Consider the following 1,153,433-nt stretch of genomic DNA (forward strand, 5'->3'; position numbering starts at 1 on the left):
CCATGGAATACTATGCAGCAGTAAAAAAGAAGGATCTCTTACCCACTGAGACAGTAAGGAAGTAGCTGGAGATGGTTATGCTAAGTGAAATAAGCCAGTAAGAGAAAGACAAGTATCACATGATCTCACTCATATGTGAAAATAAATAGAAAGTGTGCATCTCAGCACATGTATTTTTATTGTCTCAAAAGACTTAAACTTTTGAGAAAATAAAAATACAAAATTAATAGAGAAAAATAAAAATATATCTGTGAGTTTGTTATTTTAGAAAATGAAATAAAGAATTTCTATATTTCTGCAAAAATGTGACCCATGTTTACATCTTTAGCATCATATTTAACAGTGACTGTGGAGTCACTGATCCTCTAAGAGTGCTACCAATCCCCAGCCAGTACCCTGTGCTATCAGGAGTGTCTGCTTATCAGCTCTGGATGGAGAATGAAATTATCCTCTGACAGAATTGATGAGGCACCACTTTACTTAAAGGCAATCTGAAGAAAAGTTGGAGGGTTAAGACTTTGATTTAAATCCCCTGGAAATTACACATTGCTACCCATACCAGAGGACACACCCATCCATCTTAGTTTATGCTGACAACTATTTGGTGATCTATGTAAGTGAAAACTCACCAGACTTGATATTTGGGGTTCAAGTTAATTTTATTTTAGATTTATTATCAGGCTGAAGGATTCATTTTTAACTGATTGTTCTGATTTTTACAAACATGATGTCATTTTCATTGACATCATTGGGATAGTCTTAAAGTTAGGCACTGAATGAGATTCAATGCTGCGTTTTGCACTTACTTTCCTTCCATTGTTTTGTTTGGATTTTTTTTGTTTTGTTTTGTTTTCTGTCTATAACCAATCTAAAGAAGAACCAAACGGCCCAGCCAGTGTGGTTCAGTGGTTGAGTACTGACCTATAAACCAAGAGGTCACAGTTTAATTTCCTGTTAGGGGACCTGTCTGGGTTGTGGGCTCAATCCCCAGTAAGGGGCATGCAGGAGGTAGACAACCAAATATTCTCTCTCATCTTTGATGTTTCTGTCTCTCTCTCCCTCTCCTTTCCTTTATGAAATCAATAAAAATATATATATTAAAAATAAAGAATCAAAGGGAAATTTTAAAAGTAATTCTATAAGAGTTTATATTATCAATGGGAAATATACATAATGTTTTTAAATGAAAAACGTAGAATACAAAATCAACTTATGATTCTAAGTAAGAACATTTTTAATTAGCTTTTTTAAATTGGAGAGTTTTAACTTTATCAAAACAATTTTTAAACTAGATAGAGAGGACTTGTGGCATCTTCAGCCCTGAGAACTTCATGTACCCTGGGATTAACAAGAGAGACTGAACTACCCCTCACAGTTCAGTTGCTGGGACAGAATGAAAAAGATAGTCTTAAATAGTCTTCCGTTTCTATAGAAAGTATGTTTTTCAGAAGATATAGATACATATTCATCACATATAAAACACAAAAAATTCTGAGCTTAAAAATTGAACTGAAAAAGAAATACACAGAATGTCAATATCAGCAGTGTTCTTTTGGGGTATTATGAATATGAGTGATTTGCCCCTTTTTTTCTACTCTTCTCTATTGCATATAGAAATATGTTGTTCTTTTCCATTTGTAATACATAATATAATTAATCCTTAAAATGACCTAAGAGCAAAGCTGATGCTATGAAACATGCCCACAGACAGCTGGGAAAGAACCATGGTTGATGGAATCTGCTGTTACACTATTGTCAAGGATGAGGAGTGGCCCAATTTGGTTGAAAAATGGTCCTACCAAGGCCAAAAGACAGGCCAGCAGCAGCAGGTGCTCCAGGTGAAGTCCCAGCTGGCCAATGGCCCAAGACCAACTTTCTCAAGGCTGAAGTGTCATAATGTCCAAATGGCACCATTCTTGTTGCATCAAGCTCATTTTGTCTTTAATCCTGCCTGATTTGATGTGTTCAAATGAAATGCTGAGAATTTTTAGAGCAGAGAAAGCAATGAAGAGTCTGACTTCCCAATCTGTCCATCTGGATAGACACACTCTGAATCCAGAGAACTTCTAGCACCTTCACAGTTGAGAACTTCATGTGCCCTGAAATTAGTGAGAGAAACAAACTACTTATCATAGAATATTTGACCTGACAAAATGAAAAAGATCATTTTTCAAATTAAAAAAATTAACCTTCCTTTATATTATTGAGTGCTTATAATATGTGGAAGAAGCTCATTGTAGGAAGTGCATTTGGCAGAGGATATACCTATAGGATGAAAACATCAATCCTAGCAATATTAAAGACCCTGCTAGGAACTTTCATTCATTCATTCATTCATTCATTCATTCATTCATTCCAAATTTATTCATTCACACACACAAGCAATCATTAATATTAGCTGTGTACACAAATCCTTAAAGCAATGGTTCTCAAAAAAAAATGGGCCCTGGAACCAGCAGCATTGGCATAATCTGAGAACATGTTAAAAATGCCAATTCTCAAACTCAACCCCAGAACTATTGAATTACAGTCTCTGGAGTCTAGCAATCTGTGTTTTAATAAACTCTCTAGGTAATTCCTAAGGCTGCTAAAGTTTGAGGACCACAGTTCTTGTGTATGGATGTATCAGTTGAGGAGGAATTACTAATAAGCATTTCCATTAAAAGTGACAAGAATTATCTATGGAAGGAGCTTATTGTTCCAGGAAAGCACACTATGGGGGGTTTTCAAAAGCTATTTCCTTGCATTGAATGCCTGATTCTGTGTTTATTTGTGTGAAATTTAGTGATATCACTCTCAGGATGTCAGAAAATATGTGGTTTTTTCAGTCCAATATGGTATTAATTTGAAGTATTCTTTTCAATTAATTTCTAGAATAAGACAAAAGACCCAAATTAAAAATAACTCTATTCTTTCTGGCTGATGTTCTCTGATCAGAATGTCTTTGTGCTCTTATGAAATGGCTATATGCCAGTCCTCATGGCCCAGTGTAGGTTTGCCAAAAGGTATCCTGGAAACCCTAAATAGTTATCAAAGATGTCATTAGATAGGTACTAGATCTCCATAGCTCACTTAGAGCAAATAGTTCCTACCTACTTACAATGACACACACTTCTTTTTTTTTCTTTTTCTATTCTCTTCTTTCTTCCTAACTGCATCTTCCATAGTCAAGACAGTAGTAATTTTGCAAAGTAGGCCTCTGATCAAATTGAACAGGCCTGGACACAGCTGTGTGGGAAGCAAGGATGCCTGGGTTGGAAGCCACTGCCAGAATCTCCTGGGTGCAAAAGACTTGTTCTGCTGTATAATCAGTGTGTCTAGCATGTTTTCTGCTTCTCTCGAGAGAGATGACCAAACGGGCATGGCTGAGCAGTTAGCACAACCAAGCAGCTACAGCTGGCTACTTACTTCATTACCTCAAAAGGAATTTTGGATCTTGTCCAAAGTCTTGTTTGGGATAGAAGGTGCACAAACAATTCATTTGAGGCTGTTTTTGTTGCATCTGTGGTGGATATCCTTGTTTCAGGGTTCAACTGGAGGACTGAGGATCTGTTTCCACTGACTAATGCACATATTTCATTTAAATCCCATCACAGGAGAACCTAGTATGTATGACCAGTCACAACAGTGAAAAATAATATAACAACTTTCATTTATTGAGTGCATACAATGTGCTAGGCATTATGCTGTTTCTTGATTTAAGCTCATAGCAACTCTCTAGATTTTACTACCTCTTTTTGTAGCTATGGAAACTATAACTAAGAAAGTTCAATTTCTTCAGGATTTACAGCAAGTGAGGTGTAAGCACTGAGATTTAAATTCAACTCTGATTAGCCCTTTCATCCAATGGGTCCTCTCTAATGTTCCTATAGTAAAAAAACAGAACTATGACAGTTCATTCAGCTGAAGAAACACTGATTCCATCATCTATAAATGTACCCTGGCCAGGAATCAGATGAAGTTGTCTAGTTAATGACTGCATTACTGAGATTTCTTTTTTTTTTTTAATATATTTTATTGATTTTGTACAGAGAGGAAGGGAGAGAGACACAGAATTAGAAACATCGATGAGAGAGTCATCGATCAGCTGCCTCTTGCACACCCCCTACTGGGGATGTGCCCGCAACCAAGGTACATGCTCCTGACCGGAATCGAACCTGGGACCCTTCAGCCCCCAAGCCGACGCTCTATCCATTGAGCCAAACCGGTCCCGGCTGAGATTTCTTAATTGAAAGGGAATTCACCAATATATGATAGATTCCAGAGCTGGCAATAAATTTCATCTCACTAATTCTGATTGTTAGTGGGTACCTGGACTGCTGTTTTGAGAAAAAGTTTGAGACCATATGTAAGGCCAAGAGTCAGTAGTGCTTTTATGTTTGAGGAATATGAGGTCTGGCCTCAAGCCACTAGAGGCAATTCCAATAAATCTATTGCAACATACTTACCATCTTTGGTGCATCCTGGTGGGTGTCAGGAGTCTTAAAATGTAGGCTCATACCTTGAATTTAAAGCATATGAATTTACATCAATAATTATCATAGAAAATTAAGTATTATGGAGATGGACTCAGTAAAATGTGGTGGTGTTCACAGTTCTATGTAACATTGGGACAATGGAACACCAAAGTAGATGAGATTGGAATTAATGATACAGGAGTGCCTCAAGACTAATTTTGAAAACCTTAACTCATAAAGTTATATAAATAAGGTTCTCAATTATACAAAATAATTGTTGAGATGCTTTATTGTTTCATCTTAACAAAATTTTAGTTTTTAATTTTTAGTATTATTTCTAAAAATTTTTTATTGTTGAGATTATTATAGATGTCCCCCAGTTCCCCCTCCAACTGCTTCCCACCATGCCCTAGGCCTTCACCATACTATTGTTTGTGTCCATAGGTAAGGCATATATGCATATGTTCTTTGATTAATCTCTTTCCACCTCTCTTCCCTCTGTGATTTATCACTCTATTTTATATTTCCATGCCTTTGGTTTTATTTTCTTCCTAAGTTTATTTTTTTTCACTAGATTCCTTGTTTGTTTGTTTTGATTTTCAGATTCAATTATTGATAGCTATATATTTGTTGCCATTTTATCATTCATATTTCTCCTCCTCCTCCTCTTCTTTCTTCTCCTCCTTCTTATTCTTTTTCTTTTTCTTCGTTCTTCAAGAATACCCTTCAACATTTCATGGTTTTGTGGAAATGAACTTCTTTTGCTTTTTTCTTATCTATGAAGCTCTTTAACCCTCAGTTCTAAAGATAGCTGTGCTCGGTGGAGTAATCTTGGTTGTAGATCCTTGCTATTTATCACTTTGAATATTTCTTTCCAGTCCCTTCTGACTCAAAAAGTTTCTTCTGAGAAGTCAACTGACAGTTGTATGGGTTACCTTGTAGGTAACTAACTGCTTTTTTCTTGCTGCTTTTAAGATTCTCTCTTTATCTTTAACCTGTGGCATTTTAATTGTGATGTGTTTTTGGAACCTTTGGGTTCCTCTTGTTTGGGATTCTCTGTACTTCTGGACTTGTAAGTCTATTTCTTTCACCATGTAGAGAAATTTCCTGTAATTATTTCTTCAAATAGGTTTTCAATATCTTACTTTCGCTCTTCTCCTTTGGGTATCCCCATAATGCAAATCTTGGTATGCTTGAAGTTGTCCCAGAGGCTCTTTACACTATCTTCATTTTTTTTTTTTTCCTTTTTGCTCTTCTGATTGGTGTTTTTTGCTTCCTCATTTTCCAAATTGCTAATTTGATTCTCGGCATCCTCTACTCTACTGTTGATTCCCTGTAAATTAGTCTTCATTTCAGTTAGTATATGCTTAATTTCTGGCTGGTCTTTTTTCATGTCTTTGATGTTCTCACTAATTTCCTTGAATTCTCACTAAGTCCCTTGAAGTTCTCATTAAGATCTTTTAGCATCCTTATAACCATTTTTTTTAAACTCTGTATCCAGTAGTTTGCTTGCTTCCATTTCATTTAGTTCTTTTTCTGGAAATTTCTTCTGTTCTTTCATTTGTTACATGTTTCTTTGTCTCCACAGTTTGGCTGCTTCCCTGTTGGCTTCTATGTATTAGTAAAGCTGCTATGTCTCCTGGAAGTGGTAAAGTGGTCTTGTGTAGTAGGTGTCCTGTAGGACCATGTGGCTCAGCCTCCCTGGTCACCTGAGCTGGGCACTCTAGGTGCACCCTTGTATGGGCTGTGTGCACTGTCTTATTGTAGTTGAGCCTTAATTGCTATTGGTGTTGCTGGGATGAACTGACCCCCAGGCCAGAAAAGAAAAAGCTAAAGGAGTTCATCACTGCCAAACCAGTATTATATGAAATACTGAAAAGTGTTCTTTAAGAAGAGGAGGAAGAGGAGAAAGTAAAGATAAAAATTATGAACCACAAATACATGTCTATCAACAAGTGAATCTAAAAATCAAGTGAATAAAAAATCTGTTGAACAGAATGAACTGGTGAATATAATATTGGGTCGGCAACTAAGTAATTGCGGGTTTCACACATATATGGCTTCAGTTGAATTTTTAGGTTTGCAGACGTAAAACACATTTTGTATTTGATAGTTGGCTATTCAGCTGTTAATCAGTAAAAAAAAGTTTTTTTGATCTGTTTTGTAGTTTTTGTTTGGCGTTCGTTGAAAAATGGAAAATCAAAAGGAACATTTTCGTCATATTTTGCTTTTTTATTTCCGCAAAGGGAAAAACGCATCGCAAGCTCATAAAAAGTTATGTGCTGTTTATGGTGACGAAGCCTTAAAAGAACGGCAGTGTCAAAATTGGTTTGCCAAATTTCGTTCTGGTGATTTTTCACTCAAAGATGAAAGACGCTCTGGTCGTCCAGTTGAAGTTGATGACGCCCTAATCAAAGCAATAATCAATTCGGACTGTCACAGTACAACACGTGAGATTGCAGAGAAGCTTCATGTATCACATACATGCATTGAAAATCACTTAAAACAACTTGGCTATGTTCAAAAACTCGATACATGGGTTCCTCACGAACTGAAAGAATCACAGTTAACACAACGCATTAGCAGCTGCGATTTGCTAAAGAAACGTAATGAAAATGATCCATTTTTAAAACGACTGATAACTGGCAATGAAAAATGGGTTGTTTACAACAATATCAAGCGGAAAAGATCGTGGAGCAGGCCAGGTGAACCAACTCAAACAACATCAAAAGCTGATATTCATCAAAAGAAGGTTTTGTTATCAGTTTGGTGGGATTACAAAGGAATTGTCTACTTTGAACTCTTACCACCCAACCGAACGATCAATTCTGATGTCTACATTGAACAACTAACGAAATTAAACAATGCAGTTGAAGAAAAGCGGCCCGAATTGACAAATCGAAAAGGTGTTGTATTTTATCATGACAATGCAAGGCCACACACATCTTTGGTCACTCGGCAAAAATTAATGGAGCTTGGTTGGGATGTTTTGCCACATCCACCATATAGTCCTGACCTTGCACCATCTGATTACTTTTTGTTTCGATCTTTACAAAACTCCTTGAATGGTAAAAATTTCAATAATGATGATGATGTCAAATCGTACCTGATTCAGTTTTTTGCTAATAAAAACCAGAAGTTTTTTGAACTTGGGATTATGATGCTGCCTGAAAGATGGCAAAAGGTCATTGATCAAAATGGGCAATACATTACAGAATAAAGTTATTTAGTTCCATGAAAAAATTGTCTTTGATTTTCTTTAAAAAATCCGCAATTACTTAGCTGCCGACCCAATATAATCAGGGCCATAGAATGGGAGTGTACTGACAATTCTCAGGGGAAAAAGAGTCTGGGAGGTTCAGGAAGAAACTGGACAAAAAGAGTACATCTATGGATGAGAAATGTGGGGAGGAGAAAAGGGCAGAGTGTGGGGTGAGAACCGGCAGAGGGGAGCTATGGGGGCAGGGGGGAAGAGGAACAATTGTAATAACCTGAACAATAAAGATTTGTTAAATTAAAAAAAAAAACTAAAAAAATTCAATCAATAAATATAACACAAAAAAAGATTGGCTGTAGAATTTTCTGGTGTTTGACATTTATATGTCAAGGCTGATATAGCTAAAATAATTTAAATATGTAATCCAAAATCTGTCATCTGATGGTGTATAAGTTCTTGATTTTCATCACACTTCCTTTGGAGCAACTAGGTTTTCAACTGTGTTGTTGATACTGTCAGTTCCCTGATGTTTGTGGTTTACCTGGGGACTGAGAATGGGAGAAGGAAAAGGATAATGAGTTTAAACAAAGTTGCATCAATAATAACCTTAGGAAAATGTCTTCTTTGTCAAGAAAAGTGAAGTATTAAACTTTGACTAGATCTCATACAGAGTGTTGGAAATCAACCTGATAAGGGTCAGTGCCGCTACAATCAATTGGTGAAACCAAGATGGTTGTTACTATCAAGAACAGTATGGATTCAGAATCAACTTGAGCAATATGCCATCAGCTAGATCCAAGGTCATGGTCACAGGCAACATTAGACCATTTGAATAGACAATGTGCAGTGATCTCTTATGAATACTTCACATAAACCACATTAAGCAGAGGGACCAATATTGGTTTTGAACAATTGCTTCCATATTCATGGGGCTTAGGAAAGTCAGGAGCATCCTGTTTTGATCCAAAAATATTTTTCTTCTCCTTATTTATAACATTTTTATTGACAATATTCCTTATGCTGTACTCTACATCTCCATTACTATTCTGTAACAACCAATTTGTACTTTCCATTCCCTTCACCTTTTTCATACACACCCCCCCCCCATACACACTTATCTGGAAACTGTCAAATGTTCTCTGTATCTATGAGTGCTTCTGTTCTGCTTGTTTGTTTATTTTATTTTGTAGATTCAATTATTGATAAGTATGTATTTATTGCAATTTTATTGTTCATATTTTAAGGCTTTTTTCCCTTCTTAAAGAATACTCTTTAACATTTCATATATTACTAGTTTGATGGTGATGAACTCTTTTAGCTTTTTCTTGTCTATGAAGCTCTTTATCTGTCATTTGATTCTAAATAATAGCTTTCCTGGGTAGAGTAATCTTGACTATAAGTCCTATTTTCATCACTTTGAATATTTCTTGCCACTCCTTTCTAGCCTGAAAAGTTTCTGTTGAGAAGTCAGCTGACAGTCTTATGGGAGATCCCTTGTAGGTAACTAACTGTTTTTCTCTTGCTGCTTTTAAGTGTCTTGCTTTGTTTTTAACCTTTGGTATTATAATAAGGATGTGTCTTGGTGTAGACCTCTTTGGGTTTCTCTTGTGTGGGACTCTGTACTTCCTGGACATGTAATTCTATTTCCAGGTAGGGAAAATCTTCTCTCATTATTTTTCCACATAGGTCTTCAATTTCTTGTTCTCTCTCTTCTCCTTCCAATAGCCCCATGATGCAAATGTTGGTATGTTTGAAGTTGTCCCAGAGCTCCTAATACTATTTTCACTTTTTTGGATGCTTTTTCCTTTTGGTTTTTCTAATTAGGTGTTTACTGTTTCCTTATTCTCAAAATCTCTGATTTGATCCTATATTTCATCTGCTTCACTGATGATTCCCTATAATATATTCTTCATTTCAGTTAATGTATTCTTCATTTCTGACTGATTCTTTTTTATGTTTTCTAATTTTGTTTTTATGTTCCCTGTCTCTTTGTGGAAGTTCTCACTGAGATAATTAAGCATCCTTCTAACCAGTGTTTTGAAGTATGCATCTAGTAGATTGCTTGTCTCCATTTTGTTTCATTCTTTCTCTGGAATTTTCTTCTGCTCTTTCATTTGGGACATGTTTCTTTATCTCCTCATTTTGACCACCTCCCTATGTTGGCTTCTATGTATAATTAGGTAAGGGTGCTATGTCTCCAGGCTTAGCAGAGTGGCCTTATGTAGTAGGTATTCTGGAGGCTCTAATGGCATGGCCTCCCCACTAACCTGAGCTGGGCATTCCAGGTATTATCCTGTGTGGGTTGTGTCCAGCCTCCTGTTGTAGTTGAGCCCTGAGTAATGTTGGCAATGACAATGGAAAGAACTTACCTCCAGGCTAATGGGTGGTAGAGACTGACTGTGACCATCGACCACCACGGGCACTGTGGAGGATTACCTATGCAGGAGCTCATCTCTCAGAGCAGGACTTACTTCACTGGAGCTCTGGGGTCCACTGTGTGTTCCCCTTCAGTGTGTTGTTTGTGGAGGTAGTTGGGTGGTGCTTTGATGTGGTCTGAAACCGTCCACTGGGTGCACTGGCTCTGGGGTCTGCTGGGGGTGCAGGCCATGATCAGCCACTACCTCTGTTCTGCCCCAGGCCACTAAAGTGATTTGCAGATAGCTGCTATTTGTGCTAGACAGAGAGAGGACAAGCTGTGAACCAAGGACCTCTCCTGATTGGGCCTATGGCCACTTAGCAAGAGGTACAGAGTACACTGAGGCCAGATGCTGCTTGTTTGAGAGATTTTAGGAAAGTCTAAAACATGATACAAGAGAGGCCATTTGTATGGTAAATCCACTAGAAACAGCTTGGGTGGGAAGAAGTCTCAGGGAATCACCAAGATAGGGTAAAACAGTGTGAGCCAGGTTGCTGGAGTCTCAACTATGGTACCTGCCTGCCAGCTCTGTGTGTAGGGGAGGGGTCTGAGAAATGGAACAATGGCCTCTGCCAGTACTTTGGGCAGAAAGCTGCCCTCTCCAGCTCTTGTCCCGATGCCACATAATTCAGCTCCTCCCTATATATCCCTGATCCCTTTAAAGCTGCTGCCCCAGTGCTGGAGCTCAAAGGAAGTAAATCTGAGTAAGTACATGCACAGGCCCTTTAAGAGGACCTGTCTGGTTTTTACAGCCAGAAATTACGGGGACTTCTCTTCCTGGCACTGGAGCCTTCCAAATTTTTATCCGCCACATGTGGATGTGAAACAAGTTGGTTCCATGTCTCTGCCCCTCCCATCAATCTTGATCTTTTTCTTTAAATCCCTCATTGTAGGAAATCTATTCAGCTAGATTTCAGGCAGTTCTAAATTATCATTGTTCAGCAGTTTAATTGTAATTTTGATGCTGATTTTCAATATAATTAAAACAACACTAGAAAGAGACTGATGAGCAATTAATATTGCATCCCTTTCTATTGGTATTCTCAAAGGTTCATTTGAATTCTTTGTCTTTCAAGAGTGGAAGAAAAGCTTCTCAAAAAATGTAAGATTTTTAAAAATACATGGGAAGATGAAGGATAGACTGGGACAGGATGTACTTATTGCCTTGGTGAAGGACATAGATTATGTCTGTACAAGACCAACCATATGGTAGAAAAGAACAAATTAAGGCTGCCAGATGTTTTATCTACATAATATGAAAAATTCCTTTGATTGAATTTTTCACTTCCATTTGTGTGTTTGATGTTGAATAAAAAAAAGTCACAAATAGGAGACTATGAGAATAAAATGAAACGTGTGCAAAAATATAGCATCAGAAATGTTTTTTGATGATAATAAAGTTTCCCTTTAATGTTTAAAGTTTTCTTTCAAGCACGATGTAATGGACTTTATATTTATATAGGATATATATCACCATGTTTTTGGCCTTCAGGAGCTGTTGATCTCTATGCCTAAAATCCAAAGAGGAGAGAGCTACAGACTGAATTTTCAAATGTCCTCATCATAATCCTGGTGGTTATCTTGTAAAATAAGCCAGTAAACCAAAGCAGAAGCTAATGCAGGAAAACTAAAATTAAGGAGAAAAGATCATGCAGTCAGAGGAAATGCATGTATCACAGTCAGCAGAAGTAGGAAAATAGAGACACACAACTCTGATAACCTGAAAAGGTCAGTTGATTGGAGACCTTTCTGTAGAAAAATTTGGATGCCAGGTTTGGGAGCATGTATTTATTTCTCTAGGCCTGGAGGAGCCATTCAATATTTATTTTTAATTGTTTTGTTTATTAGTTGTCAACAACAGAGTCCACTCTGCTAGTCTGAGCAGAAAAAAAATTATCAAACAATGTTAGTAGCTTATAGAATTTTTAGGTGAACCAAACAGCAAGTGCAGTTAGATAACAGGAAAATACACACTACCAACACTCGTTTGAGTTTTCAGAAACTGCCCATGTGGCCTTTGACAGAACAATGTAGCCACCTCCAAAGGTTACTCACTTTTGGTTCCACTTCTCTTGTGAAACCTAAGGTGCCTATGATTTATTGAGCTGAAATCATAAACCTGAGCCTTAGCTGCAAGGGAGTTTGGGAGAGGAGGTTTCTACTTTACGAAGGTGTTCACCCAAAATCTGCAAGGACATACAATGATATTGGGCAATCACTAATGACAAATGTCAACTACAGGAATGAGATGATGGTAGCTTTGCTTTAGGAAAATTAATTCAGCGTAATTTGTGTAGAAGGACAGAAGTAGGAAAAAGCTGGATATGAAGAAGACAAGTTAGGAACCTATTGCAATTGTCAAGGAAACAGTGACAAGATGTTTCACTATAATGCTAATGGTGGGAACATAAACAACAAGGAAGATTCTAGAATCACTAAAGAGATAGGATTGACTACATTTACCAACGATAGTGGATATCATCAACAGAAGAGGAGGTGCCATTCTGAAAAGGAAGGTTGAGTCCAGTCTGGGACACTTTCAATTTTGGGGAAAACAAGATACACCCAGGTGTACAAATCCAATGGGCAACTGGAAAGATAAATCTGGGGCTCTAGAGAGAAGTATCCAGACACAGGTATTAGAGTCATTACAGAGAGATAATTGAAAAAATAGGACTCAGAGAGTATAGTTCAGTTATTCCTTTTGAAATTGTTGGGGGTTTTTGTTGTTGTTGTTGTTGTTGTTGTTGTTTTGTTTTGTTTTTTTGGTTTTTTGGGGGGCGGAGGGGTAATATTCCTGATTGTCTACTAAAGTGATTTAAGGAGACCTTAATTCAGAGCTTTTCTCCCATAAAAGCGTAAAAGAAAGCCTTACTCTTATTAAAATAACATCTTTTCTGTTGGGAGGAACATAGCATCAGTTATATAGTTCTCCTTATAGCTATGTCCTGGGTCCAGGTGACAGGGTGTATCATGAATAAGGAAAGGCAAGCCTTGTTTTTACGGTAGTCATTTTTCACCTGGTATGAGAAAAAAACTAATTACACACTGGTAGATCAAGGGTATACATCACAAAAGAGAAAGTTCCTGATTCTCTAACCTGAACAAGTCTCTGTGAGAAAAGGGGGGCTTGTTTCCAAGGATGTAAGTACCATAGAGCTCGCAGCACGCCACCTCACTGTCCCACATTTCCACTTCCAGTCTCCTAACAACAGGGCCCTCTCTGAGGCCTCAGAGAAAGAGACCCTCTGCAGAGTGAATGAGAGGCTTGTTGCCCATAAAGAGTAAACTAAGTTGGGACCAGTATTTTCTTTTAAATCAAGGGACACTTTTGTTTTGAAGGACAAAACTGTCTCAGAACAGCCCGAGCTGCCCCGTGGGGAAGGAGCCTTGGCCTCCTGCTCCACTCTGATCAGTCTGCAGGGCCCCTGGCACTGGCCAGAGTCAGGGTCGCCAACATCCCTGGAAGGATCCTGAAATGGGAGCCAATCACCTGCTCTGGATCATTAACTTGGACACCATGTCACAGGTGCCCTCCTTCCTTCTGAGAATTCACCTTCTGATGTGGAATCCTCTGAGAAGATGCCAGAGAGAGATGGTCCTACACATTCAAATGGATGCCCTGCTACAGAACCAACCCTCCCAACATTGCCATTCATTTTTTAAAGATGAGGAGGATCTGTAGTTGCCCAGTGGGGAGAGACCCACCAATACTGGGTCACTGAGACCAGTGGTGCTGCTTCTCTGTGAACACCATCCTGTTCTGTTCATGTTGAATAGTAAATGGTTGAGTCAGTCTTCAGAACTCCATCTTCCCTAGAGCACTGGAAGAAGCATGGTGTCATTATTTAATACTAGAGGCCTGGTACATGAAATTCTTGCATGGGTGGGGTCCCTCCATCTGGCCTGCAATTCAGGGCCGATTGGGGCTGGTTGCCAGGGAGGGACTGCAGGAGGGACTGTAGGAGGGACTGCAGGAGGGCTCTAGGGCATGTCTCTCCACCCCCCTCACCCCCGTCTCACCCAGTCCCAATCAGTTGGACCCCAGCAGCAAGTTGACATACTGGTCAGGGCCTCTGGCCCCTGGTGGTCAGTGCACATCATAGTGACTGGTCAGTTGACCATTCAGTCAGACAGTTAGCATATTAGGCTTTTTATATATAGATTGTAACTCATGGCTCGGAATGCTCAACAAGCACTTTCCCTTTAGCCCCTGGTCTTAGAGACCTCATGTCCTTCCAAGGTTCTGCTGGCCCTCTTCAGCTGCCACATGAAGCAAATTGCATTGTGTGCAAGGAAACCCTTTGCTGGCTCCATGGGTGTGTCTTTACTTCGCTGCAGTTCCTATTACCCCAACATAAGGAGAGTCACCTCATTATCAGGTAACACCATCGTGGTAAGACCCCTGTTCAGCCTACTGCAACAGTTTTAAATAGGCCATGGGTCACCCTAGATGGTTTGGCTCAGTCAATAGAGCCACAGCCTGCGAACTGAAGGGACCTGGGTTTGATTCTGGTCAAAGGTACATTCTTGGGTTGCAAACTCAATCCCCAGTAGGGGGCATGCAGGAGATGGCAGATTGATTATCTCTCATCATTGATGTTTCTATCTCTCTCCCCCTCTGCCTTTCTCTCTGAAATCAATAAAAATATATTTACAAAAATAAAAATAAATAGGTCATGAATCAAACATCGCTGTTCTTCATCCATCCAGTCCACTCATCCCCTCTTCTCCCCCTTCTCCCCCCCCCCCCCCCCCACACACACACACACATTCCACCAGGATCTATAAAATGGGGTCAGGATTTCTACTTCAACCAAGGGTGATGCTTCCACATGGCCCTCCTTCCCCACCCATCTCTGTCCCCAGTCCTGTGGGGTCTCTCCCTCCCGCCCCTCCATCTAACTTGGTAGGCCCTGCTCTGCCCGTTCCTCCTGCAACCTTCTGTCTGCAGCCTCTTCCTTTCTCCTCTGGGGGGTGGAGCTCCCCAAAGGCTGTGCTGGGGAGGGAGGGTGGCAGGCCTGAGGTGGTACAGGAAAGTTAGCCAGTGTGGGTGAGGCAGTGCTGGCGTGGGGTGGTGGGGAGCTGTGCAGGGGTGAGCCCAGACAGGGCCTCAGAGGAGAGCTGGGGTGAAAGGTCGTGGGGAGGAGGGGGAGGGACGTGGAGCCTGTCCTGTGGGAGAGGCACCAGGCTCCTCTGCTGCCCCCACCCAGCAGCTTTTGTAGGCCCCTGTGCAGCTGTCACCCACAGCCCCTCGCTGTCTCCCGCTTCCTTTCAAGTTTTGGACTTGGTTTCTCTGACTCAGCCCTGCTCCCTCTCTGCTGGTGGGCAGGTGGGCCTAGCCCCTCCACCCCCCATAATGGTTCTACCCACTCTCCTGGAGTAGTTACTGAAACTTAACAAATAAAAAGAAGCAGCTCTGAAGAGTATAAATTGCGCATTGAGAACACCACAGCTGTGGAGGCTGTGCAGTTTTCGGCTCTGGGACCACATGTAGCAGCCTCCGGCACCGCCCAGTCCCTCCTGGCTCCTGCCCCTGCCCACCTCTCCCTCAGGCTTGAATCAAACCCTGGGACCTTCCTGATGGCTCTCACTTCACACCTCACTTTCCAGACCAGCTCACTAGTGCCCTCAGTAAGTTAACTTATTGGTTGTTCAGTGCGCATCATAGTGACTGGTTGAATGGTTGAACTCCCAGCAGAACTCAGGTCAATGGGACAGTTTACATATTAAGCTTTTATTATATAGGATCTTGGGCATCACAAATGTGTATTGCTCTAACAGTAACTGACATTGTTCCTGAGACAGAAAGAGTCCTTCATGAGACAGCTCAAGCTGCGCAAACGTGGGGGTTTCCTTCAGGAGGCCAGAGGACTGAGGAAGTTCAGGATGGAATCTCAGCTCTGGTTAGATTCAAATGTCACACTGTCTCTTGGAGGGGCATTCTGCTGCCAAAGTTTTACAGATGGTTCTAGATGTAGCAACAGATTATTAAAGAAAAAGCAGAGTTTGCACTGCTTAGCAGAGTTTACACTTCTCAAGTGTTGACCTGGGTTGTGGGATGTCAGCTCTAGAGGACGTGGGACACTCACAAAGGCTGCCTTAGAGGAGCAGGAAGACAAAGGAAGAGGTGCCGTGACTCAGGCCTCCACCCAGAAGGTCAGTTGTAATGCATGGCGCAGGTCGCCAGGAATAAGACAGTCCGTGGGTGTGAATCAATGTGTATTCTTTCCTTCCAAATGGGGGCACATTCTCAGGCCTTTCTGGATCTCTCGGGACCCTAATAGTGATTGCATTAACATGTTGACCTCATGGTGTCCCAGGGCACTAGGGGCTGAGATGGTGCTTCCATCAGCAGAGCCCTAGGGGAGAAAAACTGTGATATTTGCCTCAGAAGGCTTCGTCCTCCCATCAGGGCAGCAAATGCAAGGTCAGCTTTTCTACCCCTAGGCACTAAGCTACGGATGTGAGTGCAAAGGATTTTATCTGCTCATTTTCTTGAAAATAATGCAATTTATCCCAGATGTGCTTGGTTGCATCCTCAGAGGAAAGCTAAGATTGTAAAAGGAACCAGAGTTGTCAGAAGACAGGAATGAGAAATCTGATTTGTCAGTTTAATCAATGATTATATAGGAGGAAAAGAAAAAAGAAGTCTGGGGACTCTAGGACAGAGCTCCAGGATAGTAACCTCCAGCTGCTCCTTGCTTCACATAAGCCAATATCCAACAAAGATGTCATTTACTCACCAGCTCTGAGCCAATTTCCCTTCATGGGTTGTCTGACCCACTGGAAGTGGAGGTGGAAAGAATAAGACAAAGGACAAGATAAAATGAGCCCACTGACATTTCATCTTATCATGCTTGGAGGATGGTCTAGTTCTCTCGGTGGTCCCCAGCTCCTCCTGAGGATTTCCTTCTTTCCAGGACTTGTACTTCTTCCTCTGTTGACATCTGTAGAAGTGTTTACAGACCACAGACCATGTTTCTGTTAACCCTCATTAGAGCCCAGGCACTAGTAATTATTGTCCTCACATTCTCAGGGCAGAACCTGAGGTCCAGAGAGGTTAACAGACTTGTTTAACATCATACCATCCAAAGGAAAAAAAAATCCTAGGATCTAGCATTTACTGAGCATTTATTACTTCCAGCTAAGAGCTTTATTGGCTTTATGATTTCATCGTCATAACAGCTCAGGGATATTATTGTTCCCAGTTTACAGAGGGGAAGCTGAGGCACAGAGAGTAGGCATGCATCTTGCCCTTGGGCTCAGCATTTGTGGGATGCCAGTATTTATCAGGGCAACCAGGCAGTCTGGCCTCAAAGTGCTGGCTCTTCACCCCAGGGTGTGTCTCTGCAACAACTAGAGTTCTGGTGAAGGCAGAATTTGAATGCATGTCCTAGACCACCTTTCCCAGTACACAGGGGATCTTGTGGAAATGCAGGTTCTGATCCAGCAGGTTTAAGATATGGCCATGGTTCTGCATTTTTTAAGAAGCTCTGAGATGACATTGATGTTGATGGCTTGCCAATCCATGGTGAGTAATGGCCTTCTGTATCACAGCCATTTTTTATTGTTCTCTGACTACCAATATCCATTCACTTATCTCTGACTGCCACTGCCATTGCTCCCCTACCCCACTTCCACTCATACGAGCTACTGCCATACCTACTACTAAATGTACCTTGTTTTTCCAATCTGACCCATTCTATGGCTGCATCGTTAGATGCAGCCCTAATGACAATAGCCCTTTATCAAGAATGAATATAGTAATCATTGGGGAGCTATTTGAACACAAACACATTTCCCCTCAATCGCAAACATTCTAATTCAGAACATCAGAAAGGCGGGGGGGGGGGGGGGGTTGCACACAGATTCTTAGTGCTTTCTAGTGTAAATCAATCCATCCTTTCTCTTATGCTTTCAACTTACCCATTACTAAGGTGACCAGATTTTAACATTGGTAAAGCAGGACACCATTGACCGGGGGTAGGAGGGGGTGGGTTCTTGACTAAAAATTTAGTCTATATGGAGCAACAAAAATTTTCATAGAACTCAAAAATAGTATTGTAATATATTTTTTAAATTTCAACATAAGTACAATTTACAAATATAATAAATAAAAAAATATGTGTAGTATTATTTTATTCTTTGACATATTGCTCATTTGAGTGAAATTTTTTTTGTAGATTGTAGTCGTTGTTTAAAGGGTCATGAAATTTTTCACAAGAATTTGTTAAATTATATTTCACACATAAAATGGCTTTCAAAGTCTCAACACTTAATTGCAATGTAAGTCGTGTCACTTTCAAAGCCGGCACTAGATTTTTTGCCACCACTCTGAAATATAAATAATACGAGTACTGTCTGCTAAATTCAAGAACATTTATGTATTTATGAAATAAATAACTAAATTATCTGAATAGCTGATTTGTAATGACATCACTTGTTTAACTAGCTTACTAGCACACAAAACGATGTGTATCTGAGAGACAGTTACAAAATGTTTTCGTCATTGTGAACTTTGATAAGCAGTTCTCAATAATCAGTTCTCAACAATTATTTGTTATTATTGAAGTTTAACATTATAAAATTAACAAAAATAATATAAAATTCATATCCTGGCTAAATAGCCACATGGCCGCTGAAAACCGTTATATTTCCTTCCCGTTCTCCTGCTGTTCCCTAGCTTGTCTGTGCATTCTTTCCAAAAATCAGGACTTTTTTAAAACACCGCAGGACACGGGACAAATTGGTAAAAATCGGGACTGTCCTGCCAAAATCGGGACGTCTGGTCACCTTACCCATTACCCATGTAATTTACAGAAACAAGCTAGCAAACCTTGAGCATTTGTTCTTTCTGATCACACCTGGATAGGTCAACTTCTCTGCCAATCACACCCTGTACATGCACAGGATTGGCTCTTCTGCCTCCACCCCACCCTAGGGACACAACCAAAGACATTATTTTCTTGCCACAGGTCTGCTTAGCTAATAGGCATAAATTTGTGTCTTTTTGGGAAGGATCAGAATCACTTCTGATCTCACAAGCATAAGACTGAAGGAGCAGAGATGTTTTTCTCTCTCCCCTCAATCTCTGACTTATGTTTTCTAGTTGTTCTCGGCCTTGGCTGAAAAATCAGAACTCTTCAAAAAGAATCTGTTCACTATAAGGATTTTCAAAGATCACCTCCCTCTGTGATAAAGTTTCCCCTGAGTTTTTTTTCTGCAATGTCAAAGAAAGCCTCACATTAAGGAGAACTAGAAAGGCATGATTCAGGGATGTTAAATGCTCTCAGGATTCCTTCTTGCAAAATCTTTGTTAATTGTACCCAGTATCTATAGTGATAAATTTAAAGAGACATGAAACAGCAGGATCCCAAAGACACTGGACTATTGTATTGTTCCATTAAGTGGAAACAATGGGGAGAGTCTTGAGCCTATCTCCGGGGCAACAGAAAATACCAGTCACAGTCAGGTGGACTTTCTGATGAATTTTTAAAAATAGAGTTTTATATACTTTGTTAATTTAAGGATGGGAAAGTTAACACATAAGGGTTTATGTAAAATTGCAAACCAAAAAAATGTATCTTTGATTTAATCCTAAATTTTCTCTTTAGGTATTTTTTTTATTTGAGACAAAATAAAATTTCTCAGATCAGGAGAAAGACATCACGGTAGACCCAGAAACAACCTATCAGCAAAACAAAAATTAATATATTTTAGCACTGAAGTATGAGCAGATCAATTGGTAACATATTGTAGTCCGCTGAAATGCTGATGTGTGGTCTTAAAATTTCTGCAAAAGAAACCATCAACAAAACAGCAAGAAAGTCTACTGCATGGGAGGACATATTTACCAATATTATATCTATTAAGGGTCTAATATCCAAAATTTACAGGAAACTCATACAACTTAACAAAAGGAAGATAACAATTCAATAAAAATTAAAAAATAAAAATAAAATGTGCACAGGACTGTGAACGAAATGAGCCACATGCAAACCTGACAAGCTCAGGGGAGGCCTGCGTGGCAGTCTTGCAAACTCAGAGACCTAATATAACCACAAAAGATGGTTTGAAAATTAAATATTTAAACTACAAACAGGTTATAGTAGGCTGAGGCTATTTTCAGGCTGTCCACACTCCCATGGCGACCCAGGCTCTAAGCCCCTCCTTTTTTTTCCCCAGCCCCTCCTTGAGTGGAGGTCAGGGAGGACTGGAAGCTTGGCTTACTCCATCGCCGGGGGCAACCCAAACCTCCTGCTCACTTCAGCTCCATGGCTGCCACCATCTTTGTTGGGTTAATTTGCATCCTCACTCCTGATTGGCTGGTGGACATAGTGGAGGGAATGGCCAATTTGCATGTTTCTCTTTTATTAGAATAGATGGTGTCTGCTATTCCACTGTTAAAAGTTTATTCCTTTGGGTTTCATAGATACTTCTTTAGTCTCCATCCTGGAACAGGGTACATGGACTACACTGGTGGAAGGAGAAAAAGAGGCAGATCTGTAGGGAAATGAGGGTAATTATCAATTATCTCACTTGACCTACTGCCATTTTAAAACAATCTTTTTTTTTTTTAAATATATTTTTATTGATTTTGTACAGAGAGGAAGGGAGAGAGACAGAGAGCTAGAAACATCGATGAGAGAGAGTCATTGATCAGCTGCCTCTTGCACAGCCCCATCGGGGATATGCCCGCAACCAAGGTACATGCCCTTGACCGGAATTGAACCCGGGACCTCTCAGTCCCCAAGCCGACGCTCTATCCATTGAGCCAAACCGGTTTTGGCTTAAAACAATCTTATATGGTAGAGAGTAAGGAGGCTCAAGAGTGCCATCACATATCATAAATGAGAAACATTTTTTCATGTTACCTGTTATATAGCCAATGTAGTGCTGGGCCCATTAAGTTTTCAACACATACCTGATGGGCTTATTATAAATATTTAATTTTAAGAATTGTTTTAAGAACATTTTAGCATTAGAATCATTCCAAAGCATGGTCATCCATCATAAATTTAAAAAATATATATATATAGCAAGTAAGTTTTCTTTTGCATTTTTGGCTTAATGAGTAAAAATCACCCTTTTCATATTTTTACCTTCATTTTATTCACTCATTTGTTTATTTATTCATTATATAGCTATTTTGTGTGCCTACTCAACACTGTCATCTCTGCAGAGGATACAAGTTGAATAATACCCATTGGTCTATGTAAGGTTTGAGGTGCAGGAAACTGACCACCAAGATATTTTGAAGTAAAGTTTATTCCCCAGTAATGAGTGGGACTCATTATGGAGGTAGAGAAATCAGAATTGAAGGAGTTGGGATAGGGGATGGACCCAGCTGGGCTGCCTCCTGGACATGGAGGATCAGCAGCATGTGGCTGGTCTAGGGGTCTTTTTAAGGGGAGGAACAGGACAGGGTTGGACCCAGGGCAGAACAGGAAGGGGTGGGCTCCAGGACACTTTGGCACGCGCTGATTGGTGGCTCAATGTATTGGGGCTGTCTCTGTGACAGATGCCAGTAATGTCATAACTCCGCCCACCAGTTGGGAGGAGGGAGAACCTTATAGTCTAGATAGGGGTGTCAAACTCAATCAGAGAAGGGGCCAAAATCTAAAATCCAGCCTAAATCGCGGGCCGAATGGTTTACTGAACAGTCATAAACTGACAATGTCATAAACTGACAGCGGAGTGCAGTGATGACAGTGCAGTGCGGGCCACATTGCAAGGCCTGGCGGGCTGGATTTGGCCCGCGGGCCTTGTGTTTGACACATGTGGTAGAAACTTGAAAGGTGACTATGGAATCCAAAATGAGACTCACAACTTCTAAAATAGAAGGTCCTTGCCTTGCTGTTCTTGATTTTTAATCTCCACCTCAAATTCCTGAATCCCACTCTGTCCATTAGATTTCATCTTGGGTTCCTAACTAAGGAAACCCTAAATAGCAGTGGCTTATACAAGACAGAACTTAATTCCTCTTTTAGGTAAAAAATCAGCTAGCCTCCAGGACTAATGTGGTGGCTCCTCTGGAACCCAGGCTCCTTCCTTCCTCAGGGTTTGCCAACCTTACTTAATGACTTAATGATCTAAAGAAAGTAGCAGAAAGAAGGAAAAGGAAAAGAAGAGCATCTCTTCACACTTTCAGGAGGCTTCCTCTTTACCTCCCTGAGTTGGATTTAGTCTCATGGCCATCCCTCACTACGAAAGAGAATGAAAAGTTTCAGCTTTTCCCTATCAGGCTTCTCATCCAAAAGGGCAAGTCTGTTCTGGATGATGGGGTGATACTAACAATCTCTGCCACCAGCCACACACTATGCCTAAGGCATTTCCTACTGTAAGTGCACCAATGCAAAGGTAATGATCCATGCCCTCTGGTGATGGAAACAAAAGCCAGTAAACTTGAAAGATATTATTCACATGACCAACATTCTTTCAACTGTATATACTGCAAGGTTCTAATCTCATCTTTTTGTATGCTTACTTGTTACTATAAAATAGGAGTAAAATGGATGGGCAGCAGACACAACTATTAAAACCTTTCATGTATATAAAGACAAAACCCTTGCAGAGAACACAGCAAAGCCATAAAACACTAAAAGCTATAAAATTAGAACATATAAGTTTTTATAAAAAAGGAACAAAACATCACATTGGTTATATTGACACTGGTATTTTAAATTTTCACTTATCCTGCTAATTGCAAAATCTTAAACATGGAAAATGGGGAATATATTAATGTTACCATGAGAACTCAAATTTTTTAGACCATAACTTTAAGCTAACTTTGTGCCTTTAGTTTTGATGAAGAACTAAAATGAAGAAAATGAAGAAACAGAGCAGAGTCATAAAATGAAGAAACAGAGCAGAGTGAAAAACATTGGCATGTGTAATACTCATGGTGACAAAATCCATGAAGGCTTTGACATTAATATTTGACATAGTTTTTTTTTGTTTTGTTTTGTTTTTTTTAAAGGACCAGCACAGGCCTGGCAGGCATGGCTCAGTAGTTGAGCATCCACCTATGAACCAGGAGGTCACAGTTCAATTTCCTATCAGGGCACATGCTTCGGTTGTGGTCTCGATCCTCAGTGTGGAGTGTGCAGGAGGCAGCCGATAGATGATTCTCATCACAGGTGTTTCCATTTTTCTCTCCCTCTCTGAAATCAATAAAAATATATTTTTAAGAGGACCAGCTCAGCCCTTACCTTCTGCAGATATTTGATTGGGGATTATTAAATCACCATCAAGCTTCCAGAGAAGAAAAGAGACATTTCCTCAAGTGAAGAAAAGTCCTTCTCTAAGTTCTGCCCAAATCATACCGACACATGGAGAGAACTTCTCTTTAAAACTGGGATTAGTGAAGGTCTAATTGTTTGTAGCCAACCTTTCATTGGTAGCATAGGATCCTGGCCCAATTCTCTGTCTCCAAGTGTTTCTGAGAGTTTGTGTTCCCTGTACACCCAGGAAAGCCTAGTTGAATTTTAGGGGGCAGCTGTGGTAGCGTTTCTTTTTTTCAGGCTCCTTGGTGTCCTGCCCTATCCTCCCCCACAGAGGGTCACATCTTCAGGCCAGTGACTGGTGGCCATATGGGCCCATGAGTGCTGTGCTTCCTCACCCTGCCAGATCTGATGGTCGCTCATGGGCTCTCCAGTTTTCCACCTCACTGATAGTAATCATAGGCTTCCAGCCAGTACTGCCTATAAAATCGACAGAAATGCTGAGACATGATTGAACCCTGCACATCTGAACCATCATTGATGGGAGCTGGAATCCAGTGGCAGACTCTTGTTTCTCAGTGTTCTTTCCCTCACTATTCCATAGTAATAAAATTCATAGTTTTTATAAAATAAAATAAAGGCAACACTTTCTAGCTTCTCCTGCAGTTAAGTGTAAGAACTCATGCCTAAGCTCTGGCCAAAGAGATATAAGTGAAAATGGAAGAGAGGGGTCTAGCCTTCTTTTCTTCCTTCTTTCTGTTGGTGGGAATGTAGATGCAATGGCTGGAGCTCTAGCAGCAATTATAAGCCTTGGGATGGGCTGGAGAATAGAAACTATACATGCAAAAACAATCAAACAAAAAAGAGTTTGAGTTCTTCTGACAATATCTAGTTAAATATAGCTCAGAAGTAATTGACTCCAGATTTACAGAACTTAATACAAAAAAATAAAGAATAAAAAAATAAAAAACTTTCTTGCTTAAGTCACTGTTACATGTTACTCAGACAAATTTAATTCAAACTATATGCTACATTTATAGAGCTAGCCATAATCAAATAGTGACTACCGTGTTTCCCCAAAAATAAGACATCCTCCGAAAATAAGACCTACTTACAGGTTTCCTTCTGAGTGAAATATAAGGCATCCCCCTGAAAATAAGGCCACCTCTAGGCTCTGTCTCAGAATGCTATTGCTAAACATGAGAGATTTGGTCCACTGATTCTGAAAGAAATGGAGTCACAAGAAATTCACCAGGAAATTCAGGAATTGGATTGTTATGATGATGTTCCAGAAGATGATGACATGATTGTCATTGAATAAATAAGTAAATTCTTGATATTGTAGGATTCACAGTTTGTCTGGTTTGTGTTGACAACTACCATACTACCGTACTGTATACAGGTAATAAATTTCCTTTATTTTCATTTAACAATAAATGTGTACCGTATTCTTCTTCCTGGAAAAATAAAACATCTCCTGAAAATAAGACCTAGCACATGTTTGGGAGCGAAAAATTAATATAAGACACTGTCTTATTTTGGGGGAAACAGGGTAGGTGAATTGGTTTTTCATCTTCTAGGCTCCCTTTCATGATTCTTCTCATAGAGCACACTGTCCTCTTATGCCCTCTGTCTGCCTCGGCACTAATGCCCTCCATTGAAGTGCCCATGCTCTGCAATTTTTCTAATCACTCTTCTATATGTACATACCAATCCTACAACCTGCCTGCTCTGGAATATGACAGGTGACTGAGTAGGTAATGTGATAATGAACTGTATACTATGTTTTTATTCTAATAGAGCATTCTAGTGGGGATTAGAGTGACCAGACCACAGGAATGACTAACATAGATCTTCTAGTAGATAACTATGGTAGGTATTTTCAGGCAGGCAGGCTTTAAAACATTTTATGTAAGAAATATAGTTCTGGCCAAAACTGGTTTGGCTCAGTGGATAGAGCATTGGCCTGCAGACTGAAAGGTCCAAGGTTCGATTCCAGTCAAGGGCATGTACCTTGGTTGCGGGCACATCCCCGGTGGGGGGGTGTGCAGGAGGCAGCTGATCGATGTTTCTCTTTCATTAATGTTTCTAGCTCTCTATCTCTCTCCCTTCCTCTGTAAAAAATCAATAAAAATAAAATAAAAAAGAAATATAGTTCTGCAAACTGTCAGGCTGCTCCAAGTTCATTTGTAGCATGTCAGATTCAATTAGTATTCTGATATACTTAACTTTTTTCTTATATTACTTACTTGTATAAAACTTGTATCCTATATAATAAAAGCCTAATCTGCAAATCGACCAAATGTTGGAATGACCAGCAGAACAACTGGCCGCTATGATGTGCACTGACCACCAGGGGGCAGACACTCAATGCAGGAGCTGCCCCCAGCCTGCAGGCCCCAGGCCAGCTGAGGAGGGTGCCAGTGGAGGCTCCTGATCACCCCACCACCTGTAGAGGGAGGCAACCAGTGGGGGGGGGGGGGAGGGGGGGGGTGCCAGCAGGGAGCCCTGATCTCCCCGCCAGTTGCCCCACAGATTGGCCTTCGTAATCAGCCAGGCCTAGGAACCCTACCTGCCTCTAGTTCAAAATAAGATACATGGGGGCTGGGTAAGAAGAAATATAAAAATTAACACTTTAAAACATTTCAAGTTTTCAGAAATGACATTCTTTTGATTTTCCTATCATTTAAATTAGGAACAGTGTTTAAAAAAGGACCCTACATTTAACACAACAATGTTTGTTAAAAAGTCTTTGGTTCCTCCATAATCTCTATTAGCCAGTCCTCTACCACGTAAATAAGCATGCACTCTAAGGAAAAAAGAGTGTGTATCATACAAAAACATCACTTCTGGACAAGTCCCCTGGCTCCAGTTCTTCCAACAAAACTGCCATCCCAATGCCTATGATTTGGAAATTACCAGGCTACCATTGATTGACACAATATTATGCTTTTTGTTCCTTGAACCATCAAAGCAAAATTACTAATTAGTTATGAAATAGTAATGATTTGTTGTTATTTCAATAGCTTATATATTAATAGGCTTTTCTCTAACATTGCATAAGTCACAGCTTGCTAACAGTCAGGGAAAACATATAAAGAGGAAATACAGGAGACCACTTGAGTCATCAAATACTGCCTGAATAAACATCCACTTTTCCTTAGCCACCACTGGTATCACTTCCACTAAAAATACAGTAATTTGAGCCTGTGTCCTGGACCCCAAAGGAACAGCTTATGACAGACATGTAATTGTAAACCAACTTCCTTGAAGATAGCAGTGCCTTGAAATGAAAGGCTGGCCTTGGAAAGTAGGCAAGCAAGTAACCTCTTATCTTTCCTTTCAGTGCCTCTTACCATCCTCTTCCTCATCCCTTTTTTTCATCTCACTGCTATTTACAATTGTTCCCTGGCAGGAAATGAGTTTAAAAAAACAAACAAAAAAGCTATCAAAATATCTTGTTACTAATCATTATTTTTAAGAATCTTGTTACTTTCCCCTTTTAAGAAATGTCCCTTTACTGTATAATTGCTGTTGTTATTTTGGTTTGGGGTGTGTGTGTGTGCGTGTGTGTGTTTTCTAGGCCTTTACCCTCTAAGATCACCAAGTTGGAGATCAAAGACCAGGACACAGAGTTCAGGGGCAGAAGCACACTTCTGGACTGACTTGCACTCTCCTAGGCATGTAAGGGAGTGTAGTCATCTGGAGACATGAATGCCACAGTTAACTGGTAGTCTTCTTGTGGGAGGCAAGACAGAATGATTGAAACAATTAGAAAACAATGTCAACTGAAGATAACTAACGATGATGTCATGTTTGAAGTCAGTCCTTAAAATAACAATGTACATGACTAAAAATAGAGCTCAGGTGAGTAAGGAACTAGGTGGGTGGAGAGGTGTAAGAACTGGAAAGATCCAGTCAGGGCAAGGTGAGCCTACCCAACTTCAGAGAGAACTCTCAGAACTTCTGAAGGCTATTGTTTGGACCAGAACTTGATCTGATTAAGGTCTTTGCAAAGTTTCAATATTGAGGCATTCAGTACTGATTAAAAGGAAATGGACTCTTACCTATGTTCCTTTTTACTTCTCTACGAGTGGAAAAGCCACTCGGGTTACTGCATGGGAATGACCTTCACTCTCTTCTGTGCCCACCTGTAAGAGTGCATGGATTTTCTTCTTCAATAAAACCCTCTGAGTTACAAGGAGAGGAAATAACAACAAACACTTCCACCAAAAAGCTATTAGAGGGAAATAAGTGAAAATAAAATGAGGTTTTAATCTTATTTCTAAACCACATTATGCATATACAATGTCTAATCCTTTTGTAAAATGAGTAATAATTTAGATGCACTGTACTCAATATTTAATTACCCATGAGTTCAACATAAATTTATCCTTTTGCAAATGTAAAATTCTTGCTATTAGAGGAAAAATCCAGTCTAAGGTGAATAAAATTTTGCTTCTAATTCTAGATATAAATAAAGCTTCCCTCTATACATGGGTTAAATGGTTGGGTTCATCCGTTTATGACTTTGTGTTCATTGAGATAGAGAGAAAATGTCCAGCATACTGACTGACCATAGTATGGAGTGCTCAATAAACATCAATTTATTATTTTCAATAAAGCTGTGTAATTAAGCTATAATCTGCAGTAATGCAGATTTATTGAATATTTCAAATTTTTCATTAACTCGGCCCATGTTTTTCCACTTAAGTGAGTTTAAATGTACAATGGGAACTATATGAAAATATTCAGTTTTTTAATTATATTGGACCCTCCCTAAAGCTCTTCTCTCAAGGTTCTGTATTAGAACTAGTTCTCCCTTGTGTACTTCAGTAGCCATATTATCTCAGTTATGATCTCCATTTTCAACTTATCATTATCTCACCAGTCAAACAGGTCTTCATAGACAGACAAAACCATTCTGCTTCTCAAAGTGGGGACCTTTTAGTGCATGTGATGGATGTCTGTATGTCATTCATTTTTAAAGGAACTGCTTCCAACCTAGTTGATTTCTGTAATGGTTTTAACAGCTCTTACCTTTCCAACTTTCTTTAAGGATTGGTTAGCATCTTTGGCCATCTGCAAGAGATTGCTGGCTCTCATTATAAATTAAATGTAGTAAACCAACTTATTTTAAATGCAATAGAGCTTTCAAACAAATCCTCTAGTTGCTCCTTTGCAAAGTGAAGGATTCTTTCACAAAGCCAATAATCACTTCCTAATGCTGGGTTTTGCAAATCTGAAATTTAACACATCAGATTTGTTAAAAACAGGTAACCCTTCTTTATTTGTTTCTCTAAGGGTTGGTCTGTTGGCTTAATTTTAATTGAAAGAATAAAAGAATCAAGGCCAGATTGCTCTAATCATGTTTTGGTTTGGGTAGGGTTGATGACTAATGTGTAAAGAGCAATTTGGTAAAAATGGGATGGAATGGAAGGTATGGGAGTGGGCTGGGGGGACTGTGCCCCCAGATCAATAAGTTCAAGATCCTAGCAGAGCTAAAGTTTGAATACCTTATATTTCCTTTTTAAATTTATCAGGCTCTTTGCAAGATTGCATCACACAAAAATAAACAAACAAAAATGCAGTATTTCACAACTGATTCTGTACAAGGAGTGGTAGCAACAGAAGAGGATGACTCCAGTACAGAGACATGTAGGCTGAACAAGGAAATGCCTGAGTTGATGTTGTAAAACAAAACCACACAGGTGGAAAAAGGACAAGTGAGTTGGAGAAGTGTGTTTTCCCAAACCGAAGAATAGAAAACTAAAAATAAGACCTCCTTCCTATCAAGAAAGGCTGGCTGTGTCCTTTATGGTTCCCCTTTGTGCCCCTCACTCCCATGCTTCCGTCTGGTGTGGCCGCCATCCAGTCCTCCAGGGAGAAAAAGAATCTTGCTTTGTCCCTGCCAGACCTTCCAAGCAAATACAGCTTTTTGTTTCAGAGTTCTTTCACCTTCACAAAATGCTGAGACAGTTTTTACAAATCAGAGGAAATTTGATGGTGGGAGTGGGGGCAGGTTTGCAGAAAAAGAATTTACCTTCCTCCAACCAAGACAGGATACATTTCAAGTCGCCTCCTCTGGGATAAAGGCTGACATGTAGATGCTCACACTTTCAGGCCTCCTTTCAGTGACTTTGTGCCAAGCAATGTAGGGATTAAAGAGAAAAAAAAATCTATCCCACTTAAATGCTTTGCCTCTCTAGCTGTCTAAGTTTTTCTTGAGATTTTTAGCTGAATGCTCTGTAAGGTGATGCATTTTCAAAAGGAAACCTCCAAATCTGACTGCTCAGTTCAGTCAACCTCGCTGAACTTCCTTTTCCAGTTCTCTGAATCCTCAGTGTGCCTTTCTGCTTGACACTGAGCACGAAGGCATTTCAGGGGATCAGTCAAAGATAATAAAAGAGCTCTGGGCTTTTGTAGTTTAAAAGAATGCTGTTTTCAGAAATTGTGAACAAGAGAACTATTATAAAATTTTAATTATTTCTACGTATACATTACAAATTCCTCCATCACTAGAATGTAATAACTAAAAACAGTCTTATAATAAAATGTAAATGAATTTCATTCCATGAAAATGAGACTTCAAAGTTAGCGAGGCAAACAATGGTATTTTTTTTCCTGTTGGCTCCTCAAACCTGCTGTCCCATCAAAACACAGAGGAATGTTGTTCCCATCATGTAAGACATAATTATATAAAATAAAAGGGTAATGTGCAAATTGTCCCCTCAACTAAGAGTTCGACTGGAGTTCGACCAGGGGACAGGGCCAGCCCACCAACCACCTGGGGTACCTCCCCCTGGCCAGCCAGCCTCCCATATCCCCTCCCCCTGGCCAGCCCAGCCTGATTGGCCCTGATTGGGGCAGGCTGGCTGGACCCCACCCATGCATGAATTCATGAACTGGGCCTCTAGTATTAACATAACTTTCACCATAGTCCCAAGACCCTAATTATGTAATATTCCAGGGTAAGTCCAACTACTTCAAGGATGTTGGAAAATCCCTCCCCACCCCCCACCCCCCCCCCCCAAAAAAAAAAAAAAAACATCCAAAACTTTAAAAATATATTATACATTTCTATACCTCAATCAAAAAAGTAGACAGGTGGTGTGAATAATTTTTGGAGGTGGAAGCATTAATCATCAATTATATAAATACTAGAGGCCCAGTGCATGAATTCATGAACCAGTGGGGTCCTTCAGTCTGGTCTGTGGGATTTGGCTGAAACTGGCTCTCCGACATCCTCTGAGGAGTTTCAGATTGTAAGAGGGTGCAGGCCAGCCCAAGGGACCCCACCTGTGCACAGTCAGGGTCGGGGAAAGACACGGGAGGTTGACCAGCTGGGGAGGGACTGTGGCTCCAGGGTATGTCTGGCCCCTCTCACTCAGTCCTGATCAGTCAGACCCCAGTAGGAACATCTGCCTCCCTGGTGGTCAGTTCACATCATAGTGACTGGTCAACCGGTAGACTATCTGCCCCACTGGTAGACTGTCTGCCCCCTGGTAAGTCAGTGCACATCATATCAAGCAGCTGAGCGGCCTTAGCATATTATTAGCATATTACACTTTGATTGGTTGAACGGCATACTGGTCGACCAGACACTTAGTATATTAGGCTTTTATTATATAGAACTAGAGGTCAGGTGCATGAAAATTTGTGCATTGGGGAGGAATCTCTCAGACCACCCTTCCCCTCCCACAGTCCGGGAGCCCTCAGGGGATGTCCTACTGACGATTTAGGTCCACTCCCCAGCGAACCTAAGCCTCAATCTGGCCTTTGTCTGGGGGAGGCAACTGCGCCAATCAGGGAAAGTGCCACCCCCATCACCCCACTCCTGCTGCCACTGCTGGCTGCAGCAGCTGCCAGCCCTCAGCCCTCACAGCCACCATGGCTGCTGGCCCTCAGCTGCTGTGGTGTTTTCATCAACAGGGACTCCAGTCCCTTCACCATGAAAAAATGACAACTTTCCTTAGGCATTTTCAAGATGTCTCTTTCATATGATATAACCTTCCTTTCTTCCTCCCTCCCTCTATTCCTCCTTCCTTTTCTTCCTCCCTCCCTTCCTCCCTTCTTTCTTCCTTCCTTTCTTCCTTTCTCTTTCTCTTTCTCCCTCTCTCTCTCTCTCTCTCTCTCTCTCTCTCTCTCTCTCTCTCTCTCTCTCTCTCTCTCTCCTCTCTCTCTCTCCCTCTCTCTTTCTTTCCTCACCTGAGGATATTTTTCCATTGATTTTTAGAGAATGTGGAAGAGAGAGGGAAAGACAGAGAGAAACACCAATGTGAGAGGGACGCATCAATTGGTTGCCTCCTGCATGAGCCCTGACATGGACCTGAGGAGCCTGCAACCTAGGTACATGCCCTTGCCTGGAACTGTACTGAGACCCTGCAATCTGCAGGCTGAGGCTCTATCCACTGAGACAAACCAACTAGGGCAAGATATGACATTTCTTAGCCCCTCCAGAAGCAGACCTCCATTTTTTTCTCCCTCCAGGAGTGAGTTGAAAAAACCCTAGATCACCTTCTTGGATTCTTATTACCCAAGTTACCAAGAATGCCGTGAATGGCTTACCACAAGCTTAGCCAATGAGCAGTCAAAAAAAGGTGTTTCCTATGCAGCTCATGTGCAGAGGCAGACCCTCGCAGCAGCTGCAGCTGCCAGGTCCTCTCCAGCCCTTGCAGCTGCTGCAACTTTGTCTGGTAGGACATCCGGAAGACATCTGGTCTAGTTAGCATATTACCCTCTTATTAGTATAGATATTTGTTCTTTGCCAATTGCCAAGAACCCAAAGGCCTGCATTCTGAAGGATGCTAGATTGTGCTTTGAAGAATGAAAGGCAAAAAAGCAAATAAACATTTATATACATTCAACTTCAACTTTTTAAAGGTTAATTATACAATTGAGAAACCTTTCTTTTTCTTTTTCTTCCTGATTATACCTGGACCTTGGGCAATCATTCCTTAGGATCTTCCCAAAATGCTGAGTTCAGCAAGAGAGAGGATATGAGCGAATTCAACTGTTCTTGCTCAGCTAAAAATATTAATATGTTGTGTCATGACCTTATGATGGAACAATATGCAGCCACTAACTATGATACTTACAAAAAGTTGTGATGTTTGCAAAGTGTTTACAACCATGAAAAATAAAGGCAAGATTTAAAACTGTATATACAATATGAGTCCAAATATGTTTTTTAATGTAGAAAACAAGATTAATGGGAAGAAAGAGGAGTTAGTGTTATGAGTGGAATTTGTCAGGCTTTGTATCTTTTCCACATTTTTACTTAGGATAGATTACTTTTGTGTTTGTGATTTTATACTAAGTTTTAAAAGACAAATTAGTTTCTATGCCTTTTTTGGTCACAGTCACTCTTTTTTGTTGTTGTTAATTTTCACCTGAGGACATTTCCCTATTGATTTTTAGAGAGAGTGGAAGGGTGGGGAAGAGACAGAGAGAAAGTGACATTGATGTGAGAGAGACACATTTATTGGTTGTTTTAAGCATGTGACTGGAATCAAGCATCTAACCCACGACCCTTCAATCTGGAGGTTGACACCCTATCCACTGAGCCAACCTGGGTAGAGCCACAGTCATTCTTAATTAACCTTCTTGCCAGTTTTGCAAAGTTAGAGTTAAAGATGCCCCTTAGGTATTGGTATAAACAGAATCCAAAGGACAGTTGTAGTCCTGACCCAGTTTCACAGAGAGTGTGGATCAGAGGCTAACTTAGATGGAGTCTGTCCAGATGCAGTACATAGTAGAGTGCATATTATATCTCTTAAATGGCCCTCATGATTACTTAGGATTACCTTTGAATGGGTAAACAAAGGACACTTTTTTCCTCTAGGAAAAATTAGATGGCTTAGAAGTGAACAATAGCTTAAAAGGAAAACAGGCAGAAAATAGAGAATAGTTCCAGAAGGTCTTTATTTCAGTAGAAGCTGAGCATCAGAAGAGCCTTAAAAAAATATATATATATATATATATATATATATATATATATATATATATATATATATATATATATATAATTGATTTTTTTTTTTAGAGAGAGGAAGGGAGAGGAACAGAGAGCCAGAAACATTGATGAGAAACATCGACCAGCTGCCTCCTGCACACCCCCCACCGGGGACATGCCTGCAACCAATGTACATGCCCCTGACTGGAATCAAACCCTGGACCCTCAGACTGTATAGACTGCACTCTATCCACTGAGCCAAACTGGTTCCAATAAGACCTCTTTTTTGAGGTCAGAGAAATTTAACTGGGAGCTCTGTCAAAACTGGGACCAGAATTGAGGACCCAGCAGAAGCGGTGCTCTGGCATTCCGAAAGACCAGTTGGCCCATTGCAGGAGTGGACAAAGATGAGTGGGGCTTGCAGGGAGCTGGGCAGCAATCAGGATGATGGTAGATAAAAACAAACAGTCTTGTTTGTGAGGCTGGACAGAGCTATCCACATCATAGAGGATTGCATCACCTGAACCAAACCAGATTCTATTTTATTACCTCTGACAACCTGCCCATGGACAGATTGCTCTGCTGTCAATTATTATCTGGAAGAAAATTGTTTCCGTCACCACACTTGGCAAAGACTGGCCTGCGTGTGTACTAATATTGCTGGCATGACGATGATGACCTCCCAGGAAGAAAAATACAAGGAGGATGATAGATTTTTGGCCAAGGACAGAAAGAAGAATTTCAAGCTCTTAGGAGACAAAAGCAAGGACACAGGTCTGTGCTGTGGTGGCATACTCCAGGACATGGCTGCCACAAGCACCAACACTAATTAAACTGACATTCCTTATTGCCACTGTTGAGGCTCCTTAAAACATTTTGGCAGGTAAGTTTGTCCCTGGATTTTTATCACTGTCTTTTTGGTAATCCTTTCCCTTATATGACCAACTTCTGTGGTCATTGTAGGGGGTCATTTTGGCTGGTCCTGTCGACTCTACCTTAAAATATGTCCAGACTCACCAACTCTTCTTACCTAGTTTACGATAAAAATCTCCAGATGTATCTCCCTGCTTCTCCTCAAGCCTCTAACACAAGACCACTGTTTTTGCTTAAATCCTCTATGTTCTCCCTGCATTAAAATCAAGCCACATTCTCTGCTGTGCTTCCAAAAACCTGCACAAACTACTTATATCTGGATTCTCTGATGTCAGACTCTGCCAGCTCTCCCATGCATACCAAGCTCAAGCTCCTCTCTTTGTCTCTTCAACTCACCAAGCCTAGCTCCATCTCAGGGTCTTGGCATTTGCTGGTCCCTCTGCTTGGACAACTCTTACCTCTACTCTTTTATTAATTTTTATTTTATGTTTGATTTCATCACAGTTATTTTTTAAAACTAAATGTTTTCAAATATAATTACCATTCACAAATACTACGTAAAATGATAATATTTTGCTAGGCAAAGTGACCACAGTGCTTTGCAAGCACGTTAAAGTCTGCAAGACTACACAATGAAGTTGGGAATATCAGCAATCTTGACTAGGAAAGAATATAGCTGAGTGAACCTCCCTGCAAGAGGCCTCTTAATAACTGACCAAACTACAGATTCTGGCTTTCACTTTTCCCTCTACTCTTTATGTTGTTTTTCTCTTGCCATTAGGACTGAGCACAAATGTTTTTCTTCAGAGAGGCCTTCTCATCTGAGCTAACCTCCCTTCCTATCACTTTGTCCCATCTCCCTGTGTCATTTTATTCCTAATACTTAATGCAATCTGAATTGGTTCTATACGGGTACACACACAGGGAGAGACATTATATATATATTGTTGTATTAATTTTATGAGTTGCATTAATTAGTACCAAAGACTGGGTGGCTTAAACAACAGAAATTACTTTATCTAGTTTTACTGAGATTTACAGCATTATATAAGTTTAAGGTATACAATATAATGATTTGACTTAAACACATCATCAACAGAAATTAATTTTTCACAGTTCTTGAGGCTGGATGTCCAAGATCAAGGTGTGGACAAGTTTGGTTTCTTCTGAGGCCTCTTTCCTTGGGTTGCAATTGGCTGCCTCCTCACATGGCCATCCTACTATGCAAACATCCTCGCTGTCTCTCTGTGTGTTCTAATTTTTTCTTAGGACATCACCAGTCAGATTACAATGGGGTCCCACTCTAATGGCCCCATTTTTAACTTATTTATTTCTGTAAAGGGCTCTCTCTCCAAATACAGTCACATTCTGATGAAGTTAGGACTTCAACATGGGAATTTTGAAAGAAACACAATTATTTATTTGCTTCTTTTGCTTACCTATTTATTTTTGTCTTCATACTAGAATTTCATTATCACAAGAGCAGGACTTTATCTTTTGCTCACAGCCCTGATGCTACTACCACTGTGTCATTTCAGGGGAAGTGCTAGGTGTTTGCATAAAGCAATGATCAGTCAGTGCTTTTGCACAATTTTTATTAACTTTCCCCAAACTATTCAATTTCTCTGAGAGAATTTTATCTTCTTAACTGCACTTACTAATAGATTCTCATTTATTAATAGTTTTTATTAATAGATTCTCCCATGAGATAGTCAATGTCATAACCTTCTAGTCCAAATCTAATAAAGCTGACATTTGAGTCCCATGAGCTGCTCATCAGTCATAAATATACAATTTCTATTAACCGTTTTAAAGTGTTGAAACTATCTCAAGGATTTCTTCCTCCTCTCTGCCCCATCACCATCTTTTCAGATCCCTGCATGAAGAAACCCAACCTGGGAATCTCCTGGATCAACCCTTATGTATTTTGCCACTCCAAGTTTCTCAGATTTTATGAGGCACTAGAAAATGTCGACTGAACAAAACCTCAAAATGTCACCTTTCTCTCAGGACCATGTTTTTCTTTACTTGTCTGTGTGGGTCAACTGAGTTTCAGACCCACCATCAGTCAGGTTAGTTGAGCTGAAAGCAAAGGCTGAAAGGAGACTGTCTGCTTTAGCTAGATAATCCAAGGTGAATTGTCCATAAAGAATGATCCGTTCCAAATGGTAGGTCCCTTGATGTGAAAGCTTTGTCATATCTTACAATTAACAAAAAGTTTTTACAGAATGAAAACAAACATACTCATGGTACTATCAATAAAGGGTAAAAGAGGGAGCCAGGTCAAAGACAAACCAGCTAACTAAAGCATGGGTTTCACCAGGCAGCTGTTCTGGGAACCACAGCACACTCCTCAAAAATAAAGGTACCGACGATTGATAATCAAGAATTTTAATTTCACACTCAGCCTTGTAAGAATCATTGCAAATTCAATTTCTTTGTAAACTGGAGACTTCACATATTTGATTTGCCACAGGGACTAGGACAAAATAGCACATGCACATGTGAAAAGAACATATACAATCTCAAGTATAATTAGAATTTAAATACAGTATTTGGAAGGAAAAACACCTCCAATGACAGCAAAACCTTCCCCCAAATAGTTTTATTTATTCCAAATGAATAATTTTATTCAGAATAAACTGGTCTATTAATTTAATGGCCAGATGGTATCAGCTCCAAAGAGTCTCCAGGTGGGGGGCAAAGCACATTCAAGCTTCCAGTACTCACCCTTCACATTGTCTAAAGTGCCTTCTGAAAGAAAATTTGACTTTAAAATTTGACAAGTACATTTTTCAAAAATGAGCTTTGGGCCACATGCTTCCATCCTAGCAGAATGGAACTTGCAAGAAAAAGAAGAATAAAAAGTCACAAGACTTGTTCAGGCTACCAAGAATATCATAGCATCAGAACATGTGCTTAAGCTTGTCATTGTTTTATACCAATAATGTTAGTGGTGTGAGTTGCTTTTAAATAAATGATAAAATTTTATTTTTATTTCTTTTACTATTTCATGATGCAGAGCTACCTATAATTATATTTGCACAGAAAGTAGGAACACCCTTCCAAACATAAGACAAACCCAAGAGTGGTTTTGATGAGCAAATTATAGCTTGAAAAGAAAGTAAACTCTAGGACCAGCATTTTATTAAGCCAATGCTTATTTCTAGGTTTCTAAAGTTACTTCTCTGTTTTTGCTATTTTAGAAAGAAAAGTGCAGATGCATGAACTCAGAAGAGTGACACTTATAAGTTCTTTTCTTCTATCTAACTCATGAGCTCTTTTCTTCCTCTGTAATCTGGGACATAATGATATGACCTCATGAGTTGTCTTAAAGATTGTGTAAAGTATATAAAGCCCTATGATGCCTGACACATGGAAGTCACCAGAAAATTTGGGTGGATGAATATTCCATATTCTTTGCCCTTGTGCTACCTGATTAAAGCCATACGCAGTCTGAAAACTTACAAGAGTTTCACAAATCCATTCATGTCCATGATTTTGTAATTGCTGAATTCCCCTTGGGAAAGTCAGCTAAACAGCCCAGGAATAATTTACAAATGCAAAAGTTGAGAGTTAGGAGGATATAGAAAGGGTCAAGAACACTTGCCCTGGACTCCTCCTTGGGGAAGAAACAAGAACCTATAAGAGGGTTGCTGCCATCCTCTGCCTCTTGCCCAGGGCATGGCATCTGTGTTGACTGGTCCTGTTTTTCCATTCATTTACTCTTTGGCAAACTCTATGTCTGGGTATACTGACTCTGTCTCTTCCATTTCTCTTCCGTTTATGTTTGACTTGTATTCTATGTTCTTTGTTGAAAAGATAATGAATAATGGAAATTGCTAGGGTTCACCATTCAGACTACCACCTGTATGTTGAGGAAATCAAGTACATCTTTGTTCAGATTTCTGCAGTGTTTTGAAGATTTACAAAATAAAGCATTTAGGAGAAATCCCTCGTCTTAGATTTTCTTTGATTAGAAAGTAACCTATTTTCTCAATTTTGAAGCTGGTTTAGAACTCATCTGTGGTTTCATTTTCACACTCAATCTGAGTGTTTGTGTTTAATAGATGGCAAGACTAAAATTCCACTAAATGAAATTGTGAAATGTGCTCTGGGACTTTACTAGATGTAACAATATTTCTGTACTTCCCTCTTTCACAGGCTCTTGATCTCACAGAAACACGTATATTCCTAAGTTTATGTCACTTGGGTGTAAGATCAGGAATGGGAAAGTGACAGAGGAAAAATAAACAGTAGGAAACATACAGAGGAACACTTCATAAAATCCTAGCCACAAAGACAAAATAAAAATCCCTCCCCACATAACCATCAGAAGGGCTCATACCCAGGAGCCAGTTAACAGTGTGTCTACAAGTTAGAAATACAGAAAATCCCCACTGGCTATATTTTCCTGGCTTACCCAAGACAATTAGAGGAATCTTGCAAAACAATATTTTCACAACAGAGAATGCTAGGTGAGTCCTAAAAGATGCAGAGTCCAGCTCTGGAGCCTTCCCAGTTTTTTCTGTTTAACAATCCAACTTTGAGCAACTACTATGTACTGGACTCCAATAACATGCCAGGTAAGGTTATGATTTTAGACATTTGTGCATGAAACTTCCTTTAAGTGAGAAGAACTTGAAAGAATCTGTCCCCTACCTCTTCACTAGGTTGACTCCCTCTTTTCTCTCAGGTCTCAGCTCAAATGCCTTCTTTCCAATATTTCTCTAACTATTCATTCTAGAGCTGCCTCCAGTCTCCTGTCCCATTCACTCTTTATTTCATTACTCCATTTTAGTTTTATTTTCTTCAAAGATTTATAACAATGTGAAATGATCTCATATATGCATTTCTTTATTTGTGGAGTTTATTGGCCATATTCCCAACTAAAATACAAGCTACACGGGAGCTGGGCCTTTCCATGCACTCACAAGGTGTCTGAAACATAGTGTGCAAATGGAGGCAAAAGCAGAGTATATACCTACCAAAAAAGTATCATTCAAATGATACACATGGCTGTCCCCAGTGTCATCCACTGGTCCTTCTGATGCTGACTCTATGATTGAAGTTTGGGTGGGATAACAGACTACTTTGGGAGGACACTGAGTTTCTAAGGATCAGTAGCACTAGCCAGGTGATGAGTCAGGAAAAAGAGACACCAGGTGGAAGGCAAAGCTCATACAAAGGTATGAATGCCAGAAAGAATTTACCAAATTTCAGGTTTGCAAGTTTTTTTTGTTGTAACTAAAGCAGGCATTTAAGGATGAAAGCAGGTTAAAAAAAAATAAGTGAGAGAAGGCACAAGTCAAATACCAAGTGAGGCAAGCTAAAGTATTGGGGGTATAATTGAGAGATTTTTAAGCAAGGAGACAAAAGCTATACTGGTGATGATTAATCAGTGGTTTCTGAGTGAGTGAAACCTAGGTCCAACTCCCAGCTCCACTTCTTAAAAGCTACATGACCTGCTGCCTGTGCCATCTCTAAAGTAGGAATAGAACCCACCTCACATGCTTGTTGTGATCAAAGTTACTGTGCCCTGTACTAGACACAAAAAAGTGTGCAATTGATTTTAACTCTGATGATGATTATTTGTATTGATGTGATTTATTTATACATGTTAGAGCAGTGTTTCCCAACCTTCTCTCATGATGAGAATCACCTGGTGGAGTTGTTAAAACACAGATTCCTGAATCCCAACTAAGAAGTGCTAAACTAGAATTTTTGGGAACATATAGGTAAAATTGCATACCTAACTTAGTGCTCTGTATATAACATCTGTCTTAGAGCACTAGTTAAGTATACAATTTTACCTATATGTTCCCAAAAATTCTAGTTTAGCACTTCTTAGTTGGGATTCAGGAATCTGTGTTTTAACAACTCCACCAGGTGATTCTCATCATGAGAGAAGGTTGGGAAACACTGTGTTAGAGTCTTCTAGAATCAGTGCAGAATAGATGTAATAAACTTTCAGATTTCATGACCTGAAAAACATTTTTTAAACTTTATTCAGATACAGTTAATGCATAATAAACTGCTAATTTAAAGTATACAGTTAATAAGAAAATTTAACAATATTTGGAGACATATATAGAATGCTAATTTGTAAAAAAGGAAAAATAATGATGATGACCTACTAACAACTGCTTCAAAAGCAATTATTTTAGCACCATAAAAGCAGGAAGAACATTCTCTCCAAACAAAAGGTGAACATTTACATTGGGGAGAAATTGCTTTATGAAAACTCAAAACATTATTTTCAACATTTTTTCATAGATCTCTGAGAACTCAGTGTACTGGTGTGTTGGAACCTCTGATATTCAGATTTTATTATGGAGTATGAACCTAGATGTGGGGAGGCTATCTGGGTGGCAGTTGGAAAAACTTGTGAAGAGATGAACTAAGGTTGAAAAAATAGGGGCAGAAATGTGGGTGATGGTTTAAAAAACACTAAGAGGGTAAAATCAGTAGGGCTTGGGTGTTGAGTGATTAGGGAAAAGTCAAGGCTAAGGTCATGGGGAAAAGGAGGCACAACATGGGGAGGGAGGAGGTTTGGTGGAGAAGCAGGTGAGGCTTTGGTTTGTAATGCGTTAACTTTGGAGTTGCTGTGAGACATTCCAGAAGAGAGGTCTAACAGGACAGCTGAGATGGATGGATCTGGAGTCCTGGGAAGTAGTCTATACTTGAGATATAAAAGTGGACACCATCAGTTCAGTAGGGTATTTGAAGCCACTGGAGTAGAGGGAGTGCAGAGCAGAGAGGAGAGCAAAGGTGAGAGAAAGAAGAGCCATTGGTATTTTTTATTCCCTTCCCTCCAGGGAGTTTTAATGAGCAGTCAGGCAGAGAATCACTGTTGGAGGGAGCAAGTGAGATATTAAACTTGGTTAGTGACACCTCATGTTTATAGAGGTATTTAGAGGTTACAAAGTTCTTTTGCATATATAGTTTTTTATTAAATATTTTCAATCATTCCCTGAGGTAGAAAGCATACCTAGGTAAGAAAACAGGATAAAATCAACAATTAAGAATCAGATGTAGTATAAAAGCTAGTGGAAAAGATGGAAAGGGAGCAAAGAGGTAGTTGGAAACCTGGAAAGGGAGATATTGTAGTAATAGTTTTTTAAAAAATACAATGATAGTGAGCATTTCTAGAGTGACATATTTATTAGGCATTGTGCTAAATATTTTACAACTATTCATTGGGCCCTGACAACAACTCTATGAAGAAGTTACTATTATTAACCATATTTTACAGTCGAGATGCTCCAAGTTTACACAGATTAAGTAAACTTGCTCACATTGCCATGAGTGGTAGAGTTGGAATCCAATCCCATGAGATCTGACTCCAGACCTATCCAAGAGCAAGAGAGTGGCCAGTAGTGCCAAGGACTTACAGAATTGATCGAAGATGATCAAGCTTAAAATGTGTCCATGGAATTTGGCAGTTAAAAATCTTACCTTGAGAGTTAAGTGTGAGGAATAGAGTGGGTAAGGCTTCCCTATCCACTCATTCATGTGTGGTTGGGATAATTGTGCATCACACAACTCCAATTATGATAGGAGTCACTCCTCTGAAGTTGTGAGGTATACAACCAGCACAGCCTCATGCAGAGTCCTGAATGGAGGTTAAATGGAATTTATGGGACATGGTCCCCTGTACTTTAAAGAAGCTGATGTTGAGGGAGAAACAAGATGAGGTAGGAGATAGAGAAATGAGCCTGTATTTTTGTTTGTTGTTTTAAAATATGGGAGTGATTTGACATATTTTCATAATAAAGAGAAATTTGCCTGGGGTCATCCCAGCTTTTCTGAGGGATTACTTATTTTTTATTTTTTTGTTAATCCTCGCCCAATTATATTTTTCCATTGATTTTTTAGGGAGAGTGGAGGAGAGAGGGAAAGACAAAGAGAACCATCGATGTGAAAGAGACACATCAGTTAGATGCCTCCTGCATGAGCCCCAACCAGGCCTGGGTTGGGGAGGAGCCTGCAACCAAGGTATGTGCCCTTGACCAGAAAGGAACCCGGGACCTTTTGGTCCATAGTCCAACACTCTATCCATTAGGCCAAACTGATAAGGGCTGAGGAATTACTTATAGTGCTCCTTTTCCTGGTTAGGACAGCATATTATATGGTCACCCTAAAGAGAAGAACTTTGGGACAGGAGAGGCAGAAGAAGTAAGAGAGAGAAGGACAGTGTTTGTTGGAACAAGGTTCTGAGACAGAAGGAGTGGCTCCTAGGCACATTAAAGAGCTGAATCTTGGAAGGAGGTTACTAGGGCTTCCTGTAAAGCAGGAGGGTGATGAGTTAAAAATAAGTTAGGTACTGGATACAAATTTGTGAGAAATCTTACTTGACTCCTTTTCTGGCCAGTGTGGCTCAGTTGGTTGGAGTGCTGTCCCATACACCAGAAGGAGGCAGGTTTGATTCCGGGTCATGGTATATACACAGGATGTGGGTTTGATCTCCAATTGTGTGTGTACAGAAGGCAAGCAATTGGTGTTTCTTGCCCATCTCTCTCTCTCTGTCTGCCTTCCTCTCTCTCTCTCCAATAAAAAAGGAAGAATTTGTTCCTTTTATCTGTGAAGTAAGAGGCCATAAAGTCACAGTTTAGAGTTCAAATTCCATGTTCAGTTCACTTTACATTATTAGTCATGAGGCTAACAACCACAACCTTTTCATAAGCCCCACAATCTTCGCATAAACATGGTTCCTTTGGTCTCTGTAAAAAAGGCAAACAAATGGAGACAAATGGAGATTTGAGCTGAGCATCAACAAATAGCTGAAAACACATGCCTGAACGGAAGTTGGTTTAGTCCTGTCACTATCACATATGAAAATGTTAGCATAGCAGGAAAATAGTGTGAGGTAATCCTACACAAGTAACAGGCGAAGCATCCACCACTGTATCCCACTTCATTATGTTAACTAGAGGCCTGCTGCAGGAAGATTCCTGCAATAGGGCTCCTGCTGGGGTTGCTGCCCCGCATGCTTTCCTCCCTTCTCCCCCACCCTGCTTGTTTGCTTCTCCACAGCTTCGCTCCTCTCTGAAACACTTGGCTTCTTTCTACTCTGTCTTTAGTATTCACTCTAGCCTGGATATGCAAATTAACTGCCATCTTGGTTGGGTTAATTTGCATACTCATCCTGATTGGCTGGTGGGCAGGGCTTGTGGGTGTAGCGAAGGTGCAGTCAATTTGCATGTTTCTCTTTTATTAAGTAAGATTATAATAGTAGCTTATTATTGAGAGCTTATTTTGTGCAAGAAAGAGTTTTGTTTTAAATGTATATATTTTAGTATAATATTCTAAATATACTTTTCCAAGTCTTTTTTTTTATAGATGAGAAATTTAAGTCACCCAGTTTTACTAATATTGTAATTTAAATCCAAAGCCCATATTCATAACTAATATGGTATTCCCCTCCCCTTCTATTTCACTAGAATCTGTTGATTTAAGTTCATTTCAGGTCTTCTCTTTTAAGTCAAAGCTTGTTGTGATAAATTAATCATGTCTGAGTCCTCCTTCAAAAGATGATACAGTAATCTGATCTGGAAGCTTCTGGCATTGTGGACTAGATGTCCAGGCAAACAGAGCAGTCTTTTCCTGCTGCTACCCTTATAAGACTGTTAAGTAGCTATCCTGTGAAATTTCTAACAGGCATGCTGGAGGAGGCAGCTGCTAACTGGATTACTCAGTTTAGGGAACAAGATCATGAAATTGAACCATATAGGCAGTTGCCCAATGAGGCCTGACTTAAGTACTGAATCAGCATCAACAGAGGCTCCCTGTGGTGACTTCCTGGTCAATGTGACACATTGCAAGGCTTCAAGATCAAGCACAAGGTTTCAGAGAAATCTCTCCTAGATTCCTTATTCGGCTCTTAAATCCTATCTAATAAAGAGGGAATATGCTTATGGACTGTCTTGCCCTCAAAGATGGCAGTACCCACAGCCACAAGATGGTGGCACTCAGCTCCTTTAGCCCCGCTGGGGTGGCAGGCATGCAGTACTGCTGGGCCTACCCCCATGTGGGCCCAGCTGCTCCATGAACCTGCCTCCAGCGTCCTCCAGTCCCGTCAGCCCCCCAGTCACCGAGGGCAAGCCCGAGGCACAGGAGAGCCTCAGATGGTGGCTATCCAGCCACCACAGGCTGCCCAAGGCTCAGATAACCAGGGCCAGCCGAGGCTTACGCTGCCAGCAGGGGCAGCAGCAGAGGTATGATGGGGCATCACCTTTCCCTGATCGCCAGGTCACCTCCTGCCCCTGAGGGCTCCTGGGCTGTGAGAGGAGGCAGGCTGGGCAGAGGGACTCCCCTCTGGTGCTTGAATTTTCATTCACTGGGCCTCTAGTGGTAACATAATGCACAATATGTTTATTGATAAACAGTAAAGTTACCCCCCTTGGTGAGTAGAAAAACACAATTTGAATAATGTGAAGTAATGATGGATCAATCAATCAATTAAAAAAAAAACTAATATAAAAATGACTATGGTGGACATCCCCAGTGGGGGACGTGCAAGAGGCAGCTGATCAGTGTTTCTTTCTCATCAATGTTTCTGACTTTCTTTCCCTCTCCTTTCCTCTCTGTAAAAAATCAATAAAATATATTTTAAAAAATTTAAAAAAATGACTATGGTGAAGGTTATCAAGGTAGAAGAAAAATAATTTATAGTTTATGCCACAAGATTAAAGAGAATTCTTTGCCTCCACTTATGTAATGCTTATGTATGCATAATTGTGTGGGTTTTTTTTTTAAAAAAATTTAATTGGGTTGCATTTTATTTCTCTGAGTATTCAAATTTTTTTTTCTTTCATTGACTAACCAACCCTATGATGGTGAGACAATAAGAAACAGAAATATTGATTGCATTTTAGGATATCAATTTGATAATACATTTTATACTTGTTTGGGATATCTGACAAAATTATGTAATAATTCAACAGTTACATAAAGCCAGTAGGGATCATTCTGTCTTTTTGTTTCTTGGAAAATTTTAGAGGCAACTCATTCTCATGTACTCTTGAAAATTACAGAGAAAATGTGGCTGTTTCTCAAGAAGTTTCTATTTCCTCAATTGTTCAAAAAGAGGGAGATGATATCATGTGTATAATTCTTTCTAGCTTGAGCATTGGCTGATTCAAAAGTATCAGCAAAAGTGGGGTCAAGTCATCAAGGAAGGCATTATGGTATGCCAGTAAGAGGCAAACACAAAAGTTAGTTCTAGTGAAAGATAGTTCCTGACTTTACAGAATCACAGAACTGGGAAAAACTTTAAAAGATTCATCTCTATAATACACTACTGACAAGGTTTCTTGGGTGTTATTAATTCATTATGCTAAGCTTTGGAGATACAAAGACCCTTAAAATTTCATGGTCATGACAGTGAGTCTAGATTCTAGAATTTATATATCATTGATATTACTTTTTATTTTAAAAATAAAAGAGAAAATACAAAATACATACTGGGTTAAATATATTATGCAATGGAGTGATTAATAGTCCTTGTTTTTGTGGAAGTTTGTTGGTAGGAGAGGGGATAGTGGGACTAGCTCTGTATTAGGAGTAAGGTTGATCTCCTATTAAACTGGTAGCTTCTGATCTGTAATATAAATATTTGGGATTTGATCATTTCTAAAATCCCTGAAGCACTTTTAAATTATCTGAATCCAAGAGGTCAAACAAATGACAACTAACTCCAAAAATATAGACAAAATATACTGTTGAAATTCAGAGACTTTTTCCCATTCTTCTATCAAAACAAATCCTATCTCAACATTCTATAGTTTAAACCTTTTATTGGTTTCCATTTGCTGTCAGAGTAAATCCAAACTAATTTACAAAACCTAAATTGCAAAGCCCTTAGTGATTGGCCTCCAGTTTCTCTCTTCTGCCCTTATCTTATTCCTGCCCCACTCCCATGCAGCATTCTGAATTTCAGCAATTTCCCCTCCCTGTACTCTTTCCCTGTAGTCTAGGTTTGGGCCCACCTATTCTCTCTTCCTTACTATGCCATTGAATTGTGCACCTAAGAACATATAACAAAGTAAATTTTATATTATGTATATTTTACCGTAATTTCAAAAATAAAAAAATAAATTCACCCATTTAACATGTTCAGTTCAATGATTTTTCAGTATATTTATAGAATTGTGCAACCATAATCATAATCTAATTTTAGAATATTTTTTATCACCCCTCCAAAAGAAAAACAAACAAAAAAGCACCCATATCGTCCTGAGTAGTCACTTAGGGGCGAGATAACAGGCCATGGTTGTCATGTGATTGTCTTCTGGGACTTGGCGTAGAGAGACCTAGAAGTGACTTTAGAGATTTAGTTCAACCTCCTCAGATAAAGAAATGGAGGCTCAGGGAGATAGTGTGTTGGCAAAGGTCACACAGCTGATTCGTAAGACCCAGGACTTTTGATTTCCTGTGAAGTTACTTTTCCTAATACAAAAATGCTGACAGATTGATGCTGACAATAGATTAATGGCTTTAAGAAGATGCTATTGGATTTAGATATTAAAGGGAATCAAGATGGCTGGTAGTTAAACACAGGAACTCAACATCTCCCACAGCCACATCAAAATTACAAGTAAAATACAGAACAATCATCATTTAGAACAGCCTGAAATCTGGCTGAATAAAAGTCCTATAACTGAAGAAGTAAATAAAAAAGAACATTGAGACTGGTAGGAAGGGTGAAGGCATTGAACAGGCTGTACCAAAACCTGCCTGTGATGTTTTTATAATCAGAAGGGATTTCTTTGCCACAGAAGTCTCCCGTGAGAAGCAAGGGATTAAAATCACACACCAGCCTCCCAGTGTCCCAGAGTTGAGAAGAGTAACTTCATGCTGTAAAAAAATTTATTGGGAATTATGACTGAGTGACACAGAGGGTGCTAGAGATCCAGGCAGTTCCTCTTAAAGGGCCAGTGCACAAACTTACACAGTCCGCTTTCTCTGAGCTCCAGAGTCAAGCTGCGACTTTGGGGGATCCATGGCATACAAGAAGGAATTGGATTGTCTAGCATCAAGGCAGGAAATCAATGACAACTTTCTCCCAGACAGGAGTGCTCACAGGAGTCATTTTTCTTGTGCTAGGACCTCACCCATTGCACAGTTTACTGGAAGCTATATATGAGCTTCCATCAGTGTGTCCCCCACTGTCCCTTCCATCCTGGTGATTCCCTGAGACCCTGTACCATCCAATTAGCAGCCTCACCCAAGCTGTTTTCAATGGATTTTACATATGAATGACCTTTCCAGGCTCAGCCTTCATACTTTGCTAAATTCTTTCAAAGAAACAGCAATAAAAAGCCCAAGACCTGGCAAGAGCATCAGCCTGCCTTGCTTCACAGCTGAGCCTCTCCCACCCCCGCACTTCCAAGCTCAATACAAGTAGCAGCCATTTGCAGATCTCTCTGTAGCTCCTGCCAGATGGCCTCAGTCAGTGGCTGACTTTGCATCTCCCAGGAGACCCAAGAGCCAATGTACCCAGTGGGCAGCTTCAGGTCATACTAGGTTTACAACTTTACATATCCACAAGTTACACACACAAGGGTCAGACTAAGTGAGCAGCACAGCTCCACTGAAGCAAATCCTGCTCCATAGGGATGTCTCCTACACAGCATGTGTGTAGCTGTTCCACCATAGTCACAGCTAGTCCTCACAGATAATTGGCCTAGAAGTCAATTCCTCCCAGCAACACCAACAGCAATCAACTACAACAAGACTGTGCACACAGCCCAGGTGATTGGGAGGCTGAGCCTCTGGACTCTACAGGACACCTACTACACAAGGCCACTCTACCAATTCCAGGAGACATAGCAACACTACTTAAAGCATAGAAACAAACACAGGAAGCAGCAAAAATGAGGAGACAAAGAAACATGCCACAAATGAAAGAAATAGGTGCAAGCGATTTACTGGATACAGAGCTCAAAACAATGGTAACAAGGTTATTCAAGGGACTTAGTGAGACTTTTGATAATTTTAGTGTGAATTTCAAAGGATCAGTCAGAAATTAAGCATGCAATAACTGAAATAAAGAATAATTTATAGGAAATCAATAGTAGAGTAGAGGATTATGAGAATAAAATCAATGATTTGCAATATGCAGAAGCAAAAACACACTCAAACCTAGGTGGTTTGGCTCAGTGGATAGAGCATTGATCTGCATACTGAAGGGTCCCAGGTTCAGTTCTGGTCAAAGGAACGAGCCCAGGTTGTAGGCTCGATCCTAAGTGGGGAGCATACAGGAGGCAGCTGATCAATGATTCTCTCTCATCACTGATGTTTCTATCTCTACCTCCCCTTCCTTCTGAAATCAGTAAACATATATTAAAAAATAAAACACCCAATCATAAGAGCAAAAAGGAAAAAAAAGAAAAAATATGAAGATAGTGTAAGGATCCTCTGGGACCAACTTTAAGTGTACCAACATTTGCATTAGGGGATGCCAGAAGGAGAGGAGAGAGAGCAGGATATTGAAAAACTATTTGAAAAAATAATGACAGAAAACTTCCCCTACCTGGTGAAAGAAATAAACTTACAAGTCCAGGAAGCACAGAGAGTCTCAAACAAGTGGAACCCAAAGAAGCCTACACCAAAACACATCACAATTAAAATGCCAACATTTAAAAGCAGCACAAGGAAAACAATTAATTACCTACAAGGGAGTGCCCATACAACTGTCAGCTGACTTCTCAGCAGAAACTTTGTAGGCCAGAAGGGATTGGTAAGAAATATTCAAAGTGATGAATAACAACCAAGATTAATCAATCTAGCAAAGCTATCTATAATAATAAAAGCATAATATGCAAATTGACTGAAAGGCCAGACAGTGGAATGACCATCTGGATGACCACGCTATGACACACTGGTGCCAGGCCAGCCAAAGCGGGTGCGATGTGATTAGTTGGGGACCCCACGATCACCCCATGATCATCACATAGAGGGAGGCCCAGGCCACTGACCTGAGGGCTGAGGTGGGTAGGTGGGGCCTCCCTCTGCAGGGCACGATCAATTGCCTCAAAGAGGGAGGCCCAGGCTACCTGGCAGCAGTGCTGTTGCAGGTGAATGGGGCCTCCCTCTTTGGGGAATCCCATCGCAGAGCCCCAGCTAGGTGGGCAGGAGCTCCCAGACTGTGAGAGGGCACAGGCCAGGCTGAGGGACACCCCCCACTTCCCAATACAAGAATTTTGTGTACTGGGTCTCTAGTCATTTATAATTGAAGTCCAGATAAAGCCTTTCCCAGACAAGATAAAGCTAAAGGAGTTCATCACCACCAAATCAGTATTACATGAAATGTTAAAGGATATTCTTCAAGAAGAGAAAGAAAAAGAAGAAAAATATTAAAAATATGAAGAATAAAATGGCAATAAATACGTATCTCTCAACAACTGAATCCAAATATAAAAATAAATAGATAAGAAATGTAATGAACAAAATAAACTTATGGATAAAATAGAATCAGAGACATGGAAACATGAAACAGACTGACAAATCTCAGAAGGAAGAAGAGATCTAGAGGAGATTAACCAATGATCTTATATGCATCCTAGAGGCCTAGTGCATGAATTTGTGCATGGGTGGGACCCCTTGGCCTGGCTGGCCGGCTGCAGGAGGTTGGCTGTGGGAGCACACTTACCACCAGGAGGCATATATATAAAATTTGTGCATGGGTAAGATTCTTAGGCCTGGCTAGTGATAAGGGCCAATCTGTGGGGTGACTGGCGGGGCAATTGGGGGGCCCCTGCTTGCACCTGCCTTGGTCAGCCTGGTGCTGCCTGCTCACCGGCCCCACCCACACCACCACCACAGGTCGACTCCCTCTGTGGAGTGACTGGTGGAGTTTGGGGGGCCCTCACTGGCACCCACCTTGGCTAGCCTAGGCTTGTGGTCTGGGGGCAGCTCCTGCATTGAAAGTGTGCCCTCTGGTGGTCAGTGCATGTCATAACAACCAGTCATTCTGCCATTTGGTCAATTTGCATATTAGGCTTTTATTATATAGCATTACCTAAGAACACAGACAATAGGGTGGGTGAAGGCCTGGGGTAGAGTGGGAACTGGGTGGAGAGGGGCAATATGGGGAATATAAGGAGACATTTGTAATACTCTCAACAATAAAGATTTAAAAAAGAAAGATGTTATTATTCCCTGCTGTGGACAACTGTGCTCTTTCTTCAGCCTCCTGGCTCACCTGTTTGAGTCTGGAGGCAGAGAGTAAAGATAAGAGAATCTACATAGTGTTCAGTAGTGCTCTCATGCCCTAACTCTAATGAATGAAGTGTTACAATGAGTTTTACTAAGAATAATGTCTCAGCCATTTTATAAGAGTGATTGGAAACACAGCTAGGTACAGTGACTTTACTTTTGAAAAATGTGGTCTCTTCTAGTAGTGCACAGGTAGCTGGCAGCAAACAGGAACATCGTGTTGGAAATGTCAAGGTCATGGGCTCCCTTGGTGGTTGTTATACCCTTCCACATGGCCCTTGGAAAGCAGCAAAAGAGGTATGAGTTGAAGCTTGCATAAGTCCTGCCATGTTATGCCCCTTGCCTTCCTACTTACTGTAGCATGGAGCCCAACAAACCTCGGACAGGGCAGTCATTGGATTAAAGTTGGTGTGAGGGGTATGTTGGGGACTATGTGAGCAAAAACCTTCTAACTGTGTTCCAATATCCCTTCTTAACTCATTGGTCAATTGAAGAATTTTTTTAAAGCAATCAGAGAGTGTTTAAGAACAAAAATTGAAGCATTTTCAACTGTCCTTATTTCTGAAGGACTGGGAAGGGGGCTCTTTGCTTGCTAAACATGGTGAATGAGGAACCAAGTACCAAGGCCAAGGAAAGTCATGTAGCTAGGGACTCTGAAATGTTCAGACAAAGTCCTGAAGCCGAATTGTGGTGTGATTGGGCCTTTATTTCCTTTGTCCTTTGGTTTCTCTGGGTATTTGCTCTATCTTTTTGCCAGGTTGCCAACCTAACTCACCATGGAATGAGGTAGGTTGGAGGAGTGCTTGGAATTTACCAGACTACTTAAGAGGCAGGCACTCTACATGTCCTGTGAGCTTTTATCCTGAATAGACAAACCTGATTGGTTGCTATGGGGAATGACAAACTGTCAGACAGTGAGTCCCCTGTGCACAGTGCCTGGATTATCCATTTTTACACTCCTGATGCCTAGCAGTGCCTGGCACAGTTGTTTGCTGAATGAAGGAGTAGTAACATTTTATATCAAATGATGCATTATTACTTACAAAGTAATCTATTTTCCCAGCATGAAGTCATTCTACTTTAAAAGTGGAAGGTAGGCAAGACTGTCTTACAGATGAGGTCACATAGCTATAGGTTGGAGAGGTGGCTTTCAGACTCCAAGTCTGCTGGCATTTTTACACATGTGTGTTATTGAGACTGACCTTCCTAAGATATGCTGCCAAAGCACTAAAAGAGATATGAATATGGGTTCAAAGAGACATTTGTGTTTTCTGCATTTTGTTCCTAAATCTGGAATAGACATATTCTTTATGTGTTTGGAATGGTATTATTTGGTGCTATTTGCTAATAACTGCAGGTATATAGGTTTTCAATTGCATTTTGAATTAAATAGAATTTAGAGGCTGGCCTGGTAAACTAGTGAATCATCACTTAGTTTGTAGTAGCTATTTCCTGATGTAGATTTGGCATTACAGTTTTTGGTAATTTCAATTAATTAGATCGTAGCTCTACGGCCCTGGGTCTTCAGGAAACATGTGTTCAAACATTTTCCCAACTTAATAAGATCCATATTCCTGTTGAACTTGTACAGCCTCATTGGAAATCAATGGTTGCCTCTGATCTTCCAAATGTAATGTTGAGACTCAGGAAATCACTACACAAAATGCTTTCAGATTGCAGGATGTGGAGAGCTCTCTGTCATTAAAACTAATGATTCTGCTTAGAAGTAAATCATATTTTAAATCTGTATGTATATTGTATATGAGGGAACTTCTCTGTGCAAAAATGATTCCACCCTGTGCCCCTCTACCCTCCTCCTCCCCCCCCCCCACCCCCCTACCCCCGCCCCCAAATAATTCTCCAGGTCACACCTAACTTCTGGGCCACAGCTTGGAAAAAGCTAGCTTTCCTTTCCTAGCAACTGTTACTAGGAGGGGCGTGGCTTCGAAGTCAGGAGAGGGAGCGTGAACTACACTTCCCGTGATGCTCCGGGGTGGCCTCCGTAGTGATGCACTCGGTGTCCGCGAGGGGGACGGGGGCGGCGGCCGCTAGTGGGGGGCGAGCTCCCGGAGTCCCCGACTCGCGTTCAGGCAGCTGCAGCCGCCATGTTGGCTTGAGGGGCGATGACAGGAGGCGGCTGCGGCGTTTGGCACTGAGAAGTGGAGGCGAGACAAAGCTCTGAGAGGAAGCCGTTCCGGACCGAGGAGAGGGAGGACCGGCCTCTTCCGGGCACCGGCTGGAGTCGGTGTCGCGGGACCTCGCCAGGCCGGGGAGGGGAGGGGAGGCCGGGGAGGCGAGCGGAGCCGCGAAGACGATGCGCCCCGAGAGCCGCTGCGGCCCGGAGGCGTCCGCGGCCTGAGCCTCGAGGGGCGGTGGGTCCCTGCCCGGCCCGAGCTCCCTCCCGTCCCGCGCGTGTCGCCGCGGGCTTCGGGCCTTGGCTCCCAACGAGTTAAATGCCCTTGAGCGCGGCTTCGGGCGGCCCGGACCCCGGCCCCGGCGGCGCGAGGTAAGCCGTTCCCCCGCCGGCCACTCAGCGCTCACGCGTCCATGTGTAGCCGCATAGTTATCTGTGAGCCTCCGGCGCGGCATTGCTGCTTCATGAGGACTGGACTCGGGCGCGAGTGTGAATCACTGCCGGCCCACGAAGGAGGAAGGCGCATTTAACCCCCTCCCACCGCTCCATGCCCGTGTGTCACTCGGCTCCGTCCACCTGGCGCGGCCGGTCCCGCGGCCACTGCTGCTGACGCCGCGGCTGCTCCTCCGTCCCCGCGCCCCGGCCCCGCTCCGGGCACCGCTCCTCCGCGCAGACGCCCGGCCAGGCCGCGACTTGGGCTCCCAGAGCACTTAGTTTTTGGAAAAAGCACATCACGAACGAATCGAGATCCTTAACGGCGATTTCTGTGGCTTGAAGACCTCTGCACCTTTTTGTTTGTTGTGTTTTTGTTTTTGTTTCTTTTTTTTTCTTTCTTTTTTTTTTTTTTTTTGCGTGAACGTCTGGGTGTATATCAAGTGGCAAGATGTCCAGCAATGTCCCGGCGGATATGGTGAGTGACGGCTAAGTTACGACACCCTTTGATTTAATTGTGGTTTCCAATCTTATTTAATCAGAAGGGATGCCGATGCGGGGCGAGTTTGCAGGGGACTGTGGAAAAGCCGTCGTGCTGGGAGGTTTGGAGAAGTTGGAGGTTCTGGTTTCCCCCTTTTAGCAAGTAGTGCTTTTAGTGTGGGGTTTCTCGTTTGGCTGCGCTTTTCTAATTACTGAAGGCGATGGAGAAGTGGAGGAGTCGGGGAAATGTAACGAGGCAGCTTTAAGTGGAGAAGATCGCTTTGCTAGGAGCCTCTGAACAGTGTATCTTGTATCCTCAAGCTTCGGAAAACGTCAGTGACGACGGGCAGAGCCGAGGGCGGGTGTCCCCCCAGACACCGAGGTTGACAGGAAAACGGAATCTGTGACACGGACGAGCTCATTAATGCACTGGGCGCAAACTTGATCTTTGCGAGAACCGTGTCGTGTATCTCGTCCAGAAAAAGTCCACGAGAATTTGCAGACTTTTTTGAAGTGTGGTGAACAAGTATGGCAACAAATATTAAGATGTTTGGGGATTTTCACAAATCTAGGCTCACCGTATATTGGGATTTTTAATGAATATTACAGGACTTTTAGTACCAAATATTTGTAGAACCTATTACATCATTGGACTTTTAAACGCTAAAGAACACATTATTGAGCTTTGATCCTTGACTGTTGAGAACTCGAAACAAAAAGTATTCTTTAACGTTGCTTTTCTTTTTGTTTGTAAACGTTAAGTTTGGGAGTTTGTTGACCAACAGAAGTAGCCATGTAGACTTACCCTGCTGGAGGTGGGTTTGTGTGAGTGTGAAATTACATTTTGCAGTCCTAGGGACAAACATAATGCAATTAACAAGAAGATGATTAATCTTGTTTATAGAAGAATTGCTGTCAACATAGTTACATTCCATTTGAGTGTTCATGTATTCCAGCCAAAAAAGTAAAATTGAACTCTGTTGATTACATTTTAAAATCTCAGATGTTTCTATAGGAGCAAACCTCAGTTACAGATTTTAAAATAATTAAAAAAATTAAATGACCGCAGGTGGTGTATTTTGACCTTGATTTAAAGACATTTTGCTTATGTTGGATTTCCATTTAAGGTGCTATTTAAATGTGAAGGAACCACAACATTCTGTCTTTTGGGTGACCACGCAGCAACCTTACACTCTCCTTCCTGAGTTTTAAAACTCTTGCTTTGTCCTTTTGGTTTTCCCTTTCCTCCTGCTGTGCACACAGAAGAATATTCTTCTGCCCATTAAGGAGATAACTGGACATGGTTTCCTCTACCCCCCTCTAGAAGTTTCCTGGAGAGGTCTCTGGACTGAGCTGGGAAATGCTGTTTCTGGTTTGGTAGGTGCTTGGGCTCATCACCTCCAGCAAAAATTTGGTCTCCATAAGGCCACCATTTTATATCATCCTGCACCTTGCAAGATACGTGCACTATTGTATCAGAGAGTTAGCATGAAATAGATTTGTGTCATTAAAACAGTACCATTACTTTCTTTAGTCCCAGGGATGATGAAAAGCTGAAATGTGCATAGCATCAATCACATTGAAATGATTTGGGAAATACTGTTTCCATGTCAGAGGGAAGGTTTGGAAGCGAATGTATGTTTGGATCACGGGACTGGGAAATAGTGGCAAGGTTTATATTAATAGCTGCAATTATAAAATGTAATTATTTCTGTTCTAGACTTTATTTTAAGGCCTTAATGATTCTGTGGTGCTTTGAGATCCTTTGATTAAAGGTGATATGCAAGGGCACAGCAGTATTATTATATAATAAACATATAATAACTTGATGCTGTTTCATCAAGGTACAGTTTAGATGAGATCGTTGTGCGTATTTCCTATGTCCTGTTTTCTAGTTGTTGAACTTGTTGAAGGTCCATAGATTCCCCCTCCCCCGCCCCTCCCCCCCCGCCTATGTTAGAAAGTCTTTTAAGCCTTTATTTGCTATTACTTCACATTTTTATTTAAGAAATACCTTCATTTGATATGCTCCTAGAATTCTTGACTTTTTGAAATATAACATGGTAAACACTGGTTAGAAGTTGTTGATTAAGTGCTTCATATTTTTAAGCTCTTCATAGCAGTAATGGCAGTTAATTTGTTTTTATTCCTGACTTGAAATGAGAACAATTTTACCACTGTGAAAAGCCTCAGCCTTCCCACCCCCACCACTTTCTACAATCTGACATTTTTCTTGCAGCATAACTCTAAGTTGATCAGGATATGTGCTCTTGCAGGTACGAATACATACATTTTTGCTAGGTGCAATAAAATTTTCACTGTTTTCTAAGTGCTGACAGCTAGTATGAGCTACTTAGAAACAATGTTGCGCTCTTTTCCATGATAACGGTGCTTGTCAGTTGTATAGGAAAATCCTATTTAGAAGATGAGGTGGGCCAGTGAAGTTGCAACCCTGCTATGTTTTCATTAGAGATAATTTATTCTTGAGCTACAGTAATTGCTAAATCAATTGATGTTTTTGGAAAGTCTTATGGCAACAATTGTGAGTCACTTTAAAATAGATTTTTAGCATCTTTATTTTATAAATATAACTCACATTATAAAATTTATTTTTAAACATTCAGTAAATTTTTGTGATTATCATAGGGATTCTCTTTTTATATTCCAAATTTAGCAAGTTGATTTTTCAGAAGGGGAGTAGCATTCCTAGGGAATGGATTTGCTGTACTGTTTTAAAAAAATAATTTGCAGTTGATGCTTTTCCTATTAACATTCTATAAATATGTTCTATAAATAACATACATGTGTTTTCATAAAATATTGACTTTTCTTTTGCTAAGAGTGATTGAGTTTGAACTGAGGTTTATTTCCAGCATAATAACTTGTGAAAAAAATCTGAGAGTATCTGAACAGAATATTATAATACATTGTATATAAGTGATTCACTGCCTTTTTTCCCCCCAGCCAAATCATAGATCATAATGGGACAGCATTCATTGTTTATAATTGTAGCGTGAATGATGTTAATGACTGTAGGTTTTCTGAAAGATAATGTTTACTCTATTTGTTAGTAATAAGGCCTAAGGCTTGGTAGATAGCTAGTACTTTTATTTTCTGGATTAGGAAAGTTATTAATAAATAGTATTTATAAAAGTATTATATAAAACATTAGAGTTACTATTTAGTGCTTTGGACCTAAAATTGTACTTGATGATATCTATAAAATTGTAAATTCTACCTGAGAGAAATTGATAATTAGAGAATAATGGCAAAGCAATTTTGGTATTTGAAACATTTTAGCTGATAAATTAGTTTAAAAAGCCCTGTATCCTTTTGAACTGTTAATGTAGAAATTGTAGCAGATGTAAACATTTTAGTCTGGGGTTAAATGAGATAATGATAATTTGAATTTTTTCAGTACTTAATGATTTTATTGCAATGTTATATCTCTTCCATTTATTTGTGGGAGAAATAAATATTGGAGCCCTCTGGTGGACAGGAAATTACTAAATGAATTTCTTTTCAAAGTGAACTTTTATTACTCTTTCAACTTAAAGTAGAATGACAGGCATAGAACATATTAGGAGAAAAGGCCATGCTAGAAAAAGGTCCAGAGAATAGAAAATTGTTAACTTTGACAAAAGAGTATTTTAAGATCTAGTGCCCCAAATTTTCCATTTACTTATAGTTCCTTTTAATTTTTCTTTCTCTTGCTAGAGCACTTATTTTAAGACTAAATTGAGAGGTTTTATGAATGAAGCTACAGGGTACCAGTTCTATATATAAGTGTGTGATTATGAACAAACAGCTTAATAAATTATGAGTCTCAAATGGAAACTTTCTCTAAATAGTTTTACTCGAATTGTCTTATATTTGGTGTTCTGAATTATTTGTTTTTATTAACACAAGTAGCAAATTATTTCACTAAGCTTTCAATGCCCTTTCTGGCTCTGAATCCTCCAGTTCATGTCCCTGTCCTGTGAAAATAATTTTTAGTTCATCTTTCCTGTAAAACATTTTCAATCAGTATATTTGAGATTCTTTTATGATGCCAAATTTATATAGATATGTATCTTATATTTATATCTCTTGTACTTTCTAATGCAGAATAGACATTTAAAAACTGGTTGAGTGATTTCTTGACTCATGAAGCATTACTTTGTTGCTTATGGAAAAAGTAGATTTGTTCCATACAACTACTATTACTACTACTACTACTGGTGTTAAATATGAAGTCTATGATGATTGCTTCTGTTACTACTTTGAGTATTAAAAATATTTTAATATTAAGGTTTGAAGTTATTTAAATTAGTGGATAACGTACTAATGGCTCCAGTGGTTTTCATAATTGGAACAGTAAAAGTATTTTTTAAGAGGCTGAAGTATGTGGTTCTTAAATATGCTTTTCTAAGAATTCTCATTTGTGGGTAAAATTGAAAGAGACTATAAAATTCATGGTAACAGGAATCTCTGGGTGAGAGATTCTGAATCAGTAAATTTTTGAATATATGAAGGTTGTTTTTGGAAATATCCCAATTTAATAATTTTGAATGACTGTCTTGTTAATCCTAATGTGTATGTATCTTGTGGTGGCCATCTTGTGTCCACATTAGCGGCAGGATCTTTGACTACATGGGGGCAGCCATATTGTGTGTTGGAGTGATGGTCAATCTGCATATTACTCCTTTATTAGATAGGATAGAAGCCTGGTGCATGGGTGGGGGCCAGCTGGTTTGCCCTGAAGGGTGTCCCAGATCAGGGTGGGGTTTCCTTGGGGCGTGGGGCAGCTTGAGCGAGGGGCCTATGGTGGTTTGCAGGTCGGCCACACCCCCCAGAGACCCAAGCCGAGGGCCTGGTATCTGGGATATATTTACTTTCTACAATTGAAACTTTGTAGCCTGGAGAGGAGCCAAGCCTCCTGCCAGCTCCTTGGCAGCAGCCGTTTCTGTTTGGATTTGCTTACCTTCTATAATTGAAACTTTGTAGCTTGAGTGGAGCTTAGACCAGCTAGGGCAGGCAGAAAGCTTGGCTTGTTCCGTTGCCAGAGAAACCCAAGCCTCCCTCCTGCTCTCTGTGGCCACAGCTATATTGGTTGGGATTAATTTGCATACTTGCTCTGATTGGTTGGTGGGTGTGGCTTGTGTGTAGCAGAGTGCTGATTAATTTGCATATTACTATTTTATTAGGTAGGATTATTATAGGCTAGAGGCCTGGTGCACAGATTCATGCACCAGTGGGGTCCCTTGGCCTGGCCTGCGCCCTCTTGCAATCTGGGACCCCTTGGGGGATGTTGGACTGGTGGTTCCTGCCCAATCTGTGTAGGCCAGGTCGAGGGACCCCTCCTGTGCGTGAATCTGTGACCCAGCCTCTAGTATACATATAAGATCTTTGGTTAATCTCTTTGAACCCTCATCCCCACTCCCTTCCCTCTGAGATTCATCAGCATGTTCCATGTTTTCATGCCTGTGTGTTGAGTGTCTGCCCGTGGTGGTCAGTGCATGTTATTATTACTGGTTGAATGGTTGGTCACTTAGACTTTTATATATATAGATTATATAGTTACTTTTAAAAATGCTTTTTAAAAGTATGTATACTTTATATTGAGATAAGAGCAAAGGTTCACTGTAAAAGTATTTAGAAGAGTTGTAGAACTCTAAGCTGCATTATGTCTTTTTATTTTACAAAAGATTAATATTCTAGATGCCGATGTTTTTCAGGTTGACAAAAGCTATCAATAGTATGCTACCTGAAATCAAATACTAGGTTGTTTCTTCAAGGCAAAATTGACATTTCAACCAATAAATGAGAAAGTACCTTCTTTTCAGAAGAAACTAATGTTATGGAGACAATATTTTGAAAACATGTTTAGATATTTCCAGTATGTTGAAAGTCTTCCTTACAGAGAATTTCAGTGGGCTTTGAATCCCGTTGTTTTTGAAACATAAAAAGTAACACATTTTGCTTAGTTTGCTAAAATATGTGACATAAGAAAATTTTAATAACATTGACATCAAGTAACTGACTTTTAATAAAAGCTTGTGCATATCCGGTGATAGAATATAAAAGTGATATGATTCAGTAAACCAGTAAGTGACATACTTTTTTATATTGATTTATGCCTCTTAGTGAGCTAGGTTTTTCAGTTTTGACTATTTCAGCTCTTAAAATCAAATGTCAAAATATATTGAACTTTGCAAATTGGGAAACCAAGATTTTAAAAAACAAGCGTATTCAATAACAGTGCTTTCACTTAACATATAAATAGTATTTTTAGTGATTGCAAGATTAAAACAAATTAGTATTTTGAATAATTAACATTAATATACATAAATACATAATTTATAAATGAATATGCATATATCAGAGGTATATGCTCACGTACTTTATAGTTGGAATTTTCAGTCAAAAATTTTTTTTGAAACCATTGCATAAGATAACAAAATTGCCGAGAATTTTAAGTTCTTGTGCTTGATAATTATAGTTTTTGTTTGTTTGTTTGTTTCTTACTTTGTTGAGCAATTATATTTTTCTGTGGTCAATATGCCTACTTATCCCTCTCTATTTACAGTTGCTGACTCTTATTTGCTCTGGTGTGGAAACCAGATATTCAAAGTTTATTAGAATAAAGTGTGTTAAAACTGAGGAAATAGTGTCTGAATAGAATTTTCAGGAGACACCCTTTGGCAGAATGCATCTTTATTTCATGGACAACCAATAGATCTATTTACTTGAGGGGCTTATTTAAATTTTTTTTCATTAAATTTCTTTATTAATTAAGGTATTACATGTGTCCTTATTTCCCCCCCCCCTCAACACCCCCATTCACGCCCTTGCCCTTACCCCCTTGTTGTCTGTGTCCATTGGTTAGATTTATATGCATGCATCAAGTCCTTTGGTTGATCTCTTCCCCCTTACTCCCACCTTCCCCTACCTTCCCTGAAGTTTGATATTCTTATCCATGTTTCTCTGTCTCTGGATCTGTTTTTGTTCATCAGTTTATGTTGTTCATTATTTTCCATAAATGAGTGAAATCATGTGATATTTATCTTTCTCTGCCTGGCTTGTTTTACTTAGCATAATGCTCTCCAGGTCCATCCATGTTGTTGCAAATGCTAAGAATACTGCAGCGTAGTATTCCATTGTGTAGATGTACCACAGTTTTTTAATCCACTCAATCTGCTGATGGGCACTTAGGCTGTTTCCAAATCTTAGCTATGGTGAATTGTGCTGCTATGAACATAGGGGTGCATGTATCCTTTCTGATTCGTGTTTCTAGTTTGTTGGGATATATTCCTAGAAGTGGGATGACTGGGTCAAATGGGAGTTCCATTTTTAGTTTTTTGAGGAAACTCCATACTGTTCTTCACAGTGGCTGTACCAGTCTGCATTCCCACCAGCAGTACATGAGGGTACCTTTTTTTCCACATCCTCCCCAGCACTTGTCATTTGTTGATTTGTTGATGATAACCATTCTGACAGGTATGAGATGGTACCACATTGTTGTTTTGATTTGCATCTCTCGGATGATTAGTGACTTTGAACATGCTTTCATATGTCTCTTGGCCTTCCTTCTGTCTTCTTTTGAAAGGTATCTATTTAGGCCAATGCCCATTTTTTGACTGGGTTCTTTATCTTTTGTTAAGTTGTATGAGTTCCCTGTAAATGTTGGAGATTAAACCCTTATCAGTGACATCTTTGGCAAATATGTTCTCCCATGCAGTGGGCTTTCTTGTTGTTTTGTTGATGGTTTCCTTTGCTGTTCAAAAGCTTTTTATTTTGATGTATTTGTTTATTTTCTCTTTAGTTTCCATTGCCCTAGGAGAAGTATCAGTGAATTGCTTTGACATATGTCTGCGATTTCACTGCCTGTGGATTCCTGTAGTATTTTTATGGTTTTCCCTCTTATGTTTAAGTTCTTGATTCATTTTGAGTTTATTTTTGTGTATGGTATAAGTTGGTGGTCTAGTTTCATTTTTTTTTTTTTTTTTTCATGTATCTGTCCAATTTTCCCAACACCATTTATTTAAGAGACTGTCTTGACTCCATTGTATGTTCATGCCTCCTTTGTCAAATATTAATTGAGGATAGTGGTTTGGTTTGATTTCTGGGTTCTCTATTCTATTCCAGTGATCTATATGTCTGTTCTTGTGCCAGTACCAGGCAATTTTGAGAACAATGGCTTTGTTATACAGCTTGATATTTGGTATTGAGATCTTACCTACTTTGTTCTTCTTTCTCAGGATTGCTGCAGCTATTCGGGGTCGTTTTTTATTCCAGATGAATTTTTGGAAAGTTAGTTCTAGATCTTTGAAATATGCCATTGCTATTTTAATGGGAAATGCATTGAATTTATAGATTGCTTTGGGTAGTATGGACATTTTGATGATGTTGATTCTACCAATTCTTGAACACAGTATGTACTTCCATCTGTTTATGTCTTCCTCTATCTCTCTTTTTTTTTTTTTTCAGTATCCTGTAGTTTTCTGTGTATAGGTCTTTTACCTCCTTAGTTAAGTTTATTCCTAGGTATCTTAATTTTTTTGTGTGTGATGGTAAATGGGATTGCTTTTTTTTGTATCTCTTTCTGTAAGTTCATTATTGGTGTATAGAAATGCCATAGATTTCTTGGCATTAATTTTGTATCCTGCTACATTGCTACATTGCTGAATTCATTTATTAAGTATAATAATTTTTTAAAAAATATATTTTATTGATTTTGTACAGAGAGGAAGGGAAAGAGATAGAGAGTTAGAAACATCGATGAGAGAGAGTCATCAATCAGCTGCCTCTTGCACACCCCCTACTGGGGATATGCCCACAACCAAGGTACATGCTCTTGACCGGAATCGAACCTGGGACCATTCAGTCCCCAAGCTGACACTCTATCCATTGAGCTAAACCGGTCTCGGCAAGTCTAATAATTTTTTATGGAACCTTTAGGATATTCTAAGTGCAGTATTATGTCATCTGCAAATAAGGACAGTTTTACTTATTTTTTCCAATTTGGAGGCCTTTTATTTGTTTTTCTTGTCTGATCACAATGGCTAGTACTTCCAGCACTATGTCGAGCAGGAGTGGTGAAAGTGGGCATCCCTGTCTCATTCATGCTCTTAGGGGAAATGGTTTTAGTTTTTGCTCATTGAGTACGATGTTCGTTGTGGGTTTGTCATAAATGGCTTTTATTATTTTGAGGTATGATCCTTCTATTCCCACTTTCTTGAGAGTTTTTATTAAGAAAGGGTGTTGGATTTTGTCAGATGCTTTTTCTGCATCAATTGATATGATATGTAATTTTTATTTCTCAATTTGCTTATGTGATATGTCATGTTTATTGATTTGTGAATATTGTACCATCCTTGTATCCCCAGGATAAATCCTACTTGGTCATGGTGTATGATCTTTCTGATATACTGCTGGGTCCTACTTGCTAGAATTTTGTTGGGGATTTTGGCATCTGTGTTCATGAGGGATGTTGGCCTGTAATTCTCTTTCATTGTGTTGTCTTTATCTGGTTTTGGTATTAGGGTGATGCTGGCTTCATAGAAGTGGATTGGAAGTCTTCCTTCCTCTTGAATTTTCTGGAATAGTCTGATTAGGATAGTTTTTAGTTCTTCCTTGAATGTTTGTTAAAACTCCCTTGTGAAGCCTTCTGGCCCCGGGTTTTTGTTTGCTGGAAGCTTTTTGATGACTGCTTCAATTTCTTCCATAGTTATCAGCCTATTGAGATTTTTCAAATCTTCCTGAGTGAGTTTTGGAAGGTTGTCTTTTTCTAGAAATATGTCCATTTCCTTCAGGTTGTCTAGTTTGTTGGAATAGAGTTGTTCATAGTATTTTTATTTTTTAACAATCCTTGGTCTTTTTGTGGGGTCTGTTGTTGTTTTGCCTCCTTCATTTCTGATTTTATTTATTTGGGTCCTTTCTCTGTGTTTCTTGTGAACCTGGCTAGAAGTTCATCAATCTTGTTTATCCTTTCAACAAACCAGCTCTTAGTTTCATTGTTCTTTTGTGTTTGTTGGTTTTTGTTTTGTTTTTTTTGTCTCTATGTCATTCATTTCTGCTCTGGTCTTTATTATTTCCTTCCTTCTGCTCACTGTGGGCTTTTCTTGTTGCTCTCTTTCTAATTCTTTGAGTTGTAGAGTTAGATGATTTATTACCATTTTTTTCTTGTTTTTTGAGGTAGGCCTGTAGAGCTATAAACTTCTCTCTCAGGACTGCTTTCATTGTGTCCCATACCATTTGCATTGTTGTGTTTTTATTGTCATTATTCTCCAGGATGTTTTTAATTTCTTTTTCTTTTTTTTTTTATCTTATTGGTAACCCAATCATTGTTTAATAGCATGCTATTCAGCTTTGAAGTGTTTGAACTTTTTGGAATGTTTTTATTGTAGTTTATTTCTAATATTATGCCATTGTGATCTGAGAAAATGCTTGATATGATTTCAATCTTCTTGGATTTGGGGAGACTTTGCTTGTGCCCCAATATGTGGTCTATTTTTCAAAACATCCCATGCGCACTTGAGAAGAACGTATATCGGGTGGCTTTGGAGTGGAATGCTCTGAAGATGTCAATTAGTTCCATCTGCTCTAGTGAGTAATTTAGAATTGCTGTTTCTTTGCTGATTTTTTGTCTAGAGGATTTATCCAGGGATGTTAGTAGTGTATTAAAGTCTCCTATTATAATTGTATTGTTGTCAGTCTGTCCCTTGATATCTTTCAGGGTTTTTTTTTTTTGTTTTTTTTTTTAAATATATTTTATTGATTTTTTATAGAGAGGAAAGAGAGGAAGAGATAGGGATAGAGAGTTAGAAACATCGATGAGAGAGAATCATTGATCAGCTGCCTCTTGCACACCCCGTACTGGGGATGTGCCTGCAACCAAGATACATGTCCTTGACCGGAATCGAAACCGGGACCTTTCTGTCCACAGGCCAACACTCTATCCACTGAACCAAATTGGTCTCGGCTTTCAGGAGTTTTTTTTTTTTTTTAATGTATTTGGGTGTTCCTGCATTGGGTGCATGTATGTTTACCAGAGTTATATCCTCTTGTATCGATTCCTTTATTACTATGAAGTGGTCTTCCTTATCTCTTCTTAGGGCCTTTACTTTGAGGTCTATTTTGTCAGATATAAGTACTGCTACCCCCAGCTTTTTTTTTCTTTTCATTTCCATTTGCCTGAAAGATGTTTTTTTCATCCCTTCACTTACAGTCTGTATGAGTGAGGTGCTTATTTTTTGGCATTTAGCATGTTTTGCAGAGATGTAAATTCTTGATAGTTACAAGCTATGTAGATGATTAAAAAATGAAATTACATGTGTATAGCTTTAATTTATTCTCATAGGGGAGAGAAGCTAATGGTGGTTCTGTACTTGCTATTCACCAGACATGCTTGTCATTTTACATGATAACATTTCCTATAATCCTCACAGTGACCAGGGTAAATACAGTTGGTATATAGATAAAACTGCTAATGCCCACTAGGTGAAGAACACATTAGTTTGTTGATTTGCTGCAGCAAGGAAGAACACATACCTGAGGAACCCTTAGTAGTTTCAGGAAGAGGGATGGAAAAAGGTTTTGTTAACATTAGTTAGAGGCTAGGGTAAGTAGAGACTAGGTCTGGATGGAATACTATCACCCATGAAGTGGAAATACGTTAGTGATTAGATGTCATAGCTGTCTTTGGTTAAGAGGCAGGAGAAATGAATGGGTTTGGTGAAGATTTTTAGTCATTTTGGAGCTGTAGCATAGCCCTGAGAGAAATTGCTATTGATGGTCTTCTGTTGGCCTTGTCTGTTTTTAAGAAACATCACTGTGTGATTATCAGCAGAGATGATTTTTACTTTCTCAAAGCCTAGGTTCATAGAGGGTATGGAGCTGCTTTGAGGTCATGTAGCTAGTAAAACGTAGAGTTAGGATAAGGATTTGGATCTGATGGCAATAGTTATAAACATAGTAAGCCCTTATCCCCTGCCATACATGAACAAATCTTTCCAAATTCTTCAGACACACTTGCCTAAGCAGAATATCTCAGATTCCTTCCCAAGACCTTGTTTCATGCAGTCACTGCTGATTACTCTGAGCTGGCATGGTCCAGTAGAGATAACCCTTACTTAAATATGTTTGCAAACTACTATATACCATGTTTCCCCGAAAATAAAGCATCCTCCGAAAATAAAACCTACTTACAGGTTTCCTTCTGAGTGAAATATAAAGCATCCCCCTGAAAATAAGGCCCTCCTAGGCTCTGTCTCAGAATGAAAATTAATTTACCATAAACTGGTCGCTAGGGCTGCCCTGACTGGCATCTAGCAACCAGTGACATTACGCGGAGTCCTGAAGTCACTGCTGTGTGGAGGCGGAGCGGAGGTCAGAGTGAGCAGTGAGCACAGGGCAGGAGAGAGGAGGAGACTTTCGCAGATGCCTGAAGAAGAACAGGAGGATTAGAGCAGATGGGATGCGGCGAAGGTGGTGAGTGCTGGTCTGTCCCTGGTGACACTACCTGATGCTCTCGGTCGCCCTTATGATGACTGAAGGTTTTCAGTCAGTGGCAGACCTTGCTCCAGCCCAGATCCAGGCCCCAGCAAGCCCAGTGACAGTCCCCAGGCAGGCCCCAGGAGGTAAATGTCTGATAAAGGGGTAGGGGGGATGTCTGGTGAAGGTGTTCAGTGGCACGGGGGTGGAGGGAGGGGGATCACTTAATGACACAGGAGGATCAGAGGGGGCAATCAAAATGACTCAGGAGGATCAAAAGGGGTTACTAAAATGGTAATCTCCCCTCTGATTCTCCTGTGCCATTTTGATTCCCCCCTCTGATCCCTCCTGTGTCATTTTAAGTGATGCCCCTCCCCCCACCTTGATACCCCAATTTCTTTTTTTTACCCCTAGAAATGAGCGCAAAAAGAAAAATCTACTCCGTGGAGTACAAGAAAGGAATCGTGGAAGACTTTTGGGGCCACAATCTTACTGCTTTCTGCAAAGAGAAGATGTTGAGTATCTGATTGGTCTGAAAATGTCGAGCAGAGTATGGTAACCTCATTGAACAAGTGGACAAGGGAAATGCTAAAAAGCGCAAGTGTGGATCAGGTCGGCAACCATTTTCCGAGCTGGAAGACCTGATCTGTGAATGGGTTGTTGACAGGAGAGCAGGGGCTTTGGTAGTTGAATAGGGCTCAGATTCAAGAATTTGCCCTTGCAATGGCACCACAGTTTGACATAGCCCCCAAAGACTTCAAAGCATCACAACACTGGCTGGATAATTTCCTTCTGTCTTTAAGAAGATCTACCGGTACAACATTGTTTAGGTTGGAAGATACTCAAGTTATTAAGGGAGCACTTGCATTCAAGTCCTTTATTGATGATGCTGACTTCTCTAAATACAATCTTTCCAACATGATTGCTATGGATGAAACTGCAGTGTTTATGGGCCAATCATCTCAAACAACAATTGAATAGCTGGGTGCCTCCTCAGTGTACAATCCCTCCAATGCTTATGAAAGTGCACGTGGTTCCTGTATTTTGGCAATTCGTCTGGATGGCACTAAAATCCCACCTTTAATCATTTCTAAGGGCAAGAAGGAAAAGATTAAACGTGTTTTGGGCGTTTTTATTCTTGAAACTGAAAAAGCCTGGGCCACACAAGCAGTTATAAGGAAGTGGGTCGATTTAATGCTGCCGCTTGTTATGCGAGGGAGCCAAAGAGGTCTGCTTGTCTGGGATGCAGCCAGCACTCACCGCACTAAAGACATGAAGACATTTCTTCACGAAAGAAAAATAGATCAGATAATGATTCCCGCAGGAATGACGGCCTATCTGCAGACTCTTGATATTGCAATAAACAAGCCATTCAAAGACAATTTGCATGGAAATTAATGAATACATTGAAAATAGAATGGAGAGAAATCAGCATGGAAACTTTGTGAAACCTAAACTGCAAGAAGTTGTGACTTGGGTGAAGAATTCATGGGAGAAAATCACTGACAGTTGCATTGCAAATGCACTGTGAGCAGGCTACCTTGACAAGAAGTACTCATTTAAAGACAGTGCTATTGCTCAACATGAGAGATTTGGTCCACTGATTCTGAAAGAAATGGAGTCACAAGAGATTCACCAGGAAATTCAGGAATTGGATAGTTATGATGATGTTCCAGAAGATGATGACATGATTGTTATTGAATAAATGAGTAAATCCTTGATACTGTAGGATTCACAGTTTGTCTGGTTTTTGTTGACAACTACCGTACTACTGTACCGTATACAGATAATAAATTTCCTTTATTTTCATTTAACAATAAATGTGTACCGTATTCTACTTCATGGAAAAAATAAGACATCCCCTGAAAATAAGACCTAGCTCATCTTTGGGAGCAAAAATTAATATAAGACACTGTCTTATTTTCAGGAAAACAGGGTATATATACTCTCTGGGTTGGAATTATTTTAATGAAGGTAGATTGTTTTATTGCTAAAATTAAAGGGAGTTTTCTTTATAGTCTTGGAACTTTGAGATCTCTTCTGTATCTCATATATAGAAAAGAATTTTTCCCTATAAACTTACCACTTTAAATGCAAAAACTATATTGTTTTTATATGTAAAATAGATTGATATGCAATGATTTAGTGCTTTTAGTGTATTTCGTTTTTGTCTCTATGCTATAAGTGCTTATGTATGATGCAAATTTTCTATTGATTCGTTTAAATGTATTTATGGTGTAAATAAAATACATGCATGGGCAATTTTCTACTATTAGATTTTGAGAAAGAAATTTTCTTTCCACTAGAGAAAATTGTTCAAGTTATGCATTATATTTTTTGAATTTAAATTAAGATGGCAATTCATTGTGTCTAGACAAAATGTTCTCTCATGATACACGTTTAATTTTTGTTACTTTCAAATAAAATTAGTGCCTTTGCCTTAGAAATATTCCTGCTTCTCTAACCTGCCTCTTTCATTTAGTAATATATCAGGAACAGCTACCATACCTATAATTTTAGAACCACATGATTTTGAATGGATTTTGATAGATGTACATAAATTGTTTAGCTGATTCCATAGTCATGGATATTTAAAAGCTATTATAAATGAAATAATGCATATTTTAAAACATATCTCTATACTTGTCAGATAATTTTCTTAGGATGAAATTCTTAAGAATATAGTTGCTGTGCGTTGGGTATGTGTTAAAAATTTGGTGGGTTGGAGGAGACACATATTTACTAATTTTAAAATATCCTTGAATTTCTGGAAAACCTCACTTCATTATGCATTATCTTCTTTATGCTAGGTTATATTTCATTTACAATGTTTGCAATTTTCATGAACAAGATTAACTAGTAATTTTAATTTCTTGTAAAGTCTGACAGATTTAGGCATCAGGGTTATGCTGACTTCATAAAATAATCTGGAAGATGTATTTTTACTCTCTGGAAGTGTTTATGAAGATTGATTTTATTTCATCCATAAATGTTTGAAAGAATTCGCTAGTGAAGCCACTTGGAGTTTTCTTGGGGAATATTTATTCAATTTCGTTATTACATATAGGACTTTTCACATTTTCTATTGTCAGTTTTGACAAATTTTGATTTTCAAGAGATTTGTCCATTTTATCTAAATTTTCTTATTTGGCTTAAAATTTTTCACAATATTTTTATTATCTTTTTGATGTTTGTAATAGTATCCGCTTTGTAAAATCTGTTGGTAATTTTGAGCTTTCTGCTTATCAGTCAGTTTTTTAAAGCCAACTTTTAGATTAAACATTTTTTTAAATTTTCTATTGGGTACTAATTTTACCTTTATTCTGTTTTTTTTATTTTTAATTAATTTTCTGTTATTTTTCAGGTTTCTTTTTTTTTAATTATTGATTAAGGTATTACATATGTGTCCTTATCTCCCTTTTGCCCCTCACCCCACTCCCACTTATGCCCTCACCCCCCTGGAGTCTATGTTCATTGGTTATGCTTACAAGTTTCTTGAGATGGGTACTCAAATCATTAATGATCAGTTTTCTTTTTTTCATTTATGCATTTATGTCTGATATTTCCATAGAAATGGAACTTCAGCTGAATCTTACAAGTCTGATATATTTTTACTTATCACTTAATTCAAAATATTTTGAAAATTCTACTGTGATTTCTTCTTTGATCCATGGGTTATTTAAAAATAGTATAATGTACAATATCTAAGGATTTGGGGATTTTTTAAAGCTATATTTTTGTTGTTGACATTCAGTTTAATAGTACTGTGGTTTTAGGATTATTTTTTCTATGATTCTAATCATGAGTAACTTGTCTTTCATAGATAATTTTAGAAAATTGAGTGTGGTGTGTTTAATATTATGTTCAAAGCCTTATTTTGGGGAGTTTGTAATTAATTTAGAGAAGTGTGTTAAAATCTTCAACTGTGTGAGGATTTTTCTCTATGTTTTTTTAGTTACCTCCAATTTTGCCTCATATATTTTCATGCTAAGTTAATGGCTGCAAATAAATTTACGATTATTGTTCAGCATCTCTTGATTGCGTCATTTTCTTTTGTGCTTAATTTAATCTCATGTTATTTTGTACAGTAACATACTGAATAGGCTTGTGGCCTGGGAGTATATGGCCTAGGTGTGCAGTAGGCTATGCCGTACAAGTTTGTGTAAGTATACTCTGTGATGTTCACACACATTTCTCAGAACCTATCCTGTGGTTAAGAGGCACCTGATTGTATTGTGAGCTTATGCGTGGCTTTTATTGTAATTCCGCGTGGTATTTGTAGAGTATCTTTAATCTATGGTTTGCTATCTTTTTTTCACTTTGGGAATTTTCTAAGCTGGTATTCTTTAAATGTTGTTTCTGTTTAAATTCTCTCCTTTACTTCTGTGACTACAGTTACATGTATGTTAGGTCATTTCACATTTTCCGTCCTTCCTTCCCCCACTGTGTATCAGATTTGATATTTTTCACTGATCTATCTTCAAGTTCACTTATCATTTCTTTTCTGTTCCATATCCAGGTATACCCAATTATTGAGTTCCTAAGTTTGGATTTTGTATTTTCAGTCTTAAAATTTACACAGATTCAAGTTCTTATGATGTTTTCATCTACTTTTTGGTTATATTTATCATTGTTGTAATATTCTTATCTGATGACTCTAATATCTAGATCATCCATGAGCCTAGTTTTAGTTGTCTGGGTTTTTGATCATTTGATCCTGTTTTGTAGAATGCCTGGTAATGTTTTATTAACATTGTGATGAAAAATTATAAAGGATCAGAATGATATTATCTTTCTCTCGATAGGATTTCATATTCTCTGGCAGGACAGTTAAAAAATCATGGATCACTTTGATTCATCAGTGATTGATATGACATAAGGCAGAATTCAGGGCAATCAAAAGATTCAGATAGACTCATTCCTAGTGCATAGGGCTCATGAGGTTTCACTTGAAAGTCTGGAGTATTTACTAAGATTTGTCTTTTTTGGCAGGCCCTGAATTCCAAGTGGTGTGAAGCTGATACAAGCTGTGCTTAGCTTTTTTAGCTTCTTTGCAGCATCTTTTCATTGAGATTTCCGTCTGTCAGTTCTGTCGTTTGTGATTCAGCATATTCCTTCTGGAAGAGCAAAACTGAGCAGAATATAGGGCTCATTCTTTTATCTGGGAGCCTCAATTTCTGGCTACTGTGGTAGTGCATAATTTCAATTTTTGTCTTCCTTACCCAGTGAAACTGATACCAGGGCCTGGATGTTGTTTTCTGTGTGGCTCTGTGCCCTGTATTGGTAATTGGCACATAACTCGAGGGGAAAAAGTAGGGATCTTCTCAATGTGTTCCCTTCTCCAGGAGCTCTTGACCCCTAATGTCCTGGCACTCGTAATTGCTCTCTCCATATCTCAAATAGCAGGGGTTTTTTTGTTTATTAGTTTTGTATTTTATTTCACTTTCATAGTTGTTTTTCAGTGGGAAATTTGGTCTGATATTGCTATTCTTTCATAGCTTGACCTAATTGCCCTTTCTTTTTGTATAGCTAGAATTAAATAATTAACAATGGCACCATCAGCCAAACAGTTTGCTTAAGTTAGATATCTAGGAGTCATCCTTGATTCCTTTCTTTCCCTCATCCCCCAAATTCAATCCATTTCAAAATATATCTGGAATCCATTAACTTTTCTTTATTTTCATACTACCACTCTGTTGCAAGCCATCTCTATCTCCTGGACTGCTGTATTGGGTTTGGGACTAATTCTTCCATTTCTGTTCACATTCCCTTGTAATATATTTTCCAGAAATAGCTTGAGTGATCTTTATGAGACATAAATTGAATTATCTTTTCCTCTGAAAAACAGGAAATTTCAGCAGGTTTCCATCCTATATAACAAAAGCCTAATATGCTAAGTGTTTGGTCATTTATTCAATCAAAGACTAATATGGTAATGATATGCTAAGGCTACTTAACTGCTTTCTATCATGTGTACTGACCACCAAGGGGCAGATAGTTGACTGGTTAACCAGTCGCTATGATGTGCACTGACCACTACGGGGCAGACAGTTGACTGGTCGACCAGTCACTATGACGTGCACTGACCACCAGGCAGCAGACAGTTGGCTAGTTGACCAGTCGCTACGATGTGCACTGACCACCAGTCAGATGCTCTGACTGGTAGGTTAGCTTGCTGCTGGGATCCAGCTGATCAGGACTGAGCGAGACAGGCCAGACATGTCCTGGAGCCCTCCTGCAGTCCCTACCCAGCTGGTCAACCTCCCGTGTCCTTCTCCGGCCATGATCATGAGTGGGTGGGTGGGTGGGAGGTAATCAACCAAAGACCATCCTATATAATAAAAGGCTAATATGGAAATCGACCTAATGGTGGATTGACTGGTCACTATGATGCACACTGACCACCAGGGGGCAGATGCTCAATGCAGAAGCTTTCCCCCAGTAGTTAGTGCTGCACTCGCACAAGGGGGAGCGCCCCTCAGCCAGAAGCCTGGCTCAAGGCTGGCAAGCACAGCCCTGGTAGTGGCATCCTCTCCGTGTCAGTTGGATATCCCCCGAGGGATCCCGGATTGTGAGAGGCTGAGGAGACTCCCCTCCCCCCCCGAGTGCATGAATTTCGTGTACTGGGCCTCTAGTTGAAAAATAAATTCTCGTGGCATAAGATCACGGATGGATCCTTACCAAGGCCCTGCAGCGTTCTGTAACATCTGGCTCCTGTGTGTCTCTATGATCTTACCTCATTGGCTTAATATGCTTACATATTACTGGGTTCCTCTCAGTTCCTCACATAAGCCAAAAGCTCTTCGTATAGCTGGGCTGAGCTTTTGCATGTTATCATCAGTGTTTTGCCTAAAACACCAGTATAGTGTGTGTGTGTGTGTTTTATATTTAGGTCTAGGACACATTTTGAGTTAATTTTTATGACACTTCCACACCCTCTTATTGGTAGTGCTTTCTTAGGTTTTCTGTATTCAGAAACACTTTTTAAAAAATATATTTTTATTGATTTCAGAGAGGAAGGGAGAGAGAGGAGAGAGAAACATCAATGATGAGGGAGAATCATTGATTCGCTGTATCCTGCATGCCCCCTATTGGGGATAGAGCCTGAAACTTGAGCGTGTGCCCTTGATCAGAATCGAACCAGGGACCCTTTAGTCCACAGGCTGACACTATCCACTAAACTGTGGTCGTCAAACTCATTAGTCAACAGAGCCAAATATCAACAGTACAAGGATTGAAATTTCTTTTGAGAGCCAAAAACCAACTTCTGCGCATGGGCCACGAAGTTTCAATTGCCCTGTACGTTTCAATCACACAGATATTTTGTGGAAGAGCCACACTCAAGGGGCCAAAGAACCACATGTGGCTGGTGAGCTGCAGTTTGCTGACCACTGCTCTAAGCAAAACTGGCTAGGGCAGAAACACTTTTCCTGACCACATCTAAAGTTGAATTTTCTCTCTCCCTTTCTGTCTCAGGTCCTTACTGGCTTTCTCCATAGCACTTGTCACACTTTGTAATTCATTTGTTTGTCTTTCCAGTAGTTCATACATTCTGAGAGTAGATATGTGTCTTTTTCACTTGCCACTGTAGCCAGCATCTGGAATGGCACCTTTTTTGTAGTAGGTTGTTCGTGAATATTTGTGGATTAAAGGAGTAAATGACTGTGATAGATGCTATGTCAAACTTATTAATTAAAATATATTTAATCCTCCCCCCAAAAAATATCAGAATAAGTCTATTAGGTAGTAGGTGCTAGTGTTAGCATTTTATTAATGAGGAAAATGAGGCATAATCATTGTGTTCTTGGGTTTTTAATTTTTTTATTTTTCTAACTTTTTGGCCATTCTTTACCTTTCTTATGTCATATTCTTTTCCTATATCACTATATCTTAAAGCTATTGGCTATTATTATACTAATATTCCAGTATTTCAATTTTAGCTACTTGCCTTCACTTAACATCTAATAATAGCTAAAATGTCAGAAAAAGAATTAGAAATTTGGAAAATCAAGAAAGTGTTAATACTTAAAGTGGTATATTTGTGGTGTGTCTATCAAGTATTGTGAATAATGTTTCAAGCTATAAATTTCTCTCATTACTTTGTAACTATAAATAGACTGTTATAATTAATTATGTATATTTGAATATGTTATATGTGTAAAATATATATTTTAAGAAAACTTTGAGCCTTATTTGTCTCTGTTGTCCAATAAGGTACCTGTGGCTAGTATAACTGAGGAACTGAGATTTTTTTAGTCACCTGGTTAATGGCTACTATGTTGTACAGTGCAATTATATGTAGTTTACATAAATCTTTCAGTGGACTAAAGAGATCTCTGATTTTTGTGTGAAAAGGGGCTTGTATCCCAAATGGTCCCTGATTGCTAAGATTTAGGTTTTACATTGTGATTTTTTTTGTTCTCTCAATGTCAGCATCTATTTTTTGCTATTATTACATCCCCTGGCTCTTCCCACTCCTGGAGTGGCCTCTTTCCACTTCGGCCCCGCCTTCCCACACTGCCCAGAGGCCCTGAGAGATCGGGAGGGGGGGTGGGCAGAACACCTACGTCTTCCCCATGGCGTCTGTGTATGCAAATCAACCACCATCTTTGTTGGGTTAATTTGCATATTACACCCGATTGGCTGGTGGCGTAGCAGAGGTACAGTCAACTTACATGTTTATTATTATGTATGACTAGAGGCCCAGTGCATGAAATTTGTGCACGATGAGGGGGAATGTCCCTCAGCCCAGCCTGCACCTTCTTCAATCTGAGATCCCTCAGGGGATGTCCCACTGCCTCTTGCAATCCACGACCGCTGGCTGACTTTGCCCTGGCCAGTTGTAGCTGAAGAGGACTGTGGGCGGGCGGCTTTGCCCCGGGCTGCAGCCACAGGTACTGACACCCAGAACTGTGGGGTGGGCAGCTTGTCCCTCTCCTGAGCCATAGGTGCAGACTCAGCTGCTGGCGCCCAGGACTGTGGGCACCATGGGGACCATGGGGCATGTGGTTTGTCCCCCTCCCAGGCCACAGATGCAGACACAGCTGCTGGCACCTGGGACTGTGGGGACCATGGGACCATGGGGCATGCGGATTGTCCCTCTCCCAGGCCATAGGCACAGCTGCTGGTGCCCAGGACCATGGGACAGGTGGCTTGTCCCTCTCCTGGGCTGTAACCTGGCTGGTCCCCATTCCTCTCTAATGAGCTTATTTGTGCCTGGCTGGTCTCTGTTCCTCTTCCCCAGTTGTGAGTATCTGAGCTGTTATGGCATGATGATCATTTGCATGTTAGCTCTTTATTATATAGGGTTGTCATCAAGTTTATATAATTTTTTTAAAGAATGTTTTTATTGGGTTGTGTGTTTTTTTTGTTTGTTTTTTGTTTTGAGAGAGAGAGAGAGAGAGAGAGAGAGAGAGATCCATATCCATTGTCTGCCTCCTGCATACCTCCTACTGATGACTGAATCCACAACCTGTACATGTGCTCTGACCTGGAATTCTACCTGTGACCTTTAGGTGCATGGGATGATGCTTAATCCATTGAGCCACATCAGTGATGCCAGAATCCTCTTTTAAAAAAACGAGAACCTGGGAGTCATCACTGACCTCTCTTTAACCCCCAGTAAGAATGTGAAATTAGCCCTCAGAAAAGAAGAGAGGGCTAAAAATATAAATTAGTGTGGGGATTTAATTTAAGAAAAATACCAATATGAGAATACATGAATTCACCCAGAGGAGGGAGGGCAGCCTATAAATACAGTGAAGAATTTTAAAAGTGACTAAAGTAATAGAGTTACAGGAAAAGGAAAAAAAAAAATATATATATATATATATATATATATATATATATATATATATATATGTGTGTGTGTGTGTGTGTGTGTGTGTATATATATATATATATATATATATATATATATATATATATATATATATAAAATCTTGAAAGACATTCAAGGAGAAACTCAGGGAGGAGGAGTGGTCGGGTAAAGCATATACTGAAGGGTGGTGAAGAATAAGGATAAAGTCCAGCTTGTGTAATCTGGTGAAGGTTGTATCTTAACTCATCAAGTGTGGTCAAATAGTGTTTTTGTTTTAATTACTAGTTTTCTTTCATATTGAAGTGTTAGGCATAGAAGAATTAAGTATGTCCACTTTTTTTGAAGTTATTACTGTTTTTGCAGTTCCTGTGTTCATATCTAACTTTTCTCAATACTTTCTATTTGTTAAAATGTTTTGTTTTGTTCCTGTACATAATCTGGAGAAGTATTAATAATATTTAATTTTTGCTCTGAGATTGAGCTTTTTAAAATCCTGCAGAAGTACAGGACCTAATGGGATTGTTGGTTCCATAGCAACCATTTAGTTCATGTTTTGGTGCAGGGTTTACTAAGAGATGTTGTGTCTTGTTAAATTCTCTATATCTAGAGAAAGACATTTTACTAAAAAATTGGAACATCTTGCGTTTCAGAGGTGTTGTCAGAATTCCAGCTGGCACAGGAGGCAGCAAAAGTAAAAGGCTCTTTCACTTCCCTGAGTACTGTCTACCTTACTCTTTTTAGACTTAGGACAGACAGCCAAGAAAAATAAAAAGATGAGAAAACATTTTCCTTAAATATTTTTATTATGAAGTAGAGGTGAGTTTACTCTTAAGTTTTGTATAGTGCAGATGTAAGCTTATTATTATATCTTTTATTTTCAAATTTGCCAATACATGAGTCATTTGTGAAATGTCATTTCTTAATTAGAATCATTAGATATACAGCTGAAGTCTTCTTGGACCAGTTCAAGTGGCCATCCCAGTTGGACAAAAGGGAGAGTAGTCTTTCCTGAAATTGTAAAATTATTTTGTTGATTCCTAGGTGAGTTGAATGACTATGTAAATAATAGTTACCTGTGAAGTACACCAAAGATAATCACAAGGACAAAAAGATATCCCAGAATAGGTACATTAGATAGTACTAGTACAAAGGCAAGAACTATAATTCCCTTTTGCTCTATTTGAAAACAGTCACATATGTGGTCATTTATTATTAATTTTTACTAACGAGTTAAGTTTTTAAGATTGTCCTTATTTTGTTAGTCTTAGCATCTGATAGTTTTAAAAAATAAACTATTTAGATTAAGGAAAAGTAATCATAATAATGCAATATCAAGTAGGTTAATGTGATTGCCACTCAGCAATGGGTGAAATGTAACTTATCTCTGTAGTGAATTGAATGACATTTTATCCTTTCTGTGATCTCTTGATATACTTGACCTTTTCTAAAGGGAAGTCTTTATTTGGCTTGCCTTATTTTGCCCTTTCTTGGCCATAGTCTATTTATTTTATATATTTGTACTTAGATATAAACCTTTTTTATTGTCTTATTCTAATTGTGTTACTGACTAGAAAAACAATAGGATTATTGTAAAATAGGAAACATTTTAAAACATATAATGCCATTTATAAAATTTTGTTACTAATATAAATGTTGTGAATGTTTTGTTCTCTTACCTCTATCTAGACTTGGTGGGGGGAGTGCTTGTACAGTTGATGATTCATTTTTATATGTTTTGATCTGGGGAAGTTTTAAAGATCAAATTAATGTGTAGGCAGTTTATATTTATTCACTCATTAGAAACCTTTAAGTCTTTTGAGTTTTTCCAAATAATAAAATTGGCTTCTTTTAAACACATCTCATCTGTACCATTTTTCCTTTTTAAAATGCAATGTTCTTTCTGGGGATTCTATAGAGTCTAATATGGATGTGCCAGTGACAAGAAACATTTTGTTAATTTTAATTCATGAATCCCTCCTAACGTTAGAGCAAAATAAACATTTGCCTACACAAGAGTGTGTTATTTCAGTAGAATCAAAAGGAGGGGGAGTTTGAGCTTATGTATATTTGAGACTTCCAGAAATGATTATTTTAGAAGTCCTTGCGTCCTCACAGAAGGAATTTTTTTTAAAGCTCCTTGCCCCCCATTAATACATTATATTGTCTATCCTACTTATAGATTTTGAAATACATATATATGGTATATAGATACAACATCTATTGATATATATGATATTTTTAAAAATAATCATACACTTTAACAAGTTTTATAGTTTATTTACTCCCCCTTCCACCTGTCTAAAATAAAAATAAAAATAAAAATCTCTAAATGTATGATTTACAAAATTTATACATTTGTTTATAAAGTCAGCCAAAGAAGTTAGGACCTCTCAGTCAGATTCTTCTAATCTCTGGTACATCTCTTTTGTAGTGTCACTAACATACCACTATCACTAAGGTCTTCAATAGAGAACCTTCTTTACAGAAACAAAACAAAATTCCTGGTGCTGGAAGTTAAGAAACATTGTTAGGCTTATCTATACACCATAAATCATTCTATTAAGCTGACATGTAGAATCTGTGACATTTCTGAAGTGGTTGAATTTTACCCTTGCAATTGTCTATAGAAAAATTTGGGGAGTAAGAGATGAGGAAAATGAATTATTCTTGAGTTATCACCTGTGATAGAGGTCTAAGGTCTTTTAATCAGCTTTGACATTAGTGAATGTTGCTCATTAATTCTTTTTAGAGGAGGTCCTTGGATTCTTTCAAAATCATCTCTCTCCAATTTGCTAATATGATTTCCTCTCTCTCTCTCAACCTTTCTCTCTCTCTCTTGTTGTTTTTAAATGATGTCCTTTTTGGTAGAAAGAATACTTTTTATCTTAAAAAACTGCTTATGAAAAATCTTTATAATTTGTAGTACCTTAGTATTTTAATTCATTATTATAACTAAACAGTAATTATCCAAGATTGGTTGCTGAAAACATAACTGCTTTTATTAGATCAAATCTAATTCCATGAATAGGTAGGTTAATTTTTTTTCTAGATATATGGTAGTACTGTTATAGCAATCTCCTTAGTTTATGCTCTTGGCTTACTCTTTCATTCATAGGCAGCTGTATTTCTTATGAACTCTATAATTATGTTTTTTTATTCCAGGATTTCTACAACTTTATTTAGCCTTTCTCTTCCATCTTACATTATTTTTCATTTTCTGTCCCAAAGCTAAATTACTAGTTTTACAGTTGGATTTAACTTATTTCTTTATGTACTAGAGGCCCGATGCATGACATTCATGCACTGGCTGGGCGGGGGGGGGGGGCCGGGGGGTCCCTCAGCCTAGCCTGCGCCATCTCACAGTCCGGGACATCCCCCGAGGGGTCCTTAGCAATGCTGCGGAGGTGGGAGAGGCTCCTGCCACCCCTGCTGCATAGTCATATACTTCACAAAGTACTCTCCCCCCAATATTTCCAGTACCACCTAACACAATACATAGTTATTACAATCTTATTGATTATATTTTCTCTGCTGTACTTTTCATCCCTGTGTCTGTTTTGTAACTACCAATCTGTACTTCTCAATCACTTTACCGTTTTTACCAGTTAAGTTAACTCTTTTAGATTATAACATTGAATCACTTGGGCGGGATTTTGTAAGCAATGTTTTAACTTTTATGAAAAATTTCAGACAAACACGGAAGTGGAGAAAATAGTATAATGAAACCCCTTGTACTCATGTCCAAGATTCAACAATTATCAACTAATGGTCAATAATTTTTTATCTGTTATCTGCTGTACTTGCCTTTCCTGGATTATTTTTATTCAAATTCCAAATATTATATATGATGTTTTACGTATATGTATAAGATATACACCTCTTTAAAAATAACCCTTCAGCCATTCTAGTAGGTAATAATATGTATTCAGCCCTGCTGAATCCCTAGGTTCCATCAACCTTTCTGATGAAACTTCTCACATTTATGACATGCTGGATTTAGCTTCCAGCAATTTTTTTATTGATTTTTAGGAAGAGAGAGAAAAAAAAAATCAATATTATAGTGAAACATCTATCAGCTGCCTCTTGCATGCCCCCTACCAGGGACTGAGCCCAAAACCTGGGTATGTGCCCTCAATGGGAATCGAACTGGCACAGGATGACTCTCAATGAACTGAGTCACACCAGCCAGAGCTAGAATTGAATTTTGAATTGGCTAAATACTGTGCCAGCTTGAAAGTGAGGGTTTACACGGAGTACAAAATACAGGAGATGAAGAATAGGGAGTGACTTTCAATAAATGAATGGAGAGAATTGTGGACTTCAGGACATAATCCTATGGTTCCCTGGAGAAAATCCTTGAGGGCCACAAGAATTAAGCTAGACTCTATAAGATTAGATGGGAGAGCATTCCAAGGATAGTATAATTTCAGCCGATATTGGAGAAGACATTTTGAAATGAGATGCAAAGCCAGAGTAGTGGAGGAACTTTTGTTTACTGAAAGGGTAGCATGAAGGCACATGCATATTTGAGAGAAGGAAGGAATGCTTTTAGCTGGAGGAAAAACCCACCTTCAAAAAATAAAGGTTACTCTATTAATAATGACTATCAATAAAAGTATTTTACAAAATTCGTGCACGGGGGAGAGGGTCCTCTCAGCCCAGCCTGCACCCTCTCCATTCCGGGACCTTTTGGGGATGTCCAACTGCTGGTTTCAGCCCAATTCCAGGAATCGGGCGAAGACCTGAAGTTGGACATTTCTCTCACAATCTGGGTCTGCTGACTCCTAACTGCCCCCCTGCCGGGCTGGTCACCCCCAACTGCCCCCCCCCCCCCCCGCGCCACCCTGGTCACCCCTTAGTGCCTCCCTTACCTGTCTGGTTGCCCCCAACTGCCCCCTCTGCTGGCCTGGTCGCCCCACACAGCCTGCTGGTCAGTCGTTTGATTGTTCCTCGCTAACCCCTCTGCCACACTTGTCACCCCATGCAACCTGCTGGTCAGTCATTTGATTGTCCATCACTATCCCCCCTGCTGGCCTGGTCACCCCATGAAGCCTGCTGTGCAGTCATTTGGTTGTCCCTTGCTAACCCCCCTGCCGGTCTGGTTGCCCCATGCAGCCTGCTGTTTGGTTGTTACTGTGAGGGCATTGTGACCAATTTGTATAGTACCCTTTTATTAGTATAGATAACAAGAAATCTGGAGAAAGCTACTCTGAGTCTGGTGTAACAGCTTAATGATGTCAACAAGCTGCCAGGTTTTTTTTTTAATTTTTTTATTAGAGCCTAAATTTTCACCTTTGTGCTAGTTGCCTGTGGTTTCAAGATAGCTATGTGGTTATGGATATCACAGCCTGGTCAAAGGCAGAGGGCAAAGGATGGAGTGGAGGGCATAGCAGTGACAGCCCAACTACCATTTTCCTTCAGCTCTCTTATCAGCAAAGGATACAATTTCCTGGAAGACCCATCAGTCTTTCTTGTACCCATTGTTGAGAACTAAATCACATAGCCACTACTGTTGCAGTGGAATTTGTTATAGTTCTAATGTCTTCTTTTATTAAACATTACTTCTTTTTAAAGCACTGTTACTTAGGAAGAAATAAAATGATCTAATATGGCATGTATCTATTAGTATCTTCTATAGCACTTTCCCACAAGTTGTCTTTTGTTCATTTCTTCATTTACATATCCAATGTGTCCATAATAGGTGTTAATTTGTTATTTTTCTGAGTGCATGATTAATACCATGGAGAGATTCTTATATTATTTGGGGAACACAAAAGAGTATTTACATACTATTGAGCATTGTCACACGTTGTTAAAAACATTAATAGTCTTTACTGTATTTTCCAGCGTATAAGACGACCCCCTAATTTTACAGTTAAAACATAGGTTTAGGCCTATATTCGCTGTATAAGACTACCCCCCATTTCAAAGAAAAGACTTACTTTGCCGTCAAGATCTGCAGGTAATCTTTGTGCAATTTTGGTCTTTTGCCCCCGATTTTCAGTTGACTTTTTTTCCGGTTCAAAAGTCGTCTTATACGCCGGAAAATACTAGATATTAGAGATATTTTCTTAATTCACTTTTCTAATAGCAAAAGAAAACTTAAAAATTTCTAACTTGAACTGACGACTAGATATAACTTTAGAGATCATTAAATATAATTACTACCTCCCTAATAAGGGAACATAGAAAATAGTATGCTATTTTACATTTTTATGAAAAGTTCACAAAATACATTAAAATATATGTCTCATTTGAGCTTCAAAACAAATTCTGAATTTTATTATCTGTATGTAAGCCCTAGTTTTGCGATCAGGAATGTGACCTTGGGTAAATCATCTGCAAAATGAGAAAAGGAGAGTAGTATGAGTATCATTTGCATTAAAATGTAGGAAAACATTTTGCAAACAGTATGAGCTGGCCAGTGTGGCTCAATGGTTGTGTATCAATCTAGGAACAAGAAGGTCACAGTTAAATTCCTGATCAGGCCACATGGCCAGATTACGGGCTCAGTCCTCAGTGTGGGGTGTGCAGGAAGCAGCCAATCACTGATTCTTTGTCAGCATTGATGTTTCTTTCTTTCCCTTCCTGTCTGAAATCAATAAAAAAATATTTTTAAAACACACAAAAAGAACAGTATGAAACAAAGGTTGGTAGTAGTGGTATTATAACTAAGAAACTTAGCATCCAGGACAGTCAGGTATATAGTATGTCCAGGATGTCACAGTTATTAAGTGGTAGGACTGATAACCAAACCCAGGCTGCATTGTAAACTGGAAAAATCTAGGGTTTTGAGTAATAACATATTAGAATGTCTTCATAACTTTGTGTTTTTGGACAGGCAATATCATGTACTTTTTTTTTTTTTTTAGAAACAATACTATAAATTGGTAGTTATTTTCCTTATTCTGAAATTTGTGCACTGGTAGGGTCCCTATCAGCTGCCGGCTGCTGGCCGGGGCCTCCCTCCCTTATGGCTGCATGCCACCGCAGCTGCTGGCCAGAGCCTGCCTCCCTTCCCCTGGCCGGCCCCGCCCCTTGTTCGAACTCCTGGACAAACTCCTGGTCGAGAGGACAGTTTGCATATTACGCTTTTATTATATGGGATTAGAGGCCCGATGCACAAAATTTGTGTAAGAGTAGGCCTCCCTTCCCCTGGCACCTGGCTTTCCTCTGGCACGTAGAATCCAGGCTTCCCTCCAGCCACTGCCAGGCACCAGGGACCTGTGCTTCCCTCTGGCTGCTGGCAGGCACCGAGGGCACAGGTTTTCCTCCAGCTGCCACCGGGCACCTGGGACCCGGGCTTCCCTTGCAGCACTGGCTTCGTCCAGAAAGACGTCCAGTCTAATTAGCATATTATTATTTTATTATTATAGATTATTATAGATAGTAAGATCATGCTTTATGTTTATAAATTGGACAAATATATATGATACAGAATGCATTGAGTATACATAGAGACAAAAGCAGTGTGTGGCACCATTTAATAACTTTGCTACAAAGTTAATTTGCTAGTTATACATTAAATATTTAATATTAAAACTTGTACCCTAACCGGTTTGGCTGAGTGGGTAGAATATCACCCTTGTACAGAAGGGTCCTGCATTCTATTCTGACCATGGCCATGCACCTTGATTGTAGGCTCAATCCCCAGTAGGCAGCTGCTTGATGTTTCTCTCTCATTGGTGTTTCTAACTCTAGTCCTCTCCCTTCTTCTCTATAAAATATATATTGTATATTCTAAAGTTGTATAAAGACTAAAATAGATCATTAATTAAAGCTGCCTACATAGTGACTTCTTTTCTATCATTTTTTTCTTTAGCAAACTCTTTCAGAATTCCATTATATATGCCTGATACCTCCTGAAAGTACTATAAAAGCTATTTAGTACACATTTGTTAATGATAATTGTGGTTTTACCCACTACAAAGAATTTATAAATGCATAATCCACTAAAAATAAAGAATTCTTTTAAAAATTTAGAAAGTATAGAAACTATTTTTTAAAGTTGAAGAAAAATCACCCATATTGTTCCCACCCAAAGATGACCAGTGTAAATATTATGGTTTATTTGTTGCTAATCTTACAAATAGTAATTGTTAAAAGTAAATCTTGATGCAATTTTGCCATCTTTTCTTCAGAGTTCTTTAGATCTGCCTTCCCCCAAACTACACTATACTAAGCAAAGCTGGTTATTTAGTAGCTCAAATACAGCCCTCAAGGAAGCAGTGTTGCAAACTTCCACTTGACACTATGTTCACAGTTACTAAACTAATTTATACTTCAATGTACAACAATAAAAAGTTACTATCACTACTGGAGAAAAAAGAGCTCTAAAAATTAATAGAATTGATATGGCATGCTGGATGTAGAATTGTGGTTAAAAAAGTAGGTGGAGAGGAGAGAGAGAGGGTAAAAGCAATGAGAATTGAAGTATGGAATACTGATTCACAGAACTCAGAAAAAGTATAGGGAGCTAAACTAGCAAAGCTAGATTCTTGTCCAGCTCTCCATTTTATTATGGGCTGAAAGTTAGGCCATATCCTATCTAATAAAAGAGTAATATGCAAATTGACCATCACACAAAGACACAAGATGGCCACCTCCATGTAGTCACAGATGGCTGCCCCATGTGGATACATATGGCCACCATAAGATGGCCACCACAAGATGGCCTGCAGGGGAGGGCAGCTGTGGGATGTTAGGGGTGACGAGGCCAGCAGAGAAGGGGGGATGACCCAGGCCTGCAGGGGAGGATAGTTGTGGGTGATCAGGCAAGCAGGGAGGGCAGTTAGGGGTGGCTGGGATGGCAGAGGAGGGCAGTTGGGGGAGACCAGGTCAGCAGCGGAGGGCAGTTTTGGAAAAGGGGGGGGGCCTAGGACTGCAGTGGAGGCAGTTGGGGCAACCCAAGCCTGCAGGGGACAGCAGTTGGGGGGTGGCAGGCCTGCAGGGGAGAGTAGTTTTGGGGGATCAGTCCTGCAGGGAGGTAGTTGGGGGGGGTGGGGGAGAGACAAGGCCTGAAGGAGAAGACAGTTGGGGGGACACAGGCCTGCCAGGGAGGGCAGTTGGGAGGGGGGAAGGCCTTAGGGGAGAGCAGTTTTAGGGGACCAAACCTGCAGGGGAGGGTGGTGGTGGTGTGGGGGACAAGGCCTGCAGGTTGTGAGAGGAATGTCCAACCACCCATTTAGGTACAATCCCATTAGGCCTACACGGGCGGTCGGACATCCCTTAAGGGTCCCAGATTGGAGAGGGTGCAGGGTGGGCTGAGGGACAACCCCCTCCCCCACACATGAATTTTGTGCACCAGGCCTCTAGTATGTTTGTATGTGTGTATGTATGTATGTATGTGTGTGTGTGTGTGTATATATGGCTAAGCAACTATCTGACCAGTAACTATGATGTGCAGTGACCACCAGGGGGGCAGACCTTAACAGGAGCTGCTGAGCTGTAGTGACTTGGAATGATGGTTCTTGGGTGATGCACCCAGAACCAGAGAAGAGGGAGCCCAATTTCAGGGTGCATCACCCAAGAACTGCCCTCCCACAGTCTGGGACCCACTCTGGGAATGTCAGAGAGCCAGTTTCGACCCCATCCCTGCAGGCCAGGCCTAGGGACTCTTCTTGCAGGAGGGACCCCACTCATTCCACAGACCTTTGAGCTATGGCAGCGCCCCAGGTGCCCATCTCGCCCAGTCCTGCCCCGCTGGCCACCTTCTAATTTTCTTACAATGTGCATGAATCTGTGCACCGGGGCACTAGTATTGCATAAAAACCAGGATTAGGAGAATCCAAAGCTCCTGGCTTCCGGTTTATTTGTTATTCTCCTATACGTAATAGAGCAAAAAGTAGCACTGACTTTATAGAAAGTGAATTATATAAATGTCAACATTCATTATATGAAATTTGTGTATTCTCTTTAACAGTTGAATCTCTGTGGGGAAAAAAAAAAATATGAGAATAGCAGAAACTTTCTAATTCAAAAACCTGAATTCAAATTCTGACCAGTTTCTTTTTGATATCATTGATCTTTGTGATTTCATCATTTTAAGGAACACTACATATTAAGTGATATAATATAATATATATTAAAAATTAATTGGGAAACATAGCCCCACAGTAGGTAAAAAAGAGGTGATTATTGTAAGACCTAAAAACTGCTCCATTGATGCACAAGATACTGAATAAACTATTGCTAATTATAAAACAAAACAGAATTATGAGTATGAAGTATGTGTCACTGGGTTAAGGGCCCAGGCCAATATATCTTTTCAGTCAATGACCATGTGATATACACAGAAGCAAATTTTGGAATAAACAAAATGTTTTTTAATACAGTCAGTATTTAAGTTAAAGAACTCCTCACTTAGTATTCACAATGAAGAAAATATTTTGGTATAGTTTTAAAAGGCATTAGACTGGAGTCAATAAATATAGGGTGACCTTTCCAAAAAATGTATACACACACTTGGAGTAATTTTAAAGGCAGTGTTTATTAAAATGCATTTCATTTTCAAAATTGAGCTGCCAGCTGTTAAAGTGTGTATACAATTTTTTGGGACACCCCGTATAAGGCACCCTTTTACCACCACCTCAGTCTCCAGCCTTACTCTTTGCTCATGACAGACATGGATAATTAACCACAACTAGAGTTCCCCAGGAACATTGTCTGTGTCTCAACAAATTAAAGAGCTTACTCCTGTGATTCTTAACCAAGATGATTTGCCCAAAAGAGACCTGTGGCCATGTCTGGGGATATTTTTTTATTGCCATGATTTGGTGGAGGGCAGGGTCTGTTAGGTATGATATTATATATCTAAGAATGCACAAAACTGCCCCCACAACAAAGAATTACCCAGTATGAAATATCAATCATGGTGAAGTTGAGAAACCTTAACTTAGCCTAAAATCTTGGACTCAGAAATTGTTAGATCTATATTTAGTCTTCCAGTTCACTTCGCAAGATTTTTAATTTCAGTCTCAGTTTCCTCATCTGAAAATAAAAAAAGACAATATCTGCTTTATATAATTTTAGTTTCCACAGTTTCTGACAAACGGTATTGTTATTATCACCACCAACAATAATATCAAGCATGTCAAGAATTATTGGAGTGGTAAAGTTTGATGAGTACTATAAGACTTAGAGATTTTCAATTTCTTTGCTAAATTCCCCTGTTTAAACAGTAGTAATTCACATATACTTTGTGTAATAGCTGTATTACAGCAGAGTGAGACCACTAGAAGTCTTTTGTTTTCCATGTATTTTTTAACTATACAGCTCTGACTACCTAATTCAGATTTAAATGATTGAAATAATAAAAGTTTTCAAGACTGAAAAATTTATAGAATGGTTGCAGACATTCCAAGTACCTTGGGTCTTTGGAATGAGGATTGTTCCTTCCTAAGGCTGTGTGCTGAGCAATAGCTACTGCTTCTTGGGATCAGTTCTCCAGTAGTTTCTGGGGCTTGTTAAGATTGTGGTTGATCATGGAAATCATGGTGTTTTCTCTTTCTCTCCAAGGACCCCCAATGATTTTATTGATGCAATTAGGGAGGATGATCAGCTGGTTCAGTACTTGTACTGTGCCTTCATTAAACATGTATATGGAGTCCGGCCAGTGTTGCTCAGTGGTTGAGCATCAACCTATGAACCAGAAGGTCACGGTTCGATTCCCAGTCAGGGCACATCCCTGGTGTGGGACGTGCAAAAGGTAGCTGATCAATGGTTCTCTCTCATCATTGATGTTTCTATCTCTCTCCCTTCCTCTCTAAAATCAATAAAAATCTATTTAAAAAACACACAAAACATACGTATAATGATAGTAGCACAAATACATACTCTCTGTGAAAAACTGGCTAATGGTGAGAGAAAACAGAAAGAAGTGAAGACATAGAAGGAGTACAAGGCTTTGTGATTCCTGCCCTTGAGGAGTGTACTGTCTAATCAAGGAAATATAACTTACACATTTAACACTCAAAGGATTTATAGACCTAAATGTATGGCAGATCTCATATATAAGGTAGTAAATAATTGAGCAAGGTTAAGAAAAGGACAAATCAAAGATAACCATTTCATTTGATTGAAGATAATTACTACTTAACATATAAATATGAGACTTATGGCACTTTAAGGTCTTATAATTTACAGTAAATGTCCATACTTGTTTTATTGGATCTTTGCAGTAGCCAAAAAGATAAAGTAACAATTATTAAAGTGCTTGCCAAATGCATGTATATATGTGATATAAATTAAGTTATAGATTTGAAAATATATTGGGAAATGCAAGTTAGAATTAGAAGAGTAATAGTTTGTCTCCAGCACTAGCCTGGCCAGGAGACCTTGAAGAAGGGTATTCACTTGATGCACTGTTTCCCCAAAAATAAGACAGTGTCTTATATTAATTTTTGTTCTCAAAAATGCGCTAGATCTTATTTTCAGGGAATGTCTTATTTTTCCATGTGCTAGGTCTTATTTTCGGAGGATATCTTGTTTTCGGGGAAACACAGTAGAACCTTCCTATAGAGACATTGCACTCCTTTAATTCTAAAGTTCTGTCTGAACTCCTTAAACATACTTTTTTCACAAACTAAGCCTGTTTTCTTTACTGTCAGTATTGCATTTCTTTCACAAGTTAGCAAAGCATGTAGAACACTTTTCTATCTCCTTTTTCTAATCTGAAGACATGTCAGGGTGTTTTTTGTTGTTTTTAAATCCTCACCAAAGAATATGTTTTTATTGATTTGAGAGGAAAGGACAGAGAAACATCGATTGGTTGCCTCCCCTTCGTGCCTGGCCAGGGATCAAATCCACAACCTACGTATGTGCCTTACCCAGGAATTGAACCCACAGGGCATGATGCTCCCACCACCTGAGCCACCCAGGCAGATCTGATGAAATATCTTTTATATAAAAACCAATAAAATATGGAAAATAAGAAAAATACATCACAATGTGTTTTACTTTTTTAGCCTATTTAATAGGTTGTGTTTTTATAAGGTATTTATACTAATTAATTTATAAATAATTGATTTATAAATATATTAACTTTATTTCATGGCACTATAATTGAAATGTCAGTGGTTAAAGAAAAGAGACACTTAACAAACTGTGTTCTCTTACATATCAGGTAGTCCTTGCCCTCAAATTTTTTTCTAACTTTCCCTATAATTTCCCTAAATGTAGAATATGAAACCCTTGGGAAATATCAGCTGAATTTTGAACAGCACTTAATGAAAAAGCTGAAAGAATTTGCAAATACCTTTCAGTGGAATGATATTACCACTTGTGATCAGAATTTAAGTCATGAGAAGGATTCAAGATTAATTTATTTTCTTTTTTGTCACCTAAATGAACTTTAGCTAAAAAAGATAGGAAATATATGAAAAGATATGTAATCTATCTACCAACTTTGAAGTTCTTGGATAGTATATGAAAAGACATTTTTAAATTTTTATTGTAGATCTTCATTTACACATCTTAAGGTTCAAATAAATTATAAATCTAATCAGTGCTGTAACCATCTGAGGAAGGGCAGAGATTTCTTTGAGTAGGCAAAAAATTAGCCCTGACCGGTTTGGCTCAGTGGATAGAGTGTTGGCCTGTGGACTGGGGGAGTGGGGAGGGGGTCCCAGGTTCTATTCTAGTCAAGGGCATGTACCTTGGTTGTGGGCACATCCCCAGTAGAGAGTGTGCAGGAGGCAGCTGATCAATGCTTCTCTCACTTTGATGTTTCTAATCCTCTATCCCTCACCCTCTTTCTTCCTCTCTGTAAAAAAATCAATAAAATATATATTTTAAAAATTAGGTAGTATATACATCTATATATAACCTAAATATAAAAAAGCCAGTGACCGGAACAACCAGTGGCTATGATGCCCACTACGACCAGCAAACCAGCCCGATCTGAGGTGGGGATAGCTGTCCTCTAGCCAGCCCTGCCCCTGATGGACCCGCCCCACCCCAGTTGTCCCCCTGGCCGGCTCCACCCTAATAGGGGGCATGGCCAGCCACCCAACCTTCTGCAGTCCCTTCCCATGGCCAGCCCTACCCTCAATCAGTCCTCACCAGATGGGTTCCCAACACCCAGATCAGGGGCAGGGCCAGCCAGCCAACTACCCATGGCCCGTCCCCCAGCCCTCTGGCCCCTGATTGGCCTCCCCAACCCGATTCATGGGCTGGGCTAGCTGGCCCACAGCCCCTCCCCCTTGGCTAGCCTCACCCCCATCAGCCTCCACCAGCTTGATCAGCCTGTGGCCCTTCCCCCCAGCCAGCTCAACATCAATTAGGGCAGGGCCCACTGGCCAATTGCCCATGGCCCCTACCCCCAGCTGGCCTGGCCCTGATTGACCCCAGTCAGGGCAGGCTGGCTGGCCAGGCCAACCTCCCGCTGTCTCCTCCTCCTCTCCTTGACAGGCCTGGCCCTTATCCCGTCAATTGGGGCCGAGCTGGCCAGACCCTGAATTCGTGCACTAAGTCTCTAGTTAATAACCTAAATCTAAGGGTTATTCAGGTTGTCTCACTCAAGGTAAAGGCACCTTTTATATCAAGTGGATCTTCGATTATTTTGAAAGTTTTAAAAATCCTGTATAATAAAAATTAATATGCAAATCAACCGAACAGTGGGATGACCAGTCAGTTGGGGGTGGGGCTGGCGAGCAGGTGGCACCAGGCCAGCCAAGGCACATCCCAGCAGACAGAAGGAGGGGATGGTGATGGAAGGGTGGAGGTGGCAGCAACCAGCAGAGGTGGAGGGGGTGCAAGGGGTTATGCTGGCTGGTGCATCCCCTAATCGGCCTCCCAGTCTCCTCCCACAGAGGGAGGTTGCTGGTGGCAGCAGCGGTGGGGTGATGGGGGCGGCACTGTCCTTTGATTGGCCCACCTGGTAGCCTCCCACAGAGGGAGGCCAGACTGCGGCTTAAGCTGTCAGTAGAACATTCCCCGGAGAGCTTCCAGACTATGAGAGGGCGCAGACCAGGCTGAGAGACAATCCCCCTGAGTGCACACATTTTTGTGCACTGGGCTTCTAGTTCTTTATTATAATTGTTGACTGCAAAGATAGGTGATTTGTATATACTTTTTGACAACTTTCTGGCAGATAATAGTCAAGTGCCTTGTTTAGAGGAGAGTAAGTGATCATTTAGGTTTGAGGGAGGCTTCTGAAGGACCTGCCTCTTTAAGTTATGGAGTCTTTGATATCTATCTAATAATAAGGTAATATGCAAATTAGTCAGGACACCGTTATGTAAGACCAATCAGCAGGCTGCGTGCGCAGCAGGGGCAGGTGGGCAGAGACTTACAGCATCAGGGATGGGGACGGGGAAGACGGGGACCAGTGGAGGGCTGCCTGTACTCCCCACACGGTGGCGGGGCTGTGAGTGCTCCCGATGGCCACTGCCGCTTGCCCAGAAGGACCACAGATTCCTTCTGTCAAGTGGCAGCAGAGCTGTTCTGCCGGGAAACCTCTGCACTGGCAGCGAAGGCAGCTGAAGGAAAGTCCAAGCTCCAAGGTTCAGAACTCCTGGCCCGGCCACACCCCACCTTGGCCTCTGGCACCACAGATCAAGGGTTCCGAGAAAGGCAACTCCTTCCTGTGGTTCCTCATATTTCCAAGCCATCTCCATCAACCCGCAACGCCCCTCAGGTCAGGGTCAGGAATCAGTGGAGGCCTCCAGGTATCTGGGCAATCAATGTAGGGAATTTCCTCTAGCGGCTGGACCTAGTGTCCAGGGCTGGAATTAGACCTGCACCCTCCCCTTCATCCAGGAGAACCCTGGACGATGTGGTCTGTCCATCACCGGATGAGTGCACCCTATTGGTTAAGCACTGAGAAGCTCATGGCAGATGGCCACTGCCGCTTGCTTAGTGCCATCCTGGGCCTCTGGCAAGCCGCCCATGGCCACTGCCAGTTGCACAGGGCTGGCCCAGGGTTTCAGCAAGCTGCCGATGGCTGCTGCCACTGCGAGAGCCCGAGGCTCAGGCAATGAGGGCTGGGCAAGGCTCAGGCAGGCCAAAGTAGCTGCGATGGCTGAGGCTCAGGCAGCCTTGCGACTGGCAGTGGCAGCAGCAGAGGTATGATGGGGATGTCGCCTTCCCCTGATCACAGGGTTGCCTCCTGCAGAGGGAGGCCAGAGGCAACAGTAGCTAGGGGGTGATGAAGTCAGTGCCATCCCTTGATCAGCTAGTCGCTTCCCACAGACTGTGGCAGGGAGCCGGCCTAAGCTGTCAGTAGGACATCCCCTGAGAGCTCCCAAACTGTGAGAAGGGGCAGGCCAGGCTCAGAGACCCCTCCCCGAATATCGTGCACTGGGCTTCTAGTAACAGCTCAGTCTGGCAGTTGTAGTTGCAGGCAAGATTCATCCTTGTCCTACCAGGGCCTCTCTAGTCTTGAAGAAACTGTAGCAGCCAAGAAGGTCACCCTAAAAGTTTCATGTGAAAGTTTTCTTAAAATTGTTAGTGATGACATGTTTTATTAGACAAATTTCTTTTACTTCCTGGAAGATTTTTAATTAAGTTTAAAAAGAATGCACAAATAAGCAACCTGTATATTTGGCAGTATGTGTAGTTTTCATAGTTAAGAATATTTGACTTTCTATAGCAGGAGTGGGGAACCTTTTTTCTGACAAGGGCCATTTGGATATTTATAACATTATTCACAGACCATACAAAATTATCAACCTACTCATTAGCCTACTGTATTTGGTCAAACATTTAATTATCTCTAATGCCTTGACCAAATGATTTTTGTGGGCCTCATACAGCCCTTGGGCTGGACATTCCTCACCCCTGTTCTAGAGTAATATGACTGCCTTATAATTACAACTTTTAAAAAACTTATCATTATATAAAGCTTCAAACATTCATTAAAATAGGAAAAATAGTCTAAAAGACCTCTATGTACCTATCACCATGCTTTAAAAATTAATAGCATATACTATTTTTTTTATTCACCTGAGGACATGTTCATTGATTTTGATGAAAGAGAGAGAGAGAGAGGGAGAGGGAGAGAGAGAGAGAGAGAGAGAGAGAGAGAGAGAGAGAGAGAGAGAGAGAGAGGGAGAATCAGTTGCTTTCAGCATGCATCTTGACTAGGGCTAGGGATTGAACCCACAATCTAGGTATGCGCCCTGACCGGAATTGAACCTTTGACCTTTTGATGTATGGGACAGTGCTCCAACCAACTGAACCACACTAGCCAGGCTATATCATTTTTAGCTCTGTATCAGATGATTTTCTTATCTCCATTTCTTTTATCTCTTCTTCTGGAGAATTCTCTTCTTCTTTAATTTGTGGGTTGTTTCTTTGTCTCATTTTGACTGTCTGGGTTTGTGACTGTGTTTTAGGTAGATCTGCTACACCTCTCAATTTCTAGTGCAGGACAATGTGAACCGCTTTTTCTGTCTAATCAGATCAGGCAAAAACTCAAAGCCTCCAGATACTGCCTCTGCCTACAGACTGATAGGATTTAGTCTTAAATTGCCCTCAGGCAATTATCCACAGGTGTGGGGAGTGTTTTGTTTTGTTTTTTAGTAGGGTGGGGCAGTTGCTTCTGACTGGAGGCTATTATTCACAGTCTCTCATTGAGCCTCAGAAACTCCCCACTGTGGTGCAAGGTGTTTTTCAATAGGGTTGGTCAACTGTCTTCCCCCCCAGGTAAAGTCGCCTATATAGCTAATTCCTGTGTGAGAATGGGTCCTTCACAGCTTGAGGGAATGACTCAGCATAGGAAGCCAGGATGTCTGCCTTCTGAGTTCTAACCCCTAAGTCCCTGATCCTGGCTTCTGCACACACACCTCCAGTCCACTCACGCCCCGCCCCCCCCCGCCCCCCCCCGCCCCCCCCCCCCCCCCCGTCAGAGCACAAGAGGAGTGACTCTTTAGGGAATTTTGTGCATTGGCTCTTTAAAAGGGTGCCTAAATTTCCAGCCATCTCTCCGTGGCAGGCAGTAACCCCACTGTTTTTCACAGCCAGATGTTATGTGGGTATCCTTCTCAGTTCTGGTGCTCTCTGCTGGGGCGCCCAGCTTGGGGATAAGACCCTGGAGTTCTCAGTGGCAATCCCCCACAGCTGAGATATCTCTCTGGTACTTCAGTTGCTGTCTGTGGATGCCTGGCCAACCCTTTCGAGCCTCTGCCTCTCCTGCCAGTCTCTATGTGGTCTCTACTTTCTAGCCTCAGTTATCAGGATTCTCTCCCACAAGTCTTCCGTTGATTATTTAGGAAGTTTTTTTGTATTTTAGTTTTAATTCCAATTTGGTCCTGGGATTGTGTCAGAGCAGCATCCACTTACTCCACTGCCATTTTTAATCTATTTTTATCATTCTTACCACATCTAGACACCACCATCCTTCCCCACCAATTATTTTTTTTAAAAAAATATATTTTATTAATTTTTTACAGAGAGGAAGGGAGAGAGATAGAGAGCTAGAAACATCGATGAGAGAGAAACATTGACCAGCTGCCTCCTGCACACCCCCCACCGGGGATGTGCCCGCAACCAACATACATGCCCCTGACTGGAATCGAACCCGGGACCCTTCAGTCCCCAAGCCGACGCTCTATCCATTGAGCCAAACCGGTCCCGGCTCAAATAGGATTTTAATATTTTGCTCTCTCTCTTCTCCTTCTGGCACCACCATAAACGCTTGAAGTTGTCCCAGAGGCTCCTTAGATTATCTTCTTCTTTTTTTTTTCTTTTTTGCTTCCTCATATTCCAAATTGTTGATTTCATTCTCAGAATCCTCTACTCTACTTTTGAACCCATGTAAATTGTTCTTTATTTCAGTTAGTGTATGCTTACCAGTAATTTCTGACTGGTCCTTTTTTGTGTCTTTGAAGTTCTCACTAAAGTCCTTGAAAGTCTTACTCCCTTGAAACTCTCATTAAGTCCCTTGAAGTTCTCATTAAGATCTTTAAGCAGCCGAAACCGGTTTGACTCAATGGATAGAGCGTCGGCCTGCGGACTGAAAGGTCCCAGGTTCGAATCCAGTCAAGGGCATGTACCTTGGTTGCAGGCACATCCCCAGTAGGGGGTGTGCAAGAGGCAGCTGATCGATGATTCTTGCTCATCGATGTTTCTAACTCTCTATCCCTCTCTCTTCCTTTCTGTAAAAAATCAATAAAATATATTAAAAAAAAAAAAGATCCTTAAGCAAACTTAAAACCATTGTTTTAACTTTATATCCAGTAATTTGCTTACTTCCATTTCTTTCACTTGTGACATATTTCTTTGTCTCCTTATTTTGGCTGCTTCCCTGTGTTTGTTTCTATACTTTAAGTAGAGTTGCTATGTCTCCTGGAATTGGTAGAGTGGCCTTGTGTAGTAGGTGTCCTGTAGGGTCCAGTGGCTCAGCCTCCCAATCACCTGGGCTGTGTGCACAGTCTTGTTGTAGTTGATTGCTATTGGTGTTGCTAGGAGGAATTGACTTCTAGGTCAATTAGCTGTGAAGACTAGCTCTGACTATCGTGGAACAGCTGCACACATGCTGTGTAGAAGACATCCCTATGGAGCAGGATTTGCTTCAGTGGAGCTAGGCTGCTCACTTAATCTGATCCTTGTGTGTGTAACTTGTGGATATGTAGAGTTGTAAACCTAGTATGACCTGAAGCTGCCCACTGGGTACATTGGCTCTGGAGTCTCCTGGGAGATGCAAAGTCAGCCACTGACTGGGGCCACCTGGCAGGAGATACAAAGAGATTTGCAAATGGCTGCTACTTGTATTGGGCTTGGAAGTGCGGGGGTGGGGGAGGCTCAGCTGTGAAGCAAGGCAGGCTGATGCTCGTGCCAGATCTTGGGCCTTTTATTGATAGGTTTGGGTCCTACAGATGCCAGCTGCTGCTTGTTTGAGAGATTTTAGCAAAGTTTGAAGGCTGAGCCTGGACAGGCCATTCATATGTGAAAGCCACTGCAAACAACTTGGGTGAGTCTGCAAATTGGATGGGGTAGGGTCTCAGGGGATATATCACCTGGACATAGGGAACAGTGTGGGCAAGGTGATGGAAACTCAGATATTGCTGCCAGTAAGCTCTGTGATGGGGAATATCCCAGCACTGGAATAATAATCCCTATGAGCACCCTTGTCTGGGAGAAAGCCTTTTGGAAGTTCCTCCCAGGATGCCAGATAATCCAGTTCCTCTCCATATGTTCCTGGTTCCCCTCAAGCTGTTACCCCAGTGCTGGAACTCAGAGAAAACAGACTGTGTAAGTTTGTGTGCCAGCCCTTGAAGAGGAACTGACTGGGACACCAGCAGCCTCCATGTCACTTAGCCACAATCCCTGCTGGTTTTTACAACCCCAAATTATGGGACTTCCCTTTCCAGTTCTGGAACCCTGGGAATGGGATCTGTTGTGTGGCTGGGACCCCTTCCTCCTCATGCGAGGCCTCTGCAGAGACAATCTTTCTCCTGATTAAAAATAATGCCACATATGGGTGTCAGACTAGCCTGTTATGCATCTCCCACCCCTCTTACCTGTTTCAATGTACTTTCTTCTTTACTTCTCTAGTTGTAGGAGTTCTATTCAGCCAGATTTCAGCTAGTTCTGAATGTTGGTTGTTCTGTATTTCAGTTGTAATTTTGATGTGGTTGTGAGAAGCAGCAAGTACTCGTGTTTACCTACGCTACTATCTTTGTTCTCTGCATATTGTTTTTAAGCAGAAATGATTCCTCTAAAGTTAAGGCTGTAAGTCATGGGAGAAGAAAGTATTGTCCCTAATTTGTGGGTTATGTAGTGTGATCACAGCCCTATGTTTTCTGCTGCTCCACAGTTGTTCTGTTCACTTACACCTTGATTAAGGGCTAGATTTTTATTTCACACTTGTGCTTCCATAAATGGTAATTAAGGTATCCAGGATTGTTGACCTAAATTGTCTGCAAGTTATGGGATCAACAAATAGTTCATTCTTTGCACCTTCAAGGATTTTTCTTTATCCCCCCTCTTCCTTAGAGACTATGTTTCTTCATTTCTTTTACTTTAATTTGAATCATTATTGAGCTTTCTTCTCTTCTTTCTCCAGTCCTTCACCCATTCCTATTCTTTTCTTCACAGAAAAACTAGTCTAAAAATAGGCCCATACACAACAGTGAATCTTTGTGATTTGAACCCATATTAGTAGCTTCTTTGAATCTTTGTTTCTTGGGGCAAGATGAAGCTACCATGATTTGTATTGCCAAGATCAGTGGCTGAGGAAAATGAGCAGATGAAAATGTCAAGCTATAACTTTGCCCCAGTAAATATAACATATAAGACAATATTAAAAACTGAAGTAAAAATTTAATTCAAGCCCTGGCCTGTGTTTCTCAGTGATTAGAGCATCCGCCTGTGCACCGAAAGATCACAGGCTTGATTCTGGTCAATGACACATACCTGGGTTGCAGGTTTGATCTCCGGCCGCCATTGAGGCATGTATGGGAAGCAGCCAGTTGATGTGTCTCTCTCACATTGATGTTTCTCTCTTTTTCCCCCCATCCCATCTTTCTAAAAATCAATGGAAAAATATTCTCCAGTGAGGATTATTAATAACAAAAAAGTTAATTCATTATATTTCTGGAGTGATTAGAAGTCATGGCAATATTTGCCCTTGCAGTTAACTTCTTGACCAAGATTTTTGTTTTGTGTTATTTTTTGTTTGTTTTAAGCCAGACAACTCATTTTTTTTTTTATTTATTTATTTAGGAAACATATTTTGGAATAGGGAAGTCTATATGCTTCAGCTTATCCGGGGGCACTGACTATATAGATGGATCCTGAAGTAAATTCTATTTATATCATAGAAGGCCTGTGGTCGTGAAGCCACTAAGGATATCACAACCAAATATGGACTCACCAGGAGGTGCATTGATGGGTCCTATGGAGGCCGCAGCAGGTGGTACTTCTGGAGGGTCTCAGGGCACCAGCAGCATCTGAGGAGCATCGGGGGCCGCCAGCAGTGTCTGTGGACATGGCCCTGATGGCAGGTTAGGCCTAGGGGACTCTACATGCACAAAATTTAATCATGCGCTTTGCCTCTAGTAAATACATCTATGAGCAATTCCTGAAATAACAATGACTTAGTCTTCAGGAGAACCTTAAAATATGAGATGAATCATTTGAAGTAAAACCATGATGTACTTTAAAAAATTTGGATTCTCCTTATAAACTACCTAAAACTTTGTAATAGTCCTAGTCAATTGAACAGTAGTTAAAAAGCACAGACCTTGGACCCAGAGTTGATTGGAGTCCTTGTTCAGCTACTTCTTAGCTGTTGGCCCTTGGACCAGTATTTAGTCTCTATTATAGTTTCCTCCTCTGTAAGCATAGATGTAATAATAGCAATTTTCCTGTCGGTTGCTGTGAGGATTAAATGAGGCAATGTAGGTAAAATAGCTAAAAGAGAACATGGGTGTTTGTGATGATTAATAATGTTACTATTTTTCACTGCATATTAGGTATACTTTAGTTATGTTCTGAGGTTAAATAAATTTAGGAATTCCCTGGGAAACTAACTGCCATATATAGCCTTTTTCCGTAGAAATGTAATCTAGGTTACAAACAATGGATTTATAAATGTGAAGACTTGGGACATAAAAGCTTACTAGTATACATTAAAATTGGTTAGCATCCAAAGTATTCAGTATTTGCTATATTAAAGCCATTAATAATAGAGTTGTTCCTGGAAGGCATTAAGTTCTGTGCACATAAAAGCTTATAAAAAATGATCAAAACCATTAACTTTATTCATGAGTGAATAGTATGAATACTGGAATATGAAATGAATGTTTCAAGTCTTATCACTTAAGAGTGCCAAGAAAAGACTATATTGGCTCCAATAGGAAATAATCATATCAGTAACTTTGGGTAGAATTCTGCCTTTGGTTTTTTGCTGCCTGGATGCAATTAGTTCTTCCCCACAACTGCTGCAAAGAAACATAATCAGACCATAGCCAATTTCATGATCTCAGAAGCACATATTGGAAGTTTACCTGCTGGTTTCTATTGCTTTGGTAGGTCCTGAATATTAAAGCATTCACATAGTAGGTCCATGATAAGTGCCTGGTAAACGTTTGTTGCATGGATGAGTTATAGTGCATAGGATTCATTAGAACAAGATGCATGAAATACGGGTACAGAATGCCCAAGAAAAACCAATTAGTGGTTTACTTAACGAGTGATTAGGGTCTAAACTAGGATATTGACAGATGAATATGGTTGTGGGGAGAATAGAGACAGAAGGAAAAATATTAACAAAACCTGGTAACTCTGGCTATAGAAAAATAGTTGTGATCAAAATACCATTTAAAATCATCACTAGCAGCCTCACTTGTTGAAGAATCCATTTTCTTCATTATCTTCTAATTTCTAGACTCATTATTGATTTTCTAAATTAAATTAATGTTTACCTGGGTTTCCACCTGGAAAAGAATAAACTAGGCCACAAAAGGTCAGCATACACATTGGTATGTCCATATACGTATATGTATAAAGCTATTATATATTCCCTTACTATTGTTGAGTTGCTTTTGAAGAAACGGGGGGGAAATAATTTTACTATATTCCTTAAGAAAACATTTTATGCTGTAGTCATACTTTCTGAAAATAAAAATCTGATTATTTTAATGAGAAGCCCAGAAACTCATACCTTTGTCTGACTTTTATATCTGCTTTATGGTGTTAGTTATTCTGAATTATTATTGATATAACGGCAATTTTTGAAATTCTTCACATATTGTTGCAATTGTGTTAATAGACACAAATGTAGGCTATTTCATTGATTAAAAATTAGCACATTGGCCGAAACCGGTTTGGCTCAGTGGTAGAGCGTTGGTCTGCGGACTGAAAGGTCTCGGGTTCGATTCAGGTCAAGGGCATGTACCTTGGTTGCGGGCACATTCCCGGTAGGGGGTGTGCAAGAGGCAACAGGTCGACGTTTCTGTCTCTCTATCTCTCTCCCTTCCTCTCTGTAAAAAATCAATAAAATATATTTTTTAAAAATTAGCACTTTGTTCGGCATATAGTCCAAATCAAAGGATTGTCATACATAACTGACCTGAATAAATTTACTTGGATTTCCAACTGTTTTCTGGTTTCTTTATAACTTGAGATAATTTTTCTTTAGCTCAAAAGCTAAGTCTAAATATACAAAAAGAATAATGTGGTATTTTCTAATTCAGTGTGAAGATTCTTTATTTCCTGAATTGTTTCTCTTGTAATGATGCATTCTGCTCTTTTCATATCCATGTCTTTAGATAATTGTCTAATCTGCTCATAACAATCTTTCCTGTTTATAAATATTCCATCTTTTTGCTGTTACTCATTTACTTTTTCCCAGAAGTTCATCTGTTTTTCTGCTTAACAATTTCTTTGTCAAATTTTTACTTTTAGTTTTAATTTATACTTTACTACTCTGTGGTTCTCTTTATTTCTGATGTTTGCTCTCTGAATTATAATAAAAGGTTTTGTGCTTATGGGTTTATATTCTATAACCACTTTTTATGAGCAGTCAGTGTTTTCTTAAAATGAATAGCACCAGTGATTATATTAATTAACATTCTTAGCTTAGATGGTATGTGCTGCATAGATGCAGGATTTTATGCTCTTTTACTGGTAATTGTATTTAATATTACATACTGATGCTGATACATTTGTTACATTCGCCCATCTTATTTCTACTTGTACAGAGCTCTGCCTCTGAATAATTTGTCATGCTGATTCTAAGTAAGCTGATAGATTATTTATTATATATTATTTAATAAACAATAATTAATATAACACAATTGCATTCAAGTGTGAATTCATGAGTATTCAAGAGATATTAATTTATAAATGAGAACCTCAATCTTAAGAACACATGAGGTCATAGCTATCTGGGACACCACTAAAGACAATATCCGTAGTCACAGGTTGATGCAGATTGCCTGTGCAAGCTGAATAGGACTGCAGAACACAGGCAGCCTAAACAATTGTTTTCTTCATAGTCAGACAGAGTGTATTCTTCTTAACTAGGAGAGCTTACTATCACTTTGGAATAATGAGTGGACTGACGAGTATGGTAAAGAATAGGATGATTTTTTTTTTTTTTCCTTCTTCAGGTCACCTGATTTTTATTATTATCCTGTGGTCTGTTTCAGTGCCTGTATTCCATGATAGTTGTGTGTGGGAAATAATGTGTCATCACCCACTTTATATAACAATAAAACATGTTACAGTGTATGTTATCATGGTAATTATTGGTAGATTCACTTCCTCATTGTACTTAAAGTATTCTATTACCTTTACATTATTGAAATATTTTAGGAATGTTGACTACAGTCTGAAATATTCTTGTACATTATTCATTCATCTTCCAATATGTTAAATACCTGCTATTTTTCAAGCACAGGTAACTATATGATTAATTTAAAATGTATACTGGTGGTGTTTTTTTTTGTTTTGTTTTTTTTAATCTAAAAGCAGGTTTTAATTAGGAAACAAAACTCAGTCAAAGGCATGTCATTTCCAAAACCAGTCTATAGCCACACATGCAAGAAACTGTGCTGTTTGTTATAAGTTATCAATTTCTGAAAGAAGAGAACTATTAAGGAGTCTTAAGATTGATTTTCCACCTATCAAAGTGCATTATTTAATTGCAGAGTTAAGAAACATACGTAAACTGTTGCTTCAATAAAATGCTATAATATCTGTAGAATGGCCTTATAATTTATTGTCGAGATTGAAATACTTTTGAGGGCCCTGTTCATAATAGTGGGAAAGCATGTATAAATCAGAAATGTCCCAGGCAAACATAGATACATAGGGTCTCCCTGATCCTCCCCTGTGATTGGGTAGGAATTCTGAGGAAGGAATGAGCGATGTAGGCCAGAGTGGTCACATAGGCTTCAAAGAGGCGTTAGAACTTCAGTGAGGAAAATCCTTCTTGTGATTTTTTGCCAGGATATAAGTATATTCATATATAATGAATATATCAATTTGGATGGTTTAGAAATTTGGGTAGGGAAATATTAGTAGTTGGCTTGGGCTGAGAAGTTTGGGTTATGAACTACATGATCTTCATAAGTTACTTAAACTTAGTGTCTCAGTTTCTCATCAACAACATGGAGATAGCAGTACCTATCTCATAAGGTTGTACAATTAATTGTGTCCTCCTAGAAAGTACTGTGTTAACTACCTGTGGCACACTGACAGAATTTTAAACTGTTGAAAGTGTTTGGAATGTGCAGAATGGATTGGGATGAGGGAGGCAGAAGAGGGGATTTTTAAAGAATTTAGTTAAGTGATGAAGAGGAGATGAGAAAAGTAAATTATGACTCTGAGCTTCCAAGTCTGCATGCCTGGGCAACCAGGAGAATTTAGCAAAAACAGTAAGTCAGGAGGGTTACCATTATTTAGAGACTAAACCGGCAGTTAGACATCCCCCAAGGGTTCCCAGAATGGAGAAGGTGCAGGCTAGGCTGAGGGCCCTCTTTCCTGCGCACAAATTTTGTTCACAGGGCCTCTAGTATGCTATTGATATGCTAAGGTTGCTCTACCACTTGTTATGATGTGCACTGACCATTAGGGGACAGACAGTCGATCGGTCAACCAGTTGCTATGATGTGTACTGACCACAAGGGGGCAGTTGACTGGTCAACCAGCCACTATGACGTGCACTGAGCACCAGGGGGCAGATACTCTGACTGGTAGATTAGCTTGCTCCTGTGGTCCGGCCAATCAGGACTGAGCCAGATGGGCTGGATATGCCCTGGAGCCCTCCTGCAGTCCCTTCCTGGCTGGCCAACCTACTGCATCTTTCCCTGGCCCCTATCGTGCACCAGTGGGGTCCCTCGGTCTGGCCTGTGCACCAATGGGGACCCCTTGGGGAATGTCAGAGAGCCGGTTTTGGCCCCTATCCCACAAGCCAGGCTGAGGGACCCCCGTGGTGCATGAATTTGTACACCAGACCTCTAGTTAGGAATATATATATATATATATATATATATATATATATATATATATATAAAATGTTTTATATAGCTACACTAATAAAAGCAAAACTTTCAAAATAACCATCTGCTACACCTACAAGCCACACTCACCAGCCAATCAGGCGTGAGTATGCAAATTAGCCCAACCAAGATGGCAGCCATCCACAGAGCAAGCAGGAGGCTTGGGTTTCCCTGGCGATGAAGGAAGCCAAGCTTTCTGCCTGCTCTGGCCTACCCTGGCCTCTGCTCAAGGCTACAAAATTTCAATTATAGAAGATAAATAAATCCCAGATGCCAGGGCCTCTGCTTGGGTCACATGGCCAGCCTGCAAACGACCACTGGCCCCTCGCCCAGGCCACCCCACACCTCAAGGGAACCCCCACTTTGATCTGGGTCACCCTTCAAAGCAAACCAGCCAGCCCCCACCTGTGCACCAGGCCTCTATCCTATTTAATAAAAGAGTAATATGCAAATTGACCATCACTCCAACACACAAGATGGCTGCACCCATGTGGTCAAAGATCTGTCCCCATGTGGACACAAGATGGCTGCCACAAGATGGCCAGTGGGGGAGGGCAGTTGGGAGGGATCAGGTCTGCCAGGGAGGGCAGTGGGTGCTATCAAGCCTGTAAGGGAGGGCAGTTGGAGCTGATCAAACCTTCAGGGGAGAGCAGTTGGGAGGAACCAGGCCTGCAAGGGAGGGCAGTTGGGGGGGACCACGCATGCAGGGGAGGGCAGTTAGGGGTGACCTGGCCTGCAGGGGTGGGCAGCTAGGGGCAATCAGACCGCAGGGCAGCAGTGAGGCATTAATCAGGCTGTCAGGGGAGTGGTTAGGGGGTGATCAAGCTGGCAGGCAGAAGTGGTTAGAGACAATTAAGAAGACAGGCAGGCGAGCAATTGGAAGCTAGCATTCCTGGATTGTGAGAGGGATGTCCGGCTGCCCGTTTAGGCCTGATCCTACTAAACGGGCAGCTGAACATCCCTCGAGGGGTCCTAGGTTGGAGAGGGTGCAGGCTGGGCTGAGGAACACATACCCCCATGCACAAATTTTGTGCACTTGGCCTCTAGTATATAAATAATTATATATCAAATTCCCATTCTCTAAAAAAATGTTTGCAGAGCTTAAGCTAAATAAAAATGAGAAATTGATAATAATTTAGAATGTGATTGAAATAAAAAACACTGAGTTATTTATACTTTAAAATTTCAAGGTTTATATTAAGAGCATCATTGTCTTCTTTCAGATCAATTTGCGCCTCATCTTGGTTAGCGGAAAGACAAAAGAGTTCCTGTTTTCTCCAAATGACTCTGCTTCTGACATTGCCAAGCATGTGTATGACAATTGGCCAATGGGTGAGTGGTTTTTCCTATTGAGAATGAATAATGTTACTTCTCCATGCCCTTACCTTATTTCACAAACATTTTGATAAAGTTTTACATATATAAGAAATAAAAGAACAAACTAATTGAGGGTATAAGGGTTAAAGGTAAAGGGGACAACTGTAAAGGTAAAGCTACCTCACTGCAAAATGGTAAAGGAGCCATAATGCCAAGTCCCTGTTTTTGACTTAGAGCTGCTTGATGTAAATGAAAACTATTTTGTAAAAGTAAAACACAATGTTGCAAACATACACTTTCATTTATGCTAAAACATAACGTAAAGGGAAAGAAAAACTACCTTAACAGATTATAATACATTCTCTTTGGTCTATTCTACACATAGCCTATTTAAAATTGAGTTTAACACGAAGTTAATTTCTAATTCATGTCACTTCATATGTTTTCTGAACATATGAAGGTATTAATGCCGAAACTGGTTTGGCTCAGTGGATAGAGTGTTGGCCTGAGGACTGAAAGGTCCCAAGTTCGATTCCGGTCAAGGACATGTACCTTAGTTGTGGGCACATCCCCAGTAGGGGTGTGCAAGAGGCAGCTTATCGATGTTTCTCTCTCATCGATGTTTCTAACTCTCTCTCCCTCTCTCTTTCTCTCTGTAAAAAAAAAAAAAAAAAAAAAAATCAATAAAAATATATTTTTAAAGAAAGTATTAAGTCCATTTGTGTTTTGCATATTTAAGCTAGTATCCATGACACCAAAATTGGGGGGTGGCATTCCTTCCTTTCTCTGGTTTTCTGTGTAATAAGACTCCATTGTTGCCTTCCTAATGTGAGTCTTTAGCTTATGTTCTTCCTTTGCACTGTCCCCATGTTCTCTTGATCCTTTTGTGGCATGAACATAGTGATATGACTGTTTCAGCTGATTTCACTAAATTTTACTAGCCAAAGCAATTGGGACTTTTAAAAGACAAGACTTATTTCAACATAGAACACAGTATATACAAATGACTAAATTATATCAGTGTATTTCAACCTTAAATAATATATGGAGCCGAAATTGGTTTGGCTCAGTGGTTAGTGTCAGCCTTCGGACTGAAGTGTCCCAGGTTCGATTCCGGTCAAGGGCATGTACCTTGGTTGCAGGCACATCCCCAGGAGAGGGTGTGCAAGAGGCATCTAATCAATCTCTCTCTCTCTCTCTCATCGATGCTTCTAACTCTCTATTCCTCTCTCTTCCTCTCTGTAAAAAAATCAATAAAATATATATTTAAAAAATAATATGTGGAATTCCTATAGAGGAAGAAATCTTTATAGATTCCTTAGTGTGCTGACTTAAATTATTTTTATCACAATGTTTATTTTTAAAAATAGAAACATGAAACCCAATTAAAACTCTTTATCCTTATTAACTCATATATTTAACTAAAATAGATCCACGAGGAAAATGCAAAAATAACTCTAAACCCAATAATATTCAAATTAACAACATTACTGTGCCCTTAGATGTATTTTTGTAAAAACCAACTTAAGGCTGAAACCATAAGTTTGGTACTGTTGAGTTGGCATGCATGTGTTCTTGCTTGGGGATTGAGGACCCAGTCACCACAAAACCTTCATTCACACAGTGTACCAAATTGTCATTCAGCCTTCACTCAGCAACAATTGATTGATTATGTATTAAGTCAACCTCTGTTATTTCATTGTTAGCTCCTTGGCAATTAAAGTTAAGTCCTACTTGGCACCAGTTCAATCATGAACTTAAACACATACATGGTTTTAAAATCCCAAGGCTGTATACTTGGTTATAAAGTGATTATTTGAATTATATAGAATATTTCTTCCAGATTATCATTAAAATGAAAACACAATTTAAAAATTCTTGAAGAGGACTTTCAGATCCTAAGAATATGTCTTTGTGGATTCATAGATCTGAGTTTAAAAAACACTGTGACAAATACTTTTAAATAACTAGATCTTTCTTCCCATTGGTAACCAAGGGTCAATCAAGTCAACGTTAGTCCTGAATCAGGGAGCTACTGAAGCTAAAGGTTATAGGTAGAAGGAATTTCAGAAAAGATGAAGTGGGCTAACCTTGGGCCTGGCAGGAAAGATAGCTGTCAGTATGAAAAGCATTTTTAAATGCTTATTTATTAGTGATGTTTTAATAACAACATTACCTTTGTGATTTTGGAGGAAAAGGAGAGTAAAGATGACATATATGGATATTATAGAAAAGATCAAACAAGACAAAAAAAACAAGTAATCAGTCTCAAAAATTTTTTGAGGGCAACATTGTAATTTGAGCTAAAAGAAATACTTTTACCTTCATAATTATTTGATTTGGATATTAAAATTAGTTTTAATTCCTTAGAATGTATTGACTAATGGTAAACAAAGGTACAACCCAAGTGCAGGTCTTTGCTATAAGTAGTTTCCTAAATGAATGAACCATCTACAACATTGGAAATTTATTATATCAATCCTGTGGTATGTACATAAAAAAAGTTTAAAAAAAATTTTTTTTTTTTTAGAAGAGGAAGGGGGAGGAAGAGAGTGAGAAACATCTATGTGAGAGCAAAACATAGATTGGCTACCTCCCACATGCCTCCTACCCAAGATCAAGCCTGCAACCATGGCATGTGCCCTGACCAGAAATCGAACCAGTAACTTTCATTGCATGGGACAATGCCTACCCAACTGAGCCACACCAGTCAGGGCAAAAGTTTTGAAACCGACCTTTTCTTAGTTTGTCAGTTATTCTCAGCAATTTTAGACAATGTAGGGAATAAAAATAATTTTTATTTTCTATAAAATATTTGTTAAAAATCCATTTCTACATTGTATTACATAAATGCACCAAAAATCAACAAATGTAAATATTTATTGATGCTAGTAATAAAACTGTAGTAAAAATGAAATCAAGAAAATATTTTGCCCAATATATTTTTGGAAGGAATTGGGTTTTCTTGGTATAATCCTATGCAGTGTAGTGGAATATTGTTAATAGTTGGATAGTGCCACACATAGCTGTTACTGAATCAGAGATTCAAAATATAATTTACTAAAATATGTTTCTATAGCTGAAATTGCTCCTTGAAGCTTTGTTTTTCAGTTCTCTAAATTTCAAATCCTCTGAGAGGGAAGGGAATTAGCATATTAAATCAGTGGTGTATGCAGAAATCAGGACACTGTGTAAGATAATGAAATTGGGGGGGCTCGATAGGGGCTGGGAAGAGTTGAGAATAGGGGAAAATGGGAGATATCTGTAATACTTTCAACAATAAAAATATATTAAAACAAAACAAAAAGATAAATATGTGGCTTCAAGTTTTTGCAGCACAAAAATACTTTAAATATTTTTAGAATATGTTTTCCTGTTAACTGGACATTTGCTGTAATTTGTCTTTTATATCTATAAAATATTTACATCTTGACCATATATATTCTAATAAACTATAATTTGGGGTGTGATGGATTCAGAGTAATCCATACAAAAGTGTTCAAGGCTTATTTGACCTTTCTTCTAGAAGATGAGGCATCTAGGAACTCTAGAGTCAGAAGGAGGGAAGGCATGCCTGGGGGAGGGAAGAGGGACCAGAGGAAAGGCCAGGGGAAGGGGGAGAGGGGAAAGGAAGGCGGGAGAAATTACATTCATTTTTTCACTACCCAGTTTGTTGTGCTGAGTCACTGAGAGGCACTGGTTTTATCAAATTCATATTCATTATTTTGCATGCACACAAAAATGGCAACAAGAAAGTACTCTACTTAGCCCCATTCTCTGCTATCACTTCCTCCTCAGGATTTTTTTTAAAAGATAACTTTATTGATTTCAGAAAGGAAAGAGGAAGGAGAGAAGGATAGAAACATCAGTGATGAGAGAATCATTGATAAGCTGCCTCCTGCATGCCCCCTACTGGGGATCAAACCTGCAACCCAGGGAATATGCCCTGACCTGGAGTCAACCAGTGACCTCCTGCTGCATAGGTCACTGAATCTCACTGGCTAGGCTCTTGGGGATATTTTAAACTAGTGTACGTGTTGAGAGTTATCATCTCATAATAGGATCTTCTGTAAGAAACAAACACATTATACTAGAATTGTTGAGAGAGATGATGGAAATCTAAAATTTCTAAAAATCAGAGCTTAATTATATCCACAAGCTAGAGAAAGTTACTAACCCTATACCCTGTCACATGCCAGTGTCCTTATACCATGTTAACATGTAGTGTTTCATAAGTTACACACTAAAATGAACTATTCTATTATTCATCCTGCCCACCAGTTTGTCTTTTGACTTTCTTTATGCACTTTCCTAGTTTCCATCATATCTTCTAATAAATGGGATGTGTTTGTTTGTTTTCAAGTTTCTCTTAAGTATTTTGGGTAAAGTGAATTAAAGTTGTGTCGTCTGTAATATTTATCAAATGGCTTTAAAAAGACAATAAAGTAATAATTAGTCACCATTGTCCAAAGTAAATACAATTTTTTTGTGATTCTCTTTTAATATTGTTCTCCAGTTTTAGTGAGATTCAATTTTTTGTTATTCTCTATAGCAATATATTAATTCTTTTCAAAATCTATGTGAAACATTGTTTCTAGTCTCATATATTTTAACAGGTACAAATATTAGAATATTAAAATATCCTCTGTTAATTACTGGTAATTGAAATTAATTTTCAAATGGTGTTTCTCTTCACCTGGGATTAGATTTTTTACAGCTTTTTTTTTTTTTAATTTTTAAACTTCAGGACTCTATTTTGGCACATGTTAGTGTTCTTAAAAAGCAAAAACTAGTCTTTCTGCAGTTCTGACTATTTAAGGCAAAGAACTAGCAAGAACCGAGACCACAATGATTACATGAGTAGTGCCTGCTTTTACTGAAGTGGAAGCTCCAAGTGTCTTCCTTGATGTATCCTATTTGATTTGATCAGAAGTTTAGAATAATGCAGTAGTATTTTAATTTTGTGTTGAAATAATTAACAAGTTCACTGGTTCTTTTCAGACTGGGAAGAAGAGCAGGTCAGCAGCCCAAATATTCTACGACTTATTTATCAAGGACGATTTCTACATGGAAATGTCACATTAGGAGGTAATAGTTCACCTTTCTAATGGGATTTAATGTCTGCCTCATGGCATCATTATCCATTTGTTTATTTAATGATAATGTGTGATTTTACTAAAAAAATTTAACTTCAAACTTAATGTGAATTCTGCCTAGTTTTTTATGTCCACTTCTTTATATTTTGCATTCTGTTACATTTAATTTTAGCATTATAATGTTTACTACCTTGTGAAATAAACTCTGTTCTTACCTATTTTACAAATATAATTTTATTTACTTCTGGATAATATAATTTAAATATAATATTTAAAGTTAAAGTCAGACAATAGGAAACATTTATAATTGGCTTTCAAATATAATGATGAAGGAATATTTTCAGTTTGACTTTAACTGTTGTAATGGCCATTCATGTGAGAATAATGAGTAACATTAGAGACAGTGTCATATAGTGGCTGAAAGAGCAGATTTTAGAGCCAGACAGTCCACGGTGCACCCTGGCTCCACTGCTCACCGGCTATGTAACCTTGGCAACTGACTTAACTGCTTTGTGTCCCAGTTTCTGCATAATAAAATGGAATAGCCATAGCACCTACCTCCTAGGTTTGGGAGGGTTAAATTTTAGTGCGAAGCTTTTAGAACAGTGTTGGGCACTTAAACACTTGTTAGTAATTACTATTCTTTCCGTGTGACTGGAGAAATGTAGCTCAATGGTGCCCCCTTATGGGTACATTTTCTACCATCATTAGGGTTTGTTTTGTTTTTAGTACATGTATTTCAAAAATATTCTGATGATTAGAAATTTGTAGGCAAATGAATGATCTACTTCAGCGGTTGCCAACCATTGGTTCATGGAGGTCTGAAATGTTGGCGACCGCTGATCTACTTTAATATGTCTTTGTTTAAATTACAATCTGACTTTTTTCTCTAAAACTAACATGAAATGTTTAATTTGTTTTTCCTTGAAGGTAGAATATTTTCATTTTTCTTCAGCATGTACTAATTCCTATGTGTCAAAACTGTGCTAACCAATTGAAGATATATCAGTAAAGGGTAAATAAGACAGAATCTCTTCCTTCAAGGTGCTCTAGTAATACATAGGAACAGATAAAAATCCACTATTAAAATACTGTGTGATCAGGCTAGAGTAGCTATGTGCAAATGATGAATATAATAATATCAAGTAGGTAGAACATTTCAGGATATATATTCACAAATAACCACGTTCCAGTGGCAGTGTAATAACTGGTTTAAGGGTTGCTGCTACCTACTAAGAGATATCTGCTATTTCAAATACAATTGTTTTGGCTTGTAGTTCTTTTTATAGCTCTTTGGGCAGTTACATGGACCAACTCTTAGTGTAAGAATTGACTATTCGCTCCCTGGCTGATTGGACATTCATTAAGGATGGGATCATGCTTTAGTTTCTTTTTGAGTGTCTGTGTCTCACATAAGCTCTTGTACTGTTGATGGGTAAATGTTGATTGAAGTTAATTTCTTGACTACATAAATGAATCTTGAGACTCGGTTTCCCTTTATGAGCAATTTCCCACCAACTGAATTCTTTATTTTTTTCTTTGCCCCACAATTCCAACTTCATATTAAAGATTGTGGAATTCGTGTTAAAATCAAACTATTGATTAATTTCCACGTAAGACTAAATTTTTACCAATATTTTTTGGAAATTTTTTGAATAATTAACAGCCGACTCATTGTTATTATTGTCAATACTGTGGTGCTGCTAGTGTTTTCAAAAACAAAATAAACCATCTCTGGCTTTAATGATTTAGGTGAATAGCATAGGAGCATAACCTTGACCCTTCAAGTTGGTCAGTATTTCTGGGCGTTTGAGAAAGGTTGAGTAATATTCAACTATTAGGTTTTTTGGTTGCAACTTTTCTTTTTAGTCTTCTTTGTCCTTGAATGTGGTTAATGAAGAAGACAGCACACAGAGTCATAACAACTGTCTTCCCATATTCTAATGGCAAGTGTAGGGAAGGAAGACTTCGGCTTGTGACTTGCTCTCTAGCCCGGTGATTTAGATGTTGGACCAACAGCTGGAAGTCAAAGGCAGACAGCTTTCTATTCAATGCCAAAGAGAATATTTGAACAGTGGCGCTGCCTAAAGACATTCAAGTAGTGGGTGAATACAGCCATGGGGAGGGTCAGTCATTATGTTAAACCAGGAGACCTGGGCATTCTCTGCCACTGTTGAGATTTTGTGGTTTAAGTTTCAGGTTTAAATTTTTGTTAGCAAGTTTCTTAAAACATAGCCCCGGACCCCTTTTTTTGTTCTCAGTTACATAGAATTTCAATCTACAAAAAAAAAAAAAAAAAAGGTGTGATAACAGCCTTACTAATTGGGGATAAAGAAGGTCAGCTACAGGTTTGACGTACAATACATTCCAGATCAGTGTTTCCCAAAATGTGGATGAGCTGGTGAGCTTGAGACTCCCTTGGATACTCTTAACAAACATGTTTCTGCATGTCCTCTCTCCCTTTCCCCGTCTCCCATCTTCTACTGAATTGAAGTCCTGGGTGATGTTCATGTGAAGGTTGAAAGTCTCTGTTCTGGATATTGCAGTTTCATAGCAGAAAGAAGAAGCATCCGCAGTGAAGGAAATACAAACATTTTGGGTCCTTGTACCCTCTTCCTTTAGCTTCTTTGATGCTATTAGTTAGTATCAGTACCTATTCTTTCTAGTCAAAAGTAAAATGGAGAAGAACCATAGCCTCCTCAATCCAAGTTTTAGCTTTAAATGGCCAGCTTCTCAACAGCTTTCCAGGCCTGTCCAACATTTCTGTAAATTGCCATCTCAGTTCTCTGCCCTCTTTCCTGAGATCCATTTTCTCAAAAGGTTGAAATTAATGATGGCCATGGTAACACATACTGATTGTTGTTTTTTGTGCCAAACCCCGAACCAAGTACTTTCCTTGGATTGTTTAATTTAATCAATAGAACCATTAAGGGGCAGGTGATCGAATTACTATTTCCAATTTAGGTGGAGGAAATTGAGGCTTAGGGAGGGGAGCTCAATATATTATACACAATTCCTTTCACACAGTTGGTGAGTAGCAGAGGTGTGATTTTTACCTCAGGTCTTGGCATACTAGAGTTTACAAGATGATATGACAGTGATGTACAGCTGGGCATGTGTGCATATTAAATTAAGTCAGTCTTTCCCAATACATTTAGTGAAATTTTTAATAATATGACATCTTATTTGCATCTTGATGTTAAGTCAGGTTTAGGAGAATATCAAAAAAAGGCCCTCCTTTTTCCATTATCATGTGTATTTATGGGCCATCATGCTTCATTTGAATTTCAGAAGTTAAGAGAATAGACCAAATAATGGCTGGCTAATTTTAAATAAGGTGGAAACTCACCTTGATTATATGAAATATTAAGATTGAAGATAATTGTGACTCTTAATCCACAAGTTGAATATCGTCCAACAGAGCAGGATTTAAAAGACAGATAGCAAACAGGAGCATAGAATACTTGCTAAGTAATGGTCTAAGCCTGCCTCCCATTTGTAATTAGTGAAGAGCAAGTAGCTTGGGATGTCAGAACTCAGAGGTCACAATGATGGAAATAACTCTAGAAGTTAGATATGCTGGATCTTCTAATTCTATACACTGAATAACAAAGGAACATACCATGAAACTTGATGTTTTATGTAACCCTATACTGTTTTTCATAGTGGCTACACCAATTTACAGTCCCACCAACAGTACCCTCAGGGTCCCCTTTTATCCACATCCTCGCCAACACTTGTTATTTCTTGTCTTTTTGATGACAGCCATTCTGACAAGGTGTGTGATGATATCTCATTATGGTTTTTATTTTCATTTCCCTGATATTTAGTGATGTTGAGCATCTTTTCACTTGTTTGTTAGCCATCTGTGTGTCTTCTTTGGAAAAGTGCCTTCTCAGGTTTTCTGCCCATTTTTAAAATGGATTATTTTTTAATGCTGAGTTTGTAAGTTTTTTATATATTTGGGATGTTAACTCCTTATTAGGCATATCATTTGCAAATATTTTCTCCCATTCAATAAGTTGCATTTTTTTCATAAAAAATATATTTTACTTTATTGAATTTCAAATTTTAATCAGATTTCTTTCAGTAAAACTAGAGTACCTCCAAGTGACAATATGTAAGTACTAAGAAATAATAAGGTCCATTGCAATTGTCTAAAGATCCTTAATATTTTGGTAATTGAATAATAGTTCTTTATTTTTTTTTATTTCTTTATTGATTAAGGTAATACATATGTGTCCTTATTCCCCCATTATCCTCCACCTCCCATTCCTGCCCCCACCCCCTCTGTTGTCTGTGTCCATTGATTAGGCTTATATGCATGCATATAAGTCCTTTTGTTGATCTCTCCCCCTTATCCCCTCTGTCCCCTACCTTTCCTGAGATTTGACATTCTGATCGATATTTTTCTGTCTCTGGATCTATTTTTGTTCATCAGTTTATGTTGTTCATTATATTCCACAAATGAGTGATATCATGTAATATTTATATTTCTCTGACTGGCTTATTTCACTTAGCATAATGCTCTCCATCTCCATCCATGTTGTTGCAAATGGTTTATTTTGTTCATAGTTTTCTTTGCTGTGCAAAAGCTTTTTATTTACTATAACCCCATTTATTTACTTTTTCATTTTGATGTCCTTGCCTCAGGAGAAACATCCAAAAATGTATTTCTAAGACCAATGTCAAAGAGTTTGTTTTCTTCTAGGAATTTTATGGTTTCAGGTCTTAAATCAAATCTTTAATCAATTTTGTATTGATGTTTTTTATATAGTGTAACAAAGTGGTCCCGTTTAATTCTTTTTCTTGTAGCTATCCAGTTTTCCCACCACCACTTATTGACAACTTTTCTCTATTGTATATTCTTGCCTCCTTTGTTGTAAATTTAATTGACTATATAAGCATAGTTTTCTTTCTATGCACTTTATTCTGTTCCATGACCTATATATCTGGGTTTGTGCCAGTACCATACAGTTTAGATTACTATAGCTTTGTAGTATAGTTTGAAATCACAAAGAGTGAAGTCTCCAACTTCAATTTTATTTACTTTTGCTCTGGTCTTTATTACTTCCTTCCTTCTACTAACTTAGGGCTTTGTTTGCTTCTTTTTCTACTTCCGTTAGTATAAGATTAGATTATTAAAGATTTTTCTTGTTTTTTGAGGTAGGCCTATATTGCTGTAAACTTTACCCTTAGATTGGCATTTGTTGCATCCCATAGATTTTATAACATTTCCATTTTCATTTGTCTCAAAAAATTTTTATTTTATTTTATTATTTTTTAATATATTTTATTGATTTTTTACAGAGAGGAAGGGAGAGAAATAGAGAGCTAGAAACGTCAATGAGAGAGAAATATCGACCAGCTGCCTCTTGCACACCCCCTACTGGGGATGTGCCCGCAACCAAGGTACATGCCCTTGACCAGAATCGAACCTGGGACCTTTCAGTCAGCAGACCGACGCTCTACCGCTGAGTCAAACTGGTTTCGGCTCAAACATTTTTTAAATTTCCTCTTTGATTTCTTCGTTGATCCATTGGTTTTTTGGTAGCATGATATTCGATCTTCACATATGTTCTTTTCAGTTTTCCTCTTTTTCTAGTTTCATGTCATTGTGGTCAGAAAAGAAGCCTGATATGATTTCAGTCTTTTTAAATTTATTGACATGTTTGTGGGCTAACATTTTATCTATCCTGGAGAATGTTCATGTTCATTTAAAAAGAATGTGTATTCTACTGTTTGGGAATGGAAGTTCTGTATATATCTATTAAGCCCATTTAGTCTAATGTTTCCTTGTTGATTTTGTCTGGATGATTTGTCCATTGATGAAAATAGGATGTTTTAGTCCTCAACTATTATTGTATTACTGCCAATCTCTCTCTTTTTGTCTGTTAATTTTTGCTGTATATATTTAGGTGCTCCTATGTGTTACTTTCTCTATGTGTTACTTTCTCTAGTTGGATGATCTCTTTATTATTATGTCATAACCTTGTGTTTTGTTACAGTGCTTATTTTTTAAGTAAAGCTACCCGGCTTTCTTTTCATTTCCGTTTGCATGGAATATATTTTTCCATCTACTTTCAGTTTGTGTGTATCTTTAGATCTGAAGTGAGTCTCTATGTGTGCATCTTTTTTTATCCATTCATCCATCCTATATCTTTTGAATGGAGCACTTAGTCCATTTATATTTAAAGTTAATTATTGTTAGGTAGGTACTTATTACCATTTTGTTTTCATACTTGCTTTATAAGAGGTTCGTCTACTACCTTTATTACAGGTTTGCCCTTATTAGTGAGATTTTCTTTCTTTTATATATTTTCTTATTATATATGTTTCTTATTATATATGTTTCTAGTTTTGGATTTTTCAAGCTTGAAGAATTCTCTAACATTTCGTATAATGCTAGTTTAGTGGTGATAAACTCCTTTAACTTTTGCTTGTCTGAGAAACTATTTCTCCTTCAATTCCAAATGATAACCTTGCCTGGTAGAGTATTCTTAGTTGTAGATTTTTCCCTTTTATCATGTTTAATATATCATGCCACTCCCTTCTGGCTTGCAAATTTTCTGTTGAAAAATCAGCTGTAAGTCTTAGGAGAGCTTCCTTGTAGGTAACTGTGTTTCTCTTACTGCTTTTAAGAGTCTCTTTATCTTTAACATTTAAAAAATATATAGTTCTATTGATTTCAGAGAGGAAATGAAAGGGGGAGAGAGATAGAAACATCAGTGATAAGAGAGACTCATTGATCAGCTGCCTCCTGCAGGCCCCATACTGGGGATTGAGCCCACAACCCCAGCATGTGCCCTGACTGGGAATCAAACCATGACCTCCTGGTTCATAAATCAACACTCAACCACTGAGCCATATCAGCCAGGCTATCTTTACCTCTTTTAACATTTCATTTATAAGATGTCTTGATGTGAGTCTCTGAGTTCATTTTGTATGAAACTCTCTGTACTTCCTGGACTTTGATGTCTTTTCCTTCACAAGGTTAGGGATGTTTTCAGCCATAGTTTCTTCATATAGGTTTTCTGTCCCTTTCTCTTCCCTCCCTCTGAGATTCATATGGTATGAATGTTAATATGCTTGATGTTGTCCCAGGTGACCCATATGCCATCCTTATTCTTTTTAATTCTTATTTTTAAATCTCCCAGTTGGGTGATTTCCACTATCCTGATTGTTGATACATTTTTCTGCATCATCTGATCTGCTGTTGATTCCCTTCAGTGTATTTTTCATTTCAGTTGATATAGTCTTCAGTTCTGATTGGTTTTTTGTTTGTTTGTTTGTTTAATCATTTTTATGTATTTGTTGAAGTTCTGTACTTATATGCAGAGTTTGATGCACATCTTTATGATTGTTACTTTGAACTCTTTAGTATATAGCTTCTAGTACGTAATGCAAAACAACAGTGATGCATTTTAGTTTAGTTCTGTTTCTGGGGTAATGTCCTTTTTGTGTGTTTGTATCATACGCTTTTGTCTCTTCATTTTGTCTGTTTCTATGCATTGGGTAGATGAGTTACATCTCCTGGCCTTGAAAAAGTGACCTTATTGAGAAAAGGTACACTGTGGGGCCCAGAGGTGGAATCCTTTCTTGTCACCAGAGCCAGATGCTCCAGAGATGTGACTAGTGTCGCCTTCAGTTGTGGTTGGTCCCCAACTGCTACGTACCCACTGGCAGGCGAGGCTGGTGCCTGGCCCATCTGGCTGTGGCCTGGCCACAACTGTTATGGGCATGCTGGTGTGCAGGACAGTTTTTTTGGTGCAAATGTCTTCAAGGCCCAGCTTCAACTACTGGAGACACACTGTACTGTGCTGATGCTGACTGAGGCTGTTCACCAGATGTAGCAGGGCAGGAGTCCCTTTGGAAGGTGGGCAGCTATATGAGTATTCAGGGAAACATCAGAGTGGAATGAACATTCTTAGCAAGGTTAAAGGAGAATATCAGAAATGACACCTGCCAGCATCAGACCAGCTAGGTGGAAAGAGAGTTTAAAGGGGGGGAAATGGTGCCCATCAGCACTCTTGTCCCTGGAGAAAGTTTCAGTAGATCCCTATCCCTTCAGCACATGCCCTCAAATTAGTCAGTGTATCACCTTCACATATGGCCCAGGTACTTTTCAAATTGCTACCTTTTTGCTCATTTCCTAAAGCCCTTTGACTCTCCTAGGAGTAAGCCCCACTGGTTTTCATATTTTATGTGGGCTCCTCTTCCTAGTGCAGGTCCTATAGCTAGAACCTCTCCCTCTTCAGAGGGGTACATCACAATTGTGATATTCCTCCCACTTGTGGGTCACTACACTGCAAATGGGGATAGGGTAAGTCCTGACTATACTGAGTCTCTGCCCCTCCTACCCTTCTTAATGTGGCTTTTTCTTTATATCTGTAGTTGTAGAAAATCTTCAGGTCATTCTCAAAGATAGCTATTATTTATATTGTTGTAGTTTTGATATCAGGGCAAGGAGGTGAGCTTAGGATCTTCCTACTCCACCATCTTGAACCTCAATTCTGAGCCTTGCTCTTGAATGCCAATTTAGCTTATCTGTGAGATGTTGTTTCTTGCTGTTAGTGCATTGTCCCTGTAACCTTGTCCCTTGTGCATTGTTTCCAGATCACCAAGTCACTGCCTTCCAAATAATTTTTTTATTCCTTTTCTTCTCTCTTCTAAAGATAATTCCCAATATTAACCAGTTATACATTTTCTTTTGTCACCTTCCTTAAACAGTGTGGTTTATGTATCAAGCTAATGGCCATATCTGAACTTCTGAATTGTAAAAATTGTTTTCAATAATATTAACCTAATTTCATTTTTTAAGAGATATTCTATCCAGGACTCAGTTTAACCGGTTGTGGAGGTCATACAAAAACCAAAAAGTGTGTTAAATGGTTTCAGTTCTGGTTAGTGATTTCGATAAGTTGATGAATATGTAACAAATTGTCTTCTACTTTCACACAGCATTAAAACTTCCTTTTGGCAAAACAACAGTGATGCATTTGGTGGCCAGAGAGACATTGCCAGAGCCAAACTCTCAAGGTAAGCCAGGCACTGGAGAAGGTTCTCACTTGAGCCACAGAGACAAGCATTCAAAAATGGCTCAGTTTTGTCCTAGCTGGTTTGGTTCAGTGGATAGAGCATCGGGCTGCAGACTGAAGGGTCCTGGGTTCGATTCCTGCCAAGGGCACATGCCTGGGTGGTGGGCTCAGTCCCCCAATGGGGGGCATACAGGAGGCAGCCGATCAATGGTTTTCTTTCATCACTCTCCATCCCTCTCCCTTCCTCTCTGAAATCAATAGAAATAAATATATATATTTTTTAAAAGGCTCAGTTTTTCTTGAACAAGTATTCTTAGGGAAAGGAAGTTTTCATAGTTTATGAATAGAATGTGTTGAGCAAATAACCAGACATTCTGGAAATAGACTAAAATTAAAAGCATTTATTATAGCTTTTTAATTGCAAAAAAATGCAAACATTAAAAAAACACTATTATAACTCTTGGGTTGGGTGCCTTTCTTCCCACTTCCTCCTACCTCCATTTGAAGCATTATTATAAACGAGGCTTTTCTTCATTTTCTCCAGGTCAGAGGAATCGTGAGAAGACTGGAGAGAGTAATTGTTGTATAATCTTGTAAACACTGTCTGCTAAATGTGATGTGATGTCGTCCTTGTCTTTCATGCTGCTGGGACAGAAGAGACCCATTGCTTCAGAAACCCTTAGAAAGTCTGCCTGTAAAGCCATGGAACTGAGTGATCACATGACACTGTCATATTCTCTCATGAAAGTAAAAAGAACCGAGAACATTTTTCACTATGATTTTCTATTCCTAGTATTTTTGTTTATGTTGAGCAGTTTTAAAATACTGGTTTTTGAATGCAGTCAATCTCCAAGGGAAAAGTTAACCAAGTTATTTTTCATAGCAAAAGCCTTTCTGCTGCAACAAAAATTTTATCACCAGAACTAACAAATCAACTGTTCCAAAACAGTTTGCACTAAAAAAGTTTGACATTTTTTTCATCAGCAGAATTTATAGTGTACTTTATTGTATCTAGAAATACTCATGTATACAATTCCACACTGGAAAACACTCAGCAGTTAATGTAGTTAATTACTGGGCCAACTGGAGAGGGGGGAAAATGGAAAAGAAACTAAAATGGGTGAATTCTACCCAAGTCAGCCTGAACTGGCATGGACACTAACCTGGGTGTGACGATCTTCACCACAGCAAGTGAAGAAACACATGTGCCTGGTGTATGAAGCACTCAGTGGTGAGCTGATGAGCAAATTGTTTTCCTTTCACACGTGCACTCTTCAGTCATAAGTAACCGAGTGCTAGTTCACACAGCACAAAGGGGGTGAGTGTGCTTCCTAGCCTTAATGTGGAGGGGTAAATTCTAATCACTCATAGACTTTCATGATTGGGCAGAAATATTAGAAAACCTCATTTACTGTTCAATTTTATGTATTTGAATATTAGTAGATGGAATTTTTTCATAATTTTTGCTCCTCTATAATTGTGTCCAGTGTCAGACTTACTCATTAGAGAGTTCAGATGAATTCTTAAAATTTAATAATTCTCCATAATAACTGACTTGTTTCTTTATGTAGTTTGCATTTGGTATCAGTGCTTGCAATTGTATTAAAATCAATTATTTCATTTTAAATCAATAATTTAAAAATGGATATGCTAAAAACAATTTGCACAGCACTAAAGCATGAGCTAGTTTCATCTAAACATGTAAAAATATAAAAGATTTTATATTTTTTCACTGGGGAGAAATTTTCTTCCTAGATGAAATTACAAATATGTGTAGATTATATTTAATAAAAAACTTATAAAATACCTAACTATAGAACTTAAATATAGATTGGCGTGTAGTATATAGAACAATAATCCATATTAATAACTTTAGCCTTTATAAAATGAAGTTGCAGGCTGACATGTTCTGTAGTACTTAAATTTAAGTGTCCACGATCCTTACAAACATTAAGTGTAAAGGGTTTCAGATTGTCAGCTTTAAAGATAATCAGATTATTTTATTCATTGTTAATGCATTGATGAAAAGGCTTTATATGCAGTAGGTCTACAAAAATATTGTTCATACTGATAGAATTAAATTTGTATAGAGCAGAGTTTTAAAAATGAATGTAAATAGCACTAAACATTTTTTTCTGCAACCTGTACTTATAGATTCTTTCTGTAAACTAAATAAAAAAGTGCATTTCGGTGGTCATTCTTAAAGGTCTTGATTGGGTTAATAATTGTTTAAGTGCTGTCATTCATGTTATTTGTCTTCTACTTTTCTTTCTTAATCTTTAAAATTTTGTTTAATTACTATTCTGTTGTTAGTTTTGAGAGTTATTTACAGTGTATTTTAGATATTTAACCTGGTTAATTTGAGCACAGTCAAAATAATGGTTAGAATTATGTAGCCTTTGTTATCACTAAAATGTTATATTCAAGAGATGTTAAATATTTATATGCTTCGTCGACTAGCTCAAATGTGAGTTCTGTTAGTGTTGACTAAAGAAGAATCTGGTAATTACTTAATTGGGCAATTTAGTCATGTATGGATCTTCTTCTTTTGTGAAACAAACTACTGGTAATTATTTTTAATACCTAGTTTAATTCTATTTACTTTTCTGTTTTTCCATAGTTAAAAACTATCAGCTAATTGTGATTGAATTTTTACGATTGCTAAAAATATTCTCTTCTGGTTTTTAATATATTTTCCTGTGTGCTCCCACATTATTCATTTCCCTCTCACAAGACCTCAATTTAAAGTTTGCAAAATGGATTAACTTGTTTATTATTAGAAAAAGAATTATGTCACTTAATATGTAATATCATTGTTGTGCAAATAAAAAAAATAAAAAACAACAGTAAAATTATATACTGAAAACACCAAAAATATAGATGCCTTAATAGTATATTCATAAAAGTACTCACTTATCTCTTTAAATAGTCCTTGAACTGCCTGATGTCTGAAATATGATTAGTCATAGCCATGGCTACTACTGAAGGTCCCTCTGTCAAAACAATAGATCACTTACCAAAAGGTGAAAGCTGCATAGACCCACTAATGTAAATAAAGCCTGAATTGTGGGCCTGTGACTCTGCCCGGCGCTTGGTATCTATCACACCTCTTTTACATGAATTATCCTAGACTTTAAGTGTTCTGGACAAGGCTCGGTTTTCCTTCACTATTAAACCTCAGCATGTCTCCTTGATCTGAACTATTTGCTTTCTCTTCAAGATAAGTTGTATCTTATCCTGTCATGAAAAACATAGTATCTCACATTGTCATTCACATTAAATGAGGTTTTCTCATAACAAATATTTATCCTCAGTTTTATGTCATCTTGACCTTTGTTACAGTAATTTCTGTTAGTTGATTGTGGTAAACAATGTTTAATGTGAAAAGAAATTAAAAATTTCTTCATCTGTTGTAGAATACTTCCTTTAAATTATTTCTATTCATAATTTTGGTATATTTTCCTGTTCTTTATCTTTCTACTGTTTTTCTTTCTTCTCTTCAATTTACTTTATTACATTCTTCAGTAAAATCAGTATTGTGTGTGCCAGCCTTTATTCTTTTAGAAAGAGAAGCGATCAACCAAAATTTAGTGTGCCATCTTTAATGGTAACTCACAGTCATGTCTTCAAGTTTTCCACTAACATTTCTATAATGATATAGTCTCTTGTTAGCCAAACAGTGATTTGGGTGAGATGAGGGCTTGAGAGAAGAGTATAAAATCGAATTATGATGGACACACTAGTGCAGATTGCTGCCCATTATCCAGGCACCCTTTCCCCAGCCTAGGCGGAAGGGGATGTCACTCCCTGTACAGTTCAAGCGATACCGAAGGAGTTGGTTGGGTAAGCGCACACACAGGTCTTACAGTCATTCTGGGAGGGGTTTAAGTTTTATATATGACTTCCCTTGTTTTCAGATAGAGTTCAACATTCAAACATAATTTAGTATCTGATTTTTATTTTCTACAGACTTTCCTTGAGCCTTATTTTGATTATGTCTACAATGTAATGAGAAATTTCACTCTATTTTAATTTTTTTTAGAGAGAGAGAGAGGAAAGGAAAGAGAAATATCAATGAGAGAGAGAAACATTGGATGATGCTCAACTGAGAGCCACACTGGCCTGGGCAACTTTGCCGAATTTAAATAACATGAAGGAACAGATTCTAGAAGTAGAAACTGACCAGCAGAGCTAGAACCTCAAGGTTCCAATTGGTGTTGCATCTGTCCAGACATTCCATGTGGATGTTTATTCAGTTCTCAGTGGATTGCCTTAACTCACTGTTCAGTTTAGCATTCCGCAGCCTTATCTCACTGTTTAGTTTTTCACTGTGGGCATTGCTTTCCTGAATTCCACTAATTTGCATGCTGCCTCCCCGCTCCCCACCCCTTCACACACTTTCTCAGATGCCCTTTTGATCAATTGAACAGTTCATTTTGACTAGCATTCATTTGTCTTCAGATTTCAGAATCCCATGAGATTGCTGGGCTTTGAAGTCAGGCCTGGTTTCAAGCTGGGTGACTTTGAACAAATTACTTAATCTTTGGACTTCTATTTTGTTCATATCTATACTATCAATAATAAAAGAGTAATGTGCAAATTGGTTAGGACACTCTCACAGCAATGACCGAAGAGCAGGCTGTGTTGGGGGACCAGGCCAGCAGGAGGGGTAGTGAGGGGCAACCAGGCTGGTGGTGGAGGGCAGTTGAGGATGACCAGGCTGGCAGAGGGGGGCAGTTGGGGGCGACCAGGCCGGCAAAGGAGACAGTTGGGGGTGACCAGGCTGGCAAGGGGTGGCAGTAAGGGATGACCAAGCGACTGAATAGCAGGCTGCATGGGGCGAAAAGGCCAGCAGGGGGGTTTGCGAGGGACAACCAAATGACTGAAGAGCAGGCTGCATGGAGCAGCCAGTCTGGCAGGAGGGTTAGTGAGGGACCACCAAATGACCAAACAGCAGGCTGCATGGGGCATCTAGGCCAGCAGGGGGGGTGAGCAGTGAGGGGCTATCAGGCTGGCAGGAGGGGCAGTTGGGGGTGACCAGGCCTGCACGGGGTGACCTGGCCGGCAGGGTGGGTTAATGAGGGATGACCAAATGATTGAACAGCAGGCTGCATGGAGTGGCCAGACTGGCAGGGAAGGTTAGTGAGGAATGACCAAATGACCAAATAGCAGGCTGTGTGGGTTTACCAGGCCACAGGGGGGCAACGATGGGTGACCAAGCCAGCAAGGGGACAGTGAGGGGTGACCAAGCTGGCAAGGGGGAGGGCAACCACTATAGAGAACAGTATGGAGTTCCTTCAAAAAATTAAATATGGAACTGCATTTGACCCAGTGATCCCGCTTCTGGGAATATATAAGAAACCCCAAACACAAATCATAAAGAATGTATGCATTCCTATGTTCATAACAGCAAAATTATAATAGCTAAGATCTGGAAATAGCCCAACTGCCCATCAGTAGAGGAGTGGATAAAAAAGCTGTGGTACATTTATACCATGGAACACTATGCAGCAGATTAAAAGAAGGGTCTCTTACTCTTTCAAACAGCATGGAGGAACCTGGAGAGTATCGTGCCCACTGAAATAAGTCAGAGAAAGACAAGTATCACATGATCTCACTCATATGTGGAATCTAAGTAACAAAATAAACTGATGAATGGAGTGGATTCAGAGACATGTAAGCATGGAACAGAGTATGGAATCTCAGAGGAAGGCAGGGGAGGGTAGGTAGATGGGAATTAATCAACCAAAGACCTTGTATGCATATATGTATAAAAAATAGACACAGACAATAAGGTGCTGAATACCTGGGGTGGGGAAAAGGGGGGGAAAGCTAGAGGGGATAAATGGGGGGTATGAAGGGACATGTGTAATGCTTTCAACAATAAAGAATTATTAAAATAATAATAAAAGCCACTTCTCTGCAGAAGGAGGAGGAGGAGGTCATGATACAGTCTGAAGATGGCTTGTTCAACATCTCCTCCAAGCCCTTTCTAGAGCATTCCTTCAGGTGCAGCATAAGTGAAAGCAAAACACCCCCTTTCCTGACTCCCTTGCAGCTGGAGTTCCAGCTATAATTTAAATGTCTCCTCCTGGCTGCACACAGGTTCAATTTTGATTCACCTTGAGATTTGTGGAGCAGGAAACTGGCACAAACCCTTTATTTCGCTGGTCTGGAGTTTGGGTGGCAGGGGCAGGGGTTGGATTTGGAAGCAATGGCAGCATCTTAATCTGACAGCTTTCTGATCACTATAGAGGCTTCAGCCCAATTTTGCCAGGTGGTTAAGGGGCCAGTTCTTGGAGGCTCAGCTTAGAGACTGTATTTTTTCTGCTTTCTGAATATCATGTACTGCTTAAGTTCTTTCTGCTTTAGTTAGCATGGCTCCTGGATTTTGCAGTCATTAACTCTGGGCAATATGTTACTCAGCTTTAATTCTCACTTTCCCCCAAAACCTATCACTCTGGTCTCCTTTTTGGTCCCAGAAGTGCACCCTTTTCATCTCTGCGTTGAGCCTTACTTGCCCCCTCGCTCTCCCATGTCATGTAACGATCCCCTGGGTCCTGTAATTCAGACCTCGGGCAAGCCATGTCTCCGCCAGGGCTGCTCTGACCCCGCCCGTGGTCTCCGCTAGTCCTCTCACCAGTTTAAATAGTGTAGTTTCTTTAAAAAGGAATAGGAATGGTTATATCAACTTGAATAAATTGTCACACCTCTGAGACCTTCAAAAGAACAAGGTTACTTTTTCCAAAACAACTTACTGTACACCCAAGCTGAAGCAGGTTTCTGATTCTTGGTGCTTAATTGCTGGCGTGTGGTGTCAGCTCTTCCACCCAACTGTGACTGTTGACAAACTAGTCCTTGGTCTCCTTTGCAACAAAACGTAAGGTTGGACCACCTGAGCACTGCCTTCTTTTTCAATTCTAATGTTGTTGAAACTTTAAGAACAGCTACTTCCCAATCCAAAAGTGCCCAGACCATTTTGACCCTCTCTTAAGCACCTTTCACTAAAACTCCTGACACCTTTCCCCTTGGTTGGCCAATCACATGTGGATGGTTTCCTGTCACTGGTGGGAAGCAGTTGGTGCAGCTGGCAGAGCCAGGCTCCCAGTGATGAGAAGCACCAGCCCTCTTCACCGAGGCAGCTCCTTCTCCCAGCGTGCTCACCGGCTTGTGGGCAAAGTAAACAAGTTGCACATATTCAATTAGCAGCCTGTCAACCCAGACCTCCCCGCCAAGCTAAGGCCTAGTGGGTGAGGGTCCAAAACAAGTTTTTGGCAGAAGTCCCAAAGGAAGCCTGCACATTCCCACCCACAGCACAGAGCACTCGCAGCACTGGGCCTCACTGTGGGCTCTGGAGCTTGGGGTGAGTGCCCTGGCAGATGAACTAGGCCAGTGTGACAGCCCTTCTGCTTCAGAGAAGCCGGCTGGTCTGATCCCCACACCACAGAGGCTATGTCATCAGGTAGATCAGGTTCCTGGAGGAGGAAACTTGGGCTCTGAGTCCATCCCAGGGCATACAAGTTCTGGGAGATGCTCACTGCTCCTGCCCTCATCTGTCCGTGCTTTTAGCCTGTTCTTCATCCCACAGCCACAGCCCATTCCTTGAACCACCCACAGCAATGCCTTCCTACAGGGAGACTGGGGTCTCACCTTTAATAAAAGGATAATGTAAAGAGTGGCCAGCTGACAGATGCTTCTGTTTATGACATGGCTTCACACGCTCATCCTTGAAGTTGTGAGTGCTGCTTTAAAAAAATAAAGCATGTAAGCAATTTACTTGAATCAGGAATGACTCCAGACTTATCCTGTTTCCATCTGCTTTGACCTCTTCAATCACTGGTCCCTTTCTACACACAAACACACGCATATGCCTGGCCCATACCTTGTGGCTTAGAGACCTCACACTGGCCTGTTCATTTACACTCCGGCCTGGCATCTCCTTGGTGCCTTGTTTCTAGTAATTATCATTCACACCCCACACTGCTCACATCCCCAGGCGCCCCCCCAAAACTGAGTCCTAATTTACCTCTCTTGACCCCCATTTTCCAAGAGAGGTAAATTAGGCAGCTCCTGAATTTTGGCAGACTTTGGACATAATTATTGATCCCATAATTACAAAAGATCTTTGTAATTTTTTCAGAAATTTTCACTTTTTCCAGAAAGTTTCTTTTTCTTTATGAATTGTTTTGACCTACTAATCAGATAAGCACCCAACAGTCTGATCCTTGGTTGCCTGGAAACTCTCAGCTCTGCCTTATACCCATTTGCAGCAGCACCTTAGCCTGCTTTTCTGTTTATTGTCTACACAGCTGACCAGGCTCTATATGACCCCTGTTGCTAAGGTGGAAAAGCACAAGCTCAAAGTCTGGTTCTGAGTCCCAGACCTACCATAACTAGTCACATGAATGTGGGCGCTCATGTGAACTCCAAACATCAGCTTCTCCAAGTGAAAATACCTCGTCTCCAAGTGGGTTTTACATTAATGAAGTTTGATGAGCTGATATCTGCACAGAACCATACACAGGGAGAGATGTGAATTCTCTTCCCTTTTTCTTTTTAAGTGGACTTATCCTGGCTTTTTTTTTTTTTTTTTTTTTTTTTTTTTTTATTGATTTCAGAGAGGAATGGAAAGGGAGAGAGAGATAGAAACATCAATGATGAGAGAGAATCATTATTGTCTGCCTCCTGCATGCCCCCTACTGGGGATTGAGCCCAAGTTCCTGTTATGTGCCTTTGACAGGAAACAAACCTGGGACCTTCAGTCTGCAGGCCGACACTATTCACTGAGCCAAACAAGTCCATCCTGGCTTCTTAATACTTGTGGATGCATGGGAGGCAGACCATCCTGAACAAAGAAGTTAAAATTGGGGGCTTGACCCACAGCTGCTAAAATGCCTGGATTTTAAGCAACAGAATGTTCAGAACCTAGTGCTTGACAGGGTGGGGTTGGAGCCTGAGCCACAAATACAAATTTGTTCTCTGGTCTCAGTTTCCAAAACTTTGCTGGAGATCCCCAAGTCCAGCTCCCAAGTGAGAAATGTAGCTGTAAATAGCTGAGAACGGGCTCCAAGAGCATAAAAAGCATGAGGGCCAGAATGAATGTGTGCCCAGCCCGGAGACTGGTGCTGAGCACTTAAAAATATTCGTCTGCAAATAAGTTTGTGCTTTTAAGTTTGAGGCACATAGTGTGAAGCTTGTTTCTTCTCTTCTGAAGTTTTATTTTGGGTGTGCATTCCTTTAAGCAAATGACCACTTCAGCAGCACTGAGAAAGAATGAATCCATCAGCCGAAACCGGTTTGGCTCAATGGATAGAGCGTCAGCTTGGGGACTGAAGGGACCCGGGTTCGATTCCGGTCAAGGGCATGTACCTTGGTTGCGGGCATATCCCCAGTAGGGGGTGTGCAAGAGGCAGCTGATCAATGACTCTCTCTCATTGATGTTTCTAGCTCTCTATCTCTCTCCCTTCCTCTCTGTACAAAAAAACAATAAAATATATTCAAAAAAAAAAAAAAAAAAAAAGAATGAATCCATCGGAGGTAGACTGAGGCAGTCTGCGCAGAGCAAGCAACAGGCCTTATTCCTGTCACTTACAAACCTATGCAGTCTTGTCAGGAAGAGACAGTGAAAAGGGAACAAGAAACTTAGGAGAATCAAGTCCAACAAGCGTTTATGGGCAGGGGAACCACATGTCCCAGTGATGCCTGTTGTCTGGGCAAGTTTTCCCTCTATTTATTGGTACGCACTCCAACAGTTTCCTAGAGCTGCCATAGTAAAGTACCATAATCCGGATTCCTTAAGCACAGAAATTTGTTGTCTCGCTGTTATGGAGGATGGAAGTCCAAAGTCAAGGTGCCAGCAGGTTGATTCCCTCTGAGGCTGTGAGAAAGAATCTGTACCTTGCCTCTGACTTAGCTTCTGGTGGTTGCTGGAAATCCTTGATGTCCTTTAGCTTCTTCATGCACCACCCCAATCTCTGCCTTCACGTTCACATGGCATCCTCCCTGTCTGCGTGTCTGTGTCCAAATCTTCCCTTTTTAAGAACATAGTCATATTAGATGAGGAGCCCCAGCCTCCTCCATTAGAACCTCATCTTCTAATTACATCTGTAATTGTCCTATTTCCAAGGACACATTCAGAAGTCCTGGGAGTAAGGACTTCAACATATTAATTTATAAGGAACACTTGTGGCCCAATGTACAAAATTTGTGCACCGGGTTGGGGGGTGTCCCTCAGCTCGGCCTGCACCCTCTCCAATCTGGGACCCCTCGAAGGATGTCCTACTGCCAGCTTACAGGGATCGGGCCTAAACTGGCAGTCAGACATCCCTCTCACAATGTGAGACTGCTGGCTCTTAACCGCTCACCTGCCTGCCTGCCTGCCTGATTGCCCCTAACCACTCTGTATGCCAGTCTGCTCACTCCCAAATGCCACAACCCCCGCTCCCCCCCCGCTGGCTTGCTTGCCCCCAACTGCCTTTCCTGCTGGCCTGCTTGCCCCACACTCTCTTCCCACTGGCCTGCTTGCCCCCAACTGCCCCCCTGCTGGCCTGCTCACTCCAAACCGCCCCTTCACTGTCCTGATCACTCCCAAATGACTCGCACTGATTGCCTGCTTGTCCCCAACTGTGCCCCCTGCTGGTCTGCTCACGCCCAACTGCCCCCCCCCACCAGCCTAATCACCCCTAATAGCTCCCTCCCATTGGCCTGACCACCCACAACTGCCCTCTCCTCTTGGCCTCTAATTGCCTCTACCTTCAGAAAAATGTCCAGAAGGTCTTCTGGAAGGTCTCCCAGTCTAATTAGCAAACTACCCTTTTATAATAGTAGAGATAGAAGCTTGGTGCATAGGTGGTAGCTGGCTGGTTTATCCTGAAAGGTGTCCTGGATCAGGGTAGGGGTCCCCGTGGGGCTTAGAGCAGCCTGGGTGAGGGGCCTGTGGTGGTTTGCAGCCTGGCCATGCCCACATGGGGTGAGGATCCCTCCTGGGGTGACTGGCCAGCCTGGGTGAGGGGCTGAAGGCTGTTTGAAGGTTGGCCACATCCACCAATGGGGACTCTTACTTGATGGGGGTATGGCTAGCCTGGATAAGGGGCTGAGGGCCCTTTTCAGGCTGGCCAAACCCCTTCAGGGTGGGGGTCTCCACTGGGGTGCCAGGCCAGCCTGGGTGAGGAGCTAATGGCTGTTTGCAGGCTAGCCAAGCCCCCCAACGGGACCCTCACCCCATGGGGGTGTGGCCAGCCTGGGTAAGGGGCTGAGGGCCATTTTCAGGCTAGCTATGTCCCCAGGTGACCCAGGCCCCCAGCCTATCCTTCAGCAGTGGCCAGGGCAGGTGGGAAGCTTGGCTTCCTCCATCGTCGGGGGCAACCCGAGCCTCCTGCTTGCTCCAGCTCCACGGTGGCCACCATCTTTGTTGGGTTATTTTGCATACTCATCCCTGATTGGCTGGTAGGTGTAGCAGAGGGATGGTCAATTTGCATGTTTCTCTTTTATTAGTGTAGATAATTCCACCCAAAACATCTATGTGGTACACTTTTGCTAGATGCTGAAAGATAGAAAGATATGTTGCTACACGGCCTGTGCTTGATTTACACACAATCCAGAGTGGACACACCCAGTAGAGTATTCTGAAAACTGGGATACAGTTGGCGAGTGGTACACAGGAACATGAGTCAAGTTCCAAAGGAGGAACCTTAGAGAAATGACATTTGATTATTGGGTTGAGAGGCAATATCTTTAAATTGCATCCTAGTGAAGCTGAGGGAGAGTTTAGAACGATCTGGGGCTGCATTTACCACTTTCAAAGTCTGGCATTTGTTTGACATTTTTAGTCATCTTCAGTGTATCTTCAGTCTACCTAGAATATACTGGTAAGCTGTACAGCTGATGTTAAATCCAATACACAGTGAAGCATAAGTAGTCTGACCTAGAATATTAAAGATACCTGTTTTTTAAAATTTATTTTAGAGCCTTCCAGTGTGGCTCAGTAGTTGAACATTGACCTGTGAACCAAGAGGTCATTATCAGAGCACATGCCCGGGTTGTGTGCTCCATCTGCAGTGGGGGGCGTGCAGGAGGCAGCTGACTGACGATTGTCTCTCATCATTGATGTTTCTATCTCTCTCTTCCTTTCCCTTCCTCTCTAAAATACATAAAAATATATAGTAAAAATTTTTATTTTAAAGATGGGTAAGAGAGAGAGAGAGAGTATGTGCCTTGGTCAGGAATTGAAACTGAGACCTTCCCATGCAGGGGATGATGCTCCAACTAACTGAGCCACACCAGCCTGGGCTGGCCTAGAACTTTAAATGAAAATACTTGAAGTTTCAAATAATAAGTCATGGTAGACTATAATTCTAGTTTAAATAGTTTAGGAAATTTATTGAATTACCAGTAAGTCTGTAATCAATGTTTAAACGTTCATGAAAAATTGTTTTCCTAATGTGGTTTATTAATATTGTGTTGTGTTTAATAAAGGAAGCATTAATTCTCATAAAATAAATAATAAAATTATATAAAAATACTGAATTATGGGCAGAATTGTGTTCCCCCAAATTTATGCTTTATGTTGAAGAATGAGACTGTATTAGGAGATAGGGTCTTCAAAGAGGTGGTTAAAATTACAATAGCCTTTGGATAGGCCCTACTTCAATATGACCAGTGTCTTTTTAAGAAAAGGAGATTAGATCATACAGAGAAAGACCCCTGGATGCATGTGCACACACAGAGAAAAGACCCCATAATGACATAGGAAAGGCACCATCTGCAAGCCAAAAGAGAGACCTGGGGAGAAACCTGCTGATTTCTGAATCTTAAACTTCCAGCCTCCAGAACTGTGAGGCAATAAACTTCTGTGGGTAAAGCTCCCACACTGTTATTCATGTACCATCCTCAGGGTTCTTGTTTGTTTGCTGTTTGCCTGTTTGTATTTGGTATTATTTATTTCTTAATGTTTAATTAAAAATAACAAATGACTACCTCCTCTTCCTACCCAAACCTAATTTCCTCTCCCACGTAGCTCTCGTTACAGTTTGGAGTGTGTGAGTATATATGCTGAAAGGATTCTTTTATATATATATAAATGTTATGATATTGTCCATGTTATTCTGCAAATTTTTTCTTTTACTTTCCATATGATTCTGAAGTATTCTCTATTTCAACATTTTCCTATTGATATACTTTTAAATTGTTTCCAGTTTAAATAGTGTAGTTTCTTTAAAAAGAAAGAGGAATGGTTATATCAACTTGAATAAATTGTCACACCTCTGAGTATTGCCAAAATAAGCAGTCTTTAGTTTCTAAAGAATTCAGCAAAGCCATACTCTTTAATTTCATGATTTCAATGAAAAAATAAATAAAAGACTTCCAATAGAACAATGTTACTTTTTTCAAAACAACTTACTGTACACCCAAGCTGAAGCAGGTTTCTGATTGTTAGTGCTTAATTGCCTAGGACGTGGATTAAATGTTGCTGATAAGGTTAGTGGAACTGTGCTTCTTTAATCCTTAGCTACAATCCTATGAAGGTACAAACTGATCATTTTAATTTTATTGTGCCTTGGTTATGGGCCTGATTCTTTTCAGTAAAATCAACCCCTAAGCCACAAAAGGATGATGTTATTTATTTTGGGAATTGAGTAATGCACCAGATATGAAAGCCTAATTTGCTATTACCTTTGAGAAAATTAACTGTTTCACAATTTTTTGATGCATACTATTGTTTTATTTTACTTGCAAGGAATTTTTACTTTAATTATAGTCATAAATGCTTTGTCAATTATTATTTGTGCATTTTACCCACTCAATTTAGCAGTAAATAACTTTTATTTGGACTCTAAAGCAAAAGCAAACAATCTGAAATAATGCTGATTTTTCAAAATCTATAAATTTCATTTAAAAATTAATATGAGGCAAACAGTGCGCCAAATGTCCTAATGCAAGTTGATATTAAGTACCTGTTAGGTTGTGGGTACAATATACAACTTTAACTAAAACAGTGATATGTAAATATTTTTTAGATATTGCAAATCAATTAAAACAGGAACTCAGTGGTTCTGAACACAAAAAGCAGTGAAAGCTTTTATATTAAGATGTCATCAACACCCCCACACCTCCCTCCAAAGTTCTATCAGGTTCTCCATGGATGAGGAATTTGCCACAAAGCTGCTCTTTAAGTCCATGGAGTAGGCCTCTGAAACCTTTAGCCAGCAACCTTAATATACTGGCTGTATCAACATTAACAGCAAGAGTACTTGTTATTCAACTTAATAAATGAGAAATCTACAATTAAAATTTTAAAGGATTGTTGGTGCTTACGGAAATTTGAAATTGAGGTAAGCCGCCAGAAATGTTCTCATAGACGAAGTTCTCCCTTCTACTGCATCAACTGTCCTCAGAGGCAAGAAAACCTTTCTCCATTTATACATCTGACCTTGGAGATTTCCCTGCTTCAATTCCTCCCACCTCCTTAATCTACCTCCAATAGACTTCATGTACCTGGCTTATATTCTCTTCTTTGATTCTAAATGCCCAAGAAAGTGCAAAATACCATTCTCTAGCATTTCCTTCCTTCCTTCCTTCCTTCCTTCCTTCCTTCCTTCCTTCCTTCCTTCCTTCCTTCCTTCCTTCTTTCCTTCTTTCTTTCCTTCCTTCATTTTAGAGAGGAAAGGGGAGGAAGGAAAGGAGAGACGGAGGAGGGCGAAGGAGAATAAGAGAGAGAGAGAAAGAGAGTCGGTCAGTTGCCTCCTGCACACTGCTCAATCTACTTGGGAATCTAACCTGAACTTGGGTATGTACCCTGCCTGGGAATGAAACCCGCCACCTTGTGGTGCATGGGACCATGCTCCAATCAACTAAGCCACACTGGCCAGAGCCAGAACATTTTCTTGATCTGATGCGATATTGCTTCTGGGCATGTCCTCAACATTTTGGATCAAATAAACTCATAACATTTTTCTATAGGTTTAAATATTCTTTCATTTACATAATAATCAAACAATCCAGCAAGTGAAACACCTCAGATAGAAGGAGTGAGGCCGTGGGAATTTGTCACAGAGGCCAGCTGGGTCTGGAGGAGCTTCTCAGAAGAAGGAGGCAGAGGATGCTGGGTATGGGAGAGGGAGTGTGGCTCTTTCCACATGCACAGAGCAAGCTAGAGTGGCTGGAGTTCAAGCCTACATGTGGACAGCTAGCTGAAAGGCCAAAGCCAGAGCATTTGGGCTCTTTGAGACCCTATTTATCTAAAGATTAGTAGGAAGCTATTGAATAGTTTTAAGTGTTAGAGGGGCAGTGACATTACTAGACATGAAGATATTTCCAAGTATCTTCATGTATTGCTGTACTTTTCTTTTTGGAAACTCTTAAGTCAGCACATTTGTTTCTGGGAAGAATTCACACTGTGCCTTCTTAGATAGCAAAGACAAAGACAGAGTCAAGGTTACACTTCAGAGATAATCATTGTGAAAGCCAAACTCTGATTTGAAAGAACAGAGCTTTTAGTGAATCAAAGCCAAAGTCCAGAAGGAGGTAAGATGGCGGAAGAATAGATGGGCAGATTCCGAGCCCTGCCCCGAAGCAGAAAGAGAGAGTAGCTGATGGTCTTGAGCTGTGAGTGTTTATTAGCAAGCTGGGAGACAGCGAACACCAGAAGAAACTGCTGGGGGGCCGCTGACAGAGGTACCCCTCACAGGGAAGCACCCACGCGGGCTACGTCCCTGCCCGGAGCTACCTACCAGCTTGGACGGGGAAACCTCACCATCTTGAGAGGAAGATAGGATCGTGTCAGAGGCCTGAATATCCACAGCCGCAGCGACCACCAAGCATCTGTGACTCCCAGAACGCGGATCCCAGGCGGCGTGAACACCTGGCCTCACAGGAGTGCCCCACTGCTCAGCGAAAAGGTCAGATTTCGCGGGGAGAGGGTGGAGAGCGCTCGCGGCGAAGACAAAAACCTGCGCACACAGAGCGCGCAGAAGCTGGAGGACAAGGGCAGTGATTACAAGTAGAAGCCCCAGCTGTTGGGAGGGTGTCACCCGTGAAAGTGGACGGGGCTCCTAACAGGGGAGATATCTAAAGAGCAACACATTTGGATCTGGCTTGGAGGGATATCGGAGAGTTGCGGGAGATTGCAGTTGCTCGGACTCCCCCCCCCCCCCCCCCCCCGTAGATCGTGCTGCAGAGAGGACAAAAAAAAAAAAAAAAAAAAAAGCTGGAGAGGCTCTAGAGTCTGGGAAGTCAACCTAGAAACACTGCCCCCAAAGGCTAATTCACAAATTGACTCTAGTGTAATAAAAACAAAGCAAAACCTGCCTAAAAATCAGGACTGGATCATAACAATAGAGGAAGCAAATGACCTTCATTACTGCAAATTTTATTTAAATTTTTAAAATTTTATTATTATATTTTTTTAATTTTTAAATTTTTGTTTTCATTATTTGCAACGTTTACTCAAGAAACTATTTTTTTCTTTTTCCTCTCTTGATTTTATCTTTATAATTATTACATTGTATACATAATCAACATTATTACTACTACTAATTTACCTTTTTCATCTTATTTTCTTTTGTTCATTTTTATTATTTTTATTTCATTTTATTATATATATATATATTTTTTATTTCAGGATTACTGTTCTACAGTCTTTATCTATCTTTCCTTCTCCAACGCTTTATTCTATCTCAACCCTACCTTTATGCCTTCACTCTCTTTCAGACCTTTTCCTTTGGTACCCCGTTTATCTTAACCCTTTCCTGCTCTAGATTTTCCCCATTCCTTCTGTCTACCCCCTCCTAAAATTTCACCCTACTTGTATATATCTAATTTCCAACTCCCTGCTCCAAGCCCATTCACACCTCCCTCGCAGTTGTCCTAAAAACAAAACAAAACAAAACAAAAAAAACAAAAAACAGTCTTTCTCTCTAACTCTTTGAAGTTGTATGTTGAATGTTAACTATACTGAAGTTGTATGCTTTTTTTTTTATAAGATTGATTTGCCTATTCTTTTTGTTTGATTGTATGTTTTTGTTAGCTGGGTTCTAGTCACCTTTATTGGTGGTTATTAATATCGCAAACACATTTCTATTCAGTGCCTTGTGTGTTGTACCTGTTTGTGTTATATTTTGTGCCTTTAAATTAAAGCAGGAGAGAGAGAACTACATAACCAGACATCCTAAAAAGAGAGATCATGGGGAGACAAAAAAAAAAAAAAAAAAGCCCGCATATGAAAGAAAAGCAGGCTTCACCAGAAAAGGAAGTAAACAAGATAGAGGCAAGCAACCTACCAGAGCAAGAATTCAGAGTAATGATCATAAGATGGCTAAAAAGAATGGAAGACAAATTTGACAATATGAGTAAGAACCAAGAGGAAATGAAGAAGAACCAAGAAGAAATGAAAAATGACATCGCTACTGTAAAGAACTCAATAGAAAGCATCAAGGGTAGATTAGAAGAAGCAGAGGACCGCATCAGTGAGCTAGAAGACAAGATGGAAAAAAACACCCAGTTAGAACAGCTTCTGGAAAAAAAAATTAAAAAACAGGAGGAGAGTCTAAGGGAACTTTGGGACAATACAAAACAAAACAATATTAGAATAATAGGGGTTCCAGAAGGAAAGGGAATTGAGGAAGACATGGAAAACGTATTTCAAGAAATAATGACAGAAAACTTTCCTGAGATAGAGAAGAAAAAACCCACACAAATCCAAGATGCTCACAGAGTCCCAAGCAAAATGAACCCCAGAAAACCGACCCCTAGGCACATTATAATTAAGCTGGCAAACCACCAACGACAAAAAAAGAATTTTAAAAGCAGCCAGAGAGAGACAGAAAGTTACATATAAAGGAACCCCCGTCAGACTAGCAACTGATTTCTCCCCAGAAACTTATCAGGCCAGAAGGGAATGGGATGAAATATACAAAGTCATGCAAAGGAAGGGTCTGAATCCAAGAATACTGTACCCAGCAAGGCTATCAATCAAAAGTGAAGGTGAATTCAGGAGCTTCACAGACAAAAACAGACTAAGGGAATTTATCTCCACCAAACCAGCAATGCAAGAAATGCTAAAGGGTCTATTGTAAAATTAAAGAAATAGAAAGCAAAGAATGAATACAGGGGTATAGAATAAAAATGGCATCAAATAAGTATCTATCAATAATAACTTTAAATGTAAATGGACTAAATGCTCCAATCAAAAGACATAGGGTAACAGATTGGATAAGAAAACAAGACCCATATATCTGTTGTCTACAAGAAACCTACCTCAGAAAAAAAGATGCAAACAGACTGAGGGTGAAGGGATGGAAAAAGGTTTTCCAGGCGAATGGAAATGAAAAAAAAGCTGGGGTAGCAATACTTATATCGACAAATTAGATCTCAGAGTGAAGGACATAACAAGAGATAATGAAGGCCACTTCATAATATTAAAGGGAGCAATCCAACAAGAAGAAATAACCCTGGTAAATATATATGCACCCAATACGGGAGCACCCCAATATATAAAAAAACTGCTGGAGGACATTAAGGGAGAGATTAATAGCAATACAATCATAGTAGGAGATTTTAATACCCCACTGTCACCCTTTGACAAATCATCTAAACAAAAAATCAGCAAAGAAATATCAATCCTAAGAAATATCACTCGCTAGAACAGATGGAATTAATCAACATCTTCAGAACACTCCACCCCAAAGCCACAGAATATACATTCTTCTCAAGCGCACATGGGGCATTCTCAAAGATAGACCACATTTTGGGACATCGGCAAAGTCTCTTCAAATTCAAGAAGATAGAAATCATATCAAGCATCTTCTCAGATCATAGTGGCATAAAACTGGAAATTAACTACAATGAAAAAAATCCAAAGAAATCAAACACATGGGGACTAAACAGCATGCTATTAAACAAGGACTGGGTTACCAAAGAAATCAAGGAAGAAATTAAAAACATCCTGGAAACAAATGACAATGAAAACACAAGTATCCAAAATCTATGGGACACAGCAAAAGCAGTTTTGAGAGGGAAGTTCATATCCTTACAAGACTATTGCAAAAAACTAGAAAAAATGGTAACAAATGATCTAACTCTACAACTCAAAGAGTTAGAAAAAGAGCAACAAGAAAAGCCCAGTGTAAGCAGAAGGAAGGAAATAACAAAAATCAGAGCGGAGATAAATGACACAGAGACCAAAGAAACAATACATAAGATCAACAAAACCAAGAGCTGGTTCTTTGAAAGAATAAACAAGATAGATGGACCTCTAGCCAGGCTAACCAAGAAACAAAGAGAGAGGACCCAAATAAACAAAATCAGAAACGAAAGAGGTGAAATAACAACAGACCCTGCCGAAATACAAAGGATTGTTATAAAATACTACGAACAACTCTATTCCAACAAACTGAACAACCTGGAGGAAATGGACATATTCCTAGAAAAATACAACCTTCCAAAACTCAATCAGGAAGAATCTAAAAATCTCAATAGACCAGTGACTTGGGAAGAAATTGAAACAGTCATCAAAAAGCTTCCAGCAAACAAAAGCTCAGGGCCAGATGGCTTCACAGGAGAGCTTTACCAAACATTCAAGGAAGAACTAAAACCTATCCTCCTCAGACTATTCCAAAAAATTCAAGAGGAAGGAACACTTCCAAACTCCTTCTATGAAGCCAGCATCACCCTAATACCAAAACCAGATAAAGACAACTCAATGAAAGAGAATTACAGGCCAATATCCCTCGTGAACATAGATGCCAAAATCCTCAACAAAATTCTAGCAAATCGGCTCCAGCAGAGCATCACAAAGATCATACACCATGACCAAGTAGGATTTATTCCAGGAATGCAAGGTTGGTATAATATTCGCAAATCAATAAACGTGATACATCACATAAACAAATTGAAAGATAAAAATCATATAGTCATATCAATTGATGCAGAAAAAGCATTTGATAAAATCCAACACCCTTTCCTGATAAAAACTCTCAACAAGGTGGGAGTACAAGGATCATACCTCAACATAATAAAAGCTATATATGATAAACCCACAGCCAACATCATACTCAATGGGCAAAAACTAAAACCATTCCCTCTAAGAACAGGAACAAGACAGGGATACCCACTATCGCCACTCCTCTTTGACATAGTACTGGAAGTACTAGCCATTGCAATTAGACAAGAAAAGGAAATAAAAGGCATCCAAATTGGAAAAGAAGAAGTAAAGTTATCCTTATTTGCAGACAACTTGATATTGTATATAAAAAACCCAAAAGACTCCATTAAAAAACTAATTGACTTAATAAATGAATTTGGCAATGTAGCAGGATACAAAATTAACGCCAAGAAATCTATGGCATTTCTATACACCAACAGCAAACTTATAGAAACAGAGACTAAAAAAGCAATTCCATTTACCATTGCACCAAAAAAATTAAGATACCTAGGAATAAACTTAACTAAGGAAGTAAAGGACCTATATGTGGAAAACTACATGACACTGAAAAAAGAGATAGAGGAGGATGTAAACAGATGGAAGAACATACCATGTTCATGGATTGGTAGAATCAACATCATCAAAATGTCCATACTTCCTAAAGCAATCTATAGGTTCAATGCACTCCCCATTAAAATACCAATGGCATATTTCACTGGCCTAGAAAGAACTCTCCAAAAATTCATTTGGAACAATAAAATACCCAGAATAGCCACAGCAATCCTGAGAAAGAAGAGTAAAGTAGGAGGGATCTCAATACCAGACTTCAAACTGTATTACAAAGCCACTGTTCTCAAAACAGCCTGGTACTGGCACAAGAACAGACATATAGATCAATGGAATTGAATCGAGAACCCAGATATCAACCCAAATCACTATGCTCAATTAATATTTGCAAAGGAGGCACGAATATACAATGGAGTCAAGACAGTCTCTTCAATAAATGGTGTTGGGAAAATTGGACAGATACATGCAAAAGAATGAAACTAGATAACCAACTTACACCATACACAAAAACAAACTCAAAATGGATACAGGACTTAAACATCAGACGGGAAACCATAATATACTAGAAGCATCCATAGGCAGCAAAATCTCAGGCATATGCCAAAAGAACTTCTTCACTGATACTGCCCCTAGGGCAATGGAAGCTAAAGAGAAAATAAACAAATGGGACTACATCAAAATAAAAAGCTTTTTTACAGCAAAAGAAACTATCAACGAAACAACAAGAAAGCCCACTGTGTGGGAGAACATATTTGCAAATGTTACCACTGATAAAGGTTTAATCTCCAACATCTACAGACAGCTTATACAACTAAATAAAAGGAAGATGAATGATCCAATTAAAAAATGGGCAATGGACCTAAATAGAATATTTTCAAAAGAAGACAGAAGGAAAGCCAAAAGGCACATGAAAACATGCTCAAAGTCACTAATTATCGAAGAGATGCAAATCAAAACAACAATGCGGTATCATCTCACACCTGTCAGAATGGCCAACATCAACAAATCAACAAACGACAAGTGTTGGCGAGGTTGCGGAGAAAAAGGAACCCTCGTGCACTGCTGGTGGGAATGCAGACTGGTGCAACCACTGTGGAGAACAGTGTGGAGTTTCCTCAAAAAACTGAAAATGGAACTCCCATTTGACCCAGTAATCCCACTCCTAGGAATATATCCCAAGAAACTAGAAACACCAATCAGAAAGGATATATGCACCCCTATGTTCATAGCAGCACAATCTACAATAGCTAGAATCTGAAAACAGCCTAGGTGCCAACTGCAGATGATTGGATCCAAAAACCATGGTACATCTACACAATGGAATACTATGCTGCCATAAAAAAGAAGGAATTCTCATCATTTGTAGCAACCTGGATAGAACTAGAGAACATCATGCTGAGTGAAATAAGCCAGTCAATGAAAGAGAAATACCACATGGCCTCACTCATTTATGGATATTAAAGAACATTATAAACTGACAAACCAAAAGTCAGATATAAAGACAGTAAAGCAACAAGCAGACTGTAAAATTACAGTGGGGAGAGTAGGGAGATCTGGGGGAGATAAGAGATCAACTGAAGGACTTGTATACATGCATATAAGTACAACCAATGGACACAAAACTCTGGGGAGGGAGGGTATGTTTGGGAGGGGAGGGCAATGTTAAAATATGTACACAGATAATAATTTAATTTAAAAAAAAAGCCAAAGTCCAGCAACTGACAGTTGTTGGCACCAATTCAACACCAACAGGAATCCCCCAATCAGGGTGGAAAGGGAACTTGTTCAGGGCAAACAGTGATATAGCATGGCTGTGAAAACAGCACTGTGGTGGCACAGCTGCATTGTGACGCAGCGAGACTGTAACCACCGGTTGTGAGGCTGCACTAGAACCAGGCATCCCTGGGGCCTGGCCCATCTTCAGTGAAGCAGCTCTGCTCCGTCATGGTCCAAGATGGACTGGTCATCTCTGCTCTGGTGAGACATCTTCCTAGCCAGGGCTCTTCTCAAGCGGTAGGGGAGTGGGGGAGGAGGGGCTGACTTATCTGTATACTAGAGGCCTGGTGCATGAAATTCGTGCAAGGGGTTCAGCCCTTGCAGCCCTGGCTGCCACATTGGCCCTCACAGCAGCCCCTCCTGCCTTGAGGTCCTGCCCCCACCCACTGGTTGTTTTGGAAGGTTGTCCCAGAAGGTCATTTCTCTGTCCAGTCTAATTAGCATATTAGCTCTTTATTATATAGTATATAAAATCCCAGTAACCAGAACAGCAAAACAACCAGAATGACTGGAATAACCAGAATAATCAGAATGACCAGTGGCTATGACACGCAATACAGCAGCCAACCAGCCTGATCTGGGCCCCAATCGACCCTACTCCCAGGTGGCCCAGTCCCAGATCCGTCCCTACTACTCCAATCTGGGGCAGGGCTGGCCAGCCAACTGTCTTCGGCCCCTCTCCCCAGCTGGCTCCACCACAAATCGGCCCCCAACACCCCAATTGGGGGTGGGATCAGCTGGGGTAGGCCAGCCAGACCCCACCCATGCATGAATTCATGCACTGGGCCTCTAGTATTGACAGAAGTTCCCACTCCTGGTCCCTGATTAGTTCATCCTCATGCAAATAAGAATGGTAATCATTTGATTGGTAAAAGGCACTGTCATTATTGGTCAGAATAGAGCTGCCTACTGGTTGAAATAGGATTCCAGGAATCCTTTATAAGGGCTGGCTCAGATGGCAAAACCAGTTTAGTGGCAGGGAGTTTAGTGCAGAGGCAGGCTTCTCTATGAGTGCAGTTTTCATGAGAAGACCCTGTGCAGTAATAGCTCCTAGACTCTACTTTTGTAAAGTTATTATTATTTGAGCCCAGTTAGATTCTAGGAGCCCTTCTTACTCCTCAGGTTCACAGTCCTGAAGAGACCAAGAGAGGTAATAAACTGGACTATGTGGCAGGAGGGGAGAAGTGGATGCGGAGCATGAGTACCCTAATATACATCCACTTCCCATTCTTCTTTTTAAAAAAATATATTTTTATTGACTTCAGAGAGGAGGGGAGAGAAAGAGTGAGGTAGAAATGTGTCAGTGATGAGAGAGAATCATTGATTGGCTGCCTCCTGCATGACCCAACTAGGGATGGAGCCCGCAACCTGGGCATGTGCCGTGACTGTGACCTTCTGGTTTATACATTGGTGCTCAACCACTGAGCCATGCCTGCCAGGCTACTCCTTCTTTAAAAAAACACATGTTCTTATTGATTTTGAAGAGAGAGGAAGAGAGGAGAGGGGAAAATATCAATGGCAGAGAAACATCTATCTGCTGCCCCCTGCACTGGGAATAGAACCAGCTGCATCTTGGTGCTGGAATGGTCACTTGACTAAATTTTAACCAATAAAATATAAGAAGTGTCCTGTATGACTTTCATAAATTATCCTTAAAAGGAAAAGGTGTGTTCTTCCTCTCATTTATTTCTTCAGGCTGGCAGGAATGTGCTTGTGATGGGCTGGAGCCCAAGAAGTCATCTTGAACCATGAAATAAAAGTCAGTCCTATGTTGAGAATGGCAGACCAACAATACAGGAGATTAGTTCAGCTAGTTCCTTGAAAAGAAATACACTTTTTAAAAAAATGTCCTTTTTTATTTTTTGAGTGAGGGGGAAGGGAGAGGAAAAGAGAAACATCGATTGGTTGCCTTCTGCATGTCCCCTACTGGCAATCCAGGCTACAACCTGGGCATATGCTTTGACCAAGAATTGAACCAGTGACCTCTCAGTGCACCAGACAATGCTCAACCAACTGAGCGACACTGGCCAGGGCAAGAAATATACTTTTATAGCACTCAAGTTACTGATATATGGTTGTTGTATTTTTTTTCTCATATGTAGCCAAACCCAATCTTTACTATTATAAGAGTGGGATTGGAAGTAGACACACTATCTCAGGACCTTGAAGGTCACTTGTTAGGAGAAAATAGGGTGGAAGGGATTATGTTCTACCACAAAAACAGAACTGAGCATCTGAAATCTGCCATTCATGACAACACACTGAATTCACAAACTTTCTTCTATCTTTCTTAGGGCAAAATTAAATCCAATGAGAGAAGCATAGGACTCAGCAGAGCAGGATAAGAAAAAGTATGTTCCCTGGGGAAGTAGATCCCAGATTCTTTTTACCTACATTTCTAGCATATGGTTTTTGTTGTCCTGAGGGGAGACTCTGGACACAGAAAAGATGACTTCAGTGTTAAAAAATTATGTTCAGTTTTTTTAAGTAGCACATTCTAAACCCCAGGTTTTCTTAGCCTTTTAAGTTAAACTTAACAGATCTTAAGATTTTACTTATAAATCTTTTCAGATTCATGTAATTGTTTACAAGAAGACTTTGGAATTACTTAATTGAGTTCCCTTGGATACTTCTTAGTACATTTATAATGAAAATATATTTAATTTTCTTTTTAAGCTTCATATAATAAAGCTTTCCCAGACACTTAAATAATGCTTGCAAAATTAATAAGTCAACACTTATACATGTGGTGGGAATTAAAGTCCCTTAAACTGGGGCCACTGGCTGCATCAGACAGCCCCACAGAGCCCGGCAGTCCGGGAGTGGCCTGGCATTGCACACTTCAGGAGAGAGTGGGGATGGATGAGAAGGCAGCTGTGCCCATAAAAAAACAGAGCAGGCCTGGATGACCAGGGGCAAAGTGCAAACCTGCCCAAGTTGCCCGTGCAGTTGGCTCTGCCTCAGGCCACCCCTCGGACAGAATGGCCTTCATGTGCCTGATCCACACATCAAACTTAGAGAGTCCTCCTTCTCTGTCCCTCTTTCTTTTCAGACTCTGCCCACCATGCAGGCAAATTCAAGACCTCTGTCCTTGCCTACTCAGGTCCCACTAATGGCCCCATCTTGGAACTTTGGTTTGTGCATTCTCTCTCTTCTTCCTCTCTAAATATATATATCTTGTCAAGCAATTCACACATTTCTTAAAGGCCAGTAAATCTCACCTTTAAATTTTTTGTTTGTTTTTATTGATTTTTAGAAAGAGAGGAAGGGAGAAGAATAGAGAGATAGAAACATTAATGAGAGAGGAACATCATCACTCTGCTGTCTCCTGCATGCCCCCTACTGGAGCTCAAGCCCACAACAAGGCATATGCCCTGACCAAGAACCTCTTGGTTCTTGAGTCGACACTCAACCACTGAGCCACACTGGCCACGTCTTACCTTTTTTTTTTTTTTAAGACTCATATTACTTACCACAGAGATAGTCACATGGTAGAAACAGCACTCAGCACACACTCATTTATTGACGGATCCCATAGTAATCCTGTGGGGTAGAACCTATAATTCACATTAAGACAGTCCCACATAGGCCTGGCTGGTGTTTTGAGCATCAGCCTGTGCACTGAAGAGTCGCAGGTTCGATTCCAAGTCAAGAACACCTACTTGGGTTGCAAGTTTGTTCCCTGGCCCCTGTTGGGTGCATGTGGAAGGCAATCAATTGATGTGTCTTTATCTCATAAATGTTTCTCTCCTTTCCTCCCTCCCTTCCACTATATCTAAAAGTAGTGGGAAAGTATCCTTGGGTGATAATTAACAAAACAAACAAACAAACAAAAAACACACAAACAAAACATACACACACACACACACACACACACACACAAAGCAGTCATGCATAAACTATATGATATTGTGCAGTAGTGGTTAGTTCAAGCTTCAATGCTAGAGAAATCAATTATCCTTTTTGAGAATCCGCACTCCAGAAATACTGAGTCAATATCTAAGCATGATACCCCAACACTTCTTATGCTGTTGCTCTCCCCTCAACATTTACTGAAAAAGAGATCTGGGCAGGATCAGGAGGTCGCCCTCTCTTGGTTTATGTGAGCCCACAGTTGGGAGGGTCAAACTGATGAAGGGGCATCTGTGTTCAAAAGAAGCTTGGCAGGAAGAATTCATATTGTTCCTTTCCAGTTGCCACAGTCTCCTGATGAACCTCTCTGAGGGAGTCCCTGTAAGTCAGTAGAACTCCAGAGCAAACGCGAACACCTTCGGGTCAAATGCCTCCAAGAAAACAACCTTAGGGAATGACTCCAAATGGACTCTCTCTGTTCCATATTCTATTCAGTGCTAAATAGCACTTACCCAAACCTGATATGCACAAGGCAATTTCACTTCCTCATTCGATCCTCAATAATGCCTGTGACAGATTCCATCTTGTCACCATTCTGCAACTGAGGAAACTGCGGCCTGGTGTTTTTCTTTGCAGCAGTTTTTGCATCTGATGCTGATAGTTTGTTGACAAGCCTTCTCCCTTCCTGTTATCTCTCAGCAATAACATACAATATTGCTTTGTTTGGCAATCAGAGGACACCCATACCTAACAAGATTAGGACTAGAGGACATTCCTTCAAACTTCTGAATTTGGCCCAAATCACAGGAAAGTGTTTGAAACCCGATCCAGAGGATTCCTTATTCTTTGGTGGAACATCTTGGAGGTCAAAAGAATGCCACGGGTGTGGACAGATATTTAAGGAACAATAGTGCCACCTCCGAGGCCAGCATAGAAGCCTTCCAGCTTATGGCGAGCACATCTAGTAATTAGTCATATTTAACTTGATTGTTACTCAGGAAGAAGGTAAAAACTAAAGTATGCTTTGTTTTGGATGATATGTCAAGCCAGAAGTCTGGTAAACTTGAATCCTGTCACAGCTCAGCGATGGCTCCATTCTAGGCATTCCCCCACCCAACCCCACTCCACCAGCAGCTTTGCTCTCCTGCATACACAAAGCCAGGTGCCCAAGCACCCATGTTGTCACTGACTCCACAGAGGAGGCCCAGTCCACAATGGGACAATGATGGCATCCTTGCAGGGAAATTCAGAGGCTGCAAGGGGCTGAACACGGTAGGGGAGAGGCTACGTCTGGCTGGGTGGGTTGGGGAGGTAGCAGAGGCCCTGGGGTCAGTATGGAGACTCCAATCCCTGAGAAGGGGGCCCACAGATTCCCCTTGGGCTCCCTGAGCCCTCATCCCACTTCAGCCAAGTCCAGGCAGTGGGGGCAGAGCATCCATCTGACTTTGTCTTCTCCATTGTGGCCAAAGCCGGGAAGTGTGGTCCTCTCCAGTGGCTCTGGCTATGGAGCTGAGAGCCCTCCGTGGCAAGGCTGACAGGACTGAAATGTTTGTCCTCTCACAGGGCGTGGAAACCAGAGAGAAGCCAAATGCTTGTGCCCCAAGTCTGCATCAGGAAACAGTGACCATGGCTATTCTTCCGGTCCAGGTATTCCTGTTGCTCAACAAACAGCTAATGTCTTAAAGCCACTTTATTAACCGGGACCCAGTGGGGTGAAAGAGTAAGCAGTGTGCTTATGATCTTCAAAGGCTCCTCTTAGGAGTCGCTGTGGCTTACTGACAGGACAAGTGGGCTGTCCCTCCTGTTGCTGGAGGCAGTCAGCATTTGCCTGTGCTAGATGCCCCTCCTGCTGCAGCCCATTTGGCTACCACATTTGCTTATTAACAGGAATCTGTGCTCATGCCTTCAACAGGAAAAAATAGGCCTGGGTGGAAACATTAACTTGTTACTACCCGCCCCCCCCCCCTCCAAAAAAAAAATGGTTCCATGATGAATCTTAGCTCATAGGAGTTGAGATGAGCAGAGCTGGGCCTCTTTATTTTCAATGTGCTCACAATCACCTGGAGGTCTAGTTGAAATGCTGGTTCAGAGGTGGGTGCCTGACCTGAGATTTTTTTTATTTTTTTATTGTTTAAAGTATTACATTTGTCTCCTTTTTCCCTGAACCCCCACCTGTCCCCCCCGGCCACTCTGACCTGAGATGTTTAATTTCTAATATGCTTTCAGTGGATGCGAAGGCCATTGCTCTGTGTGTGGAGCGCACTTTGAGGAGCAAGCACTGTGTTACACAGAGTCTTCACAAATGCTATTCCCTCCCCCAGGAAGGATGCCTGCCTCTGGGCACGCCAAAAATGTCCCTTAAATCCTATCAAATCAGAGAGAGAGAAAGAGAGACAGAGAGAGAGAGAGAGAGAGAGAGAGAGAGAGAGAGAGAGAGAGAGAGAGAGAGAGAGAGAGAGAGAGGGAGATTATAAGTAGTTGTAGGCAATGTTAATAATACCTGAGAGCTAGTTTTATTATAGAAGGCTTGACCTTTTGCCCTTCAGGGTTGACCTATGATGTTGGGACAATTGCTAGTGACATTAGATCTCTCTCTTCCCTCAGACCCTTGGGTCAGAATGGAACTGTTTCTCTGCCTAAATGCAGCCTTCAGGGTGGGGGATGGTGGGATGAGGTTGGAGGCAGTGCTATAGGTGCAACCTGAGGGCAGCGTGAAAAACACCGTGTTGGCAGCTAAGCATTCAGGCAGACAAAGGAGGCCATGCCCAATGTGACTTCCTGCACCCAACTCCCTTGGGTGCTTGCTTACGATGCAGATTCCAGGGACCCATTTCAACCTTGGCTCACTGACATCTGTGGGGCAGCTGGGAATCCTTTTAAAAGCTGGTTTTGAGCCTTGCTTTCCTCTCGGGAAGCCAGGGAAGACCTTGGTGTGAGCAGGAATGGCAGGGAGGCGTCTGCGTGTGGGCAGCTCCCCCGTTAGCAAGGAACCCTGGGGCATCTGTATTTTTCCCCAGTGACGCACACCTGGAGCTCCAGCTAAGGACTTGGCTTTCTTTCCTGATGGTAGATGATGAAGCTCTTTTTTCCGTGGAAAGCTATGCACACTCATGAGCAGCCCCTTCCTAGAGCTTTAAGATGAGCCAAGCGGTGATGTCCTATCTTTAACATGCCACATACCCTGAAAATATGGAGGCATTTCTACAAACAGCACCCAAATAAGCAACAAAGTGGGGAGCATAATGCTGACAAGAGAAGCATCTCAGGCTGGGGGGATCTGGTGGACAAATGTCGGGAGGCCTCTCCAAGGTGCTGAGCTGTCTGGAAGTGCTGTGTGACCAGCTTGTGAGGAACATTGTTGGCAAAGAGCTGCCAAGATCTAGGCCAGACCTGCTGCTGCATGCGACGCTGGGTGCTTTGACCAACATCTAAGGTGTTTTCCACACTCACAGGAAGCCACTGCCCTCTTTCCCCCATGAATGAATCAAGGACTGTGTTAGGATTAGAAAAGTGTCTGTGGGTTTTTCTTAAAGTTTTAAGGGTCTGAAAATCCTGCAGCTGGCTGGGAGCCAACTTTGATTACTTTAAATGCATAAAAGGATATATTTAAGCATCTGGCCTAGAAATCCACCTAATCTGTCTATAGCGTAATTGGTTTGGGAAGAGCTGGAAGACAAATTGAGGCTGGTGGGTGTAAATAGAAGAAAAAGTGGCAGAAGGAGAGCCAGATGGATGAGCTCAGACATGAAACACAAACAAAAGCTGCTTGGGAGGGCAGAGGACTCATTTGCATCTGGGCCCAGAACTGGACTAGGAGGCTGGCTTCCAGAGTCTGCCCCCAAGTAGCAGGAACCGACATCAACATATCCACACAATTATGCAGTCCTTGAGCATATTGTGACAGGTGGCCTCAAACTGCCCTTGTTAGTGAATCAAGAACACAAACAAATCATAAAAATCAGAGAATTTATACTCAAGGCTGAGGCAGGGGTATGAGCAGAGCAAAGGTCGAAGGCAGATGACTTCGTGGTCACTTTATATCTTGTTGCCTTTGCCTGTGGTTGCAAGCAGAGCACCATTCATGTGGCGGGCCATCAGAGAACACTGATGACAGCAGGCCTGTGTTGGGTGGCAAAGACAGCTCCTTGTCTAATAGAGCCTCAGGGCAGCAAAGAGGGAACCAGGAGTTAAAAATGTTGATTGCTAAACCAAAGCTCATTTTTTTGGAAAAGTCAATAGGTGTGACTTCTATCTTTACCCAACAGATACATATAATGAAAAATAAAATTTGCATTGGCTTAAAAAATACTTAAAGCATTTTCCAAGAGTATCGTGGCCAGTGTTGCTACTAATAAGTGGTCAGAGTGTTGGCCTGCACACTGTAGCATCTCTCTGGTTTGATTTCTGGTCAAGGGCATGTACCTGGGATTGCAGGTTGGATCTCCATCATAGGGAGGCAACCAATTGATGGGAGAGAAATCACATCAATTTCTCTCTCTCCCCCTCCATCCTCCCTTCCATTCTCAATGGAAAAAAAAATCCTTTGGTGAGGATTTAAAAAAAGAGAGACTGGGACAGGCCATGGCAGTGAGAGAGGACACTGAGCCAGGGGCTCTAACAGCACAGCAGTAAATAATGGTGTGCCAGAATGACCCAGTTCATGCCGGTTGTCACAGGGTAATCATTAAGAGCACCCTCTCACTCTAAAGTGTCTCAGTTTGGTTGAGAAATAAAATCACCACTCTAATGAAAGTGAAAATGAAATGAAGAGCAAAAGCTTGTCTTGTGAAAGAAGCCAGACCAAAAAAAAGGTACACATTACAAGATTTCATTATATGACTTGTCCAGAATAGGCAAACACATAGAGATAGAAAGTAGATTCATGGTTGCCAGGGACTGGAGGTGTTTGGGGAGATTTAGGGAGTGACTATGAATGGGTAAGGGATTCCTTTTGAGGGTAAGAAAATTGTCCTAAAGTTGATTGTGGTGATGATAGCAAAATTGTGAATATACTAAAACCCATAGAATTGTATGCCATATAAATTATACCTAAATAAAGTAGCTATGTTAAAACAAAGGTTTAAAAGGAGTTAAACCACAGAAATAGAAGGGGAAAACAGAAAAGCTTGCACTGTCTTTCTGCCAGTGAGCACTCTGCAAAGGGCCACCGGTCCCTCCAGAAAGAGGCTTTTCATTTTGAGGGGTGTGGTACCTCTGCTTGTCCTCTGGAGGGCCCCTTGCACACAGCTCCTGCAGGTTCACAGCCTTGTTGGAGCAAGAAAAAGAGTGTGAGGTTCTCCAGTGTCATTGCTGAGAATCCAGGTGTGCCAAATGGCTTTTTCAATGGTCAAGGGTGTTGGTGGGTGACCAGAATCTCAAGGTGGAGACAGTCAGGTACCTTAGGAGCAACAATGATTAGTTGGAGGGAAGGTGGCACACAGTTCTGATTGAGACTTGTCCCATCTCAGTCAAGGTCATGCCTTTTGTCAGTGAGTCTCCATTTAGATGAAGGGGGTGGGGTGGGGGGGAGATTACAGGGCGAGGGTGGAGCTAGGTGTGGAGATAGGAGTTTGTCCCCCAGTGGAATTAAGTCCATCATCTCACATGTGAGTGGGGACAGTCCTGCCCACTTAGGTCTGGAACCCTAGAAAGCAAAGGACAACCACAGAGTGTTCACCTGACAGGAATACCCCTCAGCCAGATCCTTTGAAAAGATGATGGAACCTAGATAGCACCCCATTCTCAATCTGTCTACTAGCACTGGGATCCTTATTCAAGGGGAGTTGAACTTGAAATCTGTGAGAAGTCTGAAAATTTATTTTGTACATTTTTATATCCTCAACCCCAGGAATAGGGGCTAGCTCTCAGCAGAAGCTGTTTGGGTGGATGTATGGATGGGTGCATGGGTGGACAATACATATAGGCTCAGATGAGCAGAAAAGGCAATGTGCAATGTAGTGTCCCAGCCCAAGGCCCGGGTCACCAACAGAGGGCGCTCTCTGCCTGAAAAAGCAAAGCTAGTTCCAGGGCAAGAGAAGTAGGTGATTGGGGGTAATAGAGATCTGGGCTCACTGCAATCCCAGAAGCAGAGAAATGGGGTGTCCTAACCTAGGAGCTGGGGCCTCCAATGTCCACACAGTTAGGGCATGGAGGAGATAGACCTGTTCTCCTGTGTGGGCCTTTTCTCAGCATTAGAAAAGAAAGCCTAGCCCTCAGGTGAGTGTAGCATCAATGTGAAGTTTTTTTCATCACTTTATCCCCAAGTGTCCAGCACAATGACTGGCACGGGTAAGGCACATGGTGCTTCTCAAATGGAATGAATGAATGAATCTAGAAAAACTAGATCTGAGCTGGTCCATACTATTTTAGACTACAAATGCATGCATCCATTCCTAGACTACCTTTCTGGCCTCTATCTAGTCTATGTCAGAAACAGGATTACACATTAATTCTTGCAAACTACCCAGTGATTTGTCCACCAGACACAGCTGAGTACTGACAATGGTGAGCCTAACTAGCTTCACAAGGAGGAAGGCTTCTGGGAGATCCATCCCCAGTCCCAAAATTATGTGTACAAACACAGGACAACACAAAGAAGGAACAGTATGGAAACTCAGAGCACAGCTTTTCACAGAGGCCAGCCTGCTAGGCCACAGTGAGAGTGTCCATCTTACACTTGAGAGTCAGATGGGTTGTTGGGCTAAGAGTGGAGTCCAGGAATGAGTGACATGGAGCTGGAGAATCTGCTATTTCAGAACAGCTCAGGAAACCTGCCAAGAAGAGGGCAGTGAGGACTGCATGGGAGGGCCAGCAAGAGGGGCTGCTCCCGGGGGCCAAAGGCTCAGCACAAGCCCACCTTCAGCCTCCCACTGCGAACAGCAGTCTTGATGCCCAGGAAGACAATCAAGAACAAATGTAAACAAAGTGAGACTCTCATAGCAGCCTATTCTGCCAAAGAGCTGGTAATTGCAGCCCGGGAATCATTGAAGAAGAGAGTCTGGAAGGTTTCTTTTTCCTTTTAGATTTGGAGTTCTCTGTAAGCTCGAGCTGTTGAAAGCACTTGTGAACTTGTTATTTCTTGTTTTAAATTCTTCTGAGACGAACTCCACAGAATCTTAGGATGTTAGAGCTAAAGGGGGAAGGCTTAGACCTTCAAAGTCTGCCCCTTGCCAAAACCGGTTTGGCTCAGTGGTAGAGCATTGGTCTGAGGACTGAAAGGTCCCAGGTTCGATTCCGGTCAAGGGCATGTACCTTGGTTGCGGGCACATCCTCAGTAGGGGGTGTGCAAGAGGCAGCTGATCGATGATTCTCTGTCATCGAGGTTTCTAGCTCTCTCTCTCTCTTCCTTCTTCTCTGTAAAAAATCAATAAAATATATATAAAAAAAACAAAAAACAAAGTCTGCCCCTTTATTTAGAATTAGAGAAAGTGGTGGCTGGTGACTAACTCCCGCCCCAACACACACATTCAATCTCTCTCTCCCTCTTCTCTCTCTCTCTCTTTCACACACACACACACACACACACACACACACGAGTAATAAAAGAAAACCTGCCCTATGTTAAACACCAACTAAAAGAGATCACTTTGGCATCTCATTTACGGCTACTCAGCTCACACCTGGAGGACCAGCTCTGACCCATGGTTGAAGACCACAGTGGAACTCTTGTCAGCATTTTGCCATTCAGTGTGGACTCTCAACTATGAGATGCCTCTCTGAGTCTTGGAGACTTGGAAATTGTTCTTAGACTGAAACTAGAAAAATTCACACATAAAGGATGGGAGTAGCCATCTGTGGGAATTATTGGTCAAATGTGACCAAAGAAATTGGAATCAGTTAAAAACTAAAGGTGGATCCAAGATGGCTGCCCAGGTAAACACACAAGATGGCTGTGTGACTATGCTGGTTACTTCTAGATGGTTGTGTTAGAATTAGCGTTGACATTTTCTACTCTATATTTTGTAATATTTCAGTTTCTAAAATGAACATAGATTTTCTAAAGGTGTTATATTTATTTTAAAATATTTTTATTAATTTCAGAGAGGAAGGAAGAGGGTGAGAGAGAGTTAAAAACACTAATGATGATGCCCAAACCGGTTTGGCTCAGTGGTGGAGCGTCAGCCTGCAGACTGAAGGGTCCCAGGTTTGATTCCGGCCAGGGGCATGTATGTTGGTTGCAGGCACATCCCCGGTGGGGGGTGTGCAGGAGGCAGCTGGTCGACGTTTCTCTCTCATCGACGTTTCTGGCTATCTCTTTCCCTTTCTCTCTGTAAGAAATCAATAAAATATATTTAAAAAACAAAACAAAACATACCAATGATGGGAGAGACTCAATGATCAGCTGCCTCCTGCATGCCCCACACAGGGGACTGAATTGAGCACACAACCTGGGCATGTGCCCTGACCAGGAACAAACCGTGACCACCTGGTTCATAGGATATTATGTATACAGGTATATAAGTTAAGAAAAAAAAAATGAGCCTTACTCTTTATGTATTTTTAAAAATCTTGCCTAATTGACAAAATTGAACGAAGAAGATAGTTCTACAATAATAGAGACCTCATTACTTCACTTTCACCAATGAATAGAACAACCACAGAGATCAATAAGGAACCAAAGAAATATTTCCTGTTGCACACATAAAACAAGTTAGTACAAGACTAATGACGAGGTAATTGGCTACTAAAATATTTGCTGCTAGAATTAGTGGAAATGGAGCGAACTGCACATAAAGTATATAAGGGAAATGAATGCAACAAAATTATAGTAATCAGTCATTAGCGAATGTTATAGTTTGTTATTAATAAGTATATGTAACAGGATATTGTAAAAATTAAGTTACAACATTTTTACTAAAATGTTTTTTACATACTATTATATTGGCTGGGCTGCAAAAATATTCATTGTGGGCCGTGAGTTTGACATGCTTTCTGTAATCTGTAACCATTATACTAATTTTTATTCCTTTTTCTTATTTCCTCATGCCTGTAATACCCATTTTGTATATCCATTCTTTTCCTTTTGTGTACTTTCCCATGTAATCTCTGTCCTATCCCATATAATCAGATTTTCATGGAAGACCTATTGTTTGCTCATACTGCTTGCATTATTGGAATAAATATATGACTCAACCCTGTTGTTACTCAATTGGCTTAAGTAGTGACAAGCAACCTGCACCATTGGTTGTCTAGTTTCAAAATTATATAAAGTATTTTTCTTTTTGATAACAGTGGGATGAAATTAGAAATGAGTAACATTGAAAACAGAAAAACTCACAAATATGTAGAAATTAAAAGACACACTCTTAAATAACCAATGGATCAAAGAAGAAATCACAAGAGCTATTAGAAAATACCTTGAGACATTCAGGGGCTGGTGAACTGGGCTTGGATAGCTGGGTAACCTCTGCTACTGCTGTAATCTCTCATGGAGCGATGGCTCTGCTGCAGAGGCCATGCCATCTTGAGGGGAAGAGCTTCTGTGACTGAGGGCCCAGCCTCACCTCCACCCAGGATGCTCTTAGACACCACCCGGGATCCTATAGCCACTCCAGCAAGGGACCTGCAGCCTCGGCTGCCGAACCATGGACACGGGGACTCAAACCTCCCCATCTGAGGGCTCCTGTGAGTTCCCGATGGTGCTCCCCTCCCACTAGCTAGATGCTTTAGCCCTGTGCACCATAACTGCAAGCGCACAAACAGCCAGCCTAATGCAGCAGCCTCAGGCTCTGCAACTGCACAGTAGCCATGTGAGTAGCTGCTGCAGGTGACCACCAGGGGAGCAGCCACCACCCATGATCGCACAAGGAGAAGCCACCTTGTGATCCCACTTTGAGGAGCAGCTGCCCACTGACTGCAAGGAGCAGCAGCCCTGCAACTGTGTGAGGAGTAGTCCTCGCATGTGACAGCCTAAGGAACTGCCACTGTATATTACCGTGTGAATTGCTACCAAGGCCACCACTGCAGCCCCAGGTCCTGTGAAATTCAATACCTAGATCCTTTGGTGAGAGCAGAAATGGAGAGACAGAATAGAAAATAGAACCTCCAAAGAATAGAAAAGGAGGAATGGCTAGAAAAGGAACTAAATGAAACGAAGGCATGCAATATGTCAGAAAAAGAATTCAGAATAGGGTCATATATTTCATAAATCAGGTGGATGAGAAAATCAACAACCTATGTAAGAATCAGGAAGAGGAGAGAATCCAAGATGACTACACAGGTAAACACCTAGCCGCAGCCACACACAACAATTTCAATAAAATACAACTAAAATATAAAATGGACATTACCCAGAACCACAGGAAAGTCGACTGACTGGAAATTCTACAACAAGAAGCAAGGAGAAAACCAAAAGGAAGCGGGGAGGAGCTGTAAAAGCCTAAGGTACGGAGACATACGGCGCGCGCAGAGAGGACGGAGCTGGAGAGGGGGGCAGCTGAGTGCCTGGCTGGCGTTCCCTAGCAGGAAGGAGATAAAAGCTCCGATTGTGTTGGGCCCCAGTTCCGACTGCTCTGAACCCCAGTTGTAGGCCAGACCCCAGGGACACAGGCTCAAACAGAGGGAGCTGGGCTGTAAGGCGGAACCCTGGGGAAGCGGTGAAAGGAGGTCCCAGAGGCGCACACATTGAGCGCAGAGAAGGGACGGTTGGCTGTGTCACGGAAATGCTCTGGCGGAAAGGAGACAGGGGCTCCAGACTGCTCTGAACGCCACCTCCAACTCCACTTCCAACTGAACTGAACCCCAGTTCCGGGCTCATTGGGGGAGAGCCTAGACTGTTTGGTAGCAGGCAAAAATCGAGGGCACCTTTCTCTCAGAGGCGCTTGCAGCAAGTACTGAAGGATCCTGAGACCCAGGAGCAGCATAGGGCGGGGCTGATGGAAGCCAAGCCTGTAGGCTCCACCCTGAAACTCCGCCCCATCTGTAGCTGCGAAATGCGACAATAAAATAGATCACAAACGAAAGAAATGGAGGACAAAAAGCGACTGGATATAGAGTTCAAATCTACCCTTATAAGGTTTTTCAAGAATTTTCTAGAAAAGATCGATAAGACCTATGGGGATATGAAAGATCAACTAGAATTAATAAAGAATCAACAAGAAATGATAAGGGATCAACAAGAAATGATAAGGGATCAACAAGAAATAAAGAATACATTGTCTGAAATAAAAAATATTATACAGAGTCTTAAAAACAGAATGGAAGATCGCAAGAATCAAGTCAAAGATTTGGAACATAAAGAGCCAGAAGACACTTCTCCACAGAAGCTAGAAGGCAAGAGAATCCAGAAAATTGAAGATAATGTAAGAAACCTCTGGGACAACTTCAAGCGAACCAACATCAGAATTATGGGGGTCCCAGTAGATGAGAGAGAGCAAGATATCGAAAACATACTGAAAGAAATATTGACAGAAAACTTCCCCCACCTGGTGAAAGAATTAGACTTACAAGTCCAGGAAGTGCACAGAACTCCAAACAAAAGGAATCCAAAGAGGACCACACCAAGACAAATCATAATTAAAATTCCAAGAGCAAAAGACAAAGAGAGAATATTAAAAGCAGCAAGAGCAAAGAAGGTAGTTAGCTATAAAGGAGCACCTATACGATTGTCAGCTGATTTCTCAACAGAAACCATGCAGGCCAGACGGGAATGGCAAGAAATATTCAATGTGATGAATAGTAAGAACCTACAGCCAAAAATACTCTACCCAGCAAAGCTATCACTCAGAATCGAAAGCCAGATAAAGAGCTTCACTAATAAAAAAAAAGCTAAAGGAGTTCATCAACACCAAACCAGAATTATATGAATTGCTGAAGAGGGTTCTTTCAAAAGAGAAAGTAAATAAAGATAAAAATTATGAACAACAAATACGTAACTATCAACAAGTGAATCTAAAAACCAAGGAAATTAAAAAAAAACTGATGAACAATATTAACTGTTGAATATAATAGAATCAGAAGTATGGAAGGGGAGTGAACTGACGATTCTTGGGGAAAAGGGGAGAGGGGGATGTGGGAAGAGACTGAACATAAACTGTGCACCTATGGATGAGGACAATGGGGAGTGGGGAAAGGGCAGAGGGTGGGGTGGGAACCTGGTGGAGGAGAGCAATGGTGCCGGGGGGGGGGGGTGAGGGGGGGACAAAAAGGAACATTTGTAATAATATGAACAAAAAAATTTATTTTTAAAAAAAAGAGGCAGCTGATCGATGACTCTCTTCTCATCGATGTTTCTAACTCTCTATCTCTCTCCCTTCCTCTCTGTACAAAATCAATAAAATATATTTTTTTAAACAAAAAACAAAAACAAAAAAAAACTAAAGGTGACTCGGGAGGTGATCATGCAGTAAGCAGGGTCCTGACCGTGCTGTTGAGAGAATGATGGTAGAATCCTGGTGACTATGCAGCCAGAAGCCCTGTGGGGAGAGAGGAGGTTGAGAAGCCAAGCAGACTGTGCATCCAGGGGAGTGAGGTGCTCCCAGATGTCCCAAGGCTGCCCAGCCAGGCTGCTCCCAGAGTTGGGCTAGGAGAAGGGGGTCCCTCTGTGCCTGAGCCGGTGATGTTCCTGAAGATGGGCCACCACCAGCATTACATGGTCTACCCTATGCCCTGGGCCAGTGGTGTCCTCCCTTTCTCGGTTACACTTCTCACTGTGAATAGGTAACCTCTTACTCTGTGGGTGGCGACAACTGGAATGTAACTAGTACGAGCGAAACCCAGACAAGGAGCTGCAGTTCCCCCTCTCAGTTTCCCAGGGAAGCCTGCACAAAGCACCATAAACTTGGTGGCCTGAACTACAAGCATATATCCTCTCACAGTTCTGGAAGCCACAAGTCCAAAACCAAGCTGTTGGCAGGGCCATGCTGCCTCTGAAGACTCTAGAGGAAGATCCTTTTTTCCTTTTCCAGCTTCTGGTGGCCCCAGTGTTCCATGGCTTGTGGCCACATCACTCCAGTCTTTGTCTCCATCTTCACAAGGCCCCTTCTCCTATGAGTCTGGGTCTCAAACCTCCTCTGCTTTTCTCATTAGGAACCTGTTGATGGATTTAGAACCCACCCTAAATCCAAGATGATTTCATCTCATAAGCCTAATCTTAGTTATATCTGCAAAGACACTTTCCCAAAATGAGGTCACATTCACAGGTTCTGAGGTTAGGACTTGGGCATATCTTTTGGGGATCACAGTTTAACCTACCACACCTATGCACATCAGGGTCCCTGGCCTACCATGCAGTACCAGCCTCTGGAAGGTGCAAACTTTCTCAGGGATAGCCAACCCATGGCACCTCCTGGGGCAAACTGATTTCACCAAGGAATCCCCTGGCTGTCCCAACTTGCTCTTATTTTTAAATTGATTTTTCTAACCAGCTCAGTTCTGTTATTGCATCAGAAAAACACCTGTAAGGGCCTAACTAACCCCAGCTCCTCTCAACCTTGAGAACCACATCACCTGACAGACAGGTCCTACTTTACCAAACAGTGCTGGAACTTCTCCCTCTGTAGTTACCACCTCAGCAACTATCTACACAGAAGATTCTAGTGAAGGTTGGGTATAGAATCAAAAGGGGCCATGTCGAAGCCATTCATAGTAGCTATAATTTCCTCACCTTTTTCCCCAAGGGAACCATAAAGAGGCTTTGGCCTGGCACTGCCAAACCTAGGTTTACCTTCTGCTTTGGCCGTCAGCCCTGACAGTGTAGGCTGGCACCTAGGTAATAAGAAATACCATGCTGCTGATGTGTGTGTGGGAAGTGTTGGGTTGGCTGGAGTATAACTGGATCTCCTAGGTCAGGTGAAATGTGGACTAAAATAAATGGTGGTGGAGTTAGGAAAGAGAGTCCTAAGATACCTTTAATTGTGTAGTGTGGGTGAAATGGAATGTTGCCTAGGTCAATTGAGATTCTTGATGGATTATTAGATCCTGTTTCATGGAGAAATAGTAACTGCATAATTACTAGGGCTGGGATGACAAAGTAAAAATCAAAGAATCTAGAGGGAGTGGCTTTATTATAGATGACAGTCCCCTCAGATTCAGTCCGGGAAGCTGGTCCTGTTGCACTTCAGAAGGATGCTTGTCCCCATGGTAGAATATTCCCTCTGAACACTGTGGCATCATTGTGAGTAATAAAATGATTCCACTATTTCATGTTCTGTAAAGGTAAAAGAACCATAGGATAGGCCTTGTCCTGCATGAATAAACTAGCAGATACAAAATATAGATGCTCCATTGGTCTGTAAATAGAAAATAATTTAGCCATAATTTACATATCAGGTTACAATGAAAAGGCAGCTATTGTGTCTGATGTATAGTGTATGTCTAGGAGTAGCCCTGGTAGAATTTTAAAAATTAAGCAGATTCCTAAGAAAGAGCCAAAATTTCATCATACTGAGAGGGTAGGGCAAAAGTAGTTTTACAGTTGTGAGTATGTGAAACACAGTTTATTCTTATAATATTATTTATTAATTATTGTATTATTTTTCATATGAACAATTGTAAACTTGCTGTATTTGATGAGGTTTATAAATCCATAAATTGTTGATAATTTGATTAGTGGGTGATATTTTCAGATATTGGTCATTAATGTTCTCATAGTTGAAATGGAATGATGATTTTTCTTGTCATTGGTCATGGTTATATTTCATATCAGAATAATGACTTCTGTTTAACTATTGTTTCTGAGGATAAAAAATTTTATGGGTGTGGTGGACATTGTTTGGAGAGCAGTTCCAAGGGAGGCATCAGCAGAAACAGCTCAGAGGCCAGAGTGACAGTGCAAATTTTTGTAAAGCACAGCAGGCTAATACTGGGGTTCAGCAAATGAAGCTTCACTGAAGAATAACAATATAAAGTGCAGCTGAGGGTTTGAATGGGAAAGATAGACAGGAATGCACCTGGGAGGGTTTTGGTGGAGCCCAGGAAGTCAGTAAGAGGCTAGGGAGCAGAGGCGTGAAGACTAGCATCCCTGCTTCGTGCTGGAGCCAGCCTGGGATCAGGAAATGAGTCACCTGAGGCACCTGGGCTAGTGGGCAGGACACCTCTGAAGTGAGAGCCCTGGCTTTCACTGACAGGAATGCCTTGTTCAATAACTGTTTGCGGGGTGAGCCCATTGGCAAGTCATCTGGAAGGATGGGCAAGCCCAACTCTGGCAGGGCTCTGTCCACCAGGAGCCAAGATCTCTGCAGCTCAGTCATGGGCCTTTCGGTGGCTTCTGTGAGTTTAGGTTGTACTTTTCCCTCCCTCATCTGTCTCCTAAGGAAACCAAGAGGATTATCTTGTTCATCTTTCCAAAGCTATTTGTAGGCCCTCTACAGAACACACTAGAACTTACTGTACTAATGATAGTGTATTTTGAATTTACATGTCTATTTTCTCTTGAAAACTTTGGACAGGCTTATCGATGGATGATGGAGTGGATTTTCTTACAGTATAGTTCAACTTTCACTTATTTGTCTCCAAAGACATATAATGTGAACTCTACACACAGGATCTTAATCAGAATCACTTACTCACTGTGTTGTTAGTTGTTTTATTATTGAGTTGCGCGAGTTCTTGATATGTACTAAGTATAAGTCCTTTGTCATATACCCAATATATAGCTTACCTATAATCTTTTCCAATTGCGATTTTTGATGAGAAGCACATTTTATAAAGTACAATTTATCAATGGCTTGTGTTCTTTGTGTCTCATCTAAGTAATTTTTTGCCTATTCTAAGGTTGAAAAGATATTCTCCTATGCATAATTCTACAAGCTTTATAGTCTTGGCTTTTTCATTTAGGTGTACAGTTCATAATTAACTTGGGAGTATGGTATGAAATAGCATCAACATTTATTTTGTCTAAGGGACATCCAGTTGTTCAGCACCATTGGTTGAAAAGCTTTCTATTCCCCACTGAATTGCTTGGGCAGTTGTAGTGAATACAAATTGAGCATGTAATTTGGGGTCTGTTTTAGACTATATTTCATTCCATTGCTGTATAAACATATCTTTCTGCCAATATCATGCTTTTTTTTCCTTTTATTAGCATTTATTTTATGTTGAATTTACTCGCAGGCCGTACGTTTTTGTTTCCTTGATTTCTTCTGGGGACCTCTTAATTCTGTGCAGCTCCTCTTCTGGTTTAGGAAGCACCTGCTCTGTCTAGGAAGGATCCTCTCAGTGTGGCAGGGAGAGCTCATGCGGGTTAATTAAGAAAGCATGGTCTCTTCCTGAAAACGGCCTGAGGTAACCTGAGATAGCAAAATTCTCTTTTGGGCTACTGATCTTGTGTCCAGCCCTTCTGTTTGGTCTGGGCACAGCTACCAACTCCATTATTGTAATGACAGAATGACACACATTGCTTCTGTAAAGTGACCTCCTTGTGGTAGGCATACCCTTGATGTTCACTGTGTTCTTAGAGTGAACACGAAGATTTGAACCTCCTGATTGGCATGATTTTGTGGAATTTTCTGAGTCAAGTGAATAGCAAACCATTTTCAGAGGTTACCTCAGGCCATTTTTGGGAAGAAACCATACTTTCTTAATTAATGTACTATTATAGTTATTCTTGAAATCTTGTTCAGAATTATTACTTTATAGTTTATGGCTAATTTACAGTAAAATTTTAGTCTTGTTCAAAATTGTTTGGCTATTCTAAGTCCTTTGTGCTTTTTTATAATTTTTAGAGTGAGCTTACAAATTTCTATAATGAAAGCCTTCTTGGATTTGTATGGGATTGCATTGAATCTATAGATCAATGTGGGGAGAAATGAAGTCATAACAGTATTGCCTTTCAATCTATGTACATAATGTATGTTTCTATTTATTTGGATGTTCTTATAATTTCTCTCAGAAATATATGTATTTTTAAATGTAAAGGTGTTGAACACATTTGTTCAATTTATCTCTACATATTATATGTTTATATCAATAGTAGTGTGGGTTTATTAAATTTCATTTTCTGTTTATTGTTAAAATACAAAAATAAATCTAATTTTTGTATATTAGCTTTGTGTCTTACAACATTACTAAATTCACTTATTATTTCTAGCAACTCTTTGGAGGGTAGGGGCGGAGATTCCTTGGGATTTTCTATGTATGCAATCATGTCAACTGTGAATAAAGAGATTTTTGCTACTTTTTTTACACTCTTACACCTTCCCTTATTATATTGTCTAGGCCTTTCAGTATTATGTTGAAAAGTGGTGTGAGTGGAAATCCTTACCTGATCCCCTGGTTTAGGGGAAAACATTAAATTTTGCTTCATTAATATGGTTTTAGCCTAAGTTTTTTAAAGATGTCTTTTGTTAGATTCTCATGGTTTGGACAGCATTCCTCCACTTCCATTCACATGTTGAAGCCCTAACCCCCAGGACCTCAGAATCTGACTATATTTGGAGATTGGGTCTTTAAAGAGGTAATTCATCTAAAATGAGGTTTTTAAGAGTAGACCCTAATTCAATGTAACTGGTGTTTTTACAAGAAGAGTAAATTAGGTCACAGGCATAGAGTGAAGATCATGTGAGGACACACAGAGAAGATGGCCTCTGCGAGCTAAGGAGAGAGGCCTTCAGAAACCAACCCTGCTGACACCTTCATCTTGGACTTCCCTCCTCAAGCACTGTGAGATAATGCTGTTACTTAAGCTGCCCATTTATGGTGCTTAGTTATGGTGGTCCTAGAAAGTTAATGCATAGTTTGAGGACTAACTCATTCCTAGTTTGCTCAGCCTCAGAGTATGTGTGATTTTTAAATTAAAAACAGGTGCTGATTTTTGTCAAATTTTTTTTGCTTCTACTGAAATGACATTTCTCTGTATTTTGTTAATGAGGTGAGTTGCATTAATTAATTATTAAAATAATAACCCAACCTTTCATTCCTGAGATAAACCCCAATTGGTCATGATATGTAGTCCTTTTACATATTGCTGAGTTTGATTTGCTAATATTTTATCAACGGGTGGGAAAATGTTCTGGGATTAGGTAGTGGTGTTTAGGAGGAATATTCATTTCTGTTTAGGAGGAATATTCATCTGTATTTACTTACTTATAGTGAAATTGTTATATGGTTTTGATATCAGGGTGTATCATTCAAGGTTGAATCAGAGAAACAGAGCCAATAGGGGCTATATAAAGAAATTTAGTGCCAGGAATATGCATGTGGGGGCAGATGAGGCAAGTGTGAAATCCATAAGGCTGCAGGAAGGGAGGCTGGAACTCTGGGCATGAGCTAAGGCTGCTTCCACTGGTGCGATTTCTGCTTTAAGGAAGCAAAGACTCTGCTCTTCAGGCCTTTCAACTTATTGAACCCACTCACCCAGAGTATCTAGCATTATTTCTCTTGCTTTAAGTGAACTGGTTCTGGATTTTTACCACATTTACAAAATGAATGACCAGCAAACTTTGTGTAACCAGACAAGTCATCACAGTGTCATGCTGCTTCATTAAGTGAATTAGAAAGCATTTCCTCTTTCTATATATTTTTAAAAAATATAATTCATAGCTTGGCTGGTATGGCTCAGTGATTGAGCATCGACCTATGAACCAGGAGGTCATGGTTCAAGTCCCAGTTAGGGCACAAGCCACAGTTGCAGGCTCAATCCCCATTGGAGGGCACACAGGAGGCAGACAATCAATAATTCTCTCTCATCATTGATGTTTCTATTTCTCTCTTCCTCTCTATTCTTCTCTGATATCAATAAAAAATAATTTTAAAAAGTAACTCATATACCATAAAATACATTGTTTTTAAATGTACAATTTTGTAGTTTACTAAAGATTTACACACAATTGTACATTTATGTAGCATCACCAATACCTAATCCCAGAACATTTTCCCACCCCAAAAAGAAAGAGTGCCTCCTCCATACTTCCTTCCCCGCTGTGGGAGTGTTCCCTGCAGTGAAGGGACGATGGAAAAGTTCTGGGGTTGAGTGGTGGTATTGGCTACACAACAATCCGAATGGAGTAAATGCCACTGTGATTTCTCTTTATGATAAGTCAGGTGTTGGCAAAGGCTGCAGTCATTTGAAGGTTTAACTTGGTTTGCAGGATCTGCTTCCAATGTGTCCTGTTCACATGGTGGGCAAATGGGTTCCTTTCCACAATAATCGTTGAGTGTCTTTACAACATTGCAGCTGACTTCCCCTAGAGCACCTGCTACCCCCCTCCCATCCCACCCTGAGACCGAGGGGGAAGCTACGACACCTTTTATGACCTAGCCTCAGATGTCACACACAGTCACTTCCACAATACTCTGTTAGACACACAAATGAATCCTGATTCATGAGAGCAGACCACACAAGGAATGAATTCCAGGAGGTGAGTATCACCTTGGAGGTTGGCTACCAGAGTTTCAAACTTTCTATATGAACTATGAGGGGAAAATGAAGTATTGTGATTAGAGGGATAGATTCTGTGACCAGACTGCCTAGTTCAAATCCTAATTCATCCACATATAATGGTTTCATCAAAAATAAAAATGTATATAATCCTGAGTTGATACTTAACCAATATGTGTTAGAGCCCCTTCATTTATTAGTGAGAATGAAAATAGTAACCAGCTCACAGAAATATTGTGAGCATTCAATGATCAGATATATGCGAGCATACCATCTGGTTCATAATAAGTGCTATAAAAGCCTTAACTATTATTATTTTTTTATTTTAAAGTCATAAAACTGATTAAATGGAATAATTATTTAACAGTGATATAGTATGATTCCAATCACATAAAAATCTATATATGTATTTTAAAAGTTTATTATCTTTTTTTTTATGATGATGGCACCAAAAGCTAAGAAGGAAACCCTTGCCCCTCCCAAAGCTGAAGCCAAAGCAAAGGCTTTGAAGGCAAAGAAATTATCCCTGAAAAACATCCACAGCCACAAAAAAAGAAAATCGGCACTTCACCCACCTTCCGATGGCCAAAGACACTAAGGCCCCAGAGGCACCCTAAATATCCTTAGAAGAGTACACCCAGGAGAAACAAGTTTGATCACTATGCCATCATCTAATTCCCCCTGACTACCGAGTCAGCCCTGAAGAAAATAGAAGACAACAATACACTTGTGTTCATTGTGGATGTCAAGGCCAACAAGCACAAATCAAACAGGCTGTGAAGAAGCTCTATGACATTGATGTGACCAAGGTCAACACCCTGATCAGGCTTGATGGTGAGAAGAAGGCATATGTTCGGCTGGCTCCTGACTATGATCCTTTGGATGTTGCCAACAAAATTAGAATCATCTAAACTGAGCTGAGCTGCCTAATTCTAAATATAAAATTTTTACACTGTAAAAAAAAAAAAAAAAAAATAAATAAATAAATAAAAATTATTTTGTTAATGTCATTGGTCTCTGGGTCATGGTATTATAGGGTGTGACTTATAATTTTTTTCTTTTTCTTTCTACTTTTATGGTATTCATGTTTTTGGTTGAGAGCCTTATTTGTTTTATAATCAGAAAAAAATAAATTACTTCATAAACATTCATTGTGTAACAGCAAATACTCAACTGTTGCATATGTTTACATCAACAAACATGGAGACTAACTACATTGAAAGTGATCTAGTCAAAATGTAAATACTAGTTCCCTTTATCTCAAACTTAAAAGGAAAACCTCAAAGCCAATGTCAGGAAAAAAAAGGCATGCTTTATCTACTTTGGCTACATTTTTCCCCATCAAGGTGAGTGTGGGCAACCCTGAACTTGGTTATAGTGCTGCAAAGTTCAGCAAACATTCAGGATACACAACAGTGTGTGGAGTATTATGGTAGGCACTGGAAGGGAATGAGTCTTGATGTTTATTGTGATACTTATTAGAAGAAAGAGATTTGAAGCTGTGAAGCTTGTGATTCTCTGTGCCCTTGATTTGCTGAATCAACCCAGAAGAAATTGTTTCACTTCCCCAAAGGTGCTCACACACTGTGGCCACCCACCCATTCAGCAAAGCCACTCATATGAACCAGGTTTAAAGAATTTCCTCACTGCCGAAACCGGATTGGCTCAGTGGATAGAGTGTCAGTCTGCGGACTGAAGGGACCTGGGTTCAATTCCGGTCAAGGGAATGTACCTTGGTTGTGGGCACATCCCCAGTAGGGGATGTGCAAGAGACAGCTGATCAATGACTCTCTCTCATCAGTGTTTCTAACTCTCTATCTCTCTCCCTTCCTCTCTGTAAAAGATCAATAAAATATATTTAAAAAAAAGAAAAAAAAAGAATTTCCTCACTACAAACTTGGTAGAAACTACGTGGCCCAAATGATCTGGATCAGATCCCACCCAGCTCCTCAAACAAATGCTGATTACGGCAAATATGGATTCCAGATGGGGGGGTCAGTCTTACATATATGATTTCCCTTTATATTTTTTATTGATTTTTAAGAAAGAGGAGAGGAAAGGAGAGAGAGAGAGAGAGAGAGAGAGAGAGAGAGAGAGAGAGAGAGAGAGAGAAACATCAATGTGAGAGAGAAACATCAATTGGTTGTCTCTTATACACACCTCAACCAGGGATTGACCTCCAACCTGGATATGTGACCTGATCAGGAATCGAACCTGTAACCTTTTGGTGTATGAGATAATGCTACAACTGAACCACCTCATCTGGCTAAGTACATTTTTATTTTTGACTTTATAATTATCAGGAACAAGATTCCTCTCTATTTCTAAAACAAATCCAGTCAGTCAAATATTTACCTTTACTTTTTCTCTTAGAATTATGATAATTTTACAGAAAAATTCTAAATATGATACAGAGTTTCCATATGTCCTGCATGCAGTTTTTATTAATGCTAGCATCTTTAATTGCCACGGTACATTTGTCAAAACTAAGAAATTAACATTAGTCCAATTACCATCAACTGAACTCCAGACTTATTTGTGTAGTAGGCAGTTAGATAGATATAAGCAGAGTAGGAACTATACATAGGTCAGGTGCAGAGGGTCACTGGATGGAGAACCCCAGGTGCCTAGCAATAGGCAAAGCTACAAACCCTTGCATGACCACTCCCTTAAGTATTAACCCCTGACAATGATTTCTAGCCTTCAGCTGTATTTATGCTCCAGGTCCAGAAAAACAGCAAAACCAGATGGAGCAACACCATGGCTGACATCAGGAGCAGCTTCAATGATTAATGACTTCCTGCCTTGGCACTGACCAATCGGTGGAGGCCACAACCTGGAGGAGATACACCTAGAAAGCTAATGAATATTCTATTGAGGTACTCCCTTGAGACCTCCAGATAAAAGCCCTTAGGACAGAGGACCCAGTGAGGCTCTCTCTAAAGAGCACACACATGCCTTTTTCCACCCCTTTCCTCACCCCCTTGTCTCTTTCTTTCTCCCATGCTCCAAGGGTCCTTCTTTTGCCTCTGTAACTATTTTCCTGAGCCCTTAGTCTTCTCCAATCTTTGACAGTTTCTCAGTCTTTCTTTTTTTTTATTTTTTTATCATGAACTTGACAGCTTTGAAGAGTGCTGGCCAGATATTTTGTTGAATGTTCCTTAATTTGGGTTTGTCTGATGTTTTCCTTGTTTAAACTATGGTATGGATTTCAAGAACCCAGAAGTAAAGTACCTGAGAATAAATTTATTTTTAAAGATTTCTCAATGTCTTTAATGCTAATATATGAATTCTCAAAAGGAAAAGCTATTTCTTACAGAACAAATTTCAAGAAAAATATATCAAAAGTTAATTTTCTTATGTATCCTCTATTTCTCCTGTATGTTTCCACCCCATTATATTTGCTATCAGATATCTGAGTTTGTTCTCAACACTTTAAATCTGTGCAGTAATAAATGGTCTTGGCTTTTTCTTTTTTTAAAATATATATTTTATTGATTACTGAGAGAAAGATAGAAACATCAATGATGAGAGAAAATCATTGATTGGCTGCTTCCTGTATGCCCCCTACTGGAGATTGAGCCAGGAACCCAGACATGTGCCCTCGACTGGAATGGAATCAAGGACTTTTCAGTCCACAAGCCCATGCTCTATCCACTGAGCCAAACCAGCTAGGGCTTGGAGTTTTGTTTTTTTGTTTTTTTTCAATGGTCTTGTCACATCTCATGCTGGGCTAGTTGCAGTGGGAGAGCTGAAGTCACAAAGTAGTTAACATAGGTCCCTACTTTCAAACTCAATTTTAGTTGGAAAGACAGGGTGTTACAAAATGATCTAAACCAACTTGGTTTCATGGTCATCAGTCCTTCCTGGTGGACGACAGTGGCTTCCAGTGATTAGAGATGCATGGAGGAATACAGATGCCTCCCACCCAACCACCTCCCTACCAGGTGGTATGTAATAATGACAGCAAGTCTTAGGCCACATTCTGAAATGTGAACCAACTTTTGTTTGCAAACAAGTACAAACACCATGCTCTCTGTTCTTTCAGACATTCCAACAAACATCTTTCATGAAAGTTTGACCAGAGGCAAATGTGACTGTGTTCTGACAATAGATCAAATCAATCACACCAAATGGTAGAAGACTCCAGCAAGTTAAAAACCCAGGAATGAGTGGGGTTTAGACCTCAGTTTCTATTCCTCCCAAGAGAGGACATGCATGGCTGTCTAAGTCTTTCTGGTGCATTGTACAAACCTAGCTTGATCATTGCTCGTTCTTTAAATGGAAGCTAGCCTACATCCCTTATCCAAGGAACAAGTCCTCTGGTGGAGAATTAAGTAAGGATGTTTGAAGTAGGGCAGCCCCCTCTAGACTGTTGAGACTTGCAAGGGTTTTTAAAAATGTTCACTAATCACTCTTAATGTATGAGTTCCTCATTAAGATATTTCAACTACTAATTAAAAGCTTCAGGTTGTGGATTAAAATTAATTTACACACATATTATACTGTTAGAGACAAATATGAAGTAATTATAATATAGTGTGATAAGAACAGATACAGGTTTGCATGAGGCATTCTGAGAGCCCACATATGGAGCTGGGCTGGGTAAGGGTGGGGTTCATTGTAAAGGGGTTAGAGAAGCTTTCAGAGAAGGCGATTTTTACCAGAGCTCCAAAAAATGACTGGATATTCATCAAGAAGGCCAAGGTGAGAAAGGGATGCCATGTGGAGGGAGGTGGCAGGAAAGAGCCCAGAGGGTCCTAGGCTTGGAATAGGCATGATGTGGGAATCACAGCGGAGAGGGTGGCAGTAATGGAGATGGGAAAGGTAAGGGAGTGCAAGTCTGAAAGTTCACCCCAGCCTGAGAAGTGTGGATTTGACCCTATGGGTATCAGGAAACCACTATTACTTTTTTAATGCTCATCCTCCCACCTCCCCTTTGGCAACTATCAGTTTGTTCTCTGTATCTACGGGGCTGTTTCTGTTTGTTTGGTTTGTTCATTTGTGTGATTTTTTAAAATTCCACTGATGAGTAAAGTCATATGGCATTTGTCTTTCTGTCTGACTTATTTCATTTGGCATAATACTCTCAATGACCATCCATGTTGTCACAAATGATAGAATTTCTTTCTTTTTTATGTATATGTTTCACATCTCTATCCAATCATGTACTGGTGGACATCTAGGTCACTTCCATGTCTTGGCTATTGTAGATAATGCTGCAATGAACATAGGAGTACATATATCTTTTCAAATTAGTGTTTTTTCATTAGAAAATTTTAAGTAGGATATGAACTACATGATCAGATTTCTATTTTCCAGGGATATCTCTAGCAGCACACAGAGGGAAGGTGGAAGGGAAAAGGAACTGGAATCAGAGTGGCAAGTTAGAACTTTGGGTAATGGTTCTGGCAAGAGACATGAACAACAGTGTTTGGGAGGGAGCTACTAGTATAATAAAATTACCTTATTGAACACTTATTCTGAGCCAGGTTCTATGCTAAGCAAATTCCATATATTAATTCATTTCATCCTCATAACCTTACAAGGTTGGTACTGTTATAATCTCCATTTTAAAAATAGAGGCTCAGATAAGTTTGTCAAATACCAGACACCCAATTATATTTGCGTTTCATATAAACAAGGAGTATTTTTAGTATAAATATCTTATACTTTGCACATAGTTTTTTATATTTAGTATAAATATGCAATACTTTTTGGAATTTGGCACCCTAGGCCCAGAAAGCTGAAGTGAGTTGCTCAAGGTGTGTTAGCTGCCAAATTGCAGCACCGGAACTGGAATTGGGGCAGGCTGCTGAGAGCTGAGCTGGGCTCCACGGGGCCTCCACTGCACAGGGAAAGCAGGGCGGGATCTCCACCCGCCCATGGGAACCTTGCCCAAGCAGTTGGAGTTAATCACCAGGGAGCCCTTCCTTTGCCCTTTAATCTTCCTGTTCTCTGGGGGCCTATTACTTAGAAGAGGTAGCAAAACTCCCCTAAGCCTTAAATCTTAATGCTTAGAACAAAACGGATGCCCTGTGACTAAGTAACTACCTCTCCCAACTTTCACTGCCTGGAGGGATCTGAAGGCATGTAAGGATTTCCAGTTCCACCAGCAAATGAGTGCTATAATTAGGAGCTTACTCAACTTGATCTTCACACAATGTGCACTCACTGCTCTGATTTCATGTTGCTACCAGTCTGGGATATAAAACATAATTAAGCAGAAATGCTTAACAGATTTAATAAGGTTTCACCTGAGGCACAAAAGACAACTGTATTTTTAACATTGGAATGTTTCACATATTCAGCAAATGAATCCCAGGTGTGGGCAGTACAATGTGGTCCAGGGTGCGATTACTACCCTTAAGAGTTTTGTGAAGAAGGCAGATATGAGAAACAGACCCAGAACAACTGGGATGTGGAGGGGGCTGTGGGAGTCCAGAGCAGGGAGCTCATGTGCCCTGGAGGGAGATGGGCTCATGAGGGCCTGGCTCTCAGACTTGCCCATGGGCATCACCTCAGAGTGTGTTAGCAATGTGGTACATGCCCACTCCCCACCCTCCGCGCCAGACCTACAGCATCAACTTGCATTTTAACAAGATCTAAGGATGACTCCTATGCACATTAAAATTTGAGAAGTGTTGCCTTGAAGAACACCAGAGATGACACATAAAATGAATCAGAAAGGATAAATAGTTTTCCAAGTGGGGTCTAAAGATGGCATTGGAGAGAGGAATAGTGTAAGCAAAGGCATAGAGTATGAAGAGAAATTATAGTAGCCCTCCTTCCCTTTGTCTATGGGATATATTCCAAGACCCCAGTGGATGTCTGAAAACCTATATATACTGTTTTTTTATCCTGTGCATACACATCTTTTCACTTAAAGAGAGTATTTTATGGTTTCTCTTGGGCAAATCCGAATTGCCGGCATCACTACTCTTATACTTTGAACCCTTATTAAGTAAAATAAGGGTTCCTTAAATACAAGCACTGTGAAACCACAACATGATAGAGCAGGATAGTGTGAGGATTCATCACTCTATTCAGAATGGAGCACAATCTAAAACATAAGAATTGTTTATTTCTGGAATTTTCCATTTAATATTTTTGGATCAGGGTAAAAGGGCAGAAAGCAAAACCACAGATAAGGAAGGGACTCCTGTATTTAGGAAACAACACAAAGCTTTGGTATGATGGTACATTGGGGAGTGATTGATGGGTAGGGGATTGGAAAGGCTGGCAAAGACAGCCTTAGAGGGACAAGATCAAGGATAGCTTGAGGGGAGAAGCAGAGTTTGCCACCTCAAAATATGCCTTTGAGAGGATATCAATTGTTTTAAGTTTGTTATTTTAAGAAACAAGAGGCAAGAAGAACCTTTGCCCTCCCTAACCACCTAAAAGAATTTAGATAGAGGACCTGCTCCAGTAAGGGAGCCATCTTCATTGATAACTATATTTTTATATAAACTAGGTGTGATAAAAGGGAGGGACCTAGCAAGACCCCTTTGATCAAAGTCCTCTCTGTGTCCCACTGTTAAAGTTGGCTCAGGAAACATTTGCTTAGCAAACATTTGCTTTCCATCTCCATGTGAATTGCCTTCCTGTCCTTTGAAGTCCCAAACCACAACAGCGCCCCCCATACCGCATTCCCTTTCTCCTTAGCTCAAGATAGCAAATAAGCCTTAACTGCCCCATTTGTCCTCTGACCCCCTATCTTCTTATTGAACCCCTCCCCTGTATATACATATGCAGCAAATTTGGTTATTTTTCCTGTAACCTGTCTCATGATTAATTTGATTGTTATTCCAGCGGAAGAACTTAGTAGGATAGAAGGAAAATTATTTTTTTCTTCTTTACACCTTTTTGCTTCATCAGAAGGGTTTGATTTTTTTTTTTTAAGTAAAAATTTTCAGCAGTTTATGAGCCAAATACAGTCCCTGCTTTCTAGTACTTGGATCTCATCACCTTAAAGATGCCTGAGAGAGTGATGCACCATGGAGAGGAGGAAGTGGAGACTTTTGCATTCCAGGCAGAAATTGCTGAAGTCAGATGACTTGGAGGACCTCTTGGCAGTCAAGCACTTCTCTGTAGAAGATCAGTTGGAATCTGGGGCTTTGCTATTCACCCCCCATTGGGCTCCCTTTGACTTCTTTGAGAACAAGAATAACAACATAAACTCTATGTCCATTATTTATACATCTATGTATATAAAAGCCAAGTGACCAGAATGTCGGAACAACCAGAATGACCAGTTGCTTTGACTCACACCGTGGCCCCTAATCATTCCCCCCCTCATTGGGGGTGGGGCTGGCAGGTCAACCTCCCACATCCCACATCCCTCCCCCCAGCTGGCCCTGCCTCAATTTGCCCCAATCAGGGTGGTCTGGCCAGACACCACCTGTGCATGAATTTGTGCACCAGGCCTCTAGTGTGTTCATAATGAACAGCTATGATGAGTTGATACCAGAGTACCTGACCTTCATCTGTGGTGTAGTTGACTCTAAGGACTTGCCTCTGAACATCTCCCAAGAAATGTTCCAGCAAAGTAAAATCTTGAAGGTCATTCATTTTATATATATATATATATATATATATATATATATATATATATATATATATATATATATATATATATTTTATTGATTTTTTTACAGAGAGATGAGAGAGGGATAGAGAGTTAGAAACATCAATGAGAGAGAATCATCCATCAGCTGCCTCTTGCACACCCCCTACTGGGGATGTGCCCACAACTAAGGTTCATGCCCTTCACTGGAATTGAACCTGGGACCCTTCAGTCCGCAGGCTGATGCTCTATCCATTGAGCCAAACCGGTTTTGGCCATAAAAAAATATTAAGAAGTGCCTTGAGCTCTGCTCTGAGCTGGCAGAAGACAAGGAGAACTATAAGAAAATCTATGAAACATTCTCTAATAACCTAAAGCTTGGACTCCATGAGGACTCAACTAATCAGCAATGCCTTTCTGAGCTTTTGCACTATCACACCTCCCAGTCTGGAGGTGAAATGACTTCTCTTTCAGAATATTTCTTTCATATGAAGAAGATATAGAAGTCCACCTATTATATCACTGAGGAGAGCAAGTTGCCAGCTCTGCTTTTGTGGAGCGACTTGGAAATGGGGCTTTGAAGTAGTATATATAAAGGAGCCCATCGATGAATACTGTGTGCATCAGCTCAAGGTGTTTGAATGATAAAGCTTGGTCTCAATTACCAAGGAGGGCCTGGCACAACCTGAGGATGAAGAGGAGAAAGAGAAAATGGAAAAGATCAAGGCCAAGTCTGAGAACCTCTGCAAACTCATGAAAGGAATCTTGGATATGAAGGTTGAGAAGTGACAGTCTCCAATAGGCTTTTGTCTTCACCTTGCTGCATTGTGACTAGCACCTACAGCTGGAAAGCTAACATGGAGTGTATAATGAAAGCCCAGACACTTTGGGATAACTTTATAATGGGCTACATGATGGCCAAAAAGCACCTGGAGATCAACCCTGACCAACCCATTGTGGAGACTCTGCACCAGAAGGTGGAGGCAGACAAGAATGACAAGGCTGTCAAGGACCTTATGGTGTTACTGTTTGAAACTGTGCTGCTCTCTTCTGACTTTTCACTTGAGGATCATCAGACCTACTCCAACTGCATCTACTGCATGATCAAGTTAGGCCCCGGCATTGATGACGATGAAGTGACAGCAGAAAAACCCAGTGCTGCTGTTCCTGATGAGATAGATTCTGAGGGTGATGAGAATGTCTCTTGCATGGAAGAAGTAGATTAAGAGTTTCTACTTGCAGACCTTGTATCCTCTATGACAGTGGTTCTCAACCTTTCTAATGCTGAAACCCTTTGGTACAGTTCCTCAGCAGCGGTTCTCAACCTGTGGATCATGACCCACAGGTTGAGAACCACTAGCAGAGTCACCTAAGACCATAGGAAAACACAGATATTTACATTACGATTCATTAACAGTAGCAAAATTACAATTATGAAGTACCGTATTTTTCGGACCATAAGACGCACTTTTTTCCCCCCAGAAGTGGGGGGAAAAAGTCCCTGCGTCTTATGGTCCAAATATAGCCTACACATATACTTTAAAAAAAAAGTTTTTTTACTTGCCCGGCTCTGTGTGGTCTCTGTGTGCTTGCCCGGCTCTGTGTGTTTGCTGCAGCCACTGTCCATTCCTCCGTGCCCAGAGTGTCTGCCCCGCTCTGTAAACCCCGAGTGGTAGAGGAGTTCCCATGTATGGTAGTCAGCCTCCATGCCCTCGCTGCAGCCATATCTCCATGTCAGCCCAGGTGCGGTGTATGGTAACTGCGTAATCCAAACCGTAATCATCGCCTGTACCCCTTGCTGGCCTGTACTCCGTGCCCGGAAGAATGCCTCGTCTATTCCCCCAATTATTCCTCTCCGCCCTCTGTTGCCATGCTTGACTACTGGGTAGGCGAACTGTAGATCTCAGCAGAACCTTTACCATAAATCTTCAACTTTATTCTAATTTATTACTGAAGTCTCTCGTTATTGTGTTTTACAGTACATTTTGTCTTTTGCTGACTGTATTTGTTAATAATGGTTCTAAATGGTTCTAAATGCTGCTATTTACTTTACAGGGTTGGTTACATGTGTTTATGACTGTGATGTTGGGTTTTAATGCACATAAAATATTTTAGGACACTATTTGTTTCAGAATCTTTTTTTCTTCATTTCCCTTCTCTAAAAACTGGTGCGTCTTATGGTCCGGTGCGTCTTATGGTCCGAAAAATATGGTAGCAATGAAAATAATTTTATGGTTGGGGGTCACCACAACATGAGGAACTGTATTAAAGGGTCACGGCATTGGAAAGGTGTCTTCATGGCTCTCCCAGCAGCCCTGCATGGCCCTCGTCTACCTGGTTTCCTCTAACTGATGTTTAGTAGTTTTTTTCTCTCCTGTCTTTGGCTAAGGCAGGATACAATGGTCTCAAGTCTTCTCTTCTCATATTTGACATTAGGTTTGGATGTTGTGTATTGTTGGTTTTTAAATTTTTGTTTTGAAATTAAAGTATGCAAAATAAAGAAGATGCAGTTTTTAATTTTTCAAGCATACAAAATATAAATAAAAAGTATAAAACAATTAAGGTAAAGTACAAATTAAACATTACAGATACAGCCTTCTGTGTATTCCCATTCACCTTCATTCTATTCACCTCCCTTCTTCCTGGACCTAACTATTAGTTTGAGTTTGGTGTTTCTCATGCATGCTTTTAGTTTTTATACAATATTTAGATACAGAAATAATATTGTTTTGCATGCTAGGTAAAGATATGTATTTTAAGGCAACTTTTCTTACTCAACATTATGTTTGAAATCTATCTGTAGTAATACTCAAGGCTTTAGTTAATTCATTTCTAACTATCATATAGTACAGAATATCTATATCACTATTTATCTGTCTAGTCTCCTAATGATGGACATTTTGTTTCTGCTATAAACAATATTTAAATGAGGGTGTCATGGATCTCCTGTGCACATGTTTGAGTTTCTCTGAGGAACATTTCTAGGAATGTAGTTGCTGGGGCATAGAATGTGCACCCCTTCAGTTTCACTGGACAGACTGTTTTCTAAAATGCTTGTACCTACTTACACTCCTACCAGGAAAGTATAAAAGTTCCTGTTTCTCCACATCCTAACACTTGATATTGTCATACTTAACATTTTTTGCCAATTTGATGATAGTGGAATGACATCTCATCTTCAGTTCCTCAGTTACTACGTAGAGCATGTTATCAGGTCCCTCTTTTGTAAATTTTCAGTTAATATCAATTGCCTGCTCACCTATTGGGTTGGTTGACTCAAATTGATATGTAGAGTTAATATTTTCTGGAAACAACTCTTTTATTAGTTTTCTGTATTTATAATTCTCTCAGATTTTGGTTGGCTTTTTCATGTTGTTTATGGTACCTTTTCTTGTATGCAAGTTTTCCAATTTCCTTTTTATTTTCTGTGCATATCTTAGACTTTATTTCCTATGCATATGTCCTATATTTTTCCCCTCTAAGAGTTTTTTTAAAAATATTTTTTATTGATTTTTTTACAAGGAGGAAGGGAGAAGGATAGAGAGCTAGAAACATCGATGAGAGAGAAGCATCAACCAGCTGCCTCCTGCACACCCCCTACTGGGGATGTGCCCCCCAACCAATGTACATGCCCTTGACCGGAATCGAACCTGGGACCTTTCAGTCCACAGACCGACACTCTATCCACTGAGCCAAAACGGTTTCGGCTCCCTCTAAGAGTTTTAAAGTTTTGTTTTCCACATTTGAGTCTAATTTTATTTTCTCATATTGACAATCAGTTGTCCCATGGCCACCTATTGACTAGTCTATCCTTGCCCTCTGAATTGTAGTGTTACTACTATCAGAGACCAACATTACCTGGGTGCATGTTCCATTGCTGTCCTGTCCCACCAGCCTGTGTGTCTCCTGCTCCTATTGCAAACAGTCCTATTGAAAGAGCTTAATGATAAGGAATAACATCTGAGAAGGTGACATTTACAATAGTCCTGGTGATTTTGACCCTGTGTTTTTGTGCACACACTTCAGAGTTGTCCTGTAAAGTTACACACAGCAGTCACTGAAGTAATGATTTTCATTTCACTGAACTTATATAATAATTCGAGAGAGATTTGGCATTTTTAAGATGGTCATCCCATCCACAAATAAGGAATAGCTTTTCATTTATTAGGTCTTATGTCTTTCTATAAAATGTTATTATTTTCTAGTAAAGGTCATGGAATTTTTAGATTTTTTTCCTTCAATATCTTACCTTATATTTTCTATTGCTATTATAAATTATTAATTTAAATTATACTCTAGTTTTTTTGGGATTTGTTTTGCAAATGGTTTGTGCTTTCAGAACAAGTAACTTATGAGTTGACCATTATTATTTTAAAATATTGATTTCAAAGAGGAAGGGAAAGGGAGAGAGAGATAGAAGAATCGGTGATGAGAGAGAATCATTGACAGTGGGGTCAAGCCTGCAACTCAGGCATCTGCCCTGACCAGGAATTGAACAGTGATCTCTTGGGTCATAGATTGATGCTCAACCACTGAGGCACATTGGGTGGGCTTGACCATCTATATTAATAAAAGGGCAATATGAAAATTAACTGTCACTCTGCAACAAAGATGGCAACACCCATAGCCACAAAGATAGCAGCACCAGCAGGAGTGATGGAGCTGGCAGGAGCAAGCTGTAATGGACGGGACATTTGGCTTTCTTTGTCACCCTGGCAATGAAGGAAGCCAAACCTCCTGCACACCCTGGCCAGCCACTAAGGGCTGGCCTCTGGGCAATGGCCACAGAGCCGGCCGGAGAGGGCAGGATGCCTGGCTTCCTTCATCACCCCAGCAAACCAAGCCTCCCACATGCCCCAGCTGGCCACTGAGGGAGTGTCAGGTCCTGTCAGTCCCATCAGAGTACCCAGTCCTTTGAGCCCCATTGCTTGCTTCCTTTTCATTTCTGCGACCCCTGGACTGGATGCAGAAGCCAGAGCATGGGGAGCATCAGGAATGCTGGGAATCGTGGTTCTGGTGCACAGGAATGCTAGGAATCATAGTTCTTGCGGCAGACGCATTACAAGATCTCCTAGATACTCCAGCAAAGTGAGCCTGGAGCAAGTTACTGTTGAGGTTGGGGGAATGAAGGGAAAGCAAAGGTGAGAGACATAAGTCAGAGTGTCGAGGAAAAATTAAAAGAAAGATATCCTGCAACTTCTAGGAAATCTCCACCAATGGAGCAAAGAAAAAAAAAAAGAGAGAGAGAGAGAGCTCTATTATTCTGTGAGCACCAAACCAGACTGGGCTGGGGTTTCATACAATTTGCTCATATGATTGCGAAGATAGATAGGAACTTCACTCTTTCATGTACCCAGGCAGATACAATGCACAACATGCACGTTTTCACTGAAGAGGACTTAACAGCACCGTTTGCTATACACCCTTAGGTAAATCACCTTTTTGGTGGCCATCTGTGTTAGTTAATTGCCACAATCAAGAGTAAAAATTAAAACTTTTCTATCTCTATGACAAGCAGGTCCTTACAAGTTGGAGCAAGGCAACTATTTATAATAATAAAAGTGTAATATAAGTGAAAATCAGGTAGGCAGAGTGGTTAGGGGCAATTAGGCAGGTGGCAGAGGTGGTTAGAGGTGATGAGGCAGGCAAGCAGAGTGACTAGGGGGAATCAAGCAGGCCAGCATGTTGGGAGCCAGCATTCCCAGATTGTTAGAGGGTGCAAGCAGGGCTGAAGGACTGCCCCCCCCACCCTACCCCTTCACCCCACCCTCCACCCATGCAAAATTTCATGTACCAGACCTCTAGTTATTTTATAAATATGAGTTGACCATTACAGGTCCTGTTGCTGATTTGCCTGTCCAGTGCTCAACTAATGCAAGAGCCTGCATTAGTTGAGCACTGGACAGGCAAATCAGCAAATACTAACTCATTTGCTGTGGCCCATTTTATAAATCATTTATCTCCTAGTTCTGTTGTGTGGCTGATAACCCCTTCTGCTCTGGAGCAGTTTCTTCTTTCATCCTAGAAAAATCTATATTGTTTACTCTGCTTTGTGAGTTATAGATACACAAGAGAGTCATCTGAGAAAGCTATGCTGGATCAGTGAACTGGCTCAAAATGTGAGGACTAAGTAAAGATGGCTCCTTCCATCTCCCAGATAGGCTCACAGGCTTATAGCACATTAACTGCCCCAAATCCATATAATCATGCCACTTAAACAAACAGAAAGAGACCCACCCCCTACAGAGTCTTTGATATTTACTTTAGCTTTCCTGAGAATATAAAACACTAGAGTGAGGAAAAGTATGTTTTGTTTTGGCCACAGTCCTATCCTAGGAGATAATCCAGACTCTCATATGTCAAAAGAAATAATGTCACTCCAATAAATTTAATAAATACAATTTTTTTAAAAGGGAATATCAAGAATATCAAGTCCACTCTTGTCCTGTCCTCCCCACACTGACACTGCCTGCATTTTTTCTTCATCTCCTTCATGTATTAGTTTCTTATTGTTGCTGTAGTGAGTCATTAACAACTCTATAGCCTGAACAGCACACGTTTATTTTGTGATAGTTCTGGAAGTCAAAAGCCCTATGGATCTCACAGCTAAAGTCAAAGACAACAGGACTGCATGTTCTTTAGGAGCCTAGAGGGGAGAACTTGTTTCCTTACCTTTCCACCTAGAGAGATGCATTTCTTGGCTCATGGATCCTTCTTCCATCTCCAAAGCCAGGGATGACCAGGTGCACTGCTCTAACTCTGCCTCCCTGGTTGCATCTTTCTCCTCCCTGATTACCTTGGGCCACCGGGATATTCTAAGATACCGTATTTTCCGGCGTATATGACGACTTTTGAAACGAAAAAAAGTCAACCGAAAATCGGGGGTCGTCTTATAGGCTGAGCATATCCCGAAAAACGTCTCGATATGCCACTAAACGAATTTTCCAACTCGATCCCGCACCAATCACTGCAAGGCTGCTCAGACCGCCTCTCTAACTCAGCCAATCCAAGCAGGCTTTTTATGCATGCAAATTATACATGTTCTGTACCCGAAGCTACACTGTGTTGTAGTAAAAAGCCTGCTCAGATTGGCCAGAGTCAGAGAGGCGGTCTATTATAATCTTTGAACCTTTGCTTGTTGTGATTGGCTCACCGCGGTACATACAGTTGCAGCACAGGAACGTTCTGTGTAGCCAAAGCTGCTGTATCAGGACACATACAGTGAGTTAAAAGGTACTGTAATAGAACATTCTGTGTGTAGCTGAAGCTACAGTACTGTATAACCCCGGCCTAAAAGATTAGTGGGTGTACAACAAATGGCTGGTAGAAAAGAACCCATCATGGCTCCAGCAAGAAGAAGGAAATTTGAAGCCAGTTTCAAACTGAAAGTTGTAAACTTTGCCAAGGAACACAATAACTGTGCTGCGGCAAGACAATATGGAGTAACAGAAAAGATGGTCCGAGACTGGAAAGCAAATGAAGATGCATTAAAGAGTATGCCAAGGAGTAAGTGTGCATTAAGAAGAGGCACCCCTTATTGGCCAGAACTCGAAAAGCATGTAGCAGACATGGTTCTTGAGCATCGTTAAATGGTTATGTAGTGACACGAAACAAAATACGTATGTTTGCACTTCAGTGGGCCAAATCTAACCCAGATAACAGCAAAGGATTTAAGGCCACTGTATCCTGGAGTACTAGGTTCTTGGAAAGGCACAATCTGGTACTGAGGCAAAAGACCAAAATTGCACAAAAATTACCTGCAGATCTTGACAGCAAAGTAAGTCTTTTCCATCAATATGTAATACAACAGCGCAAGAAACATGGCTATGCATTAAGTCAGGTCGGAAATATGGATGAAACTCCTATGAATTTCAATATGGTTGGAAATAAACTGTTAATCCAAAAGGTGCAAAAACAGTGTTAATTAAACCAACAGGACGTGAGAAGTCCAGTTTTACAGTGGTACTAGCATGTACAGCTGATGGTGCCAAACTAAGACCAATGATTATTTTTAAAAGAAAAGCAATGCCAAAAATCAAGTTCCCTGTTGGAGTTTTTGTACATATGAATGAAAAAGGATGGATGGATGAAGAAGGGGTAAAGCTATGGCTTGATAATGTATGGAGTAGGTGACCAGGTGGACTTTGTCAAGAACGTAGCCTACTGTTGTGGGATATGTTCAGGGCTCATTTAACTACCAGCACAAAGAACAGGCTGGCAAGAATAAACACAGATGTGGCAGTTATTCCTGGAGTATTGACATCATTGGTACAGCCACTGGATGTGTGCCTAAACAAGCCATTTAAAGATCGCATTAGAGAACAGTGGAATGAGTGGATGGTTAGCGGCGAAAAGTTATTTACAAAAGGAGGAAACATGCGTGCGCCACAATTGGATGTTTTGTGTAACTTTGTCATAAAAGCCTGGAATGATATTACTGAAGAAACAGTAATCAGGTCTTTCAAGAAGTGTGGAATATCAAATTCTTTGGACGGTATGGAGGATGACTTCTTGTGGCAAGATGAAGGGGAAGCCGAAGCTGAAGCCACACCATCTGATTCAGAATTTGATCCATATGATGACTGTCTTACAAATGTACCACAAGAGGTCATTGGTGAACTTATGATGTCAGAAGAAGAACATGATGAGGATTTTGAAGGATTTTAAGCTCACAATGCTCCTCTGCCTAGAAAAACCTCTTATCATCCCAGTCAGTCACAAACAAGAGTTTTCTGCAAGTTCTTCATGTAATTTTCTTTCCAGATTATGCCATCATTGTTAATGTTCTCTTTTGGATTTCTTGTTTCTCGGCCAAGTTCATGGCATTGCCATTTGTGAAGAGACCTTCCATTTATCGTATCAATGTACGGTATGTTCAAAAAATGTCATTCATTAAAAATTTAACTAAAAAAAGAACTGGTGTTGCCTCGGAAGTGGGGGGTAGTCTTATACAGCGAATATAGGCCTAAACCTATGTTTTAACTGTAAAAATTAGGGGGTTGTTTTATACGCCGGAAAATACGGTAATCTCCCATCTCAAAATCCTTAATGTTATCAAATCTGCTAAATGCCATTTGCCATGTGAGGTCACACATTCCCAGGTTTCAGAGGTTAGGCTCTTGGCATCTTTGAGGGGCACTATTCTGACTACCACCCTCTTAGACCAATGTTTTTAAATTAAAAATTGTGACTCTTTAGACTAGAGACTCACAGAATCAATTTAGTAGGTTGAAATCAACATAAAAAAAATCAGAGTAGTTTACCTCTAGTAAGATTAAGTATTGTTTCATACAATTTCACTCATATATGGAATATAAAACTGAAACTTATAAACACAAACAGCAGTGCGGAGGTTGCCAGATGGGAAGGGGAAAGAGGGAGAAAAAGTCTTAATATGAGGTGATAGGAGAAGATTTGACTTTAAGTGGTGGGCACATAAATACTATATACAGATTTTGTAACTTAATAATCCACACATGAAACCTATATGTTCATGTTGATTAATGTCACCCCAATAAAATTTAAATTATAAAAAAGAAGTGCCCCTAACTGTGGCTTTAGTCTCCACCTAAGTTATCAGAGAAAAATATTCAAAGCATTATTATAAATAAACAATTTTAACCAGCATCTCCATTCAGTTTGCCATTTACAATTCAGAATAATTATAGTGGCACAATTTGAATCAAGGAAGACATATAATAAGTGCATATATTTTTAGGAGGCTGCCTCAGTTTCATGGGGGAAAAACAGATAGCTAAGAAATATAATAAAAAGAGGTAAAATTCATAGTCTAGGCCAGAAAATTTAATGCATTCTGATATGAATAAGTGTACAGTGCCAGGGCTGAAGATTTCTAGCCCATCTTGAGTGGTTTATACACTGACTCATTTCAGTGTGTTGCTGATTCCATCAGGGATGGATTCTTAAGGGCTGCCACGTACAGTCAGAATGAATAAAATTCACATCACAGATTCTATTATGAGGATTCCAGCCTCTATTGAGCTGTGTGTGCAACCATGAAGGAGACACTGGGGCAATGAGTAGAAGAGGCAGCTTGTCTAGAATAAAACCTCATATGTCTGAAATAGAATATAATGGCCTCTAAAAATAGGTGCTAAGAAACCATTCTGTCAGGAAATAATATATCACAGAGTTAAGCTTTCCACTTATGAACTTCAAAAAAGCTTTTCTTTTTCTTCGCTGTGATCTAAAGTGGGGAAAAGCCCTTCAGCATGTGGAAATGTGAGAACTCAGAATTTAGACATGGGGATTCTGAGCCTTCTTTGTCTAGGTCATTTATTTAAAATGACATTGAACTAGCAAGAGCAATGAGATCCTTTAGCTCAATGTAGAGTCTCTTATGTTCTTGGACCAGGGTTCTGGGGACTGGGTTCCCAGAAAACCAGTATCTTCAGGAAAATATTCACTCCCCATCCTCACCCTCACCTTCAACCAGTGCTTTCATCCAAGAAGTGCTATAAAATTATTCTTTGGAGTGGAAGAGGGTTCAAACATAGACTGCTGCTGATGGTGACTGAAAGGGAAGGAGCATAGGTGAAAGGATAGGGTAAGAGGAAGTGTTCCAGACTGAACTGTGTTCCCCCAAATTCCCATGTTGAGACTCTAATCTTGCAATGTGACTATATTTGGAGATTCAGCCTTTAAGGAACTAATTAAGGTTAAATGAGGTCATAAGGGTGGGTCTTAATTCAATAGGACTGATGTCCTTATAAAAAAGGAAAAGACACTAGGACACTCAGAGAAGAGGATGTGTGAAGTCAGAGCAAGAGGACAGACATGTACCAGCCAAGGAGAGAGCTCTCAGGAGAACCCAATCTGCCCACACCCTGATCTTGGACTTCCACCCTCCAGAACTGTGAGAAAATTAACCTCCTCTGTGTAAGCCTCCCGTCTGTGGTGTTTTGCTTTGACAACCCCAGGAGACTAATACTGTAAGTGACATTTATTAATCATCCATTAGGTGACAAACTTAATACATGCAGTTAAATTTGTAAATATTTCTCTCTTTTCCACATCAAGCGCAGCTAGAGAGTGAGTCCAGTTTCTATGAGAAGTGAGAATTGATGTCATAGGAGTTGTCCTATGCTTTACAGATGGTAATTCCAGAAAATGCCTCTCAGGAAGAAAAGAGAAGGGGTTTGAGGAAAGCCTTAGGTTGCTTTTGTATAGTTTTGTGTCACCTGCGATAATGCTTTCTTCCTTTGGCAAGAAGGTATTAGAGGATGTCTGAGACAAAGGCAGCAGCGTGCTGTGGCAGCTGCCCTTCAGAGCTGTGCTAAAGTTGGCCTACTTCCTGGGAGCATGTTCCCTGTCCTGTCCACTGTGCATGTGGCAGTCATCCACTCATAATGTGTGCGTCAGCCAGGGCACCTAGTCAGCATGAGCTTTGTGACCCTGACGTTAAATGACACTTGTTTCCTGCAAATTGTAATCAAAGGGAATAGAAAGTGCTGGCAAATAAAATATTTTGTGTTCTTTTTCATTAGCACTTGAAATTGAGGTTTTTTTTCCTAATATGTTTTTGCATTCTGCAAGCTCAACCAAATACAATGGATGTGTCTGTGGAAATTAATGATGTAATTAAAGAATTTGTTCCCCCTGGATCATTTGCTGGTGGTTACAGATGTTCTTCACTTCTTTTTCTCAACAGAGTTAATGAAGCCCAAGTTGATTTTATGTAAATAAATGATGCAACGCTCACGAAGATAAGATATAAGTAAGAACCACAAACTAAACTTTTTCCCAATGGTAAAGACTCAGCTTCTGATTATTCTAAAACCCCCCTTTTTGGGGGGAGGAGAGAGTAATTATATTTTTGAGGTTCTGTTGTTTGTTTTTCTGGAAGAAATGACATTTAAATAATTCTGAGTATATTAACTTAACTGTATGTTAGTGCCAAGGGATCAAGCTTGCAATGCTCTTGATACAAAGACAATTTGTACTTTCTTTAAGAAAATTCCCAGGGCTCTGTCAATAGGCAGCAATAGCTTTCCATGTATGTCAGTTTGAGTAGATGTCAAGGAACAGCAAACCCACAACAGAATAGTCCCTCTCGTGTCCTCATAATTAGAGAGAGGACACAGTGGGTCTGCCTCATTCATCCATCATGGAGCAAGGATGGGAATGGAAATGTCTTACTGATCAAAATAGCAGAATTATATCCATCTGCTTCAGAGCCCTCTCCTCAACAGATCCAGAGAGTTCCTCTAACTGGGAAAATTAAAAAGATAAAAGGAAACCAAATGAGAACTAAAAGATGTTAACTATCTGTCATTTACCTAAAATCACAATATATGATATATAGTCAGATATCTATCCTACCTAATCAGAGTGAGTATGCAAATAAACCCAACTAAGATGGCTACAGCCACTGAGAGCAGGGGGAGGCTTGGGTTTCCCAGGGAATGGAAGAAGCCAAGCTTTCCACCTGCCCTAGCCAGCCTAAGCTACAAAGTTTCACTTATAGAAGGTAAACAAATCCAAACAGAAATGGCGGCAGCTACGGAATGAGCAGGAGGCTTGGCTCTGTTCCAGGCTACAAATTTTCAATTGTAGAAGGTAAATAAATTCCAGATCCAGGGCCTCCGCTTGGGTTGTCAGGTGGTGTGGCTGGCCTGAAAACCACAACATGCCCCTTGCTCAGGCGGCCCCATGGTCCAAGGGAACCCCCAGCCTGATCCTGGACACCCTTCAGGGCAAACCAGTTGGCCCCCACCTGTGCACCAAGCCTCTATCCTATCTAATAAAAGAGTAATATGCAGATTGATCATCATTCCAACACACAATAGCTGCCCCCATGTGGTCAAAGATGGCTGCCCCCATGTGGACACAAGATGGCCAGCAGGGGAGGGCAGTTGGGAGGCACCAGGCCTGCAAGGGAGGGCAGTTGAGAGGGACCAGGCCTGCAAGAAAAGGGAAGTTGGAGGTGATCAACCCTGCAGAAGAGGGCAGTTAGGAGTGACCAGCCCAGCAGAGAAGGGAAGTTAGGGGCAAACAGGCTGGCAGGGGAGCAGTTAGACATTAGTCAGGTTGGCATGAGAGTGGTTAGGGGGAGATCAGGCTGGCTGGCAGAAGTGGTTAGGGGCAATCAGGAAGGCAGGCAGGTGAGCAGTTGGGAGCCAGCAGTCCTGGATTGTGAGAGGGATGTCCCAGATTAGAGAGGGTGCAGGCTGGGCCTAGGGACATCCACCCCCCTGCCCCATACATGAATGTTGCACACCAGGCCTCTAGTATAATATAAAAGCCCAACGACAATTACAGTGGAACGACCAGAATGACAGTCACTATGATGCACACTGACCACCAGGGAGCAGATGCTCAAGGCAGGAGCTTCCTCCTGATGGTCAGTGCACTCCCATAGCAGAAGCATCCCTCAGCCAGAAGCCAGGCTCAGCCAGAAGCCAGGCTCAGCCAGAGTGCCATGGCTATGGCTGGAGCCTCTCCCACCTCTAGGGCAGTGCTAAGGAGCAGCAAGCCAAGGAGCGAGCAGGCAGGCAGTTAGGAGCGAGGGATCCCAGATTGAGAGAGGGTACAGGCCAGGCTGAGCGCCACCCCCCCCCCCCCCGCCCCTTGCACAAATTTTGTGCAATGGGCATCTAGTATATCATAGTATCTAATATAATTCACTGAAGTTTAACTAAAATATAACCAACTTTACAATGATTTCAAATAATAGCTACATTTTCAGAATGGCTCGGCTGCCAGCCTCTTCTCCCTGACCCACACCTGTGGCCCTCAGCCAGGTGCAGGAGGGGCTGCCCTCCTGGTCTTGTCACTCTTCTTTCACCAGCCTGATTATGTGTGTCTGCTGCCCCTCTCGGTCTCTGTCTCATCCAGATTTCATGCCAATGTGGTCATGCCATTTGTTCTAACAAATCATATAACAGAGGTGAGCCATAATTATTTTACCATCATTTAATAGGGGTGGGAAATGAGGCCAGAGATGCTACAACTTGCCCAAGATTCTGTTAGGCAAGGGCTAACATTCAAAATTCCAAGCCCCCAGAACCTTTCTTCACACCAGATGGAAGAACAATTGAAAGATGTTAATTAAGAAAATGCTAATTAACAGTGCACCTTGGGAAACCAACAGCACATCTAGGAATGTCCAAAAGAAATGTACATTTGCATAGACATGATGTATCTTCTTAGAGATTGTAAAACCATATTCTCAGGATGTTTTTACTGAGATTCGAGGAATGACACTCGCTTAAGATGACTGTTTCAGGAGTCCCAGAAACCCTGAAGTCCTGTGGGTTGTACTTTGGATTTGCCATCTGTTTTCCGGCAGATGTGTCAGCATTTCAAGGCAGCAGGAGAAAAGGCAGAAAATTAGCTAGAAGAATATAATGCCCTTATTTAATAGCTGCTTTCATGAAGTTAACATCAGGTTCTTTTTTGGCCAGCAATGACTAATTCTTATAATGATTCAGTTTCCTTTTGCCACAGTTTGTTGAATACAGTTTTCTTACATAATCTTTTGTCAAAACTTTTCTGTTAAACATACACACAAACTAAGATAACAAATATATAGGAAAATTTTAGCCATTTCCATGGAATGAGGTTAAACTCAGGGCCTGATTTCACCTTCACCTTAAGCTAGGCTACTGCCAACAAGGCCCAACTCTATCAGCCAAGCAAAGTATTATCCTACCAGAACGAAGCTGACTGTCCTTTCTCAATTGAGAGAGGGCACTCTGGAGGCAGCTGTGTTTGCCATGGCTCCAAGGTTCATGGGTTGATTCATCCCCATAACCAGAGATTCACAGCTCACACTCTGCTAAATTCCCTTAAAGCTGAACTTTGGAAATAAGTTCTGAGATGGAGACATTCTCTGCTTATACATGGTGAGATTTTTGGTGAAGAGAGTGGGTATACCCTCTGTGATCTGTTTTTCCTACAACTAACTTTAGTCCAAATGGTACCCTGTTTTCCCAAAAATAAGACAGTGTCTTATATTAATTTTTGCTCCCAAAGATGCGCTAGGTCTTATTTTCAGGGGATGTCTTATCTTTCTAAGCGCTAGGTCTTATTTTCGGGGAAACACGGTATCTAGACTCCAGGGAGGGGTCAGAGTGAGCCTGCTGCCTCCTGCAGGCTTCCAGGGCTCTGGATGATTTTGAGCTGCCACACCCTGTGCTGCATGGCTTCTTCCTAGAAATGCGATATACTGTATGGTGTTGGCATTTTCCTTGGCCTGGAAGCCATACATATCTATATTCAGAAGAGGACTGAAGCTTGCTGGAGGAAAAAAGGCCCCGAGTTTACAAATTCTTGTTCCCACTTGGAGTCCAGAGTCCTTACACCAATGAGGAGGTTTAAATAAATATTTTGCATGATATAGACAGGTCACATTGTTCTGGGGGATCAAAATAAATCCACACATTTTTCTCCTCAAGATCTACTTCTCACTCCTGTTTTATGTGAATTAATCTTTGATTGCAGCTCTGCTGCACATGCCCTCCCTTTGGGACCACAGCTGCCATTGCATCCTCTGCTCAGGACACTGTTGGCTATCACACCCAAGGGGAGAGAGGACTGAGAAAACCATAGCAGTGGCTCTTATAACTGGAATCAGCTCTCCACCCTTCACTCATGTTTCATTGACCAAAGCAAGTCAGGTGGCCACACTGGTTATCTGTTGGGTTAAGCATAAGGCTCCTCCAGGCAAAGCTAGTGTGTATTTGTGAACAATAAAACAATCAGTGATGTTAATTAAATGTTAGACTCATAATTTCCAACACTTTAAGTTCACAAGAGTTTTGCTAGGTCAGAGACCACCCAGCTTGCTCACCCTCAGGTGTCACCAAAATCACTATTTACTTGGGACTGGTGTCCTTTGAACTACATCTATTTTGACTAATTTTTTTCCTTTAGTAACATAAATAATAAATAAATATATTCTTCTTTTGAAATATACAGACAATAAAAATAGAACAAGAAAAGTCTGCTAGCTCCTAAAATAATTAAAAATTGAACTACCATATGACTCAGCCATCCCACTTCTGGGTATATCTCCAGGAGAAAGGAAAGCAGGGTCAGGAAGAGATATTTTCTTTCTTTCTTTCTTTTCATATATATATATATATATATATATATATATATATATATATATATATATATATATATTGTTTGCCTTTGACTCTATTTGTGATAGCCTTCACCATTAGAAACTCTTTAACTTTTATATAGTCAACTTTGTCAGATTTGCCTCTATGTTTTCTTGTGGACACTTTGTTGTCTCGGTACCATTTATAAAAATTCCCTCCTTTCTGATTCCACTGCAGTGTCATTTTGTTCTTACCAAGTGTCCATAAATACATAGGACTTGGCTGAGCATCATGTTTTTCCATTGTTTGATTTTGTCCATGCGGGTGCTGATACCATGCTGTCTTTGACTATGGTATATTTTTAACATCTGGTAGATCATGCACTGTTGCATTTTTCTTCTTAGAGAATGTCTTGGTTATTTTTTTATCTATAATATTCCATATTTATTATAGTATCAGCTTTGTCAAGTTACACAAAGTGATATTGCTATTTTTTATTGGGACTATACAATGCTACAGACTACTTTGGGAAGAATTGATGTCTTTACAATACCAAGAACTATGAAGGGTCTGAGAATTTATCTTGTGTGAAGCTAACATAGTGGTGCTTTCCAGCTATGAGCCTGGCTCAGGGCTTCTGGCTGAGCAGCGTTCCCCTGTGGGAGTGCACTGACCACCAGGGAGCAGCTTCTGTGTTGAGCATCTGCCTGCTGGTGTTCAGTCTATTTGCATATTAGACTTTTATTGTATAGGATATATTTTGTTGATATTGTTGTTGTAGTTAATCCTCACTTGAGAATATTTTCCCTGATTTTTAGGGAGAGGGAAGAAAGAGGGAAAGACAGAGAAAAACATCAATGTGAGAGAAACACATGGAATGGTTGACTCCTGCATGAGCCCCAAACAGGGCCCAGGCCAGGGAAGAGCCTGCAACCAAAATATGTGTCCTTGACCAGAATCTAACCCAGGACCCTTTGATCCACAGATTGATGCTCTAGTCACTGAGCCAAACTGTCTAGGGCCCAGGTATTTTAAATTTTTAAAAATTGTTAGTGGCTTAATATTTTTAATCTCACTTTAAAAAACTCAGTTGCCACCGAAACCGGTTTGGCTCAGTGGTAGAGCGTCGGTCTGCGGACTGAAAGGTCCCGGGTTCGATTCCGGTCAAGGGCATGTACCTTGGTTGCGGGCACATCCCTGGTAGAGGGTGTGCAAGAGACAGCTGGTCGATGTTTCTTTCTAGCTCTCTATCTCTCTCCCTTTCTCTCTGTAAAAAATCAATAAAATATATTTTAAAAAAATAAATAAATAAATAAAAAATAAAAAACTCAGTTGCCCATACACAGAAATGCAACTGATTTTTATTAATTGATGTTGCACTTAGCAACCTTGCTACATTAGTTAATTCTAATAGTTATTTATTGGTAATTTAAAATTTTCATGTATACAATTATGCCATTTGTAAATAATGGTAGTTTTCTTTCTTTCTTTCTTTCTTTCTTTCTTTCTTTCTTTCTTTCTTTCTTTCTTTCTTTCTTTCTTTCTCTTTCTTATTTCTTTTTTTTCTTTCCTTCCTTCCTTCCTTCCTTCCTTCCTTCCTTCCTTCCTTCCTTCCTTCCTTCCTTCCTTCCTTCCTTCCTTCCTTCCTTCCTTCCTTCCTTCCTTCCTTCCTTCCTTCCTTCCTTTCATTCTTTCAACTCAGGACTTCTGGCTGAGCAGTGATCCCCCTGTGGGAGCGCACTGAGCACCAGGGGGAAGCTCCTGCATTGAGTATCTGCTCCCTGGTGGTCAGTGCGTGTGACAGCTACCAGTGTTCTGCCTTTTGATCAATTTATCAAATATTAATTGAGCATAATGGATTGGGTCAGTCTCTAGGTTCTCTGTTCTCTTCCGTTGGTCTATATGTCTGTTATTGTGCAAGTACAAGACAGTTTTAAGAACTGTGGCTTGGTAATATAGCTTGATATCTGGTATTGTGATCCCTCCAACATTGATTTTTCTTTCTCAGGAATGTTTTGGCTATTTGGGATCTTTTTTTATTATTATTATTAAAGATGAATATTTGGAGAGTTTGATATAGGCCTTTGAAATATGCTGTTGGTATTTTAATGGGGAGTGCATTGAATTTATAAATTGCTTTGGGTAGTATGGACATTTTAATGATGTTGATTCTACTAATTTATGAACACAGTATATTTATTCTTCTATTTGTTTATGTCTTCCTCTATTTCTCTCTCTCTCTCTCTTTTTAATGTCCTGTAGTTTGTTTTGTTTTGTTTTGTTTTTGTTTTTATTACAGGTCTTTTGCCTCATTAGTTCAGTTTATTTTTAGGTATCTTAATTTTTTTGGTGTAATGGTAAATGGATTTTTTATTTTTTTATTTTTTAAGTTTCTCTTTCAGTGAGTTCATTTTTGGTATATAAAAAAGCCATAGATTTCTGGGTGTTAATTTTGTACCCTGCTAAATTGCAAAATTTATTTACTAAGTCTAGTAATTTTTTGATGGAGTCTTTGGGGTTTTCTATGTACAGTATCATGTCATCTGCAAATAAGGACAGTTTTACTTCTTCTTTTCCAATTTGATGCCTTTTATTTCTTCTTCTTGTATGATCGCTATGGCTAGCACTTCCAGTACTATGTTGAACAGAAGTGGTGAAAGTGGGCATCTCTGTATTATTCCTGTTCTTAGGGGAAATGGCTTTATTTTTGCCCATTGAGCATGATGTTGGCTGTAGGTTTGTCATACAAGGCTTTTACTCTGTTGAGGTATGATCCCTTTATTCCCATTTGCTGAGAGTTTTTATCAAGAAAGGGTGTTGGATTTTTGTCAAATGCTTTTTTTTTTATCAATTGATATAATTATATGTTTTTTATCTCTCAATTTGTTTATGTGATGTATCACATTTATTGATTTGTGGATATTGTACCATCGTTGCACCTCTGGAATAAATCTCACTTGGTCATGGTGTATGATCTTTCTAATATAATGCTGGATCTGATTTGCTAGAATTTTGTTGAGGATTTTAGCACCTATGTTCATCAAGGATATTGGCCTATAGTTCTCTTTCTTTGTGATGTCTTTATCTGATTTTGGAATTAGGATAATGCTGGCTTCATAGAAAAGCTTGGAAGTGTGCCTTCCTTTTGAATTTTTTGGAATAGTCTGAGGAGGATAGATTTTAGTTCTTTGAATGCTTGGCAGAATGCCCCAGTAAAGTCATCTGGACCAGGGCTTTTGTTTGCTGGAAAATTTTTTATCATTGCTTCAATTTCTTTGATATGTATCAGTCTATTAATATTTTTTTATTCTTTCTGATTGAGTTTTGGAACCTTGTATTTTTCTCAGAATTTGGCCATTTCATCTACTTTGTCCAGTTTGTTGGAAAAGAATTGTTCATAGTATTTTTTCCATAATCCTTTGTATTTATATGGGGTTGGTTGTTACTTAACACTTTCATTTCTGATTTTGTTTATTTGGATCTTCTCTCTTTGCTTGTGTGTGAGCCTGGCTAGACATTCATCAATATTGTTTATTCTTTCAAAGAACCAGCTCTTGGTTTTATTGATCTTTTGTATTTTTTTTTTTTTTGTCTCTATGTCATTTATTTCTGCTCTGATCTTTATTATTTCCTTCCTTCTGCTTACTCTGGACTTTTCTTGTTGGTCTCTTTCTAATTCTTTGAGTTGTTGGATTAGATAATTTATTAGCATTTTTTCTTGTTTTTAGAGGTAGGCTTGTAGAGCTATGAACTTCCCTCTCAAGATTGTTTTCACTGAGTCCCAGAGAATTTGGGTTGTTGTTTTTTTTCATTGCCATTTGTTACCAGGATGCTTTTTAGTTCTTATTTGATCTCTTTGGTAACCCATTCATTGTTTAATATTATGTTATTTAGCCTCCAAGTGTTTTATTTTTTTTTCATTGTTTTTATTGTAGTGGATTTCTACTTTTATGTCATCATGGTCTGAGAAGATGCTTGATATGATTTCAATCTTCTTGAATTTGGAGAGACTTTGCTGGTGTCTCAGTATGAGGTATGTATTTGAAAATGTGTGCACTTGAGAAGAATGTATATTATGTATCTTTGGGTTGAAATGTTCTGAAGATGTCAATTAAGTCCATCTAATCTAGTGAGTCATTTAAGATTGATGTTTCTTTTCTGATTTTTTGTTTAGAGAATTTATCCAGTGTTTTCAATGGTGTATTAAAGGCCCCTACTATGACTGTATTGCTGTTGATCTCTCCCTTGATATCTTCCAGAAGTTTTTTTTGTTTGTTTTGTTTTGTTTTTATGTATTTGGGTGCTCCTGCATTATATATATATATATATATATATATATATATATATATATATATATATATATATATATATATATATTATATTATATATAATATATATATGTTTATCAGAGACATATCCTCTTATTGAATTGCTCCCTTTAGTATTATGAAATGGCCTTTCTTATCTCTTGTTATGGCCTTCACTTTGAGGTCTATTTTGTCAGATATAAGTATTGCTACCCAAGATTTTTTTTTTCATTTCCATTCATATGAAATATTTTTTTTCCACCTCTTCACTATCAGTCTGTGTGAGTCCTTTATTCTGAGGTGGGTTTCTTGTATCCAGGAGATATATGGGTCATGTTTACTTATCCATTCAGCTGCCCTATGTCTTTTGATTGGAGCATTCAATCCATTTATATTTAAGGTTATAATTGCTAGGTAGTTTTCGTTGCCATTTTATTCTTTTTTTAAATTTTTATTTTTAAAATTAAATTTCTTTATTGATTAAGGTGTATTGATAGGTGTTCTCATTTCCCCATTACTCTTCCTATACCCCCCATTCATACCCTCACTCCCCTGTTGTCTGTGTCCATTGGTTAGATTTTTATGCATGAATACAAGTACTTTTTCGTTGATCTCTCTCTCCACACTCCCCTACCTTCCCTCTGAGGTTTAATGGTCTGATTGATGTTTCTCTTTCTCTGGATCTATTTTTGTTCATCAGTTTAGGTTGTTCATTATATTCCATAAATGAGTGAGATCATGTGATATTTATCTTTCTCTGACTGGCTTATTTCACTTAGCATAATGCTCTCCAGTTCCATCCATGCTGTTGGAAATTGTAAGAACTCCTTTTTTGCCACAGCATAGTATTCCATTGGTAGATGTACCACAGTTTTTTAATCCACTCATCTGCTGATGGGCACTTAGGCTGTTTCCCAGTCTTAGCTATTGTAAATTCTACTGCAATGAACATAGGGGTGCTATATCCTTTCTAATTGGTGTTTCTAGTTTCTTAGGATATATTCCTAAGAGTGGGATTACTGGGTCAAATGGAAGTTCCATTTTTTAGTTTTTTGAGGAAATACCATACTGTTCTCCACAGTGGCTGCACCAATCTGCATTCCCAGCAGCAGTGGGTTCCTTTTTCTCTGCATCCTCGCCAGCACTTGTCATTTGTTGATTTGTTGATGATAGCCATTCTGACAGGTGTGAGGTGGTACCAAATTGTCATTTCAATTTGCATCTCTTGGATGATTAGTGACTTTGAGCATGTTTTCATATGACTCTTGGACTTCCTTCTGTCTTCATTTGAAAAGTATCTACTTATATTAGTTACCCATTTTTTGATTGGGTTGTTTATCTTCCTTTTGTTAAGTTGTATGAGTTCCCTGTAAATGTTGAAGATTAAGCCCTTATCATTGATAACGTTGGCAAATATGTTTTCCCAAGCAGTGAGCTTTCTTGTTGTTTTGTTGATGGATTCTTTTGCTGTGAAAAGCTTTTTATTTTGATGTAGTCCTATATGTTTATTTTCTCTTTAATTTCCATTGCCCTAGTAGCAGTATCAGTGAAGACATTTCTTTGGCATATCTCTGAGATTTTGCTGCCTGTGGGTTTCTCTAGTATATTTATGGTTTCCTATCTTATGCTTAAGTCCTTTAATCCATTTTGAGTTTACTTTTGTGTATGGTGTAAGTGTTTCATTTTTTTTGCATGTATCTGTCCAATTTCCCCAGCACCATTTATTGAAGAGACTGTCTTGACTCCATTGTATGTTTATGCCTCTTTTGTCAAATATCAATTGAGCATAGTGGCTTGGGTATTTTTCTGTGTTCTCTATTCTATTGGCAACAGGTGTGAGTGCCATGCAGGAATGTGGCATGTGGGAACAATGAATTTTCAGTAACCACCGAAGGCTTGTCCTGATGACAGCAACTGGTGCTCCGCCTTAGTCTGGTGCCCCCACTCACCTGCTCCACTGTCCCACCACGGCCAATGCCCACCATGTCTTGCACATACCCCTGGTGTTCATCACACATCATATCAACCATTCATTCCATTGTTCTGGTTGTTCCACTGTTCAGTCTATTTGCATATTAGCCTTTATTATATAGTATTTGCTGAGTGCTGGAACTTGTATTTGTAAACAATTTTGTAAAATAATTTGAGGTTCCCTTCTGCCAGGTGCCTGAGGTCAATAACAATCTGGAAACATTTTAATGTAGTTTTAGAAGTTGACATGATTCAAAGGGACTCAGAAGGGACTCTCTACATGTATTTCACCTTATTCTTAGGATTTAGCCCTCAAGGTTGCAGCTCAAGGCAGGAGAAGGTCCCTGAAACCCTTTCAACCTTGGTAGCACCTGGGCCCCCATTCTTGTTTAATCAATCTCTGATGCTGTGAAAAGACCCTCTCAACCTCCCAGTGACCCCACTATAAAACTGGAAAATGTCCCCAAGGAAAAATCAGCCTAAAATTCAAAAGAGAAAATAGGCTCACTTCTCTGGGTTTTTCTTATCCACTCATGAATGACCTAGTACTCTTCACTATCTCTTGCTTGTGTTCAAGCAGATACTTTTAATTTTGTCTACCTTATTATCAGCAGATGAATAGAGCTGAGTAGTCTATTATCACAAGCTTCAATTAAGGTTTTAAAAAATGTATTTATTTATTTATTTTAAAATTGTGATGAAGTACATGTAACATAAAATTTACCTTTTTTTAATTTTTATTTATTTATTTATTTATTTTTACCATTTTTAAGTGTACACTTTAGTGGCATTAAGTATATTCACATTATTATACAATCCTCACCACTATCCATTTCCAGAGCTCTTTTCATTTTTCCAAACAAAAATTCCATACCCATTGCAAATGACCCCATTGTCACCTTCTCTGAACCTCTGGCAACTACCATTCTACTTTCTGTCTCTATGAATTTGACACCACATGTAAGTGGAATCATACAGCATTTGTCTTTTTATGATGGCTTATTTCTCTTAGCATAATGTCTTCAAGGTTCAAACATGTTTTAGCAAGTGTCAGACTTTCCCTCCTTTTTAAGGCTGAATAACATTAATTTTGTTATACTGTACCACATTTTATTTATCCATTTATCCATTGACCACCACTTGGGATGCTTCCATCTTTTGGTTGTTGTGAATAATGCTGCTATGAATATGAATTAATCTATGTGAGTCCCTGTGTTCCATTCATTTGGATATATATTCAGAAGTGGAATTTCTAGATCATATGGTAATTCTGTTTCATGTTTTGATTTTCTATAGCTGCACAATTTGACGTTTCCACCAAGAGTACAGCAGGATTCCAATTTCTCTCCATCTTTGGAAACACTTGTTATTTGTTGTTGTTATTTTCTTTTAAATAGCTATCCAACTAGTTCAGTGATTATATTTTTAGAGTTTCATTTGTTTTTTTTTTCAACTTCTCTTGATTTTATTTAATAACAAATTCGTGCACCAGTGGGGTCTCTTGGCATGAGCTGTGGGATCTGGCTTTCTGACATCCCCCGAAGGGTCCTGGATTGCAAAAGGGAATGGGCCAGGCCTAGGGACCCCACCAATGCATGATTGGGACTGGGGAGGGACATGGGAGGTTGCCAGCCGGGGAGGGCTCCAGGGTGTTTCCAGCCCATCTCACTCTCTTTCTCTCTTTCTCTCTTTCTTTCTTTCTTTCTTTCTTTCTTTCTTTCTTTCTTTCTTTCTTTCTTTCTAAATAAATCTTTATTGTTCAGATTATTACAGGTGTTCCTCATTCTCCCCTCTTCCCCCATAGCTCCCCTCCACCTGATTCCCAACTCCAACCCATGCCCTTATCCCTACCCCTGTCTTCATCCATAGGTGTAAGATTTTTGTCCCCTCACCCCTCAGACTGAGAATAGAAAGGGATTGGACAAACAACTCACTCAGTTTCAATTGGCCGGACCCTAGCAGCAAGCTAACCTACTGGTTGGAGCATCTGCCCCCTGGTGGTCAGTGCACATCATAGCGAGGGGTTGAGTAGCCTTAGCATATCATTAGCATATCATGCTTTGATTGGTTGAATGGCTGACCAGATGACTGGACACTTAGCATATTAGGCTTTTATTATATAGGATTTTTAAATATAGTTATTTATTATCTTGGATGTGATATTTCTCTACCTCAACTTTTTGCATATCTTTTTCACTTATCCCTTGTATACCTTATTTCACTAATGGTGCATTATTTTTCTTCTGTGTTTAGTTGTTTTATTTTTATTATTCTTATGAGTCATTCATTTTCCTTAAACATTTTTCTGAGAATTTGAGATTTCAGTTGATAAATTTCTCCAGGAAGGACTCATGTTTGCTTTTCTCAGTTCCTGGAAGGAGCTGGTTTAGATTTAATCCTGGCTTAATGTCACTCAGAATCACAGTAGTATGAACTTGTACCAACATATACATGGGAGTCAGGTTGAGATTATGAATTCTCAGAGAGGCTTTTACCCTCTAATGAACATCAGTTTGAGATAGGCAGGTTTCCCATTATTCCCTTTGTATATGGACTCATATATCTTTTTACTCTAAGTATTGTTCTTGGGACCCCAACTGAATGCAGAATGTTTTCTATTTGATTTACTAATATAAGAAGGCTCTCAGCTTTATTTCCTTGCTTGAACCTTAATTAAGGTAGAAGATGTTTTACATTCCTTGTGGTAAAATGGACCACAGCAAAGGTATAATTCCCTCTCAAATTAACTTGTAGATTAAAAGAAATTCAATTCAGCATTCCACAGTTATGCATGAGGAAGGAAGAAAATTTGATAAAATGATTCCAAGAATGAATCTGTGTGAAGAGAAAGAATTTAAGAGAAATGGAAAAAGGAAAGAATGTACCTACTTGGTATGAGCTCCATTATAAAGCTGTCCGAGGGAAATGGTATAATACATAATTAGTAGAAGATCAGCGGGTGAGGCAACATGCTCAGAGGCAGACCCTATAGATGTAAACTTAACAAATAATAAAGGATTTAACATAAGTCAATAGAAAAGGGATGAATTATTCAACAATTGATGTTGATAAACTGGCTATGTGGTGGGAATATTTATATTTTCACTTCATTGCATTCATTAGAATAAATTTGGGATAAAATCAACAATTGAATATAAAAGAAGCTGTAAAATCATGTTATATGAGTGACTCACTTATCTCTAGTCAGGAAAAGCTTTCTAATGACAAAGGAAACTATAGAAATAAACCAAGAAAAGATAACTAGATAAAAAATAGATACAGAATGTTTGTACAGCAAAATAGCAACATTAAAAAACTGTCATCTAGGAAAAATCTTAAATAGTACAAAAAATAAAAAAATAAATTCTCCTGTCCTTATGACATATTACATAACTTCATTATTTTAAAATATTTTAGTTTCTGCTTTTTTCCCAAACTGTCTTGTTTGCCACTTAAAATGCTACTTATAAACCCAGAATTACTCCCTGTAGATCCAAGTCTCAATGTTTCGACTTCCTTTGGCCTGAAGAAATGCTGGTATAGGTCTGATGGCAATAAATTGTCTCAATTTTTGGAAAATGTCTTTATTTCACTTTTAGGATATTTTTGCCAAATGCTGAAGTCTGGGCTGACCATATAACTTTTGGTTTTTGTTTGTTTTTTTAAAAAGTAATCCATTGTGTGTGTCAATGGCATTTTCTTCACATTTGTCTTGCTTCTTAGATCTGTAAATAGAGATTTTCATCAAATTTGGATTTTTGCAATTACTTCTTCAAATACCTTTTTCTGTTAAGTGTGTTTTAGGCAGAAAAGAGTTTATCTTTGGAACAAATAACACATTACTCTATTTAGAAATGTGAGGTCCTTTGGGGTAATCATTTAAACATAAGGACTTTAGCTTCCTCTGCTACAGGAGAGGAAATTAGGATCTTTACCTTGTGAAATTTATTTGAGAGTTGAACAGAATTGTGCTTTAAAGCAGTGTTTCCAAAATTTCTATTATTTTCATAATGCTGAGTACCCCTCGTACTCATGAGAACGTAGAATTAGGTGCAGCTAAGCACAGTGCAGTGCATATTCCCACCCATTTATAAGTAAATGCTGGACCTTATTTGGTTTAAATCATTTCTCCAGGAGGCCCTGGTTCAAATGTACATATAACTTTGTTAACATCCTAAGACTCGTTTGTTGAATTACCTGGCAAAGAACATGGAATGTGTTTAATCTTTGGTTGTGTCTGGAGGAAGCACAGGAAGTTCCCAGAATGGCACCAGGGTTTCTGGAGAATTGGAAAAATGCAGTGAACATACATATTCCAACATGCATTTATCAGAAGCCTGCTTTTCCCCAGTCACTGACCTTTGGGCAGAACTGGTTTATTCATCCTTATTATCAAACTAGAGGCCTGGTGCATGAAAATTCATGCACTGGAGAGGGTGTCTTTCAGCCCAACCTGCCCCTTTTCACAGTCTGGGAGCCCTCAGGGGGTGAGAGATGACTGGGTGATCAGGGGAAGGCGATGCACCATCACATCTCTGCTGCTTCCACTGCTGCAGTACAAGCCTTGGCTGGCCCTTGGTTACCTGAGCCTCAGGTGGCCCTGGGCAGCTGGGCAGCCACCATTTAAGGATTGCCTGAACCAAGGGCCAGCCCTGGGTGGCTGGGGGGCTAAGGAGACTGGGGGACTCTGGAGGTAGGCAGCCAGATCCGCCTAGGGGTGGGCCTAGCCTTTCCTCATGCCTGCTCCTCCAGCTGGCTAAGGGGACTGGTGTTGCCATCTTGTGTCTGTGGGCACCACCGTGTTTGAGGGTGTGGCAGTCAATTTGCATATCCCCTCCTTACTGGCTATGGGCACTACCATCTTTGTGAGGGTCAATTAGCATATTCCCTCTTTATTAGATAGGATGTGTACCATACATAAGAAAATGTGCAAAATTTGTAATCTCCATGTTGTTATATCCTCTGCCACAGCAAAAACAAAACAGAACAGGGGATCATGAAATCTGGGCGTAACAATTGGTAAGTGGCTGGCAGATTGACCAGATACTTAGCATATTAGGCTTTTATTGTATAGGATTATAACCTTTTCCTAAACTAACACCCCGTGGTTATATGCTGTATAAATTGCTAGTGTAATTATAAGAGTATCATGACCAGTAACAATGAGACCTCTTTACTAACCAAGGACATTTGGCTGGCAGGAGGTGTGGAAAGGATCCAAATGCCATGGACACTGACTGATCTATAGGTTTTGGTTTTCCTACAAAGTCAGGAGGAGACTGTCAGGATGAATCTGACAGCTCATCTCCCCCACGTCACAGATTACTGGATCTCTATAGGTTGTACTCCTTACTTTTTTTTTTTTTTTTTTTTTTTTTTGAGCAAAGAAACAAGAGGTTGCTGGTGAGGTGAGTAGTGTGGGATTTGTGTTCAAATTCCTGTCATCTCTGGGACAGTGACTCCGGGAAGAAAGCTGCTTGACTAGCTCTCTGGCCACGTGTGCTGCTCCTTCCCTCTAGGGGTACTGGCAGATGCTGGCTTTGGGGTCTTTCCTGGCAAAGGGCAAGGATACGTTATTTATAAACAGCAAAGGCACAACAATAAAAGAAAAGAAAAAGGCATTTGTATAATAATATTTTAAAACCCATTGAAGTGCCTCCCATATCTTTTACTTTTGGAAAAATAAAACTGGTGTTGGCTTGCTGGACTCGCCGGTCCGGGCTGGGCGCGGTACTGCTCGCCTCGCCCGCAGGGTCTGGGCGGCAGGGACCTCAGGGTGCCAGAAATGGAAAGGGGGCGGGGCTCGGTGCGGGGAAACCCGGATGGCGCCACCTCCGCACCGCGCGCCCTCCCGCCCCCGCCGGCCGCGCCTCTCATTGGTTCTCTGGTGACGTTGACCGCGCGGGCTGGGCTGCCGGGTCCGAGGCGGGCGCGCGGCTGAGGAAACCGGGCGCGGGTCTTGCCGCCGCTCCATTCAGTCCGCGCAGGCAGGTGTGAGGGTCCACGCGACGGGCGGCGCGGCCACCGGCTCCGCTACCCGTTACCGCTCCAGTTCCCGCGCCTTCCTCCGGGCATCGCCACCCCCGCGTCCGCGTCCGCCCGCTCGGTGAGTGCCCGGCCCGCCGCCCAGGGCAGCGCCGGGTTCGGTCCCCTTGGGCCCCGGGCGCGGGGGGCCGTGGGAGGGCGGCCCGGGCCTCACCCTGGGCGCCGGCATCCTCCGCGTGGCCGGGGCAGGGCGCGCGCGCCATTTTGCGTCCCTCTGGCGCGGCGTGGCGCATGATGCAACCCGAGGTAGGAGCGCGGCACCTGGCGTCCGCGGGCCGCGCGTGGAGCCGCGTGGTGGACGGACGGGTCGGGGCGGAGCTGCTCGGGCGAACTCTTGTACGTGGCGCGGGCACCGCACTGCGACCCGCCACGCGGCTCGCGACGTGACATTCGCCGCGGGCGCCAGGCCCCGCGGTCCCCGGGTCCCCGCGCAGGTGGCCCGCTGGGGGAGCCGCGACGCCCCCCTCTTCTCCCCAGAAACTCCGGAGGCGCGCCGCACCCCTTACTTGGGGCCCCGGGTTTTCCTAGGGAGGTCCCCTCTGGGTGGGCTTCCTTGTGACCGGACTTGGCCTGAAAAGGCCGAGTTCTGTAGCATCCCGAGTTCGAAGCTGGGGGAAGTTCGTCCGGCTTCATAACGACCTGACCTGTCTTCTCAGCACGTTCCTTGTAGGTCCGGCATTCCTTCTTCCAGGATTGTGGGCGCCCAGAGCGGCGTGCCTCCAGCTCCTTCCCTTCTCCGTGCGAGTGGGACCAGCGGGAGTCCGCTTTGACTTGTGTGAGCGGGACAGCCAGACCCGTGCCTGCTGGAAGGAAACTCTGCTTCTCAGGCTCGCATGTGGAAGTCACCTGGAGTTGGGTTTATTCCAGATTTAGTTCCAGGAGGAGATGTTTGGGGGTTCAGCCCGAGGTATAGTCCCTAAAATGTGCTCTTAAAAATGTAACCAGTAGGACTACATATATTAGCCTCCGGCTAAATTTCCGAATTGTGGTTAGTAAGAATTTTAGGTTATTTATGATTTGTCTTAACATTTCTTGGCTTTTTTGTTTGGTTCAGCTATAAAGAAACCATGGTGGGGTTGCCTCCCTGATATTTTTAGTTGGTTTCACTGGAAACTATTATTTTTATATGAACACATCCTTTTGTATTTAAAACAAAAGGTCTTATTTAAATCACACAATCAGACATTTAGGGATAAGGTCAACAATGGAATAAAATAGTTTTTAAAGGTTTAGCATAGTAAAGTTATGTTTAATCATTATACATAAAATTTAAAAGATGTCACAGGCATTTGATTAAACAAACAGGATAAAATTTAATAAAGGTCAGAAATGTACTCACAGGTTTGAATCTGGATTTGAGCCACATTGGGTGCTGTTAGGTGTTATAATTATTTGCTTTAGAAGGAAAAAAAAGGCTTGAAGGACAAGATTGCTGACTTCAAGAGCTTGAATTTTAATTACATTTGGTAGAAGGTTCTATTCCTTGATAGGATTAAATGCATGTTTTACTGTTTTTTTTCTAGTTTTTTTTTTTTTTTTTTTCTACTAAGGCCAGTAACGATGTTGGAGGGCCTAGCATTATGTCTAATTGAATTAATCCCTGTCGTGAGCAAGGGAGCATTCCTGAAAAGAGTCACTCACAGAAGTTTGTATGGGCGTATTGCCACTTGACATAATTGTCATGGCTGACAGTGACTCCACATTGGATTGTCAAAAGGTGTCCAATTTCTATTCATTACTAACTATGTATTTGGAGGGCAGATTTGAAACAGGCACTAAGTGTATTTTTGTTACTGAGAGAAATATTGCCTGCAGTTGGCTAAGCCAAAGGCACTTTCTGAGATGTCCATCATTCTACCTGGCCCTTGATTCTCACTCCAAGTGGGACTTGTGGTGGGGCCCTAGTGTTTTTCTTTATTTTTATTAAAGTTTTTTTAAAAATTGATTTTGGAGAGAGGAAGAGAGGGGGGCATGAATTGAGAGAGAAAGAAAAAGAGAGAAAGAAAGCGAGAGAGAAAGAGAGAGAAACATTGATGTGAGAAACATCGGTTACCTCTCATACCTGTCCCAACTAGGGACCTGCAACTTGGTTTTGTGCCCTGACCGGGAATCGAACCTGCCACCTTTCTGGGTACGGGACCATGCTCCAACCAGTTGAGCCACACCACCAGGCACCTCGTATTCTTCTGTGTGATCGGGGCCCTCTACCTCTGTAGAGGGTCCCCTAGGACACGAGGCCTTTGCTTTTACTTTGAGTGAGGGTAGGGAACCACTGGAGACTCTCATGATGACTTTCTCCTGTGTAGAGAAGATATAAGGAGGGGCAGATATGGAAGCAGGGAGACCCATTCAGAGACTTGCAACTAATTCTGGAATAAAATCTTCTCTAGGCTATTTCTTCACAGGGGAGAGTGGCCGTAAGTAGTTTTGGTGAGAGGTGAGGGCAGTTTGGACTCGGGTAGACATACGAAGAGGTTGGATTCTGCTTCCCTGTAGATTTTAAAGGTAGACTCAACAGGATTGGCCACTGGAATCCCTGTGAGGTGTGAATTGAGGTCTACTATGAGTCTAAGAGGAATAGAGTTGCCACATTAGCAAGATGGGGGAAGCTGAGGAAAGAGCAGGTGGGGAAGGACTGAATCATAACTGCCACTCCACCCACAAGGGACAGGGCTGAAGATCTACCTTCTTGGGGCCCTTCCTAGGCTCGGTGCCTGGTAGCCACCTGCCCCAGATTCTCACCTAACTCTCATGCCTCCTCATGTCTGACCAGAGGTTCTCCAGTTCCTGCAGCCTCCCTCTGCTCCCCCACCGCCGCCCTTCAGTGGCTAGCTTGGTTGTGGGTTTGTCCTGTTGTCAGGATAGAGACCCTTTGCCACTTGGGATTCTAAAGCCACGGGGTGTACCTGCTTTTTCATTTCTGGGCCTTCAGGACCACCTTTAAGGGCTTTCTTGGGCCTTAGGCAATGGCATTGGATCCCAGGCCAAGGTTTCATCCATCTCAAGTTTTAGGTGTTTTCTAGCCAAGAAATATAGTAATAGGATCTTCAGTGGCAGAATATCTGCCTTGTAAACTATAGGAATTCTCTTTTTCTTTCTCCATAATCCCTGTTCACACCACAACTCCAAAGCAGTTTTGAAAATAACTACCCCTGCAGTTCAAAGGGAGTTATAATTTATCATGGAAGGATTAATGTGCTTGCCACCTGAGAATCTGCTAGAAGAACAAGCAGGAAATTGGTTGAACAATTCAGTGGGCAACTATGTTCCTTTCACTCCAAAGGCACTCTCTCCATCAGATATCCAGTGTCCGCCAAGCTGTGGGTGAAGCATGTACCTTACATGTCGCTCAGAATTTGTTCATCCCAGAACCATAGGCTGGAGGAATGCCATTTCTGGACATCAGACTACACCCAGTGACCTCCATTTCGCTCCCCTCTCCCCCCATTACTGTTGTGATACATTTGCTGCAAGGCCTGGAGTTAGAGTGGTGTGCTGAGGGAAGAGCCTTCACAGCTTCAGTGTGCTGAGATGAGCTGCCATGGGCGCGTCTAGGAGCCAAGGGCAGGCGGTACCCGTGGTGGGGACAGTGCAACCTTAGGCTTTGCGGCTCTCGCTGTGTGTAGCCTCCAGAAAGTCCTTGAGACTGTAGATTGGGGAGGGTTCTGTGAAAGAATAAAGGGACTAGACTAAGTCAATACATTTAGATTCCTTTCATGAAATATGTTCTTTCATGAAGTAAGCCTACTGTTCTGTGATGGTAATTTAGAAGTCCAGCGCAGGGAAATCTTTAAAGGCTAAGGTGAGAGGGACTTAATGGAGATAGGAGGAAGAGCCTTCCTTCCCTGAGTAGGACCGGGTACATTTATGCATCATCTCTTCCTTGTTCCTGATGGGCTTTTCTCTCTTCTCTGTGTTTTTGTGTGGAGAGGGGATGGCAGTTTGGTTCCTTAACATTCTGTATTCCTCCAATAGTGCTTTCTTAACAAGATTCCGGCGGTTCTTGACTGTGAGAACAATCAAATATGTTTCCACTTGTTTAAGAGTGGGTCCTACACTGCCTGCGTGCTCCATGCACAGTGGGCTCCGCAATGTAGAGAACATCAGTGCTGGGCTGGGCTGCAGGGGAGCAGCCTCAGCTCCGTGTGGCCAGCCTGAGCTGGTCACAGGGCCAAGCATGATTGGGGCGGAGGAGATGGCGTAGGCCTTCCCGCAAAAAGGGTGGATCTCAAACTGGGCTCCACTTATAGGCGGAGTGCCTGTTCTAAGATCTCTCTCAGAGCCATGTTTAACTTTTCTGTACTGCTTGCATAATAATTGACTTCTAGTGCTTTCTTTATAGGAGTGAGGTAATCCACTTACACACTTAACACAGCTTCTGGCACAGATGAAGTGCTTGATATAAACGTTAGCTGTTTTACTGGAAAGAGCTCAGTTCTTTGATTTAGATGTGGAGAGAAACCATATTTATAACAACTTTATCTTGCTAGCCCCTTTTGCCAAGGTGTTAACATGTAGTCCTATTACCTTGTTGTGTCTGCATTGCAGGGGCAGGTAGTGCCAGGCTGTTGTGAGGACATTGATCCTCTGCTGATCTCAGTCTAGGATCTCTGGATATGGCCCTGTCTTGTACATTGTCCCCTGTGGGCCCAGAGGGCTCTCTTTACCACTGACCTTTCCTCTGCTGATCTCGGTCTAGAATCTCTGGATAGGCCTGGAGGGCTCTCTTTACCACTGACCTTTCACAGTTGAGATCATGGAGGGCTTCCTGTGGCCTTTTTGCCACATATCTGGGGTTGGGCCTCTTGAGATCTCTCAGCCCCATTCTTAGTGCTTGCCTGTGCGTGTGTGGGAAAGTATGTGTTTGTGTATTTTTTTGGGGGTATTTGCCCTCATCATAGTCATCCTGACCCCCCAACAATTTGTCCAAATTACCCTGAGGGCTTTGGGTTTAAAAATCAAAGCCCGATACTTAGGGCCATCTCTGTTTTCCACCTGACTTCTCCTCCTGGGAGGTGGTAACGTGCAATCCTCTAGTGCCTTGAGTTGGGGGTGCATTACTGGGGACAGCAGAAAGAAGGGGAGGGCAACAAAACTGTCTCACCGTATTTCTCCATACTGTTCTGTTACCTTCCTATCTGCGATGAAGGTGCTGGAATTGATCTTGTGAAGTTGGCGTGCAGATATGTTCTGTTTCTCGTATTTTCTGATCTGCCTACCAAGCACCATTTACCAGAGTCTTTTACACAAATGGGAAGGAAGGCAGCGCCCTGGGCTGGTGGAGATCAGAAATCATAAGCACAAGCTTAGGACTCATTGTGCACTCTGCACTTTGTTTACATTTAGTCCTCGCCACCTCTGAGGAGGTTGGGGCTGCTGTTTTGACTGACGGGGAAACAGAGGCACTGAAGTGATGTAAGCTGCCTGCAGGCACACAGTTAGGTAGTGAGTTGCAGAGCAAGGAGCTGAATCTGGGGGCCTGGCCGGAGTCCTACCCAGCAAGTGTGCTGTAGGGCCGTGGGCATCAGCCTCACCGGGGGCCTCGGCCTCCTTGGGACCGTGTTCTGCACGCCATGTGCATGGGGCAAAGCCGGGCACCCAGGTTTCAGCGTAGGAACCTGAAGGTCCTTGCCCCCACCCTCCTCCTCTTCACTGAGTGAATCTGGGAAGTGCAGGGGTCTGCTGCTCTGCCGCTGGACAGCGCCCTTCTTTTTCCCTCTGTCCAGTTCTCTGTGGTCTTTGAACGCAGGTCTTTCCCCTTGAGCCCCAGCAGCAGAGCTCTGGGCACAGCTGGCACTATGTCCCTGGGACAGCGGTACTGGGCAATGGCCAGAACCCGGAGCTGGCATGTGTGAGAGAGGCTGCACGGCATTCTTTTTGGGTCAGTAGCTTGGCATTCACATTCCCAGAGTCAAGCTGGATGGGGGACTTCCTGCCCAGGCCCCGGGGAGCCCAGTTCCATTTGTCTACACCTGGTCATCTGCATGTGGGGACAGCCGTGGGCAAGGATCTTGTGGGAGCTGGACTCTATAGGGAAAAGTTGCTTCCAGACTCTACTCCATCCTTTTCAGGACCAGTGCTAGAGTGGCCCCGCCCTCAGACCACCACTTTGCTGATCGCTGTCGTGTGGGAGGTGGGGAAGTCCCTCCTTCCGTGGGAAATACTTCTTTGACCTCACAACGCATGGGCCATCTCTGCTAGGGCAACTCCCCAGCAAGCCCATCCCTTCCTGCCTTTCAACCTACTTTCTCCCCCCCCTCCCCCCTTTTTTTTTTTTTAAACTTTTGTTAGCATTTATTTTATGTTGAATTTACTCCTGAGCCATACATTTTTGTTTCTTCAGCTTTTCTTCTGTGCAACTCTCTCTTCTGGTTTGGGGACCATATGCTCTTTTTCAGTGAGGATCCTCTCCATGTGGCCGGGCGAGCTCCGTATGAGCTGATCCCCCATGAGCTCTGTAAGTTCTGTTACCTCTTGGGGGCTGTGCTCGCCTGGATGAGCTCAATGGACCTTAGAGTCTATATCTAAATCCTGCAGTTCAGCATTGCTCTCTGCATTTTTAACCATGTGTAGTAAAATTCATACAGAAAAAGTAAAAGAAGAAGAGAAAATCACTATTCCAGCACAAAAGCTAGTGCCAGGTAGAGAGCTCATGGAAGGTGCTGGAAGATCCAGCTCAGGGTGTTCTGGTCACCGTAGTCTGCACTCACACACCCAGGCAGCAGCCCAGAGCCAGGACAGGGCTGTGGGGAAGAGAGGGTTCCAGATTGGAGCCAACCCAACTTAATGCCGCTGCCCACCACTCGGTCTGCTGCCCACCTCAGCAAGTGAACTGAATGACTGCAGGGTGGGGCAGGGTGTAGGTCATTATTAAATACCCAGAACTTGTTCAAAACCGGAGAAGTGTTGCAGGTCCTCTCTTGTCTGGTCTATACCCCTTGCTCCCGAGACTTACAAAGGGCAAGGATGGGGATGGGTCCTTGGTCGGGAGAAACACAGCCGGCTCTTGGCAAACATCTCATAATTATGGGCCAGTGCAGAAAGAAGAGGTGAAATTCTAAATTGTGTTTTGCTTTTTGTTAGTGACTGCTCCATTTCCTAGGGGAAGGTTTAAGAACTGTGTTTGAAGTGTGGCTCTTCCTCTGCCTTTCATGTATGAAGGTCACCCCCTTTGCCATCACCTGCAATAACTGAGCGGGGCTCCACTTTTTCCTGGCCAGAAGAGGATCTTCGCTGAGTGAGTCTTGTTTCGGGAACGATTCTTTCTTAGAAGTGCTGTTGCGTTGTCCACGGCTCCCAGTTATCTGTATCTCAGTTTCCCTGAGCTGGCAATGCACATTGTGTATGAAAAGAGACCTCTGAAGGTCATGATCAAAAGCCTCAAGTATTTTTTCAGGTGTTTGTTTTTTTCTCCCTCTGCACCAGACCCTCCCCTTGAAGGAGCTGGCCTTGAGAGTGACTGTGGCGGACAGCCGCCCAGGCTGCGCACACCCCGCTGGGGCACGGAACGCCTAACCTGGACGGGCCAGGATGGCAGGGCTCTTCTTCAAAGAAACCCTTTGAAGTGCAAAGATTTCCTTTCCTGAAAAGAAGGGAAATTGAAATTGTTCTGTGCAGACAATGTTCTCTTAGATCAAAGGGGGAGTGGGGCTTATAAAGGGAGATCCACAGTAGACCTACTGTGGCATGGTGAAGATGTGACTGTGTTGATGTCAATGTCCACTGCCCGGAGTGTGAGTTGGTGAGTTGATATTTTCCTTTAAAAAAAGTTTTTTATTTTTAATTTTTTTAATTTTTTATTGAGGTCCTAAATCTAGACCTGACAATGTTATATTTATGTCTCTCTTCTGTGTTTTTATATTGTGTTAAGCATTTAGAAAGACCTGTTGGGAAATTATGACACCTCCATGATGGAAAATTTGGTGGCTAATAGAAATGGCATTTTCAAAGGACATTTGATCTAATAGGAAAATCTTTACTGTTCAAAGTGAAAAATATCTGGATGGAAATTTTCCTATTGAGTGTTATCTTAATACGATACATGTATTTACACAGAAAGAAGTGTTTGAATGGCTTTTTGTCTTGCTTAGAAAACAAATATTCTTTAACAAGGTTATGTATATAATTCTGAAAATAATTGTAAATAAACGGAATTGATTCCACAGAACAAGAGCACCGGGACATAACAACTAGAATCAGACAACTTGCCTCCTTTATTAAAACCTACAAATCTCTGTCCTTGTTTCTCAGAAACTTCTTTTATTTACTATACTTTCAATGAAAATAAACTTAGTGTAAGAATTCAGGATACTTAATTTACAGACTCCTAAAAATTTATCTCTAAGTTATAAATATCATTACCACTATTAGTATTTGAGAAGATTCCTCCAAAACTTGATTTTATGCTGTTGTTATGGTAATATTCTGTGAAATAAGGGGTTCTTTATCATTGTCATTATATAACATGTCCCCTTGAACCTACAAACTTAATATTTTAGCAGTTAGTTTTTTGTTTTTGTTTTTAAAAAAAACAGCTTTTGTTGAAAGACATGTCTTTTCCCCTAAATGGCAATGTTGGCAGGCATTAGGCAAAAACATTCCTTAATTTTTTGAGTAATCTGTACTGAACTGAGAAGAATGTCTTCCTAGTCTGCATTTGATACAATCAGAATTTGGGAAAATTATCAGATAATTTTCCCTAGGATTTGGGCCTTGTTACTGGAAGCTCTCTTGGGTCTATGGTCTGGTGAGATAAGTGCATAGCTTCCTTGGGTGATTTTGAGTGGGGGCAGAGCCTGGGCATGGGGGCTGTGGCGGGAACACATTCCATACAAATTCGGGCACTTTCCTGTTACTCTGGCTGCAGGCCTGTTAACATCTTGCCTGAGGATCTGCACGGGAGTTCTTGTGGAATCACTCTGGAGAGCCTTTGAGTTGATGGGAGATGAATGTGAACGTTCTGGGTTATCTGGCTGTGACACCCAGCTGGCCCCTCAAAACCCCAGCAGGGGTCTCTCCCACTAGGTGTGTGGCTGTGCAGTAAGGAAACACCATTTGCCCTGAAGAGAGGCCTCCCTGGAGCCATGAGAGAGGGAGTGAAGCTTCCCTCCACACTTAGCAGCCCTGCCCCACATTTAAATGAGTGACTCAGAAATTGTAGTCCTCTTCCCTTCTTCTGTAATTGCTGCTAGACTGTCTGGAGCTTACAGGACTTTATTACTTGTCTGGTCATGGGAAAGACTCCTTGAAAACTTTGTGCCCTGAAGGCCACATACCTTCTAGGTCTAGACCTCATGAAAGGCCTGGACCTGCACATGCAAACTGTACACGGGTAAAAAAAAAATGTGTAAACCCAGGGACAAGACTAACCATGTTATATTTGTTTCTGGAAATTTAGCACACGAAACAGGAGACATTTTCTCGGTATAGTGCATCTTGGGTGACTTTTGTGATTTGCCTCTTCATTATTGATATCTCTTCATCTGTATCTAAAAAGCATATAGGTAGGTACACAGAAGGGTTGGACAGACATGGAAATATAGGCAGGTGTTAAGGATAGAGAAAATACATTTTAGTGAGTCTATAAGTTCAATAATTTACATAATGTAATAGGGTCTTTCAAATCCTAAAGTCAAACTTCAGATGTCTTTAAACAACCTAGATCAGGACATGCATACACACAACCCCCTTAAGCCTGCATACCGTTTACTTACTAATACATTTGGTTCTGGATAATAGGGATGAATTGCTAAAGGTAAAAAGGCAGGCCCATCTGAGTCCCAGAAGTGCTGGCCTCTGCCAACAGGGGAGACCTGCTTTTGAATAGTCAGGGAAGAACTTGGCTTCATTTGTCTGTCATTCAATTAAAAGCTTTGTGCCTCCTGTGTATATTTGCACTGGGGAATTTGAGGTAAGAGAAGTCTGAAAAGCAGACAGTGGTCCTGCTTCCCGAAGTGCTTTACTGAAAAGTGTTCTGAAAGTATCGGGAAGTCTCCCAAAATTCCGTGATCTAAGTGGGATTCTTGTACTTTCTCACAGGGGAAGAAGTGGGGAGAAGTAATGGGAATGTGGTGACACTGCATTCAGTTGTATGTGATTTTTATTTTTACTGGGTTGTCTGGTCATTAATTCGTATGCTCATTAGAAGGCTTTCTGTTAAGTGACATGGAAACATCATTGACATTGTTCTTCAAAATGTGGAACTCCTGACCCTTTTGTAAAGGGTGGAGAGCCAGGACTGGAACTTCTGGGGAGAGCTTTGGATGGTTGTGGTCGGCATGGATGGGACTGATCATGTGCTTTCACACTTTGCATTCTTCATGTAGCACCCTTATGAAGTCCCACCATAGCATTGTTTCTTTGGGAAAATCAGGTTTAATTTATGTCACCTCATGTGGAAGTGTAGAAGGTAGCTTATAATCACCTTGTTTACACCTTTCAGTCTCTAGGAACTTGCCCTTTTTTTATTTGTCTCACCAGGTGTGTTGAGCAGTGTGTTGCATGAGTGGAACTTTGCAGTTGGGCCTGTGAATAATTGTGCTGCTTATAACACTCACCTTGGCAGAGAGGAAAATCCACCAGCCAAGGGAATGTGTCTTGATAGTTCAGCAAAGCAGCCAGGGAGGAATTGAAGCCCCTTTTTAAGGTGTGCAAAAAGGTTATAACCGCCGAAGCCGGTTTGGCTCAGTGATATAGCATCGGTCTGTGGACTGAAAGGTCCCAGGTTCGATTCCGATCAAGGGCAAGTACATTGGTTGCGGGCACATCCCCGGTAGGGGGTGTGCAAGAGGCAGCTGGTCGATGTTTCTCTCTCATCGACGTTTCTAGCTCTCTATCTCTCTCCCTTCCTCTCTGTAAAAAATCAATAAAATATATATATATATATTTTTTTAAAAAAGGCTATAACGGAGAAAGCTGTGCTGTGCAGTGCAAGGATCCCCTCCCTCCATGTGTGTTCGTGGTTGTCTGAGCCGGGTGAGGTAACCCATAGAGCAGGACGGTTTCATGAATGTGCTGGGGAGCCGGATATGGTGAACATGCTTGATGAAAGGTGCTTAGAGCCTGCAGTCCTCTGTCCCCTGCTGCCTGGCCCTGAGGTCCTTCTGGGACCCAACACCTCCTCCTCTCGCAGTGCCCCCTGGCTTGCCCAGGATTCCAGAGACCTCTACACCACCAGGCTGTCCATGGACTAATGTGATCCTAGGCCAGACCGAGTAGGCAGTTTTTGCTTTTAGACTTGGAAGACATTGCATTAGGATATTATTTCCTTTGGGGTCCAACCCAAAGCAGGAAATCGGTGACATTCCATGATTTTGTATCCACTAAAGAGCTTTGGGTGGCTTGGTGTCCACACTATACAAATGGACGCTGGGTGGAGAACAGTACTAATCTGATATAGTAGAAACAGGATGATGACGAAGATTTTGACTGAGAAGTGCCACTTTGCCTATGTTAGCCCAGAAATGTTGAGCAGGGCTACTGCTAAAAGAAAAGGCCCTGGGCCCAGTGTCTAGACTCTCCCCTTCCTTGGAATGCTCCAGAAGAGCCATGCTAGTCAGAGTGTACATTTCCTCATGCCTCTGGCAGTGAGCAGCGTTGGGTCAGGTCATTCCTAGTCTTGATGCAGCCTCCTGGCTGCTTATGGACAGGTGGCGTCAGGAACTTCCTCCCTGGGCAGCTGGTGGCTGGTAACAGCCCCTTGACAACGGTGACCTTTTGTGTCTGGCATCTGCTGCTGAGGTTTTGGAAAATTGGGATAGGCCCTGAAAAGTTTCAGCCCCAGACTATCTCACCAGGGAGGAAGCTTGAGGGAGGTTACTTTTCAAAAGGACCAGACAGCCATACACATAAAAATATATACAGGCCCCACCCAAGGGAAAAGAAAGCAAGCTGGCCCGTGTTAACCCCTGCTGGAATTTAGGATGAAGCCCTTCTGTAGCAGTGCTTCTAAAAGGAGTCGTCTTCTGCCAGAAACATTTCTTTTGGAAAATCCAGAGTTCCTGTCTTTGCTTCTCCCTTCCTCCTCTGACACACACTCTGTCTGCCTCGTGGGATAGAGACACAAGTGATGTTAAAGGTGTGAGAGAGAAGGGGAGGGGTCTTGCCTGCTCTCAGGTACATGTGCAGGAATAAGGGCTATCATGACTCCTGTGAACTAAACCGCTTTTGATGGGCTGAGACCGGAGCCCATCCGAGGGGGTGCTGAAGGACCACTGCTCTCTGTATTCTGGGTTAGACCAGCCTGGAGACGAAAGGGGGCACCCTGTTAAGGGCACTCTGCCCAAGCCCTTTAGATTTGCCTTAACAGACCCGACCCCTTGATGGGAGAGCCTTCTTATTTGGATATGAAGATGCATATATATAAAAATAACACGCCCTTGCATTGAGTTCACAGAAGGTTCAAAGGAAGACAAAGGATGGCAAGTAGTCAGGTTTGCAAAAAAGGCTTCAATTGTGATGCTTCAAAAATCTGCTCTGTGGACAGAAATCCGATAAGGGTTATATTACAGAGAAGGGGAACGTTCTGATCTGTCAGTCCCAAGGAAACCTTTGCTTTTGTTTGGGGGTGGAGAAGAGTTCATATGAGGGGTGACAAAGATTTGGGACTTCCCAGTCTGGCAATACCCAGAGAAGAAGTGACCACAGTGTAAGACTCTTGGAGGCTGTGGCAGGTCGATCCATAGATTTATCACTCAGCTTTGGAAGTCAGAGCTTGTCCCTTGCCTGGATTCTCAAATATTTTTAGAATAAATAGAAAGCAAACAGTGCTTTCCACAGCCCATGATAAACTGACAACCAGCGGGAGCAAAGGTGTGAAAAGGAAGAGGCTCGGGAAGAATGTCTTTATTGGTAGCATGGGGGAACCAAGGGTGCTGGGGTTATCTCCTAACAGCGCTGTACCGACATGTCTGCTCACAAAGATTGCCTTGTGGGCTTTCCCAAAGATAGGACTCTTGGCCAGAGAAGACCATGCTTGACTGAGATATTATTTCTTATGTTTTTGGCATTTCAGAGATGAGCAAGTTGTCATTGTAAAGTGAGTTGCAGCCCAGGATGGACACAGCCCTCTCACCTGAATTTGGAGCCCCACTTGGAACTGAATTCCTGGAGTTTTCTGTGCTCTTTCTGGGATGTCTTCTTCTAGCCCATTTCTCCCTTACTCGGGACCTCCGTGGGCCAGTCCCCAGTTCCTTCTAAGCCTGGCATTTTGCATGTTTGATCTGAAATTGGTATTGTTGCTGTCAGCCTTTAGAAAATGGGGAGAACTGGAGACCCAAGAATCAATGACATAATGCCAGTGACACTAATTTTAAGGCCAGATTAATGGGATTAATTAACTCCCTGCTGTTGGAGGATTGGCCCACCTCATCTGAGAGAGAGGTGTGGTTCTTTCTGCCTGCAGAAAGCATCCTGTTTCTTGACTGCCAGTACCAGGCATTCATGCCCTTATTCATGGAGCATTAGGCAAATTGAGCATTAATGATGTTCGGTGAGAATTAATAAGAAGTATATCTTCAGCTCTCAAGGGGGATAGGTCCTCTTTAGGAAGTTGTAAGGCAGTGGCAGGTGACCATTGCTGGCACCAGTGTCCCCCCATGAGGACAGAAATACACCCCTCTGGGCCAAGTTTGAAATAATTAGTATTGAGAACATGGACTCCATTTGGAATTTAAACTTTTCAGGCATCGGTAGGAAAAACTTTTGGTTAAATTTGTACACATAGCAGATCCAAAAGCTTAATACAGCCTTTATTGTGGCTACCCTTGATCTGTTTGCAGATTCTAAATTTGGGGACTTTTAGCAGCATGGAAAGTTGACATTGGCAAAGCAAACCTAGTTTTCTTTGTAAAAATTCAAAATATACTGGGGTTTATTCTAGAGGCAGGATACAGTGCTGTATTTTTGAAAATATAGGTCGTCATTTTTTTTTTATTTTAAGTTTATTGTTTTGATAAGGCGTCCCTGGGATTTCTTCCAGCACAGATCAAGGGAAATTGGCGCAGGGTTGAATAATACTTTTATGTATAAATAAGAAAATTGTGGTATTCTTAGATGTTTGTTTAAGTGCACCCATAACTAAAGAACAGTTGCAACTATTACACAAAGGGGCTTGGAAAAATGTATCTGAACTGGCTTGGCTTCAGTTTGGGAAGTGGTAGCCTTTCTTCTCAAACTGCATCTGACCATGTGCTTCGTTGGGAGGGAATCAGACCATGTGCTTCATTGGGAGGCATAGCAGATGTTTTTGTTCACATGCTTGCTGGAGGCCCCACACAGTTACTGGTGATTCCTGCTGCAAATAAGCAGCTGGCAAACCGGTAAAATGGCAGACAGCTTTTGAGAGGTGGTGAGTGCTGTGAAATATGAAGATACACCTGAGACAGTATCGTTATATAAGGTTTCAAAGCAAAGCTCGCCAGGAAGTGTAGCATTCGTTCCTGTATTCATTCATTCAGCAGTTACTGGTTGGGTGCATGAGGTGCTAGTACCAAGTTACCCGAGGGCTGCCTTCTGGGGGATCCTCTGTAGATACTGTGAAGGTGCAAGCAGTTGGCTGAGAACCCCATTTCTTTATGATGAAGCCAACTACAGAGAGTGCCAATGTCTGCCCACTACTTCCATCCCCTGGAAAACGAAGGTCCTACTGTTAGGCTAACCCTGCTCACAATTGCCTCTTGGTTTATGTAGGCAGTCTTAGGTCTGTCATCAGTCCTCACCCCATCATCTCTGAAATATTTCATCTTTGTTGGCCAGATTCTCTACTTTTATTTACAGGTTTCCAAACTTTCATCTATATGAAGCCCTTCGTGTTTGGAAATGCCCTTTTTTTGTTATTGTTCATGTTCTTTCTCCCCTATTTTTGTATATTTTTCTATGTTTTTGTGTCTGTCCTTTCTCTCCAGTCAAATGACAAGCCCCTGTAGGGCAGGGACCACCTTACATTGTCTGTCGCCTGCAGTTCCTACCTGTGTGTGCGCAGTGGACACTCAGTACACAACCCTTGGATAAAGGATTCTGGGGACTCCGGTATATTGGGCTTCTCTGGGTGGGGGTGTGATCGGCATTGGGTCAGGTGGTACAGCTCTGGTGCCTTTCCCACCTACCTTTGGTGTCTGTGCCACGCACTTTGACCTTTCCTTTGAAGAAGGTTTTGAAGCAACATTATACACGTAAAGATCAGCAAAGAAAAGTGGATGATTCCTGGGCAGAAATGCAAGTTAAAAGGGAGGAAGTGAGGATATGTAGTAAACAGGTTTGGAGAGGATGAGAGGAAAGAAAAGCCCTTGAAATTCTTTTTTAATCATTTGTTTTTAGAGACGAAAAGTGGGACACGGAAAACAAACATTTTTATTCAATGTACATAAAGTTTGGCAAAACAAATAACTGGGCTTTGTGAGTGTCCAGATGGCCGGGCAGTCTTTCTCTGTCGAGTTCAGAGTAGAGTAAGTGGAAGAAGCTGCCCCTGTGGCGAAATGCAAGGTAAAATTCCACATTTGGGATTGAGAGTCAACATATGCCAAGGCCTCTGGGTGGGGTGGTGCTGTCCAGGGGAGTGACCCACAGCCTGCAGTGTGTGACTGGCTGCTTTTTAAAGGGGGCACATCAGTGAACAGTCCCTGGCTCGGAAAGGAAACGCTGTGATCCAGGGCTGTGGTTGCTGCCCGGCCCCGACACCCCCCTCAGAGGACTGTGGTTGTTAGCGCTACAGAAACGAGAATAGTTACATATTCACAGATAAAAATCTGGTTAAAAACTCGGTCATTATTAATTTTATTGTTTATGTTTATTACTTATATTTCTATTTCTTAATAGTTTTAACTTAGTGTAAGCATTTCTAGGGAATTGCCCTCAAATCGTTCGAGTTAGTACAGATGGAAATCAAACAATAAGCTTATTTTTATATTTTAAGCCCTATATTTGTATAGTTATTTGTCAATTACAGAACACCATCATATAATACAAAAATATACTTATTTAGAGTTCCTGCTTAATCTCCAAAGCACTTTATGAGTTGGCTATTAATAAGATTTCTTAGAGATGAACAATTGGTAATAATAAGAGCAGCAAGCATACAGCACTTACTGTGTGCCAGGTTCTATATGTGCATTGCGTATGTTTATTCATTTGAACCTTCCCAAACTCTGAAGTTGCTATTATCATTAGTCTCATCTTACAGAGGGGAAAAAAGGAAGCTCATTAAGTAACTTGCCAACCATATTTTGAATCGTTTTACCTGAGATTTTAGCCTCTATCTTACTCTTCACCATGGGGAGCAGGCAGGGATGGGGTGGAGAGGTGTACATGAGGTAAGTATCATTCATTTTCAGATGGTAAGACTGAAACAGAACTAGGGTGACTTGCCCAAGATGGCACAGCCAGGGGCAGGCAAGTCTCCTGATTCCTCCTCAGATCAGTGAGCAGATGCAAAATGAGTCACATGAAAAAAATGTGACACTCAGGGAGTACTTACTCAACAAACACAATAATGTAGCTTGATAGGAGTGGCCAGGCCTTCCCACCCATGTGCCCTGAGCCATGGCATTCTTCTCCATGCATGGAAAGGTCAGAAGACTTATCTCGTTTAACTGAATTTGTGAAATGTGACTGCAATGTCTGTGGATAGATTAGCTGGAGGCCTTGCTGTGTTCACGGTTGGGCTTAGTCAGCCACAGAGGTGGATCGTGGGAGGACCTGGCCCAGTGAAGCGGCTTTGGGATGAGGCCACACCAGCCACTTAGAGCCCTGATGAGCATCATTGAGGTTCTCTGAGGCTCAGTCTTCTCATTTATAAAGTGGGAATTGATTGTTGGTTTTCTGTGTATGTGGAAAACTTAACAGTGTCTGCCACATATCATCTGTGCAGATTTTACTATATTACATTGAGGATTGTGTTTTTTAATTTTTATTTCTTTATTGATTAAGGAATCACATATTTGTCCTCAACAACCCCCCATTCCAATCCCCCCCCCCCTCCCTTATGCCCCCACTCCCCTATTGTCTTTGACCACTGGTTAGGCTCATATGTGTGCACATAAGTCCTTTGGTTGATCTCTCCCTTTTGTCCCCACCCTCCCTTTGAGGTCCAACAGTCTGACCCATGACTCCTTATCTCTGGGTCTGTTCTTGTTCATCAGTCTATGTTGTTCACCATTTCCCCTAGATGAGTGAGACCATGTCCTACTGGAAATATACTTATAAGAATCAAAAATGAGACAAGCAATAATCGTTACACTAAAAGGCATGTGAATCAGTCTGTGGTGAGCTTCTTTCTGGGCCACCAGTTCTTTTGAAACCCAATTTCAATGTCAAACAGTTCCTTATGTGTACATGTCAGCAATGGTATTTTAGTTCTGGATGGGGATTGTGTTTTTATAATGCTGTGTGTTGTAACTGGTTACTAGAATCTGGGCATTTTTTATTCTAGGGGAGGTCTGTGTAACTCAGGGCGAGCCACTAGATGGCTGAAGGCCCCATCCAGCTGTGTGAGTATACAATAGAGGCATTGTACCTTGCAGTGGCCTGGACTGCCAGCATTCCTCAGGTGATATCAGCATCATGGTCATCCAGAGCTCACTGCCCATCAGGCTTTGCCATTAGGGCCCCTGCAGGGAACAGATGGTGTTCTCAGAATAGGTAGTCTGAAGAGAGTTAATAAAGCTGCTGTTCAAGAAGCCTGTGGGTGTGAGAGCGGACCCTGAGTAGCCCTAGAACCTTAGGCATGGAGGGTGCAGAAGAGAGTTGGTGACCACAGCTTCCGTCAAGGAGGTCACCCCTGCCCCTCTCCTGCCAGTGCCCAAATTCCTAGGAGCCCTAGTGGGAAAGGGTGGAGAGTGGCCCTGGGGCAAATGGGATGTCACTTCAGGCCTCGGAGAACGAAGACCAGCTACATGAGTTGTGTAGCCCCACATTTTGGGTTGTTTCAGACAAGCCTCAGTTCTTAATGTGTAGTCGACATGATCAGACAGAGGCCCATTTTGAAAGCATTTAAGCTGATGGCTTCTTTGGTTAAATTTCTTTAATTATTTGGAGCAAGTTTGTCTAAGTCATTTGGAGTATTTGGACTTCCATGGCAAAATAAAAGCACAGATTAGACCAGGGCTTAGGAAACTGGTCTGAAAAGGACGAGAGAGAATATATTAAGCTTTTTGGGCCACATGTAGTCTCTGTCAAATAATTGGTCTATTCCTCCTCTTCCTATTCCTCCTTTTTTGAAAACAAACAAACAAACAAAAAAACAATGAAAACCATTCTTAATTCGTGGTTAGTACAAAAATGGGCCAAATGCCATAGTTTGACAACTTGTAGACTAGATATTTTGTTTCCCTAAGTATGTTGTGTGACAGATGATTTTAGTACATGCATACACATTTCCATCTTAATGGTGTAAGTGCAAATGCATATTAGAAAAAATATATGTACAGGAAACATCCAGTGGTCACTACCCATAAGTCTCTGGCCATAGGGTCCCTGTAGAAAACAGCAGGCCTCTTATTTGGGTGATGGGGCTGGCCCATGTCTGGTCTCAGATCACTTTGGTGCTTCATTTATGAGAGTAATACAAGGTTTTCTGAAAGAAAATTTAAATAATTGAAGGGCGGGTGCCTTTAAGAAACAACGTTATGAATAATAGAATGCATGCTTCCCTGTACAACAAAAAATGGACGAAGGTGGTATGCAAATAGGCTGGTGTGGAATGTACTAGGTCATCTTGTAATCAGTCCCTTATTACCAGCTTCTTGATTATTTCATATTTCATGCTAGAGGCCCAGTGCATGAATTTGTGTATGGGTCCCTCAGGGTGGCCTGCGGAGATTGGGCTCCAGCTCACTCCCCCAGCCTCGCAGCCCCACAGCCCCACCTTGGCCTGACATCACCCCCTCACCTGCTCCATTATCGAGTCCAGCTCCCTCAGCACCTGGGAGCCCTGCTCCCCCTTCCACCTCCCACCCCCATGCCACCTCTGCTGCTGGTCACTGTCTGCAGGGTGATTGGTGGGATGATCAGGGCCCCACTCACATCCACTTAGCCTGGCACAGCCCGCTCATCTCCACTATACCTCTGAAGTCCTGCTCTCGTCAGGGCCCATTGGGGCTAGCAGCGCCTCCACTGCAGCCCACTGCCAGCGCTGTGTCGCTGATGCCAGTCATGTTCTGCACTTCCCCCTGGTGATCAGTGCATGTAATAGCGAGCAGTAGAACTCACGGTCAAACCAATGCCCAAGGGGACAATTTGCATATTAGGTTTTTATTATATAGGATGTAGCCTGTTGGGACCATTTCATGCAGATGAAAATGTTCTCCAGAAGAAATCTTGTATGAGTTTGGCAGAAAAAATGGGAGGACAGAATCATCTTTCAATTACGTCCCCACTGCTAACTGGCAGATGTGTGTGGTTTCCTGCTTCCTGTGCCTCCTTCCCTGGGGAGGAATGGTCTCCTGGGGGGAGGCTTTTGCATCATAAATCACTCCCTACACATTGCATTTCCCTGACTGTTTATATATAGAATTGCAGTGACACAGCCAAGCAATTTAGCCCCAGGAGAACAAATTAAGGCTATCAAAGCACAGAAACTCAGAACCCAAAGCTTGCAAGTGCTTGCTTAATTCCATTTGGTAATCCTTGGGCTGGTGCAGGCAGGCTCCTCTGAACCTAGCTGGCCACATCTAAGTCTGCTTCAGAGCAGCCGCGCCCTGGGACATGGCCATTGGTGGGAAGACGGGGCAGGCTGACACCTGCCTACAGGAAGTTGTACTAGAGCTTGTCAATGCCCAGGAGAGTAGCATGAACTCACCTGTCAGGTGTGCCTGGGCAGACAAAGGGTTGCCTCCAAGCCTTCTGAGCATTTCAGACCTTCAGTGCAGGAAGCATTCCCAAATGTGTCTCCTATACATCCTGCTTCCCAAGCTGGGCAGGTTTCCCCCCTGCCTCACTGTGTGTGTTCCTTACTGGTCTTAGAAAATACTGTGTTGGAGCGAAGATACTTTGTTAAATTTGTTACTGCCTGTGATCTTTTGCCTTCTGATTACCTATGAAAGCTGTCCCTTTTTTCTCTGAGATCCTGAACCATGTGTACACAGCGTGATAGGAGTCCCCTCTTCCCGTGCCGTGTTTGTCGTCTAAACCAGCCAATGCTGCAGTCTTCTTCAATTTCATTACTCTGTGTCCTGCTGCCATGGAATATTTAAGCTGTGAATTAAAACTGGAGTTTATGTTCACACTGGAACTGGAGATATGGCAGCACCAGGAGCCAGTTTCATGTTCCTGAAACTCAACTCGAAATGGGTCTTCCACAGAACAGCTGCCGTGCAGCTGGAGCGGGCATCATCTTACCCACTGCGCCAAAGCTCCAATGGTTGGTTTGGGGGTAAGCGGTAGAGTTTTGACTTGAAGCAGAATGAAAGTATGTGAGACAAAGTGCTTCTCGAGCAACTGAACTTGTGTAGAAATTATTGTGTCTCCCCTGGCACCTAATAGAAAAACTATACTTTGGTCCCTTATGAATCGAGCACTTCTTTTCTCTTTCCCTCTCCTCCTTTTCCTTCCTCTCCTCTCCCTTTTCCTTCCCTTCCCTTCCCTTTCTTCCCCTCTCCTCTCCTCTCCTCTCCTCTAGTAAATTTCCTGTTGAGTTGGTAATTTTTTCTCCCTGATAAGCATTGTAGTACCACAATGGCTGTCTAGATTATGCGATCTTTCAAACAGCTTTTCTGTTTAAATGTTATTGCTGCCTTAGAGAGTAGACAGAAACTGGTCTCAGTGCAGGTGAAATCAGGGTGGACATTGGCAACTGAGAGGAGAGGTGGGACACCCCCTCAAGTAGACACTGCACTCCATTTGTGAGTTTGCCTGGGAGCCATTGGCAGCAGCTGTAGAAACCACTGTCATCAGGCAAAGATACATATAACTGAGAGACTGGTAAGTGGGAATGTATTGTGTGGTCATAGAGTTATGGAAGTCAGAAAGTGTGGGTAAGGTGGAAGTGAAGTGGAACATCGTATGTAAAAGTATTTTGGTTTCTGGTACCATCCATGCCTGCCCTTTGCTATTTAACAAGAGTCTGGTGATTTTTTTGTATAAAGCCAAAGTTCAGAGTTTCAAGACTGGTAGGCTAAGGGACAGGGGAAGATCACTCGGAAAACCATTTTGGAGTCACCATCCTCACGGTGTCACATGGCGTCAGGGTCACACCCTGACGGTTTCCGTGTGCTCCTGGAAACCCATCACGGCTGGTATTGGAATGCCGCTTGCTGTATTTATGAAATAAATGACATTGAATTCTTTAGGCATGAGGTGTATTAGCATTCTCTTACTGTTTTTAGCAAGTGAATTTTCAAATCTGAAAAAAATTGAATTAATTGGTTGAACATTCTTGGATTAAAGAGAGGCAGTGTTAATGAATTCATTTGCCAGGCCATTGATCCTGATGAGTTCACCCAGACCAGTTACAACCTCTCTTTCTTTAAGACTTGTAAATTGAAGGGAAGTGCTTCCAGGACAGGACTGTGAATAGAGCAGGGACCACACCGGGTTGCTGCGGGTGCTTCAGCGAGCCTGAAGGAAGTCCCGCTGCCTTCCTGACTTGAGTGGGTGCTAGGCTTGGCTGTGCTCACATCACTGGGCAGCCCAGCCAGCAGCAGTTCTCAAACTGTTGGGCCTCAAAGCCTCCTCACTCCTGTAGACTATTGAGGGCTCCCCAGAGCTTTGGCTTAGATGAGTTACATGTATCAGTATTTATCACATCACAAATATTTATGTATTAATCCACTTAAAAATGACATCAATGAAACCTTTTATCTTAACACAAATAACATTATAATGAAAATAACTATTTTTCAAAACAAAAGAATTTAATAAGAGTGTTGTCTTAAACATTTACACATTTCTTTACTGTTTAGCTTAATAGAAGGCAACTGGGTTCTTATGTCTGCTGTGCATCAATCAGTGTTGATGTATTACTTTAGATGAAATATGTAAAGATGGCCTCAAGAATTCTTGGGAAGGAGGAATACTTTAGTAGCCTTTCCAGATAATTGTGGTTATTCTCTTGATACTACATGAAAATTCACAGGCAGTGGTCGGTTACACTGTGGAATCTGAAACCACATCAGTGAGCTTTTGTGCTGTAAGCTACATAGGACTGTCCTGCCATTTGAGTTGTCTGTTACCTGGGTATGATCTGTTTTACTGCATTACTGCATAGCTGAGCTATGCAGATCTGACAAGTTGACACATTTCATCATGTCATATTTTTCTGAAAATCACATTTGTTAATATCACCACCAATGTCATGAGAAACCCCTTTAAGCTTTGGGAAGTGTTGAGCTCTTGGTGCTGGATGCTCGTTTTCCAGGGTTCTGATTTTTGTGTGTGTTAGCTAGAAAGCTCTAATTTTATTATTGACAACAAGATTACAAGTTGTTTGCCTTCCAGATTCTGCTACTTTCGCTCCAGAGTTTTCTTCTTAAGGTACAGATTCAGTCAGGGCTCTTGGCTGCCCCTTGTTATGGAACCTAACATATTCACAGGTTTCTGGAATTAGGATTTGGCCTTTGGGGCCATTATTCTGGCTGTCACACTCAAGCCTCCACAGTTTTACATTTAGGCCCCCTCCTCCCTTATATCAGGTAAACTCGTCCTCTCTAAACATCACCTCATTGCAAAAGCCTTTCCAGAGGCTCTACGTGGGGCCAACTTCCTACTCTTCTACCAAGACAGAGCCTCACATATGAATCCGCACCTGGGCGCAGTCGCACATTAGGGTGCCTGTGTGAGTCTCCTCTGTTAGACTGTGAACCTGAGCCTTAATCATCCTTGTTTTTCTCAGTTGTTTTGTGGTACTTGGCACATGCTAGAGTATCAAGAAATAGCAAAATATTGATAATTTTGGGCTATCTTTAAGTGAATGTTGAGTTTCTTTGTTGCGATAATGATGTCATAGTTATGTAGGATAGTGTCTTGGGATTTACCATGGTCATTATTATAGTGACTATTTCCTGAGGGAACCATCTAAGGTTTTCTGCCCCCACTGTTCTTGGTTTTCATTGCCAGTGTCAAGAAAGGGTTCACTCCCCTGTGTGGTCCCTAGCAATACCCTGGATTTGTGGAAATAGTCTGGGTGGAGGATGCTGTTATAGAGGCCCAGTGCATGAAATTCATGCACAAGTAGGGTCCCTAGGCCTGGCCAGCGATCAGGGCCCATCTGTGGGGTAACTGGCAGGATGGTCGAGCTCCCACTCCCATCCACCTTGGCCTGGCGCTGCCCGCTCGTTGGCCACATCCCCTGTCGCTACTGCTGGTCACCTCTCTCTAATGGTGACCAGTGGGACGACGGGGGGTGGGGGTTCCCCACTCTCACCTGTCTTGGCTGGCCTGGTGCCATCTACTCGGTAGAACCGCCGCCACCACTGCCTGTTAGGGCCTTCGGGCTGAGGGCAGCTCCTAAGCGTCTGCCCTCTGGTGGTCAGTGCACATCATAGTGACTGGTCATTTTGCTTTTCAGTCAATTTGCATATTAGGGTTTACATAGATAGATGTAAAAGTCTAGGTGACTGAACAACCAAACGACTGGTCACTATGACGTGCACTGACCACCAGGGGGCTGACGCTTAACACAGGAGCTGCTCCCTGGTGGTAAGTGCACTCCCACAGTGGGAGCACCACTTAGCTGATCAACAGGTGCCAGATGCAGGGCTTATGGCTGGCAAGTGCTGCTGCAGCCTCTCCCAATCAGGACTGACTGGACGCAAGCCTGTGGCCAATGCACCGGGGCCGGGGTAAGTGGAGCGGCAGGCAGGAGAAGTAGGTAGCATTGGACTGCCGGTTTTGGCCCAATCCCCACAGGCCACGCCAAGAGACACCACTGGTGCATGAATTCGTGCACCGGGTCTCTAGTTCAAAATATGATCTTCCATTTATAGAGGTGAGATGTGGTAGCATGCCTGGGTTCAAGGCCATCTTGTCAGTTTCCTGTCTTCTGAATTCCCCCATTGATGCCACTGCCTGGTGGTGTTTCACCCTGTGTCTGCCTACTGTGGTGTGACCCGTGCCTCCCCACTTTCTTCTGATCTTCAGTTTGTGTTACAGCTGGGAGTCCTTCCTGTTACTGAGCCAAATGGGATCATTCCTCTTGTAACAGCCACAGGCATGGAGATTCTGGAGCCAAAAAGATTGTGTCTAATGTCTCTTCTTTGTCTCTCAGGAGCCTGAAGCCCCCAGCTCATCCCTACTGAGACAGCCTTCCTTCAAGACCCAGGTGATCGTCGGGTGGCAAGGTGACAAGTCCTCGAATCATATTCCAGGTATAGTCTGCCCATCAGCACCCCAGCAGGATGGTCGTCACTTATGTGCTAGAATGTGTTAACTTAGACCTTTAATTGATTGTTGACTTTTTATTTTTATTTATTTATTTTTTAAAAATATATTTTATTGATATTTTACAGAGAGGAAGGGAGAGGGATAGAGAGTTAGAAACATCAATGAGAGAGGAACATTGACCAGCTGCTTCCTGCACATCCCCCACCGGGGATGTGCCCGCAACCAAGGTACATACCCCTGACCGGAATCAAACCCGGGACCTTTCAGTCCGCAGGTTGATGCTCTATCCACTGAGCCAAACCGGTTTCGGCGGCTGTTGACTTTTTAAGTGAACTGAAAACTAAAACCCTCCGTTGTTGTTCTTTTAAAATTTCGAGCTGCTGTGCTTTTTCAAGATCTCTTAGTACTTCCATCTCATCAGAAAACAGGCTTGCCTTTTCACAGTGGTGGGTTTCTTAAATTTCTACATTTCTTTTAAACAGAACTCGATTTAAAAAAAAAAGAGATTTAAAAATATTGATATTTTTCTTTAGAGAGGAAGGGGGAGGGAGAGAGAGAGAGACATCAATGATGAGGGAGACATTGATCAGCTGCTTCCAGCATGTCCCCTACCCAGGATGGAGCCCGAAACCTGGGCATGTGCCCTGACGGTAAATTGAACTGTGACTTCCTGGTTCATGGATCGATGCTCACCCACTGTTTAACACTGGCCAGGGCAAACAATTCTTAATACCTACAGATGGTAAGGCCTCTGCGCAAAGGCCTCATCCACAGGGTGTGCTCCTGTGCAGATGGCTGGTGCCTCGTGGTTAGCAGCATGTGGAGGGCCTATGCCCGGTGCGATGGCTGCTGGCCACTCCATGATGGTGTGCACAGTGTGCTAATGACACATTGGGCTGTGTTTCTGTCTGGAGGACTTTGCATTTCTCAAGGTAACAGGCAGGCTCCAATTTCTTTCTTGCTCCTAAACTTTTACTCTTGCTTCTATTTCTCTGCCTCTTCTATTTTTCACTCTTTTACTTAAGAATTCTTTTGCAGCTTGTTCTGGGGTTTAGGTGCTATAAATATCTGCTGTAGATCAGTGTGTTTCATGCAGGTCCTTGGGTTCCTAGAGTCCTGAGGGGGCATTGGAGCCAGGAGGGGGTGGTGGGGTTTCTGGAGGTCAAGACTAGCTAGTGGGTCTTGGCATACCATTGCTCTTTAAATTAGAATTGCTCTTGTTTTATCTGACTCTTGTATTTGGTTTTGGCATAGGATGCAATGAGGGGAAAACATTTTTCTATTAAAATATTTGAAAGCCCTAGCTGGTTTGGCTCAGTGGATAGAGCGTCGGCCCACAGACTGAAGGGTCTCGGGTTTGATTCCAGTCAAGGACACGTTGTAGGCTCCTCCCTGGCCGGGGCCCTGGTCGGGCTTGTACAGGAGGCAACCAAGCGATGTGTTTTTCTCACGTCGATGTTTCTGTCTGCCTTTCTCTTTCTTCTACTCTCCCTAAAAATCAGTGGAAAAATATCCTCAAGTGAGGTTTAAAAAATATTTGGAAGCTCTTTTTTCAGTTATTCTTTGATTAAGAAAAATGATTTACCACAGGGACTTCATCATTGTCATTTTATTTACCACAAAAAAATGGAGGTTGTTTTTTAGGGGTGTGTGTGTGTATAAAGAATGTCACCTGATTTTTATGCTGCTCTCACATTCTTACATTCCTCGGGAGCCATTCTTAGCCTTCTTCTCAAGTGTGTAGCTATATTAAGAATGCTCACATAATCAGGGATCAGCAGCCCACAGGGCCTTTCATCAGAGGAACTTTGGGGGGATCTAGCCAGTGCCCTGTGCCACACGTCAGCATCTCTGAGCAGCTGCTGCAGCAGAAGGAAGGAGGGGATCCCACAGCTCCTAGTTCCTGGGGATTTTCAGCTGTAAGTAAGCACCTTATTTTTGAGGCTCTTGCAACCTTGTAAATGTCAGTTGCAAAGGTGCAGAGTTACCAGGTGAAGCAGGGCCCTGCTTGCACCCCATATCCTCACTGAACAACAGGAGTCCATCTGCCTCGGGAGAAATGTGTTGTGGGAACCTGGATTCTTTCAAAGCCGCCCGGGGTCTACAATTGTCTGAACCCAAGCAGCAAGGGGCAAATTCACTCATCTCATACCTGTGCTTGACACAGCCAGTGTTTAAGGAAATGGAACCCGCAGTCTTATCCCCAGAAGCAGGGTCAGGGCTGAGAGGCACAGCTCTGTAGAAAAACATTATGTGTCATGATAACTGAGGCTTTTGACTAGATGCAGAGATGTCCCCAGGTGGATTTTCAGACTTTCTGCCTCTGTCCTGAAATTGACTGTTTTCCCATGAAAGTAGTAGCCTCTGCGACAGACAGTCAAACCTTCTCCTTGCCCCATGGAGCCCCATCACCCTTCAGCCTCCCCTCCCTGACACTGCTTCCAGTTCCTTAAACACTGTGGGTTCCAGTTCCTTAAACACTGGCTGTGTCAAGCACAGGTGTGAAATGAGCGAATTTGCCCCTTGCTGCTTGGGTTCAGACAAATACAGACCCTGAGGGGCTTTTAAAGAGCCCAGGTTCCCACATCACATTTCCCTCAAGGCAGATGGACTCCTGCTGCCCAGTGAGGACATGGGGGTGTGAGCAGGTCCCTGCTTCAAGTCTAAGTCTGGACCATTTATTCTAGTTTTAGCCTCCCCTCCTCGCCCCACACTTTTGGATCAGTTCTGCCATGTGAGTTTTCCGTGCTCTGTAGTTTCTGCCCGCACAGGGTTTCTCCTATGAACTAAAAGAACTGTGGGTGCTCAGAGAGCAAAGTGTGGTGCAGTCAGCTGCCATGCTGGCCCCGGGGTGTGCGCTCAGGCAGGAGGGCCTCGGTGGTATTCTGATTGGGGAATTCTGAGACTGAAAACATTTTAGCCATAAATCATAATAAGGGGCCTGGTCACTCTCCGTGTTGCGATTAGAGGGGGTGAAAGGAGTGGCAGCGATGAAACACCCTGTTCTTTCTCTTTGCAGATTTAATCAGCAGAATGGGATGCAAGGTGCTGTTCAGCCTTGGTCAGCAGATGCTGAGGCGGAAGGTAGTGGACTGCAGCCGCGAGGACAGCCGGCTGTCCCGCTGCCTGAACACCTTTGACCTGGTGGCACTGGGGGTGGGCAGCACGCTGGGAGCCGGCGTGTACGTCCTGGCTGGAGCTGTGGCCCGTGAGAACTCTGGCCCTGCCATTGTCATCTCCTTCCTGATCGCGGCACTGGCCTCTGTGCTGGCTGGCCTTTGTTACGGCGAGTTCGGTGCTCGTGTCCCCAAGACCGGCTCGGCATACCTCTATAGCTACGTCACCGTCGGGGAGCTCTGGGCCTTCATCACGGGGTGGAACCTCATCCTTTCCTACATCATTGGTGAGTCATCAACTTCTGTCATTCCCACTTCCCTACTTTGCTCCAAATAGACCAAGTCTAGCTTCTGAGGAGACCCTCCTTGCCTGACCATTATCCATCCTCTTTTTTTCTTTTTCCTTTATGGAAGGCAGAGGCACCACTGGCCCTCCAGCTGCTCTTGGTGCTCATGGTCAAGTGTGCTGGGGTGTAGAGGGGACAAGCCAGGCCAATAAGGAGGTCGTTCCTGTTCACCTGGGAGACATAGAACCATGGGATGTTTCTAATTGGTTAAAAAGGATTTAGTCTCTTTTAGTGATCTTTTTTTGACTACTACAGTAAAGTCATCATGGACATAGAAAGATGGGGGAATGTAGAAAAGCATGAAGAAGAAAGTAGAAATTACCCAGTCTGAGAACTGGTAGATAGTAATTCTCTCATTCATTCATTCTCTCAACAAATATTTATTGAGCACTTGCTCTGTGCAAGGCATTTTGCTAGATACTAGGGATGTAATGAAGGAAAAAGATAGTCTCTGTGCATGAGAATTTACTCTCTAGGGATTTAACCATTGTTCATACTTTTGTGAACTTAAATGCATATTATTGGCACAGTATCTCTCTTTATGTATAGAACAATAGATAGTAAATATTCCTCACAGTGTTAACTGTTTTTCCATAGTAACATTCCTATGGTTGTATACCATTGTATTGAAACAAACACCTGAATAAAAGAATAACCAAAAGATTTGCATGGCCAATTCACAAAAGAAGAAATACAAATAGCCATTAAACATTCCATTTATGTTTCATCAGGCTTTTTTTGTAATATTATCAAAAGACAGTAAGATGTGGTAAGTTGAGCCTATGAGTCCTGGGAATACTGTGTGTGGTACTGTTCTGTCTGCTCAGAACCAACCTGGCTTACTCTTCCAACTTCCAAAATAAAATTCATAACAATGAAACTTGTCAGCACAAAGGCTCACACAAGCTGAGGTCTCTCGGGGGGAATGCAGCTATTTTAGATGGGCTGTTGTTTTCCAGAAGATTTTCCAGGGCATGACACAGGAGAGCGCGTGAGGCCTGATACTTCTAGAGTACAGATGATGCTTCTTTGCCAGAGTGCCATTGGCTTGTGTGGGGCCATGCATGTGTCACGTGTCACTCTAGGAACTGCTCACTCTTAGCTGCTGGCGAGGGCAGTTTTTCCAGTCAACATGGGGTTTGAAAGCCTTGACTCAGAGCTGGGGGTGGGTGGAGGAGGCCAAGCAGCCCCTCAGCCATCAGGGTGAGGTTCAGGAGCCCCATAAGCAATGAGCTGGCCTCTGGGGGAGATGGGAGACCATGTTTCCTCACTGGGTTGTGGCCTTGATGGACAGATTTCATAATAGGCGAGCTGCTCAGCACAAAGAAATGTGGTTTAATTTTTGAGTTGTTGGGAAACTACTTACCATAAAACCAAATAGCAAAATTGAGTCTGCAGATCACCCTGCCAAATTCTTGGGTGTGATCCAGACCCAAATCACCTGTAAGGCCCCCTTTGAGAAGAAAGTAAAGGAACCTGCTATGTGTGACTATTGGAATTTTAGCGACATTTCCTGAGGAACAGCAGGAACTTTATTCACATTGAGAGAGAGGGAGAGGGAGAGCACACAGTCAGCTGTTGTTGGCATTGGGAGTGCTGTCTCCATTTGTGTTCCTCGTGGCTGGGGTCCAGGGAGAGAACATTTGTGTTCCTCGTGGCTAGGGTGCAGAGAGAGCATCGGTGGAAAATGCATTTTCCCCCCAGGCCCTAGAAGATTCCTTGAATTTTTCACTTCACTGTGAACCCTGGTTGACCCTCTTCTGAGTATGCATGCTCATGCTGAGGTCTGCTTGCTGCAGAATTCCATGTGCCATCTGAGATCCGTATGGATGCATAAACATACAGCTTAATGACAAACACTTTGTTAATTGCTTTCTTTCACGTTCCTCTGATGTGTGTTGTTTTGTGACAGGTACTTCAAGTGTGGCAAGAGCCTGGAGTGCGACATTTGATGAGCTGATTGGCAAACCCATTGGGGAGTTCTCTCGGACACACATGACTCTGAACGCCCCTGGAGTGCTGGCCACAAACCCAGACATCTTTGCTGTGATCATAATTCTCATCTTAACAGGTACACCCACACAGTGAGAGAGCCACCAGGTTGAAGTAGGGGTCCAAGAAGGCAGGTTACTTCTTGGGGTTTCTAGAAAGATCAGGTTTTCTTCCTTTTCTCTTTCTCACCACCCACCCTCGTTTTTATTTTATAATTAATACAGACTTTTTTTTTTTTTTTTTTTTTTTTTGTCTTAATGGCTTATGATGGTTTCACAATAGGGCTGGCCTATTTAATAGCTGCCAAGTTGTGTGTCATTTAGCTAACAGAGAACCTCAGGTGTTTATGTGATTATTGAGTATCATTTTTATTTAGTACTTCACGCTTTTTGTGCAAGTGACTCAGGAATACACTGTGGACTCCTGATGACCATTTGGGAAGGGAAGTTGGTCTGTCTGGAACATTAACAGGTGTCTGGGTGTCAGAGACGTCTCAGTTGGTTTTACACATACTGGTGGTCAAAACACCCCTTAAGCAAATAAATTTTATGACAAAGTTGTGGGTACAGAATTTAAAAATTCCTGATAGTGTTTGCCCACAGCTGATAGCAGCACCTTCTTACATGCATCTGTGTTTTAGCCACTGGGTGGCAGTTTTGCTGACATAAACATTAAGCTGATGAAGTGCAGGTAAATAATCTTTTGCAGTTAGAAAACCTTACAAGGGTTTTAAAAATAACCCATCTAATTTTGTCCACTACGTAATTAAAATCATTTTGCACAAGCCAGACTCAGCAGTATTTCTGGTCCAGTGATAGGAACATGTATCAGAAATTAAGTTTGCACTACTCAGATTTTCATAAATATGAGAGGGAGGGACACAAAAGGAAAGATACAGCAAAGTGTGGTGTGTTCCCTATGATGAATCACTCTATTCTCTTCTACTATCTGCATTTCAAAATTCAATCTGTTATGTGAGTCTCTTTTATTGTAGAACTAGAGGCCTGGTGCAAGAAATTTGTGTACTTGGGTGGGGAGGGGCGGGTAGTGGGGAGGTGTCCCTCAGCCTGGCCTGCACCCTCTCGCAGTCAGTTGGACATCCTTAGTGCTGCCACTGAGGCGGGAGAGGCTCCTGCCACCACTGCTACACTTGCCAGCCATGAGCCCAGCTTCTGGCTGAGCGGTGTTCCCTCTGTGGGAGCACACTGACCACCAGGGGGCACTCCTGCATTGAGCATATACCCCCAGGTGGTCAGTGTGCATCATAGCAACCAGTCATTCCACAGTTCGTCGATTTGCCTATTAGCCTTTTGTTATATAGGATGTATAAAAGACATACTGCAGAGCAATGATCTCAAATCATACATTGTGTGGTGTGTTCACTGGGTACCTTTTCATGCCTCTTTTCTTGCTGACAGTTTGCACAGAACTCACCAGGTGGCAACTTTACCCCAAGGTAATCCTGCGATGTCATGTGATTCCTGGGCATTTTTATCACCTGGTGTGTTTTTTAATGTGGATTTATGAGCTAAAGCTAGTCTGGCTTAGTGCTTACGGGGTGGCAGTTCCACAACCACAGACACTGTCATTGCTGATATTGCTAACATCTATAAGGCAATATGAATAATTTCCGGATCTGAAAAACTCATTCTACCAAGAAAGTGAGTATAAAGTGTCTCCTTCTTGGAGAAACTAAAATCCTGCTCTTGAGAGAGGTTCTCAGTAAAATACTTTAATGAGGGGGAAGGTGCAGGGAGAGGCGCTCACTTCATCGCCTGGGGTGCTTTATGTCCTCGTCTCTGCGGTCTGGTGTCCCTGGATGGCGTCCTTATAGCATTGCTAAGTGTCTTGATCACTGCCTCTGGAAAGATCATGAATTTGGCCCCATCCCCAGAAGCTCACAGAAATCTTTAGAATTTGATGCCATGTGGGTTCTTCTTAAGTCATCGCCCTTCTTCCCGTCCCCATTCCAGGAAGGATTTGCCTGGTATGAGGTTAATGCTCCATGTTTCCTGTGTATGCACATTTTCAGGACTTTTAACTGTTGGTGTGAAAGAGTCAGCCATGGTCAACAAAGTATTCACTTGTGTCAATGTCCTGGTCCTGGGCTTCATCGTCGTGTCAGGCTTTGTGAAAGGCTCGCTTAAAAACTGGCAGTTCACGGAGGAGTATTTGCACAACAACTCGGGTCGCCTGTGCTCCAACAAGTGAGTTGCTCCTCTGCCCGTCCCTCGGCCTGTGGCAGTTGCCGTATATGGGGGATGGGACTGGCTAGAACCATACGAGTCTTTTTTCAGTAAAGTGATTTAAATATAAACATTTTATTAATTTTTTTGTAGCTGAGAATGTTTTATTGGTTTAAAATAAGTTTTATTTCCCGCAACTAGATAGAACATGGTATGACAAGGACACTGATGGTTAAAACAGAGTCTTCATTCTAATTCCATCATGTACATAGTTGAGGATCATTGTCAGACTCACTAAATAATCCATTTTTTTCTCATATTCTGTTTCATGACCTTCTTCTCAGTTTTGTGATCAGAAAAGGTTTTCTCTGTAATACCATGGTGATACCACTTTATTTCAAAATGTTCAATAACCCAGAAAAAGAAATATGTAGAACTTTTATCTAAGTTTTTCAGAAATACTAAAGTATCAAACAGTGATTTCAGTAATCTCTTTCTCCCACACTTGACTTGGGTTGTATCAGCCCTGAAAAGCTGTGGCCCCATCCCCCTGACCTGTCTCTGGCTCAGGACCCTCAGGGTTAGAGGCATGTGATAGCCAGGCTCTCTTTTTTAGGCTGTGGTTGTAGAACTCCACTCGCGAGGGTGTCCACGTTCTTTGTGATTCACAGAGCCCATGGGAGTGGCTGCAGTGTGGACTGTGGACCACACTTTGCTGACTTACGTGTCCTGGGCTGCCTTTTTTGTACTAGGGTTGGTGGTTTATTTCAGTCGATGACAAGTTTCCGTTTCAGCCTAGTGGCAATTTTCCCTACATCTATCACTTGTGCATTTCTTGGGGTTTCCCCCAGGTTGCTACTGAACCACTGGAAGTCCCACAATTAGGGTCTTCATGCTTCACGTCCAGTGGTTCCATGGCAGCTTCTGGAACCGAGAAATGTAAGTATCCCAGAGGAATCAGTAAAAGGCCCATTAGGAAATAATTGGGTCCAAATTGTCTGTTTATTCATTAGCTTGTTGATAAACCCAACTGAAAGCAAATTTGCCAAAATGAGTTGCTAACTCAACCTCAGCGCATCAGTGCTTATAGCGTTGGAATATTTTTCTATTCTTGTTCTCAAGTTTGAAGGCGAAGCAGTTTGGGCGGAGGAAGTTGGGGAGGCGTGACCAGCCTCGCCCTGGGGGCTCAGTGCTAAGTGACAGGAAACCTGCAGCCAAGCGAAAAATGTGGCCGCAGAGGAGGGCTGGAGCTGCATTTCTCAGACAGAAGGAGCGGGTTGCTCTTCAGGTGGCTGAGGCTTACGAGTAGTTGGTGAGAGGCAGGGCCTATGATAGACTGATGCCAGAGACTGCCGCCCACACAAGTCCTGGCAAGAGCGGAGCGCCACTATTCAAGCTTAGATGTAGTGTTTAGAGTCACAGGTTTTGACCGATTGGGACTGTTTTCTGGATCTTTAAGGACTTTGGGGTTCACAAAATATGCTTCAGTAAACTACCGATCCCAGCCCATGAGTTCACCTGTGCTGGCACCAGCCTCTGCCTGAAGCATCCCACCTGTTTACTTTGTGTGTGTGGGTGCTTAGGAAACATGGTTTTGTTGACTGAAGTTAAGCAGCTTTCAAACCTCAGTGTCTTTGGAAATGCTTGCTTTGAGACCCGAGTTACTGGCAAATACGGAGACTTGCCATTCGTTCCTACATCTGGGGCCCCTGCATTGCCTGGCTGCATTTCTTTCTCCAGGATTCTGTGGGAGAGGCTGCATTTGTTGGTCTCTCTCTCTTTCCTGTCACAGTCCCTATATTCCATCCCCTCCCCATGTCTATATTTAGAAGAGGCTTCTGGAAAGGGCATTGTGTGCACCATTATGGTCCAGGCCACACCAAGTGAAGGCCTGTTGTCCACAGTCAGACACAGTGGCTGGCGACAGCTGCCAGGGGTCATGGCCTGAGGGCCTGGAGCAGTGGTCATAAGTCAGGTGATGGCTGTTTGCAATGGCTTCTCTTTGGGACCATGAAGCTAGTGTTGTGATCTTTGCTGTGGCTCTTTTTTTTCTAGTGAAACGAAAGCAGGGGATCCCGGTATTGGTGGGTTCATGCCCTTCGGGTTCTCCGGAGTCCTCTCAGGAGCAGCGACCTGCTTCTATGCCTTCGTGGGCTTTGACTGCATTGCCACCACAGGTACGTCCGCTCGCTGTCGGGAGCCATGCCCCGCCCTCCAGCTTTCCAGACAGGCCAGCCTAATTTACCCATCGGTCGCTATTTTCCTTCCTGTGGGCTTGTGCCAGTCGTCAAGCTTCCACACCTGAGTAATGTGTAGATTGTAGTTTTCCGCTGATCTTTTCTGCCCTTATCACTTCCCCAAGTCGCAGTTCCTGGCAGGAAACTACATCCTGAATGTGACTAACCCTTCTACTAGAATGGGATAATGACAGACATGGCTACAACCTGACTTCCTATCTGTGCATCATCTGGGAGGAACGAAGCCATTAAAAATATTATTCAATATTTTTAATATTGTTGAATAGGTTAGGCTCCATTGTACTTCCCAAATCTGTCTGCCAAAGGAAACAAGTCTTTTCCTTGGCAGAACCATGATGTAAAGGCCAAGAGCACCATCTAGGACCTAGGGGTCATCTGGTCTGGGTTGCAGAGGGCCACCCAGTGTTTCCAGAGCCCAGGGAGGCATTTGTGGTGGCACCGACTCCCTGGACACTGAAAGGCCTGGGGCCTCATGGTTTGTGGTTGTCCCTCCTGGCTGCTTCTAGGTGAAGAAGTCAAGAACCCCCAGAAGGCCATCCCCGTGGGCATCGTCGCCTCCCTCCTGATTTGCTTCGTCGCCTATTTTGGGGTGTCAGCTGCCCTCACGCTCATGATGCCATACTTCTGCCTGGACAAGGACAGCCCCCTGCCTGAGGCCTTCAAGCACGTGGGCTGGGATGGCGCCAAGTATGCGGTGGCCATTGGCTCCCTATGTGCTTTGTCTACGAGGTGAGGATTTTCACCTTCTGGGGTTGATGTCAGGGGTGGTGGGCCAGGTAAAGCTGGAAACGCAGGTCTGCTGTTAAAGGTACTCTTTTCCCTGGAAATGGAGCCAGTGCCCCAACCCTGATTCTCTGGCTTCTCCTTGTTGCTATTAATCACCCAAGAGTCATTTGTGTTACTGATCTTCTTGAAAAACTTTTTAACATCATCTGCTCATCATCTGTCTTTCTGTCCCTGACTTTGGCACTGGACCAGGCCAGCTCTTTAAACACTGTATTTTGGCCGGGACCGGTTTGGCTCAGTGGATAGAGCGTCATCCTGAGGATTGAAAGGTCCCGGGTTCGATTCTGGTCAAGGGCATGTACCTTGGTTGCAGGCACATCCCCAGTAGGGGGTGTGCAAGAGGCAGCTGATTGATGATTCTCTCTCATCGATGTTTCTAGCTCTCTATCCCTCTCTCTTCCTCTCTGTGAAAAATCAATAAAATAAAATAAAAAGAAATAAATAAATAAACACTGTATTTTGGCCTGTTTGGCCATAACATGGAGGGAAGCTTGAAAAAGGAAGTAAGTGCCTTTTAAGAGAGACATTTGGCTCCTTGTATTTCCTATTAGCCCATATGAACATTTACTATAGTACTATTTGTAAATGTTGATTTACCATAGAGACATCCTCGTGAATGCTGGGCTGCTTTTATTTTCTGTTTGAATCAGCTGGAAATAATTGTAGGAATAAATGTAAAATTTCATTTCCAGAAAAACAATGACTAGTTTGTGCTGGTTTGTTAGGCTTTTCCTATTCTTAGACTTATGGCATACTCAGAGTAGTGCTTTCTCTGGGGTTGGTGAATGGAATTTTGAGTTATATAGCTTGGTGGTGGCAGTCCTGGTGAGAGTCCAGGTCAACTGGGCTGGTCACATCCTGGTGCCTTAGTTCCTGGGAAGCTCTTCTAAACCGATGCCTTTTCTTCCATCTAGCCTTTTGGGTTCTATGTTTCCCATGCCTCGAGTTATCTATGCCATGGCTGAAGATGGACTGCTATTTAAATTTTTGGCCAAAATTAACGATAGGACCAAAACACCAATAATCGCCACAGTAACCTCAGGTGCCATCGCTGGTAAGAACTGGGACTAATTTCACACACTAATATTTCAACAGTTGAGTCATTATTATTCCCTAGGGAAACATCCTGAATTTTACTGCTGTCTGTGAGGAATTTTAACTTTTTTTTTCTAGCCTTAGACCTGGTGTATTGTAAGGTAACTGCCCTTCCAATAAAAGGCAGAGGCCAGTGCTCCAGAGGATGTGATGGAATTCCCAATAAGTTTGAATTCCTCTGTTATTATCCTCTCATCGGCCCAAGCTTAGGATACACATGGTCCCTCAAAGCCATTAGTCTTCTCCTTTTCTGAATGTCCCTGGTTAGATTTTGGTAAGATGACATCTTGCATTTATAAACCAAGTGAGAGTTTGTGTTATTACTAGAAATTTAGTGTCCTTGTATCTTAGCCTGTGAATTCCCTGGGAAATGAGGATCCCTTATGATTGGTGTTGTAAAAATGTACCACTTTGCCCTGGCCAGTGTGGCTCAGTTGGTTGGTGCTATGTCCCATGCACCAAGAGGTGGTGGGTTCAATTCTTGGTCAGGGCACATTAGCTGGGTTGCCTGGCACTTGAGCCTACGTGAGATCCAGAGGCCCCAGATTAAGGGATGGGGGGAGGGAGGTGTGTGTGTGTGTGTGGTGCGGGGCTGAAATTTATTTGCACTGCATGCTATTTATTGTATCCTTGCCTCCTTTAATGACTCCATTTTGTAGAAGGAAAGGCAGTGTGATTCCATTGTACAGAGGTGGAAGTGGAGGCACAGAGAGGTGAAGGCAAAATGCATACCCATAGTGTAGATCTGGCTCTTGGTTCCTGGTTTGTTTTTATGCCAAAGAGGCTGGTTCCTTCCAGTGTGTGAGAAGAGCATCGAGTCATTTGGTAAATTAGGACACGTGACACCAGCCAGTTTGTGCCATAGGGACTTGTCAAATGGCCATTGGTAGGATATTTTATCATCTTAAATGAATGAGTTGTAATTAGTAGGATTTATGCCCTTAGCAAAGTGTGCTTCATTTTGTGGATTAGCACTACATAATGGAAGAAAGCTTGCTTCTTATTATTTACTAAGTTTGCCCTGTAATTAGTAAATTGCATTCCTTTTTTATTTGTTTTGTTTTTTGTTAATCCTTAGCCAAGGATATTTTTTCCATTGATTTTTAGAGAGAGAGGAAGGGAGAGGAGGAGGAGGTTAGGGGAGAAAGGAGAGAGAGATAGAGAGAGAGACACAGACATCGATGTGAGAGAGACACATCTATTGTTGGCTCCCGTACATACCCCAATCGAGGCTGGGGATTAAACCTGCAACCCAGGTATGTGCCCTTAACCCTGGGCCAGGGCTATAATACATTTTTTTAGAGTGATCGCAGTGATCAGGTTATGGGGCACCACATGTCAGAATATAACCACTATATTTAAGGGATTAAGGCACTGGAAACCATAAAGATTTTTTTCAGTATTTACATGTAATTTGATTATATAAAAGAATGGCTTTAATTTCCTTTTTATGCTGATTAAAGGAGATGAAACTATCATCATTAAAGTGACTACAAAGTACATTCACTAAACTTTTTTTTGTATGTGGGAGTGTAAATAAGTATTAGGTTTTCTAAAATCACCTCACATTGAAGAAGCTTGTCTCGATTTCTCTGAGTGGGAATGCAGGTGCTTGTGGCGGATGGATGGATGGATGGATGGATGATGAATGGGTAAGTGGATAGATGTAAATGATTTGTCTATAATTTGTCAGCATAATATAGAAGAAGAAACACTGGACTCAGAGTCATAATAACCTAGTTCAAATTCTGACTTTTGCATCTAGCTTTGTGACCTTAGGTAACTCTCCCAACCTTGTCTGAATTTCAGTTTCTCCATCTATAGTGTAGGGGTAGCTTGCAAAGTTACCATCTTGAGGACTGTGTACATGACTTAATCCTGAGCTTTTCTTCCTTTAAGCATCTTTTCATGGAAGAGCCTGGGGTTGGGGGGGCAAGAAAAAGAAGCACCTCTGTATGCTGTGGATTACAGATGGGTGGTGGGTCTGGATGTCAGTATGTAGAGGGCCATCTTTGGATCCTGATGTTTGTCTCCTCCCCAGCTGTGATGGCCTTCCTCTTTGACCTGAAGGACTTGGTGGATCTCATGTCCATCGGCACTCTCCTGGCTTACTCTTTAGTGGCTGCCTGTGTGTTGGTCTTACGGTATGTATGGCCTTTCTGGGTTCCATGACAGAAATGCACATGAACCCTCTTAGCCTCTTAGCAGTTCAAATTATTGGTTTATACAGTGCAAATTTTAGGTTGTTGATAACTCCTTTGGAAACTTCCCAGGAGAGGGTGGGATATGGTGGTTGAGAACCTTCTTATGGAGAATATCCATGAAAAGATTCAGGGGTGGCCCCACCTCCTTCTATAATGTGCCCTCATTTTTCTGGCTGGATTTTGGGGAGAATAGAGACAGGTTATAGCCAAGCTGCTGGGCCTAGATCTTGGGATCAGCTTTTTTGAAGGTTTTGGTGGTGATTTCAATGTGATCCAGTTTCTTGGGACAGAGTCGACTGGGGTCTGGCCCTGATGGGAGTTGGGAGAATCCAATGAAACTTAGGTTCCGGTGATGACCTTCAAAACTCAGGTTACTGCAATGCTTCATTGCACGCTACTGGAGAAAGGAGTCCCATTATACAGTGTGGGATGGCTGAGGTTGATGTCCAGGAAGACTTTCCAGGTTTTGTTGATTAAAGCAGTCTGGGCTTAGGCTTGTTGTATCGGCTACTCCAGGACACCCCCTCAAAACATACCTTCTGGTGCCAATTTTTCTTTGTTTTGGAAAGACAGGACTCTGCTTCCCAAGTCCCAGAAATTGCCCAAGGTAGCATTCATCATGAGAACATTTACGCATGGAGACTCAGTGTTGGCCACCTGACGAGAGCCTCCATATTTCCTTCTAGGCATTTATACTTACAGGCCACTGATCCCATTTCACATGTGCTCAGCATCTAATGTATGTGAAACCTGAGTTGAGTCTTGATAGCGATTGTATAGGATCAGCTAAAACTAGTTTACGTCCACTTATTGCTTCACAAGGGTTCAATGCTGGAATCTTCCCCAAGGTCCTACCACCTTCTCTTCTTCTTTTTTTAAAATATATTTTATTGATATTTTACAGAGAGAAAAGGAGAGGGATAGAGAGTTAGAAACATTGATGAGAGAGAAACATCGATCAGCTGCCTCCTGCATACCCCCTCCTGGGTATGTGCCCACAACCAAGGTACATGCCCTTTACCGGAATTGAACCTGGGGTCCTTGAATCCTCGGGCCAATGCTCTATCTACTGAGCCAAACCAGTTAGGGCCGTACCACCTTCTTAATTAACCTCACAGTGTTACATTAAGTGAATCAGTGAAAATATAGTGAATATCTTTATGCTTACTCTTAGACTGTATGCAAAGTAATTCATAAGGCATTCTATTTTTCAAGACTGGTGGAAAAGATTTGAGCTTTGTTCATTTTGGGTAGGAGGATAAGGAGCCTCATTTAAAATGACTGGGGTAGCTTGTATCTTGAAAATCATGCCACTGAACTCTATAGATTTATTTATGCCAAGGCATTGGAGTTTTAAATAAGTTGATCCAATTAAGTCTCACAAACAATAACTCAAAGCCATCAGCCTGCAGACACATTTCTCCAGCTCTCTGCACCAAATAGGATCCTGATGTTATTGCTTTCTATTTCTGTCTGTGCATTTAGTTCCCTGCAGCCTGCTTTTGTTGGAATTGGCCTAATATCTTCAAGTTTCCAAGGGCTAGTGCTACTCTCAGAGCCAGAGAAACCATCTCAAGACATTTCTCTGGGCTGGTTTATGGTGGAGGTCAAGTTGTCTCAAAGCAGACACCAAAGAAGGCCATTGCCAGAAGGCGAGACCCAGTTCTCCTGTTTCCACTTTGCCAGAGAAGACATTCTGACCATCTTCTTCCCATTTGATGCCTTGAATCCTGGGAAATTTACCTTTGAAGGCTTACTAAGAACTTGAATTATTGCTTGTTCTTTTGCTTAATGAAAACATATCATGTTGGTCACATTTGTCTGCAGGTATCAGCCAGAGCAACCTAACATGGTATACCAGATGGCTAGAACTACTGATGACCTGGATCAAGTAGACCAGAATGAATTGGTGAGCACCAGCGATTCCCAAACAGGCTTTTTACCAGGAGCAGAAAAGTTTTCTTTGAAGACTATACTTTCACCCTCAAACATGGAGCCCTCCAAATTCTCTGGGCTAATTGTGAACATTTCAACCAGCCTCATAGGTAAGAGCCTGCCCTTCCTTGGAATGTGTCTGGGGTCCTGCTTGTTGGCACTGCATGGTTTCTTGTTGCTGGGTATGGGGGTGGGTGTTAGAAATCCTGCTGCTGGATGCACTGTGCTATCGGTTATTCTGTCCTCATTGCAGGTGATGCCTGCAGAAATAGAGCCTTCCTCTCCATAGGTTTTGGGGAGAGCTGAGGATATCATGGGAACTTGAGAAGTGGTTAAGATGCATCTGTCTTACTCTCTTTCTCTCTGTCTTCAGCAATTCTTATCGTCATCTTCTGCATCGTGACTGTGCTTGGAAAGGAGGCTCTGATAAACGTGGAGTGGTGGGCCATCTTTATGCTCATTGTCTCTGCCATCCTCTGCTCAGTCATCACAGCCATCATCTGGAGACAGCCTGAGAGCAAGACCAAGCTCTCGTTTAAGGTGAGCTGCTCTGCCTTGAGGTTCTGCAGGGAGCTGCCTGATGGGACAGAGCCTGCATGGGCTCTCCTAGGTGTTTGGCCGGAGGTGCTTCCTGGCCAGCCTCAGGAACATGGGCCCATGGGCACAGACTGGGCCTGGTGGGGACCTGACCCTCGCTCTCAATGGTGTAGCTCCACCTTCTCACAAATGCCTTCCAGGTGGGTTGTATATCATCACCAAGCCTTGGAGGTTCACTTTCAAATATTACAAATAGTAGGATAGTTCAACCTTAGAGGTAAAGTGGAATCCTTCTTCTAGCCCCTGCTTTAATGGGAACATAGCAGGAGTAGAAAATAAGAATAGAGCTTTCTTTGGCAATTAGTTGCTTAGACCCAAGCTCCTGCCTGTTAGAGTTTGCCTGGATGAGGGTGTATTTATGTTGGAGGAGTTGGGGGTGCAGGGGTAGGATTGGCACTCACTTCCTCTTCCCTTATATAAAGATGGTAGCCCATATAGATCTCAGAGGTCCATATAAGTGTCAGGTGCAGGATGTTTTCTAGGTAGTTTTGTTAAATGATGCAAATAGGTGCTAACTCCATCTCTGCTGCAGAGCTGATGCTGCCATCTTGTGTCTCTGCAGGTGCCCTTCCTGCCAGTCCTTCCCGTCCTGAGCATCTTCGTGAATGTCTATCTCATGATGCAGCTGGACCAAGGCACCTGGGTCCGGTTTGCGGTGTGGATGCTGATAGGTATGTCCCATATTCCAGTGTCTCCTGAGACCTCCCACCCCTACTGCCCACTCATGTCCCTGCTACTCACTTGGCAGATGGCTAATGTCTTTGAACCCCCTCAGTTCAGATTTCAAAACAGTAGAAACACAGATAGTCAACAATTTTCTCTCAGATAACAAGGAGCTCCCGGTAGGTCATGGATCCTTCCCTCCTTTTCAGATACTTTTCATTTTAATAGCCTCTTGCCTGAAGTAGTTATGTTATTGGGCAAGATCTTGAGGTTAACAAGAGCAAGGCTATGAGCATGAGCCTGCCGTCAATAAAGCACCAGTGCTTCTCATCCCCAGTGCGAAAGTCAGGACCTCACCTCTTTTCACGGGCTGTGGGCGCTGGCAGGGCCTGCAGGGGCGTGGGTGTCATCTTGTGGGTGTTGGTCCTGCCTGGGACTGACGGTGGCCTGGCCTCTGGGCCTCTGCCTCTGGGGATGGCAGGAGTGGATCAGGTTTCTTCCTCAGTGTCCAGTCTGAGTGCTGATGAAGAGCAACTGGTTTTGACCTGTATCCCTCGGTGTCCCTGCCAAACGCAGAAATCTCAGGACCAGGTTCTGCTAAACCTCTCAGTTCTGGGGCCACACCTTGGGGTAGACGGCTGCTGCCTCCAGGGTGGTACTTTGCTACTCCATTCTCTGCAGACCCCTCACTCCCCTCAGTCTAGCCTGTGTTTAGTTGGACAGGCATCTCCTAGAGAGCCATTCTGTGAGTGCTGGCTCAGTCTGCGCTCAGCCCACTGTGCCCATTCCTGGAGACTGCAGAGCCAGGCGCTTACTTCCTGCCACAGGTGCAGGGGCTGCTTGGCTTGGCTTCTGGGCATTACCTACTTCCTGTACTTTTGGGAGCTGAGTTGAGTCCCTCCTTTAAGGACCACTCTCCTTATGTCACCAGCAAAAGGGTGGCCCCAAGGCACCTGGGTCACAGTCTCTGGGTAGCAGTTAGAATCACAGCTCTCTGGACCGGACTGGTTCGTATGGTACACACATTCTCAGGTGACCCGAATGCCTCCTGCAGTGGGAACCACTTACACAGAGAAAACGAGCAGCCGGGACTGTGCAGATAGCACAGAGATACACCCTGGCAGGCAGAAGCACAGCTGCCGCAGTGTCTGTCTTGTCCCCCTCTGGTGGCCACAAGCCCCCCAACCAGGTGGTCAGTGGATGAAACTGAGGGATTAATGTCCTTCCCAGGGGCCCCCAACAGCAGTTCCCCCTGCTCAGGAGCTTCCCTGGTATGAGGCTCTCTCCAGAGGGCCACCTTTGCTGTACCTGTTTGAAGAGTTATGTTGTTTCTTTAAGTTTTAAAGTGTAGAGAGTGAGGGCTCAGCTCAGAGCAGGCAGCGTGGCGAGGCTTTGCTAGGCCCCAGGCTGCACTGTCTGCTTCCTCGGACCCCATCTGTTCTGTTCACTGCTTTCTGCTCTTGGCCTGCAGGCTTTGCCATCTACTTTGGCTATGGACTGTGGCACAGCGAGGAGGCATCCCTGGTCACTAAACAAGCAAAGACTGCTGATGGCAGTTTGGACCACTGCAAATGACGCACAGCCTCATCCACCGGAGGTGACAGCAGCCTTGAGGGATGCCCACAGAGCACCCAGAAGCACCTCGCTGTCTTCGCCAATGCAACAGGACCCACTCACAACCACAAGGCTCCCGAGCAGCAGAAGGTGCATGGTGCACTGAGTCCTCAGCCCACATCTCGATGGGCCTGCCCTGTCTTGCTCTAGGGCAGGCTCACCAGGCCGGTTACTTCTGACAGCTCCCTTCCAGGGCCACTTGGCTGTGGCTGGCCACTGCGTCTCCTTATTTCCCTCTGAACGAAGAAAGCAGCTCCTCCTGCGTGCTGCTGTGGCCCCAGGCAGGATGGAGATCTCCTCATTACTGGACATCCAGGTCTCTGTCCTCAGGCACCCTCTGGTATTGAAAATGCTGTTACTCCAGACTCATAGTAGCCATTTCTCCACTCAGCCTGGAACAGCCGCCCATAAATGATGAGCACCATAAATAGTATGCCTCCACAGGTCCAACCCTGAGCCACAGGACAGCTTACTCCAAAAAAAAAAAAAAAGACTGTTTTTTTTTCCTGCCCCTGCCCTCTGAGTTGCTTCCAGAAGGGGTCTTAAGACTGTGATCCCTTCTCCACTCTGTCACCTTGACACAGCTCAGCCCACTCTGCCCTGGACCCAGGGCATGTAATTCTGGGAAGACAAGCAGAAGGGAGCGCCACTGTGGGAAGGAGGCAGGGCTCGGGGGCCGGCTGCACTCCAGGACGCGTATGCATGGGGGACCTCCTTCAGCCTCCGGGCCCAGCCTGTTCTTGCTGCTCTGGTGTCTCACTGCTGCTCTGTGTCCTGAGCAACTGGAACGTGACAGTTTATGGAGGATTGGCCTCAAATTAGCAGTGCTCAAAACACCCTTTTCCGTGGGTCTCTGCTGTTCACTGAACCCAGTCCTCTGATGCTTGCAGGCTGGTGTCTGGGGTCCTGTAAGGTCCCCAGGACAGGTGTCCACTCGTTCTGAGGCGAGACTGTTCCTCCCCACACTTGTGGCTCCTGCCACGATCTCGTTGGCCCTTCTCTCAAGTCAATCAGATGGAGGCCTGTAGTTGCTATGAATCACTCCACCAAATAAGTTGGTGCTTAACATTAACTTGGAAAATGGCCAAATGATTAGCCTGTGCCATCAGTGTATTGTTGAGCGCATGGGGCCCACACTAGACAGTTGGGGCATATTGTGTACTTGTCCAAATGCCCTGGGCTTGTGTAGAGGTTTGGAACCCGGCCCGACCGCCTGCTCCATAAGTCTCCACAGTGAGCTGCTCTCTGCGACACTCCCAGGCAGAAGCTGGAAAAAACAAACTCCAGTCCCTTCATCCTCCTCAGAGTGTAGTCCAGGAGACAGGAGGCCCTTGTTGACGGAGGTAGAGGGAGACAGACATTTCACACAACTCAGAACATGTAAATGCTGCTTTTAAGGCTTATTTTCCCATTTCTTCCCCTCTGGCCTCTGGCACAAATCTGACAGAAAGAAGCTGGTAAGTTGGTAGCACTTGTCTTTTGTCCTGCTCCAGAAGATTCTTGGACAAAAGTTTAAGCGTTTGTGAAGCAGCCAGATGGCTAGGCTGGCCACTGGAGGACGGCCGGGCGGTCAGCCTGCCCAGGGCTGGGCCAGTGTCAGACCCCAATGGATGATCCCCAGAGTTCAAAGCTTAGATTTCCAAGGAAAGGTATTTAAATTCATGTAGATTGGTGCTGTAAACTACTTTGATAAATATTAACTTATTTTGTTTGGGTTTGGTTGTCTGCTGTTCTCTTGGGGCCTGTTAGCTGTTTGCTCCATGTGGCTGATATTTTTCCATGTAAAGAACTGGAGGGAAGGTGTGCCTAAGAGAGAATTGTTTTTTCCCCCTTCTCTTTTTGACTGAAATTTCCATGAAAGACAGTGCCCAACAGACTGTGATTACAATTGACTTTTTCACTAGCAACACCCATTGTTCTGCCAACTGAAAAGGTGAGTTTCTTGTTCTGCCTCCCGGATAAGAACCTCCCAAGAGCACGTCCCCTCCTTCCGCAGCCCAGAGCCAGGCCTGCTCCCAGAAGGCTCAGGGGCAGGGTGGGAGAATCCCTGCACCCTCCCGTCAAGCAGAGCCCCAGCGCAGGGCAGGGCCTACGAGGGTGACTCAGACACAGTGCACGTGGTCCCTGCACTCCCCGAGAGTAGTTCTCTTCCGTGACAGGGCCATGATGTAGGGATGGTATTGGGGCTAACCTCTCAGTGTGAATAGACTCATCACATCTCTCATCCTGCCCCTGAAATACATACACGCACACACAGAAAGAAAATCCACCAAAAGTGCCCCTCCCACCAGACAAGAACGGGATTGTCAGTTTTGCAGCTCGGCCAGTATTTTTCTACATAGATATTTCACACATCTAGAGACACCCTTTGGGGATGTGTGTACTCATCTGTGCCCCTGCCCCGATGCTGAGGAGGGAAAGACCCTTTATGATGAGTAAGTGCCACTTCCTGCCTCTGCTTTCCCATTAGCAAGTTTCCATGGCCTGACAACTCTGCTGAAGAGGGAGGGTAGAGGGGTTTCCAAGGAAACAGCCAGGCTCCTGGGACCTTCCAGGAGGGAGACCCTTGGCCTCTGCAAATGCCTCACCCTGCACAACAGCTCACACTCCTTCACCCCAACTCTGAGCTGGATTTGTTTTTCCAAACCAAGAAGTAGTGATAGAGTCATTTTTCCAGGCTGTTTTGGAAGGACTGTTGACAGAACCCCTCATATCTTGCCCACCTTTGGTTTTATCCTATTGAGTTAGCAGGCAGTCAGCCAACTGGTCTCATGTGCTGATGTGTGTTTTGGACATCACAGGTCTGTCTCCTGCTGTATTCCCGCCCCAGCTCCCAAGGCCCTGACACACTGCCCTCTGCGTCTGAGGCATAGCCTGCGTTCACACTCGAATGAGGCACTGGCCCTGCCTGGTCCTTGACCACTGCGTTGGTTCTGCGTGCGTGGGGATGGGAAGGTGGATTCTGCCAGGTATCGCGTCCACCCCCACCACTAAGACAATCTGAATTGACTGGGTTTTGCTATCCCAATAGGATGGCCTCCAGCCTAACATTGGAGACAGATCTTTGAGTCAGGGAGGGAGGCTGGGTTCCTTGGGTGAGTGTGGACACACCTCATGGAGGCCCTGCCCAGTAGGTAAGCTCGCTGGCATTTTGGGGACCTCTGCTTAGCTTTGTACCAGAACCTGCCCTTTCCGATTTGAATGTCCCACTGTTACACATTCCAATTTGAATGCCCCATTAATACAAGCCATCGCCATGAAGACAGGCCCCATGACCAGTGTGTTCCAGGGTGGATGGAGAGTGTGTGATGCGTATGTGCGGGACTGGTTAATTCCCTTCCAGTGGAACTAAATGTGTTATGTACAGTCTAAATTATATCTGTTTGCCATCATCAGGAGAGTATTGTACTTAAAATTCCTTGGGGAGAGGAGATGGAGATTTTGTCAGACTCCCCTGGACTTTCTGGTAATGAACTGCTTTATTACCATCCAGTGGTGTAAGAAGCTACACTCTATATTTCATCATCATCATTATGATGCCTGAAAATTAGTCTAAAAAATGTCAGCTGACTTTCTTCTTCTTCACTATAATCCAGAGTCTCTGTGCCCATTGCTTCGCTGTAGTAGCGCTCTCTTTCAAGGGCACATGGACTGACCAAGGGGCTCAGGCGCAGTTACCGAGGAGCCACCCTGGATCTTTCTCCAGATGTTGAGCTTGAGATGGACGACCTTGGCCGTGAAGCCCGGCCGGTTTTCTCAGGGTGTGAGAGTGTCCGCAGGCTCAGGAAGCAGGGCTAGGAAGATGCACTCAGGCTTTGCTAATGTAGTAACGAGGTATGATCTTGTGTTTCCTGATGACAGACTTTAATTTGAGAACTTATTCTCCCACTTGAGAAACTATAATATATATTTAAAATAAGTTTCCTGTTTAAGTTGTGCCTTTCAGCATCACTGGGTGCAAGGAGCACCAAGGGTGATGATCCCCATGAGGGCTGGCTTATTATCAAACCTGAAGAGCTATGGTTTCTCCAGTACATGTTTTCTTCTATTGAACATGGAGCCATTATTAAATGAGTTTTGTTTTTTATTATGTAAATTGTAAAATATTTTTTGTTTGATGCTCTATTTTTCTAATAGTTTTCTTAAAATTATGATACTAGAGTTAAATTTTAATGCTAACAGTAAGTCAGGTTGGTCTCTGCTGGTCCTTCCTGTTTTCACTTTAAGAACAAGCATAGATGTTGTCCATCATTTTTTTAAAATGTGAAACTCTGTATCCTGTTATTGCTGACACTGCATCGACAACGTCTTACTGTACTTTATGTTGTAAAATCGAACTGTTTTGTGGTACATTATCTCATGCTTCTGCAAATTCTAATAAATTCTGTCTATAGCTTCAGTGTGCACGGTGTCCATCTTAAGAATTCTAGCAGCTTTTGGCCAGGTCCCCAAGAGAAGCAGTGCCCCACGGAGAGTTTTTGCTTCTTTAGTAACTTTCTGCCTCCCCACAGACAGGTGTTCTATCACCTCCTTCAACCATTTGGTAGAAATCCTTATTCCAACAATTAGCTGGAAAACCCAGAGCCAGGAACCCCTAGAGTCCTCATTTATGATCCTCTGTCATTGTCTTCCCACCTCCCACTCTCCCGATGTGGCTTGGGTTTGGCCCCAGAAGTTTCATTTGCTGAAGGGACTTGGGTGTCGGATGCAGCTAACCCCCTCACACCAGGACGTCCCTCCACACCCACCATTCCTTAGGGAGGATGGGTGCATGCAGGGCAGGGAGAGGGTGGGGAGAATTGTGGCTGCTCTAATACTTGATCATGACCCCATTTCCCCTTGAGAAAGGATCATTTTTTTGCAAGGGAGGCAAATTCAAATTGACCTTAGCTCTCAGACACGGACATGCAGTGATGCATTGATCACATGGGAAAATCTGCTGCGGGAGAGACAAGGCCTAACCTGTGCCTCATCTCAGCTGATGACAGTGCTGGAGGGGACACCCAGGAGGGCAGAGAGGAGGGCAGGGAGTTGCTGTTGGGCCTGGTGCTGGCAGCCAGTCATGGGGAATAAAATACTGATGACCAGGCACTTCACCTCTGGTGGGCGGCCACATGGTAAACTGGAACATAAACCCTATGGTGTGGAAGTGTCCCCAACATGTCCCCAGGGTGTGCAGTGTCTGGGGACACGAGCAGGCAGGAGTCCATTGCATCCCTCAGGGCAACTTCTCAGAGGTCTCCAGTGAGCCCAGTCCCTGGCCTTCAGGACCAGTGGGTGTCAGTGATCCAGAGAGCCCAGAACTGGGACAGGACTATGGTGACGGGGTGCCTGTGTCTGCTAAGCACTGGCCTGAGCTGAGCGCACATGGTGAAGCCTCTTACAGCAGTGCTACACTGCCACCTAGTGGCCTGCCACAGAGTTCCAGCCTTTTCTTAGGAAAACCTTGAGCCCCAGAAAGTATCCAGTTTACAGGCCTGAGGAGTCACCTGAAGCACCTTTTCCGGGCACAGTTTGGTTATGATACACTTCTGGTGAATCTACAGCTGAGCCAACAGCTTGGAATTCACAGTAACAAGAAATCCTGTAAACGCTCTTCACCAGATAACAGCCAGGGATTCGGCCACTCTAGCCCAGCCTGGCTCTGCCCCCAGAGCAAGGCAGGGTTGGGATACCTACTGGTGGTCACACTGCTGGCCCCTCTTCAAAGGGCACAGTTTTGTTTGTGCAAGTCAGGCCTGTCCACCAAACCATCAATACAGTCGTTGAAAAATGCACTGAGACAAAAGCTCAGGGACCAAGCTGGCAGCACTTTGGCCTGCTTTTCAGCACCTAATCCTAGAGGAATCAGGTTGAGTAGGGAAATGGAGAAGCTGTGCGGGTTACCCTTCCCCATGGATACTTTAACATTTTACTTCGCAGAACAATGAAGTTGGCCCCGGTGTGGTAGCTCAGTCTGTTTGAGTGCCGTTCCAATACACCAAGGTTGCGGGTGTGATCCCAGAACAGGGCACATCCAAGAAGCAACCAATGAGTGCATACATAAGTGGAGCAACAAATTGATGTTTCTCTCTTTCTCTCAAATTATTAAATAAAAACATTTTTTTAAAAACACAATGAAGTCACTTGTTGAGTGTCTGCCGGTGGTCTGTAGTCACTGAGAGGGGATGCAATACACCCCCCGCTACACTAACCTGGGTGCAGGAAAGATGGAAACCACCACCCAGAGGGTAGCAGCTGTGCACAGCCAGCTGGTTGTCTGTGCAGTGGGTGCCCTAGCATGCTGCACCCAGGCAGGATCCTGTGTCACTTGCAGATTGTGACCACAGCTTAGAGCTGTGCAGCATCCCATCCCCCATGTCTTCGCTGGAAGAGCCTCGGAGGCTTGGTGAGCCAGGTGGGGAGGAGAACAGAGCTGGGCTGGCTGAACCCAGGGAGCCTGTTGTTTTGTTTTTAAGAGGTTTAGAGAAGCAGAGTGGTTACAAAAGATATTAAGCAAACGTAAGTGATTTAATTGCCCTTGTCTTAACAACTTTGGGTGTTTTTTGTGTATATTTAAGCACTTGATCCAAACACTCCAGTGGGCAGAACACTGATTCTTGATAACATTGTGCAGTCCCAGAGACCTGGTTTGATGCCTATACTCGGAGGCAGCACCAGCTGTGCAAACAGGTGAGACACCTTGTTTTATTGTGCTTTTGGTTAATTGCACCTCACAGATGTTGCATTTTTTTTTTTAAATCGAAGGCAAGGCCCTCTACTAGTTAAAAGATTACAACTTGCTTTATTGCAATATTTGCTTTATTGTAGTCTGGAACTGAACTCGAATATCTCAGCAGTCTGCCTGTCCCCATTTCTGGGTTTCTACCTGAGCATCGCTCCTTCCCGTTGAGATGAGTGACCCAAGTCCCACGCAGGGAGAGCAGGCTGTGCAAGGCTCCTTGCACAGAGGAGGTGACCAAGTGGTTGACTTTAGAGGTCTCTTCTGCCTGCTGCAAATCAGCTGTGAGAGGGGATAGTTCTCTGCAGACAGGAGGAAGCGGCTCGGTCGTCACTTCCTGCACATGCCAGAGGCCACTTCCTGCTCAGTAAAGGTGAGACCTCACGTGTGGAGGAAATGAAATGAAGGTGGTTGTTATAAAAGTGGAGGACACAAGACACACTAAAGGACAGGCTGGGACAGGCTGGGATAGGTTGACAAGTGAATCAATAAATGGGTAGTCACTATCAACAATCTGGAAGCTGGGTGACTTAGAGGGGATTCTGTGGTCCTTGTAAGTCTGGAAGTGACTCAAGGGGATTTGTCATCTGCGAAAGCTCTCTTGTTCAGCAGCTGTTCAGGATGGCAGACTTGCTATAGTCTCACAAAAGTCCCCACCACTCCTGTATGCCCTGCAAAAGCACCACAGGGAACTGGACAACTAGGGGTCTCCCTTGCAGCCTTAAGCAGGGGCAGGCCGGCCAAGCTGGCTGCAACCCAACCAGAGGTCAGGTTTGGGGAGCAAGAGCTTTCAGGTTGAAACAAATGTGCTGGCTGCACAGAGTATTGTAGGAGAAGCCACAGAGCTTTGAAAGCCTAACGGGTCATCTGTGCACGACAAGGAACTGCTGACTGTGACCATCACACCAGGAGGGCTCCTTGCTGCTCATGAGAGAGATCTATGGCCATCCCGGCATGAACTGACAGGATTTAGGACACATCAAACTTTTGTTGGGGGTAGAAGCATAACCCCGTCCAGGGCTGAATTTGAAATTGATGGTAAAGGGATTGCACTCAATCTTTTGTGTCCCTTTCCCACTGACTCCAGCCCACCCAACCTAGTAAAAACAGCCGGGCTGAGCAGAGTCACTGAGTCCCTCAAAGCCAGGGCCAGGCTGCTGGAGATCCTGGCCTGCAAATATGGGTGTGGAGGCCTCAGACCTATTGAATCAGGGCAAAAGGTCTGGAGACTCAGTGGCTGACCCTGGCAAAACACAGAAGAAAAAAAAAATCCAGCCTGCCAAAACCATCCCTGGCTGCTACGGATCCAGCCTGAATTTCCTCAGGCCAAGAGTTACATCAAGTGTGTGTCACAGGAGCTCCCTCAAATTAACTTTAATACACTTCAAACACAAATATGCCATACAGAAAGTGGAGGGGCCAGGTAAGGAATGTGTGACCCCATTCAAACAATCACCCAGTGTGCCAGTCCATCAACCCCTTCCCCTCTCTGACACCCAGCCAGAATCCTGCCCCTGCTTGGGGGCCTGGCAATAGGGAAGGACACACACTCAGCTCCCAATACCAAGAAAAGGTCGGTGAGGTTTGGTGGGTCTGTCTGAGGCAGGCAGAGCTGCAGCATCTGTAAGTGGAAACAGGTGACAGGACTTTCATGTTGAGATAGGTCCAAGTCTTGATAGCATGCGGGAGTGGCGAAAAGGAGCACAATGGCTGCCACCCCTCATGTTCCAGGACAACAGCCAGATGTGATGGAAGTCCATGAAGAAGGATGAGGCCATGGCAATGTAGGAACTAGCTCAAGTCCCAAGGTGAGGGCTGGTTGGGACAGAGCTCCAGTCCACCTGAGGGATTATTTAGTGCTAAACACCACACACCTTGGCCACAATACGCTAACACGCTGTAGTACATCCTAACAGAACACTGGAATCGGGATTGCTGTGTGACTGCATTTAGCAGGTGTCCCTGTGGATGCAGTTCCTAATTTGGAGAGCTGAGATACCTTTGAAACTGTGTTTTCAGGTGGTGCCGCTAAAAGAAGACATAACTAAACTGTATATGTTGTGAATGTGGCATAATCTACTCTAATGAAATGCCCAACTCAATATCACAGCATCATGCCATGGAAGGAGAAATGTTTCTTTGGTGGGCATCTACTGTGTATGTCCCTGGATGGGCCAATGCCATTGAAGGTTTGCTAGAAACAAGGTGGACCTTAAGCCAGGAAGCTAAACCTGACTCAGGCAGGGAGCACAGACCAGGTGTGTCTTCATGCAAACGAAGCAGGCAGGCCTTTGGGCAAGCTGACCCCTTCCTTCTGTGGGCCGTCTCTCTCCATCACAGATGTCCCTGCGTGAGTTCACTTGCCTTGGTCCTACTCAAAGACTGCCCTGTGCTCAGGACAATTTCCAGGGGCCTTAGGGAGGAAAGTACAGGGTCTCTGTCACAAACAGGAAACAAAGGCATCATTATCATTATATCAATTGTTTTAGCTACTTCCCTGTCGGGTGTCATGCTCCTAACCTTCCACAGCTCTACGGGAATACCTCTCACGTTCTAATTCTACCATTTCAGAGACAGATACCAGTCCAGTAGCCAGTGACCGCTGGCTGACAGTTTCAGTGGGCTCCTCTGTGTAGAAGGACCTTTGAGTCTAAGATGGGAGCACTGTCAGTCTTGATCATCATTGCTCGATGATCCTGCAGAAAATACACCTGGGTTCCTGGAGGATCGTGTGATGGTCTAGCTCAGCGTGAAATTTGTCCCCCAGGACGGAAGAATTGGTTTTCTGGAAGCCCCTGCTAGAACCCCTGAGCCATCTCAATGTACAGTGATGGGACTGAGTTACTGAACCGAACTGAAGGGGAGGCTGCTATGAATGGGGGCCTGAAGGTCATATCCATGGATTGACCATTTGCAGCATCAGATCAGAGCAAACCACATAGAATGCCAGAGCTTCTCTACTCTAGGCTTAGTCAGAGCATAGATCCTGTCAGCAGTTTTCCTTCTTGAGGCCTCAGGGAGAACAGTCTTGGTCAACTCCAAGGTCATCCTCACCCTCCCTCCAGAAGGGCATGCTGTTCCATATTTTCCCCAAGGGTAAAATAGCTGAATGACAGATTCCCAGATGCCAGTTAGGAAAAAAAAGCAAAACTTGTGTTTACAAGACTATAGATGATTCACTGTCATGTTGAAACATCCAAAATGCTGCTAAGCCCCGCAGGGTTTCCCTTATCCACTCCTGACAGGAGCATTAGTAATTAAAACCTGCAAATTATTAACGGTGACTAAGAAGCTGATTGTTCCAAAGGCAGTTACTGTTCACAAGTCGCTGGTGTTTGTGTTAAATATAGTACCACTTGGTGGCAGGTCGAAAGGCGCTTCTTCTCAGTATCTTTTTTTTCTTTTTCTTTTCTATTTTGGGTAGAAATATTCCTGGGAAGCTAGATAGAAATGCATTTTCATTTCCCAAGTATTTTTAGGCACAAGTTAGAAAACTGCTGACCTTCGCCAAAATATGTCAGCACTTCATGTTATAAAAATTGCAATTTAGAACCACCGCATGTGCAGATACGTACACTGACATATATATACACATCAGGGCAATACTCGATGATTATTCGGTATAGATTCCCAACTGAATGTCACTAACCTGAAATTCTGCAGTGAAATTTATCGCTCAAAAGCAGCTGGCATTTCTTTCTTTTGGCTCTAACTATGGCCAAACGTTTGCACCTCAGACACTAATGTGAACACTTCCCGCAGTGCCAACACTGGGGGGGAGCAGTGGGCTCCGGAGGGTGCCGCTGTGCAGCTGCTAAGCATGCGAGGGGCTGGCCGGTCCAGACTCCCACCAGGTGGCCCCGCAGGCAGGGTGCGTGAGGGCCACAGCTTGCGGGCCGAGGGGCGCTGTCATCTGGGAGTGGGGCCCACTTTGGCGGGCGAGGAGGGTACGGAGGAGGAGCCGCGGTAGACAGGGGACGTGGGGGCGAGTTTAATTGGGCTCGTCGGGTCCCCAGTTTGGAGCTTCCAGAGCAACTCTTCATTGGTGCGGCTCAGCCTCTTCTTCTCCTGGGCCTCCTTCTCCGCGTACTCCTGCAGATTGGCGTTCTCCTCGGACAGCTGTCTGCACGGGGAGAAGACAGTCATGCCACAGGGCCTCAGCCAGCCAAGGCCAAGACTGCCTGTGGGACAATGGGATAAGTCAGACCCCAACCCACAATCTTGGTTAAACCACTATTGCTGCTTGTCCCGCTTCCACATAGATTCTCAGAGCCTCCCTGCCAGTAGCGAATCTGCTCCATCCCTTTGCCCCCCGCACAGGCACTGTGACAGGGAGCCCTGCAGGCATGGGCGGGAGATGGCCTCCCATCCCGCTGCATCCAGCCTGATGCCTGGCCAGGTCTCAGGAGCTGGGGCTCAGCCCTCATGGACAAAAATAGCCTCCCACTGGCTGATGAAGCCCCAAAGGCTGTTTTACTGCACACTGACCACAGAGGGGTTATCTCCACATCCTTCCCTGGAAGTTGGGGACCTCACAGCAGGGGACCAAGATGGAGACATGTCACCAGGAGCAGCTACATTCCCCTACATGGCTTCTCTCCGGCACGTTCCATCTCTGCTGTCCTCTGCGAGGGCCACCCTTCACTGCCGGGGCCAGGCTGGCCCATGGCGACAGCTCAGCAGCCAAGAGAGACAGGGGTCTGCTCCGCTGAGCTGGCCGCACACAGGGTGGCACACATGGTGGCTTCCTTTTCCCTGGGAGCACCCGGCTGGCCCCTCCAAAATCCGCTCTGGGAGCAAACCTGAGCCACACCCAGCCGCATCGGGGCTCCTGCCATATGCTCTCCGACGGTTGGGGAAGCCTCACAGCTCAGAGCAGTGCGGTAAACTGGACGTTGGGACAAAAACAGGAACCTCACGCTCAACAGCAAAGCCATTTTGTGGGTGACACCTGGTTTGTGAGTTTGGACACCTGGTCTACCTACCTTGTGACAACAGTATTCTGGTCAATTCTTGCTCTGAGATCTTCGTTCTGCTGCTGGAGAACTTGGATTTTCTCCTCCAGGATAATGTTCTTCTCTGCCTGGAAAGGGTGCAGTGTTAGGAGGTCCCTGGCAGGGCCATCTGACAGGAAGTGCCCTTGGAGAATTATCAAGAAGCATGTTTAGCAACTACAGTGTGTAGTGCACTGGTGGGTTGTAAAATCAGGTTAGAGGGATGTGCTCAGCATTTGTTGAAAACAAAATAAAGCAGAAGAGAAAATACCAGAATGTGCTGTATATAGTAAAAGTAAGTATAGTTATATATATTTTAGATATATAGTTTTATTTTACAAATAGTATGCACATCAGTGTGTGTGTATATACTGGAATCCTGTGTAGAAATATTTTTTATGGTGAGTGTCTCCAGGCCGTTGCCATTGTTAGAGATATGCCATGATCAGCACCGGGACCTAGTCTGGCTAATGGGTACCATGGTCCTTACCATCCCTTGCTGGGTGCACCCTATGACATTCTAAATGAATGGAGATACGGAAACTCGGACACATTTTCTCTTCTGAGCCTATGGGCAGCCAGGAATGCAAATCACAACACAATCTTGGCGCATTATCAGAAAAAGCACAGCATTCAGGGCTGTTACTGCCCCACAATTCCTACCATTCTCTCTGTCAGAGGGTCTCACAGGGCCCAAGACCTAGCTGAAGTACAGTTCCATTCTAATATAAAGTTTAAAATAAATTATTTTTTGAAAAGAATGTGACAAGTTATTTATTAGTGTAGTTAATCTTTAAAGAAAACTTTAACCTCTCCAAGAATAAGGGTTAGGAATCAGAGCCAAAGAATAGATCTCTGTCCCTGCTCTTCATCAAGACACTTTGACACTTTCATCCAGCCCCACCACACTCCCCTACTACACACACACACACACACACACACACACACACACACACACAACTGCTTCTGGAATGAGAAGTTATGAATGCCTGCAGAATGACTAAAACATGGCTAAAAACAGCCACATCAACATCTAGGCTTGTCAGTGATTGAACAACTGGATGCAGATGGCCCAGCCTAGAGGAGGAGGGTTGCTATCCTCATATTGGTTGGACTATAGGCAGGAGCAGGAGGGCAGGACTCTGTCCCTGAGCCTCCCAGTGGTCTTAATTATGGTCTTTCTGGGAAGCTCTGGGCTGCTGAGGGCTGCTGAATGGTGCCACGTGGCCAACATTAGCCAGGATGCTGGTAACAGACACTCCCATCCAGGTCTGCCCCCTCCTAACTGAGGAGCACCAGTGCAGAAAGAGATGTCTGCAAACTGGGACAATGCTAGGTAAGAGAGGGACGTGACAACTGAATGTGAAACTGAGGTCTCCACCAGCTCCTGATTAGGATAACCAGCTCCACGGATATTTCAGAACAATGGAGAACTTCAATAGCTAGACCAGCTAACTGAGATGGTAAGTTAAAGATTTGCTCCCTAAACGTGTACAGATGTCTCGGGTATGTACACATGTACAGATAAAAAGCTCTGGAAAGTGTTAACAGTAGAAGTATATTTTAATTTTCTTATTTCTGTTTATCTTATTTCTTTTTTAAAAATATATTTCTATTGATTTCAGAGAGGAAGAAAGATATAGAAACATCAATGATGAGACAATCATCGATCGGCTGCCTCCTGCACGCCCCCTACTGGGTATCGAGCTCACAACCCGGACATGTGCCCCGACTAGGAATCACCCCAACTGTGACCTCCAGTTTCATAAGTCAATGCTCAACCACTGATGGCCAGGGCCGTCTAATCATTTTCTATAATGCACATATTTTCCTTTTATAGTATAAAAATTTGTTTTACATATAGCAATTTATAAAAATGAATAAAACATAACAATTTATCTGAGAGCCTTGGGTCAAATTCTATTTCAGGATGGTATCTCCTTGGAAGCCGGCTTCTCTGCTACTAACTTTGGACAACCATCTCCTCAAGCCCTGGCATGGCCCTTGTGCATAAAGGTAGAGAATGAACTCTGGAGTGCTCTGTTCCCCAAAAGGGGTGCCCTTTGCTGGTTCTGTGGGAGCCAGGCTGAAAGGTGAGGCAGAGAGTGATGGGACCGCTGGGCTGGGGCTCCCTCCCGCCTGGGTTTGGCCACTGATTGGCTTAGTGAGATGCCCTGTCCCAAGCCCCCATCTCTAACTTGTGAAAGGAGACTTCCAGCATCTCCTTCACATCCCTGCTGTCAGAACAAAGGCACGGAGAGCGCTGTGTGTGGTGTCTGGCACACATCAGTGATGCTCCTCTGTGCTGGCTCATCACAAATGCTCCTGGGAGGAGTGAGGAAACCACCTCAGAGCCAGGGGGTGGGGACGGAGGCTGCAGAGTTGTACAAAATGAGGCCACCTCTGAGATTCCTGGCTACCTGAGAAAGGCCCTGAGACTCAAGGATAGAATTCTCCACTCAGGTGGAAGCATGGGGTTAATGGCTCGCGTCCTGAATGGTGTCAGTGTTGAAGTCAACGATGACAGTAAGGCTGTTAGGCTCTTCCCCCGGAAACAGACCAACTCACCAGCTTTTCCAGCTCAATAATCTTCTTTTCCTGCTGGTGTATTTGCTGATTCTTCATCTCTAACACCTGCTTTAAACTCTTCATGTCTTCTTCCAAGTGTTGATAGGGAGCCAGTGCAACCTACGAGAGAGAGCAGCAAGCTATTTTCCCTGCAAAGGCTGCGGCTCTCCAAAGGCATGGATCTCACTAAAGCTAGTCTTCTTTAGCCAGCTGCCCAGTAGGCACTGGAGCATGAGGGAGAGAACATCAGCTCACACTGCCCTCCCTGGTCAGGATGCCCACTGGTGTCCCACTGGGAATGCAACTAAAGGCCCAGCTCCCTGGGAAAAGAAGAGAGGAAGCCGTCACCACGGAGAGTGTGGGGCTGGAATGGCTGGTGCTACCAGCCCATCCCCAGAGGGAGCTCCTGCCATGAAAGGAGTCAGGTCAAAGTTGGCTTTGGACAGCCACTCAGAACACCTGATTCAGCAGGTGGCAGGGATTCCCCGGTGCCCCCTGTGCCCGTGGAGAGCCCCCGCCCGGCATAGGAGCAGAGCAAAGTGGTTTTAAAAGCAGAAAAGGCATTTTAGAAAAAGAAATGTTAGATGTTGCCAGATGTGACAAACAACAACAGCAAAAAACCCATAGTAAAGTGGGTTAAGCTTGAATTTCAAATAAACATTATATTTAATATAAGTATCGAAAGGGACATCCTTATACTAGCAAAGTTCACTTCTCTGTAAAGCAGAGTTAACTGGGTGTGACGTGCTTTACATGGCAACTGTACACAGAGGGGAGGGATTGTGCCAGCTCTTCTGGCAAAAACTCGCTCAACCTACTACCGTGTTTCCCCGAAAATAAGACATCCTCCGAAAATAAGACCTAGCGCATGGAAAGATAAGACATCCCCTGAAAACAAGACCTAGCGCAACTTTGGGAGAAAAAATTAATATAAGAAACTGTCTTATTTTTTGGGAAACAGGTTAACTCGGGCCTCAGTGGAGCCTCCCGGTGCCAGCCTCAGGGAGCTAGAGAGACCATGGAGAGGGGATCCTGGCAGGGCCAAGCATGTCCCAGAAGCTCGGGCACAATGGCGGGAGCAGTGTGCAGTGTGGCAGGAATAACATTCAGATGGAGAAACCCCACGGTTTCCTGGAGGGGCCTGACCAGCTGTCACTTTGGTAGCAGATTAGCCAGAGGCCCTGTCACAGGGGAGACTGCTGAGGAGCCACAGAGCCCTGCTGAGCCCTGGGTGCTGAAGGCCTGGGAAACTCGACACCTCCAGCTGCTCTTCAGTGTTCTTCTGCAAAGCCTCCTCGAAGCGTCTGGCTCGGTCCCGCAGAGACTGGCTCTGGAAGGTCAGCGTGTCCACCTGGTCCTGCAGTAACGACACAAGGAGCTCAGCTTGGTCCTCGGTGGACACTGCAGCCTGGAGAGCGGTGATGAGATGGCCTGTGCACATGCCATGGGCATCGAGCTGGGGCAGGTACTCAACATGGTGACAGACCTCCCATGTCTGTCTTGCTCATGTTCCAGCTGGGGTTCTCGCTGCCCTGCCGCTCCCCCCGCCCCCCCATTTTATACCCCAGCTCTCCCCTGGCTCTATCGGCCAGCTCCCTCTCTTTCCAGGTTCACCAAGCTCCACTCGGCCTCCCTGGGCCTCAGGCCTGGGGTGTGTGTTCCTGATGTGAGCTGAGGCCATCCTCCCTTTTCAGACGGTCTGTGCCCTCAGTTTAGAGCTTTTTCTTAGACCCGTGGTCGGCAAACTGCAGCGCACAAGCCACATGCAGCTCTGTAGCCCCTTGAGTGTGGCTCTTCCACAAAATACCACCGCCTGGGCAAGTCTATTTTGAAGAAGTGGTATTTGAAATTGTTTAAGTTTAAAAAATTTAGCTCTCAAAATAAATTTTAATCTTGTACTGTTGATATTTGGCTCTGTTGACTAATGAGTTTGCCAACCACAGGCTTAGACCATGCTCCCGGCCCCCAGCTCACACCAGCCACAAGGCAGCCTCTGTGTGCCAGCTGAGGGAAGGTGTGTCTGAGGGGGCACCACACCTCTTCCCTGGCTCACCCCTCCCTGGCAACCCTAGCAAGAACTGGCCATCAAAGTTCTCTGCCCAATGGCACCGTTTCTATAACATTAGAACCTGTGGAATTCCAGTGAACTCTTCTCTCCAGAGAAATAGCCTCGCCCCAGCCCACACAGGAGTGAGGGGTTGTAAATTATGGAATTCTAACAGTAACACTGCAATGTATGAAGTGTCTGGCTTAGCTGCTTTCTTCATCATGGCAGACAAGCCTGTTTGGCAAATCAGCTTTTGTTTTTTCCTTGTCCTCTTTTTTTGTTTCTTCATTTCCAGTTACTTCTGTTTCTTTCTTTTTAAAAAAAAATATATATTTTATTGATTTTTTACAGAGAGTAGGAGAGAGTGATAGAGAGCTAGAAACGTAGATGAGAGAGAAACATCGACCAGCTGCCTCTTGCACACCCCCTACCAGGGATGTGCCCGAAACCAAGGTACATGCCCTTGACCGGAATCGAACCTGGGACCTTTCAGTCCGCAGACCGACGCTCTGCCACTGAGCCAAACCGGTTTTGGCCCAGTTACTTCTGTTTCATTTTAAGAAACAAAAACCCCCAAAGTGCCATTGAAAGCAAAGGCTGGTGTATTAGGGCAATGCAGTAGGCAGTGGGAGTCTGCACCCACAGACCCTGGCTAACGTAGGCAGGGTGCTCTGCACCGTGACTACCACACCGCCGGGCCTCCCCAGGCCGGGCTCCAGCTGTGTCAGCGCCCTCAGAGATTGCACTTCTTTCAAGCCTCTCTTCCTCCATCAGAAAGCAGAACAGCAAAAGTGCATCAGGCAAATGCCATCTGGGATGGCTCTCAAATATCAAACTGGTGTTTCTGCCATATTCTCCGTGACTCAATTCCAACCCACAAGCCCACGCAGTGGCAACCATTGGATGGCACAGCCTGTTTCCAAGTTGGATTGGCTCCTGTGTGTCAGGATGAGGCACAGAGACCCCACGGGTGACCTGGCCCAGCACTGGCCCCTTAGGAGCTAACCAACGGCATGATAACAACAGTGAGGATGATAAAAATAAATATAACAAGTAATAATAATATAAGCCACTATCAGAACAGCAAGAGCTGCTACTTATTAGCATTTGCCAGGAGCCAAACTGGTGCTGCACACTTCACACACGTCACTCCTCTGGGAAGGTGCCCTCAGCATCACGTCACAGGCGAGTAACCCAGGCTCGCAGAGCTCACACACTCTCCATGGTTTCAAAGCTAGTAAGAGGGGGTGCCATGGGATTTAAGCCCACGAGTTCAAGTCTCTTACCACAGCCTGCTTCTCTAGCGCCAGTCACTGGAGGAAGTTAGCTCTAGCAACTCCACCGTCCTTGTACCAAACAGCCTCCAGCCCAAATGGGTTCTGCTACAGGGCGCTGCTCATGAGGTGGCAGGGGCAGAATGAAGACGCACTCTCGGTGAAACAAAACTCCACCTCTCTGCGGTTTGGGGCTGGTGGGTCTGTTACATTACAGCCTGCGCTCCCTTCCCGGGTGTGCATGCCTAGGGACAGCGCACCTGATGCTGTGAGAGGCAGTGCATGAGGAAGGCATTGGGGGTAGATTTGCCAAGGATCAGCTCTGTGAGGACTGTGTGTTGCAGGCCCATCGATGGGCTCACTGTGGACTGTTTCCTGTTTAGGAAATGTGGAATAGTTCACTCCGTAGTGTGGCACTGGTGTCGCACAGTCTGGATGCTGCCTAGGCGGGCCGCCTCTGTGGGATGCATGCTGCCAGGGGAGTCAGCCGTCAGAGAGGCAGCACTCCTGGCTCTGTATTAGCTAAGGTAATCAATGACGTTCATGTTATTGTCATCACCATGTCCAGGTGTGAGTGTCCCCAGTATTTAAAAATGAACCTTGCTCTGATCGAGATGCCCACAGCTGGGAGCGGAAGCACCCTCGCTGCCCAGGCAGTTGCTGCCCGGGGCTGTGGGTGGCCATCATCTTCTCACAGAGCAACTGGCCAGGGTCTCTGGAAGGAGGAGGGAGGTGAAGGGGATCTGGGGCCCCTTCAGAAGGAAGCCAGGCTGCTCCCTGGCATGAGACCCACATGCAGTGCAGGTTGGCAGTGGAGGCAGGGAAGGTTCTTTCCATCTCACCCACCTCCAGGTGATTGAAGTCCTTTGTTTTACCCCCAGACACGTCTTACGGCCTCCACCCTTTACAGCCCTCCTCACACCATTCCCTGCCTAGCATGCGCTCCTCCCAAGTTCCCCCCTTTCCTCACACACAGCGCAGTGAGTCCTCCGACCACAGCTAGTGAGGCTCAACCTTGGGTCTCCATGGCACGCACTGACGGTATTACACACTCGGTGCAAGGATGTGCTATCTTTTGTGGTTGTCTCCCAGTCTTTCTGCCACGACCCTCTGAGTAGACAATGAATTCCTTAGGGCAGGAGAACGTCTTACATCCCTCTATATTACAAATGTCTGTGGACAGGACTAACGATGCTGCCATTAGCTTGACTTCAGGGTTACGGAGATATTAACCTGTAATGACAGCCGCAGCTTTTCAAAATTGTCTTCCAATTCTTTCTTTTCCAGCTCGTGGGTAGACATCAATCCTGGAGAGAAGACATCAAATTGTTAAGTTAGCCTTTCTTCTGAAAAGGATCAAACAAGACTCTGGCCAGACTAAATGAGAAACTTGGGTGGGTAGGGACACTGGTATACAGCAGACTTGAGCCTGAAGAGACTTCTCATTACTTTGGAACTGTATGTGGTGTTATTTAGAAGAGAAATAAAGTGGGGAGGGGTCGGAGAAAGGGAGAGAAAAAGAGGGAGAGGTAAATAGAGCAAACACACACTTATTTCTATACCCTGCTCTTCCACCACCCTGGACAAATCAGCACCTCCATCCATTGTCCTCACTGATTCTCCAAGTTTTCCTAATGGGAAAGCAACTGGGTGATCGATGTTCAGTCTCCACCCCTTCCCCTCCCAGGGGCACTCTTTCTTTCCACCACAAAGCAGCCACCTGGGCCGCAGGAAGGAGCGTTCAGAGCGCTGAGCTGTGAGCAGCCCCCACGCTGCCTGGGCTCGCTGGAGAACAACGGGTGAACGGGCCAGCGCTGTGTTGAGGCCTTTGAGCCACACTCTGAAAACCACAGATCCTAGGATTTGTTTGAGCTAAGAATCGATATGAAGACATTCAGACAGAGGAGGACTAATTGGATTGGTTCCTCTTGGAGAGTTTGGAACCATTTTATTCTGAGCAAAGTGTCATTCCAATAACAATTTGCAAGTGAGGCAGAAAGAGATGCCATGTAAGACTTATTAAGCAAATGGATTCTATTTTCCTCCAGATGGGAACAATCTTATTAACTGGGTGAAGCCCAACTTATTCTGGCTACACAAGCAATTTGTTTGCTTGTTACAACTGGAGGGAGGAGAGGTCTCATTAATCAGCCTGGGCCACACATGCTTCGGACGGGAGAGTACAGAGACCAACAAAAACCATTCTGGCTTGCCAGAGCTGCAATTAGGAAAAGCTTTTGGTTTCCATTGATCCAAGTCTTTGAAGGTCTTGGATCAATGGAGAAGGTCTGATGATGGAGAAGGTCTCTAAGAAATCTAGTTGGTATAGCTAAAATTTACATTTGGAAAAATTTAATTTGTGCTGATTTAATTAAGATAAAGCCATGTGGCTTTCTGTCTAAATTGCTGGTTTTAATAGCCATTGAACACATTGCCCTGACCATAATAATGTTTTACTACTATTATATGTGTTATATATAACGCAAAGGCCTTTGATGTGGTGTCTAAGCAAGGGTTTGCTAGTGAGAAAAATCTACCAGGTCTATTTTATGAAAATCCAGAAACAAAAGGCAAAAACGTGGCTCACTGCATCATTTCCTCTCACATTCGCAGTCAGAGACTTTTTCTGCACCACAACGATGGGCTTTAGGACATTTCCAGATGGTCTCAATACCCCAAGAAAAAGGCAGGGAGTATCTATTCTGGACATGGTATATACCATGGCTGACAACTATGTACCCATAACATATTTAACTGTTTTGAGGTCATAACACTCTGCCCACACCCAACACTGTGCTCCAAGATAGTGGTTCTCAAAATGTGCTGCATATTAGAATCATGTGGGGAGCTCTAAAAAGTCCTGATGCCCGGGCTGCACCCCAGAGCAATTAGAGTGGAATTTCTGAGGTGGGATTTACTCATCAGTGTTGTTTTTTTAAACTCCCAGGTGGTCCCAATGGGTAGCCCAAGGTGGGAGCTGGCACATGTGCTGTGTCTGCCCAGACGTCTTTGCTGGCTGCCAACATTTTTCCTGTGCAACTAATTGGCTCTAAGGCTTCCGTTCTGTAAACAGATAAAACAACTGGTTGATAGTTTGGTGTGTGGGGTGTTGTTGCTCAGTTTCATTTCTCCATTGATGATTCTCACCGTTACTCCCATTTTTATGTTCTATGTAAATCTTAGCGAGCGCTCATTATGGTCTATGTAGGACAGAGTGGAAACATGTGGTGGTGGTACTCTTAAACAGTTAGCATTTCTTCCAGATGAGATGGTCTGTCCAAGAGTCAGTTTATTATTTTGAAACAGTGCATTGGGAGGAGAAAGGGAAGCCGAGTGCCCTCTTGAATTCCCCCAGAAGGAGACATGTGCCTACCTTACATCTACAAATAAAATCAGTTATTTGAGCAGCATTGCTATGAATCCATACATATTTTAAATGAAAGCTTACTTTTGTCATTCCTTTTTTATGTTTCATTATATCATTTTTAATGTCCCTCTATTTGTTGTGATTTTTTATCTTTTTTATGGCAAAATTGCCTGGTAGCCAGTTAGGTATGTGGTGCAAATGCGTATGGCAAGAATGCTTGCGGGAAAGATGTCTATGGCAAAGACATGAAAATACCTACAACAGGGGGCGCTGCACTCTGAGGGCGCCTCAGACTAGTTCTCAGGAAACCACCTCCCTTGCTCCTTGCTCGGCTGCTTCCTGTACTAACAGTGCTGCGGCTGGAGCCTCAGGGAGCGTGACATGAGTACAGACTACGGCACAGCAAGCTCAGGGTCACAAAGCACATTTAAAGATAGTGAAACAGCCGAAACCGGTTTGGCTCAGTGGATAGAGCGTCAGCCTGTGGACTGAAGGGTCCCAGGTTCAATTCCGGTCAAGGGCATGTACCTTGGTTGTGGGCACAACCCCAGTAGGGGGTGTGCAAGAGGCAGCTGATCCATGTTTCTCTCTCATCGATGTTTCTAGCTCTCTAGCCTTCTCCCTTCCTCTCTGTAAAAAATCAATAAAATATATTTAAAAAAGAAAAAGATATAATAGTAAAACATGCCCTGGCCAGGTGGTTCAGCTGGTAGGTGTGCACAGAAAGGTTGTGGGTTCAATCCAGTGTGGGTGAGTACGGGAGGCAACTGAATGATGTTGCTTTCTCTCTTTTACTCTCTCCCTAAAATTAATAAAACGTATCCTTGGGCATGGATTAAAACAAAAACAAAACAAAACAAATAAAACATGATACTAATTCTTAAAATTTTTAATTTATGAATGTTAAATTTATTGATCTATTGTTAAATGTCTGACTGGGAAAAAAGTGAGGGGGAAAAACTGAAAAATAAGTTGCATATTAGTATAAATGCATGTTAAAAGTATAAAAACTTCTTTCACAAAGTCAAAATCTTAATAGTATTTAGTAAATGTTGCTGCTGCTGTTATAATCTACATAGAACCCTAAGTACTCAAAGATAACCCTAAATTACCACAAATATAAAAAGATGGATCCGGAGACTCTACTCCAGCCCCTGGTGACCTTGGTCTGTGCGCTCAAGCTGTGAACCCAGATCCCACCCGATGCCGCGGAGGCCTGAGAACATCTGGGCGCAGGAAAGGGGTGTCCATGGGCCTGCTGTGTAAGGCCATGGTGGCCCGGGGTTCCCACGCCTACGTGGGATTGGTGGGTCTTAAGCACGACTCCCCGTCACACTCATTCCAGGAGCTTTATAAAACCTAGATGCCCAGCTGCACCCCAGACCAGCTGCCTGGGGGCCGGAGTGGACCTAGGTGGGCACCAGTCTCCAGTCACAGTGCCCAGGGATTCCACCATCCAGGCAAGGCTCAGAGTAACTGCCGCAGAGGAAAGGAGTGCTACCTTCTTTCCTCTTTTCTTTCTTTTCCTTCTTTTCTTTCCACAGAAAGCAACACAGAGAGCACACCAGGGACGAAAGGAAGGAAGGAAGGAAAGTGGGACAAGCAAGCAGGAGGCGCTCCTGTGCCTCGGCAGGAGGTCGGGCTCCCAGGGCCCACCCTGCCGGCCACACTCCTCGAGGACAGCAGCTACCTTGGACTTTGTGGTCGTGGTCATCCCGCAGGGTCGCGATGGCCACCATGTGGTCACTTTCCATCTGTAGGAGAGCAGCCTCGTGGCTGGCGGTGATGTCTTCCACCTGCGGGGAGAACCACAGTGACGGCCACAGGGACGGAGGGTGCGGTGATACCCTCACTGCCCGGAGAACGGATGGAACTCACTGGGTAGAAAGGTCAGTGGCTCAAAACTCAAGGAAACGTCACTCAGCTGCGGTGACAGCCACCCTCACCCCGTGTGGAGGGGGAGAGCGGGGATTTGGCGAGGATATGGCAGACCCTGGAGGGAGGCTCTCTGCAGGAGGGTGGAGGCTCCTGTGGGAATGGCTGCTTGAGGCCCCTCTTTACCATCCTGGGCCTGGCGTGGCCCATCCACTTTCACTCCCATTTCTTCCCCTCACACCAACCACTCTGGTGAAGATGACTAAGGAGGAGAAGAAGGACTGCCCTTCTAGATGGTCTGTTCTGTGCTCCAGGGCAGGTGGGAGCCACAGTGCATAAGGCACATGGTGGGAACTAGCATTTACTAAGCTACCTGCTACCAGCTACTCGGCTCACCCTCCTAGCATGCTGTAAAGTGAATGCTTGTGCCCATCTTATAGGAAACTGAGGCATAGAGGTTGAAACATTTTGCCCAAGGCACAGTGAGGGGCGGGCCAGCAGTCAGCCCAGGTCTGTCTGACTGCACATGCGAAGCTCCCTTAGACACACCCCTGCTGCCTTCCCAGCAAGAGCAGCAACGAGTGTCCGAGAAGCCTCTCACCAAGGCCAAGGCAGCCCACACCCAATTCCTAGGCACCAACTTGCAATCTGGGCCTCCAGTCCAGTAATGTGAGGCTGCGGTCATTTCCAGGACTTTAATCACAAGGATCTCCGCCTCCATCCCCACCATCACTGCATGTACTGTTTTTGTTATTTTGTTTTTGTGCTGTTGTTTTTAACTTCAAATGTATGACTTACAGGAGTAATTGCATAAAATGTCCCCCCAACCACCCCTCAACTCCCCCCACTCCACCCACCCGTTAGCAAACTGGAAGTGTTTTTCCAAATTCTTTGTCAGTCACCATTGCAAAAAATACTATTGAACAATGCAACATATTGCACATGCACAAACCAAAGTGTCAAAAACAATACTTTCCTCTCCTACTTTCAATAATCTGTTTTTTAAATTTTTATCTACTAATGTGTCAAAACCTAGTGTTTGAGAAACACTGAGGCAGGAAGTGTGCCCAGGTCCTGAAGCTCCTTGGTGACCAGTTAAACATACTGCTTCTAGTTGGTACCATTCAGCCACCGTCTGGGTCCTTTGTTTCTCGGGGATAATTCACAGGCGGAGCTTTGATCTGAAAGGAGGAAGCGCTCTCTACAGGAGAGGAAGCCCACATGTGGAGTGGATGCATGGGAGTATTTTTATTTTAAAACGGGGTAGATTTTCACTCTGGGTACTATAATTGCATGGGAAAATTTGCCTGACTTTTCTCTCTTAAGGTAAAAGAGAACTTCATCCATGAAAACAGAAATATCACTGGCAAAACCAACAATGAACTCCACAGTGTTAGGATAGCTGCTTCACAGTTTTCAAACTAACATGATATGCAATAATTCACTTTTATTTACTGGCCATTCTTTTTTTAATTTTTAAAAATGTTTTTATTGATTTCAGAGAGGAAGGGAGAGGGAGACAGAAACATCAATGATTAGAGAGAATCATTGATTGGCTCCTCCTGCACACCTCCTATGGGGATTGAGCCCACAACCCAGGCATGTGCCCTGACTGGGAATGGAACTGTGGCCTCCTGGTTCATAGGTCAATACTCAACCACTGAGCTATCCCAGCCAAGCTTACAGGCCATTCTTGATGAAACAATGTTTTACTTAGGCTCAGACCTATGACTCCATTAATCAGAAACGCTGATTACCATAGTACATAATTGTCCAATTCATTTTTATATGAGGTTTTCATAAAATCTTTATCCAAGGCATTTCAGTCTCTTGAAAAAATAAATCCTGGTTAAAAAAATATAAGTATATATTTTTTCAGCTTCATTATTGTATCAGTTGAGCTGAGATCACCCTGTTTGTAGATATAGGTACCCACACATTATTTGGATGTTTGCTACCCAGTTCAGTTTGAAGAAAAATCTTTGATCAGTCCTTGGTGTGATTCTAATTTATAGGCTCTGACACAAATGACCATATTCCAGAAGAGTCTCCTGTGTCTCGGCGGAGAAGATGCCCTGTCAGGCAATATGACATGATGTCTGAAGCTGAACGTCACCCTTCTGGTTTGTTGGGAGGCAGGTCTTTGATTTAATGGTGACTCAATGCCATGCTCAATATAGTAAGCATGATGTCAGGGCACGGTCTCTCTGTTACAGCCCCTCACAGGTGCTTTTATGAATGAAATACAGATTGCCTAACTCTGAAAGGCCATATGCAACAAGAGGAAACCAATATGAACCTGGGCATAAGAATCCTTGCTCTTCAGTAAAGTTTCTATACATCTTCATGGTTTTTGAAGACTGTTCCCTCTATGGGGAAGGAGCTGTTCACTATTGGCTTCCTCCTCTTGTCAGAGTATTAATCCCCCTGATTGCTCCTCCGGGGTTCCTGGCTTCTCTCCAGAGCATGGCCTCACTCTCTGAAGAAGCTTCAGCCTGAGGACACCCTGCAACCCTCTGAGGGCCTTTGAAAGGATTCAGACAAGTCGAAGGAAGGAAAACACCAGATCATTTGATTCATTTTCAGTCCCTGGCAAGCTTAGGTAGGAGGAAGCATCCTTTTCTTGGGGCCTTAAGCCACTGGGGACCGTTCCTTCCTTCTCCAGGAAGACAGAGCTCTGGCTGCGCATGGAGGAGGAGACTGTGGCTGTGCCCCCCACTGGTCGGTGGTGTGGAGAAGCAGCTGTTCCCGCGGCAGGCTCCATTCCGCAGGGGCTTACAGTTGTGCTGGACTGAGCAACAGCACAGCAAAGGGTCGGAGAGCCACGCCCTAGATGGGCAAGGTGCAGCTGTGGGCTTCCTTTACTCAGCCATTTGCAACACACAACTATCTGACAACTTACATAGAATGAAGACGCATGTGCTTTGTGTCATCTCAGCTTTACTCATTAAACCCAAATCAGATTAACCTCCCATCTACTCCCATCCCAGATACCTATTCCTGGCTGCTGGGACAGAAGGGACTGCCCATGTCACGCTCTCCAGGGTTCTCTTACGGACTTTCCTGTCCTTCCCTTCAGTGCCTGCTTACGTAGCCTGGGTATCTACTTACTTGGAGTGGGCAGCCAGCCAGCCCAGAATGCCCAGTCCCACTTCATCCCATTCCAGGATGTGCCTTCTGCCCCCCACTGCAGCCCACCACGTGAACAGGAGTTCAGGAGGCCCCCACCTTCCCGCAGCGCCTCCTCCCAGGGTACCGAGACTCTGGGCTGTGCTGGCGGGGCTCTGGAGCTGGAAGACCGAGGGTCCCTGGAACTCTTTCTGTCTGAGGGAGTATGGCTGCTGCTGGTGGCAGCTGTGCGCCTGTCGCGCAGGAGGACTAGGGAGATGTAATGGCAGAGGATGAACCCAGTGGCCTCTGTATGTTCCCGTGCAGTGCTGGATGCTGAGGCTGCCAGTTAGTCTGAAAGCGTGCTTTCCTTCAGAAATGAAGTCCTGAATATGAAGTCCAAGGAGGAAGGAGGACTGCTCCCCCGGAGGGAAAGGCACCTCTGCTCAGACTTTATTGAGCAGAGTCCACAGTGACTTCAGGGCCAGGTCAGGGAGGAGGACAAAAGGCCACAGGGTCTTTGGGGTCAAAGGTCACATAATTGACCATTGAATGTCAGGCTCTGTGGCTGAGCATCTTTGGGAAACAGTAGACAGCCCAGAGAGGAGAACTGGAAGGCACTGTGTTTGGGCAAAAAGGGACAATCCTATGTGCTTTCAGTGAAAATCCGTTCTGTGTGCTTCGAGATAGGGGCTCTGGCAACTTGGCTTCTCTTCATGCGGAGCTAGCTATGGCACACGTGCTGATTTTGATTAAACACCTTATGGTCATTTAAAAATAAAAATCAGACCCAATCTTAAGTGGCGCTTAAGAAAGCCCTAAGGCCTGTGTCTGGGGACACTGCATTTCGGGTCGGCTGACAAAAAACCCGACCCACCAGCCATTCTGATGCAGTTACTGTGGCGTGAGGATGAGGAGGGGTGCTTTGCCACACGTTCCCCAGTGACTCCCATGTGCGGGCAGCGGTGAGCAGACGGCTGGTTTGTCAAAGGGAGACCCTGCGGCAGTCAGAGGTGTGCGTGTCTCAGCACACGAGCTCCCAGTCTGAGCGAAGCCGCAGGGGCTCCTGTGCTGCTGGTGTGGGTGCTGGGCGAAGAGACCAGGTTGGTTGACAGTTAAGCTGGTGGAGCCCAACCTCTGACAGATGTCACTCTCCATAGAGTCACCATTGCCAAATGCAAAATTGTCCCAGATAAAGAAGCCTGGGAGTGGGTAGTCCGACCTGGAGAGCTGAAACAGCAGACCTCACAACTCTACCTCGCAGCCTTGCGAATGCGGATTCTACTGCATGAGAAGGGGTGACGTCCTGCCTCTCCTCCCTCACTGGCTGCCCTCTCTCAGGCTGGCCGCCCATGCTCAGCAGCGGGGGCCAAGTCAGGCCTGAACGATCCACAGATTTCAATCATCCATCCCCCCAGTCGGTGGGTGTCTGCAGGCAAGGTTTACTCAGACCTATAGCGCTCAGATGTTATTCTACCAGAAAATGTTCCCTATCCTCACAGCTAGAAGTAAGCTCTCAATTCTAAACACGTCTCTGCTGCTCACCCAGGATCAGTTTCCTCAGAACTTCCCTGGCCATCGCCTGAGGCATGGTTGAAGCAAGCCCATGGTTTATAAATCTGGGTGCCTCTGGCAGGAAGGACCCTGACGTGTGCCTGGTGTGCTGTAGGCACTCCATAGATACTCTTGGCTCAGGTGAATGGGTAAGTAGATGAATCGCTTTAAGGATCAAGAAGAACAGAACTCAGAGGCCTTATAAGATAAAGCCCTTTTTAAGTGTTCACAGGGAGCTTCTGCAACTCATTCTCAATGTCAGGGCCTTCCTTCCTTCAATCCTGCCCAACATGAAATCTCCAAAACGCTGCTGTGTCCCAGCTTAAAGTTGAGGTGAGGGCTCATCTCCCGGCTGTGCTTCTGCTCACAGGACACTGAGGGGTGCTGTGCCCACGCCGAGCCCCACCCATGGATAGGCTCTGCCCACCAGTGGCCTCAGCTGTGTGGTTTCCAGACATGGCACCACAAGGGAGCTTTCACTCCGAGGTCCCCTCAAAGCACCTTCTCCTGCCTGGCAGCCACCTCCTGCCCGCCCACCTCTTGGCACCTTCTCAGCCAACCCAGAGCCTTGAACCAGAAGTCTCTTAGTGAATACAGGTTATAAACATGTTCTCTGTGAAAAACTGGGAGCGAATGGCCCAGGGATACAGAGGCACAGAGCAGCTATTTGCAGTGAGTTTGGGATGTATCCAAGGCCATGCTAACCCTGCAGACAGCCACAGGGACAAACGTCTGCTTACAGAAGTTATGCTCTTCAAGCTCAGGAGGCAAGATGCTGGAAACCTGGTTCTCACATTAGCACCAGTGGTAACTTTAGCTGTAACCTAGTCTGTTTCCTGGTCTCTATGTCTAAACTGCCTTAAGCAGGCAGGTGTTTCTGGTTTCCACAGAAAAGATGCTGAGTGGAATAAAATGCGTCAAATGGAATGTTTTTTAATTACAACAATAGTGCTTATTATTACTCTGAAATTCTCCTTGTGCCTATTAGGCTCACAAGCCTCTGGGGACTGTCACCATCCAGCGTGTCTACTTGGAAGCAGTGGGAGGGGGGCAGCATTAGCAAACCACGAGAACCAATACACCACTTGGAAGGCGGGTATTAAGGCAATAGAGCCTTGGGGACTGCGAGAGAACAGAGCGGAACTAGCTCTCATGGAAGCAGAGTCTCTGGTCAGGATACACAGTGATGGACAAGGGGCTCCAGCTCCTACCTGCTGCCCCCTGACAGGCTCCCTGGGAATCATCCTTTACTCATTCCAGATGAACTGCTCTCTCTAGTAAGACTGCTGGGCCAGCGAGCGGCATCCATGCTTTTATTCAGCAAGTTCAAACCTACGGCCTGCTCAGTGCAGGCACATTCAGGTACCAAAATCCTAGCAGTAAGCCTGGTGCTTGTGAGGATGGCCATGGAGTGTCTAGAGGGAGAACTTTCTAGGCAGGAGGGAGGAGCATGCTTGGCAGAACAAGAAGAGAGAGGCCAGAAAGGCAGGAGGGGAAGAAAGGAGGCAACAGAAGACAGAAATGAAATCAGGGAGGGAACTTTACAAGTAGCTCACCTACGGACAGGACTTCGGGCTCAAGTAGCATTGCTTCCCCACCACCTTCCACCTGGACATCCCAACAGCAGAGAGAGCGCAGCGCAAACACGGACCTGCTCTTGGTGCTGACACCGGATCCGCAGCAGCTGGGCTCCGTGCTCCTCCTGAAGGCGTGTCATCTCCGCCTGGAACTGCAGCTGCAGCCGCCCCTGCAGGTCCTGGAGCTCGGCCTGCTGCTGCCAGCCTAGCTTCCTCACCTCGTCCTCAAACCGCCTCTCCAACTCCTCCTTCTCCTTCTGTAGCTTCTCACACTTGGCTGTGGTGAAGGCTGGGGACAGAAAAGCGTCTTTGTAAGAATTGGAGAGGAGGCACCAGAAGGTTTCAGCGTCCACGGTAGAGCATCAAGGTTAATGTCACAACCGGGGCAAGACACTCTTGCTTTGGAAGAGCCTCACTGTTTGTAAAGGGCTTTCCCATCTACTGCACGGCACATGCGGGAAGCCCGTCACCTGTTGAGAATAGAAAGGGCTGTGGAGGCAAACTTGGGCTTTCTAACTGCCAGCCCCATGGTCCTGCCGCTAGAGGAGGGCTTCTCTGAGGGCCCTGGACTGTGGGCATCAACATCCTTGGGGGTTTGTCCAGCAGGGATTCTCCCAGGGACACTATGGGGAAGCAGCCCAGGACCTAAATGTTTCATAAGATCCTCGGTGGGCAACTTCTCTGCCCATTGGGGCTCGAGAGAGACATATGCATTCCTGGGAACTGAGACAGAACAGGATAAGCACCAGGTTAAAGGCTGCTCTCCCCAGGCTAAAATGCTGAACTGGACATTCACAGAGAAAGTCCGGGTCTCCACTCAGGGGCTGAGGCTGCATAGTAACCAGCAATCCCCCTCGCATAGGAGGCCTCCCTGTCCACCTCCTGGTGTGCTTCCCAGGCCGCCAGCAGAGGACAAGCCAATGACAGCAGCCCACTGAGCCACTGATTCTTCGCATCTGGGTCTCCCTTGGACTGTGGGCAAGGGCAAACTGCTTTCATTCGCAAGATCTCTTTCTCAACTGCACACTGCTTCCCTGAAGAGAAAAGCACCTTGGCATCTACTATGTTAGGTCACAGGGTGATGATTTCGACACTCATGGCACAGACGTCCAGGTGCAGGCACACGTCATATGGTCCACAAGGATGGTACTGCCGTGCTCGCCCTCCTGTGTGCATGCTGCAGACACCATCACTTCAAAATCGAGTGAGCAGGTGTACGGGCTGGTTCGTGATAACCTGCACTCCAGGTGCGGGCTATGGTCAGACATACACGCCCACGGTGCATGTCTTTGAAACAGGCTTTGAAATACCCTGACCAGAAGTCCTGCCGTAAGGAGGAGCTAATTCAAGGGCTTTTTGGATGCATTTGACACTAAAAAAGTTTGTTAATTAGCACAGGGGTGACTTCAAAGCATTTCCCCCTGATGAAATGAGTGTGTGGACAGTGCAGCAGCCTAACACTGTCCCCAGTGGTCTTTTTGGTCAATTGCCCCAGTGTTCCTGGCCCCCTTGTGTGGGGGAGACTGATCCACGTCTGGTGAAGTTGTAGCAGGATCTGCCACTGTAATCAGGGTGAACTGAGGGGCAGGTGCTGCTGCTGCTTCCGCCGGGGAGGCAGTAAGCGGAGGCACTGAATGCGGAGAATTTCAAGCCATAATCACTGACTTGAATTGCCACCTCGTGTCAGCAATTCTAAAGAATGTTGGTGAAAAATACTCAGAACTGTCCTTTGTTGGTCTACGTCCAACAATTGCTACAACTACCATTGAGGTTTTTCACAATAATTTTCATATTAAAAAAAACAAAACACAGAGAAAACTTGGAAGTATGGCCTGAGAACAAACTTGTACAAATGACCTCCTCCCCGCCCCTCCTTCCCAATCATTTGAGAATAATATGCTTGACCTGCCACCAACCCCAAATTCCTTAGTATATATTCCCTACCAACAAGGACCTTCTCCATGATTGTAATTCAGTCATCAAACTCAGGGAGTCAACATAAATCCAATGGCGCCACCAATGCTCAGGCCCACGTAAGTCCCACTGATTGTCCTAGTAATGTCCTTTCCATGAAAAGGACCCAGTCCTGAGCCAAGTCCTGTCTCCTTGCTCTCCTTTGATCTAGGCTTTGCTCTCCTTTGATCTAGGACAGTCCTCAGCCTTTCCCTGGCATTCGGGTCCTAGACACTTTTAAAGAAGACAGGCCAACTGTTCCACCGAAAGCCTCTCATTCGGTGTGTCTGATGTTCCCACATTAGACCCAGGTCCTGCATGTTTGACAGAAAGGTCAAAGAAGTGATGCTGTGTATACTTTTCATTTGAATGTTAATGAATTTTTAATTGTTGATGTAGATTCAGGAAAATCATGCTTAGTATCATCATCATCATTGCAGGATTATACTGGAAATGATTTTGTGGTAGAGAAGAAGGAGTGTTACAAATGGACTGGCCATTTCAAATATGTTAAATACTATATAGATATTATTGTCACATCCCTTAGGTGAGGGGAAGATTGCTGGGAGTACACTGGGCTTCCCACCACGAGCAGCATAACAACATCTTGCTGGCTTACTAATAAACGGGGACATGATTAGCAGAGTCGGGCTGAGGCTTTCTGATACTGGCAGTGTGGACACCGTGGGGGTCAGCATCCTCCTCTACCTCTGGCCACTGGAGGCTACAGTCCCAATGAAAAGAACCCTCAGGCCAAACTGGCTCAGGCCTGCAGACAGGGGCGTGGAGTGCCAGGGCAGGTTTCTGGGTATCTGGGGCCTCTTCGGAGGTGCTTTCGCTTTTAATTCATATTAACTAACTTCATAGTGCCCCCCACCCCCACCCCCAGCCCCAGGTAGTGTATCATGCCATGGTCAATGGGATAAAAATAAAGCAGTGACAACAATATGTCTTCTTGTGTTTAAAATAAGTCTGCAATGCATTGCCCAGAGAGGAGACACACATGGCCAGGAAACACGAGAATAGATGGTTAGCACCAATCCTGATAAAATAAATGCAACTGAAGAAATACATTTTTTAAATCTAAAAAACCAATAAAAATTAAATATTCCAGTAATATAGGAAGGGTCTGAGGAAACTGACATTCAGTGGACTATTGGTGGGAACACGGTCGATAAGCTGCTTTGAGGGCACAGTTTCTTTAAAACTTTCAATGATGGAATTGGTGTCTGGCCACTATGGCTGAGGGTTAGAGCACCAACCTACACACCAGAGGGTCTGCAGTTTGGTTTGATTTCCAGTCAAGGATATGTTCCTGGGTTGCAGGTTTGATTACTGGCCCTCAGGGTGCATGTAGAAGGCAACTAAACCAACCAATTGATGTGTATCTCTAGTCTCTCTTCTCCCTCCCTTCCCCCCTCCCTTTAATTCTCTAAAAAATCAATGGAAAAAATATCCTTAGGTGAGAATTAACAACAACAACAACAAATAAAAATAAATGATAGATTTGTAGCTTAGGAAGTGACAACTAAACAGTAAAGGATTTCTTTTGGGGAGTGATGAAATGTTTCAGAATAGATTGTAATGACAATTGCACAACTCTGCAGATACACTAAGAATCACTGAGTTGCACATTTTAAATGGGGTAAATTGCATATAGCACAAGAACTATATCTTACAGTTTTTTACAAAAAATGAAAATTTAAAAAATAACATGACAAAAACAATGCCTTAGAGGATAAATGTAGATGTTTTTAAAGAAGGAAAACGATTCTTATTATTTAAAACTCTGCACAACAGTGGTAAAAATATATGATGGCAAAATAAAACAAAAATGAAAAACATCACTATGCTGTGACACACACACACACAATGGATATAGGCGAAATGTAATGGAACCTAAGATGGAATAAAACAAATAAAAAGATTATAAAAGAATAAAAACAAATCAGTTATATTGGAGGAAAAAGAATAACATGAAGGTTTTAACCCAATAATTTCACAAGTGCACACAAGAACATTTGGTCAAGAGTTACTATAGTGTGATTTGCCTTAGGGAACTATTGGGAAGTTAAATAAATGATAATGAATCCAATATACAGGAGTGGGCAAAAGTAGATTTATAGTCATAATACAAATAAATAATAATATAAGAATATACTCTGTGCTTCACATATTCACAACTGTAACCCTGCTTCTGCCCGCCCTATACGCATAGAACAAATCCTATACATAATGGGCTATAGGCAACCAGTAAAAAAAAGGTAATTTTTTTGTGATATCATGGAATGATATCTGTAATATATTATTAAACAAGAAAGACAAGGTACAGAAATAGTATGCTTACATAGTTCTATTTGTAATGAAAATTTATCTATCTTTCTGTCTCTCCTCCCTCAGGAGTTTGTGTGCCTAAGTTACAGGACTCATTGCCCAGTGGACATCTGCAAATATATATATTTAACAACATTCTATTGTTGGTTTACAAGCTTTATGAGTAAAACCATTTTTCACATTACTACTATAATTAAGGAGAGACAGGGTTTGTAAAGGTTATAATATCTGGAGGTCAGAATTGCCCTGACTCTTTTCTGTCTCCTGCAATATTAGTTATGTTAATGGCAGGATAATTCATGGGCCTGGCTCCTGATTTGGGGGCTGGGAGGCCATTGGTTTTCATCCTTGAGCTGCCCCTGAATGTGTTGTTTTCTTAAATAAATCAGGAACAGCTGAAACCAGTTTGGCTCAGTGGTAGAGCGTCGGTCTGCGGACTGAAAGGTCCCAGGTTCGATTCCGGTCAGGGGCATGTACATTGGTTGCGGGCACATTCCCGGTAGGGGGTGTGCAAGAGGCAGCTGGTCGATGTTTCTCTCTCATCGACATCTCTATCTCTCTCCCTTCCTCTCTGTAAAAAATCAATAAAAATATATTTTAAAAAATAATAATAATAAATCAGGAACAGTGTAGGCCTGTTTTGCTGTCTGTAAAGTGGCAAAGTAATCCATATTTTCCAGATAGCCCAAATCTCCAAATTCCCAACTGCTATTATTAGTATGTATGAGAAAGGTGATGTTGGTCTTCACCGATGACCCCATGCTAAGCCCCAGGCCTGCAGAAGATGCTGGATAAGAAGAGCAGCTGGGGCCCAAGAGGAAGAGCTGTAATACAGAGTCCCTAAAGAAATAAATATCCACTTGCCTCTGGTAAATCTTCAAAGATGTATCTAGTCAGTCATTTTGTAGTCAGAGATCAACAAAGGTTAATTTAATGATATTAGACAACGTTTGGAGTCTTATTTTTTTCATGTGAAAACAGTTGGTACTTTGCTGTAAGAGGCCAACAAAAGTAATGAATCCCTAGAACCCAAGTTGCTGAGAAAATAATTTCTAAAATAACAGGATTGTGACTGGCCAACAGAATATATCACTCCTAATTCATGAGCATGAGTTTAGAAAACAAAAGCAGAATTAGAATCTGTTGTATAGTTTAAATATTTGAATGTATATATATTAGAGGCCTGGTTAATGGAATTTGTTCAGAGGGGGTGTATCCCTCAGCCCAGCCTGCACCTCTCCAATCTCCCTAAATGGGCAGTCAGACATTCCTCTGACAATCCAGGACTGCTGGCTCCCATCTGCTCACCTTCCTGCCTTTCTGATTGTCCCTAACTGCTTCTGCCTGCCAGCCTGATCACCCCCTAACCACTTCCATGTCAGCCTGATTGATGCCTAGCTGCTCCCCTGCCAACCTGTTTGCCCTCAACTTCCCTCCTCTGCTGGCCTGATTTCCCCTAACTGCCCTTCCCTGCAGGCCTGGTCATCCCCAATTTCCCTTCTCTGCCAGTCTGGTCACCTCTAACTGCCCTCCCCTGAAGGCTTGATCTCCCCCAACTGCCCTCCGTTGCAAGCCTGGTCCCTCCCAACTGCCCTCTCCTGCTGGCCATCTTGTGGTGGCCATCTTGTGTCCACATGGGGGCAGCCATCTTGTGTATTGGAGTGATGGTCAATTTGCATACCACTCTTTTATTAGATAGGATGTATGTGTGCATGAATATTCATAGTGTGTGTATATGATGTTAAAATACTTAAATATTATTACAGCTATATTTAGAACATCCCAGACATATCTACCTCAAAGACACCAGCCTGCCAGGCTATGAGTGTAAAGCACCACCAGACAACAGCCCTTGGGACCATAACACACAATTGCCATGGAGTCGTTTGTAACACAGGCTTAATTTCAACCACAGTTTACAAATCAAGTGACAAGGAAAAACTCAGTGAGTAAGATCAAATTATTTTAAGTAAACACTCCAAAAGTCTGATGAATAACTACAAGTTTTTATTGGTTTACCAATGAGGTAGCAAGTTTGGTGTTTAACAGCACTAGACTTAAACTGGAGAGAAGAATCAGGACCTACAGATCATGATAAAGACATAAAAAATGATATTATATTGCCTCTTATGTCCCAGAGTATGCTTTAGATATAACATTGTACAATAAATCATTGAATATGATGACAAGATACTGTTCCACTAAGTGGAAATATTATGATGTCACTTTTAAGAGCTGAATGCTCCCTATCCCCCGACCCCATTCCAGGGCCTCAAAACAGCCTTTGGAGAGGATTTTTACAAATTTTAATTAAGTTAAAATGAGGTCATTAGAGTAGATCCTAATCCGGTATGACTGGCATCCTAATAAGAAATTAGGAATTAGGACACAGATCCCTAGAGACAGAAAAGGATGTGAGGACACAGGGGGAAGGGCCTCAGAAGTCAGCCCTGCCAACAATTTGATCTCAGATTGCTAGCCTCTGGCATTGTGAGAAAATAAGTTTGTGTTATTTGGGTCTCCCAGCCTGTGGTCTAGTCTCTGTTGCTACATATTGCTGGCAAGTGATCTCACAGTTAGGTAAATGATTAAGTTGTTTCTTTAGGAGATGAAAATAAATAAAGGGGTAGAATTCAAGGAAAAAATTTTAACTTAAAAATTACCCATTAGTTCACTGAACCAGGAAAAAATGGAATTTCCAAGTGCAAAATCCTTCTTAGCTACTGGAGTCCTGTGACTTCTTTATACTCTGTTGGGAATTTCCCATGTCTTCCCACCTAACACTTTGGTGGCTACCTTACACTCTCATGTTGAGGTAGTATAAATCATATGCCCTTTTGCTGGATATTAGTTTGTGTTATGTATAATATATGTTTAATTAGGCTAAATGCCAGAAGCTAATTCCAGCATATCATAATTGCAAGAGTTTCATCGAAAGGTTGATGGCACTTGGGAACTCTACAAGGGCTGAGTCACATATGTTATAGCCTGTTGGAAATGGCTAAAGGCATTTCCACAAACCTGAAAAGGAGGATTGCTTGCTGCCAGGCAGCTCAGGGCATCTAATCTACATGTTATTGCCACCTGGTGGCCAAACACCTGGACAGCTGAAAGCAATTCCCCAATCTGACAATGGATTCTGTACCTAACCCTACCCTTTGATGTGTATATCTTCATCTTGCCTTAGGACAATTTGTGTTAATAAAATGCAAGGGGTCCTGAGAGGAGGAGAACTTGGTTTCTTTAGCCAGGCTCCTCTGCTCCCCCCAAATGCCTTTCAAAATTATGTTTCTTCTCTGGACTCTTATTTAATTTATGCACAGCCACTTCTTCAGGTTTCCTGAACCCTTCTAGATGCTGGATCAAAACCCCTGGTATTAGCTAAATTCATAGGGGTTAAAGATTACTAGCATCTTTATGCTGTGGTTTTATTGTCTCTCTTTTTCTATTTTTTGATGGCAGCGATCCTGTAACAAATGGGCACCGACTAGGAGAAGCTATGATACCTAAAAATGCCGTCTAGTGATGCTACCTTTGTCCAGACTTGACAGATCTCAGCGACAGGCAGGAGACAAGGGAACACACTACCTGGGATCCAGGCCCCAAGCCTCTTTTTCTTTCCTTAGGCCCTTTTTTGGGGAAATGTCATGAGGAGGGGCTGAAAATGGACTATGAAAGGATCATGGACCAAGAGTAGAAGTGGGAGTGAAAGAGCCATGTCTGTGGGCCCTGGGGGAGCTTGTGCCATGGAGACAGCAGCTCATGTTTGTAGTGTTTCCTGGGACACCTCGTAGACAGGCAGCTACCCACTGTCACCCACCTGCCCAGTGTCCATAGGTAGCCTAACCTCCATGTGCAAGGAGCAGGCAACAAACTGACCCAAGGCCTCCAGGAGTGGGCCAGGCCCTAAAGAGCAGGTGCTGGCGCCCGGCCCAGGCCGCTCTCATCTCCACCCAATGGCGGTGAGAGCGGCCTGGCCGGGCTCTGCCAGCCCAAGGAGGAGGCAAGGTGTTGGCGTATCGCCCTTCACGCACTCACTGTTTTGAACTGAATCTCCTCACCTGTCTCCCTTGCCAGTGGGAAAGGATTGTGGCCAGATAGGCAGGCTGACAGTCAGCAGAGTAATTGAATGTACTAAGCCCCTGCTATGCGCCCAGACACACTGTCATGGAGGCAAACAAATGAGAAAGTGTTCGCATGCACAATTGTAGATTAAAAACCTCTTGAGCTAACCGCAGTGAAAAAGTCAAAGAAGGGTAAAGCTGGAAGCCTGGGCAGAGAAGGAGGGAGGAAGTTCTGGGTGGAAGGAACTGTCAGTGGTGGGGACAATTTCAGCATACAAGGAATTGAAACACATCCCCCCTGGAGTGTCCCTGACAGGCCAAGTGGAGCAGCTGAGACAGGCAGCGCCACGTCCCAAAGGGCCTGTGGTCCCAGGAAAGGAGCCAGGGTTACACTCTGGTGACAGTGGGAAGCCCCGGATAGTGTTCAGGCTTTCCCAGGGCCCCTATGCTGCAGCACCAGCACAGAGGCTGGAAGCGAGGAAAGCCCAAGGCGAATTTTCTGGTGTCCTGGCAGGTCTGATGGTGACTGGGAGCTCAGCTCCTGAGGGGCAGGGGCGGATTCACTGCGAGGTATGAAGTATGTGGAGGCAAAGCCACCTTGATTTGCTCCTGGGTCAGATGAGAGAGGCAAAGGAAAGACCAGAATTAAGGAGGCCTCAGGTTACCAGTCAGAAGTGGGGTGCCATTTAGGGGGACTGAACAAAGGAGGAAGAATCCAACTGGGGAGAAAACCACACATAGACAGTGTACGCCTCTGCTGTTCTAATAGAGGAATTCATGAACATCTAAGAGCCCACAGCCCGCAGTGCTACTGTGGGACGCTCCGCCGGTCCAGGGTGCCCAGGGAGGGCCTTTCTAGATGTTGTCAATTAGTATGAGAAATGGGAAATTCAGGACTACTCTTTCTGACACTCATTTAAAGTGATTAATGGGATTGCATTTCACAGGGTTGCTGAGGTCTGTTTTATAAAAATGCCGAAGTCTTAAAAGCATGCGACCTTGGAAGAGACTGGCTCATCCCATGCTGAGGCATTTCTTACCTCTGAGCGGAGGATGTTAGACACTTCTATGGGCTGAAATGTGTTCTCCTAAACCCCCAGCACCTCAGAATGTAACCATATTTCAAGATGAGATCTTTTTTAGGTGACTGTAGTCAAGAGCCAGCAGGGATGTGTGTGCTCAGAGGCCGAGAGGACACGGGAAGCAGAAGGGCACCTGCAAGCCGTGGAAAGAGGCCTCGGCAGAAACCTTTAATCTTCCCGACAATTTCAAGCTGGGTAAAGCAGGCATCTTTTTCTGTTTTTGTCTCTTTTAATCCTCACCGGAGGATATTTTCCCATTGATTTTTAGAGAGAGTAGAAGAGAGAGGAAAGAAAAAGAGAAATATCAATGTGAAAGAAACACATCGATTAGTTGCTTCCTGCAGGAACCCAACAGGGGCTGGGCCAGGGAGAAGCCTGCAATTGAGGTATGTGCCCCTGACCAGAATCAAACCTGGGACCCTTGGTCCTGAAGGACAACACTCTATCCATTGAGCCAAACGGGCTAGGGCTAAAGCAGGCATCTTTGCTCTGATTTTACCAGTATAGAGTAGGCAACAGAAGCTCAGAGGGGTTAGAATCTTGTCTGAGGTAACACAGTTGGAAAATGAGATCCAGGACTCCAGCCAGGTGTTCTGAAACCCAGGTGTTCTGAAACTCAGTGAAGCCCCTTTGACTGATATGACTCTATTCTGCTTTATGTTTTGGAAGAAGCAAAAAAAGAAAAAAAGAAAAGAAAAACAGTTACAAAGATCCCAATTAGTGGAGGATTCCATTTCATAATAAATAAATACTTTGTGCCACTTTTATGTGTTCTTTAAGACAAAGGATGAGTATTTCAACAAATGGCTAACGACTGACCCCATGTGTGAACATAATTGTAATGCTTCTTGGTCTGGGAGGGGAAAAGTACATGGATGATTTATGGGGACAAAGGAGGGAAGAGGAAATGGATTTAAGAGGTTGGTTATAATGATAAGTTTTGAAATGAATAGAAAATGCTGTCTACATGAGAACTAATAACTGCAGCCCATAAATAGGAAATGGCTTTCTGGGGAAATGGCTTTGCATCAGCTTGTTTCCTCCTTTCCTCCACATTAACGTGGGCTTGCAGAGTTCTAAAAGCATCCCCAGGCACCGGCTCACCGGCACACTGCCTAGGGGCTGCCCAGAGGCCAGGTAATGGCTCCACGCGGGCGCCCTGAGTATTTACTGCTCTGAATTTTTTTATCTTGTAAAAATGGCATTAAAAGGTGACCCTCTTTGTTACATTAATTGTACCAGTGACATCATCCACATGTAGAACATTCCTTTTTGAAAGGGCTTTTAATAACTTCCTCTAAAACATTTAAACAGAAACATAAGTGGAGGTCCTGCACCCTTTTCACGGTGGAAGTGACACTACGGAGGTCTAAACACTGAACTCCTATGGCCTTATTACTGAACAGACTTCCCAGCGGGGCCTATCCCACAGCACGCTGTGAATGAATCCTCCAGCCCATAGTTTGCAGCCCCGTGGTCTCCATATATGGAGAGCACGGGGCTGCTATTGGGTCGGCAGCTAAGTAATTGCGGATTTTTTAAAGAAAATCAAAGACAATTTTTTCATGGAACTAAATAACTTTATTCTTTAATGTATTGCCCATTTTGATCAATGACCTTTTGCCATCTTTCAGGCAGCATCATAATCCCACGTTCAAAAAACTTCTGTTTTTTATTAGCAAAAAACTGAATCAGGTACGATTTGACATCATCATCATTATTGAAATTTTTACCATTCAAGGAGTTTTGTAAAGATCGAAACAAAAAGTAATCAGATGGTGCAAGGTCAGGACTATATGGTGGATGTGGCAAAACATCCCAACCAAGCTCCATTAATTTTTGCCAAGTGACCAAAGATGTGTGTGGCCTTGCATTGTCATGATGGAATACAACACCTTTTCAATTTGTCAATTCGGGCCACTTTTCTTCAACTGCATTGTTTAATTTCGTTAGTTGTTCAATGTAGACATCAGAATTGATCGTTCGGTTGGGTGGTAAGAGTTCAAAGTAGACAATTCCTTTGTAATCCCACCAAACTGATAACAAAACCTTCTTTTGATGAATATCAGCTTTTGATGTTGTTTGAGTTGGTTCACCTGGCCTGCTCCACGATCTTTTCCGCTTGATATTGTTGTAAACAACCCATTTTTCATCGCCAGTTATCAGTCGTTTTAAAAATGGATCATTTTCATTATGTTTCTTTAGCAAATCGCAGCTGCTAATGCGTTGCGTTAACTGTGATTCTTTCAGTTCGTGAGGAACCCATGTATCGAGTTTTTGAACATAGCCAAGTTGTTTTAAGTGATTTTCAATGCATGTATGTGATACATGAAGCTTCTCTGCAATCTCACGTGTTGTACTGTGACAGTCCGAATTGATTATTGCTTTGATTAGGGCGTCATCAACTTCAACTGGACGACCAGAGCGTTTTTCATCTTTGAGTGAAAAATCACCAGAACGAAATTTGGCAAACCAATTTTGACACTGCCGTTCTTTTAAGGCTTCGTCACCATAAACAGCACATAACTTTTTATGAGCTTGCGATGCGTTTTTCCCTTTGCGGAAATAAAAAAGCAAAATATGACGAAAATGTTCCTTTTGATTTTCCATTTTTCAACGAACGCCAAACGAAAACTACAAAACAGATCAAAAAACTTTTTTTTACTGATTAACAGCTGAATAGCCAACTATCAAATAACAAAATGTGTTTTACATTTGTACTACATCTGCAAACCTAAAAATTCAACTGAAGCCATATATGTGTGAAACCCGCAATTACTTAGCTGCCGACCCAATAGATAATAAATACATTTTAAGGCACTTGTTGGTCATAGCCTTAAATGTTGTAATTCTCTCTTTAACAATGTCAAAATCATGGTCCAAGAATTCTGTGCTCTCCCTTATACCATTGTAATTAACCTAGTCATTAAAACAGGAAAGGAGCAAAGGGAAGGCCAAATATTGCAGGCATCTTATTTGGGCAGCTTTACACCCCCTAGGCAGTCACTGGTCCATTCCCCGTAGACCCCTGGGGAAAGTATTGGATGGGGGGGAGATAGACGCATGCCCAGTAAAGTTGCGGTGACATGGGAAGGTACCTTCCTGTCAGTCACACCTGGGCATAGGTCATTGGCCAGAATGCACATGACCACTGCAGGGGCATGAAATGTGGGATACTTAATCCCCTCTACAAAGCAGTTTGGTCTCTTGCCTCTTGGTTGACTCCAGGCTTTTGGGCGTCTTGCATTCTCCCACGTAGCCCACAGCCATGTGGACCCCACATGCAATGAACTGATGGGCCACACTACGTTGATGTTTTGCCAAGTCTGGCTGTAACACGGAACAGGAACTCTGGACACTGGCTCTGACTTTAGCTTTACTGAAACCCCATCTACACTTCTTCCACGGCTAGACTAAGGGAAATGGGAATATGGTGACCCAGGGATGTATTTACATCAAATTAAAATCACTTTTCCTCCCATGAGAGCCTCAGAAAATTATTTTTTCTCAAGGTACTCTACCCCCAGCAGTCAGTGGGAAAGGAATACCCTTTTTTCCAATAATAGCTCCAGGCCTATGATTGTTTTTTGTATAAGGGTTTAATGCTTTCAATTTTACACAGTAATAAAGGGTTAATGTTTTCAACTTATAAAACTTCATTTTTATTTATTTATTTTATTTTTTTATTTTTTATTTATTTATTTATTTATTTATTTTTTACATATTTTCTTGATTTTTTTTTATTGCCCCCCTCCCTCCCTCCCACACATCCCCTCCCTCCCCATAGTTTTATATCCATTGGTTGTACTTATATGCATTTATACAAGTCCTTCGGTTGATCTATTATCTCCCCCTGATATCCCTACCCTCCCCACTGTAATTTGACAGTCTGCCTGTTGCTTTACTTTCTCTATATCTGTCTCTTGGTTCATCAGTTTATAAAGATCTTTATCATCCACCGATGTGTGAGGTCATGTGGTGTTTCTCTTTCGTTGATTGGCTTATTTCACTCAGCATGATGCTCTCCAATTCCATCCAGGTTGCTGCAAATGATGAGAATTCCTTCTTCTTTATGGCAGCATAGTATTCCATTGTGTAGATGTACCATGGTTTTTGGATCCAATCATCTGCTGACGGGCACCTAGGCTGTTTCCAAATTCTGGCTATTGTAGATTGTGCTGCTATGAACATAGGGGTGCATATATCCTTTCTGATTGGTGTTTCTAGTTTCTTGGGATATATTCCTAGAAGTGGGATTACTGGGTCAAATGGGAGTTCCATTTTCAGTTTTTTGAGGAAACTCCACACTGTTCTCCACAGTGGTTGCACCAGTCTGCATTCCCACCAGCAGTGCACGAGGGTTCCTTTTTCTCCGCAACCTCGCCAACACTTGTCGTTTGTTGATTTGTTGATGTTGGCCATTCTGACAGGTGTGAGATGGTACCGCATTGTTGTTTTGATTTGCACCTCTCGGATAATTAGTGACTTTGAGCATGTTTTCATGTGCCTTTTGGCCTTCCTTCTGTCTTCTTTTGAAAATATTCTGTTTAGGTCCATTGCCCATTTTTTAATTGGATCATTCATCTTCCTTTTATTTAGTTGTATAAGCTAAAACTTCATTTTTAAAAAGATGTTTATTTCCCCATGAATGCATCCCAGCCTCTCTCCATAACTTCTATGTACATCAAATTATCTCCAAGGCACAAAATGGTCCACCTTGAAAGGTTTCTTCCTATTAACTTTCAGACACAGACATGGAAGAAGCAGAGTTTATAGGCGATCTACAGTAGCCCAAGTGTGTTTATGATTAACAGAAATATTTGCCTAATGCCCTGGCTGGACCCCGTGCTGCCTTCGCCTATGGAATCTCATCACTAAGCACAAGGCCAGGGGGATTTCCACAAAAATTCACAGACAGGGCAAAGCCAGGCCCTCCCTCCCAGTGTCGAGGAGACAGGCCCCTGGGACTGCAGCATGGGGAAGCGCGCACACCCCTTTCAGAGTTCCTGGTCCTTCTCACCTTGAAAGTGGAGTTGTTATAGTTCAGTGGTTGACAAACTCATTAGTCAACAGAGCCAAATATCAACAGTACAACAATTGAAATTTCTTTTGAGAGCCACATTTTTTAAACTTAAACTTCTAAGGCCACTTCTTCAAAATAGACTCGCCCAAGCTGTGGTATTTTGTGGAAGAACCACCCTCAAGGGGCCAAAGAGCCGCATATGGCTCGTGAGCTGCAGTTTGCCGACCACGGTTCTAGTTGATGGGTTTTGGTCCCCACTGCATGGCAGAGCCCATTTAATTGCTTAATGATTCCTCCTGTGATGTGTCTAGAATATCCACCTCATTGTTTCCATGAAATCATTCCATCTACTCTGGTAGGTGTGACGCTCCTGTGCAGGACAGTACCTCCCCCTAAGCCTTGGGTTCCTCACCTGCAAAATGGGGATCACACCAGGGCTTACCTCCTAAATCTAGAAGATTTAAATAGGATAATTCAGAGTAGGTTCTTAGCATCCTGCCTGCCTCCATTAGTCATTTGGTGCTAGCTATGGGTTGTTTTTGAAGGGTCCATAGAATTGCTGCAGTTTTACAAATGGAGCCATTGCCCAGTCTTCCTGAAGGCCAGGGTGGAATAAAGCATAAGACACAAATGTATCTGGATGGGCCCAACCTGACTACCAAGGTTCAGGCTCTGTGCAGACACTGCGGCCTCACTAAGCACTATTCCCGTGTAGTTGATTCGCTCTGGCCTGCGGCACCTCTAAGGATGTTTGAGGAAACGGTTATTGGATAAGGACCAGTGAGCACAGTCCTGAGTCTCAGAGACCTGGGAATGACTGCTTGTGTCCAATCCAAAGCCTGAAATAACTGTGTCCACCTTGTATCACAGGCACAGGGTGGCCAAAGGTGCCCCCTGCCAGCAAAGTCTGTGTGACAATAATCTTCATCAGAACCCTGAAGAAGACAAGTTCTCCATTTAGTTATTGTCTGGTTAGAATAGTACATGCCTGTTTTCTTAAATACTACAGACCCCAGACAGGTATGGTCCCAATCAGGGCGGATCAGGGCTGGGCCTGTTGGGAGGAGGGGATAGCGGGAGGTTGGCCAGCTGGCCTGCCTGGATCAGGGCCTGATCAGGGCCCCCAATCAGGGCTAGGCCAGGGGCTGGCAGGCCCTGATCCTGATCAGGGTGGGGCCAAGAGGAGGATGGGCTGCAGGAGGTTAGCCAGCCAGCCCCACCCCCATTTGAAGTTGGGTGGTTATCAGGGGTAGGACTGGCCAGGGGAAGGGGCTGCAGACAGATCAGGATGGTGGGGGCCCATTGGGGATGTGGCTGGCCAGGAGGAGGGGATTCAGGATGTTGGCTGGCCATCTCTACCCCCTATTGGGTTGGAGGGGTGTGATCAGGGGTGGACTGATGGGGGGAGGAGGCCTGTGGGCCTATAATGGTGGAGCAGGCTGAATGGGGGCTGAACTGATGTGGTGGTCGGGGGGAGAAGGGGTACTTGGCTGGCAGGCCCAGCTCTTGATTGGGGTGGAAGAGTCCCATCAGGGGCAGGCAGGCACGGAGGAGGTGTCACGAGGTTGGCCACTGGCCCTACCTTCTGATCAGGCAGGTATGGGCCACAGTGGGTATCATATCGACCAGTTGTTAGTTTGTTATGGCTGAGAGGTGCACTTCCGGTGACTGGTAGTTTGGTTGTTTTGGTCATGACACCTCTTGGTCTTTTGTTATTACGATAATCAGAGAAGTAAGAAGGGGCTTCATATCACACTAGGTACCGGAAGATGCAAACATTTCTTTCTCTGTCACAGTTTTCTAGGAAAAGGCCTCAGGCAGAGAAGATGGGTTGACAGCACAGGGTCTGACCTCTCACATGCCCGTTGCGCTACTAAGAACCCATGTCAGGAGGGCAATCGAGCATCACAGAAACTCTGAGAAGTAGGTGCGATTCCTGCTTAAAGTTCCCATTTTATCCAAGAGGAGCTTGAGCAGCAGAACCAAGTCAGTCCAGATCCATGGCTTTCTCACCATCATGCTCATAACGGCCACCTGTCCTCTCCTAAGCCAGTGCTTCTCAGACTGAGCGGCATCAGAATCATGTGCAGGTATCAAACCGTAGGCTGCCAGGCCCACCCAGAGCTAGATTCAGTGGGTCTGAGCATCTGTGCTTCTAATAAGTACCCAGGTGGTGCTGCTACTGGTGGGGCAGAGACCACAGACCGAGAAGCACTTCTGTAAGCAAAGACAATGCTGCTTAAACTTTGACAGACTACCCTGTTAGCATGCAGACTCCGGTTCAGAGGCTAAGGAAGAGCCTGACAGCGCATTTAGACCACTAGTCGCAAGGCCCTGGTGCTCAGTGCTCAGCCCCCAGAACCCTGTCTCCCCACCTGCATCTGAAGCAGAGGGAAGACAGCATCTGCCACTAACTACAGGACCTGCTCATTGCTGCCATTCTAAAGGTAGGCCTACCTGTTCTCTCAGCCAGTGTGAGCTCCCAGTGCGGACCTGAGCCTGGATTTGCAGACTGAGCTCTGAAGGTGTGTCTTTTTGGAGAGTTCGAGTCCCACTGAATTTCCTTTCAGATTCTTGCATGTGGCTTTCCATCCTCCTCAATCATATATATAGTGACACCTTGTCCCCCTGCCCACATCATGCACCCCAAGCAGTAAGGAGGCTGGCCCTGCTCACAGCTGTTCTCTCCTGCCCAAGTCCTTCCTGGTTCCATCACTGTGACAGAGGAAGCGTTCCTGGGCTCCCCCTGCTGGGATAAATGAGGAAGAAACAGGATTTGGGGATAGAAGAGGGAAATAGAGTGGATGGCAGAGCAGGAATAGAGGTGTTTGCATTGACGTTTTGATAAGAAGAAGAATCTGTAGAAAAGTACTATAAATTTGGACCTAAATGCTGAGCACGCTGGGTGAAGGGAGCTGAAAAACAAGAACGAGGAGCTGATGCCTGAGATACTTATTGGATGGAGAGGCAGATATTAAAATAGAACAAAACAAAAACACTCTCTCTGAGTAGGCAAGCGAGGCAGAGCACTTATAGGAAAAACAGGCAGGGTCTCCATTCAAACATCTGTTGGACAGCTCATAACCCTGGGCAAAGCAACCACTGGCTTGCTGAATCTCATATTCCCATCTGTAAAACAGGCACAATACAAGCTAACTTGCAGCAGGGTTATTGGGGGAATCAGAAACCATGAATTTACACTTCCAGACAACCCACAGGCATGCAAATACAGCTTTGATTATGAATGTGTGGGTAGTCCTCAACATCTGGTGAACATCCCAGGGCAGGAAAGCCTGGCATGCCTCTAGTAAGTGATGGAAAAAAATTCATTTAAATGTACAAAATGGCATAACATTATTTTTATTTAGTCTGCGGTATTATTTTATTTAGTAAGTACAAAAGTATTTTGAGAGTTTTTCTTGTAAGCTCTGTCACCCCAAGTAATTTTCCCCCCGTGGCCTTAAATCCCTGGAATACAATCTCTTTCCCATGGATTCAGAAAACAGACCTTGACTCGCCAGCACAGCCTGAACCCTGAAGGGCCTTGGTCTGCTGGCAGGAAGGGAGAATCATATGGGTAAAGGAACAATGACAGCAATGTGACTGAATCACTATGAACCTGTGTATGGAAGCAGAGAGGTGCTCTGAAGCAGGCATTCCTCTCAGGAGAAACGGCCCTGCTGGGGCATTAAGGAGGTGATGGCAAACTTTAGTTTTCCAGGAAGCTCCGGAAGTGGGTGGGTGGGAGAGGGAGAAGTCAGTTCAGGAGGAGGCCATGAAGTGGGCAAAACTTGGGTGGAGAATGTGGAGAGGGGGCAGCAGGGGTACATCTGGGAAGGCAGCACATACACTGTGCTAAAATGTTTGAATTCTACTTGTCTTAAGAATGATAGAAAGCCACGGAAGGATCTTTCTTTATCTTAGTGTCATTATTGTTTTTTAATCCTTACCCAAGGATATTTTTTCCATTGATTTCTAGAGAGAGGAAATAGGGAGGAGAGAGGCACACACACACACACACACACACACACACCATACCACACACACACACACACACACACAGAGAGAGAGAGAGAGAGAGAGAGAGAGAGAGAGAGAGAGAGAGAGAGAGAGAATGAGAGAGAGAGAGAAACACATCAATGTGAGAGACACATGGATTGGTTACCTCACACATGCCCACACATGCCCCTACTGGGGCTGGGTAACCTGCAACAGAGGCACATGCCCTTGACCTGGAAGAGAACTCACCACCCTTTGGTCTGTGGGCCAACACTCTAACCACTTAGAAAACTGGTGTTTTGCTCTTATAGTGTTTTGATTTTTATATTTTGCATGTGAAAAAAAATTTAAGCAACATGAAAGGAATACGGTGAACAGTAATTTCCCCTTCCTCCCAAGACCCCCTAGCTAGGGACAGCCAGTGTTCTTGTCATAGCTAGACATGCGTCTGGTTACTGATGGATTTTAATCATCAAAGTGACAAGAAGATGGATGTATGGACAAGCAGAGAGGTAAAGGGTCTAGTGAGGAGGTTTTTGCAAAAAACTGTCACTACATAAGTGTGGAGGAGAGAACAGAATTAGGAAAAACTTCCAAATTCTAATCAACTGGACCTGGTGACTCACTGGACATCAAGATGAGGGAGAAATGGAGTCGGAGATAGCATCCAGCTTTCTGGACAGTTTACTCTGTGGATTGTGGCATCAATAACTGAGCTAAAGTTGGTAGTTGAGCCTGCTGTCTCCCATTCCTATTTCTGTCTTTTATTGATAATATACTTCAAGTTTTAATTCAAATGATTCCACATTCCAGCCTCCCTAGTAACTCCTTGTGGCCCCATGATTCTGCTGGTGTCAATGGGATGTGAAGAAGTGATATGGCAACATCTAAGTCATGTTCCACAAGGAAGCTGCTTACCATCTGCTCGCTCCCCTTCTCTTTCCCTCTGGCTGAAACGTACTCCTGCCCACATCAGCCTCAACCACACAGGCAGGGACAAAGGCTTTGGGAACAGTGGAGCAGAGATGCAGAGCCATCCTGGGCCTAGTACATGAAAGAAAAATATCCCTCTATCTTATTTATTCCATAGATAAACTCCCTGTATTGAGGACCACTTTGTTATGGCAATTTAGCTCCTACCTGAACTAATTGATATATAGAAGTAGAGATTTTTTTTTGTTTTACTCTGAGGTGGGAAGTGTGGGGTGGATGGAGATAAAATTGTTTGACCATGAAGAGCTCTATTGCCTGTGGAACACCAAGAGGTGACCTTAAGAGTGACCAGGGCCAGAGATGTGAATTTCGGAGGGAGCAGCGTAGGCAGTAGTTAAAGCTAGAGCAGTAGATGAAATAGACAGAGATCATGGAAAATGAGAGGAAGAACAGCTTCTAGGACAGACATTTGAAGGAGAGAGACACTTACTTCATTTTTATGTTATAGTCATTTGCTAACATGCCTGTTTTCCCAACTGATTATGAACTCTTTGGATTCATGGATCATAGCTTTTTCATACCTAAATAAAACATCTGGAATACTTTATCCAGAATAGGCATTCAAAATTCTCTTAAGAATGGTGCTCTTGAAATACTTTACATTTTACATTTTAGCAATAGATATACTTCCAATTTTCCTGTTCATGACTATAGATATAGGCCATCCGGTCTGGCTTTAGGTGCTGGGATTTAGAGGAAAGAGCAGGTGGGCCAGGTAGGACTGTGACAAACTTGAGAGAGTTTGTGTCCAGGTGAAGAGGCAGCTTCCATTCAGTCAAAAGAACAACAGCACAATAAAAATGGGCAAAAGCCACTTCACAAAAGAAGACACCCAAATAACTAGTTAGCAGAAAAAGTGCCCCAAATCAGTAGCAATCAGGGAAATGCAAATTAAAACCATAATGAGATATCCCTCACACCTAGGAGAGTGTCTAAAACAACAACAACAACAACAACAACAACATTACTGACAATAGTGAATGTTGGCAAGAATATGGAGAAACTGGAACTCTCAAACATTATTGGGGACAGTGCAAAATGGTACAACCTCTTTGAGAACCACTTGGGTGTGTCTCCTAATGTTAAACTCACATCTGTCCTATGACCTGGTCATTTCCCATGTAGGAATTTACCTAAGAGAAATGAAGCCATCTCTGACTCCAAAAAGACTTGTGCAAGGACATCCATAACAGCAAAAAGAGTGGAAAGAACCCATCAGCAGATAAATTAATTTTGGTATATTTGTGCAAACAGAACTCGACTCAAAAATACAAAGGAACAGAATACTGATATGCTCAGCAATGTGAATGAATCTCTTATATGGTACAAAAGCATCCAGACACAAAGACTCTACACTGTCTAACCCCATTTATATGAAACCCTAGGACAAGCAAAGCTAATCTATGGTGCTAGAAGTAAAAAAGTGGTCCCTTCAGAAAGATGGAAGAGGCAGAATTGCCTGGAAAAAGGCACAAGGGAACTTTCTGGAATGATGTAAATGTCCAATATCTTGTTTGAGTGGTGATTACATGAATGTATTCATAGTCAAAGATCATCAATTTATTTAAACAACAAAATAGTCTTTTATATTATTTATCAACATATTTCTTGTAGCTCTAAGTCTATCATTTTGAAAGGGTGTTTCCTTTGGATATGGGGTTCTAGGTTGATATTTCCCCCCTCTTACAGCACTTTAAAAATATCATTCCACTGCCTCTGATCCAATAGCATCAACTGTCACTCACATCCTTGTTCCTGGCATATAATGTGTTTTTATTTAATATTTCATCTTTAGTTTTTCTTTTCAGCAATTGACTATGATGTGCTCAGTCTAGTTGTATTTATTCTGTTTGGGGTTCACTGAGTTTCTTGGTTCTGCAGATTGTTCTTTTAAAGCCAAATTTGCAACGTTTTGGTTATCATTTGTTTTTCACATATTTTTTTCTCTCCAATCTCTCTCTTCTCCCTCTGTCAACCCAGTTATGCATCTATTCAACTGCTAATGTAGTCCTACAGGTCACTGACACTCTTTTCATTTTGTAAAAAAAAACAAAAACCAAAACCTTTCCCCCTCTGTTCTTTTGATTAGATGTCTGTTGGTGGCCTTCATTTCCTGACCCTTTCTTCTGCAATCTCTAATCTTCTGTAAAGCCCATCCAGCAGGTTTTCATCTCAGGGATTCCACTTTTGTTAGAAATTCTCTAACATTTCTATGAGATTCTTTTTTTTTTTTTTTTTTTTTTTTTTATAGATTTAACATCTCAGTTTATTTATTATGTTCCTCTTTTTCTAGAAGTGGTTGAATATCTATATATATAAAAACCCTAATATGCAAATAGATTGAATAGAGGAACAACCGAACAACAACCAGTCACTATGACATGCGCTGACCACCAGGGGGCACGTGCAGAACATGGTGGGTGTTGGCAGCAGGCAGCAGAGTGCAGAATATGATAGGCATTGGCCATGGTGAGATGGTGGAGCAGGTGAGTGGGGGTGCCAGACTAAGGTGGGGCACTGGTTGCTGTCATCAGGGAGAGCTTTTGGTGGTTACTTAAAATTCTTTGCTTCTATGTGCCCAGTCCTGCTAGGTGCCTGCACCTGCTTCAGGCACATGGCGCTGGCCCTGATTACCCCTGAAGGTTTCTCCACCTTCCCCTTTTCCTGAGCAGCTGCTTGCACCTGTTGATGGAGCCGGCCTCACTCACACCCGCTGCTGGCACTGGCCCCAATTGCTCCGTGCCATCAGCAGGTAGGAGCAGGGCTGGTGCTATTATCACGTGGGAGCAGTGGTGGCAGGAGCAGGGCTGCCAGCAGATGGGGATGAGGGGCTGCAGTGGGAGGGGCCAAGTGGGGACAGTGGAAGGGGCTGGGCAGGGGCATGGAGGATGGGCCAAGACTCGCCCTTATGCCCACCGCACCCTCCTGGCCCACAGTTCCTTTCAAGGTGTACAAATTTATGCACTGGGACCCTAGTGTACGTAATCATTTTTAAAATTTCTTATCTGCTAGTTGCAACATCTGGGTTGTTTCAATACCTGTTTCAATTGACTTCTTTTTTTGTTTCATTATGGGTCCTGCTCTCTGTATGTCTAATTTTTAAAAATTACAGGTTCAACATTGTGGATAACACATTGTAGGAAGTTTGTATTGTGGAGTCTTTCTTCAACTCCTTTGGTTTGGTCAGGTGTGGTTTTCTTCTTTATTAGGGTCTTTCAACTTCAGTTTTCTTTAGTCTTAGAGAGACTTTTATTCTAGGTCATGATCTTTACTCCTTATGCCTGACCTTTCTCAGGTCTTCACTGTTTGCTCAAGGTGCTCAGAGAGATGTCTCCTTCACCCCCACCCGTGCTGGGCTGGAATCCCACCTCCTGGCACTGCATGACTTCTGGTACCTCCATTCAGCTCCCAGTCCTGCAGCAGCTGCCCTCTGCCAGGCCTCTCTGTGCAGGCGCGGCCCTCCCTTCATCTAAGAACAAAGATACCCCCTCCATCCCCTGCAAATTCCTGGGGGCCTGCTCAGCTTACTCCTCTCCAGTGGTTGGCCCCGAAATTACTTTAATCGCCTCGAACACTGGCATCTGCCTCTGCAGGTCAGTGAGATGGTGGTTATTTCCTGGAACACCTCTCCGTGCTGTGGTCTGGTCAGAGCCCCAGGCAGAGAGCTGGGGCTAATGTGAGACTCGGTGTGTTTCCCTTCTCTTGTGGTGTCCAGTGCTTGGAAACAGCTGCCTCATACAATTTTTCTGTTTTACAGCGGTGTGGAGTGCAGCCCTGGTTATTCTGTTATGGCTGTACAGAAGTCTAGGCATAAGTAGTTGGTAAAAGCATCCAGGTGATTGTAATAGGCTTCCATTTGCTCCCATGGAGATCCCTGACTAAAAATTAAGGTCCTAGAAAAGCAAGAGTCACTCCATTGTTATTTGTAGCACATGACTGATTTGGGGCCAGTAAGTAGTCTTCCGATTACAACTTTAGCTTTCTAGATAGATCCACTTATAAAGAGATCTATTTCTCATTATAAATTAACAAATTGATATTTTTGTTTTCTCTATCAGGCTCTAGTACAAGATGTTTCCTTGGCAGTCAGAGCCACTCTTGGTGCACTATTCTTGGTGTACTAATGAATAAAACAAGACCTGGGCCACAGTGACTCCACCAAGGTCAACACCACACTGTGCTGCCAGCCTGGTCTCTCCATCTGGAACCATGACGTGATTAGCTAAACTGGCCACATGCCTCACCACCAGCTTATATTTTTATTTTAAGAAAAGTTGTGCTACAGAGTCCTGAGATGATGACCAGGTTCATTATCGCTGAAATTTAGGAAGTCTTTACATAGTTACTTACAATATAGAATTGGTCTAGTTATCATATTTTTTCACCAGAATTCATTTCCCTAAGAACTGACAGTTGGCTGAAAGACTGCAGTTTTGATTTTTTTTTTTTAAAAGTGACCTGCATATTGCATAAGCATATATTGCAAATTATATATTATTTTGTTCAAATAAGCTGCCAAATTAAGCAGAGATTGATAGTACTTGTGAATAACTCTGTGACCTTGGTGGTATCTGAATGAATAAAAATAATTCATAATGGCATTAGACAAGAAAAATCAAATGTGAACCCTGATTCGTTTACAAACCCTCCTCTGAACTTCTAGACCTCTAGAACCTTACTCAATACACTGGATTTAAATTATCTGGTTATATGTCCATCTCTCCAATACACAAGCATACTCTGAGGTCAGAGATTGTGTCGCATTCCTATTATTCCTGGCACAGTGACGGGTATGTCTCCTGAGTTCAATCAAGTGTACAAAATGAAGCAGTAAATGTTCCACATTAAATGTGATTAGCCCTGGGCTGATCAAGATACAAAGAAAAACAGAGGGTGATCCATGTGCATGAAACACTCACAAGGGGAGGTGATTGCATCTGCATAATTTGTGTGATTGTCATTGAAAATACACACTTTGCAAGATGCTCTCCAGCAATTTTCATGTTAGATGTATACAGTATGTCATGTTTCTCCCTTGATTTTTATTATCTTCCTGAGATACCAACTGAGACCTTACAATTGGAAGGCAGCATGTGGTCATGATGGAGTGAGATAAGGACCCAGCTCTGATATTCCTCACAGTTATATGACGTGGGCTTCTCTTTTATTCTCTATAAACATGATTTATTCATAATTAAAATGGTGGTTGTATTATTTAGTTTACCTTTCTCCTAGGGTTATTGTCAAAATCAAATGAAATAATATGTGAAAGGGCCTTGTAAACTGTACACCACTGTAAATATTAGATTTATGAAGTCACCATTTTATGGAGACAGCTGATGCGGAATTTCAAGAAACTGTTTGTCCTCAGGGGAAGACAGTGGCAGCCCTTGGTATCCTAAGTTATTCCAGGCAGTCAGTTCATGGTAGTTAAGGATAAAATCCACAGATTTAAAAATATCAATGTTAACATTCATCAGAAAGCAGAATTATCTTTATTCATAAAGGATTAAATATGTTAGAGAATCACAAAATAGACATCTCCATATAAAATAACTAAAATGTGCTATGTGTATAGATGTCAAAAAATTTTATAAATATAAAAAATGTGTTGCTGCCAATTGGAATGAATCATTGTCTCAAAGAGAGTAGCAATTTTGAAGTCTTGTAGTTGATAACCTATTTCCCATGGCAACCGAACTCAGTCTCTGGTACATTTAAGGGAGTTTGCAGTTTTGATGTTACTATGCATGGGTAAGCACCTAATTGGAATAGAAACTGAAATGACTTCAGAAAATCACATTTATTGAAATAAATCTAATCATGGCAGTTGACATCACTGGTGTGAACATTTTCCAGCTCAGAACAAATCTTTTCCCTACAGGAGAGGCGGGCAATTCCCATACCTGGTTGTGCTGAGTGGTCAATCCTTCGGAGAAAGCAGTATGTTTGGAGCTGTGTCATCACACTCAAATTTCTGACAGCAGGCTAAATCTACTAGATCTCACTTTCTTTAAGATAACACTCCCTGACTCCCTGCAATAGAGGCTAAGACAGAGATGGTATGTATGTCCCTCCGCCCACCTCCACTAATGTTGTTACACAATGAGAAGACTCAACTCTGCTGATCAGAGAATTTTGCATTCTACAGATTTTGATATGCTGTGTTTTTATTTTCACTTAAAGTCAACATATTTTCTACTTTGCCTTGGGGTCTCCTCTTTGACCAAAGTATTCCTTAAAAATATGTTCCAGGTATTTTCATAGTATTAATTTATAGCCTAATTCTGTTATAGTCCTAAACATTTTGTATTATTTCAATTCTTTTGTGTTATCTGAGGTTTGTTTTATGGTTCAGAATATGGTCTATGTTGCTCAATGTTCTGGGTGCATTTGAAAAGGATGCTGTTGTTGTTGGATGGGCTGCTCTCAATGCCAGTTAGGTCAAGGTGGTTGATACTACTTTTAGATCTTTTATTCCCCTCCCGACTTCCTGCCTGCTTGTTCTATCGATACTGAGAGAGGAAAGCTGAAGTCTCTAGCCATAACTGTGTGTGTGTCTATTTCTCATGTTAGTTCTATCAGTTTTTGCTTCACGTGATTTGAAGCTCTATTGTTAGGTACACAGATATTTAGTATTGTTATGTAATGGTCATCTTCATCCCTACTAATATTACAGGTCTGAAACTTGCTTTGTGTGACATTGACATAGACACTCGATTTTTCTTTTGATTGGTGTTAGCATAGTACATCTTTCTACCGTTCCTTTTACTTTGAAGTTATCTGTCTTTATAATTGAAGGGTTTAACTTGTATGCTTAGAAGAAATATTTTTGTAAATAAGAAAATGTCCATTATGTTTGTGATCCCAAATTAATTTTTTTTTTCTGGGGTAACTTCTTAAAGTTTTCATTTTGACTTAGCTTTTTAAAGCTATGAGAGGAAGGGAGATTGAAGAATCTAATTTGAGGTGAGGGAATTGGCACCATATTAAGTCCCCATTAGTCTGCCTAATACTCTGCTAGATCCTTTGCTCTCATCACTGAGTGTGACAGGATTATTTTCCCCATCTTACTGACAGGCAATTACTCTGACTAGAGCAGAGGCTGCTAGCAGTCCCCCATTTTCATTCTCCCCTTCTTCCACAATAATAACATAATACCTGAGTAAGGTATTAGAGCACATTTACCAATCTTTTTTAATGAAAGTTGTCTTGTGACTTACTTCTGGCCAATGAGATCTAAGCTGAAGTGTAATTCCTGGAAACTTTCCCCCAAAGAGAGCACTCTCTGTTTCTTTGCTCATTCCTTCCTCCACCTTACTACCTGCAGTGCCGATACGATGACTGTAGCACCATTGCCATACCGGACCACAAGGACAAGGGTCAAAGTCTCGGGCAGTAGAAGAGTGAGCCATAAGCATCCTGGGCCCCTATGCACTCTGTGGAGCACAAGCCATACCTGCCCCTGGGTATTCCTCCTGACTTCTATATAAGAGAGAAATAAAAATCTACCTTGATTAAGCTTCCATTCTTTGGGAAGTTTGTTTTCTGTCCCTGAACTTAACCCTAATGAGTTAGTCTGGCACCAATGAACATAATAAGTGTTATATAATCACAATCTACTCCATGTTTGGACAGATCCATGCCAGCATCTGTTATGGTTTTGTGACAAAGTCATACAGAATTGGAAGAAAAGGCTATTTTATTTTATCTGATTTTTTTCAATTTACTAAATTAAAAATTACAAAAATTTGGTGGTGGAGGTGAGATGCCATGGAAAACTACTTCATTGAGTTGTTAGAATAAATAAATAAAATATATGTGACAGAGCTTGCTAAGTACTAAGCACTATGTAAATATCAGGGGTTATAATTATAAAATTGCAAGAAAAGTTATATGTATATCCCGGAAAGGTAAAGTCATCGCACATACAAACTCACAATGGTTTTTGTATGTATGTGTGGGTTACTAGTTACAAATGAGAATACACTGAAAAATCCATTCTAGTTAGTAACTTAAAAACATAAAAAAGCAACAATTTGTGGCATATTGTCACAGATTCCTATCATATCATCACATCAAAACTGTCGGAATCTTTTTAAAAAAAATATATATATATTATTGATTTTACACAGAGAGGAATTGAGAGGGACAGAGAGTCAGAAACGTCGATGAGAGAGAAACATCGACCAGCTGCCACTGGGGATGCGCCCACAACCAAGGCACATGCCTCCGACCGGAATCAAACCCAGGACCTTTCAGTCCACAGGCCGATGCTCTATCCACTGAGCGAAACCAGTCCCGGCAGAATCTTTTAATATCTCTTATTTTATACTACAAAACATCCCATTTTTTACTTTATTTCAATAGGTTGACTCTAGTCAAAATGTAGATTAACCCTTTAAGTTTCTGTACAATACCCAAGAAACTGCCAGAATGATTGCTTTGTTCAAAATTGCTTTCTGTTTTAAAACTATTCATACTAAGTGTTATGAAGGTGTTAAATAGGGATAAGAAAAAAAAGTCCATCTTTAGTCTGACAAAAAGATAAAAATCCAATGGACCTGGCTTGGGGTGGGAATAGTCAGAGTTCAGGTTATAACAAGTTCTAGAGAGGAAGTGGGTTAAGAGAGGGTGATGGAAGCCACGTGTAGAAGCAGACGGCAGCCTTGGGGGCTGGGGCCAGTGGTAGGTAAATAAGACCAGTAGGGCAGCTGAAGGACTGAGAACTTCAAAGACGAGAGGCACTTTCACACCAAATTCAGGCAGTCGCAGCTGTGAGCAGCCCGGAGGAAGGAATAAGGCAGGAGGTGTGTACTGGAATTAGTGCTGGTCCAACTCAGGTCTGCATGTATCTCTCCACAGCACTTGTGTATGGTTGGGAGAACCTCAAGGCCAACCAGGAGTGTCAGCCAGAGGCTCCATCTGAACTACCTATGCACTGCATATTTCTCTGTCTGGTGGAATTCATCTCATATATATTTTTAAGGCTCAGATTTTCTAATAGTTCAGTTTTGTTGGAGAGAGGATCATAAAGATCCACCTGGTGGCAGTTAACAACGTGAAGCCTAAGGTCTCGAGAGGAAACCTGCTTCTAGAAAGAACATCTTATAAATCTATTTCAGCATTTGCACCTATAAGAGCAACCCTTCACTTATTCAATATTTGACTTCCAAATCTAGAGAATGACTATGAAAAAATCAAGGCTCAGATTTTAAAATTTATATTTTTTTGGAAATTCTAAAATATGATAAAAAAAAAAAATCAAATGTTAAACCTCTTATTAGCATTTCTGCTCCTCCTTCCCTGGATGTGGTGCTGGATTCTGGCTTCCTTTCACCCCTCAACCACTTAGCTTGGGGAAGGCTTTTCCAAGGACGGATCCAGTGAAGGCCAACTCCAAAGACAGGGCAAGAGCCATCATCCCTGGAGGGTGACTTAAGAATAAAGCTTTCAGGAGGATAACCAGAGATCCCTTTCTCCACAGAGGATACAGTGTAACACACTGACAACAATTTTTAGCCACTCCACAAGGGACTCTACTCTTGGGCCACAAAAATATCATCCCAAAGTACACGCTGTATTATCTGTTTCTTGTCAGGTGTGTGTAGGTGTGTGTGTGTGTGAGAGAGAGAGAGAGCTAGAGATTTAATTTCCTCTATATGGCAACCCTAGATTCAAAGAGATTAAATACACCATAATCTTTTACCTTTATTGACAGAATAAATATAAAAAAGGACACTTCACATACAGATGAGTTTAGAATAAACATCAAATCCTATCAAAATGATTGGTCCACACTTTTGAGACTATATTGCAGGGAAATAATACAAGAGGAAAAAAGTAATTTGCAAGTAGTACACTAGTTCTTGCATAATAGCAAAATGTGGTAAAACCCCAAATACTCAAATGGGAAGTGTAGTTGTGGGGGCTCTGACCAGAGTATGTCAGAGGTTAAAGTTCACTCGCCATACGCATGTGTATAGACAATGACACAGCAGTATTATTATGTTAAAGGCCCCTTTGCCCTATACATGTGTGAGGGCAATGACTCAGCAGTAGCACTATCTGTACTGCCCAAGCACACCCTTATATAACCTGCTTATGTTAATACAGCACAGACATAATTAATTGGCATGAGGCCTCTTTTGTTTGAGTGAGTTTATAAGGTGCCCCTGACCAGCCAGTTGTTGACTGCTTTGTCCATAATAAAGCATGTCCAACCTACCTATGGCCACCCATGTATTCTTCCAATTTCCGGTGTTCAAAGGGGTCAAGTCCCTGGCTGAGGTACTGGACCCGACAGGAGCTTATTCTAGTTTACAAGTATGATAGAATGTTTTATAATTATTAAATGTCAAGCACAAAGAAGTTTTTTTCAACCATGAAAAGATGAAGAAACACATAGTTTCTCTTTCTGTAGGTGTGCAAAATGAGCAATGCCTAAAAATGATCGTGGCACCTGTTGGTCCAGGGCACATTTACCGGGGTAGCAGGTTTCAGTATGTGCTCAATAATTGTACTCCTCTCCTCGCTACATGCATCTACCCAAATTTTAATCATCCTGTAAGGCTCATCTCAGATAGCTGATCCTTCACAGCCTTTGGTTGTAAGCTTGAGGACATGAGTTGAGTCTTAGTCACATAATGGTACAGAGCACTGGGCCACAGCTGGCCCACATGGTGCCTTGTGCACATAGAAAAAAGCACTTCTACATGTGGGTGGTGGCAGCCCCACGCCAGCTGGGGCTCAATGGGCTGCAGTGGAGCTGCCTTTTAGCCCCCTTTCAGAGGAATGCCCTATTGCAGGCTACCATCTACTTTTTGCAGCTTCCTCCCCTCTTCCAAGTCTGAATTTACAACCTTTAGAAATTCCTCATTTTTATTTAGACATAGGCTTGTCTATCATCATCTGTAAGTCAGGTTTGTAAACTTAATACTATTTTCCTCTCGAGGAAATACCTTACAGATCAAGACACTAGAATTGATGAACTTCAGTTAACACTGGGCCCATATTCCCCTGGCTTTCTACCCTCACAAATGCAGTAGCTCAGGCACTTGCTGCCTAAGTGTCTTCTGGGGCTGGATGCTGGGCTGAGTGGCCCAGGCCACAGGCTGCCAAGGCCTTCCACCCTCCCCCCTTTTAATTTGGCAGGTGATTTCTGCTTCTATTCTTAGCACTAATACAGAAATGAAATAAGACAAATACAAAAAACTCAATGTAATCTTTGTGTGGTTCTTGCTGCATTCAGAAGCTTCTGGGAAAGACAGAGGGAAGCTGCATTGGATTTGGCCCACCACACCCAGCTGGGTCAGGGTGCACACCCCCAGATCCAAAGCTTGGCCACAGGGGTGCAGACATCTCTCTGGGGAGGGATTCACCCTAGAGTGAAAGATATCACCCTCTGTTTTTGGGTGGAAGGTACTGCTAACCTAATACCCTGTTTCCCCAAAAATAAGACAGTATCTTATATTAATTTTTTTTCTCCCAAAATTGTGCTAGGTCTTATTTTCAGGGGATGTCTTATCTTTCCATGTGCTAGGTCTTATTTTCGGAGGATGTCTTATTTTCGGGGAAACATGGTAGTTCTGAGTCACCTTTACAGGCTGGAGGAAAAGGTGCTGGATGGCTGGGCTGCTCTGTCCCTCTGCTCCCAGAGGGGAACACCTACATGCATGGGCTGTTCCAGGACTACACTGGGTGGAGGACAAATGCTCATTGGGAAGTGAACAATGGGGAATAGACTATATTTATCTCACTTTTGCTGACTGCTTCTTAGGGGAAAAGAATAAAAAGAGAAATGGGATCAAGAAAGAGAAGATGGCAAATACTTGGTCTGATCTTTGGTTTCAAGTGAAAGCCCCAAGGTCTGGGGCCGTCCTGTCAGTTGTGAGGTCTCTCATGGTTCAGACTGAACAACACCATCCTATCGGCAGACCAGGAGTTTCAGCATTTAATCCGTCCAAATTTGTGTCACTGATCTAGTGCTCTATCAGAGAGTACTTGTGGCAGGGCAGGCAGCCACGGAGCACTGCATCTTTCAGAGCACCTCATGGAGCCCACCACAGCTGGGCTGTGCTCTTGGCGCTCTGCCTGCCCAGGAGGCCTACATGGAGGGCTGCCTGTCACAGCACAAGCAGATGGATGGGCTGCCATCTGCAAGGAGCAGAGTCAGGACCTGATTAGCTCCACCGTGAACTGTTAGGAAGCTGTCTTTATAACCAGAGATGTAAAAAGTATGGCTCCCTGCAGGGCTGCAATAGCCCACTGTCGTGCTGGTGAGACACTTCATTTGTCTAGGCAGCTTTGCTGGGCTTATTACATGAGGCATAATCGCTTTTGTTACACATTCACAGGTATCAGGAAGCAACACTCTGCCCGCTCCTCATTTGCAATGCCTTACTTACCAACTTCATCCCTGATGTTTGCAAGTTCGATTGACAGCTCTTTTTCTTTCACAAGGGCACTTTCATTCTGAAAAAACAAAATGGACACTGAGAGTCCCCTAGTTTTATGCTAGATAAGCACTTCCTCATGTTTAATTAATGAATCATATTAAGCAAATATTTATAAGCCTAAACCTTAAGGAGAAAATTTTCTCATTATGTAAGCATATAAAAATATACAAAGCTAAGTATTATTCATTTGGATCACGTTCAAAGTGTAAATCTTGCAATATAATATTAATAATATCCCTGGTTGTGCTTTTCTCCATGTTGCTCTTGTATAGATCACCCTTCAATACTTTTTGCATCTCTATGTCTTTCACATTAATCTACTGTTATGTATTATTATGCATTGTTAATTATCACTATTATGATATTTTTTACTATGAAAACATGCACATCGTATTTCTCTGAGGAGCAAATGCTTATTTCACTAACTGCCTTCTTAAACTTGCCCTTTCATCCAAAGATGCACGGTCAGCTCCCTAATGAATAATGAGCAAAACACATAACATAAAACATTTCTTTTTGTAACTAGAGCAACAATAAAATATAAAGCTCCAGAGTTGGTTGTACGTGTGTGTGTGTGTGTGTTGAATTCTGTATCAATAGAAGGAATAAGAAGAAATCTTTCACTTGAAGTATCAAATAATATAAAGTATATAATTTCTAACTAAATAACTGCTAAGCTGGTTGCAAATCAATACACTTTATGACAAAAAAGAGAAGTAGTTGAAGCAATGCTGAACATATAACCTTCATTGTTGAATCACCATAAATATTCACCTTTCTTATGATTTTACTACTACTACATTAATTAAGAAAGATGTGCCATATAAATTCTCTTCAAGTGAGAGATCCCAAAATATAAAGTCTCTGTCATTCTGTAAAATGTACTCCCCTCCCAAAGCAAACATTTCTAAGGAGGAGATGGTGACTAAACTGTGTACCAAATATCTAGCAGCACTATCACCGGGGCCTTGTGAATGCTCTTTCTTTATTAACCCCCTTTCACTCTGGTTTTAACACCTGCATCAGATTTGAACAGACAGTTTTCACAATCTTGTTTCTGTGTCTGCTGCATTTAGACCTCGGTAACACCTGTGTCACTTTGGATTATAGGAAAGGTTTCAGTTTATCCAAAAAGCACTTACTAGCCAAAGTCACAATTTCGTAATGTTAAAATAAAACCTTATTTGCAGAATAAGCTGAGAGCTATTTTGGCCAGGTATCAACAATCATTAATTAGCTCATGGTTCTCTTAGGAACAATGTAGCATTGAGAGACAATGGACCCCATCTCATACATGAAGCTCTCGCCTCCCAGCCCAGCCCAGAGCATCCTTGTCTCTCAGAATTTGAAGGCTAGAAACCCCACCTGCAGCTGTGTGCTTTCCTAAGCACTGAGCCTTGCTGCCTCTATGACAAGACCATAGTATAGGGTTGTCATTATGGCTTATAAATTAATATACGTGAAGTAGTTAGAATGGTGCCTGGCACTTAGCAAGCACTCTACAGGGATTATTTGTTATTATAACTCCTCTGTTTCCTTTTACTTTATTTATAACTAGATAGCATCCTATAGATAATAGGTGTTTTTCATATTAACAATCAAAATGTGTTTAACATTTTTATGCCAATCTCATACTTTTAAAAAAAAATTTTACAGCACCTTCTTGGCTGCATTCTGATTCTACTCCAAGCTCAAAGACAGAACAGAACAGGAATGTATTTTAATCAGACTGATCACAGTAATTATATGCTTGTTCTATACAATATGGCCAGCTGACATACATTCAACTTGTTACTACTAATTGAGAAAATATGGTATTCTGGAGAGGGTAAATTCCAGTATGTACTCTACAACAGTGTTTCCCAACCTTCTCTCATGATGAGAATCACCTGGTGGAGTTGTTAAAACACAGATTCCTGAATCCCAACTAAGAAGTGCTAAACTAGAATTTTTGGGAACATATAGGTAAAATTGTATACTTAACTAGTGCTCTAACACAGATGTTATATACAGAGCACTAAGTTAGGTATGCAATTTTACCTATATGTTCTCAAAAATTCTAGTTTAGCACTTCTTAGTTGGGATTCAGGAATCTGTGTTTTAACAACTCCACAGGTGATTCTCATCATGAGAGAAGGTTGGGAAACACTGCTCTACAATAATCATAATCTAATGGGAAAAAAACAGCAACTTGTTTCTACTAACCAGAATAATTCTGAACACTAATATTCATAGTTCCTAAGCAGAGCCAGTGGATCAAAATACTGTACTTTTCAGACCAGAAATCGCATCACTCAAATATTCACTCTCAGTGCAGAGAGGTGTGGGCACCGAGAGGCAGTGAGACAGTGAACAAGGAGAACTTAACAAACAACAAATGAACTTGTATTTCTAACCCAAAGCCGATAGTTCCCTCTGCTCCAGCTGGTAGCCCTTGGAAAAGAAGCCCCGAAGGGAATGTGAACAAGCCTGGGGGATCTCCCTGTCATACCAAACCCTGGACACTTTCCGGCCACAGAGGAATCAGAGGTTTGGGGAAGGAGATGCCTGAAGGCTCTCAGCAGGGAGGAGGACAGGCCTCAGCTGGGGACAGTGCAGACTGCCATGGAGGTGGTCCACAAAGACTCTGGACTTGATCACTTTGGTGAAAAGCTAATTCTGATATCTGTGGCCAGGCTTGTCTCACTATCTTTGTTGTAGGAGAAACACAAGTGAGAAGAAAAGAAGCAAGAAAAGAACGGGAGGGGATGGGAAGAGAGAAAAGAAGGAAGGGGGAATAAGCAGGAAACAGGTGAGACTGGAGTCCCTGCATCTGCTCAAAGAAGCAGAGGCGGCTGAGAGAGACTGAGAATGAGAATGATCCCATCCACTCTCGTCCCCACCTTTTTACAAGGGCAGGTGATAAAACCAACCAGTTTGAAACTACAGTCATCAAATGGCTTACCAAGGAAGGGTCAGCTACCTAAAATAAGCAACAAACACGATGGCTCAAATGTTAATATTAACATGAACCTCCCCAAACACTTTCTAAATGCCAGACACTGCGCCTGGTAAGCCTATCCCTCATGACACCTCCAAATTCAGCCAACAGGTCCTGGGTTTTTATTTGCCTTTATAGAGGACAAAAATGGGGCTGTGTGGTCACGTAACCAGTTAAGAAGTGGCAAATACAGGAAGAAAAAGAAGAAGAGAAAAAAAAGAAGTGGCAAATACAGGAGCTTTAACCCAGAGTATACACTCTTCATCAAATACTAACACACCGAGATTCTCCCCTCCTATCCATGCTTATTTATCAATAGATGTAACATCAAGGTTCAAATTGCATTGCTCCTCAGACGGGCTCCTAACACTTCTTACCATGAAGATTTCCATCTGATGGGAGAGAGTCAGTGTCAGCTTCTAAGGACTGTTTCAATGAAAAATTCCCCAGCTGTATTCACACTTCACCCACCACCTGAACGACTTGTTTGTTCTTGGTGTTGATCTGTCTGTTGTGTGTCAGGACCTTTGCAGTGTAGCCTGCATGGGGCTGTAACTTCTGAGTGGGTAGCTATCCAGCTTTCTCTGTCGGCTTTCCCCAGCCCTCTCTGATGGCCTCTGGGTGACTACATTGCTGCTTGGACTCTGGTGCGGCCGGCTCTGCTGCTGATGCCAGCCTGTGCAGTTTGGCGGCAGGCCTTCCTGAGTGCTTCTTCTTGGAATGCCCACTTTTCTAATTTTTTGATTCTCTGCATCAATGACGTTAGCTTTTGTTTTCTGCTGGCCAAACCAGAATGACAGGTGCTGCCCTGCCATGCAGTGACCGAGGCTGTGACTGCAGGGACACTGTCCTGGGCAAGCAGTGAGCTTAAAGGGGCCTTCACTCTCTACTCCTTGCCTCAAAAAGTTGTTCTCCATCCATCGTGGTAAACTGATCCCAACAGCTGCCTTGCTAGGCCCTCAGGTTCTGCTGGACACCCAGGAGTGAGGCTGTCCCTAAGGCTCCCTTGGAAAGGATCTCATGTCCCAAGCCCCTTCGGTGCCCCAGTTGAGCCAGGTCCGCGGTGGTGACACGGGGGACTACTGGAATATGAGCCAGGCCTACTCTTTGAAAATTCCTACCTGCTGCCAAGCATAGGCACTCCTGCTTTCACTCCAAATGGCTAAAAACAGTGCTCAGGATTAACCGTACTACTGATACAGTCCAGAAGTCGCCAAGTCCAAGAAGGCCACCCTCTAATGCTACTGTTTACCGCGTGACAGGCTTAACTGGAACGGACCCTGGAGAACATTCATCTAAGCCCATACCAGCAGCTGTGTCTTACCAGCTACCTCTCATATTTGGTCACGACCTCTGCTTTGCACTCTGAGTTCTTTATTCTCTCCAGTGTGGTACATTGCAGCCACAGAGGAATCCAAATGAGCTGACTCCTGAGCCCTCCAGTCTTACCTCCATGAACCCTCAGAAGACCCCCAAGAGTCTGCTGGAGTGTAGCCCACAGTGCTCAGATATCATTCCTAGGGGGCTGCTCACAATTGCCGGTGTTACAGAAGCCTGGCAAAACGTAGGACCTGCTATGCATTCCATTACCTTCAAGCAACCGGATGTGTGGCCAAGCCCAGGCAAACCTGCCACACGCTCTTATTTTAACCTGTGAACTTCGTGGTAATAGGATGTGAACAAGTCTCTCCTTGTTAACATCATCCATGCGATTCCTAGTGGGCATCAGCAGCTAAGCCCCTCCTTGAATTAGAAACCAACAGAACAGACCACAGCCACTTTGGCTCAGTGGACAGAACATTGGCCTGCAGACTAAAGGGTCCCAGTTTTGATTCTGTCAAGGACACGAATCAAACCCAGTTGCAGGCTCCCACCCTGGTCCGGAGCATGAGGGAGGCAATCAACTGATGTGTCCTTCCCTTTCTACTCTCTCTAAAAATAAATGGAAAAATATCCTTGGGTAAAGATTGTAAATCATCATCATCATCATCATCATCAGAACAGCCTATTTATTATTAAAACTGAATGTTGGGTGAATCTGAGGTGCTTTCACCCCAACCAAACCAGAAATAGGAAATTTATACAAAAAAACACATTTTATTGAGAGCCCACTAAGTGCCAGGCAGACATGCCAGGCAGGATATTTCTGCCTTCAAAGAGCCTTTGAATCTCCCAGAGTCAGCGAAGGAGTGAGCAATTACAAAACCACATGATACAACTCGGGCTGGGGGAAGATGTCTGAGACCAGAGCATGAACAAGCAGGTGCATCTGAAAGGCGCACCCCAGGCAAAGGCCAGCACCTGGGGCTATTTCTGGGAACCTGTCACCCACAGCAGAGGGGCCCTTCTCTTTTCCTCACCAAGGTTCTGCCTTTGGTCTGAGTCTCCCTGCAAGAGTTCTTGGTTGGCTACACGGTTACTGATGACAATTTCACAAAACTCTGTCATTCTGTTTTTATCAGCTCCTCTTCCCCACCTGATATTTTTTTATAGGTGGGCATATATACGTAAAATTTAAACATGTACATGTAAGCCAAATGACTCCCAACTAATTTTTCCTATTTTTTTTTTTTTAGCCAGCCCCCAAATCAGTGAAGATCAGGAAAATTCAGCCACATGAGCTGAGCCCCTTTCCCCAGGCTAAACAAAGATCCAGACAGGAAGCTGAAGAAGAAGTCTACAGAATTCTGGTCTTTGAGGAAACATCCTGATTCTTTCTGTTGTGAATTTTTGAAAATCAAAGGGACATACTCATGAAATTACAAAGAGGTTAAGAAATGTTTCATTCTTCCCAGAAACAGTATTGCTTTTCACTCCGGGTTCCAGGAGTTCAGGTTATGGTTTAATTCTGTGAGTTAGAACTGGGTCATGTAGGAAAACATTTTCTTGTCAATGTCTCCTTGTGTGAAAAGTGTCTCCTTGTGTGAAAAACCAGCAAAACGTACCTTGTTTTAAAAAATTAGAATGACTACATTTAAAGGTGCTTTGCTGCAGCCTTTGCCCTTGTGCACGGTGGGGAGTGCCCGTGGTGACAAAATGACCAGCTTGCCCAAGAAGCTGCCGTTAATCAGGGGGTGTCATGCCACATCTGGATTGCTAATGATCAATTAGAGACGACAGAAACTTCCTGGGTCCCACGGACCCACTTGTAATTGCTGAGTGCAAAAAAGTAATGCTGGGAAATTGTGGATCTCAGAGTGAGCAAAAAAAAAAAAAAAAGGAAACTTAGCCAGGACCATGATTTTTAATCCATTATGTACCACTTAAGTTACTTGACCTTTCTGGATTCTATCTTTCTCTAGTCACTTTCCCAAATTCACTGTTGTCAGACCACACACACATACCTGAGAGGGACAGGAGGTGCCTTCTCCCAACTCCCACCAATAATTCAGAGTAAAGGTATATAAGATTAGCTTCTGACATTATAGGCAACCCAGAAAAGATTAAGGTAGAGATATGCCAATTAACCCCAAAGAAACAAAGCAGTAACTAAACCAGCCAGGTGAGTTGTGGTGAAAAAAGCAAAGCAAAGGGAGCTTAGGAAAAGCAGTGACCAAGGTAATAACAATCACACAGACTCTCAATTACATTGATTTCAGGCTAGAGGGGGTGATAGAACACGGACACACCTGGCTCTGAGGTCACCGAATGCCTAAACAATGTGGCTCAGATTCCATTCCTTTATCAAAGCTTCTCATGAAGCTAGACATTGACTTTAAAAGAAATAACATGTTTCTCAGGCATATGAGCATTCAGTTGCTTGTTTTTCCACTGTTAAAAAACATGGTGGCATTCTGGTTTATACATCTAGGTTATTTCTCTTAATAACTCCACATCCATAAGAACAAGCAGCTCTGGCAGGTTAAGGGTGAGGAGGTCTGAACCCACAGAACTGCTGGCTTGATCCAGAGGCAGGCTGAGTCTGCAGCTTAATGGACTCTTTGGGATCTACCTGGGTGTCCCAAAGTTCTTCCTGGATGATACATTTCCTTTAAAAATACCTGTAGAACACGTCTTTCTATTATACAAATTGCTGCTCTGTTCTGTGGTTAAAAAAGGGCCCTCTAATACATTTGTCCAAAAGTAACCTCACAGGGTGAGCTGATCATAAATTCCTAACTGAGCAGGTCATGGTGGGTAATCACTCCCCTGGCCTATAAAAATGTTTATCTGTGCCTTAGTAAACCCTGTACATTGCTCTTGTGCATCTGTATTAACACAATAGAGGCCTGGTAAATGGATTTGTGCACTGCTGATGTCCCGTGGCCTAGTTTGAAGGGATCAGGCCAAAACCAGCTCTCTGACACCCCCAGAGGGATCCCAGATTGTTAGAGGGTGCAGGCCCTCTAACAATCTGGTGTTTGCTCTCAGGCGGAGGGACCTCACCGGTGCATAATCAGGACCAAGGAGGGATGCGGGAGGGACCATGGAAGAGCTCCAGGGCATGTCCGGCCCATCTCACCCAGTCTGGATCAGCCAGACTCCAGCAGCAAACTAACTTATCGGTCAGAGTGTCTGCTCTCTGGTGGTCAGTGTACATCATAGCAACTGGTTGGACGGTTGAAAAAGCAGTCAGACACTTAGCACATTAGGCTTTTATTATATAGGATGGCCCAACTACCTGAGCCACCGGGCCAGGGCAAGTAATCCTCTTCTTTAGGCCTCTTGGAGGCAGAACCACCCTGAGCATTTAATTTTGGGGACTATCCTGTACCTTACTTTCTCCCACACTTATTGTAATCTTCAACACATTTCCTCCTTAATTCCAAATGCATAAGAAAAACTGAAAAACTGTCATTCTCTGTTAAAAAATTATTTTAGCCTAGCTGCTGTGGCTCAGTGGTTGAGCATTGACCTATGAACCATGAGGTTACAGTTCGATTCCTAGTCAGGGCACCTGCTTGGGTTTCAGGCTTGATCCTCAGTAGGGGGCCTGCAGGAGGCAGCTGATCAGTTATTCTTATCACTTATGTTTCTATTTCTCTCTCCCTCTTTCTTCCTCTCTCATAAATCAATAAAAACATTTTAAAAAGTATTTTTATTTCTCAAACTTAAGATTTTAATTTTGCATACATATAAAGTCTGAGGAAATGTTCATTTTTTTTCTTTTCTAAGGGTTTTTAAGCTGGGCTAAAGTAACCAGAAACAACTTTACCAACAATTTTATCAGACCTCTTTCAATGACAATGTGATGAACTAAAATATTTTATTATGGGATTTAAAGGAGTATTGATTTCCAGATTTGGAGATTGAATGGAAACCCATAATAATCCTAGCATACAATGCCTCGCCCAATAGGAAACCATTGAGTGAACAGATGATTTGGGCATACTGCCCGTGAAGTTATTCTGAAAAGAGGGCAACTAAGTAAAATAATAATTTTTAAAAATTTAACAAAAGAAAGCTCTCAATTCCTAAAGTGAGCACTCCACTCATGAATATATATCTACAAAATCTCCATGAAGAATACTATTCTAAAATATGGCAAAGAGAAGTCATGGAATGATGCAGTATAAGCTTTTAATTTTTCATCAGTAAAAAATAATTTGCACTAGGTTGAATGTTTCAAAATTAGAATATTTGAAAGTTACTTAAATATTACACTGCTAAAGAGATGAAATAACTGTTTAATATTTTTATTAACTTAAAAAAGGAAGGCAGAGAGATGGAAACATCAGTGATGAGAGAGAATCATTGATCAACTGCCTCCTTCACACCCCCTATGGGCTACTGAGCCTGCAACCCAGGCATGTGTCCTGACTGGGAATTGAACCGTGATGTCCAGGTTCAACCACTGAGTGACACTGGCCAAACTAAAAAGAATGACACAGGGTTAATTATTTTTAAGAACTTGCTTTGAAACAAACAAAATATATTTTAAAGTGGTTTCATAAAATTATAACTTCTATTTTTAAAAATTTTGTATGAGGTTTAGGAATAGGATCACAATATTGTACATGTAGCACATCCGTCCCTTGTTATAAAGCTTTCTTCAATGCCTTTTTGTGACCATTCCTTTTGAAAAGTCTTAATCACTTAATGTTGGATATGCAAACCACTGAGTGAAAATGTTTTATATTTCTATTTTTTGTTAAAAGCATATAAATGCATATATAAATATTTTAGTCCATATTCATGGTAGCAAAAGCTAAACCCATTGAAACAGTTATTTCTATAGGAACAAAAGTATTAGGTGAGTTTTCTAATAACAGTTTAATTTTCCTATGTGGTACATAACCCAACTTTAGGTCACAGTTATAAACAGACTGATAATAAACAGACTGATAACTAAGACATTCCCAAGTGACTCCTTGTAATGAATTTTATATTAAGCCATATATTTCCTTCACCTGGTCACATGCTATATCTCAAGCTTTCTCTATAGCTGATGATTCCCACCACTTGTTAACTCCCATTTCATGCATCTTTGAGAAATCCCAATAAGCATGAGAATATATCACACAGACAAGATTTCTGGCTAACATATTTCTAGTAGTAAAATTAAAAACATATCCTAATTCATCTGCAAGCTCATAGGCAAATGTCTAAACCAAAGAAAGGCTTTGTGTTGGAACTGTCACACAACTCTCACTCTCACGTGTATTGTACTTCCAGTTCCCTGGCTGTGAATTTCCTGCCACTGAAGACTGGAACACAGACTCTGAGCTTAGTATTCTCTCTGCTCTTCCCTCCAGGTGATGCAAAGAAGCCCAGAGAGAACTGTACTGCGCTTTCTTCTCCGCACTTACGAATAGAAATTAAAGGATGGCTGCTGTTTGGAGAGAGAGAGAGAGAGAGAGAGAGAGAGAGAGAGAGAGAGAGAGAGAGAGAGAGAAGTAAACAGTAAACTTTCCAAGTTAGCAGTTGGCGGAGAAAGACATGTCTAGCTAATCTAAATTCCTCACCAAAATATCTTCAGTCTCACAGGTGCTTTAAAATGGACTGAGAACATCCCAAGGATTTCTTGGCACCTTGGGTTTCAAGATGTTTGAGCAGAGCCTGACTGTTTCAGGGAAATGCAACAGTTCCAGGTGGGACTGCAGGACACAGAATTATGTAAGGCTCTGCAGAGTGGGGAGACCAGCGCGCTGGAACCAGTAAGGGCAGCCTCCTGCGCAGCAACAAAGCGCACACCCCGGTGAGGGGAGCAGAACGGGAGGTTCCGGCTTTCCCTCTACCCTTTCGAAAGAGGAGAGGGGAGGAGAGAGAGGGAAGGCAAAGTACCGTCTTGTCCAGGCACTGAAGGCAGATATAAGGCTTGCAGCAGCAGTGGCCCATCCCGGCAGGTTGGCTGGCAGGGAGACCTCCTTCATTCAACGTGTCAGTGGCAATTCCTAAGGCGAGGCCATGGCTCAAATGAAAGGGGCGCGCGGCTGGGAGCTGTCACAACTTCCATGTGGTCCCCTGGGCTACCCTATTTCTCCTAATAACTTCAGGAATCCCGGAGCCAGAACGGCAGTCGGAGGAAGGGCTCCAATCGCGGTGTTGGGATCCTGCAGCGGGGAGAGGCGGCGCGGGAACCCGGAAGGGAGGGGGAGAGCTGAGGGAGAGTCCTTTTGCCTGGGGAATCCTCGGAATGAAGCAAATCAATAGTCGCATAACAATAGAGCACCTACCCCTGGCCATCTCCCGGTGAGGATGGCCAGCCCGCCCCTACCGGGAAGGGGTGGAGGTGGGGGCGGAGGCTGCCACTCCCATCCCTGCCCAAGTGCGGATGCGCCTCTGCACCACGCAGACTCGCCCGCCCGGAGAACACAAAAGGAGCCCGGCGTGCGGGGGGCCGTATGCGCTGAGGATTGTGGACAGGGCTGTCAGGGGCATGGCTCTGCTCAGAACGCGGCTTTCGATTTTCCTGAGAAGTGAACATATAAACATGATGTATCTGGCCTTTCCTTTCCTGTAACTCCTCCTCCCAGGGTATTGGTTGCCTCTGGGGACCACCAATTGCTCATTTTCAAATTTGTGTGCCATGAGCAGCTTATGCCTTATTTGATGAAAATTTTATATTGGAAATACTAGAGGCCAGGTGTATGAATTTATGCATGGGTGGGGAAGGGAGGCTGGATTGAGGGTGGGTGGCTGGCCAGGGAGAGGGGCTGCAGGCAGGCGGATTGTCAGTGGCCCTGCCCCCCTCCCCCACTTTGAACTCCCAGTTGAGAGAACAATTTGCAATTAGGCTTTTATTATATAGGATAATTGTGAAATTGCTTGCCTACATAGACAGTCACAGACCTTTTAAAAGTGACTTAAGCAATTAAACTTGGGGGTGGGGGACAAACATTCCCCCTGGGCATAGCAACAGAAAAGCCTTAGAGGACAGGACTTTTCTGGGCACTATGTAATCTTGAAAACAGTTAACAATAAAAAGTGTTTATTGTTTTTTCTAAAGAGACATGGCATTTAAAACATGTATTTGTGTAATCTTGAAAGTAAAAGATGTGAATAATAATATTTACAAGATTAACTTTGTATTTCCTGATACTTCAAAGGAGAAATCCTGAAATGCATCATCTGCAGAAACATACAATTGCATTTTTACCCATTAAGTTTGCCAAAGACTCTTAAGTAGACAATTGTTAAATCTATCTAATTTTACTAATTTGAGATTATCTAAGCAGATTTTAATTAAGTAGCACAGACTATTTAGATTTGCTTATAGAGAGGGCAAGGATATTTGGTGATCAAATAAGAACAGACTACAATGTTTGCCCTAAACTTGAAAGAATAAACTCAAATCTTCCTTTTAAACTAACAGGTAAATTATCATAGTCCAGTGGTTGGCAAACCGCGGCTCCCAAGTCACATGCGGCTCTCCCACAAATACCACATACAGTGTGACTGAAACTTCGTGGCCCATGTGCAGAAGTAGATTTTTGGCCTGGGTGAGTCTATTTTGAAGAAGTGACTTTAGAACACTCAAGGGGCCAAAGAGCTGCATGTGGCTCTCAAGCAGCAGTTTGCTGACCACTGGCATAGTCCATTAGGAGGGCAGTGAAGTATGGTAGCAACCATATTTAGGTAAAAACTGCCATTTGAATTTTAACCCTGCTATTTTGGCTTCGGCACTCACTTACTTGCTTAAACAATAGGGTAGTGGCCTCAGCTTCCAGACTGAGACCTGGAGGCTAAGGCAATTTTCCTGTGCCTGTGGACCAGGACCATATGAGATTGATTCCCACTGACTCAGTAGCTTCAGGAGTAGAAACTGCAGATAACCTTTAGAGATTAACCGCTGAGCTCTGCTTCTGTACTACCTGCTTTTGCAAGATAGGGCCACATTCCAATGTCCAGCAGGACGTGGCTGGAACGACCCTGTGGGCTGTTCCCAGCCTTCAAAATTTAGAATTTAGAACAAAGGAAAATTTTTGTGGTTTGGACCTTTAAAAGGACTGCCTATACCTAAAACAGTGCGGTTGTGTGGACTCCACCTGCATGTGGTGCTCTTGTGGCCATCCTGGCCAGTTCAATAAATCCTTGCCTGCTTTTTTAAAATCAATTAGCAGCCTCCGGTGGTCTTATTTTGAACCCAGGGTTTGACCCCACAACAGGCAGCATGCCTGTCCCTGTCAACATTTTATTTATTTATTTATTTATTTATTTATTTATTTATTAATATATTTTTTATTGATTTTGTACAGAGAGGGAGGGAGAGAGATAGAGAGCTTGAAACATCGATGAGAGAGAGTCATCGATCAGCTGCCTCTTGCACACCCCCCACCAGGGATATGCCCGCAACCAAGGTACATGCCCTTAACCGGAATCGAACCCGGGACCCTTCAGTCCGCAGGCCGAAGCTCTATCCACTGAGCCAAACTGGTTTCGGCCCTGTCAACATTTTAAATGTCCATACATTTTTAGCCATCATTTCCACTTCTACAATAATACACACAAAAATATGCAAGGGTATATGTGTGAGGATATTCAATTTAGCATCATTTATAACAGCTTAGAAATGGAAAATACTCTAGAAACACAACTTCCCACTGTATGGAAAGGTGGCACATTGTTGAGAGAGAAGCAAAATTATATTTATATATAAAGGGTGGCCCAAAACAATGTATACACACTCTGAATGATTATAAGGTCAATGTTTATTAACATACAGTTCAATTTAAAATGTAAAAGAATCTACATATATAAGTACTAGCAGTCTGATCTCTGTATCCATGTCTGTTCAATTTTGTTTGTTTATGTATTTTGTTCTTTAGGTTCCACATATAAGTGAAATCATATGATATTTGTCATTCACTTATTTCACTTAGCATAATACTCTCTAGGTCCATCCATATTGTCACAAATAATAAAATCTCATTCTTATGGCTGAATAGTATTCCATTGTATATATGTACCACAACTTCTGTATCTATCCACTTGTCTATTGAAGGGTACTGGTGTTGCTTCCGTAGTTTGGCTACTGTAAATAATACTGCTATGAATTTAGGAGTGCATGTATTCTTTGGAATTAGTGTTTTGAGGTTTTTTTTTGTTTGTTTGTTTGTTTGTTTTTTTTTCAGATTTATAACCAGAAGTAGAATTGCTGGGTCATAAGACAGTTCCATTTTTAATTTTTTAAGGAACCTCCATACTGTTTTCCATAGTGGCTGCACCAACCTGCATTGCTACCATACTGTTAGTTTTCTTGTATCAGGACTCAATCTAGGTATACATATCACATTAAGTGTCAAATCTCTTAGGCCTCTTTTATCAACAGCAGCCTTCCCTTTCTCCCCCAACTGCCTCCCCACCCAAGCCATTGACTTGCTCAGAAATAGAATGGGTTGGCTTGGAGAATGTCCCACACTCTGGATTTGCCTTTTTGCTTCCTGATAATGTCATTTCACTTTTTCTTACATCCCCAAAAGTGAAATCTAGCTCTTGAGGCTGGATGCAACTCAGGCTCTATTTATTTGGGCAACAGTGCCTGAGATGTAAGGCTGTGGGCATTGTATCATCTCCCAGCGGGAAGCACAGGATGACTGGACATTCCATTTGTACTGAAGCGATTGTGGATCAGAAGTGAGAATCTCATCTTCTCCATCATAAAGTTTCCCATCAACCTTTCATCTAATGACTTCACTTGCTAATGATTACTACCTGAATCAATTCTTTCATAGAAGTTGCAACATGATGTTCTGATTCCATCATCCATTTGCATTTATTAACTGGAATTTTTATATAAGAAAGGAATTTTTTGTTATCAACTAAGGTGATGTCAGTTCCCTGCAATACAGTTTATACAGGAAAGACAGGATTGCTTAGTCCTTTCCTTTTAAGTGTCAATTTTCTGAAAAGACTTGGTGTTGCAATGGGATCTGATGAGATTGTTCGCTTTCTCTCACTTTTTCAAAACATCATTATAAGCTCATATTTTTATGTTAATATATACAATATGTTTTAATCAATTGCAGTTATTTCTTTTACTAGTAGATGCTCAGTTTATCTCATTTTTGGCCAATGGGAGTGACTTCTTTTAAAAAAAAAATTTTTTAAAATTAATTTCAGAGAAGAAGGAAGGAGAGAGAGATAGAAACATTAATGATGAGAGAGAATCATTGATTGGCTGCCTCCTGCACAACCCTCTCTGGGGATTGAGCCTACAACCCGGGCATGTGCCTTTGACCAGAATCAAACGTGGGACCCTTCAGTTTGCAGGCTGTCATTCTATTCACCGAGCCAAACCAGCTAGGGCAGGAGTGCCTTCTTGTTGGTTCCTGTGTCCTTTTGACACAACTCATTAGTCCACATTCCATGCTTTCTGACACAACCTGATTCTAGGCTCATCTTGAATATTTCTTGCTAAAGATCTAAGAGCAGCCTTCCCCTCCAGGATCCTTGGTTTCTTCTGGTTGAAAATGGAAATTAGATACCACAATCCAGGACTGTTTGCTGTCTTTTATTTTTAATCTTCACTGGGGGTATTTTTTCAATTGATTTTTAGAGAGTGGAAGGGAGAGGGAGAGACAGAAACACCAATGTAAGAGAGAAACATCAGTTGGTTGCCTCCTGCATGCCCCTGACCACAGCTGGGAGCCTGCAACCGAGGTTTGTGCCCTTGACCAGAATCGAACCCGGATCCCTTCAGTTCCCAGCCGATGTTCTATCCACTGAGCAAACCAGCTAGGGCTGTTTGCTATCCTTTAAGGGCTACCTGGTAGGGATGAGAGTTCCCTTGAAAGAAGTGATTTTTCCCATAGACAAAATATCCTTGAAAGAGATCGCAGAAAACCTCAGATGGGGCCAGAGGATGGAGTGAGAGAGTAACAGCTCCTGTTCAGGGGCCGTTAGAAGTGGAAAAATGCCCAATGAACTTCACTTTGAGGGAGATAAACTGGATTTTATAACATGGTAGCAAAACAAGGTTTAGGTGGGAAGGTGCCACCTAAGGAATCCCCAAAGTACTTAGATATCTGTAAAACAAACAAACAAAAAACTTCTTCATGACATATAAGATGGGGGTTTAGACTATTGTGATTTGGCATAAAATGAAGCTGTGACCTCCAGGCTGATGAAATCTGGAACATTCTTGTTTTTAATATTTTTAAAAGTTTGAGACGGTTTTTATTCTGACATATTTTATTGCATTGGAAGAGGAATGAGCATTAGAAGTAATATGAAGGTCTATTGGTATCTCTTAAGAGAAAGCTTTATAAACAGTGCATGTTTTGGAGCACATGTGTCAAACACAAGGCCCGCGGGCCAAATCCAGACCGCCAGGCCTTGCAATGTGGCCCGCACCGCGCTGTCATCACTGCACTCCGCTGTCAGTTTATGACATTGTCAGTTTATGACTGTTCAGTAAACCATTCGGCCCGCGATTTAGGCTGGATTTTAGATTTTGGCCCCTTCTCTGATTGAGTTCGACACCCCTATGGAGCAATGACTAATAATGAACAATAATTGATCATTAACAGATGCTAGACACCATGCTTAAGTTTTGCATGAAGTAGCTCGTGTAACTCTCACAAACCAGTGTGAAAGTAAGCCCTATTATCACCCCTTTTTTTTTTTTTTTACCTAGAAATTGTACATCTAGGATTTTGCTTTGAAGATACATCTCTAACAATGACGGGCTGTTCATTATAACATTGTTTTTGGTTGGAAAATATTAAAAAACAACCTAAACATACATAGGAGAAATGTCCAATAAATTATGGTATATTTATGCAATGGAGTACTGAGCATTTTTTAAAAAAGGAATAAAGAAGATTTATATGAACTTATTTGGAATGAGTTCTAGAGTATGTATACTGATCAGGGAAAAACAAGCAAGCAAACAAGGTGCAAAAGAATATACTGTAGGGTAAGAAAAAATATAAGGAAATAAACACTTTGTAAAAAGAAGGACAGACTAGCAATGAATCCCACATACAAAGGGTTAGTGGGAATGAAGTAGAAAGAACAAGGGAACAGAAGCGAGTGCCTCTTCTCTTGAGTTTACTATCTCAGGTATTCTTGTGTGTTAAAGCAATGTATGACATACTCATTACAATGAGAAATAATTAAAGTCAACTTAAAATGGAATACAAACAACCTTTTTTTTTTTTTAAAACAAATGAATAATATACTCACATTAAAGCAAATGGAGAAGAAAAAAATTAAATAACTTTGAAAAATATTATGTTTACTCTATATTATAAGGCTATATTAGGCTATTAAAATTTAGTTTACCCAAAGGACTAAAAATGAAGTGAAAATCAAGTCACAAACTGGAAGAAAATTATTCTAATACATGTAAGTAATAAATAATTACTATCCAGAATATGTAAAAAGTATTCTAATTGTTAAGAAAAAGACAATAATGGAATAGACAAAGGAACAAAAGGTATTAAGAAGTAATTCTCAGAAGAGGACCCATAAACATACAAAAATATAGTCAATTCTTAAATATTAATTAGTAAAATGTAAATCAAAGCCACAATGAGATACACTAGCAGACTGGCAAAAATGGAGTGTGATAATATCTGTTGGTCAGAATGTGGAATACAGGGTGTAAGCATCATAGCAGGTAGAAGTACAGTATAAATTAGTACATCTACTTTGGAGAACAACATGGCAATATAACAAAGTTAAAGACATATACATACTTTGACTCAGTAATTCCACTTCTGAATATTTACCTTAAAGAGTAATGTGTGTACATGCATATAAGCTGACATGTTTAGGAATATTCAGCTCATTTTTGTTTGTTTGTTCTTATATATTTTATTGATTTTTTATAGAGAGGAAGAGAGAGGGATAGAGAGCTGGAAACATCAATGAGAGAGAATCATCGATCAACTGCCTCTTGCACACCCCCTACCGGGGATGTGCCCGCAACCAAGGTACATGCCCTTGACCGGAATCAAACCTGAGACCTATCAGTCCATAGGCTGATGCTCTATCCACTGAGCCAAACCAGTTTCAGCTTTAGCTCATTTTTAATAGTGAAAAGAGAAAAGCAACTGTCTTTTAACTTAATACTGGATATCTAAATTATGATATACACTGAGTGGTCAGATTATTATGATCTATGAATGCATAATAATCTGGCCACTCAGTGTATATCCTATATAATAAAAGGCTAATATGCAAATTGACCCAAGTCCCCTCCCCCTGGCCAGGCTGGCCGAACCCCACCCATGCACAAGTTCATGCACCAGGCCCTTATTGTGTGTGTATGTGTGTGTGTGTGTGTGTGTGTGTGTGTGCATACACAATGCAAGGCCAGATTAGCGTTCAGGGATCATAATAATCTGGCCACCCAGTGTAGTACTACAGTGGGATTCCAAAAACAGAAAATGAATGAGTGAGATTCACATGAATCAACATGGAAACATCTCAAAAGCATAAGTTTGTATGTGGGATGATATATACAGTATGTTATTTGTATAGATGAAAAAACTTGAAAAAATAACAACAATGTTATATAGTTTGTTATAAATATTTATGTGGTCAAAATATTAAGAAAAAATCTTGGGAATTGCAGAAAGGAGATTTCAGGATGGCAGTCAGAGATTCCCACTGTTTGGTATTCACACTGCCCACTTGTGCCTCTTGTCCCACCCTGTGTATGGGTTGGTCTGTGTCATCAGCAGCACAGTCTGACGGGAATAACAACATGTCACCTCCAAATTAGGTTACAAAGACCATGGCTCCATCTGGGGCACTCCATTTCAATCTCTGGTCTGTTGCTATGGGGGAACAACAAGTTGCCATGTTGTCAGCAGCCTGAGGCTAGGGCCATGAGGTGACTGCAGCCTGCACCAGCGAGGAGCGGAGGTCTGCCAACGGCAGTGACAGGAGGCGGCTTCCAGCACCAGTGGAACCTGGAGATGATCGCAGCTCTGAGGACAGCCTGGCTGCCACCTGGTGACAGAGCCGGAGCCAGGACCACTAGCTTCTGCCAGCTGCATCTCTCCTGGCTACCTGACCATCAGAAGCTGTGTGAGGCAATAAAGGCCTGTAGTTCTTAGCTGCTGTGTTTGTGGTAATTTGTTATGCCACAAGAGATAAGTAACATAGAGTAGTTTATTCTTAGAGCCAGGGAGAGGTACACAGAGGAGTTCAGCTTACAAAAAATACTTTATTTTTGAAATAAAATATCTAAGGCAAATGCAGCAAGATGTTAAGGTCTATTAAACTTAGATAATGAGCACATGTTGTCATGATCTAATTTTTATGCGTTTCAGTGTTTGCAGTGTCTCACAGGCAGGATAGGGCTCTGCAGTGCTGTGCCGCCCTGGTAGCGGGACATTGTCCACACTCGGAGGGATCCTCAAACTTTTTAAAGTGGGGGCCAGATCACGATCCCTCAGAGAGCTGGAGGGCCGGACTATATGAACTACTAATTCCTACTGTAACACCTCAGCCGCGCTCACTGCCCAAAAAACCTGGCGGGCCGGATCAGACTCCTCTGCGGGCCGCATGTGGCCCGCGGGCTGTAGTTTGAAGACCCCTGGTCCACAGCCAGGGCAAACCTGCAGTGGGTGAGGCCTCTGCTCTCTCACTACTAAATGTTCCAGGTCTTTTTTGAAAGCATTAACAAGTCACTTATTCTCTGCAGGATTAAAACATAGAACTTCAGAAGCTAACTCTCTTGGGTGGGTTGTGCTATGTACTTTGGGTTTCTGTTACAATAACTGAGAAACAGTATTTAACTTCACATTTTCATTTTAAAAATTGGCCGAAACCGGTTTGGCTCAATGGATAGAGCGTCGGCTTGGGGATTGAAAGGTCCCGGGTTCGATTTCGGTCAAGGGCATATACCTTGGTTGCAGGCATATCCTCAGTGGGGGTTGTGCAGGAGGCAACTGATCGATGACTCTCTCATCAATATTTCTAACTCTATCTCTCTCCCTTCCTCTCTGTAAAAAATCAATAAAATATATTTAAAATTTTTTTTTTTTTTTTTAAATTGTGATGCTAGCCCTGCCCATGTGTTTCAGTGATTGAGCATTGGCCTATGAACCAGGCAGTCACAGTTTGATTCCCAGTCAGGGCACATGCCCGGGTTACAGGCTCGATCCCCAGTGTGGGGCGTACAGGAGGCAGCTGATCAATGATTCCCATCATCAATGTTTCTATCTCTCTCTCCCTCTCTCTTCTTCTCTGAAATCAATAAAAATGTATTTATATATTTAAAAATAGATGAATAAATACAATTAAAAAAATGGTGATGCTAATAAATGTTCTAAAAGCCCTCATATTTGGATAGTAAAGAAATCAACTACAGGTTGTCAATATTATTTAAAGCTGAAAATTTTGCATAGATCCTGGTAAAATTATTTCATTAAGAAACAATTCAAGCCCTAGCCTGTTTGGCTCAGTAGATAGAGCATCGGCCTGCGGACTCAAGAGTCCCAGGTTCAATTCCGGTCAAGGGCACATGTACCTTGGTTGCTGGCACATACTGAGTGGAGAGAGTGCAGGAGGCAGCTGATTTATGTTTCTCTCTTATTGATGTTTCTAACTCTCTATCCATCTCCCTTCCTCTCTGTAAAAACTCAGTAAAATATATTTAAAAAAGAAGCAAATTAAAATGCAAGCTACTTAACTTGATTATAAATGCTGATTATTCAAATGAAATTAATTAGTCACAAATTTCTGAAGAACATTAAATTACTTCCCAGTGCTAGAAAAATGGGTGACTTTAGTTTTTTACTAGATATATGCTGGATTATTTTCTTTTCTGGGAAATATGGAAAACAACTGAAGATTTATTGGTCAGTGTCTAAAGAAGAGCAGGAACTCTGTAGTTCCACGATCAATATAGGAATAGTAACAATAAGAAAAACTTCTTGAGGTTTAATGACTATACCTACACAATTTTTTTTAAAAAAATGACTATACCGGCATAAAAAATTATCATTACTGAGCAGTCTGCAGTGACCTCTCATTTGGGGTTAGGGACCCCAGAAGGGGCTTTCGCTAAGGCAGAGGAAAACCCAGCTTTTCTGTTTATTAGATAAAATGCTACTTTGAGCATATGTTCTTCTTTTTGCCTTGCCAATTCTGTTTTGTAATGAGCAAAGCTCTAAGGGGAAAAGGATAAGGCACATCTGTTTTCTACCCAACCTTTTTGTCTTCCTCATTCTGTTTTAAATCTAGGTTTAAACTCTAGAAGTGGTTCAGAAAAACTGAAGAGGCATGGGGCTGACTCTCCCCGCCTCCCACAAGGGCCAGTAACGGACTGGTGTTGGAGTACTCAAGCTCTTTACTTGTAGACAGGACAGTTCTGTGGAGTGATCGGAACATTGGAACATAAATTACCCCACAGAGTCATCCTGTGTTGTAGAGCAGCATTGATGCTTTGAAGGGACAATGAAAGATCAGGGCAATCAAACATTAATCAAAATAAAGTATGAACATGCCTTCTGAGGGATGTGGGAGAAAGGGCAGTAGCAGACACTGACACTCAACATATGGTACTAAGCACTAAAATGCACCCCTGTAGAGCAGAATAGGGGGGTCAGAGTAGAGGGAATCCTGGCCCAGGTTCAAATCAAAGTGGATCCGCAGAGTCCATAGACCTCAGTGATCTGCAGAGTCCATCTATCTCAGAGCACAAGTTCCTTAATTCATAAAGGTGTGATCAGAATGGATGTTCTTGGTAAGTGGCAGAGCCCTCACATTGGTCCCACCTGTAGGGTAACAACAATTGTATAGGAATATCAAGTAGCAGCTTAAGGAACTGTCTACCCAGGTAAAATAGTAAGTGACAAACACTATTATATCCTAGAAGGAATGGCAGAGGTTAGTGCCACTCTCAACTTAAAGGATGCATGGCTGGTGGTCCTCATTCTATCCCCATTCATTCTCCGTCTGGCCTCTGACAAAACCGGATAGGTCCTGGTGGAAGTCACTGCTCCAACACAAATGTGACCAAACAGCAGGCTCAGTGTTCCTAGGGGGTGCCCTTTACTAGAGCAGCTGAACACAGCCTCTGGTGTGTGCTGTGTGGCTATTAAGCTGGCAACTGGATTGTTCTCCCCATCAATCAAAACGGAGGCTGAGATAGTTAGCCCCAACTGGGATGAACATTATTTATTGAACTTTGCCTCAGGGCCATGTGAATGCTTTTGTTCTCTGTCATAGTCAAGTCTGAGGGAACAATGGAGGCCAGCTGAACATTTGCAGAGTGTTACACTGGTCCACCGCATTGATGAAATCGTGTTAATCCAACTGCATTAGCAAAAAGGTGGCAAGAGCACTGAAGGCCTTGGTAAGACACCTGTGCTCTGGAGGTGAGTGATAGACTCTTTGGTTATACAGGAGCCCAACACATCGATCAAGTTTTCAGGCAAGGCAGAACACTTCCTCCAAAGTAAAAGACAAATTGTGTGATACCTTGCACTTTCTAACACTAGGGAAGAGATATAACAAAAGGCAGCTCTGCATTTTGGAGGGATATATTCTTCACTTGAGAATAAGATTGTGTGACCCATTTGCCAAGTGATGGGGAAGAGCTCTCAGCTATGGCTCCAGTGGCCTTGCCTCCTATTCGGTCTCCCTGTCCATTTGCTTTCGAAACATGACTCTGCTCAGATCACCCTCCATACAGAGACTTCTTTTCACTCTCAGAAAAAGACTAGGATCCCCATCAAAGCTTAGGGGGCTCTGCAAGGTCTGGCTTGTCAACCACCTCCCTGGCCTCCTCCAGCTCCTTGGGTGTGCGTGTTCCCTCCCCTCCACAGTGATTTGTTTGCTTGTTTTTGTTGTTGTTAACCCTGTTGTCAAGTGGATATCATTTTTTTCCTGAGGATATTTTTCTACTGATTTTTAGAGAGTGGAAGAGGGGGGTAAAGATATATATAGAGAAACATCGATGTGAGAGACACATCATTTGGTTGCCTCCTGCAAGCATCTTGACCAGGGTTGAGAATCAGCCCACAACTGAAGTACATGGCCTTAATCAGAATCAAACCTGGGACCCTTCAGTCCATGGGCCAATACTCTATCCACTGAGCCAAACCTGCTATGGCCTCTCCACAGTGATCTTTTACATGCAGCCAACCCCCATCTGCCCCCTCCCCCCCCGCGTGCCCCTCCCCCACCTGGCCAATCTGCTAGCAATATTGTTCCCTGACCTTTTTCATCTATCTCAGAGCACAAGTTCCTGATCTCCCAGACTAGGTTACAGTCTCCAATACCGCATTTTTGTATTTATTTTTGTGTTGACTTGATAAATCCCTCCTTCAGAGTCAGAGCTCCATGAGCACACAGACATGTCTGTTCTGCTCTCTGCTGTGTTCCCAGTGTTGAGCACATTTTCTGGTCCAGAGCAGGCACCTGAACAGTCATTATCACAAAGTGGTAAAGTACTCAAAGCACACTCACCATGTTATCTCCGCTCACCCTCATCAGTCTCATTTTACAGATGAGAAAATGGAAACATGGATTCTGAGCTGATTAGTAGCATAGTGATAAACATGGCTTGAGTGGTAGCGAGAGCTTGCCTCAGATCCCTATCCTTCTCTGACCTACTTGTGTGACTTCTCTCTGCCCACACATGGGGTTGTGATGAGAATTAAACAGGAAAGGTATAGTGAGCCCCTCCCCACATGCTTGGCACATGGTAAGCACACATAAATGTTAGCTAATATTAATAATGGACAATGTATGAGTCCTCTTAGTCCCAACCCCTCTAGGTAATTCTTATTCTCTTGCAGGTCATTTTCTATACTGTAACTGTGCTCTTTCACTGTATCTTCTGATTATATAATGTCAAACCTTTTGCTTCATTGTGTTAGAAATTCTAGCCATTCTCTTCCCCTGCTTACTATAGTTGCAGGCTTTCTCCTAGCTATGTCCAGTTTACTTTAGATGGCTCAGATTTGTTCTTGGCATAGAACTTCCTCTCTCTTCTTCAATTCCAGCACCACCTGTACCTGGGCAGAAACCCAAAAACCTGGCCCAGGACCCAGATGTAAATTACTAGCAGCAGAAAGGGTTCTAGACAGCTGCAGGCTGCAGTTTGGAAGCCTCTATCACTTTCTCTCTATGTGCAATCCTCCTAAAATCACTGTGCATTTTCTTTGAAGGAATGCAAAGGCAAAGCCACTAAAATTCTGCAGTACACCAAAAAATGTATTTTTTGCCGACCTGACAAAAAAAAGTATAATTTTGATTCATTCACACCAAATGGCTATTGTGCTGGCTTTTTAATTTGACAGTTTAAAGTAGGGGTGTCGAACTCAATCAGAGAAGGGGCCAAAATCTAAAATCCAGCCTAAATCGCGGGCCGAATGGTTTACTGGACAGTCATAAACTGACAATGTTAACCAGAAATGTGAATTTAAAATGAGTGGAACAATCTTTTCCTTAACAGTGCTGTTAACCAACTCACATGCTATCAAGCAAAACAGTAATATTGGTATCAAGCAAAACAGTAATATTGGAATGTACCTAAAATGCTCATTGTTTTGTTTTCTGGCTAGATGTCTGACACCGTTTTCCCCGGATCAATGAGTCAATGTTCGGTTTTATTTCTTGGGCTGTAGCAACCCGCAAAACAGCATGGAGGTTGTCATCGGTAATGCGTGATCTGTGCTTGTTTTTGTTCAGATTCATTATTGAAAACATCTGTTCACAAAGATAGGTGCTCCCGAACATGGATAGAATACGGGCAGCATGAAGTCGGAGCTCTGGCATTGAGTCAGGGGGCAGTAGAGGGTAGAAGTCCTCAATTTCAACATCCTGAAACCTTGATTTCAGGCCACTGTCAGACTGAAGCTCGATTATCTCCATCTGAAGGTGATGGGGCACATTGTTGACATCAACTGTAAAAGGACTGGCAAAGATGTCAAAGCCTGAGTGCTGTGTTCTAAAGTCAGAGAAGCGCCGCTCAAATTCACTTAGTAAACGGCTAACTTTGGTAGCCAGCCGACTGCAAGGAAAAGTACCAGAAATAGTGGTTGAGATACTCAAACAAATGGGAAAGTGGGCAAGATTGTCCTGTTCCAGTTGGGACTTCCATAGTTGAAGTTTACGCTGGAATGCTGTGATCATGTCAGACATCTTCGTGATGACTTGTTTGCGTCCCTGCAGCTTCAGATTCAGTTGGGCGAGATGCTCGCATATGTCACACATCATAGCAAAATCACATAGCCAGGCGGGATTTGACAGTTCAGGCAAGGGCTTTCCTTTACTTTCCATGAAAAGAGCAATTTGTTCTCTGAGCTCAAAAAATCTTTTGAGGACTGCGCTCTTGCTCAGCCATCTTACTTCTGTGTGGTATGGCACGTCTCCATGCTCTGCACCCACCTCCTGTAAAAACTGCTGGAACTGGCGATGATTCAGGCCACGTGCCCGTATAAAGTTAATAGTTTTAATGACTGTGGTCATTATGTCATTCATGTCCAGAACTTTTCCACACATAGCCTCTTGGTGGATAATGCAATGATAAGTAATCAAGGGTGTGTGGCAGTGACTTTTTTGCATTCTTTCCTTCATTAGTCCAACCAAGCCTTTCTTTTCTCCGCACATTGAAGGTGCGCCATCGGTAGTTAGCCCCACCAACTTTTCCCAGGGTAATTTAAAATTATTTATAGATTTCTCCACAGCCTCAAATATATCTCTACCAGTCGTCGTCCCATGCATGGCAGCTACATCCAAAAGTTCCTCAGTGACAGAGAGGTCAGTCTTCGTAGCACGTATAAAGATGGACAGCTGCGCTGTATCAGTGTTGTCTGTGCTTTCATCGATAGCAAGTGAAAAAGCGAGATAACTGCATGCCTGTTTGGCCAGCTGTGATGATAGATTTCCTGAGAGTTCTTGAACTCTATCTGCAATGGTGTTTCTTGACAAACTGACATTTTGAAAACTCTGTATCTGGTCTGGGCATACTTGCTCACACACTTTTAGCATGCATTGCTTCAAAAAGGCACCCTCTGAAAAACACCTTGAAGTACGGGCAATTTCTTCAGCCACTATAAAGCTTGCTTTCACTGCAGCATCATTTTCCGCTGTAGCCTTTGTAAACATTTGCTGCTGTGATTGTAGTTTGCCTTTTAGTTCTTTAACAATTTTATGCTTTTGTTCCGAAGTATATTTGCCATACTTAACATTATGTTTGGTGTCAAAATGACGATGTATATTGTACTCTTTCATCACCGACACTGTCTCATAACACAATATACACACTGGTTTGCCCTCTCTAAGCACAAACATGTATTCATTTTCCCATTTGTCATTAAATTGTCTGCCTTCACCGTCAACTTTTCTTTTCCTGGACATTTTGGGATCAATATTGGCAGTAAAAGATGTAGTTTATTGGAAATCTGCGTTAGAAGGAAAAAGTTGAAAACTGCACAGGGATAGCTTGATTTGGCAGATGGAGTGGAGAAAAAAAAAGTCAGTCAATAAATGTCTGGCTGGGTACAGATAGCAGATTCTGTTGCGATTTTTATGCCTGCACTTTATGCCAGGAACTGGCAGCTTCTGCTGTGTATTTTTTATGCCCGCACACTCACTCTCTCCTCTGCTCTGCCATCCGCACAACCACATCGGATGCCGGACTATAGGTCACGCCTCCTGAATCTCGCGTGACTTGTTATCTATGGGCATGCGTAATAGATAGCAAGTATGGCAGCCAGCGAGGCGGCCGGCGAGATCACAAGCCTCCTATGTCACCGCGCGTCATTGTGATGGAACGCAGCGGAGTGCAGTGATGACAGCGCGGTGCGGGCCACTTTGCAAGGCCTGGAGGGCCGGATTTGGCCCGCGGGCCTTGTGTTTGACATGTGTGGTTTAAAGGAAAGAGGTCAGTGCCCCTGACTAAAAAGTCAGGTGTTTCATGTTTCAAAAATGTTTATGGCACACCAGTTGAAAACCACTGTTCTAGCAGAACTTAAACTTGCAAAAGGAGGTTAACAAGACCTCTAGCACAGTATAAGTCCCTGGATAGGCCAAATCCAACCCAAAGAGAAGACACTGCTCCACACTGTTCCCTTCCTCCTGGGAACTCCCCATTTTAAACTCATCGTTGTATTTCAAGATACAAACAATATAACAATACAAACTCACCAGAGTACATCAGTTCATGGTCTGACACTATTCTCTAGTGCCAACTGAGAGTAGTCCGCCCAGCATCAGGGCTGGTTTTGGACACTCCAGTGCAGCATTACTATGTCCCTCTTAGGTTCTCTACCTGTTCTGCCATGGGACAGGGCACCCTGTGCACTGAGATACTAGTGACCTGAGAGGCGGTGTGGAACAGAGTGGGGAAGAGCACAGCTGAGGGTCAGATGCCTTCAAACCCTGGCTCTGCTATGTGGCCTTGTCCACGTAGTCTCCGAGGGCCTTCCCTGGAGGCTGGAACATATCGCCCACTCAAAAAAATGAGTACCCCCATTCCTTTCTATGTTTATTTATAATATTTTTTAAATGTCTGTTACAGATATGAACTACACAATTTCAAAAGTATAATTTCCTTTTTCTCTGAGTGCCTTTATCTCTAACCTTGATCTACTTTTCTCAACAGCAGAAAATGTAACCTGGTTGCTTTCAGGTAGTTAAAATCCTGTAATTTCTCAGTTTAGGTTTACATAAATCAGCCACTTTCTAGTTTGAAATTTCCCTGCTGGGTTTAATTCTCTCTGACTGTACCCTGAGTGGATTCCTAGCCTCAGGGGCTCATGTCACTTGTCACAGGGATTTGTTGGTTTCAGGCTATCCTGCCACCTGACTCCTGGCCAGGCAGCTTGTGAGCTGGGGTCATCTAGGAAGGCTCTGGGGATGTGGCCCTCACATCTCTGCTGCTGCTATGTCCATGCATGCCTGCAGGGCTGCAGTCTCTGGCTTTGTCTTCACAGAGTCCTGCGAGGACTGTGGTCTCTGGTTGTCAGGTCCGCACAGGCTCCTGTGCCGTCTCCTATCAGTGATGCTCTTCACCCTCTGAAGCTTTCAAGAGACTCGTTTTGACCTCACCATCCTCCAGCATCATCTTCTTTGCCACTGTCAACCCTTTTATGAGAGCTCAGTGGGGTAGGCAAGGCAAGGGTCCCCACCACTTTGGAATCCCCCAAATTATGGGGTCCACTGGGCTTAAGTTCCTCCTCTAGGATCCAGTCTGTAGCAGATGCAAACAGACTAAGGCTGAAATCTTGAGATTCTTCTGGAATATTTTTTCTTCTTCCCAGCTTAGATGATTTCCGTCTAGTTTAGAGATACCAGGAAGTTAGAGATTGATTTCTACCCAGATTCATTGTATTTTTCAAATCTTTTTCTCTCTCAAGTTTTTCAGGTGAAGCTGAAACCTTCACCTTGTTGAGCTCTGGGCCATGTGGCAAGGGGTGCCCTGTGACTGGTTGTTCAAGTCAGAGGCTGGGCAAAAGCACATCCATGGCTGCTCTGAATGTTACTCATCACTAACTAACACGTCACACATTATCTTGTCACAGAGACAACCTATTTCCATGAAGAAGTGAGAACTCACCCCACCAAACACTAAATATATTTGTATTTCTTATAAATTTTAAATGAACAAGATTCAAAGAACAACAGGGAAGTGACCACATAAATTGCGATCATTTTTCAAAATAATTAAAGTAATTTTTAATACTTTAAAAATTAACATACAGTGATCCAGTGTTGTGTGTGACTTTTTGTGTGCCTAGTTCTAGAAATTTTACAGCAGATATAGATTTACGTAACTATGTCATGGCCAGGAATAGAACAGTTGCACCACTCCCTCAAAACTCTCTCGCACTCTGCCTCCCATCCCTGATCCCTGGCAACTACCAACCATTATACAATATTTTGTCTTGCAAAATATTTCATAAATGGAATCAAAAGTGTGTAAGCTTTTGAAATTAGCTTCTTTCATTCAGCACAATGCCTTTGAGAATCATCCAAGTTGTTATGTGTGTCAGTAGCTCAATCATTTGTAACATCTGTGGGGTCTGTAGGGATATCCTCTCTTTCATTCTGATGCTTGTCTTTTTTTCTTTCTTCGTTTTTACCATAGGTCTATCAATTTTATTGATCATTTCAAATAACCAGCTTCAGTGATTTGGTCTATTATTTTTTTATTTTGAATGTCATTGATTTCTCCTTTTATCTTTATTACTAGAGGCCTGGTGCATAAAAATTCCTGCACTGGAAGGGGGGTCCCTTAGCCTGGCCTGCCCCCAATCACAGTCTGGGAGCCCTCAGGGTTGGGAGGCAACCCAGCAATCAAGGGAAGGCAACACCTGACTTGAACTGGATGTTAGTTGTCTGTATGATACCTCTGTATGACACTTTTGCTACTGCCACTGTGTGGAGTGCAAATCTTGGCCTGCCCTGGTTATCTGAGCCTTGGGCAGTTCTGGGTGGCTGGGCAACCATCATCTGAGGCTTGCCTGTGCCTCAGGCCAGCTCTGGGCAGCTGGGCAGTCTCTATCCGAGGCTTGTCTGAACCTTGGGCCAGCCCTGTATGGCTAAGGAGCTGAGGGGACTAGGGAACTCTGGAGGCAGGCAAGCAGCGTGGCCAGGTCTACCTAGAGATGGGCCCAGCTTTGCCATGTGCCTGCTGCCCCAGCAGGATTGAGGTGACTGGGCCCTGACATCTTTGAGGGCAGGGCAGTCAATTAGCATATTCCCTCCTTATTGGCTGTGGATGCTGCCATCTTTGCAACAGTGTGAGGGTCAATTAGCATATTCACTCTTTATTAGATAGGATTTCCTTTCCTTTGCTTGCTTTGGGGTTATTTTTGTGCTATATTTTTTGCTGTAAGCATGCACTGTAATCCCTCTGCATCCATAGGGGACTGGTCCAGGACTGTTGCAGATATCAAGACCCATGGATGTTCAAGTTCCTTATATAAATGGTGTAGCATTTACATATAACCTACTCACATTATCCTGTACACTTTGAATCATTTCTACATTACTTTAATGTCTAATACAATGGAAATGTTATGGAAGTAGTTGTTATACTGTGTTGTTGAAGGCATAATGACAAGAAAAATCTCTACATTAAGGTGACCAGACGTCCAGCTTTTGGCGGGACAGTCCCGATTTTTAACAATTTGTCCCGTGTCCTGCAGCTTTTTTAAAAAAGTCCAGATTTTTGGAAAGAATGCACAACAAGCTAGGGAATGGCGGGAGAACGGGAAGGGAATATACGGTTTTCAGTGGTCATGTGGCTATTTAGCCAGGATATGAGTTTTATATTATTTTTGTTAATTTTATGATGTTAAACTTTAATAATAACAAATAATTGTTGAGAACTGCTTATCAAAGTTTGCATTGTTGATCAGTTGTTAGAATTCGACCACCATTGTTTGGACTTAATGAAAATGTCATTTTTGGGGATTGGCAACGATGAAAATATTTTGTAACTGTCTCTCAGGCGATACACATCGTACTGCGTGCTAGTAAGCTAGTTAAACAAGTGAAGTCATTACAAATCAGCTATTCAGATAATTTAGGTAAGTAATTTATTTATTTATTTCATAAATACATATTTTCTTTTTAATTTAGCAGACAGTACTCGTATTATTTATATTTTATAGTGGCGGCAAAAAGTCTAGCACCGGCCTTGAAAGTGACACTTACAACTTACGTTACAGCAAATTTAGAGGAAAAATAATACAAGTTAGTATTGTTATTATTTAGAAAGAAATATAGGATTAAAATTAAAATAGTTTTTAAAATATAGTTACTTTATAACAATCAAATTAATTTAATTTATAAACTAACAATAAAATATGTTCATGTAATTATGTACCTACTTACTGTGGCTTTGAGCAATATGTATATAATAAATTATAATATAATATAATATAATATAGACCAAATTTTTATCAAGAACCCCCCCCCCCCCCATCAATGTTGTCCCGCTTTACCAATGTTAAAATCTGGTCACCTTACTGTAACAGGGGAGGTCCCACACAGGAACAATAACCCCTGCGAGCACCCCTGTTTGGGAGAAAGCTGCCCATGAGTTCCTGCCCCAATGCCAGACAGTCCAATTCTTCCCTGTATGGGTCCAGGTTCGCCAGAGCCACCTGGAACTCAGAGGTGTTGAGTCAGAGTTTGTGTGCCGGCCCTTTAAAAGGAACACCTGTGTCTCTAGCAGCCTCCATGTCACTCAGCCACAATCCCTGCTGGTTTTTACAGTTCATAGTACAGGGACTTCTTCTTCTAACCCTGGAACCCTGGGCTAAGGTTCTAGGACTCTTTGTTCCTCATGGGCAGCCTCCACAGAGACCATCTCCTAATTAAAAAAGCAGCACACCTGGTTGTTGGACCAGCCCATTTTGTGCCTCTTTCCCTCCTACCAGTCTCAATGTGATTTCTCCTTTACTTTTCTAGTTGTAGAACTTGCATTCAGCCAGCTTTCAGGTGGTTCTAAATGATGGTTGTTCTGTATTTTAGTTGTAATTTTTATGTGGTTGTGGGAGGCAGTGGATTACAGCTATTTCCTACACTGCCATTTTGAATCTCCCAGCCTTTCAGTTCTTAAGTCTAATTTTATACTCTTTAATATTTATTTACTTTTCCTTTATCTAAGCATGTCTTATTTTACCTTCATTTCTAAAGAATATTATTATTGGACATAGAATTCTATACTGATGGTTCTTTTCTTCTAGCATTTTGAAAATATTCTACTAGGTTCTGGCCTTTATGGTTTACAACAACAACAAAAAAACTGCAATTATTTGAATTGTTGTTCCCTTATAAGTAATGCATCATTTTTCTCTGAATGCTTTCAACGTTTTGTTTCTTTACTTTTAGTTTTCAGAAGTTTGATTGTGGTGTGTCTGGGCATGGATTTCATTGGGCTTATCCTGTTTGAAGTTCACTGAGCTTCTTGAATCTGTAGGTTTATTTTCACCAAATTTGGGAAATTCAGGATCATTACTTCTTCAAAAATTGTTTCAACACACAATCTCCTTTTTTTCTTTTTATTGTAATCTGTCAGGTCCCTGGGTCTTCTCTGTTGTTGTTCTTTTAAAATCTATTTCTTTTCAGTTGTTCATATTAGACACTTTCTAGTTTCTATTGCTGGATCTTCAATTTTACTGACTCTTTGCCATCTCCATCCAGTCAGTTTCTTATTTTAGCTATATTTTCCAGTTCTAAAAATTTCCATTTGATTCTTCCTTCTATCTTCTATTTCCTTGATAATATATTACATCTTCCCATTCATTTTAAGAGTACTTAACTCGCCGAAACCGGTTTGGCTCAGTGGTAGAGCATCTGTCTGCGGACTGAGAGGTCCCAGGTTTGATTCCGGTCAAGGGCATGTACATTGGTTGCGGGCACATCCCCAGTAGGGGGTGTGCAAGAGGCAGCTGGTTGATGTTTCTCTCTCATCGACGTTTCTAGCTCTCTATCCCTCTCTCCTCCTCTCTGTAAAAAATCAATAAAATATATTTTAAAAAAAAAGAGTACTTGACTTTACTTCTTGGAGCACTTGAAAGATGGCTGCATTTAATGTTTTTGTCAAGTAAATCCAACTTTAGTGTCATTCTGAGTTTATTATCTGTTGGCTGGATTTTCCCCATACAAGTTGAGATTTTCCTATTTCTTTGTATGCTAAGTGATTTTACATTGTATCCTGAGCATTTTGAAGATTACATTATGCAAGTCTGGGTATTATTTAAATCCTATAGAAAATTGATAGTAGGCAATTAATCAAGTTGAGTGCAGGCTTCTAGTTTCATCATCCTTCTGTGGGCTGTGCTTCTGGTGTCAGTTCACATTTAAAAGCCTTTGAAGTGCTATTAGGATCTGTCCATGTGTGACCAGATCTGAGTCTACGTAGAGTGTTAGGGTAAGAGTCACACATGTGCAGCTCAGGGGTAGACCTAGGTGCTCATAAACACTTTGAAAAGTTCACCTTCCCAAGTTCCTCCTTCTTTCCAATCTTTGCAGTCCTTTCCACTTTCCTGAGGCTCCCCTTTTTAGTCCTCAGAGGCTGGAGCTTTAGTACCCCGTCTGTTGTACACTTCTCACAACTGTGCTCACATATGCCACTAAGTGTCAGGAGAACACAGAGAGAATAAAAGAAATGAGATTGTCTTACTCTCATGGGACACAGTTCCAACAAGCAGAGAGAAGGTGTCCTTCCCTTGGAGTTTGGCTTTGGTAGGCTCCGGTGGCCATCACTGTTGTGGCCACAATCTTAAGGCCACTTGTAGGTTGGTGTTAGGAGAAAATGGAGAACAAAGGGGAGATTTATGTGGCTCTCCCAGAGTGCTAGTAGTTCTCTTTCCCACTTCTGGAGCCAGAAACAGAAGGCTTCTCCTGGATTCCTGCCTCCACGTCCAGGTGTCCACTTCCAGGTTTCAAACTTCACTGAGTTCAGGATGAGAGAAAAGCCTTAAATTCACCACCAGTTCTGTGATACTTCAAATTCTGGTCTTCCTTCCAGTCTATCTGCTACCCATTACTTTCCAGAGTTCCAGTAGCTGCTCCATGCATTCTGCCCACAGGTATATGGCTGTGTTGAACGGGGGAGACAGGGCAGACTACTCTCTCCATCACACCCAAAAACAGAATTCAATTGGGATGTTTTGGATCATCCACCTGGTTTGTGTGCTGGATTTTCATATAAGAAATGATGTGTGAGGAGCTGCTCATTGGCAATAGTACACATTAAGATCTGAAGAAGGAAAACTTCCTAACCATATAAAGAAAAAACACACATTATGAATATCTCAGGTCTGAAAACTTGCTCAGGCCATTACTTTTGAGAAAAACCATAGCATCTTGTGCTCTCACTCAACAAGCATCTGAATCTGTTTTATGGCTTTCCCTAGGCATGGTGGACGGACTCCCATGGATGGGTTTTTATCCCAGGAGTGGGGCAAAATACTGAGCTTTGTCCAACTTCATAGTAAATCTCAATAGCGCTACAATTGTTACGTAGGATTTGGCAATTTTGGGCAATACAAAACCAATACCAGTACTAGTGTTCCTCAGACAATGGTATTGTTGAATGGAACATGGCTTTTTCCTGCAGCCACTGAATACTGTCCTTTACTGAATGTCAGAAGTGTGATATCTCAGCATGGGGTCAAGATGCTATCTTGCATTGAGATTTTGGTCACCTGGTATTGCTAGATTGATACAGAAATAAGGAAAATCAAAGCAGAAACACTCTCACCACTGCCTGAAAAGGGGTTCTGTGTTAACACCGGTGGCATTTTGGGAACTTTCCATGCAGCCCTGGTCAGAGGCAGAGGCTGCAATAAATGTCACACATGGCTTTATCCAGCTACAATGTTGATAGGCTAAACCCACTCTGCATTATTTTGATAACAATAAATTAATTTTATGTCTTTTGTCAATTAAATACCATGGTTAGAATGGTGGAAGGAATACTGAATTGAAGTCTTGGTTTTACTACTTACTAGCCAGGAGAGTTTAGAGCAGGAACAGCCCTCTTATTCTGCTTCTTTATTTGGAAAATGGGAATACTAAGAGCTCTCCTGCCTATCTTTGGCAACACAAAGAGGAGCAAATAGCTTTACAACTACTAGGTGAGCTATTTGACCGGGATCTGCTTGAAGGAAGACCCTGTATCATATCCATTTTATTACTATGACATTTTTTATCATATTCATTTATTATTCTGACACTTAGCAGGTGCTTCTTAAATACAGGGTGGAGCAAAAGTTGTTTGTATGGAAAGTGATACGATAATTAATAAATAATATACAAAAATAAACTGCTTTGCATGCTAACAACTGTAAACCTACCTTTGCTCCACCCTGTATTTGATGGAATGAAATAATCAGCCAAATATTCAATCAAGTCAACCTGAGTTATCTTTAAGATTGACACCCTAACATCTGCATCAAAAGATGAACCAGAACATTAAATAAGGTAATGCACAAAAATATAACAGGCATAGAAATGCTTAGGACACATCAGAGATTCACAGTTACTTTCCCTACTAAATTCTGTAGGCTTTTCAGATTTTTTGAGATTAAAGCAACAGGGTTCTCGGAATTGCAAAAGGATGTAAAATTCAGTTCCAAACAGAATCAGTTTAAACTGTGAACAACTACCTTCATGCTTTCTCTGTCTTCTAGAGAATATTACTTGTCCTGAAGTCTGCTTGTCAAATTAATATAGCTATTCCAACTTCCTTTTAATAAGTGTTAGCATGTGTATCTTTCTCCATTCCTTTATTTTTTCTTTATTTTTAATTGGAATCTTTATATTTAAATTGAGTTTATTGTGGACAACACATAGTTGAGTTCTTAAACAATCATTTATGACAATCTCTGCCTTTTAATTGGTATGTCTGGACCGCTCACATTATTGATATAGTTGAATTAATATCTATTATATCTTTGTAACTTTTCTATTTACGGCATTTCTTCTTTTTTCCCCCCTTCCCATCTCCCTTTCCCTCTGCCTCCTCTATGCTTGTAAAATAAACATAGTTTTCTGGCTATGTGTTTCCTTCAAACTGAAACAAAAAATGGGAAAATTTCAGAAATGATACCACCTCCTATCTATTTTGTGAGCACAGTATTTAGGAGAATCTTTATTTCTAGAGAACATTGTCATGTAGCAGGGTCTCAATATTTTTTGCATTTTAAATGTTTTTCTTTCTGTTCCTGATAGAGCTCTGTGGGGGCTGAATTACAGATATAGGTGGTTTGACTCTTAGGTTTGTGCAATACATAAGTGCTTTTATGAATTAGGTCATAGGCAAACTGCTTGCAGTGTACCACATAAATCTCATTCTTGCTGTCTTAGTAATTTGATTGTCAGGAATAAAATGAAAAACGAAAGTTGTGTGTTTTTCATTTCAAACCTCGTTTCAATTGCCTTTGGGCATGGGTGGGTCTGCCGCTCACACTTCAGTGAACAGGGGGAGGGAACAGCACCTGCTCAGTGAAAAGGTCCCTGGAACTGGAGGAATGCTCAGCATATGCTCTCATCTCTGGTCACAGATTGTCACTTCCACACAACGCCCTGTAGATGTCACCATTGCCACTTCTCACAGAGAAAAGTGCCCGCTTCACAGTGCGCAGAAGGGAGGCCAAACTTTGCTAAACCATTAGATTGTCAAGGAGCCAGGATAATCTGTTGCCCATACCTGTGTGCAACCAAAATTGCCAAGTTATAGGTACTTCCTCAAACTTTCTTATGTTCACCACTGTCTGGTACCTGTTGTTGCAGAGCACTCTCACCTTTTGGCAGTTCTCTTTCCTTGGATTCGATGAGGAGGGGTTCATCCTTTCAACAACATCTTTTCTCACCAGTTGTTGCTTCTTTCTCCTTTGCTCCTTCCCTGGTCCCTACAGGGCTGTGTCCTGTGTCTTCACTCTTCTGTACACAATATCCTGTCAACCTCATCCTTTTTCATGTTAGATCTTCCATGTTGATTTTCTAGAGCTTCCTTTTTCTCTCCTGACATCTAACCTCAAATTTAACCCAATAATCATAACTCTCCAGCATTGTAGAGCAGAAAGGGTGTTGGAAATCAACATGGGGGTCAGGGAGGCTACCCCAGTGTGGACAGTGTGAAGGGATGCTGCTGAAACACAACCAGCACAAGCAGGGTGGTAGGAACCATGCATTAAGTTAAGAGCAGCAGAATTTCAGAGCCACAGATTAACTCTAAATAATGAAAGCCCCTCCCACCTGAAATTCCTGGGAGGATGGGACACAGGACATCCCTGAAATGTGGGATGAGATTCCAGGTAGTTTCTTCTGAGTTTCAAAGGGACAGGTGATATTTGAGTTAAAAGTATTTTTTTTTAATGAAAAAATGCCCTTATCACCTCTGGAGAGTTTGTTGATGCTCAAAATGTATAGTCCTATAGAAGATATTTAACAAGAGGACCCGTGACCCCTTTAAATAATTCTGAGCTATAAACACACACAGGTCCTAGGTTCTTTCTTTCTTTCTTTCTTTCTTTTTTTATAAATATATTTTATTGATTTTTTTACAGAGAGGAAGGGAGAGGGATAGAGAGTTAGAAACATCGATGAGAGAGAATCATCGATCAGCTGCTTCTTGCACACCCCCTACTTGGGATGTGCCCGCAACCAAGGTACATGCCTTTGACCAGTATTGAACCTAGGACCTTTCAGTCAGGAGGCCGACACTCTATCCACTGTGCCAAACCGGTTTCGGCAGGTCCTAGGTTCTTAACACTCCAGTTTTGTGATTCTGCTCAGGAGTTGTTGGAGTGAGGTTTTGTCACTTACTACCTGGGCCCCAGAATCAGTTCATGACCCTAAGCCTCCCTCCTGTATCTGTCCTCCCTTTTCCATCAACACCCAGACCCTCCTTCTGGCCCTTCCTGCAACAGTCTTTTTGCAGCAAGGGTTCAGGAATCTGAAAAGGGGCTGTTACATAAATGGATAGAAACTAGATAAGAAATATAAATTTGGAAGGCATTTTGGGGGAGCCAGATGAAAACCAGTGAAGTGGCTCTCTGAAGTTTAGACTCTAGACCCACAGCTTTTTATTTAGACATTTTGGCTTTTAGCAAAGTAGATATACATATCAAAGGTAAGGTTTGGTAAACAATAAAGGATTACCAGGTTAGGGGAATTGCCCTAAGCTGTTTGGCAGCAGGTAGATCTTCAGCCCTACTGTAGATGTCCATCAGCCTTCTGACCAACTTCTCACATTTATTATGCTAACTACTGTTCTTAACCTCCTGCACCTTCCACCTCTCACCTGGATTGTTAGTTATTTTGGCAGAACAACCTAAGTGTTTCCCCTGCCTGGAATTTTCTTTCTACCCACCTCAACCTGCTACCACATTTGTCTTCCTCAAATGCAGCTCCAAACATTTTTGTACCATGTCCAAAACTCTTGGTGCATCCCAATTGCATCAAACAAAGTTCCTTCTCTTTAGATTGCTCTGCCAAGTCCCCAAACCTTTCTGCCCCATTTCCAATTCCTGGCAGTCCCACACTCCAACCTTTAGGCAAATTAGACTTCCCAGCACTGTCCTGCCCTTTCCCAGGACCCTGTCACCTGCAGTGCTGGATCCTCCACCTCTAAGGACTGAAGTCTTACTTGCTTTTAAAGGCCAGTGCATGAGGGGGGCCTGGGGCCCTGGCTGGAGGAATCCTCCTTTCTGCCGTGATCTAACAAATGTCTCTTCTCCAGACTTGGAAGTCAGGGACTGAGACCTCGTTTTCAGATCTCCCCTTTAACAAATGGGTGTTGAATTAACCAGGATGGCTAGGGTAGGCAGTGAGGTGTCTGTGGATCAGAGGTAATTCAGAGTGTACGATACTGAGGGAGGTGGGGTGGGAGATGTGGAGGGAGGATCTCATCATAATTCATTAGAGGCAACCAGGGGCCTTACATAAAGGGCTCCATGTTCCCAGATTTAACCTGGATGAAAAGGTATAGCACAACCCACTACATGCACCTTTTGGAAAGCAGATGGCAACAGCAGGCAAGGAGAGGGCTCAGCCTCATCAGGCAGCCACCCACTCTGTGCTGGCAATATCCTGAGAAGCTGTAGGAGATGGTGATGTCCTTAGAAATTCACTCAGGTTTTAAATGCTACACAGCAACTGGCTACTTAAAAATAGTTTTCCTAATGAGGAAAATTGAACATATTCTCTAAACTATGGTAGTCATAGCAGGTACATTGAAATTGGGCTACACCAATGAGCAAGCACCCTGCAATGAGCTCCCTGAAAAGGAGCGGGGCATTTTCTGGCATTTAAGTGGAAGCATTGCCACAGTTAGAGGAACCGAATCAAATCACAAATGCCAGGGCCCCTTCACTCTAGTCTTGTCCCTGAAGTTGGACCTTTAGTCACCACATTTCATAGTGAGAAAAAGGTGAAGATAGGGCATATGTAATAATTAACCAAGCTGCTAAAATTATTATTAGCATTATGAAGGTTGAGGCATGAAGAAAAACTCCATCCTTATTCTAATGAGCCTGGGAACGTAAACTCTTTTGAACTTTCCAGTTCTGTATCAATTCCTGGATCTGCCTCTGATCATCCCGCAAAGGACTCATGTACCAAGGTGTTATAGTAATATATAGAAATGTTTTAAAAATGTCTAAAAATGTTTAAAAGGTTTTGAAAGGTTTGAGTTAGCTTTCTTGAAACTTAAAGCGTGATATTAAGGACACATTCCCCACTGGCTTGAAGCGAGTGTAACTCATAGAAAAGGATTTGATCTTCAATTACTGACTTAGAAGTGATTTGCTAAGATAACCATATGTGTGAGTGATGTACTCTCCCTAGATAACCATATGTAGCCCCTCGTTCTGTTTGAGGTTAACATGTGTGCATTGACGTGATTCACTGATCACTACCTGAACTGCTGCGGGTACAAAACAGGCTTTAAAAATGGGTCCTGACGAGCCAACAGTGCCCACCTGTCAAGAACACCATAAAGACAAACGATGCCGCTCCATGCTCCTCTCCCTGCCAGATGACAGAAGAACAGCTAGTACCTCCCGATGAGACATGACCAAGCTCTTCGTTGAGGAATGCCGGCCCCCTGCATCCTGACTGGGCGAGCCCAGCTGCCAGATCCCAGAGGCAGCACTACCGGGATCCTGTTTAAGCCTGTACCTGCAGCATCAGGAACTTTTGCGAGTAGTAAAGTGCTATGTGATTGGCAACTGCATGTTTCATGTGGTGTAATTCCTCTGGCAGTTAGTTGAGTAGTTTTGTGTATGCTTAAAATTGAAGTTAAAGCTTCTGGTCTTTTTGGCCCTATCCCTGCCCTTGGTCCTGCTTATGTAGAGTAGCCTCTTTACTAGCATCTACTTGAATGTCCCGACACCTGCATGGGTAAAGTTTATCAAAAGGGCTGACTTAGATAAACACCCCAGATCCTTTCCCAGGATCTACTTGGGACACAAGGTCATCTGATTACCCCCCAAGAACTCATACTTACATCCACCTGACATCCATTATCCAACCACCAGGCATGACCAGACCTCCTGGTGTCAGTCACTCAGACCACATGACATTCATCACCCTGATAGCTTGGCATCTGACTGATAACCATTCTGGACCATCCTAGGGCTAAGAATGCAGGATTCATTTTGCTCAAGAATGCACTTTTTACTATAAAAACTTTAAACGTTTCTTTCTTCTTTGGAATATTTCTGGGTATTTGCCTAACCGTGTTTCCCCTTTGCAAAATCTAACACCCTTGAATAAATCTCTATCATTTATTTCTAGCAAAGCCTCCCAGCTCTTTGAATTCCTTTGAGAATAAAAACACTGAAGTTTAGGAAAGTTAAAAAACTGATCTGTCACGGGAAAAAGGTTCTGGAGTTGAGGAAACCATATCTCCTATCTCCTCAGGCAACAATTATTTTTGAAACTTATTGTTCCTTCAACTTTTTTTTTCTTTGAGAGAGGTTTACAGCATTTAATTTACTTAAAAATAGATTTCCAATGCATTTAAGTAGAGACATTGGTACTAGTATTTGTCAGAGGACATGGGTCTAGATGGGTTGAATAGTGTGGCCTTGCAAGGTAGCATTCCCACTGCGCTCTGCTGCCTCCTGGCCTGTAGGAAACGACACTGGCTTCTGCATGTTAGAATATTTTAAAGGCATGCACTTTACTACAGACCACATTTACCCAGCTGCCAAGGAGGGTCTGGGAAAAGCCTGAGGCCGCCTTTACAGAGGAGCAGGTGGAACTCATCTTCCTTCTCCCAGGGTGTCTCTCTGCATGGCCATGGGTCATGCACTACTTAACGAAGGAGACATCTTCTGAGAAACGTGTCCGTGGGTGATTCTGTGGTTGTTGGAACATCCCAGAGTGCACTTACCACCTAGATGGTAGTGCGTACTACTGTGACTGTGTACACTATTCTTTTATACCACCGGCAGCGCAGTGGATTTGTTTACATCACCATCACCACACACACTTGAATAATTGTGGCGTTAGCCTTAACTGTTGGCTTTTCTTTTTGTAACACAAGTGCCTGACTAAAGCTTGGATTGCCGAGACATCCATTTCAAGGAAGGCTATCTGAATAAACACACTACCACTCACTAGATAAAGAGCCAGGCTGCCTCCCCTCAGTCAGGATCTTTGTTTTAGATTTTGGTTGATTTGAACAACTGAACATGTGGGCTACTTGCTTTTTGCTCTTCCCACTTCAAATTCTGGCTCTTCTGTTTAAATTCACAAATAAAGAATGATCCATAGGAAACCTTAGGTCTGTCCTTAATGCCAATATAAGCAGAGCCCCAGGTACCACCCCCTCTCCTACCCCCACAAACAACTTCAACTTCATACACCTCAGGACCTGCAAGTAATACACTGTTGTTGTTCTCTTACAAAGTTTCCTAATGGTTATCAATGAAGGACCTCTTGAAATGATAAGAACCATAAGGGTGGGTCCAATTGTAACATTGGTTTAGAAAGCAGAGATGTTTATGAGAAGTTCATGGCCTAGGTGAGTGCCCCCAGGTATTTCTAGATGGTAACATTGCTATTGCTAGAAGGAGAGGCACAAAACAGGTATGTGTTGCACTTTGACTTACAATGGCTATGAAGTCACTAAGTGATAGGATTTTTTAATCTCCATTATAATTTTATGGGGCCACCATTATATACATGGTCCATCATTGACTAAAATGCAGTTATGCCAAGCATGAATATATTCAAAAGAAGTGTCATTTAATTAAAAAGAAAAAAAAAATTATGATGAAGAATAAGAGAGTTGAACTGAATGGGGACAACTTGTTTCTACCTTAAGTATCTATTCTTAGCTTATTATTTCATTATAAAATTTATATTGTCATCAATGAAGTCCCAGGATTGAGAATCTTTCATAAAAGTAGATAAAAACAGCCTTTGCAGTTTTGAGTTTTATTTCCCACCCTCTATAATGTTTTCCATTTTTGACACCCTAGACCAGGAGTTCATATTACTTCAAAGCCCTGTTTGATATTGGTAATATTGTGGTATTTGGGGAGTTATGCTAAAAATTTCCTTAAGTTAGAGTCCTAAGAGTAAAAGCAAATACTCACACCAGCCACATACTTACTTATGTGAAGCAAAACATTATTTCAGAACAACAATCATTGGAACAATTTACTTCACTAACATTTCCAGGTTATATGCTGAACAAATGTCAGAAATGCCAACCTAAATGCTCACATTTTCTCTAAATTTTTAGTTTTTCAACATAAAATTAAAGGAAGAAAAGATAATCACAGGGCCCTGCTTAAAAGGGGGAGGGGAACAAAACAGTATATTTAAATGGGCATTTTTAAGATTTAGGGAGCAACAAAGAGCTTACTGTTTCCCATTTTAATCAGGTGTAATTACTGCTCTGAGAGCTTCACTCAGTGGGGAAGTCTCTGAAGCACGGAATTCTTTGGCTGATGGGCACGAGGCTTCTCTGCTGCTTTTGGAGCGCTAGGGCAGACATGCATGCTGGTGATTTACTGAGTTTAAAATCTAAATGTGTTAAATGGCAAAAGCAAGCAAACCTTTATTTTACAACAGGATTCTATCTCTGTCTCTTTGCTCCTCCCCTTCTACACACACAGACTGCTTTGAACAAAGAGCCCATCCCAGGGCATCTACTGGTAAGCAAGGACAATGAATCTGGGCCATCTTCACAACCAGGAGCTGGCGATCTGTTTTAGGTGAATCATTGCACTTTTATAAAAAGTCCTCATGTCCCTAGAACTCTATCCACTGAACATTAGTTCATTCCCCAAAAGTTTAAAGAGAGGGAGGGAGCATCACTTTGCAAACATCAGGCTCTAGGCATCCCCTTCCCACACACGTTCTTCCTCCCTCGTTATTCATCCCAGATTGTGACCATTTTCCATCTGGGCTTTCAGGTCTCCTTTTTAGACCACTTCCTTCTGAGTCACAATAACTCACCTGAACACATATCACTTTCTTACAGCAATTGGTGAAAACTCACCTTAGGTCATTTTCTGTTCAAATCCTCTTTGCTTAATTTCTGGATTATTTTTTCATTTTTTGTTTTTTCCAATTATGTTTTCCCCCTTAACTACATCAAGAGCACTTTGAAGGCTGGGGAAAAGGAAGAAGTAGCATCATAACATTGTGAAAAAAAATATGGTGTGGGATATATTGTGGCCCATAACTTTCTATTATGCTGTCTTAGGAAGGCTGCACAATCTCCCTGGGCCTCAATTTCCTCAACTGTCCCATGAGAATAATACCTATATCAGGTAGAGTTGTTGAGAGGGTTAAAAAAATATATGTAAAGTACTTAAGCCATAGGAGATGGTCAATAAACAGGAGTGATATTTTTTTGAACCCTCTGTAGAACCTTTCATATGTTAGAGGCATAGCTGATAAAAAGCTTTTACTAACATAAGTGAACTGAAGCTGAAAAGTTGAAGTTGAAATATAAAAGAATTATATTTAAAAACAGGTAACCCCTCTCCCCCCCCCAATACTAGTAAGGCACCTAACAGCAAAATGTACATAAATATTAAGTAGAGATGATGCATATTTGGGTATTATTCTTTCTACCATTCTAAAATTTAGAAATCCTATATAATAAAAGGCTAATATGCAAATTGACCAAACAGCAGAATGACCAGTTGCTATGACATGCACTGACCATCAGGGGGTAGACACTCAACACAGGAACTGCTCCCTGGTGGTCAGTGCACTCCCACCAGGGGAGCACTGCTCAACCAGAAGCAAGGCTTACAGCTTCTCCTGCCTCTGCAGAAGTGGGATATCCCCCAAGGGGTCCTGGATTATGAGACAGTACAGGCTGGGCTTTAGGAACACTTCCAGTGCATGAATGTTGTGCACCAGGTTTATAGTTTATAATAAAAGATCATATAGTGAAAGTACACACACACACACACACACACACACACACACATGCACACACTTTGGGAGGAAAGAGACTAATATATAAATTTTTATTAAACTTAGAAAGTACACAAATGTTTGACATTAATTTTCATGCCTTTTTTGCATAAACTAATAATACATAAAAACAATGAAAAGCACCATCTACTGTCACATTCATAAAGTTAATGATAAAATGACACAGATTAATGTAAAAGTATTTAATAACTATAATAATCTCATTAAAAATAAAATGAAAATAAACACACACTCAAATATAACTTAGATAAAAGTTGATGCTACAGGGTGAGACACACCACTTAATAAGGGACCACCAACTGAATGGTTTCTAAGATTAGCCACCAAGGGCTGCTAAAGAATAGTGTTCTTGGGAAAGAGATCCAAGATGGATGTTACCCTCACCTCCTTCTAGGACCAAACTGGAATTACAACCAAAATATAGAATAATCAACCTGAAAACCAATTGAAGACTAACTGAAGTCTTACAACCAATAACCAAGGATTTACAGAAGAAGCTACGAGACTGTAGAAAGGGCAGAGACATGAAAAAGGCTCGTAAATGTGGTGGCTGAGGTTCCAGAAGGATATCTCAGCTGCAAAGGTTCCCCCTGAGAAGTGTGGAATCTCAACCCCAAGCTGGGTTCCCCAGCTCAGAGAACCAGAGCTGGGAAGAGGTGCCCACATAACATCCGGCTATGAAAATCTATGGGGATTCTGTCCACCAGGGAGAGACATCAGTCTGTTAGAGACACAGGCACCCTCTTGCTGGAAAACAAATCAGTTTCACTCAAAAAGAGATGTTGACAGGAAGCCAGGAAGGCTGGTCAACAACCTTAATTGCTCTAACCTTTAGTTGAGATATTGTTAGCTGAAGCAGAATCTAGCTTGTTTGTCCCATGAAAGTTTCTGTTATTTCCTGCCTATTGGCTACATGTAAATTTCTGTTTATCTTGCCTAAGATGTTTTTCCCCAAAGCCTCAATAAAAGGGGATGGCAGGGCCAGAGCAGGAGTAGTTCTCCCACTAGAGTTGGACTACCGCCTGGCCCCCCATATCACCAAATTGAATTTCTTCAAGTCTCTTTTCATTTGTGTGCGCCCTTCTCCAGAACCTGAACCCTGAATTGGAACTCTTTCTCAGCGGGCCGTGAAAGAGAGTCCTATATCTGGCGCCTTCAACTCGGGGCTTCTGGAGGAGAAGGTATTTTCCACCTAACAGCGAAGGAAGAAAATTACGCCGGAAAAAGATGTGGAAGATTCACCGGAAAAAAGGTGAGGGACATTCACCGCACTCAAAGCCCATGGGCAGCTGCAGAGTCGAGAACTGTAAGTAGGGTGGGAACTTTTTTTTCAGTCAGGCTAATGGGGAAGAATTAGGTTATAAAGTAAACTTTATTAGAATTTTTGAATGCTTAAGGAATTAAAATTTTTTTTTCAGAAAGTATTCTTTTATAACCTAATTCTTAAAGGACCAGCACACAAAAGTTCATTTGCAACCCTGGGCTCTGGCAAAGAGAAGGTAGAGAGGACAAGTCATGTGAGGAGAGACTGGGATTTGGGCTTTGGGCTAGCCACAAGGGTAACTATGTTGAGTCCCTCTCTTGCACCACAGACACCATCTTTGAGTGGAGTACATCCCTCAATGTAGCATCCACCCGGGGAAGAGCAATAGCTCCACCCTCTGGACTTCCTGTAGGCCCACACTATAGAGCTTGCACCCTGTTGAGGAGTCAGCTGCCTGGGCCTGGGTATATAAGTCTGGGAAGACTCAGGGGGTGTCAATGACTAAGTTGTGTGGTTTTGGGGTGGGAACCATTCCTCCCACTTGTGAACTTGACAAGTGCCTCCCCATCATGGGCTCTTGATGACCCTCTCCTCCTGAATCCTGGTCACTCCACCCTTTCTAAGGTCTGGGCAGAATCAAGGACAGATTGAGTTGTGTGACTCTGAACTGAGGCCCACTCCCTCCACTGTCCCCCAAACCTGACCTGTATTTTCCAGTCGCAGGAGATTCACTGGCACCGTTTCACCTACTCCCAATAGCGTTCTCAGGTACCAGGCAGCAAGAGAAAAATAACATCATTCCATTTGATCCTCAGAAGTGCGAGTCCCTGAGAGTCACACTCATTACCACACTACCTGTTGGTTCTGGACTCAGATATTAGCAAATCCATTTGGCAAGAGGGGAGAACCAGGCCTAGCCTCAGGGGAAGAACTGTCTTGAACCAGAGTAAGCAAGAGGCTGGTGCGGGAACTCAAATGTTGTGTCTTAGAATCTCTGGACACTGGACTCAGGCTGGGAGCTGACAACTTTCACAGCCACCCTGCCAGGAGTTGTAAAACATGGGGCAGAAATGAAAGATTCTTATCCAGCATCTGAGTCCTTTTTCTAGTGACTTCCCCTATACTGAGACTTAATGGCATCAGCATATTCTGGAAAAAGTGTAAAGCAGCAGTGCAATAGCTAGACTAGAAAAGTACTTATATTCTTATAGTACACCCAGGCCAAAACCTTTATGTACATATAGAATTAAATGAGTGGTTTTTGCTGTGTTTAAACTATATATTATATCTCATTCATGTCTTATTCATCCTAATTGAGAGTAAAATATTTGAGGGTAGGACTTTGTCAGAGTGCCTTGTATTAAAAAAAATGTTTTATTGAATATTTGTTCAAAGTACCTTCCACATTAATTCAAAACATTATCACGATACTCTTGGGAAGAGTTATTAGTCCTATTTGAAACTGAGGTGACAGACTCACACAGAGGCGACTGAATTAATGGGAGTCTGAACAACAGCAAGGATATTATTCCTTTTGGTGATGATGATGAGGCTTAAAGAGAGCCAGACACTTGCTGGAAATCCATAGCTAGACAAAGGTGGAGGTGGAGCCGACTCCTTGCTGGCACTGAACCCTGGCAGATGAATATACTACAGTGTAGAAAAGATACGTGTAGTGTTCCAGCAGGATCTCCTAACCAGAAGAATAAAAAAGATTTTGCCATTTCAGGCTGGCAAGAGAGGCCATGCTCTTCATAGTGGGGATGCTTGGCTATGACCATTTCTCATCCTATATAAATAAAGAGGTAATATGCAAATTGACCATCATGCTCTCACAAGATGGTTGCCTATGACCAGGCTGGTGGGAGGGGGATTAGTGAGGGATGACCAAACAACTGAACAAGCAGGCTGTGTGGGGTGACCAGGATGGCAGGGGGTTAGTGAGGGGCTACCAGGCTAGCAGGGGGTGGGGGCATTTAGGGGTGACCAGGAAGGAAGGAGTGATTAGGAGCCAGCAGTCCAGGATTATGAGAGGGATGTCCAACTGTCGGTTTAGGCTCAATTCTAGATTTGAGCCTAAACTGTCAGTTGGACATCCCCCAAGGGGTACTGGATTGGAGAGGGTACAGGCTGGGTTGAGGGGACTCCCACCACCCCATGCATGAATTTTGTGCACCAGGGCTCTAGTTTATAATAATGAAAGTGTAATATGCTAATTAGACCAGCTGTTCTTCTGGACATCCTTCTGGATGACTTTCCAAATGAAGCTGGGGCTGCGAGGGCCCAGGAGGCCACCATGCTGCGAGGGCCAAGCCCATTGCACTAATTTAGTGCATCGGGCCTCTAGTACATAATAACAATGCATCAGCTTCCCACATGAGTGACGTTGAGCATCTCAGGATCACTGATCCTTGTCATAGAAGCTCCATCACTGGAGGTTTCCAGGTGCCTCTGTCTCTGTTTTCCAGGTGCTTACCCCACATCATACCTCCTGGTCTCATTTGGTATTACAAGAAATCTCTCAAATCAATCTTCTTAAACTACATAGGATGTATGACAACCTGTGAGGGAGCTGCTGATGTTCAATTACAGGCTTTTTAAAAAATTTAATTTAATTTAATTTAATTTTTATTTTTTTAACATGTCCATTTTTTCTTCTGGGGTTTACCTGGAGAGAGAGTTGAAAAGAAGACATGTGTGGGAGGTAAAATGCCATGGTCATTTGGGAGACCTGTCTGGAGTTGCTGTTTATGATTTACTGAAAAGAAAATGAACTACATATCTACCATCCATTTTGCTGAAATGCCAGGCATGTGCAGCTCCAGCAGTGGAGAGGGCCCGTGGGGATCCTTGCAAACCTCCACCCTGGTTTGAGAGCCATTTATATGCTGCAGAGAAATGAAACTCATGGTCCATGGGCCAGCAAGGAATTTTCCTGGGACACACAAAAATATAAAACTACAAGAACCAACTCTTAATTTTGGCATTAAAACTCTCTTCTCCTCCATGATGCCATAAATGAGGTCCAAAAGTTCCAATGGGAAAACACAGCTCATGTTACCAGTATGTTATATCAATGTCCATCTATGTGAAACTCTATCAAGGATTTGCTATAACTGTGAATGATACATGAAAGGAGTAACCCAGAGTAGGTGGAGTTACAATGTGAATATTATCATTGATTTTCAATGAACAACCCCATTTTTCTTCTTTACTAAAGACCTAGCAGACAGTGGAAAACATACATCCAGCTGAAGAACAAAAGACATGCCACTCTTTCTCTAACAAGAAAAATGCTCAATATTTGTCATGGAGGGAAGGCCTCTTTGGCACCTCAAAAATGTGTTTGTAACTTAATTCTTACAGGTGGGTATACAGCAGCCACTTCAGTGGCTGTAAAAGGTTGTTTAAGGTTGACAAACAGTACTGGACCAATATGAAATTCAGATTGGTCCGTTACTGCCAGTGGTAGCAATCTGGTTAGGAAAGAGACTAAAATCACTTGTAAACTGAAATCTGGTCATCTTGTCCTTTATTAAAACAGATTGGTAATCAGTTCTTTCTGCTGAAAGCTTTAAGCAAAAGAGAACTGAGCAACAGAAAAGGACAGATCGGGTTTCTTACACTGGGGATTAGGGGAGGGCAGATGGGTTCATAAAAGGCCAATCCTCCACACTTTAAGGTTCAGATGATAAATAAAACCAGTGGACATGGTTCTACTTAACATTTCTGATTTTCTTCTTTAAATTAGCCAGGAATTTGGCTGGCTCATTTTCTTTTTTTCTTTTTTTTTTAATCCTCACCTGAGGATATTTTCCCATTGATTTTTAGAGAGCATGTGAGAAAGAGGGAAAGACAGACAGAAATATCAATGTGAGAGAAACATATCGATTGGTTGCCTCCTGCATGATCCCCAACCAGGACCCAGACAGGGGAGGAGCCTGCCCTTGACCAGAATCAAACCCAGGACCCTTCGGTCTGCAGGTAGACACTCTATCCAATGAGCCAAACTGGCTAGAGCCATTAGTCCATTTTCTCATATGGCACTTTTACTTTTTCCATTTATAGATTCCATTTATAGTTTCACACATTTCCATATGTGAAACTTAAAATGTCCTTTGGGTTTTTAATATGCTAATTCACAATATTTAAACCTCATTGGTCAAAGTTCAATCCCTAACCACGCACTAACCCCCAAACATGCCTTGGTTACCTCAAGGTGAATCACCAAAGTCTCACTGAGACCCCAGCTTCTACCAGCCACTGTTCCAGGTTGAGGGGTGGGAAGCTCAGCTATACCATGGCCAATAACAGACGGATGGCCCTGGAGCCTCTGGACACATACTTGCTGAGAAGGAGCCAGCTCTGCCTGCATTTCCGGACACAACCCAGGGAGCAGGGAAGCCTCCCCAGCCCCATCTGCCCTGGGAGTGCTGGGAGGGGCTCTGTGGAGATGCCCAGGCCCATCCCACTAGCAGCAGCCCTGTCCCCCTGAGACCTGAAACAGGCAGACAGTTCAGAATCTGGCTGTCTCATCTCTCCAGTGCAAACAATCATGGGCTCCATTTCCTCCAAAAACTTCACCTTCAAAATGTTCATTTATGTCCTTTTCTTTCCTTTTGACACAATTTTCCCTTTTGGAATCAGGTTACTAAATCATTCTTCCCAAACTAATTTCTTTCACAGGTCACTATAAACTTGGCTCCCAAACATGCTGCCAGATATTTCATGACCTTCTGAAAAGCAAATGGGAAACCCAAAGTAATGCGCTCGTGTGTGCGTGAACACACACACACACACACACACACACACACACTCACACTCACACACACCAATGTGACCACCCTCTGCCCAAACTAAGAGCCCTTCAACATTCATCAAATGTGGCCTCACCTTTCCAAAGAAGTGCTGAGTGGACACGGCAAGTGCCTGGAAGCCGCAGATGGCCCGTCTCAGCTCCCGCTGCACAAGGCCCAGCTGCCTGGCCTGCTGCTCACTCCTCTCCTTCAGCCGCTGAACCAACTGCCTCTCGGCTTCACGGGCCTGCGGGTCCGGCTTGGGAGAAAACCCATTTCGGGGAACCGTGCTCCTCTGCTTGGGGTATCCTATTAAAAAAAAAGTCACTTGTGAAAAAACCATGCAGCCTCAAGGGGACAACGCTTTTTATTACAGGATTTCTTCAAGAGCAGGTGGCCAACAAAGAATGGTCATGGTTTGTCACTATCAGTATTAGAAAGAAAAAACAGACAGGGACTTAAAATATTTGCTCTGCTTATGTGGTTCTAGGTGCAAGTTTCATGCTTGGAAAAAGAGTCACAGGCCAAATTGCCCAATTCCTCCAGCTTCCTCCATTTCCTCCAGGTCTGCTTAGAGAGATTAGAGTAGATGGTTTATCTTCAAGGGAATTACTCTTGGAAAATGTCTAATGGGAAATAAATCAATCAGTGTAGGTTAAAGTCAGAGTTGTAAGGTAGTAACCTTTTAATTGAGCATCAGGGAGTACTGCCCACGTGCCCTTGCCTCCCTTTCTGTGGTCATCTAGTGACCCTTTCTTTGATGTCTGATACAAGTCATGCCTCTGATGGCCTCTGCTCCAGGGTTTTCTGGCTTTAAATTTCTACAGCATCAATGTCCTCCAAAACATTCCCCCAGGTGACCACTCACACCACCTCCACGATTCTTGGTCCAATCCAAGCCACCATGACCTGTCACCTAGGGGAAGCCCTGCTCCTCTTCATCTCTTATTGCACAGATTATAAATGATAATCTTTATAAAAATGGAACATCTCATGGCTTGTGTTGACCCTTTCCTCCAATTATTTTCCACTGCAGTAAGAAAATTCTCATTCCTTCCCCTGGCCCAGGAAGCCTCTGAGTTCTGGTTCCTGCCAGGCAAATGGTGGGGCATATGAATGGGCAGGGTGATGGAACGCAGGGAAAGGAATGTGAAACTCTGCCTGGGGTTGGGGACAGGATGAGGAAAGGCTTTAAGGAGAAGTTACTATTAGGCTGAAGCTTAGAGGCTAAAGGCAAGGCCCCAGGAAGAGCACAGATAAGCATTGTATCATGGTCCAAAGCCCTGGGTAAGCCAGGGTCTTCCTCAGAGTTGCTGTCCTCCTCATTGGAGCTTGGGCTGACCTGACACCCAGAGAACATCTACTTTGCATGATGTACTTACTTCCCCAAAGTGCACTCTTTCCTTTGCCCAAGTAGATCCTGGGGCACATGACAGACACTGACCACACAATCACAAATACCTTTAATACCTCAAACATTCCTTTGTCTCTTCTTGCTCACCTTCAACATACTATGGAGTAACACATAAAGCAAATCAATACCTGATACAGACAGAGCAGAGAAATGGGCTTGGAACACAAAAGTGGCCTCATCTTTTAAGGAGAAAAGGTGGTTAATTGCTCTAACTACTTCTGATTGGTAATTTCACGGTATCCAAGACAGTTTTAATGATATCTTCCTCCTATTAAGAAATCATCTGAGATTCCATTGTGGCCTCACATATGACATATCTTAAACTGGATGGCTTAATAGAATAGTAGAATGTGAACTTATTGCTTCTTTAAAGCTGTCTTTATGACAGTAACATACATAATATTCCAGAAAATTCACTTGCACATTGTAGGAAATCAATGTTAATATGTACTTGATTTCAATATTCTCAATATGAACATAAAAGAAAAATAACTACCAACAAATTATGTGAGATTTACTGTGTATATTAAACTCTAATACACAGCCTAAGACCCCAGTTGGGCTCTTTTCACATTATTGTTTGCCATTTTATTGCTATGGCTGGTGATTTCATCAAACACTCCAGTGTTGTAATTATTGAGGTACCAGGTGCCTGACACTGATACTATAGGAGATATTTCTTTTAGAAATCTGAAGGAAATCATAAGCACACTTCTAGCTCAATGAATTAAAGCTAATTGCAATCTAGGACAAACAGCCACGTGTGAGCTTGTGGATGGTAGTAAGCAGATTGCTGTGTATTTTTGGCTGTCAGGTTTATTCCCTCTTATTATTATTACTAGAGACCCAGTGCACAAAATTTGTGCATGTGAGGGTGTGTCCTTCAGCCCAGCCTACATCCTCTCCAACCTGGGACCCCTCAAGGGATGTCCGACTGCTGGCTCCCAACTGTTTGCCTGCCTTCCAGCCTGATCACCCCTAACTACTCCTCTGCCAGCTGATTGATACCTAACTGCTCCCCTGCCAGCTTGATTGCCCCTAACTTCCCTCCCCTGCCAGCCTGGTCACCCCTAACTGTCCTCCCCTGCAGGCCTGGTCACCCCCAAATGCTTTCCCCTGCAGGCCTGGTCATCCCTAACTGCCCTCCCCTGCTGGCCTGGTCACCCCTAACTTCCTTGCCAGCATAGTTGCCTCTACCTGGCCTCCCCTGTCAGCCCAATTGCCCCTAAATGTCTCCTTTGCTTACCTGGTAAGCCCTAACTGCCCTCTCCTGCAGCCCTGGTTCCCCCCAACTGTCTTCCCTTTTAGGCCTTGTCCCTCCCTACTGCCTTCCCCAGCAGGCCTGGTTCCTCCCAACTGCCCTCCCCTGCTGGCCTGATTGCCCACAACTTCCCTCCCCTGCTGGCCATCTTGTGTCCACCTGGGGGCAGCCATCTTGTGTGTTGGAGTGATGGTCAGTTTGTATATTACCTCTTTATTAGATAGGATTACTATCAATATCATCATCATTATCATCATCATCATTATTAGGTTAGCAAGTATATATTCAACTAGGGGCCCAGTGCACAAATTCCTGCACCAGTGGGGTCCCTCAGCCTGGCCTGTGGGATCAGGCCAAAACTGGTTTTCTGACATCCCCTGAGGGGTCCTGGTTTGCAAGAGGGTGCAGACCAGGCCAAAGAACACCCCCCCCCCCCCCCACACACACACCCAACACCTGTGCTGGGAAGGGAACATGGGAGGGCTCCATAGTGTATCTGGACCTCTCACTCAGCCAGCCCATCTGGCTCATCTGGCCAGACCCCAGCAGCAAACTAACCTACCTGTCAACTGTCTGACCCCTGCTGGTCAGTGCATGTCATAGCGAGTGGTTAAGCAGCCTTAACATATCATTAGCATATTACGTTTTGGTTGGTTGAACGGCTGACTGGTCGACTTGACACTTAGCATATTAGGCATTTATTATATAGGATGGTAAATGGACAATACAAAATGATTTCCTGAAATTCTATTCTTGGTGCTTAAGGAAAGCAAAGTTTGCCACCCCAAAATATGCCTTTTGGAATATTGATTATTTTAAGCTGGTTTTTATGGAACAAAAGACTCAGAAAGAACCTTTGACCCTCTTCCTTTACGCATCTATGTCTAAAGAAATGTAGGTAAAGTACCTGCTCCAGGAAGTGAGCCATAACCAGATAACTGCAGTTTAATCTGAACCAGGTGTGATAGACAGGGAGGGAGTAAGGTCCCTTGGCTCAAAGTCCTCTCTATGTCCCATTGTTAAAGTTGGCTCAGGACATATTTGTTTACCAAACATTCATTTCCATCTCCATGTGAGTTGCCCTCCTTCCCCATTTTCTCCTTAGTTCAAGATGACATTTAAGTCTTAACTGCCTAATTTTTTTTTTTTTTTTTTTTTTGGGTCTCATACCTTTCGGCACCCTCAAATGTACATCTGTAATATAACCTTCTGACATTTTTTCTCTTGTTAGTCTGTCTCATGTTGACTTGATTATTAGCCCAGCTAGAAGAACTTAGAAGGTGGGGGGAAAGTTATATTTTGGGTCCCCACAGTGCTTACTTGATATTGATGTTATTACTACACTGAGGCTGGGTGCATGAAATTCATGCACACGTAGGGTCCCTAGGCCTGGTCTTCCGGCTGCTGGCAGGGGCCTTCCTTCGTTCCGTATCACCCCCTGGTGGTCAGTGCATGTCACAAAGAGCGATTGAACTCCCAGTTTCCTGGCCAAACTCTCAAGGGGACATTTTGCATATTTGCCTTTTATATATATAGACTTCATTCACACACTCAATAGACTTCTATTGAACACCAGTACACTCAGTCCACATTACTATTCCTAGGATAAACAAACAAACATTTGAGCTACGATACAGGGTTCCCTGAGAACATCAGCTTTTGGTATCAACACACCAAACAAAAGTTTAACTGATTTGTGGTACCAAACCAATGCTTGCTTGGGACTCGTGGCTGGCTGCACATGTGCCACCCAACCAACATCCCAGCATAGAGTAAGGCTCAGAGTGCAGTGCTAAGACTGTAGGAAGGAAGCACGGAGAAATAGGCTGAGACTGTAGGAAGGAAGCACGGAGAAATAGGCTGGCCATGGAGAACTCTATTACTTTTAGAGGAAAAGGGTCCTGCCCTTTCTAAACATATCAGATGAAACCTTATCTAGGTCTAATCAGGATTTTACCATCAGTAGCATATTTTTGGTCCTCACTAAACACAGTATTCTTTCTTGTGCTGTCACTTTTTGATATGTGTTTCTTTATCTAACATCATGAAGTATTACTCTGTCACTTCCCTGCCTGCTCTATGAGAGGCCATCCCCAGATGGTGTGCAGCAACAGCCGCCCAGGCTCACCTATGGTTTTGGGGTTGGGGAACTTATGTTGAAAAATGACTGACACACCAGCTTCACCCGTTTCATTCAAATGTAAGGAGGATTTTGTTTACTTCTGCTGTCTTCTCTTAAAAGTTAGCACATAATGAAGCTAAATAATCTGTTTAGGAAGCAAGATGAAAAACTCGTGGTAGCAGTGAACACAGGGAACGTGTAGGAGTGAGTGGTCAGCACTGGAGGGGATGCGGTGATGGAGGCTCTCTTCTGACCTCTCACACACATTTCCCCGGGAAGAGCACAATGCAACTTTAAATGAGAGGCCCACTATGTCCTCTGAGGACATGTCCAGATGCTGAAAAGCTTTGTTCTCACTTCCTTCCATGTTCCTTGTGGTATTTACATTGCTTCCGGGGTAGAGGAAGGTTCCCAGCAGGCAAGCATGCCCCTGACCTCCCCCTGCAGTCAGGCAGCACCACTTACATGTGAGTGTTTAGGATCTTTTTGAAAACAAAACAAAACTCTGGCCTCCCACACTTCTGATTTCCACTCAGCTGAACTAGGGCACTGACATTAGTGAATGAAGACCTTCAAAATAGGGTCTATGATGGTTTTAGAGTCTTTAATTGAAGTGAAAAAGAGAGTAGAAATAACAGTGCTTTTACTGTTTGCCCCATGAAAACTTCCCAGCTGTTGCAGAAGTTTATCCTCAGTGCTTCTCTTTGATATGAAATATAGGAGTGGAAATACCGTGTCTTTCCATGACCTACAGACAGATCTGATTTCATATGTATACTTCATGCTATGTGCTTTGGAGGGGACCAAAATGCTTGGCAGCTTTTATTGAGCACCTTCTGTACTCCCAGGATTCTTAGCAGGTAAGCCCACTGCTGATCTTTTCTCCAACGTCTCTGACAGATCTCATGGGTTTGGGGACACATGCTAAATCTAGAACATCCTGTTATCTCAATCTTGCCCCAATTACAATTTCTCTGTTTCCATCTTACTGGCTCCATAACTCTTGTCAGGGGCAGAGGGACTATGATAACTGCAGTGAAAACTGGCAACTTACAGGGAAAAGCCAGTAACCTTATATTCTCACAAGGTTGAATACAAGCCATGTGCGTGCAGAGGCTAAGCATTGGGGAGAAGAACAGCCCATAAAGTGGAAAGGGAATATTAAAAATTCATCTGAAGCCATCTGGACACTATCCAGGGATTCTAATGGATATAAATCTTGGTTTAATCTTAAAGCTAGAAGTGTAACTGACATAGCAACGAACAAAAAGCAGCATAGAAACCTGCGTATTTATACCAGAGAAGGCCCATGACCATAACACTTTCAAACAAGAAAGAAGAGAATCACAGGATACAACTTTGATAGCCTTAGGAAAAGCACTGCTTGAGAGTGGTCAACATCCTAACAGAAGCCACCCTGCTTCTTGCAGACTGGACCTCATACATAATGGACATCCACAGAGCACGCAGAGGGGTCTTCCCCAGCAGCTGGTGAGATGAGCCCCAGGCTAATCGGGACCTTCCTAATGCAGCTGGCCAGCAAGATCCAAAATGAGCAAACTTTCCAAGTGGCATAATTTTGTCCAAGAAAAAAGCTCAATAATATTTATAGAGATAAAGATATCTAGTATTCAACAAGGAAAATTTACAATGTCTGGCATTGGAAAAATCCTCAGACATGCAAATAAACAGAGATATACAGCCCACATGGAGGAGAACATGCCCTCAATGGAAGCCCACCAAAAAATGATACTGATGATTAAAAACTGTTACAACTATTATACATTCCACATGTTCAAGAATCTAGGAAAGCATTTGAATATGTCAAGTAGAAACAAAGAAGATAAAGAAAAAAAGACCTAAGTAAAAATTCTAGAGATTAAAAACTCAAATGTTTGAGGGGATTAGGTCAATTATATACCATCTGAGTAGATTAAATAGTGCATAATAAAATATTAATGTCATCTGAAATTAATATTGAATATCAACTGTAATTGAAAGATAAAAATAAAAAATATTAATGGAATGAAAGTTCATAGATTATTCATAGCCCTAAATTAGAAACAATCCAAATATCATCAACTGATTAATGGGTAAACAAAAGTTCATATATCCATGTAATGGAATATTAGTCAGCTAAAAACAAGAATGAATTACTGATTCATGCTCTGACCTCAAAAGCATCATGTTAAGTGAAAGAAACAAATACAAAAGGCCACACAATATATAATACAATTTATATGAAGCATTCAGGATAGGAAAATCCAACTGGAAGCAAAACTGTGGTAGTCAGGGGCTGGGAGAAGTGGGGAGTGGGGAATGACTGCAAATGGGTACTGCTTTCTTTTGGGAGTGATGGACATTTTCTGGAGTTAGTGATGACAGTTGCACAATCTTGTACCACTGAACCATACACTTTCAAAGAGCAAATTTTATACTATGTGAATTATAGCTCAACTAATAACAAGACTCAATAAAGTTATAGGCTCACTTGAACATGGGGGCATTTGGTTGCCATTTTATCAAAGTACCAATGTCAAAATACTTGCACCAGAATGTTCTATGTCCCTTTAAAATATATTTTCTGATATTAAGATCCTTGGAGTCAAGGAGAATAAATGCTCTGATATGTGGCTGCTCTAAGTGTGTTACCATTAATCTTCACCATACTCTTATCGTATGGACATAATTGCCATTTTACAGAAAAGGAAACTGAGGCTCAGAGAACAAGGTCATACTACACATGAGCCAAGATTTGAACTCAGTTCAGTCTATTCTTCTGGCAACATTAGGAAAGTGAGAAGGCAATGAAGTACACACATTGGCAGATGCAAGCAGAGAACTGGCAGAGGGGGCTGTCACAGAGTTGATGGAAGGGAAGTTTCAGGAAGGAAGGAGTGATCAGAAATATCAAATGACATGAAGATAAGATAAAGAAACAGGACATGTCCATGTAACTCATGGCCTTTGCAGAAGCAGGGTCAGTGGGATTATGGGAGCAGCAGTGGGTGGAGGGTCATTTTAAGCACAAGAAGCAGGAGCTCCTATTTCCCAAACCTGGCTACAAAGGTGGGGAGAAAGATGTGTTAGAAATATGTCAGGGGGAGCTTGTTGTGCTGGCTTGTTCTGTTTTGATGATGATATTAATGACAGAAGATACAGCCACTGTCCTCAATGAACCTATAGATCAACAGGGGAGGGAATTTCTCCTCAAACTGACCACCCAGAAAACACTCCTGAGCCAGATGACTGATGCAGGCCTTTGATATTCTGTAATCTGAAGGAAGGAGTGTCATCCTCAGAAATGGATGAAGAAAACAAGGAGGGTATCCTGGGAACAAAAAACTTCCCTCCAGGTCTCTCCACTATGGTTATGTGGCATTTCCAGGTTATCATTTGCCCGGGCTAGCTTGAAATTCACCAATATTATCTGGACTCCAATATTTCTGCCACCTTGTGTATATACCCTGCTGCTATGAACTGAATATTCGTGTCCCACATAAATTCATATGATAAGCCCCTAATCCCCAGAGTGGTGGTGTTTGGAGTTAGGGCCTTTGGGAAGAATGGGGTAATGAGGGTGGAGTTTTCATTAATGGACTTAGTGCCCTTATAAGTGGCAGAAGAGATGATCTCTCTCCCTCACATGAGGACACAGCAAACAGGCATCAATCTGCAAACTAGGAGAGTGTTCTTCCCAGGAACCACATCAACTGCTACCTTGATCTTGGATTTCCCAGCCTCCAGAAGTATGAGAAATAACTTTCTGCTAGTTAAGCATACCAGTGTGACATTTGTTATAGCAGCCTGAGATGAGATCCCAGCATGTCCTTGAGTGCGAGTGGGATCTGTGGCTGTGATGAGATGCTATTAACATGATTATGCTACATTATACAGCCATGCGTCATTTAACAACAGGAATATGTTCTGAAAAATGTGATTTTTATTTGGTGATTTTCTTGTGAGAACATCATAGAGTGCATTTACACAAACCTAGATGGGATAGCCTACTGCAAACTAGTCTCTATGGCACAGCCCATTGCTCCTGGCCACAAACATGGACAGCATATTGCTGTACTCAGCGCCGTCGGCAATTGTAACACAAGGTAGGTATTTGTGCATCTAAATATAACTAAACATAGAAAACGTACAGTAAAAATATGGCATACAATTTCTTTATACAACTGGTCTTTATACAGAAGGTCTATTACACCAGCATCACTATGAACATATGAGTGATGCATTGTGCTATGATGGTACCACAGCTATGAAGTCACTGGGCGATAGGAATTTTTCAACTCTGTGGGGAAGCACAGGAGTTGGTTGGAATGCCTGTAAACAAGAATTCTCTGAAAAGCCAGAGGCTTCTGAGGGGACCTTGTGGAAGATGGCAGCCCCTACCTTGACTTTTCCAAATAAGTCTGATTCCCCGGGGTGTTTTGTTAGAATCTCTGTTTAGTCTTTAAAGACTCGACCTTGTAGAAGCATATGCTTTCTCAAGAAAACTTACCCTGCTGATTGTATCTAGAGGTTAATTTTAGTTCAAGCTGTTGTGACAATAAAAACCTAAGGTGGCAGGAGAATAGGACTGCTTTTTACTTCTAGAGCAAACTAGTCCCTTAGCTTCTCTTTCACAGAAATGTGTGTCAGAGTAATCTGTCCATCTGTTGCTCAGGGTCTGCTGGTCAGCCTTGGCAGCCGGTGCCCCAGGAGGAGGCCAGGACACAATAAAACGCGGCAGAACCCTCAGAAATGGAGGAAGAAAACAAAAGTAACTGCAGTAAGTTATTGGAGCCCGCTTGGGACTTCAAATTTGAGGGAATTCTTTCTCAGCTAAGGTTTCATAATGGGACAATAGTTGTCCACAGAACAGCATCCATTTAGCACAGAGCTGAAACAGTTATTAAAAGCATGTGGTGCCTCTGTTACAGAAGTACAACTAAAAATCTTATTAAAATTATGATTTATAATCCTTGGTTCCCTAATGCTGGAACGCTAGACCTTAATTTCTGGGAACAAGTGGGCAGGCATTTAAAGAGAAATCAGGCCCGGGGAAAACAAGTGCCCTTATCATCACTAATTATGTAGACTCTTGTTCAAGCTACATTATGCCCATTTTATATTGACGATCAAACCCTACAGAGCCACAGGAGGACTTACCACCGCCCCTCCTCCTGAAGCAGAGCCTGTAACACCTAAAGCTCCGCTGCTGGAGGAAATATTTCCTGATCCTCCGCCTCCGGTTCGGGAAGGCTCATACTAGATCCTCAGTTATGGGGTCCTGTGTCAGGCAAGCCATGTTAGGAGAGCTTTTAGCTTGCCCAGTTATCAAGATCAACAAGGTAGTAGAGTTTATGAGCCGCTCTCTTTTAATACCTTTAAAGAAATAGGGGACAGTCTTAGAGAAAAGGAGGCTAACCTTCGATTTACTAAAGGACGCCTTAATGCCATGTCTGAAAATTATCACATGACTCCTTGGGACTGACAGATTTTGGCCAAGACAACTTTAGACACCAAACATTTACCATGGAGAGCAGAATATAATGAGATCTGTGAACACCAGGCTGTTTATGGGTGTTCACTAGCCACCCACACCAGAGTCCTCTGGGCCATACCTAGCTGTAACTCCCGGGCACTAAAAAACATCTTCTGAAAGATCCATGGAAAGGACTCTGGTTTATTAGGTCTTGTCTGTAGGTTGTGCACGCCTATTAACTAATGTTGTTCATAAAGTGTCTCTATTAATTGTTATTGTGTATCTTGTTTAGTTTTATTGGTTTAAATATAGGGCACATTTCACTTTACTAGGGGCCCCAGCCACTTGTAACAGGCTGAGCTCATAATAGGGATTACAGGAACTTCTCAACAGCTGCCGAGAATTCATCAGTAAGGATATAGAAAACTCGAACAATGCTATCAGCCACTTGATCTAGGGTATATGTGGAATCCTCCACAAGGAACAGAAGTTTACACATTCTTTTTAAATACATATGGAATATTTATTAAAACAGACCTTGTTGTTGGTCATAAAGCAAGTCTCAATAAATTTAGAAGGACTGAAGTCATTCAAAGTATGTTTCCAACCACAACATAATTAGAAATAAAATCAGATCTCCTTCTGCAAACAAAGAAAGAAATTCATGTCATACCTCACTCTATATACAAAAACAAACTCAAATGGATCAAATACTTAAATATAAAACCTGTAACTCTCAATTTTTTAGAAGAAAGGGTAGGAGATAATCTTGTGACCTTTGGTTATGTGAAGAGTTTTTAGATAACACCAAAACATGGTCTAGGGTAGGGGTGTCGAACTCAATCAGAGAAGGGGCCAAAACCTAAAATCCAGCCTAAATCGCAGGCCAAATGGTTTACTGAGCAGTCATAAACTGACAATGTCATAAACTGACAGCGGAGTGCAGTGATGACAGCGCGGTGTGGGCCACATTGCAAGGCCTGGCGGGCTGGATTTGGCCCGCGGGCCTTGTGTTTGACACATGTGGTCTAGGGGAAAAAAAATTATAAATGAGATTTCATGATAATTAAGAACATCTAATTTTCAAAAAGTATTGGTAGGCCAAAACCAGTTTGGCTCAGTGGATAGAGCATCGGCCTGCATACTGAAAGGTCCCAGGTTCGATTCCAGTCAAGGTTGTGGGCACATCCCCAGTTAAGGGTGTGCAAGAAGCAGCTGATCGATATTTCTCTTTCATCGATGTTTCTAACTCTCTATCCCTCTCTCTTCCTCTCTCTGTGAAAAATTAATAAAATATATTAAAAAAAAGTATTGTTAGAATGCAAAACAAATCACAGATTGTGAAGGGAAATTGCAAATCACATAGCTGAAAAAATAGAATACGGAATATATAAAAACTTAGAATTTAATAAGACAAAAAATAAAATGGCAAAAGGTTTGAATAAAAATTTTATCAAAGTGTATACACAGATGTCAAATAAACAGAAAAAGATGATCAATACCATAACATAATTGATTATTGAGGAAATACAAATTAAAGCCACAACAATATTCCACTGTGTCACTGTGCTTAGTTACCATGTCTTTAATTGAAAAGCTTGACCATTCCAAGTGTTGGCAAGGATGTCGAGAACCTGGGCTTTCACGCACTATTAATGGGAGCATAAAATGGTAAATCATTTTGGTAAACAGTTTAGAAAACTTTTTAACATTTTAAGGAAAGAGAAACACGGAGCTGTCATCTAACTCAGGCATTCAACTTCCAGGTGTTTACCAAAAAAAAAAAAATGAAAGCAGGTAGCATGTCAAGACATGTACAAATGTGCACAGCGGCTTTTTTAAGTTCATCCAGAGGTAATGGATTTCAAAATAACCATGCTGAGTGAAAGAAGCCAGATAAAGGTAGACTAGATATTATGTGACCCCCCCCTTTTTTTAATAAAACTTTAGAAAATGGGAACTAAGCTGTAGTGTCAGGCGGGACAGGGGTGGGGTGCAGAGAAGCAGGTGGGTAGGACTACAAAGAGCCCCAGGACGCTTTAGGGATGGAATCTGTCTGCTCTCATAACAGAGGCGAGGGCTTCACAGGTATACACCTCTGTCAAAACTTACCAAATTATTCACTTTAAACACGTGTAGTTTAATATTTATTAATTATATCACGATAGAGATGTTTTGAAACTATATAACCACAAGCTTTCTTCTGTTTAGTATTTCTTGGTATAAATATTTCAGTAATTTTATTTTAAACATTTTAGTATTCTTATATTTTAAGTGTGTACTTTGTGAACATTTGAAAGCTAGGTTTTACTGAACACAATATGCACTTAATACGTACTTACTGACTATTCAATAACAAGTCCAATATGGTAATCTAAATCTTTGATTTAGTCTAGAGTTTTGTTCATGCATATTCATTATGAAAATTTTTAGTTTATTTCTAATATTTTATTCTTTTGATTTCTCTCATGTCCCTCCTCCCTTTCTTCCTCCCCCTTTTTCCTCTATCTGTTTTTTTTTTTTCCATTTTGCCTTCATTTGCATTGATTGAAAATACTTTGACCCCTCATTGCAACGTTTCCCACTCTTTTAGAATTATATACTCTATTTTATTGGTTATCTTGGAAATTTTAATATACATATTTTAACGTAAAGTCTAAAAGTACACAATACCTTTACTTCCCCTAGAATATAAGGACCTTACATATGGTGGCTTATTTGTATGTGTATGTGTAATAATTTCACTTTTATTCTCCTAAGTAGACAAAAGTCCTATGGTACTTTATATTTCTTTCTTTTAAAATATATCTTTATTGAATTCAGAGAGGAAGGGAGAAGGACAAAATGATAGAAACATCAGTAATGAAAGAGAATCAATGATAGGTTGCCTCCTGCACACTACCTATTGGGGATTAAGCACGCAACCCTGACTGGGAATCTAACTGGTGACCTCTTGGTTCCTGGCTCCATACCATGCTGGCCATGCCTTATAGCATTTTAAATGAAATTTTCAGATTACAGGGGTAGCATGGAATCCAGCTCTCAAATTTTGGCAGGGCAGATATGGGGCAAGAAATTCCCAAGGGTCGGCCGGTTCCCCTCCCCACCTTCTCAAGAGCCAAACCTGCAATGGGCCAGGCTCCTTCTGCAGGATGAGCTTTCTTTTTCTTCTTAACTCAACCAGGGGGATGCTGCCCTTCACAAATTTCAGATTTACCCAGGTCCTCCATCTGATTTCCCACCCTCTCTTGTGGCTTTGACTTATTTCCTATACTTTTTTATTCCTCACCTGAGGACATATTTTTATTAATTTGGAGAAAGAGAGAGGGAGAAAGAGGGAGAAAAAGGGAGAGAGAGAGAGAGAGAGAGAGAGAGAGAGAGAGAGAGAGAGAGAGAGAGAGAAACATCAATGTGAGAAATATTGATTAGTTGCCCTGACCAGGAATTGAATGTGCAACCCAGGCATATGCCCTGACTGGGAATTGAACCTACAATCTTTTGGTGCCTGGGACCATGTTCCAACTAACTGAGCTACCTGGCCAGGGCTCTACACATTTTTAATTAATGGGAAATATTAATATGTTTTCTATTCTCCCAGCTTTCTGATTAATAGTGCAGTGACTAAGAATGTAGTTTTGGAATTTTGAGTGTTTGGGATTCAAATCAAGACTCTACTACTTATTTCCTGTGGCTTTGGGCAAATTAATAAAAATCTATGTACCTTGATTTCCTCACATGCAAAGGGAGGGGCAGTGATAGCACTTGCCTTACAGGTTATTGTTGCACTAAATACATTCATACAGTTAAAGAGCTTAGGACAGTCCCTGGCATACGGTAAGAACTCAGGCATGAGCTGTTGATATTGCTACTATTTTTGTACTTGAAGAAAATGTTCTAAGGTTACACTGCATTCTATTACACAAAGGAGTTAATGCCTTATGATATGAAACATGGATTTCCATAATAAATAATTTTCAACTTTCAAGTGACATCAGGTAGCTTATTTGTGTCTGAATATAAAGAAATGGCTTCCTCGTTGACAAAATAACAAGTACTTTATGTGTATTGTTGTTCTGTTTTTCTTCCTTTTAGAAATTATCTTTTCTTATGGTTAGAGTTTCAAAGTCTGTTTTTCAATTATAAATTATTTCTACATGCTGTTGGATCAGCAGATACTCCTATACAGAGAAGCTTCTACCACTTAAACATAGCATGATAACACTTTGTGTTTTTTAAGAGAAAATGATGCCATCAGCTGGTTCATTTCATTTAGAGTCAGAACACATCAGTGTATGTATGCCAGCCCCCAGAACAATCCTGCATATCACACGTGCTAGCATTGCTCCATTAATAACACTTGAACAAATAAATTTCAAGTTCAAATTTTCTCCCCAAATAACACAGATCACACTTCTCAAATACCTGGTGAATGAAGCTTGGTGGTTGAAGCTGCTGCTCTCTTAGGAGATGAAACAGCAGGTTTATTAGCATCTTGGTCTTTTTGTAGTTCTTTCTTTGTTCCTATATATAGTTTAAAAAAATAGAAAGAAACAGAAAGAAAGCAAATTAATTACACAAGCCATTTAGTAACTGTGGAACAGTAACACAAGCCATTTGTGGAAAGGAATGTTTAACAAAAGGCAAACAGAGCAAAGTCCTATTTCGATGATTTGCTGCTCTGGTCAGACCCCCTGTGCTTCAGGGACAACACAAAGCAAAGGGAATTCAGCTGGAGGGGTCAGGGGACTAAGCACCCTGCTGCCTCTGATTTGATGAGAAAATCCCTATCTTGGGAGGTTGCGGCACCCCAATGACCCTGTCTACCTATGTGGGAATTAATATTGTCCTGTCCTTAGCCACCAACATGACCTGCCTGCCTCTTTCTGTAGAAACTAATTTTCAGAAGACTGAGAAGGAAGCTGTCGCTGAAGTAAGTACTGATGACTTCAGCATCATCGAGGACCCAGCCATGGGGGCCGTGGCCTGCCTCTAATTAATTTCCATGCAGCTGGTCCGCACAGGTGACCTGCAGAGCCTCTGAGCCCTCTCTGCTGCAGCTGAGCCTTTGTGGAATCAGAGCTGGTCCCAGCAGAATGGGGTGTGGTGATATCTCAACAGCAAGTGGCATCTAAGAACAGCTCCTCAAATCATGTCCGGGGCACATGGAGCCTTTCTCCCTGTGTGCCGGGCATGGACACTCACCTTCACCAGGAAGTCAAAGAACAATGGATGGAAAATTAGAGAAATAACACAGACCTGGATGGACCTAGACCTGCCTATACTTTAGCAGAGTTCATTATGTCATTTCAAAACCAAACCTTGGTGATGGCTCCTTAGATGCTGAGCACAAACCTCCAACTTCCCCCCAAGCTCTACAGGTAACCACTGCTGGCAATCTGGTGATTATTCTTCCAGATTTTTTTCTAGGTATTTATAAATATATCTACACATATACAAACAAAATTATTAATTAACTAAATGAATCACATACTGCAATTTCTTTTTACCTACCACAATTTTTAAGGATCTTTCTCATATCATTTATTTATGGGTCTTTTAAAAATGTCACATTGCATTAATGGGCAAAGATGTACCATAATTCATTTACCTATGTCTTTTCGCTGAATTAGATCACTAGCAAGTTTTGGCTATTAAAGTGGCTAAATGTGCTATAATAAACATTATTCTACTTATTTCTTTGCACACTCCTACTGGTGTCTTTCCAGGACAAATGCATAGCAGGGCCTTTGCTCATTTACAAAATTGCGAGATGCAGTTTACTGTCCTCTGAAGGACCTAATCCACATGCCCATCCAAGAGAGCATGAGAGAAGCTCTTGCCCTACTGACAGTAAAGTCTCAGCACTTAACTTTTGCCAGATCCTTAGAGTATCTTCATATCAGTCATGTGCATTTTCTTATTTGAAAATTGTCTAATTAAATCTTTTGCCCATTTTTCTTATATTTTCCATACTTTCACTTTCAAAAATGTATTTATAGTATCTTTTACTGGACTGTTGTTTTCTGCAGTTTTAATGTGTTCAAATATGTTAATTTTCCCCGTCCAGTTTTAAGAGCACTATTACAGGTTATTTGTATGTCTGTGTGTATGCAAGTGTGTGTGTTTGTGTGTGTTTGTGTGTGCGTGTATGTGTGGTGTGTGTGTGTGTGTGTGTGTGTGTGTGTGTGTGTGTGTGAGAGAGAGAGAGAGAGAGAGAGAGAGAGAGAGAGAGAGAGAGAGAGAGAGAGTGAGAGGGGCTGAGGCAGGGATAATTTATGGGGTTTGGGGAAGGAGGCAGGTATTTGGATCCTACCTCCTTCTTTCTTGTTCTTCTCTGGCCTGACTGGGGCACTGCCTCCCTCACACCATTGCATCTGCCTCAGCCCCTCTCTATCCTAGTCCACCTGCCTTCAGCTTTTCCATCACAGACCTGTCTTCATCTCTTCTGTTTTAATGCCTTTGGAGACTTTGTTTTAGTCTTGTTGGTTTGAATCTTCTAAGGCTTGAATTCTCTTTCATAGCCCCCATTTTTCTTCCCACTCTCAATATGTTTTGTGGCATGTAGTAACATACTGTCTTTCACATCTCAGTAATGGTGCCATCCACTCACTGTGCTCAGGTCAGAAACGCCAGGAGTTACCTTGATTGGTTTCTTTGCTTCTTGCCTCCATTCAGCTTGTCAGCAAAGCTGACTCTCCTTGTTGACTCTCCTGAGACTATCCTCCAGGTCTGACAACATCCCTGCCTTGCATTGCCCCTTCAGAGCCCATGTCACCAACACCCCTTCTGCCTCCTCTACAGCCTCCTGCCTGCTCTGCTAAACCCACCTCCACCCCTACAGCTCATCCCCTCACAGCAGCAGCTGAACTAGTTAAAACCTAAGTTAAAGCAAGTCATTTCCAATTTCAAAACCCTCCAACAACCCCCCAAGACACTCAAAGTGAAATGCCAATTCCTTATCACACCACAAGGCCCTATACACCAGAACTCTCCAATAGAAACTTAGAATGAGCCACTTATACAATTTTAAATTTTCTTGTAACAACATTTAAATAGTACAGTGAAATTAGCTATAATAAGGTATTTTATTTGATCTACAATTCAATATCACTTCCACATGGCACGGTCACCTTTCAAGTGCTCAATAACTGCTCCAGTGCTGGTGGCCACCACAGTGGATAGCACAGCCCCAGAAGAACTGGTCTGGCTACTTCACAGACACACTGTGATGGCTGATTTTATATGTCAACCTGACTGTGTGATGGGGTGCCCAGATATTTGGTCAAATGTTATTTGGGGTGTACTTGTGTTCTGGGTGTTTCTAAATGAGAGTAACATCTGAATCTCTGTGAGTGTGCCGCAGCAGTCTGCTGAAGGCCCAAGTAGAACAAAAGGCTGACAGGGAAGGATCTTCTCCAGCCTAGTTGGCTGAGTGGAACATCAGGCTTCTTCTGCCTTGGACTTGACCTTACCTCATTGGCGGTCCCAGGTCCCCAGCTTGTTGACTGGAGACTTTGGGATTTCTCAGCATCCATAATCACACGTATATTTAATAAATATATAAATTCTGTAAAGAATACATGTTTCACAAGATCTGTGATCAGTGGTGGGGCCCTGCCAGCAGGCAAGAGGATCCCAAGGCAGGTGCTGGACGTGGAGGCCACAGGGGCATAGGCTACCAAGGAGATAGAACTGAACCTCACATCACCCTGCTTGGCCCCAGAGGATGGCTAGTTAGCCAGAGATGAGTAAGATTCCTCAGGGAAGGAACAACCTAAGACAGGCACAGTCAAAGAGTGGCCATCAGGAGAGAATTTGGGGGTCAAAGGAAGTGGGGCACAGACCTCACCCCCCCAACTTTGCAGGGGTCTGAACCCTCACCCCTGCTTAGAGAGGTCTCCTGCTCCCGTGCCTGTTTAGCTTCCTATGCCCAGCTCAAATTGGGACCTGGGTAATAGACAGAGACTTGACTGACACCCCTATCTGCAGAACCCAACCCCAGCTCAATCCTGCTGTCACTCTCCTCTGAGCACATGACACAGATGGGGTAACTGCAGCCATGTCAGTTCTCCTATTTTTCTCTTCATCTTTTGCATTCCTTAAAAAAAAAAAAAAAAAAAAAAATCTTAAAAAAACCACACCCAAAGTTCCACCTCTGTACCTTTCTTTTTCTTTTCTTTTTTTCTTTTTAAAATACATTTTATTGATTTTTACAGAGAGGAAGGGAGAGAGACAGAGAGCTAGAAACGTCGATGAGAGAGAAACATCGACCAGCTGCCTATTGCACACCCCCTACTGGGGATGTGCTCACAACCAACGTACATGCCCTTGACCAGAATCGAACCCGGGACCTTTCAGTCCGCAGACTGAGGCTCTACTGAGCCAAACCGGTTTCAGCCACCTCTGTACCTTTCTAGATCATTCTGTAAAAGGCTTTAAATAAAAACAGAATCTTGCCCCTCCCTCCATATGCCCATTTCATACTCATCATTTTAACTATTTTAAGTGTTTTTTTCCTAGTATCCAACTCCTTATATCAAAGTAATGTATGTTTATACTGTTATTTCTTGATATTACATTTTAGACCTATTTTAATAGCTTCCTATTATGAAAAATAACAATTTAGCTCTCTATAGGCTCCCTCATCAATACAGTTGTACCATAATTTTTGGTTAAGTCAAAATTCATTGTTCAACTTGTTACAAATACATAAATACTAGAGGCCTGGTGTACGAAATTCATGCATGGTATGGGAGAGTGGTCCCTCAGCCTGGCCTGCACCCTCTCCAATCTGGGACCTCTCAGGAATGTCTGACTGCTTCTTGCAATCTGAGACTGCTGGCTCCTAACCACCTCTGCCTGCCTGTCTGATTGCTCCTAACTTAAGGTGACCAGACATCCCGCTTTTGGTGGGACAGTCCTGATTTTTAAGGATTTGTCCTGCATCCCACTGCATTTTTAAAAAGTCCTGATTTTTGGAAAGATTCCAAAAGATTCTTTCCAAAAATCAGGACTGTTTTAAAGCTCCTCAGGACAAATTATTAAAAATTGGGACTGTCCCACCAAAAGTGGGATGTCTGGTCACCTTACCCTAACTGCTCCCCTAACAGCCTGATTGCCCCTAATTGCCTCTACCTTGCCCAGCACCAGGACCCAAGATTCCCTCCTCTGGCCAGTCGCAGGCACCGAGGACCTGGGCCGGCTTCACAGGGGCCACCACAGCCTCAGGGGACCATGGGTAGGTGGCTTGGCCTGGGCTGCAGCTGCAGGGGCCTGGTACCATGGGGCTTGTGGCTTGTTCCTCTCCTGGGCCAGAGGCCCAGCTGCTGGTGCCTGGGACCATTGGGTGTGCGGCTTGTCCCTCTCCAGGGCTGCAGGTGCAGGCACAGCTGCCGGCGCCTGGGACTGTGGGGCAGGTGGCTTGTCCCTTTCCAGGGCAGCTGCCTGGCTGGTCCCCATTCCTCTCTCTCCAGTCTTAGTGTGAGGTATGACAAACATTTGCATATTAGCTTTTTATTATATGGGATTATTCACAACTGGGCAATTTCCTTACTTGTATGACTTTTTGTTTTCCCTGGACTTACTAGCTTCCTTGGTTTGTACTTGCTTAGTTTTCTATGTATATTTTGCTGATTCTCCTTAAAACTCTATCAGAGCACAACTTTCTTCTCACAATATGCAAAAGGTTTTGTTTTGGTTTCCTGGAGCCCTCGATTCTCGACTGGACTGATCATCTCTAGGGCTGGATTGATCATCTCAGAGCTGCCATTTGGAATGCCTGTTCATCAGCATTCTGAGAAACTCCTTTTCCTCTCTCCTATGTCCCTTCTTTCTGGACCCCTCATGTCTTCCTCTTTCTTGGTCTGTTTCCTTATTTTGGTAGAACATGTTGTGGGGTTTTTTGTTTGTTTGTTTGTTTTGTTTTGTTTTTAGTTTACAGAGAAGATATATTAGAGGTAAATTATTGGAAATATTCCATGGCTGGCATCTTGATACAATTGTTTGGCTTAATCTAGCATTTTTAAAAAATATATATTTTATTGATTTTGTACAGAGAGGAAGGGAGAGAGAGAGTTAGAAACATCGATGAGAGAGAATCATCGATCAGCTGCCTCTTGCACACCCCCTACTGGGGATGTGCCCGCAACCAAGGTATATGCCCTTGACTGGAATTGAACCTGGGACCCTTCAGTCCCCAAGCCGACACTCTATCCATTGAGCCAAACCGGTTTCGGCTTAATCTAGAATTTCAATGTGGCAATCATTTCCCTCAGATCTGTGAGGCATTTAGCTTTGCTTTTAGTTTCCAGAGTTGCTACTGAGAAGTTTGATATCATTCTAAATGTCAGCCATTGTATGTGATCTGTTTGCTCTCTTGGGAAGTTCTTGGTATCTTTCTTTATCCTTAGTGTGTGGAGTGTCATGCCAATGTGCCTTGGTGTGGGTCTTTTTTTATTTATGATACTAGGCACTTGGTAGGCTCTTTCAGTCTACAAACACTCATCCTATAGTTCTGGAAATTTCCTCAAATATATATCCAACCTATGTATTATGTCTCTTTTTGGATATCTCCCATGCATATGAAAGTCAATATACCCATGATTGAGCTGCTTGTCACCTAGCAAAACTTTTTCAGTTCTGTCTTCCCTGACTCAATAAAGTGTGTCTTTTGCTCAAGCCAGAAATGTTGACTTCATCCTTGTCTCATCCCTCTCTCTTGCTTCTCTACATGCAATAAAATACTAAGTGTTGTGAAATATGCACCTTGCTTATCTCTTAAATTTAGTCCATTTCTTTTTTGATAGTCATTGCAGCTTGTTCATGCAGACCAGAGTCACTGCTCTTGTGGAACTCTGAAGCAGCCTCCTGCTTCTTCTTTTCTCCAGTTAACTCTGCCCCATCTCATCCTTCAGGACTCAACCTAGAGATCTCTAAATGCTGCTATTATGTTCTGTGGCCATGGCTTTATTACACTACTAGATATCTGGTACATGAAATTTGTGCACGGGTGGGGATCCCTTCAGCTCAGCCTGCACCCTCTTTAATTTGGGACCCCTCGGGGGATGTCTGACTGCCAGTTTAGGCCAATCCTGGGGATCCCTCTCACAATTCAGGACTGCTGGCTCCTAACTGCTCACTTCCCTGCCTGCCTAATTGCCCCAATTGGCCCCCTTGCCAGCCTGATAACCTCTAACTACCTTTGCCAGCTGACCTGATCACCCCTAACTGTCCTCCTTACTGGCCTGGTTGCCCCCAACTGCCCCCCCCCCCCAGCTGGCTTGGTCACTCCTAACTGCCCCCCTGCTGACCTAGTCACCCCATGCAGCCTGCTGTTCAGTTGTTTTGTCATCCCTCACTAACCCCCTGCCAGCCTTGTTGCCCTACATAGCCTGTTCAGTCATCTGTTTTGTTGTTTTGGATGTGAGGACCCCTGGTTCTTTATATATATATATATATATATATAGATCAGCTGAATGCCTTTTATCTATACAGATTCCCTATTAGACAACACAGTACATGAAAATTGCCCACTCAGTCAATGTTAGTAGATCAATGAGGTGGTTATTATTACTAATAATGTTCTTCCTTGCTGGAAAATGAAATCAACCTTGCAAGGAGGTGAATTCCTGACATTTGGAAACCTTTTATTTTCTCCTCATTTCTCCTCCAGTACCTCTCTCCCCACATAATAGGCATGTCCTAAGTGAGTAATGAGAAACTGGATTACACACTGTTAGCCACAAAACTAGTGAACTCCTGAAAATGATGGATTTGTAGAAAGGAAATAATCCAGTTCTCCAGCGGACTCAAGACACTGCATGATCTATGTCCTGAGAATTTGTAAATAAATAAGTCATGGTAGTTGGTCCGAAGGTTGTGGGTTATTGTTAAGCTGATAAATAAATAAGTCATGGTGAGAAACTATACAAATAGATATTGAGGTATTACTCACTGTGGTATATTTAGTTCAGTAAGACACAATGAAAGAAATGGTCTGGATAATTTATCTCATCATTTATTCACATTAGCTCAAGAGCACAAAAAAACTATGCTTTTTATAGCTAAGATTTTCCTTATATAAATAAAAACACACACAGTCTACTAAGTATTAAATGATTGCCATCATGTTAGTAGCCAGTAGTTTTGCTCCAAAGACTATGTCATCCCTCTTATTTTCTGAACTATTCATTCTTTGAAAGCTCCTAAGCATCCATTTATTTGTTTATTTATTCATTCACTCATTCATTTATTATATAGTTATGGAGTGGCTCCACTGTACTTGATATGGTATTAGCTATTGTAGAATCCAAGGTGAAAAGACAAAATACTTATCTGCAGAAATTAACCAATTAGTGGGATGTGTAAATAAGCAATGACAAAATAGTGGAGCAGTCCAGAGGTCGGGATAAGGACTTCCCTCTAGGAACATGAAGACAGAGCCAGGTAGGGCTTCACCAAAGATTATATTTGAGTTCAAATGTGAAATATTGCCAAGAAAAAAGCACAACAGCAGAGGGTCACATGTAAAGATACAGGTATAAAGGGATAGTATATTCAGAAATAGGAGGTGCATTATGAGATTGGAGGAGGGTTTTCATCTTGAGTCCAGCCTACCTTAAACTCTAGCCTTCTATGATCTTGAACTTCATCAGACCAAGGCAAATTTCTTACTCAGTTTCCCTCTAACATATCTGAATTCCTCTGAAAATCCAATTAAAGGCTAAATAAGATTAATGTTCAATTAAATACTTATTATATTGTTTATATAGTTTTTTTTCTTGCTTTCTTTTTTATAAATGGGAAACTGCAATTGAGGTTGCCAATTAAGGGAAATGATGATTAATGAACAAATAGGAAGTAACCAAGAATGTAACCTGTTTTTGGCTGCTAACTCTTATAGTTCAAACTAAGGTATCTGTCTAAGATGACAGGTCAAGAATCACTCATCAAATGGAAACACATATTTAAATGAGTCATTTCCTTATTTATAATAAGGACATGTACTCATTGTAGAAAAGTGAGAAAATACTTTTTCTTCATTTCACCATATCCTCACCCAGCAATAACCACTATGAACCTATTGAAATGTATTATTTCAACTCATATTATGTATATTTTTCTTAACAAAGTATTATAATACAGTTTTAAACACTTTTATTGTAAAATATAATACTTTAAACTTATTAGTATAGTTTAGCAAATAATTATAAAGCGAATACTCATGAAATTGTACCCAGGTCAAGATTAGAACGTTCAAGCTAATGAAGAATTAGAACAGTAATGGCCACTCCTGAAGCTTGTGTCTCAAGCTTCTTCTTTCCCATTCAAGGAAACCACTGGCACTATGATTTGGTCATTTCTTACTTTTCTTCATAGTTTTACTACTCCACAGGCACCTTTGAATAATTCCTGAAGTCTATTTGTAAACTTTATATTATTGAAATCATACCATGTGTATATTCTTGTCTTGAAATTTTTATGAAAAATTGTGTCTGTAATATCCATCTGTATTTGGGCAGCATGTAGCCCTAGTTCACTCTCATTGCCAACAGCAATCCACTGTATGCACATCTTAATGTATCCATTATTCTCCACGAATGGAAGTGTGAATCACTTCCACTTCCAGTTTTTAGCAAATACAAGCAATGTTTCTTTGAACATATTTGTGCATATCTCCTAGTGAAAAGGTGGTGAAAGGCCACTGAGAGCATGGAGGAAGGTAGGCTGGAAGGGGTTAGACTCATTTCAGGTAGGCTGGTTGGGTGGTTATTGATTAGCAAAGTGTGGGGCCCAAAGTGGTTCTCAATAGAAACATGCAGAGGGTTTAAATATGTAATATACGAAAACTTTGCAGTAACCAAGAAAGGTGTCTGTCTTTTCCAGTTATCTTAGAAAATAGATGACTGGCATTAATCTCTTTCTGTTATGTTTGCATTTCTTGTACCCTTCTCCCCTATGATGAAACACAATTGTATTTCACCAATGTAAGACAGCCAATAGAATATATAAGAAGTCGAGAAAGAAATGAAGTTTTCAATAGTGACATGTAATAAAAAGTTCCAGACTCATCGTGCTAAGAGATTGGGTTACATCATGGCAAAAAATGTGTATAACAATGCATCATTATTGCAAAGTAGGCAGTGTTCTAAACACCAAAATGTCGGAAGTCACAATGGAAGACAGCTCTAAAAGACTACTCATAATAATGACTGCTGGACTAGCTCCCACGACTCTCCCAGGCTGACAGGCAGAGTGGGAAAAATACCAGGGCATGACCTTTCCCATAAATGTGTGTACGTATTCAGGAGGGAGGGTTTGGTTATGTGCCCTACTTTTGCAGAGCCACCATGGAATGAAAGGTTTCATATCAGCCTGTAGATAGCTTGTGGCCCAGGGCCAGGGTAAGTCTGGCATTTTATGAATTCTCCTCTGGTATTCCGGGTGTGGATGTCCTAGATTGCTTCCCAAATTATCTAAAACATGACTATTTTTTCTGTTGTTTCTTTTGGTAAAAATTTTTATTGTTGAAAGTATTACATATATTCTCCTTTTCCCCTATTGGTCCCTTCTTGCTGTTGTTTCAGTGAAAGAATGTGAAAGGCAGAGCAAAGAAAGATAAATGTTTCTTTCCCCATACAGGGATCATTCTGCAGCATTTCAATTATAATTGCTAAATAGCACCCTAGGTTACAAAACTGGTAACAGAGAATGAGTTTTAAACTCAAGTGGCCTAAAAAAAAATCAAACTATGTCAATGAGTTGCTTAAGGGACAAGCTTTGTGTAATGATTGTAACTCAGGTAGACTTATCAGTAAAACTGGAAACTGATGAAGTAACTGTGATTCTGCAATTTTTTCCATGCTGTCTGTCTTTTGACCACTTTACAGCCTGTAAGTTCATCCATAAAAGGATTGGAACGTAAGAGGGGTATGTTTTCAAATTGACAAGGTATCTAATTGTTAGCAGCCTTAGACCAAGACTGCAAGTGGAGGGGGTCTTGGGAACCTGCACTGCTTATCAAGAGGGAATTTATGTTGCTTAAAAATATGGAATGCTGTCTCCACCATTATTGCTATCTGGCAACTTCTACTGACCCTTCAGGTCTGCCTGTGTGTTTCCTACACACTATGCTGGGTCTACACAACATGCCTTTATTGTACACTCATTTCCCTTTCACAGCTCTTAGCATAACTGTAATTAAGTAATTGAATATCCTATCTAATAAAAGAGAAACATGCAAATTGACCATACCTCTGCTACCCCAACAAGCCATGCCCACCAGCCAATCAGGAGCAAGTATGCAAATTAACCAAACCAAGATGGCAGTTAATTTGCATATCTAGGGCAGAGCAAAGACTGAAGACAAAGTAGAAGGAAGCCAAGTGCTGCAAAAGGGAGCAAAGCTGCAGAGAAGCAATCAGGGCAGTGGAGACAGGAGGGAAGAAGACAGGGTGGCAGAGAAGGGAGGGAGGCAGTTGTGGTGATGAAGAAGGGAGGGAAGCAGGCGGGTAGTGAAGAAGCCCACAGGAAACCCTATTCTTGCAGGAATCTTCCTGCAACAGGCCTCTAGTATAAGTATAAGCTCCTGTTTTACCATCAGCTCCATCCCTCATGCTTCCCCAGGCATTCAGCAGTGTTCAACTTAAAGAAGGTGCTCAGTAAACATGTGTTGAGTGAGTGGATACCCATCCAAATTTCACTCATCAGTGCCTGGGATGACTGAGAATGACTGTGAGGTTACAGCTCATGATTCACAGTGCTTCCTGGCCTGTGCGTGGGTATAGGCACCTCCCCACTGCTGGCCAGATAGAACAGCAAACAGGGACATGACTCTGAATGGTGAAATGCATGGCTCCACACATTCCATACACCAACTACACCATATTTTCTGTCTTTGTGACTTCATGCAAAGGAATGGGTCTCAAAATGATTTCTTTAATTTTTCTCCCCCAAAGATTCTTCCTCACACATTTACTCTCCTATTATCTTCTCTATCCCAATCTATTGCAGTTTTTCTCCCCCAAAGATTTTTCCTCACACATTTACTCTCCTATTATCTTCTCTATCCCAATCTATTGCAGTTCCCCTGTTGGCTTCACAATGACAAATAATTGAAGCTGTGACTGCATTTGAGACTCAGCTTCAGGGAGAAACAGTTGACACTGCATAGTAACCCCAAACAGCCTGGTGCAGCCTGACTGCTTCGAACATGCCTCCTGCAGGTCCCACTCCAGGGAGGTTTCTGGATAATCCTGAATCAACATGGACTTCCACATTGTGAGGTGCCACGACTCGTTCATTATCAGGAAAACAACACACTCTTAGAGCTATTAACATGGAAGGAGCTTGTGTTATATGCAAGGGTAAGAACCACACCCAAATCATCTAGACGCGACTACCTAGTGGTCGTTAAAGCAGAATGTTTAAGGTCTGAAAGCTCTTCCTCAATTTCTTCATTTAAGATGTGCCCAGAACCCAGTTGCTGTGCCTCAGTGAACTGAGTGTCATCCCATGCACCAAGTCATTGGTTCGATTCCCGGTCAGGGCACATGCCCGAGTTGCAGGTGCGATCCCCAGTGTGGGGCGGGGCGTGCAGGAGTCCCATCAATGATTCCCTCTCATCATTCACATTTCTATCTCTTTATCCCTCTCCCTTCCTCTCTGAAATCCATAAAAATATATGTTTAAATGTGCCCAGAGAGGAGAGATGATGCTTGGCCAGTCCGGAGGGAGGGCAGGGAGGATCTGTTAGAGCAGCTTTTTCTGGCCCATGTGCACATGAAAGTGCTCAATAAACACATGTTGATGATGTGGATGAAATGCTTGTATTTTAAATTAGAGTATGCCCCAAAATGCCAAAATTTGTGGAATTGAATGCAGAAATAAAACTCTGCTTTTAAAGTAGTAAAATTAATTTTTCTGATACAGTGGTGTCTGTAGTCAGTAGCATAGCAGCCTCACTAGTCCCTGGGGTTTACCCCCCCCCCCCCCCCCAGATAGAGAGGAACCAAAATAGTAAAACACAAGCTGTTCATTTTCTATATAACCACAGGAAATCCTTCTATACCTTAGGCCTTGTCAACATGACAGAATGAGAGGGCTTTTTGACCAAGAAGTAATCTATCTTCAGATCACTGTTTTCATCTGAAAATATTTTCTTATTTGTTACAACAACTACAAACCAGTTTGAGGTAAAATCAACGATTCATGTAAAATGCATGGAGCAATGCCCAGGAGAGTTTGTGCTTGATATGTGAACAACAGGAGAGCTCTTCATGAAAATTTGGATGGAAAACAAAGGGAAAAACAGTGAAAGACCAAGGCTAAGTTGCTAAAATTCTTGGGAACCTTCCATTTACATAGCCACGCAGAGAGTGTTTAATATATATTTTTACTATTAGCATTAAACCCACAATACTTAACATTGCCATCATTTGGTGTCAATGGGGCAATAATCACTATTAAATTACAGGAAGACAATATTTTCAGAGTGGGTCATATTTTATACCTCCAAACATGTTTAAACACAGCTCTCAACCTGTGTCTGAAAACCCAGGGAAGGAGGGACATGGACAGACTACAGAATTATTACAGGTGATCTGGGAAACCATATGTGAGGTCACCAGCATTTTCGTAGAAAGAAGAACTCAGTCTCCAAGAAGTATTTCCAATGGTAGTTATTTCAATGACTGTAATTAGTTGGCCTTCCTCTGAGTAAGGCACCTAAGCAGCAGTGTCAGCCACAGTTAGGTACATAGGTTTTAAGTCAGATGATGTGGATGAATGCCTGCTCTGCTTCATAGAAGCTATAAGACCCTGGGTAAGTAAATTCCTCTAAACCCCATTTCCTCCAGAACTAAACAAGGTAGAGTACACCAATCCCTAAGCATATTGAGCGGTACACAGATAGTCCCCAGATGCTTATGGCCATTGACCACTCTGCTCTTCCACTGTGTGAATTACACATGAATATCTTTTACCCATTTTTCAAATTAAGTTGTATTTTTTCCTATTGATTTTAGGCATTCTTTCAATTGCATATATATTAATACTTTCTTGTAGCATTTTCTGTTTATCATCCTTTTTACCTCCATAATGTCTTTTGTTGTCTTTTTATGTCTTTCACAAAAGTTTTAAATGTTTGTGTAGTTGAATCTATCATTTTAAAAAATGTTTCCAGGTTTCATGTCATGTTGAGAAAGGCATTTCCTATTCCAATATTTTAAACTAATTTCTAATTATTTCATTGTCAGAAAAGATATTTTAAAAACATACAATTAAAATTATTGTCTATTATGTTGTTCACCACAATTTTTTTTAGTCAAAGGTTTAAAATCTTAACAATTTGTGCTAGAAAATAAATTTCTCTTTGGATAACTCGACAGGCTCTTCTTCCCCTGATTTCGTTTCTTGGTTTGCTCTTGTGGTCAGGAAACTCAAAACCTAGGATTTTCTCTTTTGTGTTACTTGGATTTTTATTCCTGTACCTATGTTTTTATGATCCCTTTACTGCATGCTATCTTGGATCTTTTCTGAAATTAGAAAGTCATTAAATACAAAATAAATTAAGAAATAATTAAATAAATGAAAACAGATAGGGATAAAGTAAATAATAAAACCTATTTATTTTTGATTTAAGCTTTCTCAGGTCACTAGTTTCTCAATCCATCTTACTATAAATTCTTGGTCTGTTAGAATGAACTGGACTCCAGCGGGTAAGATTACAAATATCTTGCTCTCACTCTAATTATTCGTTTACAAATCTGTGCACCTCATTCTGAGCCCCTCTAGGGTAAGGGCAATTCTAATTATCCTCAAATCCAAGTCGCCTGTGGCGTAAAGCGAGCACTAAGGTGTTCACTGAATAAATGAATCAGAAAAAAAGTATCTCACAAAAAAAGCTCACACCAGGAATCAAGTTTAAGGAGGCAGCCCCAGGACACCCAGGGTATGTCCTATTGTGGGCATATGTGGCACCTAAAATCCTGGATTACAGCAATGAGCAGATGACCCAAAGGTGCAAGAGTTTGTCACATGAGGCTGCAGTCACCAAGGGGAGGAAGCAAAGCCTCACAGTTGGGTTGGCACGACCCAAGTAATTAAAATAACTCAAACACCTCACAGTGCCCAGAAATTCAATTATTTGGGATTTAACTGTATCCTGCGTGCCTACCTTCTACTTTTTAAATTAGCTTGATGATGAACAAACTAGGCAATGTGGAAGCTGACTTCGTTTTAGAAACTAGATTTCATTTAAATTAGAAATTCAAACCACTGGCATAGATGAAATGTTAAAATTAATTAATAAAATTTCTATTAACAACAATAATTTTGAAATACAAGGAAGTCTCAGGTGCTGGAGTTAGATTAAAAGAAATGTCCTAAAATCTTTAATAGAGTTTCCTGCTTTGTTTTCCCAGTTCACACTTGATAACTCAATTCCACTTTCTCTGGGTTTTTCCACAGTGGTGTGCTCTCCTTATCTAAGGCAGGGGAACAAAACAAATTATTGTCTGGCCTTCACAGATCTTGCTCTACCATGAACTGGGCCCAACATCCATTCTCTCTCCCTGTTAACGTGCCTTCCTAGGGGCTGAAGCTGGAAGGCTAAAAACACCCTTGGACTCTGCTGCAGGTGCACAGTCACCTGTGTGTGAGGTAGGGGAGGAGCCAGCGGGGCGGGGGGCCACACCTGGGTTGCTCTGGCAGTTTTTGCTGACAAACATCATTGCTTGTCCTGTATTTGCATCAGCTGCGTTTCCTGCGTCCCGTCACCAGCTTCATAGGTGTGGAGGGGCAGGGCATGTTCTGGATCCAGCATATAAAGCGTGGGTCAGCCCTGCTGAGGTAGCTGTTGATCCCTGGATTCCAGCTTTGGTGACACAAGCATCCTGGGTCCCCGGAGAGGCAGCGGGTCCCCTTGGGGCTCTGGGACTCTCTCCTGGAGGCACAGCCCGGATCTTGCTCCCACAGCAATTCCAGTGATTTTGTCAGCTTCTGCTTCCCCAAGACAAATGCTGATCTGGCCTAAAAGAGCTTGATTCTTGTTTATTTTACCATAAAAAGAGTGAGAGGCAGTTGTGATGACTTAAACATGAAAAATGAATGTGCCTTAAAAACAATGGTATTATAATTGGTATCATAATAATTATTACTAACTTTAAATGCGATTTAAAACTCACTCATCATCCCATCTAAATAACTGATGTGCACAGAGACATTCCAAAGACATTTAATGCAGAAAGTCTTACCAGCAGGCGTAGCTGTGGATTTTGGTGCTGGAAGCAAACTCCTGCGCGGGGCAGTGCCGCTGGAGGCCGCCGGAGGGGCAGCGCGGCCGGCTCCCTGGGGCGCATCTTTGGAAGGCAGGGCCGCTTTCAGGGCTGGCTGCTCTTCATTCCCGAAGGCTGAGCCTGCGGGAGGCAGGTAGTGGGCTAATTATAACTTCATGAAAAGTGGATGGGCCCCACTGCCACTTACAGTTGCCAACCAATCCCACTTTGGAACTCGACCTCTCAGTGAGTAGCCCTGAGGAGCAATTTTCCGGGGCCAGCTGTGAAAAAAGTTCCCTTCAGACACCGCATAAAAGCCTGCCATTTAAATCTCCGGGGAAGGGGCTCCACAAAAGTCAAGAGCAGCCTCAGTCCAGAGACTTTACACAAATACACACACAAGCCTCCCCCTCCCCCCTACACACACACACACACACACACACACACACACCTATATCTATGGCTATGTGGCTGTGTAACTATACATGATATGCGCTTATCTGGTAACTCTAACACTTTCTTAGAAACCCATGTGAGGGGCTCAGGAGGGGTGAGAATAGGACTTAAACATGCTCCACTAGGCAGTTTGTGCAGAGCTCCCTTGGACACAGCTAATTCCATCTTCAGAATAAGAGGCTTGGGATGAAGGGATACAGAGAATCTCTTTGAAACCCAAGAAACTTTTGCTTGAAAAGCTGAAGCCTCACCAAACAGAAAGGACACTGAATTAAAGCCTAGGTTTTCCCGAAACAGAAGACATTTATGGATAATTTTCGTTTACTATTCAATACAGAAGCAGACTCTCTATAAGATGGTGTATTTGTGACTGACTGCTCTGACGCTCAGAACATATGGCAAATTGGGGTATGTGTCAGGTCTAAATGCACAATGCGGTTGTGGCCTAAACTCTTCTAGATTTTTCCAAACCTACAGACAATGACACCACCATCTAGTTCCCTTTAAAGGAAAAATCTTCTAAATACACCTCTGCGTACAGCTGAGAGGCCTAATTTACTAAATTAAACAGAGAGTCTTAAGGTACTAAGATTACTGCTTGTTTGGGATAAAGCCATCCAGTCATAGGAACGCGACCATTTCCATGGAAAATAAGCAATGACAGCTGAAAGAAGTATACAGAATTTTAGTGAAAGATTAACTTTTTTTGTTTTCATCATTTTAAAAGGATAGTCATCACATTCTATTTAGACAGAGCCTACATGAAAATAACGTGACTAAAATGGCTTTAATGTTCAAACCATCCAGGAATTGTATTTAACCACTTAGAGTAAGAATTTCAACCACCTTCCCCCTTCTGAAGACCTGAAAGTCTGTTTGAAAATGGGTGAAATCTGTTTTGTTTCTAAAGAAAAGTGTATTTAGAAAGGAAAAATAAAGAACATGCCATTTCCTAACACAGAATCCACCAGATACCTCTTTTAAAGACATTGTGCAAGGATTTAAAGAGCTCTAAACAGTGCTAGCAGAATGCCTTTGATCTATGTAAACAGAACAAATGAATTAAAACTCTACCCAAAAGATGTGCACTGTGCGGTGAATGTCAGATAAGAAAGCAAGCACATGTTTGACCCAAACCCCGTCAGGAAAAGGGGCACTGTAACCTGCAGAACAGTGAGTGTTCTCTTCTGAATCAGAGCAGGCTCACCAGTCCATCCTGGAGCTAGACATTCTTCGGGGGGGTTGTAGGACACTTCAGATGGACCACTCAGCCACTGGAAATATTTCCCATGGAATTACATCATGTTTAGACCACTGCAGATGCAGACAGTACTGCTAAAATAATCTATTCACCAAAACGTGTAGTAGAAGCTGAATTGAGCACAAAACCTTTCATACAGACTTTTAACAAGCCATTAACATATCTCAAGAAGGGAAATGTTTTGTGTCATTTGTAAAGTTCAAATGCCTTTTTATCAAACCCTCTTGCTACCAGCATAATTCTCATACACGAAATTTATTATTCAATGAACATGTCCATTTTGAGATTTGGCAACTTCCAGGCTGGGAAAGAAATCTGTCTGAAGTATGAAGTGCTAAGAGAGTAAAATAAAATAACATAATAAAATAAAACTCTATTCCTGTACATTGTTATGGGACACAGCTGGCAATGAATGGTACCACTCTTTGAAGACCAGCTTAAGAGTGCCAGGAATTAAAAAAAACATTACTGTTAGGAAATGGCAAGTGAAAAGTTCTTGAGAGACCTCGGGTCAAGATTTCAGAGTGGTAAACCTTTGCGCACCTCCTCCCCACCGACCACATCAGAATTAAAGGGGTATAAGGGGTGCGGGGAGAGACTGGACAAAAATCGAACACCTATGGATGAGGACAATGGTGGTGGTGGGGGGGGTAAAGGCATGGGGTGGGATGGGAACCAGGTGGAGAGGAACTATGGAGAGAAAAAAGAAGAACACCGTAATAATCTGAACAATAAAAACTTATTAAAAGAAAAAAAAAAGAATGGCAATGAGGACAAACACTAACCAAACCACAGGGAGATTCTTAAGAGAATGGCTGGAGAAGAAAAGCAAAGCTGTTATTAATAGTATGAGGCACTACAGTCAAATTTAAAAAAACACATTTCACAGATTTTGAATATGTACCCATGTTATAATTATGAAACTATTCTCTTCACTGATATTTTTAAACAACCCCAGGCAATCAAGCTGTATAATGTCCTGGCTGCATGATTGCCTAACTGATGCATATTTCATTGATTGATTTGGCAGCATTTATCACTTGGTAGCAAAATTTAGTTTAATTATTAACATTATCTAGGAATGTTTTATTTCTCATCTTCTGCATATTTTAGCTCAGGTGTTTGTTATACTTCTCACATTAAAGAGCTGAAGTCTTACCGTTTTAGCCAAGCTCTTTCCTTGTCACATGAAATATGCCAGCTTCCATACTAGGTAGGGGCTCAGGACCGAGAGGGTCTGCTGTCACATACTTGACTTACATTCCAGTGGGGGTGACACCCAGACCACAAACAGACATGGAGTCAAAAAAGTCATCACAAACTGTGATTAGTAAGAAAGAAACACAAGGGACAGAGCTGAAGGAAAATCTCAAGAGTGAAAGAGAAAAAACCTGCATTAGGTGGAATGGCTCAGGAAGATCTCTTGGAGGAGGTTATATTGAGTTAAACATTTCTCTCAGCTGCACACTGGCCTCTTGGCCTCCTTTATCCTTTCTTATTAATGCCATCATCAGTGTTCTATAAAATTAGAATTAAAGCATCTCTCTTGCACCTCTCACTAGTATCAACCAATGCAGTTAGTGTGGCTTCTTCTCTATAATGGACTTCAAAAAGAGGCAACTCAAGAGAACAGCAATTCTTTATCCATCTCCTCGGAGACCTGGGTCCTAATGAAAAGAGAAACCTGTGAAAAAAGCATTTCACTACTCCCACTTCACCTAAAGCAAATGGTAACTTCTCGGTGGCCTAAGAATCCTTCTGAATGCAGCAGCCAGGAGTTCAGTAAGAAATTCCAGCCCTGGACCAGAGGACACATGCTCCTCTGTACTCAGCATCCTCATCAATTGATAGGATACACTTCTATAGATGGAAGGCAGTTCCTGCTGGAAGGCCTCAGCTGTTGAGCTCTTCCAATTGGACAATATATTATAGCAAGGTCTTAAGAGTAGTAATACAAGTACCACATAGGAGAGTCATGGATACCACAGGCTCTGACCAAATTCAACATCAGATTGAAAAGTTATTAGTAATATTCTCTTTAAAAAGTTAAAAAAAAACCTCTGATGAAATTCCTTATTATTTATGTATTTATCCTCTGTTATTAAATTAATCTACCATAATAATTAAATGAGAAAATGCAGGTACAGCACTTTGCAAAGTGCCCAGTGCTCAATAAATGTTAGTGTTCAACACCAGTACAAGTACCAGCATCAGCAGAAGCAGCTCTTTCATCAGCTGTCATGTCTGCAACCTCCCTCTCAGCCCCGCACAAGTCCAAATGGCACCCACTTTGAGATCCTGTCCCCTTAAGACATCTTCAAGGCCACTTGATCATTGATGGGGACTGATGATTTCTGCAAATAGCCACTACTGATGCTAACAGTCATCTCTGCCTTCACAAGGTCTTACTGATTCAAGTGGTAGTCTTCCAAGTGCCCCAGGCTTAGGCATCACTCCTCCAAATCCCATTCTTTGGGCAATGATCACAGAAGAGAAGGAAATCTTTGTCCCCCTACTTTCTGTCTTGCTCCCTCCTGGGCACTCTCCTCTTTGAGTCCATTCTAATATATAGCAAAGAGGGTCCTCATTCTTATTTGTACTCTGGGAATGGGGTGTAAGGACACAGGTGAACTGGTAAATGAGAGTCATAGTCCAGGGGCACAAATGTGAAAGAGAAATTAGACCTTTAAGAATGGTGCCTTCCTTCATCTGAGAGTGTGACATTCTCTGACATGGGCAAGTTTCCCAGTCCCTCAGAGCCCAGTCAAATGCCATCTACTCTACAATACCGCCTCTCAATTTCCCTCTAGGTCACAGAACTACTTTAAGAAAGACAAAGCTGGTTAACAAAGAAATAAAAGGCCAGAGGTGATAATACCCTCTCAAAGACACGGAAGTAATAATGAAAGATGAAAGCCAGCATCACTCAGCCCAAGACTTCTGAATCTTCACCATCCTCAAGGTCTCCTTCTGATTTGAAAAATTCTCTTTAATATCCACCAAGCCACATTCCCAAAGAAGAGAACATAGTCAAATATTGATGGAAGTTAGTTACTTAAAAGACAAAGGACTAATATGACATATCAAAAGCCATGTGAGTAATGAAAAGCAACTTTTTATATCAATGAGACCAGTTGTAGTAAATCCCTTCTCCCCATCTGAAATACCTAAAGCTTGAGCAATCCAGAAAAGTCTGGTTCATTGATGTGTGAGTCTTCTAGTAGTTGATACCTTGGGGAAAACATTTAAAATGAAGCATTTTGATTATATGCTTAATATGAGAGCTGTTAAAAGATATCATCTGATTATAACTTGATTTAAATTCTGGTATAGTTATTAATATGGTACCAAGGGCTTACATATCACCTTTTATTAAAAGAGTAGTTAGAAAATGTAGATGTTCATTTCTATAGCTTGGACTTAGTGGTCTAATATAGTCTCCTTGTGTTTCACAGATCCATTAAATTAATTGTTTTGAGAAGACTGAGAGACTCACGGATTACTCTGTCAAACACAGATTTAATGAGCCACACTTTAGCTGTAAACCCAGTTCAAATCCTAAGAAATCAAGTCAAATGTTGAAATATGGATCATCATAACTAATCCCCAAACTCCTTTTCCTTATAATTATACACATCGAGGGCTGCTGGGCCGAAGTTTCTTATGCTCTGAAAAAGAACCCTTTCCATTCAGTAACTTCTGGGAAATGTGAAATCTTTAAGAGGAGAAGAAGTTGAGGAAATGAACAGCAAATGACTTTATAGAGAAGTGTCAGCTAGTAAATCAACTTAATATTCATCACTTGAACTCCAACAATTTTCTTTTCCCTCCTGGGAGCTATAAAATTCTCTCTCTTCAGAGTTCCAGAGGATAGTCATGTTTCTTTTTGTTGTTTATCCACACATGGGTTTTGTTTCTAAAGAGCAACTTCAGGGCTCTTTCCCTTTACCCCAGAGTTCGCAACAGGACAGTGTCCATGCCGTGGACTAGATCAGCCCTGTGCACTATAGGATGGGGTGGCAGCATCCCTGGTCTCTACCCAGTAGATATCTCCCTCCAGCTCACGTCCAAGTTGTGACAATAAAACAATGTTCTTTGACAGACATTACCAAACTAGAGGCCTGGTGCACGAAATTCATTCACTTGCGGCAGGGGTCCCTCAGACCATGGCCACTCTGGGACAGCCATTAACTATTCTTGATCAGTGTCCTCATGTGGGAGAGTCTCCCGCCACCACTGCTGCACTTGCCAGCCATGAGCCGGCTTCTGGCTGAGTGGTGCTTCCCCTATGTGAGCACACTGACCAGCAGAGGGCAGCTCCTGCATTGAGCATCTGCTTGGTCAGTGTGTGTCATAGTGACCTGTTGTTCTGTCAGTCTTTCTGCTGTTTGGTCTATTTGCATATTAGGGTTTTATTATATAGGATGTCCTTTAGGGGCAAAACCACCCCAGCTGGGAACTACTTCTCTAACTGAATGAAAGACCGATTTAATAAAAATACAGTGAAAAGTGAGATTAGTAACATCTAAAATCCTGCTGGGTTTAGCTTGATTGCTAATTCTTGAACAACACCTGATAGCTAATTTTTTATTAATCTTTTAAATGAATGAGGGTTGTATAAATATGTTATTGGCAATATTTAACAGTGCTTTAATGACTGTTCAATAGTGGAACCTCTCCTGCTTTCCATATTTATTACCCTAGTCAGTCTCAGTCAGAAACTGGGAACTGGGTTAAAATATTCCTGATTTTAAAATTTTTTTAAAAAAAAAATATTATTGATTTTTTACAGAGGAAGGGAGAGAGGAGAGAGATAGAGAGCTAGAAACGTCGATGAGAGAGAATCATCAACCAGCTGCCTCTTGCACACCCCCTACTGGGGATGTGCCCGCAACCGGAATCAAACCTGGGACCTTTCAGTCCACAGACCGACGCTCTACCGCTGAGCCAAACCGGTTTCCTCTGATTTTGACAGTTTTGATCTAAAACTTTGAACCTGCAGGAGCTGAACTAAAGTCCAAATAAAAATATCTTGTTCACATGAATAGCAACTGATTGCAATTGAAATTCTATGGAGAAAATCCCAATAGAAGACAGATGGTGGATGCTTAGTGAGTGGTTTAAATTATAGTTTTATGGAGAATATCTCATTTGTTGGAAGAACCTCAGCTTCTGTAGTAAAGTTTTAAAGCACCAAAGTTACTGGACTCATAAATAAAAACCAATAAAAATGAGTTCTTTGTTTTGGCTATCTGTGCCTTTCTGGCTATTAGCTCCCGTGACTGGGGTCATGGTCACTGAGCCCTGTGCTAGGTTCTGCCCCAGCGCTGAGACCATGGCCACTCTGGGACAGCCATTAACTATTCTTGATCAGTGTCCTCATTTGTAACATCAGGGGCATAAGCCTCAGTGGGACTAAAAAAATCACGTACGTGGTATGTGATACATGGAAAGCTTCCCTCTCCTGGCCTCTGAAAACCATGTGTTCTCGCTATTTAGTTTATAAATATAATTATTTTTTTCAAGTCCATTCTAATACAAAAGTTTGACATTGTAAGCCCTATTGTCACACATTGTTATTTCTGGCTAGTACCCACTGTGCCAACCATCATCCATGCAAAATAAAATCGCAATTGTTTAAAAATCTATCATAAAACCACTCAAGTGAATATTATGCAAACTGCTTTTTGCAAATGACCATAAATGGCCTAATAAATGAAGTTTACAACCCTTTTAAATACTTCAGTTTTTGTGAGATAGAAGCAAAGGTTTAAGTTGATCACTCCCTTGGGCAAACTGCTCATGGAAGGTGTCAGCAGCTTCCACACTCAGCCTAAAGCAGGGAAGCTGGGCTCTATCTGGGTCTGGGTTTTATGAATCTCTGACACCAAGCTCATGAGCTTCAGCTCATCTGCAAGTCCCTCTCCCACTTTCGGTGCTTTCTCCTTGAGGCCTGCCAACAAAGGCTAGGTCTTATGCTGGACGACGGGGAGGGTGCAAAGCGGGCACAGGCATCTGCACCCGTCTGCTCCCGCCACACCTGCAGCACACGCCTGCCTTCCCTCCTCTTGCAGCCCCAGCCCGAGCAAGGCCAGCTAATGACTTCTTGTGTGCTTTGTAGTTTTCATTTTTTTTTTAAAATCAATAAAGTTGAAGAATTTTTGTATAAATCGAAAGTGACTATTCATATCTATTTTTCATAGAGCTTAAAATTCATAAATAGAGGTTTAAAGCAGAAGCAATTTAATCAAAAGCAAAATCTGGATTTGTCGTTCTGAGAGCTTCTCCTTAACTAGGTGGCAGTAGTAGCTTTGGGCAGGTGGGTACAACTAAGATGACTGAACTCTACTTTTTTTTCCATCCTGAAAAGTAAGATGCCAAAGGCTGTGTGCACAGAAAGGAAAGAATGGGCCAGGCTGCTGCCTTGGAGCTTAAGCAAAAGTGGAATAAATTGTTTTCTAAAATGTTTATGAAGTGTAATAGCTGCTAAGGTCTCCTTCCATAAGGAGACTTCTGGGTAAACTGTTTGGCAGCAGATAGGAAAAAAAAAAAATCATGGGCTATTCAAAGGAGGAAATATTTTATTTTAAATAATGGCAAACTCTGAACATAAATGTAATCAAGATGTGTGTGTGGAAGCAGGATTCTAAGGTGTCTCCAAAGAGCTGGCTCCCCAGTGCACACGCCTTGCACAGTCACCAGGGGGATGGATGTGAAGGACTTGCCTTCTGTGATTAGGTTATGTCAGGCACATGACCTGAGTGAGGAAAGGGAGGCTGTGTGGGCTCGCCTGACCTAATTACACAATCCCTTTAAGAGTGCAGTGTTTTCTTTAGGTACAGGCAGAACAGAAAGTAAAAGATAATTCAAAGGATTCAAAACACTGTCTGGAGCTTGAAGGTGGAAGGGACCAGCAGCAGGAAATGCTGGCAGCCTCAGGTTGCTGAGTGTAATTCCTGACTGACAGTGGTGAGAAAAGGGTATCTCAGTCCTACAATCGCAAGGAAATGAATTCTCCCAGTAACTGAGCTGGGATGTAGACTCTTCTCCGGAGCCTGGAGATAGAACTGGACCCAACCAATACCTTGAATTCAGCATATGAGACCCTGAGCAGAGAATTCAGCTCTGCTATATGTGAGCTAATAAGCAGGTGTTTTAAATCACTAAATTGGTGGTAATTTGTTAGGCAACAACAGAAAACTATAGACTAAGGGTGCTTCAGCCTGGGAAATGTGAGCAGAGCTGGTCTAGCTTAGTGGTGAGGGGGATGGGCCTCAGGGAAAGGAAGGCTGCATCAGAGGTGGAGACAGATGGAGAACACTAGCAACAGTGCCCTAGGGAGTCCTGGAGGCTGTGCCGAACCTTGAGGCCACCCATAGTGGGAAGCAGAAGGTCCCACCACATATGTCACAGAAATGTCTCAGTCTTCTTGAATGGAAGTTCCCTCATCTATAAAGTGTTTTCTGGGTCAAATTTAAAGAAATAACTCAGATAAAGCATCCAGCAGAGCCCATGACACATAGAAGATACTCAACAAATGTTACTTTCCACTCCTTTCCAGTCTCTTTGCCATCCTCCTTTTTCAAAAATACAAGAAGATTATTTGCTCATTTGCTAACCTTCCAGTGATCCCCCACCTCTTATGAAGTGAAATCCAAGCTCCCTGGATATAGAGGAGGCCACTCTCTCCTTGCATCTAAAGGTCCATAATATTCAACTATTGATAATGCTGAGACTGCCCTGCTGAGATTTGGCGTTGTTGCCTTTAAACATGTGGCTCTTTGTTTTCCCAATGCTTTTCCCATTCCTTCCTGCCAGGTGAAGTCCGCTTCATTCTTCAAAATCCAGCTCAGGTGTTGCAACAGTAGTCAACTATTCCGGGAAGGTAATATTATCTTGCTCTGATGTGCTGGTGTCCTCTGCACATATATTTACATTTGTACTTGCCATATGGCAGTGATAAGGACTTTGGGAAAGATCCTGAGGACATCAGAAAGCCACTGAAGGGTTTTAATATAAAGGAATTATGTGGGTGTGTGCAGGATCACCAGGGCTAAGGAGTGGGAAGATAGCTTAGAATGGGACAAGGCTGGTAGCAAAGAAGTGTTCTGAAGCTGTGTCAGTGTATCAGTGAGATAAAATAAGGGGACCGGCTAAGCAATATCCATTGCTAATAGCAGCAGAGTATATCAACAGTTTTGCCACAATGAAGGCCTGACCAGAAGGCGGCAACTTCAGAGAGAAAAAGCTTACAAGCAGGTGAGAGAGGCCCATCACTGGTTTGAAAATACCTGCTGAATAAATCTTCAATGGGCTAAGACATGCTAAAGAGCCTGGATTTGGACCAACTCTAGAGCATGGTAGGATTCTGACTGAGGTATGAGGAAAGTTATTTCAATGAACATAAAGCTAGTTTAGGATAAATTAGGAATGGAACAAATCATGAAATAAAAAACAACTTAACTGTCCCTTTGTAGTGGAGATGCTGGTTGTTTTGCAATGTGTCAAACATTTTGAAACACTGGAATTAAATCTTCTATTTCTTTCCCTCTCTGTTTTTAGCAAATGCAATAGCAGTCTATTCTGCTCACAATTATTCTCAAAGTCAGACACATACACAGATCTGAAGAGATGAAGGACATGAGCAAATGATGGCAATAAAAGGCACTGCCCTCTCCTCTTACTGGTGCTCTGCTCTCCTCGCCCCCTGTCCAGGCCTCCTGCCCTGAGCAGTCAGCACTGGGCTCAGGCTCCCGCACCTTTCCCTGCAGGATCTGGCCCCAAGGACCACTTCAGTGCCTCAGAACTGACCAGCTTCTCCATGAGAAGCTGGCCTCGAGCAAGATGTCCCAAGGTTAGCCTCCAGATTCCTGTCTCACAAGTTGCTGTCTGGCAGGCACAGAGACACACCCCTACCAGCTGATGCTCGGTTCACTGCCTCTGACTGCCATTTTGATAAACTCTGGCCCCAGCTGCACAGCCGGAATATCCAGAAATTACATTCTGTTTCTGATTATTGCTTGATCATATGCTAATACACCAGACCCCTTCCAAGAGTAGGCCATTGTCACTGCCCAGGCCTGGAAGACATAGGAACTAACATTGCCCAAAGGGCTAATGCCTATCATTAAGTATGCACCTACATAGATGAGCTTGTGTAATCTGTGCAATCTTATGCTTATTTTGCAAAAGCGGAAACTAAGGCTAATTTGCAGCAGGCAGTAACTCTGACTCAAGTTCTAGTTCTTTCAATGGTCCAACCCAGCCTGCCCAGAAATGGAAGTCTGCTCCTGACCCCAGCAGTCTAGTGGGGACCTGTAGCTGTGGATTTACCTTCTAGATTTCTCCCCTTACCTGGTCCTCCCACAACTTCCAGCCCTCCCCCAGAGTCTGGCTGGCAACTAACAGATAGCCCTGCCACCCAGAGAGGAGTTATGAGTCCACATAAATCTTGGGATTTCCCAAGTTTGGTTCTCAGAGATGCCTTTACTCTGTGATATTTCTTACTTAGTCTTCGACTTTATTTTCTAGACAAATATAAAACCATCATAGAACAATGCCACCAAATGACCCCAAAGAAATTTAGAACCAGAAGTTTAGAACCAAAATATGGGTGAGCTCCTTTTCCTTTGGGTGTAAATAGTCAGAATTTCCTTTCTGGGGTGACAGTTGGACAGATGGACCAGAAGGGGCTGCATGCAATTCCAAAGGAAACCTTCTAACAGAGGAGGGAATCCTCATTTAATCTTGTCTGAAATGGAAAAGCCCCAGGATTACCTCAAAAACAAAGCCTGGCTGAGGCTTACCCCTAGCCCCTTTCTCACTCTCCCCAATCTGGACCCTTCCATTTTTATTCTGCTCAGAACGCTGGAGATGTGTCCCCCTTAGCCACGTCTGCCTACCTCTGCCTCCAGCTGTGCACAGTGCAGTCACAGTGGCTGCATTTGGAGATGTTCACTGGGGAGCTACTTAATCCTGATGCAAATGGGCACTGGGGGCCAAAACGATTTTGCTTGTAAGCTAGGGGACACTCAGAACTTGATATCTTTCAGGAAAATGTCACAGCACATTTAATTCAAATATAAAATTTTGTGAAAGAAATGTTTAAGTGGTGGCATGGGTGTTACAACTTTGAAACTACTGAACAGGAGAGACAGAGAAAGCAAGGAAGCAAGTGGTCCATGATTGTATAGTTTGATTACTAGCTCAGCTGGTGGTTATATAATATATTTCTGGATCAACAGCACAAGAAGTTGAAAGTGTGCAGGATGAGGCGAGGTGGAGGTAATCGGAGCTGGCAGTGTTTTCATATTCCTGCTAAGTGCCACTCTATTTTCTTGTTACAAGGAAGGAATCACTGGTGCAAACAGAAAGCTAAATGGATTGGAGGTTTAGGAGATGGAAGAGGCACTTACCTTTAAACTGGGTTGGGATTGGAAAATTCTTCCTTGAGTAACTAATGGCTTGTTTCTCAGGGTGGAAATACCACTGTCTGTGCAAATGAAACACGGAGGAGGCTGAGTGCTTTTCACACACCTGGCTTTCTCAAAGCATCGGCCATTGGTCACGTGGCGGGACCAATCTCCCCAATTAGAAACCTGGGCCATTAAGACATGTAAATGTGTCATCACAGTGCTGTACACCCGAAACTAATGTCATATTGTATGTTGACTGTAATTGAAAGTGAATTAATAACTAATAACTACATAAAGGCGTACTTCACCACTGTACCCAGCCTCATCATACCAACCCATGGTCAAAAGCTGCTGCCTATTCCTGCGTCAAGTACTTCCTACGTCCATTCCACCCCATAACCTGATTCCAGGGCCAGGCCATCCATCTCTGTTTATTTGCTGGTTTATTCACTTATTCACAGATTCATATATTCTTCTCATTCAACAAACCTCCTCTGTGCCTGGGAAAGACCACACCATGGAAGTACTAGTGGAACTAAATATTTAGCAAAGAAGACATGAAACATTATTATTCACAGTTAGGCCTGCAGTAGTCTCCCCTTATCCGGGGGATACATTCCAAGGCCCCAGTGTATGTCTGAAACCGTGGCTAGTACTGAACCCTACACAGTCTATGTCTTGTCCTACACATACAAAACTTGTCACTTAAAGGAAGCACTACCACAGCTTCTCTGTGACACATCTGAATTGCCAGCATCACTGCTCTTGCACTTTCAGGCCATTGTTACACAAAATATAAGCGACTTGAACACAATTGATAGGGGCAGAAATAGAAAATTGGGGACTAGTTATAATTGTAAAACATATTAATCATCCTCTGTTAACCATGGTTGTTTTATTCTAATTAAAAAAGGTACATTCTAACCGGGCTGGGAGTTGCATGTAGGAACTTGGAGCTCATCTGGAAATGCAGCCCCTCCTCCCCTTCAGGGAGCTATCATCATGGAAGGATTAACAACCTTGTTGCAGAAACCAGAGCAACCATATCCTTGAAGACCCCCAACCCTTTGCATATTGCTAGTCTTTTGAAGATTCTGCAGGCCTTTGTAAATCTCCAGCCTGCCTTACCTGTAAACTGCCCATTTGGCATAACTTTTTGCCAAATTCTCATATAGTCTTTTTCCTTCTACCCAATATAAGCAGCTGGCTTATGGTGGAGGGCAGAGCAGATTTTTATGGAGACCTGCTGCTCTCCCATACTGCTGGCAGTATTGGAATAATACTGTCCATGCTGAATTGGCTCAAGTAGTGACAGATAGCATGTACCCACTGATTGGTTACATAATCACTGGACCATAGCAGTTGATCTGATAACCTATAAAGCTACTAAGTGACTAATGGGCTGGAACTTATGTAGGGTTACCCTTTTGGCAGGATATTCTCTGCTTAACTCATCAAGAAAGTTTCTTGCATCACCTAAAACTTGACTTCTATTTCAAACCAATGTGCCCTTTCCAGCCACTCATATTTTCTCAGCACGCAATTCCCACAGTGTCCCTCACTCAGGATGACCAGGCCTCTGCTCCTGTAAGAGGCTGAATCCCAAAGGCTTATGCTTATATATTGTCATTATTATTGTTATTATATTAATGGCATAGTTATTATATATTATTATGTGTTAACTGGGCCTACTTTAAAAGCTCAGTCAGAAAACACATGTCAATTTGATAGTCTTTAAACTGGACATTTATCTTTTGCTCTAACTAACCTGAGACTTGGGAGGACCTCCCCACTCTTTTGGAATCTACCAAAGAGGGTCACACCTTTAGCATCAGTTTGGACAAGAAGTGATACCCTAAAGCAGTGTTTCCCAAACTTCTCTCTTAATGAGAATCACCTGGTAGAGTTGTTAAACAACAGATTCCTGAATCCCAACTAAGAAGTGCTAAACTAGAATTTTTGGGAACATATAGGTAAAATTGTATACTTAATTAGTGCTCATCATGAGAGAAGTTTGGGAAACACTGCCCTAAAGCATGGTGGGTAAATGAATTTTATTTCCATGCCAAGCTTGGAGTGCCAAGTTCAGAAGGATTCCAAAAGCTTTGTTCTAATTTTTCACTAAAACCTTAAAACAGCATGGTAGTTCCTCAAAAAGTTAAACATAAAATTAGTATATGAACCAGTAATTCCACTTTGGAATGAAAAACAGGGACTTGAACAGATATTTTACACTCATATCATAGCAGCATTAGTCACAACAGCCAAAGGTGGAAGCAACTCAAATGTCCATTGACAGATGAATAGATAAACAAAATGTGCTATATCCATACAATGGACTATTATTTACCTGTGAAAAGGAATGACATTCTGATACTTGCTATAATATGGATGAATATTGAAGACATTATGCTCAGTGACTGCCCAAGGGGAAATATATATATATGTAAAATTTAATAAAAGGGTAATATGTAAATTAACAACTACTCTATCACAAAGATGGCAGTACCCAGTCGTCTCAGCCCTGCCAGAGTCCCCCAGTCCTGGGGGGGTGGCACTGAGAGTGGGCAGAATGAACGGCCTTGCAGAATGCTTGCCTCATCACTGTGCCCGGCTCGGGGCAGCCACCCGGAGCCAGAGCGGACACGGACACGGACACGGACACGGACAGGGACAGGGAGGCTGGCCCACAGCCTCTATAGCTGAATGTAGGCCTAGAGAGGAGATGGTGGGCCCGCCTCCTGCGAAAGCAGCGTGGCTCCCAGCAGCGCACTGTGGTTCCTACCAGCTAATGAGGAAGCAGAGGGCAGCCCGATATCGCACGATGGGCTACTATATATATAGTTTGATTCAACTTACTGAGTTCCCTAGAGTAGTCAAATTTATAATCAGAATGGTAAGTGCCAGGGGCTGGGGTGAGGGGAAATGGGGAGTTGTTGTTTAATGGGGACAGAGTTTCAGTTTGAAAAGATAAATTCTGAAGATGAATGATGGTGATGGTTGCACAAAATGTGATTGTACTTAATGCTATTAAACTTTACACTTAAAAATGAATAAAATGGTTACTTTTAAAACAAGCAAGCAAGCAAACAAACTGAAAATCTGCATAACACCTTAGATAGTAGGCATTATCATTATTATTATTGCTATCCCAATTTCATAACTGAGAAAGCTGAGGCTAAGTGAGAGTACACCTTGGCTCTTATTATTTTTTTTTTAATCCTGACCCAAGGATATTTTTTCCATTGATTTCTAGAGAGTTGAAGGGAGAGAGGAGGGGGAGAGAAACATTGATGTGAGAGAGACACATCAATTGGTTGCCCCTCACATATACCCCAACCAAGGCTAGGGAACTGAGATATGTGCCCTTGATCAGAAATCAAACTCATGACCCTTGAGGTCTCACCACTGAGGAAAAACAGCCAATGAGTCTCAATTTTATGCTAAAATAGTGACCTGTTGCAGGAATATTCCTGCCAGACTTCCAACGGGCTTCCCTCCTGCCACCACCACCGCCACCTCTCCCTCCCGCCCCACCACACCCACCGCTGCCACCATCTCTGTGGCCGCAAGCTGCCACCACCACTGCACGCCGCTGCTGCTGCAGGCCCTGCCCTGCCCACACCACCTGCTGTGCCTGCCACCCTGCTGCCTCCCACCACCACCACCACCACCACCACCACTGCTGCCTCTGCAGCTACGGGTGCCTCGCCCCACCCTGTCCCTCAATCACTACCAGTGCTTTCCCTCCAGCAGTCGCAGCTGCCTTACTTTCCACTTTCCCTTCCTCTTCCTTCTATGCAGTCTTCAGTCTTCACTCCTCCCTCCCTCTGCATATGCAAATCAACTGCCATATTTGTTGGGTTAATTTGCATACTCACTCTGATTGGCTTGTGGGCATGGTGGAGTGATGGTTAATTTGCATATTACTCTATTATTAAGTAGGATGATGTTCAGACTAATTTTGCCAGAAAATATATGCCCTCGATAATTTCCATCACAATCTTACCCACAAATTTAAGTTATAAATCACCATCTAGTCACTTTCTTCTTTTTTTGCACTTTGAATTTTTTATGGAGTACAAGAGAACTGGTGTCCAAATCATGCTTAGAACATACCCTGGGTGACACGATAGCATCCTCTGTGCTACCCTGGAGTTTAAAGTTGTTCAGTTTGGCGCTTTGCTCAGATCTGTGGAAATCTCATATCTTTGAGCACTGAAATGTTTTTCCCCACTTTTCAGTTTAACCAGTAGGTGTTAAACTAAAATTTCTTGGCAATAAAAAAATTAGAAAGTTTTGGTACTTCACCCAAGAAACTTGCAACATTTATTAAATTTGTAAAGTAGTTTCTGTGAAGAACACTAAAAATGACAGCACTGATAAATATTTTATTGAGAAGATATATTTCAACTAAAATGTTTGAAATTCTAATATCAAAAGCATTTCCTCCCTTCCATCACCTTTAATTATTTATTTTATTAAATTTGTCTTAATGTTGACATTATTGCAGGAGTTTCCCTTCCAAAGGATGGAGAGGAGGAAAAGGGGAGAACCTTCACGTTACAGCAACAGGAACACCGCATTCTCTCTCTCTCTGCTCAGTGCTTCCCTGGGGAGTGGAGCTCATGTGAGATGTGCAGAGACGATTTGGAGGGAAAACTCAGCCATGCAGGAGACATGAAGTGACTTCATTATTTCCAAAGATGTGTTAAGACAATGCGTGACTCCCCATTCTTCAAGTTCATGAGAAACACAGTGTTCCAAATAGCTGTAACCAATAGCCTGTTCTGATGCCATTAAAAAAGGTATGTTGATATAGATGCTCATTAATGTTCCTGTTCAAAATCATACTACTTAACTTTGGGATTTGGATAATGGAACAAAATGTTCCCTTGATCAGAGAAGTAAGAGCAAAGATCATCCCAGCATAATCCAAGTATTTCAACATAAAAATTTTTCCCTCCTTTTTCACTGTTTGGAGTACTATTTGCCACCTATTTTCCCCTCTCCATTTTATACAAACTTCTCAATGTTGTCTTTGCTTGATTTTATTGGTTAAAAACCCAAGGCCCTTAGGCTGCACTTACTCAGAAACTTGTTCTTAATAAAATGAGGGTTGGGGGGAAGGAAGCCAGAGCCAGGTCACCTCCACAGTCTGGTCACATCTGGGGTTCTTTGTTAAGAACCTTCATAAGTGAGTGCAGCCGGAGAAGGATGTTCTGGGTTAGCCAGCCCTCTGTTTGGTCTCCAAGGTCCCTGCCTTGCAGCAGTGTGATATCCAGGCTGGGGTACTCGGGGGCCTCTCTCTTCTTTCGGAAACTCTCCTTTGGGGAACTCTGAATTATCTGGGTGATGTCAGTTGCATTCTCAGGCTTCTGCATACCATTCTCCTCCCCTGCATCCTTCATAAGCCATCCTTCCAAAAAAATCTCAATTATGGGAAGTTATTTCCCACCCACCTCTGCTATTTTTGCCACATTGACTTGCCTTCCTGCTGCTGTTCTCTCAATATTTAAAAAATGAACTCACTTAAAAAAAAAAAAACTTAAACACATTTTTATAATGGATTTTATATCACAACATAAACACATCAGTGTCCTTTTCCATAAATACAGGATAACTATTAAATGAAATGCTAACAAAATCATATTAAAATCAAGCTCTAATCCTAAGATCACTCTCTCTGTAGGGTCTTTAAAGAATGGCAGCAGCAACAAAGGTTTTTCCTTGATTCATGATAAGGATGAAAGGAAAATCGATGCAGGGTCCAAGTTGTCACGTTTAGAGTCCCTTTGACCTAATGCAGTTCTGGTTACTCAGTGCCAAGCTTTGGGAAATGCTTTCCTTCAGTATCAACCTCTGCTTGGAACACACTTTAGGCTTCCTGGCTCACCCTAAACTGATATCTCCCAAGGATTCCCTTTTTCTATTCAGCCTTATCCTGCCTACATATGTATTCTTTCATGGCCCTAATACTATGGAGTTCCGTTGGAAGAAAGTTTGACCATTTCTTCTCTCCTCATTCCAATTCAAACCATTAATTATCCACCACCTTCCTGTGATACAATTCTACCGTGTTTCCCCAAAAATAAAACATCCTCCGAAAATAAAACCTACTTACAGGTTTTCTTTTGAGTGAAATATAAGGCATCCCCCTGAAAATAAGGCCCCCCAGGCTCTATCTCAGAATGAAAATTAATTTACCTTAAACTGGTCGCTAGGGCCGCCCTGATTGGCATCTAGCAACCAGTGACATTACGTGGTGGAGTCCTGACATCACTGCTGTGTGAAGGCGGAGTGGAGGTCAGAGTGAGCAGTGAGCGCGGGGCAGGAGAGAGGAAGAGACTTTCGCAGATGCATGTAAAAGAACAGGAGGATTAGAGCGGACAGGATACAGCTAAGGTGGTGAGTGCTGGTCTGTCTCTGGTGACACTACCTGATGCTCGCGGCCACCCTCATGATGACTGAAGGTTCTCAGTCAGTGGCAGACCCTGCTCCAGCCCAGATCCAGGCCCCAGCAAGCCCAGTGACAGTCCCCAGGCAGGCCCCAGGGGGTAAATGTCTGATAAAGGGGTAGGGGGGATGTCTGGTGAAGGTGTTCAGTGGCACAGGGGTGAGGGGAGGGAGATCACTTAAAATGACACAGGAGGATCAGAGGGGGCAATCAAAATGACACAGGCGGATCAAAAGGGGTTACTAAAATGGTAATCCCCCCTCTGATTCTCCTATGCCATTTTGATTCCCCCCTCTGATCCCCCTGTGTCATTTTAAGTGATCCCCCTCCCCCCACCTTGATACCCCAATTCCTTTTTTTTACCCCTAGAAATGAGCACAAAAAGAAAAAGCTACTCTGTGGAGTACAAGAAAGGAATTGCAGAAGACTCTTGGGGCCAAAATCTTACTGCTTTATGCAAAGAGAAGATGTTGAGTATCCGATTGGTCTGAAAATGGCGAGCAGAGTATGGTTACCTCATTGAACAAGTGGACAAGGGAAATTATAAAAAGCACAAGTGTAGATCAGGTCGGCAACCATTATTTTCTGAGCTGGAAGACCTGATCTGTGAATGGGTTGTTGACAGGAGAGCAAAGGCTTTGGTGAATAGGGCTCAGATTCAAGAATTTGACCTTGCAATGGCACCACAGTTTGACATAGCCCCCGAAGACTTCAAAGCATCACAACACTGGCTGGATAATTTCCTTCAGGGAAGTGAACTGTCTTTAAGAAGATCTATAACATTGTTTAGGTTGGAAGATACTCAAGTTATTAAGCGAGCACTTGCATTCAAGTCCTTTATTGATGATGCTGCCTTCTTTAAATACAATCTTTCCAACATGATTGCTATGGATGAAACTGCAGTGTAGTGTATATAGGCCAATCATCTCAAACAACAATTGAACAGCGGAGTGTCTCCTTAGTGTACATTCCCTCCACTGCTTATGAAAGTGCACATGTTTCCTGTATTTTGGCAATTTGCCTGGATGGCACTAAAATCCCACCTTTAATAATTTTAAAGGGCAAGAAGGAAAAGATTGAATGTGTTTGGGGCGTTTTTATTCTTGAAACTGAAAAAGCCTGGGCCACACAAGCAGTTATAAGGAAGTGGGTCGATTTAATGCTGCTGCTTGTTATGCGAGGGAGCCAAAGAGGTCTGCTAGTCTGGGATGCAGCCAGCACTCACTGCGTTAAAGACATGAAGACATTTCTTCATGAAAGAAAAATAGATCAGATAATGATTCCTGCAGGAATGACGGCCTATCTCCAGACTCTTGATATTGCAATAAACAAGCCATTCAAAGATAATTTGCATGGAAATTAATGACTACATTGAAAATAGAATGGAGAGAAATCAGCATGGAAACTCTGTGAAACCTAAACTGCAAGAAGTTGTGACTTGGGTGAAGAATTCATGGGAGAAAATCACTGACAGTTGCATTGCAAATGCACTGCAAGCAGGCTACCTTGACAAGAAGTACTCATTTAAAGACAGTGCTATTGCTAAACATGAGAGATTTGGTCCACTGATTCTGAAAGAAATGGAGTCACAAGAAATTCACCAGGAAATTCAGGAATTGGATTGTTATCATGATGTTCCAGAAGACGATGACATGATTGTCATTGAATAAATGAGTAAATTCTTGATACTGTAGGATTCACAGTTTGTCTAGTTTGTGTTGACAACTACCATACTACCATACTGTATACAGGTAATAAATTTTCTTTATTTTTACTTAATGATAAATGTGTACCGTATTCTTCTTCATGGAAAAATAAGACATCCCCCGAAAATAAGACCTAGCACATCTTTGGGAGCAAAAATTAATATAAGACACTGTCTTATTTTCGGGAAAACAGGGTAATAATACTCCTTGACTAAGTCCAAGCATGACATCAGTGCTGCCTCAAAGCCATAATAACCAGGTCACTATGATGTACACTGACCACCAGGTGGCAGGCGCTCAATGCAGGAGCTGCCATGGTGCGCACAGAGAAAGGGCACCAGATGGGACCATAGATCTGGTGCTGACAAAGCAACACTCAACTTCCCCAAGTGGGACACAGGCCCTGCCACTACCCCAATAGCCCACCAAATTGCAGCTAATGCTGCCATGGAGCAAAATGTGGCCCATAGCCCAGCCCAGCCCACAAACAGTGGCTGTGGATGCCAAGTAATGACGTCAGGTTTTTGTTGACATTCTGAAGCTGAAATTGTTGACAGAATATGTCTGAAGACCAACCATTGTCACAACATACCTCCAAAACCAAAGAAGCTGGCATTGTCATCAGAATGTATCTAAAGACCAAATATTGGCACAACATATCTCTGAAGCATAAAGAAAGTGAGGTTGTTGACAGAATATGTCTGAAGAACAGTCATCGACAAGTACTACCAATACTGGTCTGAACTGCCTTCACAGAGAAAATGAAGTAAATGAGGATGCAATTATTGAACACAGTTGTGGTGGAGTGACTGTTACATATCAATTTTGCCTATTCCTAAATTTCTCTAATGGAAAATTTAGTTGATGCTGTAGCAAAGGCTAAGTTGTCCAAATCTTATAAATTTTCCAGAATACTTGGCATATTAAATTAATGATAAATGAAGATTCTGACAGTAAAAATTTCATGGAAAATATTAATTGTTACATCAAGTTGTTATTTTTTTTATTTATTAATCAATTTATAGATTATTTTCATGTAAATTTTACTTATTTTCTTTCATCTCTAACACTTCTGTTATAGAGAAAGGGAAAATAGTGATATTAAAATATTTCTTCCAATTAATTTTTTTCAATGTGCACAAATATGTGCACCAGGCCACAAGTTATAATATAAAAACAAATATGTAATGTCTTTAAAGAAGCTGGTAAAGAAAGAACAGGAAAAATGAGGTATCTGTGGTCAGGTGAAAGAATTATAATTTTTTTCTGAAAGTTTAGATTTTATGTGTAGAGTTTTCAAAAAACTGCCATATCTATTGGCTTAACTAAAAAAAAAACAAAAACAAATTAAAAGGATAGATTTGACCCGAAACTGGTTTGGCTCAGTGGAGGGAGCGTTGGCCTGGGAACTGAAAGGTCCCAGGTTTGATTCCGCTCAAGGGCATGTACCTTGGTTGCGGGCATATCCCCACTAGAGGGTGTACAGGAGGCAGCTGATCAATGTTACTCTTTCTCATCGATGTTTCTAATTCTCTATCCCTCTCACTTCCTCTCTGTAAAAAAAAAAAAAAAATATATATATATATATATATATATATATATATATATATATATATATATATATTTATTTATTTAAAGGATAGATTTGAGATTAAAAAAAAAGAACACTTTTCATAAAGTGGAATCCTAAGAGATAAAAATTGCATTTGTTTTTTGCAAATGTTCATTTTAATCATACGTGATCACTTAGAACCAAACACCTACTGATAACGCACTGAAATTTTGATATTGCAATGCGAATCCAGTTGAAATGCATGTTTTATTTATTTTGACCTTACACTTCTGAAGCTTGTTTTTTTTTCTAGCATTACAGCTGTGATTTGTGCAACAGATGTGGGAGCAAATGTCCTCCACTTTGTAAACAAAGTTCTGATCTTTGATGTCACGCTAAGTCTTTCCATCTTCATCACAAACAGCATTAACTGTTCAGAAACCACATTACATCAGGCAGTTGTGATTTTGCTAAACTTCTTAGAGTTGAAAAAGACTATAAATTAGGCGAGAGTTGTTACCATCTCCTATCCCTTTGGGGTCTGAGTTTACAAATACCTCCATGATTTGAGAATAAACCGTGAGAGGTCTATAGAGAGCTTCAAGAATTCAGAAACCATGTGCAAAATAAGTATGTTTCTGAGACCAAAGTCCATAGGTACTTTTTTCAGATTTTCAAAGGAATCTTGGAGTTTCCCAAAATTTAAGAACCTCTTGAGTTCCACCCATATCTGTCTGTTCTGGTTAGTTCTGTCCCCAGAATCCAACAAGTGGCCTGATCCCTGAGTTATCTCAAGCACAGAGGAATACATGTGCTATCTGTTCTGTACTCTGCTGTAAGTCCCACGCCCACTAGATCATGATGGCCTCACACTGGCCACCAAGACCATTTTTCATATACCACCCAACCCAGTAACTGTCCTGTGTTAGTTCTCAGTAAGTATTTGCTGAATCTAATTGAAGTGAACAAATTAAAAAGATTTCTTATGTACTAGTATAGGCCATGTAAGTATATATAAATTGAGAACTGAACCATAGACATGATTGAGTGTAATTAGTCACCAAACCAGATTCCCAGATAAAGATGTGGACAGACTGGCCCTCAGGGATCTTCTCCTACCTCTGCCCCATTGTTTCTCACACATGAATATTCTGGATAAAATACAACAAAATAATTTCCAATGACATAGTTGAGCTGAAACCAAGAAAGGGAAATCTCCAGCTGTGAGAAGTCAAGAAGGAAGCAAAGTCATAGAACTGAGTAGGAGTGGAAGCCAACCAACTCATGGGACACTCCCTTCTTGTCTGGCATCTTGACAGCCTCATGGGTGCCCAGTGTAGGCTAGAGGCCACAGGGAGCTGTAGACTTGTGAACATGCCTAAAATCAAGACATGGAAGGTTCAGAGGATTCCCCCTTTGGCTTAGAGAAGCAGCACAGAAGCTGGCTGCTTTGAGCCTGCGTAGCAGGATCACCTGAAAAATGGAAGCACTCTAGGGCTGCAATTGGGTAGATTTTTGGGCACAAGAAACCAAGGCTGAGAAATGATCATAACAATGGATCTAGACCAAATGAGAGCCCCCTGGGGTCCTATTAGAGACACAAAATCATCTACAAGGATGTGTCTATGATGCAGAGCACACAGACTGCGCTGGAACATGAGTGCACAGCCATTCAATTCCAAAATGTTAAAAACCCTTCAGTCACCTCCGGTGCTCACAGTGCTATATAACTTGACACAGATACCTAAAATTAAAGCAAACCAGAGCTATTGGAAATGTAAAAAAAAATGGTTTTCTAAATAACTCTTGGATCAATTAAACTACTAAAACTATTACCAAAGAAAATAAAGATTTAAAGACTACAAATAAAAACAGCTGGCCTTCAGGAATAAGCTTATTTTCTGTGTTTCATCTTTCTACCTTTCTCCTGCTCTTTCCAACAGATAATGAGACTTGACAATTGGCCACATTCCAGGACTCTGATGGGGACACACCTGAAACTGACCGACGTTAGGCACAGACTGCAGATCTGAAGGCTCTGCACCTCCCCGGCACCAGTTCCTGCCTGAAAGGGCAGGGCATCTAGTTTTCTCCCTCTTCTCTCTTCCTCCACTGTAGACCCTCCTGTGGCCAGCCCAGCCTAGCACCAGACATTTGCGCAGTGTGTGTTGTCTTTCGTTGTTTCCATTTCCCATAGAGCTAGTGGTCATGTATTATGCCCAGGTGAATGTCAGACCCTGAATGAGCGATGGATGAACAGATTACTCTGACACGTTTCTGTGAAAGAGAGGGCTAAGGCATTTTTTGGCTGTCACTGCCAAGTAGCCCTGTTTGCTTACCTCCTTTGGCTTTTATTATCAAAACAGCTTGAACTAAAATTAACCTCTAGAGACAATAAGCAAGGTAAGCATCCTTGAGAAAGTATATGCTTCTACAAGGTTGGGTCTTTAAAGACTAAACATAGAGATTCTAACAAAGCACCTGAGGGATCAGACTTGTTTGGACAAGTCAAGGTAGGGGCTGCTGCCTTTGGCAAGGTCCCCTCAGAGGACCCCAACCTTTTGGATAATACTCCTTACAGACATTCCAACCAAGTCCTGTGCTTTACCACAGTATTATACTTTTTTAAATATTGTATTGGATTTGGGTTTGCATGTTGAAAAGAGTAAAGCAGAACATGCTTCACTAGTGCTGTTTATCAGAACCTATTTAAGTTTCTTCTGACAAGGAAAGAATAGTATTCTATCATTCATCCCAGTTTTCTTGGTTTGGTATGCTGGGCTTGAGCCCTCAGTGATCCTGTGGGAAAAGGTGATTGACTGAAGTCAAGATTCTGTGTCCTTGTAGTCCCAGAAAATAATGTGGCCAAGGAGTCAATCTCACCCAAGATATTTAATTAAAGCTATAGAATATAGCCAAAGGTATATTCAGAGAAATATATGCCTTCTGTGACAAGATAATAAATTAATTAAATAATCAAGAGAAAAGGTTATAGAAAATGCAAAGAAATATTGCCCATTGAAAGTGAAAAGACTGATTTAAAGATTATAAAAAGTCATAAATTAGGAAAAAGAAAAAAATGGTTGATTAATAAATTAGTGTGGTTTTGTTTGTTTTAGGAAACAAACCCAATATACCACACAAACCTCTAGGTAAGCAAGAAAAATGCAAATATGTAATATCTCTATCTCAATCTCTATCTATCTCTATATCTATAAAAGGCTAATATGCAAAGTGTCCCCTTGGGAGTTCAATCTGGAAACTGGAAGTTTGATAGCTCACTATGACATGTGCTGACCACCAGGGGACAGCATGGAGCGAAGGAAGGTCCCAGCTGGCAGCCAGAAGGCCCCAACTGGCCCTAATTGTCAGCCAGACCCAGGGACCCTACCTGTGCATGAATTTTATGTACTGGGCCTCTAGTTGGATATAAGAGATGAAGACAGAGATACAGTTAAAACTTGAATTGTGTGCTAAGGAATTAGGAGATCTGGGATAAGTGGATAATTTTGTAGGAAAATATGTATAGAAAATAACTGGAATACCTAAATAGAAAAAAATCATTTAGAAAATTTTCAATTACTGATTTTTAATAAGCTCCTGGTTAAGATGATTCCACAAGTGAAGTAGAAAGAATTAGTATGCCATTAATTAGTTCCAGAGTACAGAGAAAAATAATTCAATGTTATAAAACCTATTTAATTGATTGTATCAATAAGTAAGGAGAGAAATCACAGAAGTGTGTCAATTATTGGTTTAAAGATTTTTCAAAAGCCAATATTTATTCCTAATTGAAAATAAAGACTGAATAAAAATAGAATAAAGATAATTCCTTAAAAGTATAAAAGCATGTGTTTCATATCACCAACTAAACCATTGAGATTAATAATCACTAGAAGGCTGAAGCAGGTTTGTCTCGGTGGATAGAGCATTGGCTTACAGACTGAAAGGTCCCGGGTTTGATTCTGGTCAGGGGCATGTACCTTGGTTGTGGGCACGTCCCCAGTGTGGGGTGTGCAGGAGGCAGCTGATCGATGTTTCTCTCTCATTGATGTTTCTAACTCTCTATCCCTCTCTCTTCCTCTCTGTGAAAAATCAATAAAATATATTTAATTTTAAAAAATCACTAGAAGCTTCTCAGCAAAGCCGAAAATGAGATAAAAGTATTAATTAACAACAATATTATTTAACTAGAGGCCCAGTGCATGCAATTCATGCATGGGGGTTGGGGGGAGGGCCCCTCAGCCTGGTTTGTACCCTCTCCAATCTGGGACCCCTTGGGGGATGTCTGACTGCCTCTCACAATCTGGTACTGCTGGCTTCTAACCGCTCACATACCTGCCTGCATGATTGCTCCAACCCTTCTGCCTACCTGCCTGATCACCCTTAACCACCTCTGACTACCTGATTGCTCCTAACTGCTCCCCTGTGGCTTGATCGCTCTAACCACCTCTGTCCCCCCCCCCCCCCCCCCCCCGCCCAGGACCCAGGATTCTTGCAGAGGGTGTGAGGAATAGAAGAAGAGGTAAAAGGGTGTACCACCACCAGGCTATATAAATGCCAGTGGTAAATGCTAAGTATTATATAGCATGAAGTAGACAAATCCATAAAGTAGAGAGTCTATGGGGAGAGCTCAGCAGGCGATAAAGGTGACATTACAATTCAGTGAAATAAAGACCTATTTTCTAACTGTTTGTACAATTGGCTAGTTATCTAGCTACAAATCAAATTTGACCTCCTTCCTTAGTTTTCCACCAAAATAAGTACCAGGTAAACTGAAGATTTCTATCTTAAAGACTAGAGGAAAATAAAATGTGGCTGAGCAAAAACCAAGACGAAAATCAAAATAAACAAATAATACCAGGAATGAAAAAAAAAATCTTTATTAGCAACATTTAAAAAGACAAAACAAAAAACAGAATTAATGACCAAGGTATATACATTTTTACTCTAAAAGGTAAAGAAATTAATGATAATCCTACTGTAAATAAAATCAATATAAACAATAATACATGTGGGAAAAATATATGCAAAATATAAGATACAGCCCAGATGGCATGTCTCGGTGATCGAACATCGATCTATGAACCAGGAGGTAATGGTTCGATTCCAGGTCAGGTCACATGCCTGGGTTGCAAGCTCAATCCCCAGTGTAGGGTAGGCAGGAAGTAACCAATCAATGATTCTCTCTCATCATTGATGTTCCTCTCTCTCTGTCTCTCTCACCCTTCCTCTCTGAAATCAATAAAAATATATTGAAAAAAAATAAAATATACCCAATGGTTTATTGGGCCTAAAATAAACTTTTAATAGGTTAATAGAAAGATGAATATCCAAATAGAGAAATAAGCAAAATATATACAGGTAATTAATAATAGAAGAAATATAAGAGATAATAAATGTATAAAGAGAGACTGATGATTAATTAAAGAAATGCAGATGGAACCTGAGGGTATGTGGAAAGAGGCAAACTCAGCCATGCTGGGAAAAAGCACAGAGACCTTATAATAAAGAAATTGGTCCACTGTATCAATTAGCATTTGTATAACCTTTGATCCACTTTGAGGACTCAATCTGCAAAACGAATCATACTAGTATATGTAAGGTCACAGTATCGCTAATAATACTGGAAAACCCCGTCCTTATAGACACATGCCCAAAATACAAAAGCAAAACTTAAACAGAGACTTCAGTTTCTAGTCCAGAATGTAAGGAACTTGGAATTCATCACTCCTACCCACACAAAAAGAAAAAGCTGAACAAACTTAAAATCAGCAGCTCTTTTTAGATTAATCAGAAACCGAGGTCACAGAACAAACCCACAGATTGGAGAGACAGGCTGGCAGACACAGAACCACAATGCACTAGACAGAAACTCAGAAGCAGAAACCTCTATAGAAATCAGTATTTGGAAAAGAAAACCTACACTGTAATTGAGGAGCTGCTGGAGGCTTGGTGGGACCATGTTTGAGAATTAAAAATTCCAAGGGGGTTTAGTCTTAGGAGGGAACCCCCCCCTTTCCATGAGTTTTATCTCCAGGAGACCTACCAGGTTTTCATAGTGAAGTTCAGAAAACTATCCCCCATGCTTTTGGCAGAGAGAAGGGAAGGGAAGGCATTTTGAAATAAGCACGCAGCATTCTGTTCTTCTAATGAGGTCTGTCTTCAAAAGAAAGTGTTTCACCAGAAACTAACCAACTGCTGCTAGAAATATAAGCATTAAAGGTACTTCCGGTAGGTCTCAGATGAAAATAAAGAACATGTTATTGGAAACTGGAGGAAAAGTGGTTCTTGTTATAAAGTGGCAGAACACTTGGCTTAACTGTGTTCTGCTGTCTTGTTGAAGTGATGAACTTGTAAGTGATGAACTTGATGTTTTCTAAACAAAGTGCTGAAGGTGAGAGCCTGCTGAGCTCTCCTTGTGGCTTAGAGAAAAATACAAGAGGAGAGAGATAATTTGAAGGAAAAAGTGTTAAGCAAAAAGAAACTAGAACTAGAAGACATGAAAAATTCCCAGTCTATTCATATTGCAAAAAATTTAGAAAGCATGAGCTGGAGAGAACACCAACATGGTGGCTAGACAACCACTGCTAATGAGATGAAGTGGCCAACTTGTAGATGCAATTAACTATCTCAGTAGAAATACCACCAGCTGGGTGTTGGGACTGAAAGGGACAGAGAAGGGATGAATGAAGGAAGACTGCTGGGTTTCTGGGATTCTACAGGAAGGAAGTGGGCAGATGGAGTTATTCAGCTGTAAACATGTGCTATCATGCAAGGAAAAGGAAGAATGATGCCAAAGGCAGTTCAAAGCTGGCTCCATCTTGATGCCAGAGTGTAGGGACTGCTACCCATGTGAGCATGGGGGATGTGAGGCTGCTACCCAGTAAACCCAGAACATGAACCAAAGAAGATAATCCTCCAGCCTTAAAATCTAATAGTTAGTGAGGCAAACTCATACACAGTAGGGATCCTGGAAGTAAAATTCATAAAAGTATGCATTCCCCCTAAGACTGGGTCCCCCTGGAGCTTTTATCCTGCTAGATTTAAGATTTGCTTGGTACATGTGACCATTTTTTTCTTTCTGATTTTTTCCTTTTTAAAGTGAAATGTCAGTATTATCTGTCCCACCATTGTATTTTGGAATAATATAATGTATTACCTGATTTCATATATTCACAGATGTAGGTGAATTTTACCCCACCATAAATCATACATTGAGTCTCATTCATATCTGATTCAGATGATATTTAAAGGAGAGTTTGGACTTAAAGTTAATGTTGGAATGGGTTAAAACTTTTAGAAATTTTGAGGTGGGGGTGAATATATTTTAAATGTGAGAAAGACATGAGTTTTGGGGAACAGAGGATGGACTGTTATAAGTTAAATTGTGTCTCCCCAGAATTCATATGTTTGAAGTACATTATCTGGATATAAAGTCATTGCAGATATACTTAATTAGAGTAGGGTGGGCCCCTAAACCACTGATGTCCTTATATAAAGGGGGAATTTGGACACAGACATTCACACAGGAAGAATACTATGTGAAGATAGCACTAGAAGTAATGCATCTACAAAACAAAGAACACCACAAATTATCAACAAACCACAAAAACTAGGGCAAAGGCATAGCATAGAGTCTCTCTCGGAACTCTCAGAAGGATCCAGCCCTGCTGATTTCCTGGATCTTAAACTTTTAACCTCCAGATCTGTGAAACAATAAATTAAAAATAAGCCTCTCAGCTTGTGGTACTTGATTATGGAACCCCTAGAAAACTAATAATATAATGATCAAGAGGGATTTATTCAAGAGATGTGAGGCTGGTCTAACATTAGGGAAAAATCAATCAACATAATTTAGCACATCAAAAGGCTTAAGAAGAAAAATCATATACATGTGGGAAAGCATTTGGTAAAATTCAACAATGATTCATGATAAAAAATACACCTCAGCAAACTAAAAATAAAGGGGTTGCCTTTATTAATTTAATAAAAACCATCTACACAAAACCTACAGTTAACATCATGCTTCATGGAGAGAAAATGGGTATTTTCCTGCTAAGATCAGGAACATGGTAAGGGTGTTCACTATCACTACTTCTATCCAATACTCTACTGGAAGTCCTAGCTAATGCAATAGAACAGGAAAATGAATAAAAGATATACAAATGGGGGTAGAATAAGTAAAACTGATTTTGTTCACAGATGGTATAGAAAATCTCAAAGAATCAAAAAAATTTCTGAAAGTAATAAATAATTATAGCAAAATTGCAGGATACAATGTTAATATACAAAAGTCAATTGCTTTTGATTCTACCAATGAACAATTGGAAATTGAAATAAAAACCATAATACCATTTACATTAGCACACACATAATTAAATCATAGGTATAAATTTAACAAAATATGCATATAAGATCTTTATGAGGAAAACTCTAAAACACTGATAAAAAATAAAAGATCTTTAAAACAAATCTTTTAATAGGAAGACTCAATATTGTCAAAATGTCGGTCCTTCTTAACTTGATCTATAGAGTCAATGCAATACTAATAAAAATCCCAGCAAGTAAATTTGTAGATATTAACAAGCTGATTTTAAAGCTTATAAGAATCTAGAGGCCAAAAAATCATGCAATAGGCCTTCCTTCCCCTGGCTGCTGGCACTGGTTTTACTCTGGGCACCCGGGACCCAGGCCTTTGCTCTCGCTGCCGCCTTCCATCCTTGCTCCAGCAAGAGAGCCACTCATATAGCTCCCTCTGCCCCTTGCCCTGTCCCTCATAGCAGGCATTCTGCCCTGCCCGACCACTCTACACCTGCACGTGTGCTTCCTAGAGGCCTGGAGCAGCTGGGGGGAAGGGCCACCTCCATCTTTGTCAGGTTAATTTGCATACTCACTCCTAATTGGCTGGTGGGTGTCATGAAGTGATGGTCAATTTGAATATTTCTTTTTTATTAGTGTAGATGGCAAAAGATGTAGAATAGTCAACACAATATTGAAGAGGAAAAACAGAGGACTGACATGACCCCACTTTAATACTTACTATAAAGGTATAGTAATCAATATCATGTGAAAAAGAACAGATAAATAGATCAATGGAATAGAAAAGAGACCCACATAAATACAGTTAACTGATCTTTGACAAAAGAGCAAGGACAATTCATCAGAGAAAAAATAAACTTCTCAGCAGATGGCACTGGAACAACTGGATATCCAAAGGCAAAAAAAAACAACAAAACAAAAAAACCCCCCCACACACAACAAACAAAAAAAAGGAATCTAGACACAGACCTTTCACAAAAATTAATCCAAAATGGATCATAAATATAATGCAAAGTGCAAAACTATAAGACTCTTAAAAAGATAACATAGGATAAAGGTAGCATCTAGGTAACATTGGATTTGGCAATGATATTTTATTTATAACATCAAAATTAAGATATAAGAAAAAATTGTAAGTTTTGGGAGAAAATATTTTAAAACACATATTTTATAAAGTACTTATTTCCAAAATATACCAAGAATTCTTAGAATTTAACAGTAAGAGAACAAATGACCCAATTTAAAAATGGGCAGCCCTAGCTGGTAGCTCAGTGGTTAGAGCATTGGCCAAGGACTGAAGGGTCATTGATTTGATTTTGGTTAAGGGCAGGTACCTCGGTTGCCCACTTGATCCCCAACTCTGGTCAAGGTCAGTGTCAGCATGGGAGGCAACCAATCAATGTGTCTCTCTCACATTGATGTTTCTCTCTCTGTGTCTCCTCCCTTTCCTCCCACTCTCTCTAAAAATCATGGGGGTGAAATATCCTTAGGTAAGGATAAACAATGACAAAAAAGGGAAAAAATATCTAAACAGACACCTCGATAAAGAAGGTCTACAAATGGCAAATAAGCATATGAAAAATTGTTCACATTGTATTGCCATTAGATTTCAAACTAAATTAACAATGAAATTGCTATCCATCTTTTAGAATGGAAAAAATCCAAAACACTGACACACCAAACGTGGGTAAGGGTGGTTAAATAGAAACTCATCCACTGCTGGTGAGAATGCAAATGGTATAGCCACTTTGGAGACAATCGGGCAGTTTCTTATAAAATTAAACGTACTCTTACCATAGATCTAGCAATTGTGCTCTTTTGCATTTACCCAAATGAGTTGAAAACGTATGTCTACATAAAAACTTCCATAAAATATTTTTAGCAGCTTTATTCATAGTTGCCAAAACTTGGAAGCAACCAAAATATCCTTCAATGGGTGAAAAGATAAATAAACTGTGGTACATACTTAAAATGGAATATTATTGAACAATAAATATAAATGAGCTATTAAGCCACAGAATACATGGAGAAACCTTAAATGCATTAATGAGTGAAAAAAATCAATCTACACACAGTATGATTCTGAGTATATAGTGAACTGAAAAAGGCAAAACTATGGAGACGGTAAAAATTGCAGTGGTTGCCAGCTGTTTGAATGTTGGAGAGGACAAAGAAATGGACAGGAAAGGCACAGATTTTCTTTTTTGTTTGTTTGTTTTTAGGCAATGAAACTATTCTGTATGAGACTATAATGGTGGATACCCATCATTACATTTGTGCCATATCCATAGAACATTCGATACAAAGAGGGAATCTTGATGTAAACTATTAAATTTAGTTATTACTCTGTCAGTATTGGCTCATCAATTGTAATAAAGGTACCATACTAATGCAAGGTATCTTACCCTATGATTAATGTAAATGAGGGCAAGGGGGAGGGGTACAATGGGAACTCTCTGGATTTTCTGTTTGTCCTATATAATGAAGAGCTAATATTCTAATTAGATAGAACAGCCGAACAACCTTCTGGGCGTCCTTGCAGACAACCTTCTAGATGAAGCTGGGGCTGGGAGGGCTGGAAGGGCTGTAAGAGCTGAGCCCCTTGCGTGAATTTCATGCATTGGGCCTCTAGTTTTTCTATAAAGTTCAATCTATTCACAACGATAGTCTATTAATTTTTTAAAAGAACAAAACAAATGAAATAAATAATTAAATAACTCTGACACAATCTAAATGTTTTTTCATTAAGGGACTGTTTTAGTTAAATAGTGGTGGAATCACACAGCTAGACACTGTGTAATCATTAAAGAGTGATACATGGTTATATTCATCAGTGAAGAATCACCTACTGGATAGATCGTATATGGCAGAACTGCTCACATGATATGAGCTGATCTCTGACATAGTCACATCAATCTTTATTCACTTATACAGAGCAATGTCTGCCAGGACCTCCAGTGGAATATGCAGGCAGTGGTGAGAGAGGGCAAGAACCTGAGTCCCTAGCACACAACTGTACATGGTAGGTATTCAACAGATATTGCTAAAGTGAAAAACTGAAGTCAATTCTTTTGTGTGGTTTTCTGTATTGTTTGAAGTAAAACACACACACACACACACACACACACACACACACACACAACATGAAACCATATTATCCTTATAATGGGATGGACTGGAAGCTATTTTCACTTTAGAAAAGTCAGCCCATATACTTCAAGGGAAAAAATCATGATTGGCTCTTGACAACGTTTGAAGTTCACTGAATAACTGCTCAATTCCCCATTTTATCTGACGAATGTGGGCCCAGTTCTACATGGGTTTTCTTTTGCACTGCACCTACAGAAATAATTGCCTATTACTTCTCTCCACTGTGTGAGGAACAGCAGTGGCAATATTCCATTTCAATCTCTCAAATGTCCTTTTCAGAGGAGAATAACTTCTGAAATGGGAACGGCTAATTTTTTTCCTTCCTAGAGCATTCAAAGGAGTTGTTTTCCTTCTTTTCCTGTCACCATCCAGGCCCAATGGTAGATTTATCTCTCCTTTCTGAATTATGGTGGAAATGTTTCCTTGGAAATAGCAATTTCTTAAACAGAATTAAAAAGCCAAGATTGGATCACCACTAACACAAAGTGTCGATGGGTAAGTGAAAACACAGAGTCATGTCTCCCGGCACACATTCTGAATTACAGCACCACGTGGCCTCTCCAGCACAGTGCTCTTAACCACCAGTGAGAGTAAAGCTGTTTAGTTTTGTGCTTCAGATAATCAAATTTAAAAGGCATCAAAGCTGGCATAATTTTACCTATTTTAGGTATGGGTAAATTTACCCTGGGCACACTGTCTCAGTCCCAAGAAATCATCAATGGCATCCTTTGTCTGTACTTCTCCTCGGTGCCTGGGTCAAGTCCAAATCTTTGTCACCTACTGTGGGGCCCTGTCTAAGAACACCAGACAGTCAAGGCAACTCTAAGCATGGGCCCAAGGGGTGCTCAAGGCCAAGATACTATGATGCAAGCGCAAGGTCTCCATAAGCCCCACACTGCACACATGTGCCCTTCTGTAGCCAAAATATGGTTGATGTCACTGTTGGCAACTAGCCTTCTTTGTCTCTGGAGTAATATACAAGTTATTGTCCAGTTAGTCTCTTAGAGAGAGAGTAGACATAAAGAATGTAGCTCCTATGTGTGCAAGAGAGGCTAGAGAGCTCAGACGGAGCTGAGAGCTGGTACTGCTATGACATAAGGCTACTACCTAGTAAGAGCTTGCAGAGAACTCAGATATAGTCACCATGTTAACCAGCCAGTGTGCTGGGCAGGGGAGACAGGAGAAGATGCTGAGTCAGAGAGGCTATGGAGGCTGAAGCTCTAAGGGAGAGCTCAGGTACTATTGCTATGTAAACCTGTACGTCTAGGGGCAGCATGTGGCTGCTCAGATAATAACTGGGTACCGAGACTGCTACTATTTTGTAGGAGAGATGTATTTACCAGCTGGTGTATGGCTGCCTACTAGGATTGCTGTGAAGGACTGTCTTGTCTGGTGGCCACTGGCTTCTGCAGTGAAGACTCATTCTTACTAGTATATACCCACACTTTCTCATGGCTTCTCCATCTAAGACCCAGCGTTCAAGACGGTCCAGTTCCAGGCAGAGGGGCTCGGACCCAACACTAGTTATAGGTGAGCAGAGGATAAAGGAGGAACTTGGACCAAGTTCCCAGCAGTTGGTATAGTGGGCAGGGTTTGAGATGGAACCTGCCCTGGAGTAGTTGGGAAGAATTTCGAAGAACACATGGACTCAGAGCAACTTAGAGCTGCAGTGCTGAGCAGTGATCTGCTGGCTCTGACACCTACCCTTCACCATGCCAGGCTCAGGATGTTTTCATGTCACCAAAAACATTTTTTAAAACATGCAGACACAAAACCCTCAATATGTTACCGGAAAGGGGGCCTGGCCTCAGTGGGTTTGTCTAGGTCCCTCAGTAATGTGTGGGTTCTTGCCTTGATGAATAAAAAAATTCACAACATGAGTCAGGTGATTTTGAGAGTACATTTATTAAACCTGGGGACAGGGAAACAAGGAAGGGCTTAGGATAGAACTGTGGTCAGCAAGCTGTGGCTCGCAAGCCACATGTGGCTCTTTGGCCCCTTGAGTGTGGCTCTTCCAGAAATACCACAGTCTATTTTGAAGATGTGGCGTTAGAAGAAGTTTAAGTTTAAAAAAATTGGCTCTCAAAAGAAATTTCAATCATTGTATTGTTGATATTTGGCTCTGTTGACTAATGAGTTTGCCGACCGCTGGGATAGAAGAAGCAATAGGAGAGAACTAGGCTGGGCTCCCTAGCTCACTAGGAAGTTGAAGAGGGGGCCTGGGAGGCAGGTTCAGGGGGTTAGCCTGGGCTGAGCTGCTGCTGCCATTGCTCTCCTGGTTGCAAGTCTCATGGGGACCCTTAGAGTTTAGGGCATGCCTGAGAGGGAAGAAAGGTGTGGGCATGCTTCTGGGAGAGAGAGGGAATGCTGGACCCTTCTTTTTGAGAGGTTTTAAAAGCTGGGAGTCTAGGGAAGTTCTTAGGGGAGGTCTCAGCAGCATATCCAGCAGCTTTTCCAGGTGTGCCCTTTCAGGGTGGTGGTGTCCACTGACTGGTTAGTGCCAGGGCAGGGACCATTAGTGATTGCAGCTGGTCCTCGTGTAACCCACCTGGTTTTGCTGCTTTTCTGGGCCTGGAGCTAAAATACAGCTGAGGCCTAGAGGTTATCTCTAGGGAGGAAAGGTGAAGGGGTCTAAACTGCATGACCAACAATATGCCAGGGAGGAAAGGCCAACCAGGGACGAGTCCCATGCCATTTTCCCCCATTGTTAGGCACCCGCGGCTTTCTGTCCCGGGACCTTCCTTATCTGGCTGTAAATTGCTCAGTCACTTTGTTCAGCTAGTTGTCTCAGTTTCTCCATTCTACTTTCCAAGGACTTTTCCTAGTTTCTTACTATCCTGCCTCAAATAAATGCCCAGGTTGCAGGCTCAATCCCCAGTAGGGGGCATGAAGGAGGCAACAGATGGATGTTTTCTCTTATTAATAATTCTTTTTTTAATATTTTACTCAAATTTTTATTTTTTTAAAATGTATCTTTATTATTGAAAGTACTAGAGGCCTGGTGCACGAAATTTATGCATAGGGGGTGTCTCTCACCATGGGCTGCACCCTCTCATAACCTGGGACCCTTTGGGTGATGTCTGACTGCCAGTTTGGTTTAGAGGTTAGAAAAAAACCTCATGGAGGAAAAACAAAAGAGGCCACTCCAGCGAGGGTGGGTTCTGAGGAGCTAGGGTTAACTTTCTGCATGAAGATTTGCCAGGCCAGGGAAGAGGGGAGGAAGGAGTGAGAGTGTGTGTGTGTGTGTGTGTGTGTGTGTGTGTGTGTGAGAGAGAGAGAGAGAGAGAGAGAGAGAGAGAGAGAGAGAGAGAGGGAGAAGAGACAGAGAGAGAAGAGAGAGAGAGAAAGAGAGAGAGAGGAAGAGAGAGAGGCCCTTCTTCCCCCTCCCTCCCCTCCCCCTGTTTCCTGTTCCCCATCATGTGGTCAGGGCCTGCCAGCCAGATGACAGACCAGGAGGTTGGCCAGCAGGCCCCAATTAGGTGATCTGGTGGCTAGTGCGTGTCATACTGAGAAGTTGTTCTGGTTGTTTGGTTGTTCATAACCGCCATAATGGTAACTTAGGCTTTTATATATATAGACTAGAGGCTCAGTGCATGAATTCATGCATGGGTGGGGTCCCCCTGGGTGGCCTGTGGGAATCGGCTGAAACCCGAAGTCCAATGCCTCTTGCAGCTCTACCTGTCATTCCTGCTCATCCACTGCACCTGCTGTGGGCTTGTGCCCAATCAATCCCAATTGGGAAAGGCTTGCACTGCCACAGCAGGACTCACCAGCTGTGAGCCCTGCATCTGGCACTCTCCCAAGAGGAGTGGCCTGTGGGATCAGGCTGAAACTGGCTTTCCAAAATCCCCAGAGGGGTCTCAGTTTGTAAAAGGGTGCAGGCCAGTTCGAGGGACCTCACCAGTGTGCGATTGGGTCAGGGAGGGACCATGGAAGGGCTCCAGGGTATGTCCAGCCCATCTCACTCAGTCTCAATCGGCCAAACCCCAGCAGCAAGCTAATCTACTAGTTGGAGTATCTTCCCCCTGGTGGTCAGTGCATGTCATCGCAACCGGTCGACCAATCGACTGTCTGCCCCCTGATGGTCATTGTACATCATAGCAAGCAGTTGAATGGCCTTAGGGTATCATTAGCATATTATGCTTTGATTGGTTGAATAGTTGACCGATCACAGGACAACCAAACACTTAGCATATTAGGCTTTTATTATATAAGATTACAGATATCCTGCCTTTGTTTCCCATTGATCCCCTTTACCCTGTACCCGCCCATCCCAGGCTCTCATCACACTATTATTGGTGTCCATGGTTTCATTTAATCCATGTTTCTCTTCCCCTCTCTTTTCCTCTCTTTAAAATAAATAAAAACATATTTCTTTAAAAAAAGCAATTCTAAATTCAAATACTTAAATTCTGTGAAAAATGTTTCTTCCTCACTTTAATATAGACATTTCTCCTAGAATAGTAAATGTCCCATGTTGTGAAAAAAGAATTTTCTACCTACTTGAAATAAAGCAAAAAGCAAACAATAATTAATTCTGAATCCTTGGTAATGTGGGGAAATCCAGATAGTATTAACACTCTCTCCCCTCCTATTGTCATATCTACTGAGGTAGAAGCGAGAAAAATGTGGATAGAACTGCTCAGTTAATTCAGGTAACAAAACAAACAGCAGACAAACAACAACAAAAGGCTACTGATCCAATCAATCACCATTCCTTGAATTCTTTCTGCTTTGACTACCTGATTATAGCTGGATTTTGCATTAATAGTACAGTTCAAAAACACTGTATATTAAGCTGATTAGAAACCTGTATTGTCCTGAAATGGAAGTTGGGAATCTGGGTTCTGGTTTGAATTCTCAACAGCTATTTATCTATATACATAAAAGGCTAAGTGTCTGTCCATCTGACCAGTAACTATGGCATGCACTGACCACCAAGGGGCAGATGCTCAGCACAGGAACTGCCATGACATGTACTGACCATTTAAAAATAAATGGTACCACAGACCTGGTGCTGACAAACCAACTCTCGGCTTCCCCCAAGTGGGACTCAGACCCCACCACCACCCCGGAGCGACACCCCACCAAATCATAGCCAATGCTGCCAAAACCCCATGATGCAAAACATGGCCCACAGCCCAGCCCAGCCCAGAAATGGTGTCTGTGGGCACTGGGTAATGACATCATGTAGCAATACTCGGTTTCCTCTCTCTAGTGACTAGCATCCTTGGAGTTTCTTCTGTTCAGAAACTGGCTTGCTTTATAGCCAGGTGGAAACATTTTACAGTTTAACCAAATGTTTGTAAAGCATTTTCCTATGCCTCATCTCATTTGATCCTCACAGAAGTCCCGTAGGTAGATAGGAGACTTGGTGGATCCTATTTTCTTTTCATTAGCAAGTCATGAATAACAATATTAAAATATTTCTTCTATCAATTTCCTTTCAAGGTGCTCAAATATGTGCAACAGGATACTGGTTTATGATAAGCTCTAGGGTTCCTTCTGGCTCTAATATTCTTGGAGTCTATCTTATATAATAAAACCCTAATATGCAAATCGACAGTGGAACAACCAGTCACTATGACATGCACAGACCACCAGGGAGCAGATGCTCAATGCAGGAGCTGCCCTTGGTTGTCAGTGTGCTCCCACAGCGGGAGCTCCGCTCAGCCAGAAGCCGGGCTCTCAGCTGGTGAGTGCATAGGTGGTGGCTGGAGCCTCTCTCACCCCTCTGTGACAACATTAAGGAGTCAGTAAGAAGCAAGCAGGTGGGCAGTTAGAAGAAAGGGGTCCTGGATTGCAAGAGGGATGTCTGACTGCCGGTTCAGGCCTAAACCAGCAGTCAGACATCCTCCAAAGGATCCAGGATTGTGAGAGGGCACAGGCTGGGATGAGGGCCCCCCCCGCAACCTGCTGCAAGAATTTTGTGCATCGGGCCTCTAGTGATCATATAGACTAGGTTCCAAAATGACACCTGCAAGACAAAACAGTCCAATAAACATATTCTACTTGGCTCATGCACTATTTTCAGAAATCATGGAAGCAATTAACAGTATTTGGAACTGAGGGACTTCAACAAAAATCTGAATTTCTGGCTTTTATTTCTTTCAAATCAGAGGATCTGGAAATACTGACTCTCCAGTTTGCCACAGTCTCCCTGTTCTTTAATGTCTTTACAACTTTCAGGTTAAATGTCAGTTGCCATCAGTCAATAAGCTGTGTCACTGTTTCTCTTACATTTGATTGAAAAGAAAGTGAAATATTTCATAGCAAAAGCCAAAAAAATGGAAGGCAGATCCAAAAAGCTAAATGTGCCACAAAAAAATGTGAAAGTAAATATTCTACTTCCACATGAAAATGTTAGGTATCTAATATGCAAACGAGCATGAAAGCACACAACATAGGACACCATTTTGAAATGAGCCACAATAAAAGTGGAATTTTTTATGGGATGAAATGATTTGGGATGAAAACTTAATCAAGTAAGAAAAACTATTTTGTTTCTATTTGAAACTATCAGATTTGTTTCTGAATGTGAACGAAATAGCTACTATAACTGAATAATGACTTAAGTGAAAAGCTGTTCAGTATTCACCTCTTCGATATGGTGAGTTTATAAAACTGGTTATTGAATGTAGGTATAATTAGGTATTTTGAACAGACAGAAATAGGCTTTGGTAAATATAAGTATAATCTGAAACATGGTTGTTCACAGTATTAAAGAACTGGTTGAACATTTACAGGAAAAAATACATGAAAAAGATAAATTGTGATATTTTCTATTATAGCCAATGAGAGAATGTAAGCCATATTCATTGGTGAAGAGAACTTTGATGCGATTAAAAAACTGTTGGATGAAGTGATCATTGAGTAGAAAGCAGCAGGAAATTATTTATTTTGGTGGATTGGGAAACTTTTTAAAGGTATATTTCTTAGAACCTTTAATGCTTTAATGTAGTAAGCAAGGACAAACGTAGTTCTCCTTTGGTGGTAATTTCACACATGTTATGCTACATAACATTCAATAACATTTATAAGAATAATTTGATTTAGTTCATTAAATCATTCAATGAAATTTTTGCACTAAAAACTTAAAAACAGAACATAGTAACATTATGAATTACATACACTCCTATAGCTTAAACCATGCTAATTTAATGCATGGCTGCATAGACCAGATGTACAATATGGTATCCAGCTATACTATCTAATGTGGTGGTGCTGTAGTATTTTGTTGTGTTAAAAAGAAAAAAAAATGTTCTCTTCATGTAAGCAAAATGCTTATGGTGGAAAGTGTTTCAGAGATTTGGAATTCTTGGATGCTGCTGCAACCTATCAAATACTTTGAGTACTCTATAAGGTCATGAAGAATCCGTAATATTACTTTTTAGTCTGAGAGAGGATGTTTCATTAGGATGTTCTAAAACTGGAGAGCATGATGATGATGAGACATGGGCTAATATTAACTCAGCAGAACTGAGCAAGTATAACCAGCACTATGTCATTTTGGAAGACACAGCCCTAATCCTAAAGGACATATCTAGTCCAGGTTGATTTCATTGTTACACTAGAAGCATGAAGTAATGGACACAAAATTTATTGGAGAGAAGGTGCAATTTCTTACTTACTTAGACTGTTGACAAATTGTTGAAAAATTACACAGAATATTATCCCAGATTAATTCTTCTAAATTTATACCATGTTATCATTCTTGTTTCAAAAGGCAAACTAGGTATTTTGGTAACAGAAATTATTCTTTCAGTCAGCACATGAACACAGTAGTAGTTCATAATAAGCAAAACAGTTAGACTTTCTGTCATCACCTAATCAGAAGTAGTAAAAACATTTTAATGCTAATTTGGTAAGACAAGAAAACTAAACAGAATTCATTTCAGTTATTTAAGTCCTGTCACTGATGTTCATCCCTTATGGCTCAGAAAAACTACTCAGATGTCTCTTTCTAATCATGTTTCCTGAATTAATCTTTTAGCTGGTGGATCATGATGTGATCACTGAAAGAATATTGCCCTCAATTCTATGATCAAAAAGACAGATGGGAACAGTGATGGAAAGGGCACATAATTGCACTGTTGTGATAAGAAAATGTTAGGATAATACACACAATTATTAAAAAATATATGAAAATATTTTTAAAATCAGTTTGGGGATTAGTCAAGATGCAAAATATGATCACACTTTAATGTATGTATTCTGCTGCAACATATGCCAATGACAGATTTAAAATATATATAGAAGTAACCATGGTCACCAAATGAGGACGGAGTTGGGAGTCAGAATTGGAAGATAAAAGGAAGCCGTAGGAAAGGCCCATAGGCTCCCACTTTGGAAGAAGGCTCCTATGGAGACAAGGACACACTGCAACCCACTCCACGGTGACCATCAGGGAAGGAGCAGCCTTGTCAAGAACACTAGACAAACTTGCTGCTCACTGCAGATCAGAGACTTGGAGGAAGCAGACACAGCCTGCTCACCGCTACCTGGCGACTCCCTACACTAGCACTGTGATTGGATCAGTTAATGTCAGCATGGCACAGGAGTTGAATGAAGACTCATTCTGAGTTGGAGGACCCAGAGCTTGGCAGACACAACTGCTGAACAGGGAAAGTAAACATGGCAGAAAAGTTAGAACTGATAGTAACAATAATATAGGCCTGTACATAAAGGCTGCAAAACATACAGTGCTAAGAAAGGCAGACAATAAAATAGATAGGAATTTACTGTGAATTAATTCATTTTATGGACTAGTATGACAAAGATTTAAAAATAAGTGTGTTTAAGATATTTAGAGAAATAAATGAAAGCATACTCATTAAACACACACACACACACACACACACACACACACACACACACACACCAAGATATTATGGAATGGAAAAAGGCAGAAATGAAACATATGGATACAGAAGAGAACTAACTGGAATAAAAGAAGGTTGTGAGGGACATTCACAGCCCTGTTGGAAATAGTGAGATAAACTATGTGTTAATCAACAGGAGAATGGATATACACATTGTAGTATATACCAGAACACTGTATGATGTTGTCAGGAAAAACTCCAGCTATATGATATAAGTCAATATAGCTAAATTTAAAAAAATAATGAAAAAAATTGCAGAATATTACATAGTCTGATACCATTGGTGTAAAACCTTAAGATATGTGAAAAACAATAGTACTATATTTTAAGTGCAGGTACAAATATGTGCAGAAAAATATAAAGCAAATTCAAGGGACAGCTAAGCTGCAGAATTATGCTGGAAAAGAAGACTGGGGTTGAGGGGATGTTCATAGGAAAATTCAACTCAACTATAATGTGTTACCTCCTTACATAGCAAATTATGGAAAATATTAATATATGTTAAACTGTTGTGGCTGGAACATGGGTATTGGTATTATTTCCTATAATTTCTGCATGTTTATGAAACATTTTAACATATATTAATATTTTACTTTAAAAAGCAGACTAAAGAAATCCATGAAATCCTAGCCTTCAAATTTCTCTGGACCTGTAAGATCCGCAGTATTTGTGACCTGTGTCATCTCATCTGGGTTATTTTGAGAGTTTCTCTGAGTCAGGGTTTGTGCATCTCAAAGTCATCTTCCTAGCTTCCCTGCAGCCAGAGCGATCTCTCCAAAACAGAATCCGACCCCAGTCACGTTTCAGAGGTCCCGCCTTCAGGCTCCACAGCCGGCTCACAGGCCTTCTTTGTTGCAGACAGAAACCCATGTCCAGCTTTGTCTCCCAGCCTCCCATCAGTTCATGCTTCCAAAATGCCAATTTCTTTTCCCCCCATATTTTGTTAATATATTTTATAGATGTATTTTTGTTGACAGTATTACAAATGTCTCCTATTTTCCCTCTCCCCTCCACCCGCCCCCCCAGGTCTTCACCACCCTATGTCCATGGGTTAAGCATGTAAGTATATACAATATGTTCTTTGGTTTTTTGCTTTTGTCCTTTTGCTCAGGTTGTTTCCCTCATGAAACACTGCTCAGGCCTGGCCTCCACCTGGATGACCTCCTTGATTGACCTGGTTGGGTTGGGTACCCTCCTCCAGCCTCCATAGGACCTTCGTCATTCCTGTCTTGGATTTTGACACTGAAGGAGTGTGATTTATTGACTATTGTAGCTCTTAAGAGTTAACACAATGTCTGGCCAGAAATACTTAACCTAACTGAAAGGTGGGCTCTATATTTACTGCTATTTCCCCCCTTTCTGGCTCTCCCTAACTGATGTAGTATTTCATTTCACTGTGTAATAAAACAAAAAATAAGCTCAGGTCACTCACTTATCAGCTCCTACATTGTTTTGCAACCTTAGAGAGCTGGCCAAAGTATATGTTAATAGAATTTTTGCAGTTAGAAGGCTGGAAACAATCCCTTCTCAATTTTCTGCTTCTTGGCCTAAAATATAAACTTATGATATTGACTCAGTATCCTCAAAAAGTAAATCCTGGTGAAAATATAATACGCATTTTTTAATTGTATTATCTCTTGCAATATTTCCTGAGGCACCTTCTTCCCCAGCCCTTCTCTTCATACCCAGGGTGTCCTACTGTCATTCTCTTACATCTTAATTTATCATGTCTGAAATTTACCATACAAGGTCCAGAGACTACCACACAGTTTTACAGGGTCTGCAAAGCAGATTCTCATCCAGTCTGTGCCTAAATTAATAGAGTTAGACTGTAGAGTGGCGTTCCTAGTTATAGTTTAGTTTGCTTGTTTATTACAACAGAGATAATGTATCAGTTTGGCAACTGATAACAAACTACAATTACTTAATTTGACTGATTTACTGCTCAGTAAAAATTTTCCAAGTACCATCAATGCAGTAATAAAATATTTCAGCACAAAGCAAATTTTGAGATTTATGACACCCTTGTGGAGTTCCATGCTGACACATCTCTTCCCAGATTTATTTAGTCCCTGGGAAATAACTCACAGCATTATCCTCACCACATTGCCGACAAGTATTTTTTGCAGATGCCACACAAAGTCCTATTCTACATGGTACTGAAGACTGCGCTATGGAAAAGGAAAATATATGAAAAAAGGGGTGATTATATACTTGCAGTCATTACCAGCTACCACACAACCGCATCCATTAAAAAAGATAGGAAACGTACCCTGGACTGTTTCTCTTTCTTTCTAGCCTTGGATATGAAGGCTCTGATAAAGAGGGAATAGTGTGTTAATAATTAGCTCCACTCCAGGATTCAGCACTCAGTCCAGCTGTGGTTTCTTGGGCAATCCAGCCCAGTCACCCCATTGTCCCAGCTCACCATCTGCACTTTAGGTAGCCCTCCAAACACTGAAGAAGAACTTTCCAGAGGTAGAAAGAGCACAGACACATATCCTAGCTGCCAGGATGTCAAAATCTCAGTTAAGCCAGTACCCAGGGAGACAAATTTTAATTACCACCTTTTACCTAACAATAGCTTCTCATCACTGTTTTCATATCTCCAATTCCACTCCCAAATCTTATTCCCTGTGAGCCAATTGTGTATTGAAGACAAAAACAAAACAAAACAAAACAAAACAAAAACCCACAAACATTTGCATATTGGAAATTCTAGTACCAGCTATGGAATGTTGAAGCCACCGAGAGACTGACATTCTTCACAACATTTCCCCATTTTCTGCTGCTTATAGTGGTTTAAAGAGACACCCTCAAACTGAAAGTGGATTTCTGAACCCCAGCTTCAGCATAACTAATAACACAACTTGAGTGAGCTGCAGCACTGTGAGATTCTGGAGGGAAGGGTCTTGAACGCTTGTCTTAGAATGCCTGTGACTGAAACAAACCTCCAGGCTTCCCGCAGACTGCCATGTGGCAGCTGGAAGAGGGTGCTGCCTGCTTCTCTGCACAGGATGCCAAAAGAGCTGAGGAAAATTGTGTGACACAATTATCAATAAAGAAATTTTAAAAAAGAGCTCTTCTTTAATGAACGTGCCTAGGTTGGCAAACTGAGAGTGCGGTATGTCCCGTGAATCTAGCTGTTTGGATTAAAAGGGAAAATCACATAGTTGCCGAAGTCCACTATGGTGATGATGAAGTAGGTCACAGTGAATGTCCCCAGACTAACTGGTCAAGGTTCACAGTCCAGAAGTGCCTGGAAAGCAGCCCTCTGCTCACAAAGTGCCGTCACACTGTCACTCTGATTACCTCCAAAGGGCTTGAATGACAACGAACTAGCTTAAAGACATAAATGCTCCAGCTTGAGAATGACAGCAGAGTCATTGGGGAAAATGCCAAGTGAGTGCATCTTCTCCATTCAGCAGCACAGAACTGTGTCCAATCCACGCACCACAGTGAACACAGTGTGGCTGTCTGTGCTTGCCTATGCCTACCACCCACAGACCCCCAGCTCCCCTGGGAGTCACTGCCAAAGCCAGAGAGAGGCCAGTTTCCCAACCACCGCCGCAGCATGGAGCTTGGCAGAGGTGGCAGAGCACGTGGAGCCTGGAATCTGGAGCTAGATGACCTGGGTGTGAGCCCCAGCTCCGCAACTTGCTAGTTCATCAATCTGCCCAGCTTACTTCAGCTTCCTTTGTCTCAGGTTTCCCGTTGGAATACTGGGGTTAGAAAAATATTTACCTCATGGGTGGTAGAAGCGTTGGGTTAATATGTGAAAAGCTCTTGGTATTATAAATGCCATGTAAGAGTCAGGCATCAGACACTATGTTGCTTTTGCTATCACAAGAGCACACGAAAGAGAAAAGGGTGGCCCTGAAGGTTTTCCACTCCATAAGGACAATGGCTTGGGGTCCACCTCAGTTGTGAGATGGAACTTCTCAGCTTAAGTCAATGGACAATCAATTATAGTTCAATGAATTAAAATAAAAATGAACAAAAGGCATGTGGCTGAGCAATATAAAGAGGAAAACATTAGTCAAGTAAGTTGGCAAGGTAAATAATTAGAGGTGGAAAATCTCTTCTTCTCCACTGAATTGACTTTGCAATGGTCCCCTTGGCTGGGCTAGAGAAAATTACTTTCATAATTTTAATGGCGTAACTAAAATAAGGATAGATTCATAGCCTTAATATTGTGAGGATAACATGAAGAATGGCTATGAGAGTTGAACACATGGGAGCATGTCTCTCTGTGGTGTGAGATAAATATTAAAAATTGTAATTGTCTTTTCCTTAGGAGCAAAAAAGATCTCTGCAACAAAACAAATCACTTTTGGTTTCTATCCTCTGAAGAAATTTCTGAAGTTACCAATAATGAATCTTAATGTTTGTGAAAGCCCTGAACATTCTTTCCCATCCTGTGTATCAGAACCTTCCAGAAATGAGATAAACATGAAGTTGACAAATGCATCCTGGCAGTTAAGGCCCCTAGGGGTTCCAGAACCTCTGCACTTCCCAATCTCACGGGGTCCTGAGCTCTGGCCTGAGAGACAGAGGTGCTTCTGCAGGGTCAGAGCTGACTTGCATCTTATCTGGCCACCGGTGCTTCCCAATCTACTCTTTTCTGAATTTCAGAACCAAATGTTGTTCTTTTACCCTAAAGTGGCTGTGTAGGGCATTCCAGGAATTTCAGGGCTGAGCAAGGAATGCTAGAACCACAGGGTGGCAGTCACACACACACAGGTGTCACAAGATGATGCTTTTTGACAGGCTTGCATACAAGGGAAGTCCGTCACAGCACACAATGGTCCAGAGGCTATCACACAGTTTTACAGGTTCTGCAAAAACAGATTCTCAATGGCTAAATGCGTGTTTACTTAGGTTATATATAAAACAACTGTAAGTGTAAATATTTAAATTTGGTGTTCGTCAGCTTTTGAGCTAGTAAGTCTCAACTCTTAGCTCATTGCTATAATTTGGCTTTCAGGCCAAATGGAATCTAAGACATATATTTTCCTAACTAGTATTATTTATGCTAAATGGTTAAATCATTTAACCTACAACCTATTGATTCTTTTGCTGCTTAATCCCTTCATTTTTCTGAACCTAGTTCCCATATCTGAAAAGTCAACCACCTCCTCCTGTTTATGGCACTTCTCCTTGACATCTGGCGATTGAACTAAATCCCAGGGAAGATGCATGGGAAGCCCCTGAGATGTTTGATAAAACATATGCCTTGCCAAACTTGTATCCCTGGGCGGCGAAAATCAGTAATCAGTAACTTTTCCCAAAGCTCTCTGGGTGATGCCAATATTCTGGAAGCTTTCATGGGAAATGCAAGATGTGATCTCTGCTCTCAAGAATTTTCATGTTGTTTCATTGAAACAAGGCAAATGCACTTTGGGAACAAGAGAGAGGTTCAAACAAAAGAAAATTATGAATAAAGCCTGAGGACTTTGTCTATGGGGCAATGAGGAAAGTGCCATGAGCTCTATCAAAGATGTGTGTTGAGCAGTAATGAGGAATTAAGGTTGGATAAGTAGGAAGGGTTGGAGTCAGATGTTATTACAGATACCTACATAGAATATATATTTAAATCTCTCTGAGTAAACTATAATATGTAGTTAAGATAGCAACTGAGAAATTTTAGTAACAAGGGAAGAATAATAATATCTTACATTGGCAGAGTAATCAATTATGTTTTCAATTATATTTAATATTTCATCTTATAAACCCTGTGAGATCTATAATCTAATTTTATTGATGAAGCAGTCATTAACTTGCTCAAGGAAAGGAAGGAAATGAACACTTGTGTAAACTCTTAATGAGAATATGGATAAAGTACTTTCAGAAAATTATTTTACTTAATCATATCTAATTTCAACAGCTTATACACAGTTGAAATTGTTAATTTCTAGTTCATGATACAGAGTCTCAGATGGCTAAGAAACTTGTCAGCAATCACATAATAGTGAGGAAGGAATAAATTACAAATATCAACTCAGTTTTGCTCCATATCTAGTACTATTTTCACTGCAATGAAACTGAGCATGTTTAAGAATTGTATTAACTCTTTTAGTTTCAATGACATTACATAATATGAAAGGGGAAGTAATCAAAACTAGAAGGTAGAGATGAACTAATGTGGAAATGAATCTTTGTATGCATATCAGGGTTTAAACACCTTTATTTGAGGGATAGCAGTGAGATTATTTACTCTATGATTCATTCAATGGTTACTAAAGGAATGAAATAATAGAAAAAATGGATTAAAAAAAACCCAACAGATGGGCAGAAAAGCTATAAAAAAAAAATGCATAATAAAACCAGAGAGGGGGCTCAATGCATTCAGAGGTGGGCCTATAGAAATGGGAAGCTTGTCAAATGTCACCTTGGAATGTGGTAGAAGGAGGCAGGCATTCTAGTTTCTTCTAATAATTAGTAAGTTTATTATTGAAGACTTTAGGGCAATGGAGTTTAAATATAGATTTTTAACATTTATATAAACAGGTCCAGAAATTAAACTAAATGAAATTAATTTTGGTGACAGAAAAAAGTACTTTGCAATGGAAACTTAGTATCTTTATGAAAACATGTTTCTAAATTTGTGATATGAGGAAGCCTAGGAATGAATAAGCCTAAGTTTAATAGTGACTAACATTTATTTAGTTATAACTATGGGCCACACCTACAATTATAGTTTTACAAATATCTCATTTAATGCTCAAAGCAGTGTTCTTTAGCCCAGCTGGTATGGCTCAGTGGTTGAGTGTCGACCTATGAAACAGGAGATCACAGTTTGATTCCCAGTCAGGACACACACCCGGGTTATGGGCTTGATGATCAGTTGGGGACATGCAGGAGGCAGCCTGTCAATAATTCACTATCATCATTATGATGTTTCTTCTACCTCTCACTTTCTCTCCATTCCTCTTGGAAATCAATAAAAATATATTTTAAAAATAAATTACCAAAAGTAAAAGAGAGGAGAGAGTTCAATCATAGAAGAGATAAGAATTTTTGAGGCAGACTTAAAATCAAGTGGATACAAATACAGTTGCTTTTCAATTAGGCTCTTAAGTCCTGTTAGGAGAACATGATTTATGGAAAATTATACTTTTATCAGAAGACAGGGGCAGGGGTACACTAATGAGTCAGAAGGCCTACCCTGAGATATCCCCTCTCACATGTGCTGTCCCACCAACTAAGTCTGATATCCTATGGCCAACCCTGCCTCCCTGTGTGTAACAAATTGGACCAGAGGTGGTCAGCGGACTCAAGGCAAGCCTTTGCATAAGCAGGCCAGTGACTTGAGACTTAGAGAAAAAATATGAGTGGGATAATCGGAAGCTAAAGAATACAGAAAATAGATGATGAATGACTGTGTCGAATGCTGCAGATTTATCTGAAGATACAGACACATGTCCATGGATGCCCAGAGAAGTCCAGTCTCTCAGGAAAAAGCTTAGGCATGCCCTTTCCCAAATGAGTGACATTAACCCCTTAAGCCTTGCCAATGTAGGACTGCAACTGGCTGTGCTTTTAGTAAAAGGCGAAAGATTTATACGATCTGAAGAGAAACCAGAGTATCTGGCTGTGCTTTTAATGAGACACAACTTCTGCCTTTACCCTATGTCTCACTGTCCTTTCTTTCTTTTCTTTTTTTTTCTTCTTTTTTTTCACTGTCCTTTCTTTACCTTAGGGATGTTAGTTTCTTTTCGATTAAAATCAAATTGTGACTAGCTTTGTTTTCATGTGACCCACCTATGTGACTAGAGGTATTGGGTTACATGATACATTGTTCATGCGCTTCCCAGACACACTTCCCCGAGAGTGGAGAGATCAATCAGCCACAGCAAAGTGGTTATGAAAGCCAGCCTTCGAGGAATAACTTCCCTCTCCAATATTAAAGAGGAATAAATTATTCAACCCCCTTAGAAAAGGGTTTTACAGAGAAGTTTTCAAAGTCATTACAAATCATTTTTCTTTTTTGAAGAGTGACTTACTTTGGAAACCAACCAAAGACAAAGTGGTTATTTGCCCAAATTTAGGATCTAAAAAGCTATCTTATCATTTAACACATACCCTGTTTCCCCGAAGATAAGACAGTGTCTTATATTAATTTTTTCTCCCAAAGTTGCGCTAGGTCTTATTTTCAGGGGATGTTTTATCTTTCCATGCATTAGGTCTTATTTTCAGAGGATGTCTTATTTTCGGGGAAACACGGGTATTATGTTCTTGGTTTTGGATAAAGTTGTCCACCTCAAATGCCTACATAGTATTGGTGCCTAAAAGGAAAGCAACTATTACTAGTTTCATAAAATTTTTCCTCAGCATAAAAATGACCAAATTTTTAAAGTTTGTTTTAAATTTTTCAGAAAGATACTTAATTCTTATGTTTTTTTCTAGAAAATTCCATGGGTTGAAGACACATAGCATTCTTGCACAATATTTATTTTGCTGAGAGTAGATATATGAATTTTAGAAGACTTATTTGAAAAACCCTCCTCAGCATGGCCAGTACCTCAGTTATCCCATGCAACACAAAGTTGTGGGTTCAATTCCTGATCAGGGCGCATACCTAGTTTTCAGGTTCAGGGTGCATACAGGAGGCAAATCAATGTTTCTCTCTCACATAAGTTTTGTTTCCCCCTCTCTCTTTCCAGTTCTCCCTCTTAAAATCAATGAACATAATCTCGGGTGAGGATAAAAAACAAACAAACAAACACAAACCCTCCCCAGTCATCCATACGGACGCTTCCCCTTCTCTTCTAAGGAGGAACCTCCCCATAGTTATTACCTCAGCTACTGCTAAATACTTCCAGAAGCATTGCCACCAAACAACATCTTTTGATAAAGTATAGGTCAGTAATTGACTAAAATCTGAACTCCCTTGAAGTTTAAATTTGCTCATTTCTTTCCAGTTCCATACAGTCACTTTGTGTCTTACCACGCTAACCCCTCCTAAGCAATCCCCTGCATGTGGTTAATGTGGAGATAATTTGTGGGCTGTAATCAAAGGCATATTCTTTCTTCTCCTTAAGTCTTCTCTTTCCCTTCAGGTAGGGGAACTGACTTGACTGACTCTTTATGAATCAGTGATCAGAATCCCTCTGTTATTTCATATTTTGAGCTTTGGTCTACATTATATTAAACTATTAGATATAAATAAAGCGCACTACCATAATTTCAGAATGTTTGGATAAAGATTCTCAGTCAACAGCACAGTTTTCTGTAACTAACTAGTGATCTAGGAAGCCCAGGTGGACTTGGAGAGTTCACATACCTGCTGGAATTTTACATCTATCTCAGAATCCACTTCTATGGCTGAGACAATTTCTTTAAATTTTAATGCTTCTCTTTAAATTACCTACCTGATTGAATATTATTCCCAGAGGACCACTGGATGCCACACGGTCCTAGGAGGCCACCAGATTTCCCTGCATTATCATGTCAAGTGTGATTTGGTCAATTAAACCCTTCAGCCCATGGCGCCTTTCACTCAACAAGGAAGAGATAAGGTATTGGGAAACTTCAAACCTACATGTATAAATAGAATGTCTTAAATATATCTCATACAGCAGCAATTTTCAACTTTTTTAATCTCATGGCACACAAACTAATTACTAAAATTCTGCAGAACACTAAAAATACATTATACTTTTGCTGTTCTGATAAAAAAAATAGATATAATTTTTATGCATTTAACTCGGTCAGCTGTTGCTGTGTTGGCTGTTGTCATTTTTTTAATTTTTATTTGACAGTCTAAGGAAAAGTGGTCAGTGCCCCTGGCTAAACAGGTACTGCATGTTTTAAAAATTATTGTGGCATACCTGGTGAAATCTGCTGTCCTACAGCAATACGAAGCCCGTTTAGTCCATTAGACCAGTGGTTCTCAACCAGTCTGGAGAAAATTTTCATTGTCATCTTTAGGTTAAGAAAGTACAGGCCAGGCATACTGCTAACCACCCTCTAGTGGGCTATAGAATAGGAACAAATATCAATAGTGCCAAGGTTCAGAAACCTTGTTTTACACCATAATTTCTAATTTCATTTTTGAAATTCTTAAAGTATCTCTTGGGAGTTCAAAAAATTTTAAATTCTTTAACATTAATTGCAATTTATTTTAATTCTGGGGGAAAAAAAGCAATATGATCATTTGTCAGAAGGTAACCAAACAAAAGTTGTCAAGGCAATAAAATTTAACACATTTGAGTTTCATGGACATTGATATTAATGTTTTAGCCAGTTCAATAATTTAAGATTTTATAGGATTTATGTTGCTCAACATTGACTATGATTGCTCTGTAAGCCAAATGCCAAATAGTTCATTGTAAGTTCTATCAATAGAAAACAAACTAACTGGTTGAATGAGCTCTCAGGAAGGACCACAGCCCAGCTTCTGGGCTTTCCAGATGAGAACATAGCTCGAGGACTATGGTGCTAACACTCTTGGATCCTGGAAGACTCATTGTCATTATATTCAAGATTTTGGATCCTTTTATTCCAAGAAGGAAAGGAGAAAAAAAGCAGTATATACAGGGATTAAAGAAATTCTGGGAATAATGGTTGAAGATTTCCTTGCCTCTAGATTCCTCCATAGAAGAGGGGCTTCTCCATTCTGCTGTAGGCAGCTTGTGACTGCACTTCCACTGGTCCAGCCTGGAGCTGACAGGGACCATCCAGCCTGTGTGTCCTAGCTGGATATTTTAAAGTGTTTTAGGACCAGAAATTCCAATTACTATTCCTCCCACTCTGAAATCTGTTTCAGAGTTGATAAATAAATTTCATCATATGTGTCAGTTTCACTTTATTAATAAAGCATTGTTTAAAGGATCCCGAGCTCTGTGGGACAGTGTTCTGAGATCAATTAATGAAGGATTGGGATAAGAGTAATGGCTGATAGATTTCCTACAACTTTCACAAGTAAGAATTTAACGTATCACCCAATCTTAGAGTCTATAATGTTTTTCTTTAAATTATGGTTATTATTTACAGAAGTTTCTTTTCCTTTTTTTTTTCTTCTTTAAGTAAAACCATTTTCTCTCTTCACTCTTCTACCTACAGTTATTCTCTTTGTGGTTATATCCAGTCTTATGGCTTTAAGTGTGACTTAATGGTTAATGATTTATCTCAACACAGAATTCTCCCTAAAACTCTAGACTTGTCTATTCTAGACTTTTCTTGCTCGCTTCCCTTATATGTCTCTTAGGCATTCCAAATGCAAGATTTTAAAGAGTGAACTTCTGATTTTCCCCTTGAACCTGTTTCTTGTCCCAACATGATGGCCATAGGACAGTGAGGATGATTTCCAGGCAAATCATGGGCAGAAATGACCCACTGCTCCCTGCTCTCAAACTTGGGCATGGAAGAGATCTGAGCATCTTCCCACCGTCTCTAAGGCAAATAGAAGACAGCTGAGAGGAAAGAGCCACCATGCCAGCTGACAGCCATGAGGCTCCTAGAGAAGACAGGATGGTCTTGGAGAAGCAGCCGCGCTGGTAAAAGCCAGGATATGGAGATAGCCCAGCCAAGCCCTGGAGCAGGATTCTGTACCTCCTGCACAAAGAAAACAGACAAAGGATGCCATGTGCGGGGCATATGACAATAATGCTGGTATCAAACACCAAGCAGGACAAGACAGCTCAGAAAACTCAGAAGACAGAGGAACTGGACAAACCAGAAACTCTTGCTAGGATACATGCACTTTCTAACCAAAAGCCCAGTGCAGCCAGAGGAAAACCATTTAGGGCATTTCAAAACTTCATTACAATAAAATGAGGGAAATGCTTTGAACTGAGCATTATAAAAAACACACACAAAACATTGTCAACCCCGTAGAAACTGAGCAATCAGTTTGTGCTTCTTTTCTCCACAGAAATGCTGGCTCATGACTAAGCTGAGAAAAATGAAGGAAAACATGTTTCTCCTTATGACAAATTTGAGACTGAAAGTCTCAAAACCAATAATTATATAAAGGGAACATATAAATCCATGTGGCTATTGAGTGAAAAAGCCAGCTTAATTCTGTTACAGTTGTACTTCAGTGCTTACCTAAATTATAAATTAAAATTTGTGATATTTAAATAAATGTTCAGGAGCCACAACAGGATGCAAGCAAGTCTCAGATGGAAATTTCAAGAAAAAAATAAAGCACATTGCTGGGACCGTGCTGAGACCAGCATAGCTGATCTCTGTACAGTCAGTGTTTGCTGGCCTCCTGCACATAAAGCCTATTGTCTTGCTCTAAGGTAATTGTTAATAAGTTCAATGTATCCCACAATGTAACAAAACACTAGGGACACTGTAGCCCTCTGCTGCCCCAAAGCTTCCCAAAGTCATCGGCACTCTGCACAGGCAGTAATGGGAGACAGCTACACAGGCTGCTTCCTTTGTTACCATCCCCAAGCAATTGTTTTCCAGCACACACATGAAGTGGGGAACATACATTGTCTAATGCCTATTGCAATAGAGCACTGTCATTGTCTGCTCTGTTCCCACCTATGGCTGTAATTATAAAGGGGGCAGCAAATCCACCTTCTGAGGGTCAATGAAGTTAAAGCCCTTTCCTTTATAATCATCCATAAATATTTATGCTTTACTGTCCATTAGTCCTCACATTTCAAAAGTAATACATATATTCCTATAATACGTCTTTCATTATTCCAAGAATGAATTTATACTTTGTGTTTACAACGTACAAATAATATTAGACATCAGCATTAATTTTTCTGTTTTACGTTATTTTCAGCTTATAATAAATTACTGTAATTTTTTGAAAGCATATTAAATAATGATATATTAAGAACCTCAAAATAAAGATTCTCAGGTCCTGGATATATATGTATAATTTACCCCTCAGATTCAAACTATCCAATTGATTTATGGACATGGTATTGGCTGAAAATGTAATTGAGGGATAAAGAGGCTGGATGATTGTCAGCAAATAGACTAGTGGGCTGCTTCAATTTAGGGGCTGGAAAGAAGCTGGCCAGCATTTTACATTGACTCTGCAAATAAATTTTATAAACATAAATATCACAGAACTTAATTTTCATGAAGTACTGACCATAAATAATCTCATTTGCCCTTCAATTTATTTCACCCAAGTTCTGCAATACTATGAAGAAGGGACCAAGGTTCACATGACCATGGGGGTTTAGCAGAAAATTATAATTCGCTGTAAACACAATTAAACAGGAGTCCCTAATCAATGGGGGCAATATTTTTGTTAGGTAAATCGAGGGTAATTTTAGAATACAAAACAGGATGATGTTTGGCTAATATTTTATTCACATATTACTCTTTTTTACAGTCCAAATCCAATCCTATTTCCATGGAATAAAATACTTTCAAATTCCATAATTCAATATCGACAACCATGGCCAACACTAATGAACAGAGCATGCTAGTGACTGTTCTGGCTCTGCCGGCTCCCTGTTTTTTTGTTTGTTTGTTTGTTTTTAATTTGAGGCTTAACCAGTGTGAAGGATTTCTCAAGGGCAAAATGGCAAACTACCATGAAGCCCTCCTTTTGTTGTCAGGAAATTGGTTTCTTGATTCTCTCAGAGGTAAACAGAATACATTAGGAGTGCACCCAAACATGAAATATGTCACATTATGCAAAATAATTGGTGTAGGCATATCACAATGTGCTCAGGTGGCATGAAAACATCTGGAATCAGTGAAGCACATTCTCTAATAAATTTTTAAAAAGCTGATTTAAAGAGAAAATGAGAGGGAAACAACAGCTAACTTGTAGGCATGTTGTTTCAAATTAATATAAAATCAAGTGAAATAAGACTGCCTTTGCAAGCACAATGGCATAGTTTGCAGCATGCCTTGAGAGAAAAGAGTTGTAAATATCTCTATTCCTGGAACAGAACAAGAATATATTCTCTAAATATTCATATAAGGAGGAGAGATAAAACATCTCAATTAAATTCTGAGTGTAGGTCTAACAGGCTATCATGAAGTAACATACAAAATATATGTTTTTGCAATTTCAATTTCAAGAAATAGATAAATGGAAAATTTTTAAAATGTAAGTTTACTTGAGCCACAAAATAAAAATTAAAAGAGCAATATAATATCTTTGAATGTAGTACCAACCCAGTTATAATATTTTCAGAAGGGTTCAAATAATTTATCATCTTGCCCTTCTCTGCAAGAGAATCAATATACTGTTTCCATCCTAGTCAAGTCTAAACTATGATTTTCCCTAAGGAAATGGAAGACAGTACTAAAGACACTAATATCTCTGATTAATTACTAAACACTTGTACTCATATGTGAAAATTACAGACAGCTGGGCAAGAGACCAAATACATAAATGACAAATACATAAATGAGCTTTATAAACAAATATATAAATGAGAATGTGAGGGTAAACCAACACTTAAATATTTAGTATCACACAGACTTCTGAATTTTATTTAGTTTATTTCCTTAAACCATTAACATTTAAGCTTAAAGAAAACAAAATAAACCTTTATTTAAGAGCTGTTTAATAAGGACTACAGAATTCAAACCAACAGCACTTCTACTGTAGTTAGTAGTTACTCCCATATCCTGAGGCTTGAAATGGCCTAGTACCAGCATCTTTCCCTGATTTCTTTTTGCAAACAGACACATTCTTAAGAGTAGAATGGCTGAGTTTAAGAAATAAAGATTGAGAATACAGATACTGATTTTAACACGTTACAACAATATCAGTAAAGAAAGAAAAGTAAGTTTTTACAAATTTTTATAACAAAAACAACAGGTACAATGTTGGAAGCTGCCCCTTGCCTTCACTAGCAGAAAGGGGTGGACGAGGAGTCCGAAAGGCTGATCAACCTTGAGGCTCTGGTAAGAGTCAGAGCCAGACACCCACTGTTTAGAGGAGACTCTGGCAGCTGAAGCAACTTCCACCTTTAGTCTCATGTAAATCCTTACTGATAAGATAGTTTACCTGTTACCTGAAATTGCCTGCTTAAGGGCTATAGGTGGATCCCAATCCTGAATAAAAGGGTGGGAGCAAAGCGGAGTCCTCTCTTGGGCTTCCGCCTGGCCCCCAATTCCCAAATTAGTATTTTCTTGTCTTGTCTCTTTCATTTGTGATTCTGTGTGCTAGTCTGTGACCCACACTAGCTTGAAAATATCTCTTTGTCCCTAATATAGTACCTGTCAATTAGTAGATACTCAAGTTTTTGTTGATATAAACAATCCCCTTGCCTGAGGTCCTTCTTATAATTTTATCTCCTTGAATGACTTCAAGCTTGAGTGTGCAATTGAATCTTATTATAATAAATTATCATGCTAATTTAAGTCAGAGTCAAGAGTGCTAAATTAAAGAATACACTGAACTGGACACTGCCAACATTTAATTCTCCGTGAAATATCAGGTCTGACTAATCTTTTAATTCATTACACCATTTTATTCAGTTTATTAAATGCTTCAATTTGCTGAGTGACTTTTCTTTTCATAGGCCACAGAGCATTCACACAGTAAATCCTTGAGGTATTAAATGCTAAATAACTAAATCATGAATCACTCTGGTTTTGTTTTGGCCAACCACTTTCATGATGCTAGAAAGCATAGCATGTTTAAGGGGAAGTGATCTTAGAGATGAGCAGGTTCTGCACCTATTCTTTAAAAATGACAGGTCTGAGGCCCACACTAGCTTGGAAATAGTGAAGTGACCTGTCAATGTCACACATGGCATCAATAGCAAAACAGTCATGAGATTCCAGACATGGATTCCTACTAATAGATATTGTGTCCATGACACAACAACCATCTTTGGTCTCCAAACCTCATGGCAAAGGCTGCTGCTGTTTCTCCATGTGCATTCTCTCCTTCCATCTTAGTACCGTTACCCCCTATTTCAGTGGAGCCTGTGACACCTGGAAGAAAGAAGACATTTCCCAGCCTCCTTTGCAGCTTGGTAGAACCAAATGTCTCAGTTCTGATCCTAAAATGTAAGCAGAACTGTAATGTGCATCTTTTAGAAACTGCTTTGAAAAGAAGGAAACTAGCCCACATTTGGCTGCTCTTCCTTCCCACTGACTCACATACTGGCATAATAGCTCAATTTCAAACAGCCATTTAGAGCAGAAGGAAGAAACCTATATTTCTCAGTTGGCAGAGAAATATAATAGAAGGAGCTTGGGTCCCTAACGCCAAGTCACACAAGCCCTCCAGATTCCTTTCACATGAGAGAAAAATTAATTCTATCTTGTTTAAGCCATAATTATGTTGGATTTTCTGTGGCACACAAACATATAACCCACATGCCTTATCTTTTTCTCCATTTGACTTCTTTTACTTGTAGATCTTACTTTCACTACCACTAATACTAAATCTATTATCTTCCTCAGGACTTAGACCAACTCTATATCTGGTCCATTCCATCCCACAGGTCTTATCACTGCTCACATAGAAGAGGACATTCCCATACAGGTCTTCCCCATGCATTCTATGTCAACACCCATGTTTTCTAGGTCAGTCAACAGTGCACAACATTCTCTGATGTTAGGAATGAGCATCCTCAGATCCTGCAAGGTACTTATTCATCAAACCAGAATTTCATTGCACTTGACATTCTATATTCATAAGGCAAAGGAGTACAACGAAACATTGGAGAAAGGCTTTTGACTAGAAGATGACCCCTTCCCCTTAAAAAAAAAAAAAAAGAAAGAAAAAAGATTATCATTAGCTCTATGTAGGGAGCTGTTATAGGGTTAAACCTTGGACTGACCTGTTGGCAAAGCCACAAACAAGTCCCAGCTTAGAGGGCACAGACCTCTTAGCATATTAAGCTTGATCTTGTGACACATCCTAGATCTTTCCTGGGTAGATAATGGGCTGTGGGAGGTGCAGCAAATGCTGCCAAAACAAGTGAAACTTATAAGAACATTGTAAATTACCTTATTTACCACTGACTATAAAATAAAGGCTCAGCTTGCAGTCTGAATCTTTCCTGTGGTCTCAGCCAGGCACAGAAGATCTACCTAGGCCCAGCTAATTCTCTTTGTCCGTCTTTTCTTCATCCTTCGCCAGCCCCTCTCAAGCTTGCTGAACCCTTAGCTGTGCTGGTGTAGCACAGCACTACATTAGTCAGAAAATTTCATTCACTAGGACTCTCTCTCCCCAGTCACCAAGCTTCTCAGCTAAGTGAAGATGCTGTGTTTCCAAATTTCCCTGTAAGAATATGCACAACAATCTAGTTTACAGTTGGAGAAGAAACAGAAGATTTCTAAAAAAGTTAAACCAGCAGCCAGGGAACATCTTATTTCCTAATGTGGAGACTGGGAAAGAGTGAGCCTTGCTTCCCTGCCATTCCAGCCTGGAATGGCAGCCACTGTTTAGAAATATTTTTAAAAGTTAATGGTCTCTAAATATAGAAAGCTGTTTCAAAGAACTCCATTACACAACAACAACAACAACAACAAGCACACACTTAATAGAAGGAGAACATCCATCACCTTCCTGGGAGGACAAACTGGGGTCTGGAGCATTTGTTCACACTGCAGGTTTGCACTAACAGGGGGTGTGAGCCTCCATGGGCACAGCAGGACCTGGAAGCAAACACCTGCCCCAGCTGGGAGACCGCAGGGTGGAAGGGCAATAAGGAAACCAGATAGGTGGGCTCTTCAGAAATGGGCTTATCATTACTAACATTTACATTTCATTTTACAATGCATAAGGCACTTTTATGTACATTATGTCATTTGATTTTAAAAATTCAGCCCCAGAGTGTCCTTCACTCCACAGGTACATTAGAAGCAGATGCTGATAAAAAGTGGCAGATTACTAGGAGCCTGGGGTTGGTGACCCTAGAGTGGGAACTAAGCTGCACTTCATCAGTGCCTAATTTTATTTCAGATTGTCAGTAGAGTTAATAGTAACAGTCATATCAATAGGTAATCAGGCAAGCTTCCTTGCATTTTAGAAGTTCTCATTAAGAAAACTCTTTTTACACTTGTCCTAAGTTTTCCTTTTCTCATAATAATGACATTCCTAAATCAGTTGGTCCCCTCACACTTAAGTGTCTCCCTCTTATAGGTTATCTGTCCCTGAGTCACAGTTCTCATTTCTACAGGCAACTCCCGTGAAGCCTTTACTTACTTCTGCATGCTCTTACTGGTCACTACTACAGCTCTACCTTGAACTTTTTCTAATATACCAACGACATGCTTCTCACAGTAAAGAATCCAAGGGTCTTTCTTCATGTTGACAGGATTGCAGGATCTGGCTACATGTAAGGCACTGACTAGAAAAGGCTCATGGCAAAAGTCGATTCTTGGTTCCAGGCCTGTCTGCAACTCTTGGCATCTCCTCCACTTCCTGCAGATTTGGTGAGACAGTTCTTGTGATGTAAGCCAACCTGAGAGCTGGCTGGCATCCACCAGCCTACCCAAATTCAGTAGCACAAAAGAAAATTCAATGTGTATAGTGAAAAGTGATAAATAAAATGAGGATCTCTCAAAATTGAGAATGGAATATGTAACTATTTTATAGGTATAAAATATACACACATAGAATTATCTAACTCCCTGCCTACTTATCGTTATGGCTCCAGTCCCAGCACAGTCTCTGGCACACAGCACAGGTATTTGATTGACAAGTGTGCCCTGCATATCTACAAATGAAGAACACCCTTCTTCTGATAAACACTTATACTAAAATATGAAAGCATGAACCATACACTCAAAGCATTTATTTTGCAATCAACTATTTCTATTGTACTTTTAAATGCTAAGACACTGTGTTATCTAGACATATTCACACTATCCATGTGCTTCACATTTTTTCTGTAAAGGAGAAGGACATTTCACCATAGGACTTTTAGAACACCCTTGGCTAAATTCCACTGGCCATTCAACCCCACTTTTATAAACTGCCAAGCATTAGCGTTCAAGCTCTTCAATATCTATGCTTCATTGTATAATTGGCCTGGTCTAATTTGGAGTTCATTTGATTTTTGACCCTGACAAGCTGGAGTGCAAAAAACTAAGGCAGTATCCTACTGAAAGCTCTGGCTTTTAGGTCACAAACCTAAAGAGAAAGTCACCTCATTGGCGAGTTCTCAGAATTAATATGCACATGACCTAAAAGTGATACTGATGACACAACATATTCCTTTCCCATGTACACTTGGATTGATAGAGTGAAAGGAGTCAAATGTGTGTGAGCGTATCTGCAAAACATTAGCATTCTCCCCCTGAGGCAAGGCTTCCATTGCAGAAGCAGGATTTCCCTGCTTGAATTCTTCCTCTGGTCTTAAACGATAATATAGTGATCTTGGAATATGGCAATGACGATTAAGGGAGGAATAAAGAAGGGGCAATTTGTTCACAAGGCTGGCAATAAAATAATTTGGCTGTCAGTAGTTTTGAATTTGAATGTCTAGCCCATCTTCCTGCCTGAAAATGAGGCTTCCTTGTTTGTTCTGGAAATTCACAGAAAACTTCAGTAAGCAAAGGCACAGAGGCTTCTAATTGCAAATTCTGACCTTTGCTCTGGCACGGCCTATGTATTAGTGAGTTATTTAACCTGTTCAACTATAAGATGAAATAAAAAGCAATTACCTGACTTGTAAGAGTGCTAGGAGAGAGAATCCACAGAAGAACATCACTGCTAGACTGTCAGACCTAAAGCTTTTTACAAGAACAGAGCAATTACCTAATATTATTTCTTGAGGTACAAGGTGCTTTCCTGAGTGCCCACATATAGAGCTCAGCTGAAATCTGAAACACCATTACCATCCATGATAAGCAGTAGTCATCCTCGAGGGCAACAGTGGGCTTGGAAAGTTCCATGTTTAATGGCCTAAAGTCAAGGGAAGTCATCCTATTTAATAAGAGAGTAATATGCAAATTAACCATCACTCTGTCACAAATATGACAGCACTCATAGCACAGCCTCACCACTGGAGTGTTTGGGCCTGTCAGCCCAGCCAGGGGTGGCGAGGACCAAGCAAAGAAGCAGGATCTGCCCACTCCTATGGCGGATCCAACCTCACTACTCCCCAGCCTCTGGAAGTATCCGAGCCTGTCAGCTGGGCCAGGGGCCTTGGCAAGCTTCACTCCCTTCTCTGCTTCACTCAGTCCACAGGAAGCCCTATTCTTGCAGGAATCTTCCTGCAGTGGGTTTCTAGGGAGTAAAATAAAAAATATTCAGAATATGGTTTCTGGGATGTCATTAGTTGTTTTGGCTTATATCAAGTTTCCTCATTAAATAAATTTGTCATAATAGACACAACACAGCTGGTATAATTTAAAATGACATTAGCTCAACAAAATTATGAATATCATTATGTCCTTTTCAACAAAATTATGAATATCACTATGTCCTTTTTGGTAAAAAGGACACAAAAGTACTGGTTTTGACCCTTCCTGTCTCTCTGCTCATGTACCCCTTCCATTTCTTTCAGTATTACACAGCATGAGGGCAAATTATTATGGTTTATTCCTAAATATATATCCTGATTTTAACTTTTTGGGTTAAACTTTAGAAAACAATTTTTTTTTCTAATTATCAAATTTAGAAGCCATGCAGATATTCTTATCAATATTTAGAAAGACTATTATGCATCAAATTATATAAAGCACTAAGCTAGTTTGATTTAGAAGCTAGTTTCTTTTTCTTTAAGTGATTAGGTTATTAAAAATACTTATTTTTTTAAAAGCCTAATAATCAGTTCCTGAGAATACTTGAGAATTAAATCTTCAGAACATAAGAACCATACATGATATTAAAGGTAAAATACAAGGCTTGAGAGATGCTCCTGTTCTTCCACAAAGCCACACATATAACATTATTGGAAAATTGAATTAACTACATAGAACATACTGAAAGGTAATTAAAATTCATTTACCTTTTTATCATCAATTGAGCTGGATTATTTTAAAACTAAATTAATATTTATGGTCAAACAGTAGGCTAATGATATGATAAGTATTTAAATGCCAAATCCTCAAATAACATTTTTATAGAATCTAAAGTCTAAAAATATAATCTATTTGTTTTAAAGTAAATACTTATAAAAACCATCACTGCAAACAATATGAGTCTGACTTCCTAAATAAAAACCTATCTATTTAGGTACATTATAAACACAGAAAACACAAGTTATATGCTTTTATTTACTTATTTATTTTAAAATATATTTTATTGATTTTTTACAGAGAGAAAGAGAGAGGGATAGAGTTAGAAACATTGATGAGAGAGAATCATTGATCAGCTGCCTCTTGCACTCCCCCTACTGGGGATGTGCCCGCAACCAAGGTACATGCTCTTGACAGGAATCGAACCTGGGACCTTTCAGTCCTCAGGCCGATGCTCTATCCACTGAGCCAAACTGGTTTCGGCACAAGTTAAATGCTTTTAAACCTAGACATTTATTGCTGAGCATTACTAGAGAGAGAAGAAAGTTTCAGAAAGACAGAGGTGAATAATGGGCCTGGAGCAGATACCCATCAACAGCAAAACTCAAGGGTTGTTTCATGTCTAGAACTGCAGGAGCAAGGAAATCCACATTATATTCAGTAATAAATGACATCTTGGAAACGTTTATTGAAGGTTCATTTGTTGGGAAATTCTACTTCCTTTTTAAAAATATATTTTATTGATTTTTTACAGAGAGAAAGGGAGAGGGATAAAGAGTTAGAAACATTGATGAGAGAAAAACATCAATCAGCTGCCTCCTGAACACTCCCTACTGGGGATGTGCCTGCAACCAAGGTACATGCCCTTGACCAGAATTGAACCCAGGATCCTTCAGTCCACAGGCCGACACTCTATCCACTAAGCCAAACAGGTTAGAGCTATTAGAAAATTCTTATATGGAATTCTAATCCAACATTCTGTTTGCCTTCCATGATAGCCTATTTTTCCTCTTTGATTCTATGGATCAATAAAATTTTGTTTCAGAGCTCCTATAACTTACATTTCCAATCTAGAAGTATTGCTTTTTACATATAAAATCCTGGACCTAGAGCAATGAACAATGTATAAACTTCAAATTCTGGGTGCTGCCCTGGCTGGGTGGCTCAGTTAGTTGAAGTGCTGTCCCATACACCAAAAGATTGCAGGTGCGATCCCCGCTGCCTATGGGATGTGTACAGGAGGCAGCTGATTGATGTTTCTCTCTCACATTGATCTTTCTCTCTCTCTCTCTCTTTCTCTCTCTCTCTCTTTCTCACTTTCTAAAAATCAGTGAAAAGAATTAAAAATAAAACATATCCTCCTTTGTCTCTTCTAATTAGGAGGAGTGGCCAGCCCATTTGTTTGACAATAAGAAGCAGAGTTCTGTTTTCCCGAGTAACTATACCCATGAGTGTTTATGATAAAAACATGCTTTATCACTGCATCACTTTTGTAGAAATTCAATTTATTAGGGAATTAGCTATTTCCCCCTCTACTTAGTGAGGGGGGAAAAGCTTCAGAACTTCTCAAATATTTTGCTTTCACCTAGAACACAGTGGACATATTGCTAGTGTTGTATTGGTAACAGAAATATATTGAGAGCCAAATAAATACAGAAGAAAAGAATTGCAATGAGAAGATGAATAAGTCCTTAAGATCTAATTCATAGCATGGCAATTATACTAAACAATACTGTATTATATACATGTTCTCACTACAAAAAAAGAAATAATTATGTGATATGATGAAGTTGTTGGCTGTATCAAATCAGTACCTTAAACACAATGTTATATGTCAATTATATCTAAAAAAAAATTTTCTTCAAAACATTGTATACTCATCAAAACCTTTATCTGAAATACAGCAAAGGTTTTAAAATAAATTTCTTTTTTAAAAAAAAATTTTTTTTATTAAATTATTATCTGTGTACATATTTTAACATTGCCCCCCCCCCATACATACCCTCCTTCCCCAGAGTTTTGTGTCCATTGGTTGTACTTATATGCATGTATACAAGTCCTTTGGTTGATCTCTTATCTCCCCCAGATCTCCCTACTCTCCCCGCTGTAATTTTACAGTCTACTTGTTGCTTTACTGTCTCTATATCTATCTTTTGGTTTGTCAGTTTATAATGTTTTTTAATATCCATAAATGAGTGAGGCCATGTGGTATTTCTCTTTCATTGACAGGCTTATTTCACTCAGCATGATGTTCTCTAGTTCTATCCAGGTTGCTGCAAATGATGAGAATTCCTTCTTTTTTATGGCAGCATAGTATTCCATTGTGTAGATGTACCAAAGTTTTTTGATCCAATCATCTGCTGACGGGCACTTGGGCTGTTTCCAGATTCTAGCTATTGTAGACTGTGCTGCTATGAACATAGGGGTGCATATATCCTTTCTGATTGGTGTTTCTAGTTTCTTGGGATATATTCCTAGGAGTGGGATTACTGGGTCAAATGGGAGTTCCATTTTCAGTTTTTTGAGGAAACTCCATACTGTTCTCCACAGTGGTTGCACCAGTCTACATTCCCACCAGCAGTGCATGAGGGTTCCTTTTTCTCCACAACCTCGCCAACACTTGTCGTTTGTTGATTTGTTGATGTTGGCCATTCTGACAGGTGTGAGATGATACCGCATTGTTGTTTTGATTTGCATCTCTCGGATAATTAGTGACTTTGAGCATGTTTTCATGTGCCTTTTGGCCTTCCTTCTGTCTTCTTTTGAAAATATTCTATTTAGGTCCATTGCCCATTTTTTAATTGGATCATTCATCTTCCTTTTATTTAGTTGTATAAGCTGTTTGTAGATGTTGGAGATTAAACCTTTATCAGTGGTAACATTTGCAAATATGTTCTCCCACACAGTGGGCTTTCTTGTTGTTTTGTTGATGGTTTCTTTTGCTGTAAAAAAGCTTTTTATTTTGATGTAGTCCCATTTGTTTATTTTCTCTTTAGCTTCCATTGCCCTAGGGGCAGTATCAGTGAAGAAGTTCTTTAGGCATATGTCTGAGATTTTGTTGCCTGTGGATGCTTCTAGTATTTTTATGGTTTCCCGTCTGATGTTTAAGTCCTGTATCCATTTTGAGTTTGTTTTTGTGTATGGTGTAAGTTGGTGATCTAGTTTCATTCTTTTGCATGTATCTGTCCAATTTTCCCAACACCATTTATTGAAGAAACTGTCTTGACTCCATTGTATATTTGTGCCTCCTTTGTCAAATATTAATTGAGCATAGTGATTTGGGTTGATATCTGGGTTCTCGATTCGATTCCATTGATCTATATGTTTGTTTTTGTGCCAGTACCAGGCTGTTTTGAGAACAGTGGCTTTGTAATACAGTTTGAAGTCTGGTATTGAGATCCCTCCTACTTTACTCTTCTTTCTCAGGATTGCTGTGGCTATTCGGGGTCTTTTATTGTTCCAAATGAACTTTAGGAGAGTTCTTTCTAGGTCAGTGAAATATGCCGTTGGTATTTTAATGGGGAGTGCATTGAACCTATAGATTGCTTTAGGAAGTATGGACATTTTGATGATGTTGATTCTACCAATCCATGAACATGGATGTTCTTCCATCTGTTTACATCTTCCTCTATCTCTTTTTTCAGTGTTGTGTAGTTTTCCGCATATAGGTCCTTTACTTCCTTAGTTAAGTTTATTCCTAGGTATCTTAATTTTTTTGGTGCGATGGTAAATGGAATTGCTTTTTTAGTCTCTGTTTCTATAAATTCACTGTTGGTGTATAGAAATGCCATAGATTTCTTGGCATTAATTTTGTATCCTGCTACATTGCCAAATTCATTTATTAAGCCAATTAGTTTTTTAATGGAGTCTTTTGGGTTTTTTATATACAATATCATGTCATCTGCAAATAAGGATAACTTTACTTCTTCTTTTCCAATTTGGATGCCTTTTATTTCCTCCTCTTGTCTAATTGCAATGGCTAGTACTTCCAGTACTATGTCAAAGAGGAGTGGTGATAGTAGGCATCCCTGTCTTGTTCCTGATCTTAGAGGGAATGGTTTTAGTTTTTGCCCATTGAGTATGATGTTGGCTGTGGGTTTATCATATATAGCTTTTATTATGTTGAGGTATGATCCTTGTACTCCCACCTTGTTGAGAGTTTTTATCAGGAAAGGGTGTTGGATTTTATCAAATGCTTTTTCTGCATCAATTGATATGACTATAGGATTTTTATCTTTCAACTTGTTTATGTGATGAATCACGTTTATTGATTTGCGGATATTGTACCAACCTTGCATTCCTGGAATAAATCCTACTTGGTCATGGTGTATGATCTTTGTGATGCTCTGCTGGAGCCGATTTGCTAGAATTTTGTTGAGGATTTTGGCATCTATGTTCATGAGGGATATTGGCCTGTAATTCTCTTTCATTGAGTTGTCTTTATCTGGTTTTGGTATTAGGGTGATGCTGGCTTCATAGAAGGAGTTTGGAAGTGTTCCTTCCTCTTGAATTTTTTGGAATAGTCTGAGGAGGATAGGTTTTAGTTCTTCCTTGAATGTTTGGTAAAACTCTCCTGTGAAGCCATCTGGCCCTGGGCTTTTGTTTGCTGGAAGCTTTTTGATGACTGTTTCAATTTCTTCCCAAGTCACTGCTCTATTGAGATTTTTAGATTCTTCCTGATTGAGTTTTGGAAGGTTGTATTTTTCTAGGAATATGTCCATTTCCTCCAGGTTGTTCAGTTTGTTGGAATAGAGTTGTTCGTAGTATTTTGTAACAATCCTTTGTATTTCGGCTGGGTCTGTTGTTATTTCACCTCTTTCGTTTCTGATTTTGTTTATTTGAGTCCTCTCTCTTTGTTTCTTGGTTAGTTTGGCTAGAGGTCCATCTATCTTGTTTATTCTTTCAAAGAACCAGCTCTTGGTTTTGTTGATCTTATGTATTGTTTCTTTGGTCTCCATGTCGTTTATCTCCGCTCTGATTTTTGTTATTTCCTTCCTTCTGCTTACACTGGGCTTTTCTTGTTGCTCTTTTTCTAACTCTTTGAGTTGTAGAGTTAGATCATTTGTTACCCTTTTTTCCAGTTTTTTGCAATAGGCTTGTAGGGACATGAACTTCCCTCTCAAAACTGCCTTTGCTGTGTCCCATAGATTTTGGATAGTTGTGTTTTCATTGTCATTTGTTTCTAGGATGTTTTTAATTTCTTCCTTGATTTCTTTGGTAACCCAGTCCTTGTTTAATAGCATGCTGTTTAGTCTCCATGTGTTTGATTTCTTTGGATTTTTTTCATTGTAGTTAATTTCCAGTTTTATGCCACTATGATCTGAGAAGATGCTTGATATGATTTCTATCTTTTTGAATTTGAAGAGACTTTGCCTATGTCCCAAAATGTGGTCTATCTTTGAGAATGTCCCATGTGCGCTTGAGAAGAATGTATATTCTGTGGCTTTGGGGTGGAATGTTCTGAAGATGTCAATTAATTCCATCTGGTCTAGCGAGTCATTTAGGATTGATATTTCTTTGCTGATTTTTTGTTTAGATGATTTGTCAAAGGGTGACAGTGGGGTATTAAAATCTCCTACTATGATTGTATTGCTATTAATCTCTCCCTTAATGTCCTCCAGCAGTTTTTTTATATATTGGGGTGCTCCCGTATTGGGTGCATATATATTTACCAGGGTTATTTCTTCTTGTTGGATTGCTCCCTTTAATATTATGAAGTGGCCTTCATTATCTCTTGTTATGTCCTTCACTCTGAGATCTAATTTGTCAGATATAAGTATTGCTACCCCAGCTTTTTTTTCATTTCCATTCGCCTGGAAAACCTTTTTCCATCCCTTCACCCTCAGTCTGTGTGCATCCTTTTTTCTGAGGTGGGTTTCTTGTAGACAACAGATATATGGGTCTTGTTTTCTTATCCAATCCATTACCCTATGTCTTTTGATTGGAGCATTTAGTCCATTTACATTTAAAGTTATTATTGATAGATACTGATTTGACGCCATTTTTATTCTATACCCCTGTGTTCCTTCTTTGCTTTCAATTTCTTTAATTTTACAGTAGATCCTTTAGCATTTCTTGCATTGCTGGTTTGGTGGAGATAAATTCCCTTAGTCTGTTTTTGTCTGTGAAGCTCCTGATTTCACCTTCACTTTTGATTGATAGCCTTGCTGGGTACAGTATTCTTGGATTCAGACCCTTCCTTTGCATGATGTTTATATTTCATCCCATTCCCTTCTGGCCTGATAAGTTTCTGTGGAGAAATCAGTTGCTAGTCTGATGGGGGCTCCTTTATATGTAACTTTCTGTCTCTCTCTGGCTGCTTTTAAAATTCTTTTTTTGTCGTTGGTATTTGCCAGCTTAATTATAATGTGCCTAGGGGTGGGTTTTCTGGGGTTCATTTTGCTTGGGACTCTGCAAGCATCTTGGATTTGTGTGGGTTTTTTCTTCTCTATCTCAGGAAAGTTTTCTGTCATTATTTCTTGAAATACGTTTTCCATGTCTTCCTCAATTCCCTTTCCTTCTGGAACCCCTATTATTCTAATATTGTTTTGTTTTGTATTGTCCCAAAGTTCCCTTAGACTTTCCTCCTGTTTTTTAATTTTTTTTTCCAGAAGCTGTTCTAATTGGGTATTTTTTTCCATCTTGTCTTCTAGCTCACTGATGCGGTCCTCTGCTTCTTCTAATCTACTCTTGATGCTTTCTATTGAGTTCTTTACAGTAGCAATGTCATTTTTCATTTCTTCTTGGTTCTTCTTAATTTCCTCTTGGGTTTTACTCATATTGTCAAATTTGTCTTCCATTCTTTTTAGCCATCTTATGATCATTACTCTGAATTCTTGCTCTGGTAGGTTGCTTGAGTCTATCTCGTTTACTTCCTTTTCTGGTGAAGCCTTCTTTTCTTTCATTTGCGGACTGTTTTTTGGTCTTTCCATGATCTAGGATGTCTGGTTGTGTAGTTCTCTCTCTCTCCTGCTTTGATTTAAGAGCACAAAATACAACACAACCAGGTACAACACACAGGCACTGAATAGAAATGTGTTTGCAATATTAATAACCACCAATAATGGTGACTAGAACCCAGCTAACAAAAACATACAATCAAACAAAAAGCATAGGCAAATCTATCTTATAAAAAAAAAGCATACAACTTCAGTATAGTTAACATTCAACATACAACTTCAAAGAGTTAGAGAGATAGACTGTTTTTTTGTTTTGTTTTGTTTTGTTTTGTTGTTAGGACAACTGCGAGGGAGGTGTGAATGGGCTTGGAGCAGGTAGTTGGAAATTAGATATATACATGTAGGGTGAAATTTTAGGAGGGGGTAGACAGAAGGAATGGGGAAAATCTAGAGCAGGAAAGGGTTAAGATAAACGGGGTACCAAAGGAAAAGATCGGAAAGAGGGTGAAGGCATAAAGGTAGGGCTGAGATAGAATAAAGCGTTGGAGAAGGAAAGATAAAGACTGTAGAACAGTAATCCTGAGATAAAAAAAATATCTATATAATCAAATGAAATAAAAATAATAAAAAGAAACAAAAGAAAATAAGATGAAAAAGGTAAATTAATAGTAGTAATAATGTTGATTACATATACAATGTAATAATTATAAAGATAAAATCAAGTGAGGAAAAAGAAAAAAAAATAGTTTCTTGAGTAAACGTTGCAAATAATGAAAACAAAAATAAAAAACAAAAATTTAAAAATTAAAAAAAAATAATAAAATTTAAAAAATTTAAGTAAAAATTGCAGTAATGAAGGTCATTCGCTTCCTCTATTGTTATGATCCAGTCCTGATTTTTAGGCAGGTTTTGCTTTGTTTTTATTACACTAGAGTCAATTTGTGAATTAGCCTCTGGGGGCAGTGTTTCTAGGTTGAGTTTCCAGACTCTAGTCTAGAGCCTCTCCAGCTTTTTTTTTTTTTTTTCTCTGCCGCAGGAACTATGGAGGGGGGAGGGGGCAGGCCCGAGCAACTGCAATCGCCCGCAACTCTCCGATATACCTCCGAGCCAGATCCAAATGTGTTGCTCTTTAGATATCTCCCCTGTTAGGAGCACCGTCCACTCTCACGGGTGACACCCGCCCAACAGCGGGGGCTTCTACTTGTAATCACTGCCTTTGTCCTCCAGCTTCCGTGAGCGCGGGCGCGCAGGCTTTTTATCTTCGCCGCGAGCACTCTCCACCCTCTCCCCGCGAAATCTGACCTTTTCGCTGAGCAGTGGGGTATTCCAATGCAGTCAGGTGTTCGCACCGCCTGGGATCTGCGTTCTGAGGGGCACAGCTGCTTGGTGGTCGCTGCGGCTGTGGATATTCAGGCCTCTGACACGATCCTATCTTCCTCTCAAGATGGTGAGGTTTCCCCGTGCAAGCCGGTAGGTAGCTCCGGGCAGGGACACAGCCTGCGTGGGTGCTTCCCTGTGAGGGGCACCTCCGTCAGCAGCCCCCCAGTAGTTTCTTCTGGTGTTCGCTGTCTCCCAGCTTGCTAATAAACACTCACAGCACAAGACCATCAGTTGCTCTCTCTTTCTGCTTCGGGAGAGGGCTCAGAATCCGCCCATCTATTCTTCCGCCATCTTACCTCTCATTTGCCTAATTTAACCTCTCTCTCTCTCTCTCTCTCTCTCTCTCTCTCTCTCTCTCTCTCTCTCTCCCTTCATCGAGGTCTTTCCTTCCTTACTGTGTCCAGCCTTGCCTGCAGAGAATGTTAGCAACTACCTCTGAGCCAGGTCAGCCACAATCTGTGTGTTGGCCGGTGAATTAAACGCTCTAAAATAAATTTCTTTATAGAAAATAAATTAGCCATTCAAAAAGGACTGGTCTCACAATGGTTGTCTTCATTTCCTTCCAAAACTTTTATTAAGGCATTTATATAGAAAAAAGGGATATCATGATAAGCAAAGCCAGGCTCTTAAGCAACTCACAAGCTATATAGATATTAAGAGGAATTATTAAATATTCTTAAATCTTATCTAATAAAGAGGGAATATGTTAATTGACCCTCATGCCACAGCAACAAAATGGTGATGCCCAGTCCCCTCAGCCCCACAGAGGCGGCAGGTACGCACCTGCCTCCATAGTCCCCAAGTTCCCTCAGATCCTCAGCCACCCAGGACCGGACCGAGGTGCAGGAAACCAGACCCAGCCAAGGCTTGTACTGCCAGCAGTGGCACCAGCAGAGGCGTGATGGGGCATCACATTCCCCTGACCGCTGGGTCGTCTCCTGCCCCTGAGGGCTCCTGGACTGTGAGAGGGGGCAGGCTGGGCTGAGAGACCTCCTCTCTCCAGTGCATGAATTTTCATGCACCAGGCCTCTAGTATAACTATAAAAGTGCAACTCTGATAAGCTGTCTGAAGGAGAGGAATATGAAGGGGGATTGTGTGTGTGGCTGATGTGGTTGGGGTGGGGGAGTGAGAATTGATCTATTCAAGAAGATCAGGACAGGATTCCCTAGAAATGAGATGCTTTAGCTGAGATCTTCACTAGTGTGAAGACTGAAGGGAAGAATAAGCCTGAGATGGAAGCAGAGTATGCAAAGGCCATGGGGCAATAGGAATTATGGAAGCATCTAAAGGATGGTGAGGGCTATGCCAATGGAGAGTGAGGGTAGTCTGATACATTAATGACAACAGAGAGCAGAGAGGAAGTAGAGCTCAATGTCCTAATAGCTCCTGTAACCAGTGTAGTCTTTATTCTTTGTGGGCATGGCAGTCCCTCCTTATTGGCTGTGGGTGCCTGGCTTTCACACACTCGCAATCTGGGCTGAGGGACACTCCAAAGTGCACAAATTCAGCCAAAACCAGTTTGGCTCAGTGGAGAGAGCATCAGCCTGCGGACTGAAAGGACCCGGGTATGATTTTGTTTAAGGGCATGTACCTTGGTTACGGGCACATCCCCAGTAAGGGGTGTGCAAGACGCAGCTGATTGATGATTCTCTCTCATCGATGTTTCTAACTCTCTATCCCTCTCTCCTTTTCTCTGTAAAAAATCAATAAAATATATATTTTTAAAAAGTTCTGAGAGCCTTAGACATGGTGGCAGGGTGTGGACAGTGGGAGGTGTAACTCTGGGACTATTCTTCATTTGATCTACTTAAACCTGTGTTTAAGAGGCTGCTTAGCTGAAAAGGTAACTAAACTGGAAATTATAAATGGTCTTGGTCTTACAAGGTTAAAATACTCATATTTTAAAATTTTAGATGAAAATAAAATAATTTGTCTTTTTTATCTGGTACTTTTTAAACCAATAATTTTAAAACTATGTAAATTGTGTCCTTTCTTGACCATTTATCACAATAGTAATTATTCTTATTGCTGTTATATATGAACTTTACTAAAATAGCATAACAAAGTATAAATTAATAATAAAGCTGCCCATTAACCTAAGTGTTCCAAGGATGTAACCAAAAGGATCAAGAGAAGTGAGCGAATAACAAGTCTGACGTTCGAATTGCCTCATATGTGCCCTTTGCTAAGAAGCCTCTAGCATAATACTGTGTCAGACAGATCCTCAGTGTGACCTCACCCCCATAATTTCCACCCTTCACTGTTTCTGCCCTTCACTCGGAGTGCAACTGGGACCTGTGACTGGCTCATAACCAACAGAATACAGTTAAGATGATGGCATGTCATTCTCAAAATTAGGTTATGTCTCCTAAGTCTCCACCCTAGACCAAAGCAAGAGACTTTCCTTGCTAATTTGAGGAAGTGATGGGTCATGTTGAGCAAGCCACGTGGCAAAGAACTTCAGGTGATGGCTTGGCACTGCAGGTGACTTCCAGACAAGAGCAAGCGAAAAGCTGGGACCCTCATTCATACTGCCACAAGGAGGTGAGTTCTGCCCACAACCTATGTGAGCGTGGAGTTGGGTTCTTCTAAGTGGAGCCTCTGATGAGGATGAAGCCATTGGACACCTTAATTATAGCTGAGACTCTCAGCAGAGGACCAGTTAAGTTGTGTCTGACTCTTGACCATGGAAACTGAGAGATAAAATATGTTGTGAGCCATTAAGTTAGTCTAATTTCTTATATGGCAATAAAAAAACTGGTACATTTACTTTTTTGGTGGTTTATAGCCACATCTGTTTACTTTCCTACCCCTCCCACTGGACCCTGAGCAAGTTAAAGAGAGGGATAGATTTGATTGACTCTTGTCCCTTACTCCCTCTGTGTTTTAGCAGCCTTGTGTGATGCTCAGGTCAGTAAGTTTCTGCTGGATTAATAATCTAGTGAATGAATGAATGAATGGATGGATGACTATGGCACATTAGCATCTCAGGGTATATATTAACTACAATGATACATTGCTTTTCACCCTAGTATCTCTTAGTTAATCAACATGCTGAGAAAAGTGAAATTATTTCCTTTCTGAGCAAGTCATTTATCTTTGTTAAAATGGATCTGCTATTCAATTTTCTGGCCATACTGTTTTGATTAGATCCTTCTGGAATATTTTGTAGAATTCTCTGTGGCTCTTACTAGCCTACATAATTTTGTGACATCAGCTACTTCATTGAACCAGTTACTTTTCTCCAACTAATTATTTCAAATGCTAGGCACCAATTCCTGAGGCACCCCATTAACTTCTTTCTATGAAAAAAAATTAGCACTAATTTCTTTTCATTGAACCAATTTGAACCCACATGAGCACTTTATTTCTCATTCTGTCATTAGCAATAATAACCATATTCAGACTTTTGGATGATTAAAGTACTTCATACAAACTATTTTGTTTATCCATGCAATACTCAGAGGTAGCCCTGCTATATAAATTCTACATTTTTTTGGATAATAAAGTGGTTTTTGGAGTTAACCTGTAAGTTATTTTCTAAGTGAACAATTTATTAAGTACTGAGAATATATGGAACACTGTACTTAGAAAAAAATGAAAAGAATGAAGATATTTGTCCTGTTTAACTTTTAAATTATGTTCTCTATTATTTTATCTGTTATTTTTTCAATTTAATAGTTTTCTACTAATATTTCTACACACAAAAACTCGGCATAAGCCTTCATCATCTTAAGCCCAGAAAAACACAACAGCCTTTGTTTGCCTTGGTCCGACTCAGATCAGAATGTCTTGCTAAGCTCTATCTTATTTCTCCGGAGGATCCTACAGAGATTTTCTCTTGCCTGTTATTGAAGATACAAACATTTTTTGCTTTGTCATGAATTAGACACTTTAGCCATTTCACTCAGCCTTCCTTCCCAACCTAATATCCTCTGTTAATGTTTTCATTATTGAATAACAATAAATTCTCTATACTAGCCAGGATAACTAGATAGTGCCCCTTTAAGCAAAACCTTTGCTATACTTGTTTTTTAATCCTCATTTGAGGATATGTTATTGATTTTTAAAGAGATAAGAAGAGAGAGAGGAAAAGGAAGATGGAGAGGGAGAGGGAGAGAGAGAAACATTGCTGTGAGAGAGAAACATCGGTATCCATCCCAACCAGAGATCAAACCCATAACCCAGGTATTTGCCGGGGCCAGGAATCAAACCAGCACCCTTCTGATGTATGAGATGATGCTCTAACCAGCTGACCACCTTCCCAGGGCTCTGCTTGCTTTTTTATATACTAGCCTTCAAGATAACACACCCTCCTGGCCATGTTTGACAGCACAACTTTTCTCTTCTTTAAAAGCAGGTACGATATTCACCTTCTGGTCCCCTTTATCCTGCTCTGATTAGGTCCTAACTCTGCCCTTCAAACACCTGGACTTCACTGATTTGCTTGCACTTATATCAGCATAGATCAGCATCACAGAGGAACTTATTAGAAACACAAATTCTTGGGCTCTGCCTCAAATACAGTGAAGAAGAAACACAAAGGGTGGGTCCCATCAAATTGTTTTAACAAACCTTTCACGTGATTCTGATGTACTCTAGAGTCTTGGAACCACTGATTGATATGGGTAAATATGTAAGTAAAAACACATATATCCACATGCATACAGTTTCCTAAATAGTATGTCCTTTTGAAAAATTAGTTAAATCTCCATTTAGATTATAAACTGTTGCAGTTGGTAGGAGGCACATGATACACTATAACTATACTGTTATTATTGCTCCAATACCCACAGCACTTAGAACAGTATTTGGCACCGCGTTTATATTCACTACTCGTTTGGCTAAATAGCACTTGTCTCTTGATACCATCTTGGTTCAATAATGTTTAAGCACCTTTGACCAAAGGAAAGAAAGTAAATGAAGCAAATTATTCAAATTAAGTATGTGTTTGCAGCTCTGATTAAGGTGGAGAAGACCAAAACTAGTTCTGAACACAAAGCTCTGCGGCACGGTGCTCCCATGGCCTTCTACAGCGACTCTTCCTCCCAAGTCCCCAGGAACATGCTGCTATCTGTCCATCCCAACAGCATCTCGAGGTGGCAGCTTCTACATGATATGTCCTCCTCAGTTGGTTGCCTGCCTGGATAACTCCTTTATGTCCCTCAAAGCCACCTTCAGGAAGCTTCTCTGGGGACCATTTTGTCATAGTGCGACACCCCTCCTTTGTGCTCCCGGGGTTCCCGCTGCTTACTCCTATCCTACTTTCCACACTGTCTCTGAACAGCATTTTCACCTGTCTGCCCACGACACTGCACCAAGGCGCCTGGCAGCAGGTTTCTCATAGCTGTATCCCAGCGCCTGTCATGTAACTGCTGCTCAACATTTGTTGGCTGGGAACAAATAATGGGGTAAGATTAAATACTATGTGCAATTACATTTTCTATGTTTCCATTTCCTCAACAACCAATTGGATATGTTTTATGCTAACAACAAATTTAGTTCAAAATTAAAAAGAAGTTGGTCTCTGCTGGGTCTTGAAGGGTCAGGGGCACCCAGGGCTGGCCCATTCCCTGCTGATACTGTGCACTTGGCACTGACATTCCTCAATGCAGCGATCCAGAAGCACCATGCCAAACTGGAATGAGCAGGAATGCGGACTTTGTTGTATCTTCAAGTGCAGCCTGCAGCTCCCTTGGTGAAGTCAGCACATGGCTGCCTCCAGCGAGGAAAGCCTCCCAGCTGTGCCCCATGGGGGTGCTGTGCAAGGTGTGTCAGCAATGGGCCATAATGCTCAGCAGAGGAAAAGGTCATTTTCTAGTGACTAGTGTTGCCAAGTCACCTAACAGGTCACTGGAGCAGGCAGATGACCACCTATACCTTTGGGTGGTCATCTTCCAGGCCAATAAGCCCTAGGACAGAGAAATGTGTGTCAAACAGCACCAAGCTCTAGCAACATGGTTTCTTACCAAAGAAAGCCATTCCAAAACTAGTTACAGCCTTCAGCACGGATTCCTGCTCTCCCTCACTGTCTGTGGCATGCTGTCTGACAGGCATGGCACTGCACAGGCCACTATCATGGCAAAGTCATGTGTGCAGGGGCCACGAGCCTGAGAGCAGAGCCAGAGGAGACAGAGTTGCCCAGAAAAGCCACTGAAGCTTCAGGAGCTGCCGTGGCTACGAGAAGATGGCCTTCCACTCAGCGGGCCTCCAAGTCTGAATACCTGAGTGAGGATGTACTTCTCCATTTAGAAACTGCTTATTTTGATGAAATCAGAAAAGATGTTAGGCATGTACCTATAAATAAATTAAGCCCCTCTGTTTTTAAGGAGAAAATTAAAGAACTCTTACCATTTGCAACAGCACGGTTGGACCTGGAGAGCATTATGCTAAGTGAAATAAGCCAGTCAGAGAAAGATAAATATCACATGATCTCACTCAATTGTGGATATAATAAACAGCATAAACTGATGAAAAAAAAATACATCCAGAGACAGAGAAGCATCAAACAGACAGTCAAACTTCAGAGGAAAGGTAGGGGAAGGTATGTGTAGGGGGGCAGGGGAAGGTGGGGAGTAAGAGATCAACAAAAGGACTTGTATGCATGCATATGAGCATAACCAATGGACATAGACAATATGGGGTAGGGGTATGTACTGGGGGACAGGAGTGGGCAGGGAGAGGTCAACGGGGGAAAAGGAGACATATGTAAAACTTTAAACAATAAAGAATTTTTTAAAAAGGAGTATTTAAAATGGCATCTGGGCCCTAGGTGGTTTGGCTCAATGGATAGAGCATTGATCTGTAGACTGAAGGGTCCTGGTTTAATTCTGGTCAAGGGTACATGCCTGGGTTGCAAGCTCAATCCCTAGTAGGGGGCTTGCAGGAGGCAGCCAATCAATGATTCTCTCTCATCATTGATGTTTCTATCTCTCTCTCCTTTCCTCTCTGAAATTAATAAAAACATATTTTTAAATCCTATATAATAAAAGCCTAATATGTTAAGTGTCTGGTTATCTGGTCATCCATTCAATCAATCAAAGTGTAATATGCTAATGATATGCTAAGGCTGCTCAAGTGCTCACTATGATGTGCACTGACCACCAGGGGGCAAATAATCAACTGGTTGACCAGTTGCTATGACGTGCACTGACCACAGGGCACAGATGGTTGACCAGTCGACCAGTTGCTATGATGTGCACTGACTACTAGGGGGCAGATGCTCCAACTGGTAGTTTAACTTGCTCCTGGGATCTGGCCAATCAGGACTGAGTGAGAGAGCCAGACACATCCTGGAGCCCTCCCATGGTCCCTTCCCAGCTGGCAAAGCTCCCATGTTCCTCCCCAGCCCCAATTGTGCATTGGTGTGGTCCCTGGGCCTGGCCAGCATCCTCCTCCCACAATCCAGCTGAGGGATCGCTGCCCCCTCTCCCCCTGCCCAAGTGCATAACTTTTGTGCACCAGGCCTCTAGTACATAAAATAAAATAAAATGGCATCTGGTTAGCCTCAGGGTAGTTTCTCATCAGTGAAAACCAAGATGCAGGAAACCCTCTATATTGACAATCTGACTGCAGATAACCTAACATTTCAACCAAGTGTTTGGAAAAACAGATGCTAATTAAAAGGCAAGTGACGATTAGCAGAAAATACTGTTCGTGGAGTGAAGTCTCAGGCCGGGAGGAGAGCCTTCCTCAGCCCTCATCACCCACTGTGCCACAGACCCCAGGCCTCCATTAGCCCCAAATTTAAGATCACAGAATGAGGAAGGCATGGCACAAAGGGACTAGAGATAAGTGTTGAAATCAACAAAAACATATATGAATCTAAATAAATATGTTGGACATATTTGCAAAATGGGGCAGTTTCTCCTATATAGTGTAAGAAAATGTAATAAATACATAAATCTGAAACCACAATGATCAAAAAGTAGAGCAAAAAGAACAAGAAAATAATAGGGTAAAATACAACCTTGTCTCAAATAGAAATAAAATTTAAAAATAGATTCAATAAAGATACATGAATTTACATAATAATTTGGTATGGTAGTAAACATCTTAAATCAGTAGAGTGGGGAATTGATCATTTTACATACAGTACTGTGTTAGATCCACTAGCCAATCATTTTTTATAAATTAGAATTACAGTCTTGCCTAATTGTGCTCCAAATAACTTAAGTTCAAATATTAAAATATGAAGAATGTGACATGCTAGAAGAAAACAGAATAGCAGGATACAGAAAAGAGCTTTCTGAGCATCACCCAACACAAAATCCAAGGAAGAAAATATACGAATATGTGTTGATGGGCTGAGTTAACATCTGTAAGTTGGTGTATAACTAGAGACCCTCTCTCAGGGTAGTGAGTGCTCACACATATACAGCCTCCATGAGACAATACATGCAAGACACCTAGCAGAGGACTGGCTCATCATGTCATCAAAAATAGATAGAGAGACAGGAAGAAATTAGACATGGCCTAAATATCCACAACTGGAATTTGACTCCATCCATTTGGCAAAGATTACGCATCTGTAAAAACTGTGTAGGAGATATATATATTTATTACCATGGCTAGGTATCTATTCCTTATCATAGTTTTCCAAAGCAATTGGGTGATCCTTTTGTAAAAAAATTTAAATGCCTCTGACACTTATTATATAATACCACCTTGATTCTTTTTGATGTTGTTGTTAATCCTCACCCAAGAATATTTTTCCATTGACTTTTTTTTTTTTTTTGGAAGTGGGAGAGGGAAAGACAGAGCAAAACACTGATGTGAGATAAACACATCAATTGATTGCCTCCTGCATGCTCCCTGACCAGGGCTTGGACAGGTGAGGACCCTGCAACCAAAGTATGTGCCCCTGACTGGAATCAAACCCAGAACCCTTTGGGCTGCAGGTCGAAGCTTTATCAATTGAGCCAAACTGCCTAGGACACCACCTAAATTATTTAAAATAAAATTTCATCCTACATAATCCAAAATATTATTTATATACTTTCGGCTCATTTCTAGCAAAACAGCCTATGCATTTGCATTGTGTTGGCTGAGTATATTAAACAGCTTTATTGCGATATAATTTATGTACAATGAACATCACCCATTTAAAGAGTGCAATTCAGTGGTTTTTAGTATAATTACAGAGTTGTGCTACCATTACCATAATATAATTTTAGAATATATTCATCATCCCTAAAGAAACTGCATACTCATTAGTCACTGCCTGCAATCCTACACCAATTAATTTTGGGTAGTGCCCTTCTAGGCTTGTGCTTGACTTATAAAGTTTATATCTATAGTTGTATATTTTAAAACACAGTTGTATATTTTAAAATTACTCCAGAACATGTATTTTATATATACATGTTCTGGAGTAATTTTAATAGTTGAGTTGAAACCTGGGTGCACTTACTAGTAATATAATTTTGAGAAATCACTTAACTGCTTTGTTCCTCATCAGCAGAGTGGAGAAAATGATCCCTCCCTCACAGGGTTGTGGAAAGAACTTTTTAAATGAAAAAAATTCACACCAAACGCTTTGTGCAGCCTCTAGAACACAGTCAGCACACAATAAATATCAGCTAGCATAACTTTGTCATCATCGACAACTCAGGGTGGTAGAATTATGGATGACTTTTATTTAGTACTAGAGGCCCAGTGCACAGATTCATGTACTGGTGAGGTCCCTCAGCCTGGCCTGCAGGGATCTGTAAACCTCCGCCGCACTGCTGTAGCAACCCAGCCTTACCCACCAGGTTACCGGGCTCCAGCCGGTTGTCTGCGTTGATTGCATAATGTAGTACGTGAAGCAGCAGGTAGCCAGGAAGGAGCCAGAGCACACACTGCTCCTGCTCATCCTGGCCCTACTGCACCTGCCACCACCACCGTTTGGGTGCACAGGGGGAGTGTCTGTGGGAGAGGCTCCCACCGCTGCAGCTGTACTTGCCAGCCATGAGTCCGGAGTCCGGCTCCCATCTGTCAGCTGAGTGGTGCACCTGCTGTGGGAATGCACTGACCAACAGGGGGCAGCTCATGCATTGAGCATCTTCCCCTGGTGGTCATTGTGTGTCATAACTACTGGCCAGTCGTCCAGTCATCCGGTTGTCCAGTCATCCAGTCATCTGGTCGCTTAGACTTTTATGTATATAGATTGCATATGCACTGGTATTGTTTTGGTGAGGAGTTAATAAACTTGGTTTCAAGCCATCCAGAGGGATGGTCAAGCAAATTGGAAGTGAAGGGAGATGCAATCCAGTATCTTGCAAGGCCATTACATCCAAGAGCTTCCAATGAGCTTGATCCCAGCCCTGATTCTATGCCAAGATGACCTAAGGTGGTCTGTGTTCCTCTGAAAGAGGAAGATTCCTCTCTGCCCGCTGCTGCCAGGGTCATTGAGGCAGTCAGCCGGAACACATCAGGTCAAATTGCCTTGTGTACCTCAGCTGGGAGCCTGCTGATTGAGATTGGCCAGCAGCACTGCCACTGTCTCAGATGTGAAAGGTGTGACATCCCCAGTCCAGGTGATATATATATATATATATATATATATATATATATATATATATATATATATATATATTACAGTAATCAAACTACGGGCGGAGTAAGTAGGGCTTGGGTTCAAAACCATGATCTGTTACTTTCCAAACCCTACAGACCTCAGCTTCCCTTAACTGTAAAATAAGGATGACAGCAGTACCTACACAGCTATAAAGTGGTTAGCTCATGTCATAAGAAACCAATATTACTATTAATGGTGCTGGGTTGGTTACTATTACTTAATCTCAAGAATTATAACCTGTAGCCTCAAGGACTCTGAAACAGTCCCATGCTTTTCTGTTCACACTCCCATGACACACACTAGGAACACCATTTTAGGCAAATGAGATAACTGTTGGACTGAGTCTAATAACTATTCCACACCTATTTGAGGGCCTACTGCATGTAATGTGCTGTTTCAAGCACTTGAGATTCATCAGTGAATAGAAAAGACAAAGATCATTCCCTTTTTGGAACAGAAGGAGATGAAACATCAATGAGTAGATATGAAAATCAGTGAAGTATATGTATATATTAAGTACATATAATAGATAAGTGTGCCAGATCAAAGTGCTAGAGCTAAATAAGAAATGAGGTTTGGGGGTGCAGCTATGTCGTCAGTGATGTGGGGTGATGGACAGGCCTCATTGGGAGGGGAAAGCTGAGAAAAGGCTGGAAAGAGGAATTGAAGGTCTCAGGAAAGGACCCAGCCTGGTGTGTGGGCGGCACGAACAGCCCGGAGTGGCAGGGGCCAGGGCAGAGTGAGAGGGGGAGACCAGAGAAGAATGAGGGCAGACACCAATAGAAAGGGCTTTGGCTTTACTCCGAACAAAAGAAAATCTGGAGATGTTGGAGTGGAGAACTTGATCTGACCTCAATGTGTTACTTTGCCACTAGGTCCCTCCTCCAAGAGCGAGACATCTGCCTCTTTATTGAAAAAGAATACCGTGCATCCTCCCAGCAGTGGTCTTCAGCCTGCCTGCCACCAGGGCGACTGCATGAAGCAGGTCCTGGGGGAATTACCTACATACTCAAAACCTAGCCGTGTGCCTGCCCTGCATAGGGGCCCTAGGGAGTGCCCAAACCTCCCTCTGCCTGGACTCCTTTGCCCTCCTCACGATGGGGGCGAGACTCTAACTCAATTTTTCAGCAGAAAAGCAGAGCTCATGGTAACAGAGTTCCCTGCAGCAGGAAGGCAAAGGCTCCCTGACAGTGACATTAACCAGCCCCCTGAGAGGCTTCTCTAAGTGTGAAAACAAAACACGCCTTGTTCTTACCATAACGGACCATGCATTACTTCCCTGATCCCGTCCCCTTTTTCTTATTTTTCAATTACATCCACAGAATGTATTTCAAACTGGAAATTTGTAACTTTTGGTCACGTTCCCTCATTTCCCCCATTCCTGACCTCTGACAACCACCAATGTGCTCTCTGTTTCAGAGTTCTGTTTTTATTTTATTAAAAAAAAAAAATATATATATATATATATATATATATATATATATATATATATATATATATATATATAGGGTCGGCAACTAAGTAATTGCGGATTTTTTAAAGAAAATCAAAGACAATTTTTTCCTCGAACTAAATAACTTTATTCTGTAATGTATTGCCCATTTTTATCAATGACCTTTTGCCATCTTTCAGGCAGCATCATAATCCTACGTTCAAAAAACTTCTGGTTTTTATTAGCAAAAAACTGAATCAGGTACGATTTGACATCATCATCATTATTGAAATTTTTACCATTCAAGGAGTTTTGTAAAGATCGAAACAAAAAGTAATCAGATGGTGCAAGGTCAGGACTATATGGTGGATGTGGCAAAACATCCCAACCAAGCTCCATTAATTTTTGCCGAGTGACCAAAGATGTGTGTGGCCTTGCATTGTCATGATGGAATACAACACCTTTTCGATTTGTCAATTCGGGCCGCTTTTCTTCAACTGCATTGTTTAATTTCATTAGTTGTTCAATGTAGACATCAGAATTGATCGTTCGGTTGGGTGGTAAGAGTTCAAAGTAGACAATTCCTTTGTAATCCCACCAAACTGATAACAAAACCTTCTTTTGATGAATATCAGCTTTTGATGTTGTTTGAGTTGGTTCACCTGGCCTGCTCCACGATCTTTTCTGCTTGATATTGTTGTAAACAACCCATTTTTCATCGCCAGTTATCAGTCATTTTATAAATGGATCATTTTCATTATGTTTCTTTAGCAAATCGCAGCTGCTAATGCGTTGCGTTAACTGTGATTCTTTCAGTTCGTGAGGAACCCATGTATCGAGTTTTTGAACATAGCCAAGTTGTTTTAAGTGATTTTCAATGCATGTATGTGATACATGAAGCTTCTCTGCAATCTCACGTGTTGTACTGTGACAGTCCGAATTGATTATTGCTTTGATTAGGGCATCATCAACTTCAACTGGACTACCAGAGCGTTTTTCATCTTTGAGTGAAAAATCACCAGAACGAAATTTGGCAAATCAATTTTGACACTGCCGTTCTTTTAAGGCTTCGGCACCATAAACAGCACATAACTTTTTATGAGCTTGCGATGCGTTTTTCCCTTTGAGGAAATAAAAAAGCAAAATATGACGAAAATGTTCCTTTTGATTTTCCATTTTTCAACGAACGCCAAACGAAAACTACAAAACAGATCAAAAAACTTTTTTTACTGATTAACAGCTGAATAGCCAACTATCAAATAACAAAATGTGTTTTACATTTGTACTACGTCTGCAAACCTAAAAATTCAACTGAAGCCATATATGTGTGAAACCCGCAATTACTTAGCTGCCGACCCAATATATATATATATATATATATATATATATATATATATATATATATATATATATATATATATATATTTGATTGATTTCTTACAGAGAGGAAGGGAGAGAGATAGAGAGCTAGAAACATCGATGAGAGAGAAACATTGACCAGCTGCCTCTTGCACACCCCCTACTGGGGATGTGCCCGCAACCAAGGTACATGCCCTTGACTGGAATCGAACACGGGACTCTTCAGTCCGCAGACCGACGCTCTACCACTGAGCCAAACTGGTTTTGGCTGAGTTCTGTTTTTAGATTCAATGTGTAAGTGAGGTTATACAGCATGTGCCTTTCTCCCTCTGACTCATTTCATTTAGCACAAGGCTCTCCAGGTTTATCAATGTTGGCACAAATGGCAGGGTTTCCTTCTTTTTATGGTTGAATAATATTCCATGGTATATCTATCTTACGTTTTTTGTTTCCATTCCCTGTCTACTGTAAATAATGCTGAAATGAACAGAGAAGTACAGATATCCATTTGAGATGGCGACTTCATTTCCTTCAGATATATACTCTGAAGAGTGGGATTGCTGGGTCATATATAGTTTTATTTTCAATTCTTGAGGAACCTCCATACTGCTTTGCATAGTGGCTGCACTAATTTGCAGCCCCACCAACAGTACCCTGCATTCCATTTCCTCAGCATCCTCACCAGCACTTGTTTCCTTTGTCTTTTTATAGCAGTCATTCTAATAGTTGTGAGGTGATAGCTCATTGTGGTTTCCATTTACAATTCCCTAATGATTAGTGATACTGAACACATTTTCATGTATCTGGCCATTTGCATGTCTTCTTTGAAAAATGTCCATTTAGTTAGTTTCTCCGGGCATTTTAAAATCAGATTGTTGTGGGGTTTTTTTTTTTTTTTATTGAGTTATATGTTTTGGAATTTAACCCCTGTCAGACATATGATTTGCAAATATTTTCTCCCATTTCATAAGTTGCCTGTTTATTTTGTTGATGGTTTCCTTTGCTGTACATTACAGTTCAATGTAGTTCCACCTGTTTATTTTGCTCTTGTTGCCTTTGCTTTAAGTTTTAAATCCAAAAAAATAAAATAAAATAATTGCCAGTACATATGTTTTCTTCTAGGAGTTTTATGGTTTCAGGTTTTACATTCAAGTCTTTAACCCACTGTGACATGATTTTTGTGTGTGGTGTAAGACAGGGGTCCAGTTCATTCTTCTGCATGTAGCTGTCCAGGTTTCCCAGCACCATTTATTGAAAAGACTGTCCTTTCATTTTATATTCTTGCTTCCTTTGTTGTAAGTTAATTGACTATTTATGATCCTGTTTTTCTGAAGAGAGTATTTTCTGCATCACAAAGTCAGGGCACCACCCCATCCAAAGGGAAGGAGCTGCCAGAACCAGCATCTCAGCACAGCTCACCTTCCTCTACCAGCCATGCGCACTTCATCCTCCTCTCCCTCCTGAGCACGTTCCACCAGCTACTGAAAGACAGCCTTTGCCAACAGACCAAACCTCCCTGTTGAAGCAATGACAACTTGGGGAAGACCAGGGAAATATATCAAAACAGAAAGATCGCCTGTAGTCTACTGCAGAGTGCACAGAATTGGCCTTCACAAAAGCATGCAAACACAATAAAACATTTTTGCTTTATAATTACAATTGTGAAAAGAATATTAGAATATTATTCCACAGAATCTGAGCCCTGACCCAATGACAGAAAAACCGAACAGCCGTTCTCCCAGGCAATAGAGCACAATGACAGCCAGTCCTTTCTGAATCTTAATGTCATTCAGAATGAAGAAACAGACGGTAAGGGAAAGCAGGTCCATGGCAATCCCTGGACTTATGAGTGATCATGATATTAAACATTTATAAACCAGGGAAAGTGCACAGCATGCCTATCGTTTGTAAAACTGCGCTCACTGCAACATTTACAATCCTATAAAAATGCTCTACAAGGTCCATGTTACAAGGCAGCGGCTTGAACAACACCTTTGTTTTATCGTTTACAATTTCCTTTCAAACAGAGGTCAGCTTTTGAAATTGAACATAAAGACATCAAAAATAAAGACTTTACTCTTTCTAATTTCCCAGTTTTATATATGAGCAAAACGTCAAGGCGTAGAAAGAATTAGAGCTGTAACGGGGTCTTTTTAGATAAGCATAGATGAAGGCAGCCGGGCCTTCTTTTACCTATGTGCTAGCGGCATAGTATTGCATGGCTGTCATCACAATTTTTAAATAACAGTAAGAAGAGGAAGATCTAAAATGGCTTCAAATGCCATCATTCAGAAACAGTTACTTCTGTCTTGGGAAACTTTGCTTACCCCGACAGTTTCCCCCCTCTTTTTACTGAGGCATTAATGCACATACTGTAAGTCAGTTTAAAAATATCAACAATACTGAAATTTAATTTCTTTGCAAAAAGTTTTGCCTTTTGTTTTTGTTGTTAATCCTCACCTGAGGACATTTTTTTTCATTGATTTTTAGAGAGAGTGTGGAAAAGAGGGAGGCAAGGAGAGAGAGAGGGAAATACTGATGTGTGAGTTGCCTCCTACACTTGCACCAACCCATGCTCTAAGTGGGGTTGGGGACTAACCCAGGTATGTGCTCATGACTGGGAATTGGACCTAAGACCCTTCAGTGCATTGGCCAACATTCCAACCACTGAGAAACACTGGCTAGGGCACAATGAGATTTGTTTTTATCCATATATTTTGTGGTACTCTACAATTTAGGAAGTGAGATCATTCTAAAGACTGCATATAACCAGCCCCTCCTCTGCATCCTGCCACTGCCCGACTACAAGCCCCAATCACCTGAGATTATTCTGGTCTCCTCCCCTCCCAACTCACTCTCTAGACTGCCCTTCATATGGCCTTCTTCAACTCACAAATCAGTTTTCTTGCTGATCCCTCTTTCATGGCTCCATAGCATCCATGCATTACCTCCACGTCCTTTTGAGTCCTTACTGTTGTCACACAAGATAAACTTCTGTTCCTTCACATCCGTACCCTCTTTTCCTATCACATTCTCTGATGTCCCAAGAAAACTACACACTTTTCCAACAGGATCACTTTCTCTGTATACAGCTCCACAATAGAATCTTATAAATGTTTGTTTCAATGTTGACCTCATCACCAGACTGTAGGTCTTAGAAAGTAGGATGTGGTCTTTCAGGTTGGGATCTATAATCCTTTACAAGGTACATGGCATATAGAAAATAGTCAATAAAGGCATTTGCTAAAATATTCATCTTTTAAAAATATTTTTATTGATTTCAGAGAGGAAAGGAAAGGGGGAGAGAGAGAGAGAAACATCCAATGATGAGAGAGAATCATTGATTGGCTGTCTCCTGCATGCCCCCTAATGGGTAGCAAGCCCAAAACCTGCTTGTGCCCCAACCAGGAATTGAATTATGATCTCCTGGTTCATAAGTCAATGCTCAACCATTGAGTCACACCAGCCAGGCAAAACCATTAATCTTTCCCCCCAACTTTACTGAGAAATAATTAACAATTATAATATAAATATAATTGTATATTTGTAAAGTATATAACATGATAATGTAATGTATATATACATTGTGGAAAAATTACTAAGATTAATCCTATATAATAAAAGACTAATATGCAAATTGACCAAATGGCAGAATGACCAGTCCCTATGACATGCACTGACTACCAGGGGGCAGATGCTAACTGCAGGAGTTGTGCCCTGGTAGTCAGTGCACTCCCACAGGGGGGTGCTGCCAGAGCCTCTCCCGCCTCTGTGGCAGACTAAGGATGTCTGAGTGACAGCTTAGACCCACTCACCGAGTGCCTAAGTCATCACTTGGACATCCCCCGAGGGCTCCTGAACTGCAAGAGGGTGGTGTACCGGGCTTCTAATATAATTAAAACATCCCTCATCTCACAACAATTACTCGTGTGTGTGTGTGTGTGTGTGTGTGTGTGTGTGTGTATGTGTGTGAGCGCACTAACCATGCTTAGAGTCTACCAGCAACTTTCAAGTATATAATACCACATTAACAAATATGGTCATCATACATTAAATCCTTAGAACTTAGCCTTCTTATAACTGAACTAGTGGCCCAGTGCACAAATTCCTGCACATTAAAAGGGAATTAATTAGAAGAAATATTTTAATATCACTGTTTTCCCTTTCTCTATAATAAAAGTGTCAGAGACCAAAGAAAATTTGAAAATGTATATGAAATTAATATATATTTATTAATAAATAAAAAATAATATGATATAAAAACAATAAAAACATGACATAAAACAACAAAAACATAATATAAAAACAACATTGATACAACCAATGACTGATAAATTGATTAAACTTATTCTAATATCTCCCTGCATACTACATTAAGAGTGAAAACACTTTCAGAGTATTTGACTAATTTCCTTTATGATGAAGTATTTACAACTTTAATTTAATATCGCACGCTCTTTGAACTCCAGAGAAAGCAACAAGTAACTGATGATGTCCTAAAACTGGTTCAGGTAAGAATATTCTTACTCTGTTTAGGGTTTCTCTTTGTGACTTATTAATTGTCATTGCAAATGCTGGCATCCGGGAAACTGTCTTTGAATTAATTTAAATGGGAGGCCTGTGTCAGACGAGGACAAATCAATTCTTGGAATCAGAGCAACCTCTCCTTCTGCAGATCCTATTACCCTGTTTCCCCAAAAATAAGATAGTGTCTTATATTAATTTTTGCTCCCAAAGATGCGCTAGGTCTTATTTTCAGGGGATGTCTTATTTTTCCATGAAGAAGAATACGGTACACATTTATTGTTAAATGAAAATAAAGGAAATTTATTACCTGTATACGGTATGGTAGTACGGTAGTTGTCAACACAAACCAGACAAACTGTGAATCCTACAGTATCAAGAATTTACTCATTTAGTCAATGACAATCATGTCATCATCTTCTGGAACATTATCATAACAATCCAATTCCTGAATTTCCTGGTGAGTTTCTTGTGACTCCATTACTTTCAGAATCAGTGGACCAAATCTCTCATGTTTAGCCTAGGGGTGGCCTTATTTTCAGGGGGATGCCTTATATTTCACTCAGAAGGAAACCTGTAAGTAGGTCTTATTTTCAGAGGATGTCTTATTTTAGGGGAAACATGGTAATACTGCAGCTTCGATTATGTTAGGTTGCAATCTTTACATAATATATCTAGTACCATCACAAAGACCCCATTTACTATTAAGATTTCTCAGTAGCATGATGATTGCACCTACTTTCAATTTTAATTTATGATACAGCATTCCTGAAGGAGTAATACTATTAAGAAATTCAATGAAAAAATTTCCTTTTCGGCATCATCCATTGAACCGATGGAATCATCACTCAAATAGGTATGAAAATCTCCATCAAGTTTATCAAAAATTTCTTCATTTAGCCGAAACCAGTTTGGCTCAATGGATAGAGCGTTGGCCTGCAGACTGAAAGGTCCCAGGTTTGATTCCGGTCGAGGGCATGTACCTTGGTTGCAGTCACATCCCTAGTAGGGGATGTGCAAGAGGCAGTTGATTGATGATTTTCTCTCATCGATGTTTCTAACTCTCTATCCCTCTCTCTTCCTCTCTATAAAAAAAAATAAATAAAAATATATTTTAAAAAATTCTTCATTTAATTTATAAATGTGTTCATTTTTTGGACAAAGAATCGCATGTTTAGATATATTTTTAATATTATATATATAGATATATTATATTTAAAGATATACTATAATATTATCTATAGATATATTATATACTATATAGGATGTTTGTAGCATTTGGCCTATATATATCCATTTCTTTTCCTCCCAGCCTTTGGTAACCACCATTCTTTTTCCTGTTTCTATGAGCTTCTTTTTTCAGATTTCACATATAAGTAATGTCATATAGTATTTATCTTTCTCTGTTTAACTTATTTCACTTAGCATAATGCCCTCTAGCTTCATCCGTATTGTCACAAATGGCAGGATTTCTTTCTTTTTTATGGATGAATAATATTCCATTGGATATACTATGTACTACATCTTCTTGATTTATTAATATATTGATGGACACAGGTAATTTATATATCTTAGCTATCTATACTAATAAAGGGTAATATGCTAATTAGACCAGGAGACCTTCCTAAGAGACTTTCCGGACATCCTCCTGGACAAAGCTATGGTGGTGGAGCTGAGGCAGAGGTGGTTAGGATGATCAGGCTAGGAGGGGAAGGCAGTTGGGGGCAAGCAGGCTAGCAGGCAGAGTGATTAGGGGCTATCAGGCAGGCAGGCAGGTGAGAGGTTAGGAGCCAGTGGTCCCAGATTGTGAGAGGGTGCAGGCTGGTCTAAGGGACATCCCTCCCATGCATGAATTTTGTGCACTGGGCCACTAGTTGTAAATAATGCTGAAAGGAGCAGATACATTCAGATATTGCTTCCATATCTTGTTTTCATTTACTTTGCCTTTATATCCAAAACTGAAATTCCTGGATCATATGCTAATTTTACTTTTAATTTCTTGAGGAACCTCTATATTGTTTTCCATAGTGGCTTTACCAGTTCACATTTCACTAAGAGTGCATGATAGTTCTCTTTTTTCCACACCTTTGCCAGCATTTTTTAAAAAAATAATAGGCATCCTACCAGATGAGAGGTGATAGCTCATGGTGATTTAGATTTTCATTGCCCTAATGAGAAGTTATATTAAGCACCTTTTCATGTACCTGTTGGCTAGCCGAACATATTCCTTTGAAAATGTTTATTTAAGTCATTTACCCATTTTTAAATAAATTGTTTTTGCTGAATTGTATGAATTCTTTGTGTGTTGTAGATATTAACCCCTTACCAGAGGTATAATTTGCAAATATTTCCTCCCACTCAGTCTTTTCATTTTGTAAATGATTTCTCTTGATTTGAAGATACTTTTTTAAATTTGGTAGTGTCCCACTTGTTTATTTTTGCTTTTGTTGCCTTAGCTTTGGGTTTTCAAATCAAAAACTAATTTCCAACACTTATGTCAAGGAGTTTACTCCCTAAGTTTTCTTCTGGAAGGTTCTTTTTCAAGTATTTAACCCATTTTGAGTTGGTTTTTGTAGATAGTTTAAAATAAGGGTCTAGCTTCAGTCTTTTGAATGTGGCTGTTTTCCCAACACTACCTATTAGAGACTATCATTTCCTCACTGTATAGTCTTGGCTTTTTTGCCATAAATTAATTGACCATATATGCAAGAGTGCCAGTTTCTGTGCTAGTACCATGCTACTTTGATTACCAGAGCTTTGTAATATAGCTTGAAATCAGAAATCAGAAAACATGATGCCTACAGCTTTGTTCTCTACCAAGATTGCTTTGGCTATCCAAGGTCTTTTATCATTCTATACAAATTTTATGAAAAGTTCCTCTATTTCTGAGAAAATGTCATTGAATTTTGTTAGGGATTGCACTGAATTTGTAGACCACTTTGGGTTTTATGCACATTTTTACAATATTAATTCTCCCAATCCATGAACATGAAATATATTTACATTTATTTTGTCTTCTTCACTTTCTTTTATCAATGTCTTCCACTTTTTAGTGTACAGGACTAACATCTCCTTAGTTAATTTTATTCCTAAGTATTTTATTTTTTGATGGTATTTCTAATAAAACTGATTACTTAATTTTTTTCCAGCTAGTTCATTGCTAGTGTAGCAAAAAGCAACTAATTTTTGTATGTTGGCTTTGTATCCTATAACTTAACTGGATTAATTTATTAGGTTTAACACTTTTTTTGGTGGTGTTTTTATGGTTTCCTATGTATTGTATAAGATCATATAATTTGAACACATAGGTTATTTTGCTTCTTTCTCTCTGGCTTGGATGCCTTTGTTTGTTTTGTTGCTGCCTAGTAACTATTGCTAGGACTTCTATTACTAATATGTTAAATAGAAATGGTAAGAGTGGGAATCTTGGTCTTGTTCCTGAGCTTAAAGAAAAGGTTTTTAAATTTTCACAGTTAAGAACCATACTAACTTGGTACAAGTGGGCTTGTCATATATGGTCTTTATCATGTCAGGGTACATTCCTTCTCTACTGAATTCATTGAGAGTTTTAATCATGAGAGGATGTTGAATTTTGTTAATTTTTTCTGCATCTATTAAAATGATCATATGATTTTATCCTTCATTCTGTTAATGTGATATATCACACTTATTGATTTGCATGTATTAAATCATCCTTGCATACCAGAGATGAATCCTACTTGATTATAGTTTCTGATCCTTTCAATTTGCTCTTGAATTCAGTTTGCTGGTATTTTGCTGAGGATTTTGGCATCTATGTTCATTAGTAATATTGGCTTGTATTTTCTTTTCTTGTAGTCCCCATCTTTAAAACTGCACTATATAACAGGGATGATGGAATTATTATTATTCCCATTTTATACACAGATGATTCCACAACTCTATAGTGACACAGTTGGTATTCATATCCACATTGTCTAGCTCTAAGTCCACATTATTTGTATAAGACCAAAGTCAATCTAAGCTGCTGCCAGGATGAGGAAACTCAGCTTAATATAATGGCTCTCTTGCAGACTTTAAAAAAAAAAAAAAATATATATATATATATATATATATATATATATATATATATATATATATATATATATTATTGATTTTTTTTTACAGAGGAAAAGAGAGGGATAGAGAGTTAGAAACATAGATGAGAGAGAAACACTGATCAGCTGCCTCCTGCACACTCCCTACTGGGGATGTGCCTGCAACCCAAGGTACATGCTCTTGACCGGAATCGAACCCGGGACCCTTCAGTCCAAAGGGTTCTATCCACTAAGCCAAATGGGTTTCGGTGTCTTACAGACTTTGTGTGGCTTTTGAGTAAGTTATTCTACTAACAATTGATAACTAAAAAGATAAAAATAACATATCAATTAATCCCTTGTCAGTTGGCATGGGGTGATTAGTTCAGAAAGCTCACATTCAAGTGGGGATAACATTGTTTAATGTCCTCTTCGATGAAACAAGTTTAAAACCAAGGCCACCTCCCCGTCTTGAGCCTCCCTTTGCTCTTAGCTACAACCTCACCTCCTGCTTGTTCATTCCTGGATTGATATCCCTCTAAAGCTCAAATGCTCCCCTGGAGTTCATCCCTGAACTCCCTTTTGGCACTGAACGCTTCTCAGTTAGGCTCAGGGGGCCCAAAGACTAGACAGGATCCTCTGAGGACACAAGAAAACGACCTGTACTGTCTGATGATGATGTGGCTCCCCTGGGACTATAAGTAGAAACACTGTTTCCCAAGAATCATGAGATAGAATGAATAGAGCTCCTTCCAAAAGGAAAAGTGCCCAATACATTTCTTTTCCCGAGAAGCTATTTTTAGTTCCTTCAAGTGTTTTTGAATCCAAACAATTCAAGGAACTGCTGGAGTTCATAGTTTCAATGTGTTCCAACTTTGACAAAATACATTATGTCATGTGGTAAGAGATCCAACCAGTCCTAGCTTCCTTGTCCTTGTGGACCCATAACGCCAGCTCCAAAATAGATCTTTGTCAGCGCTGGCAGAGTCTAGAGATGATTTGTGAGTACTGGTGGCCCCCAAGCAGTAAGTATCAGAAAGAAAAGCAGGGCTTAGGTTTGTACTACACCAGATCAACCAACTAGGAAAGGATAGAAACAATTATCAGTGCAATGCACTTCCATTCTGAAAAAAAATCTCATACAATAACATTAATATGATTTCATTCTTATAATGAACAAAATCAACTTATGAACAAAATAGATCCAGAGACATAGAAGCATGGAACAGACTGTGGATTCTTAGAGGGAATGTGGAGGTAGGTGGGTGGGAAGAGATCAACCAAAGAACTTACTAGTATATGTATATATGTACAACTCATGGGGTGCTGAAAGCCTGGGGCAGGGGTGCACTAGAAGAGTTCATGGATGGGAGAAGGACATATGTAATACTTTCAACAATAATAAAAAAAAAACAACCTTTATACCTTAAGTGCAAATTTTAATAAAAAAAAGAGTTTGCAACTTTTTGCTCTTTTTTTTTACCCACAGTAAAAAAGGTCCATTCCTTTTTTTTAACCCACAGTAAAAATTCCTGAGAGAGACAGAGAGAGAGAGAGAGAGAGAGAGAGAGAGAGAGAGAGAGAGAGAGAGAGAGAGATCTAGATTTTAGAGCAAATAGACATTGCAAATCTACACAAGCATCTTTGTGAGCATGTCTGGCCTCAGCCTAAGTTTCAAAACAAACCTACTGCCAGAACTTTCAAATAATCCAATTATAGAAAGAGAAAAATTCTAATGAATGATGAAGTAGGGAGAAAAAGCCACCCAGCTCTGAACAGCTATTTATAAATTATTCTCATCGAAATGGTGCATATGTAGGGAAGTTAAAGAGCTAAGGCTCAAATGGGTCATACAGAAGTGAAAAGGATTAACCATGGCCTCAAGTCAATGGCCGATTCTATCTCTGAGGCAGTGGTCGAACTGGAAGATGGTGGTAATAGCAGTGGCTCTTAGTGGCCGAGCAGGAGGATTGGGTAAAAGAATCACGATCTGAGTGGATTCCATATACAGGGTGATGAGGAATCACCACCAATTAGGGAGTTATTCTTTAGAGAACCATTTTTATTATGCTCAAGGATGTGGGTTATACATTCTGACTGACTTTCTCCAGTGTTCATTCATTGGATATAAATTGAGTTGTAGGACAGGAACATGGAAAGGGTGGGTCAAGCTTGTGCATAGCTATTAGAACTGAGGAGATTCAGAAAGCAAACAGGTGCAAGGAGAGTCTGCACCAGTGAGGCTTCTCCGGGGAAGCAGAACCAGTAGAGTACAGACAAACTTATACCTATGAGTGTAGTCATATATGTACGTACACACACACACACACACACACACACACACACACACACACAACCAGGGTTGTGACAAATCCAAAACCCGGAGTGCAAACCTGCAGTATCTCAGGTACTAGCTGATGTTGTCAGCTTTGGGCAGGATTTCTTCTTCCTCAGGGAAGCCTTGGTTTTGCTCTAAGGCCTTTGAAATAATTCAATGAGGCCCACCTAGAGTGTACCGATAACACTCTTTACTTAAAGTCAACTGATCACAGACGTCAACCACATCATCAAAATGCCTCTGCAGCAACACCTGGATTAGTGTCCAAGGGACTATTGGGTGCTACAGCCTAGCCATGCTGACTTATAAAACTGCCCATCACAGAGGGGAAGGCTGGGGAGCAGAGGGAGGACTGGGGTGACCTAGGGGCATGAGTATGGTGGGTAGGGAGCAAATGCATACATGAATGGAATCCCAGGTACCCAGTCTCAGGGGCCCAAGACCAGCATCAGAGAAGTGAAGATACGGAGATTACAGCGTTGAGCCCTGACCTTAGTGGCTACATGCCAGGCTTGTCCAAGGTGCTTCACACACTTCCTTCAACTCTCACAATTACCCTGTGGCATAGGTACCACTAACCACATTTTGGTGATGGGAAGCTAGCACATAGAGAGGCCAACCAACTTTCTAAGGTCATACATCTCCTAAGCACACTGGCAAAATCCTAACCCAGCCCTTCTAACTACAGAAATGGTCTGCAAGCTGTGGAAGGGGGTAGAGTCAAGGGCACAGATGGAGAAATTACTTTAGCGTTTGGACAGAAACAAGAAAGAGCTCAAGATGAGTGTTAAGAGAGGAGTTGATAGCAGTTAAACAAGAATTCCAGAGAGCTGTAGGGGTTTCGAGTTGCCCCTGAGGAAAATATGGTGAGAGAGGAAAGGATGAAAGTATGGCCACAGATTAGTGCAGACAGCAAAGATTTCAGAGGCTGGCCTCTTCCTGGTGCGGCCTCAGGTGGGAGTGTTAGCCTGGAATTGAAGAAGCAAGGAACCAAGAAGACCAGGTACCAGATGGGACAGCCAGTGGGCTCCCCAGGAAAGGACAGAGTTAAGGTGAAAAAGAAGTCCAGGTGACATTTGGCATTTGGGGAAAGTTAATGTAAAAATAATTCACATGCTTAACTCTGTTCCTCGTGGGTCTGTCCCAGGCAGAATCAAATACATACAGTGAAGGCCGTGGTTGGAGCAGAACATGCAGACCTTGCTTTAGAAGGAAAAGAATCCCTTTCTTCTATGGGGATTCTTCAATTTTATACATTTCCTACTGGCTCCATTTCTGTGGGTGACAGACATTTATTAGTAAGGGAATTTCCCCAAAACTCTCTTTTTTTTGTGTTCTATTGCCATGTGCAGAAGTGCAATAAGTAATCTTTTTTCTTTTTTCCCCCCACTAAGTTAAACCAAAAAGAAGTCTTGTGGATTAAAAAAAAAATTCCATTAAAGAAAAAAGTTTGCCAGGCTAAGATATTGACCCTATCAAACAAGGGAGAGCAACTACTTGTTACTTCTGCAGGATGCTATAGTCCTCTCTGTGTGGTGAGGGGTGGTGACCAGAGTCAGTTTCCTGGCTATGCAGACACTCCCATCTGGGTGAGGATGGCAGCCTGGGAAATGAAGCAGGGTCTAAGGGAGGACTCGGTCGTGCTCCGACAACACTATAGCTTTATTTTCTGGGGAAACTGCCAGCTTAACACAGATGATGAAACATCATCAATTCATGGTCCAGGAAATTATACTCTTCAAATTTTTATGTTCTGAATATTAAAAACAGATATATCAATGTGTTAAGTTAACAAATGGTTTTTCTCCAAGTGAGAAAATGAATATGAAAATAGAAATTAAGAATACAATGTGTCACAGAATAATTAAACTATCCATGAAAAGTGAAACTATGAAGTTAGTAAATGATATAAATAAGAAATGATAATTGTTTAGTATAAGCACAGTGAAAGGAACCTAAAGAGATACTTATTAAAGAAACTACATCCATAAATACTAATTGTAAGCCTAAATAAAATGTTTCAAGTATTGATAAGAGAATATTAATATACCCCAAACCATACAACGATCACGAATATAGAAAAGAAAGTTATTAATGCTTGCTTTCTGTTGTGATTTGTATTATGCTTCCATTCTTTATGGTTCTCTTTTCTTAAACAAAGAGTTTCCTTAAGCTCTTAGTATTTTTAGTACAAAAAGAAGGAAGAAAGGAGGGAAGGAAAAAGTATGGAAGGAAGTAAAGAAGGAAAGGAGACTGAGAACAGCTATATGTTTAGTCACTTATTCATCAAGATATAATTGAGTCTCTTCTATTTAGGTATATACAATATCTTGTTTAAAAGGATTTATGGGATTCTACAAAAATATGTACAATATAGCAGTAGAAATGAATATAAATAAGAAATGGGACAAAGATAAATAAAACAGGGTAGCTTAGTTGACAAAAATATATATATATATATATATATATATATATATATATATATATATATATTTTCCTAACATTAAATTTCCATTAAAGATGTAGAAACCTGCATTTTCCTCAGCTTCTCAAATATGATTGTTTTAATTTCTGTAGAATTCTTCTAGATTCTACCCATTTGAGTTTCCTAAGCAAGAGATAAAAATTAGGAGCACACACATATTATTGCAAAATTTTTAGCCAAATATCTAATGGATTTACAGAGTTCTTTTAAAAATACCTGACATGTGGCTAAATTCAACCATTCACTGCTCCTACGATTATGTTGTGTATAGAGAACTATCTGTGGACTTCTATACAAAGGAATCTTTCCCCCTCATGCTACTATTGGGAAGAGTGAAATAATTGGAAAAAGGGGATATATGAGAGCTAAAACTCTCCTTTGTCATAATGGAAAAGAATGACAGCTAAAATCAACAAGAGAAAGAAGCATACTTACATCACTAAGTGAAAGAGCTAAAGGTGGTTTCCTTTGAGGTGGGGAATGCACTGGTCATTTTTGTGAAAGACTTTTGGACTTCATCATTTTTTATGTATTATAAGCATGTATCACTATAATAAAAGCTAAATTTAAAAATAAAAAATAAGAAAAAAGAAATATTTTAGAAATTATAATAATTTTTATCTTTCATTTTATTTTATTGCTGTTAATCTTCACCTGAGGATATTTTTTCCATTGATTTATTTTTGGGAGAGAGAGAGAGAGAGAGAGAGAGAGAGAGAGAGAGAGAGAGAGAGAGAGAGAGAGAGGGAGAGAGAAGGGAATAAGACGAGAGAGAAACATCAGTATGAGAGAGACACATCTATTGGTTGCCTCCTGCACACACCTTGACTGGAGCTGGGGATCAAGCCTACAACTGAGTTAAAGTGCCCTTGATCAGAATTGAACCTGGCATCCTTCAGTCTGCAGGCTGATGCTCTATACATTGAGCCAACCCAGCCAAGGCAATTTTTATTGTTTCCATAGTTTTTTAAATTACTTCCAACTTTTGAACACTTCATTAGCACCTGGACTATTGCAGGCACAGAACTAGGCAGTGGGGTCACAGCAGAGCCAGCAGCTGAGGAGCTGACTGTCAAACCAAAGACAGTCGGGTGTGTCCTCCAATGGATTTCTGTCCTTCTCCATCTGATGCATCCCTTTGGCAGAGTTGAAAGGGACTGAGGAAAGACACAGTGATATGTGTTGGGATGTGAATTTGTTTAGAGAAACTCATATCATTTATTTTGTTTTGTGTTTTTTCTTTCTGATGGTTAGGCAGATGGAAATTTCAACTTCTGCAAAGGTAAATCAAAACAAGTTTCTCTTTTGGCCGATTCTTTACTAACCTGCCCACCTCCCTTCCTTAGATTTAGCAGAAGTTAGAATACAACAAGTTGGTTGTAGATAACACTGCAAAAACATTTTGTCTCTATTAACAGATGTCACTGAGGAGGGAAGTAAAAGCAACCTACATCTCCCTAACGTAGCTGTGAATAAGGCTGGGCAGAGTGTCTTGCATTACAGAGTAGGAAACATATTCTCCATTTACTCATCAGCAGAAGCCAGTGTGGCTAGTGAGAAGGAAACGCAGCCATAGCCACTGACAGTTCTCACAGGGTGAGGACTGATCTGGACAGTCCTCCTCCTTAACGAGGTACTCCTAGCAGAGATGCTCCTGCCACCACTTCCATCAGCCAAAGCTCATGGTCCTTAAAGACCTAATGCAGTCCCATCCCTTCTTCTCCCTCCAACAAGCCTCAACTGCTAACCTGGATGACTGCCCTGCACTCAGGGCTGAGGGGCTGTTTTTAGCATCAACTTTCTGCTCAGGATTTAGTTACATGATACGTATCCCTATTTACACTGCATTTTATATCCTTTAACCTACAGGGAGCCTCAATTACATGCTCTCATTCTCACAGTAGTGTGGAGAATGAGGTTTGGAGACGTGAAATGGTGAGTGAGAAAGTTGAGGAGGGGGGACTTGAAATGCATACAGTCTTCCCTGGGGAAGTACTGTGGTCTTCCATGCCTCTGCATTGGCCTCATATATACCTTGGATGGAACTTAACTTTATTGCTATGGTTCTTTATAAAATTCCCCATATTTATCTGCATGGCATTGCCTGTACAAAAATTAATATGTATAATTCCTTGTATAAAATTAATTTTATATAGTCTTTTCTAATAAAAAATAAACATAAGATCTTTAATATACAGACCCTCATCACCACATATAGTTCTGCCTTGATGCTCAAGCACCAAGAACAGGAAAATATCAATGGGCTCTTGTTAATGTTTCTGAAGTATTATTTTTGTTTATATATTTTATTTATTTTTTACAAGAGTAAGTTAGAGGGATAGAGAGTTAGAAACACCGATGAGAAAGAAACATAGATTAGCTGCCTCCTGCACACTCCCTACTGGGAATGTGGCCACAACCAAGGCACATACCCTTGTCCAGAATTGAACCTGGGACCTTTCAGCCCACTGAGCAAAACTGGTTAGGACTGAAGTGTCATTTTAATATGAGAGTAATCAAAGACATTTTCAGGGATCCAACCTGATAACATCTGTCAAACTTGTACTGAGACAGCCTTCTCAGCTTTCTTAAGGATAAGAGATAGTTACTTCATATAGATTTATCATAAAACACCTACAGTGTTACTAGGAATGATGGGGAATTTTATGTTCACTGAAATTGCACTCCTTTGAGAATCAGGGAGAGATGGAAAATTTTCAAATGCTCCCACACTTTGTTAGAAGAGTGATCTGCATTCCCCCCACCCTGTACCAGTACTGTCTATTCCATAACATGATATATCTTATAACAGAGGCTGACTTTTTTTTTTTAATCCTCACCTGAGGATATTTTCCCATTGATTTTTATAGAAGATGGAAGGGATGGGTAGAGACACAGAGAGAAAAACATTTGAGAGAGACACTGAGTGGCTGTCTTCTGCATGTGCTCCAACCAAAGCTGGGGATCCAGCCTGAAACTGAGGTACATGCCCTTGACCAGAATCAAACCTGGGACCCTCCAGTCTGAGGGCCGATACTCTCTCCACTGAGCCAAACTGGCCAGGGCTCAAAGTCGTTTTTGGACACAAATGAAATCTGTTCTTTCTTGCTATCCTAGTTATTTTATATTGCCTTCTTTCATCTTCTAATTTTGTCAGAATGTCGTCATAGAGATTATTCCTGCCCCACGTTGATCTCGCTGCCAGGAGTAACTGAATTCAGCAGCAGAGGGAACTGGAAGCACCCAGGCCCCAGAGGCACCCTCGGTGGCAGCTCCCCTCACTTCCCACTGAAGCTTCATCTCCTTCTTTGGTCCCTGGGGACTCGGGGTCAGAGAACCATTATTTCCCCTTCTATTCTCCTCTGCCTTTAAAGATGTGGCATTTCCATCTTATTTTTTTCTTGTTTGGTCTCTTTTCCTTTCTTCTCTCTTTTTCTTTTCATTTTGCCCTCCATGTTTAAAAACTATAAGTGAACAAATTTTTAAAAAAATGTTCAATAATTAAAGTAGAAAGTAACTAGGCATTTATCTTTTTTAAAGTTGAGATATAATCTACATAATAAATAGGTAATATGCAAATTGTCCATTACAGCATCACAGTAACGACTATTCAACAGGCTGCGCACGCAGCAAGGGGACTTGGGTAAGGCTAAGGCTCACTTCCCTGCCCCTGGCGCTGGGCCGGGGAATGAGGCTGCGTCCTCTGCATGGCACCGGAGTCCTCTTTTTCTCCCGGGTGCACACACCCGACAAACACCTCCATGACACCACTATTGCCCCCCTCCAGGTTGGAGCGGGTGAGGGGTGACACCCACTTGGCAGAAAGCCAGCTCTTGGGGTGCCGTAGGCAGACACCAACCGGGGGGTGCAAGCATCAGCAGTGACCCCTGGGAGGGGTCTCACACAGAAATCAAGAGGGTGCGGACCCAACACAAAGGAAGGACCTGGGGGCAATGACAGAGAGTAAACATCGAGGTAAGGCACTGGACCTTTCGGGTCACCGTGGGAATCCCATTGCCCCAGACACACAAGCGGCCCTGCAACACCCAGGATGCCTGTCAATCCTCCCAGGTGCACAACCTCAAAGCCTCCTCCCACTGTGTGGACCTGGCCCCACCATCAGGGTCAGTAGGAAAAAAGTGTTACATAAAGGAGAGAGAAAAATTGTGTAAAAGGGAGAAGCCAATAAAGAAGTCAAATATAATTGTGTGTGAAGGGGATAAGATTTTTAAAAATGTTAATAGGGATGACCAGGCTGGCAGGGAAGGGCAGTTTGTGATGACCAGGCCAGCAGGGGAGTGCAGTTAGGGGATCAGGCAAGCAGGCAGAGTGGTTAGGGCAGATAGACAGGTGAGCGGTTAGGAGCCAGAGGTCCTGGATAGCAAGAGGGATGTCCAACTGGCACTTGGACATCCCCTGACTCAGGGCTTCTGGATTAGAGAGGGTGCAGGTCGAGCTGAGGGACCATTCCCTTTTCCTCCCTGCCCTCCCTGCATGAATTTTGTGTACTGGGCCTCTAGTTGACATATAACATTATATTAGTTTTAGGTGTACAACATAAATGCTTGCTAAATTACATATTACAAGATGATTACCACAGTAAGTCTATGTATTGCCATTCTTTTCCATTTTTGTAAGTCTAAAACAAGGGAAACAGCATTGTATTTAATTCATTTTATTCTATCAACTGTGAGGCAAATATTACCATAAGTTTGTTGGATATTGGCTACTTTTCTTATGCAGGTCCATTCATATCCCATGCCCATATTTGTTGTTGAGAATTGTTTCAATTTTTACTGATTTATAAGAATTTTTTACATATTAGGGATAATAACCACTATTCATAATGGTTACAAGTTGTCCACTTTGTTTGTTTTATAATTATTATTACCTATAGAAGTTTTAAATTGTATTTAAACTGAAAATTTGAAACAAACTATCCACCTTTTTATACAAACTGCAAAATCAAAATGCCTTTTAATATTTTCATTTACAGCTTCTGCTTGTGGTGCTATGATTAGAAAGACCTTTCTCCATCTTGAGATGACATAAACATTTGTCTGTATTTTCAGTGTTTTACAGTTTTATTTTTGTGGTTTTTTTTTTATTTACACTTGTAATTCACTCATCTTGAAGTTATGTTTATATGTTGCATTTAGAGGTGTAACTTCTTTTCCCCAATTCTTCTTATTTTAAAATCTGCCTTCCCATACTGAAATATGTACATTATACATGCTATATTACATATTTGTATATAAGATAAAGTATATATTTATATAGTATGTGCTTTATACATAAATAAAGAGATTTATTAGATGATTGATTGACTTGGGTTTATTTCTGGATCTTCCATTCTAATGACATGACTGTTTATATTTTAATAATTTCAAAATTTTTAAACTGGAAGGGCAAGTGCCTTCTTATGACTTTTCATTTTCAAATATGTTCTGGCATACTTATTCCTTACAGGTGAATAGTAATTAGCATGCTTTGTCAAGTCCCTCGGGGTTCTGTCCGGCACTTCAGTAGATACAAGCTTGCTGGGGAGGGGGCCCCACAACACCTTTACTCACTGAGTCTTCCCATCGGGATCAGGGCAGAATTTTCATCCATTCATTCAGATTTTCTTTTCTCTCCCTTGGAAAAGTTCTGCAGTTTCCACACATTTCCTCACCATGCTTCATTTAATTTTGGGGTTTCTGTCTCTGTTGCTGTAATCGGTGGTTCTTTGTTCCTCCTTCCCCTTTGGCAGTTAGAGAAGGACACTGTTGGTTTTTACCTGCATATTGCAACTGGCCTCCTTACTAATTTGCTCTGAAAAGTTTGCAGTCTTTGATTTTCCATGAACAGCATCTTATCATCAAAATGATTATTTTGTCTCTTCCTTTCCAATGATTGCATCATGTACCTTTTCCTTGAAGAAATGTCTTTGGCCAGCACTTAAAAAACAATGGGAATTAGCCGTGGTAACAGTGGAAGTTCTTCCTCACCCCTGGCCTTCACAGCATTGATCTCCTGACATTTGCTAATTGTGTTCATTGGTTAGGCTTATATGCATCCATGCAAGTCCTTTGGTTGATCTCACCCCCTTATCCCTCCCCTCCCCTACCTTCCCTCTGAGGTTTTAAGGTCTGATCAATGTTTCTTTGTCTCTGGATCTGTTTTTGTTCATCAGTTTATGTTGTTCATCACTTTTTAAAAATGAAGTTCATATGAGAAAGAACACAAAAGAAAACTGCATGGAATCAGTGCAACCTTACTATTACTTAGATTTTTGAAAAAATCGCTTTTGAGCAAGTTTTTCCTCAATTAATATGGCTTGATGTATATTCATGTACTGAGACTGAGGGTTCTATCCTCTTAGAATATCTCCTCTTAGCAATTTCTCTTAAATGGGCAAATGCAACATTTGTATTTAATAATACAAATAATTAATTACATTTGTAATTAATAATTACAGGTATATCACTATAATTATTAATTATTGACAAGCATAATTTGAATGCCCTTCAATTGTGATAAAATAAAAATAAATGGGAAATAAAGTGGGTCTTTCCTTACAGTTTCTGAATAAAAATATGAAAAGGAACAAACTTGTGATTTAGAGCTCAGGAGCCTCCTGAGAAGCTTCTGCTCTGGAGTCTTGGGACCAAGGACACAAGCTCCATGAAAATCAGAAACCACAGGGCCACCCTCACCGGACAGAGGACACAGGGGTTCTGTAATTTGTCCAAGGGGCTAGCATCTAGGTCTGTGTTCTCCTAGACTCCTAGGCACCCTTCATGCCATCTCACTGCTTCTCTTGGAGTCTTTGAGGAGCACAAGGCCCTGCATACAGCACACACACCCCCATCCTCAGTTGTCTTCGAGGACCCGCAGGCGGTATCTACACACTGCTAACAGGGTCCTATGTGAGGTGAACTGAATTTCTTATAGGTACTCAGCAAGAGGGACATCACAGGAGACAGATTCTAGTAGCTGTCAATGTATTTTGTGGGACCTTGACAATGGGACCACTTTGTCCTAAGACTCAAGCTACACGTGAACAGTATACCTTTCTCCCATGAACCCTAGCATGACCTTTGGTGTGTGTCACAGGATGAGGACAGAGAGACCTTTGCTCCAGCCCAGCTCATCACTAACTCACCCTGGGATGGTGGTAAAAATCATCTCCCTTTTCTGGCATCCATCTCGCCCTCTGGGGATGATTGTGGCCCCTGGGAGGATCTCTCTGCATGAAGAGCCCCGGCTTCTGCGTGGTGAGCACTGCAGGAACAGCCCCTAAGGCCTATAAGGAAGCTGGCGCTGTGCACGGAGGTGCCAGAGTAACAGGAAAGATGGTCCAAAGGGAACCTATCTCCTGGACAAGCGATCAGTCTCCGGCCAGCGATCACACCTTTCCTTGGCTGCAATAAAAACTAGGAGGACACGGACTGTTTCTTCTGTACTTTCAGGGCCTGTTGGACACAAACTAATAGCACCTGCTTGAAACAACACCTGCTCCTTGGCTTGCAGCTTAATTCGCATGACTATTCAGTGAAACCATTTTGACAGGTCTGTCCAGGCTCATTTGCCTTGGTTAACAAACCTGAGTGGTGGCAACAGAAGTCCCCTCTGTCGGCACCAACTTCCGAGGCCCCTGGGTAACATTCCCCTAGAAGTGCTGTCATTTCTCATTTTCTGACCCAAGGGTCAGAGTAAAGGGGTGCTGACAGCTGACAGCTGAGGCTGTCTGTTGTGTCCACAGCATTTCTAATAAAGAGTATGAGGAACCACCTCAAGCCTCCGATTTCTGCCACCGCAGCCTTGGTGGGAGACGCCCAGGTGGCTGCTATTCTGTCGCACTCTTTGTGGCAGGAACAAGAGGTGGGGTGGGAGACTTCAGGGTGGCTTTTGGCAAACCTGTGGTAAGGGTGTATACCACACACCTATGTCTACATTTAAACACACACGCTCACTCATGCACCACAATGTTTGGAGGATCCCTGCCTAACTGCTGTCACGTTTTTGGTAGCCAATCCTAAAATCAAGGAGTGTGAGTGGGGGAGGGCCACAAGCAACCCTGTCTCCACAGCACACCCCCGTTACAGATGTGGAGGACAGCAGGGCAACCCTCACCTGCGCCGGCTTTGGGAGCAGCTAGTCTCCTTCCATGCCACACTTCAGTGCTAGGAGTGACACAACCCTGGGCCAGCTGGGGCCAGAACAGAGCCTACTTAACCCGAAGCCCCCAGAGTGGCAGCAGGCAAGGAGATAAAAATGCCGTGACCAAGCGTCCACATTCCTGCCAGAGAAATCCATCCGTTTACCTCCAAACTTTATTATGAACTTACAGGGCTGGGTGATGTGCTCAGCACGTTGGAGCATCATCCTGTGCACTAAAAGGTTGTGAGTTCAATTTCCAGTTGGGCACAGATCCAGGTTGGGTTGTGGGTTCGATCTCTGGTTGGGTGGGGTGAGTAGAGGAGGCAATAGATCCAAGTTTTTCTTTCTCTCTCCCCTCCTTTCTCTCTCAAATCAATAAAATCATGCCTTTGGTGATTTTTTTTTTTAAGTTACATAAGAAAGATTGTAAAACATGTATTCTTTACTCATAGAAATCCCAGCACACAGAAAGAGAACAAAGCACTAAATTAAAGAAAATACCATGGACAGTAAAGAATGCTCTTGTGTAGAGAAAAAAAAAAAAAGGAAGTGAGGAACATTTTCAGAATTTATTGGAAGAAGTAACCATCCTTAGGAACAGCACTGTGACAACATGCTTTATTTCCAGTCCACATTGAATTGACACAAATAGATCCATAGATTAAGTGCCCTGGTATAAGAAATTAAAATCACAATGTTGTAGCTGTACCAGCAGAAAGTTCTCACCAGTTCCTTAGAGAGGAAGAACTAGGCATTTACAGAAAACATATCACATATAATATAAATTACTGTATTTACTTAGGGTTAAAATAATTCATAGATACATAGTAAATGTATCTGCCTCCATGTTGTGGGTTTAATTATCCTCAGGTTTCCCTATTGTCTTCACAAGTTCTGAATCGCCTGGCAAGGCCCTAACTCGGCAGGTGCTGGCTGGGTGAGCCCGTCAGGTGTGAAGGCTGACTTATGGCTTTGTTTACATCTGGGTGTGCTCCCAGTTAAAATAGAACATTTTCCACAGATTGGCTGTAAAGAGTAACAACCCTATAATGCCTGTTGATCCAGTTGATATTAAACTTTGTTATAGCCCCACAACCATTAACTGGAATAAAGTCACACATTCTATCATTTAGCTTGAAATTATGAGACTTTTTATACAGAATCATTTGGAGGCAGGGTTGAATATCACCAAATCTGAATGCCTTGTTTCTTCCATGAAGAACCTGAGGCCCAAACAAGTGAAGCAGAAACTGCCTAAGGCCAGGAAGCCAGTTAGTAAGAGAGCTGAGGTTAGGGGCCGTGCCTACCAGTCCTTCTTTCCTTACCGCTCATTTAAATGAATTTTCATATATTATACATTCATATAATATTCATATACATTCGATAAAAAGATACATTATCTTTGCTATATACAAACAACTATTCCAACATTTAAATTCGTAATTTTTGATAAGACCAAGTAAATTGAAAAAACAAACAAAAAAAACCCCAAAAAAAACAAAGAGCACCCCTAGCTTTAAGTGACTCTGGTATTAGTTACCCTGAAGTATGTGGCTGAGGGAGATAGAGCCTGGTCAAAATGACCCTTAATAACAACATAGCGCCGAAACCGGTTTGGCTCAATGGATAGAGCATCGGCTTGGGGACTGAAAGGTCCCGGGTTCGATTCCGGTCAAGGGCATGTACCTTGGTTGCGGGCATATCCCTAGTAGGGGGTGTGCAAGAGGCAGCTGATCGATGACTCTTTCTCATCAATGTTTCTAACTCTCTATCTCTCTCCCTTCCTCTCTGTACAAAATCAATAAAAAATATATTTAAAAAAAATAACAACATAGCCACAAAGGGACTTCCAGATGCCAGTCCCAAGTTCACACATGCACACACCATTGCTCAGTCAAATTCAAATCCCAGCAGGGTGAATCTATTTTATTAAAATCACCAAAGCCTTCCAAACTGTCTCATATACAACCTGCACGCATTAACTGTGTGGGAATGTTCAGTGCAATGTTAATTTAGCATCCAAAAGTTACCACGCTCACCAGGAAAAAATTTTTATTTCTTCTGGTTGAACAGACCCATATTACTAGCAGTTATAGCATTAATGCAATCTAGACATACTTAATCACAAAGTCTGTAATACTTCATTTCGGCTGGTGTACTCACTAGCAGATAAAAATCTATATTTCACTTCACTGATACTGTGTGTTTCTCTCCCTTCTTATCTCATTTTTAATCCAGACTGTGCTTGTTCAGGAAGGTACAATACAAATTGCCTAAAGTTATTTAATAGCTGTATTGTTTCCATAGCAAATTCACAGAGTAAGATATGCATCCCACAGACATGAAGTTTTCTTTTTACTTATAAGCACCCATTTGAAAATTTTATCTGAAGAGCTAAATAATATGTCATTAATAGTCTGGCATTTCCCTTACTTGAAAATGCAAATATCTGCATCCCAAAATATTTTAAGGATGACCTTGACCTTAACCTTGATCTTGACCTTAGGCTTTCACTTTAACTTTCACTGTGCCCCTACCTGGGGTGGGGTGGGGATGTTGTTCAGGGTAGGAGAGCAGCTGAACCAGAAGAAAGTCAATGGAGCACTGATGGCTCCCTGTCTCCTTCTGGATTATTTTCATAACAGACAGGTTAGCATCTGCAGCTCGCTTCCCTCACTGTTCTTCTTAACCCTCCCTTTATCTTTCCTTGGCCTTCATATATTTCTCTCCTCCCTACCTTTTCCCTTCTATCTTCAATATTGTCCAACTTTGTCTAGATAGTTGAAGATATCTTACTCCATGAAGATATTCTAAACACAATGCTAAAGGACATGCACTCTGCTGTTCTTGTGCAGGAGAGAATGCTCTCTGTGCAGGATTTACTCCATCTCCTGTGACCAGGCATAGGTATGAGCCTCCCAAACATCCAGTCAGAATCAGAGACAGCACCTATGTTTTTAGCAAGTCTCCCCAGCCCTAACCCCTATACAAGACTTTAAAGGGATCAGATATGAGATCTCCATGCATCCTGTGTCACTAATCCAGAGCCCAAAGCTCCTGTCGTCAGGGATTCATGTGTGATGCCTCCTGTGAATGAAGAAATAAATGCCTGCCACATAAACCTTAAAGATGTTATGATTAGGAGTATTATTATATCTTTTAGAAAGTCTAAACTGGTAAAATAATCTAGAATTGTGTTGTCTAATGGGGTAACCCTAGCTATTGTGGCTACTATAGCCATTTAATATAAAGTCATTAAAATTAAACAAAGTTACCACACTTAAATGGTGAGATGGCCCCAATGGCTATGGTACCAAGAGTGCAGATTGGTGCGCTTCATCTTTGTAGAAAGTTCTATTGGACAGAGATGCTTACAGACATACAGGGGCCCTATTAAACCAACAAGTTAGAAAATGCCCTTTTTTTGGAGGCGGGGGGTAAAGACCATTAAGTATTTAATTTTTAGAATAGAATTTTCCTCTTTTGACCACAGTAGTAAATTCTGTATACAATTCTTGAGCCAACTAGATATACTTTCTATGAAACCAGTGTTTTCCAATTGTGCTCCATGGAATTCCACAGGGATTAGTACAGCCAGGCAGGCAGGGCAGGGGAGGGGAGGAGAGGGGAAAGGCAGTGAGGGCTTGAACCCCTATATCCCTCATCAGCCAGCAACTCTGCTTGTATGGAGCTGTTTTTAAATGTCCACTGACTCAGAGTTCCTGAGAAACATTACATATTCACTCTGGAATTTGAATTGTTCTGATTTACAGTATAATAAGGACTATAAGCAAGGGAAGGTGATATACCACAATCACTAGAAACAGCCCTGAAGTCTGGGAGATTGGGTCCAGTATGAAATCATGCTCTTCAGCCTTCCTTTGTAGTATGCAGCTCTCCAGTTTCCCCTTCACCTCCCATTGCCTCATATTCTATCACTCCAGGTAAACACTAAATGCCTTTTACTTTACAAAACCCCAACACCATTATATTCGCACTGCCAAAACCCTACTTTTAATTAGCTGGGACAATTGGAGTTAACTAATGTGATCTCCCTGGAGCTCTTTAGCTTTTGTCCAACATTTCTCTATATTCAGCTTTTCTTACTTTCTTTCTGTCTTTATGGCCACACTCCCCACCTGTAGATTTCATATCATTGCCTCTTATGTGCTCCAGGAATAGCTCCATCCCTTAATAAACTTGTTTTTGTTACAGAATTTACCAGGCGACCAAAGAAGTACCTGGAGACACAAGAAAAGAAAATTTATTTCCAGATGTTTCACATGTACCAGTACAGTGACTTGGTGTTCAGTTCTCCAAATCCTCAGAAAACCAATATGAAGAAAGCTTTCTCTTTATACCCTTTCAGTTTCTTTGTCCCTCATATATGGATCAGACTTTCCAGACCTTTCACAGGCTTTGCAAAAAGCCCCCGGTGTTGGGATGGGGCTGTGAGACCACACCTAAAGGCCTGACCTGGCACCAGTGCTGATAAAGGGTTGTGTATTGTTCATGGTTTGTGGCTTCTGTGCAATGTGAGTATTTAGGTAAACAGGTCTTGCAAGACCAGATAATTAAGGAAGAGGCGGTGACTAGACTATAGGCAAACAGGAATGTGCATTGGGGATGCTAATTAACTAGGTACAGAGTTAGGCTGCTGGTCTCCCCCAAAACGTGTCTTATTTTCCTCATCACTTTCATCTCCTCTTCAATCTCTTTTACCACTTACCCTTCTCCTCTACTGAGCTACAGTCCTTTGTCTTTCCTCCTCCAAAGTTCTGGACATCCATCGATATACTCCACGCTCACCTTCCTAACTCTCTGTAACCTGATTTCTGCCTTCAGGCACTTTGTTTAAGCTAACTTGAAAGCTCCCAGTGACCTAATCACTATGTCTGCAGACCCATTTTTCTCAAGATTGAACACTCTTAGCCTGTGCAACACAGAGAGCGTGGACTGACCATCTCTTCCTAGCAACCTCTCCCTTCTCCAGGCTTTCCTGATGCTCCTACCTCCTCGCTGATCACACTGCCCCTGGTTGTGTGGTCCCCACTCCCAACCTAGATAGACACGCCCTGCAGAATCTGTGGACACCCCTCTGCCAGTCTTACCATATTTGCACTTCCCTGGTTTTCACTCACTGTTCCAAACATCCTTTATCCTCTGTGGCTGCCCTCCATCATTTCAGTCCAGCATTTCTTAAATCTGCTGGATACATTTCTATGAATACCTTTCTGCAAACAGCATGACCCTTCAAACTCATTCTCCTGAACCCACAGTTTTGTGAATGACACCCTTATCCTTTCAGTTATCCCCCAACGCCCTCAGGTGCTCTTGACCTGTCAGTTTTGGCTTGTTCACGTTTGGCCCTTTCTTTCCATCCTGCTGCCACCCCTGTTTCAGGCTCCCACTAACCCTCTCCTCCCAACTGCCAGTGTATGGGACCCAAAGGACCCTTTGACATCACCATAAAGTATCTTCTCTTTCTCACTGAAAGCAAAAAGAACTTTCAACGTGTGACTCCTATCTACCACCTTAAGAAAGACACGGCAAGGATCTTTATGAACCTGCCCATAAGAGAGTTTGTACATGTTCCAGACACAAGAAAGCACGTCATATTGTCAAAGTTCCTGTAAGAAGTCAACATGCATCTGGAAGTTATTCTTGCTTGCTTTCTAGCTTTTTTCCCTGTTTTCCCCCGTAGTGTTAGAGTTGCAACAGGATGTTACCTCTGACCTATCATTTTTGATAAGCCAAAAGTAATAAAAGCTATGAGAACAATCCCCCTCCTCCTATCTCTGCTCTGGTCCTGGACCAATAAGCCAAAGTGCCCAGCATTAGGCAGGTGCCGGGGCAAAAAGATGACTTCTAAGAATCTCCTAGCTCTACATTTTATGGAAAAAAAGCAGGGCAAGAAAACCTTTGAGCTAGTCTACTCAAAGTTAGTATGCTGAAATCTCCATCTCCTACGATAAGGAAAGAATAACAGAAGTAAGGTCTGGACAGGAGGGAAGCATTCCTAAATTTGGCAGAACTAGGATCTCTCACTTTCAGTCTCTCTTCTCCAAATGGCTGTGCTCACCATTACCATATTAATTTTTCTCAAAAAACTTGTAATTATTCACTTAAGAACCATAAATGGCTCCAAACACTTTCTAGAATAAAGTTACAGGATCCCAGCTCTTGAGAACCCAAAGTGGTCATTTAGTTCAATCCCTCTCAACTTTATAATCAAGTTCTGAATCCAGTGAGGTTAACTGACTTTCCCCCAATTCATTCTATTATCATAAATCCTGATTATGATGCATATTATGCATGCAAATGTAGCATATTTCTTATCTTAACCACTTTCCCATGGTTGAAAATATCCTTCCTCCATTAGCATGATAGAATCTGGCACTTATAAAACTTTTGAGTAACAGTGTAATTGTTAATAATTCTGCCCACATATTTGAGTCTAGTTGGATAAACTAAGTGCTACTTAAGCAATAAAGATAATATTTTCACATACAGGCAATGACTAGCACTCAGAAGGGCCATGTTCTCCTTTATAAACATGCGTGAAGGAAGCAAAGGGGGGAGCAAGCAGATGGAACAAGAATTGGATGTGTGGAAATAATTAGGAAAATTCACAGCACGATTCAGTGAAAATTATTCTATTTTTTCCTTATAAAGAATGAGTTAAATCACATAATTATGGATTCCAGGTAAATAGATATTTAAATTCATCGGTGACATGTGTTTGACTTCCTTATTTCCAAAAAGAATCAGGCTTATTTTGGCTTTTGTTCTCTTTTTTTTCTTTCTCCCACCCACCAAATAGGATTGAGATACTTGACAAAGTAAAACCCTTGTGCAATGGAAATAGACTCTAACAAAACAAGAAGCTGTGTGAAGCCCTTTATACACCAGAGTCAAATGTTCCCATTGTTCCCTCAGACCTTAGAAAGGCACAGAAATAAAAATCAGATCCAACACTCAGCTTCTATTTTGAGCAGAGGTTTGAAATGCCATCAGCTTAGATTAATGTGGTATGCATTAGTCACCTTGCATAAATATCTTTCATTTAAAGGGAACCCAACTGAATGTATTATCTTAAATAATACCATGCTAAGGACATGACAGAGCCCTTTTATATAAAGAAATCAAAGCACAATTTTCCTTGTCTATATTTTATAAATACCCAAACAATCACAAGCTTATAGCTCAAAAGTAAGAAACTCCTATGCAAATCAACTGATCAACTTCCAGAATTACCTGCCTTAAGGTTTCATAAATGACATATGTTTTCATTTAATGCTCAGAAAGGTATTTACCATACAGGAGAGGTGATTATAAAAATTTAGAAATGGAATGGCTGCCATCTCCCTGACTTAGATGTATGTTATCACTACCACTTTCCTTACCCCATACCAGAAACAGGTAATCCCTCACAGCCATTTTTCCAACTAAGCTTTTAAATCCTTCTCAACACAGAGCATCATACACATGGCCAAAGTATGAAAATAGCCATAAGAACATACTATTGTTATTGTAAAAGGCCTTGCTGTAAGCACTTCGCATTTCTTAATTCCACTTAATGTTCCCATCAATCCTATGGTATTTTTCTGGTCCCTCAGCCTGGCCTGTGGGTATAGGGCAGAAACCTGCTCTCCAACATCCCCTCAAGGGTCCCAGATTGTGAGTGGGCACAGGCCAGGCTGAGAGACTCCACCAGTGCACAATCGTTGCATGATCAGGGCCTGGGAAGGACCATAGGAGGGCTCCAGAGCATGTCAGGCCCATCTCGCCCAGTCCTGATTGGCTGGACCCCAGCAGCAAGCTAACCCCCTGGTGGTCAGTGCATGCCATAGCAACTGGTTGAATAGTCAAACAGTCGGAAACTTACCATATTGGGATTTTATTATATAGGACTAGAGGCCCAGTGCACAAAATTAATGCACAGGGCGGGGGGGGGGGGGGCGGGCCCTCAGCCAGGCCTACACCCTCTTGCTCACCTGACTGCCTGCCTGATCACCCCTAAACCTTCAGGCTACCTGCTCACCCCTGCTCACCCCTAACCATTCTGCCTGCTTGCCTGATGCCCCTAACCATTCCACCTGCCTGCCTGATGTCTCTAACTGCTCGCCTGCCTGCTTGATTGCCCCTAACCACTTTGCTTGCCTGATGCCTCTAACTGCTCACCTGCCTGCCTGATCGCCCCTAACCACCTCTGTCTGCCTGATCACCTCTAATTGCTCACCTACCTGCCTGATCACATCTAACCATTCTGCTTGCCTGTCTGATGCCCCTAACTGCTTGTGTGCATGCCTGATAACCCCTAACCACTTCTGTCTTGGTCCCCGCTGCCACAGCTTCATCCAGAAGGACATCCAGAAAGACGTCCAGAAGGTCATTCAGCTGTCTGGTCTAATTAGCACATATCACTTTTATTATTATAAATTATTTTACAATGAGGAGACAGAGGCACAGAGAGATTCATTAATACCATATATAATTGCCCAGAGTCACAAAGCTAGTAAATCACAGAAGCAGGATGCAAACCCAGGCAGTCCATCACCAGAGACCATGTCCTTCATCACTACACTATGTTGCCTCTTGAAAAATGAAAGCTAATACAGAGAGAAGATGGAATTTTAATCTTCTTTTTTAAGAAATTTTCAAACCTGCAAAAGAGTAAAGTTAATAGCATAATGAACTCTCGTAATTCCATCATCCAGCTTCAAGGATTATCTAAAATTTACCCATATCTTTTATCGTGTTTTCTTTTATTGTTGTTTTTCTTATTAGTTTTTGTTTTGTTTTGTTTCTTGGCTGTATTATTTTATCCAAACATTCTCATTACCTAAAACCAGTGCAGAACAATTAGTAGGACTGAGGCAGCCACGAAAGGACCCAGGGTCATGCAGTCTTTCCTCATCCCCTCTCAGGAAGATTAGATGCTTCCTCCTTCCCCACCTGCCCACACAATGCTGTGCAGTCTTTAGCCACAGTCACACTTACAGCTCCTTGCATACTTGCACACTCCCAGTTCCTCAATGGATTCTAAGTTCACAAGGTTGAGGATCACAGTGTCCTGGTCACACCAGCTGCCAACATTGAGTTTTGTTCTTACCCAATAACAGATACTGATGTGTGCAGGGCAGGAGAAAGCAAAATGGGCAATCTGCTCTTCATAAAACAAGACAGTGAAGAAAAAAATAAGGCAGTTCAATGAAGCATTATTTTTAATATAAATAACAATATCCCAAAATTAAAGTTGATATTACTTACAACCATAAATGGTCAACTTACTAAAAACCAAAACAAAATATTCTAATCTCACCTCTGTATCATTGTCTGAGTGTTTTGAAAGAGAAAATACAAAGATGCCAATAAGAATATATCTCAAACTTTGTGCACTCAGGGAGAGTCCCCAGCCCAGCCTGCCTCCTCCTGCAGTCTGGGAGCCCTTAGGGGATGTCCAACTGGCAGTTGAACATTCTTAGTGCTGCCGTAGAGGCTTCCACCACTGCTGCTGCACTCACCAGCTATGAGGCTAGCTTGTGGTTGAGCAGTGCCCCCCCTGTGGGAACACATTGACCACCAGGGGGCAGCTCCTGCACTGAGCATCTGCCCCCTGGTGGTCAGTCTGTGTCATGGCGACTGGTTGTTCCACCGGTCAGTTGATTTGCATATTAGCCTTTTATTATATGGGGTAGACAATAGTACCTCTGAAATCTAACATCACAGGTCCATTCCAGCTCCTTTTTCCATGAATAAAGAATGACCCTCTCTTTGCCAATGGAACATGAGAAAGGTGAATTGTTGTTTCAGTAGGCATTATTAATAATACTTCTTGTCAACTCTGATCTTATTTAGAATGTATGTCCAATATAGAAACTAAACTGTTATTTATGTAAATGTATTTTATAATACTCACTAGAGGCCCATTGCATGGAATTGTGCATAGATAGGGTCCCTAGGCATGGCCGGTGATCAGGGCCAATCTGTGGGGTGACCAGTGGGGCAATCTTTGGCACATGCTTTGGCTGGCCTGGTGCTGCCTGCTCACTAGCCCGCTCCCCACCACCACTGGCCTGCTCCTCCCACCACCACCACCTCTGTGAGGCAACTGGCAGGGTGATCGGGAGGGTCCTTGCTGGCACCAGTCTTGGCAGGCCTGAGGCCTACAGGTAGGGGGAAGCTCCTATGTTGAGCGCCTGCTGTCTGGTCATCAGTGCACATCATAGTGACCAGTTGTTCTGCCAGTCATTCCACTGTTCATTTGATTTGTATATTAGGCTTTCATTATATAGGACTAGTGGCTCAGTTCACAAATTTGTGCACATTAAAAGTGAATTAATTAGAATAAATATTTTAATGTTGTTATTTGCCCCACCCCTTGATTACTGTCCCCTCCCTCTGCCTGCTGGCACCTGCCTTGGCTGGCCTGGTGCTGCCTGCTCACTAGCTCCACCCCCTGCCAACTGATCATTCACACTTCTGTCAATTTGCATATTACCCTTATATTATATAGGATGAGCATAAATGCTGAAATTAGCATTGCAAAAACGCTTTCATATTAACCCTAATTTTCATTGATTAACCTTCCAAAAAGGCTAGTGACTTTCCAGTTCAGATTATATTCCCAGAACCTAAATCTTGTTCAATAATTTAGAAAATATTTACTTATTTATTTTAAGTACTAAAACAAGAAATAAAAACTCTAGAATTTAATGAGAATATCTAATCTCTCTAAACTGAAATACCTAATTTTGGTATTCATGTGATCATGAAAAGTCTCAAAAGTAAGGTTTAGCCCAATTCTTTTAAAATGGCTAATTAAATGCAAGGAGATATGTAGGTTATTAGTCATTTGTGAAACTATGAGTTCAGTCTACATGATAAATTATTTCTGAATATAATTACACTTTGAATGACCTATTATTTTTTCTACTCTTTGAGTTGTATAAATTATCTATAGGTACACCATAGTCAGTGGAAGCAATATTTTAGAGATTCTAGAAAAATGTGAAAACCACAAAGATAAACTATCAAAACTTGTGAAAGTCTTGATAATGTTAAAATGATTCCAAGTCCAAAATACTTCCAAAAGCTGCCCAAGTTACTCTCAAGGGTCTCTCTTGTCCCATACTCACCTAAGAGAAAATGTTTCTGTTAGGGAAAAATGCTTCTTGAAATTCTACTGTAAAGGCCATGCGAAGTAGTATGAGAGACACTAAAATTGAGACATAACCCTCATCCTCAATCCTTACAATCCATAGGGGAGACAAGACATAGGAACAAATAATTACAATGACATGGCATGTGAGAATTCACAAAAGTGTTAAAAGCAAGTGCTTTGTAGAAGCTCCCAGGAGAAAAGATAACTTTGGGTTCACAGAAAAAGGAAGACTTTAGGAGGAAGTGGTATTTGAATTGCACTTGAAAATGACAATCTATAGAGAGATTTTGAGGGAGAGAGAGCATTGCAGAGATGAATGGTTCACAACAAGATCCAAAAGCCAGTAAGCATAAATCTCTCAGAGAAAAATGTGAATAATTCTGGTTGGCTAGTTGAGGATATATGTGAGGGAATAGTGTGTAGGTAGGGAAGGTGAGAAGAGGGTTGGACAGGTAATGGAGGACCTGCACACCCAGAAAGGAGTAGAAGTAATGACAGGGACACCATGGAACAATCAAACAGGGTCTAAGGGGAAATTATTTAGGATCAAGTGCCTTATGGATTAGAAAATGAAAATGTTCAGTGAATAGTTTATATGAGAGGTAGTGAGATGATCAGAAGAGACTAGGGTGAAGGCAAGAGAGAAAGAACTGATCAGATTTGATCACTGAATATAAAAGCAAACAAAGGAAGATAACAGAAAATGCTGATTCTGAGATGTTCAGCCTCAGCAACCAGGAGATCAGAGATATCATTAAAGATAGAGCAACTTGGAGAGTAGGCTTTGGTTTGCAAAAGATAATAAAACACCCCCTAAGGAAAATATTCAGTTTGAGGTAACTTGAGTCACCCAGTTAAATATATTTGGAAAGTCATTTGAAAGGTAGGTGAGTAGTTCTAGAGAGAGGTGGGGGCTGTAAATATAAATTCAACATCATATCCAAAGTCCTAATTGATAAAGCTATAAGTTATATGACCAAAGGGAAGACCAAAAAACTGAAATGGATGCGTTCTAAGAAAAAAACTTGGGAAGCTTAAACACATGGCTCTCTGTGATCAACAGATAGACATTTTTATGAATTGGCTGCTGTACCAATAAGGCTGGTCCTTGGATTTAGGCCCTTGAATTCAGGTGGTTTTCTGGATGCACCCCTCCCGAATGATCTCCTAGAGCCCACCCACCTCCTAAAATATTGCCCAGCTTACAAGCACTCTGAGAAACTCCCTGATCACCCCAATCAGAAACCAGCCCTCCACCTCAACTTTGTGTCATTTCTAAGGCTGTGACACATGCATCCTGTATCATGCTTTATTTATACAAATGTCAGCATTCCTGTCCAATTCCTCAGCTATAGCCCTACTTTCCCCAACATCCTACTACTTCCTGCACACACAAAAAAGAAAAGAAACAAAAAGAAAAAAAGAAAAGAAAAGAAAAGAAAAGAAAAGAAAAGAAAGGAAGCAAGGAAGGAAGGAAGGAAGGAAGGAAGGAAGGAAGGAAGGAAGGAAGGAAGGAAGGAAGGAAGGGAAACAAACAAGAAGGAGGAAAAACTTATTTTTTTGGTGTGTGGGGGTGTGAATTTATCTTTTCAAATTCTTTATGTTGTGATTTCTGGTCTTAGCTCATCCCATAGAGAAGACATGATGGTATAAAAAGAGAGGAAGCTAAGGAGAAACTGGAAAGGGCAGCTGTAAATGTCACCTCCATCATATTCTTTTCTGAGATTTTCTGTTTCAGCGTACCCTGTAGGTTAGATGCTATTTAGAATACACAATGAGATATGATCCTCTACATAAAGTATACTATCCTTAGGTTATATGACCTATTTTCATTAATTATTAATTCATGAAACCCTAAGTCCTTCTCTTCCCCCCACCCACATGCACAGCTTCAAAGGCTTTAACTTTAAATTATACCTACTTACCCACTGGGAAAATCAAGTCTATACCTAACTGCTGATTCATTTGACAGCCAGGTATACTTTAGTCACTCTATAGCATGATACCAATACTAAATTCTACGGTATTTATTTTTCTCTAAGTTTCTATTGCCTCAGGCATATCTTTTTTTTTCTTTTTTTCTTTTTTTTTTTTTTTTCCTTCTCTGAAAGCTATAAAAATTTATGAGCTACATACTGGGTCAAACATGCTCAAATACTATGATTTAAAATTTAAGTTTCAAGTTAAAGAATTACTAACTTTTCTGTTCAATTTCTATCTTATAAAAGCTCTGGCTCACTAGTGTCATTTTAAGTTTTATTTGAAGTTCTCAATGGGTCTTTCTCATAACCTTCAGGAGGCAAACATGTGCGAGGGCTGTCTCCTGAAGCACAATGAAGATAAAGATCTGAATTCATCCAGAGGAACCGGGTTACTAGTTGGGAATTGCAGAGACAGCCTGAACCCACACAGTGAGCAGCACAGTCTCAGAGCCAGTTTCTTCACAAGTGGACTACTCCCCACCACTTACAGAGCCCACACACTTAGGGGTCCCTGTCTGAAGACACTGAGCAGGGGAGGTAAGGTAGGGTTTGGCCTGAGAGGCTCCTCAAGGCAACACCAACTCTGAGAGTTGCTTCAGTAATAGAAAGAAAAGGTTTTAAATCCTGGGTGTGTCTTCACCCTGTATAACAGCTTAAGAACTAAATAGAGAAAGAACACTGGCCCAAGTGAGCCATCCTGATTTCAGTTTGCTCAGCTATAAAGTAGATGCTAAGATACCCTTGGTCCGAGGACCTACAGACATAGTCCATCTTCTTGTGTCTGCTCCATTTGTCAAAACCTTGTGGAAAAAGTAAAAAGAGAGGGAAGGGCACTTAACACAGGAAGCCCCTATCCAGTGGGGCTGCAGTGATAACTCGGAGCCTGAGTTAGGTGGAGGGTTCTACACAGAACTGCTGAGGCCCAGGGGATTCACAGGCCTCTGCTTTCCACACTCATCATCACCTGGCCCTCAGAACCCAGGAATACAGCACAGAAGATTTGCAGCAAAGCCAAAGTAGTCCAGGAAACACTTGGGATTCACAGTCAATCACTTAAGTCATTCCACAGTCACTATGGACATTGTTTCGACATTATAGCACATGAGTATCTAAAAACATGAGTTATACATTTAAAAATAGTTTCTTTTTATAGTCATGTTTCAGATTTTGAGAGATATACTGTGCCACGACATAATCTCTAGTCATAGTGGTATTCCTAAAATGAATGCTATGGGAAAGTAGTATCTGAAGAAAGAACAGCATCCCAAGAAGAAAAATGGAACCAACTCTGATATCATGTTAGCTGCTTCTATGAGCTAAACCAAAAAAGAATGTGATCATGGGACTTTCAGTTTTTCAAGAGCTTCCTTCATATTTTACTTAATCCTTGTCATCAAAGCATCATCTTCCCACTAAGGAACAAAAACACAACTTTCCTTGATATTAAATCAAAGAATAATTATAGAATAATTAGAGGCCTAGTGCATGAAATTCATGCACAGGGGAAGAGGGGGTGTCCCTCAGCCCAACCTGCACCCTCTCCAATCTGGAACCCCATGAGGAATGTCTGACCACCCATTTAGGCCCGATCCCAGTGGGCCTAAATGGTGGGATCGGGCCTAAATGGGCCATCGGACATCCCTCTCACAATCCAGGACTGCTGGCTCCAAACTGCTCACCTGCCTCTGCCTAATTTCCCCTAACTGCTTTTGCCTGCCAGCCTGATCACCCTCTAACCATTCCCCTGCCAGCCTGATTGACGGCTAACTGCTCCCTGGCCAATCTGATTGCCCCTTACTGACCCCCTGCCATCCTGGTCACTCCTAACTGTCCTCTCTTGCCAGTCTAGTCACTCATAACTGTCCTCCCCTGCAGGCCTGGTCGCCCCCAACTGCCCTTGCCTGCTGGACCAGTCACCCCTAACTGTCCTACCCTGCAGATCTGAGTCCCCCCTAACTGTCTTCCCCTGGAGGCCTGGTCCCCACCCAACTGCCTCCCATGATGGCCTGAGTCCCTCCCAACTATCTTCCCCTGCAGGCCTGCCCCCCCAACTGTCCTCCCCTACAGACCTGGTCCCCCCCCAAAACTGCCTCCAATGCTGGCCTGAGTCCCTCCCAACTGTCTTCCCCTGCAGGCCTGCCCCACCCCCCGCCAACTGCCCTCTCCTGCTGGCCTGGTCCTCCCCAATTGCCATCCCCTACATGCCTGGTCCTCCCCAACCACCTTACCTTGCTGGCTTGATCACCCAGAACTGCCCTCCTATTGCAGGCCTGGTCCCTCCCAACTGTCCTCCTCTATAGGCCTGGTCTCCCTCACCTCCCCCAACAGCACTCTTCTGCAGGCCTGATCCTCCCCAACTGCCTTCCCTTGCTGGCCTGGTCTCCTCCAACTGCCCACAACTGCCCTCCCCTGCAGGCCATCTTGTGGTGGCCATCTTGTATCTTGGAGTAATGGTCAATTTGCATATTATTCTTTTATTAGATAGAATAGTTAACAGTACTAAGATATCTATTAAAATACATGTGAAGTTTTTCTGTGATTCACCGGTGACGTACAAATTTATAGTTCAGTGACAAATAAAAGTAAATTCTAAGATACTATTTTTTTAAATTTAAAATTCTGAATAGAAATATTAAACATGCTTTTATATGAAGCCTTTAAACTAAGAGTTATTTTCTCTGGCACATAACCCCAGAGTGTTCAGGGGGTGCCTATCTAGTTTTCTTTGAAGCAGAGGTGATTAGAAATGCCCAAAGCACACCTGGAATTATTCTGTCCACATCTGTCAGCTCTCCTTTAGAAAAAGCTGATGCCATGGGGACATGGTTCAATTCACCTTGAATTTTTTTAAGGAATCAAAATCTTCCTTTTTTCCTTAGAAATATTTATACCACCTGAGACATTTTTCCTTCATGCTCCCCCTAAAAGAGAAATATGTCACTGGAAGTTTTACTATGAAAAATGATGATAAAGAGTTGCTTATATATTTTAAAATCTTCAGACTGTTATGCACATACATATCTAAAAACATGAGTTACATATATGCAAATAATTCCTTAATATATTTCCATTCCAGATTCTGAGACATCAGCTGTGCCATAGTGTAATCAATTACAATGGTATTCTTAAAATGAATCTGATGGGAAAGTAGATCTGGGCCACAGCAACTTCAGGAAACCAAGTGAGCAAAAAACCTGTTAGAAACTGCTTACAAACACATCAAGATAAAGAAAAATGAAAATGCATGCATTACTTCTAGGTATAACTAAGTAGACTAAAATTTAGAACTGTAAGTGTACAAATGTTCCACAGATCACCTCTGTAAACACAAGGCATTGAAAAAGAAGCTTGGATGAAGGAAATATATATATATTCAATCTCATTCTCAGTCACTCTTTCTCAGCTTGATCTCCCAATCTCTCTTTTTCTCTCTCCATGTCTCTGTCCCTGTCCCTCCTCCAATCTGATCCAACTACTATAATCCCTTCAAAATAGATCCTCACATAAAAACCTCTAAAACATAGATGAAAAACTCTGGGGACGGAGGGCATGTATGCGAGTGGGGGGGATTGGTAAGGTATGTACACATATAATAAAAAAAAAATAATAAAATAAAATAAAACTACTAGTCTCACACACACACTAACACACACACACACACACACACACACACACACAAAATAAAAAATAAAAAAATAAAAAAACCTCTGGCCCTCAGCAGATTCTTGCTAACCAACATCTAAGATGCCATGGATTCAGATCCAATAACAATAACTTCGAAGTTGATGAGGCTGAGGTGGGATTTAGTCATCAAAGGCTTAGCCAAATGGGTAGCCTCTGGATCTTCTTTAGGGACACTGGTGTTGTGACTTGCTTTGAGACTGTTAGCAATCATATCAGCTAATGGGGACCACCCTGGTCACAGACTTGAAAAAGCTCAGCTGTGTTTTCCAATTTAACAGCTTGGAATTAACTTTTAGATACCCAGTCAAGTGCTCCATCAATATGAAAGCATTACAGGTAATCACAGGTGATCTTTCCATTAATATTTAAAATATAATATGTTTCATGACAACACAAAGTGGTAACACCTTTTATAGATCTTGGACGTTTTATTTAGAAACCATGAAGCAAAGGGTTCCTGGAACCTGTCCCTGAATAATTCATTTTCTAGCTTAAGGGTAATTTAAAAGTATTTTTCCAGCCTGTCAATTCTCCATAACTGAGAATATGATAGTGTGAAACAGGCTACTTTTCTTCAGTCGATTATTTTTTTAAATCCCAATGATGGTATATTAAGCCAGTCAACCCATAAAGAAAACGAAACACTGTTACACACATATGCCAATTCACCTGCTCCTATCTGGAGAGAGAGGTGCATTTGTACAAGAGAACCACACAAGCTGCCTGCCCAGCCTCCCCACTTACAGTTAGCCAGCCGGCTCTGCTCGGGCTGCGCGCTGTCCACGGACTGGGTGCTGGAGACGGAGGTCACGCTGGAGCTCCGCACGAAGCCCAGCGCCACCAGCTTGGCTGTGGGCAGGCGTGAGTATCCAGGAGGACGAAGTCCAGACTTCGGTAGACAGGATTTGGCAGCATTCACACTGGAGGCTTTCTTTAAATCTGCTAAAATGAACCCAAACAAAAAATATATATTTCTCAGATGAAAGCAAAACAGACAATACACACAGTGTGAATATTAATCCAATTCTACCATAAATATGCCATGAGTAACCTTGAAGCACATTCACAAACACACCTTCCTGAGAAAACCCCTCACTGTGGGCCAGGAGCTTCAGAGAACTCAAAGAGAAGGAGAGGCAGAAGGTGGATGGGACCAGAACAGACACTAACCCTGTTGTAGGATCATAAAGAAAGATACAAAGTGCTTAAAAGGCTGGATGGAATGAGAATACTTACTGTTGCAAGTTACCCTAGAATTGTGCAGTTGAGATACACCTTAAAATCTGACATAAAATGGGCAAAGGACCCTTGTGGCCACTATTCATCAGTAATTATAACCAGTATGTGTAAGTAGTGAAAACAGGTAAAAAAAAAAAATCATTGTATGAACTTTTTGTTGGTTGTAGGAATGTGGTGGAAAGGGTCCAGACTGTGGTCTGCCAGGTTCGAATCTAGGCTGTACCAGTTACTAGTGGTGTACCTTTAGATCCATTACCTAACACTAAGAACCACAGGTTCCTTCTCCAGAAGGAACTGGGGATCACAAAACTGGCCTTATAGGTTTAGTATAAGTATCCCTGCCTATAATTCAAACTTGACAGGTACTCAAATTAATGTTAGGCTTCTTTTCTTTTCTATTTCTTGCTTTTGTATTAGTACAAACTTCAAAATTAGTTCCCAGACATATGCAAATCTAGCTATTAAAGTAATAAAACATTTATATATATATAAAAGCCTAAGCAACTGAATGACTGGTCAACCGGTTGCTATGACATACACTGACCACCAGGGGAAAGATGCTCAATGCAGGAGCTGCCCCATGTCAGTGTGCTCCCATAGCCAACCTCTCATGGCCAGCCAACCTCCCATGGCCAGCTGGCCAACTGCCCACAGTCCCTCCCCATGGCCCACCAGCCCTCGTGATAGGGCCTGATTGCCAGTCAGGCTAAGGGACACAACCTGTGCACAAATTTGTGCACCAGGCCTCTAGTCATGATATAAATCCATCATCTCAGTACCACTATGTCTGAGCAGTATTCTTATTATCATCATTACCTACAAAAAGCCTCTCTGTACCAGATAGAAACAGAATGTTATCAAGATAAAAATACTCCATGATACAAAATTAAAAAAAAAAAAAGAAAGGGCCAACTCACTTAGTATTCCGTATATAAGAGAGAAATATGCTAATTAACTGGGATGCCATAACAGGTGGACCAGACAGGAGGAGGTTGCACAGGCAGTGTAGGGGGCCGGGTGGCAGGGGCTCTGCACACCTGCGCTGGGGGAGGGCCTGATCAGCAGTGGCAGCAGCTGTTTCAGGGGCCAAAGAGGGAGGCTGGCAAGCAGGCTGAACTGCTAACCTCTGAGAGAGAGAGAGAGAAAGAGACTTGGCTGTCTGGTCACCCTGCTTCTCTCTCTAGGCTAGGGGTGTCGAACTCAATCAGAGAAGGGGCCAAAATCTAAAATCCAGCCTAAATCGCGGGCCGAATGGTTTACTGAACAGTCATAAACTGACAATGTCATAAACTGACAGAGGAGTGCAGTGATGACAGCGCGGTGCGGGCCACATTGCAAGGCCTGGCGGGCTGGATTTGGCCCGCGGGCCTTGTGTTTGACACATGTGCTCTAGGCCTTGCCAGTGGCTGCTGCCACTGCAGATCAACCCCACCACACCCTCTCTGTGAGAGACCATCAGTTTAGCCCACTCAATGCTGCAAACACACCCTGGCATTCAGTAGAGTCTTTGATTGCCTTGATGTTACAACCTGGCTCTTTATATATATAAATATATATATAGACTAGAGGCCTGGTGTATAAAATTCTGTATGGGGGGGGGGGGGTCCCTTCAGTCCAGGCTGCACCCTCTCCAATCCAGGATCCCTCTCACAATCTGGAACTGCTGGCTCTTAACTGGTCACCTGCCTACCTGCCTGATCACCCCAACAGCCTCTGCCTGCTGGCCTTGTCACCCTCACTTCCCCCCCGCCCCTGCTGGCCTGGTCATCCCCACATGCCCCCCTGCAAGTCTGGTTGCCCAACGCAGACTGCTGCTTGGTCTCATTTGGTCATTCCTCACTAACCCCTCTGCCGGCCTGGTTACCCCACACAGCTACTGTTCTTTCGTTTGGTCATTCCTCACTAACCCCCCTGCCAGCCTTGTTGCCCAACACAGCCTGCTGTTTGGTGTTCGGTGTTCCATCCAGTTGTTTAGGCCATGAAGGCCCTTAGATTTTTATATATTAGGATAGATTACTAAAAATATGTATTGCATATTGTAACAGACATAAATGTAATATATAAGAACAATAGCACAAAAGGAAGAATGAATAAATAGAGCTACAAAGGAGTAACATTTCTATAGCTCACTGAAAGTAGTATAAATATTAAATAGATTCTGACAAGTTAAGATGTATCTGGTAAGCCCTAGCACATGTGTCAAACACAAGGCCCGCGGGCCAAATCCAGCCCGCCAGGCCTTGCAATGTGGCCCGCACCGCGCTGTCATCACTGCACTCCGCTGTCAGTTTATGACATTGTCAGTTTATGACTGTTCAGTAAACCATTCGGCCCGCAATTTAGGCTGGATTTTAGATTTTGGCCCCTTCTCTGATTGAGTTCGACACCCCTACGGCCTAGAGTAATAAAAATATAACTAAAAATCACTAAAGGAATTAAAATGCTACACTAAAAAATACCACTTCTCATTACTACTTTCTTTAACACTTGATGCAAAAGAAAGTAGTTAAGAGGAATAAAGAAACAGAAAAGAAATGAGAGGCCAGAAAACAAAAAGTAAAATGGCACTTGTAAATCTAACTTCTAACTCTATCAATAATAACATTAAATGTGAATGTATAAAATGATCCAATCATCAGATGGAGATTGTCAGACTAGATGAAAACAACAAGATAAAAATATAAATCAAATAATTCAAATTTGCAATTAATTTAAAAGTAAAAGGATGGCCGGAACCTGTTTGGCTTAGTGGATAGAGCATCGACCTGCAGACTGAAGGGTCCCAGGTTCAATTCCGGTCAAGGGCATGTACCTTGATATAAGTACATTCTATGATCATGTTTCAGGCACATCCCTAGTGGGGGGTGTGCAGGAGGCAGCTAATAGATGTTTCTCTCTCATCGATGTTTCTAACTCTCTATCCCTCTCTCTTCCTCTCTGTAAAAAATCAATAAAATATATTAAAAATAAATAAATAAATAAATAAATAAATAAATAAAAAATAATAAAATAAAATAAAAGTGGAAGGATGGGAAAAGACACATTGTGGAAAGAAAAGCCATCAGACAGCTGGAGTGGCTATATTCACATTAGACAAAATACATTTTAAAACAAGAAAGAAATAAGAGGGGTATTTTTATCATGGTAAACAAAATATAGCACTTATAAATTACATACTCCTAACAACGTAGCCCCAAAATACACAAAGCAAAAACTTCCAGAATTGCCAGGAGAAATAAACAATTCAAAATAATAGTTGAAGACTTCAATACTCCACTTTTAATAATGGAATGACTAGGCAGAAAATCAGCAAGAATTTAAAAGACTTTAATACTATAAACCAACTATATTTAACAAATATCAATAAAATACTTCATCCAATAGCAGCAAAAAATACAGGATGAAGCAAGTGTAGGTTCATATGAAAAATAATATAATAATTAATAAAAAATAATACAAAAATAAACTGTTTCACATACAACTGCAAACCTCCTTTTACCTCACCCTATACATGTTCCTCAAGTGCATATAAACTTGAGGAACTATAATTTAATCTGATAAAGTATAGATTAAGCTATAAAACAATCATCAGTAAATTTAAAAGGATTGAAATGATATAAGTACATTCTATGATCATAATGGAATGAAATTAGAAATAAAAATCAGGAGGAAATTTGTCAAGCTCACAAATATGTGTAAATTAAGAAACACACTACCAAATAATCAATGGTAATAGAAAAAAAATCACATGGCAATTAAAAAATACTTTTAAGATAAATGAAAATGAATACATGCCTGAGCAATAAGGCAAGAAAATAATATAAAAGATACACATATTGTAACCAAAAGAAAAACTTTATTTGTTAATGACGTTGCTTGTATAAGAAAAGCATATAAAATCTAAAAGCTATCTATATACATAAAAAACCTAAGTGACCAAATGACTAGTTGACCAGTTGCTATGACTCATACTGACCACAAGGGGGAAGATGCTCAAAGCAGGAAGATGCTCAAAGTGTGATTGCTGCTCAGCTGGCTAACCCATCCAAGTGGCCCACCAGCTGGGCAGCAGCCACACATTCCCTTAGTAGCCCTCCAGAGAATGGGCCAGGCACCGATGGACTGGTGTCACTAGTACAATCCTGACAGCACTGCCAGACTCCTGGAAGTTGGCCTCTAGCACCATGGCCACTTCCCCTCCCTAGATGCTCCACAAGGAAGAAACAATACAAAGGCAATCACTAGGTGGCTCCCGACAACCGGTGCAAATGTCAGCAAGGGCATCCCATCATCTGCCTGGAGGGCCAATTGCATCCCACCCCCACCCCACCCTCCTTGGGTGGGCACCAGATGCAGGGCTCATGGCTGGTGAGCACTGCTGTGGTGGCACAAGCCTCTCTCAATTGGGACTGACTGGGCAGTGATCCTGTGGCAGGCATAGGTAGGCCAGGCTGAGCAGTTTGAGCGGTTTGGCAGGCAGGAGCAGCAGGTGGTGTTGGACTGTGGTTTTGGCCCAATCTCCACAGGTCATTCCAAGGGACCCAGCCATGCATGAATTTGTGTATCAGGTCTCTAGTTAGAAATAATAATGAGGCCGAAACCGGTTTGGCTCAATATATAGAACGTCGGCTTGGGGACTGAAGGGTCCCGGGTTCGATTCCGGTCAAGGGCATATACCTTGGTTGCAGGCACATCCTCGGTAGGGGGTGTGCAAGAGGCAGCTGATCGATGACTCTCTCTCATCGATGTTTCTACCTCTCTATCTCTCTCCCTTCCTCTCTGTACAAAATAAATAAAATATATTAAAAAAAAAAAAAGAAATAATAAGCTTAGCAAGCTTACTGGAAAAAGTTCAATATACAAAAGTCAATTGTATTTGGACCCACTTGCAATGGATAGTCTAATGACTGAACCCAATAGCTTAAAAAAAATAATTAGGAACTATAGTCAAGGGTCAGATTCCATTTTGTTTGACTACTATCAAGTCTCAACCCCCTTCTATACTCCCACCCCTTTCCACCATATCTGGGAAAGTTGTTGAGAAAGCCCAGTGCTCCTTCCTTTGACACCTGCAAGAGATTCAAGCTGCATAAGCCACTGCCCACTTTCTGGGAGCCCTATCCCAGCCCCACCTAAATAACAACAACAAAAAGCTGAGCCTGTTTGACATGCCAGACAGACCTCAATCCTATATAATAAAAGGCTAATATGCAAATAGACTGAACAGAGAACGACTGGTCAGTATGATGACCACTGACCAGCAGGGGGCAGATGCTCAATGCAGGAGCTGCCCCCTGGTGGTCAGTGTGGTCTGACTGGGGGAGTGCCACTCAACCAGAAGCTGTTGACCAGGATCATGGCTGATGAACATAATGGTGATAGCGGGAGCCTCTCCTACCCCCGTGGCAGTCAGACATCTGCAAGAGCTCCCAGACTGAGGGATACCCGACAGAGGGCACAGGCCAGGCTGAGGGACGCCTCCTCCCCACAATGCACAAATTTCATGCACCAGGCCTCTAGTTATGTAATAAATGGTAATAAATGTCCTCTTGCTTTGTTCATGGTTTAATTGGTCTTTACAAACTGAATTTTGGGTGGGTCCACCCTACTTCTTCAGGGTTACTACAACAATAGGTGCTGTGATCAGGATACTGAGACAGTGACCACCCATGGGGTCCTTTGCTTGTTGACTGGCAACTGCCCTCTGAGTTGCTGCTTGCCGGCGAGCTCCTGCTCTGAGCTGTACTGCTCATGCTGTGAGCCCTCCAGAGCCTTTGTAATGGAATTCCATGATCTACGCTGGAAATTTCAATAATTAATTGGATTTTAAGAACTGAATATGGGATTCAGGTGGGGCTATTTCAGAGTGGCCTTGGGTCATGTACTTTATAGGTTGGACCTATATGTGCATTTTAGAATGGAGTTGAGACTAATCCTGAGCTCAGGGGAAAGACTACTGGTGTTAAACACAGGTTCACTGTGTGGTCACTCATGGAAAAGCAGTCACTAGGGGAAAAAAGAGAATAAAAAAGGAACCATGTGAAGCGCTGAGGCCTGCAATAAAGAGCAGATGGCTCAGCAGTCCCCTTACATTCCTCTGTTGCCGCTGCTGTCTACATCTCTGTCACAATAAAAATGCTGATCCACAGAGTTATAGAGAAAACTCCATGGCATCTCTGTGGCACTGCAAAGGAGTTAATTCAAACCTTCTTATACCCAGAGTCCTTAAATCCTATAAAGCAACCACTGCCATAGGGAAGGCCTCCAAACCTGATGGATACTGATTTGCAGCTCTCTGAGAAATTTTATAAAATATCGAAGGCCCGGTGCAAGGATTTATGCACTGGTGGGGTCCCACAGCCTGGCCTGCACCCTCTTGAGGTCAGGTTTTGGCCTGATCCTCGCAGGCCTGGCCCAAGGAATGAAATAGTGCGCAAAGTGGCAGGCAGCCTGGGAGGAGCCCGAGCCCTGGCCAGGTGCTGCTCTGCTCCCGCTCATCCTGGCACACTGTGCCTGCTGCTACTGCTGCCATTCACTCTCACTCGGTAGCACAGCACAGAGGCGGGAGAGGCTCATGCCCCTGCAGCTATGCTTGCCAGCCATAAGCCAAGCTTCTGGTGCTCAACAGTCAGCTGACCGGTGCTCCCGCTGTGGGAGCTCAGACTACCAGGAGCAGCTCCTACGTTGAGCTTCTGCACCCTGGTAATGAGTGTATGTCATAGCAACCAGTCAAATGGTTGACGGTCGACCGGATGATTGGTCATTTAGGGTTTCATATATATAGGTAAGCATAGTACAGAGAACCCCCAGTAAATACAACAAACGCTTAAAAAGAAAGAGGGGGTAGAAGGAAGGGGAAATAGAGAGAGAGGAAAAAACCTGGGTATAGCAGAATAAACCACAAACTAAAACAGATGTCCACAGCTGGACCTAATTTTGGAACTGGAAATCCAAAATTTACTAAAAGAATTTATACAACAAATAAGAAAGGGGCACTAACTGACTGTTGTACCTCTACAACACAGCTTCCGAACTAATGCTAACATCTGCTTAACAGCACCAATTAGCAAACTTTCATGGCCTTAATCAATACTGAGGTTTAAGTTATTCCTGGTATCTAATTAAATTTAAACAATGTATCCCCTATAATATTCTAAAATCTTAGGAAAATTACTGAACAAAAAATAGAGGATACACATATGCTTCACTTCAAACACAGAATTATCATCTTGCCTAAATTTCCCAGTTATAGCACATAGCACCCATGGCCCTAAAATATCCCAGAGTGAACATGAGCACTCAATTATGAATAAATTTAATTAAATAAAATTTGTAACACCTACAAATTGGCTTGACAAAATGGGACTCCAGGGACCATACCTCCAATTAAAGTAGTTATTATGGCCCAATGTAAATTTAAAGCAAAACCTGAAAAGATTGAAACTCATTATACAAGCCCACTGCTTCTCCATTTAACAATCTATTTGACCTGTTTTTAAACCTGAAATGACACTTCACAGTGGATTATGCAACCTTGAGGCTATGGTGCTACTCATTAAGCCCTCCAACACAGTATTATTGAAATTACTGACTCCATTAAATCAAAAACTGGAAAATAGTTTTGCTGTTATAGATCTGGATAACATGTTCTGTTCAGTTGCAATTTCAATAGCCTCTCAGCCACAGTTTTTTCTTTTACTTCCAAAGGGACACAATAAACCTTTACATGGTGGCTACCCATGGGGTTCCTCAGAGCTTTGCCATCACACAGTCTTTTCAGGCTAGATCTTAACTGTATCCAACTTTCTCCAGGAGCTCAGGTCTACTGTGACACTGATGGCATCCTCCTCTGCAGACATTCATTTGACACTCACTCAGGAAATACAAATATGTAGTGCAAGGATCTGCCATCTTAAATTCCTAAAAATGATTGGGTAAACTGTGGGGTACTCCATTCCTGACACTGTCAAGAAATAGCTAATGACAGTATCAGCCCCCATAATGTTAAAAGAAGCCCAAGATCTTTGGGTCTCTTTTGGTTTCAGGAAGCCAAATGCATTCTGATATATTGAATATTTCAATATTCTTCATTTGAAAATTTTACTTAAAGTCCATTTATGCTGTTACTTGCAATTCAGTTCTCCTTTACCAGGGTCCACTCCAACAAATGGCTCTAGAATCTGTCCAAATTACAATGAACAAGCACTTCCATTAGAGCCCTCAGAGATTCCCTCACTTAGCAACTGAGGGCTCTAATGGAAGTGATTGTACCTCCTGAAGTTTCTAGACCACTTACAATGACTATAATTTGCTCATGGGTTTTAATGCAAGAACTGCCCTTCTTGGCCCTTCACACTACAGCATTAGAGTGGCAACTGCTGGACATATGCTGGTCTCCCCTGAAAAGAGAAGTTCTCATTGGCCCTGACCATTTGACACCCAGTGCAGCTACCGTGTTTCCCCGAAAATAAGACATCCTCCAAAAATAAGACCTACTTACAGGTTTCCTTCTGAGTGAAATATAAGGCATCCCCCGAAAATAAGGCCCCCTAGGCTAAACATGAGAGATTTGGTCCACTGATTCTGAAAGAAATGGAGTCACAAGAAATTCACCAGGAAATTCAGGAATTGGATTGTTATGATGATGTTTCAGAAGATGATGACATGATTGTCATTGAATAAATGAGTAAATTTTTGATACTTTAGGATTCACAGTTTGTCTAGTTTGTGTTGACAACTACCGTACTACCATACCGTATACAGGTAATAAATTACCTTTATTTTTATTTAACAATAAATGTGTACCGTATTCTTCTTCATTGAAAAATAAGACATCCCCTGAAAATAAGACATCCTCTGAAAATAAGACCTAGCGCATCTTTGGGAGCAAAAATTAATATAAGACACAGTCTTATTTTCGGGGAAATAGGGTAGCAAGGTTTTCTTGCTATAGGATGGAGCCAAACTAGGGCCTCTGGCATATCCCACCTACAAGAGTGGGTAGCCTCCCTGTCCTCAGTCCATTGCCTGATCTCACATTGCTGAAGATCACTCTGCTCCCAGACCCCTTTGCTCCTTGGGAAGTCTCTTGGGTCAACCGATGAACAGCAATGGGAGTTTTACAGATGAAAGCATGGCCATCACATGTAACAGAGCTTGTTGGAGAGCCACTTCTATTCATCTTTTAACCAAAATACTCTTGAGAAAAGATGGGATCAAGAGTCAGAACAATTAGACAAACTTCAGGAAGTCATCCCATTTGTATACTTTTACTCTCTGAGCCATTGCCAGGCTGTCTGGTCTCTGCTCAATATTGCCTCTTTTGTGGTAAAAAAAAAAAACAAAAAACACAAAATACCAAAAATTCTGGAACTTTTGTGTCATAGTCAGCCTGAATAAAAATCAAGCTCACACATGTTTCCATACCTCTTATAGCCACAATATGTGACCTCACCAAAAACAGTCCATGTCCACTTTTGGAGTTTCACCCATTTCTGAGAGTGAAAAAGGCAAGCATTTGGCCTATCAGAACACACAGGCTCTTGAACAAGGTGTTTGATGGAACTTTCACCTTCCTTTTACTGGCCTCAGGCCTCATAGAGCACCATCCTGTCTTACTAAACAAGTTCAAAGTCAATTAAATGATATAGAGCACATTTTTGTCAGTCAAATATCAGGGCTTTCCCTCTTCCCAGATCTAGGAAAGCCCAGCGTTCCTTCTTTTGGAAACCATGGGAAAGTTTAAACACACAAACACCTACCTGAGTCTGAAACATGCACCTACCCACACCCTGATCACAATAAACTCCAAGTGAATCTCCTTTCCCTGCTCTCTCCAGGCCATTGTGCACTTGCTTAGGAGGGTGGCCCTGCCCTCCCCAGAGAGCTCAATTGTGTAAGCAATAATTTTCAGACTCTCTTGAGGTGTATTTGGCATCAACAACTTCCAGTAGGAAGGTGAGGCACTTGAGGTTTTCCATTCCATCATTGAAGTAGCTATGCAGTCACCTCATTCATGAAGTTCCAATAATGTGAAAGCCAAGAGAGTTTTTAAACAATTTTATTAACCTTACTAGTAGTCCAGTGCATGAAATTTGTTCATGGAGGGGGTTCCCTCAGCACAGCCTGGACCCTCTCCAACTGGGGACCCCTTAGGGGATCAGGCCTAAACTGGCAGTGAGACATCCCTCTCACAATTTGGGATCATTGACTCCTAACTGCTCACCTGCCTGCCTGCCTGATTGCTCCTGCCTGCCTGCCTGCCTGATTGTCCCTAACCTCTCAACCTGCCTGCCTGATCACCCCTAACTGCCTCTGCCTGCCTGCCTGCCTGCCTGATCACCCCTAATTGGCCTCCCCTGCTGGCCTGATCTCGATCTCAACTGCCCTCCCCTGCAGGCCTGGTTGCTCGCAACTGTCCCTCCCCTGCAGGCCTGGTTGCCCTCAACTGTCCTCCCCTGCGAATCTGATCTTGCCCACTGTGGCCCTTCTGGCCAGATCTCATCCCCAACTGCCCTCCTCTGCCAGCCAATTTGGTTCTGATTGGTCATTTTTTATTCCAATCAGCATCAAAAGCTTCGCCCCCTAGGCAGCCATTGGCTCCTCACAGTTCACCCTGATTTGGTTCTGATAGGTCAGTTTCTATGCTAGTCAGCATCTCTGGGCCTATCTCCAGACCTGATTGGAGAGGCAGGGATGATCAGTACCCTCCACGGAGGCTTAGAGAGACAAAGGCGCAGCTGCTGGTAAAGCCCAGAGAGAAAGAGAGAGGCAATAGTTGATCAACAGCTGCCACGGAGGCTGTGGATAAGACCTTACTTCTCTCTCTCTGGGCCTGATCCACAATCCCCTCAGCAGTCAGTGCTGGGTCACCACGGTAACGCAGCACTGATACAGGACTGATTTCTGGTGTTCGGTTGAGCCTTCTGTCAGTTGTTACAAACCCTGGATTTTTATATCTTAGGATACCAAAGTGTCTGGAAGTATGAATTGCATTGCTTCTAGACCACAAAGCTACTTCATAAAAACACTGCTCTGTAATATTTCACCTTACTATTAATCAAATTACCTCAATATTTTCCTAATACTAAATGGACATTCAACCAATTTTGGTATGGGTTTATCCATATCTCCAAGGTGGTTCAGTTAGTAGTATAAAACTTGTTCTCTAAAACTACAAAACATTGCTGATAAGAATCAGAATACACAAGTAAGTGTCCATAGATTAGAATACTTGATATTGATAAGAAGACAATACTTCCCAAACTGATGGACAGATGCAATGCAATCCTTATCAAAACCCTAGCTGGCTTCTTTGCAGAAACTGACAAGCTGATATTAATTTCATAGCACACAGAATAGCCAAAATAATCTTGTAAAACAAGAAGAAAGTTAGAGGGCTTACATGTTCCAATTTCAAAACTTAGTTTAAAGCTACAGTAATCAAGCCAGTGTAGAACGAATACAAACTTAGACATATAGCTTAATATAACAGAATTGAGATTCCAGAAATAAACCAAACATTTACAGTCAACTGAATTTCAACAAGGCTGCCAAGACCATCCAATGGGGAAAAACCAGTCTTTTCCCAAATTGGTGCAAGGACAGCTGGATACACATATGTATAAGAAGGATGTTAGAGTACTATCTCGTATTATTTTAAAAACAATTCAAAATGGATTGAAAGCCTCAGTGTAGGTGCTAAAATGATAAAACTCTTAGAGGAAACCACAGGTGTAAATATTCGCAACTTCAGATTAGACAATGATTTATTATATGTGACATAAAAAGCATAAGCAACACAAGACAAAATAATTGAACTTCATAAAAATTAAAATCCTTTATGCTTCAAAGGATGCTAACAAGAATGTGGGGAGAAAAGAAGAGTGTAAGAATGGGAGAAAATATTTTCAAATTATATATCTGATATCTTTTTAGTATAAAAAATCTACACAAATAAAAGAGAAAAATGCAAAATGACCATCCCTCTGCTATGCCCACCAGCCAATCAGAGCGAGTATACAAATTAACCCAACAAAGATGAAGATTAATTTGCATACACAGGCATGGAGCGAAGACTGAGGACAGCGTAGAAGGAAGCCAAGCACTGCAGAAAGGAGCGAAGCTGTGGAGAAGGGAGGGAAGTGAGGCAGTGAAGATGGGAGGGAGGGAGGCAGCAGGCTTCACTCCCTTCTTTGCTTTGTTCTGGCTGCAGGAAGCTCTATCTTGCAAGAATCTTCCTGCAATGGGCCTCTAGTGTATAAATAACTGCATAACTCAGTAATGGAAAGAAAGTAACCAAATTTTTAAATGGGCAAAGAATTTCAATAGACATTTCTCCAAAGAAAATATACAGATAGCTAATAAGTATATGGCAAGATACATAACATCATTACCCATCAGAAAATGCAAATCAAGATCACAATAATATACACTTCACATTCACTAGAGTAGCTATGATAAAAAAATAAAAAGACAGACATTAACAAGTGTGGATATAGGTATGGAGAGAATAGAACTCTCATACACTGCTAGTGGGAATGTAAGATGGTGCAGCCCCCTTGGAAAACAGTCTAGTAGTTCCTCCAAAAGTTAAACAGAGAGAACAATTTTACTTCTACATGTGACATGAAAGAATTTCTCTACTTGTAGTGGCATTATTCATAATAAAAGGTGGAAACAGTGCAAATACATATGAACTGGGGGGGGGTGGATAAGCAAAATTTGGAATGCCGATTCATTGGAATATTTTTCAGCCACATAAAGGAAAGAAGTATGGACACATGCTACCATATGGATAAACCCTGAAAACATTAAGCATGTGAAAGAGGACAGACACAAAAGGTCACATATTCTATGACTCCATTATTTGAAATGTCCCAAATAGGAAAATTATAGAGACAGAAAGCAGATTAGTGGTTGCCAGGGACTGGGATTTGGGAGAAATGAGGAGTGCCTGAAAACAGCTACAGGGTTTCTTTATTCATGGAGTCATGAAAATGTTCTAAAATTGATTGTAGTTATGGTTGCAAATTTTGTGAATACACTAAAACAATTGAACTATGTCTTCCAAAAGGATTATTGTATGTAGTATATGAATTATATCTCAATAAAGGTATTATATTAAAACAAAAGTTTAAGAGCATAAACAATCCTTGCATTCAGTTCAGTAACAGGCTTACATTTCCTGAAGCAGTAGCTGTTTTCCCAAATCTCTCTCAGAAACTTGGCTTTAAAAGGGACAGAAAGCAGGTCTGTCAGTGTGAGCCCTCCACCAAACCCCTCAAACAGGCATGTGGAAGAAATGCTTCTGCAGCACATCAAAGACACTTCCAAACACATATAACCATAGTGGAGAAAGTAAATAAAATATCTTCAAAAATTAATAAACATTTATAAAACTTCTAAAATAAAATATTCAAATCCTACACAAAGAAGTTGTCTCTTATTTTTATATGACAAGATCTTACAAAAGAAAAAGATAAAAGAGATTTTGTTTCTATTGAATGCTTTAAAAATGTGTTGATTTTTTGAAGTACAATAATACTTTTTCTTTTGAAAGATAAATCTTTTGAAGATTGCAGGTCTTAACGTTTCAAACCTGAAGAATTTTATTTGTTCTTTTTTTTCTTTTGTTATTGACAGTCATCCTATCTAATAAAAGAGTAATATGCAGATTGGCCATCACTCCAACACACAAGATGGCTGCCCCCATGTGGTCAAAGATCCTGCCCCCATGTGGACACAAGATAGCCACCACAAGATGGCCACCACAAGATGGCCAGCAGAAAAGGGCAGTTGAGAGGCACCAGGCCTGCAAGGGAGGGCAGTTGAGAAGGACCAGGCCTGCAGGGGAGAGCAGTCAGGGGTGACCAGGCTGGCAGAGGAGGGAAGTTGGGGGCAAATAGTCTGGCAGGGGATCAGTTAGACATCAGTCAGGCTGGCAGGGGAATGGTTAGGTGGTGATCAGGCTGGCAGGCAGAAGTGGTTAGGGGCAATCAGGGAGGCAGGCAGGCAAGCAGTTGGGATCCAACAGTCCTGGATTGTAAGAGGGATGTCCAACTGTCCGTTTACAGATCAGGACTGGGATCGGGCCAAAAAGGGAAGTCGGGCATCCCTCAAGAGGTCCCAGATTGGAGAGGGTGCAGGCTGGGCTGAGGACACCTCCCGTGCCCTCGTGCACAAATTTCTTGCACTGGGCCTCTAGTTTAAATATAATTCTATAGAAAAACAATCACTGAGAGGAGAAAGAAGATGGCTGCCAATGGGGAGGCAGACTGCAAGATAGTATGTGAATGAGAAAACAAAGGGAGAGTGTGTTAGTGAGTTGAGGGACAGCTATACTTCAGGAGACTGAGGGAGACTGCTGGGTGGGGCTCCCCTGACGGGGCAGACCCCTCTGCTGCTGGGTTCCCTCCCAGAGTAATGGGCTTAGACACAGAGACTGCACCATCTTGAAGGGGAAACTGGATGTTATCAGAAACCTGAAAAACCCCAGGAATCTACAACTATAGCACCCACTGAACAGCTGAGATCTCGAGAACACAGTTCCAACAAGTGATGCAAGCACGTAGATTCATAGGAGCTCTACACTCCCTCATAGAAAGGTCAGATTTTGCCTGGGATAAGGTGAGGTCTGTGGTCCTGGCAGGAGAGAGAAACACAAGCACTTCAGGAGCTGGAGAACCTGGGGAGTCTGTGCCTAGAAAAAGCCATGGCTGTTGGGACTGGCATAACCTGTGAATGTGGAAGGGGGTCCACAGAGCTTCTAACAGAAGGGAACTCTAAAAAGCAACCCATTTTGATCCAGGCGTAAAAAGACAGTCTAAAAATTTTAAGTGTGCTGGCTGCTTAGATCCAAGGTGGAAAAAAAAAAGAAAGAAAAGAAAAGAAAAGAAAAGAAAAGAAAAGAAAAGAAAAGAAAAGAAAAGAAAAGAAAAGAAAAGAAAAGAAAAGAAAAGAAAAGAAAAGAAAAGAAAAGAAAAAAGACTGCACAAAGTTCACACATTTACTCTGGCTCTTTTATTTTTATTTTTTCCCTTTAAATCCTTGCTTCTGATTACTAAGCCCAATACATAGAATCACCCAATTGGGGACACTCATAGAAACTGCAGGGGAAAGTTGTTTTTGTGGAACCTGGGGATTAGAGCGGGAAATAATCAGAGAACCAGCTCTGGGGCAACCCACTCCCACAAACCAGTATTAAGTGTCAGAGGGAAAACAAAATCTAAACACTAGCTAGAGAGGACCTATAGATTCAGAGGTCAATCCAGAAACACTGCCACACAGAGGTTGAATTACAAATTGACTCTTGTGTAAGCACAAATAAAGGAATATAAGAAATAAAGACGTACTGCCTGCTTAAAAATTAGGACTTGGTTTACAACACTGCAGGGCAGTAGAATGCAGGGAACTTCAATACTGTCCTGACTAGGAAACAGACATCCAAACAGAACAGTAGTGGAAGTAAATGACATTCACTACTGGACATTTTTATTTTTTTGATCTTTTACTTAAGAAACTAATTTTTTTCTTTTTTCCTCACTTCATTTTATCTTTTTAATAATTCCCCCATTAGACTAGCTACTGAATTCTCAATAGAAGGGAATGGAATGAAATATACAAAGTCATGCAAAAGAAGGGTCTGAATCCAAGAATACTGTATACAGAAAGGCTATCAATCAAAATTGAGGGTGAAATCAGAAGCTTCACAGACAAAAGGGGACTAAGGGAGTTTATTTTTTATTTGCACCAAACCATAAATGCAAGAAATGCTAAAGGATCTGCTGTGAAAAATAAATAAATAAATAAATAAATAATAAATAAATAAATATATATGTGTGTGTGTGTGTGTGTGTGTGTGTATATATATATGTGTGTGTGTGTGTATATATATATATATATATATATATATATATATATATATATATATATATGAAGTGAAGAAGGAACACAGGGGTAAAGAATAAAAATGGTGACAAAAAGTACCTATCAATAATAACTTTGAATGTAAATGGATTAAATGCCCCAATCAAAAGACATAGGGTAACAAATTGGATAAGAAAACAAGACCCACATATCTGCTGTCTACAAGAAACCTACCTCAGAAAAAAAGACACACACAGACTGAGAGTGAAGGGATGGAAAAAAAGGCTTTCCAGGTGAATGGAAATGGAAAAAAAAAAAAAAAAAAAAAAGCTGGAATAGCAATACTTATATCTGACAAATTAGATCTCAAAATGAAGGACATAAAAAAAGATAAAGAAGGTCACTTCATAATACTAAAAGGAGCAATCCAACAAGAAGAAATAACTCTGGCAAATATATACGCACTCAATACAGGATCACCCAAAAACATTAAAAACAAACAAACAAACAAACAAAAACAACAACAACAACAAAAAAAAACCCACAAAAAACTCCCTCCTGGAGGATATCAAGGGAGAGATTAACAGCAATACAATCATAGTAGGAGACTTTAATACCCCACTATCACCATTGGACAAATCCTATAAACAAAAAATCAGCAAAGAAATATCAATCCTAAATGACTCACTAGACCAGATGGAATTAATTGACATCTTCAGAATATTTCACCCCAAAGCCACAGAATATACATTCTTCTCAAGTGCACATTTTTAAAGATAGACCATATATTGTGTCACAGGCAAAATCTATTCAAATTCAAGAAGATAGAAATCATATCAGGCATCTTCTCAGATCACAGAGGCATAAAAGTGGAAATCATCTATAATGAAAACAATCCATAAAAATCAAATACATGGATGCTAAATAGCATGCTATTAAGCAAGGACTGTATTACCAGAGAGATCAAGGAAGAAATAAAAATACATTATGGCAATAAATGAAAACACAACAATCCAAAATCTATGGGACACAGCAAAATCAGCCTTGAGGAGAAAGTTCATAGCTCTACAAGCCTACTTCAAAAAAACAAGAAACAATGGTAATAAATTACCTAATTCTACAACTCAAAGAGTTAGAAAGAGAGCAACAAGAAAAGCCCAGTGTAAACAGAAGGAAGGAAGTTATAAAGATCAGAGTGGAGATGAATGACATAGAGATAAAAAAAAATAAATACAAAAGATCAACAAAACCAAGAGTTGGTTCTTTGAAAGGATAAACAAGATTGACGAACCTCTAGCTAGGCCCAACAAAAAACAAAAAGAGAAGACCCAAATAAACAAAATCAGAAATGAAAGAGGTGAAATAACAACAGACCCCACAGAAATACAAAGGATTGTTACAAAATACTATGAAAAACTCTATTCCAACAAACTGGACAACCTGGAGGAAATGGACACATTCCTAGAAAAATACAACCTTCCAAAATTCAATCAGGAAGAATCTAAACATCTCAATAGGCCAATAACTATGGAAGAAATGGAATCAGTCATCAAAAAGCTTCCAGCAAACAAAAGCCTGGGGCCAGATGGGTTCAATGGGGAGTTTTACCAGACATTCAAGGAAGAACTAAAACCTATCCTTCTCAGACTATTCCAGAAAACTCAAGAAGTAGGAACACTTGAAGCCAGCTTCATCCTAATACCAAAATGAGATAAAGACAACACAATAAAAGAGAATTACAGGCCAATATACCTAATAAACATAGATGCCAAAATCCTCAACATAATTCTAGCAAATTGGATCCAGCAGTACATAAGAAAGATCATACACCATGATCAAGTAGGATTTATCCCAGGGATGCAAGGGTGGTACAATATCCACAAATCAATAAATGTGATATATCACATAAATAAATTGAGAGATAAAAATCACATAGTAATATGAATTGATGCAGAAAAAGCATTTGACAAAATCCAATACCCTTTCTTGATAAAAACTCTCAGCAAGGTGGAAATAGAAGGATGATACCTCAACATAATAAAATCCATATATGATAAACCCACAGCCAATATCATAAACAATGCACAAAAACTAAAACTATTTTCCCTAAGAACAGGAAGAAGACAGGGATGCCCATTCTCACCACTCCTGTTCAACATAGTACTGGAAGTATTATCCATTCCAATTAGACAAGAAGAAGAAATAAAAGGCATCCAAATTGGAAAAGAAGAAGTAAAACTGTCCTTATTTGCAGATAACCTGATATTGTACATAAAAATCCTGAAAGAGGGCCAAAACCGGTTTGGCTCAGCGGTTGAGAGTCAGTCTGTGGACTGAAAGGTCCCAGGTTCGATTCCAGTCAAGGGCATGTACATTGGTTGCGAGCACATCCCCAGCAAGAGGCAGCTGGTCGCTGGTCGATGTTTCTCTCTCATCAACGTTTCTAGCTCTCTATCTCTCTCCCTTCCTCTCTGTAAAAAAATCAATAAAATATTTTTAAAAAAATCCTGAAAGAGTCAATCCCAAAACTATTATACTTAATAAATGAATTCAGCAATGTAGCTGGATACAAAATAAATGCCAAGAAATCTATGGCAATTCTATACAGCAATAATGAACTTACAGAAAGAGAGACTAAAAAGCAATCCATTTACCATTTCACCAAAAAAATTAAGATACCTAGGAATAAAATTTGCTAAGGAGGTAAAAGAGGTATACTCAGAAAACTACAGGACACTGAAAAAAGAGATAGAGGAAGACATAAACAGATGGAAGAACATACCATGTTCATAGATCGGTAGATTCAACATCATTAAAATGTCCATACTACCAAAAACAATCTATAGATTCAATGCACTCTCCATTGAAATACTAATGGCATATTTCACAGACCTGAAAGAACTCTCCAAAAACTCATCTGGAATAATAATATTATTCCAGCAATCCTGAGAAAGAAGAACAAAGTAGGTGGGATCTCAATACCAGATTTCAAGCTTTATTATAAATCCAATGCTCTCAAAACAGCCTGGTACTGGCATAAGAGTAGACATATAGACCAATGGAATAGAATAGAGAACCCAGATATCAACCCAAACCACTATGCCCGATTAATATTTGACAAAGGAGGCATGAACATACAATGGAGTCAAGACAGTCTCTTCAATAAATGGTGTGGGAAAATTGGACAGATACATGCCAAAAAATGAAACTAGATCAGCAAGTTACACCATACACAAAAATAAACTCAAATGGATACATGACTTAAACATAAGATGAGAAAACATAAAAATACTAGAGGAATCCACAGGCAGATAAATCTCAGACATATACCAAAACAATTTCTTCACTGATACCGCTCCTAGGACAATGGAAACTAAAGAGAAAATAAACAAATGAGACTACATCAAGATAAAAAGCTTTTGCAGAGCAAAAGAAACCATCAACAAGTATGGGAGAACATATCTGCAAATGTTATCACTGATAAAGGTTTAATCTCCAAGATCTACAGGGAACTTATACAACTTAATAAAAGGAAGATAAACGATCCAATAAAAAAAATGGGCAATGGGCCTAAATAGAATCTTTTTCTAAAGAAGACTGAAGGAAGGCCAAGAGACACATGAAAACATGCTCAAAGTCACTAATTATCTGAGAGATTCAAATCAAAACAACAATGTGGTACCTACTCACACCTGTCAGAATGGCAATCATCAACAAATCAACTAACAACAAGTGCTAGTGAGGATGTAAAGAAAAAGGAACCCTCATGCATTGCTGGTGGGAATGCAGACTGGTGCAGCCACTGTGGAGAACAGTATGGAGTTTCTTCAAAAAACTAAAAATGGAACTCCCATCGGACCCAGTCATCACACTTCTAAGAATATATTCCAAGAAACTAGAAACACCAATCAGAAAGGATATATGCACCCATATGTTCATAGCAGCACAATTCACCATAGCTAAGATTTGGAAACAGCCTAAATGCCCATCAGCAGATGAATGGATTAGAAAATTATGATACATCTACACAATGAAATACTATGCTGCAGTAACAAAGAAGGAATTCTTACCATTTGCAGCAGCATGGATGGACCTGGAGAGCATTATGTTAAGTGAAATAAGCCAGGCAATGAAAGAAAAATACCACATGATCTCACTCATTTATGGAAAATAAAGAGCATTATAAACTGATGAACAAAAAGATAGATACAGAGGCAGTAAAACACTGAACATCCTGTCAAATTACAGTGGGAAGGCTGGGGAGTGTTGGGGAGGGGGGAAAGAGATCAACCAAAGGACTTGTATGCATGCATATAAGCACAAACAATGGACACAAGATACTGGGCGGGGGGGAGGGGGAGGGGGGGAGAGCAGCGGGTGGGATAAGGACATGCAACAAGGGGTAGGGGAGGCTGGAGGAAGGTCAATGGAGAAAAAAGGAGATATATGTACTACTATATGTAATACTTTAAACAATAAAAAAGATAAATAAATACAATTATATAAAGCTGGAAACATCTTAGTCAACTAGAACTAGATTATAGTGCTTCTCAGATTAAATATTATATTTGTAAAAGATCCATCCATCATTGTCCAACATTACTGATATCCCAGGCAGTAAAATAGAGACTTTAAGAAAATAAGTGCATATTAACCCAATTCAACATACATTCTCCGCACGTGCTATTGGCAAGGCCCTTCTCAATTGGGTGTGGGGAATTCATAAACGAGGATGGAGTAACCCCCAACTGGGGCTCACAACTTGCGAAAGCAGTCACCAGCCAAGCAGAAAGGGGAGAGTGGGGCCAAGTATCATCTTACTATTTGAAAGAGTTAAAGAGAATAAAATGCGGTAGAGAAAACATTGTGCTTAGCAGATATCTTGCAGAAAGCTTGCAGCCTTGAGCTAGGCATAGCTTAGATAACCACTAAATATCTGGCACTGAGAGGAACCAAGGAAGGGACCTGCCAGTCAAGCTCTGTGCATCAACAGAAACTACTTGCAGCCAGCAGAAGCTAATAAAAACCTTCTTCTCCCTTTAGTCACTGCTGACTCCTTTTTTTGGATTCAGCCCATCTGCACCCAGACACCTGAAATAAAATTTCCTTTGATACATATGGCCTCATGTCATATTTGCATAATACTGGCCCACTCCAAACCTTTCACTACTATGAGAAGAAAATAATTAAATAAACAAACACAAAATCATCAAGTATACCAATTCAGAGGTTTTGTTTGTTTTTAAAAATATATATTTTATTGATTTTTTACAGAGAGGAAAAGAGAACTATAGAGAGTTAGAAGATGAAAGAGAAACATCGATCAGCTGCCTCTTGCACACCCCCTACTGGGGATGTGCCTGCAACAAAGATACATGCCCTTGATGGGATCGAACCTAGGACCTTTTAGTTTGCAGGCCGACGCTCTATCCACTAAGCCAAACCAGTTTCGGCCAAATTCAGAGTTTTTGTTTAAGGCCTATTTTTTTCATAACAACTTTATTTTTTTTCTGGTGTATTCACATGTACAGGGCAGTACATTATATGAACCAAGTTATTTTTTTTTTTAATGGTTCTATAGTTCTTCCTAGTTGCTTTTAAACAATTTCTTCTTTGATAGATATTTTGTTGAGAGATGGTGTGTTTTGTTCAAATGACTGAGAAACCATTCCTCTCTTGATTTGCTTGGGAATATGAATAAACAGTAGCTTTCCTTCATACTGGGGAAAGAGACCACAATTCTTTAATAAACTACAATCCTCCCACAGGAGAAAATAAGGACACAATTAAACAAAGCAAGGGAAGTGGCATCTTTCAGAATGTACTAAAGATCTGAGTTTGATATGATTACCACCAACTGTGTAATCTCAGGCCAGACTCAAATTCTATGAGCCTCAGTTTTCTCACCTATCCATTATGATCTATCCATTTTAGTTACAGAAGAGAAATTGCATATAAATGTATATAATATTGCCCAGCACATAGTAAACAGCAACAAATTATAAGCATTGCTATTATTGCTATCATTAATCCACTGTTGTTATAATTGCAAAAAGAATATGGGTCAAAGTACATGCTAATTAACTCCAAGAATGGGCTCTCCAATGATTTTCACCTGTGAATCAGAACTGACATGTGACATCAAATACTGTGTAAATGACAGACTATTAGACTGTGACCTCTAAATCTAGGTCAAAAGAGATATATTGCAGATTCCTCTTTGGACTCTTGGTTTGCTCTCTCAGGAAAAAGCCAGCTATGCCATCAGGATATTTAAGCAGCCTGGTGAGAAACCTGGTGAAAAATCATGCCAATAGCAGCACCAACTCACCATCCATGTGAGTAATGACTTAATCTTGGAAGTGGGTCCTCCATCCTTAGACAAGCCTTCAGACAACTATAAACTGAACCAAATATGACTGCAACCTTACAAGAGGCTCCAAGCTAGGAGCATCCAGCCAAGCTGTTCCCAAATTCTTGACCTATAGAAACCATTAGATGATAAATGATTATTATAATTTTAAGCCTCTATGATCTGGGGTGATTTGTTATTCAGGAACTATAACTGATACAGATATTGGTACCTGGAAGAGGGGTCCTGCCATAACAAGAAGGTAATGATGGAGGAGTAGCTTTGGAACCAGGCAGAGTAGCAGCTGTAAGGAACTTGAAGAGAGCATTTGTGAAAGCCTAAAAAGTTTCAAAGGAACGTTTAGCTTAAGCCTATGGCCTTGAAAGCTGGCAGTGAGGGCTTACAAGAAAGTGAGAAACTGATGGGAAGTGAATCCTTATTGTTCAGCTGCAGAAAGTTTAGCAACTAACGCACTGTATTATGAAATGTAGAAATCATATCTTACTAAATAGCTAATTTAGTAACTTGGCTACTGAGATTTTGAGAAAGAGTGCTGAAAGCACGACCCAGCTTCTTCTTACTCTTGTGGTAAAGGGGAAGAGTATGAGTACACACTAAATGTGTTAAAATAAAGGAGCTATTAAACATAAAGGAGCTAGGCGCAGCCAGCATGGCTCAGTGATTGAGTGTCAACCCATGAACCAGGAGGTCACGATTCAATTCCTGGTCAGGGTATATGCCGGGGTTGTGGGCTCAATCCCCATTGTGGGGGGGGAGATGCAGGAGGTAGCTGATAAATGATGTTTCTCTCTCTCTCTCTCTTCCTTTCTTTCTGAAATCAATAAAAAATATTTGGGAAAGAAACATAAAGGAACTCGGACTTATTGAAAACTCCTAGCTTCTGGACAGAGATCATATCTCTGCTGCTATTGGAAAACATGGTCTAGTGATGAAGCCAAAGATACAAATGTAAAATACTTTGATAAGGCTGCAGAAATATCTAAGGCAGTGCCTTAAATAATTGTTAAATAATAAGGCCTCAAGGAAGTTTAAGGTTATTGTCATTTAGTAGCCTAAGAAAAAGCCCAAGGCAGAGAAAGGTTTATTTTCAAGTGAATTTTGGGTGTAGCTATTGTCAAATGAAGTTAACCCAACAAAATTCATAAAAGACATAAAACATTTTAGATAATTATATTAAGAGAAATACTTCCAGCTTACAATTAAATAGTGAAGAGACAATACTAAATGAAAGGAGGTCTTTAGACACCCAAACTTCCACATGCAGGAAGCAAGCTGAGAAAATCCCTAAAATGCAAACCTTTCATTGAAGAGAAAGGCAAAGAGAGAACCAAGGGCCAGAGAACAAGACCAATACCTTAAAAAAATCATTATCAGACAATAGTACACTTTGCCCTAATCAACGTACCATCATTTTAGAATTGCTATGGACCAGTGACTCATCTCACCGTGTGCCTCACATTATGCTCCCTTGTTTCTAATTGGGAGAGTCTATTGAAGTTATCCTATGTTTGTTTCACCACTATCTATTGGGTGGGTGGAGGAGAAATTTCTTTTTTTTAGATAAAATATTTTTTGTTCAGGAGGAACTGTATTCAAGGATCTATAATCAACTATATCTGAGTGTTTTCATTCATTCCTGGACCTGATTCAGGTTATGACATTTTGGATGTTGAGCTGATGTTGTAAAGGATGAGACTTTGGGAAGCCATCAATGGAGTGAGAGTTTTTTTACATGTTGGAGGGGCATAAATCACGGGAAGACAGTGGTAATCAGCCTCCAATATGCCCTCTGCTGCAATGACCATCACCTCGTAGTATTCACACCTTTATGCCATTCCCTTCCACTGTGAGGCAGGACAGACTTTTGTTACTAGTAGAATACTGAGGGCATGAAACTTCTTAGGTTATATTGTAAAATACATCACAGCTTCCTCCTGGGTCTCTTGGACTGCTCACTTTGGGGGAAGCCAACCACCATGTTATAACATCTTTGTGTAAAGAGAGACCCACATGGAGGGAAGCAAGGCTTCCTGAAATAGCTACTACCAACTTGATAGCTATGTGAGTGATCCACTTTGGGAACGGGTCCTTCTGGCCATCAGCCTTCAGATGACAGATGCTTAGCTGACATGTGATTCTCAGGATTTAAGGACAGGCTCAATTCAATGGGCTTTCTCTCCATCAGGACAGTGATGTCTCAGCTTTACACACTTATCTTTAAACGTCCCACAGTCGGAAAACCCCTCAGCACCTAACCAGGCTCATCAAAATGGCTGACCACCCAACACTTTTAATGTTTAGGCTTAACTAGCAAATTCAACAGTACATCATAGAATTTCTGTAAATCTGGAGATAGGTGGAAAAGTCCCTTTGTGTGAAGAGTGATGAAAATAACAGGCATCCTACAGTAATAACAGGGAATAAACTGCCAACCATTGGGTAGGGTAAAGTCTCTAATAACTGGTGGTGATTTCAATATCTAGGCCAAACCAATCATTAACCTTTCAAAGAGAAACTCCAGTTTTGGGATAAAAGAATAGCCACATACAAAGCCATATCGTTAGACCCCTGCCTTACTTCATGTATGACACTTAACTCAAAATGAATGACAGATTTAAGTTTAAGAGATAAAATTATAAAAATCTTAAAGAAACATAGGCATAAGTCTTCAAATACTTGAGTTAGCATAAGCCCCTTACATATGATAACAAAGGCATAGGCTATAAAAGAAAAATAAATAAATAAATTGAACATTATCAAAATTAAAACCTTTATTTCTTTTTTTTTTTTTTTTTGGCACAAACAGCAGGTTCTGGAGGCTAGAAGTTAAGGTGCAGGCAGATTCAGTGTCTGTGGGAGCCCTCTTTCTGGGTTACAGATGGCCACCTTCTCATCATGTCCTTGCATCATCTTTCCAAGGAGAGCATGGAAATTTTGGGCACAAAGCTTTTTTATTTCAAATAACTCAATTAATAAAGTGCAAAGATAGCCACAAAATGGTAAAAGATATCATAAATCAGGTAGGTAATAAGGGAATTACACTGAAAATATATAAAAATTCTTAAAACTCAACAAGAAAAAGACAATCAGTTTAAACTAAGGCAAAGGATCTGAATATACACTTTTCCAAAGAAGACATAAAAATATCCAACAAGTACATGAATTTTCCAAGAAGCACATGAATACATGCTCAACATCATAAGTTATTGGGGAATGTAAATCAAAACCATAGCAAGATGCCACTTTTACATCAAGAGGATGGTTTGATTTTAAGAAGTGTTGGAGAGGTTACAAAGAAATTAGAACCTTCAAACACTGATGAGGATATATAAAATGCTATGACTACTTGGAAAAGAGTTGGATAGTATTTTACAAGATTGAATATAGAATTATCTATCATGTGATCCAGCAATCCAACTCTTAAGAGATATATCCAAAAGGAAAAAAAATCTACACAAAAACTTGTACACAGATGTTCATAGTGACACAATGGATAATATTTAAAAAGTGACTGAGCAACCCAAGTGTCCATGATCTAATGAATTTATAAGCAAATTGCAATATATCCACACAATGGAATATTATTGAGCAATAAAAAGGAATCATTATGGAATGAATTGGGTTCTTCAAAATTCATATGTTAAATCCCTAACCTTCAATATAACAATATTTGGAGATAGGCTTTTAAGAAAATAATTAAGGTTAAATGAGGTCATAAGGGTAATACAATAGGTCTGGTGTCCCTCACCTAAGGATATTTTTCTGCTGATTTTTAGAGAGAATGAAATGGAGGAGGAGGGACACAGAGAAACATCGATGTGAGAGAGATACATGGATTGGTTGCCTCCCACATAACAGGGGTTGCGGTTGGCTGAAACTGAGGTATGTGCTTTTGAGCAGAATTGAACCCATGACCCTTCAGCCCTCAGGTTAATGCTAACCACTGAACAAACTGGCTAGGGCAAGAGTGGTGTCCTTAAATGAAGAAGTAGAGAAACTGGAGATTTCTCTTTCTCTCATGCTCCACTCATGCAAATAAAACACCATATGAGGATTCAGTGAGAAGGTGGCTATCAGCAAACCCAGGAGAAAGGGCTCACCAGATACCAATCCTCTTGGCACCTTAACACCTCGGACTTCCCTAGCCTGCAAAAATGGGAGAAAATAAATTTCTTTTGTTTAAGCCCCCCAGTCTGTGGTACTCTACTATGAAAGCCTGGGCTGACTAATACAGGAATAAAGTACAGACACATCCTACAAACTTAATGGCCTTTAAAAACATTAAGGCAAGTGAAAAGAGCTAGACACAAAAAACCATATATTTCATGACTCCATTATATGAAATGTCTGGAATAGGCAAATCTATAAATATAAATATAAATATAGTAGATTAGATGCCCGATGCACAAAGATTCATGCAAGAATGGGCCTTCCTTCCCCTGACTGCCGGCACCATCTTTGCTCTGGACCTAGAGCCACCTTTCTCCCTTCCCACAGCTCCCCAGAGGCCCAGAGAAGCTGGGGCAGTGTGGAATGCCTGCCCCTGGCTGTTTGATGCCTTTGTATGAAAATTAACCCACCATATTTGTTGGGTTAATTTGTATATTCACTACTGATTGGCTGGTGGTTGTTATGAAGGTATGGTCCATTTGCATCTTTCTCTTTTATTAGTGTAGATTAGTGGTTGCCAGTAGGCTGGGGTTTGGGAAAAATGAAGAGTGTCTGATAATGATTATGTGGTTTCTTTCTTTTTAAAGTCATGAAAATGTTCTAAAATCCAGTGTGGTGATGGTTTCACAACTCTGTGAACAGGCTTAAAACCACTGAACTTGCACTTTAAGGGGGTGAATTGTATGGAATGAGTTATATCACAGTCAAGCCATTATCTAAAAGAGAGACAGAGACAAGGCTGGAAATAGCTAGCTAGTTAACTAGCTCTCAGAAAGAAAAATAAAAAGACAAGATAGAAGATACAGAAAATTAGGTGGAAGACAGATGACAGATTGGTCCTTCTGGATCCAAATGATAAATGACTAAAACAGAGGTCTTTGTGGAGTGGGCAAGCAGCACAGCCACCTGAGATTAGCACAGGGGCAGAGAATGAAAACTGCCTAAGGAGAGGGAAAGTGGAGGAGAAGAATAGAACAGCAGATCTTCTGACTTTGCTCAGTTCAGCTGAATTCAAGAAACAACAAATGAACACACACTGATGTCTTGCTATCTCTTGCAAAATAAAAATGAATGGGATCCAGTCCCTGGTAACATGCGTATCAGATGCACATGCAGAAGGTCACAATAAAGTGTGCTCAGTGACATGACAGAGGCAAGAACAGGAGCTGTGGGAGCTACAGCAGGGGAGCCCTAAACCCAGACTGGGCTGAAGGAATGGGCTGTTGGAAGGAGTAAACTGAGCTAGATCATAAAGGAGGGATCGAGCAAGTAGAGTGAGGACTAGAGAAGGGAGGAAGGTGTCTCAGGGAGGAAGCTGCTTCAGGAAGGCAGGAGGAGCCAGGTCTGCAGGGGCAAAAACATTAAAGTGCTCAATATTCTCTCCTGACAGCAATGTAGAACCCCTATAAAATATTAAAGGCAGAAGGCTAGGGCTTGATTTTCTATGGAGGACTAAGAGGGGCAAGACTGGAGGCAGGGGAATCAGCTGGGTGCCAGCATGGAGGGAGAGAAGCTCATATCTGAGGGCAGGGTGGAGTGGAACCAATGGATTCCTTACAAAATCAGCAGGTCTTGCTGATTGGTGTGGAGTTGGGGGGCAGTGGTAGTGGTGAGTAACAGTACGAGTAATCTCTTTTGTCACAGGAACAAGAAAGAGCCTACATACCTGAAAAATCTCCTAGGAGACCATTTTAGTTAAGCCATGTCCCACTGAGATCATGCACACCTGAAAATGTAACGATCTGTAGGAACTTTAGGAAAATCCTCTCACTCCAAGGAGAGCATAGGGAAGCTTTGGTCAGAGAAGCCCACAGAAGGCTGTCCCACAGAGTGGATGGACAGCCTGGGGTCACTTCCTGCAATCAGCAAAGCAAAACCCAGGAAGGCAGCTAAGAAAGTAGAGCAGAGTGAACTCATGATACCTGAATGAAACAGGGAAGGACTAGAAGGAGGGGGCTTAGATCCCATGCTCTTGATGAAACTCAGTTTAGCCAGAGAGAAATGGCAAAAGAATACACACACACACTCACACACACACACACACCCAAAAAAACGATTGCTAACCTTATTATAGATTGTTCATAATGTAGGAATGATGAGCAGAGGAAAACTTAGCTGAGCTGGCATTATTTAATATCCAGGCCAGAAAAAGAAACTAGTGAAAGTTGCTTGGTTTTGTTAATTTTTTGGAGTTGTGAAGACATAGGTCCAAGGTAAAAGAGAACTCTGAGCTAAAAAAGCAATATACAATCTGCAAAAATAAACAAACCTATTTAAGCAGTATCTTTCATTGGGACCTAAATCTTAAGTTTTACTTTCTTTTTTTTTAATATATATTTTATTGATTTTTTTTTTACTGAGAGGAAAGGAAAGGGATAGAGAGTTAGAAACGTTGATGACAGAGAAACATCAATCAGCTACCTCCTACACACTTCCTACTGGGGATGTGCCCGCAACCAAGGTACATGCCCTTGACTGGAATTGAACCCAGGACCCCTCAGTCCGCAGGCCAACCCTCTATCCACTGAGCCAATTCAGCCAGAGCAAGTTTTGCTTTCTTATAAGAACCTAAAAAACAAATTAGATTTAGATTATTAGAATAACACGGACCTGATGATCCTAATTTGCATTTCTGTTTAGCTCTTGCTTACCACTTAAAGTGACTGCATTTAATTCAGAGATTCACAAATAACTACTGACTTGTTTTCCATCACATTAGAATAAAACAACTACTAGGAGAGTTGACCTATACATATTCATATTCAATTAGTGTATAAATGAATCAAAGTCTATGTGAAAAGGAACAGAATGGGGTGGCGGGGGGGGGGGGGGGGAGGAGGAGGGTGAAAAGAGCACTATAAGCAGAAGGAAATGAGCAGAAGATACAGTAATGTAAATGCTGCCTGAGTCATACTATTATTGCTGGACAGATCTACCTATAAATAGAAGCTGTTTAAAAAGAGATGTCAAATACAGGTGACCTTGCCCTAGCTATTTGCCAGAATTAGAAGCATTGGTCAGTTATTTTGAACTGATCATAAATATACTGAGCTGCTAATCTACAGGGTTATAAATGTGGATTGATAAAGTCTACAATCCTTTTTATGTTAGTGATTTTCAAAGAAATCATCAGAGAGTCAAAATTACCAAAAGGAACATTTTTTTGTTAGCCAAAACAGTTGAATCATCTGTTTTCTGGTGAATGGCTTCAGCATTTCAAAATAGGAGAAAAAGTAAAGGACTTGCTCTATTTGCTAAAGAAAAAAACATTATCTGTCCTTTTACAATTCTAAATAGACCACAGAGAGGTACTGGTAAGCTACACTGTCTCGTTTTAAGTAGAAGAAAAGAATGCAGCTCAAGACAGGAAACAGAACACATCTCTATTCAAAGATGCCTTAAAATAAGAATAATTCAATTTTAAGAGATACAACCAATAATAAAAATAGCTAAAGATTTACTGAGGTTTTTTTTCTGTTAAGCACTTTATGTATTTAACCTAGAACCACAAGGAGAAAAGAGACAGGTACTTGCTGAACCAGCTATTTCAGCAGTTTCTGGAACATGGGACACAGATAGCAGCCCTGGATGATGGACAGAGGAAGCGTGCAGCCTGTAGCAGATGTGAGAGCAATGGTGCAGGAGAGCAAGCGGCCCTCTGACTTCCCAGCCCACTGACCTCACGGCCAGGGCACAGGGGTGCAGACCTAAGGGAAGGAGCAGGAAGAATGGGCTGTGAAATGCAGTGTCCAGTACTGCTGCCCCACCTCTGCCAACCCCTGGGGGGAAAGGAAATAGATTTTTAAGACTATGAGCACAATATTGTTATATGTGAGAACATGGATGAATTTTGAGAATGCTGAGAAAAATAAGTCAGACAGAAGAAGTTAAGAACCATATTATTTCACTCTTACATGGGATATAAAACTACAAGCAACAAATGAACAAACAGTAAAAATAAACAAAAACTTGTAGACATAGTCAACAATATCGTGGTTACCAGATGGAAGTGGAGAGGGGGGCGGGAAGAGTAAAGGGTGAACGAGGTAAAATATATGGTGATGGAAGATGACATGACTTTGGGTGGTAGACATACAATGCAATATACAGATGATGTAGCATCAAATTGTATACCTAAAACCTATACAATCTGATTAACCAATGTCACCTCAATAAATTTAATTTTAAAAAGAATTTGAATAAATGAACTCCAAGTTCATCCAACTCAATAATAAGAGTGATCACAAAGAATTTGAGAAAATCTTTCTAGCATAAAACAAACCACAAAAAAATGTAAAAACAGAGAAAAGCTGCCCCTGAGGATATAGATAGAAATCAATAACAAAAGATATCTTTAAAAAATTTATTCTAATTACTATCCTCAGAGAAATTTAGGAAGAAATTGCAGCAATAAAACAAAGAACAATATACTATGAAAAAAAAATAGTCAGAAACCATGAAAGCATTCTTCGAATTAAAAATACCAAAACAACAGTTCAACAGGAGTGTTAGAAAGTAAATTCAATAAGATTGTCTACAATGAAGAAGGAGCACTTGTAGCAGGAGAAAATGTGCAAGAAAAAGTCGGCACAAGTAATCATTTCGGGAGGTCCAACAACCAAAAGTAGACATTCTAGGAAGAAAGAGAAAACAGAGAAGTAGAAGTTGACAAGTAAGAAGACAAGATGATCTATTGCGCAAAGATGAAGGGAGAACTCGTCTCAAACTGAGTTTCACAATTGCTTAGCAAGTTCAGCTGAGTTGCATTAGAGTTCGTAGTGGATTTTTGCCTATAGAGTTGAGCTAGGGCTGACATTAATCTTCCTTGCTTTTTATTCTATTTTCCTTTTCACTCTATTCTGATGTGAATTTGACTCATAGGCTTATGGAGTTGGTCAAATACACCTTCTAAAACCTGTCTATTTTTCTCCCCACCCACAAAAATATCACTACCAAGACCACCGATGATGAGCTATCATTATGGCTTACTGCAATAGCCTCATAGTGGGTGTCTCCAATCCTTCTACCCCCACCCCATTCCAGCCCCTCAATCCATTCTCCAAACTTGAATCCAACTGATATTTTTTAAAATGAAATGATCATATCAATCCCTGCTTAACACATTTCAATGGCACCATCTTGGTCTTAGGATAAAATGCAAATTCTTTAACACATCTTGCCATGTAATCATAATCCTCTATCTTTCCTCTCATTCTTTCCTGGTACTCTACATTCCAGTCACACTAGTCTTCTCCTGTATCATTGCCTCTGCCTGAAATAGCCTTTCTTCTACTCTTACCATTTCCTTATCCTTCACACTCATACCTCAATTTTTAGCCATTCATACCATACTACTCTGAGAAACTTTCCTGGGTTCCCTTTGGGGCTAGATTCCCCACCTGTGTTCTCCTGAGCTCAGAAGACTTTGCCATCACATATTCAATCACAGTGTATCATAATTGCCTATGGGATACCTTCCATCTTTTTCTTAACCATAATAGGGACTCAATAAACATTAATTACTAAATAGTCTTTGTCCAAATAAAGAAAAGAATAGTTGTTATGCCTATTCAACCCAAAGCCACTGAAGCTGACTCTGAGTCTGAGCAGAGGAAACTTGGCATTTTTTTAATACATTTCTCCAGGGCATTATTAGGCTTGTTCAGTTGCAATGAAAGTAAGCCAAAGATAGAACAGCTTTGTTTGTTAAATGTGCAGTGAAAATGCAGGCGTTGTTAATGTTAATTTCAATGGTATGTAGCACAAATTGAACAGTGCCTCTGCAGCCTCCAAGGTAAGTCCCAAGGTCAGCCGGTGTCATTAAGGAACTACAGCCGGTGTCATTAAGGAACTACAGTTAGGCCATGTTCTCTCTTACCAGCTCAGTGATTCCACTGCTTGTCTTATGTGGATGTCTTCCCATCTGCTTTAGATGTTTTTTGGTAGATGCTAGGGTTCTCATAAAATTAAGTAAAATAGTGATGAAAATAATGACATGGCACTTAGGTGATGTCAATAAACTATTCTCATGCTTAACATAGGAATTAACACTTTGCCCATCCTGTTTTCCATCTATTTCTCTCCTGGGTCTTACAAAAATCCACGTTCCACTTCTATTCCAACGTTTACCCTTCCACATGAAATAGTGATTTTATTATTTATCAGTTCCCAGGGGCCTTATTCTAACAGTTACCACCACCACATGCTCAATTTCTCTCCACAACCCACTCTCTCCCACACATTTCCAACCAGTTCCAATCTCTCCCACTACACTTTCAAAACACAAAACAAAACTCAACCCTGCCTCCCTTCTAGCTGGCACCCATGGCTGTTTTCTCCATCAGTACATTTTTAGAAACAGCAATCTATTCTCACTGCTTCCACTTACACACTTCTCATTCACTCCTCGATCTACTAATATATGACTTCCACCTCCATATTTTATTAAAATTGTTCATTCAAAACTAGGTCACCAACTGCTTCATATTTTTCAATCCCAACAATATATTTGCATTTTACCTGTCCTTTCTTCTGTGAGGCAGTTTTGACCATATTCTAATTTGGAAACTCCCTATTCCTTATACTCAAAACACTACATTTTCCTGTCTCTCCCCCATCCTCCACCCCTGCCCACCCACCCAACAGTGCTCTGTACCTTACAGGGTCCTTTCTTGAGTTAGTCTTTAAATGTGGGTATAAAATTCTCCTCTTAACGTTTTCCTCCCTCCATGTTCTTTTATCCCAGAATCAGTTCATTCCCTTTCATGGCTTCATCTCCAATTTATGGGGTAATGACTCTTTATCTTTGGCTCAGAATTCTCTCTAGTCCCAAATCCTGCCTTTTGAAAAATTCTACTTAAAAGTCCCCTAGGTAGACAGCATGTGGAAAATAACTAACTGTCCACCATCACTGCAATCCTACAAAATACACCCTCAGGGCTCACACTGAGTCCTTGGTCCATGCAAGAAGATGCAAATTACCTGACCTGAAGAATTCTCTTTCAGGTATATACTCAAACTTTATCCCTTCTCTGCCTGGCAAACACCTATTTATCCTACAGAGATCCAAGATGATGGCAGAATAGGTAAAAGTTAAACTCACCTCCTCCCAGGACCAAACTGGAATTTTACAATAGTTAAAGTATAGAATAATCAACCTGAATAACCAACTGAAGACTAGCTGAAGAGAAGTCTTATAAAGAAACAGAAAAGGCTACAATGACACTGGTAGGAAGGCTAGAGATCCAAAGAGTTGGCCGTGCTCCCCAGGCAGCAACTGAGATTCCAGAGGGATAGGTCAGCCTCAAAGGTTCCCCCTGAGGAGCATAGCATCTCAACCCCAAGCTAGGCTCCCCAGCACAGAGCACTCGGGCCAGGAAGAGGTGCCCATGTAACATCTGGCTGTGAAAATCAGCAAGGATTCTATCCACTAGAGACACAAGAGTCTGCTAGAGACTCAGGTGCCCTTTTAATTGGCCAATGAAAGAAATTTCATTTCCAGCCACTCTCCCTGGGCTCTGACAAAGGGAGGGCAGAACAAACTAGAGTCGTATGAGGAGAGACTAGGGTTTGTGCCTCTGGGGAGAGAGCTAAAGAATCAGCTGCCAGGATCCCTATGCTGGGTCCCTCTCCAACACCACAGATGCCGCCTTTCTTGGGTGAAGCATTCCCCTCCTTACAGCATTAACCTGGGAGAATGCAATAGCCTCACTCTCTGGAATCCCTATAACCTACACTGTAGAGCTCAAACCCTACTGAGGAGTCAGCTACCAGGACAGAGGTGTAGAGAGTTAGGGGTTCAGAGGTACAGGAAGACTCATGGGGTGTCAGTGACTAAGTTGTGTGGCTCTAGGGTGGAGGCCACACATCTCTCCAGCCCACAAGCCTGACCCGGCCCTCCTCCTCCCAGGAGATGCACTAGTTCCTCCCATCCAACTCCAGGCAGCCCTGTTTTGCTGAGCTTGGGTTCTAGGAAGAATCTGAGGTAGACTAAGTTGTGGAGCTCTAGGATGAGGGCATTCACATGCCAGGCCAGTGCAGAACCCTCCCTTCACATGGCCAAATCTTGGTGCATTTAGAACTGATAAATTCACTGGCTCCATCCTGATGATTTCTTGAGACCCTGCCCCACAACAAAGTACTGTGGATACCCAGTGGGAGGAAGCTAGACTTGGTATTCACTGAGAATTGTGCTGAGTGGCCTCAGACCAAGCACTGGCACCAAGACTAAACCTGAATAAATCTGGTTAATATCACTTGCCCCTATCTGGTGACTCACCAAGAACCTTCTTCATGTAACTCAGTACCACTAAAGGACCTTTCAGTGACTACAGGCCACTGGTAGGCGAAGGCAAACAAAGGCTGATCTGAGAATGCCTTGAATCTTTTGCTGACATGCCTCTGGACTTGGTGCTGATAGATGCAGGCATTGATGCACGGCTTGGTCCTTCCCATGCACACTCAGGCCCAGCATAGGCAGCCAAAAATGTGGATTGCTTTGTAGCTTTACCAGGTTGCCTAGGGCCAGTCACAGGTTGTATCTGACATTGACCTGCACCAGAGTCCTTTCCAAGAGGCCCAGAACAAATACAACCAGTAGCCAGCTTCAGAAAACATCCAGAACAGAATCCAGTTAGCTTAACAAGCAACATGTCCAAAGGGAGATCTTAGCAGGCACCAGACCCTTTGTGTTATCAGCACCTGCATAGCAGTTCATATAATGAGGTATGGGGTCGACCTTCAAAGTCAGCCAGCCTGAGGGTTGCCCCTATATACAAGCAGGCCAATAGAAATTATGATTCACTTAAAACAGGAGGGCCCACATAGGGACATTCCTGGATCACCAAGCAAAGATGAACAAGGGGACTGTGCCACCGGATCCCATGAGAAATACCTACTATATAAGGCCACCCTACAAGACCAGGAGACATAGTAGATCTAGCTAATAAATAGAAACAAACACAAAGAGGCAGACAAAATGAGAAGAAAAAGAAACATGCCCCAAATGAAAGAACAGGAGAAATCTCCAGATAAGCAGCTAAATGAAATGGACATAAGCAATTTATCAGACATAGAATTCAAAAACAAAAACAAAAACAAAAACATTATAAAGCCCTGGTAGGTTGGCTCAGTTGGTTGGAGCATTTTCCCATACACCAAAGGTTATGGTTTTGATACTTGATCAGGACAAATACCTAAGTTACAGGTTTGATCCCTGATCAGGACATGTACAAGAGGTGGTACATCAATGTTTCTCACATCGATGCTTCTCTCTCTTATTCTTTCTCTCTCTCTCTTTCTCTCTACCATCCTCTCTCTCTCTCTCTCAAACCAATGAACATATCCTCAGGTGAGAATAAAAAAATGGTTATAAGCGTACTCAAGGAACTGAGTGAGAACTACAAGGAACTTGATAAAAAAAATAATAATAGCATGGGGGGGGGAGAATCACAAGAAGCAATAAAAAGAGAACCAGTCAGAAATGAATATCTGAAATGAAGAATACACTAGAAGAAATAAACAGTAGGTTGGATGAAGTGAGGACTGAATCAATGATTTGAAAGATAAGGTAGCCGAAAACACCCAATTAATGAGAATAGTTTAAGAGACCTTTGGGACAACATGAAACACAACGATATTCATACCATAGAGGTACCAGAAGGAGAAGAGAAAGCAAGGAATTGAGAACCTACTTTAAAAAATGACTGAAAACATTCCTAACCCTGTGAAGAAAGAAGACACATAGGTCCAGGAAGCACAGAGAGTCCAAAAAAAAGATGAACCCAAAAAGGCCCACACAAAAATGTATCATAATTAAAATGAGGCTGAAACCGGTTTGGCTCATTGGATGGAGCGTCAGCCTGCGGACTGAAAGGTTCCGAGTTCGATTCTGGTCAAGGGCATGTACCTTGGTTGTGGGCACACACCCAGTGGGGGGTGTGCAGGAGGAGCTGATCAATGATTCTCTCTCATTGATGTTTCTAACTCTTTATCTCTCTCTCTTCCTCTCTGTAAAAAATCAATAAAATATATTTAAAAAATAAAATAAAATGACAAAGTTTAAAGACCAAAAGAGAACCTTAAAAATAGCAAGAAGTTAGTTATCTACAAGGAAGCTCCCATAAGACTGTCAAATGATTTCTCAGCAGAAACATTTCAGGCCAGGAGCAATTGGCATTAAATGTTCAAAGTGATGAAAAACAAGGACCTACAACCAAGACTACTTTACCCAGAAAGACTATCTTTTAAAATTGACAGGGAAATAAAGAGCTTCCCAGACAAGAAAAGGCTAAATGAGTTCATTATCACCAAATCAGTATTATAAGAAATGATAAAGGGTCATCTTTAAGAAGAAAAAACAAAAAGGAAGAAGAATAAAAAAAAGAATAAAAAAAGGAACATAGTTACAAAGAATAAAATGGCCATAAATACATACTCATCAATAATCATTTTAAATGTAAATGGGTTAAATGCTCCAATCAAAAGAAATAGGGTAGTTGAATGAATAAGAAAACAAGACCCACCTCAGAACATAAGATACACACATACTAAAATTATAATACAAAGATATTTTCTGCAAATGGAAGTGAAAAAATATATCTGGGGTAGTAATACTTATATCTGACTTTAAAATAAAGGGTATAGTAAGAACCAAAAAAATACACTGCATAATGATAAAGGGAGCAATCCAACAGAAGATACAATACTTATAAACATGTATACACACAAAAAGGGAGTGCCTAAATATATAAAGCAAATCTTGATAGACATAAAAGGAGAGATTGATAGACACACAATTGTTGTGGGGAATTTTAACACCTCATTGACATCAATGTATAGATCTTCAATACAGAAAATCAACAAGGAAACAACAGCCTTAAATGAAACACTAGACCAAATGAATTTAATTTAGATCTTCAGAGCATTTCACTGTAAAGAGGTAAATATACAATCTTTTCAAGTGCATATGGAATATTTTGTAGGATATAACACATATTATGATACAAAACAAGTTAATAAATGTAAGAAGATTGAAATCATATCAAGCAAATTCTCTCACTCCAGTGGTATGAAAGTAGTAATAAATCACACACAAAAACTGAAAAATATACAAAGACATGAAGCCTAAATAATATAGTACTAAATAATGAATGGGTTACAATGAAATCAAGGAATAAAATAAAAGATAACTTTGAAACTAATGAAAAAAAGAACACAACAACCTAAAATCTATGGTACAAAACAAAAGCAGTCCTAAGAGAAAAATTCATAGCATAATAGGCCTACCTCAAAAAATAAGAAAAATTTCAAATAAATAATCTGACTTTCAATTTAAAGGAACTGGAGAAAACAACAAACAAAGCCCAAAGTTAGTAGAAGAAATAAAATAATAAAGGCCAGAACAGAAATAAACAAAATAGAATAAAAACACAAGACAGAAAGATCTATAAAACCAAGAGCTAGTTCTTTGAAAAGATAAATAAGATTGATAAACCTTTAACCAAACTCATCTATAATAATAAAAGAGTAATATGCTAATTAGACCAGATGTCCTTCTTGGGCAAAGCCAGGGCTGCAGCTGCAGGATGGAGGCAGCCACTATGGCTATAATGGAGGGATCCAGGCAGCCACTGCAGCTGCAAATGTTTACTCTTGCATGAATTTCGTGCATCGGGCGTCTAGTCAGGAATAAAAGAGAGAGACTCAAATACATAAATAAGAAATGAAATACGAGAATTAACAATTGATACCACAGAAATACAAAGGATTGTGAGGAAATATTATGAACAACTATATGTCAACAAATTGGACATTCTGAATGAACTGGATAAATTTCCAGAAACATAAAATTTTCTAAGATTGAATTATGAAGAATCAGAAAATATGAATATACTGATTACAACTCATGAAATTGAAGCAGTATTTTAAAAAGGAAAAACAAAACACCTTTCAACAAACAAAAGTCCTGGACCAGATGACTTCACAAGTCAATTTTATCAAACATCCAAAGATCTAACATCTACCCTTTTCAAACTATTCCAAAAACTTCAAGAGGAGGGTAGACTCCCAAGTTCATTTAATGAGGCCAACATTATGCTAATTTAAAAACCACATAAAGACACTACAAAGAAAGAAAATTGTAGCCCAGCTCTGGCTAGTGTTTCTCAGGCAACACACCAAGGGTCACGAGTTCAAATCCTAGTCAAGGGCATATACCTGGGTTGTGGTTTCAACTCCCTGGCCTGGAGTGCGTGTAGAAGGCAACCAATCCATATGACTCTCATATTGATTCTCTCTCTTCTCCCTCCCTTTCACTCTCTAAAAATCAATGGAAAAAAATATCCTCAGGTATGGATTAAAAAAATAAGAAGAAAATTATAGCCCAATATATCCCTGATGAACATAGATCCTAAAATTCTCAAAAGTTATTTCAAACTGGATCAAGCAATACATTATATAGGTCATACACCATGACTTATTTCTGGGATGCTAGGCTGGTACAATATCCACAAATCAATAATCATGATACACCACATAAACAAAATTAAGGATAAAAATCACATGATCATATCAATTGATGCACAAAAACATCTGATAAAATCCAATACGCACTTATGACAAAAGCTCTCAGCAAAGTAATAATAGATGGAACATATCTCAAAGTGATAAAGACCACATATGACAAACCCACAGCAAACATCATTCTCAATGGGCAAAACTAAAAGTTTTTCCCTTAAGATCAGGAACAAGACAGGGTATGCACTTTCATTTCACCACTCTTATTCTGGAACATAGCACTGGAAGTCAGAGCCACAGCAATCAGACAAGAAGAAGAAATAAAAGTCATCCAGCTTGGCTGGGATGGCTCTGTGGTTGAGGAACCAGGAGGTCTTGGTTGAATTCCTGATCAGGGCACATGCCTGGGCTGTAGGCTTGATCCCTAGTAGGGAGCATGCAGGAAGCAGCCAATTGATGATTCTCTCATCATTTATGTTACCATCTCTCTCTCCTTCTCCCTTACTTTCTATGAAATCAATAAAAATGTATTTTTAAAAGGCATTTAAATTGTAAAGACATAAGACTATCATTATTTGTAGATGACATGATACTGTCTATAGAGATTCCTAAAGAGTATATAAAAATACTACTAGAAATGATAAGCGAATTCAGTAAGGTAGCAGGATCTAAAGTAAATGTCCAAAAATTAGTTGCATTTTATACATCAATAATGAACTATCAGAAAGGGAAACTAAGAAAACAATCCCACTCATAATTGCTTAAAAATACCTAGGAATAAGTTTAACCAAGTATGTATTCAGAAAATTTTAAGACACTGAAGAAAGAAAACTGAAGAAGATACAAATAAGTGGATGCATATACTGTGTTCATGAGTAGGAAGAATTAACAGCATTAACATGTCCATACTACCCAACAATCTGTAGATTCACACAATTCCTATTAAGATACCCTGGCATATTTCACAGATCTAGAACAATTATCCCAAAATTTTATTTGGGGCCACAAAACACACACACACACACACACACACACACACACACACACACACACACCAGATAGCAACAGCAATCTTGAGAAAGAAGAACAAACTTGAAGGAATCATGCTACTTGATACCTAGCTATACTATAAAGACCATAGTAATCAAAATACCATAATATTGGTATAAAAACAAACATATAGACCAATGAAACAGAATGGAAAGCACATAAATAAATTCACACCTTTATAGTCAATTAATATTGGACAAAGGAGGAAAGAACATACAATGGGGTAAAGACAGCATATTAAATAAATGGTGCTGGGGGGGAATTGGATAGGTATGTGCAAAAAAAAAATGAAATTAGATCACCTTCTTACACCATACACAAGAATAAACTCCAAAGAGATGAAAGACTTACATGTAAGACTCCAAACCCTAAAAATCCTATAAGAAAACATAAACAGTAAAATCTCAAACATTTCTTATAGAAATATTTTTTTCTGACATATCTTCTCAGACAAGAAAAAAAAAGAAAAAAAATAAGCAAATGGGACTACATCAAAATAAATAATTTTTTGCACAGCAAAGAAAACCATTAACAAAATGAAAAGATAACCCACTGAATGGGTAAACATATTTGCCAATCATACATCTGTTAAGGGGTTAGTATCTAAAATTTATTTTTAAAAAAACACCACAAAACAAAACATACATCTCAACACCAAAAAAAACAAACAAACAATGTAATTTAAAAATGGGCAGAGGCTCTGAATAGACACTTCTACAAAGAGAACATACAGCTGGGCAATAGACATAAGAAAAGATGCTGCAGGTCACTAATCAACAGAGAAATTCAAATTACAACCACAATGAAATACCGCATCACATCTGTCAAAATGGCTATCATCAATAAACCAACAAACAACAAGCGTTGGGTGAGGATGTAGAGAAAAGGGTGCCTTTGTGCACAGTTGATGGAAATGCAGACTGGTATAGCCACTGTGGTATGGAGTTACCTCAAAAAATTAAAATGGAACTGCCTTAGGACCCAGCAATTCCACATCTGGAAATATACCCAAAGAAAGCTGAAACATGAATATGCACCCCTATATTCATTGCAGCATTATTTACAATCACCAAAATTTGGAAGCAGCCCAAGTACCTATCAGTAGATGAGAAGATAATAAATAACAGCAGTCATATATTTATACAATGGAATACACATCCATAAAAATAAAAAAAAAAGAAATAAGAAAATGAGACACATGGATGGACCTGGAGAGCATTATGCTGAGTGAAATAAGCCAGTCAGAGAAAGATAAATACCACATGGTTTCACTTATATATAAAATCTAATGGACAAAATAAACAAACAAAATAGAAACAGACTCATAGAAATAGAGAACAGACTGACAGTTGTCAGAGTGGATGGAGGTCAGTGAAAAATGGGTGGGAAAGGTGAAGGGATTAAGAAAAATAAAAGAAAAAAAAATAACTCATTTACAGACAACAGTATGGTGATTACAAAACAAGGTGAGGGAGGAAGAAGAGGGTAAAGGGGGATAAATGGCAACGGAAGGATACTTGGTTTGGGTGGTGAACACACAATACAATATACACGTGATATACTATGGAATTGTACACTTGAAACATTTAATTTAATAACCACTGCCACCAAAAAAATTCAATAAAATTATAAGAGAAAGCCAACTCCTATTTATCCTCCAAAAATTCATCTCAACTCACCTCATTTGTAGAATCTTTCCAGAGCCCCTGTCTGCCTGGGCTGAGTTAAATGCCTCTCCTCATGTGTCTATCATGCACTTCTCTCTTCTTGTTGTAATTACTGATTTATCTCTGCATCCCCACAAAGACATGGAACACATAGACCAGCACCTGGCCCATATGGGCCCTCAGGAAATCTTTGTTGAGTAGCTGAATAAATATTGAACAAGAAATAAAAGAGTGGATCTAATCATCCCAAAGGCTGAAGATCCACTGAAAGAGTGGTCAGCTGGGTCAGCAAACTATAGCCCACATCCTAGCACTTGCTTTTCTAAAAAAGAGTTTTATTGCAACACAGCCAACCATCATCACTTACATATTAGTTATGGCTAATTCTGCATTACAACCTCAGAGCTATGTGGTTATAAAAGAAACTATTTGGCCACGATGCTAAAATATTTACTATCTGGCATTTAATTTGCCTACCCTGCTTCCAAACATCTCAGAACCTTATCAACTTTCTATAATGATGAAAAAAAACTATTATTACTTCCACTGCTCCTATTATTAACATTTATTCTATAGATATTGATAAAATAAATCCATCTGTTCTCATATACTATACATTACAGTGGGTTGAAACGTATTAAATATGTACAAGCAAAGTGAGATGACTACAGATGTGGATAAAGTCAGTGAAGGAGACAAACAGGGTAATCTGTTAGAAAGCACCTGGTTGGGAAGGTGTAACTGTGGAGAGGTGTCAGGGTAGCCTTTCTGGGGCAATGACAATTATGGTAAAACATAAAGAAGGAAACAGAGCCAGGCTTAGAGAATGCTGGAGAAAGTATGTTCTAGAAGACATGTTGAGTACAGAGGCTCTTAGGTCAGGAGGAGGTTGGCATGCCTAAGGAACTGAATGGAAGCCACTGTGGATGGCATGCAGTGAGAAGAAAGGATGGGACCCTAACAGGCTTGAGGGAGGAGGCAGGATACCTGGCCTTGGAGGCCTTGGAGGCCAGAGGAGGTGTTCTGACTGGTTGATTCCATTCTGAATGCCAGGTGCTATTCTCAGAGCTTCCATTGACTCCTCTTAGCCATCTATTGTTTTAGTTTCTATTAATATTCTCAATTCGGAGAAGTAAAAACTGAGGCTCAGAGAGCTGTGGATTGAGTAACTAATGAATTGAGAGTCTGGGATGAGAACTTAGTTTGTCTGACTCAGAGCACACGGACTTCCCAGCAAACTACATAGCCTCCCATCTGCTCCTGAACTTACCACGTAGACCCTCAACTTAAAAATGATCATGATGACCCAGCTGGTGTGTTCAGTGGTTGCATCGACCCATGAACCAAGAGGTCACTGGTTCAATTCCTGGTCAGGGTATGTGCCCAGGTTGCTGGCTTGATCCCCAGCAGGAGGTGTGCAGAAGGCAGCTGATTGATGATGTTTCTCTCTTACAGATATTTCTATTTCTCTATCCCTCTCACATCCTCTCTCTCTAAAAATCAATAAAAACATGTTTTTAAAACAAATGATCATGACCACAGATCTGTCCCTAATCCACTCACCTGGCTTGGTTTCCAGTGGCTCTTCTTGAACTGGTCCCTCTTTCCTAAAGAAACCACACACTTCAGTGTCTCCACCATGTTCTTCTGGCACAGACCTCACTTTCTGTGCCACTCTGTCCATCCACGAATTTTCCCATGCCACACCTCCACTTGCCCGCTAACTTTCTTCCCCTGTATTAACACCTCCCAGCAACACTTCACAGTGCTTGTCATGGAGCCAGGGCTGGCCTGTGTTTACTGAACAAATGCCTGCCTCCCCAGGCCTCATTCTTTCTATCCCTGAGCTCTGCCAGACCGAGAAGAGGTGAAGGCCTTCCTGCTATCTGAAGACATCCCAACAATTTCCTGCTAATATCTCACAGACACCAGCCTTCTCATACAAATCAGAAAATGCAGAGTTATCACATGCTTCGGCACTGAAAAGGCAAAACCCATAAGGGAAAAATAGTGCTGTCACCTTAGAATTCTAACTTTAGAAATACTGAGCATACACTGGCATTTTGCTGAATTTTCTGACATTATCATGACCAGTCAAAACTTTTAAACAAATACTGTGTTTGTGTTTTAAATTGTTCCAACTGAGTTTACTTGCTCTTTGAGACATATTTCATTAACTTCATTGTCTACATTTTAAAATTTGGTAAGATTCATCCTGTCTTTTTAAAAAAGTACCAAAGAGGAAAGTTCACAAAGTTTGTTGAACTTTAAAATAAAATTCATTTTAATAATCAGAATTCAAAACAAAACTGAATGTAATTTGAGAAAAATGGTCCCAACTTCTGTTACCTGGTTGAATTTCATTGGTTACTTATATAACACAGTATTCTTATCTAATATTTAGATTTTTTTTCTATTCTGACACTTTACTTCTCACAAAAAAATATTATAGTTCTTTCAAGTAGCATTGCTGAAACAAAACATCACCTTCAGCACCAGAGGCTCACTCATCTCCATGAGTACAAGTTACATTCTGGCATGCTATACACAGTCTAGGTTAGCATTTTTTACATAATGCTTAAGGCCATGAGAGATGTTTTTCTGAAGAAATAAGAAAGATCTACTGAAAGGCAAAACCTTTTTGTACTTCTCAGAACTGAGGGATCTAACAGCAAATCTTTTATATACACAACCTTAGATTCCCCTAATCCAGATTTTACGCCCCCCAAAGGAAGTAACAATCCTGCTCTATGTTGAGCACTAAGGCAGCTCGTAGCATCATTCTGATGCCTGAGGGCAGTACAGCTTTGTTTTAGGCATGATGGTGGAGTCAGAAAACACTGTATGTAAAAACACAGAAATGGTGGAAGAGGTACAGAAGTAGGTTCATTTATTCTTCAGCAAACACAGTTGCATCAAGATCTGTAAGCCTTAAGAATCTTAGCAAAGAGCATTAATTCATGATGTAGAAACTGGGAAAGTCTGATTTGTGGGTGGCATGATTTACTGCATATCCAGGGTCCTTTTAGGCCACTCCAAAGTCATGATGCATCTGATGGTACCCATAAAGCCAGCGCAGGTGGAAAGCATCAAGAATATTTCCCAAGGTCTAATCACTGAAATTGTTCTTGTAAAGATATCACTTCCATGTTGTCAAATTCACAGATGACTTCCATGTTTTCAAATTCATAGATCCCATCTCTGCTCTCAAACTACCTAGTTCCTCAGAAGCATTCAAAATGACTGATATCTCTCTGCTCCTCTGAGGTCCTTGCTTCTCTCGGCTTTCTGGACACCAGATTCCCCTGGGTTCCCGCTTCTAGATACCCTGGCTGCTGCTTCTCATTTCCTTTGCTAAAGCAAGAATGCTGGAACATAGGCATCCATCCTGAGATGCCTTCTGCTCTCTAGCTGCACCCCTTTGACTTTTTTTCTTTTTTTTTTATTGACATAATATTAAATAGTTTCACGTGCATCAAGTAGTGATTTGATATTTGTATATATTACAAAATGATCACTATACTAAGTTTAGTTAATGTCCCTCAGCACACATAGTTGCAAAATGTTTTTGTCTTGGGATGAGAACTTTCAAGATTCACTTTCTTTGCTACTTTCAAATATGCATCTGATCCCCTTGCTTTTAGAGTAGCATCTAGTGAACCCCCAATTTCAGTCTCCAGCCCTAATCTCTCATACAGCCTCAGGCTCATATATCTAATTGCCTCTGTGATGGTTCCACTAGAACTTCCAAATCAGAACTATCTGTTTTTCTCTGAGGCCTATTCTCTCTCCCACTACCGTGGCTAGTCAACCTATCTTAAATGACATCACCATCCACCCAGTTCCTCAAGTCAAAATTCTAGAAGTCCTCCTTAGCTCCCCTCTTTCTCCATCACCCATCCTCAATGTCCCATCCTACTGGCTCTACTTCTAAAATGTATCCCAACAATTCCATCCCTTTCTCCCTCTAATCTACAAGCTACCATGATCTCTCATCTGGATCAGGATACCAGCTCTTAACTGGTCTTCAATTTCCACTCTTACTTCTTCTATTCTATTCTACACACACTACCTAAGATGATCTTCAATAGCATAGATCATGTTTGCAATGCTTAAGGGCTGCCTAAGCATTAAAATCCAAGCTTCTTACTAGGGCATCTAAGGCCCTCTGTGATCTGGAAGTCATCTACCTCCCTACTTTCTCTCCCACTGTTCACCACTCCTTACTCCAGCCATGCTGGTTTTATTCCTGTTCTCTGACCATACCAAGCTCATTCCTACCTCAGGGCCTTTGTGTGCTGTTTCTTCTACCTGGCACATATTTCTTGTGCAAATAGCTACACACAGGAAGATCTCACCTTATCCTAAATAATAAAACCCTAATATGCAAATCAAAAAACAGCAGATCGACCAGTTGCTGTGATGCGCACTGATCACCCAGGGGCAGACGCTCAGTGCAGTAGCTGATACTGGTGGTTAGTGCTGGGCTAATGGCTGGCGAGCACAATGGCAGTGGCAGAGCTTCCCCTGCCTTCGAGACAGCACTAAGGACCCCTCGGAGGATGTCTGCCGAGGAGTCCTGGATTGTGAGAGGGTACAGGCCAGGCTGAAGGACACCCCCGCACCCCAGCCCCAGTACACAAATGTCATACACCGGGCCTGTAGTGAAAAAATAAGTGAGAGTCCAAAGAGAAACAATATGGCTTAATCTCAAAGATTCTCAAGTTATAAAGTAGAAAGTATGGAACTTCTCCATCCTTCCACTGGGGGAACTCAGCACAGGGGTGGAGCCAGAAAGAAAGTTGTGGTGTGCCACTCTGGGTCCAGCGGCAGTGAGATTGTGTATGGGTCAGGGGGTTGAGAACATACTGATGGCAGTGACTGGGTGGGCATCAGCGGAGACTGGGAACATTATTTGGAGATATTTGAAATTGGAAGAGGGAGGACTCCAAAAACATTGCAGGAGATGAGTCTAAGGTGAAGGGGGTGTGAGATTTTTAGAGTGGTTAGGGACTGGATCACTTGTTTTCTAAGCAGCAGGTATAGACTGGACTCTTTATTATCCTCTTGATAGCTGAAGTGAGCTTTGGAAAATGATTGTACTAGCCCTTCTGGAGCCCACGGTTGGTTAAGGGAGAGACGCAGTCTTTGCACATCATTTTAGATCAGAACAGGCAGAAAGAGGCCCATAAAATTTTATGATCATATGGAAGAGAAGAGCTATAGCAGTAATAATGTACAATGGTAGTAAAAGAAGTAATATAAACACAGAAGAAAATAAGTTTTGTGTTTCCTGGGACCCAGGCTCCCACCTCCTGGACCTAGTGTGTGCTGGTGAGGAAAGGAGGGGTCGAGGGGAGGTGGGTTTGATTCTCACTCATTTTCTCACAGGTGAGTTCTCCCCCATCTAACTATTTGCATGAAGTCCACACAGGCATTCCCCACTCCACAGCCAGGCCTCTGGTCCGAGGTAGTGTGTGGAGCACAGGCTCTTGTTTTAACCTGTTTATCTCCAGACAAAGTTGGCGCCTATAGAGCTGCTTGTATATAAGAGGCTCTTGATGCTCAGCCTTACAGAATGATTATTGTAAAGATTTCTGTTTGTCAGTCAACCCTGCCTCCCTACTGTTGTGTGGTGAAGACAGGGCCATGGACACGCTGCCTCCCATCCTGACTCCCCACTGCTCTAAGCACAGATTCTCCTGGGTGCCTCTGCCCTGTGGGCTCTGCTGACCTGCCCCACCTGGACCTGCGGGCACCCTCTTTAGGTGTCATTTAAAGGACCTTGTGACATAGTAAAATAGTAATGTGTAAGGAGAAAGGGGGTTGCCCTGAGGAAAACATGAAGAAAAAGAGAAGGATTTCTGCAGAAAGAAAAGAATGAACGAGGAGCACTGCTGCACAGGTCAGAAAGCATGGGGCCTCTGGCACCGTGGCCCACAAGGGAGAGGCCACTGCTGGGATAAGCCAAGAGAGTAGGCCAAGCAAAGGGCTGTAGCATGGTTCTGGTGCCCAGGAACCAAGCTCAGGAGACATCCAGAGCTTCCCATTGTCTGGAGTGAGAACTTCTCATCTTCTGTCCCAGTGCTCTCCCCCACCTCACAGCAGCACTAAGAAAGGATTTCACATCTTCAGTGTCCTATATGGGTGACACTAATCATAGTCACAGGCTGTGCTGGGACCCTAATAATTCCCACGTGAACACACATCTTCCTCTAAGAGAAGATATCCAGAAGCCCAAGGTAAAGAGTTGGGGTTCTGAAGGGGGAGGGCTGGGGCGTCTCTCCCTGTCCTGGCGAGGGCTGAACTGCACAGAAGAAGTGGCAGCCACAGCCCGAATGTGAGAGCACAGACTAGAGGCAGCAAAGGGAGCAGCCTGCCGCCCCTGGGCACTGCAGGCAGGATATTCTAAAGGAGCTGCTTCCCTGGAAACTTGATTCTGCAAGATCAATCTCAACTAAGTTTAATTTTAGTAATTTCAACTTTTTCTAAATTCTATACATAAAGTAAAACTATTAACATTTGTTATATCATGATATTTCCGAAGAGTACATAATCCAATTCTACATCAAATGTATAGCTCACTGAGGAAGGTGAAGGTGAAATGGTGCTGGGTAGCAATGACCACCCAGTAAGGGGACATCCTGGCTTTAAACACAGTCCATCTGCTGTTTACCAGCACTTCCGTGTCTCTAGTGGCATCCGGTCCTCCCAACTCTAGTCTCCTGAGTTAGCTCCTACCTTCCCCTGTGCACCTACTTCTGCCCTGGGCCCTGCATCTCTACATGGCAGCTCCATCCTCCTAGTTGCCCAGGCCCAAACCCCCGCAGTCTCCATTCATAACTCTTTTTTGCTCCCAGCTCATGTCCATTTACTGTCTCTCAGCTCTGCCAGGTCACTGCTTCTGCCTTTGTCCCCTCACTGTGTGCTCTCAACACGGGACTCAGAGAGATCCTGTTTACACAACAGTCAGGTCACTCTGCCCAGTTCCAAACTCTCCAATGGTCTGCTCGCACAGAGTAAGAGTCAGACTCTTGCCATGGCCCTTAAACCTTATGCAGTCACCCCTACCATTCTCCTGCCCATTCACCGCTCCTGCCTCCCTGGCCTTCTTGCCACCTCAGGGCATTTGCACTGGCTCCTCCCTCTGCCTGGAATGCTCCCCCGGGATATGCACACAGCTCCCTGGCACCTACTACCAGCCCTCTTCTCAGGGAGGCCTTTTCCGCCCACCTTATTTAAAGCTGTAACCCTCTCCTTCATGTCTCAAACCTCCTATCCCCTCCTCATCTTCATTTCCTTCAATACTAGTTATTTCTCCCAATACACCATGTAATTTGTTTACTCACTAAAAAAAGTCTACCCCCCCTCATTCTACATTTTAAGCTTCTCAGGGGCAAGGATTTTTGCCTGTTGTCTGCTTTATCCCCCTCCTTACCTAGAACAGTGCTGACATGTTCAAGTCCCTCAGCAGCAATTGTTGAATGAATGACTGAATACATCACTAACGTGTAGCAGTTCTGACAACAATATGTGGGTCCATCACATTATCATGAGAATCATCAAGAAATAATTTCATCTTTTATAGAAGTGCTTGTCAAAAAACTAATCATTAAGACCATCAATAATTACCTCAGTAAATGACAATTCACAGAGTAATATAATGGCAAAGAGGTAAGGAAAGTCCCTTTCCACTAATAATAAAACAAATGCAATAATAATAATAATAATAATAATAATAATAATAAAACTAATGTTTAATACTGGCAGGGGTATGGCAAGAAGAAACATATGAAGAAACACTAGTATGAAAATAGTTATTATAAGTTTTCTAACAAAATTAGCCTGTAAAAAGTTTAGATTTGCATTATCCCATAATTACACTTGAAATAACTCATCCTAAGAAAACAATATGAAAGAAGACAAATAAATAATCACAAAGATTCCAATTGTAACATTATTGAAAATGGTACAGAGTAAGCAGAATCCAAGTGCCAGTGAGGACAATGGTTACTTCAGTTCTACTGTTATTCCCCAGTAACCCACTTTCCCACCTGTGTCCCATCCATATTACTCTCCAGTTTGCAATTTCTCAAACACCATTGCTTCGGTGACATTTACCACAACTTATAACTGTGTATTTCTTTTTGTGCTTATTTTTACTGTCGAGTTCACCCATTAGACCATCAGCTGCATGAAGGCAAGAGCTCTGTTTAGTTCACTGCTGCCATCCTCCATTATAGCTGCTGGCATAAAATAAGTACCAAAATTTGTTGAGTAAATGAACACTATTAGGCTGCCATTAAATATTTCTGAAACATTGATGGCATAGAAAATGCCTATATTATGATATTCATAGGAAAAAACAAAATTCACATTTGTGTTATTTTAGCTACTATGCTAAAAATGCATAGTAGCATAAATATGCATAGAAAGAAAACAGATTGAAAGGAAAAACTCCATAATATTGATTCTGTCTGGGTGCTAGTAGTATTACTTTCTTCATTCTATTTTTCTACATTGAACAAATTTTAAATGCATATGTATTATTTCTATAATAAAATGATACCTTAAACCTAGAAGAAGAAGAAGAAGAAAAGGAAAAACAACCAGAAGAATGAAAGGAAAACCAAAGAAGAGCACATCAGGAGGTGACACTGGCCAGCCATTGCAGAGCAGAGTGACAGGGCTAGGAGAGGTGCAGGCTGTTCTATATTCTAGATTTGTGAACAGGTGAAAACAGAGTGATATGGTTAGTGCCAACCAGCAGGAAGAGCTCTCTGGCAAACTGTGGCCTGCAGGAGGCGCCCAGCCCACTGTTTTTTATATTAAACTACTAGAGGCCCAGTGCATGAAATTAGTGTGTGGGGGAGGGAGGGAGTTCCTTGCCTGGCCTGCAACCTCTCCAATCAGCCCTTTCACAATCAGGGGCCACTGGCTCCTAAATGCTTGCTTGCCTGCCTGATTGCCCCTTAACTGCTGCCCTGCTGGCCTGGCCACCCTGCAACTGCCTCACTGCCAGCTTGCCTGGTTGCCCCACAACTGCCACCTGCTAGTCTTGTCGCCCCCTAATTGCCACCCCCCCCCCCCGCGCCAGCCTGCCTGGTCACACCCCAACTGCCTCCCTGCTGGCCTTCCTGGTTGCCCCCCAGCTGGCCCCTGTCTGCTTACCTGGTTGCCCTCTAACTACCCCCCCCCTACTGCCAGTCTATCTGGTTGCCACCCAACTGCCCCCCTGTCAGCCTTGTCACCCCCAACTGCCCCTGCTGACCTGGTCGCCCCTCAACTGTCCCCCCCTGCTGGCCTGGTTTCCCGATAACTGCCACCCCCCCCGCCAGTCTGGCCTCCCTCCAACTTCCCCCCTGCCAGCCTGGTCATCCCCTAACTGTCCAAAAGGAATTTGGACATCCGGAAGAAGTCTGTTAATCTGGTCTAATTAGCACATTACCCTTTTATTAGTGTAGATATTGGCATACAGCTGCACTCAAGTCTTACATGTAGCTGCTTCCATGCTAAGCAGTTACAATACAGACTATCATAGCCCAGAAAGTGTAAAATATTCACTATCTGGCTTTTACAGATAATGTTTCTGAATCCTGGCCAGGATGTACTACAGGAGGGAAAAAAATTAAAGAAGTGGTTATAGGGCCATCATTTTAAAGGTGACCTGAAGGTGACAGTTGAAGATAGATAAGTCTTGATAAATGTCAGATGGAATAACAGAACCAGGGTGAGAGGCATTCATATTTTAGACAGTTATCATATGATATATTTAAAAGTGCAGCAGGGAAAAGCAGTCTTTGTTGGATGGCTTACCTGCAGGATCAGAATTGTAGAGACTGGCAGCTGTTGCCATGGGTCCTGGCGGGTGGATGGCACCTGCTGAAGACCTCTGACTGGCAATCAGGATCCTGCTCTTTGCAGAAGGTAAACGGGACATCGCACCCAATCCCAACTGGGGCTTAAGGAGCATGGCCGAGCGGTAGAAGGTGGGAGGAACTTCGTAGTGTGCACAGGGAGGACAAAATTCTTCTTTCCCAGGGAGTTCTGTCACCTATAGCAAATGAGGAGAAGCTCAATCAGAGAACTCACATCGCAGGATGAGGACTGCCCCTGCTCAGGACACCAAGCTCCAGCAATGACCACTTGACAACTCTGAGTTGCTCATCCCTGATCACTTACCTCTTGGGGCACAAGTGTCTTCACTGCCGAGTTGACAACATGCCTGGATGACCTCTCAGGTCTCCTCCAGTTCTAATAGTCTATAAATCCACATCTCACTGGGAGAAAAAACAACTCATTTGGTAAGGTTTTTTAACTTTATTGCTACAAAATCATAGGAAAGTGTGCAAGTAGCCAATCTATAAATAAATAACGTTAATGAAGCATGGGAAGAATTTGAAAATGTTCATAGAATTATGAGCTTCATTATTTCTAATAAGAAAAGGCACAATTTTTATGGTAATATAGACTTGTAATATAAAATGAATTTTATCAATTTATGTTGTTTTTTTCTAGGTTACTTATGAAATAAAACATGCACTATTAATGAGGGAGAAAAGACTATTGAAAGAATAGAAATGTTAATGGAAAATAATGTGTTTTCAGGCCTCTGTAATCTATTTACATAATTGAAAATGAGAGACTGATTTACCTCCTCTAATTGTCCTCCCTGCTAAGGGAGGACTGACAGGAATGTCTGGAAAAGATTTACCAGAACGGAAGTCCTAGGAGAGAGTCTTGTTGGCTGCTGAATCACAGACCTAGAACCGTGTCTATACATGGCCCAAATCAGTATGCATCCAACAAACAAACAAACAAACACAAAAACAGGTTTCTATTGTTTCCTAAATTTAATAATGCAACATTCCTGTTACCTTTCCCCCATAGTTAACAGTTTAGACTAGAGTACAACTTACAGTTACCTTGCATTTATACAATTCTGAACTCACAGAGGCTGTTCATGTTATCAGTGTTTCTTCATATTTTATTAAAAAGGAAAAAATAAGACAGTTCAATCATCTATTTCCTCTCAATTTAAAAAGAATAGTGCCAGAGGCCATGCATGAAAAATACATCTGTTAATTAATTCTGCTCTAAATCACAGTATATTTTATGTCACACATATCCAGGAATCATAAGCATTTAACAATATTTTTAATAGGGTCTATGAAGCTCTGATGAAAGCTGTTGGAAGAGATAAGCCCTTAAATTGATACTCTTTGAATGTTGAAATAGATACAAATTCTCCTTAAATTGACATTATTGAAACAAAACATTAGGCCTTTAAAGTTTTATCATAATCACATTGTAAAACATGCATGATTGCTATTGTAGAACAGCTGAACTGGGGCTGCAGCAAATTACATTCCTTCAACAGAACATTCTACCTTTGCACTCTGATAAAAATGTTTACTATTCTCTTACTATTGATCTTTCACTTTTATATTATACTCATATTTCCTCTGTTCTTTTATTTTTGTTTCTAAATTTTGATGCCACTGCACATTGCTTTTAGCAGGTGCTCACATGAGGAAATTATAATCATATCTAACCTACATATGTCAAGTTTTTAGGGTTGCAATATGCTGAGCTCAGTAATTACTCAGTTCTTTGAAACTGGATAGTTTTTAGGGCTCAAAACCCACGTGGAAAATGGTCATCAGGATTTCAGTAACTTCAATACCTGTCATTTTGTTGGGTAATTTGTCACTGGTAAGATAACAAATTCTTTACACAGGTAAGAAATATGCCTCAGATGCCTAATCTGTGCATCCTATATAATAAAGGCCTAATATGCAAATTGTTTAATGGCAGAACAATTGTTGTAAGGACCAGTCACTATGATACACACTGACCACCAGGGGGCAAACTCTCAATGCAGGAGCTGCCCCCAGCCCACAGCCCCCAGGCTAGCCAAGGCAGGGGCCAGCGTCCCCTTCCCTACCTACCCCCCCTCCATAGTCCTGCCAGTCACCCCACAGATCAGCCCTGATTGCCAACCAGGCCTAGGGACCCTACCCGTGCATGAATTTTATGCACTGGTCCTCTAGTTTTTAAAACAAGGGAATCTACAAACAACTTCACACTCGTATCTTTCATCTTTATTGACAGAACACAACAGGGATCACCGCACAGCAAAAAACACATAAAGATCCACCCAAAATGGTATTTTTTCCTCCTTCTCTGATGGAGTTTTTCCCCCCAATTAGCAATAATCATGCCTGGGATAAACCTCATTGGCTACAATACTGCCACTGCACAAAGCTCTAATTGAGTATTTTTAGAGAAATTATTTTGAAAACAAACTAAAGTATGCTCATGATTTCCACCAAATTCCTAAAATCCATTAAAGCACACAAACAAATCAGTTCTTACTGAATTGTCCCTCTTTGTGCTTGCCCTGTGCTGTTTTCGGTAGGATCCTGGGCTGGGAAGCCGTGGGTAAATGTGGAGGCTTCACTGAGAGACCATTGGGACAGCCCAGGGAGAGGACTTGTGATGTCTAATTGTGTCAATTAACCCGGGCCACCATACCCAGATAACTGGTCAAAGATTATTCTACATATTTCTATGAAGATATTTTGATGAAGGAAGGGAGTAGAGGAAGAATTGGGTCCTAATATATAGTGACAGGAGATTTAACTCTAGGGATGGACACACAGTGTAATATACAGATCTTGTAACATAGAAACACACACTTGAAACCTGTATTATCATGTTGACCAATGCCACACAATAAATTTAATTAAAATAAATAAAAATAAATATTTCTGTGGCAACATGTCAAAAACATATTCTGTGGTGAGCTGGGGGCACAGTGGTAGGAGAAAGCCCTCGGATCTCCCTGCGCCAAACCTGACCAGAGGACTAAAACTTGCTGAGCTTCACAGAGATAGGAACAAAGGCCAAGGGCAAGGGGGATACATTTTTGGAAATTTAAGAAAGGCTCACATTCACCAATTTAAGAGCCTGACCTATAAACCAGAGTGGCAAATTGTTCATTGTTAGTGAGATGCCACTGCCTAGGTCAGACTCTAAGTTCCTCTAGCCAGGGCATGCTTTCACTGCACTTAGCACTGGATGCCATACAGTCCCTACCACAGAGACTAGACCCCCCTAAACTCTCTGGTCAGCATTCCCTCTCTAGATGTGTGAGGGGGAAGCCTCTCTAGGCACAGAGTCAGAAAATGGAAAGCCAGCAGCATGATTTGGTGCTGACAGCTGGCACATGGCAGGCAGATAGCCAGTTTGCTGGGGCACCTGGTCAGTGCTAGCCTTGGTGGAGATCTGCAACCAAGAACGGGTTGACCACTTGCTTTGTGCCAGAGATGACACTTGCTATGATCAATACAGTCTGTATTAAAAGCATTCTTTCCGTACAGGTGTATTTAAGGGAGAATTTCCAAAGGGAGAATATTCTGTTTTCACAATTGAAAATATGTGACAAACTTTAGGTGTTCAACTTATAAATCATATCACAATGATATTCTCTTACCTCCTGCAAAATCTTTTCACTAATCTGACTGAAATGGTGTCCTGGGGGTTTGATCCCAGATACCATCAACCCAGGACTGAAGATCCTTGGCTTCTGCAAGTCTGGCTTGAATTTATCACAGAGGCTGGCAGCCGGCTTCAGGTCTCTGCCTGCCACCTTCTCCTCTTTGGGAAGAGGTGTGTTACGTGTGGGCGGGGCATAAGGAAGGCCCACTGGGACCAGCGAAGTGTCCACCTGGCCGAGGGCCTGCGGACTCCTCCTGATGTAGGTGATGATCTTGGGCCTCACGTGCTTAGGCTTGGGCAAAATGATGGGCTTGGGTTCTGTCTTTTCTTCTGTTCTTTCAGCCTGGTGGCTCTCCTGTGAGGAAGGCGTACCCTCAGAATGTGTGGGGAAAGGCTTGGGGATCCCACTGGGGCAGCTGTTCTTGTCAGGCACTTTGGGGGAGGTGTCCAACAACTGCAAGCAGTCAGTAGGAGGTGGGGCAGCCGAGGGTGACCCTGCGTCCACACTCAACATACTCAAGTCCTGAAGACTGGTACTGGGCAGTGCTGGCTGGTGGGTCACACTGACAGTTGTCTCTGGGTGGAGAGGGGTTGGGATACTGAGAGGAGAATCAGTTCTTGCTGTGGAACTTTCGGTTTTAACTGCATTTTCTAAAAGGTTCCTATTTTCAGCAACAGATGTAGTGACCTCTTTGCTTTCCCTGGCTTCTGGGCTGCTGCTCTGAGGGTCAAGAGGCTCAGGGACCCCAGTTTTGCTCTCTCCAACAGAAGGATCTGAAGTAAAATCCATAGCAATGGCCCTGCTCCCACTGCTCAGCACCCTTTTCTCCTCACTGGCAGCTGGGGGTCTGCTGTCAGCTGGGGCATGAGGAATAAAAGCTACATGACCATCACCTGGTGACAAGTGGCTGGATGAACCTTCATGCAGCTTCCCAGCTGCAATTGATGAAATTCTTCCAGGTAGCTGATTATCAGCAGCTCGCAAGGAAGCCGGGCCAGGTTTGGGGAAGATCTGAAGAGAACCTTGATCACCCAGGTGGACGGTGCTCTGGTCCTGCACACTCCTGCCTCTTGGCCCTCCAAGCGGGTAGAGACTGCTCTGGGGCAGGCTGCTGACCACCCTGGTGGGGGCTTCTTGCAGTGCTTCCCCACCAGGCAACTTTCTCTCTTGGAGTAACGTGCTGTCTTCATTGGGACATCCCAGACATTCGGCCTGGGCTGACATGAATTCCTGCAGGGCCCAGGGTTGGACGAATTTCAGCTCTGGCTTGGGCTCTCCCTTTTCCTGATCTAATTGTGCTTCTGGCTTACTCAGGACTTCCTTGGATGCTGAAGTCAGAGCACACCCTGAATGGGCAGAACGTAGTGTGCTCTCATTGCTAACTTCTGGTACATGTGCTCCTTCCATCTGGGTCTCTAAGCAGGTGGTCTCCTTGGTTTCTGAGGTAGATGGTTTAGGAAGACACATACCCTTTCCCTCTGAGGTGATATAAGCTGGAGGACAAGCTGTCCCTGGGGAGTGGGATGTCACTATCTTCTGTTGCCCTTCACCTCCCTTGGGCATGCAACCCAGGGTTTCTGGGGGTTCCAGTGGGGCAGGCTGTGGAGGTGGCTGAGACAGGCTCCCAGCACACTCCTTTGTGAACTGGTCCCCTGCAACAGCAGAGCTGCTCGCCCTATCCAAAGCATGCCGTCTCAGTTCTTCGTTGTCCAGTGTCTTTGCCAATTTATCCTTAGGAACATGCCGAGGAATTTCAGTGCCCCTTGGAGTCAAAACATCTGGACTGGCCTCACCCGTAACAGACCTCCAACCTGCCAGACTTTGTTCCTGTCCACTCCACGGAGTCTGCAGGAGAGTTGTGCCTCTCTGCATTGTGTGCTCTTCGTTTATTGCGCTACAAACTTTTGAAGACAATTTTAAATCCTTCAAGCTGCTGGGGCCAGCCTGCAATCCCTTCCCAAAGGCCTGAAGTGAGTGAAATTCATTATGGAAATAGGTTCTGTTTTCTGGCTCATGTGAATTTGCATTTCCAGTTTCATCTGTCAGGTCAAGTGTCTGAGACTCATCATGAGAAAGACCACCCTCCACCATGATCTGATTGGCATTTGTATCACCCGAATTTAGGAGACTCTCATTATTATTTTTCATCCCCTGTCTGTTGTCCTGCAATTGAGTGTAATATGATTTCTTGGGAGCCAGTGGGACACTCATCTTCTACCTTCAGTGGGGGCTGCTCGCCATGCAGCCCTCCTGGATGGAGAGGGGCTTCCTCCAAGCTGCTGGGATTAAAAGGAAATTCTGAAGCTGCTCATCACCCCTAACAATGTTATGTTGAAACACTGCTTTTAATCATTTTCGGAGCAATTTTAAAACCGAACCTTGTCTTGATATGTGGCTGGGTGACTTATTTCTTAGGGGCCTGCTGAACAAGAGCTGATTAATCCATGTGACCTAGAGAGAAATAAAAATAAAGCTATGTTAAATTGACACAGAGATTCTCAAGAGAAAAAGGCATGGTAAGCACAGATTTATTCATCACTTTCATAGTATTATTTCATTCATTCAACCCATAGATTTCTAACAAAACCTTTCAGAGAAGGGCTACTACTGCTGGCCAAGTAGGGAGAAATTGAAACTTCAGAATAATTAATGTTAGAAATGGATGGTAAACACCTATTAAATCTTAAATTCAGGTTTTAAAAATCCACAAATCCATACTGATAGTGAATTAAGAGGGTGGAGGAGATAAGAAGGCTCTTCTTCACAGAAGACTACAAACTATTATAGGGAAACTATGCAGTTAGGAAATCATAATTTTTCAATCACCAGAGTCATCATTACCTTGGGTGAGGGACACAACAGTGCTCCTGGGTGACAGATTGTTGGGGAACAGAATATTTACAGAATCTCAAGGTATCATCCTCCAGATTTCTTTATTTCTTACAAAAGAAACAATTTATATTTACAATTGTGACAAATTGTGGACACCTCCCTAATTAAATGATCAAATTTATCATCATCAATAATGGAAACTATCAGTGTTCCTGAGTTTAGGTAGTTCTCAGTGCTTCATATCACCCAGTAGTATTCTTGCTATAAATGTTCAACCTGAATGTCATTAAGAGGAAACAATCAAATTTAAATTGATGGACATTTTACAAAATAACTTGGCCCAAAATGCCAATAGATATCTAAACACAGTGAATGATCCTTTACTAGAACTTTTTGTTTGTTTGTTTGTTTGTTTGTTGGTTTGTTTTTTAAGTTAGCAAAGTATTGGGACAATTAGAAATTTAAACATGGATTGCATATTAGGTAAAGGTGTTTGATCAGTATTAGCTTTCTTGGTTGTATAACAGTATTATGATCATATCAGAGATAATATTTGGTTTTGGAATATTTTTAAACACAAAATACTTCTTAACATGACATGCTGTCTGTAACTTACTCTCAAATTGTGGAGGGAGGCAAGGCAGAGGTGATTAGGGCAATCAGGCTGGTGGTGGTGGGGGATAGTTAGGAGGTGACCAGGCCAGCAGAAGGGCAGTTAGAGGGTGACCAGGCCAGCAGTTGGACATCCCCCAAGGGATCCCAAAATGGAGACGGTGCAGGCCTCGCTGAGGGACAACCCCCTTCCATGCACAAATTTTGTGCACTGGGTCTCTAGTATATGTTATAGAACAAAAAATATATAATGAACAAGAAACATGAAGGATGGAAAAATCACCAATAATTTGCAACTACCTCCCTATTTAATTTTTCACTTGAAAACCTACCATGAGCTTCCCTAAGTGCTCAGCTGATGAAGCTCTCTTTTCTTTTCATTTCTTTTGTATCTATACATAAGCATCTACTTTCCACATAAGTTTCTTGTCAGAAATCAAAAAAGGAGAGAAAACTCACACAAAATGAGAAAAGTAAATTGAAATTCAATTTCTTTTTGTTTGACCCTTCTTCCCCTCTCCCCAGGACACATTAACATACTGATCTAGGCCATTCCCATGTTTACATATAAACACCTGCACGCGTGTGCTCTTTTGTTTTCCTGCCATCTACTCTTCTGCTCTCCCCATGTGCACTCATGGCGCTCATCTTCCCTGCTCCCTTCATTTCAGCCTTGGTTCCTTCACACAGGAGATTCTCAAGGAATCCCCTTCCTGTATTCAGATACTTCCCTTATTCAATTTTAAAACTGTTCTTCTTGAAGCTACATGTGTCCCTCAGGCATAAATACAAAAAGCAAATCAATAAGACAGCAGCTTAAAAGAATACAGTACTATGTTCCCTGGGTCGGAAAACAGGTGTCCCAGAAAGATAGGGAGAGCAAGTAACGTCATAGATATGGGCCATCCACAGAAAAATGGCATCTCTAACTCTCTGGGGTTAGAATCAGAAGCATGAAGCTAAGAGCACTGTTTGGTTTGAATTGTCAAGGCTGGGAGAAACAAATAAAAGAACTTTGATGAGCCGAAACCGGTTTGGCTCAGTGGTAGAGCGTCGGTCTGCGGATTGAAAGGTCCCAGGTTCGATTCCAGTCAAGGGCATGTACATTGGTTGCGGGAACATCCCCGGTAGGGGGTGTGCAAGAGGCAGTTGGTGGATGTTTCTCTCTCATCGACGTTTCTAGCTCTCTATCTCTCTCCCTTCCTCTCTGTAAAAAAAAATCAATAAAATATATTAAAAAAAAAGAACTTTGATGAGCAAAACCACATACATCACAATCCACAACAAGATGGTAGATTATGACAAATAGGTATAAGATCAGGGTCTTGCTAGAAAGAGTTGTCAGTAAATCATAAATGATGCTCATCGCTGAGGGCATGAAAAGCTGTAATCTTCTAGAGCCAAGAACCATTCTCAGCACTAATACATATTTGTACAGCTTAATTTTTAAATCATATTTCCCTAAACTTTCATTTTAATTTAAGCAAATAATGTTTGTAATGACCTCCGTACATAGGTCTTAACATATCCTTGAACTTTTTGTTCCCTCCTGGTAAAGAAATGAAAGCAGAGAGAGGGTTATATTCCTAAGATCACACAGCTAAGAGTAAGACAGAGACAGGAAAGTAAAATCCATGCAAAAAGGGAAAGCTACAAAAAGAAAAGCTGCCTGTTGGTGAAATTGTACAGAGCAAAAAGAAAGAATAAAAGGAAAAGTAACCATCATAAGAATCATAAGAATAAAAACAGAAAAGCAAAACCAGAACCCAAAGACGGAGAGAAAGCTCACAGGAAGCAGGACAATCAAATTCCAAACCTTCTCCAATGACAGAGGCAAAATCACATACAGAGGTGTGTTCCCTGATATCTTTCCCTTGCCTGGGCACCCCTGAGCTCCATGGTTCCACCAGAATACAGTCAGAGTCAACATGAACAGCAGTGTTTTTCTGGACCTAGATTTAAATCCCAGTTACTCAACTAGATAAAAAGTTTCCCCAAATTAATCATGATCATAAAAATTCACACTCATAAAACAGGAGTATGTGAGTAAACAAAAAATGCAAATATGTCAACCAACTGTGCTCACTCCCAACTGAGGTACATTTTCCTAGGGTGAGGAGAGTAACTTTTATGTGCCTCACATCTATGACTATAGAAAGTTATGAACAATGGCCTTAGAGGTAAATGGTAATTAACCTTGAAAAAAAATCTATTCTTTAAATCTTAAATCAAAAGAAATTTAAAGACTTTCTAGGCTCATGGACTATCTGATGCTTAATAGTTTTCCAAGGAGTTCCCCCTACTGGTAGGGTGAAAGCCCCAGAGTCAGGAAATCCACCAGCTTCTAGGCAGCCTCCTCCCCCCACCTCAGGACAGGGCCACCATCAAACCAGCCAGCAGCTGGTATTGCCTCCCTAGAACAGAACAATGCAATCTTTCATCAAAAGCTGTTATGCTTCCTTCCTCCCCAAAATCTTATTAAAGAATTCAGATTCTCCCAACTAAGCATCCACACCAGGTGCCTGATTTCTTTTAAGTATGGTGCTCAGAGCTGCACACGGTGCTCCAGTCCAGGGTGCATCATCCAAGGTTATGTGGAAACAAGATTTCCATTCTCTTAGTTATATACCTGCACACAACCTAAGAGAGTGACCTCTTCATGGGCATATAAATTGCCCTGTTAATTCTATATCCCATCTAATAAAAGAGTAACATACAAATTGACCGTACCTCCACTACAACCACAAGTCACACCCACGAGCCAATGAGTAGCAAGTATGCAAAGTAACCCAATCAAGATGGCTGAAGCCATAGAGAGAGCAGGAAGTGTGGGTTTCCTTGGCAATGGAGGAAGCCAAGTTTTCCTCCCACCCTGGAGGGCCTAGGGCTCTAATCAAGGGTACAAAGTTTCAATTATAGAAGATACCAGATACCAGAGCCTCCACTTGGATCACCAGGGGGCATGGCCAGCCTGAAAACCACCAAAGGCCCCTCGCCCAGGCTGCCCCATTCCCCAAGGGAACCTCTACCATGATCTGGGACACCCTTCAGGGCAAACCAGCTGGCCCCACTTGTGCACCAGGCCTCTATCCCATCTAATGAAAGAGTAATATGCAAATTGACCATCACTCCAACACATAAGATGGATGCCCCCATGTGGTCAAAGATAGCTGTCCCCATGTGGACACAAATTGGCTGGCACAAGATGGCAAGCAGGAGAGGGCAGTTGGGAGGAACCAGGCCTGCAAGGGAGGGAAGTTGGAGGTAATCAAGCCTGCAGGGGAGGACAGTTAGGGGTGACCAGGCTGGCAGAGGAGGGAAGTTGGGGGCGACTGGGCCTACAGGGAAGGGCAGTTAGGGGTGACCAGGCCTGCAGAGGAGGGCAGTTAGGGGCAAACAGGTTGGCAGAGGAGCAGTTAGGCATAAATCAGGCTGTCGGGGAAGTGGTTAGGGAGTGATCAGGATGGCAGGCAGAGGCAGTTAGGGGCAATCAGGAAGGCAGGCAGTTGGGAGCCAGCAGTCCTGGCTTGTGAGAGGGAAGTCTCAGATTGAAAAAGGTGCAGGCTGAACTGAGGGACACACCCCCTGTGCACAATTTCATGCACTGGGCCTATAAAGTTATCCAATAAAATACCAAGTACTATATGAGTTACTCCTAAACTACACTGATTCAATCCTAAAAATTCATAATTGGCTTTCAGCACCTATAGATAGGATCATAAAAATATATCCCTGGAATGTCAGATTGCTGGTCTAGGCCATTGTTCTATCCTATTCAAAAATAGTTGGGTCAACCCTTAATTTTTCATCCAAAATATATGCAGTGCATTCTGTTTTCAAACCATCTTCAAAGAGGTAAGTGCACCTTCATATTATCATCCATTTTATAGTACCAATGTCAGTAGAAAGGGTGGAGGATAAAGTGGCAGCATCTGGTGGCAGGGACAAGTAACTCCATGACGCTCCTCATCTGCTTATCAGCATTCTTTGGGCAAGTTCACACAGGCATGCCTCCTTTCACCAGGCCCTGCAGCCACTGCACATCTTGTCCATAAGAACATCATAAGAAACTTTGAGTAATAGCCAAGATATGGAAGCAACCTATATATCTATCAATAGATGAATGGATGATACATATATTTTATATAACATTCCACATCTTCTATTAATTTTTATTAGATAGATAGATAGATAGATAACAATGAAATATTATTCAACAATAAAAATGAATGAAATCTTGCCATTTGCAACAACATGATGAACCTAGAGGGTATTATGCCAAGTGAATTAAGTTAGACAGAGAAAGACAAATACCATATGATCTTGTCAAAATTTATCTCTAAAAATAAATAAATAAATAAATAAATAAATAAATAATAAACAAGCAAAACAGAAACAGACCCTTTCATATAGAAAACAAGCTGATGGTTGCCAAAGGGGCAGGTGTGGAGGAATAGGAGAACATTGAGAAACAAAAAGTAACTACTTTGTCAGACATATTCCCATAATAATTATAATATCACCTCTCACCGAAAGAAAAAGAGTGAAGATGAAAGTCAAAAAAGAAGTCTGATCTACCATAACTTGTTCTATATACTACTCACCATTCTAGGGATCTCTGTTTATTTTGTTATTACTCATAACTCACCAATCACAAATGCTAATTAAAATACAATATGGGCTCACTGGCATGCAGTTTGAGCACTGCACTCTCTCCTTATAACAATCAAAATTGCCTTTGACCACCTTTAACAATCACACATGTCTTTAGCTCTCCCCAGCTCCCAATCTCTGGGAATGGTTTAACAGGGAAATCATTCAAGCTTCTTTTAGTTTGTTTATTTAGTGTTTTTTCTTTTTCATCTAGATCTCTTTAGTGAAATGCATAAACATTTATGAATCATAAAGTGGACTGATAGCATCCACATGCTCAGATACAATCTCTTCATCCATCTTGTGCTTCAATTTCCTATTGCCATGCTTGTTCTGTCCAGTCAGTGTGAAAGGTGTTCTCAAAGAAAGAGGAACTCAGCTGGTCTACCATCTTTGTGTCCTTTACTAACATGACCATGGCTTAGCCTGGCTCAGGGACAGGTGTCTCTGCTTGACATTCAAAGTCTGATGAATAATGACCCACATGTTTCCAGACTGCATCCCCTTTACTCTTCTACTTAAAACAGCCTGCCCTATAAAGTTGTCCTCCCCATCCAATAGGGAGCTCCACCTTCTGAGCTCAAAAACTTTCCTAAATTTTCTCCTCCAGCCCCACTGCCAAAAATGGTGCAGAAGGATCTGGATATTGTCTCTTCATATCCTGAATCCCCAAATATTTCCTTTTGGCACTGTCATACTGTGTTTTTTAATTATAGTAATGTGCATCTTATTTTACTACAGTTAAGAGAGCATCTCCTTATTATGGATCCATATACCACCCTAATTATAGCTACCTGTAAGCTCATTAGGCTATAGAATAGTAAACTACTGCCCGGTAGTTTGCACATAGTAGGCACTCAGGATGAAGCAATCTCCTCCAATTGGAGTTAAAATGACAAATGTAGACACCACTTTCAATACAGCACAAACCCTATTGTTTCAATGTTCTAAGATGCAGATTTTTAAGCCACCCTTTCCAACTGGGTAACTGGTGAGGTACCCTCTGCCCCTCACCTCAGAAGGACTGCCCCAGAATATCCAGGGAAATTATATGGAAAAATACCTTCTGACCATCACTGTTTGATTTACATTTGTCATGATATTTTATTTCTTTAGAAAATAAACAAACTAAAGGAAGCTTGAACTATTTTTTCTATTATTAAAAGGAGGCATGGGTTTTAAAAACTGAACATTACTGTTGTACAGCCTTCCTCTGCTGCCAGGTCTGCTGTGTAAGGCTTTATCAGCTGTGGGTTTTCATATAAATATTCAAGCGCTGTGCCCTTGAATGTAAATGCAATTCCATCCAACAGTAGCTACTACCGTGCAATAAATTATCCTTCAGAAGAACTTTAGATACAGAAAAATGTACAGGATATAAGCTCAAAATTTAACAGTAAGTATAACAACATAAAAAAAAGTTAAAATCCCAACTTTCAAATTCTGGTTGACATTTTTACTGAGCATATATTCAGGGTCCATAAATTTACACCACATTTAATAGGATGATTTTATAGTAAGTCACTTAGAATATTTGCATAGAGGTCAATGCATTCACCAGCTTTATAAAGTCTTATGGCAATTGTTCCTGTTTTCTGCCTTTTTAATCATTTTAGAACATCCATGTTATTGGTCCTATTGCATAATGCTGTGAAAGTTTATTCTCAACAGATGTAGCTACAGGGCATCTAAAACTGATGAACTTCATGAGTTCAGCTTCACCACCATATGATTAAAACATTGACTTGCTAGTTAGGGGACAGTAAATACCTGTTCCAGGCTCTGTAGCTATCTGTGGTGCTGAATTCTCTGACAGCGTGCCAAACCCTGTGAAATATAACAGCTCTCTGGGTCTCACTTTACCCTCCTTATCCAGGTCCAGACATGAGTATGTCACATTTTTTCTAATAATAAACAGGACTGTGTTCAGAAAGAATGTCTTTGGGGGGAAGGGGGGAGGTGGAGAAGCATATGGACATAACTGAAATGCTGCTATTTCCCCTTTATAGAGGGCCAAGAGAAGTAACTTGACTTTTCATAGAATAGACCAATCTGACATTTAAGCAAAATATTATATTAACTAATATGTAAAGCCTCACCAATAAAAAATATTGCATGTTTCTCAAAAAAAAAAAAAAGCCTCATTCACCTTTGCCAACAAAAAAGTATTTGCTTTCCCCTTTAAAAGCCCAAATCCTTCCAGCATGAAATTTCAAACACAAAAAATATAGGATATTAATTCCTTGCCTATTATTTTATTTCTTTCTTGAATGTGATTTTTCTTTCAAAATTGCCAATATAAAAGAAATGAATCCTCATTGTATTTAAAAAAATAAAAATACCAATGTCCCGTACTTCCACCCCAAGAAATAGAGTTGATGTGTAATATCCCTTTTTTTTATACTCAGAGAATGGGTTTCTATAACCGCTTTTTTAATATGCATATCATAGATACCTCCCACAGAAATACTAGTACATGTAATAAATTTAATGATCACTTTTACCATAATTTACCTGCCTGTCCCATTATTGTCAAAGAATTGCGTATATTTATTGTACCCCATATTTCTGTAAGATGGGTTCCTAAAGCTAGAGTCACTGTGGAAATAGGCATGCACATTTGCATTTTTACACAGAATGCTAAGCTCTATGATGGATATTTATCTTTTTCTTTTTTAATTTACTTATTGACTTTAGAGAGAGGGAAGAGAAGGAGAAAGAGAAAGAGAAAGAGAAAGAGAAAGAGAAAGAGAAAGAGAAAGAGAGAGAGAAAGAGAGAGAGAAAGAGAGAGAGAAAGAGAGAGAGAAAGAGAAAGAGAAAGAGAAAGAGAAAGAGAAAGAGAAAGAGAAAGAGAGAGAGAAAGAGAGAGAGAAATATCAATTGTTGTTCACCCATCCATTCATTCATTGGTTGATTCATATATATGCCTTGATAGGGGATTGAACCCAAAACCTTGGTGTATTGAGACAACACTCTAACGAACTGAGCTACCTGTTCAGGACTGATGGGGGAGGGTACAGTATTTGTTTTGTCTACAGGTGCATCTCCTGTGCCTAGGCTATATGCAAGGGCCTGGCACATAATGGATGTCCCATAATCATCTGTGAATAAACAAGTGCTGCCCTTAAGAAAAAAGTGTCACTCTTCATTCTATCCTTCTTTCCCCCTATTTCCTGCTCCATCTCTTCCCTCTCAAAACTCTTTCCAATTAAAATAACCAGTACATTTACCATTCAAATAGGGACACCTTTTTCTTGCACGAGAATTGTTTCCAATTACCTATTAATATAATTTGCATATGGTAAAATTCACTCTTTTTGCTGTACATTTCTACAAGTTTTTGGCAAATGTATACAGTCTTGTGACCACTACCACCACAAGCAAGCTACAGAACAGTTCCATAATCTCCAGAGATTTCCAAATTCCTTCAGAGGCTAACCTTCCCCCAACCCCCAGTCCCTGGCAACTAATAATTTGATTTCTGTGCCTACAATTTTGCCTTTTCCAGAATGTCATTTAGTAAGTATAAGTGTACATTGTGCAGCCTTAGTGTGTAGCTTCTTTACCCTAGCATAGCAATTTTCAAGTGGTGTGCCCCAAGAATTTTTAAACCATTCAATACCTGAGTTATTTAGTCAGGAGCACTAATCTCTTTTCCATCAGATTGTCAAATAAAAAATAATGCTAATAGCCAACACAACAATAGCCATCCAGTATGAATAAATAAAAAGTACTTATTTTTTCCAGATTGGCAAATATATATATATATATATATATATATATATATATATATATATATATGGAATTTTATTAATTAGTTTGTGTGCGCTATGAGATGAAAAAAGTTGAAAATCATTGTCCTAGCACAGTGCATATGAAATTCATCTATCAGTAGTCAGTTCCTGCCTATAGCTAAATAGGACTCCATGCTACATACCACAGTTTCTTTCTTTTTAAAAAAAATATATTTTATTGATTTTTTACAGAGAGGAAGAGAGAGGGATAGATAGTTAGAAACATCGATGAGAGAGAATCATCGATCAGCTGCCTCTTGCACACCCCCTACTGGGGATGTGCCCGCAACCAAATACCACAGTTTCTTTATAGTCCCCAGGTGAAGGATGTTTGTGTTCTTGGAAGGTTTTGGCAATTATAAATAAAGCTATTACAAATGCTTGTGTATCAATCATTATATAAAATTGGAACACTTTTGAGAGTTCAAAGATGCAAAACCTAACAGCTTGTCAGATACCAGGTGCCAACTGGACATATGGTCACCTTGTTTACTACCCAGGGCTATCTGATGGTTGTGCTTATTGACCATCTATTATCTTCCTCCTCTCATCCTACCTAAGCTCCAGGAGAGCAGGCACCTCTTCCTCAGCTCACCACTCTATTCTCAAGCCTACACAGTAGTTGGCATATAAGAGAAACAAAAACATTTTTAATTGAACAAAGTTCAGTAGACACCGGGAAATTATTTTCATCAACACCTGAATAACACCATTATTGGACTCTGTTTCCAGTGCTTTATTGCATTTAATCCATATAACAACTTGATGGCTGAATATTATTACTGTCACATCTTACAGATGTGAAACTAAGGTGAAGAAAAGTTCAATTACTTCTGATTGCAAATTGGAAGAGCTGGTATGAATCCATGCTCTGAAGCCACCACTGTGAGCTTCCACTAAATCAACCTTTTTTAAAGTTGATGGGTTAAAATTTTTTATTTTATATATTCCTGGCTAATGAGGCTCAGTTGGTTGAAGGGTTGTTCTATGCACCAGAAGGTTGCTGGTTTGGTTCTCAGTAAGGGCACATACCTGGGTTGTGGGTTCGATCCCTGGTGGGGTGAGTACAGGAGACAACTAATCCATATTTCTCTCTCACTTCAAGGTTTCTCTCTCTCTCTCTCTCTCTCTCTCTCTCTCTCTCTCTCTCTCTCTCTCTCTCTCTCTCTCCTCTCTCTCACTCTCTGTAAAGCATCTCCTTAAGTGAGGATTTTTAAAAAATATTTTATTTTGTTTTTACTTTACCTCTAGGGAGGTTACAGGTCAGGCCCAGGGGAGGCCCAGCCTCACACTCTCTAATCTGAGACCCTTCAAGGGATATCTGACTGCCCATTTAGGCCTGAGATCATCCCCTAACCACTCCTCTGTCAGCCTGATTGACTGATCGATGCCTAACTACTCCCCTGTCAGCCTAATTGCCCTCCCCTGCTAGCCTGGTCACCCCGAACTGCCTTCCCCTAACTGTCCTTCCTTGCAGGCCTTGTTGCCCCCAACTTCCCTTCCCTTCAGGCTCCCCCCCCCCAACTCCCTCCACTGCAGGCCTGGGTCTCCCCCAACTGCCCTCCCCTGCAGGCCTGCCCCCCAAAATGCCTTCCCCTTCGGGCCTGGGTCCCCCTCAACTGTCCTCCCCTGATGGCCATCTTGAGACAGCCATCTTGTGCCCACATGGGTGCGGCCATCTTTGACCACATAGGGGTGGCCATCTTTTGTGTTGGAGTGATGGTCAGTTTGCATATTACTCTTTTATTAGCTAGGATGCTGTGAAACAGAATACGAAACACCACATGACAAGGAGGCACAGAAATTTAAACCAAGGGACCTTGAAAATGAGATCTTTGCCCTTTCTGGCAGTGTGTGTGTGTGTGTGTGTGTGTGTGTGTGTGTGTGTAGTTTACCATAAACTCCAGCTGGCTGCCCCAGGCCAGAGTATTGGATTTGTACCTATAAATGCTTCCCCACCAACTTCTTAACAATCTCTTTAGTTGGAAATGCTAAGGAAAAAAAACCACTATCAAATTCAAATCTGTCAAGCATTGCTCGCTCTCAAAGATTTCCTGATGAAGTAGAGCAAAATAATAGCAAAAATGAGGAATGGGAATTATCTATGGATTTCATTTATCTTTGCAAGCCTTATGTACTTACCAGAAAAACTGAGAGTTATCTGTTCTGGCCAACAAAGAAAATGTCGACATATAGTTGAAAAGATTAGCAATTTCAAAAGGCAGCAAGAACACTGGCTCTGACCCTCTAGAGTTGGTAATAAAGTCTCTGCCATTACTTCCTAAGACAGGTGGAAAAGCTGATATGCTGATGATTAATATTCTACCTGCAGAACACAGATAAGATCTGTGCTCTTCCAATAACATTATTATATGCCAGTGTTTATTAATGGGAGACTAAAAAGAAAGGGACTGCAAATCTAGATAAAAGCAAATGCTTTTGATGTACAGGAAGGAAATGCATTTAAACATGAGCATTTCCATTGGCATCCCAAGGGTTGCATCAGACATGATTTTGTGATAGTCTTATTAGAAGAAAGGGCAGCACTTTTTAAAAGCTGAATTCATGTGCATGTTTGCAAGGCATGCATTTTCTCCTCCGGTAGCTATCTGGCTTCCTAACTCAGGCCTGGCTGCTTCATAGTCATTGCCACCTGCCTGACACCTGAAGGCAATCAAAAAGCCACTCTTAGATTTAGAGCCTCTCTTCTTACTCATTCAAATCCTACAAATGGTCATCACACACTAACACCATCATGGACCATAACAGCTCAGACACTCAACACTGGGGAGAGAGGAATGGGGACCAGCCAGGCACAAATGAGCTCAAAAGAGAGGAATGGGGACCAGCCAGTGCAGCCTGGGAGAGGGACAAGCAGCCAGTCCCCCAGTCCCAGGTGCTAGCAGCTGTGCCTGCACCTGTGGCCCAAAAGAGGGACAAGCCGCACATACCGCAGTCCCAGGCACCAGTGGCTGGGGCTGCACCTGCAGCCCAGGAGAAGGACAAGCTGCCTGCCCTGTGTCCCTTGGCGCCAACAGCTGTGTCTGCACCTGTGGCCTGAGAGAGGGACAAGCCACCCACCCCATGGTCCCAGGCACCAATGGCTACACCTGTGGCTATAGCCCAGGAGAGGGACAAGCCACCCTCCCCATGGTCCCGGGTGCCTGTGGCTGCAGACTGGTCAAAGTCACCCATCTACAGTCCCCTACAGCTGCAGACAGCCTAGGCAAAGCTGGACCAGATCCCAGGTGCCTCTGACCAGCCAAAGGAAGGAATCCTGGGTCCTGGGTTTGGGATGAGGAAGAGGTGGTTAGGGGAAATCAGGTCAGCTGGGGAGCAGTTAGGGGTGATCAGGCAGGCAAGCAGATGAGTGGTTAGGAACCAGCAGACCTGGATTGGGAGAGGCAGTTTAACATCCCCTGAGGGGTCCCAGATTGGAGAGGATGCAGACCGGGCTGAGGGACTCCCTTTCCCCTTCCCTGCCCATACATGAATTTTGTGCATCAGGCCTCTAGTTTTAGTATAATAATGCAATGTTTCACTAATTTATTGCCTTCCTTATACAAAAAAAAAGGGGTAAGTCTGTCTTTCCTACTACTCCCTGTCTTTCCTTCCTGTCTTTCCTACCACTAGTCCTATGGTCCAGTCAGCTTCTGTAGTATGGATGGCAGAATCCATAAATCTACCTGAACAGGTAGGGAGGGATGCTGATTCCTGGGGAAGGTGATTATGGCATACTGCACACTGAGGTGCAGCTTGAACAAATTCTCAAACTCCTCGGGTAGGCCCTGCTCATCTTAGCTTCTCCAAGTGGGTTAATTTCACAGCAATAGGCACACTTGAGCTGTACCTCCCTGACCTTCCTCTGTGTTAGACCCTGGGAGTAGAGGAAGGTTGCACCTGACCCTATTCATCTGTAGGACGGCAGGCTGTAATCTCAGGGATGTCTGCTATCTGAAAGGAAGAAAGAAATCATCAGGGATAAAGTCAGAAGCACCTCCAGCTCAAAAGCCTTCACAGGTCACTATAAATGGACTCTTTCAAATCTTTTTTATTTTTATTTTATTTTATCTTCCATCAGAAGCACAAAACCTTTCTTCTGTCAAAGAACTAAATACCTAGAAGGATAAAACTAAATATTTAACACCATCCTGCAGTCCAATCAAAAGAATCTGTAACGACCAGAAAGTATGGTCATAAAGTACCAGATATCTCCAACTCAATGGAAAGGTATATATTTTCATAGCTCAAACCCTTTGGTTAAGACTCTCTGTATTTTCATTGGTTGTAATCCCATGTAATGAAGGCATTTTGGATCACCATGCTTGAAATAAAGATAAATAGAAAAAGAAAAAATATATTACTTAGGAACCTGCCTGGCCTAAAAACATGCAATAAAAATAACATATATGCTAGGAAGAATTATTGTTTTTTTAATACACCTGAGGTAAAAGAGTAATATTGCTTCAGCTAACTTGTAGGAATCATTCAACATTTCACCAAAATTGAAGGGAAAAAAACATCTATTACATATATATTCTCAAAAAATTCAAGATTGCAAAGGCCAGAATCTGCTCTCTAGGAATAATCACCATGGAAATTATGCTGAAAAGGAATAGCATTATGTCATCTGTCCTTTCAAAATGAAACTATTTTTGTGTCCTGGCAGATGGTCCATAGTAACTCTTCTAATCTGTTTTAAAAATGCAATCCTGCCTGTCTCTTACTATAAGGGAGTCAGTGTCTGGAAGAAAGATTTATATTTATTCTGTGTTGGTGGGCTGTGCAAATTCTAGAATGGAGAGAAGGTGACAAGACAACATAGCTGACAGGGAGGTTGGACTGGGAGCTGCAGAGCTAAGGTCGGCAGTAGCAGAGTGAAGAGCAAGGTGAAAGTGGAGGATGCCCAAGGCTTCTGCAAGGCAGAAGATTGACTCGGACACTCTGTCTTGGGTACTAATAGGAACAAGCAACAACCAACAGCAATTCACTCTTATATCTGTGGGTATTAACCCTGCTGTGGCCAATCAACCATGTGGCAATGAGTCTGTGCCTATTTCTTTTTAATGCAGTGCAATTATATTACAATTTACTTAACACCCACCCGTGATAGTGTATTACATACTCTTGGCCCCCACAACCACCATACAAGTTACTGCTCTCAGTTGTATTAAAATGCAGAGAGGAAACTGGATGTGATCAGGGAGTGACCACGTAGACAGGGGCTGACAGAACCCGGCTTCAGAGCAGAGGAAGCCACACTCCCTTCGCTTATTCCAGAGGACCTGCTCTGTTTATGGTGGTCACCTGACATTCTGAGGGATCTCACCAAAGGCAGAAACTCAGACTCTCCAGTCAGGGACATGGGACTGGGTCTTCCAGATAGCATGTTTCTGACAGAGCCAGCTGGACAATTCAGAAATATCACCAGCAATTGGGAAATCTTAAAATTTGCTTCATATGCTATCAAAGTTGATGATACCCTCCTGAAATTTTGACTTCATTTTCATTAAACAAGCTCAGCATTCCTTCAAAATCCTCCTCCTCTTGAGCTGAGGGACAGGAGTGTCCTCTCCAGTGACCTGTTCAGGCCACCGATGAATCTGGTGTCTGCTCTTCTCTGAAGGAACTAGAAACACTAATGTTTCCCCACTGATGCAGTCTCTGACGCCCAGTCATTTCAGTGAGAACAACCAGACACCCAATCAATCCCATGATCACCTCAGAGCTCTTAAATTTTAATAGAAATTTAAACTGAGAAGTCACTCTGTAGATCTTTTATTGAGTATACTTTGGATTTTTGTTAAAATGATCTAAATCTTCACACCTTGCTTCATCTTCCTTTAAACATCCCAGAAGGAAATGGTGGTTTGAAAGGGTTCACTTTAACTGTAGTGATTAAAGGCTCTGTATGACCAGACCGTCCCTGGCCTGTTCTCACCCCAGATCCTGCTCCTCAGAGGCTGCAGATTTCAGATCATTTTTCAGTTCCTCCAGTTGTCCAGCTGCCCCATTCTAACAACCTGCACTGCTCCTGCTTCTTTTAGGACCTCACACAGTAGTGGGCAGTTCACTTCCCTCACTGTGTACTCCCACGGTTCCCTTTCTCAGTTGCCCAAAATATGGATAATCAGCAGTGACTAGTTACATCATTTAATTGCCTATAATTTACTAATGATCTCATAGTGGACTGTGGTGATTCATTTTCTTTTCAAATGCAACTTTTTCTTTTCTTTTCAGTTTTACCCCTAAGTCAATGATTATCACATGGGGTATTGCCAGTTTTGTTCTGATGTTCACCCTTCTGCCACTTGACTGGTAACTCCTGATTATGTGAAGCCAGTCACCAGGGCCCTGCTCCCCTGCTCTGCAAAGGTTGCTTTGGGGGAAGGGTTCTTTGTTCTTAGACAAATGTGGACAGAACAGCCTCTAGGCACACTCACTGAACAGATCTCCAACACAGCAGGTCATCAGCTACATTTTCTCACTGGGTCTGCCTCCCACTGCCTTCTGTCCCTCTGCCCCAGTCAGATGGTTCATCTCCGGGCCTGAGCACTCTTGTTTTCTTGGCTGACAGGTTCTCAGGCTGCGGGATTTGTGTCTCTTCAGGCCACCACTCTCAGGGCCCTGCACCCAGTATGAGTGCCTGGTGGGGAAGTTCTACCCACTGCTGGGGAGAGGATATCCTCTGATTTACTCCTGTTGACACCAGAGAGTGCTCCCACAAAGCTGTGTCACCAGAATTCCTTGTTTGCTCCCCCACTCAGAGCTGTTCTCACACTTTAGTTAAAAAGAACCCCTTACGGTAAACTTGGAACAGATTTCTCTCATTGGAGGAGGGTAGTCAGTGTGTAAACATGCTGGTTCCAGAAATCAGATGGAGGACAGTATGGGCTGCAGACGTGGGCAGCTGCCCTCCTCAGAGGAGCAGTCTCCAGGGTCCTGGGGTCAGATGTTAGGAAGGGCAAATTTGCATCATTACTCCAGTCTCCATGCCTAAAATATACATACCCATACATATAAGAGGGTGTGATTGTGAATCACTAAACAAAATCCACTAACTAGCTTTTTGACGGTTGTATTAAACATTTAAGAAGCATGAGATGACATTTCTTTGAGTCTTTGATTATAATGGATGTTTTAGTATCTCATGTTATTCACAGTGAATTTCTAAACTGTGATTTTAAATACTTAAAACATGCTAATTAGAATTCGTACGTATCCAGGTCTGTGCTTTCTTAGGACAGTTGATTCTTATTGCTTACAGAAGTTGTGTGCTTTGGTATTTAGGATGAAATGCTAGCAAGCCAATTTTCCACTCTGGGGTTAAAGGTTGGAGGTTATTCAAATACATGTCAACACATTGCTCTTTAAGAAAGCATTCATGACATAATACTATTTCTTTTCAGCATTATAGCATTATTTCCATGGTGATTATTCCTAGAGAACAGATTCTGGCCTTCATAGAGTCTCAACAGCACACAGAAGTACTTTGATGTATACTAGGTATTAAGCTAACAGTACTAAATGAGTTCTGGATAGGAAGAAGCAGGGTTACAAGACACTGGTATCATTACTAGAGACCTATAACACATAGACCATGGTATGCCCCATTCATTCCTATCGAAGTCAAGTTCCCTACCTGCTCATCAGGAAGTGGCCACTGACCATAGTCTCTGAAGTCTGTGCATGATCTTTGTCCACTGGTACCTGTTTTCAACTATTTTTTTTATCTCCTATCTCTTTTTATCTACTAAATTTTCATCTCCTTGAGACCAGGGTCCCTGTCCAGCTCACCTGTGTAACCTTCCTAACACCTGGGGCAGCTTCTCAGTTCATTGCTGCTGAAAGAAAGAAGCCTATTTAAAAGGCACCAAAAGTCAAGACCCTGTCACTTTCTAGTAACTATCATTGACTTAAATTTCTCTGGAAAGCTATATAAGCAAACACAATGAACTATTAGGTATTTTCTGGTGTTAAAATTATGTATTGAGTTTGAAAATTACAACTTTTTTTTTCTCTTTGTTTTTTTTTTTTTAATTCTTACCCAAGGATATGTTTATTGATTTTAGAGATGGAGAGAGAAAAATTTATGTGTGAGAGAACATTGATTGGTTGCCTTCTGTACTCACCCTGATCAGGGATCAAACCCACAACCATGATCTGGAATCAAACCTGCCCTACTTTGGTATCCTGGACAATGCTCCAGGGGGTGGAGTTGGTTTGCATTACACAACAGTTTCATGTTTTTTTCTTCTTTTTTTCTTTTGTCTACTTGTTGCCAAGATAGTAAGTGCCATTCTCCAAGGAGCTCCTTTGCAAACATGCATTTAAAGGACAGGATTGAGGGGATTAAAAATGGTGGCAGAGTAGGAGAATGCTGCATAGACATGTGCCCATGAACAAGCTGGAATTATAACTGAAATATGGAAAGGCTTCCTGAATAATAAATGGAAAAATCAAGGGAGCGAATCCTGATACCCAAAGACCAAAGGTGGAAACTAAATAGAAACTGGTAGAAGTGATGATAGCACAAAAAGGTTGGCTGGGCTCCCACAGACAGGAACTGAAGTCTTGGAGAGATATCTCAGCTCGGGGGGGTGAGGGGTGAGAAGGGTCTGGTGCCATAGAGAACTCTAGAATCTAATCCCCAAGCTGGGCTTCCCAGAAGAGAACACCAAATCTGAGGAAGGTATCCAAATAACATCTAGTGAAAAGCAGTGGAGTTCTGTCTGCCAGGGAGTGTCAGCTGAAAGTTCAGACACCATCATGAAGGGCCAATGCACAAAACTTTCCTGTAGAGCCACCTACCCGGTACTCTGGCAGAGGGAGAGTGAAATGGAATGGAGCTGTAAAAGCAGAACTCAAAATTGAGGTCTCGGGGGATAGAACTCAGAAGACAGACACCCTAAGTTTCCCGGGCTGAGTCATTCCCTCATGCAGTAGAGGACATCTTTCCCACATACACATTTGCCTTGCCTGGGGGGAAGACAGTCTACACATCCTATTAAAAAACACCTTGCCCTGAGGCCATTGGAGATATTAAAAGTAACAATTAGCTTGCAGGCAGAAGCAACTGCCCCACACTTTTGAAAAACAAAACAAAACAAAACAAAACAAAACAAAACAACCTCTCCTCCCTACACCTGAGTTCAATTGCCTGCTATTCAACTTAGAATCCTATTAGTCTATAGACAGAGGCAGTATCTGGAGGCTTTAAGTCTTTGCCTGATCCAATTAGTCAGAAACTGCCTTTAACACTGTCCTGCACTAGAAATTGAGAGGTGTAGAAACTCTACCTAAAACATAGCCACAAACCCAAACAGACAACCAAAATGAGGAGACAGAGAAACAACCATCAGATGAAAGAACTAGGGAATTCTCCAGAAGAAGAGATAAATGAAGCAGTGATAAGAAATTTATCTGAAACAGATGTTCGGAGTAATAATGGTAAAAATGCTCAACAGTATAAAAAAAGATACAATAACTATTAAAAAATAACAGTCTGGGATAAAGAATGACATAACACAAATAAAGAACACATAGGAAGAAATAAACAGCAGATTAAGGGAAGCTGAGGATTGAACCAATTAATTATAAGACAGAATTGAAAATATCACTCAATCAGAGAACCAAAAAGAAAAAAACAACTAAAAAAACAGGAGGACAGCTTAAGGGAGCTATGGGATGTGAAACATAACAATATTAGAATAGCAGGTGTTCCAGAAGAGGCAGAAAGGAATAGAGAAGGTATTTGAAGAAATAATAATAGAAAAATTCCCTAACCAAGTAAAGGAAAAAGTTACACAAGTTCAGGAGGCACCGAGAACCCTGAATAAGAAGAACCCAAACATAAACATGCCCAGACACATCATAATTAAAATGCCAAAGATTAAAGACAAAGAAAGAATATTAAAGGCAGCAAGAGAAAAGAAAACTGTTACCTTCAAAGGAATTCCCATAAGGCTGACACCTGATTTCTCATCAGAAACTCTACAGGCCAGAAGGTATTGGCATAAAGTACTCAAGATAATGGAAAGCAAGGATCTGAAACCAAAATTACTATATGCAGCAAAGCTATCATTTAAAATAGATGGTCAAATAAAGAGATTTAAGACCAAAAAATAAAATAAAATCTAAAGGAGTTTTCATCACTACGCTATAATTTTAAGAAATGCTAAAGGGATTGCTCTAAGGGATTGATGAGAAGAAACAGAGAGAGAAACCTAGCCATAGAGAATTAAAATAGCTATAAATAAGTTCATCTCAATAATGACCTTAAATGTAAATGGATCAAATCCATAGGAATGGATTAAAAAACATGACCCAACTATATACTATCTACAAGAGACCCACCTCAAAACAAAAGACACACACAGGATGAAAGTGAAGGGATGGAAAATTTTTCCCATGAAAATGGAAAAGAAAAAAAATAGCTGGAGTAGCAATACTCATATATGACAAAATAGACTTTAAAATGAAGACTATCACAAGAAACAACAAAGGTCACTATATAATACTAAAGGGATCCATCCAACCAAAAGATATAACCCTGTTAAATATATATGCACCTACCATACTAGGAGGTGCATCTAAATATATAAAAAACTTCAAGAAAACTTTAACGGAGAGATTGACAACAATATAGTCATAATAGGGGACTTTAACACCCCTCTGACTTCACTGGACAGTTATACCAGACAAAAACTTAACAAGGAAACAAAGACTCTAAAGGACACACTGGATCAGATAGATTTAATTAACATTTATAGATCATTTCACCCCAAAGCTACAGAATATACATTCTTCTCAAAAGCACATGGGTTATTCACAAAGATAGACCACATGTTAGAACACAAAACAAGTTTCCACCAGTTTAAGAAGGCTTAAATCATATTAAACATCTCTTCAGATCACAGTATAATTAAATTAGAAATCTACAGTAAAAACATTCAAACACATGGAGCCTAAACAGCATGTTATTAAACAGTGAATGAGTTATCAATGATAATCAAGAAAGAAAGAGAAAAAAAACTGCCTAGAAATAAATGAAAATGAACACACAACAACCCAAAATCTCTGGGACACAGCAAAAGCAGTCTTGAGAGAGAAGTTCATAGCCTATAGGCATACTTAATAAACAAGAAAATCAGTAATAAACTATTTAATCCTACAACTTAAATAACTAGAAAGAGAACAACAAGAAAAGCCCAGAATAAGTAGAAGGAAGGAAATAATAAATAATAGAGCAGAGCCCTAACCAGAGTGGCTCAGTGGATAGAGCATCAGTCTGCAGACTGAAAGGTCTCAAGTTTGATGCCAATCATGGGCATGTACCTTGGTTGCAGGCACATCCCCAGTAGGAGGTGTGCAGGAGGCAGCTATTCGATGTTCCTCTCTCATTGATGTTCCTAACTCTCTATCCCTCTCCCTTTCTCTCTGTAAAAAAAAATTAATAAAACATATTTTTAAAAAGAATAGAGCAGAAATAAATAACAAAGATACAAAAAAAAATCAATGAAACCAAGAGCTGGTTCTTTGAACAGATAAACAGAATTGATAAACTATTAGCCAGACTCATCAAGAAATAAAGAGAGAGGACCCAAATAAATAAAATCAGAAATGAAAGTAGAGAAGTAAAGACAGACATCATAGAAATACAAAGGATTGTAAGAAAATACTATGAACGAGTATATGCCAATAAGCTAGACAATGTGAATGCAATAGGCAAATTCCTAGAAAAATACAATATCCAAAAACTGAATCAGGATGAATACAAAAACCCGAATAGGCCAATATCAACTGATAAAACAGAAGCAGTAATAAAAAAATAAATAAAAACCTCCCACTAAACAAAAGCCCAGACCCAGATGGCTTCATAGGAGAGTTTTTCCAAACTTCAAAGAACTAACACCTATACTCCTCAAATTATTTCAGAAAATCCAAGAGGAAGGAACACTTCCAAACTCTTTTTATGAGGCCAGCATTATCCTAATACCAAAACCAGATAAAGACTACAAAGAAAGAGAATTACAGGCCAATATCCCTGATGAACATAGATCCTAAAATCGTCAACAAAATACTAGCAAATCACATCCAGCAATATATTACAAAGATCATACACCATGATCAAATGAGACTTATTCCAGGGAAGCAAGACTGGTACATTTTTCACAAATCAATAAACATGATTCATCACATAAACAAACTGAAAGACAAAAACCACATGATCTTATCAATAGATGCAGAGAAAGCATTTAAGAAAATCCAAAACTGATTTTTTATAAAAACTCTCAGCAAAATTGGAATAGAGGTAGCATATCTCAGCATGATAAAGGCCATATATGATAAACCTACAGCCAATATCATACTCAATGGGCAAAAACTAAAACCATTTTCCCTAAAAACAGGAACAAGACAGGGATGCCCACTCTCATAGTACTGGAAGTGCTAGCCACAGCTATCAGACAAGAAGAAATAAAAGGCATCCAAATTGAAAAAGAAGAAGTAAAATGTCATTATTTGCAGAGGACATGATATTGTACATAGAAAACCCCAAAGATTACATTTAAAAAAACTACTAGACTTAGCCAAAACCAGTTTGGCTCAGTGGATAGAGCGCTGGCCTAGAGACTGAAAAATCCCAGGTTCGATGCAAATCCCCAGTAGGGGGTGTGCAAGAGGCAGCTGATGGATGATTCTTTCTCATTGATGTTTCTAACGCTCTATCCCTCTCTCTTCCTCTCTGTAAAAAATCAATAAAATATATAAAAAGAGCCGAAACCGGTTTGGCTCAATGGATAGAGAGTCGGCTTAGGGACTGAAAGGTCCTGGGTTCGATTTTGGTCAAGGGCATGTACCTTGGTTGCGGGCATATCCCCAGTAGGGGGTGTGCAAGAGGCAGCTGACTGATGACTTTCTCTCATTGATGTTTCTAACTATCTCTCTCCCTTCCTCTCTGTACAAAATCAATAAAATATATTTAAAAAAAAATAAAAATAAAAAATAAATACAAATAAAATATATAAAAATAAAAAACTATTAGATTTAATAAATGAATTCAGCAATGTAGCAGGATAAAAAATTAATACCCATAAATCTATGGTTTTTTCATACACCAACTAGGAGCCCAGTGGGGAGCAGGCTTAAGCCTTTAGTCTGACAATCTTAGCACTGCCGTGGAGGTGGGAGAGGCTCCTGCTACCACTGCTGCACTGGCCAGCCAGGAGCCCGCTTCTAGCTGAGTGGTGCTCTCCCTATGGAAGTGCACTGACCACCAGGAAGCAGCTCCTTCATTGAGCATGTGTCCCCTGGTGGTCAGTATGTGTCATAGTGACTGGTTATTCCCAATCGTTCTGCCATTAGGGTCAATTTGCATATTACCATTTTATTATATAGGACAATGAACTCACAGAAAGAGAAACTAAACAAACAATCCATTTAGCACTGTACCAGAAAAAAATTAAGCTACTTAGGAATAAACTTAAGAGGTAAAAGACCTATAATCAGAAAACTACATGATATTGAAAAAATAGATAGAAAAAGACATAAACAAATGGAAGAATATACTGTGTTCATGGATTAGTAGAATCAACATCATTAAAATGTCTATTCTACCCATTGCAATCTATAAATTTTATGTGATCCCCATGAAGATACCAATGGAATATTTCACAGACCTAGAACAAACTCTCCAAAAATTCATCCAGAATAAAAAAAAAAGAAAGAAGAACAAAGTTGGAGGGATCACAATACCATATATCAAGCTATATTACAAAGCCACTGTTCTCATAAATGCCTGGTATTGGCAGAATAGACATATAGACCAATGTAACAGGATAGAAAACCCAGAAATCAACTAAGCCATTGTGCTCAATTAATATTGCAAGAACATAACATTGAGACAAGATAGTCTCTACAGTAAATGGTATTAGAAAAATTGGACAGATGCATGCAAAAAAATGAAACCAGATCACCAACTTACAACATACATAAAAATAAACTCAAAATGGATAAAGGACTTAAACATAAGATGGAAAACAATTAAAATCTTAGAAGAATCAATAGGCAGCAAATATCAGACATATGTGGTAGAAATATCTTCACTGGTATAGCTCCTAGGGTAATAGAAACTAAAGAGAAAATAAACAAATGGGACTACATCAAAATGAAAAGCTTCTGCATAGCAAAATAAACCATCAACAAAACAACAAAAAAGCCATCTGCATAGGAGAACCTATTTGCAAATGTTATAACAAATAAGGGTTTAATCTCCAAAATTTACAGGGAATTCACTCAACTTAACAAAAGGAAGATAAACAATCCAATAAAAAATGGACAAAGGACCTAAATAGACACTTTCTGAAAAAGGACATAAAGAAGGCTGAGAGACATATGAAAACATGCTCAAAGTCACTAATTATCCGAGAGATGCAAATCAAAACAATAATGAGGTACTATCTCACACCTGTCTGAATAGCTATCATCAACAAATCAACAAACAAGTGCTGGTGAGGATGTGGAGGAAAAGGAACCCTCTTGCAGTGCTGGTGGGAATGTAGGCTGGTGCAACCACTGTATGGAGTTTACTCAAAAAATTAAAAATGCAACTCCCATTTGACCCAGTGATCCCACTTCTAGAAATATAATCCAAGAAATCAGAACACCAATCAGAAAGGATATGTGCACCTCATGTTCATAGAAGCATAATTTACAATGGCTAAGATTTGGTAACTGCCTAAGTGCCCATCAGCAGATGAGTGGATTAGAAAACTGTGGTACATCTACACAATGGAATACTATGCTGCTATAAAAAAGAAGGAACTCTTACCATTTGCAACAGCATGGATAGAACTGGAGAGCATCATGCTAAGCGAAATAACCCAGTTGGAGAAAGATAAAATCACATGATCTCACTCATTTGTGAAATATAATGAACAACATAAACTGATGAACAAAAATAAAGCCAGAGAAAAAAATATTTTAAAATATAATAGAAGTAATCCTGTTATTTGCAAAATTCTAATATTTCCTACAACTTTTGTGATATCATATTATGTTAGTACAGTTTTGGTAATATTATTATACTTAACATACTTTTTATTCTTGAAATATTAACTTTTTCCACATGTAATGTTATTATATTTAAGATTGTTTTTCTTGGATTGGTGTTTATTGCATGTAACATTGTTGTATTTAAGATCATTTTTCTTAAGATATAAGGTTTATGAGATGTAACATTATTATATTTAAAATAATGTTTCTTGAAATATTAAAAAAAGATAAAAAATAAAGGCCAGAATTGAGGAAAGGGTTTGCCTAGTATATAAATAACCATTTCATTCACAGATGTGCTACAAAGAGATTGCTGTAGGGCAAGACTTTCAAACTGGAACCAATTTAGTGATTCATGACCTGCATATTTTAAAATGAGACAGCACTAAAAAAAGATCAGTTTATCACATTTCTATGGACAAGTAATGCGTGTGTGTGTGTGTGTGTGTGTGTGTGTGTGTATGCATGCACACACACACATGTGTGCACGCATGGGCATATGCATACATTTATATCCTCCCTGGTCACAGATGAAAAGTTCTGCACCACTGACACAGGATGTCTGTCATTGTTTTTGGCTTCCAGGAACCAAACCAATTTTATATTTGGGATAATTCTCAATGCTGTCTTAGTGGAGGCAGGTAATCTCCATCCCAATATAAAAGCAAAAAGGAGGGAAGCTCCCTGTCCTCCCTGCCCCTAGGAAAGTGAACCGGGATTGGTCAAGCAAATGCTCTCACTTGGGACATTGAATCTCCAGCATCTGACACAGACTGCAATGATGGGGAGATGAGATGGTGACATGAGCTGTGAAATGGCCCCTGTGTGCAGCAGCTGCAGCAGCTGTAGCCAGCAGAGGTGGCTGTGCTTGGGGCAACAGCAGGGGTCAGTGAGAGCACCCTGCCTCCTGCTCCTGCTGCTGGTGCTCCCAGCTCTTGCTTATTGGTCAGCCATTGCCCACAGCCTTCCTTTTCTGATCAAAGTCATCAGAGTGAAACAGTTTCTTTTACTCAAAACCAAGAATCTCAAATTGTACAAATGTCATAAGGAGTTTGGCCTCTGCTCTGTAGGATATTGGAAGCCTTGCATAATATTAAACAAGGAGAATGACATCAGGTTATGCAGTCCTATAAAAACTGGATTGGACATAAAAACAATGGGGCAGAAGAGCCATTGACCTAGACCACACAAAAGATGTTAAATTAGGACAAAGTGTTAAAGAGAAATCCCATTATCACCTCCTGCACAAACTCCACTGAAGAGGGCAGAGGCATGTGACAGAGTATGGTTGTTTGTTTAATTAAAGAAATTTAAAGAAAAAATCTCTCTCCATCTTAATTATTATAGCAAAGCTGTTGCTTTGGGTCCAACTTGGGGAATGAACTTCCAGTGCATTACTCTTCTTAGCTGCTTTTAGTTATTTAGAATTTGGTAGGGAAATGCTCGCAGCAGGATCAATGAACAATGGAGCCCAATCTTTAAATATCTCACTGACTCGAATGACACTTTGTGGATTTATCCACAGCTAAGTTCAGTAACAGTTACTATCTGGCTTCATTGGGGAATTAAGTGTTCCACATAAGCTAATTTTCTAGCACCCAAAGCATATCCAAGATCTGCTGCAATAAAACTATGATTATAAAAGACAGCTTGCAAAACATATCCTATATAATAAAGAGCTAATATGCAAATGGTTGTCATGCCCTCATGCCATCACACCATAATGGCTCAGACACTCAACACTGGGGAGAGAGGAATGGGGACCAGCCAGGAACAAATAAGCTAGTGAGAGAGGAATGGGGATCATCCAGGCTGCAGCCCCAGAGAGGGACAAGATGCCCCCCCACCCCCCCATGGTCCCAGACACCAACGACTATGCCTGTGCCTGTGGCCTGGCCCAGGAGAGGGATAAGCCACCCCCCCCCCATGTCCCAGGCACCAGTGACTGGGACTGCAGCCTGGGAGAGGGCCAAGGCACCCACCCCATAGTCCTGGGCACCAGCAGCTGCACCTGTGCTTGTGGCCTGGGAAATGAATGGACAAGCCTCATGCTCCTCTGACCCCATGGTCCCAGGTGCCAGAAGCTGTGCTTGTGGCCTGGGAGAAGCTCAAGCCACCCCCTGCAGTCCCAGGTGCCTGTGGCTGTGACCCAGGTGAAGCCGTCCATCCATGGTCCCTTGTGGCTGAGGTCGGCCCAGACAAAGCTGGCTCAGGTCCTGGGTGCCTGTGGCCAGCCAGAGGGAGGGAAGTCCAGGTTCTGGGTGCCTGTGACCAGCCAGATAAGGGAATCCTGGATCCCGGGTGCAGGGTGAGGCAGAGGCAGAGGCAGTTAGGGGTAATCAGGCTAGCAGGGGAGCAGTTAGGGGCCATCAGCAGGCAGGCAAGTGAGTAGATAGGAACCAGCAGTCCCAGATTGCGAGAGGCAGCTGTACATCCCTCAAGGAGTAGCAGATTGTAGAGGGTGCAGGCTGGCCTGAGGGAACCCTCCCCTTCCACGAATTTTGTGCACAGGGCCTCTAGTTGTATAATAATATCCTACTTTCTTAAATAATGCATCATAAATAATTTAATACAGTATTTCCCTGTTGAGTCGTGTTGATCACTTTGAATGAACATTAGTCATTGGACTAATGCTATAATATAGCCGTGGTCTTAAGGATTAATTAACACTTTAAGCACTATGTCAGTCACTGGTGACCGACACTATACTTTCTGTATGGAAAACAAAACAGGCTGGGTGCTTAACATGTTAATAGTGTTTACAGATCTCCTTGCTAAACTATTGACTCAAATATAACTGTATTGGAATCCTGGTGTCTCCTTTTTACTTTAATTTTCTTGCATCTTTCCTACTATTAATTAAATAATATATCTTGTTGTCATTCTACTTCAAAATATAACTTTTCCAGTTTTGTTATCATGTGAAACCACATTGCAACATATATTACAATTATCTATAAAGCAAAAAGTATGCAAATAATGGGTACATAGCCTGCTGGTTACAGTGTGGGCATAAGATTCCAACAAAGGGCAGGAAACTTACACTGTGCACTGTGTGGAATCTGTGCAGCCTTCTCTCTAGACATTGTTCCTGGGTTTGTCCTGTTAAGGACAGCCAAGGATGCTAAAGGAGTGTTGTCGGTGTGATTCCTGGTTTGTGACAATAATGGTGGTACATGTCCCCACTGTATTAGTTTCATTTTGCTTGTGTAACAAAATACCACAACTTAATGGTTTAAAACAACACAAGTTTATTACTTTGCTCCTGTCACTGCTCTCTTTAAACCTTCCAGTGGTTCTCCATTTCACTCAGAGTAACAGCCAAAGTCTTTGGATAGGTATCCCAGGAAGGAAGAAAAGCATGGGCAAAGCTCAGAGGTGAGATGCGCAGTTTTCAGGACGGAAAGCCATTCAGTGTGGCCTGAGCAAGGACTGTGAGAGGGATGAGAGCAAGAGCCCACCTTGCACCCAGCACAGAGCGGTTAGTCAATGCATGTCCACTGAGCAAATTGTTCGGTGAAGCCCCCAGTGAGTTCATGGTGCCTCGCAGGCAGAAGGTCTTGTTGTTTCTCTGATACGCAAGCCCCTTGTTAGCACTGAGGGTGGGAAAGAGAACACAGGTGCATGGGCCAGTTCTGTCCTGCCAAGGCGTTTTATTTGACCCTCATGATGTAACAATTTAAATTCGTTATCAACAAGCACAAATCCATTATTAGACTATAGACTTAGGAGGCAATCTTGACATCGATGGCTCAGAAGCCCTTTTTAGTACTCAATCCCCAGTCCACCCGTCCTCCCTCCTCATACTGTCGCCCAAACAAAAGGTGAGTCCTCGTCCTGCCAGAAAGCCTCACCCACTTGGACCCCCTGCTCAGCTCCTCTGGGCATCCAAACAGGCCTGTGCAGCAGCAGAACCAACCCCATCGCATGGTGACCCAAATCATTGACTCCTCCGTATCCGTCACCAACAAACTGAACCCAAGCCTCTTCGGACCCTGTGACCCTCACCGCAGGCACACTTCTCAGAGTTTGCTGGGGTATGTCTTCCCGGGTGCAGGAAGCTGGAGACGGGCTCTGTTAATGAAGCCAGTGTATAAAAAAATTCTTAGCTGTGTACCTGAATTCCATGTGCTTCCCCAAAATTTCCTCATATGTTTACCCCTCTATCTCAGCCTCATTTTCATCAGCTTCTTTCTCTGCTTAGCTCTTAGGCAAGATGAGAATTCATCCCCACAGATCCCATTAGCATCTGATTTTCCTGTGGCTGCCTAGCTCCCCTGCTGCTTCTCAGACCAACAGCTGACCCAGCATGCAAATCGCAGCTCCCACTCTCTCCCAGTTCCCTCCAGAATTAGATAACGTGCCCAGCGGAGCGTCTTAAATTACAGGGAATCAATATACATTGACCTCAGCAGATGCGGCTCAGTCAATGAAACTGTTGACAAGAGAGCATTTGCATCTCTTGATGAGAATCTGCTCCAAAACCAATTGAGTCAAAGCAATGCAGAGATGTCCCACAAAGAATGGCTTCTGATTACAAGGAAAGCCGATTGAGCATCATCTGTATGCTGTAGAGGGGCTTGTTCTCCAATTAAACTAATATTTTAGGCCAGAATTTATATCACTTTAAACTACATTCAATGTAGGGGGGAAATGCAACTTCATTTGCCCCCTGAATTACTCAAAGTCTCCTCTAATATTTAGAACACACAAATACACTCCCTTTAATAAAAATGCTCCCAGCCACTCCTCAGGTCTCTGTGTACTCCTAACGAGCTTCTTTGAATACCTAACATTTTAAATGTTTTGTTCTAAAAGTGGTAATTATACTTTTGAAATAAATGTTCTTAATTCATAAATACTTTGGACTTGTCACTAAAAGCTTTGTTGGTGGCTGTATATATTTAATGGTTTTAGATTTGCAGAGACAAAGGTATGTGGTGATGTGCTGGTGGTGCACAAATATTCCCCCTCACAACCGGAGGAGTGAGGAAGAGTGGGCTCGTGACTGGACGTCAGGAAAGCCTCTGCACCTCCTGCCGCCCACAGCTGCCTGGTGCCTGACCTTAAACAGCCTGCATGCACCCTCACTTTTGTCCTCCAGAAGCTGAAGCTTTCCTGCACCTGGTCCTTGTGCCCCTCCTTCCTGTCTCTTCAGGGTCTTATCCTCCAATTATTTAGTGCTCTCAGCATTGGTTGCACACTGGGATCACCTGTTCACTTTAAACATTACTGATGGCTGGGTCCCTCCAGGACATTCTAACTTCATATTCTGGGAGACATGGCCTGGTCTTCAGGACTCTCCTGTTCTGCCAAGATAGAACTCTATCCCCCAGCCCACAAGTCACACACGGTCTCTGTGCCAAAATGGCCCAGAGATATGTGTGCGCACGCACATGTGTGTGTTCATGGATGGAGGTTAAAATACACAGAACATAAGAGTTACCATTGTAAGTGACATCATCTTTCTGCGATGGAATATATGTTCTGCATGGAAAAAGCACTCACGTTATTTTAAGTGTTCAGGGACATTTCACATAAAAATCCATATGTCTGGAATCTGGCAACAGACCAGTTTGGCTCAATGGATAGAGTGTCGGCCTGTGGACTGAAAGATCCCAGGTTTGATTCTGGTCAAGGGCACGTACCTTTGTTTCAGGCACATCCCTAGTAGGGGGTGTGCAAGAGGCAGCTGACCAATGATTCTCTCTCATTGATGTTTCTAACTCTCTAGCCCTCTCTATTCTTCTCTGTAAAAAATCAATAAAATATACTAAAAAAAAGATCATTTACATGTCCTCCCAGCAACCGTCAGCTTCCCCTTCGGCATGTGTGTCAGAACTGCCAGGCGTCCCCTCTGCTCCCGCAAGTTGCTCCCAGCCTGGTTCCCACAGACAGGTGTTATCTTAGTCTATCAAAAGGGTCAAGCCTCTGCAACCCTGAAAACGTCCTGTGTCTTTTGATCTCTTTCTAGCTACCTCTTCTGTCTCTCTGTTCACTCTCTAGGCTCCCATTCACTGTTCAAAGCCCTGCCATCCAACCATTTCCCACCCCCTGCACCGATCTTCCTGACAAAGATCATCAACCTCCACCCACCAAATCCTAGGGGCCCATCCATCGGCCCTGATTCCTAGCACCACACTGATTAGTCTCAGATACCGCATCCTTCTGAAACACCAGGTGTTTCTCTCCTCACTTTCTGGCCTTTCTTCTTCCTTTTTGCCCAAGGTTCCCTCCTTGGCCCACAGCAAGGCAAGACACCCTGGGTGCCATGTCACAACCAGCTGCAGGCTGACAAGTCCAAACACAGAGTGTGACTCAGGGTCTCTAAAAGAGGCTGACAGACTGGGTTTGAGTTCCCAGCCCTGTCATTATGAGCTGTGGTCTTGGATCAGTGATTCAGCTAAGCCCCAATATCGTCATCTACCAAACACTCTGGTCCACGACAGAATGTACACAAAGGTCTAGAATAGAGCACTGCCGTCCAATAGGACTTCCTGTGATGATGGCATGTTCCCCATCTGTACTGCCAATATGGAAGCCACTAGCTACATGTGGCTGCAGAAATGTGGTTAGTGTGACTGAAGGATTAAATTATAAACCTTATAAATGTTAATTAAACAAATGGGGGGGGGCAATTTTTTGCTCTATTCAGGCCTTCAGCTGACTGGGTGAGGCCGCACACATAAGAGAGGGGACTCTGCTTCACTCAGAGTCCACCAACTTGGATGTTAATTTCATGCAACAGCGCCCTCTCAGAAACACCCAGAAGAGTGCTTGGGCAAGCATTTGGGCACCATGGCCCAGTCAAGATGCAAAAAATAAACACATCTCTCCCCCCACCCCAGTGACTTTACCATGGTCACTGAGATGAACAGAGATGGGGAGTCCAAGAATAGCTTTAAAAATAGAAGAATATAATTTCCTCCATTACTGAAAGTATTTTAAAACATAAGTACCAAATTTTGATAAAAGCCTTTTATCTGGCATGAGAATAGGCAGCACTACCTATTATTAGTACTAGTATCTGTAATTATAACAATATAATACAACATTAACATTTATGGAGTTATTAAGGACTATGCTCTGTGCTATCTGCTTTACACAGAGTATCACATCCAATTATCACAGCAAACCTATGACATTACTGTGTATTTTTGCAACTACTTTTGGTTATATTTTCAAAGAAATAAAACTTTGCATAGCATGCACATATAATCAGACTCAAGGATATATTTGGATTAGCATGTTTTTCTGTCTAAAAATCAAAACAATGGCATTAGGCACCAATCAATATCTGGAAATACATCACTCTGACACCAATGCACAGTACTCTGAGGTCGCTGGCATCAGTATCGACTATGAAAGGTAGACATATGCATCAGCTTTTTGGAATCTTCTCTCATTCCAGGGCATTCCTCAGCCATTCCAAAATAAACCAAAGCTCCCTATTTGCTAATCTGAGTTTATTGCATTATTTTAGACAGCATGGTCACTACCAAAGTTCACAAGCCCTTATCTACATTCTGGATACCAAAAAGTCTGAAAGCTGGAAGGTTGTTTTTATAATTTATTTAACAGCAAAACATTACCTAAACTAATGTGAAGCTATATATAGTTCTTTTTAAAACCCCCAGCTAGTGAGAATATCCACATGTTTTATTTCAGAAATATTAATGTATTTTTTTGCAGGATGCTGTCCCAGACTCTACTAGAATGCCATGTCCTGTAGAGGACAGGCATAATCTAGAAATCTGAAAAGTGTCAATTCCCACACCTGTTAGGCCCCACGGGTCTTATAGGAAGCATTAAAGACCTACATAACCCCTTTACAAATGAGGCCACCAAGGTTACAAAAGAACCCAAATGAAGCTCATTAGATGTCAAAGGTAGACAGGGGTTCCTGACCACCACATCCCTCCACAGGCAATTGTGGAGTGAGCCACAAGCCCTCCCGAGCACTAGAAGCCCCAGCATCTGTTCTGTGAGCCGGGGTTATCAGTGGCACCGCGCATACAAATGATTTGCTGGAATACATGTGGTCTTACCAAAACAGATGCAGAACTATCTTAAGGTCCCTCCACTGGTACTGTGGGGGTGGGGGACACAAAATTCCTCCCAAATGAAATGAAAGGAGGGCAGGAGGAGTATATTTGGAGTCCCTCAAGAGCTTCTGAATATGTTAACATTTACTGAATTATTAAGGACATTAACATTTACTGAGTTGTTTCAAAAATCACTGCTAATTCAGCACCCATCCCCTGACTTCATCTTCTGAAGGTCTTTCCCTCCTGTCCACCTAAGCAGGCTGCAGGTGCCACTCAGAATGCAGCACAGCTCATCTGACTGCCGTGCCATCACCCACACGTGCACCCGGGAGCAGAAAGAGCCTTTGACAGGGAGCAGTGAAAAGAAAAGGCCAACCCTGTCGCCGGGTCCACGGAACACAGGCTGGAAGCGGGGAAAGACACAAAGAGGGTCAGAGGCCACCCGGCAAGAGAATAGAAAGAGAGAGGAAGAGAACCCAGAGCAAACCAAGGGAAGCCAGCTGCTGACATTTTAGGGCACCCATCGGCAATGAGCCGTGTGTCTAGGCACGGATGAAGCAGTCTCTCAGCCGTGGTGGCTTACACCGCTACCCGCTACCTCAGCATCGTTCACTGGTTCTGGAGGCTCTTCCCTTCTTATTCATTTCCTCAGTTGTAAATGCTCCCAATTAATAACTGGTCAGTGGCGACCCTCCGTGTCAAACCTGAGCAAGCACCAGGGTCACCTGCAGGCTTGTTAAAACACAGGCTACCAGGCGCATGCAAGTTTCCGATTCCCAGTCCTGGGCCGGGCTAGAGTCTGCATTTCTTACGTGCTGCCTGGTGGTGCCGCTGCTCTAGGGAAATGCTGAGCAGTGGAATTATGTGACTCGTATTTGTAATTTTGGATTTTCTGGTAGCTACCTTTTCAAAAGGTAAAATCCAACAAGTGAAAATTTAAATAATGTATTTTATTTCTCACAATATATTCAAAATGTTATTTCAACATATCAATATAAAATAACTAATGAGGTGTTTGACATGCTTTTCATACTTGGTCTTCAAAGTCTGGCATGCTCTTTCCATTCACAGCAAATCTCAGTGTGGATAAGCCGCCCATAAAGTACTTTGTGGCCACGCGTGGTTTCTGACTACATTGGAGGCACAGTGACAGAAGAGGCCACTGTCTGGGAATAGCAATGTGTGTAGCAGCGGGATTGTTTGGGCCCAGTGACAATCACCTGACAACGAGTCATCGTGGAGGGCTGGAGCGGTGGTCCTGCCAGGACTCTATGTGACCTCGCTGGATCTCCTCGGAACACACATCCCAAAGAACACAAGATGGAGCCCCAGGCCTCATTCACTGTGAGACAGGAGGGGACCTCGTGAAGTCTGCAATCAGAGTGCTATCTAGTGCAGCCCATGGCTCTGCCCAGGTGCTGGGGGAGGACTGTGATGGACAGAATAAGTGAGCTCTAATAGAGAAACTTTGCTAAACATAAACCAGGAGCTCAAGGAGGCCTACTGGGTAACCTGCGGAGCCAAGAGAGGCCCAGTCTGTTGGCTGCTTACACCTCAGGTCCCAACACAGAGAAAATGAAGGGGGCCGTCCTGTCCTGGATGACTTCTCACCAGCAGTTCTAGACCAAGATCAGAACCCGTGCTTCAGTGGCAGGACTCCCCACGGCAGCCACAGGGCCAGGACCCCAGCAGCGGGAAAGCCCCCAGGACTCTACAGTGCATGAGACCCTCCTTGCAAAGGAGGCAGGGATGGAGAGGGTTTGAGTAGGACCAGTCATTCTAGAGAATGGAAAAGAACAAGTCTACCAGCAGATACTGACTGCCGGGTCCACATGCAAACTCGGGTCTCTCTGCACACACTCTAGTCAATGAGAAGCACTCGCAGCAAAGCACACAGAGCTACAGCACATTCGCCTTTGGTGGCCGAGACCCTGTGTGAACAAGACATGAAAGAGTTGTGCACAGAAGTGGGCCCTGCCCTGGCCACTGCGAGTGCCCTCTTCACCACCACCTGAGGGAGACGGTGGATCACCCCGCCCCAGTGCTGCTGAGAAGCCTGTTTGCTTTAGCTCACTGCCCTCGCATATTTTTAAGATTATTTTTATGATAAAATATGCATGACATAAAACCATTTTAATGTCACTCAATAGCTCAGTGGCATCAAGAATATTCACGCTGTTGTGCAGCCATCACCACCATCCATCTCCAGAGCTTTTCTTCTTCCCAAACTGAACTCTGTCCCCATTCAACAGCAACTTCCCTTCCTCCTCCGCACCCTCCAGCCCTGGCACCCGTCATTGTACTCTCTGTGTCTATGAATTTGACTCCCCCAGGTACCTCACGTATGTGGAACCGTACACTGCTGGTCTTTTTGTGATTGGCTTAATTTACTTAAGTGTAATCATCTCAAGGCTTATCCATGTTGTAGCATGTAACAGGATTCCCTTCCTTTTTAAAGCTGAATAATGTTCCATTGTATGTATAGACCACATTTTGTTTATCCATCCATACATCAATGGACACTTGGTTGCTTTCACTTTGGCAACTATGAAAAATGATGCTATGAACATGGCTGTACACATATATGTTTGATTCCCTGTTTTGAGCTTTGTGGGGTATATACCCAGAAGTGGTATTGCTGAATTATGGTGATTCTATTTTTAGTTTTTTGAGGAATAGTCATCCGTTCTCCACGGCAGTTGCACCATTCCCAAACAGTGTACAAGGGTTCCAATTTCTCCACATCCTCACCAACCCTTGTTATTTTCTGTTTGTTTTATAATAATCATTCTAATGTACATGGCATGTTATCTCATTGTGATGTGGTTTCCCTAACAGTTAGTGATGGTGAGGATTCTTGGTTTTCACTCTTGACTGCTTCTGACTATAGCATCTTCTCTCTAGTCTGGGCCCAGAGGATCAAATTTTTCTCTGTCTTCACTGTCTGCATGACCCTAGACTTCATTTACCTGTGGGACTTTTTGTTCTTGCCCTTTTAAATGTTCTAATTACTTGGAACAGATGCAGCAGAAATGTATTTTGTCCATCAACTGGCACCCTCTGTCACAGCCAAGATTGACTCAGTACCTACCAATTCCTTCCTTGCCCCAAGAAGAAATGAGATTGAATTCTCAGGATGTGCAAAGAAGGGCTGACACTGGAAAGCAGTGGTGCCTCCTTACAACCACTGAAAGGAGTCCACCTTGGCTGGCTTTCTCAGTCCTCCAGATAGGACAATGAGCCAGAGCCATTAGTGCCGCTTGAGCCTTGCAGTGATACAATGAACCAGACTAGCCCCAGACTCCGACACTGGCATCTACAAGAGCCTGAGGCAGGCCAGACGAACGCTCACTGTGCCAGAGTGTCTTGAGGCAGGCTAGAAAAATGCAAGTGACACCAGTGGTCATGGGCAGGAGGTCCACTGGCAAGTGCCACTCAGGTCACACACACGTAACAGATTAGGCATGCCATCTTTCCCAAAGCTCAAGGGAAACAGTTCTAGGTGGGTTTACTTTTTTAAATTCTTGTTTGTTTTGTAAAATTAAGGTTAATTTACATACAGGAAAATGCATCCCTTCTAGTGTACAGTCTGTCAGTTTGCATGTAACTACCACCATAGTCAAGATAGAACAGTCCCATTGCCTGCCAAGGTCTTCCCTACTCACTCTCCCTGTAGCCACAGTTCCTGGAAACCACTCATCTAGTTTCTAATTTCACCTTTTCCAAAATATCTTATGAATACAGTCAGATAATATGTGGCTTTCTCAGACTGTTCATCAATGTGATCCATGTGTCAATAGTTTGTTCCCTCTGTTTTCTTTTTTAGATTGTGGTAAAATACACATAACAAAATTTACCATTTTAATCATGTTTACATGCCTATTGTTCAGTGACATTAAGAACATTCACATCACCCTAACTGGTTTGGCTTATTGGATAGAGCATCAGCCTGTGGACTCAAGGGTCCCAAATTCAATTCTGATTGTGGGCACAACCCCAGTAGGGGGTGTGCAGGAGGCACCTGATTGATATTTATCTCTCATCGATGTTTCTAACTCTCTCTCCCTCTCCCTTCCTCTCTATAAAAAATCAATAAATGTATTTTTTAAAATTCACATCATTAGTTACTTTCAAATGCTGGCCTCATTAAATGATTACCATGTTTGAATCTGAATTTTATTGAAAGTCCCTTGAGAAATATGTGAGAGTTGACAGCACATTTGGTTGGCAAGACCATGAGTAAGTCAAGATAGATCCCAGATGTCCAACACAGTACTGGCTCTTGCCTGTTGCCCCAGTATGATTATTAATAGCCACTTTTACTTCTCAAAAGTGTCCTTGTTTGAACTATAAACCACTTGGCCACAGAGAAATTGCTTCTCTCAGATGTTCCTGGTGGAAGACCAAAATTTTTTTAAAAGTTTAAAATCCTATGGTCTATTAAATTACAAATGTTTGTCAAAATTACGAACACATTTACCTTAGACCCAACAATCCCATTTCTGAGATCTTTATCTTACAGATATATTTGCACATGTAGGTACAATGTTGCAGCAATTCTTATAAAATAAAAACATTAGCAACAACCCAAGTAGCCATCCACAGAAAGCAGGTTACATAAACTATGGTATAGCTAATACCTTCAAAAGATTTACCACATAATTCACCTATAAAAAAGTTAAAGAAGCTTTCTGTATTCTAATATGGAAAGAGCTCTAGGACATAGACCGTAAGTGAGGAAGACAAGGAAGAACTTATGTAATGTGTAAGAAAAGGGAAGGATATAAATTTGCATTTGTTTGCATATGCACAAAGAAACCCTCCCACAGATGCTGGTGGATATAGGGAAACTAAGGAGTCTATCTATGGGAGGAATGGGGGGTTGGATGGAAATGGGATGGGGCAGTAACCTCCTAATGTCATTTAAAATTGTTCAACAGTGTAAATGTATGACCTGTTTAAAAATAAATAAATAAATGTAAAAAAAAAAGAAAGAAATTTGGAGAAATGTTACTTGGAAAAAGAACTGCTAAGTTTAATGACATGAACTTTTTTCATTTTAATCAATTTATTTCCAACATTCACAAAATCAATAAATTCACATTTCAAAGACTGAATATACCACAAACCACTCAACTACCTGGAAAGTGACCTCCGTTGTTTGACTAGGTCTGAGAAAGTGCCTTCTGATAATGAACTTTAAATGTAAACTTGTTGCCCAGTCAGTGTGGCCCAAAGGTTGAGCGTCCACCTAGGAACCAGGAGGTCATGGTTTAATTCTGGCTGCAGTTCTGGTGCAGCATGGCCCTGCTGAGTCCTCTGCCTACCAGTGTTTCCCAAACTTCTCTCATGATGAGAATCACCTGGTGGAGTTGTTAAAACACAGATTCCTGAATCCCAACTAAGAAGTGCTAAACTAGAATTTTTGAGAACATATAGGTAAAATTGCATTCCTAACTTAGTGCTCTGTATATAACATCTGTCTTAGAGCACTAGTTAAGTATACAATTTTACCTATATGTTCCCAAAAATTCTAGTTTAGCACTTCTTAGTTGGGATTCAGGAATCTGTGTTTTAACAACTCCACCAGGTGATTCTCATCATGAGAGAAGTTTGGGAAACACTGGTAGACAGTCGCATGCCTCTGAAGGGCTGAGTTCCTTGCTGGAAACCTGGAGAAGAATCAGCCCACCTGCTTGCTTATTGGCCAAATTCAATTCCTTGCAGCTGTAGGACTAAGGTCCCTCCTCCTTACTAATTGGGAGCTGGTCTCTGTTCCACATCCCTTCTCTTCTTCCCAGGTGGCACACAGGCCTTCAATGCTTTACATTTCTGACTCCACTGGAGAAAGTTCTCTGCATTTCAGGATTTATGTGATTAGATTGGGCCTACCTGAATAATATCCCTAATTTAAGGCCCATCATCTTAATTAGAGGATATCTTGGGGAACTAGATACTTTCTGAGAGACTAAACTCAGAGCCTTATCCAAGCCTCCTACTCTTTCAGATTTCTTTTCCATTTTGAAACCTCCTTGGACCTAATAAGACAAACCCCAAGATAGGCATAAAAATTTAAAAAAAATTAAATTGATAGTAACTATATTTTACCATTAAACTCTTCTATTAACTTCCAAGTTTTTATTTCTAAATCTTGTACTCAAGAGAACTACATCTTTTTTTTCTTTTTGTTTTCTTTTTTTAATATATATAGGGTGTAATATCACAGGAAGGTTATGATATCTTGCCATCTGTGAGGAGTAAGCCCAGGCTGCTGTTGGATGTGTTTATTACAAAGGAGCCATTCTTTAGGCGCTCTACTCTCTCCACATCCAAGAGAACTAACAAATCTTTTTTAAAAAACAGAATTGTTTTTCAGCTTAGAAAAATCAGAATACCTTAAAAAAATTCAGTGTATTCTTTAATTTTTCATAATTTATTCTTTAAAATATAAAGGGCCAGATAATGGCGTTTAGGATGAAAAGACATTATTTATTTTATATTATAAGTCTTACTTATAACAATGATTTTTTAAAAAGGATAGGGAAGCTCTAATTAAGCAGAAGTCTGGTTGTATTTAAAAATATAAATGTAAGTAAATAACATATATATATCCGTATCATATGTGTGTGTGTGTGTGTGTGTGTGTGTGTGTATATATATATATATATATATATATATACATATATACATGCCAATTTGGCCATGAAGTCACACCTCTCAATTCAGAGTACTTAACAAAAGGTTTTATTTAAGTCTTCAACTATCATTGGTCCTATTACCTACTCAAAAACAGTCTTTCTCAATTAAGCTTCTTTCTAACCTTCAGTTCCTGGGATCCAGAATCAATTAAGTGCCTGTTGGTGCTAGAACCTGGCAGTGTTGAGTACAAAGCCCACTGAAGCTGTGGAGAGTATGGAGAAGAAGGGATTTGCCACTTTCTGAATGACGAGGGACTTATGAGGGGGTTGCTTTCCACAGACCAAAGGAGAAGTGGTCAATTTGGAAAGGTCATATTAAGTAGAGTAAAACGAATAAAATATTCCTGGGTAGACCTCAGGAATGGTGACACCTGGCTGGCTGTCCTCAGTGACCTCAGCTCTCAGAGCCTGATGACCTTTGCTAGTATCCCTGAAAACTATCTAGGCCACATGTGTCAAACACACGGCCCGCGGGCCAAATCCAGCCCGCCAGGCCTTGCAATGTGGCCCGCACCGCGCTGTCATCACTGCACTCCGCTGTCAGTTTATGACATTGTCAGTTTATGACTGTTCAGTAAACCATTTGGCCCGCGATTTAGGCTGGATTTTAGATTTTGGCCCCTTCTCTGATTGAGTTCGACACCCCTAATCTAGGCAGATGGTGCAGGGTCCACATGCCAGTCGTGAGAGGGACAGTGACAGGCAAGAGAGCCTAGAATAGAGCCATTCAGCCCATGGAGTGAAGGATGTGCTGCTGTCAAGAACAAAATATATTATCTTGAGTCATTACACTCCACATTTCTGTCATACTGTCTGAGTCCCTGTCTTGAAAAAGGTCTTGTAAACACGACCTTTATATCAGAGTCATCTCTAATAAACAAGAGGATACACTTGATTGAGTTACAAAATGGAAAGACAAACCCACAAGAATTCCAAAAGAACAACACAAGCCCAGTGCCAATTTTTAAAAAGCCCAGAGTAATATTCCTACTCCTTACCTAGGTCAAAGCTACAAATGTATGTCTCCCCTCCCATTCTTCTTCCTGAAACTGATTTATTTAAATTCTTCATTTTATGTTGCTTAATCTAAACTTTATATTTCTGAATCTACTTCCTCTGATACTCTATTCTGTTATTAATCAAAACTGCCTACACATGAGGGGTCAGGACTCAGTCCAGCTTATTTTTCTCTGAACTGTCTTGTGGAACTGTCTTGTGAAATAAGATCTTTAAATGATAGGAAAGCTTTCACCAGTGGTAGCTGGTGACTATTTGACTATTTCACTAAACTTTCTATGTTCTTAATACATTTAATGAATGCCAAGTACAATAAGAATGCTTAAAGAAAGAAAGAGCACATATGGCAAAAGAAATATAGAAGAGAAAATAGGGCCCTTGAATTTGACAGAGAAATTCTATCTCACAGAGCAATGTCATCATCCTTTGTGCAAGGTTGATATAAAGGTCATTTTCTATCTTCATGACGGTTTCTTGGCTCTGAATCCTGATCAGGGAGGGGAATATGGTGGTCTGAAAAGAGAGAGCAAATGTACTACAACCAGCATAAAGTGTGATACTGAGAGAGAACAAGTTTGTAAATTAGTATTTTTAAAGTGAAAAATGTAAACAGACAAAAATGACAACTTTGTAGATGTATAATTTTTGAATTATTCCATTAATTAAATAAATAAATCCTGAACTCCACCAACTCAAAAACTGAATTAATACAGTGCTATTTTTCTCTGCCTGTATCCCAGTGAAGGGAAATAAACATTTATTGTTTTGATATAATAAAGGTTTTCACTTCTACCTGATAATATAGCAAAATAACATCCTGATGACTAATATAAACCTACTAACCATCTATAAATATCTGTTACTCAAAATATTTTGTCCCATCAAGTAACTGCTTAATAGAAAGCAAGTAAAGATATTTCCTCTCTTATCAAACAGGTTATATTCTAAAAATTTAAGTATAAGTGAGATGTTAAGAACTAAGAAAACATTCTCCCATAAAAACATAATAACAAATTTTAAATTAAAGTAGTGTTTAAGTTATAATAGTGTTTAATTTTAAATTTTAATTTAAAAATATAATGGTGTTCAAGTTTCCAGGTTAACATTCCAGAGTCATTAACTTATTAATGGCTGTTTATAACTGCTTGGATTCTGGTCATTAAGAAAATTTTCCTTTCCTTCTCCTAAAGGAGTGTTATTAGCCTTGGACACATTTTTAGAAATTCGTGGTTTCTTTGCTCTCCTCTGAGCTCACTTTCAGTCTTACTCCAACTCTCTACTCAAGAGTTGTTCAAACTCCAACTACAGCCCCTCCAGGTCTGTCCATTTTCCCCAAACTGGTCCATCTTCCAAAGGGCCCATCTCTGGAACTCTTAATCCCGGTGTAGAAACCTGATTCACAGAACTTTAGAGCTTGAGGAACCTAGAGTTCCTCTGACTCAATCCACTCCCAGGCTTACTCCCCCCAAAATAATCCATTACCAATATAGGTATGCCTAATGGTTAGACCCTAACCAATTCATAATCTATCCAAAGATATTTGCATTGATTAGTTGACTAGTAACCTAAAGATCATGTAATTTGTAGAATTCCAGGAAGTGTGAGCAATAAAAATGAAAACATTTAAGCTGTAGACAAGAAAATAAACAAGACCCCCAGGACAGCAGGTCGCTTAGGTCTGCCCCAAGATCAACCCTTCTGTTCCAGCACAGCTTTCCACAGCTTCTCCCCTCCTCCACTCGTGAACTTACAGACCAGCTAAGCGTTTCCAGGAGTTTCACAACAGCCTTCCCAGCCCTCTGGAGAGACCAGCCAGTGCAGAGAAATGGTGGGCAGGGCAGCCTCCTGCATTCAAGGGGTGGGATGTGCTGATTCTGTTACTGTCACTAAAAAAGCAGCTCAAGTGCCCATTACCTGTTCTGCAGAGAAAGGAATCTCACTAAGCTGAAAGTCCTACTCCCTAAAAATCATCTCAGTAAAGGCCAACAGGGTTGAAACATCTTAAAACAAAACTTTAGGCAATATCAAATGAAAAGGAGACATAATATTATTAAAATGCCCTTCTGGTGTTAACTTCTATATGTTTCTTATTTCCACTCTCTCATATATTGTCCTACTCTATTCTTCCACTAACTTTATTCTGTGCCATATCATCCCTCCCCTGGACTATCATAAAAACCATGTAATTGACCCTCCTTGATTCTTACCCTACCCCCCATTATTCATCCTCCATAATGCATGACAACCTGTTGAGTTAGAATCCTTTCCATATCTGTCCCAAGCTTAAAATTCTTCAACAGCCACCACTATGTACTCAATGAAGGCCAAGGTCATCAGCACCTTTTAAGGCCTCCTTCAATGCCCCACTCCTTAAAGTCATATCAAGTTAGTAAAATAAAGCTGCTTGTAGTCCTCCAGCAACATCAGGCTTCTTCAGCCCTCTCGGTCTTTGTCCATGCTGTGTCCCCATTGTGGAATACTCTCCCATCTTATCTCATCTGCCATTTTCCATTTATTATTCATTCTACCACCACCTCCTCAGGAAGACATCTCTGAACCCTCAGAAGGGACAGTGAGCTTCCATAGCCGCCTTCAATCTGTCCTCATGCAAGATCACAGTGAAATCATTACCCAGCTGTCTTCCCCTCCACCATATGCTACAGGAGGAAAGGAGTCCTGCACCTTTATAAAGAAATACAGCAGGGCCCTAACTGGTTTGGTTAGACTGAAGGGTTCCAGATTCAATTCCGGTCAAGGGCACGTGCCTGGGTTGCGGGCTCAATCCTCAATAGGAGGCATGCAGGAGGCAGTCAATCAGTGTTCTTTTTCATCATTGATGTTTCTATTACTTTCTCCCTTCCTCTCTGAAAACAATAATTTTTTTTTTTTTTTTTTTAAGAAATACGGCAGGCACTGGTATGGAGACAAAAGAGAAGGTGAGTTCAAAAATGGAGGTGATCAACATGTGTCTTAGTTTTCTCATCACAAAAATTGAAGATAATAGTATTTTCCCCATATTGTTTTGATAAAAATTAAATGAGATAATATGCATCAAATATGTGAAACAGTGTCTAGCATTTGGAAAGCATTCAATCAATGTTAGTGTGGTGTCAGGAAGAAAAATAAGAATTGCAAAAAGATCACTAGGTTGATTGGTTGATTAACCTCTGTCACCATGGTCTCTGAAGAGCTTTCCTACAGTGTGATACCATAATACATAACATGGGACTGAAAACTGCCCCTGGGAAAACTGCCTGGAAAAGCACTGTGCTGTGTCAGAGGAGAAACCAGAGAAGATGGAAAGGAGTGCTGGGCCACGACAAACGTCCTGCTGGCCATGCATGAGTTTCTGTGGCCCAGGCCAGGAGGGAAGCAAGTCAACAGGACATGTGGTCAGAGAAGGGTGAGGTCCTCAGTGGGGGCTGGGGCTGGGGAGGATGGAGAACTACGAATGGCTTTGAATGACTTCTTAGAATTAAGACACTTCAAATATAAGTTATGCCTCGATAGCTCTGACCACTAGAGTTGGAAAGGGCTATGGCTAAAATTCCAACCCACTTAATACTAACAATTTCAGAAACATCCTGCTGTCGCCAATCCAATCAGGCTGCCCACTGAGTTAAGAGCAGAAGAGTGTTAAGTGTTCTCGAATTTCCTCAGCACTGCAATCTGCTGGGCTTGAGCAAAGGCCCCAGATGGAACTTCATTTTCATCTTTTATGACAGGGATTATCCCTGGGTCCTTTCATTTCCCCCAGGGAAGCAAAGGTTCCAGATGGGCCCACCCCCATTATATGATTTCCAACAGCTTTGCATATTTTCCGTGTATACATAGCTTTGCCATTTATTATTCATTCTACTGACTCTAATCTGTTAATGTGCTGAGCTGTCTTTATGAATCATAATTTAGCTACGTGGCATTGTGGTGACCACAATTTTGGGATGTGACATGAGCAGTCTTATGCAGCAGAATTTTTCTTCTGCTATTTGTCCTAAGAAAACACAAAACTGAACAAATGTTAACTACATTTTTTAAGACTCAATTCTAAAGGAATACAGGAGCTGTATGTTTTCATCATTGTGTATGCATTCATTCAACGAACATGTATTATGAACCTACTATATAATATGCACTTTGTTAGCTGCTAAGGAACAGAGACAAATGAATGTAATTCAGGATTTCACAGCTCCTCCAACACCCATTTATATTCCCAGGAGGAAACAAGCAAAATGACAAATTAGTTCCATGATTTTTAAAATTTTAGCCATTACACAATTCAGTTTTCCTAACACAAAAATTATAAGCAAGTGTTCCACAGACTAAATTAGGATAAGTTTTGTTTCACCAAAACTGTGTTTTTTAAAACATGGGTCTACATTTTAAAAACAAATGAAGAAATTTCACAAAATTAAAGTAATTTTTAAAAATTTATATTTAGAGAGAAGAAGGGGGAGAGAGAACCCTTAATGTAAAAGAGAAACATCAATCGGTGGCCTCCAGCATACACCCCAGCTGGGGATCGAACCTGCAATGTAGGAATCAGTTTATGGGATGACACTCCAAACAACTTAGCCACACCTACCAGGGCATAGTAAGCTAATTTTTTTTTTTTTAATTTCCACTTTCTCTTGGAAAACACATGAAAATGTGTACCAACTTTGGATTCACATTCCCACAAAATAAAAATCCCCAGAGCAGAGTCACCAGGGTCCCTTTAAATCAGCACACCCTCTCCAGGACTCATCACTGCCCCTCACCTCTCAATCTGGAAACCCACAGTCAGCCAGCACTGGACCATTCCCTTTAGTTCTCCGAATCCACACAGGAGAAAATAAAAGACAATGAGGGCATTTGATTCAAAATACTGGAAAGGAGAATAATTCTTTGAATCTGTGAAGAACTGTCCTATGTGTTAAATGTGCAAATACATTATGCCCAGCACAGTGGAGTCGCTTTCATAGAACTGAAGGCTGCTGCGGCAGTATCTATCTTCTCCCTCTGCCCGAGGTGACACTTACCAATATCCTTCCCATCACGAGAGACAACAGAGAGCACCATAATTCCAGTCTCTTCCTGAGGCTAAAATACTGAACATCAGATGTGAAAATATTAGATATTTCTCACCTTCCTTCTTCCATATTAGACCAGAAAATACCCCAGCTTCTACTTTTCATTCGCCTTGGTTATTTCTCATTTCTATCCAATACTGTGCTAAAATAAAAAAATATAAACCTTCCCACTCATTTCCAACACTTAGAGATGACTGTTCTCAGTCTCACTAGTAATCAGGAAAAGCAAACTAAAATTACACAAAAGCCCAAGGCTAGAATGTGGGGAAACAGGAAAGAACACTGCAAATAAAATGCAGTCAATTTCAAGGGTAATTGACAACAATCAGTGAGGCTGAAGATGCATACACCTGTGACCCAGCAGTGGGACATACAGTAAATGCTCTAGAGTGCTGGCTTTCAAAAGGCCCTCAGTGAGAAATACATCTGGCCCAGAAATCATGGTTCAATTCCCTATCAGGGCACATGCCTGGTTGCAGGCTCCAACCCCAATGGAGAGTGTACAAAAGGCAGCTGATCGATGATTCCCTCTCGTCACTGATGTTTCTCTCTCTCTTGTCTGCATTTTCTCTCTAAAAGAAAATATCATAAAACTTTTATCTTCTTTCTCTTTGTTAAAAAGAAGAAATACATCTGACATTATAACCAAGTGCACCTATATACATACATAGCTAAAAAAAAAAACGTTAACAAAATTTACCCTTATAATGTGCAATGGATTTTGATATTATTTATATAATATACAATTTATAATTAATCTTTACTATTATTTTTAATGTGGATTGCAATACAGTAAATTGATATCATGACCCTTAATGTGTAATAGCTTAAAAAGTAGTGGCTGCCAGGCTACTGCCACATGGGTCTATGGAGTCATCCGTCAGGAATCTTGTCCCATTGCTTTTACTAAGAGCAAAAAATTAAAAATAATCTCAATGTCCATCAAAGTAGAGAGGAAAAATAAAATTTCATATTCAGTTTATGTTCATATCATATAATAGTGAAAATGATTAAACTAAATCCATGTATTTGATAGAACTTAAAATTCTGTTTTCTTCTTTTTAATAAAAGCAAGTTTCATATGCAGAGTGGATCTAAACTTTAAACACAAAAAATATAATTCAATATTTCTTTGGGTACATACATATACAAAGAAAGGATAAACCAAAGAAAGAATTTATACCTATTTCCTTTTTTTTTTTTTTTTTTCTGAAAAAAGTTTTATTGTTTCCATTTGGTCCAATACAAAGGTAAGGACTTCAGGGTGGTTAAAGGAGTGGCTAATGGTTTGGGGGAGAGACTCAGGCAAAAGCCAGACACCAAGGAAATTCAGAGGGTCCCCTCAAAGGCCTCTGGGTTCCAAAGGCTCCTAGTCATGCTTGAGGGCAAGCCTTTCAAAGAAATACTCACCCAGCCCAGCCTGGGGGTCAACCAGCCTACAAGGTTAGTCAGGGCGTTGCCCATCTTCTTGATGAGTTTCACCTCCTCATCCTGGAGTGGTTCTCCAGGAAGTCACAGAGTTGAGGATCTATTGGATAGAACCCAGGACATGCAACTACAAAAAGGCCTGGTTCAGGTTCCTCGCCAAGGCCCTGGCAGCTTCCAGGGCATCCTGAGTTTTATCCACTCGTCTTGGGAAGGCTTCAGCACATCCAGGAAGAGCATGTAGCCACCACACTGTTTTGTATCTTTAAGAGACACTCAGTGCCCTCGTGCTTCTTCTTCACCAACTCTCAGAAGTGGCCCATGTCTTCCAGAGCCACGTCATTGAGGTCAAAATAGCACACCTACCTCTGAATAGCACTTTTCTTGGGGAGAAGGACAACAGGGAAGAGTTTAAGATAGGAGTTTGAGGTTAAAGTTACTAGGTATATCTGAAACATCTTCTAAAAAAAATAAAATAAAAAATAAAAATAAAAAAAAACCTCCAGCAAACGCAAAAGAAAAAGGCAGCATTTCTTAAATGTGGATATACACGTGAAATTATTTTCTGTATTTTAGGAAGCAAACCTCAAAGGATGCAAAGGTCACTATTCTCTCACACCCTGCAGCTCTCAGATGTGGAGTGTCAACAGGAGCTTAGACTTCAGAATTTCGGTCTTACTGTACCATGGCCCAGAAGGCAAAGCTAACCTAGTGCCTGTGCTTTGCAAATTATTTACAATCTAACTCCTTGAAAAAAAACTAAGCTCATTTGGGATTTTTGAACATTAAAATGTTCTACTTCCAAATTCTTACTGCTTATTCTGAATCTTTGGTGGTTGAAATGCTGCCTGGTGCTGAATAGGCAAGATTTTAGCTGACTACTCACAAGGCCACCTGCTAAAATAATGTAGAAGGACTTAGCACGACCAATTACTTTGTAGATTAATAACACTGACTATTTTCTGTGGTGGAGGGTCCTGGAAGAATAGAAGGGTCACTAGATCAGAGAAGCCATTCATTGCTGTACCTAGGATTGCAGTGATTCCAGGGGTTTGCATCCTCCACAAACAGACAACACTCTCCACCCTCCAGAGAAGGCTTTGTTTGCACAGATCTAAGATGCTGTGTTTGATTTAAGCGAATATATTTTCCTCCTCAACAGTGAGTCTGTGTGCCTAGTTTTAACATTCCCAGCCTCAATCCTATCTATATCTTGTGAAATTTGGAAGTTCTCATTAATACTAATATCATGATGCATATCTTGAACTTCACTTTTGGCTATTAACACTTGACACCCACAAACTGTCTAGCACAGCTATTTGCATGCAGCACATACATTTCACCAAATTACTACTTTCAAAGGAAGCTTTGGTATCAAAGAAAGAAAACCAAAATGTGAGTCCTGTTTTGGCCAAATGAAAGCATCCTGACCTTGGCCAAGACCCTTCACTGTTTAGGACCTCAGTTTCTTTGTCCTCCTTTCTCACACTTTTAAGTGAAAATTAAATAAACTCAACAATGTGGGAAATTCTGTGTAAAATAGAAAGCTTTATGGAAACATGAGGTGATGTTGTTATTAGTGGTAAAAGCAATAAATGTAACACCATATCTAATTTTATATACACACACACACAAAAAAAAAAAAAACCACCCACAATTGCTATGCCCACATTTGTACCTTGTGGCCTAGTCAGTTTTTCTACAGCTCTTTTCTCCTAATGATTTAAATATTTCTTTCAACTATCAATTTGAACTTTTAATTACAATTTCATTTTAGCTTGAGAGGACAGATGGTCTTAAAAGGAAAACCTGGAGACTCCTTTGGAAATTTGTTAAGTCCCTGGTCCACCATACATGGTGTGAGGAGTTCCAGGCCAAAATCAAAGGATTTATATTCCTCAAAAATTAGCTAATTTATATTCCTCAAAAATTAGCTAATCATTGGCCCTGGACCATGTGTCTTACCTCAATTCACCAATATTAAAGAAAAAACACTATGATAATGAGTCACCATAGTATTAGAGCATAATTATACTCTAAATCCAAATATCATTAAAATATTTTCAAAGGAGATCCAAGATGGCAGCCAATGGGATGGCAGGCTGCAAGATAGTGAGTGACAGAGTGAAAGGAGAGTGTGTGGACGTGAGGGGAATGTCTATATTTATGAGTGAGGGACAGCTATATTCCACGGAACTGCTGGCGATAGGCAGACCAGGCTCCCCTGGCTGGGCAGCCTATACTATAGCTTAAATCTCTCCCCAAGTGGCCGGCTCTGCTGCAGAGACCGCACCATCTTGAAGGGGAGAGCAGCAGTGATTGGAAACTCAGCCTTACCTTCAGTCAGGGAGACCTCAGATACCTCCCAGGACCCTACAACCACAACACCCAGGGACCGAGACTCCAGCTTCCTCAGTTTTGACCCATGAACCGAGACTCCAGCTTCCCCAGCTACAAACACCTAATAAGTTTGTCCAGGGTAGAGAAGGTGGCGGCCTAATAAGTGGATGGGTCCTGCACCTTCTCACAGAGAAGATGAAAGGAACAGCTAAATTGAATAACATCCACCTGAAATTGGCAAATTAAACAAAGCTGGTGAGATAATCCATGGATGGAAAGGTCAGAAATCACCTGGAGAGAGGTGGGATCTGGGATCCAGGCTGGAGGGAGAAACACACTCAGTGGTGGCTAGAGTCTCAGAGAAAGACTGTACTCCACCAAATCCAGACATGGGAGGTGGTGCAGATCACAGGCTGGGAGCAGGGAGAAAAGAGACTCAATTTTCAAATCCTTCGTCTCAGATGATACAAATGTAATCAATTCTCAAACTTCAGGTTGACCCAGTAGGGTCAAGCCTCCATGTTCTTGATTCTCTTCATGTTCTAAGTCATGGGTCTAAAGCAGAGGCAGGCAAGCTTTGTTCTGGGAAGGGCCTCATAGTCAATATTTTAGGCTTTGTGGGCCACATTATTTCTGTATGACTACTCTGCTGCTTTATTGAAAAATAATTTTGTTTAAAAATTAGATACCATGAACTATAACTTGTAATTTATATTTTGTCTTTTTGTTTCATTTTGCTTGGCACTTTGCAGTGCTTTTCTCTTTTCCCACCAGCTTTATTGAGATATAATTGTCATATAACCAATGCAGATATGATTGTTTAAGTTTAAAAGATACATGATGATTTGATACACATATATATTGCATAATCATTACCACAATAAGGTTAGTAAACACCTCAGTCAGCTTACTGTCAGGCAAAAGGATTCCTGGTCCTTAACGTGTCCAATGCCATCTTACAAGGCAAGCTGACAACCAGTTCAGTCTGGGAAGGGTGGGCCTTTATCACCTGAAGGAATATTCTTGCATAGATAAGTGGGTCCATTAAATTGCTCTGGATTATTTTGCCCTTAGCAAGCATGGTCCAAGTGTTACCCATGCCACTTAGCTATATATAACAACTCCTCCTCTTTGGGTGTGACGATCTTCCTACCATTTTGTTGCTGCCCAAGACCCTGATTTTATTTGTAAGTTCTCTTAATAAGCTCTTGATGTAATTCTAGAGTTGTCTGCCTCTTCCTTCAAAATGTTCTTAATATTTACATAGTTACATGTGTGAGGTGTGAGAACATTTAAGATCTACTCTCTAAGCAACTTTCAAGCATATGATACAGTATCATCCTACATAATAAAAGGGTAATATGCAAATTGACCCTAATGGCAGAATGATGGGGAACGACCAGTCGCTATGACACACACTGACTACCATAGGTCAGACACTCAACACAGGAGCTTCCCCCACGGTCTGTGTGCTCCCACAAGGACAGCTCCACTCAGCCAAAAGCCAGGCTGACAGCTGTGAGTGCAGCAACAGTGGCAGGAGCCTCCTTAGCAGCTCTAAGAAAGCCTGGCCTAAGCCACAGTTGGACATCCCCCTAGGGCTCCTGGGCTGCTAGAGGGATGTCTGACTGCCAGCTTAGTCCCATTCCCTGGCAGGTGGACATCCCCCAAAGTGTCCTAGACTGCAAGAGGGCACAGGTCAGGCTAAGGGACACACTCCCCAGAGTGCATGAAGTTTCATGCACCAGACCTCTAGTCTGCATTAATAAAAGAGAAACATGCAAATTGACTATACCTCTGTGACATCCACCAGCCAATTAGGAGTGAGTATGCAAATTAAACCCAACAAAGATGGCTGGTTAATTTGCATATGCAGGTTCTGAACAGCAGGGGGCAGGGCGGGATGCTTGCATCATCTCCATAGCGACAATGCAGGCATTCCGCACCATCCTAGCAGCTCCGGGCCTCTGGGCAGTGTGGAAAGTCAGAAAGGCAGCTCTAGACTGGTAAGAAGGCAGAAAGGTGGCTCCAGGCCAGAGCAAAGGTGGTGCTGGCAGCCAGGGGAAGGCAGGCCCACTCTTGCACGAATCTTCATGTATTAGGCCTCTAGTTAACTATAATTACCATGCTGTACATTAGATGCCCAAAACTTATTCACTTTAGGACAGAAAGTTTGTACCCTTTGACCAATATCTCCTCATTTCTCCCAACCCCTAGTCCATGGTAACCACCACTCTACTCTCTGTTTCTGAGTTTGGCGTTTTTAGTGGGATCATACTATATTTGTCTTTCTATGATTGACTTATCTCATTTAGCACAATGCTATCAAGACTCATCCATGTTGCAAACAGCAGGATTTCATTTTTTCTCATGGATGAATAATAGACATGAGATAGAAATAGAGATAGCACACTTTCTTGATTCGTTCATCCATTGAGGAATACTTACATTGCTTCTGTGACTTGGCTATCATGCATAATGCTCCAATGAACACAGAAGTGCAGATATCTCTTTGAGATATTGATTTAATTTCCTCCAGACTTATACCCAAAATTGGGACTTCCAGATCATAAGATAGTTCTATTTTTAAACTTTTTAGGAACTTCCACACTATTTTCTATAATGGCTGCACCAATTTATACAATCCCCCCAACAGTGCATAGGGTTCCGCTTTCTACACATCTTCTTCAGCACTTGTTATTTTTTGTCTTGTTCTAACAAATATTCCAACAGGTGTGAGGTATATCTATATGTGGTTTTGATTTGTATTTCCCTGATCATTAGTGACGTTGAGCTTCTTTTCATGTATCTGTTGGCTATATGTGTGTCTTCTTTGGAAAATGTCTATTGAAGTCCTCTGCTCATTTTTAATTGTATTTATTTTGCTTTTGAGTTATATCTATTTCTTATATTTTTTGGATATTAACCCCTTATCATATATATGGTTTACAAATATTTTCTGTCATTCAGTAGGTTGACTTTTCATTTTACTGATGGTTTCCCTTGCTATGCAGAATTTTTTTAGTTTGATGTAGTTCCAACTGTTCATTTTTGTTTCTACTGCTTGTGCTGTTTAATTTTACTGCATACTTTGAATATTTTAGAGGAAATGGTTTTTAATTAATTTTAGATTTTTACATTTAATTTTATTTACTCGATAAAAGTATATTTATATTTTTCATAATCTCGATACAGTTTAGATACAATTATATTTTATTTTTTAATCATCCACTTATTGAAAATGAGTATAAGTGGAGATTGTTTTAGAATTAAAAATTATGATATTTGTATGTGGTTTTGATTTATATGGCTACAACAGAAAAGAAAAATGTTAAAAAATTAAAACTTTTCAAAGAAGCAATTGGCTTAAATGTTTAAATGTTAAAACTGAAAATGAGCAGGCTTCTGGAGAGCATGACGCACATAAAATTTATGAACAGAACATAAATCTTTATTTAATGAAGATTCAATTACTGATCAAAGCACTAAAAATGAGTAAGAAAAATGTCCACATCAAGTCCAAGGTCTGAACTGGTAAGATTAAATCCCAGGAACCTCATATGCCAAATAAATTCAATCAAATTTGATATTTTTCTGATATTCACTCACATAAAATTATAACATTACAGCCCTGGCTGGGTGGCTTGATTGGTTGGAACATGATCCAACCAACATGAACAAAGGGTTCTGAGTTCAATCCCCAGTCAGGGAGTGTAGGGGAGGCAACTGAGCAATGTTTCTCTCTCCCCCTCTCTCTTCCTTCCTCTCTCTTTAAAATAAACAAAAACATTATTGGGTAAGGATTAAAAAATAACATTACACATTTTTCTTTTACCATCACATCAATATGTTTGTCAAGGTAGGGGAATAGATCATACTTTATTTAACAGGCTGTTACTTCAATTTATAACTTTAAAATACATAAGCATAAACTATGAAGGCTCCATTTATATTCTGCCCCAGCCTCATGGTATAAAATATACTTTGATTCATTCAAATAATAAAAAATATGCAAACATTAAAAATTAATTTTGAGTACCATTTTTCCAAGAAACATAGTCAAGATGCAATATTAGATAAATAAAAAGGGATCACTACTGTAAATATTTTATATGTAACTATGCAGCAAGAGGACTTCAAGAGAACTAAAGGTTTTACAATGTAGCAGGGAGTATTTGAATGGGAACCATGGATCATTTTTATTTATAGCATTTTCCATTTGTGCAGACAATAGGCCATTACTTAGATAATAAAAAAGCAATAAATGTTTTTAAAATAACATAGTAAAGCATAGTTCTTTCCATGTCTCCAAAGTTTTCATGTTTATATTTATATCATACAGTATCATGACCATATGATTCTTTTGGAATAAACTGTACTTTCTATATATCTAGACTCATGATTTGTGAGACATATACTGGGCTACTTTTTCAGTGATGATGAAAGATTTGCATAGATCATGTTATTGGTGGCAAAACCAAATGTGAGTAATGTGGGTGGCTTGGAAAAGGGAAATGAGAATAGCCACAGGGCTCCAACTCAAGATCCCACCTCTATTCATACCAATTTCTAATGCCATGAGCCCACCAGACATGGCAGTGCTTTTGGTGAACAGCCAGATTGTTCCTCAATATACAACAGAGGCTTGTTGATGATGATGTTGATGATGATGGTGACAAGGATCACATAGACAGTGATGCTCTACTCCTGCCAGAATGTCTGGATTGAGTGAATCAAGAGTTTCTTAATAGACAAGATTTTTCCTTGTCCTTCTTACAAACTGTGGTTTGTAGATTGCACCCTGTGGTTTATTCAGTAAACCATAATACACCTTGTCACTTTAAACCTTTCTGGAAAGTTCCAGATTGATAGTGAGATAGTATCAACAAGTGCCTCTCTCTCCCTTATAAACAGGAGCATGTTGAACACGTGATATTAATATAGTAGTCAGGCTCAAGGTGTGCTATATGCTGAAAGTAAAAAAAGATAAATTTAGTCTGTATAATGCTCATCCTCATGTCCAAAGGTGCTATGACTCCTGCCTGTGATGGGATTACAGCAGCAACAACTTATTTGTAAAACATTATCTGGCAGGGACCGGTTTGGCTCAGTGGATAGAGCGTCAGCCTGTGAACTGAAAAGTCCCGGGTTCGATTCCGGTCAAGGGCATGTACCGTGTTTGCAGGCACATCCCCAGTAGAGGGTGTGCAAGAGGCAGCTAATTGATGATTCTCTCTCATCGATGTTTCTAACTCTCTATCCCTCTCTCTTCCTCTCTGTGAAAAATCAATAAAATATATTAAAACAACAACAACAACAACATTATCTGCACATTGTAAGAATAATGCCTGAGATATCTCGTAGAGAGTTTCATGAAATAGTTTATGATATCTAGTATGAGGAATTTCTATTGCAATACTATTACTGCCAGATCACAGTAATAATATGCAGCAGGTCACAACGTTCAGAATTTATCCACATTTACCATACCTAATCAAGGGGAATTTTGCTACTATTCTCAATACAGTCAGCTTATGTAAGTTTCCTTTAAGGTTATTTCCCAAATCAAGAAATACTGTATGATTTGTAAATTTCCTAAATATTTCAGAATTAATATTATTTCTGTGTGGTATATGCCTGTTTGTGATGCAAAGTATTAAACAACTTTCAAGTTTGAGAAATGTTCAAAGAGGTTCATCAACTCTTTTTTTTTTAATAAATATATTTTATTGATTTTTCACAGAGAGGAAGAGAGAGGGATAGAGAGTTAGAAACATCGATGAGAGAGAAACATCGACCAGCTGCCTCCTGCACACCTCCCACTGGGGATGTGCCCACAACCAAGGTACATGCCCTTGACCAGAATCGAACCTGGGACCTTTCAGTCCGCAGGCTGATGCTCTATCCACTGAGCCAAACCGGTTTTGGCGATTCATCAACTCTTGAATTAAGAGTTCATCACAATATTACCAACTATATTTCCTATGCTGAACAGTAAATCCCCAAGACTTATTTTATAACTGGAAGTTCTTATCTCTTGATCCCCTTCACCTATTTCACCCAATCCAAACTCCTCTACATCCCTCTAGTAACCATCATATTGTTTCCTGTATCTATGAGTCTGCTCCTGTTTTGTTTTGTTTTTGTTCATTTTGTTTTTTAGAGTCCACATATAAGTAAAATCCTACAGTATTTGTCTTTCTCTGTCTGGCTTATTTCACTTAGCATAATACCCTCTAGATCCATCCATATTGTTGCTAATGGCAAGATTTTATTCTTTATATGTCTGAGTAATATTCCATTGTTTATATGTACCATATCTTTCTTATTCATTCATCTATCTATGGACACTTATGTTGCTTCCATATCTTGGCTTTTATAAATCATTCTGCAGTAAACATAGGGGTTCATAAACCTCTTCGATTAGTTTCTTCTTTTCTTTTTTGTTTTCATTTTCTTCGGATAAATTTCCAGATATGAACTGGATAAATTGTATGATCATTCCATTTTTAATTGTTTGAAGAATCTCCATACTGTTTTCCATAGTGTTTTCTATACCAATTTACATTCCCTCTAACAGAGGATTCCTTTCTCTCTACATCCTCATTAGCACTTGTTATTTTTAGTTTGGTTAAACAAACTTGTAACTTTAATTATATTTTTAAAATTTAAACAAATTTGTAACTGTTTACATGTACAAGATATTAACTTTCAAAGTTCTGAAATTAAAGTGTTTTTTAAAATAGCTAATTAAAATGTTAAAATCAAATTACTTAAGAAGTTTTTTAAAAATCTAATAATTTCCAAATTAAAGATGGACACATAAACTGAATGTTTTTAAGCAAGTCTCTAAAATAAAAGGTTGTGTCAATAAGATCTAGTCTTCTAAGCAGCTCTAGTCAGGGTGGGGACTATCAGGCCCTCGGACTGCATCAAGCCCTCCAAATCATTTGGTCTGGTCCTGCCAAGGCATTAGGGGTGAGTTAATTAAATATTTGCTCAAATATAGCAGGCTAATCTTTAAGTTGATAATTTTGTATGGCCCACAAATGATGTTATAAATATCCAAATGGCTCTTGGCAGAAAAAGGATTCCTCACCCCTGAGCTATAGGGTGTTCTAGGAATTAATAATTTTTGCTATTTTGACATAAAAAGAGTGAGGTCATCTCTTCAATTTACTGAGTACTATTTGTAGGGCACCATTAAGATAACTACATCATTAAAGATTCTTGTTTCTAAGTATTAATTTAGTTATTGTTATTATTATTTGGTTAACAATGCTAGAGTAAATATAAACATTCTGTTTTTACTAACATACTAGAATTCTCTTTGTAACAATGACAATTTCAAGAACTGTCTAGTTAGCCAACATAATGATTCATTTTGTGTGTCAATGTGGCTGGACCATGTTGTTCACTTTTTGGTCAAACACTAATCTACATGTTGCTATGAAGGTATTTTTAGATGTAATTAACATTTAAGTCAGTGGATTTTGAGCAAAGCAGATTACACTCCATAATGTGGGTGGGCCTCATCCAATCAGTTGAAGGTCTTAAGAGAAAAGACTGAGCCTCTTCTGATGAAGATGAAATTCTGTCTCCAGCCAGCTTTCAGACTCAAGCTGCAACTCTACTCTTTCCTGGATCTCCACCCTATCAACGGGTAGATATGAGTGAAAAATGTGCCGGAAAGCCCACTGATTACAAACAATGGAAGCTGAGCTGATGACTGATGGCCTCACTGAATTTGGCCTGTGCACTGAGTGGGCCCTTGCTACTTCTGCAGGCTCTATAGAGGATCAGGTTACAGAAAATCCCTGCAAACCGTAAGGAAGTACAACACCGGCAAGAAGGGCTATAGAAAGGCAGATAGTGAATCACAACCACCCACTGAACCTCATTACGAGGACACAGATATTGCAAGAGACTCTTCCACTTTGTTACTAAAATGAAAAGTGACACACATTTGCAGTAGGGTGACAGCAATTACTGTGCTGCTCGTCAGCTAAAAGGAGCAATTGCACAACCTGCATATTTCTAAAATGGGAGCCACTTAAAAACTGAGAGAACATATGGGACCATCAGATTTACATGCACAGCATGGGACCCTGCCAACATGAAGTGGGTTTGAGCTCAGGATGCAGTGATTCTGTTCAGAAAAAAATCGAGAGAGGCTGTTACTAAGAGGTCTTGGATCTTGGACATTTAGATTCTTCTAACCCAACACCAGGAAAGCTTCCTATACATGACTAAGGCTCAGACAGACTGGAACATGGACCCCATTCACGTGAGGCCCCCACAGCAATGCACAGAAAGTGGCCCCAGAACTATTTGTCTCCAATAGCAATTGTAACTCTGCAGAGACACACCTGTAGTTACTGTTGTTTGAAATTTATTCACACACTATTTGAGTAATTTCCTAGATGCCAGGGACTATGGTACTTAGGTATTATGGCAACAGCAGAGATCAAACAAAACTGGCAGCTTTGAGAAACATTTCTCTAAAGAAGGCACACAACAGGACAACAGGTTCATGAAAAGATCCTCGGGATTACTAATCATCAGAGAAATGTACAATCCAGTAGAATCTACTAATTTCTTTCTTTTCTCTCTGTTGTTCATATTGAATAAATTCTACTATTGTATCTTAATAATTCCTGTTCAATGATTAGGTTCACTGTTTTTTTGTTTTTTTCTATCCCTTACATTATTCCCTTGAGCCCATCCATTCAGTTTTATTTTTCAGTTCTAGAATCTCCTCTTGGTTCTTCTTTATATTTTCCACTTCTTTGTTGAGACTTTGTATTTTATAATTTGTTTTGTGTGTTTGTGATTGCTCTTTGAAACATCACTTGCTTATTGAGATATAATTCAAGGACCATAAAATTCACCCTTTTAAACTGTACACATCGGTAGTTTTAGCATAGCTACAAAGTTCTGCAGCCATCACCACTACCTAATTCAGGACATTTCTATCATCTCCATTAGGAATGATTCATTTCCCTGTCAGCCACTAATCCACTTTCTGTCTCTATAGATTTGAATATTCTATACATTTCATTTAAATGGAATCAAACTTAGAAGTGGAATTGCTGGGTCATGTGGTAACTCTCTGTCTAACTTTCTGAGAAGCTGACTAACTGTTTACCAAAGTGCACCATTTCACACTCCCACCAGCAGGGGATGAGGGTTCCAGTTTCTGCACATCCCTGCCATCATGTTATTGCCTGTCTGTTTTATTCCAGCCATCCTCGTGGGTGTGAAGTGGGACCTCACTGTGGTTGTGATTTGTTCTTCTCTAATGGTGTGGCCATCTCCTCATGTGCTGTTGAAGAATAATTATGATGGCTTCTCTAAACTATGATGCTGTTGTTGTTTTTTTTTTTTCTTTCAGTTCGACATCTTCCTAGTTCTTGCTATGACCAATGTTTTTTTATTAAAACCTGGGATGTTGGATATTACATTATGTTGTTATGAGGACCTGAATCTTCGGACACTGCTCTGATAGAGAAAGGCAGGGGGAGGACACAGCCTTGTTACTGTACTGACAGGCTGGCCCATAAGTCCAGGTTCCCTGCTTGGCTTCCAGTGAACGGCGGAGGAAGTGTGTGTCCTCATCACCACTGAGGGAGGGGAAAGCCCTGGCCTCCGCTAGCCTCCTCTGACGCACCCAGTCGGAGGCGAGGCGGCCTGTTACTCTCAGGTCGGGGCAGAGGTCCGGGCTCCGTACTCAGTCATCACCTGGCAGAGGTACCTGGGTGAAGTCAGGCTCCCACTTGGTCTTTGCTGGCATGGCTGGGAATGGGGCTACATTTTCTTCTATGGTGTTTCACTGAAGCACAATGGTTATTGTCTAGGAGTTTTCTGTTTTGCTAACCTGCTTGTTACTGGCCCTTTGGCTAAAAAATGCTGGCTTTTGTTAGAGCTCTTTAATTTTCCCATTGGCTGTTCTGGGTTGCCAGCTTCTTCTGCTCCTCTTCTGGGATATATGACATCAGAAAAAAAAACAGTAACAAGGAATTCATCACTGTGCCATTCTCAGTTCCCTAGCTGACCTGCCTTCTCTCTGCCTCTGAGACCCTTCTCCTGTGTGTTTTACATATAAAATACAGAGATTTTCACTGTTTAGTAGGAGAATAGGGAAAAATATGCCTATGCCATCTTCCCAAAGGTAGCAATCTTTTTGAAATTGCAACTTGTTGTCTTGGCTGATGTTTCTAAATGGTTAGAGCAGTGGTCGGCAAACTGCTGCTCGAGAGCCACAAACAGGCTGACAAGCCATGGTTTACTGCTCTGTTGACTAATGAGTTTGCCAACCAGTGGGTTAGAGCATTGGCTCATGCACCAAAGGGCCTCAGGTTTGACTCCTGGTGAAGGGCCCATACCTGGGCTGGAGGGTCCCTTCCTGCCCCTGATTGGGACACGTGCAGTAGGCAACCAGTAGATGTGTCTCACATTGATGTTTCTCTCTCTCCCTCCATCCCTCTTCCCTCTTTTTCGCTCTCTCTAAAAAGCAATGGGAAAAAAATATTCTCTGGTGAAGATTAACCAAAACAATAAATTTGTGACCTATCTTTTTAAAACACTTTTAATGTTTTGATTAAACCTTAAACATAGAAATAGCTTTCAAGTAAACTATACATTTCCATATCCTTCTGAAACATTCAAATTAATTCCACTTGTTGACAAAGTTCAATAATACAAGCATCCATGGCTAGGTATTTATTTATTGCACAAGACTCGAATTTCTATGTGATAAGAATTCTGCCCTCACAGCAAATGGCACCTGCTTACCCATTTTTGCAAGTTCTTGTGACAGCCTGCTCCTTGTGTTAGTCCTCATGCTTGCCAAGGTGACTGCCTCCAAGAATCCCTACACCTCTCCATCTGCTACTTTTATTACACAGCAGGCTGAGAAACCCGACAGTCAAATCTTTTAGAGCTATTTTTAAACAACAGACTGTACTTTATACACAATATATGTCCAACATCCACCTGGCTTACTTACATTCCTCACTATAGTCCAGTTAGTTAAGTTGGACAATAAGTGATCTTAAATACCATGTTGTGCTACTACATTATAGATCCATTTCACCTTCACTGAGATCAGATCAAACAAGCATGTTTTGGAGGCCTGTCTAGGCTAATAACTCGTTAAAGGCAGACCTAAAGCTTAGTCTCATACCTTCTGTCATGAGCAAGTTACAAAACATAGAACACTGTGTTCCTAATTCTACCACATGCGGTCTGCGGACACACAGGACATCATGCCAACCACAGATCACTGGTGAAATGTCCTCAAACCCACTGCCCAGACGGCAGGTGTGAGATCCCAGACGAGCTGGATACTAGGCCTTCCAAACTGCTGTGCTAAGTAAGTAGGAAAGGCATGTTAAATGTGGATACCTAGTAAGCACTTGGAAATTGTTTCCTATATGATTACTTTTAGAGCATAACCAAAGCTGACAATTTTCACACAACAGGTCATAGCACCTGTTAGTTTCAGAAACGTGCCGGCCTCAGGAAACATGTCCCAGAGGCATGTTTTTTCAAGATGCCTAGGTTAAAGGCAGACATCAGGGCTTAGTCTCATGCCCCCTACCAGAGACATGTCACAAAATATAGAACACTGCGTCCATGAACTCAGTGACATTCAGAATCAGGTTCTACATCGGACCGAAGGCTTCATGCCCATCTCTGCTCTTAAGAGAGATACTTGGACCTTAAGCAAGAGTGCAAATTTAAAGTCAGAGTTCCAAATTCACCTGTTAGGCTTCAGCAAGTTACCTGAATATTTCCTCATCTTATATAAGGAAATACCTCTGTTTACTGAGCTTTGATGAAACTTTTGGAGAGAAGAGAAAACAGTGCAAAAGAAATATGATATTCAATGAATGGCATATATTATCACTGATATTCAATGAATGGCAAATATTATCACTGTTATTGATTTTTATGTATAAGGAAAAGTCTGCCTTTCTATAAAGAGAAAGGATACCAAAGACTACCGTTTGGATCAAAGTACTGAGTTTACTTTTGGTCTGGTCAGAATCCACTCAGCTCTCCCAAAGCAGATCTCTCTGGATAGCGTGGTATATCCCTTAGTCCAGATGAAAGGCCGACACAAAGCCCAGGTCATAAGATCACTACATCTTCTAGAGCAGTGGTTCTCAACCTTTCTAATGCAGTTCCTCATTAATACCCTTTAATACAGTTCCTCATGTTGTGGTGACCCCCAACCATAAAATTATTTTCATTGCTACTTCATGACTGTAATTTTGGTACTGTTATGAATTGTAATGTAAATATCTGTGTTTTCTGATGGTCTTAGGTGACCCTGCTAGTGGTTCTCAACCTGTGGGTAGAATCTAGAGCAAGAATGTCAAACTCATGGCCCATGGGCCACACTTGGCCCGCAACAAATATTTTTGTGGCCTAGCCAATATGACAGTATGAAGAAATCCTATCTAATAAAGAGGGAATATGCTAATTGGCTGCTACACCTTCAAAGATGGAGGCACCCATAGCCACAAGATGGCAGCACCAAGTCCCCTTAGCCCCGTGCACCTGCCTCCAGAGTCTCCCAGTCCCCTTTGCCCCCAAGCCGCCCAGGGCCGCCCAAGGCTCAGGTAACCAGGGCCGGCTGAGGCTTTCACTGCCAGCAATGGCAGCAGCAGAGGTGTGATGGGCCGTCACTTTCCCCTGATCACCAGGTCACCCCCTGCCTTGAGGGCTCCCGGACTGTGAGAGGGGGAAAGCAGGGATGAGGGACACCCTCTCCAATGCATGAATTTTCATGCACTGGGCCTCTAGTGTTTTAATAAAAATTCCGTAACTTAATTTTTACAACACCTGGCTATACGTAATTATTAATAATGAACTACAACGTTCGCTAATGACTGATTACTTTAATCGTGTTGCATTCATTTCCCTTATGCACCTTTCACACAGATGCACCATTTCTCTCCACTAATACTAGCAGCAAATATTTTAGCAGCCAAATGCCACGTCATTTGTCTTGGGCTGATTTGGTGTGCACAACAGGAAATAGTTTGCTTTCAGAGAACAAGAAAAATAGGTTTGTTTGCATTATGCTTATTAATTTGTATAGTTATTCAGTTTCTGGTAAGTTAATGTTCAAGAAAAAATAATAATTTTATTAAAATGTTCTATTATTTTATGGTAATGATTACTCACTTGTTTCAGCCCTTTGTATTCAGCATGTCTCTGTCAAAATAAACCTAAAGTTTCTATGAAAATTGAAGCTTTTGTTTTTTTTGTGGTCCACATAAACTTAAACCTTGTTTATTTGGCCCATGTTAACCTTTGAGTTTGACATGCTTGTTCTAGAGGGTAGCCTTCTTTCTCTCCACCCCAACACACCTTCTCCCCACCAGCTCATCCACCCAGTCTCCCCAGGACTGCCTCCCTCTCTCCCTTTCATCTTCAGGTTATAGTGTCTGGTTTGTGGGTGTTTTACTTTGTTTGTTTTGTTTCCCAGCCATGCACATTCCCCTAGAGCAGGGATGGGGAAAATCTGGCCCAAAGGCCACATATGGCCCATGGAATCATTTGGTCTGGCCCTGCCAAGGCATTGGAGTGAATTAATTAAATGTTTGACCAAATATAGCAGGCTAATTTTTAAGTTGATAATTTAGTATGGCCCTTGAATGATGTTATAAATACCCAAAGGTCCTTGGCAGGAGAAAGGCTCCCCACCCTGCCCTAAAATATGGGTCTTCGTTTTATATGTTTGCTACCCAGCAGTCATACCCCTTTCAACACAATCCTTCCAATCTTTCATGTCTCCAATTCTACTGGATTCCCCTTCCTTTGAAGAAATTTGGTTGTGAAACCTACAAGTCTTGGTAGGATGTTCCACACTCAGAGGGGAAACCAGCACACAGCAGGGGTGGGTATGGAGAGAACCAGCGCATCCGGCCTGCTGCAGCCTCACAAAATGGATGTGGAAGGACCGACAGCCAGTGGTGGGACAGAATCCACAGGAAATTACTGCCCGGGCTGGTGGTAGGGTGGGCAAAGGCTGATGAGAACTATGGCAGAAAAAAAAAACCTAATGAATGAGCCAAGAAAACGCATTGATGTCTAGAGCAAAGCAAGGTGTGCAGTTTCCATGACAGCCAGAGCAGCAAGGAAGCATGCCATCAGGTCCGCACGGGTCCTCTTCCGGCTTCCGGATGGGCTCTAGTGGGCCCTTCTCTTCAGGGCCAGGTTCACTGGGTGGTGGGACTGTGGCTGGAATGTGAGGGTGACAGAGTGTCAGCTAAGGCCTCACGGAGAAGGGTAGAAAGGATAATGGAAGATGGGATCTGAAGGGAGATGGGGGTAAAAAGTGATTGACTTGGAAAGTAAGCCTTCGTTTTAGCAGTGAAAATCATTTCATACATGAGCATCAATTTTCCCGACTATCACCTAGAAAAACATAGATATGGGTCACTCTGAGCTCCTCAGTTAACTCAGTCTTTTTATGGCAGCATCATTAAGCTATTTATAGTGAGCAATTAAAGATAGCCTAAGAGGGCCAGCACAGTCCTATCTGGTGGCTCTGGCTGGGGTGCTGTAATGTTAGCAACAAGATAAAGGCTTTCCTTAAATGCCAGGTGACACAAAGGCCTTCTCTAGAAACTTACAAACCTGTCTTGAGTTTGTGTTTACATTTCACTTTTTACAGTCAACGTAATTATTCATGCAGTGCATTATCCATGATGACCTACATTGTAGGAAACTTCTCAAAGCTTAGTGCCAGCAAATGGCTGCATGTGGATAGAACATGTGTGGTAGGAGACAGTGTGAGAAGGCACAGAGGGCACCGGCTTTGGACCCAAGAGGACCAGAGTCTGAATCAGGGCTCCACAAGTAAACAGTGACCGGCAAAGTCAGGATCTTGAGCCTATTTTCCTACCTGTGAAACCAGGACCTATCAGCTGACTCTGTAGTACTTTTTAATTTTATCTTTTTTTATGAAAGAGAGAGAGAGAGAGACCTGTTGTTCCACTCATCCATGCATTCAATTGGTTGATTCTTGTATGTATCCTTACTGAGGATCAAACCTGCAACCTTGGTGTATGGGGACAATGCTCTAATCAAGTACTTTTGTATACAAAATGCCTCGTGAATTTTGGCATCTCTTTTAGGGACAGTCCACCGAGCACATGGCAATGAAATCAGGGTTATGAAGAGACTTCTACATACACCACTCCACTCCAGGTACTCTCCAGGTGAACTTTCAGAGACAAACTCAGCCCCTGTGTAAGTGCCCATGCTAGGATCCGAATGTTGATCATTTCCTTGTGACTTCATCACTCCCTCCCTCTCCTCACATATCTGCTCCACCAAATGACTGCACAAACTTATCTGCTTATGCTGCTCATGATCTTGGAAGGCCAGCCTCCCCCATGTTCCAAATATGGACCTGCTCCAAATCATGCCTGAGTTTCAGGGCCCCCTCAGATGAGACCTGCAGTCTTCAAGGAGATTTCCACTACCATAGTTTCCAGAACCTCTCTTCTCAGCACTAGCCATGTCCCTGCATCACAAGAACATTAATGAATAAGGAATAATCCTCACCCTAACTCAGTCCAGTATTTTTGTGAATGTGCTGCCAAGGTTCTGGGTGCATGGACTAGCAGGTGGAGAAAGAGACAGAAAACTTGAGCAGTCTATGTCATCTGCAACGCTTTGAAATTAAGTGACACAATGGGATCTTAACTCCACCCTGTCAGCACTCATGGTGTGAAGCCATAAAACTCCTATGACTCAAAGGCCACAATTAACAGAGTGAAAAGATAACCTATGAAATGGAAGAAATTATATATCTATTAAGAGGTTAATATTCAGAATATATACAGAATTCCAAAAGTTGACAAGAAGAAATAATAATCCAATTTTTAAAATGGCAAAGGACAGATATTTCTCCAAAGAAAATATACAAATCTCCAACAAATATATAATAAGATGCTACACATCACTAATCATTAGGGAAATGCACAAAACCACAGTTAGATATCACCTCACATCCATCAGGTTGGCTACTACCAAAATTGAAAATAAGTGCTGGCAAGGATGTAGAGAGACTAGAATCCTTGTGCACTGCTGGTGGAAATATAAAATGATGCAGCTGTGTAGAAGTTCCTCAAGAAATTAAAAACAGAATTACCATATGAGCCAAAAATTTTACTACTGGGTTTGTATCTAAAGAATTGGAAGCAAGATCTTGAGATATTTGCACACCCAAGTTCAAAGCAGCACTATTCTCAATAGCCAAAAGGTATGGTGGTGTTTACATACAATGGGATATCATTCAACCTCAAAAAAGAAGAAAATTGTGACAAATGCTGCAACATAGATGAACCTAAAAATAAGCTGTCACTGAAGGATAAATTCCATGATTTCACCTCTGTAAGGTAACCAGAGCAGTCAAATTCATAGAGACAAAAGTAGAATGGTGGTTGCCAGAGGTGGGACAGGAGGAAATGGAGAGTTTGTGTTTAATGAGTACAGAGTTTCAGTATTACAAAATGAAAAGAGTTCTAGAGATTGCTTACACTATATGAATGAACACACAATACTGATCTGATACTTAAAAACGATTATGATGGTAAATTTTATTTTATGACCACAATTTAAAAATAAAAAATATTAAATGATAAGAAGGTGGGTGAGGTAATGATAAGTTAGGCTGAAAACTGAGAGAGGCTGGGAAAAATCAGAATACCCAGAATATATCCCTGAGCCCCGGTCACCAGTGCAAAAGAGTATTAACCATTAAAATGAACCAAATAGTAAGGAACAGAAACCCTGATTCCAGCTGTTCAAAGACAAAGCCAGGCTATACCCATCTGGGGAAGAGATGTTACTGTTCCTCCCTGGGGAGGTCAGCCTTCCCATTAAATGGGCAAAAGAGTCTCTTCTAGGCAGCAAAGATTGAAAAACAAGGTGTATTCTTAATTTTTAAAGAGTTTGAATGCATATATCCTACTCTCTATTACTATGTTCTTTTTATGTCCTATAAAATATACTATAGGCTATAAGTTAAAAAAAATAAAACCACTTCCATGATTTGTAAAGTTGGTAACCCTGCAGGGGTGTGAGCAGGAGGCCCCCAACCTGTACTGAGCTTATGAAATAGAAGCTCCAGGCAGGGCGGTGGAGAGAAGACACCTGTGCTATCTGTGGGACCAGGAAAAGTAGGCTCCTTTCCTTTCCACAGGTGTGGACCTGGAAAACCAGCAATGGCTGACATTACCATAATGAGAGCTATATGTTACAAGATCCATGGTGCTCCAAAATATGTTTCCAACAAAGTCATAAAGCCTTCTCTGACATTTAAACAGATTAAAAGCAGCAATTTTATGAGATTAATAGAGGCCTAATGCACAAAATTCAGTGGGGGAGAGAAGGGGTCCCTCAGCCTGGCCTGCACCCTCTCAAAATCCAGGACCACTGGCTCCTAACCATTCACCTGACTGCCTGCCTGATTGTCCCTAACCACTTCTGCCTGCCTGCCTGATCACTCCTAATCACTCACCTATCTGACTGATAACACCTAACCATTTGCCTGCCTGCTTGATTGCCCCCAACTGCCTCTGCCTCGGGCCCCGCCACCACAACTTCACCCAGAAGGTCATCCAGAAGGATGTCTGGAGGTTGTTTGGCTGTCTGGTCTAATTAGCATATTATGCTTTTATCCTATATAATAAAGAAGTAATATGCATATTGACCATCACTCCAACACACAAAATGGCTGCCCCCATATGGTCAAAGATGGCTGCCACCAGATGGCCAGCAGGGGAAGGCAGTTATGGGTAATCAGGCCTGCAAGGGAAGCAGTTAGGGGCAATCAGGCCAGGAGGGAAGCAGTTAGATGTCGATCAGGCTGGCAGGGGAGTGGTTGGGGGGTGATCAGGCTGGCAGGCAGAAGTGGTTAGGGGCAATCAGGCAGGCAGGCAGGCAGGCAGGCGAGCAATTGGGAGCCAGCAGTCTTGTATTGTGAGAGGGCAGTCAGACATCCCTTGAGGGGTCCCCTATTGGAGAGGGTGCAGGCTGGACTGAGAGACACACATACTCTGTGCATGAATTTCGTGCACTGAGCCTCTAGTTATTATAGATAGGAATAAGCAATATTAAAATGAGAAAAATAATCTCAGAAGTCAATAGCCTACATAATAGAGGATTCACACCCACAGACACTTCCACCTGCATGAACACTGCTAATTGTGGGCACTGTCAATACTGAAGAAGACAGCCTGTTTTACTATAGACCGTTCTGGAGATTGATAAAGTTCCTGAAAAGTTGCCTCCCTGTAACTTCTACTTCCTGGCCTTAGCCTTATCTTCTCAAAACAAAGAGATTATTTTAAATTACTTAGGTGCTTTAGGGTTGTTTGAAAATACTTCTATCCATCATGACATAACATATAATTTGCTTGGAGGTACACGCATACCACACAAGTCAGTAAACAGTCTTTTCTTGTCAGTAGGGCACAAAGTTCCTGCTCTGAAGAGCTTAGATTCTGGAGATCAGAGTAACAGTGAATTTATTTTCCTAGTGAAAAACAGTTAACATTGTGACCGATACTCTGCCTGCAATATGCTCACTGTGAAAAAAACTGTCATCTTTGAAGAAGGAATAGATGGCCTACGAATTCTGTTTGAGTTTCAAAAGACAATTTCCCTCCAGGCATAATCAATATACTTCAAACTAATTATAGTCTCAACTGACCCACTAAAATTTCCAATTGCCAAGAATAATAAGTTACTCCTTTTATCCATTATCTTGAACAAATATCGTATAGTTGTTTTTAAAGCGTGGGTAAAAATTTTACCATGTGGTAAATTCATCCTATTTTTTTTTAAGAAAACAAAAAATGTTAATGGGTTCTATTTTTAAAAATCCCCTCAACTACTTCCTGGAAGAGTGCCATACATACAATTATTTATTATTTTCCTTTCTCTGATGAAAGATATGAAACATAAAATTAAACAAAAAAATGAAATATAAAATTAAACAAAAAGTTATCATGTTTCCCTTAAATGTACAGTTTTAAATATGAACTATCCACCTCTGGAAAAGGCTGCAGTGGCTATAGTGCTGAATTCCTTGTGCACAAGGAAGGTACTAAAAGATGACTTTATCTAGGAGGCTGCTTTGGGTCTATGACAAGAGCTCAGTCATCATTTGTTTTCATTGACAGTCACAGACCTGTTTTTTGTAAAAACTAAAAGATCTCATGTAACTTTGGTAGCTACTTTAAATATTTTTTTCTCAATGAATAATTCACTCACTCACAAACATGTTGGCTGAAGTTAACTTTTTGGTACTTTATCAAAATAAAATCATAAAATGATATTTACAAATTTTATTCTCAAGCAGTTTCCTTCTATAAAACCAACACTGGCTCATGCATTTCAAGACAATAGCCCAGCCCCTGGTCTTTAATTCAGTCCCAGGTGGCTTAAGCACCAGGGAGCACCAGGGAGCACCAGGCCTTTGAAGGCACGCCCTGCTTTTCAGAAGCAGACACTGCTTTCAGTGCATTTCTTCAGACCCCAAACACGAAATCCCAGTAAATATTAATTTAAAAATGCAAAACTCAAATTAGGATGCTCATATAAAGTAATATAAAACCTTATATAAACCATGGTAATGAGAGTAAGCTCAATCATAAGAAAGAAGATATTTAGTTAGGAAGCTGACTTTAATTATTGCTACCCAGAGTTGTCTTTAATAGGTGGCAGAGGCTATTCAATAGCCCCATAAACTGAAAAATTAACTGCAAAGAGCCACAGCTTATTTCTTTGCCTTACCATCCTATAGCCTCCAATTAATAGTCTTTCCCCAAATAACTGCTCATAACCAATGCAGTAAATTTTTCTCCATCTCAAAAGTCTAGTCCTTTGGCTGTATCAACATCTCAGGCAAAAAGACCAAGTAAGCCACACCTACCCAAGGGTATCAGTTTGAATCCTTGATAAGTGGCTGTATCCCAGAGCCTGTTAGAGATGCAGGCTTAGGCTCCACGCACCCTGATGAGTCAGGACCTTTCCTTGTGTTCCCATCATCCTCATTACATGTTCCATGCTCTATTTGTCGATGTTTATTAAATTATAAACTCCTTGCCCTGCCTGGTTTGGCTCAGTGGATAGAGTGTCGGTATTCAGACTTAAGGGTCCCAGGTTCAATTCCAGTCAAGAGCACATGCCAAGTTGTGAGCTCAATCCCCAGTGCTGGGTATGCAGGAGACACTGATCAATAATTCTCTCTCACCAGTGATGTCTCTCTCTCTCTCTCTCTCTCTCTCTCTCTCTCTCTCTCTCTCTCTCGCTCTCTCTCTCTCTCCCTCCCTCCCTCCCTCTCCCTTCCTCTCCAAAATCAATAAAAACATATTTTTAAAAAACTATAAGCTCCTTGAGGGTAGGAATATCTTACCTTATATTTTAATGAGCATACCCAGTCCCCTAATAGAGGGACATAGCAGTTACTTAAATATTTTCTGAAATTATTCATATTTAGGGAAAATAATGTAAAAATTATTACAGAAACACAGCAACAGCAGCTATCATTACTACTTCCAAATGCCCGACACTTTAAGTTCTCTCCAACCAGATAATAAAACTTCCTTTCTGAGAGCAATTCCTGTGCCAGGCTGACAGAGTGACGCTGGTAGCCCAGTTCAGAGGTCCTCAGGTCCCCAGATAAGCACCGTCAGCTTCAGCTGGAAACTTAACTAGGGCAACAGGTAAAATAATAGGCGTGAGTACCGGGAAGATTTTCACCACAAAAATGTCATAAGTAGTCCAGCCACCTGTCAGTCATATGCACAGCAGGTTTGCACAATGACAGGTGTAAGTATTGTGCATTTGTTAGGCCTGTTTTCTTTATCCTATTTAGTCTTGTCACAATGAGACTAAACTATCTTACACAGACCCAAAGGTTCTGTAAGAAAATGAGAATTTCTTTCTAAGAGATATTTTACCTTGTTTTTTATTCATGTCTCACTTGCCACACATTTTCCATCAATGATGTTGTTGGTGTGGGATTGTGTCTGTTTTAGCTGTGTTAAGTGTTACCTGCAAACAGGTTCATATTCATGGGCTTGGGATATGCCCATTTAAAATCCATGACTCAGTATAGGAGTGTCAAAATGAACATTCAGGCACAATGAAGAACAGTCAGTCATGGAGGCACGTGGCAATACAGCTTCTCTGAAAAGGAGAGCATTGATAAGAATAATATAAGTGGTAGCAGATTGAAATTTGCTAAACAAAAGAGAGAAAGAGATCAGTCTGAAATCATTAAAAGGAACTTTTAATGAAGCTGGTTCAAATGGGCATGGCATTTCTTTTCTGTTGCCTCCTGTAATACAAATACTTTCCCAACTAAGTCAAAAAGATGGTTATGGGGCTCTACCAGATTACTCTGGTCAGTTCCTGAAAAGTCTAGAAATGTGAAATACAATGAAATAATTACAAGTACAGAAATTGATTTCACAGTTTGTCTCTTATTATTATACTTGAGAGCCAGTTCATGAAATTTGTGCACAGGTCAGTGGCAGGGAGTCCCTTCAGCCCAGCTTTCACCCTCTCAAATCCAGGACTCCTTGGGGGATGTCCGTCTGTGACATTCCTCTTGCAACCCAGTACCACTGGCTCCTAACTGCTCCCCTGCCTGCCTGATCACCCCTAACTGCCTCTATCCCTAACCACTCTGTCTGCCTGCCTGATGTCCCAGACTGCTCCCCTGCCTTCCTGATTGCCCCTAACTGCCTCTGCCTGCCTTCCTGATCACCCCTAACCTCTCTGCCTGCCTCCCTGATTGCACCTAAACTCTCTACCTGCTGGCCTAGTCACCCCTAACTGCCCTCCCCTGCCAGCCTGGTCACCCCTAACTGCTCTTACCTGCCCACCTGATCACCACTAACCACCCTCTGCCTTGGCCCCTGCCACCGTGCCTTTGTCTGAAAGGACATCCAAATGGATGTTCAGTCTAATTAGCATATTACCTTTTTATTAGTATAGATACCTGAACTACTTAAATAAGGACAGAGTTCAATGAAAAAGCACAACTTCAAATATGATCACTTTTATGGATTCCCATTTTAAAGTAAATAAAATTTTCTCAGCTGCCTTTCAGTGTCTTAAATTGAAATTTTTAGTTGCTCAAACTACTTAACCCACTGGCTTTTTTAGCATCTAGTGAGACTACTAATACAATTAAGCAAAACACTTGGCCTTTTTGTGGCTCTCTGTGCCTCAACTTCTCCAATAAGAAATTCCTTCCTAGTTTTGGGAATGAAGACCCCATATACAATGTTGGGAGAAACTCACCTTTGCATATTAGTATAAAATATGCTAGTATAAGAGGAGAATGAGGTAAAATTATTTTTCATATGAAATTTAATTTTTTGTTTCCTCCAGACTATATGCCCTAAAGATTCTAACCTACTTTGAGATATACCAACTACTGATTTTTTTAAAGAGGGTAAGAAAATATTTGTATCGTTCTAATATCATAATAATCAGAAGAATAAGGATATCCTTTTACTATATTAAAATATTACATTTTAATGAAGTCAGTAATGTGTAACAATAAATTAAACTTTAATTTTCATATTATCAGTGGCCTGCATGCTTAAAGGGCTGGATTTGGGAGATGAGCTTATTCGTGGGCATATAGGACCGTTGGATAAACAGGGAGGTGTGGATCAGTGGTTAGAGCCTACAAAAGTTGCTTTTCTTTCAAAGCAGTAAGGTGGCTAAGGCCCCAGGCCCATCACAGCATGGTGTCTTCTCCCCAAAACTTATTCCAAGTCCCCACCTTCAGTTCCAGGGGTCAGTAGACCCTAGTATTGCTGTCCCTGGCCATACTACTGCCCCTCAATCAGACACCAGAGCACTGTAGCCACGAAGAAGGCAACTGCCCTCATGCCCAGGATCACTCTGGGCTTCGCTCACAGAACACCAGCTGTCTACCTCCACTGACCCCACAGAGCTGGAAAAGCCGGCGTGGTGCCAGGATGCTGTCAGTAGAGGTGGTAGAGAACCCATCAAACCCTAACTGCCCTCCTTCTCCTGGGCACCAACTTTGTTTTTTTTATCTAAAGCCACAAGAATCTGTTTCCTCAATTATCCTTTAACTCAAACTTTATGCCCATTCCTTGCCCTACCTTCACAGCTTCCTTCAGGAAAAAAAGGCATCACCTAGTGAAAGTCACATCATATGTAGCACAAAGGAACACACTGGAATTATCAAGGAGATGAAGTCACTTAATATTTTGAAATATTAACAGACGGGCACCCCTCTCCCCACTCCACACTTCCATTAGCACGGAGTCCCCTCTCAGAGTGGCAGGCATTCTGCATCATCTCCTCAGGATCAATATCTCAGAAGAAATCAGAGACATCTGAGTCAATGCTTGGCCTTAGGGCTTCCAAAGCCACTGGAGATGCCTGAGGAGGAAGAGGCTAGTTTGCCATCACATAACCTCAGGCCAGAACAGGTCCTCAGCACAGAGTGAGGAGGCCCTGCGGAAGGCGCCCTCACTCTCCCCCCAGGCCACACTGGCCAAGCTGGGCCTCCTGCAAATGAGCTCACCAAAAGGCAGGGAGCATGAGGACAGGGTGAGGAACACACCAGCGCTTTCTTGGCTGTGAGCCACAGACACCCCTGCAGGTTCCTAGAGATGATAAATACAATTGGAGGCAAAAACTAGGTCAGGACAAAAGTCAGAGAAATCACTGTTATCTCCAAGTAGGACACGTAGCCAAGAGAAACTCATATAACAATAAAAAGAAAAGAAGTTACAAATCAAGTTGAATTTCAGACTTGTTAGAGGGGCTGGAGCTGATAAAGGGGCCAGAGTGCTTTCCTGCTAATGTCATAGAATCATGTAACTCCCCCAGCATCTCACGGTCTCCAGTGGGGCTGTAAAGGACACAGTGAGAAGGCATGTCAAGTCTGAGCTATTTTTATTTTCCAACACAAAATATGGCCTCAAAACTCCTATCTGGTCTTGAGGCACAGCCCAGAAGGAAAGCAAATGCAACTATAAACACACTGACTCAGTCTCGGGACCCAAGCATTTGGAACATCCAGGGGATGGTCATCAGAGAATAATCTGTGGAAATTAAAGGAAAGGGCGTGCCAGGACAACACAGATTCCAGATCCTAATCATAGGGGACAGCATGTGATAATTATTACTGTCAACAGAGTCACTTAGGCAACTCAATAAATGTCTTCAAGAGAACTTGTCTATAATAACTTAAAACCAAATGAAAAGCAAGTGCTTGTGAGAATGTAGAGCCACTGGGAACTGCTGACAGGAGCATAAATTGGTAAACCACTCACAAAACCTGCTGGGCAGCATCTCCTAAAACTAAAGGTATTTCACGCAGGACCCAGCCTTTCACTCCTGAATATACACAAAGAGAAATTAGTTCTTATGTTCACCAAAAAGTTCATAACAGTATTACTTATAATAGATAAAAACTGGAAACAAGCCAAATGTCTCTCAACAGTAGAATGGATAAATCTGTCCAGCAAGGAAACAGAAGTGCTAGGGAGGATCACGCCTGGCTCCCATTCCCAGCCAGAAAGTAAGAGCAAGGCAAGCAGGGCTCCGCCCCACCTCACAATATTCTCCATGTCCCCAAGCCAATTCAGTGAGCCGTGGCTCCCAGGGAAGGCCCTCGGTCTACCTTCCGGATAAATGACAAAACTGCCTCTGTGCTGCTGCTGGCCCATTATGCCCGGCAACCACATTTTAGTGGATCTATCACAATGCCAGCTTTCTCAAAGACAATCTTCTACTTAATAGTAGTAGAGCATTTCACTTGTAACCAAACCTACTTTTAGATCATCAGGCAAAGTAAGTTACTTGAAGAGAAAATGAAAGAACACAGTCCATAAATTTTTTCTTTCTTGAAAAGTTTCTCAGATTAAAACAACTTCTGACTGAGCTAACCTTCAAAATCTCAGCGATATGTGGGTTATACTCTCCTCCTGCCAGCCCAGGCCCTGCATCTCCTCAGGTTTCTCTCCATCCTTGATGCCCCTGCTTCCACCTTCTCCATCCAACCTTCCCCTCCACAGCTCACCAGACTTTTCTTCATAAAACCCTCATCAGATCATGTAACTCTCATCCTCAGAAACACACGATGGCTCCCTAGTATTTATACCTCCACAATGGGGCTTTCACCTCGCTCACTGGCCAGACTGCACTCCTCAGGAGAGCAGGGCCATGGCCACCACGACCATCTCATCTTGGTGGTCCAAGCAGTAAGCACACACCTCACTCCCAGCAGGAGCTGAGAAGTGCTTGTTACCGAGTGAGTAACCCTGGGTTTTACTCATTTCCTGCTACATACAGCTCTCCCTCCCCACCCGCTATGGTTCCATCATTCTCTGGCCACTCCCTGAACACAACTTGGACTCTCCTCCACAACTCTGCTCACCTGGATTCTCAATCTGCAAGGGCATGTCCACCCATTTTCTGTGCATTGATATCCTTATTTCAAGCCAAGCTCAAGCGTCAAGTTTTGGGACTGAAATCGTTTCATCTCTGTCTAGAACTAATTTCCTAGTGCTTTGTACCATTGTTTATCTGTCTGTTTCTTTCACTTAAAAGCAGGGCATTTTAAAAATACATTTTTGTATCTTCCTTGTGCTTAACACAGTTATTTTGAAGACAGTAGTACATAAAAAAAGGTTGATCAAATCCAAACTCACAAGCTGCTGCAAAATTTACAAATTATACTTGTACTTACATCAACCAAAAAATAATTTTGTTCTATACATGTTGTACATTTAAGTAGGAGAAAATTTAATGACAATAAATACTATAACACCTAGCTATATCCCACAAGTATCATAAAATACTGATTATCTGTATTTCCTGCCCCCAATATCCTGGTAAACAAAAATCTAATGGACTAACACAGATCAGATGCCCATTTACACCCACATCACAAAATGAATGAACAATAAACAGCACACACTTCAATGGTCTTCAGAATTCATATTCTAGTAATCATTATGGTTATTTCAGGAACTAAACAATTACACTGATCTAAGTCCCTTAAATCAGATTCCATTTTCATTGCAAATTGTACTACATGTTTTTCCTGTACACTTTTGAAAAGATGATTTGTGGAACTTACTAGACTAAATTTCAAGTGCTACAAAGATGACTGACGATTTTAATTAAAGAGGTTAAGTCAGAATGCATAATCAAGCACAAAAGTTACATTTATTTTTTAAGGCAACTTAGGAAAAGAGACTAGAGTTAGACAATATGGTGGCTGGCCATTTGCTTTTACACCAACCATGACTAAGTTTATGTGATTAAAATGGGAAGGGGAATTTACCTAATTAAAATTAAGTACAAGTTGTCTTATTTGATTAGCTCTCTCCTTCACACTCCTGGGCCCCGTAACGAAATGCCCTAGTGATGGCTCTTATACACAGCTGTCATTTTAACGGAAATATACTCCAGTAAATTCAGCACATATCTGTATACCCCCACTTGTTAATTCATGTCAATCTCATTTAACAACCAGAAAAGCTATTAGAAGTTGTCAGCACTTTATTTCCCTAAATGAATGTAATTGTTTTTTCATTTCTCATCTGGTATTAACATCATCTTTTCTTAATAACAAAGTACAACAAAATTAACTGTCATAAATGCCCACTATTTTTTTAAGCCATTCATTTTAGAAACAGATTAGATGGGGATTTTGTGTGTTCAATAGCTTCTCTCCCTTTTGACTGTTATGAAGAACACCATAATGAGGAGTGAGGAGAATCCCCATCCTCCGGAAGGAAGGGGGACAGCATCAGATGTGGTGAAAGACAGCCACCAGCCGAAACCGGTTTGGCTCAATGGATAGAGCATCGGCTTGGGGACTGAAAGATCCCGGGTTTGATTCCGGTCAAGGGCATGTACCTTGGTTGCGGGCATATCCCCAGTAGGGGGTGTGCAAGAGGCAGCTGATCGATGACTCTCTCTAATCGATGTTTCTAACTCTCTATCTCTCTCCCTTCCTCTCTGTACAAAATTAATAAAATATATATATTTTTTTAAAAAAAAAGAAAAAAGAAAGACAGCCACCAAATCAAGGCACTCAAGGAAGGGTAATGTGGCATTGAGTTAAATATTAGTACACAGTATTTTTATTATTCGCCCATGGTATCAAGATCCTGGTGATGAATAACAATGCCAATGTGGTTTTAGATAAGTGTTTAATTTCCACAGTCCTACCTATTTTTTGGGGGGGTTCATAAAAATAGTAACAGCTCACCACAGGAAAAGTAGCACCTGTTATGTGTTTGCTATAATCAAGATAGTATTCTAAATACTTTGCATATACTCTGAGTGGCCAGATTATTATGATCTTTGAATGCATAATAATCTGGCCACTCAGTGTATTTCCTATATAATAAAAGGCTAATATACAAATTGTCCTCTCAACCAGAAGTTTGACCAGCAGGCAGGCCGGCCAACTGCCCATGTGCCCTCCCCCTGGCCAAGCTGGCTGGACCCCACCCATGCATGAATTCATGCACCAGGCCATATATCTATATACTAGTGACTCAGTGTACAAAATTCATGCACATTAAAAGGGATTAATTAGAGGAAATAATTTAATATTGCTATTTGCACTGTCTCTATAATAGAAGTGTCAGAGATGAAAGAAAATTAATAAAATGTATATGAAAACCTTCCTCCTATAAGAGTCTGGGGCACACCATGGGACCCAGAGTTAAGTTCCTGCCCATCCACATGCACCTAAAAATCACATCAGACCCAGACCCGGCTGCATCCCCCAATTGGGCTAGATCCAGACCCCGACAGTCCCACCTTGTCAAGCCCTGCCAGGCAGGGGGCACAGCCTCATATCCCCTGGCCCAGTGCCAGGGAAGGGGGTGCAGCCTGAAGTCCCCTGTTAAGCCCCACCTGGTAGGTGGTGTGGCCCTAGGTCCCCAGCCTGGTGGTGGAGTGAGGGGAGCAGCCTGAGGTTCACTAGCCCAGCACCAGGACAGGAAATGCACCTTAAGATTCCCTGTCAAGCCCTGAAGGGTGAGGGAGTGCAGCCTGAAGTCCCCTGTCAAGCCCCATGGGGGTGGGGGAGGGCGTAGCCTCAGGTCCCTGCTGATTGCTCATTAAGGCTCCTTATGGGAACTTGGCCTCAGCTGTGGGTGCAGCCATGTTTTGTGACAGAGTGATAGTCAATTAGCATATTCCCTCTTTATTAAATAGATAGGAGATATATATATATATATATATATATATATATATATATATATATATATATATTAAAAATCTGGCCATGTAGCTCAATATAAAGTTTTCATAATTTTCTTTAATCTCTGACATATATATATTGAATGGCCAGATTATTATGCATTCAGAGATCATAATAATCTGGCCACTCAGTGTATTGTTTCATTTAGTACTTACAATACCTCTCCACAGTAATACTCTGTTTCCCTAGTGAATATATGAGGAAACTGAGGAACTAGAGATGAGGCAACATGCCCAAAGCCTGAAGTTTTTAAACAGTGAAACCAGGGTTCAAAGCCATGCATGGACTCGGCCACAGGTCCTCATCCATGTGAGAGACCCTCAGCGAGGGCAGAACAAGAGTACAAGGCTTATCCAACAGAGAAACCTGAGCCCAGAGAGTCACTCCCATAGTGGTTTGAATTTTTAAAACATAATTCTAGATAGACATTTGGTAAAAGTTTAAAAGTAGCTAATGATTAGTATTCCTTGATAAAAGACAAGCAAATGTTACTTTATAAAATATTGATTGTGTTTATATACATGTATTAGTAGCAAATTCATTTCCATTTATTCAATAAAAATGTTAGTCTTACACAAAACATTAAATATAGGAACTTAACCAGGAATTCATTGATTGTTTAATCATCAGATAAGGGTCCAAAATCAATGTTTCAATTTTTCCTTCAAGAAACTTCAGTCTCATTGACTCTGGCAAATCTACATGTGCTTAGCAGCACCAGTGTCAGAACAATTCACCAAAGCACTCCTTTTGTGTGTAAAATGCAAGGCTGATGCAAAATTGCCCAGTTTGTCCCAAACCACCATAGGACACAATCGTCACATCTCTGTCCCTTCAGCACTAGAAAAAATAATAATAATCCAAGATAAGAAGCAGGAATAACATTTCCTTTGCAGTTCAGTATTACTAACAGAAACCACCCTGACTGACAGGGCAGATTTGCTGCTGGTCTATCTTCCCGAGCAGAAGTCAATATACATGTCCTTTTCTTCAGGAAAACTGGCCATCCGATAGAGATCTCATCTGCTTCTCTACTAACTCCCACTAACTTTAAAGTAATTTCACACTTTTCCCATTCCTTTTCAGAGCCCAAAGTACAAGAATTACCTTGAGATCATCCAAAGATAGTCCCCTGACTGAGGGCTCTGGGCACTGCTTTAAGTAGTTGAGACCAGGTGGCCACAACACTGGCCTTCAGCCAGGACAAGCACCAGCTAAGGCATGGTGCCAGAGAGGAAAGGGCAGTGCCAGCTTAGCCTGTAATTGCCATGGAGGGGCAGCAGCCGCTCCTTCTTCTTTATGTCCTATACAAGTGGACTAACTTGTCTTTATATTAATAGAATTATATGACTCCACACCAGTAAAATAACTTCGTCCTACTGGAGTTTTTGCCTTGGTCAGATATAGCAGGTCTCCGTGCATCTGTGCCCAAGATTGAGAGGATACCCTGCTTAGCTACAGGATCATTCTCAAAGCTCTTCAAGCTTAAGGAGGGGAAAAATAAATCCAGAAAGAAAATAACAGCTGAACAAAAAAATATGTGAGTCTGAACAAGATGGCATAGATTCATTTCTTCCTGCCGCTCTCCACTAAGTACAACTACAAACCCTGGAAATAAAGCAAGTGTCAACCAAAGAAGAATTCTGAAAAGTATACAGAGAGGAAGGCAGAGTGGTTAGGGTCCCCAGGGCCGAAAGAACAGCAGAGCAGCAGGGTGCCTTAGGATCTCCCACCCAAAAGGAGAAGACAGCCTAGGCCTAGCATTTCCTTATTTCCAAGCTAACACCAGAAGGAGCCCTGGGAGACCTAGTGAAAACAAGTGGCCAGGGGAGACAGAAGTCTTCCCTCCACAAACAAAAATATTAACCTCTACTGAGAAACATGGGAGAAGGAGGAGGTGGCTCCACCATGGGGAACTCCACCCCAAAAGGTGACTGGAAAGCCTCTTTGTCCCCTAGGGCCTAAGATTCCCCTCTTCACCTAGAGCAGCGTTTTTCAACCGCTGTTCCGCGGCACACTAGTGTACCGCGAGATGTTGCCTGGTGTGCCGTAGGTGCAGACAAGACAAGAATTTTATAATTTTTCACTATTTTGTTTACTTAATATTTCATAATAAAGTAATTATAAAATACTTTCTTTGTGTTTATTTGATTCCTATTCAAGAGAATTACTTTATATATAGTCAATATAGGCACAGAGTTAAATTTTTTAACATTTTCTAATGATGGTGTGCCTCGTGATTTTTTTCATGAAACAAGTGTGCCTTTGCCCAAAAAAGGTTGAAAAACACTGACCTAGAGAAACCAAAGAGCCAGATAGCATAGGCAAGAGGGAAACCCCCTTTACACACACACACACACACACACACACACACACACACACCCCAAATACCAAGCCTGGTTAGCATTCTCCAGTCCCACAGGCAGGGGGATCCTTCCACAATAACTGACTGTTAAGCAAAGTTGCTTTGTTCCCATGGGCTGAAGACTCCCCTCCCCCATCAAGAGACACTGAGCATCTGGACAGCACCAGTAAGAGGGATCCCAACACACCCAGGCATAGAAACCTCACTGTCCCCATGAACTAGAGACACTCTTCCCCCAAACAGAGATGCAAGGGCTGACATGGGAAAATTACTTCCACCCCCTGGGACAGCTCCCTAAGGGACTAGTCGGAGCTAGTGGCATCACAGACACCAAGCAGGCTTGAAAGTTACTATTTGCAACCACAGTCCACTAAAGCAGACTAGGATCGATGTAGTAATCCTAAACAGTAATCCTTTCAAAATAAAAAATGTAAATAGGATTCAGAGACTCATTAACTTAATAGCCCAAATGTGTAGAAAATAATAAAAATCAATAATCAAACCTAGATCCAGGAAAAACACTACTTGTATGAGAAAAAAAAGAAACAATCAAGTGGCACCAACACTGAAATAAATAAGATATTGGAAATATCTAATAAGGATTTTAAAGTATCCATGATAAAAATGTTTTAACTACCACTTATAAATTTTCACAAAACAAATAAAAACAGAAATAAAAAGTATAGTAAAGAAAAGTTTTAAAAACTCAATGGATAGGCACAGAAATAAAATGACATGAGATATAATCAGTGACCTTGGGGACAGAACAATAAAATTTACCCAATCTTAACATTGGAAAGCCACATGCAAAAGATTAAAACTAGACTAACCCCATATACAAAAATTAACTCAAAATGGATCACAGATATAAATATAAGACCTAACACAATAAATTACAGAGAAGGAAACATAGACACTAGACTTACAGACCTTGGTCATAGAAAGGATTTTGTGAATTTGACCACAAAGGCAAGGTAAGTAAAGGCAAAAATGAATGAAGGGAACTATAACAAACGAAAAATGCTTCTGCACAGCAAAAGAAACCACCAACAAAACAAAAAAGCAATCAACCAAGAAAATATTTGCAATCAACATTTTCAAAATGCGGTTAAGCCTTGGCCACTGTGACTCAGTGATTAGTGTCAGCTCACACACAGAAGGGTCATGGTTTGGATTCCCAGTCAAGGGCCCATATCTGGATTGCAGGTTCATTCAATGGTCAGGACACAAGTAGGAGGCAACAGATAGATGTGTCTCTCTCATATCTCTCTTTTCCCTTCCCCTCCCCTCTCCTCTCCTCCCCCTCCTCCTCCTCCTCCTCTTCCTCCTCCCCCTCCTCCTCCTCCTCCTCCTCCTCCCCCTCCTCCTCCTCCTCCTCCTCCTCCTCCTCCTCCTCCTCCTTCTTCTTCTCTCTCTGTGGCGCCAACACTGAAATAAATAAGATATTGGAAAGTCCTAATAAGGACTTTAAAGTATCCATGATAAAAATGTTTTAACTACCACTTATAAATTTTCACAAAACAAATAAAATCTCTCTCTCTCTCTCTCTCTCTCTCTCTCTCTCTCTCTCTCTCTCTCCCTCTCTCTCTCTCCCTCCCTCCCTGCCTCCCTCTCTCCCTCCCTCCGTCCCTCCCTCCTTCCTCTCCCCTCCCTTCTTCCCTTCCACTCTCTTTAAAAATCAATGGGGAAGCCCTAGCTGGTTTGGCTCAGTGCATAGAGTCTTGGCCTGTGAACTGAAGAGTCTTGGGTTCAATGCCTGTCAAGGGCATGTGCCTGGGTTTTGGGCTCTATCCCCAGTAGAGGGCATGCAGGATGCAGCCAATCAATGATTCTCTCATCATTGGTGTTTCTATTTCTCTCTCCCTCTCAATTCCTCTATGAAATCAATAAAAAATATTTTTTTAATCAATGGAGAAAATATCATCAGATAAGGATTAACATAAAACAAATGAACACAAAAAACAGGGTTAATTTCTAAAATATTTAAACTCATACAACTCAATGCCAAATAAGCAATCCAATTAAAAATAGGCAAAATCAAATTAAATTAAAATGGGCAGAGGCCCTGGCCAATGTGGCTTAGTTGGTTGGGTGTCATCCCATGTACCGAAAAGTTTCCTGTTTGATTCCTGGTAGGGCACATGCCAGGTGTTGGGCTCAATCTCCAGCAGGAAGCGCAGGAGGCAGCTGATAAATGTTTAACTCTTACATCAATATTTCTCTCCCTCTCCCTTTCTCTCTCTCTAAAATATCAATTAAAAAAAATTTTTTAAGAAAAAAATGGGCAGAGAACCTGAACAGACATTTCTCCCAAGAAGACACACAAATAGCCAGTAGATATATGAAAAGTTGCTCAACTTCACTAGCTGTTATGGAAATGCAAATCAAAACTACAATGAGATACCATTGCATACCTGTTAAAATGGCTATTATCAACAAGAAAAGTAATAACAGGTGTTGGAGAGGCTGTGGAGAAAAACCCCTCATTCTTGCTGGTAGGAACATAAACTGGTACAGCCACTATGGAAAACAGTATGAAGGTTCTTCAAAAAGTTAAGAATAGAGTTACCATGTAGTCCAGCAACTCATTTTGTTGGGTATCTACCCGAAAAAAATTGAAAACATTTATTACCAAATATTCATGCACTCCTATGTTCATTACAGCATTATTCATGGTTGAAAAGACATAGAAACAGCTGAAGTGTTCCTCAATAGATGATTGAATGAAGAAGATGTGGTGCATATATACAATGGAATACTACTCAGCCATAAGGCAAATTGACATACTGCCATTTGCAACAACATGGGTGGATTAAGATAATATCATGCTAAGCAAAATAAATCATACAGAAAAAGTCAAGAACAATATGCTTTCATTCATATGTGAGATACAAAACTGAAAGCAACAAATGAATAAATATGTAAAACAAACAAAAACTCATAGACACAGACAATACTATGGTGGTTACCAGAAGGAAGGGGTTAGGGGTTAGTAAAGGATAACGGAGGTCAAATATATGGTTACAGAAGAAGATTTTACTTTCAGTGATGAGCACACAGTGAATACATAAGTGATGTGTCATAGAATTATACACTTGAAAACTTTATAATTTTATTAACCAACTAGAGGCCCGGTGCACAAAATTCATGCATGGGGGGGGGTGTCCCTCAGCCCAGCCTGCACCCTCTCCAATCTGGGACCCTCCAGGGATATCCTACTGCCCAAGATCTGGTCTAAATGGGCAGTCGGACATCCCTCTCACAATCCAGGACTGCTGGCTCCCAACTGCCTGCCTTCCTTATTGCCCTTAACCACTTCTGCCTGCCAGCCTGATCACCCCCTAACCACTCCAATGCCAGACTGATTGATGTCTAACTGTTCCCCTGCTGGCCTGTTTGCCCCTAATTTCCCTCTTCTGCCAGCCTGGTCACCCCTAACTTCCCTCCCCTGCAGTGTTGATCACCCACAACTGCCTTCCCCTGCAGGCCTGGTCCCTCCCAACTGCCCTCCCCTGCTGGCCATTGTGTGGTGGCCATCTTGTGCCTACATGGGGGCAGGTTCTCTGACCACATGGGGGCAGTTATCTTAATCCTGTGTGTTGGAGAGATGGTCAATCTGCATATTACTCTTTTATTAGATAGGATAGAGGCTGGTGTATGGGTGGGGGACAGCTGGTTTGTTCTGAAGGGTGTCCCAGATCAGGGTGGGGGTTCCCTTAGGGCTTGGGGTGGCCTGGGCAAGGGGCCTGTGGTTGTTTGCTGGCCAGCCATACCTCCTGGCAAACCAAGTGGAGGCCCTGGTATCTGGAATTTATTTACCTTCTACAATTGAAACTTTGTATCCTGGAGTGGATCCAAGCTTCCTGCTCACTCTGTGGCCAGCAGCCATTTCTGTTTGGATTTGTTTACCTTTTATAATTAAAACTTTGTAGCCTTGAGTGGAGGCTTAGGCCGGCAAGGGCAGATGGAAAGCTTGGCTTTCTCCATTGCCTGGGAAACCCAAGCCTCCCTCCTGCTCTCTGGGGCCACAGCCATCTTAGTTGGGTTTATTTGCATACTCACTCTGATTGGCTTGTGGGTGTGGCTGGTGGGTGTAGTGGAGTGATGGTTAATTTGCATATTACTCTTTTATTAGGTAGAATTTCACCCCAACAAATTTAATTTTTAAAAATTTGCCCAATTTTTACAGCAGAGAAAAATAGACTAAATAGTAATAATAAATAACTGAGACTCAGGAACATGTGGAACCAAAATAAATAGTCCAACAATAGTATCTTTTTGAGTCCTAAAAGAAAAGGGAAAAGAGAATAAACTGAAATAATATTTTAAGAAACAATAACTGAAAACATTCAAATTTGATAAATGTCATGAATCTCCAGAATCATGAAACTGAATGAATTCCAAAAAGGATAAACAAAGAAATCTACACCAAAACACATCATAAACTTCTCAAAACTAAATACAAAGAAAAATCCTAAAAGGTTTCGGAGAGAAACAATACATCACCTTCAGAGAAAGACCATTTTGCAAGTGCTAAAAGAAAAGAACTCAATTGAAAATTCTTTATCCAGCAAAAAAAATCCTTCAGGAATGAGAATAAAGACATTCCCACTTAAGAGAAAATGAAAACAATTCATTATTTAAAAACCTACCCTTAAAAAGTGACTTCAGTAAGTTTTCCAAATTGAAAAGAAGTCATAAAATCACAAAAGAAGGAATCTTAGAACAAATGTACCTACTCCTCATAAACTGCAAACTATCACAACTCACCCAATATGAAAGAGAGCATTTGAATAGCCATATAACTATTTAAAAATTTAATTCATATTATAAAAGCCTCCCAAAAAGGCATTTCCAGGCCCACATGGTTTCACTGAAGAATTCTACCAAAGATTTGAAGAATTAACACCAAGTCTATACAATCTCTTCTAGAAAACAGAAAATGAGGAACCACTTCCCAACGCAATTTAAGAGGCCTATATTACCCTGATATCAAAACCAGAAAAGACAGTAGGAAAACAATACTACCGGCCAATACCTCTCACAAATTTAGTCACAAAAGTCCTCAACAATCTATTATCAAATTGAATCCAACAGTATAGAAAGAGAATTATGTACCATGAGGAACTATGGTATTCCAGTATACAAAGTTGGTTCAATATTTGAATAATCAATTAATGCAATCCATATATATATACAGACTAAAGAAGAAAAGCCATATCAATTGATGCAACAACAACAACAAAAAAAAGCCTTTGACAAACTACAAAACTTATTCATGACAAACTCTCAGCAAGTTAGGAGAGGAGATGAACTTTCTCAATTTAATAAAGTGTATCTCTAAAAAAATCTATAGCAAACATCATATTAATGATAAAAGTCTAGATACTTTCCCCCTAAGATCAAGAACAAGTACTTCCATCACTTTTATTTTACATAGTACTGAAAGTTCTGGGTACACAATATGGCACGAAAATGAAATAAATTTAGATTAGAAAGGAAAAAATAAAACTATGCTGATTTGCATATGGCATGATTCACTATGTTGAAATTTATAAGGAAACTACAAAAAGAAATCTCTTAGAAATAATGAATTCAACAAAGTTGCAAACAACAAGATGAATATGCAAATATCAACTGCATTCCTATATACTAACAAAGAACACACAGTAACCAAGATAAAAAAAAAAAACCATTTATAATATCTCCAGAGCAAATGGATGTACTTAATAAAACATATGTGGGACCTTTATGGTGAAAATTATAAAATACTGATAAAAAATCAAAGAAGATCTAACTAAATAGAGAAACATGCCATTTTCAAGGATTAGAAAACTCAACATAGTAAAGATGTCAATCACCTGAAATTGATCTAATGCAATTACCATCAAAATCCCAGCAAAGTTCTTTCTTGCAGACATAAAAAAATTATTCTAAAATCTATATGAAAAGACACAGGTCCTACCATAGCTAAAGAATCTTGAAAAATATATATAAAAGGAAGAATCACTTTAGCCCTTAAGACTTACTATATTGTAACAGTAATCATGAAAGTTGGTATTGATAGAGGAATAGATACACTGATCAATGAAATAGAATAGAGAACCCAGAAAAAGACTTACAAAAATATGCCCGACAGATATTTGACAAAGGGGTAAAAGCAGCTTGATAGAAGAAGACTAGTTCTTTCAACAGTGGTGCTGGATCAGTTGGACATCCATATACAGAAAAATGAGCCTAAACCTAAACAGTACATTTTAAACTAGGGGTGAGAAACATCTGGCCCTCAAAATCATTAGGTCTGGTCCTGCCAAGTGATTAAGGGGAAGTTAATTAAATGTTTGACCATAAAGCAGGCTAATTTTTAAGTTGGTAATTTTGTAATAATGTTATAAATATCCAAATGGCCCTTGGCAGAAAAAAAGGTTCCCCACACCTGTTATACCAAAAATTAATTCAATATAAATCATATGTTTAATGGAAAACATAAAATATATATTTTATTTTTAAAATATATTGGGAAAATCTTTGGGATCTAAGGCTAAGCAAAAAGTTCTTAGACTTGACATCAAAAGCATAAAAGAAAAAAATTGATAAATTAGACTTCATCAAAGTAAAAACTGTTTGTTTTGTGACTCTTTAAAAGGGATGAAAAGACAAGCTAAACTCCTGTGACTTGCAAACCACATATTTGAAAATGAATTAGTATTTAGAATACGTAACATTAAAACTCTCAAAAGTCAACAGTACAAAAAAAATAATTCCAATTTTAAAATGGGTAAAAGACATGAACAGACTTTTCTCCAAAGAGGACATACAAATGGCAAGTAAGCACATTCAACATTATTCATCATGAGGGAAATGCAAACTAAAACCATCAGGAGATATCACCACACACTTATCAAGAATGGCTAAAATGAAAAATAGTGACAACACCAAATGCTGCCAAGAATTCAGAGAAATTGCATCACTCACATACTGGTGGTGGTAATGGAAACTGTTACAGCTGCTCTGTAACAAAGCTTGGCAGTTAAAAAAAAAATTGCACATGAATGTTGTGGGCTAAATTGAGTTCCCCTGCACCTCCAAATTAATATGTTGAAGTCTTACCCCCAATATTTCAGCATTGGACTGTATTTGCAAACAGTTTCTTTAGAGAGGTAATTAAAGTCAAATGAGATCATGGAGGTGAGCCTAAATCCAATATGACTGATGCCTTTATAAAAGAAATTTGGATGCAGATAACATGCAAATGGAAGACCATGTGATAATATAGGGAGAAGGCCATCTACAAACTATGCATAGAGGCCTCAAAAGAAACCAACTCTGGCAACACCTTGACCTTAGACTTCTAAATCTCTGGAATTGTATAAATTCTTGTTATTTAAGCTACCAAGTCTGTGGTACTTCGTTTGGACAGCCTAACACTAATAAAATGAATGCTCATAGCAGCTTGATTTGTAATAGTCCCAAAATGGAAACTTCCTAAATATCTTTTAAACAACTATGGGACATCTATACTATAGAGTATTATTCAGCAGTAGAAAATAACATATATAAATTGGTAGACCCAATAGTTTGAACTAATAATCAGGGAATTATGGTAAGTGAGGGGGGAAAGCTAATCCTAAAGGGTTACATACTGATTACATTTATGAATACATTTATTTTGTCTTGAAATAACAAAATTATGGAAATGGAGAACAGATCAGTGTTTGCCAGGGGTTGGTGGGATGGGCAGTGGGTGTGGTAATAAAAAGGCAATTAGAAGGATCCTTGTGGTAACGGAATTTCAGAATCCTGACTGTGGTGGTGATGCATGAACCTAGACACTTGATAAACTGCCAAGAATTAAACACGGATAAACACAAAGAAATACAGGCAAAACTAAGGGGATCCAAATAGATTTGTGTATTACATCAATGCCAATATCTTGGTTGCAATATTGTGCCACAGTTTTGCATGATGTCATTATCGAGAAAAACTGGATAAAGGGCAAGTGCATGTGAATTGACAATTTTCTCTAAATGAAAAACTAAGTAATGACAAGTAAAAAAGACATTCGCCCTTGATGGGTTACAATGACTGTGGTAGTGATTGAAGAAAAAGTACGAATAAAGGGAATTTGATTTGCTAAATAAAAGGTGTGCATCTTCATCTATTATTGTTTTTTATTATTCTCCTTAACTATCCAAGTAGTAGGCAAATATTCTAACTAATCATTACCTAACGGAAGAAAAGGCTATGCAGGCTGATAAACATTTGACCAAAAAAGACACCACACATTGTCGCTCATGTGAATTCAGAACTCAAGTGCTGAAAATTTTCAGTCTGCTATATAGGACTTTTTTAGTATGTCTAAAATAAAAACATCATATGCCTGTGGTCATTTCTAGCTTGCTTTCTTATTTGGCATGATAAATCCCTTTGAGGCTTTTAAACTGAGTGCTAGTATAACTGGCACTCAGCTGGTATTTTCTAAATCCCATCACTCATTTTCCTTGAAGAGATAATGTTGGTAATCAATAGGGATGAAGAAGTTAGCCACATACTCTGATTTCCTTTGTGTCCAGAAAAATAATCCTCCTGCAGTCTCATGCTCCAGATGGGGAGATAGGCCACTCTGACCCCAGACAACAGCCCATGATGAGTGGACTATGCCCCTAGATGACCAAGCTGAGACAAAGAAATGCTTTTAGGTTTTGACAGTGTTTCTGGCCATGCATTTCACTGTTGGCCTTTAAAAGTCTTAAGAACCCTGTCAATTTGACTCACTCACCATCCCTCAAAGCAGGGCCAGCCTCATGGATGTGCAGTCTGTGCAAGAGCCCATGCTTGGTTTAATCTGCTGCTTGGGTCTGGACATTCTTAGTGATTTTTTAACAAAAGACCCCATATTTTTCATTTGCTCTGGTTCCTACAAATTACATGTGCCTACCTCAAACTGATCTTACACTGCCCCTCTCCCCCTCCCCAACAAAACTCTCAACCCATTCTTACTAAATGCCTCCGACTTCAACACTGCCTGTCAGAGTCCTACCAGTTATTTGAACATCCAATAAAAATCACAGCTCTTCCCTGACCACTTCAGCCTAACACAGTGGTCAGAAAACTCATTAGTCAACAGAGCCAAATATCAACAATGATTGAAATTTCTTTTGAGAGCCAAAAACTGACCTCTGCACATGGGCCACGAAGTTTCAATCGCACTGGACATGCACACCTGCACGTGGTATTTTGTGGAAGAGCCACATTCAAGGGGCCAAAAAGCCACGGTTTGCTGATCACAGAGCTAACATCTTGGATCATTCATTACCTATAAAAACACTCCAGTAATTAATCATATGCTGTACTGAGACTCTGCTGATAAAATGTTATTAACGTTTTATTTTGTCATATCCTTTTCCACATGTTTTTTCCTGGAACTCAAGTGGATTAAAATTGGTGAGAGCAGAGAAAATGGTCTCACACAGCACTGTCTGATAAAACTTACTGTAATGATTAGAAATAGTCTATGTCTGTGGAGTCACTGGCCATAGTGACTAATGAGCACTAGGAATGTGGTGCAACTGAGTCACTAAACTTTTTATTGTATTCAACTTTGACTAATGTAAATGCAATATGTGCTAATGACTAGTGTATTGGACAGTACAGAGCTAATGTTTCCACAAGGCCTGGTGCAGAGCTGTGTGCACAGTTGTTTGATTTGAATTCTCAATAATTTAACACTCACCCTCATGGCCCTATAGAAAGTGAACCAAAATTTATAGGGGTACAAGTTTTTAATAAGTTATATACTAAATGTCCCTTTTGCTTAAACTCTTCCTGGTAGATAAACGCTATTAATATTGGTTAATCTGAAAGAATGAATACAACTCTCTAACTGCCTGAATTAATATTGAAACTTATGTGGCTCCAAATTTAAGATATCTAGTTATAACTTCCTTTTAATTACAAAATTCCTCAAAATATCTTTCTAGGTCCTAAAACTCCAATAGAAGCACAGTTGCTTTTACAAATTAGAAGAAAAAAAAACCTCAAGTGGAACCCTGAAAATTACCCAGTACAGTATCAGCCTAGTACAGTGATATTCAATCTTTTTCAGCTTACAGCCTACATAAACCAATTACTAAAATTCTGCAGCATACCAAAAAAATATCGTTTTGCCAATCTGACAAAAATACAAAAATAGGTATAATTTTGATTTATTCACACCAGATAGCTATTGTTGTGTTGACTGTTGTCATTTTTGTATTTGACAATCTAAGATAAAAGGTTTGAAATCACTGGCCTACTGCAAGAAAAAGCTGATGTAATAATTTGGTCTCTTCTGACGGGTTACTGCCTCAGAGACTCATTAAACCAAATGCTGGGGGAGTCCCACTGTATTTCAGATCTGGGAAGTGCACAGCACAGCTGGACTATCCCCACATATGGATATGAGCTTATCTCCAGGCTCTATTTTTAAACATAACTTGGTGCACACGAGGCTGGCCTTCAGCTGCTGTGAATGAATGATTTCTAAGACAGCTTTTGAGCTTTTTGAAATGCTTTCATGATTCTCTTGACCATTTCTTTCTTTTAAACTCTTTGTTTTAGGTCCTTCCTTTAATTGCTATAGGATTGTGACATTCAAGATTGATATTAATAATAAATTTACCAATTTGTTAACCTTATTGTACATCAAGAGCTCTTACATTTAAACATTAAGCCAGTTAAATACTCAAATGGCTCCAAGTTTCCCTACTCACAGTATAAAATGTCTCAGGCTCCAAGGATTTTATTGATTCTTAAGCAAAGCATGCCTCTCCTTTACTAGAATTTGTCCCACAAATGGACTTGAGTTTTCACCTCCACCTGTCTCTACCAGACATTTATATGATAAAAAGTCATTACATAGCACAACCTTGAAAAAGAATGGTGTGGTACTTCTATATAGTAAACACTTGGTCTTGAGCCTTCAGTTGTACTTTCATAAATTTTGCTTGTGGTGGGACTGTGTTAGTCAGCGTGGGCTGCCCTAACAAAATGTCACAGATTAGATGGCTTAAACAACAGAAATGTATTTTCTCACAGTCCTGGAGGTTGGGAAGTCTAAGGTCAAGGTGCCACCAATTTGGTTTCTGAACTCTCATCCTCACTTGCGGACCGCATCCCTCTCACTGTGTCCATGGCAGGTAGAGAGCATGAGCGCATCCTCTGTGCTTCTTCTTATAAGGGCACTAAACCAGCCATGAGGGCTCCACCCTCATGATCTCATCTAATCCTAATCACCTCCAAAGGCCCCATTTTCGAATATCACATTAAAGTGTACGGCTTCAACATACGAATTTTATAGGGACACAAGTCAGTTCACAGGAGGGACCATGATAAAGTTAAATAGGGAGGAGCGGCCTGGAATGCGCTAAAGAACCAAATAATCCAAACCTAAAATCTCTCAACACGTCATAATCTATGTGCCTTTGCCCATCACTAAAAAACAGAGTACGACTTACTTGCTGTAAATGCAAAATCCTAAGTCATTGGTTAAGACAAAATGATGTCTCTGAATTTTAGCTTTATAGTATATTTCTCTGACTCATAAAAATTTACAAATTTGCACAGGACAGAAACTAAGCCTCACAACTCAAGAGCATAAGTTATTGTAACAATGCTCTATCCGCATGGAAAGCTTGTCTTCTCATTTAGGCAGCTGTAGCTTTAAAACTCATTTAGAAGGTATTTCAAAACTCATACAGTCTCTCTGACATTTCTGAAGTATGAGCTCCTCCAGGGAACCAGCAAAGCACAGTCTCAAGAAGCCCTATGCTTCATATGGCACTTCTGTTCCTCTATTTCAGAAAAAGTTTCAAAATCACTCATCATCAAAACCTAGAAAAATTACCAGCCTATTAAAACTAATAGAAATGTATATAATTAATTCATAATGCAGCTCACACCTAGCAGTTCCAAAACTCTTCTAAGCACAAATTAGATTAATTGATCAATGGTTTTGCCTTTGACTCTGAGGAAGAAATTACCATTCTTACTGTTTCCTTGGCTCAAATAAACAACCTGACTTTACCCTCTCAAGGAATTAGAAAAAGAAGAACGAAGTCCAAGATTGGCAGAAAAAAAGGGATAACAAAGATAAGAAAATAAATAAATAATATAGAGACAAAAATAATTGTAAAGATCGATGGAATTAAGAGGTAGCTTTTTGAAAAGATAAAATTGGCAAACATTTAGCTACACCCACCAAGAAATAAAGAGAAGGAAATAAAATATATAAAATGAAAAATGGAAGAAATGTTATAATTGATACCACAGAAATACAAAGAATCACAAGAGACTACAATTATACACAAACAAATTAGACAATCTAGAAGAAATGGATAAATTCCAAGAAACATACCACCTACCAAGACTGAATCATAAATAAATAAATGGTCTTTGGCATATATTATAAAGCCTGGTGACTACAGATAAAACACTGTATTGTATATCTGAAAGTTGTTGAAATCTTAAAAGTTCTCATCACAATCATAAGTTTGTAACTAAGCGATAACTAGATTTATTGTGGTAATCATTTCACAATATATACGAAGTCAGGTTATACACTAAAATTAATATTACGTGTTAATTATGTCTCAGTTAAAAGGGAATTGGACACAGTATATAGAAGCATACAAGTCTAGAAGCCTGCACAGGATGTCAGGAAACAGGAAGGGAGATCCTGGCCACAGGAGGGGGTTAGGGCAGTGTTTTTCAACCTTTTTTGGGCAAAGGCACACTTGTTTCATGAAAAAAATCACGAGGCACACCACCATTAGAAAATGTTAAAAAAATTTAACTCTGTGCCTATATTGACTATATATAAAGTAATTCTCTTGAATAGGAATCAAATAAACACAAAGAAAGTATTTTATAATTACTTTATTATGAAATATTAAGTAAACAAAATAGTGAAAAATTATAAAATTCTTGTCTTGTCTGCACCTACGGCACACCAGGCAACATCTAGCGGCACACTAGTGTGCCGCGGAACAGCGGTTGAAAAACGCTGGGTTAGGGTATAAAAGAAGCTTCCCAAGAGGAAGTTACACCTGGGCTGATCTTAAAGAAGTGGGAATTAGTCAGACAAAACAGAATGTGCAGGAAAAGAGAGGGTACAGCCCAGAGATGAGGTTTTGTTGTCTTTTTTATTTATTTTACATTCTCCTTTCAGAGCACTACACATATTTATTATCTTTTTGTTCACTTAGGAACTGACCATTGACAAACTATTTCTTATTATGTTTTAAATCTATGTCCAAGTCCCAATAGTCTGTTCTACTTTTCTTGTATACGTATGTGAAGTCTTTTTAATAGGTAACCACTGCACAATATAAATGTTGAAAGGCAAAAGAGTATACAGTGAAAAGCAAGTTCACCTTTCACAGAGGCAGCTATGGGTATCAGTTTCCAAGACTTCTTCAAATTTACATTTCTGGTTTTTAATTAAAATGTTGACTGTATCCACTTACCATTTGCAACTTTTGCTTCTGAAAAGACTTTGGATGCTTCCAGGCTCCAGGTGCTCACAGGGTTTATAAACACTAATTGGTACCAGCAAAGTGTGTCCCATTAGATTCCACATATAAGTGAGATCATGTGATACTTGTCTTTCTCTAAGTGGTTTAATTGACTTAGCATAACTTTCTCCAGGTCCTTCCATGCTGTCTCAGCTCCTTTTTGACAGCTGCATAGCATCCCATGATGTAATGTACCAGTTTTTTATCCACTCTTCTATTGATAGGCACTTGGCATTTCCAGAACTTAGCTATCCTATCTAATAAAAGAATAATATGGCCGAAACCGGTTTGGCTTAGTGGTAGAGCGTCAGCCTGTGGACTGAAAGGTCCCAGGTTCGATTCCGGTCAAGGGCATGTACATTGGTTGCAGGCACATTCCTAGTAGGGGGTGTGCAAGAGGCAGCTGATCGATGTTTCTCTCTCATCGACGTTTCTAGCTCTCTATCTCTCTTCCTTCCTCTCTGTAAAAAAATCAATAAAATATATATTGTTTTAAACAGAATAATATGCAAATTAGCCATCACTCCGCTACAAAGATGGAGACGCCCATAGTGCCAGGGCGGGATGGTGGCATCATCACCATGATGCCAGCATCCCACTACCAGGCCTCAGAGGGAGGAAGGGCTGAAGACAGAATGCTGGGCTGCTGGGCCAGGGGCATGCTCTGAACCGCCACAGTGTGGCTTGGGACACACCCCCACCTCAGTGGACAGAAACCCAGTTCACAGAACCTGGCTACTGGGCCCGGGTGTGCTCCAAGCTGCCCCTACACAGCTTGGGACACGCCCCTGGCCCAGTAGACAGAAGCCCAGCCGGCACTAGGCAGGGGTGAGCTCTGAGCCGTTGTGAGTGCTTGGGACATGCCAAGTGGACAGACTCTGGGTCTGGGGGCTGCTCAGAGCCACTGCGCAGCCCAGCAGACAAAAGCCCAGCTGACAGAAAGTGGGGCTGCTGGGTTGGGGGCATGCTCCCGGCAGCCCCCCAGCAGTGTGGCTTGGGCCATGCCCCCAGCCCAGTGGACAGAAATGCTGCAGACACAATGCAGGGGGTCCTCTGTGCATGAGCTGCAGAGGAAACACCTTTTCTTTTCTTTTTCTTTTTTTAATATATTTTATTGAGTTTTCACAGAGAGGAAGGAAGAGGGATAGAGAGATAGAAACATTGATGAGAGAGAAACATTGATAAGCTGCCTCCTGCACAACTCCTACTGGGGATGTGCCCGCAACCAAGGTACATACCCTTGACTAGAATCAAACCTGGGACTTCTCAGTCTGCAGGTCGATGCTCTATCCACTGAGCAAAATCGGTAAGGGCGGAAACACCTTTTCTGAAGGCTCATTGGCTAAGCTCCCTGTAATCTGCCTCTCACAGTGTTCTTGGTAACTTGAGTAATAAGAATGCAAGAAGGTGATCTAGGGTTTTTCCACCACACTCCTGGAGGAAAAACTAAGATCTGCTGCTGGAGGGGCTAAGAAATGTCATATCCTGCCCTATCCATTTTGGCTCAGTGGATAGAGCCTTGGTTTGCCGATCTCAGGGTCTCGGTTTGATTCTGATCAAGGGCATGTACCTAGATTGCAGGCTCCTCCCTGGCCATTGGTCAGGTCAAGTCTTATGCAGGAGGAAACCAATCAAAGTGTCCCTCTCACATTGATGTTTCTCTCTGTCTTTCCCTCTCTCTTCCAAGCTCTCTTCCAAAACTCAATGGAAACATATCCTCAGGTGAGGATAAAAAAAGAAAGAAATGTCATATCTATGAAAGACACATCTTGAAAATGCCTAAAGAAAGTTGTCATTTTTTCATGGTGAAGGGACTGTAGTCCATGTTAATGAGAACGCCTTGGCAGCTGTGACAGTGGCAGCAGCAGCAGAGTGATGGGGCTGGTGCCTTCCCCTGTTCAGCCCAGTCACCTCCCACAGAGGAAGGCCAAACTGGGGCTTAGGCCCGCTCCCCGTCAGTAGGACATCTCCTGAGGGCTCTCAGTCTGTGAGAAGGGGCAGGCTTGGCTGAGGGACCCCACACTCACACCAGTGCACAAATTTCATGCACTGGGCCTCTAGTTGTAAATAACACTGCTATGAACATAGGGGTGCATATATTCTTTCAGAGGGAAGGGGGGCTGGAAGAGAATAATCAAAAAACTTACATACATACTAGAGTCCTGGTGCATGAAATTCGTGCATGGGTAGGGTTCTAGGCCTGGCAGGTGATCAGAGCCGATATGTGGGGCCAGCAGGATGATTGGAGCCCCTGCTCACACCTCACCATCCATTCACGAGCCCCATCCTCTGCTGCTGCTGGTTGCCATCTGTGGGGAGACCAGCGGGGTGATTGGGGCCCCTATTCACAGCCACCTTGACCTGGTGCTGCCTGCTCACCTGCTCCACCATCCCAACATGGTCCCTTTCTCATCGGGCCCATTGGGGCCTACATTGCCTCCACTGCTCCCATTGCCAACGCCTTGTTGCTGACACCTATCATGTTCCTCGCCACCCCCTGGTGGTCGATTTCCTTCTAATTCCCAGTCAGTTGAACTTCCACCATGGGGACAATTTGCATATTAGCCTTTTATTATATAGGATATGCATAGTCCATGGCCACAGACAATAATGCAGTGAAGGCCTGGGGAGGGGGTGGGAGCAGGGTGGAGTGGGTGAATTTAGGGAAAAAGAAGGACACCTGTAGCACTTTCAACAATAAAGATCTTTTATTTTTTAAATATATCTGAGGTGCCTTAGGACAAATCTCTTCTCAAACAGCTTCAAGCTGACACACTGTAGCAATGAAGAAGAGACGCCGCTAGGAGACACAGTGGCTTTCTACAATCATATAAAGGTCTCCAATAGAGAAGAGATATTAGAGTTATTCCCATGTTATCAAAGGGGAAACTGAAGCCCATGGGAGGAAGCTCTGGGGCCTCAGGGAGGTGGGCTGCTCCATTAGAGCTGCCTAAGGAGTGGCCTTAGACCATGGTGATTTAGGATAAGACCAAGCACATAAAAGCTATAATGTTCCTTCAAGTAAGATACTGTCCTGTAAGTATAATTGTAGCTGGCATAAGAGTGTGTTTTTAAATGGTTAAAGAGTTTCATGTTTATTAGAAAATATATAAATAATAACAATAGCTCGGCTTGTGCACTTACTACTGTAACTGTTTTACTTTCTTTCTTTTCATTTAATCTCCCTATAAGACAGATAGTGTGATTATCCCCATCTTGCCCTTGGACAAACAGAAACAGAGAGAGGTGGAGAGACTTCTCAAGCTACTACATCAGTTAGAGGTAGAGCTAGGATTTGAACCCTGATAGTGTGGCCCCAAAGTTCAAGCTGCAATGTTATGAAATCCACATATTATTCTTAGGATGAAGCTAAACCCAACATAGGATCTAATCTAGAGAAAAAGTATTAAGTAACTAAGAGTGAAATGTAGCTCTGAGATATGGTAAAAATCATGAATACAGCACTCGAATCACTATGTTTTAAATATAGATGCTTTAGTAAGTCTCCTTCCAAGCTATCTTCTGAGATTATGCTATAACCACCAAGAGCTCCTATAATTTAGGCCATTGTACTCTGGGGGAACAGAGTACAAGTCATTAGAAATAAAGCTACATGGCCAATATAAAGGATGTTTAAGGGGCAATACTATGCTTTGTGGTATTATAAAAAGCTGCTATATTGCATAAAAACTTTCCTGCTAAGTCCTCCCAAACAGGCACTGGATGCAGGTGTGGACAAACATAGCTAAGACCCTAATTAAGTATCACTGGAGGTGCCCTGCATCCCCTCCCCAATCTTCTCTACCCCCACTACAATGAACTGTATATGCCTTCTCACACTCAAACGCCACATAACAGCAGAAAACACAAACATACACGAAAGAGGTGGAAGGGGAGGTCATGCCATTTCCATTTGATACTCCTTGGAGCTCCTATCCTTATTGCTACTGGTCATTTATTATGGAACACTTAGAATCACAATTTACAGCATCTTAGAGTATAATATTTTCCCCATATCTTCTCAGCAATGGCTACTCTCTCTTCAAGACAAAAAAATAAAAATAAAAATAAGATTAAAAAAAAAATAGTCCCTCACCCTTCTTTTGAAATGAAAATCCCAGCATGCAGCATAAAGTACTGCTTTATGTTCAATAATTGTTTGTAATAAGTACTGTTCATAAACTGAGGGAAAACACAGACGCTTCAAACACAAAGGACACCCATGCTCAATGGTGCATGTCAGCTTCGTTGCAACTTCAGATGCCCTACAATAGAGTAATGATATAATAAGTAGGCTGCTCACCCAAATCTGTGATGACTTTGCTATAATTAGGAAGTCAGAAATAATGAGTATTTACCTGCAAGCCTGAAGCTGGCACAGAAGAGAAAATGCTACTGTGCGAATGAGCTGAAGTACTCTGGGGTAGGCGATGCATGTCCTAATTCAATCATCCTTGAAAGCTAAGTGAACCCCTAAACGCTGCTGACTTTGTCCCCCTTGAATGGAATGCCACCAACTGAGATCCTTTCTTTCTGCCTGCAGCCTGCCACACAAAACAGAAAGCATGTGAAGAGCTATCCCTCTTGGGAAGAATCAAGAACAAGGGAACAATTAGCCTGTCACCTCCATCATCACAAAGAATTAAAAAAGAAATTAAAATAAATGGATTAGATGAAGCACCTCTGTGAATGCCAATTACTTCCAAGGATTTTCTTGGTTATCAGACTTCACTATCAATTACAGTATTTTTTTTTCTTGGGGAGGGAGTGAATTAACATATAATTTTATTTCTCTTTTTAAAATTAGTCTTTCCACACAACGTGGTTTGTCCCCTACCCTTTGCCCTAGACATCTACAATGCAATTTTAAATGTAAAGGATGAAACCCCAAAATTGACTATAATATCTCAAGGGACCAATTTTCTCTGGATTGACCAGCACCCCAGATTCAGATGCCAATGGGAAAATCAGATAGATGGGTTTTCTTCATTTGATATATTCTCATTCTATAATAGACATGATTCTTCCCTGTCTCTCTACTTTCTTTCCTATTTAGAGCATTTTCAGCATGTTTTAATATTCATTTAATTCTGCTCATAAAAGTTATTTACTAAAACTCTAAGTCCCTAAAGATCTATTGTAGAAGGACTCAATCCATTAAGAACACAGACAAATATGCAATGGTCAATAGTACAAATCAATCATGTTAACAGAGCCATGGACAGCGTTTTATAGGATCATAGGATTGATTCTTCTGCCATTAAAGACAGGGGTAGGGGGATAATGGGTAGAAAAGATTCTGCAAGAATAACATTTCAGTTGTATGTTGATAGGAAAAAGAAGTAGAAACAGTATTTGGGACAAGGAGAAAGTCCTGAAGAAAAGTAAGGGCACAAGTTAAACATCTGGTATTTACTTGAGAAATGGCAACGTGGGAATCTACTTCCTAAAGTTTAGGACACGCTGAGTATATCATGCCTTTAGGCTCTGCAGGTGGAGGAGCCTGGTGAAGAGGAAGGTTGGATGTCATGAGAGAGGTGAGATGTGAAAATAACTGCCCAGGTAATAGCTGAAGTTAAAAGAAGAGATGAATTCCCAGAGGAGAGGCCTGAGAGAAGAGGTCCGAGCACAGACTCAGATGACCCTCTCTCACAGCTCAGCAGTTGCACCTACCCTTGTTTTCTTTCCTGGGCTCATACCCATCATAGGGCCTGACACATGGCTCCTTCCAATGTCACCCCTGTATTACTCTGACCTCATTCCAACCACCACCACAACCTCACCCCCACCCAGTCACTGTGCTCCAGACACACCAGCTTCTTTCAGGGCTGTTAGACTTGCCATTGCCCTTCCCCAATAGCTCTGCAAGCCTTACTTCCCATCATCTTCAGGTGGCCCTGTGAGGCTCTCCCTAATGACCTTATTCAAAATATCAACCTGTCCCAACACTCTTCCCTTCTGATCCTTGCCACCATCTGACATACAAATATTTTATTTATTTTCTTCTATTTCGGTCTGGTTTGTCCACTTCTATATCCCTAGTTCCCAAAATATTGCCTGGAACGAATTAAGGACTCAATAAACATTTACTGAATGTAAATTAATCAACAGATATTTATTTACTCTCTTAAATATAATATTTAATACTCTTTAAGATTGATCCATGCATGTGTGCTATCAACATGTCCTGCTTATAAATAGGGCCATTCAGAGCCAAAGATGAATAAAGGGAATAAAGACCAGCATACTCTTAAATCTGACCCAAAACCTGCCCGTGGCTGCCCACTTGCTACCAAATAAGTCTGGATCCTGGTTCAGGGACTCATCAGCCCTCTATTCTTGGAAAAGACTCTGAATATTTCTGGATTTCAAGTTCCTCTTCTGGAGAACACTTGACCCCCTTACAAAGGACATAAAATAAGGCAATAAAAATCAGTATAAAAGTATCTACCACAGTAGTTGGAGCCCAAGCTTCAATAAATGCTGACAATCAATGTCAGCTCCTTTTCTCCCCCTTTATCCACAAAGTAAACACTAATGCTCACCTCCTTGTCAGCCTCCTGGCATAATTCAGCTGCCAAGAACATTTTTTTTTTCAATCTAGTTGAACACAGAAGTCTGTATTCTTGCCAAATTTTCTCACTAATATTTACCAGATAATGTATTTTAAAAAAAAAGAATCACTTCAAAGCAAGATAAAAAAAACTATCTATGAATGATGCTTTTTTAAAAAAAAAACACCCAAATTAAATCTGTTAAGATAAAGCCTCAGATACAGAAACTCATTCAGTCATTTGAAATGTCTGTGAAGTCTGTTCATGTCTTTGTCTTTTGCCTATTTTCAAAGTAAATTGTTTTATTACTGTTGTGTTTGAGAGTTCTTTATATATCATAGATGTTGCCCATTTTAAGATAGATGGTTTAGAAATATTTTTTCCCGATCTGTAGCTTATCTTTTCATCCTCTTAAAAGGATCTTTTGCAGAGCAAATTTTTTTAATTGTAGCTGTCTTTTCATTTTCTTATTGTGTCAGTTGTAAAGGAGAAGTTTTTAATTTTAGTGAAGTCCAATTCATTGTTTTCTTTTATGGGTAATGCTTTGAATGTGATATCTAAGAAATCTTTTCTAACGCAAAGTCACACATAAAAGCAAACTTCAGTAGTTTTAACTCTTGCATTTAGGTAAATGATTCACTTTGAGATCATTTTTGTATTTGATGGAAGTAAGAATCTAAGTTCACTATTCTGCATATGGGTAGCCAATTATGCCAGCAACATTCATTGAAAAGATTATCCTTTCCCCATTGAAATACTTAGGGTACCTTTGTCAAAATAAATTATCATAAATGTGTGGGTTTATCACTGGACTTTTTATTCTGTCCCATTGATCTGTATGTCTATCCTTAGGCCATTGCCAAATTTGGCAGTGTAAATACTCCAACTGTATTCTTGGTTATTCTAGGTCTCCATTTCCATAAGCACTTAATTTTTACTGTCATAGCTCTATTAAAAATATTTAATTATAAAAACAAGTATGAAACTATAGTCTATTTCAGAACTCCTTTTGTAAGATTTCCCTCAACAATAGGCCATGCTGTCCTGTTAACCAGGAGTAACACTGCCATCGTTCTCTCCTTCCACCATTTGCCCAGTCTTTCCAAGTAACATGAATGTTTGAAACTTACTAAAAATAATCCAACCACAATAAAAGGAAAGAATCTCTACACAGAAAAAAACAAAATCTGGAATAAAGTACTCTAAATGTTATCCATGATTATTTTGAGTAGTATAATTGATGGTAACTGGTTTTTCTTTTCATTTTGTTCAAAAATATGCTTATATTACATTAAAATTTATTTTTTCTATTATAAAATATATAGTTCCTCAATACCTAATTTTCCTTTTCTTCTAACTTTTACTTTTTAGTGGATAAATACAGTATTATCATCTAAGTTGTTAGCACGAATACCTCAGAGTTTTTACCTGATTTCCAGACTTTGCTTTTCCATTTCACAAAATCCAAAATAGAATTACAAATTTACTAATGCTTTACTTTATTCACTTACAGCTATGTTTCATAAATATTCAGGGACCCACCTTGCTAGATTTATTATGAACTTAATAAATTTTATTTTATTCTCTCTCATTAGCCTAAGTAATAGTGATAGGACATGTTGGGATGGATTGACATTTTGAATAAGGTTATTAGAAAGGCCTCTCAGGGCCACCTGAAGGTGGTGAGAAATAAGCCTAGAGTTATATGCAAGTAAGAAATAAGAATGAGCAGATAGGAGGGAAATGAGCTTTCAATTTCACCAACAGTAAATGCTTTTTAAAATATAACCTTTTTCAAAATTGATGTGAGTAGAGCACAATAAACATAAATTTCTTCCTTAAATCACATTATTAATGAAAATGTGTTGAACAGCCGGGACCGGTTTGGCTCAATGGATAGAGCGTCGGCTTGGAGACTGAAGGGTCCCGGGTTCGATTCTAGTCAAGGGCATGTACCTTGGTTGCGGGCATATCCCCTGTAGGGGGTGTGCAAGAGGCAGCTGATTGATGACTCTCTCATCAATGTTTCTAACTCTCTATCTCTCTCCCTTCCTCTCTGTACAAAATCAATAAAATATATTTAGAAAAAAGAAAGAAAATATGTTGAACCAAAAAGATCAAATGGTAAAATAAAGTTTCATAAAATATGCCTAATTTTCTTTTAATGAATCATTGATTGGAGTCTTTCAGGCTGAATCTCTGCCTTCTTTCAACATATCGAATTCTTCCTGGTTCTTTGCCTCAACCTCATAACTCATTACTGCAGATATCATTAGTATAAGTACCTTCAACTTCTTGCCTCTGTGTCTCCCTGCCCTGAGTCACTTCATCTACCTCTACCTGCTCTGTTCTCCTCTCATGTGTTGTTGAGCACTGACCCTGAAAATCACATAGTATCAATGTGACACTGGACACTGAGTACTAAGAGGAAAATCACCTCACGTTAGAGAGTCCTTTTCTCACTCCTGTCAATTGTCAACCTATGCTAGGTCATCAAGGGACTCCATTATTTAATGAAAGTCATTTCACACTCTCTCTTAAAGAACAACAAGCAATCTATCCTGGTCAGGATGAATTTCTCTCTCAAACTTGCAGCAATGATGTTTTAAGAATGTATTCAAACGAGGGGAGCCCCCAGGTAAAGTTCTGAACAGCAATATTTTCATATCAGTAGTACATGAAATAATGGGCCAGAAGTAAAACAGTCTCACACAGACCCTGCCCTACCTCAACACCATGACCCTAAATTCAGGCTCTAAAATTTGAATTTCCTAGTTGAGATTAACAACACAGAGGAACATAACAGTTGGGGGGGGGGGGGGGAGATCTTAAATAATAACTAAACTTCACTCTCCACTGGTTCTAGAAACTAATATTTTTTTAAGCCACAAAGCTCAATGTTTGAAATTATTCTGGGCCATTAGCTAAAGGCCACCAGAAAGTAGTTCTGATCCTCATATACATCAATTAAAATCCTTTACAGCCACAAAGCATGCACCCTAATCCACCAAGCATTACTCAAATGATCAAGTACAAACACTGCACATTTGGGGATGTGATGAAACAGAAGCCAGCACCTCTCGGACCTGAGCTGCCTATAGGACAACAAGCACCATGGCCAAAAATCAGAATCCATTATCTGGATGCTAAGTTTATTATAAGTAAACCAACAACAGCCCCAGCAATATAAAGATTTAATTATGGTTTATAATATCAAGAGATAAAATATGCCCATATTGCTACAGATCAGTGGGAAGCTTCTGAATGCCTTCCAACTGATTCATTTGCCAAACCATCATCATTACTACATTAGTCACAGGATTTGTAGTAATCTCACACTAGTTCACTTCTCTTCACTGAACAAGTGTCGACAAGTGATGTGATATTTTATGGTTCCTACAAATGTCATTATTATAACATGACATTCTCTCACTTATAAGTTATAAATAATGGATCAGATTTTCTTTCTTAGTTTTATTAAAAATGAGCCTTCAGACAGAAATTGCTAGCAAAGTTGTTTAAACATATATCTACCATATTGTTTTAACTATAAATTATTTTTAGTAATTTTATTAATTGTGAAAAAGCAAAGGCTATTTTTAATAGCACTTAAAAGTAAGGCAATAATAAGCAATTTAAATAATAAAGAGCAAATATGCAAATGGTCATGGCAACCTCACACAAAAGGATCAAACAGCAGGAGGCTGCATGTGAAGCAGGCACAGGTGGGCAGGGACTTGCTGCATCAGGGACTTGCATGTGAGTCTCTGCCCTCAATGCAGTGAGGCTCTTGTATCCGCCCCAGCCCCAAGGATATGAGGCTCTCGAATGCCTACCTCTTTGGGGCAATGGATTGCAGGGCTCCTGCACTATTACCAGACACAGGCCAGGCTGGGGGAACACCACCACCACCCGAGTGAACGGGTCACTAGTGTATAAATATAACCTTCCAGAAAACAAAAACAATAATAAAATTTGGGTAATAAAACAGAAAATTAATTTAATAAATATTTATTACTAACCTATTACATATCAGGCATTGTTCTAGGTAATGGGGACACAACAAGAAGTGTAGAGGATACTGTTTTGGTTGTCCACCCAGCATGTATTCCCCCCTTCCTAATGCGACCCTGATGTTTTCCAGGTGTTCACCTCTCCTCCAGTGTATTCCCCAGAAGCTGGCCCTACCCTAGTGGGTCCAATGGATCCAAGGGAAATCCCACTCTGGTCACCAGAGATGGGTACAGGAATGGGGCTGTGGCTCATCCTGGGCCAAACACCCACAAAGACTGCTTTTTCTGGGAACCTTTAGAAAAGTTCTTCCTCAATTTTTTTGGACCTTCAGGGGGTAGCTCTCTTCCTTGTGTGTTGAGATGAGAGGCTTCGAAGTGCTGCAGCCATCTCTAGACTGACTTGAGGACATGGGGGCTCATACAGAAATGGAGCTGGAACCTCTCGATGATGTCACCATGAATCCTACCCTACCTCTCAGCTTCCATATCTATGGGTGCTAATAAATCTCAATACTTAGCCCATCCTAATGGGGTGTTCTGTGCAAATGTTTAAAGGCAACTCTTCAAGTTTAAATTTCAAAGGACCAGGCCATTCATATGCAAAAGTCTCTGCACAAAGCTTGGATTAGGCAGGATCTCAGGGTGGACCAAACAGCAATGGCTTCCCATCAGCCCTGCCCTAAGAGGCACCTGGGTCTCAGTGTCCTGCGATAATCACTGCAAGCACCTCTGGGAGAAAGCCACCTTCAAATTCCGCCTGCTTCCAGACAGGCCAGTTTCTCCCCAAATGAGTCTGGGTCCCCAGAGTCTTGCCCAGAATTGGAGTTCAGAGCAGTCAGGAGCTTGTGTCTCCCTCCCACTTGAAAAAGCCAGTCACATACTCAGTTGCCAGCCCTCTCTGCTCGCACGCCTCCATACCTCTGCCTTTACTTCCACAGCTCCTCTGAGTCTCAGTGTGCTTTTCTCTTTCCTTTCAGCTGTAGAACTTCCACTCAGCCAGTCTGGGTGGATGTCCATTTTGTGGTTCTGGGTGATGTCCATTTTGTCTTTTAGTTGCAGTTTAGAAGTTGTTGTGCAAGGCTGCAAGTTCAGGTGTTACGTATGCCACCATTTTGGTTTCTGAGCCTCTGTCCATTACATCTTATTCCATCTGTGAACTCATAAACCTCTGCTGGCTCTTTATTAGTCACTAGAGGCCCAGGGCATTACATTTCTTCACAAAATTAACTTATAAATGGGCCAATTAAAGTCCAGCCATTGTTAAATTACTTTAAGAACCAGTTAATGTGAATTAGAATTTAATAGCTTTGAAAGGACCTATGATCAATGCCAATGTGAAGTCATTTGAACATTGAGCTATCCAGTTAAATATTGGAAGTTGGCTTTAATTAATTTGTAATCTGGATGGTCCTACTCTGACTCCTGGATACACTGGCTCTTGGATCTCCAAGGAAGTGCTAATTTAGCCTCTGCCTGAGGCCACCCAGCAGGAACTACAATACAAAGAGATATGCAGATTCCTCCTCTTTGTAATCATTGCAAGCACCTCTCTTGGAGTGATTACCAGGGACACTGAGACCAGGTGCCTCTTAGGGCAGGGCTGATGGGAAGCCATTGCTGTTTGATGCGCCCTGAGACTCTGCCGAATCCAAGCTGTGTGCAGAGGCTTTTACATATGAATTGCCTGGTCCTTTGAAATCTAAACTTACCTATCAAACTGCAGCTGAGTCAAAGAGACCCAGAACATCCAAAAGAAGGCCCAAGGCCCCCACAGCAGGTTGCATTGCTTCACAGCTGGGCCTTACAAACCAGAAAAAGTTACTAGGGTTGGATTTAAAGACAGAGTCAAGATTCTGAAGAGCTCTTCAATAGCTCTAAATATTCCTTCCTTTTGCAGCAGATTTGCAAATGATCAAATCAACCAAATAAACATTACAGTGGGTGGCTTTGAAAGAGAAATTCTGATAATTTTCCTAGATACTGTTTCTGTTCAAAGGCCTTCTCCTTTTTTGCTTGTACCCAGAGCTAATGGGAAACCAAGAGCGTCCTGCACATACATGTCATGGAGTGGGGGTGCTGGGAAAAGTCCTGGAAAGCACCCATCCCAATGCGTCCCAAATTCTGTTCTGAAATAAAGTTATCAACTGGCTCATGGTGAAGGTTTTTAATGACATATAGTGAACTCTTTATAAAGCTGAACTTATTCTATCTCCAAAGGACTGATAGTCTGAGATCACAGCTTTCCTACTTCTCTGGAATTAAAACAGCTTTCTTTTATTCACTCTCTATAGGCAACAAACCCAAGGAGAGAAGGACAATATGGAGGTGGGTGATGACTGAGGATTTGTTTTTAACTTTCTTGGTTGGAAAAATTAAAATTTGAAGTATTTTTCTAAGGACTATCCCTATAATCCAAAAAGCTAAGAATGCACTGATCTAAACCAAGTCTTCCCTAAGACCTGAGTCTGCTAATGGATGAAAGTCCAACAGGAGAAGAAAACTGAGCAGAAGAAACAACCTGGGGAAATGGCACTCAGGACCAGCAGTGTAACACTGTGATGAGTCACCCACTCTTCCCCCTACAGGTGTAACTGGAAAGATAAGAGATGAGCTTACTAGAACTCCGGCATAAACAAACAGAACACCACCAGCATTGTATCTCTGATGACTCTGGGTGAGAGTAAACCACTGCAGAAATGTAGGATCCAAAGCAAAAAAAAAGATAGATGAATTTATCACACAGGGCAATGCTATTGTAAGGTAATAACCTACACATTATTATATCTCAGCGTAAATTTTCATAAAGTATGCTAATGTGCAATTCCAAAACTCACTAGGCTGTTAATGTGTGTGTGTGTGGGGGGTGGGGGGGGGGGGGTGGGGGGGAATGTTGTTTTTCTGACATCCATTTCCCACTACTCTTTCTTTAAAGCAATCCTGCAAATCCTTCATCCCTGTTTAAACTGATAAAAATAAATAATATGAACAGAAGATGCTTTGAATTTCTTAGAAACAGGTACAAAAATTATGCAGTTGTCTAATTATTTGTGTTGGTCTCTTAGGGATTTCCTTCAAATGATCATAATATCCAAGGACTTCAAACCACAAGGACCCTGGAGTCTGAGCAAACAACTCAGATCTTGGCAATGACAGATGTGCACAAAAGGCCCGGCACTGGCAATCACTCCCCCGGGCCCTTGCACCAGTATTTCAGAAGAAAGAAAAGACGCTGCAACAGTCACTTTGACAAAACAGTAAGCATGGGAAGCAGGTGAAAGAGCTGCCTGCATCCTCGTGACAGCCGAACAGAGTCACTCCACTGGGATCACAGAGTCTAAGAAGACGTCTCATTCTCTGCCTGACACAGGAGCGTCCAATGTTCTTCATCTTAATATTGAAGGAAACCCATACATACTGATTAAGGGTGACAACAGAGCTTAAATACAATGTGTGTCTTCTGGTGTGAAAAGCTTTAATTCTTCCTCCCACTGGATATTTTCTGAGATGCTTGACAGAAAAGAGAAGAAAATCAGTGGCGAGTCCTTGAATCTCTTTCCTCCTTCTCCAGAAGCACCTGGCACTATTAGCAGGCCCAGAACTTTCCCTCTGCATTGTTGGTCAATAAGGTCTTCCTTGTTTGTTTCTTATAATTATTTCTTAAATTTTAAAATTTATATTAAATCCAATATGAGGGGAGACATGGGAAGAAAAGAAAGCTTTGATTATAAATCCAAAAGAATTAGAGCCACAAGCCAGTGTTATTTAGTAGTAACAATGATGGGAGTATTTGCTTAATATAAAGAGCAAAGTTCCCCTAGAAGTTAAATTCTTGGCAACTGTCTTGCACAAGATTAGACCAGCTTATAATCATCGTTCACCATCATTCACCCTCCTCCATCTACCACTGAAGCACAGAGGTGCAATTTAAGATTTGATTTCTGTTTTCATGGGTTTGCAGGAACTTAAATAGTTATAGGACTTAACATTTGCTTAAGTAGCAGGTGTAAGATGCATTTGATTAATTCATGATCCTATTACTGTCCTTAAAAATTTTACCTACATTTGCCCAGCTGGTGTGGCTCAATGATTGAGTGTGAACCCATAAACTGGGAGATTGCAGTTCAATTCCTGGTCAAGGTACATGCCTGGGTTGCAGGCTCAGTCCCCAATAGGGAGCATGCAGCAGGCAACTGGTGATGATTCTCTCTCATTGATGTTTCTATCTCTCCCTTTCTCTGATATATATATATATATATATATATATATATATATATATATTTAAACTTTTCCTGCATTTTAAAATTCATATCACAACTTCAATAAATCTTCAATTATTATGTTTTAGGAGGATAGAGCAACTTTCAAATGTAGACACAGAAGTCATATACAAAGAAATATCCAATAATCCTTCTATCATCCTTGTATTGATTACTATCAGACAGAGAAAACTGTCTAATTTTCAACCAAAAATAAAAACTAAATTTAAGTTATTAAGAGTGAAAAATGAAAATTCTATATACTTTCTCTAAAAACCATTCTTTGCAACCATTCTCTTAATCTTATATAAAATCATTTTTAAAATTGGATAACGAAATTTTGAAACCTAACTGAAAACCAAGAATCAGTCATTTTGGTATTTTCACACACACTATTTCTAAACCCTAGTTGTCAGCGATCAAGAAGTGCAGATGCCACAGGGATCAAGAATAAAACCCATAATTCACCACATGCCAGAAAGCAGGAGGCAACACACAGCTCTTTGTTCCTATCACGCCCTTACCTACACACATTTATAATCATCTGTGCTTACCAACTATTTGAATTTCTGGAAAATGATGCTCCAGTCATCTGAATTTCATCTGAAGAAAAAAATGTCACACAGCTTAAGGTCAGCTCTGGGTAAATTAACATTAAGATCAAACAAGATCAAAGCAAGGAGGCAGTGCAGCAAACAGCACCAATAACAGCCCCCCTCTGGGGCAGACACAAAAAGAAGTGCACACATGTGCTCTGTGCAGATAGCAAACATCTCGCTAATTAGCATCAGAACCTAGCTGGGGAAGCACTGAAATGCACTTGTCATGAAAAATTAAACACACCATCCTGGATGCCCCCTCCTCTCGTGTTTCCACTTTGGCCTTTTAAAGACAAGTAAGAAACCCTTAAAATAATATATTAGTTCTTAAGATGAAGATAAGTAGGAATTCAAACTCTATGCAAAGTTTTTCAATAGCCTCGGACAGTTAAAATTTTTAAGGACAGTAATAAGATCTTTTCAAGAAAACATTTTGGCTCCTTCACCAAGGAAATTACAAGGGAAGCAATTACAAAATGCAGCAGCAGCTAAGCATGCAGGAGTGTCACTCCCCTGCACCCTGTCCTCCCTCAATTGTCACCATGGGGAAAGCCCCTGTTCCCCATGGCACTGCTCTTTCTGCACCCGCCCAATCAATGGGATAATTTTAGGTGGAACACCTTAGAAATGCCATAATCCTTCCCATGGTACAGGGGATTCCAGCATTAGCCAAAACCCTGCACGTTACACAATACAAGTTGTATTTTCTCCCCCATTTACCTAGTAAAATGTGCATACTTGGTGCTAAAACAATCTGCATAACTAAACTCAGCCTCCATTCTCAGGCACTAACATAGGAATCATAAAGTCATTTGGAAGCACAAATGGCTGAGAACAGCCATTGGACAACTTGGAGTTTTTGTTGTTGTTTTGTTTGGGTTTTTTTTATTATGTTTTTTCACATAATAAAAAGACTGAGAACAAAAATCCCTGATTCTTTGCAGGTAACCCAAAAACTGGATTATGAATTATAAAAGAGTCTGAGCTTTATTCTAGGAAACTGGATTCAGGATTCCATGCTGAAGATCCTAACACATGAGTTGAACCCCCAAAAAGCTTTCCCACCTCTCTTCTATCACCCCAAACTCTTCAAAGGAGTCTACAGGATATAGTATGCTCATTTTGACATATCTCCATACTGGACCTATCCTCCTCAATGTTTATTCATTTTTTAACTACCTCATGACAAGAAAAGAACTGAGACATATAGGTCATAATCAATACTGTCACCTCAAACAGACAATAGGCTAAAATAATGCCCAGAGCTCTCAGGTTTATTTTGGCTCAAAATATTTTACTGAGGCCTGGCCAGTGTGGCTCAGTGGTTGAGCATTGACCTGTGAACCAGGAGGTCATGATTCAATTCCTATTCAGGACACATGCCCAGGTTGCAGGCTCGATCCCCAGTGGAGGACGTGCAGGAGGCAACCAATCAATGATGCTCTACATTAAACATCATTAATGTTTCTATCTCTCTCTCTCTACCTTCTTCCCTCTGAAATCAAACATATTTTTTAAAGAAGCTTTTTTTACTGAGACCCTAGAATGTTCTCGTCCCTCCAATTCCTACCCTCCTACACACAGCATTGCAGGAAACAGGGTTTTCTTTTTAGGAGCTGTTTTAAAGAGAAATAAACACCTTGTCATTCCTTTTCTCTACTGAAGACTCTGCTGTGGTGGTTGTCACTCTCTAGTCATTCTGTGTCATTTTGAGGACACAACAGGCCCACTTATTTCTTTGTGTCATGGAACACTCCACCAGGCAGTTTGGCTTTTACTTATTCAAAGGATAAATTCTAATAAAAATTAAACCAACAGAACATTAAGCTCTATTCTATTATACTATTTTGAAGTGGATTACCAAATCAAATGGCTATCCTTCTTGACAAAAAAGTTAAAAAGCAACAGCAACTTCAAATGTGGTTGCCAGCGGTGGAGATTAACTGGACTAAGCCACCCACAACCTAACTTGGGCTTCTTGGTAACCAACAGTGTTCGCTGGCAAGACAGCCAGCTGGGGTCCAGGGAACACAGCTTGGTGGCTTTAACATAGACCTCATGAGGACTGAGTATAGTTCCAAAGGCTAATCAATCCCCTTTCCAACTAATTATGTATAGCTAGGTCCAAGATATTGGGAAAGAGGCATAAGCTCAGCAATGACAATAATAGAAACTCAATAAAGATATACTGAATAAAAGAAGTCAGTATCTCAAACACCTGAGTATTGTAAGGTTTGAGGTGCAGGAAACTGACCACCAAGGATTTTAAAGTAAAGTTTATTCCCCAGTAATGAACGGGACTCATTACGGAGGCAGAGAAATCAGAATTGAAGGAGATGGGAGGGGGGATGGACCCAGCCAGGATGCCACCTGGACATGGAGGATCAGCAGCACGTGGCTGGTCTGGGGGTCTTCTTAAGGGGAGGAACAGGAGAGGGTTGGACCCAAAGCAGAACAAGAAGGGGTGGGCTCCAGGACACTTTGGCACGCGCTGATTGGTGGCTCAATGTCTTGGAGATGTCTCTGTGACAGATGCCAGTAATGTCATAACTCTGCCCACCAGTTGGGAGGAGGGAGAACCTTATAAGTATCTTCAAGTGGTGCCTCGCATAAAGAACGCCTCGCACAGCGAACACTGCACACAACAAACTTCATTTCATGATTCACACAACGAAGTCGCCCGAGCTTCCACGACCGCTTTGCCCGAGCTTCCACGACTGCTTCGCCCGAGCTTCCACGATCGCTGCCGATGTATTGCATCCTTCCGCGCAGGCACTGCAGGCAGTCGTTAGTCACTGCGCTTAACTTAAGCACGTATCGCGGCAATAGTTCATTACGAATTAAATCACGCACGTATCACGGCAGTCGTCCTTTTAAGTTAAACTCAATACACTGTATCCGGATTCAGCTGAAGCAAACAGGATCAACGATCTTTACTCCGATACTCTTGTCCGTTATTTCCGGCAGATGTTGGAGAAAAGAGAAAAACAAACGACTTTGGACAGGTTTTTCATGAAACCATCGGCCAAAAAGCAGAAAATGGATGAAGATGTGCAAGATTCGGTAGACTCTACTTAGTCTGTCTTAAAATTAAAAAAATGTGTGTTTTTTTTTTTTTTAAATTATGTTTTTAGATGTATCTAAATAAAAATAATAACAAAAAATTTATCTTTTTTATGTCATCTTAGCATATTTTATGCTACAGAACGAATTATTTTTTTTAACATGTATTGTTATGGGAAAACGCGTTTCACATAACGAACTTTTCGCATAACAAACTTGCTCCTGGAACGAATTAAGTTCGTTGTGTGAGGCACCACTGTACCTCCTGTGTCTATATCCATCTCTCAGCCTTTCAGGTCCATGAACCACCCCTGTGCTGAGTGGGACCCAGTGAGCAGTGATAAGGGCAGCAGAGCCTGATAAGTTACAGCAGCTGCTCCTCACCTCACCAACCTGAGCCGCCTGGGAGAACCCAGGAAACCTGGAAGTTCAATTGCTACAGGTGCCAAGAACTTGTCATGACAGTCTTGAAGCACAGCCAGCACTTTCCCATCTAGACATGGTCATGGCTCCAGTTTTCATCTATGTGGGTGAGTTTTATAACTTAAGCTCTAAAATCAGGTAACCTCACCACCCCCCTAAAATAGTGTAGAATATTACCCCACTTGCCTTTCCTGTGGCGTGGACCTTATACTATACTTGCAATGATTACTATGTAGTCAATAATGGTGAGTTCATAATTGGCATCTGTTAATAGGAGAACTTCCTGCATTTGTGAATATGCAATGCGGGGAGGTGAGGACAGTTAAAAATTCACGCAAACAGATTAACCTTCTTAGCTTGTCAGAAGTGGGGAAAGTGGCAGAAGACAAAAAACAGAGTTGTGGGGGTGTGATTAGTGACTTCTGAACTCCAGAGAAGGAACTGCCTGAGGGCTAAAGGCTGGAAATCAACTTTGTGTTAAACACATTGGTTTTCAGCAGAACCTATAACTCTGTGGCACCTGTGAAACATTCTTCTTCTGCTATGTGAGTTCTCTTTCCCTCCCCGGAAGGCCTATTCCAAGCACACACAGAGGGAGACAGGTGTGCAAGACATAGGAAGTGCCACAGCGTGGAGCAGAAGTGGGCAGCGTTAATGCTAACCTCTCCTGCTTAAGGTCAAAGCCCCTGAAACTCAGGCTATGTTAGATGCCTGAGAGGTTTGACACCTGGGTTTCTGCTTAACGGCTCAGGGAGGAGACCGCTGGGCTATATCATGATTTGTGTCAATCTCCTGTTTTCCAGGGCAATGAGTGTGCCTCAGATCAACAGATTGTAACTGAGTGTGACAGTTGGGGGATGACCTGAAACGGGTGAGTCAGAGCAGGGAGTGAATTTTGGTAAGGAACAGCTATGTGTCTGTGGGACAACATAGCCTGTAGACCAGTTTTTGGGAGTCGACAAAGCCAATGCTAAAGGGATGATAAGGGAGCTGGAAGAAGGGGGAAAGCAGAAAAGATATTGAATGCGAAGAGCTTGGGGCTCTAATTTAACTACCACCACAAAGCTGAGGTTTACCGTCAACGCTCTCTCCTACAGCTCCAGATGTCTGGGAACAGGGGACAAGACCACATATGATTTGCACATGCTTGCATTTTTCCACTTTCTTCTCTCTAATCACCCTTAGTGATAATACCTTAAATATATGCTGTTTGAAATTATAAAATAAATAATGTTAGCACCATCACTCTCATAGGAAATATCTATTATTCCATATTCTTCATCACTCATAACATGTTTAGCTGAAGTCATTTTGTATATAAAATTTTTATTCCTATTTCTCAGTTAACCATGCATTAAATTTAGCAGCCTGCCTGCATGCGGATTTTGTCTGCTGCCTCTGGCATTGCATTAAAATCCTGTTTCCCTGGAGACCAGAGTTATCACAGGCAAGAAGGATTCTTTAACATGCTAATTTTTGTAAGAGTGAACATTCTAAACTTCTCAGCTCTGTCTTCCTCAGCCTCATCTGCTGCTGGACCAGGCTTCAGACGGGCTCGAGCCCCCTGGGGAAGGAGCATGCGGCGGGATGGTGATGCACGGAGCAGGAACGGGAGCCTAGCTCCCACCCCCTGCGCCTGAACCTTGGCTCTGTCTGTTCCCAGCTCTGTGACCAGCGTCTGTTTCTGATGAAAATATCTGTAAAGTGTTAGCCTCTCTCCCTTAGGTTAAAAATTAAAATAACAAGGGTTTCTTTCCCAAATATGCTTGGGACAGGGGTATATGGGAGAGGTGGGCAGCACAGATCTCGGGGGAGAACCTGTGGGGAGCTGTCTGGGAATCTCTGTGAACAGGACCACGGAAACCAGGCACAGGCACCATGCCCACTCGAGTGGTCCCAATGGTGACACCATTCACACCTCCACAGCCATTCCCTCCCACACAGCACTGCTCAGGTCACCGAACATGGAGAACACTGGCCTCCTAAAGTCTCCAAACTGACTCAGTGCCCAGAGAGATCAGATACTGTTCCAGGCCCAGCAAACACAGCACAAAAGAAAGATCCTTAACTACTGCCTGTGGAGAGTATTGCCCAGGATCATATTTTAATAATAATAGCAATTATTGCCTACTGCTAAGTGCCAGGCATTTTAAAATTTATTCTCACTCACACACACACACACACACACACACACACTCCTATTTAATTTCAAAGCAACCATAGGGCTGGCTATTGACTGCCTGTGTCCACATCAGGCCTGTCCAGACTCACAGCCTCCCAACTACATGTAAACAATGTTTTATACAACCTATGTGAAGGTGCAGGCTACCTGCAATTGTTTATCTAGCATAATCCTTGCTATCACTTATTAAGTAGGCATTCACCCATATTATCTTACACACACGTTTTAAAAGTACAAATACACTCCACTCCACCACATTTCTTCCATTTTATATACCATCCTGAGGCCAGGGGACCACTTCCTCTGTTTATGCCGTGGCACCAGGGTAACACCCCCTGTCAGGGCCGACACTCAGCAAGAAGCACCGTCCCTGATTGGCTCCGACCCTGAGTGACAAAGGTTCAACCACCTCTGTCAGCTGGTTCTCTAAGACTGATAAATTCCTCAATAGACTGACTGCTTGATAAGAACATCATTTGTTACTGACGGAACTGCCAAGGGACCATCTGCTGCCACTGGGGAGGGGGACTCCTCTTATCAGGCCAAGTTACAGCTGTCCAGCCAAGAGCTACAACAGGCACAACACAAAAGGTGAGATGCACACACTGAATCACTGTCACACCCCTCCCATGTGTGACGACTACATTTGCAAAGACTGAGCACGCACAGGCTCCCATGTGTGACGACTACATTTGCAAAGACTGAGCATGCACATGTACGCTTAGTGATTCTCTCAAAGCAGTACAAGAACGACTTGTCCTAATTTCTCCAGAATCCAGCACACAGAGGAGAATGAGAGAGAGAGAGGGAACACACAGACTCCCAACGTGGACTCCGAGCTGAGACACACACACCAGTTTAAGCTGGAGTGGGCAGCACACTAAGTGCTCCCTCTTGCTTCTCCTTCAGACCAAGGAAAGATAGCCACCCCCAATCAGATTCCCCATACTCTCATAATTGCACCATGGCTCTCCCTGGTTTCGCATGGTGTGTCTGAAAGTGTCAAAACCAAAGTTCCGGTTCCAAATATCTGGCTCTAGCCTCTCAGCACAAATGATGGCCCTGAAATCGCCAGGTGTTCTCTGCTCACATCTCTTCAGACACTATCCTTTCAGGAGGAAGAAAATCAAATTCTCTGATGCCTACAAAAAGCTGGCAAAGGGGTGACTAGGAGGAATACTGCTCATTTCTCTCCCAACAAATGAGCTGTTTGCTTCTTTTCACAGAAATGAAAAGTTACCTGGAAAGAATAAAAGTATTTGCACTAACCGGTTTGGCTCAGTGGATAGAGTGTTGGCCTGTGGACTCAAGAATTCCAGGTTCAACTCGGTTCAAGTGCATGTAACTTGGTTGTGAACACATCCTGGTGGGGGGTATGCAGGAAGCAGCTGATGGATGTTTCTCTCTCATTGATGTTTCTAACTCTCTATCCCTTTCTCTTTCTCTCTGTAAAAAATCAATAAAATATATTTCAAAAAGAGTACTTGCACAAGACAGAAATGTGTTAATTATAGATTTGATCCTTTAACAACATGGGGGTTAGGAACACAGACTCCTACCCCACCCCTGGGGAGTCAGAAGTATAACTGACTGGTAATCGTCACACACCTGGGGCCTCCAGAAACCAGTATAACTTCTGACTCCCCAGAAAGGTAACTATAATAGTCTACTGTTGACCAGCTGATTCACACATATTTTGTATGTTACATATACTACATACTGTGTTCTTAAAATAAAATGAACTAGAGAAAAGAAAATGTCATTAAGAAAATCATTTTAAAAAAATAAAAAATAAAAATTTGTAGTATTTATTGAAAAAAATCCTATATAAGTGGACCGCACAGTTCACACCCATGTTGCTCCAGGGCCAGCTGTCTGCCAAATGGAAGCTGTCCTTACAGGTGGCGGAGACCACAGCAAAGAGCGCTGAAGCAGGCTCAAAAACACCTTGTTCAAGATCTCTATCACTCTGTCTAACTGACCTCAACTAAGCACAATTTAAACTCCTCCTTCCAACTTCCTCCCTCCTCCCTTTATCAAGGTTTGTCAATAAACGTAACAGAATGAAGTTTATTGATCAGCAAGATTAATTCTGAAATGAAACCCCATATTCTGGAGCTCAGGGAGAACCGGCTCCCAGAAAGGCTGTGCCCCTCCCCGACCAGGTCAGCAGGCATTCCTGGGATCCTGATCATCCCACAGAGGCATTTTTTAAGAAGCAGCATAGGCATTTCCCACGCTCCGTCTTTCCTCTACGTGTGATGTTTCACCGTCAAGCTCCTTAAATAGCCTCCCTTGACATCAGTTACAGGACGATTTACTCATGCCTTTAAAATTCATTATGTTTACATTAATAAAGTTTCACCTCGGTAGTTAAGTTTAATAATAGCTACTTGTACTGCACATTACACTGAGGGCCACTATCTCCTAAAAACCTTGATTCCTATAGTTTAGAACCCTGGTAATCGTCACACACCTGGGGCCTCCAGAAGCCAGCATATACCAAAGAACTTGTCCGAGAAAACCAACCATCACCTAGATAGGCCCAGCTTACAATGGGGGCTAGACACATGGTTTTTCCATAGAAGTGGCTATGCTGAAGGGATGAGGTCCCCAAGTAGTCCTTAAAGTCCTGCGTGCATTATGTCTCTGAAGCATCCAGCCAGGCCAGACAACTGTGGGGACTGTCTGCAGACATCCAACCTGGGACAATGCCACCAGCAGGGTACAGACCCATGGGCCAGGCATCTCTTGCAGCACTGACAACGGAATCAGAACAGCCTGGGGACCCAACCCCACTGGGCCTCAGCTTCTCCTTCTGCAAGGTGGAGGCAGCGACACCTAACCAGAGCATGAGTGTGAAGGGCACATGGAATGGCCTCGCAGGCTCAGCTCTGCCCCTGGGCCTGAAGAAGGCTCCGTAAAAGACACCTTTTAAAAAATCACATATAATTATCTCTTCTTTCCACTTCCTTAAAAGACTGCCTGATCCCTTGTACTTGCTGCCTCTTTGTATAAGTTTAGAGCCCAGCCCTTTGCTTCCAGGTTACTCCCCTCCACGTGTAGCTGTCTTCACCTTCCTTCTCCCATCACCTCCGCCACCTGAATGGAGCTCAGTTTGGGGAAGGAGCACTAGAGATGGAATCTGAAGATCCGGCTTCAACTCTAGTTTTCCCACCTCCTCGTCCAGCAAAGTGCAATCTCTGTCTGAGCTTGTCCCCACCCACTCTGTCCTCAAAGGTATTTATGGAAAGGACAGATGGGTGGATGATAACTACTGACACTGAAAATATCACCGTGAAACTGTAAGGTGCACAACCCTAGAGCAAACCTGAACTGAAGCAGGCATCTCCCCTAACCTTGATTTCTTTATATTCTCATTCTCTAAATACTTTTACACATGCTCATCATCAAAACTGTTAGCAAGTTCACTCATTGCTTTCAGATGACTACATATAATTTATTTTCTTTAATTTTTTTAAATTTCTAATGACATAGCTATTACAATGTCATTGACTATATTCCCTATCCTTTACATCCCTGTGCCATTTTGTAACTACTAATTTGTACTTCTTAATCCCCAGCTCCCTAGCCCCACCCTCTCTGGCAATGGTATTTGTCTTTTTCTGTCTGACTTACACCACTTACCATAATATCCTCTCTACAACAGCCAAGATATAGAAGCAACTAAATGCCCATCGATAGGTGACTGGTACAGCTAACGTATTCTCATTCATTATTTATTTAAAAAAAACTTGAAAAGTTATATAATTTGACTTCCCAAACAGTTACTGGGCCCCCTTTTTCCCAGAAGGCTGCCCCTGGTATCAGTTTAAAGCCTGCTTGCATCATGGCCACGCTACTCCATGTGTTTTGTATCTTTACCTTCTCTTTCAGGAGCCAATTTTGTTTTTATCTGGTTGGCACCTCCATTCCCCACGTTACATCTGCCTAAAAACTGATCACTGATTTTTAATTTCCCCAGAAACTTCAATCTTTAAGATTTTTTAAAAAGAATTTTTAGTTGGAAATTCAAATCTCTAAGTTTAAGAGGGCTTGCTTTTATCTCTCAGAGTTATCTTCCCAAATATTCTTAGTTGCTGCAACACCCCTGTAAGAAATCACCAATTCCACACCAGCGGGGCTCTGTGAAGAAATATTCCTTGCGAGAAGAATCCAAGATGGCTGCTCAGGTAGGCACCTAGCCGCAGCTGCACTCAACAATTTCAATAAAATACAACTAAAATATAAAATGGACATTACCCAGAACTACAGGAAAGTCGACTGACTGGAAATTCTATAACAAGAAGCAAGGAGAAAACCAGAAGGAAGAGCGGAGGAGCTGTAAAAGCCTAAGGTACAGAGACACAAGGCACGCGTGGAGAGGATGGAGCCGGAGAGAGGAGGGCAGCTGAGTGCTTGGCTGGCGTTCCCTAGCGGGAAGGAGATAAACACTCCGACTGTGCTGGGCCCCAGACCCGACTGCTCTGAACCCCAGTTCTAGGCCAGACTCCGGGGACCCAGGCTCATCCAGAGGGAGCTGGGCTATAAGGCAGAACCTGGGGGAGCGGCGAAAGGAGGTCCCCGAGGCCCGCACATTGCGCGCAGAGAAGGGATGGTTGGCTGTGCCGCGGGATTGACCTGGCGGGAAGGAGACAGGGGCTCCAGACTGCTCTGAACTGAACCCCAATACCAGGGGAGAGCATAGACTGTTTGGTAGCAGGCGAAAATCGAGGACACCTTCCAATATTGGGGGAGAGCGTAGACTGTTTGGTAGCAGGCGAAAATTGAGGGCACCTTCCTCTCAGAGGCGCTAGCAACGAGTACTGAACAACCCTGAGACCCAGGAGTTGCATAGGGCGGGGCGGACAGAAGCCAAAGCTGTAGGCTCCACCCTGAAACCCCGCCCCATCAGAAAAGCTGCCTGCGAAAATGCCTAACCAAATAGATCACAAATGAAAGAAATGGAGGACAAAAAGCGACTGGATATAGAGTTCAAAACCACACTTTTAAGGTTTTTCAAGAGTTTCCTAGAAAAGGCTGATAAAATAAATGAGACCTATGAGGATATGAAAAGGGATCAACAAGAAATAAAGAATACATTGTCTGAAATAAAAAATATTATACAGAGTCCTAAAAACAGAATAGAAGATCGCAAGAATCAAGTCTAAGATTTGGAACATAAAGAGCCAGAAGACACTCTTCTGCAGAAGCTAGAAGGCAAGAGAATCCAGAAAATTGAAGATAATGTAAGAAAACTCTGGGACAACTTCAAAAGATCCAACATCAGAATTATGGGGGTCCCAGAAGATGAGAGAGAGCAAGATATTGAAAACATACTGAAAGAAATAGTGACAGAAAACTTCCCCCACCTGGTGAAAGAAAAGAGGACCACACCAAGACAAATCATAATTAAGATTCCAAGAGCAAAAGACAAAGAGAGAATATTAAAAGCAGCAAGAGCTAAGCAGGTAGTTACCTATAAAGGAGCACCTATACGATTGTCAGCTGATTTCTCAACAGAAACCATGCAGGCCAGACGGGAATGGCAAGAAATATTCAAGGTGATGAATAGTAAGAACCTACAGCCAAAATTACTCTACCCAGCAAAGCTATCACTCAGATTCGAAGGTCAGATAAAGAGCTTCACTAATAAAAAAAAAGCTAAAGGAGTTCATCACCACCAAACCAGAATTATATGAATTGCTGAAGGGGGTTCTTTCAGAAGAGAAAGTAAATAAAGATAAAAATTATGAACAACAAATACGTAATTATCAACAAGTGAATCTAAAAACCAAGGAAATTAAAAAAAAAAAAAATCTGATGAACAATATTAACTGTTGAATATAATAGAATCAGAGGTATGGAAGGGGAGTGAACTAATGATTCTTGGGGAAAAGGGGAGAGGGGGATGTGGGAAGAGACTGAACATAAACTGTGCACCTATGGATGAGGACAATGGGGGGTGGGGAAAGGGCAGAGGGTGGGGTGGGAAGGGGGGGGAAGGAACATTTGTAAAAATATGAACAATAAAAATTTATTTAAAAAAAAAAAAGAAGTATTCCTTGCTATAAATTAACTCTAACCTTGTCTCGATACACTCAACACCAAGGTCCTCCCCCCAGGTAAGCCAGGCCCTTCAGAAAACACTGACACCTTAGAGCTAGTGGCTAATGTACTCAGCTGTTTTGATTTGATGGCTAAGAAGTTGTGTTCTGGAACCAGAATGCCTGGTTCCATTCCAGCCATGCCTCTTATTACTTGTGTGGGTCTGGACAAGCAAGTTCACATGAGTCTCAGCTTCCCCATCAATAAAATGGCTCAATAACAATATGCATCTGATAAATTAATGATGAAAATTAAGTATGTTGGAAAACCTGAGCACTGGGCATAATACCCAGCCCAGCCTAGTTGGCATACTGCAAATGACAGGGGTCTCTCTCTCTCTCTCTGCATAAGTCCCTGTTTTGGTTTGGGGTTTGGGGTTTTAAACTCTACTGTCATCCCACTTTAATATGAATTAAAGTTGATAATATATTTGCAACTTAAAAGCACAGCAAAAAAGCAAACATAGATGTTAAATAGTCCTCTTTTGAGGAAGGACTCTATTCTATGACCAATGCCATCCTTTCATAAACCCTCAGCCTATTTTCAGATTAGTTGGCTAGCCAATAAAAGCACAAGTTGATGTTCTGTAAATAAATTTGCCTAAGAGATTTCCCCAGATGAGTGGCAGAGTTCCAAGCCGGCAGCAGATGCAAACAGCATGGCTGCTGACAGAGCAGCCATGACTCCAGTTGATGGTCCTCACTCCTCAGCTTCCTACAGGACACCTGCTTCTCCAGGGCTCGGCCAAATGCCTGCCTTGGAAATGCACTATTCAGCTGGCTACGAGCTGCAGCTTCAGCATGTGTCAGACCCAGCACACATTCCTGTAGCTGGACTGAGTTTGACCCTAGAACTTCTAGCAGCTCTAGCAGATTTCCCGGACACCCAGGGATATAGACAGTTATCCACTTGCCCATTTCATGAGCCAGCTCCATGCAGTGTGCTGGCCTGACTTTGCAAGGCAGCATTCTTCAAACTGGGGCACACAGACTTCCATGTAAGGTACCTACTTTAAGGGAATCAGTTTATATATCCTTATCTTTTATTTGTACTTTCCCCAAAACTGATCTGCCTGACAATATCTTTCCTCCTCCCAGTTTTCAAAGAAAAGCACAGCAGTCCTCACACATCCTGGCTCCTTCTATGCTGCACTGATTTAAATGTTTCCAGTGACAATGAGATCATTCCAAATGTTGGCCTTTTAATAAGAACTGAATGTCCGTCAGAATCTCACCTGGAAAACCAAATCCATGTTAAGCATCTGCCACAGAGGGAAGTGACGACGGAGGGAATAGGTCACACACCACCCACCCTGCTCCAAAGCAACAAAGGAAGAGGTGTATGACCAGAGCCACAGGACCAGCATCCCCAGGAGGGAGCCAGAACCACCAGGAGAGCTGGAGCCACCACAGGACTCGGATGCTGCTGGAGTCCGAGGGGCGGGGAGAGTGAACTCAGGCTCCTCCCGCTGCTCAACCCCTCCCTGCAAGGCCATCAGATCACGTGGGATTTTTATTCCATTGGCTAAATTGAAAAGTGATGTAACTGGTTTTGCTTGAAAATATCAATATTTATAATCACTAGGGATTGCTTTTACAACTTTTTAAACTACGCTGAAACTTTTCAATGTTAACTTTTTAAAATGTAAGAGTATATATGATTTTCCACAATCCTTTTAGGAGTTACATGAGCGAAAAGATGTCTGTGCAAGGAGATATAGATCAGCTACCCCCCTCCCATGGATTTATAGATTAACAAGGGGGAGGGGAAATGGACTAAACCAAGAGCTATGAGCTGTCTCTCTTGGTGCTTCACATACATGCTACCCAAAAAACACCCAGGAGGCAGGTGCTGTCAACTCTGCTTCACAGGTGGTGAAATAAGGTCTCAGAGGTCCAGAGAGCTGCCTGAGTCTGGTTGGTAAGTGACAGGACAAGATTCAAAAACAGACTTGTGGGACTCAATATCACTAATCATCAGAGAAATGCAAGTTAAAACCACAATAAGATATCACCTCACACCTGTTAGAATAACTATCATCAGGAAGACAAAAATAACAAGTGTTGGCAAGGATGTGGAGAAAAGGGAATTGCTGTTGGTGGGACTGTAAATTACTGTAGCCTCTATGGAAAACAGTGTGAAGTTTCCTCAAAAAGTGAAAAATAGAACTACCATATGACTCAGAAATTCCACTTCTGGGTATTTATCTGAAGGAAAAGAAATCTCTCTCTCATGGAGATGCAGCACACACCTCATCCACAGAGAGATGTTCTGAGACCTCCAAAGGATGCCTGAAACTGGAGATAGTACTGAACCCTCTATATACTATCTCTTGTCCTGTCCATATACACATTGCATTTAAGGAAGTACTTTACCACTGCTTCTCTTTGGCATATCTGAATTGCCAGAATCACTATTCTTGCACTTTGGGGTCATTATTAAGTAAGGTAATGGCTGCTTGAACACAAGCACTGTGATACCCAAAGGTTCATCTGATAATCCAGCTGGCTACTAAGTGACTAACAGGAATATCTACAATGTGGAGACTAGGAAGAATGGATGATTAGTGTTTTCAGTGGAACAGAGCAAGACCGAGAGAAGTTTCATCATGATACTCAGAAAAAAGTTGACAATGAAAAATTATGAATTGCTTCTGGAATTTTCCATTTACTATTTTTGGATCATGGTTGACTATGGGTACCAGAAATAATAGAAAGCAAAACCACAGATAAGGAGAAACTACCGTATCACACCCCATGTTCACTGTGGCATTATTTACAATACCCAAGCCATGAAAACAACCTCACTTTTCTCTTATGAATGAATGAACAAAGAAGATATGGTGCATATACACTCAGCCATAAAAAAGAAGGAAATTTTACCATTTACAACAACATGGATGAAACTTGAGAGCCTTATTCTAAGTGAAATAAGTGAGATAGAGAAATACAAATACCATATGACCTGCTTATATATGGAACAAATAATAATAACTTGTAGATACCAGATGTATAGGGAGTCAAAAGTATAAACTTTCAGTTATCTATATAATAAAGAGATAATGTTCAAATGGACCCTCATGCCCTCATGTCACAAGATGGCCGCCCCTCATTGTCATAAGATGGCTGTCCCCATGTCATCACAAGATGTGTGACCCATGTCATCACAAGATGGGCATCCCACACCATCACAAGATGGCCACCACAAGATGGACGCCACCACATTGTCATAAGATGGCAGGCAGGAGAGGGCAGTTAGAGGGGACCAGGCCTGTAGGGGAGGGCAGTTGAGGGCAATTGGGCCTGCAAGGGAGTGGTTAGGTGTCAATCAGGCCAGCAGGGGAGTGGTTAGGAGCCAGCAGTCCCGTATTGTGAGAGGGATGTAGCAGATTGGATAGGGTGCAGGCTGGGCTGAGGGACACCACCCCTTCCCCTCCAGGTGCATGAATTTCATGCACCAGGCCTCTAGTAAAATATATAAATCATGGTGATGTAATAAACAACATGGTGACTATATTTACTAATACTGTATTGCATATTTGAAAGTTGCTAAGAGAGCAGATCTTGAAAGTTCTCATCACACCCGCCATCATGGCTCAGTGATTGAGCATCAAACTATGAACCAGAGGTGACAGTTTGATTCCTGGTCAGGGCACATGCCTGGGTTGCAGGCTTAATCCACAGTGTGGGGCATGCAGGAGGTAGCCAATCAATGATTCTGCCTCATCATTTATGTTTCTATCTCTCTCCCTCTCTAAAGTCAATAAAAACATATTTTTAAAAAAAGTTCTCATCACAACTTTAGAGATAAGGCAGGGAAGGGGGTAAGAGACCAACCAAAGGACTTGTACACATGCATATAAGCATAACCAATGGACACAGACACTAGGAGAGGGGGTGTGAGGGCATCTGCGGGGAGGTAAGGGTGGCCATGGAGAGATCAATGGGGGGGAAAGGAGACATATGTAATACTTTAAACAATAAAGAATTTTTTTAAAGTTCTCATGACAAGAAAAATAAACTATTAATGTGTACTGACAGATATTAACTAGACATACTGTGGTGACTGTTTCACAGTATATACAAATATCAAATCATTGTATTATGTACCCAAAACTAAGATGATGTTACATGTCAATTAAAAAAAAAAAAACAGGTTTATTTAATTCCACAATTTAATATGTGGTGAATTGCTCCCTGATTTCAAAAGCACAGGAGTATGGTATCAAATATGCCTCAGAGCAGCATTTCCCAAATTGTAATGTGCCAACAAAGCACTAGGACTCTTGGTGAGATACATATTATGACTCTGGGGTCTAACATGGGAGCCAGAATTTCTGCACATCTAACAAGCTCTCACATTTGGGGATCACACTTTGAATAGCAAGACCCTCAAGCAGAGGGCACCAAACTTTCTTGAATGGGCACTCCTTAGCAGTAAGACACTTTGAGCATGCATCCCCCCAAAATGTATACACATGTGTATTTATAAAGTGTATAAGCCTCTATTCTAACAGTAACTACTATAAGAAGACATACTATCCAGTTAGGACAAGGTACATTGTTGCAATAACAGTTACAAATCCTAATCCTATATAATGAAAGCCCAATATGCTAAGTTTCCAATTGTTCATTCAATCAATTAAAGATTAATGTGCTAATGATATGCTAAGGCACTCAACCACTCGCTATGATGTGCACTGACCCCAGGGAGCAGACCCTCTGACCATTAGGTTAGTTTGCTGCTAGGATCTGGCCAATTGGGACTGAGAGAGACAGGCTGGACATGCCCTGGAGCCCTCCTGTGGTCCCTCCCTGGCTGGCCAACCTTCCACAACCCTCCCCAACCCCAATCATGCATCAGTGAGGTCCCTCAGCCTGGCCTTCACCCTCTTGCAATCTGGGGCCTCTTGGGGGATGTCGGAGAGCTGGTTTCAGTCTAATCCCCACAGGCCAGGCTGAGGGACTCCATTGGTGCATGAATTTGTGCACCAGGTCTCTAGTTTCTAATAATCTTCCTGGTGATTTTGAATTGTTGGCCATCTCTTATCCAACAGGACTCTTTTACTTGGCTAAGGAACTTCTCATACAACAAGTACAGTAGGTCTTCAGGTTACATCAGAGATCCATTCCTATGGTATGATGTAATGAATTTTTTGCCATAAATTGAAACCCACCTACATGGAGCACATACACAGCAGTAATGAAGTGAAACAGTAAAAAATTTTTAAAAGAAAGATAACAATTCCTGACCTTTACTTTCGGTAAATAAATAATAAAAAACATAAAGTACATATGTGCATACATTGAGATGATGGAACTTTTTTTTTTAACAAATAAATGGGAGATGGTGACATAACCATGAAATGATGTATGTTGAGTCTGAGTAACCTGAGGACTGCCTGTAATAGGAACAATATCAAATCTGATGTTTTCTTAATGTTCATTAGTGTTTTGCTTGTTAGTAAATAGTAAGTTTTGGCTTTTTAAGCCACACATTTATTTTGTGGAGATTAAAATTAGGTCATGTAATTTGCAAACTGACTTAACCCCACATACACATACTGCTAAAGGGATGGGGAGTGCAGGTGTCACTCTTTCCATCCAGATGTGACCTCCCACTGCTTCCTCAGGACTTCTCAGTTCAGAATGTTGCAGGTGACAAAGCAAAGCTGCCTGTTTCTGTCCTTTTAACAAAATATAGGAAAGCTTAGTTTCTGCCTCATCCTGAATCCCTAAAGGGATTTTATGAGCCTCTCTCCCCTTGGCACCCACTTTGGAAAACACATCCTAGAGAAGAAGTTGCCAGAATGAAAGAAACAAGAACTCACTTTCAGGTCAACATGGTGTTTTCATGATCAAATACATCTTCAAATAGTTTAACAGAAGAAAAAATTGTGTATGAGATTTTTAACCCCTTTAAAATTATACTCCCCCGCCACACACTTTGAACTTTTCCCTTTTCCTACTTCTCATACTTAAATTCTCTTTCAACCAAATCCAAATGAAGAATTTAAAACAATGAAACATTTAATGTGACTGTGAATGACTGCAGGGAAGCACGCGACTTGGTTGGAAAGTCTGAAAAGAGGATTCTCTAAAAGGTTGGAGACCTCGAGGGGAACACTGCCAAAGGTGGCAGATCTTGCCTTGACTTTCCCAAACAAGTCTGAGCCCCCAGATGTTTTACTGGAATCTTTATGTTTACACTTCACGTTAATTGCCCAGCCTGTTTTGTCTTCCGGACAGGAAATATAGTGTCAGTCAGTGGTGACTGACTGGGCACTTAACGTGTTAAAAGACACTTTAGATGCATTGTATTTTCTCAAGGGTTCTTACCCTGCTAATAGTATCTAATAGTTCATTTTAGTTCAAGCTGTTGTTTCAATGAAAGCCTAAGTAGGCAGGGGCTGTCTGGTTCCTTTAGCCAGGCAGTCCCTTAGCTCTCTCTTTCACAGAAATTTGTGTCAGAGTAATCATTCATCTGTTGCTCAGGGTCTGCCATTCAGCCCTTGCAAATGACAGTATATTATTTGACATATTTCAGTTATTGTTATCTGATTATCTGTCCACGGGTATGAGGCAAGGACATTTTCCAAAGGATTTAGAAATTCTGTAAATGTATGATTTTAAAAAAAAAAAAGTATATTTATAGTCCTAGATGAATGTTAACTTTCCTTTACACAAGCCACTGAGGACAAACCTCCTAACCAATGCTGTCCCCAAACCATGTTTCTCCATTACCTCCATTCACATTTTCATCTAACAAATATCAAATGAGGGTCTCCTATGTACTAGCAACAAGATATCCTCCCAGAGCTGACATTCCAGTTGGGGAGACAAACAAATGAGTATGTAAGATAGTGATGCTCTAAGAGAGAAAGTTGAAATAAAGAGAGCAGAGAATGCAGGAGTGCTACAGATCATGTGGTCAGGCAAGGCCCCTCTGAGGCCACACTGGTGCTCTATTCCCCGGGGGGGGGGGGGGAATCTTGCAAGCAGAGGGGATGGCATGTGCAAACCTGACACAGGATGATGAATGACACACTCTAAGAACAACTAGGCCAGTGGCTGGTTGGTGCACTGGGACTGGGAGGGTAAAGAAAGAAGTTGATAACACTTGGATTGTTCCTTATAACCCATATTTTGCCTTAAGTATAACTGCCATATAAATGTTGAAGTCTGAGCATCTATTAAAAGTATCAAATATTTATTTAAATGCGTCTATAAAAGACAAGATTGTGCAAATATTCAAATTTCTGAAAAAAAAATATTATCAATCATGATTAAGTACAGGACTTCATTGACTCCAGGTTATGTGAGCGCTCCTGAGGCTATTTGGAGACTTTTTTGCAATCACAAGATTAGCTATTCATTTGCCAAATGATCAGAATTTGTATTTTCATACCGATGATTTTGCTGAAGTGATAGATAGGGCTAAAAGGCATAACTTGACTTTGATGGCTTGGTTCTTATTGAATAGAGAATATTCCAATGCACATAATTATTATAATTGGGAGATTTCACAGCATTATGTGTTTAGTAATTCTCCGTGGGGAAAATGTCAAAAGAACAGGAATAAAGGATTAGGTAGACTGTTCACTATGAGCTTTAAAGAACCAGAACGATATTACCTTAGACTTTTGCTTCTGCATGTAAAAGATACGATAAGTTTTCTGATCTGCGAACTGTAGGAGGTGTAAGTTATGATACATTTTGTGAAGCTGCAAAACACTGAGGATTATTACTTGATGACACTACCTGGAAAGATACGATTGATGATGCAAACATTCTTATAACATGCCTAAATAACTACAGCAACTTTTTGCACATATATGCATGCTAGATGTCCTTCTAATGCAGACTCATTATGGGATAAGAATAAATCTCATTTTATTGAAGATTTTTGTTGGAAATCACGCCAAAGAGAAGGTGCCTGTGTGAACTTCAAAATGCATGCCCTTAATGAAATTCAAGAAGTATTCACATTGCATGGAATGAAATGTTTGCATTTCAAACTTCCAGACATCCATTATTAACTAATACAACTACATGTGATGAATCATATGAGCGACAATAGGCAGAGGTTTCAATAAATTCTCTGAACAATGAACAGTTGGCAGCCTTTCAGAATAGAATTTCCACCATTGAAGATCAAACTATACGCCCCTAATGCTTTTTCTTCAGGCAATAGTGAAAAAACATATTGATACATTATATTAGGGGTCATGATGGTAATGTTTTACCCACAGAGTCTACAGGAATTGCTTCATATTTACTTCTTGGTGGAAGAACCTTTCATTCCCAATATAAATTACCAATTCCATTAAATGAAACTTCAATTTCTAGGCTTGATATAAAGAGTGAAGTTGCTAAAATCATTAAAAAGACCCAACTTCTCATTATTGATGAATGTACCATGCTATCCAGTCATGCTATAAACACCATAGGCAGATTATTAAGAGAAATTATGAATTTGAATGTTGCATTTGGTGGGAAAGTTCTCCTTCTCGAGGGCATTTTTAACTATGTCTCAATATTGTGCTGCATGCTATGTGGCTGGCCATAGTGAAAACAAGTTTAAAGTACTGTAATGTTTGGGGATGTTTCAAAAAGTTGTTTCTTAAAACAAATATGAGATCAGAGGATTCTGCTCATAGTGAACTAGAGGCCTAGTACACAAAATTCATGCACAGGGCGGGTGTCCCTCAGCCAGCCTGCATGTTCTCCACATCGGGCAACCATCTTTGACCACATGGGGGCAGCCATCTTGTGTGTTGGACTGATGGTCAATTTGCATATTGCTTTTTTATTAGATAGGATGGTTAGTAAAACTTAAGAGATGGAAAACTTGATAGCAGTTTTCATTTAGGAATGGGTATTATTGAAATCTTCTGTGACATAATTTGTAATGGACCTATTATTGAAGCTACCTTTGGAAATAGTATATATATAGGTAATATTTAAAATATATCTAAATATGCTATTCTTTGTCCTAAAAATGAGCATGTTCATAAATTAAATGGAGAAATTTTGGATATACTTGGAAATATTCACACCTATCTGAGTGATGATTCCATCGATTCAACCGATGATACTGAAAAGGAAAAATTTCCCACTGAATTTCTTAATAGTGTCATAAATTAAAAATGAAAGTAGGTGCAATCATCATGCTATTGAGAAATCTTAATAGTAAATGGGGTCCTTGTAATGATACTAGAGTTATTCTCAAAATATTGTGACCCAACGTAATTGAAGCTGAAGTATTAACAGGATCTGCAGAGGGAGAGGTTGTTCTGTTTCCAAGCATTGATTTGTCCCCATCTGACACTGGCCTCCCATTTAAATTAATTTGAAGACAGTTTCCTGTGATGCCAGCTTTTGCGATGACTATTAATAAATCACAAGGACAAACTCTAAACAGAGTAGGAATATTCTTACCTCAACCTGTTTTCAGACATGATCAGTTATGTTGCTTTCTCTAGAGTTTGAAGAGCATGTGAGGCCTGGGGGTCCCGTGACTCTGCGTGGCATGAAGGAGGCTAGTCCCAGCGTTTCAACCGCCTCATGTGGAGGAGGTGGGTCACAACAGGAGAGAGTAGTTGGGGGCAATCAGGCCAGCCAGGGGAGGGCAATTGTGGACCATCAGCCGATAGGAGAAGGCAGTTGGGGGCCACTGGGCCAGCAGGGGAGGGCAGTTGTGAGTGATATGGCAGACAGGGGAGGGCAGTTGTGAGTGATATGGCAGACAGGGGAGGGCAGTTGGTGGTGATCGGGCTGGCAGGGGAGTGCAGTTGGGAGCAATCAGGCCAGCAGAGGAACAGTTAGGGGGCAATCAGGCAGGCAGACAGGCAAACAGTTAGGATCCAGCAGTCCTGGATTGTGAGACTGATGTCCCAGATTGGAGAGGGTACAGGCCTGGCTGAGGGACTCTTTACCCCCATGCATGAATTTCATGTATCAGGCCTTAGTCCAGAAATAAATAAAACCATGTTAAACAGGCAACTGAATATTCTGAATACAAAAATCAAGGTAAATTTCTCTACCTAACCGTCTCATATAAATAAAAAACAAGTACTTGTAGAAAAGACAGGTCTGATAGTAAAATGTTAACATCAGCATGAGGTTTTAATTTTACCATGTCTGTTGGAGTTTTTGCTGTAGAATGAATCAACTGTCTAAAGACTGGCCTCCTGGATGGTTTAGAGACATCTTTAAGAAATGTTGCACAAAAGAATGAAAGTTCTCTGCATCAAAATTAAACTTCATTTTTACAAGTATTTTCTCCCTTCTATTGCTTAACACTTTACTATTAAGCATATCTTCTGGGCAATTTATGTTTTTAATATTGCTCTTTTAAACACAGCCAATCAGAACCCAGTGCTGCTGGGAATTTCATGCAATATTTAAAAAGTTTCAAGGTGAGTCTGGGAAAGAGGGTCCCTGGTGAGACTAACAGGGATGCCTAGCCCAGTGGGGTTGGCTCTGGCCAATTAGCAAAATGTATCTTCTATCCCCAAGTTTGCAGCTGAGTCCAGGGCACATCAAGAGACATACACACCGCCGAAACTGGTTTGGCTCAGTGGATAGAGCATTGGCCTGTGGACTGAAGGGTCCCAGGTTCTATTCCAGTCAAAAGCATGTACCTTGGTTTCGGGCACATACCCAGTGGGGTGGGAGGAACAGTGGGGAATGTGGGGGTGGGGGGCAATGCAGGAGGCAGCTGATTGATGTTTCTCTCTCATTGATGTTTCTGACTCTATCCCTCTCCCTTCCTCTCTGTAAAAAAAAAAAAAGAGAGAGAGAGAGAGAAACATACACACTTTCCATGTTGTACCTGGGCCCCTGAGAAAACGAGGACTGGCTATATCCCCACCTGCCTATATTAGGATAGCATCCACAGTTCTGTCTGCCTCTGGTCTGCAGACAGGCTAAAAGCACTCCTTCATATCCCTTCTGTGTCCAGATAGGGACAGTCACTCAGATCTTCAGTCAGCAGATCTCAAGCCAGCATCAAAGTGCGGAGTGCAGACACTGGCCAAAACCCCCTTGCCTGGTGGGCACCTGCAGGACAGAGGAGATGCTTTCCTATTTTACTGTCTGCTTCATGACCATAAAAAGGTGAATTTTCCACCAGTGAATTTTTAAACCCCCCGAAAGTTTCAAACCCAGAGCAGAGGGTTGTGGTGCTGTCCTCATCTCTCCCCCTCCTCACTCTGGGGCTCACAGCAATGTGCTGATGGCTGAAGCCCTGGGAATAAGCCATGACTGCAAGTTGTTTCCTGAATTTGGAGGAATGCAGGGAGGGGGGACTCAGAGGGTTGAAGATTTCTCATGCAGCAAAACTTGGGAAGGGCCTCACAAAGGGCATAGCTTGACCTGCTGAATCTTGTAAATGAGTACTCAAGCTTAGAGAGGAGAGGGAAAAGGGTGTTCTAGAGAGAATGTGGGGAGCAACGAGGCAGAGGCTAAGCAGGGAAGCCTGCTGGAGCAGGGCTCACAGAGGAATAGTGAGAGAGCACCTGGGCAGAGCTTTCCTCGCAGAAGCTGCACAGATGGCCCTGGGGCAGGCAGGCTGCCTGGCTCGCTCTCATTCTATCAGCCTGTGCCAGGGTACAGTTGTTTCTCCTCTAAGGACTCTGTGGTATGCCGGCTTCTTTTGTGCTAGATTTGTGTTGAGTTTGCTTTTCGGTACAGCTGTTTGCTTGTACCCTATTCCTCTGTGGCTCTAGACCAAGAAGGCTTTTGTGAGCTTCTGCTGTGTTTCTGCCTGTTCAACTTTCCAAACAAGCTGATGTGAGAACCGATGACTTTCTAGTTTCTCCATTTGGAGAACCAGGTGTCTCACTTTTACTGACCTAAAAATGACTTTTGTAAACTCTGACAGCACACTTCCTACTTAGCTAGCCATGAAAATACAAAAGGAGTATTTGGAAACAAAAATACTACCATCTCTGGGAATATATGCACTTATGCATTCATGTGTTCATCCAACAAATGCAACATTAATTGTGCACTATATTACAAGATCTGTGGAAGACACTAGAGGTACATCAATCATGTTTTCCCAAACATGCTAAGCAATGCCCAAATAAAACAACTTATCTTATGGATTCATTAATTAAAATTAAAGCTTAATTCTAAAAAAAAAAAAAAAAAAAAAAAAAAAAAAAAAGGCATGTAGCAAAAACCAAAATAAAAATAAAAGAGGCTGATGCCCTGGCTGGTGTGGTTCAGTTGGTTGAGCATCTTCCCATTCACCAAAAGTCACAGGTTTGATTCCTGGTCAGGGCACATGCCCAGGATGTGGGTTCAATCCCAGTCAGGGTGCGTATGGGAGGCAAACAATTGATGTTTCTCTCTCACATTGATAATTTTCTTTCCCTTCCTCCCTAGCATCAATAAAAAAATTAAATAAATAAATAAACAAATAAATAAATAAATAATATAGGTCAACAGTGAAAAATCACTGCTAATCATTCCACATCCCACCTAGCTCTTCAACACCCTTTTGTTCAAAATCATCTTTTTAAATATCTTTGTGGTCACACTTGATTTGGGATCTCATAAGTGTTCTAGTGAATATGAGCACTATAGGCTAGCTATTCATACAAGGCTTTTTCAACCTTGGCACGCCTGACATTTGTGGTCAGAAAATTTTTTGTGGGGGTTGTCCTCTGCCTTCCTAGCTTCTACCCATTCAGTGTTCCTAGCATCTTCTTAGTGTGGCAATCGGAAATGTCTCCAGGCATTGACAGATGCCCAGTGAGAGAGAGAGAAAAATCACCCCCATTGAGATCTAGACCATTCAGGCCAAAAATATTCTTTCAGCAATAGTAGAAGGATTGATGGGGAAAGAAGGGTGAGAATATTATAAAATGGTAATTAATAGGAAAGCTTACTGGAAGACTCTTCTAATTTAATTTTTTTTTAATTCAGCACTCCACTCACACACCTCTTTTATTGAAAACTTTTCCAAAATATTAGTCTCTTGTCCTGCCAGACTAGATACCATTAGTGAAGTATAATTAATTATTTTAATTATTATGGTTCTTATAGTAGCTAAAGTTATTTTCCAATATAGAAATTGTTATACAATACCACAGATATAAAACAGCAATAGCAAATCAATACTGATTAACCCCCAGACATACTGGGAAGGATGGAGAATGAGGCCCCTCCATGCTCCCTGGAACATTCCTTTAAACCACTGTTTACACATTGAGCTATCCCATTATACTATAAATTCTTTTTTTTAAAGTATTACTTTTATGTCCTCAGCACCTAGCATAGTAAATATCACAAAGCAGGCATTCAATAAATACTTATACACCTGCACTGCAAAAGGAGTATGTAGCCAGAAATGCAGGTAAAACATGGGTCCGGTATTTCTGGTAAGAAATCTGGGCAGTAAATATATAGAGTGGTCAGACAGCATGAGGGCTAATCCTGGCAGAGACAGAAGGCCCAGGTAACTGCCAGGCTCTGTCATGTGAGCAGGCCTCACTACACTCCGCCATCCTGCTCTCCTCCTGGGGCCTAGTTTTACAGACAATGGGTGCTGGGATGCTGGAGTGCTGGAGCTGGCATTGGAAAGCATAACTCCAAAGTGGCATCAGTCTCCAGAGCTACTGTCTTGGTTTCCTCGGATGATGCGGACTGAGGAATTAGACCACGTAGGGAAGGAAATGAGGCCTGCCCTGCACAACCACCCTATTGACTCCTTATCAACTCTTTATTGTTTGCCAGAGCTGTGATAAGACAAGACAGTACAGACAAGAAACAAGAAAGAGTGACAGAATCAAAGGAAGTCTTAAAAGTCTCAAAAGTTATCTTTACTGTTCTCTAGAATCCACTCTAGGCCTGATGTCCCCCTGGGCACCTCTCCATCCTCAGCGGCAGTGGATCTCGCCTTCTCTTGTGGACCCTACTGCCCTGCTCTGTCAGAGCTCCTGTGGCCCCATCCCTTCTCTCTGAGAGGCAAAACCATAGGATCCACCCTTATCCTCACCTTCTCCTTTGCAAGAACTAAAGTGCCACCAAAAAATTCAAGTGATATTGACTTTACTTACAGAAACTCCAAACTGTTTATGCCTGTATCAATATATTCTCACTTTTCAAAGACAAAGTTGCCTTAGGTGATTTCCTGGCAAGCTTTTCTCATCATCCCAAACAAGTACAGTATAGTGCAATGCCCAACCAGAACCTAAGAAGGTGAACCCTTCCACACCATTCCCATCTTAAAAGATGAGAACCTCAAACCATGAATCCAGCCCACTGTGCTTTCTCAGTGTTTTCATTCAACAAATATTGAACCAGTCCTCTTCTATGTGAGACATTTGTCAAGTAATTTTTGGGCATGAATGAGACATGGATCACACCAGTGAAGAAGGATAGTGTTCAATAAGAAAATAACATGTTAGAAAAAATGATAATGTACGGTGGAGGAGGATCACACACAGGGTGCTGATAAAGTGCTGCAGAGCCAGAGCTCCACGGACCACCACTTCTGTTATGTCTGCCCCTCGGGAAGACAATGAGTCCTAACCCGCTTCCCCTAATAAAATCCACTGGTTTTGTTAAGGGTGCACTTTCTTAATAAATGAAAGGCGCTCTGCTTTCGGAATGCATAACAAGAATGATTCTGCACCAAGAGAAGAAAGCCTGAGTTCTGGCAAGCAGTCTATTAAAAACCTACTAAAGTGCCATATTATCTGCATATTTGTAATAGTCTGTGGAGATTAACCTGTCCAGATAATTTAATTTCTTCTAAGGGGGGTGGGGGGGACCTCAAATATTTAAAGGACAAAGACAGCTTTGGCTTGATGGGTTCAGAAGTGTATCTGTCATTTGTAAAATGCTCACATAAACTAAAGCACCTTAGAATTTATAATTACTAAGTGTTTCCAATCTAATCCTTTCATTCATTTTCTTTCTTACAGAGAAATACTATTCCTTTACATCCAACTCTGAGGGGAAAGCTGCCCTGGCCTTCTCTCACGTGCCTCCACATTTAAGAATGTTGGTTTGTTAAACTAGATCAGATCAACGCAGTAATGTAAATGCCTAGACTTTCTCCTCAAGGCCTAATCATAACTCCCATACAGGACTCTCTTTAACGCGCTCTATTTGAGGGAAGAGTTAAAAACAAAAAACAAAAACCTCCATCTATGTTATTAAAAATATAATAATAACACATTAGCAGGTCTGGGAATGTCAGCTTCTGAAGGAGACTTTCACCGTGGCCCTACTTGGTAGGAAGAGGCAGCATCCTCGGTGCCAGGCGCTGTGATGGCGCTGGTGTCCTCCCTCATGACCTCACTGGGTGCTTACAGAACACAGGACGGGGCTACCCCATTTTCAGGAAAGGAAACTGCAGTGCAAGTCAGGTCATACACTGCAAAAAGGCAGAGCAGGGATGAGACCCAGAGTGTCCCCAACTCCCCATCGTCCTTCGTCATGGCTTGCCATCATCCTGAGCTGTTGATGTAGGAAAGACTAAAGAGGCCCCCAATTTATCAAGGATACTACTTCAAAATCCATGAATAAAGGATTTTTTCTTCCAGTTTCTTCAGTGAAGTCCGTCTTGCCTTGATATCTCAATATGTGTCTGCTGCGGAAAGGGCCACGTGGGGAATCTTGCCTTGATCATTCTAGAAACATTCACAAAGCACCCAACATGTGTCAGACGTTTGTTGATCAAGGTACCAGGAAGATAGCAGAGGTTAAACAGACAGAATGACAGCCCTCATCAAGCCTACATTTTGGCCTCGCGCTGGACTGACAGGAGCAAGACAACCTGCTGGGGACCCCGCTTCTCTACACCATGTGCCAGGAGACTCCCCAACCCACACGGTGCCAAGCACTGCTGGAAGGCCCTGCTGCCCGTCTGGGTATCTCAGAGGATTATCCCTATCTCAGCAGCTGAACAGTAAATACAGACACAGCACTTTTTTTTTTTAATCAGGATGCTAAGTACAATGAATAATAACTATAAAATTATGATAAAAATTAAATACAAAATTATTTTTAGGCCAAAGCAAATCTTTAGAAAAGCTATTTAACTCATTCTCCTATTTTGGGTCGGAACCAAACTAAACCTTCAAAAGAAGAACTAGGAAAGAATCTCCAGCCGATCTCCCTGTACAAAGTCCCAAGCGTCTGCCCCAGGAAATCGCTGCCAAATGGCTGCTGTCAGCTCAGGTTCTCGGTGTTTCTAAACGGAGAGGGAGAAAGCCACATGGCACTAAGAATGTGCAAGTCGGAGCAATAGCTCATAAAGCATTTGAATAGCCTATTCATTTTTAATTCTGCTGTAATTTCTGTAATAACTTTAAAGACGATGAACTCGTCTGACATCGAAAATGCCAGGGACTTTCCCAGGAGCCCCGCTGTGAGTCTGTCTCCACTGGAAGCGAGTTCAAATACTGCACCGCTCCCTGCTATCTGCTGCTAACAGCAGAGTGGAGCCATTCCGTCTGCCCATTGGGGTGCTTGCCCATGTATTCAGCAAAGATGACACAGTGCCAGTGTGATGCAGGCCCCTGTGTGTGTGCCCCGATGACCTAGTTTAATAAAATCTGGCCTTGCATCAAACAGAACCCAGGTTTGATTCCTAGCGAGAGAGGCAAGGTCACAGGTGTGTAGCCAACAGGGCAAGGGAGTAAGGTGTGGGCAATTGTGCTGTCTTGTGCACCATTTAAAACAGACAACAAAGACACCTCTGTGGTTTCTATCATCTTGACAGACCGGCCCTGCGGTAATTATTGACTCTGCCTCCCTTCCAGCAACCAATTCCCTAAAATGCTGGACTCTGAATCTATGGACTCACACATTGCAGTATGGTTGGGCTCTTTTTCTCTTGTTTTCTGATTGGGGAAAAGATTAACCTCACTCTCTCCAAAACATGGACTCCAAGGCCATGGTAGTTCTAACCTACTCCTGAGATCATTTTAAAGCAGAAAATAAGACATGTGCACAGCTGAGTCTCTTTGCATATTAAAAAATAATAGAGTATTTTAAGTCCTATGTGACATTTCCATATTTTCGAATCACAGGTTCTTTGATAGAAAAACAAACAAAAATAGTCTTTTAAAAAATCTCGAAGGTCTGAAAAACCAACTGTAACTGACAATTCCCTCACATCTCATCATGTGATACCAATTTATTTCCATGATTCCTACAGTCTTGTTCAGCTAGTGCCCTCTAATGATAGAATTACCTGCTCAAGCTAAAAGCAGTTTTGTCTATGAAGCTATCAGGCTTTATAATATGGAAGTGAGATTAGCTAGTCTGAAACTCATAAAATTCAAGAACAACAACATTAACAACAAAACAAAAACAACAACAACAACAAAAAAAAAAAAAACACTTTTAAAGGATAGACCAAGTCTATGTGTCCAAAGGGGCAGTAAAGCAACATGGTTAAGGGCACGGCTGGCTGCAAGCCCCAGCTCTATCCTCACTCACTCACCACACAATGAGTTGGTGAGTAGGTGTGTGGGCTCAGCACAGCACTGAAGTGAGTACTCACTGCATGGTAGATGTTATTAGCACTGGCATGCTGTAAATCCATTTCATCCCATTAAGAACCCATATAGTACAGGCACTACGTACATAGAACCTTCACCAGATGATTACCCACTAACTTCCCTATGTGTCTAAATATACCTTGCTGCAGAGTATGTACATCTTTACATAATCAGCATAAAGAATATCATTAAAAATAATCAAGACAACAAATTGGGTCTATGGTGATAAGATATTTCAATCCAAAAATTATGACAATTAATGATGAGAATGCCTGATGGTTGTGAAATATCAGTTTCATTTTAATATTTATTAAGTTAGTTTTTCACAAATATTTTCCAGTAGCAAATATCTTACTCCCTACTGAAAAGTAAAGAAAAATGGAACATAAAATTATTAGGTCAATATCAGAGGTGCCAAAAATTAGACCCGGAAAGTCTTCATAGTCTCACTCATTCCTCTGTAATCCAAAAGCAAAGAAAAAATCAGGAAAAAAAATGTACAAAAAGTGAAATAGGCAGTTAAGCAATTATACAGTAGGGGAAACATTCATAGAGGCCTCCAGAATTCTCTTTCCCTTTTTGTTATGCCCTATTAATTGATTTTTTAAAAAATATTTTTAATTTATATTTTAGAGAGAGAAGAAGGGAGGAGAGAGAGAGAGAGAAACACTGATGTGAGAGCACAACATCAAACTGGCAACCCCCAGGTGAACAGGATGATGCCCAACCAACTAAGCCACATGGCCAGGCCTTAACTCATTTTTTTTTTTAATCCACATATTTCTTTCTTCAAAACAGAGATCATGTATGTGTGGTGGGAGTGGGAGAGAGGTTTCAGATGTAATAACATTAAGGCCTGTTACCCTAAATCACATAACCATGTCTCTTAATTGACCATGTGTCCCTCTACTTCTGTAATTAGAGTATCACACCCCCATGATACACACACACACACACACACACACACACACACACACACACAAGTGTGGGCCTCGAGCAGGAATATGGGATATAAACATCAGCATTCAGCCAAAGCCAGTTTGGCTCAGTGGTAGAGCATCGGTCTGTGGACTGAAAGGTCCCAGGCATGTACATTGGTTGCGGGCACATCCCCAGTAGGGGGTGTGCAGGAGGCAGCTGGTCGATGTTTCTCTCTCATCGACTTTTCTAGCTCTCTATCTCTCTCCTTCCTCTCTGTAAAAAATCAATAAAAATATTTAAAAAATAAATTTAAAAAAAATAAACATCAGCATTCAGTGGAATTGTAACTCCTTTTCGAGGTCTTGTTATCGTTACTCTTAAGGTTAGGTGATATCCTCCAGGGGTGAAGGGATAAATGATACAGTAAGAAAACCAGCTTAGTGTTCCACAAAGAGGAGCCCCTTAAATTTCCCTCTAATCAATGCTACCATCAGCACCCAATGGAGTGAAAACGTTTTCCTAGGCCAGATATTTTGTGTCTATGGCCTGGCATCTTTTCCATCTCCCATTTCCTCCCTTAATATGAGTCATCACCATCCTGACCACCCCTACAACCACCACCACCTCCACCCATGGCCCCAACTACCATGACCAGCACCACACCTATCCCCACTGCACTGTTTTCCCCCATATCTGTTCTTTTTGTCCTCAGTAACACATCAGTCATGTCACATTCTCCACCTCAGCCCTATCTCTGGCCCCAAAATATTGCTGCACCTCTCTTACACTGTATTTGTCAATCAATATCCATCATTAACAGCAACATAACAGCTGTTGTCTCATCAGATTAATTACAAAATTTACAAGTAGGGAAAAGCCATCCATTACAAACACTAACATATATACATATATATATATATATATATATATATATATATATATATAATTATTAATTTTACACAGAGAGGAATTCAGAGGCATAGAGAGTTAGAAACATCAATGAGAGAGAAACATCGACCAGCTGCCTCCTGCACACCCCCCACTGGGGATGTGCCCTCAACCAAGGTACGTGCCCTTGACCGGAATCGAATCCGGGACCTTTCAGTCCTCAGGCCGATGCTCTATCCACTGAGCCAAACCGGTTTAGGCAACACTAACATTTTTAATGGAACTCCCAATTACTGGGGAAACAAAGTTTAAATAGTCTTTGAGAACAAGAGGTGGTGATGTAGAATAAAGCCACTTCAGTAGTCTTGAGATCTGACAGTACACACTCTGTACCTCTAACATGCAGGAACTTGGTCACAGGTTTGGTTTAAAACATGATTTTTGTTTTCCTTTCCTAGTTTTACCCCTAGAAAGCTCAGGCTTCCCCTTCTGGTCTCCAACCTACAGACACTGCGATCTCTCTGTTAAGTTTCTTTCATACAACCTTAGTGTCCAGTCAAAGCCAGATCCCAAACTAGTGTTTCTATTGTATCTTCTGTCCCCAATGACCAGAACTTAATAAAAGCCCCCCTTCCTTAGAGTCTGTCCTGCATTGAATCCCAAGAACACAAAGCAACCTTGCAGTTGTTCAGGGTGTGAACATTCAAGGCCACCAGAGCTAAGGGGGCACCAATCACATCATTAGTATCCCCACTACCTTTAAAATTACATTTTTATTATAATTTTAAAGATGGATAATTTATTTAAATTGTCATTTCCCTGAATATGGAAATAAAGTATCTTATTCTAAAAATCAGTAATCTAACAATTTTCCATTAAATAGTAGTAAAATATCTGTGGAAGGAGTGACTTTGTCTAATTGGCACAAAATGTTATTGGGCTCGCAGAAGCCCTCAGAAAAGCTTCTCTCGAATGTTTTAAATGGTCTGGGGTCTTGGCTGTTTGCTAACACTTCTCCTCTTAGTTTAATAAATTCTGTTTGCACTGTATTAATGGCCCTTTCCCTAAATTTGGTCTTTTTCTCAGTAATTTCCATTTTCAAGCACATCCTCCACTCAAAGCAAGCCCCAAAATGCTACTACATCCCTTTGTCCTATTTCTGTAAGTTGATGCTACTAAACATGTGTCATCAAGAATACAATAACCTTTTGTCGCAGAGAAGATTAATTACAAGGAAAGAGATGTCCATGACAGACACACTCTACCAATTTAAAATCCTTAACAAAATATGCTGTTTTAACTTGAGTTCCAGTCAACATCTCAATATATTCCTCACATTTTTAAAAAAGCAATATTAAATTAGGCTTTCCTATGAGAATTAATTTCAATTTTCTTGTTTCATTACTGATATTTACAAAAATTGCCACCAGTTATTACTTGGAGTAATATAAAGTATTGAGCAACATTTAAGAGGCAAAGAGAATAACAAAGCCAACAAAAATACACATACACTCACCTTGGCCCTCAGAAAACAAGCCTTACTGCCATTGGTGACAATTAAGCCTAGGTGACAATCCACGTGTGGAAACCTTAAAAATAAAAAGATATAGGAAAATTTAGAAGAAAGGAGGAAGATTCATGGAAGCATAAACAGTAACTTAATTATAATAGTACTTCTCACTATACAATAAAGTTAGTTCAGGAGTTCTTAAATCAAAGCAATTGTACCACAAATAAACTCTTCAAAACTGGGATTGTGTCATGAATTCACCATTTTTCTACTGGCTATGTCTAGAATTTTAGAGATACTTAACCTTATTTTCAGATTAATCTTCAATGGATTACATGACTTCAATTTTCTTTCTATCTTAATCCCTCACGTCGTTAATGATGTGAAAACTGATTCTTAAATACACCATATAAATGGCATGTCTTAAGAACTTCAGACTTGCCTTTCATCAGGAGAAGAATATCTCTCATACATGAATAATCATGTCTATTTTGTAGATCTGAATTTTTCTAAATTGCAGCAAATTTATAATTATGCTTCCTGTTTCCTTCTAATTCAGAAGAAATTAAAAGTGATAGGACCCATAAATCCTATAATATTGTTAATATTAATATTAATTAAATCCTTAATAAAATTGTATTTCAAAATAAATCAGCAACAATTCTTTTCCTCTCTAAGTTGTCCAGCAAGATTAGTTGTTAGATAGTAGAAAAGATACAGTTTCTTTTCAAATTCTGCTGCAATGGACACCACAGAATGTCTGCTATTATTAGATTGCATCATAGAAAATAGCTGATATCCAACCAGAAATTTCATCATTTTTCCAAACAGGAAAATAGATATGATTTTAAAACCCAGTGATCATGAAACAAATCTTCAAAATTACCAATTGGCTCAGCACAAATCATTTTTCTGAGCAGCACCAGTGGTTTGGGTATTAAATGTTTCTACTGCAATCCAACATATGTTCATGGCACCTGAAAGATAATAAACAAATTGCCTCCAGCCTTGGGGAGGGCCTGGGTCTCTTTTCAGTTCTTTTTCCCCACCCAGATTCTGTTTACTGCCAGCTCCTTCTCAGCTTCCTTCTTGTCTGGGTGGGGTGGGGGTGCAGGGTAGGGGGGATAGCATGGAGGGGGATCAGGGGAAGAAGGGGGATATCTGTAATACTTTCAACAATAAAGATTCTCTTTTAAAAAGTGTCTTTTCCTAGAGCATGGTGTGGTAGAGAGAAAAGCTGAGGGCTAGAAGGCATAAAGGTGAGAGTAAGAATGCAGAACTCTAAGAAGAGGCTAAGGGGAAAGCACATCAGAGTAAATGAGGAACACAATGGGAGGGAGGGGGTGAAGGAAAAGGTGCTAGCATCACACCACATGGAGAAGAATTAACAGGTCCCAGTCCAGATGGAATGAAGTAAATGTTTACTTCTGCCTAATAATGTATTAGGACCTGCCACAATCACCACTCCCAGGCCATCCCACCACTGCTATTAACACCATCTCTACCACCACCCAGGGACATGGGCAACACCACTGAAACTAAAAGCCAACAGAACAGAGGCCATGTGAGTGCCCTAGGTGTAAAAATGTATGTGTTTACAAAATGTGTTTTCTTCTGAGATTGAGGAACTTAAACAATTTTCACTGTGGCCAGGAGACCTACTAAGCGATCAGCCTACTATAAATCATTTTGTTGTGTTTTCGTGTAAATAAGCAGCCAGTCTCAAAATAAATGTTTTGATCTCTTTTTCATACTGTGCTTCTATTTCTCATTCCCTATTTTAAAAATTACTTGAAGATAAGACATAAAGTCAAAATTAGCAGTCTGGCCACATGAAGGGATGGCAAAGTCCAAGTTGATATGCTAGGTGGAATGCATAGTCTTGTTCCTATCCAATCAGAATTATAAAACAACATAAGACCAAGAGAGGAAATCAAGGAGAGAAAATTCAACATTCAGTGGCACTTCATTATTCCAGCAGTGATTTTCCCCTTAAGACAGAGGTTTTGTGAATGTATTGTAAATACATTAATGATGGCAATAGCTGAATGATAGCACTGATAAACCCTAACTGGAACTTTAAGAAAACACAATCAGTTTGAAGAGTCTATGCGAGAAGTTAGAGCTTATGGAAGTCGCCTACACAATCTCTATGGAAAGAATTCCATGTTCAGGATGAAGCTCTATGGTTCTAACTTCACCTTCCCTTAACTTCTTCTTCTCTTGGTAAAATACCACCCATCTTGGCTCACAGGGCAGAGTGTGCACATGGCTTGCCCTGGTCTGCAGGCACTGGATTGTAACTCTTTCTCTTCCCCAAATCATTGTTGGTGAGAAGACACGTTAATTGATATTAATTTTCAGTTGAAAGCACTACTTTTAAAAGTAGTAACAGAAAAAGGAAATAATAATTATAATAAGTATCACCACAATAAAGATCTACTGCAAAATAACCACCCTTAATGAATTGACCAGTTGGGCTTGCACTGCTCCTTGTGAGAGTTAGAAAGTGACTTCGTGTTAATCAAATAGCAGAACTAGAGTGTAAGCAAATGTAAGGAGTGCTGGATAAGGTAAACGAAGACTATACATACAGTATGGAAGCTGCAAGTATCAACTAAATGAGGCCACTCTGTGCAGAGCCAGAGGCTGCCTAAGAAGCAACTGGTCAACCTCATACACAGGAGCCCGAGGCCACTGGTAATTATCACTGTGATCAGAGCAGGGTCTACAAAACATCCACCATACAAAAGGACATGGAAGCTGACATAGAGGCAGGAGGAGCAGGAGTTACCTAATGCCCGAGTCCTATAATAAAAGTTGAGAAATGCACTCTCTGCACTATCCTGTGCGTGCAAACCTGAAGCAGGTGGTTCACAATAATCACCGAGGGAGCTTGTCAAACACAGAGATTTCCAGACACTAACCTAAAACTTACTGACTCTCAAGAATTTGTATTTTCAAAATACATGTATTGATTTTTTTTTTTTTTAAGAGAGAGGAAAGGAAAGAGAGATAGAAACACTGATGTGAAAGAGAGAAACTCCTGCACACCCCCTACTGGGAATTGAGACTGCAACCTGGGCGTGTGCCCTGACTGGTAATCGAATCTGGTGACCACACTCAATCCACTGACCCACACCGGCCAGGCTCTTTTTGCCTTTTTAATGTAGTTACTAAAAAAATTAAAATTACATTGTGGCTTCCATTATATTTTTATTGGATGATGCTACTTCATAACGTATAGCCTTTCTTTACCTTAATAGATCTGCTAAAATGATGTTAACTATTGTTATCATCAAGGGTATCAGAGACTGTGGGCAGTATTCCATAGCATGGCACTATTGGGCACACAGAACTGGCCCTACATTCAACACTCAGACTATTGCTTTTTTTTTTTTTCTTTAATTTATTTTTTTCCATCACCATTTATCCCCCTATACCCTCCTTCATCTCCACCCACTCCCCTTCCCCCACTGTTGTCTATATCTATGAGTTCTCTTTTATATTCTTTCTTGCTCAATCCCTCCAACCCACCCCAACACCCCACCACCACAGCTGTTTGCTGGCTCTCTATGAGTCTGTCTCTATTTTGCTTATTAGTTCAATTTGTCATTAAATTCCACATGTGAGTGAAATTGCATGGTACTTGTCTTTCTCTGACTGGCTATTTCACTTAACATAATGCTCTCCAGGTCCATCCATGCTGTCACAAAGGGTAAAATTTTCTTCTTTTTTATGGCAGAGTAGTATTCCATCTACTAAAGGACGCTTGGGCTGCTACCAAATCTTGGCTATTGTAAAATAATGCTGCAATGAACATAGGGGTGCATATATTCTTAAAAATTAGTGGTTTTTTGTTTCTTTCTATATATTTCCATAAGTGGAATCACTGGGTCATAAGCAGTTCCATTGTTAATTTTTTTGAAGTATCTCCATACTGCTTTTCACAGTGGATGGGCCAATATGCATTCCCACCAGTAGTGTACCATCATTCCCTTTTCTGCACATCTTCGCCAACACTTGTTTTGTTTATTTATTTATAACAGCCATTCCAGCAGGTGTCACATGATATCTCATTGTGTTTTTAATTTGCATTTCTCTGATTAGTACACTGAACATCTTTTTGTGTGTTTTTTTCAAGTTTTTAATATATTTTTATTGTTGATAGTAGTGCAGATATCTCCCATTTCCCCCTACTTTCCTGCCTTCCTACCACCCACCCCAGGCTCTTCACTACCCGATTGTTTATATTCATGGGCTATGAACATCTATACTAATAAAAAGGTAATATGCAAATTGGTCAGAACACCCTCATAGTAACAACCAAACATCAGGCTGCATAGGGCGAACAAGGCCGAGAGGGGGAACGACCAAATGACTGAAGAGCAGGCTGTGTGGGGTGACCAGGCTGGCGGAGGGGAGGAGGGGGCAGTGAGGGGCAACCAGGCTGGCAAGGGGGGACAGTTGAGGGGGGACCAGACTTGCAGGGGAGGACAGTTGTTAGGAAACTAGGCCTGCAAGGGAGGGCAGTTGTAGGTGACTGGGCCAGCAGGGGAGGGCAATTGAGGGAGACCAGGCCTGGAGGGGAGGGTAATTGGGGGAGACCAGGACAGCAGGGGAGGGCAGTTGGGGGTAACCAAGCCCACAGGGGAGGACAGTTGGGGACAACCAGGCCTGCAGGGGAGGGCAGTTGTGGGTGATCAGGCCAGAAGAGGAGGGCAGTTGGGGGAAATAGGCTGGCAGGGGAGGGCAGTTAGGGGCAATCGGGCTGGCAGGTGAGCAGTTAGGGGTGATCAGACTGGCAGGCAGAAGTAGTTATGGGTAATCAGGCAGGCAGGTGAGCGTTTGGGAGCCAGCAGTCCTGGCTGATTGGGCCTAAACCGGCAGTCAGACATTCCTCAAGGAGTCCCAGATTGGAGAAGGTGCAGGCTGGGCTGAGGGACACCCTCCTTCATGCATGAATTTCGTGCACGGGACTTCTAGTAAGTATATAAGTTCTTTGGTTTATCTATTCTCATCCCCCCATAACCACATCAGCATATACCAGTCTGTTTCATGCCTGCATGCTTCAGGTCTTATTTTGTTGGTCAATTTATTTTGTTCATTAGATTCCACAAATACCGTGTTTCCCCGAAAATAAGACATCCTCCGAAAATAAGACCTAGCGCATGGAAAGATAAGACATTCCCTGAAAATAACAACTAGCCCAACTTTGGGAGAGAAAATTAATATAAGACACTGTCTTATTTTCGGGGAAACAGGGTAAGTAAGATCATGTGATGTTTGTCTTCTTTATATTGGCTTATTTCACTTAGCATAATATTTTCCAGGTCCATCCATGCTGTCCCAAAGGCTAAGAGATTCTTCTTTTTTACTGCTGCATAGTATTCCATTGTGTAAATGTCCCATAGATTTTTATCCATTCATCTACTGATGGGCACCTGGGCTGTTTCCAAGTTTTAGCTATCTATACTAATGAAAGGGTAATAAGCTAATTAGACCAGAAGTCTTCCGGACATCCTTCCAGACAAAGTTGTAGCACCTGTGAGGGCCAAGGGCCAGTGACACAGGAGAGGCACCCATGTCATGCGGCCCCTCCTTCTGCACAGGTGGGTGCTGGGAGAGGCAGGGCAGTGTCAGTGGGCCTCTGCCAGTCCCAATGCACCGGGCAGCCCCTCCATCCACATAGGCGAGCACTGGGAGAGGCGGGGCAGTGTCAGTCGTGGCCCCTCCTTCTGCAGAGGTGGTGCTGGGAAAGGCGGGGTGGTCCGACTATGAAGTCGGCTACCCAGAGAAGTCACTCAGGAAGTGGATGGAGACCTCCCTGCTGACCGAAATGACTGCCACTGCCACTTTTTTATCTTCTAAGTCTGGTGTGGACCAGCCGCCCACCAATGACAGTGGTCACATTCACAAGTGAAGTATTTCTGGAAAACCAAAGCTGGTGTTGCAGCCACCGAAGGAATTAGGATCTTCTTCTGAATTACAAGTATACTGCATGCAACAGTGCACAGATGGCTTTTCCTTGGTTTCAGGGATTTCCTCCAAAGCAACTGCATTAATATATTTCTAAGTTTGTGATTTACTTTGTTGATAAGGGCTCTGGTCTCTTTCTACATGGCAGGTCTTTAAGAGCATGAGGACATTTAATTTGGACAAGAATAACAACAGGAGAAAATGAATGGGAAAAAAAGACTAACCTAAAAAGAATAATATTTCTTTGTCTCTAATTTTTTCATTCTTCATTAAGAATCTTTAGTTGAGCCGAGACTGGTTTTGCTCAGTGGATAGAGTGTCGGCCTGCAGACTGAAAGGTCCCGAGTTTGATTCCAGTCAAAGGCATGTACCTTGGTTGCGGGCACATCCCCAGTAGGGGTGGTGCAAGAGGCAGCTGATCAATAATTCTCTCTCATCAATGTTTCTAACTCTCTATCCCTCTCTCTTCCTCTCTCTAAAAAATCAATAAAATATTTTTTTTAAAAAGAATCTTTAGTTGATTTTGGATCCTTACAAACATGACCTTATTTTATAAGCATTATCTTTCCAGAAATCTCTATGGTATATTGATTTTCTAGAAACCCTTGATTAACTGTAAAATTATGTTTACATGTATATATGTATACACATACACATACATACCCATATGTACACATATTTTTACATATATATATATAAACACATACACACAAATAAACACTACTTTATGTTGTACCATTTGTCGTATATTTCTTAACATTTTTGTTACTATTGCATCTGGCCAGTTTAATACATTTGATGTGGATAGAAAAATAAATTCTATAGATTAAGGCAACTGAATGGCAATTATTGAACTGTCATGAAAATATTAAAATGTGGTGTATTGACAGGTGTAAAGTGTGGTAGATAGAACCATGCTTCCCCCACATACACACACCACTTTCCTAGAAAGTTGTTACATCCTAATTCCCAAAACCTGTGAATATGATGGATTAAATGGCAAAGGGAAATGAAGGTGCAGGTGGAATTAAGATACTAACCTTCTGATCTTGTTACAAGGAGAATATTCTAGGTTCTCCGGTGAACCCAATAAAATCCCTAGGGTCTTTAAAAGTGGAAGAGGAAATTGGAAGAGTGTTACAAAGAGAAATTAGAAATTGGGAAGGACAGTAGAGAGATGAAACATGCTGGTGTTGAAGATGGAGAAAGGATCCATGAGCCAAGGAATGCAGGCGGCCTCCGGAAGCTGGGAAAGGAAATGGAACAGATTCTCCCTTGCAGCCTCCAGAAAGGAGCACACCCCTCCAATGCCTTGATTTTAGCTCAGCGAAACCCATGTCAGACCTCTGCCCTCCAGAACTATAAGATAATAAATTTTTGTTAAGTCACTAAGTTTTATGGTAATGTGTTATAGCAACAATAGCCGATACTCAGGCAGACTAATTTTTGGTCATCTTCACTTCTAGTTTCTTTTGGTAATCTTTATTTTGGAGGTACTTCTCTAGTCTGTTATGAATTTCAATAAATACAAAATAACTTTTTAAAAGGAATGAAATTGCTAGATCAAATTGTAACTCTATGTTTATAATTTGAATAATTAGCTATTGTTTTTGCAAAGTGGCTGTACCATTTCTCAATCCCACCAACAATGTATCAGTCTCCACATCTTTACCAACACTGGTTACTGTCAGTATTTTTTATGTCAACCATCGTAGCAGATGTGTAGTCTCATTGTGACTTTTTTTTGTATCTCCCTAAAAATTAATGATGTTGACCACTTTTTAATATGCTTATTGGTCATTAATATATATTATTTGGAAAAATGTCAGCTCATATGTTTTGCCCGATTTTTAACTGGGGTTATCTGTCTTTATATTATTGAGTTGCAACCAATCTCAAGATACTTTGGATACAAGTTCCTTTTTAGATATATGATTCGCAAAAATATTCTCCCCTTCTATGGACTGTCTTTTCTCTAAAGAAAAGTTTTAAATTTTTATGAAGCCCTATTTATAACTGGTTTTGTGACTTGAGTTTTTGGTGTCATCTCTACGAAATCATTGCTTAATCCATGATATATTTAATTTTCTTTTCTTCTAAAAGCCTTTTTGTTTTAGTTCTTACCTTTAAGTCAATAATCCATGTTAATTTCATTTTGTATACCCATTTTGAAGTAGGTAGGGTCCAACTTCATTCTTTTCTAGTACCATTTGTTTAAAAAAAAAACCAAAAAAAAAAACTAACCTTTCTCCATTATATTATCTTGTCATCCTTGTTGAAAATCAATAACCATAAAAATAAAGGTTAATTTCTAGAGTCTCAATTTTATATAATTGATCTATCTATGTCTTCACTTATGCCAGTACCACACTATTTTTATCACTGTAGATTAGGAGTTTAAAATCAGGAAGTACAAGTCCAATTTTGTTCTCCCTTTTCAATATTGCCTTGCCTATTCTGAATCCCTTGTATTTTCACATGAATTTTAGGATCAGCTTGTTAATTTCTGAAAACCTTCAACTGGAATTTTGATAGGGATTGCACTGAGTCTGTAAATCAGTTTTGGAAGCATTGCCTTTTCAACAATATTAAATTTCCCAATCCATGATGTCTTTCCATTTATTTAGGTTATCTTTATTTTCTCAGTGATGTTTTGTAGTTTTCTGTGTACACATCTTGCACGTCTCCTAGATGCATTTATTTATTCCTAAATATTTCATTCTTTTTTTTTATGATATTGTATATAGGATTTTCTTTATTTTCACTGAAAATATACAGGACTTTTGTTTATTGACCTTGTATATTGCAACCTTTGTTTATTAGTTCTGTTTGTTTGTGTGTGTGTGTGCGTGTGTGTGTGTGTATAATCCTTAAGATTTTCTATATAAACTATGTCATTTGCAAAGAGAGAGAGTTTTACCTCTCCCTTTCCCATCAGGATGCCTGGTATTTCTTTTTATTTGCTAAAACCTCCAGTATAATGTTGAACAAATGTGACAAGATCAGACACCCTTGTCTTGTTCCTTATCTAGAACAGGCAATCTTTCACCATTAAGTATGGTGTTAGTTGTGGAATTTTTGTAGGTGTCCTTCATCAGACTTTTCCTTCCATATCTAGTTTTGTGTTTTAACATGAAGTTGGAACCTGCCAAGTGCTTTTTCTGTGACTATCTAGATGAATGTGTGGTTTTTGTACTTTAGTCTATTACTGGGGTGTATTACACTGATTTTCCTATATTAAGCCTGCCTTAAATTCCTCAGATAAATCCCAGTTGGTCACAATTTATAAACTTTTCTACATCTTGCTGGCTTGGGTTTGTTAGTTTTTGTTAAAGATTTTTGCACCTATATTCACAAGGAATATTGGTCTGTACTTTTTTGTGATGTCTTTGGTTTTAGTATAAAAATACAACTAGCCTCAAAGAATTAGCTGATAAATGTTCCATTCTCCATTTTCTGGGAGAGATTTTGCTAAATAGCTGTTAATTATGCTTTAAATGTTGGTATAATTTACCAGTGAAGCCTCCTGAGCCTGGACTTGTCTCTGTAGGACACTCTTTTTTATCTCTAATTCAATCTCTTTACTTATAATAGGTCACTTCAGATTTTCTATTTCATCTTCAAATATTTGAATAGTCTGTTTCTTACTAGGAATTTGTTCATTTCATCTAGATTACCTAATTTGTTTATATAAAGTTACTTATGATATTCCCTTATGATCCTTTTTATTTCTTTAAGGCAGGTAGTGATGCTCTTTCATTCTTGATATCAATAATTGAGCCTTCTTTTTCTATTGGTCAGTCAGCTGAAATTTCATCGATTTTGTTAATCTTTTCAAAGAACTAATTTTTGTTTCATTGGTTTTTCTCTATTGTATTTTTTATTCTGTATTTCATTTACTTCCACCCTAGAATTATTATTCTTTTTATTCTGCTTGCTTTGGGTTTAGTTTGCTCTTTTCTATTTTCTTAAAGTAAGATTAGGTTAATGATTTGTAATCTTCCTTTGTTAATATGTGCATTCATAGCTATAAATATCCCCATAAGCACTGATTTACTGACATCCCGCAAGTTTTAGTATGTTTTTATTTTCATTCACCTCAAGTATTTTCTGAGTTCCCTTGTGATTTCTTCTTTGACCCACTGGTTACTAAGAGTATGTTGTTTATCTTCCATATTTTGTGAATTTCTGAAATTTCCTCTGCTATTAATTTCTTTCTTTTTATTTTTTTATTCTATATTTTATTGATTTTATACAGAGAGGAAGATAGAGAGAGATAGAGAGTTAGAAACATCGATGAGAGAGAATCATCGATCAGCTGCCTCTTGCACACCCCCTCCTGGGGATGTGCCCGCAACCAAGGTACATGCCCCTGACCTGAATCGAACCCGGGACCTTTCAGTCCCCAAGCCGACGCTCTATCCACTGAGCCAAACCAGTTTCAGCTGCTATTAATTTCTAATATCACTTCATTATGGTCAGAAAAGATACTATTTATAATTCCAATGCTTTTAAATTCACTGAGAGTTGTTCTGTGGCCTTACATATGTTCAATGGCCTGATATATTCTATTCTGAAGAATTTTGTATGTGAACTTGAGAATGATGTGTACTCTGCTGTGTTTGCCTGGAGTGTTCTATAAGTGTCTGTTAGTTGTATGTAGTTGGTATACAATGTTGTTTATTCTATTTCCTTGGTGACTTCCAATCTAATGGCCTAGTTGAACTTCTGTCTAGTTTCAATCCATTATTGATAGCAGGAGATTAAACTTTCCAACTATTATTATTGACCTTTTATTTGTTCCCCTCAAATGTCCTGTCTGGACAGGGCCTATGGGCATCCAGCTGAACTAACTATTCAACATCCCCAGAGGGGTCCCAGAATGCAAGAGGGCACAGGCCAGGCTGAAGAACCCCACCAGTGCACAAATCCATGCACTAGGCTTCTTGTTTACTAAAATTTATTTTGTCCATTATTAGCATAGCCATTCTCAGTTCTCTTTTGGTTACTGTTTGCATATCATATTTTATTCCATTCCATTTGTGTTTGATATAAAGTGGATCTGTTGCAGAAAGCATATAACTGGATCATCTTTATTAATTCATTCTACCAATCTCTGACTTTTTATTAGAGTGTTTACTCAATTTACATTTAGTGTAATTACTGGTAGGACTTACATCTGCCATTGTACTATGTTTTCTATATCTCATGGTTTTTTTTTGTTCCTGTATTCATCCATTACAGCCTTCTTTTGTGTTAAATAGATATTTTAATGCCATTTTAATTCCTTTGCTCTTTTATTACATTTTTTAATATTTTTCTTAATAGTTTATAACATTTTACATTTACTAAAGTAGTTACCTTTACTGATACTCTTTATTTCTTCTGTGGATTTGAGTTATTGTATACTGTTTTTTTGTTACAACCTTCAATATCAAGATTCCCTTTAAGCTCAGCTAGCATGACTCAGTGGTTAAGCATTGGCCTATGAACTAGGAGGTCATGTTTTGATTCCTGGTCAGGGCACATTCCTGGGTTGTGGGCCTGATCTCCAGTGCAGGGCATGCAGGACACAGCCAGTCATTAATTCTTTCTCATCACTGATGTTTCTAGCTCGCTCTCTCCCTCTCCCTTTCTCTCTAAAATCAAAGTGTAAAAGATTCCCTTTAATATTTCTTGTAGGGAAGGTCTGCTAGTGAAAAATTATCTGGTTTTTAAGATTTTTTAACTAATTCCCTTGTTTTGTTAATTAACACATCTTAACTTTTTTCTTCTAATTTTGAAGGATAGTCTTGCTGGATATAGAACTCTTTATTGCAGGGGTCCTCAAACTTTTTAAAGTGGGGGCCAGATCACGGTCCCTCAGAGAGCTAGAGGGCCGGACTATATGAACTACTAATTCCTACTGTAACACCTCGGCTGCGCTCACTGCCCAAAAAACCTGGCGGGCCGGATCAGACTCCTCTGCGGGCCGCATGTGGCCCGCGGGCCGTAGTTTGAAGACCCCTGCTTGGATGGTGATCGTTCCAGCACTTTCAGTTTTTTATCCTACTACCTTCTGGCTTCTGTGATCTTTGATGAGCAGTCAGATATTAATCTTATGTACATAATGATTCAATTCTCCCTTACTAGTTTCTTTCTTTTTGCTTACAACTTGACTGTTGTGTGTCTAGGTGTAGCTCTCTGTGTTTATCCTGCTTGGAATGCATTCAACTTTCTGTATGTACAGATAATGTTTTAAATGAAATTTGACATATTTTGTGACCATTGTTTCTTCAAGTATTCTTTCTGTCCCTTTTTCTTTCCTCTCTTTTTGTGAATTCCATTATGAATATTTTGATACTCATTATGAATAGTCTGAGGTCCTGTTCATTTTTCTTTATTCTTTAGACTTTCTGTCCTTCAAATTGTATAATTTCAATTGTTCTATTATAAAGTTTCTGATTCTTTCTTTTTGCCAATTCAAATCTGCTGTAGAGCCCCTCCAGTAATTTTTTTTTCATTTAAGTTATTAATTATACTTTCCAACTATAGGATTTCTATTTTGTTCTTTTTCAATAATTTTTATCACTCTCTTGATATTCTATATTTGGTGAGACATCATTCTCATACTTTAATTCTTCAGTTTTCTTTTATTCTTAACATATTCATAGTCATTGACTTAAAACATTTGTTTTATAAGACCAATATTTGGTCTTTCTCAGGGACACTTTTTATTGTATTTTATCCCTGCAAATGGGTCATACTTTTCTGTTTCTTTCTTTCTTTTTTTTTTTTTTAATATATTTTATTGATTTTTTACAGAGAGGAAGGGAGAGAGATAGAGAGCTAGAAACGTCGATGAGAGAGAAACATCGACCAGCTGCCACTTGCACATCCCCTACCAGGGATGTGCCTGCAACCAACATACATGCCCTTAACCGGAATCGAACACGGGACCTTTCAGTCCACAGACCGATGCTCTACCACTGAGCCAAACCAGTTTCGGCTATATGTATTCTAATTTTGTGTTGAAAAATGTATTTCAAATAATATGGCAACTCCAGAAATCAGATTCCACCACCAACCACCAAAGATTTATTGTTGTTGATGTTTTTTGTTGTTGTTCTTCTTCCTAATGCTGTTTGTCCATTTCCTAAACTGATTACGTAAAATCTATTTTCTTTATCATGAGCAGCCACTTAAGTATCTGTTCAATTTGCTTTAGTAGTCAGCTAATGATGGAACAGAAATTCCTTAAATACTTTGAAACAATGTCTCACACCCTTTGCTGAGAGGCTCTGTGTATACTGACCCAGGTTTTCTATGTTCTGATAGGCAGTTTAAAACTCTAGCTAAGCCTTTCTTCCTGCTTGTGTAAAGTTCCAATGTCAGCCAGAGGTGATAGATTAGGGCCTTTTCAAGTCTTTGAGGAGCATATACACAAACCTGTACATGAATATGGGCTTTTTAGGTTCTAAAAAATAAGTCAAAGCTTTTCAAAATCCTCTATGGATATCTCCTTGCCTAATTATTCCTTTTAAATTTTTTAGTCAACCTCTTGTTAACCCCAATTCATGTATCCACTTCTGGCAACTATGATTTTAAACAACTGCCACTGATTGTTTTTAACAAATGCCCTACTGCTGTTTACCTGAATGAATTCTGAGTCATTAGAATTTATTAGATGAAATAAAATCAAACTCTGAGAATGGAGCTTTATAGAGAGCTGCCAGACAGTTCACACAGCTATACTTTTCTGAGACTTTAAAGAGCTCTGCACTTATCTGTTCTCTCCAGCAGTTTTCAGCTTTCAAAGGTCCTATGGTGCTAGAAAGGAACAATGGGATAAGTTTAAAGGCTACAACGTTCGATGTTCTTATCAAGACTCGATAATTTTTTCCTGAATAAACTCCTTGGATGGTTTTGAGAGGTTAATTTCCAGATTTCTAAAGTAGTTTGACAATGTTTGCCTCACTCAGTAAACTTTTGTTCTTACTGATGTTTTAGAGAAGAGGATTTACAGAATGTTCTCACTCCAAAATTCTAGAAGTGGTTCCAAGGTAAGTAGTATTTTAAAAATTAATTCAAAAAGCTCATGATGAACAAAATTATCATAATTTTAAATTAAGAAATGATCATAGGAGTCTGACAAAAGAAGAAAAATCAAATACTAACATCTATTTAGAATTTAATATTTTGTTCATCATAGATTTTTGCATTAATTTTCATTTTTTTAACCTAATTAAAATATTATTTCTAATTATTGCTCAATTTTTTGGTGTCCTCTTAAATTTTGTGCTGAGGCAAGTGCCTGACAAGCCTCTCTCTAGTCTTAACCCTGGAAGAGGATGATTTTAGACCACATCTCTCCCTTTTTTTAACTCTCCAAACTAACATACTAGTTTTAACTCCCATTTATATTCCACTACAGTATTTTGAATTGTCAAAATGATAATCTTAAAATCTAGCAGAAAAATTTTAGTGCGCAGTTTGGGAGTAGAGAACTAAGTAGTCATATTAAACTACTCTCTTAAAACTGCTAGTAGAGGCAAATTAGCTCACTCAATATAAAACTCAGTACCAGCGACCAATTAAAGTAATATAGCATGGTTTAGGTGTGTGGGTTTTTTAAGGAATAAATGCCAGGGTCTTTAGAAAATTAAATGTAATGCATGGCATATATTCCATACAAACTTCCTAAGATATTATACAACATGAATAGAATATGCTTAGAAATATCAATTTCAACCAAAATTATTCTGTTGTATGATCTCATTTCTTAAATGGGCTTCCCTTGAAAATTAACTTATAGGAATAAAAGAAATAGAGACAAAAATGCTTGGCATAATATGTATCAAAATTTCCAACCCAAGAAGACAATTGTGTGTAGAGAAAGACTACCTGTCTTGAAAGTTATTTTGAGTAATTTCAAACAGCTAGCAGAAAGGCAATTAATTATAGATGATTTAAGATTACTTCCCTATACTGTCATTTAAGAGATAATGTTCATATTAAGTTTTTAGATTACTACTTTGCAATAACAGTCTGGTGAAGTGTGAAAATTTAACTTCCCTATTAAGTGTTCAGTATTTGTTTCTGCTGCTTTAGTGCCTTTTTTCATAATCTGTGGCTCTATATCCCATGCTCTTTTCCACTTCATTTTTGTAAAGCATTTTAAAATAACTATATCAATGTTAGCCTATTTCTGGATGAATTTACTTGCCTTATCATAGACTTTATGGAATAAAGCACTATCTTGGCTTTTCATTTCTGCAGGTGAGTCAAAGTTCCCAAAGTCTATATCAACTTGTCATTAATACTAACTTAGGCCTAATCACATATACTGCTGATGTACCTTTAATGACTGTGCACACAGTATTTTGTTTTTCTAAGGGAATTGAACCTGCTGGTTCAATGGGTATGTAGGTAAACAAAGGAAGGCAAAACTAATAACGAGAAGTCTTGAGGGGTCAAACAGTTTATCCTCTCTGGGAACAGGGAAGTACATCTGCCTGAAAGATAATAATCAAGCACATTTTAAAAGTCCCTCCACAGTTTGGCTTAACAATCTCTTCTATCTAATCTACACTCTAGTAATAAAACATGAAATAGAAATAAGATTAAGAAACCTAAATAATTATTTTCTGCAGATGATACAATTGTCTACCTAGAAAATTCAAGAGAAATAACCACAGAAAAGTTAGAAATGATAACTTGAAAAGTACTTGGTTATACAACTAAATATTAAAATTAATAGTTTTCTATCTATTAATTATTGGTTATGTATATGCTACCGTACAGACTGAATATCTGTTCCCCCTTAAATTCATATGTTGAAAACTTAATGCCCAAGGTAATGGTATCAGGAAGTGGGGGCCTTTGGGAAGTTATCAGGTCATGAGGTCCGAGCCCTCAGAAATGGGATTAGTGCCTTTATATGAGAGGCTCCAAACAGCTTGCTTCCCCCTTCCATCAAATGAGGACATAGCAACAAGATGTCATCTAGGAACCTGAAAGCAGGCCCTTACCAAACACAAAATCAGCTAATGCTGTGATCCTGGACTTCCCAGGCTCCAGAACTATGAGGATAAATTTCAATGTTTATAATCATCCCAGTCTGTCATATTTGTTATAGCAGCCTGAACAGACTAAGACAATACAACATGATCATTATGTATAATATAGATAACCAATTGACTATATAATGATAACCAAGGACTAAGACAATATAACCAATATATATAACATATATATTCTATCTAATGAAAGAGTAATATGCAAATTGACCATCACTCCAAGACATAAGATGACCACCACAAGATGACCTTCAGAGGAGGGCAGTTGTGGGTAGTTAGGAGTGACCGGGCTGGCATAGGAGGGCAGTTGGGGGAGACTAGGTAAGCAGGGGAGGGCAGTTGAGGTTGGGAAGGGGGGGGGGGCCAGGCCTGCAAGTGGAAGGCAGTTGGATGGGAACCAGACCTGCAAGTGGGGGGCAGTTGGAGGGGGACCAGGCCTGCAGTGGAGATCAATTGGGAGAGACCCAGGCCAGCAGGAAGAGCAGTTAGAAGTGACCAGGCCAGCAGAGGAGGGCAGTTTGGAAAGACCAGGCCAGCAGGGGAGGGCAGTTAGGGGTTACTGGGACAGCAGGAGAAGCCAGTTAGTGGCAATTGGGCTGGCCGGAAAGCAGTTAGACGTCAATCAGGCTTGCAGGGGAGTAGTTAGGGAGTGATGAGGCTGGCAGGCAGAAGCTATTGATGGCAATCAGGCAGAGACAGATGAGTGGTTGAGAGCCAGCAGTCCTGAATTATGAGAGGGATGTCCATCCGCCCCTTTAGGCCTGATCCTGGTGGTTGGACATCCCTCAAGGAGTCCCAGATTGGAGAGGGTGCTGGCTGGGGTGAGGAACATATATATGAATAACCAATTAGAAGACGACCCATTCACAAAAGCTAAAGATTCACAATAACCTTAAATCCCTCATTTTCTACACATCTAAGGCATGAGAGAAGCTTGCAAATGCAATGACAAGTGCATAGAAGAGGCAAGACTATCCATTTCCTAATATGCTACATTCCTGCTTGTGTCTTATTTGGCTGCTATTAGGCTCCTTCCTGCCAGCAAATAATCCAAAGAACCTGTGTCTACATGAAAGATTCCTCCTTTGACTTGCGTTGAATAAACAATGGTTATATGCTAATGGCTTTGAAAAGTCAACAGCTGTCCATCCATCCTGTCCCATACCCAGGTCTCCTATTCATCCCAGAAGGTTAGGCCTTTCTACCAGGAGACAGGTCCTGGCTGGTGCTCCCCACTGGCTTCTCACCTTTCCCCCGCGAGGGATCTGTGACAGCCTGCTGCCAGGCCCATGTGTGTGTTTTCTGGTTGTTAAATGTAGGGCAGCCACCTGGGCATAGAGGAGCCAATGAGCAATTTCCCCTCCTCAAACCCTAACTAACCCCAGATACCTTCAGGCCATGGGGTTCTCTCTGCTTCAGTTTCACCTAAAAGGATGCTATAAGTTCTTGACATTTTGATATTCTCCAAAGAGGAGTCATGTAGTTTTCACTGTCAAAATCCTTTATTCTTCACAGTTCTATTTGCCCAAGGGGATTTCAGGGAATCCAAGCTTAAATGGAACTTTCCTTGTGTACCCTTTCCTATAAGCCAAGGAAACCATCAATGAAAACCCACAACCTCCTCCTAGTTTATGTAGCAGACTAGACTGAATTCCAGACTCCCTCAGAGGCCCTTGGTTGTACCTGGCCCAAGCGACAACAGAAGGCCTCCTGAGCAACATGTCCATTTGCTGACACAGCCTCAGGTTGCTGGAGAGCAGGGTCCATGGATAGAATTACAAAGGTAGGCTGCTGTGGAAAGCACTGGTCACTAGCATGTGATTCTCCACAAGTGCCTGCAGCACCAGGCCTCCCTACTCTCCTCTTGAGTGCCCTCAGAGCTCTGGTCTGAAATTCCTGCACTTGTTGACCCTAATGAGTACAACGCTCTTCCCTAGGTGTCCATATGGCTCACTCTGCAATCCCCTTCAGGGCTCTGCTCAGCATTCCCTCAAGGAGGCCTTCCCTGGACACCCTATATAACACAACAATTCCCTGCCCTGCACTCCTTCTCTCCCAGTTCTGATTTACTTTTCTCCATGCACTATCCCTACCTGACCTATTAAATATTTTACTTCAGTTTATCCATTAGATTGTAAGTTCCTCTGTTTTGTCTACTGCTCCATAATATCTAATGTCTAGAATAGTGCCTGGCACACACACTCAAAGTATTTGTTGGATGTTGTTAAAAACAAAGCTGGATGTTAACTAAAAACAGTAAAGACAGGTGGTATTCAGTATGTACTGCATCAGGGGAAAGAACTAAAGTATAGAACTGAGCTCAACTTCAATCCATAGAGGTGAATGGGCATCTTAAAGGAAGAATGAAGGAATAAGGAGGTGGCAAGTGGAGCTCAAACAGAGTCAAGGAAATGGAAAATTACAAAGGGCTGGTAGGGTGGCTGGTCACTGTCAGTGTGATTAGGCTCTCTGAGTGTGCTAGCTGGCATTTGTCAAAGTTATGCCCCTAATCTCCTACAGAGATGGGAGACAGGCCATGACTGTATTTCAAAAGAAAGGCTGTCAGGTCCTTGAGAAAGACACTTCTGAGTTGTAGGAGACATGTATACATTTTAAAGGGGAAGAGAAAGGATTAAAATTCTAAATTATTCTAATAAATGCTTAATAAAAGGAGGGGGGGCTATCATCAGATATTGGCTGGAACAAAGGGTAAATTCTTTTAGCAGTCTTGAGATTTTCCAAACAGGAACTCAAGGGGGCTTGGATCATCCCAGGGACATGGTCATAGGCTGTTAGAAGCTCTGTAGGAGCTTTTTCAAGTCTCTTATTGTTGGGGTGGAAAGGGCTGTTATGAAAGTTGCAGTTCTGATAGGCCAAGGTTGAGGCCTAATCAAGAAGAGAGCTCAGAGGAACCTGACTAACATGTGATCAAAGAGAGAGTCTCTGTGGAAGGATGGATGGATGGATGGATGGATGGATGGATGGATGGGGTATAAATGTTGGTAGAAAGTGGTCAAGATAATAAGATCTGAAGACAGCCAAATTCATATGTCAGTCTCAGAAATCATTTCAGAGCAAAAAAGGAAATCCTCCACTCTTCAACAACTCCTTCTCAAACATTCCTGTGGTGAACTAATTTACTCATCAAAGCTGCTAATGGGAACAAATCCATTGTTCAACCTATTCCTGCCCAACCTGCATTTGTTTTCTGCAGGATAATTTCCAAACCTGAGTTTGTTCACTGTTTAAAATTCTTATTAGAGACAGATGCCAAGGAGGTTACAGAAAGATCTCCTGTGGAGCTAATGCTACCTGTTCCTATTAACCTTTTATTAATGAAGCATCTTTGGGTAATTTTGTCTTCCTTTCCCCTTGGCAGCCCACCTCTGAGATGTGGAAGGGCTTTAACCCACTTTCCTCCCTTCCCCATCCTGTCTCAGTTCTTCTCCACCTCCAGCTTTACACTCAGATAAAAAAAGCCCTGTTTCTGTGGAGATGGTTCTCCAGGTAAATACCTGATCTCTGTATCTCCACACAGCCCTCGGTGATAGCAATCTGCATTTTCTCCGGAGACCAGCTACAATACTGGCTAGAATTACTTTTCTTTTCATAAGACTACAGACAGTAAAATAAGAAAAAGCATTTTTATAAGTTAATATTTGAATGTAATTTGAAGGCAGGGTGGATTCGGGGTGCCAGGAGCCTTCCTATTTAATAAAGAGGTAATATACAAATTGATCCTCACATCATCATAAGATGGTCGCCCCATGTCGTCACAAGATGGCTGCCTCCACATCATCACACGAAGGTCACCCCCATGTTGTCACAAGATGGCTGGCAGGGGAGGGTAATTGGGGGCAATCAGGTCTGCAGGGGAGGGCAGTTGGGGAAGACCAGGCCTGCAGGGGAGCAGTTAGATGTCAATCAGGCTGTCAGGGGAGTGGTTAGGGGATGATCAGGCTGGCAGGCAGAAGCAGTTAGGAGCCAGCAGTCCCAAATTGTGAGAGGGAAGTCCAACTGACACTTTAGGTCTGATCTTGGGTAGTTGGACATCCCCCAAGGGGTCCAAGACTGAAGAGGGTGCAGGCTGGGCTGAGGGACACCCCCTCCAGTGTACAAATTTCGTGCACCAGGCCTCTAGTATGTTTATATAATGGGAGGTGAGTGAGGTGCTGAGAGTATCTTCCTCATTTAAAAAAGAATCCAAAGTTACAAACACAAACTTAGGTATGACCATGTGAGCATGTTGCTAGTAGCTTGTTCAGGGGCTTGGAAATAGCCTGGGTGAGGGGTCCTGAAACTTAAGATTCATTAGCTTTCCAGTCAATTCACCTCCACTATGCAATATAAAAGATTGGAGAGGTTTATGCCGCAGCACTAAAATCCGTAGAAACTCACTAAGTATAACAGTCTTATATCAGTCGTTTATACTATTCTTATCTCTCTTTCACAAACCTCCATCCCTGCTATTTCCTCTAACTTGACTGCAACACTCATTATGAATTTGCGGGCTGAGCTGGGGTTTCTCCTCCTCCCCTATCTAGGCTCTCACAATCTAATACTGGTCAGTTATGTAATAGCCAAAAGAGAGAGTTTAATGGGATACAAAGCATGGTCAGAGTTCTTACATAAGCCTTATAAACCATCCATAAGATTTGCTCCCAGACTGGGGTACATGGAATTACATAAGGTAGATGGAAAACACTGATGCAGCAGCCAGGTTTATTTCTGACTTCAGATACAATCAAAGCATTCTGCACTTAGTTTACTAGTATACATAATAAGTTTTGAATTAGATGGAAATAATAATCTTTAATTCGACTTGCTTATCTTATCATGTTAACATAAAGGAATCTCCTGACACTGCTACTCAACTTCCCTATAACCTCTGCACAAAGAAATGTCCCCTTAAAATGCCCCTCTGTGTTCTACATGAAATTATGGGTCCCTAATAAACATCAATCATTCTTGGTTTCTTATAAAATCAAAAGAGATACTTAGACAAAATAAAAAAAGTGTACATGCTATAATTCTTCAACACATCTTTCCAATACCAGTTTTCTCTCCCCATATTTCTAACCACTTATTTTTTACTTTCCTTAAACCACTGTAGCCACACCTGGGACTACAAAGTGACAAATTAAAAAAAACAACAACAATGCAATACAATGGGTCTCACCCCTGGCTGCACATTAGAATCTCCAGCAGAGCTTTTAACATTACAAATGCCACAGCATCACTCAAAAGCAATTAGAATGAAATATTGGGGTGGCACACAAAAAGGGGATGCCTAGACATTAGTATATCTGATGCTTTCTACTTTTCCTTCTTCGTACCTGAAAAAATACATTACTACAAATATGAGAGGAGAAATTTTTGTGGGGGAGATATTTAATAACTGGCAGCTCATAATTACTGTTTCCATCAGATATAAAAACAGTATCATTCTATAGTTTGAAAGCTATCAAGGATATCTGTGAGATCCTTTTTATTACTATCATAATAAAAAAAATTTCACCAACTTCCTTTAGACTTTACAAAACCTATTTTATTGTCCAGTGTTTTTGCAATTCTACTTAATAAGTTCAAAGCAAAGGCCCTATATTGTCTTAATGGATGTCTCACGCTAAGACCCTGCTTATCCTCAAGTAAAGTTTTGGTTTAAAACAGAAATGACGGTTCTCACTTATCATCAACCTCTCACACCTATAACTTTAACAATGAGCAAATATGTTTTAAAGCCCTTACATAACAGAGTACAGGCGCCTTTGGTGTCCTGCCAAGAGTACTTCTTTCCGTGTTTGTATTTAAAATAGACTGGTAGTAACATCACTTGTGTGCCTGAAATTCCTTCTGTGCACAGGCTCCGAATGAAAAAAAAAAAAATGGATGTAGCAACCCGCTTTGCTGTTTTGCCATTATGAACCTCAAAGGAAATAACACATTCTGACTAAATTAAAGCGAAGACACGGAACAAATTATCCAAAGCTGAGGGTAGGCAGTGACTCGGTTTAACTTAACTTACCATCCTTTCCAAGACGGAGAATGTTTAACCTGGCAGCATGCAAGGTGCCTGATGAGCTGCAAACCCGGCCCTGGCCCGGCGGGGGGATGTGGCAGGCCGGAGTGAGCATCCCGGTGACAGAAAGGCAAACCAAAGCCGCCGCCAGACTGGGCTGCAATCACTCCCCAGCTCCGCACCTGCCTGCCCGCAGGTCCGGGAGGCAAGACCGAGCCCGCCGCTCTGTCCCCGCGCGGAGGGATGCGCTCACCTGGGTGGGGCAAAGCCACGAAAAATGTCCAAGGAGCCACCGCTGCCTCAATGAGATCCTGTCCCCGGACGGGCTCCGACACGCTGCCTTCTCCTGAACCTGCTCATCCAGCTGGTTTTCTGTTTAAGGACAGGTCTGGACCCACTGACCGGCCGAGGACATCCGCAAAGGGGGCGACAAAGTTGCCAGGAGAAGCGGCAGAAGTGGCGCAGGTGGAGCCGCCCCCGCACCTGGGACCAGCTCCCCGCCGCCCCCGCGCCGCCCCGCCCCGGCCCACCCCTCCGGCCTCGGGCAGCGGGGGGCGCACGCGGGGCGCCACCGGACTGGGAGTGCTGTCCGCCCGCCGCGCACGGCCCCTCCAGCGGCGCAGACAAAGGGAAGCCGCGGGCGGTGACGGCGAAGCCCGGTCCCCGAGCGCGTCGCGCAGCCCGCGCTGCCAGGAGGTGCGATCCGCGGTGACAGCCGCCAGCGGCGAGTGCGGCCCCGCGAGAGGGTGACGCGGCGGCAGAGGCGCGCCCCTCGCGGCCGCGGGGAGATGCACACGCCGGGCCCGGGGCGCCTCCTCCCGGCCCCGCGGTCAGTACGGCCCGCAGCCCCGGCCGGTGCCCGCAGCGCCCCCTGCCGCCCGCTCCGGCTCAGGGCGGGCCGTGCGCGTTGCGTGGGGGTGGCCACAGAGGTCTCAGGGGGTCCCCATGACCCCAGGGAAGGAAGAAGACAGAGGGCGGAGGCTACAGGGTAGGGATATGCGAGGAGTGGATCTGCTGTTTTCCTCTTAAAACAGAAGAGGGAGCCCCAGGGAATCAAGAGCAGCTGGAGGGGTTGGGGTTCATCCTTGGGAAGAATTTGAAGGGCGGGAAGATTTCGGATTTACAAGTAGCCCAGAGTTGATCTCTTGAAATGTTTTCGGAAAGGCTAGCGTTTCTTTCTAGAATGGGGTTTATGTAAGTGCCTGGCACTGTCTTGGGGGTTCTGAGAGCCCTGACTGCTGTGATGAGTAAATAGATTAATGGCCTCGCGAAGACCCTTCAGGACCCTTTGGCCTCCTTGGCGTGCACCGTGCACCAAGGAGGTTTCCAGGCACGCTGTTCCCTCCGGTCCCCTCAGCAGTGGAGTAAACATTTGCCATTATAAAAATGAAAGGGGCCTGGTCCTTGCACTGTTTCGGTGGTATTGTTTTTTAAGTTGAGTGTCTTATCCCAAACTGCCATGTTAAGCAATATTTTATACTATTGAATTTTTTTGAACAAGTTGATGTACTTGGTGAAGGGAAGTCACGAAACAGCACCCTTTTCCCCCAACCACTGTCATTTAAAATTATTCTATCAGTTCTCCCTTCTCTGCTGGAAGAATCTAGGGCAGATTTCATAGCTTTTTCTGTCACTTTCAGGTGTTAATCAACAGTCTGATTCTCTGGTATTAAAAAGTCTAGTCCAATCCAAATCAAAATGTCAGTCCCGGCCCACTTAAGCCTCCCTCCTGCCGCCCCTAACTTTTCCTAACCCCCTAAACCCCCCTCACCCCTCCAGCCCCACCCCTGCCACCTCCCAGCCTGACGCAAGCTCAGAGCCTGCATGGGGAAGAGAAATGTCCACTTTTGCTTCCTTGCTCTGTATCTTCCCACTAGCTCGGTGAAGGTGGCAGCATGGACATGTCCCCTGCACCAGGCCCTGGCCCTCAATTCCAAGTCAGCTCCTCCTCTGGTGGCCTGCCTCACAGAGACCCTCTGCAGGGTCACCATCCCCTGGCAGGCAGACCCTGCTGCCTTCAACCATGTCCATGCAGGCCCCTGTCTCAGCGGATACCTCCTCATTTTCTGGTCACAGGCAGCTCTGACCAGCCTCTCTCCTTGGCGGTTCTTGTGTAGAAGTCAAGCAGCCATCTTTGGACTCATGCATGTCCCAACCCAGGTGATACATGCCAAGGTCTCGGAGCAGATTTTCAGAAGCACCCCTTTCTTTGCATGATGTGGCTGGGCACTCCCTCCTGGTCCTCACGGCACCTTATCATTCTCACTGCCAATCTTCTCCTTGATCCCTCCCCCCTTTTCTTAAATTTAGTCAGAAAGCAGCAGAACCCTTACAAAGCAAATCAACCAATGCCTCTAATTAAAATGCGGAGCCCTGGCTGAGGGGAGCATCATCCAATGTACCAAAAGGTCACCCTTTTGATTCCCCAGCAGGGCCCATGCCAGAGATGTGGGTCTGGACCCTGTCAGGGTGCATATGGAGGGTCAGGGTGCATATGGGAAGCAACCCATAGATATTGCTCCCTCACATCGGTGTTTCTCTCTCCTCCTCCCCTCCCTGTCTCTCTAAAAACATATTGTTAAATAAATTAAAAATAAAATGTGGAGACACCTCTCTCTGCGGCCACTGAGGCATGCCACCCAAATCTTAAGGGTACACCTAACTGACAGCCTCCTTTGGACTTAAACAGTGCTCACACCAAGGCTGAAGTTCCCAGTTGTTCCCAGTCCATGTCTTTGCATAGTGGGAATGCCAGAACTGGGCCATTTCCGCCGGATGCAGGACCCCTGTCATGAGCAGTGTTCCTTCCAGAACTCCCGTGACCCTGCCGAGGCTCTCTTAGTTCTGCCCTGCGGTCTGAGGCTCTTCCTACCCCACCTTCCTCCCTTCCCTCTCCTTCCACAGGTGTCAGCCTTGCATGGCAGACAGAGGCTCTCCTCACCCCCTGCCAACCTCCTTTTCCTCCTGCACTACCCTACACAGGTGTTTTCTCAGTGCATTTCTCCCGCATCTAACCCTTCTTGGCATCTGCCTCTCGGAGGACCTAAACTAGCATATTCATCCATTGTTCCCAGCAGATATTCCTAGTCCCACTTTAACATTTGGTTGTTTGTATTTAGAAAAATAGGAGTAGTTTCTTTTGAGAAGACAAAAAATAAAACGATCAGCAGGTAACTTCCTATAGGTTCCCCCAAAACAGAGCCTGATAGGAGTTGGAGGTAGAGAGATTGTTTTAGTAGGTAATCCCAGGAAGCGGGAGTGATGAAATTGAAATACTAGACAAGTAAGTATGAAAAGGTGTGCTACAAAGGCCACTGCTATTCACAACAAGTACTCAATATAGCAGGGTCTCTGAGAAGCTTACGAAAGTCCTCCCGGAAAGTCATTTCAAAGACGGGGCCTGAGAGGTGACCATCTGGCTCTTATTCTCTGTGGGTGGGACTTATTTAATTCCCTTGCACTTCCCTTCACCAGGGCTTTAGGAAAGACCCTGAGGCAGAGAAACAGGACCTACTCACCTCCCAATGACCTCCCTCCTGATACCTACCACCACATTGGGGTTACATTTCAACAGCTGAATTTGGGAGGACACAAACGTTCAGAACATAGCAACTGACTGACACATAGCAGAATGTTATTAGGGATCAGTGCCTATGGGAAGGGAAGTAGACCAGGACTGAACAGTGGGAGTAACTGGATTGTGATTAAGAAAAAGTGGCCCATCTAAACAACATTAGAAACAAAGGAATGTAACTATACTGCTAGAGGTAGGAAGTATTTAGAATTAATAAATAACTGACCTTATGCCAGTTGTGGAGGCTCCAGAGAGTTGTGGCCAACTCCCCTGCAAGGAGGGACTAGTTGCCTCAGCTGGGGGCAGTGCTGTGAGCCTCACCTGAAGATACCCCTCCCCCAAGAGCACCCCTTCCCCAGAGAATTCACATCCAGTGACCGATGTGGGTGGGGACATAAACATCTGGCCACTTAGCCCACCTTGGTTACTCAGGGGCACATACAGAGTGGTGCGCCGGGGCCTGCTTGTACTGGCTTGTGAATGTTAGTTCACAAGCATTTTGTGAGCCAGTTGTTAAATACAGCTATCATTGAAGATTGATTAAACTTATAGTTTTATATATATTACATTAAAAACAAAGTTAACAAATCACTTCCATTATTTTGCTACATTTATATATGCTCTTGAGTCTATTTACAACTCAAATATCTATATGGTGGCAATATTACAGTGTGGGGCAAAATAAGTTAGCAGTTGTGAGTACACAAAGCACAGTTTATTCTGATATTATTATTTATCAATTATTATATTACTAGAGGCCCAGTGCACAGATCCATGCATCAGTGGGGTCCCTCAGCCTGGCCTGCAGGGATTGGGCCGAAACCGGCTTTCTGACATCCCCCAAGGGGTTCCAGATTGTGAGAGGGCAGTTCTCAGGTGACGTACCCCAGAATCAGGCTCCCTCCTCTCTCTACCTCCAAGTCACCCCAGCTCAGCAGCTCCTGTGTTAAGCATCTTCCACCTGGTGGTCGGTGCACCAGCTGGATGGTCGAATGGGCGGACGGTCACTTAGGCTTTTATGTATATAGACTAGAGGCCCAGTGCACAAAATTCGTGCACGGGAGGGGGTCCCCTCAGCCCAGCCTGCACCCTTTCCAATCCAGGACCCCTTGGGGGATGTCCGACTGCCGGTTTAGATCCGATCCCTTTATTTTATTACCTCTTTATTCTATAGGATTTCACATGCCAACAACTATAAAGCTACTTTTCCCCACCCTATATATGATAATGTACTATTGGGCATCTCTTTCCAACTTCACATTCATGGTATCACTTTTGTAACTGTAAGTCATCCATGGGATGTGTATTTACACCACAGAAATTGGCAAACACTAAAAATCAGGGTTTTCCCCCCAAGGAATCAGGTGTTAAACATTTACAAATACACCACTGCATATATGACATGGTCAGAGCTGTTCCAAGGTGGGCTAAATGACCAGGTTTTTATGTCCCCACCCACATCAGTCACTGGATGTGAATTCTCTGGGGAAGGGGTGCTCTTGGGGGAGGGGTATCTTCAGGTGAGGCTCACAGCACTGTCCCCAGCTGTGGCAACAAGTCCCTCCTTACAGGGGAATCTGGGCCACAAATCTCTGGAGCATCCACAACTGGCATAAGGTCAGTTAGAATATTTTCTTATTAATTATAAATACTTCCTACCTCTACAAGTATAGTTACATTTGTTTCTAATGTTGTTTAGATGTGCCATTTTTTCTTAATTAATCTTTTTTTCTTATTTCATTCTTCCTAAAGTTTGTCTGTATTTTGTCTTTGTTGAGTCTACTGTTTTTTATTTACAATTTTACTAATTTCTGCTGTGATTATTATTATTTCCTCTCTCCTGTGTTCTTTGGTTTCATTTTATTACTAGTAGCCCTGCACATGAATCCATGCACCAGTTTCTCTCTGTGGAGCCTGTCTGCTCTGCACCTGTTGCCCAGAGGCTCTCCATGGCCCAGAGGCTCATCTACAGCCGGTTGCAGAATGCTTGCCTCATCACTGAAGCGACAAAGCAAGCATTCTGTCAGGCCGCTCACGTTGTCTGCTCTCAACAGCTACCCCTGTGACTGGAGGACTACAGTGGGGCTGAGAGGACTGCGCACTGCCATCTTGTGGCTATGGGCGCCACCATCTTTGTGATGGAGTGATGGTTAATTTGCATATTAACCTTTTATTAGATAGAATTCTTTTTCAAACTTCTCAAGTTGAAAGCTTAGCTCACTAACTTTCCACCTTTCTTTTTTTTTTTTTTTTTCAAAAAAAAATTTTCATACATTTTTCTACTTGGTGCTTTCAATATCATTAAATTATAAATTTCCATTACAATTACTTTTTGCCCAATTTTTTTTCTTTATTAAGATACTAGAGGCCTGGTGCACGAAATTTGTGCACAGGGGGAGAAGGGTGTCCCTCAGCCCAGCCTGCATCCTCTTCAATCTGGGACCTCTCAAGGGTTGTCTGACTGCCTGTTTAGGCCCGATCCAAGAGCTCTTTCCAGCTCTGTGGCTGCCACCATTTCTGTTTGGATTTGTTTACCTTCTATCATTGAAACTGTGTAGCCTTGAGTGGAGGCTTAGGCCAACAAGGGCAGGCAGAAAGCTTGGCTTCCTCCATTGCCTGGGAAACCCAAGCCTCCTTCCTGCTCTCTGTAGCTGTAGCCATCTTGGTTGGGTTTATTTACATATTTGTTTCTGATTGGCTGGTGGACATGGCTGGTGGGCGTGGGTTATAAATGTAGCGGATTGATGATTAATTTTCATATTACTCTTTTATTAGGTAGGATTACATATGTGTTTTTATTCCCTCATTTTACTCCCAAACTCTCCCATTCATACCCTCACCCCCTTGGTGTCTGTGTCCATTGATTAGGCTTATATGCATGCATACATGTCCTTTGGTTGATCTCTCCTCCTAACCCCCATTCTCCTCTACCTTCCCTCTGAGTTTTGATGGTTTGATGGATGCTTCTCTATCTCTGGATCTGTTTTTATTCATCAGTTTATGTCAGTGATTAACAAACTCATTAGTCAATAGAGCCAAATATCAACAGTACAATGATTGAAAATTTTTTTGAGAGCCAAAAACTGACTTCTGCACATGTGCCACAAAGTTTCAATCACACTGTACGTGAACACCTGAACAAGGTCTTCTGTGGAAGAGCCACACTCAAGGGGCCAAAGATCCGTTTGTGGCTCAAGAGCCGCAATTTGCCAACCACTGGTTTATGTTGTTCATTATATTCCACAAATGAGTGAGATCGTGTGATATTTATCTTTCTCTTACTGGCTTATTTTGCTTGGCATAATGCTCTCCAGTTCTATCCATGCTGTTGCAAATGGTAAGAATTCCTTCTTGACCATGAGTTATTTACAAGTGTCTTTATTTTCTAAATGTATGAGGCTTTTTTTAGATATATATTTTTACTGTTCATTTCTTGCCATACTTCACTGTGGTAAGAAGACATAGTCTGTTGGATACACTCTTTAAAATTGGTATGGACTGGCTTTCTGGTCTATTCATAAGTAATCTATGTTCCTGAGAAGAATGTATATCTTCTAATTTATAGGTGTTGGTTTTTATGTGTGTTCATTAGGCCAAGCTTTTTAATTTTGGTTCAAAAATTCTATATCCTTTCTAATATTTGTCTCCATGAGCTATCCGTTACTGAGAGAGGAATAGTAAAACCCCCCACCACAATGCTGAATTTGTCCATTTCGCTTTGCAGTTCTCTCAACTGCTTTTTATATGTACTAGAGCTATGTTATCAGGGGCAAACAAGTTTTGAAATGTTATATATATTTTGGTAAATCATATATTTCTTCACTATATAGTGACTCACTAATACTTTTTATGTTAACATATTTTTTCTTCTAATATAAATATTGCTACAGAAGCTTCCTTTTAGTTAGTAATAACCACATGTATTTTCTATCTTTTAACCTTTCTGTGTTTTCTTGGGTATATGTTCCCCATAAATTTGCACTATCCACTTATTTTTATTCAATCTGACAACACCTACTTTTTCATTTATAAATATAACTCATTTAATTGCTTGCAGTATAAATATTGTGTAATTATATCAATTACTTATATAATTGAACCTACTCTTGACATACAATTGTGTACTTTTTTTATCCTCACCCTAGGATTTGCTTACCCATTTATATCTAGAGAGGGAGAGGGAGAGGGAGAGGGAGAGGGAGAGGGAGAGGGAGAGGGAGAGAGAGAGAGAGAAACATCAATGTGAGAGAGAATCATCTATTGGTTGCCTCCTGTACATGCCCCAACTGGGAATCAAACCCACAATCTAGGAATGTGCTCCAACCAGGAATTAAACCCACAACCTTTCAGGGTTTATGATTAACCTACAACCAACTTAGCCTGCTAGGGCTAGTTGTGTACTTTCTATTGGTCTGCATTTTTGTTTGTTTTTTTTCTTCTTTTCTGCCTCTCTTTGAGGGAAATTTTCTATCCTATTTAATAAAAGATTAATGTGCAAATTGACCATACCTCTGCTACTCCCACAAGCCATGCCCATAAGCCAATCAGGAGCTAATATGCAAATAAACCCAACCAAGATGGCTGCAGCCTCAGAGAGCAGGAGGGAGAAACTTGGGTTTCTCCAGTAATGGAGGAAAACAAACTTTCCACTTGCCCTTGCTGGTCTAGGCCTCCACTCAAGGTTACAAATTTTGAATGATAGAAGATAGATAAATCCCAGCAGAAATGGCTGCCCCCACAGAGCAAGCAGGAGGCTTGTCTCCACATCAGGCTACAAAATTTCAAGTGTAGAAGATAAATAAATCCCATTAACCAGGACCTCAGCTTGGATCACTAGGGGGCGTGGCCAGCCTGCAAACCACCACAGGCCCCTCGCCCAAGCCACCCCACACCCCAAGAGAACCCCCACACTGATCCAGGACACCCTTTAGGGCAAACCGGCTGGCCCCCACCCATGCACCAGGCCTCTATCCCAGTGGTCAGCAAACTGAGGCTCGCAAGCTACATGTGGCTCTTTGACCCCTTGAGTTTGTGGCTTGCAAGCCATGGTTTGCTGATACTACTCTAAGGTATCTCCCAAATCATTGTCCTAAAGCAGTGGTCGGCAAGCAGCAGCTCTATCCTATCTAATAAAAGAATAATATACAGATTTACCATCACTCAAACACACAAGATGGCTGCCCCCATGTGGGCACAATATGGTAGCCACAAGAGGCCAGCAAGGGAGGACAATTGGGAGGGACTAGGCCTGCAAGGGCAAGTGGATGGCAGTTGGGGGCGATCAAACCTGCAGGGGAGGATAGTTAGGGTTGATCAGACCAGCAGAAGAGGGAAGTGAGAGTGATCAAGCCTGCAGGGAAGGGCAGTTGGGGGGAACAAGGCCTGCAGGGGACAACTGTTAGGGGCAAACAGGCTGGCAGGAGAGCAGTTAGGCATCAATCAGGCTGACAGGGGAGTGGTTAGGGGGTGATCAGACTGGTAGGCAGAAGCAGTTAGGGGCAATCAGAAAGGCAGGCAAGCGAGCAGTTGGGAGCCAGCAGTCCTGGATTGTGAGAGGGATGTCCAACTGCCCGTTCAGGCCCGATCCAATTTGGATCGGGCCTGAACGGGCAGTCGGACATCCCTTGAGGGGGTCCCAGATTGGAGAGGGTGCAGGCTGGGCTGAGGGACACCTCCCCTCATGCACAAATTTCATGCACCAAGCCTCTAGTATATATATATATATATATATATATATATATATATATATATATATATAACAATAATGTATTAGTGGCTTAGGTTTTTAGCTTTATAACAATGATACCATGTGTATGGGAGTACTGCAGCTTGCTATTCGCTCAACACTATGTTTCTAAGAGTCATCTATATTATAGCACAAAATTGAAGTTAATTCCTTTTCACTGCTATATAATATTCCATAATTTTCCTGGTGGTTTGTTTTCAGCTTTTGTTATTATCAATCCATGTGAATATCTCATAAAAATTACTTCAAGTAAGGTATAAGAAAACACTCAATATAAATACCAAATATTTTTCTAATATACCAATAGAAACATTGGATATTCCAATATACATTTCCACCAGCAGAATTTGGATAGAATAAACAACTTTATGATATTGAGTATTACTCTCTGAAAATATGAATATTACTCCACTTTCTTGGGTGTTTTTTAATGTCCTCCAATAAGATCTTATGATATTCTGTATATAGATCTGTCACACATTTTGTTAGAGTTATTCCTAATGCAGCAGGTTGTTGATTACCTCTAAAAATTCTGTCTTTCTCTTTCTGGGCACACAGCTCCCAGGAATGATGGTGCAGCTTTCTACTTAGCTCCTACTTAAATACTGCCTTCCCTGACCTCAGCTTTTCCTCACAATGCATTGCTCTCAACATTGACATGGAGTGGTCCAGCTTTGATGGTTCATATGAATATAGTAATGTAGGGCAGCGGTCACCAACCTTTCAGACCTCATGGACTACCAGTGGTCCACTGACCACTGGCTGGCGACCACTGCTCTAGGGAATGCTCTTGTAACGAAGTGGAAGGAACCTAGTCTCTACATGATTTATTGGAGCAGAGCTGTCCCTCCAGCTTGGAAAAACCAAGCTAACAACTTCTCTTTTATTTAATTCATAATATTTGGGGCTATTTTTTTTTTTTACAGTGCGCTTTTTTTTTTTTACATATTTTATGATTTTTTTTTTTTGCCCCTCTCCCTCCCTCACACAAAGCCCCTCCCTCCCCAGAGTTTTATGTCCATTGGTTGTACTTATATGCATGTATACAAGTCCTTCGGTTGATCTATTATCTCCCCCAGATCCTCCTCCCCTCCCCACTGTAATTTGACAAACTGCTTGTTGCTTTACTGTCTCTATATCTATCTTTTGGTTCATCAGTTTATAATGATCTTTATTATCCACAAATGAGTGAGGTCATGTGGTGTTTCTCTTTCATTGATTGGCTTATTTCACTCAGCATGATGTTCTCCAATTCCATCCAGGTTGCTGCAAATGATGAGAATTCCTTCTTTTTTATGGCAGCATAGTATTCCATTGTGTAGATGTAACATAGTTTTTGGATCCAATCATATGCTGACGGGCACCTAGGCTGTTTCCAAATTCTGGCTATTGTAGATTGTGCTGCAATGAACATAGGGGTGCATATATCCTTTCTGATTGGTGTTTCTAGTTTCTTGGGATATATTCCTAGGAGTGGGATTACTGGGTCAAATGGGAGTTCCATTTTCAGTTTTTTTGAGGAAACTCCACACTGTTCTCCACAGTGGTTGCACCAGTCTGCATTCCCACCAGCAGTGCACGAGGGTTCCTTTTTCTCCACAACCTCGCCAACACTTGTCGTTTGTTGATTTGTTGATGTTGGCCATTCTGACAGGTGTGAGATGGTACCGCATTGTTGTTTTGATTTGCATCTCTCGGATAATTAGTGACTTTGAGCATGTTTTCATGTGCCTTTTGGCCTTCCTTCTGTCTTCTTTTGAAAATATTCTATTTAGGTCCATTGCCCATTTCTTAATTGGATCATTCATCTTCCTTTTATTTAGTTGTATCAGCTGTCTGTAGATGTTGGAGATTAAACCTTTATCAGTGGTGTTGTTTGCAAATATGTTCTCCCACACCGTGGGCTTTCTTGTTGTTTTGTTGATGGTTTCTTTTGCTGTAAAAAGGCTTTTTATTTTGATGTAGTCCCATTTGTTTATTTTCTCATTAGCTTCCATTGCCCTAGGGGCAGTATCAGTGAAGAAGTTCTTTTGGCATACGTCTGAGATTTTGCTGCCTGTGGATGCTTCTAGTATTTTTATGGTTTCCCACCTGATGTTTAAGTCCTGTATCCATTTTGAGTTTATTTTTGTGTATGGTGTAAGTTGGTGATCTAGTTTCATTCTTTTGCACGTGTCTGCCCAATTTTCCCAACACCATTTATTGAAGAAACTGTCTTGACTCCATTGTATATTTGTGCCTCCTTTGTCAAATATTAATTGAGCATAGTGATTTGGGTTGATATCTGGGTTCTCGATTCTATTCCATTGATCTATATGTCTGTTCTTGTGCCAGTACCAGGCTGTTTTGAGAACAGTGGCTTTGTAATACAGTTTGAAGTCTGGTATTGAGATCCCTCCTACTTTACCTTTCTTTCTCAGGATTGCTGTGGCTATTCGGGGTCTTTTATTGTTCCAAATGAACTTTTGGAGAGTTCTTTCTAGGTCAGTGAAATATGCCATTGGTATTTTAAGGGGGAGTGCATTGAACCTATAGATTGCTTTAGGAAGTATGGACATTTTGATGATGTTGATTCTACCAATCCATGAACATGGTATGTTCTTCCATCTCCTTACATCTTCCTCTATCTCTTTTTTCAGTGTCGTGTAGCTTTCTGCATATAGGTCCTTTACTTCCTTAGTTAAATTTATTACTAGGTATCTTAATTTTTTTGGTGCGATGGTAAATGGAATTGCTTTTTTAGTCTCTGTTTCTGTAGTTTCACTGTTGGTGTATAGAAATGCCATGGATTTCTTGGCATTAATTTTGTATCCTGCTACATTGCCAAATTCATTTATTAAGTCAATTAGTTTTTTAATGGAGTCTTTTGGGTTTTTTATGTACAATATCATGTCATCTGCAAATAAGGATAACTTTACTTCTTCTTTTCCAATTTGGATGCCTTTTATTTCCTCCTCTTGTCTAATTGCAATGGCTAGTACTTCCAGTACTATGTCAAACAGGAGTGGCGAGAGTGGGCATCCCTGTCTTGTTCCTGTTCTTAGAGGGAATGGTTTTAGTTTTTGCCCATTGAGTATGATGTTGGCTGTGGGTTTATCATATATAGCTTTTATTATGTTGAGGTATGATCCTTGTACTCCCACCTTGTTGAGAGTTTTTATCAGGAAAGGGTGTTGGATTTTATCAAATGCTTTTTCTGCATCAATTGATATGACTATATGATTTTTATCTTTCAATTTGTTTATGTGATGTATCACGTTTATTGATTTGTGGATATTGTACCATCCTTGCATTCCTTGAATAAATCCTACTTGGTCATGGTGTATGATCTTTGTGATGTTATTCTGGAGTCGATTTGCTAGAATTTTGTTGAGGATTTTGGCATCTATGTTCATGAGGGATATTGGCCTGTAATTCTCTTTCATTGAGTTGTCTTTATCTGGTTTTGGTATTAGGGTGATGCTGGCTTCATAGAAGGAGTTTGGAAGTGTTCCTTCCTCTTGGATTTTTTGGAATAGTCTGAGGAGGATAGGTTTTAGTTCTTCCTTGAATGTTTGGTAAAACTCTCCTGTGAAGCCATCTGGCCCTGGGCTTTTGTTTGCTGGAAGCTTTTTGATGACTGTTTCAATTTCTTCCCAAGTCACTGCTCTATTGAGATTTTTAGATTCTTCCTGATTGAGTTTTGGAAGTTTGTATTTTTCTAGGAATATGTCCATTTCCTCCAGGTTGTTCAGTTTGTTGGAATAGAGTTGTTCGTAGTATTTTGTAACAATCCGTTGTATTTCGGTGGGGTCTGTTGTTATTTCACCTCTTTCATTTCTGATTTTGTTTATTTGGGTCCTCTCTCTTTGTTTCTTGGTTAGCCTGGCTAGAGGTCGCACTATCTTTTTTATACACTGTTACATTCTGTTTAGTAATATTTTATTTAGGATTTTTACAAGTATGTGTAAAAATACGATTGAACTGTAATTTTTCTTCATTCTACTGTTATTTTCTTATTTTGATGCCATAAAATGCATTGAAAATATTCCCAGTCATTTAGTCTTCTGGGAGAATTTACATAAGATCTAATGTTCTGTCTCTAAAAAATCTAGTTTGGCTCATCGGTAAAACCCTCTGAATCTCATGCTGCTTCTTGATAGGAGGAATTTTTACTATTAAGTAATTTGATTTATTTAACATTAACTTTCTTTGTTAATAGTAATAAGTACTATCTCAATGCAATTTTAATTTCCATTTGTTATATTACTAAAGAGGTTGATCATTTTCCATATGTCTATTAATTGTGGGTTTCCAATTTTGTGGGTTGACAGTTAATTTCTTTATCGATATATCATTGTGATCATTTAGATTAATTCCACTTTTCCTCCCACTGTGGGTAGAATAACATTCCCTCACCCAATAATGTTGGCTTGGCCATATAATCATCTTTGGGCAATAGAATGGTAACAGACAAGGTTTCAACTGTGTTTGCTTAGATTGGCTTATCTCTTGCACCTTTATCATCTCCATGAGAACCACCCCTGGGTGATCATTGATCTTAGAGCAGTGAGAAACACTGGGAATAAACTTCCTCCTATCCTAGAGCCAGGTGCAGCATGAAGCAGTCACTCAGCCCAGTTCAACCCAAGTCATTCAAATCAGAGTTGACCGGTAGATGTGGGAAAATGAATGCTGCTTTTGGAAGCCACTGAGTTTAGGGGATTTGTTATGCAGTATTATCTATATTAATACAAGGGAAATATGCTAATTAGACCGGACATCTTCCAGACAAAGCTGCAGGGGCTGTAAGGGCCAAGAAGGGCCAATGGCCGGCAGTGGCAGCAGTAGCAGGGTGACAGGGGTGGCACCTTCCCCTGATTGGCCCGACTGCCTCCCTAAGCTATCAATAGGACATCCCCTAAAGGCTCCCAGACTGTGAGAGGGAGCAGGCCAGGCTGAAGGACCACCCCCCCAACCAGTGCATGAATTTTCATGTACTAGGCCTCTAGTGCATGAAAATTAATATATCACTAGTCGTGGTGATATCTGACTAACACAACTACTTATCTATCAGGATGTTAGAGAATTTCTTATCAATTTTTATGATTAAGTTGTTTAATTTTATATATAATTATATTTAATATATAATTAATTTTATATAATTATTTGCTGTAATTATTTCCCACTGTGATAGAGCTTGTCTTATACTTTGATGATGTTTCTTTTTTCTTTTTCTTTTTTGGTGTTTCTTAATTTTACCTTAGGAAACTTATTTTTAGTTAAACTTGTACATTTTTTCCTTTTTTTTAATCCTCACCTGAGTATATGTTTATTAAGTTGGCATATGGGACGATGCTCCAACCAACTCTGCCACCTGACCGGGGCAATCCTATACTACATTTTAACTTAAACAGTTTTTCCCAGTTCTGAGATGCAATAAATAATTCCATCTTCTGTTCCTCTAAAACTTTAAAAATATGTAATTCTATCATCTATCAGGAATAACAGAGGAATATTAATATTTCTTAGATCTTAATTTTTTACTGAGTTTAGTATAATATATCTGAACCTTAAAATTAATACTATTTCTAATTTGAAAAATGTTTAAATTGAAATCTTTTTAAGATTATGTGTAATTGTCAATCTTTTATCTACCATGTTTGCTTCAAAAATTTAATTTAATTAGCATACTAATTTAACTATCCCAATTACTTTGTGTTTATCCAAGCTAAAATAAGGCTTTCATTTGCTGCTCAATTCCTCTAGAGAATTTAAATTCACCACAATCTTCTAGTAATCCACATCTCTGTTCCTTATTATCCAAAATGATGTAATTGGTTCAAAAAAATTTACTATTTCTGGTATCTGGGTTATCTTATGAGCCTCTTGTGCATACAAGTTGGAATTTAAGAATGCACATTTCATTGTGAAAAGGACTAGAGTAAAGCACAAGCAGCATTACCCAGTTGAACCTGACCTGCCCAGGTGGACATGAGCGTCTTTTCCTCAATGGGGCCTCTCCTGGTTCTCCCAGGTGGAATTTGTTGCTCTTCTTTCTGTAGACCCAGAACAGTGTTCTTATAGGAGTTCTGTTGTGATGTAGTGTTGTGTAGGGTTCGGGATCTGAAGAAGGGGCTGATGCACAAATGAAAACACTAGACAAGAAATATGAATTTAGAAGTCATGGGGAACCAAGTGGAAACTTCTCTCTAGTGGAGAAGCTCCCCAATACCTTGGATTTGTCAGCTTTTATCTACTTGAATACACATTTGCTCTTTAGAAATTATAAAAGGTAAAGTTTGGTAAACAGTAAAAGGATTATCAGTTTAGGGGATTGCCTTGAGCCATTTGGCCAACAGCAGGGCAATAGTATGCTGATTTTCAGCTCTGCTGAGCATCAAAGTCCATTGGCCTTCCTGTGGGTCTTTTTGCGTTAATATGCTAACTACTGTTGGTCTTTGCCTCCAGCAGTGTCGTTTACATGTTTGTTCATTTTATTTGACTATAAGTTCCTGATTGGCAATTACTTATTTCTGATTGTCTAGCAACTATCTTGGTACTTGGCTCATAGGAGATGCTCAGTGAATGTTGGCTAATTGAAGAACTGATTGGAAGTTGGCACTGTGTGATATTAAAGTGGCAGTGAGCAGTCTACGTGGTTAGCTTCCTTTCTCTTTCCTTTCTCAGTATGTGGTTCATCTAAACTATTGTACCAGGTCATTCTTTTATATTGCTCACTCTAGGTAGTTATTGGAGGGCTCAAACACCACACAGAAGATAGGAAATAGGGACAAAAAAGATTACCCCCGGGTCTAAAACTGATTCATTCTATCAATGTGATATGCTGTAAAGAGTTCTGAACTAGGGTAAGGTGACTTGGGTCTAAGTCCAGTTCTTCCCCTTAATAATCAGCTTAGGGCTAGTTACTTCAGTCCTCAGGGCTGCAGTTTTGACCTCTGTAAGTTTTTAATGTGACACTACATTACCAAATCTGTTAAATGAAATAAGACATTAAGAATATACATCTAAGGTAAAAACTGTTGTTTCAATTTTAACCCCTCTCTCGTCTGGATCCTGCACCTGATTAAACACAGGATGTTTACCTCAGCTTCCAGGTGGAGGCCTGGAGGCTAAGGCAATTTTCCCCTGCCTGGGACCAGGACCACAGGAGATTGATTCCCACTGACTCAGTAACTTTCAGAGATAGAAACCGTAGATAACTTTCAGAGATAGAAACTGTAGATAACCTCTGAGCTCTACTTCTGTGTTATCGGCTATTGCAAGAGAGGGCCACATTCCAATGTTTCCAACCTTTAGAATTTAGAACAAAGGAAAATTCCTGTGGTTTGAACCTTTAAAAAGGACTGCCTACCCCTGGAACAGTGCAGGTCCATGTGGAGTCCACCTGCGTGTGGTGCTCTTGCAGCCGTCCTGGCCTGTTTTTCAATAAATCCTTGCCTGCTTTTTTAAAATCAATCTTCAGCCTTCGGTGGTCTTATTTGTACCCAGGGTTCGACCCCACAATATTAAATCATACAACTTTAGTTCCCTACAAAATGAAGCAGGGCTAGAGTCAGTTAGCAGGCAGCCAACCACACTCTGTAGTGAAGGCCATGAGGCTCTGGAGTTCAGGCAGATCTGGCATTGAGTTCAACTGCCAGTTCACTTGATTACCAACCTTGGGAACATTATTTAGCTTCATTGTTGCTCAGTTTTCTATGGGAAGTATAATACTTGATTGCAAAGTTGCTGTGAAATGTAAATGAGACAAGGAGGGTGAAGTACATGCGACCATTCTTTGCACACCGTAGAGTCTAGATGGGACTTCTAGTTTGTTAATCACACCCTGTCCTCACACACAGAGGCAGCTCATCTTGCATACTTGAATAGGGAAAGACAATAGAAGTCCACACATTTTAATGGCATTTTCCCTTTGGTTTTGGTATCATCATTGCCCAAAAGAGGCTCCCTCATAGACAATGGTTAAATGGTTAAATAATAAATGGTTATGTTCAAAGAAAGAAAAAATCTCCAGATATATAGAACCTGAAAACTGGAGTGATTAGAGTCTTTAAATCCCAGACAAATGTACCATTAACTCAAATAATTTTAAATTATAAAGAATATTTCATACACAATGGGCAATATTAAAGTATAGCACAATCAACCAGTATAACCAACTGTTCAAAGTCTCTACCTTAGATCTGTATACTAAGGTTTTATTTTGAAACAAAACTCACCTGTGTACAAGGTAATTCACTGTGGAATTTGCTATTCAAACCTGTAATAGCCTGTAGGGAGAGCATCATCTCACATTGGGTTTTGACATTCTTGATTTGGGAGCATTTTCTACACAAGCCTTGATGTAGAGCTTGAGCCTAATCTGCCCAGCAGAGGGCAGCAGCACCCACGAGAAAGTGCCAGTAGTGCTGTTATGCTTTGGTTTCTCTTCAGACCTCATAAATCTTTCGCCTTTTACTGATAGGGTTTTAAATAAGGCTCCACCAGATAAGCTACGGGGAAGCCACAGCCTAGGGATGACACTCCATTTCAGGCCACAAGCAGCACCAGGGACCAAAATGAAAATACTTGTCCCTTGTTCAAAAAGCAAGAAAAAAAAAGTTTTCCTTTCTTCTGCAGTTTCCCTTGACCTATGCTGTTTTATTTGCTATTTAATGTCAGCTCCCTCTGGCATAGGGATGGGAGGTGGGGGTGCAGACCCTCAGGGACTCTCCCTGTGACTAGGTGTGCAGAAGGCACAGCCAAGCCTCCACTGGCCCTCTTGCCACTATGCCCAGGCCACCCTAGGTAAGGGCAGCAGCAATCCTAGGCAGGGGTGTGAGCTGGTGACCCAGACCCAGTGAGAGGGCAGAGGAAGGCAGAGCTGGGCCTGAACCCAGGTTCCAAGCCCCTGGTACAGGCTCCACAGGCGCTTTGTACTTCACTTACAGACCACGAATGCAAAAATAAAATTATTCAGAACCTCAAGATGGCTACCACAGAGCCATAAAGCAAGTAGGGCCCCCTTCTGAACGTGGGAACCTGTGGGACTGCACTGGCACCACCTGTCCAGGGCACTTTTTTACTCTCTGAGTCCAACCAACACTAACAACCTGGTACCTCTAAATCCAGACTGTGCTGCCCTCTGTGTGGTTTCCAGGCTCTGGAAGCAAAGGGGCAACAACTCCAAATGGGCCTCCTACTGTTAAAACAGAAAACACCACCGCTGCCCAGTCTTGTCCTTCCCTACAAACTCCAGTCACATCACTTTCAATGTTTCTTGAGCACCCAAAGCTTACACCACCCTCAGGATCTTTGCTGCCCACTTTCCTGGACTGCTTTTGCCCAGGGACTTCCCTTCATTCAGAATTCTGCTCAGATGTCACCTTATTCTTGGTAAGCATCTCCAATGGGGTCTGACCCTTTAACCAGCTTTGTTTTCCTCAAAGTACTTATCACCAACAGTTGATATGTTTATTACAGAGTAATTTGTCTGCCTTGGTGGGTATGCACTGACTAGAATGTCCAGAGGAGCAGGATTTGTGTGAAGTTTCTGGTCCAGGACAGTGTCTCCAGCTCCTAGACCAGTGCCTAGCAGGTGCACACACTGGAAAGTTGAAATGTCTTGACAGCCCACCGTCTCATGGTGGTAGTGCCCACTGGTGAGACAAACTGAAGACCAAGGAACAAGCAAGGCAAGACCTGCAGGACACACCTGTTGGATCAGAGGATGAGATGGGAGAGAAGTTCCCTTTACCTGCAGTTTGTTCTAAAAGAATGCTGACATATATGATCACTTCATTCCTTTTACATGATAAATAAATGAGGTTCAGAGAGTGAAAAACTCTTAAAGTCACATTGCTTGCAGTGGCAGAGTCGGATCTAGAATACCAACATTCAAGATTCTTGACTTTTCTCCTTGTGCTCTTTTCCGTGATCATATTGGTCTGAACACGTGGCCTGCAAACTGAGTCTTTCATTTTAACCCAGGACCAGGAGGTTAGACCTACTGCCCCTACCAACTCTACTCAAAGGCTTAACCACCTTGGGAACTTACTCAGCTTGTTTGCAGAGACCAGCCAGCTTTGCCTTGGATTCAGCACAGGCTCCATATGTCAATAATTTATTAATAAGCCCAAGCATATGATGCTTCTAAGCAATTACATGTCAAGAAAAATTATAGGAGAGTACGTACATTCTGTGTGGTGAAATATTGCAGTAGACAGGTGTAAGTAATGTAGTTCTGAGTGTATGCTTCTTGAATGATCATTGATCTCCGGGCCCTGAGGAGTTCATTGTCTATCCCCGAGCAAGGCACTTATTGCAGCCCATAGCCTGTAGCCAATCAGCCACAACTACATTTCACTGGAGGGTCTCCTTTATGGTGAACTTTAATGTCCAGCAAGAGAATACACCCTCTCAATTCTTTTCATTGTGTTTTCCTAATTAAATTGCAAATTGTAATTGCTTCTTGCTCTAGAAAAGAAGATCTTAGATTTCATCATTGAGTTCTTAGGCTCACATTTTGTTGTAACTATTTTTAAAATCTTTGCACAACTAAACAACCAAATAGAACTTACATCAGATAATGTTTGGATAAATATAAAATTCCCTGTTTGACAATAATCCTCACAAGATCGTTGCCTAATAGTGTCTGATGTATACTTATTACAAAAGGGACCAGAATAATACACTTCAGTGCAACTAGATGAAATGAAATGTATTGTCCCCTTCTCTATGAACCATTATGTTTCTCATTTCCTGGTCTTTAAAATGGAAGAAATTTTATCTGACTCTTCTCTATTTGATTTTGGGAATACCCCTATATCCTCCTGAAAGGGCAGGGCGGAGTTATCCCTAGCCCTCACCCAACCAATCAGGGTTAGCCGAGGCAGTGACATCACCACCGACTGGAGTAAAACCCCTGGACTGGCGAAATTCGCTCTCTCTTCCGCCATGCTGCCGGCATGAGTGGGACAGAGCCCATGCTAGCATGGAAAAGTCTCCTTTGTTTATTGCATCGGACTCGGCTCCCTGGTGGTCCTTGGGGATCATGAAGTCTGGGCGTAACACTCCCAGTAAAATCCTTCTTTAGCCTTGTGTTAAAACAAAGTTAGTTTCTGTTACTGTTAACTAAAATCTCTACCTGGCACACCTGGCCTCCAGCTATTTTCTGGTTTATTAGTTCTTTTGTGTTCTTCCTGCCCCTCCTTCTTCTCTATTAGAGAAGGGACCTTGTCTGCCCTGTTCGTTGCTGGATCTCCAGAACTAAGAACTTCATCTGTAACATAGGAGGCTCTCAAAAAATTTATGTTGAAGAAAGAGATTCCCTAAATATTCCAGTTGTCAAATCCAAGTACCTTGAAATAATAAACTGAAGAAATTAGATATTTTAGTTAATCTATTTCTCTGTAAACATGTACTGATAAAAGAAATGGAAAATGGTCTGAAAGAGAGTATTTAAGACCTGAGCCTCACTCACTAAATGCAAGTCCTGTTTTCTGCCAAATTAGCCTCAGAATTGAGCAGCCAGGTAAAGGGTAGGAGGACCTTGTGACAGAGTGGATGGTTCGACTCACTCTGCCTCTGAGGAACTGGCCACAGGCACACCCTCCCCTCCACAGCTCAGCAAGCAGGGAGAGAGGCAGCTGACTGGAAGTGATCCATACAGAAATGGCTGCATTTTTGTACTTGCTATGTAACTAGCTGAATATAATGTGGGCCTAAAACTTGTTTTGGTTTAAAAAGAATAAGGAGAGACAGTAAAAAAGGAAGAGTTATGCTGATAGGACTATTATGGCCAATGTTTGCTGGCAGAGAATTAGGTAGATACTGAAGATACAGGCACAATAAGAAGATGCTCACAGTCCTAGCCTGAGTGGCTCAGTTGGTTGGAGTATTGTCCAGTACACCAAAAGGTGGCAGGTTTGGTTTCTGACCATGGCACATAACCAGATTGAGGGTTCAATTTGGGAGGCAATTGACAAATGTTTCTCATATCCACGCCTCTCTCTCTATCCCCCTCTCCCTTCCTGTCTCAAAAGAAAATCAATTAAAAAGTGAAGAATTATAATAGCTTTACAAAATACAGGTATGATATAAAAATCTTGAATAGTACTTCGGAGACCTTTAAAAACCTATAAAGGGAATGTAGAGGAAAAGCCCTGTCCTGTATAATAAAAAGTTAAGATGCAAATTGACTAAATGGTGGACTAACTTGTCGCTATGATGCACACTGACCACCGGGGGCAGACGCTCAATGCAGGAGCTGCCCCCTGGTGGTCAGTGCACTCCCACAGCGGGAACAATGCTCAGCCAGAAACCAGGCTCATGCTGGCAAGGGCAGTGGCAAGTGGTGAGAAAGGCTTAGAACATCCTTAGCGGCAGCACTAAGGATGTCCAACTGACAACTTAGCAGGCCTAAGCCATCAATTGGGCTTCCCCTAAGGGCTCCCAGACTGTGAGCGCAGGCCAGCCTAACCCTCATGACATACAAATGTCATGCACCAGGCCTCTAATATTACGGAAATGTTCATTGGCTCTTACAACTCCTGGAAACCTCACCAGAGGTGCTCATAAATAATGGCTAAGGTGATGTGAATGTTGTGTAGCAGACACTAACAATGCTAAGTGATTTGCATGCATTTCAATATGTAATGTCACAGTTTTCTAAGGTAGATACTACTGTATTCGCCCATTTTACAGATTAGGAAAGTGAAGTTGAGAGAGGTTAGGTAACTTGCTCACTGCCATACAGCTAGTAAGATTTCAACAAACAGCCCCATATATACAGCCTGTGAAGAAGGCCATGTGGCAGGGCACTGCAGGCACCTTTAGGAACCAAAAGTGCCTTCCATCCAAAGCAAGTGAGAAGCTAGGACCCTCAGTTCATACAGTAAGGCAGTGAATTATACCAACAATCATGGAGCCTGGAAGAGGACTCGGAGGTCCAGATGAGAGCACAGCCTATCTGACTTCATGATTACAGCATGTGGGACAGAAGACCCTGTGAGGCCCTGCTGGACCCCAGACTTATGAGAACAGTGAGATAAAAAGCAGGTGTTGTTTTGTGTTATGCTGTGGTAATTGGTCACATGGCATAGAAAAGAAATGCGTACCTGATGATGAGATTTCCACTTCCTGATCAGGGAGAAGGGAGCAGGTGATGTCCATAGGACTCCAAATTAGAAATGCTCACTGTAAACTCAGGAATTATAATAAGCCTGAAGAATAAAAAAGTGGGGGGGAGGGGGAGGAAGGGGGGATGGAGGAAATGAAAAACAATTATGCAATTCTCTACCACCCCTAACACCCAAATACATTTTCTGTCGAGGCTTGGCAGAGTAAACAACAATGAGGACAGTATAATTTCAGGAACACTATAAAGCTGGCAGTTCAAAAAGATTTGCCTTCTTCTCCCCCACGCTTGACATGTAAGATATCCATCGGTGGGGTTGGGTATCTTTATGCAATAATAAAAGTGTTTGGAATCCTTGTTTAAGATACACTTGCCTGACCCCCATCCCATATCCCCCAATCCAAATCTACAGTTTCATCAGGGGTGCTTCTGGTATTTGCATCTTGGAACCATCCTTTGAGAAACATGTGTCCACACCTTCAGGAAAAATAGACAGCAACACTGGAGCAATGGTTTGGAAAGCTTGATTCCTCTGAATGATCTCAAATAGTCCCAGAGCCCATCCAGGAACTACATCTGGCTCCACATTCCCTGCCGGGACTTGTTGCCAGGCTTCAGGTTGCTGCCTGGCCAGCTGTAAACCCTTGCCTAGAGCAGGCAGAGTGGACATGCATTGCCCACTCTGGAACTCTCTCAGCCAATGCCTGGTTTTCTTGTAACTGAAACTAAGGTTGAGCTGCCCACCACCACAAAATCCAGCAGGTGCTGGTGAAAAAGGAAAGAGGTTTATTCAAGTGTTAGCCACCTGAGAAGATGGGGGACTCTTGTGCAAAGCCTATCTCACATATTAGTTCAGGCAGAGGTTCTACAAGTAGAGAGAGGGAAAGCAGAACAACAAGATCAAGGAGAGGGGCTTGAAAAGTTCTCTACATGCAGACCATCACAGTCTGTTCTAATAAGGATTTGAAACTAGTAAAGTGGTGGTCTGGGGTCATCCTGGTTTTACAATTGAAGGTCAACAATTCTCCTAGAGCTGCAATGGCTGAAGGTCGGAATCTGTATCTTCTGAAGTTAGTTCCTAGGATTCTTATACAAACACTAGAGGCCTAGCACATGAAATTCTTGCACAGGTACAAAATTCATGTATGGGTAAGAAATTTGTGCAGGTATGGTCTCTAAGCCTGGCCTGCGATCAGGAACATCTTCCCTGGCTGGTCACAGCTGGCCCACCCTCTGCCACCACCCACCACCGGTTCCCCTTTCACCATTTGGCAATCTGGAGCCTACCGGCCAGGAAGGAAGAATGGAGAGGTTGGCTATTCCACCTGCTTGCCAGCCCCACTGCGGGTTGCCCTCTGTGTATGGGGCGGGGGCCTTGGCCTGGCACCACCTGCCACCCACCCCTGGTTCCCCATTCGCCAGCAGGCGATTTGAGTTTGCCAGCGAGGGAAAGGGACCCAGAGGGGCTCAGTATGCTTCATAGGAACTGTTCTAGAGGTTGTTCTGGTTATTCTGCCGTTAGAGTCAATTTGCATATTTTTCCTTGAATAAAAGATACAAATCACATTGGATGATATTATTGACAAATTTTAAATATTGGGCAGCTATTAAGCTCATGGTGGCAAACAAAATTCTAAATTCCTCTTGGAAGCTTTCATTTTATCATAGTGCACAACCCTGTCTGCTGCTTGCTCTGAAATAAGAGGCCTACTTCATTCCTTTTCAAAAGTATAAAATATTCTGGTGTTCAAATATCATGTCTGACAAACAATAATCTAACTATTAACCATTCTTTAAGTAAAACTTAAAAAAAAAAAAGTAGTTGGTTGAGCTCTCAACTCAAACAATTGGACAAGTGCTTTTCCGTATATGCTTTAAATGAATTTCTATTTCAGCACAGAAATAGTGAAAAGACAAAGTACTCAAGGGCTGATATTTAATCAATTTAATCTTCACTGCTTCACCAGGGGCATTCCTAAGACACAGGTGTTTTTTGTCCTGGGCACACATGGTAGTGAGAAACGTGACAGCTGTCAGCACTGCTTAATGCTAATACCTCATTTCAGAGGGCGAGCTGATTAATCGCTGCTCTTCTACATTAGTGTAAACATAGCCCTTTACACTTTACATCGATCTTTCTTATATTAATCCCATTAATGCTGACAATAACATTTATCATCATCTCCAATTTACAGACCAGAAACTGGGGGACAGAGAGCATGGGAAATGCCCCCCAAAAGATTCAAGGTTATCAACTGGCATTGCCAGCTCTTTCAACATAAAACCCCATGCTATTTTCACCAGGAGACACTCCTCTCACCACCTCTGATTATTATGACTTTCAGAGCTACTCGATTAAAACTCTGAAGTGAGTCTGTATCGGGCCTCTGCACTTCTTTTCCCACATTTCTTGACATCCAGCTGTCAGTCTTTCAGGGGTTCACATCCTGCCCTGCAGCCTTCTTTCCTCTGCCTCCATCAAATCTATAGTAATAAATGGGTAATATGCTAATTAGACTGGACATTTTCCGGATGTCCTCTTGGACAAAGCCACTGTGGCAGGGGCCGAGGCAGAGGCAGTTAGGGGTGACCAGGCTGGCAGGGGGAAGGAGTTAGGGAGTGATCAGACTAGCAGGGGAGAGCAGTTAGGGGGCAATCAGGCCAGAAAGGGGGGAGCTGTTAGGGGGTGATCAGACTGGCAGGGGAGAGCAGTTAGGGGGCACTCAGGGGGAAGCAGTTAGGAGGTGATCAAGCTAGTAGGAGAGAGCAGTTATGGGCATCAGGCCAGCAGGCAGAGGTGGTTAGGGGCAATCAGGCAGGCAGGCAGGTGAGCAGTTAGGAGCCAGGGGTCCTGGATTGTCATAGGAATGTCAACTGCCTGTTTAAACCCAATCCCACAGGTACGCGGACATCCCCTGAAGGGTCCTGATTAGAGAGGGTGCAGGCCAGGCTGGGGGATACCCCCTCCTGTGCACAAATTTCATGCACTGAGCCTCTAGTCCATGTAATATTCCACCTTTTTCCGTGCACTTGAGTTTTATAAAGTATTTTTTTTATTTATCTCCTTCTTTAGATTTTGATCTTCAAACTACTTTGGGAAGTAATTTTTCATCCTCACTTTCCACAAGGAAAATGAGGCTCTCTGAGGTGGTACTCTCCCCAGTTTTGCACAGCTTACCTTTCTTGCATCTCCTTTCCTTAAGATCTTTTCAATCTCTAATAATAGACTAATTTATAAGGAGGTTTAAATGATGACTAACTCCTTTCCATGCTCCTTCCAAGAACTATTAGCTTTTTAAAAAGGAGCTTTGTTAAAAAGTAACACTTGTACCTAAGAAATGACTCCCCAATCTTAACACTCTCCCATCGTGATCATTGGTGCCTCTCCAGGAGAATATCTACATGTAGAACAGAAGCTGGGCCATGGAGAAATATGTTATCATAATTTTGCAAGTGACAGTATCATCCACTGTGTGCCTTTCACCTCACAGTGACATCTGAACAAGGCACATGTCCTCCTCTGAAGCCCAAACCATAGGCATAACGTGAGATACATGTTCAAATTGGATACACACAGGAGTATTGACAGAAATTAGCAGAACAGAATTTAGTAGTCATGTTCCTTTCCATACCCACACAACAGAAGTAGGACAACTGAATGCCCAATTAGAGTAAACTCATAAAGACAAAAAAAAAAAAAAAAAAAAAAAGGCTTAGGAACCTAAAGTCTGGGGCCTTTGAAGTTCTTGTGCAAGGCTGGGGCCAGAGAGAGGGTGTTTTATACTGAGGCTACAGGAGTATGTAGATTAAAAGTTTGTTTCACTTCCTAGTGGGGGTGGGGGAGAAGGAGTGTCTTTCTAGAGGCATTCTTCCAGGAAACCAGCCCTTTCCCACCTAGATGTTGATGTTTCCTGACAAAAAGTAAGTAACGTCTCCCTGTCACAGTGTACAGAATCAGTTAGTCAGTAAAAGCTAGAGAAGTTGAGTTTGCCCCCTTGATGATATCAGCACAGAGAAAGGGAAGCAGCAACTTCGAAGACGGGGCCTGGGGACAGCAGAGGCAGTGGGAGGAGGTTGGAGTGAGTGCTGGGTGGCCGTTTGGAGACCTCCGCTGGCCACAGAGGCAGCAGGCAGATATAGGAGGCATGTAGCTGAGTGTTTTACTCCTGTGGGGTTGCCTCTATTATCCTGGGTAAAGTCTAACTGGGCACTGTTCACCTTGCCAATGTGGGCATGAGCAAGGATAGCCAATGAGGACACTGAGACAGTGGAACTGAGTCCTTAAGCCTCTCTCACATCTTTCCATTTTGCTCACAGCTCCACCTGAAGCAGCATGGCCAGAATGGTCTGATTTTTCCTGGGCCACAGTGTCCCCTGGTGGATGTGCGCTTGAACTGATCCACTTGGTGGCTGTGGGCCCAGCAAAGGCGAGAACACCTCCAATGCCAGCAGAGTGGTGGCTTCCCTTACACATAGAATGTATCCATCTTCCCAAATATCAAATGGTTTAGTTAACACATGCTAACTGCAGCCATGAAGCCCTATGCTTCCTTTTTAAAATTGCTACCACCCCCTCCCCTGTTTAACCAAAGCAGACTTCCCATCACATGGAGCCTGCCCTGGATGTCCGTTTTTATTTTACCCGTATGCTCCCTAGTTAGATACCCCTCCCCTGCTTCTTTCCCCTCAGATCCCCTCACGCCTCTTCTGGTCTGATCCCAAGGAGCCCAGCTTCCCTGGAACGTCTTCTCTCTGCTGAAGCCTGACAGAGGCAATGTGGCCTGGGGAACCCACCCAACTCTCAGTGATCCCACTTGTCAAAAGCTTCAAAAATCTCTTTGAAACAAAGATGTTGCTGGTTTTGCAAAGGTTCCCTGCCCATTCACAATGGAGCTGTGACTGCACAGAGGGCTCACGCAGATCGTCTGCCAGGCTGTGGCCATGCTGCAGGCATGTCTGCGCATACGGCAATGCTTCAGCACTTCCCTGCATGTGGACAGTCTGCGGAGAACAAGGAAGCAAGTGCGGCCCCACGAGGAGTGTTTGATCCTGAAAGTCTGTCAGCCAACATTCTTCCTGAAAACACTTAGTGCCAGCATTTTGAGAGGAGTAAAATTAGTACTTGCCTTGAACCAAGGAAATTGATTATAGGCTTATAATAGTTAAAAGATCAAAGCAGCTACTGTTTCATAATGAATTTATTTCCATACCTACAGATATTTTGAGAGACCTTTTTCATACAGGAACTGAGATAAATGTAGAATTTCTCAGAAATGTGATGTAAAAATTAATAATGTCTGCCTATTCTGAAATATGTGGAAACTTCACAAAAGAAGTATTGTAATGTTCTTTTAATAACTGTAAAATAAGCATATAGGATAGAAAAACAAGTCAGTGTGGTCTAAATTTATGATATAAGGCAATTCTTTTAAACTCTGGTATAATATAGACCTCAAGCTAAAAAGAATGTACTGAATGAATTAACCCAAACAATTCTCATCTCAGATGTGAGCCATGCAATTTCTGGCATTAGATCAGGGTGTGCAAGGAAATGTTAGCGTCTGAGAGGTGGGTTATAAGAGTTAATGAAGCCTCAAATTTATTTTCCCCATAAAAAAACACTGTTTTTTATAGAATTTATGAAAAACGGCATTCGATGGTTGGAAAAAAAAAATAATTCCTGGGTGTTGCTCAATTGACAGCCAACATAAATACCAAATCTGCCAGGAGCAGAGACATAACCCCATCAAAGGAAAACAAGACGACACCAGAAGTTCTATATTTCAAACTGTGAGACAAGTATCACTAAAGAAGAGGAAAGCAAAGGATGTTTGGAAAGAGGGTGGTAGATATTTTTAAATGCTGATAATATTTTAAATAATAATAGTTAAGTAAAATAACATTTACTAAGCATTTTATTTGCCCCATACTTTTTTTTATTTTAGCTTCACAAAACTTTTATGAGGTAGGTATTATTATTCCCCCATTTGATAGTCAAGGACCCTGAAGCACAGAGAGGTCATTAACTTGCCTAAGGCTACAGAGGCAGCCAGCCACCTCTCAGCTGGGCTACATTGTCTGCTTTCTGGGCTCCTCAAGCTAACACTGCATACAAGCTTGCTGTTTCTAAATACTCTTCTTAATACTTTACAGGTGTTAAACTCATTTAATGCTCACAACAATAGTCAAGGAAAATACATTGTTATACCCCCATTTTACAGATGAAGAAACCAGGGCCCAGAGAGGCTGAGTAAGCTGCCTAACGCATCAATCTAGAAAGGACCACATTGGAATTCAGACCCAGGCAGTCTGAGCTCTGAAGCCAAAATCTTAATGATTTCACAATATTTTATCTCATGTTGTTCCTGGTGAGATGACAAGACCTCAGTTCTTGCCTTCTTGAAGAAAAGATTTCAATCAAGAGATAAAATGCAGCAAAACAGGCAAAAATTCATTGGCTGCAGCAAAAACACACTCAGGACAGTGAAACAAGGAAGGCTGCTCAGCATAGAAGTCAGAGAAAAGGGGGCCTTGGAGACAGGTGCTGGGGTAAGCCCAGGACTAGCTGCTGCTCTCTGCCTGGTGCTCCCCTGGTTGCAAGTATCCTGAGGACCCCTAGAGTTTAGGAGATGCGGGCCTGTGGGGGAAGGGGAGAGGGAAGGACTGGCAGAGGCATGCTCCCCAGAAGGAGAATGCCAGTTGGGTCCTTTGAGTTGAGTGTATTTATCTCTCTCTCTTGCAGGAGGGGAATCTTAGGGGAGTTCTCAGGGGAGGGTCTCAATAGAATGTTCATCAGCTTTCCAGGTGTGCTTTTTCAGGGTGGTGTTCTCCACTGATTGGTCAAAGCCAGAGCAGGGGGTCATTGGTCAATTCAGTGGGTCCTGAGGCAGACACTACTTTTCTAGGCCTGGAGCTTAAACACAACTTAAACTTAGGCCTAAATATTATCCTTAGAGAGGAAAAATGGTGGGTAACTGATCCATCTTCTTCGCTCTGCTCACATCTGTCTAACAGCCTATTACAGTGTAGCCCAAAAAAGTTCAATCTTACATCTTTGATTTCTGAATTACCTTCTATACAAATAATTTAATAATTTAAAATCACATGTAAAATTAATATTTTCTTTATTCACAGGAACTTCAAACCTAGGGAGGACTTAAGAAAAGCATGGCAGGGAATGCCGGAAAGATGGCTTGGTTTTTCATTATCAAATACTGGTATTCAGCAAAAATGAGATATGGTGAGTGTGAGATTTTGAGAGGGCATTTTGATCATGAAGTCAAAGAAGTGGCAGACCATGAAATAAAAGAAGCAAAGCAACTGAAACCGGTTTGGCTCAGTGGATAGAGCATTGGTCTGCGGACTGAAAGGTCCCAGGTTCGATTCAGGTCAAGGGCATGTACATTGGTTGCAGGCATATCCTCGGTAGGGGGTGTGCAGGAGGCAGCTGATTGATGTTTCTCTCTCGTCGATGTTTCTAGCTCTCTAACCCTCTCCCTTCCTCTCTGTAAAAAATCAATAAAATATATTATTAAAAAAGAAGAAGAAGAAGAAGAAGAAGAAGAAGAAGAAGAAGAAGAAGAAGAAGAAGCAGCAAAGCAGCACCTGAGCCTTGGCACTGACAGGGCTTCAGAATTTATTACTAAATGGAACAGAAATAATAAAATAACCAAGATGGTGAAGTACCTGATTCTTCCTCTACCATCACCCATCTACCTACACACAGAGAGACTTCGGAAGAGAGGGAACCAAGATAGCAGTATAGGTAAACACCTGTACTCACCACCTCCCACAACCACATCAAAATTACTAAAGCCGAAACCAGTTTGACTCAATGGATAGAGCGTCGGCTTGGGGACTGAAGTGTCCCGGGTTCGATTCCGGTCAAGGGCATGTATCTTGGTTGCGGGCATATCCCCAGTGGGGGGGGGGTGTGTGCAGGAGGCAGCTGATCGATGACTCTCTCTCATTGATGTTTCTGACTCTCTCTCTCTCTCTCCCTTCCTCTCTGTAAAAAATCAATAAAATATATTTTTTAAAAATTACAACTAAAATACAAAACTACCATCATTCAGACCTGCCTGAAAGCTAGCTGAATAAAAATCCTACAACTAGAAAAATAAAGTGGAAAGCACGTTGAGACTGGTAGGAAAAGTGGAAACAAGGAACAGGCTGGTTATTCACCCAAATATGGCATTTTTTTTCCATTGGAAGGACCTCTCCCAGGACTCTTGTGAGATGCAGGGAGTCCTAGCCACACACCAACCCCTCAGCCCAGGGCTCCAGAGCTGGGAAGAGAAGTCCCTGTAACTCTGGACTGTAAACACCAGTGGGGCTTGTGGCTGAGAGACACAGAGGCTGCTGGTGTCACAGGTGTTCCTCTTAAAGGGCCATGCATGAACTTATATGGTCTCACTTCCTCTGAATTCCAGCACTGAACAGTAGCTTTGAGGGAATCCAGGGACATGCAGGGAGAGATTTGACTGTCTGGCATTGGGGCAGGAACTCGGGGACAGCTATCTTCAGATAGCAGTACTTACAAGAAGTCATTGTTCCTATGCTGGGGCCTCCCCCTTCATAAATCTGACTGGCAGCCATAGCTGAGTTTCCATCAGCATGGCCCACACTGTTCACTCCATAGTGGTGATTCCCTAAGACCCCACCCCATCCAATTTTCAGCCCTACCTAAGCTGTTTGCAGCTGCTTTTCCATATGACTGGTCTGTCCTGACTCATGCTTCAGACTTTGCTAATATCTCTTAAACAAATAGCAGCCAGACTCAACATGCCCACACCTATCAATAAAAAAAACCCATGACCTGGCACTAGCACCAGTCTGTCTTGCTTCACAGCTGGGCCTCGCCTGGACACTTCTGTAAGCAGCAGCCATCTCCAGATCTCTCTGTAGCTTCTGCTGGGTGGCCTCAGGCAGTGGCTGACTTTGTACCTTTCAGGAGGCCCCAGAGCCAGTGCACCCAGTGAACAGTTTCAGACCATTCAAGATTACAACCCTACACATCCACAAACAATATACTCAAGGAACAGACTCAGTAAGTACCAAAACCCCACTGAAGCAAGTCCTGCTCCCTAGGGGTATCTCCTGCACAGCGACTCTTTCATTGTAGACACAGCTGGTCCTCATAGACAATTGGCCTGGAGGTTAATTCTCTCCAGTGATGCCAACAGCAATCAAGGCTCAACTACAATTAGACTGTGCACACAGCCCACACAGGGGCACATCTAGTGTGCCTAGCTTTGATGACTAGAGAGGCTGAGTCACTGGAACCTACAGAATGCCTACAATACAAGGCCACTCTATCAATTCCAGGATATATAAGAGCTCTACCTAATACATAGACACAAATACAAATAAGCAGCCAAAATGTGGAGGCAAACATGTTACAAATGAAAGAAATGGAAGCAAGCAAACTACTAGATACAGATACAGAGTTCAAAACAACGGTTATAAGGTTATTCAAGGATCTTAATGAGAGCATCAAGAGACTTAGTGAGACTTCAAGGATCTTAGTGAGGATGTCAAAGACATGAAAAAAAGACCAATCAGAAACTAAGCATACACTAACTGATATAAATAATAATTTACAGAGAATCAAATCAATGATTTGAAATATGAGGAAGGAAAAAACACCCAAGCAGAAAAGAAAGAAAAAAAAAAGAAAGAAAGAAAGAATCCAACATTCATAGTATGGGGGTGATAGTATGTGGGTGCCAAAATGAGAAGAGATGGAGCAAGATATTGAAAATCTATTTGAAGAAATAATGACAGAAAACTTCTCCTACCTGGTGAAAGAAATAGACTTGCAAGTCCAGGAAGCTCAGAGAACCCCAAACAAGAGGAATCCAAAGAGAACCACACCAAGACACATCATAATCAAAATGCCAAGGGCAAAAGACAAAGAGGGAATCTTAAAAGCAGCAAAAGAAAAGCAGTTCATTACCTACAGGGAGCACCCATATGACTGTAGGCTGATTTCTCAACAGAAACTTTGCAGGCCAAAAAGGAGTGGCAAGAAATATTCAAAGTGATGAGTAGTAAGGACCTACAATCAAGATTACTCTTCCCAGCAAAACTCTCATTTACAATTGAAGGTCAGATAAAGTAGCTTCCTAGACAAGAAAAAGCTAAAAGAGTTCATCACCACCAAACCAATATTACATGAAATGTTAAAGACTATTATTTAAGAAGAGTAAGAAGAAAAAGGATGAAAAAAAGAGATTAAAAATATTAAAGATAAAATGGCAATATATATATATATATATATATATATATATATATATATATATCAACAATTAAATCTAAAAATCAAAATAAACAAATAAGAAATCTAATGAATAAAATAAACTGGTGAATAAAATACAATAAGAGGCATGAAAATGAAACAGAATGACAAATCTCAGAGGGAAAGGGAGTTGGGAAGGGGCAGGAAGAGATTAACCAAAGATTTTATATGCATATATGCATTACCTATGGACACAGACAATGGAGTGGTGAAGGCCTGGGGCAGATGGGAACCAGGTAGAGGGATATAATGGGGGGAGGAGGGGAAGGGAGATATCTGTAATACTCTCGACAATAAAAATTTAAAATAAAATAAAAAGACCTCAAAGTACTTGAGTTCATCCTCCTTCTAGAGAAGACTATTGTTGGACTCTGGTTTACTATGTGTGCCTACCTGTTACCAGCTTTCATTGAAGACAGGATATATCTATATCCAATTAGGATGTATCCTATAGAAAGTTGTTAAAAGAATTAACAGAAATGCATTGCGAACATTTAAACATTCATTATTAGTAAACAGATATATATATATGGAGTTCTTTCAATGTACAAAAACTAAAATTTTAGTTCTTGACTGAAGTATTAGCCAGCTGTTTGAGAAGATGAGGAAGTGATTCCTGTGGTGGTTATAACTATTTCCCTAAATTTGAAAGAACTCCCCCTCCCTTGCCACTCCTCATCCTATAATACAAAATGAAGCCCATACCAAAAGGTTGTGTCCTAGCAACTCTGTAGTTACAAATGGTGAACGATACCACCAGCTGAATGCCAGTGGACCAGTCAGAACAGAATAGGTTAGACTGCAGTAACAACCACCTTCCTCAACACACACACACACACACACACACACACACACACACACACACAAACCTCAGTAGCTTAGCACAACAAAGGTATATTTGTAGCTCATGCTCCGTGTGTACTGTGGATTGCAGGATGTGGTGATGGCAGTGCTCTTCTCATTGTAAACATCCAGGGGCCCATGCTGTTGGGAACATTTCCAGGGGAAGGTTTTCATAATACTGGAAGAATGAGAACAGATTGTACACAGCCCTTAATGATGGCTCCTGAAAGTAACATATGACTTCCACTCACATTTTATTGACCAACACAAGTCACATGATATACCTAACTTTAAAAGAGACAACAAAATACAAACTTAGCATGAACCCAGAAAGGAGGACAATGGGACTGTTTATTTAGGTACAGCCCTAATGACTAGGGTGTCAGAATCAGGAAGTTGTGATAAATTTAAAAGTTCCCCTTTAAATTTGTGGATCTCAAGTTAAAAAACCTGCATGACCAACAATTCAAAAATGGTGATAAGTCATGTTTCAGTAGGTGGCTGTGTACACAGGGGAAAGGCTGGATGGAGCTGGTGGTGGCCATTGAATATAGAGATAGGACAATAAACACACACTGCTCAATTATCAGTTTAAGAACTTGCAACTGAATCCAAAGATTGACAGGTGCATGTGGGCTGTGAGTCTCAGAGAGAGGAGCATGTACAGATTTTAGGAAGAGGGGAATTTAAAACTATTTTGCCCACAACCCTGTAACGCTCATTTGAACTTGAATCTAATGAAAGCAAATGTGTAAAAGGTAAAAACAGCCCTGGCTGATTGCAGAATTTGACTATAACCTCTCCACACAGGACTTATAACTTTGGCCTTGATCTTTGACTCGTTAAATTTCCAAAAATACCTGGTGTTCTCTTTGCCAGAGCACAGGGTTAAAAACACCTTTCATTCCTGATAAAATTTTTATCTAATGCTTTATATAAAATAAAACTACAGTCACAATTAGGAATATGGGACGAAAAATATGCAATGTTCATGGCACATCCCCCTCCCCACCATGAACTTCTCCCAAAAGGAAGATGTCTGGAGGGCCTGGATGCCTCTGTAGAATGGGGACACCCTTGTCTCTGGTGAAGCTCATACCAATCTCATTTGCACTCCATAACCCACCAGAAAGTATAAAGTACATTTTTAAATCTCAAAACAAGGATTTGGTTTTACTAATAATATAGCCAAAGAGGTTGGCAGTGGACAGGGCTACTGTTCATGGCTTGGGCGCCTCCCTGTCATTGGGGCCCTCTGCTCTACAGCTGCGAAAGGATGCCATGTTGATGAGGTGCAAATTCAATTGCTCCACAATTGCCAAGAGATAGAACAGTCAGAGAGAGCCCAACCAAGTGCTCCAGTCTCAGAATCTCAGGCCCAAGTACAGATGGAAGGTAGGTGGCAGTTTACAAAACACACATTTCTAGTTACGGGTTTGATGGAATGTTGTCCTTTTTGTTTTGTTTGTTTGTTTGTTTGTTTTACTTGGGCAGTCTGGGATGTGTCTTGCTTTCTATACACTCATGTCATCTGTGTCTGAATGCTTAAGTAAAATTCTAAGAGATGTCACTGGGAGAAAGCTCAAGTATCCTATTCTGTATATTTTTAAAAAGTTATTAACTGCCACACTTTACCTTAAAATATCAATGCTTAATATCTGAGCATCTTAATTTTAAAATGATGTTTTATTATGCTAAGGAAAGTACCATCAGGATGTGTGTATTAATTACATCTCCACCTGCTTTGGGAATTTAAATGAAGTAAATCAATAGATATTGTGCTCAAACTCAAGGCCTGCCTGCACTGAAAAAAGTCTCCTTCAGCTTTTTATTAGCTTACTGAAAGTCTTCACTTTCTGAGGAAACTCCATACTGTCAAACCTCAGAGGGAAGGTAGGGGAGGATGGGGATAAGGGGGAGAGACAACCAGGGGACTTGCATGCATGCATATAAGCCTAACCAATGGACACAGACACCAGGGGGTGAGGGCATGAGTGGGGGGTGGGGAGGGGCAATGGGGGCATAAGGACATATATGTAATATCAATAAAGAAAAAAAGAAAAACACTCTACTTTCTGCCTACAAATATGAAGTTGGTCCAGTCGATGCAAATAATATTACTGGTGGCAACACATTATTGGTGTTATCTGGACGGTCTCTGTGACACGCTGTTCTCAAAAAACCTTTAAATAATTTTTAGTAAAAAGGGAGAGGGAATATTTCCAGGTGACAATGGAGCTGGAAGTGGTATGACGTTTGTACGTGATGGCTACTCATTTTTTTTCTTAAATAAAGAACCTTGTGAAAAGAGGAATTATGACTGGTATTTACAGCAACTTTTCATAAACATCCCCAATTCCAGGCACAGGACAAAAGGCATGACTCACCCCAGCAGGGGAGATAGCCAGGGAAGTGTCCCTTGTGAAGATTGCTTCCCTGATGCCTGAGCGTGGCTCTGAGGAGGTCTGTAGGAAGCTGATAATAGAGCATTTCATTCTCAAGGATCACCAGTAAATATTTGTTTTGTTTTTTTATCAAGAGCATTTCCTCAGCTAAAAATGTCATGTTTACAGACCACGAATTGGTTTTTATTAGATTGTTATTAAAAGACTGAAAAGTTGAAAAAACAATGTGAATAATTATAGTTATTTCATTTATGTTGCCATTTGAATCCACAGAATGAGATTATCATGATGGATGTGCCTTGAGTTCTCCCACACGCTGTGGTTTTTAAGGAGCAGGGAAGGTCCTCTCCCCTCAAATCTCTCCTCTCTCATCCCCTCCGCTCCTCCCCTTCCCTGCCCCCGCCCTCCAGCTCCCTGCCAGTGGTGCTAGGAGTCTGCAGTTTTACAAGCAATCCAGATGATCCTGAGAGAGGTGATCTTAGAAAAAGCTTTAGAGAATCACTGACTAAAACCTAGTTAAGGCCTCATATTTTAAAAAACTCATAACAGAAAACACACACACACAACACACACACACACACACACACACAAAACAGAAAGTAATAGATGTTGGCGAGGATGTGGAAAACGGAACCCTTGTGCACTGTTGATGGGAATGTAAAATGGTACACTATGGTTTGCAAAAAGTTAAACATAAAATTACCACATGACCCAGCAATCCCACTTCTAGGTATATCCCCAAAGAATTGAAAACTGGATCTCAAAGAGATATTTGTACACCCACAATCATAGCCTCACTATTCACAATAGCCAAGAGTGGAAGCAATCAAGTAGTGTTCATTGATGAATGAATGGATAAACAAAATGTGGCCTATCAATCAGTATATATATGTTGGAATAGTATTCAGCCTTGAAAAGGAAGGAAATTCTGACACATACTACAACATGTTTAAGACTGAGAACATTATAATAAGCCAGACACAAAAGAATAAATAGAAGATTCCATCTATATGACATACCTAGAGTTGTCAAATTCACAGAGACAGAAAGTAGAATAATGGTTGCCAGGGACTGAGGGGAGAGAGCAATGGGGAGTTTCTGTTTTATGGGCACAGAGTTTTAGTTTTGCAAGATGAAAAGTTCTGGGAGATGGATGGTGGTGATGATGACTGTATTACATGGGAATGTACTTATTAGCACAGAATTGTACACTTAAAAATTGTTAAGATGGATAAAACTTTGTTGTGCATATTTTACACAAATAAAGATTATAATTTAGAAATTCAACCCCTGAAAGCAAAAGGACATTATTCAAACAATAAATTATTGGTTCTGTGAGTTTGTATTTCATGTAGAGGATGGAAGAACATGGGTCAAAAACCACCTAAATAATTTATAGATTCATAGATTGTTAAGAAACTTACTCAAGGTCAGGCTACTAGTGCAAGCTACAGCCAGGATTCAAAAGTCAGCTGACTCTGATGCCCCACGCCCATCCCTTTCCCCTTCGGGCTCACTTCATTGGATGTGAAGGACGATGATAAAGGAGACTCCAAATGCCTCTGAACTTCAAGTTTGAGTTACTGAAAGATATAGCAGAGGTTGCAAAAGTGGGAAATCCAGAAGAGGATGATTGGAGAAGGGAAGGAGAAAAATAAAAGGTTCGATTTAGAATTAGTCACTTTTGAGCAGACAAAAGACAGCAGGCTGTTAGAAATGCTAGCCTGGCATTGGAGAGGGTGGATTGGCAACTGTTGTTGAACTAATTAGTAAAATTAGGCGGGGGGAGGGGGAGATGGCAAAAACAAAAAAGGCAGGGATGGGGAGAGAGAGAGACACCAAGAGACAAAGCCAGACCCTGGAAAAATGCCTGCACTGTGTTTAGGAAGCAAACAGGGGATCAGGGCCAGCGACAGACAGGAAAGGAGGAGGAAAGAGGGCAACACAGCAACCCAAAGCAGAGCCTCATGGCCAAATCATCCGTGGCAAACTGCAAGTTCAGGAACTGGTCATGCAAATTAATCACCCGCTTCACATTTATGGACTCTTTATAACAGCGATTTGAGGTCAGTAGAGAAGTGCTGTCATTTTCAGCAAAGTGAGCCCCAACAACTTTGGTCAACTTCTCAAGGTCATGGACCAACATTAAGTCTAAATCTTCTTAGTTCAGATTCCCTTTTCTTTCTGTTATGATGGTGAGAAGAGAGTGACAGCTGGTGCAGGCAATAAAGGCAACATCATTGGTAGGGGAAAAAGTTAAAAGTAAAACCAACTAAAAGTCAATCTGCTTTTTGTAACAACATGCACCAGCCATCCAAACAAAATTCACCTCCCTGAAATATCTTCTAGGGGGTCTAGGTCTCAACAGTTGCTGTAGTTATAGGTGAGTTTTACAAACATATATCAAATGCGCACCCTTGGATTACTTATCCTTCCACAATCATTGTATTCTATATGGAAATTAATTAGGACAATCCCCAGCCCAGTTATCCTGACTTTTGTGTACTCAGGCACATGCAGACATTTGGGGAATAAATTGGTAACACTGTGGATGCACTCAAGTTCACTTTGGGCCCATTTCTTGTCTTCAACCCTGTGCTGTGGCATGTTATTCTATTTCAAGACCAGATTCAGAATGGACCACAATAGCACAGTGATGTTCAAGATGAAGAAACAGAATTTGTGTTACTTCAATTTTGTCATTTTACTAGTATATGACTATTTGGAATTTTTCTTTGCGTTTGAAATGTAAGAAATTGCAACAGTGCCAATAGAGGAAATACAATGTTTTGTCTGATAAATGCAAGTTTTAGTTCCCACCTGAAAAAAATTAATGACGTCAGTAATATATTTAATGAAAGTGTATTTTTCTTTAATAGAGAGAATAATGGTGACTACTGATCTGTGGTCAGTAGTGGAAATAATTTTGTCTTGTAAAGGACAGCAGTCTTGGTTACTCAGATCCACCACAGCACTGCCAAAGATAGACCAGAACTCTTCACTGCCTCCCTCTCTCCCACCCTCTCCAACTCCCCCCATAGGGAAGTGAAAGGTAGGGCTGCTATCTGGCTCCAGATCCTCCCCCTCTGCTCCTACACTCCTTTGCAGGGATTCCCAGCAAGGAGGCAGAAGGTGGAGCTGTCAGGGCAGGCAGGCAGTCCCATTGTCTCTATCTCTCTACCCTTCTGCCTCAGGAGCAGAGTGCACCAGGCTTGGGAAATGCAAAATAGCTTCTCTCACACAAGCCACAGACACATGTTCTGGGCTGGTTAAAAATAATCCCAAGGTATAGGAGAAGTAGATCTCAGAGAAGCGTTTGTCCCAAGGAGCTCTTGCAAATAGTGGTTCATTTCTTTAAATGCAGCTTAAAATAGCAATTGAGGAAGTTTGTAGTTTTAAATTCAGTGTTAAAAAAAAAAAAAAGCTCTATATTCTATCATGAGCACATTTTTTGGTCTTGGATACAATTGGCATTAATGTTCCTATGCTATATTTTACTTAAACTTTACATATAAAACACACAAACACACACACACACCCTTATATTTACCCGCCAATGTTCATATATATCTACATACACAATGTTAATACTACAGATTTCATGTACATGTAAACACCCATATTTAATAACTACATATTTATATATCCACTAGAGGCCTGGTACACAAAAATTCATGCAATTTTTTTGGGGGGGGGCGGGGGTCCTTAGCCTGGCCTGCCCCCTCTCACAGTCTGGGAGCCCTCATGGGATGTCCTCTGCTGGAGGCAACTTGCTCATCAGGGGAAGGCACCACTGCCATCACTCCCTTGCTGCTGCTGCTGCTACTACCTGCCACCACTGCTGCGAGGCCTGAGCCCCTAGCCTTGCAGTAGCCATGGCTCATAGCAGCCTGAGCCCACAGCTGCATGAGCCCTGGGCCTTGCAGCCACCACCATGGCTTCCTGCCCTCAGCCCTCGCAGCCACTGCAGCTCTGTCCAGAAGGAATTCTGGAAGACATCTGCTTTAATTAACATATTATCCTTTTATTAGTATAGACTAGAGGCCTGGTGCATGAAATTCGTGCACAGGGGAGGAGTGTCCCTCAGCTCAGACTGCACTCTCGCCAATCTGGGACCCTTTAGCTCCAAATGGGAAGTTGGGCATCCCTCTCACAATCCAGGACTGCTGGCTCCCAACCGCTCACCTGCCTCTGCCTGATTGCTTCTGCCTGCCAGCCTGATCACCCATGATCACTCCCCTGCCAGCCTGATCAATGCCTAACTGCTCCCCAGCCAGAATTGCCCCTAACTGCCATCCCCTGCCAGTCTGGTCACTACTAACTGTCCTCCCTTGATGGAGGTCTCCCCCAACAGCCCTTTCTTGCTGGCTGGATCATCCCTAGCTGCCCTCCCTGCTGGCCTGATCGCCCACAATTGCCCTCCCCTGTAGACCTGGTCTCCACCAACTGCCCTCCTCTGCCAGATCCCATCGGACTGACCTCCCCTGCAGGCCTGGTCCTCCCTCCACCCCCCCCCCCAACTGCCCTCCCCTGTTGGCCTAGACCATTGACAATTTAATACTCAGCTGATGATAATGTCAAAATGCATTTAGTTCTTTTTCATGACTTAACATTTGTGTTTGTTTGTTTGTTTGTTTGTTTGTTTTATTAATTCTCATCCAAAGATATTTTTCCCATTGATTTTTAGAGAGTGGAAGGCGAGTATGGTGGGCGGGGGGAGAAACATTGATGTGAGAGAGACACATTGATCAATTGCCTTCTGTACACGCCTGACCCCGGATAGGATAGGGCCTTCAAACCAGGTACATGCCCTTCACCAATCCTCAGGCTGACACTCTAACCAAACTGGCCAGGGCTAGGTAAGTACACTCTAAACAAAGATCCAAACACTACCTTATAACTACCTAGAGAATGCTCTAGACCATTTGCACATGGATTAAAAGTATCTAGATCAGTTCCATGTGCCCAAGGAGGGCCCTGAACCTGCTAATACACAACAAATCAGCCAATCTTGGGTTTGTGGGACAAATGTAGGTCAGACCTTGAAACCCAAACTGGAACTGTAGCTGCTTTAGGAAATCCTGGAGAGAGGGCCCCTTACAGTCCTTGTGGAATCTCTTTAAGTTTTAAACTGACTTCAGAACATAGAATCCAACTCAGCCCAAATCTCTCCTCACCCCATATAAAACCCCCAATGGACTTACAGAACCTCCCCATGCCCCAGGGCCTAGAACCTTGACCAAACCCAGAGAAAGTGATAGTGGTCCATGCGGACTGGACTTGCCCATGAGAGCTCCAGAGTTCTGTTTCACAATTCACGGTGAGGCTCCCTGTGGCCTTTCATTAGACTTAGTACCAAGTTCTGCAGGGTGGTTAAGTCTCCCGCAACATTTTACTACAGGTAGCACTCATGGGAAGAGTGGAGACAGATGCACACTGCTAAGCCCTAGCTCCATTGAGAGGTGACAAAGGCAGGGAATGGGCTCACTAGCTAAATCCTACTGCTTTTCCCCATCTGATCCTGAAAAGGTTTTCTTCTACATTTTGTTGAGTTTCCTGTGCTCATTATGTGGGTCACATATTTGACTCAATGTGATTTTTTTCCTGAGGGAGATATAAAGGACTCCTAGAGGAAATAGTACAGACATAAATATACTTTTTGTTGAGGCTATGGCTTCTGTGAACAATAGTAGCTGCCAGGATGAACAGCACAACTGAGAAATGTGTTACCTTTTTTGTGTTAATAGTGCAAACAATCTTTATTGTTTATTTTATATCTATTTCTAAAGAGCTCAAAGGCCTTTCAGATAATTTTTAAGAGGTTCCCAACCCACTGGCTGCACCAAGATTAGTGTGGAAAAGCTTGGTTGAAGGTAGTGGGAGGGAAATCTAGTTATATCTACCCCAAAGTCACATCTAGGAAAATCAGGACAAATTACATAGATCCTTAACCGGATAAAGAGAGATAAAGACATGCCCATGCTGGGGTTATCCTTGGTCACAGGCTCTAGATTTCACTTTGATTTCAAGAATCATGGCCTCTATCAGCAGGTCCTCCCTAGAGTGACCACTGACCTTCTTCTGCCTGAGTACCTCTCCTATGACAATGACAAGTTTCAGACTGAATATAACTCACCTCTCCATCTGCTTTGTAATGACTTTAAGACAAGAGCTATTTTTTTTTTTCTATTCCTCTTGGTAGATTTCCATTAATATAGATGCTCAATAAAGAGTAAATCTCAACTAAACTCACTCCATTGTAATTTTAATTTCTGCGATTTCTGTGACCTGCAATTCTATCTAAATTGTACAAGAAGAGTAGGCAGAGAGAAAGTGAAACTGTTTAGGGCCACTGTGGACTTGGGCATGGAGCTATGTTTGGCCTAAGAACATCAGAATATATAATCTTCACCTTTATTTGGGCCTCTGTCCTCTTTGACTATTTTAGTAAGAGCTATCAGCTAACAAAAAGTTATAACAGGGGAGTCTTATAAAAGAGATGTTGGAGACCACCTAGTCAGACCATTTCCCTCCTTGAGTTCTTCCAATGGTGGTCACTCTTTATCATGGGAAAGTATGCATGTTAATGAAGCTATATTTATAAGGATAGCTTTCCTGATATGCTGCCAATGTCATATTCCCCAGAAGGAAAATAAAGGAAAAGTGGGGGACATGTATCTTAGGTCTGGCTCCCCAGAAAACAGGCTGTGTGACAGAGATTTGGACACAGGAAGTTTTTGAGGAGTGTTCTAGAGTGGACTCCTGAGAATGGGGAGTGAGGGCAGCAGGATTGGGCAGAGGGAGACTCCGCAGCAGCAAAGACCTTGGCTGGTCTCCAGGGAGCTCTGGAACCTGGATGGCCCTTTAGAGTTGTTCCAACTTGAGGCAGAGGGTCTGGGGTGCGCCCTCCTTAATTTCCTATGTTGAAGTCCTAATCCTCAGTACCTCAGACTATGACAGTATCTGGAGAGAGGGTCTCTAAAGAGGTAAGTAAGGTTAAATGAGGTTATACGGTCAGGCTCCGAGCCAATATAAGTGGTGTCCTTATGAAAAGAGGAAGAGGCACGAGGGATGGGCAATTAGAATAAAAGCCATCTGAGGACATAGCAACAAGGCATTTCATCTATAGGCCACGGAAATAGGTCTCAGAAGAAGCCAACCCTACTGGCACCTTAATCTTGGACTTAACAGCCTCCAAACTGTGAGAAAATAAATGTGTGTTGTGTAAGCCACCCAGCCTGTGGTACTTGGTTATGTCAGCCCTGGCAAGCTAATAATACACACCCTTGCAGAAACCGGTTTGGCTCAGTGGATAGAGTGTCGGCCTGTGGACTGAAAGGTCCCAGGTTCAATACTGGTCAAGGGCATGTACCTTGGTGGCTGGCACATCCCCAGTAGGGGGTGTGCAAGAGGCAGCTGATCAATGATTCTCTCTCATCAATGTTTCTAACTCTCTATCGCTCTCTCTTCTTCTCTGTAAAAAATCAACAAGATATATATTTTTAATAAAATACACACCCCTTAGCCAGTGCTTGAATGTGTGTTGTCCCAGGGTAGGGGTGAGGTGTCCCTTCACCTGAAGTATTTATTTTGCAGGCAGAGTCAGAGACAGCAGCCCAGCAGCCAGGTGAGGGCCTGCAGGCTGTGGGCTGTGTGCTGTGCAATGTGGCATCCTCTACAACAAGGCCCCATGTCAGTGCAATGAGCCAGATGAAGGACTGGGAAGATTGTGAAGAAAATATTGTAGGGATGAGAACACTATTTCAGGAACTATCTAAGTGATTTGCCATCTATTCGAGTCTTTAAAATCTAGAATAAATTTGCATTCATAGAGCAGCCCTTCAGAATGGGGAGGAATCCTAAAGGTTACCTGTCAAGCCTTTGTTTTCAAAGCTGGGGCAAATAAGTTCAGGAAAGTTGAGATTCTGCCATGATTTAGAGGCAACTTGAAAGCCAAGCTGGACCCAGGACCCTGGCTTCCAGTGTGCTCTCCAAGATAGCCTGCCTAGCCAAAAATGATTTTATTGTCACCACAACTACAGAGCCTCTAAGTACAATTTTCAAATAAAGGTCCCAGCTTGGAAACAAAGCCAGATGTAAATTGCACTTTCAGCAAACTTGGCAGTGTTATTCAAAAGCTATGATGAAAATCCACAAGGCCTCATGATCATTGTGCAATGTGACCCTCTCTCTCCCCCACTCCCTGCACCCTGCCCCCCAGCCAAAAACAGGGAGAAAACTCTTTTTTGTGAATTTCTTTTAGGGGGAACAGGACAGAACAGATCTTTCTCCCTCCCTCTTTCCTTATTTTCTCTTCTTTCCCCTTCTTCTCTTTCTATGCTATCACATTTTCTGTCATCTTAAGTCATAGATCTCATTGTTTTCTAGAAGGGACCAGAGTTTCAGTCATGAGATAATGAAGGCAATGTGCCAAGAAGCTACCAGCCCTCAGTAAATGTTAATTTTCTTTTAGTTGCAATTTGCACAACATTACCTTATAAATAATTTTTTTTCCTTTTGTAGATATTTGCCTAGAATAATTAAGAAATCCTGACTGAATCAGTGCATGCCAAATCCTAGTATTAGACACTGGCCAACTTGCAGGCATCCTGACAGGAATTTCTTCAGATGTCAGGAGCAGACCCAGTGGGATTGAAAGAAGCAGAAAACTCTGACTCATGTGAAACAGAAACAAATGTCTTTTCTCACAATGCAATGACTCGGAGGGAGAGTAACCCTCCACATAAAAGAACATTTCCAATTTTCATTTTTTGCCCAAATGATTTTCCTCTGGCTTGTTTTGATACCATGTGTGTTTTTCATGGGTGTCTTGCTGTTAGCATTACAATTAATTTTCTAAAGTACAAATTTTCTAGATGTAATTTACTTACAGGATATTTTTCCTTACATGATATTTCCCCTTTTTTGATTTAAATATTAGGAGGCTTTTGAAAATTTTATAATGTAGTCTTGATAGCTTTTAAATTTTAATTTTTTGTAGTATAGTATGACTGCTTTAGGTTCATTTCCTGTTGTGAGATTTTATCCTGAGATGAGCTACCAATAAAAATTTTAGTTAACACTTTAGGAACAGCTTTTTGTCCAGTACAATTAATTTTTCTAGAATATTTGCTTATTTCAATTAGCCAATTTAAATTAGCCTGAAAACTTGTCTACTATTTTACTATCAAATTTATTACTCTAAAACAATCTTATTTTACTTTGTAAATATTAGTGGAAAGGATTATTTGCCTTCTTGAGTAGGCCCTGAGCATTCCTGGTGGCAGGCTGGATTTAGATGATCAAAAACCCACTTTCCCACACCACGGGTACAAGACAACTCAAACAAGTCTTTTGTAGTGAGAGGGCAGCTTCAGTCAGCCAAATCTCTGTCTTTTATCCGGGTCCCAATTTGAGCTGGGCATGGGAAGTTAAGCACCCATGGGGACAGGAGACTCCCTCAACAGGGGTGAGGGTTCAGGCCCCTGCAAAGTTGGTGGGAGGGGGGAGAACAGATCCCAAGTCAAATTTATAGAAAATATTCCTTTATTAACTTTTGGTTGAGAATATGTTTGTATATTTTCAGAAAACAACTCTGAGATCATGTGGTTTCCAGCAACAGAGAGGAATTGACAGGACTACTCCAACCATGAAGACAGAAGAGAAGCAGTCCAGAGATGGAAGATGCTGATGATATCTTGCCATAATAGCAGTCAGCAGCTGTGTATCACTCACTGCAGGTTGCCCAGAACCAAACCAGAGAGGATTGGACCTATATACCACCATTTGCCACCATCCAGAACTGAAATATCATTGCTGACATATACACATAAGAAATTGTTTGACATTGAAATTGGGTCTCAAAAGACCTATTGGCCCAGAAAGAAACTCACTACAGACTGATTCATTTGCCTAAAAAAAGAACATTTCCTAGTTTAAATACAAGAGTATCACCTTAAAAATCAAAGAGCTGCCGAAACCGGTTTGGCTCAGTGCATAGAGCGTCAGCCTGTGGACTGAAAGGTCCTGGGTTCGATTCCGGTCAAGGGCATATACCTGGGTTGCGGGCACAACCCCAGTTGGAGGTGTGCAAGAGGCAGCTGATCGATGGATTCTCTCTCATCGATGTTTCTAACTCTCTATCCCTCTCCTTTCCTCTCTGTAAAAAAATCAATAAAATAAAAAATAAAAAAAATCAAAGAACTGATAAACTGGTAGCAAATGCCCAAAGCTGAGGGAAAGTCTGAACCCAGAGATGTTGGGGAAGCAGCTGCTCAGCCTTTTTGCTCCAGGACCTTTGCTGCAACCATTACATGGATTCTTGGGCTTGGGTCACCAGCCTCCTGAGACAGAGGGAGGAGGGAAGGAGTCGATGCCCAGGCAGGGGCTTACTGCAGTCCCTTCTGGAGGCTGACACTCCAAAGCTCCCTCTGCCAAGGTAGGGGTAAACTAGAAATCAGCCTGTCCTATCCCCATGACACTAGGAGACCTAGAGGGAGGCTACTGGGTGCTGACTACAGCTGGAAGAAAAAAGCAGGAAGAAAAAAACTGTTTTGGAGGATTGTAGCTCCGCCCTCATTTCCTTGAGCAGATTTGCAATCTGGAATGGCAAGCCTGGTGTGTGTGGTTTTAGGTTTCCCTGACCAGTAGAGCCCCAGGCACCTGGCAGAAGCAAATGCAAATCCTCTGTAGAGGAAGTACCTCCAGCCCAGGCCTCTGGGAAACTCCAATATCATTTATCTAGGGCAATGGCCTCAGCCCAAAATTAAATGGCAAGTCAGGAAACTAGGCTCCATGAGAAAAAGCCAGTGGAAACAAGAAACAACAGAAACAGACCTAAGAAAACTTTAAAAATCTTATCACATGCAAACTATAAACCAACTATGCTGTTATATTTCAAGAAATAATCAAAATGTCCAGAAGAAAGGTTACCCAACTCTTGTTCAGCAGCTCAACAATCCATTCAGGGGTGTGAATTCTTCCCTAACCCTCAGCAATTTGTCTGTCCTCCACTAGTTCTCTTCATGGTCATAAGGTGAATGCAGCAGCTCCAGGCTTCACAACCACACAACTTCCAGAGGCAAAAAAGGGAGGGGAGCCTCCAAGCAGGCTTCTCTGCCCACTTCCCAGGCCAGGGTTACATCACACACCATGGCTGAAGTCACCATCAGGGAGGAATGTGGCTGGATCAAAACAGTAATGATTCAGTCTCTATGTTGCTGCTGTAATTAGCAAATTATTAATAATAGGAAAAGAGCAAAGAGAAGGCATAAACATGGCCGTTTGGGCAGCTTCACCAGGAAGTTGCAACTTCACACTCTCCAGGGAACCACCAGTCCATTCCCTGCAGATTATAGGGGGGAGGTGGGAACATGTGCAGTAAAGTCAGGGTATGTAGGGAAGGTGTCTATCAGTCTAACCTGGAAACAAAGATAATTGGCTGGAGGGGGTGGGGCCACTACAAACCCACAAAAAATGTGGGAATACATAATCCCACAGACAAAGGCCTAGAAGGGTAAGTATAGCCCTGAACAAGGATCCCAGAGACTAGCCTAAGCCCATATCCAATACCCTGGCTCCCCCAGGTATGTGCTCACCACTTCTAGGAAAGCTGTGAGATAATGCGATAGTTGAGGTGTGGATAAGGAATAGAGTGAGCAAGCAGAGTTATAGAATGCAGAAGATGTTATGATTCTGAGGAGTGGTTTGTAATTTCTTTTTCAAACCTGGACACTTCTTAGAGTGAAAGGGATGCTACCGTGTTTCCCTGAAAATAAGACATCCTCTGAAAATAAGACCTAGCGCATCTTTGGGAGCAAAAATTAATATAAGACACTGTCTTATTTTGGGGGAAACAGGGTATTAGTAATTATACCAAGAAAACAGGTTCACACTAGGAAACTAGGATGGATGCTCATTCTAATATTACAGGGTTATTGCCAGGAAAGGCTCAGTGGATAAGCATGGGGGAAGGGGGACATTGGAAATGTATAATTGTACCTGATCTTTGAGAAGTCACATTCTATAGGGAATTCCACAACTTTTCTCCTTTGTCAAGCTGAGCCAAGGGTGGAGAAATTAATGAGATACAGCTTTAAAATGTCAGCCTCTATTATTCTGGCACCCCTGGAAAGGTGACCACTACCGGTTCCTCTCCATTGATTTTAATTCTCTTCTCCAAGCTTTCAGGTTTTCACCTTTCAACAGTCAAAATTAAGTACTTCTCAATACATTCTTGTTACTGATTCATGCAGAACTGAAACTCATCACCAAACTCTGTGCCTTGGCATTTCCTTGTAAGATATAGCATAGGATCTGTAGCATATTATATTAGCAGGCATAATCAGCACAAGGATGACAAAAGGCAGGCACTTATTCTCCATGTGCCTAAATATCGTCCTCCTTGGCAGGGAGAACAAAGGTAAAACTCTGCTGGGAAGTACTGTCAGGTGACTGGAGGCCAACAGTCATAGAAAATGTTATCAGCAAAAGGCACATTTTGAAAACCTGGGCGAGGGAGGCTGCTGTAGATGAGTTCCTCCCTTTGTCCCACATACAAATTTGTTGTTGTTGTTGTTTGTTTGTTTGTTTGACCTTGCTATTAGAGCTTGAGTTTCATTCAGAGAGTTCTTCCCCTTCACAAGCCCTTGGTAAGTTCACTACTACTCATCCCAGAGGTTGTCAGTGGCAAATCCTCCATGTACCCACCTGTTGCTGGGGAAGTGGGCTTCTTGTGATGTCACCAGAAAAGGAATTTTCTGAGACTCCTATAGGAGAATGAGTGGCATTTATTTGTGTGGAATTATACCCCTGAGTTTACACTATATCCCTTTGTCCTGCCATGGAAAAAGTGCAGTTGTGTCCTTAGCAGAGCTAAAATTAAAGCCATTGCCCAAAGTTTCTGTACCATATTTGCATAGTCCAATCCAGCTCCGGCTAGCTTAGCTTATGTTCCCAGCTGTAGTCCATCAGTCCACTGTGTGTGGGTCTGATTGGTCCAAATAGCACTGCTCTGATAAGTAAGAATTGTGCATTATAATTGGTCATTGTGGAGACTCTCTGTGCAGTTCCAATTGAATGGTGCAAGTTTCAACTCATTGGTTAAAAAAAAAATGATAAAAGGATGCCATGGCTGGTGTTCTCAGTGGTTAGCATGTCGGCCCATGCACTGAAAGGTTGTGGGTTCAATTCTGGTCAAGGGCATATACCTCGGCTGCAAGCTCAATCCCTGGCCTGTCAGTCTAGGCAACCAGCCAATGTGTCTCCCTCAGGTGAGGTTTTAAAAAAAAGATACAAGAAGCTTTTTCTATTTTTTAAATATGTTTTTATTTATTTTAGAGAAAGGAAGGGAGGGAGAGAAATATTGATTACCTCCTATACTCCAGCCAGGGACCAAACCAGCAACCTGGGCAAGTGTCCTGACCAAGAATCCAACCTGCAGTTTTTTGATACATAGGACATCGCTCAACCAACTGAGCCACATCAGCCAGGGCATGAGGAGCTTCTTTATAAGGAACATAATGGGCAGCTCAGCCTGTGACTTTTCTTTGAAACGCAGTGTGTATGAGAGATCTATGTCAACAATGACTGTTAGACTTTAGTTAGAAACTTGGGCCCAATTAACCACAGGAGGTTCTTGGCAGATATATTTCTTCTTGAAGTCCACAGAACTAACACACAGATTTGGGTGGGGTGAGGGGGGGGGTGGGGGGGGGGATGTTGATGTTGTGTAAAACTGCCAGTTCTAAACAAGTTGATGACAAAAAGCAATTATCTTTAAGTCATTTTTATTATGTCTTTTCATGCTTTACAATGTGCCCCATATTATCTGCATGTGAGGTGTACTACAAGTAGAAGGGAAACATACCAGAACGATGTAGGGTGTTATGCATTGAATTCTGTCCATCAGAAAGGTGTGTTGAAGTTGTATCATGGTATATGAAGACATGGTTCCTACCTTTTGAGAACCCACAGCCTAGCCCAGGACAGAGTAATTATGATACAAAGTGGTAACTTCTCTGATCAATAGAGAAGGCACAGCTGACATGTTGGGAAACAGGGGAAGATTTCCTATGGCCATTGATCCCTGAATTGTGTCTTGAAGGATTAATTAGATGGCTAGGCAAGGCCAGGAAAGGAAAAGAAGGGATAATCCATTAAGAGGAGGGAACTTAGATCAGTAAGTTAAGTTTCCAAACCAGAGTTCAGCACATCTGTACATAAAAGTCCTGGTAGGGAGTTGTAAAAGTTGCAGGTATATAAGTAAGTAGAGGTCAATGCTGTATATCTTGCTTGGAAATTTGGAATTTATCTCAACAGCAACATGTACCCACTAAAGCAGAGAGAAAGCAGCCAGTTTTTATAGTTGAGGTTTATTTATTTATTCATATTTTGATAGCAATGCAAAGAATCCATTGGCATGGGGCATGATGAAAAGGTAAGAAGACCCAATGTGAACATTTTAGAGTAAGTGGGAGATTTCAAAAAGACCACGGCCAGGACGGGGATGAAGGGGCAGGGAGGAACAGGACAGAGGCAGACTTGAGCTGAATGGGTGGATTGAGGCAGCTCTGGGACATAGGCCAGCCTGTCTTATTCACTAGCGCCCACAGGGTACCTGGCACACAAAAACACTTGATACGTTTTTATCTTTCTTCAAGCGCACTATTCTCTTCTTGGCCTTGTCCAACCTGCCTTGGAGCCCATTACAGATGTTCTTCATTTCTGTTGCTGTGTTTCTGATGTCTAGCGTTTCCTTTTGATACTTTCTTACTATTTCCATCTCGCCAATTATATTATCCATCTATTCTTGCAAATTTTCTGCTTTTTCTAAAAGAGCTCCTAAAATGGTAACCATAGGTGCCTGCCCAATAACTCCAAAGTCTCCACCACATCTGCATGTGGTTCTGACGCTCTTCACATTGTGTTTGTGCCTGTCTCTTAGCATGCTTTGTAATTTTTTTATTGAAAGCCAGACATGATGTATCAGGTATTAGGAGCTGGGGTCAATAGGCCAATAGTGTAAATTTTTATGTTAACCTGGACAGGATGTTAGGCTGTATTTATCTTTGTTGTAGCTGCAGGTACCAGAGGCTTCAACGGGCATAGAGCCTGTGCCTCACAGCTTTTCCTGGTATGATCCATTATTATTTCCCTGGAGCTCTGTAGGTGGCGGTCAGGTGTGGAGGAAGGGAAGCATCCTATCTAATAAAGAGGGAATATACTAATTGACCTTCACGCCATTGCAAAGATGGCAGCACCCACAACCAATAAGGAGAAATATGCTAATTGACTGACTTGCCCTCAAAGATGGCCACGCCCACAGCCAATAAGAAGGGAATATGTTAATAGAATGTCACACCCTCAAAGATGGCGGTGTCCACAGCCACAAGATAGTGGCGCCCAGTCCCCTCAGCCCTGCTGGGGCAGCAGGTATGCAGCAAGACTGCCTCCAGAGTCCCCCAGTTCCCTCAGCCCCCCAGCTGCCCAGGGCCAGCCCAAGGTGCAGGCAAGCCTCAGATAGTGGTTGCCCAACTGCCCAGGGCCACCAAAGACTCAGGTAACCAGGGCTGGCCAAGGCTTGCTCTGCTGGCAGTGGCAGCAGCAGAGGTGTGATGGACTGTTGCCTTCCCCTAATCACTGGGTCACCTCCCACCCCTGAGGGCTACTGGACTGTAAAAGGGGCAGGCCAGGCTGAAGGATCCCCCCTTCAGTGCATGAATTTTTATGCAACGGGCCTCTAGTTCTTATATAATCTTGTAATTAAATATCAGTTTTTAGTGGAACTGTGTCTCTGAGCTGTGACCTTCACAAGCATTTATTAGCTTTATTTTCCTCCCTCAGGTGAAACAGGAATGCTGGACAGGCTGGAGCCAGTGGAACAGTCTTTTTCCTCAGACAGTAGGCCTTTGTTATGAGAACACTCTATGCATATTTCAAAATAGTAAACATTTCCATCCTCCACCAGAGCCAAAAGAGAATCATTCTTGACTCTTCATCATGAGAACCTGGTGAGGTTCCTGCAGACAAAACAAAACAAGTTGAAAGGCCCCCTGAGGAGCAAACCCCAGGACTTTCTCATGCTCAGTCTGGTCCATACTTGGCTTCCAGCAATTTATCAAAAGTGCCATCTCAATGTCGTTGCCAGCACATGGCTCTAGTTCCTTCTGTGCAGGTCAGGAGATCTTGGATTTGCCTGTCTCCAGATCATGGGGTATAGCTGTGCCCTGTGACCTTAATCTCTGATGGGTACAACATAAGAAAGGCACTGGTTTTCAGCTCAGTCAGCTTTTTTTGCTCTGAGGATGGGAGTGATGACTTCTAAGCTCTTACTCATCAGAGCTGACACTGGAAGTCCCTCAGTACATACTGTTGAATTAATAATCACAAGGAACAGGTCTGAACAAACACTGTGGAGGGAATGCACTAGAGGGAGGGGTCCTGAATGAAGCTGGGTCTGGCTGGGTGACAAGAAGAACACTAGGGAATACAATGGGATAACAGAGATTTGAAGAAGGGAAAATTTTTTAAACTCAATTAAGAATTCTGCTAAATAATGTTCTGAGTGCTTGAAGATTATGTTCAGACTAGAGGCTCAGTGCATGAAAATCATGCACTGGATGTGTGTGTGTGTGTGTGTGTGTGTGTGTGTGTGTGTGTGTCCCTCAGCCTGGCCTGCTCCCTCTCACAGTCCAGGACCCCTCATTCCTTACCGCCTGCCTGCAGCGGAGGCAGGTGGCTCCCACCACTGTGCTCACCAGCTGTGAGCCCAGCTTCTGACTGAGCAGCACTCCCCCTGTGGGAGCACACTGACCACCAGGGGGCAGCTCCTATGTCAAGTGCCTCCTGGTTGTCAGTGTGCTTCATAGTGACTGGTCGTTCTACCATTCGGCCAATATGCATATTAGGGTTTTATTATATAGGATTACCTGCAGGTTTTGTACATATTACCAGAAACAAATAAAGTAAACCACAGTCCAGCTGGTCAGGACTGGTGTGATTGCTGACAACACAAGGTACCCAAGGGCGTGGCTCCCCACCACTATCAGATCCCAGGTGGCCTGACTTCACTGTTTGTGTAACCTGGGGGAGTACAGTGGCCTGGAGGACACAGTAGTAAAAACTGAGCAATGGTGGTAGAATATAGAGTGAAAAGATAAGAGGGTGCATTGTACCTTCCTGGGGCACATGCATAGATCAGAACTTCTACCCCTAAAAACTCCTTAAACTTCTTAACCACCTTCTGAAACTCCTCCTTAGGGAAATGAAGGAATAAAGTCAGATGGCAACAGGGCCTGGATTCCAAGGAGGCTCCTTGTCTCTGTGACCACAGGAGTACAAGGCAGCAAATACATTCTGTGAAGAAAAACAGTTATTCATTTTGCTTTCAGTTTTCTTGTGGGTAAAATTAGGGGATTGGGCTGGAGCATATTTATGGCCTGGGAGTCTCCACTATTTTGTGAGACTGGTTTTAAATACATTGGTCCCAGCAGCCCAAAGATTCACCCAGGTTCCTTCTTTCATTTCAGAACAGCTAGTTCTCCATTCTTGAGTAACTTTTCTAGATAAAGGGCTCTTGATTGCCTGTCAGCAGTTGGCTTCCATCCTGTTATCTTGGGCCACCTGTGACATTTCAAAATGTGATTTTGCCATGTGGTTGCTGATTCAACTTTAAAGTTGGGAAAATAATCAGCCCTTGAGAATTTCTAATGCTTTGTAATAAATATGAATGATTTTGCATATAATTGTTCTATCATTTTCCTGTCTTATTTCTTTCTAAATATACTTTTTTCTGATCATAAATACATGTTAATTTTTGAAAATGTGGAGAATACTGAAAATCATGCTATGATATTTAATACACAAATAAAAATTATTAGTAAACCTACCACTCAGAGCTAATTACTATTAGTATTTGATATATTACTTTGTGGGCATTTTTTTCTAGCATTAATATGTATACTTATTTTTTAACAAAGTTGGGATATATTATGTACCTTTTATTTCCTTTTTTTCACTTAATATTGAAACGAGGGGCATGGGGAGCATATCTCCCCCTTGCAGGTTCTTGCCTTACAAAGTTTAAAGAATAAACTTCGCAAACTAAAAGGATTTGTTAGTAAAAGGGTGAAAATTTATTGGAAGCAAATATAGACTCTCATGTAGAGAGGAGTACTTAGAGAGGGGTAAACCACTACGTTTCTTTTTTCTAAGGTTTATAAAGGTTGTAGTTCTTTGTCTCTTCATGCTTCTTCTCATTGAACCCTTTCTTTAATTTATGATTCTGTGTTTTTCTAATTGGTCATTCTCTTTTGAAGAATATCAGTTTCAAAGTCTAAGATTCACGTGGTGTCCCCTTCTTTCTCTTCCTCTTATAACATTTCTCTATCTCTTATGAACATATATTTCTCATTTTTTAGCATCTATTGACATTTTTTTATTGTCTGTGAAAGTATATTTCTTTTTTTCCTCATACTCTGTGATTTCTCTTTTTTCTCTGTGAATGTATGTCTTTCTCTTCCCTTATTTTGTGACACTTTTCTATTCTCTGTGAATGTGTGCCTTCTGGCACTTCAAGCCCTCACCTATGCACTCTTCCCCATGGACCCTCTTTATTCCTAAGACTCCCTAAACCTGCCTATTTTGTCCCTAAAACTCCTTTCAATTTCAAAGCATGAAAACTTTTTCATGTAATTAAATATTCTGTGAAATATAGTACAGTGGAGTTTCTAGACACTATGTGTATATATACACTCTGTTGTTTTATACATATAATTATACAGTTACATAATGTTACATATTCAGTGACATATATTCAAATTATAGACAACCTTATATAAGTCCAAGTAGCTCATTTTCTATATTAATGCATTATTATTTCATCGTTGTGACTTTCTGGGTAGGCAATATGTGCCAAAATCATTAATGACTTTATTCATGTTAAAGTATTACTCTGAAAAAAATGTTTACTACTTGACTTTTCCAAGCAGTGTATGACTTTGTTCATTTATCATCAGGCTATATTTGCTTCCAAGTTATCTTAAAAACAAAATCTTGGGTCTTTTTAATGTGGAAAGTGATACTCTAAAGTTGGTTCATTTGATTACTAGTGGGACTGGACATTTTCCCTCTTTTTTTTTTTTCTTCTGGTGCAGAATAAAACTTCAGGTAGAATTGCAATTAGTTGGAGAGCTACACATTTTAGACTCACTGTATGAATAAAACTTTTCATTTCTCATCTCAGAGTCTGCGGTCCAGGAGGCAGGGTTGTGGTGGCGGTGCTGCCAGTGCTCACGGTCCTGGCGACCGCCCAGGGAGATTTCAAAGCCCGTGAGGACCATCACCAGAAGCACATCAGTGACTGGGAGATGCCCTAAGACTTAGCTTTGGGATCATACCCTTCTGATCATTCAAGGCCAGCACAAATTTTCCTCATCAAATCTCAAACGGATGTGAGAGAAGAGAGGAAGAGCAATCATTTAAACTATGTATCTCCAGGGTCACTTACCAGAACAATATTTCTAGATCACAGCCACAGCCAGCCAACCTAACCTTAGAACCCCAGACAAATGTGTGGCCTTGGCAATACATTCCCACATAAAGAACAGAAATGCAAATAGGTCCTTGGATAGTTTCTATGGCAGTCTCATCCACTCCCAGAGTAAAGCTTCCAGAGGAATATATTATACGTGATCCTGAACACCAATTTATTTACCAATCTATTTGTAATTTTTTTAGTGCCCACAGCTAACAGCTGACAGTGCAATAGTAACTTTGATTTAGTTATAAAGGTTTTAAGGTTATGCTCAGATCTACATTCGTCCCTCTAACTGGAAAAGAATAGCTTTGGGAGCCATTCTTTTGCCTCAAGGGTTTGGGACAACCAGGCTGTATGGAATGTGGCCTACTGCCAGATCCTCGGGAATAAGATGGAAAGGCATTTTTTGGAACTACTTCAGTTTAATATTAATGTTTCTGCCAGTGTACTTTAACCTTTGCTCCTTAGCAGATGACAACCTGAATTTTCTATTTGCTCCTCTTAGCAAAGAAAGAGCACAGAACCCAGAGGCCATTTCTAGATTGTGTGAAGGTAAATACAAAGACTGTGTAGAGCTGCTGTAAGGTCTTTCAGTGCTGACAATCTCACTGGTATTCAGCGCTCTAATGCCATCCTCTCTTGAGGACAAATGAGGCTTTGTACATCCTGAGCCCCTCACCTATGGGGACTGAAGAAATATCACTGCTCCTGCTCAAAAACCAGAAAAATTAGCATTTCATCTAAAAGTCAGACATGGGATTCAACAAACTCATGGACAGCAAGGACTATGTTCATAGCAAAAAAAATAGGACCTTTCAATGCAACACAATCCTACATTTAAAAGCAAAAGCTCCCAACCCACACACAGATACCTACTTATGATGCAGACTGATAGCTGTCAGCTATGTGAGGTTTGTTTGTTTTTTTAATTGAAGTTTAAACTTTTAGACTTTAAAAACACTATATTATATAACTTTTATGTCTTTCCTACTTTACTGAACCCCTTTTCCAATATTGCTGCATATTCCTTTAGAACCGATGCAATATGGCCATTAAAACATGGGACTCCTAACAACTCATAAAGCCACTTAGGAACAGACTGTGGTATGTTAGGTATTGAAGAGTTCTTCCTCCCTACTACATCATTGAAGTTGCTAGTCACCATTGGCAATCAGTTAAAACCAAAAGGCTGTGAATAACACTTGTCATCAACTTCTTTGCAAGCACTACTTATTAGCATGTTAGCATATTTTGGATAAAAGAGAAAGTATCAATCATTGATTTTCTACTTCTATGGGGTCCATGCTGCATATCTTAAGAACTATAATGGTGTTTCTCATTTTCTGATGATTTTCTTTGTTAAATAAATACCTCAAAAGATATTTTTCATAATTCCAACCAACATGGTGGTCCAGTGATAACCAGCAGGAAATGGAACAGAAGGTGACCTGAGAGTCTTGGTGTAATTTCGAGCTTTGATGCGCTTGGGCCCCGAGGCCCTGCTCAGAAGGGCAGGTGCTGTGGACTTGCGGAGCTTCATTTGAAAGTTGAACTAAATTTCTCTTGAACTTACTTAGTTTTGTAGATTTTTGGATAGTGAACTTCTTATCTTGGTTTTTGTTTGTTTCAGCTCTTTAAAGATAGCAGATATTGGCTGAAACAAAAAAAAATGAATTTTAAATATTTAACTTAAAGTGGGGGCTGAGAGAAGAAATTAAAAGTAAAAGCTTAATATTTGAAATTTGCAGGACTGGATAAGTTTAAGAGAAATTTGGACTTTCAAATGATTTTTATGAGTTTATAGCATTTATACTCTTACAAGTACCAAAGCTTAAGTTCCACTAAGACTTAAGAAGGATAGCTTATATCTTCATAGGAATAATCTCCTCTTTTAAAAATAGTTTTGTGGGTTTTATGTTTGTACGTTTGTTTTTTCAGGGCTGTGCTGTATACCTGCCTTGATCTCCAAACTTTCCTTCTTCTAGATTTGATAAAGGAAGATTCTAAGAAGCAGTGTTATTTCACATGTAATAAGTGGAAAGGCATTGGACTCTAATAGTAATATAGAAATAAGTGAATGAACCAACTTTTCTATCCCACAAGTTTACTTGGTTGTAGGTGTCCGTGTAAGTCTTGCTACTTAAGGGGAAACATACATGTTAGGAACAAACCCTTACTTCAGTCTTTAAAGGGCAGGAAGATAAGCAATCAATCTTTTAGAAAATTGGTAAATTGTCACCTAAATTTCAAATATTTTTTAAATTAATGTTCTCAACTATGTGAAATATTTCTCCTAGCTTCTCAAATGTATTCCTAGAAATTTTGTCTGTAAACAAAGCATTTCAGGGCCAAAGAATACTTTCTCGCATATTATAGCAAGGCTTCACACTATATTAAATGCTGTAGGTTCCACCATTTTTAAAGGACAGAAACACAAATGATAAATAATGGTACATAAAATATTACAGTCTACCACAAAAATATTTTTTTATAAATTTTAGAGTTTCAAGTATTGATTGAAGTTTTGTTTTGAAAAGAATGCTACAACTTATGTTTTTTCTTTCTCATGCTTATATTAAAAGAAAAGCTAATAAACTCTATTTTAATAAAAATAACATTTCATTTATGTCATTATATATCATAGTTCAATATTAATTATAACCATCATTTACTGAGTATTATGGTATATATTTCTTTTAAGTGATTCGGCATGTAGTCATAAACTCAGTCTCTTAGAAAAATATGTCAGGTAAATATTCTCTGTGGTTCCCAAGGACAAATTTAGTGTACAATTCCATAATTCAGGATCACTGAACAAAAACACCTCATTTTATTCTTTTGATAAAGATTAACAGAAGTAGATGTGGTCATAGTCTCAAATGAGTCAGCCATGCTCCTGTGTGCCGGGGGCTCACAATTCTAGCCCAGGGAATAGATGATTAAAAACATCAACATACAAATAAATAAAATCATACAGAATGTGAAGGGCTAACAGAAGTCAGCAGAAAAGAACCCACTTTCATCGTCTGGGTAGGATGGCCAGGAGACGCTTCTCTGAGGTGACATTTAAGCTAACACTGAAAGAAGTGAGGTGGCCCTGATAGTGGGAGGGAGTTCAGGGGCCCAGGAACAGGCAATAGTCAGGTCATTGGGGCCTTTCAGGCCCTGGCAAGAAGGTTGCATTTTATTTGGAATTCCGTGGGAAAGTCCTTGAAGTGTTTCAGGGAAGAGAATCGTGTGATCCTAAGTCTATGTACAGACAATCATGCTTTGTAGTCCAGGTAAAGGGCATGTTGTAGCCGCACAGATTAAGACAATGGTGGGCTGGGTAAGAAGCTGAAGATGGAAGGAGGGCTAACCTCTCAACTTGGTCCACATAATGGAGTCACATGCACAGGAATGTAACTTACTCTGCTGGCTTTGAACCTCTCCCTATTCACACACCCAACCCCATTAGAAATAGGACTGTCTCCTTCCAAGAAAGGAATGTGAGAGTTGCTCTTTAGGGTCACAAAAGGAAATGCTAATGTGAAGCAGTGGCCAGGCTCTATAATGTCTCCAATACTGTAGTGGGTGTCTGATCAAGCAGGGTTGAGATCCAAATTCCAGCATTATTAAATCCCCACCAAGTGCCAGAGCCCATTCTAAGAGCTTCATATATGTCCTGCTTCACTTGCTGTGGTAGAAAATAAAGCCAAACTTACATTATTAAACAAGTAAATAAAATATGAGCTCTCATTCTTATTGTGAGAAGGCCATTGTCATCCTCTGAGCTCTCCTTTCCTTGAAAAGTGGACCCCTCAGGTGCTTACTTCATCTAAGTGGCAGGCCTGTTTACTTCCATTGTTGTGCAGAAAAGAGACTGAGAAGTCTGATTTGATTGCCTAAGTTTAGAACCTCTGCTCTGGTGAGGGTGGTACAGAAAAGAGGAAGATCAGCTCTCGGGTCAAGGGGTTGAAGGCCTAACCACTATAGACAGCTGCACAAATTAGAGGGAGGTTGGTGAGCCCTGGTTAGCACTGGTCACTCCACAATACAGGAAACTGGGTTCCCAGTTACAACTCTAGTGACAGATATTTCCATTTACAGTTAATCGACTATCTTATGAAACATCAGAGGTGGTGGGTCAGGACAGAGTGCAACATCATGGCTCTGTTCCCATCTGGTTTTCCCCTAAGACAAGATTGGCCATGGTGTTGGGCCTGGCGTACTGGCCAGCACTTTCACTCCATCACCATCACCATCACCATCACCACCATCCTGGTCAATTCCTTCTTAAAGGCCATCACTGCCCATTTCTGACCACTCAGCTTAGTTAGGACCATCAAAGCACATCAGAAGAGTTACAATCAATAACTTGAAAACCCAAAGAAAATGAATCAGGATTTCTGATTTACCAGAGAAAGCCTGGGTGCCTTTGCATACTTGCCCACCTTCTCTCCAGCAGCCTTCACATTTCATTCCCCAGTTTGCTGATGGCAAGACAGAGTCCCTGCCTTAGCCAAACTGAAAAAGGGCTATTCAACCCAACTGCTCCAGATTCAGGGCCCTACCTGCCTTACAGCCATACATCTAAAAGGGGTATAAGGAATCTACACTAATAAGAGAGAAATATGGTAATTGACTGTCACTCCATGACCCTCACAGCCAATCAGGAGGAAATATGCAAATTAGCGGGACAAAGATGGTGGCAGTCACAGAACCAGCCAGGGTGGGTGGGAGTTGCCCCTGATGATGGAAGAAGCCAAGCTTCCCTCCTGCCTGGGCTAGCCACCATAGGAGGGGCTTGTGAGCAGTGGCCACAGAGAAGGCCAGAACATGCGGGAGGCTTGGGTCACCCAGACCAGCCACCAAGGGAGGAGCCTGCAAACGGCCCTCAGCCCCTCACCCAGGATGGCCAGGCACCCCAGCGTGAACCCCCACCCTGAAAGGGGTGTGGCCAGCCTGAAAATAGCCCTTAGCCCCTCACCCAGGCTGGAACTGTTCCCAGTGGGGACCCCCATCTCAAAGGGGGTTTGGCCAGCCTGCAAACCACCACAGGCCCCTTGCCCAGGCCATCCTGCCCCCAAAGTGAACCCCCACCCTGATCTGGGACACCCTTCAGGGCAAACCAGCCAGCCCCCACCCATGCACCAGGCCTCTACCTAAACTAATGAAAGGGTAATATGCTAATTAGACTGGGAGACCTTTCAGACATTCTTTTAGACAGAGCCATGGTGGTAGGGTTGGGGTAGGGGCCAAGAAGAGAGGGCAGCTTGGAGTAATCAGGACAGGATGGGATGTCAGTTGTGGATGATCAGACAGGTGGGGAAGAGCAGTTGGGGGTCAGCAGGCTGGCAGGGGGCAATTGGGGCAAGCAGGCCAGCAGGGGAGGCAGTTGGAGGTGAGCAGGCCAGCAAGGGGGGGGGGAGGCATTTTGGAGTGAAAAGGCTGACAGGGGGGCAGTTGGGGGCGAGTAGGCTGGCAGGCAGAGTGATTAGGGGCAATCAGTCAGGCAGGCAGGTGAGCAGTTAGGAGCCAGCAATCCTGGATTACAACATAGAAGTCCCAGATTGGAGAGGTGCAGGCAGGGCTGAGGAACACACACACACACACACCCATACACACACCATGCATAAATTTCATGCACTGGGCCACTAGTATCAGTTATATTTATGAAAATATTTTTATTTATAAAAGTTACAGCATGGTAACCAAAAAGCCGGGTATGATTCCTAGATCTCTGGCTTTGCTGACTTGAAGGGTAATAACCTTGACTGTAACAGGGATTTCAGATTTATAAGATATCTATTTTGGATATTTAAAAATCTGCAGTGGTTTTTTAAAATAGCTCTAGATCTCAAGTTCAGAAAAGAGTGTGAGGTTGAGATTTGGGAATGATTGGCCTATTTGTGGTAGTTGAGTCACAAGTGTTGAAGCAGCCTTCCAAGGAAACTTGAGTAGGAGCCCTCGGGGTAATAGAAAGAACTGGATTACAACCCAAAGGGAGAGAACATTTCAAGAAGGAGGAATTTGTTCAACAGTGTTCAAGGCAACAGAGATCAAGAAACACAAGGGTTGAAGTCAGGTTATGAATGTCTCAACTAGATAGAACCTATTCAGGTCTGTTCGGCATATTATTGACCAAGGTCATGTGAGCAGATTACATTTCCTTTCAACAATTTTTACTTAGAATTGTATCATTACACTCTTATCAACACAGTATTGACAATTACCTACTAAGCAGTAGTTGGTGTAATTGAGGTCTTTTCATCACATGTTACTTTGTTGATTTTAACTGAAACCAAAAAAGTCACTGTCTCCTTGATATAAACAAAATCTAGTAGCAACTATATTCTTTTTTTACTTAAAATTTTCCCACCACCCCTTAAATCCTCTTACACTTTCACCCACCACTCCCTGCCCCCTGCAATCACCACACTGTGTGTGTCAAGGAGTAGCTACTATATTCCCTTTTGACTTTGCCACTTGACTCTGGCATTGCCCAGCACAGCAGGGGTTCTTTTGAGTTCAGTGTGTCTATTGAAGTATGGGGTGATGGCTCAATTCTCCCACTCTTTTTATTGGAATACTAGGAAAATTTATTTTGAACAATATGTTATGACAGTGTTTGGTCTCACTTAGCTGGGCATAGTGTTTATATGTTTAGTCCATTTCTTTTCTCTTTTCTGAGATTATTAAAGTATTTCTACTTTGAGCCAATGGGATCCTAAGCAAAAATGCAAATATAGGCAGTGAAATCAAGTGTCAGTACTTGATTAAAGGGCAATTCAGAAAATGCTTATGTTAACACTTCTAGGTCATTGAACTGAAAACATAAAATGTCACAATCCTCCTGTAGAGCTTGCCCTGGAGATTGCACTTTGTTGACCCATGTTTCAGAAACACTGCCAAGGAAGACTGAGCCCAGTGGACAGCCACTCCTTCTTTCATGCCTAGATTTTATTTTTTATTTCAGAGTCTTTGAGAGAAGAAGGCTTAATTGGTAGCCTTCAAGGAGTAACATTAGTCAGTGATAGTTACTGGTCTGTGATGACTTCCAAAGACCTGCTTTTAGAATCATTTTTACTCCTTTCATATGTTCACATTTTTCTTACCATATAAGTGGAAATTTATCTGATAATTAACTATGGGGTATTAACTTTTGCTTCATCTATATTGCCCAGAACAATGACAGATTCCAGCTGACAGTTGGTTAAGTCTTCTTTTATTTAATACATACTCAAGCAGTTAATATGATTTGGGGGGGAGAGGGGAGAAGGCAGGGAAGGCTTGCATAACAATTGCTATCACCACAGAGATAGGCATCGAAATAAATTAAGCAGGCCTGGCTTTCTTCCTGAGGAAGAGTAGGCACAGCAAGCCTGGAAGTATATCAGATACTAGTTCTTACTGCCCATAAGAAAGAACATTTTCTAACGCTCTCTTATTTCTATGGACTTTCATGAGAAGTCCTGGTCTGGGACAAGGAAGTCATTAAAGCTATTTACTGATATTTTCTTTTCTGTCTGAGCAACTAATAGAATTGAGTTTTCCACGTGGTCCTGTGACTCGCTGTGTGGCGAATCAAATGTGAGCAGAAGTGGCATTTATCATTTCTAGGGAAACCTTTAAAAGCTGGTTTCAGATCCACCACATTCTCCTCTCTCTGCTCCCATGCCAGCAATAATATTCAGGTGATGGCTCCACTAGTCTGTGTTCATGAGTGAAAGTGATAGGTGTAAAGCCCCCATGACCATAGACAGGTAGCTCAAGAGATAAATAAACCTTTGCTGTTTTAGGGTATTGAGATTTGGGGCATGAAGTTGATTTTTTTATTTCTGCAGAAGTCAAGCACCTGAAGTGGTCATTGTACAGTGAAAAGAGTTGACAAAAGGGTTTAAGCTAGTCAAGACATTTAGAAAGTGGGTTCAGCTAGCACTAACCCAGGTTATTTTAGGGATACAGTGTCTTACAATTCTCAAAAACATTTTGGTATATATTATGTCATTTATTCTTCCTTGTGTTCTGGGGGCTAGTCAGACCTGCACCTATTCCTTCCAGACCAAGTCTTCCTGGTTAGAGTTAGACGCTCTCATTGACCCATTCTAACTTGAATATGCAGGAAACTGCATCTTCATAATTGTATACTTTCTTTCCAATATCCATGCTCCCTGATTTCATAGTAAGTACTTTATAAATGCTCATTTGAAGAAACTGAGAAGTGTGTTAAGTGACAATTCCAAAATTACAAGCTGATAAATAGTGATCAGGACTCAAATCTAAGACTTAGCTGTCATTTACTGAGTGCGGAGGAAGAGAAAGCAGCTCTGACATCCAGGTGCTGAACTGGGTGATGCTAAGAGCTCTCTGGACTATCACCACGGTGTTCTGTAGAATAAAAACAATTTCATAGAATACCAACATCAGACAAGGCCATTCTACCACCTTGATCCAGACCAAAGCAAGACCACTCCATAATCTTCTCTGAACATTATCTTAACCACAAGATTGACCCAAAATGGCTATGACTGCTGCTTCTTTATCAGTGATGGCTTTTGCCTGCGATGGGTCTTCACTCCTTCTAAATAAGATTTATTAAGGCACCCAGTCACAGAATTACCCCACGTCCTAATAGCACCCCATCCTGTGAAGGTTTTGTTTTCTTGAACTATTCTCAAAATCACAAAACATAAACTCCTAATAAATGTTAAACGTTTTATACTGTGATACTTCATGGTTCCCCATGAATGCATTCCTCCTCGCTACAAGCTACCAGATTTAAGAAACCCAACTCGGTCAGTCAGGTGTGGTCCCTGTGGGCCCCAGAACGGCGTGCGTGCACTTGTGGAGCGTTTCCTTACAACAACCCTGCAAGACGTTTACCCCCACTCCACTAGTAGAGAAATGGAGGTTCACAGACATGAAATAATTTGCCCAAGTTCGCAGCCCCAGGAAGAGCCAGATCAATGCATTTCAGAAGGCTAACCTGCCAGGAGCACTCTCTCTCTCCTGCACCCGGGGCCCTCCCTGGCCCCCTCCTGTGCATTTCTTCTTGAAACGTTCAGAGTGGGCCAGGGTTGCACCCCTAAAACAAGAGGCCATACTGTATTGAAAGATTTTTATTTCAGACACCTGGGTGCAGGTGGGCTGAGTCCCACAAAAAGGAGTCAGTGGAGAGTGCAGGGAGGGGACGGTTTTTATGAACTTTTGCTGGCTGCAAGCTCTTCTGCTGAGGTAAGGGTCGGGTCTGTCCTTGGCTCCTCCCGTGCCAGATGTCTAGTGGTTATCTATGCTCTGCAGTGTTCAAGGCTGCACGCTCTCTGCAAGATAGCTCCTCACCGCAGTACGTTTCCTCTGCCCCATTTTATTCCCTTTAACCCTTTCACTTCTTAAGGCCCTTGCCCGGAGACTGAATGCTACGGGGAGGCAAACGTGTTATTTTTGCAACAGATGCCCCGTGTGGTTCCGTGAAAACCGACACCAGACCCAGTCTTGCCCGGGAGTGTGCCCTGGGCGCCCCCGAGCCCCAGCCAAGAGGGCACAGCTGAGTAGGCACAGCCCCAGGCCTCCCGGGCGCGGAGGCGGACCAATCAGGAGGCCCAACGGCCGGTGCGGGCGGGACCGTGACGCCCCGCGCTCCCCTCCCGGGCCCCGCCTCCCCGGCGGGCGGGGCTGAGTCCGCGCCCCCGCCGGGCCCAGCGCGCCGGCTGCCCGGTCCCGAAGGCTTCGCTGGGCGCCTCCGGAGTCGCTGGCGAGGGTGCGGGACGGCGGGGAGGGTGCGGGGACCGCAGGGGACCGCCGCGGGGCGCGGAGGGCGCTTTCCGAGCTCTGCTTTCAGGTGAGGGCGCGGCCGCCCCGCAGGTGCGTTGGGTCCAATTCCACGGAACTTGCCCTTCGCATCCCGGGGCCCGGCGTCCGGAGCCGCTGCAAGGGAGGCGCGGCCGAGCGCAAAGTATCCCCGAGGGGAGACCGTTCGGAGCCGCAGGCCCTGAGCCTGGCAAGAAGATTAACTGCGGGGTGAGTCAGAGAAAATAAAAAGTCCCTTCGCGTTTGGGAGCGGTTTTCTAAGTGTCCCTTCCAGCCCGCTGTCAACAATAACAAAGAGTGGCGCAACTGTCACGTCCCAGAGCAACCTCACTGTTTTCCTAATGAAAACCCGCGGCAGGGTACCAGGGGGGACACAGTATGATCACTGAGTCACCAAAAATAATGACAGCTTACTGTTTTTAAAGAATTGTCTTAAAGACCGGGTGAGCCCTGCAAGGTTCTGCTCCTTAAAATGAGAAGTAGACAGTCTCTGGTCTACGAGGCACCCTATTCCAGAATAAAAGTTACTCTTTGAAAGTGTTTGTTGCTTTCTGTCCCTTTCCCTAGTTTACTTGTTTGTGCAACAAAATTCCTCCAACTTTCCCATCACTGACTGAAAATCTAGCCTCAGAGAAAATGCTACTCATTCAGTATCTCTCTCCTTCTTCTTTGTTGTAGAACTCAGCTACTACCTAAGCACTATGAAGATTTTCCTTGTAGAGCCTGCCATTTGCCTCAGTGCCTTTGCCCTGACTTTGATCAGCCCACTGACGACACAGTACGTGTACAGGAGAATATGGGAAGAAACGGGCAACTACAGCATTGCACCTGAGAGCAATATTTCTGAGTGTGAAATAAACAAAAGCAGCCCCATTTTTGCATTCCAGGAGGTAAGAAATTAAAATACCCCTAACACATAAGAGGAAACGGATTTTAAATGAAAGAGTTGCAGGCCACCCACACCACTGCAAGGAGTTGGATTACGGTACTCCAGTGTAAGGACAGCCATGAGGGGATTGTGAGCAAAGTAGTGATAGGAGCTGATAATACATTAATCTCTCAAGGGTCAGTGTAAAACTCCTAAACCCCAAACCGGGTGCCTGTCTTCAGTTCTTATCCAGTTTGAGGTTCCCTGACACTTCTCATTGGCCTCTGCCACTTGAAATCTCCTCCTTCTGTGACACTGGCTCTTCGTCTTCCTCTCAGAAAATTTCAGAGCAGTCTCCTCTATAGCGCTCTCCTTCCTCCATCTCCCTGTCAGCCCCCCAAAAGCCTGAGAGCTGGACCAAGGCCAGCATAGCTCGAATGAGGGTTCTGTGGACAGACAGGCGGGGGTGAAACATGGTGTTTCTGCCTTTCCCTTGCTCACTTCCTTCCAACCCCCTTCCATGGCACATACATGACTCATCACTGAAGACTGTGGTGCCAGCCTCTGTCATGGGGTGGGAGGTGGCCATTCATTACTTGGGGATACCACGTCAGCTTTGACTTCTGTGTGTGGGGACACCTGGACGGAAGAGCACTCATCTTTGCTCTGGACACTGAGATAGTACAGAGCCTTTCCTTCTTCCTCTCCTCCCCAATGTTTTATTCATTTAAAGCAAGAGGTTCTTCACCATTCTCCTGTCCCCTCCGGCAGTTTTTAACAAAGTCTACCAATGTCCAAATGCAAAGGAGATAGTATCCAGATATGGCACACACACACAACCCCAATGCCTCAAATACAAACATTTATAAACTTTGAACTCTTCCTGTTGGGAATATTTTGTGATGGCAAAAGGGTGGTGCTGCCTCCCCAGTCAAAGGACAAGAAAAGTTTAGGGGAATTCAGGTCACCTGCCTGCTGCCTCTGAGATTGTCTTCTCAGAAAAAGGTTGTTCCAGTGTGACTGGGAGAGGAGCTTAAGTACTGAAGGAATGGCAGAGCGCCCGAAAGGAAGGCACTCCCCAAGGTACATATACATATACACGCATTGGAATGAAAAATGCTGTGAATTTCAAGGTACAGCTATAAGAGTAAACTGAGCTATTGCACTTATATTTAAAAATCTGTATGGATGAGTTTTATTTTTCAACCTTTGTGGGATTGAAAGATATATAAATATATGCTCTTATACATAAATATTGACAATGAGGTACACCTACACACTGCTCTCTGGCAATGAGTAATCTCCATAAGAGCTCTTAACAAAATGGGAAGGCTGTGGGAAGGACACTCTTGGCTAATGGTAAAGAGGTAGGAAATTCTTGGTGTGTTTGTTGACTTTTGTGGAGTAATGAATCCATTTTTAATCCCCTTACTACCTCCTTCCTTGTTAAATGATTCATTTTGAAGTGTTCAATTGGCCATTGGACTCTGTTCTCTTTTTTGGGAAGAAGGGGATGGGGGAATCTGTTCTCTTCAGATAACTTTCAAGATAGGGACTTTGCTATTGGAAGGGACAATTTAGGGTTACCAACAGATCACAAAGTTGTTCTTGCTCAAAAAATTACATTTAAATCTTTTTTTAAGAAAAAATGTTTTTATTTATTTTATAAAGATAGGGAGACAGGAAATCATCAATGTGAGAGCAAGTAAAACATCAATTGGCTGTCTCCTGCCAGACATTGAGTCTGCAACCTGGGCATGCGCCCTGATCAGGAATTGAACTTGCAACCCACTGTGGTGAAGAAGTTACAGCTCTGGCCTTCCTGGAGTGTAGGTTAGAGTGGAGGAGGCACACAATGAGTAGATCAATTAAAACAGTGATTGGCAAGCTCATTAGTCAACAGAGCCAAATATCAACAATACAACAATTAAAATTTCTTTTGAGAGCCACATTTTTTAAACTAAAACTTCTTGTAATGCCACTTCTTCAAAATAGACTCGCCCAGGCCGTGGTATTTTGTGGAAGAGCCACTCTCAAGGGGCCAAAGAGCAGCATGTGGCTCAAGAGCCACAAGACCACGGAGTTAAAATATGTCCTGTCAGGGAGTGGTAAGTTTCTAAAGAAAAATGGATGGCAGGATAAGGAGATAGAGCACTTGATGGGGTTAGTGGAATTGCTTTGGATTAAGCGATCCAACACAGTAGGCCTTCTTAGGAAGTGACATTTGAATTGAGGAAATGAGCTGTGTGACAGTCATCTGGAGGGAACAGCAACTGCAAAAGCAAATTAGCATAGAGTGTTTGAGGAGTGAGGAAGTGGAGATGAAATCAGAGGAGTCATGGTTGCAGGCCACCCACACCACTGCAAGGAGTTGGATTACTCCAGTGTAAGGACAGCCATTAGGGGATTTTGAGCAAAGAAGTGACAGGAGCTGATGTATGCTTATAAAAATCATTGTAATTGCTGTGAAGATCATTCTGTCTGGCTGGATATGAATCAGGTTCATCTGACACCAGAGTTCATTCTTAATCATTATGCCAAAAAGTTCAACTGGGGAATGGTAATTGTTGTGAGAGAAGGTTCAGAGGAAGAAGAGGCTACATCTGTTTGGGACTTTCAAGGAAATCCAAGTTGGACTGTGTCTGGAACTTACAGAGTATTTAGGGAGTGAGTAGAGCCAATGCTGAAAAGTATGGATGGACTGCACCTTGGAAGCCTTTGTGTCAGCCTAAGGAGTGTCAGCTTTCTCTAACAGGCACGGGGAGATCCTGAAGCTTCTAGGCAGGTGAAAGACGTGCCGATAGTGTGTCTATGATCTGCAAAGTGAGAAGACTAGCACTACTTACTGAATTGAATAAAGAGACCAGTCAGATGACAGAGTGGTCCAGGCGGACATTAACGAGAGTTGCTGCTCCATTGGCAGCTATGACTATAAAAAAGGATAAAGGCTTGAGAAACACGGGGTGGGCGGAATAGACTGTGTCAGTGGGGCACAGGTAAAGGAAAGACTAGAACTATCGATACATGACTGAGTTTTGAGTCTGAGTGACAAGAACATTTCCTGCACACCTGGAATTGTTTGAATTACATGAATGTGTAAAAATAGAAATAGGCTCACTATTTTTAAAAAATTAATTCAGTATTTGACAATTTTGTGGTTTATCAGATGTTTAGGGTACTTTCTAAATATTATACGAATAAATGTTTTTAACGAGTTTTTTAATCCCCATTATAAAAATTACACATGCTCTTTATATAAAATTTCAAAAATTTAGAGAAGTGGCAAGCAGAAAATGCTTTTAAGTCACCCCAAATTCTTTCTGTCAAATAACTAGTGTAACAGTTGTGACAGCTGCCATTAGTGTGTGTATGCACACATTTTGGGTTTTGGGAGAGCTGAGTTTATATCATTCCTCAGATTACCAAATGCTTTCATTTTTAGTTAGTTCAAAGCTTCTTTTTGGGTTTTATCTTAATTTTTAGTAAAGAAAGGAATGTTTCTCACTAATCTATTTGTGGAGACACATGTAAAAAGGGCATTGAAGCTCTTCCTACATAAGGCCTATGAAATATCATATTTACACATGATTTTCATTCTCCCTTTAAAGCAGAGAGAAAGATATGTCACAGAAAAGTATATTGCTCTGGTGTTAGAACGGAAATCTGATCTCTCAGTGCTAACTGTTCATACAAGAAGGAAAACTCATTACATGGCCAGTCCCCAAGGCCTTGCAGTCTATGGGTCTCCTATGTGAGACAAAGACACATTAATACACACATTTTTATTTTTATTGGTTAAAGTCCCCATCATGAAGTTTGAATGTATGACTGAGCAATGATGATATCACCTTTTGTCATGTGCTTTGTAAACTGATGAAGATTTTAGCTGTGTAAGCCCTCACCCCAGATTCCCCATACCTGACCTTATGGCAATGTGTAGTATACACCATGCTATTTTTATATGCATTATACAAACCTCTGTAAACACACTGACTTCTTTTTATTTCTTTGCAGGAAGTTCAGAAGAAAGTGTCTCTTTTTAATCTGCAGATGGACATAAGTGGGTTAATTCCTGGTCTAGTGTCCACGTTCGTACTTCTGTCCTACAGTGATCATCGTGGACGGAAATTCCCTTTGATTTTGACTTCTGCCGGTGCTCTTGTGACCAGCGCCTGGCTCTGTCTGCTTTCCTATTTCACCTTTCCATTCCAGCTTTTGATTGCATCTACCTTCATTGGGGCCCTTTTCGGCAATTCTACCACATTTTTGGGTGCCAGTTTTGCCTACATAGTTGATCAATGTAAAGAAGAAAAACAAAGAACAATTCGAATAGCTATCATTGACTTCATACTTGGACTTGTTACTGGATTAACAGGACTGTCTTCTGGCTATTTTATTAGAGAACTAGGTTTTGTGTGGTCCTTTTTCATTATTACTATGGCTCTTGCTGTTAACTTGATTTATATTTTATTTTTTCTTGGTGATTCAATGGCAGAGTCTTTATCTCAGAATGTTTCCATATCATGTAGTGAAGGCCTTAAAAACCTATTTTACCGAACTTACATGCTTTTTAAAAATGCTTCCAGTGGGCAGCGATCTTTACTCTGTTTGCTACTTTTCACAATGATTACTTATTTTTTTGTGATAATTGGCACTTCCCCCATTTTTATCCTCTATGAATTGGACTCACCACTCTGCTGGAATGAAGTTCTTATAGGTTATGGGTCAGCTTTGGGTAGTGTCTCTTTTTTGAGTAGTTTCCTAGGAATATGGTTTTTTTCTTACTGCATGGGAGATATCTACATGGCTTTCATTGGAATTTTTACCACCATGGTGGGAATGGCTATGACTGCTTTTGCCAGAACAACATTGATGATGCTTTTAGGTGAGTTAAAAGTGTAGCCTTAGGACTAACTGTATTTGTGGTTTATGTCAAATGTATTTAGTCTGTTAGGTTGGTGAGAAACTTTAATATAAAATTCTCTGTTTAATGCATTCTACTTCAATTAATGGTAATTTTTTAAAAGCTAGTTTTCCAAAAGCTGAGCACCAATTTGCTTTGAAAAAGTAATTCATATAGTAACCACAATTTTCTAAATTTGCATATTTTCAAAAAAATTGTTCTAAGGAACACTCTTCTTATGAATCAATCCTTCAATATAACTTTCACCAATTTAGTATTTTTTAAAATGCCGCTAACAAGGCTATTTTACCTTTAAAAATGTTAGGACAATTATGTAAAGTATGCAGATTTAAAAGTAAAATTCATACTCACAGAATACACTTGAGAAAAATAATTCTCTATGACAAGGGTTTGCATATTGATCTTTTGACAAATTGGTCATTTCATAAACTAGCTTTTGATGAACCGCTTTTGGCAAATTGGACTGCTTCCTAATTACCTATTTTTGTAAGTCGTTTTTGTAGGGCTTGAGTGAGATACTGCATCCAATTGACTAAAGGACCTGCAAGTTGAGACCTTAGAAAGATATAGTCGATCTTCCTCTACAGAAGGCAGTGTCATCCTCTTGGGAAGCAAAGTGACCAAACAGATTGGGGCTTGATTTCCATCTCCAACAATAGGTGATCTTGGGCAGGTTAATTAAAAACTCTAAGCCCTCACTTTTTCACCTGTAAAATGGGCATAGTACTTCCTAATTTAAAGGATTATAATGAATATTAGAAGAGATTACAGTAAAGCACTCAGCACAATGCCTGATATTTAATAAATCCTATTTCTCCCTTAGAGTTGACAAGGCTGTTAGTTTATCTATGTGGAAACATGTTGAAAACTTTAAAGTGATCTGCAAATGTAACACATTACTATTTTATCATATTCCTAAAAATACTACTGATTATTAAGGGTCATAATTTATGGCCAGATACAATTTGTGTCCATGAAGTTTTTCAGCCACAATGATGAACAAGCAAGAAGATAAAGGACCAATTTATCAATAAAATAAACAATATAATAAAATAATGCTAACACTAAAAATACCAAGTCTAAAAAACAAAAAGCGAAGTGAAAAAACTAATTAACCGTCTCAACTTGCTACACAAGAGATTACTACAATAATTAGGGAAATAGCAGATCAATTCCCATTGGCATATCTGAACCTAAGACTTCCATGAACTCTTGTTCTTAGCACTGGAATTAAGAATTTGAGAGTAAACTCACCTTAAACTGACCTGTCTATAGTCTCTTAATTCACTAAGTAGAATTCTATAATTCATTCAATCTTTAGATGCAATGACTTAGGATGCTAATAGAAATATAATACTTAGAAAGTGTTTTACATAAAATTGACCACTAGTTTTCTGATTTCTAACCATTTCTCTCACAGTCAGGCTGCTCTTCCTCTTCACTATTGTGCCACTTTCTGTTTTACGGTCCATGATGTCAAAAGTGGTTCCTTCTACTGAACAAGGTGAGTTTAATTTGGAATATAAGGAATCAAAACCTATCCCAGCTCAACTCTTATGCACAGTTGAGTATTCTATAGCCCTTTTTCTGTGGACTACTTTGTTTTGTGTGTGTGTGTGTGTGGCTAATCCTTATGTGAGGATATTTTTTTTTTGCTTCTTCAGAGTATTCTATAGCCCTTTTTCTGTGGACTCCTATGTTTTATGTGTGTGTGTGTGTGTGTGTGTGGCTAATCCTTATGTGAGGATATTTTTCCCCCATTGATTTTTTTTTTTTTTTTAGAGAGAGTGGAAGGGAAGGGGAAAGACAAAAAGGGAGAAACATCCATGTGAGAGAGACACATCGATTGGCTGCCTCTGGCATGCGCCCCAACTAGGGCTGGGGATCAAGCCTGCAATTGAGGTATGTGCCCTTGACCAGAATCTAACCCAGGATCCTTCAGTCCAGAGGCCAATGCTCTATCCATTGAGCAAACCAGCCAGGACTGCACAGATTCCTTTTGAATTAAGTGGTAAGTTCTGTGCCAGGGAGAGGCTTCTATTCAGACAAGGGAGACAGGGGCTGATGAATAAATAAGCAAAATGTGGTATATCAGTACAATGGAATATTATTTGGCAACTAAAGGTCCGGTGCATGAAATTCATGCACGGGGAGGGGAGGTCCCCCCTCAGCTTAGCCTGCAGCCTCTCCAATCTAGGACCCCTCAGGGGATGTCCAACTGCCGATTTAGGCCTTAAACCCGCAGTTGGACATCCCTCTCTCAATCCTGGACCGCTGGCTCCTAATCGCTCACCTGCCTGCCTGCCTGATCGCCCCTAACTTGCCCCCTCCCTGCTGGCCTGGTCACTTCTAACTGCCCCTCTGCTGGCCTGGTCACCTACTGCCCCACACCCTGCCAGCCTGGTCACCCCCAGCTGACCCTCCTGCTGGCCTGGTTGTCCCTCATGTTCCCCTGTCAGCCTGGTCACCCCACGCAGCCTGCTTGTTCAGTCGTTTGGTCATCTCTCACTAACCCCCTGCTAGCCTTGTCGTAGGCAGCCATCTTGTAATGGCATGACTGTCAATTTGCATATTACCTCTTTATTATATAGGACAAAAAGAAATAAAGTACTGACACATGCTACAACATGGATGAGCCTTGAAATCATTATGCTAAATGAAAAAGCTAGTCACAAAGGCCACATATTATCATATAAATATGATTGCCTTTATATGAAATGTTCAGGATAGGCAAATCCATAGAGATAGAACTTAGATTAGTGTTTCCAGTGGCTTGGGGAAAAGGGAGTGATTGTTAATGGGTACAGTTTCTTTTTGGGATGAGGAAAATGTTCTAAAATTAGGTAGTAGTGATGGTTGCTCAACTCCACGAACATACTAAAAGCCACTAAACTGTACAGTTTAAAAGGGTGGGTTTATGGTACAAGCAGGGCAAGCAGAGCTGTGTGAGGAGGTAAAGAAAAGTTTACTTGCTTGAGTTAGAGCCAAATAGACTTATCAGGATGCATAGTTTATTTTGTTTATATTTTATTCCATTTACTTATAAAGGCCTTTAATAAGACATTTCTTTTTTTTTCTTTTTTTAAAAAAATATATTTTATTGATTTTTTACAGAGAGGAAGAGAGAGGGATAGAGAGCTGGAAACATCGATGAGAGAGAATCATCGATCGGCCGCCTCTTGCACACCCCCTACTGAGGATGTGCCCGCAACCAAGGCCTTTGACCGGAATCGAACCTGGGACCTTTCAGTCCGCAGACCGACGCTCTACCACTGAGCCAAACTGGTTTTGGCTTAATAAGTCATTTCTTATTGTTAAATGTAGTGACATTTTAAAATGTTTAGTTTACATTTTAGAATTTCCTGTTCTGAATTGTGATAACTTTTAGTTTTATCCTATTGTCATTGGAACTACTTTGCATTGTTTTAGGCCTTTGCATGTAAGGGACTTGAGCATCCATGGATTTTGGTATCTACCGGGGTCCTGGACCCAATGGTGTGCGGAATACCAAGGGTCAGCTGTAGTTAAGTTTTCGACTGCAGGGGAAGGAGGGAGAGTGCCCTTAATCCCATATTGTTCAGGGGCAACTGTATTATGTTTCCAGCATTTCTCACATCAAGTCCAAGGAGAACTCTTGACCTCACTTTTTTCATCCACAAAATGGGTTACTGTCCTCAGGGATTTTGAGGGGATAGTTTCACTCACCAAGTAGTGCCCTCATGTTTGTTCTTATCAAATGACTAACAGTTTTCTCCATTCGTTTTGTTTGTTGTGTAACTCAGTCTTTTCTTTTTTCTCCCCCTGCACCCGACCCCCAAACAGGGACTCTGTTTGCTTGTATTGCTTTCTTTGAAACACTTGGTGGAGTCATTGCAGTTTCTACTTTTAATGGAATTTATTCAGCAACTGTTGCATGGTACACAGGCTTCATCTTTCTGCTGTCTGCTGGTCTATTACTAATTCCAATGATCAGTCTATGGTATGTACTTATTTTTAATCATTTTATCAAAGAATAATTAAATTAAATGAATTCCATTGCCTCACCAGTATAAGTACATTGGTAGCCTTGCCAGTAAAAATACATAGATCTGTTGAAGTTTGGCCTCAAAATGTACATTTCTCAAACAATTTAGACATGAAAATATCTGTCAATAATTCTGGAAACTTAGGAAAAAAGAGACAGTGACATAGCTGGACCAGAACTAGAAGAAAGAAAGATTGGGTCAGATAGAGACTCTGAGAAGTTGGTCCTATCTCTTTAAATATGAATAATTGACCAAATTAGCATCTCAGACTAGGCATAGATATATATTCAGACTATGATTTCCTAGAGTGTAATGTCTCCTGGTGATCAAAGATTACAGTAAGAAGATATATTTTAATCTGGATTCTTGGATAACGAACAGATAGCAGGCACTGAATGTTAGGCATTCTCTTTCCAGAGCGTTGTTTTGTTTGATGACTCCCTTTTTAATTGTCAGTATCCAAATAAATATAAAGTTCAAAAATGCTTTTGATGAATAGTATACAGAATGAAAAGATAGAGGCATAAACATATGCCTTTCAATTAACAAAAATGTATATGCTAATTAGGTAAGCGGTTGCAAAAGTTCCCAAGCAGATATATTTGACATATCCTTTGGGACCAAAGCCTTGAGCTCTGAGCTCATTCACCTGTCTCTGCTTGGTCCATTCCACATGGTGATAGTGTGGCCATGAGGCCTCAGGAGAAGAACTTGGGGCCCAGCCTCCAGGCATCACTGCCTCCTCCTCAGCACTGTGGGTGGTGGCAGAGGGTCCGGGAGAACAGCTCCTATGTGCACAGGCTGTAGGCATCTCCCTGGACTGTGAACTCCTGAGAGGGCTGGCCTTGTCTCATTCATCGTAGGACTACAATATATATTGTCTCAATTAAGTTCTGATACCTTGGTCTGTGTAAGACAGAGTGTAAGTAGTATTTACAGTTCCTCTGCAATTTTGATGAAAAGTGATTTTTACTAGGCATCTTTTAAAAAAAGAAATTATTCACCTATTGAATTGGCAAAATTAAAAGTGCATGATGAAACAACCAACCTTATAGATTGCTGGTAGTAATGTTTGGCACTCTTATTTTCAGAAAACAATTCATAAACATGTATCAAAAGCTTTATTAGAAGTTCTTAATATCTGACCCAGTGATTCCTTTTAGAAACCTATCCCAAGGAAATGATTAGTAAAGAAGTTCATATGGCAGAATTTTTTTTTAAATAAGTGTAAAAAATGGTTAAAGATGGTGCATCCATATCATGAAAAATAGTGTAAGAATTGCCTGCATGGGGAGTAGAATAGTGGGTACTTTTCATTTTAGTCTTCATATAATTATAAATATCTGTTATGAACACATTACTTTTTTAACTGGAAAAATCAGTGCAGCTGGATAAAAGATAGTTATCCTCTTAATAATGCTTCTAATATTGTCAATGTAGGTGATCTTCTGAGATTTTTTTAACCCTGTATTGTTCAACAATTTTAAAATGAAAATTGCATACTATTTTAATTATTTCTAGATGGCTTCTTATCCTACTTCACTTATAGCTACTGAGCATGCACTTCAATCATAGCTTCGGTCATAATTATTTTTTGTGGACTACAGAGAGCAGACAATGGGCCAAGTCCACATTTTAGGGATCTGGAAGAGAAAGAACTCTGAGGTTTTTTTTGTGTGTTTTGTTAATCCATGACCTGATTATACTTTTCAATTTATTTGAGAGAAAATGGAAGGGAGAGAGACAAAGAGATTGAAATATCGATGTGAGAGAGACACATAGATTGGTTGCCTTTGCAAGCCTGCAACCGAGGTATGTGCCCTTGACCGAAATAAAATCTGGCATCCTTCAATCTGAAGCCTGATCCTCTTTCTTTTGAGCCGAACAGGCTAGGGCAGAACTCGTATAGTTTTAAATTCTTTTCAGAATGTTGTGGAAGTGAGCCTGTAGGACTCAAAATACCAGTATGTTTGTTCTATGCATAATCTGCATAATTTCTCAGAAGCCCAGTAACCAGGGAAAAGTGAAATACAGACTATTTATTTGTGTTGCCTTAGTCACAATTTTTAAATGTCCTGTTTGCTTGTACAGTATTGTCAAGTGTACCAGTTGGAACAAGAGAAACAGCGCACTTCTTATCCAGGAAGACACCAGTGAAGACACATCAGACCCATGATTCATTGTGATTTCAGAACAATGCACATGCCATGTACTCTGACCTATGCGGTGTACTGCCCAGCTCAGTCAGTGCTTCAGGAACAGTCGGCGGTTGTGTCCTTTCTTCTGGCCCGAACAGGGAGAGGAGCCGCGGCTCCAGCGGCTGGAGGACCGCGTACTTCAAGCACTTTATGAACATCGTGTGATGTGTTTCCGGTACAGAGAATAAATCTCAAAGCACTTGCCCTTTTTTTTTTTTTAATATATTTTATTGATTTTTTACAGAGAGAAAGAGAGAGGGATAGAGAGCTTAGAAACATCGATGAGAAAGAATCATCGATCAGCTGCCTCTTGCACACCCCCTACTGGGGATGTGCCCGCAACCAAGGTACATGCCCTTGACCAAATCGAACCCGGACCTTTCAGTCCGCAGGCCGATGCTCTATCCACTGAGCCAAACTGGTTTCGGCAAGCACTTGCTCTTTTGGGATTTACAAAAGAAACTGAAACTTAACAGTGTCAGGAGGGATTAAGACACTTGATATGATCAAATACAATAACCTCCCTGGCATATGCCAGTCGCTCACACTGAGACCTCCATTCTTTGTCTGAAAAATGGCTTTCTGACCTCTCTAGGGTTTTGAAGGACAACTATCAAAAATTATGATGAATCCTTCAATAAAAAATAATAATAGAAATTTTAAATATTTATAATTTTACCTCTACTTAGGTACTACTTTGATTTTTGAGCCCATCTAGGTACTGTTGATAGTAAAAGTTTTTAATAGATGTAAAATCTTTAAAATAGAAGTGCTTGAAAGAATACATTATTTTCACTTTTCCTAATATGTTTCATTTGTGACAGATACAATATTTCTATATGCAACAAAAGATAATTGGAAAAATCAGATTATAAATAAAATTGTTTCTAAAGAAGTGTAAAAATGGAGTAAGTAGTCATTCGGGAAATAAAGTAATATTATAGCACCAGTCTTCACTCCTAATTTCTGCCACAGGGTATCCATTTCTTATTGGCTTATACCCATCCCAGTCTTTCCTGGCCCCTGAAAGCACCACATGCTTTCATCTATATTACACACTGTCCCTACCTAGGGGGAGGGACAGTCTGATTCCTTATTATATCCTCAATAAATGTTCATTGAACCAAATACAAAATTTTGTTTTTACTTGTAAAAATAATTTAAAGCTACATATTTAATGCTTCAGGAAAGTAACCACTGATATGCTATACTTGTCAAGCCAGCTTGCAAATAAATTGAAAAATATAGTAGCCTGTATACTTTTCAAATTAATTGATAATATTTTCACAGGTCCTTTGATATCTCCCATTTTCTAAGTTACCATCCCTCCTATATGATATAGAGGTAATATGCAAATTGACCCTCATGCCGTCACAAGATGGTACCGCGCAGCGGAGGCTGAGTTCCTGTAACACAAGATGGCTGCACCCACAGCGGAGGTGGAATTCCCATAACGAGCTGTAATGAGAAATCATTAGGGACCTGAGGCTGCATGGTGCCGGGGCAGGGGACCTGAGGGAGCGCACCCCCCCACCCACCCACCTGGCAGGGCTTGATGGGGGACTTCAGGCCATGCCCCCCCACCTCCGGGGGATTGACAGGGGACCTGAGGCTGCATCCCCCACCCGACAGGGCTTGGTGAGGATAGGACTGGCCAGGTCTGGATCTTGCCCAATAGGGGTGGGGCTGGCCAGGTCTGGGTCTCTCGAGATAATAAGGCGCACGTAGGTGGGCAGGGACTTGACTCTGGGTCCCACGGTGCACCCCAAATTTTGACAGGAGGAAGGTTTTCATATACATTTTACTAATTTTCTTTCATCTCTGACACTTCTATTATAGAGAAAGGGCAAATAACAATATTGAAATATTTCCTCCAATTCCCTTTTAATGTTCATGAATTTTGTGTACTGGGCCACTAATATGTAATAACACAAATGCCTTGAAGCACAACTAGCTGATTAACTTCCTTATAATCTCTTGAAAGCAGATAGTCTTCTGTTTGATAGCAGTGCTTATGACTTTTCCTGTAGGAAAATTAGTGCTGATTAAAATATATCTTCTTACAGTAATCTTTGATCACCAGGAGACATTACACTATATTATTATCCAGTCAAGCACCAGGAATGAATATGACTTGGGCCCCCCCAAAAATGCACATAATTTCCTTTGTCTTGACCTTTAGTAAAACTTCCTGGTTTTTGCTGTATAAAATAAACCACTCGCCGAAACCGGTTTGGCTCAATGGATAGAGCGTCAGCTTGGGGACTGAAAGGTTCCGGGTTCATTCAGGTCAAGGGCATGTAAAGGCATATCCCCAGTAGGGGGTGTGCAAGAGGCAGCCAATCGATGACTCTCTCTCATCGACGTTTCTAACTATCTCTCTCCCTTCCTCTCTGTACAAAATCAATAAAATATATTTTAAAAAATAATAAAAAATAAAATAAAATAAACCACTCTGTTGGCTCTGGGTCCCTGTCTATCAGAGGACAGTGGTCCCACCCAGTCCCAGCTTTATCTACTGTATTTGTGTCTCTTTCATTTTCTCAATCCCCCATTGCCTTTACTCATTCTTTATTGTGATTTAAGGATATATAAGACAAACTAAAAGTACAAGTTCTTAATTAAGCATTTGTTGTATGTAAAGGAACCTGGGTTTCAATTTTGAAATCATTAGCTAAACAAGTCCATGAAGGATCATGGCATTTTTGTTTTGCTTTATAGAAAAATAAAGTTAAATATTGTACTTAGATTTCATATGTGTTTTTTTAAAATAACCAATTGTAGATTCCAGTGGAAGATTACACACTACAAGGTCTTTCCATTTTTCCAAGTAATCTACTTGTTCAGACCATCTTGCACATTCTTGAATGTCAGCATTCCAAGGGATAACAAAATGCAGGAACATGGGATTATATTTATGTGTCCTCTTGGAATAGGGCAATACCTACTGCAAAGGACAAAACTAATGAAAAATGATAAGCCTATTATTTGTATTTTGCACAGAGGGTAGGAGTGAAGAGCCCAGTGTGCTAAATAGTCCAGTGGAAGAGCCACACAGTATGCCAAATAGTACCAAATATTTTTTTTGCCACATCACAAATACTTCTGGACAACAAAACCCACAAGTTCTTTTATCATCATACTAGGGGCTCAGTGCATGAATTTGTACACCTTGAAAGGAACTGTGAGCTGCAAGGCTATGGTGGGCACAGGGGCTAGTTCTGGTGCATCCTCCTCGCACTCGCCCAGCCTCTCCCACCATAGTACCCCCTCCCCCCATCCTCTCTGCCAGCAGTCCCACTTCCGCTGCCACAGGTCCAATGCGCTGGCAACACTGGCTCCGCTCGCACCCACTGACAGTGCAAACAGATTGGGGCCGATGCTGTAAGCAAGTGCTAGTGACAGCTGCTTCCCCGATTGGCCCTCAGGAGCAGGGGGAGGTGGAGAAGCCCTCAGGGGTGATTGGGGCCAGCAGCCATCTCTTACACCCACTGATGGCACTGAGTGATCAGAATCAGTGCCAGGCATCGGCTGCAGGTGTAAGCGGGGCCAGTGTCAGCAGTGAGTGCAAACAGCAGCTCCAGATCCAGTAGCAGGTGTGATCAGGGCTGTCTCTGGCAGCAGGTGTGAGAGGTGGCTGCCAGCCCTGAATGCCCTCTGGAGCAGGGGGAGGTGAAGCCCTGAAGGGCAACCAGGCTGGCAGCCACAGCTCGCACCCACTGACAGTACCAAGAGATCGGGGCCTGCGCCAGGCACCAATAATGGGTGCAAATGGGGCCAATGCCAGCAGCAGGTGCAAGAGCCAGGCAGAACCATGGTGCACAGGAACAAAGAATTTTCAGCAACCACCAGAGGCTTGCCCTGATGACAGCAACCAGCACCCCACCTTGGTCTGGCGCCCCTGTTCACCTGCTCCACCATCCCCAGCCTCCCTCCCCCCACCCCTGCAGCTAATGCCAACCATATTCCATGCTCTGCCATCAGCTGCTGACACCCATGGCTGACACCCACCATGTTCTGCACACCCCCTGGTGGTCAGCGCATGTCATAGCAACCAGTTGTTCTGCCGTTTAGTCTATTTGAATATTAGAGTTTTATATATGTACTAGTGACCAGGTGCACAAATTTGTGCACATTAAAAGGGGATTAATTAGAGGAAATAATTTATTTATTTTAATTTTTTAAATAAATCTTTATTGTTCAGATTATTACAGGTGTTCCTCTTCCTCCCACCCCCATAGCTCCCTTCCACCTGATTCCCCACCCCGTGCCCTTAATCCCCACTGTCTTCATCCATAGGTGTAAGACTTTTGTCCAATCTCTTCCCACACCCTTTAGATCCCCTTCCCCCTGAGAATTGTCAGTCCACTCCCTTTTTATGTCCCTGATTCCATTATATTCACCAGTCCATTCTGTCCTTCAAACTTTTTATTCACTTGTTGGTAGGTATGTATTTGATGTCTTTGTGTTGTTCATAATTTTTATCTTTACATTTTTCTTCTTCTTCTTCTTAAAGAATATCCTTCAGCATTTCATGTAATCCTGGTTTGGTGATGATGAACTCCTTTAGCTTTTTCTTGTCTGTGAAGCTCTTTGTCTGACCTTCAATTCTGAATGATAGCTTTGCTGGGTAGAGCAATCTTGGTTGTAGGTTCTTGCTGTTCATCACTTTGAATATTTCTTGCCACTCCCTTCTGGCCTGCATAGCTTCTGTTGAGAAATCAGCTGACATTCGTATGGGTACTCCCTTGGAGGTAACTAACTGTTTTTCTCTTGCTGCTTTCAAGATTCTCTTTTTGTCCTTTGCTCTTGGAATTTTAATTATGATGTGTCTTGATGTGGTATTCTTTGAATTCCTCTTGTTTTGAGGTTCTGTGTGCTTCCTGAACTTGTAAGTCTATTTCTTTCACCAGGTGGGGAAAGTTTTCTGTCATTATTTCTTCAAATAGATTTTCAATATTTTGCTCTCTCTCTTCTTCTGGCACCCCCAAAAATTCGGATGTTGGTACGCTTAAAGTTGTCCCAGAGGCTCCTTATACTATCTTCATATTTTTGGATCCTTTTTTCTTTTTGTTTTTCTGGTTGGGTGTTTTTTGTTTCCTCATATTTCAGATTTTTGGTTTGATTCTTGGGGTACATTGATCTATAGTTGAGTTTCTGTAAATTCTTTATTTCAGACAGTGTATTCTTAATTTCTGACTGGTCCTTTTCCTTTTTTTTTTTTTTTTTTTTTTTTTTTTTTGCATTCTCATTAATGTTCTTGAAGGGCTCATCAAGTTTCTCAGCAGTTTTTAGAAGATTCTTGAGTAACCTTATAAATGTGGTCCTGAACTCCATGTAGTCCCGTAGTTTGCTTTCCTCCATTGCCCCTTTTGTGACATGCCTCTGTGTCTCCGCATTTTGGCTGCTTCCCTGTGTTGATGGAGCAGCTTTGTGTGGTAGGTGACCCACAGGGGCCAGTAGCTCAGTCTCCCCAATGACCCAAGGTGAACAGTCTTGGTACACCCTTTTGTGGGCTGAGTGCAAAGTCTTGGTGTAGTTAAGCCTTGATTGCATTGGTACCCTGAGAGGAATTGTCCTTCAGGCCAATTGGCTGTGGGGACCCTCTGTGTTTAATAATGGAAGAACTGCTGTACTGGAGACATGCTTATGTTGCAGGACTTGTTTCAGTGCGGCTTTGGTGCTCACTGAGTCTGCCTCTTGAATGTGTCAGTTATAGATGTGAGGAGTTGAAATCTGTGTCTCACACTGATCACTAGGTACACTGGCTTCTGGATCTCCAATGAGGTGAAGGTCAGCTACTAGCTGAGGTCGCCCTACAGGAGCTACAGAAAGAACTACAGTCCTCTCCTCCTTGCTTCGAATTTGTAAATTATGGAGCTGTCTGAACTGGTTTGCAAGTTAGCAGTGATAGTGAAGGCCATTCATATGCAAAAGCCGCTGCTTGGAGCTTGGGTGTGTTTGTAGATTGTGCAGGGCAGAGTCTCAGGTCATCACTAGGCTAGGGCGTGGCAAACAGCAATGGTTATCAGTGAACCATCCTGTGCCTCCAACCGTGCCCCGCACAGCAAATATTTATTCCTCTGAGCAGCTCTACAAGCCAGCCACCCTCACTTTCTAACCTGATGGCAGACAGTCCCACTTCTCCCTGTAGGAGTTTGGTTGGGTCTTGCATGTCTCCCCTTTGGGTTGAAGAAAGCAATGCCCGTCGGCAGCCGGGATCTGCCGCTAGCCCGTATCGTACGCACCCGTACCTCAGTTTTTCAGCGTTTGTGCACTGAATGCTCCCCTCTCTTTCTGTCTGGTTGTAGAACTTCCACTCAGCCAGCCCTCCCATGGCTCTGGGTGATAAACGTTTTGTCTTTTAGTGGTTTTGAAATTGTTGTGCATGGCTGCAGTTTAGATGTGTTTACCTACACCGCCATCTTGGGTTAGAGGAAGTAATTTAATATTGCATTTGGACCTTTTTCTATAATAGAAGTGTCAGAGATGAAAGAAAATTAGTAAAATGTATATGAAAACCTTCCTCCTGTCAGAGTCTGGGGCTCACAACAGGACTCAGAGTCAAATCCCCACCTACCCACATGCACCTCAAAATCATGTGAGACCCAGACCCGGCCAGGCCTCCCCCCACCCCCCACCATTGGGCTAGATCCAGACCCAGCCAGTCCCACCCTTTCCAAGCCCTGGCAGGCAGTGGGCATAGCCTGAGGTCCTCCAGCCCAGACTGGGTTGTGGGGGGGCATGCCTTGAGGTCTTTCGTCAAGCCCCACCAGGTGGGGAATACAGCCTGAGATCCCCTGTCAAGCCCCACTAAGCAGGGGGGGAGGCACAGCCTCAGGTCCTCTGGCCTGGAGCTGGGGTACGGGGTGTGGCCTGAGGTCCCCTGTCAAGCTTCGCTGGGTGGGGGCTGAGGTCTGAGGTCCCCTGGCCAGGTGCTGGGGTCGGGGCGCAGCCTGAAGTTTCCCATCAAGCCCCACCTCATAGGGGGCACAGCCTGAGGTCCCCCAGACTGGTGCTGCGGGAGGAGGGAGCAGCCTGAGGTCTCCTAGCCCAGCACCAGGACAGGAAGTGCACCTTGAGGCTCCCCCATCAGGCCCCACCGGATGGGGCCATGGCCTCAGGTCTCCTGGCCTGACACTGAGGTGGGGAGGTGCAGCCTGAGGACCCCCAGCCTGTTCTCTGCCAAGCCCTGCCAGGTGGGGGAGGGCGTAGCCTCAGATCTCTGCTGATTGCTCGTTAAGGCTCCTTAAGGCCCCTCAGTTGTGGGTACAGCCATCTTTGTGATGAAGTGATGGTCAATTAGCATATTCTCTCTTTATTAGATAGGATATAGATTAAAAGGCTTAATATCATATTAGGTTGCATCTTTAGGTCCATTTCTACTTTATTATGAATTTTGTCATGGTAGTGATAATAAAATGAATTTTAATCAACCACCAACCTATAAAGTTCCTCTTGAATCCAAAGATTAGTATTCTACAAGCAAAACAAAGACAAGCAAAATACTAATCCATATACCAGTGTCTATACTATTAAAGCCTAAGTAGTCCTTGTGCCCTCGCGCAATGCCCTCACAAGATGGCCACCAGAAGATGGCCGGCAGGGAAGGGCAGTTGGGGGCAAAGAGGCCAGCAGAGGAGGGCAGTTGGGGGTGATTGGATCAGCAGGGGAGTAGTTAGGGGATTATCAGGCTGGCAGGCAGAGTGATTAGGGACAATCAGGCAGATGAGTGGTTAGGAGCCAGCAATCCTAGATTGTGAGAGGGGTCCCAGATTGGAGAGGATTCAGGCCAGGCTGAGGGACATTACCACCCCCTCCTCGCCCCTAATTCTCCCCTCCCCCCTGCACCGGGGTCTCTAAATGACAGGTTGCTATGACACACACTGACCACCAGGGGGCAAACGCTCATTGCAGGAGCTGCCCCTGGTGGTCAGTGTGCTCCCACAGAATGAGTGCCACTCAGCTGACAGGTGCCAGACACTGGGCTCAGGGTTGGCAATCACAGCTACTGTGGCACAAGCCTTTTCCGCCTCCACAGCAGTGCTACTGAGCAGTGGCATTGACAAGTGAGGCCGGGATGAGTGGGAGTGGCCCCAGGCCCAGCTCGGGCTCCTCCCTGGCCACCTGCTGTTCATCATACTACTACATCCTCCAACAGGTCCCAGATTGAGACAGGGTGCAAGCCAGGCTGAAGGACCCCATCAGTGCACCAATCCATGCACTGGGCCTCTAGTTCATCAATGAAATCATAGAATTTAAAAAAGGATAAAACAAAACAAAAACAAAGCCTAATTGAAGAGTTGGCACCTAGGCAAGTAACTCTAGAAATTTGCAACTGATTCTTTCAAAGGAACCTGAATAATTACCCAACTCCTGTAGATTAGAAAATTATCTAAATAAAATTGGTGAAAATACGTGGTTCATGTTTTGCAAGAGTTCTAAGTAATACCAACAACAACAACGAAATTATAAGAGTAATCTAAGTCTTTGAATTAAAATCAATCCGTCTCTCCAAAAGTAAGCCTTGCCAAAATCAAAGCAAAAATCCACATGGTTCCCCAATAACCCAAAATGAACACTGCAGATCGCAGACATTAAGAAATATCAGCAAACTTTTCAATGCTGAGGTACACCAGAAGAATTAACTGATGCTAAAGAATGTTACTAACATAAATGCAAAAAAAGCAAATAAAAGTATATAAATCAAATTTTCTCAACCCTGGAGAGCTTTTCAAAAGTACTTCCTGGGACCTATTTCAGAGTAGTCCTATTAGAATTTCTGACCATGACACCAACATTTCTTCATAAGATTCCCAGGTGATTTTACTTACATCCAAGGATGAGGATCACCGGTAAGGTGAAAAGAAAGCAGAAAGTAAACACTAATCATGATTCTTAATTTCCGTGTTTAAAAGCATTAGCTTTTCCTTTTAAACTATCATTAATTTCATAGTACCCTCTACTGGTCAGGAAAGGTACCTACTATTCCTAGAACTAAGGGACATCTAGTTTGTTGAAAGGTAATATATCTAGAAACAATCAATTAGCAAACCTTCATTTCTCTATATTTTCTCTAACTTAAGTGTAAAATGTGTTGGCAAATATTGTTGGAAAAATTGTTTTTAAACTTAATCTCAACCATCAGAAATGTGTCACTTGGTTTATTTAAAGGTTTGTCAATCTTGACACTACTGAAATTTGAACCAAATGATTCTTGGTTGCAGGGGCTAACCCTGGAGGTACCGTTATGTAATGTTCAGTATTAACTTTTTTTTTTTTTTTTTTTTTAAAGACATAGAGGGTTGTTTCAATATAAATTAGGAATATTTTACATCATCTTCCTTTAGTACTTTCAATTCTTTACAGTATATGGCCATATGTTGTAAGATGTTTAGCACCATCCCTGGCCCCTACTCACTATATGCCAGTAGCAACCAAATAGTGACAACCAAAAGTATTTCCCAAGCGTTTTCAAATGTCCCCTGCCCCTGGAGGGAAGGGGCAATATTGTCTTCAGTGGCAAATCAATGACTTATTCAATAGATGTTTCTGAGAACACAAGAATGCCTAAAAATGTGAGGAAGGTGAATACCTCATTGTGGTTTTGATCTGAATTTCTCTAATTAGTGATATTGAGTATCTTTTCATGTGCCAGTTGGCCATCTGTATATTTTTGTTGAAAAAATTTCTATTCAGATCCTTTGCCCATTTTTCAATTGGGTCATTGTTTTTTTTGTTGAGTTGTATGTTATGTACTTTTGATATTAACTTACCAAATACATGTTTTTTGATTAGTGAGGGATGATCCATTACTAATTAAATTTCAAAATTTTTGTACACCAAGTTCACAGAGAATACCTTTTAAAAACCATAGTGAAGATTTTTAAGTAATTATAATGCAATTTGTTCAAGAAATATAGTATGCGTATATACATGAATGTTCCACTCTTTTTAAGATCTTGTGATATATAAATCTATGCAGTACACTTTAACTGACATCTGCTGGTTGCTTTAGTTTTTCATTTTAAAAACAAAAACTAAAATCAAAACCACTGAACTTACTTTTCAATCTTAGAGAATCCAATGACAGCTACAATTCTAAAGTACCTTCAATAAAGCAAATATTCCTTTTTTAAATGTTTTTATTGATTTTATAGAAACATCAATGATGAGAATCACTGATCCGCTGCCTCCCCCATGCTCTACACTGGGGATGGAGCCTGCAGCAGGACATGTGCCCTGACTGAGAATTAATCCATGACATTAGGGCTCATAGGTCGACCTCAACCATTGAGCCATGCTGGTCAGGCACAGATATTCTTTTTAAAAAAATATATATTTTTTTTATTGATTTCAGAGAGGAAGGAAGAGGGAGATAGAAATATCAACAATGAGAGAGAATCATCAATTGGCTAATAGAAAAAATCATCAATCATCATGCATACCCCCTACTGGGGATCGAGCCCAGAACCCAGGCATATAACCTTGATTGGAATGGAACTGCAGGCCGACTAAAGCCAAGCCAGCTATGGTGCAAATATTACTCTTATGGGTACTAATGGGTATGGAAACAAGGTAAAATATACCTATCTGATTTTGTACTTAATTTGAAGTGTTATCACTAAAATCAGTTGTACATGTATACTCTGAAAGGGCTATGAAGACTAAGGACTCAAATACTGATAATGGTTATTCAAAATTCAATTTATGAAATGCCTAGGAAACAGGTTAAACTGGAATCTGTTGTCAGTTTTATAATATTCATTAGCAACAATTTTTTAAAGATACAGGTTTTTTCAATATAATTCAGGAGTTTTAAAATCATCTCTAGTGCCTTCAACTGTCACATGAACGTAAACCAAAGACACAAATAATTTCCAATGATGATACTATGTAGGCAACAATTCTCAGGTGTCAGTATTTTTAATGTTGTATACATAAAATCATAGCAAAAAGATGACTATAAACAAGATGTAGCCTCTCCATTTCCATGGTCAGCTCAGTGCGTTACAGTAAACCAAGTTTATATTCCACCATCAAGTGTGGTTCTCCCATCAGTTCACTTTGTGATGGATCTGAAAACAAACAGAAACATATTAAAGATGCTGAAAACAAGATAAATTAAATGATTACCTTCACATGAAAATCTAGAACCAGTGAAACTAATCTCAAGAGACAGAAAACAGACCAGCAGTGTTATCTGGGGCCAAGAGTGGGGAGGGACTGACTGTAAAGAAGCCAAGAACTCCTTTGGCTTTCCAGATGCCTCTAGGAGTCTAGGAACAAGTTCTAATTAAGAGATGAGGTAATCTCTTAATCTAAATTGCAAAAACATTTTCTCTATTGTTTTGTGCTCTGTTGCATGCACAAACATACACACAATCATAAATTAGAATTCTAAAGCGAGAGAATCATAACAATTTTCACTCTCTTGTTTTTATGGATGAGTCAGACAAAAATTTTAACATTCATAATGTGCATAAAAGATCTGTTAAAATTAATATAAAAAGCAAGCTTCCTAGGAACAAATAAAGACTATTTTCTTTTTTACCTCTTACTCAACATAAGAATAGAAACAGAAACAGAAACAGAATAAACCCTCCAAAACAGTAAAATCAGTTTGTAAATGTAAGTATCCATTCACATTAAAATAGTGATTACCAAGAGTTACTGATCAATTTGGATGTTCCTCAATGAGTCTCCTAAGAGACTGGAGATTATGCAGACTGTATCAATTCAGCAATCTAATCTTGATTCTCCACACTTGTCACTCAACAAAAGGAACAACTAAAACTGCTGCAATTACTAATAAACTGCTAGATATATAACAGATATTCAAAATCTTAACTTAAATGTTTGTACATGAATAGAAAGAATAAGCAAAGATACTTGCTGTAGTCCTGCTTTGTGTTAATGGGAAAAACAGAAGCACACATCAATAGATGTATACTGTAAGACACTCAGTATTATGCCAATGTTAAAAAATAAACAATGCCAAATATTTTCTGATGATGTGTTTGTATGAAGATACGCAGGAGGACATACACTACTAACAGCAGGTAAACAGAGGGAGAAAAATGGGTAATTATGGAGGGCCTGAGTTTGGGCCATATTGTTTTAAATTTATAAGCAAACAATATATTCATTTAGATTACTACAATTTCCTATAAACTCTGTTTTAAGCTTTTGACTTTAATAAAATATGTACCTGTTAAGTAAATAACTTGCTCAGGAGACAGCATACCATGTGAGAAAGGCACTGGCCTGTGTTTCCAGTGCCTGCTATGCCATGAGCTCGCTGTGAGACTGGGCAGGACTGAGCCTCTGGCTCACTGTTACTTTTCTTACAGTGAGGGTCTGCACTGAATGGAAGGCCCTTTCAGCATTAAGGAAGAGTCCATATTTTACTTCTCTTGCCCTCCTCACATGCCCTTCCCTTCCTTGTAAAATGTACAGATTGTTCTTGGCCAAGAACTTCACAGATGAGTGAGCAATGCCCTCATCGCCTCCAACACATTACAAAACATATACTGGATAAATACCCAGATTTCCACTGGGTTTAACAGTCCTCAGAGTTCAGATTAACAAACCACTCCCTCGTAATAGACATAAAAATTCCTCCTGGGACAGCTGATGAAGAGAATGTGATGAGCAAGAGCTTGCAACACTTACTGGGGATTAAACACTTCAAAGGCCCCAGCTCTCATAGGTTTGTATTTAAGTTGAAACAAGAAAGAAGAAAAATACCAGATAATTGCTGTGCAAAGAATTAAAGTGAGGTGACAGAGTGAATGGGGACGACTTTAGACTGGATAGTCAAGGAAGGCCTCACCAGAGCTGTAACATTTACACTGGGATCTGAAAATGAGGGGGTGGCGATATTCTAAGCAGAAGGAACAGCAGAGGCAAGGTCCTAGGGTAAAGCCATAAACTGCCATATTGTGCAGTCACAGTTCCCACAAAGGGGAAATTACCCAAAGTGCCATGCAGAGGTCTCATCCTGACAAAAATCACCTACCTAGTTAGGGGATCTTTCCAGCTCATATCTACCTTAGAAAGATGCAGGATGAATACAAAAACATGTCCACAAGATAGTAAACTTTTTAAATGTGAAATTACATCACATCACTGATTAAAAGAATTCAATGGCTTTCCACTGCATTCTCAATATACCTCTACAAAGCTCTGGCTCCTACTAGCTTTTCAAACTCACCTTATTCCACTCTCTACCCTTCTCAAAACATTCCAGCCACATGGACCTGGTTAACATATTCATATGTGCATTGGGAGACAATTCTCTATAGATCTCTCATGATTCTTAAGTCTTGGAGGCAGATCTTTACAAGGCTATTTCTAAAGTAAACAGCCTCAGAACACAGATCGGGTCTCCCCTGGAGTATACAACAGGCAGGCTGGTTGCCTATTACAAAGATTCAGGTGCCCTGACCTGGGGTGGGTTCCTCTTCCTGTAACAAAATACACAATCTATGCAGGCATCATCTGACCCTCTTCTCGCTGCCCTGTGGGAACTGGGGCTCGGGACACCAACAGAAAAGGTGATACTCTGGCTACTGCTGCTGCTGTGATCAATTATCCTTTGTCTCTAAGAGTCTTGCTTCTGCCAACTATGGCAGGCTTGTTATCTTGTAAGTAGGATAAGCATTTTAAACCCTTCAGCGTATTTCAGCTGTTCTCAAGTAGAAGACCCTGAGCATAACTGCTTCTTCTCTCTGACATATTCTTTCCTCTCCTTATAGATGAAATAACTTTTAGGAATCAACTTATATGTCATATTCGCAGAGGTGCCTGCCTCTTCTACCATAAAAAATAAAATTAAACAACTCTATCCCTATCCTTTTTATTCCTAGAATGTAATCACAAGTTTGTGTCTTGTCTAATGTTTACCTCCCTCATTAGAAAATAGATGTTTTTTTTACCACTGTATTCAGAGCCTCGCCAAGAGCCTGACACACATATTTGACTGCTGAATAAATGCTCAGTAAACTCCACTCCTTCTTTACACAGAATCACAGAAGCTGACTTTTATATGAATGCACTTTAACTAGTTAAAAGATAAGAATATATAGACGAACTATCACCTACTAATTTTAAATGAGGTTCAAATTCAATGTAAAAGCTTAGGAGTTCCTGGCCCATCATTTAAAACGCTCCCTCAGGGGAGATTCTCAAAGAGGAGGTTCACTGGACTTCTTTCGTGTCCACAGCACTTCCTTCCCGGACATCAGCAGTCAAGCAAAACTAGTATAATTTAATCCTGCTGGGTTTTGTGTTTCTCCTGAATTGCTGAAGCATGGTGAGGAGTAGCAATACTAGACAGAATTATATTTACCTTCCTCAGAACCAGAAAAAAAATAGAGGATGCTATAATTAATAAAGGATGCATGTTTTGTTCTTACTGAAAAGTTATGTATCTCTTACTAATACAATTATGCAGGGAATTTTGTTAAAGATGATAGAGTCTTCTTTTCTACTCACCATCTATAAAAGCGAAACAATTATTTGGGGGGCAGCAGATATTCTTTAAAGAAAACTTTTATTTTTTTAGTTGTTTTAAAAACTAGTCATAGCCGAAACTGGTTTGGCTCAGTGGACAGAGCATCGGCCTGCGGACTGAAAGGTCCCGGGTTCGATTCCGGTCAAGGGCATGTACGTTGGTTGTGGACACATCCCCAGTAGGGGGTGTGCAAGAGGCAGCTGGTCGATGTTTCTCTCTCATCGACGTTTCTGGCTCTCTATCTCTCTCCCTTCCTCTCTGTAAAAAATCAATTAAAAAACAAAACAACAACAACAAAAAAACCTAGTCATAGCCCACAAACGAGAACACTGAAACAACAATATTGTTTATATTATCTTAAGTATATTGTATTAGATTCATATATTAGACTTCATCCTCAGGAGAGGAAATGAGTGAATGACATAGCCTCAGAACTCCACAAAAAATGTTCACTTTTAAAACCAGTTAAAAAACAATTATTACCATTAAATTGTATATTACTGCAGTAACTAACTAGGACAAGAATGCTGGGTTTTGTTTGCTGCTGCTGCCTTGCACATTATTGGGTTCTAGAAAAAGTTGCTTACCATTAAGAATATCTTCAAATCCAATAGTCTCATCATTACCCCTCAAAATATCCAGTGAAAAGTTTGAGCTTGGAAGAAATGGAAGACGCTGAACCTTTGGGAAAAGTATGAAAGGGCAAGATTAGAGAAAAAAAAAAGAAGGTGGGGGGAATGTATAATCTAATTTTATGTTTTTCATTCTTTATTTATAAAATCCACAAAACTAAGTGTTAATTTAACCAGTATGGAGGAAAATAAACCACTCATATTTTAGAACCAAACCCAGTTTTAAAAATTTCTCAAAATATGTAGACACTGAAATTGTACTTTTATAATACTGTCTGGTTTGCACATATTTGGGGCTTTGCTTCTTTCTGTTCATGACAATCACAGCATATACCATCTGATGAAATGCCAAATCCCAGAGCCTAACACTTTATCTAGTTTCTAATAAAGGTAAGATGATCAAATTTCTGAAGAAATTCCAACTTAGGGTCAGCATTATTTTATTTAGTAAACTGATTACTTCATTTTGTACGTTCTGTATTGCTCATAGTAGAAAGGTAAGTTATGACCCTTTCAAACAGTAGTGATAATCAGAAAGGTAGATCAAACTCATTTGTGGGGCCTTTAAAAGACACAATACAGTTTTGAATGAGTGTTATCTAGTTTTTCAAGTGTTAAGTAAGTATACCACATTCGTGTACCTAAGTACAGTGGAGAAAGTCCAGGCGTGGAATCAGAGAGATCTGGATTCCAATTATGACTAACTACTCACCAATCCTAGGGCTTTGCAAAAGTTACCTCATCTGTCTCAACCTGTTTCCTTATCTGTGAAATAGGATTACACCATCTCCCTCTCAAACTTGTAGTATAGCTGTTCTCAACAAACCTTAATGTAGCCCAGGGGTCCTCAAACTTTTTAAAGTGGGGGCCAGATCACGGTCCCTCAGAGAGCTGGAGGGCCGGACTATATGAACTACTAATTCCTACTGTAACACCTCGGCTGCGCTCACTGCCCAAAAAACCTGGCGGGCAGGATCAGACTCCTCTGCGGGCCGCATGTGGCCCACGGGCCGTAGTTTAAAGACCCCTGAATTGTAGCCAAACCAAATTTTCCATTTTTCTGTTCTTCGTCAATTGTCTGGCAGTTATAATTTGAATCAATGCAGACAATTTTGGATTTTGCCAAAAGAATACCAAAAAAGTAATAGATGGTCAGTGACTAAATAATACTAGTATTTTAAAGTAATAACTTCAGAATATAAGGAGATAGTTAATATTTTTTTCCACCAAAGAAAAATATATGCAGGGTTAAGGGTTGAGGGAATTAATGCGGGAAAAAAATACAAAGGTAATACTTTCAACAATAAAGATAAATTAAAAACAAAAGAAAACAAAAAGAAACATACGCAGACTAAAAATCTTTTTAATTACTAATGGCCTATAGTTATTTCTTTGTGATATGGAATAATTTCTCTAGCTTATCAAAACTATAAAAAAAAATAGTGTGGTGAGGGATATAAAAAGAAGAGGAAGAAACAGAAATGAAGCCTATAAATTAAACCAGACAGTAAGGGGGATGGTAGGTACAATTTGACCAGGGATATAACCCTGAGAAAGCATCAAAAGCAGGGATGAGCAGGCAGTAATTATATATCCTGACAAGCAAGAACTGCAATAATATAGGGATCAGGCCACAAGAGCTAAAATCCTGAACAAAGATTTTTGGACCAAATGGCATTAAAAGCTTAGGCCCAAAACATGAGCAATATGTAGCTGGGATCTGAGTAGTAGGAGCATAAAAATATTTTTAAAATTTTGTGCAAAAGCATGTATGTCATTTGATCTGCAAAATAACTCCAAACTGTTCTCACTGCTAACTCTATTTCACATTAAAATCAAACACACGACTTAAGGTTCAAAAGGGTCTCTAAAGTATTGATACTTAAGTTCTCAAGACTAGTAGGTGGTGGAGCCAAGAGTGACATCCTGGTTATTCTGATGTGAAGCCATAAATGCTCTTTTAGAGCTTTATCCTTGAAAAAAAATTCTAAAACAGCTTTCAGAATGACTTAGTGATGGCATTAATAGAATATATTGAAAAAGACACAATTTTAGCCAGGTGAGAGAAAGGAATCCACAGTAGCAGAAAGAACATGTGCAAAAGCCAAAGGAGAAAGCACAAAATCAGGCAAGATACTTGCAGTAACTGAGCAGTCGATGGATAGAGCATGGTGAAGAGCAAGGAGAAGGCAATTCATGACCAGAGCCACATTAAGGAAGTGGGTTTTACCCACTTTTAGGGCAAAGTGAGGGGAGCGACATGATCAGATTTATGTTTCACAAAGACTATTCTGGCTAGAATGTGGAGTGGTAAGTAGCAGGAGTGGGTGTTGCCATAATCCTGATGAAGCATAGTCAGGGTCAGACCCCACACAGCCGCAATGGTAAAAAGAGGTAACTGACTGGATGTTGGAGGGTGGGGGTGGCAGGTAAGTGCTAGGTGACATAATCAAGGCTAATGTTCCAATTTCTACCTTAGGGAAAATCTCTTTGTATACGATAAAAAGTATACGAGAAACAATGAGTTATTCTGTACTTGAGTGAAATTTGAAGTGCCTGTGGGATTCCCAACTGGAGAAGCCTATAGGTTTACAGCTCAATGATAACTAAAATCATAGAAACAGACGGGAAATAAGATGAGGAAAGGGCCAGAAATGGGTACTAACAAAACTGGTATTTCAGGAACCAAATAAATAAAAGGAATTTCTATAGCAACAGCTAAGAATGAGGCTTCAGAGGAGAACATCAGGAAAGAACAGTGTGCTAAAGCCAAGGCCAGAAGGCATAACAATGCCCACTGCTCACGAAGTTTCTGTGGTGTGAGAGCCAGAGAATCATGGACTGAGTGAATAGGAGCATATGTAGCAATGTAGGCAACTTTAAAAGTATATATATATATCTTTACTGATTTCAGACAGAAAGGGAGGAGAGATAGAAACATCAATAATGAGAGAGAATCACTGATCAGCTGCTTTCTGCATGCCCCCACCAGGGATAGAGCCAGCAACCAGGCATGTGTCCTGGCCAGGAATCAAACTGTGACCACCTGGTTCATAACTGACACTCAACCACTGATCCACACTGGCCAGAGCTATGTAGACAACTTTTTAAAGCTCAACTTGCAAAAGCATACTTAGTCAGAGACAAGTTGCTATAAAGGAATTTGAGATTGATACAATTTGTGCATTGTTTTAAAAGACAGAGGTTCAAATATATGTAAAAGCTGCTGTGCTCCAGCAAGCAGAGAGAGGCTGGAAATAATCAACTATGGAAAGTATCCACGAAAAAGGAAGTCCCTGAGGTAGTGTGACATGACAATTCCAGAACGTGGAGGACAGTTCTTACATTCTCAGAAGGCCATTTCTAAGGATCTTACTCCTAAGCAACTGGTGTACTGAGGTATCTACAAAAATGCCTACTTGATAGATCCACTTGGATAGTCCCACAGGCATCTCAAATTCAACCCTCCAAAAGAAAAAACATGAAAGTGGATGCAGTTATTAAATTTTCAGACACTGAGCCCATAATTTGAAGAAGTTTTCCATTTAATGATTTTTGGTTTTCTTTTCTATATAAAACAGGATTCGAGGTCATGTCCTAAAAGGGGGAAAGTAGAATAGATTGTAGGGGAGAAGGTCAGGTTTATACAGCTGTTATTAAAATAGAAGAGTAATTCCAATCAGTATCAACACACACGTGGGATGCATACATAACTGACACACATACACTCACCTGTTGCACTGCCTTGAATTCCATTTGCAGTTTTAGTGGAGCAAATAGACCCTGGATGTTTCTCAGTGTGGAAAAATTCATTTTATCTTGGTTGAGCTGGAACTACATAAGAGAGCAATGCAATTGTATTTTTAGTTATTTTAAATCCTAACCCATGTTTTTAAATTGATTTTTAGAGAGAAAGAGAACTAAAGAGAGAGAAACATTGATGGTTGCCTTCTGTACACTCCCAGATTAGGGATCGAACCCTCAACCTAGGTATATGCTCTGACTGGGAATCAAACCCATTACCACACAGGACGATTCTCCAACCAACTGAACCACTTGGCCAGGGCAGCAATATAATTGTAAATGGTACACTCAACATTCTGCCTTCAAAACAGTTAGCATTGATACACATGTAACACAATACTTAAAGAGTTTTAATGCCCATAACTGAAATAAAAATAAAATACTTTTACTAATTTCTTGAAAAAATATTCAGATATATATGTCTATATTTTATCCATCAAGCAGGTATACTTCACCAGTGTAAAATTATCAAAGTTTGGACTTTAAAACTAATAAATTAAAGAATATCTTTCACATTGCAGAAATATATTCACAAAGCATAGTCACAGTTCAGTACTTTTGGTTATAATTACCACAAAACTGGTAGAGCAAAGAAAGGGTATAAATAATCTGAGATCCAAAAACAGTTACATGCAGTGACAAAAATAGTGAATTTCCAAGTACGAAAGTGCTTATCTCAAAAGATTTCATAAAAAAATAATCAGATTCATTATACCTCCCTGTTAAGGAAACTACAATGTTTGAATCCACTTTTGGAAATAACTGATTCTTGGGTGGGGAGGAACCCAAATCTCTGAACAATCTGTATTGGGTATACCCAAGCAATTTTATTTTTGAACCATGATTTATTATTTCTAAAAAACTTTTATTACAATTCAATGTATTTCAGGCAAAAGGAATCAATTTGACTTTTGGATTCTAAAACATAGTTTCCCAAAATGGCTCTTAAAAACAGTGTTTATGATATGCAAACAGATGGCTGCAGAGATTTGTCTGAACTAATGAGGTAAAGTGACATCTGTGACTTTTTACTACACTGTACTCTTTAAGATTTTTTTTAAAGTCCTCAGTAAAAAAGGTAACTGATTAGGTAAGATATCTAGCAATATGGTTTTTAATTACTTTAGCTTAATAGCAAAATTCTGATGGATGGTCTACATTTTGGTCCACATTTAGGGAAAATCTGAAATATTTTATTATGAATATATGACCTAAAATTCCACTTGAAGGGTCTCCTTTAAATTTTGAGTTATGTTGCCCGGCTGGTATGGTTGAACTTTGACCTATGAACCAGTAGGTTTGATTCTGGGCACATACCTGGGTTTTGGGCTCCATCCCTGGGGGAGTGGGGAATAGGAAATGCACATGCAGGAGGCAACTGATCAATGATTCCTTTCATCATTGATGTTTTGCTCCCTCTCCCTTCTGTCTGAAGTTAATAAAAATATATCTTTAAAAAATATTGAGTTATCCTCTTAACTAAATAGAATTTTATGTAGAAAAGTTCAATTGATAAACTTTGATAAGTATACCCACCTTGTAATGTGATATCAAACTGCAATTAACAATCAACATATATCTAATTATTTGCAACAATATGCAAAATTAAAATTAGATTCTATGGCAATAAACAATAAAACTTAAAAAATAGTTTACCCTGGAGACAGACCATATATATGTTATATAACCTAGTTGGGAAGATATTACACATAGATCAGGGATTCCCAACTCTTGGCACTATTAACATCTTGGGCCAGGTAATTTTTTGTTGCACTGGGTGTAGACTGTCCTATGCATTGTAGTGAGTTTAACAGCACCCCTGGCCTCTACTCAATAGACACCAGTACCAAAGACCTTCCCCAGATACCACTTGTGACAACCAGAAACTACCAAATGTCCCCTGGAGGGCAAGAACATCCCTAGTTGAGAACAGCTAGCACAGATGATGGCCATCTTCTTCACTTTCACCACTGCAGTTCCAATGAGAGAGCTACTACAAGCCAGCACACGCTGAGGGAGGGCTATAACTCCACTTTACTGACGAGGAAGGAAACCAAGACTTAAAGAGAGATTACTAAGCTACTTGCCCAAGTTTACTTAACTAGTAAGGAGTATAATGCCAAGCATTTAAACTTCTATATAATTCAATTACACAACCCATGCAAAAGGACTTACAGTCCTATATAATAAAAGGCTAATATGCAAATAGACTGAACAGTGGAAGAACCGGTCCCTATGATGCGCACTGACCACCAGGGGCAGACGCTCAACGCAGGAGCTGCCCCCTGGAGGTCAACATGCTCCCACAGGGGAGCACTACTCAGCCAGAAGCCAGGCTCATGACTGGTGAGCACAACGGTGGTGGCGGGAGCCTCTCCCACCTCAGCGGCAGCACTAAGGATGTCTGACCGCCTTAAGGCCTGGCGCCCGCCCCCCCATCAGTTGAACATCCCCTGAGGGTTCATGGACTGCGAGAGGGTGCAGGCCAAGCTGAGAGACCAAACCCCCAAGTGCACACATTTTGTGCACTGGGCCTCCTAGTGGATAATAAGTGCCATAAATTTCAAGTGAGAAACTGCCATTAAGCTGGTTAAGTTATTAACATAACATAGAATCAATAAATATATGCTGAGTCTCAAAAGATCTAAAAATTTTTAGACTCTTCACTATTTTGGCCAGTCTCAGTCAGATTTATCAAAGTTTCTCTACCATGTATTGCTCAGAACTAAACCAATATTCCACATCTAATAATCAAATTAATACTTAGGAAAATGAAGGGTATAATATCCCTTGATTTGAGCTCCATTTATTATTAATAAAGTCCAAGATTGCATTAACTGTTCTTCAGTGGCTAACATAATCTGCTGGCTTATAATAACCATACAGTCAAGTTTTATGTACCAAGTCGATTTACCCCTTCTAAATGTTTATAATTCATTTTTGAACCTAAATGCAAAATTTCATATTCCCCTGGGAAAGTGGTTTTTTGACTTTTGGCTTTGATCTATTTTGTCATCTGATGTAGTTCATTAACTCACTAAAATTAGCTATACTCATCAGTTTTTTTCTTCCATGGTTAGTTTACATGCTTTCCATGGTTAGTCTCATCTCTGACACTTAATCTTCCTACAACTTCTGAGCATGAAACTAGAATGCAATTAAACTAAGAGCCATTTTGTTTTCTCATCTAATTGGAACTTCAATTTCACCATCGAATTATTTGTTCTAATGCTTTTTACACAAAGATCTTTTCCCTTACTAAAGAGGATGAAAAAAATATGGAATAGGTCAGCTTTCTGGGTGACAGTACACCATGTTCCCCAAATAGTCACATTTCCTCTTGCTCTGAAAGTGCATTTAAAAGCCCTCTACACCAGCGGTCGCCAACCTTTCAGACCCCTCAGACCACCGGTTGGCATCCACTGCTCCAAAGGTTTCCTTAAACCAGCAGTTTCCAACATTTTGGACCTTGGCGACCGCTGCTCTATACTGCCTAAAGAATATCTGTACAGGCTACACCCTCTTTGATAATGACCTTTCCCCATCTACTTCACTGGAGAATATATTGGCCTAAAACTATTTTAATGTCCCCTCCTCAATAAAGCCTTCCACAATCGTTAAGCACAGGTCGTGCACCATTCTTGATCCTCTAAGCATCTTATGGAGCCCCAATAAATTACTTATTCTCCTATTAAATTTTCAACCCCTTAAGGTTAGGAATTATGTCATATTCATCTGTGTACATACTATGCCAAGTAAGTGGGTATGTCCCTCTGTAACTTGGAGAAGCAAGGTTTGAGAAAGAAGCAAGGGTAGAGCTAGGGACTTGGAGGACTACATCAAAAAATGGCAGGAGAAAAATAGAAAATGAGATCATAAAATGGAAAAAAAAAAGAAAAGAAAAGAAAAGAAAAGAAATATCCATAAAAAAGAGAAAAATGTAGCTCCAACCAATTTGGCTCAGTGGATATGTTGGCCTGCGGACTGAAGGGTCCCTGGTTCGATTCCGGTCAAGGGCATATACCTTGGTTGTGGTGTGTGCAGGAGGCAGCTGATCGATGTTCCTCTCTCATCAATGTTTCTAACTCTCTATCCCTCTCCCTTCCTCTCTGTAAAAAATTAATAAAAAATATATTTTTTAAAGAGAAGAATGTATAGAAAGGGAAACTTTAGTGAAGCAGTATAAGAATAAACAAAGTCTACTCTACAAAAATATTAAAAATAAGGTGCCATACTCTTCATGGTCAAATCTCCATCCAGAATTATCTTAATAAATGAAACCACAAATGTATTATTAAAAGCATTTTTTTACCAGAGGATAAAAATAGATATACTGTTAATATACTTACATTTTTTTCTGATAATTCAAGGGGATGACTGGGCAAAAGTTCATTTTTCACAGAAGAAAAACTGAAAACAAACATTTAAAAAAGATTACGTATTAATCAATACTTATAGCTTAAAATCACATCTATCAAAGGTATAACTACAATGGAATGACATGAGGGATTTTGAGGGAAATAATGAAACTTCTGTCTCTTGACAGGAAATGATACATGTATTAAAATTCACATAACTACTCACCAAAAGGGGGAATAAGGTCAAATTTTAAAAAGTCAAATTTACTATATGCTAATTGTTTTTAAAATGCATCTATTATAAATATCTGGGGTCCACATTTCAATTCACTTAGAAAGATCGCTCTAAAAAATGGTGTTAAATGATGCGTGAAATCTAGAAGAAATTTCATAAAGTATGTTTTTCACTATTACCCTTATGACATGCTTTTGTATTACATAAAATATCTAAGTCTCTTCTGCTCAGGTCCAATGTGTATTTAATATTCAATGCGTCTTTAATAACACATGTCAAACAACATGTTTGACATATACTGGACACCTCTATGTACAAAGTACTGTGTTAGGTGATATACAGCCAGAACCAGGCCATTCATCTTTATTACACTAGATATATAAAGATGACTATCTTATTGTCCAAAACAGAATTTGAGAACTGAAAGAAACCTTAGAACTCATACAATAATTTACTGATGTTTTCTTTATACTAGCGGTTGCCATTTTTTTCACACCTCACAGACCACCAGTGATCCGATCTGCGGTACACCGGTTGGCGACCGCGGCTCCAAAGATTTCCTTACTCCAGCAGTTGCCAACCTTTTGGACCTCACGGACCACCAGTGATCCGCAGAACCCTGGTTGGCAACCGCTGCTTTATACAAACTATTATCCTAAAAGTGGAATTTGAAAATGGTCCTGCTCATGGTAATCTTACAGTATAGCCAGAGAGAAAAAATTCTATATAATAAAAGCATGATATGCAAATCAGCTGAACAGTGAAAGAACTGGTTGCTATGACATGCACTGACCACCAGGGGGCAGGCGCTCAACACAGGAGCTGCCCTTTGGGGGAGTCAGTGTGCTCCCACAGGGAGCGCCTCTCTACCAGCTGGACTCACAGCTGGTGAGCACAGAGGCAGTACTAAGGAACAGCAAGCAGGCAGGCAGTAAGGATCGAGGGGTCCCTCACTGCAAGAGGGCGCAGGCAGGGCTGAGGGGGGACGGACACACACACACACACCCCCACCCCCACCCCCACCCCCACCCCCACCCCCACACCCACACCCGACAGTCCATGAATTTCATGCACCGGGCCTCTAGTAAATACATAACAAATCATTAGGAATTGGTTACTGGCTACCTTATGAATTTGATTATACTATAAATCAAATTGTATCTCAAATTCCAAAGGCTATATACTGCACCTTTCACTACAAAATGGAAAGATAAAAACGAGGGGTTAATAAATTAATAAATGGTACCCAGACTCCATTAGAATGCCATTCCATTACAGTAAAATCTAGACACATTAAAATTAGATATAAAATTCAAAACACAGAATGTGGTGGGGAGGGCATTATTATTATTTGATTAAGTAGAAAAGTAATCTGCCAAAAAAAAGAACATAGAAACTTAAACATAGAAACACAAAGGAAACCGAGAGAAGGACCACAACTGTATGCTAAAAGCTATAAAGTGAAACGCTCCAATAGTTAATAAGTTAATAAAATGGTTCTCCAAGTTATAAAGAGCAAAGTGAAGAATCCTACTAAATCATGTTATTGGATAACAACTCCTAGGAGGATGCCCTAACCTACTACTCTGATAAGGCACTTCTTCGGCTATAGAAACATCTAAGTCTCCACTCCCTTTCACCCCAAGTAAATACATATTTAGGGCCTAGCAAAATATTTACAGAATATCATGAAAAATAATTTCTAGAAATAGTTTATGATAACAAAGTCAAAGTCACAATTCCCCCATATACCCTTTTCGAAGAAGATCATGACTTTCAAAAGGTCCACTTGCTGATAGCTCAGTAACTGGAATACTGTCCTTGAGCTGAGATCCAAGTCCTCTGGTATTCTATAACACAAATGAAAAAACAGTATTAAATACAAAAAATTCAAAAAGCCCATACTGAACATCTAAGGAAAAACCATGGTTTAAGCACTAGAGAGAAAAAAATAAGGTCTCTGCCCACAAAGAGCCCAGTCTAGATTTTCTCAATGAGCATTATACTAGAGTGACACAGATGGTACAAGAATATGAAATTTATGGGTAGGAAGGATCCCTGAGTTATTTCTGAATGCTGTCAGATCAAAAGGAATTCTAGGAAAAAAGAAACATGGGAAAAGGTATAAAAATATAAATGATGTAGCAAGTAAGGCAAAAGTAAAGGTTCAGTTTTATTCTAATATTGATAGCTTCTGAAGGGTTCTGATAAATTGTCACCCTATACATTTATACAATAAAACATTTACTCATCAAGTATTTACTAAGCATCTACTATACGGCAGGTACTCCTGTTACATGTCAAAAATATATGTCTTCCAGGGTTTAGTCTGAAGATAGCTTAGACAAGCAAATAAAATATAATAAATGTAAAACACAAGATGCTGATTTTATTTTTTGTTAATCCTCACCCGAGGATATATTTTCATTGATTTTTAGAATGGAAGAGAGGAAAGAGACAGAGACAGAGAAACATTGACGTGAGAGACACATCGACTGGTTGGCTCCTGCATGTGCCCTGTGATCCAGGCTGCAACTGAGGCAGTTGCTGTGGGCCAACACTCTATCCACTGAGGCAGACCAGCTAGGGCAGAGGCTGACTTTAAATCACTAGTTGCTCAAGTTCAATGTCCTTGCAATTCTGCATAAAGATGTAAAAAAAGCTACAGGTAGTTTGGTATGTCTTATACTGTTCTAGTATAAGACATACCAAACTATTCTGAGAAACCAGCTTTTAAAATTAATTTCTAAAATCATTCGTATATTTTGTCCAGGGTTTCTTAGACCTACCACGCTAGTCCATGCTCTCACACTTGGATGACTTACACTGCACGCTACTGGATCTTACCGCCTACCCACTCTCCCATTTTCCAACTCTGCCTATCAAGGTTTTCCAAAAGCACAATCTCCCCCACAAACACTGCTTCAAAACCTTTCACTGGCTCATTAGTCTTGTCTGAAGAATGAAATCCAAAAACCTTAGCCCTGGAACTCAAGAATGTGCACAACATGTTTCAACACCCTTACACAGAAAGCATGAGGTCAATCAGGAAAAGGATCTGGAACTAGCGTGGATTGTGATTAACCTACTACGCGACTGTAATCACCCATACAACCCTCTGGCCCTGTTTACTCATCTTTCCAAGTACCTTCGCAAATATACATCCCGTTACTTTTCTGCACATTCTCCTCCTCCCAGATTGCTTCACTGTAGTGACAGGTGGAAAGTTTCTCTTAAGCACAAAGAAACAGGGAATTATGATCTCTGTATTCTACTGTAATCATCTTCAATTACCTTCTGTAAAATATCAGGATTAGTAATTGACATTTCTAATTAAGTAGCAGAGGAAAACAAATCTATGAAAAATTAACCATCACTACATACACTTTGAGTGTTTTTAAAACCTCTTTACAATGATCAGCAATTTTCTAAATCTAGCCGTGGTACTCATATCAGAGGCTGGTGATTCGGGGGCTTTCCCAAAATCACAACTTTTAAGTTAAAAAGAGAGAAAGAGAAAGGGAGAAGGGGGGTGGAGATGCACTAACAATGCTGACAACTGCTTGGCTTTTTCCCCTCCAACATCTGGCACAACACATGCTCCCAAAATCGTTTGTAGGGTAAAGCTGAGTGATCAAAACGCGCCCTATAGTTGTGGGTTTGTAATGAAGTCAGTCCCAAGGGTCGGGGTGGGAGAGGAGTGTCTGGGCTCCCAGAGAGTCTCCCCTCTGGGGAAGGCGCCGGCGAGGCCACACACACAGGTTGCACTTTCGATATGTCCTTTCCAGCTCCGCGCCGACTACAAGGGGTCGGGGTCTGCTGGGGGGCAGGAGGGCAAGCACCGAAAGAACAGCAGGTGCTGGAAAAGAATGAAGCCGCGGGGCCTGCACCGGAGCCCGGCCCGCGCGACAGCCACGAACGCCCGACCCCATGACTCAACAGATGACGGGCCAGGCCGGCCTCGTCCCCCCGCACAGACGCCGCGCCGGGACCCGCGGGGAGGCGGAGGCCGGGTCCCGCTGGGGCTCGTTCCCAAGCGCGCCGGGACCTCGGGTCACTCGGGGGTCCACTCACCATCTTTAGCTCACTCTGCAAACAGCTCTCGAGCCCTTAGCGTCAGCCCGCCGCGCCGCTCACTTCCGTTTCCGGGGTTGCTCCCCCCTCCCCATCCGCCGGAAGTGCGTCCGTCCGGGCGAGGAAGGAAGGAGGCCGCGGGTCGCCGGCAGGGACCGGAGCGGGGCCGCGGCTCCCACGCCCGCAGTCCCCGGGGACCGGCCGGGGGCAGGGAGGGGTGCGCGGGGGGCGGGCGGGGACGCGGTGTGCCCGGAGGGGAGCCGGCTCCGCTCTGGTTTCATAAACAAATGCCGTGCAGCTGACTGAGCGCTGTGCTTCTGAGGATGAGTCTTATTTAATACAACAACCCAAGGATAGATACTCTGTTTTTCATGAGGGCACGCCAGGCATAGATGGGACGAGTGAGTAGCCTGCAGTCGTTCCACAAGTAAGGCAAAGTTGGAACACAGGCTCTTTAAGTTGTTTAAAATCATATATTGAAGGCCTGCCAGGTTCAGGACCCTGTGCTGAGGCTAAGAAAGCAAAGACCCAGGCTAATGTGGTTCCTGGGCTCCTGGAGCAGAGGAAATGTTAAGAGATGGGAAGGGTGAAAACGAATTAAGTGTGATAATTTCTGGCATATATTGGTCTCTTATCTATATAGTAACACAATTGTAATTGCTTTAAGTGAACTATTTCCTTTAAACCCTTAATCTTTTGAAGTGGTACTACTATTACTTCAATTTTACTGGAGAAGAAAGCAAGACAGAGAAGAGTTTATAAAAATATGTCCAAGGAGCCTGGCTGGCATGGCTCGGTAGGAGTGTAGTTCCCCTACATGGCAGGTTCAATTCCCAGTCAGAGCACATACCTAGGTTGTGGGTTCCATCCCTGGCCCCAGTGCAGACCTATGCAGGAGGCAACATGTTTCTCACATCAATGCCTGCCCCCCCCCCACTTCCCCTCTCTAAAATCCAAAGAAAATACCCCCAGGTGAGGTTATATATATATATATTTCCTACATAATGAAGAGCTAATATGCAAATGGTTGTCACTCCCTCATGCCATCACACCGTAATGGCTCAGACACTCAACACTGGGGAAAGAGGAATGGGGACCAGCCAGGCTGTGGCACAGGAGAGGGACAAGCTGCCCACCCTGCCGTCCCAGGCACCAGTGGCTGTAGTCACAGCCCAGGTAAAGCTGCCCACTCATGATCCCCTGCAGCTGTGGCTAGCCTGTGAGAAGCCAGGCCTGGTCCTGGGTGCCCATGGCCAGCCAGAGGGAGGGAAGCCCCAATCCCAGGTGCGGGGCAAGACAGAGGTGTTTAGGGACAATCAGATCAGTAGGGGAGCAGTTAGGAGAGATCAGGCAGGCAGGCAGAGGTGGTTAGAGGCGATCAGGCTGGCAGGTGAGCAGTTAGGAGCCAGCAGTCCTGGATTGCAAGAGGCAATTGGACATGCCCCAAGGGGTCCTAGATTGGAAAGGGTGCAGGCTGAGCTGATGGGGACAACCCCCCACACACACACACATGCATGAATTTTATACACTGGTCCTCTATACATATTAGAGGAAAAGAATGAAGTAATCATATATATATATATATATATATATATATATATATATATATATATATATATTTATTTATAAAATAAAGGATCCATCTTAAAGGACCCATAATCCTGTAATGGTATTGCCTAACAAATATAATATGACATGATGGACTCATGCTCTGTCACCAAATGATGGAGCTAACTTGAAGGAATCTTCTGGCTGAGAGCCAAAGAATAAGAGTGAACTAGTTTGAAGTAGCAAAGTATATGAAAGAATATTACTGGCAGATTTGCTTATGCAAAAACTAAAGTGGGAAAGAAGGTCTATGTGCCCGAAGTAAGGGAGAGAGTAGTGTGAGCTGAGGCTGTAAGATGGAGCCAAATTTACTATGGAAGCCCTTCTGCACCAGATTAAAGATGAGGGTTTATCTTTTAAAAGCCATTGAAGGATTTTAAGGAGGGAGGTGATAAAGTTTCATATGTTATGTAAATCCAGTGCCATAGTCCAACAGCCTTGAAGTTCTCAGTAATCTAGATTTTAAGTATTGTGCACTGCTGTCCTTTACATGTCTGTTCAGAATATCCATGTTTACCTTGAGATTTGAGTTGGTGTTTCATTTGCATCTTTTCCCTTTCACTCAGCTATATCTAAGGAGCAATTTTAAAATTGTGACTTTTTTTTGTAAATCATTTTAATGTTTGTTAATTGCTTGCAATTCAGTCATTAAATATTAGTTGAGCATTTGTTTGGTATTAAAATCTAGAACTACAGACAAGAGAAATGCATTTCCCTATCCTTGAGATGTTTTGGTTTTCCCAGGGGAATAGACATGGAAACAGACATTTAAAATGCAGTGTAGTAAATACTTAATAGAGATAGGAGCTGGGCCAGGAAGTGGTTGGGAACTGAGGGAAAATGGCTTTTGAGGAAGAGAAATGTGGAAAGGCAGATTTGCAAAAGTGCTTGTTATAATCTGATCAATGAACGACCTTTGTGTGGTGTGCTGAGGTTTGGGGCTTTTTCTTGAAGGAAATAGGATAATGAAGGTCTTTCCACCAACACTTGACTTTAAAATTTGTCCTGGTGGCAGCATGAGGATACACTGGAATCAGGAGAAACTAGGAGCCAGGATGCCATTTAGAGCAGTGGTCGCCAACCTTTCAGACCTCACAGACCACCAGAGGTTGCAATAGTCCAACAGAATGTTGCAATAGTGCAAGCCAGAGATGATAAAAGTGTACATTAACGTAGTAGAGCATATTGAAAGATTTTGAGAAGCAGTGAAAAGTAGGGATGAACTTGAGAAATAAGAGAATTCAAGAGTAAGCCAGAAGAAGGGGAGCCTGTCATGGAGACAGAAAATAAATGGTCAGAGGGGCAGAATGAAAACCAAATCCAAGTGCTCTGTTAGAATCCAAAGGGGAAGAAAGTATTCAGAGGTTGACAAGTAGTTCAAAAGAGAGGTTAGAAAGTAGTTTTAAAGTAATTTCAAGTCCTGGCCAGTGTCGTTCAGTGGTTAGAGCTTCCAACTGCACACCAAAATGTCACTGGTTTGATTCCTAGTCAAAGGCATATACCTGGGTTGCAGGTGCAGTCCTGCCTGATCCAGGTGTGTGTGGGAAGTAGCCAATCAATGTGTCTCTTACATTGATGTTTCTCTCTCTCTAACTCCCTTCCCCTCCTTTCCACCCTCTAAAAAAGCAATGGAAAAATAACCTTAGGTTAGGTTTAACAAAAATAAGTAAAGTAGATTCAAAATGATTTGAAGTTTTGAAAATAAGCATTTGGTAGCCACTGTGAGGACAGTTTTAGTAGCACAGCAAGGAGGAAAATCACTTTATTTTGAGCAGTATACATCCATATACGGTATATATATATTCATTTAAAAGGTGTTGTTACAGTATTAACTAAAACAAGGCAGTGTTGAATATTATGACAATTTAAAAATTAGAATTCATACCAGAATAGTTCATGTTTGCTTAAGCTGTATCTGTTCTATACTTTGGAGAATATTAATAACAATACCTCTATATTTCAAGTCCTGTTCTTAGTTCTTTAGATACATTGATACATTGTCCCAGGAAATTCACAATTACTCTATGAAGTATATATGACTATTATCCATCCACATTTTATTTAAGAAACAGGCTTGTGTGCCTTGTAAGGGAGCAAGTAACCTATTTTTTTTATTAAAAAAAACAACTTTTTATTGTCTTCCTTGATTTTACTCTTATGCCTGTGGTACAGATATCCCGAATGCAGGTAGTTGAACACAGAAGAAATGCCCATCTAGGTGCATGCTGGTAATGAAACATGGATGAGAAGCAGTTGAATGACCACAGCCAGTTTGGTCATTAGGAGATGTAAAAGCACTCTGAGCTTAACAATTCTCCAGAAGTTGCCCAGCCAGTGTGGCTCAGTGGCTGAGCATTAATCTATGAGTCAGGAAGTAAGGGTGCAGTTCCTCCTCAGGGCATGTGCCTCAGGTGTGGACTTGATCTTCAGTGTGGGGCATGCAGGAGGCAGCCGATCAATGATTTTCATCATCGATGTTTCTCTCTCTCCCTTTCTGAAGTTAATAAAAAGAAGTTTTTTAAAAGGTATCCATAAGTGGAGAAAGGGTGGTGTAAAGCAGAGGCATGCACTTCCAAGAGGAGGTGTTTGAGTGATAATAAGCAGTAGTAGTGGGTGGCAAGAGGCTTGCTGACTTTTTCTTGCCCTATGAGTCAGGGCAAGTGGGAGAAAGAGTCGATACCAGTACACAGCTTTAAGGAGAGCTAATTTAGTTAGGGCTAAGATGTGGCAACGTAGTAAATACTAGAAGGGCTCATAGCAATATATTAGGGAAACTAATTGCTTGTTTCCAAGGATATAGTGGCAGGGATTTGTGAAGGGAAAACAAGTGAGCAGCAGGTTCAGGGTCTGAGCAGATATGATAGCAGAGGAGTACATGGGTAGAGAAATGTGGGAAAGAATGGATAATTATGCATAAGAGACAAGACCTACTAATATGGTTGAGAAATAGGCTGAAGATAAATATGGGCAATCCAAGGTAACTTATTTATAGAAGTTTCAGAGCTTCTACAATGCCCTGACTGGAAATTAAACCATGACTTCCTGGTTCATAGGTTGAAGCTCAGCCACGCCTGGGTCTGGATCCCAACCCTAAAGCTTAGCACTTAAGCCAAGGGCCTAATACCTTGTTTGGTTCCAATGATCCCTTTCCTCTATGGTTAGACTTAAACACACACACACACACACACACACATACACACATAAATAAATAAATAAATAAATAAATAAATAAATAAATAAATAAAATAAAATAAAATAAACAACTTGGCATCCCAGCACAATCTACAATTCTGATATCCGCTAACATCAAGAGCGACAGGTGTATGGGCAGGTGTGTGTGTGTGTGTTGTGTGTGTGTGTGTGTGTGTGTGTGATGTGCCCAGCCTACTCTTCCCTCTGTCAGCTACAAATTCTTGCCAGGCTTGCTTGGTCTCTTTCTTCCCAGTTTGAGGACAGTTCTCAGCCAGATGGATTCTTTTAAAAAATATATCTTTATTGATTTCAGAGAGGAAAGGAAAGAGTGAGAGAGGGAGGGAGAGAGAGAGAGAGAGAGAGAGAGAGAGAGAGAGAGAGGGAGAGAGATCAATGATGAGAATCATTAATCGGCTGCCTCCTGCATGCCCCCTACTAGGGTTGGATTCGGCAACCTGGCCATGTGCCCTTAAACAGAATCAAACCCAGGACCTTTAGTCTGCAGACCAATGCTCTATCCACTGAGCCAAACCAGCTAGGGCCAGATGGATTCTTTTGAACTTAGAAAGCAGAATTGGAGAGGAATTGTTGACAAGGGTTGGTGGCGATGGTTTTTCTTCCCAGTTTAGGGCAGGAGAAGCATAACAGCTCCATTGTCTGAGAGTCATGGGAGGTAAAAATGATGTAATTAGTGTAAAATGTTTGTAAAACGTATTCTCCCCAAGAGCTAATAATTTGAATATTGTATGGCAGTATAGGTTTCAGAAATTGTGTTCACCTGCAAGGTTGAGGAAAAGAGATTATGTGAGGGGGTGGTACAAGTCTTAACTAGTAAGAAAGTTACTATGCTTCAAAAAATAATCTATATATTATGAATACAATACATCCAACTCATATATACATATATATACACATATATATACATATATATATATACACACATACACACACATATATAATATATATAATTTATTTCACAGAGACAGTGAGAGTCAGAGAAAGATAGAAACATCAATGGTGAGAGAGAATCATTGATTGGCTGTCTCCTCCACGCCCCCTACTTCAGACTGAACCTGCAACACCAGCATGTGCCCTTGACTGGAATCAAACCTGGGACCCTTCAGTTTGAAGGCTAACACTCTATCCACTGAGCCAAACAAGCTAGGGCCACTCTTCTTTAAATGATCTAAATTCTTGTAATGCTGGAAAAGTTTCAATGTGCTTGATTTAAGATAAATTACATTTACACATCTTTCTTTGCAAATCCCTTCATAAGTGTTAAGGGATGGAGAAATACTTTACACCAAGTTTATTTGACAGACCCTTTCTTTAACCCTAAGAGATGAGTGTTTCATATTTCTTTTGAAATTCTTTGCTGACTGTGCTTTCAGATGGAGCTGCTTTTAAAAGAGTGTTCTCTGATAATGAAAAGCTGGGTTTTCAGCGTAACTTCTGGAGTGGACTCTTGATCCAGGTGTTTTGTTTTACTATTACATCTGCATTGCATCACACACAGCAGAGGTTAGCATTCGTTTTCTATGCTTTCATCACCCTACTTCAGCTCTCTTTTTAAAAAGTGGCTTATCTTTTTCAGCATAGAGTCTTTACCCATTTGCTTATGGAAGATACAGTTTGTAGATTATATGCAATGAATTTTAAATTATAATCCTGTTTCTTTTGCCATAACTTTCATTTGCCAGCCCATATGTAGGAACATAGAATCAATTTAATTCAGAAGGCATGCCAAAAACATTGTACAAAGCCTAGTATAATATGCATGAATGTCTGATGTTTTCCATTCCCTTCTGTTTTCAGATACTTTTGTCAGTATACCCCTCCACTGGCTTGATGAATAAATGAGAGAGGGAATTTCTGTGTTTTTGAAAATTCAAAAATTTATTCCCAGAAGATAAATACTTGAGGAGAGAAAATTTGCCTGTATTCCAAACACACTCAAAAGCAGTTTATATTAATTTTATTCAGAATCAGAAAGCTGGTTTGGAATCTAAAAGTTGAAAAAAACAGCCTAAGTCATCTGATTGTGCAGTTTGCTTTATTGACTTGTTTTTTCTTCTTTTGGCCCCTTGAGTGTTCTAACACCACTTCTTCAAAATTGACTCGCCAAGGCCAAAAACCAATTTTTGTGCATGGGCCAGGAAGTTTCAATTGCATTGTATGTGCACACACACACACGGTATTTTGTGGAAGAGCCACACTCAAGGGGCCAAAAAGCCAAATTAGAAGACACCAAAAGGCAGAAAGAAGGGACTAGAATGCAGAGATCAGCATTGTGAATGTGTCAGCTCAGATATTCTATATGTGACAGAATATATCAATTAAAAAAAATAAAGATTGACTCCCATTTTTAAGTGAACTGGGAGGGTTTCTCCTGGCATTTTTTTCCACGACCATGATATTATTTAATAAAATATATCATTCTGAAGCCTTAGAAAACAGCCTTTACTTCTTCAAGAATGGTGAATTACACATAGGCTATTTACTCAACATTTTTTTATTCTGTCAACATGGTTGGATGCCAAATGGCTGTTTTGAATAATTTTCAAAGGTATGTTTTTTTGTTATTTTGCCAGGAAAGTCATAACTCTTAAAATGCCCCATAACCCTAACCATACAATTAGATTTATGGACAGATACCATGTTCCATTTTTTGTTGTTTTCACACTGTTTCAGTATCTGGGATTGATGCCAAAGACTATTCAGCCTTGTTCTATTAGTTAAATTAGAAGGGGGGGAATGCCTTGGTTATTTGTCATTCTAGTTTAATGTCTTTTACATGATTGGGAAAGAAAAGTGTTATTTCTAATACGTCTCAGTTAAATGATCACCTAACTGAGAAATCTGTATCATTTAATGAAACTAATGAACTGATGTCTGAGCCACAAGAAGAGTGCCTTGCCTTATTGCAAACCATCTTCCATATTGCTGCCAAAGATGTTTTGTCCCTTAAAATCCAAACCTCATACTTCCCTTCTTAAAGCCCTTTAATGTCTCCTTGTTGCCTGCGCTACAGGATGAATTCCAGATTCTTTCAAATGGCAAACAGGCCTTCTATGATCTGAATGCCAACCTCATTCTTAATTCCTTTACTCTAGTCATATTATATTAGTTATTTTGAATTCTTCAAAAATGTCATTGGTTTTATGCCCTTATACTTTTATTCTTATTTATCCCCCTTTCTGGAATGTTCTATTGTACCATCTCAGGTCAAGTGTCACTTCCTCTATGAAACCTTGCTTGCCCCCCTTCCAGGGAGAATACCGTAGACCTTTGTGCCCATTGCATATGTATATACACTGAGTGGCCAGATTATTATGACCACCTGACATTTTAGGCAAATTACCTGTACACTGCATCGTATGGGATATGGAAGCTGAAGGCCTGTTTGAACACCTTTGCTGTTTGCAATTACCAAGATAAAACATCTCCAATCTGCACAGGTACACAAGGATTGGATAGTTGAGCATTGGAAAAAAGTCATGCGGTCTGATGAATCACATTTCCAGTTACATCATGCAGATGGCAGAATGAGAATTTTGTGGAAACAGCATGAAAGCATGCACTCCACATGCATGAGTACAACCCTTCAAGCTGGTGGGGGCAGTGTTATGGTTTGGGGCGTGTTTTCCTGGTATGATTTAGGCCCTTTAATTCATGTGGAACAATGTCTGAATAGCACAACATACCTAAGTATTGTTGCTGATCAAGTTCATCCTATCATGTTGATGACATATCCCATTGGAAATGGCTTTTTCCAAGACAATGCGCCATGCCATCGTGCTCATATTGTGCAGGAGTGGTTTCAAGAACATGAGGGAGACTTTACCTTGCTTAGGTGGCCCCCATAATCACCAGATCTCAATCCAACTGAGCATTTGTGGGACGAAGTTAAAAGAGCCATCAAGCACCTGGTTCCACAACTGTTAAATCTCACAGAACTGGACAGTGGTGTTCATCACGCATGGTGTCAGATTCCACACATCACCTTTGAACATCTCGTGGAGTCAATGCCAAGAAGAATTGCCACAGCACTGAAAGTAAAAGGTGGCCCAACGAAGTACTGAAGGAGTGGTCATAATAATGTGGCCACTTTGTGTGTGTGTGTGTGTGTGTGTGTACATACACACAACCCTCAAAGGATGTCCTACTGCCAGTTTATAAGGAACAGTTCTAAACTGGCAGTCAGACATCCCTCTTGCAAACCATGACTGCTGGTTCCTAACTGCTCACCTATCTGCCTGCCTGCTTGCCCCTAACCACTCTGCCTGCTGGCCTGCTTGCCCCTACCTCCCCTCCCCACTGGCCTGCTTGCCCCCAACTGCCCCCCCCCCTGCTGGCCTGCCCACTCCAAACTACCCCCCAACTGTCCTGATAACCCCCAACTGACCCCCACTGACGGTCTGCTCACCCCCAACTGGCTCCCCTTCTGGTCTGCTCACTCCCAACTGCCCTCCCCACTCTGGCTTGATCACACCCAACAGCATCCCCCCATCGGCCTGATCGCCCACAACTTCCCTCCCCTTTTGGCCTCTAACCACCTCTATCTCTGCCCCGCCATGGCTTTGTCCAGAAGAATGTCCAGAAGGTCTCCTAGAAGGTCTCCCAGTCTAATTAGCATATTTCCCTTTTATTAGTATAGGCCTGGTGCATGGGTGAGGGCTGGCTAGTTTGCCCTGAAGGATGTCCCAGATCAGGGTGGGGGTTCCCTTGGGGCATGGGGCAGCCTAGGCAAGGGGCCTGTGGTAATTTGCAGGCTGGCCATGCCCCCATGGGGTGAGGGTCCCCGCTAGGGGGACGTGGCTAGCCTACATGAGGGGCTGAGGGCTGTTTTCAAGCTGGCCACATCCCCTTCAGGGCGGGGTTCCTGCTGAGGTGCCTGGCTAGCCCGGATGAGGGGCTGGTGACTTTTTGTAGGCTGGCACACCCCTCAACGGAGACTCTTATTCTGTGGGGGCGTGGCCAACCTAGGTGAGGGGCTGAGGGCTATTTTCAGGATGGCCACACTCCCTTTAGGCTGGGGGTGCCTGCTGTGGTGCCTGGCCAGCCTGGGTAAGAGACTGAGGGCCGTTTTCAGGCTGGTCACACCCCTCGGTGACCCAGGCTCACAGCCCCTCCTGTTTTTTTTTTTCTTCAGCCCCTCCTTAAGCAGCAGCCAGAGTAGGCAGAAAGCTTGGCTTCCTCCATTACAGGGGGCAACCCAAGCCTCCTGTTTGCTCCAGCTCTGTGGCCGCCACCATCTTTGTTGGATTACCGTATTTTCCGGCGTATAAGACGACCCCCTAATTTTACAGTTAAAACATAGGTTTAGGCCTATATTCGCTGTATAAGACTACCCCCCACTTCCGAGGCAACACCAGTTCTTTTTTTAATAGACCGCCTCTCTGACTCTGGCCAATCTGAGCAGGCGAGTCAGAGAGGCGGTCTATTAAAAAAAGAACTGGTGTTGCCTCGGAAGTGGGGGGTAGTCTTATACAGCGAATATAGGCCTAAACCTATGTTTTTTTTTGTTTTTTTTGTTTTTTAAAATATATTTTATTGATTTTGTACAGAGAAGAAGGGAGAGAGATAGCAAGTTAGAAACATCGATGAGAGAGAGTCATCGATCAGCTGCCTCTTGCACACCCCCTACTGGGGATATGCCTGCAACCAAGGTACATGCCCTTGACCGGAATCGAACCTGGGACCTTTCAGTCCCCAAGCCGACGCTCTATCCATTGAGCCAAACCGGTTTCGGCCTAAACCTATGTTTTAACTGTAAAATTAGGGGGTCGTCTTATACGCCGGAAAATACGGTACTTTGCATACTTGCTGGTGGGTGTAGCGGAGGGATGGCTAATTTTCATGTTTCTCTTTTATTAGTGTAATTATATAAATAAAGGTAATATACAAATTAGGCCAGGATGCTATAACGGGTCAACTGGACAGGAGGAGGTTGTACCTGCAACATTGGGCATGGGGCGGCAGGGGCCTCTCTGAGCCTGCACTAGGGGAGGGCCTGATCAGCAGTGGCTGTGGCTGCTTCAAGGGTGGAGAGGGAGGCAGGGCTGCTGCTGCTGCTGCTATGGTCTAGGGAGCGAGGCAGGGCTAGACCAGCAGTGGCTATAGGAGCTGCTGCACTGTGGGCCCATGTCAGGACTCATGCAGGAGGCAACCAATCGATGTGTCCCTCTCACATTGATGTTTCTCTTTTTCTTTCCTTCTCTCTTCCATGCTCTCTAAAAATCAATGGGAAAATATCCAGAGGGGACTCGAGGGTGGGCGGTGCCCCATGATTCAAATCGTGCGCTGAGCTCCTAGTGCATAAATAATTGTATCAGCATCTGTAACACATCCTACAGATCTTGTTTTTACCTGTAAATGACATTCATCATCTTTTTGAAGATAATTGTATCCTTTTGTAGTGCTTACTGTTTTGTGTTTGTTTTATTGTTGATGGTATAACAGATGTCTCCCATTTTCTTCTCTTTTGTCCCCATCCACCCAGCCCTTGCCCCACCTCAGGCCTTCACCACACTATTGTCTGTGTCCTTGGGCTATGCCTTTATGCATACACGTTCTTTGTTTAATCTCTTCCCATCCCCTATTATGACTTTATTGCTGTTGATTTCTCCCTGAAAGTCCACTAAGAATTTTTAAAATATTTTTTATTGATTTTTTTACAGAGTGGAAGAGAGAGGGATAGAGAGTTAGAAACATCGATGAGAGAGAATCATTGATCAGCTGCCTCTTGCACTTGCACACCCCCTACTGGGGATGTGCCCGCAACCAAGGCACATGCCCTTGACCAGAACCGAACCTGGGACCTTTCAGTTCACAGGCTGACACTCTATCCACTGAGCCAAACTGGTTTCGGCAGTCCACTAAGAATTTTTAAAAATATATTTAGGTGTTCCTATATTAGGTACATACATGTTTACAAGAGTTAGGTTTTCTTGTTGGGTCAATCTCTTTAATATTATGTGGTGACCTTCTTTGTCTCTTTTTGTGGCCTTTGTTTTGAAATCTGTTTTGTCAGATATGACTATTGCTACCCCAGCTTTTTAATTTCATTTTAATTTGACTTGAATGTATTTTTTCCCATCCCTTTACTTTTGTTCTGTGTGTGTCTTTTGTTCTGAGGTGAATCTCTTGTAGACAGTATATTTATGGGTCATGATTTCTTATCCATTCAGCTACCCTATATATTTTGATTGGAGCATTTAATCCATATACATTTATAGTTATTATTGATAGTTACTTATTGTCATATTTTTTTCCAGAACTAAAGAAGAAAAGTGAAATATATGGATTAAAATGTCAGATATTGACGTTCTCTGCTGTTTCATTACTGTTGATAGTAGTAAGAATTATAAATCTCAGATTTATCAGGCAGAATGTCATGCAATTTGTCAAATCCAGTTTAGCTAAAATGAGGTTTGTTGCTTACATAATCAACTTGTTGGCACAATTCTATTGCATAAATCCTCAACTATAAGCTACAATATACATTTTAATTTGCTTACCAACAGATTCAACAAAGAAATGTATTCAGTCATGTTGTAGTTACACTGATTACTGCCATCCAATTTTCCATAAGACTATTTTTTTTCAAGTTTTAATTCAAATTAAAGTCTGACTATACCAAAATTTCCTCTAATAATCTTGATGTCTATTATCCTGTGTAGTATACATAATCATAATTATTGAGAAAGTGCAATATTTCAGGTGAATAATTTTCCCTAAATTGTATCTAATGCTGTACTTTTTGAAATCATTGTAATAAACCTTTGAAAACATATTAAAATTTTCTCTTAAATTAGAATGTAAGCAACCAAAAACTCAAGAGTCAGTATTAATTTTACATATTATTTTTATAATGAGAAAATATAAATATAAGTAAATGGACTACTTAAGATTTAAAAAAAATATATTTTAGTGATCAGTATGGAATTATTATAAATTCAGCTCAATTGCATGTCATAGAATGTTAAACCTGAGAAAGACTACCCTTAAATCACTGATTTTCAAAACAGGAAACAGGCTGAGCCCTAAATTAACTGACTCAATTAATCTTGCGATGTTAGATACAAAACCGAAATAAGAACCTGGATCTACTCATGACCAAACATTCATTTGACCTTTAACATTTCTTGCAATGCTGGTTTAGTGGTAATTTACCAATCTTTAGGATTTCTGTTTGTTTATTTATTTTTGCCTGTAAAGCTCTTTATTTTGCCTTCAATATTAAGTGTTAGCCTCGATAGATAGAATAATCTTGGATTCATGTCCTTGCTTTTCATTACTTTGAACATTTCATGCCAATCCTTTCTGGCCCAAAGTGTTTCTGTTGAGAAATTAGCTAACAGTATAATAGGAATTCCCTTGTAGTAACTTTCTGTCTCTTTCTTGATGCCTTTATGATTCTTGCTTTATGTTTAACATTTGTCATTTTAATTATGATGTGTCTTAAATGAGTCTTTTTGGGTTCATCTTGATTGGGACTCTGTGTTTCCTGAACTACTTCTGGCTAGGGAAGTTTTCTATCATTTATTTAAATAGGTTCTCTATTTCTTGTTCTCTTCTTTCTCCATTTGGTACTCATATGATATGGATGTTGTTACACTTCATATTGTCCCAAAGTTCCCTTAAATGATCCTCCTGCTTTGTAATTCTTTTTTATTTTTGCTGCTCTATTTGGGTGTGCTTTTTTCTATCTTGTCTTCCAAATCACTGATTTGATTCTCTGCTTCATTCAATCTAATTTCTTCCAGTATATTCTTGATGTCAGATATGGTATCCTTTTTCTTTTTCATGGTTTCTGTTCCTTTTTTATGTTGTAGTTCTACTAAGTTCCTTGTCATTTTCACTAAGTTTCTTTTGCAAACTTATAACCATTACTTTGAACTCTGTATCTAATAAATTGCTTGCCTCCATTTAATTTATCTTTTATTTTCCCCTGGAGATTCCTCCCTTTCTTTCACTTGGTGATTGTTTCTTTGTCTCCCCATTTTAGCAATCTCTTGATGTTTGTTTCTGTGTATCAGATAGAACTATTATTCCTCCTAGTCTTTGTGGGGTGGCCTTATGCAGTAAGTGTCTTGTGGGACCCAGTGGTGCAGTTGCTTAGCTCTCTTGAATTGGCTCTCTACAAATATCCCTTGTGAGGGTTATTTGAATTCTCCTGCTGTAATTGGCTCTTGATTGCTGTTTTCTTGTTACTGGGTGGAAGCTTGCCTCAGGCTGGCTGGGTGTGAAGCTCAACCCCAACCTTGTTGTTCAGGCTGTTGTGCAGGTGCTAGCAGAACAAAACAAAACAAGAAACAATACAAAAACATACAAAAGACCCCAACAACAACAAAAACACCCAAAAATAATAAAAGTAAAAAATAAATATGAGAAAAAGGGGAAGGGAAGAATTCTCAAATTTAATTTGAGAATATGAAAATAAAGAAGGGAGAGAGAGAAAAAGAATAAAGAATAGGAAAAGGGAAATGGTATAAAAAAGAGGAAGGGGAAAATTATGAAAATGAAAAAAAAAAAGAGAAAGAAGCAGAAAGAAATTAAGGGGGAAGTGTCTGTGTGCTCCCAGGCTCAAATTCCTGTGTGCTGTGGCCATGCGAGGGCGGGTCTACCAGTTACTATGGCACTGCCCTCGAGCCTGTGGGGAAATAAAAGATAAATTAAATGGGGCTCTGTGACTCACAGAAATCTGCAGCCAGGATGTCTGGATTCTTGATGTCTGTGGATCTGCAGCTGTGGTCGCAGGTCTCTGTCCCCAGTGGCTGCAGAGTCCTGGTTTGCATCTCCAGGATCCTAGTCTCAAGCAGCTCTGTTTCTCAAGATGATCTGGTCTCTGTGCCTGCACTGCCGCCCCAGAGTATCCATGGTGGGAGTGGGGCTGCACCATCTAAGACTGCCCGGTTTGGCAGCCCTTTGGAAGACATCAGAATTTAACTGTCCCTAGCTCATATATACACACACACCACATGTCTCTATTGCTCCCTCACTCTCTCATACTTTTTCCCTCCCTACCTTCTTGCCGGTCACCATCTTAAGCTAAGACCCCAATCCAACATATTTATTTTAATTCATATGGAATTTATTTGTTAATATGGATTAAGATAATCTAATTATATTTTCCTCTAGGTGGCTATAGTAAAATTCCATTTGTACTAAGATATATTTCGAGACTCTATGATAATGATCTAATTATTTTTCCAAATAACGGAACTACCTAATGTTGTGCAAATATGTGCCAAATACTGTCGTAAGCACTTTACATATTTTAGCCCATTTAATTAATCTTGGCAGCAACATTGTAGGTCAATTCTATTTTTTCACATGAGCATTAAAATGCTTTTATCAAATTAAAAAGAAACAATTGAGATTATGATTGGAATTACCCTAAATTTGTACATTGATTTTGGTAGAATAGACATGTTTTATATCTTTCAATAACAATTTATAATTTCATATGTCTTAAACTTGTCTTATCAAAGTTAACCTTAAGTACTCTGTATACTATACTTTCAGTATACTTTTATCACTAGTCCAACTGGAATATATGTTTTTCCATTTAGTCTGGCTTTTCCTATAAGCATTTTTCCTGATTCATTAAGTGTGGTATATGCAAATAAGTTATGTTGCAGCAGCAACCTGAAATTCTCAGTGATTTATAATTTACTGCTCATGCTACATGTCCATCACAAGCTGGCAGTAGCTCTGCATCACATCTTCACTCTGGGACCCAGGCTAACAGAGTCACACTGCAATGCAGCTGGTAATAGAGGGAAAGGAAACAAGCTACAGCATCTTGTGGCTTGTACAGCTTCTACAAAGCAATGCCCCACAGTACGCCCACCTCACTTTATAAGCCAAAGCAAGAGATGTGCCCATATCTGACAGTGAAGTCTCAGGGATGCATGTCGGATATGGGAATTTTGGACTGAAACGCGCAGTGTTCCCTGAGCAGGATGGTTTTCCCTGGGCTCTTTGTGCGTTGGAGTCTAAGAATGAAACCACGGACAGAAGATGTGTAGCAAATGTGGAAATTTATTGAAGAACAAGTACAGACTCCCACAAAGGGAAATAATCCCACAGCACAGACTCTCACGTGGGGAGAAGGAAAGCGTCCCACTGTGTCCCTTTTTTCTATGGTTTATAAAGACTGCAGGTCTTTGTGCCTTGATATCCCCTCTGATTGGTCACCAGCCCTTTCTGATTTGGTCACTATTGCAAATTCCTGAGCAATTCCTGAGCCAAAGGTCTAACTAATCTCACATGGGACATGTGAGGCTCTGCTCCCCTCCCTACTTATTGTTTCTCTATTCCCTCTGGGCTTTCTTCCTCCTTCCCTTTATTCTGTAAGTGTGTACCTTTTGCTACCCCTTGCTCCCTTGTCTTATGGAAGCAATTTCTGCTGCTTTCTGCTCACTTGACTTATGGAAATGTACCCTTTTGCAACTCTGTAGCTCTGTGTTTTTCTCCCCCCATGAACCCCTTAATCTTTTAAAATTTCCTAAACCTGCCTGTTTCACAAAAAAATAAATTTAAAAAATCTTATTTTACCCCCAAAACCTCCTTTCATATCCTCCTACAGGAAGGGCTATTCATGTCACCAGGCCACACCTGGCATCAATGAGCTGGAGATGAGTAATATTCCAAGAAGGACAGAAAATATTTTATCAGTAATACGATTTTCACAGAGCTTTTTTTTAAATTGGCAAGTTTGAGAAATCCTAGTAAATGATGCATGTATGATACACATTTATCACTGTTTAACAATATCCTGTTCCTCTTTACTTCCAAGTACAGTGGAACCTCAGTTCTCAAACTAATTAGTTCCAGAAGGCTGTTTGAGAAGCAATTTGTTAGAAAACAGAATCATTTTTTTCCTATTAGATATAATGTAAATTGAATTAATTCATTCTAAACTCCAAATGATTCCCTGTTTTAACTTTTCTTGTATGTAATACATGTTAATCTATAAACAAGCACTTCTTCTCTTACATTTATCAAACCACCTCCTACTAGCCTTCAATCACTTTTAGTGCTTGTTCCAGAGGTGTCTTCCAGGTCAGCATGCAGGATCTTTGCTTTCTCACACATCACTGCCTTCAAAATGCTGTCACTACTAACTGCTTTTTGTTTATCCAAATCAACAACAGTTTTTCTGCCTCTTCAATTGCCTGTGATCACTGTTTTCTTTCACACCTTAGCAACATTAGCACTCTTGATGGCCTTTTTATGTTTTAAAATTGTGCTAATTGTCCATTTCACCAGTAACAAAGGGGGGGAAAAGAGCCCACAAAAAATATTCACAGCATAATTTCCTGAGATGTTAACAGTGTGAGGTTTAGGGGTAAATTGATTTGAATTCTCTCCTTTGTTTGTGGTCAGAGAGAAGCCTTTTGCCATGCTGATGTATCAGCATGAAAAGGTTGTCAAGTTAAGAACTAAAATTTTGTTCAATAACCGAGAAATTTTTTCTGTAGAACAATTTAATGGAGAACCAACTTGTTCAAGATGGGAGATATTAGAGAACCAAGGTTTTACCATAACAAGAGATGATACTTTCTTGTGCCTTAAAATTAGACATTGCTATGTGACTAATTCTGGCCAATTTCATGTACTGGGCCTCTAGTTAAATAAATAATGCTGATAATGCATATTCCCCTGTCTTTTTTTAAATTTCACTGTAAGTATATTTAATATTCTCTACAGGATAATGTGTGCTATCATCTTTTTGGTAAAGGACTTTAATATTTTAGGCAGTTATTTTCTCTGTCAAAAACTGGCTACAGACTCACTATGACAAAACTGTTTTCCAGTCCCACTTGTGATTAACTAAGCCTCATCTAATTGAATTTTACTTGTGATTAAGGAAGCCCAGTCACACTAAATTTTGGTCAAAAGAATGTGGGTGGCAATGATTTACTATACTTCCAGTTCTAATTGAGCCTCTGACATGATTTTTCAATTTCCCTTCTCTGTCAGTCAGATGCAAAGGATTTGATGGATAATTCTGAGATCCTAAAACATGACAGAGCTAGTGATGGAAAGAGCCTAAATCCCTGATAACTGTGTAGGAGAGCTCCACTGCTGGTCCACATCCTATATAATAAAAGCCTAATATTCTAGGTGTCCAATTATTCATTTGACCAATTTCCCAGTCACTCTGATTTTCACTGACCACCAGGGGGCTGATACTCTGACCAGTTGGTTAGTTTGCTGCTGGGGTCTGGCCCATTGGGCCTGGGCGAGATGGGCCTGACATGCTCTGGAACCCTCCTGTAGTCCCTCCCCCACCCCAATTGTGTACCAGTGGGGTCCCTTGGCACAGCTTGTGCCCTCTCACAATCTGGACCCCTTAGGGGATGTTGGAGAATTGGTTTCAGCCCGATCCCTGCAGGCCAGGCCAAGGGACCCCACTGGTGCATGAATCCATGCACCAAGCCTCTAGTCCTATATAATAAAAGTCTAATATGCTAAGTGTCTGACCGTTTGACTGTTTAATCAGTCACCTCACTATGATGCGTACTGAGGGCAGACATTCTGACCAGTAGGTTAGCTTGCTGCTGGGGTCCGACCAATTGGGACTGGAAGAGATGGGCCAGACATGCCCTGGAGCCCTCCCACGGCCCCTCCCTAGCCAGCCAACCTCCCACAATCCACCCCAGCTGGCTGGTCCCAATTGGCTCCAATCAGGACTGGGCCAGATGGTCCAGACATCTGGCCCTTTCCTGGCCCTGATTGAGCACCAGTGGAGTCCCTTGGCCTGGCCTGCGGGAATTGGGCTGAAACTGGCTCTCCAACATCCCCCTGTACATCTTGCATTGGATTGCAAAAGGGTACAGGCCAGGCCAAAGGACCCCATCAGAGCACAAATCTTTGCACTAGGCCTCTAGTTGAATTACAACGTGATGAAGAATAATATGTGGGAAGCTATTGAGCTACATAGGCTAGCATATCCTATGATAAATACATCTTCTAATCAGATTTATATAGAGTTTTTATTTGAAAAAACTGCTCACTTTTTCAAATACTTTTTCATCATCTATATAACCTTTATTTTCTCTATTAATTTGCTGGTATAATGACTTATATTGACAGGTTTTTAATATAAGTATTCCTCAAATAAACTTACTTGGTTATAATAAACTTTTATTATTCAGAAATACTTTACTTACTAAAATTGTATTCAGAAGCTTTGCATTAATAATCATAAATTAGGTCATTCTATGCTTTCTTTAATTACACTATTTTTTAAATCAGATATTCAGATTAATATTTTGCTGGTTTACAAAATTAAATGTTCAACTTTCAGCTCTTTTTCTTATGGTTTAGAATAATTTTTAAAACATTGAACTGTCTGGTTCTGATGTATGAAGAAGAATTAAAATCATCCTTTTGCTTTTATTTATAGTTGTACTCAATTTTGCTGTAACATAAATGTATATTACATACTTTTGCCTGTTCATAACTTTTATAAAAATGAAATCATAAGGTATATTCACCCATAACTTCCAATATTTACTTGGCAGTGTTTTTGCAATTCAACCATGTAGGTAAACAGTTCATTTATTTTTACTGTTATTTTATTTACAATATAAACACACCATCATTTAAAAAAAATTCATTCTACTGGGTTTATTGGATTGTTTCTAGTTTTTCCTAATATAATTATTTTTTGTACATCTGCTGGTGCAAGAATTTCTCTGCCAAGAGTGGAACAGCTACAAGTAATACCCAAATGTTATCTAAACTGGTCAAAGCAATTTACACTTCAACTAATAGACTTTCTGTTTCTCCAGATTCTTGCAAATACTTGGTCTTAATCAACTATTACATTTTTTCTCATTCTATTGGGATACAAAGTTATATCTCATTGTGGTTTTAATTTTCATATGTACTAGAAATTGAGTACATTTTCACATTGGCAATACATGTTTTCTCTCCTGTGAAATGGATGTTCACATAGTCTGCTCATTTGTTTGTCTTTATTATTAATCTATAGATTAAAAAAAAGTGTTTTTTTTTTTTTTTATAAAGAAACCTTCTTACATTTAATATAATAAAATTTACCAATATTTTTTTTCAGCTGCCTCCTGCACACCCCCCACTGGGGTTGTGCCTGCAAATAAGGTATTATACATACATGCCCTTGAGCAGAATCATACCTAGGACCCTTCAGTCTGCAGGCGGACGCTCTATCCACGGAGCCACACCAGGTAGGGCTGTATTTAGAATTTTTGTTCTTATTTCAACTCATCTTTTTTAGTAATGTAAATATTATAAGGCTACTCATTTCCTCTATCTTTTTTATTATTTGTAGAAAAGCAAGCAAGAATTTATTGACTGCAGAAAATTTACTTAGGAGAGTGAAACAAGGAAGGGCAGAGAAGAAGCAACCGGAGAGCCTGCTGGGCTGGGCTGCTTTGGCTCACTGACAAATCAGAGAAAAGAGGAACTTGGGGACAGGTTCAGGTTAGCCTAGGACAAGCTGTGCTGCCCATTGCTCCCCTGGTTGCAAATCTCATGGGGTCCCTAGAGAGAGAGCACCCTGGGACCTTCATTTTTAGGGGTTTTAAAGGAGGGACATTTAAAGGGGAAGTCAATAGAATATTCATCAGTTTTATGCTGATGTACCAAAATGAGATTTAGTCTCTAAATTTGTTTCTCCTGCGGCGCGGTTGGCAAATTTCACTTCATTGGATTTCTGTTATCTGTCTCCCTGAGTAGGATGATTTAAACTGTTTATCCTCTGGTTGGGGGGAAGAAATACAAATAATTTACTATTAAGTTTTCTTGGTTTGGAGAAGATAGAATTTACTAAGTAGCTGAAACTGCTGTTTAACTATCAGTATGTTTCCCTATTTCACTTGTCCTAGAAATTTCCTAGCTTTTTATTATTGTAGAGGCCCAGTGCACGAATTCGTGCACGGGTGGGTTCCTTCTGTCTGGCTGGCCTGGGGGCTGATTGGGGTTGGCCAGCCAGTGGTGGTGAGGAAGAGGGACCAAGGGAGGTTGGCTGGCTTTGGGAGGTTGGCTGTGGGAGTGCACTGACCACCAGAGAGTGGCTCCTGTGTTGAATGTCTGTTCTCTGGTGGTCAGTGTACATGATAGCTACTGTCCATTTGAACGGTCACTTAGGTCTTTATATATATATATAGACCAGAGGCCCAGTGCATGAAATTTGTGCATGGTGTGTGTGTGTGTGTGTGTGTGTGTGTGTGTGTGTGTGTCCCTCAACCCAGCCTGCACCCTCTTCAATCTGGGACACCTTGAGGGATGTCCAACTGCATTTTTAGGCCTGATCCTGGTAGGATCGACCATAAAGAGGCAGTTGGACATCCCTCACACAATCCAGAATTACTGTCTCCCAACTGCTCACCTGCCTGCCTTCCTGATTGTCCCTAACCACTTCTGCGTGCCAGCATCGTCAACCCCTAACCACTCCCCTGCCAGCCTGATTGCCCGAAACTGCCCTGCCCTGCCAGCCTGGTCACTCCTAACTGCCCTCCCATGTGGGCATGGCCCCCCAACTGCCTTTCCCTGCAGGCTTGGTCACCCCCAACTTCTCTCCTCTGCCTGCCTGGTCACCTCCGATTGCCCTCCCTTGCAGGCCTGGTCATCCCAAACTTCCCTCTCCTGCAGGCCTGGTATCCCCCAACTGCCCTCCCCTGCAAGCCTGGTCGCCCCCAATTCTTCTGCTCGCCTTCTCACCCCCAATTGCCCTCCCCTGCTGGCCTGTTCTCCCACAACTGCCCTCCCTTGCAGGCCTGGCCCTTCCACACTGCCTTCCCCTGCTGGCCATCTTGTGTACACATGGAGGCAACAATCTTTGACCACATGGGAGCAGCCATCTTGTGTGTTGGAGTGCCAACCGATGTGCATATTACTCTTTTATTAGATAGGCTAGAGGCCTGGTGCATGGGTGGGAGCTGGCTGGTTTTCCCTGAAGGATGTCCCAAATCAGGGTGGTGATTCCCTTGGAGCATGGGGCAGCCTGGGCGAGGGGCTTATGGTAGTTTGCAGTCTGGCCAAGTCCCCTCCCTTTCAACCCTTCCCCCTTCCCCCAAACACACACACAGTGACCCAAGCATAGGCCAGGGCTGGATGGAAGCAGGTATCTGGAATTTATTTATCTTCTATAACTGCAACTTTGTAGCCGGTCCCCACCCATGCACCAGGCCTCTATCCTATCTAATAAAAGAGTAATATGTATATTGACTATCACTCCAACACACAAGATGGCTGCTCCCATGTGGTCAAAGATCCTGCTCCCATGTGGACACAAGATGACCACCACAAGATGGCCAGCAGGGGAGGGCAGTTAGGAGGGACCAGGCTTGCAAGAGAGGGTTAGTTATGGGTGATCAGGAAAGCAAGGGAGGGCAGTTGGGGGTGATCAACCCTGCAGGGGAGGGCAGTTAGAGGTGATCAGGCCAGCAGAGGAGGGAGGTTAGAGGCAAACAGGTTGGCAGGGGAGCAGTTAAACATCAATCAGGCTGGCAGGGGAGTGGTTAAAGGGTGATAAAGCTGGCAGGCAGAAGCAGTTAGGGGCAATTAGGAAGGCAGGCAGGCGAGCAGTTGGGATCCAGCAGTCCTGGATTATGAGAGGGATGTCTGACTGCCCGTTTAGGCCCCAACCACTAAGTCCCTCGAGGGGTCCCAGATTGGAGGGGGTGCAGGCTGGGCTGAGGGTCACCACCACCACCAACACCACTGCCCCGTTCCCCCCTTCTCCCCCCCCACATGCTGGAATTTCATGCACCAGGCCTCTAATATATATATCTCCCTAATATGCAAATAGATCAAATGGCAGAACAACCAAACAACTGGTTGTGATGATGTGTGCTAAACATCAGGGGGTACGTGCAAAACATGGCAGGTGTCAGCAGCAGGCAGCAGAGTGCGGAACATGGCAGGCATCTGCCACGGTGGGATGGTGGAACAGATGAGCAGGGATGCCAGACCAAGGCAAGGCACCAGTCACTGTCATCAGGGTGAGCCTCTGGTGGCTACTGAAAATTCTTTTCTCCCACACACCATGGTCCCCTCCAGTGTTCATTGTTCATATCAGCTGCCAATGCTGGACCCACTCACATCCACTGCCAGCACTGGCACTGGCCCTGATCACTTGCCACTGTCATTGGGTGCAAACAGTGGCTGCCAGCTGTGATTGCCCATCAGGGTTTCTTCACTTTACCCTGCTCCTAAGGGGTGATTGGGGCCAGCAGCCTCCTCTGGCTTCCGCTGCCAGCGTCAGAGCTTCTGCTCACACCCACTGCTTGTTTCCAGTGTCAGTCCCAATGGCTTGGCACCATCAGTGGGTATGAGCAGTAGCTGCCATCCTTGATTGCCCCTGAGGGCTTCTCCACCTGCCCCTGCTCCTGAGGGGCGATCAGGGCAGCAGCCGCCATTCGCACCTTTGATGGCATTGGCCCCAATCACCATTCAGTGAGCAGGTGCAAGCAGGGCCAGTGCTGTCAGCACTTGGGAATGATGGCGGTGAGAGTAGGGCTGCAGACAGGCAGCAGACCAGAGGCCACACAGGTGGGGGCGTGGAGGATAGGCCAAGACCAGCCACTGTGCCCACCACAGCCTTGTGGTAGACAGTTCCTTTCAAGGTGCACAAATTCATGCACTGAGCCCTTAGTTAACTATAAGCCTCTTGAAATGAATAAGGGAGTGCAGGACTTGGGGAAGGTAAAAGGACTTGGTGGGCTTTGAATTACTTCTGGAGCCATATCTCTGGCCCTATGAAGACTTCATTTGTAAAACAAGCAGTTTTTTTTTTTTTTTTTTTTTAATACCTTAGCAATTGGTTTGCCACCCAAATATTGACAATGGACTTGCAAATTCATTTATCCAATTTTAGAATGTTTCTTTCCATTTTGGTACATTTTTCTAGTTTATAGATAGTTTAGGGTTGCCTCTGAGAGCCATATAGGCTTAGATATATGAAACCTCTGTCCAATTCCCTTAGGAACAGCAAAATAGGTCCTAGCCCAGCCATTGTGTTGACCTATGAACCAGGAGGTCATGATTTGATTCCTTGTCAGAGCACATGCTCGGATTGTGAGCTTGATCCTCAGTGGGAAACATGCAGGAGATCAATGATTCTCTATCTCTCTCTCCCTCTTTGAAATCAATAAAAATATACTTAAAGGAAACCAGGTCCTAGCTGCAAGATTGTATTGTCCCATAACATTTCCTAGTTGGAAGGGAATAGGTTCTGATTTAAAGTCAGATATTGATTAAATATCTTTGTCATTTATATAATAGAAGCTTTACTCTGAAGGAGGAGACAACTTAAGTTAGGTGTGGATAAAGTAGCCCCAGCATGTATAAGGGCCTTAGTGGCTTACCTTTTTAAGATACTTTTAACTTTTCCCAAACTGTTTCAGAGAAGGAGAAACATCCTTGGAGCAACTCTATACTTGCTTCTGGTTTCTTTTCTTTTTCTAAGTTCCATATTAGTTTTTTGCAGGTTTTTTTTTTTTTTTTATGGTAACCTGGCTTTCTATAATAGAAGCAGATTTATCTAATTTTCTAGCAGACCACATTTAGCAATTCTGTTGCCTTGCTCTCAGAAACAATAGGTAGTGGAGAATATAGAAGTGGAAGGATGAAGGGAGGCGGAGGGGAGTCCAGACCAGGAAGCTCAGAGAGCAAAGATATAGAAGGGGGAGGAAGGAGGTACAGGCATTTATTATCTTCAAAAGAGTTCAGTATCTGACAAAGTTTGGCCCAAGATTATTATTATAACCTTCCACATTAATTCTTAGACTACAGATACTAATAAATGTTAGAAAATGTCAACATAGGCATTGGGGTTATCAGAGTAACTCTTGCTCTATAACTCTTAATTGTAAAAGTAAGAAGTGTCAGTGGACAAGCTGTGGGCCATATTCTCCTCCTGGCACCTCTACCCAGGGTCTGATCCTGGCAGGAAAAGGTGGGGGTTATTTTGGCCTAAGGACTGAGTTTTTTTTTCTAGATATGGAAGCAGAGCCAGATAGAAGAGAAGGTTTAGGGAATGGAATTGGGGTACAGAAGAGGGAATATTGTGGGCCATTAAAGCAGGGTTGTGAGATAGAGTTTTTGTTTGGCTGTAATACAGCCAGGATAGTCAACTTACATCTGGAGGAGTTCCTCCCATTCTCATAATAGGAAAAATGTCTGGACATAAGGAATTTCTGACTATTTGCCCTATCACTTGCAGAAAATATTTAATTGAAGGATTCTGTTGTTGTTAATGCTCTCATTTTGAAGCCATGAATCCCCATCAGGGAGTTTATATTGTGGCCAGACCTTTTTAAAGGTCTGGAGGTTGAATTGTGCTCAGTTAGCTAAATTCAGGCCAGAGAACCCTCATCCTGCAGAGAAGGTTGATTTCCTATTTGGGGGCTAGGAATTAGAGAGCCCCATGTCCTGGGGTCAATTTTGGGTTCTGGGGGTCCCAGAACTTGCGGGCTAGAATCTGAGTTATCAGGGATCTAGCAGAGATCAGACCAGGTAATCTCAGCATAATTTCAGAAGATTGGAAGTAAAAATTACCAGATGATGGGTGTCGCTGCAGACTTGGTTGGGGTGGAATACCCCTAGGAATCTGGGAGCAGGTGAGCCTGCTCAACCAGGGCAAAGGAGCAGGAAAGAAAAATAGAGCTAGTGTGTTCAGAAGAAATAAGGGGTTTTATAGATAGAGGAGGGCTTTGCTAAATAAGGTAGTAGCCAGTAATGGAAGGACTAATGGTTTGATGTAAATTTAGGGTACCTTTTACCTCCTAGTTGTTTTGTATCTTAGATTTCTGCATGATATCTTATAGTCTATGGGGAAGCATGGGACTTGGTAGGAAAGTTTGGAAGGAGGAAATTCTGCAAAGGGGAGTTGGCTGAAGGTGGCCTGTCCCTATTTCTCAAAATTCCAACTTAGGGAAGTTGGCCAAAGGCAACTGCCCCTAATTGTTCCTCGGCCTTTCCAAACAAGTCTGTGCACATATAGACCCTTGGGTGTTTACTGGAATCTTTATGCTTAATTTTAGATGTCCTTGCTTACAGTGTCCTCCCAATATTACTTACCCTACTGATTGTATCTAAGAGATAAACTTTATCTCAAACTGCTGTTACAATAAAAGCCTGAAGAGGCAGGAAATTGAGGCTTTCTGGTTTCTTTAGCCAGGCAGTCCCTTAGCCCTCTCTTTCACAGCAAACCTGTGTTAGAGAAACCATTCATCTGTCACTTAGGATCTGCTCATCAGCCCTGGCAATAGTCTGTGTATCTCCAATTCCTTTGATGATGTCTATGCCATTTCTGCTGAACCCCTCTAGGATCATTTCTGACAGGGTAGATATCTACTCTGAGAGCTTTTACATTTTCCAGATTGTGGGAATGCTGTTCCTGTCATAACCCATGATACTGTAGAAATTCTACCAAGGTGCTATAGAGACTTGACCCTGTTAAACCCTGAGAGATTTTATAGATGACTAGAAGCCTGGTGCATGAAATTCTGGCATGAGTGGGGTCTCTCCACCTGGCCAGAAATTGGGGCCTAGCAGGGCCACCTCACCTAGTCTCAATCAGGGATGATGGGGGCTGGTGGCTGGCAAGGGACCGCAGGACGGGTCCAGGGCATATCTGGCTCCATCTCCCCCAGTCCCGATTGGCCAGACCCCAGCAGCAAGCTAACCTACCAGTCACAGCATCTGCCCCCTGGTGGTCAGTGCACATTATAATGACCAATAGGATAACTGCTTGGTTGGGTCAACACTTAGCATATTAGGCTTTTTATATATAGATTGTAACTCATGGCATGGAATGCTTAACATGCACTTTCCCTCCAGTCCCTGGTTTTGGAGACCTTACGTTCTTCCAAGGCTCTGCTCACCCTCTTCAGCTGCCACATGAAGCAAATTGCATTGCGTGGGAGGAAACCCTTTGCTGACTCCATGGGTGTGTCTTTACTTCGCTGCAGTTCCTATTACCCCAACATAAGGAGAGACACCCTCATTATCAGATAACACCATCATGGTAAGACCCCTGCTCAGCCTACTGCAGCAGTTTTAAATAGGTCATGAGTCACCCTAGATGGTTTAGCTGAGTGGATAGAGCCATGGCCTATGGACTGAAGGATATTGGGTTGATTCCACTCAAGGGCATATTCCTGGGCTGCGGGCTCAATCCCCAGTATGGAGCGTGCGGGAGACAGTAAATTGATTATCTCTCATCATTAATGTTTCTCTCTCTCTCTCTCCCTCTGCCTTCCTGTCTGAAAGCAATAAAAATATATTGACAAAAATAAAAATAAATAGGCCATGAATCAAACATTGTTGCTCTCCATCCATCCAGTCCCCTCACACCCTCTTTTGCCTTTGTCCTCCCCTCCCCCCTCCCCACATACACTCTACTGGGGTCTGTAAAATGGGATCAGGATTTCTGCTTCAATCAAAGGTAATGCTTCCACATGGCCCTCCTTCCCCACCCATCTCTGTTCCCAGTCCTGTGGGGTCGCACCCTCCCTCCCCTCCATCTAACTTGGTGGGCCCTGCTCTGTTCCCTCCTCCTGTGACCTCCTGTCTGCAGCCTCCCCCTTTCTCTTTGGGCGGATCTCCCAAAGGCTGGGGAGGGAGGAAGGGGCAAGGAATGCAGGCAAGCAGGGCAGTGGGGGCAGGTCTGTGTAGGCCATGCAGCAGCGTGGAGCTGTGTGAGGCCTCAGAGGAGAGCTGGGGTGATGGGTCACAGGGAGGAGTGGGGAGGGACGTGGAGCCTGTCCTGTGGGAGAGACACCGGACTCATTGGCTGCCCCCACCCAGCAGCTTTTCTAAGCCCCTGTGCAGCTGTCACCCTTCTCCCCTCTCTGCTTCCACTTCCTTTCATGTTTTGGACTCGGTTTCTCCAACTCAGCCCTGCCCTCTTCTCTGCTCTGTCCCTGGGAGCCCGAGGCCACCCTTTGGCCTCAGGCAGGTGTGCTACACACTCCCCTGGAATAGTTATTGAAACTTAACAAATAAAAAGAAGCATCTCTGAAAAGTATAAATTGAACACTGAGAACACCATAGCTGTGAAGGGCTGTGCAGTCTACAGCTCTGGGACCACGTGTAGTAGTCTCTCACACCACCCAGTCCCTCGTGGCTCCTATCCTTGCCCACCTCTGCTGGGACTCTGGCCATACCCTGGGAGCTTCCTGAGTGCACTCACTCACCTCATACCTCACACTCTAGTTCAGCCCACCAGCACCTGCAGCAAGCTAACCTATCAGTTGGAACATCTTCCCTTGGTGGTCAGTTTGCATCATAGTAACTAGTCCAGAGGTTGAACTCCCAGCAGAACTCCAGTGGAGGGAACAATTTGCATATTAGGCTTTTATTATATAGGATGGACAAAAAGATTACCTAATAGGTCCGGCTGGAAGAGGACAGATAGATTTCATATTTTAGAGTTGGCACATGAATATTATTTCCCCATACCCTTCAGAGTTTCATACAAAGTAAATGATTAAATAGACGTGGAAGGCCTCCACAGCTGAGTAGAAAAGTAGGTAATAAAGACCCAGAGGTTATTCCAAAATGTTCCTGATAGTTCCAAATTAGGCACTTCCTATCCCTTTTATCAGCTCATTCCAGATATGGAGAAAAGGATTTTAAGATTATGAGGTCAGGAATCAGTAATCTAGGAAGGGTGGAATAAAAGGTTCCTGTTTCCCAGATAACCTGTATCTGTTGAATGGAAGAAATATGCCTTAGCCAGCTCCATTGGGAGGCCCTAAAAAGCCATATGGAGAACTTTAGTATTAGATCTTTTATTCTTTCCTGCAAAGAGTGGGGCATAAACTGTCTCCAGATATAGGTTACCAGGTGCCCTCAGTCTTGAAGAGTAATTTCCCTGGGTATAGAAATCTGGGTCTTCAGTTACTTTTTCTCTCTGTTTTGAAGATATTATTCTCTCTCTGGCATCCTTGTTGCTATTGATAACTATGGCAAACAAATGTTGTCTCTTGTGGGTAATTTGCATTTTTCTCTCTGACTACTTTATTTCCTTTTGTCTGCATCTGGCCACAATGTGTCTTGGTGTGAATGCCTTTTTATTTATCTTGCCTAGAGTTTTTGGAGCATAAGGGAACTTCCATGGTAAAATAGGAGATCCACTCTAAAAGAGTCACATTTCACCCTTGCCTGTCCTCTCCCCCATCCCCACCTCTTCTTCTTTTGAGTGCAGTTATGAGATCTGGAGCTTTGAGAATCACCTTGAAATAATTAAGTGACAAACACAAGAATGGAAAGATAAGAGAGATATAACCTATGTCCTTGAGTGAACACTGGATTGGCATAGGAGAAGAAGTCTGTAAAATGGAGTCAGGATTTCTACCATAGGAGAAAAAGAAGTGCCTTTTTGCTTAATGTATTCTCTTTAGTCAGGTATTCTGTTGCATCCAAATTAATCTTAAAACATGATACTTTATTCGCCTTGTAGAACATTGTAATAAAGTAAGTACACAATAATATTTTTCAAGTGACTACTATATCATTTGGCATCATACATGGCAAATGTGTTTTATCTAAATTTATGACTAGTAAGAAGAGATTAATCATTGATTAGAAACAATGTTGTAAGATTTTCCCTTCAACTGAACATTTATTTGGAAATCTATATATATATTGGTATTACTTTTAAAACTTAGTATTGTGACTCATATTGTCATTTAAACAACAGTGTTGGGTCTTAAATGTAAAATTAGACTTGTCTTTTAAGAAGAAGCAGGCTGCAAGTGGTCGTGGAGGTAGTTGTGCTGTTGATCAATCTTTGGAAAACTGTATTCTGGGAATAGCAAATGCATTTTAAGGTGTAGTTTGCTGAGACATGATGTGATCATTCCCCTCCAGAGAACACATAGTGTCAGCTTGCCAGGGAAGCTCTAAAAACATATTGCAACCTCTTTTTCCCTCATCACATGGATGCATTTTCCACAGAACTTAAAGAGCTGGGTGAACACTAAAGAGTTTCCCCTCTCATTCATTGTAGGGAATATCATTTCAAGTTTTGCACAGAAAGAGAAGTTCTAATGGCCAGGGAGCCAATATGTTTCCATAATGAAGATGTGGAAATACAGAAGCCTGACCTGGGGTGTGAGAGCTGGTTCTGCAATAGATCAGACTTCCCAGTCCCCAACCGGTCGATCTACCTCATGACCCCAGATTAACGGAGCTCGGCCTTCTTACTGGGTCCAAAAGTTACCATGTTTTTAAACAGTTAAAATAGTCATATCTTAAAATAGGAGAAACAGGAGCCCAGCAGAACATCCCCTAGCAGCCCATTGCTGTCATCAAGGGTGATAAGGGGTACAGCTTGAACTGCTGGTGAGGAGAGTGGGGTGTTTAGATTTCCTTCTGTTTCTACTATGTCTCTGGTCATTAAAATGGGGGATCTCCACAGAGTTAAAGGTTATTTTACGCAGGAAGCACATTCAGTATTCATACAACAAATGTTTTCCTTTCTCTAGCCATGGAAGAACTCCACTCACAGGGAGTCATGATAAATCAGAGCATTAGCCCTTTCCGTTCGGATACCAATAAGTCTTGCACTTCAAAATTACTGACCTAAAAAGGACACTTGAGGAGTATGTCTTTTTTTTTTCTTTTAAAGAAAGAACACCAGAAGCAGTCTGACTTCCTTGTGCACTTAGGTGCATACAAAAATTAAAAATAAATAAGGTGAGTCACTCTGTGTTTCTAACTTTAGTTTATAGAAGCAAAGCACTGAATCATAAAGTTGTCAGGGAAGACCTAGACATAGTTTATCCAGATAATATTTATTTAAAGGTAACTAAATTCTATTTTGGTGGTAGAATTATGGGATTGGAGATACATCTGTCTACTTGCTAGTAATTCAGATTAGGATGTGATTTTCCAACAGAGATAAGGTTGTCCCGTTTCAAACAGTCCATCCTCATTAGGATTAGCCACACTCAGGCCAAAGGTTCTCCACACTCAGCACTGAAAGGGAACTATGACATTAACATTGGGAAAAGCATTGCAGACTCAGTCCAAATACTAATATTACTTGTGCAGTGATTGAGATGAAGGATTTTTTAAAATCATCTACAATCAATTGGAAACTAAATAAAAACTTATGTAATCCAGCTGGCAAAGCTCAGGGGTTGAGCATGGACTCATGAGCCAGGAGGTCACTGATTCCCAGTCAGGGCACATGCCCAGTTTTAGGTTCCATCCCAATATGGGGCAGGCAGGAGGCAGCTAATTAATGATTCTCTCTCATCATTGATGTTTCTATCTCTCTCCTTTTCCCTTCCTCTCTGAAATAAATAAATAAATAAATAAATAAATAAATAAATAAATAGTACTAAAGAAAACAAACGTATGTGTAAAGTTTTGAATAGACATGATACGAATCAAGTCTTTCTGCAAACCAAAACAACTCTTTTAGGAGCCTGATATAACAGAATTAGTCTAATAAAAAAATTAATCCTATTTTTGAGTCCTCCCTTATAAAAGTAGTCCCCTACCCTATCTTCAGTACTTTTGAAACTACCTTTATTATCCTTATTCCTATCTGTGAACTACCTTTCTTACTGTTCTGATGGGTATCCTATCTAATAAAAGAGTAATATGCAGCCGAAACAGGTTTGGCTCAGTGGATAGAGCATCGGCCTATGGACTGAAAGGTCCCGGGTTCGATTCCGGTCAAGGACATGTATCTTGGTTGCGGGCACATCCCCGGTGGAAGGTGTACAGGAGGCGGCTGGTAGATGTTTCTCTTTCATCGACGTTTCTGGTTCTCTGTCCCTCTCCCTTCCTCTCTGTAAAAAATCAATAAAATATACATTAAAAAAAAGAGTAATATGCAAATTGACTGTCACTCCAACACACAAAATGACCACCTCCATGTGGTCAAAGATGGCCATCACAAGATGGTCAGCAGAGGAGGGCAATTGTGGGGGACCAGGACTACAGGGGATGACAGTTGGGGGAACCACACCTGCTGAGGAGGATAGTTGTAGGTGACCAGGCCAGCGGGGGAGGGCAGTTGGGGGGGACCAGGTCTGCAGAGGAGGACAGTTAGGGGCAATCAGGCTGGCAGGGGAGAGCAGTTAGGGCAATTGGTATGGCAGGGGAGCAGTTAGGCATCAATCAGGCTGGCAGGGGAGTGATTAGAGGGTGATAGGCTGGCAGGCAGAAGCAGTTAGAGGCAATCAGATGGGCAGGCAGGTGAGCATTTGGGAGCCAGGAGACTCGGATTGTGAGAGGGATGTCCCGGGCAATCAGACATCCTTCAAGGTGTCCCAGATTGGAGAGGTTGCAGGCTTGGCTGAAGGACACCCACACACACACACACATGCACAAATTTTGTGCACTGGGCCTCTAGTGTAATTATACAATGTCAATCAACAATCACAAGCAATTATTTTTAACAATGCTATGAAATTATTTTTAAAACAATAACAATTGAGCTATTTTATTTCATCACTGCCATACTGCCTCCCATTAAAGTAAATTAAGCAAAACAAATTAATTTGCTGACTCAGTTTGTTCCAAAGCCATGATTTGGGGAGCACTTGGTGTTTGGAATACCTGCATTACTGCTCTCCTAACCCTGAGAAGTTTTGTTGTTGTTGTTTGTTTGTTTTTGTAAGATTTTCTGAAGTTATGGATATCATTTATTACACATTGCAATGAAATTCAGTCCCATGTGGAGGATGTTTAAGGATAATTGGTTCAACAAAACCCTCTTCAGCATGAACATTCGGTCATATCTACATTTATCAGGAGCACTCTTCACTTCATGACCTTCCTCCTCCTTTCACCCCTCACACCATGAGCTGTTGGAAGCTTTCATAGAAAATAGCATACATATTTTGAACTGTTGGGAGAGGCACATACAAGATAAAGAACTTTTGTTTCTCTTTTAATGGTATTCTGGAAGGACTTTATGGGGCCCATGTGATAGTTGGTTGGAAATAACAAGCTACTATCCTATCCATAGTTGCTTTAGCTGATAACAGTGGCTCCTTGACAAAAAGGACCACCATTATACAAACCCATCTCTTACAGGGCCCTACAAATTGAACTGAGACTATCTTTCCATCTTGTCTTATTCTGATCTATCAGTCCATAGCTGACTTAAAGAGGACCCAGATCTATAGGAATCACTGGACAAGAGTTTTCATTCCCTAAGAGCCTATTTATTTCCTTCTTTATCAAAGGTAGCATTAAAATCAGAGGTGGGTGGAATTAGGAAGCATTCGCATTGACAGATGTAGCAGTTCAAGGAATTAATTCCTACTCAGTGCTGCACTAAGAAATTATTGCCCATGCACCAAATAAAGCAAAGCCCAAGGAAAATATTGTCTCTTTTCCAATAATCCTACCTAATAAAGAGGGAATATACTAATTGACCCTCATGCTGTCGCAAAGATAGCAGTGCCCACAGCCAATAAAGAGGGAATATGCTAACTGATTGCCCCATCCTCAAAGATGGTGGCACCCCGTCCCTCAGCCCTGCTGGGGCAATTGGCAAATGGCAAGATTGCACACCTGCCTCTGGAGTCCTCCAGTCCCCTTAGCCCCCCAGCTGCCCAGAACTGGTCTGAGGCACAGGCAAGCCTCTGATGTCAGCTTCCCAGCCACCCAGGGCTGCCTGAGGCTCAGGAAACCAGGGCCAGCCGAGGCTTGCACTGCTGGCAGTGGCAGCAGCAAAGGTGATTGCTGGGTCACTTCTTGGCCCTGAGGGCTCCAGGACTGTGACGGGGGTAGACCAGCTGAAGGACCCCACCACTAGTGCATGAATTTTCATGCACTGGGCCTCTAGTTTTAAATGCTCAAAAACACCATTATCTTGATTCATATGCTGTCTTCAAACAAATCTCATCTTTTCACTCTTTTAAACACACTGTGTGTCTTTTTAGTGTCAATAAGTATGTTTTCCAGCTCTGAATAGGAAGGGTAGGCAGCCTTTATCTTGGTGGGGGTGGGACCTCCTTGAATCACCATCAGACTCCCTGAGTGAAAGTACTTGTTATTTGTCTTCAGCAAATCAAACAAACAACAACCCCTTGATCTTTAGGAAGCTCTTTCTTGTTAAGTAACATTCTGTCTGACTTTTATGTTTCAGCATTCATTGTATATTTAGTTATTTTTGAAAGTTTTGTTTTAAACCATTACACTTTTTCACAACTAAAGATAAACATGAGCATGCTTTGTTAATGATTAAAAATAAATTTCACAGAAAACTGTAAAATGTGGCAAAGATAATACCACATGGGGTCGGTATGTTCCCAAACACAATTCTCAGGGGGCCCCTCTAAACACATAGCTTCATTTGAATTCTTGTTCTGAAAAGTTTCAGGAAGCCCCTGACTCTAACCCACCCTTTCCTGAAACTGGGGAAAGTATGGGAAAAAACTACCCTAAAGTAAAAAAAAAAAAAAAAAAAAAAGAAGAAGAATCTCAACACATCAGAGAGGCATATTCTGTCTTTTTTAAGGCTGTGATCCAAAAAAAAAAAAAAAAAGAAAGAAAGAAAAATTGATGCTAACCTTGTAATAGCTTTCAGACTGCACAGGGATAGCAAGTATAAAAACAAATTTATTCACATCTCTCAACAGATATGTTATCAAATGACTGATTTTAATTCAACTTGAGAATGATTGGATCTTATCACATGAAAAACATAATCTCACTTGAACCTATTCTACTTTAGTTATAATATTTTATAAATGGAGGTAGAAACATGTTTTCCTGGGTGACTCATTTTTCAGGCTATTACCCAGAATCTTTGAATGTTCATTCTTTCATTTTATTCTTTCTATTTCAATACTTTTCCTCTTGGGTAGTAGAGTCATAGATTTGGGACTATGTTGGAAGTATTGCAGTTCTTAAAGAAGACGGTAGGTGGAGTTGAAAAGCCGTGCCTCTCAGCCAACCCTCATTTCTGGAAGCTCCAAGTGCAAAGTGTGAGAAATCTGATGTAATGGGATAGGTGAGGGAGAGAATGCTGCCTGTGGGAGTCAGACTGGAACCAGAGAACATGAGTGTCTACTCCTCCCCAGACACCCACGTTTATGACTAGGACACAGCTTCCTTACTTTAAAATGGCAAATTATTCTGTTCCAATTTAGGAATTCTAGCCCAATTAAAGAAATTAAATATTTAGACCCAATTGACACTTTGCAGGAGGATTTTACATACTCAATGCCAATGATGTTAGAGCTTATAATTTGCCAGGGTTATTTGCTAAAACTAAACTACAATACACATTTGTGAAGGAAGTATAAAAAGTGTGTGTGTTTTTTAAAGTTTAGAATCACAAAAGTTCTTCTTTAGATATCTCCTGGCCCCTGTCTGACTTTTATGTTATGAATAATTCCTATATCATTCCTGGAAGAAACAATTTTCTTGGGAATAGTGAAATAGAAAGGTTTTCTAGGGTTTCACTGAGAGAACAGTTAGAAAATGAATCACCCAATGATGTATAATGGAGCTGTAACTATGGTGCTTAGCTTGGAATGGAATGTGATAGGCTATCACAAAGGAATGCTATCTGGATTCGCTGGAATGAAGTGGGGTTTATTCGATATTCTTTCCCAGGACCAAAAAATTGACAATTGGTTGTCCTAAGTAAAATTGCTGCTATTTGGACAGGGTTGTGGGAATAAGAAAAAGACTTTTTCTAGCTACAAGTTTAAGCACATTTTTGTTCTGGCATCAGCCCACTGCACAATCTGTGAAAACTAGATCTGAAAGCAAATTAATTTAGAGTTAAATCTTCATAAAACTGAAATCATATAATCTTGGAATTAGAGGTCATGTGTTCTGACCTCCCTCCAAAAGCAAAAATCCCCAGAAGAACATCTTTGAAAGATTACCTTGCAGACATTTTCTGGAACACTGAGGAGAGAGGCTCTCACAGCTTCTCAGAATACCCCATTCCTTTCCGGAACCCTGATTTTAGCATTTCTTAAACTATGGTGGGGAACCTGAAATACACAGACATATTCTTGGAGGTCTAAGGCATCTATGTAAGGTCAGTTCTTCTCATTTGGATGAAAATCTAAAAAGAACTAATATAAGCATGTTAAATTGACCACTTTTTGAAAATTAGTAGACTTTTACTTTTTATGAGCAATTGTAGGTTTAGAGAGAAATTGAGTGAAAAGTAGAGTACCTTTATATATCCTGAGCCTTCTACCTCCCATTTTCCCTATAATTAACATCCTACATGAGTGTAGTGATTTTGCTGCAATTGATGGGCCAATCTATATATATAAAAAGCCAGTGTCCCTAATGACCAGAATGAACAAATGACAGGTCACCATGAAATGGCATTGACCACTTCTCAGTGTCTTGCCCAGCCAGAGAGGGGTTGGGACAGGACTGGTGACTGATGAGCGGGTTGAACTGCTCACCTCTTGGTCTTCTACCCTCCCTGCAGGCTCCAATGGATCAGTGAGGGTGAAGAAATCGGGGTGGGTGATGGGAGAACCGGACTGGTCCTCCAGCTCATCACCAGCTCATCCCCAGCTGCTCAGGGGCTCAAGCCAGCGGGAAAGCCGGTGCTGGTAACTTTACCTCCATGGGCATGCACCGGACTGACTGCTGATGGAATACTCTGCCTTCTTGGGGCCACCCATGCCAGAGTAGGTAGTTTGCAGGTGCACTCCGAAGCCTATATCAGCATCTCAAGCCCCAGTAGCAGTGCCAGTGGCAGTGGCAGTGGCAGCGGCAGCGGCAGCGGCAGCGGCAGCGGAAGAGTGCCTGCCTGAGAGGCCCAAGCAGACAGCACGTTCCATCAGTAGCAAGCCAAGTGCATGCCCATGGAGATGAAATCTCTGGTGCCTTCATTCCTGCAGGCCTGAGCCCCAGAGCAGCCAGGAATGAACTAGTGATCCCAATGGCCTGGCAGCCTGGCGGAGGAGGCAGTGTTTGGCTTGGGGACTAGGGAACAGCAAAAGATGGCCCTGATCACAGGAGGCTGGACCTAGGGACCCTATCCGCATGATTTAATCGTGCGCTGGGCTTCTAGTACCAATATAATATTATTAATTAAAGTCCATACTTTATGTTAACGTTCACTGTTCATGTTGTACAGTCTCTGAGTTTTGGCAAATGTAGTGGCCACTTTTTATATGAGGACCACCAGAAAATACTTTTTGATGATTGCTTTTGTTTATGTTATGAGAGTAGTCCTACTTTAATTGTCTGGGATAATAAAAAGAAAAGATCAGAGTTGGACTAAATAGGCAAGAAGATTTTAGGGAATACCAACTTAGTGAAGGAAAGTGACATCAGATACTGTACATAGAAAACCCCAAAGATTCCATCAAAAAACTACTAGACTTAATAAATGAATTCAGCAATGTAGCAGGATACAAAATTGACACCCAGAAATCTATGGCTTTTTTTATACACCATTAATGAACTCACAGAAAGAGAAACTAAGAAAAAAAAAAAATCCCATTTAGCACTGCACACACAAACAAATAAACTTAACTAAGGAGGTAAAAGACCTATACGTGGAAAACTACAGAACACTGAAAAAAAATAGAGGAAGACATAAACAGATGGAAGAACATACCATGTTTATAGATTGGTAGAATCAACATCATTAAAATGTCCATACTACCCAAAGCAATCTACAGATTCAATGCACTTCCCATTAAAATACCAACAGCATAATTTCACAAACCTAGAATGAACTCTCCAAAAATTCATCTGGAATTAAAAGAAGACCCTGAATTGCTGCAGCAATCTTGAGAAAGAAGAATAATAATGTTGGAGGGATCACAATACCAGATATCAAGCTGTATTACAAAGCCACTGTTCTCAAAACTGCCTAGTACTGGCACAAGAACAGACATATAAACTAATGGAGCAGAACAGAGAACCCAGAAATCAACCCAACCCATTATACTCAATTAATATTTGACAAAGGAGGCAAGAGTATACAATAGAGTCAAGACAGTCTCTTCAATAAATGGTGCTGGGAAATTTGGTTAGATACATGCAAAAAAAAAAAAAAAAAAAAAAGAAACTAGATCACCAATTTATACCATACACAAAAACAAACTCAAAACAGCTAAAAGACTTAGATGTAAGATGGGAAACCACAAAAATCTTAGAAGAATCCATAGGCAGCAAATATCAGACATATGTCATGGAAATATCTTCACTGGTATAGCTCCTAGGGCAAGGAGAAAATAAACAAATGGGACTACATCAAAATAAAAAGCTTTTGCCCATCAAAAGAAACCATCAACAAAACAACAAGAAAGCCCACTTGCATGGGAGAACATATTTGCCAATGCTATTTTAGATAAGGGTTTAATCTCCAAAATTTATAGGGAACTCATATAACTTAACAAAAGGAAGATAAATAATCCAATCAAAAAATGGACAAAGGACCTAAAATAGACACTTTCCAAAAGAGGACATACAGAAGGCCAAGAGACACATGAAAATACGCTCAAAGTCACTAATTATCCTACTGATGCAAATCAAAACGACAATGAGGTATCATCTCACACCTGTCAGAATAGCTATCATCAACAAATCAACAAACGGCAAGTGCTGGAGAGGATGCAGAGAAAAAGGAACCCTCGTACACTGCTGGTGGGAATGCAGACTGGTGCAGCCACTGTGGAGGACAGTATGGAGTTTCCTTAAAAAACTGAAAATGGAACTCCCATTGACCCAGTAATCCCACTTCCAAGATTATATCCCAAGAGACCAGAAACACCAATCAGAAAGGATATATGCACCCTTATGTTCACAGCACAATTTACAATACTAGTTAAGATTTGGAAACAGCCTAAGTAGCCATCAGCAGAAGAGTGGATTAAAACACTGTGGTACATCTACACAATGGCATACTATGCTGCTATAAAAAAGAAGGAACTTACACAATTTGCAACAGCATGGATTCAACTGAAGAGCATTATGCTAAGCGAAATATGCCAGTTGTAGAAAGATAAATATCACATGATCTCACTTATATGTAGGATATAGTGATCAGCATAAACTGATGAACAAAAACAGATCCAGACAAGGTAGCACTGAACAGACCATCCAACTTCAGAGAGAAGGCAGGCGGGCATGGTTAGAGAGCAACCAAAGGACTTGTATGCATAACCAATGGACACAGACACTGGGGCGGTGAGGGCTTGCTGTCGGGTTGGGAGTGGCGGGAGGTGGCGGGGGAGGGGGGAGGGGGGAGGGTTAATCAGGGAAAAAGGAGACATATGTAATACTTTAAACAGAAAGATTCAATGAAGAAAAAGAAAAAAAAGTGAATCATAGCCTGTCTCATACATGAAGGTTACTCTGTGGTTCAGAAAAACAAAATAGTTTGGTTTGGGTCATCACAGTTTATGCAGTGGTCCATTCCTGCCAAAGACAAATGCCATCATACCTAAGTATGCTCTGAATGGTGGTTATATTTTAGGGAAACAACATCACACCTCATTAAAGTATGTTTATCTAAATATTGTTGACATTGTAGCTTTGCTTGCATTTAATTTATACATTTGTAAATGTAGTTTGTTAGTTTGTATAATTGTAAGCATAAGGACTTTATACTAGTTGTAAACCCATAATTAGGAAATGTTATAGAAAAATATTTGTAAACCTCTGGAGAGTTGCAGATTTTTTCCCCCTCTATCAGGGGGTCTGTATATGACTCAGGTTTAAGAAACTCAGTTCTATCCCTGGCCAGTGTGGCTCAATTGGCAGAATGTTGTCCCATGCATTGAGTGCTCTCAGGTTCGATTCCCAGTCAGGGGACATGCCTGGGTTGCAGGCTCAATCCCCAGTAGGGGTCATGTAGGAGGCAGTCAATCAATGTATCTCTTCCATCTATGTATGTCTCTCTCCTTCTCTCTTCCCCTCTCTCTAACATCATTAAAAACTTAAAAAAACAACTGTTCTAAGCTTTAGGTATTTTTTTCCTACATGGAGTGCTGAAGTGTCTCCCTATGATTTGCACACTTATACTAACTCTGCCCTGTGAAATCTAACTTTCCTTCTACACAATAGCCCTCTACATTTTTACATCTAACATTTGCTCAGTTTGAAGCTTTCTCTTTTATATTTTCAGAAACAGGTTGACTATGTATGATTCCCAGAGGGCAAGTTATAACTCTCCTCACCCCATCCACTGTTGTGACACCTGAGGGAGGTAAGGTTTGCCCTCTCTCTCCAAAGAAAACGAAGTCAGCATGGCCTAATTTGTTCTTAGTGAACTCATGATGACTATATGGTTTCTTCTTGGATTTCTTTTCTGAATGCTCAAAGTCATGTCCAGGTGGATTAGCTGAAGGGTTATTGTTTCTGTAATATAGTCTTCTCCTATTTAAAAACCAGAACATTGTTTTCCTATAATCAACGTTCTGGAAAGTCTATCATTCTGTATGATTTCTCAGTGAGGCAAAATCTCACTGGCAAAACCTCAAGTTACTTTTCCCAGCTCTAGTCACACTCAGTTAAGCCTCTTATAAAGCATGAGCAGCACCTGCGGGAGAGCACTGCCTGAGAGCTGGGACGTTATTGCCTGGAGGCTTTAAAACTCCAGGGCAGTGCTCACTTCAGCAGTACGACACAGAGAAGAGAAGCATGGCCCCTGGGCAAGGATGACACGCAAATTCATGAAGTGTTCCATACAAAAATAAATAAATAAATAAATACCCTGTTTCCCCGAAAATAAGACAGTGTATTATATTAATTTTTTCTCCCAAAGTTGCATTAGGTCTTATTTTCAGGGGATGTCTTATCTTTCCATGCATTAGGTCTTATTTTCGGGGAAACACGGGTAAGTAAATACATAAATATCCAATTGAAGTTGCCGCTTTGGTGGTTGGGGTCAAGGTTGGCAGAACCTGAAGGCCCTGAGGAGTTGGGAGAAGTGTTAGTCAGTTGCTAAGACAGAAAATAAGGACTCTGTGAAACAAGCCCATCCTTCCCAAGAGATTCAGTGTCTTAGGCCAAAACTCGAGTCAACAGAAAAACTAAAGACAATGCAGAAGCGAGTGACAAGAGTTGAGAGAAGGTTGGGATGAAGCTTGAGGAAGTTTCTTCAAATAGGAATCTGAGAAATGAGTATAGGGAAAGAGAGCCTGTCCAGAAGCACCATTTGTATGGGTGCCCAGTGTGTGTGTGTGTGTGTGTGTGTGTGTGTGTGTGTGTGTGTGTATGTGTGTCAGGGTGGACTGGAGGAAAAACAATCTTGCACAACCTAACCTTAAAAGGGTAGAAAAAGAGTAAATTAAACAATCTTACCTGTTACCTTCCAGTAATGTGACTTTGACTCATGTTTATATTTAATTATGAAGCCGTAAACAGAAACTACAACGAGGAAGTAGCTCCTGGGAGTCAGTGCTGATGAGTAAGGCTGCATAGGAGAGCCATATCTCCTAAGACTAACGTTTGCTCCTGCAGGCATAATGCTTAGATTTACTTCTGGTTACATAGAGACATTCTCATATGACAAAGGAGCATAGATCTTGATGACACATAGCCTGGGTAGGAGTTCCCTCTCCAACATTTACCAGCCATGTGACCTTGGGAAATTTACTTAAATTTTCTATTGCAGTTTCTTCCTCAATAAAGTAGAATGACAACAGAATACTTAGTTCATAGGGTTGTTCTGAGAATTAAATGAGTTAATATATACATAAATACTTAAAGAGTGGCCTATGGAGCATGTGGTATTGTGTAAGAATTATTATTTTTAATTGGCCTCCCCTAACTTCAAAGGAAGCTGGGAAAGTGAATGTATGGCTGAGGAGACAGGAATGACTGCAAGTGACTCAAACCAATTACAACTCTCCCCTGAGATGGTCTCAGGAATAATTTTCCCGAGAACAGGGACTCTTCACCTGGTATCTTTATAAAATCAGATTTGTGTTAGCAAAGAAGACAGCAGGGTGGTCATGACAGTTGGGGAGACTGCAGACTGTCTGTCACACACCCTGATTTACAGGAACAGTGCAGAGATGCATGAGGCCTCCCCAAGCTGACACATCTACTTGGTGGCTGATCGCAGCCAAAACTAGGTCTCTGGTTTCAATATTCCTTTTGTGCTCAAAAATGATTTGGTAGTTCTGTACTTCCTCACTACTGTGGCCCTGGTTTTGAGATACGAAATCTATAGACCTTAGAAATTCTGAAAAACGAAGTGTAGCTATCGCAGGAACACATGTCAGCAATTGAAGTGTCACTCAAAGTAACAGTAGGCTCGGAGCCAGTGTTGCATAGACCACCTGGTCATGATCCTCTGGGTGGTCTCCACCTAAAGTGCTTTGCTTTGAATAGAGAACTTCCAGTGTCTTTGAATAGAGAACTTCCAGTGTCTTTAAGAACATGGTTCCATACCCTGGTATCCAGCTCCTACTTTTAGGGTTTGGACAGAAATGAGTTAGCTCTTTGTTGCCAACCCACTCATTCCATCTTGAAGCAATATAGATATCCAGTATCCAAGGGATAGTTAAATTATTCTGTGTCATTATGAAATATTATGAGGAAATTAATCTCATTGGTATAAATACTGTGTAGCAACAAGGAAGTGTTGGTGTTGTAATTAGTGTTAGGTGAACAAAGCAGTATGGAAGACACTCCTGGTCCGCCCATGTCACTCAAGTACCTCAGTTGTTTCAGCCAAATTCCAGCTGCATCTCTGAAGTGTGGACTCTTTCCCGACTTCCACACCCACCCCCCCCAAACACACACACCTGTGGACATACTTTCAGCTGAAGAATTAGCTTCCCTCTCTGTGCCCCCCTCCCCCCAATGCAGTTCTCAAACAATGGCCATAGGTTCCCTACAGTAGGGTCATTTTGAGGTGTGTGTTTTGTACTTGGGGGTTAAGCCTCTATCATTTAGTAAACATGTTCTTTATTGGCTGCTTTCTTTTCCTGGTATTGCTTCCTCATGACCTGAGCATTGCTGCACTTCCCTAATCAAGACCCTTGGGTGAATCCTGACTCAGGGTCTGCTAACACATGCAGGTTAGGGAAGTGTAGACACAGCCCTGTTGCCACTATAAACGATGTATCTACACATCGGCCAGGATGAAAAGGAGATACACAGCAATGGTAATGAGAATGGAGAGAGAGTATGTTAGACTTTCCCCCTCTATTTTCTAAACTTTCTCTAAAGTTGTTATATGAGTTTTTAATATTTTGTTTTATATCTTAAACAACAATAAAAACATCTGTATGCCCAAGTACACATGCTCAAAAGGCTGGAAATGGAAGTGAAAATCGCTGCTGAAGAAATGGTTGGCCCCAGAATGGTCTGTTATAAAGAAAACAGAAATGAGAGCACAGGGAGTGGTGAGGTTTCTGAAGTCTGTTGGAGGCAGGAAGACGTCACTTTGTAGCAACCAGACCTCAATTTGGTCTATACCTAAAATCTACATAAATTCAAAGTTTACATTATTTGAGTAAGGCTGCATAGGAGAGCCATATCTCCTAAGACTAACGTTTGCTCCTGCAGGCATAATGCTTAGATATACTTACCAGCCATGTAACCTCATGCATCTTGGGGAGGCCCCAAAGTACAGAGATGTCTATTTTTCAAAGATAAAACTGTTTAAATGCAAACATTGTGTTCTATTTTTTTCTAAATTCCAAATAACTAAGCATTTTTAGGAGAATTTCTTCATAGATAATTGAAATAATTTCTGTTTTAAAATTGTGATCTACAGCAGTGTTTTTCAACCTTTTTTGGGCAAAGGCACACTTGTTTCATGAAAAAAATCTCGAGGCACACCACCATTAGAAAATGTTAAAAAATTTAACTCTGTGCCTATATTGACTATATATAAAGTAATTCTCTTGAATAGGAATCAAATAAACACAAAGAAAGTATTTTATAATTACTTTATTATGAAATATTAAGTAAACAAAATAGTGAAAAATTATAAAATTCTTGTCTTGTCTGCACCTACGGCACACCAGGCAACATCTCGCAGCACACTAGTGTGCCGCGGAACAGCGGTTGAAAAACGCTGATCTACACTATATATGATCAGAGTTCACTTTATTTTACTGAACTATTTTCCATGTAAAACCCATTTTTTTTTCCACCTGAATAGGTCAGTTTAGTTATGTTATCTTGCTTCTAAGAACATTACAGCAAGCTGTAGAAATTAGCATATTACTTTATTTTCCCACAATTTAGGCCCCATACCAAGAACTAAACAGATTATAGGTATGAACTCATTTTATTTTGGATGTATGGTCTCTGAGATAATATTGCACGCAGCAATGTCACGTTTTGAAGTGGGGAGGAGTGGATAGCACTGCATCTAAGAGGTAAGTGATTTTATTTGAAAGGCTAATTAATTCAACTTACAAGTTTTTGTTCTCTTATAGACAAAGAGTGGATGGGGTAACTTTGTACCAGCAAGATGAGAAAGGAAAATGTGCTCTTACCTCCTATTATCTTTCCCTCCTGGGAAGATTGATAGAAACTATGTAGTCTAGTGGTGAAAGAGAACATGTTTTAGATCTAGAGAGATCTAGGTTCAAGTCCTGGCTCAGCCACTTATTGGCTGGGAGGTCTTGAGTGAGTTACTAACTTCTCTATGCCTCAGTTTCTTCCTTTGTAAACTCAGAATCATACCAAGGAGAAATTGCTCTTTGTAATAACAAAAAATAGTAAAAAAAATTGAAATGTCCATCAACAAAAGAATGTCAGAAAAAATTACACAGCAGAGAAAATAGACTGCAGCTACTTGTACAAACATGAATGAATCTAAGAATTTGATGTGGAATGAACAAAAGAGAGTAAGGGAGGGAGAGGAAGAGAGCTATAGAAACATTGATGATGAGAGAGAATCATTGACTGGCTGCCTCCTGCATGCCCACTCTGGGAATCGAGCCTGCAGCCTGGGCATGTGCCCTGACCAGGAATCAAACCATGACTACCTGATTCATAGGTTGATGCTCAACCACTGAGCCACAATGGCTGGGTGACACTCTTTTTATAAAGTTCAAAAATAACTAAAACTAAGCAATAAAGTGTTTAGTCAGACAACAGGGAAAACAATCAGGAAATGAAAAATTCTGGATAGTGATTGTATGTGGAGAGAGCAAGAGAATGGAATGGGAGGATATTTTTTCCATTGATTTTGGAGAGAATGGAAGGGAGGGCAAGAGACAGAGAGAGAAACATCTATGTGAAAGAGACACATTGATCGGCTGCCTCCTACATGCACCCTGACCAGGGCATGGATCAAGCCTGCAACCTTCATATGTTCCCTTAACCAGAATCAAACCCAGGACCCTTCAATCTGAGGGCTGACGCTCCAACCACTGAGCCAAACCAGCCAGGACTGGATGTAAGTTGTTAATATTTTAGTTTGGGAGTTGAGCAGTAAGTTCATTGGCAAAGTTGTCTGTTGTGCCTGAAACAATGACAGTGTGCCTCAAACCCTCTCCCTATATGTCCCTGACATTTCTCCTGGCTTAGACTCAAACCTAAATGCAGCTACCACACAAATGCAGATACCCCCAGACTTATCAAGAATCTTTACCAGGGCGTGTTTTGCTGAAAGACCCTGCACCTCCTCAGGAGCTCATCAACATTGGGCCCCCAGCCCTGGCCCCATTACACTCAGCATTGGACCCCCCATCACTGGCCCCATTACACTCATCTTGGCTGGAAAAACTCTTCTCTTGAACCCTTCTTCCATGATTTCTATATAGTATAAGGAGTCATTTGAGAATATGAAGAGCAAGGCTAGTTCATTCTCAAAGGAACTTATGTAAAAAGAAAGACAAATCAATATACTTTACAGAAGTATTTATAAAGAAACAGATTAATTCTATTACAGTCTGAGAAAGTTCACATATAAGATAATGGGGTGGAGTTCCTCTGATTGCAAATTGCCACCCAAAGAGGAGGAGAGTGAAGAGAGGGGTCCACCTCAGCAGTGGAGCCAGAGGAGCCCAGGTCAGGAGGTGGTTCAGGTGAATGTCCACAGGTTGCAAGTGACTGTGCCATCCTCGGATTGGGGAATGGAGGGTGGAAGCAGAAAATACTCTGGACCAGGACAAAGCTTCTCAAGGAGCATGTGGGTGGGTGAAGATACAGGAAGTGTTGCACAGGAAAGATTCGAGCAGGACAATGTTGAGTCTGATTTGTTAGATGATTCTGAGGGAGCTGTGTGGTAGAACAACTGGCCCAGCAGGAACAGTGGTTCAAGACCACTCTTTAGGGGAAGAAGGAGGGGTGGGGTGGGAGGGTGGCAGGTGGCAGGGGTGAGTATGAAGAGCAATACTGCACTTGCAAAGCCATCAGGCCTGGTCAAGGGATTTGGGTGGGATTCTAGTGAAGGGAAAGATATGGACAGATTGAGATAGGCTGCAGAGAAGGAAGCTGCTGTCCTTGGCTGCTGACGGTGAGTGATGAAAGCCAGAGAGACAGCAAGATTATCGAGGCTTCAGACGTGCAGTCTCAACAGGACACTGGCCCAACCCACAAGGACAGAGAAGTTGGGCAACAGAAAGGCTGGGTGAGGAAGGGTGGGGAGTTTGAAGTCTCAGGGCTATTTATATTCAGCCGGGGATGTCCTGGAGCCCTTGGTACGTGACTTACAGAAGAGGAAAGGCCAGGGTGTGTGCTGGGTAGGAAGGTGGTGGGAGGCAGTAATGGGTGTGTGGGTGGATGGAGGAATGAAGAGCTGGGCTCTATCTGAGGAGGAAGACAGAGTGCCCCACTTGTTTGGAAAGTGCGAAGGGCTTTGTCAGCCCTCTGTCACTTCAGCTCAGGACACAACTATATCATTTCACTTTTGTTTTATGTGTAATGTAACGATTATCATTCGCTTTAATATAAAACACTGACAAAGTAACCTAGTTTACTCACAAGAAAAAGCCATGGGATTTGGAGACGTGGAAGCTTGAATTAAAATCCTACATCTATAAGAAAAATGTGGAATATACATACAATGGAATGTTATTGAGCTTTTAAAAAGGAAGGAAATGCTAAGTGAAATAAGTCAGTCACAGAAAGATAAGTACTGTATGATATCCCTAGATAAGTCAAATTCATAGAGACAGAAAGCAGAATGGTGCTTGCCAGAAGTTGGGGGAGGGAAAAGGGGAATTGTTGTTCAGTGGGTATAGAGTTTCAATTTAGTAAGATGAAAAAATTCTAGATATCTGTTGCATCATATGTGAATATAGTTAACAGTCCTGAATTGTACACTGAAAAAATGGTTAAGATGATAAATGTTATGTTGTGTGTTTTACCACTGCCACCACCCCCAAAAATCCTAGATCTGGTGTTAGTGGCTGTGTAACCTTGACCTTGTGCAAACCAACTAATGAAGGCATGACCAAGTGAAGCTCCTTACATATAACCTTGCATAAAAACGTGTTCACATTTTTATTAAATACATTAAGTTTAGTTCTTTTTTTATCCATAAAAAAGTAAAATTATATATATATTTAAATTTCTTTATTGATTAAGGTATCACATATTTTTCCTCAACCCCACATTCCGATCCCTCCCACTCATGCCCCCAGCCCCCTACTGTCCTCGACCACTGGTTAGGCTCATATGTATGCACATAAGTCCTTTGGTTGATCTCTCCCTTTTATCCCCACCCTCTCTTTTACTAAGTTTAGTTCTTCCATCTTCAAAATCTGAAGTTTTCTTTTAGGAACCTAGACTTGAGCATGACACTATGCAGACCACACAGTACCGAAAGTGAAATAGTTAAGAGTCACACCCTGAGCTACTATACCCAGAGGATTTGTAATTAGACTATATAAAAAGTGTCCCAGCATCCATGGTTTGGATTGGAGAAGGGTCCCAAAAAAGAGGTCACTCTTCCCATCAAAATAAGCTGAATCTAAGCTCTCTGACCACACAAACTGGGCAGAATTCAGACACCACTGGACAAAATGCTGGGCTTTCAGATTTGTCTGACATCAAAACCAGAGAGAAGCCCTTTGCTTGGTAGAAGTCATGAGCAGCAGGCACCTGGGGAGCCTATGGGAGAAAGCAAACCACGTTATGAATATTGTTAATTAATATTTGGTGTTTGAAGTGAAATTTGAGTAAGTATCATGTAGAGACATAGACCTTACTGAAGAGCTATCATAGGTCAGCATGGAATGTGCTTAGGAGAGTCACCAGATCTTGGAAACCCAAGATATAGAGAAAGTCAGACCAGACCAAAGCATGCTCATAGCCATCCCTGGCCAAGAGCTTTTCTGACTCCTCAGTGAGAAGAATTTGGGAATTTATGCCAAAATGCCTTTCTATATCATGTAGAGTTTGTTGCATAAACTTATAAGTCACCTGGAGGTAACTAGGTCAGTCGGATTCCATAGCATGGATCCCAGTACCCTCAAGACTTCATGTTGTTACCTTCATAGAATCCTGGGTTACTGACAGGCGCTGGCTGTTTTTGGAGCAAGATACCTGCACATGGAGGACTCAGTAGGACTCTTTCAGCTAAAATCATGGTGCCCAGAGTCTCCAGGTAAGCAGCAACCCTTTTACAATATTGTCTTGGCATTCAGCCTGTAACAATAGTACACCACACCCAGAAAGACAATCTGCCACAATATTAAGATATCCTACTCAGGCAGTATGTCTTGTAGAACACACATGGCCCAGCGCAAGTCAGTTCCTCTTCAGATGAGAGGGTCAATCTGACTCACTTGATACATTCATATTGCTCTCAACGTTCTGGGTTGTTTTTAAAAGATATGCCATAGTCTGAGAGGAACATGGTAAAGGAGACAGTGCTAAGGGCTTTGGAAACTTCATCTCTACATCCTTTAATCTTTCTGAGCCTCAGAATTCCTCCTCCATGGAGGGAATCCTAGAAGCAACCTCAGGTTTATGGAGAAAAGAGAGATGACAGTTGACAGGTTCTAAACACAGACTGGTCCACACAAGCTGCTCCCTACATGTTATTGCTGCTCCTCCCCTCTCCCTATATGGCCCTGTCATTTCCCCTGATTCTTTCCTTGCTTCACCCTCTCTCTTCCCTGGGACTTGCTTTTGGGTCTTGGCCTCTTTCTGTGATGAGCATATTCACTGTGGACACTCCCATTCTCACACAGACTCTCTGAAAAATAACCTCTCGTGTGCATGAATTTTCATCTTCTTTTCTCCCTTAAAAATTGTCTTTCCTTTAAAAGAAGATTGACTGGCTCTTTAATTTCATGGTTGTCTCAAAAGACTTAAGTGTCCAAATGCAACTGGTTGCTGACTTTCTAACCTATAGGGACAGAGATCTTTTTCACTGAATGTTCCCATCCCCTGTGTGTGAGAGGGAAAGCACGTGTGTGTTCTCAAAAGTGCCTGATTTTCCCTCTGAAATGCCAGCACCACTTTTTAACTTAGACCCCCGCATCCCTCCTGTCGCCAGAGGCCCAGCAGGACAGCTCCACTGGTACGTGCGCTCTGGCGAGCCTCGCCTTCCACCTTGATATCCTGCCTGGGAACTTTCTCCTTCACAGAACTGCTAATTAACTCGGACTCAACCCACGTCCCAGCTACGTGTTCAAATGAAAGGGCTGCTGAGAGCCGGAGGATCCCCTGCTTCCTGCAGAGACGAGGTCAGTCTGTCCTTTCCCTGTACCTTGCAGTCGACTTCCCCCAGGGAAGTGGGTATTCTTTATTTTCTAACACGTCAGAGGTACAAGTTAAATGTTGCATTTTTTTAATGAGAAGTTAAAGGGTTTTAGCACGTGTTCAAAAGCAGGTCCTTTTTCCTTTAAAATTATGCCCATGTAATGATGTCATGTTTCTGTGGTTTCCAGTGTTTTCCCCTCATCCACACCATTGAGGAGAAAGCAGTCTGCAAAGCTTATTTGTTCTATTTTTCATGCTAAAAACAAATCCAGAAATTGTTTTGACTGAGGCCTGCCCTGACATTGAGAAACCCCAGGATGCGCTGTGGGTCCCCTGCCATGAGCTGAGGTAGAACCGAAGGGATAGACGGAGGAGGCTTTTGGAAATGACATTTGATAAAACCGGGGCTGGGCACCCCACAGCTTTTAAAGAGTGAGTTGGAGGCAAACTGCTGTCAGGATACACAGGAAAGGCTGCTTGTTTATCTTGAGTTTCTCCACAGACATCTCTGGACACATATGGTCACTGTTTTTGTTTTGACTAATTTTGATTTTTTAAATGCCCTAATGCTTAAAAGAAAACACAAGCTTTAAAAATGATCTAATCTTTGTCCACTGTTGCTTCATGGGCATCACCAGCCTCCAGGAAGTGCGAAGTGGAGCAGGGCTGATGCAAAGAGAGCAGATTTGGAATTTGAACCCTCCCAGGCGGTATTGACTAGCCATTCATTCAAGCATCCTGTGATTTGAACCCCGGTTTCCCACCCCCAAAACTGGGAGTTCCCCTATGTTGGTTGCCAGCTTTAACTACCGGTAAATATAATTCAGTCTAAAGAACAACATAGATTATTCTGATGATAATGATTCTAGGTACTAGCCTTAGTGAGAATCCTCACAAAACCCTGAGGTCTGCAGATTATCACCCCTGGTTGACAGAGGAGGGGAGGAAAGTTTGGGGAAGTGAGGTCAGACAGAACATGGGAACCCTGTCCCCTTGGTCCTGTCCCACCTGGTGATTGTTGCCTAAGTATTGGCATTTATAAATTATAAATTACAAATATAACTTAAGTTCATTGTGAAAAATCCAAACAGCAGAAGTATTTAAAGTTTTTAAAACACAAAGTGATAGGCCTGCTTCCTCAGAAAGGCGTTGGCAGTTTGGTAAACATCCCCTCAGACCTTTTCCAGGCAGGCACGCCTCAGACTGTTTCAACAAAAGTTAGATCATGCTCCGTGTGTTGTTCTTTATTTCTCGGTGGAAGTAGCATGGCGGTAGATAGTGATGGCTTCAGCATCAGAGCTGTGTTCAAGCCCCCAGCCCCTTCCATTATTGGTTGTGTCTTTTTGGGCAAACTGCATAACTTCACTTTTAAAATGAGTATCACACTATTTATCCTTTAGAGCTCTTAGGAAGATCAGAGGAGGCTTGTAAAATGCAAGGCACCCCTAAGTGGTGGGAATCTTTATTATTGATATTTCTAATGCATAATTTAATTCTAGGATATTTTTCATTATTGAACTGTCAAAATACTATACTTTTCTCTTGATTTAAACAATGTTGGTTATAGTTTATAAAGACCCTGTCTTGGACACTTTATTTTGATAAATGTTCAGAAGGGTTCATTCCTGTTGAAAATCAGTTGTTTTCAACCTTGGGCGCACATTAGAATTACTTGGAAAGTTTGTGAAAATCCAAACCAGGCCACACCTCAGCCCAATTACTATATTGGGACCTTGGCGGTTAAGACCCAAGTATCATATTTTTCTAAAGATTCCCATGTGATCCCAAAACAGAATAACTACTTATATTAAAGAAGTAGACTTCACTTGCTCAATGTATTTGTATTCATGAAAGCGTTTACCTTTCCTCTCTTAATGCAGTATCATGAATATTTAAATATGCATGTGGAGTGAATGCCAGATAAATATGATTAAATCAATTAAAGCATTGTATATTGTAATGCATATTTTATAAATTGTTATGTAAACATATTTTTATTTTAGAAGCACATTAAAGAATATGTAGAAAATAGGAGAAAAATAAAATAATTCACTAATAGTTCCACCACCTTTAAATTTCTGTTGGCACACTAGCATTGATGTATTTATTTTTTATAAACAGGCTCTAAAATATGTAATTATCATATAAAACATTAAAATTCTGTTGGCTTTTTCATGCATGAGCAATTATAGCAAATAATTGCATTATAGAGAAATTGGTTTCAGGCTCAGAGCAGGGCAGCCAGGAGGGCCCTGCCTCCCTCAGCCAACTATGATTTTTATAGCATTGTCCATTCCATCAAACCCTTTTTGTTACTTGGACTCATTTCCTCTTTCAAGTTGGAATTAGTTGCTATGTTGGTTGATGGTGTGGATTGGCTGGACTCAGGGGGGCGGGGAGACGGTCATGTCTGCATGTGACTGTGAGGCCAGGTGACAGTAATTTGTTCTCCAGAGTGAAGCCTCACTTACTAAGAAGCTCTTCACACACACACCCTGTGGAAGGTGGTAAGCACAGGCCACTGTAGCTGTCTGTGGTGGGAAATGGATTCGCCCTATGCCCTTTAGAGAAGTACTACTTCTCCAAAATAGTAAATACATAGTTTAAAACAGCCTATTCTTTAATACCAATAACTTTCTATTGTCTCTTCTAGGGAGAGGTGCTGTGATGGGTGGGTTTATATGCTTTGCTCACAGATTTACCTTGTAACAATAATTGTGCAAATACACAGATAGTTCTTGACCTCTGGAAGCTTATGCTAAGTCTGCCCACCGGTTTGCAGCGGAACCCAAGGGCAAACAGCAGATAATTCTTTCCATGTCAGCTACAGGGCAGGTGAATTGGCTGGAACATGTCGTGGGAGGAACATACTTAAACAGGGTGGAGCGGGAGGGAAATAATCTTTTTTACAGCACAGATTCCAGGGAAGGAAGGGAGATTTCATAGGTTGTTTCCATGATCACATTGTGCCATGTGGGGGAGGAAGCAGGTTCCAGACATAAGGGCAGGCCAGGAGGTCCCTTCCAGAGCAGCTCCAGGGCTGATGAGGGCCACTGAGACGGGCCCCTGATTGAAAACTCCAGATGGATAAAGTGAGGCCGTGGGAACGGTGTCGGAGGTGGCAGGCCCCCAATGGATGTGGGCTAACTGGCTGCATAGGTCTAACTCCTGGAGGGCAGAGCCTCTAACAGAGACCCTCATTTTGGAGGGCCCTCCACCCTGCATGGCACAATCTGTGATGATGGTACATTTATTAGTATATTTACTGGCCAGGTGAACTGAAGCAGAAGGAACAGAGAGGAGACATTGGAAAGTAGGCTGGGACAGTTGAGCAGCCCAGAGCTGCCAGCTGAAGGGCCTGGAGACAGAGGGAAGGCTCTGAGAAGGAGAAATGGGCAGAGATTAGTTAGAAAGGAGGAGAGGTTTTAGAATAAAATGGATGTCCCCAAAATAACCCACCAGGGATGAGTCTCTGGCCAGGAGCTCAGTGAAGCATTTCTAGGTGTTGTCATCAGTACCAGAAATGAGGTTAGGTAGCACAACCTTGACTATTTTTGTGGTCCTTGAACAACCCTCATGACACACCCTGTCTCTCATAGTTGACTTCTCACAGGACTCATGCCATTTGTTGCAAGCAGGTGTCCTCAGTTTTACTTCTTACTTTCTTTCAGGGTTAATCACCCTGTGACTATATAGTGTCTGACACATAGTAGGTACTTCATGCATATTTCTAGATTAAAATAATAAGTTTAAAGATATTAAAGTAGATATAAATAAATGGAATTTCTTCCTTAGTTTAACACAGATTAAACTACTAATTATTCACCTGTGTGTGTTTTTTTTTCTTCCTGTTTCACTCCACTCCAGCCTTGACCTGAGGCTTCTACTTTAACCCCAGCACTTCAGCTAACTTCTTGATTATAACTTCCCCCCAGAGAGCAGGGAGGACACCAGAACTAGAAAATCTGCCTGCTAGCCCTACATGGCTTCATCTCCTGTCCCTTTCTAATATGTTCCACCCAACCTGAAGACCTTTCAAACTCTCAAGTGCACCACACTCTTTCACCCCAGTTCTCTGCACACCCGTTTCTCCTATCTTCTGTCCTGGCCCTGCTTTGACCCCACATCTGAGTTAAGCACCCTTCACATGGGCTCCTATAACATCCAATTTCAGGCTTAGCTCATTAGCCAGTAATGTTTAAATACTTGTTTTCATGAACTCATTTATCAATAATGAGCATTCATGATTCTTAGGTACTGCTCTAGGTACTGGGGACACAGTAGTGAACAAATTAGATAAAATCCCTTGCCCTCTAGAATTATATTTCAAGGAAGCAGATGAACAATTAACAAATAGAAACACAGCTTTATAATGCGCATTCACAATGATATGAAGAAAACTGAAACAGGAAAGGCAGATAGAGAGGAATAGTGGTATGAAGGCTATCCTACCTAATAAAGAGGAAATATGCTAATTTAATACTATGCCCTCAAAGATGGCGGTGCCCACAGCCACAAGATAGTGGTACCCAGTGCCCTCAGCCTGCCAGCCATGTGCCTGCCTCCAGAATACCCCAATACCTTCAGCCCCCCAGCCACCTGGGGCCAGCTGAGACACAGGCAAGCCTTTGATGGCAGCTGCCCAGCTGCCCAGGGCTGCCTGAGGCTCAGATAACTAGGGGCGACTGAGACTAGCACTGCCAGCAGTGGCAGCAGCAGATGTGTGATGGAGCTTCAACTTCCGCCCTGAGGGCTCCCAGACTGTGAGAGGGGGCAGGCTGGGCTGAGGGACCTCCCCTCCAGTGCATGAATTTTCATGCATCGAGCCTCTAGTTTTAGATAAAGTGGTCTGGAGAAGCATCCTGACAATGAAAACATTTTATCACCTGCTCTAAGGAATTGGGGGAACAAATCATAAAGATGTTTGGAGACATAGTATTCTAAGTGGCAGTCTCAGTGCAAAGCCCCTGAGGATTTGCTTACCATAGTCAGGACATTGAAGAAACAGAAGCTGCTATGGATGAAGAAGAGGTGACTATGCCACCCTCTAATCCAAGCTGGAAGCTCCATGAGGTTAGAGATCATGTCTACCTGGCTCAAGGTCGTGTCACCCAATTTTTAGCACTGGGGCTGGCACATGCTCTAAATGTACTGCATGCACTCACATTTTGAAACAGCTTCTCCATTTACCTAGTTTTAAGGATCAGGTCCTGAATGGGCCAGACAGAAAGGAAGACATTGAGCCTTTGGGCAATAGAGGAACTAGGTAAATACAACAGAAAAGCAAAGAGTTGAGGGACTGAGGATAAATCTGAGAGGCCCTACTTGATGCTCCAGTAACTAGCTGACACTGGGAAAGGGCCCTGGAAATGATGTCTTATAACCTATCACATTGTTAAAGTTGCACTCTTTAAGTCACTAATGATTTCATACAGATAAATCCAGTATCCTCTACTGACTGTGTGACACTGCACTAAGTGATTTAGCTTGCCATGATTGTTGTGAAATTTGATACTATCTCAATTTTACAGATTAGCACACTGACATTTTGAGAGGTCAAGTAACTTGTTTAGGTCACACAATTAGTGGTAGAAACAAGTAGTCAACCCAGTCAGTAGGATTCTGAAGACTTGCCTCTGAAATCTTGTCCCATGAAAGTCTCCCTGCCCCACATCTGCTTTATCATGGTGGGATGACCTTTTATTATGGTAGAGAGTTGAAACTGGATGAAGAGATTTGACTTAGATTTTACCCCATTAGTATATTTTTAAATCAAATTATAACAACTATTCCATGTTTTTCTTCTTGTTTTGGGGACTAGCCTATATAAATGAGTGCTAGAATCAACTATAGTGAGAGGGGAGTCTTTTACAAACCATCCATGTCTGTGAGGCTTGAAATTGACTGAGGACAGTACGCCTCACTAGGAGGGAGCTCCATGATTAAAGGACTTGTGCCCAACAAGGGAATGTGTGTAGTCTTTCATGAAAAAATGGCAACACCATCCTGGAAAAAAAAACGTCATTCTCTATCTATCCAGGACAGATGAGATGTGTGGTGCTCCTTCTGGGACAAGTACTGACAGGGATTCTGGTGACAGGGAGGACAGCAGCACCCACCACAAAGATCAAGATATGCCTCCAAAAACAACAGCTACTGATTCATTCACTGATGATGTAAAGGACACAGTGGAGATGTTTTGGCTGCTAACGCATGGCCTCACCATCCAGGTCCTACAATGTTAATTAGGAAGGAAATGGTCGAGTGGAAGTTCATTAAATTGCTCTACGTGACCTCTAACACTAGCATAACTCTATTCAAAGGGTATATGAAACTTCTTATGGTGACTAACTCAAGCCCTGCTCAGAGTGGCAAGTTCCCTGAGAAGACCATTAAAAGTAATGATGTGGTCTTTCCTATCTCTATTTACTTTCCTCTTGATATTTTCCTAAGAAAGAAATCAAAGAGACAAGGCAGGAAGTGGCTTTTATCCTGTGATCTCACTACATCCCACTTTCCCACTTGGTGCTTTAGTACCTGAAGAGAAGCCTTTTTCCTGAAGTGATAAGAAGACCTGCTTTCTTGAAGATTTCAGTGGTCATTGAAACTTAGGGCAATCTTGTCAGCAGGACATTGGCTGCTTGATCAGGAGCCTAAGTCATAATCTCTAGGAGACTCTGTGGCTAAAATTTTGAAGAGTTGACATGAGGGCAAGACAATTGATGACTCCATCCTCCAGATTGGAGGAAGATGAGCAGAGGCATGGAAGATGCTCAGGCCAGCCCCTTTCTGCATCACAAAAGACTTTAACACCAGACTAGATGTACTTCCTGCCCTTTTATTCACTTTCTGGATTTTCTGTGAGAACACTGACATCTTTCTCAGAAAAGGGATTCGTAAGCATCAACCTTTCAGGGGAGGGAGAGCCCATTCAAACAAATTGGGTGAAAACAAAACAGGATGAGTTATAATGGGGAAATGACAAGACTCCCTGTATCTGGTCTAAAGACAGCACATGGCACCACAATTAAAGTTCTGTATGAGCAAAAATAGAGCAGACTTTTTGGACACCCTTGACAATCCAATATGGAGTCACTGTCAGCCATGATACTTATGCCAAGTGCTATGTCAAGACTGAGGTAATGGGGTGTGACAGAAATGCCTTTAGGAGGGGCCCAGAACACCCAAAACCACAAGTCTAGACACTTGGATAAGGGCTCTGTCTGGACACCAATATGAGTGAGACCTCTGCCCCTGATGAGCTATAGTAACTCAGAGTTCCAACCATCTAATACTCAAGCTTGATTGTATTGCAGATCATGCTCGGAGACCTGCTGGATACATGGATGCATACTGCCACTGTAGCCGCCTAGTTTGAGACTGACACCTGCCTACCTGTGGAGGCCACCATTGACTGAGACTTTGAGCTGGACACACTCACTCTGCTCACTTCTATCATATAAGCTCCCCCTTTCAGTGTGTAACCTGTGTGTGACTCTATTGGCTGTTTGGGGAGGTCTCCTTTAATAAACCTGGCATTGTGGAAAGACACAAACTTATGTGAATGACTCTCTCAGGAATGCTCCCTTGCTCATGGCAAGCTCATTGCCAGAAATCCACTCACTGGTCTTTATGAATTCTGAGAGCACAGTGTCGGTTTTTTTATTGTGAATTCTAGAGGACTGGTGCACAAATTTGTGCATGGGTGGAGTCCGGCCTGCCTGCCCCTATTGAGCAGATTGGGCAGGCCAGCCGGGGGAAGGGGCTACAGGTGGGTGGCCCTCTGGCCCCGCCCTCTGGTCAAACTCATGGTGGAACTCCCAGTAGAGGGGACAATTTGCATATTAGTCTTTTATTATATAGTGTCTTATGTAGGAAATTGAGAAGCAGTAGTTATTGTCAAGAAGCCAGATCTCATTTCTAAACACAACACGATATTTTCATTGTTGGTGTGTGTGTGTGTGTGTGTGTGTGTGTGTGTGCGCGCGCGCGCGCAAGCACGCGTATGCCCATGTGCCAGGGTATTATCCAGCATCTAGGAATCTGGAGAAGGAGCTGTGTGTAAATTAATAGAGAGACTTCAAATATAATATAAATTTGTAATCCATAAGGGAGCCAAAGGAAGCTTAGCTGTAGTAACTAAATTCTATCTCTGGACCCAGGGCTCTTTTTATTCCCACATTTTCCCCTATAGCAAAGTAGATATACATATCAAAGGTAAGGTTTAGTATATAGTAGGCATTGTCAGGTTGGGGGAAATGCCCTTGGCTGTTCAGCTGTTTGGTCAGCAGGAGATAATAACATGTAGATTAAAATACTCTCTGCTGTCTGTTTACAGGCAATAATATATGCAAATCTTTAGGTTTGGGGAAATGCTTTCGGCCATTTCAGCAGGCCACGTGTATTCAGCCCTGCTGAAGCCTCATAGTTCCATCAACCTTTTGATGAAACTTCTTGCATTTATGACATGCTGGAATTAGTTTCTAGCATGTGTGTGATTTGGTTCCAGTGTCTGTCAGCAGCAGAAAACATTAGGAAACCTGGGCCTGGTTTTGGTTTTGCCACTAATTGGATGACCACTAGCATTTCAAATCATTCAGGATTTTAGAGCATGCAACCCAATCTCTTAGGTTAAAACAATTGGGGACTCAAAGATGAACAATCCAAGACATTGGCTCTCAAGGAACTTTCATCCAAATTCAGGAGACAGGCAGATAAAACACCCAAAAGTGTAAGTGGCGGGGGCGGAGGTAGGGGAGGGGAGATGATGGATGCTAAAAGAAAAGTACAGAGTGTTAACATAATAACAAGGGGGAGGTGATTAATTTAACTGGGCAAGATATTCCATAGGCATAGAGGGAAGGTATTCTAGTGGAGAAAATGGCATAAAACCCTCAATTAGATACCACCTCACACCCATTAGGATGTCTACTATAATTAAAAAACAAAACAAAACTGGAAAATAACAAATGTTGGTGAAGATATGGAGAAATTGCAACCTTTGTGCACTGTTGATAGGAATGTAACTTGGTGCAGTCATTTTGGAAAACAATATGGAGGGTCCTCAAAAAATTAAAAATAGAACTACCAAGTAATCCGGCAATTTTACTTCTGTGTATATACCCTAATGAACTGAAAACAGGGACTCAAACATATATGTGTACATCCTTGTTCACAGTAGCATTATTCACAGTTATTAAAAAGTAGAAGCAACCCAAGTCTCCACTGATGGATGAATAGATAAACAAAGTGTGGTCTGTCCATACAATGCAATTTTATTCAGCCTACGAAAGGAAAGACACATGTTACAACACGAATGAATGTTGAGGACATTATGCTAAATGAAATAATCCAGTCACTAAAAGACAAATACTGTATAATTTCAGTTATATGAAATAGAGTAGGCAGATTCACAGATACATAAAGTAGAATGGTAATTGCCAAGGGCTAGGGGACAGGGATGAGAAATTATTGTTTAATGGGCATGGAATTTCAATTTTTCAAGATAAATGTTCTGTAGATAGATGGTTGTGACGGTTGTACAACAGTGTAAATGTACTTAATGCTACTGAATATATACTTAAAAATGGTTATAAGGTGGTCAGTTCGATATCTGAGTGTTTACCACCAGATAAACAAAAAGAGTCTGTGAGTAATGGGCTTGGGAGATGCATCAGCAGGTAAAGGCAGATCCCTTTAAAGCCAGCCCAAGCCAAATCTCCTGCTATATGAAAATACAGCAATTTACCGTATGATAACGAAGAGAGGATAAAATTAAAAAATTCAAGATAGGAAATCTATGGGGAGAAGTAAATTTTGTTTTGAAAATGACACAATAAACACCATTACCATGTTTGGCATAAATGAATTTTATGGTAACTTGCTGTAAATATCTCTAAGTCATTTGGAACTATCTCAGAGTCATTCCTGCTACTGGGGTTGGAGAGCAGATAGATTCTCATCCCCTGTTAGAAAATCCTATAGAGCCATGTTGTGCTTCTTACTCATCACCTAGACAGCACGTCTCTATCTGGGTGTGTTTCAGGTGAGTATCCCAGGAGGTACATCTAGATTAGGCTGATTAGAGGAGGGCTGAGTAAAGGGACCCTTCCCAAAGATGTGGGTGGGATATTGGAGAACCACAAGGGATAGAAGAGTATTTTGGAACCAGTCAAAGGGGGGCTGATACCATCCTTAGATTTGTAGTGTGAGGGGAGGGAGTGATTACTAGCACAAGAAGGAATGAATTATATAACGCAGAGGCTGCCTTAAGAGGCACATGACCTTTGGTGCCTGGATGCAGCTAATCCCATGTGAGTCTGAAAAAAAAACAAAAATTACCTTGAAAACATTGCCTGGGATCTTTTGCAGCGTTTTTCATTGGCTACAGCGAAGGAACCTGTCTGGCATTATCCAGCGACTCTCTAACTTAAGAAAACATTAGCATTATTTGGTCAAACACAGGGCACTGTTCACACCCCAATCTTTCTGATTCAGTAGGTCAAGGTGGGCCTGAGAATTTCCATTTTTAACAAGTTCCCAGGGGGTGCTAATACTGCTGGTCTGGAGACCAGATTTTGAGACATAGCCCAGGCAGGCCAGCCCCCCACAGGGAAAGGACAGTAGATCTGGAAAGGCAAACCTAATGTTTAACGGAATGAAAGATATTGCTGGACCCCGTATTAGTGTCACAACCTTGGTAAATCTCAGTTTCCCCTCCTATACAATGAAAGAGATGAATAGGTCATGTGTCATCCTTTCCTTCCTTCCAGCTCATTCTGTGATCCCACGGACCTCAGACTGCAGCATCTAAAGCCACGTTCTTTGAGTTACCACAAAGATTACACTTCTTTCAGGTGGAGCAGTTTCTATAGTAGATTGGCTAGTGGAAGACAGCAGCTCATTGAATTGTGCTATGAGTTATGTGGAAGGAATTTTATGTATGTTTTTTAATTGTTTTTCCTGTTTTACAAATGGGAAAGGGCATAGCAGTTGGCTTTTCCACATCATTTCTTTATAGATGAAAGGAGGCATTCACCTTGTCAGATAAACTATGTCCCTAAATAGGGAGACCCTTTTGATTTGTGTAAAATTAGACATCTGGAAGATTGTTTTAAATGTTACAGGAGAGTACACCTAATTAGAAAAAGCCCAGTGGGTTTATACCAGTTAGGCCTATAGAATTGCTATGCTGTGGAACTGGGAAATCCTTTTCTCTTTTCAAGAGTTCACTTGTTAAAATCCAAAGACACCAGTTGTCCTCCTGGTTGTTAGTGGTGCACACGTGTGAGCACAGCATGTGCACCAAACATTTATGCATCTCTTTGTGGGGCTCTGTTTGTGTGTCCTGTGTACTTACATGGCTGGCAGGGTTTGAAAATTGCCATCTGCTCCTGGGTTCCTCTTTTGTCTTCATTTAATTAAAAAAAAAATATCTTAGGCAATGGCTGGTTAAAAATAGACTTCCTCACAGCAGTCATACAACTGCAACTTCCAGGAATTTTAAAGCATCTTTTGAACAACCATTTTGCTTTCTCTGCAGGGCATCACTGACCAGAGATTTAAGCTGCTCTTAAATTACTGACTCAAGCATTTGTGCACCCACGTGTGGCTATGAAGTCAAGCCATGGCGGAAGGACACATTAGGAGGTCACGGGGGAGACTGCAGTAGGGAAAGTTGTGTCCCTGTTTTGAGAGGTGGAGAGTTTCGTTTCTTTAGGGTAGATTTTCATTAGCAGCTTTCAGAGACCTGGGCCCATGGTATATTCTGCCTCTACAGACTGGTTTCATTCATTTAACAAGCTTTACTGAGTGTCTGGAGATCTGCCTTGGTGAGCTGAGTGGTTCCTTATGCAGCAGACAGACATGAGTATGTGGAGCTGTCATACAAGGCAATGAGTTCTCCCAACAGACTTCTATGGCCCCTAAACACAGATTGGGATGGTCACCTCCTGACTCAATCTCCAGTTGCCTAGCACATACTGGGTGCTCAATAAATACTTGCTGACTAGGTACAGTAATAGAAAAACACACAAAGCGCCGTGGATGCTCAGGAGAGGGGATGATTAATCCTACTGGGAGTCCAGGACGAACACCAGCTCACTAGGAGAAGAAAGGGAAAGAACACCCTCACCCCTGCCTTCCTGGGAGGCCCAAGAGCAGCTCACACTCTATTTTCAAAGGGGCTCTATTTGTTTTAACAAATATATAAAAGAGACAAACCAAACAAGCTGGATTCTACTCTAATTATATTGCCTCAAGCTGTCAGGGCTAAGAGCCTGAAAATGTCTCCAGATTTGTTCCACATGAATTCCATTCTTTGATGCACTTCCCTTGACTCCAAGGTAGCTGGTAGACTCAAGCCAAAAGTCTCCCATGTTCACTCATTGTGAACAGAGGGACCTGAGTGGCACCTTCCTAACGAGCATGGAGAAGGTATTAACCCAGCTGCCGTCCTTGCTCACCTCCTTCTTGTTCACTTGGTACTGCTCCGTGGGCATGGGCTGCGGGTCAGGCAGAATGTTAGGGGCTGCAGGTGAATATGGTGAATAGAAACAGAAATCCAGAAATTTTATTGAAATAGGGAGAAAGAGAAAACTCCCAATTGCTTTACAGTCTTCCAGGAATGCCTGGTTCTGGATTAGCGAGGCAGAGTGCTCTGTTCATTAACTTGGGGGAAGGGTGGGGATGACACTGTAAGAAGGGACACTGTCCATTTGTCTCTTCTCTCCCTCTGACCAGCCACAAACTGACATAAACTAAGGGACTGGTGGTTGCTGGAGCCAGCTTATACCAGCTTTCAAGGACTAATTGTTAAATTTTTAGGAATTTATAAAATCACTGATAAACACATCATTATTAAGGGTTAACTATGCAAACTTCCAGTTAAGTAGATTATATTAAAAACAAAGACATTAAATGCTCAAAAATAACTTTCTAATTTAACTACATTTTGCTATTTATTATGTTTTTGTGGTTATTTACATTATTATATTTGTACGGTAGAAATACTATGTCATGGTACAGTATCACCTGTCTTTTCTCCATCTCTACGTCGATAGCTTGAAATTGTCCATTGTGAGAATGTTTATACCAGGGAAAGTAGCAAGTGCTACAAATCAGGGCTTCCCCTCCCCCCGCATCAGAGAGTCAGTTGTTAAACATTTACTACCACATGGCTACAAGGGACCCTCCAAAGTTTCTTAGGAATAGACTCGCTTAAGTTTCTCTAGGTCTTAGGTGTTGTGAATGGTCCAACTTGGTGATTTCTGAGAACAGGACAGTTATCCTGAGTCATGTTTGCAGACCATAGTACTGGGTCTATCACTTGCCACCAATTGTTCTGTACTGTGCACAATATCATTCTGTAGTTGGACATATGTAATTATATCATTAAATTATATAATTAAACATAATTCAGAATAGGTGTGTGTTTTTTTTAACTCCTTACCCCAAGAATATTTTTTCCATTGCTTTTTAGAGAGAATGAAAGGGAAGGAGAAGGGAGTAGAGAGAGAAAGAGAGACAGAGACAGAAAGAGAGAAAAAAAAGAGAGAGAAACATCAATGTAGACACATCAATTGGTTGTCTCCAACACACACTCCGACTGGGCTAGGGCTTGAACCTACAACCCAGGTACATGCTCGTAACCAGAAATCAAACCCATGACCCCTTAGATCTGTGGGTTGATGCTCTAACCTCTTAGCACACCAGTCATGGCAGAATGGATTTTTAATCACTTTATTGAGATACTAGAGGCCAAATGCACAAAATTTGTGTACTGGTGGGGGGTCCCTAGTACACCCCAGCAATCAGGGCTGATCAGGGCTGGGCCAATTAGGGCCTGCCAGCAGAAGGAAAGGCCCAGGGGGAGGAACTGCAGGAGGTTGGCCTCCTGGGAAAGGGGCCACATCCATCATCCCAGCCCAGGGCCCATCCCCAACCAGGCGATCAGGGCCTGCCAGCTGTGGGGGAGGGACCTCGAAAGGTTGGCTGGCCAGGGAAGGTTGGCTGTGGGAGTGCATTGACCACCAGGGGGCAGCTCCTGTGTTGAGTGTCTGCCCCCCGGTGGTCAGTGCACGTCATAGCGACCAGTTGTTCTGGTTGTTCTGGTCATTTTAGCCTTTCAGTTGTATTGGTCACTTAGGCTTTTATATATATATAGATAATTCACATCCCATACAGTTCACCCATTTATAGTGTACTTTTCAATGATTTTCAGTATATTCACAGTGTAGATTTTGTGTGGACATAAGTTTTAATTATATAAGATAATAAAAGCCTAATATGCAAATTGTCCCCTTGACCAGAAGTTCAACTAGTAGTTCAACCACTCGCTATGACATGCACTGACCACCAGGGAGCAGCATGTAACATGGTGGGCATCACCCATACGGTGCTGGCAGCAGGCAGCAGTTAAGGTACTGCCAGCTCTGATGGGCCCTGACGGAACTGGGCAGGGACCTGATGACTCAGGTGGAGGGGGTCGTTTGGAAGTCTGGGGGGCCCAGGTGCTGCCCAGGGCCCAGAGGTCAGCTGGTACCTGCCCTTTCACGCCAGATGTTTGTGCTTCAATCTCCAGCCAGGCCTAGGGTCTGCACCATGTACAAATTTCATGCACTGGGCCTCTAGTATAGGATAATGTTGCACTTCTTGGCTATCCTACATTTATTTGTCCTCTCATTAGTTGGTGAATATTTGGGTCCTTTCCACTTTTTGGCTGCCATAAATGATACTGCTATGAGCATTCACATTCAAGATTTTGTGTGGACATAAGTTTTAATTTTAAGAAAAGAGGGAAGCTCGTGGAAGTGGCACACATCACTCCTGCTCACTGTTCACTTCCCCAAATCCAGCCACATAACCCCAAATGGTTGCAAGAGAAACTGAAAAATTAGACATATTATTTGCTGGGAAGAAAAGGAGATAGAATTTGGTGGACACACAGTAGCCTCTGCCATAAATCTGTTTTAATAATTGTGTGTATGAGTGTGTGTGTGCACATGCACGCATATGTGTGTGTGCGTGTGTGTGTGTATACTTCTAACTCCTGCACAGAACCCTCCACATGCAACCTCCTTGCTCTACATTCTGTGATGGAGGACTCCTCTCCCCTCTGGTAGCTCATACTCTGTTTGTGGGCCTATGGGGAAAGAAGTTGTTGAGTGAAGAAAGGTGGAATTCCATGTGAAGGAAGGAGAGAAGCAAAAGTGCAGCGAAGTCCATGGGAAATGCAGGCGAACACGCTAGTCAAGGGGAAGTGGACTAGTTTTCTGATACTTGAAGTAAGGGAGGACTGAAACCTATATAATGTAAATCCTTGGGTATTGGTTATGCTAAGTTTTTGTTCTACGTTATGAGTTTGGAATGTCATAAAGTTAAGGATCATGACCACATGTAGCATGAAGACAAATAAGGTTTCACCCCTTCAGAAAGAACTCCTGGGAGTTAAATTTCATAGCCCTCTGGTCTAAGTGTTCTTTTGTCTCATAATCATTCATGTGACTCCCTCATTTTTCTTACTACATTTAGCTGAAACTAAATAGCTTCCTTCTACTTTGCTACTAAATGGGAATGCAGGAGAGGCAGCCGAACTGTCCCAAAGAGAAAATGAAACCACTTGAAGTCTCTCCCCAATCACCTGCTGTCCATGTCAACAGTCCCAGTGCCTCTGGCTGTTCTTCAGGATGGCATCAACAGCTAGCACCCTTCTGAATGGCTCCAAGTCCCCTCTTCACTCTAACTTTGGGCCCTAAATCGAACCAATTGCTCACATTAGAAGAAACATTTACGTGCACCTCTGTTAGACTCACATTGCCCCCAACTTTCTAGAAGTCTCACCCCCTGGTTCCATCTGCACTCCTTTCAATAATGTTGATGGTGGTTGGGTGTCTCATCTCCCCTCCAACAAGATCCTCTCCGTCTGTCTGTCGAACTCCCTCAGGTCACACCGTGCTCCTAAAGCACCCCTTCATGCCTAGTTCAAAACATCCTTCTACCAATACAGTATTAAAATAACTCTAAAATCAGACTCCACCCTCTCCCCTCACCAAAAACCATGTTATCTGAACTAGCCATTCACATAACCATACCAAAAAGTCTTGCACCATCTTTTATTCATTTCATATTGAACACATTTGTTCTTTGTCTCTGGCTGGTTTGCCCAGTTATAGCTGTTAATCTGAATCAATGAGTTCCCTCCTAACACTGCAAACTTCAAGAGAGAACCTTTTCATTCTTGATTTCAGCTAGGAAAAACAGTGTTCTGCTTTCAGAGCAGAGATATTTTATTCAGGCTCTATGGGCCTGTAAAACATTAGAACTGAAGTGATGCCGTTAGCTCCCATAGTACACATGTTAAGTAAAGGAAGAGGAAGGAAAGCTGAGTGAACCAGTATTTATTAAGACCCTTTATCATGTGCCCTGCCTGTGTTTGGTGCTCTAGCCATAAAATAATAGGGATTCTCACCTGAACCCAATGAAGAAAGTCCTCATTTTCTAAAAGTTCAGAGAGGCTAAGTAGTTCACCTAAAATCAAACCACTAGTTCTGGAACTAATATGCAAATCCACGTCTGTCTGAACGTCTGTATTCCTTGTGGCCTCTCTTAGCATGTATAGCAGGTATTTTTGTTATTCATTGTACTTGTTTGGAATAGAAGAGCCTCAGAGCTTTCTTTAAATGCATATGTTTAAAACAACCAAAGTGTCCTTAGATGGAGATCTGGATAAAGAAGATGTGGTACATATATACAATGTAATACTTCTCAGCCATAAAACGTGGTGACAACATGGACGAACTTTATGCTAAGTGAAGTCAGTCAGCAAAAGCTAAGAGCCATATGATTTCACTCATTGTGGGATATAAAACTAAATTCATAAACGCAGACAACAGTATAGTGATTATCAGAAGGAAAGGGGTGAGGGTAACAAAGGGTAAAGGGAGCCAAATATCTGGCGACAGCAAATGATTTGACTTTGGATGGTGGACACACAATGCAATATGCAGATGATGTATCTTATAAATGTACACTTGAAACCTAAATAATCTTATTAACCCACATCAGTCCAAGAAATTTAATTTAAAAATTAAATTAAAAGTTTAAGATCACAAGGAAGGGAGGATGGCAGTGAAAATATTATTAGGAAAATTAATTCAATACATATATATATATAAAACCCTACTGATGAGAGGTGAGTAGTATCATTTAAGTACAAGAAGGACAGAAAGTACAGTGAGGTGTTTATACATATTTGAATGTGTAGACAATTAGATGTCTATGCAATGTGTAGACAACCCATCCTCCCCTGTATTTCATCCTCCCCCCTCCCCACCCCATGATGGTTCTACGTGGTGTTTTCATAGAGAAAAGCCACATGGATCATAGCACAGATTTGAGGTCCAATTCTATCCTATATGATGGTAAGAATGGATTGCTCTGGAGAAAGGTAGCAGGACACTATGTGTGCACTAAAACCTTGAAAGGGACCCTTTCTCTGCTGGGCTTGTAAAGTTCTATTGCAGCCCACCGCAGTGGACCCAGGCAGTGCACAGGTGTGTGAAAAGGGTTTAGGAAAGATTCTAGTAAGGCCACAGTGAAATGTCTTTTGCTTCCTGATTATTAGCAGCTAGGAGTGAGGCAGGATAGAAAGAAGTTAGGGAAAGCTACAGACAAGTGGAATGAGGAAGTAGGAGCAGACACCACTGGCTGATAAGCTGCTAGGTTCTCTCATCAGAGCCCCCACCTCCATCAGGATCAAAGGGAAAGCAGGAAACCCCTGCTGTGGTCACAAAAATCAACAACAAGGACTGGCTCAAACCAGATCAATCCAAGATGCAGGGAAAATAGCCAGAGAACAACCCCAAAGCTTATTATATCATCATTCTAATGAAACTGGCATCACAAGTTCATCTGCAGGGGGATGAACACCATGGTCCTCCCAGAACAGACCGTATTAGGTACCAGAAGGCAGAGTCAGAATTTGATGCCCCAAAGTTCAGAAGCAACCCAACCTTGGAAACATAAAATGCCAAGAACTGAGGAACCCAGTCGTAACTCACTGAAGAGTTCACCCGCATCTGTTTCCTCTTCTTTCACACTTTGTGAGACTTGCAACCAGTGAGTGACTCGGCCCCTGAAGCTGTCTCCAGGAACCGGCCTCCTAATCTCTTGTTTTCTACCTGAATAAACCTTGCTTTTTCTCTCACTTGGACTCATTCTTGAACTCTTTCCTGTGTGAGTTAAGAGCCTGGACCATGCTGGGCTAGGGCCATCGTCAGCACAGAACCAATTTGGCGATGAGAGCAATCAGGACTGAGTGTAGTTTATTCCAGATGAGGCTATTTCACTCATCTTCAAGTCTTTTTCTCCCAGTCCCACTTCCCTCTCTATGGCTACCTGGGGAGTATGGGGAGTGGCGAGGTCCAGAGAGAAAGGATGTGGAGGGGAAAACAATAACAACTCTTTTGACCTACCCCTAAGGATCTATCCATTCAGTTTTCAAATTTTTAAAAATCTGCTTTTTAGTTTAAAATGAAGATGATAGCCACTGAATTTTACATGCATTGTGAATAAATTTAGACTTTTTCTTGGTCGCACGTTTTGACTGGAACACAGCGGAATGTTGGCCAGGAATAGGATTGCACAATGTGTGTGCTTGGGTGGGGAGGGCTGGAGGTGGAGGTGGGATTTAAGAAGTAGCCTTGAGGTCTGGAGCTTCAGTTTCCCTTGATTCTTGGGGACAAAACTTGGCACAGAACAATGGCAGTGGCTGAGAGTTCTCTCAGTAACCAGGAAGGACACAATCCAATATAAATATCATGTGAGCATAAACATGAGCCATACATATATTATAATGTTAAGTTTTCTAGGGACCACATTTTAAAAAATAAAATAAATGGGTAAAACTAAATTTAATAATAAACTTTATTTAACCTTCTATACTCCAAATAGTATTCTTTCAATGTGCAATCAATTTTTTTAAATTAATGGAAAATTTTATATTCCTTTTGTAAAATGTGAAGTCTTCAAAACCCAGAGTGTGTTTTACAGGTACAGCACATCTCAGTTCAGGTTAGCCACATTCCAAGTGTTCACTAGCCACATGTGACTAGTGGTGACTATATTAGATCTGAAGAGTTATTTCTTTTGTGACACCATGAATTCTTCTGTGATTTTGCCCACGCCAAAATTGGAAAGATCAGATGTATATTGCTGCCTAATAAACCACCTCAAAACTTAGTGGTTTAAAAACAACAACTATTTGTTTGCTCACTGATTCATGGGTCAGTAATTTGGACTGTGCTCAAAGGAGATGGCTAGTCTATGTTCCCGGTGCTGTTGTCAGTGCTCATTTATGTCCCTGGGCCTTGAGTACATGGCCGGGCCAGCTGGGTCTCTCTCTCCATGTGTTTCTTTACTCTCCAGGGGGCTTATTCACATGGTAAAGAAAGATTCTCCAGCAACATGAAAGGGCAAGTCCCAAAGTGCACCTGCTTTTCAAACCATTGCTTGGATCACGTGGCCAAAATCCAATGGGCAAACCCAGAGTCCATGTGAGAGGGAACTATGCAAGAATATGGGTTCAGGGAAATGTGACTCTTTGGGAGTCATTTCTGTGACAATCTACCATACTGTACTTTATAGAACACAGGGTATCCCCCCAAAATGTATACACACACTTTGAATAATTATAAAGGCAATGTTTATTAAAATATATTTCATTTTCAAATTTGAGAACAACCTTTTATTTTGGAAATGTGGGTTCTTACTGTGACTTGATTGTATGGTAGCCAGCTTTAAAAGTGCTCTCCAGTGATTCTTGTTATATGGTTTTTATGTCCTTGTAAATTCCCTTTCCACATTAAAAAGGGTGACGTGTGTGAAAATGACAATGTGTAACTTTGGAAACAAGGACAAAAAAAGGCATTACAGCTTCTGCCTTGCTTGGATCACTTGCTTTGGGAAAGTGTTGTGGGGAAACCCAACCAGCCCTATAAAGAGGTTCACATGATGAGGAATTGAGGCCTCCTATCGACAGCCAGTACTGACTTGCCAGTGCACGAGTCATCTTAGAGGCAGATCCTCCAGCCCCCTCAAACCTTCAGGTGGGACCTCAGGCCCAGCAAACAGCTTTATGAAAGAGAGCCTGCACAATTCCCACATACCTGACCCACAGTAAGTTTCAGAGAATAAATGCTATTGTTGCTTTAAGCCACTAAGCTTTAGGATAATTTGTGATGCAGCGATAAGTAACTAATACAATTGCCTAGTACAATTAGCTTTATTTCGGAAAGGGGATCAAAGGTCTGAATTTAAAAAAATTAAACTTGTCTTACATACCAAATATAAATGTTTTCTCTAAAGTTGAAATGAAATTTGCCGTTTATATAAAAATATTTACAATAAAAAGTTAATGTCACCAAATGTTACATCTTGTGCCAAACATATACAGCATTATAAAATGTATAATTCCTTCTAGCAAATGAAAATAACTACCCTTTACTTTGGTTTTTATGTAAAAGAGATATAGTTTTAAATATTTTTAAATATAGAGAGCTAAGGGTATTGACTGAATTGGATGTATATAGGGACTTCTAAATTTTCTTCAAACAAATTCTAGATTAAAAAGGCTCAGGGAGATTCCCTTGGGAATCTACTTTCCTGCTTGATACATAATGTGCTCTCAGCAAGTAGCACTGAGTCATTCAAGACTTAGGCTAGGGGTGTCGAACTCAATCAGAGAAGGGGCCAAAATCTAAAATCCAGCCTAAATCGCGGGCCGAATGGTTTACTGAACAGTCATAAACTGACAATGTCATAAACTGACAGCGGAGTGCAGTGATGACAGCGCGGTGCGGGCCACATTGCAAGGCCTGGCGGGCTGGATTTGGCCCGCGGGCCTTGTGTTTGACACATGTGACTTAGGCAATAAGGACATGTGTTGCTTTCCTTCAACCTCCACCTCCACTCTTCTACAGTATAATGTCAGGAAATACATATACCAACGCAAATGATCTTCAGAATTACAAAATCTGCCCATATTTTAAAAACATAGGCTTTCAAATATCTGAAACCATATAGTTTCATCTTCTTTACCTACAACAAGTTGTAAATCACCTTAACTCTTCCTTTCAAGTACTGTCGTAGCTATTGAAATACAGCTTAACTTGGAGTGTCTATCCATTGCCAACAATTCAATTTATACCAGAGACTTACTTTGATTTTTCTTCTAATGCTATAACCTCTTCTCCCATTCTATGTCTTTTTTTTTTCCTGTTTTTTTTTTTCTCCTGCTACCTTTTGCTTCTCAGAGGGATCCACCTTTTATATCTCCAGTATCCTATTTCCTCTTTAGTAAAGACTTCTAAACCTGGAGAAATTAAAAATCCGGTTAAGCATTCATAGCTCTGTAATGAATGAAATCTTGTTTGTCTGATCTTAACCTTTAAGTAGTCACATCTTTGTTTTCTTTGGAAACTTCTGAAGCTCCTTTTAAATATTGTTTATCTGAGCCATTATCTTTACTTTTTGTCCAGAAACTAGTCATTCTGCATCTTCAGAGTATTTGTCTTTCTCTTTCCCCGTTCTGACTTCAATTAAGCTGGACACTTCAACTCTTCCCTGTTATTTTTATTTTTCTTTGAGAATTCCTTTTGGGGTTCAGTACTGTCTACTTTGGAGTCATTAGGTGTGGTCTTGGATATTGTTGTTTTACAAGGGCTCTCACTATTTGTGTCCATATTTGACCTTGGTCCTGGATATAATCTATATTCTTCTCTCTTCATTTCTTACTTTTTCCTTTCTCTTTAAGTGCTATCATGAGTTTCATTTTATTTCAGCTCCCTCTGCTAAAATGTTAAATAAATAACTCATCAGTTACTCTTAGGCAGGAATGGATTTATTTTTACTGTCTTAGGGAATGTACCAGGTTTTTCTGGTACTTCCTCTGGTGGATGCTAAGAAACAGAAATGGTTGCCAAAAAGTTTGTTGCTATTTATAACATTTTTTTTTCTTTTTTTCTTTTTTTAAATCTGAGCTTACTCAATCTGAGCTGTTGCTGCATTCTCTCTTTTCAAATTCCACAAAGGCAAATCCCATTCACTCTTCAGTAGACTTACAATGTTTAATACTTACATAAACAACACTGTCATGTTTCCCAGATTCTCTGCAATCCAGCTGTGATTAACATTTTTTGGAAAGTAGTTCCTATGATAAATTGGAAACAGTGTTAAATATGTAAGAATTTAATGACTATATAGACTAAGCTTTTCACAAATCCTATATCTTAGAAGGTCAATAAATTTTAACTTTATTATTAAATATGTTATCTATCTATCTATCTATCTATCTATCTATCTATATCTGTCTATCTCATATATATGTCTACCTCCCAACCAGGTAAATATTCTTAACTATCTTATTATAGACAACACATAGAGATTAAGAACTCAACTTTTGGAGTCACATGGAGCTGGAGTTAAATCCATCATTTACTAATGTGACGTTTCTGGGCTTTGGTTGCCTCATCTCTCAATGGAGATAATAATGCATACCAAATAGGGTTGCTGTGGGGACTAGATGAGGTGCCATATATAAGTACTTAGCATTGAACCTATGCTAATCAGTGGCATTTGCCATTATCTCCTTAGTTGGGCTCTGCAATATGTGTTTCTTGACTCTCCCATGCTGTGCCTTTGTTTTGTGCAAGAATGGGAAATTTATTTAAGTATTTCACTGATGGTCTAACATTAACTTTATGTTCCTAGGCATAATTACAGTTCTTTCTAGCTGTAAAATAAACCCCAAAGAAGTTGAAATAATTATTACAGAGTCTTTTATGAAACACAGAATCATTTAAAGAAAATAAACAAACTTACTTCAGTTGCCAATTCTATATATCACATGAAATCCAGACTGCCTATTTGGAGCACTTGGGCTAGTAGAACTTAATGGCAGACTCAGCATGGCCATGTTTTATATTTTATTTATTTATTTATTTAATCTTTCAATCACCCATTCAATAAATGAAAAAGAGAGACTCTAAGATAATCAATTGTAAACAGTGGACGTGCCCAAACCCAGTCCCAGTTCTGTCTTTTGTCTACAAGTTGCCCAGCCACTGTCTGAGGCCACCCTGATGTGGACAAAGGGGTTGGAGAGGCAGCCAACAAATGGTGTGACACTGGGGCAGCCCTCAGTTCCCCCATTTGACACCAAAAAAACTCCTATGAATTTTGTAGACAGCTCAGTAGATGGCTATACTTAATCTATATTCAAGTACCCACCCAAGGTTGCTGTCTTCCAGGCAGGGGCAACCCTAGGTGCTATGGTGGGGACTGACCTCCATGCCTGGGAAGACCATTTGAAGGCTCATCTGGACAACCCATTGGTGTGTTCCACATGAGTCCTGCCCAGAAATGTGCCGGGGATGACCAGCAGACCCTGAGAGACGGATGAGCAGATTACTCCGACACAGGTTTCTGTGAAAGAGAGGACTAAGGGACTCTTTACTTCAGTAGTAAAAGCAGTCCTGTTCACCTGCCTCATTGGCTTTTTATTGTAACAACAGCTTGAACTCAAATTAACCTCTAGATACAATCAGCAAGGTAAGCATCCTTGAGAAAGCACATGCTTCTACAAGGTCAGGTCTTTAAAGACAAAACAAAAAGATTCTAGCAAAACACCCCAGGGGATTGGACTTGTTTGGACAAGTCAAGGTAGTGGCTGCCACCTTTAGCAAGTACCCTCAAAGGCCCCCAACATTTCAGACAATCCTCCTTACAGATATTCCAACCAAGTCCCCTGCTTCCCCACAGAAATGGTCAAACGTATGAAGAGGCTACTGCAATCTAGAGAGAGGAAATTGCCTCTCACCCTGGGCATCCCAGCAAGGATGTGCTCCCCACCCTGCTCCACCTCCCACCCCAATCCAGGAGGCCAGGTACAGGAGGGGGAGAGCGAAAGTGTTTGCAGACCATGACCCATCCTCTATCCTGAATTGCTGGGGGAAGAAGAGAATGTATTTGAGTGGAATATAGGTTCATATTTTAAAAGGCAAACTTTTAATTATAGAAAGTATCTAGCACAAAATAGAAAGAACAGTGCAGTGGTCCCATCAATCAGTTTCAATAATTATGTACACACAGCTAATCTATACCCTCCAACTTTCCCATCTCAAATTATTTTGAAGCAAGTGCCAAATATTATATGATTTCACCCATAAATATTTTAGTGAATATCTGCAGATGATAAAAACTTTAAAAAAATAACCATTAGTTCTTGCATAATATCAAATATCCTCTGGTTGTGTCATGCTTTTTTTATGGTTTATTTAAATAATGATCCAAAAAATTCCATACATTGTAGTTGGGTTTTATGTATGTTAAGACTTTTTATCTATGGTTTCTCCTGCAACTACCTTTTATTCTTATAATTTATTTTTGAAGGAATGTGTATGTTTTTCCTGTAGAGTTTCCCACAGTCTGGATTTTGCTGATTGCTTCCATGTGACGTTGTTTAACATGTTCCTCAGTCCCTGTGTTTTCTCTAAATTGATAGTTAGATCCAGAGATTTGATCAGATTTAAATTGGTTTAATTTTTTGGCAAAACTATCCCATAGGTGATGATATGTTCCTCCTCAGAAGAAATTCTTTCTCCTTACTCTTTCTGTCTTTAATTGTAGCAAGTATACAGAGTATCCCCACAAATGTATACACACTTTTTTCTGATAGCTCAACTGATGTTTCTTTCTTTTCAGATTTAATCCATTTGAATAAATAATTATTCAAAGTGTGTATAAAAGTTTTGGGACACCATATATATAATAAAATTTACCGTTTTAATTATTTTTAAGTGTACATTTTAGCAGTGCTGAGTACATTCACAGTATTTTGTAGACAATCTCCAAAACTTTTTCATCTTTTTGGGGGGTGGGGCACCGATTTATTTATTAGAATCAAGTAGAGAGATGATACATGTTGTGCTTCAATACTTTCAAACACTGCGATTCTGATAATTTCAAGGTAAACAAGTTTCAAGACAGCTTGTATTTTAAAAATATTCTTTTGATAACTTATTTTTATATAAATAACAGGGAAAGGAAAACCAACATGTTCAACAAACAAGGTCCTAAAGAATGAGCATTGATCATAGGGAGGGGACAAAACAAGTAGTAACAGTAAGAAACCAACCAACTCAAGTACCTACAATTTTGTCCTAAGGAAATAAGATATAAAATATCTTAAGGAGAGAGGAGAGACAGACCTGAAAACTCACCTGAGTGCAAAGGGGAGAGTGATTTCCAAGCCTCTAGGAAGGAACACTGCAATGCATCTACCGGGCGGGTGAGGAACATGTTCTGAAAGGAAACAGGGACTGAGTTTAACTAGCACATACCACGCTTGCAACAACATCATGAGACAGTAATATACACAAGGTCTGCAGGAGTAAAATGAGTAATGTACACGGGGCAGTGAGGGAAAGGTCCGGTTCGGGGGCATTTTTGTGACTTCCACTGTCATTGTATTTCATGACAACAGCAGCAGAACAGTGTGCTCACTCCCAAAGAACGAGAACTGCTGAATCTTAAGGATGATGAGACATCCTGCCTACATTTGCTTCTTTAATTTTGCATTAGAGCTAAGTTGTATACAACTAGGCTTCTATTCAGAGAATAAAATAATCATTTTCACACTAGCCGATTTGGCTCAGTGAATAGAGCATCAGCTTGCGAACTGAAAGCTCCCAGGTTCGATTCCAGTCAAGGGCATATGCCTGGGTTGTGGGCTTGATCTCCAGTGGGGGACTTGCAGGAGGCAGCAGATCTGATTCTCATCATGGATGTTTCTCTCCTCTCTCTCTCTCTCTCTCTCTCTCTCTCTCTCTCTCTCTCTCTCTCTCTCTCTCTCTTTTCTTTCCTCTCTGAAATCAATAAAATATATTTTTTAAATGATCATTTTCTCTTACAAGTACAACAAAGTATGACCCCACACTACAAAAGTTAAGTACATATTAGGAAGTATCTTCCAATAAGGATAATCTGCTGTGAAAAAATCTGTATAAACCCAATGGACTATTATGAACTATAACAACAACTCTCCATTTCCCCTCTCCCAGCCCCTGGCAACCAATACCCTACTCTCTGCCTCTATAAATTTGACTGCTCTGGGTACCTTATACAAATGGGATTATATACTACTAGAGCACATGTGTCAAACACAAGGCCCGCGGGCCAAATCCAGCCCGCCAGGCCTTGCAATGTGGCCCGCACCGCGCTGTCATCACTGCACTCCGCTGTCAGTTTATGACATTGTCAGTTTATGACTGTTCAGTAAACCATTCGGCCCGCGATTTAGGCTGGATTTTAGATTTTGCCCCTTCTCTGATTGAGTTCGACACCCCTATACTAGAGTAGTGTTTCCCAACCTTCTCTCATGATGAGAATCACCTGGTGGAGTTGTTAAAACACAGATTCCTGAATCCCAACTAAGAAGTGCTAAACTAGAATTTTTTAGAACATATAGGTAAAATTGCATACCTAACTTAGTGCTCTGTATATAACATCTGTGTTAGAGCACTAGTTAAGTATACAATTTTACCTATATGTTCCCAAAAATTCTAGTTTAGCACTTCTTAGTTGGGATTCAGGAATCTGTGTTTTAACAACTCCACCAGGTGATTCTCATCATGAGAGAAGGTTGGGAAACACTGTACTAGAGGACTGGTGCATGATTCCTGCACCTGTGGGGTCCCTCGGCCTGGCCTGTGGGATCAGGCCAAAATCGGCTCTCCAACATTCCCCAAGGAGTCCCGGATTGCTAGAGGGTGCAGGTCAGGCCAAGGGACCCCACTGGTGCATGATTGGGACCAGGGAGGGAGGGACATGGGAGGTTGGCTAGCTGGGGAGAGACTGCAGGAGGGCCCCAGGGTGTAATGGGCCCATCTCGCTCAGTCCTGATTGGTAGAACCCCAGCAGCAAGCTAACCTACCAGTTGGAGTATCTACCTCCCCTGCCCCTGATGATCAGTGCACATCATAGCAAGTGTTTGAGCAACCTTAACATATCATTAGCATATTATGCTTTGACTGGTTGAAAGGACAACTGGACACTTAGCACATTAGGCTTTTATTATATAGGATTTGTTTTTTTGTGACTGTCTTATTTCATTTAGCATAATGTCTGCAAGGTTCATCCATGTAACATGTGTCAGAATTTTCTTCCTTTTTTAGGCTGAATAATATTCCTTTGTATGCACATACCACATTTTCTCTGTTTATCTGTCATTTCTAGTTTTTAAATAATGCTACTATAAAATTATGGGTATACAAATATCATTTTGTGACACTGCTTTTAATTGTTTTAGGTATATGCTTAGAAGTAGAATTGTTGGATCATATGGGAAGTCTATTTTTAAAATTGGGAACTGTCATACTGTTTCCCACAGTGGCTGCACCATTTCCACTGTGACTACACCACCAACAGTACACAGTCTTCCAATTTATTCACATTCCTTGCCAACCGTTGTTATTTTCTGGTACCTATAATTATATTTTTTTGTTTTTATTTTTTTATAACAGTCATCCCAATGGCTATTCAATGATAACTCATTGCAGTTTTGATTTGCATATTCCTAATGATAAGTGATATTGAGCATCTTTTCATGTGTATTATATTATCTTTGGATGTCTTATCAGATTATGATTTTAAACCTTATCATTCCATATGCTATGTTTTCACTGTGTTTATTATTTTTTGATGCACAGAAGTTTTTCATTTTGCTGTAGTCCAATTTGTATAATTTTACCTTTGTTGCATGTGCATTTTGTCTTATCTAAGAAATCTTTGCCAAATCCAATGTCATGGAACCTTTCTCCCATGTTTTCTTCAATAGATGTCTCTATTCTGGTCACCACTGTTGGTCATTGACAAGAACAATTATTTCATCAGAGGTTCCAATATTCTAATTTAGTCCTTCATTTATTAGCTAGAGTATTTCTATGAAGAGAAATTTCTCTTCATTAATTACTTGGTTACCCTGAAGCTCATTTTAAAGATGTAAAATTTATTCATTATTTACAAGTTGTTAAAATATTGGGTTGGTTTCCTAGCATTCTCTTAAAATCACAAATGTGAGAGATAAAAATTACATGGTTTTATCAATTGATGCAGAAAAAGCATTTGACAAAAATCCAACACCCTTTCTTGATAAAAAAAAACAACAACAAAACAAACAAACAAACAAACAAAAAACCTCTCAGCAAAGTGGGAATATAAGGATCATACCTCAATATAATAAAAGTCATATATGATAAATCTACAGCTAACATCATACTCAATGGACAGAAACTAAAACCATTTTCCCTAAGAACAGGAATAAGACAGGGATGCCCACTCTCACCACTTCTGTTCAACATAGTACTGGAAATATTAGCCATTGCAATTAGACAAGAAGAAGAAATAAAGGGCATCAAAATTGGAAAAGAAGAAGTAAATCTGTCCTTATTTGCAGATGACATGATATTGTTCATGTCATCTGCAAATAAGGACAGATTCCATAAAAAAACTAACAGAAAGACTCCATCAAAAACTAATAGACTTAATAAATGAATTCGGCAATGTAGCAGGATACAAAATTAATGCCAAGAAATCTATGGCATTTCTATACATCAATAGTGAACTTACAGAAAGAGAGACTAAAAAAGCAATCCCATTTACCATAACACCAAATAATAATAATAATAATAATAATAATAATAATAATAAGATACCTAGGAATAAACTTAACTAAGGAGGTAAAAGACCTATACGCAGAAAACTACAGGACTCTGAAAAAAGATATAGAAAAAGACATAAACAGATGGAAGAACATAACATGTTCATGGATTGGTAGAATCAACATCATTAAAAGGTCCATACTACACAAAGCAATCAATAGATTCAATGCACTTCCCATTAAAATACTAATGGCATATTTCACAGACCTAGAAAGAACTCTCCAAAAATTCATCTGGAATAAATTTTTTAAAAAGACCCAGAATAGCCACAGCAATTCTGAGAAAGAAAAACAAAGTAGGTGTGATCTCAATACCAGATTTCAAGCTGTATTACAAAGCCACTGTCCTTAAAACAGCCTGTTACTGGCACAAGAACAGACATATAGATCAATGGAATAGAATAGAGAACTTAGATATTGACCCAAACCACTATGCTCAATTAATATTTGACAAAGGAGGCAAAAGCATAAAGACAGTCTCTTCAATAAATGGTGTTGGGAAATTTGGTCAGCTACATGCCATAAAATAAAACTAGACCACCAACTTACACTATACACAAAAATAAACTCAAAATGGATAAAAGACTTAAACATAAGTCAGGAAACCATAAAAATACTAGAGGACTCCACAGGCAGAGAAATCTCAGACATATGCCAAAGCAATTTCTTCACTGATACTGCTCCTAGGGCAATGGAAACTAAAGAGAAAATAAACAAATGGGACTACATCAAAATAGAAAGCTTTTGTACAGCAAAAGAAACCATCAACAAAACAACAAAAAAGCTCACTGTATGGCAGAACATATTTGTAAATGTTATCACTGATAAAGGTTTAATCTACAACATCTATAGGGAACTTATGCAACTTAATAAAAAGAAGATAAATGATCCAATAAAAAAAAAAAAAGGGCAATGGACCTAAATAGAATCTTTTCGAAAGAAGACAGAAGAAAGGCCAAGAAACACATGAAAACATCCTCAAAGTCACTAATTATCTGAGAGATGCAAATCAAAACGACAATATGGTACCATCTCACATCTGTCAGAATGGCTATCATCAACAAATCAACAAAGGACAAGTGCTGGTGAGGATGTGGAGAAAAACGAACCCTCATGCACTGTTGGTGGGAATATAGATGGGTGCAACCACTGTGGAGAACAATATGGAGTTTCCTCAAAAAACTAAAAATGGAACTCCCATTTGACCCAGTAAAATGACAAATGAGTTGAGAGGTGTTTTGGGGTTTTTTTCCTCTCATTTAAATTTACAGACTTAATAATTTCAATGTTTAATTCACTGACATTTTTAACTTTTTATTGCTGTTCAAGTGTTTCTAAGCTTAGATAGAGGGAAACTCTTTAAGTTGGCTCCTGAATTCTTTTGGCATGACCCCCAAATTCTTTGATCAGTTTCTTGCTTTCTAGCATTTTAAGATGTTTTAGGCATATCTTACAGATTTTCTGTCCCAGACAGAAAATTGGGCATTGAGAACATATTTACATAGAAACAGCACTGAGATTTATAAATCTAGAATGAAACTAAACTATCCCAAGATTCTTGACTATCCGGACAGCATAATTGGGCAGCCATGAGAAAAATATGAAGTGATTTCATGTTTACATGCCTCCAATTAATTAAAAAATCTCAATAAACTGGTAATAAACATTCAACTGGGGAGATTGGGGAGGCAGTTGGAGGCATAATATTAGTGGGAAAGTCAAGGCTAAAGGTACAAATTTGGGAGTTATCCCAATAAACTCATGTGTAAATCTAAGGGATGAGATGGTCTAGGGAGAATACGCTGAGAAAAGAGAAAGCCAAGGACAGAGCTCAAGGGTACACTGACATTTAACCACTAAGAAAAGGCAGAGCCAGCAACAGGATCTAGCTGTTTGGTGAATTAAGAAGAAACTAGGATATTAAGGTGGTCTTGAAACCCAAGTATTTTAAAAAGGAAGTCTATGTCAGAGAGAAATTTTGTCAGAGAAAGACAAAAAGTGACCCTTAGATTTGGCAAAGTGAGACTTTGACAAGAGGGCTTGCTGAGTATTGGTGGGGATGAGCATCAATGGAGAGGGGTGAGAGTCTCTGTCCTCACAGAGACTGCAGAGTAGTGGGCTCTCAGTTTTCCCAGGCACCAAAGGAGAGGCCAAGCCGCCACATAAGGAAGCAGAGCTCCATGTTTGAGTGGACAGCCTAGAAGAGAAGGGAATGGCAGGCTCTGGGCAGACGAAGCTCACCACTTAACGTGGATCTTTAAATAGTGATTAAAAAAGAAGACATATTATAAAAGTTACTAGCTTAATTATTTTGAAACATACAGTTCATCAGTGTTAAGTATATTCACATTGTTATGCAACAGAGTTCCAGAATTTTCATCTTGCAAAATTGAAACTCTGACCCATTACATATCAGTTCCCCCTTCCCCCCTCTGCCCAGCCTCTGGAACCACCATTCTACATTCTGTCTCTATGAATTTGACTACTCTAGATACCTCATTCCGTTACCTGCTTATTTAAGAAGGCTGAACTCAGATCCCTGAGAGCTATGTGTAGGAAGGTCCCTACAGAAGAATATAAGACTGCACCAAGGATGTGGAAGTGTAGGCTGGCCAGGGAAAGTCCAGCAAACCAAGAACAGCATCTGGGGAACCCAGACATGAAACAGAGATCAATGAGTGAACGGGCTGCTTCCCCAGCTTGCAGCTGCCCAAGTGACGAGCCAGGGAAAGGTAAGTATGGGGTGGGAGAGGAGAAAGATTCCAGTGCCCCACACGGAGAGAAGCACCAGCGATCAGCTGTTGTGACACCATTTAGGGAGCAGAGAGATGCAGGGTGGTTTCAGCAGCAGCTGGGAAAGGGTCCGCTGCGAGGGCCCAGCTTAAACAAAGACCGAATGGTGAAAGAGCAGATGAAGTCCGAAACCAGTGTTTGTGCCCATGCTGACAGGACATTGCTGGGTCCAATGGCCGGGCTTGAGGCAGTTTCTCTGTTTTGAATCAGTGTGCAGTCCTCTTATAGCAGTGTATCCCAGGAGGCGGGCTGAGTGGCTCTTTCCGAAGAGGAGCTTATGCGAATCTTTAAAAAAGGATCTGAAGTGAAAGTGCCCAGAGTTACAACCAAATTCTCAGCTTTTCCAATCCTGGTGCAGTCCCATGGAGTGACATAGACCGAGATCCATAGTTGCTTCCTTAAAAGCCTGTATTAGGGGGAAGTGATGACAGGAGAGTTCATTTCTTCATTCAATTGACTCATATGGTAAGGGTAACACATCAATTTTAGCACCATGCCCACTAAAGTTCAGCATTGCAGACTATTTTTAATTTTCATTCCTAGTAATTTGCCTGGGACCACTGGAGTGCCAGGCTCTTGTTTTAGTCATGCCACCCACTAGCTGGATGACTGTGGCCAAGTCATTCAACTTCTCTGGGTGTCTGCAGCAGATCTATGATGAGAATAAATAATACCTACTCCAAAAGCTTTTTTAATGAAATCACATATGTGAGGTTAACTTATTGACTGTATACTGACAAAAGTTTAGATTTTCTTTATTATCCTTAAAAAAAAATCCATTTTATCAAATTATCAATAAAGTTCTCCAATGACTACCCATTACCCCAGAATAAAATTCAACCTAGTCTAAAAGTGTTTTTTGGCCTCATTTCTTACCCATTTCTTGGTTTCTTTCACACACAGATTCTCAGCACACTGAACTTATTCCTGTTCCTTCCATATTCCATCTTGTTCCCACTTCAGGGCCTTTGCTCTCCTTCCCACCTGGAATGTTCTCATGTGGCTCAATCCTTCCCCGGATTCTGGTCTCAATTCAAATATAATTCATCAGATCAGTCACCCTATCTAGTGTTGTCCCTGACCTGTTGACAGTCTCTATCACAGCAACCTATTTTATTTTCTTTATGAACTTACCACTCTCTTAATTATGTATGTTTTACTTATTTACATCTAGGCTCCTTACCAAAAGGGACATAAAGAATACAATTTTCCACCAAAACCAGTTTGGCTCAATGGATAGAGTGTTTGCCTGCGAACCGAAGGGTCCCAGGTTTGATTCCAGTCAAGGGCATGTACCTTGGTTGCAGGCACAACCCCAGTGGGGGATGTGCAGGAGGCAGCTGGTTCATGTTTCTCTCTCATCATCGATGTTTCTAACTCTCTATCCTTCTCTCTTCCTCTTTGTAAAAATCAATAAAATATATATTTTTTAAAAAGAATACAATTTCTCTTAGTCACTTCTATACCTCTCACCTAAAATAGTGCCTGGCTCATAGGAGGAGTTTAATTAATTTTCATAGAACAAACTAAATTACTGCTAGGAAAATTATTTATGTTAGATTTTTTATTTTATTTTTTAAAAGATCATCAGGTAGAAATCAGTGATCTTTTTAAAAAATATTTTTTTTTTATTTCATAGAGGAAGGAAGAGTAGAGAGAGAGAAACATCAATGATGAGAGAGAGTCATTGATCGGCTGCCTCCTGCACAGTCCCTACTGGGGACTGAGCTTGCAACATGGGAGTTGAACCGTGACCTCCTGGTTCATAGATCTACACTCAACTAGATTTATGCTAGCTGGGCTATATCTTAGATTTTTTTAAGTAGCCACATTCATGGACATTAAATAAATTTCAAACTTAGTAATTTTATTTCACAAAGAATCTGGTTTTGGGGCCTTTATACATTTTGTATTGAATGTTATTTTGTAATCTAATTTTTAATCAATGATACAGAATATTTCTTCTATAACATAATTTTTAATAGTGACATGTGGATGTAACATAGCTTATTTAACAAGTTCCCTGTGATGTACATACTGAGGAATGCTAGGTTAAAGAGCCACAGATAAACATCCCAAATTTCTCTCCAGAAAGGCTGTGCTAACTTAACTCCTACCAATAGTATAAAAGAGATCCATTTTCTATAACTTCTGACAGTACTTTTATCATTAATGAAACAAAACAAAATGCTTACTAACTTAGTAAGTTAAATAGTATCTCATCATTGCTTTATTTTGCATTTCTTTTATTACTTGTGAGTTTAAATTGTTTTTCTTTGCTTTTGAATCAAAGTTGTCTTTCTTCCCTTATGAATTGTATATTTTTGTTTGTTGTTGTTGCTGACTTTGTATTGTATTCAGCTTTTATTGATTTTTCAGTAACCCTTTTTTACTTTAAGGTATTTAACTTTTAGTCACAAGGCAATTAACCTTCGTGACAAGGGTTAATTGCACACATTTTCCAAACATGTTGTTTGCCTTTTAACTTTGTTTTTGGACCTCACGTCCTGGTACCTAAGCAACCCAGAAGGGAAAGTTCACCTCAGTGAAATCTAAGTCCCAGCACAGCAGACCTGGGTCCTAGACAATACATGTCCTGGCCAGCATGTCTGAGACGTAAAAATAATTCTGAACTAAAGTGTCCCAGGACAACTTCTAGAACAACCAACTACTATTTACTTACTGATGGGCTTATGAAATACTGTTATCTCTGACCTAAAGGTGTTCAAGTTTCAAATAGAACTTTAAAGATCCAAAGGAATGAAGCTATAATGGTAAAATAACAAGCATTAGTAAACTATTTTAATGTTAAACTAGTTTAATTACTTTTTCCATAAAGTAGCCTTTCTCTGTTCTCTCAGAAGGCCATAGCGATATAGTGGCCAGACCTGTGGAGAGAGGTTCCCAATGAGGAATATTCTGTTACTGTGTGTGTGTGTGTGTATGTGTGTGTATGTGTTTGTGTGTGTGTGTGTGTATGTGCGTTTGTGTTTGTGTATGTGTTTGTGTGTGTGCTTGTGTGTGTATATGTGTGTGTGTGTGTTTGTGTTTGTGTGTGTGTGTGTGTGTGTGTGTGTAGTACATGATATTACCTTTCATCTTCACATAATCATTTTTGATGAAGTGATTTTCAAATAAATATATGAGCAGGTTTCCTCTCACAGGTGAGCTGCCTCTCAGTGTAGCATCATGGCCAGAACCCATTACCCATCTTTTGTCAGAGACTTCTGGAAGCTTGGTGAACCTTTCTTTGATCTGATCTAACTCCTCTTGGAAGGTAAACCTGCCTTTCTCATTCCCTTGCATGTAGACAACAGTCCCTTTGCCTGTTTTGGAACTACTATGCAGCCCCTCTCAGCTGCCCCACCTCTGGACAAAATAAAGCCTGCTGCTGCTCTGACCTTCCTTCGGAGCCTCTCTTGGCCCATTTCCTTTGCAACCTTCTGTTCATTTCTTCTGGTTCTGCTTTGTGTCAAAGTGCCAGAGTACAGGGACAAAGATGAGGTGGTGGATTGGAGGAATGTGCAAAAAATAAACAGCTAAAGGCCCAGCAGTGACTATTCCCCTGGTCAGATTCTAATTTGCTCCTGTTCCCCATGACATCCCCATATGAAAACGGCAGTGTCTTGTGCTAAATCCAGCTCCCTTCATGAAGCAGGTGATAAGAATGGTCAAGGGGCTTCATCAACGTGGAGGAACATAAATACTCAATAGGAACCTTTTAGTAAGAACATGTATTTAGGCAGAGGTTGAAATTTAATGAGCTCAATATTGCTAATATATCTCATATATCTCCTTTCCTCATTGTTCTTTTAATATACCCAGTGCATCTGACTATTTGAGGCCTGTTGTTGGATTTGCGTGGTGTGTGTGTGTGTGTGTGTGTGTGTGTGTGTGTGTGTGTGTGTGTGTCTACAAAGCTTCAGAAAGCTATACCTTGTTGCCCTGGCCATGTATCTCAGTGGCAGAGCATTGGCCTACAAATCGAAAGTCAAGGGTTTGAGTCCCAGCCCCCGGTCTGGGTGCCTCTAGGAGGCAATCAATCAATCAATGTGTCTCTCTCACATTGATGTCTCTGTTTCTCCTCTCTCTCTTTCCCCTCCCTCCCTCCTTTTCACCCTCTCTAAAAATCAATGGAAAAATCATCCTCATGCAAAGTTTAACAACAAAACAAAACAAAAAGAAAGCTAGACCTTGTAATTATTCTACTTTGTCTTAATCATTCATTATTTTAAAAGAAGATATTACTCACTGTTCATGTTCCATTCTTTCTCTTTTTTGCATTTCCTGTAGGAGCCATTCCATCAGCCCCTGTTGACTGGGTATAAATGTGTTCCCATCTATGCCCCAGAAAAACCCCAACCTAACAGCTTGTTTGTATTTACTATTTTATTGTTTGTCACTTGTGTCCTGCAGCATGATGGTCTTTTTTTCCTTAAGGTAAAATGAGCGGTGTTTTGTCCACTCATAGTTCTCTTTTACCAGACATGTAGTAGGAAATCTGGAACTCCTCTTGGAACTCCTCCATCATAAAGCCAACCTTCATATCATGGCATCTAACTATCTTGAAAGCAAAATAAATCTTATTCTTAATTGTACAAAACACAACTTAGTGTGTCAATAATGGGAACTGAAGCCACAAGCAATCAGTTTCATCAGTTCAAAAGCAGTTTATTGAAAAACTACTAGGTTCTAATCATTAGTTGAGATTTGGAGGCATCTCATTTAGTAGAGATTGAGATCCACCGAAACTAGCAGGAAAGGAAATCCTTTCTGATATTACTCCTTTGGATAAGCAGGCTCTGCCCTTTTCAAGCTCTTTAGAACAGGAATAACCTCATAAGGGGGCAGGCCACCAATACTTCCCTGAGCAGCCTGCTTGATCCCCAGATTCCTCAGATCACCCTGTTGTATTTGGAGTAAAGAAAAACAACAAGAGGAAGAACGACCTCAGGCACAGAATAGAAAATCATGCCACCAAAACTTCACCAAGGTCCTCATTTTGCCCATTCTTTCCTCATTTCCTTTGTATATTCTCCTTAATCTCTAGTAGGTTTTTCATCTTACAGCATTTCCAAACATTCAGACCATCTCCCCTGCCAACAACATCCTTAATATTTATAAAGTTTTCCAGTAAAGCCACAAGTGAAATTAGATCATAACAGCATGTCTACTTGATCTTTGTTGGGGTCTATTTCATGATCTTTTAGAGCTTGTAGTATTGAGATTTGACTTGTAGTAGCCCTGGAAAGTGGCATCTAGTTCTGTCTTATATTTTAAGTTCCGGAACACTAGAGACCACAGTATGTGGTTTTAGTGGCCTGCTTTGAGTGACATGGGTACTTTAGTGTTAAATATATGCTATCTGAGAGTACAGTCCCACATTGGAGATTCTGTGTTCGAATGACTTCAAAGAGCTTGGATGGACCCTCTTCATTTTAAGCTCTAAGTGTGGCCCTGTCTGGTGTGTTATCCTCCTTGTCTGCCCATTATCTCAGGAAAGAGACAGGATTTCAAACTTTTGGGGGGATATTACCTCCTCTGCTCTCAGGTCTAATGCTGATTTTCCTTGGCAAAATGGTCTCTCTACTTGGAGGCTGTTTGTCCAGCCCAGCTGGTCCTCCCCACAGAAGCAGCACCTTAGCTGCCTTTCCCCTGTTTCTCAGGCTCTGGGCCTCTCATTCTGCATACCCTGCTGCTGATCTGTGCTCTTTAAAAAGTGGCCTCTTGCTCTTTCTCCAATTCTCTTCCTTCTTGATATTGAAACTATTAAAAAAAAAAAAAGACACTGGTTGGAGGACACATGGAAACCTACTAGAGCAAACCATATGCCTTTGCTGAGTAATCATACCTAAAAGGGGGATTGTTTTATGGCAGGCTAAGTGCTGACATGGTGGCCTGATGATCACAGATGATGACCTGCACACCTTCCAAACCACGAGGCCCCCGTGTCCCTGAGGTATTCTCCCGTCACTGAGCTTACCAACAGGGCTACACAATAATTATTTACCTATCTGCCTCTCTTAAACTCTATTTTCACCTTCCATGCCCAGTATAGTGTCTGGCCTATAATAGGTGCTAGTCAACTGTGTAGCAGAGTTGCTAACTCACGTCATGCATGGCATGATTTAATGGGTAAACAAAATTTAATGACTTTGGTTTATAATTGACTTCATTATTTAGCATGCTTCCATCAAATGGCTAATGGGAAAATTTTAACTGAATATCTGATCTGAGTTAAATCTTAGTCCATCTGATTATTTAATTTTTTTTTTCAGGTAGTATTTTGTTTCTCTCATATAATTGCTTAGCCTTTTAGCTAGTCTTCCCTTCCCCGGCTTCTTTCTCCAAGATAGTACCTGACGTTTGGGGGAGGGACCTGTGGCTTATCTGTCCCCTGAATTTCCACAATAATTTGGTGTGAAGTTTCTCCTCTATCTGGCTGTTTTACCCCTGAGTCTAAAGTGACACCATTGGCTGGCAGATTCATGGCTGCCCTTTTGTTGTGTGCAGTGATCCTGGCAGGGTTCCTAATCAACTCTACATCTTTTATGTCCTATTATCTGCAGATATCTTAGTACCCTCCCTAGGAAAAGTCATTGGTTGCAATTCCCAAGACTCAATTTTTGGACCTTTTGTTAATGCTCCCCATATCTTCTTACTCACAGTCAGTCTCTCTCCTAAAGTTCACCACAGAAAACATTTTGTCCAGCCTTACATTATGTGAATTTGGATTGTTAAAACGGTACTGATTACCAGTATGTTTTTTTAAAATCCGATATGCCCTCCCCAACAAATGTTGCTGTGCCTGCCCTCACTGAGCACCCTGCTAGAGAAAGTCACCCATCAATAGCATGCCCCCAATGGTGTTTCTGTGTAATACCAAACTCTTCCTGTTTCCAAGGGGAAGGGTTTCATCAAACATTCCCAATAAAACCTAGTAAATAGATGTGTGAGTCATTTCATTGAGGCCTCTGGAGAATGGATTAATGAATAAAGACTCTTTTATGAGTCATCTTGTTATGTTGCTGGACAAGAACCATCTAAAAGCAATTTCCACAAAGGCAACCTCTGATTTATCAAGCATTTCCTCTTCCTTTGGAACTTGGGTTAGATGAAGTTCATGGCCCTGGAATACATGATGCTGTGATTGAACATTTGCTCCTGGGCCATTGTTGCATTTCACTTTTGGGTTTCCTATCTTGTTGTGAGTCCAGTGTCACCTCAGCAAGGGCTCCAAACAAATTGGACCCTGGTACAAGCAGATAGGAATAATAAGACCAGGATAAATGGCCTTCAAAATTTAGAGAATTAAGTAATACAACAAGAAAAATTTTTAAAAGAACCGAGCTGGTGCAGCTTAGTGGTTAAGCATTGACCCATGTAACAAGAGATCACTGGTTCGATTCTCGGTCTTAATAAGATAATGGGCACAAATATTCTCACTATATAGGTAAAAATAATTTATCTGTGTTATTCATTTTTATAACCACAATGCCCAACATAGTGTTAAGTCATATTTGTTGAATTAATGAATGAAAAATATTTTACTGAAAAGGTAGTATTATTTTAATGCCAAATGTTGAAGTGATTTCAAAGTGACTAGGGGTATACATAGGAATTCCCTACATATACACACAAAGAAGAGAAATAATATCTGAGAGAGGAGAGAGAGAGAGAGAGAGAGAGAGAGAGAGAGAGAGAGAGAGAGAGAGAGAGAGAGAGAGGACATTGGGAGAAAATAATAAAGAAGAAGATATCCTTTTGTATCTTCTGCTTTACATTTTTGCTTCACTTTTTCCCTATCTTACAAAAGGATATTTTCTTCTTTATTATTTTCTAAATAAGCTCAATGTCTTTAAAAGAGAGAGATACAGGACAGAGACGGACAGAAAGAGACACAGGAAATAAGACAGAGAGAGAGAAGCAAGCAATACAGGAATCTGAGATGATTAATCCAATTGAAAAATCATGTCAGAATCTCAATTCCTCAGGGGACGGTTCTGCTATCTTTTCAAAGAAGTCAACCAGGCCTGTGTGATTGAGACAGGAGAAGCGCTGGTGGCTGTCTGACTGTCACACAGTGGACTGTCTAGGTCTAGGCTTAGCATATTCACCCCACCTTTGTCTGCTCAGATGGTCAGACCAACACTTTAGGTCAATCTTTGGCTTGTCTTTTATTCTCAAGGGAGGAACTGCCAAGTCAAGTTACCCTCTTGGTTCTAAAGAAAATTGCTTGGCCAAGATGCCAATCAACCAACCAAGCAGTATTTATTGAGCCTTTCCTACACCCAGGATCCTCAAGCAGGGCCTGCACATTGTGCAAAGGAAAAGAAGTGAGCTATCTAGCTGAGGAATGAAGACACAGACATGTACAGGTAGAAACAAAATTGAGGACCCTGACCCTCGTTGAGGAAAAGATCTCATCACCATTACTATCATTATAAAGCAAGAGAATTTCATTGTGCCAAAGACTGAGCTAAATGGTTCCAGATTCCATTCATTCTCAGCTCACATTTTGCATGTTACCACAATTTACTTTCATATTATCCAAATGAGTAAATCACTTTAACACACAATGTAACAATGCACATGGCGTGAGTGCACATGGATACACACGCCTATGAGGGAGATACCTCTTTCCCCCATAAAGAATGTTTTGTTTGCTGACATTGTCTCTTGAAACTTCATGATTATTGACATTTATGATCCATGCATGGTCTACATTCTCTACATATGTATCTATGCATAGTGCAGAGCAGTTATTCATCAAGGCAACTTTCATTCTTGTTATTATTTTGTATTTTCACTATTTTTCAGTAAGAGGGAATGACCTTCCCTTAGTAAAAGATAAAGCTGCATTAAAATAATTGGCAGCAGTATCTATGTAGAGTTTAATAGCAGTCCTCTGTTTTCTTTCTTTTCCTATTTCTATTTGTATTCCTCCATTCTCTCCTCATATCCTATATTTTTCCCCATCTCATCTGACCCTCTTTTTCTTCTGTTTAGATCTTTTCTCTGGATGCAGAACAAAGAAGTTGAGACTATGTGTGTGGGGGTGAGGTGGGGATCTGGGGGAACAGGGACACTTGGAAAGTTGGACCCAAATTCTGGCTTTGTGGCTTGGCGGTGGGACCTGCTGGCTCAGTTGTCCCAGTGGTTGCATCACCATTAGCCATAAGGCTCATTTAAGCTTGTGTTCTCTTAAGGTCATCGGTGAGGACATAAGTGGCCATTGAATGAAGTGTCTTATAACTTGGAGTCTATAGAATGACTCTAGTTGAAAAGAGCTGAGAAATAACTCTTAGGCTTAACCTAGGGTTCTGCACTTCATGCTGGAAAAAGAGAGAACTTGAGTTGAAGGCAAAATGAAGTGAGTTAAGTGAGCCAGGGAACAAAGCAAAGAAGACTTCGTTTCCTAAGTGTTGGTGGATCTGAGATAAGGCTTTAGTTTGGACTTGGTGTAAAAGCAAAGTACATCCTGGAGAGAGTCAATGTAGACTCAACTGTTGGATGGAGGAGATGTGGCAGTGATGGTAAGAGGATCACTATGTGTTAGCAAGGCCTGAGTCAGGCATGTTGCACAGGCCCTGGGCCAGCTCAGATTTGCTGGAGCACTGCTAAGTAACTGGCTGCTGAGAACTGCAAATCTCAGTCTCTGCACAAGTTCTTAATGTATTGGCTTCACTCTCAGCCAGGCCCACACTGCACAGTGGCCTGTGGCAGACTCAGGACCACATTCCTTAGTTGGTCCATCTCTGGGAAAGGGGCTTCTCTTCCCTGTTGTTTCAGGAGATACTCCAGGAATGAGGCTCAGTGGACCAGGTTGACTCTGGTGCTACTCTTGAGCCAATCATGATGGGATGGAATATGATCATTAGGCTGAGTGATTATACTCAGTTCTGGAGTTGTGATCAGGAGGCAGCAGTGGTGAGATAGAATGGATCCCTCCCGTCCTTGGATGGGATGAGAGTGCTAAAATGTGGTTCCCTAAAGGGTAACCAAGAAGCTGTTATCAGGTGAGGAAATTAGGTCATGGGCAGGCAGAAGCAAATGTCCACTGACCCAGTATGTACCCATAGCTAGCCTTACTTGTATATAACAGACACCTAGAAATGTTTACCAAAGAAAAGAACTGGAAACATCCACATTGTATTATTGACCCATTATGAACTCACAACTTTTCAAAATTGAAAAAGGTGAGCATTCCATAGTAGATCAGAGGGGTCAGGAGTGGTGAAAGTAATCAGAGACAGAATTCAGAGGAAACTTATTTTGAGTCTGTTCTATTGCAGAGCCATACCCTCCCAGAATAATTTGGATGATGCCTATACTAAAAAGAACTCCAGGAGTGACATAGTCTCCCTATAACCTACTGTCCTACTTAAAATCTTTTCTTCTTTGAGAATATGATTCTAATCCTTATTATGGCCTACCAGCTCCAGCCTCATCCTGTGCCACATTCCCTATTATTCTCAGCATGTCAGCCACTCAGGCCCTTTCAGCCCTTCTAATGCATGATGCTGCTTCAGACAATGGGACCTTTAAATGTTTTGTTTTGTGTGTGTGTGTGTGTGTGTGTGTGTGTGTGTGTGTGTGTGTGTGTTTTTGCCTGAAATGCCCTGCTCCCTCCATCTTCACTGGGATAACACCTTGCCTTTCTCCTTAAATGACCTCCTTGGCTATGGTTATAAGCTCTCATAGCGTCAGGTACCTCTCCCAGTTACCAGGTATCACAGCTACAATTTAACATTTATTTTTGTGATTTTTTTGTTGTTGTTATTAATCTTCACCCAAGGAGATTTTTTTCCATTGATTTTTAGAGAGTGGAAGGGAGAGAGGATGGGAAGTGTGGGGAGAGAAAGAGAGGGGAAAAAATTGATGTGAGAGAGGCTCATCGATTGGTCACTTCCTGAATACACCCCAACCAGGGCTATGGGCTGAACTTGTAACCAAGATACATGCCCTTGATTGGGAATTGAACCCATGATCCTTCAGTGCATAGGCCAATGCCCTAACCACTGAGAACACTAGCCAAGGCTATTTTTGTGATTCTTACATTCTAGGTTGTAAGATTCATGATGGCAGAAACTGTGTTTTTGTTTTTGTTTTTTTTCCACCATAAATTTGCTCACATAGCTCCTGGTGTATTGAATGAATTTAAATATTTATTGAATGAGTAAATAAATGAAGGCATTTACAGTCTATGTGAGATATACAATGACTATGCACAATAAGAGACCTGTAATTTCAGAATTATTTCAAAATATTTAATAATCAGCATGGTAAAATCATCAGCCAAGCAGAACTGATCCTTGTGTGGCATACCTGTGTGAGCCGGCAGAGTATCAGCCCTGAACTAGCCGATGTGTGAAAGTGCTTTCGACCATCAATCTACGATAAAACAATGTGTTTCAGTGATTGCAAAATCTCAATCTGCAAAACCAAGAGAAGCAAAAACTGTACAAATTTATTTTTTTAACTGAATTAATTTTATTTCTTGAGCCATTCCATTGGTGGTAAAACAACAACAACAACACTTAGACCTTCAGTCTAACCAGGACTTTCCAGATTGATTCAGAGCTTTCCTGCCCTGTCCATGTACCTGTGGATAAGTCTAAGTTCTAGGGGCTAACATAGTGCACATCTTCAAGGGCTCAAACCACTGATTGTCACCCTCATGATGGTTTCTGCTAAGAGGCTTCCTCTTCTACCAGGTTTGTTGTCTTCTCCCTATATTGGCATTGACTGAGATGATTGCATTTCTTCTGGTCTCCGTTAGTGTCTCCATGCCAGGCAAGCTAGCCCTCTTCTGCCACAGTACTAACCCTCTCTCAGTTATCTGCTTTCCTCTCTCAGAAAGAACAGAAGGCTAATTTTGGATGCTTCACACTGGGGGCCTTTGAAGAAACTTTGTAAGACTTGTCTTATACTTTCCCAATGTAAATTGGCCATGCCACCATTTTTGCCTTACGGCTACTCTTTCCCACCAGCATGAGAAAGCCTTGCCACCAAACCTGGCTCTCCTGAGATAGAATCACAGTTTGTGTCTACAATCCCTTCTTTATCTAAGGGTTCTTTCATTTCCTGCTCTCCTTAGTTCTTCTCTCTCCCTGCCTCATTTGATCTGGATGATTCCTTTGGAGTGCAAATGCCATTCTCATCTGATCATTTATTCTACTAACTATGTCATTTATGGCACAAATTCTATGTCCTAAGTCTTTCAAGACCTTGTTTTTTGAGACTCAAATACTTTTTGTATCTTATCTCAAGATCCCATTTGAAATCCAAAAGCTGGGTGTGCCTTTATTTGTTCTCCCTACATTTCTGCTCTAGCCTATTGACCCTGAAGACTGTGAAAAGCATTTCTTACTGTTGTCTGATTGGATTGGAGTCCACAGAAAATAACAGAGAGAGAAAAACAGACAAACTCTTTGAGAAGATGACACCTTCACATCATGATGGTGTTGATAATTGATTGCTTAATAAATACATAGTAAATGATAACACAAAAAAACAACAAACAAAAAACACATTTAAATTAGGATATGAAAAGTCAGCAGTGCTTTGAAGCAACTTTTACAGAAAATTCTAATTTTACGACTTATATTGAATGTAAGTTTCCACATAAGTGTTCACATTTAATCTCCTTTCATCTCTTTTTTAATCTTATGTTTTTAGAGGAGAAAAGAAGCCCAAAGAAGTGGTCTTGCTAAAGAGGCAGAATAACAACAGGCCCCAAATTTCCTGGCTCCCAGTCCAGAACTTTTCCCAGGACATCATGAAAATGGAAAGGGGCAGAAGACAAGATGGGCTGGAGTCAAAAGTTATTACCCTGGGGCTGTGTCCTTGGATGAGCTGGCCTGCTGCATCAGATAAGCAGTTTTAATAGAGCGATGCTTTTGTATTTGGCAGTAGTCACTTGCATTTGTCTGAGTTCTTTGTGACAGCCTTCACGTAGCAAGCTCATTTCATGGACAGAGCTCTGCTTATACCTAAGCCAGGTTTGAACTCCAATTCACATCAAAATGAAGCCTTTTGGATTGGAAAGTATGAAGTTAAAGCTGAATGAGGGGGCAGCCAGACTCTCAGGAGATAGTCCTGGAGCTGCCAACCTCCTCCCTGCTGCCCCAGACAACACCAATCAGCCACATTTGGTAGATAAGTCTTCCGACATGCAGATCCAGAAGAAAACGCAAGATCTAACTCTGTCCTTCCTAAACTAATTGTCTCTAATTGTCTACTAAAATTAGCTGCTTCTGTGATCTTCAGACTGGTGCAGAATCTAGCTATTTTCTCACAGGCCTGGTCTAGTCTTGGAGGGTAGAAAGAGGAGATTGACAATGCAGAAGAGTTCTTCTTGGTTAAACATGGGTCTGAGTCAGGGGGAGCGGGGAGAGGCTTAGAGTTGCTCTAGCTTTGAGCTGTGCTCATGCAACCCCCAAGCCCTTCTGCTCACCTCAGGATAGCCTTAATAGCCTTTGATTCCTTAAAAATACCAGAATGTGCCTTCTATCAGAACAGACCTTAGAATAAGCCAGATCCACTGAGATGTTTAATCTAAATCTTCCAGCCCCAGGCAGAACTGACCCCAAAAGGGTTCACATGAGACAGATCAATCAGCTGGGAGCATGATTTAAGACAGCAGGATGGTGGCTTCTTGGCTAGAATGAAGTGCTTGGCCTGGAGGCTAGGTGATTTGATCAAGGAAGCTTTCAGTTGGAGTGGAGAAGGGAGAAGAATTGCTCAGAAAACTAGTGGAACCAGTTACTATGGAATTCCACTTGAGAGGGAAAATGAGGAGCCTGGTGATTCCCAGGAGATGGGAACCAGAACCACACCTACAGCCTCAGCAGATGATCTGCCAGTGCCCAGAGCAAGAGGAAAAAAAAAATTGATCCAGACCATGACACAGGAAGACCACTACATTCTCAAGATGGTTGGCGATTGTGAAAGAGTCTCGTGGCATGCTGGCAGAATTGGTGTCCAGTTCAATGGAGCATGACCAGAGCTTCCATCATGGACACTTCAAAATGCACCTGGCCACAGGTGTACTATCATGGTCTCCTGATCTCCTCGAATTCCCCATCTTGAGAGTAGCACCAATATATACTCAGCACTAAGTCAGAAATCACACTTCTTGTCCCCTGACTTCCAAAGCTATCAGCCCATTGATGTCTCTTTAATCTCTCTTCTCTTAATCCCCATAGTCATTTCCTTATTTCAAGACTTCATCCTATTTTGCCTGAACACTGTCCCAGCTTCCTCCTGGCAGGACCTCCTGTCCTCCCACCCCACCCAACCCCATTCTTCACAAGATTGCTGAAGAGATGTTGCTGAAATGTAAGAGTGATCATGTCATTCCCTGCTTAAACCCTTCAGGAGCTTCTTTTTGCCTTTGGAGTGAAATGCAAAGCCTTAGCATGGCATTCAAGTTCTTCATGGCTCCATCCCTGCCTGTCCCTTTAGCCTCACTTCTTACTTCTGCTGCAGACTCTCTGTTCTCTGCTCATTCTGAATGGCAAGCCATATCCTCTCCTGCCTCTGTGTTTGTTTTCATCCCTGCCAGGCACATCTACTACACTCTCCAACATCTAAAATGCCCATGGTCCTCCAGGACTTTGTTACACACCCCTATCCGCAATTTGAGTTGGGAAGTCCTGCTCTGGCTCCTGAGCCTCCTGGTTTATCACTATGGGCACATGCATATTATACACAAGACACTTGGCATTGGCAGCCTTCATGGATGTTAGAATGCTAGCACAGATGCCAGCTTTTCCTGTCATGTGCTTTTAGTGCCAGTCTCCCCAGTATGAAATAACTTTTAATTTTTGAGAGAGAGAGGAAGTGAGCGAGAGAGAAAAACATCAATGTGTCTCCCACATGCCCCAGCCTGTGATCTAACCCAAAACCTGGTGCCCTGACCGAGAATTGAACCCAGGACCTTCCAGTGCATGGGACAACACGCAACCAACTAAGCCATACGAGCCGGAACCAAACTAACCTTTACTTAATGACCATTTTTGACAGAAACAAATCCTTTCTTGTTCCCAGGTGTTACTGCCAGTGACAAGCTGACTTGTGACAGTTACCAGGCTTTTGGCCAGCCTTCTTGGTAGCTGAGTGGCCAGTAGGGTTTCGGGGATAGCAGTGAATAAGGCAGAGTTTTCCCAGAGTCATTAGTAATCTTGGACTCTTGCCAACTACCTTGTCCCCAGGAGAATAACCTGTCCTAGGAAACTCCCTGCGTGGCCTACCAGGTTTCTCCTTCCAAATCATCGATCGTCTGATAAGTTTTATCAGAGTAGGAGGACAGAGAAAAACTGGACAGGTTCTTCTTGTATTTCCTTCCTGAGAAGTGGAATGGAAAGTCCTCCCTTTTATGGAAACATGAAGAGTGGGAAATAAGTGTGTCCCAAGGGCCTAGGTTTTTTCCTCTCTTAAACTCTGTATCTCTGAAGTTCATCACAATGCCCAGCACGTAGTAGTTGTTTAATAAATATTTGCTGAATTGTGTAATGTGTGAATATGCAGTTATGTTATACAGTAAAGTGGTAAGAATGCGAGATTCTGAAATCAGATAGCTTGGGTTTAAAGTCATGCTCCACAACTTACTTGTGTGTCCTGGAACAAATTACTTAGCCTCCCTGTGACTTGATTCTTCATCTAAATATAATAGCAGTACCTATAGGTTTATGAGAATTAAATTATTATAAAGTCAGTGTTTATTAACATTCAGATCATTTTCACAATGTAAAAGAATCTACAGAAATGAATAATTTTTTCGTCAATGCCTGTTTTCAAACTGATGAACATTTTGGTCCAGGCACTGCTGATAATGTGAAGCAATGTAATAAAAAACATTAAGAATCATTTTGCTCAGTATTTGTGTACCTTCAATTCATCGACTGTTGCTGATTTTGCATCATAAACTTTACATTTTATGTATCCCCATAAAAAAAATCTAGTGGCACTTTAGGATAAATTTTCTTTGTTCAAATCTTAGTCCAGCTTCAACCATTATTTCAAATTAGTTAAACCTGAAAAGTAGTGAAAATTAAGTGAGTTATCAGCTGTTAAAGTGTGTATACATTTTTGTGAACACCCTATAATTAATTATTTCTTTTTCCCTTTTACTGAGAAAGATTCTTGGACTTCCTGGCTTTGGGAACTACTTGGATTCTATGTGCAATGATCTTTCCAAGAAACTGATACTGATTGAGCCTTTACTTTATGCCAAGCACATATCTACTGGTTTACAAATTGATGCCTTATGTCTGACTCCTGGGTATTCTAATGCAATGGGTATGGATGCCAGGACTTTACAAGTTGGCCAAGGAGAGCCAAGTGAGCAAGCTGGGAAAAGGAGCCAGAGAGTGGTCATTTACTTCCCTTTTTGGTTATCTAATCAAATGCATTGGAAATACAGTGTTGGAGGGGAGTTGTTCAGCTACTCTGGACCTCCAGAAAGAGAAACCAGTAAGTCCTAGAGTACATGTGTCAAACACAAGGCCCACGGGCCAAATCCAGCCCGCCAGGCCTTGCAATGTGGCCCGCACCGCGCTGTCATCACTGCACTCCGCTGTCAGTTTATGACATTGTCAGTTTATGACTGTTCAGTAAACCATTCGGCCCACGATTTAGGCTGGATTTTAGATTTTGGCCCCTTCTCTGATTGAGTTCGACACCCCTATCCTAGAGCAAATAAGCCTGAAAAGTTGCTGGAGGCAAAAATGACATAACAGAAGTTATCCTTTGGGCACATCATGAGAAGGATGTTTTTTGGAAAAGACAGCTATGCTGGGAAAGTAGAAGGCAGCAGGAAAAGAGGAAGACCATATAGGAGATGGATTGACTCCATGAAAGAAGCCATAGGCATGAGTCTATAGAAGCTGAGTAGGGCTATAGTATGGACGTTATTCATTCAGAGGGCTACCAGGGTTAGCAGTATATGACAACAATCAAATACATGTTTCTTTTTATTACTATTATTCTCAGAGTGTAAAATGAACTAAATAAAAATAAATAGGAGTGGGGAAGGGCATAAAATGGAAAGAAAACGTACCAAAACCTTTGTTTTATCATTGATTAGCATTGGAAACCATATTTTATTACCCATTTTTTCTCTTTATTCCATTTAGGTTTAAGAACCTCTTGATGCCTAATTATGTTCAAAAAAAGTCTTATTCTCTCCCCCTCTTATTTCATTCATAAATAAATTTTCAACAAAACAGCGTAAGGAGAAAATCTCTCAAAACATTGCCTGAAACTGGTATTCCTCTCCATGCCATGATTGTGACATCATCCAAAACATGTGGTCACTCAGAAATGTACTTCCTCTCAGCTTTTAAAATTCCTTATATTTAAAGATACATTTCTAATTATACTTCAAATAAAAACCAGATGTTTTGAACACTTGACTTTGAAATTTCTTTCTGAATCTTGTTTAGAAACTATTAGGCGGGGGTGGCTGTTTCTGTATATTTCTCAAAGATCTAACATTCTCAAAAACTTTTCCCAGAAGTTGGTAAATTTGCCTCTAATAGAAAATTGTTTAGGTCAATTGACCTTTCATAAGGCTCCTCTATGAGTATTAGGAATAGAGAAGAGTTAATTTTGCAGGTAGTGGTCTTACTAGGATTTTTCTGTAACGTTCTTAGGATTAGAGAATAGCTTGGTGGCTGATTGCTCCCTTCTCTGTTTGTCAGACATTGACTTTCACATTCTTGTAAGTGCAATAAGCCTGCTTTGCTTTAACACTCATTTTAACTCAGGCTGTATCTTGCTTCCAGCAGGCTAACTGCTTATGTAGTAAGAAGTGCAAAATAATATGGGAACAATTAGCCTTAACTTAGAATACAAATTTCTTTCTCTCCTGGGATCTGGCCAAGACACTACTGGTTAGAGCTCACATATTAGCCTAGGTGAAGTTGCCACATCTTGAACTGTTTTGATCATTCACTTCTCACCCTTCATGGGGGCAATTTCTTGGGTCTGGGGGTTAAGGGTGTCCAGCTAAGCTAGGAAGAATAGAAACAGAAGTTTCTTGTGTTTTCAAAGATCAGGACCAATGCTATATTTCGTTTCCTCAACCAAGGTCACCAAAAAGAAGTGACCCAGACAAAGGGATAGGAACGCCATGGGGCTGACTTCAACTGGCCAGTCTGTATGCCCAGAGGGCAGGTTTGGTAAAGTCACCTTTAACTGGGTCTTTTTCCTTTCCTCAGGGAACCCTTCTGTGTAGAAAGGGTACAGGAGACTAGACCATTTGCTTATCTGGTTGGTGTACAAAAGTGGAGTGAACTGTTAAAGTCTTGCACTATTTTTCCTACAGAAAATGACAGAACAAAGTGAAGTTTGGCCACAACTTATTTTCCATTCATCTTCTGCCTTGCTTCCTCTCCCCCTGCCCTCCACCTCTTGCTATGCCTGGGACATGCTGTGCCTTTCTGGCTTCCCTCTAAAGGCTTTTCCCTCCTCCAAGGACCCACCCTCAGGCCCTGAGGCCTAGATCTGCCATCACCTCCTCGGTGCAGCCTCCGCAGCTCCCACTCAGCTAGTGGTGCCACCTCTGTGTACCTGCACCACCTTGTTGTAATATAATTTTTGGTTCATGACTGTGAACCTCATTAAGCTGTAGACTCTTTAAGTCTTTTCTTTGTGTCTCTTGGGCCCTGCACAGTGACTGGTCCTAGTAGAGGGAACACTATTGCTCAGGGAGGGAGGAGAAGACAGAGAGCACAGGAAGTCCTAGTACCTTTGTCCTCAGGAGTGACCACCCTGGGGAGTGAGAGAGGAGAGACAGGATGCTGTTAGTTCTCATTTGTTGTGACCTCCTAAAGATGCGAGCATCTTGCTTGAGTGTAATTCTACACAGTGAACCCCAAACACAAGGCAACTACTTCTGATGTTAACTGAAGACATAGTGATCTCTTCCAACATGAGAGGCAAAATTGATGGTTAGGTTAAGAGACCACAGACTAGCATAATGGATGGGCAAAGTCAAAGTTTGTCCAGTGTGGTTCTGACCATATAAGAGTGGCCTTACATGCTCACTTAGAAATAGTGATTGAGTGAAAGTTTCTTTCCTTCTTCAGGTTCGATGAGGCAGAAGGTAGGAGTGAGAGCATAGACCAGAAAACTTGAGCACTTCTTTCTCTCAGGCAAAAGCAATAGCAGTAACACTATCAACACGGTTTATTTAAAACATAGAACTTTACTAGATGTGGGAGGGTGTGACACTGATTAAAACAGAGCATATCCTCACTACCTCCCAGCAGGAGGTCTTCGATCTTTTTTCTTTTCTGTTTTGTTTTTTTTAAAACTCAGATTCTGTCTTAGGTTCTTCTGTACAAATAGCACAGGCAGCCCAAGAGTCACACAGGTCCTTCATCTTCGCATTGGCAGACAGAACCCTCACTTTAAAACCTTTGGTGGGGGGAGGGTAGGGCACTTTTGGGAGCCTGAGCTAGAACTGTACCTGGAGCCAGAGCCTTAGCCTGAGCCTTGGTTTGCACTATGGTCATGGACTTTGCAGGCAGAACCTGAGACCCATGGGGATGTAGGCAAGAACACATTTCCAAGTGTGGGGTGGACTGCTGGAAACCAATCATTGTTTCAATAATAGAAGATGTGGCTGAAAGCAGTTTGGTTTGGTGGATAGAGCGTCAGCCTGCGGACTGAAAGGTCCCAGGTTCGATGCCAGTCAAGAGCATGTATCTTGGTTGTGGGTGCATCCCCAGTGCAGGGTGTGAAGGAGGCAGCTGATCAATGTTTCTAGCTCTCTATCTCTCTCCCTTCCTCTCTATAAAAAATCAATAACATATATTTTTAAAAAAGAAGAAAAAAGGAAGGAAGGAGGAAGGAAGGAAGGAAGGGAGGAAGGAAGAAAGAAAGAAAAAGAAAGAAAGAAAGAAAGAAAGAAAGAAAGAAAGAAAGAAAGAAAGAAAGAAAGAAAGAAAGAAAGAAAGAAAGAAAGAAAGAAAGAAAGAAAGATGTGGACAGGAAACCTGGAAGGCTGGTCAACAACCTTAATTGCTCTAACCACTCACTGTTTAGTTAAAACATTGTTAGCTGAAGCAGCCTCCACCTCTGTTTGTCTTACATAAATTTCTGTTATTGGAGTTTCCTGCCTAAAGGCTATGGATGTGTCCCATAGTCTCAATAAAAGGGAGAGCAAGGCCAGAGCAGTGTGTGGTCCTCCCATTAGAGGTGGGCTCCCCCCTGGCCCCCAATATTCCAAAATTAATACTTTTTTACCGTGTTTCCCCGAAAATAACAAATCCTCCAAAAATAAGACCTACTTACAGGTTTCCTTCTGAGTGAAATATAAGGCATCCCCCCGAAAATAAGGCCCCCCTAGGCTCTGTCTCAGAATGAAAATTAATTTACCGTAAACTGGTCGCTAAGGCAACTGGCGTCTAGCAACCAGTGACGTTACTCATTTAAAGACAGTGCTATTGTTAAACATGGGAGATTTGGTCCACTGATTCTGAAAGAAATGGAGTCACAAGAAATTCACCAGGAAATTCAGATATTGGATTGTTATGATGATGTTCCAGAAGATGATGACATGATTGTCATTGAATAAATGAGTAAATTCTTGATACTGTAGGATTCACAGTTTGTCTGGTTTGTGTTGACAACTACCATACTGTATACAGGTAATAAATTTCTTTTATTTTCATTTAACAATAAATGTGTACCGTATTCTTCTTCATGGAAAAATAAGACATCCCCTGAAAATAAGACCTAGCGCATCTTTGGGAGCAAAAATTAATGTAAGACACTGTCTTATTTTTGGAGAAACAGGGTAGTCTCTTTCATTTGTGTGCGGCCTTCTCCAGAATCAGAACCCTGAGCCACGGGGAACGTGAAAGGAGTTCCCACAGTGGACAACGCAGGCAAGTGGATTGATCTTGCAGCCAATGCTCTGTGGGAGCTTGGGCTTGATCTCCTTGGGCTTTACAAGGCCTCGTGGCCTCGCTCATGTACTCACAGCCTTGGCATTGTCGGCCTGCCTTTTCTTCAGGCCCTTGCTGTGCTTCTTGGCAAGCGCATGTTCCTCAAGAGCCTGGGATACACCCCGTTAAAGGATTCATATCTTTGCAATTGGTTTTGTTGATGCTGTTTCTGTGTTCTTTTGGGTATGCTGTGGTTCTTGGTTGTAGCCATGTCTGCACTAAAGTCCAGGGCTCCAGTGCCTGAAACTGGAAAACAAAGAAGGTTGCCTCCAGGAGTGTTTCCCTCTCAAAGCTAACTTTGTTCTCTGCACTTGTCAGTTAGTGTACCCTGCTGCTCTTACTGGATTGTGGATTTGCCTCCATTATCAGCCACTTACAACTTCCTAAAGATGCTAATGTAAGTATAGTAGAGATTGTGCCAAGACATTTTTCTGCAAATAAGGACCAAACTATTTCTGCCCCAACTAAACTTGTTTCCTTGAACTCTATTTCCTTTTTTTTTTTTCCATGTCCTTTTATTATTTCTTTTATTTAACCAGTGTTTACTGAGCACCTGGTAAATACCTTCTTGGTGACCCTGACGGACTGTCCACCAGTGCTGGCAGTGGAGCATGCTGACAGTGCAGCAAGGAAGGCCACACAGAGCCCACCTGCTCATTCAGCCTCCATTTTTTTTAATACTCCGGGCATCATGATATTTACCTTGCAGGGTTTTTGTTTTGCTTTATTTTGTAAAGCTAAGTAAATGTAAAATATATAACAAGTGCCAAATATTTGAACTACCATTTAAAAGCCAGGTTTTATATTACTATATAAATTATAATTTATGTATTTATATTTATTTACCTAATTTAAATAACAAAGCTTAGTTCTCATTCACCATATGACCACTATATGTTAACAGATACTCTAGCCAGGGTTTGGATCTTTTAAAAAATTTATTTTATCTAGCGCTGGCTGAGTAACTCGGTTAGTCAAAGTGTTGTCCCGGATACCAAAAAAGGTTGCTGGTTTGATCCCTGGTCAAGGTGTGTACAGGAGGCAACCAATCAATTTTTCTCTCTCACATCAATGTTTTTCTTTCTCTCTCTAAAATCAATAAAAATATATCCTCAATGAGGATTTAAAAAAAAATTCTTTATTAGTCACAAATTGGAAAAGCTAAGAAACTGTATAAATATTTGTAATATATAGTTCTATTAGATGCCAATAAATTAAAGCACAAAATAGCTCCTCAGAACACTGGCCTTCGAACTTCCTTTTCTCCCCTGCTCTGATGAGCCACTTTCTAGTGGGAAGGTACGTGACAGGACTCTTGCCTCCCTATGACTGTGCTGGAGGTATCTCTTTCCCTCCCTAACCCCAGCCCTGGAGAATCAACAACCCTTGAGGCAGCAGATGACAGTAACCCTGACTAATGGTCACAGTCTGGACCTCTGGCAGGCTAAAAATATCATGACCTCAGATATGTTTCAGTTCCTGAGCCCTAAGGTGGAAGGACCCTCTGGCTACTTTCTCATGAGACCAGAGAAAGCAGGGAAAAGTCCTCAGAGCTGTCCTGAGGACCTGAAGAAGTGACTCATTACCCCCTCACCTCCGGCCATTCAGCTCCCAGCAAGGTCCCTAAACCCTAAGCAGCGGTGTCCTCTGATTTTGCCCAGTCTGTTCTCTAATGAGATCAGAAAATTTGCCTACATGCCATTGGAGAGATTGGGCTCTTGATCATTAGCTTTCCATTCTCCTGAGCGATCCCATTCATCAATGAAATAGCCAGTCTTTCTTCACCACAATTCTTGGTGTTTAGTGTTTGGTTCTGCCAGTGCCAAGTGGATGGACTCTCTTCCTGTAACACTTTTAGTGAGCCTGCGATCCAGATTGTGAGCTTCCCCCACGCTTCTCCATTTCCCTGCCCCTTTAGGAGGGTGAGGATGGCTAGAAGTTGCTGGAGTTGGCTATTTGTTTTCTCCCATATCAGTTAGGCTTTCCTAAAACCCCGGCAGGCAGGGCTCTGTAGCTAGTTTCCCGAGTGCAATCTGTGAAGAACAATGCTTTCTGCATCCCCTTGCCTCCCAGGAGTTCCAGCGATGGTCACTGATATTCACCCTGTGAACCTGGTAGAGCTCCAGGAGCTAAACTCCCCGAGGTGTGGATGCCCCTGATGACTGGATGCCCTGCAGTTTCTGCCTCTGAGACTTGTCCCCACTGAACCTCCAGAAACCACAGTGTGAGTTTTCCTCCCCAACACCAGTTCCCAAGCAAGTCTCTGCTACGGGGGAGTCTGCTTGGGGAATTGTCATTCTCCTTATCTGCCTGTGAGTTTTTCCAATTTGGGAGGTCAGTGGTTTACTCCATGACTCCTCAACTTTTACAAATTTAAGATGAGTAGTTGATTTTCCAGTGTTTGTTTGTTTGTTGTGTTTTTTGGGAGGGTGCTTTTTTTGTTTTGTTTTGTTTTTAACTTGTTGGGATGGCATCTAGCTTTCAAGCTCACATGCTGGACCAGAAAACAAAAATTTCCAATGGATTTTTCTTCTTGCCTATCCACAAAGCTCTGAATAGATTCAAGAATTTGAATAACTGTTCATTTCAGGTAGTCCTAGAGATCTTCATGGCTCAAAAGAACTTTCTAGGAAAAGGTAACTATGTATTTAAAAGATGACTAAGTTCTCCAGACTTTTGGCAGAGTTGACATTTCAAATCTCAAAGTGGGAAGACTTGCTTCTGGCTGAGCCATGCACTGACAACCCCTTTTATATTTCCACTTGATGTGATGAAATTGGTGTCCCCAAATTTGAGGGGAGGGAGCTAGGATTTTCCCTCCTGCCCCTCTAAGTCACCAAATCACAAATTCATGTTCTCCTGGATTGGTGTTGTCCTCAGGGCAAAAGCAGCCTCAGGGTACACTTAACTCTGGGTTTCACTTTCCAGCAAATTTCAATGTAGTTAAATTCTTTACTCTCATATCGGATCTTTTAAAAATATTTTCTAAAAATGCACTTTACCCAGTATTTAAAATTGTTTTTTAGTGGAAGGCTGTTCCAAACAACCTATCCACACCTATTCCTGGAAAGAGAAGTATGCTCTATTTTATTTCTTTAATAAAATTTAGTAATCTGAAAATTTCTCCATTACTCTTACTTATTGTGTGACCATTCTGAGAATATACCCCCATTGCATTCTGTCTTCACCTCTTTTGTATCCTCAAGGCTCAACTAGTGCCTGGTATGTGGTAATCATCTAATAAGTAGTTGTGAAAGGCAATAATAATGACTATGATGATCATAATGAAGAAATAACATTAAAAGATCTTAAACATAGGACAGGTGTAATGTCTTAGCTGCCAGTTTTACACCAGTTTTCCCTTCTCCAAACCATCCTTCATGTGCTGGAGGTTTAACTTCCAGGGATGTGCTCTCAACTTTCAATACCTCCACACTGCCTTTCCCAGAGAGACCATATTTCTTAGCTTCGTATTTATACAAGTCTGTATGTAAACTAATTTTCTATTATTTTTGTGTTCTGTGTTCTCCCTAAATCAGTCTGCCTGGCATTTCCCAAACATACAACCCAACTTTGCTCTCAGTAACTCCCCTGCTATGACTGCTGTTCCCATTACCTCTCCCATCATCCAAAACTTACTATCCCTTTGACACACCCTTCAGACCCCCCTTCTTCTAAGATTCCTCCACTCATTCCTTAGCAAGAAATAATTCTCCTTTCTTTAAACTCCCAGAGTATTTTGGGCTTCTTTTATTTTTTATCATGCATGCTTTGCATTATAACTGCTTATTTATGTGGACAAATGTTTCCCCTAAAAACTTGATGATGCCTTACTTGCAGCAGAAACTCCATATCTATATATATAAAAGCCTAAGCAACTGTGGGACCATTCAACCGTTCGACCATTCAACCAGTAGCTATGATACACATTGACCATCAGGGGGTAGATGCTCAATTCACAGGCATGGAAACATGGAACAGACTAATGCATCTCAGAGGGAAGAGGGAGGGGGGAGGGCAAGAAGAGATTAACCAAAGATCTTATATTTATACTAGAGGCCCGATTCATGGATTCGTGCACTGGTGGGGTTCTTTAGCCTGGTGTGTAGTGATCAGACTAAAACCAGTAATCAGACATCACCCAAGGGGTCCCAGATTGCAAGAGGGCTAAGGCCAGGCCAAGGGACCCCACTGGCTTACAAATCCATGCACTGGGCCTCTAATATATGGAGTATCAAAGCAAGCTTACAGTGTGGCCCTCAAACAATACTACTCTGAATATAGTATGTGGTCAAGCAGCAGCCATACCAATGACCTCCTTACTTTATTTATTTATTTATTTTTAAAATATATTTTATTGATTTTTTACAGAGAGGAAGGGAGAGAGATAGAGAGCCAGAAACATCGATGAGAGAGAAATATCGACCAACCGCCTCTTGCACATCCCCTACTGGGGATGTGCCTGCAGCCAACGTACATGCCCTTGAACCCGGGACCTTTCAGTCAGCAGACCGACTCTCTACCACTGAGCCAAACCGGTTTCGGCAACCTCCTTACTTTAAATGATTATTATGTTCTAATTATTTGACACCTTTTACAGAATGATTGGGGGCCTGGTTTAAAAAAAAAAAATTCTAAAGCACATGGAAAATTTCATCAGAGAACTGCTCTTGTTTAAGGAATATAAACTAAAAGTTAATGCAAATGACACCCACACCAAATTGACTCTGACTCGTATTTTCTATCAGCAGTTCCTGTAACCTTACTAAATTTCTCCTTTGTACTTCACTGAATGTCACCACCCTGAAAAACAGAGGCTAAGTTCTAAAGATAGAAAATTCTAAGTTATGAAATTGAGCATTTGAAATCCTGTGTCTTTTGCATAATGTGTTGGTGTTTTTCCTCTGAAATGGGAATTGGCAGTTATATTACCAATTATATTAATGCAACAAACAGACTGCATTACTACATTTCATTAATTATTAAGAAATATGGCCAATGAAATATATTTCATTCTGCAAAAAAATACTTGTGGTCCATGTATTCCTTCTGGAACAAACCTCTACAGAAGGAAACAGGACTACCACCAATACTACTACATAAGTCAAGTAGATAGTCTATGGTCAGTGTTTTTTAACTTCCCTTTTGTTCAGGCAAGAAATTAGAATAATAAAAGAAATGCCCTTTAAAGTAGTTAGTTATGAGTTAATCTAACAACTAAGAGAAACCAAACCCTGTAAAAGAAACATTTTTACAGATCACAAGCGGACAGTTTTAGGGGGAAAATAGAAGAGGACACAAAATATATTTGAAACTAGATTTCAGAGAGAGAGAAACTCTCTAAGCCGGGGGCAAGAATGCCATGGACCTGCAATCCAAATTGAAGGCCAGAGCCCAGCCAGTGTGGCTCAGTGGTTGTGTGTTGACTTATGAATCTGCTCAGGACACATGTCTGGGTTGCAAACTTGATCCCCATGTGGGGTATGCAGGAGCCAATTGATGATTCTCATTATTGATGTTTCTATATCCCTCTACCTCTTCCTTCCTCTCTGAAAACAATAAAAATATGTTTAAAAAATAAACAAACAAATAAACAATAAGTTGAAGGCCAAAAATCTGAATAAGAACCCAGGAGGGCCCGACTGAAGACATGAAGAGCTCAATGATAGCAGAGTGGCAAATGATGCTTGATAGAATTTTTGGTAACACCCAATAGAATCTTAAGTCTGGCATCTTATTGATAATTTGGGAGGCATATTGCTGTGGAATATGTTGTATCCAAATAAGGTTACATGCTCAAACCCATTCTGACCACAGTCACTGCCAGAATTCCAGCCCTCTCTGGTCACCCGTACTGCTTCACTCATCTCCAATCAGACCCAACTCCCAGCCCAACAGCCTCCCTAACCCTCTACTGCCCCTTGAAAAACCTTCACTTTGCCATCAGTAAACCTCTCCAGCTCCCCCTCCATTCTCATCCCGAAAATGTCCTACTGCAGTGGGAGCATTGAGATTATCTCTCATACATGTCTTGGATCTCAGGATCAGAGGCAAAAGTTGCGTTGCTCTGAGTCCTCATTGCCACTTGCAGGCCATGTCTTTCCCTCTCCCTTTCTGTTGTTCAAACACCTGCTTTTTCAGATCCACACCATTCACATGCCACCTACTCATCCTGATAACTGTCATGCCTGGACTTCCAGAACTGCCCTCCACCACACACACACTCACACACACTCAGATACTAGAGGCTTTAGCTCCTGGCTGTTTATCTTTCCTCCCAACCCAATTCCTGAAGCTTTTTGGCTATTTCAATGTACATAGAGATGGCACATCTACCATGTTCTAAGGCCCTTGACTATTCAGAGTCTCTAGAACAGCCACACACAAGTGGGTCACACCCTGGCTTAGGTCCTCATATTCTCCCCAGCCTCTAACATCCCTATAAGCCATCACACCTTCCTATCCTTCTGCTCCTGTTCCATACCTCCTCCACACAATCCTCAACTCCGTCAGCTGGGCAGTCCCCTGACCACACATTTTCTGCTAAGGCCTTGTCTCCTATTTCATTGAGGGCACTGGCAAATATATAGTGCCTCGCATCCTGTTCCTTTGGTGTCACCCCCCCTTGTTTATGCCTTTGCTATCCTGAAACCATGCTCTCTCTTTCTCTTCAAGACTGTTTTCCATGGCTTGCTTACCAACATGTCTTAGTATCTAGCCCTCTGAGAAAGAACTTTCCGCTGATGCAGTGGCATGCTGGCACTGGTCACACTGACTCCCAAAAGCCGATTGTAAACTTTTCAGGGATTGTGTGCGTTGTGTGACATTACATTGGTAATCTGAAATGGGCCGCGCTTGGAGAATGTGTTCTATAGAAAGGAAGGCTTTGGCTTTCCAAAGGGATCCTATTAGACACTGACTAACACATCACTGCTTTATCCTTATCCTCCTGCTGCTAGGATGTGTTTCCCTGAGATTCGTCCCACCTTCGCACCTGTTTAAGCAAAACTTCCCAAGACTTGTCCACAGTGTGGTCTTCCTCAGACCCACTCACTCCTCAAACCCACTCCAATCTACCTCTGTCCTTGTCAAAGGCACTTAACATGTCTATATTGCAAATCCCAATAGCACAATTTCTGTGTTTATCTTATCTGACCTTTGTATTCAAAGTACCCACTTCTCATTCTTAAAACATTCTTCTTCTAATTCCTCAGACAGAACACCTTTCCTAGAGTTTTTCCTGCAGCTCCCGCTGTTCTTTTTCAAAATCTGTTGCAGGCACTCCCCCGTCTCTCTCACACACATAATTTGTAAATGTTGGCTTCCTGGGATGTGGCCCTGGGCCCCTCCATCATTTCTCCCGGGGTGACCTCACCCACCTCCACCCCTAGAAAAACAGTTCCTCTTCCCAATTTCCCCTTCTCAGTAACCGGTTCAGCTATCTACTTAAGCAGAAAATGTGGCCACCATCCAGGATTCCTCCTCTTCACCCCCCACTTCCAAAGCCTGTCATTCCTCTCTCCTGTGGACACATGCCTCTGAGTCTCCCTCTTCTCTCCAGGGCCAGCTCTGCACTGTCTTTGAAGCCCCCCCAGTGACCTCTACGGGCTGTCTCATTTCCACCGCTGCCCCTGCTTAATGTATTCTCCACTAAACAAACAAACTAACTTCTAAGAAAAAAAGTCCTGGACAGTAAAAAGACTTCTAACCTTAAGGATACAGAGAAAAATAATTATTTCATCATTGAAATGGACAATTGCAAGAATGTATATGAAGTAAACAACCAATAAAATAAACTTTTTTAAATTTCATTGAAATGAACAAGTTTATATAAGATTTCAAGTGAGAAAGTATGACAGAAAAATTGATGGAAATTATTCATCTTTTAATTATTCAATTCAATAGAAATTATTCATCTTTAAAATTGATAGAATTTGCATAGGCATCATTATTTCTCCTTTCGTTTAAAAAAAAGTTATTTACATTAACTTAATTTAGGTTTTGAAATAATAGTTTTCATTTTAAAAACAGCAATACATCGAGTAGAATTTAAAAATTAAGGCTTAACAATATCCTCGCAAAAGGTCACCAAAGCCTTTTGTGTATATGCTATCAAAATAAAACTTCTGAGTATAAGAGCTGCCTGAAATGATCTAATCAAATAAAAATCACTTAACTAATGTTCATCCTTTGTTATGGTATAAAAAGAAAATTTAACTCTTACAAAGGTTTCCTATACCTATGGATTTGTCGATTTACTTTTTTAAAGAAACCCTTAATCCTTAAACTTTTCTGTACTACCCTGGAAATTAAAATGGTTTTTAACAATTTCAAGGACAGATGGAAAAGTAATTCTCTCACCTTTGAAACTGTCAGTAATTTTTCTTTTGAGCTTACAGAAGTTTCCCTGTTGACATGAAAGACTCCAGAGCCTGATAACCTTTTAAAAACAGAAAACAGATTGTTTTATCACACTGCCCAAACCTTCCTGTCGCATCTCCGATAAGATCCACATGCCTTCTCCAGAGTCCCTGCATGCTGGGCTTTACGTTGCCCACTTTATCCCATCCTCCTGTGTCTCCAACTCCACACGTGCAGCCACACTGGCTTCCTCCACATCCCTGAGACACTCTCTCCTCTCTACTGTTCTGGTTAGTGTGTGTGTAGTTGCGGTGGAGGAGGCGCAGGGGTGTGTGTGTGTGTGTGTGTGTGAATTATCTTGATTTTTTTGCCTCCGAAACTTTGCAAGCTCTTTGCTCTGTCCAGGGGCACTTTCCCTTCCACGTTCTGCTGACCTCATCGCACCTTCCAGGACTTATCTCAAGTACCACCTTCTAAGAAAAGCCCAACAGGCAGATGGTCTGGTGGAGGAACATGGGCAGATAGATTAGAAAAGCAGTCATCTCTCTTTAAGTAAGTAGATAACTATCTCAATTTCACTGTCTGGTTGGTAAAGTAGCACTTCCTTGTATTTGTTATCCATCCACAAAGTGAGAGGTGACTTTGCTTGGCCAGTGCTTGGCTGAGCACCGTGGACCCAGTAGAAATTGGCAGAGAAACTCCAGGGGGTCCACCCAGCTCCTTCAGTTGCCAAGGCCTTGGCAGTGTTTGATTGGTCTGCCCAGGTTCTGCTCTCTCCCACTGATAAATGAGCCCCAGATCTTAGATCAGGCGCCCTAGAGGCAGAGCTGAGATGGGGACTCTTGTACAAATGGTACATTGGGAGAGGGCTGACAGGAAGAATCTGGAGGTTGGTGAAGGAAGCAGGAAAGGGGAGAGGAGCTGGGAGGGGAGCAGCTAAGATGCAATTTTGGGTGAAGTCTAACTTCAGCCTGAAAGTGACATTCTAGAACATGAATAGCGCCAGAGAGCTGTCTCTCTTTAAAGCAGAGGTCTGGACTTTTGTCTCCCTCTATCAGTTGGCCATTGGCTGAGGGCACCTTGGCAGTAAGGGTACAGGTCACCTCACAGACCTTAGGTGGCTCCTGTCTGCACAGGTTTGTGCGTCCTCTAGGTAAAAGGAATCTGGGTGGAGAACTAAAACTCAGGATCCTCTTAGGGCAGAATTTCTCATTCCTAGCACCATTCATATTTGAGGCTGGATAATTCTTTATTTGGGCGGGGGGGGGGGGGGGTGTCGTTCTGTGCATTACAGAATGCTTATCAGCATACCTGGCCTGACCTCTTAGATGCCAGTAGGATACCCACACACAACCCTACCCCTTCTCCCCCTCTCCCCCCTACCCCATCCCACCTCTGTCTATAGACATTGCCAAATATCCCCTGGGAGGCAAAATTGCCCTTCCCTTCCCAACCATCCCACTGGAGAGGGAGCTCCCAGCCATTGGTCTGCCTGTTCACAAGGGGTGTAGAATCTCACACAGATATTTCAGTGTGTGTGTGTGTGTGTGTGTGTGTGTGTGTGTGTGTGTGAGAGAGAGAGAGAGAGAGAGAGAGAGAGAGAGAGAGAGAGAGAGAGGTAGTGGAGAGCCTAAACTTCTCTGAATATGACTTGCTAAACTAAGACTGGGTCAAGCCAGAATGAAAAGAAGGATCATTGAATCTGACAGTTATTTAACAAAGAACATTAACAGAATTAAGTGACTGAGTGAACACTTGGGGTAAAGGAGAGGCTGACTGCCAGGTTTCTGGCTTTGGCAAATGCAAAGACAGGGTGAGAAGAGCAAGTTTGGAGGCAGAAGGACCAGGTAAAATTTGAGTACGTTGAATCTGACAAGCTGTGGCTGTTCCCACATAAACTACTCACTTAGAAGAATCCAACAATGCAAGCCACAGGACGAGAGAAAATATTTACAAATGACATTCTGATACAGGTTTAATATCCAGAATATATAAAGAATTTCCACAACTCAACAACAATCCCCAAACCCCAAAACATCTGTTTTAAAATGAACAAAGGACTTGACCAGGCATTTCTCCAAAGAAGATATACAAATGGCCAATAAGCACATGAAAAGATATTCAATATCACTGATCTCTAGGGAAATAAAAAACACAGTAAGTTTGACCAACTCACACCCATTAGTATTGCTAATATTAAAAAAAAAAAAAAAAAAAAAAAAAAAAAAAAACCACGCCCTGGTTCAGTTGTTTGGAGCATGGTCCAGCACACCAAAAGGTTGCAGGTTCAATTTCCAGCCAGGGACATAGTTAGGTTGTGAGTTCATTCCCCTGGTCTGGCACAAAGAAGAGGTAACCCATCAATGTTTTTCTCACACATCCTCTCTCACATTGATATTTCTCTCTCCCTTTCTCTCTAAGGATCAATAAATACATATCTTCAGGTGAGGATAAAAAACAAGCTAATAACAACAACAACAACACCCACAGAAAATAGCAAGTGTTGGCAAGGATGTGGAGAAACTGGAACCCATTTGCAATGTTGGCGGGGTTGTAAAATGGTGCAGTTACTGTGGAAAACAGTATCAAGTTTCTTAAAAAATTAGAAATAGTATTACTCAGTAATCCCACTTATGAATATATGAATAGATAGGTAGTATCTCCAATAGATTTGGAAGCAGGGTCTCAGAGTTATTTGTACACCCATATTCATTGTAGCATTATTCACAATAACCAAAAGGTGAAAGAAACCAGGTGTCCAATTATAGCTGAGTGGAATAAAGAAAATGTGATGTATACATACAATTGATTATTTTTGAGCCTTAAAAGGAAAGGAAATTCTGACATATGCTGTAACATGACAAACTTTTTAAAATTTATTTATTTTTTATATTTCAATTTTAGTTGACATTTAATATTATATTAATATGTTTCAGGTGTACAGAATATGGAGAAATATTGAGGACATTTCTATTTTCTGCCTCTATGAATTTGACTATTCTTAGAGAATTTGACTAGTCATACCTTATATGGATGAATCTTAAGGACATTATGCTCAGCGAAACAAGCTACAGTCACAAAAGGACAAATATTGTGTTACCTTACTTATATGCAGTGTCTAGAATAGTCTAATTCATAGATGGTAGAATCAGGTTACAGGGGACTTGGGTTAGGGGAGAATGGGGAGTTGCTTACTGAAGACTAAGTTTCAGTTTTGCAAGATGAATAGAGTTCTGGAGATTAGCTGCATAACAATGTGAAGGTACTTAACACTACTAAGCTGTACACTTAAAGTGGTTTAAATGATTTAAAAAAGAATTATGTGATATTTGTAGAGAAAAAAAAGCTGCTTGACAATATAAAAGTAAAGTAACTGGTCTCTATAAACAGAAATTGGCATGTTTTTCCTAAAGCCAGTTATACTCTTATATTGATTAGTAATATATTATTTAAATTGGGGAAGGGGTGGTTTTAAGATCTATTTGTTCTAGAATACATTTTAAAAGACAAATGCTAGATTATAAACTTAGGTGAAAATATTGGTACTTTGGAGAGGCACTTTCACTTTCAGAATCCTCTGCTGCCCTGCGAGGGCCACCTCTTCGTGTGGTGTCCCAGGCGGCCTTCCCACACAAACCCCCAGATGACAGTGTTTGCAGCTTCAGTACTGGGTTGGCAAGAGGGTGTTTCCTGAATAACGTTCGCTTGCAGATGAATAAGACTTCCTCAGAAATCCAGCTTTAGAGTGGGAGCAGCGCTTCCTCCTGCCATGACCCAGCGTCTCACACCACCTCCCCCGCTCCGGAATGAGGGGTCTGGAGAGGACCAGTGCATTACTCTTTCCCAACTTCATTTCTGCCCAATTTGACATCATTGAAAAGCAAAACTTCCACACAGATGCATTCATTCACTCAGCAAATATTTATTGAATACAAGTCACTGGAAGATAGCCATTAAAACTGGAAACAGATTTTTCTAATTCCACTTTATTAAGATATAATTTACAAACAGCAAAATTCACCATTTTAAGTGAGCAGTTCCATGACTTTGACAAATGCATGTCCTATGAGCATCCCCACAACCAAAATATAGAATATTTTTTATCGCCAACCCCCCTAAGAGTTTTCCTGTGCCCCTTTGTAAGCAAACCCTCCCCTCACTCCCCTTCCCTGGCAACCACTAATCTGATTTTTGTCCCTATTGTTCTGCCTTTGCCAAATGTCAAGTAAGTGAAGCCATACAGTATGTAGCTTTTTTGTCTGGCTTTGGAGATTCACCCACATTGCTGCATGTATCAATAATCCATTCCTTTTCATTACTGAGTAGTATTCCATTGTGTGGATATACCACAATTTATTTATCCATTCACTAGTTGATCAACATTTAGCTTGTTTCAAGTTTTCAGCATTATTAATAAAGCTGATAATTTGCATATGAGTCTTTGTGTGGACATTGTTTTCAATCCTTGTGGGCTAATACCTAGGAGGGGGGTTTCTGAGTTGTCTGGAAAGTGTATGTTTAAGTTAATAAGAAACTGCTCAACTATCTCTAAAACCCCTTTGGATTCCTACCAGCCATATATGCAAATCCCAAGTGTTCAACATCCTAGCCAGCCAAAGCTTTTTGCAAACATCAGCATCTTAACTATTTCAAATCTTCAGTAATCGTGACCATTACATCTTCAGCAATGTGTGGTCATATCTTTAAACTTCCCATTCTATAAATGGGCTCAGAAATATGCAGCACCTGACTCTTTCCATAGTGTACACATCCTGTCTAATAAAAGAGTAATATGCAAATTAGCCATCACTCTGCTACACCCACAAGCCATGCCCACAAGCCAATCAGAGTGAATATGCAAATAAACCCAACCTAGATGGCTATGGCCACAGAGAGCAGGAGGGAGGCATGGATTTCCCGGTGAAAGAGGAAGCCAAGCTTTCCACACACTCTGGCCCCCAGACCTCTGCTTAAGGCTACAAAGTTTCAATTATAGAAGATAAATCCCAAGAAAAATGGGGTCAGCCACAGAGCTGGAGAGAGCAGGCTATGATTGCCCCCAGCAATAAAGGAAGCCAAGCTTTCCACCTGCCCTGGTGGGCCCAGGCCTTAGCTTAAGACTACAAAGTTTCAATTATAAAAGGTAAATTCCAACAGAAATGGCTCCTGCCAAGGAGCAAACTGAAGGCCTCCACTTGGGAGAGGAGAGGGGGGCAATGGCCTGCAAACCACCACAGGCCCCTTGCCCAGGCTGTCCCACACCCCAAAGGTACCCCCACCCTGATCTGGGACACCCTTCAGGGCAAACCAGCTGGCCCCCTCCAAAGCACCAGGCCTCTATCCTATCTAATAAAAGAGTAATATGCAGATTGACCATCATTCCAACACACAAGATGGCTGCCCCCATGTGGTCAAAGATCCTGCCCCCATGTGAACACAAAATGGCCACCACAAGATGGCCAGCAGGGAAGAGCAGTTGGGAGGGACCAAGCCTGCAGGGGAGGGCAGTTAGGGGCAAACAGGCTGGCAGGAGAGCAGTTAGGCATCAATCAGGCTCGCAGGGGAGTGGTTAGGGGGTGATCAGACTGGCAAGCAGAAGTGTTAGGGGCAATCAGGAAGGCAGGCAGGTGAGCAATTGGGAGCCAGCAGTCCTGGATTGTGAGAGGGATGTCCAACTGCCCGTTTAGGCGCAATCCTAATGGGCAGTTGGACATCCCTCAAGGGGTCTCAAATTGGAGAGGGTGCAGGCTGGGCTGAGGGACACCCATGCTCCCCCATGCACGAATTTCATGCACCAGGCCTCTAGTTTCTTTATAAAATAGTAATATAAAAGTGCCTTCATGACCTCAGTGAGTTTAAGGAATTGCTCTCAGCCACGGGCAAGTAGACAGATAACAGAATAGCACTAGTACATGCTCAGTGTTAGAAGGGATCTTTAAAGCCCTCTGTCCACCATCCTCCCCACCATGGGATGCCTGAATCCTGTCTTACTCTGTTCTTGGCAAGGGATTACCCAGGTTTTGTGGCATCAGGCCTCTCACTTCCTTCTGCGGCACTGTATTACCCAGGAGTCTGTTATCAGATGATATGGTCACCAGGAATATGTTAGCTGTGGACAGAGACTCTCTACATGCTTCTTCAGCTCATTCCTCTTCATTTGGGTTATGGAAGCTGACATAATTCCAAACCCTATTATTTTTTTTTGTAGTAACACAAAGTTTAATAACAAACATTATATTTTTCACAATTCTTTGTGAAAAACACTATTACATGGCTTACAAGGAATGTTTAAAATATCAAAATTTATTCATTTAAAGCTCTTCATAGATTATTTACATTTTTGCATAATTTCTGTCAACTTACTATATCAATTTTTATTATTTTTATTTTTTAAATTTTAAATTCTTTATTTATTAAAGTCATACATAAATTTCCTGTTTCCTCCACTGACCTTTCCCCAGCCACCTCCACATGCCCTCACCCCCCCACTGTCTGTGTCCATTGGTTATGCTCATATGCACGCACACAAGTCCTCCAAACCCTATTTTTATCAGACATCTCTTCAGATATTTGAAAGCAGCTCTTGTTTCTTGTAAAATATCTTCTCTTATCCATACTGAACATCTCTAGTTCTTTTGACTGTCCTTAAGTATGACTGACAGGCTCTTCTTCTCCAGCCCCATCCCTCTCCTCTCAAAGGATACAGCTACAATATATCTAAGATCTGCCCAGAGGGGGAGCTCAGGACTGAGCCCAGACCTGAATAGGTCTAGCAAACAGGGAACAGATTCTCTGCTTTTAATGTACCCTAAGGTCACTCATTTTTGACAGAGGCCTTTGGTTCCTCATCCTGAATTTACCATCTGTGTGGCTGACTAGTTAGTTGTTATTCCCCAATCTGTATTTGCAGAATCAAATGTTGTGTGACTCAAGAGAAGGATCTTAAATGTTCTCATATAGATTTACCTGCTGCTCCAATTTGCTAGGGCTTTGGCTGACTCTGATTTTATAATCAGTTATGTTTATGATCTCAACTTTTTGTCACCAATACTGATAAACAGGTCTGCAATATCTTTGTTCAGCAATGAGTTATGTCCTGTCACTTGGCCAGCCATGGGGAATAATACAAAGATAATTCAAATGGGGCCAGTCTCTAGAGGAGCTCAGAGGATTGCGAGGGATGAGGACATCAGTCTATGCTGAACTGTATTTATCAATAGTATGTGGTTAGCCCACATTCTGGCCACATCTCCACTGTCCTGGCCCCATGTTCCCTAATCTCAACATATTACATGAACCTATTCACAAGGATGTAAAAATAACTGAAAAGATCAAATAGAATGAAGTCAATAATGAGCTCCTGGAGTGGCCCAGCCTACAGAAACTGATGAATAATAAGTGTGTAAGTAATGGGAGGAAATTGTATTGTAGGGTCTATAACTTACTCTAAGGTAATGGATCTCAAGCAGTGCACTCTGGACAGTGTCCCCCAGGCTGCTGGGAAATACAGGCTGCAGCTGAGCCTCTTAAGAGATCCTCTTCAGCCTGGTCCTCAAAGTCCAGGTGGGAGGAAGGCATGCATTCTTCACAGACACTTTACTGCCCCAGGGCACTTGGAATTCTCTACTTGGCTGTTGCTCCCCTCTGATCTAGCAAAGTAAGCTCGCAGGTGACAGGTGACGGTGAGTCCTTTTCTCCTTTGTGTTAGGAAAGGAAGATGCACTCACACATGGGAAGGAGGGCTGGGTTGCTGATATCTAGGATTCCAAGGAGCAAACCTTTGGGAAAGAGTTGTTTCCTCAGGAAATTCTTTTTCAGCCTCCCCTTCCAGAAAACCCCTGATCTCAACCCCTGCTCCAGAAAGGTTTCCTGCATTGCCCCGGAAGCAGGCTTCTTACCCAGAATGTGACAGTTGCCAATCAGTGTAAAGGACAACGTTTATATGTGGCTTATTTTTTTTTATTTCCTCATTTCCCCTGGAATAGTGTTCCCACACACACCCCCACCCCGCCTCGCGCCGGTGAGAGCGGGCGGGGCTCCAGGGGCGCTTTGGGGTTCTGTTGTTTACTTACTTGTCCCGGGTTTTTGTTCCGCCAGGGAAGCTGCGGCGGCGGCTCCTCGCAAGTTATTTATCTTTTCCTGCGAGGGCCTGTGACAGCCCAGGGTGTTGTGTATCCTGTGAGATTGTTTATCACCCAGCCCCTGCCGTGGCCCGAGCAGCCTCCTCGCCGGCACTTCACGTCCCCAAACCCGACTACGTGAGCAAGCGGAGGGCGGGAGGTCAGCCTGGGCGCAGCGGTGAACCCGCGTCCCCGGAGCCTGGGCGGCGTGTCCTCAGGCGGAGGCCTGACCCCGAGCCGCCAGGTGACATCAGCCCCTGAGCCAGGCAGCCGGCTGCCCCAGCTGCTCCGGGAAGTCACCTGGGAGCGCATTGTCCCAGCGGATGGGGCGGCAGTGACCCCAAGGCTCAGTGCCCCCGCCGGTCCCACCCTAGCCCCGGGCCAGGCGCAGATCCGGGCTCCCTGTCCCGTCACCCGCGGCGGGGCCCGATCGGAGCGGCTGGCCCTCGGCCTGCGTCCCACGAGCGGGTTCGTTCCCACTGGTCCAGCCGAAGCCCCGCGCACGGCACCTCCCGGAGCGACCCTCGCCCGGGCTGCAGGGGAGCGGGCCCGGCTCGGGGTGCTCAGAGCGCGGAGGCTTTCGTTCTGAGCATGACACTGGCTGGGGGGCTGGAAATGAACCCCTAGTGTGACTTCGGGGTGAGTCCTGTCTTTCCCCTTCTCCTCTCCTTTCTTTCTTTGCAAGTCCATCCTTTCTTCCGTCCTTCCTTTTCCCTTTTGCGGTTGAGGATTCAAAGGGCCAGTCTCCCCCCTGTGAGCAGTGCCCGGCGGACGGGAAGGGGGGCGCCCGCCTCTGCCCGCCACCGGCCCGAGCACACGCGCGCGCTCACACTCACACTCACACTTACGGGGAAGATCAAACGGGCAAGGCGGCCCTAGGTCTGTTTTCTCAGGCGTCCGTCCCCCATCACCGCATTGTTAGCGGGACAATGGGCTCCTGTGTCAGTCTTGTTGGCACCAGTTTTGTAAGATGCAGGAAACAGCATTTCCTCTCGGTGCTGGAAAATTAACTTGGATCGTGTTTTTCCCTTTTTATTGAGAATCCGCACACACCCCGGGAAACCCGAGCTCCCGGAGAGGGGAAAGAGCGGCGCAATAGACATCCTAGAGTCCTGCGTCCTGCCCTGGCTGTCCCCTTCCCGCTCGGCTCGGCTCTGGTCCTGCCAAAGGAGGAAACTCGCAGCCCTGAACAATGAGATGGCCTGTGTCTCAGCACTGACCCTCCCACTGGGGCTGCCAGGCTGCCTGTGCCAAGCCGCAGAGCCCACGCGTGGCCCGCTCTGCTTGGAAGGGGAACTTGGCAGAAGGGGCTCCCCATTGCCAAGGGGCCCTCATCTTTGGAGGCACCATCAGTCTGCTCCAAGGTGTCCAAGTTTGCGCAATGGGATAGTTGTATAAACAGCCCCAAAACTTACAATTTGTAACAATTGTTAGGCTCACAAAGTACTAATTCACACTATCCCTCTCCACTTAGTAATTGTATTTGGGCACTCATTTCATTTTGCCCTGAATTATACAGTGTTGTCTATCTCTTGGAAGAGCACTAGATTATAAAATCCTGGAGGCGGGGAAGGGTCTTCTTGGACTGCATTATGACTACAGATGTTCATAAAACAAGTAGATATTGAAGGAGGAACACAGGAGGCCAAAGTGGTCAGGGATCATAAATGTATTACACATATCGGATGGGCTGAACCCAAAAATGGCTCCAGCCCCCAAAGAAGGGGAGTCAGAGGCTTTAAAGGACTCTAGGAGGGCTTATTTCTAGAAGAATTCTCTGTGCAGGTCTGGATTCTGGGAAACTCGGGGGGAAGGGGAGGAAATAAAGGTCTTAACAAGTGGAATGTGGTCTAAGCAAGTGGAATGTCCGTTGTGAAGGGGCCTAAAGGTCAGTTCCCAGGGGAGGGAGTATTGATTCAATTATTTGATCAGACTAACAGATATGTGTACCTCTGCTAGCTACCCCTACCACCATCTCCTACTATTCAGAGTTAAGTCCATCAATACTAACAGCTGACTGCTTAGAATGTGTGTGTATATAATACGTATAAGCTTTTCTATACATTGCTCCTGTATACACACACTCACACAACATTTCTACAATATGTATTTAGTAGCTGCAATATCACTACCATCCCACTCTCCTTCCTTGACCTTGATGACCATCTGGAGAGAAAAACGTGGAAACTCCATTTTAAATCTATTTTATGTGTACCTCTCCTTCTCATTAACCTTCTTTTGCAACCTGCTCTGCAAACATTTTATATAAATTTAATTTCTGAAAATGTTATTTCCTGTCTATTTTTAACTCTCATTTTTTTCATAGACTTTATTTTTTAGAGCAGTTTGAGTTCCACAACTAGATTGTGTAGAAGGTACAGAGAGTACCCATATACCCATTGCCCACACACATAAACAACCCTTCCCATTTATACACATCCCTCACCAGAGTGGTACATTTGTTATAATCAATGAACCTACATGGATACTTATTAATTACTCAAAGTCCATAGTTCGCAGTAGGGTTCACACATGGTATTGTATATTCTATGAGTTGGATAAATGTGTGTAATATGCATCTGTGGTAGGCAGTTGGACAGATAGGAGCAGAGCAAGGACAATGGGCCAGGTACAAGGGTCATTAGGGTGGAAAGCCCCTGGTGCCTAGCAACTGGAGGAACTGGAAAAAACAGGACCTTGCCCCCAGGGTGACCTTTTCTCCCCTAGCATATTGCTGGTCGTGTGATTTAGACCCCAACACCTTTCATATGGCTGCTCATGTGGGTCAGACCATCCTCTGACCTTCACTCCTCTGGCAAGTAACTAGTCATGTGGGTCTACCACATATGGCAGACCCCTTTGCAGGAGGAACGAAAGGCCAAAGAGTGGTCTCATCCAACTCTTATTCAGGAGCCTTCACAACCATACCCTCAAGCATTAACCCCTAGAGATAATATCTAGGCCTCAGGTGTGTTTTCAGCTCCAGGACCAGAAAAACAGCAAAAACAGATAAGCCATACCTGGCTGATATCATGACAGCTTCATTAACTAATGACCCCCAGCCCTGGTGCCAGTCAATCAGTGGAGACCATGACCCTGAAAGGACACACCTGGAAAACTGATGAGATCCTCCCCTGAGACTTCCAGTTTGGCTCTCTATGTGAAGCAAGCCTGTGCCTCCCTCTCTCCTCTTCCCCTAGGCACATTTTCCTTGCCTCTCGCTTTCTCCTAAGCTTTATAGGCCCTTCTTTCACCTCTGTAAGTTGTCTTTTGAGCCCATTTCTTCTACAACATATTTCTCCTACTTCTGTGACATTTTAAATAAACTTTCTTTTATAGTTTGAGTTTGGGTTCTGAATTCTTTCTTATCCAGAACTCAAGTACTGAGATTGTTGAACCAAGGTCCAGTCTGACTCCACTGGTGCCAACATATAGTGCTGACTCATATCATCTTATTGTGGTGTCCTGTGGCAGGATTCCATAGAAGACTACCCAGGACCACCTTGCAGACCCAGACCCATTCTAGGTACAATCAGGAACCCATTGTGCACCACCAGTTCCTTGCTTTACATCAGGTGAGTTTTGGTGAGTTTTCCTTGGAATTCTGGAGCTCCCTGTTTTAAGGTAAGAGACTCTGACTTTCTTTGAGATTTTTTTTTTTTTTATGTCCTAGAGGTGGAGTTAATGGTTAAGGATTGTGATCAGTTTGGACAGCAAGAGAAAAATAAATGGGTGGCTGATTTTTAATTTTGGCTTTTCAATTGGAATTGATTTCTCAGGGTCTGCACAAAACCTTTTGCTGGATAAATGAGAGCCTGAACTTATTTGGCTCTGAAGATAAGGGGACTTATTACCTCCAGCGTGGGTATCCTTAAGTGACTAAGACTCTCTGTGGAGATGTCAGGATGTGCAGGAGCCCCATTGAGAATTCCAACTCAACTGTAATTAAGTAATTGGCTCATCTTGAGATGTACACTTAAAGGCTGGTTACCTAGCACTCCAAGTCCTCATGACCACCTTGACAGTATTAGACAACCTGGGGGAAAAAACAAGACAGGAAAGAAAGTTTGAGATGACTTAAGAGGTGACATCCCCTTGGAGCTCAACCCACAAGCAGCACATTTCCACCCACTACACAATATCCCTAGAAATTTGTTCAGACTCTACAGATCTCAAAATAACACTAAAATCCACATGGGAAATCATGTCTCCAAGGCCAGAAACTGCCAGTCCTCAACCCCCATTAATACTCCTGCAGATATAAAATTAATAGAAAGCCTTTACTTGCAAGCACTTACAGAAATGGGAAGGTTTAACTAGAAGTGAAATCAACTTAAGATGGCCAAAATATAGCTCGTTTGATGCCTAAATCAATTGTTGCATGTAAAATTAGAAAAAGTTGGCTTCAAAATTAAACTGAATGAATGGGAAGCTTATTTTGATTGGAAATTAGAAGCTCCTAGTAGGAGCATGGGTAAATGACACTCAGAATAGAAAAACAAACAAAAAAAGCTGGTCTCAGGCAAATGGAAAACAGAAATTGTATACATTCCTATAGAATTAAGGAATCTACATAAAGATTTCCTTGACTTTCTCCAGGTCCTTGGTGAGTCACACAAAAAATATAACTGTTAAAACATGCAATCCTAGCTTTTCTGACCTATTCCAGTTAATATACCTACTAGTTCCTGGAAGCAAAGCAACAAAATTACTAAACACAGTCTTCTGGGAAACACCTTTTGAGAAGCCTGTTTTTATTGTAGAAAACCAGATCACCTTAAGAAGGGTTGTAGAAAACCTAAATAGAATTTAGAAAGAGAAAATAATGATTTTGATTATTTTGATTTCCTAATACCCTGTTCCACCTAACTTATGGGCTCAACCCAAGCTGTGTCCAGTGGCTATTCCATCCACAAGGCCCCTCTTACCTGCTTCAGATTTTCCTAAAATCTCTTAAACAAGCAGCATGTGCATACCAAGTATTTCTTTCTAAGTGACTCCAGGCCCAGCACTCAGGGCAGCTGGCCATGGCAATCAGCTTGGGTTTTTCTGGACACCTAGAAGCCCATCTGCAGCTCACTCTGTAACTCATTCAGGGTGGCCCCAGGCAGGGCCTGGGCACTGGCTGACCTTGCACCTCCCAGAGGCCCCTAGCCAAGTATACCCATAGACAACTTCAGACCATGCCATATTACAACCTACCACCCCACGAGTAACATACTTGAGAGGCAGACTTGGTGAGCGCCAAAGATTCACTGAAGCAAGTCTTCCTTTGTAGGTTCAGTTCCTGCACAGCAGATCTTATGCTGTAGTCACAACCAGTCCTTGCAGTAATTTGGCTTGGGGGTTAATCCCTCCCAGTGATTCTAACAATTAAAACTCTACTACAACAGTACATTGCACACAGCCTACAAAAGGGTGCACCTAAAACACCTAACTTGGGTGACTGGGAAGACTGTGCCACTGGGTCCTATAGGACACCTACTACACAAGGTCACTCTTCCATGTCTTGGGCGAAACATACATAGAGAAGCAGCCAAAATGCAAAGACCAAAAAAAAAAAAAAAAAAAAAAAAAAAAAAGAACAGGAGAAATCTCCAGAAAAAGAACTAAACAAAATGGAGGCAAGTAAAATGCCAAATACAGAGGTCAAAACAATGGTTATAAGGATTTTCAAGGAACTAAGTGAGAACTGCAAGGAACTTAGTGAGAACTTCAACATAATGAAAAGGACATAAAAGCCATAAAAAGGAACCAATCAGAAATGAAGCATACACTAACTGAAATGAAGAATTACTTTCAGGGAATCAACAATAGAGTAGGTGAATCTGAGAATCAAATCAGTGATTTGGAATATAAGGAAGCAAAACAAAACAAAACAAAACAAACAAACAAAAAACAATCAGAACAACAAAAAGAAAAAGGAATCTAAAAATATGAGGATTGCCAAAACTGGTTTGGCTCAGAGGATAGAGTCGGCCTGCAGACTAAAAGGTCCCAGGTTTGATTCTGGTCAAGGGCATGTACCTTGGTTGTGGGCACATCCCCAGTAGGGGGTGTGCAAGCAGCAGCTGATCTATGTTTCTCTCTCATCAATGTTTCTAACTCTCTATCCCTCTCTCTTCCTCTTTGTAAAAAAAAAAAATCAATTAAATATATTTTTTTTACATTTAAAAAATATGAGGATAATGTAGGAAGCCTCTGGGACAACTTCAAGTGTTTTAACATTTACATCATGGAGGTTCCAGAAGGAGGAGAGAGAGTAAGGAAATTGAAAACCTATTTTAAAAAATAATAACAGAAAACTTTTCTAACCTAGTGAAAGAAATAGACATGCAAGTACTGGAATCACAGAGAGTCCCAAACAAGATGAAACCCAAAAGCCCATACCAAAACACATCATAATTAAAATGCAAAAAATTAAAGACAAAGAGAGAATCTTAAAAACAGCAATAGAAAAGCATTTAGTTACCTCCAAGGGAACACCCATAAAACTGTCAGCTGATTTCTCAATGAAACTTTGCAGGTCAGAAGGTATTGGCAAGAAATATTCAAAGTGGCAAATAGCAAGAACATACAACCAAGATTCCTCTATCCAGAAAAGCTGTCATTTAAAATGGAAGGACATTTAAAGAGCTTCCCAGAGAAGAAAAAGCTAAGAGTTCCTCAACACCAAAGCAGTATTCCATGAAATGTTAAAAGGTCTTCTTTAAAAAGAAGGAAAAGAGGATAAGAAATATGAACAATAAAATGGCAATAAATACATGTCTATCAAAAATCAATTCTAAAAAACAAAATAAACAAACAAGCAGAATTAAAACAGACTCATAGATACAAAGAACATTTTAATAGTTGAGTGTTGGAGGTAGTGTAAAAAAGGTGATGGTATTAAGAAGTATAAATCTATTGTTACAGAATAGTCATGGTGCTATAAAATACAGCATGGGAAATCTATATATATATAAAAGCCTAAGCGACCATTACAACTAAACGACCAGAATGACCAGAATAACCAGTCAACCAGTCTCTAGGATGTGCACTGACCACCAGGGGGAAGAAGCTCAACTCAAGAGCTGCCCCCTGGTGGTCAATGCACTCCCACAGCTAACCTCCTATGGTCTCATCCCCTGGCCAGCCAAGCCCCATTGGCCCCTGATGCCAAACCATTCATAAAGACCTGCTTCTGGGTTGGGGTTTTGTATGTAGCAGAGCAGCTCCCTCTCTGTGATCTATTGAAAGTCAGCACTCCACACAGGGGTTTGTCTTATTCCCATCCTCTCCCTTCCCCTGGAGGCTGCCTGCCCCCTATGGTGGTGGCATAGCAGCAAGAGAAGGAGGGGGAAGCAGGGAAATGCACAGTGACAGGGCACCAACAGTGGCATTGGCATTCAGCATTCATTCCTCCCACACCTGGCCCAGTGACCATTACCTCTACTCCCGACCCCACTGGGGCCCTCAGACCTGGGCTAGGACAGGGAATTGGGAGTGGGTGGCAGTGGATGCAGCCCTTTTCCCAAGGGGACCTAGGGATGGCTCCCTTTTTGGGGAAAAGGAATGCAAAGACATTCCTTTTGCATCCTCCTGCATCCCTGCCCCCCAGCTAACCAACCTCCCATGGTCCCTCCCCACCTCCCCTGGCCAACCAATCTCCAGTGGTCCCTCCCTTCCCACCCCACCCTCATGCATAAATTTGTGCACCAGGCCTCTACTATAGTCATAATGTTCTAATAACTATTTATTGTGTCAGATGGATACAAGATTTATCAGGATGATCACTTAGAAAGTTATATAATGTTTAGTTCCTGAAACTAATATAATCATTATATATCAACTATAATTGAAAAATAAAAATTAAATCATAAAAAAACCTGTTCCCTTCCAACTAGAGTAAGTTATGGTACAAAATATGTTTTTGCTAATCAAATATACTCCAATTCACCTCATAGGGTAAGATTTTTTTGAAATCAATGATGCCCACATATCCTTTTAACAGAAGAATATAATGTGCTTTAATCTAAATAAACTATATATTGAACCAATTTGGAATAATTTTTTAAAAAATCCACAAGAGGAAACTAATCTTGAGACTGACAGAACATTTGCTAACCATCTTTTCTTTGTTATTAACTCCCATGAGATCCTCAGGGACTGCTTAACAGGGACTCTCCATTCCCTTTGAGCGTGGCTACTCTCTCTTTCCTAGGCCTCCTAAAAGACCAGGGTTCTTGGGAACATGAAAGGGAAAAGAAATAGGTCATTAGCCCAAAAACTAAAGGCCAGGATTGTAGAATGAGTTTCCCATCTGACGGGACAGAGATATTAGGCAGCCCTTGTATGGAAAGGCTACCTAAGTAAGATCAGAGTCCAGCAAGCAGGGGCTCTATGCTTGGGACACAAATCATATAGAGTTAAGTTCAACTGTCTGAGCAGAGTAAGTCCATCTAAGCAGTCCCCAGCCATCACTGGAACCATTGGTGAATCTGTTCTCAGAGCACGGATAGCAATCTTTACCCTGGGTGGCACCTGGATGGCAGGGTATCCCTGTGGAATAGTGTCCACCTACGTGAGTGGAGTAAGCTCATCATCCTTATGACTGCCATCATGGTAATCATTGGTAAGTCTACCCTCAGGGCACAGGGTATGCATTCCACACCCAGGTAGTTCCCAGGCAGCAGGCTATCTGCCCTACTGTGGCTCTCAGGCCACAAAACAGCTCCAAGACCAGTAGGCATTCCTCTAACTCTTGGATCAGTATTTTTTTTATTTTTTTTTTTTATTTATTTTTTTTTTTAATTTTATTGGTTCAGAGAAAGGGAGAGGAGGAAAGAGAGAGAAACATCAATGATGAGAGAGAATAATTGATCAGCTGTCTTCTGCACACCTTCTACCAGGCACTGAGCCCACAACCTGGGCATGTGCCCTGGCCAGGAATTGAATCTCATGACTCAGGAATTGAATCTCATGGCTCATGGGTCTATGCTCAACCATTGAGCAAAACCAGCCAGGCTTTGGATCAATATTAATTTGTCTTTCTATAAATGGGAAACAGGTCCACAGGGCCTTGAGTTACCCCTTTTGGGGTATATATTCACCGACTGAGAGAGATTTGACCCTCAAGAAAAAGGTTAATCTTTTGCAACATGGTCTGGTCCCCATATAAACTGGGCAATGTGTCACCAGAAAGGGGAACTGGCTCTTGGCAGGTCTGCTTAGGGCTGGCTGGTAGTATATGGGTTCTTGACCTCACAAAGTCAGCCAAAACTGGTTTGGCTCAGTGGATAGAGCATCGGCCTGGGGACTGAAAGGTCCCAGGTTCGATTCCAATCAAGGGCATGTACCTTGGTTGCGGGCACATCCCCAGTAGGGGGTGTGCAAGAGGCAGCTGATCAATGATTCTCTCATCGATGTTTCTAACTCTCTATCCCTCTCTCTTCCTCTCTGTGAAAAGTCAATAAAATATATATATTTTTTTAAAAATTCACAAAGTTCAGGCGAAACTTAGAGGACATTTATTAAAGCTGGAGGAAGTGAAACAAGAAATGGCTGGGGAAATGATCTTAGAATGACCTGTTGTGGCTCAGTAAGAAATCAGAGAAAAGGGGGCCATGGAGATAGGTTCAGGGGATTTGCCTGGGACAAACTGGTGCTGCCCATTGCTGCTCTCATTGTAAGTCCCCTGGGGTCCCTTAGAGTTTATAAGATGCCTGCAAGGAACTTAGTGAGAAGAAGAAGGGGAGGGGAAAGTGTGGGCCTGCTCCTGAGAGGGAGAATGTGCACTGGACCTTTCATTCTGAGGGGTTTTAAAGGCTGGAAGTTTAGGGAAGGATCTCAAGAGAATATTCATCAGTTATTTTTAAATTTATCTTTAATGTTAAAAGTATTACAGAACCCTCCTATTATCCCCATCACTCATCTCTACCCCACTCCTGCCCTCCTCCCAGTTTTATGCTGATATGTCAAAATGATATTTATTCCCTTAACTTCATTTGTTCTTCGGTCTGGTTGGCAAATGGCACTAATTGGATTTCTGCTGTCTATCTCCCTGAGTAGTGTGAGTTAAGCTATTCACCCTCTGGTTGGGGAGAAGTGCAAACCATTTACTCTTAAGTGTCCTTGGTGTAGAGAAAATAGGGTTTACTAGATGGCTGAAAACTGTTTGCCATCTAGATTATCTAGATGGCTGCAAACTGCTGTTTAACTATTTGTCTCAGATTCCCTATTTTATTTGTCCTGTCTTACTAGTCTGTCTCAAAAGAAGAGGCTTGGCCACTTAATGGCACCATTAATTTTAATACTATCCTGTAGCTAAACCTGTTTTGCTGGTCCCAGGGAAACAGACGGAGGTTCCATATATGCAATACTTTATGGCTCTCAGAAATGACCCAAAGCTATATATTACCTGTAACTAGGTCTCTCTACAATTTCTACAGAATCTGAAAGAATCTATATCCAGATAGAGAGAAAAAAAAATCTAAGAATGAGTGAATGAGTCTGTAAATCCTTTGACAACATTTGGGTGCCAACCCAAACCTTGAGGTATCAAAAACAATTGTCCTTGTTTTACAAATGAAGTCTTTATAGGGCCATAGGTGTGGCTCCAGAAACAATTCAAAGCCTATCAATTCCTTCTACTTTCCCCAAACCTTCACTATTTATCTCAAAAGGTTTATAAATAAGTGACTTTATGAAACTTAAGTCCTGCTAGGAAAAGCTTGTATTTCTTTCCCTGTATCTTTGAGAGACAAATACCAGGTCTTCTTTAAAAACTCTCATCTAGGCCATCTTTTAAAATGCAAGTTTCTGAAAGGTATTCTTATTGAAAGAAGAAAAAAAAAAAGAACACCACACCTTAGCCATCTGAGCAGATCAATTAAACTTATTTCAGCTGTTCCTTTCTAAATTATTGTTTTGATAAACATTATTAAATATCTAGATATTTTTAAATAGCATGTAATACTGAAACACTGATTGTTAGATAAGTCTTAAGTTCACCTACTTTTTGATTTTTATTACAGAAAAGCTAGAAAATACATTTGGAACTTAATGAGTATCTTTTACTTTATTAGTATAAACTATATACTAGTATTCATGTTTATTTACATGAATCCAATAAGAATCTGATTAGTAATATGTCTCTTAAAAGTGTGAGTGTGTTTACTAATGGAGAACCCTATGTTTCTGGAAGCTATGAAATGTATTTGCCATCTAAAGAATTCTAATTGCTTACTTTTCAGTTGTCACTAACAATTAAGATTTCTAAGAGTTAAGAATTCTAATTAAGTTGGAAAGATATTGTATAGTTTTTGGTAATAGAAAGTATAAGATGTAGAGATACTTTTTGAAGGACAAGAAAGAGTTGTCCTAAAGTTGGTTATTTCTGAACGAGTTTGGGAGAGGTAAACTGAAAGGGACTAGGAAAGTTGTAGAAGGTTTGTGAAAAAAATACTGAGAGGAAATTACATGGTAAACTGAATAATGGATTTAATTAAGTAAATGAATTTAAAGATCAAAAGTAAGCTAATACAGTGTTGGAATTTGGTTCTTAAAAAAAATAAAGCCCTAGCTGGTTTTGCTCAGTGGTTAGAGCATCAACCTGAGGACTGAAGGGTACCCAGTTCGATTAAGATCAAGGGCATAGCCGAGACCGGTTTGGCTCAATGGATAGAGTGTCGGCTTGGGGACTGAAGGGTCCCGGGTTTGATTCCGGTCAAGGGCATGTACCTTGGTTGCGGGCATATCCCCATTAGGGGGTGTGCAAGAGGCAGCTGATTAATGACTCTCTCTCATCAATGTTTCTAACGCTTTATCTCTCTCCCTTCCTCTCTGTATATAATCAATAAAATATATTTAAAAAAAAAAAAAAAAAAAAGATCAAGGGCATATGCCCAGGTTGTGGGCTTTATCTCCAGTGATGGGCCATGCAGGAGGCAGCCAATCAATCTCCCTCTCCCTTCTTATTCAAAATCAATAAAAATATTAAGAAGGGGGGAACCCCATCCGGCATGGTTCAGTGCATGGTTCAGTGGTTGAGCACAAACGTATGAACCAGAAGGTCACAGTTTGATTCCAAGTCAGGTCACATGTCTGGATTGCGGCCTCAATCCCAAGTATAAGGCATGCAGGAGGCAATTGATCAAAGATTCTCTCTCATCATTGATATTTCTGTCTCTCTCTACATTCCTCTCTGAAATCAATAAAAATATATATATTTTAAAAAGACAATCATTTTCCTCTTATGTTCCACATACAAGAAGACTTACAATTTTTTAAAGCAATTTGGTAAATTATATTTTTTCTCCTTATCTGATCCCTCCATAATTTTAAAATTCTTTTTTAAAAAATATATTTTATTGACTTTTTACAGAGAGGAAGACACATTGATCAGCTGACTCTTGCACACCCCCTACTGTGGATGTCCCCGAAACCACGGTACATGCCCCTGACCGGAATCAAACCTGGGACCTTTCAGTTTGCAGAAGCAAAATGATACCTGAAAATGTAGGCAGAGCTTGACAATAAGAAATCGGGGTGGACATATTTCCTAGGAAGGTAGTTCTCAATATTTCCAAGTTAAAAGATGGGAGACGCTCTATCCACTGAGCCAAACCAGTAAAATTCTGCAATTTTAAAATTCTTAATGAGTATTATCATCTTGATAGCAACATGTTTATTTACATGAATCCAATAAGAATCTGATTTCCTTATAATAGGACACATAACACCAGTTTCCAGTTGTGGTTTTATTAGCCAAGACTTTTACTGGAATGTCATGTTTGAGAGACATGCCTGGACCCTGGTTCATATGATCCATGGCAGACTCTCCAGGTAAGGAACAAAGGTTGCTTTCCTGGGAGATGACAAATAAAGCATCTTAGACATTTAGAGGACCTCAAGAACTTGAGGAATCCACCAAATCCATCAGTATTGCAGGCAAAGCCAGATGGCAACTGTGTGGCTTGGCTTCTGTGCCTTGAGAAGTTGACTAAAGCTCAATCTGAAGATGCCTTGTGAGTGAAATTCCAGCAAAGCAAAGCTGAAAGAGTCTAAATGATCAATTGCTACTCTTGTTGTGTTTATGCAAATAATCAGGCCAAATAAAACTGGACTTAATACAGCCTTTTAATGAAAATGATGGTAATTTTAGGGAGAAAATTTGTGTTTCAGTTGAAATCACAATGACCAATTGTGAATATTGATACTTTAGTGCAGTTGATTGTTTTCAAAGTTTAAAGTTTTGTTTTTACCTGTGAACTGAACTGGTTCCTAAATTCTTCTAGTTGTCTTCAACCCTCCAAGCTAATGTTTTGTTTTTCTCCCATCTTTTAACTTGGAAATATTGAGAACTACCTTCCTAGGAAATATGTCCACCCCGATTTCTTATTGTCAAGCTCTGCCTGCATTTTCAGGTATCATTTTGCTTCATCTTAGGCTTCTTTCCTCTTTGCTATTAACTCACTGGACTTGGACTAGAGATTATAAAATCTGTGGACATGAACATCCTCAGCAGGTTCAATTCTCCTGGCCTCTGTTCACCTCCTTTCTAGGGCTTTACTCTTCTTTTACTTCAACTTATCGCCTGACCATTTCCCTCACTGGACCCAATGACTACTCAGAACCTTTCTTAAAGGAGGCAGTTTAATTTATTTTAATCAATAGAGAGTCATAGTTGTGGCATCTGAAAAAAAAAGAGAGAGAGAGAAACATGTGACTCACAAAGCTTGAAATGTCCAATGAGGTTTGCAATCACCTTGCAGGACTACAAGCTAATTCCAAGTCTGTTTATTTCCTCTTAGGTTTTTCTGCTCACATTTTAAGCAAGCTGCTACCTGGTGAGCAGTGGTGTCTCAGATTTTCAAATGGCTAGATCATCCCTCAAGAAAGATTCACTGAGTCCAATAGTATAGCATGGCTTTAATAAATTACACATAGAAAAGAAGCCTTACTTATAGATATTCTCCATGTAGGAAACATTCTTTTAAAATCTTACACATGTGTATTAAACACAATATGTTGACTCCCAGTTGGTAATGGCTTATACTATATTTTTATTTTTAATATATTTTATTGATTTTGTACAGAGAGGAAGGGAGAAAGATAGAGACTTAGAAACATCGATGAGAGAGAGTCATCGATCAGCTGCCTCTTGCACACCCCCTACTGGGGATATGCCCGCAACCAAGGTACATGCCCTTGACCAAAATTGAACCCGGGACCCTTAGTCCCCAAGCCGACGCTCTATCCATTGAGCCAAACCGGTCTCGGCCGGCTTATACAATACTATCTTAAGATTTAATTTAATTTAATGGCTCTGCTTTGTCCTAAGTAATTTAGGATATGTAAGTAAATTTAAACTTATTTTATTACTTAGAGCATGATTTAATGAAATAGGACATATGGATAAAAGAGAGTAATAAAATCAGTGACTTCATCACACAACTTAAGTGCTGTTCAGTCACTGGTCCAATGCATATGTTTGAGTTGACTACACTTATTTAACTCACTTCAAACTTTTCGGTCTTGTACCCACCTCTCCTACAAGACCTTTTCCTGTATTAACTCTGGGTTCCTAATAATAGGAAGGCTGTCCTCGCTAATGTAGATGGAGCTTTCTTAAAAATAAAAATGCCTCTCTCTTGCCCCGCTGCCCCCCCCCCCCAAGGGTCCTAAATAAAGGAGAAAAAGTAACAGTGTGTGCAGGCCAGCAACTGGGCACCACAGTTGTCTTCTTTCTAACCAGAGCGTTTATATTTTGGCCCCTTTCTTAACTAGACTCTTTGCCATAGAGTTCATGCTAGTGCATCAGACATGCTGGCACACCACTCTGCTCATGTGCGTACACGTACATAAACACATACACTTACACATAGGCATACATATTATCACACACCTGTCACCATGCACCACCAGGGAAAACCAATCCACAGGCTTGACTAAGCCATGACTTTAATCTCTTGAAAATTTTATTTGACAAGTGAGTCATTTTAGTGGGGAAGCCGTTTGGAGCACTTTCAGTGGGCTGAGAGTGTGTTGCAAAGCGCCTGCATGGCCTTTCCTTTACATAACCCACAAATGAGGAGACTGAGGCCCAGAGCAGTTAGACCGCTTGTCAGGATCACACAGCTGGTCAGTTCAGAGGCGGAACCCAAGGCGTCCTCATATCCTGGTGGGCAAGAGAGGGAAGGCCCAGGCCACGCTTTCTGAAGCCAGTGGTTCAGCTTTTCTTGGGTCTCATTGGATGTAAATCCTTACCACCCCAATTCTCTGCCATTCCTTTACGCCAAGTTTTTTGGGTCTCCCGTTGTTTCTAAGAACCTTTAAGATCTATCATGGGGAATATGGGGCCTATTCTGGGTCTGAGGAACTAAACATTCTCCTCATTTTATTGATGAAAACATTAAGTCAAACTTAGGAAAGGAGCTTGGGAAATAAAGGAGGCTCATAGAGAAAATTCTTAAAATGAATGAGGTGAGTAACTGTTACTAACACAATGGAGTTGGTATGAAAAAGATTGTGAATCAGGATTACTTCAGTGTTACAGTAAGTATAGTCCAAAAATAGTAAAACTGTGTCTAGTTTGTTTTCCTTAAATTGTTAAATTACTCACCTCTTTTAAGTTAATGTTTTCCTTTTTTAATTTCTGTGACTTCCCACATATACCCTCTACTTATTTTATTTTAACACACAGAGACATTTTATAACATCATTTTATGGTAGTAATATATAGTTGTATCTCGTTGGCAAACACTGGGAAATATTGAACAAAATTATGCCTCAGATTCCTGTGAATGCTAAAAATAGGGAAGAGCCATGCTTGTAATACCCACGCTTTGGTTAATCAAGGAGCTGAAGTTTCACTTTTTAAAAATAGGTTTAAAAATTTTAATAAACTTTATATTTTAGATCAGATTTATGTTCGCAGCTAAATTAAGCAGAAATTAGAGTTCTCATTTATCTCCTGATACCCTCCCCAACACACACACACACACACACACACACACACACACACACATCTTCCTATCAACATCCCACATGAGATTGTCACATCTGTTACTCAATGAACCTACATTGATGAATTTTAATCACCCAAAGTCCATCATTTTCATTAGGGTTTACTCTTGGTGTTGCACATTCTGTGGGTTTGGGCATATGTGGAAAGACATGTATCTACTATTATAGTGTCATATAGAGAATTTTCACTGCCCTGAAAATCTCTGTGCTTTGCTATTCATTCCTCCCTCCGCTAAGCTCCTAGTAACCACTGACCTTTTTACTGTTTTCTTAGTTTTACCTTTTCAGAATGTCATATAGTTGGCACCATACAATGTATAGCCTTTTCAGATTGGCCTCTTTCACTTAGTAAAGGTTGACTTTTTAAACCATCAAATGTGTCTCTATATCAAGCTGCGTCTTTGTACTTTGCCTCTAAAGCTCAATCTGATTGCTTTCTTCTGCCCTCTTATGGCTGGACACACACATCCACTTCACTCTGAGTGTCTCTGGAACATTACCTCAACAGCATTGAAATGGCACAACTTTAGTTTTTAATTATATAAAGTACAATGGGGCATTCATAATAAAACATACTCTGGCCATTTTAGAATGAATATATCTAGTAAAAATAGTTCCATGTAATATGCAAAAAGAGCCTGTGTTGAAAAACACTGCCTATGTTCATGTAGTTATAAAGTATTTTGTTAAGGCTGTGATACCCAAAGGAAAAGCTCTGTGAAATTTATTTTTCCTTAGGTCTTGACCTCAAAGAGTAAAATTAATTATGCAACACAATAACTAAGAGCCATTACCCCAGGTAATCTTAAGAATTCTTAATTCAGGAGTAAAGCTGCCAAGGTGTCCAGAGCCTTTTTCCAGGGAGTCTAATCTTTACGTATTTATTTGTTTTATTTAAAAAATATTTTTATTGATTTCAGAGAGGAAGGAAGGGAGAGAGAGAGAGAGAGAGAAAGAGAGAGAGAGAGAGAGAGAGAGAGAGAGAGAGAGAGAGAGAGAGAGAGAGAGAGAGAGGGAGAAATATCAATTGATCAGCTGCCTCCTGTACGCCCCCATATTGGGGATTAAGCTAGCAACCCAAGCATGTGCCCTTGACCAAATTGAACCCAGGATCCTTCAGTCCAAAGGCCAATGCTCTATCCACTGAGAAAAATCATCTAGGACCAGGGAGTCTAACCCTTTAAATAGGGGGTCTCAGGTGTATACAGTTGATGGGGCTCCACATCATTATGGAGTTCTTTGGGGAGCAGCATGAATAACATGCTATAATTAAGACAGTAAGGTTAACAATGAAGATGGTGTTCATAATGACAGTTAATGTGCATTGAGTACTTCCATGTGTCACTCACTTTGCAGATTGTCACATATAATTGTCACAATGAGGTGATACTCTTATGCTGTGATTATCACCATTTTACAGCGGAGTAAACTGAAGTTCAAATATGTTAAGCAATTTGCACCAAGAGAGGCAGATGCAGGTTTGTAGGGTCAGCTGAACAGGCACTAACTTAATTATCTGGTTAAATATATCATTTAATATTTGGGAGCTTCATTTTCTTCACTTATAAAAGATGAGTCAGTGGGGCTTTTTTAAACTGAAATCCTATGGATTTTATTATAACTGCTGCTCTTCCTAGACACTGAAATCCTAGGTTTCTGCTTTCCCCCCCTCCACCACCATTTAAAAAAATGTTTTACACTAAATTTATTGGGGTAACATTGGTTGATAGCAAGAGGCTGAGAACCCCTGGCAGGCTGACCCTAGAAGATGCGCAGGTATCCAGCTTACTAGCAGAAGCTCTTTGTTCTCTGCTTTTTTTTATGTTGCTTTCTGGGCAGGGGTGATCTTCACCTGAATGAGATCTGAGCTGACCTGCAGGCAAATCCTTCCCTCCTTCAACAGACTTATTAGATCATCCCTGTTGACCCAGGGAATAAAGCAATGAGTCGTTAGGAAAGCTCTCTCCTTTTCTTCTAATAGGCTTTGTGTCAGGAGACCAGAGGGACTGGGGGACTGCCCAGGTCAGTCCAAGCTGTAAACCCAAGGAGGCCATTTAGATTCAGATCCAGGGTGGGCAAGGCACATCGCCTCTCTGCCTGTTTTCTGTCAGTAACATCAGGTGGCTGGACTAGGTGTTCTCTGAGGTTCATCGCTAACTCCTATATAATGATTTTATGTTTTATGTTCACCAGTCTTCTGGGAGCTCCCTCCTACCCCCAAACCATTGGAACTTCTCTTCTTCATAAGTTTTAGGGGGGGAAAATGGCCAATTGTCTTGCAATATCCTCTTCCTGTTCCTAAAATTGCCTAGGATGCTTGCTTGCCAACAAATCCTGTTTTGGTGTGTGTGTGTGTGTGTGTGTGTGTGTGTGTGTGTGTGTGTTTTAAAACAAAACCATAGTTTTCAAAGTGCTTTTTAATAATGTCGTTAGATAATTAAGGATGGGTTTCTATCCTTTTACCCATTTTATTTTCTTTACTCAATGATCACTACCCACAAGTTTTAAATAAATATGATGGAGAAGAAAAATGACTTTCAAAACTTGTGCACATCCTTCCTCTCCATAGAGATAGTGTTTTTCTTGATTCTCATTTTAAAAAACTTTCTATTTTCTTTCTTCTTTTTCTTTCTTGAGCTTGTCTCTACTCATCCGTGTTACTTCTCAACACAGCAATACTTATCAAATCAAGTAGATTTTTTCAAACCATAAGTTGTTCCCCTGTGTGTTGTTTGACCTATCCCTACTTCTTCATCAATGTACTGTTGGATTTGTCAAAAAAACGTGTGGGAAGGTGAAACTGAGGCTGTGGTCATCAGGTAATATTCATGGTCTCCCTTTTCTCTCTAGATTTATTTTTTTTCCTATTCTCAGATCCTAAAATTATTTTGGGCTGATAGTTTTGCATTTTCAACTTCAGACTAAGAAAGAAAAGTGTGTTTTAGTAAGAAAATATTTTAAACATATACATTAAAAGAAATATATATACTATTCTTAGCTTCACCATTATCAACCTATGACCTATCTTGTTTCAAGTTTACTCCTTTTGTATAATTTGAAGCAAATCTCAGACATTTTATCACATCACCTGTGATTCCTTCAAGAGGTAAAGAAAGAGGATTTTATTTAAATAAAAAACTATTATTTCACTGGGTTTTAAATTTCTGCAAGAAAAACCACACTAATGTTTGACTTAGTGCTCCAGACCTTGATATGTTTTATGTCTAAATATAAGATTTGTTTGTCATACTTTTTTTTCTTTAATGTTGATCAGTAGTTGTACTCCAAAATACAGAAACAGTGATTCTGATATTTTTATACAGGTGTTGTGAGGAAAATTTTAATCATAAAATTATAGAAACAAAATTATTGAGCAGTCTAAAATTGAGGAGAAAGCAACTGATGATGTTGTGTCCTCCAGTTCATAATTGGAAGCAATGTTCTCAGTTTAGCTAGAACTTGATTTTATGGAATACTAGTTTTCCAAATGAATAAACCTAAGGCCACTAGTGTTCAATTCTTCCCTTCATGGTAGGATTAGGTGAGCTCGAGGACCTAACTTTCTTACATGTGCCAGATTTACTGGATATTGCATCTGATGATAGCTTAGAAAGCTACAGGCCCAAGCTTCTTCACTGACTCAGATGGGCCTGCAGTTGGGGCAGATAGTGGCTGGGCTTCCCTGTGTCTCTGGGACTGCTGATACACATGAAAAGTACATCTGGGAGGAGCCTGGAGGAGGTGCAGGAAGGAAAGGGATGGTCTTCCACTGAAGCCGCCAGGAGACCTGCCCTGGGCTGTGTCTGGAGTCAGGGAACTTCTGAAGAAGGAAGGCTGAAGATGGAGAACTCTGATGGGCACCCTTGCTCACTCAGAAGTGGAAAATAAATTCACAGTTTTTAATAAATTTTCTAGTCATAACCTGGTCATTACACAGAACTCAGACATTATATGTATAAAAGATTTCTGTTCAGCATCAGAATACAGCAATCTGATGATGAATTTCTACTTCCTTAAATATTTGGACCTGAGCCAGGCTATCACTTTTTAAACCCTGCTTTGGCTCAAGCCAGAAAATAAAGTAGGTTGCTTTCAGTTGCCCACTCACCTCAACCTAGCTGGAACCTCTCCTCCTTTACCCTGTCCTCCCCACCTCCCCATCTTGGCAGTGCTCAGAATACTCCTTGGAACCTTGGTTCTCTTGGGCTCTTTCTTCTCCTTCATCTGGACACAAAGTGAATTTCTCTCTCCATCCCTTCTCTGAACTACTAACCAGAGCTTCCCATCACTATTCCAGCCCTACCTTCTCACTTCTGAACAGTTTGTTTCTTCATAAATTTAATTAATGTAGTCTCACTCCTCTTTAATCTCCCATATGCTAGTCTAACAATCCTAAACCATCCCCTCCTAGTACTGGCAAAATTAAGCACATTTTACTTTATCTACTATGTCATCAAGGGCCCTCACCCTTGCCTCCTTGAACTTGAGGCAGCCTATCGCCTGTCATCTCCCTCCTCTACTGGCCCCTTCTCACTCACTGTCCCTCCCCACCCCTGGATTTACTCCCTTCTCTTTCTCCTCTCCGCTGACACAAATCTGTTACTACCTTCAAAATCATTTCATAATTTAGTAATTAATAATTTTAATTACTTGAAACTATATATTGGTCTTGCTTTTAATTGCAGCAAAATTGTTTCCCAATGTTTTATGTAAGCCTGGCCATCTCAAATAAACTATAAGGCCTTTGAGAACAATAGTTATGTGTTCTATGCTACTATTTTCAACAAGATTGGCATATGACTGTGTAACATGTATGTAAATAAAAATACCACTTTCTGGATCAGTATGATAAGAACCTCTTCCTTCTGATTGTTTGCATGGTCACTGACTAAGCCAGTGCAAATTTCAAGTGAAGCAAGAATATTGATGTGTCTGTGTATGAGTGTACATGTGTATATGGATGAAAGGGGCTCAGAAGAAGGAGAGGAATGGGTAGAATGTGTTTATTCATGTGTCTTGGTGATTAAAACACACTCCAGCATCAAATTAAATTTATTTGTGAATAATTTATAAGGACAAAATAAAAATGTCCAGCCGTAGGGTAATATTTTTGCATCTGTTAAATATAATAATTATGAAGGCTTTGTAGGAACATGAAAAAAATAAGAGCACTCTATGTGAAAAAGACTAGCATGAAATATGCCAAGGTGATCATAGTGATTAAATTAAGATGATTCTGTTATAACTCATCCTCTCACCATCTCCCTACTTTTCATTTCTTTTATTTTTTAAAAGAATAGCTTTTATTGATTTTTTTTTTAGAGAGACAGAAAGGGAGAGGGAGAGAGAAACATTGATGTGAGAGTGGGACATTGATCAGCTGCCTCCTGCACACCCTTGCAGGGAATGGAGCCCAAAGCCCAGTCATGTGCTCCTGACCTGGAATTGAACCATCAACCTTCTGACGCACTGTACAACACGTAGCCAACTGAGTCACACTGGCCAGGGCTCCCTATCTTTTCATCTGTCTAATCTTTTCATCTGTTTTCTAACTAAAATAGTATATTAGATAGAGAAAAAGTGAATAGCTGACAGTCATATGCTAAGATAAACTTACCCTTTGGCAAAATTGTTAATTATAATGATCAGATGACCCATATACAGATTTCCTTAGTCAACTACTTTTCCTTTAGGTATTAGTCCCTTCTCTGTTTAGCAAAACTTTCCTAGAGTACCTTGAAAAAACTTACCTATCTTATTACCTCTTGCTCAGTCTATGCAATTATTACTAAATAATGACATGGGAAATATTAACCAATTAACATGCAGCCTCCCTTGATGAATGTACATCTAGAGATAACCTTTTCAAATCCATCCACCACCCATCCATCCATTCATTCACTCAGCTCTGTCCTTGTTAAGGCTTTTGATGATGATCCAGAAGTCACACTTATCTTATTTGTGGATAATTTGAAACAGGAGATATAGGAAATGCACCAAATGGCAGAATTGAAGAGCAGAAAGATTTCAATGGGCCAGTAAGGTGGACCAAATCAAACAAGAAATTTAACAAGAGTGTGTATAAGGGTCTGCAATTTGAGTTGCCAAGCTAGGGCTGTCCAAGCATAGCTGGATCACAGCCCTTATGAAAAAGCCTCAGGGGGTGTTAACCCAGAATAAGTTCTCCTAAGAGTACAAGGTATGAACTAGCCCACAGAAAAGGCCCCTTTTGAGCTTAGGTTTCAGTAACAGAAGTTTTATGTCACAGCCCCTGGGGAACATCAGGAGATACAGGGCTAACTAGGGCTAATCAGTGCTGGGACACAGCCTCAGAAAGGAGCCGAAACCCTGAATAAATTAAAGTGAGATAAGTAGCAGCAGCATTGAACTGTGTGAGGAGCAGGTAGCTGGGAACAGAGTGAGCCTTATGGAGCAGAAAAGAGATGGCCCTAAGGAGTTCCATCAGCAGAACTAGATAATTGAGGTTTGTGGGTATGTGCTTCTCAGACCAAGGAGCCTAAACTGTCAAGGTGACATGTACTGAGAGGTGTTTTTTCACTTAACAAGGCAGGATTTTATAAGATCATTTGGTTCTTGTGGCCAACCATACATATTTATGTTACGCAATGTGTAGCCACGGAGTATGTTTTTAATTTGGTCTGAAGCCCGGGGGGGGGGGGGAGGGGGGGTTGAGATTCCTGATTAAACCCCAGCACCTGCAAGCTGAGCCTGCTCTCCCCTTGCTCTGACTGTAGGAAGAGGAGGGCCTGGGTTTTCTCCTGTCTCCCTCCCTGATGCTCCCACAGTTTTTCAGTCTTGGACATTAAAGCTGTTGGTTTTACCAACAGTGTACCACTGAATAGGGACTAGAAAGAATCCCCAAGAGAATGTTTATAGCTGATAACAAGAGAGAGTGTCTGGTTTTGCAGGAGATGAAATGTTCTTTTGTATGTGAGCAGAAAGTAAGCAGATAGTACGCTTCAATAGCTTTTTATACCCACTAGGCATGTTGAAATTGATCTTTTCCATCACTATTATCTATAAAACCTCTTCTTTAGTGATTTAGTTGGAGCATACAGTAGTCCATTCTCATTCAAATGTGTTCTCCCTCTTTTTTGGGGGGAGGGGGCGGGGGAGAGCTGAGAGCCATACCTTTATTTCTCATCATTTTAGTTTAGATATTCATTTATCTCAATCCTAAAATTTATCTAAGCTAAAATGAAATTATGAGCAAAGGCTTGTGACAACTTGTAGCATCTTGAGTTCTTTGTGAAGATGCTAATGTGACTACCAAAAGAAGAAATAGTAAAGAAATTGGTGCTATCATTGAAAGCCTGCAACTTTCCTAAGAGTAGTTGGGGAGTTTGTGGAGAACCACTCAATGCAGAATGATTTGGTTGTAAATTAAGTTAGATTCAACCATGACTCCTTTAATCTTAAATACTTAAGCAATATGTTAGCATTGCCCACTGGTATCTTAGATTATGAAATCTGTTTCAGCTGTTCTGGCTTTATAAAGAGTCCATGCGGATTCACTTCTGACAGCAGGTCCTTGGAGTGTTCTCTCTCTGCGTGTTGTTGTTGTTGTTTTTTTTAAATCAAATCGCATGTTAAAAGTTGTATTGCATTTTTGTAGATAGCCTATAGACCACTTCCTCCCAGAATCAGCTAAGTGTCTCTCCAGACCACCTCTTCTCTGCCCATTATAAGCCTCGGCCAACCCAGCCCTTGATCCTTGCACTGAGGCTTCCTGGCCACTTTGCGTGATTCTACCTGAAAGGACAGAGATGAGCTTTTCCCATCCCAGTGAGTTTGGTCCTAACACCACGTCTGGTCCCTGTGGGGCGGCAGAAGGACAATGCTAACAGCCTCTCCTTGGGAAAGAGCAGGGAGCGACTAGCAGCGCCACAGTTAGGCTCCCCGGGTGTGTTCCAGACTGTGACCTCTGTTGGGGGACCAGTTGCTGGAAGGATCCCCTGTCAGCTTCCAGCCCTGTTGTCCTTATTTACCTACTGTTAACTGAGCGAGCCCGTGGTTTTTTTTTTTTTTTGAAGAATAGGGCTTGGGGGAGGCAGAGGACAGGAGCCAGGGAGCGTGCTGCGGCGCAGGGGGAAAATGGAAAAGGGTGGTGAAGCCGGGGACGAACTTCCTTTTAAGCCTTGGGGGACCGTGGCTCAGCAGCCCTGGCGCCAGGTGCTCCGACTCGCGTTTCCTGCGTCGGGCGGCGGTGGCAGAGACCTGTCCTTGCTCCACCGCCCAGAGGTGTGGCAAGCTCTGGTTGCCCAACTTTCCCAGGCGGGGTGGGAGTCCGGCCCTTCAGGAGGAGTCGCCGGCCCGGTTCTGAAGCCATCCCGGTTCCTTTCCTAATGACCATCCGGCAGGTCCCAATAGAACTGCTTTTCCAAGCGCCGTGTTTACGGGGAGACGCCGGGCTGCTCCTTGCAGCCTAAGATGCTTTCAGCCTTTGAGGAACGGGAACAAAACTGAGGAACGACGTGGAATTAGCACCATCACAAATGACCTGGTGCCTCCAGTTAATGTCACCGGGTTTTGTTCGGGGGGGGGGGGGGGGGGGGGAAGGCAGCGGAGTCACTCATTCTCCGCAATAAGCTGCCATCAGAAAGTTTCCCCTTTCTCCTCTCCCCATTCCCTTCCCCTGAGCACTTAGGAAATAAAGTTCATGACCCCGGCCTTTACCAGTTGCAGTAGCAGTTTCACTCCTCAGCTTTTAAAGGTATCGTGATGTTACTCCTTGTTTTGCTTATAAGAAGCGGAGGGTTTAGGAAATATCTTGGGCGGATGCAACTGCGGCTGAAAAAGACGCGGGCGCACCGCGCTCTCCAGGGCCCCGGGGGGAGGGGGCACGCAGTCTGCCCAGAGGTGCCTGCAGGCGTCCGGGGCCCTCGGGCTGCCCGGTCCAGTCCAGGTGCCCAAGGTTTCCTGCGTCTTCCGACGTCTTGGGGCATTCCGGGTCCTCGCAGGGACAGGGGCCCGGAGAGGGGGCGGCGGCTGGACTATGTGGGAAGGAAGATGCGGGAGCCGGACTCCCTCCTTGGTGCCACGGACACCGCGGCCAGCTTCCCGTGGGCCGTTCTCTGCGCGCCCGGGGCGGACGGCGAAGCTCCAGTTCTGCGCCCTCACCGGCTTCGGGCGGTCCCCGGGGCTGAGTAAGCCGGGCGGAGGGAGCCGGCCGAGATTTCCTGAGCTCTAAGGAAGGAGGAGGGCATCAGGGTTAGTGGGCCGGGAGCGGGACCCAGAACCTGCCCGGCCGCACGCGGATCCAGGACCCCCGCCCCCGCCCCCGGCGCCCCCGCCCCCGTCCGCCGCCTCAGGGAATGAGGTCCCGGAGGAAGAGGGTAGGTGGGGAGGAGGGTGACGGGTGGGGGACCCCTTGACGTCACTGGAGGAGGTGCCGGGGTAGGAAGTGGGCTGGGGAAAGGTTATAAACGGCTTTCGCCCCGGCTCCCCTCCATCGAGGTCCGCTAGAGGATCGGAGCGCGCCGGACGGACACTCGTCGAGGCTCTTCCCCGGTCGGGCTCGGAGCGGGCTCCGGGACTGAGAGCGGCAGCCGAAGACGCCGGGCTGCGAGGATTACCGACAAGTGACTGTGTCCCCGGCCGGAGCCGCAGCGAGGGGCGCTTGGACACGGGAACTGAGTGCGGGGCGGCGGCGGAGAGCGGGAGACAAGCTCGGCGGCTGGGTCAGTCGCCCGCCAGGAGCGCAGGCACCCGGCGGCCGGCCACGTCGCGCTCACCATGGTCTCCTGCTGGGACACCGGGGTCCTGCTGTGCGCGCTGCTCGGCGGTCTGCTGCTCACAGGTGAGACGAGGCCGCGGTGGGGAGTCGGGGGCACACCCTAGGGGCGGGGTGCACGCGGGGGGGGGGGGCGCCTCCGCGGGAACCTGGAGCAGGAGCCTCACCGTGCACGCCGGGGGTCGCGGCGCCTTTCTCCTCAGCGGGGTCCAGGCGCGCGCTTCGGGGTGGGGGGGGGGGGGTGCCGGGCATCGCCGCCCTGGATGGCAGTGAGGCTGCCCCTCGGGGGCTGGAGACGCCGACCCTCTCCGCCTGGCTCCGGGCTCGGGGAGCGCTGCGCGCCTGGACCTGCCTGACACTCAGACCTGATCCCAGGCAGCCGGTCTGAGGGGCCCTCCGGAGCCCTGCGCCGCGGCTCCACGAGCGCCCGCGAGGCCGCCGGGGGCCGGGCTGAAGCCCTAGGGTGGCGGTGGCGGTGTTGGCGCTGGCCACGACTTCGCGCCTCGAAAGAGATGGAGGAGAGCCCTCTAGGAGGGGGTTGTGTGCTTGCCGGGAGCAAAGAGATACCCGGAGATGGCAAGAGCTGGTATCCTTCCACACACTGAGCCCACTTAGGACTGCCCACGGAATGTTTCTCAGGCGCCCACTCCTCTTCGGGTCCCGGACCGCGGGGCTGGAGCGCGCTGCGCACAGCCAGGGGGGAGGGGCGGGCGAAGGGGGCACCTTCCACCGGTCCAGCCCAGGTCGCCGTCCAGGGCAGTCCAGAACCTAAGTACCGTTAAGTTTTGCAATTGCAAGTCTAGCCTTTAAATTCCAAAAGAAGAAAGGGCTAAAAATCCACCCCTTTGCCTGGTGTTAAGAGAAATTGGAGGCTGAATAGAGGGAGCTAAAAGGTCACACAGGCGGTTAGAGTGGAGGCCGCCCCAGGGATGTGTCAAACCCGAGGAATTTAGGGAGGATTTGCCCTCCTGCTTCTTAGAGCTCAGGAAACCTCTGCCAGCTCCCTCTGTCTGGCCCTCGGCTTACTCACCCTGGGAATCGCCTGAAGCCCATGAGGGCACAGAACTGCCCAGCGCGTTCAGTCCCACAGGACAAAGACAGTAACATAAAATAAGTTACTGCAGTGATTCAAGGAAAGGAAAGTCGGTACAGTTGGGCATATTTAAAAAAAAAATGCATGTTAAACACCCAAAGCTGTAGGAAGACGAATTAGACGGTCAGTTTCTAAATAACAAGCTATAGTTCCAATCCGAGGGGCACACACAGTCCTAATGTCTGAGAACCACACTGTCTGTTGGAAAAAGTTGCTAAAATAACTATTGAAATGAAATATTGCTGTTCTAATTCAAAAATGCATTTTTTCGTTTTGAAAAGTCACTTTAAAAAAAATTGCTCAGAGCACCTAAATAACTTGCTGAAGTCTGTCTATTATGTAAAGATAAATCTAGGTAATTACTGTAAGTCCAAAAAAATGGAGGGAAGAATATATATTTCATTGTTTTGCACAGATATATCTTTATTTTTGTTTCAAACTGTGGTCGACTAGTGAAGTATATTTCTCTGTGTGATTAGGGACCACTTAGATTGGCGGAAGGTTGTCAGAAACTAGAAGATCCTCTTGTGATTTCTCTTAGTTATTATTTTATTTAGAAGGAGGCAGGAATCTTGGAACTCGTGTGTTATAGGAAGAAAGAAAAAGTACTGGCAAGGTGAGAACCCCTTTACCTGCCAGTTTAAGGAGCTATTGGGGTTTGTAATTGTGAAGCCTGCCTTCCCAGACCACGGGCTTCTCTGGCTGATTAACAGAAACAGTCAAACACGGAGAGGAGCAAATGCTTCTAGACCAAATCAGGGCTTTCTAACTAAACCGAGGGGCTGCAGTCTGGGGAGAGGGTCCAGAATGGGTACAAGTTTCTGCCCAGTGGAGTCCTCTTGCACCCATCATGAGCTGGGTCTGCTCACCTTCAATTGTTATATATCCTTTTATAACAATTGTGTATTCATCAGTAATTGTTACTGTATGTGAGTGATGTGCAGGTGTGCCTTGAAGATAAAATAATCAAATGCTCAGTAATACAAAAAGATAATGTATCCCCTATCCCCCAAAAAAGTGTATTTACATTATTCCAAATATCCTGGGAAATAAAAAATAAAAAAGCCAATAATTCAGATACTTTCAAGTACTCTGTATTGCAGTGTTTTCCTCTTAAAAGGATACCAGTCCTCCTTTACTCCACACAAAGTCTGATCTTACTTTTAAGTCACCATGCCCTTGATTAAAGCCATAGACCTTTTTTTCTGGCCCCCGGTTTCTTGAATTTTTGAGCAACTAGGATTTACAATTTGCTATAACTAACTGGAAATGCTTGTGCATTTTGTGAGGGCAGTCTACATTAATAATATAAGGTTAAATCAAAATGTACCTGAAAATAACACCCATTTTTAAATTGAATATAATAAATCTCATAATAAAACTATTTTATATAACAATTTTTTGTTGTTTTCCCCAAGGTATATGCATCCACAACTTTTTGGTTGTGTTTTCCTGAATTGCATATTGGAAACTTTAATTATTTATAGCACTTGGCAATCCACTAGTTTTCCAACTGATGGGTCATGTTGCAGATGTACTGTAGGTAGCCACCTACTCTAGGTCCTCAATATTTTTGCCTTATTTGTTTATTATTACTTGAAGTTTTTCTTTCCCAGTTGAAAATTCTAAAAAGGCTATCTATTTCTTTTCTAGTGAAACAGGCTTTTTTTATTTTCATATATAAAATTCAGAAGTTAGAATAGATTATTATTTCTAAGACCCTTTCCCAACTCTAAAATTTAATAAACAAGTAGACCGAACACAGCGTCTCTTTTTCTCCTCTCCTTACCTACATTTGCGTAGGGAATGGATAGTAAACCCTGTGACGCTAGAGCTGAAGCTGGAAGGATGAACTGGTTTCCCCCGCTATTAATAATCACACTGTATTTTTTTTTCCCTAGTAGAAAGCATCTGACCCACCAATTAACTTGGTCTTTAATGGGTTGCAGAAGCTAAGCTACTAGAGAATGCACAATCCAGTAGTAATAATTAACCCAGGCTTTCTTTTTTTAATAGCAGAATGTGTAATTCTAGTTACATTAGCTCTTGTAAGGATGACAGTCATTTTAAACCATATGTGTTCCTTCTTCTTCTTCTTCTTCTTCTTCTTCTTCTTCTTCTTCTTCTTATTATTATTATTATTATTATATTATTAATGCTCACTTTATTCTAAAAGAAGTTTAGATTTCAATGAGGGTACTAAATCTCTATTTTATATTAATTTTTAGAACAAACCAAATATTCACTTAGTTCTCCTTATCAAAAACTTGAGACATTCTAAATCTACTTTGAAAGCATAGGATATTGAAGTTGAAAATATACGTTGCAAAAAAATGGTTTTATATTGACCAAAAAATAGCATGTCCTTGAGGATGGTTATCCAACCTATTGCGAAGTTATGGCTGGTATTGACTCTGCCTTGGGGAGTTCTGCAAAGTAAGAACAAAAAACAGAACAGTAGCTTCTGTACAGTTTTATGTTGAGATGTGTATGTGAATGGGCATAAGAATGGAGAGCCAGTGCAGGAAGCTCTGGGCATTTGAGTGTGAAATGCAAAGTTTGCTGGTGTTAGTAAGATTTTTGGTTCAGTTGGATCAGGAGTTTGTTGGATATCAAGTACATGTAATTTTTCAGAGTATTTGTCATTGTGGATATGGAAGGAAGGACATTTGAAATAACACCTGGCCTTATTTTTTTAAGAAAAAAAAATATTATTAGGAATGGTTCAAAGCATTAGAAGTATCGGTGCACTGGGTTTAACCAATTTACTGGAACATAGGCATCCATTCGGTTTCATTGGCCTTAGCATGCTGATGAGCTGGTTTGGAGTGACAAGATCTCCTCCCACATGCTTTTCAGGATTACCAGTGGCTCCTCACATACTTGGGTGCTTGGAAAGTGCATGCTGCTGATTAAATTACTGGATTTTATACCAGATTGAGGGAGAGGAAGGAAATAGGAGGAATGGAGTAATTGAGGGAGAGCTTGAAAGGAAAGCCTCTGGCTTAGCATCTGGGACCACAGGGGGGTTTCATTAAGGAAATGGTTCCATTGAGTCTGCTGGAGATAGTGGACTAAATTTCCTGCATTGCTGCTGGGGCGGATATGGGGGGATGTCAAGAATTCCTGGGGATTTCCCATCAGTCGTGGTGAAGCCATTTTTGATGATTGCTCCTCTCCTTGAAGTTTTTGAGAGATTTGATCTTTTTTCATTGAACACATACATTGGGAAAGTAGGAAAGAACCTCTTAGATGAAATCTATTCACTTCAGAGATGAGAAAATACACAGAGTAGTTTAGTGATATTTTTCAAGGTCAACAAACAGCTGGCTAGTGGCAGATGCAGAACAGAACCCAATGTTCATACTCCAGATAGCATTTCTTCAAATATTTGTTGATTGACATTAGTAAAACACTTAACATTTCTTTTTAAACTCTGGCATCATTTTTTAATATGGAATTTACATATATTTTCTTGAAGCCCTTTGGGGTTTGAATGAAGAATATCAGAATTATGGCTGCTTGGTAGTACAGTGAAAGATTTGGAGAGAAAATTGATATTCCTTGTGAGCAGTGCTATACAAACTCTACCCCAGGCAAAGGAATTACCCACCTTTTTAGATGAGCCTTGCGCATTCATTGCCCCATGCTTGTGCTGTTTGTCTGCTAGACCCTTTTTCTTCCTGTGCATATCCTCCTCCCCTGCCTTCAAAGTCCAGCTCAGAAACCTGTGAGTGTCTTCTCATAGCCCCAGACAGAATGAATTATTTCTCCTATTCCTATATGTACTCTCCTATATGTGGCTCTGCTAAGTGCTCCTCTTCCACTCCTCGCCTGGCATTGTTCGTATTCTGTTTATGTGGCTGTGCCCTCAACCTTTGAGAAGAAGAGACCATGTCTTAGCTGCCTTAGATTCCAGGCACCTAGTGTGACACCTGGCATGGAGGCTTTCTTGGAATGAATGAGTGATGTAGCCACATTATCATTTCTAAGAAATCTGTCAGGGCCAGATATGAATTTATTCCAGTATATGAATGTGCTCCTGCCTGTCCATTTGGCCTCAGTTATGGTAGATTCTTTACAGAGTTCATAATAGATAGTGTTTATCCTTTGTAGTGAGTGACTAAGATGTAGGAAATCAGCTATGAACGTCAACTCTCTGAGATACTTCTGTTTTGTAATGATACTTCACTGGGGCCTCTGATCCCTAAAAGCCTTGCTTCAGTCTGTGCAGAAGTTCTGTCTTAGCCGCTACTGTGAGGTGTAAACACTCAGTTTTACTCTGCATTGTCTTACCCAATTTTTAGAAATAACGGTGCTCTCTTATTTTATCCTTTGATTTACTATTCCTCTCATAGACTCAACCCTGAGTCCTTGGGTGCTATAATGCAAACCTGAAGAGAGAGACCTGGCCACACTCAGTATCAATGCTCTGCTTCAATAGCAGCTTTTGATTTCGAGCCACTAGACCAGGCTAGTCTTCCTGATTTTCTTTTTCTTTAGGATAGTTTCTTCTCAACCATTCATGCAAACAGGCTCCTGGCAGGATCATCCCATGAGTCAGGTGTGAGCCATGGATCTGAAAAATCTGAATTCAATGGTTGGGGCTCAAGGTTGGTGTCTCTCTTCCCCCATCCTATGGCCAGCCCCACACTTTGTGAATGTCCACTACATACCCCCAAACACTCTCAAGGTGTGATCCATGGTCCAGCATCTGCTGCGAACTTAATTGAATTAGAGCCTTTATTTTAATAAAGTCCCCAGATGTTTGTACATTAAAAATTGAGATGCACTTGGCCAAGACATGGGAACAACCTTAGTGTCCTTTTGATAGATTGGATAAAGAAGATGTATGTGGTTCATATATACAGTGGAATACTACCCAGCCTTAAGGAAAAAAAGTAATATTTCCATTTTCAATAATGTAGATGGATCTTGAGAATGTCATGCTAAACAAAATAAATCAGTGCAGTTAAGTTAAGAACCATATGATTTCCCTTATGTGTAATATATAAAACTGAAAGCAACAAATGAGCAAATAAAAAAAACAAACAAAAACTTATAGACAGACAATAGTATGTGGTTTTCAGAGCAGAAGAGGGGTGGGGATGAGTAGGTAAGGGTAGAGGGAGTCAAATATATGGTGACAGAAGATTTGACTTGTAGTGGGGAACATACAATGCAATATACACATGATGTATTATAGAATTGTATACTTGAAACCCATATAATTTTATTAACCAACTAGAGGCCCAGTGCATGAAAATTTGTGCACTGTTCGGGGGGGGGGGGGGGGTGCATATCTCAATCCAGTCTGTTCCCTCTCACAGTCAGGGAGCCCTCAGAGAATGTCCTACTGACGCCTAAGCCACAGTCTGGCCTCCCTCTTTGGGAGGTGAACCGGGTATACATCAGGAGAAGGCACCACCCCATCACCCTGCTGCTGATGCCACTGCTGGCCACAGCAGCTGCAAGGCCTCATAGCCACCAGGGCTCACAGATGTCTGAGCTCATGGCTGCTCTGAGACCTGGGCCTCATGGCTCCCTGAGCCCACAGCTGCCTGACCCCTGGGCCTCACAGCTGCTGTGGCTTTGTCCAGATGGATGTCCAGATGGACTTCTGGAAGATGTCCATCCTAAGTAGCATATTACCTTTTTATTAGTACAGATGTCACCACAATAAATTTAGTAATTTTGTTTTTAATTGAGAAGCACTAATTTCAGTAAGGGACTCTTAACTCTGATGTCAGGGTTTAAATCCTTTTCACCAATATCCTTGCTGACCTTTGACCTGTGTGACCAAGGGACTAGACCTAGGTTAGCCAGGAGCCTCTTTTGACTCCCACATTGTTCTTGTGCTCTGTCTTCTGCTAGGGCACCTGTGTCCTACTTTAAGACTCTTTTTACAAAATCTTAGACTTACCTTGGACCTGTAATCAAAGTAAACAGAGGTATGGTCTTGAAGATACCGTGATTAACCAAATCCTGGGTGCAAGATCATGGTTTTAGAAAATATGGACTTGTAAAAAATAGTGAAAATGGAATTAGATACGTTTTAACCATACATGAAAGTTTTACAAGACATTTCTTCTAATAAAAATTTACTTGATGGTGAAAACCAGCCAAAGTGTGTACTCCAGAGTCTATTGTCAAGAAGACATCACTGTCTCATGATGTCATGCTATAATGACAAATTTTTTGTGCTTCTTACTGGCATGAAATTTACTGTGTTTTTTTCTTGCATTCTTCCTCTTCTCATTATTGCCAAGTGTTGGCAAATGCTTTTGTCTTTTCACAGACTATCACAATGCTCTCAGGCATTTTTTTCTCCTTGTCTTCAGTTCTTCTATTTAACTGGTAGAAGGTGAATAGATTTCCTTTCAAGCCACCCATCATGTGGTCTATGCAAGCCAAGGTTTAACAATGATCAGATTCTTTTGTTAAAAGAGGCCTGATGTGAACCTTGTATAAATGAAAAGTTTGGCTTTCATTATATAAAAATATGAAATTCCTTAAACTCAAGGCCACTTTTAACAAAACCCTGATAAGGAACTGCTCTGCCCAGTAAGTTCTATGAAACCCTTTGCTTCTCTCTAGGGTCATGGTCTCCAACCTTGTCCCCACATTAGAATTGTCTGCAGAGTTTTTAAAAACAGCTCTTCTTGCCCTGATGCATTCTTGACCAATTTAATCACAATCAGTCAAGTAGGACCCAGACATCAGTAATTTTAAAGTTCCCAGGTGATTCTGGTGGGTGGCTGAGATTAAGAAACTCTTATTTTGCCCAGCCAGTGGGGCTCAGTGGTTAAGCATCAATTTATGATCCTGGAGGTCTCAGTTTGATTCCTGATCAGAGCACATCCCCAGGTTGTGAGCTCAATCCCCAGTGTGGGGCATGCAGGAGGCAGCCAATCAATAATTCTCTCTCATCATGGATGTTTTTATCCCTCTCTCCCTCTCTCTTCCTCTCTGAAATCAATAATATATCCTCTCCAATAAAAGAGAAACATGCAAATTGACCGTATCTTTGCTACACCACAAGCCATGCCCACTAGTCAATCAGGGTGAGTATGCATATTAACCCAACCAATATGGCAGATAAGTTGCATATCCAGGCCAGAAGACTGAAGACAGCATAGAAAGAATCCAAGCTGCGGAGAAGGAAGCAAGTGGGGTGGTGGAGAAGACAGAGAAGCAGGCGGGGTGGAGAGAAGGGAGAGAAGCTGGCAGGGCAGCAGAGACCACAGCAGAAAGCCCTATTGCTGGAATCTTCCTGCAAGAGGCATCTAATATAATATTTTTTTTTAAAGAAACTCCTATTTTACTAGGCATTTCAATTACCTGGAGAACTTTGTTACACTAGAGTGTTGGGTCCCACCCTAGAATTTCTGATTGAATGGATCTGAAGTGGGACCAATAATTAGCATTTCTAACAACTTTCCAAGTGATGCTGATGCATCTGATCCAAAGACCACATTTTGAGAGCCCCAGGCATAACGCTGGTTTAAGAGGCCTGGCCACCTGGGAGGCACCTGCCATGTACCAATCTATAAAAGCCACTGAATTATCACTCAACCTATAACAAGGTGGAGGAGACTGTATTTAGAATTCCTGCCAGGAAGAGTATGTGTTAGTAATGTGCAGAAGGAATACGAGGAGAAAGTGCTGGGGAATGCCATCAGAAGATGTGGTAGAATTGCCTTCTGTGGAAAGTGGGTCTGTATTGCCGAGTGGGCCATGCGAGTTAAGATCCAGAACTGAATTGCTGGTCTAGACAATAGTCCTTATCTGCTTTACACCACACAGCATTCAGTCTTTCCTCTTTATAAATATTGGAAAATGTCTACAGAGTCCTTTTGAAAGGTGCCATATATTGACCTGTCCCAGGCACCCATGTGCCTTGGTGCAGTCCTGCCTCCCTTCACAGCACAGTGCTCTTTGAAGTCTCAAGATGCTTTGCCTCTCTATTGGAGCCTCTCGTGGTGGGAACAGTGTTGCCCCACTTGGGTGGTTAACTTCTACCTGTGGGAGCAGTCTAGTTCTGCTGGCCTTTGTGATGTGCTAGAGGTCTGTCCTCATTGATGAGAAAAGTCACTACCTGATTGGAGACAGAGTTGGCTCCCACTCTGCAGAACCATGGTGCTGAGTGCTTTCTGTGAAATAATGAGTTTTCAAGCTGCTTCTCCTTCCCTAAGAGCATCTGGGGTAATTCCAGGGCATTGAAGGCCTCATATTGTGTGAGCTCCACATGAACACTTTTATTTTCAAATACAGAAAGAGCATATGCATTAAGCACCACAGAGTCACTGATTTTGTAGGGCTGAGTTTTGGTAGCATTTGCTATCTGTCATCTATTGTTACTCAACAAGCAGCCCTCAAACTCAATAGCCAAGAAAAGAATTCATTCTTTCTCATGAGTCTATAGATTAGAAATCTAGGCTGGGCTCAGCTGGGTGGTTTTCCTTCCATTCTCACCCTGGGTCACTCATGCAGCTGTAGTCATCTGGAATTTCAACTGGGACCTTGGTGGTGTCTGTCACTGGGCCTTCCTCTGCATGTAGTCTTTTGACATTCAGAAACCTTGTCCTGGCTTCCCTATGTGGAGGCAGGCTAGTCCAAGAGGACAATGGTGGAAATAGCATGGCCTTTTGAGGCCTGGGCTTTGGAACTTCTACCCCACCCCTTCTGCCATATGACTAGTCATAACCTACATGAGAAAATAGGCTCTTCCTTTGGTGGGATGAGTTGTACAATATTTGGTCATGTTTTTCAATCTATCACACCACACCATTATTTAGTACTTAGTGTTTTCTTTCAGTCTAGATATTAGGTCGGAGTTTGGCTGAAAAAAATAATTGAGAATAATGCCTTGGCCTTTCTCCACAGAACCTGTGAGTGACACAACTGGCCCTTGAAACACTTCCTAGTCAGAGGTCTCTTTATTAGGGTACATGTCAGGTTGGGGCTGCTAACTTCTTATGAATACCATGACAGCAGCAGGGAGGGCAGCTGATGTTCAGAATCTTTGTGCAGACAGCTCTGCAGATCCTTGGGGCTTATTTTGTAGGGCATCCAGTTGAGCTTCTTCTTCTGGAGGATGTGGGGAGGCTGTAGGCTTTTGGCAAGGAAGAAGGAGGAAACTGATCCCTGTGCATTGTTAGGCACTTTGATTTACATTTTTTATCTTACTCAATCTCAAGAGGTAGCACAGTAGTCTGAGGTCCATTAAAAACTTTTCCTAATTACAGAAGTGGTAAGTAAGGCTGGAATTATTTCAGTCTTATTGGGTCAGACTCCAAACCTTCCTGCTCTTACCCCACCTTCCAGCCTAAGTGAAAAGAAGAGAAGGAAATGAGTATGGATAAGAGTGTGCTGGTCTTTCTCTTCTTTCCAAACCATTCTATACTTGGAGTTTTGCCATCTCCAAGGAAGGTGAGAAACCTTTGCTACTCCATCTTAAAGTGGCCTTCGGATATTCCACTTCAGCCTGTGCTGACACCATGACAGAATTTTAACTATGCCAGTTTTTGTTTTGTTTTTTAAATCAGGGTATTCAAGTGCCATCCATAAACATAAGTCAAAAAAGGATCTCTAGAGGCAATAAGACAAGGTTTTATAAGAGATTCCAAACTGCTTTCCTATAAGTGGCTTTATACTAAAGCAGAAGGGACTCCAAAATGGCAGCAAAGTGGATGCTACACTGACATGCTCCCAGGACCAAATTGGAATTACAACTAAAATTCAAAAAAGCTGTCCTGAATAATCAACTGAAGACTAGCTAGAGAGAACCCTGATAACCAAGGATGGAAAGTGACCACATAGAGACTGGTAAAAATATACGCAGGTGCAAAAGGCCTGACCAGGTGCCCACAGACAGCAACTAAAGTTCCAGAGGGATATCTTAGCTGTGGGGGTCCCACTAAGAACTCTGGGTTCTAAACCCCAAGCTGGGCTCCCCAGCCCAGAATACCACAATTGAGAAAGGTGCCCACAAAACATCTGGCTGTGGAAAGCAGCATGGTTGCTATCTGCCAGGGAGAGAATTGGAAATGCAGGCACCCTCTTAAAGGGCCAATGCATAAAATTGCTTGCATAGCCACTCTCCCTGGGCTCCAGCAGAGGGAGGGCAGAATGGACTGGGGCTGTATAAACAGAAGTAAGGATTGGGAGCTCTGGTGTTGGAGATCGGAGGATAGCCACACTGGTTTCCTATGCTGAGTCATTCCGGGAGACCTTTGCTATCCAGGTGGTATTTGGAAAACCCCTAACCTCACCTTGTTGAGTTTTTAAACCCATTAAGAGACTGAGACTAACAGTCTGCAGGCAGAAGCAATTGCCCCACCATGTTAGAAAACCTCTTGCCCCACCCTGTTGTTGATAGCTGAGGCTGATCAAGACTAAATACAATCAGACTGCAGGCAGAACTGGATCTCTGGAGGCTTTGAGTTTTGTCCTGACCTAATTTGGAGCCCAAAGCTAGGAAAAGCAGGCCTTGATGCACATCTTTGTCCTTTCCAAAAGCACCCAGCCCCAGCAGAGGGAGCCATAAACAGTGGATTGTTGCTAGCTCCAAACAGGGTACTCAGGGCCAGTCAGAAACAGAATTTGACACTGTCCTGCATTAGAGATTGGCGGGGTTAGTGGGGGGGGGGGGGGCTTATCAGACCTACCTAATATATAGTCATAAACTCAAATAGGCAGCCAAAATGGGGAGGAAAAACTAAGCCCCAAATGAAAGAGCAAGAGAATTTTCCAGAAGGACTAAATGAAATAGAGATAAATTTATCAGACATAGAGTTCAGAATAAGAATGGCAAAGATGATCACCACCATGAGAAAAGATATATTAACTATGAAGAATGATATAGCACTAATAAAGAACACAGTGGAAAAAATGACACAGTGGAAGGGTTGAGTAGAAGGAATATACAGCAAATTAGAGGAAGCCAAGAATTGGATCAGTGAATTAGAAGACAGGGTTGAAAAAAAATCACTCAATCAGAGAACCAAAAAGAATAAACAAGTAAAAAACAGGAGGACAGTTTCAGGGATCTGTGGGACAACATGAAATGTAACAATATTCACACTATAGAAATGCCAGAATGGGAAGAGAGTAAGCAAGGGATAGAGAATGTCTTTGAAGAAATAATGGCAGAAAACTTCCCTAACCTGGTGAAGGAAAAGTCACGTAAGTTCAGAAGGCTCAGAGAATCCCAAGCAAGAAGAACCAAACAGGCCCATGCCCAAACACATCATAATTAAAATGCCAAAAATTAAAGTCAAAGAGGAATATTAAAGGCAGCAAGAGAAAAGCAAATTTGTTACCTCCAAAAGAGCTCCCATAAGGCTATCAGCTGATTTTTTTTTATCAGAAACTCTACAGGCCAGAGGGGTATGGCATGAAGTATTTAAGGCAATGAAAATCAAGGATCTGAAACCAAGATTATGATATTCAGCAAGGCTTTCATTAAAAATGGGTGGTGAAATAGTTTCCCAGACATAAAATAACTAAAGGAATTTGTTACCACCAAACCAGCAGTTCAAATAATGCTAAAGGGACTATAATAATAAGAAGAAATAGAGAAACATAAGCATTAAGAATTAAAATGAAAATAAATAACTATCAATAATAACCTTAAGTATTATTAAATGCTTCAATCAAAAGACACAGGGTAGCTGAATGGATATGAAAAATGATCCAAATATATTCTGTTTATAAGAGATCCAGCTCAGAATAAAAGATTCACACAAGAGGAAAGTGAAGGGATAGAGAAAATGTTCCCATGCAAATGGAAACAAACCAAAAATCTGGGGTGTCAATACTCATATCTGATAAAATAGACTTCAAAATGAAGGCCATAACAAGAGACAATAAGGGTCACTATATAATAGTAAAAGGATAGATTTACAAGAGGATATAACCCTGGTAAACATTTATGCACCCAATATAGGAACACCTAAATATACACTTCTAGAGGACTTTAAGGGATAGATTGATAGCAATACAGTCATAGAAGGGAACTTTAACACCCCACTAACTTCACTGCATAGATCCTCCAGTCAAACAATTAACAAGGATATACTGGATCAGATTAAAATGACATTTTTAGAACATTTCATCCCAAAGCACATGGGTCATTCTCAATGATAGATCACATGTTAGGACGTAAAACAAGTCTACAAATTCAAGAAGATTGAAATGAGATCAAGCATCTTCTCAGATTATAATGGAATGAAACACTCAAAAGCTTTTCAAACGCATGGAGACTAAATAGCATGTTATTAAACAATGAATGGGTTACCAATGAAATCAAGAAAGAAACAAAAAAACTTTCTGGAAACTAATGAAAATGAACACACAACAACCCCAAATCTCTGGGACACAGCAAAAGCAGTCCCGAGAGGGAATTCATAGCACTACAGACCTACCTAAAAAATAAAAAAATAAAAATTAATGATAAACTATTTAACCCTACAACTTAAAGAACTTGAAGGAGAACCACAAGAAAAGTCCAGAGCAAGGAGAAGGAAAAGGAAGGAAATAATGAGGATTAGAGCAGAAGTAAATGACAAAAAAATCTAAAAGATCAATGAAACCAAGAGCTGGTACTTTGAAAACATAAACAAGATTGAAGAACCTTTTGCCAGACTCATTAAGAAACAAAGTGAGAGGACCCAAATAATTAAAATCAGAAACGAAAGTGGTAAAGTAACAACTGACATCATAGAAATACAAAGAATTGTAAAGAAATACTATTAGCAACTATATACCAACAAGCAGACAATGTGGTTGAAATGGACAAATTCCTAGAAAAATACAATCTTTCAAAATAAATCAGGAAGAATCAGAAAACCTGAATAGGCCAATAACAATTGATGAAACAGAAGCTCTCCCTTCTTCCCCCCAGCAAACAAAAGCCCTGGTCCAGACAGAATCACAGGGGACCTTTACCAAACATTCAAAAAACTAATACCTATCCTCCTCAAACTATTCCAAAAAATCCAAGAAGAAGGAACTCTTCCAACCTCTTTTTATGAGACTAACATTATCTTAATTCCAAAACCAGATAAAGACACTACAAAGAAAGAGAATTGGAGGCCAATATTCCTGATGAACATAGAAACTAAAATCCTCAACAAAATATTAGCAAATCGGATCCAGCAATATATTTAAAAGGTCATACACCATGATGAAGTGGTATTTATTCCAGGGATGCAAGGCTGGTACAATATTCACAAATTAATAAATGTGATACATCACATAAGCAATTTGAAAGACTAAAAATCACATGATCATACCAATAAGATGCAGAAAAAGCACTTGACAAAATCCAGTACCCATTTTTTATAAAAACTCAGCAAAGTGGGAGTAGATGGATCATACCTCAACATAATAAATGACATATATGACAAGCCTTTGGCCAACGTCATACTCAATGGACAAAAACTAAAATCATTTCTCCTAAGAACAAGAATAAGACTGGGATGTCAGTTTTTACCACTCTTATTCAACATAGCACTGGAAGTGCTAGCCATAGCTTTCAGATAAGAAGAAAACACAAAATTCAAGTGTAAAATCCTTAGTTGAGGATTATTTTAAAAATCAAATCAAATCAAAACCAACATCTACCCAACATACCTTGAATGTTAAAATCTAGGAAATAAAGCCACTTTGGTTTTCCTGGTTTAGAATAACAAGCTATTATGTCTGAGAAAAAGACACTGTTCTAGAGCATTTTCCTGGAGGCATTATTTTCTGTCTGAGATGGATATAGCCACAGCCTTGATTTCCCTGTTTAATTGGCAGCCCTTCTACTATTATCAGAAATGGAAACATTTCTTGCCCTGTTGTTGTTCCTTGGGTCTCTTGCTCTTCCTTAGGAAGAACAAGAGGAATTCAAACCTGCAAGAAGTCAAGAGAAAAAAGCATTTTCTTTTAGCTTGATCTACTACTTAGAGGGACACATTTCCATACCAGAATTTAGCCACATTTATCCCAAACTAAGAAAAATCCTATCCTGCCATCTATTGAGGATTCTTTCATTAAAAAACAAAAACAAAAAACAGTGGAGTGGTCAAATAGATATACTCATTGGATGAAAATTATAAGGAGTGAGATATAGACTGTTTGATTTTTATGTTTGTTTTCTTTTTCTAAATTGGCATTAGAGACACCAAAAATATATGTAAACAGAGGGAAGGCAGGGATCTATTAGAGGAGATTGCAAACAAACAATTTTAAAAGGCCATGTAAACCCTTGTTACAGCATTTGGACTATGATTAATGGTATTGTTTTCTTTTTGGAAAACACTGTTTAACTCTCTTTTCCACTTAATGTCAACTGCTGGATTGGATTTTTGTTCTCTGTTGTTATTTGGAAATATTTATAGCTTTGAAAGTTTCTCCATAGGAAATTCTGCTAAAACTAGGGTGTGGGGGGCCTCAGGGATTGAGTAATTCCCCTATTTATTACTAAATTATTATTCCCTATCCCTAAATGTACCTATAACTTCTTAAGTGTTAGGGGATATTTGACACACATTGTTAATACACAGATGAGAAGTGGTTCTACCATTCACTCCCCCATTCCCTGTTCTCAAAACTCATAAATGAAAAATACCCTATGCAAAGTGTTTGTCACATAAAGTCATTTAGCATTCAGGAATTTAGCATGAATGCCTTGTATTTAAGGTGATCTCTATTTGTTGACTTATATATTCTCCTATATAAGTCATCTAATATGTTAGATGGGATTCATATAATCAATTTTTAGATGACTCATGTCCTAGGAGGCTGCTCAGGGCTGCAAGGCCTTTGAGCCATTTTCCAGCTGTAAATACAGTACAGTGCCTAGGACATAGTAGTCACTCAGTAAGTGCTGATTAAACTGACTAAAACTATATCCTAATTACCCCGCTAAGTCACAGAGACCTTTGGAGGAGTCATGGTTCCACATTAGCTCTTCTTCTAAGAAACTATGTATGAGTCATGTAGGTGAAGGAGGTTGGCAGATATGTGTACAAGAGTTGGTGATAATTCTCCCCACACATCTAAAATGTTCTGTTCCTTCCATTTGGGCCACCTTTCTTATCCTTAGTTGAGCTTGCCATGTTCTCCTGAATTGAATCTGGACTCAGGCTTCTGAATGAGGATCTAAACTGCCCAGCCACCAAAGAAATGGTTCCCAGGAGATATTTCTTTTAATGGGTCCTCCTGCTGCTATGCTCTTGCTGTTCAAGGTTTCCAAACAGCACAGAAGAGGGACAGTTTATGGAGAACTTTAATTTTTAGGTACACCAACACAGCCTAAAGATACTAGGTACTGTAACTGTTGTTGCCATTGTTTTTCCATCTTGAATAAGAAGGTTTGGGCTAGGAATAGGAGTGAAAAGGGAGAACAAGTTGAGTCCTGGCTAATGGATCACATCCCACCGTCTTCTTTTATGACCCTCATTGCTATGTCTTCATCCCAAGCCTCTTCTGTGATTTCACAATGTGACCTGGGCATATATTCTAGAAAATGTTAACTTTTGGATTTTTTCTTTTAGTGGCAAGTGAAGTCAGATATTTATTTATATATGAAGACAATAGGCCATTCTCTTCTCAGCAAAGAGGTCAAGGAAAGCAGAGTTGTAGCATCCAGAAATTTTGAAAGGCAGTTTGTAACAATTACTTAAAAAGTAAAGATGAGTTTTAGCAGGTTTGAAAATTTGAAAGTCTTTGAAGGAGAAAGACTCACTGGTGTTTCCCTTTTTGCAAGCACACATGCACTCCTTTAAACCTTACCTTCAAAATCATTCTGAGAGAAGTTCCTCACTCCCTGGGCTGGGTTAGCTACCTCCACAGTTGGTACTTTCCTGTGATAACATACAAATATAATGTAATGTTATCCTATACTAGTGACCCTGTGCATGAAATTCATGCATGGGGGGTGTCCCTCAGCCTGGCCTGCATCCTCTCCAATCTGGGACCACTTGGGGGATGTCTGACTGCTGGTTAAGGCCCAATCCTGGGCCTTAACCAGCATCTGGACATCCATCTCACAATCTGGGACCCTGGCTCCTAATCACTCACCTGCCTGCCTGCCTGATTGCCCCTAACAACTCTGCCTGCCGGTCTGCTCATCCCTAACTGCCCTCCCTTGTTGGCCTGATCGTCCCTAACTTCCTCTGCCTTGGCCCTGACACCATGGCTTTGTCTGGAAGGATATCTGGAAGGTCTCCCGGAAGGTCTCCCTGTCTAATTAGCATATTGCCCTTTTATTAGTATAGATAATAAAGGCATAATATGCAAATTGACTGAATGGTGGAATGACCAGTTGGCGTGGGGTGGGGCTGGCAAGTAGGTGGCACCAGGCCAGCCAAAGCATGTGCCAACAGGCAGAGGGAGGGAATGGTGTTGGGGCAGGTGGTGACCAGCAGCAGCGAAGGGGTGATGGGCGGTGGCTGGCACCATCCCCTGATCAGACCCTCTGGATGTCTCCCACAGAGGGAGGCCAGTGGCAGCAGTAGGTGGGATGATGGAGGCGATGCTGTCCCTGATCTTCTGCCTGCTCGCCTCCCACAGAGGGAGGCCAGACTACGGCTTCAGGGAGAAGGCCTAAGGCATCAGAAAGACATCCCCTGAAGAATTCCACACTGTGAGGGGGCGCAGGCCAGGCTGAGGGACTTCCCCGCAAGTGCACGGATTGTTGTGCACTGGGCTCTCATATTTGTGTAAAAAGGAGTTTATAAGTAGGAAATTACATACACTTACGCATAGTTTTTACTTATCTATTATTCAGCCTAAGTTAAAAACTTAAAGAAAGCAATCTTTTCTTCTTATTATATGTTCCTCTTAGTATATGCTTAAAATATTAAATGGGAGAATAAATACTGAGGCTAAAATTGGAGAAATCAAAAGATGAGGGAGTGAGAGGAAGTGGTCTTATGGGAATGTAATAGACAAATGAGGGAGGAATTCCCAGATTCCCGGAGCCATGGGCCTCTTTCAGGGGAGGGGGTTGAGTAGTTTAAGTTGTGGGGACAGAGCTGATAGTAGGGACCTTACTGCATATCCACAGACGTCTTCCTTCTGGCTTTATGTAACTTCTATTTGTGCTGGCCTTGTCCCCAGAATGAGCTGATTCATATGTTATTTTAAGGCCTATTAGGTTTATGGCCAACTGGTAACAGAAATTGGTGTTGTGTTTTGCTTTTCATCAGAGATGTAGTGTCTTGGATGATATAAAAAAGACAAAGTTCTAGATAGATTAATGAAAGTGTATGCATAAAAATGTCCCAAGAATTAAAAACAATGTTCTCCAGGTTTAGGGTGCAAATTACTAGAAAGTTTCCTGTGATGTTTGTCAGGAAGGTCTTCATTCACATAATGAAATGAATGAAAAACATTTTTAAATTATTTTTTTTAAAGATGAGATTTTTTTTTTAAAAAAAAAGATGATGGAGGCTGGTGAAAGCACACTGCTTTTAATAGGTTATTTTCCCTTCCAGAACCATAACTCTCAGCAAAACTCAATAACATTAATTCCACCTGAGATGAGATTTTTTTTTAAAAAGTTTGTAAAAACTTAAGAAGGAACAGATATTACAAATATTTACTAAGTAAATTTGGCGAGTTGTATGATAACATGGAAACTGAAGGAATCCAGAATTTTTAAAAAGGAATAGTTAAGTCAACACACCCATCCCATTGTCTAAACAGGCTTAGTCTCCAAAGTATGCTCAGTGAAAAGCAATTATATTTCAAATAATTTAATGTAGAAGAAAACTGATTTTGACAATATTGAAACACAATGTCAAAGATAATGTTTAATGAGCCTTAGAAAGTATGCTAGCATAGCTTTCAAAAATTCAATTTCCTCATGATGAATCACTTTATTGCACATTCTTGGCCATTTAAATCTCAAGGGTCAGAGGGTTTTGTGTATATTATTGGTTATAAAGACAGAGATATCTCAACTTTCTTCTTAGTGAGTGAATTTATAAAGCACTATCTTTATAGACTGTCTAAAGTACTCAAGAAAAATGTTTTCTATATGGTTAAAATTTTATAAACTGTCCAAGTAAACTTAAAATTAATCTCAGGCCCAGCCAGCATGGCTCAGTGGTTTAATCTATGAACCAGGAGGTCATGATTCGATTCACAGTCGGGGCACGTGCCCACTCGACCCCCAGTGTGGGGTGTGCTGGAGGCAGCTGGTGAATGATTCTCTCTCATCATTGATCTTTCTATCTCTCTTTCCCTCTCCCTTCCTCTCTGAAATAAATAAAAATATATTTTTTTAAAAAGTAATGTCAGAACTTCATCAGATCCAGCTTTTTTATTTCCTTTTATTTCTACGCTATTTTTATATGCAAAATAGATGGCATCATCTCATTATTTGTAATTGATTATAAAGTTGAAGAATATATGAACAGACCAAACATTGGGCATGAATAGCTACACTATTAAGGCACATGCTTGCCTGCCTGCCTATTCTTCTTCATTTTATTATACAAATTTTAAAGGCATTACTTTGGATTCAAAAATTAGCATGATGCATTTTTTTTCCTGGTTAATTAATAGCATCACAACATACAGTTCCATAATTTTACCCTAGAAAAGGTTGTGTGAATCTGAAGGTTATCTGTGTTGCATGACAGATTATAGGCAGTGGCTAAGCTAAATTTAACAGTTCCAATTCTAGTTTATATACTTTAACCAATATATGGCAAGCTTTTATATTGAGTTGATTTCTCAGATCTTCTCTAATGCTTTCCTTCCCAAGGGGACCCACAGGGGCTCATACAGATAATATGTCCATGAAATTCAGAAACCTGCTGTCATCATCTCCATAGTCACCTAGAACTTTAGCATTGAACAGTAATGGACCCAGAGTAATTGGTAAAATAATGGATGGTAGAACAAACTATAATCCCAGGGCCTTGTAGAGCAAAGAAAATTTTCCTTTAAATCATGGGTTGCATACATACAATCTGATGCTTCCAAATGAATAATTGTAAGTTCAAGCATTTTAATGATATTACTACTATTCTTAATGCACATCTGTCTTTATGCTCTTTCAGCAATAAGCACTCTGTCACAGTCTTGCATACAGGTATATTGCATGTGTTTATTGAAATTGCACCTCTACTAAGCAATCTCTTTCTAGTGTTCATAACCTGAAAGTTAACATATTCTGGTCTGAAATCAACATGAACAATAAAGAGCATAACACTGCTAGTGATAGGATCCATTCTGTACCCAATGCCATCAGGCCCAGCCTCCCACAGTCCTCTGAATGTAGACCAGTGGAGAGCATGCCTCAAATGCAGTGCATTTCCTGCTGTTGATAGAGAAATGGAGACGTGTCTGAGCCCTGCCTGACAGAAGAAACCATCATCCCAACATTTTTAGGGAACAAAGACCATTTGTTCTGTTCATCTCCCTTTTGTAACCAGATGAAGGTCTACCAGACTTCTCTCCTGAATACTTGCCGAGCTGTGTCCCATGCACTGTCCACCAGATCTTAACCCCTGCTCCAGACAGCTCAGATAACGTCCATGACATCTTCTGGTAAACTGAAAAGACATGTTGTTAGGCAGCTCTACAGAGGTGGTTTCTCAACCTGCTCAGTGAAAGGACAGTAGTGTAGGAGGAGAGCATTTCTGGGGAAAAGGTAATTCCTTGGCAAGCAGGAGATTTCTCACTGACTGACCTTAATTAACTCTGATGTCACATGAAAAGGAGCTGTGCATGGGACAGGTCATTGGGAGGCTAGATCCCTGATGGTAGCCTGGTGACAGTTCTGTTGATAAATGAACGTGCCCTGTTAAACCATGACCCTCCGAGAAGCCAGTGTCAAGTGAAAAACAGAGAGGTACACTGAAGACGTGCCCCCTCTTAAACAGTGGTAGTAGGAATGTCAATGTGATTAGAGTACTTTTCTCATGGTTAACATCTCAAACCACACAGAATTTTTTCCTTTTAAATAACTTTTATAAAGCTTAAGGAAAATGAGTAAAGCCCATGCCTGATGGACTGAATACTGTTCAAGTTCTGACTATTTTAGATGTTGCCCACTGCAGAGGCTCATTGTGGATTGTCCTTTGTGTCATGTGCTGCACATCTATGCATGGGACAACCAACAATTAAAACATGAATTGTAAAGCAGCTTTAAAACAACCCACAGCGGAATTATTTAAATGAACATATCTATAGGGTAGTGGCACCTGCTACTTCTGAAATTAAACACTGAAAATAAGTTTTATCACTTTTTTTTACACTTGAATTTAGAACATAAAGCTATATAAATGATTACATTTAAGTTTTATGTTAAGACATGGAGACCAGACACTTTCAAATGTAATAATTAGGCAATCACTTACAATAACAAGCACTACAAAACAAAAAGCCAGTGAGTTCTTTTTGTGGGTCCATATGGTAAATGGTGAATATAACATAATGTAAAGATGTCTGGGAAAATAGCAAATCCCTGGGATTAGCAACTTTCTACAAATTAAGTGAATAGGTTGGGAGAAACTAGGTTTATAGTTGTGAGTACACGATACACAACACTTATTCTTGTATTATTATTTATTAATTATTGCATTATTTTCCATATGAACAACTGTAACCAACTTTTGCCTCATCTGGGTTGTTGCTGAATAGAAGCAACCTAAACATGGTCCTTGGATGACTCTAAGGTCAATGACACAGTCACCCTAACATAATATGCTATATTTGCTCATCTAAAAGTGCCATTGTCCAATACAATCAATTTCTAAAGCCCACACTAGAAGCCTTTTCTATGTCTGAAAGAATAAAGAATGTGACTAAGACACACACACCAAAACCTCTTTCATTTCTATATCCACCTCCCCACCAGACCTAAAGCAAACGACGTTTTCACTAAGAGAAAAGTGTGCATATGGGTAGGTAGGTACCTGTAAGTGCTTGTATCTATGTAAACATTCTTTCATTTGTTTAGGTGCTTCCTTGATTTAAGGCCAGTTTTTTAGGGAGAAAAATAACATTTTTAAAACTGATGCGATGGCTAATTGTGGCACTCAAGTTATAATGCTGCCGTACAGATTCCCTTGGTTTTCCCATCTTTGATTTAGTCTCTTGGTAGATGGAACATGAGCCCTGGACTCTTGCTCCATCATCCCAGAAGCAAAAGCAAAATGCACATACAGAAGGCCCTCTTGCTAATTAGTTTATTCAGTTATATAATGTGCACTTCATATTTCCCGATAAATACTTTCATGTGGCATGACTCAGAGATCAAGACCAAGATGTAACTTTTTATTAAGTGCTAGAGCCTTACAGAAATTAGAATCTCAAACAAAATGTTGGTAGTTTCTGGAAATTTGGTTTAACTGCAATTGCATTCTTAACCTTTTTTCCCCCATTTGTCAGCAACCAAATATATTTTAGGAGATTTAATGTGAGACTTAAGCTTTTAATAAGCTACATCTTGAGGAAAGAATATCTTTTATTATGAATTATGCTTAATTAACCTCACACAACCTTGGTAGAGGCTCATGATCTTAAAATCAAATTTTAGAAACATGATACTTGGGGATTTATATTTAGCTGAAGAGATCATTTATCACATAGGATTATGCACTATTGGAAACAAGGTCTGTGAAATCAAAGACAGATGTATCTCACTTGAAATAAAACTAATGTAAAGAGCTTCATATTAAAAACAAATAAATTGAAATCAATAATTTTACTATAAAAGGGAACAGAGCTCTCACAATATAATTTTCAATGGGACTTGATTTGTTAAAATTCCAATTTAAATAAAATTTGTTATATAGAATTCAGTTAAAATTAAAAATATACAATTAGAAGTGATTTAAAATTAACATTAAACTAAATTCATAAAAAGATTGTGATTTGGGAGAACAGTGATTTTTTTTTTTTGCAGGATGTTTATAAAGCTTTTAATACATAAATAGTGATGTTATTGATCATGAGGGAAAAATTATTTCTCTGAAATCAGCCTTCTAAAGCTTTGAGCCAGAAAAATAACTAACATAAAATCTAACATCAGTGGGTTCATATGTGCCAACAAAGTTTGAAATAGCTTGATATTCTAGGCCTTCAACTTAACTCTGTGATTACTTTAGTCGAGTTTTTTTGTTTTGTTTTTTTAATCACAGCTTTATTAAAGGGTCATGAAGTTCTATTCTCTTTCTTACCTACCAGATAATACAGAACAAACAATGAAAATAATATTCAGACTAGGATAACACAATGTCAGTGTTCACCTAAGTCCAAGGACACATATTGCTTTTTTAATATTATTAGTTCACACTGCTTACTAGTTTTTTTCTAATTAAGAAGTATGTGTTAAAGCGTATTTCTATGTTCTGCATTGTGCTTTTTATTTATTTAATAATTTTCCTGATATAAGGAGATTTCTTTGGCCCTCATAATTATATTGTAGTTTACTTAGAAGAAAACAATAGTTCACAGACCACCTAGTTCACTGTGAGGGCAATAATTCTTGTAAGGCAGACTTCTGGGTTACCATGCCAATCTGTTTTGATCCCCATCTGAGCTTCACAATGGGGGAGTCATTGTTAAATTATAGTGCTCCACCCTCGGAAATGAGGTATCTTGTGGATTTGTTTCTGAACGAGCAGTGTGATTCCAAGCTACTTACTAGGAAGATCAAATTAAGTTGTGCATGGTGTGAAGATACACCCATATGTGGACATATTTATATCTTTATATATATCACTACTGAGATGGAGAACATATCTGACATGCAGTAGGTAGTCCAAAACATGTTAGTTAAATATTCATTACTCAAAGAGCTATGTGGATGTTAAACTGCCTTGAATAAATATCTTAAGGCATAATGTCATTTCAAAGCATTTGAAGAATAAGTATTTCACTTTTTTACTTTACTAGTATTAGTTACCTTGTTAGTATTAGTCATCTTGGCCCTTCCATTGATCTTTATGAAACTAGTTTCCTGTTCACTGAGGAATGGCGATGTACTCGGGGTCTAGTTCCTTGGAAATACAGTTTCCTTATACTTCTCCTTTCCTTTGTTTTAATGAACTTCTTTTACCTGGCTTCCTCATTCCAAGTGCAAAGTTAATTGATGTCAGTGGGGATAAGTTACATAGCAAAATATTTTTCTTAGCCTTTTCCTTGTACTGTTTCTAATACCTCTTTTTGTCTCAATGTCTTATTTAATCACTCAGCTGTATTGTCTTCTTTCGGTTGAAGGATGGAACGGGAGTGAAGAGAGGAGTGTGCAGGTGGCATATTCTTCATGGGATCTTCTCTCTGCTGGCATTTGGGTGATCCTTTAAGGTCAAAGGTTCTCTCTGATTAGGATCAGGATTGCTGATGATAAAGAAAGATTCATTCGATTTGGGAACCAAAGCTGCAGGCAGTGGGAATGACCCGTACCTACCATGAAAAGGGAGCCTTTTCCCCGTGGCTTCTCCTAGGATGAAAAAACTCCTCAGCTCCACACAAGCCACAGAGCTTACCTGCAATCAATGCCAGAATTTTCCACAGGAAGTGGTGCTGGGTCTTTTCCAGCACATGAACAATTGCTCCACCAAATCCCCAGCATTGCCTGCCCTAAAGAAGGGCAGAAATCATTCTGGCCTAGACATTTCTCAGGACAGGTATTAGCAAACACTGGCCGTGGCTTTAGAAATGCCTAGCGTGCCCACGCATCACTGATTTTGAGCTAGACATTGCCCCAGGAAACCCATACATATGAGTGAAGTACAGAAGGCTTTCCTGAGGTGCCTGAATGGATTGACTTGTTCTGCGGGGGTATGTGGTAGACCAATTGTATCCATACAAGTCAGTGATTTTAATTTAACTTAGTTAATATTGAACCTTTTTTTTCTAGTATTAATTTTATACCATAACCTGTTATATGTAAGAGTTACTTTACGAATATTAATTTATATTATCATCAACACCAGAAAAGCAGAAAATGTTCCTTTAATATCTTTGCAAATACATGCCCAGCACACTATTCCCTGACAAGTGGAGGGGGTAGCAGGTCCTGTAGCTGCTATGCCAGACAGCGTGGCCACCCCCTCGCTGACACAGCACTGAGTCCACACACAACACCTGTGAGAAAGGGCGCGGTTCCCCAGTCTTACACGGGAGGATACAAGGAGCAACAAATTCAGTAATGACAAAAGCCATATGGTGAGTGAATGGAGAAATTAAACTTCAAATGCAGCTCTGCAGACCTTTAACTGAATAATCTAGATTTCATTTTTTATTTTTTTAGAAATTAGGACCCAAGAGGAACACTAGAGAGCACTGCTAGACTTAAATGTGGAATTTGACATGTAGAGCTCATCTCTCAGACCTGAGATCTAACATTAAAACCTGGAGGACTGTCCAGCTCAATCTTCCACCTTGAAAGCCACTGTATAAATCTATTTTTTAAAGTAAAAAATATTCCCTAAGATTGGCTCTACCTAACTTCCCTCCCTCCCAGAGTATCTTCATTCCCTCCCCAACCCTTATTCCTGATAATCCGGGGCTTTTACTAGACCTTGCGCTGCCTCAGCTGGAAGAGGAGAAGGAAGGTGAGGAGGGGGAGTGGGGAGCAGAGGAGAAGGAGGTGGGGAGATCTTTTTTTCTCTTTCTTTTTTTTAGAGCAATAAATACCTTTATTATGTGAGCTAAGGTAAGAGGAAGGACAATCTATTTGCCTTTCTGGGCCCTGATTGTCCCCAGATAGAACTCCAGCTCTCTGCTCGCGCGCAGCCACCAGCTCAGCCACATTGGCCTGGTCTTGGAGCGATGCATGTGCGAGTCTTTCCCCTCTGTAACCGCTCCCCTAGAAGACTGCTGGCTGTGGCGTTGTTTTCCCTTTCTTCATATTTCTTCTGAACTTCCTTTTGTTATCCTCACCTGAGAATATATTCACTGATCTGAAAAAAGCAATTAATTTGCTGAGCTCCATCTGACTAGTCAATGAGAGCTTCAGGAGAGAATCAATCTCCATAGTATATGTGGCTCAAGTAGCCCTGGAACAGCGACTGCTGGTAAAGGAGTCAGAGCCAAGGTTATCCGGTCCAGGCTCTCATTTTCCAGATAAGAGAACTGAGTTGTGGGGAGAGGAGTGACTTGTCCAGGCTCACGCAGCCAGTCAATGGGATGGATATTATTATTGTGTGGTGTAGAGATGTAGAGATTAAAAGGCACATTTGCGGTTTATTTTATTGTCTTACAACAATCCTTATGAGAAGTGCTTGTCAAATGTCACGTAGGAGTGAACAGTTTGTTTTTTCTGCTCAGTGACCAAGAGAATTTAGAGATTAGTATTAAGACAAACCAAATGACATCTAAAACTGATTTTGGTTCTAGAATTAGTTTTCCAAATGAGGAAAATAGTTCAAAAGGAAGATGACTTGCCCAAAATATAATATTATGGCCAACTAATGGCTAAGCTCTGTTTAGGACCCAGGAAAATTTATATGCTTTGTATTCAGAAAAAAAAAAAAAAAAAAGGCCATATATACAGTTGACCCACACAGGTATTAGAACTATATTTTGGATGACATTGACATTTCATCCTGAGAGTTTTTAATTAATTACTAATGTTGACATAAGAAATATCCCAACCTATGAAGAATTTTTATAAGTTTATTTGAGCAAAATTGACAACTGCCAGGAAGCAAAATCTCAACCGATTAAAAAATGCTCCAGAGAATGGAAGTTTTGTAGCTTATTTTATACATTACCATCAAAAGAGGAGACATAAGGAGGCTACATGAAATCCACTAGTGGTAGATTAAGGCGTGGGAGAAAGCAAAGCAGGGAAATCTCTGGGGCTGGATAAAAAGTCAAATGGAGATACATACTCCTGTTACATTTGTGTGTACAGTATACTTTTAACATTAACTGGGCTTAGAGATGGTATTTGGGGAACAAGATAACAATGAGGGGTTCTGTGGTCTCCTGCTCTGGTGCCAGTGATTGTGCCCTGAAGGGTCTGGAAAAGGAGGCTACTCTGATGTTTCAAAGGTTCACTTAAGGTTAAGATTGACCTTTGTCAAGGAAGCTACAGGCCTAGGACTTGACCCACCATGACCACTTTTAGTTAGGAACTTGGATGTGCACACCATCCTCTGTGATTACTTTAGGTCTCTAAGTATGTAAGGTGCCATGCAGGCCTCCTCAGGTGTAGTATGTGGCCCCCTTTTTGTTCACACTTTTGTGGTTTTAATGTAGTAATTGCATTTTGAACCATGCATAAATCTATTAATGTTCTAAATTAATGGGCTTTTGGATATTATTTAAATCATCCTATCTAATAAAATAGTAATATGCAATTTGACTGTCACTCCAACACAAGATGGCCACCGCCATGTGGTCGAAGATGGCTGCCCCATGTGGACACAAGATGGCTGGCAGTGGAAGGCAGTTGGGGAGGACCAAGCCTGCAGGGGAGGGCATTTAGGGGTGACTAGGCTGACAGAGGAGGGAAGTTGTGGGGAACCAGGTCTGCAGGGAAGGGCAGTTGGGTTGGGGGGGGGGGGCACCCAGGCTTGCAGGGGAGAGCAGTTGGGGGAAACCAGGCCTGTAGGGAGGGCAAGTGGGGGGGTGTGGAGACCAGGCTGGCAGGGGAGGGCAGTTAAGGGTGACCAGGCTAACAGGGGAGGGCAGTTAGGAGTGACCAGGCCTGCATGAGAGGGCAGTTGGGGGCAACCAGGCCAGAAGGGAAGGGCAGTTGGGGGGATCAGGCCTGCAGAGGAGGCCAGTTAGGGTCAACAAGGCTAGCAGGAGAGGACAGTTAAGGTGACCAGGCTGGCAGGGGAGTGGTTAAAGGGCAATCAGGCAGGCAGGCGAGCGATTGGGAGCCAGCAGTCCTAGATTATGAGAGGGATGTCCGACTTCCCATGGGCCTAAATGGGCAGTTGTACATTCCTTGAGGTGTCCCAGATTGGAGAGGGTGCAAGCTGGGCTGGGGGACACAGCCCCTTCTTCCCTTCCCCAACCCCCATGTGAATTTCATGCACTGGGCCTCTGGTTTTGTATAGAAGGATATATAATATTCACAAGTCTGACTTGGACTAGAAAAAAGTAGTGAATTAAGAGAACTTTGTATTACGTGTACCTTCCTGCATATGAAAGTTAAGTTAGAGATGAATAGTCACCTTTATGGAAAGATATGACTTTAAAAAAAGATGAGAGGGCAATTTACAAATAATACATTTCAAAATTTTATTTTCCAGGATCTACTTCAGGTTCAAATTTAAAAAGTCCTGAACTGAGTTTAAATGACACCCAGCACGTCATACAAGTAGGCAAGAAGCTATCTATCAAATGCAGGTAAGTGACTGTCAGTTGGGGGATAATCTTGCTGCCCTTCCTAATGCAAAGTAGAAATGCCACCTCTCAGAGTAGAAAAGTAGAGACTTCAGTGGTCTCTTGTGATTTGCAAAGTGCAAACCACTTGTGTACTGCTTCACATGGAGGTAATTTACCTCCCAAAGAGACTCACTCATTCAAAGGCAAACAGGGGAAGGGATGCCCTAAACATTTTTGCATTATAATCTGAGTTGTTGAAAAGGTTTTCCAAATGCCTTGCTTTTCTATAAAGAGAGAGATGACTACCCTTAAGAAAGGACCTCAGAATAGTGCTGCCTCACGAGATGGGTGCCGCGGAGCTGGCCACAGCCCTAATTGTGTTTTATTTTCTTATCTGTGATTGCAGGGGGAAAGCAGACCACTCATGGTCTTTGCCTGAAACAGTGAGTAAGGAAAGCAAAAGGCTGAACATAACTAAATATGCCTGTGGAAAGGGTGGCAAGCAGTTCTGCAGCACTTTGACCTTGACCACAGCCGAGGCAAATGACACTGGCTTCTACAGCTGCAAGTATCTATCTCCTACTTCAAAGAACAAGCTAACAGAATCTACAATCTACATATTTATTAATGGTAAGCTTCCATTTTCTACATTTTGTTTTTTATAGCTTCTCAGAAGTTATAAACCTACCCTGACCCATTGGAAAGGGAGCTTTCCTAGGGAGTGGGAAAGAAAAGGCTTGGGGAAAAGGTAGAACTTTTTAGAATGCATTTTAAAAATATATTTTTTGTTGATTTCTGAGGGGAAGGGAGAGGGAGAGAGAATAACATCAGGGAGGAAAGAGAATCATTGATTGCTGCCTCCTGCACGCCCCATATTGGGGATTGAGGCTGCAACCCAGGCATGTGCCCTTACCAGGAATCGAACCAGTGACCTCTTGGTTCATGGGTTAATGCTCAACCACTGAGGTACACCAGCTGGGCTAGAATGCATTTTTAATGCATTTCCTGAGTGTTCATTTCAATTAGAATTTTCATGGATTGATCAGTCAATTGAATGCTCCCTGAAGAGAGAGATTCCTGTTTTGTTCACAAAATAGTATCCCGACCGACGCATAGTTGGATGAATAAATGAATGACAAAATTTTAGTTCTATCTCTTAATTACTGAGAAGCCCACACTATAATACAAAAGTTTTTGTCCTTTAACACAACTACACACTCTTACATGTTAAAATTATAAAATGTTGTTCTTTCTACTAAATTTATAAATATAATGTTCTTGTCTCTTGAATGCTACAAAATTGGTTCCAGTTGGTGAAGTTGTATGAGTTCATGTTCCTTAAATAAATATCTACACTAATAAAAGAGAAAGATGCAAATCGACCATACCTTCGTGACACCCACCAGCCAATCAGAAATTAGTATGCAAATTAACCCACCTTGTTGGGTTAATTTGCATACAAAGGCACTGAGCAGCCCCGGGGCAGGATGCTTACATTGTCACCTTGGTGACAACGCAGGTGTTCCATCCCAGTGGCTCCGGGCCTCTGGTCAGCATGGGAAGGCAGAAAGGCGGCTCTGGGCCAGAGTGAAGGAAGTGCTGATAGCCAGGGGTAGGAAGACCCACCCTTGCATGAATCTTCATGCTTCGGGCCTTTAGAAATGATATAAGAGTTGGCATGTGCCATTATATAGGGCAAATAAGGGCAAAAGGTAAAAATTAGTCATTTTTTCAGTTATAATCTTTATGGAACTATTTTTCCTTAGAGAATTAAAAAAAAGTAATATTCAGAGGGAAGGAGTGCAAAATTCTTAAAGAAACAAAATTGATGGTAGAAATGGATCTCTGAAGAAGTATAAGGAAGAGGGCCTGTTAAATTGTTCTTTCTTGGCAGGGAATTTTTTTTTAAATGAGGCCCTAGAGAACATACAGCAAAATTAGTAGGCACCTTAGGCACAAAAGCAAAATAAAAAGCATAGAGAAACAACCAACCAATACATTTCAGTAGCCTACATACACATCATGTTTTATGGGTGAAAGAACTGGATCCTTGCATTGGTGGCAGTACATAGAATTACATTTTGGTGGAAATATTTTTGAATTTTTGAAATAAGACAATTAGACAATATTGTATAAGAGCATGGTATGTAATTAGCAGATTCAGGATTAGTCTTGGGAGACAGTAAAACAATTGTATGATATTGGCAGTAATATCTTTTTGTTTTAAATCCTCACCCAAGGTTATTTTTTCTATTGATCTTTAGAGTGAAAGTAGAAGGGAGGGTGGGGGAGAGAGAAAGATTTAAAAAGAGAGAAACATCGATGTGAGAGAGACACAACAACTGGTTGTCTCCTGCATGTGCCCTGATTGTGATGAAATGTAAACTGAGTTATGTGTCCTTGGCCAGGAAACCAAACCTGGGGCCTAGGAATGCAATCATCCACTTAAAAATATGAGGAAGTAGACAGGGATCTTTGCCAAGGGAATGAGCCTCTGCTACAGGTGGGAATGGCAGGGACAGAAAGGAAGCCAGGTAGGGCGGAGAAAGTGCAGAATTAAGGAGAGACTTTCAGAGATGCAGCTCAGGGAGAAAGCAGACACGAAGTTTGATAGCGGTGGAAAAGGATATATATGCAGACATCTGTCTCTTTCTCTAGTTCCACACAGTAGGTTATGCATTTTCTAACACTTGTAAAGGAAAAAAACACAGCACTTTATCTCTGTCCTTCTAGGGAAGTGGGGTAAAATTCATTAATACTAAAATTCTCATAAATGACCTCCTACACAGGTTTATCATATTATGATTTGCAAATATAATACTTAAATAAGTAAAAGATTTCTCTCTCTCTCTCTCTCTCTCTCTCTCTCTCTCTCTCTCTCTCTCTCTCTCTTTCTCTCTCTCTCTTTCTCTTCCTCTCTCTCTCTACAACTAATATTCAACTCTTTTCATCTTTAATTTCTATACTGTTCAACAGACCTCATGGGTTTATGGAGCCAGTAGGTAAGGGCGTACAGAACCCACCTTCTTCAGTCCTTTTGGTAATAGGGGAGAAACAGCTATTTAGAAATATTTCCATTTAAACTGTACAACAAAGCAGATCTGCCCAGCAACATTACTGTGGATTTCAAATCAATTGGTAACCTCAGCCCCAAGAGGGCAAGGTCCATACCTCTTTAAATGCCTTTAATCTGCAATGTGCCTCCCTGGGAGAGTGCCTCATACAGTAAGAATTCAGTAATATTTGCTCAATGGGTATAGGAAGGGATTAACAGACTGTGTAGAATAAATACTATGTTGAAATTGGCATTGAGGATAAATTCCAGCTAAGTACAGTGCCATGACTAATTATTGACGTCTGTTATTAGATTGGGAGGAAGAGTAATAGCCATTGTGTCTCATATTTATCATCCCTGCTGTCCTGCGTAGTCCAAAAACATTAGCATAAAGTTACAAGTACCAGTATCTCAAAACTCCTGCACAATCTGGTTGGACACCAGGAAATGGTCTATTTCAAAGGCTAAATACAAATGCACTAATTATATTTCATAGGACTTTAGTATAGGACATATAAAGTGCTCCATTTTGTAAGTTCATTGGAAAAATTATAAGACTAATTTAATCAATAGCACTAATACTAAAAGATATTAAATTAATAATAGTAGCCATAGAGGAGTACCATAGACACACCTTTTGAAAAGGTAAAGATTTGTAGTCTGGCAGGGTTCTAAGAAAAAGAAAAAGAATCAGGGCTGCATCGCTTTATCTACAGTGTAGGGATGATGAACACACTATTAGACGCTAGTGGTTGCCGGCTGTGTAATGGGCACAGCTCCCACGTGAGCACTATGTGGATGTTCTTCTAATACGGAGTACACCGGAAAATCAGTATCAGCACTATAATCACTGCTTGTATAAACCCGCAAAACCGCTGACATAATCCATTTAGCTATTTCACTTCCTTACTAAATGTCTGATAAATTAAAATTTCCTTTAATAACTTCTTACTTTTATAGTTTCTTTTAACCTAAACAAATGGTTTTATTTACATCATGCTAGTTAAATCTGACTAATCCATGAAATCTTCTCTTCATCTTAGTGTGAACTACCTAAGACCCCTTTGCCGAGCTATGTGGGCAGTGAGGGGAAAGTGTCAGCAGCAGAGGCGGCTGGTTTTCTTCCTTAGTCTCATTGGCGGGAGGAGAAATTGGCTCCAGCCCAAACTTTTCTAAAAGTTAGAAGATTTCATTGAAATTATGATTGCACCATATAAGTTGTGACTATAAAGTAAGAAAACTGACCAAAAGAGTTTTTAATGGCATCTCCAAAGTTTTTAATACTTTGTCAGTGTCTCCAGTTTAGTTAGGAAGACCTTGAACTTGACGTGTTGAGTTCCCCACACGTGAAGTCAGCCTGTACCTCTCCAAGCCCAAGATTTTCAGGGCTATATAAATGTAATGTCTTCTCTGGAAAATTATAATTGAAAGGAGGAATATTGGGGGGGGGGGGTTGCTATGGTTGAGTGGTTGGATTCTAGCTCTTCCCTGTTAATGAAACTCATCTCTTTCCTTTTGCTTCTCTTCATTTGGTTGCTTTTCTTTCTGCATCTATTTAAGCAAATGCAAATGGGTTGGGGCATTATCATAACAGATTTTCCTCCACTGGTTCTCTCACTTATATAAATCTGATGAGATTTGAGTAGCAGCTTAATTTCAGTTTGAAAACGATCAGACACACTGTGTATGTGATTGAAAAGTAGTAGAAGTTCTAACCACCCAGATATTCTGGGAGAGAATAATCATTATGCTTTCACATCATTTTACTTTAAAAATGTCCTGCTTGGCCATGGGACCTCAAGTAAATGAAAGTACTAACAGCACAGACATTCTGAGAAGAATTCATTGTGCTCACTTGTACAGCACTTCAGATTTTCCTGAAGAACTTTTCCATAATTAGCTCTGAGAAATTTAAGTTGGTGTTATTTCTTCCATTTTATATATGAGAAAACAGCCACAGTGACCTGCACACAATGGACAGAGAATAAAATGACAAGCTGGGAGGGGACCCAGGTCAGTCCCTGGGTTAGGGCTATTCCCACCACACTGGAGTTTCAGTCATTGACTTCAAACAATGAACTAGTTTTGTTTTGTTTTTAATCTTTGAGAATATACATTATATAGTTGTTTTGTATTGTTTTTTTTTAAAATTTCAAATTCAATTTTTTCATTTTCTTTTGAGGAAAAGTTAAGTGGGTTTTAGAGTGTTTTTCTGAAGGAAATCCTGATCTTAAAGAGCCTTGTGTTGTCCCCTGATGGGGACTGAGCTCTGTTGGCACACCTACATGCACAGGGTTTCACTGCTGCGTTGTAGCTCACAAACATAGGTAGGAGACACCACACTCCTTACTAAGTTGAGCAGAGCTTTTAAAAATGTGCACCATTGCCGAAACCAGTTTGGCTCAGTGACAGAGCGTCGGTCTGTGGACTGAAAAGTCCCAGGTTCGATTCCGGTCAGGGGCATGTACTTTGGTTGCGGGCACATCCCCGGTAGGGGGTGTGCAAGAGGCAGCTGGTCGATGTTTCTCTCTCATCGACGTTTCTAGCTCTCTATCTCTCTCCCTTCCTCTTTGTAAAAAATCAATAAAATATATTTTTTGAAAAAATGTGCACCATTAAATGTGCTGTGGAGTCCAATTAGTGGGTGAGAGCAGCATTTAAAAAAAAAAAAAAGCAGAATAGAAAGAAAAATGTCCAAATATATTGCAAAAGGTATGGGTAAGTATGGTTTAGTGAAAACACTTTTTTTTTTTTATAAAGTTTTTGTATTAATTTTATACATGTACTTTCACATATACATTATACCAACATATATGTAAAATACATATGAGTGTGTGTGTGTGTGTGTGTGTGTGTGTGTGTGTGTTTGATGTAAAATGTCTTTCTTATTGTGGAACTTGGAAGAAAAAGTTTAAAAGTTGTTGCCCTGGCCAGAGTAGCTCAGTTGGTTAGGCATCGACCTATATACCTAAGATTTGCCAGTTCAATCCCTGGTCAGGGGACATACCCAGGTTGCAGGATAGATCCCCAGTGGGAGGTGTGCAGGAGGCAGCCGCAGCCAACCAATGTTTCATTCTCACATCAATGTTTTTCTCTCTCTCCTTTTAAAAAAATAAATTTAAAAGTTTTTTTTTTTTTTTTAAGAAAAGTGTTTTTAATACCCCCTGCCCATGGGGCCCTTTCCAGTCTGCCTCAGAACTGTCCTCCTCATAGCCTGTCTGAGTGCCGAGGGCCGGAGTTTGAGCCTTACCTACCTTGACTCCTTCGCCCAGGGCTGTGATGAGCGTGGCTCAGCAAGTTGTGGAACTGAAGGCAGCCAGAAAAGAAAGAAGGAAAATATGGGGCCTGGAAGGGAGCTGGGGAGTCACATGGCAATCTGGGGGCAGAGCTAGCATCGAAGCCCCCCTCCAAATTTCCCCACACCCCTGCAGTTCAAATCCTGACCCCTCTCTGTCCACAGGCAGATGGGACCAGAAGGGTGCCTCCTGAGTCTTTAGGATTCAGCCTGCCTCCCATGCAGGCCCAGGCCCAGAGGATGTCTTCATTGGTCTGCCACCTGCAAGAGGGGCTGAGGTCTGGCAGGGCAAGCTTGACCTCCGATGCCCTTGCCCCTGTATTCGTTTCTTACTGCTGCTGTAGCAAATCTCCACAAGCACAGTAGCTTAAAACAATACTTCTTTTTCAGTTCTTGAGGGCAGAGTTCTGATGCAGGTCTAGTGAGCTGAAGTCAAGGCTGGGTTCCTTCTGGAGGCTCCAGGGAGAATTCCCTGGCATCTTCCAGATTTTAGAGGCCACCCTCCCATAAACCTTGGCTCATGACCAGGTCCATTTCAAAGCCTTTTCACTTCTCTCTCACTTCCGTCTTTCACTTAAGAAAAAAAAAAAAAGAAGATGTATGTGTGTGTGAGTGTGTGTGTGTGTGTGTGTGTGTGTTTATTAATTTCAGAGAAATAGAGGGAGAGAAAGAAACATTCATGAGACAGAAACATTGTTCAGCTGCCTCCTGCACGCCCCCCACTGAGGATCAAGCCCACAACCTGGCCATGTGTCTTGATGGGGAACCGAGCCGGTCACTTCTTAGTGTAGGGGTGTCGAACTCAATCAGAGAAGGGGCCAAAATCTAAAATCCAGCCTAAATCGCGGGCCAAATGGTTTACTGAACAGTCATAAACTGACAATGTCATAAACTGACAGCGGAGTGCAGTGATGACAGCGCGGTGCGGGCCACATTGCAAGGCCTGGCGGGCTGGATTTGGCCCGCGGGCCTTGTGTTTGACACATGTGTCTTAGTGCATGGGACGACACTCAACCAACTGATCCACAGTGGCCAGGGCCCTCTTCCACTTTTTAAAGACCCCTATGATTACCTTTGGCCCACCTAGCACCCTCTCCCTATTTGTAAGGTCAGTTGATTAGCAACCTTAATTCCCCTTCGCATGGAACCTAACATAGTTACAGGTTCCAGAGATTAGGGCGTGGGCATATTTGGGGGACCATGATTTTGCCCACCACAGTCTCCATTCATCCCCTGCCCTGTGGGGCACCTAGTCCTACCCCAGGAAGACAGGGGCTCAGTGACTCTCCTGGCCTCTGCCCACCCCACAGGCCCTCTTAGCAAGAGAGTGGGCAGTTCAGACTCAGATGTGACTAAGCCTCGCCTGTGCCTCTCGGGGTGCTGCCAGGGTTGGCCCGCTCTCTGGGGTCTGTCCCCCTCTTTCCAGGTTCTTGGCCAGGAACTGGCCGGTGAAAATGGTACACAAAAGCCTTTGCACATTTGTAGGAGTTAGTAGTACTGCCTTTGTATATGTGTACTCAGGACAGGATCGGGTTTTTATAGCTCGCTATAAAGCGGATCTTGGAAGTGGGAAAAAAAATTTTAAACAAGTAAACATTAAAGTTTTAAAAGGCTCAGTTGGGGGAGGTCATCTCTATACCTTTCATTTGGGAAAAGAGCACCAAAGGGGAGCAGCGAGGTGTTTTCTGCACAGCACTGCGGGCCAGGGACCCGGAGAGACCGGGCGGGGCAGCCACCCCTGTCCTCCAGGCACTGTGGCTGCACCGCCGCTGTGTGGCTCTGTGCACGCTCCTGGCTGCACTCCTGGACGGGTTTCTCACAGCTCGCCTGACCCAGGAGATGCATCAGCAGATGGAGCCTGTGTGTGGGTGTGGATGACACACCTGCTACTTGCAAGGCCTTGTTTGTTGTGTGGGCAGCACAAAGAGCAAAGATATGGGATCTTATCATTTTGGAGTTCCCTGGTCAATTTCTAGGACCACGACTTATAATAGATTTTTAAATGCACAGGTTACCTGTTTTTCAAAAGCACTGTCTCCCCCACCCCCCAACCCCCAGGGAGTGGGAGTGGGAGGACTCTTCCAATAGTCCTGAATATGCCTTGTCTTCATGGTTCCATGTGCCTGGACGTTCTCCTCCAACACTGCCTTCCAGTAGATTCCTCCCAGGTCTGACGAATGGGGCACACATGAGGTGCCTGTCAACATTTCTCAGCCGGATGCTGGCTGAGCAGCTGGTGTTTATTGCTCGTTTTGCCACCCTGGTGTGGCGAGGTCCATCAGCACCGCTATTAGAACAAGCAGGAGCATAGATGAAAAGAGTAGCAACCAGTGGCTTTACGCTGGGCACCTCCAGCTGCCACGGTCTCCTGGGCAGTCATGGTCTTTGTGAGGAGGGAATGCATAAAGGCTGTCAGCCCCAACCTGAGCTGCAAGGCGGTCTTCCTGCTTCTGCCGGTCACACCCGGTATTGGGCCGGCAGAAGGGAGTGCGCAGACAGCAGCGGGGCTGAGTACACTTGCCAAGCCTTTAAAAGCACTTCAGTGGAATCGTGGTCATATCTTTGTGAGAGAAACTTTAAGAAGAAAATATTCGGTCTATTCCTCAAAATTCTCTGAGGAAAATAGGCTAAAACAGTTTACATGTTTTAGGAAGAAAAAAATTAAGAAATCAACTTTTACAGAAAACAACCTCTTAGCCACACTAGTTGGCTACATTCTTTAAAAAGGCCTGGAATTCTTAGCAAATTTATGACATTATGTACTATTACTTGGTTAATGTCTAGAGTCTTCTCCAGATTTATTTTATTTATTTTCAAACTTACTCCTATTTTTAATTGAATGTATTGGGGTGACATTGGTTAATGTAATTATATAGATTTCAGGTGTACGATTCTATGGTATGCCATCCATATATTGTGTTGTGTGTTCACCACCCCAAGTCAAGTCTCTTTCCGTCACCATTTATCCCCTTCCCCCTCCTCCACCTCCCACCTCCTCCTCTCCAGACTTAAAGGTCAGTTTTCAGCACGTGCTCATTTACCCTCCCCCTGCCAGTCCACAGGGCCCTTACACCTCCCTTACCCATGTCACTGTGTCCCTAACGCCTGGCTCCTTCCATTTATTTTCTGAATCTTTTGTTTATTCTGACATGAATCTTTCAGTAAGGATTGGTTTCCAAAGTTTAGTCTCAGGGATTGTCTAAGATTCCTACCCTAGCAGCCACCTACGCCGTGGTTGTTGAGGAGAAAACTTCCCAGGCACCTTGCGTCATCACCTAGAAACCGCAAGTGTGAACAGGCTTCTTCTCACATCATCGCCTGATGTGTTTGCTCAGCAGACAGATGGACACATTGGGGTGCACAGATTTGGAAGTTGGAACTCTCACCTCTGGACTGAGACTTGTCTGAAACCCGGGGGGGAGGGGGAGGTCCTAGGATGGCAGCAATCTGAGGTTGACTTGCATTTGCCAAATTCTACTTCAGATGCTCTAGAAAAAATTCCTAGGAGTTTTCTGGCCTGTCTCTACATACAGCTTCATCAAAAATCTAGTACAAGGTCAGGTTTTTTTTGTTTGTTTGTTTGTTTTTTGAGGAAGTTGTGTAAAAGGGTAAACAAATATTTCTAGAATTAGAATATACACTGAGGACTCTTGATCAGACCTGCAGACTGCTCTGCAGCCTGGCTCTGTGTTCCCGCTAGGCCGAAGCATGAAGGAGATTATCATTCTATCCATCACTGGGGGACAGCTGATTAGGACCACATGGCTAGAGTTTAGACAAGAGTAACTTAACTCTTATCTATTCTCCTTTCCAAATACATGAAAACTTGATGGAAGACATTCTTGATCTCTTTAAGCCCTGCCATTTCACATTTCCCTTCTAGAAACATTTCTATCATTAGACACCAAGGGACTTTGCCTATAGAAAGTAGGACAGAAGTCACTAACGTTGGTGGCATGGTTGGCAGTGGGAGTGCTACAATTTCTTTCCTAAGCCCCTGCCCCTGATCTTGTGTTCACCTAGTATGTTCCCAGGGAATTTCATCCTTAGCACTTGAAGGAACCTGCCAAATGTCCAATCCATTCCTTCAAGAGAAGAGCATTTCCTGACACCCTCTAGGCTCCATCCATATCAGAAAATGTTGGCATGCTACCGGTAGCTATCAGGAGCCACATTGTTAAGTTTTGCTAGCAAAAACACAATCTATAATAAAAGTGTAATATGCTAATTAGAACGGACAGCTGAACAGCCTTCTGGATGTCATTCCAGATGTCCTTCCAGACAAAGCCGCCACAACGGGGGCCGAGGCAAAGATGGTTAGGAGTGATCAGGCAGGCAAGCAAGCAGTTAGGAGCGATCAGGCAGACAGGTGAGTGATTAGGGGTGATGAGGCAGGCAGGCAGTGTGGTTAGGGGTGATGAGGCAGGCCTGTGAGTGGTTAGGGGCAATCAAGTAGGCAGGCGAGCAGTTGGGGGTGGTTGGGCAGGTAGGTGAGCAGTTATGGGCGATCAGGCAGGCAGGCAGAGTGGTTAGGGGTGATCAGGCAGGCAGGCAGGCGAGTGGTTAGGTCCTGGATTGCAAGAGAGATGTCTCAGATTGCAAGTGGGTGCAGGCTGGGCTGAGGGATCCTTCCCCGCCCCCTCCCTGTGCACAAATTTTGTGCACTGGGCCTCTAGACTATATAATAAAAGCATAATATGCTAATTTGACCAGATGTCCTTCCAGACAAAGTTGCAGCAGGCGGGGGCTGGCCATGGCAGAAGTGGCAGAGGTCCCTGGCCGCGGTGGCTTGGGGGGGAATGTCTGGGGCCAATGCCCTTGCACAAATTTCATGCATCAGGCCTCTAGTTGCATATAACCATGCTTTGAGTACAACTACATACATACTCAAAAATAATCAGAATGAACATAGTCTTGAATGAGCCATTTGGAAACAACCTAAGACTTTGAAAAGTTTATAATTACAGCAGAATCACAAAATCTCAAGATTGGACCTTATCCTTTTATTTCCCCCCTACAAGCAAGAAATGTGAAAAATAGTCCATCAAAACTTTATGGTTTAAAGGTGTTTTGTTAAATCTGCTTCACATAATCTTGTAAGAAAAATGAGCAAGGGAGTTTTTTAGTAGAAATCACCTTCAACAGAAAAGGCTTTAAGTTTCTGACATTTTATAACTTTCTTTAACAATAATACTGAAGCACCTGCCCTGCCTGGCAATAAGGAGGTGGTCTGTTTTGGTCTTTATGATCACTTTGGATTCGCCTAAGTTTTCCTTTCGTATTTAACATTTTTGTTGTTTGGTCATCTGATGCATTTTTGCTGGGTTACCTTGGCAGCCCTCTTGGCATACTCATTGTGTATTTAAAGTCGGTGACTAGCAAAGCAGAAACACACCTCCCTTCCTTCCTTCATCAAATATCAGTTAATAAGCTGTAGTCAAAACAACATGATCTGGGATTCAAATTGGGTTCAAATCCCTGTTCCAATACATGCCAGTCATTGGTACAAATTATTTCATAAGAATAATGGTTAACACGCTGGTTTTGCTCTATGCTGAATACTGTTCTAAACACTTGCATGTTAACAGCTTCATTCTCACAACCACTCTGTGAAGTAACACTGTCATTTTCATTTCCTTTTCATGGAACAGCCAACTAATGCGCCCATAGAACTAGTCATATAAATAGTGCACATAGTCACAGAACTAGTACACGCAGAGAAGGTGGTTCCTGCTTTAACCACCTCCCATAGTCAGGAATTCTTGTATGTAAGACCCTTAGCTTTTGTGTTTGGCCTACAGTATGCATTGGGTAAGTGTTTACTATTACAACAGGGAGGCTGTGGCTGAGACAATCCTTGTGAGAACGATTTCAAGCTTTTTGTTGACTACACATTCATCAAGAAAATCCAGGCTTGGGCTGCATTAATAAATATAGAGTATGCCAAAGAAATGCATACACACATTTTGAATAATTATAAAGACAGTGTTTATTAAAATATATTTAATTTTCAAAATTGAGCTTTCAGTTTTCAAACTGTGCATACATATTTGGGGGGACACCATATATAAAGTGTTCAGAATAGAAGGGGTACCAGTCTCATGTTCAGGTTCCCACTTCATGAGGGACAAGGAAACAGGCATTCCAGACAGATTAACCTTCTGAACTTCATTTTCATCACCTGTAAAATGGGTATCTGCCTCATGGGGTTGTGACCATAAAATAATGTGATAATTTCTTATTTTCATTGGTAAAGAACAATGAAAGAACTGAAATGTTTAATCTAAAAAGTAAAAAAAAAAAAAAAAAAAAAAAGAATGGGAAAATAGGAAATACGACTGTGATGATCTCCTTCAAAGTTTTCTTAAGTGAGCAGAGGTTAAGCCTTTATAATCCAAGATGGCAGAACTACTATCTAAGAATGAAAGAATTCAAGATGGGCAGATTCCAGCTTGATGTAAGGAAATGCTTTCTAACATGAAAGCTATTCAAAAGTGGAATGACTGTCTTGGGAGATGGTGAGTTCTTCCTATGTCTAGGCTTCCCAGCACAGCACAGGTACTCACTTGGTGGGACTGGGCAAGAGGGTGCATCAAGATTCTATGTGGGCCGGGTGTGTATCAACATCACTGGCTCATGCTCATTACACATATTATCTCATTTCATTAACAACCAGATGGGATAAATTCTAATATCAGTCTCTTTTACAGGAAAATCAGAAAAATTCCATACCAAGTTCAAGAATGCATACTTTGTAAATTATTAAGTTTTGGACCCAGCTTGACTCCAAAGCCCCTGCTATTTCCAACATGGCCTTGCCTGGACTTGCCAGCCTACTTCTTCCAAGCTTTATGTGTAGAATAAACTGAAGTGATAGAGGGTTGGGGAGAGGCTGTCTGAGGGGAGGCTCTGTGCAGGGTTGCAAACTGAAAGTGTTCAGGCCAGATTCAGCTAATATACATTTTGATTGGCAGGCATAGTGTTTTTGGCCATCAGTATTTATAATTGGAGGAGTGTACATAAAAACCTGTCTTAAAGATTGGCAACTCTAGTCACATTTGGTCCAAATTCCCACTTGGCAACTACTGGCTACAGCATGCAGGGATTGCCTCTGTCACTGCCCCCACATTCTCAACTGCCACCACTCCTACTGCCTCTCATCCTCTGCTATGCTCATCTGTCTGCCTTGCAGGGCCTCCAGAGGAATGTCACTGTGTTGCGCCCATGTGACCATTTCATTGAGTACACACCATCATAAGTTCAGGAGTAGGAAAGGGCCTGTCCCATTTTCTAGATGGGAAGTTGAGCTTGAGCCCCATGGTGGCACTGGGCATCAGTGCAAGACCTCAACAAAATCCTGGCTGCTGACCCCCTACTGCACACACTCTGGAGGGAATGTTCTCCTGACGGGCAATATGGAGGCTGCTCTCTAAGAGAAATCACCCCCTCCCCCCCCCCACTCTCCCACCGTGTCCTGGCTGGAGAGGAGACTAACCAAGTCCCTGCACTTGAGGATTACTGTGTCCTTAGGAAGAATTTTATCTCTAGTTTCCATAAAATAGGACTTTCTCTGGTTTGAGTGCTCTTGGTCCTGAGGGTTTTCAGAGCCCCCTCAAGAGTCCCCAGCACCTTCTATCAGGGAGAGTTAAGCAGAAGTGAGAGGATTACTTAACAGTTTGTTATTTCATACTAGAGGCCCAGTGCATGAAATTTGTGCACAGGGGCAGAGGTGAGGGGTTGTACCTCAGCCCAGCCTGTACCCTCTCCAATCTGGGAACCCTCTCACAATCCAGGACTGTTGGCTCCCAACTGCTCACCTGCCTGCCTTCCTGATTGCCCCTAACTGCTTCTGCCTGCCAGCCTGGTCACCTCCTAACCACTCCCATGCCAGCCTGATTGATGTCTAGCTGCTCCCCTGCCAGCCTGTTTGCCCCCAACTTCGCTCCTCTGCTGGCCTGGTCACCCCTAACTGCCCTCCCCTGCAGGGTTGATCGCCTTCAACTGCCCTCCCTTGCAAGCCTGGTGCCTCCTAACTGCCCTCCCCTGCTGGCCATCTTGTGGTGGCCATCTTGTGTCCACATGGGGGCAGGATCTTTGACCACATGAGGCATCCATCTTGTGTGCTGGAATGATGGTCAATCTGCATATTACTCTTTTATTAGATAGGATAGAGGCCTGGTGTATGGGTGGGGACCAGCTGGTTTGCCCTGAAGGGTGCCCTGGATCAGGGTGGGGGTTCCCTTGGGGTGTGGGGAGGCCTGGGCAAAGGGCTGTGGTGGTTTCCAGGCCGACCATGCCCCCTAGTGACCCAAGAGGAGGCCCTGGTATCTGGGATATATTTACTTTCTACAATTGAATCTTTATACCCTGGAGTGGAGCCAAGCCTCCTGCTCGCTCCGTGGTGGCAGCCGTTTCTGTTTGGATTTGTGTAACTTCTATAATTGAAACTTTGTAGCCTGGAGTGGAAGCTTAGGCCTGCTAGGGCAGGTGGAAAGCTTGGCTTCTTCCGTTGCCAGAGAAATCCAAGCCTCTGTGGCCACAGCCATCTTGGTTGTGGTTAATTTGCATATGCGCTCTGATTGTCTGGTAGGTGTGGCTTGTGAGTGGAGTGGTGATTAATTTGCATATTACTCTTTTACTAGGTAGGATTTCTAAGTTCTTTCAGAAGATCCAAGTTTAACCCTGTCTCTGTGCCACCAATTTTATCACTGCTGTGAATATTGGAAGATGTAGTTGTCACTCCCAAGTCATTTGAGGGGATTAGGACCAGATTTTGGTGTGGTGGAGAGAGAATGGTAAAAAAATGGAATTCAGTTTTGGCTCAGCCATTAGTATAATTCCTGTGCTTGTGGGTAGGCTTCTCTCTAGGCCTCAGTTTCTTCTTCTGTAGTATAAGAGGTAATGTTAGGGCATTTTAAAAGTCCATTAACAGTTTTACAAATTCATGATTCAAAAGTAGAGCTGGGAATAATAGGACTTGGAACATGGCCAAAAATCCTGTCAGAAGAAAAAGGTATGGTAGTCCATCAGAACTCTTTGCTTCTTCCTTTCCTTTCTCTTTCATTTCCTTCCTCTTTCCCTCCTTTCTTCCTCCCTTCCTTCTTTCCTTCCTTACTTCATTCTTTCTATCCATCCATCTTTCCATCTTACCTTTTCCCCCCTTTATTTCTCCTCCCCATTGCTTCTTACCTTCCTTCCTATGTTTCTTTCCTTTTTAGATGCTGTACTTGATCAAGATGAAGATATGACAGGTCATTCACTCAGGGAACATAGAAATCAGCTAAACAGTTTTATGTGAACACCCAGGGAGCAAAGTTCTAGGAAGCATGAAGAGTCTGAAAACTTTGTTGCCTTCCCTGATTTTATAATCTAGTCAATTTTACCATCTACCCAGTACCCTACTCTCATGTAGATCTTCAACTAATTTCTTTAAATCCTATCTACACGTGTGTGTGTGTGTGTGTGTGTGTGTGTGGTTTTGTGTGTGTGTGTGTGTGTGTGTGTGTGTGTGTGTGTGTTTAATGCTATCCCTATACTCCCTCAAGGCAGAATTTAGTACCTGCTTTTTTCTCTAATTAACATGAAAGCATCTATAAGAGGAGGTACATGTGTTGACCATGCAGCTAGACTGTCAGGACCTTGAGTTCCTGGACTATGCTTTATGCGCTGTGCTGGGTACATGATATGTCCTAAATTTAACTTTTTTCTTTTTCTTTTTTTCTTTTTTTTTTTTTTTTTTTACCTCATTGAATATCTTCTCCAGAAATATCAGTTGACTGTGTGCTGTGTGTCCAGCCTATGGTAGACTCTGGGTTAAGATGATTGATCACCCTAGTCACCTGCTATAACCACACACATTTCAAGGAACAAGCTCATAGAAGATGCAAAAGGATAGAGAGAGGGGGGCCCATCATCTCTGTTCTCTCCTTTCTAACTCTTGTCTTTTTCTCTTTCCTCGCTATCCAGTCCACAGTTATAAGTAAGTCTTATAAGTAAGTCAGCGGGCCTTCATGTGAGGCTAGGCAAAACTACATGTTTCTCCTTTAAAGTTAGGTAAATAGTCGGGAAACAGCTTTTTTGGAAAGAGAAATTTCTTATTTTATACCACACATAATACATTTTTATTTTTTATTTTATTTATTTATTTATTTATTTATTTATTTATTTATTTATTTTCAGTTTAGGATAGCATCTTGAGTTTGAAATGTAATGACCTTTCTCTGTTTACCTTGCTTTAATAGAAATATTGTGTGAATTAGCTGTCTGGATGGCAGAAACTGTCAGCTGATATTCCTAGGTCAGCTGTCGTGGGATTATTCACTTTTGAATCTAGAAACTGATTCATTACTAGTGGTGACAGTGATAAATTACAACTGAAGTTTTGTGGTATTCATTTGGGTAATCAGGATAACTCACTAGGAAATACTTTATTTTATACTCCGTGTGGACCATAATACTCAGACACATCAGTCAAGTAACTTCTCATCTAAATGAAGATAGAGATACTTCACTATGTTTCCCACTGGCCTGGGCTGCCAAGGGGAACTGAAGAATATATTAGTAATCAAGATAGCTTTGTCGCAGGGGAAAATCCCACTTTTTGTGAGTTGCTCACCCAGAGGAGAGTGGGAGAAAAAGGTTGCAAAGTCCCATAAAATGAGGAGTCCACACTGAATGATCTCCAGGCACTATTCCAGCCAGGAAAACAACAGGTCATCACATCTAAGAAAGAGTCCAAAGTTCTGTTTTCTTATAAATAGGATTTTTGGGTATAACTCATATACTATACAATTTATTTAAAGTGCCCAATTTCATTGTTTTTAGCATGTTGACAGATATATACAGTCCTCACCAGGCACTGTATATATAGAACACTACATTATCTCAAAGGGTCCCCATACTCTTCAGCTATCCCTTCCCCCACCCCCATAACTTTCAGCCCTAAGCCACCACCAATCCACCAGAATAAATTTGCCTATTCTGGATTTTTCATGTAAACAAAATAATAAAATATATGACTTTTATTATTAAATAAAATGCATAAATATGTGCTATCTTTTTTCATTCAACATAATGTTTCAAGGTACCATTATCAGTACTTTGTATCTTTATATTGCTGAATAATATTACATTGTGGATCTACATTTCAGCTATCTATTTATCAGTATATGGACTCTTTCTTAGATGTGATGACCTGTTGTTTTCCTGGCTGGAATAGTTTGAGTAGTTTTCACTTTTGGGCTATTATGGATAGTTCTCCAATAAACATCTATTTAGAAGTTTTGTGTATATATATGTTTTCATCCTCTTGCATAGATACCTAGGTGAGGAATTGCTGGGTCATATGTTTAATCATTTGAAGAACTGCCAGACTCTTTTGCAAATTGACTGTACCATTTTACACAAACCAGCAGTGTATGAGGATTTTAATTCCTCCACATTCTTGCCAACACTTGATATTATGCCTTTTTTAATTCCAGCCATTCTGATGGGTATGAAGCAGTATCTCATTTTGGTCATGATGTTGAGCTATTGACCATATGTACATCTTCTTTGGAGAACTATCTATTCATATCCCTTTTCAATTTTTTAATTTGTTTTTTTTATCTTTATTATTGAGTTGTGAAGATTCTTTAAATTTATTAATATTACATATCAATAGACTTTATATAATCATGTATTATAGATATATTTATATATTCTAAAAATTTATATAAATTTTAATGTATTCTATATATAAATATATTTCATATATTCTAGATATAAGCCCTTTATCAGATATATAATTTGCACATATTTTCTCCCATTCTGTGGCTTCTCTTTTAAATTTCATGTTAGTATTTTTTGAAGCACAAAAGCTTTAAATATTAATGAAGTCCAATTGATCTATTTTTTAAATTATTTTGTTGCTTGAATCATATATAAGAAACTAATGGTAAATCTCAGATCTGAATAATTACCTCTGATTTCTTTTAAGAGTTTTACAGTTTTAGCTCTTATATGTAGGTCTTTGATCCATTTGGAGTTAATATTTGTGTGTGATGTGAAGATCCAATTCCATTATTTTGTAGCATTGCTCCAGCACCATTTGTTGAAAAGACTATTCTTTCCCCATTGGATGATCTTGGCATCTTTGTTGAAAATCAAGAGAGGAGTTCAATGGAACTCATGCTTGGAACAGACATACTCTCACTTCAGCTGGACCAAAGCCAGTGTAGCCACAGGCCTTCCCAGATTCACTGGGGTGGGGAGAGCCCCCTCCTTAATAGGAGGAGCTGAATGTCTCATTACAAAGGGCAGGGAAAAGGGTAGAGAATTGGAATTAGTTTTACATTCAGTCTATTACAATGGTCAGTCAATATTTGTTCTTGAGTCACTACAGAGACAAGGGGGAAAGGACACTGAAGGGGGTGGCTGATACATGTCATCCTCTCCCTTTCCCCAACTCAGCTTCAGAGGAACTCCATCGAGATTGAGGTTAGGGAGAAAAATGAGAGGAGTTAAATTCACGGAAAGTCTAGATTTAGATTTGGAGACAGGGTCATTCTCCCCTCTGACCCCACATCCCATCCTACATGTGTTCAGCCAAAGAACACAGCGAAGCAGCCCCTCTCCTGGGGTGAAGGCCAGGGGAAATGGGGAGTGGGGGGTGGGGAAATAAAATAAAATAAAATAAACTGACCATAGACTCATGGTCTTATTTCTGGTCTTTTAGTTCCACTTCACTGATCTATATGTCTGTCTTTATGCCAGTACAACATTGTCCTAATCGCTATTGTTTATGGTCTTAGGGGTAACTTTTGAAATTGAGAAGTAAAGTCCTCCAACTTTGTTTTCATTTTACAAAATTATTTTGACTATTCTGGTCCTTGCAATTCTAAATTTTAAAATCAGCCTGCCAATTTCTACCAAGAAGTCAGCGGTGATTCTGATAAGAATGACATGGAATTTATAGATTATCATAACAATAGTAAGTCTTCAATCTATGAACATTGGACTTTTTCATTTATTTAGATCTTTAGTTTCTTTTCACAATTTTTTTAGTTTTCAAAGTGTAAGTCTTACACTTCTTTTGTTAAATATATTCCTAAATATTTTATTCTTTTTGATTCTATTATAAGTAGAAATGTTTTCTTAATTTTATATTCAGATAGTTTCATTACAAATATATTGAAATAGAATTCAATTTTGTATGTAATTTTTTGCTAAACTCATTTAGTAGTTCTAAGAGTTTCTTAGTAAATTACTTAGGATTTTTTATATGTAGGATCATGTCATCTGAATAGAGAAATTTTCACTTATTCCTTTCAAATCTGGATGCCTTTTATTTCTTTTTCTAGCCTAATTACATTGGCTAGAATATTGCAATGTTATTTATAATAGCTATTGAATCTCTAGTATCATGATGAATAGAAGTGGCAAGAAAAGATAAACTTATCTTGTTCCTAATCTTAGGGGGAAGGTATCTAGTATTTCACCATCAAGTATGATGCTAGCTGTTAATTTTTTTTTTTGTACATGCCTTTTATCAGGTTGAGGAAGTTTCCTTCTATTCCTACTCTGTTGAGTATTTTTATCATGAAAAAGGGGTTTGAATGTTGTCAAATGCTTCTTCTGTATCTAATAAAACAATCATGTGGTGTTTGATTGTTATTCTATTGATGTGGTATTTTAGTGAATTTGATTTTTGGATGATAATGCCAATTCTTGCATTCCTAGAACAAATTTCACTTGGTCATAGCATATAATTACTTTTATATATTCAGTTTACTACTGTTTTTCTGAGCTTTTTTGCATCCACATTCATAAAAGACATTAATCTGTAGTTTCCTTGTGAAGTCTTTGGTTTTGGTGTCAAGGTAATAATGGCCTCGTAGAAAGAATTGGGAAGTTTTTTCTTCTGTTGTATATTTTAGAAAACTTTGTGCAGAATTTATATTAATTCTTTGATAGAATTCACTTGCCATCTGGGTCTGGACTTTTCTTTGTGAGAGTTTATTACTTCGTGGGCAGTTTAATTACTTAATTCAATCTCTTTACCTATAGGTCTATTTAAGTTGTCTGTTTCTTGTTGAGTTAGTTTTATGTCTCTCTAGGAACTTGCCCATTTCATCTGTTTTCTCTTTGCTGGCATATAATGAGAATATTCCTTTATATTGCTTTCTATTTTAATAATGATGATAGCAATTTCTACTGTTTCATTTCTGAATTTATTCATTTTAAAAATATATTTTTTGTTGATTTTAGAGAGGAAAGGAGAGGAAGAGAGAGATAGAAACATTAGTGATGAGAGAGAATCATTGATTGGCTGCCTCCTGCATGCTCCCCACTAGGGGTCGAGCCCGCAACCCCAACATGTGCCCTTGATTGGGAATCAAATTGTCATAGGTCAATGCTGAACCACTGAGCCACACTGGCTGGGTTGATTTTACTCATTGTCTTCCCTCTTTTTTCCTTGTTTGTCTCCTTAGAGGTTTGTCAATTGTGCTTATCTTTTCAAAGAACTGGCCTTTGGTTTCATGGATTTTTCTCTATTGTTTTTCTGTTCTCTACTTCACTAATTTCCACTCTAGTCTTTTATTTCCTCCCTTCTGCTTCCTTCAGTTTGCTGTTCTTTATATAGAATTCTAAAGTGGAAATTGGGATATTGGCTTGATATCTTTATCCTTTTTCAATCTAGGCACAGAGCTGTAAATTTCCCTCTAAACATTGTTGTAGCTCCATCCCATAAGTTTGGTGTGTTGTGTCTTCATTTTTATTCATCTCAAAGTATTTTAATTTCCCTTTTAGTTTCTTCTTCGATTCATTAGTTGTTTAATTCCACATATGAGTTTGTGAGTTTCCCAAGTTTCTTTCTGTTATTTATTTCTAATTTTATTTCACTTTAGTCAGAGAACATACTTTGTATCATAAATATCCCTTTAAATTTATTAAGGTTTGTTTTATGGCCTAAAGTATAGTTTATTCTAGAATGTTTTATGTGCATTTGAGAAAAATGTATATCCTGCTGTAATGGATGGAACACTGTATAGATGTCAGTTAGGTCTGGGTGATTATTAGTGTTGTTCAAGTCCTCAACTTCCATTTTGATCCTCTTTCTAGTTATTCTACCCATTATTGAAAGTGGGATACTATAATCTTCTATTATTGTTAAATTAACTATTGCTCTCTTTATTTCTGATGTGTATTTCAGTGCTCTGTTGTTAGTTGAATATATGTTTATAATTATTATAACTTCCTGGTTAATTGACCCTGTTATTATTAGAAAATATCCTTCTTTATATCTAGTGACATTTCTAATTCTAAAGTCTACTTATCTAATATTAGTATAGTTACTTCAGGTTTCTTGTGGTTACTCTAGTGAAGAAATTGCTTCTTCCCCACCTTTTTTACTCACATTTCCAATGAAATATTTCACCAAATAACAAATTCTCATTGGGCTCTAGGTATAGTCTACAACACAAAGACCTGTTGATGTGAAAACTCTTGTGTCTAGATAGAATTCTCTCATGGGATTGCTTAATTACTTAATTGTCCTCTTCACTTCATCCTAAACAAATTTAAAACACACCCTTTTTAAAAATAAGTAGGAGTCCTTATGACCACAACTGAAAGATAAGGAAAATGAAATTAAAGGAAAAAGAAATCAGGAAACATTTATGAATGTCATAGGAATAAACAAGTGCTAGTCCCTAGCCAGGTGACTCAGTTGTACACCAAAAGGTTGCAGGCTAGATTCCCAATCAGAGCACATACCTCAGTTGTGGATTTGATCCCTGGTAGGGAAGCAGGAAACAGCTGATTGATGATTCTCTCTGTTTCTCTATTTCTCTCTCTCTCTCCCTCTCTAAAATTAGTAAACAAAACAACAGACACACACACACACACACACACACACACACACACACACACAAGCATATCTTCAGATGAAGGTTTTTTAAAAAGTACTAATAAACAAGATATTTACTCTTGAACCCCTCAAGTCAGAAAAGCTCCCTGAATTTTTTGGATCATTCACTTGCTCCAAACCTACTAGAAGAATTTCTAGTTGATGACAGTGGTGAACAGAGTAGAGTGAGGATGACACACTGGGGCCTCTGTCTGTGTGTCCTAATGTGCCAGAGTATTATAGATTTCAAAAGGAAGAAAAAAAAACACATTAAAAAAATAGATGTAATCCTATCCTGAGCAAGGGTCCCTGTTTGATCTTTCCCTGTGTCTGAGCCCACTTGTTTTGAAGGGTGACAGCCCAGATACTCCCATTGGATGAGAAAACCTCATCTACTGTGCCAGTTTCCTGTCACTGCTTTGAGCTTCAGTAGTTCAGGGACAGGAGGGTGGCGTGACCTCTACCTAGCAGTGTGTTGGCATGAGTCCCTGGTGACAGTGTGTCTGAGCCGCAGGGACACTGGCAATCTTTGGAGTAGCTCTTCCTCACTCTTTCAACAACTAGCCAATTTGGTCTCAGGAAACCACTCTGCAGTGGTGGCTGGATTTGGAAGTCATTTTTAATTTTGTGACAAAGACAAATGTGTCCTATGGGAATAGTAAGTGGTTTTACTGGTGATATTAATGGAACTGTGACCTCTTCTGTATCTATGATCCTGCAAAACAAAAAATGTTTGTATTCTAATATGTCAGGCAAGTTCATTCTTAGCCCTTCCTTGAAGCAAACTGCAGAGGAAATATACTATTAATAAGCCCAAAGAATATTGTTTGTGAGTGCGTGTGTTTATATCTAGTCATGAGCTTATTTGCAAACACAGTGGATACAAATTGTGTTTTGAGTTATGTTAGGATGAACCCAACTCACTGGTTCTGACATCTTTGAACAGAATTGCAGTGGGTCCAGTGCTGAAATCCGTATTGAATTTTAAAGGGCAATAGCTGTAATAAAATTCAAATGTTTAGGGGATCTATGTGACAAAGAAAAAAAGAAATGCAAAGGTGCATTGAATGAACCTCTTATATTTTCATTTGGGATTGGTATTCATTAGCCTAGAAGTGATTATGCTAATGTTTACTATTTCCTGCAAGAACTTTTATACCAATGTCCTTGGTTGAAAATGGTTGCTTAAGAAGACAGTTAATTAAATGTGAATGATTTACAGTTTAGTTGCATGAATTAAACCATTTTCTGGTGTTTGTGTTTACCTTGGGACTCACAAAGGAGACAAAAATATATTCACAGGAGGAAGGAAAGGAATGATCAAATACCAATAGCCTCTACCCAATTGTCTAGCTCAGCAAATTTATTTAGGAGGTGAATTTTGTGCTGATGATGAATCTTTGTCCCTGTTAATTAGCTTTTCCTCCCTGTATATGCTATTGCACACACTGAGCTTTCCTAAACAGACACGTGATGGCTAATATCTCATCCTATTATATTGGACAAAACTAAATCAGATGCAAATTTTATACTTTTCCTCAGGTAAAAATGGATGGTGCTTTATAATTTGAGACTTAAATTCAATACTTGAAAATGTTATTATAGCCCTGGCCAGCATGGCTCTGTTGGTTGGCTGCCATCCTCTGCACTGAAGGGTTGCAGGTTCGATTCCCTATCACGGCACACGTCCAGGTTGTGGCCTCAATTCCCAGTAGGGTGCATGCAGGAGACAATAGATCAATGTTTCACTCTCGATGTTTCTCTCTCCCTCTCCCTTCCTCTCTCTCTAAAATAAAAAAAAAATCTCTTTCAAAAATGTTATTGTAAAGTAATACACAATCATTCTTGAAAAACTGACAAATACAGAAGAAGATAAATGAGAAAATAACCAATGAAACCCCTATTCAAAGATAATAATTAACATTTTAATATATGTATTTTGTCTTTTTTGGTGGCATTATATGAATATAATGAATATAACTTTTAATAATTAACAGTTAATATCATGAGTATAATTTGAGATTTTTATATATCCTAACCCCCTCTGTCGAATAAGTTAAAATTTCTCATAATAATAATACTTACACATATATAGTGCTAATCTGCCAGGCACTATTCTAAGCACATACATTAATTCGTTTAAGCCTCATTCTAACCCTTTAAAGTAGATTTTATGAGTGAGATACAGGATAAAATGATCTACTCAAAGTCTCACAACTAGTAAGGGGCAGAGCCAGGATTCAGACTCAGATTGTAAAGTGTGTGCTTTTAATTACCATGATCTAATCACCAGCTTTCCATCTGAAAGGCCCTGACCTGAAGCTGCCTTGTTTTCTTCTCAGAATTCCTCTAAGTCTAGAAAGTATGGCATGCCACATACTTTCCCCGGAACATGTGAAAATCAGCCCTGTCTCTGAAAAACAATTGCCGCATACAGCCCTTCCTGTGGGGAGTCCCCCCTCAAGAGAAGGCTGGTGATCTAGTCCCAAGGAGAAACTGGCTTCCAGGCCTGGCTCTGTTCATGTCCACACAACTGATTTCATCTGTTTACACCTCTGTTTTCTCATCTATAAAGTGATGGGGCCATACAGCCCTTCGTTCATTTATTGGCGCATTCATTCATTCATTTACTACACATTAAGCAATCTTGCCTCTATTTCCTCTCCTCTAGGAGTTCATCATCCAATGTGTAACCAGAGAAGTAAACTGCCAGTTCAGTGTCAGTGTGTGAAGTGTGGTGATAGGAGAATTCTGGGGAGAATGCTGGAGAATTCTCACCAGGCTACCACAATGTCAGCAATGGCACTTTTTTTTTTTCCTTCTTAAAATTACAGGAATTTATTGTCTCACATTTTAGAGACTAGAGGTCTGAAGTCAAGGTGTTAGTGAAAGATAAAATAGAGGGGCTGGAGAGCAGGATGTCAGGACACAGGCTTTATTGGAGGAGAGTACCGCTGCCTGCTGCTTTCCAGAGGAGAAAGAGCAAGAGGGCTGGAGTTCAGGCACCTTTTAAGGGGAGGAAAGAAAGGGGCGGGGCTTAGGGCACTCAGCACACACTGATTGGTGGTTTCATGTACAGCATATGATTAGGGACCTAGGGACTTAGGAATCGGAGGCTTAGGGTATTTGGCAGGTGCTGATTGGTGGTTCAGTGCTCAGGAATCTCCGGCTGCAGGTGGAGTTTAAGTCATTCTCCATCCATCAGTTGGGGGAAGGGAGGATCTATCAGTCGGCTGGTCTATGTTCCCCCGAAACCTGAAGGAGAGCATCCTTCCATACCTCTTCTGACCTCCTGGTGGTTGCTGGCTGTCCTTGGCTTCCCTTGCCTTAAAGCTTCATCATTCCAGTCTCTGCCCTTGTCTTCACGTGGCATTCAATGACCAACTTTTTATAAGGACACCAGTTATATTGGGCCAGGGGCCCATTTTACTTAAATGAAGTAATTACATTGGCAATAACTTTCATTTGACCCAAATGAGGTTACATTCTGAAGTACTGAGATTATAACATACCATTTGGGGGAAACACACTTCAACCCATAACAATCACTGGAGCCACCATTGAGCCTAAGCAACCATTCTCTACTTACCAGTGTGTAGCCAGAGAAGTAAACTGTCAGTTTACTTCTAGTTTGTCCAATTCACTCTTCACTCAGCATCCAGAATGAGCTTCCTCAACTCATTTCAGGTCCAGACAGAGAGATCTAACATAGACCTTCTTTCCATCTGGGCATCTCAGGCTGAAACCAAGGGGAGAAGATGGGAACTCAATAACTCCTGAAGAGATCACTGTCAGTGGATTTCCAAGGGCAAGGGAATGAATACATGTGAGGGTGTTTCTAATAGAATCTGATGCTCATTCTTGTCCCCAGAAGAATTACAGAGAAGCTAAGCAGGTGGCTTGAGTCCTAATGGCCTCTGAGACTGGCATAGTATCTTGGTGATGATTTAAAGCCCTTTCCTGACCTCATTCCATGCACTTGCTCACATTTTCTGTTAGTAGAGAAGTGGTGCATACCGAAGACACAGACCTCTAAGAGTATGGAATTAATGTGGTATTCCCCACCACTACTCCAGACTCTTCGCACCCCCTAACCTTCAATGCTTTGGTCATTCAAATGCTAATCACTTTTCAACTTGACATCTTCCCATCATCTCTGTGTCTTCTGTGCTCGAGATAGCTGATCATTGCATCTTCCTTTGACTTCTTACAAAGGCTCTAGAGGGGCTTCCTGAGGCACTTAGCATAGCTGTGGTGAGGAGTTTATACCGAATATTCTCCTTTCTCTTTCACTTGCATTTTTATAGCTTTTCCCCATACCAGTCCCCCATCACAATTGCATATTAGGTCATCTGGGCAATCTAACAGAAGGCCAAGACTTGAGTTTAAAGATAAATAAATAAATAAATAAATAAATAAATAAGAATGTAAATGTGTGGATTACATTACAGAATGATGTTTTGTGGCAGCTTCCATATTGCCTCACCAGCTATGGGGTCTAGATGTTTGTAACATAATCATTGATGTATACATATATTTCTCCATTTTCTTCTCATTCAGATACAAGTCGACCTTTCTTGGAAATGCACAGTGAACTACCTGAACCGATACATATGACTGAAGGAAGGGCGTTAGTCATTCCCTGCCGGGTTTCGTCACCTGACATCGTTGTTACTTTAAAAAAGGTAAAGTTAAGCAATGCTATTCTCAGAATATTTTTACTGCAAATGAGCATAGTAATTAATTGATTTTTTTTTCCTTATAGACAGTTGGACTTCTTGGTGGGGCTTTTAAATCACATCCTTTTACCATATAGCATGAGTACTACATGTTATACCATGCATGTATTTAAATGGAATAAAATTATCATGTCTTAAGCAAAAATCAATGTGAATAATGAAAGAACTAAAATCATGAAAAATTTTGTATTTGCCACAAATCCAAGTATCTGCAAAGGTGAGAAAAAGCAATTCTATTGCTTACACAAATGATTCGCAGATTTTCGTTAAAGACAGCTCTGTGAGGCAGGCGCCCACCCAGCTCCCACCTTTGGCCTGAGTCAGGAAATACTTGGTAACAAAAGGCTTTGCTCCTGCTGGGCATCCAAACGTAGCCTCTTGGGGGTGTGAGGGGGAAGGAAAATAATGTTATAAATGAGATTTTTCTTCCTATTGTGCTATAAGATGTTCATGAGGATAAGAAAAAAAATATTTAAAGTCAAAATTAATAAAAACAAATGCTTAACTGTGGCAGTCCCATGAATTCACCAGCTACAAGAGTTTAGGAACACACTAAGACTAAGAATTGAATAACAGCTACTATACTAAGAAGAGAAAAAAAAAAAAAAAAAAAAAACAAGAAAAGAAAAGAAGAAGAAAAAACTAGTGGATCCGGAGAGCTTAGAGCTTTAAGAGAAAAAGTTAAGGATGTCTCATCACATAGTAGTTACTCAGGGTGTGTGTGTGGTGATGGTCAATTGGAGAAGTTTAGGGTAATTTGCAGTATCCCCTAGGGACATTGGGTACTGAGATGTGATGAGGTATCTATCTCCCTGTTGTCTTCCTTTGCATTCACTCTCCTATGTTGTTCATTTATGCCTTCATTACCGTCCATCAGAGACAGGTTTGGGCTTCTATTACATCTGTGCATCGTTGCCAGAAAATATATAATAAAATCCTTGTGTGTCAGAGTTGGAAATAGCAGAGGAGTCTAACTCCATTGGCCTTAAAAAAAAAACCTGAGAGTAAGGGACCCATATCCAGACTTCTTCAGCGCCCTTGCTGTAACTGCCTCATTGGCACTGGAGGAAGCTCCGTGTGGCTAAGAACAAAGTCCCAGGCCTCCCTGCATGGCTTCTTATCACTCTGCCCTCACCTGCTGGACAAGCTGGCAGGCGACCAACCCTCGCTCTACCTCAGTGTCCTCGTTTTAGAGATGGGAGCAATTGCAGCAGCACCCGCCTCACATGGCTGTTAGGAAGGCCAAGTGAGGTCATCTAAGGAAAGCACAAGGAACAATGCCAGGTGCACGTAAGCCGTAATCAAGGGTGAGCAATTGTATTATTTAATACTCAATACTGGATTACTGTCAAGTTGTGTTTTCAATAGATGGCATTACTCCTCTTAGTCTGATATGTCAATTGCTATGTGATTGATATGAAACTTCTCTGTTTCATGCAAGCCTCCTGTTTTTTACCCTAATGCAGATCTGCTGCAAGGAACATTCCCAAATTTCCACATGTAAAATTTTATTTACTCTATTTTTTTACCTAAGATCAATAAGAGAGAGGGAGAGAGAGGGAGGGAGGGGAGAGAGAGAGAGAGAGAGAGAGAGAGAGAGAGAGAGAGAGAGAGAAGCTCTAACGAAAATTCTAGTTTGACACATGTTTACTGAAAATGATCTAACCTATTACATATATATATTGACATGAAATTAATATAAGGTCCCTTCCATTTCTCCTATTGGGCCTTTTCTTCCACTAATCACCCGCTCTCTCTCCTTTCCTGTGCCTCCTTTTTCAGAGCCATCACCTGCTGGACACCGGCCTCCCTGTCAGTCCTTTCTTTCAAGGCCCCCATTCTCCTGCCTCTATAATATGTGCAGCCACTGCCGCAGCTGATGAGCCACATAATCTTTTGCTATTTTAGCTCTTGACAGCTAGAAATAAAGTAATTTGTCAATGAAACCCTACTGGTGGCAGTAATGGATAGATTGGAATAAGATAAACACCTTAGAGGGAATATTACTGTTTTTAAGCTGTGCTGAGGAAATCTGTCAGCAACCCATCTTTCAGATTCAGCACATTTTCACATATTATTAAACCATCATGACTTCAATCCCTGACTTAATTTTTTCTGATATTTTTCCTTCATAGTTTGCACTAAGTTAGAATATTGGGTCGCCCCCCCCCCCCCCCCCCACTGAATGCAAAGCATCCCTCAGTTTGCAGAGGGATCCTGATTTACTAAAACATGAAATGCACCCTCAGTCTCTCTCAGTTCTTCATAAGCAGGATGTCATTGATTTCAAACCCAAGTAACACTCAGGTAACATACTTGCGTATCCAGACATTCACTGGGAGAGAGGCACTGGTGACTTTGGGGATAGAAATTCAGCCCCAGGACCACAAATTCCAGCCAGATTAGCTTCTTCAACAAGTAATATAAACAAATGATAAATGGACAGAGTGATGTAAGGTACGCTTTTTAAAAGAAAATAGAAAAGATTAGAAACTTCTTCCTGGCGGTTTGGCCTTTCCTTTAGGTAATCTGTTGTTTTCCCTTTTCCAAGTTGGGACAACAATAGTGGCAGTCAGAGGTAGGCACTGCCCCTGCCCGGGGCTGGCAACCTGGCATCGGGGGACTGGGCCGGGCCTTTCTGTGGAGCACTGATCCTTTAAAATGTCTAATCCCAAGGCAGACTGTTTATACTATAGTCTTTCAAAATGAAGTCCTTAGGGCCTACCAGAAGGCATAAGGGGAAATCAGATGTTGGATTCTTCTCTTCTATTTGGACTCACTGGGCTTGGGAGCACTTCAAAGAGTTGGAGAGCACTCCGGCCATCACAGTGCCGCCGGCCTCCACATCTGCTGGCAGCTGTCTTCACTGTTGGCAGCCTCAACTTGGGGAGGGTCGGGAGTCCCCTCCAGAGGCAGTCGGTGCCTTTGGCCTTCTCAGAATTACAACCCCAGTGTGTGCTCTGGATCTTGGAGGATCTGGAAGGATCCAGTCCTTTAAAGACTGTTGCCTCTAGAGAATCATGCAAAATAGAAGGACAACTTACAGCTTGTTAACAGTTCCAGATAAAGACATTCATGAGGATATCCTGGCAGCCCCAGTGGAAAAACACACTAATTGGTTTCTCTGTTGGGTATCAGGCCAGCTTATTACTAAGGTTCTCAGAGGCCAAAGAGACATGGGTTCCCACTAGAAGTCTGACCTGACCTCTGGGCCCATCCTGGGTAGGTGCAGCTTGTTGCTAAGGTTGATAATCAATTATTCTAATTACTCTAATTTATCATAATAAATATATAAGTTGCTACATATAAAGAAAACTGAAGACCCATTTATAATAAACTGGATTTTTTTTTTTACCTGTGCTATTTGTATTTTAGATGAAAATTATGTTTTCAAAACCTACTGGTAAGCACTACAGCCACGGGGTCAATATGATTTTATTAAAGCTTGTTCCTTCCTTTTCAGGTTCCATTTCAGATTCTGATCCCTGATGGAGAAAGAATAATCTGGGACAGTAGGAAGGGCTTTTTAATTTCAAATGCAACATACAAAGAAATAGGCCTTCTAACTTGTGAGGCAACAGTCAACGGACATTTGTACCAGACACACTATCTCACATATCGACAAAGTAAGTGATGTGCCAAAGGCGTGAACATAAACAAGAAGGGTTTAATCTGCTTAATGACACCTTGATCTTTTAAAATGTTATTTCTTATACTTGCAGCCACTACAATCTTAGATGTCCAAATGAGCACACCAGGCCCTGTCAAGTTACTTAGAGGTCAAACTCTGACCCTCAACTGTACTGTCACCGCATCCTTCAATACCAGAGTTCAAATAAACTGGACTTACCCTGGTGAAGTGAGTGACCAGTTTTTCTATTTCTTCTGTAGGATGGGATTTATTTTTAGTAAGTGAATGCCACTGTGTTTTTGCAATGGGAAAATCAGAATATTTGACTCCTATGGCAGTTTGAGTCAATAAAGAAGCTTTGGGTTTGGTGAGTGTTTTCCTTGCCTGGCATTTCATGAATCTGGTAGGTATAGATATGGTCTTTTGATGTCCAGAGGTTTTTGTTTTGAAGTGTATAGACTGGTATTTCTATTGCATGATTCTGAGTGGAAAAAGGGATTGTTTCATCCTGGAAACCATTCTCTAGGATTTAGAGATGAGAGAGAAATTTATCACTAATGCCAGGCAGGGACTATCTTTTGTAACAACAAAACAAAAAGTTGTCGGCGCATTAATTTAAGATAACGCAGACAGTCAGGCTCCTGATTGGAGCATGTTTGGAAAAGATAATACAACCCGGCCATCCAGTGCTCCATTTGTTAAGTGACAGAGAGCAATTCTGTCCTTCAGAAAAATGAGAAGAATGAAGACTGAGTTGGGTTCCCTTACACAAGTTAAACATCCTTGCAAATAATTATTTTTAAAATATGTAGATGGAGAACCTATGATAAACTATTCAGAAATGTTTGACAGTAGGTCCAGCCTCCATTTCTTATGTATCAGTATGAGTTATGTGGCATATCCCAAGTACAGTCATCTGTTATGCTATTCAGATCACCCAATCACTAAGTTCATTTATGATTAAATTATATGCAAAAGTTTAATACATCAGCCCCAAGCTATTGCTTTTCATCAGCATTTCTTGCCATGGAAATTGAATAACTTAGCAACAAAAAGGTATAACAAGTGCCCTGTAGGAACACATTAAGGATACATTAGTCTAAGAATTTTCTAGAAAATGGTATTGTTTCATTTAAATAGAAATGCTATGACTTGTAGCAATATTTTCTGGGTTTTAATCGAAATCAAATATTCTTGATCAATCAACTGTTCTGAGTAAATGCCAAGAGGGGAGAAACTTTTATCCTGTTAGTGTTACCACTCTAAGTAAGAGAGTGATGGTACATCTTTTTAAAGACAATAACCTTCTAAAATGGCACCATCCAGTAGAACTTCCTGTGATAGAAATATTTTATATCTCTGTATCCTATACAGTAACCACTAGCCACATATGGTTATGAGCACTCAGAATATGGCTGGTGTGACTGAGGAGCTGAATTTTTTGTCTTGTTTACTCTTTAACTTAAATAGCTGCGTGTGGCTGGTAGTTCAGTACTGGACAACTCAGTTCTGAAATACAGGGTCAGCTGTTTTCCAAGGCAGAAAGGACATTGATGGTACTCAGACTTGGAAAGGAACATATTCTCAAAGGGAGAGTAATAGCTCCATAACTGAAGTTGCTGAAAGCCCCTCAATCTGTTAGTTCAGAAGATTTTTGATGTTGAAGAGCGATATTTTCTCTCTAGTTACTGTAGAGAATGAAGAACATGAGTTAAATGTGTATCTGTTCCAACAAGGCAATAAAAGGATAGGTAGGTAGAAATTATTAAACATGGCACAGAGGAGACAAGTTCACGACGCAAAGATCGGTTCTGGACAGTTTCCAAAGTCTTTTTTCCATGCCCCCTCATGAGGAAGAATTGAGAGAAGGAAATAACATATTATGTGCTATAAAGTGTAATGCAAAAAAAAAAAAAAAAAAAAAAGGAAGAAACAATGAAAGGAAAAGGCAATGTGATCTCATCTTCTCAAAGCTGGAGCAGTCACTGTGGCCAGGTCACAGCGCAGACTCTCGGCCTGCTCTCGGTCTCCCCTGAAAGCAAACATGGGACAGCACCCTCCGAGTGAGGTTTTGTATGTCCCCTGATCTATTTGGTGTGATTTAGCAGAAATGGGCAAGCATTGTTCAGATGGTGAAATAATGAAGCTGGGAGTGTTACACCTTAATAGGTGTGGCCAGGACTCGCTATCTTTTCCTTCAATTCAAGTAAGGAAGCAGAAGAAAACTCACACGGTGATTTATTAAGAAAAACACCATCATTAATTCAGATGCTTAGATATTGCCTGCATTTGTGCGTGAGATATATGCCTAGAGAATACGTTACTGTTTAGAGAGGTGTGTGTACTGGAGGTGAGACTAGATTTCTGCTCAAAGACTTACTTTTGCCTTCTCTGGCTGGTGTCTTTGACACTTCATTATGCATCTGTAAAAGGACAATACCCCTGCCAGTCTGACTGGGTAGTGGTGAGAAACGATTGAAATGATGTATGTGCAAGTCCATCTGAAGAAGAGGAAGTCCTCAAAAAATTCCACTGTGTGCATACTTGAAATATCCAGACAGAGATGTAATTTCCAAACCTTTTGCTCCAGGTGGGTTTGCTTCTCAACATCAAATGTTGATCTCGGTAATAATCCAAGAAGTGCTACTACTTTAAGCGTGAACAATTACTACTTCTAATTTGTTATACATTTTATTTCTAGACAAATAAGAGTGCCTCTATAAGACGTCGATTTGACCAAAGCCATCCCCATTACAATATATTCTACAGTGTTCTTACTATTAACAAAGTGCAGAGCAAAGACAGCGGCATTTATGCCTGTCATGTGACAAGTGGCCCATCCTTCAGATCTGTGAACACCTCAGTGCGTGTATATGGTAAGCAGCTCAAGCTCTTTCTGGCCATTGTGCTTTTGGGGAGGGTTCTAGACACCAAGTAAATTTCTTTTTGCAACATTGTTCTCCTCTTCCCCCTGCCAAAAAGCAGACCACACCAAGTGCTCTCTAAATGGTTTTGAATTGAACAGAGAATCTTTTCCTTACAAATTTGTTGTGGTTATTAATAACTCAATTAGGTCACATTAAAATCTATAGGAAATCCTTTATTTAGTGTTCCTTATAAACAAAATAGAAAAATAGGATAATTTTTAACTTTATTTTCAGGGGGAAATTTCTAAGGTATTACTGTGATTTAGAGAAATAAAAATATGGTCAGTAAATTATTTAGAATTTATGCTCATTTATCCCTGGTTTTACTCTCAAGAAATCTCAATTTTTTTAATCAATTACAATAGGCAAATTCTTTTAAGAAAATACTTAATCCTCTTTAGAACCCTCAAAAGCCTTATTCATCTCCAGTGCTGAAACAAAAAACAGTATGAGGAGCAGAAACTAGGGAAAAATTCTGTCAATGCCTTTGATACCCATTTTATTGATACTTTCTCCAGTTGGTTTTTCATATCAGATTAGCTGTTTTAGGGTGCATGGAGCAACTTTCTCTCGGTGTATTCATGGCTGGGGAGATGTTTAGAAGTACCTTTTAAATATTTTGTTATTGTGATATAGATACCTAAGGCCACTTTCTGTTGGCCTGACACTGCTTTTATACCTCTGGAACTTGCAACCGCTTTATTTGAAAGTTTTTCACCAGTTAGAGTACTTTTAAGTTTTATTCATTGATCACTATTTGGGCTCATTGATAGGCTTGACCATAATTCAGCTGTATTTTTATTCATTGCTTAGACCCTCCTTACTGAGGGAGTGAGTTAGTGTTTTTGTTTTTGCTTTGTTTACATAAATATAGCCTTTTCTAATATATTGATAATTTCTCCTTTCAAAGATGAACCATTCATCAGCATGAAACATCGAAAACAGCCGGTGCTTGAAACTGTAGCTGGCAAGAAGTCTTACCGGCTAGCGATGAAAGTGAGGGCCTTTCCCCCGCCGGAAGTGACATGGTAGGACTGAAATTATTTTCCTATCAGTTCATGACAAGGTTGTAAGTCTGAAAATGCAGGAGCTCACTGGCTTTATTCCCTAAAAATAACCAAGATAAGTTCCCCAGACAGCAGTGGAGAGCTGAGAACCGTGTTGAGCCTGGCAGAGTTGTTGTAGGCTTGTAGGCGGGGAGGGCTGAGGGAGGAGCAGTCCTGTGCCAGGACGGAGCGGGATTAGGGTCTTTTGGGTGCTCATTGCAGTTCAGGCACTCATTCACTCTGACTACATTTCTGCATCTCTAAACCTTTCTATGATGTCAACATCCTCTGAATGGAACGTGTTGGCAATGACTAGGAAGCCTCGTGAATAAATAACATGCTCTATTAACCCTGGAGAAGTGGACCCTTGTGACGAGGATAATAATTCTTTTATTATCTGAAAATAATTATTTTATATACAGCTGGGTGAAAGTACCAGTCTTGTTTTAAAATCAAACAAACATTAATAAAGTCAAGACTTATTCCATTGTAAGAGTGGACAAATGCACCTACTTGAACTAATTAAGTTTTTTTTGGCTCAAAGTTTGCATATTCAGAAACTTCTTAAGCAGGTTTTTTTTTTTTTTCAGTCACTAAGTAGCAAGGACCTAATACAAAAGAGAAAAATCAATCCATTTTTAAAAATACTGACTCGTTAATAGGAAATATCTTAAAGTAATACTAAGATGATATTTGTAATCACAAAACAGAGCACAGTTACTTTAAGTGCTTTGGAACTGAGACCCATTAGTGACAGGAATTTGTTGCAGGCCTGTGTGGTACATGCATGGATAGGAAGTAAAACCACTCCCAATAGCATATACCTTTACACCAGGGGCCCTCAAACTTTTTGAAGTGGGGGCCAGATCACAGTCCCTCAGAGAGCTGGAGGGCCGGACTATATGAACTACTAATTCCTACTGTAACACCTCGGCTGCGCTCACTGCCCAAAAAACCTGGCGGGCAGGATCAGACTCCTCTGCGGGCCGCATGTGGCCCGCGGGCAGTAGTTTGAAGACCCCTGCACAGAACACAATACACTCCTAATGGATTAAAAACTGCTCATTTTAAAAACCTTGCAGTTTAATGAAGTTACAGGATTTTAAAGTTAGAAGAGATTTTTTAGAAATTCTACTGAAAACTTGGAGAAACCGAGGCTTGCACAGGCATGTCAGGTGCTCAAGTGCAGGCCTCCTGGATCTCAGTGCTGTAGGAAGCTGCATGCTATCAGGCATCAATTCTACATTTAAAGTTAAAATTTTTAAAAAGTTTATATCTTTTTTTTTTTAATGAGTTTTGTGCCTTACCTATTCTTCAGGGGGAAAATCTTGATAAACTTGATTCTCTATAGTTTTTGAAAGGGACAACTGCTGTGACCATTTATATAGCTAATAAGAACTCCACATGAGATCACAATAGAAAAGTCTATTTTTATTTTTATCTGGAGAAGTGATCTAGTTGATCTGACTTACAATGGCCCTTGTATTGCTGGTGGAACCTCATGGAAAATATCTTGGAGGGAATCGCCCAGTGCTTCTGGGTTACTACTTAATTTCTCTGTCTCCCTCAGCTCACTTATTTCTCTTTGCCAATAAATATGAAGTGTTTCCCAGATAAAAATTATACCTGACTCTGGCTCAGTTGGTTGGGAGTCGTCCTAGGCACCAAAAGTTGCGTTAGATTCCCAGTCAGGGCACATGCCCAGGGCTTGGGGCTAGATCCTCAGTGGGGGAATGCAAAAGGCAGCCAATCAATATTTTTGTTCTCATATCAATTTTTCTCTCTCTCCCTTTCTCTCTCTCTAAAATTCGATTAAAAATCTCAAAAAAAATAAAGAATAAAAATTATACCTGGTTTTACTGAAAAGTTAGTATCTAAGTTTTTTTAAATGCATGCTGAGAATCAAAGGCTTAAAATGCATAAATTTGAGTTCACAAATGTAAATGGCAGTGTGATCATGCAGACTTACTGATCATCCGTTTAACCACAGGCTAAAAGATGGGTTACCTCTCACGGAGAAATCTGCTCGCTATTTTGTTCATGCCTATTCGTTAATTATTAAAGATGTAGCTGCTGAGGACACAGGGAATTACACAGTCTTGCTGAACATAAACCAGTCAAACGTGTTTAAAAACCTCACAACCACTCTCATCGTAAACGGTAAGTTTACTGTTCAGACTTTCTCCTGATTTTGGTAGGAGTAAAATTAATGAAAATTTTGTAAATGAAAAGTCAGTATAACAACATCAAAGAAAACAAAATTTTAAGTAATTATTTTAAAAACCACCTACACACCCATAATAGCTATTTCATATATACTTTGTTCACTTCCATAGTAATACGGCCTATTACTATCATAATCATATCTACCATGGGATTAATTTTTCTAATGTTCTCCAAACATTTCTGCTTTAAGAAATTGGTATTATAATGACAAATATGAGAGTTTCTTTGTTTTTTTGCTCATGTTTTGAATTCCTAACATCAAAACCAGTGACAACATGGTCCTTCTGGTTGTGGCCCAGGAGCAAGGCAATAGAACAGCTCTTGACTTCTGTCCTGTTCTCCTTTCCAGTGAAACCCCAGATTTACGAAAAGGCTGTGTCACCATTCCCAGAACCAATTCTCTATCCACTTGGCAGCAGACAAATCCTGACCTGCACCGTTTACGGTATTCCTCAACCTACGATCAAGTGGCTCTGGCGTCCCTGTAACCACAATCATTCAAAAGCAAGGTAGGGACAGATCGTTTCTTGAATACCTTTTACATACTTTTGGTCACCTGGACTCAAGATTCTTTAATGAAAACTGATGGGAGTTTGCAGAGAGGATGTACAATATATCGGGGACAAAGACTTTGCTTGCCTCGGGAAGATGTAGGCAATATCTATTCTTCTTCCTTACCCGTTTCGAATTGTTCTCCCTGGCTTATGGTTTCAGGAGCACAGGGACAGAATTAAGGTCACCTGTGAGCCATTGTTTAGGATTCGGGTTAGAACGCCAGTCTCTTGTTTTCCAGTGGAGAACCCCGGACTTTGGCTCCACCACTGATCTTCCCCGTTCTCACCTTCTAAGCATCGGCTATCACATGAGATCTTCCCAACTCGAGCGTCACCACTGTTCATAGGCTTTGCTCATACTTTCCACCTGTCTGAAAGGCGCTTCTACCCATTTTCTATTTCCTGAGAAGTCATCCTTTATCCTCCAAGGCTCAGCCCTTATGTCGCCTTCTCCGTGAACCTCCTGATTACCTCATTCTGACTCCTCTCTCCCTCCCCATCATAACGGCGCTTTGTGTACACCGCTGCCAGGCACCATGTGCACACATTGTCAGCTCCACAAGCTCTGAACTGATGGAGAGCACCTCTGCATCTTAGAGCCTGGCACACAGTAGATACCAAAGCATATTTGCTGAATGAGTACATCCCCAGCCTCTGTTAACTCTGCAGCATCCCCTTGACCTAGTGTGTGACTGAGTCCTGGCTGCTTTTTTTTCCATTTCTGTTTGTTTTAGAGCAGTGGTCGGCAAACCCATTAGTCAACAGAGCCAAATATCAACAGTACAACGATTGAAACTTCTTTTGAGAGCCAAATTTTTAAAACTTAAACTTCTTCTAACATCACTTCTTCAAAATAGACTCACCCAGGCTGTGGTATTTTGTGGAAGAGCCACACTCAAGTGGCCAAAGAGCCGCATGTGGCTCTTGAGCCACAGTTTGCTGACCACGGGTTTAGAGCAATGGTACAAATGATAGTTCATGGGACTAATTTGGTGAACAGGTATAGAATTGATAGGTAAAACAAAATGATATTATTGAGATCGCCCAATAATTGTCATTATGCCAAATATTTCCTTTATAGTTTTTAGTTCCACTTGCAGAATGTTTGAGAGAATTGCTATTAGAAAATTTAGCTTGATAAAAAGCAAACAAGACATAACCCTACCATAAGCAGATAGAAGTGGCTCTTTTTTATTTTCTAGATTCCTCCTTTTAAAAAAGCAAATGTGGTAAACTGCTGAGCTATGTGTTAACTGAATGACATTGTGGTTTGGGATTCACCTAAAATTTGTTCCTATAAAACATGAAGAATAAAAGAGAGGAGGAAAAAGTGGTTACTTTTAAACTCATACCTGATGAGCTGAGAATAATACAGCAGAATCTTTCTCCCTTTTACTTTTCTGCATATTTGGGTGGTAAAGTAGCAGAACTAGAATATTTCTTTTGAGCTTTTAATAACATGAATGTAAGTTATTAACACTGAATGAAGTGGAATTTTGGATTTTTCTCATCCTCAGAAACCGGCAGAGACTTTAAGTAGACATCCCTAAGTTTGCTCCAGGTCAGCATGTACATGAGCCTCAGTGGCATGCATGAAGCCTGTAGTACCTTTCACATGTTTATAGTTCACTGCTTCTGTTCATATAAAAAAAAGATAATTATACACACTTGATAGGGAGAACATAAGGGTCAAATGAAATAATATACATGGTATTCCAAAGCACTTAACAGCTGATAGCTCAATTTTGAAAATGAAATATATTTTAATAAACACTGCCTTTATAATCATGCAAAGTCTGTGTATACATTTTTTTTGAGACACCCTATATTTGAGAAAGGTAAAGAGAGCGAAATAAATGCAAGGTTGTAATTACTGCTAGCATTTGGGGTTAAATAAGACCCCAAAACTTGTAAGAAACTTTGAAAGAACTGTAGGACTGATTTCACAACAGTGAGAATTTTCGCCTAACATTTCTGAGAAGTGAACGCAAACTGTGGAAAGTAAAATGTAATTTTGTTGTGCTCTAGAAATAGAAATTTAGCGGGTCTCAGTTGTAGAATTGAGGAAAATATGACATGACTTTTTAGAAGAAGAAAAAGGAAGGAAATACAGATGTTAAGCCAAAGTAAAAGTAAGAACAAATAAAAGCGTGTAAGAGGGGATGAAGTCCCTCTTCCAGTTTGTGTGACCTGTCCCCTTTGCTTGTTTCCAGTCATGGGAGGGAAGTGGTTTTGGCCTGTGGGTTGGCTATGACTGGGGTGGGGCATAGTGGGACATAAGAGAGCTGACTCCTCCCTGGGAGTTCCCATTAGAGTTCTAGAACCTTACCTCCCCCTGGCTTTCGAACTAAGTAAGACTGCAAAATTGTGCATGCAATGAGCTTGTCTTCATCTTGTAGTCCTTGGTGAGCTTTGCCACGATGCTAGTACCGACTAGGGAAATACTGTTTGGATAAGGTTGCCCACTGCAAGGAGATCGGTCTCTACAGGAACAGTAACTGTGCTGGAGGGAAGAGCCAGAAAAGATGGATTTGAGGAGCCCATGAGGGAATGGGGGAAAGACAGTCTTGGTATATTAACTCCAGATTTGAACTGCACGTTTTCTCAGGAAGAATCTAAGATGTTGAAAGACTGCTTTTACTCACATGCACACAAAAGCCAAGAAGCCCCTCTGGTAGTGACTGACAGCTGTCTGCAAGACAAGTCGTCCATGCCCCGAGCAGGAGGGTGGTGAGTCAGCTTCTGCTGGGCCGTCCTTTCTGGGAGTCTCCGGGAATGTGACCACCTCTCCATCTACCTGGCTGTCTTTTTAAAATATTGAATGATTGTTGGGCCTTTTACATAGGGAGGGTTAAGGCCTGCAGCCCTTCATCAGTACATTTTGTTTCATTTTTTTATGTTTTGTTTTTAGAGCACACATTCTTTAGATCATAGACTGCTTTAATTCTCTCCCTCCATCTAATGAACACAAATGATAATTTCAAGATAGATGATAATAAATAGCATTGCAACACATACATGTTGCTGTCCTTTAATGGAAAAAATGGTAGATACATTGGGTTCTTTGTGAAAATCTCATTTTCTTCATCTGTGAAGATCAGTAAAAATATGTAACAAGAAACTTCTGGTCCTTCTGTGTTAACACTGCTCACTTCTTATACATGCATTTTTCAAATTATTGGTACTCAAAGTAAATACACTGTCAACCATCTGCTTATTACACAGATATTTATTGGTTACCAACCATGTGCAAAACAAAAAATACACAATTTGTTTTCAACATTTATGCTTTAATCATATAAGATGAAACATGTTTAGTGATCATTTATTCTATCTATATGGCCTTGCAGAATATCTCCACCATAGTATCAGTGTCACAGACCTGAGAATCAAAGAAATGGGTTCTATTTTTGGCAAGGCCCTGACTTCTGGGTCCCCCTGGCTGGTTACTTAGTCTGTGCTTCAATTTCCCTTTCTGTAAGTGTAACCACCATGCTTCCCCTTTCTTATAATAAACTAGAGGCCTAGTGCATTAATTTGTATATGGGTGGGTTCCCTTGGTGATTGGGGCCTATTGGGGAGGCCAGCCTGCTGGTGGGAGGGACTGCAGGAGTTTGGCCGGCCCTCCCCCCCCAACTATTGAGGGCCTTTTGGTGGGGGCCAGCTTGAGGTAGGGACCATGGGAAGTTGGCCCCAGCAGCAAGCTAAGGCACGGCCGATTCCACGAGGAATTGGGCTCCCTTCTCTCTCCTGTCTGGGTCCAGGATGCAGGTAAACTAGATTTGGGGCTGTCGGAGCCCTAGTAGCAAGGTCTGGATCAGTGTACATCATAGCTACTGCTGGTCATCCGGTTGTTTCAGTCATTCAGTCGTATGGGTCGCTTAGGCTTTTATATATTTAGACAGCTATTAATGAGTGGGATGGGAAAATCACTCCAAATTATATTTTAATTTTTCAAAAATAGCTTGAAATTTCCTGCTTGTTGCACACTGATAGTTCCCTTCTGCTTCCTATAAATTAAAAAGCAATTTGGCCTGAGGATTAACTCTGAGGATCAGTGCAAAATTAATGGAAAAAAATTAATTTGTGAAAGTAAAATAGTTGTAAGAGGAGTCTTACATGCAAGTCTGTATTCTGTGGTTTAGAACTTACTCTGTAATTATAATGTCAATAATTACCCTTCAAGGAATGAAATCGAGCAGCTCCTTTGCCATTCATGTCAACCTATATTTTCTTCATTGCCAACCTGTCCTGTACCACACACAAGAACACATAAGCATTCTTTCCTGGTTAGCCCCACATTTTGCTTGCTTTATTTGGTCTTTTGCCAAGGAACCCCTTCAGAAAATATCATAGGATTCTCATTCAAAGGATGTGGAGAGAGAGTAGAGTATTATTTTTTGAATTTCTTAGCTAAAATGGTGGATTTTCTAAGAAAACCCTAACATATACCCATGGAATCTCAAGGAACTGCTTTCAAAACTCTAACTTAGGCCAGACCTGGACCTACATTAACAGAATATTATATTCCCTGCCACACAATTTGGATGTTCCCTTTCTAAAACACTCTTCATATGCCCAAGCAGTAGAGTCCTTGAGGAGTCTAGAGAAAGCTGACCATTCCAGAACTAAGTGTGGTTTGCTAGGGTGTTGGGGGGATGTATTGGAGAGGTGACCTACAAAGTAAGAGAAGGCAGAGGCATCTAGAAACTCTGAGATGGACTCGCCTAATTGCATTTCTCTACTGTTTACGTCAGCAAATTGGCAAAGAAAGGAAGGCCTGAGTCATTAGGGATGTGTTGAGGGTAGATCATTTGGACAAAACACAGTTTTGTGCATCAGTGGGGTATGTAAAATTAACAGGACGAAGACAGCAATTGTTAATGGTACTTAATTAGAAATGTACTCAAGGACCCATATTTAATTGATTGCCAGCATGAATGGCTATTATTTTTATGCTGAAACAGTTTTATGTTCTGTATTAAACTTCCTATCTACAAAAGAAAAGTTTTAATCATTTAAACATGAAAAAGTGAACATTTCCTGGGCGCTAACTGTAGGTCAAATATCCGAGAGCCTCTTCTTTTGAAAGTATGGTTACATACCCTATGTTTTCATCTTTTAAAATATATATATATATATATATATATATATATATATATATATATATATATATATATATTTCAGAGAGGAAGGGAAAGGGAGAAAGAGAGAGACATAGAAACATCAATGATGAGAGAGAATCATTGATCAGCTGCCTCTTGCATGCCCCCCACTGGGGATCTAGCCCGCAACCCTGGCATGTGCTCTGACTGGGCATTGAACCATGACCTCCTGGTTAATAGGTCGATGCTCAACCACTGAGCCATGGTGGCCAGGCCCCATATTTTAATATTTATTATACTCCTCTTAAGTATATATACAATTTGTATCCATGTCTCTTGACATATACTGTGTAGTGTGTGTATGGGTAGACAGATCCAAACTAGGTATGCTACAGAGAATTTTAATTTGCCACACATACAACCTTGAATCAAAATGGGGGCAATAAAGACCACTTGACCAAAGACCACTTGAACAGGACTTTGAGCTTGAACAAACAATCCAACAAATCTTGCCATCTTATACAGTAGGCTTTCATCATCAGCCAAAAGTGAATGTTCACTTACTAATGAGAAACTTTGTATTTTCTGTTATGTAATTACTGGATGAGGAAGTGCATGCTGCCCAGTGTGAGTGTTCAGACAACAGCCCTTATTAATATTTCATACAAAGTCCTGAGAACTGAGCACGAGTTCATTTGCCAAATGCTCCTTTGTCATTTTTCTATGCTTTGTGAGATTTTCATTTTCCCCACTCTTCATAGCTATACCATGAGTTTGATAAGTAATTGTTTCTTGTGATTTAACTGTCTCCTCTAATTACTATCAAATATTTCATTGTGTGTTTAAGTTAAACTAAAAGGCTGAGTAATAGGAAGGCTATGCTGGGTGGCTTTTATAGGAATGTTTTTAGCAAAATTCAATGGAGCTTCTCAAGATTAGGAATCCCAGAAGGCAGTGGTGTACAGTTTGGAAGATTCCTTAAGATTGGCAGAACACCTTAACTTTTCTTGGCCATATACACAGATTTTTAAAAATTAAATAAGCACTTTCATTACTGAATCTAGAAACTAGTATCCTCTTTAGGTAATGAGTAAATAAGACATATCATTTATAAAACATGCTCCTATTCTTAAAAATCTACATTTTAGTTCTATCTCCATTGACTTGGTAGACTGTTTCTTGAAATATGGATTCTAGCCCGTGGTTTTAATGTAACCTCCTGCTCTTTTAGGTGAAAAGGCAGAACTTGGTGGATTGAGAACATGGAAAAGGTGTTATGGATTTAGTCTAAGGCCCAGATAGTGCCTTATAATGAGCTTCAACCCTGTTTTTTCATACTTTCCCTAAAAGCCTTGTATGATGTTTTACAACCTTCAGTGCAATTTTCTACTTGATGATAATAGCTGTAATAGATTTAATCAATGTGCCCTTACTAGTGTCAAAGCAGTGTGTCCTTTTACATATATTCTCCCTAAACTATGCAATAATTTTACATAATGGACCCAATTTCCCCAACTTTCCCAAAAGGAAACTGAAGCTCAGAAAATTATTTCTCAGGTGTTTTCAGATCATGGAATTAAAGAAGGTTGGCATTTCAGAAATTTACTTGTCATTGGTGTCCTATGGGACCTCTCAAAGTCTATGCCTGTGAGTTCCCAGATGAAGGAGCAGAAATCCTTAAAGGACAGGTTTGGGGGAGCACTGGCCTAAACTGTTGGGTTTAGTCTTGTCACCAGTGATCCACCTGTGGTGTTAGAGCTGAACCGAGGGTGGGAGAGAAAAGGAGAAAGAAGTTTTCAGTAACTGGGAGAAATAGACTCAAATTTCACTATTTCTTTGGGAACCATTGATGACCTGCAGCTGGTTCAGGACCCAAACCCACGGGTCCTGGGAGTAGACCTGTTAAACAGGTATAAACCCCAATGGGATGAGCAAATTTGAACAAGACAAACCTTAGGAGGTTAGCAGGTCTGACACTTCTAGGGCACTTTCCCCTAACAGTACTGTCCCTCTCTGTGACTTCTCACCATGCAGGAGCATTTGATCTTTTGCAGTAAAGTCCCATTTCCTTATTTGTTGCTCAGGATTAATTTTCAGGTCAGCAAGCACTCAGCTCCCAGTGGATGTTTAGGCAAGAGGCATGGGAGAGGAGATAAAGAAGGATAGGTCAAAAGAAAATGAAGAAGAAAGCACAGGGTTTCCAATTGATGAGTGAACAAAATGAGGAGAAGGCAGGCTGCAAAGTTCAACCTCAGTATGCCTTTGAATGACTAATTCACTCAGAATTAGGGAGTTTTAGAGGTGTGAGTTTTTTATATAATAGCCTGTTTTATAGGTGAGAAACTGATGCTCAAAGATAAACAATTACCCCTCATCTTTCAGCTAGTTAACAGCAAGCTCAAGACTAAACCCAAATCTCTGATTCCCTGTCTATTATTCCTTTTTATTCTTATTTACATGATAACACTGTACTGAGTCTTCATGGAAGGTGCTGATAATCTGGTTGAATAAATTAACCAACATGGTATCAGTGGCTTGTAGATGGTGAGTGCTTCCGTTTAGCGGAAGCACCCTGAAGAAAGTAAGATCTGGGTCCTAAGGATGGTGGGTGAGTGCTGGAACATTAATGAAAATGGGCACAGAGTGGCATGGGATAGGAATGAGTGAGGATTTGAAGAAGACATGCTTGAAGAGTAATTTGGCTGGTTCATTGGATTTGGATTGGGGGGAGGGGGGAAAAAAAAGAAAAAAGGAAAGGTACACTTGGACCTGACATGGGATTTCTTGAATTAGGGCTGAATAGTTGAGTTCATCAGTCATTCTACTTCAGCTTGCCTTCCCTGGATAACGCCTAGGTACTCAGCCATCTATTTATCATAGTCCCACCCTGTCATTCTTATAGGTTGATGGGCTTTTACAGACTCATTGGTGGTCTTATTCCTGTGACACATCTTAAGCAGAATATGTGCATTGTAAACAATATGTGCATTGTATCTCTGAAACTCTGCCTTCTATGTCTAAAGATCAAAACCTTAGAATCCAAGAACTTGGATTTTTGTTCAGTCTTTTTAAAAAAAAATTACATGGGTACATAATATCCAATTTCCTTAGGCTCCTAATGTTCCATCTGCCTTGTCCTCATCATTAAAAGTATGTAAGGTGATCATGTATTGCCACCTTATTAAGAAATGCTTTCTTGTATAAAAAAGTCTTCAGATAAGTAAGGTGAGGGAATAAAAAATGAGAATTTAGACACTCTGTAGAGCCAAATGGAAGACTGAAGACTGTAGCTTGTAGAAGACTGCATGGTTTAGGATATATATATATATATATATATATATATATATATATATATATATATATGTTTGTAAGCATGTATCTTCAGGATTTTAAGTGCTTAATATGTGCTTTATATGTATTATCTCATCAAATTAATATAGAACTTCTATGAGGCCAGCAATGTGATTATTACCATTTTCTATATGAGGCACAGAGAGTTCAAGTTCCTTGTTAGGAAAACAGTCTTGGTTGAAATGTCAGAGACTGTAACTTAGTGGCCATCTAGCACATCAACAACCAGGCACTTCATCTGACTTTACAAGTATTGCTTCTGTAACAACCACTTGGACATTACAATGAGTCATTTTTGGTGAAAATCTCATGATCCAGAAAGCAAATATGTTTTGAGGAGCCTATGTATGACATCAAGAGCCAATTTTAAAAGTATTAGGATGCAGAAAGGCAATAGAATCTATAGTTCAAGGACATGGGCTTTTAAGCCTGAAGCCTGAATCCTCACTCTGGCACCTACTACCAATTGACTGGCAAAATAAACCACCAGTCTGGACCTGCGTTTCCTGATCTGCCTAATAGATAGAACACTGACCCTGTAAGGTTGGTTGGGGGAATTAAATGAGGTAACATATTATATGAAGTCTTTAGTCCGGTGGCTGGTGCATTGGAAGTGCTAAGTTTGTTTGCTGAAAGTTGTTCAGTGTTTTTAAGTTGTTCTTGGGTTGTTGACTCAAAACAACTTCCCTCTGAGGTGGCATCTCATACACTAATATCCTGAGAAAACTGATGACAATCTGACAGAATGAGCTGTGCTGTTAGGTTAATGTTTGCCCAGGAAATGCCCACATCTCTGAACTGGTCTTCTAACTATGTTGATTTACTCCTAAGAAATTCAGATGGGACCAGAAATGATGGAATTTTCAGATTATTTAGGGAATCAGAGAAATTATAATATTCTGGGTCTACTCACATTTGTGAATTCTAATCAGTCATTGACCCAAGTGTTGTTCAGCCTATAACAAATAAGGGCTCTTAACTTTCACTTGCCTGTGCTCAATTGTATTCTGATACTTTCCCATGTATTTGACTTGTCTCTTCAATAAATGTTTATGTTCCCTTATAACAGAAGGAACTAAATCTTGTACTTCTTTTAAACTTTTTAAATTAATTTGAGAGAGAAAGAGAGAAACATCAATTTGTTGTTTCACTTACTTACGTCTTCATTGGTTGATTCTTGTATGTGCCCTGACTGGGGCTTGAACCTGCAACCTTAGCATATTGGGATGATGCTCTAAGCAACTAAGTTATCCAGCCAGAGCTAAATCTTGTGCTTCTTTTAGAGGACGTGATTTTATTTCTTTTTTTAAAAAAAATATATGTTTTATTGATTTTTTACAGAAAGGAAGGGATAAGGATAGAGAGTTAGAAGCATCGATGGGAAAGAAATATCAATCAGCTGCCTCCTGCACCTCCCACTGGGGATGTATCTGCAACCAAGGTATATGCCCTTGACCAGAATCGAACCCGGGACCCCTCAGTCCATAGGCCAATGCTCTATCCACTGAGCCAAACCAACCATGGCTGATTTTATTTCTTAAATAGAATGTATGTGAACAAATTATTTATTTGACTAACAGGATGCTAGTCATTATGAGCCAATATTTTTTGCCTACCCTTGAAGAAAGGAGAAGACCATTGCTGGTTAGTATTCTATTAGATCAGAAGATGCTTCTCCACATGTCAGCACTGTTGCCTAAGTTAAAATTGTCCATGACTGTCCTGGTCTATGAGGCTCAGGTGGTTGAGCACTGTCCTTTGCACCAAAAGGTCATAGGTTCAATTCCTGATCAGGGCCCATACTCAGGTTGCAAGTTTGATCACAACCAATGGATGTTTCTCTCTCACATCTTTTCCTCTCTCTCTAAAATATCAATAAAAACATTTTATTTTTAAAAGGAAAGAAATTGTCTTTGACCATCAGTTTGTCAGATATTGACACTGATGTGAGGAGCTTATCCAGTCCCTGTCTTCATTGACACTCCTCATTGCGACTGGATAGGCACTGATGGTGGTGACATAGTGCTTAGTTGAGGGGATCTGTGTGAGGTCATTTGAGGGTCAGTAGTGCCCTTTTTCAGCACATTTTAGGTAAGTGATGGATGGCAGGGTTGCTGCCTGACATGACATTTCGTTCACATCAGTCAGGCCATTATCAGGACTCATTCTTCACCGGCAGTCACACGATCCAGAGACGTGTGCTCTTTTACTGCTCACCGGCGGTTGGCTAGACCCTAAGGTTATAAAGATGAGTAAGACAGAGCCCCTGCTACTAAACAGCTCTTATCTAGTCAGATAATAAAATCATAGCTAACACTTACCATCTGTCTGCTGTCTGCCAGGCACTGTGCTAAGTATGTTACACAAGTTAACTCACTTAGTATCAACTTCATGTTTGCTGATGCAAAAGGATCTTAAGTCATTTCCCCTCTGTTTCTTTTTAACTCCTTTAGTAGAATCAGTAAGGTGTGGGAACATGTGGTAGCATCTTTTGAGTTGGCTGTGTTAAGAGCACATCCATTTCCAAAGAATTCAAGATGATTCACAAAAAGTACAATAAGTAATTGAGCAAACCTGGATGAAAGGAGAAAATGGCATTAAACTAATATGGAGATTGGCCCACAAGCTTTACTTCCTAGTTGTCCAGTGAGAAAGAGAAATAAAATAGACATTTGCAAGCATAAGAGACCCATGAGTTAAGAACAAACCAAGAGAAGTATAGAAGTACAACCTTTCAGGGAACTGAGAGCTGAGGGAAATGACTTCTCTCGTGATGTGTGGGGTTCATCCCACAAACTCCTCAGCCACAGCTTTCGGAGAGGGGTGTCAGGTATAATGCCCTTCAGTGGTGACCAACGCATAACATCCAAACAGAACTTATTTAAAGTGACATGATTCAACAATTGCAGAACTATTCAAGGATTGAAACTTCTGAGCAGTTTTCTGTGACTCTGATTCTCACAAGGGGGTTTTTGCTATCCAGGGTTATGTAACTAGAAAGTTATAAAATAATGATTTGAAATTAGGTCTGACTAGCTTTAGGATCTCTGGACCTTAGGGTAAATTGTGACTTCCCATCCCTATCCCAGAAGGCTTTCTGAATGTTTTAGTATCAACCACTAGATAAGTAATCTGTTCTCTTCCTTTTCATGATAACAAAATGTAACAATATTGAAATATTCTTCATGGAATAGAGTTAATACTTTAAAACTCCTTACATGTAAGAGATAAAGGTATTTGTAGCCACACCTAACATTTCCCTAAAGACAACTGTTTATCAATCCACTCTTCCTCAGCTGACAGTCTCCTATAAGTAAATTAATAGAAAAAAAATGAATGAACAAAATAGGTGTTCTCTTTGAAGCCCATATCTGGTTTTAACCAAGTAAATAACCGCCCCTTTAGACTCCCGGTCACCCCTCTTGGACTAAAAGGCTGCCTTGTCCTGGCTCAGATTCTGTAAAAGAGAGAGTCAGAGTCAGGGGAGGGGGATTGCTGGGGCTCCTGGTGGCAGCAAACAGGCGAGGAGAGGAAGGAAAGCAGAGACTAGGAAGACAGGCCTTGTTCTTAGTGTGAATGGACCATGGGGTCCTCGAGAGCAGGAAGCATTGCAGGCCAAGACGCTCACGGAAAAGCTCTTATCTAAACAGAGGTGGGCAGGACGCTGGATCTCCTCCACCATTGTCCGAGGAGCTGACCCGAAGCCTCCTATCCCTGAAAAGTCTTCTCCACTCCCCCTGCTCCATTCAGACAAGAAGTAATTTTCAGTGTGCGCCCCAAGGCGTCACCGGGTCTCTCACTGCACAAGAAAGTCACTCCGCCAGAATCCTCTCGGCCTGACCCTGTGACCACCCGAAGGCCTAGGCCCTTTTCCTGGAGCAAAGAAGCAGGAACCATTCTGTCTAAACACTCCTTCCAGCGCTGCACCTTTTGCTGCCAGCATCCTTTCCCCTATATTGTTTTATTTGTTTTAAGAGAATGTGAGAAGAGGGGAAAAGATAGTGTTTGCAGATTCTACTAATCTGATGGCTCAGACACGCTATGGGTGATGTGTTGACACAGCGCACAGGAGCAGAGGGAAGTTTACATCAGGCCGGGCTGCAGGGCGGCTGCCCCAGCAGCCCAGCGGCCCTGGCCGCGCCCGCTGGCCAGCTTCCAGGTGGGCTTTGCTTTCCTTTCTATTTTTTCAAAGGTTTTTTTTTTTTTTTTTTTTTTGTGTGTGTGTGTGTGTGTGTGTGTGTGTGTGTGTTTACAGCCTCGATGTGTTCTTTACTGCTGTTCTACCCCTTTGTTTCCTAACTTGAAATGATTTAATATTCTTTACAAATAGATTCTAATCACAGTGAGCACGTGCAGTTTAATCTCATTAAACACATAAGAGTCCACACAAAAATCCTCAGATTTCATCATCCAAAAAAGAAAGAAGGAAATTATTGTCTCAAGACTCAATAGAGCTATCTAAAGCCCCCTGCCCCCCGGTAAAGGTGCTGTATTTATAAATTATATATATACAGTCACTGCTAGCCAATGGCCCAGGCTCAAATAAGCAGCCATAGGCTATTGGGGTGCTCAGCTCACCACTGCACACTGCCACCCCCAGCCAGAGGCCTCCATAAACTGAGCTGCCTGCTATAAATGATTGGAGTTAAAATAAACAGGCCAACCTTACCTCATAGCAATCAGGCATCATGCAGACAAAATAAGTCAACAGGGAAAGAGAAAGATTGTGATATATTTTGTTGCAAACATTTTTTAAATGATAAAATTTATCAACTAATAGAGGACCAAGAGTTCCTATAATTTTGGCATCAAAACATTTTTATTACCAAAACTAACCAAAATTTGCATCAAAATGTAATTATGAAGTATTCCTCTCCTCTTCCCTCTCCGCCAAAGGACTGGGCGCCACTGCTCCCTTTGGGAGCGAACGCTTCTTTCTCTGTGTCTGGCGCTGGGCCAGAGCTTTCCTCTCAGGTGCCTGAGCCAGAGAACCCTGGCGAAGTGTGGGGAGGTAAAGTTTGGGAGGTTACTTGGTGGAGAGTGTTAAGAACTCTGGGTTCTAATCCCAGGGCTGCTCCTTTCTCTGTGAGTCTGAGCAAGGCATTTGATTTTTCAGAGTTTCGTTTTCCTCGTTGCTGAAAGGATCTGTGAACCGGGGATCATAATACCTGCTTCACTGGGTGACTGTGAGACTTTGTGGCCCTTAAATATGTACATATAGCTCCTAGCCAAGCCTGGCTCTAGTTTTACCTCAGCCAATCAAGAATCAGAATTTAGGACAACAAAGATTTTAAAAGAAAGTTCAGCTTAATATCATGTATCATAGGGAGAAAGGAGAAAACGCCACACACACACACACACACACACACACACACACACAAGCACCTCTTTATCTTAAGATTCAGGCTGTAGAGTAGACTCTTTAGAATTGGGGTGGTTAGGGAATTGCTAGAAATCATTTAGGAAATGAGATTTTTCTAACTTTAATTATGGAGTCTTGGTTCGATATCAGGCACTAAACAGATGGGCAATCTCTAGAAAGGCCAAGTGAAGGGTTGAACCCTCTCACCTTGTTCTTCAGAGTACGTTTTCTCACAAGAGAGAGTCACTTCAAAGCAAATACAGACACTAACTTTCAGTGGCTGAGCTCAGCCAGCTGGACTCTCCTTCTGATTCCATCAGATGCCACGGCCCCTCCTCTGAAGAAAGAACAGTGCCCCTGCAGTGTAGGTAGGAGGGGAGGAAGAAAGGCAGGGAATGAAGAAAGTCTGAAAGTTGGAATTGTCCAAATTGAGCACCTAAGGAACAGCACAGGGGATCACAACGCGCCCTGTGGGTGTATATCTGGAGTTGGGCTTCTGAAGGTGACTGGGATTGAGTTCAGGAACTGTGGGATGATAAAATGAGCTCCAGTGTAAATTTACCGCAGACCAGGCACACACTGCACATGCAACACGGGTTGCATATGATGAGAGCTGTATGCCAGATTTTGGAAATAAGTTCACCATACCATGCAAAAAGGGCTAAAAAAGACTGAAATTGCCACTGCACTGATGATATTTGTGTAGTGAATATTTGACAAGCCATGTGTTGCTATATACAAAGAAACAGTGCAGTAAAGCAATTTCTTGTCCTATGATGATTGTACATGGATATTACTACCTACAGTATAAGGGTTAAGTGCACAGATTCTGGAGTGAGCCAGAACTGATGATAAATTCTGTTTCTGCCATTTCTTAGCTGGTTAGCCTTGGGTACTTACTTAACCTCTGTAATCCTCAATTTCTTTATCCATGAAATGGGAAGTGAGAGTAACTACATTTTTAGGATTTTGTACAGATTAGTGAGATAGTGTTTAAGAAATGCCTAGAGCATAGAAAGTATAATCCTTACTGTAGTAGAGAATAATATGCATGGTGCATATTATAATTTTTACAACTATGGCTGGTTAACTTGCCTCTTAAGACGAGCAGTCAATATTGTCAAGTTTGTCGGTCTGACCCCAGTGTTGGCTTTGCCTTTTTCTGTGGCCCCAGACTGCCTCTATCTCTCTTTGCTCTCAGAGGAGCCAAGTATTTATGAGCATTAAGGGAACAAGGCAAATTCCTCGCCACTACCGGAAAACCAACCCAAGCATGTGGGTCAGTAATGTCATCTCCATCTCCTGAGGGTGGTGTTTCCCCAATAAGTGTGGGGAGAAGAGGCCCGTCACTGAGAGCGGCCGGGAGCCCCACACACGGCTTCTGCCCGGAGTTACACCCACTGGCACGTCACACGCAGGGCCCATGCCATGTGCTGGGCCCATAATCGGCTGCTTTCTTTGAATTTTTTTATATCAATCTATAGTCTGAAACTAATTTGTCTCAACTCTAGGGCAATGGATGAGTTGACATGGAGTGTACACTCTTACCCCGGAAACTTTTTTTCTCTCTCAATGGTTATAAATAACCTCCATGATGTTGTACTTGGCATGCTGCATGCAGATGGAGGTCGGATCCTAAAGCTCATTAGGAAAGGGATGGAGGCTCGGAGCAGAGAGAGGACAGCGTGGAGCTGAAGCTGATAAGGTGGCCTTGTCCAGAACTGTGCCTGGGAGCTTTCTTATCTCTCTCTGGCAGGAGGTGCTGTGGGCTTCCTGTGCGAAATCAGGAGTGAGCGCGGCTTTCCTCTCGTTGTTCGGCTTCCTCCCCCCTCAAGACAGTTCCCAGCACAGTGGTTATCTTTGCATCTTCAAACATGGCACAATCCACTTCCTTAAGAGCTTGATGTATTCTTAAGACTTAGGCAAACTCCCCTCCCCCTAAATTTCTTTTCAAGTGCTATTATATAGTCAGGCTCCTAAATGACATTCTATTTTTGTGGTTGCAATTACAAAGAGGGAAAAATAACAGTCCTCGGATTAGAAAACAGCCACCGAACCTGTCCTTTTTGTTTGGAGGATCTTGCCGCCGTGGTCCGGTCTCTAGTTTCCACGCTGGGGCTTGTGCCCTCCGTTACTGCCCTTAGACTTAGTGGTGGGGGTGAAGGTCAGAGGTCGGCAGCCTCTCGTGAACTCAGAGCAGACTGCACTTCCCTCGGGAAATGCCTAGACTTGCTTTACTCTCACATATTTCTTTGCGTTTCCTGAAGACCAAGAGTATGAAACTAAGATCTTTGTCTGAGGCCTCTCTTATCTTTTCCCCCTCTTTAAGGGAAAAAGAATGAAATTAAGAGAATTTCTGTTGTTTGATGTCCCAATATGCAGTACACACACATGACTAATATAGGTGTACACGTATTCATAGAAGTGTACACACGTCATAAGCCTCATATGCCTGTAATGCACATATATACATTACATATACATATATGTATTGAGTGCGTGTGAAGGATGTGAGGTCAAATACTAGCTCAAGGTATGGAGGTTACAGTCTAGAAAATGGTGCCCTGCCCAGTGTTGCTTAGTGGAGCATCAGCCCACTCACTGAAGGGCTTCGGGTTTGATTCCCAGCCCCAGTCAGGGTGGGTACCGAAGGCAACTGATTGATGTATATCTCTCACATCATTTCTCACTCTCTCTCTCTCTCCCTTTCTCCTTCTCTCCCACTCTCTCTAAAAATCAATGGGGTGAAAAACCTCAAGTGAGAATTAACAAAAAACAAACAAACAAGAAGAAAAGAAAATGCAGAATACTAATAATGAAAACTAGGGCAAAATAACATGATTTTAAAAGCTTCATCAATAAAATGTCTTAAGTAAAGGAGAAAGTGTCTAATTTCTCTTTGGTTCCATTTTCTCTACTAATAGAGAACACTAATCAATAGAGTTAATTAGTAAAGAAAACTGCTTTCACTTATTTTACCTGATGATTATAAGATTAGCTAGTAGAAATCCTTAACAGAAATTCCTTAAGCGTGGTTACTCCTTGCCCTACCCAGTTTGGCTCAGTGGATAGAGTATTGACTTAAGACTGAAGAGTTCCAGGTTCACTTCTAGTCAAGGGTATTGTACCTCAGTTGTAGGCTCCATTCCTGGCCCTGGTCAGGACACATGCAGGAGACAACCAATCGCTGTGTCTCTCTCACATTGATGTTTCTCTCTCTGTCTCTCCCCCTCCCTTCCACTCTAAAAAATCAGTGGAAAATGTCCTTGGGTGATGATTAACAACAACAATAAATGGCCACTCCTTATTAATTCTTTTTTAATTTAATTTTATATTCTAACTGTAAAAACAGACATTTTAAAAACATTTGGACTGGGTACAAACAACATCGTTGCTAATTCTATTAGGTGTAATAATGACACTGTAGTTAAATTAGGAAATAAGCATTTTTTGGAGATATGCACGGAAATATGTAGGGCAAAAATGACATGATGTCTAGCATTTGCTTTAAAATATAGAAAACAAGAAGAAATAAGGGATAAATGAAACGAATGTGGCAAAAATCATAAAAGTCAAATCTGGGTGGTGAATATATGAGGTTTCATTACATTATGTCTTTTATCACTATGTTTGAAAATAATAAACTAAAACAAATGAATACTCTTATTAGAAACAACATATCAGTATCTCATGCCTATTTATAAGTTCTGCATGCTTATGTGGTGCCAATTACCTGCTGGGCCCTCGCTTAATGCTGAGAACAGAGGGAGTAAGTACCTGTGGCCCTGCTCCCCTGCCGCTGCTGGCCCAGTGGGGCCCGGAAGCACTAAATGGCAACTTAGGAAGGGTGGGTGCTCTGGAGGGGGTCTCACCGGGCAGCATGCCCAGGAGGGGAAACTCTCTGGAAGACTAGATAGGGTCACACTCTGGAGTCCTTCCTTGGCTCCAAGGCCATAGAGAAACAGCCACGGAACTTTCTCCTGGCCATTACAATCCCTTCGGTCTTCCCTTTTTCTCGCTTATTTTATCTTCTCACCTTCATCTCACATAAGTCATGGCTGCCCTTGGCTCCTTAAGATCATCCCCTCAATTCTTCCTGGAAATTGGACTTTCAAAGATCCTCCTGGTTTCAAAATCTCTAAAAATCTACCCAAATCTCTAAAATCTTCTATATATATAAAGAAGTAATATGCTAATCGGTCTTAACAGTGTCCCGGTCATGACGGTTCAACAGGCTGTACACGCACAGGAGCTGGTGGGCAGGGACGAGGCAGGGACTTGTGCCACTGGGACATGAGGTTGCCTCTTGGGGCTGCCCCCCTGGTGGAGTGCATGCAGGCCCACTGCACAGCCTGGCCCGGAGGAAATGTCAGGACAGGGCCATCCTCCCCACAAGCAGAAGCACATGCAGGCCTGCCGTGCTGCCCAGACCCAAGGGGGGCATCAGGACAGGCTGTGGTGCCCCCCCCCCCAGTGGAGGCACATGTAGGCCTGCCACGGTGGCCCCCACAGCAAAGGCACCCTCAGGCCCACCATGCCACCTGGCCCAGAGTGGGGCATCAGGACAGGGACGGCCCCCCTAGTGGAGGTGCACACAGGACCACTGAGCCACTCAGCTTGGAGGGGGGATGTCAGGATGGGGGCGGGACCTCAGCGGACAGCTCTCATCACTCCTGTGCCGGGGTCTGAAGGCACAGAGAGGAAGGAGGAGCAGATGGGCAGTTAGAGGGATCAGGCCAGGAGGGGAGAGCAGTTCAGCCATCAGGCTGGCATGGGAGCAGTTAGGGGCATCAGACAGGCAGGCAGGTGAGCACTTGGGAGCCAGTGGTTCTGGATTGCTAGAGGGATCCCAGATTGGAGAGGGTGCAGGCCAGGCTGAGGGATATCTCCCCACCCCTATGCATGAATTTTGTGCACTGGGACTCTAATGTACAAAATAAAGCCCAGCAAACTTTTTGTTCACCACAAATTCTAGTCCAAAAGGTAACAATACAAAATGTTTCAGTGAGTCTGGCCTGTATGGCTCAGTAGTTGAGCGTCAACCTATGAACTAGATCACGGTTTGATTTTCTGTCAGGGCACATGCCCAGGTTGCAGGCTTGATCTCCAGTGTAGAGCATACAGGAGGCAGCCAATCAATGATTCTCTCTCATCATTGATGTGTCCTTCCCCCTTCTCTCTTCTTCTCTGAAAACAATATATATATATATTAAAAATCCTTCAGAGAAATGGTCCCTGTGCAAGTAAACAGAAAAATCTACACCGTAGTTCATCGGCAACAGAGGCATGGCTGGCTGAGGGTGACTGCAGGGAATCGAGTCAGGCTCCTGCAGGCACATCTCTCCAAACCTTGGGAGCCTGACAGATACAGTTTTGAGGCACCTAAAATATATCTCTATTTGCACTGTCTCAAATAAATTTGTATTTAAATCTCAAGGGATGTTTTAAGGTGAACTTGCTATAAGCTCAATGAGTGGTAAGTGAGAGCAATGAGGGGTCACAATGGTCAGAATAAGCTGTTAGACAAGACCGCGTTATGGATGGTGGGGGTGCCTAGTCCATGGTAGCTACCTGAGTGAAGACGAAGGGATCTGAGTGCACATGGCATACCCCTGTGATACGGGGAGGATAACTCCTTATTTTCCTCTGTCTTTAATTTACAAAACGTCTGCAAGTAAATTAAGCCATATAATGCTTAAATAATCCTGTGAGATTAACAAGGCAAGTATATTTAGTTTGCAGAAGAGAAAACTTGTCATACAGTTAGGAGAAGTCGTGGCGAGACTAGGACCTAAGTCCCCTCTGACTCCTGGCCCAGTACTCTGAACTAAACAAACCAAAACACAATTTGACCAGAACAAAGGGCTTCTTATAGGTTACATTTGGAAAAGCAGGTAGGGATGGACTGTGGATGGCCTTGACCATCAGACAAAAAAAAAGCCTGAAATTTCTACAGTCCCGTTGTTAAAGCTTTTGGAACAAAAAGGATTTCACTGAAAACCAGGGGTTAGTCTGACGCAGTTTGGTGGTTGTTGGAAGTGTGGAAAAAGCCAGCTGGCAGCAAGGCCAGTTAAGATACTAGTTTACTGCACAGTCAGCATGGACTTAAATGTCTTTTTTTGTTGTTTGGGTTTTTTTATTCATGTAGGATGTAGGATACATAAAACATAATAAATGAGCAATAACTATATTTCATATGCATAGCAAACCATATGAAAACAGAAGCTTACTGATAATAATGTGTCTGAGAAAACATGCTAACTTCCAGATATACACTGAGTGGCCAGATTATTATGATCTCTGAATGCATAATAATCTGGCGACTCAGTGTGTGTGAGTGTGTGTGTATATATATATATATATATATAATATATAATTAGAAGCCCAGTGCATGAATTCATGCATGGGTGGGGTCCAGCCAGCCTGGCCAGGGAGAGGGGACATGAGCTGTTGGCCGGCCTGCCTACTGGTCAAGGGGACAATTTGCATTTTAGCCTTTTATTATATAGGATATACACTGAGTGGCCAGATTGTTATGCATCCAGAGATCGTAATAATCTGGCCATTCAGTGTAGGTCAAAATCTCTCTTTAAAATGGTACTCAGCCAAGACCGGTTTGGCTCAATGAATAGAGCATTGGCTTAGGGACTGAAAGGTCCCGGGTTCGATTCCGGTCAAGGGCATGTACCTTGGTTGCGGGCATATCCCCAGTAGGGGGTGTGCAAGAGGCAGCTGATCGATGTCTATCATCGATGTTTCTAACTCTCTGTCTCTCTCCCTTCCTCTCTGTACAAAATCAATAAAATATATTTAAAAAAAATAATAAAAAATAAAATGGTACTCAAGTAGCTAGTTCAAAATAATAAGAGAGAGTTTTCATGAATTTTTAGAATAAAAATAGATCTTAAAGATAAACAACTTCAAACGCTTATTTTATAATTAGATACTTGAGGCCTGAGAAGTTGAAGAGCTTACCATGAAACCGCCAAACTTGAAAAGAAATAGACTGAAATTAATAATTGCTCCATCATGTGTGCTTGCATATGCACTTAATTAGCCTGGGAAAAGTTACCTGCATAATGGAATGTTCTGATTAGCAGCCAGCCTTATATAGATGTGATTTCTTTGATGTTTTCCATTCATTAACATAACTTCATTTTTTTTTCTGGTTTGCATATTTCCTCCACTAGGAGCTAATTAAAATCTATATATTAAATTTTCTAATTTATGCATTTTGTTTCATATTTAATATTCAGAATATGAAGGACGTTTGGAGATACCTTGATGTGGGTTTTTCAGATCAGGCAAAATATATTTGCTATTTTTAAGTTATGAGAATGGATATTGGGGAAAATTTAAAGAAAAGAGAAAGTGTACTTTTGTTGCCAGAGCACTTGTCTAATGATTTTCATTTCACCTTGGTCTGGACCATGCTGCAAAGCAACATAATAATGACTTACTTTTTTAAAAATAGGTATGACTTTTGCTCCAATAATGAAGAGTCCTATATCCTGGATCCTGACAGCATCATAGGAAACAGAATTGAGAGCATCACTCAACGCATGGCAATCATAGAAGGAAAAAATAAGGTATTCTTTGTAAAAATAAACTTTGGGATACTTATTCTTAAAACACACACTCAGCTCCCTGCTCTGGGTTTATTAGGACCAGAAATCACTCAAAAGCTCAAACAAAAGTCCAGAGAGAAGAAGATTTTGAGATACCTCTTCATGGAGAGATGCACTGAAGTCACTCACATGGTGGTATTCTCCAGCCACTCACCAGTCCCAAGGAATGAGTCCACTCTCCCAGTAGAAGAGGTGGAACTGCCTGTTGAACATCAGGCTTGTCCACATCAGTGGTTCTCAACCCTGGCTGCATATTCGAATACTCTCCCAATTATCATTACTTTAGAATCTCTTGGGTGGAGCCCAAGGTTCATGAAAGCTCACAGCAGATTCTGGCATGTAATCAGGACTGAGACCCACTTCCACAAATAAAGCAGGGTAGCAATAAGCAAAATCTGATATGGAGTGCTCCCATTCCACAAAATATCTTGTTTTCCCCTCTGTCTTTGCAAAGGCAAAGCCTGACTAACACTAGGGTATACAAACACACAGAATCCCAAGATTCTCTGACTCAAGAGATGCAAATCAAAACCAGAATGAGATACTACTCACACCTGTTAGAATGGCTATCATCAAAAAGACAAGAGATAGCAAGTGTTGTTGAGGATGTGGAGAAAAGGGAACCATCGTGCACTGTTGGTGGGAATGTAAATTGGTGTAGCGGCTATGGAAAAGGGTATGGAGTTCCTCAAACAAATATCCAACTACCATGTGATCCAGCAATCCCACTTTTGGGTGTTTAAAGAAAATGAAAATACTAACTCAGTAAGATAGATGCACCTCTGTGTTCATTACAGCATTACGCACAATCACCAAGACACAGTAACAATCTAAGTGTTCATTAATGGATGAGTGAATAAAGAAAATACGGTGTGTATACACAGAATATTATTTAGCCATAATAGCAAATGAAATCTTGCCATTTGTGACAACATGGACGGATGTTGAGGACATTATGCTGAAATAAATCAGAGAAAATCAAATATCTCACTTTATTGTGGAATCTAAAACAAACAAACAACAAACTCATAGATACAAAGAAGAGATTGGTCATTGCCAGCGGCAGAGGATGGGGGTGGGTAAAATGGGTAAAGAAGGTCAACAGGTATAAACTTCCATTTAAAATAAAAAGTCCTGCCGAAACTGGTTTGGCTCAGTGGTAGAGCGTCGGTCTGTGGACTGAAAGATCCCAGGTTCGATTCCAGTCAAGGGCATGTACATTGGTTGCGGGCACATCCCCAGTAGGGGGTGTGCTAGAGGCAGCTGTTCAATGTTTCTCTCTCATCGATCTTTGTAGCTCTCTATCCCTCTCTCCTCCTCTCTGTAAAAAAAATCAATAAAATATATTTAAAAAATAAAAATAAAATAAAATAAAAAGTCCTGGGGACATAATGTGCAGCGTGGTGACTGTAGTGGTGACACTGCATTGCATATGTGAACGTTGCTGAGAAAGTAGATTTTAAAAGTCTCATCACAAGAAAAAAGTTGTAACACCTGGTGACAGGTGTTAACTAGAGTTGTTATGGTGATCATTTTGTAATATATACAAATATCAAATTATCATGCTATACATCAAAACTAATATGTTGTATGTCAATTATATCTTATTTTAAAAGAGAGAGAGAGAGAGAGAGAGAGAGAGAGAGAGAGAGAGAGACTTCAACCCTTCTTCCCACAAAAAAAAAAAGGCATCTTTTCTGCCATCCTATAATTCATTCTCTACTCCCCTAACCTCCGCTGAGCCTTAGCAGAGCTGACACTTTGTGAACCATGCAACAAATATCAGTGGATCTCAGACCTGGTGGCTTTTTATTTTTATTTTTATTGAATTAGTGAAAAAATACACACTAAAAAACTGTGTTTACAGGCATGGGTTAGTGGTTAATATATATATTAAACCCCTTGCTAAAATGTCTTTTTCTACTTGCATGTCTTGATTTGGAGTAGTCATTACTATGAATGCCATCTGCTGGAGAGTGATTATGTCTATGTTATCTATTTATTGAGCTGTATTCTTTGCACTTGAAGGTGACAAAGTAGATGGCATCATTTTCTATGGAGGATTTGACAATAATAACAAGTAACATCTGAATTCTTCACTGTGTGACACTTTTTGACATGTGCTAATGTCAATGTCACTCTTAGGCTGACCAAAATGGTTATCTCCATTTTAAAGATAAGAAAAACTGGGGTGATAGGATGATTAATTCAAAGCCATGCAGCTTAAAGTGGAAAATGCAAAACTCAAACCAGAGTCTTCCTGTTCCCAAACCCAGGCCTCTGCCAACTTAAGCCAATACAGAAATCAGTTCAAATGGTGACGGCTGGCATGATGCTATCAGCAATCATTTGTCAAGGATTCAGGAAATGTTTTTATAACTAACAGGAGTTGTAGGTGGCTTAAAAATTTTTTTTCTAATACAAATGAATGGTAGTTTAAAATATTCCCTGATGTGTAACTATTGATGAGAGAGCTGTTTAGTGAAATACTCAGGAAAGAGGAAATTCTATAAACTTGAAAGTTAAATTTGTGACTACATAAAAAAAAAAAATGGAAATTGCCTCAAGATAGAAATCCAGTTAGTTGTCACAAAGTACTAGAAATTTTCCAGATGGCATTAATTGTGTCAGTTTCATTTGCCTTTTCCTGACCCTAACTGCTGGATATTAAAACAGAGCTTAGAAACTTAATTTATGTGGTAACTTCTAGCCCTATTTTGATATCCTATCCACAAAAATACTCAATAAAAAAGAAAATGGAAAATGAGAAAGCTGTGTGAGGTCTGTAAGTAGCCTGACCCATGAAGTGGCGAGCTGACTCCATAGAGAATAACTGTGAGAAATGGTGGGAATGAGGTAACAAAACCAGGGTTAGAAAAGGAACTTCCCTGATTCACATGTAATTTTGTAGAGTTGCAAAGGTTTTAAATAAAGATTTCCAGACCAGACCCAGTGGCACTTGTGCAACCCCACATGCAGTCCAGCCCTGGGACCCAGCTCCTGCCACTTTCTGTATAAAGACATGCAAGCCAGTTCACCCCTCTGAACCTGTGTTCTCTCCTCCAAAAAATGGAGTTAGAAATATTTGCCCTACCTAATTTGCATGTTGTTATGAAGGTGATTATCATATAGACCCTAATGCAATTCCAAAATTGATCGTGATCATACATAATTAAGACTATTTGTTAAACAATTATTTGCAATGAAAAAAAACACAATACTTTCGAAACGAAGTTTGAGATATATAGGTATATTTATATACATGATATCCTCTTGGTAGCTGCAACTGCAACACAATCTTTAAGTAAATTATTAATTTAATATTTTAAATTCAAAAGAATTTTCCACTTTTACTTTTAGCATCTACTAATATATCTTTTGTGTATGAAAAATTATCTTTCATATAATGATGACAAAGGGAAGTTTTGCTATTTCAGAATTATTTGCGCTGGTCTTCTCTTTACATTTAAAATGTTTACTTTCTGTACATTTTAAGAAAGTAAAGTCCCACCTCAGACAATACGTTACTCGTACCTGTGGTCGTAGTGCAGCACGCCCAGCAGCACATCCACAGGTCAGGGGTGGAGGGCTCCCTGGAGCCCCTGTTCGATTTCAGGGACTTGAATTTTTTTTCTTTGTTTTGTTTTGCTTTTTCCATGTAATTCAAGTAAGGGTTCAGGGGACAATAAAATTCAGTTCCTTACTGGAAAGTTTTGGCCTAGATTTGTGAAAAGTGAGTCATCAATGGAGTTACTAATAGCAAACGTGGCGATTTCATATTGTTTAAATGGGGCAACCAGGCTATTAATTGGGTCTGTAGATATGGAGTAGGAAGTAGAAGGAGCCCTGTGTTAGAAAAAAACACACACACAGGAAATACTTATCCCAGCATTAGTTCTGTGAGGCTGGAGAACTGTGACATCCTTACAACATTTTAGCAACATTTCCACTGAAATTATTTTGAGGTGAGAATGGGAAATGTGTGCATGGTATGGGACAAACCCGTGACGGAGCACTAGTGCCGAACACAGGATTACAGCTTGTGCTGCATTTCCCACACATTCCCCCATTTCTCCTAATTCTCACGTTCCATTTTCCCATCACTTGGCTCAAATGAGCCACGCTAGGTTAAATTTAGATTCTTCCATGACCTTTCTCCCTGTCTACTTTTATTTCTCTCTGAGACACTTAAAAGGAAACTATATTAGAAACATTCTGAGATTAAAATCACTGTTCCATATATAGATTTTTTGTAAATGAATGCTGAAGATTAGGCTGAATTACACATCATCCCATCCATTCTATTCCGTGAGGCTCAAACCACATTGTAGTGATGAGTGACTAATGCTTAGTGAAAGGGAAGGAAGGAATATGAATAACTTCCAAACTTACAGTCCCTGACGACAGTTTTCATCAGCATTCCTGAGTCATACAAAAGAACCAGAGAATGGCCTTTAAGAGTCTGTTTCTAGTGTCTAAATTCTTGAGGTCGTGGCAGGGCAAGTAGAGGCACCCCCGAAGTGTGGGTTCGGAACTAAAAAAACAAAACAAAAAAAAAACAATGTTGTGACAAATGAAAACTAATTACAGAAATAATACAAGCATAAATCTTGGAGAATTTCTTTTGGTGTACCTTATAAAATAAATGATTATAATTTCAAACACATTTCACAACTCAAATTCTTGGCACTTTGTCTTTTAAAGTATTAAGTTGATATTTGGTGTTCCAACTGTTATGCTATTTTTATTTTTTTTTTCCTCTTGGAACAGTTACATGAGCACCAGGGGATGTATCTGTCCCTTTAAATCAGAAGAGGCCTGCATTGAGACTTACCTTTCTCTGTCCAGACACTGTATACTCACCTACAGCTCACAGCTGAGCTCTTTTTTTCTGATCCTATAAAGTTTATACTTTAGCTAAAGATAGATTTTGTTTTTATTCAAAATATGTTTTAAGTTATATTCTCTGGGGGAAAAGAGAAGTACTCTAGAAATCAGATAGTTTATAGTAAAGTTGATCATAGGATACAAGTTTCTTTTTCTTTTTAATTTTTTTTACTCCTCAATCATATTTTCAAACTCTATAACACTGTATCCATTGAAAAAATAGCTTGCAGCTTATATAAAAATACTAAGAAAGAAACTGGTCTTTCCTGTATGTAGCATTTAGCTTACATGGTTTATCTCTGCTGACCAAAGGAGGTATTCTTGAGGAAAAACCCGATTCAAAAAATAGAACTCTAGCAATAAATCTATGCTATTATATTTAAAGACTTGTAGGTGAGAAGCAGTTCTGTATAAAGATTCAGAGCATACGCACTGGAGTCAGACAAACTTGAACATAGTTTTCACTCTGGTATAGTGAGGATTGCATACATGGCTCCTCTTCTGTTTGTTGCATCTGTTTAATTACACATACCATGTATCCTCTGTGTGTTGAAATGATTGGACATAAAAGTATCTATAATATGTGGCATACGCAGGTCTGTTTGTGCTGCTGTGTATGTTTGAGTGAGTCATGGAGCCTCTATAACCTCAGTTGCTGCTTCTGCAGAAGGGGGCACCTCACAAGCTTCTCTCCTCACTACTTTCATTTTCTCCCATGCCTCTGAGGTGGTAGGTGCAATAATTCAAAGGAAATGGCTACCCAGGATTTTTTTTATTTCCACCTGTTAAAGATTAATGATCAAAATAGGGAGGCCCCTGGGCTCCTTTCATATTCTCTTTAACTGACTTCGTGTGAGTGTTCCTTTGCAGAAGAGAGGAATGGGAATTTGATCTTCAGTAGGGACATTCCTCTCTATCACCTCTGCGGTTAAGAATATCCTTCAAGGTTAAGAATAGGGATTGTGTCATATTCACCCCTGTCTCCCTTAAAATATCTGGACAATGCCCAGTAAATATCTGCTAAATTGAATGCAAAATGCCACATATTGTAGATACTTTTATGTCCAATCATTTCAATACACAGAGGATATCTGGTATGTGTAATAAAACAGATGCAACAAACAGAAGAGGAGCCATGTATGCAATCCTCACTATACCAGAGTGAAAATTACAAAAAATTGGGAGCAATGAACTTGACTAAACCGTGAGGAATATAGTCTTATTCTTCCTAATTCGTAGAATAAAGACAGAAATACCTTATTGAATGGGATATGAGAACCGTAAAGTGCCTAGCACATTACTTATAAACTCAGAAAAATGTGAAGATGTTTTGTATTCGCCACTGTAAGAAGCCCACGGTCACATTTCAGCCCATGTATTACTTTAGCCTGTAGGTCACTCGACCACTGTACTTCAGCTAGGACACCCCAGTAGTCTGGAAGCTTCAGCACAGCCTCTATCACTTCAAACCCAGTCAGCTGTGTCTTAGGAGATAGGCTGCAATCACTTATAAGTAGTTGGATCAACATTTTCAAAATAATTTTAAATATGAAAAGCTTACTTTTTTGTTTTTCCTATATAGTATGTATCTTCCTATATAGTATGTATTTTGTTTTCTGTAAGGTTGGGTCGGATTTTAAAACTAAATAATTTTTTTTCATCTAACTAATTTTTAATCTTTAAAAGAAGATAGCAATGCAAGCCTTTAAGCTGTATAAATGTGTTTTTCAGTACTTTTGAAATATCACAGTGTGTAAAGTGCTTTAAAATTCATACACATTTGACTCCTATTGCCTTTTCAGGGGCTAATTTGTCAAATAGCAGCACTAAAGTCTAGTGAAACTATAGTGTATTAATTTGTAGCCTACATCTTCATTTCCTAGATAAGGAACTGACAGACTGAGAAATGAAGTAATTTACAAACACACACAATAGCCTAGTGAGCTCTCCTGCCCCTCCTCAGCACCATCGGGCTGCAGTGCCACATTCTATGAGCACATGAAAGACATGGTTCAGCCAACCTTCTCCTCTGTCCTTGCTAAGGCTCCTGTTCCCAAACAGCAGCCACAAGCTCAGGTCAGCCCGACAGAAGGACTCCGCCTCCCCTGGTGCTCTCATTCACGTGGACTGACCGCTCAGAGAGTAGGACGTGCAGTCCCTCACCTCAGCCTCAGGTCTGTAATTGTTGCGCCAGCAGCATGAGATAAATAAGCCTGAAGCCCTCGTCCCAGTCGGATGTCATAGCCCCCGGTCTCCTGAGGACCTGCTTTCCTGTTATTTTTTCCATTCTTGCTGGAGCTCGGAAAGGGGAGAGCCTTCTGGTAACCACTACTTATGCAATTAATATCTTGGTTGAATGAATGAAATAGCTGAATCATTTCAATCCTCAGACGTAGCTGGTGGATGTTCAAATGGTTCTTTGTCCTATCACTAGCTGAAATTTCCTTTTCTTTTGTAGACCGCTAGCTCCTTGGTTGTGGCTGACTCTAGAATTTCTGGAATCTACACCTGCATGGCTTCCAATAAAGTAGGCACTGTGGAAAGAAACATAAAGTTTTATATCACAGGTAAGCTACATACCTTATACTCACAAAAACAACCTGGTGACCTCAGTCTCTCTTCAAATCTTGTTTCTTTTAGTGCACTCATACATAGAGTGGTTTTTATTTAAAGAAAACACTCCATAGAATTGTTAAACTTGAATAATTTCATCTTTGCTCTTAGGAATAGTACCATCATTGAATCTTCTAAAGAATAGTTTCTCTGAATTCTCTTTTAGAACCATTTGTGGATGTCTGGCTCCCAGGCTGGGTTGTGAATGTGGGATCTTGTCATATTCATTTTTTATTCCCTTCAGTACCTGCCACAGGGTCTGGCACACAGTGGTTGTTCAAGAGTAGTCCAGGAGCCCTGGCAAGGTGGCTCTGTTGGTTAGAGCAACATCCTGTGCTCCAAAAAGTTGTGGACTTGATTCCCAGTGAGGGGGGGCATATGGAAAACAACCAATCTCTCTCTCTCTTTCCTTTTCCCTCTCCCTTTCTCCCTTTCTCTCTCAAATCAATAAACATATAGCCCAGGGTAAGGATTTTTTTTAAAAAAGAATAATCAAGGAAATAAATTATAATACATATGATAACATTTTTTTAAGCCAGAAAGCTAATTGTTTCACAACTTTATTTTAACTTTTTGGGAAATGAGGCTCTCCTATAGAAATCTGAAGCTGAGCTTTGTTGACAATAACTAATGTACTCTTTTTTGGTAGCATTTAAGAATTTTTAGCCTTAAATAGGACCATCCTGCAAATCTTAAAACTTCCAAGGTACACAAATGACACTCCCTATGTCCCTCCATGGGTACAGGAAGGAAGTAAGTAGCTCAAAGTATAAAAACAATTGCCTGGCTCCACACTCCCCAATTTCTGAGGAAGCCTGGGCAGTTTGCCAACTCGGGAAACTTCGCACTGCATGAGGCAGGCTGCAGTACTTGCCTGGAGTTCTCCAGAAAGAAAGAACAGGTCTGGTTTCATGAGACCATGTGGGCTGTCAGCTCACAGGGAGCCTCTGGCGAGTCAGCCAACCCTCTGCCGCGGAGATGCCCTGAGAGGCTGTCACAGAGCAGCGGAGCTGGGGGAGATTCAGAGGCGTTCTAGCCCTGCGTTCTAGCCCTGCGTTCTAGCCCTGATGAGGAAATGGCTTTGGAGACGTGGGGAGGCAGAGCTGCTCTAGACTGCTTCAGTCCCTGTTCTCTCAGATTTGAGAGGTGGAAGGGAAATCATCTTTGCATCCATTCCAAGTAGGAAAACCCTTTCTTTCAAGGATTCAGAGCAATTTCACACAGATGCAATCTCAGATGATTTGGACTAATTAAATACCAAGGTTTGTATTGTCCTGGATATTTGGTTAGAAACAAGTTACCAAATCTATAGCCACTATATGTGTGATTTAGAGGACAAAAGACTGAGCAACTCCTGTTCTGTTCTGAGCAGTCAACACATTTGTACAAGTTTAGCAGCACCTGCTATTAGATAGTCTCATTCAACTCTGCACTGGGCACATGCAGAGATATCAGTGAGGCCCTGTCTTTCTAGAAAGACATTTTAACACCCAGGAAACAAAGCAGAAAGTATATATATATATATCCTAGTATCCAAAGGTTTGTGCAGAAGTAGTGTGATAGACAAATTTACCAATGGTAAGCCAATGATGTCCAATTGAAATATAATGTAAGCTATATATGTAATTTAAAATTTTCTAGTGTCCATATTTTTAAAAATAAAAAGTGAAATTAATTTTACTTAACTCAATATACTCAAAATATTATCACTTCAAAATGTCATTGACATTTTAAAAAATATTATACTGCTTCCATTTTTAAATTAATTGGAATAAAGACTTGAATGAAATTCTCTAGTCATGCTAGCCATGTTGTAAATGCTCAACAGCCGCATGGTCCTATGGGTTCTGTACTACACAGTGTAGCTGGAAGCCTCTGAGAGGAAAGCAGGATGCAAAATGTCCCAGGATTTGAGGTGGCACAGAGAAAGGTGTGCATCTGAACAGGGAGAAAGAAGATAATCTTGCCCTGACATCCAAATTCTGTCCACACCCCTCATGAACAGTCTTCCCTGGGATCTAGAAGTGAGCCCCGTGACAAGTGGTCTGACATCAGAAGGACAGACCTTGAGAAGAGCAAAGAGGCTGAGACAGTCTGGAAACAGACTTGGGATAATTTCTACAGGGAATTCTGGGATCCCAGAGACCCCAGGAAAGACCAGAAGTGGGGTTAGCATAGACTCTGGGTGGGCATGCCACTTGGCCCACAAACACTTTACATTGTGAAGAGGACGGCCAGTCAGAGCCATCCACAGCCCAGGACAGGGCGCCCCTCCTGCCTGAGTCTGAAGGCAGCACTGGAAGCGGATGTTCCCGAGTGGAGGGGAACGGCATGCCCGTTTCCATATCGTTCAGCACCCCCAGGAAAGGTGCCCAGCACGAACTGCAGCACCAGCACCTACCTCTCCGTCCCCCGAGTTTCTCCTTGTCATATCATATATCCATGCACGGTATTGTTGCTGACAGGTGCCCGTCAAGCTAATCAGCTGAATTCAGAAATTCCCTCTCTCCTCCCACCACTTTACACAATTAATAACCATGGAGTGGTTGAGACCTTTCCTGAATCTCAAGGCTTGTCCACAGAAAGGAGCAATGAGAATTCAATTCAAATATACCTACTAGAAGCTCTCGCCATTTTTCCTCTAGGAATTCAGGAACCTTAACCTTAATCTGAGCACAAAGTCAGCCAATCAAGCTTCCATTTCCTGGAATATAATTTCTCTGAATTATTGTCTACCAGTTCTGAAAAGTTCTAGTTGGTGATAAGATTAGTGATAACAGATTCATTTGCTTGCACACATTATTTTAAAACTAATTATCTTTTTCTTAGTCAAATTTTTGTCACGAGACTTGCCCTCACTAGAGATGAGACTGAATAATGTGCGGTACGATGCACCTTACATGTCTGTTTTCTGTGTTTCTTCGTGGACCTGGTGAAGATAATGCTTTAAAAGACCTGTCTGAAATTTAACTGCTTTAAATCTAGATCTGGATTTGGATCTTTATTGAGACTCATCTCCATCATGTTGCCCCTTAAAGTATAATAATAACTTACAGCTGCCTCCCAAACTCATGAAAGGTAGTTACCTGTGGCCACTAGAACCCTCCACTGCTTCGACTCTGTACTGCGCCATTATGTGTACACAGGTAACTATTTGAAAAAGCAAAACTTTCTAGTAACCACTCACTGTCTTTTTAGAGAATGTTATTACTAGTCTCCATTAGAAGAGAAGCCTTCTTTATCCCCACCTGACAAATGAGGCACCTTTCATCTTTTTCATTTCTATGCTTGCCTCTTTCATGAATTCAATTCACTCACTTGACCAACCAAGTCTAAATGAGACTAGATGACTCACCTAACCCTAGGCTGAATGTGTCTCCTCTCTCCTGAGTTAGTGCTGATTCCTCTCCTTGACACCTCATAAACCGCCATGGGTGTGATACATGTAATAGATAAGTGTTAGTTGGTGCTGATGATGCTTGTGCTGAATCGTCAACAGATACTTTAAGTGTGGGAAGATTTCTTGTTTTCACTCTGAGTGTTAGAAGGCAATTCTTTCTTGGGTTTGTTTTTGTACTCAGGCAACAACAACAAAAAATCAACATGAATTAAGGAGAAAAATCCCTATAGATTCATTAACTCATTTTAGGACATTTTATTTATTCTTTTCTATGGATCAAAAGAGAATACCAAATGGGTGATGCTGAGAAATAGGTAATCATTTCTAAGAGGCTGTCTGATAACCAAATTAGCTTCAATGACAGTGCCCACCATGTGGGAAATGGACCTCAAACCTATTTGGTTCTTTTCTTTTCTGATGTGTGTGTTTTTGCTGTTGGCTGGCACTCAGCATGACTATGGGTGTGTTAGCAATTACTGAGTGTGAAACAGGAACAGCACTGCCTTATCTCCCTGGCTTCCCAATGTCACTAAATGCATTTTATTTTGAGATTCCTGGTGGTGCTTGGCAAAGATAAACAAAATCTTCCATCAGGAAACCTGTGAGCTAATTTCCACAGGAAGTTTCAAATCACTGAAGTAAATAGAAACTCTACTTGCTCTCAATAGTGTGTCTTGGGCTCACTTAGGTTCTAATACCAGATGAGACCTCATAAATGGAGTCAGTGCTCTTTAAATAAATGATTTGATTGAAACCAGTATACCCTACTTCTGTTCTAGTATGTGTGTAAAAGTTGATGGCTGCTGATTTAATCCTTATGCTTGGAAAATGTCCCAAATATAAAATGACTCTAAGTTACAGGGGCTATTTCAGACATCTTATTGTTAACTTAAAAATGATTGTCAGCTGCTTCTGCATCTTCTGGCACATCCTTAGGTTTTCATTTTTAAAGCAGGAAAACCTCCACTGGTCTCTCTTTCCAACTACTAACAGCTTCATAAGCCACTGTTACCCCCCTCCCAGGTTTCAAATGAATACTTTGGCATTTCTTCAGACGTGACACTCTATAATAAAGCCAAAGCCCAGAAAAATCAGAAAAACAAGCAAAGTGAGATTTAGGAAAGAGTTGATATGATATCTAATTTTGGACTATTGTCCCTTTAAGGTTTAAAGGTTTCTTTATAGCTTTGTGTCCAAAGGATAATAATAATAATAGCATAACATAGTGCTTTTCATCTTCAAAGTACTTTGTAAAATGTTGGCCCAAATTCTTTGCTCAAATACAGATACACAACTAGTAACAGTCAATGCAAGGGTTTTGAGAGCAGATCAGTTCAGGGCCAGTAGCCAATGGGTTTTTTTTTTTTTAATCCTCCGGTGACACGGTCTAAAATGAGACTAGGAACTCTCAAGGCAAAAGCTAAATGATGGTCCAGGGTAAGAAAGCTCAGGAGGAAAGTTCAGGAGGTGGTGCCAGAGGCACTTAGAGATGGAGATGAAGGTTAGCCGGGAACGAACATTGGAGCAAATGGCTTTTAATGACAGTCACTTTCAGAAAATGTTTAATAAGCTTCTGATTTTTAAAATTATTTTCCCCTCCCACAATCGCCCCCATATTGCAATCTAGCAACTCTTCCAGATTAGTTGTCCACATTTTCAGAAGACATCTTTTCTCTTTATGACTGGGTGGAACAACCACCAGTAGGGAACCTGAACAAGTAAGTTGGCTCTTCTCTGCACACTCTGCCCACCGTGCCAGCAAAGAGCAAGCAAGGGAGTGAGACAGCAGCTTGGAGGATGCCAGCCACTCAGTGCAGGAAGCTTGGGGAGTCAGTCACTCTTTTACTGGATACGTGAGGATCGCAGTGGTGTTGACTGGCAGGACTGGATCTCCATTTTTGTGTGTGTGTTTTTTTAATAAATCTTTATTGTTCATATTATTACAAATGTTCCTCATTTTTTCCCCCTCCATTGCTCCCACCCGACCCTCTGCCCTTTCCCCACCCCCCATTGTCCTCATCCAGGTGCACAGTTTATGTTCAGTCTCTTCCCGCACCTCCCACTCCCCTTTTCCCCAAGAATCCTCAGTTCACTCCCCTTCCATACCTCTGATTCTATTATGTTCAACAGTTAATATTGTTCATCAGTTTGTTTGTTTTTTTAATTTCCTTGGTTTTTAGATTCACTTGTTGATAGTTACGTATTTGTTGTTTATAATTTTTATCTTTATTTACTTTCTCTTCCAAAAGAACCCCCTTCAGCAATTCATATAATTCTGGTTTGGTGGTGATGAACTCCTTTGGCTTTTTTTTTTTTTATTAGTGAAGCTCTTTATGTGGCCTTCGATTATGAGTGATAGATTTGCTGGGTAGAGTATTTTTGGCTGTAGGTTCTTACTATTCATCACCTTGAATATTTCTTGCCATTCCCGTCTGGCCTGCATGGTTTCTGTTGAGAAATCAGCTGACAACAGTATAGGTGCTCCTTTATAGGTAACTACCTGCTTTGCTCTTGCTGCTTTTAATATTCTCTCTTTGTCTTTTGCTCTTGGAATTTTAATTATGATGTGTCTTGGTGTGGTCTTCTTTGGTTCCTTTTGTTTGGAGTTCTGTGCGCTTCCTGGTCATGTAAGTCTAATTCTTTCACAAGGTGGGGGAAGTTTTCTGTCACTATTTCTTTCAGTATGTTTTCGATATCTTACTCTCTCTCATCTTCTGGGATCCCCATAATTCTGATGTTGGTTTGCTTGAAGTTGTCCCAGAGGTTTCTTACATTATCTTCAATTTTCTGGATTCTCGTGCCTTCTTGCATCTGTGGAGGAGTGTCTTCTGGCTCTTTATGTTCCAAATCTTTGACTTGATTCTTGCGATCTTCCATTCTGTTTTTAGGACTCTGTATAATATTTTTATTTCAGACAATGTATTCTTTATTTCTAGTTGATCCCTTTTCATATCCTCTTAGATCTCGTTTATTTTATCGGCCTTTTCTAGGAAATTCTTGAAAAACCTTATAACTGTGGTTTTGAACTCTATATCCAGTCACTTTTTGTCCTCCATTTCTTTTGTTTGTGATCTGTTTCCTTGTCTCGGCATTTTCGCTGCTTCTCTGAGTTGGTAGGGTGGCTTTGTGTGCTAAGGTGTCCTATATGATTCAGTGGGTCAGCCTCCCAGTTACCTGAGGTGGACACTCTGAGTGGACCCTTTTGTGGACTGTGTGTACAGCCTTATTGTAGTTAAGTCTTGATTGTTGGTGGTATCATTGGGAGGAACTGACCTCCAGGCCAATTGGCTGAGAGGATCAGCTGTGTCCATGCCGGGAGACAGCCTTATTCAACTAGACTTGGAAAATTGCAAAAGCCTCTGTGCTCAGCTTGGATGGGGCGGAGTTTCAGGGTGGAGTCTGCAGCCTTGGCTTCCTGTCAACCCCACCCTATGAGGTTTCTGAATCTCAGTGTTCCTCAGTGTCCTTCGGTACTTGCTGCAAGCACCTCTAAGAGAAAGGTGCCCTCGAGTTTCGCCTGCTACCAGACTGTCTAGTCTCTCCCCCAATGAGCCCGGAACTGGGGTTCAGTGCAGCTGGAAGTGGGTTGGAAGTGGTATTAAGAGCAGTCTGGAGCTTTTGTCTCCTTCCTGCTAGGGCAATCCAGCGGCACAGTCAACAGTCCATCCTCTGCGGACAACGTGCGTGCCTCAGGGACTCTGCCTTTTGCCGCTCCCCTGAGTTTCCACCTTACAGCCTAGATTCCCTGTGTATGAGACTGGGTCCCCAGGGTCTCATCCAGAACTGGAGTTCAGTGCAGCCGGAACTGGGGTTCAGCACAGTCTGAAGCTTTTATCTCCTCGCTGCTAGGGAATGCCAGCCAGGCACTCAGCCGCCCCCTCCTCTCCGGCTCTGTCCTCTCCCCACACGCGCACTGTGTCTCCGTACCTTAGGCTTTTACAGCTCCTCTGATTTTCCTTCTGGTTTTCTCTTTCCTTCTAGTTGTAGAATTTCCAGTCAGTCAACTTTCCTGTAGTTCTAGATAATGTCCATTTTGTATTTTAGTTGTATTTTTTTGAAATTGTTGTGCGAGGCTGCAGTTAGGCATTTACCTATGCTGCCATCTTGGTTTCTCTCAGGACTGGATCTCTTAACATGTACCTAAGACTTCTTAGTCTCGCTTTCCCTTCTTTGGGGTAAATTTGATGATAAAAGCATATTTGATTTTTAGTACAAATTGCTATTATCACTTTACTATCGATATTTTGTCCATTTACCAGTAGTTCTGTCCATGGTAAAGAAATGGGAAATGTAGTTACCACCCCAGGTTGTACAAGACAATTAAAATTTGAAGAGCAGTTTGAGGCAAATAAGAAAAATGTTCTATCATACTCACTGTCCAGTCTGGCACTTCCTGCTTATGGTGGCATGAACTTAGTTGGTTCCCCCTGATGTTGTTTGAGCAGTTCTCTAAAATAAACAAGTAAATAGTCATTCTCTTCATGCTGATGCTGAGAGAATCTCTGCAGGAATAATTCAGCAGATCTTTGAATATCTCCTGATAAGATATGGCCTCCGTATGACATGTTGGTTTTCCTGTGAACCAAAGTTCTTTTTTCTTATTTTATAGATGTGCCAAATGGGTTCCACGTTCACTTGGAAAAAATGCCTACGAAAGGAGAGGACCTGAAACTATCTTGCACAGTTAGCAAGTTCTTATACAGAGACATCACTTGGCTTCAGCTGCGGACAGCTAACAACCGGAGCGCGCACCACAGGATCCGCAGACAGAAAACGGCCGTCACCACGGAGCACTCCGTCACGCTCCACCTCCTCATTAAGAACGTGTCCCTGGACGACTCGGGCACCTATGCGTGCAGAGCCAGGAACATATTCACAGGGGAAGACACCCTTCAGAAGAAAGAAGTTACAGTTAGAGGTGAGCACTGCCACAAAAAGGCTGCTTTCTCTCGGATCTCCAAATTTAAAAGCACAAGGAATGATTGTACCACACAAAGTAATGTAAAACATTAAAGGACATTCAAAAGTAACAGTTGTCTCATATCATCTTGATTTATTGCCACTGTTGCTAACTTTCTGGCTCAGAGGAGATGCTCCTCCCAAAATGAGTTTGGAGACGATGGGAGTAATAACGAAACCCCAGGCCCACGCGGGGCTCCCCATCAGGCTGAGGTCTCCCTGGGACCCGCCTGGTGACCTGTGCGTGTTTGATTTGGAGGATCCCGGCAGGCGCGCTCTGTGCTTTTGCTCTTCGCTGTCTCCTGCCTGATAAACAACAACTGGAAGCTGATCCTTTCCTTCCACTTTGATGCCAACCTCTTTATTTTTAAGTTTCAAAGCTGCACAAACTGAATAATTTAAACAGATGCTGGTTTCTGCCAAAGATGGACATGTATAAGTTAATTTTCCACAGCTCAGAATGAGTACAGTGAATTTGAGACTCTGTCGGACCTCTGCCTGGTTCTGTTTTGTATTAATTCGTCTGTTTTTCATTTGTAAATAGCACCTGGATAGCACGTTATAATGCTTATTTATTTGAAAATGCTTTTTTTACATTAAGCACATTAATCTTAAACTGGAGCTCTAAAATGGGTCTCATGGGTGCAAGTGTTGGTATAATTCAGAGGTGTTAAAGGTTTATCACAGTATGAATCGGGAAAATCCACCCAAATCAAGCTCACTCTGGTCTTATGCAATTCTGGGGAGCTGGTAAACCAGAGCCGGGCCAGTTTCCTCCTCACTGCTCCTGAGTGGACTAAACAGCTATCGAAAGAGGATCATGCCTTTGGTTTAAATATTCTTGTCCCCTGGTTAGTCTTTTAAAGAACTTTGTCCTGTTTAATTAATGGCATTCTAATGTGTTCCACAATCAATGATTAAACAAATAAAGGCCATTGTGACCAGAAGGTTAAGTTTAAGGCATTCTTCTAAATATAAATCTAAAAATGTGCCCACCAAAAAAAGTCTACTTCCCCATATACCTATGTTAATAGGATTTTATTGGAGATTAAGAAATAGCAAAACTACAAAAGCAGAGATCAGAATCATTGAAAAATACACATTATTTTTCAATCAAGACAAATTATGTTTCTTGTTTCAAGCTTGCATTTGAGGGGAAAGTGACTTTTTCCCCCCTCCAGTTTAATATGTACTGCTCTGCTGTTTTCATTTATGATTGATCATTATAAGTGTCTTGTGTGAACTATTGGAAAACAAATCATACTGACCAAAATAGCCATGGCTGAGAACACAGTGGCTGGGCAGTCAACAAGACCTGACAATATGACAATGTTTCAGGCTTGGGAACGCTCTGGACTGTTTCCTACTTTAGGTAACAGGCTCTGTCCCACGCTAAACTTGTCTTTCACGTGGGAATTGCTTTTGTCAAAGTGTGAACGAGTAAACAATACCATTTCCCCAGAATGCCAGTGTTATGGAGCCCCGAATGCTCTGAAAACAATTAGTAACCTGGAAGTTGTCAGCCAAAGGAAAGAATAATCAATTGTATCTTTTACCTATGGCTCTTGTGTAGGCGTCTTTGTTCATTATAAGTCAGTGTGTTCCTTCAGGAAACAGTGCGTTAGGACCCCACAGCTCGGGAGCCTCCATTTCTAGGAAAGCTCAAAAAGAAATAGAATGGTTGGGGGTGATTTTGAAAGCAAGATGAATTGGACACGCAGAATTTATCATTTCCTTTCCTGTAAAATTACAATTGCAATTTTCATGGAGAGAGGAAGGGTCTTTGTATTCACAGAAGATGATTTTAAGCACTTCCACGAGATGATTTTAAGGATGCTGTAATTGTTCACTGTGTAATTAATCCTTCCAGAGAGTTTCAAAAAGAAAAAAAAATTTTTTTTTAATTACTTACTTTTTTAAGTGCGGAGTAAGGGGAAGATAACAGGAAAAGGGAAAAGAAAGAGCCAGTGTGGAGAATGAGTGCGATGGAGTGGAGGGCATGAGGCTGGTTCCTCAGACCCCATTCCAATGGAGAACAGACACTGTATTCATCGGGCTGGCGGATCTCTGGGGCAGTAACACCGAAAAGTAAGAGAAGAGCCTGTTGGGAGCACTCTTTGGCTATTGATAACCGGCAGAAATATTGTATTAGTTCTGATTTTTTCAGTTTGAAGGGATCAGCTCCAATTAACTTTTGGGAAGCAGCTACCTATAGCCATCAAATAACTTAGGTTTAAAAATATGGGTTTGGTGTACTTTTCTTATTTAAAATGTCAAAAAGAGATTACTGTAAAGCATAAAGTGAAAATTAGATAAAAATGATTCCTTGGTTGATTGGTGATTTAGAAACTAGCCAAAAAAGAGAATTTTCTCATAATAGAATGTTTTTTCAGAAATGGGTACAAAGAAAAACATCATAATCTTGTATATCTCAGGCATGTTTCTGTAAACTTGTACTTAATTGAAAGTCCTATGTTAATTCTGCAGCCTTTCTGCTGTTTCTCTTGTCTGAAGTGTGTGTAGGACAGATAGAGCCCTTGGGAATTCTTCATGACATTTTTGTTAAAAGCAAATGTTCTCGTCTCCATAAGCATTGCTTTCCAATACACCTGCCAGGAAAGCACAATTCTGCCTGGATTGATGATGTTGCCACTTTCAGCTATGAAAATTATCTGGGGGCTGGAGGCCCTATATTCAGGCTTTCTTTTTATAATAAGGCCAGTGGGCAATGATAGATTATTTTAGCATTTTCAGTACTCAGGAAATAGCAAATGTGCTCAGAGAAACTATTGAAAGTATAACTCGGTAAACTGGGTCTGAGTTTTAATGAGATATGTCAAAGTTGGCTTGCCACTGTAAAAGACATTAAATAGTAAATGATACTATTATTTATTCTCTTCCGTATTTCACTGGCATGTCTAGGGTCTTTCCCATGTAAAAATTGTAATGATTAAGCATGTTACCAAATTTAAAGATTTTGATAGATGACTGCATTTTCCACCAGTAAAAGCAATTTGACATATTGCACTGAATTCAGACCCAGAAATATTCAAATGGCTCTGCTTGGGGGCAAGATAGATGAGGAAAGATGCACAGAAACAGGCAAACGGATCATTGCTATAGTTCATTCCACACAATGTTCGAAGCATTTAAAGATCAGAGCATTTCCTTCAGCATTCTTATTTGGCTTCAGATTTCATTTTGTATAAAATGAGAAAAGACTAATGATAAGCTATGGAAATCAAAATATAATGAGAAATCTGTTTCTTCTAACATAGTTACCCTACCATGTTATATATACTATATCAACATGTTTAGAAGTTGTATGATAATAGAGTTTTTGACCTGAGATCTCTAAGTTGCTTTAATGAATGCTAACCCTGAGAGTTTCCCTGCAGGAATAAGAGAAAGGTTTGGGGACTTGGCAGAACCCTGCAGGGACATGGAACCAAAGCCATGGCACTGTGTCATCTCTTATAGCTTGTAACCACTCCTAAGCTGCTCTCACAGTCTTAGTACAATAAGATGAGAAAATCAGAAATGGTCAGAGAAAGCTCATAATTGAAACCAGTGATGCAGAATGTGTAAGTTATGCCAAGACTCTTTTGATTTCTTCCAGAATTTGCTACAAGGAGGCAAAAGGATGACTTGGGAGGGTTTGGGAAAGACATTAGGAGTTGTCTTTATTCTTTTACCTTAAAAGCTTGAGTACCCACCTAACTAGAATGTATACACATCAGCAGGACTGACTACTTTATTAAATAGACACTGTGCTCATTGGGGCCTTGGGGGTACTGCTGTTCCTTTGTCAGATTTTAATGTTGTAATGTATTGCATCCTAATGTATTAAGTTCATTTTGTTGTACTATATGGGTTGGCATTTTATTAAAATAAATTGTATTGTATCATATTTGTATGTTTTAAGAGAAAATAATATAAAATACATTATTGTACTATTATATAGTGCAAAAACCACAAGTCTGTACCTCTGCCTCTTGAATGGATCCTTTGGTGGCTTGCATTTGGGAAGGGAACGGAGTAAAGAAATAATCAATAAAGCTTTCAAAGTTCAAGAAATTCTCCTGTTTGGTCTGCTGCCTTGCAACTCAGGTTACTGACAGCTGATTAACACAAACATGCCCTCACGAACACAGCCATACAAGCACATACAAACTCACAGTGACTCATCACCATCATGCTATACATCTACGGAAAATGTCAGTCCAAACCTATATCCAAAATCATGTGTTTTTTTTCTAGTTCCCAAAATATTATACAAAAATCCTTAGGTTTTAGAAATGCTTCTCTCAAAATAAAAACAAAAAAAAGAAAGAAAGAAGTTGGTCAGATAAAAAATCCTTGATATTAAAATCTAAAAATAAGAATTTAGTTCATGATTTTACTCTGTGTTCTAATGCATTCCAATGTAGTGTACCATCTTAATAAAGAGGAAGCAGTAGGTTAATCACAGGAGAGAAATTTAGGGAACAAATATGAATGAAACCTTATAGTCAAGTTTTGTTATTTATATATTTTAAATGTTGAGCTGCATATACAATAAAAAATAAAACTGATGAGTAATAATTCTCTTTCTTTATTCACTAGATCAGGAAGCACCATACCTCCTGCGAAACCTCAGTGATCACACAGTGGCTGTCAGCAGCTCCACTACTCTAGACTGTCCTGCTAACGGCATCCCTGAGCCTCAGATCACCTGGTTTAAAAACAACCACAAAATACAACAAGGACCTGGTAAGAGATGCCTTCCTTGTCTTTACTCTTCCTTGTTGTCCCCTTCTCCCCTTAATGTTCTCTATCCTCTCCCCCCAAGCCAGTATAGCTAGAACCACCTGCTGATGGAGCTGCAAGAAACTGGGCTCTGGTTCATACTTATATCAACTTCCAATGGGGACTATTTGAGCCAGGTCCTAAGAAGACCACATTTCTAACCTGATGGCATCTGCTTTAAACAGTGCATTCAGAAAGAAATGCTAAGAGCCACTCAGGAAAGCTTCTAGTTCACCATGACAGCAGGAAAGTGTTGTGAGGATTAGTTCCTTGGCTTGAGGGATAGCAGAGCTTTGAACACTTAGCATAGATAAAGTTCAGAGTGGATTTATAATCTTTTAAATTCACTTATACCAATTTTAATGATTTGGTAAAAAGAAGAATATTTTAAATGATATTTTATAATACTGGTAAATAAAATCTAAACTAATGGTCATTAGTTCATTTTCCTTTAACAAGAAATATATTTTAAAGCAACTAAACTTAAATCAGAAAGTATAAACACTATCTATTGCTTGCCTCATAATTCTATGGTTAAATAAATTTAAAATAAACTTATTTATAATTCTGATTAATAATAACATTTATATTAAAAATAATTTGCCATTTATTTGCAATACCCCAACAACCTAAATCAAAGAACTGGCAATATGAAGTGGTCCTAAAATGTGAGTCTTCTATTCAAAGTCTCCATTTGAATTTAATGCACAGAAAGGATTGTGGTATAAAGACCTTTCTTTCACCCTACTCCTCTAATCAGTCACCAGGTTGAGCAGGTTAAACCTCCTAAGTACTAAATATTTCTCAAGTCCATCCTTTCCTCTGCTTTCCTATTATTATTCTCTTGGTTCGGGCCCATAGCTATCCTCTCAACATCTTCTGCGCTGTCCTAACTGGTCCCCTTAGCTCTCTTTTCTCTCTTTGTATCTATTTTCCACACAGCTGTATAAAATGCAACTGGGAACATATCACTTCCCTTTTCAAGTGTTCCATTGGCTCTTCATCACAGGACCAAGTTCAAGCATCTGACAGCAAAGGCCCTCAACAACTGCCCTGACTACCCCTACAACCCTATACTCACCTTAAACTTTATATTCCAGCAAGTGCCAAACTCTCAGAGACCACTGAGAACTCCCGGAGGCCACTGCACACTGCGCACACACATGATGCCACTTCATGTGGCCCCTGTCTTCCTGTCTTCCCTTCACCTAATACCTACACATCCCTAAGTCCCAGACTGGGTGTTCACCCTCCAGAAAGCCTTACTTGTCTCCGAAAAGAAGAGACAGGTCCTCCATGAGGCTATTATTTATGAAAGTTTGATTCTCTCTTCCTAAGTTGTATAATCATCAGTTCATATGTCTTTACTATCTTTGCATAATCCGATTGCCCTCTTACTCTATTGTGATGTCTTTTCTGGGTATACTCCCTTATTATCTGTGCATCATCATATCATGTCTTCATCCTGAAGGCAGTTAGTGTAGCTTTGTCTTATTTGCATCTTATTTGTCTCTTTATCCTCAAAACCTGCCATAGTGCTTGGTAATCAATAAATGTTTCATGAATGAATGAATGAATGATTGATTTCCAGAAAACCTTAGCAAGTTCACCTCATAGCACAAATGCCTATACTTGGTCAGGGGGAAAAGGGCCATGTCATAGAACTCTTAAAGCTAAAGGGAGCTTTGGAATATCTTTAGCCTCATTTGTAAGATGTGTAGTTTCATAGAAAACTAATCCCTTGAGGTATTCTATCAAAATAAAAAGATGAATAAATAAATAGCTTGCGTAACCATATCTATAAATAATGTCTTCCCCTTAGAGATTCAGTATTCACACCAGTATGTTAAACACCCAAAGACGTCCTGAACTAAAAAAATCAGGTAAACTATGGTTTCAAGTTCTGTATTCCCCAACTTTCTCAGTCACAAAATGCTCTTCATGAAATGCTAATGTAAGATGCTGGGTGATTTTTTGAAAAAAGTAAATTTGACTTAAGTTCTGTTTTCATACTTTGGATATAAGTTAAAGAATTAGAGTTGGCCAATTTTGAAAGCTTAAGGGTATTCTAGGACTAGAAGATGAACAAGGCAAGATAATGAACAAGGCAAGCTAAGGCAATTACTACAAATAGAAAAAGGTTATGAGGTGTTAGGGAGGTTTGAGTCTTAACATTGTCCTCATGGGTCAGAGAATTTGGGCAACTCATCCTTTAATCTCTGAGCCTCTATTTCCTTATTTATAGAATTGGGATAATACTGACCACACAGGCATGTGGTGAGGCTTAAATGAGTTAATATGATTCAGCTGGCACACTATTATGACTTAGTAAATGCTATCTCTGACCCACATCACTTATATAGAATAATTTCAATGAACTGTCAAATGTTAAACAGCTCTAAATCCAATAAAGGTAACTTCCTCCCAGTTTTCTTTGATCTTCTGAGGTCCAAAAGAAAAATATGTAAAGAGTCTTATAGAAATTCTTATATAAAATATTTTCTGAATGTTATTCTAATATGCTATTATTAGAATTTATTGAGTTCAACTATACTAAGTTGTCTATTTTATCTCCCTTCCCCCTTTTTTACCCTTTAAAACTACTACAGCTCTTTGGAAAGAGATGTCTTAATTTTCTGAAGATAATCTCTTATGTGCATATAGTATTTAAAAAGTTTTATATGTAATTTTCCTATCTGGGGCAGTGAATTCAACAGCCAATGCAATACACTCTGTGACTATCACACTTATGTTCATGCATGTAGATATCTTCAGATATACCAATTATTTTATGCTTTTTTCTTTTTACAAACCTCTGAGTAAAGATTACTGGTAATCAAAGTGATCATCCTTGACTCACTGGTTGTTCCAAAGCTGAGATGGAAAAACATTGAGATCACAGCCTGAAAAAGACTGAAAACTACTCCGTAATATATTAAGTCTTTGGAAAGCTGGACTGAGTTTAAAAGCTCTGAAAATAAACTACATTCTTTAGAGACTTGAGAGGCATCTTTTGTATTAAGCCTGGCAACTCAAGAATGTATATACTGACAGTATTTTAGTGACCTTAGATCACTGATAGAATTGGGCCCATTATCACATTATTTGTTAAATGGCAACTCACTCTATTCCAAAGAAAACAGGAGAGAGGAAGCAGGGCACACATGAGAGCTCACGCTCTAGAGCCACATTTCCCGTCAGGAAAACCTTGCAGTGGGGCACAGCCATTCTATAGAAGAAATGCAATTTTAAGAAAGTGTTATGAAAGCTGAGTAGTATAGTCTTGGGCCAAAGGGCATCAAACAGAAGCAAAAGAGATGCTCAGCACACAGGCTCAGGAAAGCATGTGCACAGGGGACATGAGGCGAGTCCGCCAGGGCACCCCAGATGGAAGGACTCAGGCTCTCTGGAAGCTGTGCTGCTGGAGCTCACGGAGCGCGCTCTGCTGCCAGCCTGGCAGCTCCAGCCCAAGTTCAGGCTCTCTGGGCCTTTCCCACTCACCCCTGCTCCCACACAAGTCAGTCTCTCCCTCTCCTTTTTCCACTTCACTTCGGGCCAAAGGCTGTCTCCATTAGGGACCCTTCTTTTCCACTCCTCTTCTCTGCGGTCTGGGTTTAGTTTCAGTTCCTGTCACGGAGCACATCACCCAGTTGTTCTCTTGTCTTATGTGTGCTTATTTTTAAATATATATATATTTTTTTTATTGATTTCAGAGAGGAAAGGAGAGGGAAAGAGAGGTAGAAACATCAATGATGAGAAAGAATCATCAATTGGCTGCCTCCTGACCCCCGCACTGGGGTCAACCCCGCAACCTTGGCATGTGCCCTGACCAGGAATCAAACCATGACCTGGCTCATAGGTCAATGCTCAACCACTGAGCCACGCTGGCCGAGCTATGTGTGCTCATTTTTAAAACCTTTGTAGTTAGCTATAATATCTTAATACATCTTCATTGAATAAATAATAAAGATTGATTGAGCATTCACCAGATAAACTGTTAGGAGTTTTACAAATATCTCATTTAATTTCACAAGTGTCATCTGAGGTGGGTAATATTATTAGATGCATTTCACAGTCTGTTTTAATTTAGCAAGCGCTTGTCAGGTACCTTGTTCCATTCCGAGCACTTTATTAATACTATTTGTTTGCTCCTCAAAACAATTCTATGAAGTTTGCTAAATTATTATGCCTGATTTACAGACCAAAGGATGAGGGAGTGGAGACAGGAGGAATAAAAGGCTCCAAATCATAGAGTTAGTGGGTGAGTGACCAAGGCTCCTGCCAGAAGCGTGGCTGTGGGCTGTGCACGCACCCGGGGGCTGTGCAGCTCAGCAACGCCTCACAGCTCTCAGGAAGGACAGACAGGTACTAGTTTTAAATGACCGTGTGTATTTAAAACAATGAACATCTTCTCGTTTCACCCCTTAAAGACTGAGCTTCCTAAAGACTACAGTTTAATTTTTAAGTTTACTAATTTTTTAAAAATATTTAGAGTGTTTTTTAAAGCTTGGGCATGCCATATATAAGGTTAAAAAATCATTTTGAACCCAAATCTAATTACTTTTCAGTTTTAAAAGATCCAAAATGCATTCCATATTAGCCCAACACTCTTCTACTCATTCAACAAGCATTAATATGACAGAGATTTTGTATCTGGTGCTGTGCCAGGCTTGGAGAATACAGCAGTGAACAGGAAAACTAAAATCTACCCTGACCAGTGCACTCAATGGTTAGAGCATTGGCCCACACTCTGAAGGGTCATGGGCTCTATTGCTGGTCAAGGGCATGGACCTGGATTGCAGGTTTGGTCCCAGCCCGTCGGCGCATGTGCAGGAGGCAACTAATCAATGTGTCTCACATCAATGTTTGACTCTCTCTCTTCCTCCTTTCCTTCCTTCTACTTTCTCTGAAAAAGTCAATGGAAAAAATACCTTTGAGTGAAGATTAATAAAACAAACAAACAAACAAACAAAATACTAAAATCTGAATAACATAATATCTAAAGTAATTAATTCGTGGGTTTAAATGCATGCAGCTTCTTCAAGAGCAACCTTGTGTGTTCTAACTTATTCCTTATCATCATGTCAATTGGGCACCAGATTTAATGAGTCTAAAAATGGAATAAAGTGAATTAACAAATGGACAATAGAAATAATTATGGCTCAATCACAGGATTAAAATACAGAGAATGGGCCAAGGCCAGGTTAGAGAACTGTCCCAATACTCTAAGGTTTCGGGTTCAATCCTTAGTCAGGGCACATACAATAATCAACCAATGAATGCATAAATAAATGGAACAACAACAATATATATATATATATATATATATATATATATATATATATATCTTAAAATAAATAATATTTTCTTGAAAATAAAGAGAATGGCAAAGAGTTGAAGAGGAAACAAGAGAAAATATGCAAGAAGAAATAAAGGCAGGAGAACCTCCACATTAAAACTGAGTAAAGAAGCAACTGGTAACTATTAAGTGGGACTAATGAGTTGCAAATAGTTGAATAAGGAAGGTAATTTGAATAATATTTACTTTGAAGAGGCAGGTGAAAAGAGAATGGACCAGCTAACATAAGTACAGCATAATGGACTGGGGATAAAAAATAAAAAGTGTAGTCTGAAAGGACCAATACCAAAAAGCACCACACAGAGCTCTAATTGGAGATAAATTCTATGTGACAGTGGCTGCTTTGAGTATGATTTGATTCTTAGGGGTATAGAGGCAGCAAAGCTCTTTTAAGAAACATGTAAAAGGCATGCATCCAGACTTGGAACAATGGGATGAGGTTGTGGGTTCAATTCCTGGTCTGGGCACACACAAGAATGAATGAATCCCTTGTCTTCATTACTACTCCAGCCACCTACCCAAGGGACCAACAGTTCCTTCAACAATCGCCTTTCTACATCATACTGCACAATTTCTCCAATGAGGCCCTATGTTTAAAAGACATATTGTATGAGCAAGGTATGCTGTTGGCACCTTCCTTCAGAGTTGGCCCTGTGAGGAGTCAAGATATGTTTGCAAAGCGGGTAAAGACCTATCTAGCCTGGGTTTACACTGACACAGAATGAACAATCTCACAAACGACTGTGCAGAGAAAACTGGGTTCCTGAAAAAGTTATTAAAATGGTGAACCAAATAACAAACTCTCCTCTGAAAATATTTAAGAGAACAGAAGGCAGTATTGACCTGCAATGTTTTTAGTCAATCCTGCCTGAACCCCCCAAAACTCATCAAACTATTGCTTAAACTAAATTTCTGTGACAGCAAAACATTTTCAGAATACTTTAAAGCAGTAAGGCTGGAACAAGAAAGAGTTTGGAAAGAATAAGTTCTGTCTGAAGTAGACTGTGGACATTGACTTAGTTACTGAGTCTGCTGTCTGTTGATATAGCTCTAGATCACATGTGTCAAACACAAGGCCCGCGGGCCAAATCCAGCCCGCCAGGCCTTGCAGTGTGGCCCGCACCGCGCTGTCATCACTGCACTCCGCTGTCAGTTTATGACATTGTCAGTTTATGACTGTTCAGTAAACCATTCGGCCCGCGATTTAGGCTGGATTTTAGATTTTGGCCCCTTCTCTGATTGAGTTCGACACCCCTACTCTAGATCCTGAGGACTCAGTAATGAATAAGGCAGTTATTGCTCTCCAAGAGCTCACAGTGAAGTGGGCAAGTAAGAAAGTAAGTTTACTACGAAATGGTAAGTGCCAGAGCAGAGGCATGCACAAGGTGGTATGAGAGGAACAGAAAAGAGGCCAAAGAGCATCAGAAGGTGCCCTGCCGTTGTGGCTGAGTGGTTAAGGTGATGGTTTGATTCCAGGTCAGGGCACATACCCGGGTTGCAGGCTCAATTGTCAGTAAGGAAAGTGCAAGAGACAACCAAATGATGATTGTCTCTCATCATGGATGGTTCTATCTCTCCTTCTCCTTCCTCTCTCTAAAATCAATAAAAACATTAAAAAAAAAAAAAAAAAAACAGCATCAGAAGATACTTTCCAGAGCAAATCAAGTGGCCAGGTCAAGAAAGTAACGTGCAAAGTTGCCAAGGCTTATCATGAACTGTCAATAGATTAGTATAGTTCACACCAGTTACATTTAGGGATATAGCAGGGACAGAAATTAGAGGTCTCTGCCTAATGAAAACATAGCAGCAGATCACCATGTATAACCTCTAAGTCAAAGTTGTGTCTAATCTACCTAGAAGAAGAAAGGATCATGCCATACCAAACATCAAAATACATTCTCAAGATATCAACCAAAACCAGTTTGGCTCAGTGGTAGAGCGTCGGTTCTGAAGGATCCCAGGTTCGATTCAGGTCAAGGGCATGTACATTGGTTGTGGGCACATCCCCGGTAAGGGGTGTGCTGGAGGCAGCTGGTTGATGTTTCTCTCTCATTGACGTTTCTAGCTCTCTATCTCTCTCCCTTCCTCTCTGTAAAAAATCAATAAAATATATATTTTTTTAAAAGAAATCATAACTTGTACGGGATAGATAAAGAGGTCATTGTGAACAAATAAAGATCCTAAAAACAACACATACAAATATATGGAAACTTACCATCTGACAGTACTGACACCAAAACTCAGTGAGAAGAGAATAAATTATTGAATAAATTATCCTGGGATAATTGGCTATTTACATGGTAAAAATCAGATTTCTACCTCAAACCTAACACATACGCCCTTTTCACACAAACACACACACACACACACACACACACACACACACACACACACAAAATGAATAAATAAATAAATCCAGGTGAATTAAAGACCTAAGTGAGAAAAGACAAAAATCTAAGTAGATCTTTCAAGCAGAATTTTCTTTAATTTTTAAAAGAAAGCCTATTAGGAGAATACTTCATATCAGAGTAGAAAAAGAAATTTTTAAACAAGTAATAGAAAGCACAAGGATAATAGAAAATATTGATAAATTTTACTATGTTGTCATTTTAAAGGCTTTTGTATTAAAATTTCACCATAAAGAAAGTTTAAAACTATTCATGGAATGGGGAAAACTTAACTTATTTAACCAACAAAACATCAGTATCCAAAACATATTTAATACAACTAAAATCATTGAGAAAAAGACAAATAGGTTAATAGAAATATGGGCAAAAGACATATTGTGTGTTCAGGCAATTCACAGGAAAAGAAGCCTGAATGGACAGCAAAAATGGAAAAAGATATCCCATCTAACTAGTAATCAGAGAAATGTAAATGCCATTTCACACCCATCATTTTGCCAGCAATTAAAACATCAGGAATTTCAGATAGCAGATTAGAGGGACACTGCACTCAGCTCTTCCCATGACTACATCAAAGTTACTGAATTACAGAACCATCAACCTGGATAACCATCTGAAGACTAGCTGAAGAGACATCCTATAACTAAGGATATAAAGAAGCAACATGGAGAAAGAGGGGAGGAGATGCACAACTAGCTGGCCCCACACCCATGCTGCAGTTGAGAATCCTGAGGGTTTTCTCAGATGCAGAGGTACATCCTGGAGGGGGAAGGTCTCAGCCCCAGGTCAAGCACTCCAGCTGACACACCAGTTTTGGGAAAAGGAGCTCACTTGGTTGAGAAAATCAGCAGGGATTCTGTCCTTTGAGCTAGCCAAAAGGCTGCTGGAAACTCAGGTGCCCTCTTAAAGGGCCAGCACACAAACTCTCTTACAGGCACTCACCTTAGGTTCTGGTGGAAGGATAGTGGCTCACGGGCGCCAGAGTCAAAGGGAGAAAAGTTGAGTAGTGTGGCTTTGGGGCAAGGGCTGGAGAGATGGCCACTAATGTCCCCGTGTTAAGCCCTCTCTCCACACAACCAGATCTGAATCTGCATTAGCCTGTGAACTCCACTGTGAACCTTCTCCCTGATTACTTCCTGAGACCCCACCCCACCACCAAGGTCTGCAAGCCCCAGGCAGTGGCAGCTGACCTTGGTGTACCCTTAGATCTTTTCTGAGTAGCTCACACCTAGCACTGACACCAAATCTGAATGTAGTTATTGATGAACACCACTTCCCCCACCGTGGGAACTCCCTGAGACCGTGCCTTCCCCAGCCCAGGGCTCTTTCAGCAACAGAGCCTTATGGGTAGCCAGCAGGTAGTGGCAGGTCTCAGAGTGCCTTGGGTCTTTTACTGCCCTGTTCCTGGCCCAGTACTGGTTGCAGCCAGTCTCAGATCACAGCATGGCCCCTCCCACACACATCAGGCCTAACACAGGCAGCTACCAACCTCAGATCACTTTGTAGCTACTAACAGATAGCTTTGGACCTGTCACAAGCAGCATCTGAGGTTGATCTCCTCCCGAGTCCTTCCCAAGAGGCCCCAGAACCAACATACCCAGGTGCCAGCTTCAAAACAGAAAACCACCTAATTAGCTTCATATAAGGGGCACACCAGAAGAGAGGTCTCAGCTGGGGCACATCCTGCTCTGTGGAGTCAGCCCATGACAGCAGCTTGTACATTATGATTATGGCCAATCCTCACAGCCAGCAAGCCTGAGGATGCCACTCACTGATGTGCCAATAGAAATCAAGATGAAATTACAACAGAAGGGAACACAAGGGACCTTCCTGGAGCACTCAGCTCAGGCTGTGCCACTGGGCCTCAGAGGACACCTATTACATAAGGCCACCCTGCCAAGACTTAGAGACATAGAATATCTACCTAATACATAGAAACAAACAGAGAGACAGGTAAAATGAGGAGACAAAGAAATGTGTCCCATATGAAAGACAGACAGACAGAGAGAGAGAGAGAGAGAGAGAGAGAGAGAGAGAGAGAGAGAGAGAGAATTCTCCAGAAAAAGAACTAAATGACATGGAAGCAAGTAATCTACCAGACACAGAATTCAAAACACTGGTTAAAAGGATGCTCAAGGAACTTAAAGAAAAATATATAAACTTGGTAAGAACATCAACAAAGAGATAGTAAGCATAAAAAAAGGACACTTAAGCCATAAGAAAGAATAAATCAAAAATGAATAATAAAATAACTAAACTGAAGAATATATCCTAAAAAACTCAAAACACCAATCAGAAAGAATATATGCACCCCTATGTTCATAGCAGCGCTATTTAAAATAGCTAAGATCCACAGTAGATGAGTGGATAAAAATGCAATGGTACATTTACAGGATGGAATACTATCAGCTGTGAAAAATAAAGATCTCTTACCCTTTGAGACAGCATGGAGGGACCTGGAGAGTATTATGCTAAGTGAAACAAGCCAAATCAAGTATCACATGATCTCACTTATATGTGGAATGTAGTGAACAAAACAAACTGATGTACAAAATAAGTCCAGAGGCATAGAAGCATGGTACAGACTGACAGAACTCAGAAGGAAGGGTAAGTGGGAAGAGATTAAGCAAAGAATTTAAAGACATATATGCATAGCCCATGGACACAGACAATAATGTGATGAAGGCCTGGGGGGTGGGGGAGAACCAGATGGATTGAGGCAATGGGAGAAAAATGGCAGAGACCTGTAACACTCTCAACAATGAAGATGAATAAGTAAATAAGTAAATAAGTAAATAAGTAAATAAATAAGAATACACTGGAAGGACTTAACAGCAGATTAGATTCAGCAGAGAATCAAGTCAATGATTTGGAAGACAAGGTAGCAGAAAACAATCAGAACAGCAAAAAGAGAGATTCCTGGGAGAATCCAAGATGGCTGCACAGGTAAACACCTAGCCGCAGCCGCACACAACAAATTCAATAAAATACAACTAAAATATAAAATGGACATTACCCAGAACTACAGGAAAGTCAACAGACTGGAAATTCTACAACGAGAAGCAAGGAGAAAACCAGAAGGAAGAGCGCAGGAGCTGTAAAAGCCTAAGGTACGGAGACACGTGGCGCGAGCGTAGAGAACGGAGCCGGAGAGGAGGGGCAGCTGAGTGCCTGGCTGGTGTTCCCTAGCAGGAAGGAGATAAAAGCTCCGACTGTGATGAACCCCAGACCCGACAGCGCTAAACCCCAGTTCTAGGCCAGACCCTGGGGACCCAGGCTCAAACAGAGGGAGCCAGGACTATGAGGCTGAATCCCAGGGGAGCAGCGAAAGGCAGAGACCCCGGAGGCTTGCACATTGCGTGCAGAGAAGGGACTGTTGGCTGTGCTGCTAGATTGCTCTGGCAGGAAGTAGACAAAGGCTCCGGACTGTGCTGGGCCCCAGTTCCGACTGCTCTGAACCCCAGTTCTAGGCCAGACCCTGGGGACACAGGCTCATCCATAGGGAGCTGGGCTGTAAGGCGGAACCCCAGGGGAGCGGTGAAAGGAGGTCCCAGAGGAGCGCACATTGCGCGCAGAGAAGTGACTGTTGGCTGTGCTGAGGGATTGTCCTGGCGGGAAGGAGACAAAAGCTCCAGACTGCTCTGAATGCCACCTCCAACCCCATTTCCAAATAAACTGAACCCCAGTGCCGGGCTCATTGGGGAAGAGCCTAGACTGTTTGGTAGCAGGCAAAAATCGAGGGCACCTTTCTCTCAGAGGTGCTTGCAGCAAGTACTGAAGGACCCTGAAAAATACTGAGACTCAGGAGCCTCATAGGGCATGGCTTATGGAAGCCAAGGCTGTAGGCTCCACCCTGAAACTCTGCCCCATCAAGGAAGCTGCGAAAATGCCCAGACAAGAAAATAGATCACAAATGAAAGAAATTGAGGACAAAAAGTGACTGGATATAGAGTTCAAATCTACGCTTATAAGGTTTTTCAAGAATTTCCTAGAAAAGGTCGATAAGACCTATGAGGAGATGAAAAGGGACCAACTAGAATTAATAAGGAATCAACAAGAAATAATAAGATATCAACAAGAAATAAAGAATACATTGTTTGAAATAAAAAATATTATACAGAGTCCTGAAAACAGAATGGAAGATCACAAGAATCAAGTCAAAGATTTGGAACATGAAGAGCCAGAAGACACTCCTCTGCAGATGCAAGAAGGCAAGAGAATCCAGAAAATTGAAGATAATGTAAGAAACCTCTGGGACAACTTCAAGCAAACCAACATCAGAATTATGGGGGTCCCAGAAGATGAGAGAGAGAGCAAGATATCGAAAACATACTGAAAGAAATAGTGACAGAAAACTTCCCCCACCTGGTGAAAGAATTAGACTTACAAGTCCAGGAAGCGCACAGAACTCCAAACAAAATGAACCAAAGAAGACCACACCAAGACACATCATAATTAAAATTCCAAGAGCAAAAGACAAAGAGAGAATATTTAAAGCAGCAAGAGTAAAGGAGGTAGTTACCTATAAAGGAGCACCTATACGGTTGTCAGCTGATTTCTCAACAGAAACCATGCAGGCCAGACGGGAATGGCAAGAAATATTCAAGGTGATGAATAGTAAGAACCTACAGCCAAAAATACTCTACCCAGAAAATCTATCACTCAGAATCGAAGGCCAGATAAAGAGCTTCACTAATAAAAAAAAGCTAAAGGAGTTCATCACCACCAAACCAGAATTATATGAATTGCTGAGGGGGTTCTTTTGGAAGAGAAAGTAAATAAAGATAAAAACTATGAACAACAAATACGTAACTATCAACAAGTCAATCTAAAAACCAAGGGAATTAAAGAAAAATATGATGAACAATATTAACTGGTGAATATAATAGAATCAAAGGTATGGAAGGGGAGTGAACTGACGATTCTTGGGGAAAAAGGGAGAGGGGGATGTGGGAAGAGACTGAACATAAACTGTGCACCTATGGATGAGGCCAATGGGGGGTGGGGAAAGGGCAGAGGATGGGGTGGGAACCTGGTGGAGGAGAGCAATGGAGGGGGTGGGGGGAGAGGAACATTTGTAATAATATGAACAATAAAGATTTATTTTAAAAAAAAAAAAAAAAAGAACAGCAAAAAGAAAAAATAATTTAAAATTTGACAATAGCCTAAGGGATTTCTGGGACAACATCAAAAGTAACAATATTGGCATCATAGGGACACCAAAAGGAGAAGAGAGAGAGCAAGGGATTAAAAATCTATTTAAAGAAATAACGACTGAAAATTTCCTTAACCTAGCAAAGGACAAAGACATACAAGTCCAGGAAGCACAGTCCAAATCAAGATAAACCCAAAGAGACCCACACTGAGACACATCATAATTAAAATTGCAAAGGTGAAAGACAAAGAGAGAATCTTAAAAGCAGCAAGAGAAAAACAGTTATTTACCTATAGGAGAGCTTCCAAAAGACTGTCAGCTGATTTCTCAACAGAAACTTTTCAGGCTAGAAGGATTAGCGTGAAATATTCAAAGTGATGAAAAGCAATCAAGATGAAAAGCAATAACACACCAAGGTTATTCATTTAAAATTGAAGGAGTGGTAAAGAGCTTCCCAGGCTAAATGAGTTCATCCCCACCAAATCAGCATCACAAGAAATGTTAAAGGAACTTATTTAAGAAGAAAAAATAAATAAAAAGGAACATAAATATGAATAATAAAATATCAATAACAGCATTCCTATAAATAATTACTTTGAATGTGAATGGATTTACTGCTCCAATCAGGGAGCATGGATTAGAAAATAAAACCCATATATATATGCTGTCTACAAGAGATGCACTTCAGATCAAAACACACATGCAGACTGAACATAAAGGGATGGAAAAATATATTTCATCCAAATGGAAATATTTAAAAAGCTGGTGTAGCAATACTTACATGAGACAAAATTAGACTTTAAAACAAAGGCTATAATAATAGATAAAGGACTTTATATAATGGCAAAGTGATCAATCCAACAAGAGGATATAATACTTGTAAACAGTTATGCACCCAACATAGGACCACCTAAGTATATAAAGCAGATAGTGATGGAAATAAAGGGAGAGATCTACAGTAATAGTGTCATAGTAGGGGACTTTAACTCCTATTGACAACAATGAATAGATTTTTCAGACAGAAAGCCAATAGGACAACAGTGGCTTTAAATGACACATTAGACCAGATGAATTTAATTTACATGTTCAGAGCATTCCACCCCAAAGCATTAGAATATACATTCTTTTCAAGTGCACATGGAACATTTCCCAGACAGACATGTTAAGCAAAAAAAAAGCCTCTATAAATTTAAGAAAATTGAAATAATCCCAAGACAATGATATGAAACTAAAAATCAATTACAAGAAAAAACTGAAAAACACACAAACACATGGAGACTAAATAACATGCTACTAACATACTCAATGTGAAATAGCTAAAAGTGTTTTCCTTGAGGAACAAGATAGCATTGTCCACTTTCACCACTTTTATTCAATACTAGGCACCTTTTGCAGGAATATTCCTGCAAGACTTCCGGTGGGCTTCCCTCCTGTCACCCCCACCTCTCCCACCCGCCCACCTTTCCAGCTGTGGCGGGTAGGGAGGGGAAGGGTGGAATGAGGGGGGCACACCCCCACCTCTCCCACTGAGTCGGGTAGGGAGGGGCAGGCAGGATGGGTGGGACACGCCCTGCCCATCCAGCCCAACCCACCGTGTCTGCAGCCACATCCGCACCATCTCAGAGGCGCACCATGGCCCAGAGGTGGCGGCACCGGGCACAGCTAGGATCACTGCAGTGGTGGTGGCAGTGCATGAGACAGTGGTGGGAGGTGGTTGCGGGCATGGTGGGGCGGATGGGACAGGCAGGGCATGCCCCACCCATCTCACCTGCCCCGCCCTACTCAGTGGGAGAGGTAGACTGATGGGAGAGGTGGGGGTGTGCCCCACCCATCCCATCCTGCCCCGCCCACCCGACCCAACGCTCCTGCCACCCCTGCTGCATCCCTCTGTGGCAGCGCCTGCCACCTCTGTGCACCTCGCCCCGCCCGCCCCACATACCCTGCTTTCCCTCCAGCAGTTGCAGCCACCTTGCTTTCCACTTTCCCTCCCTCTTCCTTCTATTATGTCTTCAGTCTTCACTCCTCCCTCCCTCTGCATATACAAATTAACCACCATCTTTGTTGGTTTAATTTGCATGCTCGCTCTGATTGGCTGGTGGGCGTGGCTTGTGTAGTGGACTGATGGTTAATTTGCATATTACTCTATTATTAGGTAGGATAGTATTAGAAAGCTAGCTATAGCAATCAGACAAGAAAAAATAAAAGGCATCCAAATGGGAAAGGAGAAATAAAACTGATTCCACCAAAAAGCTATTCAAACTGATAAATTCAGTAAAGTAGCAGGCAAAATTAATATTTAGAACTCAATGGAATTTTGTTGTTGTTAACATTGATTTTTTTTTATTATTATTTTTTTTAGAATAGAAAGGAGGCAGAGAGAGAGAAGAGGGTGGGAGAGAGAGAGAGAACATCTATGTGAGAGAGACACATTTACTGGTTGCCTCCTGCACTGATTGCCTCCTGCATGCACCCCAACCAGGGTCAGGGATGAAACCTGCAACCCAGGTACATGCTCTTAACCAGGAATGGAACCCATGACCCTTCAGTACATGGGCAGATGCTCTAACCACTGAACCATACTAACCAAGGAAAATAGGTGGATTTTTTTTTTTACATTGTAGAAAACATCTTTATTTAATAAAGCTGTCAAAGATTTTCATCCTTATACAATTGAAACAATATAAAATTTCATGACTAATAGACAAAATTTTTCTTATGGTTGCAAAAGTTTTTTGTTTATTAAAGTATTAGAGTCCCAGTGCATGAAATTTGTGCATCAGAGAAATGAAAATTAAAACCATAATCACTTCACATCTGTCAGAATAATTATCATCAATAAACCAAAAAAGAAGTGTTGGCAAAGATGTGGAAAAAAGAAAACTCCTACTGTTGGTGGGATTATTAATTGGTGCAGCCACAATGGAAAACGGTATGATGATTCCTCAAAAAATTAAAAACATCCCAGCTGGTGTGGCTCAGTGGTTGAGCATCCACCTATGAACCAGGAGGTCATGGTTTGATTCCTGGGTTGCAGGCTAGATTCCCTGTATATGGCACGCAGGAGGCAGCCAATTAATGATTCTCTGTCATCATTGATGTTTCTATCTCTCTCTCCCTCTTCCTGCCTCTCTGAAATCAATAAAAAATATTTTTATAAAAATAAATAACCAAATAAATAAATAAAACCACCTTCTGACTCAGAAATTGAACTTCCGAGTATATAGCCAAAGAAATCCAAAACATGAATCTGAAAAGATATATGCATCCTTATGGTCAATAATTGCAGCATTATTTACAATAACTAAGATATGGAAGCAACCAAAGTGCTCCTCAACAGAACAGTGGGTAAAGAAGGCACTATACATATATCTGATGGAATATTACTCAGCCATAAAAAAAAGAAATCTTACCATTTGCAACAACATGGATGGACCTAGAGTGTATTATGCTAAGTGAATTAAGTCAAACAGAAAAAGAAAAATACCATATGATTTCACTTATACATGAAATCTAAAGAACAAAATAAATGAACACACAAAACAGACTGACAGATACAGAGAACAAATTGAGGGTTGCCAAATGGGAGAGGTGTGGAGGGGATTTGTGAAAAGGTAGAGATTAGGAAGTACAAATTGGTAATTACAGAAAAATCATGGGGATGTAGAGTACTCAAAGTACAGCATAGGGAATATAGCCAATAACCCTATAAAATAAAGATGTAATATGCAAATGGTTGTTACACCGTGAAGCATAACTACTAACCCAGTCACTGTCCAGCAGGAGGGTGGGGCAGCAAGCTACAAGCGGGTGGTGGAGAGCTACAGGAGGGGGCAGGACAGTAAGCTATGAAGGGGGGCAGGGGAGCTACAGGAGGGCAGGGCAGCAGGTGGAGAGCTACTGGAGGGCAGCAGTGAGCTACTGGCAAGCTACTGGCACACAGATTAGTGAGCAAGGCTACTAGTATTGTAATAACTTTGTATGGTGCCAGATGGATACTAGAATCATTGGGGGGATCATTTTATAAATTATATAATTGACTAACCACTATGCTGCACATCTGAAACTAATAGAAAATAATGTTAGCTCAAACTGTTTTTGGCTTAATGGATAGAGTGTTGGCCTGTAAACCAAAGAGTTCTGGGTTTGATTCTGGTTATGGGTACATACCTTGATTCCAGGCTTCAACCTGGTCAGGGCAGGTGCAGGTGGCAACCAATTGATGTGTTTCTCTCACATCAATATTTCTCTCTGTCTTTCCCTCTCTCTTCCATTCTCTCTAAAATCAATGAAAAAATATCCTTAAGTAAGGATTAAATAAATAAATAAATAAATAATATTTAATGTCAACTCTAACTGAAAAAATATAATTAAAATAAATAAAAATAAATTTACAGGAGGCATCTCCAATATATATATTATTAATTACAAATAAATTATTTATAATTTACTTACAGATATCTGTACAATTATGAAAATGTTATTTATGTAAATGTTTTTGTTTTTAAAAAATATGATAACAACTATTATTGGTAAGTATGTGGGGAAATGGAAGCTCTTCTCACTGCTGGTTAAACTGTACACTGGTATCTTTTGGAACAGCATTGTGATAGTTGGTGAAATTGGAAGTGGGATAACTTGTAACCCAGCCCTGGGAGATGTGCAAACTCCGTACACAGAGCTGTGTCCACTGTGCACTGTAGCCTTCTTTGTAGTAGCAAAAAAGTAAAAACAACCTATTCATTCTATAGCAAAGAGGTAATTTTTTTTAAATCTGTGGCTTTTTTTATACAATGGGATATTATACAGTTAAAAATGAACTCCAGCTACATGTGTCAGCAAGAGAGAATATTAAAACATTGTTGAATAGGGAAAAAAAGGTTGAAAAATTATACATGATGTATGATTCAACTTATTTAGAATTTTGAAACCCATAAACCAATATTACATACTTTATAAAGATACAAACCCTATGTAGAAAATACAGTTATAAGAATGGCGTGCACCAACTCCAGGATATTGGTGCCTCTGGACAGAATGGGAAAAGGAAGGAATAAGCTATACATTTTATTCATATGAAAGAGAGAGGAGTCTAATGCCAATATGGCAAAATGTTGAAATCTGATCATCTTAACGGTGTGTACATTGATCATATTTTTCTGTATTTTTTAATGTTTAAAGTCAATCACAGTGAAAAAATTGAACTAAAAAAAGAGAGCCCTTTTAAAAAGGTGAGATCCGCAGTAGAACAGAGCCTATATCCCAGGAATTGGGTCATAGAAACTGAGTAGCAATAGGTAAAGGCAATAAAGAAAGTAAAGGAGGCCACTATGAATAAGTAGGGGCAGATGATTTGAATTATGAGAAAAAAATAATTAGGGTAGTAACTGGCCTATTTTTGTGAGAAGGGAAATAAATAGCAAGAACAGAGGCTGAGATTTTGAGTGGTCTCTCTGATGGTGGCTCATCAATGTCTGTGCCATTTGTCATGGTCCAATGTGAAGGCAAGTCAGAAAGAAGAACTTTGCTTGCTGATTTTGGACATCCTCTTACCTCATCTCCTCTTGCCACTTATACCATATCTCAAACTTTTCAAAGTTTCAAAGCTTCACTTGAATTATCTCAATTGACCCCATAGCAATACCATGAAATAGGCAAAGCATTATCATTCTCATTTTACAGGTGGGTTAACAATCACAAAGAGATTAAATGAGTTAGCCAAGATTACAGAGGAGAACTCTCATTTCCCCCATCATCTGGGTTTAGAACACTGAAACCCTCTAGCGCTCATCTGTCTATCCCTATATCCGGTAAAGCACCAATTCCTTTAGATTGTTCCTACATAGTATCTGTTTCCATTTCTCCTTCTCCTTCTCCTTTTCCGTCCTCCAGATTTGGATCCTCACCATCCCCTGCCTGAATTGTAACTGGAGAGCTGGCTTTCCATTTGCCACTTTTTCCTCATTCCTATCCATCCTGCATTATCTTTCTAGACTAAACTTCCTGAAATATTGCTTTCATTATGTCATTTCCTTGCTCAGAAATCTCTTTCATTCTGTGTTGAATGGAAGCTCCTCAGCCAGGATTTCAAAGTTCTCCTTAATCTGAACTCACCTTTTCAACTACTCTAAACAGGTGCCTTAAAAATAAACATGGTTTTGGGGGGAGGACGGAAGTGGGCTGAAAGAGGTTAATGCAGGGAGAGGACCTATGCAATACTTTCAACAATAAAGATTTAAAATAAAATTTAAAAAAATGGATAGGTGGAGGGAGGAGAGGGAATTGAGGGGGTAAAACGTGCTGGAAAAAATAAAATAAAAATGGCAACCAAACACATGCAAGAATGTGCAAAAAAGCACAAATTAAAACAACAGCCTGGCTGGTGTGGCTCAGTGATTGAGCATCCACTTATGAACCAACAGGTCATGGTTCAATTCCCTGTCAGGGCACATGTCCCGGTTGCAGGCTCAATCCTCAGTAGGAGGCGTGCAGGAGGCAGCTGATCAATGATGCTTCTCTCTCATTGATGTTTCTATCTCTTCCTCTCCCTTCTTTTCTCTCTAAAAATCAACAAAAATAATTTTTTTAAACCCACAATGATCATCTTCTATCAAATCAGCCAAGTTCTGTGTTTTATATTTTTTAGATAATATTGCTCAGTACTGGCAGAATGGTAATAAAGAAAAAAAAAAAAGTCTCTAATCCACTGCTGTTAAAGTGTTAATTGGCTTGATCTTTTTGGAAGGCAATTTTGTTATATGAATCAAGAGCTTTTGACTTAATCTGTTTCTGGAAATCTATGTTCAGGAAATAATCTGAAATATAAAAAAAAAAAACCTTTATGCCTAAAAATTTTAATTGCACTATTATTTATAGTTATGAGCAATTATATATATAACCCAATGCCAATTAATAAGGAACACACTCATAATGAATGATTATGTAAAAACATGCCCAGTGTCACCTCTCCTGCTCCACCCTCCCACCCACCCTCACCCCACCCCTGGCCTTGGAGGCTTTCACCCCTGCCTCCACCCTCTGACTGCGATTTGCATGTTCCACTAACCCAGGCTGAGGAGCGTGGAGGCACCAGGCTTCCAGCTGCCTCAGGGCAGAACACTAGTCTGACCATGGGTGTGACTGCAGCCCATGAGCTTGGGGGAACTCTTATGCTATGATATTGGGGAGTGCGGAGTCAGTATTTACTAATTAGGAGAAGTCTTACATTTCACTACTTAATTTGTTTTTTTCTCTCTCCCAGCACACTATTTCACACCTTTTTCTCTCTTCAAAACTCCAAAATTCTCTTCTCTTCCTGAATTTAAACACATGAGTACCACTTATTTATTCAGAATATATATCATCAAATTATCCAATTTACCTGTCCCTTTATACTCCTCTATCCTTCCTGTTAATATGAATTAACTATCCCTATTCTTAACAAAGAACAATTTGGGCACAGAATTTCATTTCCTCTAGTCTCAGAAATTTTACTTCTGGCATTATTCCTTATGTTCCCAGATCATCAAATTCTCTCTCTCTCTCTCTCTCTCTCTCTCTCTCTCTCTCTCTCTCTCTCTCTCTCTCTCCCTCCCTCCCTTCCTCCCTCCCTCCCTGCCTCCCTCCTTTTCTCCCTTCTCTCCCCTCTCTCCCTCTCTCTCAGATTTTTCCTATTAACACAAGAGCATACTATAAAATTTCACATTTTGAAAAAGAATTCATTCTTCAGCCTCATGTCATTCTCCAGCTTCCTCCTTGAAAGTAATCTCTACTTCATCATCTCCTATTCTTTAGGTGGCAGTAATCATGCTATTGCTCCCACACTTCACAGAAATGGCTGGTTGTCAAACCCAGTGGTCAGTTATCTCCGTTCAGCGATCTGGGTGTCTCAGCAGAATTGCACAGAACTGACTACTCTGTTCTTTGTGAATGCTTTCCTTGAGTTCTGGGAATCCCACTCTGCTTGGGTTCTGGGGAATCCCGCTCCCCTAGGTTCTGGGAATCCCGCTCCGCTTGGGTTCTGGGAATCCCGCTCCCCTTGGGTTCTGGGCATCCCGCTCCCCTGGGTTCTGGGAATCCCGCTCCCCTAGGTTCTGGGAATCCCGCTCCGCTTGGGTTCTGGGAATCCCGCTCCCCTTGGGTTCTGGGCATCCCGCTCCCCTGGGTTCTGGGAATCCCGCTTCCCTTGGGTTCTGGGCATCCCGCTCCCCTGGGTTCTGGGAATCCCGCTCCCCTTGGGTTCTGGGCATCCCGCTCCCCTGGGTTCTGGGAATCCCGCTCCCCTTGGGTTCTGGGCATCCCGCTCCCCTGGGTTCTGGGAATCCCGCTTCCCTTGGGTTCTGGGAATCCGCTCCCCTGGGTTCTGGGAATCCCGCTCCCCTGGGTTCTGGGAATCCCGCTCCGCTTGGGTTCTGGGAATCCCGCTCCCCTTGGGTTCTGGGCATCCCGCTCCCCTGGGTTCTGGGAATCCCGCTTCCCTTGGGTTCTGGGCATCCCGCTCCCCTGGGTTCTGGGAATCCCGCTCCCCTTGGGTTCTGGGCATCCCGCTCCCCTGGGTTCTGGGAATCCCGCTCCCCTTGGGTTCTGGGCATCCCGCTCCCCTGGGTTCTGGGAATCCCGCTTCCCTTGGGTTCTGGGAATCCGCTCCCCTGGGTTCTGGGAATCCCGCTCCCCTGGGTTCTGGGAATCCCGCTCCGCTTGGGTTCTGGGAATCCCGCTCCCTTGGGTTCTGGGAATCCCGCTTCCCTTGGGTTCTGGGAATCCCGCTTCCCTTGGGTTCTGGGAATCCCGCTCCGCTTGGGTTCTGGGAATCCCGCTCCCCTTGGGTTCTGGGAATCCCGCTCCCCTGGGTTCTGGGAATCCCGCTCCCCTGGGTTCTGGGAATCCCGCTCCCCTGGGTTCTGGGAATCCTGCTCCCCTTGGGTTCTGGGAATCCCGCTCCGCTTGGGTTCTGAGAATCCCGCTCTGCTTGGGTTCTGAGACTCCCGCTCTGCTTGGGTTCTGAGACTCCTGCTCTCCTGTTTTCTTGCCACTTCAGGGGCTACTCCTTCTCTGTTGCTGTTTCCTCTTCTTTGAAAGTCGCATTGCTCAGTCTTAAGAGATGCTCTCTTCTCTATCTTGACTCGAAACCCATGAAGTTTATTTCTATTCCTGTGACTTTACATACCTTCTGTGTGTTGATTCCATATAGCTGTCTCTAATCTCCATCTTTTGCCTGAGCTCCAATGAAACCTCCTTTGGGATGTGTAATAGGCACCTCAAACTTTGTGCAAAACAGAACTCTTGGTTTTCCTCCCGTGAACCTGCTCCCCAAAAAGGAAGGTACCACTATTCTTCCAGGTATTCAAATCATTAATTTATTACTCCTTTTCACCTGCCACATGCTAATCGCTATGCAAGCTGATTGGTTCTGCCTTCAAAAAATATTTCCCAAACCACCAATCTTACAACTTCCAACATAGTCTCTATAGGATAAAGCCACATATCTTTCATGGACAACTTTAAAAGCTAGCTAACTGCTCTCCCAGCTTCCACCCTGGCCTCTTGTAGCCCTCCAATGGCTTTCTTCTGTACTTAGAATAAAATCCTAAATCTTTACCATGGCTTGTGTGCTCTCCTAGCTCTCATTGCTCTGGGTGCTTGTTCTTTTCTATTCACAGTGGTCTTTTCACCTTTCTGTAAGCTCATTCTTACCTCGGGGGCTTTATGTTTGAAACTCCCTTTGTGTCTTTATGTCTGAAATGCCCTTTTCTAGATCTCTAAATGGCTCACTTTTTCTCATCTTTCAAGTATCTGCTCAAACATCACTTCCTCAGAGAGCCTTCCTAAAACATCCTAAAATAGGTTCCTCACCCTCTTTAACCCATGATTCCCTTAACCAGGTTTATTTCCTTCTCAGACTTTTTAGCTATTTGCTATTACATTATATATTTTTAACTCTCTAAAACTATAATTTAAACCCTTTCTAGGCAAGGATTTATCTACCTTGCTTATTATTGTACCAGCACACAAAATCATGCCTGGGTATGGTCCCTAGGCCTGGCCTGGGATCAGGTCCATCTTCCCCAGCTGCTTGCAGCTGGTCCCCCCTCCCCCCCCATTGCCACTCACCCCCAGTTTCCCATTTGACATCTGGTGATAGGTGCCTGACAGCCAGGGGAAGGGACAGAGAGGTCGCTCACTGGCACTGCCCCTGCAGCAGGTGGCAATCAGGTGATCGGAGCCTACTGGCTGGAAAAAGGGACCAAGAGGGGTTCAGTGCACCTTATAGTTGTGACTGGTCCAGCAGTCATTCTGGTTGTTCTGTGGTGAGGGTCAATTTGCATATTACCCTTTTATTATATAGAAATAGAGGCCTGGTACATGGATGGGGGCTAGCTGGCCTGCCCTGAAAGGAGCCCCTGATTGGGGTGGGGGGTCCTCACTGAGGGGCAGAGCAAGCCTGGGCAAGGGCCCTGGGGTGGTGTGCAGGCTGGCCACACCTCCAGCTTTTGTCAGGAAGGACATCTAGAAAATGTCCAGTCTAATTAGCATATTACCCTTTTATTAGTATAGATTACTAGCATCTAGAATAGTGTCTAATAATGGAGCTCAAAAATATTTATTATGTGAATGAACCAACTGTGTAAAAAAGTTAAAAGTCCACTTAAAAAACTAAAGGAAAAATATCTGAGAAACCAAGATGGAAGCATAGGTAAACACTTGAACTTACTGCCTGGTATAACCACTTCAAAACTATACTAAAAGACAAAATGGACATCATCCAGAACCACAGAAAGGCTTGCTAAGTGGAAATTCTACAATTAGAAGGGAAGAGAAAAGCACACTGAGACTCAGAGGAGTTGCAGAAGTAAAGGCAGAGGTACGGAGGTGCGCACATGGAGAGAGCTGGCAACTGAGGATATGCAGTCTTTTTCAAGCGGGAGGTAGAAACAAGCTCCCACCTGCTCTAAACTCCAGTTCTGAGTGAGACTCTGGGGACCCAGACTCATATGGGGAGAAACTGGACTGTCTGGCAGCGGGAAGAACTCGAGGGCGGCTTTCTCTCAGAGGTGCTTGCAGTGATTACCACGGGACACTGAGACCCAGGGGCCTCTTAGGGCAGGGCTGACGGGAAGCCATTGCTGTTTTCTCCACCCTGAGACTCTGCCCCACTCAAGCTGTGCACAGAGGCTTTTGCATATGAATGGCCTGGTCCTTTGAAATCTAAAATTACCTAACAAGTTGCAGAGAGGCCCAGAACATCCAAAAGAAGGCCAAGACCCCACTACAGCTTGCATTGCTTCACAGCTGGGCCTTATCTGGGGACCTCCAAAACCCAAACAAAGAGGAGGAATCTGCAGATCTCTCCGTAGTTCCTGCTGGGTGGCCTCAGGAAGAGGCTAAATTAGCTCCTTGGAGATGCAAGAGCCAATGTATCCAGGAGTCAGAGTAGGACCATCTAGATTACAACTCCTCAGATCCATAAAGTGCACACTCAGGGGTCAGACTCAGGGAGCACCAAAGCCCCAGTGAAGTAAGACTTGCCTCATAAGGGTGTCTCTAGCACAGAAGTTCTCCCATCATAGACACAGCTGACTGTCCTGGAGATCAATTCCTCCCAGTGATACCAACAATAATCAATGCTTAACTACAACAAGACTATGCACACAGCTCACAAAGGGGTGCACCAAGAGTGTCTACCTCAGGTAACTGGGGAAGCTGAGCCCCTGGACCCTATAGGACACCTAGCACACAAAGCCACTCTATCAATTCAGGGAAGCAGCCAAAATATGGAGACAAAGAAATGGATCACAAACGAAAGAAATGGAGGAAAACAAACAACTGGATATAGAGTACAAAACCACAGTTATAAGGTGTTTCAAGAATTTTCTAGAAAAGGCCAATAAATTTAATGAAACCCTCGAGGATATGAAAAAGTACCAACTAGAAGTTAAGCATATACTGACTGAAATAAAGAACAACATACAGAGATCCAACAGCAGACTAGAGGATCGCAAGAATCAAATCAAAGATTTTAAATACAAAAAAGCATAAAACACCCAACCGAAAAAGCAAAAAGAAAAAAGAATCCAAAAATATGAAGATAGTGTAAGGAGCCTCTGAGACAACTTCAAGAGTACCAAGATCCAAATTATGGGGTGCCAGAAGGAGAGAAAGAACAAGATATTGATAACCTATTTGAAGAAATAATGACTGAAAACTTCCCCCACCTGATGAAAGAAATAGACTTACAAATCCATGAAGCACAGAGAACCGCAAACAAAAGGAATCCAAAGAGGACCAACCAAGACACATCAAAATTAAAATGCCAAGAGCAGCCTTAGCTGGCGTGGCTCAGTGGATAGAGCATTAGCCTCCAGATTAAAGGGTCCCAGGTTCAATTCTGGCCAAGGGCACATGCCTGGGTTGTGAGCTCGATCCCTAGTAGGGGGTGGGCAGATGGCAGCCTGATCAATGATTCTCTCTCATCATTGACTTTTCTATCTCTCCTTCTCCTTTCCTCTCTGATATCAATAAATTTTTTTTTTTAATGCCAAGAGCAAAAGACAAAGAGAGAATATTAAAAGCAGCAAGAGAAAAACAGTTACCTACAAGGGAACACCCATACGATTGTCAGTTGAATTCTCAACGGAAACTATGCAGGCCAGATGGCAAGAAATATTCAAAGTGATGAATAGCAAGAACCTACAACCAAATTTACTCTACCCAGCAATGCTATCATTAAGAATTAAAGAACAAATAAAGAGCTTCACAAATAAGAAAAAGCTAAAGGAGTTCATCACCGCCAAACTGTATTTTATGAAGTGCTGAGAGGTATTCTTTAAGAAGAGGTAGGAAAAAAAAAGGTAATGATAAAAATTATGAACAACAAATACATAATCTATCAACAAATGAATAATAAAATATCAAGTAAATAAAAAACCTGATGAACAGAATAATCTGTGAATATAATAGAATCAGGGGCATAGAAAGGAAGTGGACTGACAATCCTGTGGGGGAGGGTTTGGGGGGTGCAGGAAGAGACTGGACAAAAATTGTTCACCTATGGATGAGGACAGTGGGGTAGGTAAGGGCCAGGGGTGGTGTGGGAACTGGGTGGAGGCAACCTATTGGGGGGTGGGGGTGGGGGGGGGAGGAAGAAGAGAAGGAACAACTGTAATAATCTGAACAATAAAGATTTAATTTAAAATATATATATTTCTGAGGAATTAGATGACAGGTTTGGTTGTTTTCCTTTTCTTTTTATTTTATGTTTTCTTTATGCTTTTCACTAGTTCTCAAATTTTAATCATGGGGAATACAAACTATTTAAACTAATAAAATATGTCCTACAGTCTGGTCAGGCCCATTCATCACTCAATGCATGTTTCTTTCAGTGCCAAGCCTTCCATTCTCCCATCACCTCTGCTAACCCTTCAAATCTCAAGGCCCACAGCCTCTATTTCTCCATGCCACCTTCCCTGAGTATTCCAATCATCTCCCTCCCTACCCCAGACATTGCATTTAATTGTGTATGTTGTGCCACATTTATTCATTATAATTTGTACAACATTTTTTTGTTTGCTGGTGTAGGTGTGCATCATTGAAAAAGAGAATATATGTACATGTCTTTGTTATGAGTTAATTTTCCTTTCTCAGCAGAAACTGTGTCTAAGCCTGCTCCTCTACCCCCACTCCCTGTCTCTTACACAGACTAATAGCAGAGTAAGCACTCAATAAGTACTTGGTGATAGCACTTAGTATTGAAGCTACTGGGTGTCGAAGCTGTGGTCTCCTGTGAGACCCCTCCTGGGGATTGAGCCCACAACCCGGCATGTGCCCTGGCTGGGAATCAAACGGAAAGCTTCTTGTTCATAGGTTGAAGTTCAACCACTGAGCCACGTCGGCTGGGCACTGGTGCTCTTTTCATGACACTGTGCTCCATAGTGATGCTTAAGCTTATATTTACTACACACTAACTATGTACCATGCACTTGCCATTCATTTTCTCATTTATTGAATAGGAACTACTTTCCTATTCATCTTAAGACTGAGGAAACTGAAATCTAGAAAGGTTAAGTAATTTGCCAAAAGTTACAAAACTTGAAGCAATAAAGCCTAGATTAAAACATAGCCCAAGCTCTCCACCACTATGACAAATAAAACATGATTTCCCTCGATCCATGCACCACAGTTCAACTGCACGCTCTTGGTCAAGTTGTTTAATTCACCAAATCTCAGTTGCCACATTAGTAAAATGGAGAGCATAATACCTTACTAAAGATAGAAAGTGTCTCTCATAATGCCCAGCATGTAGCAGGCAATGAGTAAATGGTAGTTTACTAACGGTAGTCTAATATTATTAGAAATGCTACCTCCTTGCTATTTGCGCTTCGAAGTTTGGTATGGCAGCCGCATCTCATTTCTTTCGCAGTGAATGGCCTTGGTGCTTCCCCAAAGCTGAGGGTCAGAGCGCTGCTGGGTGGTGACGGTGCTATTGGACCAGAAAAAGCAAATAAGCAGTCCTGCCCCAGGTTAGCCCAAGCTCGGATTTCCTTGTCTGAATGCATAATGATAGGAAGGGGGTTGTGTTACAAAAGGAGCTGTTTTTGTTTGTCATCCAGGCCCACTAATCTAAACATCTCTCACTTCTCAGGAATTATTTTAGGACCAGGAAGCAGCACTCTGTTTATTGAAAGAGTTACAGAAGAGGATGAAGGCGTCTATCACTGCAAAGCCACCAACCAGAAGGGGTCTGTGGAAAGTTCAGCATACCTCACCGTTCAAGGTAAACAGCTGCTTCAGAAAGCAACCAGAAACTGTTCAGACATCTATTTCCCTGTTTGTTTAACTTTTCACCTCCCAGTCTCCTGTTGCCCCTCCTGTCTGTGCCTTTCCCTGACCTCCTGCCCTCTCCCCTGTCTCTCTGGGAAAAGCCTGTCTAGTTGCCCTCGGCAAGGCTGAGGTGAGGAGGACACTGGACGGCTACCCTTGAGAGCCATTTGAGCACAGTCTCTGTGGGGGAAGTAGTTCCTGGAAGAAAGGCCACTGCTGCCAGCATGATGACATGGACCCACAGAGAATGCCTGGAGTGGCTACACCTGTGAGAAAGAAATCCCAGAAGGAAGACAGTGGGTGTAGATGGGAGGGAGGAGGGCACCACGCACTGGAAGTTGTTCATTTTTTTCATTTCTAACTCCCAAGAGTTAGACATATCTTGCACACTTTTCATAAGCTGGTTTTTAACAATTACAAAAAAAAGCAACTCATAATAAAAGACCACATAGACTTTAGATAGCTTGTTGAGCAGCAAAATCCAGAAGCCTAATCCTAAACTGGATTGTGGCCATGTGGCTTCCATTCAGAAAATAGTTTAGACCTCAATTTCAATTCTCTGATGCCAAGAATCACCCAAAACATAACAGTTACAGCATCATAAATTATTGAATTGGCACCTCTTAGATGTAACTACCTATGGCAAATTTAAGTTTTACATGAAAAGATGGCATTTGTTCAGCACCCTATTTCCAAATGAGCCCCAGTAGACTTCAGAATAGGTGTGTATTTTGAGGGTAGAAACTAGGACGAAGGCAACATGCACCAGTTCTTCTGCCCTGAAAACTTCCAAAGCTTAAAGATTGTAACTCTGAGAATTCAGACTCCTTTTAAAAAGAATATCAATCACCTTCATTTACAAGGAAACGATTCTAGAACGTCTCCTGAAAAATCTGAAAGTATACTACCACAAATGTGTGCTTTCAGAAAAAGTCAAGGGTAGCATTCCCACATACTTTTGGTAATGGCCCTTTCTGTCTCCCTAATAATCCTTGTTTTAAAGTATTACTTCAACTTTTCTGCTTACATAGGAGGAAAACAATTTATTAAGTGTGAATCTCTCTTTATGAATTCCTTCTTCAAAGGACCATTTATTTTATCCCTTAACAAGGACTCCAGATGTGATCCTCGGGAGTAGCCATAGCCGGCCAGGGAGGGACCTCCATCTGAGAGAGGGGTAGCAGCAGAGAGCAAGGTATTCTCTCTAATCCTCAGTCCAGAAGGTATTCCCCCATATCCTCACAACAACCCTGCAAGATACACAGTACAGTTCTTACAAAACCCAGGGAAGAATGACATGACTAACCTAAATCCTGTAGCCAGGGAATGATAGATATGCAATGACTCACTCAAACCCTCCATATAGCTGCCTCCCCTCACCAGCTGTCTGTACCCACTTCTGTGTGAATGTGGTTAGCAATGGCTGTGAATGAAGCCTGGAGGTCTTTTGTCTGAACCCTTCCCAATTTCATCCAAATCCTCCTTCTCCCCAAGGCCAGTTTAGATGCTCTCTACCCTGTGATGTGCTCCAGGATGAAGAGCTGAGTCAGATGTTCTCTTCTCATTCTCTTCTCTGTCCCTCACACCATGGTTCCTGAGTCTTTAGTCAGGCTCCTGTTATTCTGCATTTTATTATTATTTAGTCATTGATATGTTTTTCTTCCCTGCTGAATCATAAGCTGTGTCTGACATGTCTTTATATCCTGTACCCATGCAGGAGACTAATATGTATTTAGTGCCTTTATGTGCAGGCACTTGATAAATTTATCCCATTATGGGTTACACACTTGATATACATATCCGTTAACTTCATAGAAGTCAAAAGAAGTAGTGTTATCTTCATTCTACAGATGGGAAGATGGAGTCTCGAAGAGTTAAATTAGTTGCCCAAAGTCACACAATAAATAGGTAGTGAGGTTGAGACTTGAGAATATGTCTTTGGAAACTAGGTTTCCACCCTTCCTCCATTCCTCTCATTCCTGAAGTGCCTTAGGAACTTTCTGCAAGGCCTTAGCATAAAATTGAGCTTTTAGACTCAGTTATCCTCTTATTTGGTTTTATCTCTACCTGCTTTTAGCTTTCCTACACTGATTCCTTTTCCCACTAGTTATGCTTTCCTAAAAAGTCAGACAGGAATACTGCTATCACCAATAAGTTCTGAAAGTTTTTATCAGCCTATTTGCTCTTGAGGAGTTTTTATCAGCCTATTTGCTCTTGAGGAAAGGGGAGATAATTTTCACTTGAATTGCCCACATCAGCTGCATTACAGATGTTCTGATCCCTATCACCTCTTGACATAATCTTAACCTCCCAAACAGCCTATCCACTTCTCTCAACCTCCTCCAACACACTCCCAATCTAGAGTGACCTTTTTAATAACAAATCGTATGACATGTTACTTCCCTGCTTCAAATCTTGCAATGGTTCCCAGTCTCCTTGTTCCCCTCATGCAGGCACACAGGCCCTCTGTAGGCTCCTTCTCATTCCCGTCCCGTCTCCTTCCTGCACACCCCCACTCTGGCTGGGCTGCATTACTGTGATCCAGTGAACACACTGGGCTCTTCCAGTCTTCTGCCTTAACATATACTTTTCCTTTTGTCTGAACAGGCTTCCTTTCCATCTATTCTCCCTCTGGACAATCCATTCATCCTTTATAATTCACTTTTTCTACACCTGATTACTGATCACACCATGTACCTTTGATGCAATGCTTATCATTGCCTATCACTCACTTTTCTATCCCAGAGCACTCGATAAATGTTTGTTGGATTCATATATTTAGAAAACCACCACTGAATATCTGATAAAAGAAATACACCCGTATATTGTTTATGGCACTGAAGATAAGCCAAATTCAATGTGCTGTTAACTCAATGGCTTAATTATTTGCCCAGGATTATGCAGGATATGGAAGTGTAAGCTACAATCACCTAACCTCTGAAGGCTTTGAAGACCTAGTTGAAAGAAGAGTAAGGTGCACATGAAACAATTTTGAACCAGGTCAACAAACATTTTGAGTGCCTCCTAAGGGTACAGTAGAAACACAATTTGTATAAAACAGACTACACAATGCTGCTAGTCAAGGCTAACGAAGTTCACAGAGGCAGAAAAGGATATGATGACCTGATCTCTAAAGGAGGCCTTGTCAGGTGCTAGACTGGCAAGGTGAATGAGCAGGAAGGAGACAGCAAATTATGAGCAACTTTGGACCTTCTACATACTTTTCTTCTTTGGCAATAATGAAGTCTAAATAATTCTAGATATTTCCTATTGTCTAGTAGTCCATTGAATTTTATGAGGAATCTGTAGTTTTGATTCATGACCTCTTTCCCCTAATGTGGCTTTAATTTTTAATATCACTTAGGAAAATTGTATAGTTTGCAACATAGCTATAGACACTATATACATCTATCCTTTTTTTTTTTTTTTTTTTTTACTGGTTATTGGCCCCGATTGCCATGCTATTTGAGTTCTTGTGTCTGCTTTTCATAGTTTTTCTGCCTTCTCCCTTGCTCTCCTTTGTAACTGTTTTCTGCTTTAAAAGTGATGGCTATTTCCAAATTCTCTGTTTAAAAATTGTGGTTAGCTGAGGAAAGAGATTACCTAGTCTGTAATCATCAAACCACACCTGAAACATTGTACCCATCTCTAAGCATAAATAAGTGGAACCATAATCCTAAGAGAGTAATGGTAAAACAGTGCAAGGAAATTAGGATGCTTAGTCTAAAAAGGAGACAACTTGGGCTGAAGCTATTGTTTTCTTCAAATCCTTAAGGAGCTTTCAGGCTGAGGAGACATTTGACTCTGTCTTCGATACAACGAAAAATAGAACTCAGGAAGGGAGATGGTGAAGTTTCAGGGAGGCAGGTTAGCTCCATTTAAGGGTACCTGCCATTTTGAGTAGGAAAATTTTTTGAAAGTTGACATTAGGTGGATTTTATAAGTTAGATGCAATCTTGAGTGAAAGTGCTTTAGGCTCACTGAATAAAAATTTGATCCTTGGAGGCTTGTCAGAACAGTTGAATACAGCACCAGCTTAGTAGTTTTATCACGGAAATTATATTCCTGCCCTAGAGTCTAAGGCATTATTCTTCTCACTCTGGTGGCTGTGAAATGTTCCCTGAATTTAGACTGATTTCCTGATATATGAAAATAGAACCTTCCCACTGACCTATCTTGTCAGGTGGAGTTTAGGAAATGAAACCAGGAGCATACGTTGTGTCTGTGGCTATGTTTAACAGATTTAAAGAGGTTCATGAATTAGCCAGGAAGGAAACTGTCTGCTCTTTTTATTTCCTTTAAAAAAGGATTCTTATACTCGTAGATAAAGCAGTGTGCTGTTTTATATCTGAAAGGGCTGAGTGGACTGTGGAGATAATACAGCTTCTTTAAGTAACGATGGGGTCTTTTTTGGTTTAGACTGCACGCGAGCACACGGGGAGCTCTCAAAGGGAACAGTCTCATATTAAAACAATAACAACAAAACTGTCACCGACCAAAATAATTTCTGAAATTAACATAGCATTCAACAGCCCATGGAACTCAATGGGACTGTTACAATAAAAGTGTGGCACATTTTTATCCAAGGACCTCAGATAAACTATATTTTATAATTATTATTGGAAGTAATAATCATAATATATAGAAATACATTCTTATAACAGGCCTTGCTATTGAAATAGTATTTATAATACACAGGAGAAAACAACTTGAAGAATAACTACTATTTAAACATTTTTTTTGAAGATGATTGATGATACAAAAATCATGGCCAGCACAGAAGGACTGCCTTAGGTTTTTGCAGTCTCACCACTTGAAATGACATGAAAGGTGTGATTTGCAAATTTTGTGCCACATTAATTGTACATTAACACATTTCAGGGAAGGCCTCACACAGCAGGAAGTATACACTATGTTTCATAAAATTCCAAGAGCAAAACATAGGAAAAGATCAAAACAATTGTCATGGATATCTAGCTACTACCTATCACGCTTAGCCAGCTCTCAGTTCCTCTCTCCTCTGATCCCTGACTGTCCTCCATTTCAGCTCCTCTCTTCCTGAACCCTGTCCCCAAATCCACCCCCTGACTCTCTGGGCACTAGGAAGGATGTGATAAACTAATTCACATGATGATGTTGGTGATTGAGGTTACTTCTCTCATGGGTGTTGGCAACTCAAAAGGGTTTCCCAAGGAGAGAATAGTGCTCAAACCAGAGAACTGAACTGACTGCCCAATAATTTCACACAAGAGGGCCAGGGGTGAGGAGGTGGGGGGTTTGGGGAGGAGAAATGGGTATGACTGCTTTTGGACTGCAAATCTACAATGACCTAAAGCTGGCCTTGATCAAGAATTCAAAATATGGTGATGGAATTAATTCAGATCTAATATCTTATGCTTATTGAACATGCAATGAACTTTTTTAAAAGCACATAATGTGCATTAACCTCCTTGACTTTTGCAATAATCTAATGAAGTTTTTTGTTTTTGTTTTTGTTTTTTTCTATTTACAAGTGAGAATCTGTGGCTCAGAGGGATTTAGGACACTGTCTAGAGTTATGAAGCTAGGTAGTGACAGAGCTGAAAACTGAGTCCATGTTTAATCATTCTGCACAATTAACTCTCAGCTCCGAGGCAGCAGAGCCTAGTGGGGAAGAGGGCCCATTTTAAAGGAAGATGCATCACTTCTCATGAGCCATATAACCTTGGACAAATTACTTACCTTCCTAGTGATTTAGTTCATTATCTTTAAAATGGTAATTCAACTTTAATGGGTTGTTGTAAGAATTAGCACACTTAAAACAGTATCTGGCATATAATAGAAACTTTTAAAATGTTAGTTAACATCATTATTTGTCAATGTGATAAACCAAATTCCATTGTGACAAAACCTTCTGTAAATAGTTTTTCTAGTCACCCAAATGGTGTTCCAAACCACAAAATTCCTATCTGACCTAAAGATTTAACTTGCTGCACTAAAAGTATGCTACAAAACTGATGACACATAAAAGCAACTTTAAATATATTTACCTAAAATTACTCTTGAAAATGTATTTCAAATTTAATCCTAATACAGTACTTCCACATATCACTGTCCTTCAGAGGGGTTCCAAATTATTGTATAGATTCCTAAAAAGCTTCACAAGTTATAGGAAGGCCAATTTTTATCTAATAATACAGGAATATGCAAATTTGTCCGGATGCCATAACATCACAACCAAACAGCAGGGACCTGAGGCTACATGGTGCCTGGCCAGGATGAGGTACCTCAGGCCGTGCTTTATGGGGTTGGGGCTGGCTGGGTCTGGGTCTCACCCAATACTGGCTGGGTCTCCTGCATTTTCAAAGTGCGTGCAGTGGTGGACAGGAACTTGACTCCGAGGCACACTCCAGACTCTGCCAGGAGGAAGATTTTCATATACACTTTACTGATTTTCTTTCATCTCTGACACTTCTATCATAGAGAAAGGGCAAATAGCAATATTAAAATATTTCCTCTAATTAATTCCCTTTTAATGTGCATGACTTTCATGCACCGGCCACTGGTATTCTAAATTACACCAAATTGGAACCACACATAACATGGGAGTGATGTCCCTAAGACCCTGTGCTAACTCCTAGTCATTGTCAAATCCCACCCATGTTTCCACTGGCCTTCTTTTCCCTGCCATGTGCAGCTGGAGTGTTTCATGCACTGAGCTCATCAGCTGTCACCAGCAAGTTGAAGCCAGGTCTAGTCAGGCTAGTGTGTGAATGTTTGGCCTCTGAGAAAACATCTAAGACTTGTGCAGGAAGAGATGCTGCTGATGTCAGTCAGTCTACCCAACCTAAGGTCATCCTAATGGCTGCTTTCCAATAAAAACAGAGATTGAGCTATCGAATGAGTTAGAGATAGAGCACAGATACTACATTGCATTTTTAAAATTCTTATTTTATTATTCAGTGAGCAGGAATGGACTAAATAGGACTTTCTTTTCTAATAAATGTTCATCTTGGAGATGTTTTTTTCTGTGTTGATTCTTTAAATGTGTAAGAGCACACAAACACATGAGGAATTTTTGCCTGAGTAAGGACTATGGAATTACTTTGGGGGTCAACTTCCTGCCCCTTGGAATGCCGTGGGAATGTTCCCACCGAGGGAGGGGGCCTCTAGCAGAGCACTCCATGCAGGAGGCATCTGCAGACATATCTCCTCTCAAGATGCTATCAGTGTCTCCAACAGCCAAAGGCCACTGTACCCTCAGATGGTCCCAATCAGAATCCATAAAACTTATTTGCAGCATAAGCAAAAAAGTGTGTGTGCACATGCGTGTGTGTGTGTGTGTGTGTGTGTGTGTGTGTGTGTGTGTGAACAGCAAGGCAGCATCAGACATCTTACTGTGTGGGCTGAAATCCAAACTTACATTAATTTGAGCTTAAAATATTCCCATGGAAAAGATGCATACTGAACAAAAAAAGGTGATCATGCTTTGGAACTTCTTCAAGGAGATTGTTCTCAATTTCATGCGGTTCAGGGAAACTTAACCACAAGCTGACAAAGCAGCAAATGAAGCCAAATTCATTGATTCACTCAACCAATACTTGCAGGATGCCTAGTATGTGTGACATACTATGTGAGAGATAGCTCCAGACCATGCCCTTTCACTGACCATTATACACTAGCACCCAGAACAGAACCTGGGATATAGGTGGTGTTCCTATGTTGGTTGGATTGACACATGAACAGGAATTTGACCATGAATGCTTTGAAAGCTTCATGAAATTCTTTGGAGACAAAACAAAACATAATATAACCACTCATTCACCCAATCTGATGAGTGGGGATATAAAGAGAAATAAGATGTGCCTCAGCCACTGGGAAGCTTACATTTCTGGCAGAGAATCAGCAAAGGCCAAAGCACAGTGGTGCAGAAGGCCTGGCATAATTAAGAAACTACAAGTATTTTTCTATGACGGAAACAAGTGTCAGGATAACAGGAGATGAAGCTGAAGAGATAGGAAAGTTTGGGGTAGGATCTAAGGGTTTTTTTTTAATCCTGACAGTGATGGGGGTGTACAGGTGGCAAAGATGGAATTTAGGCAAAGGTGTAATAGGATTAAATTTGCAATTTGGGAAGCTCACTCTGGCTACAGAGTGGAGGAGAGACTGGAGGAAGTCAAGGATAGTTAGGGAGCTAATGCAGGTGTCCAGGCTTTGGTTTGGGCAATAATTGTGAGGAAGGAGGACAAGAGGTGATAATTCCATGAGCCATGCATGTGTTATCAGGAAGTGGAGTTCTTGGGGTGCTGCGAGAAAATAATTTCCTGAGGCCCCCACGAGAGGATGGGGTTTCATGGAAAGCTTTATTTATGATGTAAAATTAAGCATATTCCCCTCAAGGTTTCATCTCTGTTCATCTCACCATGGAAGAAGTCCAATCTTGGCTTCAGCAGGACTAGAATTATGGCCACTGCCCAGAGTTTCTGTTCCATATTAAAGCACAGTTCAGTTCAATATCTGGCTAGCTTAGTTCATTGCTGTGGAGAGAGAACAGGCAAGCCCACCGGCAAGTCACAGAGAAAGAGAGAGGAAACTCTGTCTGGGGATTTTAACTGGACCTTCTTCAAACTAGCCAATTAACAATCCAAGATTTCGCACACTCCTAATGGGTCCGCCCCTCAGACAATCCATTGTTTCCAAGTTAGACTGACAGGCAAGCACCGCCCCTGTGCCACCCCAACTTCTACTGCACAAGTGCCTGTCTCCCTCTTGTACCCCCAATAATCCATTACTGGAGGGTGGAAGGAGGGGTGTTATTCTCCTTGGGGGATCAATACTGCAATTAACTGGGCTGTGAAGCTGTCGCTTGCTTGTGAAACAAACAGGCTTATGCTTCCTTACGTGAATATATTCAACAATGTCTGACTCTCCCTATGCTCTCTTCCTTTATTAACATTAACTAGTAATTATGACAATAACAGAAGTAGAATGGGCAGAGCCTTGTGATGGATTGGATAGAGAGAATATGTCAGTTTCCAGTCTAACCTAAAAGATACACTGCAGGGACTCTGGCCTACAGGAGGTACAAGTACTTGGTGGCTGGATAGATAAAAAAGGAGGAGGCTCGGGTGTTTGCTATTATTCAGGGTAGAGAACCTTCACACAGATGCTCAGATTCTCTCCCATCTGGTCCCATCCTATATCTTGCATTAAACTACCATCAGCCCCTATCATTTCTCAATTCTGGGTCTTAACTCATATTGTTCCCTCTGCCCTATAATGCCCTCTCCTATCTTCATCTCTTTAAGTCAAAACCATTTCAAATGTCACCTCTTCAAAAAAGTATTAGATTCCTTCAACCTCAGATACTTTTAAAATCGAATTTCTTTGTTTTTACCTTAAGTCTATTGCTTCAGTTTGTGAGTGAGTGCCTTGAGAGGGACAACTTTCCTTCATTCATCTTCCTATCTCCTCCAGCCTGGAACCTCGCCTGTGGTAGGATTCCATACATCTTTGTTGGATTGAAACAAAGAGGCAAAAAGATGTCTATCTATGAAGTGGTATTATTGCCACCTACTTCATAGGGTGGTTATGAAAGTGAGGCACATAAGTGCTCAATAAATGATACCATCCACACCATCATTTCTAAAAAAAGTAAGTTTCACTTATTCTTGGTCTAACTTAATGGTAAGCCTCTGTCTCCTATTAATAAAGTTGGAGGATAAGGACATTACTTTAGAAACTCCTGGGAAACTGTCCACTGGAGTCAGTAAGCTGGGAGCTGCCATCCTGGCCCATTGGGCATTCCTTTATGATGCCCAGTTTCCTCTCTGGAGGCTTCTCTTGAATACTTTGGGTCTTTTCTTTCTGGTCATGGGGGGACAGTGCTCAGCTTTTGATCTCTGTGATTCTGGGAAATGGGTGATTGGGAAGAATTCCATCCAGCAGTTACCTCTTCTCACCTCAGTCCCTGCAGGCTGACTGCTGGAGAGGCCTAGTGCAGAGCCCCCGGCTGGGAGTTGACAAGGGGGAGGGGGCCCCTGGGCCTGGCTGTTCCAAAAGCAGTGAGCAGGCAATTGTGACAGTCCTTGAGCTTTATTTTTATTTTTTTAAATCTACTTTGAAGGATGTTGTGAGTCCCAAAGGAGCACTTTTATGTATTTTTTTCTTTTTTCTTTAGAAGTTCCTCTAAAACCCATTAGGGAGATTTAACATATTCCAGATTTAGCACTTTAATGAGTTTTTGTTCCTGCCATAATTTTTTCCCATTTTAACTTCTCCTCTGATTTTTAATTGGCTATTTCTGGGATTATGAAGTTTGCAAATTCAACAGCAAAATTTCTGGAAGGACTTTTAATTGATGTGTGTTTATTGTGATGATATTGTGGACCCTGCCTGAAACAGAAGGTATGGGAAGACCTGTCCCAGGCACAGATTTTTACACCAGCAGATTGCATTCGCCATGATGAACATTTAGGGGCACTAGACATCTTTTATAAAATCACAAAGACCCACCTGACTGGCATGGTTCAGTGGTTGAGCATCAGAACCTGGAACCAAGAGGTGGTGGGTTCGATTCCTGGTCAGGGCACATGCCTGGGTTGCAGGCTCAATGTCCAGTGGAGGTACATGCAAGAAGCAGCCGACTGATGATGTTTCTCTCTCATTGATGTTTCTATCTCTCTCCCCTTTTCCCTTCCTTATTCTCTAAAAATCAATAAAAACATATATTTAAAAAATAAATAAATAAAATCACAAAGACCCTGCATTTGAGAGTCACTGTTTAACCACCTTGGTGTTTTTGTTTTTCCAGGAACCTCAGAAAAGTCAAATCTGGAGCTAATCACTCTGACGTGCACCTGTGTGGCTGCGACCCTCTTCTGGCTACTGTTAACTCTCTTTATCCGAAAACTGAAAAGGGTAAGAACATTTCAGCTAAGTCCTGTGCTCCTTTTTGCATAATATTTAAAATGCTCACCTGATGTATGGGACAGGCACTAAACAAGTGTTAGACCCTATCCTCCCCCTGACCGCTGACTCCTACCTCTGTCTTGGTAAGCACTGGAAAATGAATCATTAAAATGTCTCTCAGCCATGAAGTGGGATATTCAAAAGAAAAGCTAGAGAATGCACAGATGCATATTTTCCAGGGACAAAAAGTATATTTTTGTATAAAAATATGCAATAAGTCTTCAAATTTAAGACCTATGAAGTCTTAGTCTTCTTAACCTTATTCTCTGCTAAGAAACAACAAAAAAAAGAGTAAGTCCCACCTCTGACTATCTCTCACAATACAGAAGCACAGAGACGTGTGCTGCTGTTCCAGACACGCTGAGCCCATGATCAAACTCAGTTCTTTAGAGTGTGGGGTTCAGGCTGGAATTCAGGACATCAGATTTCTGTATTCTGCCTACAGCACGACTTGCTTCTCTGAAATTCAGTGGGAAAGAGCCAACATTCATTCATCCACTTATGCCTCAAATATTTACTGTGTCTTCTCTATGCAGAGTGCTAGGCCAGTGGTGAGCAAATACTACAGTCTGGGACTTTAATCTAGTACACAGACAATGCAAAGTGTAACAACAGTGAGCTGAGTAAAAGATGCATAAGAGGGAGGTCAGGCAAAGAAGCAGGGAAAGTGTTGCAGGCAGAGAGGAGTGTGCATGAGGCTACAGCAGGGGCTAGAGCATGAGGCTAGAGAGGGACACCATGAGAATGAATGGCTGACAGAAGGCCAGAGGTCACAGTGGTGGAAAAAAGGCATGAAGTGTGGAAAGGAGAAAGAAGAGAGGAGAAGAGAGAAGAGGAGAGGAGGGGAGGGGAGGAGAAGAGAGGGGAGGGGAGAGGAGAGGGAAAGGGAGGGGAGGGGAGACTGCAATGCCTGAGCAGGTAGGCTTGAGGCTACAGGAGGGAATTTAGTCCATATTCTAAAAGGAGTAAGAAGCCTTGGAGCAGGGAGGAGGGTTGTGAAGCAAAGATAGGCAATTTTAAGTGTGAGAAATTTGTGTCTGCAAAGATTATTTTGGCTGCTGTGAGGAGAATGGACCAGGGGGTCACCTAGTAAAAGAGTTGACAGTAGTCCAAAGAAGAAATGATGTTAGCTTAGTCTAAATGATTAGAGTCAAGAAATATTTAGAAGGCAAAATAAAAAAAACTAGAAATGTGTCAAACTGGCCTACTCAATGTCTAGATATTTATTAACCCTTATTAATGCACAGGCTTATGGGAAGCTCTTTATGCAGTATCTGTTAATCCTTCCAAAAATGCAAAGGTAAATGTGTAATTATTACCATTTAATAGAGGGGGAAACTGATGTTCAGGAATTAAAATAACTTGTCCAAAGTCACAATGCTGATTTAGAGTTGGAGCTGAGTTTTGAAGCCAGGTTGTTTGGCCTTAGGCTGGCTATTCAAAACTAATATGTACTTTATAGCGTTAACAAGAGAGGCAAGGCTAGCAGCATCCTCTACAATGAATGTAACATCAGGCTTTTGCTATATGGAGTGACTAGTTTTGAGACAGGACAATTCTTGAGAAGGAACAGGTCAAATAATAGTATTTGAAGGGGGAGACACATCATATAGCAAAAGAGATTTAGCAAAGGAAAAACTTGCCAAAATCTGTGAGGGAGTACAAAGACTATAGGATTTCAAAGGAGGAGAGCAGGAGAAAACACTTCATAGAAAGAAAAGTTTAGAGACAGACTTTGAGGGTCATAACTGGAAGGAAAAAAGCAGAAAATATAGCCCCCCTTAACCGCCCCCCCCCCGCCCGACACACACATACACTACTCTGCAGATTAGGGAGGGAGTCCAGTTACTTTGCTTATAGTAGCAGAGTGGAAACAACACTGAAAGGGCAAATTGGGACTGAATTGAGTGGGTCTCTTGTATTTTTTTTTTAATCTATGAAAAAATTTTTTTAAATCTATGAAATTTTGATGTCAATGAGAAATGATGAGCCCTAGCCAGTTTGCTCAGTGGGTAGAGTGTTGGCCTGCGGACTGAAGGGTCCAGGATTGGATTCCAGTCAAGGGCATATACCTAGGTTGCCAGCTCCCAGCCCTGAGAGGCAACCAATCAATGTGTCTATCTCACACATCTGTGTTTCTCTCTGTCTCTACCTCTTCCTTCCACTCTCACTAAAAATCAATGGAAAAAATATCCTCAGGAGAGGATTTAAAAAAATAAGAAGAGGAAAGGATGAGAACAAGTAATAGAATGCCTATAAAACCTGACAAGTGATTGGTTGTGGGAGGCAAAGAGGAAAAAGGCATTACAAACTACAAGCATGAGGCTCAGTGTCTGGGCCCTGTAGCAATTAGCTGTGCAATTTTCATGCCAAGCACCTATTACTGCTTAGTGTTAATGTCAGTTGAAAGAGCAAATATTTGTCAACTAAGAGTCTACTGTCACACTCCCTTGCTTAAAGGTTTTTGTTTTGTTTTGTTTTGAGCATTTTTGGTGTTTCCTCTCATCTGCCTTATTGAGGTAAACCATAAAATTCTGCGGGGGCCACGTGGGGAGATTGTCTTCCGTTGCTTGCTCCCCGGCTTCCATCACAGCACTGCCAACCTCCCCTTGCATCCTGACAAACCCAAGACGTTCCCTGCTGCGCTCAGCAATCTGGTGCTCTCTGCAGGCTAGGGATTGGTTCCTATAGCTGTGGCTATGTTGGACATTGGAAAGTTTAGTCATAAAACCAACTTCTGCTGCTTCTCTAATGAACACCCCACATTCCTGTTATAGGAATTTATACTCCCCTACAGTCTTACAGACTCCCACCAGTGTCTGACAGGCTGGGTCCTTCCAGTCTAATACAGGTGGCAAATGCAGTTCACGACAAACTGCTCCCTATCTTGCTCTGTTATCCATTCTTTAAGGAGGCCAGGCAAATCTTTCTGCCTTGAGCTATTTATCACACATTTTAGTGATACTTTTTGTGAGAAAGAGACTGATTGCAAGTGATGGATGAGGTGAGCTGTGACAGCGCAGAACGGGATGAGTAAGGGCTGAAGAATGTGGGTGACTGTGACATGGTGTGTACGGAGAGGTTGTCCTCTCTACTGAATTCTGATCTGTTTGAGGGAAAGCACTGAAGGGAAAGGCCCTAACACTCATTTAAATGAAATTTACATAACTCTGGCAGGAGTTATCAAAACCCACCTTATATTGGTAAGCATACTTCCTTTCTGTCCTGCCCACAGAAATACAATCAATTCTGCAATTAACTAACAGGAAATATACCCATGGATATGAATTTAGACACTAAATGTAAATTCAGTTATTTATGATCTGAAAAAAGAGTATTTTTCTGGGCTTGATTTGCATTACCAAGATAAAAAAAAAATGCCCCTGAAGGCAGATGTACACCTTACTTACTTGATATACAACTTATTTATTTGGTGTCCTACCAATGGTCAAAGGAACTTGGAATGAATGTTGCTATGTGTAAGTCTTACTCATTGGTATTTGAAATAATCAACTTCTGTTTCTTACTGAAGGTAAGTTCTATTCTAATCTCACTCATGGACCCTGTGGCCATTTTCAGGCAGCTAAGTGGTCAGGCCTTCTGAGTATATTTAAGTACTTCATATGAAATGTACCTCTAGGCTGTCCCAGGGAGGTAGACCCTGAGCTTACTTTACCACCTCTATCCTTTCTTGCACATGTAGAAAACCACAATCATGGACCCCCACTGTCAGCCTATTTGTAATGCATATTTCTGCTTACATAGAATGACCATGGAAAGTTATTATTAGTCCTTGTGTGGAATGATTTTATTAAAATGCTTTGCAGAACAAGCAAATAAGGTTGCTGGAGAATCTGAGGACCTTTCATCTGTGACTAGAGGTCCTATGCACAGATTAGTACGCCAGTGGGGTTTCTTGGCCTAGCCTGTGGAGATCAGGCCAAAACTCGCTCTCCAACATCCCCCAAGGGGTCCCGGATTGCAAGAGGGTGCACAGGCCAGGCCAAGGGACCCCACCAATGCATGATCGGGGCTTGGAAGGGATCATGGGAGAGCTCTAGGCCTTGTCCAGCCCATCTCACCAGTCCCGATTGGCTGGACCCCAGCAGCAAGCTAACCTACCCGTCCGAGCATCTGCCCCCTGTTGGTCAGTGCACATCATAGTGACTGGTCGAACAGTAATACAGTCGGACACTTAGCATATGAAGCTTTTATTATATAAGATAATACTACAGAAATGCAAGGCAGGAACAACAAGCGTTGTTTGATAGAAATCACCTGCTCAGGTGTGATATGCATATGTGTGTGCTACTTTCTGTACCTGATCATATGTTTTAGCCAAATGAACCAAAATAGCAGGAGATTTTGCCTAGTATTGTTTTAAATTGGCAATCAGAGATTTTTTAAGTCATTGATGACTTTGGGATCTCTTTATTTCTCAGTCTTCTTCTGAAATAAAGCCTGACTACCTATCAATTATAATGGACCCAGATGAAGTTCCCCTGGATGAGCAGTGTGAGCGGCTCCCGTATGATGCCAGCAAGTGGGAATTTGCCCGGGAGAGACTTAAGCTAGGTAATGTATTTGTTCAACAGATTCCTAAGCCATACTAAGCACCTACTGCATTGAGGAATGCAAAAATAGGCTAGACTCTGGATTCTACCCTCAACAGTTCACAACCTAGCAAGGGAGAGGGACACAGAGGTATATGAGTCTATGAGTATGTGGAGAGGATGGTTTAAGGGACAAGGAGCACCTGTTCATTCTTTCAACAGTTACCAAGCACCTTCTCTATGCAGCAGACACAAAAATATTTGAGTCTCTTCCTTCTAAGGAGATCACCATAAAAGGAGATAAGTAAAGGAAAGATTAGTTCCACTGGGAGCCTTACAAGCACAGGTGCTATTAATTAATGACATTTTTTGAGAAGTCAGAAACTTCTGACATGGGAAGCAATTCAAGATGACTAGGCACAGTAAAATCAAACATTTGGTGAAAGAGTTGGTACTCTTCAAGGTTGTGGATCAAAAACCACTCTGCACAAATGCATCAGTTACAGACTTTGAATTTTCCTGGGTGTTCAAGCGGTCCAAACGAGAAGGAAGTCGTAGGGATTCACTTTTGAAAAGTGAGGACTGTTGCTTTCCAGGTAACACAGATACTGTAAACAACAGGCAAATGTGTTTTCCTTCAGCTTACTTCCAAGTTCCTCCAGCTTAGACATCACAGTGCAAATTACTCTCCAGCCCAGTTATTACAAAGAGTGGGAACCTCAATTACTCCCACCCAAAATATTTGGCTTGTGTGTTCTGAAAGTTTTCTACTCATTCTGATGCATGCCAGAATAACTGGAACTAGGAAAAGAGGCCATGCATCCAGTGTGCCCAGAGCTTCTCACTCGGTATAAAGAGCCTGTTGTTCCAAATTCAATGGCACTGCCTATTCTTCCCCCTACATGCAAGTCATTGTCATACAATGAAAAGATATTGGGTCCTAGCTAGTTTGGCTCAGTGGATAGAGTTTCGGCCTGCGAAGTAAAGGTCCCGGGTTTGATTCTGAGTATATGCCAGGGTTGCAGGTTTGATTCCCAGTAATGGGTGTGCAGGAGGCAGCCGATAAATGATTCTCTCTCATTGATGTTTCTATCTCTCTCTCCCCTCCCCCTTCATCTCTGAAATCAATAAAACTATATTTTTTAAAAATATTGGCATTTTTGGAGGGGGAGGTGTGAGGTGACAGAGAGGGGAAAATGGCTTTTCTCATTCTCTTAGGTCTTGAAATGATCCCACTTACATTTCTTCCTACATGAGAAAAAGTACTTAGCTCCAAGAGTATGTTCTGTTTGGCTTAGGGAAGAAAATTAGGAGTCAGACAAAAGCCAGTAATGGCTGCTGACAAGAAAAAAAAATCAACCAAATTTTGAGTAGATAAGGGCAGGTGGCACACTAGGTGAGTTCCATCTGCAAGTCCAAATTATATGGCAGCCTGCCCAGCCCCTTCAGTGACCTTGTCATGGAACATGGGATAATTTTCCCACAACCATAAGCCATTCTCAGGCCATATTGATTTCCAGAGTTATTAGTCGCAATCAAATATGCTCCTTCCAATGCAGGACATGTGAGCTTTCCATCCCTTTTCTTCATTCCTCGGCCTAGTGTCACTGTGACCATAACACATTGAGAGGGAGTGCCAGTCCTTCTACCAGATTTCCTCAAGGCTCCATGAGTGTAGATAATTCCATTTCAGGATATTCTTCTTGTTGAAGATCTTATGGTTCTTTTCCTTCCAGATGCTATGATTTGGATAATATACAGGTGAGTATCTTCGAAGGGTAAGAGGAAGTGTAGCAAAGTCTCAATGCAGAGTGTAGCTCCGAGGGCCAGAGTAATGTTCTTTCTACTAACTTGGGAGCAAATAGGCCCAATATTTAATTATATGTTTGTTTGTTTTAAGCCAAATAAATGAGAAAAAGAAATCAGAAGCAGTGTCTGTTAAGTGAAAATAACCAAAACTATATCTGGATAGATGGGAAGAAAAGGCAGGTTTGATGGGCAGAATTACAACAGAGTTCTGAATGTAGAGAAAAGCATAGATCAAGCTGCTTCTGATCTCATCTATCTGCAGTCTGTGAGTTACTTTCAGCCCTCGAAAGAGAAGTCAGAATTGAGAGTACCTGATGGATACCAATAGACACATTTAGAAACAGTCAAAGGTGTTGCTACCAGTGAAATTCCTGAAATCCAGTAACTAGAGAAACCTATTTTGTTAGTGATTCTACATTAAATCCAGAGATAATTCCCCTCCTATACATTTATAAATGTCTGACATTGCACCTTTCTGTTGGAAAATTGTCAGAATTAGCGAATATGGGAAACAACACAGGGAGTCTGGGAATTGGCAGGTGAATGGGACCTGGGCTGGTGCTGCCTCTTATAAGACCAGCCCTGGATGCTAGAGAGGAGCTCAGCCCCATGCTGCCATACACTGTCCCCAGAGTGTCCCAGGGGCCCTGGCCGGTCATTCTTGGAAGAAATTCCAATATCCATTCATTGTATGACTATGACCTAGCAATTTACAAGCTAGTGAATGCATTTGGGTAGCACCAAGAAAGACTTTAAGAGAAAAGGAAGATCAGGCCAGGTCAAGTCCAGTGTGATTGGGCTCCCCCCATGCTGAAATATGAGTCTGCAGAAGGATCCAGTGCAACAGATGATTAAAGAGCCCATAACAGCCCAGCCAGAGTGGCACAGTGTTTGAGCATCAACCTGTGAATCAGGAAGTCATGGTTCTATTTCCTATCAGGGCACATTGCCTGAGTTGAGAGCTTTCTCTCTCTCTCTCTCTCTCTCTCTCTCTCTCTCTCTCTCTCTCCCTCTCCCTCTCCCTTCCTCTCTGAAATCAATAATCCTATCTAATAAGGAGGTAATATGCAAATTGACCATCACTCCAACACATAAGATGGACACCCCCATGTAGGTACAAGATGGCCTCCACAAGATGGCCAGCAGGGGAGGGCAGTTGGGAAGGACCAGGCCTGAAAAGGAGAGCAGTTGATGGTGATCAGGCCTTTAGGGGAGGGCAGTTAGGGGTGACCAGGCTGGCAAGGGAGGGAAGTTAGGGGTGACTGGGCTAGTAGGGGAGAGCAGTTGGGGCAACCAGGCTGGCAAGGGAGAGCAGTTAGAGGTGACCAAGCTGGCAGGGGAAGGCAGTTGGGGGCAACAAGGCTGGCAGGGGAGGATAGTTAGGGGCAATCAGGCCAGCAGGGGAATAGTTAGGCACTTATCAGGCTGGCAGGGGAGTGTTTAGGGGGTGATCAGGCTGGCAGGCAGAAGTGGTTAGGGGAAATCAGGCAGGCAGGCAGCTGAGCAGTTGGGAGAGGTATTGTGAGAGAGATGTCCCAGATTGGAGAGAGTGCAGGCTGGGCTGAGGTACACACACACACCCATGCACGAATTTCATGCATTGGGCATCTAGTATATGTATAAAGAGCCTATATCAGCCTATATTTGCTTTGTGAGGCAGCAATCAGCTTCCAAAAGAACAAAGGAAAAGACTGAGGAAAGCCATGTGAGAACAAGTTGATTCTCAGTAATAGAAGCAAAGTCCCCAAACACTGGTTAAAACAAAGAATGTTGTGATGCCTAAGAAGAGAATGTATGGTGACTGAAATGTGGAAAGAAAAGGATTCCATCTGACCCAGACAAGCAAGAGTCTTTGCAGCCTGTGGAGAGGTGTCCCAAGACAGAGATTATCTTACCACTTTTCAGGCTCAGAACACTTTTCATATTAGATGGTAGAAGGAACTTCAAAAGGAAAGCATTGTTCTTGTACCCTAAAAATGCAAGGAATAAGCCTGCAACCAAAGGCAGCAATTTTCACGAGTCTGGGGAAGGTATCTGCCAGTGCTTTTTCAATATTTGATCTCCACGTCCTGCACCTTGAAGGGCTATTCAAGGCTCTTCTATTTAAGCTAACAGTACCTTGCTGGTCTATATCTTGGACAATTTTATCTGAAAAAGGAAGCACTGACTACATCCCAGCCCATGGCGTGTGCCCTAGGAGGAATGAATGATATTTATCAGTCACTAAAGGTACATGTGTGACCATAGGAAAGGCTTGTGATGTCACCAGTGTTCCCCTCCTAATGCAGAGTGTGTTCCTATGAGATAGATGCAGAGACTGCTACAGAAAAGCTCATAAAATTATGTTGGTAAATTGAACACTTCCCAGGTTCTTCTTGTATGCCTAGGATGGTTGGTAATGGAAGATACTAAGCAGCGGCAGAGTGAAGATACCTTTGTTACTGAGTAGTTGTGCAAAAAAAAAAGTATAAAGGTTCTGGAAAAAAACAAGATGGCGGCATAGGGCAGACACCCGAATGCAGCATACCACAAGTTTGAGTTTGGAACTGAAAAACAGGGGAAACATCACCCTGAGGCACAGGACGGCTGGCTGAGGGGAGGCTCTACCGTCTGGGAAGGAGAGAAAAGGCACGCTGAACCTCAGGAACTGTGAAGGTGCGGAGAACTGTGCGTGTGAAAAGGCGGCAGCAGAGTTCGCTGCCGGCTTGCTTGCGGAGCGTGGAAAGGGTGGGCTGGGTTCGCTACTGGCTTACTCCCTGTGCACAGAGAGGGTGAACAGCTTATGTGCAGTGGCTGGCTTTCTTGTTCAGTAGGAAAACAGAATCACCCTATTGCGCTGATAGACGGCCCCAGACAGGGAGAGGCCAGACTGCCAGGCAGTGGGCAGAGATCTCTCGGAGGTGTGTGAAGCCAGCGGCCATTGCTGCGGGACTTGGAAACCAGACCCTCATAGGGAGGGGCTGAATAAAGCTTGTCTGCACCACCCGAGACTACGCCCTATCCAAGCAGAGCACAAAGGCCCTTCCAGTGGCTAGCTTCCTCGTTCGCTGCCAATAGGACTCTCCTAGGGAGTGACAGACAGGAATCTAAAGTTTGTCTGCACCTATACCATAGAGGTGTGCACAGCTGCAACCAATTGTGCGGGATTCAACAAAGCTTGTCTGCACCACCCAAGACTCGGCCCCATCCAAGGGGAGCACAGAAGCCCTTCCAGTGGCTAGCTTTCTCATTTGTGGTGAATGGGACTCTCCTAGGGAGTGACAGACAGGAATCTAAAGCTTGCCTGCAACCAATTGTGCGGGATTCAACAAAGCTTGTCTGTGCCACCCCGAGACTCCGCCTCATTCAAGCAGAATACAGAAACCCTCCTAGCTGAGACACTTCTGATCCTCATAGTCAATTGGCTTGGAGATCAACGCTTCCCAGTGATACCAACAACAAGCAAGGCTTAACAACAAGACTGCACACACAGCCCACAAAGGGCTACACCAAGACTGTCCACCTCAGGTAACTGGGAGGCTGAGTCACTGAACCATATAGGACACCTTAGCACACAAAGCCACCCTACCAACTCAGGGAAGCTGTGAAAATGCCGAGACAAGGAAATAGATCACAAACAAAAGAAATGGAGGAAAAGAAGAGACTGGATATAGCAGAGTTTTTCAACCGCTGTTCCGCGGCACACTAGTGTGCCGCGAGATGTTGCCTGGTGTGCCGTAGGTGCAGACAAGACAAGAATTTTATAATTTTTCACTATTTTGTTTACTTAATATTTCATAATAAAGTAATTATAAAATACTTTCTTTGTGTTTATTTGATTCCTATTCAAGAGAATTACTTTATATATAGTCAATATAGGCACAGAGTTAAATTTTTTAACATTTTCTAATGGTGGTGTGCCTCGTGATTTTTTTCATGAAACAAGTGTGCCTTTGCCCAAAAAAGGTTGAAAAACACTGGGATATAGAGTTCAAAACCACGCTTATAAGGTTTTTCAAGAATTTCCTAGAAAAGGTCGATAAGACCTATGAGGAGATGAAAAGGGATCAACTAGAATTAATAAGGAATCAACAAGAAATAATAAGATATCAACAAGAAATAATAAGGGATCAACAAGAAATAAAGAATACATTGTCTGAAATAAAAAATGTTATACAGAGTCCTGAAAACAGAATGGAAGATCGCAAGAATCAAGTCAAAGATTTGGAACATAAAGAGCCAGAAGACACTCCTCCACAGAAGCAAGAAGATAAGAGAATCCAGAAAGTTGAAGATAATGTAAGAAACCTCTGGGACAACTTCAAGCGAACCAACATCAGAATTATGGGGGTCCCAGAAGATGAGAGAGAGAGCAAGATATCGAAAACATACTGAAAGAAATAGTGACAGAAAACTTCCCCCACCTGGTGAAAGAATTAGACTTACAAGTCCAGGAAGCGCACAGAACTCCAAACAAAAGGAACCAAAGAAGACCACACCAAGACACATCATAATTAAAATTCCAAGAGCAAAAGACAAAGAGAGAATATTAAAAGCAGCAAGAGCAAAGCAGGTAGTTACCTATAAAGGAGCACCCATACGATTGTCAGCTGATTTCTCAACAGAAACCATGCAGGCCAGACGGGAATGGCAAGAAATATTCAAGGTGATGAATAGCAAGAACCTACAGCCAAAAATAATCTACCCAGCAAAGCTATCACTCAGAATCGAAGGCCAGATAAAGAACTTCACAAATTAAAAAAAAGCTAAAGGAGTTCATCACCACCAAACCAGAATTATATGAATTGCTGAAGGGGGTTCTTTCAGAAGAGAAAGTAAATAAAGATAAAAACTATGAACAACAAATACGTAACTATCAATAAGTCAATCTAAAAACCAAGGGAATTAAAAAAAAATCTGATGAACAATATTAACTGTTGAATATAATAGAATCAGAGGTATGGAAGGGGAGTGAACTGACGATTCTCAGGGAAAAGGGGAGAGGGGGGTGTGGGAAGAGACAACATAAACTGTGCACCTATGGATGAGGACAATGGGGGGTGGGGAAAAGGCAGAGGGTGGGGTGGGAACCTGGTGGAGGGGAGCAAAGGAGGGAGGGGGAAATGAGAAACATTTGTAATAATATGAACAATAAAGATTTTTTTTTTTTTTAAAGTATAAAGGTTCTAATATGGTGAAGCAGGAAATGTCCCTTACTTTGACTCTTTTGGTGTCAGTTCCTTGGGGATCCCGTTCAAAGTTACATGTGCCTTACGGCTACAAATAGGAGAAATGAAAAAGACTTAAACTCGCCCCATTGGCTTGGTAAACAAATCAATGTATTCTTTTCATTGCAGGCAAATCACTTGGAAGAGGGGCTTTTGGAAAAGTGGTACAAGCATCTGCATTTGGCATTAAGAAATCAGCCACCTGCCAGACTGTGGCTGTAAAAATGCTAAAAGGTATGGACACTGTAGTTTGGCTTTCAACTGACCCACTGCACTTCCTAAATGTTGGTATAAGTTGGATGTGGCCTAGGAACAGATACAAGCTATTTTTGCTCTGGTCACATAACTTTATTCTACTGCTGGGAGCCCCTTGACTTTAGAACATTTAGGTGAGGCAAGAGAGAGTTCAGGATAAACATTGTAAATGGAACAATCAGCAGCATCCATGGGAAAGTGACTCCTGTCACCTCAAAAATATTTCTCTTATCACATCTCATACTTGACACTATCAGGGACTTAAGCCCATAGTAACCAATTTTTTTTTTAAATGATCCACTTGACATTATAATGGAAACTTTGCTGTACATCACAAATCCCAAAGGCTTAACTGGGGTTTGACCTAACTATAAGATAAGATTATGAAACTAAAACAAGTGAGATGATCAAAACTGTAAACTATTTAATATTGTCAAGTCCCAACCATAAAACTTTTCCTCTTTAGAAATGAAAAACAACAAATTATCTTTCAAGTGTGAAGTGTGAGGAGGTAGAGCCAAATCACACAGGAATGTATGACCACTGCCATAGATAGACGGAAAGTGAAAATTATGTGAACCAAACAAATCAAAACTCATAGATCTTTTGAAGTTTAGGAAATAATTCATTTCCTCAATTATGATGAGATTTTCTGTTATTTCAATGCATCTTAAGGCCCCCAAACCAAAAGAAATAGGAATGAAAACCTAAAGGGCAGCTTTCAGCTTTCCAAGGTCTCCAAGATAATGCCAGGGGATTCTGAGGCACAGAAAGCTATATGCCCAACTGAGCAGGTACCTAGCCAAGGCTTCAGGAGACAAAGGGCTGTTTGCTTAGGGAGACTTCAAAGTCCTTCCACTTCTTGCAGCCCTGACACCATCATTGCCCAAGTATCATGTCATGATATTTTCCACCTCAAAAGGCTGTCCTTTTTAAAGGAAAACTTTGATAAAACTCTATAAAGAACCTGACTGTTCTACTCTGAAAGTAACCAGGAAAAGGAGTTTTGTATCCACAAGTAAGGACTTTTGTTCGAGTTGGACTACTCAGATGATGGAAAGCATTTCTGTGAGAATTCCTCCATTCCAGCACCCCACCCTGTACCCATCCCAGATTCTAAAGAGAAGATGCATCAACATGTCTTCTATGTGAGAAAGCATCAGACTAAGTACTTAATATATTAGGTAGAACCACTTGAAATCATCATTTTTCTCATTTTTCTCTCTATAGCCTTGTTTTTCTGTATTTGTGTTTTTGGTGGGGTTTTTTTGTGGGTTTTTAAATTTTTATTTATTAAATTGATTGTGGTGACATTGGTCAACATGAATATATAGGTTTCATGTGTGGGTTTCTATATAACAAGATCTGTATATTGCACCATGTGCCCACCACCCAAAGTCAAATCTTCTCTCACTTTATACTGGTATTAGTACCTCTTTCTCCCAGCCCCCTGCCCATTCCCCTTCTCTCTGATAACCGCCACTCTGCTGTTTGTGTTCATAAGTTCAAGTTTATATCTCACATATGAGTGAAATCATATAGTTCTTGGATTTTTCTGTCTGACTTATTTCACTTAGCATGTTTCAAGGTCCATCCATGTTATTGCAAATGGTGCTATTTCATCCTTTCTTACGGCTGAGTAGTATTCCATTGTGTATATATACATCTTCTTTATCCAGTCCTCTATCATGGGACATGAACATAGGGGTGCATATATCTTTGCATGATTTTGAATGTTATGAATAAAAATCTAGGATTAGGATTTCTGGGTCATATAGTAGCTCTATTTTTAATTTTTTGAGAAATTGCCAGACTGCTTTTCATAGTGGTTGTACCAGTCATTCCCATCAGCACTGAATGAGGGTTCCCTTTTTTTCCACAACCTCTTCAACATTTGTTATTGCTTGTCTCGTTGATAATAACCACTCTAAAAGGTGTAAGGTATTATCTCATTGTGGTTTTGATTTATATTTCCCTAATTGCCAGTGAGATTGAACATCTTTTTTTTTTTTAGTCATTATTTATTTATTTAGCAAAGCTTCCCATGTACCTCAAGTAGAAAATTTTTCTTCATCAGCCATATTAAGAATATAGTTAGCCATATCATCTTCAGTGGGCGCATCTGACACCACCAAAAATTCACTTGCTCCAGTCATCTGCAGGCAACAAAGAGGGCAATTCTTGTGTTGATCACTCCATTTATCAATGTACAATATATCTGACAAAAGCTGTGAGTACAAGGCAGGATGAGGTCAGCTCGACATCCATGCACATACAACACTCCTTCTCATCAGTCACCCTTCCCATCCAAAGAATAGCCTTGACAAGATGTCACAGACGACAAGTTTTCATCAGGGTCTCCAGAGCTGGAGCTCTGTGCCAACTCTTCTGCTGCTTGACTTGTGATATCTTTATAAAGCTGAATAAACTGGCACAAATTCATGATCAGTGATGTTTCTACAATGCCATGGCATTTGTTAATCTTGGTACAGACCACCATTCAACCAATTATCAAAAGGCAGAGGAATCAGATCCAGGTTGAGAAGATGTTTTTCCTGGCCAGAAGCCACTTTGGCTGTTACATCATTAAGTTCAGCTACTCTCCCAAGAAATTCTTCATAAGGAGCCACTTTCTCGAACCAATGTGACATGTTTTGCTACTTTTTCTGGTAACTTGTTAAGAACCAACTGCATCTGATCCGAAATCTGTTGTCCATGATGAAATGATGTCCTTTGAAATCCAGAAAGAGTGTTGGTTCACAGTTTCCAGGTTCAGGCATAGGGCTTCCAGGGCACAGGTGCCACCCCAGCCCATCACTCAGGCCCACAGACAGCGGCAGCGGCCATTTAGGGTAATTATTGATGTATGAGAATTTTCTATAGCCGTTTTATCTTTTGTTTTCTGGTAGCTCTGTGCCTCCATTGGTTCTTTTCCTTTATGCTTCTTTCTGTTGTTTTTGTTTGGTGGTGTTCCATACATCTTTCTGTTTCCTCTTTTTTTAAGCTTTCTACCTGTTTGGGGAATTTTTGTGTGTGGTTGCCATTAGGTTTATAAAAATGAAGTTGCATATATATCACAGTTTTTTTTTTCCCTTTTGAGTGCATTTGATCTTAATCTTTCTTTGCCAATTCAGACCTTTCCCCCTTCCCTTTGCATATTTTTGTTGTCACAAAGTATCCTGTTTATGTGGTAAGTTTTTTGGTGATCTTACTCATAGTGTTGTGACCTTATGTTCTTTATTTCAGGTGGAATAACTCCCTTGAGTATTTTCTGCAATGCCTCAGCTGCTGTATATCTTGGAACATTCTTATTTCTCCTTCAGATTTAAAAGATAATTTTGCTGGATATATTATTTGTAGCTGGTAATTTCTCTCTTTTACATGTTTGAATATTTGGTTCCATTCTTTTCTGGCTTGTAGAGGTTCTGCTGAGAAGTTGGATGAAATTCTGATGAGTTTTCCTTTGTAGGTCACTTCCTTCTTTTCCCTGGCTGCTTTGAGAAATTTTTCTTTGTCATATATATATATATATATATATATATATATATATATATTAGATTGTTAAAGCACCTTTACTCACAAAGAGATGGGTGGGTTGCCACAATCTCAGTTTACAGGTGAATTCTGAGTGCCCAGTGACAAGGAGAAATTGATAGCAAAGCTGGATCTACTTACTAAGGCTCTCAAAGAGACATGAGAACTCTGTGTAATCCTTGACCCCGGGCTGAATTCTGTACTGGAAAAATATTGGGGCCATTGATAAAGTAGAACCAGAATGATGGATTAAAGTATTGAACCAATGTTAAATTTACTGAAGTTGATAACACTAATGTGATTGCATAAATGAATATTCTAAGGAAATGAACATTAAAGTATCCATGCATGTAACTTACCCTCAAATGGTTCAGAAACAATGATACAGATGGATCCATCCCATATGATAAAATGAGTGGGTTAAAATAGTAATAATTGGTGAATCTGGTATGCAGTGTTCTTTTGTCTTTGTCATTAATTTTTGACAGCTTTATCACCAAGTGCCTTGGAGATGGCCTCTTTGGATTGATGTAACTAGATGTTCTTTTTGCTTCTTGGATTTGAGGATCTAGTTCTTTCAATAGATTTGAGAAGTTCTCATCTGCTATTTGTTTTAACAGAGTCTCCATTCCATGTTCCCTCTCTTCCTTCTCCACAATACCTATGACTCTGATATTACTTTTTCTGATGGAGTCAGCAAGATCTTGTAGAGCTCCTTCATTTTCCTTTATTCTTAGGCCTCTCTCTCTTCTTCCTTCTGTGTCATTTCTTGATTCCTATCTTCGATATCTCTAGTTCTTTCCTCTAATTGGTTGGTTCTATTTTCTATGCTCAAGAGCTCACTCTTAATCTCCTCAATTGCCTGCTTCATTTCCAGGAGTACTAATATATTCATTTTTAAAGTTTCAATTTCCTTGGAGAAATGTTCATTTTGTTCAATGATTTGATTTCTGAGTGTATTGAATTGCCTGTCAGAATTTTCTCACATCTCATTGAGTATTTTCAGAATTGAAGTCTTGAAATTTCTATCATTTATATCACATAATTCCATGTTTTCTAGCCTACTTCCTGGGGATCTTTCATTTCTTTCTGGTCATCATGTTATGTGGTTCTTCATGGTATTTGCTGCCCTCCTTTGTTTTCACATTTATTTCCGGGGAGGTCTTTTTCCTATGTTCCAGGAGGTGATGCTGAATTGCAAGTTGTTTACCTCTGTGCTTTACCAGATTTGAGCCTCTGCAGCTTCCAGTACCCCAGATAGCTTGTGGGTGGGATTTGTTTTGCCCTCACCATAATGGTGACCCCTGACCTCCACAGATCTGGCCCAAACACCCCTCCTGGCGTTCAGTCACAGGGGGAAACAGCAATTCTACTGAAACAGTGCTTGGTTTACAGATAATATGTTCCTGAAGCCAACTCCATGGGCAACAGGAGGCAAGTTTGGGGAGTCTAAGCAGCGGCAAAGGCTCTGTGATTTCCTTTCTTTGTCTAAAACATCACCCAGCCCAGCAGTGGGGAATCTCACAGCAGTACCCACTGCTCTGTAGGGTGGGCATCTGTTGACTCAGTGTTCACTCCTGCCACTCATGTGACTCCATCCCTACTCGCTGCATGCCCAAGATTCAGACACTGTACTCTCTCACCACTCGCATCCAACAACTCAGTCAATGTCCTCTCTTGCTACTGGAAGCTTGCAGCTCACAGCTTACAGATTGCCCTGCTGGGCTACCCCCTGCAGCTCTCTGTTCCTCCAGGTCGAGGAAGTGCCTGCTACCTCCACCACTAGCTTTCTCCCCTCCCCTGGCCAGGCTGTTAGTTCCAAGCTATGCTGCCGGGCTGCATCTATGGCCTTGTCTGTGGCCATGTCTGTGCTTTCCTCCCTTCTCATCTCCCTTTTAATCCTCTAATGCTCACCTTTAGGTGCTTCCACGTGCAGGTCTCTCAGGCATGCATCTGTGTTGAGCAGGGACTTCTTTGTTGAATTATAGGTGGTTAACTTGTTGAAATGCCAGGGGGAGAGGAAAAGAGGTGCTCTGACACCATCATTCCTCTAGTGTCGCCTCTCTCTATAGCCCTGCGAGATATATATTATACCAATTTGCAGATAAAGAATAATGGCCCAGAAAGATGAAACAGCTTCTGCAAATCCCCAGTGTATAAATAAGGATTTGAGTGCAAGTCTTGCAGTTTCGAGGTCAGTGCTCTTTCCCCAACACCACAGTGCTATCAAAGAGGTGCTGACTGCCTCCTAAACAAGATTCATTGCTCCAAAATCCTGAGGCAAGCTAGTATCCCACCTTGAGATACGCTGGAACTAAATCTGGAAGCATTTGCTTCCTCAGCTGGTCCTGTTTCCCTGCTTACTACCACACTCTGTCTCTGGGAGAGGCAGGTTGGCTGTGCTTAAAGGGGTACAGATACATGAAGGGATTGATGAGTTTGAGAAGAGAAATTCTGACCTGATATTTCTTAAAGGCCCAAAGAATCTACTCTATGTAATACAGAAATAGTATGTGTAATATCTTTATAAATGCTTATCTTTTTTAAGACACCTAATCATTCACTATACAAAATTTCTCAAAACCATTTTCATTCAGCCTTCTTGTTTTTAAATTGGTTAGCCATCTGTTTCTAGGAGAAATTAAAAAGGCAGAATGTCAAATAAAGGCCATGAGTCAGAAGCTCTTTTAAAGTGCCCTTGAGCAAAACCTTTAACCTTTTGGGGCCTTCTGCCCATATCTGAAATGAAAAGACTAATCATGTTGTTTATTTATTTAACAAATATTTGTTGAGAATCTCCTGTGAGCCAAACCCAACCTCACTGGAAGGCTTCCAAAGTTCATCTATTATTAAAAAATGATTTGTACTTAAGAAATACCATATCAGTATCTACCTAAATGTTATATGCACATCCTCTAACCCATTCCAGGATTATCTTACAAAAATACTTGCACATGTGTACAAAGATTACACACAGGCTTCTACTATGGCATTATTTGTTTTTCTTTTATTACTATATACTTTTTTACTGATTTCAGAGAGGAATAGAGAGGGAGAGAAAGATAGAAACACAATGATGAGATAGAATCATTGGTGCCTCCTGCATGTCCCCCATGGGGGATTGAGCCCGTAACTTGGGCATGTGCCCTGACTAGGAACCGAAACATGACCTCCTGCTTCATAGGTCAATGCTCAACCATTGAGCCACACTTGCCCAGCTACAGCATTGTTTGTAATGGGGGAAAAAAACTATACAATCTAAATGTTAGAAATGCCATAATCCAATTAAAAAGAAGGTAAAGAGTGTCTGACATATTAAAAAGAAGGAAAAGCAAATTATATCTGTCCATATAGAGAGATATATAATCCCATTTGTATGTCATCCCACTTATCTAAATAAAAAAAAGATATTTTTGGATATATATATATTATATATTTTTTTATAAAAGCATAGAAAATATCTGAAATTCCAAAAAACTAACAGTGGTTACTCCTAAAAAGTTAAATGGGCTGGAGTGGCTTTCACTTTTTACTCTATATACATCATACTATTTAAATGTTTTATAGCAAGATTATACAACTTTTTATTTCTAAAAATAATTTAAAATATTTAAATGCCCTAGAACTTAACTAATAAAAACAAACAGAACAAACTTAGGCTTTAGACTCTGTTGATTCTTAGATTAGTGTTGTTTATTTCTGAGAATGAAATTGAAGTCAGATGCTTATGGATCCTCACAACTTGAGATAACCCTGTGGACTCCAGGGAGAAAAGGTTATAGGGAGAAAATGACACACTGCAAAGATTTTTATAAAGGGGGGGGGGGGGGGGGTGTCACTTGTGGCCACTTGTGCTCCTTTTCCATAACACCTCAAAGAGGGAAAAGGTGAGAAAAATATGTAAGCTGTGGGCACATGCCTGCCAGGAAGGTTCTTGCTATGCCTGGTTCAGATGGACGGAAGTCTTTGGAAGGCATTTTCACAAGGTGCCCCGCTCTGAGTCAGCACATTACTGAGCAGACCTAGGTCCAAAGAGAGGAAGTGTGCAGTGACTAACCCCACCAGCACTCTGGGCCTTACTGTAATCAAAAGGATGTTGGCTCAGGAGGGTGGGAGTAATGAAAACAGTCTGGAGACTTGGCCTTTCTGCAGAATGTGGGGAAGTTAATGAAGCAACAGGCTGAGCACTGACAAACATGGAGGGAAGGAACGCCGCTTCCAGCGGAAAGAGCCTTATTGTCCTGTCGCCCTGACTCTTCCTTGCTTCTCACACAGAGGGGGCCACAGCCAGCGAGTACAAAGCTCTGATGACTGAGCTCAAGATCTTGACCCACATTGGCCACCACCTGAATGTAGTCAACCTGCTGGGAGCCTGTACGAAGCAAGGAGGTAAATGAGAAGGGATAGGCCTGCACCGTCTCCGGCTCAAATGCTAGAAGCAGTTCTCCAACATACAGCTTCTTCTCCCCACCCTGCTCCTCCTCACCTCCTAGAAAATGGCCTTTCAATAGGTCCAGAGGAAAAGTTTTTTCATTTATAAAAGGGGAGGGGAGGGTCCCATCCTAGGAACGCCTTCCCTGTGCAATTAACTTAAAGGTTCTGAAGGGAAGGTCAGCCAAGCCCTAACCTTCCCATGGGGCGGGGGGGGGGGGGGGGGGGGGGGGGGATTGAGATTGAAAGGTCTTCAGGAACACTCATTAGTTTAGGTGAAGCTTCAAAGGAAATGTGCAACCTATGCATTGGCCCCAGCTCTGGTCACACTCCTCCAAAGTCACCTTCAAAACTGACCAGGGCTAATCAGAGAGCCTCCTCCACCTGTGCCTCTGAGCTTGGTGTAGCGGCCTAGGGGAGATGGCAGGCTCCTCCTCAGGGTGGGTGACAGACAACCTGTGGAAGCAACTTCCTGTTCCGTGCCAGAGGGCAGAGGAGGTGCCGTCAAGCCTTCTAACATGCAAGTCCTGACGGAGACAGCGCACCCTCTGCTGAGCAGGCGGCCTCTGGGAGCCTGAAAGGCTAGGGAGCCTGTGCCTTTGGGCTCAAGGAACCCACGCGGCTCCCTGCATGTGGAACTGCTCCAGGATCACCCGGATGTCCCGGAACCGGAACCGGAAGCTGCTCTTCGCAGCAGGTCTCAGCCTGCCGGCCTGACGGGCCTATGGGGGAAGCAGTGGGAAGCGCAGGCGCCGGAGGAGGCGGAAGCAGCCTTGGGGCACCACTTGGAGGCTGGGTTGCACCTGGGTGTGTTTTTCTTCCCAACCCTCTTGCTACTTTTTAACCAGGAATCCGCAAACCATGGGGCCAGCCTGTGAGATTATTTTGAACTATTTATTCATTCCCCTATGCTTTAAATAGTTGAGGGGAAAAGCTCAAAAGAATATTTTGTGAGAATTATATGAAATTCAAATTTATATGTTTGTGAAGTTTTATTTCAGCACAGTCACTCATTTGGTTGTATTATCATCTATAGCTGCTTTCACGCTACAAGGGCTACATTGAGCTGTTTGGTCTACAAAGCCTAAGATATTTGCTGACTGGTCCTTTACAAAAGTTTGCCGACCCCTGCTTTAGCCCTTCTGACAAGCCTGGAGGCAAAGCCTGTCTCTCACCTGGCTGGGGAGAGACAGTCCAACAGAAAGGGTCTATTTTCTGCGCTGGAAGGGAGGACCTGCTTGATAATCCTGGGGTTACTGTGGCGATATTTTGAGGCCCCTTAACTCAATAGGGTGTGTGGCTAACAACAGAAGGTGGCAGCAAGTGCCAGGGAGAGCCCTGGCATTGGTCCCTCCTCTCCTCAAAGTTCTTTTTCCCTTTTTTTTCCCCCTGCTTCTCCCCATTCCCAATACCCAATTGTCTCCTATTCCTTTGAATTTTTTAATTGAAAAAATCTCTCACCCAAAATTGCATCCCTAGACCCCACTAATATAAAAGCAAGTTGGTTTAAGCAGTGGTCGGCAAACTCATTAGTCAACAGAGCCAAATATCAATAGCACAACGATTGAAATTTCTTTTGAGAGCCAAATTTTTTAAACTTAAACTTCTCCTAACGCCCCTTCTCCAAAATAGACTTGTCCAGGCCATGATATTTTGTGGAAGAGCCACACTCACGTGGCCAAAGAGCTGCATGTGGCTCTCGAGCCGTAGTCTGCCAACCACGGGTTTAAGTTTCTCAGGCTGGCAACTGGCTGATCTGCTGGGTGTGGCTGAGCATGTGTTGTTTTGGCTGCAGGGCCTCTGATGGTGATCGTTGAATATTGCAAATATGGAAATCTCTCCAACTATCTCAAGAGCAAAAGAGACTTATTCTTTCTTAACAAGGTAAGGAATTTAGGGATCGGACATTCTTAAGGATAGCAATGACTTTCCATTTAGGCTGTTGCCTCATAAAACAAGAGAAACCTGTATCTTTCCATTAGACTAATGGGCTTTCTCTCCTTTTTAAAAATTTCCTTCCACTCTTTTTGCAGACAGTATATTTGATCCTAGTGTATGGAGCAATAAATAAGGGTTAAAATTTGCTAGCCGTCTATCTAAACACCTATCAAATCATCTTGATAACTTTATCTCTCTCTTTCTCCCTCTCTCTAAATAAACACAGACACACACAAATCACTTAGTCACTTGTTTTATAAAGATAGCAAGTGTAATTGTCTTCATTTATTAGATTAGAGAAATTAAGGACTCAATCAACTGAGTGACTTTACAGTAAACAATAGACCAATGATGGAGCCTGAGAAATCATTTTCTTTGCTTCCCACTCTCCTTTTTCCCACTTCTCCACACCTTCACCCCCTGTCACCCCTACATATGCACTGAACCATCCTTATGCACTAGATAAGGCTATGTAACAGAAGAAACACATGGGTCAAGTTCTAAAGGCAAACCAAGTCTAAAAGAGATGATTGAATGAAGGAAAAAAGACTTTAATAAAACTTTGCCAGTGTGACCCATCCCACCAACGCAGTGTCCTTCTCTGGTATGGAGAAGCTCGGCAGACAATGATTCAATATTATTAACTGATAATTAGCAATGTTGGTGAGGAATCCATGTAGGGTGGTGGGTTAAGCACTTGGACTCTGCATCCAGACTGCCTGTGTTTAAATCCTGTTTCTATCATTCATGGGACCCTGAGCAAGTTACTCAGTCTCTTTAAATTTAAGTTTCTCATTTATTAAACAAAAGTAATAATAGAACCCAACTCACTGTTCAGAGAATTACATAAAGGTAAACATTCAATGAATGTTAACTGTCATTATAATCATCCTCATCGACCCACTGAAATAGAAAAAATAGGTGAGTCCAACTGAATGCCACTGATCTGTATAATCTATATAATAGATTAAGTGTCCAAAACCCATGAGTGGTGCCTATCTCTGTCATGTGGGCAAGAGGGGTCATGTGGCATACAAATAAAAACCACTAGACCCAATCTCTCATCTCTTAAACTTGGATCCAACCAAAGACACACATGCTCTACCAGACAGGCAGCATATAAGTAAGGACATATTTTCCCCAATTTTAAACCATATCCTCCCATAATTAGAACCTTTAAGTTGAATGGGATCTTTGTGATCAGTTATTACACACCCTCACAGTATGTGCTCAGAACAATTGTGATTGTCTTAAGGGCACACACATACCAAGAGATGAAAGAAAGAACTCAGCTCTCTTGTCTCCCCTTCCAGTGCTTTTCTCTGTATAACACTGGATAAGGAGGAGGAGAAAACATGAGAAGAAGTGAAAGGTGGTGCCCTGAGCTCAGGGCAGTGCAAACCAGTCCTGAAATGCTGGACTGGCTTCAGGAAGAACTAAGCCAGAATAATACCCCAGGGAGCAGGGCAGGATGGAACATTTGGATTTGTGCGTCCTTTGTTTTGAAGAGTTTGCTTCCTTCTCTGGCTATATTTAATGATTCACCTCCCTGTTGGTGGAGCCTAATATTACATGAAAAACACATGGCTATATTTCATATTTGGAACCTAAAGCAATATATAGAGAAGGTGAAGGAAAACCCAAAAGGCTAAATAGAAATAGGATATTTCATTTTCCAAGTAAATTCACTGCTTTTTGACAGAGTCCCAAAAGTTCAGTTAATCAACCTTTAGGTAACAGAAATAGTTACCAATAAGCAAAGCTGAATGTACCATTGATTGAGAGTCCAAAAGTGGTTGAGGGAGCTTGAGTTATGGTTCTTGGGAGACATGCCCCAGGCTGAGACTTCTGGGAAAGTCAGGAAGAAGGCTGCCCAGAGAGCATCGTTGTGGACATGAGCCCTGAATGGGCCGGTCAAGCACTTTTCTCCCCCACACCCCAGCCAGCACTCTTCCCTCTGCCTTCTGTCCTGGAGAGGGTCTTGTAATAAATAACATTCCAATCCCCAACTGAGCAGAATCTAACTGCTTCAGGGAGATATTCTTTACCAGCTTTCAGGCAGGTCACCGGAGTGGCCGTGGCTGTTCACCCAGAGGCCTGCCTCCCGTCCTGCAGCACAGGAAGGTCTCTTTTCAGGGGCAGCAGCCTAGTAGCTTCTACACTTTTAGAATTTGTCAGCCGTCCCTCCTGAAACTCTCTCCTCTGGCCTCTGCTTGCTCCCACTGTGCCCTCTAGTGGAGGGATCACTCCTATTTTGCGACATTTCTTTTTTCTTTTCTTTTTTTTAAAATATATTTTATTGATTTTTTACAGAGAGGAAGAGAGAGGGGTAGAGAGTTAGAAACATCAATGAGAGAGAATCATCGATCAGCTGCCTCTTGCATACCCCCTACTGGGGATGTGCCCTTGACCGGAATCGAACCTGGGACCTTTCAGTCTGCAGGCCGATGCTCTATCCACTGAGCCAAACTGGTTTCTGTGTATTTTGTGACATTTCTAGGAAAAGCCAAGGAAGGGCAGAAAGCCTGACTAATCCTAGCACTGCCACAGTGTGTTGGCAGCTCAGGGGACAGCACTGAACCCCAGTCCCCCTGGCCATGTTTCAGTATTGCCACCTGGCAGAACTGAGACTAGGTACCTGGTCCCGTCATGAGGCCACTGGGAGTGTTTATTGCCACAGTTGTTAGTTGAATTACTAAATGTGCTACAAATCCTTTCTGGGTCCACATAAACACCCAGACCAATAACTTATTTTTCTTTGAGTCAGAACTCGTTTTTCCATTCTATGATAGGATGCTAGAGCCTTTTAGATGAGTAAAATGAAACCCAGACAAATGAGGTGATTTTCCCAAGATCATATCGCTAATGGAAGAGCTAGACTGCACACCAGGGCTTGGATGCCCTGTCCAGGATGAAAGGTCTTTTCTACCCCTGTATTTGAAGAAAAAAAAAATGTTGATGTTCCCTCCTTTCCTAAGGAAACTAGAGAAATTGGTACTATAGCCCTCTTATCACTCCTCATAGGGATTGCAAAGTGAAGCCCCAAATCCGCTGGAGATGCTTTTCTGCCATTCATGTCATCTTTCTTAAGCTGGCACATGGGATGGGAAAAGTGGTTAAGGGCACAAACTGAAGATGGCCAGACCTGAGTTCAAGCTTTGCCATTTACTTGCTCCATGTAACTTTGATTCCTTGACTTCTCTAAACCTATTTCTTTAAGTATAAGCAATAACTACTTTATGGAATTGTTGGAAAGATTAAATGAGAAAATATACCTAGTTGTTTTTTTATTTTTTTAATATTCTGGCTCACAGTGAGTTCCAGTTGAGATTACTATTCCTTTATCCCACAACCCCAGGAGTAGCCGGGTGCCTTGCTGCTAATTTATTATCTGTTTTGTGGAATGACATTCTCTCAACTCGGTCCATTGCCAGCTGGAGGAACTATCTTCTCCGTTTCGGTTCTGGAGCTCCCTTTCATCTGTGTCCTTCTTGGTCTGTTCAAAGGATGCAGCATTGCACATGGAGCCTAAGAAAGAAAAAATGGAGCCAGACGTGGAGCAAGGCAAGAAACAAAGACTAGACAGTGTCACCAGCAGCGAGAGCTTCGCGAGCTCCGGGTTTCAGGAAGATAAGAGTCTGAGTGATGTGGAGGAAGAGGAGGGTAGGTATTAATTCCTTCCTGTCCTACAGTCTGAGATATTTTTGCAACATACTGTGCATCTCTGAAATTTTTTTCTTATTTATCACCCTAATAAACATCCGTGGGAGACTCGAAGGGTAATGTCCTGAGGAGATAAGATTTGAGTAAGATTATTTACAGAGTTACTAATTTTGACAGGGAACTCTGTACAATTGTCTCTCCTCAAGCCTTTTTGTCTTAATGGATTATTCCCCCCTACCCCACCCCATGCTTGGGAAAATGGGCTGGAGGCCTGGAAAAATCTCTGATATTCATACTGAAACTCAAATGCCCTTGAAAATGAACTCTGATCCACTTATTGGTTTGTTTTATGTTTTACTAACACTGATCCAATAAACCGGGATTTGGCACAATAACAAGCGCCATTACAAACAGCTACGGTTTTAATGCTTTCCAGATTCTGACGATTTCTACAAGCAGCCCATAACTATGGAAGACCTGATTTCTTACAGTTTTCAAGTGGCCAGAGGCATGGAGTTTTTGTCTTCAAGAAAGGTCAGCCTTGCTCTTTACTGTTGCTCTTCTTTGCCAGGGCTGGACATGTGGGCACTGACATGGCAAACACACGTGTTGGCTATAAATCCACTTTTCCTAGTATGTGCTTGTACTTATATCCTTAAATATGGAGCAAATATCATGACCGATGCCTGAATTTGTCCTGATAGGAGCGAGGAGTTTAGAGAACACTAAGCCTTAATACCAGGGGGTAGAAGTGAACTCTAGGGGGAAGCTGACTGGGCAGACCTGGCCCCATTCCTCACATCGCCCTCCACGTGGCTGCAGCCCTGGCCTGAGCCTCAGAACACTCCATCCCCAGGAGGGCTGTTAGTCCGTCCAGCTGAGGGGCCCTCCCGGGAACTGTAGCTGGGGGACCAAAGGTTGGGGAACTTTTGCTCCCTGGGAGGATTTGAGCTTCATTGAGGAGGACGCTGTGCTGCAAAACAGGAGCAAAGCCTTACAGGCCCCTTGAGTTTGGGGGTTCGGGGCCTCCAGTTGTAAAGAGGCACTTCAGCCTTTAAGGTGCCTCCATGTGCCCTGGGGGTTCTTCCGTTGTGTAACAGATCCTCAAATTAAGAAGAATAATGACACTGAGAAGCCACAGGAAATTAGTCAGTTAGACTAAGGAAATGCATTGATTATGCAACCGTTTTTATTATAGTGCATTCATCGGGACCTGGCAGCTCGAAACATTCTGTTGTCTGAGAACAACGTGGTGAAGATTTGCGACTTTGGCCTCGCCCGGGATATTTATAAGAACCCCGATTATGTGAGAAAGGGAGATGTAAGTCAGTTTAATATTTCCTTGACTCATTTATACCCTATCAATTTTAAACCACAGACCAATTCCCTTGGTAAATATTTACTCTTCCTCGACAGCGGTCCCCTGAAAGCCGTTGTGTGCTTTCTGTGGAGACAAACAACGGCTGTGTCCCAGAGAGCCCGAGTGCGGGGTGGCCCTTGTCTGAATGGCCACTGCACCGGGTTCTGTTTTCCCCTCACTTCCCGCTGACCTAGGTCAGATCAGTACAAATCTGAAATCGGTACCTGTCCTCTGGGCAGTGCCGCCTGAGCTGGCTAACCTGAGAGTGTTTGCAGGCTCTGGGCACCTCCCTTTGACTCCTGTGGGAGTTTTTGGAATCGCTGGAAAGAACAGCCTGGACTCTTTCCCTCAAATAAACCCAGATGATTGATTCGGCAGGTGTCATATCTCAGGAAAGGGTGGGGGGGGGGGTATTGGTATTATCTTGTTATTGAGGAAGCTGCCCCCCCCCCACCTTCACCCCCGCATAGCATCCACCTGCGGCTCACACTGGCTCTTCTCTGCTTGTTTGTGGACACAGTGTTATGTTTCACTTTTGTGGGTGACCTCCTGTGTCCTCTCTTCTCAGCCTGCACCCTGAGCGCTTAAGCCCGTGTCTGGGCCCTGCCCATTACTCTGCAGTAGTGATTCTCAGACTTCAGTGCGCTCACAAATCGCCTGTAGGGCTGATTAAACTACAGTTAGCTGGGCCCCACCCCCAGAAATTCTAACGTAGTAAGTCTTGTGTAGAGCCCGAGATTTTGCCTAACAGGTTTCTAGATGCTGCTGACACAGCTGGTCCTAGGACTTTACTTTGAGAGCCACTGCTTCAGGCTCTTTAAAAATAAAACAACTTTCTTGGGGAGCCCTGACCTGCAGAGATTGCACCTGTCTATGTATTGGTCTGTCCCTTTCTGTTCATCTGTGTCTCCTTCAGCCTCTCCCTGCCCCTCCCCTTTGCATTTTTCTGTTTGTCTCTCCATTGTCTCATGATTCATTCCCATCCATCTAAGGTGGCAAGGCCTAACTCACCAGGATTCCTGTTACCAAGAAGAGAACAAAAATGTCTGGACACCTGAAAACCAGCCATATGGTCTCCCAAATACTGTCTATCACCTTCTTTTCTTCCTGTGCCTTTGCCCACTACCCCCATTTAATGACTTTTAAAATTCTGTCTTTTTAAATTAGAATGCTATTCAAAATC

At 41.4% G+C, this 1,153,433-nt stretch overlaps 6 protein-coding genes and 4 pseudogenes across 21 annotated transcripts in view; 7 read left to right on the forward strand and 3 right to left on the reverse strand.

Moving 5' to 3' along the window:
- Nucleotides 1-52,373: 52,373 nt before the first annotated feature.
- On the forward strand, nucleotides 52,374-121,525 carry UBL3 (ubiquitin like 3). The gene is made up of 5 exons (XM_084878703.1): nucleotides 52,374-53,409; nucleotides 103,880-103,988; nucleotides 108,975-109,061; nucleotides 118,031-118,108; nucleotides 118,652-121,525. The coding sequence occupies exons 1-5, from the start codon at nucleotides 53,383-53,385 to the stop codon at nucleotides 118,702-118,704; spliced, it is 354 nt and encodes a 117-aa protein (XP_084734829.1). The 5' UTR covers nucleotides 52,374-53,382; the 3' UTR covers nucleotides 118,705-121,525.
- Nucleotides 121,526-163,838: 42,313 nt separating this feature from the next.
- LOC311620648 (large ribosomal subunit protein uL23-like) lies at nucleotides 163,839-164,528 on the forward strand (annotated as a pseudogene). The gene has a single exon. The product of its transcript is annotated as a large ribosomal subunit protein uL23-like (transcript).
- A 7,004-nt stretch (nucleotides 164,529-171,532) lies between these two features.
- Nucleotides 171,533-173,327, forward strand: LOC311618618 (heat shock protein HSP 90-beta-like; annotated as a pseudogene). Its single transcript has 3 exons — nucleotides 171,533-171,741; nucleotides 171,968-172,121; nucleotides 172,395-173,327. The product of its transcript is annotated as a heat shock protein HSP 90-beta-like (transcript).
- A 26,990-nt stretch (nucleotides 173,328-200,317) lies between these two features.
- On the forward strand, nucleotides 200,318-245,841 carry SLC7A1 (solute carrier family 7 member 1). Of its 3 annotated transcripts, XM_084878690.1 has the most exons (14): nucleotides 200,318-200,555; nucleotides 205,841-205,931; nucleotides 224,691-224,790; nucleotides 227,826-228,209; nucleotides 230,182-230,340; nucleotides 232,294-232,468; nucleotides 234,503-234,624; nucleotides 235,212-235,434; nucleotides 236,406-236,545; nucleotides 238,628-238,730; nucleotides 240,618-240,835; nucleotides 241,099-241,265; nucleotides 241,885-241,993; nucleotides 243,457-245,841. In XM_084878690.1, the coding sequence occupies exons 4-14, from the start codon at nucleotides 227,840-227,842 to the stop codon at nucleotides 243,558-243,560; spliced, it is 1,890 nt and encodes a 629-aa protein (XP_084734816.1). In that variant the 5' UTR covers nucleotides 200,318-200,555; nucleotides 205,841-205,931; nucleotides 224,691-224,790; nucleotides 227,826-227,839; the 3' UTR covers nucleotides 243,561-245,841. The 3 variants fall into 3 exon arrangements, with proteins under 3 accessions (XP_084734816.1, XP_084734815.1, XP_084734817.1); XM_084878689.1 differs by lacking the exon at nucleotides 205,841-205,931; XM_084878691.1 differs by lacking the exons at nucleotides 200,318-200,555; nucleotides 205,841-205,931 and adding an exon at nucleotides 201,242-201,401.
- Nucleotides 245,842-250,319: 4,478 nt separating this feature from the next.
- MTUS2 (microtubule associated scaffold protein 2) lies at nucleotides 250,320-730,600 on the reverse strand. 6 transcript variants are annotated; one of them, XM_084878668.1, is made up of 18 exons: nucleotides 730,084-730,600; nucleotides 707,781-707,853; nucleotides 607,059-607,164; nucleotides 566,321-566,393; nucleotides 563,937-566,218; nucleotides 560,255-560,492; nucleotides 508,301-508,498; nucleotides 384,449-384,610; nucleotides 368,619-368,717; nucleotides 354,021-354,232; nucleotides 304,540-304,606; nucleotides 272,759-272,973; nucleotides 266,261-266,366; nucleotides 262,437-262,510; nucleotides 259,141-259,239; nucleotides 257,883-258,002; nucleotides 255,306-255,403; nucleotides 250,320-254,443 (listed from the first exon to the last, which is right to left on the reverse strand). In XM_084878668.1, exons 5-18 carry the CDS (start codon nucleotides 566,151-566,153, stop codon nucleotides 254,230-254,232), a joined length of 4,119 nt encoding a protein of 1,372 aa, XP_084734794.1. In that variant the 5' UTR covers nucleotides 566,154-566,218; nucleotides 566,321-566,393; nucleotides 607,059-607,164; nucleotides 707,781-707,853; nucleotides 730,084-730,600; the 3' UTR covers nucleotides 250,320-254,229. The 6 variants fall into 6 exon arrangements, with proteins under 6 accessions (XP_084734794.1, XP_084734793.1, XP_084734795.1 ...); XM_084878667.1 differs by lacking the exon at nucleotides 607,059-607,164; XM_084878669.1 differs by lacking the exon at nucleotides 607,059-607,164 and having other exon boundaries at nucleotides 508,301-508,495; nucleotides 563,937-566,393.
- LOC311619680 (cyclin-Y-like protein 1) lies at nucleotides 730,134-785,998 on the forward strand (annotated as a pseudogene). The gene is made up of 2 exons: nucleotides 730,134-730,576; nucleotides 785,062-785,998. The product of its transcript is annotated as a cyclin-Y-like protein 1 (transcript).
- Nucleotides 785,999-795,035: 9,037 nt separating this feature from the next.
- On the forward strand, nucleotides 795,036-809,908 carry SLC46A3 (solute carrier family 46 member 3). Of its 2 annotated transcripts, XM_084879161.1 has the most exons (6): nucleotides 795,037-795,354; nucleotides 795,823-796,034; nucleotides 800,027-800,897; nucleotides 802,357-802,440; nucleotides 804,759-804,915; nucleotides 807,053-809,908. In XM_084879161.1, the coding sequence occupies exons 2-6, from the start codon at nucleotides 795,846-795,848 to the stop codon at nucleotides 807,135-807,137; spliced, it is 1,386 nt and encodes a 461-aa protein (XP_084735287.1). In that variant the 5' UTR covers nucleotides 795,037-795,354; nucleotides 795,823-795,845; the 3' UTR covers nucleotides 807,138-809,908. The 2 variants fall into 2 exon arrangements, with proteins under 2 accessions (XP_084735288.1, XP_084735287.1); XM_084879162.1 differs by lacking the exon at nucleotides 807,053-809,908 and having other exon boundaries at nucleotides 795,036-795,354; nucleotides 802,719-804,899.
- An 8,158-nt stretch (nucleotides 809,909-818,066) lies between these two features.
- POMP (proteasome maturation protein) overlaps nucleotides 818,067-1,153,433 on the reverse strand; it is a 391,736-nt gene continuing 56,369 nt past the window's right edge. The window contains exons 1-6 of one of the 2 annotated variants that reach the window (XM_084878698.1): nucleotides 834,781-834,994; nucleotides 832,459-832,556; nucleotides 830,463-830,523; nucleotides 826,042-826,143; nucleotides 822,265-822,358; nucleotides 818,067-818,237 (exon numbers count right to left, since the gene is read on the reverse strand). In XM_084878698.1, coding sequence (XP_084734824.1) covers nucleotides 818,170-818,237; nucleotides 822,265-822,358; nucleotides 826,042-826,143; nucleotides 830,463-830,523; nucleotides 832,459-832,556; nucleotides 834,781-834,783 — 426 coding nt within the window. In that variant the 5' untranslated portion in view covers nucleotides 834,784-834,994 and the 3' untranslated portion in view covers nucleotides 818,067-818,169. Of the gene's footprint in view, nucleotides 818,238-822,264; nucleotides 822,359-826,041; nucleotides 826,144-830,462; nucleotides 830,524-832,458; nucleotides 832,557-834,780; nucleotides 834,995-1,153,433 lie in introns of those variants that run through there. The other variant, XM_084878699.1, reaches the window with a different exon arrangement.
- The window catches only part of FLT1 (fms related receptor tyrosine kinase 1), a 202,294-nt gene continuing 27,284 nt past the window's right edge, over nucleotides 978,424-1,153,433 (forward strand). Inside the window, exons 1-24 of one of the 3 annotated variants that reach the window (XM_084878676.1) lie at nucleotides 978,424-978,565; nucleotides 978,687-979,029; nucleotides 1,007,287-1,007,383; nucleotides 1,007,769-1,007,992; nucleotides 1,034,162-1,034,286; nucleotides 1,037,804-1,037,966; nucleotides 1,038,063-1,038,199; nucleotides 1,040,673-1,040,847; nucleotides 1,041,809-1,041,926; nucleotides 1,043,935-1,044,104; nucleotides 1,044,520-1,044,679; nucleotides 1,066,017-1,066,131; nucleotides 1,073,516-1,073,624; nucleotides 1,081,680-1,081,988; nucleotides 1,086,635-1,086,781; nucleotides 1,114,372-1,114,503; nucleotides 1,125,343-1,125,449; nucleotides 1,129,943-1,130,075; nucleotides 1,137,199-1,137,303; nucleotides 1,145,134-1,145,247; nucleotides 1,147,085-1,147,173; nucleotides 1,150,734-1,150,890; nucleotides 1,151,327-1,151,424; nucleotides 1,152,089-1,152,211. In XM_084878676.1, coding sequence (XP_084734802.1) covers nucleotides 978,966-979,029; nucleotides 1,007,287-1,007,383; nucleotides 1,007,769-1,007,992; nucleotides 1,034,162-1,034,286; nucleotides 1,037,804-1,037,966; nucleotides 1,038,063-1,038,199; nucleotides 1,040,673-1,040,847; nucleotides 1,041,809-1,041,926; nucleotides 1,043,935-1,044,104; nucleotides 1,044,520-1,044,679; nucleotides 1,066,017-1,066,131; nucleotides 1,073,516-1,073,624; nucleotides 1,081,680-1,081,988; nucleotides 1,086,635-1,086,781; nucleotides 1,114,372-1,114,503; nucleotides 1,125,343-1,125,449; nucleotides 1,129,943-1,130,075; nucleotides 1,137,199-1,137,303; nucleotides 1,145,134-1,145,247; nucleotides 1,147,085-1,147,173; nucleotides 1,150,734-1,150,890; nucleotides 1,151,327-1,151,424; nucleotides 1,152,089-1,152,211 — 3,171 coding nt within the window. In that variant the 5' untranslated portion in view covers nucleotides 978,424-978,565; nucleotides 978,687-978,965. Of the gene's footprint in view, nucleotides 978,566-978,595; nucleotides 979,030-1,007,286; nucleotides 1,007,384-1,007,768; nucleotides 1,007,993-1,034,161; nucleotides 1,034,287-1,037,803; nucleotides 1,037,967-1,038,062; nucleotides 1,038,200-1,040,672; nucleotides 1,040,848-1,041,808; nucleotides 1,041,927-1,043,934; nucleotides 1,044,105-1,044,519; nucleotides 1,044,680-1,066,016; nucleotides 1,066,132-1,073,515; nucleotides 1,073,625-1,081,679; nucleotides 1,081,989-1,086,634; nucleotides 1,086,782-1,087,759; nucleotides 1,089,202-1,114,371; nucleotides 1,114,504-1,125,342; nucleotides 1,125,450-1,129,942; nucleotides 1,130,076-1,137,198; nucleotides 1,137,304-1,145,133; nucleotides 1,145,248-1,147,084; nucleotides 1,147,174-1,150,733; nucleotides 1,150,891-1,151,326; nucleotides 1,151,425-1,152,088; nucleotides 1,152,212-1,153,433 lie in introns of those variants that run through there. The other 2 variants (XM_084878677.1, XM_084878678.1) reach the window with 2 other exon arrangements.
- On the reverse strand, nucleotides 1,139,424-1,140,014 carry LOC311619053 (RING finger protein 141-like; annotated as a pseudogene). The gene has a single exon. The product of its transcript is annotated as an RING finger protein 141-like (transcript).

The sequence above is a fragment of the Pipistrellus hanaki genome (assembly GCF_964339955.1).
Source record: "Pipistrellus hanaki genome assembly, chromosome: 3".
NCBI lineage: Eukaryota > Metazoa > Chordata > Mammalia > Chiroptera > Vespertilionidae > Pipistrellus > Pipistrellus hanaki.

Coding starts and splice junctions, on each gene's coding strand:
- SLC7A1 (XM_084878690.1), top strand. CDS start 227,840: ATGGGATGCAAGGTGCTGTTCAGCCTTGGTCAGCAGATGCTGAGGCGG. Junction 230,341..232,293: donor CATAATTCTCATCTTAACAG/GTACACCCACAC, acceptor GCACATTTTCAG/GACTTTTAACTGTTGGTGTG. Junction 236,546..238,627: donor AACCTCAGGTGCCATCGCTG/GTAAGAACTGGG, acceptor TCTCCTCCCCAG/CTGTGATGGCCTTCCTCTTT.
- UBL3 (XM_084878703.1), top strand. CDS start 53,383: ATGTCCAGCAATGTCCCGGCGGATATG. Junction 103,989..108,974: donor GTATGACAATTGGCCAATGG/GTGAGTGGTTTT, acceptor GGTTCTTTTCAG/ACTGGGAAGAAGAGCAGGTC. Junction 118,109..118,651: donor GCCAGAGCCAAACTCTCAAG/GTAAGCCAGGCA, acceptor CATTTTCTCCAG/GTCAGAGGAATCGTGAGAAG.
- SLC46A3 (XM_084879161.1), top strand. CDS start 795,846: ATGAAGATTTTCCTTGTAGAGCCTGCCATTTGCCTCAGTGCCTTTGCC. Junction 800,898..802,356: donor AACATTGATGATGCTTTTAG/GTGAGTTAAAAG, acceptor TTTCTCTCACAG/TCAGGCTGCTCTTCCTCTTC. Junction 802,441..804,758: donor GGTTCCTTCTACTGAACAAG/GTGAGTTTAATT, acceptor ACCCCCAAACAG/GGACTCTGTTTGCTTGTATT.
- MTUS2 (XM_084878667.1), bottom strand. CDS start 566,153: ATGAGTGTCCCACTGGCTCCCAAGAAATCATATTACACTCAATTGCAG. Junction 354,233..368,618: donor CACCAAGCTTCATTCACCAG/GTATTTGAGAAG, acceptor TTTTTTTAATAG/GATACCCCAAGCAGAGGAGC. Junction 262,511..266,260: donor CCACGACCACAAAGTCCAAG/GTAGCTGCTGTC, acceptor TCTTCTCTCCAG/GATTGATGTCTACCCACGAG.